The 896,408-nt window shown below is 42.8% G+C and overlaps 11 protein-coding genes and 1 long non-coding RNA gene across 56 annotated transcripts; 4 read left to right on the top strand and 8 right to left on the bottom strand.

Annotated features, from left to right (window-relative positions):
• Positions 1-3,713: 3,713 nt before the first annotated feature.
• LOC141741159 (gamma-aminobutyric acid receptor subunit rho-1) lies at positions 3,714-36,818 on the bottom strand. 3 transcript variants are annotated; one of them, XM_074581164.1, is made up of 11 exons: positions 36,697-36,818; positions 20,454-20,507; positions 20,203-20,205; positions 18,608-18,714; positions 16,782-16,849; positions 12,864-13,087; positions 9,070-9,152; positions 7,707-7,847; positions 7,092-7,244; positions 5,202-5,398; positions 3,714-4,377 (listed from the first exon to the last, which is right to left on the bottom strand). In XM_074581164.1, the coding sequence occupies exons 1-11, from the start codon at positions 36,816-36,818 to the stop codon at positions 4,090-4,092; spliced, it is 1,440 nt and encodes a 479-aa protein (XP_074437265.1). In that variant the 3' UTR covers positions 3,714-4,089. The 3 variants fall into 3 exon arrangements, with proteins under 3 accessions (XP_074437265.1, XP_074437264.1, XP_074437266.1); XM_074581163.1 differs by lacking the exon at positions 20,203-20,205; XM_074581165.1 differs by lacking the exons at positions 20,203-20,205; positions 20,454-20,507.
• A 27,999-nt stretch (positions 36,819-64,817) lies between these two features.
• LOC141741156 (gamma-aminobutyric acid receptor subunit rho-2) lies at positions 64,818-100,222 on the bottom strand. The gene is made up of 9 exons (XM_074581160.1): positions 99,578-100,222; positions 91,835-91,941; positions 81,255-81,322; positions 76,776-76,999; positions 73,363-73,445; positions 71,640-71,780; positions 71,246-71,398; positions 68,873-69,069; positions 64,818-65,126 (listed from the first exon to the last, which is right to left on the bottom strand). The coding sequence occupies exons 1-9, from the start codon at positions 99,763-99,765 to the stop codon at positions 64,818-64,820; spliced, it is 1,470 nt and encodes a 489-aa protein (XP_074437261.1). The 5' UTR covers positions 99,766-100,222.
• Positions 100,223-101,687: 1,465 nt separating this feature from the next.
• On the bottom strand, positions 101,688-133,197 carry UBE2J1 (ubiquitin conjugating enzyme E2 J1). The gene is made up of 8 exons (XM_074581161.1): positions 132,967-133,197; positions 121,069-121,142; positions 118,083-118,214; positions 117,345-117,429; positions 115,806-115,911; positions 113,254-113,383; positions 108,904-109,035; positions 101,688-102,898 (listed from the first exon to the last, which is right to left on the bottom strand). The coding sequence occupies exons 1-8, from the start codon at positions 132,995-132,997 to the stop codon at positions 102,629-102,631; spliced, it is 960 nt and encodes a 319-aa protein (XP_074437262.1). The 5' UTR covers positions 132,998-133,197; the 3' UTR covers positions 101,688-102,628.
• A 10,264-nt stretch (positions 133,198-143,461) lies between these two features.
• RRAGD (Ras related GTP binding D) lies at positions 143,462-163,764 on the bottom strand. Its single transcript, XM_074581162.1, has 7 exons — positions 163,369-163,764; positions 156,370-156,665; positions 155,763-155,962; positions 154,664-154,778; positions 148,648-148,790; positions 146,695-146,843; positions 143,462-144,773 (listed from the first exon to the last, which is right to left on the bottom strand). Exons 1-7 carry the CDS (start codon positions 163,514-163,516, stop codon positions 144,622-144,624), a joined length of 1,203 nt encoding a protein of 400 aa, XP_074437263.1. The 5' UTR covers positions 163,517-163,764; the 3' UTR covers positions 143,462-144,621.
• Positions 163,765-169,038: 5,274 nt separating this feature from the next.
• On the top strand, positions 169,039-286,340 carry ANKRD6 (ankyrin repeat domain 6). Of its 16 annotated transcripts, none has more exons than XM_074581145.1 (19): positions 169,044-169,160; positions 169,525-169,658; positions 231,214-231,369; positions 249,592-249,848; positions 259,611-259,709; positions 262,125-262,464; positions 268,122-268,220; positions 268,879-268,977; positions 272,444-272,542; positions 273,599-273,697; positions 275,390-275,488; positions 276,112-276,189; positions 277,014-277,118; positions 277,367-277,504; positions 277,862-278,038; positions 279,944-280,096; positions 280,670-280,783; positions 282,445-282,763; positions 284,023-286,340. In XM_074581145.1, exons 6-19 carry the CDS (start codon positions 262,171-262,173, stop codon positions 284,592-284,594), a joined length of 2,445 nt encoding a protein of 814 aa, XP_074437246.1. In that variant the 5' UTR covers positions 169,044-169,160; positions 169,525-169,658; positions 231,214-231,369; positions 249,592-249,848; positions 259,611-259,709; positions 262,125-262,170; the 3' UTR covers positions 284,595-286,340. The 16 variants fall into 16 exon arrangements, with proteins under 16 accessions (XP_074437247.1, XP_074437248.1, XP_074437259.1 ...); XM_074581144.1 differs by having other exon boundaries at positions 282,445-282,772; XM_074581142.1 differs by having other exon boundaries at positions 282,445-282,787.
• Positions 286,341-288,717: 2,377 nt separating this feature from the next.
• LYRM2 (LYR motif containing 2) lies at positions 288,718-291,844 on the bottom strand. Its single transcript, XM_074581159.1, has 3 exons — positions 291,691-291,844; positions 290,082-290,222; positions 288,718-289,120 (listed from the first exon to the last, which is right to left on the bottom strand). Exons 1-3 carry the CDS (start codon positions 291,811-291,813, stop codon positions 289,040-289,042), a joined length of 345 nt encoding a protein of 114 aa, XP_074437260.1. The 5' UTR covers positions 291,814-291,844; the 3' UTR covers positions 288,718-289,039.
• Positions 291,845-294,101: 2,257 nt separating this feature from the next.
• On the bottom strand, positions 294,102-399,259 carry MDN1 (midasin AAA ATPase 1). Its single transcript, XM_074581141.1, has 102 exons — positions 398,987-399,259; positions 393,047-393,273; positions 392,180-392,404; positions 390,501-390,608; positions 390,229-390,421; positions 388,055-388,267; positions 386,645-386,776; positions 385,036-385,139; positions 383,197-383,311; positions 381,373-381,566; positions 380,249-380,330; positions 379,443-379,538; positions 378,259-378,371; positions 377,539-377,687; positions 377,371-377,431; positions 376,618-376,829; positions 375,064-375,167; positions 373,898-374,042; positions 372,415-372,511; positions 370,714-370,827; positions 369,908-370,055; positions 369,628-369,738; positions 368,134-368,285; positions 367,482-367,660; positions 366,906-367,114; positions 365,687-365,833; positions 364,779-364,920; positions 364,516-364,650; positions 364,301-364,439; positions 363,194-363,332; positions 362,976-363,106; positions 361,323-361,467; positions 360,065-360,194; positions 359,275-359,508; positions 358,317-358,514; positions 356,664-356,872; positions 356,015-356,137; positions 354,806-355,003; positions 354,607-354,714; positions 353,296-353,484; positions 352,056-352,145; positions 351,684-351,944; positions 351,264-351,534; positions 350,397-350,556; positions 349,979-350,095; positions 348,725-348,933; positions 348,002-348,147; positions 346,915-347,117; positions 345,600-345,820; positions 344,447-344,560; positions 343,518-343,650; positions 342,748-342,857; positions 341,930-342,063; positions 341,105-341,265; positions 340,635-340,755; positions 339,306-339,516; positions 338,934-339,165; positions 337,678-337,804; positions 333,978-334,148; positions 333,619-333,833; positions 333,139-333,520; positions 331,514-331,623; positions 329,700-330,396; positions 328,499-328,660; positions 327,416-327,689; positions 326,973-327,208; positions 326,217-326,312; positions 325,893-325,987; positions 325,055-325,179; positions 323,779-323,925; positions 323,393-323,502; positions 322,865-322,938; positions 322,481-322,676; positions 320,790-320,949; positions 320,474-320,620; positions 318,456-318,582; positions 317,433-317,538; positions 316,252-316,367; positions 314,543-315,022; positions 313,753-313,979; positions 313,249-313,395; positions 312,853-313,025; positions 312,325-312,486; positions 312,055-312,192; positions 311,690-311,831; positions 310,551-310,723; positions 310,177-310,320; positions 309,324-309,459; positions 308,387-308,706; positions 307,954-308,115; positions 307,472-307,573; positions 307,099-307,300; positions 306,257-306,430; positions 304,539-304,696; positions 302,589-302,678; positions 301,543-301,658; positions 300,740-300,914; positions 299,903-299,976; positions 299,690-299,804; positions 298,676-298,739; positions 296,461-296,603; positions 294,102-295,126 (listed from the first exon to the last, which is right to left on the bottom strand). Exons 1-102 carry the CDS (start codon positions 399,086-399,088, stop codon positions 294,938-294,940), a joined length of 16,725 nt encoding a protein of 5,574 aa, XP_074437242.1. The 5' UTR covers positions 399,089-399,259; the 3' UTR covers positions 294,102-294,937.
• Positions 399,260-399,386: 127 nt separating this feature from the next.
• On the top strand, positions 399,387-426,455 carry CASP8AP2 (caspase 8 associated protein 2). 5 transcript variants are annotated; one of them, XR_012586290.1, is made up of 11 exons: positions 400,273-400,356; positions 401,429-401,504; positions 402,642-402,722; positions 404,572-404,672; positions 405,836-405,910; positions 407,115-407,230; positions 409,799-412,335; positions 414,860-417,821; positions 419,637-419,736; positions 421,060-421,213; positions 424,261-426,455. XR_012586290.1 is itself a non-coding variant. In XM_074581128.1 (10 exons), the coding sequence occupies exons 2-10, from the start codon at positions 401,456-401,458 to the stop codon at positions 421,114-421,116; spliced, it is 6,078 nt and encodes a 2,025-aa protein (XP_074437229.1). In that variant the 5' UTR covers positions 399,387-399,933; positions 401,429-401,455; the 3' UTR covers positions 421,117-424,072. The 5 variants fall into 5 exon arrangements, 4 of the variants coding, with proteins under 4 accessions (XP_074437229.1, XP_074437228.1, XP_074437230.1 ...); XM_074581128.1 differs by lacking the exons at positions 400,273-400,356; positions 424,261-426,455 and adding an exon at positions 399,387-399,933 and having other exon boundaries at positions 421,060-424,072; XM_074581127.1 differs by lacking the exon at positions 424,261-426,455 and having other exon boundaries at positions 421,060-424,072.
• A 288-nt stretch (positions 426,456-426,743) lies between these two features.
• Positions 426,744-439,263, top strand: GJA10 (gap junction protein alpha 10). Of its 4 annotated transcripts, XM_074581140.1 has the most exons (4): positions 426,744-427,903; positions 431,431-431,966; positions 432,066-432,838; positions 438,255-439,263. In XM_074581140.1, the coding sequence occupies exons 2-4, from the start codon at positions 431,447-431,449 to the stop codon at positions 438,291-438,293; spliced, it is 1,332 nt and encodes a 443-aa protein (XP_074437241.1). In that variant the 5' UTR covers positions 426,744-427,903; positions 431,431-431,446; the 3' UTR covers positions 438,294-439,263. The 4 variants fall into 4 exon arrangements, with proteins under 4 accessions (XP_074437241.1, XP_074437240.1, XP_074437238.1 ...); XM_074581139.1 differs by having other exon boundaries at positions 431,431-432,838; XM_074581137.1 differs by lacking the exon at positions 438,255-439,263 and having other exon boundaries at positions 431,431-433,577.
• A 1,507-nt stretch (positions 439,264-440,770) lies between these two features.
• On the bottom strand, positions 440,771-644,081 carry BACH2 (BTB domain and CNC homolog 2). 5 transcript variants are annotated; one of them, XM_074581131.1, is made up of 8 exons: positions 643,407-644,081; positions 600,199-600,285; positions 555,845-555,953; positions 535,650-535,801; positions 497,190-497,444; positions 466,205-467,749; positions 454,971-455,177; positions 440,771-447,914 (listed from the first exon to the last, which is right to left on the bottom strand). In XM_074581131.1, the coding sequence occupies exons 5-8, from the start codon at positions 497,430-497,432 to the stop codon at positions 447,435-447,437; spliced, it is 2,475 nt and encodes an 824-aa protein (XP_074437232.1). In that variant the 5' UTR covers positions 497,433-497,444; positions 535,650-535,801; positions 555,845-555,953; positions 600,199-600,285; positions 643,407-644,081; the 3' UTR covers positions 440,771-447,434. The 5 variants fall into 5 exon arrangements, with proteins under 5 accessions (XP_074437232.1, XP_074437233.1, XP_074437234.1 ...); XM_074581132.1 differs by having other exon boundaries at positions 555,849-555,953; XM_074581133.1 differs by lacking the exon at positions 600,199-600,285.
• Positions 644,082-736,863: 92,782 nt separating this feature from the next.
• MAP3K7 (mitogen-activated protein kinase kinase kinase 7) lies at positions 736,864-788,040 on the bottom strand. Of its 17 annotated transcripts, none has more exons than XR_012586285.1 (18): positions 787,809-788,040; positions 774,967-775,077; positions 773,546-773,611; positions 772,593-772,638; positions 771,782-771,920; positions 770,531-770,655; positions 766,644-766,772; positions 764,317-764,447; positions 763,809-763,890; positions 762,473-762,624; positions 761,671-761,830; positions 759,001-759,081; positions 752,588-752,655; positions 746,815-746,923; positions 743,981-744,042; positions 743,312-743,427; positions 740,861-741,232; positions 736,991-737,227 (listed from the first exon to the last, which is right to left on the bottom strand). XR_012586285.1 is itself a non-coding variant. In XM_074581113.1 (18 exons), exons 1-18 carry the CDS (start codon positions 787,896-787,898, stop codon positions 741,052-741,054), a joined length of 1,935 nt encoding a protein of 644 aa, XP_074437214.1. In that variant the 5' UTR covers positions 787,899-788,040; the 3' UTR covers positions 740,402-741,051. The 17 variants fall into 17 exon arrangements, 13 of the variants coding, with proteins under 13 accessions (XP_074437214.1, XP_074437215.1, XP_074437218.1 ...); XR_012586286.1 differs by lacking the exon at positions 736,991-737,227 and adding an exon at positions 738,078-738,246; XM_074581113.1 differs by lacking the exon at positions 736,991-737,227 and adding an exon at positions 744,861-744,947 and having other exon boundaries at positions 740,402-741,232.
• Positions 788,041-788,098: 58 nt separating this feature from the next.
• LOC141741147 (uncharacterized) lies at positions 788,099-855,461 on the top strand. Its single transcript, XR_012586289.1, has 5 exons — positions 788,099-788,300; positions 822,916-823,077; positions 847,045-847,095; positions 848,864-848,965; positions 854,534-855,461. It is a non-coding gene; the product is annotated as an uncharacterized LOC141741147 (long non-coding RNA).
• The last annotated feature ends 40,947 nt before the right edge of the window (positions 855,462-896,408 follow it).

Raw genomic sequence — 896,408 nt, 5'->3', positions numbered from 1 at the left:
TTGTGGATAGCCTCAAGAGCCATAAGCTATACACTGTTGTGCAGTGCTAGCACTTATGGTTGCTATGCAAAGTTATACTTCAGCTGTTTAGTCTCAACGATAACCAGCAAATGTAATACTGGCTCCTCTCTTCTTAGCTTCTCAAGACCCCGTTGAGCACATGTTCGTCACAGTGCTGGAATCTTGCTTCATAGCTGGTAAGTACTTAAAATTCATCAGGAGTTGTAATTTCCCTTAGGTTTCCTGTTTATATTTATTCTTTCAGTTTCCGGAGACCAAAATATGCATCACACCCTACAATTTGTTCAGCTTTTGTGTATTTGTTTCAGTGTCTGAACGGCCGCGCTCACGCCTTGTAGTGCCGAGTCCCATTGTGGAACACGCAGTGCGGGTGGTCTCAGCTGCTTTTTATTTCTCATCGCTGCTGCTTCTGTGCTCCATCAAATATGATGCTGCTGTATGAGCAAGTGCAGGAGAGCAGAGTCCCAGGGGCTTCTACTTGCTCATTAGGGCTTGCAGGGAATTTGGATCTGTTTTGTCCTGAGAGAATCACTTGCTCAGGTGTGCAGCATGTAGAAAGAGAGACATACAATAATACCATTACTGTGAGAATATCCGTTTACTGGGGAAGAAAAGAGATCGTTGATCTTTTTTCATGCCTTCTCACTGTTCTGTCTGTTCCTGACTGAAGTTTACCTCCTTGCTGCTTCACCTGGCAGTGATCATCAGCATCCTTAAAGACCATTAAAGGCTTCAGTCTCCAAAGCTCTCAATCGAGACATGCTCACAGGCAGAACTGGGGCCTATCCATAATTCACACAGACCAGCCAATACGCTTCAGCTCCTCACAACAGCATCATCCCAGGCTGGGCTTTGGGTTAACTTCCAAGAAATTGGGCTGAATTATACTGCAAAGTGTCTCCCTAAGGAAGAAGAATGAGGGCCATAACATACACAGTCGGGGTGCAAAGCTTAGTGCCATCTTCTTGGCGATTTTGAGTTTGTGTGCAGGCTTCTTGTCAGAGCCCTGCCTGTGAAATCCCAGGGCTCTCCAGCACTACGCGCCTCACAGGATTTAAGGACACTTGGTATTTTACTGGATCGGGTCCTGAGCAAAAAAAGGTCTTATGTACGTGTATAAACTCATGGAGATCATTCTTTTGAAGGCAGAAAACAGACAGTGCTGTATAAATGTGAAGTTTTATTGTGATTTTTGAGTGTTTCTAGAAATAAACAAAACCAAACAAATCACTCTGGTTTGTTGTGGAAATGGAAAGGAGCAGAGTGTTAATGATTGGATACAAAACCATACACTGGAATGTTAAAAGCCAAAACACTGCGTATGTAAATATGTTTAATGAGTACAATTGTTGATAGCAAACACTGGCTGTGTATGGCATATCCTTGTACTTACAGAATACATCTATATACACATTTATATAAGACTGAAAAGGCACTAGAGTTTCCCAAATAAAACACAAGTAAATTAACAATGTAAATCCAAACATGGAGGTTGGGGAATCTGTTTAGGGAGACTTGCTGCAAGGGAGACTTTGAAAATCACATGGGAAATTAGAAACCAGTCTCTCACTGATAGCCAGGGAATTCAAAAGTCCATCTCCCCTTTGTGTCTTCAAAATCTCCCTTAATATCCTGGTCAGATGCCAAGTAACGTATATAGTATGAGATTAAGGAATGTACAGTACTGCAGCAAACTACATAGCATTAAGCTTCTTATGAAACTGGAGAGCTTACTATAAAATCTGGCACTCCTGTTCCTGCTGTTCTTATAATTGTAGAAATAAATGGGTTCTTACAATACTGAGAATTTAAATACATTCCGGTGCGAGTAGCGCCCAAGAAATCTTGGCGCTATTTGCGGGAGAAGGTGCCATTGCAATAAGGGAGGGTGGCCACCCTTGGTGGCCAGCCTTTCGTCTGCTTTTCCCAGAGTGACCCTTCTATTTTCATTTGACTGAAGCGTTTATGGTTTAAGAAAATATGGGGTTTTTTTTTAAATCTCTTGAAAAAAACGTCACTGGGGAATAACATGATATGAAGGAAACTTGATAAAACCAAGCTAAGATAGTATGCGTGTGTGGGAAAAAAAAAAGCTATGTAGAAATGAGTAGTAAAACTACCTGATGCGTAGGGTGTCTTTTAATGATTTTAGCTTTTGTGATTTCGTTGCCTTAGCTATGGAGGGTAGGCTGTGAGTGCAAGGTGAGCGTAGGTAGTTTTGCAGGTCATGATTTTAGCAGTTGTAAGAAACGCTGAGTATGTTTACATGACATTTATTTACGTTAGGAAATTAAAGCAATAACCAGCAGTCTTCAAACAACTGCGACATCTGCGTCACGAGCACTACGCATAGAGTGGCAGATCAGTCAGTCCTGGGCAGATTTTGTGTCAGAAGATTCACTTTCCTTTTGGAGACACGAGTACTTTGGTCTAATTCTCAGGGCAGCTACACCTGTAAAAGACAACCACGTCTGCTGTGCAGGGAATAATGACTGTCATAATTGTGTGCAAAATCATGCGCGTGTTTGAAGTCCTTTTACCGCCACACCCTTGCTGAGCTGTGTGGATGTAGGTGGAGAACACGTGGCAGCAGACCAACTGAATGACTGCGCTTTCTGAGACACCTCTGGTGCTCCTGTTTTTGTAAAGGCCCCTGATTCCATTCAACCAATTCTTGCTTTCCTGAAATATTTCGTTACTTCCACGTTTACAGATTTTGCCTTTTTCATAAGGAGCATTTAAGCTGGCTGCCTGCTCTGCAGAAACTGCGATGGAGAGTTGGGACTTAACACTGAGTGCCCCCAGCTTCGGCTCTGTCTCCTCGCTCCTGCCCTGGAAGGTGCTGAGCCTGCCCGAAGGGCATGGCAGGGTGCAGGGGAGACGGGTGCAGCGCGGAAGCAGAGGTGGCTAGGTGTACCGGGGTCTGCAATGGAGCTGCTCTCTCGTAGTGGAAGCACCTTTTTGCTTCATTCCAAAGTTTTTGGTATCCATAGCAATTCAGATATAAAGTCCTGACAATTGCTGTGTCACCTGTTGAGCACCTTTCTATTGTGCTTTTACTAAAAGTGGATGGACTGGTGCAATTACTAGTGGCTTTAGCAAGGACAAGAAGTTACAGGCTGCAACAGGTTCTCAGGCTGTACAGACCAGTAACGCCCAGACTACCGCGGAGAGAAGGGGCTTCTCCTGTAGTACCTTCAGCCTTTTTGTAGACACCTGACTGTCTTTGGATCATTTTCTCGAGAAACCTGTGCTCTCTCCCAGGAAATTCAACAGCAAAACTCCCACTGACCCAAATAAGCAGATCCCAGGAGAGCTCCCGTGTTTCCCAGAGCACTTGATTATCATCGCAGAAAGTCCAGCTTTCGTTCATTCCTTAGTAGGTGTACATTGCAAGTCCTATTTTAAAAAGATAGTCAAAACAGCTGGGAAAGATTTCTGGGTTTTAAATGTGACCAAGACAAAGCACAAATCTGAAAGCTCTCCTGCACGGAGCTGTCAGTGCAGCGCTGCTAGGGCAGCACGCGTTTAGCAGCGTTAGCAAGCTTTAGCCAGCAATAACCTCGCCAGAGTGCTTCCCGGTACTGGATATTTTGTGTTTGTGATGACCATTTCCGACCTCGTCCTGCAAACACGCAAGTATTTGCATATTCTTTGTATTTACTGGTATTGAACGTGGTAAGTGTGCTGAGTTGAGAGATGTATGCGTGCGCGCAGGTGCTGAGAGAATTAGGATCTCAGGGGCGCAAAATGGAGGATGCACCATATATAAGCAACTGGCAATTATAGTCACTTGTTAAAATAGTTTACAGTGGCCTGTGAGGCACAAGAAGGAACATAGCACAGCTTTAAAGAAGTATAAAATTTTAGATTGTATATCCTATATTTTGCTGAAATGTGAAACTTGCACAATTATTTATGCCACAGGTGAGTTGCATCTAATAAAAAAAAAAATCCTGAAAAAAATCCTTCCAATTAAAACAATTCTGCATTTTCCTTCTGTTAGCCTATGAGCCGCTACTTTCGCTTAATGTCACAAAGCTCTGTGACTACAGAAGTTGCATATATTTATGAAAAAATGGACCAGTATATCAAATTAAATAGAATGTATGCACCAGGGAATATTATTCTGGAGTACTTGTCGATGGCATGAGTGTCGATCCGCATGCTGACGTATCTCTGGTTTTTCCTCCTGCCTGAGCCCCTCTCAGACCCCAGCGCCAGCTGCACCATCATGCGGTCTTGTTTATCTCCATTCTCGGACACGTAGTGCCCCAGTTCGTTCACATCCCCGTCGTTGAAACTGCCGTCCATCATCATGGGCCGAGGCTGAGGAAGGCTGCACGCGCAGGGAAGCTGCGGACACAGGTAAGCGCAGGGTGGTTTTGAGTTGTGTCTAGATGTACGCAGACAACCCTTTTCTCCCCACTTTTGTCGGAGGGGGGCAAAGGAGGGGGACAAGCCTGGGGAATTCAGGCTACTGGGACGCGAAAGGGAGAATGAGAGGATGGAGCTGGGCAGCAGCTTTTTCCTTCTCCATTTTCATGCCTGCAAGACGCAGTGCAGTCAGGGAGAGAGCGCGGCTGTCTGTGGAAAAGCTCATTTGGCTTAAGGTTGTTGGACCTGTACCTTGAAGCTGAGAAAATCAGAGAAGAGGGCAGAGGGAAACCACAGGGAGGAGTGTACGAGGCTCGCCCCAATTGAAGAGAAGAGCTTAGGCTGAAATTTTGGGTGGTTATAATTTAGTGTAAGGAAGGCAGAAGGGAGAAGTTTGGACCATTGTGTAAGTTTAGACTCTGCCTGGGGAAAGGTAGGGGATGTCTGCCATGTTATCTCAAACCCAAGACACAGTATCCATCTGGTGCTATTCACAGGTTTGGATCTTCAGTATAAAAAAATATTTAAAGGTAAAATCCTAACGTAGGGGCAGTGGAGGACTATACGTAGAGGGAACTAGTGTCCTCAGACTCTGAAGAAAGAGCAGTGAGCTTGGGTGAGGGTTGGCTGTAACAAATCTTTATAACCCAAAATGCCACGCTGCTGGTGTCTCTTTACAGGCACCATATTCTCCCCAGGCAGCTGAGCGCAGCACACTGCAGTTGCAAACTTCTGAACATTTCTAGACATTTGCCATACCTTTTCCCAGGGCATAAAGCTGCATTGGAGATAGAAAACCTCACCTTGTCACGCAGTTTCCTCTCCTTCCGCTCTTGCACCGTAGTCAGGTAATTCACTGCTGCGTATTCCAGCACCGAGAGGAAGACAAACACAAAACTGACCCACAGGTAAATGTCCACTGCTTTGATGTAGGAAACACGAGGCATGGAGGCGTTCACCCCAGTGATGATCGTGGACATGGTCAGCACGGTGGTTATCCCTGGGAATACACCAGCGGAGAAACCATAAGACACTTTCAAACCAGACTCTTCGTCACAAATACAGCTGTTGTTACAACTTCCTGACATCTGGATTTACCTTGCAGTATTGTCTTTCACATTTGAGTGATGGGTTTCACTGCCTGAGGAGGGTCCAGGCAGGCCCTGGTTTCTAACTGGGGTTTTCTTGTCTTTTTGGTGAAAACAGCTCTAGTTTTGGCTGGAGGGTGTCACTAACCTGGTTCTTCCCCACACCACCAGTCTCCCACCCCATGGCCAGGCAGCAGCGCTTTGACCCTGTGCTGGCTGCACCCCATCTCCAGGCTCAGGACAGTCCCTGGAGGGGTACAAGTGCATTGAGTTGGACTCAGTGATCCTTATGGGTCCCTTCCAACTCAACATATTCTATGAATCTATGATTCTGAGTATCTCAGCTTCTAGTTCAACCTCTCCACAAGATGGGCACAAGCGAAGCCCATCTGCGGCTGCTTCCACCAGTTTCTCCAGGCCTGTGTTTTTCGTCTGCTTCTGGGAAGTCCTGCTTCATGGGAAGTCATGGAAGTCACCAGCTGGCTCTCATGCCTTCCCCGGTGCAGCAGCAGAGACTAATGGGGCCCCACAGGGCAAAGCTGCCCCACGTTACACCATGGGTGAGCACAATGAACATGTCAGCAAGGGCAGGAGCTCCTGTAGTTCAGTGTTACCCTGGCTCTGAGGGATGCACTCTGTGGCCCTCTTATTTCAGGGGCTAATTATGTCATATTAATGATCCCTTTGAAAGTTGAAATGGTGTATGTATGTAAGCACAAAGGACTGTATTCACAGGAATATTTAGGTGCTAAAAAGTACTTCTAAAGGCAGTGCCTGCACCTTCTGAAAAGCCATGGCCCAAACCCTTTTAATGGTGTCTCAAGGCAATGGATGCTGTTTCTAAACACAGACATGGATAACTGCCTCATTGCCTCTATATATCCACTCCACCGAGGAATACGATTTTAACAATAAATACAATCCTGAGGTGTGTTGCCTGGAATAAGCAGAAGCCAGCTTAGGCTCAAAGTCTGCAAAAACACAAACAGCACTTTGCTAAGGGCAAAGCATCCGCTTTAGAAGAATATTTATGTCCATAGCATAGTTCTGCTCCCATGCTGACTCCTCTGACATATGGCTTCATCTATCTGAAAGATACCACAAAAGGGGAAGCTGAATCCCTCGCATTGCACTGTAAACTCATTTAACAAGTTGAACCGCAGAGCTCAGCTGACAGTGTTACCTCCACCCTCCCTCCTTTAGTAAAACTCAATAAATCGAGATTTTGTCGGGGCTGCTAATACTGATTTTCACCTTCTCGCTCTCTGGAGTCACTGAAGGTATCCTTTGGCACTTTGGCTTTATATGTGCCCTGTCTCTGTTAACATCAATAAAAGCTGAACAGGACGTTTGTCCTCTGATTTGTACCACGTGCAACTAGTGCTTTTGCAAGCAGGGAAAGCAATCCACTTGGCACTGCAGGGCAGATGGCGAGTTTGTACCATGGCCAGTCCCCCACAGGGGGACACACGTGTGGCATAGCTGATTTCCATGCCACGAGGCAACGTGGGGGCAGAGTATAGCACAGGGGATTTTGTCTTGATGTTCAAGGCCACAGTTGTAGCAATTGTCTCATAGGTCTGCTGACTACAAGATTGTTTTTACCTAAAGGGACTCTGGCAGGAACTGCTCGGCGATCAATCCAGAAAGACACCCAAGACAACATCACCATGAGGGTGGCAGGGAAATAGGTTTGGAGCAGGAAGAAGAAGATGTGTCGGCGTAAAGTGAAGTTTATATAGAGGCGATTGTACCACCCTGTATAACAGAGAGAAGGAAAAAGAGAAGTCACATCAACATCAAACTACTTTCAGATAAGGTGATGTTGCATCAGGGGAACAGCCCCTCATTTGCATTTAGAAAAACACAGGTAACGACGACAGATCATTGATCTTTACAGAAAAGACTCCTTACTGAACCAAATATCAAAGTGTCTCTTAGGACCACATCTTCCAGAGAAGATAATATAACCTGTGCACCTGGAGAGTTTAATTCATGTTAGGGCTTGGTGTGATCTTGAAGAGGGATTGCCTTTCAAGACTACGCAACCATCAAGATGGAAGGCTGTCAGGGCCAGCAGCCTCAGCATGGAAGAGAGGCAGGTCTGATGGGCCACAGGGAGACCTCCCATGGGACAATCCCCTATGGCCAAGGTTGAGAGGAATGATTTGCCCTCCTCATTCTCCCAGCCCACTCTCTGGCAAGCACTCCAGTACCCACCTGTGCTGCTGTAAAAGGCGAGCTTCGTTGTGGTGTGAAACTCCTGGATCAGGAACTGGGAGAGTGATATCCTCTCATCTGTTTTTAGGGAATCGTTCCCATTCTTCCAGTAGAGCATGAGATCATCTTCAGTGTAGGCATCTATGGGAGCAGAGTAAACCTCAGTGCGGTGCATTGAGCCAGCTGCTATCGCACCCACGACCCAAGGAGTGCCCACACACCTTCCAGGCTACCTGTGAGTTCCTGGCTGAAAAGGCCAAATGCCACTGCCCGGCTGAGAGCCGTGCCAATAGTGGGCATGGTTGTGGCAAGGAGTGGACTAGTTCATTGTTACAGCCCTCAGGCCTGATGCCTGGTGCTTTTTGTAAATCCTTCTGTTTCTCTAATCATAATTTTGGACGCATAATCCATGCATCAGGTAACCCACCGCATCGGAACTTGAAAAACTGTCCCTTATGATCATCCTAAAATCAGAAGCAAAGGAAAGGAGACTTAGAGGAAAGAACCTGCTTGGGGTAATGGGGGGAACGGGCTATTAATAGTCTGAGGTGTGTGGGAGCACAAATTCTTAGGTAAATTTTCTGCCTGTGATGCACACATGAACATTACAGGTCTTTGTTTTTTAATACATGTGGAAATATAGTAAAGTTAATCCTTTCAGATGGGGTTTAGTAACAACTATTCCCAGAGAGTGAGAAAAAAATCACACATGAATATATTAAAACAGAATTAAGATTATAATTCCTTAATGTAGGATTAAGAAGGAGAAGAAAAAAAGCCTCCTAAAAAGCTAAAAGTTTGTAGTATCTCTGTACGAAATCCAGCCAATTTGTGCCTGTGTCATACTTGGGACAAAGGAGCTACAAGTGGGTATAAGCTGGATTTATCTCTCATAGGCATAAGAAACGTAAGAGGAAGGTGATTAATGTCGCTGCCCCGTCATGGCATCTACACCACAGATGAGCAGATGGTGCACATGAGGGGCACAGCGATATTTATTTATGTGTTTGAGGGCACCTGGGCCAGCAGGTGCTGCTGGGGACAGCCAACCTGCAGGCAAGCGGCTTGAGGTCCTCTGAGGACAGGGTGGCAGTGGGGCAGCCTGGCTGGCTTTTGGGGCCACTGGCATGACAGCGCTCACAGCTGGTGTTTAAAAACACTGCACTGTTGGAAACATCATCTACTTGATGTGAAAAAACATGGGCAGGAAATTTTTCTTAGTGTTGAATTCTGCTGACTTTGGTTAGAGCTCCCATGAATGTAGGAGCAGGTTCATTGTTGGTGGAATTATTGATTTACTTAAACAAGTTTGGGTGCCCATGAGGTGCAGCCCTCGGCTCCCCTATGCCTCCCCTGTACTTACAGCTTTCAATCTCCAGGGAGCACGTCTGTGTGTCCAGGGGAAAGCGACTAAAATCCATGTTGCACATTGCTGTTACTGTAACTCTAGGAATAATAAAGACCACCCCATTAAAAACTTGTCTTTTCACGTGACTGAAAAATAGTAAAGCTGAAAGGTTCTTTTTTTTTATGACGTAACTATCTAGACAGTAGCAGTCCACTGAAAACAAGTACCTTCCATTCAGCTAAAGCCATTCCACTTAAGGTAAAGCCATTTCTTCAGCAAACTAGCGTTAGAAAAGATGACTGGAAAGTTAGGCCACCACAAATTGCTACTAGAGGACAAAAATAATGGAGAAGAAAATGGGACAGAGCAGCGAGGGCACTTTTTCCTCTTTGACTGTCAGCAAATTTCTCTCTGCGGAGATCTGTGCTTTCAACAGATGCTTTGTACGATAAAATAATTTACATTTACCAAAGCCATCCTAGTGCCGTGAGAGATGCAGGTAATTTATCAACATACTGCGCATTTTCAGCTGCTCAATGAGAACCCGGTGATCACACCTGGGTATCAGCCACCAGGGGGCACAGGCAGTGCCTCGCGTTAGGGCTGGAGTTGGTATGCAGCAGAGACCACTGAAATGCTCTGCCCCATCAATCAAAAGCTCTGGTCTTGCTATAGTCCGATTATCTCATCTTTAATAGCATAATTTTGTGTTTGAACTGGAAACATCCATAAATCTTGACTCAGCTGGCTTGAACTCTAGGGAAGTAAATGAAAATAGAAGTATAAATCATAATGGGGAAAGAATTAATGAATTATAGCAGGGCTAATGGTAGACAGACACCTGTCACATAATGATAAAAGTAAAGTGGGGTCTCTTGTGTTAGTCCTTCCGCATGTGCGGGTTCCCGTTGATGTTACTTTCCTATCTGAACTTAGTCTTTGAGTAGAAGTGCTTGGCTCAGATTTGTTGTTTAGGTGCCAGTGAGGTCTACAGTGGTTTCCAAAACAAAAGAAGACAAAGTCTGGCAAAGAACTTTAAAAAGGCAGACACCAATGAAAAATACAATCTACAGGCAAAGGCACTCAGCAGAGGCAGGCAGGCAGAAATGACCCATTTGCTCTTAAGGGGAGATCTGCATTCATACTTCTCCTGCATTCATAAAGCACTCCAACCTGCAATCACCACTGAATAAACTAATGAAACTCTGTCAATTTGCTGTTTAAGACATTCAGCACCTTTTTGTACAGGACCATTTTTTAAGCAGAAGACTGTGCGTGGCAGGGTCTGAGTAGTTTCGTATTCTTCTGTTCCCTCTTCTTTAGACAACCATAAATGCTTGCAACGCAGATGATTGGTATCACGCAGATAAATGAAAGAGTATATAGCATGCATGCTATAGCTGAACATTATATCATTTTATTGTCCTTTTTTTATTGTACTAAGGACCTGAGCAAACTTTGCAAAGGCCTAAGGAACACCTGAACCTTGTCTAATATGCTGAGTGAAGAAAAAGCTTTAATAATGAGAAGGTAGGCACTGTTCAGGCTGTGAATTCCAATCAACAGTAAAATAAAGATATCAGAGAACATGAAAATTCTTGTCAAACTGATACCCCACAGGGAATCAAGCATTGCTTTGCTTGCCTTCCTTTCATAAAATCATAAAACACCTTGGCAAGCTAGAAGTTGATCTCCTCACCATGTGGCAGGCTAAGCTCTACTTCTGCCGCTCCTAAGGTTGCTAACGTGCCCTTGAAGACCTCCACAGCCTTCCCAAGCAATGTGTTCTGCAACCTTATCACTAGTTAAATCTATGCATCTTGCTGATACTGACCTCCTATCGGTCAGACTTTCCTTCTTTTTTGTCCTTCAGAATATATTATCACCTGTTGCTTTGTTTATTTATCATATAATTTGCTATTTCATTGCTGTGGAGGTGATGTCGACATTCTTGCATCAGAATATTGTACAGCAATTTCCTCTCTAATAGGTTTTTATCTGTCATTTGGCAATACTTGTTTTCTAACTGAATGGAGCTGCAGCCAAGAAAAACAGAAGCACCAATTTAAGTTGCTTTTGGAGATTGACTGGTGCTCCTCACTTAGCATCTCCAAGTATGGAAGTGTTACTTCTTAGAAAGAAAAAAAATCCTGGTTTCATAATGTTCAGACTTAGCTGAGCAATGTTCCTCTCAAAGCTGATTGACCAGTTGGAAAATAAGGAAGAAATCCAGGGTTGGGATCACCCCTCATGCTAGAGGACAAAACAAAGTTTACCCAAAATGTCCCCTTCAGGGAGCTTTCATGCATGTCACATGAAATGTGAGCAAAAAGCAGGAAGAGTTGAAGTCACATGTTTGGGTTGCTCTAGCCTTACATGTGCGTCACCAGGAGCTATACACCCTTGCTCTGAAACGTGCCACTTCATCTGCTGAAGGGTGTTCCATCTGTTCTGTTGCTTATCATAAAGCTAAAGTTGCACTCAGTATAATTTATTTTTCTTCATAGTTACCTGTAAGAATAGAATTTGCATAATTTGCTAGGCCCAGAGACTTTGTTGTATAGTGAAGTGGATAACTATAGCCGGTCTGGACTTCTGTTTATTACCAGACGTTGCCCTCTTCCTTAGCTTGTGCCTTGCCTCTTCCACAGTGCCCAGCAGGGATAGCAGCTCGCTGGTCCCCGGTGAGCTGCCCCGAGGGACTGCCGCATCTGGCCACAGCTTCCCAACAGCAGGAGCAGAGGCTAACCATGCACACAAGGTGAAGGGACCCTGGTGGAATCAGCAACGTGTGGAATTTGGATAATGAGGTGAAGTCTCTGTGCTCAAAGAGCAATTAAGACTGGCTTTGCTATCTCTTGTGCAACCCAGGGGAGTGAAGGCTTGTCTGGCTATCACAGGATACATAAATAACGGGGTAGTCTTGGGGAGCCAGGACAGCCCTGCTTTTCGTCAGCAGAGACAGTAAAATCAAGATAACAGGGACTTTGTGTAGCTCTTTGTTTCCTTGAGAGTCTCCCATGCCTGGTAATTGACCTTTGCCTCATTACCTGTGAAATGCATATTAAAGTTGACACCCCTGTATATGCTAATGAAGATTTTAGAGATCATGCTAAACATATATGACTATAGCACTCGTTTCTCCACCCAAATCATACTACACGTCACCTAGGGGAGGGAAACCTTGTAATTTTGGGGATAAAAGGATGGAGAAAATCACTGTTAAATTGGGAGTGAAGAAACTTGATACCTGACGGACCAGTCGACGGGCTGCGTTCTCTTCCTCCACCCCAGGCAGGGACGCCTTTCTGGGTAAGCGCTGCGCCTTTCGCCCTCTGATGAATGTTACCCCGGGTTGTTGTACTATCGTTATTTTTGCTAGCAATATTAACCTTAAGTAATATAGCGCTATTGTAGTCAGTGAATTTATCAACAGCAATCTCAAATCTGCAACTGTTGCTCTCAATAAAGTAACTCATTTCGATTATTTGTGAATCTGATTCAGTGAAAGTCCTTTGGTGGGACTCTGATAGTAAATCAGTGAAAGTCCTGGGACTCTGACAGACAAATATCGACACTACAGTCCTTTTAACGCAACACAATGTTGGCAAATTGAAACAGAAATCGGCTTCCCGCAACAGGCACCTACCGAACTTGCACAGGGACTCAGATGTTGGCACATTCATTCTCTTTTATGTGTTTGGTTTTTTTTTTAGTATGAAGTCATGCAAAAATACAATACAGGAATCAATTACTCAGCTTTCTCTCTCACCCCACTAATAGCTCACATTGACCAAATGCAGCTTTACCTGAGGCTATAAAGTACCTTCCCATCTGGCTGGACCCGCAGCATGACGTTGTCTGTGGTGGTGTCATGGATGAAGGAACGCTTGGAGTGGACAAAGAACATGTCGGGGACCCAAATCTTCTTCACCAGCCTGCCGTCAAAGGTCATGCTTTGGTTGTTGGTGCTGGGGAAAGACAGCCTCTCGTCTTTCCAGTAGTGCCTCAGATACAGCGTCATGGTGAAGTCCTGCAACAAAAAGGCTTGTGTCACAACTTACACTTTATCGGCATAGCAGTGATTTCTCCTCTCTGGGACAAACCACAAGCTGTGAAGCACCATTCCTGAAAGCACATCCACTCCCTGAGCTGCAGGGGACACAACCGGCTGCAGCTTGGTTATTCCCCAGGTCAGACTGACTTCCTGGGTTCGGAAATCAGAGACCATCCAGGTGGCGAATCCACCTCTGAAGTGCAAATGTTGCATTTTGGTGTCTGCGGGCCACTCCAGGGACTAAAAGGCAGACATGTCGAGGCAGTGGTAGGTGGAGAGTGCTGCCGACTGCTTAATTCCCTCAACCACATGATGCTGCATTTCTGGAGCCATCAGTGAAGAAGTATTTGCTGCCTGCGTTGCCCTCCACGCTGCTCTGGCAACTGCCTTCCCCCAGGCAGCTGGAAGGCCGTGCTGCAGTGGGAGCTCTTCCTCCAGCACAGCCACTGAAATCTTTTTGACTCAGAATTTGACCCAAATGGGGTTTTTGTGCACTTTCTCCCCACATATTTTATTCTTCGATCCGAGTCACACTCCTCTTTGAGCTCTGTTGTACTGGAGTCAGACCCCAGAGGCACGTACACTTGGGTTTGCCTTTTTCCTTATTTCAAAGGAAGCCCTCACGTATCTCGAGATAAGTTCATGCACAAGTGTTTATAAGCACGCTATCTTTGAGTGTAGTGTAACATACTGCCTATAAACTAAGGGAAGTGTCTAAGACTGACCAGTCTGCCTTGGTGTCTAGGGTAGAGGAAGTCAGATGGGCTTGGGGTCGTTTTTTTGAAACCATTTGACATTTTCATTTCTTTTTTCCACAATACTTTCCCAGCATTTTGAAATATGGGGGTTTCTGCAGTCTTTTTTCAGTAGAAGTTACTTGTTAATTGCAGCTTGTGCTATTATTATACTAGAGGCCAATATATTCTTGAAAATGCTTTATATCGCATCTGAAGCTCTGAAGCTCCCAAAGCCACTGACCATGTAGTTTCTTCTTTTTAATTTGATCCATTCTACAGTGTTCTTTCTTTAACATCCTTTCCCTGTATTCAAATTTAAAGAAGATCTCTCTGGGGAACCTCTTACATCGACTCCTGTGTGTTAATGTGTCCTTTAAACAGTAATAAACGGACAGCTATTTGTTCTTCAGCAAGAACTCAATGCCTCACTTTTTTGCATAAAAGTATATTTATGGTTGCTGTGGAACAAACCAAGTATTGTCAGCTTTCGTTAGGAAAGATTTATTAATACTAGTTTTAGGCTATTAAACTAACCACAGTATTTTACAGCGCATCATCTGAAAATGCCCTAAGCAACAACCATATAATATCTTGTGCTTCTTTTGGTCTGTTTCTCAGAGACACTATTAGCTCCCATTATGTTTGCAAATGAATTCCCAGTCCTAGGTAACAATCTGTTTTTTCCCTTTTTCTCATCTTTCCTCCAGATAAAACAGCTGCCCCACACATCCTGTAAGTGTTCCATTAATTTCAGGGTCAGTGGCCCATAATAGATATTTATAAATTTTTAAATTAATTGGACAAAAAGAATCTGATTTGTGACATCCTAATTAAGTTTTATAATGTCCTCTATTATTTTACCACTTTCTCGCAAATAGTTAGAAAGTAGGAGAAGAAAAGGAAAGAGTGATATATCTAACTCCTCAAGCTTAAATTTAGTACAGAGTGAATATCTCTGTCACTGACGTCTCTTCATTTAAAAAGCAAGCAATGATCTTGCAAAGCATCATGGCCTTTTCCTATAAAGCTGCACAAGTTAAAAAGAATTGATTCTGACAATATAAATTCTTCTCTATCGTTATTTTGCAAGCAGCCAAAATTGACCCTGAATATTTGTTTTACCCGAGGCCGTTCAGTGCTTTTCCCATGTTGCTGGGTGCTGCAGCATGATGTTACACGAGGAGCAGGGGCAGTATTCAAAAGCCAGGGGAAGTTTTTCAAAATCATAATACTTGCTTAAAAAATTAGTGGGTTTGTTGTTTGGTTTTTTTTTACTTTAAAATACTCTATGTTAAGTTCTTCCCCTTTGCTTTCAAGTCCCGAGGCTTTTCAGGGGCTCTCTGGGCACCTTCACAAGCTATCATCTCCTCAACAAGAAGGGCTGACACCATCCCAAGAAAGGCAAAACTTTGGAGTCCCCACAGCTGGTGCTCAGGGTGCCAAGAGCACCAGAGGCAGGGGGGACAACTGGGGCCTCCCTGGGGTTGGGGAGAATGTGGACCCTGATGTGCCTCAGCATTGCATCCCTGCCGTACCCTCCAAGTGGTCAGCTGACTGCAGATATCCCAGCCCGCTCAAAAGCCGGAATAGCTGCAGTGAGATGAGCCCAGCGTGCAACCGGGGTGGCTGCCGAACACCAGCTGCGCTGCCACACAGCCATGTTCCTGGGTTGGACACGGGAGGAGGATGGGCACAGGCTTCTTAACCCTGTGGCTGTTAATTAGGAGCACAGAGAAGTTGGCGTTTCCTTTGAAAGCTTTAGAGCTGTTTGATACATTTGTTGAGAGAGCAAAGCGTTTTGAAATGTATTCTGTATTGGGAAGTGATTTATTTTTTTTTTGCTCTTCCAAAGCAAAAGCTGAGCTGCTGAGAGACTCTGGGGATGCTCTGACAGGGTAGGTCTTTCAAGCTCTGGGTTTTGAAAGGGTGAATAACATTGGAGCGGGTCTTGCAATGTACACGCAGGGGCAATCTCCCGTTCCCCTTCTGTGCTCCTGCTCTCCTGCACAGGCTGTTGTTTACAAGTCATGTATGCATGTAAAATCTTTCCATGGAAAATCTCCTGTAGAAATCATACCTTACTTTCAGCAGTGTTTTGTGATGGAAAAAAGCCCTTCCAGAAAAATCATCAAGATCTGCACCACTTCAAGAGCATTTGAAAACTGACCGTTTTCACATTACTAATTGTACAGTAGGAAACAAAAGACAGGGATTTAGTAAGGAATTTAGACCGCGCAAAGCACCAGTATTAGTCCTACATGCCCCTGAAATCCTACTTTCTACAGGGTACAGGAAGGACCGGCAGAGCCTTATGCTGGTCCCCAGCACACAGCAGGGGTGATACGACTGCCAGTGCACCAAAGGCAAGTTCTGAAGGAGTTTCTCCCCTCCGAGCTCATTCTGGCTGCCCTGTCAAGAGCAGGACTTACCAGTTTGAACCAGTGTTGCTCTCAGGATGGCTACGTGGCTTGTGGTTGGGAGCTAGCCGGCCCCTGACCACCTCAGAACATGGCCAAAGTGAGACTGTGTCTGCAGTATATCAAAGAGCCTTAAAAGTAACACATTAATTGGTCTCCTCAGAGCTTTTAAACATGTTACCACTCCTTAAAAAAATGTAAAAACCCAAATCCTTTGAGACAGTCTTGGCAGCGTTGCATCATTTTGTCCTAGGGAAAAGAAACTGTCAGATTTCTTCCTTCTGCTTCAAGGGAGATGAAATGGTAGCATGAGGTCAATAGAAGCAATTGTCAGCAGTTTCAGATCAAACCCAAATCTGCCTTCTGGAGGCTGGGAAGTGTCTGTCCTCAGGGGTATTTAAACCCCACAGACACAAACTCAAGGAGCCTGCTCTAGCCAGCCCTGCTCTCAGCAGGGGTTTGGGCTAGATGGTCTCCAGATGTCCCATTGGACGTTAGCCCTTCTGTGACTCTTACCATGTCCACCTCAGAAATGCTGTCCAGACTTTCAACTTGGACATCCACCCCAACAGGAATTGCAGGGCCTGAGGGAAAAAAAATTAAAAATTGAGAAAGTATAAATCTGATGAGACAAAGTAATCCTCTGACTTTCATCTCTTAGAGACAAAAATAGATGTTCAGTCTGAAATAGAAACAAGAATAAACCAATTGAAAATAGAAATGATTGTAATTCATAAAAAAACCCCTCCTAATAACAATCAAACTGATATTTTAAAAGCCCTGTCTCTAGCACTTGGCTCCAGGGCTCACCAGCCGGCTGCCCAGCAGAGCACCCATCCACGCGGAGGGCAGCAGTGGCACAGCTAAGGGGATGTGGGAGGGTTACTCCAAATTTTTCCCTCACTTCTGCTCCCCTCTCAATCTAACAACATCCCTGAGAGCTGCTGCACGTACTTTGTTTTCACACCGCTCAACACTCAGCTTGGAAAGGACAGGTTGACGGGAGAGGACGCATTACAGGACACAGGCATGTGCCACTCAGCCTAGGGCTCCCAAGGGAAGGGTTGGGCTGTGACCCCAAGTAACAGGGATTTCGATCTTTTTTTCCTCCTCCAGGCTTTGACTAGTCCCTCACGTACCTCTGGCAATTACAGTACAGGAGATCTGTCAAGATAAATAGTGCTCACATTAGCAGACTGCTATGAAACTGAAACCTTTTTAAATTAATTGAGCATGCTGGTATTTGGTATATTGAGCATTTAGCAATAAAATCTTCTTCCATCAGAATATATAATGGTATCCTGGATTTGAATGACCATCTGTCAGCCAGAAAGGGTAGATAAATTACAACATTCTCTAATCTGATGGGCTGAAAGAAAACGTGTTCTCCTTCATCCATGTCCCTGAAAGCTTACGTTGCTCTAGCACACAGCCACAAAACTGTGAGCAAGCATTAACACACGGTAGTCAAAATATTCTCTTTTGGGTTATAAATGGAATGGCCAGGTCAGTAAACATGGTAAGCATGGTACATGATTTGATTATGCACACACGTTACTATAGTAAGATGAAATCTTAAAATTTCACAGAATCACAGAATGGTTTGGGCTGGAAGGGACCTTAAAGATCATCCAGTTCCAACCCCCTGCCATGGGCAGGGACACCTCCCACTAGACCAGGCTGCTCAAAGCCCCATCCAGCCTGGCCTTGAACACCTCCAGGGACGGGGCATCCACAGCTTCCCTGGAAGCACACAACCTGTTCCAGTGCCTCACCACCCTCACAGTAAAGAATTTCTTCCTGATATCCAATCTAAATCTACCCTCTTTCAGTTTGAGGCCATTACCCTCTGTCCTATCACTACACTCCTTGATAAAGAGTCCCTCCCCATCTCTCCTGTAGGCCCACTTCAGGTACTGGAAGGCCGCTATAAGGTCTCCCCGGAGCCTTTTCTTCTCCAGGCTGAACAACCCCAACTCTCTCAGCCTGTCCTCATAGGAGAGGTGCTCCAGCCCTCTGAGCATCATTTACCCATCATCTGGGAACAAACATAAGATGTATTTGCAGATTTTTATCAGAAGAAAGTGTCACTAAATACCAGGAATATTACATTGCCTGTAATCACATTTTCATGCCTTTGACTAAGCTATTTGCTCATCCAAGGAAGAAGGCTATTTCACTGCACGCATATCCCCCCAAACATGTAATGAAATCACAACACAAAATATCAAAAATTAGGGACAGAAAAGGCTCTGTTTATCAATCTGCTTGTTCGCCTGACTACATGTTATAGTATAAAGAAGCGACAGTGTAAAACAGTGACAAATATGTACATTTCATACCTCCAAAACCTGGTCTCATGCTGAAGTCGTGGTCATCTATTCGCAGCAGCTGCTCTGACTTCATCAGGGGAGATTTGGTGATGTCAGGGCTTCGTTTTAGGATTGGGCTACCAGGAAGAGAGAAGCACTGCTATGAGTCCTAGGCAGTGCCTGTGAGAAGTATGTGCCCGCTTTGCTCCATTACCCCTTAGACCATTTACCCCTTAGTCCATAACCCTGCCATTGCTTGCAGTGGTTGGCAGCGTGTCATTAAAAAATTATTCCTGCACTCAAGATATGGCTTAGGCACCTGTGATAATTCTGGCACTAAGAAAACATTTTGTTTGGTGACTTTTTGTCTCTGTAAAAATTATCTCTGCTTATAGCACAGTTTGGAGACAACCATTCAAAATTGTGGGCTGGAGAAATAGTGCATGTGTGGATAAGTGGGGAAATGGAAATGGAGGGGGGAAGGCATTTCAGACGTTGAGTTATGATGGGCCTTGAGGCCAAGTATTAGGGAAAAAATATATCAAATAAGCTCCTGGCTGTTGCCCAGAAACAAAATGGAGACAGGCTGGGAACCAGGCCAGGAGGCAGGCCATCCCCTGACTTGGGATAAAATTATGAGCTCCTGCCCCAGATTTCTAACGAGGATAAAAAGGAACATTAAAGACCTGGGAGGTCTCTGAGCATTAAAGAGCCTGGGAGGGTCATTCCAGAAGCTGCTAGAGTTGCACCAAATGCTGGGCAGAGGATGATCTGCTCCTCCTCCACATGCAAGGTGCAAAATGCTGTTAAGCACTCCAGCCCTTTGTCTGGGGTGGTGGTGGCAGCAGCTCCTCGGTTGCCCCACCGTGTAGGTGAAGCTTTGCTGCCCTCAGAGCCAGCCACATGCCAGCCGCTCGGGTGTCAGGGGGGGCTCAAAAACAGGAGGAAAGGTTTTGCTGGTTCTCAGTTTGAGAAAAGATGGCGTGCTCAGAGAGGCACCTGTCTGAATATACACAAAACAAGTCAGAAATAGATTAAAGGAAAACAGGACAACAAAGAAACTTGATGGGGAATATGTTCCTGAGATAAAGCTCCTGCTAAATGGGACTGCTTAGCCATGCTGTACTTCTCACACACTCATGGGCACTTGTACCAAGAGAAGCCAATACAACAATCTCCTAACAGAGGCCAGCAATGTTATCAGCAACTCCTCTCTCAAACCCAGTAGTTGATCTGACTACAGAGTATCTTAGAAAGATGCTCAGTCTCAGTTTAATAATCTCTAGAAGTGGCAAGTCGTCTACCTCCGTCAGTGAGTTCTTCTAGTCATGAATTACCCCTCAGGCATTTTAAAAGGTGGCCCCTGCTTCTGCTTTAGATTTAATTTGGCCCCTGAAAGACCTGTGGCATTGGGAGCATCCGTCGTTAAAGGTTTATACCCGTCTGAGAAGGGGGAGTGATATTAGCAGGTCACTGGCAAAACCTTCGACTTTTGAGAGCAGGCTTGACCGCACTCAGAAAGGCGCTTTTCCCCTGGCAGTGGCAGAGGGAAGGACGAGCGGTGTGATGGAGAGCCTGTGGAGCGGGGCTCAGCTCTGCAGAAAGGATGCTTGAAGGGAAGGCACCTGCTGGCACATTATGGGCGACATAAACCATGCAGCCCAAGGGTCTGTGGAAAATGGCTGTGTTATCACACCTCATCCCCATGAGGGTGTCAGGCAACGTGGCTTCCTCTGGGAACCACTGTACCGATTGGGCACGACTCCTACCTAAATATGATTGCCGTGCTCGAGTGGTGTCCCCTTCCCCTGCCACGGCTTCAGCCCAGCCATGGGGGATGCGGCCGGCAGGGCTGGGGCCAGAGGGTTTCGCCTACCTGCCTTGCTTGTGCGCCTCGCCATGGGCCTCCCGCCTCTGCCGCTGCGGCCGGCTGCATGGAAACGACAGGAAAAGGGAGAGCTGAGACAGGCAGCGACAGGCGGGTGGGGGACGACATCGGGAGGGAAGCATGGTGGGAAGCCCCAGGTCCCCGCGGCGTTACCTTCTGTCACACATGCGAAATGGCTCTTACCTTTTTACCGAAGGCTGGTGTCAGGCTGGGCATGGCGGAGGGCATGGAGGGCAATGCTGCTCTGGGGCTTGCAGCCAGGACAGGGCCAAAGGAGGGAAGCAATGGGTTTTGTGAGGTGGGACGCCACTGGTTTTGAGTGCCTTGGAAAAGGAGCCAGGCAGGTGGCTCGCCTCCCTCCTCCCGCAGCCGTGGCCGGCGCCATCAGGGGCTCTGGAGAGAGGCCACGCTGCATGGGCCAAGGCAGGCTGCCCGGGGGCCTCTGCCAGCCATTACATCCGCTCACCAGAGGCAGCTGGGTAGTTGCATGAGAAGAAAACTTTTTTAAAGTATTCGTGGGGAAAAAAGAAAAGAAAAGTAAAAAAAAAAAAACAAAACCTGGAAATATTCACTTCTGGTTTCATACTGTGTCCCAGCTGGCTGTCAAGAAAGCTCCTCTGAGGTGTTTGGCCAGTATTTTATTTTGTCATTAAAGGAACGAATATTGCTTTTAGCAATGTAAGTGCCAGCTTGTGCAAAAGTAACATTTTAAGCATTTAACAGTTCTAACTCATCTTTAATTAAAAGTTAAAAACATTAGCTTCTCTCTGTAATAAACACTAACTCTAATCACCTGTACTAACGAGACTTTTTTCCCATTAACATAACATTTCAGATTGCTCTGTAGAGATTTACGGCAGCAAAACTCCTTTTGCATTAACGAGTGTCAGCACCCGAGCACTATCGTCCCTTTGGTGAGCAGTGGCTGAACACCAAGCCTCGCAGGACGGTTTTTCCCTGGGCTGGGAATTCTCTGAAAGCCGAAAGCATTGGAGGGAAATTTCATCTTTTTGCTGCCACAGAGAAGCAGGAAACCTCCACGTTGCCCGGACTAGGGGCGGGCACACCGGACTCTATCACTGACTCGCCCTGAAGCAAAGCGTTGGCCAAGTGGGATTGGGTTTCTTTCCAGAATCTGCTCTGTGCTTCCCAGATGAGGGCCGGGAATAAGCCCACAGGCAGACCACTGTTCGGGGGAGCCTCGGGCCATGCAGCACCATTGCTATTGCAAGGAGCAGCTTCTTTGGCACTGCTCAGACCTGGACGTCATGCATTAAAATGCATTTGCAAATGCAAAATGCACTTTCTGGAGTCTTCTGCCTTGTCGATACAGCCTTGGGCACCGCTGTCATGTCTCGCTGCTGCCTGCTTCTCATCTGCTGGCTGTCAGGAAGTAATTTCACATGTTTTGAGGATAAGCAGATTCTGGCGACAAGCTGACCTACTTACGTGACTTTAAAGTGCCCTAGTAAACTCTTGGCTGTTCAGGAATAATGCTGGTATTTGAGCAGGGATGAAACAGGCCGTGTTCTCTCAATTTCTAATTTTTGTTTTTCTTTGTAGAGCTTACCTAATGCTTCATGTTGGCCCTGGCCCTATCCTGCCTGTCGAGACACCCTTCAAGGCATGGCCATCAAGGATTCGTGGCCGAATCCTGCCTGTCCTCTCCACCCAGCAACCCCAAGTGGTTCCTCTTATTTCTTCCAGGCAATTCTCCATTCCCTCTAAACTAAACTTTATTTCCTTATCACAAACTAGCATAAAAAGTCCCCCACGCTCCAGCCACCACATGGAGAAAGGGGACCGTGTTCATTTGTGCTTTAGTTTAGCGCCTTCCCTTTTTTTTGCCAGCTCCATTCCCCTTGTCACAGCTGCAATATTACCGAGCCTCCCCCACTTCCCTGCCTCCTCCTGTGGCAACGAAACATTTTTACCTGTTGCCAATCATTCCCCAGTTACTGCGATTTGAAGACCCATTTCTTTCTACTCAATAAATAGCTTTTCTGGTCCAGTTCCTGGGGAGTGTTCTGCTGGCTAAGTGATCAATGGCAGCTCCATCATGGGACCCCATTAGCCCGCCCGTTCAGGCTGTGAATCAATGGCAAACAGCTACGGCTTCCCCTTGTGTGTCTGCTGTCCCTGAGCGTTTGCAGCAGGCAGCCACACTCAGGGGATTTGGTCCAGACATTGCTCACAGATTGCTCAACGCAACTGTTTGCCACCGCGGCCACACAGCGTGACAGTATTGCTCCTGCCTTCACTGGGTGACAGCCTGTCTTTAAAACTAACTGATAGCTCCTGAGGTAAAATATACTGAATAATGAACAACCTTTTTTTTTTGTTTTCCCAATGTCAATATTTATCTCCTAACAGTTACAGCACTGAAAGGCATTTCATGGCTCATGAAGCTCACTGAGATGCTTTTTGAAAAAGCAACAATTGGAGCAGAGTGGCATTTATTCACAGTGCTCCCTGTGCATTGCTAGAGTAGCTCTCAGGCCCATCCTGATGACAACTTGGGTGATGCAACCTCTCCAAAGTCATCGTTGTTCCCCCAGATCCCCCTACTACTTCAAGAGTCATGAGATGCCTCTGCCCCAAAGGCTGAGGCTTGCTGGGGCTGGGGGGAAGATGAGGCGACTGAAGTTTAGGATAGCTAGGGAAAAAAATCAGCAAAATCAGCTTCTCATCACTATTGCTACAGACAAAAAGCAAAAAGCAGTTACTCTTTTTTTTTAAAAACCTGAGATTTACTATAGTACTTGTAGTCCCTCCAACACAGCAAAAAGGGTTTCAGAGTTAGGGATAACCATGTCTGATTTTCAGAAGACACAGTCCAACTGTGACATATGAATGTCCCAGCAAGCATTTCCCAATGCCCAGCTTCAAAGGACGTGTGCCAGAGGAGTGTCAGGTCCACACTTGCAGTGTGTGCCAGAAAACCCACAGTATTCTTTGTCTTTGAAATGAGAGCTTTTGGAAGCAACCAGAACAAATCTGAGAGAAGCCACTACCCATCTTAGTATTTTAGTTTGTAATTACTTATGCAGCATACATTTCCCACCTATAAATCATACTCTCTTTTCTCTGAGGGAGGCAATATACCTGTAGTAGACAGTGACCTATTTTACACTGTTATTAGGATAATCTCATTAGGATCTGAGAACATTTCTTCCTTGAGGAGTTAAATCAAAATACAGTTTCAGTTCTTCAGGAAGAAGCCAGATCCCACGTATCTTCCTCAAGAGAAAAGGGAAAGTATCTTGCTGAAGTAATGAAGTAATTCACACGGTTTTTCCTGGGTCCAAGGGACGACATCCTCGAGGAATGGTGCTGTGGGTTTGGCAGATTGCACTAACACTAACATTATTGTTATCAGATTTCATTAAATTCTGGGACAGTCTGTTCTCCCCATCTCCTATGATATTCTTAGGTCTGCAAAGAGGGTGGCAGATCAGAAAAGAGATGTCAGAACGGGAAATATTGCTAAGATGTGGCTGTGGCATAATCTCTGTCCCTTCAGTTACTTGTGTCATCAGCAACACCTTGGCCAGGAGCTGGGGCTGCAACTGACCCCAAACCTCCCACCCTGAGCAGAGGTGCCCATCGCCCCAGGAAGCCTGGCAGCCAGCGGCTGGGGCAGAGGCACCCAGGATGCCCATTTCATCTCTGCTTATCTCATGCCCGGGTGATGCCTCCACCTTTTCTCCGGTGCAGAGACTCTGGACTCTCCTGCCTTACCCTCTGAAAGCACGACACGCTTAAATTTGTCAGCTACAAGCTCTGCAACTCATGCTGTGCTGCGGTGCGGCCGATCCACAGCCTCTCCTACCACTGACGCAAGGCAAGAGAGGGTGCGGAGCTTGCTGAGCCAGTTTTCAGCAGGACTTTTAATTGGAAAGGATGAAAGTGATGAAAGCTCCCTCATGGTGCTTGGCTCTGAGCTCCCCATCCCTGGGTGGACATTGATAGGCAGCTTGTGTGGTGCCTTCCGTTCTGCATCCACTATGCTGCACAGTCTTTGTGCCATGCTGGGCAGGGGAATGGCAGGAACCGTGTTCTCCTCTGTCTGCCAGCAAAATTATGCCTGGGCAAGGCCCTGATGAAACGCCGCCCAAGGTAGAAGGACCAGGACAGAGCAGTGGAGGCAGCCCAACTCCCTACAGAGGACAAAGCCTCCCCTTGACAGGGAGGACATGGGAACGACAAAGGTGTATTGGTACTACTAAAGAGCTGTGAGAAGTGTAGAGATCTTATTAAAGACCTATGCCTAAATATTTGACTAGGTTTTGTCTCTCCTTCTGTTTTATGACCAGTTAGTGACTTGGGTTCGTATCACATCAGCATCATGTTAAAGGCAGAAACCAGGCAGGGGGTGCCAGGTCAGGGAATGGGGGAGAGGCAGGGAGGGGCTGGGGATTGTATGCACACACATACAGAGGGTTTCTGCAGAGAAAAAGTGGGGCAGAAGCAAAGAGAGCTTGGATCTGCAATAGAGCCTATGCCTTGGGTGAGACTGAGGAGAAAAGAGGCTGGACAGGCAGAGATGGGAAGGGGGGTGAAACACTGGGTAAGGCCGGAGGGGAAACATTGGCTAAGGCTGGAGGGGAAGATGTCAGAAGGAGCAGAGAGGAGACATCAGGCTCAAATGGTGCCTCATCGTTGTGTGGGATAACTCCTGAGGCACAGAACACCCTGGACAGTCCTGAATGACTAGGGGTGTCCCATCACCACAGAGCGGTGCAGGATGGAGATGCTGCCTGGCCCCTGGAAATACATAAAGAACCTCCCAGGCTGTGTCCCAAAGGAAGGAAAGAGGTTTTGGGGCAAGGGGTTCACAGGAAGTTCCCCCTAATATGCCTTTGACTTGCAAATGAATGGGGAAGACCTTCTCAGCAAGCAGGAGATGCTGGTGGACAGGTAGTGCAGCAGGTCTGGGTGAAGACTGAGAGGTAGTCCAGAGCCCAGAGAAGAGCTTTGTGGAAGGAGGCAAAGTGAGCCAGCTAAACGGGGAGAAAAACCACCCAGCACCTGAGGAAGGAGAGAGCAAACTTGCAACGGGAAGAAGCTGCTCTTATCCAGCCACATGCACTGCAGGAGACACGATCCACTGCATCACATGCTAATTCTCAGGGATAATGTAGGAGAGAAACCCACTAATTTGCACTCAAATTGGGAGAACTACAAAGTTGTGAGCTGTAAACAAACCACTAAAAACTGAAGAAAATTAATCACAAAATGTATTGACATTTGACAAGCCCTTGTTTGCTCTTAATTATATTGGGTCACGTGTCCTTATGATTAGTAGGTTTAAAGATTGTGAAGAAAGGTGACCCATTGCTATTATAGGTGGTTCGTTCTCTGCAAAGAAATGGGGAAAGAGCACTATTCTTGATGTTCACATTCCAAAGTCTGAGAAATGGTGGGATTTGCAGCTGTTCTACCATCTTATTTTTGAGTGATACAGAAAATTCAACAAGAACCCCATTTTAATCCAGCATTACTTGAATATAGGTCAATCTCAGAATGCAAAATATGCAAGGGCAGAAGGCACACACCCCTTAAATTTTGCACTTCCTTTGCAAACATTGCCTGGACATAAACAGTGGCAAAAGGAAAAAAAAATGAAACAAACCTACGCATATTGATTATTCACAGAAATGTGATGCCACCTGATGTCTTGGCACTGTAACTGACGCGTCAAAAATGAAAGTGCCCCTAGGTGGCAGAAATTGCATCCAGTGTGTGTGCGTTTCTTGGGTTTGGTGTTATACAGGTTGAAAGGAAGGGACGAAGGGAGCAGAAGGAGCGTGACTGAGGACTGTCCTGCCAGCTGAGGAGGGGACAGGCACAGTGATGGGGCTCAGCCAAGTGAAAAAGATAAATGGATGAAGGGAAGGGGAGAAACTAATGAGGCAACACGGTGCGTGCTGAAAGGTTTCGTGTCTGCCCCAGTCTTTGAAGTCTTTGAAGAAAAGTCAGCACAGTGCAGATGAGGGAAGGGCATGTTAAGGTATATTAAGATAAACTGGAGGTATTTAAGTCAACAGCCACTGATGGCAGCACTGGGAGTACCAGCTCTTACAGCCTGTGAGCTGTAAACAGGCACCTCCGAGGACTCCTCACAGATGGGTGATACCCCTGAGAGAGGGTGAGGGTGAACACAAAAGCTGGTTTTAAGCAGGGGACAAAAGAAGGATGTTGGAGTTTTGACGTTTGGGAAGAAACTGGGACAAACTCGTGATCCGTTTGTCTGCCCCTCCAGGGATAATGAGATTATAAAGATCACTCAATGTGAATCTTTGCAATAATTGACGTCAAACCAGTCTAATGTCCTTTCTGACAGTGTAACTGGCTGCCTTGGTGTAAGCAGGAGGAAAAGTAGATTTGAATTAAGTTTTTTATTTTTCGTTACTAAACTAGGGAAATACGGTTGAGGTAAAACTGTGACTTTGAGCATGGTTGAAGACCAAAGAGTAAATGCCTTTACTTTGCTGTCAAGAGATATTAAGTGACATCTCACAGATTTCATCCTGGAAACTACTAGTCAATACTTTCAATAGTAATGCAAAGGACAGAACTATAAAACTCGTGCATGACAGCATGCTTGAAAGAGAAACAGAAAATTTGAGGTCTGGGATCAGGATTCAAAGCATCCTCAACACGTTGGAGAAATGTTCTGATGTTAATAAGAGGAATTTCAGTAAAATAGAACACAAAGAACTGCAAGCAGTACAGAAAAATAATTGTACAAATGCAGAACGGGGAATAACTAGCTAATTATCAACACTACACTTTAGTTCCTTGCTTACAGGAATGAAAGCACTCGGTCTTCATAAGGCCAATCAAAAACATCAACAACTAAGGAATTTGTTTGCACCACCAAAAATACAGAATTGTAACGATTCTGCTGTTGGGCCGGTATTAAGGAATATTCATATTGGCACAGGACCAGAGACAGATTTAAAGTAAAGGGACTGAACAGTAACAAGTCACCAAGCTTTCACCCAGAAGAAAGATGAATAAGAAACTGTTGAACAAGCATTTATTTTGTTCTTTGTGTCACAGGAGCGGAAGGTGACAATTTTCCAGTTCTTTGGAAAAAGAGCTCCAAGTGGGATCTCAGAAGCTACAGACTGCTCCACTGGACAAATTAGCTACAACCATAGTAAAAACCAGATCAATATAGTATATATTGAAGAACAGCGAGAGACAGTATGACTTTTCTCAAGGGATGTTAGGCATTATAATAGACTTCTCTAAAAAGTTAATTACATTGTAGATGAGGGTGGTCAAGATGACAAAGTGTACCTCTGTTTCCAAAAAGATGCTGACAGGTCCTTTCCAGAGGCCTGTAAAGAAACCAGCTGGCCAGAAAGTGGGAAGTTACCTTCTTGTGAATGGTTGCAAAATAAGTAACAAAAGGAGTAATGGAGAGTTTTCACTGTGAAGAAAGGTTTTCAATATAGTCCGATGGGAATCTATGATAGGACCTCTGTTGTTCAATAAATTTGTCAATTATTTGGGAGGAAAGAATAATTACTGGCAACAATGTTTACTGAGGATGTGTAACCATTCGAGGTAATCAAAATCAGAACTGGGAGTGGAGAATTACAGCGGGACCTCATGATGCCAAGTGACTTCAGATAAACTGACAGCAGGAATTCAGTGTTAGTAAATTCAGAATACTGTACATTGTTTTGTACTTTGTCTTTTTGCATTTTTTCAATGTACTTTCAGAAGTACTTTTCAGAATGCACTTTTCTGGAATGCAGGTAGTTTTTTCATCAGTCCTCCCGGTCAAAGGGAAGGGGTTGGGAAGGACCATTTGAATCTGGCTAATCAACAAATGGTGCTACAGCCAGGTGTTTGGCTACATAGACCATGGGACTTGCTTTGAGAAACCTGGTCTACTGGGGGCTCATGGGGCCCATCTGTCAGAGAAGGGGAAGAGCACCTTCGGTCAGAGGCTTGCCAAGCTGCTGAAGAGGGCTTTAAACTAAAGTTGCCAGTGGAGGGGAACCTCGATCCACTCACTCTTACCAATTTGATGCCAGTGCCAGCAGTAGATGCCCAGAGCCTGGAGAAGGATCACAGGTCAGCAGAAGAGCGCCTGAAGTGCAGCTCAAAGGAATTCCAGACACTCTGGCCAATAAGTCGTCTCCATCAGGGGACCAAATTAAATGCCTCTATGCGAAAACGCTTAGCATGGGGAATAAACAAGAGGAGTCAGAGACGTGCGCACGCCTGCAGGGTTATGATCTTATTGGCATCACGGAGATATGGTGGGATGGCTCCTATGCCTGGAGTGTTGGAATGGAAGGATACAGGCTCTTTAGGAAGGACAGGCAGGGGAGACAAGGAGGGGGTGTCGCTCTCTATGTCGATGACCAGCTGGAGTGCATGGAACTCAGCCTGGGGATGGCTGAGGAGCTGACAACAGCTCATGGGTCAGGATTAATGGGAGGGCAGAGACAGGTGACATTATAGTGCGGATCTGCTACAGGCCACCTGACCAAGCAGATGGGGCCCTCTATAGACAGATAGGAGCAGCCTCACGTTCACAAGCCCTCGTCCTCATGGGGTACTTCAACCACCCTGATATCTGTTGGAGGGAGAAGACAGCAGGGCATAAGCAATCCAGGAGGTTCCTGGAATGCATTGATGATAACTTCCTTCTCCAAGTGATAGAAGAGCCAATAAGGAGAGGTGCCATGCTGCACCTTGTTCCCGCCAACAAGGAGGGGCTGGTGGGGAATGTGAGGCTCAAGAGCAGCCTTGGCTGCAATGTCCATGAAATGGTGGAGTTCAAGATTCTTAGGGCACTGAGGAGGGCACGCAGCATTCTTAAGGCAGCAAGGAGGGCGCACAGCAAACTCAGTACCCTGGACTTCAGGAGAGCAGACTTTGGCCTCTTCAGGGATCTGCTTGACAGAGTACCATGGGATAAAGCCCTGGAGGGAAGAGGGGCCCAAGAAAACTGCCTAATATTCAAGGATCACCTCCTCCAAGCTCAGGAGCGATGCATCCCAACAAAGAGGAAGTCAGGCAAAAACACCAGGAGGCCTGCATGGATGAACAAGGAGCTCCTGCACAAACTCAAACACAAAAAGGAAGCCTACAGAGAGTGGAAGCAAGGACACGTGACCTCAGAGGAATATGGAGAAATTGTCCGAGCAGTCAGGGATCAGGTTAGGAAAGCTAAAGCCCTAATAGAATTAAATCTGGTCAGGGATGTCAAGGGCAACAAGAAAAGCTTCTATAGGTAAGCCAGTGATAAAAGGAAGACTAGAGAAAATGTGGGCCCTCTCCAGAAGGAAACAGGAGACCTTGTTACTTGGGACATGGAGAAAGCTGAGGTACTCAGCAACTTTTTTGCCTCACTCTTCACTGGCAAGTGTTCTAGTTACACCGCCCAAGTTGCAGGGACTGGGGGAATGAAGAACTGCCCACCACAGGAGAAGATCTGGTTCGAGACCACCTAAGGAACCTGAAGCTGGACATGTCCACAGGACCAGATGAGATGCATCTGCGGGTCCTGAGGGAACTGGCGGTTGAAGTTGCTAAGCCACTATCCATCACATTTGAGAAGTCATGGCAATCCGGTGACGTTCCCACTGACTGGAAAAGGGGAAACATAACTCCTATTTTTAAAAAGGGAAAAAAAGAAGACCCAGGGAACTACAGGACGGTCAGTCTCACCTCTGTGCCTGGCAAGATCATGGAGCAGATCCTTCTGGAAATCATGCTAAAGCACATGGAAAATAAGGAGGTGATTGGTGATAGCCAACATGGTTTCACCACGGGCGAATCATGCCTGACAAATTTGGTGGCCTTCTACAATGGCATTGTAACATTGGTGGATAAGGGAAAAGCAACTGACATCATCCACTTGGACTTGTGCAAAGCACTTGACACTGTTTGGCATGATATCCTTGTCTCTAAATTGGCGAGACATGGATTTAATGGATGGACTACTCAGTGAATAACGAATTGGCTGGATGGCCACACTCAGAGGGTTGCAGCTAATGACTCGATGTCCAAATGGAGATCAGTGATGAATGGTGTTCCTCAGGGGTCAGTATTGGGACTGGTGTCGTTTAACATCTTTGTTGGTGACATGGACAGTAGGACTGAGTGTACACTCAGCAAGTTTGCTGATGACACCAAGCTGTGTGGTGTGGTCGACAGGCTGGAGGGAGGGAATGCCATCCAGAGGGACCTGGACAGGCTTGAGAGGTGGGCCCGCGCAAACTTCCTGAAGTTCCACAAGGCCAAGTGCAGGATCCTACACATGGGAACAGGCAATCCCAAGCACAAATACAGGCTGGGTGGAGAATGGATTGAGAGCAGCCCTGAGGAGAAGGACTTGGGGGTGTTAGTTGATGAGAAGCTCAACATGAGCCAGCAATGTGCACTCACAGACCAGAAAGCCAACCGTATCCTGGGCTGCATCAAAAGAAGCATGGCCAGCAGGTTGAGGGAGGTGATTCTCCCCCTCTGCTCTGCTCTGGTGAGACATCACCTGGAGTACTGTGTTCAGCACTGAGGCTCCTGATGTAAAAAGAACATGGACCTGTTGGAACTGGTCCAGGGATGTCCAAAAAGATGATGAGAGGGCTGGAGCACCTCTCCTCTGAAGTCAGGCTGAGAGAGTTGGGGTTGTTCAGCCTGGAAAAGAGAAGGCTCTTTGGAAACCTTATTGTGGCCTTCCAGTACCTAAAGGGGGCCTACAGGAAAGATGGGGAGGAAGTTACAGAATAATAAAGAGTTAAAAGCAACTGTAGAAAATTTGGCAGAATGGTGTGACAGGGGAAATGGCTGTGCCTAGGGTCAAATAAATTAGACAGCTGAAGCAGAGGGCAGAGAAAATCTGTGACAAAAAAGAGAAAGAGCAGTTTGGAGAAGAGGAGGAACCTTGAATGGGGGAAAAAAAAGGAATGAAGGAGGTGGAAGTGAAAGGAGGAAACAGAAACGCAATTTACCAACAGGGGAGATGGAGAGACTCCAGTTGCACTGGCCTGAAGCCCACTCTGGGCTTCTTACTGCACTCCTGATACCCAGCCCTGCTGGTGCAGATGGTGTCAAGGCACGATGCCAACTGCTGATCTTAAAAAGGAGTGCCTTGGGAGCTGTTGGTGCTCCGTGCTCCACTGGATCTGGCTCGCCGTTGATAATGTGTTCCTATAGGCAATGCTTTCAACGGGCATGTTATGGGCTTATCGTGCACTCTGAAGATCTGATCTAAAGACAGCTTGCATTAGTAAGCTTTGTTCATGCAAACAAATGCTTTCAGCATCAATCCTGAAGATAAGATACAAGAGCAAAACTCTAGGACAAGAAAACAGCTTAAGGATTTCTGGGAGGTAAAGGAAGAAATCCTGTTAGGGATGAATTTATGAGGCCAGAGAAAGCAGTTGGAGGGCAAGAAGGTAGGAGCTGTGTAGGAGGCAACCTCAGTGAGGGTACCAGGATAGCCATTTTGTGTGATTTAAAGAGCATAAGGAGCTCGCACACAATGTGGCTGGGGTACAGAGGAGCTGACAACACAGAAGTCCTATCCAAATTCAACAAAAGCAAGGGAAGGTGACTTTAATGTTGCGAATGTTCAGAATGATGCTGAGCTTTTGAGAAAGGACCGGGAAGGTACCATGGACATTATGATGCAGGGTGGCTCCCATCACTTAGGAAGAGTGTCACTGATCGTAATAACATCTGAAAACATCATAGAGACAAAGATCTTTGGCCATGAAAGAGACCTTGTGATAACAAGCCCTGGGCTTAAAGTAGAGGATGTCACACAACTGCTGTAAAAGACAGCTTGTACTGACAGAAACATGGACAGGGAGCTCTAGAGGAGCGGAAAATGGGTTCCTATTTGGAGACCGGAGTGAGGCAAAATGATTATAACATGTCCAAGGTTGAATGAACACAAAGAGGGTCTGTTAGTTAAGATTAAACAAACATGATCCATAAATCTTGCACAGTGAAATCTCTTCTGCTGAGAGTTGTTTGTCTGAAAGGTGGTTATAATGCTGTCCGGGGAGATTTTAGTGTTAAAAGAGATTTTTTTTCCCAGCAGTTAGGTCTGGCAGAACAGCCTGGGCTCATCTCCAGGCCATTTTTTTTTCCTATTGCTCATCTTTTCTAGCAGATTCTGCAAGTCTAATTAGCAATACAGGTTTTGGCCCTTTTGTTGGCATAACGATGTTGTGACTTTTAGTGATTCTTTGTACCCTTCTAGTGACCCCTGTGCAGCCTGGTGGCTTTCCAAGAGCCGGAGCAGTTGGGAAAGCAGCAGATAGCCCTGTTGCCGGTGCTCTGGATCTCAGCTCCTTCCTGTAGGATTTTTGGCACTGTGGATTTAGCAGGAGTAAAAAGCTTTGCAAACCCTGCGGGATTTGCACCCAGCTGACTGCAAACAGCAAACAGGTCTGCAAGGTGAGAAAGCTTTTATTTTTATCTTGGTGCTCTTTGAAGTGAAATTCCTTTGAGGTGATTTGTCCTGGAGATTAGCAAAAATATGTAGTTAAGTCTTTGACTGGCACACAGACATTTTTACAGTGAATTACAATATTGGAGGGCTCTGTAGTAAGTCCCATGCAATAAAGCCTTGCTGCTTTCACCGTGACTGTGTGCATACTATGCATTCACTTATTTGCCATTTTCTTGTCACACTCTGTCCCAAAGCCTCATCAGCTTTATTTCAGGAATTACTTGGGACCTTTTGCAAAATTCCTGTCATGCAAGCCCAGCCTCAAAAAGACTCTGGCGTGTGCATGAACTCTCATAGGGAAAACCATGCCCGTCTGCCCACCCTTCTCCAAGGTTGTTCTGTCTCATTCTAGAATGGCCACCTTGGGGTACCTGCAGTGCCAAAAATTATGTCGGAGAGTGTGTCTGACCTTGTGGCCTCACATTCACCATGTCAGCAGGAGTGCAAAGGCTGTGGGATTAGCTGGATCTGGGTAGGTGAAAAGACAAACCCTGACGCTGAAAACCGCAGAGCAAACGGTGAGTTTTTATTTGAAAACAGAGTTCAGAGCAAGTGTCTCCTTGGAAGAAACTAACACTTGCAGGATGGCACCATCCAAAGAAACAAGCTAAAAGCTTGTTTATTTCCTCCGTCAACGGCAGCATGAGAATCAGGAGCAAAACTGGACATATCTCTCAGGGACAGCAGGATGCTGGCAGCACACCCAAGGTGGCAGGTCTCTACAGCAGGTGCCTGCGCTGCCTGCCAACACCGGTGGCTGGCACTGAGCCCTGGCAGTAGGGCAAGCGGATGATCTTGTACCCCTAAAGGGCTTCTGGAGGCTAGGAAGGCCATGGGTGCAAATCAACCCACCCTGAGCATCCAGTGGTGGTGTGGAGCCAGCCTTTTCCACTTCAAATAGTTTTCCCCCACCAGCCTCCCATCAGCCTCCAGTGAGGCACGTGGCTCTCTTCAGATGATAAAGGCTATAGGGAAGGGATGGATTTCCATCCTGGTCCTTACCACAAGCCTTATGGAGCAAGAAATGACAGTGCTCAGAGAGGAATCACAAAGTCAATTGCTATAACTTCTTCTGCATGATGGATATTGAGGACTGAGTCTTGAAGGGAGGGGAAACAGAGTCAATAACAAAACATTCAGGAATAATCTTCACTGCAAGCTTTTTCTGATGTTATATAGCATCCTTCTTTGCTCTGTTTTTCTTCCAGGACCTAATTCTGTGATGGAAAAAGGCCTTGACTTTGACCGAAATGCAAAGGAACCGTGTCTACTTCAAAACTGTCTGATATGATCAGCATCTTAACGTATAGGGAACTACACATGAGTGCAAAGAGAACTGGCTGTATCTTTAAGACAAAGTGTCCTGTCATACACAGATGCTGGGCAAACATGATCTCCCACTGCGTGGCTGCAATGGAGACCATGACCCCAGTCCCAGGTGGTCAACTGGAGTAACTCTGTATACAGCACCTATGTGAGGACTGTGCAAACACTGCACCCAGTTCTGATGTCAACCCTGAAAAAGCAGTGAAGGACAGAGGAAACAAGCAAATGACAGAGTCAAGGTTTGGGAAACAGCCCACGCTGAGAAATATTAGAAGCTTAGTCTTTTGAATATACCTAAGAGGAGATGAAGAGGGGGCTTGATCCACCAGGATGGCGAAGAGACAAGCTAACATAGAATAGGAGAAAATGGATGGAAGCCAAAGTTAAAAAATACTTGCAATTATATTCTGTGTTTATCTGGCATTGTAGTTAATGATCAGAAATTAGGGGTTCGGTGTACAATCCATACAGAAGGCTTTGTTGCTTGTGCTTTGCAGGAAATCAGATGGATGACCACAATTGTCCTTTTTGACTTTACAAATTACAAGACTATTAAAACCATTGGTCTCTTCTGGCCTATTCCATCACAGGGGAAAGTGAGACTTGTACTGGGCGCCACGCTGCTGATGGACAACCCTATGACCACGCACCAGCATTATTCCTCTCTCCCTGTCAGCCTTCCTTAGCATCAGTACTGCTCTACTGAGGCAGAAATAGGGCAGAAATGACCTCCCAGGCCAGCGTGGGCGCATTGGGAGGGCAGTGGACCCAGCTTCTCAGAGCTGCGATACCTCAGGGCTTTCTGATGGGCTTGTCCTGGCACAATTACACCATCCATACAAAGCATGGGTGAAGAGGCAGTTCCTAAGTGAACTCAATAGGTATTTCTTTTCCATTTTCACATATTTATTAACGCTCTTTTCTGCTGTGATTTGTTGTATCGTCACTTAATTGCACTGATGCTGTTAAGCATTTGGTGCAGTGGGAGTTTTTGTTAAAGATGCTAAATAGCAACATGGTTGCGTGTACGCGTTCCTCTCTGCTGGAGACTTTTCAACTCAGACTGCGGTACCTTGCTTCTCACCCCTTTATTTCACTACAGTCAGCACATCACCTCTGCTGCTGCTGTCATGAAGCCTCAACGAAAACAGAGGTTTCGTGGCTGTCTTGCGTCCACACTGCCTCTGGGAACACGTGCCCTGGGGGCTGATCGTGAGCAGAGCCACTGCATCCATTTTGCCAGTTATACCTCCATGAAGGTGGCGTCACTGCTAAAGCCATTTCCTATGTATATGATGGCTCATGGGCCCCCAAATGCCAACCAGGACACTGCAATCACTTTGTAAAGTAGCCCTGACTTGCTACAAGGGAAAACAAAAAAGCACTCTGTTTTGTATGATTCTATGATTCTTCTCTTCCAGCTTTCTTCATTTTTTCTGATGGCTAACAGCAATGCTTTGAATTCCTCATGACTGTGACATTCCTGCATTTGCATCCCTGTACACTTTGCAGTGTTGATGGTGATGCGGAGTCATTACAGAATAGAAACAGGGAAAAACAGGAAAGCAGAAATGACATAGGTTCAGTCTGTCACAAGCAGAAATACACAACATTTGAACAGTGATCTAAACACGTCAGCTATATCCTCCAAAAAATCCCAAAGGCTTTCTCCTCCAGGGGTATGTCGTTATGTGCCTAAGTATAAAAATCCTCATAGAAAGTTCCAAATATTCCCCAAATAGAATACAAGTAATCAGAACTCAGTTGTAGCAAAGAACCTTCCTCAACTCAAAACCTCCTAAAATGGCTGTCTACAAGATAGTGGGAGAAAAATATCACACAGCCTTTTTGTTAGAGAGAGAAAGAGAAGAACAGCCAATATTTTAAATAATTTTAAATATCTTAATTCAATACACTGAATGCTCTGTTTCCTCTGATAACTGACCATAGCCTTGAAGTTTGCAGAGATACTTTCATTTTTTCCTCTCAAAAGCTCTATAAAACAAATAGTATGGGAATAATAAAATAAATTCTGAATGTTGGGATCTGAGATCTCAAGTCAGTCTAATCTTCGGTGAATGCAACAGTACCCATGCACCTAAATTTCCTCTCCACTTTCATGTAAATACTCTACCACATTTTAACTATAATAAATATAAGCAAATGCTTCTTTTTTTGCACCCTTTCAAACTTTGAGATACCTCACAAACTGATTTTTTTGGTGGGAGCAATGAGAAAATGCATTAAAACTTGCTCATTGGCAAAAACAGCAACAGAAAATATTTTTGACTGAGAGATCACAATCTGCAAATGCAAACTCTAATTATCTGTTAGTCATTATATCTTCACCTGAAACATGACATTTGTCCAAACTGTAGCTATTTGAATGAAAAAAAGAAAGAGACTCACCTGCCTTTTTTGTATACCTCATGTATTTCTTTTCCTTGTCGGTGGGTTCTGCATTCAGTGGATAAAACCCATCCCCACAACAGCAGGAAGATGCTAAAATGCATTTTATGGACAGTCAACATGTTACCTGAAGGTTCTGTATCCAGAAATAGTCCATACAAGAAGAAGAAGAAAACCAAAATGAAGATCCTGTTCCTCTTTTTAAGACATTATCGGTCTGATCGTTATTGGAAGGATGTTTACTCATACAAAAAATCATCCTGCAGTATTTAATCTGGACAGTGGGGAAAGCAATTTCCACTAAACCTATAAATCCTTCTACGTCAGATGGCAGGGATTTTCTAGCAGTGGTGAATTCACATATTCTCAGAGAACAATTATTTTTTGTCAAAACAGGCTATTTTGTTAATTAGTTTAAACTGAACCCTTTTCAAGTACCTGAGGGAAATGGCATATCTCTCTCTCTGCCTGGTTAACCAAAATAGTGCAGCTAGTCAGGCAGGTGGCATTAGTTGTTCTTTAATCACCGAACTTATCTGTGTAGCAGTGATGTTTGTTACGGGCATCCCAATAGATTGAAAAGTGATCATAAGTATATAGTTTTCCAGCAAAAACTCTTTTCCGTTTAGCTCTGCAAGACAGTATTTTGACCCTGTGTTGTTTTCTACATTACTTTAACAGAGAGTGGCACTGTGGCTGGAGCGGTCGGTGCTTTCAGGACTTGTGTCACGTACCTCACTGCCCTGCTGAGCAGGGTCCCCGGAAAGAATCCTGGTGTACCGAGGGAGGGGGGAGGACAGCATGGGGGGAAATAGCTCTCCTCTCTGCACAGGGATGTTTGGAGGAATCCTGCCGAAGCAGAGGAGCAAATGCCAGAGCTGCAGGAGGGCTCAGGGGCTGGTGTGTTGGGTCTCATGTGGCTGACAAAATTTAGCATTGGTACTAAAGAAAATAAAACAGCACGGGCAAAAATACACAGTCGAGCCACCCACGTTGCTGTCTCGTTGGAGCTCACCCCCCTTCCTGCATAACCCACAGTTGTGTTTACTCTTCTTCTCTGTGCCTCCACACAAGGCCTTACGGCTCTGGTCCCACCTATGCCTTATGACGGAGATGTTGCCCAGTGCTCTGCAGACACCACCAGGCCCATCCCATCCCTTTGCTGATATGGCTCTTCTACCTCTGCCAGTTACCCATGGATTTTTATTTTAGACCAGTTTGTCAAGTCACCCCTCTCTTTTCATGAAATCCCTTTCTAAAAACCCTGGGGAGCAGATCTCTACCTGGTCTAAGCTGACACAGCTTTATTGATTTCAGTGAGCATTTACCCTGCCTCAGGATCCACAGAAACAACACATCAAAAGCTACTGAAATTTCAATCCATCAACCAAGATTCAATTTAATGATTTGCTGGGCTAAAACATTTCCTACACAATGTCATGCAGCCTTCAAGAGATGGGCAATCACTCACCAGCAGTTTGTTGCAATGGTTAATCGCTGTTGCTGTTCAAAGAAGTTGTACCCATTTTATCTTTGAAAATTATCTGCATTCGGTCTCCACTGATTCACGTATCCTTCTCAAGGAGGATAAAAAGTACCTTAAGAACTCTTCTTTTCACCTGTGGCGATTCTAGATATACTCTCTTCAGTCTTTGCAATAATCTATATGAATTTTTATGACATCTTTCATCAAAGGAACTCTTTCTTCTTTTTGAAATACATTTTTGTTCCTTCATACACATTTTAAAAAAATGCTAGTCCCTTGCTTATGCACTGGAGGAGCAATGGGGATTGACAAGCAAGGGATAACTATGAATTCACTCAGCTGCCCTGGAAAAGCTGGAGGTCCCTTGGTACACGTGGAAGGAGGGAAACATTCATCCTCTCACTAACAGAGGGAATTTAATAAAAGAAGACATAGAGAAGGCAAAAAAAAAATGTGTTCAGTTCCCCTTTTTTGGGTTGTTGTTCACAGAAAAGTTCAAATATGAGCAATTCATAGAAAAACCCTGGAACAAATCGTCAAACAACTTCTAAACTCCTGGAAAAAAAATGACTGGATGAGGAATAGACGTGGGTCCATGAAGAACAAACATGTTGAATCAACTTAATTTCTTTCCCCAACAGGCCAAAAGGCTTCATAGCCTGGGCAGAAGCAGTAGATTTAGATAAACTTTGAATGCCATCTCACATAACATTCTCATAAGCAAGACAGGGAAGCATGGTCCTCATGAAATATTTGTAGGGCTGATGCAAAACATTGCTAGCTTTAGCTTCTTTTATCTTGATGCACCTCAAGAGCAGTTATCTGTGACTCTACCAACATGCAAGAAAGTAGCAAATTTTGCAAATGATCTGCAAGGAAGTGGTGAACCACCTGGGTGCATAACCCAAAGTGAAGGCTTGAAAGGGTAGAAATAGCACAGTATATGTCTTGAGGTATGTAAACTCACTTCAAAGAGAAAAATACTCTGTTCCCAATGGCTATGATATACAGAACAAAAAATAATGGGCTGAGGGATTAGTAAGGGAAAAATGAGATTAGATACTCGATTACATACTAGGAATATTTTCTAACAATAAGGACAATGAAGCATTGCAGTAGATTACATGGGCAGGGTTTGCAATTGCCGTCATTACAATTAAGACAGGTAATGCTAATCCTGTTATAGGACAAATGGCTAAACTATATTACTTCTCAGGGTCACTTCCAGCACTATTTCTTTCTGATTTTCCCAGAGGAAAAATGGTGGAAAGTTGGCATACGACAATTAGAACAAACGTGGAAAATTCAAATATCCAGGCAAAAGACAAATTGTGGCTATGTGCCTTAACTAAAAAAAATTGAAGAAAACAGAAAAACTGAACAAAATATATTTTTCAATATTGTCCTCAAATTTTGCTTAATCTTGAGCTTGATTAGATGGAGAATTAATTTTGCCTGTTTTCTCCATAAGGACAACTAGAGACTAAAGATATAGCACTGTTTTCATTCAGTAGATAGAAACAAGAAAAGAGTGATTATTTTGCAGCGAGCAGTATTTTCAACAAGTTCATCTGCTTTTACAGTTTGTAGACTAGCTGTAAGTTGACGGCAGTCGCCTCAAATAACTTTATTTTTTAAGCTTATCTGCTGATATATTTGGGATCCTAGGGATTTGTGACAAAATATTTTAAATTTGAATTGTTATTTAGTTTTACTTGCTTTGATAATCCCTAGGCATTTTTTTCCTGTTCACCCGTCAAATGAGTGCTCACAAACATGAAATTAAACATAACCTCTGCTTTCCAGATTTCCAACTAGTAATAACTTCAGCACTAACCTTCCACCCACATCTGACAACATTCACCAGATCCCAGAGCAAATTTTAACATGTCAATTGAAAGCTACAATACCATTGATTTTCTTGACTTCCCTTTGACTTTCCTAAGTTTAACACCAGTTGTAGAGATAGGAGACAGCCACCCAAATGTGAAATGATTGCACCAAATCTCTCATAGAGAGTCAGTAGCTGATCCAGGAACAGATGAAGAAGTAGGGGTGGACTGCAGACCTGAAGTCAATTCAATGTTGAGTTTTGCAGTAGGAAAGGCTTTTTCCCTTTTTACGGCCGAAGCCATCTTTCCTGGAATGGTTTTGTGCTTGAAGCTGGATACCAGGCTTATATGGGTTAGAGTAGGAGCTGAATGCAAATAACAATCCACAAGAAAAAAAGCATCTTAGGCACCTGAAACAAACGATATTAAACAGGAGAGGTAACAAAATGTAGATCTCTTGCTCAAGCAGAAATGAATAAAGTTCGAATCCTTCGTCTTGGAGGGCAGTCCCCAGTAGCTGACCCCGTGCACAGAGGCTTGTCTTCTCCCTGGAGATGCCACCCCCAGCTCCTGCTGAGCTGAGGGGCCCACTTGACACCCACCAGCTGGCACCGCTGTCCCTGCTCCAGGGCTTTAGCACTTCAGTCACTTCGCTCCTCAGAGGAGTTCAATGGGACCGTGGGCTTTTACTTACTTCGAGGCCATCTAAATGCAGGTTTCCCAGGCTGCTTGGGACTCTAATCCTGTATTTCCTGGCGTTTCATTAACAAAGGATGATAAGAAATGTCACAACAGTAAACATTTCATTCCGTTTGACCCAACCATGTTATTATAATTTGTTAAATAAACAAGTTTAAAGCCAACCAAAGATACATTTTTTCCATTTGACCACCGAAAAGTCAACTATTTGCCCAATTCTATTTAAAACCTGTTTATCTCCTAAATGAGAGCATAGTCAGAAGAAAAAATTGATCGCTCCGCAGAAGGTTAAATATGTCAGCTGGATCCTTTGTGTTTGTTGGATACAGGACCATCTCCGAGGAGAATATTAGTACAGATGATTAATAGAATTTGAACAACTTAGGGATAAGTGGCACACCCACTGAGTTTCACTATGGTGGTGCCAGCAGAGCTGGTGTCCATTCATAGCACTTGTAGCTCCGCTCTTGCACAACTAGAAATCAAACTCTCCAGGAAGTTGAGAAAATGAGAGAAGTGTGAATACGTGTATTTACACTGAGGTGATTAAAACCAAAGGATTCCATGCAGAAAGGGAAAGATAATATTTCCTCTGCAGGCACAAGAGACAAGGACACTCTTCTCCAATCTGTAACTTAATGGGCTGCATTTGTGGGGAGCGGAGACCAGGAGCTGCCAGCAAGAGTGGGGTGGGGAGGAATGTCCCAACAGGAAGATTTTACTTTTCAGTTGTGAAGACCAATGTAAGAGCTGGCATTAAGTGTGCACAAAGATGGGAATCATGCCACTTTACACTGGCCAAAGATTTCACCACCAATAACTTTTGTGCTTTATTATCATATTTGTCTTTAAGGCCCTGCTCCTCTCTGGTCTTTCTTGCACCCCTTCACTTACAACCTCACATCAGAGCTGATTCACGTGCTCTTTGTGGAAAACTCTGGGACTTCTCCAGGTAGTGATGAGGACATTAGTAGACCTCAAGAAATCCCAAACACTAAAGAATAATTAGATTTCTACACAAGAAGAATGGCAGGGAGGAGACAAGTGCCAATGAACCCATGACCCCGAGCCTTCTTATCACAGAACAAAAATCAGATAGAGGCAAGGCACTGTACATGTGCCTCTAAGCCGCTATAAATCCCTAAATGGATTGTGCACTGTATGAAAGGCAAGGGAAATAGGCCAAGCCTGCACTGGGCAGAAACCTGAAAGGCTGCAGCGAACAATGTGCTTGAGTGAATTGCCGTGCCTCAGGACTAATGCATTCAGCTGCTGCTTCTCACTGCTGAAATGAATAACAATGCTACAGCACCCCAACGAAGCACATCTTTAATACCACTCTGATTTCATTAGAGCTCTTTGCTCAAGGATGTCTTTGTCCACCGAATGCTTCTTTTCCCCCCACATGATGTGTCATTGTGCCAGTGGAGACATACTGGAGCTTGCAAGTGTCTTTACGTGGTCTTACACTCTGTCTGAGAGATTATGTGCATTGCGTGCTGAGCTGCGTCCTTTTGTTTCAGCCTGTTCTGCAATTTCCCGGAGCTGCATTAGCTGGATTAGGCGGCTTTGTGTGCGCTCGGCCGTGGGGCACCTGAGTTTTTTGCACAAAGGTTCTGCTACTAAAACTGGAAAAAGATACTTAAAAAAGTAAAAGAGAAATAAAAGATAAAAAGACACTTTTAGAAGGATACTTGAACATACAGTTTAAGAGGGGTGAATTAAAATATTGAAACATGGACATTAGTGCCTAGTGAAGCCTGTTGGCAAGTATTTTTGTCTGCTACTAGCAGATATACTAGAGGAGGCAGACACAGGATGCTATGGGTATTAAGGATTCACCTGATGCTCCCCCATATATCCTAATCCCCAGAGCACACGGTACACTCATTTACCAGGAGGCACTGCTCTCTTAAAGGGTGTGAGTTTAGCTTTGTTGGAAGATCCAGAGCTAAAAGTTACAAGAGCATTCAGACTGGATTGAAATTGTGCTCTGCACATCCTGGATAGGGACTAATTTCACTCTGACTACTAGATTCTGGTCCTCAGCCCTCCTATCCCGCCCACACGATTCCCCTTATTTTGCAATAAGTACATTTCTTACACATACAACCCTAGCTAAAAAGGGTTTCCCACTTTTCTCTATTGTTCTTACAGCCCATCTGCATCACCCCATGGGGAACTTCACCAGCAATACGCTAAGGGCCCCTGCCTGTCGACCAGGAAATAATTCAAAATGCTTTTCAAAAGACAGCAAAAACATGGAAGAAAAAAGAAGGATGGTGAATCAGAAATTCTTATACACAAACACCAAGACTCCAACAGGGCCATCTTGAGGCAAAAGCTAAGGCAGGTATGAATAACAGCTACAGAACTGTCAATAGCAATTCAGAGAAGGCAGAGGTGCTTAACAAGAGAGTTGTTCTGCCAATATTCAGAGAGGATTAAATGAACAACTGGAGTAATTACAGCCCTCAGCCTGACACTGATCCCAGGCAAAACATTGGAATGGCTGATATGACACTCAATAAATAAAGAGTTAGAGGGTAATTTGATTAATGTCAATTAGCATGGCTTTAAAGAAAAATAGATCTTTCCAAGCTAATCCTTTTTTGATTAATTTAAAATGTGTTTGATGGAGGAAATGAAGCTATGCAATGTGCGTCTGTAAGGCACTTGATGTTGTACCACGTGGCATTTTGATTAAGGAACTGCACAAATACAATATCAAGATAAAATAATGACAATATTTTCATTATATATTCAGGCTGAGAGAGCTGGGGTTGTTCAGCCTGGAGAAGAGAAGGAGACCTTATAGCGGCCTTCCAGTACCTAAAGGGGGCCTACAGGAGAGATGGGGAGGGGCCATTTCCAAGGGCATGTAGCAATAGGACGAGGGGCAATGGTTTTAAACCGGAGCAGGGTAGGTTTAGATTAGACATTAGGAAGAAGTTCTTTACAATGAGGGTGGTGAGGCACTGGCACAGGTTGCCCAGAGAGGTGGTGGAGGTCCCATCCCTGAAGACATTCAAGGCCAGGCTTGATGAGGCTCTGAGCAACCTGATCTAGTTGAAGATGTCCCTGCTTACTGCAGGGGGGTTGGACTAGATGACCTTTAAAGGTCCCTTCCAACCCAAGACATTCTATGATTCTGTATTTAAAAACTGGATAAAAAACCCCTTGTTGATATATTACTGTAAATGGCAAATCTTCATCAGGTGAAGCAAGAGACTGGGTCTTTGTCCTGTTCTGTCCTGTTGAATGAGCAAGAATAAAATGCAGACTGCTTCCTGATTAAGCTTGCAGTAACATGAAGTAGGTCAGAAAAACTGAAGGATGACTGACAAAGAGTAAACGGAATAACTTAGGGAAAGATCCAGAAACTACTTGTGTCATTTCACTACAGCTTGCTGGAAAACTACCCATCTAACAGTCAAGAATGTGGGTCACAATTTTAGGATAGGGAGGAGAAGTTCTGGACATCAATGGAGAATGTTCCTGGAAAACTGACTGGACAGTAGCTTCCCATACAAAAAAGTGGCCAAAAAAAATCCCCACTTTTACTTGCTTGTGTGTTTAAAAAAGAGGGTATTGTAAGGGTATGAAGGTTATATTACCTCTTTACATAGATGGTGCAAGCTGTCTGAATCTTGAAAGCAAGTGTTCTCCTCTATCCAGAAAGCTAGAGATTTATTAAAATAGCTTTATTAAATCTGTTACAAGTTGCAGTGTTTGGAAGACCACAGAAGACAAATTTCAAATAGAAATACATTCCCCCTTTTTTTTTTTTGAACAGTAACCAAGAAAGTTTTTTTTCTCTTCTAGTGTGTTTTTTAACTGAAGATACTATGATTTTCTGAAGGACGTGGGCTATTTCTCAGGGATAAATCTGGGGAAGTCCAATAGCTAGTGCCATAAAGAAGAGCTGATTAGATGATTAAATAGTCAACGAGACAGTCTTAGAGCCATCAATTATTGGCACAAGCTAATGTGGCAAATTCTAATAGCGCTTTTGAAAGACAGGTTTGTTTGGATCTGACAACCTTTGTTATAACTGACTTCAGAGGGCAGTGTAACAGTTAAGTTTTACATAATTATTGGTCAAAAAGAAGTTCTTAAGCAAATAACAAATTAATATCAGTTGGTATTTTTAAAAATAAAGAGAAGCAAATATCACAATATTCTCCCTTGGTAGATGTACTTTAAGGTACACAGTGGTTTTCAGCAAGCTTCTTCTTGGAATCATGCACTTCCCTGGGTGGCCATCTGACGGACCCACCAACCAGCCACAAATGGCCTGTCTGGCCATCGCTCACAGGACTCACACTTTTCAAATACGGCTTCATCATCACTTTTAACTTTTTCAGTCAAACACTAGGCATCTGTATAGCTTATCATTCAGGGATCAACACAAGAACAGGACAATTGAGAAAAGCATTTTAAAGCTACATAGTCTACTGGCAGCCTCTGGACTGTCCCTGAAGCACCCTGCACCTCCCAGCAGCGTGTAAGCAGCCAGGGGGCCTTGCCTGTCCAAATTCCTTACCTGGAGCATGAACAGCTACATCTGAGCCAGCCATCAGGGGCTGCTGGGGAAGTGTTTCTAGGAAATGGTACATTTTATCGGGAGGCAGCTGTCTTAAGTCAGTCAGGTGCATTGCGCCTTCCAGCAGAGACTGTCTCTCATCTTTGAGGAGGACGGCAGCCCAGTGCAGGTGGCTGGCCTAGAGAGCTGCACCGTGGGATCCTCCTTGTGGGCTTGTGAGAGTATTTTTCTAAGTGTGCAAAGTCAATGATGTGACTAATGTCAGCAAGTTCCACCTTTCTATTCTTGTTTTGTTCTCACAGAACCTCATATGTTCTCATACGTGTATTCTATTCTGAGCAACCTGATCTAGTGGGAGGTGTCCCTGCCCATGGCAGGGGGGTTGGAACTAGATGATCTTTAAGGTCCCCTCCAACCCTAACAATTCTATGATTCTATGTTGAATGCCCATGGTCAACCTGTCCCCATGGCTTCCTACATGTTTCCCTTCACTGGAGTCACTGCAACCTTTTCCTTTTGGCACAAAGAAATACAGAAGCTTTTGTTTTCCTCTGTGAATATGCCGCAGCATCTCCAGCTCTGTCAACTCTTGAGATATTTCATGGGTTTGCACTGACATTGGAACATGACTGCAGATCCAGGCAGCTCTAATAACAATATTCCTTGAATTTCTGTCCTAAATGACGTTAGTCTGACATTTGGAAGTACCAAAGCTCTGTGAATTATACATGGTCATTTGGAAAATTACCAGTTGGCTCCTTTTCCTCTGCTACTGATCTTCATCACTAGAACACTGATGCCTCAAAGCAGCAATAAAAAACAAACTGACAAGGTACTATGAACTGCACAGAAACTCACCAGGAAGAGAACAGCAAACAGGAGCCACAAATCTCTAACATGCAATTCTGATTTCAGTGGCCAGCTTCTAAAAGCTACTAGATGGGTTATCGCAGATGACCCAAATTGCACAGATAAACTTGTCTGACACAGTTTTACCACCACAGCTGGTACTGTTTACTGTCTCTGCATCTCGAACTGCCTCCACGCCTTCCAGGTCTTCAGATCTGTGACAAAACAGAAATCCCACGGCAGACATTCCCCATGCTGCCTCCCTGTAGTCTGTTGCCAATAAGTGTAATCCCACTGCTGGGCAATTGCTCTGTCCTCCAGATTTACATAGGGCAACTGGAGTTATTTTAGACCATTTTCTCAACAAATTAGTTCCCTGTCAAAACTTCTTGTACTGGATACGGCTTGGATTTGCACTCTATTTTTAAATTTTATTTTAACTGAAGCAGTTGCCTGCTTTATTGTCTCCCACGATCTCAATTTAGCAAGACATTAATTTGCCCAGTTTGTTTTACTGCGGTTGTTAATGCCTTTATACAGATAGTGGGCTAGATCCACAATGAAGCACATTGTGTATCTCCACCAGCTTAGCTTCTGCCCCTTGCCTGCAGATACCATATGGTGTAATATGGGAAGACACAAGACTGTGATTAGTAGAACATTAGTCTGATTGGAATAATTAACTGAAATAAAATACTAATAAGAGGTCTTGTTTTGCAGCAAGAGACTGCAAGTGTACAGGAATCAACAGATTATATAGCATAGAAATCACTGCCATTGGCAAATGAGCAAGCTTAGTATGTCTGTCGAGCTTCTTGGGTATTAGATTATCCTGCTTGTCCCTCTGCAGAATGAGAGGGTTCCTTAGGTGTCAGCACAGACCATTCTTGGAAGTGGCTCATGTCACAGAGGGAAACAAAAATCAAAAAATCACCCAAGGAAACCAACATCAAAATGCATCAAGCATACACCTAAAAGCTTTTCCAGGACAAGTCTGAACAGGATAACTCAGTGCTCAGTGTCCTCCATCTGTTGCCAAGCTCCGTTGCACTGTCAAAAGAAAAACCAAAGCCCCCCTGGCCTGTCTGTCACCCAAGTGACATGTATGAAGAAGAGCAAGTGGGGCAGCGTCCCAGCCTGTGAAGGTGACCAGGTCAGTACCAAAGTATGTGTCTTAAACCCGTGTGATCCAAACAATTGACAACCATCAACTTCCCTCACCACCAGCTTTCTTGCAACACCCTTGTGAAGAAACCAGGAAAATGGATGCCCAAAGCCTATATACTCATCTGCATAAACTCATTACACTCCATCTTGCAACAATTTAGCTTCTCTGACCTTACTGCTTGGTGAGTAATACAGTTCCTCAACATTGGTGATAGTTAGAAATCTTCTAGTCTCCAGTTTTACATTACTCATGACCAGTTCTATTTATGACCAGTTTACCTTTTGACATCAATAATTCTCCTTGTCTGATATTTCTTGAAGTGTCCACAGGACATTCTTGGTCCTTATGGGGCGTCTCTCTAGGTAAGGGTGACACACAGAGTGCTATCCTTCCTTTACGGGTGCTCCATCAAGGTAGGCTTTCTGGTGTTGGGCAGCTTGCTCCCAGTTAGGAGGTGCCCCATTGCCCATCTTAGCCTCTTCTGCTCCTAATGTTACCTCCATGGAGGCTGCTGAGATTTCTCAGGGATTCAGCAGACCTACGAAGTCATGGCTTTAGTCCTGTCATTTCCCAGACTGCATGGCCAGAAGCAGCTATTAACTGTCACATCTTAGTGGCGTCACAGGTTTGTGTTTGGAACAGAGCTTTTATTAATTTTAGTCTTGATATAATTTACAATTTTTTATTAGTGTCATTTTGACGTTCCTTTTGAAGGATAAATTATCATTGATCTCTTGAGACTTTATTGAAGTATTCAACAGACTCATTTCAAATCAAAGTCATAAAGCAATGGGGCTTGGATGTAAGACCATCAGCCTCGGTATCTGGTTTCTTGCTATTCCAAGAAATTGTTTGGGAGCCAGACTTTTTATTAACACACCCACTGATGTATTTATCCCATGCCATGGTTTTAATTTCTCCCTCTGGTTTGCAAGGATATTTGAATCTTTATACAAGTATGAACTCAGCCTTAAGAGGAAGTCTTGATGAGTGCATTTCTTTTTTGATGAGCATACAGGGAGGAACAGGCTTGTTTTTTTCCTGTACAATCTACTAAAAAAGTCTTGATGGTACTTTCTGCTCTTAAACCTGGGAGATCCAACTTAGACCCAGCTTCTCAGGGCCCCATACAATTGAATTTTGAATACTTCCAAGGGTGAAGTTCCCACAGCCTCTCTGAGCAGCTTTCTTCTTGTACCTGCTGCAGCTTGTGACTGTTGACACTTTGCCTTTCGCCGAGCATCACGGAGAACAGGTCTATGCCACCCAGAAAACACAAAAGCCTCCTGAATGTGCTGTGACCATTACTGGGTAAAGCAGTGCTTCCTGCGCTGACCTGGGAGCGGTGATTAAGCAGGGGACATCCAGCTCAGCAAGGTCAGAGAGGCCTTGACCTGCTGCAAGCAGAAGCTGTGTAGGAAAAACAGAGTGCCAGATGTTGAAAGGGAAGGAGTACAACATTAGGATTGTAATGCGGTAGGTGAGCTGCGTTATAGAAAAAGCCAGTGTTTTTATTTTTTTTTTAACTTCCCCATGTGGTTTCACCATTGTTTCTTCTTTTCCCTTCCAAACCAGGTCAATGCCAGTTCTATGAATCCGTGCCCGTCCCATTAAAACGGTCACATGCTGAAGCCATTAAAAAGAGATACTGAAGTGCATGAGCGAGCACGAGGCACAGCGCCGGGGGACCAGGACACAAAAGGTCTGTCAAAAAGGTCTCAGCAGCTCACTGAGAGGGAACAGATAGAAGGGGCAGCATTTATGTTTCCAGATAAAATAGAGAAAACTGGATGTATACCTTTCTACAAGCACACTTGCAGAGCGGTGGTTTAAAACATATTAGATGCACCCATGAAAGAGGGAAGCCTCGACAAAAGCACAAACATAATTAATATAGTTTTTGCTATGACTGTTTTGGGTTCTCATATCATAGCTTTCTGCACATTTGTCTTCTTCCTGCACATTTGTCCTATTTTCCCTATGTCACAACCAGCACCTCACCTTCCTAATTCAACCTCTTGCTCTCATTTCATTGCACATTCAAGCCAAGGTATCCAGCAGCAAACGAGCCGCGGTGGCAGCAGGACAACACAGCCCTGAGCAGCTGCTTGCCCCCCAGGACATGAGTCTGCATCGTGGCTGCCCTGCTTCTGACACCAGTGCTGTTCGCTTGTGTCCCACCTGGGACTGGCCTTGGGGACCTTTGGGGATGAGATGGGGTGGGAGGTGCATGGGCCTCACACCCAGCACTGAAGTCTCTGGCTGCACCTGTAATTGCAGCCAGGGCAACAGGATCATCTGCATTTTTTATTTCTGTTGCTGTGCAGGGACATAGAAGGCAAGGAAAAGAAAAGGGGAATTTTTGTTATTGTTCACTCTATTTTTCTTGTGCTTTTCCATCTGGAATTACCAGCCCGGTACTTTTTCTTTGCCAGGGTTGCAAGCTCTGCAACAGACGGCTGCGCCGGGAAGCGACATCGACGCAGGCTGGCTCTCTGCCTCTCGGAGCGCAATGTGGGCAGCGGTGCAGGCAGTGGCATGGGAAGCAGTGGGGACAGTAGTGCAGGCAGGGGGACAGCAGCTGTGGCAGTGGTGCTGCGAGTAGTGCAGGCAGGCAGGCAGGCAGGCAGCAGTGCAGGCAGGCAGGCAGCAGCAGTGCAGGCAGGCTCCCACCTGCTGGAGACAAGCAGCTCCACAGCTACTTATCCCGGCTGCCTGGCAAAGAGGGTTCCCAAAGGATGGCAGGGATGTCCACACTGTGCAACCCCAGCATCATCGCCCAGGGGCCGGGGTGGATTGGGGAGGAGGTAAAGGGGGTTTGGGGAGCAGCACAGGGCTGGTTGTATGTTGGTCACCTTGAGCAAGCCGTGGCAGGAGTGGAAAGGGAAGGAGGTGTAAAAGCAATACAAAAAAACTCTTCCTAAGGGGAGGAGTCATTGTTTCATGCAAAAACCCCATGACTAGGAGACTCTTCTTTAGTATATGCGTGGCTTTTGAACATCTCACTCATGCAATTTGGTGTATCAGGGGAGTTTCCCCCAGCATGAAAAAGAGACTGTAAGCAGATGTGTATTTGTACTGGATGGAAATGACACTTTCCTGGTACCCTCTGGAGAAGGGAGAGGATTGGGGAGGTCCCTCGTGGCCCATAAAACTGCCCAGAGTGTGAAAAAATCCAGGTTGCTACAGCCCACAGCCGTCCTAACGCGGAGATAACCAGAGACTTAGGGAGAGCTGGCCGAGCAGCTCCCATGGGTGGTAAAACTCACTCAAAGATGGAAAAGAAACCAAAATAAAATATATCTCTCCTTTCTTCACCCTCACTCTTCAAAAGACATCACTCTTTAATTATGGAAAGCTGCCTAGCATTACTGGTTTTGTTTATGGCTCTGATTTGAACGGCAATTTCACTGAACTCTCAGGCACTTGAAAACGAGCTCTGATTTCTTAGGCCAAATCCTTTCCCCTCCCTCTCTCGCACGAGTGAATTTGTTATCAGAGGCTTGATACTAATAGCATTTGAATGGTTTCTTTTTAAAGGAAAATAATGTAATTATTTCAGAGAGAAATCCAGAGCAGAGCTAATAGAAGGGGAGACAGTGGTTTGAGATGCTCTGGGCAAGGACCCAAAAAGCAGACTGTTGGCATGTGTAGTTGCAAGTTTATGGCTTTGCAGCACAGCGTGCTGATGTCAGCCTAGAAATAGTCCAGGAAAAGCAAAAATCTCCTCTGGAAACCAGACCATGGTATGTAGGAGCATGATGGCTGAGTTTTGTGCTGAATATATAAAACTTAACATGTCTGGGAAAACAACATGCCCTCGCCAAAAGAAAAAAATATTCTAAGATCAGACTTAAGTTTTGATTTTAAAAGGAAAACAGTTGGTTTTCCATGACCAAAAATGTAAATATGACATGATTACATTCATCTATGGATTATAAACCTGTAATCACTTGTGGAATAAATACTAAATTGGCTAAAAAATACAAAAGTACAGCATTGTTCACACATTAAGGAAAAGTATAAAATCAAGAGGCTTCTGAGGTAGAAAATAGCCGCAGCTGGCATGAAGGACACAACATCTGTGGTTCCCTGATAAGCTACATGAGGTACGGGACGGGATGCAATTATTCCGTGGCTTTACCTTATGATGTATAGCGGATACAGGAATGGGATGATACCATGAAACAGATAAGCTGCCAATTAGCTGCCCGCTAGATGCTCAGAGCCAACATTTTGTCAAATTTTGATGAAATGCTGTCCTTTGTGCGAACTTTGCTCATTATAATGTCATTATAATACCAAAACACACCTCCATCCCGAAGGCTACCCGCCTCCAAGGTGCGACCACTCCTTCTTGAGTCTGCGCCCTGAATTTCTCGTAAACTATACCTTTAATTGTGAAGCGAGAGAAATTTACACCAATCATGATAAAAGTATGTATGACTAAAGTCACTCAAACTCCACCTTGAAGATAACAAATAGTATAAAAATAGCCCAAGAGAGGGGGGATACCCAGGGAAGACACCGTCATAAAGAATTACATCACTGACTTCTGGGATCAGTCGACGGGCTGAGCCTCTCTTCCCCCCCATAGGGACGCCTTTGGGTAAGACTTAGATTATACTGAGTGCTTCCTCGGGAAACTTAGAAATTTCTCTAGAGACTCTCTTTTCCTACATTTAAAGCCAGGCTGTATCGTTTATAACTTTGTCGCGCGTTTTGTATAGGTAACAATACTTTCATTTGCACGTGCTTTGCAGACAGTGTATTTATCACCGGCAATCCTAAGAACCTATATATCTGTTGTTTAAATAAACTGCACTTTTTTAAGTAGCTAGCCGTTTTGGTTTCTCACTGAACGCGACCAAAGACTCGAGAGTGGCCGTGCTAGTTCAGGAGCACGACTAGACTGAAGGTGCAGTCCACTATTAGTGTATCCAAATCGTAATAGTTTAATACATATTAAACGCGATTGGACTGATAGTGCTGAATTTGCATCACTCAGAATTTAAACCTAGCCGCACCTAGCCTCCCACCTCGGTGAGGAGCGTTAGAACGCAAGGGGGTTTATCTTCTGCTAAAACCGCTTTGCCCCTTTTCACACAACATCACTGTAGAAAAATGAAACTGCACGGTTTTTCCAAACATGGCCACTTTCAAAGTGTGACTTGGGGTGTCTCATTGGGTTACTGAGCATATCCCCTGCTGTGAGTGAGTACTCCTTTATGGCGATACTCCTCTCCTCTGCGTGTATGGTGTCAGAGGAAGAAGACATCTTTCTTTTTGGCCATTGCACTGAAGAATTCCCTACGTAAGAGGAGACTCCCTATGGGACAAACCTTCTTTCCCCTGTCTACAGTGGGCACCAGGTAGGGTCACTATATTTCTGGCAGAGAAAAAAAAGTAATGGTAGAGATATATCTGGGAGGGAGATGTGGAAGAGCTGCCCTGTGTGCCCGTGAAGCCCCAGCACACACATTGTCATCAGCCATTAGTGTGTGGTGTCCTACGCTACCATCCGGAGCTGAGCCTGAGAATGCTGTTTCTCCAACATTTAAAAAAAAAACAAAAACAAACAGAGTGAAAAAGACCCCAGAATCATCTTCCACCCTCCATTAAAATATTTCTGGAAGCCTTTCAATCTTTTCCCTTTTGTTCACTTCCTTCATTTCCCTAGCTTCATTTGATAGCAAGACTGAGCAAGGAAGTGAAATAAAACCAGAAAAACTACAAAGCAAACAGTTCTAAAGCAGAACATTTTGAGACAGAAAATGCTGGTGAACTTTTTTTTAAGACTTGATTCTTTTAAAACCCCAAAGCCCAAGAACATACTAGCATTTCTCCAGAACCTTGACTGTTCTTTTTTTCTTTCTCTAGTGCTGGAGCAAATAAAAAAATGGTTGTTATTAATTTGTACATGCTTTTTGCACATGGCTTCTGCAGCTCCTTAGAAGACCTCATCTCTCCAGTCAGCATTAAAGTATCGCTCAGTGTGCCAGAGCCAAAAAAGCCATCAACAATCTCCAGGCTGGCATCCCTTTAACAGTAACTTCTTTCGTAGCCCAGATAAAGTACTAGAAAATATTCAGCATTTTTGAGAGATGGTCTATTGTTGCTGTTCCACTTCTGATATCAATAACCAAATGTTATCATCACATTGCTCACTTTGTATTAGTGTCACAAAAATTACTGATTGTTATAAATGTGGCCTGTGATTTCCATTACAGCACATGCAGAGTAGCCCATGAGTAAAAAGAAGTTGGATTTTGTTTTGTGCTGAGAAGCATAAAGCTGCTGATGGACTTTGCTGGTAAAAACTTGTGTGAAAAAGGCTCAGAGAGGGGGTGATGACCATTTTCTCTGCTCACACCAGTACCCAACCCCCATTGCTTGCATGGCAGCCTGTCAGGAAGCCTTGTTCGCACACCCAGGTAGCATCGGCTGACGGCCCTTTGGTGGTTGGGGCCTTCTGGAGATGTCTTCCCTGGGCAGCGTTAGTCTGGGCAGCAGCCCCAGTGGTGTTTCCTTTTGCCTCTCTTGTCTGCCACAGCGTCTAGTTTAAGCCATGGAGTTGTTTCAGGGTGCTGCTGGCCAGGCTGTTGCATTGGCAGCCCGATCCCTCAGCGGCGGTGCCCCTGCCCTCCCATCCCCAGGGCTCAGGGAAAGGGGAAGCCCTTATGGGCAACGCTGTGCTCCCAGACATGGGCACGGGGCTCTTCTGCATCCCCTTAACACGGGTGTAGGAAAATGGCAAAAACTCAAAGGAATGATGTAAATAATAGAAATTTGCAGCACGAAGCCTCGCTCACGCAGCCTACGTACCTAGCTCCGGCTGCACTGATTAGTTGCAAAGTTAATCACCTGCTGCGTCTCTTTTGAAGTCTCCGCCTATGACAGTATCTCCCCCGCCAGCCTTCCTCCCCGTTTGAAGTCCTTCGCCTGCACAGAACTTACTTTGTTCTCACACTTCTTACAGATTTAATCTGCTTTCAGCAGCTTGGCATCACTGTGGAAAAGCAAGGCGAAACAGAAAGGAGACGAAAGAAAACCCAACATGTGAGAGATGCCATTTTACCTGCTGAGGACCCACGCTGCTCTGGAGATGCAAGTCTCATTTGTCTTCGCATGTCACAGCTTGTGGGGCTTCTCCTACTTTATGCACATTTATTTTGTGTAAGTCAAGATACAGTAAAATATAAGTAAACCAGAATAATTCTTCTTTAAGCCATAATTGTAAAATTCCTTCCAAATTTTTTCCTGTGAGATCATCAGTAAATCAATAGGGAGAATCCTATCAGATCGTGAGTAAAATTAAGTACAGTAAAAAAACAGTCCTCACAAGTACAAATCACTTTTCTGTGTGCGAATCAGTTTTATTATAATCAGTTTTATTATATCGGTATCCTTAGGTCACAAGATGACCACAACCATTTTTCTTCTTCGCTGGTAGAGTAATCATTGGCACTATTTACTGATGTTCCAGTGGATTTGGCTTTCGGGTGAGTTTTGCTTTTGATCTCATGGCTTTGGGAGAATATCTCAGAGCCTCTGCCAGGGTGGGTGCAGGTGCCTCTGCAATTCCCCCTGCAAGGATGACACTGGCACAGCCTGGAGACAAGGTGTCCCCTGCAAAGGAGCCCAGGAACCAGCTCCTAAACCCTCGTCTCAAGGAATGTCTTAAGGGAGGCAGAAGAAAGGTAAGTGAGTCAGTGTGAAACGCTTTGCTTTCTTCCAAGCAGAAATAAAGGTCCCAGGAGCCTCCTTATGGCTGGAAGGGTGAAAGCCTGTGTGTGTGCATGTTGCCACGACACTGGCCACAGGGGTCTGGGCAGCCGCACCCTGCCAAAATCCCTGCTGCTTAAGCTGGGTTTGACCTCCTGCTTTTCACAGGCGGCTTCCTCGTGGCTGCTGGAAGGTGAGGGCTGGTTACCCTGGCCCCAGTGCAAGCACAATACAGCTGCACCCCTGCTCCTCGCACCTTCCCAGGGTGGTTCTGTGAGCCAGCCTGCCCTGATGCCCACCAGCCAGCCCCAAGCACCCATGGCTGTGGCCAGAGAGCCGGCATCATCCCACCAGGTGCGAGAGCCCTGGCATGCCAGGGGCTGCACGAGACCATCTCCTGCATCTTCGGGGCGCGGGGTCAGTGTGGTGCCCCCCTCCCGCCTCACGCTGTCTCCTCCGCCACATCTGCATCACCAGGCTGCGGTGCAACATATTGTACTCTTTAGGAAACAAGCTCAGCACTCCTGGAATTAGGATCCGAGTGACGCTGGCTGAATCATAACCTTTAAAAAATAGCAGATTTTTTTTTTTTGGTCTATTTTTCCTGCAGTGGAACAAAGCCGGATTTAAAAGGTCTGCCGTGGGTGGATGATTGCAACCCTTGATCCCCAGCCAGAAGCATTACATTACATAAAGAGTTTTTTTCTTCATTAGGAATTAATCTGTGCTAACCAACTGTCAACTGCTGGTAACGACCATTTATTAACATGCTGCCCTCCCCGGATGAGGGGCATTTAACTGACTTATTACATTAGATGTAATATGAAAATGCACTTATCCATATCCCAGGCACACACGGGGCCCAGCTTTCTGCCTGCCTGCCTGCCCACGCGTCTGCTGGGGCAGGGGAGCGAGGGCAGCGAGCAGGGCAAGGGCTCAGCCGCCCTCCTGCCTCCCCACTGCCCGGCTGCAGGACGTGGCCTCAGCTCATCAGAGCTTCCCTGCTGGAGGAGCAGAGCTGATCAGAGAGAGCCATCCTGTCAAAGTCCTGCTTCGGATTATACTGGGGGCATTATTGGCCACCATGGCAGGAACCAAAGCTTGCAGCGATGTGGAAGGCATGGAAAAGCACTTTGATGCGTTTACAGGATGTGTGAGTTTATTGTTGATTAAGGCAGGAGAGGGGTTTATTCTGCCCTGTAGAGCTTTTGTAAGTGTTCAAAACTAGTCACTTCTGGGCTGCCAGGTAATCTTAGCAGGTATTACGGTAAAGATGGGGTTGTTATTCATGGATGAGTTATCACCTCTATGTGGTATAGTGAGACATTTAATGAAAAACATACACGCTAAAAAAAAAAAAAATCAAATGCCAACATCAAACCATGCCGCTTCTTCCACAGAAGGAAATGGTGGGGGCAAGCAAGGCTGCTGTTAGGCTTTTCTGTGAACAAACTGGGGGCCTTCAAGGAGGGTCACAGACACAGTCCAAAGAAGTGAAGAGCAGAAGAAACCTGATAGATATCTGCACAATCTGAGGTACATAAACTTTCCTTCATACCCACTGCAGGTAGCACAACGCGTAACAGGACCAAATTACAGCAAGGGAGATTCAGCCTGGTAACCAGTAAGCACTTTCTAATTTTAAGGCTGGTTAACCACTGGTATAAACTGCCTGGGGAGACTGGGGGATTGCAGGTTTTTAAGAGCAGGCTGCACGAGCATCTGTCAGAAATGATTTAAGTGCAGTGGATGCTGCCTTCGGGTGCAGGAGCTGGCTGGCTGGCCTCCCCACGGCCCCACCAAGCTGGTTTCGCCTGGCTGCTGCGGCAGTGCTTGGCATGGTGGCCTCGTCCCAGTGGTGGGGACATGCTCTGAGTCTACCATTCCTTGGCCAACAAGGTGTTGGTGTGGGAGCCAGGCTGGACTTCACCACACCATGGCAGAACCCCAGTCCCCACCAAGCCTTTGCACCATGTGTGCGCGCAGGCACCCAGGGACCAAGCTCAGCAGCTTCACCTTCTCCAGCCTTCCTGTGCCTTGAGAAACGGAAAGAAGTACTGCAGCTGCCATTAGCTTGTTTCTGGGCAGTTCCTGAACTCCTCTCGCGGCCTCATGAGGAGCAGAAAGCAAGGTGCTCAAGGTGTTGAGGCACATCCAGGTTCAGGGAGGCAGGTGGGAAATGGCACTAGGGGCAGTTTAACACCACAGGGCTGAGCAGGGTGGACCAGCCTGAAGGCTCATCAGAGCATTCAGCTCCACCCAGGCTGCACCAAGGACCAGGGGCACGCCTCGGACCGACCATGAGGCTTCAAGGTAGTCTCCATACCAGGAACGGACATGCCTGGAAGCAAGTGGGAGCATTTTAGGACTTAGGCAGCAGCCCACCAGCACGGGACGGAGAAGCAGAGGAATGAAACTCTGGATCTAAAGTGCTTCCTGGATGGTTTCTTCAGTCCTGGGTGCACTGGTGGTTCCTCCTACAGGCTGCCTGCTGGACCTGCACCCGCCAGCCGTCCGGGCCAGGCCTCTCATGGCCGTGTGCTATGCATCTCCACCATGTTGCTTGATACATGAAGTGATGGTGATCCTGGGACTTCTTTCTGAGGCTGCTTCCTCCTCTATGAAATCAAACAGAATATTTTTAATTTTGTTCTTTTCATTTGTAACAGGCTGTTTTACCTCCTCCTAATTAAACTGCTTCAAATAATTCTTTTATTTGCTTCATGCGGTAAGGAAATGGCCTTGCAGACAGCATTTGTACTTGTAAAACAGCCTCGATGGTTTCTTCCCTTGGCAGCGCACCAGTACAAAGGTGTTTTGCACTGGAGCTGTTAGTCACATATTTTCATGGCTTTTGTCACCAGCTGAGACGTGGGAAGAATATTGACATGCTGCAATGTTTACGTCAGCTGCCAGAGGACTAAGGAAGAGAAAGCACATACATTACTGCCCATGATTAAAGAAAAGCTGCAGAAGCGAGGAGGAGCTAATGGCTTGGCAAAATACTGCCTTTGGCACAGTCACAACAATACTTGCTTTCATTTGTGGGGGGCACTTTTTCCCTCTTCTTGCCTCTTTCCCTACTTTTTTCTCTTTTTTTAAGGAAGCCATGTCCTGTTAAGCTCCTTATGGCTGGGCCTGCACGAGGGTGGGCAGGAGATGGGGGGAGCCCTTCTGTGGGAGGCTGAGCTTGGGGAAGGGCAAGCTGATGGGCAGCGTTGCTCCTGGGCAGCATCACTGCTGGATACCATCACCACCAGGCAGCATCACTGCCAGGCACCGGGCATTCCTGTGCATGTTAGCGAGGTAAAGATTGACATGCACAAAGCCCCAGCCTTACTCTGCGTGAGTGGCGATGACGGCTCTGGGCAGGTCAGCAAGTGCCACTTCCATTTAGCAGCTCAGTTCAAAATCGAGTTGCACATTTTTCATGTCCTCTGTCATTTAGGGCACAGAGTGCCCAAGAGCCCGGGACAGACCATTTGACCCCAAGTAATCATAAGGCCCTCCCATTTCGATCCTTTCCTTTGCTTTCTGTGCTGTTCACCAGTCCCTCTCCAGACCAACTAGGCCTTTGAAGAAAGGGCTCCTCCTCCTCTCCTGGGCCACCGCTGGGATGAAAGGGAGGTCGGATGTGGCAGGAATCTGACAGGAAAATCCTGCAAACAGCCACCACATCCGCAGACCAGGGCACCAACCTCCCCATGGACAAAACATGCATGGAGAGCCCCCACCCCAGCCCCAGAAGAAGAGAAACGTTTCCTGCAGTGTGCCATCCTGGGGCCAAATCAGAGCCATTTGGGGCAGGCGGACACTGACCCAGCAAAGAAAGGGTCTCACAGAGGCACAGCACGTGGGACCAAGCCCTGAGGAAGCATCCATCATCACCTTCCCCAGGGTGGCAGTTTGAATGCATGTCACCATCATGGATGGCGGTCATGGTTAGGGTGATGACCATCTGAGGTGGTTAGTGTCTCCAGATATGGCCCAAGCAGGATTTTTCTTTCCTCCCCGGGCAGTCTTACAAAGTCCTACTCATTACCACACCCGAGCACCCAGCAATACGCATCAGATGTCAAGGATTCTATCTATGTGGTGCAAATGATATGGTCTTTCTCTTGTCCAGCTCCTTGGAGAGTGTCTTGCCTCCCTGATGAATGGCTGACTAACTCTGCCTTTCTCCTTTTGTGGAATGGCGGCTGTTTGTCCTGAAACTCCAGGTGAAAAAAAGGAGCAGTATTTTCACTTGGAGGCTGCCGCAACTAAACAATCTGCACGCAGCACTGAAGGCCTCCTCCCAACTGTACCTATAAAAATGTGGTCATTATGCACCTTAATAAGAAAGGTTTAAAATTTCATGGTTGAAATAAATTTGGATCCTAATAAAAATCCAGATAAAATGGAAAGAGCCAGGAGGCAAGAGAGTTTTACAGCTCTAATGTTCTGTCCCATTTCCTAAAATATATTTGTTCAAGTAATTCAAACTGTCGTTACAATTAACTTGTCCTTTCATTTCCCTCTCCGAATTCCCTCTAAGCTAAACACACAATTTTCTTCTATAAATCTGCGTGACAAGTAGAGCAGTAAAATCTTTTTTTTTTTTTTCCCCCACATCATTTATATGCGTTTTCCACGGATTGAGTTGCCAGGCGCTTTTCCCAACCTAAATTCTATGGTTGCAAGTTGCACATATCTACACTCGGAGACCCCTAAAGGACTCGTGGGAGAAGTCCAGTTTGGACAACTGGCCATGATAAGTTTCATGCATTTTCTCAAAGGCAGGAAATCTTAAAATTCAGTGTTCAAATTATCTGCTAAGGACTTTGCTGCTTGCTCCGAGGAGCGGGCAATGCAAGGCTGTCCTGGTTTGGAGGTCTTCTTTTGTGGGCGCAATGCAGGCTAGTGTCAAAATTCGGCGGCACGAGGCATGATTCATTTAGAGAAAATTTTGTGGACAGCTGTGGGTGCAGATATTGCTTGTCTGTCAAGGTCTCCCTGTCTCAGGCCCCAGCCCATAGCCAGCCTAAGCCTAGCTCCCAGCAGAAGGTAGCTTTTTCTTGCCCAAATCAAGGAGGGCCGTACATGGTGATGTGTGACGCCCAGGCGCAAAGTGCTTGGGAAAGCCGGGTCCTCCGATCCTTGCCTCCACAGTGGGATCTGATCAGCCTGGAGTCGCCCCTGTCACCGCCACAAGAGCCAGACGCCAAGAGCAGCACCTTGCCCCTGCTCGTGCACCACTTCCCTCCCCACCCGTCTCGCTTCATCCAACACGGCAATTCCTCTGACCAGGAAAGTAATGACCCTGATACATTATTTTAAATGTCGTTTTTGCAGAGGAATTAATCAGCTTAGTGTGAGGCTGGATTACATTTTAATTTTAATAGTGCTAAAGTCTTGCTGTTTTTTAAATGTTTTTCTCTTCTTTATATTTCACTCAGACTGCACCTTGCTGTAATCTCTCCATTGTGGAAATTTGACAGACAATAGCCATTATTCAGTGGTTTCGGTATCAGCCTGGCTCGTGCACATTTCGTTTAGTCCCATTGTCTGCATTAAGGATAATAGATGAGATCGGGCAGCCGGGACCTCAGAGGGGTTTTATCTTCCCTCGGTAAGTGTGGAGACAATCTTTTCAAAGGCTCAAAGGAGGAATTAAACGACAAGTTCTCTTTTATAGTCTAATGGAGATCGAGAAATATACCTGCCATTTGGGCTTTGAAAATGTGCCTTTAAGTGTAAAGTAATTATTAAAATATCTTCAGTTGTGGGCTCCAGTTTTCACAAAATGTCTCTGTAGCTTATAGCTGTAATTGACGGCTCAGTTTTCTCAAGGAGCTTTGCATACTTCAAAGTACTTGCCTGTTTCCACTACATTTCTTCCACCTTTTTAGGTGTTTTTTATTTAAAATCAATTACAAATGAGGTGTTTATTCAAGTCCTTTACCACAGGGCATTAGCTCATAGGTAACAGATATCCGAACAGAATTAAAATCACGTTTTAAAGTTCACACCATGAAGTGGACTCTTTTCCACTCTTTCCATCTGTTATTTTATTACCGGGTTTGATTACAACAAGCAGCACAGTGGCATGTACACACTGTACAACCAGTTTAGCATCAGCCTTTCTTGCAAACTTCTCAACGCTTCCTTTTTCAGAAGGAAAATGTAGGAGAATCCATAATTTTTATTTATGGAATAACTTGCCATACCTCATTTCTTGGCCCCTGGCTGACAATAAGAGCCTTTTTTCAATTCAACATAGTAAGTTTTCTGGGCGTAATAAATGGTAATTTACATACAATATATTACAATTTCATGTATGTACACTATTTAATACAGGTACACGTCCCAGCGTCTTCCTTTGTTATATGCTATCTGCATATACATTATACATACAGAGAGAGAATTACTTTCTTTCAAAGACAGGATTTGGTTAGGAGTAAGTAAAAGTACAATGGAGCCAGATGCAGAACGAGCAGGGCTGACATTTTCTCTCTTTGCCGTTGGATCAGGTTACTTGGAGAAGGCATATTCATCAATGGGCTTCATTTGCCCAAATCCCTTATGAAAATCCTGGCCTTCGGTAGGTTAATCGTCCAGACGCTCAGTGCTTCACAGAATTGGATTGTATCCATCAAACAGTACTCAGAGCCCAGCTTCAGGCATTATTTCTCAAAACATTGGTTGGATGTTGCAGCTAGAAGTCAGGCAGTGCTCGTGAAGTCTCTTGTAACCCAGGGGAGATGAAAGGTGAAATACATTCTCAGGACCACACTTCACACATTTGTTCTAGCTTCATGCGCAGCCACTCTCCTCTTAATAGGCAGAAAAATACAATTCATACGCTGCCTGAAGGACATGTCTAGGTTTTATTTGCATATATACTTTTCATCTATTGTCTTAATGAATAATAATTGTAAGTGGTGCCCAAGATAGGGACTTTTTTTTTCCCTTTAATGGAAAACTACCCTCCTTGATGGTTTTACAGGCTGTGTAATTGTGTCTGGTAGAAACACACATCAATTTCTATCAGTTATGTACACATGCATATAAAATAAGAGTAAGGTAGCCTTTCCAGAAGATGTTTATTAGCTGGCATTTAAACTACAGGCAGCGTTAGTGCAAAGACGACAGGATCGAAAGGACTGTCTCTGCCACCACATAACCTTTAGGGAAACAGGAGCTGTAATAAAAAATGGCAAAGTAAAGCACTAGGACTTCTTTTTTTTTTTTTTTTTTCTATGCCAGGAGGCATTATTCATTGACAATGTTCACTTTTTGGCTGTTGGGCTACATTTATCTCTGGTTTAATATCGTTATAATGCAGGGGAGATACCTGCTTTCTTCCAGCTGGACTGATTCAGAGGACACATTTGATGAACTCACTGGTAACTAAGACAAAACCCTTTGGATTCCCACCAGGTGACCCGCTCAGAAATCATAACCGTGCCTCACACACATGTTAGTTAAGCAGGTGAAGCCCCTCGGCACCTCATGAGGTAGGTAAATGTTATTGCTCCCCACTTTCCCGATAGAGATGAGGCACTGAGAGGTTAAATGGCATCCCGTGCCGCAGGTGATGTAGGAAGACCGGCAAAAGGGGGGGCACGGGAACTGAGTTTCCCGCTCCCTGCACTGGCACCTTCCTGGTGCAGTTCTGCTGCCTTCCCCCAGCAAAGGTCCCTCCGCTGCGCTGCCCTGCTGCCAGTCGCGGCGTTGGTTCCCGTTTTACACTCCAAAACCGCTAAGGCTGAAGAACACATACCATTACGTCCAGGCTTTAACCTCTCAAAAGATGAGTGAGCTATGTCTTTAATATTTTTTGCCTCTGTATTGTAGTGCCTGTTGATGGGAGAAGTACACAGGTTTCAGCTCCAAGAAGAGCTGTGCGTGGTAAATTCTCAGGAGAGAAGTCAGATACTGCCCTTCCATGGCTCCCCTTCTCACCAGTGGTTTCAGGACTGTATTTTCTTAGTTGTATGACCACACAGAACTCTCGTTAATGTCAGTTAATGACATGGCTGATGAAAGGGGAACAGAGTTGTTATTTTTAGTTTCTCTTGTCAATTTTCTTTCCAGTAAATCAGTGTGACTTAGCAATACTAGAGGCACAAGAAAAATTCTGAGTATTGTTGACAGCCTGGAGTTGACACTCCAGTGATGGAGTTCCCTGACATCTTCTACATCCCTTGAGACTTCAGACATAAGAATTACTGCTACAGTAAGCAGAAAATTTCACACACCAACAAATAGTTACAGTTGTATTAGTATTTTTGTTTGCTTTTTCTTTATTCGTGTGATTTATCTGAATCTTCATGGCCCAACCCCAGTCAGGTGTGTAACTTAATCTCATCATTGAGGCAGCTTCTAACCTCAGTCCTGGGTGTTCACGCTTCAGGCTCTGCCCACCCTGCTGAGTTTGAGCTTGGTAACCAAATGTTTTGGTGAACGTAAACTCCGCCAAAGCCAAAAAAGTCATGATGTTTTCTAAAAATAAGGAGCACGCAAACCTGGGCATTGTTGTCTTGCTGCTATCGTTTTTCTACATTTGGATTTTGCTGTCAGCTTTGTTAGCAAAGGAAAGGGAGATATCACAGGATGAAAGATGAAATGCCAAGCACAGAAGCTCGTTACAATGCTCTCCAGCAGCTTAAAATGACTTACATGGCCCTTGGAGCCAGAGGCCAAACAGGGTCTCATTGAATCCCACAGTATTATTCTTGGCCGTTCAATGTCTGCGTTTCTGCAGAGAGAGGTTCTGGCAGACATCCCTCCCTCTTGATCCAAAATGCCTGAAGAGAAGGACAATGCGTTGACTGGGAGAGGCATACTGGGATATACAGTTTCTCTGTGGGCTGCACTTTCCTCACAGGGGTTAGGAAAATCCTCGGAAGCGACCAGTGCTGCACTCAACACTGTTTTCTGCTTCTGGAGAGAGAAAGTGATGGTCCCAGAGATGCTGCCTGTTCACCATGTGCTGACTGTACTTACTACACACCGTTTTCCCCTCTCATTTTGGAGGGCAGGTGCTATGTATCACGTGCTGGGCTCAAGTTATATGGAGAACACATGCCTAAACAACCCTGTTTTCATTACTCATGTACCCGGTGAGTCTGTGGGCTTCTTTGCTCTGCTTCATCATCACTCCTTACCTCTAATCTAGAAAAAAAAATTACCACCAAGTCAAACTTACCACCTGCGCTCTGTAACCAACTCTGCTGATCCCGGCCAGTCAGCTGTCCTAGCGGTATCAAAGAAGGTCCTAGCCAGAGAAAGCAGAATTTGGATCCTAAAAGGGGATTTTGTTTATAAACTAATGGAAAGAAACATGATGTTCCTACACCAAAGAAAAATAAAAGGATTTGCTCAAAAGCAGAGATTTTGAAAATGAAAGGCCTCATTCAGTTCCCTTACAGGAGATGCACTGTCCAGACCCCTCGTTGCGATTGTGCAGTCCCTCAGGACAGCCTCTGTGAGCATTGTGTCTGGTTGTCCATTGCACAGCAGGCACCACCAGTGTGGCCGGCCTTAAATGAACATACAGCACCTTTTGGGTGAACGGCGAGCACGTATTTTCAAGTAAGAGAAACGACGTGTCATAAAGCAAATAGGAGCTGGGGTGTGAGTTGGGAAGCAACCGCCACAGCAGGTTCCTCCATGATACCTATGCATGGAGTTGCCCACTGGAGGATGCCCTCCAAAGAAGCAATAAAATAATCAGTTTTCTGGCTTTGCATCCAGATTAGACTGAAAAAGAACCAACAAAAGAGAGTTTTATAAATGTCTTCTGCTTCAGTCACTGCTGTGCCAGCATGCTTAGCTAAAGACAGACCAATATATCAAATTAAAAAATATATATGTGCCTGGAAATATTAATCTTGAGTATTTATCAATTGCATGAGTGTTCTGGATGATGCGCAAGCCCACATGGCCCTTCAGGCCTCTCTTCCTTGATGAGTTAGATTCATTGCTCATAGCTAAGTGCACAACCATCTTTTCTTGTTTTTCCTCCTCTGGGACCACCTGGTTTCTTGTATATCCTGCCAGGCTGTTGGCATCAGATTCACTGTAGTTTCCATCCAGCATCATAGTTTTCGAATGAGATATTCCACACGTGCATGGAAACTAGGAACATAAACAAGAAATACAGCTGAACACTGGAAGAACGCATTAGCAACAGAAACGATGTCTTTCTATTAACAAACAGCTTGTAAACAGTTGAGCTTGAAATTTTAGTTGAGATACTATAAAGATACTATAAGTTTCTCTTTGGAAAAAAAAAAAAAGACACTTTTTTTTTCTTGCATTCCAAAAAGGAAAAGACATGGTTTAGCTACACTGCTTGGACGAGCAGCTTCAGAAAAGATTAGAAAAATGCTGTAGGAGACACGAAAACTAACCAAAAGGTTTTCTTAGCTAGCTCTGTTCGGCCTTGCTGTCTTGAGATTACTTTTTTTGCAGTCTTTGTGTTTATAATTATTCAAGGACAAGAAGCAGTTTTATCTGTGGAAATGACTTATCCAGTATATGTTATGGAAAAAAAAAGGGGCTAAGTTCTGGTTTCACAGATTCACATTTTCTTTGTAAATCTGATTTTAAATCAAGGAGAGGACCAGTTCAAAGCCTAATGTAAAACCCCAGCTCTATTGAAATTGATGTCAAAACTTGCATTGACTTCAGCAGCACCAGCATGAATCCCAAAAATCTAAGAAAACCAACGAATAAAGGTAGAATTTTGCATAGCAAATGCTGTCTTTTACTGTTTAAAATCTGCAGTTTTTCTGTCTCAGAAACATGGATTATATATTTGTATGTAATGAAAATGGACTCCAAAACCTCCCTTCTGCCAGGAGGTCCTGCCTCTGATTCCTTACAGGCTGCTTTCCTTACCCAAGAACAGTTTGCCCCCATTTCCCTCCTCCACCAACTTTGATGTGTGGCTTTTCCAAGGACTTGTTCAGGACTTGTCCTGAAAGGACAAGGAAAGTCCAAGGACTTTCAAGGATAAGTTCAGCTAAAGTAATTAAGTATATATACACAGAAATTTATATACCCTGGGGGGGGGGGGGGGGGAAGGTACATATACCTGAATGTGTAATATTCAGGATGCCACTGGAAAACTCTGCACTAGAGGCTTTTTCTTTGAATTATTTAACCAACAGATCATATTGCCTGCTGAAAAGCTGAAAATCAGTTTAGGAATTGTTTTCTGTGTTCTGGTCATAATCAAATGATTTGGTATCAGCAGATTGCGTGCAGAAAAACATGACAAGTTTGTAGCCCATTTGCTCTACTTGTTAGGCCCATCAGTCCAGGAATTTTTTGGAGCACTCCATGGATACAGTTGAACATCAGTTGGGATTTAAGACACATTTTATACTAAACCGGTGTACCTAAAAAAAAAAAACAACCCACCACCAAAAAAAAAACACAGGGAAGAATTACATCAAGCTCTTTATCATCAACTGATGACAGGTCTGGGAGATGGTGGGTGGGTGGGTGGAAGGGAAAGCAGTTAGTGGCAATAAGCTAATTGCTGCAGGACCCAGAAGAGAAAGAAATTCTGCAGATTTATTCTTAGCCCGCAGGTCAAATTACAGTTCCCTTGGCTTCACGAACATGTGACAACAGTCACCCCTATGGACAAGGGAGCCTAATGTACCAGAAACCCACCTCCACAGAGTCTTGAATTACACCCATCTTCACATAGGCACACACATGCAGAAATATGCTACACAATTTCACCCTGCGGCAATTTTAGTCTGTAGAACACTAGTGTAGAACACTAATAAATTAAACATGGCCAAAGAGCCTCCCTGGGCACGGGAACTCAGCTGACAATACAATAGAGTGTCAGAAATGTCTCTGGCCTGAATTTTGTCCAGGCCAACAAGCACCAAAAGTCCCTGTGTACAGTTCAAGAATTAGCATGGGCCACGGACCATTTGCCGCAGGCAATTCACAGCAACTACTCTGATTTTGAGGAAAAGAAGGTTTCGTTTTAGTTACTCCAGGTCCATCCGCCTTGGTCCCAGGCACATTTAATTTCTTAATGTAGACATAACATAGAGCTCTTCTCTGGGAAGCCTGACATATTCGTATTCAGATTCTTTGGGTCTTTCTGTATTTCTCAATTACAGTGAAAAATGTCTCTTCTGCTTCTTCAAGAGCATTCACCGACATTTTGACACAATCCCCCCAAGTAATGCTGCTTATTATCTCTGCTCCTATTATCATTGTTGAGGATTAATATTGTCACGTGCTGGAGACTGGATAGAATATTTTACCTTGTGTAGTAAAAACACGTTTGCTGAATATAGAATTCAAGGCACAAGACTCGATAAAGGGCAGATTTGTGATATAAATAACACGCTACGCCACCACTGGGTGTGGGAAAACCTTCCTGAAAACTTAGCAGAACAGTAACAAACCCTCTCAAGTTCATTTCATCCCTCTGATACAGAAGGGGAGTTTTCTTGCCAGTAAAAAAAAGCAGGTTTATTCCAGGCATGCCGAACCTAGAAAGAGTGATTTTTTTGTTATTTCCTGAGTACTGTCAAGATGCGCTTTACACAAACACTGTCTTCTTTGGACATGGGAAGTCTGAGCAGGGCTGGCTTCAAGGCCACAGGCACACTTGACTTGCTGCGCACACACAGAGCATCTCTACCTTGTGTTGCAGAGAACTGCTGGGCCCTGGGTGGGGACTAGGATGGGGACACAGATAAATCAAGATACCCAGGATCTGTTCAAGTAGCTTTCCAGAATCACACTGTTGTTGAGAAGGCCTTGAAAAGAGGTCAGATTTTGTTGCAGGAGTCTGTTTAATTTATTCCAATTGCTTTTTAAAATGTATCTGACTATGTTTTTGATGAGATGTCAAATAGGAAAGGTACTGGGCTGACAGATGGTGTATTCTCTACTTCAAGGAAGTCCTTCAAGGGGAAGAGAAGGACATGCAAAGCCAACAGAGTAGTTCAGAGAGGGAAATGTCACGGTCAAATCATATGAAAAATGATTCTGCATTGGCATTTCTGAAAGGCTGAAATAAATTTCTCCAGGAGTTGGAGTCAAAGGCAGTGGGTGACCAATTGTTACCTGTGAACTGATGTTGGGAGCTCCTAATGGGAAGAAAGAAGCTGTAAAACACAGTGATGTTCTGGCTGTACAGGGACTGAAAAAAATTAGGTCCCAAGCCTTAGTGTTCAAAAGGTGATGATGTTCCATTTAATGACAAAGAAGAAGGAATCACAGATCTGTAGGATAATTCAGGCTGGAAGGGACCTCAGGAGGCCTCTAGTCCTCTCTCCTGCTCCCAGCAGGGCCAGGCTGCTTGGAGCTGTATCTAGTCAGGTCTTGAAAACCTCCAAGGATGCAGGATAAGACCCTTCATAGCACATCAGAGCATAATTTGGCTGATTGTTGTTTGAGTTTGGTAATAAGGAACAATTCCACTATTACATCCATTGAATCCAGTTTCTGGAGTAAAGCTGACTGTAGAGAGGGGAAATGAATTTGCTCCAAATAACACCTTTAGTTTAAAAATATAGCAATTGTAGCAGACGCAGTGAAGTATCAGATTTGATACTTTCCCCTCTTGTGATCTTCACACAGTCCCGGGTTGCAGAATTCCCCAGTTCAGGTCACACTCTCCTCTGCTCTGATGTTTCTACAAAGACCCATGAGACCAACTCCTGTTTTTCTGGTGTTAGCAATTCAGCCTGAGGTGCAGCGGTCTAAACAGATCCAATTATACACACATGGATGTCAGTGTTTTCCCATTCAGAGACACAAACGAGTCAATATAAAGACCAGGTCAGGTGTAAGAAAAAAAGGAATAAATGGATGAACAAAACAAAAGTTTTTCTCACCCTCTCCCGCAGTTTCCTCTCCTTCCGCTCTTGCACCGTAGTCAGGTAATTCACTGCTGCGTATTCCAGCACCGAGAGGAAGACAAACACAAAACTGACCCACAGGTAAATGTCCACTGCTTTGATGTAGGAAACACGAGGCATGGAGGCGTTCACCCCAGTGATGATCGTGGACATGGTCAGCACAGTGGTGATCCCTAGAAAGAACAAAGAGAAATAAATTTTATTGACTGATACAGTCCATAAGGCTTTTGCCTCAAGAGAAACAGAAATTACGCTCTACATGATAGTCTAAAAGATGTTAGATATGAAATAAATTTGTGATAAGTATCTCTCCTGTCCATGCAGAACTGTTCCACTGTCTGCACTTTTGTGCGCAGGATGGGTTTAGTTTTGAGTAGCAACAGAAGAGCCATCGTTTTGCTAGGAACAGCATTTAACTCCCTCCCCAACCTCTTTTTTTTAACACATGCTTAGAGTCGGGTCTGCTAAGGCCAGGGGTGACAAGGACGCCTGTTTCCTACCTGTACCAATCTGTGCTACAGGCACCACCAGAAAGCAATCTAGTATTGATTTTTGGTCACAGCTAAAGAGGATTTGATCTAAACCACTGGTCTTAAAAGGGATGTTCAATAATGATAAAATGTTTTGCATGAAACCATGCAAAAGGAAAGCATTATATTTTTACCTCTAGGAATATTTGTTTACAGTTCAAGCTGTGTGAATCAAAACAGTTTTGAACAACAACCATTGTATTTTTTATATATATATGTGTGTATGTGTTTATAAACCTATATGTATGTATTTATGTTTATATACATTTATATGTGTGTTAATATGTATATATATACACGCGTATGTGTGTATATATATATTTAGACAGATAGAGATAAAATCCTGCAAAATAGTATGTACTTTGGGTCATCATAGAGAGAAAAATATTTACAAGTTCCCAAAGCCACTTAAACAGAGAACACAGAGCCAAAAAGCATTCATAGCTACTTCAGGGATTTCAAAATGGTGACCACCGTAAGCACAGCTACTGTTGTTCACTTTTCATCAGGATCTAATTTTTTTTTTTTAAAATAATATCCGCTGAACACATTTCTTTCAGTGGAGCAGACTCTCGCCTGCCTCTTCTCATACGTTTGCTGCAGTGCGTGGCTCTCCAAGTGAGACAAACTTGTGGGGCTAAAATACTGTTTTTATGCTGTTGGCATCGGAAGCCTTACACATTAACATTCAGAGGTTTTTCCTATCACATTTTTGCCTTCCTCTAACCTATGCATGGAATGATGAACAAATTGTCTCTCTTTAGAATCATAGAATCATTTAGGTTGGAAAAGACCTTAATGATCATCGAGTCCAACCGTCAACCTAGTACTACCAAATCCACCACTAAACCATGTTCCATTTTTATGCTCAGCTGAAAGAATTCCCTCCACTCCTGACACAGACAAAGCTCCTCCTGATGGGTTTTAGATGTCCAGAGAGGCAGGTTGGTGTGTGCAGGACTTTCAAGCAGCTCCTTCTTTGTGTTCCCACTCCCTCAAATGAGAGACCTCCCTGCCCCAGAAACACTGGACCGTCAGCGAGAGGCACCCTTGGGAGAGGAGAAACCCAACCTCCAATTCACCTCGGGGCTGGTGGCCTCTCATCCACAGCACTGCAGATGTGAGAGGAAAGGCATGTTTCCTTCACTGCCCCACTGTTGTCCGAGGCCTGATGTTACAGACTTGCCCTGAGTGTCCCCAGGGGTACAACAGATGGAGGGACACATAATAGGACAAGATCCTTTGCTGCCTTTCTTTCCCAGCTTTGTGAAGATGTGCCACATTGGTGCCCCCCAGGCAGCCTGGAGAAAGCCACCGGCCACAGCACCGTGCCAGTTGGTTGGGAAGACACATACCTGGGCTGGGTCACCCTCTGTGGCAGCTGGGACATGGCAGGATCCTGCTCACGAAAGGCACTCATGAAAATTGTCACAGAAGCTTTTAACTCCCTGTAGGTGCCTAAACTCCTATGAAACTCTACCCTCCCCAATGGCAATGCGTGTCTCAGAACTGCAGGGCTGGACAACAGGGAATAATCTTGATTCACTGACTCATAAAGACTGAAACCTCTCTTCTCTGCCCAACTTTATTTTTAAAACCACAGCCCTTTCTGTCCTGAGCTAAGTACAGGTCAGGAGGATTGCTTAGTGATAAAGGACTTAAAACAAACTCCAAGTTTGACATTATATTAATCATCAGATAAAACAAACATTTGCTTGCCCAATATCTTTAACCATCAAAATGAACAGTTCCCTTTCCTGTCAAAACAGTCGCATTCAAAGATTTTCACGCAGTCATGGCTTGTTGCAGCTGCTCTCACCCAAAGAGACTCTGGCAGGAACTGCTCGGCGATCAATCCAGAAGGACACCCAGGACAACATGACCATGAGGGTGGCAGGGAAGTAGGTTTGGAGCAAGAAGAAGAAGATGTGTCGGCGTAAAGTGAAGTTTATGTAGAGGCGATTGTACCAACCTTTGGGAAGGGAGGAAAGCCGGAATCAGTGAGAACAGCCGAGATGGTAGGCACAGAGAGACAATATCTTTCTTTTGATTTTTTTTTATTTCTAAAGCATAGTGAAAAGACAAACTGGTCTTTCAAATCATGTATTGTCCAGACTGTAGAGACTGCACTTCAGTGACATATAATCCCAAGAGCTCTCTCACAAGTAGTTAATACGGCATTAGCTTTAGCAATAAATCGGAAAAGGCCATACCCGTGCTACTGTAGAAAGCCAGTCTTGATGTAGTGTGGAATTTTTGGATCAAAAACTGAGACAAAGAAATCTTTTCATCAGTTTTCAGAGATTCATTCCCATTTTTCCAATACAGCATCAGATCTTCATCAGTGTAAGCATCTTAGGAAAGAAGAAAACACAATGTGATATGACTTTATCTTGGAGGGGAAGCAGAAGTTAATAGATCCAGACAAAATTAATAAGCACAAAAGCATCTTTGGCATGAAGTAATGCCACAAATAAGTTTTCTAACAACAGTGAGTTGAAAAGATCTTGCCGTATGATGTACCATGACAACAATAACAACAACAAAAATCCAGATCACCCTGATTCAGCGAAACACACCCTCTTTTTACTCCACACTGATGAAATCACAGCTAGAATGGTACTTTTCTGAGCATCGCATATCAAAAATCATAGACAAGTAATTGCTAAATGATAAGAGTAACTCAGGAAATAGTCATGGGTAAAATGGCTGAATTGAGAGGAAGGAGGAAACACAGAGGCACCTCAAACTATAAAAACAAAAGCAACACGTGTGATTCAAAGCAAAAGTCTAGAAATACTTGAAGAGGGTAAAAGAAAAACTTAAAGAATTAGTTCGCATGCTAGGTAGCAGGAATGGGGAATGAAAACAGGGTTATCAAGATGGTCAGGGGGCTGGAGCACGTGGCATAAGCTGAGAGGCTGGCGAAGCCGGGTTTGTTCAGCTGGAAAAAGAGGAGCCTGTGGTGGGGTCCAACTGCTGCCCTGCTGAGGGTCATACAGAAGATGAAGATGGGCTTTTCTCAGGCTTTTCTCTGAGGTGCAGAATGAAAGGACAAGAGGAAAGGGATGCTAGCTGCAGCAAGGGATTTTTTTCCAAGCAGGTAAAAGGAAAATTTTTCAGGATAAGGGCTGTCAAACATTTCAATAGGTTGCACAGAAAAGTTGTGGAATGACCACTACCTTGGAGATGTTCAAAACCCAGTTGGACACAGCCTTGAACAACCCACTCTAGAGCTCCTTGCTCTGAGCAGGGTGTTGGAGCACCTGACCTCAAGATCAACCTAAAGCTCTCCTCCCAGTCTAAATTACCCAATGACTCTGTGATCCTGTTGTTTATAGAGGAAAATTTCAGTTAAATAGCTGGGAAGACCTCAAAACAACTAGATTGTTAGCCTTGGCACACCCTGCAGAAAGTTTACAGAACAGTCATGAAAATCTTACTCTTTAAATCAATTTGTCTGCAGAATAACTCCTTCCCAAAGAAGCCGACCCCAAGTCGCAGTGTTTGCATGATCAGAATTATATCATACATAAACCCCTTTGGTGACAAAGTTTAGAGAACATTAACAATCGTTATACTCAACTTTTTACTACGCCACTTGAAAGCATCACCTTCCTGTCACAAGCCATGAACAGTGCAAAACTTCTCCCCCAGATTTCTCATCAGCAAGCTGCTGAGAACCAGTATACATTGAACATTTCTGTTGGTGTTTTTTTCTGAAAGTGCCATCTACTAAATGCTTTCCTTGCAAATTCCCGCCTTGCAGCATAAGGGCTAGACACACAACACAGGAAGTTAATAAAAAGACTCCAAATAACTCTGGTGAGCTTTTCTTTCAGGCTCTAAAATAGACTGTAAGGTGAAATGCCTCCGGTCTATGTGTGTGCAGCCAGCCATGGAGCATGTCTAGCTAGAAACATAGACACAACGTACAGCTTTCCAGCTCCAGAGAACACGTCTGAGAGTCCAGGGGGAAGCGGCTGAAGTCCATGTTACACATCGCTGTCACTGTGATTCTAGAAGTCAAAAATGAGAAAGGCTGGTTTCTACGAGGAGCAATGAAAGGAGAATGTTAACACAGATAAATCATTCTGCAACTTTAAAGCCAGCAATTATGCATAATGTTAGCATAAAAATCCCCAGGAAAATGCCTTACCTATTCTCCAAGTCCAAATCCAAGTGAGGTGGATACACAGACACTCCAAAGGCAGCTGTAATTTCAATACCTACCAGGAAACTAAAGTTCTGTCTTGGACATTACTGTAATACTAATGTCAGTACAGATACTTCCACCATGTTTTATATCCAACTATTTCCCTACAAGACAACAACATAAAATAACTTCAGCATTTACACTTGAAGGTTGCCTCATGTCCAGTTTAATTGAGGTTTCCTCATTTTCTCCATTGCTCAGTTCCCTCCACAGTCACCCCAACAACAACCCAAGCCTGAGGAACACGACCAGCCTTAATACAAGCCACAACGTTCCTCCGGTGTATACATTATTAAGGCAAAAGCAGTTTCTTGCAATCCTTGATCAAATTCTTTTACTCTGGGGGCTGTTTTTCTGGGGCAGGGAGTGTAAAACAGGTGCAGCTGTTTTTCAACAAGTGAGATTTGCCTCTCTTAAGTTTGTGTCTTAGGTAAGGAGCTGCAGCAATCACAGCTCCCGGTTTTAAATGAGTCCAGTTGTGCACATTACGTAACGAGTCTTCCAGTGGGTCACTGAACTTTTCTCTTGCGGACAGATTTGCCGTGGAGCTCCCGATTTAGTAGGGGCAAATCATCTGTGAGTCATCATTTCAGAGGCCGACTTATGTTGTCCATGACCATTTTCTAGATTCGTTGCAGATGTTGATAAAGAACTTTTCTTCTGTTCAAGGGATTGTGATCCAAATCCTACTCTGACCTACACACTCATCGCCCCTGAAAAGCACACGCTGTTCATTTTGACTATAAAACTAAAGCAGAATTTTGCCGCGTGAGCTAAACTTAAAGAAGGGTTTTGGGGATATGCTCCAGAAAGTATATTGTAGCAATGACCCCCCGTAGTTGGGTGTAGCCTTTAAACATTGCATGACTCGGTCTCATTATAGTGTTCTATTTTCTTTCCTGGGGGTTACTTAAACTGTGGCACAACCTGTGGTCATAAACAATTTGTTAGTCAGGGGCAGCACAGAAACTCAGCTCGTCAATAAAATATTCCTCAACTCAAGCCCTGTGCCAACCCCATGCAGATATCTCAAGACATCTTGGCATATCATGGAGGACATTTCCAATGCCACTGGACACCCATGCTTGGACAGCCGGATCACATTCTGAGTGTCCTAAACACCAACAGGGCCCAATATCATGTAGATTCTTGCTCTCCTTGGATTTTATGAATCAAAGTACCCTTTTAACTCTTGTGCAGTCAGCTGTGGTTACTCACATCCTTCTCTCTCGTGTGGTAACATAAGAAAGTCACATCACCTCCTTGACAGCTCACAGAAAATTTTGGAAGTAAAAACTCTGCATGTGCGCAAATGAGCAGAGCTAATGTTTTCTATTAAAAGTACTTGTTCCTTCATTTTGGCTGTTGAGCACTGCTAACTAGTAGTGTGACGCTGGCTTCAGCACACAAGAAGTGCAGGACGTGAGCAATGGAAACCAATATTTAGCTGTTCCTAAATGTTTAGTCAAGATGAGATTTTCATCATTAAGGCCATGCAAAACAAAGTGGCTATGTGGTGCATACTCTCTTTCTTACACACCCACACTTTTCTTTGTGATTTTAATAATTTGTCCAGGTTTTTTTAAATAAATTAATTAGAATTATACTTGGACTATGAAACCAGTGAACTTTAGAGCCCTCTGGTTCGGTAGGATATTGTCCTACTTGGGACAATATCGTCCACTATGCTCATTCTTCAAAGAGAAATAGCGTCCTGAATCAAACTTTATAAAAAACCTTTCCTTGTTTTTGAAAATTATTTTACCATAGCTTAAGTGAATAAGTTCCAGAAAAATCCTAGAACAGAAATCCTTGTGTTTGTCACAAAACATTCAAAGGTCACTGTACACTGAGAGCAAGTTGAGCAAGTGAAAAATAGAAATGAACAGCACCTATTGGCTGCTTGAAGTGGTGGTGTCCTGCATCCTTTTATACCTCTTTGGTTAAGGAGGACTTAATTTTTAGCCAAAATGGAGCCTCTCTCTCTGAGAACTTCCTGTGCTGCATGTACTTTTCCACTCCTAAACAGGTTGAATTCGCTGCGTGAACTTTCTGCCAGCTCTTGGACTCTCACTGGGGACGCCCGGCTGACTCCAAACCTCGTGACACGGAGCATCGCTGAAGTGAGACTCTGTCTGTTGTCGCGTTGATCCCCCTCTGGGCCTACTTTTGGGGCTGTTTTGGTTTGTCCTCCCACCAGTAGGATAATTTGGTTCACTTGATGACGGTTTCACTTGGTACCAGTATTATACATCCGTATAAGCATATCCATCGTAAGTATATCTGCTGTTATATTGTCAATGAGTTGCCCCACTAATGATAAATTTGTAGTAACCTGTAATAGTATATACCTACTTGGTTATTGCTGTTATTGGCTGTTGCTATATGATTTACTGATGCTATATTATTGATCGCTGACAGTAATTTGTAATGTCATGATACATACATACTCACTTTATTAATCATAGGTATACTTGCTAGTGGTGATTTTTGTGGTATTTTTGGAATCTGTAATAAGGTAGAGAAGTTTTGAGGACAAAGCCTCCATGTCCTTGTGTATTACAGAATCCTGCAAACCCACAGTCACGATCTCTGTACACCCGCAGGCCGGGTAGCCCTTTAGGTCATGACAGACACACATCAGGATTCTTCCAGCCAACAAACCTGCTAGAAAATCAGGGACTGCAGGGGGCCTTTAATGCTGCCATTTCATAAATAAACTAAACTTAAACCTTTACATCAACATGAAAATGAAAAAAAAAAAAAGTTTTTCTAGACAAACAGGAAGCAAAATAGGATAATTATAGAGGTCACCATCTGGTATATCAGCAGCTTCCAGTTTAATCGCACACTGACCCCGGGATGAACATTCCCGCTCGACTAAGCCCTCCTCTGACTGCAAAGAATTAGGGGAACGTTTCCTCCCAGGAGAAGATTATCCTGTTACTGCCGACAGCATGGGTTCTCGCAGCTTCCTGTGAAGCATCTTGTACTGGCCACACTGGAAACAGGTTTCTGCATCAGCAGTGGGAGTAGGAGGGTTGGCAGTAGCAGTCCTGGTCGTCACCAAAGCCACACTGGGAGCAAAATTGACAGTGAAGCCCCGGGGGGTGTCCAGGAGCAGTGCCGTTACCTCATGCTGTAGAGGACATGACCATCGGGGAACACTCGCAGCATGATGTTGTCCGTGGTGGTGTCGTGAGTGAAGGACCTTTTGGAGTGCACGAAGAAGACGTCGGGGACCCAGATCTTCTTCACCAGCCTGCCATCAAAGGTCATGCTCTTGTTGGTGGTGCTGGGAAACGAGAGACGCTCATCCCTCCAGTAGTGCCTTAAGTACAGAGTCATAGTGAAATCCTTCACGAAAAAGGAAGAGAAACAGAGAGAGGTGTGTCAGAGTTGGTTTCTACACCTAGGAAACGCCAGAAATAAAACTCACTTCTACCAAGAAGATGAAATCCCTCCCCTCTCAACTCCTGTTTCTTCCCTAGACCAGTGCTCTTTGTGAATAGATTTTCCTGACAAAATTATTTCAGACAAAAAAAAAAATAAACGCCTAATCAATGTGTTACAGTATTTAGTAATGTTCAGTCCTAAAAGGGGTATAAATATTCCCTGAGAGCAGCACTGCCCTGCAGAAATGATTCTTCCATCCCAGCAAAATTATCTTGTAGGACTACGGTATCAATAACATGTTCAAGAAGGAAAAACTTTCAGAATTACCTTAATGATCAGGCTAAAGACTAAGCAATTTATCCCCAAAAGAACTAAATTGTTGCAAACAGCAACCAAGTGAGGGAACCGTTTTTCCTACTGTACAAGTGTATAAATAAAGCTCTCTTTTAAGCTCATTGAGGGGGCAGGAGCTTCAGTTACACAAAGGAAAACATCTGTTTGTTGATCCCAACCTGGCAGCTGCTGCTTTCAGAGCTGAGTTTACTCTCTCATGCTGTGAGATCAAATACAGTCATTTTCTTTATATTCCCAATTAAGCCAGTGGTTACAGGAGCCGCAGCTGCCAAGCCCAGGCAGGCAGCAACGCAGGCTGGGATCTCTTTCTAACCACTTGGCAACTGCTTTCTAAAACCACCATCACCACCTCATTTTGCTTTCCCGATGACAAACCATCGGTTAACCCAACTCTCCATTTCAAAGGGCTGCCCTGGCAACAGTCTCACATTGCCAATAGGTTTTTCCATTAATTTGTCAAAGAATTCCCCAGCGCCAGCCCTTGCCTTGCTGTCCTGCATGGGGCAGAGCTGGCCAGACACCTCCCTCTCTGACCATGGCAGGGACCTGCCAGAGGGACACTTCTGCTCACCCACCTGCAGGTCCCCGCCTTGGCAGACTGGTCCCAGCCTCCATCCCTGCTCCCCCCAGGGATGCTGCCAGATCCTGTTCCCTACTGGACACTGGCCACCTTCCTCTTCCAGCTACAGTCCCAAAGAAACTCTTCTAGCGACTGCTGCTACCAGCAGGGCTGAGGTTGCAACCTGGCTGGAGAAGTCAACATCAGGGGCTGGATGAGGAAAGCACATCAGCTTGACTGGAGCTGGGGAAAAGGAAAGCAGGGAAGAGGCATAACTGATGGTTTCTTAGGAGTTAGTGCCACCTACACCAGAAGGAAAAAAAGGGGTAAAAATATGGTTGGCTATTCAGGGTGAACAGCTCTGACCAGCCCTCTGGCCGTGGTGCAAGAGGAGGGCCAGGCAGCCTGAGGCTGCAGAATGCCTCTGGGCAGCTCCATCATGGGAGCACAGGGGCACAGGGACCAACGTGGCATCCGCCAGGCACCCCCGGCGTGACTTACAGCCACCACAGTGGGGCACAGAGACTGCCTGCAGGGACAGCGTGGGAAGGGCTGTCCTTCCCAGGTGTGGCCCTTTCCCCATCCCGCCGGGCAGGAGCCCTCCTCCCTCGCCTTCTGCACCCTTCTCTCTCCAAACAGGCCCCCAATGGCCAACACACAAGTCGGCCAATGGCGACCAAGTGCTGCCAACATCAAGCCCGAGTGGCAGCTGGCACAGCTTCTAAGCACAAAATCCAACTTATGGATGTTTTCTCATGGGCTGAGTCAAAGGAGGCAATTTGCAGTCACTTGTTCCTTTCTGACCAGCACACGTACTGGTTACAAACCAAGAAAAGGCATTTATTTCACCATTCATGAGCAGGAAAATCCCTTAGGAAACAAGTTTTACAATGAGTGAGAGAACGATGGTACCTGCTGGAGGCACGGCGAATGAGCGTGCACAAATGCTTCACTTCTGGCAGCACATTTCATGTTTGTGCCGCGCTCCGGGCAGCCTTGAGAGCATCCCCCACCCGTGCACAAAGCAGCAGCCAGCTTCAGTCTGCTGCCTCTTTGGGACACCAGGTGCCTGTTGAAGCAGCGGTAGCCAAATGCTTCCTGACCAAGGGTACCCAGTTTCCAAGGCCACTAACCCTTCAGAGCAGTTTGAAAGTCCTGCCTGCAGCTCTGCTCTGCAGCGGGGAGCCGAAGAGGCTAGTCTGGTGCAGGCACAGTGTTATGGTTTGAGAAACCCATAACAATTTATTGTCGTTTAGACAATTATTCTCTCACCTGATGAACCCTCCCCAACCAGGAAGGAGAATCGGGGAAAACAAGGAAACACGAGGGTTGAAATATAAATAGATTTAATAGGATAAGACTAAACAATTAATAATATTAAAGAACCATATATATATATGGTGTATATATATATAGGTATATATAAAATATACAAGGATTATACTCAGCCAATGCTATCAGCAGGAAGCTGTGCACTCCCCGCAGGGGACAGCAAATGTGGGACACTGCAAGCGCTACGGCTCCGGGAGGAAGAGAACGGCTCAGGGGTCTGGCACTGGGGCAAGGAGTTCTCCGGATCACCACCATCAAGGGAGAGAGCACCACACAGCAAACATTCTAATTTAGATGGAACGTGACGTTCATGGTATGAAATAATCCTGTTGGCAACTTGGGTCAAGTGCCCGGGTCTTGCTCCTCCTCATCCCTGCACCTGGCAAGGCTTGAAAACACCGAGACCTTGAATCCCATGTGGCCTAGCTGGCTATAAAGTAAATATTTTCATGAATTCAGACACTGGAGTCTTCTAAAAGTGTAGTTTTCCCAAGCATTAGAAGATAAATTAGTCCTGTGTCGCTCAAACCAGGACACACAGCCAACCTGGCTCCCCTGGCTGTGCTTCCTGCCCGCTCTCCTCTCCGTGAACACCCACGCTGGGCCAAACTGCTGGAAAACCAAACCAGCATATCCCAGGCTGATCTGGGAGACCGTTCTTCTGCCCCAAATACAAATCAGCAACTGCTGTGGAAAGTACTTGTCCTGTGCTGGGAAAATAGGACTGCAGAGCTGTCTACAGCAAAGGGAGGGAGAGCTGCCCTCAGAGCTTCCTGATGGGCAAGACTTTTGTTGAAATCAGATGCTCCTGACAGAAAGCATTGCAAGTTATTTATTTGCACTAATTGGGTCTTTTTGCAGCTACGACATTCTCTTGATACATTAGAGCAGCGAGTCTCCTTGCCGACAGCCATTGCCCGCACCGAAAGCTCCCTCCCACCCGCTTCATTGCAGGCATCCCCCCAGGCCCCCTCTTCCGATATTCAGGCAGGCGAGCTCCCTTCTTTTAATGATAGATGGAATTGCACCACAATAAAAATTCATCAGCCTAAAGCTCTTCCTTTAAGTCTTCATGTCTTGCCTAGAACAGAGAAGGTGCCCAAAAGCAGGGAGGAAAAGGCAGAAGGAGGAAGGAATCAAGAAGCTTCCGCTTCTCCTCTATGTTCCCCTTTCCACTTCTCTTTCCAGTGTTTTAATTCCATTTCCTATAGTTTGGAAAAAAAAAAAGACAAACCCAAACCAAAAAAAAAACAAACCCACCCCAAAACCAAACAAGAAAATGCTTGTGAACACTCTTTTCACTGGAAACACCTTGAAACCTGTTGAGGGTTAACAACGGCATGTATTTCCTCCTGTTTTTTAATTAATTAAAAAATAAGGTAAATCACAATTGAACTTGGTGCAAATTTCCTGAACAGCATCATCAGTGACTGAAAGACTATTCCCCCACACCAAATTCCAGTTGTGCAGAGGCAGCCCAGGCTCCCCCCTGGCAGCTCCCACTCATGCCCCTCGGTGAGGTTACTCCCAGTGATGAAGGAGCAGGAGCGGCTCCTTCTCATCTACATTGCCAACTTAATTTTCTAACGCACCTCCCAGAATTACGCATTTAAAACAAATGGACTCAACGGTTCCCTAAGGAAGAAAACTCCTGCAGTTAAGCGCGGCTTATGTGAACTTCACCATATATCTTCAAATCTTCTTAAGCAGCCATTTCTATTTTCGGTTGTGATAGATCATTCATAGCACTGATTTTTCCCTGACTTAAGGCCCCTTTTTCCTTCATACTTTTAATCTTTATCTGAAGATCACCCGGTTTTATCAAGTCTCAGGTTCTGAGTATCAACCTCTTTGCATTTGCCAAATGCTGCCATTACTTTCCTCTGACCAATAATTTGAAATCCATAGATTTCCAGTGGGAGGGACTTTTTATGACTAGGAATAATTGAGGCTTAAAAGAGGATTACGTACCATGTCAACCTCAGAAATACTGTCCAAGCTTTCAACTTGCACATCCACCCCAACAGGAATTGCAGGGCCTGTAGGAGAATGAGATTTAGATATGTAAATAACTGTTCTTTTACATCATTTGCATTTAATTAGCACTATAAGGTAGCATGCAAAACATTTCTGAGCTTATGCTATACTTTTCTATCCATGATTCTTCATGAGGGGGCTGATGGAAGAGTCAGTGAATAACCATGTAAGGCCCCTTCTGAAACACTGAATTATCTTGCCCTTGGCAAGCACTGCAATGTTGACACTGCCCAGCTAATCCAGAGCTTGGATGAAACATTTGCATATGTTTCTAAAAGCTGAGCCATCCCATCATAAATTTTAGGCCTTTATGAACAAGTGTGGCTGCAAGAACAGGGGACTGAGAAGAAGAAACTGCGAGTAAAGAACTCTGCCTTGCGGGTTTCTCATTTCTTATCAACAAGACAAGCTACATTAAACTCTCAAGAGCCCATCACCATTTTCATTCATATACCCATTGATGATGTTAAGAGTTTTCCACAGCAGTTTTAAAATTAGCAATCAGAAAATTCACAAAGAAAATTCATACTCCTCTATAACTAGAAACCCTATATCAAAATTTCACCGTAGACTGCTGCTCATTAGTGAACAGGACCTCCTCAGGTTACTCACGTTCCACATAGTGTGTCCTTACACAGCTTTTTTTCACCTTTTCCAGTGCACTGAGGAGGTAAGTGCCTACAGAGATGCGCCCACCAAGGCAGGTCAGCTGGAACTGCTGAGGAACAGTCCAGGTGGATCCACTGTTACGTTGAGCTCTCAGTGTGTGGCAGTGGGTCTCACAGGGCTTGTGCCGATGCGCGTACCTAGAGCGTACCTCCAGCCTGGCCACTGTCAGCGAGACAGACTGCTCTGCTGACACGTCTGGGACTTGCCCTGCAGAAATGAATTTTCCGAGGACCATAGTGGCCTCCATGAAGGTTTGCAAAGATTTTTAGCACCTAGGTCTTGAACCTGATTAGCAGTTGGATGGTATTTAAGAGGCACCACAATCCCTTTGTAGACCCAGACCCATATCTGCGCAGTGCCATGCAGTACTTAGCTACAGTAGCATCTTCTTCAAGACCACATCCAAGCTCTGAATGCACCGTAAGCCTAAGAAGGCAGCAGAACTGCTGTTTTGAGACTGCAGAGCGCTTTTGCAAGCTGCCATCTGTCCTGCTTCTGTACCTGCAGCGGCACACACAGAGTCACACCCATCTTCAGGGCTTTTGAACACAACCTTGCATTTTCCTCTGCTGGAGGAGAAAGAAGCACCAACTCAGCTTTGGTAGGGAAAGGGTAATCACAAAGCCCACGAGACAAGCTGATTACTGGGACTGGCCCCGATACAGGTTTTGCTAGGGCTTTGGTAAGCCAGCCTCACCGAATTAGAGCAGAGTGTGCTGACGGTGACACTGTCCCCCTTCCACCCGCCCTGTCCATCAGCGGCTGTGCTGGGTACAGGCACCCTGAAGCGAACCCTGTGGAGCAGGGCCAGGGTCCTCGGCACCACCAATTCCAATTTAAGTGACTGTTGCCCCCAGCAATGAAGCTGAAACGTGGCTAACCCAGCACTTTTAGATGACTCCTAGATGCTTACAGACACCTACCTGTCACGTTCAGATGCAGAGCTGCGCAATTCATGCTTAAAAAAAATGCCAGCAAACATTTGCTCACTCCTATTTGTGTCTTGCTGGTGTCTGTCCAAGCTGAAGGGTGTTTGCAGGAAGATTTACTTGGGGAGAAATTTCAATTAATCAGCACTGGCATGTTTCCCAGGAGCCTAGAGACTTTGGTAAGATTTTTCACTCTAATGACATGAGCCCATCTTGCTCCCTGTTATAAGGAGGCCAAGGAAATTCTCACCGTGTTGGTGTTCAGTTCCCCTTCTCCCAGGTATTCCCCAAAACTGGGAAAAGCCACAAAGCCCGAGACTGCACCCACTGATGAAATGCAGACATGCTGCCACAACCGTGCCCAGCAGCGGGGCTGAGAAGTGCTGAAGACTTTTTTCCTCTTGCACACAGGGCTTCACAACACAGGGGTGCTCGTTCAGCAGGCCAGAACGGCCCTCAGCCCCCTGCCCGAACTACACAGGGAATGACTTTCAGCAAAGGGTGAAGTTGCATAGAGGAGTAGACCGAGCTTGTGATGGGACCTTCTACAAGGCTCTTCAGCTCACAGAACATTAACCCAGCCAAAACCAACAGCAGCAGCAGCAATTGGACTATTTTCTTCCAAATCAGTGACTTGAGTCAGGCCAGGGAAAGACCTGTCAGGTGGCTGAGTTGGCCACCAGGGCCGGGGGAGACAGGCAGGGAGGAGGACGGCAGGTCAGAGAGCCCTCAGCTTTTGGTCACACCAGCTCAGCTCCTCAGGAGCCAGTTCCTGCCTGCTGGGCCAGGAAACGTGCTCCGTTCCTACTGATCTGGCTACAGGATGCAACCATTCATCAGACAGTAGATTCCTTCTCAGACCATTGTAACTTATCAAAGAGAGGCAAATCCGAGGCAAAATCACAGATATCTTTTCCTTGTCCGCCTTGCCGTGCATCCTTTCTTTTAACTGGCCCCTTGCTCCAGGAGGAGACATCGCTTATGTCCAAGGCAGATGTGTCCTTCCTAATCTACAATCCAGCATTCAGCAGACAATGACTAGCACACGGCCCTTCTGTCACCCCACAAATCCATCACCTTCTGGTTTGACCAGAGGAATTAGCGGCTTCATTAAGTGGAAATATTGTGGCAATAGCTTTGCAGTATTCTGCTCCCCTTCGTCCTTGTCAGTTGAGTGGTTCTGGAATATGACAAGATCTAACAAGCAAATCAGCTTATAGAGTGCTGTTTTTAAGGAGGTGGTTTGTTACTTACGGTTCTTTCAGTTGATCCAATAAGTGATGCTACATCTCACTACGTACCCTGCCCATCTTACATACAGTATTTGAAAGCAGTTCCTTTTCAATCAGAAATCAATCTATCAGTTTACACCTTGGTTGCAGCCACACTTCCTTCTACTCTCTGTGATTATTTAGGACATTGAGGAAACAGAAGTTAAACAACACCTAAAGAAAAAATTTCTATATGACATTCCTCCAGCTCAGTAAAGCTTGCTTTGTTGTTGTTTTTTTTTTAAACAAGGCAGTGAAAAGTACTGTATCTGTGGTAATAACAAGTTGACATGCAGTATTATCAACAGGGAAACAACACAGTGCCCTGTTGGTAGCCAATTAGCCTTTCTTTGCTCAGATATCTCATGAAGTCACACATGGTGGTCAAGAAGAGCCTAAGCAATGATTGAAATATTTATCTATTCCCTTAATGTCTTTAAATAACCTCATAGCTCTTCAGCGTAGACATGTTTGTGATACTTGGGCCTCTGCTACAGCAAGGCTCAATGCTCGGAGTAAGTCACTTCAGAAAGGCTCCACGGTCCAACACAGCCCACGTCAGGGCAGGCACAAGGCTGGCCTCAGCACTGCCTCTGGCCCTTGCCAGAGAAGGCATTTGTAACTAATACTATTTGTTGTCACACACAGCTGTTGACATCGCAGTCGTGCCCACAGTGCTTCCAAACAGCCGCGTCACGGGAGGCACAGTGCGAACAGAGAAGGCACGGCCCCTGCCAGGGCGGCTTCTCAGCGCAATCAGGGTGTGCTGGAGGAGGAAGGCAGCAGCCTGCCGTGGTACTTCCCACTGCATCTCCCCGGTGCCCAGGGGCTGCGTGCCCACCACGTGATGGGCAGCCCCCCCTTCAGCTTCCAGACTGCAAGAGACACTCTCCGTGTATCACTGCTTAATTTAGCCTTGATTCAGGAAATCAAAACCAATCCAAAGTCTATTTACTGCTGCAATTTCCACGCTTGTCTGAACACTAATCAGAGACTAAAAAAAAAAAAAAACAAACCAAAAAACAAACCAAATACAAAAGCAAAACCACAAAAAACAAAACCACAAACAGAAGATCACTCTCAAGTTGGCATTTGTCCCTCTCTCCTGTCCTTCCCTATCTGCTCTTGAAGATAAAATACCATGTCCATATTCTTATTTTCATGTTCCTGCACCAAATGCTCAGTTTGACTCCCAGATAACCAGCAGTTACCTCATTGCAAGGACAAGGTCTAAAGTTCATTCTAGAGCTGCCATGAAGCTTTATTAAATCCCAAATAAAGGGTGTTCAGTGTGAAGCTGGATGGTCTGGAAAGCCCCTGAGAGAAGAGGCCTGAGGTTGGGTTATGTGTCTTGCACATCAATGACACTGCTTTTACTTTTTTCTTTTCTGCAATTAATCACAAATTTGAGGGATGATAAAACAGTGAGTATAAGAGAGAGAGGGAGAATTCATTTGAGCCCTGGACTCAAACATGAAGTTCTTAATACAGACAGTATGAAGATGAGACTGTAAAACTTACTTATCAGTGGAAATATTTACCCTGCCTTTCTTGGGCAAATTCCTACTATAATCAGCAGGAGAAATCACTGCTTTTCCCTTCTGCCTGCTCCTCACTCAGCACCTGGGTCTGAGGCAATGAGAAAGCGCAGGAATGGGGATGAGGGCACGTTGAGACACTGACACCCTTTGGAGGAGGCTTGGCCAAGAGGTTGGGCTGAGCAGGGAAGAGTGGGTGAAGGGCCAGTGGGGACAGCCCAAATGTTACTGATCTCCAACTCCTGCTTTAGACAATGAGCATAACTGATAACGATAATGATAATTGCATATTCACTTGGCCCATCACACTTCGATACTTCTACTAAGATGCAGTTCGGCAGAGGCACTTGATGCGAGGAACATTGTACATGCATGCAGTGTCTGAAGCAAAAAACAGAAGTCCCATAAAGAAATGCCCTCTTTAAACCACAGAAACAAACCCTGGGTTTCCTTAAAGCTCATCTTGGCTACAGCACGTACGATTGAATCAAACGGCTGTTGATCAGTCACAGAAAGTTGTCAAGAGATGTTTGATCTCTCTAATCCTTGGAGTCAGTCGGGAACTGCTAGATTTTTAATCCCGTTCCTCTGGAAACTAAACTGTTCAACCACTGGGACTGCAGATGCTTTGGCAAATTCCCCATCAAATGCCACTAGGGATGAGCAAACAGAAAAAAATCTCTTTATTGAGAGGGAGCAGAGGATGAGGAAGGTGTGAATGGGAAGGGAAAAGAACAGCTGAGATGGTGTCTGACACACTGAGCATGTAGACAGAGGACAAGAAACTCAGATAACAGCACTGAATGTAAAAAAGCCCTCATCGACTAGCTTTTTCTTGTCATAAACGATATTTTATCAATATTCATTTTTTCTTCAGAGAGAGGAAATACAGAAGGATCAGCTTGGAGAATTACAAGCGGGAAAAGACCTGAATACTGAACACTGGAGAAATCTCAAACCTCAGGTTCCTCTCTAGGATGGGATCCTCACTGCTGGATGGGAAGCTACACGGATCGCTGTGAAAGCTGTGGATTTGGCTGAGAAGAGGAAGCGGTGCTGCTTTGCTCAAAGACTGCAGGCCAGCAAAGCTTTTCAGCTCATACTTTCAGGTCTCTGAAAAGTGTCATCCAAATTCATGGAATTATTCAAATTAAGCATGAGCTCACGTATTTATAGATCAAGGTCCAGAGAGAAATTGTACAACCTTCAACTGAAGCATTTCTTCCAGAAACAGCAAACATGTCAACATCCATTATCTCCATCACTGTCCACAGCAATATCTTGCAGAACACAAATCCTAATTCAGCAGGACTGACACAACCAGAAAGCAAAACCTGGAATCTTAAAAAGCTTCATAAAAGTCACGGGCTTCCACTTAAAACACAGAAACTAACATATCAATAAACTATTCCCCTTGCACCTCAGACACAGCACAGTGGCAGCTTCCAAGTAAGCTCAAGACACTCACACAGTCATTAGCAAATCTGATGACATAAAAATTAGAAATGGAAAATATTTTTTCATTTTGAGGGAGATATATTATATTTGCATGCTGAGAGAGGATTTAAGTGACCTGAAGCACAACCCGAGGCTGATGGAAGCACTTCTACTTTCTCTCTTGTATTAGGCAGTAGCCTAATTTAGCTAGCCCCACAATTTCTGTATGGGACTTAGAAGTGATACGACAGAGCACCCTCGCACCTTCTCACTGTAAAGGTACCACCTTCTGAAACTGCATCAGCAACATCTTCTTTCTCTAAATTCCTGCATGTCAGAGTCTTTGCCTCAAACAACTGAACTTGGGTATTAAAAAGATAGTCAGGGACCAGCCTATCAAGGTGTTTGTGGCTTTATAGGTCTTTATTCCTTTGCCAAGTTCACAACCCAGTGTCCTGAGAATCAGCAGTAAGAGTCCTCCCTCGTTTCTCTTCCCTCTGCAGTGAGCTGCTCTGTTTTGTGACCTGCTCTTCAGTAGAAAGACATTACACATTCGACTTAGGTGCTGCATATAGAAAAGATGCATTGCAAATTACCTTTAGAGAAGACTCACTTTGCATCTGCATTCAGTGGTTGTACATACAGAACAGATGGATCCAACAAGTCTCCATTTTGTGTGGGTTCTGACACTGAGAAGGCTTTGTGGCTTGTTTCACCTTGCAAAAACTCCAGTTTGAATACTAAACTCTGTCCCAGGTTGAATGGAACATCTGGTCTGGAGCTAAACCCTCCGGGGAACCCAGGAGGTTTCCACAAGTCCCCTTCAGGAATGACTTCAGAAGGTGCCCAACATTAAAGCCTGTCGCATCCCAGCGTGTCTTGGCACCTAAAAGCACCCACTGAGGAGCAGCCAGTAAAGCTGCAAAGGGTGAGTCCGTTCCCAGTCAGAAACAGGTGCTGAATATAAACATGGTTTTTATTTTTTAACACTGCAGCAGGTTTTGGAAGATAGGGAAGAGCGTGCTACCGTGAAAATGCCTGGAGTCAGTTCTCCACTCCAACTCTGAGACTAAAGCTTCGCGACATCTCTTTAATATTTTCTCTTTGGCTGTGATTTCAAAGGCTCACTGGTTTTCTCTGAGACAGTCTCCCTGTCCCCTCATCTATCTTTGAAGGAGTGAGGCAGATGTAGGCCCCGAGATAAAAATATCTGCATAGGAAACAAGCAGGTTTGAGACTTCTTTGCTGCCAGATATTTTGTGCATGACCAGAGAGCCTTGCAAAAGTCCGTAAGAAAGCCCACGTCTGCAAAGGGCGAAAGAGCCTTCAGTGTTTCTGCATGCGTGTGTGTGTGCAAATATATACATATTATTTATTTTTTTAATGAAAGTATATGTGTTTGGGACCTCTTAGGTGTGGGCAGCTTGCAGGCAGCCACCACCAGGATGCTTTCCTCAGCTGCCACATGGCTGCGGAGAGCTTCATTCCTCTGCATCCCACTGACGGCTGGTCGTCGAGGGAGAAGCAAGTTTTATTCCAGCCCTTGATACTAACCCTAAGGGAACTACTTATGCTTCATTCACCCCACCATTCATCCATCCACCCTGACAAAAATACCGCCCAGAAAGGGCAGCGAGGACCAGCTGACATTAGGCTACTGGGCTATGAAGAAATATAATAAAAGTACAGCATTAGGTTGTTCCTCAGCGAAGAAGATACAGCTATTTTAAGTATCAACTAAAGCTGCTTATTCACAAGCTCCCTGTAAAATACGAGATGTCATAGATGAAATGCTTAAAATGGATGTTTAAGGAAGGCAGCAAAATAAACATTTACATAATCTTTAAATATTAATATTTGTAAATAATACCTGAACATCTTCTGGCTAGAACAAAGTCGCTGACATGGAGATAACTCCCTAAGGGCTAAAACAAACACAGTCTATTTTCGCTTATGTAGGCTACTTTGAACATCAGCAAAGTAAAAATCTCTGTCATTACCACCGTAGCCAATAGCCTGTCTCTAGTGGGCTGAGAGCAGGCAAGACAACCGTGCTCACTGGGCTGTTAATAACACAACTTACACAACACTTGCTTGCTCACTTGCTCTTTACAAAGATACTTTTTCTTGAAAAAAACCTTCACCTTTCTCTAATGATTTCCTTCCATTTCACCTTGCAGAACCCCAGACTGCTCTGGCCAGTGGTCACAGCTGTGGTGGGCTGGCAGCTTGATGACTGGGCTCTGCAGACCAACAAGAGTCACCGTGGCCACAGTAAAGCAGCTGCAGACCCCATCCCCTTTTTAGCTTAAAGTTGTAGACTAGTCTACCAAAAATATTGAGTCATGGAATTGCCTAGGTTGGAAGGGACCTTTCAGATCATCGAGTCCAACCGTTGAAGGTTAACAGCTGCCCATTATTCCCCCAAGCTTGAGAACCATCGCTTTTACAGTACTGGGTTTCTTTATAGTCTAATGTCACTCACAATCTCCTTATGATACTATTTATGTTTTCCAGAGATGAGTTGCCTTTCCCGCCTGCGCCATAACATCAAAGTGCCAATGCAATGCCATGGGGCTGGACTCTCCCTTAGACCATGAGCTGCTCTTAGAGAGCAGAGACGGTCTTAGGGCAGTGACCAGTTACACACGCATCCCATGAGCTCCTCTACTCCGCTTCAGGAGTACAAAAGCCTTTTTCTCCTGTGCGGGTCAGACCACATCAGTGTGACTGGCATTGCCACAGGAAAAAAACTGGAAGGACTCACAGGGCATAGCAAATCACTGTGACTGCCCGATGAATGACATACAGAAGAAAATGTAAGGATCGCCTCTTACCAGGCTTTTGTTTCCTTTCCTTTATATATTTTTTTTGGTCAGGCTTATCATCTGTCAGTAGAAATACACTGCGTAATTCTGCAGCTGCACAAGAACCTGTAGCACCCGAGCCACCTCCATGCATGTGAATCAGGCTTTCCAAGGCTGGAGCCTCGACAAAGCTGTCGCTGTGTTTTGTTCTTTACCACATGCAACTTTAATGCAACTATCCTAACACCCCATCTTTGTCCCAGGTAGCTCTACAAGATAAGGAGGTTTTGAGCAAAAATTACAGAAACACCATGTTTTTCCTTTACAGAAAGTCACCTTCTCACTGAAGGCTGTTAGGATATTCCTCAATTTTATAAAGGTTACTCCAAGTTTTTAGGTTTTAGCAGTATCCTAATGCCTGTGATGGGAGCTATCATGGGAAACAAGACAAGGAAATTAAAATGCAGTTCCATTAGCACCGGAGGAGTAACCATGTAACTATGTGTGTCTCCTCAGTGGGAACTGTGCACAAAGGTGTTCCTCATGGGCTCTGTGACACTGATAAAAATAGTAAAAATTTGGTCTGTTTACATAAATACAGTGCAGTGGTGACACTGGACATGAAAACCTAAACCGTCAGTGCAACAGAACAAAACCCCTCAGCTTCCCCAAAAAGCACAGGCATCATGTCCCTGGCATACAACCAACTAGGGGAAAAAAGAAAAAAAATCACAGTGGCTCCCCAGCTATCTCCAACCGAGTCGAGGGAAGGAGTCCAGATCTCCTCCCAGAGAATCCCTGACATCCCACCCCATCAACCCCAGGGGCCAGCAGGTATTTTGGCCAGAGTGGTGACACCGAGGAGAGAGTGGTGCTTCCAGTCTGTCCACATCAGGCATTCAGAAGTCATCAGCCAAACTGCAAAAAATGAGGTTGGCTTAAAAAAAAAAATAATCTGAAAAACCAACACGGCACCACAATCTTTAATGATTTGGGTTTCTAAAGATTCGACGCACATGCTTTGAGGCTTTTCTCTGCTACCTAGATTACCAAGATTCCCTCTCTGACGCTGACATTGATTTTTGCCCACCAAAGGGAAAGCTCCATCCCATCCCTTTGGGAAGAGCAGAGTTTGTCACTGACTTCACTGGCCGCGAAAACCATTTACTGTTAAACCCAACTCTACTCAACCCAGAGCCACCAAGACAAATAGGGATCCCATAGCTGCACTCTCTCTGAGCTGGCTATTTTTCTTTGCTTGTTCTATTCCCTTGCATTTTAATATGATGAAATACAGCTTGGATGGCCGCCCTCACCGAGACCAGTTCAGCGGTGACTGCTGTCTCGTGAGCTGGCAAAAGGCAAGCATTTGGGATTCCCCTCCTTCTCACCGCTGTAATGTACAAGCTGGGCATGGTCCTGTCCATTCAGAGCCTGCAACTGCATACGATGCACACTCTACCTGGCCCAGGGGCTGCCAGCCTGGGGTCCTGTGTGCTTTCCAATCTAAGCCTGACTCCACACGTTGCTTCTCCCCTCTCATTTGCTCCAGGAGAGCCGCTGGAATGAGCAAGCTCACCTCCTGACCGGACTAGAGGTAAGCAGGGATGGTCTTCAGCACAAGAAGCACCATCTTCTCTTCTCGGAGAGAAAAGGAACAATTCCAGCACAAGCACCAGCCTGGCAGTAAGGAGTGAAAATGGTCAGAGGAAAACGTATTTGCAGCCAGATTATTATATGATAGTGGTTCCTTCCCACTGGTACAGCTGGCCAGAGGCTTTTTTTTTTTTTAATAATTACATGATTGTTTAGATGAGTTTTTATTAGATGAGCGTGAAATCAAGTGAACTGTTTTATTCTCACCTCCAAAAGCCGGCCGCATGGTGAAGTCATGGTCATCAACCCTGAGAAGCTGCTCCGTCTTTCCTCTCCAAGTTTTGGTCACATCATGATTCTTCTTATAGATGTGACTGCAAAAGACAGCGAAAGCGTTGGTCTGACGTTCCTGTGGCCCAAGCAGCACTCTGCGACCGACTTCTGCCTGCCCCATTTCAGAGCCGCAAGACCAGCAGCTTTGTGGGCACAGACCCATGGAGGGAAGCGGGGCTGCTGCCAGCACCACGGCGTAGGTACCTGCTTGGCTGGGTACCAGGGTGATATTATCAGGAGAAAGATCTTTCTGACGGTGGTCACTCAATGTCATATGCTATTCTGAGACTATCTATCTGCCCCACGAAGTACCAGCAGTTTGTGTGCACTTGCTTTGCCTTTTAACAATGACAAAAATCACCCATTTCCCCGCACAGGAATGGCTGGAGGCAAAAGTTTAGCCTCTAACTGCTTGCTGCAGGGGGAGGTTGTGTTTCTCTGCAGAGGTCGGGGCTGCTGACAAAGCTCTCCACTTCGCAGTCCCCGGTATTGCCTCTGCTCCTGAAAAGCTGCAAGTGGAGAAGAATGATCCTGCTGTGTCTGCTTGGCTTTAACCATCAGGGAAAGGCCTAAGTACCAATAAATGTTCAATCAAATCTCTCTACTCAAAGTATGGCGGGGGGGAATCAAATTAAAAATCCAATAAAACTTTGGATTGCATGCTGTATGAGGAAATAGTATGGAAAACCCTGACGGTACTACAACGCCATCCTGTAAATCGATGGGACGGCCTCGCTGAAATGCCAAGCTCTGATCAATTAGTTTAAAAATCATCAAACAGTAAATAGCACACAAGAGAGTTGCTAAGAACAAATCTGTGGCTGCAGAGGCTTCACAGGGCTGGTGGGGGACACCGACGCTGCCTTAGGAAGAAAACAGAGGTTTTCAGGAATTTCCTGAGCCTGGGATTACGTTTAATAGCCAGAGTTTAACCATCAGTTCATGCCCAATCCTTCAGGTACACGACGGATGATTCCGAATTTACAGACAGAGGTCTGTCATTTAATTTTTAATCAATTTAACCCATTTACAAAGATTTTTGTATAGAGCTATTTTTAATGACAGGCAGTCTACACAGCCTTTGAAATGCATAACTCTTTTTGTCAATTTAATCCAAAAGCAAGACCAAGGTTGTTTGAAAAAAAAAAAAACCAAACAAACCCATACTTTACAACAGTGCGTGACAACAGCTATGCTGGTACCTTCTGACCCTCTCCGGCGGGTTTCCCATGCCACCCCCACCACTCTTTGGCATAGGAAGTATCTCACTATCTGCAGCAAAGCTGAATAGAGCCGCCGGTGCCTTTGCAGAGCTGAAGGATGCTCTGGACACTCCTGCCCATCGGGCGCCTTTTCTGACAATCTGATCACCAGTGTCTGGTAAATCCTCCCTGATGTACTTTTGGTCTTTAGCACTTCTGATCATAGCTTGGGGGGGGGTTCTTTCAGCTTTATGTACTTTCTGCAACTCGCCACTATTCATTTATAAGCGCACATCTCTTTTTTGCCATGTTTTTCATGTATAATTTTATTGCTGTTTACATGTGGGATGAGTTTGATAAAACTGTCTTTTGTGACGACTTGTTCCTGTTTATACAGGAGAGCAGGTGACAGGTATCAACTAAAGTTTCTGTAAAGGCTTCTCCATTATTGCCCTAAATTTTTTTATATATTTTTCTTTCCAGCCACTTTTAGTCAGAACTGTTCTTGATTGCATGAGATAGATCTTTTTTTCATATTGCCAAATACATCAAAGAAAATTAAATTTTGATGGCATGAGAAATCACAGGTAATAGCAGAGCAGGACTCAAAACAGCAGTGGGTATCTATGCAGGTGTTCAGACCTTCCCAGAGCAAGATAAAGAACTTATAAAATTGGAAACAATTGTCATGCTGTAAGGCATGAGGCAATGGCCAAGTGGTGAGCCTGAAAGGAAACATGATTCCCGACCGGAGCATGGTGCAGCTGCCGGCAGCCAGGGTCCGTGAGGTATCTGCACCTCCCTCTGGAAAATTCAGTGTTGACTTTGGTCACAAGAAAATGGTATCTCATAGTCACGGGACATTGGCTCCTATTATCCCATTTTCTGTCAGGATTTGGTCAATATTTCTACAGCTTCAATGAAAATCTTACTGCATTTCAGTATATTCTCTGGGGAAAAAACCCAAAACACATTAGTTGAAGGTGCCATTAACTTTGTTTTTCTAACCAGTAAAATATATGACTGGTGCAAAGGTGCCCGAGAAGATAAATGAAAAAGAGAAGGTGCAATAACAGTTTATGACTGCCATAACAATTAACTCGCTCCTAGATGAGCATTCCAAATTTATTCTCTCCATTACTCTATCAGCGTACCCCACATAGATGTGTATCTTTAATATTAATGTACACAGATCACATGGGATCAGATTCGATCGAGAACTTTCTGATAAGTTGGGAACATCAAGATCTCGATTTTGGGGAGGTCTCCTTCCATTGCCTGTTCGGGCCACCAATTCAAGGGCTTGACAAGTCCCAGTTGCCCAAGAGGCCCTGGTAGCTCCATAAAAAGACAGGTCTATCTGGTTTACATGAATGGCTGCACCGGTCCCTATTGTTCCCAAAGCCACAGGGGAGAGAGACTCTGTTGCCCCACATCTGGATGTAACATGCTCCACACTTACACATCTGTGGTTTTACACCTGAAGCGAGAAAGAACGGAAAGTGACTTTCCTTGCCAGATTTCTAGAAAAAAAACCCTAAATCATATCCTGGAAAATGATGGACACAAACTCAGAGGATGCACACAATCACTGTTATTATACAGATTAGGAAAATTTCACGGTCACATGCCTAACGCACCTTATCATCTGTTGCTTAGGACCCCCCATTTTTGCTTGGTTTTGGTAAAGTATGGGTTTTAACCAGAAAAAAACGCCAAATCTGTTCTATGGTTTTGCATGTTTTCAGTTTATTAAAGATGAATGCAGAATACATTCGTTCTTTGCAGCAATAAATGGTACCTCTTTTTTAGCAAGTGTGTCCCAAGCCCTGCACTCTTTGCTTCTTCCTACATCTATCCAGCCCAAAACCAAGAGCAGTAACACAAGCAGAAGGTAAAATGTCTCGCAAAGGGAGCTGAAGAGGCAGGAGGAGGCATGACTGCCGAAGAGACAGGGCTGAACGCAGGCAGGCTGGGGAGGCAGCAGTGTGGAGGCTCGAACATCTCACACTCTACACCGGCAACTGCACAGCTACTACAAAGTCAGAGGGGGCAACATTTGTAACAGCAGAGAAGTCGAAACGGCAAACATGAAGACGTGGAGCAAACAGCCAAGATAAGGCATGAGGTTTGTTTCTGAGACCTGTCATTTTTGTGTGTGCATGGCTGTCCCTGCTTTTGTTTCATGCTGGTATTTGGCGCTGCTACAGTGTCGGTGAAAAAAAAATCTCAGGAGACATCAAACCTTGCAGAACTAGAGGCTGTGCAATGCCCTGGACTTGAACCCCAGGTGAGCAACAGAATCACATGTAGCGGTCCCTCAGCATTATCAACTCTGAAGGTAGTCTTAAAATAACTCTGTATTTCTATCACAGCATTTACCAATGACCAGCTACTGAAAAAAATTAGTATTTTCTCAGCAGAGTAAACAAAGCCAAAATGCTGAACAAATCACAGAATGGTAGGGTTGGAAGGGACCTCTGGAGATCACCTAGTCCAACCCCCCTGCCAGAGCAGGGTCACCTAGAGCAGGTTGCACAGGAACGCATCCAGGCGGGTTTTGAATGTCTCCAGAGTTGGAGACTCCACCACTTCTGTGGGCAGCCTGTTCCAGTGCTCTGCCACCCTCAAAGTAAAGTTCCTCCTCATGTTTAGGTGGAACTTCCTATGCTCAAGTTTGTGCCCATTACCTCTTGTCCTGTCACTGGGCACCACTGAAAAGAGCCTGGCCCCATCCTCCTGACAGCCACCCTTTAAGTATTTATACGTGTTGATAAGATCCCCCCTCAGTCATCTTTTTTCCAGACTGAAGAGACCCAAATCCTTCAGCCCTTCTTCATAAGAGAGGCATTCCAATCCCCTCATCATCTTCGTAGCCCTGTAAAAAATGGTTATCAACATTTTAACCACTAAGCCACTTACAAATATCAAATTTTCTGAAAATCCACCACAGAGCAGAAGGGATCAGTAGGGGCTGGGAGGTACCACAGGCCAGAAGACATGTCTGCAGCACCTGGTTGAAAGTTGGGGGGGAAAAAATGCAGCCCTGCAAGGCGACAGCGGGAGCATGCCTGCCAGCCGCAGACGTTTCAGCAGGGATCAGCAGATACTTGCCCCAGCGGCCCGCTCTTTGGGAAAACAGTCCATGTGCTGAGCCTTGTGCTGCCAATGCCCTGATGGTTGTCTTCTGCTTCTGGGTCCCAACCTAAGGCTGGCATGTAGCATGCCCCGAAAATTACATCTCTAATGAGATGATACTCCAAACCACTGACCATTTCCAAAAAACCTTGGCAGGAAGCGTTTAGCTGACAGAAGCTCAAAGCCACTTCAGTTTCAAAAGCCCAATGTTTCTGCTGGTTGAAGCACAAGGCTTCACACAACTTGCAGGAGAGAGGAACAGGCTCGGAGACTCGGAGCCAGATGGGCAGGGGCCACTGGAAACATGGCATTCAATGGCACAATCCAGATGGCAAATGTCTCCAGAGCCGTCTCTTCTAGGACAATTTATGCAGAGCAATAAACATTACCAGAAGCATTTTCAGCAACTTTTATAGAGCAAAAAGCACTGTTTTTCAGAGTTTCTCTTTTTCTGTGAGGAAATCCTGTCCAGCTGGATAGTCTGGGAGGACTGCCGGCACTTCACGATTCCCGAGACGCAGCCGCTGCAGAGCTACTGAAGAGTACCCCACACGGTTTCAAAACCCCCACGTTGGACGTGCCAACAGCACTTGCTTGGCGCTTCCAGTTCGGCTGATGCTCTGAGGAAGCTACAGGCCCGCGCACACGCGCGCTGTACAGTCAGTACGACGGTGATATATAAATGTCAGAGACTGTGTCGCTGGGAAATGTAAAACCCCTACTATTAAAGTACCAATTCTCAAGGAGCACACCCCCATTTCCTACGCAAATCCCAGGCTCTCCAGAGCACAACATGAAGCTGCACCAGGCAATGGTCACGGCAATGCGGCACAGAGGCAGTTTTTTAAGTTATACCTCACTTTGTAGAAGAGCTGCATTATCAGTGAGGCGGGGGATGCAGAAATAAGGGAAAATTAAACATGACACAGTTTCTAATTAAGCAAGCGTTACCCATTCAGCATGCTGAGTGAGGTACCGCTCCCAGAAAAAATAATGCGTGACAGCTCAATATTGACGTAAAACAAGGAGAGTAATTAAGGATGCACAGGCAACCCTTAACCTGGCATTTCTGTTTGGGTTCCTAGCCCCACAGCCCTAACCTGGCTTCAGCATTTTCCTTTCCCATGAAGGCACGGGCTCAGCTTCTCTGCGTAGACTCGGCCGAGAGCTGCCTCAGCACCTGCAGGACCAGTGACCCCCCGCCCCCAGAGCCCCGCGGGCAAGAGCCTCCCTCCAACCTTCAAGTAACGAGCTACAGAAACGGAGATGCTCTGCACTTGTGCAACTCAAGCTAGCTTCCTAAAATCAGTGTAAAGATCTTTAGATCAGGTTGATGTATCGCCTTAAAGGACATGAAGCATCAAACTTGTCAAATGTAGATTCCCAAACTTAGAAATAAATTTTCTTGGCTAATACATTTACTGTAAAATTTACTGCATTTCTTACGGTAAGTCAACAAGAGAAATACGAAGCAGAAAATGTGATGAAATTATTAAAAAGGACACTGTTTTCTGTTCTTTTGCATGATTAGAAAACCAGCACAGGAATTGGTTTTAATTTCCTTTTACTAGAAGTGTCCGCTATTCATTGCTGGTTTAGAGACAACTACATTTTTTCTACATAAATGAAAATTTAAAATATCAATGTCATGGCTCCATCCACTTTTTTGTTTTTTTTTTTTTTTGGCAGTATTGCAGAATTTTCTGTATTTAAAATATCATTCACACTTGATAGTCCCTAAAACTTGATTTTATATACTTTTAAATAACTACATTGCATAGGAAATGTGTGTGAGTGTACATATATATCTCAAAAAGACATATAGTTCCTCAGGTTCTACCAGGCTGGAAAACTGTTCATTAAAATCATTATTCCACAGGAAACCAAACGGTATCACTTATTCTTTATAGTAAACTCATTTATATAAATAATTTTAGTGCTGCTTTGACTTCCACTCTATCAGAGCTTCAGAAAAATAACGGCACTATATAAATGGTAATTTATTTTCACAATGTTTAAATGAAGTACAAAATATTCAAACATCTTTTAACCCAGAGAATGGCACTACTTTGGGGAAAAGTAATTTTTAAAAGAAGGATTTATACTATTTGGTTACTTCAAAGTAGATGATCTCTACTACATGTGAATGGTTTGCAAGAAAATGATGCTGATGAATTCTCCGTATTTCCCAGAAATAGACTTGGAAAAAATTTCAAAGTTAAATGAAATAATGGAGATTTTGTGGAAATCAGTGGAAAATCTTCAGTTGGCTTTAGGATTTCAGAATCAGGCCCTAGCTGTTCCAGCTTTATAACATTTATGTCACTAAAAGCATATGCTACTGTATTTTCCAATATATAGTAAAAATCTGAGAGCATATTAGGTATTCTTTGCTTTCAATTGTATCACAACATTTCTTTGTAAAATGTTCAAGTAACCACTTGAATCAATCAAGTAATCACTCTCCACAAGTGTTGAGTGTTAAACTAAAAAACCCAACAAAATAAATGAAAAGACGCAGGTTTACAGCCATAGCGAAGCCGTTTAATAAGACGGATTAACCCAATTTTATTTTTGTGCCCTTCAAACAATGAACAATCTTGTAAGATATAATTGCCACTGGATGACATAACTACAAAAAAGGATAACATACTTTGCACTGTCTGACAGGTTTGGAAGATTATCTTTCCTAATGTAAACCTCTGGTCAAATCTCAGCAACAGTAAATCTAATAAACTTTGCTAAGACCTTTAACTCTTTCTTGTGCCTTTATTTGATTTTAAAATATGTATTTTTGTAAAGCTTCCGTGTATTTCTTCAAAATGTATTTTTAATTTTACAATCCCTGGGTAACTTCCAGGGATTTAGAAGTTGTTAGTTAATACCACGCATGCTAACCAACACCCCCACCTCAAATTGTAAGAAAATAAATATATTTCGCGTGAATGTAAGCAGCACAGACATTCCAGCAAGCAGGGTAAATAACCTGCTCTTGAAACAGTGCTGAAACAACATGCAGATTTGAACATCTCTATTAATTGCAACTTCTCCAAATTCTCTCTGAAATTCACATACAAGGCTAAAAATATTTTTACCAAGCTGAAGTAGACAACCTATCTGCAAAACATGCCTCGTTAAGAGTTAATTCTCATTAAACACATCCATTTGCAGTTAAAACTGAATATAGTAGCAGACACGATTCAGAAAACATTATCTATAAAGCTGTTTGCCCGTACAATAGACACAAAGACACTGACAAGGCAGATTTTTATGTCTATGTAGTAATGCATTTATAGCATTACAGGAAGAGAAACCTACGTGCTTTAATAACCCTTACCTTGCCCTCTGCACCTCCAGCTGGCTTGTCCACCTCCTCCTCCTGTGCCTTCTGCTTTCCACAAGAAGAACTAAGCAGAAGATTAATAAAAGGAGTTTTGCAAAATAAGGCATCTTGCTGGCAACAGGAGCCGGGCACTCTGCGCTCCAGTAACCTCCTGCAGTACAAGTCCCCCCGGGTTTAAACATCGAATCCACTCTAATTCCGGCGTCGCATGTTCGTCGGCGATGGGTGGTAGGAACGCTGCTTTCCCCACGCGGTGTTTTCGAGAGGCTTTCAGGGGTTTCTCACTCAAAGCTCTTCCCTCATCACCGCTTAACGATTGGCCATTACTCATGAAGTTTGCCTCACCAAACATTTCCACTGGGTCCTAAAGGATATTTACTAAAGCCATTACATAAAAACCCGCAATTCTGCACGCCAGCTTTTTGCTCAATCCCCTAATCTCGGGGCAGCGCTATCCTTCTGCCAGACTCTGTAAAACCGGGCTGTCCCCTTTCATTAGGCTTTCCAGATTTTCTGTTCCTTCGCCGGGCTTCTTCTTCCGCTGGGAAGTGCCTGTGCCATGTCTCAGACACATATCATTGTAAAATGTACATATTTCAATGGTTTTGTAGCAGTCGAGATTTTGTTTTCCAGTTTAGCCTGGCTCTTTGTGCTGTTGAAGATAAAAGATGAGCTATTTCCTCTGAAAATTATTTTCTTTACTGTTAACTTTTAAAGGAGAATTAAAACACGGTAACCCCCGCAGTATCTATACATGCAATAGACTCTTTACATAAATCAAGTCACCATTAATATTTAATTTTTCAAATAGGTATTTGCACAATCAGGCATTTTAACTTTTTTTTATTAATAAAAGTCTGAAAATAAAAATGAAAAGCTACAAAGCAGCTATTTCTTTAATCACAAAGAGGAGGCCATTTTCAGAAACCGTTCAAATCTTATTTTCTGCTAGCCCAAAGGGCGATGGAGGCTGCCTCTCTGCAGAAGACTTGGCTGCTTTAATAGCCAGCACGTGGTACAGGTAGGAGAGCAAAAGTTTGCTTGGCACAGACCAGTGAGTCTCCAGGAAAAGAAAAGCACATTCACAGCAGAGCAGTCAAAATCCAGCAAAGTTTTCTTTTGGGTCAGAGCCCTTCCAGAACTCTCTTCTGTGAGCCCAGGTTTGCAATATTTGAACAGAGCAGGTATTCAAGCAACATACCAACTAGGAAACACTCGTACTTTTATTTTAGGGGCTACAGGATCTGGAGAGGGTTTTGGGGGGATTTTGGTGACGGTTTTTCTGGTTGCTGTTGGCTTTTTTAAATTTCTAATGAAATAAACATACAAATTAGGTAAAAACACATCAATTAAAATACTGACATCAAATTGTTCTGCAGCAGAATGTGGAAGCAACTGCTGAACTGGCTGAACAAACTACATGCTTTTGTCTGAACTTAAGAAAACTATTTTTTGATTTTTGTTCCATTGTACCTGCAAACAAGATTATCAACAACCCAGAAGAAGCGCTAAAAAAGAACTCAGGTTTTGTGGGTTTTGGTTTTGATTTGTTTTTTAAATTTCCACATTCGCCTTAGACACAAAATGGGCTTTCCTAATTTTAGATGTTATTTTACCTACTCCAATGTTTCAAAACATTAATACATACTCTATACTTAACAAAATTCTAGAAAGTTGCAGGCAGCCTGATAAATACTTGCTGAGAAACAGGATGACAATCCCACTTAAGTCAGTGCTACCAGGTTTGACAGCAACGTAATGAAAGTTAGCTAAATTTCATTGTCTTTGAAATAAACGTGCTAGAATACATTTAAATCTGAACAATAATACAAGAGGAAAATTATCCCACTGATTGCTTTCTTCTACTTAACTGCAATACTTAAATGTTCACAGACAAAACCTCCCAAAACCCTTACAATTGTAGGTCTACTGCTTGTATATGTGATTTCACAGCATTCATGAATATTACCAATTGTTTATTTTTTTAGTAAACTAATAATGCAGAAAGCCTCTGGGTCCAATATTGATTTTAGGTTTTAAAAAGAAACTGAAACTAAAAAAAAAAGCCACCAACCAAACAAAAGGCCATGTGATACTTGAAACATAACTGAAGACTGGCTTGAAACTCTTTATTACTACCAAGGTTTTAATAAATATTTCTCTTAAGCATGTTCATATAGATGAGAGTTTAAGTATAATAAGGTTTAAATTTTCTTTAGTAATTAAAACCACACATGAAACATTCAGTTCAACACATTATGTATATTCTGGTATAATTAAAAGACAATAGCTCTGGGTAAATAATTATATTACATATTTATAACTATTGCAAGAATAGACATGTTTTATATAACCTTCAACTTTAAAAAAACAAGATATACAATTGAGAGTATTGGAAGAGGATATTCAAATCTTGCAAAAGATTATCCAATCTTTCTTCCAAAAAATAAAAATCAGAGTAATGCAAGTAGTTTACTGGCCCCTTCTTTCCTCCCCTACTCCTTTCTCCCTTTCACACACACAAAGCAGCATCACAACCAATTTGTATGTGCTCTCCCTCTAGAAATGTGTCATGGTAAATAAAAGTGGTTACAAAACTGCACCCCCTCTAAATTAAGAGGTCACTGGACACAAACACATATTCGTGTTTCACTTTAGAATTCCTTGTCAAATGTTACACTAATTTCGATGGAGTGATTAATTGCATTTATGTTCCATAAAAAAAGTGAATCAACCACTTAATTTTTAAATTGTCTTTTTCTAGTTGATAAATTACTTAAAATGACTCCCCTCCCCACATGCCTTAACGTTACTGTTCCACCATACTCGTTCTCCAAGTATCTAGTGGGCACTCAATTAACACTTGTTGTAGTTAAATGTCCAACTTCGCTTTTCTTACAAGTAATGTATCTGTAGGTACATTAACATTCATAAGGATTTAAGCGTAAATACAAAAAGTAACCTTTGTAAACAGTTCTCATGTCATACCCAATACAGAATGTTCAATGAAGCATTCAAGTCACCGCTGTTACGACAGAAACAACCTTATAACTCAAATATATACTCGTTAGCCAAACATATTCTACGAAATATAAGAGCTGCCAATGCAAAAGTCAGCAGGACAATCAGAACAGTTGACCCAGTGTGGTTCATGTTGACTCTTGGTTGCTGTACCCGATTGAAGTCAGTTGAAGATGGAGGCCGCCTCTGACTCTGCTGCTGGGCACGGCGCTGCCGAGGGCTCATAGACATGTTGGTGGACGCAGGCGGAGTATGCTCTTGACCAGACGCTGCACCGCTATTCTGAGTTTCAGACTAAAAAGGAAACACGAAGAGTCGTGAGGCAAGGCAGTGCATATGATTAGCAAGGAATAAAATCATTAGGACTAAAATGCGCTCTTCAGATAATTGTTAATACTTGAAAGCCTGGTAATACATGTCACTAGTAGTTACCAGATTGTTAGTGTATGGACAAAAGTGATGGCTATCTTGAGAAGTCATCTATTTCAAGCTGCAAATTAGCAGTTCTAAGGACAAGAGAAGTGTGAAGAAAGTCTGTGAAACAATATTTGAATTCTGCCTGCGTTACAAATTAAGATATTTCAAGTATCTTTGTCCAGGATTTGCGTAACTCTTTTCAGTTCAAGTAATCTTCAATAATCCTGCAGATAGTTAAGGCTCTGAGAATTTGTAATGTCATCTCTACTGAAGGAAAAACAAGTTGGGGAGGGCAAGAAAGAAAGGACAGAAGTCCAGAGATCTCCAATTATGCAACACTGCCCTGCTTCCTGTGGACAGCTGGGTCCAAAATTCAGCTCTCATCACCACCAACAACAGTGGAAAAAACAAAACCCCTGAACATGAAACATCCAAGTGACTCCAGCACAAATTATGGAGCATTGTACCTACGCATGCACATACCCATTGCCCTCTACTGGTCAAACGTTGGTGTACCATTATATGCAGTAAAAAAATAAATGTTGACAACTGATGTTCAGAGTATTCTAAAGAAAATAATTTTTCAGTTTGTAAGATTGAAACGATGAGTTCTGATATTTCACTGGCCTAACACTGCTTGCAATACTAAAAGCCCAAACTTTCAACATTTCAATATTAAAAATAGCAACACAGCATAGTTGCTGGAAATAAACATTTTGACAAGGTTCCATTTTAAGGTGTTTTAAAAAGAAAGTAGCTATGACAAAAAGTTTGGGGTTTTTTTTTTTTAAGTCTTCTTTTTACTTCTTAGAACAGTTTTAAGGTATTCCCACTGCAACTTGCAGCTATTTTCCAGAGTTTTTCCAAAGCTAGTTTTCCCCCCTCCTCCCTTCTTCTAAAAGACTGATCATCATTACAGCAGGTAAAAGTGGAATTCTGGACATTTTATATTTGCGTGCAAGCAAAAGCCTCCTACACAATATACATAACCCTAAGCACTGTTCTGGCCAGCTACTATATCCACAAAAGATATCCTTTCCATATGGCCAGTTAGGGAACGTCCTCAACTGTGTATCAGGTTTGATGATCCACAAGACAGTAAGTAGTACTTGCCCCTGTGACTCTTTGGCCACATATTCTGTATGTGGGAGAATAATCTCCAAATTTTCACCTAGTCGGTGATTTGACTAGCCCAGGGAAAAGACCTTCCTTTCTTGCCTCCTCATCTTTACTATTTCCCACTGTTCATTATCAGCAAGGAAGTACTGATGTGATTACTCACCACATTTGACAACTTGCCTATTTACATAGGTTTCTTGCCTAAGCAAGCAAGCAGCTATGGTAGCTTCAAATAAAAATGTTTGTAAGAGATTTATTTTATCAGCAGAGACAGCCAAGAACACCACAAGCAGCTTGCCGTGATTTCCACTACACTGCAGAAGAGTGTCATTCTCCTTCATGCTGAACCCACTTGAAAGCTCCTCATGCCAAGGAAAATAAAGACTTAAGAAAGCTGAGCCTTTGAAAAGAAAGTTCCTAGATTCATCCACACTCCCATCTTTCAGAAGGGGAGAGGCAGAGAAGTGAATTCAGGAAGCAAGAACTGCAAATTCAGCAGGCAAAGTGTTATTCTTCTTAAAGTAGCTTTTTTTAAAAAGGAATTTAAAAAAAAAAAAAGTCTAGAAATATTCCTGATCCCTCATGCTTCCTAACTAAAGTAACTAGCATTAGTTGTCACATATGTGGGTTTCTACCCAACACTGCAAATTTTTAATTTAAAAATAAAACAAAAAGACCCCATTCTGAATGAGACAAAGTGCCATACACTGACATGAACGGAGCTGTAATTCAAGAGAAACCTCACTGACAATTCCAAGGCTTCAAATTATTTTTTGGGAGGAAATCATATAGACGCATCAGGGCAGGAGAAGACTGAGTACTTCACCCAAAGCTGAGCTAACCCACTGCCTTGGGATTCCCAACATAATCAACGACCAAGTATTAGCAGACATGCAGAAGGAAGTTAGATAAGAAAGGAGCGATCATTACCCGATATAAACTTGGCACCAGATGCTAGCGTATCTTAAATAATATATACATCTAGAAAAAGATTTTTTTGTTTGAAGACTTAAGAATCCCCAAAATGGCAGATGGGCTGTATGATAAATAAAATTAAAAAAAAATAAATAAATCACAATCTTCGTGTTTTCACTTATGGCAAGTTTTTAGATTCTCCTTAAGCAAAAATGTCAAGATTCTTAGACTAACCCAACACCTCACATGACACAATTTCCATCCAATTTTAAGTATTTTCTGCCAGAGCATACTGACAATGTTGGGGATAAGAACTTAATAGACTAAAAATAAAAATATTTAATAAAAGCTACATTGTAGCCACCTTTAACATGTGATATTTACAGTCACTGAATACGCACTTTGTGTGTCCTATTATTTCTGAAGCTTCTGAAACTGTTAGGACTGGTAGAAAACTTTGCTTCAAGGACATCTGAGTTTGATAAATAAGGCTAGTTTAGTAAAATGGACATTTATTAGAATTACCAAAGAGTTCTATTTTGTAAGAAAATGCAAGTCAGGAAATCTACCCTGTGTTCAGTCTACTGCAGAATGGTAGCATTCACTGCATCACTTATGTCTCCAGGCCGTTATTTTAAAAACATTTATCAGAATGCTAGAAGTATTAAATAATCATCTTGGAAGGGATGTTTTAAAAATATAGCAAACTCTAGGAACTCAGAACCAACTCATACCTCTGGGTTACTGAAGCCTCCTTCAGTTATACTCATGATCTCAGAGAGATACAGAAACAAGAAGATATAAGGATAGGTGAAATACTTGTTTGTCCATATAACTTCCAACTGAAGAACAGCTGAAGTTTGATACAGCAGGACTGAAAGGCTAATAATGAATCAAAGTCAGGCCAAGTACTCCAGATTGCCAAGACATTTAAAATTGTTGCTGTAGTACTACAAAACTTAAGACACCACTTAACAGGGATAAACAGAAACACTTTTTAACAATATATAATTCAGAACATATGATTAAAAATAAGGGCTTCTATAAATCTCATGTATCAGAACATAGCCTCCTTTTCTCATAGAAACCTCCCTCATCAGGTCAAGATTAGCTGACTTCAGTTACACTCTTTATGTCATCACTCCTCATTACAACGCTTCATCTGGCCAGTACATTAGTTGAGGACGCTACTACAGTATATCGTTTAATAGTAGGCGTACTGAGGTCTAATCTATTCCCAGGTCATCAGTAAAAAGCCTAACCACAGCTTTTAGCTTGTCGTTTTGGTACTTGATAAGAATTATAATTTTATACATCGACTGTAAACACCAAGGTGGGACATCATACCAAAAGCTTCTGCTTCTCAGTGAGCCAAAGTGCTCTCCAGCCCCAATAACTAGTCCCACGGGCTGTGATGGGTTTTGGTACCAACATTTAGGGGACCAATGGCATAGCAGGTGACTTTATCCGGACCTGAATCCAACCTGAGTATCTACAATATATTCATTCAAAAACATTCTTTTGCTCAGATGTGGAAGAATCTAATTTTCTTTTAATCAAGCCAACTTTCAGCAGTACTTTGCTTGCAATTTGAATATTCAAACAGGAGTAATGTACCATTACTATGCCCTAAGTAGATATCAACAGCTACTACAAACTTAATAAATTAATTTTTAGAAGTGTGTCTGCATACTTATAGAGTCAGAAGTAGTCTAGTCAGAGGTGTTTTGTAAGACTACTCCGCACTGGCTCTTCACACAAGAATTCTGCTAAACCTATCCCAGGAAGGCATCTCTGTACTCACAATTGTCCTGCCATTAATTCATTGCAAAATCTCTATCCTTTCAAGCAGCTTCAAGGTAAAAATCAGGGAACAGACAATTGTTGCTGGAAAAAACAAACTTGCCCATGAAGCATTCTGTAAATTGGTTTTCCCATATAAAAGAGTTTACAGATTCCCTCTTCACCTACAGGTTCACCCTCTCCTTAGCGCCTATTTCCCATCATGTTTTCAAGGAAGATCGGTTACAACTGTTACAAGAGCAGAAGAAAGGTAACACTTCATTCTTCCTGCATGATTACTGCTACTTTTTTCCTCTGTATTGTGTAGCAGGACATAAGGTCCCATGACTTCAGAATTAGGCGCATTAGATCTACTACACCAGAAGGAAGGACGTAAGCTAATACAAGGATTGAGCATTAAGTCTACCTCTGCCCTTTTTATTCTCAAAGGGCATAACATTTCAAGTTCCCAACAGCAAATTTTCTACAATAGCTTTTAATTAAACACGCATTTGTAGAGTAAGTGGTAAATATTTTATCCAAGAAGAGAACAAAAATATAGTTTTGATGTTGCCCACATCTAACACTTACAACTCAGCAAGTTAGAATTACACAAGAACTAACCCAACAAACTGACTTTACACATGCAAGAAGCCCAGCCGAGTAGAAAGGGTCTGAGGTTTGCATGCCTTTTAGCAGTTCAAGACCTCCGGCCCCCTACTTTGGGACGACATGTATTAACTTTTGCATGTATAAGAACACAAAAATAGCAAGCTCAGATTCTTTACAGTAGTCTTTCCTGTTACCCATTTCTTTCTTCCACTGTGTGGCTGTATGCTTTCACTCCCCAATGGCTCCAGAATATTACTAACACTTAAAATGTGGCAGCTCAGAAACACAGGTATTGCTTCAAACTCTACCAGTCATGAGTGTGACAGTCTGATCTCTTAAAACATGTATCCACTTTTCGTTATTTAAACTTTATCACACATAAATATTTTTACATACATTTAAATGTTTAAAAGTTTCATCTTGCATGGGACTGTTCCGCTGAAAATTAAGTCAATCATTACTTACTAAATCAGCATAATTGACTAGAACAAATTTCTAAGAAGTGGTGTTAATAAAAGGAAAAATCAGTCTCTTTTTCCTCAAGGAAATACTAGCAATGCCTTGGTATTTTGGCTAGTTCTGCTATATTAGCCAGGATTTGTAATAAGAAGAATAAAATAAAATGGTTTATTAAATCCTGGAAAATCTGGAAAAATCCTTATTGTGGGAAAAAAGTATGCTATTAGCACGTTTATATTTCTACATAGCTTGAAAATACATTGCAAACATGCAACAGATGGTCTGACGTTATTTGACGTGTTTTAGTTTTTTTAACCGATCTGCAGACCCATCCTCCCTAAAAAAGACAGCTTAGCTGGGATTTGCCTGCAATTTATCAGTGAATTCAGATTGCATTTGCCACAGTCATACCAGCAGCTGCCTTGGCTCACCACCAGGCCCCGGTCACTTCTGAAACCATTATGTAAGCCCTACACCTAGCAGTACTAAAACAGAAGTGTCATACTTCAAATGGTTAGAATATTTTATTCAGATTTACTTAAGAGGTTATAAAAAACAGGAAGATACCCTTAATTAATATTTAAAAGTTGCAAATTATCACTGAAACATTTTTTGCCTCTAGCTAAGAATTCTATTGCAAAAAACTATGATATGTTATGCAGATGGCAAATTGTAGTACTTCAGACACCGTAATATTTTAATGAACTGTTAACCCATACATTAAAGGAACTACTGGGAACAAGAATTGCTAAAAGAACATTATTTATTCTTTTTAAGAGAAGGAAGTGAAAGCAAAAAGGCTTATTTCTAAAAACGATTCAGCATACTGTTTGCTAAAGTTTACATGTAAATTTTATATAAAATTATGCAGAAGGTACAGAAGAAAAGCATGAACTACATATTCTTAATGAAGCCTCCAATCAACTTAATAGTATTGATTTCATGTGCAGACTATGCCTGTACTTGCACTGATAAAGCTCAAAGACAGACCATACCGCCGCACTTGTTGGATCCTGGAATGCTCTAGCTGCACCATCCTGCTGGGGCTCACGTGAAGCAGCAGAGTAGTTCAGTCCTGACACATTTGAGGGTCCAGCATCAGACTTCCTGGATGAATTGACTTCTGCCTACAAGGAGGACACACGTACGCTTCAGAGACAAGATGAAAATTGCTCCTAAGAGACTTGGCTTATTTTGGAATGTGTATTTTAATCTATGGAGAATATGAGACTTATTGAAATGTAATAATCAAGTACGCCAACTACATTTCACACCAACAGGTTTAAGAAAATCTCATTCTTTAGAAATAAGAGTATAGATGTGCAAATATCAGTTTAAAAAACAATTTTGTTTGCACATAACAACAGCTAAAACATTCAAGAAATGCACAGATGTATAGAGCAAAAAAGAAGAATCTTTAGAAGATCCAGGTCAACATTATGCCAGAAATAACACCATTTCTCAAAACTTCTGTTTCTCGTGTCCTTAAGTGAATGCTGACTACTGTTGTTACAAGTGAACTAATCTAGCTTACTTCTCACAGCAGGGCTAATGAGCCTCCAGTAAGCGCTAATTAAATGTGGCTATACTGGTTCGAGTACCAAAGCTGCTTCACAGTCAGAGTGAGCATATAGACCCTGCACTACACTGTGTCAGGCACACGTCCCTCAGTTTCCAGTATTTAAATTTCAGCACAAGCAAAAGTAAAAACACAAGTCTTATAATACCACTTCTGTACATGTGTATAAAATGTCTAATAAGCATCAATTCCCAGAATTTAGGTTTCATGCTTTTAGAAATTTTAGACAAGACATCAGTAGTGACATGTAGAAGACCATGAACAAACCTCTTGTTTAAACAGTATATATGCCTGTAATAATCCCTTGGGAATGGAAAAGGACATAGCATCATAGTTCTGAACTGAAACACTTTAAAATTGACATGTTAAAAAAAAAATAAATTCATGACCAGATCAATTTTTATCAGCAAGCAAGTTACCTCCCAAGTTATGTATCTAGATCTCAATTTATTATAAAGATGACAATTCCAAATGTAGTATTTGTCTTCAGATGCAGATATAAGTAGTGGTAGTAGTAGTAAGAAATACAGTGTATTAGAAAACAACCAGTTATGGTGATAAAAAGCTGATAAGATCATAAGATAACAATATTCTTTTTCATGATACTATTTTGTGTGAGGAAATTAAATTCCCTGTTTCTTGATGTATATTATCTTAGGAGAATATGAAAAATATATCACTGAAACAACCTGAATTTAAGACTTAAAAACACTTATAATCTGACAACACTGCTTTCCTTTTGCACTTGACTATTATGAACTCTAATATTAGTTAGGACAAGTTATGACTCAAATACAGACCAGCAACAAAGCAACACAGGATTATGAATCATTTAGGCTGGAATTGACCTCTAGATGTCACCTGGTCAAACTCCCTCCTCAAAGTAGAGTAATGTTCAGTCAAGTTTTGAGCATCTCCAGAGCTGCAGACTCCACAGCCTCTCTGGTCAGCCTGCTCCAGCATTTGACAACCAGCAGGGTGAATTTTCCTTTCCCATATCCAGTTGCAAGTTCCTTCCCTGGAATCCGCGACCACTGCTTTTCATACTTCTGCTTTTTCCAAGAAAAGCTCACTTCATCTTTACTGTTAATCTCTACAAAGCACATACTCTACAAAATGTGTACTTGATTTATTTTAGTTCATGAAAGTACTAAGTCTAGTATGCTAGACTGAAGTCAGACTAACATTCAAATAAATAAAGTACTTGAAAGTTTCCAAAACTGAAATATTTTTTTGTCACCAAGTCTCTCTTTTCTCCAGCCCTTACCTCTGTGTCCAGAAAAGCTGGAGAGAATACAGAAGATCACCATGTTTAAAAATAATAATGAGGGTGAGTGGAGAATTTATTTTACTGCAAAATATGTCTTGTGATGGCAACATGTAGATAAACTATATCATTTTACAGTAATGCATATGCTATTAGTCATCTATCCTTTCTTTTTTTAAGGTGAATGGAATTTATGGTATATAGCACCTAAAATGCACAAAACAATCTGCAAGTCAATTTAAAGCTGATTAAAAAAAATAATGTAATTTTCTATTAAAACAGACGGGAACAAAAGGTGGAGGCCCACAGAAGAAGGAAAACTGCAGTGAGAAAACATGGTTTGTTTTTCTTTTTTCTCCTGAATTTCATATTCCTTTCTCGATACTACACATGGGTTGTTTTTTTTTAAAGTTACCATTTTGCTTAAAACTGGTATTAAATAATTTCTCATCATCCCAGGATCACCTAGAAAAAGTTAGGAAATCTCTTCTTTAAGGACCAAGATAAGGTAGAGATTGCCAGTATAATTGCTAGTAGAGAGGCTCTCTCGAATTATGCACTCAATCAGCAATCTGATGTTAAATCTTACCCCATAAATTGACATGGGATATATCCAAACGATTAAAAACTTTTGTATTCCCTGCCAGTAATTCATACTATTTATTTACTACAAACACATCAATCAAATGCCTCAGCTTAACATAAATCAAACAAACAATAACAAAGCAAAGCAGAGAAGCATGAAGCTTAAAAAACAGATCAATCCCTAAAATTTGATCTGAGAAAGGGACGGAAGGTGCAACCAGTGGATAGAACTGATTTACCTTGTAAAAAACCCACAATGGATTGTAAATGGCTGGAGAAACCTGAGGCGTTTGTTCATTTTTCCCTTGCTAAGTGCTTGTTCTTAGGAGGTGGAGTTACATGGAACGCACTAATATTCTTTAGAGATTGATGTCCCCAAGTCCTTCATTTTAAAACTGATAAAGGTATGAAATTTAAGTTAAGAGTTCTTTCAAAAAAAAAAATTATACTCTGATATTTCTAGAATTTCTGTGACGAAAATTAGTAGTTCTTAAGCAAAAATTAATCCTGCACTTTTTAACCCTTATATGTTGTAAAAAAGCCAGGAGACAGCAGTCCATTGCTTCTCTAAGTAGCTCAGCTTTAAACTCTGTCCCTGTACCTTCTCATCTTTGTAAAATATTTTGAGATGTCTTTATCATAAGCGTTATTACACACAGATGCAACTGTGTCAACATGTCTAGATGTAAGATTGCACAGCAGTATGCAGGTCCTGCAAAATTGGCAGTAATCAGAGTCATGGAATCATAGAATTGCCTAGGTTGGAAGGGACCTTTCAGATCATCGAGTCCAACCGTTGAAGGTTAACAGCTGCCCATTATTCCCCCAAGCTTGAGAACCATCGCTTTTACAGTACTGGGTTTCTTTATAGTCTAATGTCACTCACAATCTCCTTATGATACTATTTATGTTTTCCAGAGATGAGTTGCCTTTCCCACCTGCGCCATAACATCAAAGTGCCAATGCAATGCCATGGGGCTGGACTCTCCCTTAGACCATGAGCTGCTCTAATGCTCTGCAGGAGGCAATCTTTACTCTCATGGCATTTACGCACACAAAAAAAAAGTACTCTTTAGGACAAGAAGGAGACCAATGGTGATAAAAGAGGACATACTATCATCCCTGACCTTAGTGAGGACGCATTCTGCACCAATGTCACATTGTCATAATATATTTCAGTGCAGTTCCCTGCCTCATGCACAGCAGTCTTCCTTAGTGGCTGATTTAAGAGTTTAGTGGAAAATCCAGTGAAAAACACCACTGTGCATGCAACACATGCAATTTCCTAAGGCACATATTTGGCTGAACAAACCTTACTTTCACTGAAACACAAGCTAGAGAACACATTTTTGGGTAACAGCAACTTCCATACCAGAGTTCAACTTTCAGTATCTTCAGCTGTAGAGTAGATCAAAAGAATTTGCAACCATTTTTCAGTAGGAATATGTTTTATTCCTTCCACAAGCCAAAAAGGGGGGGGGGGGGGGGCGGGGAATCACAAAGGAAAAAAAAAAATTTAGTTAGCTTTGCCGAAACTTAGTCCTAACACTTTTTATGTTAAGACTAATTCTGGAGAATTTAATCAAGTTATTAGTGACTGAAAACATGGAAGTAAAAGAAGTAAAACCAACATAGATAGGCAGTTCTTACCACAGTGCTCACCACTGAAATTAAAGCTAATCAATCAGTGTTTGAGATGCACAATTTATTAATTGGCACAATGCAAGAGATCCACTCCTATTTTTCTTTTTCGGACTGTCCCAAAAAAAAAAAAAAAACAAAAAAAACCAGGTTTCCACGTAGTGATTGATGAAGGTTTATGAAATGATGAATGTTTCTGCAATTTACAAGTTTTTCCTCAATAATTTTTTTACATCTATACAACAGAGATGAAAGTTTAAACAGTGACTTCACCTTGAAGCTAATTTGTCTTGCAAGTTCCTTAGCCTCCTTGTCCGCCTGGCTTGACATGCTTCCGGATGTTAGTGGTAAGAGGGCTGTCTTCATAGATGTGCCACACATTTCACAACAGAAGTCTTGTGACCTGGCCACAAACGACATAGCTCAGAATAGCATGTTCTCGTAATGTTCCTGTGTGCTTGTTTAAACAAACTATTTGCAAAACAATCCACAGAAAGACAATTGGTGTCAAGACCAGTAGCTTGAAAGTACTTCCCCCCGACCCAAATCACACTATCTTGAAAAAAAATACGTTAAGAATTATCTATACTACAAATAGATATTCTCTCATGTCATTTAGAAAAATATTAACTGACTTATATATTGTTATTATTTATACTTTATTAATATTTTTTTTACCATTCTAAAACTTACTTTATATCTGCAGCAAATTAAAATCGTAAATTATTACTATTAATTAACTATTATTACAAACATTAAATTGGACCCAGGAGCTTGCACCTCACATGCAGGAATTTCAGCTTCTATGAGAGCATCACCCTTCCTCTCTAGCACACATAATTTGTCTACAGGGCACACTGCAGGCAGCTCTCCAAGACCATGAGAAACCACACCACCTCGATAGTATAGTATCAAGACCAATCCACCAAACCCTGCTTCTCAGTAGGGTTTATTAGCTTTGACTCAGTGCCACGCTGACAGAAAAGTTGGAGCTTCTGACTGTCTCAGAATACAGGCAGAATAAGCTCACAGCTGCCTTCAAAATAAGGTACTAGTTACAATTTAGAATACAGTAACTTTGCTTATAAGATAGGGATATGGTCAAGTACCTTCTCCTCCCAATACAGGGAAAGGAGAAAGATCAAAAAAAGCCCCCACAGGTGTAAGAGTTCATTTAAGGATAATCACAGAATAGCTGAGGTTGGGAGGAACCTCTGGAGATCATTTAGTCCAGTCTCCTTACTCAAAGCAGAGTCAAACAGAGCAAGTTGCCCAGGTCTGTTTCCACTCACATTTTTATACCTCCAAGGACAGAGACTCCACCACCTCTCTGGGCAGCCCGTGCTAGTGCTTTGACCATCTTCACAGTAAAAAGTGTTTTCTTGCATTCAGATTGAATTTTGTGGGTTTCAGTTTGTGCCCATTGCCTCATACCAACACTGGATGCCAGTGAAAAGGCTCTGCCTTCTTTACACCTTCCTCCCAGGTATTTGTACATATGGATAAGATCCCCTGAGCCTTCTCTTCTCCAGGCTGAACACTCCCAGCTCTCTTAGCCTCTCCTGGTATGAAACACATTCCAGCCCCTCAATCACATTCGTGGCACCGCACTGGATTCACTCCAGTAAGTCCATATCTTTCTTGTATGTTGATATGGACACAGCCCCGAATTGGACCCAGCACTCCAGATATCTCACCAGCGCTGAGTACAGATGAGGGATCATCTCCCTCAACCTTCTGGCAATGCTCTTCCGACTGCAGCCCAAAATATAACTAGCTTTCTTCACTGCAAGGGCACATTGGTGCCTCATGATCAGCTTGGTATCCACCAGACCCCCAGGCTGTCCCCTTCCAAGCTCCTTTCCAGCTGGTGTTATTCCTCCCCAGGGGCAGGACTTTTGCTTTTCTTTTTATTGAACTTGGTGACATTCCTCCAGCCCGCTGAAGTTCCTCTGGATGGCAGCACAATCTCATGGTGTATCAGCCATTCCTCCCAGATTTGCATTGTCTGCCAACTTGCTGGGCGTGCACTCTGCCCCCTCATCCAGGTTGTTAATGACACTGAATAGCGCTGGTGCCAGTACCAACCCCTGGAGTACACCAGTAGCAATCGGCCTGCAGCTGGACTTTGTGCTGCTTACCACAATCCTCTGAGCCAGGCAGCTCAGCCAGTTCTTAATCCACCTTACTGTCCCCACTTACCTAGGCTGTACTTCATGAGTTTCTCTGAGGATAGTAAGGAAGACAGCACCAAAAGCCTTGCTAAAGTCAAGACAAACAACATCCACTGCTTTCTCCTTATCCACTAAGCTAATCATTTCATCATAGGCACAAATCTAATTTTAAGTTAATTTCCTAAAAATCATTCAGAAACTGGTGCTTCATATTTTTATTGTTGTTGTTTCATTATTATTTACTCAAGGGAAATGATGCATCATTGTTTTGGTTGTTTTCTCTCCCACTTACACTTACTATCAATTCCATCAGACTCATTTTCCCTCCACGCTGCAATTACCACTGCATCACAATGTTAATTGTACCTCTCAGAGTCAATTTCAGGCAAACCTCTAATTTGACCACACAAAGCTGGGAGGAACACAGCCCTCTCAAAGTATTTTATTTGACCATAAGTTCTGAGTTTGCACAGTGTTCAGGAAAAAAAAAATACACAAGGTATAGAACTTCTTTTATATTTGGAATAAATGCAAGAGAACGGACTGAAGTGACTTACTTTCTACTCAATGGTTTACCCTAAAAGAGAGTGTGTGTGTGTATATATATATATACACATATATACACCTACAGTAACAAACTTAAGTGCTTACTTCTTTGCAAGAGCTCTTCTTTCTTCTGGTGTATAATCTAGAGATCCTATTGCTCCTTCACCTTTGGTTGGCATAAATCCAATAATGGCTAGTAAAGCTGTTCTTACTAAAATGGGAAAACAGAGATAGAAACAAGGTTGCAGAAACAACTATTATTTTATCTCACTCTACACGAAGTACAGAAAAGTTGCAGTTCTGCCTGCAGAACTTAATTTTGTCCAAAGGAGTAGTCTGAATTTCACACAAGCAGCACCGGCTTTTTTGGTACACAGAAAGGCTTTCTTCACTTTTTTAAACTTCACATTATAAGTGAAAGGCAAGCCCTTATTCTTCCATCAGTCAACACAGAGAAGAAAAGTTGTCACAAAAACATTGCATCAATATAAAGATTAGAGTTCCAGACTTTAAAACGGGTTCTGAAGAAATAAAGGTAAGGCAGTATTAAAATATAAATGGTGAGGAAAAGAAGAGGATTCATAACGCCACCTTCTTTTTGTGTGTGTTTTCTATTAGACATGAATTCCGCGATTCAGTGCGCACAAGCTCAGTGGTTTTCTTTAAGCAACGTACCACTGAATTTGTTCCTTGTATGTAATTATGCTGCGGAAAGAGCTTACTTAACTACCACTAACAGCTCATAACAGAACTGTCATCTATAACACCTCTTTTGACAATATCTATCCTTCATTTTTACAGAGTCATGAAATTTAAGAATTCAAGACACTTTGCTCGTAGATTTGGTAAATAAATATCACATGAATATAAGCACCACAAAACAGAGATAGGATATTTACACCTCCTACTTAGAAGACAGTATTTTCTACTCTTTAAAAATAACATAAGAGACTTCACAAAAGTTGAAGAGTGGTCTGCTAGAAAACTCCTAAGATCTTATCACCATCTTTTAAAAGCGCAACTGATATCCAAAGAAATAACTGATGTACTGTACTCAGCAAGACAAAAATTATATAAATGCAGAAATATTGCCTTGAATGAATTGTGTGAAGTCTCAATTTCTGTGATAATGAAATTTAAAAAAAAACGGTAAAAAACATTCAGTTATTCCGAACTCAGACCACGTTGTCTTTCCTCTTGAGTGTTCAGAAGTACAGCACCAGATTTAAAAGTCGACCACACTCCCCTCTATCAACATTCAAGCTGATTTTAGTGATTATACAAACAGGATAAAGTAATACGATTTAAAGTATTTTCATAAGAACAATTTAATAAAAAAAAAAAACAACAAAGAATATTCTAAGTAGTCTGAGAATTCTTAATGCTTGTGCATCCAAATAAATAAGAGCTTACCATCACCACTCAGTTTCTCAATCCTTTCACCCCACATTTATTTAATACCATTCCCAAATCCTCCTATGTCGCTCTTTCATGACTTTACATTTCTCAAATTCTCCCGTGCCTTTAATCCCTCAAAATCTGTCTCCTTTTCCTCTATAAACACTCTTTATGAGATTATTTTTTTTCAGTTTAAAGATCTTGTTGCTTGAGGGGGGTAACATTTTCCAAATAATTGCTACTTACTACTCCATGAAGGCTGCCATGTTTCAGGATGATGCCCTGAGATGCTTAAACAAATTTTCTTCCCCACTTCAAACCTGCCATTGGCCTTCAAAAAAAGAAGGAGGATATAATAAAACATGCTGAAGTAAACTCTTGGGGTTTGGTACAAGTTGTAAAAAAACCCAAACAAATCTATATGCAAACAATACTTGATAATTATATTACTGCCAACCTCACAAAATTGGCATTCAGCTTTCTGAACAAAGAAGTCTGCCTGCTGCTTCTATTCATTCATGAAGAAACTCTTAACTGATACCTCAGATGTCCCAATGTGATATGGTGGCTTGCCTGTTGCTCCTGTAACCCACACACCACTTGCAAGATTGAAAAGCTATAGCTCTATTAAACTATGCAAAAATGTGGGCCTTTGCCCCAAACAATAGGTCTGCCTTCCTATATGTGACCAATGTCTCCAACAGAGACCAAGATGGCCCCATGGAGAGAAAGGAAGATGAGACAATCACATCAGAAACGCGACTGTCTCCTGGAGAAAACTTCCATCTGTTAGGTGGCAAAGCTTCATGTAATTACAGAACACCAAAGTCACCTTGGGAGACTTCTGGCCTTCAGTTGGCAGCATTAACTGTACTATGCCACCTTTCTTACAAAAACGACATTACCCTAGATGTCAAGAATGTCCCTCTGACACCTGCAGTTAAATTGATTACGTAAAAAGGAAAAACTAGTAAACATGCTTACCGTCAGCAAAATAATGCTGGGTGGTTTCATGGGATATTCCGGTGGTAGTACTATTCGCCCGTGATAAATCCCTCCATCAAAATCTGAATCTGGAGGGCCTCTAACAGTAAAGTGCCATTCAAAAAGATTATCCTAAAATGTCCCCACCAAACAGAGAAGAAAAAAAAAAAAAGAAAGAAGAATGCGTCAAAGAAGTAGACAATTAAACACCATTTTCTTGACCAAGGACAGGCTAAACAAACAGTGCACAGCAGAATTTTTAAGAAGTCAAAATCACATGGAGAGTAAGACAACCAACACAGTACTAAGATTCTGGTTAAAACGATAAAGTATTCTAGCTGTCTGGTAATTTTCTTACACTATGGTTTTGTTGCAACCCTCAAATTTATTATTCAGGCTCTCCATTCTAGTTGTAACAATCATGACAAGAGTTTTATTACCTGACAGATGGAAAACTGAGTCAAGTAAGGGAATACTGGGTCTTTGCCCCAGTGATTAATAATTTCTTGAGAACAGAGGGGAGACCTACCCCAAGAAAGAACATTAATGACAGCCTCCCCAAAGCCCCTTCCATGACCAAGCCAACACAGTGACTTGACTCACACCCCAGAGAATTCTCATCCTCTTTTGCTTCTCCATAGATGTACTGGGTTTGCATTGCAAGGTTTTGGTAGCAGGGGGGCTACAGGGGTGTCTTCTGTGAGAAGCTGCTAGAAGCTCCTCCACGTCCAACACAGCCAACTGGCTACAAGACGGACCCACCCGCTAGTCAAGGCTGAGTCCATCAGCAATGGTGGTAGCGCCTCTGGGTTAACACATTTAATAAGAGGGAAATAAAACCTGTGCACAACAGCCAGAAGAGAGGAGTGAGAATATGTGAGAGAAACAACTCTGCAGACACCACGGTCAGTGAAGAAGGAGGGGGAGGAGGTGCTCCAGGCACTGGAGCAGAGATTCCCCTGCAGCCTGTGGTGAAGACCACGGTGAGGCAGGCTGTCCCCCTGCAGCCCATGGAAGTCCATGGTGGAGCAGATATCCACCTGCAGCCCGTGGAGGTCCATGGTGGAGCAGATATCCACCGGCAGCCCACGGAGGACCCCACACCGAAGCAGGTGGATGCCTGAAGGAGGCTGTAGCCCCATGGGAAGCCTGCGCTGGAGCCAGCTCCTGGCAGGACCGGTGGCCCCACGGAGAGGGGTGCCCACACTGGAGCAGGTTTGCTGTCAGGACTTGTGACCCCATGGGGGACCCACACTGGAACAGTTTGTTCCTGAAGGACTATACCCCATGGAAGAGACCTATGCTGGAGCAGTTGGTGAAGAACTGCCGCCTGTGGAAAGGACTCACATTGGAGAGGTTTGTGGAGGCAGGGACCCCAAGCTGGACCAGGGGAAGAGTGTGAGGAGTTGTCCCCCTGAGGAGGAAGGAGCGGCAGAGACAACGTGTAATGAACTGAGCACAACCCCCATTCCCCGTCACCCTGCACCACTTGCGAGGAGGAGATAGAGAATCCCAGAGTAAAGTTAAGCCTGGGAAGGAGAGAGGAGTCGGGGGAAGGTGTTTTAAGATTTAGGTTTTACTTCTCATTATACTACTCTGACTTTGGTAATAAAATTAAACAAATTTTCCCAAGTTGAGTCTGTTTTGCCCATAATGGTAATTGTTGAATGATCTCCCTGTCCTTATCTTTACCCACAAGTCTTTCATTATATTTTCTCTCCCCTGTACCTGGCATCCAGCCAGGGTCAACCCACCACAATACTGAAATACGTACTGTGCCTTACTGCACAACAGGTACAATTTGAAATTTGGAATATTATTTTCATTGGACATATAAATAACTTCTCTTTAAGCATTATATCTTTGGGGTTCCATGTTTGGCTTTGTGTATCAGATCACGTGACACCCACAACTTCCAGGATATTTACAAACCAAACAACTCCTACTGTTAGAACAGGAGTCCAAATAAGCCTTGCTGTCAGTGAGCAACATCTCTCAACTAATGCTGAACATTGGTATCACAGGGCTGTGGCTGCCCACCTAGTTATAATTTTTTCAAGGTTGGGAAGTAACTGTGAACACTTGAAGCATTTCCTTTCTTCTGCTGCTCTTCTCTTCCCAGCGCATCACTGTTCTAACCCAGAAATAAGACCTTCATGTAAGTTACAAGTAACAGCATAAACTAAACTTTACATTTCACCACAAGAAGGGGAAACATAAGGTACAGACAAAAACTAGTCAATAATAAGGTATATTTTATAGCACCTAGGAACATGCTATTTTCTCTAAGCATGTTAAGTGCGCTATGCATTTCTGTGAACAGCTAAATCAACCCCCCTAACTGAATACCACAGAACATTGCCTTTTTTATTATTCCTATGAAATCAGATGGAGTTGCTGTTTAAGCTTCTAACCACCAGAACTTCACTGCCCTCTCAGCCCAAAAACTTAACTGGGTGTTTATAAGGCTTCAAGAAGCTACTATTTAAGTGGAATCTCAGCATTTTCTCTTACAAGGCATCTGGAATTGCATCCATTTATGTTTTTCACAGTTTTTTGTATGCAAAATAGTCAGCTATGGTGAATCCTCATAGATCACCTAGGCTTAAGTGTTTTGTTGAGCAACTCAGCAACTGAGCCAAATGTCAGGTTTGGGTGTAAAAAGGTTAACTTAAAACATAATGCATTTATGTAGTCTCAGGAAGGAGGAGGAGGAATAAATGTATTGTACCTGTGTGATAAAATTACTCAGGTGCAATGTAAAATCACTATTATGTACTTTCCCTAACAACCCGGAACTACAATACTACTAAAGTGGAATTCTGCTGTTGATTCCCATCATAGGAAAAAAAGAACGGAATCAGTTCTAAAAGTATCTAGTATCTAAATATGTACATTTTAAATACATATTCAAATTTCCCTGTATGAATATATCTTAATAACACAGCCCAATTACAAGCTCTTGCAAACATACAGAGAAACAAACCTCCAAAGGCTGTGCATGATAATGATCTGTAGGATCCTTCAGTTCTGCGGCCTCTTTCATCAAACGTTTGACAGCTGAAAAAGAGAAAGCATAAGACGTGGAAATAAAGAATAAAGTTAATACGCATTGCATAGAAAAATATATGAACATTTCATGAAGAGCTCCCTTCAACTAACTAATCTTTTTCAGCACGTCCCAGCTGCTTCAATTGAGTTAATAATCCAAGACAAAATATAAAATCCTCATGCTGAATAAATCTTAAATGAGTTATACAAAGTTATTAAAAATATGTCACTAAGTTTCTCAACACTAAACACTGGTACTAATGTAGTTTTACATTATTAATTGCACCAAAGACACGAGGAAAAACATAGGTGTCATTAACAGAGTTTCAGACTTTAAATACAAGGTGTACAAGACTAATAACCTCAATATTTTATCATAAAGGACATCATGTGCATCTTTAAACAACTGCTGAAAAGCCTTATCCTGACACCTCCCATGACTACTCCCTTAATTATTCCAAAGGAGGTCACAATACGATTTGAGAGAAACCAACCCACCAGTAGTATAAGGAGATGACATTTTATACTAGATTTGAAAACACAGATGCCTAGCTAGAAAAATTTACCCAGGGCCTTTGCAATTTGAACCTTCTACTAAGTGTGGACACATAGGTATTTTTCTATCCTAAATTCAGGATGGTAATTAGTTACCCTCTCCAACCTTCCACTTCAGAACCACCAGCATCACCTGCATTTTCTGCGTCTCCTTTTTCCTTCCCCTTTAGTGAGTTCTGTCACATCACTTATCCTGCCACACACCCTCATGCGTATCATGCATTAACACCTAGTAAAGAACTGAGCCAAACTGAAGAGCAGACTAAACATAAGAACTACAGACAAGAAATTCAAAGATGCCGCCTCATGAATAAGGTTAGGTAGAAAGTTCTTACTCCCTCCTACTCACTGGAAAAAGTGCAAATACCAGTAACCTCTTTAAGCAACTACATAGGACCAGGATCCCTTAACCCATCCTCCATGTTCAGTTCGAACCATGGACGTCCCTCCCACCGTGTAGTTTTCTAACAACAAAGAAGAAACACTGCCCAAATTCCCTTACAGTGTAAGCATAAAGATACGGTGAAACTGAACTGTAGTTCCTCAATTTACAAAGCCTGGCATCACCAGCTGACTGTCGGCTGCGTAACATGCTCAGACTCCAGGGCTTTACTTGCTTTCATGACGCTGTGAGGGAAGCTACCATAACCTTCCCACAGAGGAATTTTTATTTCAATCTACTGTGAGAAGTTCTTTTCCTCCTTCACACTTCTTGACAGCTATAAACAACAGCTCAAAGTTTGAGAATTTGACTTCTTACAACCCAAAAAGCAAACTGACTATGTGGAAATTTGCTGCTGCCAGTTGTCCCAATTCTGCTGCTGCCAGGGGGAGGCGTCAGTTAAACACCCTGCAGAGCCCATGAGGTCACACGTCACAGGCAGCAGCGTCCAGGCTCCACTGGAAAACAGTTTGCCTCTTTCATCTGCATTAAGGCTTACCAGTTCGTTAGTGAGGAATAATAAGAAAACCAGCCTAGACCAGAAAACGCTTCAGACTCAGAACTGCTTCACAGCCAACAAGCCTGGACACTTGGCTTCAGAAGAGTGGCACGCACCAAGATGAGCTAATTCAGAAGGGAACTCCCCATGAAGCAAAAGGGTAACCATGAGAAAACTGAGAATGGACATAACGAAGCCTAACGAAGACAGAATAGTTGTGGACAAGGCAGACAGCTCTGTTACTGAGATCTCCCAGATAAGGGACCAAGAAAGAAAAGAAATACAGTGCCCTTACATCAGCATCAAGTGGAGTTACCCACGTTAACTGAGGGAAAGCTATTAGAGCAAAATAAAAGTATTTTAAGACTGTTCTACAAAAGTCTACTGAGACTGAGCCTACCAGCCTAAAACTGGGCACAGGATTTTTGGCAGTGCAGATTAGCACTTTGGATTTGTCCCAAAAGGAACAACTTTTTGACCACCTTAGCTCCAAGGCTGTTCCCTGGGTGCTGAGTGCCAGCAGCTGGCAGGCAGACACACAGAAACCAAGGGTTTGCACTGAGAAGTAATCAAAACAGCAGCCAGGTGTGGACAACAAGCAGGTGGGCTCCTCTTTCATAGAATTTAAAATGGAAGCAGTTTAAAGCATGTTTTTTTAACATATTTTTGTATTTAATTAACAGTGACACTGTATGTATTTTTTCATAGCATTACTTTATTATCAAGAAGTCAGACTACAAATATTTTAAGAAGCCAGCATAAAATACACTGAAAGAACATGAAATACTACTGCACTCCTGGAGCACGAAATACACCAAAATATGTAATTTAGCTTTTGTGCATCATAGAGATAATTTGTTTATAAGAAGTTTGCAGTATTAAGCAACCTAGGATATCTTAAGAAAAAGAAGGACATGTATATGAAGAAAGGCTGAGAGAGTTGGGGCTGTTCAGCCTGGAGAAGAGAAGGCTCTGGGGAGACCTTATAGCGGCCTTCCAGTACCTAAAGGGGGCCTATAAGAAAGATGGAGAAAGACTTTACCAAGGCCTCCAGTGACAGGACATGGGGCAATGGTTTTAAACTGAAAGAGGATAGGTTTAGATCAGACATAAAAAAGAAATTTTTCACTATGAGGGTGGTGAGGCACTGGAACAGGTTGCCCAGAGAAGCTGTGGATGCCCCGTCCCTGGAAGTGTTCAAGGCCAGGCTGGATGGGGCTCTCAGCAACCTGGTCTAGTGGGAGGTGTCCCTGCCCATGGCAGGGGGGGTGGAACTAGATCATCTTTGAAGGTCCCTTCCAACCAAAACCATTCTGTGGTTCTATTTCCACATTGCTGAAAAATGCCAACTGACAGGCTGCACAGAACAGCCTAGAACAATAAAGGTTCATTCTGAGAATGTATGATCCAGTGAAGAAAGCATTAAATTATTTCTTCTTTAAACACAGCTGCAGCATTCGTGAACACAGTCCCTCCTTTGACTACTGAAAACTGCAATGGAAGAAACAAACGTAATTCACGAAGTCTGCCTGCAACAAGTACAGGACATTCTTATCCAAACTTCATTAAGAAGAATTTTGATTCAAAATATGGTATTTCAACCCACTTAAAAATCACACTGAGTCATCTGAGTAAATGTCTGGCAATGGCAATTCTGAAAAATGAGAACCGTTTGTGCCCATTCAAAATAAAGAATTGCAAACTGTCAAGAAAGTCAAAACGTATCACTAATTTGGCCCAAAAAAAAAAAATCAAATCAAGACACTCAACTTGCTGAAAACAGGCTTCAGAGAAAAAATAATCAAGGTATTTTTTAACATGGCATGACTGTCAGCATGAAAAATCACCATGCTTTCACAGGTACACTTGGCAACAATTTATCATAATGTTCATTGACGTTAAATACTGAGGAAATCAAGTTTCTGGGCTAACTCTAGAGAGCACAGGAGAGTTACCACTCTGGCAGGAGGGGTGGAAGCTCTCCACTGCTCTGGGGAGGAAAGGAAAGAGCGGGTGCTGTGGGCCAGCGGCTCTGCCTGACAATCTGCCTCCTGTATTACGCCCAACTTAACCAAATTTTCCTGAAAAGCAAAATGTGGACATTAAAAATCTGAGAATCAAATTTAAAGCCACCAGCTTGCTGTAGGATTGAGTGGTGGCGGAATAACACAATTAATGAGCAAAATTTGTGTAACGCATGCATGTATAATCTGTAGATTTATTTCTGTCAAAAACTGTGTCCTGATCAAATCCTACTTCTTATTAACATTTACTTTAATCTCTCCTGAAATTTCTGTTCAACGTAACTGCTTCTCTTGGATATATCTTGAGGTCACATTCAAGTACTCCTGCTACCATGCCCAATTAGGCAAGTCTGCGCCTTGTGTCCGTGGAAACCCTTCTGTACACAGGAACGCAAGCAAACAGTCTCCATAAATGTTAAAATTACTGCTTGAATAGAGGATGGGATTTGAATATCGGTAGTGTTCTCTTAGTAAAATATTATGCCTTATTTTTAAAAAATCTGTTATTGTGAAAATAAAAATAGTCTAAAAATAAAGCAATTCTATTTAGCCTTACAGAGCTTTGTTTTGTTAGTAGTCTTCTGTATTTAGTAAGAAAAGGTTTCAGTTCATTTTTACAATATCAGTGAACAGCACATGCGCCAATCACATGAGCCGACAAAGGTTAAATTAACGTAAACATAACACGCAATATTGCAACAGGATTTATTTCAGCATGACAAAGTTGCATACCTTTTGCTCACTGGAAGTTCAGAAAACCTGATACAAGTTCCAACTCCCACCAACAACCCAGACACCATTACAAGCTTCCTGAAGATCTGCCACAACTTGTCTACAAAAGGCAACGGCACTCAGGTACAAGAGCTCAACAGGAGAAACAGCCCCGGGTGAGGGAAGTGGTAGAGGTAAGGTGGGTGACACTAATCAAACCCAAGTTCAGAAGCACGGGGAGGGTGGTCTCAGTTCAGCAAGGCTCAGCCCCTACTACTTCATCACCTGAAGAGACAGCATGTTGTACACACAAAGATGACTGCAAGATCATCAGTGAAACAAACACATATTTAAGTAATACGGGTTGTGCGTGACAGTATCTTCTTCAAATAGATAGCAACCATTTCATTCTGCCCATTTTCGGTTCTCTTGTTTGAAAAAGAAAGTACATAATGAACAAATAAATAAAGGAACCTGAAACAGCTGGCATAAAGCTACAGACCTCTTCATCTTTCAAGTTGACTTATCTGATCTGGAAAAAAAGGAATAAAACAATCTGACAGCTTTTACTGCTTGAGCAAATGCTTTCTACCTTTTTTTTTTTTAATGGCTTCTATTTTTTTTTTTTTCTTCATTTTAAATAAGATTTAGAGGTCTACTCAGGAGAAATATAGAAAAAGTAGTAATTTTTTCCCATGGTTCTCCTGACCAAGACAGTATAAGGATGCAATTTCCTTATCGAATGCAGGTTTTCCAATGAATTAGTAAAACTCTTATAAAGTTTCTCTGGGATTAAAGGTTTTATAACTACTCAGCCCACTTAAGCTATTAGTAAAATACAAGTAATTCTTTGTAACGTGTTTGTCTATTAATGATGCTCCTATCTACATTTAGGAAAAAAATTACACAATAATACTAGAAAAATAAAAAAATTGAAACCACACAATCAATTTGAGACAAGCATCAAGGCCCTTCAATTAGATGATGGGTATGTTCTGGATGACATTTTGGGGAAAGTCTTTTTAAGTCCAGCTAGCTTTGGTTTTTCCCCCTCTGCTCAATACCCAACTGCTGAGCCAACAGTGCCTGGCCCATGGCTGGTGTAGCCACCAAGTGACTTCAGGGCTCCCAGTGCCCAGTGTCACCTGCTAAACGACCACTACCACCAGTCCCCGCAGCAGTCCAAGGCACCTGGAAAACCATTCATCCAAACTGCCTGTCTTAGCACTCAAAAGAAAATCCTGCCTGCTAAAGGTAATTTTAAATTCCATGTAAGGGGAAAAATAACACGGAATCACAGCCAGTAGTACAACTGCACAAAGACTGGATCACACAATTTAAAAAAAAGTCAGGATTAAATTTATGTGCAAAGTACACAGAATTTCTCATAAGACAATAACACTCGATGAGCTTTGATGTTTTAAGTCAAAGAAATCACTTTAAATGATGCGGTCATTAAAGCATGCAAGAAAACATATTCAAAGCAAAGGGCACAGCAGACTGGAAAGTTATGAAATACTTTTACTTCAGCTCTTTGATATGCCGAACGATATTTTTTTAAGTAGTGTTGTAATAGCTAGAGAATGGTTTATTAAATCTATGCGTACAGAGACTCTAACAGGTTCACAGCGACCTGCACAGTGTCACTAGCTAATTGTGTGCCACATACTCACTGTGAATGTGATTTTCGTTGACAGCTTAGAACCTGTGAATGGTACGTGATCATTAGCAAATAAAAAACAATAGAAGGGGGGCTTGAGACAAAAGTACCCTGAAATATAATCATAGAATTGTTAGGATTGGAAGGGACCTTAAAGATCATCTAGTTCCAACCCCCCTGCCACGGGCAGGGACATATAATATAAATTCTAATGTAAATATATATAAATTATATATAAATAAATTACTATCCTTTTGCAGAATAGTGTCAAATGGTATCTACTCTAGAAATAAACCCACACTACCACACTTTCAAGTGAGTTCCGTATTACTAATGCTATTCTTCTCTACCTCTGCATTTCTTGTGTTTATTCACTTTGCCCCCACCTTTCTTAACCCTTCTGAGTTCATGCCTGTCTTTAAATACATTTTTGAGTTCCTGTATATATTTTTGTATGTCATTTCACAAAAACATGACTATATTTTCATAAAAATCTGCACAGCAGTTTATAGTCACTTAATTTCAAATCAAGACCGCATTTCCAGTTTCATTAGGACTGAGATACCCTATCTTTCTTCATTTAGGAAAAAAAAACAAAAAAACAAGCAACATACATCCCAGTCACATCCATCCAAATTGAAATCCCTGGAAGCCACATGAAACTTCCAGTTGGGCATATCTTTAAACTACCGATGAGGAGAACATACTATATATTCTGTTTCTTTAAAGCTCTTTTACAAAGCTTTCCCTACTGCCTCTGTCTATGATGGGACAGTGGACTACACAAATCTTTGTTCTAAAACTCAGCAACAGAAGTATGTAGAAACAGGCATACTTGCAACAGACCATGCAAAGATTTCCATATTTTTTAGTCTTCTGGAACTAGAAAGCCAGCAGCGGAAGCAATCCGTAATGGTAATGATCCTTCCCGTACCACCGGCAACCACCTTATCAAACCTACATCCTGCAGTGCTAGAGGAATGGGCAAAATGAAGAAGAGTTAAAACTTCAGTCTCAGGTGAACAGCATCACCATTTTAAAGTAAACTCTACCCAAATGTACTCCAGTTTCAACATTATTCTAAACATCATTATCTGCAGAACACTATTTCTCCATACTTGAGAAATCACACTTCTCTGCCTAAATAAAAAAAAATTGAGACAATGAAGTTGCTCATCATTCACTGCTTCTGTAATATTCTCCACTAGTCAAGTTCCCATTTTATGCTGATTTCATGTAACAAGACAAAACAACTCTTATTACAAAAAGGAAATCTGCAATTGCAGAACTGCCCCAGACAGTTGTTACAGTCATAGGGTCCAAAGTGACTTTATTTTAAAATTCAGTTTGATGGTTCCTTTGACTTCTGCTACAATAACAAATGGAAATACCGTTTGCCAAGAGACAGGCCAGCTGCTTTACAGCCTTGGGGGTCTCAGATACATCCTTTCCCAAAAACCACAAGCTGCCCAAACAGCTGCTCTATGTCTTCACAGCCTCATGTATATTCTTTAGCAAGACCCACAAGCCTTCTGTACTCATACAAAGTATTGAAACCCCTCTCCCCCCCCCCCCAAAAAAGAGAGAATACTCTTAATTAGTCTGCTCTCTCTTTCCTCTCACCCTTAGAAGCGACAGACCTTTAGTCCTCATTTGTCTCAGAGCAGCAGGAAGTACAGGCCTCTTTCTGTAGTTACAATTCAAAACAACTGTTCAGTCAACACAAAAGGAGATAAAACTTATCAAGTGTAAGGTGCTTGTTGAAAACACTAAGATCAATGTCTTCAGCTTTAATCAATTTTTAACATCCATTCAACTTTTTATTTGTAAAAAATTGTATCTGTATTTCATACACGGAAGGTACCAAGAAGCACAGTACCTACTGGCTATTTTATATTAACTGTTTTTTATTAGCAAAGAACTGATGCATGCTTGTTGGCAAGGAATACTTGTTAACTTGTAAAAAGTATACAGCGGAAAGAGGAGTACAGTTTGTAGGAAAAGCAGTATACATATTGAAGATGACAGCTAAGAGGATCACAGTCCCAGCATGTTACGTTCCCTGGGCGTCTAAGATCCAAAAGCACCGTCCCTGGGCAGCAAATGCAGGACACGCTCCACGCCTCCCTCCATGTGCTCTCCCCAGTCCTCCAGTGCCCTCGCTAGTCAAATTCCAGATGAGGTCGGCTGAAAACAAACCAGAAAACCCTCCCAAAAGAAAATAAAAAAGCACTGTTGTTTGTGGACTCCATGTGAGTCACTGTAAGTAGCTCTTCATAATTCTTCAAGTGTGCTAATACCCGCTCAGAGGACTGGTAACAACATCCTACATGAAAGAGGGAGACTGTCACTACAAAAACAGTGACTAAAAGATTTGGTGTCTGATCTTGCAGCAGGCTGTGGGTCACAGCTCTTGGGAAAAAAAGCAGAGATTAGTGCAAGTAGCTGTCTTACAAATTTCATAAAATAGGGATGTTCCTGAAGCATCAAGAGGATGAAGTCTGTGCTTTAGTCAGCTGAGCTTTAATATTGATGGGAGAGGTTTATCAGCCATATGGTAGCAGGCTGATATACATTGACTAATCCATTTTGAAATCCTAAAACAGAAAATAGCTTGCCCTTTTACAAATACCAAAACCAGGCATAAAAATATGAAGCAACAGCTTAAAAGGCTTTGCCTTATTGAGGCAATACAAAGAAGCCTGAGTGTGGAGTGTGAAATTTCTTCCCTTCAAAATTAATGGTCTTTTGGGGAAGAAATAAAAAACAAACAAACAAACATGTGTTCATAGATGGTGTGAGGAGGCAGCTTCAGGTGAGTTCCCCGACACCTCCCTGCCCTTATAGAGGGTAAGTGACAGGGGCCAGCAGCAACTTAGCACACCACCCTCACCAACCTCCTATCTGTCGCGGCCTCGACGTGTACCTATGGTAAACCAAGAGCTGCCAGAGCACCAGCTGCAGTGCCTCTCATCGACAGAGACACAGCGCGCAGTGGAACAATTTGCTTCATGTTTTGGAGAGTTACTGTCTTTTAGATACATTGAGATGAACTAACATTAGCTGAAGAAACTGGAATAAGGAAGAACGATGAATATATTGACTAGCAGCAATTAGCAGCAGGACAAAGCTGTGTAGCAACATTGCTCTTTATGTGGTCTATATGAAAGCACACAAAAAAGAAAGGCACTAGAGAGCCCAGCTGATCCTCCTTGATCAATCTGGTCTAGCACACCTACTCATAGAAGAGGGATCCATGTAGCCATGTATCACCATAGATGAACTGCAGCTCCTGTCATAGATCTACAGCAGATTTTAGCTTAAAAGCAAGATCAATAAAAGCACAGGTTTCTTTTCATGAAATTTTCCTACCTTAAATGTGTTTTCCTTTATGATATTCCTGATATAGCCTACTATAATCATTAAAATAACTTATACTAAAACTATAAGTGGTATTTGCTCTCTTTAAAACTACTGAGCAGACAGAAGTCACCATCTGCAACCGGAGTTTGCTCAAGTCCCAAAACAAATTTCAACAGAAGCCTCTTGTGCAGGTACAAAACTATTATTTTCTTCACTCAGTCTCAAGATAGCACATTCCAAATCCCTAAAGCTGACCAGGACCTAAAGGTTAGCAGATGGATTTTTCCTCTATTCAAGTCAGAACAAGGAGAGCAACAGGCACGAGGACAGGTACTAGTTCTAAAGCCTTAGAGAGCTCAGTTACCAAAACAATCCCATCAGTCCACAGACGACACAATTATTTAAAACAGGAAATATGGTGGATTTGCTTTTATGTATTTCGGTGCATTGACATTAATTAAACCCACCTTAATATTAAAACACTCTACACTTCCGTCTTAAGCCTTCAGTTGAATGGCAAGTGTAAGATACCATCATTAAACTGCACGTGTAGCCGTAACAAGATGGGAATTTGTAAAACACACACAAAAATATTGAATCATTACATATGCTTATCTACCTGATTAGCAAGAAAAGTGCCAGACTAATAGCAATGGCTATATGTAACTGCAGTTAACTCATTTTCATGGACAACCACTGCTGAAGAAACAATATTTTAAATCAATTTTGGTATTTATTCAATACCTTTTTGCCCATCTTTTTTAATTAAAGATTTCACTTTAATTTTCAATTAAGTTACTATTGAAATAAGCGTTCTAAATAATATTAGAGATTTTAAAAAGTTATTTAAATCATTTATAGAATTTCAGCCTCCACATGGAAAGAAATAATTTAATACATTAATATGCTATAGAGCATGTTTAATTTGGGGAAGCAATATTGACCCATTGTATGAGTCATTCATCTTTGCCAAGAAGGTTCATTTTGCCATGGAACAGCACAGGTACCGAAAATCAATTCCAGTAAAGATAATTTTCTCATGAAAACAAGGGGAACTAGTAACAACACAGGGGAAGAACATTTTTAAATTAAACCACAAATATTTGCCCTCTCCACCCAGATCCCAGGAGCACATCATACAGCACACCACCACTATTTCCAATGACGTGGCAAACCATAACTAGTGACCATGTTCATGTGGCCTTGTAAATTCACATATGCAACATATCCAGCATGTCTCCCCCCCCCAAAAAAAAACCAAAAAAAACAAAAAACAAACCAAAACAACAAAAAAGACCCAAACTAAACAATCCTCCTTCCTGGTATTTTAAACTATAACAAGTAATTGTGATCCTTCTTATCTTTCAGTTATGCAATTTGGGTGTGAGGGCAAGGGACATAATTTAGCAATAGACACATCATCCATGAGGGATGTTTTGTAAATAAGCCTGTCATTCACCTTTGTAAGGCACAAGTCATCATAATGTTAAGTTTCTCCCCAGCTCCCATGCTGGTTATAGGACAGTATGATTAAAGAATAAAGCCACTATTCATCATAATAACATGAGGCTGATAATACCTAGTACCCAAAAATGGATTTAGGGGAAAGCAGGGGCAGGACAGTGACCAGCACACAAACCCAAGTAGCCCTTACAAGCTGTGGAAGAAGTTTTGCTACAGCATTGATGGGCCTCCGTCTGCGCGTGCAGCTCCAAGGAGATGAAGCCTCCAGGCCGATGAGGGGCCGCAGCACAAACGCAGCCGGACAGGAGAGACCCAACCTGACCTCAGTTTCCCTCCCTAGGGAGCAAAACCTTCCCTTCTAGCGCCGTTCCTCAAGACATCTCACACATCTCTTGAGGCATCCCTCTAACTTCAAGGGTTCAAAAGAAAATCTAGCGGGCATGCGTGTTAACGCAGAATCCCATGAAAACCGCACACACATGCCTGTAAATACAGCATGTACAGTGACACTTCTGTAGAACAAACTTATACCACACAGACTACACTATCATTGGCAATTTGTCCCCTCACATGCACCTTCTTGGAAAGGAAGCAATACCCAGGGGAACAGGGCACAGCCACCAGATGGTCAGTAACGCTTCCACGAACCAGCAAAAACGCGTGGGCGCACACACCCCCTCCCCAGGTAGCCAGGCTGATCTGAACCGAATTACAGCTCGGAGGGCGTTTTCAACGTTGGAGAGCTTAAGGGACCCAGCCGGCCTCCGCCTGAACGCCGACACCTCCCCGTCCCGCAGCTGACGCGCACCCGCGGGCACCGCCGCGGCCCAGGGCCCCCATCCATCCTTCCCTCCCTCCCCTCCTTCCTCCCCACCGCGGCCTGGCCGTGGCCGCTGCACCTGCCCCACCGCGCCCCGGCAGGCGACTGCCGGCCCCGGCAGCGGCCCCCGAACACCCCGCGAACGGCGGCAGCCCCAGGGCGGGCACACCGCGCCTCAGGCAGCGGCCTGGGCAGCCCGCAAGGCACCCCCCGCCCGGCCCCGCCGCCCCCCGCCCGCTCGCGGCCTGCGGGCGAGACCGACGGCCGCCTCCCCGGGGCCTGCCGGGCCGCCTACCCGGGCTCTTGAGGTTGTAGCGGGCCTCCATGGCAGCGGGCACCGCTGGCTGGCTCGCTCGCTCCCTCCCTCCGCGACGAAGTCCGGCAGCGGGGGCCGGGGCAGGGGGCGGAGGAGGAGAAGGCGGAGGAGGAAGGCCGGGCCCGGCCTAGCCCAGCCCGCCTCGCCTCGGGAAACTCCCCTGACGTGGCAGCGGCGGCCCCGCCGTGACCGCGGAGGGAGGCACCTGCCGCGCCGTCTCCCCGCCCCGCGGCCTGGCCCCTCGGCGGGGCCCGCCCAGGCCGGGGCCCGGAGCAGGCCGCGAAGCCGGGGGCGGCCGGGCTGGGAGACGGCGGGCCACGTCGAGGGGCGAAAATTCAGGACTCTTCTCGGCTGTCTGCAGAAGAAGTCAGTTTCCATCGGCCATGGGTGACGCTGGGGCCCCGCGGCAGAGCCGCCGCTGCGGGCGCAGCAGGCGGGCCGGGACGCCATGCTGCAAGCACCAGGCCGTAGTTCTGCCCGGTAGCTGCGATAGTGAAAATGCCTCCCCCCTCCATCCCCTCGCGTCCCCGCCTGGCCTCTGCCTTGGACCGAAGAGGTGACGGGGTGAGGTGCCTCAAGACCTCACAGCACAAGGAGGTTGATTTGAAAACTGGGGGATTAGAAAAGGGGCCTGTCCAGGACCCTGCGGACCCACTGACACCCCAACCAAAAGACTTAACTGTGCTGGCAGCCTTAGTAGCATCTTGTTTGTTGCTTTTCAGGATCATGAAAGGCTGAAATGGTGTTGTACGCCAAGGACTATTAGTTCAGGCAAGAATCGTCAGCGAGAGCTTGACTTGATGGGCAGATCCCCCTCGTCCATCCCGCAGTGCCAGAGGAATTGTTTGCCTGTCCGACTTTGGTTTCTCTGCTGCCTAGTTATAGCCACAGTAGGAGATAGCACTTTTTATAGCTACAGAAATACGTAACAAATTAAAATGGTCATTTTCACAGCAGTCTCAGTTTCCCTTTAATTCAGTACAAGCTGTAAATAAGAAACGTGTCTGAGCTTCTATGTGCTTGTCTTCCACAGCATAAGCTTGAAACTCTTGGCTCTAGCTCATGAATTGTCCTTAATTTCATCTACCTTGCGTTTATATTCTTCCTACTCATCTTGAAAAAAATATTTTTTTTCATGTTTTGATGTCTTCGTTCTCTTTTCCTCTTTCCTGCTTTGATTGAACAGCAATAGAAAGCAGTTGTAAACAAAAACATCTGAGTAGGTGTATTTTTTCCTCAGAATTGCAAAACCAGGTGTTACTCTTCCCTTTCCCATTCTGTTGCACAGTGATGTTGTGGTAACAGCAATAAATAAATAAAGCAACTCCAATTTACTCCACCTTATCAAGTAGCTGAATTTTCGAAGGGACAAAGCGATCTTCTTTTTTACAGGACAAAGCACTACGAATAATGTAAAGCATAAATAAGGTATATAGCAGAAGGGAAGGGATGGCGTCAGACCCTGGGGTTGCCTCTTACACCAAAAGCACCCCACAGGGTACATTTAATGGCCAAAATCTCTTGATGACATCTCAGCATTCCTGGCTAACAACAGCTGATCTCAAGATGGTGAGCTGCAGGCACTGGGTGTCACGTTTACAAACTGTTTTGGTTGGTCTTAGGAAGTATGTCACATCTTTCCTCGTGGGCCGGAGCCAACTTGCTGTGCAGTGGGAGAAGGGCTCTGGGACCATCTGTGACTAAATCTCGCCCTTCCCCGAAGTGGAAGAGCGGTATTTTGCTTTTGGAAATCTGGATTTCCATGTAAAAAGTTCTGGGATCTATTTTGATAGAAGATAATTTTAAAAGTTGTATTATAATGTGGCATGAATTGAGAAATGATAATTATGAACTTGTTAAGAGTAATGTGGAGTTCAGCTTTCCCTCCTGGGCGCTGGCCTTTGACCCTGCATGCACTTGCAATGTCTTTTTATATAGTTCAAGGAGGAAGCACCTGCAGTTAACATGAAACTTGGGCTTTTAGCTAAAAAAAGAAATACACAGTCACTGTAACTACATGACAGCTAAGCACTATTGAGAATAAGCTGAATAAACTTAAATTTTAAGTAACAGAAATTTCCCAATGGGACGTATACATTCTCCCCCTTTAAGCAAGCTACATTGTGGCCTGGCTGTGTGCTGGGGTCATCGCCACATGAAATTGTGCAGAGATGGAAGTACGACACCACTTTCATTTTCATCCGTATTATTAGTTAAAAATCAGAGCTGCATGAGGTCAATGCTGCCAGATGAAACCACCAATTCCTGTGAAAGTAGTCAGCGTAGGGCTAGAAATCTGGGGATTAATTCCCAGCCCCACATGTCAGCTGCTGCTTGGGGCAGATGAGGAGCAGGCACTGCAGAGCTCCTGCACAGTCAGTGTTGCCAGTCCCGAGCAGCAGCATCCCTCCTCTTCCTGCCTCCAGTCAAAAATGCCCTTTGGATTTGTGTTTTCATCTGCCTTTGGTTTAGACTTTTGCACGGAGAAGCCATTCTGTGCTCAAACTGGTGGGGTTTTTTAAACCAAACACTGAATATAGCAACAAAATTGCAGTCAAATCCTACATGCTGGCAGCACTTCTTGTAGCTTGTGTATCCTGTCATATGATCTAACTTGGTGAAAAAATAAACATGGTCAGCTGAAGCATATAGAAACTGAAAGTTTGCCTGGACGCTGCTGCAACAAAGATTTCGTCATTTAATAACACAGTGAATCCTTGCAGAAAGATTTTGCACAACTTCACCAAGTTGGTTGCGGACATCAAGAATCATCAGTTTTGAAAATATTAAAAACTGTGTGGCTTTAGTAAATGTTTTACATTGAAATAAACATTCAGCTTGACCCCCCAAAAAATCACTAATAATTTCTAATTATTTTTTTTTATTTCTAGTTTCCGAGAAGATGGTTTTGCCCATGTTTCTATGTACTTTTCTGCAGTTGTGATATACTGATTTTTTTTTTTCTTTTGGAAGAGAACAGAGACTGATACAGCCACCTAGCTTCTGAGCAACGGAGCATTTAGGCCCCCCTCTATGCTAAAAATACTACAATATTAATGACAATCATAAGGTCTGATAAAAATGCATATTAAAAAATTAATGTCAATCAAAAGATTTGATGAAAAGCATAATTATTCAATTGCAGTCATATCTACAGTGAAAGAAAGGCCAAATCAGAGGGGCAGAATTCCCTGGGCAACTGCAGGTTACGGATGTACATTTCTGAGCTGATTACCAGAGGCTCGCTTTATAGCTAACGAAGAGAAACAGGAGCTTTTACAGCAGAGTTCATCTTGCCTGGAATAAATGTTAGCTGTAGATCCAACAAACCATGTTTTAAAAGTTCCTGGATTTCTCCATTAGCTGCAAAGGGTGATTAGGCTGTCATCTGTGTTCTGGATCATCCTAGTTAGGAATTTTCATATGTATGTATAGCTGTATCTGATATATATAGAATCATAGAATCATACAGCTCTCTGTATCTGATACAAACGTATCATGCGTTTCCCCTCAGTTTAAAAGAATGACAAACATTTCAGTCGATAGAGCCTCTTATTTTTAGCAGTTAAGACTCTTGATGAACCGACTTTAAAAGGTCTAAGAGGGGAGCTCAGCAGGTAGGAATGGGAATCAGAGTTCAGCATGCGGAGTCGGGAGAATGGACACCAAGAAGCCTCCAGCAGAAGCCCCTGAAGAGGGAGTTCCTCCTGAAACCTCCCCTTTCTCTTGGAGGCAGGACACATGCGTGACACAGGGGTTCAGTTTTTGCACTGATGCATCAGTGTATATTCTTGCAGACCTCAGGGTATTAAGCTAGGAAGTGTGACATTAAACTATTATTTATTTCTCTGTGCAGGTCATGCAATTGTGTGAGGTAAGGTACGTTTCAACAGTGTGTACTATACGTTAAGTGATTACCTAAAGTCAGCTCAGAGTGGGGTGTGTATGCTTTGTAGGCTGTCTCATAAACTCAGCTACAAAACATCTCTTCTGGAGAAGGTCTGAGATCACGAAAGCTTACGACAATACAATAGTTCTTTGTACAAAGCATTCACACCCTGCTTTCACCAATTCACAAAATGTAGAGCGGTTTGCTTCATTTATAATGCTACCCTTTCAATAGACAGTTGGCTGCAGAATTAAACTCTAATGGAATTAAGGAATCTAATATTAATATGCTTATATTATCAGTGGGAACAGATATGACTCACTTGGAAGAGAAATCATTATTGTGCTCTTTGGTGACTAATACAGTCTCAGCTTTTATAATCCTTTATGTGAATTCAGACCTGGTAAATCTGGATTCAACAAGTGCACCTCCTCCTCACCAATGAAAACAAGCGCGGCATTGTGTAACCAATGCCCTGTAGCAATTGCACAGATGCTCGGTGCTTTCTCAGGAAAGTGATTACTGTCTTTTCTTCAAGCTTAGTTCTAAAGCAACCCATCTCACAAAATGGGCGTCTTTGCCAGCTGACTTTTAATTGGCATTATTTCAGAACTGGAAGAAAGAGAGTGAAGGAAGAAGTTATCAGTTTGCTGTAACTGCCCAAGCAAGCAAGTGCCTGATGTGGACCACTGGTGCAGAGTTTGTGGAACATCTTGCAGTAGTCCACACTATATGAAGTCAAAATAAAGGTACATATTTTTCACCTCTTTCTTCCCCCTCCGAAGAATGGGAAGAGTCACGCCAGTCACTTGACTCACACCCCTCTGGCATCATCGTTTTAATAGTTCAGATGGTTTCCTGTTCAGAAGAAACGTGCAAAGGCACAAGTCAAAGCTGAAGCTGCTGTCTGAGTGACAGCTGTTTGTGTCTCTGGACTTTGCTTATCTAGTAACTGTATAGCAACTACGGGTAATGGCATCAGTTTTCTCTGGTGCATATTCTTTACCATCCAAATTGCAGAGAGCGCTAGATAGTTGGAGAGTAGTTGTGAACCACTCCGATTAAAAATTATTTTGCTCCTGTGCTACTCTTTCGCAAGAAAATGCCAGGCATAGCCTTGACTCATGCAGCCAGTTTTTCATGTTCCTCCCGCTTCAGGCCCCAGAATTTCTTTTTGTCACTTTTTCCATATGCGAGTTGCTCCCCATGTCCCTTCACTTTAACTTACTTCCATAAGCTTCCTTCTGGGAAGGGAGACACTGTCTTCACAATTACACAGCAGCCAGAGGGAGAGCAGTCAGGATTACATCTGCCAGATTGCCATCAAGCAGTGTTTCCACCCCATCCATTCCAAAAATGTTACTCAGGACTCTAATGTGAACTTGCGTGTACCTGCTTATGTACAGCTGCTCGCGCACAGCTCCTGCTGACTCAGCAATGGCAATAAAGGATTTATGAGCAGGCTCTTAATTTAAAGCTCCTCAAAAAAGTGTTTTACAATCAGTATAAGGATGATTAAAGCTTACTGTGTCATTAACCAAGATATATTGAGTTATCGGTCATCTCTGCAAGCTCCCTGCAGATATCTGGGACAGCCAGGAGTTTCTCAGATGGTTAGTGGAAATCTAGGGCTTGATTCAATTGCACACCCGTAAGCATCTGATGCCATATGAGGTATCCTAAGGTATGGCAGACAGCCATACGGAGCAGAAAGGTATGATACGGGATACCGGTGCCTAGAGCACCTCCAATGATGTGAGGGACCCATGCGGGCAACTGGACTAAACCCCTAATGACAACAGTCAAGAGAGCTCAGAGCATGGCTCTGCTGACCAAACAGGTGTACCCTCTGGCAAATTGCATTGCTTTCCAGGCTCCAGCTGACCATATTAACCCGCTCTCCACTGCTAGCAAGACATCTTCCTCTACAGGTTCAGCTGCTTGGGCTCCAGAGCCCAGCCCCGGTAGGGCCCAGCCCCATCGCCTTGGTTGAGCACCCTCAGAGGATTGCTGCACCCTGAGAAAGAGCTGCACAGGAAAGCCAGACAAGATAAGGCAGAACCAGAGATGGAGGTAGGGTTGTGGAGATGAGGTCCAGAAGAAAAACACCGATATGAAAAGGTATAAAATGCTGGAAGGCAAAGGTGGAGAGTCAGGAACTGGTGACACTGGCCGGTGAAGACTCATCACGTGTCTTGCCAGGGGGAGGTGAGCAAGTTAATGCTTAGTCTAGTAGATTGCTAGTCACAGCCACCTGTATTAAATCAATAAATTATTACTTTGCACTTTTAAATTGTGTGTATCTGCTTGCAGGGTTTTTTTGCAGATGGTGGAAGGTGTCTTGCAAAGTGACTCACGAGGGATGCAGATTGGCAAGGGATGCGGGCTGCAGAGGAATTTTGTTATTCTGAAAGAGGAATAACAAAAGCTGAAAACAATTGTGCAGTCTGGTGTTGTCGTAACTATTCAAATTAGAGATTTAGAGCTTGGATTTCATGGGGACTATTAATGGTAGCAATGTAACGAGGGGAAAGAAGAAGGGAATGAATTTCTCCCATCATGAGGAACTTTTAAGGATACACTCAGTTCATGGGAGAGGGCACACTGAGAAAAGCAGGAAAGGCATTTATAATCTGTCAAGAGAACACTAAATTTAAAGCCAATGCTCAAGTTTCTGCATAACAGGCTTTATGAATTGCAGAACTTGGAATGACAACTGCTGCTTTATAGATAGAAAATGTGTAATTGAAATATGAAATGAAATTGCTGAAGGAACATGAGTGGAAACGGTGCTGAGCAAGGAGAACAGGAGTGGTGGGAGTGAGGCGATTCATGTGCCTCTGCTGCAGAGCTTGCCTTCAGCACTTAGGATGTGAGACCAGACAGCGTGATGAATGGCATATTGGCAGCCAAAAGAAGTTCGAGCAGCTGTGGAGTATTGAAAGAAAAGCAATTTGTGGATCAGACCATTTGGCTCGCCAGAGGATGATTCAGTCTTTGAAAAGAGCACTGCGGAACAGCAGAGTATGCTTCCACCTCTCAGTGCAGGGTTTAGAGATAAAGATGTTGGCCCCCAGGACCTTTTGATTTGGCTCTGCACACCCTGGTTCTCTTCTGCTTTGCAAAAGGAGTTGAAACAGATTACATTTCCCACAGCTCAGATGGCTCTGGTTGTTACCAAAGTAGTCTCCAGAACTGATATGGATGTGCAGGAACAACAGGGGAAAGTTCAAACAGCAGCTGATTTAACCTCAGAACAAGTAGGAATTGTATCACAGGTGTCAGGTCCCTTGAATGATACCACTGCCAAGTGGATGGTGGGGCTTCTAGAAACCCCAGGGGTGCTGGTTAAAGATTTTAACTTTATTGCTAGGACATCCACCACTCCATCCCGTCAGGCAGTTTTTTAATTATGAGGACCAAGAACATAAAGCTGCAGTGATGAATGGATTGGTACTGGCTGCGCAGACACCCACCTGACATAGAAACACCTACATGCATCAAGAGTTCATCTGGGTCAGAAACTCACAGTGCCGATGGGAAAGTTCGTTAGGACTATACCTGGTTTATGCTATTTGTACCAACACTATCCTTTAAGTTCAGCAGAGTCCAGAATGGCTTTTAGTTCACACTGAGTGGGGATTAAAACCTATATAAAAGGTAAATCCTGCTATAATAGCAAAAGCGGCTGTGATACTGTCCTGTAAGTCACTGCTGGGGCACCACTGCGTGGGCCCTTGAGGACCACATGGTGCAACTGAGCTCGCCCAGACCACCTCAGCATGGTTCGACATACACGTGTGCATATTGTTAGGATAAGCCCATTGTCTTTCTTGGCTTGCATGTTGTAAAAGAAGGCAGCTTGGAATACACTATGAAATGTTCTGGCCTACACACCAGGCCACTCTGTATTTTTTTTTTTTTTTTTTCTCTCTCACATTTACACTCATTGATGGGGTGTTTAATCCCAAGTCTTCTCAATTTAGGCCGTGTTTGGTTGTTGGATGGTTGTGTTTTTTTTAAAGAGGACATCAGTGTTTTTTTTTCTCTACCTTTTGGTACTCAGCAATTCTGAAATAAATAATCCTTCCTTCTTATAGCAGCTCCTCATATTATTAAGGAAAATATCTAGTAGAGTATCTCCTCTGACTACCCTCCTGAATATCTTTTGCCTTATCAAAAATATGTTTAGTCCAAGAGGTGTTGTGACAGACTGCTGCATTAGATCATTTTTTTCTTCCCCTGGATGTACTTATCTATATGAATCTTTTATTTTAAAATATGTTCTGGAGATGATTAAGAAATGTTCAAAATCTGACTGCCAGCATAATCTGTGACTTGAATATGAATAGGTATTTTATGGTGTGCATACATACCAAGATTACATAAACGTCGTATCGTTTTAAGGATGTTATAGTAGCATGTAATGGATTTTACACAATTTAGATATTTTTGTACTTAATATTCAGTAGCTTTTTACTCAAGACCTTGCCTGTAGCTCATAATGCTTATAAGCCAAAGAGAATAGGCTGGCAGGAACCAAGAAGACTCGGTACCCGACCTGCTTACAACAAAACACCTGTACAGAGATAGCAAAATGAGAAAGGTAACACAGGAGGTATCAGGGAGAAAACAAATGAAAAGAAACAGTCTGTTAGAGTCTTTTTTAAACGTAGCCGTTTGAAGATATATGTATGAGCTAATGTGGAAATATTAATACAGTAGGAAATCAAGTGGGATGTCAACCATATGCCACCGTATCAGAGGAGCCCAAAAGAATTTCCCAACCGAACTTATTTCTCAGTTTCCACACAGCTGAAATGGGGGAAGTTGATGTGTTTGTCTGTAATTGAGTAAATTCAATTTCGGCTATCGATAAATATTTAGAATCTGAACAAGAAATTTTAAAATAAAAACTAGAATTTCAATAAAATTTAAAAGAAAAAGAGATTTGAAATTATATTTTCTTTAAAAAAAACCAACAACCTTGCATGCCTCACTCAGTGCTCAATCACTTCAGCTAGAACATGAAAACCTGAGGTACAAATTAGCAAATTACTCAAAATTGAAACACGCAAGTCATCACCTAAACTGAAAATACTGAAGTTAAATAGTAAAACTAATGCGTTTTTAACATTCTTTCAATTTCATAATTAAACACATTTGAAACATAAATAATCTGATAAAAATTATGCTTACTCTGATAATATCCAATTAGAAGTTTTATACATTAGCTAAAGTCACCTTCACTGAATTATGTAATATAATCTATGCCAAATTCTGGAGTGGACTATAAAAGCTAACTTAATTGTCTTTAAAAAGTTGTTAGTCTCTAAATTCCAGGGTATGCATGACTACATAGAACTCAGGCAAAATATATGGAAACCACATTCTTTAGTTATTATTCATACCATAGCCAGTATGAGGAGATACTTTATTAAAAACAAAACCCAACACTGTCTGGTCCAGTGTGGTAGGTGCTCTTTGTCCCACATAGTCACCTATACCTGAAGGAGTGAAGGGGGAAGGACCAAGACTGTGACCCAAGGGTGGGTCTCAACAAAATGAAAGACAAATGTGTGGCCAGAAATTATGGCAGCCCTTCAATGAAAGTCCTGTGGACTGGAAGGCTGTCAAAAGGTGGCTCTTCACCACAGCAATGGTGTAATTGGGTAATGGGTAATTCTGAAGACAGCTTTGTGTTACTTTAACTGAGGGGCTGGTCAGAAGAGATGCCCTCATCTAAGATGACAGGTGGTGACAGTACCAAAAGGAATTTGAACTCTGCATTTTTGAAGCGTTCTGCTTTGATTACAGCTACTGTCATTATACTTCACACTAGCACCAGGACTGGTACTTTTGGTTATGTTCAATGTTTCTCACCTTCCTGAGCACCCAGAATTGCATTACTTATCAATTGAGCCTTGATGGAGCTGAGCTCCATCTACTGACTAGAACCTTTTTCTAAGAACTCCACATATATTCAGCAGACCCATGCCAAAAGAGCCAATTTGTTCCAAAAAGATAAGTCACGTGCATCAGGCAGCAGTAAAGGTCTTGGTAACTACTGGTCTCCCCCATTTTGGCAGTGTTTGTGTAGAGCGCCTTTGCATTCATGCCAGCTGTCTCTCCCAGCTCATGTATTCAGTACAGTACTACAGCAACTCTGCATTTACATTCAAACCACAACTGAACTGAGACTTGCTTACCACAGGCTAAACGCCTCCTTGTTCAACAGAAGCCAGCAAACACTGGGGGCTCTTAACTCACTGATAAACACGCAGCATTATGCCTTATCGTGGATAACAGAAAACTTTGCAATTCCATCTTCCCTTCTGCCTCCAGAGCTATCTCAGCGAGGGGCAGATTAGTTATGAACGAGTGCGGTATAGCTCCCCTTACCTGCTTCTGGTGTACGGCTAGCTGCCTCCCATTCGGGTCAAGCTCTTCCTGCTCCCGAGAGTTGCTGACAACACCACTGGACTGCGCACACAATTGGTTTGCGGAGGGACTGGGAAAAGAAAAGAGTTGCTCTTCCGACCATAAACTCTAATTTTGTATCGTCAATTAAACAAAAACAGTGAATACAGAACTCAGAAAGTAAGTTTTACTTCTTTTTAGGTTTGAGAGTGCTCTGCTGTCCTGGCTGATCCTGTGGCAAGTCTGCCCACATTCAATATTAAAATAAGAAGTAGTGATGTACGCTGATTACTACAGCAGGTAGATTGTCCAGTCCTCATTTTAATGGTCTCTTCTTGATGTCAATAACAGATGTACTCCTGTTAGAGGGAATCAGAACTCAGTGCTCACATCTTTAGGACTTCTATCAGTACATCAGAACATCAGGGTGGAAATACGTACAGATTCTTCACTGCGCCAACTGTAGATCTGCAGGCTCTCAAAACAAACTTAGCAATGTAAATTCAACGTCTCAGATACAACACCCTCCTCTGAAACCTTATAAAAATACCAGTGCAACATAGAGCCATTTTACAAAACAATTATCTTTATAGAAAGGTATTTTAGTGGTAAATGCTGAGGTAAATAATAAAAACAGACCCAACAGAGGGCAAGACCAGTGTTATGGAGAACTCCGGATGAAATGTGGCCAAAAGCCTGTTTTATAAAAGCTAATATTTACCTACCAGTTATGATCCCTGGTAAGGTGCTTATTGCTGTAATACTTCAAAATTAGTCTTCAGTTTACAAATTGAAAAATATACGAAATTAGATCTGTATGAATGTTAGGTATTAGCTGTCACAAATTTTAAAAGGCATTGTACCAAGTTTTCTTAATTGTTTACTAACCAATTGGATTGTAGCAGGTAAATAAACTACAGCATACATTTTACCTGACACCATGCATCAAAATCACCATAAAAACTAAGTTTATCAAAGTCCAACTCCACAAGGAAAACATGAAAAAGTGCAAATTATGTACCCAGTATTTCTGTCACAGCTGTTTTTTCTTAATATGGCATGAAAAAGGTTTACAGCATATATTAAGAAAATTCTTACAAGTGTTCACCTCAATGCTTATATATACAACATTTTGCTCAAAGTGCTCACTATATGAAAAAAACTGATTGGATAAAAATATTTAAACAGTGCTTTCTGAACGTTCAGGGAAAATTCATATAATACATCAGTCCCATTTGTTTTCCTCTTCACTCAGTGCAACGAGATGCAGAAGTCACATCAGCTTCATGAAAACTTTGCTTGCCACCGTGACAGAAAAACCTCAGTTACAGTGGCATTCTTGGTGTCCCATTGGGAGTGGGTCTTTTATTTTTTTGCATGTGGCTTTGATGTTTTCGCGATCTTACTACTTTCATTCTTACTTCAAATACTTCTTGTATGGCTTTTCGAAAACAATGGAAATTGTAGTCTATTAATCCTACGGAGACAGAAATGTTTTCCATATTAATAAAGACATTTATACAAATTAGGTAATGAAAACATTGCTTATATTCTACATTTAGTGAAATACTACACTGTCTCTCATCTCTCTGGAGGCTATAATCAGGGATTTTTCCAGGCATTTTTTAATATGCTAAGCAAAAGCACGTTTGATAAATACAAATAATTCCGTGAGCATTATAGTTTCATATTATGTCTGATATTAAATATATTTATTAGTCTTAAGAGAAAACAAATAGAAGTTCATTGGCAGATAACAAAGCCTTAACTTAATAAAGAGCTTTGGAGAAGTGCTCAGTACAAGAAAAAATAAAATCTTTCATGAAATATGGTGTCATTTTGTAAATTTCCTTTACAGAATAACTGTGATAAAAATAAGTAGCATCTAGTAATCAAAGAATATTCATTTTTTGAAAATGCATAAGCTTTGAAATGGATACTTGATAGAAATACTGCCAAGTGACAGCCAGCTATATTTCATCTTACATTGTAATTGAAAAACAACACGAGAGACATGCTGTTAGTTTACATTCATACATAATAGGCAGATAATATTGTCATGTGAGTCGGCTGAATGTGATCCCACAGAAAAGCTGTAAAGCCATATTGGTAGTCAATCGGAAGGTGCTACAATTGTGCAATACAATTTTAGAATTTTGGTACTGAGCTTATGACCTCATTCAAGGTTAAAGCCATAAGCTTTCTTAACTCAAATACTGCAGTATTTTCCACTTCAACTTCCCTAACAGGAGATGATACATATTTTAAGTGGTTTAAATCCACCATGTTACACTTTTGATTTTTTTTCAGGAATTATTTTCCCTCTCCCTAGAGTTCAGACAAAATATTATGTGGAAGTCATCAGGCACCAACAGCTGATCTGCATTAACTACCAAAACTGTACAGTTAAAGAGTACAGGCTACAGCACTAAGTGTCCCAAACTATGTAGACACAACAACCTGAGAGTTGTGGACAAACCCTAATGGCTGTTTATTCAACATGGTGTCTTTTCTGAAACAGTGTTTTTGGTAGGTATGTCAAAGTAACACTTCTTATGCTTACAGGAAAAAAAAAAGGTGACCACATCTAACATTCATTAGATAATAAAGGCGGTATGAGTATTAAAGAAAATTCAACAAGTTCTATAAAATAAAAGCTAAACAGCCTGTCAAACAGCCCAGCAGACGTAATGGTATGAGTACTGCATTCACAAATACACCAACTGGTGAATTACATATCACAAGATGGGGACACAAGCCCAGATGATGGCTCATTCTTACACTGCTCAGTTCTGGTCTCAGGGCATTTCACCAAGACCAATAACTCGGTGAACATCATGCCGGCGAGCAGAGCGATCGTGATCTAAGGTTTCAGTATCAACCTTGACCGGACTCAGAGAGATAACTTTATGCACTTTAACTGCAAAATATGAAAGCCACCTAGTTCCCAAACATGCAGCTTTTCAAAAACCTCCTTTCAGAGATGAGAAAAGCAAGAACATATTTCTTTCTATCAGCCAGTTTCAATAATTTTCCTTTAGTTATGGCACGCAAGCTGTTCCAAATGAGTATGCTGGCGCCAACAGGTACAACTCAATGTTAGCCAAGATAAACTGACACATTCTACTGTTGCAGATGGAAGCTTTACTGTACTGGATGTAAACTTTCATATGCTTTCATATCAGAAAGTTGTCAAATACATTTATGATTTCATCTTATTTTAATGCCAGTACAAATACCTCATGCCTTTAAACACGTTATGTAAGCTCTATCAAGCTGTACTTACCTTTAATATTTGTGGTACAGCTAAAGACTTATCAGCTAATGACAACCACTGTTATTCATTAACTCGCTAATACAAGGGAAAAGTAATGCAATACTAGAAAAGGGAAAAATACCTTTTCTCTCAAAGCTTTCTTCTCTGACAAAACAAACAAGAGCAAGGAATTTTGTCACTTCTTTTAAATAAAGGACAGTTGTATTGTTCAGTTTTATGATTGCCATTGATTCTTTGTCATAAGGAGTTCCAGTGCCATCATCTTTAAGCCTATAGGGCAATATTCAAACAAACAAACAAACAAACAAGAAAAGATAGGCCATCAGATGAGCTAACAAAAGCACTCCCACATTGGTTCTTTCAACAGATAATCTCAAACTTTATGAAATTTTTATTATAACCTTTCAGAGACTCTTCTCCAAACTACACAATACATAAACTAAGAAGACATGAGATTAAATCATTCATCCAATCAAACACCAAACCTTAGATCTAGAGCTAGAAATCAGATTGATTGATTGCAAGTACCTGAACTGGAGCCTTATTTGTACCTCTATTAGTTGCCAACCATTTAATACAAGGTTGTCTGTTTTCTTTTAATCAATGCACTATGTTATGACTTTATCTAAACATGTGAACCAGTAGGTCTGTACTGATAACTCCAAATCTAGTAACCTTGCTTGAGCAGTGGCAGCTGACTTACAGTTTGAGCCATCATGAGACTTTCCTCATGAGATGTTGGCTTTTGCAACGTCAAATCATGAAAAGAAACAGATGATGTGCCGTGATGATTACTGTATTAGTTTTATACCCTGTAATTTTACCCTCATTCCTGAATGCACACACAGATCTTATCAAATGGGTAGTTATCACCACCACCCCAGAACAATTAGTATCAATAATATATTAAGGTAGCAAGTTCCACAGATACTCCGGGAACAGAGCAGAAGAAATTAATTGTAATATCATGTCTTTATAGCTAAAAAATCCACAGCAAGCAGATTTCTGGTGATAAATGCTAAATGGTTACACAAAGACAGCGGCAGAGTGACATTTTGCGAAGAGAGAGCCCACAAGTGTTGTTGTACAGATAATAATTTTTGAACTACACAGCAGCATCTTTCTCTGTACAAAAAAATTGCCACAGAATCAGCATCCTTTATGGTATATTTCTATAAAACACATGTTCTTGTACAGTTACTGGTGACCAACTCAAAAATCTGAAACATACAGCAGAATGTGCAACCGTAAGAAATTTTAGAAAGATATTCCACAATTTGTTGTTCTTTTGAAGTTCTAGTGCTTAGTGCACATCTACACTAGGATACTCCCTTGTTATCTTCTCCAAGAGTGCAAGAAGTCTACCAATGGGTAAGAATGCAAGGCTACCAAAGACTGCCAACACTCTAAGCATGCTGCGGTTTAGCCGCCAAGTCCATGCATCTTAATGCACTAATTTTTCATGTGCCCCTGCCTTTCCCAGGAATAGCTGGCATTACATTTCGCCAAGGGCCAAGCCATTTAAAACAAAACTTGGAAGAAGTACATGCTACCCCAGTTGCTAATGTAGAAGGAGAGGAAACTGAAAAAAAAAAAAACCCCAACCCACAAAGGTCATGTAGACAAAAGAGGACTAACAGAGAACTGAAGCAAGAGTGAAGCAGCTCTTTAAGGCCAGCAGAGGCCACTAGCTATTAAACATTTTAAATATGGGCCCACTTTCTTTTTTTTTTTTTTTCCTAAATGGGAGGCATCCTTCAGTTGTATTCGTCCCTGGGGAACAAAAAAAGTTAATGTTAATGTTTCCTTTTATTTTAGGTTGGTTACTTTCCACTCCTTCCTCCACATAAAATTATTAGCACAGAAAGAGGAAGGTGTTCACAAAAGAGGCTGGGCAGGGAACAGTGCTTGTCGCTGGCAGGGGATCTGTATCTGAGGCCTGCCATTCCCGCCTCCTCTCCCGTCCTGACAAATTACACATTCTCATTATTGTTTATACCCACATCATTTTAATTTTGAGGCCACTCAGATTCTAGGTACACAGTTTTATGAAAAACATCAACAATTTACTTACCCATATATACAAGAAATGTCAATCACAACATCTATCATATCACAGCAGAGCTCGTAAGTTTGCATATCCACTGGAGTACTGTCCGTTGCAATATAGATCTTACTGACTACATCAAATAAAAATGCTTTTTCAATCCCGGAATTCTATTTAAGAAAAAAAGAAAGAAAAATAAAATGGAAGCCATATCTTCAAATAAATACTGAGCTTTTTTTTTCCCCTATTTGCCTGTTATACAAAAAGCTAGGCTGAAGAAGTGGAACTTAAAACTGCAATCAACCTCATTTTGAAAGAACTGTACATACAGCACTGCCATATTTGTAGCAAACCATGATGCTCACAGACCTTCCAACAGTTTCTGTCTCTGAGCAGCCATAATGCCAAGTTACGCTCCCAAACCTCCCCTCTCTGCAAAACAACTGGAGAAATTACATTTATTTTCAGTGGCGGGGCGGGGGGGGGGGGGTGTCCTCCAAGATCAAGGTTTTGGGTTTTCGGTTGTAACAACAGATGTAAACAGAGAGCTGTAATTTAAAGTTGTTCTAGCTGGACACGTGAGAAGGTAGAAAGAAGGAAAGTAAAAAGTTGATGGACAAAGGCGGCAGTAGTGTTCAGGAACTAATTTCTCAAGGCAATTGAGAAATTGTCTCACAGGGATCTGTAGCTGTTTTACTGTCTGGTTCCTTAGAACATCTTTTAGGATCACAGGAGAAAGACCAGTATTTTGATGGTGCTCTTTCAGTTTTCATGTAGCATTGGTGGTTAAAGCCACGTTTATAATGCTAAGGCTTGCTAATGTGATGACAGCTATGTTCCTCTCATCCTGCCAAGCTGATTAAGACTCTCTCCATGCTGGAGATGTATCATATTCACAGCTCTGCGAGGCTAGCCAGGAATGCTAGCTCATACTCTTTGGGTAGATAAGTAAACTGCCATAAGCTTCTACTTCCTGGGAAAAAAAAAAAAGAAAAAAAAAAAAGAGGAAAAAAATGTGTACTGTTTAACTGAAAACAGTAAGTCTGCTTGCTGATATCAAGGAGTTGCACCTGGACAGCTGTCCCAGCATGAACACAAAGGGCAATTTCCCAGCATTGCTAAAGCTCAAACTATGAAATATGCTTCAGAATCCACCTATATAAAGAAGAGAAGCAACTTTCTCCCATCAAACCAAATTTTCTACATATACGGGCTTCCCTTTTTAAGATCGTTTGGGAATGCTGCCACAGCAGTTTTGTAACTACCGAAAAAAACACACTGAAAACCCCTCACTAGTTTTAATAGCTTCAGCTTCCTTTGTAGTTACAGAACTTTTCCTCCTTCTTCTTCTTCTTCTTCCTTAAGTCAACTATTTAACACACAGTTAAGAGACTAAAGTGACCCTCCCAGTTTCCAAATTTCCCAAAATAGGTAGAAAAATGTCAACCCTAGGTATGTTATTTAACAATGGCCAGCAATATTTTGGGCATTTTCTTTTTAAAGAGGCTTGGAACTTGATGATCCCTTCCACCTCTAACCATTCTATGATTCTATGAATTCTGCCACCATTGCACATGCAACTAAGGCTGGAAATACCCATCAATAATAAAAGAGTATAGAGGTGAATTTCTTGCATTTCATTACAGAAAAGACTCTGTGAGTGCCACATTTCAGTAATTCATTAATAAAAAATATTCAAAACAAAGTATACACTGTGGATACCTTAGGTACATCAGCTAAAGCACACAATGTACATGGAGAGTCCCAGAGAACTGGGTTTTTTCAGCCTGAAGAAGAGAAGGCTCATTGCTATCTACAAATATTTAACGTAAGGGTGCACAGAAGACAGAGCCAAACTCTTCTCAGAGCTACAGTGTTGAAGGACAAGAGGCAAAAGGCACAAGCTAGAATTCTGACTTGATACAAGCAAAAAAAAAAAAAAATAGCATGAGAATGATGAAGCACTGGGAGCATGCTGACCTGAGAGGTTATAGAGTTTCCATTCTTGGATATATACAAAGCCGGACTGGACCAAGCCATGAGCAACCTGCTCTAACCAGCCTGACTCTGAGCAGGAGCCGACCTCTAAAAGATACCTTTCAGCCTACATGGATCTATGAGCCTACGTTCTTTGAGCACTAAGAACAAACACGTATGCATATTTATGTTGGTTATTCTGGCCACATGGGATAGTTCTGCAATTTTAATTTTTAAATAATAATTCTGACAGCTCTTCACATACTTCAACAGCTGCTGTCAAATAACATTAATCAGAAGATTCACCTGTAAATATCACAGAATCGTAGGGCTGGAAGGGACCTCTGGAGATCATCTAGTCCAACCCTCTGACAGAGTAGGGTCACCTAGAGCAGGTTGCATCACATACGTATATTGCCATAATTCACTGCCAAAGTACTATTTGAAAATAAAAATAATTTTAGATAAAAGAAGCTGGAACTCGAGCCCTGTAGTGTACTCATGAGAAGTCGATTATAAAATTTTGTATTATATAAAGATAGACATAGTGATAATTTCAGCTGTACAGGTAAGATGTACCTTAAATTATTAAAATGCCAGTGACAATATAATAACATTTAACAACGGTAAGTGATTTTTCCATCTCCGAACTCTGGCTGCTGCAGCCTGCCTGTACGTGCAGTTTAAAAGGTTTTCTTGAGATGTTGCCATGCCAGCAGTTATGCCTGCTGGTAAGGGCAGAACTTGGTGTCTTTAACTTAAACCTTGCTCTTTTTCAGTTGGAACTAATACATCCTGGTAGGACCTGCTGAGAAGCTGGCATGTATTTGCTTCTGCTGAACCTTGTACGGTGACAGAAACCTTGGTGAAAGGGTAGGATGGACTGCCAGGAGTAGTAAGGACTAAATTGTACTCACATGACTTCGCATATTTCATTTGCCAGGGTTTTTAGTACAACTTTAACTGAAAGAGCAAAGGATGTGCCAGAACGTGTATGAGAAAATTGCTCAAGGAAAAAAAAATACCAGTACAAACAATAATTACAAGTCATAAAAAAATCAGGAAACAGTGAATAAAAAAATACTATTCAAAGAGACATTATATCATTAACGCTCAGTCAGGGAAAATGATAATAAGAAATCAACTGTTTCTGTTACTAGAGCAGGAGGGTTCCTTATTAGAGAAACAAAGGCCAACAGCTGCCTTATGCAACTGAATGAAATGCTGCTATTGATGTCAATGACAGCAGGGCCAGAATAAGCAATAGTCATCTCTGACACAACCCTACGGTCTGGAAAGAAGATGTTAGCATTTTGGATAGGTAAAAACCATGAGGTTGTTGAAATTCAAATCATGTTTCTGAACTATACTGGGCTTGAGAGAGTAAAAGGCAGTTTCTGTTCTTTAAATGGATTGGGCTCAATAAAACTGGTAGAATTACTCCAATTCCTAGGTTAGGTAAATGGGCCTATCTTCTTCCTTCTTGAAAGTATGAGAAGTAAGCCAAAATTTGTCCCTAAAAAAGTAATTTTTAAAAGAACTTACCAGTCACTTACAGTTAGGGATGAATTTTGGACAGTTATTTAAACAGGACTTGTGGCAAACCGCAGATTTAGTGACTGAATTTTAAATACAACGTTTGAATTTACAGATTATGAAATTTAAAGCATTAAATAAACAAAACTGCACTTAATTTTATTTTTACCATGATAACTCATTGTTTGTTTTTAACATCTACTTTTTAATATCCCTCAAAAAAAAAACCAGCAACCCTAAAATTAAAATTCCTGTGTCACACAACTTGATTGCTTGGTAAGGCCACAGTAATTGAAAAAAAGACATCCTTCTATATGAAACTGATAGAGTGTTAGGTAACATTTACATGGGTTTTGAATGCCAAACCAACTGTTATCTTATGCTTTACAAGCAGTTACATTAAAGAATGTAGAAGCAGTATTATCACACTGGTGGTTCCTCAAACGTACAAGCTAATGCACTGTGGCACTATAAAGTCAGGCAAAAACCTGCTGTGAACTTAAGAATGATCACAGATCTATTTTTGTAATCATCAGCTTTTCATCTCGGAAGTCTTCATGGCATAATGAAAGCAAATCCTCATGAATATTGCTGCAAAACCCAAACTAGAACACCAGTACACCCACACTTTGATATCCAGCACACTGGCTTCCTGAGGTAAAGCATGACCAAAATCTATGTCAAGATTTGTTATCACTAAGTTGTTAAAGTAAAAAGGCAGCCGCTAACTAATTGTATGCTGGAGAATGATGTTTAGTCTTCCTGTGGTTGCAAATAGATTCATTCCGAGTCTTCTGTCTACAGATAGAAGATACTCATAAAAACAGACAGCAAGCATGCTAAGGACATAGTGATATAGCTACGCCATGCTCTAGGTCATAAACAAACTGGATTTTGCTCTATTCGGAGATAAAAAACAGTCTGAGACTGCTTCCCCTACCAAATAGGGGAAATAGGCTCTCTCTCACTTTTTTTGGACTTCCCATTCGTTTGAAAGACTTGTTCTTCCTTACAAATTACATTTGATATTCTAGATATTATTGGAGCTGCCTTCTGGGTGTTCCAGACACACAAGTAACTATCATCAGTCATTCAGGAAGCAGCTCGTGCTCGATTCATCTGGTTTGGCAGAAATTCTTCACCAACTCCAAACACTGAGGAGACCTCGTACAGAGCTCTGACTCGCAATATGAGCGACTGGGGTGACTCTGGCATGAGGGCTATCATTGAGACAGCTTTCTCTTTAAGACTGTGTAGCATATTCCACATCCAATTGCTCCAGAACTGTTGTCATCACTCCTCCATTACGTTCCTGTCCTAAGTGGATGATAACTGGCATGTGGTCCAGCTATTTTGGTAGAAACATATCTTTTTAACAAACCGTTCGTTACGAAATAGCATCATTTGTTGCCTAATAGTAAGAAAATGAGTTGCAGAAAAACCTTCCTGTAATCCTAGCACTCTCTTTCAGCAACACATCTAACTTTTTTCTCTCTCCATTTTCACACCCTACACTGAGAAACTGTGAAGCCTAATTTTATCTTACAGGCTGTTGAATGATACTAAATAATTTCATTACTTCAAAATCACAAAAAGGCACAAGAAAATTCCTTGCTTAGAAATTGAAGCTTGACAAATTAATGCTAGATGCAAGGTGCAAAATTAGAATACTATGAGAAAGGGTGCAGTTTCAGGAGCCACTATGACCTAACTTCACCACCACCAAAACAGGGAGTTCCTCCTTTTCACAACCTACTCACTGTGTCCCCCTCTACTCATGGCCCCATGTTCCCATCTTGTGTCAAAACAGGAGCATGTTGGACTCCCCCATGACCTGCTTTTAACTAAATTAAACAGTGCATTAGTATGTGTCATAGTGATTCCTCCATAGTGAGGGAACAGGTCAGTGTCAGAACCATTACAAAGGAGAGGAAGGGACCACACATATAGGAACAGTGGAGAAGGCAAGTACCTCCACAGTGATAACAAGCCACTAGATATATGAAGCTTTCTAACTGCCCTTGGGAGTAATTATGGAAGCTGTGAAAGTTATGATGGACTCTACCTCTAAAAATTTCAAGACGAGAAGATTTTCTTAAGCGGGTTAAACTTCGATACAAAATAGAATTAATTCTAGGAAGCACTATAGACAGCTCTACATAAGAGGTCAGACTAGACGTTCCTTTAATTCCCATTAATTTACACAAATTTTAAGTACTACTTAAACAAATGCATGCAGCGCAGACCTTTGCAACACTCAGATTAATGTATGAGCAGAAAAGGGATGGCTGCTAACCCACTTTATGCAATTCAGGAAATATGGTGAGTATCTCAGCAGCTCAGCAATACTGTTTAATAGACAGGGAGGTGAGGCCAAGCAATGCATGTGGGTGTACTTCAACTAAGTTTTGGTAATTTCTCTTGAGAGTTCACGTTGTTCATAATCTCTCAGAAGACAGAGAACAGAGTATCTGAACATGCATGCTGGACACAGCCAGATCTACAGACAAAGTATTTAACAAATACTTACTGAAATAAAGATGTTAAGCAGGTTTTCCAGTGTTGGGAGCTGTGGAATCAGTTTCTGTACCACTTTGCTAAATGCTTCAAATATAGAATGATCATATATGCTTGTCAGATAAAAGCTGGAAAAAAACGTCACCACATTTTCCTTTTAGCCACATACTGTGAACATGATGCACCTTTCATAATATGAGTGAAATGAAATATTGTCAAACAGCAAGTGCCTACACTTATGCAATTACCCCTTGTGATCAAAAATCACACGTTACAATCGAAGCCTAGGGCTTCATCTCCACAAAAAAAACCCCTAGACACTGCAAACTAGACCTCAATGTAGAACTTCGGATGCAACTCCCACCTTGGTATTCTTATGAAAATATTTTTCAAATTGCAGGAGAGGAACATTACTGAGTACGTCTGTTGTGATCTACTTTTGGAAAGCTGCAGACCTATTTATCAATGCAACAATGCAGTCAATTTGCTAAGAGCTCAAAAGAGCTGGCATTTTCACAGAGCAGGTGTCTCTTTTTAGTGTATTTGTACTTGGCTTAAAGTGCTAAGAAAGACATGAAACTTGATGTCCTCTAGTTCCCAGTCTGCAGAAGTTCACTGTTTTTCATTATCTGCTAGAATAATCTGCTTTATCAGCAGACATAAGGCAAAGATACAACACTCGTCTTCCCAAGTGGTTCCAAGCAGGCTGCAGCAGTGAGGACTAGTGATTGGGAAGGGACTGTGAGGCAGAGAGGTTTCAAAGAATGCAAAAGTGATGTAGGTGGCATATACATTCTACTGGCTGGAGTTCTACTGGTTGCTGCCACTGTCCAAGCAACTTATTTGAAGACAGCAGCTGCAGCAAAAACTGGCAGGACTCTGGAGTATTTGTTATCTGTTTTTAAGTACATCTCCTCTCCATCTTTCCCTCCAAGACAGCAATCAGAAATAAGATATTTTGTTTGGCTCAGGTTGAATGCAATGTCTCCGATTATCTTTTTCCTTCATATATCAAAAGCTTGTTGTCTGCTACTTCAAGAGAACAGAAAATGGTAACTTGTCAAATAAGCTGCTCTCCTCTTTAGGATTTACTGCACAGCAGCTTTTCTCACCTGAGGTGAATCTTCTCCAATCCAGCATCTGCAAGGTCATCATTTGCCCTCTGGTGAATATCTCTTTGTGTTTCAATCTTGTGATCATCAGATAAACCATCCACTTTATGGATAAAGATTTCAAAGTTGATATCCGGGTTCACTTTATAGGCTCTGGTCACAGTAAGATGCAGCCGAGCTAATGCTTCCATATAGTCATCCTAATGAAGGAAAAAGAAAAGCTATAACTGTAGGAAAGTTCTTAAAAAAATATATAAAATCTTATGCTACTTACTTTTAGATAATGCTAAAGTTCAAGAAGAGCTTAATTTTTTTTATTTCTTACAAGTAGAAGCCTGAGACTACAACCAGCGTGTGCACCAATCTCACACTGTCAGCACTTAGGAATCTGAGATGTTAAAGCAAATTAGTTAACTTCTGAACATACCGCAGAGAGAGATTAAAAAATAACCAAGCAGTTCTTCAAGTTTTAATGACCTTCTTTTAATGTGTGTCTGTGATGTAAGTGATGTCATTTATTTGCTTTCAAAAAATCTATGCTTTACAATCCATTTGTCTGTTGATGAAGAAAGAAAACAAAAAGATAGCTTAAACCTCCTTTTTTTACCTGAGAATCAATAACAAATATCAGTGCTCCAGTGCCTCTGAAAATCATCTCATAGTCAAACGTAGGGTCAAAAAAGTCAATTTGGCCAGGAAAATCCCATATCTGAAAGTTCACAAAGGAGCTGTTGGAAACATCCTCTCTGCATATCTTGTTGGTGCTCTCCAGAAAGAGAGTCTCATTCGGCGACATTTTGTGAAAGACAACTTTCTGAATGGAAGACTTTCCACTTCTTCTCAATCCCATGAGCAGGATTCTTGGCTTAACTTCAGTACTGAAGGGATCATTGAAATCCAAAACTGAATAAAATCACACAAGAAGAACATTAATAAACTATGGCAATATAATCAGTAACTGCCAGATAACAAGCATTTGACATAAATTTTCATGACATTTTTACTTGGATATATGTAAATGTTACCAATTTTTAAGCTTAGGGAGCAGTACTACAGGCATTTTAACTTGAATTTTTGCCCCTTAGGCTATACTATCAGAAAACCTACTTCTCATTTGTAAGACAGTTTGTGTGTGAAAAACATATTGTCACATACAGACATCCTAAAATACCTAATTTTACTCTAATTAACACTATGCCACACATACATTCTAACCCAACTTTAAAAGAATATCACCTGGAAACAAATACCCTTGTCACCCGCTAGCTACATCACACTGCTGAAAGAAAGGAGTAGGTTTGTATTAGTTACATCTGTGTGATCTTCCTAAGGCAACACGAGGGCTTCCTTCCTCTTAAATAAGGACATAAATAAAAAAAAAAAAAAAATCACACATCCTAGGAGCTATAGGAAGAGGACAACTCAGCAGTCACACAGTTCCTCTATGGCAGGACTTACAACACAGTACTGAGCTCACGAGGAGTCCTTTTCTAAGGTGGTTAGGATTTCATCTGCTATCGAATAGTTTGTGTTACAATCTGTAAAAGTTTGTTATCCAAGAAATAAGATTACAACATATCCCCCGCCTATTTGCAAAACAAAGGCCTGGGAACACAGTGATTTCATTGTGTTACCCACCCCAGTTTGAAACTGGTACCACTAAACCAGAACATTTTCTAGTGATGATGCACTTATATTAGCATAAAGGTAGTTACAGGAGTAAACTATACTGTTATACCTGTGAACACATGAGCGTATAGCTATCCACACCTGTAAGCACACCAACTTAAGTTTCAGGATCTCCAATCAAACAGCTACAACAGTCTCAATTGCTTCATTTAGTTGGCCTGTAACATTGAAATGTCCAAGCTGAAGATGGTACTGCACATAGATACAAAAAGCTTTCAAACGCCTCTGTGATATCCTGTCTGCAGCATCAAACACAAGCAATGCAAAAAACCAAGTTGTCAATGCTAAATCCACAGAGCTCACAGCACAGTCATCACGTTTAAAATACTGATCAGCCAACAGGCTAAACGCACTAGCTGTCAGGCAGACCTCCTCCCATCCACTGCAGTATAGGCTATTCAACATTATTCAGAGCACAACATAATTGCCTTTCTTTGTCTTTTTCTGCTGGGATAAATTTTGAATTGCAGAAAATCAGCACATATTTGTTCATACGCATCCTTCCTGCATCTCCCTGCATGCTTTAAGTGATCAGCTTTACCCCTGAAGTATGAAAATCCAAAGCAAGAAACCTCAGCAACAACAACTCAAACCTGTCAATTTATTATATGGCTTTGTGTGCTAAAAAATTGAAAGCTTGAAGGAATCGTTTGCCTTGGAGCATGTTTTGCACCCAGGGGTGGTGATTGCATCCATCCTCCTGTGTTCCTCAAGCCTCACTCACAACTTTCAAGAACACAACAGCAGGATGTGCCTGCCAGGAGGGCACAGAACCTTGTTCAAGTCTGTCTGTGCCTCCTGAGCTTCGGTTACCCAGAATTAGGGCTTCTCAACTGAAGGTCTTGCGGCGTTAGCACAGAACATCCCTTGGCACCATCTACTGGCTTGTGAGTGGCTACGCCACTCAGTGTGGGACCGTGTCAACACAGTGACTGACAGGCATTGAAAACTCATTTTTGGTGGGATCCTAGCCATTTTAAATACATTTGAAAGGCCTTGACAGGTATTACCACTTACTGCGCTCTCGTGAATTATCACACATGAAACACTGCCAAGCTGCAGCAGGGCACAGCTGAAACTCCTTCAAGCAGAATAGCAACAGGTAACTCCATAAGAATCTCATCTTCCTAATGCAGCAATGGCCAACTTCTGCTGACCCACGGACAACAAATTTAGGAATTAATGAAGTGCAGTCAACATGCTGCTTTACTCTTCCTGTCAACCTGAACAGTGATAGTACCCTCCTGTGGCTGCAATAAACGTGTACCTACAATACTTGACAGCTATAGAGGAATAATAAACATCTGCTCTAGGAGGATGTACCAGTATTTTTTTGGGTACAGTCTTGTCAATAAAGCAAACCAAAGGTACAGGATTTAACAGGGTTTCCTCCACCCCATTCTCGTCTTTAACACGTGAATTTTCCACAGCTGCCAAACGTATAGTCACAATTTCATTAGTGTGCACATATCCATACATCATACAATTTGCATTTCGGCCATCAAAAGGGAAAATAATTTATTCAAAGCTTTACAAGAACTAGTTTGAATAAAATACTTTTTATAAAGACATATAAAGAACAGTCTTCTCGTTGAGGCTTTACGGCATGTTTCAGAAGATTTAAAAAAAAAAATCCCATTTGCTCTGTACGCAACAGAACTTACGAAGTCTAATTTGCTACGGATGTGTACTTTGTGTCCCCTTCCTCTCCCCACCACAATAACACCAACTTCCCCCTGTATGTCTTATGACATATCCTCCAAATAACAGATATGACATGCTGTGGCTGATCTGTAGCTCAACACATGCCGGTTGGCTAGACCTTACCCATGTGTACGCCAGTTTGCCAGCTGCTGCCTCGGAGAATGCACACATCTGCTTGCCTGTCCCTCTGAAGACACTTTCATTTGGTCTCTCCACTCTTCTGAATGCCAGTTTTCATCAAACTTGTATAAACTTAATAATCTTTGAGACATCCTTCATTTGAATTTGGTTAAATGTAGACAGCAGTTTCCAAAGTTCTGACCGGTGATGAGACAACCAGAAGACAGGCTACCTACCCACCTTTTCTTTAAGAAATAGGCTAAAAACTCACATGTATCTAAAAAAAAAAAATTTTAAATAACTTGTGGGTTTACATAGTTTACATTATTCCAGGCTGTTAGATTTTTATGGACTATAATACTTACTAGAAAGAAATTGCTTTATATTAAAGCCATACTAAAAAAAAAAATACAGTTGCAAGTGCAGAGTTACCGATGAGAAGAATGAACACCAGCTCTTCTGCTAGTAAGACTGTTACTTAGCTTTTGAAATCCTGCCAGTTCAAAGACAGATAAATGTAAATGAGTATCATCTAAACCTGACTAGATAGCAAGGCTGCTATGGCACTTTCCTCTGAGAGAGAGTTAAGAGATTACCTTATATGTAAAGGAATTGGACGATGCGCTGCCTGCCCACATTCCTTTGCAGAGTACATGACAACTCCTCCTTTAATTTGCCACAGAAATGCCAGTAGATGTATCACTGCAACTTCCCAGACTAGGTTACTGAGTGAGATCATAATATGCCTAAGAGAAACACTAAACTTTTCTCTATTCTGTAATGGGAAAGATAATTTTCCCTATTGTGAGTAGGGAAAATTCAATCATTTTTGCAAAGAGTGAATGTTATAAAACGGCAGTTTCTAATGTCTATCAACAGTCCTTCATAGTTCAACTTTTCTAAGCAGCCATAAAGAACAGAAGTCACGCTGGTTAGAGGCCACATCCTTTGAACTATTCACAAGTCAAACTTAACAAACTCAAAAGCTCAAACTCAAACTCTCCCGAGAGAAGCACTCAATTCCTTACAAAATTTCTTTAATTGCAGTTGTGTCTTTGCTTATGGAGTGCTATTTGCGTGCGTTGCAACATGCAAAAGAACATTAACTCCTCCTTTCTGAGGAGTTAATTGGTAACTGCACACAGTAGTCCTGACCTGTCTCACTAGGATGCACAGTACACAAACAGATATTGTAATACCTCCTTCACGCTACTAGCGATATTCATTGACAACCAAAATAGTTTTTGAAGCCCATCCTGAATTCCACATCAGTTGCAATTAATTGTCAAAGCAAGTGACTGTCAGTGCTTCACAGGCATATGCAACAGGGATGCCATGTTGGAAGGTGTATTTGTAGATCTCACCAATATTCAAAGATCCAAATAAAGCACTGCATTTCATCTGCTCAAGTGATGTCAAGCCAAAAGAAATTATTTGGCTCATGTTACCATCTGTAAGGTAACAAGCCTCTGAGTCTAGTTTTAAACTAATACAGCTAATCTTTTTTGACCACTAATGCAATTACATTATTTTAAAGTTTTAACTTTTTTTGTGTAAAGAAGAAATAGCAGTCCCAAACTTTCCACTCATGTACCTTCAAGCCCACTGACTTCGTAGCATTTCCAGTACTACTGTGACTGTGGTATTTGCAGCACTTTGGAGTACTGTCAAGACAAGAGCCTTACAAAACACATACAATGAACTTCTTCACTGGTAACAGATGGCCCGAGCCTAAAGAGTTAACAGAAAAAGCGTACATGCAATCAGGAAAGCTGTTCAGCTACTGTGAGTTCATAAACATTGCAGAAATGCCTGGTGGAAGGAAATTCTTGTGGCTAAAGAAAAGACTCAGAACCAGAAGACCTGGTTCCACTCCGCCACGAGTGCGGCACTCTGCAATCATATGTCTTAAAGCTACTTCCTTGGACACTCTGCCGACTGCTTCCCCACTTCTAAATACTTTTTAATTGCATATATCAAAAATATGACTAGGCTTTATGTAAACTAAGTGCCTTAAAGGTCTCTGAATATGATCCTATGCGCAGAGTAAAAAGATTAAGAAGAGGACAAGAGCCGTGGTTTCAGCATTCAGGCTGAAGACAAGAAACCAGTGTGGGCTGAGAAATGACCAATATGAAGTTTTGAAATCTCCTGTATGCCTACAAGCAGAAGTTAAGCTTTTACTTTTAAGCCTGGCTTCTTCCTTCACTTTCAACACACATGTATTGAAGCTGTTCTCCTTATATTGCCCTTTCCATTCTTTCTTTGTAGAAAAGTGGAGGCTGTGACACTGAATTTTGGACTATTTACTGTACAGGTCCAGGAAGAGTGAGGAGAAAAACTGGGAAAAGAAAAACCCCTTGCCCTGCAGCCCAGTGTTAAATACACAAAACACAGACCCAAATCCCAAGCCCCTTCATGACAGATGCTCTATGCCTCCTTTTGCGGAGACTTCAGAATGGAACAGAAAGACAGGGCCGTTAAAATGGACCCTTGTTTTAACCCTGCGTAAAAAAGGTCCCTGCATGGACTGCCTTCTCCTGCTATTCAGGATGCAAAGGTTTGTTTCTGTTAAGTACAATATTTTGTTGTCAGTACGAAGAAGCAATTTAAATTAGCAGTCTAACAAAGTTCCTATTGAAAAATATCCAAATAAATTCCTCTGAGGACAGAACACGGATTACTTTTCTACAGAAAATGCTGTTAGTTTAGCACTAAAGAAATACGCTAAAATATATTCTCTTTGCATAGAAATAAAGGCAATTCTTTAGCAGTTTCAAGTAAGACTTTAATTAGTCCCAGCTACAGCTCTTACAACCTAGCATTCCCACAGACTTTAACCATGAAGGCTTATACTCAAAGCACTGACCTTCTCCCCCTCCCCAAAATTGCATTACTCGATGCGATACCTCCCATGGCAGCCTGCAGGACTGGGCCTTTAAGGAGAAGGGTTCTGCATGCTAATAATCGAAGTAGCCTTAAAACATGTGGCCTTTTATTATGCTCTATAAAAAAGCAATGCTTTTTCTCTCCCTGAGATACTGAGAGTTTTCCAAGCTCCTTTGTGAAATATGTCTCAGAAGAATGAATTCAGGCTCTGAATGAAAGCAACAGGCTCTGAGCTGGCATTGCCTCTTTTTACTGAATGAGGCTGCTTTTTCCCGGTAAGTCTGTCCTTCCTAGCATCACCATCCATACCGACACGGGTCCGCAGCGAGTAACGTGGGTCCTCATATGCAGAGACAGACGGACAAGAGACATTTAGCGGAACCTGCTGCTGCGGGGACTGACATCCACAGCTGCAGAGCAGTCCTGGACACACAGCTGCGTGTTGCCACTGCCTTTTATAGCCTGACACCCAACCCCCCCCGCCCCTTGGCACACTCAAGTCACATCGCCAGGTTGTGGCCACTAATAACTCGCACCCCAGACGCGGAAAATACTGAAAGGACGTTACCCACCACCACCACCACTCTGTCTGTACGCCTTTTGCCTCCTCCCTCTCTGCCAACCCTCCCTGCTACCTGTCAGCCCTTGCCCTCACAGCTCCCTGCTCTCTCTGGCTCCACGGTAGTGCCCAAGGAGCACCCTGTCCCCATCCCATCCCATCCCCTCCCCTCCCACGGTCACCCCCGCAGCATCCCCGCTCAGCCCAGCCTCTTACTACCCGCCCCCGGCCCCGGCGAGGCCTGCCCCCTCCCTCCAACTCCTCCGGACGCCTCGTCTCCCCCACACCGCTACCCCCGGCTCCCTTCGTGCCCAGCTCCCCCTCGCCCTGCCCCGTTCCCCGGGGAGCCATGCCTCCTCCCTGACCCACATCCCCAGGCAGCCAGGCCCGACAACCCCCCCGCCCCCGCCTCCCCCGGGCAGCCAAACCTCACCTCCCCGGCGGCGGCCCCGTCCCGCCCGCCGCCGTCCCCGCCTCACCCACGTCTCCCCACACATGGCGCCGGCCCTGCCCCGCACCTCACGCCACTGCACCCGTCGCCCCACAGCCCCCTCTGAGGCCGGTACCTGTCCCCCCCCCCGGCCCTCCGGGAGCAACCCCACGGCGGCCGTCACGCCGCTCCCCGCCGCCCGCGATGGCACTCACACGCCTCATCGCCGCCGCTCTCCGCGTCCCCGTCCGAGAAGGACTCGGCCCCGTCGGCGTAGCCCGCCAAGCCCACCATCTCCTCCTCCTCTTCCTCCTCCTCCTCCCCCTCCTCCTCCTCCGGCAGCTTCCTCGGCACCTGGCTCATGCCGGCCACGTTCCCGGCGGGGCTCCGAGGAGCCCCCTCTGTCTCCGGGCGGCCTCGGAACGCGCCTGGCCGCGGGTGCGGGCGGGGGGGGGTCCCAGGTGCCGCCCTGCCGCCGCTCCCCGCCGCCGCCGCTCCCCTCCCCCGCACGGCGCTCGGCAGAGCGCGCGGCGCAGGCTGCCGGCGGGGCGCGCACCGAGCGGGCGGGGGAGGCGGCGGCGGCGGCGTGACCCGCGTCACCTGACGCGGCCGGTCAGGGGCCGGCGGGGCCTCCGCCGCTCGCCCAGGCCCGGCCCACGCCGCTGGCGCTGCCCCGCTCACCGGCGGCCTCTAGGGCCTGCTGGCCGCCGCCTCCCACCCCGGGCCCTGCGGTCCCGCGGGCCTAGAGACACCCGTGGGACCGGCGCACAGGCAGCCTCAGGGGGGCCAGGGCGGGCGAGCGGAGTGGCGGCGGCGGCCAGGTGGAGCATGTGGAGTACTGTGTCCAGTTCTGGGCTCCCCAGTTCAAGAAGGACAGGGAACTACTGGAGGGAGTGCAGCGGAGGGCTACAAAGATGATCAAGGGACTGGAGCACCTCTCTTATGGGGAAGGGCTGAGACCTGGGTCTGTTTAGCCCGGAGAAGAGAAGACTGAGAGGGGATCTAATCAGTGCTTATAAACATCTAAAGGGCAGGTGTCAAGAGGATGGGGTCAAACTCTTCAGTGGTGCTCGGTGACAGGACAAGGGGAAATGGACACAAACTGGAACACAAGAAATTCCATGTCAATATGAGGAAAAACTTTACATTAAGGGTGTCAGAGCACTGGAACAGGCTGCCCAGAGAGGTGGTGGAGTCCCTTCCCTGGAGATACTGAAAACCCGCCTGGATGCATTCCTGTCCAGCTTGCTCTAGGTGAACCTGCTTCGGCAGGAGGTTGGACTAGATGATCTCTGAAGGTCCCTTCCAACCCCTACCATTCTGTGATTCTGTGTGCCGCTCTGTGGTGCCAAAATTAACTGCTGGTGTCTTTATTACAGGAGCTCTCCCGGCCGGCCTCAAAGTCAGTCAAGTCCTTGGCATTGCCACGACCGGAGCCCAAAATGGGACTCTCAGGGCCCTCCTGCATCACCCCCACGCACTCCTCAGCCTTCAGCAAGTGGGAGACGGTGGGACTTGGGCAGGGCCTGTGTCTGCCCCACACCACTCAGCTCATGGATCCGCCGTGGGGCCCAGATGGTGCCAGCAGTGCTCCCATAGTGGTGAAAGCCATATTAGTGAAAGGTCTGTGGAAGAGGATGGGATTTGGAAGCCCCTGACAAACCGAGGTGTGCTCAGCTGCCTGCCATTGCTTCCTCCAGACCTGCGCTGTGAATCAGACAGACCTTGTGCCCCTCAGCAAGGCCCCTTCTCAGGAGTTCCCAGCGCTGGTCTTGTTGTCCCATACCAGTTTAAGCACTGGAGCATGTGTGTTAGCCCCTGGCTGTCATCCCACGCTGCCTGCTGTGCTGACTGGCATCTGAGTTCCCAATTATCCAGCAGCACATTTTCCTCTGTTTCTCTCTTACTGCTTCTTCCTGTCCCATTCTCCCTCCTTGCACTCAGTGTAATGGTTGGACTTAAATGTTCGGAGTCTCTGTGTGTTTCCCGCAGCTGATTATTTTCCCACCTCTCTGCTGCATGGCAGTCTTCTCATCACCAGGCCTTCCAGGCTGCGCTAACCCACTCGAGATAATGGAGGCACACTTTTGTCTGGGACGGGGGGAAGAAATCCCTCTCGCATGTTCCACATCATGGCAAATCTACCAATACGCGAATTTATTGAAATGCCTTTCTTTATTCTCGATTTATCAACCTGCTCGGAAGTTTTGCTTGAACAGATTAGCAATGTACCAAAAGCTTATGGGAAACATTTCAAAATTAAGTCCTTTAAAAGGAATTAGAACTTAAGTTTGGAGCAGGAATTTTTACCGGTCATGTTTTCACCATTGTGTCTTGGGACAGCCCTGGGAGGCATTAATCTGCTGAAAACTCCTGATGGAAAGAGGAGGACTGTTTTGAGGTCTGTAATGAAGGACCATCTACCTCACTCACCAGCTGACCACAACTGCGCAGAAAGGGCTATGAGGTTCCAAGGCCAGCTATGGGAAGTGGGTCTTGCCCAGTAATCTGACTGTCTGTACGAGGTTTCTTTTACACAAAGAGCTATGAAACATCACCAGTGAGAGAGAAAAAATATTTTGGAGATATAGAAATACTAAATCATGGTGTAGAAGCTCAGGAATGACAGGACTGGTTACAATGCAGCTCTTCCCACAACACTGGTGTCAATGGCCTCCTGCTTGACCACAGCTTCAAAGCCACATAGACTCCAGGCTCATCGCCAGGTAAGTTTTTAGAGTAGGGCTGACGCACTTCTGCCAACCCCTTGGCAATATAATCTGTCATGGACTCTACATAAGCTTCAGGACTCATTCCTCCTCTGTCCCTTTGCCACCGAGTTGTTTCTTGTCCCCTCTGCACCTGGTCTTTTTCTTTCCCTCTTTTTCTTTTGTCAGGTCATTTAACTTTGAAGCCTGTTGCACATAATGGCACAGCACCCAGCCTGCAGTCCCAGGACTTGTAGTGAGGGCAGGTAGACAAGGGATTGAACATATGATGCATCCAATATCAGAGGTGACTGAACTTTGTCCGCGGGGAGCTGCAGTTCATAGACATGACATACTTTCTGTTTCAGGGAGCTGAGGGGATCCCTCAAGAATTTCTCTTCCCAACAGAAAAAAAAATATATTCAGAAGAATACAAAATTGGCTGTCTGTATTAAAAAGGGTGAATGATAATTAAGCACAGGAACCGTTCCACTGATATCCACACAATCAAGGGAGCCCGTCTGCATTTATGTTTGCAGGATCATGACAGCGTCTCATCCTGCTTCTGTTAAAGGGGGAAAACTCCTCTTAAATAGAGTGGTAGCAGTTCAGTGCCAAGAACGACTTTTTCTGCAAATGTGTTAACATCTTGTTTCTCCATCATAATGATCAAACATAGCCAAAGTAGTCCTGCAAACATTTACATATATGGAACTTAATTAACATGTAGTATAACTGATATTTACACACATACTTCCGTTCCTACATCAGAATTTTACAGAATATCAAGTAAAATAAAATTCCCATGAAGCAGGCCTATCCTGAACATGGAAACGAGCAAACGAAATTGTAGTGTGAGGAATCACAACATGTTTTTATGTATTTTAGCAATTACATTCTAATTTCAGTGATGACGCCAGACTTCAAACTAGTGCCATACTTTTGACAGAGCTACAAAGCTTTGCTGAGATCAGAGAGGCGTCACAACACAAAATTCAGTCAGTAAATCTTTCCTGCGGAGCACCAAGGGTTTTGATGTGAACCTGTGGTGTGACTATTGCTGCAGGATGATGAATACCATAGTAATTGCTCAGAGAAAAATGCTTAAGTAGAATCATCTGCAAAAGCATTCAAAAGAATATATTCATCATATATCTAGGTGGTGCCTGCGATACTTCAATGTTTAGTTCATTTATGGCATCATCCTGAGGATGCCTGCAAGCCAGAGGAATGGCCTTTGAAAGCGACGTGCCTGCGGGATCAGGCATTGTATGGGGACCAGCTGCTTGCTTTCTGTTTTCTCCTTCTTCAGATCCTGCTGTTACAGTTTGAGAAATACACAACAATTTGTTGTTGTTTAGACAATTATTGTCTCACCCAATCACCCCTCCCCACCCAGGAAGGGGAATCGGGAAAAAACAAGGAAACCCGGGGGCTGAAATATAAACAGATTTAATAGAATAAGACTAGATAATTAACATTAATAACACTAATGAACCAATATTGATCCTGATAGCAATATAAAATATACAGGGATTATACTCAGCCAGTTATATCAGCAGGAAGCTGTGCACTCCCTGCAGTGGACAGCAAATCTCGGACACTGCGAGCGCTACGGCTCTGGGAAAAAGGGAAGGGCTCAGAGGTCTGGGACCAGGACAAGAAGTTCTCTGGACCATTGCCACCAAGGAAGAGAGAACTTTGCAGCAAACTTTCTAATTTATATTGAATGTGACGGTCATGGTAGGAAATAATCCTGTTGGCCAGCTTGGGTCAAGTGACCAGGTCTTGCTTCTCCTCATGCCTGCACCTGGCAAGGCTTGAAAACACCGAGACCTTGAAACCCCCATGGCCTAACTGGCTATAAAGTAAATATTTTCACAAATTCAGACACTGGAGTCTTCTAAAAGTGCAGTTTTCCCAGGCATTAGAAGAGAAATTAGTCCTGTGTCACTCAAACCAGGACACCCGCTTTTATAATTTTGCTCAGCCTCCTCATGCAAACCCCTTTCTCCTGTACTGGTGCCTACAGATGGTCCCGTCTAACTTGCCTCCCTACCAGTTTGTGAATTACCGATGTGCAGACGTAATTGCCCACACATACACATGACTTGGGTGAACCGAAGGTCCCTGGGATGTTGTACCAGCCGGAGGGGTGCGTGAGGTGGTGAGCAGGCACAGTAAGCAGAGCCTTACAGCCAGCCCTCTCTGACCTCCAGCCCAGACTTCAAAGCGCGCTGCATCGCAGTTCATTAGTGCTACTGTTTTGAGAAAGGTGTCCCGACGTCAGAACGTGGGCCAGAGCATTGCAGGGGAGGAGGGAGGTTTAGGCTGGATATTAGGAAAAATTTCTTCATGGAAAGGGTTATTAGAGCATTGGAACAGGCTGCCCAGGGAAGTGGTTGAGTCACCATCCCTGGAGGTATTTAAAAGACAGGTAGACATAGTGCTTAGAGACATGGTTTAGTGATGGTTTCTGTCAGAGTTAGGTTGATGGTTGGACTCGATGATCTGAAAGGTCCCTTCCAACCTAGGAAATTCTATGATTCTATGACACAGTGAAGTCCTTCTTCAGGTTACAGTTGAGGGAAGGTTTTCATTTGCTTCCTTGCCTCCAAGGGCCAGGTGCCACAGGTACGGATGAGAGAGGTATTTCTAGATTGACATGGTTTATGCTTTTAATGTTTACCTCCAGGAAAACTATAGGGGAAAAGATAAGCATCTGGGAAATATGCAGAGATTAAACTTTGTTCTGTTGAAGTCAAAAGACCGTCTCGGTGAACACCAGGAGCTTCAGCCGGCTCCCTGCTGGAGGGAAGGGCACCTGGCCTCCCCGAAATTGGTGTTGTAGCACCTCCATTCCTACGCAAATTATTATGAGCTTCCACAATTAAGCTGCGAAGGAGCTGTGAAGGTTCAGGAAAGCATCCAGCTCTCCAGGACCCAAGGCTGGGGATCAGGACCTGGCTTCACGCTAGCATTAGCCCACCCGACCCCTGCGGGCCGCTAGCTGCGGTGCCAGGCAGGAGGTAGGCCGGGCCAGGCCGGGCCGAGCGCGACCTTCCCCGTTTCCTCGGGTGGGGAGCGGCGCCGCACCGGGCCGGGCCGGGCCGGGCGGGGAGGAGGCGGGCCGGGCGCTGCCCGCCCGCCGCGGCCGCTGGGTGTCGCCCTCGCAGCGGGCACGGAGGCAGCGGCGGCGCCACCTCCGGGGCAGCCCGGCCCGCTGGCGGCGGAGGCGCCGTTGGAGGCGGTTGGGGCGGTGGAGCGTCTGCCGCGGGAAGCGGGCGGGGGAAGCGGAGGTGAGCGGGGCGCCGCCGGCACGCGTGGGGGGCCCCGGGCGCGGACCCGCGCCCCGCCGGCGGGGTTGCGTGGGGCTGTAGTGAGGGGGGCGGGGGCCGGCGGCCGGGGACCGCGGGGGGTGGTCGCGGAGGTGGCGGGGCTGTAGCTGGGTACGGGCCCTGCAGAATCAGCGCTCGGTGCCCTAGTAATTAAAGTGTTTCCTTATTAGGGTCCGGGAATAGTGACCCGCCCCCTCTCCTTCTCTCACCCGCGAACTCTCCGGGCTGCCGCATAGATACGGGAGCCTGTATGTATATAAGGGTTTAATTGCAGGTTTGGGGTTATAAACGAGGCGCCTTTAACGTTCCTGTTCCAACTTTTAAGGCTGCGTCCTGATGAGAAATGGAAATCTGGCTCCAAGTCATCCTTCCTGTTGTTGACATCACCTGAAAACTCCCCTGAGAATATTTCCACTAGTTTACTGCAAACAGCAGCTTCCCCTGAGGACTCGGCTCCTTGTGAGTATACGCTCTACTGATGTTAGAAATCCATGGCTACGGCGTGTAATTGTTCTGCAGTCTTCATTTTATTGCAAGCATTAATAAAGGGCTTATCACGCCCTGGGGTGTTGTGTGAGTTACAGCATAGGCTGTAGGCAGCGCTCTGTTTTTTTAAAAGGCATAACTGAGGTCTTTGTATTTTTATAGCTATGCGTGAAGTGATTGTTTGGTTTTCTGTTTGGTGTTTCATGATCAGAAGGACGTCTGCTGTTGTCTACCTTATGTTCACAGGGGGAAAAAAACTGAGAGGGGCAGAGAGTGTCTTACTGGCAGGGGGATCTTCCCTCCATTAGTTGTTTAAATGAACTTAAAATGTCCTACTAGTGTTAAAGGAACAATCCACTGGGCAGATCAGTAAATCTGTTCAAAGATGGAAAAATGTAACAAAGACTAAATTCTTATGTGGCATTAGTTAGGCAGGATCCACTGGTAGGACTGTTTGAGTGCATGGCTTGTTCTGAGGAGAATGTTACTTACTTAACTTGCTGTCAACGTGATGTGTTCTGGTGTGCAGCTAGTTTTATAACAACTTATTTTGGCAGGCTCAAGTTCCAAGTATCGTGTAATCTTCATTCTTTAGATACTTGGAAAACAAAGCGTTTCTGGAGATTATGATTACGTGTAAGATAGTTGCGTTGCAGACCACAAGACATAGCCTAATGATGCTAATTAAGAACTTAACAATAATTTCTGAGCAGAAAATACAAGTTACATCCACTGCGTGTTCCTGAACTACAGTTGCTGGGTACATAAAGTATTAGGCACCTGCCTTTAGATTTCAATGAGTGCATAATGCCTATAGAAATCCTTATTTAGATGCCTGGTATGTAGATGATGGATGCCTGTTTGTGTCAGTGAGGGCCTATTAGTCTGCGAGAGTGGATGGGGATTCTGTAACAGTAGTAATCTCATTGCTTCTCTCCTTGTTTGTTTGAAAAGAAACCGTAATAAAATTCAGAAGTGGCTTTGTGATAGTACTTAATTGGGAAAGTTTTCACTTCCCTCTGCTGCTTGATACTTACCCAGACAGCGCTATCAATCTCATGTAGGAGACTGGCTTTGAACAGTAGAAATTAAATGATCAGTAAATGATGGGTAAAATGAAGTGATCAACCTCCTGATTATCCAGGTGCTTTTCTTCAATCTTTTTTGTAGAGTTGTTTTCTTTTCTGGGGAACAGAAGCTGTGGGAAGCAGGCTCCACAAATGGGGCTCCAATGTTTACCAATATAAGGTAGTTGCAGCACCAGGCTTAGCATCATGCTCTGTCACAGGTGGCACGTTCTGCAGTTTGCACTGTCAAACTTACAGTGTTCTTGGACTTGATTAGATCTTAATAAAACAGGTACTTGCAGGGAATGGTAATGAGTGACCAAGCCTTGAACTGTATTTCTCCACTTACCTTCTGCTTCACCTCTGCTTGACTTTGCCAGTGAGTCATTTTGTGCAGTAAAAAAAAAACCTGTACTGCCCCATACTCTCTAAATCTGTATAATAGGACTAACAATATTTATCTGTTTGGATGGGTCATGTAACAATTAATGTTTGTAAAGCACTTTTGGGTTCTTAAATTGATTATACCATCTGCCAACTTGTTTTATTTATTTATTCTCATCAGTTACAGGTTTGCAATTCTTCTTTTTCCCTCAACAGTTAGGACTTTGGATGAACTTCCAGAGAACTCATAGTTCTATCTTTTCTTAGAGATACTACAGTGCAGCATGTCACTAGTGGAAGTATTTTATTTAAAACCACAAATGAAGTACCATATTCCAATGGCAAGATTGGCCTAGGGAGATATTTGTCAGACACAAATGAATTGTAAGTGCACATTGCCTGCTCATGTTGAGCTTCTCTTCAATCAACCTTTTATTTATTAAGGAAAGAAATATGTGACGACTTCAAAAATGATCTGGCCAAGAATAGAAGGTGTAGAGCTGCATTTTGGCAAGACCTCAGTCCATAACAATATAGCAAGGGGCTAATGTTCTTCCCTGCCTCCTGTCCAGCTATGTAGATCCAACTTCAATGCATACCAGGATTTCACTTTTCTCTCTCACAACTGCTATCAATATGCCATAACAAGCTGTCTTCAGCAGCACCTGCTAACAGGGAGTGGAGTAGTCAAGAGAGAATTAGCTAAGCTCTTCCTAAAGGGTCCACAAGCTAGTGATGGTGTGCAAGAATATTTGCTCTTTTTTTACTCAGAAATTATTCTTGAGATTTTTTTTCAAGTGCCATGTGAGATGGATATACTGGTAGAGAGTATGGTGTGTACGCTGTAAAGAATTATTGACAGGTTTTCGAATATCTGTTCTGTACATTGTTTCACCTGCTGAACATGTACACTCCTTTAGTACTGAGGAGAAATGTGATGAACTGAAGCGCAGCCCTACTTGCTATGCAAATACACGTTATTTAAATTTTGTACCAGGATTTTATGGGATCAGATGTCTGTCTAAATTAATTTTTTTGCTACTCCGGGTGGGGGAGAAGAAATCAACCTTCTAATCAAAACTCAGATTACAGTCTGGATAAATAATTACATGAGGCAAAGCTGAAACACCAATTTCAGTATCTCTGGCAGCTGCAGTTGCTCCTAGTGTCTGTTCAATTCTTTAGAGTTTTCTCAGCTTCCTTGAGAAGGAGATTTTAAAGACACAGGAGCAGACTGTCCCCATGTGTCGAAAGACGAGCCAGTGGGGAAGAAGACTGGCCTGGCTGAACAGATAGCTTTGGTTGCAACTCAGGACAAAAAGGAGAGTTTATGACCTCTGGAAGAAGGGGCAAGTCACCTAGAAGGACTACAAGGATGTTGTGAGGTTATGCATGGAGAAAATTGGAAGGGCCAAAGCCCAACTAGAACTTAATCTGGCTACTGCTGTAAAAGACAACAAAAAATGTTTCTATAAATACATTAGCAACAAAAGGAGGGCTAAGGAGAATTTCCATCCTTTATTGGATGTGGGGGGAAGCATAGTGACAAAGATGAGGATAAGGCTGAGATACTTAATGCTGCCCTTGCTTCAGTTTTTAGTAGTAAGGCCAGTTGTTCTTCAAGTACGCAGCCCCCTGAGCTAGAAGACAGGGATGGGGAGTAGAATGAAGCCGCTATAATCCAAGGGGAAATAGTGAGTGACCTGCTACACCACTTAGACACACACAAGTCTATGGGACTGGATGGAATCCACCTGAGGATACTGTGGGAGCTGGCGGAAGTGCTCACGAAGCCACTTTCCATCATTTATCAGCAGTCCTGGCTAACTGGGAATGTCCCAGTTGACTGTAGGTTAGCAAACGTGACGCCCATCTACAAGAAGGGCTGGAAAGAGGATCTGGGGAACTACAGGTCTGTCAGTCTCTCCTTGGTGCTGGGGAAGGTTATGGAACGGATCATAATGAGTGCCATCATGTGGGATATACTGAACAACCAAGTGATCAGGCCCAGTTAGCATGGGCTGTTGAAAGGCGGGTCCTCCCTGACTAACCTGATCTCCTTCTATGACAAGGTGACCCGCTTAGTGGATGAATGAAAGGCTGTGGATGTTGTCTACCTAGACTTTAGTAAAGTCTTTGACAAGGTTCTCCTGGAGAAACTGGCTGCTTATGGCTTGGATAGGCGTACTTTTTGCTACATAAAAAACTTTCTGGATGGCGGGGCCCAAAGAGTTGTGGTGAATGGGGTTAAATCCAGTTGGTGGCTGGTCACAAGTGATGTTCCCCAGGGCTCAGTACTGGGACCAGTTCTCTTTAATATCTTTCTCAATGATCTGGATGAGGGGATTAAGTGCACCCTCAGTAAGTTTGCGGACAATACCAAGTTGGGTGGGAATGTTGGTCTGCTTGAGGGTAGAAGGGCATTCCAGAGGGATCTGGACAGGCTGGATCGATGAGCCAAGGCCAGTGGTATGAGGTTCAACAAGGCCAAGTGCCGGGTCCTGCACTTGGGTCACAACAACCCCATGCAGCGCTACAGGCCTGGGGAAGAGCGGCTGGAGAGATGCCTGGTGGAAAAGGACCTGGGGGTGTTGGTCAACTGCTGGCTGAATGTGAGCCAGCAGTGTGCCCAGGTGGCCAACAGCATCCTGGCCTGTATCAGGAACGGTGTGTCCAGCAGGACCAGGGAAGTGATCGTCCCCCTGTACTCGGCACTGGTGAGGCCCCACCTCGAGTGCTGTGTCCAGTTTTGGGCCCCTCACTACTGAGGTGCTGGAGCGTGTCCAGAGAAGGGCAACAAAACTGGTGGGGGGTCTGGAGAACAAGTCTTATGAGGAGCGGCTGAGGGAGCTGGGGTTGTTCAGCCTGGAGAAAAGGAGGCTGAGGGGAGACCTTATCGCTCTCTACAACTACCTGAAAGGGGGTTGTAGCGAGGTGGGGGTTGGTCTCTTCTCCCAAGTAACAAGCAATAGGACAAGAGGAAATGGCCTCAAGTTGTGCCAGGGGAGTTTTAGATTGGATATTAGGAAAAATTTCCTCATGAAAAGGGTTATTAAGTGTTGGAACAGGCTGCCCAGGGAAGTGGTGGAGTCACCATCCGTGGAGGTATTTAAAAGATGTGTAGATGTGGTGCTGAGGGACATGGTTTAGTGGTGGACTTGGCAGTGCTAGGTTAATGGTTGGACTTAATGATCTTAAAGGTCTTTTCCAACCTAAATGATTCTATGATTCTATCTTAGGTATTAGTGAAACTGGACAAAAGAGGTATTTGCTGAAGTTGTTATTTTTACTGCTTTGGTTCTCAAAGGCTTAATATTTCTAAGGATTGGCAGAGGCAAAAATTATTAATAGCGAAAAACCTTTGTCAGCACATTATAGAGCATTAGATTCTGGTTACCTTCATGGTTTACCTTCCAAAAGTATAACACTTTAGGGGAAAAAATATTTTTTTCAGCCATCAGTTGAATGAGAAATACATATTTTTTAAAGCAACTATGATTTTAGCATCTTGCTGAGAACTTTAATTTGTCTGAAATTGAACCAAAGGCTCTTTTCATCCTGACACTTCAAGCAGAAAAATACCTTAATTTCTGCCTATTCGAGTTCAAACAAATAATTATGTGTGGGCCAGTTGCCATAGGCCTTAGAGTAATGAAAGAACTTCTTAAATATTCCTGTTCAAGTTCAAATGTATTTATTACAGGAGTTAAAATTTTATGTATTATACAGTGGTAAGTGGTGGGAATTAAAAAAAGCATGAACTTCAAATCTAGCTTTCTTTTCTACCTATTGTTAGCAAACCAGTGTTTGATAGGTAATAAGGTGTTTCTTGATACACATGTGATTACGTAGGAGGAATGTAAAGAGATTAATTTTGTTTCAAATTGCAGTTCGTAAGATTTAATTGATTCTAAAGCTTTTTTTAGTACAGGAGGTTCTAGCTCTGGTAGTCCCATGGGACAGCCTCTGTTTCTGACTCTGGGTTCTTGCACTCACATTGTTTGTGTGTTTTGTATGTTTTGAGATGGATTGATGAAAAGAGAGATATTTAAATGATGGTGTTATTGTTGTCATCTGTGCTTACCCTACCATGAATTCTATTATGAGTATAGTTTATTAATATTTCCATTTAGAGATTGATTCTTTAACTGGTATTAAATTTGAAAATCAAATTTTCCAGATAATTTTCGTATTAGCAACAGTGTGTGTGTGTGTGGGAAGCCTGTCCTGTGTCTTGCTGTGACCTTTCACTGAATTATGTGTAAAGGCTTCTTTCTAAACTTTCTAAACTTTTTCTTCTCCTCTTGTCTGTATTTGGTTTGTCTCATGCTGCCATTCAAAAGACTATTTGGCTTGTAAAGGGAGGTGTTCAAAAGTTAGGAAGAGCTGGAATAAAGACGTGTGAATTCCTGTACTATTTGTTGTGTAGCTTTTGAATGCACGTGTGTCATCGGGATGTTCTCTGTATTGTTGCTTCCCTGGAGGATGGGGTACATGACACAGTGATGCTCTGTATCCAAGGTGGTGCTAGTTTGGCCATACAAGTATTGTTCTTGCTTTCTGGAAGTCTAACATAAGCCCTTGAGATCCAATGCAGGTGTGCAGTCCTTGACAGCAGAGCAGGGAAGGATACTGTTGGTATGCAGTAGTTTGATACCAGGATGAAAAATGCTATTAAAGAAAAAAAAAAAAAGCGACAGAATGAATAAATGTCAATTTAGGACATGTATTTGAGAAGTGTGTGGTAAATAGAGCATTAAGGCTGCACAGGACTTTGCAGTCAAAAGAAATCTAGCGCATTACTACTAGTAGTTAATCTTGAGTGTTGAAAGAGGAAGGTGTCCTATAGAAACAGTCCTGTTGTGACCAACGAATACACTTTGGGTGGCCTAACTAATACGGCACAATAACCTGAATTCTTGCGTTACCCGGTTGTGGCGTGGTTGTCTTGGTATCCTCTGTGATGTACTTCTGATGCAATATTGAGCACAGAGCTAGCTCACGATATGGTGCAGGGCTGTAGATTGCTGCCTTGCCCTTGCACCATTTTACTTTGTTCCCATAGGTCTTCGTCACTGACCTTGCTATGTGTGGCATGAAAGTCAAGGTCCTTGCAATCAACATGTAGACTCTGTCTTACTGCCAGCACTCGTGTCTTCCTGTCTGCTCCTCTCTGCCTCTTTACTTCCTGCTCCCCAAGCCTCCTGCTGGTCCTCCAAACCCTGGGTGCATCTAGCTGGCTGTGACTGGGGATGGGATTTGGGCACGTCTGTGAGAAGTGGTGAATGGAAGCATCTGGTGTGGGTGCCAGGAGGAGGGTATGGGGGCTATGGGGTAGCTGGGGTTTGAAATGCTGAGTGTGGGCACACTAGTGGGTCTGCTCAAATCCTGAAGAAAAATTTATTTGGCGCTACGCCAAAAAAGCCTAAGCTTTTTTTATCTTATGTTGTGATCAGCACCATATTTGGAGTACTCTTCAAATCATGAAATCTTATCTCCTTCAAATCCTGGCTTAAAGCACGCTTCTTCTAACAGTCTGTCCCTCACTTTCCCTTTGTCTCTCATGACTTGCCTTTTTCCCCACCTAACCACCATTTGTTTTTGTGGAGTGAGCCACTGAAGATAAAGGTTTTGGGTACATGACCTGGCATTGCGTTGGATGAAAGCATTTTCATCTGCACTATGGAAAATGCATTTGGATTTGATGGGAATTAATTTTGTAAGGGTTTGCATCATTGTATCCGCATTGCAGTGGCATTGTTTTCTTTACCAGTTTGGGATGACGATTGCTTTAAGCCAGTCAAGAATATTTTCTGTTGGTTTTATCAGCATCTGCAATGTGACATCTTAGCAAGACCTGTTGCTAGTCTATTTATATGGTGCTAATACACTTCTGAGTCAAAATTCCCTAAATTATCTCTCATGGGTCAGTCACTGAGGAAAGTTCCAGATTTATAAAATAAAAAAAGCACCAGGAATGTATGGTCATCATATGTCAGCTCAGTATTTGAGTAACTTTTTAATAGTGATCACAGTGAATCATTTTAGGTATGTTTTACTTTTCTGAAGAGTGCGTGCGCTACGGTTGCAGAAATTGCAGCCGATTCAGTCCTGCGCAGGACGTGATCTTTTCACCATATCACTACTGTCTCAAATAATGGCACTAATATTGGCAAGGCATGCCCATTGCTTAAGACAGTTCATTAGTATATTGTAAAGCTTACATATGAGTAATTTTCCTTCATTTTCTTTCTGACTGCTTTTGTGATTAGACTGCGTCTGGCTGAAGTCTTTTGAGAGGATTTAGGGATGGGAGGCTGGGGCTGGTTTTTCTTCTGGCTGTGGAATTATCTGCCTGCCATCTGCAGTCTTTCATTGACATTATTGTTCTGGTTTAAATCCAGATTTTGAAAGTACAGCGCTTTCTTATCATTTTGCCTTTTCCAGAATTTACAGCAGCTTCTGAATTCTTGCAAGTATATTTTTCATAGCTTTTCACGGCTTCTGTATAAAATCAGACCATGCTCTTTTATGTGCCGTTTTTTCCTTTAAGTGTTGTTGGTCTCAAATCTTTACATTCTTCCTCTTTTGTTATATAAGTTCAACCTTTGACTAGCCCCCAAGATCTAAAATTTGCGCGTGTGGAAGCACAGGAAGTTCAGATAGATTTCTGTTGGCAGTCTGATGTTATAAATGTTACGCTTTAACTTGTATCATGTTATCATTTTTGTGTGCTGTCATATGGCGCCCTCCAGGTAAATATGAGTCTTTGCCCAAAAAGCTTAGTAGCATGGAAAAAGCTCAGAGGCAAGGTGTAGTTGGAAACCATTTTTCCTCCTGCTCCTGTGTTAAGCTGCCTGCAATATTCACATCTTTCATGGGTTTAGGTGCTCTTAGGTCTGCTGAAACCCAGTCTCTGGACTTGTCAGGGTTATGTCAGATGTCCCCTCAGAAAAGAGATTGTGGAGGATCAGATGTTCCAACCCTGGAACAGATATGAGTTTGCTTCAGCACAGGAGATGGTACTCCAGTTTTAATGTGTAATGATTTCTTCCAGAGGTATGCTGGTTTTGTTCAGGAATGGCTGTTTGGTATCCTAGAATGCCCTGCATTCATGCAGCCATGGTTTAAGTCTATCAGTATGAATGGGAGACTCTTGTGTGGAGTAAGCTGAAGCGTGAATTTAAAGTACAGTATTTTGTTAATGAATGATCAGCTACCAAGGGTGGATCCTTTTGTTCCACCGTAAGATTATGCTTAATCAGTTTGGAGAAGCCCAGGTTTAAGAAATCCTGACCTGGCATGCACTGGGTGACGCCATCATCCGTTTCACTTTCTCTGATGTCTTGACAGGCAAATGGAGATGCTTCTGCAGATGGATAGCTTTTTCACCAGTATGCCTGATAAAGCAGGACTGGATTTGGGGTGAATGAGGACAGCTCAGTCAAGAGAGAGGGCTGATGAGGGGGAGAGCTGTCTTAGTTGCTACTAGCCTCAAAATAAGCAAGAACAAATAAAATTTATTTACATTCTAATAACACAAAGAGCTTTAAAAAACTTACCAAGTGATCTAGATGCTTTTGACATAGCTTGGAAAAACAGAGTGCCTGACGCTAGCTGTGTGGCCATCTTCAAGATTCATGTTATTTCAGTCAACCGGAAGGAGGGAGACGTGGACATCTCTTGCTGACTAGGACAGGACTATCCATCTGGGGAGATTTCTTTCAGTTCTTTCTGCATGGTGGCCAGTGGCTGAGCAAGTCACCTGCCTGCAGGTATGATGAGCCTGGTTTGGAGGTGTAGGTGAAGGCTTTTGTGGCCTGTCTGGCTAATTCTCACTTCTGTTACACTGGCTGCCTTTCATTTGCAGGGAAAGATGCCGTATATTCTTCTTAATGCCTTTTCCTCTTTTAGGGCATCCATGTCAATGACTCTCTCAAGCTGAGGAGTGAATGTTGAATGCATGGGAAACAGGCTGAGAAAATCAGAGGAGAAAGGTTAGGAAAACCACAGCTTGAAAATTGCCTTATGAGAAGAAGAGATATTTCTTCACCCTTGTTTTGAGCCTGAGATCTGCTCATTCAATCTGATGCCTTCTAGTATTTCTCCAACCTGATTTTCCTCTACTTAATTATATCCTGCCTTCGTTTGTCTTATGTTCTCCTTCCTTGAAACTTTTCGAGTTTTGCTAAACCTTTTCTGAGAAGAGAGGGCCAGAGTTACAACTCCAGGATGCAGTTGAACAGTTGAATAAAGGTGCTTTTGGTTGTATTCTCTGTAATATTTTTTAGCACTCTCCCTGCTTTTTAACTGTGCTGATGCTTTCATAAGAACAATCCACTATAAATCCAAGATCTCATTCCTGAATCATCCAGAGCCCATCATCATGCATATGACGTTGATGTGTTTTTTCCTACCATGAATACCAGTCTGTTTAAATGGTATTGAATTCTGCTAGCCATTTTACTGACTGGTTGTTTGGTGTCATTAAGTCCTTCCGTATCTCTTTGCAGTCAGCACTTGCCTTTATCCTAAACAATTTAGTATTAACAGTGAGTTCTGTCGTTTAACTGTTGTGATCTTTCCCTGCCTGCTGTGATTCATTAGTGGGTATATTGAACTTAATATATTCTTAACACAGATGGCCATGGGGCTGCAGGGTTAGTGTCCCTCCACTATGAATACTGACTGCTTTTTCCTTGTACCATTTATTTCCTGCCTAGCTGGTTCTCTAGACAACTGTGGAATTTTCCTGTTATCCCATAGCTGCCTAGTTTCTATAATATTGATTTTTTATTTTTCTTAAGCAGCCTTCCTTCCTTTGAGGGGAATCTTTGGGGATTGGATGCGAGTTACTGTGGCCTGAGGAATAACTTTACTTCAGAGGAGCTGTGGTAACAGGCTATGTGCAAACTCACCACAAATGTGAAGTAGCTTAATTTAAACATCTTTCTTGTGTCCAAAAAAATCAGCATTTAGCTTTAGCTAGTCTACATTATAATCACATCCCAGCTTGCATCATAAAATTTTGTTTCAGTATTCTCTTTGGGATTTAGTTTTGGTCAAAGAGTACACCAGATGAATTTATTTGACGGGTCTCAAACAAAAACTGTTTAGAGTAATTCACTTCTGTTTCTTGTTCTTCGTACTTTTCAGACCAGGTTGACTATTGCTACATTTAGGCCTCCCTTGCTTATTCAGAAAGTATCCAGTCCTTTCTCAATGAGCATTTTACGCTTTGTTTATCTGGAAGCAAGATGGGACGCAACGTGAAAAGTGAACAGCAGAATTAAAAGATTGGTATGCATACTTGCACCAAGTAGCATGCTACACCAATACGTCGAAGCAGAATTCATAGGTATAAGCTCTGGTCCTTAGCAGAATTTCTTAATTGAAAAAAATCTATTTTAAAAAATGATTCCCAGATTCATTGTGTGCCTACAGAAGTAACTTAAGTGGAAAAAAAACAAACCCCAACTTTTTTCTGCCTCCTCTCAGTTCCCCCTTATTCCTGCTCACCAACACACATGCTTGAGAAGTTTAAATTGAAACTTCTGGCTTCCACACTCCATTACTCTTTCAGAGAATCTAGCCTTTCATGTCTATGTGCAGACATACAAATGAGGATGTTGCTGCTTCAATTATTAGAATCATGTCGGGTTTTTCTTCTTCTTTTTGTTTTTAATCCTCAAAGTGGAATACTTGGCATGGAAACTAGAAGCATATTTTATTCAAAATCTAGCATCCAAAATTTGGATGCATGTATTTCCAGCTTTTAAGAATAATTATTTTTTAAATACTGTATTAATATGAATTTGCTTATATATCACATATGGCTTTGTCTGAATATAATTACACGGGATGAGCTGGTTTTGGTAGCCCACATGCAAACCAAGAAAACAGGTGGTGGTGCATTCAGTAGAACTGAGCACAGCACTTAAAAAAAACCCAAACAAAACAACAAAACCCCAAACCAACATTTGAAAAGTTTGTTTGTTCTCCTTCTCATAATTTGAAATGAAGAATCTCTCCCTGTCTAAGCCGGAGCAAGTGTTGAGCAAATCATAAGTCTGCGGTGTAAAGCCTGTATTATCTGGAACCTGGTCACTGTGTTTCCCAGAGATGCAACGAAGAGTGTCCGTGAAGTGGAGATCTTGCTCTGTCTTTCAGTCCTCTCTAGCTCTCGTGAAACGTGGTTACTCTGCCTTGGTGCAAAAACCACTAAGTGCACTTTTAAAGAAAGCTAAGCCAGGGAGGGTTAGCAGAGGAGAGTGAAACTATGATGCAGTTTCTCAACACATGGTTAAAATGTGGGCCACAGTATTTTACATTAAGATGATGGATTTTCCTATCATTTTAGGGAGGTGTATACCATCATCCTCCCCAAAATACTAAGATTTTGAAATGCATTATCATACAGGCAGTGTCTCAGTCTGATTGTTATTAGTAAATTTACATTTTAAATTTTAATATAGCAGGCAAGTGTCTTGCACGTCTGTGCTATTTACTTGTAAAAAACAAACAAACCCTCAGTTGATTAGTTTTCATGCTTCAGATTTTGAGTATGGTTATTCACTCTTCTGCTAACAGAGGAGTTTCTCATGGCTTGTGTATCTTAAACTTACTAGTTCTCCAAATATACACAGTCTTTCAAGAAAAACAGGATAGGGTAAAAGTATCTGTAATGCACAAGTTAGCAGGTTTTACCAAGTACCATTAAAAAATCACTTCTCTTATGCTCTGTAATTGGGATTTTCAGGCCTTGCTTAATTGAAGACCAAGAATAAAATTATACTAAAATAATAACTCTTCTTTTAACAAAATTATCTTGGTTTGTATTTGAACAGTATTGCCCACAGACAGGTAATTGTCAACAACTTGTGTGTAGTAAAAATATAATTAGTTTACTGTATTAAATTTCAGAAGGGCAGACCTGAAAAACAAAACCTTCAACTAGTTTTTGCATTATTAGATAGTTTAAAGATGGATGCTTATTATCCTGGGCTTTTTACAAATGAAATTTTATGCCATATTTTGTAATAGTAATGCTGGATCAGAACCTGATTTCCCTGCTTGTGTGACTGATCTCATTTAATTCAGTGAATCTGTTTACATGAATCAGACTCAAAGATTTTGGCTTTGTATGAAGAACAGAAGGAGTTGTAGTAGTGTAGTCGGCTTACACTTAATATCTTAAAAAAAAAAAAAAAACCAAAAAACAACACTTGTGTTTCCTTGTCCCATTGTATAATGATTTTCAGTGAAGTTTCATATTCCATGAAATGAAATCTGTAGCCAAGATGATATGATATTGGACAATTTTTGTAATTCAGCATGCAGGTCTGTGCTGTTGAAACAATAGGCTGAGTGTTTTACGGTGCAGATAGCGTGACTAAAATAACGTGTCTTGCAAAAGAAGGTGCAGTGCCTTCTCAATGGAGAATGTTCAGCAGAGATACCTGTCAGCTCTGCATGGTATGTTACAATCATGGGAGTAGTAAACTAGATAAAGAAAATCTCAGCTTTCTTTCTGTTTACAAAACTGGCCTTGTGGAGGAATTGGAAAACAAGAATGCAAATAGATAATATGCTTGCCTTGTCTTTTTGTCCCCTCTGTTCTTCCTCCCTGTATTGAGCCAGAGATAAATGGGCAGACTTACTGTATGAAAAAGAAAATGGCACTAGAGTAAGTCTTCCTTTTCCTTACTTTTCTCTCTCTGTTCTATACACTATTAAGAGCTCATGGTTGTCTGGCAACACGGCTCCCATGATAAGGTTTGATTCAGCCTTGTAGTGCCGACAGAGCAAAACTATGCTGTAACTCTTCCTTAATCATGTTGCAGTAGCTGCAAGTCCAAAGATCAGCATAGTTCAGGAGTGAAGTTTGATCTTGTCTGCATTTGGCCATATTAGGACGCTGTTTTGGTTTTAAGGAAATGAAGATGTCCTCCACCTTTTCTCTGGCGCTGTCTCTTTCATTTTTCCAAGCAAAATTCCTCTTTGTTTTGTGCTACTTGCAAAAGTTTCTCTGTATTGTTCCTCACCTTTGTCTTCTCCCCTCTTTTGTCTTAGATGTAATCTCTCATCCTTGATCTGTGAATTGTCTGGTTGTCTTTGATCTGTTCCTCCTCCCTTACAAATCTGTTGTTTTGCTTGTTCTGTTCCTGGCATTAATTAATGAGAGTTGAGTCACCACTTTGAACCCAGTCAAACCATTAATAGAGCAAAAGGTAATTTAACAAACCTTTAAAAAAGAATTTGTGAGAGAGCAAAAAAGGATCCCTGTCCCTCTCTCATGCTTTTCCAGGTGCTCTTTATCGGATTGGTTGTTGTAACATGTCTTCTGAGGCTTTTCAAAAGCTCTATCATCGGGATTTTCTTCCTCACCCACTCTTCTAGGCTTTACTTGTCTCTGTTTGCAATCTCTTTTTTTTTCTGCTTTCACTTCAACCTTAGTAATGTTTGGGTCTTGGGGCATATTTTTGCATCTCTGACTTCTTTTAAGGCTGTCTGCTCCAACGTCAGCACCTCATGGACTTTTCTGCTTTCTTAGGCTTCCAGTCCTTGGCAGTGCAGTGTTTTTTTGATAACACTGGTCTACTTTGTTCCTTGGTAGGAGTGATTGGTGAAGGAGTATCTTTTTGTATTTTATTGGACAGGAACTGCTGCCTACTTGAAATTTTGTTGGTTTTTTGTGGTTTTTTTTTTCAGTATGTTGTAAAAGTGTAAGTGGGATCTGTCTGGAAAGAGCATCCTGGAATATAGGGGGCACAAGGGTCCTGAGCTTCATGAGGGTAGGGAAAGAGAAGGCCAGGAAGAAAATCACAGAATCATAGAATTGTCTAGGTTGGAAAGGACCTTTCAGATCATCGATCCAGCCATCAACCTAACACTGACAAAACCGTCATTAAACCATGTCTCTAAGCACTATGTCTACCTGTCTTTTAAATACCTCCGGGGATGGTGCCTCAACCACTTCCCTGGGCAGCCTGTTCCAGTGCTTGATAATCCTATCAGTGTGGAAATTTTTCCTGATATCCAATCTAAACCTCCCATGGTGCAACTCGAGGCCATTTCCTCTTGTTCTAAAATCCTGCCTGGTTCTGGGAAAACGATCCAGGAACATGATGTCCCTGTAACATGGGCCTGCCCTTTTCTATTATTCCATCATTGGTTTTGGTTTTTTGCTTCATATTTCCATTCAGGACCTGGGCAGCCTTTGTGGGCAGATAATGTGGATATTCTCCATGTGGTTAACACTACCTTGCACAAGCTCATTCCTTGTGAAATATGAAGGAGACTGAGATAAGCTGAAATTTCAAAATATTTATTAACTATAAAGCAGGTACACTGAACTGCATGATCCTTTCCAGTATGTGAAATAAGGCCAAAACATTTATTTTTGTTGTAGACAAATTAGAAACTTAAGGAGACTGAAATGTGTGTGACAAATAGCATTGTCCTCCACAGTTCCTACCAGTGCCTGACCAAGAAGGTGCTTGCACTGAGGAATCCTGATGTTACAAAGGTGCTGTAGCCTGGCCTGTGTAGTAAGGCTTTTCCAGATTTTTCTTCTTTCCAAGCTGTGTGAAACCTCCACAAGCATTAAGAGGCTGAGTTTCTTTAAACCCAGCTTCAGTTCCCAGAGAGATGGCTTCCAGTGCAGGGTTGCTCCTTTGGGTTCCTGCAGGGCTGGTGAGTGCGCGGGAAGAGGTGAGGGAACAGGGGACAGTGAGGTGGAGTGGGGGCATTTGTGTTCTCTTTGCACTTTCAGCTCCCTGTACTTGACACAAGTACAAATATTTCTGGATGATGGACCTGTGACTTCTTGCACATAGCCATTAGGGCAGAGTCTTCACTGGGAGCTGAGATTCTGTTCTGCTAGAGGAGCAGCCTTCAAGAAAAGCAGTCGCTGTAGCAAAGACTCTCTTTAATCACCTAAAATTATGTTAGTGGTGTTCATTTTTATCTGTGTGAAGAGCCTGCTGGTATGGGAGACTTTTATTTTACCTGATTGGGTATCACATTTTGATGTGGCAGATAGGATGTGTCTGACCAGCATGCTTTGGTAAGAGAGTAAACATAGCAAGAATATACCCTAACCCACCAATATTTTCTTAGGTCTTTTGTAACATCAAAGCACCCTTGTGCAATGCTCATTATAGTCACCTGATGCAAGATCCGAGGTTTTGTGATACCCACTTCCTTCTGTTGTTCCTATGCTTGTACAGCTGCCAAGATTCTCAAGAGATACGTGGAAGAGCAATGTGATACTCAAGGTGAGTTGTGTTTAATCAAGCTGCAGCCTGTACTGAGAGAGGTTGCGTAAAATTAACTTAGTTACTTGGCGTAAAAGTACTTTGTGTTGATGCATAGCTTTTTAAAATTAATTAATTGAGATCCTAGTTCACACTATAAGTAGAACAGGACAGGAACATATGATTTTGTTTGTTTTGAGCTTGGTGTGGAGGCATTTCTCAGGAGTCAAATGCTGAGCTGTAGGTAGCAGACTGTTGCTCTGCATGGCCTTATCCTGCCAGAACAAATGCAGAAGGATGTTTTGGGAACTGGGCTGTTTGATGGGTTGGAACAAAAGAGCCCTGAGGTAGGGTAACATAAGTCAGACTTTTGTTACCTGACTGAGATTCCCACCACTGGACTCCTGCATGGTCTGGGAAAGAGTATTCTGCAGAAATTCCAGAGAATTTAGCAAGCATTAAAGAAAAAATAGAGGGTGCCCATGACCCACTGAGAGCTCCTTTAGCTCCAGAGCTGCCACGGGATCAGGCAGGGGGATCATGATTTCCAAAGTATTGTTTATCATTACCTGTGTGGAGATTACTCACAATTCTCACCTATGTGGATACTGCTGTGAAGGGCAGCTTGACCATCCATCATCTAGAAAAGATTAGAAAAAAAGAGCTCTACTGCTAAGTGTCAGCTGTTGTATAGCATTACCGCTTCATGGGTTGTAGTACAAGACTACTTTTTGCAGGTACTGTTTCTTATTATAATCTTCCCTCTGGAAGAACCTGGAGCATATCTGTATCTGCGTGGCATCTGACTCTTCCTGTCCCTGACCATTGGTTGACAATGGTGAGTGCATTATGTGCTAAAATCTTGTTTCTCTGGGGAATCAAGTCCCCAGTTCAGGCCCCCAAGTCCAGAACTTGTCAAACCTGTTGACCTTTTCCCATTTTTTAATAATTTTAGACATCTGCCTTCCACCAATACTCTGTAATTACCTAGGGTTAAAGTTAAGCTGTTCCTTTCTGTTGCTCGAAGCATCCAGTGGGAAAGACTTCAGGTGACCTTCAGACTGGTGTAGGACATAAAGCATGCATATGTTCCTTCCCTGTAATTTGGAAGTCTCATCCATGTGCTTTGTCAGACTTCTTGAAAGGATATGTTTTTCCTGGTTCATTATAACCACCCTGGTGGGTGATGTGCTGCACCAAAGCAGGTTATTAACTGACTTAAAAAATAAGAGTGAACTGATTTTTCAGGTAGTTATTGCCAAGTTTGTCTCTGTGTATAGGATAATTCCCGTGGTGCTATTCTGTCTTTGCAGCTTTAGTGTTAAACCCTGCTTCAGTTTTAATACTTCTTCGTCTTCTTCGCATTAACTGTATTATCTTTTTGTTTCAGTAAGAAAACCTTTAGGAATTACAAATCCAAATGTAACCCTATTGTACTTATGGTCATGGTACTCACCGTTAGGTCCTTTAGCCTGACGCATTAAAAACCTCACTGACAAAATGAATGTATAAGAGGAGCAGAATCATGGAGACTAGTGCCCCTGTTCTTGACTACCTGTGTTTATTTTATATCTTGTGAAGTACCAACAAGAACATTGTGCAAGACAGATGTGAGCATCACAGCATTGCATCCTTGGATATGAACAGTTGGTGAAGAAAATGAACTTTCAATTATTGATTTATTTATGTTTGCTGCACAGAAATTGCCTTACTTTGGGTTGAGTCAGATATCCTCAGATGTGTGTGGAGGAGAACGTTGCTGCTGTACTGTTTCTCCTTCAATAGTTAAACAGCTCAGGTTGAATTGAGGGTATGGAGTCGTTCAGGCTACCTGTGTGGAACACTCCAGTCTGGTCCTCGTTTATCTGGTGGTTGTGTCTTTGTTTTGTCATGGGAAGAAATACTTGAATACAACTTTAAAAATTTCCCATTTCTAACATAGCTAGCTACCCAGTTTATTCATCTTGATATGCCTAACTAAAGATCATCAATCTGTATTGTGTAAGTCACTGAATATATTTTAGATGGATCACAGAATCACGGAGAGGTTGAGGTTGTAAGGGATCTATGGAGGTCATCTGGTCCAACCCCCTGCTTGGGCAGGGCCACCTAGAGCCGCTTGCTGGGGTTACTTAGTTTCTCTGCTGTGTTTTGTTTTGGTGTTATTTATCTAAATGTTTTGAGTGTTCTGTATCTTAAAAGGAATTCATGCACCCATACCTTAAGGCTCTGTAGTGCTTAAGAAGGATATTTTAACCTCTTTTTGGTTGAAAAATTATGCAAGTTTTGCAGTAAACAGTGCTCCATTGGGCAAGATCATATGTCAATTTTGGTACTGTACAGTCCATAAAAACTGCAGATAATGGGTACACAGATGGCTTGATTTAACAGACTGTGTCATAAGTGTGGCTGAGAAGGATGGAGCTGGAGGGGGCTGGGGGTGAGATTTGTCTCAAGAAGTAATTCTACAGGCAATATATGTTTTTTTGTGGTTTAGGATGTTACTTAATACTTGGTATCTGAAGCATTTGAATGTGAAGGAGTTGGAAAGGACTAAGACCTTGGTGAACAATTTCAGCTTTCCTGATGCCGTGTACAAGATGTAACAAGAGCAGGCATGGCATGAGATGGTCAGTGCAGCCAAAAGCCTTTCGCAGAAGTTTGCCTTCAAACCTCCGTCGGTGAGGTTATTCATGTCCCATGCTGGGGCTGTCTTCACAAATAAGCGTGGTTTGCATAAACTACACTTATTCCTGGACTCTCAGGTTGTAACATCTGAGTCAGCAACTGTGTCCTACTAATACATTCAGCCCAGCACGTTCTGATGAAGCAAAGATCTCATCCCAAAACCTTGCCGCTGTCATTGCTGTGCAGTGTGTCCTAGCACATGCCTTTTCTCAAGCATAACCCCCCTTCTCCCCCCAAAATCTGCAATTGTAAAGATTCTACTGGCATGTCAGCACACATCTTCAAAGAACCCGAGGGGCATTTTTAATGAGAATAGCTTTAGAATTCCTGGCTTGATTTATGAAGAAAAGAAAAAAAAAAATCACAGAGACAGTATCCTCTTACCTATTAAAATATTTGCCTTCTACTTAATGGTGTTATCAGCTTAACTTTTGCAGACGCAAATTGAATAACCAAATTTTTACCTCTTTTCCACTTAGAAGTATAGACACTTTCTCTGCTTAAATGCCATACAATTCCAGAGAGAGGGAAGTGGAAAGGTAAAGGACTAAAGGTCTTTGTTCTAAATTATGGAAGAAATAAACATTCAGGACTTCAGCATTGGATGTTTCCTGCAAAATTTTTAGCAGGTTGCTGTACTGTTTTAAGGAGGTTTTTGTAACTTTTACAAAATGAGATGAACAGGGCAACAGGTCTTTGCATTTAGTTCCCGTTCATCAACCTAGCTATATTAATGCATGCGTTTCACTTTTTTGGCATCTGTTTTTGAGCAAGGCTTTATGTTACAGCCACAGAAATGAGGCAAGTACAATCATTCTGCATTATTTATATTCATATATTCATAATCATAATTCGTAACCCTGTTTACGGGTATACAAAACTACTCCAGCTCATGCTGAGGACATCAGTTACAACAGGTGCCCTGAGTCCTATCTGCATCTCCCTTGCCTTTCAGAAAGTGCCAAACCTGTTCTCATTTATGCTGAACCCAGCCAGTAGACATAATTTCTCACTGTTCAGTAACACCTCCCTCTCCTTCCCCCCCTCCAAAAAAAAAAAAAGCCTGACTCCCAACATTCCTGTCATGTCTTACAAATATTTGTGTAAGTCCTTGGCAAGAAGCTGACTCTGTTCCTCACCACTAGCCAGTCCGCTTCTACGGCCTTATATGCCTGTTTCTTCCAGCACTTATTCCTGTAGTTCAAGCACCGGAGGAGGTGCGTACAGTGCTATTAAATACCCTGAATACAAGTCCTGTGGATCATTAGCATAGGCAAGTAGTATGAGAGAATGGAGAGGCATGGGGTGCTGCTGGATATTTGGTTTTCTGTGGCTTTTATTTAAAAGGGAAATTAAACATGAAAAGCCGTAAGAAAAGAATTCTGTGGTGCAAACCTTAAAGATGTCATCGTGTATGTGTTACTCTGTGGGAGACGTGCCTTGTGTGGTGCACAGGACAAGCAGGGACTGGGCAGGGCTCGGGAGAGGTAAGAGTGTGCTTTTGTGTGGAAGCTGTGACCTGGAACCCAAGAGCAGGCTTACACCATCGGGAACAACGGTTGACTAATTCTGGCAGTTCCTGCCCTCTCTATGATTTGCTTTTCAGCGTTAGTGTTATATTAACTCCTTCGGAGCAAACGTGTTCCTTAGATTTCTTGTTGCACTCCCAAACCGGCACATACTTCAAAACCAGGATAATTTTCTGTACGTCCTTTTCTTTTGCTGTATTTTGTTGCATGAATTTACGCTGCACGTAAATCTGGAAAAAATGTGTTTGAGGATTTTTGTTTCCTCATTTTAATACCTATCACTGCAGTACTATACCAAGGGGTTAGATCTCTGGGGAAATTTCTTTGTACTACACTAATGATGGTGAATTCATGTCAGTTTAAATCCAGGGAATGAAATAATAACAAGATTTTTGTCCGTCGTATGATCCTGAAGAGAACTACTTCTGGAAGTGCAGAGAAGGTATTCTTTGAGAGGAGACTGACACTCTGTTGCAAAGGTTGCACAAATGCCAGGTCCAATATTCGGTTAAGAAATTTCTGGCTTCCGTCGGTTCTGCAGACTTTGATTCAATCTCATAATTGTTTTTTGTAAGCTTTGAATCAGAGTAGGCAAGAGCAATATCCTTCTCATAGTAACAATGGTAAAACCTCCTGAAACTTCTGAAGTGAATTCCGGGGTATCCTCATCCTGGCAGGTCTCTCAGTAAATCAACATGTAGTCTAGCAAGGAGGAAACTTTTCAAGTAGAACTTTTCCTAAAGCAGATGAAAATACGCATCTGTAGGTCTCAGTTGCCAAATCTTGTTAGTATAAAATCTCAAATGCCTTGTAAGAGAACAGCTACAAGTCTGTTGATGTAAAATTGCAAGTATGTTCTCTTGTGTAAATAATTTGTCAATATTATTGGAGGTACCAAAGTAGAATTCTGGCAGAAATTGTGTTTTGTAGGACAGGAGCAGGATCGATTTCAGATTCTTCTTTTCTTTAGCCTTTGCGGCTTCCTGCTGAACTACCTTTTTTTTTTTTGGTTGTTTTGTGGTTGGTTTTTTTAGTAGCCTGAAACACATTCCAGAAATGTCTGTGTGAGGGAGAAGAGTAAGAGTGCCAAGGCTGCTGATGAATAAGAGACTTTGTGATGAGTCTTGTAAAATCGGACCTTTTCATTCAGACAGTGGTTCTCCATTACTGAGTCCTTTGTTGCCTTCTTTTGAATTGGAGGGGAGAGGAGGAGATGTTAAGTGTTATCCTGCAACACTTCTCTCTAGCCTACCTGAATTACCAGAGGGATGAATTGCTTTGACTGGGGGGGGGATGGGGAAAAATGCAGAGGGAGTTGATTGACTCTGTTAAATCTGAAGATGCAGCAATGGTATTACTTCACTTCTAAAACTACCCAGTTTGGGGAAATGTAAATTTACATTGAAAGTTTGTTTTTTGAACTATATTGATCTGGGCTGAGAGATGATAATGAAAATTTCAGTTTTAAAATCAGTATTTTTTAAATAGACATTCACGTCTTGCTGACTCCCAGTCCCTTGGAATAAATCTTTCTTGAAGTTGAGTGGGGTTTTTTTCAGTTCTAAACTATTTGCAACAGTGTTTTTGGAATACAAACTTGGAGCTTCCTACAAGGTGAATTTGGATTGCATGTATATTTTATCTAGGTGATGTCAGAATCCTAAACATACAGTTTTTCCCTGCTGAGCACACCATATTTATTACAGTTTACCTGGTAATAACAGCTGGAGAACAACTGTGGTAGCATCTGACTTAACTAGATGACATGTAATGTGTGGTCAGGGCTGCAGCAGCTGTGTCCCAGGCATACACCTTGGTAAAATTATCCCTCACACCCCAGATGACAGTATCTGATTACTAGTAGGTAATAATTAATATGTAAACATTGGCATGTGAGAACTGTATGAAGGAGCTGCCTATAGTTTGTCAGTTTTCGGAGTCCTTGCTTCTGACAGTTAGCAGTTCTGCAGTTAGCAGAATTGAGTTTCATAAACTTGTCTTTAAACCTTAAGTCTTCATTAGGTATGACAGGGTGTCACGCAAATGTCTTTGGAATGAATCTGTTCACCTCGAGAGAGAAATGCCTTTTAATAGTTCAGTACCTTTGCCCCTTCAATTATTGCAGGAGTTCCTGTTGTGTCCATTTGTGATGTTTCCTCCTCTCCAAGTTGAAGCGTGCAGCTCTGTTGCAGCAAATGCTGCAGCATCCTTTCAGCAGTGCCGCCAGAGCCGTCCGTCTCCAGCTTCAAGGGAGCTGCCCTGTCTCCACAGATTGCTTCCAGCTTTTTGTCTTGGCCGCTGGTGTGTTGGCTTGGCAGTCACTCTCATCTGTGAGAGCTTTTTAGAAGACACTGATCCTCATTTTGTATAAAAATCTTCTGGACAAAATGTTTAACTGGGGAATTAGGCTGCTGCTTTCCACGCTGCATCCAAGTTCTGTGTTTGATTCCTTTATAACGTAGGAGGAGTTTGGCTGGGAAGACTGCACTGCCCCTCCATGCTGCTTGTCCTTCTGAACAGTTGCAGCAGCCGGCATCCCTTCAGATCTCTGGGGGAGACCTCGTAGCATAGTGGCAAACATCTAAATCTTTTCAGTGCTAGGGGGAACCTGCTCTGGCAGGGGGCTTGTTGGAGAGCGTAGCAAGGTCTGTGGCTACATGGGACCTCCTTCCTTTTTCTTCCCCACCCCCCCTCCCCACCCTCAGCAAGAGAGAAACCAGAAGTGGGTGCAAAAGGATGCAAAGGCAAGGCAGCCTCTTCTCCCCCTACCTTTGAGGGAAGCATCCTGGTAGCCCATGCCACCAGCTGCACCTGACGTAGAGGTCCACTGATGCCCTTTCCCTTCTCCCTGCAGACTGAAAGTGTCAGATGCACTCTCTGCCCTCCCTGATGGTTTTGTTGGGATAGGGCATCCCAGGAACATAGTCCCTCTGAAGAGCCCTCCTCCTGTCCTGTGCACATTTACTGGGGTGGTGCACGTCTGCCAGGCTCACGCACCGTGGACGAGTAAGTAGCAGATATGGTGATATGCTCCTGATTTCTAGCCTGATGATTTTCTGCGTGAAACCTTGCAGACTGATCTGGGGAGGAGAAGACAAGCATGCTCCTCTTTTTGGAATGCTTTTCATGATTAGTTTTGTCCTCTGCCCTGCAAAAGCTGATGTTACAGGGATAAAACGTTTTGAAGGGAATGAATAACCTGTCATAAGCCAGCATTGCTTCTTTTGCTCACTTGAGAGAATTCATTACTACATCTGTTGTTCTAGCTGGGGAGCGCAGCACTGGCTTTTTGGGAGGGAGATAGCAGATCACTGCTGAAAAGAGACACGTAGACACGTGGTGCTCTGCAGATGTGGTAAGATACCCTCTTCTCTTGTACCAGGAGATGACAATCTCCCCCTCCCAGCAAAGGGACTCCTTCAGCCTTAATCAAATAGATAACACTGCTGTAAAAGTGAATCTCTGTTCTTAAGGCAAGATAGAGGAGCTGGTATCCTCAGTTTTCTTCAGACCTTGCCCTGTTTTGTTATGAGACCATAGAAAGTATTGCTTCAAGTTAGAAAATACCGAATATTGTGAAAATTGCAGTGTGCACCTGCCCAAGAAAAGTTACAGCTGTATATATTTCACTTCCTGCAGAATAGTGTGGAAGGGAGGAATTTTCTGCCCGATCTAAAGGTTTGGGGGTTTTGGTTTTGTTTTTTTGGTTTTTTTTGTTGTTGTTTTTTGTTTGTTTGTTTGTTTGTTTTTTCTTAAAGATTGGACTGTTGCCTGGTGTTACTGCTGCAGATCTGCAGGACTAATGTCCAGACCTGAACACGTTTTTCAGGCTTCTCTACTCTCTCATCGCTGCTCTCCTCTCCCTGACCCCAGCTTGCCACTTCCTCATCCATTTAATGAAGACAGAGGGCTCTTTATTTTATGATACTCAAAATGTAATATGATAGTGTTGCAGAAGAGCTAGTGGAGTAGGCATTACCAGGTGTTTGGCATTTTCTATTTCGGGGAGATCTGTAGTTTTAAGAGTGGCTTCTGTCTTACTCAGTCCCCTCCATAAAGGAAAGGGAAGGCAGGTTGGGGATGCCTTGTAGTGTGGCACCATCTGTGCAGCCACAGGCCTTCCCAGCGGCTGCAAGTGGATGTGGATGGTGTTGTGAGTTAGGTCCCTCTTAACCTCCTGAGGAGGAACGATGCCTACTGCTTAAACAGAGGTGAATGTGGAGGTGAATGTGGAAACCTCAGAGCCGGAAAACCAAATGGATGTGAAATCCCGTGCAGAATCTCCAAAAGATGCAATTTTAGACTACATTTTTTCATAAGGGAAGTACAGGCAGATCTGTTGTCATATAAATGCATTGGGATTGTTTTGTCTCTGTCCCTTCAGGAAAGAAGAAGCTACAGTTTTACTATAGGATGTGCTTTTAGCTTGCTGGTCACGTTATCTGATGCAGGTATTCCTGCTGTTTCTCTTTCACCTGTTTCACTCCAAGTGAGCCTGCACTGATTACAGTGTTGTCTTCTCTGGCGGGCAGACAAATAAGGCAGGACTGATCCAATTGTTGTTTCATAACTGCTTCTTGGAAGACACATTCATCATTTCATGGACAAGTTCAATAACTAGAACATGTTTTCTTCATTTTTGAAAATGTGGCTCATGAAACACATGTTGTTCTTTGGAAGTAAAGTGCGTTCTAATGCCCAGTGAAAGCCTCTGACAAAGAGAACATGGATAGCCTACAGGGAAAAGTAGCTTAATTCTCCTGTCTTTAAAGATTATTTTCATTTTGGAGCTTCTCTCCCAACAATATGACTAAAATAAGACCCTGCCAGTTGTTGTCTTAGGCAGTTGAGCCATTAAGGCAGTTAGGATTTGGAAAGCTCTTTCAAAATGAGTTAACATCAGTAGCAGCCTACCATTCTCTCAGAGAAAGACATTGGTGGGGTTTTTTTCTTCTATCAAATTTTGTATAGATGTTTTTAAAAGGCTTATTGTAAATATTCCCTTGCTGAAGGAGAATTCAGCCATCATTGAATGTAATTGTATTCCCATATGAAACCATCCTTTGGGCCATTACTATCTTGTATGTCTTCTGGTAAGTAGATTACAGGCATTGTAAGCCTTGGAACTGAATTCTTGCTACAGTCATTGTACAAATTAATTTATTTAAAAGTGACAATGTTTTTTCATATTCTACCAGTATATATGCTTCTTAATATTCTCTAACCTCATTCATATCACAGATTAGTTAGAGTTTGGAAGGGACCTTCGGAGATCTGCGGAAGCTGCACACTTTGGACGTTAAAACAGCACTTTAAATAACCCGACAAGAACTAAATTCTCATACACTGTGCTATTCTGATTGAAGATGAAACCACTTTCAGCTCAGAAGCTTTCAAATGTATTGCTGATCTCCCAACAGCAGCACACCACTATTGATTTCATCTCTAGTAGTCATTTCAGAGTTACCTTTACGTCATTGCCATGTTTTTGTCTTTCACCCTTGACTGAACTTTTGAGCAGTGAGCATCTGGTGAAGGTGATGACAGCGATAAAGGCGTAACTATTCAGAAAGAGGCAGCAAGGATGTTGGTGGCAAAGGGTTTATGTTGAGCCTTTGGCTTCATAGGTGGAAGGTGACACAGTGTGATCTTGTCAGAAGGTCAGTTGTTCCGAGAATGACTGGACACCAGGGCATTGCAAGATTTGATCTCATGTTATGAAGAGAGGTCATGCTGGTCAAAATTTCAAGCTAATAAGTAGTCATCTCTTGATTTTTACTTCTAAAAGGGGCCAGCATCTCCTTCTGCCACAAAGCTAGCCTCCAAATAGCCAGCCTCTCCTCTACCTCAGAAGCCTCTCCTCTACCTTTTCTCTCCTTACTAGATGTTGAGTTGGCAGTGGACTACCCTGATGATCCTGTTCTTGCCTCTCTTTTCTCCACGGCAAACCTACAGCCTGTGTGTACCTGAAAATGTGTGTAGGTCTCAGGTCTCTGCCTCTCTTACCTTAGTTGCTTTGCTATCTGTAAAATCACTAATGGTCATATGTTTAAGGAATGAGTCCTTGATTAACTGATTTCTAAGTAATGGCACAGTAATAAACACAACCATCCAGGTTGAAATGACAGCAAATCCAGTAATTCACCAATACTGGGCTAAGCTTAATATCCAGGTGCGCTAAGACTTACATGACCATAGTGACCAAGCAGGCCAGCAAGAAGCCAGGCATGGCTCTTTGGGTGAGGAGCAACTTCAACCAGCTGAGGGGCTCAGGGAATGTCAAATTCCCTGATCAGACAGTCCTCCTTTACTGCTGAGCTGCAGAAGCAGTGCCTGGACTTGTTAACCAATGGCCACATCCCATCTCTGCTCCCCTTCTGTGCTTGTTCTGTCCTTGGTGTGCTCAGGCATGGAAATACTGCATAAGGCAATACTAGCCCCATGCTTACACCTCTGTTGACGTGGCTTGTCAGTCAGGAACTGATTATTCTGATTTTGGAAGGTATGGGTGGGTGGTGGTGTTGGAGGCAGATGTTTCCCTAGTGTCAGAGATAGGTTCTGCTCCCAGGCAGCTGGCGGTTGTAATGGATGACCTTTGTCTTTACCATTTATGGAGATTTATTTTATGTCAGCGTACTCAGTTTTCTCACTTCCCTTTCTTACGCTGGCAGAAAGGCAAGATTTCATTTCCTTATATTTTTAAGGAAAAATAAGTGGGATAGTGAAGTGGATCACTTAGTCACTCATGGAAATTTGTGGAGAGGAGCAGGGTGGCCAGGGGGTGCCAGACACCTCTAGACGCCCATATTTTTCACACAAGTGCTTTTGACTGTGCTCATATGTTTTATTTCATGGTGTTAGCATCCTGAAGGCTTGGACATATGTATAAAATGCATCTTTCAAATCCCTCAAGCTGGAAGGGGGTTAAATTTAGCATTTCCATTCTCCTTAACTTACCCCTTATGGGAAATAGTTTATGTATTTTTGGCTTTCCAAAATGGATGGAGTGGTACCTACTCATGAGGGTTGTTGTTACTTCATTACTGATTTTACAGCCTGTCCTGTGTATCTTTTTACCTACTATATGCTGTGTTCATTTGGATCCATCTGTTGCTGAAATATAAGGCTATTTTGCCAACTGTATTCACCTGCCTAAAAAACTACCACAAGCCGAGGAAAACTAGAGAAATATACTTTGAATCCATTGCACGTATTAGGAGAGCAATGTGGTCCCATGGTAGTCATCGCTGTGGGCATACGAGAACTGAAATAATAATTGTAATAGTCTGGTTTCTTTTACAGCCCCTCAGGGCAAGTGCTTGTGATTATTTGCTGTTAGATACAAATCAGAAGCAATACATGCACTAGGTTTTGGGAACCATTGCATTAGCCTTGTGTAAGAGGGAAAAAGAGCCCTGGTAGATTCCTGTGAGCTAAGGGAATTTTTGTACAGTACCCTTTATCTGCAGCATAAATGTCACAAGCTATTTAAAAAAAGATACCTCTTGAAAACAAATTGCTTAATATCCATGTTTAGTCGATGGATCGGAAAGGCGTTAGTCTCTCCTACAGCTTTTGCTTCGGTATCCTGCATAGTGCTTTATCCTGCCTAGTCATTCTGCTGGGCAGCGGAAGGTGTGAGAGGAAGGAGGGTCACTGCCTCCTATGAAACCTCTCGTCCAGCTCCACATTAACAGGCTCCTTTTTTTTCTGGCCTGTGTATTACCTGCTGGCTACCCCTCGTGGCACATTGGCACTAGGATCATTTGTGCAGTGCTTTTGGCCTCAGTTTGTGCTGCAGCTGAATTAGATCGACCCAAACCTGTATGTAAGTTTTTTCCCTGGTTTCTTTCCCTGGTTCACTCCTGGTTTCCTTGGGAGTAAACCCCTTCCCTAGGGCTATGTCTGTTTTTATGTATGTGCTGGGTCAAAGTATTAACTGTTAGTCAAAGTTGCTAGCTTGTTCACAGTTTATTAAAAGTAAAGCAAAGAAGCTAACACTGAACAGACTGTCTAAAGCTGTGCTAGCGTTCTGCTTCCCGCCACACACAGAACCTGACCTCTTTCCTCTTACCAGTGGTTTTGTATACAAGAAGCTTAACTTGTCTTTATAATCTCACTTGTCAGTAAAAACAGCTGTGATATGAAATACGAAAGCCCATATTGCCTGTTAAAGAAAAATGCTCTTTTGCCCTATTAGGCAGAAGATAACTGGACACTAAAGAAGTGCAACCCTTTGTTGGCAACATTGACAGTAGGACCGAGGCACCCTCAGCAAGTTTGCCGGCAACACCAAGCTGTGTGGTGCAGTTGATATGGAGGGAAGGGATGCCATCCAGAGGGAGCTTGACAGGCTTGAAAGGTGGGCCCGTGTGAACCTCATGAAATTCAACAAGACCAAGGGCAGAGAGGGCAGAAACTCTAATAAATGTTGTTTACTGACCCTGAGTGGCTTTTCTCATCTCCTGAGCTCGTCCTCTAGATGGTTTGGGAACTGCCCAGTGCTTTAAAGGACAGCATCAGACCTGAGATGCTGTGTGGTCCCAGGCAGTGCAGCCACTGTTGTGGATGTAGTGGGAACTGTCCTCCAGTTTTAGGACTCCTTTTATCCACATCGTAGGGGAACAGCAACTTCTGGTGATGGATCCTGAGCAGCTACAGACAGCTATGAGTTACTTCCAGCCTTGCCTCTTGCCTCCTGTTTGGAAGTGGTGATACTGTCCTCTCTAAGGAGAAATGGTGTGTTTGGACGATTCCTGATGAAGGTTGCATCTGCTCCATAACTCCTTCTCTACCTAGAGTGGCACAACTTTTTGTGACTGCTGTACTCAGCTTTTATCACAGCAGTCCTTGCTATGCCAGAAAATACCCAAATGAGACCTTCCACCCTTTCCTGGCTTCCTCAAGACTGATGAATTGTTCCCTTGCAAGTAGTAATAAATACAAGTTTGAAGCACTGGCTTTATGTTGCTTTTTAACTTTTATATTCCTTCCTCAGTGTTTCAATTAAAAACTAACTGCATAACAGGTTATATGATAAGGTCGTGCAAGTTAGCAATGTAAATTCATTGTGTATGATGGGAGCATAAAAACAAAATGAGAGGTTTTAGGGGGTCTTACGATACCGTTTCATTAGCAGTGAGCGAAATAAGACTGAGATTTGCTAGGCTCAGCGGGGTCCTGGGATGATCAAACTGTTTGTAGATCCCAGATAAACATCCAGACCTGTGGATAGTTAGATCACCTGTATTACATTGCCATTTCTTTGCCAGTGCAAAAAAAACGACCTCCCCAATGGGGACAAAATGTTGTGTACACTTCCCCGTGTATGACCATATCTGCAATAAGTATTCTGTGCTTGTTTTAGCTGAGGTGGTCAGTTTGCTGGTTGGAGATTTGTGGCTGGTTTCAGCTTCTGGAGGCACCGCTGAGTATCTCTTTGAACAGATAAACTAAATGTTAGGGTTTTTTTTAAATTTGAGGCAGTCAATCATCTTCTTAATAGTAATGATAATGTATTTTTGTAAAGTATCTTATGTCATTTTCTAAAATCAAAGCACTGAGGCCTAAATAGCCGAGCTTCATTAAGGAGATGAAGTGAACAAAGAGAGGCATCTGGCAGAAGAACGGAGGACAGTGTAAAAATAGAGGCGTATGTTAGTTTGAGTAGTATTAGTCATTTCTGATATTGCGTTGCCTATGAACCTCTGCTCCATTCAAAGCAGAAGACTGAGCCAATGAAGCCAATTTTCAGGACATTCACACAGTGTTCCTTTCTTCCTGAAAATAAGCAGCTGAAGCTTGGGGAAATTGGAGGTGCCTTTTGGCCAGCAGAAATCTTTGCCACAAGGACAATTTGATAATGTATCCTAAATAAATCTTCAAAAAGCAAATTGGCAATTTTTGTACTGCCCTTAATTTATCTAATCATTTTTTCAATATACTGTTTTCCTAGAACATGTGTCCTGATTCATTGTGATCGGTCAATGTGAGGATACTGGAAAGTGTAACTTAAATAAACACACCACTTATTTTTACATATTTATTTGTATAGCCTGTATGAAGAGGGTACCTTGCTTTGTGCTGGGCTGCAGAGCTTTTGTCTTAGGCTGTAACATGGCTAAATAGAAACCTGTGTTTCAGAAGCATTAATGATTTTTCACACTTCTAATCTTGAATTAAAGAGTCAGTTTCAAACTTCTGTCCTAAACTCCTTGTTTCAGTTTTTTGTGTGTTGTGTTTCTTTTTGCTTTGTCCTTTTCCTCCCTTGCATTTATTTTCTCTTACTCTGTATTTTCATCTTTTATGTTCCTTCAAAGAACCGTAGCCCAGTGCAAACAGTAATGCATTACTTTTTGCAGTATCGCTGTATGTCACAGTAAATCTGGAATCAGCATCTCTATAGCTTATAAACCAGAAGCGTAAAGAAATTAAATGACTCAAGAGCACAGAGAAAGCCCCTAGAATACAGGTGTTCTGATCACATCACTGGACCCAGCTACCTCTGTGTCTAATTGCTGCTTTATTTGTCTGTCCGACCTTTTCAGCTTTTTGTTCTCATTGTTTTTCTAATTTGAGCTCTTCTCTTCTAGTCCAGGTTGCTTCAGGCCTGGCCACTCTAGAACTGCTTTGGTATACACGGTCACCTGGCTCTCCATAATGTTTTCCATCAGGGTAGTAACACAGGCAGGATACTCTTTCTTCTGATAGCATAAATATGCTCAATAATAATATGGTGGGATATGGATATAATACTTATTAAGTCTATATAATATATATTAAAAAGTATATATAATACTTAATACTTATTAAGAAAGACTAAAGAACATATATCTGTTGTTGCCCATGGGGAATAGGGACTTCAGGATTATTTCTGATTTATGTAATTGCGTGCACCGTTATATTTAGAGAATGAATGTTGCCTGAAGTAGAGAAAGGGGTTTTGGTAGTTTATTGAAAATTCCCTCGTGTCACTGACTCTGTTGTACAAATGTGGTGTAGTGATCAGGGGGGTATGTTAAATGGGAAAGACAGGTTTTGCTTTAAAAGTCGAAGTGCAAGAACAATGCACTGTAATAAGGGATGGCGACTGACAGTTTCCTAAAAGGAGATTTTCATATTTTAAGACTTTAATAGTAATAAATACAATGATCCTGTATGCTGAATGCTTCTAATTGTGAAATAAAAGGCACACAAAAAACAGTTTTCTCGTGCAAAAATGGTCAAAATTTCTCTCCGAAATGAAGAAGCTGTTTAGCTCTGTAGAGAGTGGTGACACCTGTGCTGGTTTGGAGTAGACACAGGAGAGGTTCAGTGCTTGCCTAGGACCCTTTGTCTTCATTCCATATCCAATGAGCAGCTGCAAATGCTCAACTTCTCATGCGCATTTTTAAAGTAATTTGTTTAGCAAAATGTTACTTCTCACAGAGAGGAAATTGACTGGTGAGGTTTACCATAATTTAAATACTGTCTAGTGGTCACATGCAAAATGATTTGCATTAAAAATATGCGTATTGGTGTTCATACTTCACTTTGTGCCTTGTTGAGGTGGAAAGATCTGGAGGAACATGAGTAACTCGGATAAGTACCCTAAGATTCCTTTATCAAGCTATGCTAAATGAATTAAACATGGGTTACTTTACAACAGCATCACTTTATTTTTTGCATCAGTTTAATTAAATTAGTTTTATATCACAGTCTAAGTCACACTGGCATATTTTATTCACACAAATGAGCCTCTGCATTTTTTTTCCTTTGCCTACTAAAATCCACAGTTCTCTAGCCATTGCTAACATGTCCCAGCTAACATGTCCCAGCCTGAGAGGTGTCTTTTATCCTTCAGCGTGATATTCTTTATTTGCATTTAGTTTTTGATTTACTGTGTCTAACAGGTGCTTTCCTCCAGTACTGCTGCTTAGTCAGTTTGTTCCTATTTTTGCATTTGTAGGGTTGATTATTCCTATCTAAATGTGGAACTTTGCACTTCGTTGATTGCATCCTCTTTATTCCAGACCATTTCTGCAATTTGAAATGACTCTGAGATACGGATCCTTTCTCTTTCTAAAGGATTTGAAACTTTACCCATTCCGATGTCAAGCACATATTTCACAAGTTCCCTTCGTCATAATTGAGACTATTGAACAAAACTGGACCCAGAATAGACACCTATGGGACCCTGTTAGAAATGGCTGGACAGTTTGATAAGGAAACGTTATTGATTTTCTAAACTACTTGTGCGCCTAGCTTGCACCCATAGGTTGTGGTTCCTCAGTTTGTGTGTTGGTGTCAAAAGCTTTACTGAAGTCAAGATGCAGACTTTACTTTTCTTTTTGCAGGTTACCCTGTCAAAGGGGAACAACAGATCAGACATAATTTTTGATTACTTTTGCACTGTTTGTTTTTTGTTAGCTCATTGCTGTTCCTGTATTCCCCTTGTGGCTGCTTAGTAATTTGTTTCTGGGAGGTAAAGGCAGGATAGCAGTTTGTCATTCTTTTAGTTTTTCTTTTTTCACTTTTTCAAGGACAGTCTCAACCTTTCTTTGCAGACTTTGTGTCTTCTCTCTCCTCAGCAAGTTCTTAAACGTGAGCCTAAACAGGTTTATGACAGTTGGTTGAGTATTTTAATTGAGATTATTTTCCAAACTGTCCTGACCTCCCCCAAATTTTCTCATATGTGCTTTCTTCGGTACAACAAGACAAGGCAGGAAGACGAGTGGCTCAACTGCCTCAGCTGGACCAAAAGCTTCTCTCACACCTTGCCTCAGACAGTGGCCGGAAGCGGATGGCTAGGGAAGAGAAAGGGAAAGAGCAGCGTAAGTGTTGTTTCATAGAATCATTTATGTTGGAAAAGACCTTCAAGATCATCGAGTCCAACTGTAAGCCGAACACTGCCAAGTCCAGCACTAGACCTTCTGTCTTTAAGTGCCACGGCTACAGTGTCTTTTAAATACCTCTGGAGATGGTGACTTGACCACTTCCCTGGGCAGCCTGTTCCAATGCTTGATTATTGTATTGTATCCTGCTGTCTGGCTGAACACACTTGGCACCTCAAGGACCACCACTGGCTGATAAGGCCATGAGGCGTTTCATCATTAGATGTAATTCTTCTGTCCTTCAAACAAAGCCCGGGGAGACACCTTCCCATCCTCTCTGCACCTTCCTCCCTTCCCAGTCCCGGTTCCTCTTTAGGCAGCCTCATATCACACCAATCCTGCCAGGACACAGGACCTTCCTACCTCACTGCCGCTCCTCCACATTTTTGCCTTTTTTGTCTTTTCTCTTTTTACTCCCGAGACCATACTGAAGAAGAAAATACTATCCTTCAATTTCTAAATCTCTCTCTGTATATTGCCATTTCTGTCTATTTATGTTTAAGGCAGATACTAGCATAGACCAGCAGCCCTCAAAAGAAGGAACAAAGACAGGGGATCTCCAGCACCATATGTCTTGCAGACACGTCTTCTTGTGGAGGCTTTAGTGCACATCGGTGAGTAGTGTTGGTGATGCTGGGTGTTCTCTGTGCAAGGTAACCTAGTACCGCTGGTTTTCCTCTACCCAGCAGCTGCGGCTGCAGCACATGTATTCAGTACACGTGCAGTATGTTTTCCTTTTTTTTTTGTGCTTTGGAAGGAGCACTGAAAAATTCATAACTGAAGTATTTTTTACTCTTCAAGCTGTCATCTTTAATATGTTAGTTATAGACTTTCTCTGGATAACACAGGATTGGGTAACAGTGGCCTAATCTTGATTTCCTAAATTTCATAAATGAATGTTTATGTTAACTTCTGAAGGTGAAATGGTTCTTTTGCTGCAGTGTAGTTGTCACTGAATATTTAATCAGACTGTATTCTCATAATAATTTTTTATGTCTTCAGCAGAACTGTCTGATAATTTTTCCTCTTATTAGCCTACCACTGCTGCAGCTAGTGTTTTTTTAATCATAAAATGTGGCATGACTTTGGAAGGGTCCCTGGCCTAAAGAGTTGAGGCAAATATTTATATATTGTATGAGAACTGAAGAATGACTGCAACATTATTTTGGGGGTACGAACGTGACTGATAAAAGTTTTATCTAAAATGTCTAAGAAGCATTGTCTATATTTTAGATGAAAACAGTAGGCTGCTTTTAGGGAAGGGTGATGAAAGAAGGATGACAGATTCAAGTGGAACAGTGGAAGGAGAGAAGAAATACAAGATGCGAGATACATGTACAGGACAGCTGGGTGAACATACTGAAGTCACGGTGCTTTGAGCTGAGGAGAGAGCTGTAAATTTGTATGTCTTAGAGATTAGCCCATGAGAAGTAAATGTCGGTATTGCTTTTGTGTTTTCACAAACCGGGTGAAGCTGATGATTGGGGAGGTTAGGCTCTGCAAAGTGTTCACCAGCTCTAGGAATCCCACCACTTTATTTGCTTAGAGTTCATTTGTAAAGGAAGGAAGAAAACGATATATTTATTTATTTCAGTGATGCATGCAGTGAGCCTGAAAACCTCTACTGTTTCTCCTGACTGTTTGCTTCTCACCGTAGCAGTGTTTCAAACACCAAAGTCTTCTCTGACTGCCTTGGAGGTCTCCGTGGAGGACCAGTATGGTTAAGGTGGGAGTTTACCCAGCTCGAGGTTACAAACTGGGATGATGCAGGAAATACTTTGGCAATTGAACCAAAGTGATATGTCTTTCTGAACATTATCCAAAACTAAACAAAATAACAGGAAGGATTTTTCCTTTCCTTTGGCACTTTTGCACTGATGCTTATTACTCTGACATAGCCTTTCCAGTCATTCATGAGACCTCTCAAGAGAGTACCAGAGGCAAGACCCGAATTTCTAATACAACTAATAAACAGGAGCTTTCCCTTTCCTCACCTAAATATGTATTTTGATATTAGAGATACAGGGTAGGTTTTTTGTGGCAGGTCATTTTTAAGAGCCTTCCAAACAATTTTTATGTCAAAATGCTTCACTGACTTAAATAATACTGTTACAGAGATAATGAATAACGCAGAGGGAAGTTCAGAAGCTCAGGCAAGGGAAGGAAAGGCACATTTTCTTTTGGGCTTTGAAATTAGTTGGAAAGTTGATGAGGCAGGGAGGTGTGTGAAGACTCTTCCAGATGACACGAGCAGCACAGAGAGGAGTTATGCACTAGCTGTGCCGACGTGAGTTTGGATGGGCAAAGAGACCTGCGGTGCTTGAACCAAGAGGCAGGAACATCCACTAGGGAAGAGATGGGAGCAGGATCCCAGCACAAGGTGTGTGGAGGCTGATCTGCACCATGGAGCCAGGCAGGCTTGTGTTTTACGTGCCCCATTTCCATTCTGCGTCGCTACTGGTGGTCATGCAGGAAGCAGTGCCAAAAACGTGGCCTCATCTGAGTTGCTTACAGATGAGGAAGAAGTATGTTGGCTCGTTGTTTAGTCTCTTTAAGTTTGCTAATGCATAATAATGTGAGAATTTAGCAAGAAATCCCATTTCTTCTCACCACCCTCTGTGTTGAGGCTGCTGTCTGCATTGTTTCCTTTCTTCTTTTCCCTCCTCTTCTAACACTCACCAGACATCTGGGATAATGGAGTTTTTCACTTCTACAGCAAGCGCAGCACCTGCCATGTGAAATCTTTCTTTCTCTCCTGAGTGAAAGCTTTAACTGTCACTGCTCCCAGACAGAGAATAAGGCCTCGCTATTGCTGTCTGGGCTGCATGTTTGATTAATACAGGGTCCCTTTATTGTCATCCTGCCTTTCTGCTCTTCCTCATTAGAAATCAGTGACTCTTCCCCAATTCATTCATGACATGGAAAAAAGAATGCCTAATGATACACATAGATAAAGAAAACATACAGCACGCATTCAGTTGGTAAAATGAGCTATTTTCCCAGGAGATGAGATTAAGCGGGGGGTGCATTTGCCTCCTGCAGGTGCTAGTAGAAGCCTCTGACATACAGCAGTGCAAGATATATGAGCACACGTGTATGTATGTACACACACACGTAGAGGAACTGAGCACCGTTCCTGTTTGTATATAATTTTGTTTTGTGTTTACACTTTGGTGAAGTGACGTGGTGGCTTGGAAATGGTTTTGTTCTTGTGAGCTACCAAGCATTTCCGTTAGCACTTGACAGCACAGTGTCAGCAGGGAGAATATTTATTTGCTGAGGTTTGTCCAGGGAGGAACTGCAAGGAGGGCTGTGTGGGTGTGTTTTGGCCAGAGCGCAGTGCCCTGGGGATGTAATCCTTCCCGTAATGAATCGCACAATTTACTGAGTTAGGAATAGGTATGTTGATAGTTTGCTGTAACCCTTTTAGTTCTTATATCTAGGGTTTTCTCCACTATTTAGTGATGTAGTCCTTACAGAGGCAGGTGGCGTGAATAAGTGCAGCAGTTCACCTGGGGCTAGGGTTTGGTGAGTGCAGTTCTGCTGTCCTTTCCCAGCTGAGCTGCTGGTGGCCATGCTGGGGCTGGCATTTGGGGCTTGCCGCAGTTCCCTTCAGTCGGGGTGGGAGCACAAGCCTGAGAAGCGTGATGCAAAGCCCAAGCCAACAAGCTCTCTTGGCCATTTGCTGATTCTGTGCAGGGGCAGCGTGGATGGACTCCTGATGCAGAGGGGTGGAAGTAAGTAGCTCAGAGGAGAGACATCTCAGGTCTGTCTGTTACTGAAAGGGATTTGATGAGGAACAGAAGCTTTCTTCTGTGATGGCGAGATGGTTATGTGCTGTGTTAGTGGTGAGACCAGTGTGGCCAGGGCTTGCCTTACCCCAGGGCAGAAGGGGCAGAGCTGCTGGAGCTTGGGGATGCAGGTTTGGAGGTGACTAAAACCTGGCTATAGGGGTACATGCCAAAGGTGCCAGGAGCAGGGTTAGCACGTCCTGCATGGTAGGTGGTGGTACAGAACAGAGAAGGGAAAAGTCACCTTAGAATCATAGAATTGTCTAGGTTGGAATGGACCTTTAAGAACATCGAGTCCAACCAACATAACACTGACAAAACCATCACTAAACCATGTCACTAAGCACCACATCTACCCATCTTTGAATACCTCCAGGGATGGCAATTCCACCACTTCCCTGGGCAGCCTGTTCCAATGCTTGATAACCCTTTAGGTGTAGAAATTTTCTTTAATATCCAATCTCAACTTCCCTAAATGCTTCTAAACCACAATGTAGAGTGCAAAAAGGAATGTGAATAAAAACATATAAATATATAAAAACGTATATATGCTCTTTCTGAGTAAATTCAAGTTTAGGAAAGATTTGAATGTAACACTGCGATGGTGGTGAATTGGGAAAAAACTTCCTAGCTCTAGGTAGTACAGGAGGCAGTAGAAAGGAGTAAGGCTGTCAGGAGAGGGACGGAGTTTTCCTTCCATAAGTACCAAATAAACTTAAATGTCCGTGGGCAGAAAAGAAAACTAGTTGAGAGGAGGCATGTGGGGGCTAGTACTTTAATGTATTTGAAATAAAGTAGCTGAAGCTTGGGTCTTAGTAATCTTGTGTAGTTGGGGGAACTTGACTTGATGTTCTTAGGATGTTCTATGGGGAAAATAAACCCTGGCTTGATGTAGTGCCAAGTGATCATCTCAAGGGGCTTTGTGACCATGTAGCTGCACTCTGGGAATACACAAGTGTTTCTTCTTTGAGTCTGTTCCTGAGAAATGTAAACCAAAGTATTCTTAGGAAACGTATAGAAATATTTTAAGCTTACGTGTACCTCGTGCATCTGTAAAGATGTCAGGGACTTAACTGTTGAGAGTCTTGTGTAATGTGGTTGGGAAACGGCTGCTATTTAATGCCTTTTCTGAGCATAAGCAAAGCACTCTGCTCACTGCTGTTCTGCATTTCCTTCGTGCTCAGCCTTGATTGTCTTGTGATTTTGTGAATCAAGTATCTAACAGAAGTAAGGATCCAAAAAAAAAAACCCAAACCAACTCTGGTTCAAGATCAGTTCAGGTGAAATGAAGAACACAAATCGGGGCAAATGTACTTGAAGAACAGGTGCTATGTGAGTGCTTTCTCAATGAAAGATGCTTGTCTGTCCGCTGCCTTGGCAGCGCACTGCCTCCAAAATGTACTGCATTCACCCCAGATCATAAGGTGGCAGTGGCCTTAAGTGTCTTCCTTTATCTTTCAGTTGGTTTTACTTCTGTTTTTAATGTTTTAGCGTAGTAAAGCTTTTATCATCCCAGCACCTCCCTGAGAAATTTATTCTACTGCTGTATGAACTGACATGGTTAATAAGTCCATTTCAATATTTATTTTCTTTTTTAATGCATTAAGTTCTGTTGGTACCTGAAACTGGCAGCTTTCTTTGGCAGTAGTGCTATGGATCAAGAAACCAAAAGTCAGACCTCATAAAGAGGGTATTTCCAGAAGCACCTGTTTACTTTGTTTATGGAGGTGCGTCTCCAGCACAGGATGAGCTTCATTCTTGCACCTCTGGCAAATGAGCTGTGACACGCTCTTACTGATGCTGCTGCAAGTAATCAGCTAGAGGTTACTTTCCTGGGTGAAATACATTTCAATGGCAGTGAAGGAGAGGACTGTAATTTATTTTGATTGGTTTTCCCCATGATATTTGCATACTGCAGTACATAATATAAGCAGCTATATATAATGATTTTTTTCTCTCCATATGGCACCATAAATAAAGAGAGAGGTTAAAAAAAAATTGCTTTTAGTGACGTTGCCTTTTCCTTTGAAGAAAGCAGGAGGAGCTTAGATCTGGATGCTTCGAGTGAGCATGTTGTTCTATTTGTTTTGAATATAACAATACATTTTTTGTGTTGGGTAGTGTATCTGTGAGACAAGTATTATCACCTGAATATAATAAACATTTAGAACCTGCCGCCTTTGTTTTTGTTCTCATTCCCAGCTCAGCGTTAAAGAAGTAGTTATCAGACTATTCATCGGAGGTTTTTATAAACATTTTTCTATAGTTGCCAGAGTGATTAAGATGTAATAACTTGTTTGCGATAGGCTTGAGAAAAAAGCAGTTAATAACATAGGGCTATTACAGAACAGCTGTGTTTTTTTTCTTCTTGCCAAAGAGATAATAAATTAGAGTGTTTTGCTGTACGAACTCAGTCCTTTTTCTTATGTTCGGCTTCATTTATATTAGAATCATAGAATCATTTAGGTTGGAAAAGACCCTTGGGATCATCGAGTCCAACCATCAGCTCCACTCTACAAAGTTCTCCCTTACACCATATCCCCCAACACCACATCTAAATGGCTCTTAAACACATCCAGGGATGGTGACTCCACCACCTCCCTGGGCAGCCTGTTCCAGTGTCTGAACCACTCTTTCTGTGAAGAATTTTTTCCTAATGTCCAGCCTAAACCTACCCTGCTGCAGCTTGAACCCATTCCCTCTTGTTCTATCGCTAATTACCTGTGAGAAGAGACCAGCACCAACCTCTCTACAATGTCCTTTCAAGTAGTTGTAGAGAGTGATGAGGTCTCCCCTCAGCCTCCTTTTCCTCAAACTAAACAGGCCCAGCTCCTTCAATCGCTCCTCATAAGATTTATTCTCCAGGCCCTTCACCAGCTTCGTTGCCCTCCTCTGCACTTGCTCCAGCACCTCGATATCTCTCTTATATTGAGGTGCCCAGAACTGGACACAATACTCAAGGTGTGGCCTCACCAGTGCTGAGTACAGGGGGACAATCACCTCCCTCCTTCTGCTGGTCACACTATTTATAATACAAGCCAGGATGGCATTGGCTTTCTTGGCCACCTGGGCACACTGCTGGCTCATGTTCAGCCGCTTGTCAATTAGAAGCCCCAGGTCCTTTTCTGCCAGGCAGCTCTCCAGCCACACTTCCCCAGGCCTGTAGCGATGCATGGGGTTGTTGTGGCCCAAGTGCAGGACCCGGCACTTGGCCTTGTTGAAGTACATTCCATTAGCATTGGCCCATCATTGACAAGAACATGAAAATAAATATGACAAAAATAGGTATAATCACTCAAAGCTCTGCATTAAGAGTGCATGAGTGTGACCTGGGGGCACAGAGGTCCATTTGGAGAAACAGAACATAAACTTAGTCTGTAATCTGTGTGTCACTGGCTCAAATGACACCAGTTTAAAAAGTATGAGAGCCTTGGGAGGAACTTAAGTGGCAACTGAAGAACTTGACTTGCTCGCTTGCTAACTCGTGCACGCATGCATGCACGCCTGCTTGTTTTTCAGACGATTGTGCCAGGGCGATAACAGTTCTTGTTTGGCACAACAGTTCAGTGTGCTGAGACTGTGATGCTTGTTTCATCCCAGCATCTGGTGAGATTAAGTATTAGTGCTGCTGTTTAATGAACAGTCTGCGGATGTGAATGAATATTTGGGGTTGTTTTTGTTTCCTCTGGTTTGTAGCCAACAAAGCCGCCAGGATGAACAAAGCCTTCTGGGCTGCCTACTATATAGATTAATTTACAGCTGCCAGTTTATATTAGTTGCTCTATTTATTCTGCTTGGGTGCTTTTTTGAGGAAAGGAATATTTCTTAGTCAATTGTCCTGCAAAGAGAAAGGAATTCAAGAAATATGAAGCAAACAAATTCCCGCTAATTAGGCAAGCTTTTGGCAGCTGAGTTGTTTGCTTCCTTTTCTTATGATTTTATGTTACACGAAAGGACTGAAGTTTGAAAACAGAATTTAAGTTGGGGTCTGAACTTTTGTCTTCGCCCTCCTGCGCTCTGTGTTGGTGATGCTGGGGCTTGGTGAATAGCAACTATAACCAAATTTCTTGTCTGCCTTCTTAAAAGTCTGGCCCTTACTGAAGGCTTTGACAAGCTGAGCAGTCTATGTCTCTTGCCTCTGCAGCTCCTAAGATGATGTAGGTTTATCAGGAACCTCTAACGCTCCTTATTTTTGTGGTATTTCCCTATAATTCTCCTTCCTTCTGTCACTGTTTGCACGGAGTCCTGGCTCTGTGTGCTGACTGCCTGATGCAGTCTGCTGGCTCTTGCTATTGGGAATGTCCAAACCTGCACACAACCCTGCTGATTTTGGGCATCTGCACTCCCTGAGAGGTGACTGTGCATTAGGTGGTTATCAGCGAGGGCACAAAAGCAATATCTGAGGATTTATCCAAGAGCCTTATGGATATGTCTAGATATGAATAATACAGGCTGGCTGATGTCTTTGCCTGTCTTCTAAAATAATTGCTTTGGAGGACTCAAGTAGTTCAGAAGGGGATTAGTTGGTTTACTTATGGCAGGATCAGACACACTGGGAGATGCGCCCGTCTTCCCCACCCCCAGTGGAACTGGGAGCTCTTTGTTCTCCAAATTACTGAGAATGGGATCACAGTGGGCTAAATATAATCTTCTACGATCCTGCATAGAGGGTTCCTTCTCCCCCTCCCCTTTCCTGGTTTGCAGAGAGGGGAATAATCCATTGTGGGACTGTTTGGAAACCAAGTGGAAGGTAGTAAGATATGAAACATCCCAGGTGTTAAGAAGAGACCTTGCAGGAACAGGAGCAACAGCTCTCAGGACCTCGCAGGGTCAGGGGAGCCCATCCTCCTCTGAGATGTCCCCAATGAACTGTCAGCTCTGAGGCAACGCAATGAAGTAAAGTATCTTTGGCTTTTCAAAATAATTTCCCTCTTACTCATTGTAATGAATGGTCCTTTCTATAATTCACTCATAAACATTGGCAGGTAGCAGTTACGGTATCTTGTGTGTTTTGATGCAAGTGTCTAATGAGAGATATGCCATGTGTAGATAGATACATATATATACACATCTTCCCCTCCCCCCCCTTTTTTTTTTCCTGGTGAGAAGGTGGTTTTGCTCCATAGGAGCTGATTAGTAGAGGGCCTGATACCTGCGCTGTGATCCCTGCTTTCTTCTGTCTTGGTTGGACTTTGGCTTTGGAGCTTGCAGGTGTCCAACTGTGGCACTGGTGCAGGTGTTTGCTGTGCAATGTGCAGCTTCATTTGAGAAATACTTTCTGCTCCTGCTTTGGTCTTTATTCTTTTGAAGGTCTTTCAATTTATTTGGAAATATCCATTTAATGAATGTTGTTCTTTTAACTGTTTCATATCAGATGTTAGAAGTATGTGTGTGCTCCATTTAATAAGAATTTTATTTATTGAGCATGTCAAAAGTTGCTTGATACGTACTATGTGAAAAGTTTCAAAACCTTGTTAGTTAGTCTTGTGTTTCTACGGTCATGTGACAAAATGGAGCTGGCACTGGGCTTCTTCAGAGTGTACTGTGACATACAGTGGGGTACTTACAGTTAAAAACAAATAAACAACTCTCCCAAACGCACCAAAACCTTAAAAGAACCGTCAGTGAACTATGAAAAAGAAAGAAGCCGTGTGTTTTTTTTTCTATTGTAACCATTCTTTAAGATGGTCTTGTAATAATGAATAAAACTATTTAAAAGCGCTGGTTTTCATCATTGTAGTTGAAATGTCATTTCCCTCTAAAAACAGCTCTGCACAACATTGACAAGTAGTAATCGTGTTCTATCAAAAATATACCGAACAATTCATTGTCTTCTAGTACTTCTATTTATACTGAATAGGCATTTATGAAAATACAGTATTTTCTTGGTTAAAAAAATATAATTGTCAAATTCTACTATAAAGTTTATATTTTGTTGCAAATTATTGTGCCTTTATCATCATCAGAGATGCTGAGCTTTCACATTTCTTAAATCACATGTAAAATTAGTTCCTTAAATTTAATCAGTTTCTCCCAGTGCCTCCCTTCTATGCCATTTGAGTCTGCTGCTCCAAAAACTCTAAGGGATCTTCTTTTTGGGCGTAAAAGCCAAGGGCGTGTTGAGTTGTCTTCAGAAGGTGTAAAGCTGAGCGAAATGTAGTTTTTTCTGTTGCAGCTGTGGGAGGTTTTATTCTTGGGGCTAACTGCCAAAACTCCAATCCAGCCACGTGGTAGCTGGCTGGTAGTGATTAGGTGTTGAGAATGATTTGCTCTACGGTTGGGGTGGGTTCACAAATGTGTTGCTTTGCCTTGGTCACATCCAGTTCCTCTGCCAGGGACTAGAGCTGTGTCTTCACAGCCCGGGTACCCGAGGGCCTGCTGGCTGCTGCACCTCTTCCCTCTTATTGGGATGGTAGGGCAGGTATAGGATAATCTTGTATAACTCTTCAAGTCAATATTTTCCTTCTCATTTATGTTACAGCTGAATAAAGAATCAAATTTCTTCATTAACTATTACATGACCATGCAGCAGTCAGAAAACCTTAAGACCTGAGTAGATGGGAGAGAACTAGAGTACTTCTCAGTACTTGGCTTCTTTAATCCATGTAGGTTTTTTTCTGTGCTCTATTTTTTGTATGCATCTAAATTCATTGTGCTTGTTTTGATTGTTATCAGTAAATTGAAAAGTCTTAAAGAACTGCAGAGCTACTTAATTTCCTTCTTTCTCTTTCATTCTGCAAAAACATGTATCTATCACTATCTATTACACCATCTAAGTCGATAGAGGCTTGATTGTTGTCTGCATGCAAAAGGGAAATTGCCCTACTGTGCAGTACAAGAATCAGTCAGTATCTCCGTTAGGCTTCCTTAAACATTTTTTTAAGAGTAAAACCTTTGACAAATTTTGTGGTTGGAGACCTTCATGTCAAATGGTGGTATGGGTTTCCTGATTTTCTTTCATGTGCAAAAATGACTTAACAAAAATAATGGCTGTTGAGAGCATACATAATTAATAAAACCTTGTAAAGTAATCGGTGTGTATAAAAACCCACAAAAAGACTTGAAATTATGTCTGTTTTTTTTTTCTTTCTAATGTTTTCTTTTCAGCTCCTGACTTTTTTTTTTTCTTTCATTATTCTGGTGTTTTTATTGGAGCTGATGACAATATTGTTTTAAAAAGCCAACCTTTTTACTCCCTATTTTCATCATCGCATGTATTCTTTTTAGAGAGATCTGATGGGCTAACCTCAAAATAGTGTGCTTATTGTTTACTCTCAAGAGAACAAATTAAGCAGAAAATCTTTGGGATATTCTTGGTTTTGTTTTGCAGATATGCTGGTTGTAGCTATCCAGTTGTGTTACCTGATTTTGAACCTTCTTCCCTTTTTGTTCCCACCACAGATGGGAAGCAGGCAGTGCACTGAGCAGGTAGGCACTTGCAAGCACAGCGAGCGTATTTTCAGACAGGCCTGTCTGCCTGTCCAGATGCATCTCTGCATCTTCTCTGAGCTGGATCTCTTATGGGAAGATGGGAAATGAGTCAGTAGTGGCAGCACAGAGGGAACCAACCACCGCTGAGGCAGTCCCGTATTTGGGTCTGTGCCCAAAACAGAAATGGGACTAATCTAGTGCCCTCACATACATGTACCAAAAGCGGGCATTTTAGTTTATATTTGGTGAAGAAAAATAGCTCCTGTATTTGCTAATATATTTTAAACATCACGATTTAGAATGAATGTGAGAAAGCTAAGTGGGTCATTTTGTGAAGTCCTTTGGGTGTTACTGAAACATCAGGCTATTCAAATTTGGACCCTTTGACACTTAAGCCAACCCGTCTCCCTTGGAAAGAGAGGTATTTCCTCCAGAGGGACGTTCAGAATCTTCAAATTAAGTGCCTGGTCTGGATTGCCTTCTGTCTGTCTCCATAAGTGTGCTCTGCAGTCAGTGAAGAGGATTGGGCTGGGATACCTGTGGATATGCTTCCCCTGTCCCTTGTCTGTCCCACGGGGTGGTGGTTTGGGTTCTGGGATGGTGGTGAGGGAGAGAGGTGAGGCAGGGTGGACGTCAGGTTCTTCAGTTGCGGGACACAGTTTAAGGGGGAAATTTGACAACTTGTTTATTTGTTTGAATTAATTCCTATACATGGTGCTGCTATAACTCCCCGTGTTTTAGAGAAAGCCGAATAAGTGACATTTCATATGCTAGCCATTCTGTTGTTATCTAAAGAGCTCTTCTGTTTGCATGTGGAGGGCACCTCATTCCCACGGTCATACTGCTCCACAGCCCTTTGTTCGTCTTTGCCTCTCTTTTTGCCCCTTTTGGGTGGAGGGGCATAAATCTCTTTGAAATATCTAGCTAAAATGTCAGGGTACTTACTGAAACAGTGAGGCAGTTAGTTACATACATCATGAAGAATTCAAACAGAGAAGAATAAACTAAGCCGGCAAGTTCATAAATAAAAAGGTACATTTTCCTGCAAGAACTGTAACAGTTCTCTGGTGTCTGTGCATCATAGACCGTTACAGTATTTGGTTTTAATGTGTGCCTTACAGTGACTGTGCAGTTAGCTGAATTAACGTTCCCTCTGCAGCCGTAACTTTGAATTGACTAACTTTTCTGTGCTTAAACTTCCCCTCTAGTATTTCTCCCTTTTCTCATTTGATTTCCTTCTGAAAAGCAGCAAAGAAACTAGCAAAAGAGAGGGAAGGAAGGCACGAGGGAGAAATGCCACAATTCAGTTGAACATGTATTTGAATTGAGAAGAACTGTTCTTTTTAAAATTAATGTTTTGGAGTTGTATCACAGGCTGGCAATCCTGTTCGCTTCAAAGAACATGTGTGGATTTTAAACAGCAGACATTACACCCAGCAGAAATAATTCCTCAGTGTGCTGTGTTATAGATGGAGAAGATCCACAGATCAAATGTTCTGAGATCCAACAAAGTTCCTATAGTCAGAGATCAAAAAAATATCCTAAAGATTTAAATCCATTTGCAAATATGAACAAGTCTATAGCTCTCTGGGTATCAGGAGCTGGAGTGAAATCCAAACTCCATCAAAGTTAACAGCAAATTCCCTGTGACTTAATAGGGTCAAGAATCATACTTATTTTCTGCTTAAGGTTTTGGATGTGTAAGATTAGATGTACTCCAAGTGGCACAAGGAATGCCTTTGCTGCTTAACGATGCTAAATGACAGATAAATGAACAGTGGTTAAAAGGTGCTGGGAATCCTGTAGCCCACAGATGAGAGCTCAGGGCTATAATTACAGTTGAGAAGACAGTCTATAAACAGTTTCTAGCTCTTTCTGTAAGAAGATGTAAGCCTTGACATAGCAAAGTACTTTCTTTAATGGATGGGCAGTTTGTTGTTATGTATGGGGCTCACACCATCTAAGTAGAGGTGTGTAGAGGTGAGCTCCCGTTGTGGTCAGGGGATGGGGCCAGAAAGAACCTGGGACACTTATCCTATTACTGCATTACAGCCGTTTCTCTTTCTCCATTGACTGTAGAAGGAAATTCAAGTAGTTCGAACCAAATCTTTTCTAAGGTTTAAGTTTGGCGAGGTGTATCCACCTTGATGACTATTGCAAGGCGTTGAGAGGGACTTGTATTCCCAGTCATTAACCTCCAGTTAAGTCAAAGAATTGGAGGGAATGACTAATGTATTGCCTGCAAATAGTGTAAAATAGGAATATAATGAGTGGGAGGAACAGGGGACTGCAAAGAATTGGCCAGAGTCTCCAGGGTTGTGTCTTTTCCCTTCCCCCTTGCTCCTGGGTGGATCAATAGAAAGGGAGCGCAGTTGTCTAATGGCTTTTTTTGCTCATCACTCTGTGATGTTAGTTTGACACATGCAATTTACTTGGAAAAGCTTAAGTAGCCTTAATAACAGAAAGTCCCAGCAGATCTGACACTAATGGTCTCCCCCGTTGTCAGTCTCAACAGAGAGATTAAGAACTGAATGAACAAAGAGACCAAATTGCCGTCTCCCCCCTCGGGGTGTTGCTGCATGAAAGCAGGTATGAGCCGTGACAGTGGGTCTTTGGGCGGGCTCTGGCTCTCCGCAGTGCCCCAGTGTGAGAGGGGACTTTGCCTGTGCTCTCATTTTAGTGCCATTACTGGGGGCTGCTGCAACGTCACGCAGTCCAGCATTTTTACACAAATAGTCAAATCCAGTCATCTTGAAAGAAATTCAGTATATCGCGCCCCGACAGCGCGTATTATTGAATACTCTTCAGACACTAACCATCCGACACACTGTGTTAAACATAGCCCAGCTAGGTCTACCATTTTTCCTACCTAGTTTTGCACAGGCAACTCATCTTTTCTTGGCCAAAACTCTCAGAGAGGTGTAACAGTGCAGCTCTGCGGGGTGTACACCCAGAGATGGACACGTCCCCAAGTGCATTGGATTAAACTTGCAAAAATGTCTCAAAGAAAATAGAGCATCTGTTTCTGCTTTCATGCGGAGCTTGGAGAGACTTAGTTAATGATGTAAGCACTGTTTACGAATGGCTAAACACTTCCCTTTCTCAGTGCTATTCTTTGAATATATTATAAATCATAGTGCCAGCTCTCTTTTGCCTCCCTTCCACAGGACACATTTGTACCATCAATCTAACATTCAGGTAAAAAAAAATCACTATGTGCTATATATTTTGTCTGTTTTTTCTGGCCACCGTGTGGGAGGTTTTAATTGCAACTCACTTCTCAGTAAGATTGTTTGGCCTTTCTTTGGGAGTGTTGCTCATTTTCTATTTCAATAACTTTTTATAAATTTCTATAATTTTCTGTTTCATTAGCAAGTAAAGCAAACGTGTTTCTAAAGGGATTTAGGGGGGCTTTACCCACACGGGATTTGATCTATGGTGATGATTGTGAAAAGCAGACCCTCCACTTTATTCAGTCTCCATACTGAGGAAAAGCAAATCACCTTTCTGTGGACAGATGATTTTCTAAGATACTGTTGTGTTGATAAATCTTTTGTTAAACGTAAACCAAACATGTGTCCCCTGGATTTAGAAGATTAAAAACTAAATAAGAGTTACAGCATCAGTGTCAACATTGTCTAGCCTTATCAGTCTCTGCTTTATAACTCGTATTTTCCAACATTACTTACAATACTTTGCCAAGTCCACCAGGTGAATGGTGGAGCTCAACATATATTTCAAAGGTAGTGAAATAGATGCTTTGCATTTTATTAACTGAATGTAAGTATATGAACATATTTAATTGATGGTTCTACAGAGGAACAATCTTGTTTTTATACAATATAATAACTAATATTTATGCTGCTAAAATATATTTAAGATGCATAAAAAGTAATGGTTTTGGTTAAAAATGGGTTTGTACAGCTTAGTCTGTATGTTTTCCTATGTGCATACAGCATACAAATGAACTCTCTGTAGATCTGACGGATGCGATACTTAATCTCAAGTGAAATGTTTGACACTCAGCAGCGGTTCAAAGATGAGCATAGCTTTATTAGTGTTTTAGTCACACTTTTTAAAATTCAAATTCTTGGCTTACTGTGGTAAATTAAAGTTTTGTTGTTGATTTCCAGCAGTTAGAATTTGCTTCCTTATATATCACAGTTACAGTGTTGGTTTTTAATTGATTAGCGCACGCATCAAAAACACACACAAAAAAGAAAAAAGTGCTATTAAACTTCTTTAAAGAAGACTTGCATGCCTGATATCAAAGACTGGAGGATGTAAATCTTCTTTTCCCTCCTACGGAAAATTAGAAATACCTCCTCCTAAGTGGACTGCCATGTATTTTTCAAATTTGGGAAATACCTATGTGTTTCTTGAATCATGTACACTAAGCAAATCTGGCAGTTTACAAGGAGGTAGTAATGTATTGTAAATATTTACTGAAGTATGGCCTGGATTATTTTCAGAAGACAATTTTCAGATCATGAGATGGAAACAATTTTATGTTATGCTTCCAGGAGACAGGCCACTGTGTCTTTTGTCTTGTGTGGCTGACTATTCCCTTGTCTAACTTTCCAAGGAAGAAAAAGCAATGTAAATCTACACAGAACTTTGATGAAGCAGAAAAGCAATTTGCTCACTCTATAAAGGAGGGAATTTTTATTTCCTTCCAAGGAAGGAACACGGTAGACTTGCTAGATAGTTTACTCTGAACTTAAGCTTACTCTATTAAATTTTAATATCTGGAAATTTCTCAGTAATCACTGATTTAAAAACTTCTCTGGTGTATCTCTTACTAATTCTTCGAGATAGTCTAGTCTTTAAAGCAGTGACCATGGGAAAAATAGGAAGCGTCTGAACCGTACATCTAATAGGACAGCCTGCCAAATGATTCCTGCATCTTTTAGCTCCCATTATATTGGATAAATCTTTGTTGAATGAAACATTCAGGTTTCCCAGAAGGGCCTTAGCAGGGCAGGACCTTAAAAACTGAAATTTCTTAACAACTTGTGAGCAAGGCTGTGTACACATGAATTCATACAGTTGACTCTTTGGGGGTATGTTTGCATACCAAGCATCATTCTGGAGTGCATTTAAGGATATTTAAGGGTATGTATTTTCTTCTGATGTGTCGTCTTATTTAATTGTTGGAATAATATGAGAATCTGCTCTGAGATCTCTGCGAGGTGCCCCTGGGCTGGCTTTGTGCTGGTGCAGAGCTCAGCGCCAGGCTGGTTTCCCATGGTTCTGGTATGCTGGCAGCCATGCAGTCCCTGCAGCTTAATGACAGTCCCCCTCCACAGCCCCGCTGAGGTTTTTGGCAGCTTGGGTCTGTCCCTACGGGGTTCCCTTTTTTCTCCCTGAAGTTTCGTCCCGGTGGAGGAACTTGCTTTGAACACAAGACTGGCAAAAGAAGGTTTTTCCTTGCTTGTGCTCTCTTCTCCCTTCTTAGAAGCCTTCCATTCTCCAGCAAAGGCAGAAGTTCTTTGCCTGCCTTCTTTTGCTAACCCCTCCATTTGCCCTGCTGGTCATGTGCCATCTCAGTCATTTCACTACTTTTTCATTTCCTCTCTTAGTATCTACCCTCACCTTTTGTTCCTCTGGTTGTGCTAGCAACATAAGCTCATTTCAATGTCTTCCAGCTTGGAAAAAAAAAAGCACCAGGCCATCACCAGTTAGATTTGAGCCTCCAGGTACCCTCTGCAAATCTCTTCTCCCTCTCATTGCTCAACTTGCTGTCAGTAGCTGTTGGTGGAGTGCCTCTCTCCAATGCACCTGTGCCTTTTGCAGTCCAGCTTTGCACATTCCATTCTGGGCAGCATCTTTACTGACCTCTTCCTCATTAAAGTTTACAACATGCACTGCCTCCTCAGCCTCACTTGAGCTGCCAGCTGTCTGCAGTCCCCGACTTTGTTCTTGAAATCCTGCCCATGCTTTTGTTCCCTGATCGTGTCCTCTTCGGGTTCTTCTGCCACGTCAGCGATTTGCTTGGAGGATCCTCCCCCATCCAGCTTTTTGGTAATTGTTCTGTGTGGTTGTGCCCTTGATCGTTTGTCTTTTTCTCCGCCTTGTGGATGCGGTTACTTTGAGATAAACTTCAACTCATCTTCTGCCTCTATGCTGAAGACTTCTCTGTTGCTGTGCACCTGACTTATCTTCTGTATGGGCCAAAAATACCTGTCTTTCTTTACAGCATAGTCTTGTGGACATGGAAATGTCAGCTGACATTTTTCTATCCCATAACCACCGATTCCCCCCCGCTTTTTCCTAACCGTCACCAGCAATTCCATATTTTTTTTGACCACTTGGATAACACTGTCATCCTTCTTACCACTCAGATTCCTAATAAGCAAATTCTTAATTCAGGGTTCTTCTAGGTGATTGTGACCACACCATACGTAGAACCTCACAAATTCTTCTGCATCCATCTCTTTCGTATACTTCTGTACTGTTAAAACGGTGTCCAGAATTTATGTCTCATAATTTGTGCATCTGTTACTATAACGTGCTTCAGTGATGTTGGTAATGTGAGGATTTTACCCTTCTGCTGCTCTGGAATACCCCTGCAGAGGTTCTTTTCTTTGTCTTAAGGGTTTGACCAGAGCACCTTCCTCCCAACGACCATCCCCCTTTTCTCTACCATGGGGAACATAACGTGGTTGCCATTTTGGCGGGGGGAGCCTGTGGTGACTTTTCATCTTTTATTCAGTGTTACGAGCTCGACTTGCATCCCTGGCTGATTCAGGATGTTACCTTCCGTTCCCTCCTTGGCCCCTTTTGACACAAGCACTTGTGTCCAGGGAGAACTACCTCAAAACATCCATGGTGCTGCCTGGGAAGCCTCACTCATCGTCTCCCCCTTGCTTTACTGCAGTGCCTGCAAAAAAAAATTGGTGACCAAGATGCTGCTCACATGCCTGGGCTCTTAAACTGTTCACAGCATTGTTGCTGAATCCCTCCTACACCGTGTGCCTGTATGTCCAGTTTCTGCCTCTTGTTTTTTCTCCCAAATTTAGGGCACCTTGTCTTCTGTGTTTCTATAGTTGTTTCTGGGCAGTAATGTAATGCCATGAGGCTGCGGCTCGGTGAAGGATATGGTAAAAATTGGGCTGTCATGGTAAAATAACACCAACCAACAGTTGAGTGCTGGGATGGGAGATTGACATAATTAAATCTTGATTATTTTTTTTACCTTCCAGATGCCCTCCTTGCAGTTTGCTGTTACTGGTTTTAGCCCTTTTCTGTATACAATCTGAGGATGTGCGTTTGTCTTTGGTGGTGACTAAACCTGCTCTACAGACTGCAGTCACACATCCCGTGAGACTTCTGCCCTTCCCTGTTTCCCTGAGATACGGGAGCTTTTTGGTTCGTCACTTAATTTCACCTAGGAGCTATCTGTATTTGATCTCAGATACGCCCTAAGTTCTGCTTGGCTGCTGTTGATTTGGAGATGATGTCGAGGTAAAAGTAACGGAGCAGTGGGAAAAGGGCAGAAAGGCGAAAAATTTCAGGGAAAGATACTGGGTATGAATGGGTCTTGTCTGAAGACAAGACTGAATCTATTAATACTTGTGATCTTTTTATTTCAGGTCAGTTACAGTTTTCTGAGATTGAATGGCAGCCTGATTCAGACTGTTTTTCGGAGGGAAAATAAATGTTTTGATAATGATTATGAAAAACAACAGAGATTACTCTGACAGTACCAGAAACAGTTTTTTCAAAACACAGCTGGACCTAAGTTAAAATATTTCACATTGTTACTTTAATATATATCCTGCTTACAAATTTTTGTGCATTTTTTGTTTGTTTTTCAAACTGCTTTCCATGGGCAGTAGGTAGAGAATTGGTGTTTTGCCTCTGGAAGCGCACAGTTTCCAAACATGTTTCCACTAATGCATCCAAAGTCAATGCATTTACACCAGAAGTTTCCAGCAACCACTTACAGGTGCATTGTAAACTAGTTGTGCATTTCAGAAGTACTCTGCAATGTGCAAATGAAGTGATAAAAGAGGAAAATGTCTTGTTTGATCCACTAAATTGAACTGAGGCTCCGTAAAAAGTGCTGATCTGAATCTCTGCAATGGAGGGGAGACTGTGAGGACCTCAGGAGCTCTGACACGAAGGAAGGAAAAGTATTGTATTAGCAAACAGATTGAGTGCGGATGACTGACAGGAGACGGGCTTTGATATGCAGGCATGAAAAGATGGAAGCAGAACAGAGAGAAGAGAAAGAACATCCTAGAGAGACATAAGAACAGCAAGTGAGATCCTTTCCTGTTAAGGTTTTGGGGGTTTTTTTTATGTTTTAAATTATTTTTTTTAATCTTTGCTTTTATTCTTAATACCTCAGTTTGTAATCTGAGAGAAAACTAGAGTATACTATCTCTGCCTCTTCAGATGTTCTATAAAATTCATGCTGAAGACTGCCTCACATATAAATATCAAACTATTTATTCAAATGTAAAGTAAGTACCTTACAGTAAGAAAATTAGTCTTACCATCATTGTCCAAAATTCTGTCACAGTGGAAGATGAGGTATGAATAAAAAGCAATTCAACTCATGAGCTCCCAATTGAAATTCGCAAGTGTGGAAGAGAGAGGCTGAATCTCATTTCTTCTCTGGGGAATTCTGTTTTCTGGCAGCCTGCAAGGATGGAAACCAGCGAGCAGTTATGGAATAAATTTCTGAAGATAAGTAGTTCAAATAAGTGGATTTTGAAAGGAAAAGTCTGTTAAAGAAAAACAAGTTTTCTCCCAGTGCCATTCTCTTCTTGCAGTGTAAGTACTACAGTATTATTTTACTGTCCTTCAGCCATCTCATTTACGCTGTTAACCGTAGCAGGGCTGGTTTGCTTAGACTTCCAGTTTTGGATTCTTAACAGCGGATCCGGTAAGGATTACAGTTTTGCTAGGCACTGAGGAAGCTTGGGAACATTGACCTGGCCAAACAGAAGGCTGCCTGAATGTTGAAGTCCTTGCTTTTCACGTGATGACTGGTGTGGGAAGCAATGCTGCTAGAACCCCAGTGCGTGCATAGTGTCTGTCCTTCATCCATCTCCTCTGTGTGCAAGCACCTGGAAGGTGGAGAATTAGTCGCACTGCCACCCATCTCATTGCAGATGTTAAGCAACAAGCGCAATATGGCAGCTTTTCACTTTTGCAGTTAGAAAAATTAAAAAAATAATTTAAAAATTACACAGCACACAAAGCTACCTGGCCATTTGTGCCTTTTCAGTCCAATTGCAGTGTCTCAAAATCATGTAGGTGTCGAAGCAAACCTGGGGCTGCCAGGTGATGCCCAGCTCCTCCAGCCTCACCTCCACAGTAACCTTCCTCCAAAGCAGGAGGTCAGTGGCAGAGAGTGAGTTCCCAAGTCTATCAACATGGAGAAATGATTTACTGAGCAAGGGGCTCACCCATGACTTAGGAGTTGCTGACCTTTTGCTCATCCTTGGGAAAGGTGTTAACAGCCTCTACCAATGCTACTTACACTATTTCTCTGTTAGATTTACCTAACAAAAAAGGGCATATATCCAAATTATTGTCAGTGACTTCAGGTCCAGAACTTCTCTGATCAAACTGCTGAAGTGCTTAAAGAAAGAAAATGGATAGCTGTCCTTGTAGGAGTCAGGCTCAAAGATGATCTGCAAAATAGCTGTCTTTATTAAACTATCCTGTAGAAGACATCAAAATATTTATTGCCAACTACATGTTTTGATTTCCTGTGTACTGGTATAAGCTCCTAGTATGTATTTTATATAAGTTGGAAAGTTTTTGTAGCACTTTGGTTGGATTCCAGAGGAGGAACTGTTAAAAGTTTCCAGTAAACTGCTTTTTGTACCTGGGAAAAGTGATGGTATTAGACCTGCTTTTAATAGCAAGGTTTTACCTGGTACTGGGGGGTCTGAGCTGGTGGATTTAAGGGCTACGAAGATGATGAGGGGATTGGAACATCTCTCGTATGAGGAAAGGCTGAAGGATTTGGGTCTCTTCAGTCTGGAAAAAAGATGACTGAGGGGGGGATCTAATCAATGCTTATGAATACTGAAAGAGTGGGTGTCAGGAGGATGGGGCCAGGCTCTTTTCAGTGGAGCCCAGCAACAGGACAAGAGGTAACAGGCACAAACTTGAGCATAGGAAGTTCCACCTAAACATGAGAAGGAACTTCTTTCCTTTGAGGGTGGCAGAGCACTGGAACAGGCTGCCCAGAGAGGTGGTGGAGTCTCCAACTCTGTAGACTTTAAAAACCCGCCTGGATGCGTTCCTGTGCACCCTACTCTAGGTGACCCTGCTCTGGCAGGGGGGTTGGACTAGATGATCTCCAGAGGTCCTTTCCAACCCTACCATTCTGTGATTTGTTCAGCATTTTGGCTTTGTTTACTCTGCTGAGAAAATACTGCTTTTTTTCAGTAGCTGGTCATTGGTAAATGCTGTGATAGAAATACAGAGTTATTTTAAGACTACCTTCAGAGCTGATAATGCTGAGGGACTGTTATCCATAGGTAAGGGCTCGCATTTTATTAATATCACGGATTATTCACTTTTAATCCTTGTGTCTGTTTCCAACACTTTGTTCAGTAGTTATCACTGAAGAACTGAAAAGATAGATGTTTTCTTCTAGAAATAGAGCTGAGCTTATTTTAATGAGCAGCTATGCCCTGCAAACGGTGCAAAAGTATCATTCTTTTTATCCTGCAGAGCTGATGTCTTGCTGGCATGACAGAAATCCATTAACTCTCAACTCTTTCTGTCTACGGCAAAATACTGTAGAAACTGTGCTGTTGTACGCATCTGTAGCGTATTTGTTAGTGAAGCTGCAATTGTGAGGAAGAGCTTTGTTCTCAGTAAAGGCGCTGAAAAAACAGATACCTTAGTGGTAAAATAGAGGGAGGAAATTTGACCTCTGCATTGCAGGTGTATTTGCTGTTCAAAAAGCTATTGGAAAAACTGTTATTTTGGTTTTAAATTGAGCAGGTTTAGAATAGATTCATTGAGACCTATTTCACCTTCTAGACACTTTTCTTTGAACCAAGTTTCAGATTGTAAGGAATCTATAACAAATAATGTGTAAATTAGCAGCACGTTGTGGCAATGTAATAAATTGCAGTCTGCATTCTAGATATTAATTGCCAGATGAACTCTTTGTGTAGATGTAAAGTTACTTCTTTTAGTATACAGTTTCCAAGGAGTGCAGGTAAAAGATACCCAAGTGAAAGCATACTAGCTGTGTTCCTTCTGAACCTGGTGAGGTGAACAGAATGATACAGGTAATCAAAATCAAATTGAATTAGGCTTAATTAGGTTTACAGCACTAATGCTTCTTGTTTGTTTGTGTTTGTTTTTGGTTTGTTTGGTTTTTTATTTAAAAAAAAGGAACCTGCTATTATTCCAGTTCCCAAGTGCAATTGTAACAGCACATAACCTGTGCTTCTTGTGTGCCCTCTGAGACGTTTTCGGAACTCGTTTTCAGGGTACACCGTTTGTTCCTTAGTAGAAGCAGTGTATAAGTTCATCCAAGAAGTACCCACAAAAAATGGAAATGAATTGAACAGTAGTACCTTCTGATGGTTTTCTAAGTTGGGAGTTACCGAATGGAGAAATTGACCTCATTTGAAATGTCCGGATAGTGGCAAAGGGAGCTGTAATATAAATGTATTCTCACTACTTTTACCAAGACAGCTGTTCTCAGCACATCTTTGCACTTGCAAAAAGTAGGGTGAGGAGGGGGAATTACATGAATTCAGTAATAGCATGAGCCTATGTGGTCGCAGTTAGATTCTCTGTGGTGTGACATTTATTAATACAGGCACATTGACCTTGCAAAATACAAAGTCTTGGCAGAATGGTGAGAAACTCTAGGAAATAAAAGTCAAAATAAATACTGCACATAGATAGGGAATCTTGATTATGTTTGGTGCCTTTTAAAAATGGAAATGTACTTGAATTTAAGAGGCAGAGTGCTTGTGATTGTATTTTGCAGTAATGTTTCTTTCTGCATGTATAAGTCATCACTAGGTCAAAGTGGCTTAATATATAGTAGATTCATTGGATGTTGGTTGGAAGGGACCTTGTGGGATCATCTAATCCAGCCTCTTGCTTATAGCAGACCTGTCACTGCACCAGATTAGGTCTGCCCTGGCATTGTTTATCTGGGTCTTGGATATTTGCAGGGCTGGAGATTCCACTGTGTCTCTGTTGCCTGATCCAGCACTGCACTACCTTCCTAGTAAGGAATTTCTTCCTATTGTCTATTGTGAATCTCCCAAACTTCAGCTTGCACCTATTGTCCCTTGTTACATCATTTTCCACTACTGCAAAACATTTGGCTTCTTGACCTTCTCCATTGTCCAAGGAACTGCTCAAATAGTTGTAGGCTGTTGTTAGATCAACCATAGCCTCTTCTTTTCCAAATTAAATGAGCTGTACTCTCTCAGCCTCTCCTTGCAAGTCATACTCTAGGTTCATGGCCATGTTGGTAGCCCTCTCCTTCTTGAACTCAGGGGGTGCAAAATGGGGCACAGGTGTGTCCCAGGTGTGGCCTCAGAAGTGATGGATGAATAGCTTCCCTTGATCTGCTGGTTATGTTCCCTACTAATGTAGTGCGTTATGGAGTTCACTTTATTCACAGTGAGAGCAGGCTGTTGGTTTATATTAAGCGCAGGGACCACTGTAACACCTGGGTTCATTAGCAGGACTGTTGCTCATCTGGTCAGTTCCCAGCCTGTACTGGTCCGTGGGCTATTCTGCCCTGGTGCAGAACTTCATGCTTCTCCTTGGAGATTTCCATTGGCTCAGTCCTGAAGTTTGTCACGCTCAATGGATCAGTGCTACTTTCTGGCAAGTCAGCTGTTCCTCCAATTTAGTGTCATTCACAGACATGCCAAAGGTGCATTCAGTGCCATCATCAGGGTCATTGTTATTAAACAGTAGCTTATTGATTAGTCAAGCATGGATGGGCTAGCTGTTTGTGATTTACTTTCTCATCCATGCGTTACACAAAGATGTGCTTCATGATCTTTCCAGGGGCTGAAGTAACCTAACTGTCTCATATTTCCCTGGGTTCTCCTTCCAATCTATCCCAAAGATGGGTGTAATGTTAGCCTTTTCCAGCTATAAGGGACTTTTTTCACTTCAACATGATTTTCTGCGATGATAGAGAAATGATCAGCCAGCTCTTTCAGCTTCGGTAATTCCCATCCAACCCCACGGATTTGAATAATTCAACTTCTGTAAGTAAGTCCTTGCCCTGTTCCTCCTGTTGGTTGCTGCGGTCCTTCCCAGACTGTGCTGGTACGCACAGGGGTCTGGCAGCAGGCTTTGCTTATGAAGACCGAAGGGAAAAGGGGTGGAATAGTTCAGGCTGTCAGTATTTGGCCATAGGCTGAATTATCTGTCAGTAGGCTGTCTTCTCCATTCATTAGTGAACTGCAGTTTTGAGAGGAGCAGCAGTTCAGCAAGGTGTATAAGCAGACTCTCCCAGAGCAGAAATCACGGTTTTCTAAGCTGGTTACTAAAATTCAGATACATGAATTTGTAATTCAGGGACTTGAGAAGTTAGATTTATGTTTCCAACTTGCTAAATACCAGCGTCAGCTCCTGTTATGCTAGAATATGGAGCCCCAGAGACACATGCTGTACTATAAAGCAGCTGGAATAAATGAATAACAAGAAATAATTATTTTCACATGATTTGTGAAAACCGCCTACATTTTGCTTTTCATCGCTTAGTCCAGTAACAGTAAATTAATCCACAGATACTTACAGTGTGGTAAGGGAACTTAAACACGATGTAAATCTTGAAGCACCATATAAACAGGAACTTAACAACCAACATTTGTATTAGTTGCAAGAACTTCTTAAAAGCTTGGCTAAATGGTAATGATTGAAGTTATGCAGCAAAGGATAAAAGGAGTCGAACTTAGATCTTGTGAAGTTAGTATCCTTTCGCAGTCCGTGAATTGAGTTACAGCTTAGGTTCAGTGTTGCTGCATTTTATATTGTCAAAAGCTTGTGCTTCAGCGGACCACTCTGTAAAAGAGAAGAGAGGAAATGGGATCAGTATAGTGGTTGGGTTGAAAGCCAAAATCAAACTCCCCCATTTTGTTTTGTTTTGTTTTGTTCAGCTGAACTTAGTTGTCCTCAGGCATGCTGCCCATCTGGCCTGACCCCACACACAGCACAGCTCCACACACCCAGCAGCCCATCTGGGTAACAGGAGGATGAGCAAGAGCAAATGTTTGGGTTTTGCCCTTGTACGCTGGACATGAAGGTCACAGCTCGTGGTTCCCTTCCTGAGCTCCTTCCCAGAGAGGTCATGGTGTTGCACTGTCTACAGGTAGAAATACCGCCAAGAAAGATCCTGCTTGGGAGCCTTACTGCCCAGGGGCAGCCTGGTCCCTCTTCAAGTGTGGTGGTATTGGTATCTTCCCATTGTGCTGCCTCTCACACCAGGTGCCTTCTCATGTCGAGACTTTGTGCATCAAAGCTGGAGAGGTTGAGGTTTGCTGCAAGCGCCCGTTTGGGCCCAGCAAACCCATCTGTGTCTGCTTTACTTGGGTTAGGACTGCCCAGGCTATTGATACAACCACGCTTCATGTTGCATTTGGCCTTTAGGACATGAAGATGGTTTCACGTCTGATTCTTCTGCTATTTTCTGACTTCTGCTGGCTATCAGTATCTGGTATTTTTTTGTACTTACTTATGTGATTGCTAGTGGGTCAGATTCCACATTCTGACTTACAGAAATAAAAGTTGAAACTTGAACAAGGAGTTTTAAGCATAGCGTCTAAACTACCTATTGATATTTGGGTCTTCACCTTCAAAAAAAAAAAGCGGGGGGGGGGGGGGCGAGAAAAATCCAGCTTCTACCTGAATGATAGTAAAGGTTCCTGACAGTCACAGAGGACTTTCTCTATTTTCTTATAAGAAAGTAAATGCCCAATAGGTATCTTGAAGTGTACTGAGGAAAAATTTTCATCCAAGAGAGGGATGTAAGGAGGGGGCGGAGAGGCGTATAGCTATTTTATTCTACTTTAAGTAATACTAGTAAGGGTGTTTTTTCTAATTTTTCCTTTTGAAAAGAAGAGAATTTGTGATTTTCAGAGAAGGAAGGAGTGGGAGCAGTGGACAAGGGGCTTAATTTCAACAGACTTAAGGGAAATGGTGTTAATATCCTATGGGAATGATAAGGATTTTGAAAAAGGAAGAATGGTTTCCAAAAAAGGCAATTTAAAGTTTTGCCTTTGATCCCTTGAGACTGAAAAATACCAGAGAAACTGTGTTAAGTACAGCTATGGTAAAAGCTGTTAAGAGGGGACTAGATGAGCTCTGGAGGTCTCTCTCAGATTTCCATTTCTGTGATTCTAACTTTAGCCTACATCTTTTTCGCGCACCATCTTGAACATGGCTATTAATAGACTACCTGTAGTTTAGATACAGTTTGTTTATTTGGTTCTTTATATTTCAATTGATATTTCCAATTAAAATGAAACAGAAAGGTGTATTTGCAAAACAGTGACATTGTCACTGACAACATAGTCAGCAAAACACTACTGAAAGGTCTAGACACAGACATAGGTGGAGGTTAGTTTTCCAATGCCTTTCTGTATTATCAGGTTTTTTGTACATAACCACATCTGCTGATCTGAATGCATTAGGAAAAAGGATAGGAAAAGCAGCTGAATTATGCAGAGGTTAATTAATAGGAAAGAGGGACAATGAGGTCTTCCAACAGCATTTTCTAATTGAAGTCACTGAACTGGCATTTCGGCAATGATTTCTGCTTCAGAGATCAAGAGGGATTATTTATTCTTCGCAGTTTTCTGTCTGCAGCTCTCAAAAGTTCAACCAGGCCAAGTGATTTCCATCATTTGTGAACACCGTTGGACAAGCACTGACATTGCAGGGAGACCAGAGGGTTCATTTCTAGCCTGCGGAGCCAGGCACTCCCAGGCAGACTCTTTGGTCTCCTCTCTAACAGTAAGGGAAGGAGATGACTGAAGAGATGACCACTGCTGCCGTTCTGTTTAACAGAAGATGTTCATTTGAAAAGGCATCACTCTTTAAAAAAACCAAAACAACAACAAACAAACAAAAAAAAAAAGTGGGGGGGGGGGGAGACAAGACCACCCTACACAGGTATCAACTTTTTATAAGATGCTTGTGAGTTTACTGAAGCACATGCTCAACGTTGGGGTTGTACGCTCTTTTGCAGCCTTTCTCTCACCTGTATGTGAGAACGGTGAAACGTAGCTAGTCCACAAGTCCGTCGCCCGGCACTGGCCTGAAGTAGATACCTAGTGAAGCATGCAAGAAGTGGGCAAGCGTGGCGTAATGCTTTGCTAGAATACTCCCCCCATTTGCTGGCAGTTTTCATGTGAAATATTTCTTATCTCTGCTGGGTGTAAGAGGGGGGGCAGGGAAGCTTGTCGTCCTTAAACTGTGTTTCTGTGGCGTGTGGGTGGGCTTCAGAAAGAGAAGGCAGTCACCTTTCTCCCCAGTGTGGTCATTGCCGTTTAGAGGCGATAATTGAGCACATCGTTTACTTTTATGGCTTGCTCTGTTTTACCGGCAGCCCAGTCTCTGGCAGATCCTTTGCCTCTGCCGCAGGGATTTTAGGAGGAGAGTAAAAGTCCATTTCCTCCCTGTTAAAGTGGCAGGTGCTGGCTCTGCCCCTGTGCCCTGGGGAAGCTTCTGCGACTTGCTACTCTACAGATGTACAGAGCTGCCATTTTACCTTCGGAAAGGAAACCACCATGAGCCTCCAGCTCCTCCACCCCTGCGTGCCTCAAGGGTTGAATTTATGACCCGGGAGTAGTAGCAACCTGCTTGTTTTGGCAGTGCGGGCCTGTAAGTCTTCTCATCTTCCCACAAACACTGCTAACATGGTAGTCTGTCTGGAGTTTACAGGGGATACACTGGCTTCAGAAAGGATGTTATGACAGTTACAGCAACAAATAAACTTGGAAAAGCAGCAAGAAAGGAGAGTAGTAGGAGTATTTGTGTAAAGAAAACAAGAGAGGGATCACAGGCTGAGAATGAAAACCTTAGTGAATATGCCTATTAAGTTCGCATAGCCAGGGAAAAATCTCCTCGCTCCCATCCACCTATGTGCCATGGCTGAAACGGGATACCTGTGCTGGGGTGACAGGAAGATGTGACGGGGAAGGTCCTAGAGAGAGAAGCAGAAGAAGTCCTATTCCTGATTTTATTAATTTGTCGTGTGATTTCTGGGAAGATACGAAGGTCTCCGTCTTGTTTTCCTTGTTCATATAATTGTGCAGCTCTCACTGCTTTGCATTTTCAGAGACAAGTTAGTGGGAACCATGGTTTGAACTTGTTTTGTTTATAGCAGGAAGCGGCTGTGAAAACCTCAGGAGGAAATGGTTGCATTTGCCCAGGTGTGTTCAGGCAGCCAAATGCTGCAGAAAGCACCGGTGTTAAATTCCTGTGCTCCTCGGTCTGCTTTGACGCTCCATTTACGATGTGTTTCTCCTCACACAGGAGCAGCGTACCGTACAGTGGTACAGAGACTCCCTGTTGCTGTCAGCACTGGAAGAGACTGAAGCTGGCACCCCTGTTGTCCTCAGCCAGAGGTTGCCCTGCAAGACACAGCTGTAAAACGTTCATCAGAAAAAACTGAATGGTAGATCCTTAAGAGTGAGTAAAAAGTAAATCAGACTTTTTAATTTTATTTTTTTTTGTCTAAAATGCATAAAAATAATGCCATGCAGAAACGCATTTGGAAATACATTAAGGTTTCTGAGTAAATAGGGATTGGGAAGAGCTCGGAGTTTTACGTGTGGTGCTGGGTTATGGTATTTAAGTCACACTGCTGTGTGCTTTGGAGTATGTACTTCCTTGCCTCCCCTGCTGTCTGTGTACACCCCTAACTGTATTTCTGAGGAGCGGTGGCTCCAGGCTAGTGAAGAAAAGTGTCAAGTGTCCTATTGAAATGGGATTTCCCTAAGCAAGAGGCTGGCTCCTAGGAAGAACTGCTTTGTCAGGGAAAAGATCACCTGGGAGGGACCAGCTCCTGGGGCTAATATGAAGCCTGCATGGGAAAATACCTGGACAGTTGTATCAGGAAAGGAGATGTACTGTTTTGTGGGCCATGTTCACCCACTCAAGTAATGGAGCCATGCAGGAATGAAGAGGACAGTACCCTGACCTGCCTTCTCCAGGGCACAGGTGGACAACAGTTTCCAATGGCAGAGCGAGAGAGAGAACACCTTCAGGATACCTGCTGTTCTCTCGGTGATTTTCAATTGTCTTTTGCTTTTGAATAACGAATGACTGTGTTCAGAAACCCACTGCAAAGCACGTTCTTAGGTGTTTTGTAGGTTGTAGCTCTAGACTTTAAGAGAAAGGATCACATACTCAGTGGGATGCTACAGGGTACGAGGGAGAAGCTGGAGAGGTCAAGGGAGGGGACTCCAGTGTCTTGCCTTGCCCAGGCATTTGAATGCAGGTACCACTCCTGCCTTTCCACAGCTGAAAGAGGTCTGCCTGTGGAGCCCATCCTTTGAGACACATCACTTGTGCTCTGCCCAGGCCCAGCTGGGAGAAAAGGCTTGAGATTCAGTGACTGTTTTCCCTCAGAGCAGTCTAGGGAGTTTCCTTTCACGGAGTGCTTGACCAGCTGGGATATTTGTGTAAGGTATATACGGTATCGGTCATTAACTTTTTATACATGGTACAGCAATGCTGTTCCATGAACCTTGAGTGAAAGTAAGCCGTGTGTCTTCTGAGGCTACCGTAGCAGCAAATACATTAAACTGAAATGGTCCTGCTTGACATATCAAGGCACCTACAATTCTGCTGTACGTGAAAGAAGAAAAAAACCTAAACCAGTATTTGTTGAAATTCCCATAATTAACGCAATGGCAGACTGAGAAGCATGTTGTTAGAAACATAAATTGCAATTACTTGTTTTATCTATTCCATTTTTCTCCTTAAAAAGGAATCACAGCTATATGAATGCTTCAGCAGGAGAAATGCTCAGGTACTGGATTTTCAGATAGGTGGAGCCTGTAATGCTTTCTGTGGAAGGCTGTTTTTTTGACAATTTACATGGATGTGTATACAGTGCATAACACTTCCCTGGTATGCAAACCAGGACTGTAGTGCTGGATGGAGAGGAAGATGAAAGACCAAAATTTGGAGACATAGTTCCTTAAAGTCCTTTAGGCTCTAAAGTTCTAAATGTTAAAAGCCCAAACATTTTGTAAGAATGCACGTAGTTCCTTGGAAATGAGATCTGTATTTTTATTTTTACATGCTTGTATGTGTGTGCGTCCATATGTAGGTATATATAAAATAGCATTTTCATCCTCTTAGCTCCATGTAGAAAATGTATGAGTGGATAGGGAAGTGGAGAAGTGTTTTATTGGAGTCAGAATGACTGAAGGATGTAATTTTGTAATATTCTTTAACTGTTAAATTGGATGATAGAAATGAGCTGCAGGTCTGTCACACATATATACATATATATAAATGTGCATATATGTAAATGCACATATATATGCATATATGTAAATGTGGTGTATGCAGACAGAAGAAATAACTTAGCTTTCTCTAGTTAGCCTACTTCACGTGAGAGGGAGTTGTATCTAGGGGTCTCTGTGATGATTTTGAACAAGGTACGTGTTTGATGTCATATAATGTATTTGTTCCCGACCTGTTTGTGTACACCATGTTGCAGTAGTGCACTGTGCACCTACTGGAATAAGGTTTGTGATGATGACTGGGTTTTTCAAGAGAAACTCAGAGACTATCCCCCTAGAAAGCCCCATCCTCTGCACAAGGAGGGGCTTTTCATGTGCTAAGCTGTTTTGTTGTTCCTAGGAAGTAAGGCAGTCTTGATGCTGGAGGATGAGCCGGGCTTGTGGGATCATCGCCAGAAGCAGCTTAGGGCTTAGAAAATAAAACCTGAGAGCATGGTGTGATTTCTAAAGTCCATGCAGAAGACAAGTCATTACTGAGATTTGCTGATACTTTCCGCACCAGTTGTTTTTTGCATTTCTTTTCCAATCTGAGTGTTTTAATGCTAAATAACTCACAGTGATTTACTATTGACAGCAGATGTCATGGTGAAGTCAGGCAGATAAAAGTCCTCCAGCAAATTGCAGAAAGCTGAGTGTTTCTCACAGATACTATGGATAGGACTCATTTAATCTATCTTTGGATGTTTATAGTGCATTATCTGAGGTGATGCTTAATGAGGTAAGTAATTTTAGAGTGTGATTCATCTGACAGTTGAATCACGGAATCACGGAATCTTCGGAGTTGGAAGGGACCTCTAGAGATCATCTAGTCCAACTCCCATGTACTTTAGGACGATGTACATTTAGAAATGTACTTTAGGACGATGTGGATCGTGTCCTTTGTTGACCATAAAGGGAGCCTAGCTGAGTAAGTCAGTGGTGGATGTCTGCACTGCTCAGTGAACCTTTTTCTTTATATGTGGTGTCACAGTGCTGTCCAGAGAGTCCTGAAAATTTGCCTCCAGTCAGCTGTGGTCAGAGCAGACAGAGCAGAGGTGGTGCCAAACACTTCCTCACAATCGGCTTGTTTTTTCTTTTGCTCTCATGAATCTGAGATTTGGCTTCAGTCATCAGAGACTGTCTTGAGAGGAGCATCATGTAGTATAATGGAAGTGATAATTTTTGAACTGTTATCGTGAATTGTAGCTCTATGGTAAAACTTGCACATGAGCTCCTGTCTTAAAGATGTAGTCCGTGCCGTATAACCTCTAAAATAAAAATTTATGAAAATACAGCTTTGTTTTTTGGATGGATGACAGAGGAATCCCAATGTTCCTGGCTTATAATCCTTTTGTGAAGATGTTTCAAATTTCACTGAAGCTGGAGTGAACCTGATTGTTTCTAACATTTATTTGGAAAAACCTTCCTGTGTAGAAGAGGTGGGGGAAGGAACGTATGAGAGTGGTCCAAATGTGCAGCACACAGGGCTGAGCATGGACTGGCCACGCGGGTGGTGGGCCTGGTCTGGAGATTGGTTTTGGAGCTCTGTGCACGTGAAAAGAAACAGAGGACAACAAAGAAGCTAGCAAGGAGACAATAGGCAAGAATGCCAGTAGAGCTGAGAAAAAACGTGAGTGCGCTCCAGGGCGGTGTACTGCAGGAGCGTGCTCGCACTAGGGATGCTGTCCTGCTGTTTGAGTGCCACTGGTGAAAATTTCTGGTTTTCCTAATCTCATTCCAAGATAAACCATTTAGATTGCAAGTGTAATGAATTGATCTGTTTGCTGTGTGAACTATTCTGTGAGTAGTGCATACTCTGCTGTTTTACAGACTTTCCTGTTCTCTGGATGAAGAAGTAATTTCCTTTTCTTGTGGTGTAAGCCTTCACCTGATAAGCATGTGGGCAATTTTAAAAATGTGGTTCATTTCAGTGGCTTCAGGTGACTATAGAAGAGCCATGAAAGGACTGGAGCATCACTCTTACAACCAAAGGCTGAGAGAGCTGGGATTGTTCAGCCTGGATAAGAGAAGGCTCGGGGGGATCTCATCAATGTACCTGAAGGGAGGGTGCAAAGAGGACAGAGCCAGGCTCTTTTCAGTGGTGCCCGGTGATGGGACCAGAGGCAGTGGGCACAAACTGAAACACAGGAGGTTCCCCCTGATCATCAGGAAGCACCTTTTCACTATGAGGGTGACCAAACAGTGGCACAGGTTACCCGGTGAGGCTGTGGAGTCTCCATCCTTGGAGGTATTCAAAAGTCATCTGAGCATGGTCCTGGGCAACCAGCTCTAGGTGTCCCTGCTTGAGCAGGGGCCTTGGACCAGATGACCTGCAGAGATCCCTGCCAGTCTCAGCCAGTCTGTGATTCTGTGAGCTAGGTAGAACTGGCTGTTTGTCCCCCACAAACTGTTGCCAGTCTTTTCAGGAGTTCTCACAAGGTTGTACAGGACTCCTGGCAAGGATACTAAACATCTGCTCAACAGCAGGCCCCCAGAAAACACTGAAAATGTGGCTGGATACTTAGGAAATATTACCCCAGTGACACTTGTGTGTTACAATGTTGGGTCAGATGGCGAAGTCAGTTAAAACAGTCTTTGATAAATCATGTATGCAGTCAGGGCACCTGATTCATAAATTTGTAATGGCTGTAGTTACGCTAATTATCAGTGAAGCAGCACGGATATGTTAGATCTATTACATTTACTGCAACAGGAATAGCACAGTACTCACTGGCATCAGTGTTTTACGTGAAGAATTAATTGTGCAGTTAAGCTGTTGTTTGTGCCGTGGCATTTTTCAAAGATGCTGATAATTATGCATTTTTCTGGCCCCATTCAAGAGAGTGCCCAACCATTCGAAGCAGTAATGTCAGCTTTCTTCAGTGCAGCCCCTCAGGTGTAGCAACTGGATGAGAGATCAAGACATCTGCAGAAAGCTTCTGAACTGATTTATGATCCTCTTTAAGGAAAATATATTAGCCCATAGTGATTGATTTTTTGCAACTTGCAAATAGATTTATGAAGCAAGTAGTACTTGTGTATCCTTCACCATTTGTTCTGTATATATTGTCCTTGATGGGTGTTGTACATGACGGGCCAAACCCTGAAGATACTCAGTGTTCATTTTACTGCCTGCTAACGTGAACGTTAAAATCAGGGGCACGGTATATGGTGATAGGCAGGATGATACCTACATGAAGAGAATATTCTCTGTTTTCCCATAACACGTTTATTGGTGTCTGAAAATACATGAAGTACCTCGGTCTCCTTCCCCAGCACAGGAAGATTTTCCCATGGTAAGTTAGAGAGCTTGCTTCAGATGGTAACTTGGGAAAGGGTGGTGCCTGACACTGAGAAGTACCTGCCCAGGGACCCAGGTTGGAAGCCTGGCATCTCCGGGGGGCACTACAGTATAGAGAGCAGACCTCCTAGTCACACCCTGGTGCCTTGCGAGCTACAGAGGTGGATGGGAAGCCGTGACTTGTGAAAGTGCAGATAAAAAGAAGTTGTAGAAGCCAGTCAATACAAGTTTTGCCTATGGAAGATGCACCTTTGTAACTCATAAGAAGGCATCCCTTGAGGTTGTTTTAACAGGGAAAAAAAAAGTAAAAGCTATTTGTATTACAAGTTCCTTTTGGGAGGAGGAGGGAGCAGTGTGAAAGCTCAGTGGGCATTGCTCCTTTCCAACACTTCGATCCCACCGTCCTCAGCTTTGAGACCTCTGATCTGAGGACTGTGCTTGAGTTATTGGGGAAGAAATATTAACTGTCAGTGTCTAAGGAGGGTCTCTTTCCCCCTAAAGCCTCCCTCATTAACATGCTCACACCAGTGCAACTTCTGGTCTTGCCAGAGATTTTTCCATCGAGATAATCCCTGCACAGCTGTCTCCTATCGCCCTTGCACGCCAAAATGGAAGCAAGATCAGCCATGCCATCAACATTAAAAGATCTTAGGGTTAATAGCACCATGCAGTAAAGCAGCAAAAAAAATAATCTTTTGTGATGCATAGAACCCTTACCAAAATGCAGACTATTTTTCACCTTTTCAGATGATAAGTTGCTGTTACAGTCCCTTGTTTTTGTGCTTATTGATGGTATTTCAGGATGCTTCTGGTTTCTAGGCCCTGGCTGCACTTCTCAAGGATGCTGCTGGTTCCCAGGCTTGCGGTTCCCAGGCTCACAGGCCAGCAGGTGTTTTCTCTGTCAGTATTTCAGCAAACGTCTTCTCCTCTTCAGTATTTTTCCCATTGTAACCAGGTTGCCTTGAGGGCTGCTCACATCAAGAGTCCTCTGCAAATACTCTGTGTGTTTTGGAGTTCCAAGCCTCAAAAAGAAACACAGCAGAGAATGAAATAAGTAGAGAGCTGGGGAAAAAGTGATCTAGCTACGGGGAAGGGGCAAAAAAACTTCCACGGTTTTTCAGCAGGCTTTGTAGTCACTAAAGGCTGGGCTCTCTCCTTACTAGGATGTCCTCAGAGATGCTTTTAAGTTGCTTCCCAGAATCCGAAGACCATTTTCAGGGCTCTTCCAAAGTCTGCTGAGGCCAGAGGGAGGCCTCTGGCAGGTTTGGGACCTTCCCTGAAGCAGTTCCCTGTATGAATCAGGTGCAGCTAGTTTAAGCCCATTGATAATGGTTTTTCTTGGGTGTTACAGACAGCTTCTCAACAGCAGCACTGGGGGATCAGCGCATGGGTTTAGGAAGTGAGAATTACCATCCCAGCTGTGCCCCATGCCCCATGCAGTGGAATGTGACCTCCGTGTTTGCTTCCCTGCTGCGCTTGGTTTCTCTCGCCCATTTTCCAGGGCAGTTCCCTGGATATTTGTGCTTCCTCTTGCTGTTGCAGTACTCTGTGATGGGACGCAGCTGGAAAAATTACCTTCTCTTGATGGTAACAGTGCGCACCATAGCCAGGGTGCACACCGCTCCATGGGTTACAGTGGACATCCTCAGCATTTCCACCCATGTTTGTCTGAAGACGTCTCCCTCCCTGGCCACTCCATCCCTAGGATTTCATCCACTGACTTTCAGCTTGAGCCTCATTAAGCTTTTAATTGACACATCGCCTGCCAGACTCTTGCACTTGTGCCAGATGCCTAGCCATACTGAGGAATATTGTGCTAATACCATAACGTCTTGGGTACTCACAGTGTGGCTCTGATTCAGTGCTGAACTGGGGGGCACTGGTCCAGCTACCTCATCGCATCTCCCAGTGCTCTCCCAAGACATCAGCTGTGACGGTACAGGAGGGACTGTGTCATCGCTGCTGGCAGCTCCTAAGTTCTGTTTTTCTTGAAGAGGAAGATCATCTCCAATGCTCTTTTCTCAGCTGGAAAATATTTCGAAGCTGGTAAATGTGTGTTTTCTTCTTCCCTGCTTTGTCAGTCAGAGCATTTTCTGATCACTGCCTGGCTGCACATCTTTACTTGTATCTATAAAAGGTAGGATCTAGCTCAAATTGAAGTTTGTGGCTTGGTGCCGGCTGGCATTAGATTATTGTAGTGCTGTTTGCTGGCCTTGAAAAAAATAATCTATAAATGTAGGAATTAATTTTTTCTTGCTATTTTCCAGCACGTCTTTTGCAGCGTTTACCTGAGTTAGAATCATAGAATCATAGAATTGTTGAGGTTGGAAGGGACCTTTAAGATCATCGAGTCCAACCTTTAGCCTACCCTGACAAGAGCCACTTCTAAACCATGTCCCTCAGTGCCCCATCTACTCTTTTTTTAAACACCTCCAGAGATGGTGAATCCACCACCTCCCTGGGCAACCTATTCCAATGTTTAATAACCCTTTCAGTGAAAAAATGTCTCCTAATATCTAATCTAAACCTCCCCTGACATAACTTGAACCCGTTTCCCCTCGTCCTATCACTTGTCACCAGGGAGAAGAGGTCAGCCCCCATCTCTCTACAACCTCCTTTCAGGTAGTTGTAGAGGGTGATAAGGTCTCCCCTCAGCCTCCTCTTCTCCAGGCTAAACAACCCCAGCTCCCTCAGTCGTTCCTCATAAGGTTTGTCCTCCAGGCCCCTCACCAGCTTTGTAGCCCTTCTCTGGACACGCTCCAACACCTCAATGTCCCTCTTGTAGCGAGGGGCCCAAAACTGAACGCAGTACTCGAGGTGGGGCCTCACCAGTGCCGAGTACAGGGGGATGATCACTTCCCTAGTCTGGCTCACCACACTATTCCTGATACAGGCTAGGATGCTGTTGGCCTTCTTGGCCACCTGGGCACACTGCTGGCTCATATTCAGCCGGCTGTCAACCAACACCCCCAGGTCCTTTTCTGCCGGGCTGCTTTCAAGCCACTCTGCCCCAGTCCTGTAGCGCTGCATGGGGTTGTTGTGTCCCAAGTGCAGGACCCGGCATTTGGCCTTGTTGAACCTCATACCATTGGTCTCAGCCCATCGGTCCAGCCTGTCCAGATCCCTCTGCAGAGCCAACCTACCCTCAAGCAGATCAACACGCCCGCCCAGCTTAGTGTCATCTGCGAACTTACTGAGGGTGCATTCAATCCCTTCATCCAGATCATTGATAAAGATATTAAAGAGAACCGGCCCCAGCACCGAACCCTGGGGGACACCACTTGTGACTGGACACCAACTGGATTTAACTCCATTTACCACCACTCTCTGGGCACGGCCATCCAGCCAGTTTTTTACCCAGCGAAGAGTACACCTGTCCAGGCCATGAGCAGCCAGTTTCTCCAGGAGAATGCTGTGGGAAACAGTGTCAAAAGCTTTGCAAAAATCCAAGTAGATAACATCCACAGCTTTTCCCTCATCCACTAAGTGGGTCACCTTATCATAGAAGGATATTAGGTTTGATAGGCATGACCTGCCCTTCACAAACCCATGCTGACTGGGCCTGATCACCCTGTTCTCCTGCATGTGCCGTGTAATGGCACTGAGGAGGATCTGTTCCATGACCTTCCCAGGCACCGAGGTCAGACTGACTGGCCTGTAGTTCCCCGGATCCTCCTTCCGGCCCTTCTTGTGGATGGGTGTCACATTTGCTAACCTCCAGTCAGCTGGGACCTCCCCGGTTGTCCAGGACTGCTCATAAATGATACCAAGTGGCCTGGCGAGCACCTCCGCCAGCTCTTTCAATACCCTTGGGTGGATCCCATCCGGCCCCATAGATTTGTGCACCTCCAGGTGCTGAAGCAGGTCCCTCACCATTTCCCTTTGGATTAGAGGGGCTTCGTTCTGCTCCCCATCCCTGTCTTCTAGTTCAGGGGTCTGGGTGCTCAGGGAACAACTGGTCCTACTGCTGAAGACTGAGGCAAAGACTTCATTAAGTACCTCAGCCTTTTCCTCATCCTTGGTCACTATGTTGCCAGCCCCATCTACTAGAGGACAGAGATAATCCTTAGTCCTCTTCCTATTGCTAATATATTTATAGAAGCTTTTTTTGTTGTCCTTGACAACAGAAGCCAGGTTTAGCTCCAGCTGGGCTTTAGCCCTCCTGATTTTTTCCCTACATAGCTTAACTACCTCTTTGTAGTCGTCTTGAGTGGCCTGCCCTTCCTTCCAGAGGCCATAGATCCTCTTTTTTTCCCTAAGTTGTAACACTAGCTCCCTGTTTAGCCAGGCCGGCCTTTTTCCCCGACGGCTTGTCTTCTGGCACATGGGGACAGCCTGCTCCTGCGCCTTTAAGACTTCCTTCTTGAAAATCATCCAGGCTTCCTGGGCTCCTTTGCCCTGGAGGACTGCCTCCCAGGGGACTTTGTCAACCAGGCTCCTGAAAAGCCCAAAGTCCGCCCTCCGGAAGTCCAAGGTAGCAGTTCTACTGACCCCTCTCCTTGCTTCTCGCAGAATTGAAAACTCTATCATTTCATGGTCACTGTTCCCAAGACAGCCTCCAACCTTCACATCCCCCACAAGACCTTCCCTATTTACAAACAACAGATCCAGCAGGGCACCTTCCCTAGTTGGCTCTCTCACTAGCTGTGTCAGGAAGTTATCCCCAGCACATTCCAGGAACCTTCTAGACTGTTCCCTCCCTGCTGTATTGTATTCCCAGCAGATGTCCGGCAAATTGAAGTCCCCCACAAGGACAAGAGCTCGCGATCTTGAGACTTCTCCCAGCCGTTTATAGAATATTTCATCTGCCTCCTCATCCTGATTGGGCGGTCTATAACAGACTCCTACTACGATATCCGCCTTGTTAGCCCTGCCCCTGATTCTTACCCATAAACACTCAACCCCATTATCACCATCATTAAGTTCAAAGCATTCGTAACACTCCTTAACATACAGGGCCACACCCCCGCCTCTCCTTGCTTGCCTGTCCTTCCTGAAGAGCCTATAGGCATCCATGGCAGCACTATAGCTATGTGAGTCATCCCACCACGTTTCTGTGATGGCGACTACATCATAGTTTCCCTGCTGCACGATGGCCTCCAGAGTTGCCATTATGTGCTGGCTGTGAGAGCATGGGGTTGCTTGTGCTGGCAGGGAGGAGGGTTCAGAGCAAATGTGAGGAGGAAGAGACCTCTGCGCTGCCATACCAACACAGGGGCAGGGGGTCCCCAAACTGAACGGCAGGTACTGCCCATGCTGTGTGTGATTTGAAAAGCAGTGTCTCTAAAGCCATCTTTCTGGTACAGAGGTGGAACAGGGAGGTCGGAAGGCCTTTCCTGGCAGCAGAGGACACCAAGTTAGGTTGGAGTGTTGATCTGCTTGAGAGTAGAAAGGTGTAGCAGAGGGATCTGGACAGGCTGGATCGATGGGCCGAGGCCAGTGGTATGAGGTTCAACAAGGCCAAGTGCCAGGTCCTGCACTTGGGTCACAACAACGCCAGGCTGGAGAGCTGCCTGGTGGAAAAGGACCTGGGGGTGTTGGTCAACTGCTGGCTGAATGTGAGCCAGCAGTGTGCCCAGGTGGCCAACAGCATTCTGGCCTGTATCAGGAACAGTGTGTCCAGCAGGAGCAGGGAAGTGATCATCCCCCTGTACTCGGCACTGGTGAGGCCCCACCTCGAGTGCTGTGTCCAGTTTTGGGCCCCTCACTACAGGAAAGACACTGAGGTGCTGGAGCGGGTCCAGAGAAGGGCAACAGAGCTGGTGGGGGGTCTGGAGAACAAGTCTTATGAGGAGCGGCTGAGGGAGCTGGGGTTGTTTAGCCTGGAGAAAAGGAGGCTGGGGGGAGACCTTATCGCTCTCTTACAGCTACCTGAAAGGAGGTTGTAGCGAGGTGGGGGTCGGTCTCTTCTCCCAAGTAACAGGTGATAGGACAAGAGGAAACAGCCTCAAGGTGCACTAGGGGTATTAGGGTATTATGTAACCAGGGTTTAAGATTGGGTATCAAGAAAAATTTCTTGACGGAAAGGGTTATCAAGCATTGGAACAGGCTGCCCAGGAAAGTGGTTCAGGCACCATCCCTGGAGGTATTTAACAGACGGTAGACATAGTGCTTAGAGATAAGGTTTAGTGATGGTTTTTGTCAGTGTTAGGTTAATGGTTTGACTAGATGATCTGAAAGGTCCTTTCCAACCTAGATAATTCTATGATTCTAAGAAATGAGGGAAGAGCAGCGGAGGAGGAAAGGGAGTTTGTTACGGAAAGGATTTTGGCACCTTCTGCTCCCAGTGAGGTTTTGCAGTCAGCTTGGGTGGGATCTGTGTGGCGTTTTAATTGATTGGCAGGTGGCTCCTGCACAGAGGATGATGGTGAGGGACAGTTCTCCCATCCAAGAAGCCCCACTGTGTAGAACCCCGCTCTCCCACCAGCGCAGCCGCGTGCCCGCTTCGTTCCCAAGGTTGGGCTCCAGCACTTCTGTTAAACAGCAGTGAATTGGAAAGACCTCCTAACTGGTTTTATGCAAATAGGGGCGAGACATCTCATGCATGTGTGTTTGCACACAGGCACTGTCCCCTGTCAAACAATAGATACTGTTTTGTTATGTAAATAGCGCTCAACTGATGAGGGCTTGCTGAGAGTTGAGCTCCTTTGTACTGAGTGGTTTTGACATGTGTGTGCACGCAGGTGTTGGAAGAGAGGGCAGGGAGAGTAATAAAGTTGTGAAACTTCAATGAGATAAGCCAAATCAAATTGTGTTATATGGAAAGTGGTAAGTATATAACCTGCATAGTGGATAAGGGGGGTCAGGGCTACATGGCAAAGAGATGAGTAGGAGGGGGGAAAAAAAGCCAACAGTTGTCTTCATAGAAGGAGATAAATGATGTCTAACCGATGACTTGGAACTGCCTCTTTCATCTTCATCGTTGTTCTCCGTGTGTCCATGTGCCTCTCTTCGAAAGTGTTGTGCTATGCAGGTGCAACTTTGGAGGTTGGTTTTGGCGGTAACACAGCATCGCCCAAGGCTGCCGGGCAGCTGAGGTTTTACATTCAGTGAAGCTGATGGTGGAGGTCGGGCAACAGAGCTGTGGTTGACGAAGCGGTGGGGAAGCTGCCATCGCTCTCTCCCCACGTTTGCCGCCTGTGGGGCTGGCTGCAGGCGGCCACCAGCTGCGGAGAAGCAGTGACATCAGTCAGTCCCATCTGGTTGTGGTGGGATGCGTGATGAGCAGCTGTCATGCAGATGCTCCCTGGGAGGCTGATAAATAGTCATTGTTGGAGTAATTAATAGCAATAAGAGGGGGGGAGCCCAGAAAACATTTTCAGATGTCCCAGACTGTGCTGCTACTTAGAGTGATGAATCACACAACTGTCCGTAAGAAAACTGAATAACTGTACTTGGTATGATAAAACATGCAATAAAAACAGTAGTGAAAAAAAGCAGAGACCAACATATAAGCTACCAGACTTTCATGCAGGTGTCCAGTTCAAAATGTTGATTGGTATAAAATTTAACTCCACAAATAGTATTGATGTTGTTGAAAAGAAGAGTGTAAATCAAAAGCATACTGTTCTTGACTCAGTGGGGCTTTGCTGGTTCCCAGGTATAGTTCTGCTGGTCTGTTTTTTTTTTTTTTTAAATGACACCTTTGACTGTTGTTTAACTGTCTTTTGGGGCAGGAAGGGGTGAGAGGCAGAGTCCCCCCTTTCGCAAAATACGTATATTTTTCCTGAGCAGTTTATACTGGATCCATGATGGAACTGGAGAAAAATCACTTAAAGGAAAGCAGTGCCACAGGTCTTGGAAAAACCTGCTTGAAGTCAGTTGAGAGAAATGGCAGATACATCTGCGTTCTGCAGTAAATGATAAAAAGAGTTCCAGGAAACTTACTCTTTCTGATGCAGTAATTCACTCTGCTGAAAAATGCTGTTATTCTAAAGTGAGTACAATATTTGTGTTTATGTCATATTTTAAATATGACAAACTGCTTTGCGAAGAGGCTGGACAGGAAGAAGAGCATTTTATAGCTTTAATATACTGTTATGTACTAATAAGCAAAGAAACCCATTTTGCCCTGAGAGTTGGACAAAGAAGCGATGGGCAGTATTTAGACGTAGGAAGTTTTTTTAGAAAGACTTTTTTTATTATTATAAAATAGTTATGTACCCTCCCGTAACAAAATGGTCTGATTCCATATCTTAACACTGGGCTATCCTAAAATAATTTAGAATAAATTTATTACATTATTTATGTTGCATAAAATGAAGCTACCACGTGCTGAGAGTTTTTCTTGGACTGTTCAGCATCATTTATGGTGATAAAATAGAAAAGAGAATCTGGGGTCCCTTGCAGAAAAGTGGGGTCCCTTATTCTTTTTCTTTTTTCCTTTCATCTTGTACCTTGGCACACACAGAAACTTTAACAAGAAGCTAACAAAGCTATGTAAGCATTCTTTTACTCAGATAGTACTTTAACTTGGTGATTGTACTGAGAGTGACCTGTGCTCTGGCATTGCATCTTTTCCATGTAGCACAGGGGGCTTTTTAAAGTTGATTACCTCATAGCTCTTAAATCTTTCATAGTTTTCAGCTTTTTTCCTCTTGCTTCAGAGAGGAAGCTGGTTTTTTGTTTAATGCTTTTTGTGAATTTAGGAGAGGCTGTTGCCTAGCTTTTCATTATCTATGGTGTTTGATGCGTTCTGGACTTCCCTTTGGCTTTCAAAAATCGTCATTCCTGTACTCAATTGTTGCTGACATGTAGGCAATACGGCCGCTGAAGCCGCCTGGCAGCAGTTTGGAGGGGAGGGAGCTGGGGAGGAGGAAGGTGCAGAGAGTGTTTTTCGCGCGCTCTGCCACTTGCACGGGAGGGAGGCCAGAGCTATGAGCTTTACGTGCTCTGCCATTCCCAGCCAAAACATCTCCTAGAGCATCCGAGGGCGGCGTGACTCGTCTAGCTGCGGGCATCATCCGTGGGGATGCGGCTGGACCTCAGCGCCCAGGGACAGTGCTTGGCTGCTGCCGGTTGGGAATGCTAATCCACGGTCGACCTGTCCTTTTCCACGCTCCGCCGATGGGGTGAGCAGGTTATCCTCAGGGGTGAGCAGGTTATCCTCGGAAGGGATTGCCGCACAGTGAGGCTACTGAACCTGTGGGCATCACATCTGGCTGGCTTCCCCGGAGAGGCTCGGGAAGTAGGTGTTTCTTTCCCAGCCTGCCCCAGGTAAGTAATCTGATCTTAAACAAAGAAACACAGAGATGGCTGTTTCTTATTTAAAAATACATTAGAGCAAAATTCTTTTAGTTGTTGTTTTTTTTTGTTTTGAAGGCAGAAGGTTTGAATATTCCCGTGCTCTGTACTTTCCCTGAGCTCCTGTATTTGGGGGGTGATAATGAGGGATTTGATTCTGGGCAGCAGGTGCTGGCAGCAGGGATGTGATGCAGTGCCTGTAATTGTGTTTTCGTGTTCGTTTTGCACCATCTGGGTGTCAAAAGGAGTGGTCGAGCTTGTAATCGTAATCCTTGGGTGTCAGGTACCTTCCTCCTCCTCCTGCTGCGGGTGCAGATGTGTTCAAGGAGAGATGCTCTGTGCATCTGAGGCACGTAGAGAGTTAAAGCTGGCGGGGAGCGATGCCACTGCTTGTCGCTGGGGAAGGGTCCGGAAGGTTGTGCCACCTCCTGCTCCCACTGGTCACCAGTCGCCTTTTCCTACCAGCTCAGGAGAAAAGGAAAGTTGATCTTGTATTTGTCTGGGCTTCCTATCCTAATCGGACACGCTTTTCTGAGTTGCAAATAATCCCAGCTGAGGAAATGTAAAGCAGCAGCATGGGGAATGTGACCTGTTGTGCGAGCACTTGTCTGCAAAACAAGGAGCAGGAGCTGGGCTTGCGATGTGACTACCCTCCGGGAAAGGCGACCGACTGCTGCCGGAGACCTGGACAGCGTGGGAGACGTCCATAAAAGACCGATAGCTGAGTCAGCTCCTTGTTGTGCTTTTATACACAATCCAATCGGTGGAGGAGGCAAGAAGGCAAATTACATGGTAACAGCAGGGCCGCGGCAGTCCATCACTCCAGCGTGGCAGGGCGTGAGAAGCTGAGGAGGCTCATGATCTCCGGGGGGAAAGTAATGCAATAATGGAAAGGTGGCGAGAGAGAGGGAGAAAAATCAAACAGCATTTACCTTGCATAGGTACGTACCTGTTAACCAGACCTTTCCCTGGCAGCACCAAACTTTGCACTGTGTTGCGAGTCAGTTGAGGTATTCGTGTATGTTTCTAGCAGTGTGGCTAAAATCTAATGAGCATCTACAGTTTCTGCAAATTTGCTCAGAAATGTCAGCGTGTCAGGAAAATGTTTCCATTGATATTTTTGCAGTGAATATGGAAATTTCTCAGTATCGGTGATGTTGCTACTCTTTTTTTTTAATTTCAGAGGTAAGAAAACCAAGCAGGGTCTGACCACACATGTTTTAAGACACACAGAGCTGGCTGTCAGTGTATTGTGCATGACGCCATCCAGTGTTTGGGCAGCCAGGTTAGGTGTAAGGATGGGGACAAACAAGTGATGGCACAGTTCACCTGGAAACCACCGCTGCACAGGCAAGGGTTGGCACAGAAAGAGACCCCCCCACTGCCTGAAAAGCTGGCGGAGAAAGATCCTCGTTGTAAGGCTTGCCCTGCACTGTGCACTGGGCGCCAAGGGAAGGAGTGGGAAGCGCTCCTGGGTTACGGAGATGCTACTTTGGGATGTGATGGGAGGGTCAGGGAGTTATTTGGAGCAGGGCGGCAGGGCCCAAGGGGTTGGCTTGCTTCGTTAACACGTGTCACTGGAAAGGAAATAAGGAGGTGAGATCTAAACTTGGGTTGCTTTTCACAGATCAAATTATTAAGTGTAGGCCATCTGTATTTCTTGGGTTTTTTTATATGGTTTGTACTATACTGGGCACGTCACTGTGCCAGAGGGGCAGGGTACAATGTGTACCATGCTGGTGAAGGAAATAAGGGGTTTTTTCTTCTTTCTTCCGTCTTTTCTGTGTTGCCAGAGTGTCCAAACAGTGTCCATCACGTTGACGGTGTGAGTGAGACCGGTCCAGTGGCACAGGGTGCAGCACCGCTTTTCTGATGTCTATTCTTGAGCTGCTTTTGAGACCCAGAAAGTTTTTGTCTTGTTTCTCTGAATAAAGATGCAGCTATTTCCATGTTGCTCCAAACATGCTCACACCTAGAAAGCAAGAGGATGGTAAAGAAAAGCTAACCTGAATCTTTTACCTGGAGATAGTATTGCCTAATGCTTATACTTAGAAATCAAGAGTCAATTATCTGGAGTTATTTCATGGCTTTGACGTAACTTTTCTATTAACCTTGGAGAAACCAGGAACTTTCCTGTGCTTTGAATGGCCCTTTTCTAAAATGGGTGCAATATTGTTGAGCATAATGCTCACCTCAAAGGGTGTTATAAGAATTAATGCTCATAAAGCGTTTTAAGATTCATTAATACAAAATACCTTAGGAGTGTAAATTAACTTTTGCAAGTATCTTCTATTATTACAAGTTAACCAACGTGGTTTTAATATATGTGAGCTTGTGATCAAAAAAGTTTAGTGTAGATCAGTGATCCTGTGGGGTTGGAGGACTTTGGATGCCACTTCGGTGACACAGAGGATCACGATACCGTATTAACCATTCAATTAAACAGGGCTCTAGCACCTTTTTGTTGCAGAGGTGTACTGGTGCATATGACCGTATAACACTGGAGTGATGTTTATTAAAAGGTCTCCCCCCCACATTTAAAAGATGGGGGGATTCGTGTGCCACAAACACCCATGCCATTTCTCCTTGTTGCTGGGAGTGTCCTTCTGGTATGAGGATGGAAATTAAATATTTCTGCTGTTCTGGCGATCATCTCCCTGCTGAAGCTGCTAGCAAAAATGTCAGTACTCTGAGTGGTGGGATTACGACGGGGAGGGTTTTGAACTATCAGCTAAACTGAGACAAACAAATCAATTTAGAGGGGCAGCAAAGCCATTAAACGGTAATAGCTTTTAGTTATTGCTGGTTTGAGATGGATTCAAAGGGATAACATGAGGGTGAATGACATTGTATTCTATCAATCTCTATCATCTAGTTGCTGTAGCAATTACCCTTAGACTGTGCAAAGCCTGTAATACTGGTAGCTGTTAAGAAACAGTGCAGTGATATTTTAAGAGAGAGAAAGCTGTCTATCTTGAAGATGTTTTTCCTGTACTGAAACAATTAAATACCAAGGTGTGAAAAGCACCAGTAGAGCTGAAATGGTCCCAAACTGGGCAGGTTGTGGATCCTACAGCTCAAAGTGATCTGCGGATACATTTTCTGGAATTATGTCAGAAGTCACCTTTCAGCTCCAATGGTTCACGATGGTCAGTGGAGCCCAGGAAGAAGATGATGCTCACAAGTCTGCATGACGAGAGCTAAATCTGAATTGTTTCTGGGGTCGGTGTGGTGTGATGTCAGCACCGCCAAGAGAACATCATTTCTCACTGACAGCAAAGATGAGTGTTTCCCAATTGCAGGTTGCAGTCCCTCCCAAAGGTGTCCTTGGGATGGTTCGGGGGAGGCCATGAAGCATTTTATACTCTTGAGGGAACAGTCAGCTGCCTTTAACTGCTGACTGCATTCAGTCCTTCCAGGGCAGAGGTTTGTGTATTTATATCCGCAGCCAGTAACTACAACCTCTTCTTGTTCCCTTGGCCAGCACAGGCTAAGCTACTATTAGCAGTGGAGGTAGTTAACCCATCCTTGGCCAGTTAAAATCTGGGAGACCTGGGGGGAAGGAGAGAATGACAGGGGGCCACACAAATACACATTAGGCCAGAAGAGAGTTATGCTTTCAGAAAGTTTAAGGGGTTTTGTCCCAAACTAGGGGAATGAGGGCACATTGAAAACATGCTACTGTCTGCATCCCTGTGCATTGCAACAGAAGTGCAATGTCTTCAGGAGGCTCGGAGGGTTTTTTGTGACCCCCTTCCAAAGCAATGTGAAGACAAACACTCTGGGAGGAGCTGCTGCAGTGCTTCCGTCTCTGAAACCTTGCTGACGGCAGTGTTGTTTTCTGATCCACAGGTCCAGAGGATGGCATAGCAATAACGTCACCGTCCAGGGAGCTGGGGTCCTTCCTCGCCTGCCTGCATGCTGCTTGAACCGATCCCAAGCCTTTGTTTTTGGACTGAAGAAACCTGAAAACCTTTCTCTCCTAATTCATGAGCCAGCAGGATGTGGTTGCCGTGCTTTCAGAACGCCTGCTCATAGCCGCCTACAAAGGCCAAGTGGAGAATGTGGTGCAGCTTATCAACAAGGGTGCCAAGGTAGCGGTTACCAAGGTAACAAGAGAAAAATGCTTTGCAAAATCCCTGGGAACTAACATAACTCCTAAACCATTGTCTGTGAAAATGCCCTCGTAGCTTTACCATTCTGAATGTGACTGAGGTTAGTGTTTAGATTTCCTTCCAAGTTTATACTTAATAGCTCATGTGAATTTACAATAGAGTGCATATCTTGTATTTATACACTTCCCAGTGGACGCAGCTGTGGTGAACGCCGAATCCTTAGAAACATAGTGTGTCGGCAGAGGGGCAGTGACATTTTTCAAAGTGTGCATTGACTTTTGAACACTCTGCGAACTGATGAATGGAGCAATTCATCGCTGTCGAGGGAAGGCGGTTCAGAGCGCCTGTCTTTCTGGGTGAGGGGATGGGGGAAAGCCACCTGTTGCGTCAGGGTAAAGGTACACAGAAAGCATTTCTTGCCGCTGAAGTTTCTTGGTACAGCAGCCTTGCTTATACCCGACATCTTCATTGATTTGTGCTGTGTAGTCCCCAGTCAGTTCCAAACTTGGGGGTTGCAAACTGTGTTCTCTGTACCTTCGAGATAAGGTCAGCATCAAAAGATTTCTGCTTAGATATTAAGAGAGTTCAAACTGATACTCACCGATTTCTAACTCTCAACACGTTATAAATAATACTAACATATAAAAGATGAGATAAAACGGCTGTTGCAGAGAAGGTTTGGTCAGCAAAAAACCTTAAAAAGAATTAGGTAAGTTAGATCTTTAGACCTGTAATGTAAAATTTGGGATGTCCTGTTTTTATGAACTATTGTTTTCCATCGTGTCTAGTTTTATTTGTATTTCCATATTGGTTTTGAACATTATAGATGTATGGGGGCTAATATTTACAGATAGAAAGCAAACGTGAGTACATTTGATAAGTAATCTCTCTTTTTCCTCTTTTCATCTGTCAGCGATGGTTGTTTTCAGTCCCTTTGCAGTGTTTGAGTTGTGGATAGTATTTATTTTGAAAGCTGGAGTGATCCAAGGACAATCCGTGCTTGTAAGTTTTGTTTGCCAAAACTAAGTGGCCTCTTGTTACAAAGCACAGATGTAATAAACGTGTAATAAACGTGAATGGTCCCATAAAGATGCCTGATTGCCTCTCTTGTCCAAGCGGCTGTGTAGCTGATGAACAGCAATTAAAGGTAGTCAGTATTAGATTGGGAAATACTGACTTACTGATGTCTGAATGGTAGCTCCGGGTTTTGCGGTGTTTTTTTTCTTTTTAAGATCATGAGCTTTGAGACTGCTGAGGCACCTACCTGAAAATACACAAGCAATTGAAAGGATGACGTGCTTTGTATAAATTTGTGCATTAAGGTAATTTCAAATCCAGCTTCCCCACTGTTTGAACATAAAATGGGGTGTCCTTTGTAATGGCTGCAAGAATAATCATGCCACTGATGTAACTGTTTCATGGAATTAGTTGCCACAATCCACAATTCAAATGCAAAATTGACACTTTCTCATTGTTAACGTTGTTTATTAGGCAATTACAATAAGAAGGAAATTGTGTAGATCATACTTTCAAACACAAAATCAGGTTTATTTGATAAAATGCAGATTTGCTAGAGTTGACAAGTTTTTCTTTCCTGTATGATGTAGGTGGCTTCCTGCTTCTTGCTCTTGCTTTGTTGTTCAACCCTTGTGTGGAAAATCAAATCAAAGCTCACTGGGTGGCAGAACTGCACCCAGGTGCAGAGCGTTGGTGTTTCTGTTGGAAAGCCGTGCTCACTGGTGAGATGTGAGGCCATCCCTGTAGATGACCTGGGTACTACAGGATTCTTCCCTAGAGGTTGTGGGTCATCCCCATGGAGCCCAGGGAGGGGGGACGACAAAAGCTGTCCTTCTTGTCATTCTGGATGCATGCTGGCACATCAGCAGACAGCACAGATGAGGTACTTTGGTAGCCGGGTGACAAGCCCTGCTCGGAAGAGCAAGACTGCGGAGCAGTGCACAGAGGAGTGGGGAGGCCCTCAGAGGAGCGAGGCTATGTACGTGGAGTATTTTGGAGGTGCTCACGCACTTATTCCTCCCGTGCTGTGAACCAGATAGAGGTGAGCTCAATGTGAACCAAGAGGCACGAGACCAAGCTGCTGCCCTCATCAGAGCCCATCAGTTCAGGCTCAGTAATGTCTACACAGCGTCCAGTTTGCACCTGGCTCTCTCCCAGCCAGCTTGCTGCATAGGGAGAGTAGGTGCATATTTGCCTATGAAAGGCTGTATAAACATATCCTGGGAGAGCTTGGCTTGCTAATCCGGTGACACAAAGGCTGGAAGGAGAAAGAGCCATTTAAAGTCAAGGGCAAGGCTGTCACAGGAGCAAGCACATATAAATTAGCCTCAAGTATATTTAAACTGGAAATTTGAAGAGATTTTTAAGCCATCAGAGAGCTGGGGTCTTGTGCAGAAGAGGCACAAAGTGAGAACTACTTTCGGGATAGGGGTGGTTAATTTTAGGATGGAAATTAGATGGCATGCTTGTTGTAGCAGAGAATTATTGATCAGGCTTTCAGATAAATTGAAACCCAGAGCCCTCTCCCCCCCCCCAAGATAAAACTCATTGCAAATGAAACATAAAAGTAAGTGTATTCATGTGCATGCCTTAGTTCTCTTGTACCTGTATGTCTAATGCTTTTATTCAAAGTGTTTGGTTTGTTCTGTCGACTTAATTTTAAATTCTAGGGATTTGCTGCAGAGGAAAGAAAAAAGGGGGGAGGGGGGTACTAGTACTTCTCAGCCAAAATTCCTGCTGAATTCTATCAGAGTTCTATTGGAAGAAGACACGCAGAGACAAAACTCTCTGGAAGGAGGGAACAAGTTTGCACACCACTTTAGGCTTAAAATTTATTTCTGATACACACCTGTAAGCATAGACCGATTCTTGTGGAAAAGCACCATGCAGAGCCACAGCTTGAAGCGACCAGGATCTAGAGCTAAATGCTAAAGACTTCCGTAATCAAAATGGATTAATTGAGCATGGCTTAAGAAAAATGAGGCATATTTTCTGTAACAAACCCAAGTACTCTTAAATGCTGGTCAGCTGGCAAGCTTGCCCTGTTCTATTTTTATCATATATAGGGAAGGTCATATGATGTGGTTAATTGCTGCATCAGTAAACAACAGTTCAGCTGCAAAACAGTATTTCATTTTTGTTGCCTCTAACTGTATGATTTCAGAAGAAGAATCGTATGAAAGAATCAAAATTCAGTGGGGAATCGGTGCGTTCCTTCAGCATTTCCCCAGGGATGCACTTGTTCTGTTTTGACAGCGTTGCTAGTAAGTCGCCTATGCGGGTGAAGTCAGCGTGCTCGTCTACACTCCAGCATCTTCTCTGACTCCAGTGAGGGACACTGGGGCTCTTTCCAGGTTTGGAGGCTTTTAAAATACGTAAAGAAGAGCTGATGGCCAGCAGATCCCAGCACTGTTAATGATCTGATGCCAGGGAGCCCAGAGGGGGGGCTGGTGGCCCTGCACTGCACGTACATCAGGCACTCGTCCTGGTGGTGGGATCTCTGCAGGGTGGTTGGTCTAGTGCATGAGGTTTCATGGCTCTGCTTTGGGCATTTTGTCAACCAGTGTGCTCTGTTCCTGCTCTGCCTGGTAGAATGAAGAGGTGATTTCCATTTTTGTGCTTTTTTGTCTGACGTTCTTCACAGGTGTGAAATTTATAGCTGTTTTTCTTATGAAAAGGGCAAAAAAATGAGAACAACTGATCATACAAATTGACTGACCCAACAAGCAGGTGCCTTTATATTTTGGTGAATATGCTGCAAAAGCTGAAAATTAAGAACTGAGCCTGGTATAATTAAGTCTTTTCTTTCACGCAAGAAAGCTGGTCCCTTCTTTCAGTCCTTTTGTGGTAGAACTTCCTTTCAGTAAAGTTACTGACAGCTGCATCTTTGACATGTAAGCGCTGGGACTTTTGCTGAGCTACTTTTCCCATGTTATTTTTCTTTTGACTTTCTGAGTTGAGACAGGTTAGGGAAAGGGCTGAGAACCACTAGGAGTGGCCCAGGAGGAATGGTGGTAGTGAGGTCGGCGCTTCTCTCGATCTTGTCAACAGAACAGTGCCTGGAGGATGGAGAGAAGTGGGATTTCACCTCCTAGGCATCAACTTCTGGTGTATCCCAAGGATGCCTGGCTGAAAGAAGGCACTTCTGGGGGAACGGCAGCCCTTAACGTGGGCTTGCTCCATGCCTGGAGGTGAAATTTCCAAGTTTGAACCTCTGCATTGCAGCTCCCCAAAAGAAAGTGTTACTGGATGTTGGGTTTCACTGGGGCACGGGCTGCAGCATTCAATAGTGAGAATTAATAGGGCCAGAAAAAGCTGTGCATTAGCAAGCACGCACGAAGGAGTCTGCCACTTGCCTGTTAAACATGGAAGAGATTTCCAGAGGAAGTCACAAAGGTAGTACGGGCTGTTTTAATATAACTTGTACAGCGCCATGGGTTTTATGATTATTTTTTTTCAAAGGGAAGCAGAATATAGCTTTTTTGCAGGGCGTAGCATTAAGATCATAGCTATAAAATTGAATTCTGCGGAGATGGAATGATAATTTTGAAAAAAAACATAGAAATGCAAAAGGTAGTGCTTCCGTTTTGATTCAGTAATTCTGTTTGTTTGTTTGATTTGATTTTTTGAACTAGTCCTGTTACAAACCTGCCATATGGCAACACTTCTGTAATGCTGGAGTACTTGTCATCAGGATTTCAACTTCAGAGCGTGTTGAGTTCTTTAAAACAATCTTCTTTCTTTTGCTTCCTTTGTAAGTTCAGACAGAAGCAAAAAAATAAATATATTTTGGTGCTTTCACATTTTTATGCTCTTTCAGTTTGAAAAACCTACTTGTGTCTGTTTTAAACAATAAATAAAAATAAATGAAAGAGGACTAGCAAACATTTAGGGACTTGCTGAATGCCTGTTGAGGTCAACGAGAAACTTTCTGCTGACTTGTGCGTGCAGCTTATTCATGGAGAACAGTCTTAACAAATCATCGGTGTGAACAAAGTGACAAGATTTGGGTTTTGTTTTTAAGCTTTCTAATAAAAGGTGGATGGGCAAGGTTTTGTGTAAGTGCAGAGTGGATGAATAAATAACAGTCCTTGTGCAGCAGAAGAGCAGGGTGAGATGGAGAACTGAATGTACTTGCATAAAAGCATCTACGAATACATAAACACAAGTCAAGATCATGCGGCTGGTGGCGCTGAGGCCCCCCTGTATGGATTTGGTTGCAGAGTCCCTACATTGGCAGCCGCTCGGAGAAAATTCTGCTTTTAAACCGTATGTATCGACAGCTGCCGGTTGACGTCTGGAAGCTGGAATACAGATCGAACACAAACGAAAGCCTGCCCTTGCATTTTACTGCTGAAATTCATGTGGCTGTTTACTATGCTTGGCTGCAACCTGATACGCCCCATAGCTCCAGCAGCGTGTCACGCTTGTTGGAAGTTGCAGCCTTAGTGCAATAGGTCCCATTTATTTTGTCAACAAGCCCGTGACATGGGAGGATTTGTATGATTTGCTGCCTGCTGAAACAATTATTTACATTTGAATAGAAGTCCAAATTGCATATCTTTTATAGGAATGACCGCTTTATTGGTTCATTAATCCCAAATTGTAGCAGTCTTTCATTTATATTTCTGTAATAACCCCCAAACCATTACAGTTCATATTTGGAAATGCTCACATGCTTATAAGTCGGTAATGTGCATGTTAAGGAGTCTCTGGTTTTAGTGTTGTCTCCTTGTAGTGGGCATCTATAGGAGACACTCTTGTTCATATACGTTTCCGCTCCCACTAGGACCCATGTTGTATTCAGATAAGCCCCCTCTTTGGTGCTGCAGTGGTGAGTCTGAATTGTCTATGGAGGAGACATGCAGAGGAAAATTTTTTTGTCTTCCTCCCTCTTCCTCCTAGATATTTTAGGCAGGATGATGCGTTGTTGTGAGAGAAAAATTTTATTTGAAAAAAAGAAAAAGTCCTATTAGCCCATCAGCAGTTGGTGTAAAGGGCTGTTGGTTTGACTTGCAGCCGTGAAGGAGAAAATCGGAAGCAGGAGGAACAGCTCTAGCTATTGCTGCTGGGGCTTCCCACCGTGGCACAGACCTGTTGAAAGTTTCTCTCCAAAGGTTGCCATGCTCTGAATTTGTCATCACAGCATGGGGGGCACCCAGATCGCCTTGTCTCTCCCCCATGGTTTGTTCTGGATTGGTATGTGTGTACATAGGTGCAAACATTCCTGTATACGTATGTCTATGTTTGTATGAGGAGGTGGGTGGGTGTGTTTTTCCAGTGTTTGTGTTGCCCGTGCTGGAATACTGTCCAGCTGTACTGCCCATCTCTGCTCTCATTTTGATGTTACTGGGAAGAAAAAGAAAATCTGGCATTGCCAGTTCTTGCAGGGTTATGATTAATCTTGAGATGATCATTGCTCTTCCAAAAGCCTGAGCCTCTAATCAGTGTAATGTGCTGGAATTGATCCTCCTTCCCACTCTCTCATCCTAAGTAGGGTCACAGTTTTCCTATTCTCCCTTTATAGCCATTGGGAAGAGCTCAAGGACGGCATGTATGCAGTAGCTCAGGTCTCTGAAGGTCTCTCTCTAGGGGTCTCCAATAGGTGGGATACCTCTGAACCTATGTTTCTGGATAGAGAATCTCAAAACACACAAACCCTCTGGAATAAAAAGCAGCAATATAATTTTTAATCCTCTAGTCTTCCATTTCAACAACTTTGTGGGTTTTTTTTTTAAACCAAAACCTGGGTTTTGGGAACCTGGCTGAAGTTTTGAACGCTTGGGGATGGTGATAGGGGAAATGCAGAGTTAACTCTGTTTGTTGAGTGACAAGAGTGGTCAGGGAATGTTGCCTTGCATAGGCTCCTGTCCCTGCTGGCACTGAGGACGTGGTGGTGCTTGGTGTCACTTCCTGGAGGGGCTGGAGCAGGGCAGCCCTCTCTGCCAGCCTCTACTCTTTCCCTCCTTCCCAAGCCTGGTGGCTTCACTCTCTGCCTGCCGATCTGACACCTTGCCCTCTCTCCTGTTGCCGGGGAAAATGCAGCTCTCCCCAGCCCTGCAGTGGCCTCTTCCAGTGAGTACCCTCTCCTCCAGCACCCATCTTCTGTGGCTGGCCATGAGCTGCCCAGCTATTGAGAACAGGAGACAGATTGGTCCCAGTGACAGGAGAACTTGGTGCTCCCTGGGGCGAGGGCAGCCTCCTCCAGATAACCCCATTCCCCGGAGTGACTTTATTTTAATGTGCCTTAAGGCACTGAACAGGCGGGTGAAGGTCATGCGATCTGGATTTTCTGTGGTTTTGCAACTTTTCCTTGTGCTTGTGCCCTGCCACCAGGCGTGCTCCATGTGGCGATTGCCTAGGAGATGTGTTGGGTGAGGAAAACATGTCTCTCGTATCAAAATAAACTCATACTCTGCTTTTATTTTTAGCACAGTACCTTGGCTGAACCTCATCATGTTTTCAGTGGTTAGAGATGATTATCTTATCAGAAAGTTTCCCTGCTGGGATATATTCCTGTAGTTGATGCTGTTTTCCTTTTAAAGTACGTGAGCTGGCTTCAAGTTGGGTTTGTTTGGGATTTTTTCTACTCCACGCACAGATTGCAATAAATTATTTTCATGATGTATTAGTAACCTGCTGGGAAGTGAGATGCCCGGATTAGGTGATTTACTTATTGCCATTAAGTAATGTAGAAAGTCAGAACCCATAAACCTGAACGTGCTGGAGCACGTATTCATAATGCAAACATATTGCTCATGGCCGGGAATGATTTGTCAGTCTGGCATATATTCCCCCCCACCCCACCCCCCCCGCCATGTTGCCTGGAGACTTTTATGCTTCCTGCTGTTGAGTTATCTGGCACAGCGACGTGGCTCTCCTCCCGGCTGATGGAGAAGGAAGGGTGCTCAGTGCAGCTCAGTGCCCTTCGACGCAGGGGCAGGCGTTAAGGGAGCTGTGGCCAGGTCGAGTGCGAAGCGCCCAGGCAGCAGGCTGGATGGCCCCCAGGGACAGTGGTGAGAGCTAAAAGCGAGCCCTTCCCACGCCTTCAGCAGGGTGGGAATGGAAGTTTCCCATGTGGGAACGAGCTGTTGCCGCTGACAGGAGACAACATTTGGGTTTTGAGGCACCCGCATGTCAGAGTGGATGAGGTCTTTTCCCTTAGGCCTGGCTCTTCAGATCGATAATGTAGGACAATTAATCAACTTTTAACATTTTTGAATGACATGGACATTTTGACCCCAGCCGTTCTCTGGATTTTAACACTGGTTTTCCGTTTTGCTCTGAAGAGGCTGAATTCCCAAGGCTGTACCAGCTACGTAGGTATAGCATTTACTGTGTGTAAAAACAATCCTGTCTTGAGCTTGGTTTTTTATTTGCTTGAAGTAGCTTTCCTGCTGGACAAGTTGCTTAAAACCCCAGAGAGCTGATGGTTACCTTCTGCTTACTTCAGGGCACTAGAAGCCAGACAGCTCTTGAGGTGTTTGCTCCTTCTGTAGGTGACATATTGTGGCCATTTATCTTCCTTTGCAGGGTAAATCACTGGATGGAAAAATAGACAATAGCAGTAGTAATGATGAAAAATATATATATATGTACACACACACACTTTCTAGAGCAAGAGTTAATTCTTGATTTTCCCTTGTGAGTTTTCTTTTTCAGGTTGTATGGGTTAAATGTTTAGGGAATTGCTTGTTGTAGCTCTCCTCTGTTGTCCAGACTGGCTCTTACAATCTCTCCTCTCTTTGAGACTCTTCACATCAACTCTTATGCCTCTTTTCGGAGAAGCAGCCTGTTCCCCTTTTCCTGAAACGTTGCATTCTAAATTCTGTCAAAGGATGATGCTGAAGTGGGGCTCAGTTACAAGTAACTATTGTTTTCCTCTTGTTATTTCACTTAGATTTTTGGAACCCATTTGTTGGGGAGATGCTTTTTTTTTTTTTTTTTTTAGAAAAATGATTTTACTGACAAATTTTAATCTTTAGAGTTTTTTTTTCCTCCTAAAAACCATATATCATGTGTACATCTCACTAATTGAAGCTTTTCTGTCTTTCTGTTTATTGGGGAACCATCCTTGATTACACTATAGATTGAATTTCTCATGACTATTTTATACTCTTACTTTCATGTGGGTTAGAGCTTGGTAATGTTTAAAAATAAGTATTGTCAAAAAAACCCTGACAGATCTTTGGCAAAAGATCTGGTTGTTGTACGCATGAAGTCACTTGGAGTGACTACAGGCCTTTCGTTCCTTTTAAGGGGAGCATCTGTCATACACAGCAGTCCAGTAATTCTTATTTCTATTGCAAAGATGGTACCCATTACAATATATGGAGCAGCCCACTATTGCAGTTTTGTCATACAAAATGAAGTTGAAAGTGGTTGACAATTCTGTGCTCCAGAGGGAGAGAAACAAAAGGGTCATGCATTCTCTTTAGGTGTGGATACAAAGCCAAATCTGAATTTGTAGGGAAGTATCCATACCTAAATACAATACCCCTTTTGTAGAGTATCATCGGGATAACCTGAAATGCTGCAGGAGGAGGAGGAGGAGGAGTTTTCAGCATAAACAAAACTACGGTGAAGCCTTTGGTACATTAATATATGTCAGTTGCTGCTATTGCAGGTTTCAGAGAGCGAGGTATGAACAGAAGAACAAGGAAAAGCAGATAAAATTCTGGTCAACTACCACGCATTAAAATCCACCTTAAGGTATTATTATTTTCTTCTCATCCATAGCATGGCCGGACCCCCCTGCATCTTGCTGCCCACAAGGGTCATCTCCACGTTGTCCAGGTTTTGTTGAAGGCAGGTTGTGACCTGGATATTCAGGATGATGTAAGTAGATTTAACCTTCTTGCTTGGGGTGGAGGGGAGAAGGTAAATTGCAAATAACAGTAGACCTTCACTTCTTTAAAGTAGGATTAAATGAAAACAAAAGCTATCTCTCTATTTTCTGGTTGGGAGACGTAGCCTCTAATTTGGAGACGCAAAACTGCATGGGAGACAATGTAAAACGTGTTGGTTTTCAACAAATAGCTTGGTCCTCTTGCTGAAGCTGCAGAGCTTTATAAGAACTCTGGTTGTGCCAGGCGGGTGTGAGTAGCAGTGAGAGTTGTTGTCTGCCGTGTGATATAGAAATTAAATAAGAGCTCGTTGTACTCTGTGGGAAAATCCCTGGAGGACGTCAGGTAGGGGACACAATCCGTTGTGATGTTTGCCTGAAGTGGGAGATGCTTTTTGTGTAGACTTACGCCGCAGCGTATGGAATATTGAGCAGCTGCCCGGAGCACTGTGTGGCGGCGCAGGGAAATCGTCCTCTTGGCAGCTGCGCTCCATGTGGGAGTGGTGGCATCTGTGAGCAGGTTGTGTGGTGAAGCACCAGTGCAACGAAACCAGCTTTTGAATTTAGCAAATGGTAGTTTGTTTTCATTCAGTAAAATATGTAAGTTACTCAAATTTCTCGGTTTTCCGTAAGAATAGTTCTAATCTTGGATCAGGCTTTAAGGCACACTGGAGTGACCGGTAACATGGCTTTAGTTCCCTCACTCTGGTGAACAAAGGTATGGGCTGAAGTGTCCAACAGCGGTTGAATAACCGTGACTTCTACAGATTTTTTGCTAACTTCGATGGCATGCTGGAACAAGTTTGAGGAAGAGTTTCTTTTGTTCCCCCTGTAATAAATAAGGTGAAGATTCTTCAAAGGACCTCGAGGTCCAAAGGGGGTTAGTAAAGGCACCTGTATGGCTATTAAAAGGACACTGGAAACATCTAGGTGCCTTTTGAAAATCCCCTTAGGCATTTGTTTGCCTCTAGAGAATCTTAAATATCTATAGAAATTGGAAAACTGGTTTCTTTCTCTGTGTGAGTAGCTGCTTCCCTGTGGGAGGTGAGCAGTCTGTCTGACAAGCTTAGGATGGGGGTACTGGTGCAGCCAACTTTCTACTGGAAAACTTGTTTTTCTAGGAAGAAGCTTTGCTTCCTGCGCTCTTTATTCTTTCCCTATGCCCATCTGTGAAATGGAGCAGATTTGCAAGTGTAATGGTAGTCTCAGTTTATTCAGATGTATCCTGAGTATGGTTTTTTGACTTCTCTCAGCAAAAATGATTCATTGGGTATTTAAAACAAAATTGCAGGTATGTTACAAGTACAGTCAGTTTTCCTGAGAACAGCAAGTTGTTGCTGTAAGAATGCAAGAGCTTCCACCGATTTGGTCAAATTGGGTTTCTGTGAAAATTGGTTTTTGAGTAAGTCTGGGTTTTTTTTTAATTCTCTAGGAACAGAATCAAGGCTGTTTATATGTAAACGTGATAGCCATAATAGAAAACCAATAAATCAGTGTTTAGTATCATTTCAGTTTAGCAAAGAGTCTTGCACTGTGGCAATATTCAGCTTGTAGAAGACCTATTTCACTTGCCTTGCAAGCTTCTCAGGGGCTTTGTTCACAATAACTGGATACAGCTTCGAAATGTGGTGACTAATCTGTACAGAACAGATGCATGCTTGATTCACAGACACTGTTTCTTTAGAATGTATTTTGATTTTAGCGCTGTATTTAGTACTAGTAATTTGGTTGGGGTTGAGGAGAACCTCAGGAGTTGCTGAGTCTTAGCAGGTGTGTTTGGATTTGTCTCAGAGGGAGGAGGAAGTCTAAAATTCCAAGTAAAGATTTTTGCTTCTGAAAGGTATTAACTAAAATATTTCTGCTTTCCTTTTACATAGGTCTTCAAAGAAGGTTCTCTATTTATGGTTTCTCCGTGTATAATTCATTTTTACACTTTATTTGTGTCCCACAGAATATGTTCATACTCTCTTCTGGTTGCAAGCTATTGATTATGCCTTCTGTCACTTTTACTGTGTGCTTATTTGGCAGTGAAGGCATCTTAGTTTCAAGTGTTGATTAACATTTCTACATTTCAGCACTGTTTTTCAGGAATACAGATTTAGGTTCAGGGATGAAATCGCTTATGAGAGTGGGGAGTATCATGTTTAATTGAAAAGTAAATTACTTAGTTGATTTTTGTCTGTGCTGTGTTGTGATAACACAGAGGAATCTCCAGGTTCTAAAAAGATGACCTATATTTTATTTTTCTAAATAACAAGAGAAACCTAAACACATTTTATTTTGGAGTTGACTCTCTTTAGCTAATGAACGAATGCAATACTAACTTTTCATCTGTCACATGATAAGCAGAAACTTAAAAGTTACTAAATGTTGTGGAAACATTAAAACACTCGCTTCATGTTCTACAGATGCATTCTTTAAAACACAGTAAGAGCCGTAAGAATTAGTTGAAGAATGACCTCCAGTGGCCTGGAGTGGGATTATTATGAATTTCAACCGGTGGAGTCCAGCTCTGTAGAGTACGCCACCCCGGGAGCTAACTCCTTCCTTCTCCCTGCCAATACTGAAAACTCTTACTGGGATCCCAATGCCATCTCTGAGTGGTCAATGAGTATCCATACAGCACACACCTCAGAAATAGTCAAGGAGAAAGTTGCCCCGGTGAAGGAAATCAAGGACGAAAAAGATAAGAGAAACCAGAAGAGAAAGGCTAGGAAGGAACCTAGAAGATCAGAAAGAGAGAAGGAGGTTAGAAACCTTGTGCGTCGACCCTGCCTTGAGCTTGACGTCTCCCACGGCTGCATGCTGCGAAACCTTGGCCGGGCGGTCTGGCATGACCGAGCTCTTCTGCCCTGCATGGCTGCATGGCGGGCTTTGCGCTGGCTGCTCTGCATCAAGTTCCCTGCCCTGTGCGCGCGCTCTGAAAGTCTAACTGGGAAAACGAGTTGATTTAAAACAGAGGCCCGAGGCCCCAAAACTTCTCTTCTGGAAGCTTCAGTTTAAGAAGCAGAAAATTAATTTCAAATGGAACAATAACCCAGGGTTCATAATCATTTCTAGCCAAACATAAATATGCAAAGTGGCTTATTCCTGTACTCCCATTTCAGTCTCATTTAAGCTGTAATTTGTTTCCTTCATGTTTATTTTTTCAGGCCTTGCTCACTTCTGCTGGTCATGCATCATCAGTTATGAAATTATTCTTACTGTGTATCATGATGATTGCCTTTCTTTAGCGAAGGAGGAGGAGAGCAGCACACTGAAATTGAGAAACACTAAGGCGCATTCAGTTGCCTTTGTGTAGAGCTGCTTCAGGATACCACATATGCTTGTATGCTCCTGCGACTATTTAACACTTCCTTGTATTTTCACTTCAAAATGTTTTAAACTTTCTACTGTGAATCTAGTGGCTTGATTTCAAAGTATAAGACTTTGCAAGTGCCATCCAGCACCGTGTAAGAGGGATTAAAGGCATGAGTTTTTGCTGGTTATTTTGGTGCAATTCTCCTGTAGCAAGACGGTTTATTTGGTGATTTCTGGAAACACGGAAAGACGGTGAGGAGGCAAAGTGTGACACTGGAGAGGGGCTTTAAAGGAGGTCGTACAACTGATGGATGCTCTGGAGAATAGGAGTGTGCAGGAAAACAAAGTAGGGTGGTTATCGTATTGTTTTAAATCAGAGAAAGGAAAAAGTAACATGTATTTAAAAACTAGGGTAAACCAAATCTTGTTAAATTTGGGCAGTAGGGTCTATAGTAGAGACTCCAGTAGCCCAGGAGAGCTGGCAGAAGTTCTAATACCTGCGTGAAGCCCATTTGTAAGTTGCTTGTGTTGTTCCCTTTCCCTTGGGGTGGACTTCAGATGTAAAATAGTTGACTGTCTTGTTCTAGGTGCCTGGTTCCAGTGGTTGCATCCACTGCTTTAAGTTAGTCAGCAAATGAAGAAACTTGAGGAGGTAATTGCAAACACCAGGACACTGAGCAAGTACCACTGGCCTAGCCAACACAGAAGTGCCAAAGGAAAGATGTAATGCCAAAAATCCATGGAGAAGGCCAAGATTTGTGTATCTGCCTTTCTTCAGGACGCTCAGCCTGTAACCCTCTCCTGAAAGCAGATGTTTAAGCTCTCTGTAAAAGAGCATGGCTTTGCCCTTTGGAAACGTACCTGCTGATAGTCCTGTTATACACAGAGCCCTCAGGATGTGCAGACCCGCGTTGGCTGCACGAGCGGATGCAGGCTCCTATCCCAGTCTCTCACCAGCATCTCCGTCTCTCTAGCCCGGTGAATAACAAGGTTTTTCTTAAAAGTGGAGCACTTTCAACACACCAGTGCTCTCGTGACAAGACAAGCCAGGCGAGTACCGTAGCCTCTGCTGTTGCAGAAGAGCCAGCGGCCACCTCTTTCACTGGCCTCGTTTCAAAAGGTGGTGGGCATACCCGCAACTTGTGTGGAGCTTCTTCCAGCCAGTGTGTGAGAGAGGAGGGTAAATGGCTGTGTCAGGGGCTGTGCTAGCACTGGGTGTGTGCTACACAATGACCTCCTCGGTGCCACCATGACTGCAGTGCTGCATGGCAGCGTGCGAGCCGAGATCTTCACTGAAAGGGTTGTCAAGCGCTGGAACAGGCTGCCCAGGGAAAGGGTTGAGTCGCCAACATTGGAGGTATTTAAAAGACGTGTAGGTGTAGTGCTGGGGGACATGGTTTAGTGGTGGACTTGGCAGTGTTAGGTTAACGGTTGGACTTGATGATCTTAAAGGTCTCTTCCAACCAAAATGATTCTGTGATCCTCTGTCTGGGGCACTGAAGTGGAAACAACTGAGTTTAAGTTGCTTTTGGGGCTAGGCAGCAGGTGAGGAGTGGGATTTAAGACACACCGTTGTAGGCTTTAAGTGCCTTACTTTTACCAAGCATCACTTAAGCACCCAAGTGTCTTTTTGGCTTTGGGCCCACGTCTGTATTTAGGCAGACTGTTGTTTCTTTCAAGGTCACATTTGCGTGACACAGCACTAGAGTTATCTCTCTTCATTGCTACTGATCTGCGGTCTGTTCCTCAGACATAAATCACTTACAAATAGGATCATAAATTGTGCCCAACATAATAGTCTGGGCAGTTAGTACACGTTTACCAGTGTAATTGCCCTCTGAGCTTCTGAACAGCCCCCTAATGCCTTGGTAAAGGCAGAACTCTGATGAGTGCTTTCAGAGACAGCTATTTTAGCAATTAATAAAAAGATACATAAGCCGGTGATTACACGGTCTGAAAATTTATGCTGTGAAAAAAATATAACTCATCTGTTTTCCCTGACTTGGTAAGAGGCAAGGTCGGGGTTTGCTCCTCTGCTGATGGGGAGGCGAGATCAGTTGGAAACACAGCGATGCGTACTGTGTTATTTATAGGTGGGCTACGCCGTCTGTGGCTCAGTGACTCACGCGCAGAGGCCGTCGCAATCTGGTGGTTCAGCTTCCACAGCACCTCAAGCAGTTTAAGGTTACCGTGTGCGCTGAGATCCAAGGGTACAGTCGACCAGGTCCTGCCCAGCTGACTTGAGGGACCTGGGGGTGGTAGGGACCTTCACCAGGACATTGATACCTGCCACCTCTTCACTGGGAGGTGCCTCAGTCCAGGTGGGGCAGGGTTTGAGATATCCTTTGACACTCTCTGTTACATGGATGAAGTATTTATTTTCCTGGTCAGGGTGCTGGTTGGACTTTACTCGTAGATGCTTGGCCCTCCCCGTGCTTGTGTAGTGAAGATGTCAGCACCAAAGCCCACATCTTGGGCAGGAGGCAGCTGAGCCTGCCATGTGCAGGCCTTGTGTCCCTTCACCTACCTGGGCTTCCATTTGGGGGACCAGAATATAGTGTGGGACGAAGCCCGGGCATGGCCGAAGCTGTGCCAGTGCCATTCTGCAGCCCCAGTGAATGGCCTCCCAGCACATGGGCTGGGCTCCCCAAGGGAGACCTGCTCCTGCAGTAGGGAGGTGTGCTTCCCACGTTCCAAATACGTCGGGTTTTTTAATTTAACTGAGATGCCATTAGAAATAGCTGTCATATCGACAAACCCCAAAAAGCTGAATGGCCCTTGACCTCACTGCAATTACTGTGATGGGGTTGGGCTAATGACAAGAACAGCCTTGATTTAAACTGGGCCAGCAAGAAGATCCTTAATTACAAACTAAATCCAATACAACCCATTCCTGCCTCTAGTTTGGTCTTCTCCACGATCAATTTTCTAGACTGTAAAGAAGTAGGAACCAACCATTCCTTGTTCAAGTTCCATCCATCGGAATGGCAGATGTCATCTTGTTTTAGTCTTTATTATAATATCTTTTGTAGTTTTGCTGGTGCAGCAATACCAGTTGGCAGGGACAGGTTGACAGATTACTTTGCACTTCATGGTAGTTAGACACAATGACCGTTGCACTCTCCACATTACCCATTGGTGCAGTAGCAGTAGCGGTGCCACTCATCGCTACCATGTGTTGTCAAAAAAAGGTGTTGAGTTCTTCCCCAGCTTGTCATCAGTACTAGTTACTGGAAACTATCTGACACTTGCATTTATGAGATGGTATAATTTGGACATTTTCCATAACATTTTAGTTATCTTTAAATTTGGAAGAAATGCACAAGTTCAGAGAACTTGCAGTGCTGTCAGTTTTCCAATACTTTGTGTTTTTCTGAAAGTCACAGTTCCTGGAACCATTACTGTCTTTGTTCAAAATCTCTCAAAATCTCTTACATTTCCAGTCTTAGCAGGGACAGGAACAAAAGTAGGAGTATGTAACCTCTAGAGACAAAACATAGCTAGCAAATTTTAAAAAAGCCTTCAGCACAATTTTTTAAAATCAGCTTCATGATTATGAGACAATTTAATGATTTACTGGTGGTGGGAATTGGCACTACAGGGATTACTGCAAGGTTCTGGTTGGCAATGCTCATTTTTCTCATCTGGATTAATAACTATTTTGGTGTCATTAGCACAAAAGAACCCCACCAAGAGCAATTTTTAAGTCAGTGGCTAATTGCCTTTGAGAACAAATTATTCAAATTATCCACTTATCTAAAGACTTGTAGGCTGTAGGACAGAAAATACAGAAATTCCTCTAGTTTTAGTATTTAATATAATGTGGTATTATCTGATAAAGATTTTTAGCAGAGGAATTTTGTATCTATTTAGGACAAGCTTCCTGCAAGCTTTTTTTCCTCAAGACACACTGCATATCTCTGCCTTCCATGTGTTTTTGGTGACTGTTCTCTAGATAAGCAGAAGTGGATTGGATTCCCACTCTGTTTATTCATCCCCCAAAAAGGCTGTGCCCAGCTTTGAAGCTACTCTTTGTGCCTGGACTCAGGCTGTGCTTCAGCATTACAGGTTCAAAGCAACTTCAAAGGAAAGCCAAGACCGGTTGTTGTGGCAGCAGTGGAGTTGCCGCAGCTCATTTTCCCATCGATCGGTGTCTTACATCCCTACACGCCGCTGTGTAAATCCTCCTGTTCCCCCTCTTTTATCACAGTCACACCAACAGGCATGTAAAAATATACAGATGGGCACAGCCAGCAGTTTGCATTTCCCTAGTCTTCAGTTTCTGGAAGTTTCTGGAAGTTTTGTAGAAGATTAATCTTGGGCTCCCTAGCTCAGCAAATGAGTTCGACAGTTGTTAGAGGGGAGATGAATGGGCAGTCGGACAAGATGACCGCATCAGCATCATTTCTTTTGGAAACTTGGCCATAAAGGAGATAAACTGATGCAAGAAATTTGCTTGTTGCTGCTACGTGGCAGGTCAATGAGAAATGAAAGTCTTTTGGACTTCAAGATTGCTCAGTTGCTTGAAGGAAATAAATCGATGGTCATGCAGTTGTGGTCCTCATCGTAAGATTGCCTCCACTCTTAGCACTAATTGGTAAATTCATCAGAGGTGCTGAAGAGGCTGATCTCATCTCATGCTCCTTATCCTAAGCAGGGCTGATAGAGCAATCGCAGCCAAAACAGGAGAGCCTCACCCAGTTAGTGTAAGTACTGGAAGATCCTTATGATGAATTACGACAGCCTGTAATTCCCTTTAGTTCCCTACGGCTACTGTTGGTTATTAGACACATAGTGACAAATGTGTTAGATTCACTGCCTTCTAGTACTACCATATTTTTAGAACGCTTCAGCGCTGTATATGGGGTTGTGATGACTTGCAAACTTCTGTGAACAGTTGCTTTGTTGCTCTCTGGTACTTTCAAGAACTTACTTAATCTTGGAAACTTTAATGATAGTTGTTTATGGGGACTGTTTGCAAAAGCAGCTTGGATTTAACAGTACATGTGTTGAAGATGCGGCCCCTGTGTGCGCGTGGTAGGCACTTGCACTGAGTCAAAATGAGGTGGAAATGGTACCAATTACAGATTTGCTTCTTTTTGCAGGGCGATCAGACAGCGTTGCACCGGGCTGCTGTCGTAGGGAACACCGATGTTATAGCAACTCTGATTCAAGAGGGCTGTGCTTTGGACAGACAAGACAAGGTAACAGGCAAAAGCAAACTCCTGTGGGATGGTAGCCTTGCCAGCTAGTAATATTAGGATCTCAGAAAGTTGTGATTTATACTCCTGGGTAAGTATCTGATGCTTTGAAAGTAATTGGAACAGTTACATTGGAAAAAAAGTGGTACGATCTCTTTAATATAAATTACTGATTTAGTTATTTTTTTATGTCAGGCTGATAGTTTTTGATAAGAGTCTGGTCTCGGCTCATTAAGGGAGGAGTTAAAGAAACATACAACCATACTATGCCCTACGCAAACCACTACACGGTTTCCCTTGATTATCCCTGAAACTGAGAATCCCAGGCTGAACATTTAGTTTGGAAGTAAACGTAACTATTTCCAAGATCCAAACAAAAGCTTGAGTGCTTTGCTTGCTAGGAGATGTGGGAAGAAGTAAAAGATAGAAAGAGTAGATAGGAAAAAGTACGTAAGGTGTCAGTGGAAGTTATTTCGTGTTTTAATCTAATGTATATCTGCCTCTGGTAAAAATAAAGCAGAAAATTAGCTAGTAGGAAAGGAAAATGTTTTATTTTTTAAGTGAGCAGCTGGAGCGTGCAGCTGCTGCGTTCTGAAGGCAGTGTTACTCTGTGTGTGGACACGGCGCACTAACCTTCTCCTCTTGTGTGTGTGCTCTTCAGGATGGGAACACCGCTCTTCATGAAGCTTGTTGGCACGGATTCAGTCAGTCCGCCAAAGTGCTCGTCAAAGCAGGAGCCAACGTTCTTGCCAAGAACAAGGTGAGACCCGTGCAGGAGGAGCTTTCGGTTCTGGTGTGAGGTGGCTGATTCGTAGCACTGGAGATTTCTGGCCGTGGCATTTCTCAGCAGGTCAGGGACCTGATTTTTTTTTTTCCCCTTTTTTTGCCTTTTTTATGCCTGGATGGTTCCTCCGCAGGCACTAGGAAATTCATATTTTGACAGCTGACGCAGGAGGAACTCAATAGCATGTTGAATGATACACTAATTATGGTTGACGAAAACTGCAATTCCTGTGGAAATCTCTGCGGTGCTCTGATTTATACTGAGTAGATTCATTCTGATTGGTGTGATTTAAAATGAAAATGAATTATGCTAATAGGAAAATGGCATTCAAAATAATTTTTTTTTTTTTTTTCAGAAATTAAATAGCCAAGTGGATGTAAGCCACAGAGGGGAAAAAAGAGTGTGTCTTTTGTTAGAAAGTTCTTCCTAACACGAGTGTAGGCCCTTACCAAAATCTTGTAATGAACCTGGATTATCTTCCTTCTTGTATTTGTAATACCTCGAGAGCAGTTTAGAGGAAAGAATAACAAAGCAAAGGGGTTTAGTTCCACTCTAATTGTAATGTCTGTGGGAGACTTATCTTCATTTCGCTAATTCAAAAGTTAATGAAATAGTCTAGGAAGTGGCAGTAGCATTCTGTGGTGTGAGCTGAGTTAGGGTTTGGACCGCTGTGCCGATGGGTCGGTTAGATCGTGCGGTTGGCACCGTGTCCTTCTGAGCGTTTTCTGGGAAATGTATCTCTGAAGTGACAACTGAAAGGGGCTAGCGAAGGAAGGGAGACAGGTGGCCAAAGTCCAAGATTTTGAGTGAAAAGGCACGTTGCCTGGGTGTAGTGTTTCTGTATGTGTGCATGTATATATGCATATATACCACATATATATGTTTGTACAATTGCGGTCACTTTGTGGTCTGTAATTAGATCATCTTTGATATTATTTTATGTGTACTCCTTTTATATTGTTCCAACTTCCAGCTTTTATTTTCTGTACTTATTTTTGCTGAAATGTTCACCTAGATTTGTATCAGAGGCACTTCAGACAGCTCCCCATGCTTGACTTTAGAGTCTTGTGAACCATTGTACTCCTGTTCCTGGATACGCTTGTCTATGCGTATGGGTATACTTCTGTACAAAGGTGTGGACTTAAGATGCAAGTCAGGTTATCCTGCACGCATGGATGCCTCAGGATATTAGAAGATATAGCTTACAAGACATCCTATGTCAACTGGAGACAGTCTCTCCTGGAAAGCATGTGCACAGAATAGCTCAGCAGGGTTGATGTCTGAAATATGACTGGCAGACTTTAATAGCGCGTGAGCAGCTCCTGCGCTGGACTTTGATGTCTTACCCACACAATCCTCTCCCTTTGCATTTCACTGTTTGGGTGTTTTTTAACCGACAGGATCTTTTCTCAGGAGCCACAGAAAAATGCAGGAATTGTGCATGTTTGCATGCATGCACGTGCTTTTACCCCTTTTGATTTCAAGAAAAAATGAAGAGTTTAATTCTACTTAATCTCAAAATGGTTTCTCTGGTCTCTCAACTTTTCATGTTACTGATGACAAGGCATAATCTTTCTGACAGCTTTTCTGGCAGCCAGAGCTGAGTGCCATGTGCAGGAGCACCCTACGGGCTGTTGACTTTACACCTGGGCATCGTGTGATTTTGTCTGGGTGAGACAGATTAGGGGCTGCTGGATTTGCCAAACCCTGCTAAGCAGCGGAAGACGGGAGGGATTTGACTCTATTTTCTAGAACTCCTGGTCAGCATCTCCTGGGACTGCGTGGGGGATGCTTGTATGGATGCACTTCTCGCAGCACAGCACAGTATATAAAAGAGCATTGCAACTGAAGACAGCTTCTATATTAAGTAAAATGCAGAGGACAGGACACCTGGGATTTCAAAGGCAAGTCAGGCAGGCATTTGAGGAATGGGACAACACATGCGAATACGGCTACCTGGGTAGCTGTATTCCTCCTGTGCAGCAAACACCCTGGAGATGCATATTTTCAGTCAAGTTGGTGTAATAAAAAACTCTGCTGCTGTGATAGGTCATCCCGTGAGATCAGTTGTAGCCTTCTTTTTGGATCCCCCATCAGTCTGTACATTTCGGTGAAGATTCAGTAGACCAGTGAAGACCCCCAGATGGGTACAACTCGGACCCGCTCTCCCTCTCACAGAAGCTGGTGAGACATTTGTCACCCTGTGGGACGCGAGCCAGATGCTCTGTGAGCCTTGACCCCAGGCACCAGCACTGTGACTTCTCCCAGCACTGAGGTCCTCGCCCATCACAGGACCTCTCTGCCTTCCCGCCAGGCCCGACCTCCCAAACAGCAAATGATGAAGATATTGCAGAGGCTTTTCAGAGATAAACCCAGCAGGGAAAAAATTGACACTTAAATGCAATTTAGCCGAGAAAGAAAATGCTCATGTCTGCCACAGCTTAGAGGCTACATTCAGGCCTGAAATAGTCTGTAAGGTGGAACTGAAGTCCTAAGACCACATCGAAGAGTTGGTCTTTTGTAATTCAAACCCTGCAGCTTTGATCTATGTCTTGAAAGCATGGGGGACAAATGAAAGGACACAGTCAAGGTGAACAGGCAGCCTAGTAAGCATGGGAAACCTTTTTAGCTGAGCTGATTTCATTTCTAGCTTCCAGGAGCCAAAGACCCCAAACATTTTCAGGCCAACGAAAGCCGAATGCTGTCAGAAAAACTTGTCAGACCAATGTTAGAAAGACAAGCAATCTCTTTTTTGATTTCTGTCCGTAAAAACTGCATGTTTGCTTCTTTCAGAAACCTTAGCATGGGATTCTCTGGGGTTTGGGTGACTTTTTTTTCCCCTTCTCATCTTGGCCAGTGTGCTTTCTGAACATTGGAGCTTCCTGATAGCCTAAAATCTGCATCCAGCCCTGTGAGAGCACCTACAGACCCAGCCAGACTGGGAGCTGGTTTATGTTATGATCATAAAGAAACAGATCGTTGTGACCCTTGTCTGCCCAACACCCCGCAGCAGTCGCAGCCGGCTTTGCTTGGGGTCAGAGATGCCGTGCCATGGCAGCGTGTTTCTTTGTGTGTGTGTGCATGGGGGAAACCCAAAACAGAAGAATTATATTTCTTTAAATGAAATACTTCCTAATGCTGTTTGATATTAATGAACCGGAGAGTTTGTAGAGTCTTTGCTTCCTGCAAACAGACTTGACCAATGCAGATATCGTTAGACTGTCCGATTTCTGCCTTTGCTATATCCCAGATAAATCATTTCCGGGATGAAGAGGGTATTTCAGTCTTCAGGTTCATTCAGCTCATATCTTTGGGAAACTAACAGTGACAGTTTCCCACCCCTGGGTGGATCTTCTTGTGGGAAGACCTTTGAGGTTTTATTTTTTAATGCTCATGTCCCATTTCTAAATACGACTTTTATATTTTCCTGTATTTCTCTAAGGCAGGTAACACACCTCTTCACCTGGCTTGCCAGAATAGCCATTCCCAGAGTACTCGTGTTTTGCTACTTGGAGGATCTCGAGCAGACCTCAAAAATAACGTGAGTTTTGAAAATGAAGTGGTCATTTTTGTTTGCCTTTGTTTTAGTTATATTGCTTTCACTCCTAGAAACACTCAGAAATGCTTTAAGCTGTGATTTTATTATAAATGCTACTGATAAAAACACGAACGAACCATTGTATACATCACGTATAGGAATGCTTTTGATAGGACTGAGCGATGCACTACTTGTTCCTGTCTCTTGAGTGGGGATGGAGGGAGCCAAAGGGGGTTTTGTTGTTGCACTGACCGAGGCAGCTCGTCCTTTGCTGCTTTTTGTGGCCCTAATGGCCTCACCCAGATACTGTCGTGCAATTCTGCAAAAGCGCTCCTCTCTCAAAAAGATGGAAATCTTACAGGGATTTTGTGCCAGAGCAAGGAAAGCTTTCAGACCTGCCCTCACTGAGACAGGTAATACGTACTGTATGTCAGTCTTTCAAATGAGGTAGATTCAAGGTGACTTCAATTTCAGGCAGCTTTCCTCCTATTTTATAATGATTCTGGCATGACAAAGGAAAAAAAAAATGTACAAAAGGAAGCCAGATGGTTTTTTTCCTGCTCGATAACAAGGTGGGCAGAGGCACACAGAAATGGAAACCTGTGGGGCTGTGCTCCCAGCTCCCAGTCCCAGCTGCGTGTGTGCCACCCCTCATGGGGACGCTGCTCTGGCCACCACTCCTCATGTTTTCTTCATTCTGTGCGACACCGAGTTGAGTTGCCCAGTCACATTGGTTTGTGGTTCAGAAGAACAGAGTTAATGACAAAATGTAAATCAGGTTTTGTAGTGCAGTAAACCAGCATTTTTATAATTCCAGTATTTCCCATCAGTGGTTAAATAATTCATACCCCCACCTTGCCTAACCCCAGCTCTTGCTAAAGCTTCCCACTCGTGCTAGTAGATTTTATACCGCAGAGAAGACAGCATTGCTGTTCAGTGAAGGTGTGTGAAATTTACTGCTCTTTTTGCTTTAATAGGATTATTTCATCCCTGAGCACCATGACAAGTGCAAGCTTTCTTACTGCGATTACATGCTCAGAGCTTTGTTTCTGTTTGCAGGCAGGAGATACCTGTCTGCATGTGGCTGCTCGTTATAATCACTTGCCCATCGTTAGGGTGCTGCTCAGTGCTTTCTGTTCTGTCCATGAAAAGAACCAGGTCAGTGCATGAACCTCATTGCGACTCTGCGCCCTTTGCATACGGATAGTTGTTGGGAAGAGGGATTCCTACCCAAGGAATCCTGCCTCACTCTGTGTTTCACTGTACCACCAAGTGCCTGAGCTTTTAAGAATAGCCTTAAAGTAATGGCATTATCAGTGGTTTATTATTTTGCCATCGCATTTGCATCATTTCTTTAAACCATTGCCTATTTATGAGGTTCTGCAGTTGTGCGTTGGTGTAGAAAGGGGCTTTGGGACAGGGGTAGTCGTGTAGGAGTAGAAGTTGGCGTTGGCGCTTCTGAGTCCTTCCCAGTTCTGTGCAGAATGGGACTGGGCAAGAGACTCGGTCATTTCATGGGGGCCCGTTTTCTCCTCTGTAACTAGGATTTAATGATCCTGTGGCCGTTACAGAGACATTGTAAAGCAGAACTCACTAATGTTCAGATGCTACAAAAGCGCGGATTCCTCTGGAATACTTTTCTTTGCTGCGTTTTGCAGTAGGGGGAATTAAGAGGACATAAAAGTGAAGAAAAAGTATGCTTTAAATTCCAAGTAATGATCAGTCTAACCTTGGATTAATCATCCATAGTTGTTTTATAGAGAAGTAATTGATTGCTGTATTTATAGCATAGCCTAATTGGGTTGGTAGAAGGGAATGGATTTAGTACATTGAAATGTGTTAAATCTGCTAAAGAAACAGATTATGTGGTGCTTAACCACATTGTCTCGTGTTCCGGGGAAATTTTCCGTGTGGAGTTGAAGATCACAAAGATGTTTTCTGATCTGTATGTTTAATGTTGTTTCTTAGATATGAGATACTACAGCAAACAAAATGGGTTTCAGCATGTTAAATTTACTATGTAATTTTATTTGGAAATGAGTTTTTTAACTTGCAAAATGAGCTACTGCATATTAAGATTAACTGGTGTGAACCTGGCATACAGAGACACCCCTTGCCTTCATTCCCCAGCACTCCCCGAAGTTGTTGCGTAGCTGCACACACAGTGACTTTATTTATGAGCATGGCTCATCCGAGTTAGCAACAAGCAATAGATTTCCACTAGTCTTGGGGAGACCTAATTTTCTGAAGGCAAAACACAAGGCAAAGGGGACAGGAGGGCATTATATGCACGTGTCCCGTCTCCTTTGAACAGCTGCTGGCTCTGTTACCGGTGCCCCAATCTGATCACAGCCGTTTTCACCTCGCTGCACCGGCACACGGGCAGGGCGATACGTTAGTGCTGGCCCCGGGTCGCCTCCTGGCTTTGGTCCAAAACCTGTTTTTCCTGAGGAATCTCACGAAGAGAACACCAGCCATCCCGCTGCTGGTACTTACCCGATTATTTTTGAGTAATGTGATACACGACCACCTGCGCACCAAATAATCAAACCGGAAAAAAAAGGAGCAGCTTATGGTGGGAAAACCGGTTCTGCCCTCAGATGTCATATCCGTTTGCTGGGCTGTCTCCAAGCTGCGTTGCGGGTCACTCGCTTTAGTTAGCTCCTTGCCCCCTCCTGTCCCCTTCCTCCCAACTCTGCTTTTTTTATTGAGCAGGCTTTATTTAAGCTCGGTTGTTGTGTCAGTAAGCGTAGGTCTGACCTCTGAGCATCTTTTAGGAAGGTGTGATTTCTGCAGGGTGAGACTCAAGGGCGTGTGTTACACGGCTGCTTTCTGCTTTGTAACTTGCAGGCAGGAGATACTGCGCTCCATGTAGCTGCTGCTCTAAATCACAGGAAGGTGGTTAAGCTGTTGCTGGAGGCAGGGGCTGATGCATCCGTTGTCAACAATGTAAGTAGGATGTGGAGTTCCTTTGGTATTTTGTATTAGAATCACAGAATGGGTTGGGTTGGAAGGGACCTTGAAGACCATCTAGTTCCAACCCCCCTGCCATGGGCAGGGACACCTCCCACTAGACCAGGTTGCTCAAAGCCCCATCCAGCCTGGCCTTGAACACTTCCAGGGATGGGGCATCCACAGCTTCTCTGGGCAACCTGTGCCAGTGTCTCACCACCCTCACAGTAAAGAATTTCTTCCTAATATCTAATCTGAATCTCCCCTCTTTCAGTTTAAAACCATTACCCCTTGTCCTATCGCTGCACTCCCTGATAAGCAGTCCTTCCCCATCTCTCCTGCAGGCCCCCTTTAGGTACTGGAAGGCCGCTATAAGGTCTCCCTGGAGCCTTCTCTTCTCCAGGCCGAACAACCCCACTGCTGTCTTAATGCAGACTCTCTTCAACACTCTCTCTAGTTTTGGTAGAAAATATTGGGTGTTAGGGTTGAATTAAATCTGGGTAAATGAAAGTAGTCACTATGCTCTTGTGCACAGAGCACGTTCTAACCTCAGGTGAAGAAATTTCACATTTCCAGCAGCTGGTGTTTTGAAGGAAATGCCATTTTCTTTTTCCTCTCAGGCAGGTCAGACCCCTCTAGAGGTTGCCAGACAGCACAATAACCCTGAGGTTGCGCTCCTCCTCACTAAAGCATCACAGGTACGGTACACATCTCTCCCCAGCACACACGTACACGTGGAGCTGAGGCCAGTTAACCCAGAGGGGCCACATCCCCTCGTCCTTAACCTTCTGCTGTGAAAGGTGCCTACGTTTCTGCTGGCCTTGTGTTCTGGCCTTGTGTGCTGGCCTCAGGTCTATTGACATTGAGGCCTTCAGCCCCCAAGGCCAGCAAGTCGTGCAGATTAAGCCTTATCCTGAAGCGCTGGCAGAGGTCCTGGCTGTCCTTACTGGCAGAGGATGGAGCAGCCAGAGGCACTTGTTGCCTGTGGTGGACCAGTACCCAAAAGCTCCCAGGCTGTGTCCCTCTGCTGCCTGCCTCAGACTTCTCCCATCCTCAAGATGGTTGCTTGCACTGGAAGATGCGTTGAAACGGGGACAAAATGTCCTGTTTCTACTCTGCTGCTGTGTGTGAAATGCTACAATGCCCTTCGGGCCGGAAAGCACATGGAAGGGCTCTGTGTTCTGGTATGAGACCGGGTGTGATCCCTGCCCTGCTCCTCCTTGTCACCTCAGCAAGAGAAGGGCTTGGCTTGGCCACCTGCCCAGGGACACAAGGGGACACGGGAGGAGGCTCTCACCCCTCCAAGGGACAGCAAAGGGCCCTGATGGACTTAGCCGTGAAAACGCACCACCACTGAGCTATGAACGCCCACATGGCTTTGGCCCATCAGCATCCATCTGGCAGAGCACTTCCTTTTATATATTGCCTTCTAAGTAGAGGTGGAAAAGGTCTGCTCTATTGCTTGGCTTCAGTGGTAGGAAAGAGCATGACATCACTGAGTAACAGTGTGGTCTGCCTTCAGGTCTCACGCTTTAACCGTGGAAGAAGCCTGAGGAAGAAGAGAGAGAGGCTGAAGGAGGAAAGGCGAGCTCAGTCGGTACCACGGGATGAAGTGGTACAGAGCAAGGTACAGTCCGGCATTACCAGCTGCATCTGCTGCACGGAGGAAGCATAAATAAAACCCATCAGGACTAAATCTGTTTGGAGCCGTCACTTGTGCATGACCACGGCAGCTGTCTGAGGCGGTCTGTCGTGCTTTGCTGCTAAAGAGTTGCCCACTCGTGTGCGCAGAGCAGCTTAGAACTGGGAAATTGAACAAAGGCACCTTTTCTCCATCCGGAACTCCTCTGAACTCCCTGGTTTTGCTTCAAGCAGGGCAGCGTCTCGGCTGCTGACGACACCCCGAGCAGCGACCAGCCACCACAGAGGAAGAGCGATCTGAAGGATGAACCCCGGTCAACCTCGCCAGATCCCAAAGGGAAGAAGAGCAAAAAGAAAAAGCCAAAGGAAAAGGTATCAATAGATTTAAAACAGCAGAGAGAGAAGGGATCGTTGTTGAGCCATAGTACAGGTGTCCCTTTGGCGTGTCGGTGACTCAGGACAGCAGCCCCACCGTGCTCATGGGGCAGAGGTAGTCTTCAGACAAAACCGATTTCTGGTGGGCAAATTCTGCTGTTGAAAGTCACACGAACCAGATTTGTGTGGAAATCTGGTTAATGTGCTGACAGACATCAAGGTTGTGGCCAGCCACTGCAGCTGGACTGGTCTTTTAATCAGGTTTTTGCTGTAATTATCACTATATTCTTACCAGGAATAGTTTATACCAGGGGGCTCATAAATAGGGAAAACATGGTGTGTTATGTTACGCAGGTTTCGGCACTCTCGGACCCCATCTCCCCAGCTGATCAGCAGACTCTCCCTCGGCCCCAGCAAAACGTGCCTAAGCGCAGAAGCAAACATCACTGCTCCTCCCCACCCCCTCCCCACGAGGTGCGAGCCTACCAGCTCTACACGCTCTACCGAGGAAAGGATGGGAAGGTGATGCAGGTGAGGCGGCCGCTGCCTGCCTTTGGGCTTCAGCTGCGTTTTGGCCTGAAGTCTGGTAAACAATAAGCTGGTTTTGTGTGTGCTAAAGTTGACGTACTTAACCAGTTTTGGTCTATGAACTATTTCCTTTTTTGAAATAAGGTGTGAGCAGTGATTGGAACCGACACTGGAACTTTCATGATACACTTTGAAATATTAGGATTTCCAGCAGGAAATGCAAAGAGCTTTGCCAATGGAAGTAAATGAAAGCCGTGTGTGTGCACAGAAGCTTACTACCTAAACCAAGAGCTTGAGTATGCTCAATACATTTTGTTTCAATTCTGTTTATTGCAACGTGTCTTTGGGGATTCTAGGATTACTGGAGGCAGGAGTGGCACAGAAATTGGTTCACAAATAATCCAGGAGATACCAACTCATGTGCATTTATTCCAATTTAGAGACTGGTATTTTACTCCACTCAATTTGTTTTACTCTGCAAATATTTACTAGTACGTGTTTATAAAAGAGCATGAAAACAGTCAGAAAATCGCCCTGTAGACACTATAAACTTCTGCACTGTTGCTTTCTTAATATTGCCCTCCTGTACCTCCGGGAGGTAAATCCTTTCATTTCCTCAGCTTCTCACATCCATCCATCAGCTTTCCTTGGTCCCTTGCTCTAGGTAAGAAATTCAGCAGATTCTGAAGATCACTCAAGTCAGACTTCAGAGGTTTTACCGGGCATATTTTCCAACATCTCACTGCGTAACGCTTGGGAAATTTCCAGATAGGGGCGCTATGGGATTATCGAAATAGCAGACATCAGGAGGGATGGAGGGAGGACCTTTCATATGTTAAAAGGAGTGTCTCCTTGCAGATCCCTGCCCCTAGGATCTGATGGTAGGAGGATGGGCCAGTAGGAAGAATTTGGGGAGCAGGAAGAAAGGTGCAAAGAGCGCACAGGATTGATACACAAATCTAATCTATGCAGCTAGACTCCCTTATAGCTTAATGCAGCTAGACTCCCTTATAGCTTTTGCTGAAATACATAACACTCCTCTCTTCCCTTCTCTTTTTGCTCATCTGTCTTCTTTCATGCCCTCAGGCCCTGAATAGCAAACAGAATTTCTTAAGTCCATGTATTTCTGAAGCTTTCCCTAGCACCCCGCAAACCATCCACCTTCCCCTGCCAAGGGAATAACCCCCAGTTTGTGAAACAGGACTGCAGGGCCGAAGGAGAGAGGCTCCTCTGCAGACAGATTCAGAGCTGCCACTCTGGGCTCCAGACTCACCCCCAAAGGAGCCAATTTCTGCCTGCGGGCTGCACAGGAAGGCTATGAGGATTAGCTGTCCTCGCTTAAGGGCGCCTTTTGTGACCATCTCCCCGAGAGATTTAAATGTGGTCAGTGCAGCTGCCCTTGCAGAGGAGCCTTGGGACGGTTTCACGCAGGTCGAAGGAAGGCAGCGGGTGTGCGCAGCAGGTAAGGGTCAACCGAATGCCAGCAGGGTGAAGGCAGATGGGAGCAGTGAGGCCTCACCACACAGTACACGGAAAAAATGAGCACATATTGTCATTAGGCTAAAAAACAAATGCACACAAAACCACACACGTCCACAAAATCAGATTTTTCGTACAATTCAGAATTACAGCATCGAGATAGAGGTAGAGGCCTATAACGTGGTAAACCCTCCTACAGCACAGAGTACCACAGTACACACGATCTAAGCTCATTGCTGCTTGCAGCCCCAGCAAAATCAACTTTTCCAACTAATAGCCTGTTTGCTGAGCCTGTTAGGTGTTTTCAGGAGGGTTAGCTACAGTCCGTGGTACAGAAGAGCCAGAGACTGACTCAAGGAGCTGTGATAATGTTCCAGTTGCACTAAAAGGACAGCGGAATGTGGCAAGTAAATGTATTGCTCCTTTCAGGCACCGATAAATGGATGTCGTTGTGAGCCCCTGATAAATAAACTGGAGAATCAGCTGGAGGCAACAGTGGAAGAGATAAAAGCTGAGTTTGGGACAGTACAAGATAAGATGAATGTTAAGCTGGGCCAGATGGAAAGCAAAACTCAACATCAAGTAAGAATCTGACCCAGAGGTCTGCTTGCCCACATGACTATTAGAAACATATCCTAAGCTTAATGAATATTTTCATTGTCCTGATTCGTTTATTGCTTCTTGTGTTGTAAAAATGAACCTGATATCTAATACTCAAGACCAGGGAACTGTGACATTCCACAGGGATCTAATGTTGCAAACTGAGGTCTTGAGAAAAACACATTTCATGTGTTAAGTGGCTTCAGGTGCTTTTTTAGACAATAAATCTAAACTGCTTGAGGCTCTAAGAGGGAAACTTAAAGGCAGTCCTACAGCTGGTTGGTTCATAATTGTAAAAATCCCTCTTGCTGAATTCTGTTTGCACTGAGATTCAAGATCCTCTGAACTATTTTTTGTTTTTAATGTAATTGTTATGCATTGGTACTTTTGTGCTTGAACCTTTTTGCAACCTACATCTAATTGTATTTGGCAGCATTCCTAGAAATGAAGGCTGAAAGACAGACTGTACTTTGACTTACAAGGTTCACAGATGGGGGTTTTGTTTGGTTTTTAACATGATCATCTCGGCTAAATTGTGGTGGTTTTTTCCCACAGCTCCGTGTTTTGGACAAGCTTATGGCTGAGCGTCTGTCCGCAGAGAGAACAGAGTGCCTTCACCGCCTGCAACAGCATGCTGAGCTGGAAAAAAATGAGGGGGAGAAACGGCAGGTAGGGCTTGGAACAGCTAGTCCCTGTGAGCTCTGATGGATCAGCTCAAGAGTTTCGTTCCAGCAGGCAAAGAGAATATTGGAGATTTATCTCATTCGTCTCTTGAAACAGGCAAAAAAACCTTCAAAGACCAAATTATTCCTATTCACCACCTTAATCTCTACACCAAATTTATAAAGCTTTTGCATTAGAAATGGGGAATGTGAAATCCAGTCCCACTGTCATAATTTAATTTGGTGGGTCTGAAGTGCGGGATCCATAACAAAATATCTTTTTTTCTAACAGAGTGCTTTGTAAAAATTCCTGACGGTGAATTTTTAATGGTGGTGCTTTCAGCTTTTGCTTCATTAGAGGACATCTGCAGGAACATCTGCAAATAGTAACAAAGGCTAAGATCTGCATCATTCCTTTTACTTCTCATCCATTTGGTTATGTGCCCTGGGAATCCCTCTCCTCTTCTCTGTCTGATCCTTTTTTTCCACCATGTATTAAAAGGCTGCAGTTCTTCCCTCTGACTTTGGCACTGGTGCACCATCTCCAAGCTGTGCATTACTGCCAATAGGCAAGTTCTTTTTGTACGCTTGTTTAACCAGCATTACAAGAATAACTGTTCCCATAGAGATCCAGCTCTTGCCCTTCTACCTTCTGTGAAACCTCACCATTAAAACACGCCAAGAAGTTTGTGTTTCTCCCCTCGCACAGGTATATTTAAAATACAATTAATTTTCTCATTATTGGTATTCTTCTAAGAATATGGAAATACACGTTGTGCTAGTAAAAGGTCATGACTTTTCGTAAGAAGGTTACAAATCCTTGTCAAAAGACTGGCAGCTGTGATAATCTCAGCATTAACTACTGATCCAGGGACTTTAGCCTAACATCCGCAAAACCCTTTTCTCCAAAGAAATGAGATACCGGAGTGATACATCAGGTGAACTGAAATTACCATTAAGCAGCATCAGCTGTTCCTGTTCTCTTGGGTCTAATTGAAAATACTGGAAAAACTGAGTTGGGCTTTACTGAATGCATTGACTGAACGTCCAGGTGCATGGGAGGGCCTGACCTAAATTCGTGATGTCATGTGAACAAGAGGGTGAAAGAGTTACTCATATTTTAAATGATTACTGGCAAATGCCTCTGCAGCTGACACTTACTAAGCACCTTTGTAATTTGAAAGCTGTTAGTAATTTACCATTTAGTGTTGGACTTATCTTTATCAGGGAATGAACAGAGGGGCAGAGGTGGGTAATGCCATAAAGCTGTGTCCCAGAAGGGTCTAATTTGAATTTCACTCTTGAAAACTGGTAGCTTTCACCACACGTGATGCTCCTTGCACTTAGAAAGTACCATTGACTGTATGATTAAACAAGTCAGCCTTGATCAGAGGACCTAGAGCTGCGTTTGAAGTAGCACATTCAAATCTAAGAGGTGGTAGCTTGGACTAAAGAGGGTGCCTTTCATCAGCTAATGCATAGTTCTTCATCTTCTCTGATTTGCAGCCCTTTAAATATTCCCAGTGGCAGCATGTACAGGGGATCTAAGCCCACAGATACCACAAGCAGAAGGCTTGCTTCTCTTTGTCCCTGCCACACGTCCTCAGCAGCCCAGGAACCACAGGATCTAATCACAGGATCATCTAACTCACAGTCTCTTTTCCATAGATTTCCTTGGTCGATGAGCTGAAGACGTGGTGCATGTTGAAGATTCAGAATCTGGAGCTCAAGCTTTCTGGTGATTCCAGGTCATCAAGACCCAAATCGACTTTGTCCACTTGTGAGTCTCTCACTGAGACCCTGGAAACTGAGAACAACCCTCACAGTGCCAAGGACTGTAAAGCCACCCAGCCCATGCTGCAGTCAGAGGGCTCCCACCAGCATTCCTACATCACGCTCCCAAACAGCCTCTCGGAAGATGGGGGAAGGAGCAGAGTCCAGATGCCAGAACAGAGCTTTGGGCAACATTTTTGCATTCCACAAGATGGTGCGTCAGGTACAACCTTGTCAGGTACTTAGATGTCATATTAATTCAAAGGCAAGCTAATTAACTGAGGGATACTTACATTAATACCACAGATATTAATTCTGGCTGTGTGCTTTTCCCCATCCATATGCATAATATTTTGGGATTAGAATACACTTCAAGGCAGCTGGTAGGAATATTTTAAGACACAGTGGGGTGGAATTCCAGTGGCTCTTCCTGATGCTTCCATGTCAGTGTGTCTTTGAAGCCAAGTCCTTTGATGCTCTGAATAACTCTGTTTTCTGAAATTTCTCCAGCTTCCCAGTCAGAATTGCTCCCACCCCACTGTCTGTCAGGAAGGCGTGCAGGTTATCCGAAGTCTACTGATGAAAGTGTATTTTACTTAGTGCTTTTCAGATGTATGGAACCTATAATAGCAGGACCTAAAATACTCGTTTCCCCTGGTAATATTCAAACTGCAAGGATCTAGAATAAACCTCTCACTTTATCCTCTTTCCTTGAACCAAAGTCTGTTTGATTATTAGTTCATTTGACAAGAACAAAACCAGATGAGAACACTGAAGCCCATTCAGGGATCATGGCCCCCCAAAAGTAGGGAAGACCTTGGTTCAAGCCACTTCTTTGTGCTTAGCCAGGGAAGTTTTTGAAGAAAAAGGCAACAGTCAGAATGCCTGGGTCTCCACAGCTAAGGAGAGCGCTGTCAAAGCCCTGGGCTTCTGTAAAATCCATTGTATATGTCCCCCCAAAGCACTGTGCAAAGTGAACAGACATAGACATCGATACCCCACCAAACTAGAAAGGCAGAAGACCACACGGGAGATCTTGTGGCAGCATGAGTGTGAGCTCTACTGCACTGAACACTTCCGAAGCATCAAAATGTATTACCTTTGCAAAATTAGTGGGGCTTCAATTCTTGTAGAAGCAGGGGGGTCATAAATATCAGCAGATGTGAACTGCTTTGGAGATCTAGCCTGATCTTTGTTACGCGTCCTTCGGGTGAAGTCCTTTGATTGTTGTCAGTGTACAGTCCCACCGCCGCAATGCAGCGCCTCTCTGCCTGAAACAGCTTTCCTCTTTTAATGAGTCTTTATTATATCACCTGACTGCGAAGATGCGATAACCTAACACGAGCCTCTACAATGCACACGCAGCGTGGTACGTGGGAAACCGCATCATTCCTAGAACAGTGAGGATTTCTGAACGCTAAAATAAATGCCCAGAGCTTTTCTCAATATATCTCTATATATTTTATTCTGTAGGTACAGAGCAACAGTTAATTGTTGGCGGACCAGTTTCTTCTTCTGCCCTTGCCCAAGATGTCAGGCCAAAGGACAAAGCTGTTGGTGCCAGCACGTTCCACAGGTTCCAGCAGGAGCTGCCCTCCTCCGAGCTTTTGGGCTCCAAATTAAGACACGTTAAGGTTCAGGCTGCTTTGCAGCCCTTGACTGAACCTGCGAAGACTGAACAGAGTGGCTATTTCATCGACAAAGGAACTCAGACAAAGAAGTCCAGCAAAAGCGGGCAGTCGAGGCACAAAGCTCTGCACCACGCAGGGGCACAGCAGAGCCAGGAGCAGCAGCCCTGCGCCCTGCCAGGGGGACAGCCGCCTGCCCCTCCGCTCAGAGACACCTCCCAGGCCCTGGAGATAACACAGTACTTCTTCGAGGCCGTTTCCACACAGATGGAGAAGTGGTATGAACGGAAGATAGAAGAAGCCCGGTGCCAAGCTAATCAGAAAGCGCAGCAAGACAAAGCCGCGCTCAAGGAGCACATTAAAAGCTTGGAAGAGGAGCTCAGCAAATTAAGGACTAAGGTGCAGAAAGAGAGCTAGCACCTGCCAGGCAGGTAAAGACAAGCAAGGGGACTCATTTGGGAACCTGCTGTACAGGAATCTGGGATATTGTTAGATATATTACATTTGTAGTGCCTGTTATATCCAAACAAAATGCTCTTTTTCAGGAGTAGAAATAACTTTGGAAACTCGGGAACCGAGGAGAATTCATATGCAGACTGTACTGATGACAACGAGATGCTGCAGATCAGATCCTTTCTTTGTTATTTCCAAGAGTCCGTTAAATATTGCACTCTCAATTTCCAGGTGCTGCTTGAGAACAAACTGCGTTAGAAACCAAAACTGCTTTCTGAAAAGGGAATTTCCTTATTTCCACATAGGCCATGTGTGGCTAGAGGGTTCCACTGTGTGCTGCAAGTAAATTGGCGATACCAATACTGAAATAAATTCAGTATGTTTGAGAGCTTTTGACAGAAATTCCTTAGCTATGAAGGGCTATTGATACTATTTTAGATACTCCCTATGGCCTCTCTTTTAGTCAGTGGAGAGAAGCTACAGAACCAGCTCAGATTCCAAGCCCACGCAGGTGACAGACGCAGGCGTCCAGCTGGGAGAGGCCAGGCTCCCGCCGAGTGAGGTGCTGGGGTGAGGCATTAGGTATGGAGGCCGCGGTTGCCACTTTGGTTTTCCCTCAGTTTTACATTATTAAAACAAATGCTAAATTGGATTTGTCTTTTTTTTTTAACCGTGTCCTGGTTGCAGAGCTCCTTGTGGTTACACGGTCGCTGGGGCCATACTCGAGTAATCTGCCTGAGAAGTTTTGTTTAGGGCAGGGATGGCAAATATTTTACCATAATCATGCTCTAATTGTAGATATAATTTTTATATAAATCTCTTTTCCTTCAAGCAGCATTTCTCTACTACTGAAGCAGCTTGAAAAAGTCCTTTATCTAAAGAAGTGAAAGCTTGGTTCCCTGTATTCAAATGTCAGGGTTTTCTCCCAGGCACTTTGTCCAGACTGTCTTCCTTTGCTCCTCTGAATGATTCTTTGCTCTGTTTTCTCCCTCTTTTCTCCTAAAAGGAGAGGCGGGGCCCTGGTGAGTCTGCAGGTCTCAGGACTGTTTTCACCACCAGTCCCACAAAATAGAACTTGGCAACGTTTTACAGATTTTATGGATGCGGTTTGTTATAAAATCAAAACTTAACAATGACCAATGTTGTCCAGGCGGACAGACTCAAAATAAACTAGAGGTACCGTAACTCGTTGCGTCTGCAGCCCTTCAGGGTTTCCTCCTTACGCCTCTGAGAAGGCTCCATCAGATTCTCCTAGAAAAGGAACTTTACCTAACAGATCGTGACAGAAAATTGTCCAAAACCAATTCAAATACAGCATAGTATACTGTTACATTGAGGAGAAAGAGATTCTTTTTCTGTACTGAGGAGCCCTAAAATCAATTCAAAATACTTTACAGTATTGAAAACACCATTCACTAATTGGTAATTAAGCTTTCATCTTCTTAGCAGATGTACAAAGCAAAGAAAATTGTATTATATAACTATTTTTAAAGTTCCTATTAATGCACTATCAAGACAAGAAAATTGTATCTGCAGTTATGGAAACATTAGTTTTATTGCTCTGACTTCTGTAATCTAATTTAGACACTTTCATATGTTTACAGTTTTGTTTAAGCTACTGTAGGAATGCAGAAGCATGCTATTTAAGTTTTGTATCATCTTGATCGAATTGAATGTTTTGCCAAGCAATTAAAGTAAGTGTTGCTCAGACATCTGTGGTGTAGTGTTTTCTAGCCAGAGGAAGTGGACACAATCCCTTCCCCCGACTCAGTAGGGGGAGCAGAAAATTGGGACTTCAACGGGTGAGATTTTGTGTTTGTGGCTGTAAAAACATGGAAGCCGAGTCTACCCTCTGTCCCAAGGGAGGCTGTGGGGACCGGCTGCCATTTGTTAGCTGATGCCCGCACCCAACTAAAGAACCAATATCGATCCCAATACCAATATAAAATATACAGGGATTATACTCAGCCAGTGCTATCAGCAGGAAGCTGTGCGCTCCCCGCAGGGGACAGCAAATCTCAGACACTGCGAATGCTACGGCTCCGGGAGGAAGGGAGGGGGTCAGGGGTCTGGCACTGGGGCAAGAAATTCTCTGGCCTGCTGCCATCAAGGGAGAGAGCACCAGGCAGCAAACTTCCTAATTTATATCGAATGTGACATTCATGGCAGGAAATAACCCTGGTGGCAGCCTGGGTCAAGTGACCAGGTCTTGCTCCTTGTTCAGCCCTGCACCTGGCAAGGCTTGAAAACACTGAGACCTTGAATCCCACGTGGCCCAGCTGGCTATAAAGTAAATAATATTTTCATGAATATAGACACTAGTCTTCTAAAAGTGCAGTTTTCCCAAGCATTAGAAGAGAAATTAGTCCTGTCTCTCTCAAACTTGGCTGCAGAGTACGGGTTTTACAGGTTTGCTGAAGCCAACAAGCGTGCTGTAAAATAAAGGGAGGCATTTTCTGCCCATTCCTTTCTGCTACCCTCTGTGGTCCTCCCTCCTTCAAAACTACTGGAGTTGAAGGACTTCATATTAGCTACCTTTCTCTGCAGCACACACTTGGGAGTAAACTTACCCTAGCAGACTGTACTTGGGCTCCTAAAGGCTTCTGGCAGGTAATTTTACCTTGTCAAGCCCCCAAAGCAGTGGAGATCACGGGCAGCAGCACACAGGAGCTCAACACCTGTCCAGGGCACTGCATGTCAAGACCTATTCCTGGATTACGTGGCCACAACCTGGAAACACAAACTGGAGTCAAAGGAGTGGTGCAGACCCAGGGCTCCGAATGGAAAGTACTGCAGCAGGGTAAAGTCTCTTAATTAAGGAGCAGAACTCAAACCACCAGCTAAAGGGAAAGGGAAGGCTGCATGTGAGAACAAACTGACATAGATTACGCCTTTCTTTAGTCAAAATTCCTTTTTAAACTGCATTTTCTGGTAACATGAAAAATCAATCCCCAACACACTACTGTTCTGTCAGACATTCTACCAGAAAATGTTAACAAAATTGAGATTTATTTTTTTTTAACAAAATATTTAGCTATACATATTTTTCACTGCCTGATTAGAAGCTCAAAGGCTTATGTCTGTAGAAACCTGAACTCCTTAGCAGTGTCACTGGTTGCCTGGGCCACATCCTTTACTGCAAAGCTAAATAAACATCATAGGAAAGGATTCTAGAATGACTTCCAGAAAAAGAATTAGGAAAGAAAATTAAAGGCATTCTTTCTCATCAAGCAGCAGCTTTTTGCAGAGCAGCTTTGCTTTAGCACGTAGCTTTGAAGACCCTTTGTTTGGCTCTGGCAAGAAGTGTGTGTCGGGCTCCTGAGTCCTGGAGTGGGAATTCTGCCCTGTCCTGTCCCTTGTGCCAGCGGTGGGACTGACTGGACTTGCTGTGAGCGTCCAGCTCACTGACTGGGCAGAAACCCAACTTGGGAAGGGGGGGGGGGGTGCTCCGTACGTCAACCGTCACGGCAGGGTGGGAGAGGGAAGGGTTCCTCCATCTCCTGAGACCACAGCCTCACCTGCACACAGCCGCTGCACAGCCAGGTCTCTGTCCACTGTCGTCTGGCTTGTTCTGTTGAGAAATTCCCAGACCCACTTCGGCATTTTAAGTTGTAAGTTATGTGGGGGTAAAAAAAAAAAATAAAAAATACATGGCAGTTCAGTGGACGGTGAGAACATTTGCACACTGAGAATTAAAAGTGGAGTAATATGACATGCGGAAAAACAGACCACAGCATTCACAGTTAGCATTTCCTAGTTGTAATTCTACCGTATCTTTCCTTTTAAATACTAACTTGAAGGTACTTCCCGTTAACAAGCATTTCTGGGGCTAAAATCTCTCATTCTCATCTACAAAGACCTCCCCCTTTTGAGTTTTATTCACATCACCAACTGAAAATCATCATCTAAATACAAAACATTTTCTTAATGTTTTATTGTGTTTATTTGTTTTGGGCCCATTTGTTTATCCCATATGCTTTTTTAACCCCAAATGCTGGTAAAAATCCTCAGCAGAGTAGGGAAAGAGCTGTTACCACTATGAATGTTACCACTTAAAGAGTAGCCACAATAGAAAACAGACAAAATAACCTGGCTTATATTTATTTTCCATTTCCCGGGCAAAACATTGCTGTTGCCGTTTTCGGTGCTTTCTGCTTTTCCCAGAGCACACGCTACATCACCTTTTCAATTCTTTAAAAGTCCTTCGTGTCTGAGTGATTTCCACACATGAGGGAGAGGAAGGGGAAAACAAACAAACAAAACCCCCCCACTGTGGTAGATTCCGCCTTCAAACATCACCGGGTCATCAGCAAAGGCCGCTATTACAACCGCATTCTGGGAAAAAATACCTTCCTTTTTTTTTTTTTTTTAAACAGTAGATGACAGTCCAGCTGTCAACAAAATTAAGATCAGGATTTTGCCAGTCTAAGTGTTCTCTGAAGTTCCTGAAGTTGCATGTTGCCTTGCGTAATCATCATCCTGATTGCATCCTGTAAAACAAAAGGGACTCTCCTGAGCTGAAGGGCTGTAGGCGGCACAGGTTTTACACGAGCATGCAGATTTTAACACATTCAAATATACACAATTCTCAGCAGCATTGCTGTGATCTATTTCTTTGTGTGAAGTAACACTATAGTCACTGAGATAGCTAAAAACCAGGTGAATAAATTTTCTCCAATTCCTTAATGATGTGTTTGGGGGTTAGTTATATCTTTACTTTAAAACTCAGTTTTGAATTGTGTTCAAATGTGTAATAATGTTTTCTTTACGCTTCTGTGTCTACCGCCTTTGCAAGTAAATAGTGACAACTGCACAGGGGCATGACGAAGGCAGAGGATTTAAAGAACAAAAGTGGTTGCTTCTCTCACCATTAATTTAATCTAAAAGTCCTGTAGTGCTTTATCTGCATGATTCAGCCACCAATTCCTTGAGCACTGGCGAGAAAAGGGAACAAACTAGAAGGCAAAGGACAGGAGCCATTCAAGAAGCATCAAGGTTTCTGCATTTCACACACGCTTCGTATCCACAACCATCCAATTTGATTTTGGATGAGCATCGTTGAATAGAATTGAAATTAAAAGATGAAAAACAGAAGCTATAATAAAGCCTGAGAGTTAATAAGTTTATGTTATGTTAGTTAGCTAATACTATTCTATGTAATTTTTCTGATTCGTGGTTTAAGCAAGTAGGATTTGTTTGGGTTTTAGCTTTTTAAGTCCAGATTATTATCTGGAAGTCAGAGACACGTTTACTACTGCTAACAGGGGGGATAATATTTAGAGATGCTTAATCAGTTCTTCGCACAAATGCTCCTTCAGAGAAATTAGTGACAGTGGCCTTCCCACCAGCCCAGAGGCGACACTTACAATGCAACACCTGGCGGCCCAGCAGAGCGGGGCACAGCGCTCGCTGTCGAAGCAGGCGCTGGGGGAGGCAGGGTCCCGTCCTCACCTCTTCTGTAGCGTCTTTATTTCTCCTGAACTCCTCCCTGGCCCAGTCCTTTAAATAGTGGCGGTCTGCTTCGGCGGGGACCTCGCGAATGGCGCGCAGGATCTTCCTGTAGAGCTGAAGGACTTGCTGCCGCCTCAGGAACTGGGAAGGAGAGAGGGGAGTCCAGACGCTGCCCCAGGACAGCCACAGCCTTAGTGGCTCTGTCTGCTTTGAGGCACATTTCATAGAATCATAGAATCTTCAAGGTTGGAAAGGACCTTTGAGATCATCAAGTCCAACCATACACACACACACAAAAACAACAAAACCAAAAAACCCCAACAACAACAACAAAAAAACCAACCAAAAAACCCCCCAACAACCTACAATCTCTGCCCTTCAGAGCATGCCCTGAAGTGCCACATCTAGACGTTTCTTAAACACCTCTAGGGATAGTGACTCAACCACCTCCCTGGGCAGGCTGTTCCAGTGCCTGACCACTCTTTCAGTAAAGTCATTCTTCCTAATATCTAATCTAAACCTCCCCTGCTGCAGCTTCAGACCATTTCCTCTGGTCCTGTCATTATTCCCCTGGGAGAAGAGGCCAACACCCACCTCTCTCCAACCTCCTTTCAGGTAGCTGTAGAGGGCAATGAGGTCTCCCCTCAGCCTCCTCTTCTCCAAGCTAAACATGCCCAGCTCCCTCAGCCTCTCCTCATATGACCTGGTCTCCAGACCCCTCACCAGCCTGGTAGCTCTCCTCTGGACACACTCCAGCACCTCAATGTCCCTCTTGTACAGAGGGGCCCAGAACTGAACACAGCACTCGAGGTGAGGCCTCACCAGTGCCGAGTACAGAGGCACGATCACTTTCCTGCTCCTGCTGGCCATGCTATTCCTGATACAAGCCAGAATGCCGTTGGCCTTCTTGGCCACCTGGGCACACTGCTGGCTCATGTTAAGCTGGCCGTCCACCAGCACCCCCAGGTCCTTTTCTGCTGGGCAGCTTTCCAGCCACTCTTCCCCAAGCCTGTAGCGCTGCACGGGGTTGTTGTGACCGAAATGCAGGACCCAGCACTTGGCCTTTTTAAACCTCATACAGTTGGCCTTGGCCCATTGATCCAGCCTGTCCAGGTCCCTCTGTAGAGCCTTCCTACCCTCAAGCAGATCAACACTCCCACCTAGTTTGGTGTCATCTGCAAACTTACTGAGAGTGCACTCAGTCCCCTCATCCAGATCATTGATAAAGATGTTAAACAAAACTAAGCGAACACCACGTTTAAGCAAACACCAGGTTCCCCCATCGCCTTTCATGGGAGATGCAGTACTGCCTTGGGCCCCAGGACAAGGCATTTTTCATAGAATGGTTTGGGTTGGAAGGGACCTTTAACATCGTCCACCTCCACCGACCCCCTGCCGCGGGGGTTCACACAGAGGAACACACAAAACGCGCCACGGAGCGTTACAAGGGCGAGTGACCGCTCGCCTTCCCGGCCACCCCGAAGCCCACAGCTTCCCCCCGCCTCGCTGCTGCCATTTGCCCGGCCGAGCCCCTGTACGCGTGGCGACCCCGCCGCGGCATACGGCCCGCTGGGCCCGCACCAGGCGGGCGAGAGCCGCCCGCTCGTACCTGCTTCAGGCTGAGGGCGCCGGGCGGGAGGCGGCTGGCGGCCATGACGCACAGCTCCGCCTCTCCCGCCGCCGCCGTCACCGTCCGGCCCTCCCCGGGCGGGCGGGGCCCAGCGGCCGCCATTTTCTGGTCCGCCTGCAGTTAGGGAGAGGCCGCTGCCCCGGCAGCCGCGTCGGTCGGGGGGAAGGCACCCCCCTCACGCAGGGAGGCTGGTCGCGGCCGCGCTGGCTCAGCCCTGCGGGCCCCGCTGCGAGGAAGCGTGCTCGTGGTCCAGAGCTGCCGGGGAGCCCAGCTCAGGCCGGCAGGAGCTGCGGGTGCCTGGTGACTGGCTGCGGGCAGCCCGAGGTACTTCAGTCAGGGGCAGTGAGGCGTTACTTCAGGTCTCCTTTACTTTCTTCCACCACTGCAAACAACCTCCACCACCAAAACAAGCACCCAAGTCACTTTGTGATACCTTGGCATCGCAGGTAAGGGCTGGTGGAAGGCCTGTGGTTTGAAGGCCGACATAGCTATAAGAGTGACATACTTAACGGTAGGATCAAATTAAAGCAGTGCAATAAGATCCATAAGTTATCTAGGCAATTACAGGACACTGAACTACCTTTGGCGTCTTCTTCAGTACTTGTGGCTCTGCCCAGACATCTAATTGTCGCCAAAGGTGCGAGGCGCCGACAGTTTCTTTAGCACCGATGTGTCAGTGGATACAGACACAGAGCTGGGCTTGCAGATAAAAAACAAGTTCCCTGATGCCGTTACCAAAATCCGTAACAAAACTATCACTCTCCAAACTGAGTCTGTAGTTTAGAAAGCCGACATTAGTTTACTTACAGCACCAAGTGCATGGGGCATCTCTCCTCCTGTCATGCACACCCATCAGCACTCTCTACCTGATTTTTAACACACCTTTTACAACATCAATATCAGTACCTCCTACCCATATTTCATTGGTTAGTAATTTACATACAATTACACCATCAACTTGTAGCTACCACCTGTGCTCAAGGGAAGGGTCTTCACCTGGGCAAGGGTCGTCTTGATCTATGGGCATGATTTTTAGTATTATAATGAAGATAGTTCAGCTTAGGACACTAAGAATTTTCACTTTGCTGCCAAGTTGGCTGAACTTCTCAAAAGGTGTAGGTTAGTACCATCCTCAGGGTCCTTATGCTTGATGTGCCTCCTCGAGTATGATACAATACTTGCCTCCCTCGATGAGTTGTTTTCATTAGCTCATGCTTGATAAATTCAAGGATAGGATCCTTGTTATTCATGAGAATACACATAAGGCTTTCAACACTAGTTATAATAACATCTGAAGCAATATCTTGTACAACAATTTGCACATACTCAAGGGTCTCTGGTGGTCGACTGGGGAGAGATACCCTTACTCTTTCTACCTTTATTTGGTCAGAGTTCAGCTAAATTTCAGTTTGTGGTCTCGCATTCTTACCATGCCAACTCAGCAATGTGCTTCACGGTACCAATGCCTTTCCTTTCTGTGTTACGTAGTGATTGCTTCTACCAAATACAGTGTTAATTTTTTTGTTACTTATAGACAGAGAAAAAAATAACTTTTGTTTAAATATTTGTGCAGTAAGCATTGCTGATAAAATTGTGTCTCTATTGTAATGACATCCCTGCAACAAACTATAATTTGCATTTGAAGTACATCCTTGCAATCTTAAGTTTTAGTTTCTAAAATACTTTCTCCAAGTTTCCTACTACACGTATTCAGTATAAATCTGAAATGGAAGTACATTTTGGAGAATTACCTAATGAACTAAACACAACTACTTCCACAGTTCGATTTCCCAAAGCACGTAAGCATTTGTATAGATGTGTAAGAGAAATCTAAAGATAAAAGTATCCTGGAAGGATATTATATAGTACCTGACATTTAAATTCTGATGGGATAGAGTTCCCCTGTTGAGTTCTCAGTTCTGAAATTTGCTCATCGTGAGCGAGCTGTGACAGAGCTGCCAAATATGAGAAACAACCCTGATGGGCCATTTCACATCCCTGGGTCTTGCTACTGCTGCCTCTCAGAACAGCTACAACAATTCTTCAAGTAAGGTTTTTCTATCTAGAAGCCAAAGAGAACAATCACATCTTTGGGATTACACCCACATTTCCAGCCGTTTTCTGATCAGCTGCACCACACTTCGAACAAGACACCTTCAACTTTTGTACGCGAAGAAGTTCTTCAAAGAGTTTAGACCAAGAACATTTAAACAAAGTTTCCCTTCAGATTTTCACTGAGAGAAGTCAAAAGACTAGACCCCAAATCAAAACCCTGTGCTGGCGTTATCCTCATAAAAGGAAAAGAGCTGCTGAAGTTGCATAAATCACAGTATGTTTTCATATCAAAATTTGCATTTGTGCACTGCTAGAGAATGCACAGCATTTCCATCTGCCAAATTTGGTTAATTTATTCAAGCTTTGATCAACTGAAAGAGCAGGCATCATTAGTACAAACAGTGGTACCTCTTTTTATTAGTACAGACAATATAAGATGCATAGCTTTTGCAATCAAAAATCATGTCCGTGCTCTAAGACATCAGATTAATGAAAGGTCCTCAATGTCTGCCTTGGACAGAGGGGCAAACTTCACAGTGTAAACTGATAGCACAGGGAACGATCATATGGCGTTATTCATAGAAATCCCTGCTGATATTGTCAGACAAAAATCAGCAATGATTAAACAGAACGTGTTTAACTGTGGAATAGTTTCAAGTATTCACTTATTTTTTTCGGTTGTTTAAAACCATTTGCTTCCCCTGCTCCCCCAATTCCTTCCCAATGAGGCACCAGCCACACGGGTGAAGCTAAAGAATGCCTTTTTGCAGGACACCTGAAGTTCTTCTAATGCAGAAATGCCTTCCCAGAAGCAAGACTGATTTTTCTGATTGCAACAGACAGTGGTACAAATAATTTTACCTCTGTGAACATTACAAATAGCTTTTTTTTTTTTAAGTAATAAGTTACTACAAGAGAAGTTGAAGAAAGTTTTTGCTATTTGTGGGAACAGGCAATGAAAGAGGACAGTCTCACCATTGCATAATTCTCCTCTGACAAACGTGGGAGAATGCACCTAAACCATTTTGTTCTCAGGCCGTCTGACCGCCAAAGGGCGGCTCCCGCACGTTAATCCTAGTTTAAAAGAGGCCTTAGGAACTCTCCGATGAAATGCCGTTTCATGTATTTCAGCGGTTTAGCAGCAATCGGGTACTGACTTTGTCTACAAAGTCTACAAAGTGTCCGAGGCAGTCACCAGTTCAAACCACTGTCTGAGGGCATCGCTGAGGGTTTCTGGAAGCGCGTTCACATCTCTAAGGATCATGTAGAATGGGAATGGGAATTCTTCCATGTAAGATCGGATTTCAGGCAATTCTCCAGGTCCTTTGAATATAGGTACTTTAATGTCCAAAATGGAATCCTGTAAAAGAGAATTCATCGGATTACTAAACCACATGCATCTTTTACAGGCCTTTGATATTACTCTTGTATTTTTCAAACACTTATAATTCCTCCTCTGTTAAATTAAAAGTTAATAGAGAGTTTTAAGGTTAAAAGCCCTAAGTGTTCAAGGGTAAATCAAATCAAAAGCTGAAAACAAAGCAGTTAAATGCTTTTGCCCTTTTAGATACAAGTGCTCTAATCAATGAATTACAGGCTAGAAGAGACTAAGCTTAAGTTTCTTCAATACCAAGTTCTATAAATAAATCCCACTTTTCCTTAGTATTTTGTAATTTGAGTTTACTGTTATCGCTTTAGTTTTTATTTATGCATTTGATGCCTTTCCGGCACACCGTCATCCGTAAGCTCTTTAGGGCTAAAAGTTCAACCTGCATTTGTACAGTGATCGAATACAACAAGATTCTTTAGCAAGTTATTTTATAATATTTCAAATACTATAAAGACAAAAATCAGATTAAACTCCAGCTGTGCTTCTTGTAAAATAACTTCTTAGTTGCTCAGTCTAGCAGCTCAGAAAATTAATAAAGCTTATAAAACCCACATTTCAGTGCCCAGAATTTTTGTTTGACATTATGTTTCATCAGAACCTAATAACACTTTGTCAGCAAGAGAATTAATTTTTCAACAATGAATATAGCAGATCAGTTTTGTATGGAAAAATAAAGATATAGGAAGAAAACATGAACTACAAAATCAGAGTCTTCACTTAGTTCAAAGCAAGGCTTAAGTTTGCTCACTTACTGCACTACAGAGTCTCCCTGAAAAGCTCCCAGATATTTCAGATTCCCAGCCAAAGAAATTAAAAGTTTTCTTTCACAGCTACCAAATACAGTACCCAGCTTTCCCTATTCAGGCACTAAATAACTCTCATGCACTCCTTTCTGTCTAATGTTTAATCTCATACTGTCTCCAGCTGCCATATCAAATGGAGACTGCTGTCAGAAACGATCAACTTGAATCAAAATTGAGAAGAACAAAGCATGTCTCAAACTTCGAATTTGTCAGCCTGCCAGCTACTTCTCTGGTGGCCAAAATCTACAACCATTACATTTGAGGACTGGAGCTCTTACTTAGGCTTTCTTACTTAGAAGCTGAGGTGTTGGGATTTTTTTAATACAGAAGAAGCCAAGTAGGGAGAAATCACAGATCTGACAGATGTTGTGAAAAACTGAAATTGGGCTAAATATCTTTGACATCTGCAAAAGATAAGATAGCTGTAAAGCACTACAAAAGACAAGAAAAAGATTTGTTTCTCATTCACTGCACTTGAATACTTCTCCTGTGTTCACTTACCCGGGAATTAGGATTGTCCAACACTACAAAAATAACAAAGATATTGGCATTCTGAGCTGCTTGAACTGCTGCTGTCACTCGTTCCTTGCCTTCCAAGAAAAGGCCTCTTCCATCAGATACAATCAAAAGCAGCTGCGCTGTTTCTGGGAACAAAGAACATTTTAAATTCCAGTTAGAGTAATCCATTTAAAAGGCAAACAGACTATTTTATTGTTAGTCCTGTGGGTATAATGGAAAAACCCTCAGAGTATTCCTACAGAAATTAAGTCTTTATCAAATAGAATTCTGTGACTTAACATTAAGCTGCCGTTACAAGTGGGTCAAGAAAGGCAGTTTTTCCCACTGTGTGATACCATTGAGAATAACTGGGGAAAAAAAAAAGAACCAGTACATCAGTACCCTAAATCAAGGATGAAAAACACGGTAAATGCTTAAACGAATTGAGTCATGGTCTTTCTTGCCTGGTAAGTGCCTTGGAGTTAAATATTGGCTGAATTACAAGAGTCCAGACGCTAGACACACTCAGTTGCTGCAATGAAATAGAGTCCAAATCCGTTCCTCCAGAAGCAGGTACTTATGGGTGCATCTGTATCAGCATTTGTCACTTTGGACTAAGACTGTGCTTTTGAAACATGTTTCCCTGATGTCCCCACTCCAGTGGACTTGGCCTCCATCAGAGAACAATTGTGGATTACTTTTGGAGGACACTGAACCAGAAGCCAGGCTCCAGAGGCACAGTCAAGGCAGTCTAACCACTACAGGGCGTTCAGCCCTTCGGACCAGTCCAGCGAGCCTGAAGTAGACCTCCTGAAACATACACAGCACAGATGCTGTTCCTCAGCACCAAACATCTTCTGGAGACACGTTACTTGAACAACATTGCCCCCAGAGCCAGAGGTATATCCCTCCAAAGGGAAGTTTTAACAAAGTTATGTATCTATCGCCCTTTAATTACAAGGGAAATACCAGCAATATTCTGACAGCCTGGCCACCTTGTGGATTATAAATCCCAGATTGTCCATTTCATAGAATCATAGAATCTTCATGGTTGGAAAGGACCTTTGAGATCATTGAGTCCAACCATACACACCAAAAAAAACCCAAAACACCACAAAAAAACCCCCCACAAACAACAACCTACAATCTCTGCCACTAGAGCATGCCCTGAAGTGCCACATCTAGACGTTTCTTAAATATCTCTAGGGATGGTGACTCAACCACCTCCCTGGGCAGGCTGTTCCAGTGCCTGACCACTCTTTCAGTAAAGTCATTCTTCCTAATATCTAATCTAAACCTCCCCTGCCACAACTTCAGACCATTTCCTCTGGTCTTGTCATTATTCACCTGGGAGAAGAGGCCAACACCCACCTCTCTCCAACCTCCTTTCAGGTAGCTGTAGAGGGCAATGAGGTCTCCCCTCAGCCTCCTCTTCTCCAAGCTAAACATGCCCAGCTCCCTCAGCCTCTCCTCATATGACCTGGTCTCCAGACCCCTCACCAGCCTGGTAGCTCTCCTCTGGACATGCTCCAGCACTTCAATGTCCCTCTTGTACAGAGGGGCCCAGAACTGGAGTACTTCTTCGAGTATTTCTTGGAGTACTTCAACAAGAAGAACTTTTTTTTTTAACATATGGGTGCCACCATGACGAGCTTTTAACTAGTACATAGCGGCCTTTTAGGCTAACTAGGGGTCAGCCATGAGGTAACAAGCTTTCCAGCTTTTCTGGGACATTCAAGCAGCTCATGACTAAAACTTGCACCACAGTGAGAGGCAGGTAGGAGGCAGACGCTTATTGTCCTCAAACAGTGCGCTTCTGGATACCCACAGAAGTCAAGCTCTCAAGCAAGAGCAGAAGTGCCTAGGGAGTCACGGTCACTAGGAAGCTGGACAATGCTCTAAAGCAAGCAGTGTCGAGGACTTAAATGCAATCTGGAAACATGATGTAAAGGGAGGCAGGTAATGTGTGCCCTTTTAAAAAGCCTTAAACAAAATTTCAATGCATTATTGACAAATATGAAGTAGGTGTGTTTTGGGTTTGGAGCTAAATTTCAACCAAACATTCCTTTTGACAAAGCAAAACCCAAAGCCCTAATTGCAAGTGATGTCTCAGTGCTAGGAGTCTTTCTGGCTGCTAGGATATTGCTTTGGGACTGTAGTGAGCATTCTGCTGCCATGGCAACAAGCATAGTAACAAAAAAAAAAAAAAAGAGCTCACCCGGATTAATATTTTGAGACAACTGCTGTGCTGCAGCAAACATATTGGCTGATGATTCTAGAAACTGCAGAGGAAACAAATAAGAACATTACATTATCTCATCATAAAATAATAAACTTAATGGTAACATTTTTAAAGAACACGTTTCTGTATTTTAAATGCCAAGACAGTTTAGGTCTGACCACCTACAAAGATACAGTCCTTGGCATTTTCCTAAATTAACTCCTGCTTCAAATTTATTAAGTATTTTTGAACTGGAGAATCTTCAGAAAAACCTTCAATCTGGATTTAAATTTTTTTCCAATGCTAACAAAGTCATCAAAACATCAGTAAATTGTTCAAGTGATTAGTGGCGTCATTAAAAATAAACATCCTATTCTTAAGTTAAACTTCTTTGGCTTCAACTTGCAACAGAAGTATCTAGGTGCATATTCCCCATTAAAATTAAGGCCATCAACTGTCAAGTCCTCCCAATTTTGGTGTTTATAAGATTAGTGTTGAGCTATTTGGATCTCCTCCTTTTCCATTTAATATTAACAGAAGATCTTATTCAAGTCTGGAAAGGTAAGACTACAAAAACCTTCCTAAAAGAAGAAGGCTTTGCAGCTGTCAAGGAAGTATTACTACAGAAAGTTATTTTCTTCAGGAATCAGTCAAGTCTGACAAACATACAAAGCTCTTCCTCCTACTACTACAATGGAATCCATGGCATGAAAACCTCCTAAACTCCAACAAACTTTGATGTTATTTGGCATTGGGGTACCCAGTAGCTTGTACCCAAAATACTGTTTTAGACCCAATACAGAGAAAGGCGAATGCTTAGAAGTGGCACACATCAGAACAAAGTGAGAAAACACTCTTACTATTAAAAGTTGTGACCATTCTATCTCTTTGCTACCTAACCAGCTATCACACTCTCAAATACAACCAACCAGTAAACATTACAAAGTGATCATGAAACTGCTGATGTCTTGTCTGGAAAATATTTGCAAATCTAGAGGCATTCTCCTGTACCTGGGCTATTTTTGTTTTCTTCTGCTGAAATTTGCAAAGACGCAATATCCGTGTCCCTGACTGGTCACTGAACTGTTCGTGGAAGGGGTGCAGCAGCTGAACAGTCTCTCCAAAGCTTTAAAAAAAAGAGGAAAAAAATTACAGTATGAAACCTGTATACTTACATTCTGCTCTGAAGCACTAAAGAAAAGTCAAGATTTCAAATAAACTCACCTACACACAGCAATTTGTCCTACTTCTAGTAGAGTCAGGGCGTTTCCAATAACTGCTAAGGATTCATATGCAAGCTATTGAAGAAAAAAGTTACATCAAAAATACGATATTCCAAGTTTTACTCACAGCTCGGTATTAAATGCAAGTAATGTTACTGAAATTAGTTTTCATCATCTAGCAAAATAAATGAAGAGACTTCTTATCTTTTTTTCCTGTTATAGTTATGCAATATAGTCATTGCAATGAAGATACACTAGTTCTACTTGAGAGCTTCAGCTGATTGATTTAGAGATACCACTTTAGGCAGGCTAAGGAAGTAAACACCGAAGTAACTTTTTCGAAAGACACACCCATTTTTAATAAAACCCTTACATACGAGCTATGATGAACCAATATTTAATCCTCCAATGAATTGCACAGCAAAGCAAGTTTTGGCCTTTTACAGAAAGTAGTTTTCCAGTGGATATGCACACCTCTAACAAATTTAACATTTCCTCCTTCCAGCTAACTTGCACAGAATCATAGAATGGTTCGGGTTGGAAGGGACCCTACGGATCATCTGTCTCCAACCCCCCGGCCATGGGCAGAGACACCTCCCACTAGACCAGGCTGCTCAAAGCCCCATCCAGCCTGGCCCTTCACTCATCTTTTAGTAACAAATCTCTTAAGCATGAAGTGACAAGAGTTCAAGCACATGGACCAGAAAAATAACTGCTCTAGAATCACCAGAGTCAGACTTTCTAAGAGCCACCAGTTCTGTGTGAAACAAGTCAGCAACTGACATATTCATCATCAAGGTATAGTTTCTTCATCCTCCTTCCAAGGTTTTTATTTTACCTGTTTAGAGTGATTGTCTATCATACTAGAGGAATCATCAATAGCCAAGCAAATCTGGTACTGTCGTTTACTGGGCTTGGTCCTTCGCAACCAGATCTTATCTTTTCGGAACTGACTGGCAATATATGGAATCACTTTGCGCATGTTCAATCTCTTTCCTGTTCTGTAGTCTCCTCTGAAAGTTAAGAAGATGACATAACGACAGGGATCATCAGCAAATATCTCATTCTGGAAATCCTGGCCTATGCAGCATATGCAACAAAATTTTGTAAGACGTAATAAAAACAAAATTAGTAGCTCTGATATTCATATTTAGGTAAAGAGTTAAAAACTCTCACATTTTTAATGCAACATAGATATTCAGTGTTTTCAAAAGAAGTTCTTAAATCTAGGTGCCTAAAATGGAAAGACGACCTTGAATTTAGACTCCTCCAGTTTAAATAAGTCTAGATCTCTTAAAAAAAAATAAAAATAATCACTTAATGTTAAAATCAACATAGAGCATTCTGACATTTAACAATCTTTGACTCAGCAGCACTTCATGAGTTTAAGTTGGTCTGATCACCTGTTGCAGAGAATAAAAATAGGAGGCAATATCCTCAGGATGGGTATGTACTACTACATCACGTTTCCATTTCATAAAATAACCCAGTGTTCCCATAGAAAAGTAAAATGAATGCATTTGCAAAGAAGAATAACTGCTATAAAGCAAGAACAACACAGAGCTGCAGTTGTACAGAGATTAAAGCCCTCCAAAACCAGGAGTTTAAAGAAACTAGAAGCCTCAGAAAGACTCAGCTTACTTCAATTTGGCTGCCTGAGTGGGTTCCAGAATGAGTCGTAGCTGTTCACAAAGCTGCTGTGATAGAGGAGCTGTCAGTACTACATATCTCTGCCACAACTGTGCTGCTTCCTTCTCCTGAAACACCATACATCACAGAAAGAAATAAAAGTGAATTATTAAAAAAAAACAAAACAAAACAAAACACAAACGGGAAGCGCTGCATGAAAAAATTAAACAAACCTCTGTGTACCAAGGGGGAGGTAACTATCAGCTGGAAGCGTGAGGGTGTTTTGTGAGCACTCAATAAACATGACAATTGGCATTCAACTTAGCATACTCCTTGCTGCTACAGTGTGCAATGACCATTCCTCTAGGAGTACACTAAGGAACTTTGGTGTTGCTGTTGATACAGGAAAATCTTGTAACGGCCACCACCGGATAGTTGGTATTACAGCAAGGCAAGCCGTAAGAGTCGGCTAGGTTCTCCATCGGCCATCACAAATCGTATTACTTACGTTAATTAAAATTCAGCAAAAGCATTAAGCCTCTACACTGGCAATTTCATTCAGGAATTACTTCCAAATATGGTTTACAATTCATGATTAGGCTAGTGAGAGCAAGTAGCATATTCTGGTTCTGCTGTTGGGTAGCTCAAACTCCAGCACTGCAACTGAAGGAGACGGCTTCTGCCCATCATAATTTTGTGAAAGTGGTGTCCAGCACATAAATGCAGATGACAACTCAAAACGGAAGGAGCGTGGCAGGACTGAGAAAAACGTTTCTAACGATGCAAGTATTAGAAGTCATTATCAGCAGAGTAACTTTTTTGCAAATAGCACACATCATGTTCAAAACAATCTGAAACATCGTCCTGCTTTAAGAATAATGTAATTTTTTTTCAGAATAAAGTTAAACGTAACAACAAAAAGAGCATCTAAATCATGCTATTTTGAATATTTAGATTCCAGCCTGCTTGGCTTCCTCAATGCTTCAGCAGTAAAACAAGATGAAATAATGCAATGACAGATTCTTATGACAGTTTTATAGTAAAACGAGGTCACAAACCTCATCCGGAGTTCCAGACTGCTGTGTCTGCCAGGCTTCCAGTTGCCTTTCAAGTTCCTTTCTTAGCTCTTCAGGATCTCTAACGATGTGCTAGAAGTGCAGTTATGAGATTTATGAGACAGAAAAATAAGTTCATACATCTGGTGATCCCCAGACTATAGCAAACTAAGTAAAAATGCATTGTTCTTATTCTTTTAGACACAAAAATACCTGAAAAAAAAAACTTAAATTAAGATTCTAAATATCCATTTTTTTTAATAGCTCCCATGTACAGGAAGTGTTAATATGTCCCCACAAATACCTGCATCTGTGACACAATCAACATAGAAACAAAGCTAGGAACATCTATGATACAGACACTGAAAATAATCAAGTACAGAACTTCAAGATAATTCAATGACATGATCTTGACAAACACCAGATTTAATGACAGTATAATGGAGATCAAACTATTGAATACTACCTATCTAGTGTCTTCCGAAACGTAATCTGCTTCACTTAATTTTATTTTGTTTAAAAGCTTAATTCAAACCACTTAAAGAATTGAATGGCATCTTCCTCTTTACCTGCCAGCAAATAGTATTTGATAAACCATCCTGTTAAAGGACACCCAAGCGTTATTACATTTCTTTTACTTATATTGTGCTTTCAGTGGCAACTTCTGTTCCTGACTTGTGAAACCATAGTTTAGCCAAACAGTAGTATATGATCTGCATAACCTGCAGGTTTATGGATTAAGGAAAATAAACCTATGAATGGAAACTCAGTGGTATCAATAACTTCTCATTCCTCAAGAAGCAGCAGCAGTTCCTCTCGTCACCTACCGCAGGTTTAAGGAATGAAAGAAGAATGTACGCGGAGGGGGGCTTCTTCCCTACCTTCCTTTTACTAGAAGTTGAGAATTTGCACTTTTCCCCCCCCATATCGTTTCTCCCTTTCTCTTTAACTGATGCTGCAAGAGCTCCCCCTCCTGTTTCAGGGTTTGCGTATCAATTGAAAAAAACCCAAACCCTTAACAACAAAAAAAGGCACCTAACTATTCTAACAGGAGAACACTCTTGTGTTGAGCAGCCTTTTTTCGAAGAGCTGCAACATTGGGCGTTAAGATGGAAATACAAGGTAGAGCTGGCACATGATCCTTTCTGTGTTTTGCATAGAAACAGTAAAATACCGCCCTCCAAGTATGTACTCAGAACACAACATTATAAGCATGAACGGTCAATACTTCTAAAAAATAAACACTGAAAATATTCTTACTTTATCAACTGGCTATCCACCATTAACTGCTTTTATGCCATAGCTCTTTAAGATAAATAAAACTAACAGTTTGCACTGGGAAACTACGAGTGTTACACGAAGCTCTAGGATTTTCTAGGCCATGATAATATTTTTTTAATTGAGACGTTCATAAAAGGCTTGCATAGGTTCTGTAATACTCCCAATCAGCTTTTTTGAGGAAGTAATATATTGTGATGAATTAAGTGAGCTGAATTCTTTGTTCACAATAGTGTTTTAAAGTCACTAATGCCTAGCTCTATCATTACTCTGAATCCTTTTTCTATCTTCAGGCCGCAGAGCCTTGCCCATCACTTTCCACTCTACCCAAGCATTTGATCAACAGATTCATCAGAGCAAGACAGTTCTTGACAGTTAGAAAAACAAAGGTTTTGTGGGTTTCTTTTTTTTTTTGGGGTTTCTTTCTCTTTTTTTAAAAAAAGAGTCAGGATAGAGCCTTCACACATAAGGATGGGGAGGACTTATCATTTTAAAGTCACCATTCAGCTGCATATCCAATAGTTGGTTGTGTGTTACTTTCTTTCAGAGCGGAATGAGTTGTCTGAATGAAAGTAATTATAAACTTTTGCATTCATGGAGGTTCATTAACACATGTCAAATAAAAGAGACTGTTTCTAGTACTGTAGCTGTAAGATGACACATTCGATATCATACCTGGGGAGTGTCCATCAAAAACTGATGGGCTGTATGTATGGTCGAGTCCTTGCTTCTCTCTGGCTTCTCTTCGGTCACCGTTGGCAGCTTTTCTGTTGTAGAGTCATTGACATCCTCCAAGTCAAGAGTCTGGATCTCTGGCTCCACTTCACCTGGTCCTATAATCACAAAACTAATTACTAACTTTGTGGATCAGACATAATACAAGAAGTAATATTGTATCTCAATTCTTTTACAAAGTGTCTCATGTTTGTAGTGCAAACCCAGATTTTTTTTTTTTTTTTTTTTTTTTTTTTTTTTTTTTTAAGAAAAGCACACAAGTTTTAAGACAATCAAGTCTAGGAATAGGATGAATACAAGGCCTTGCAACTCACTGGAAAAGATAAATACGCATTTCTGCATTTCCTTATGGCAAACTGTTTTTGTCTCTAATGTTCTTGCCAAATGAACAAAATACTAGTGAACAGATCTTTAACATCTGAAAATTCCATTGGTGAAGTAAGTACATTTTTTTTTTTTAACCTTCATACCATCTCTGACAGAGTGACAGAAGGTATAGAGCAATTTGAGAACACTCAGAAAATCATAATTAAAAAAATAATGGCAATCTTTTCTTATCTCATCTTTAACTCTCAAGTTTTGTAACACAACAGTTTTGATAAATCAGAAATCAATTTACAAATAAAGGAATGGACTAAAGATTTTCTTTTATTATTGTTTCTACTATACTACACTGTTTAACAACTCCTTTTTAAAGAATTATTCTAAGGAAAAAAAAAGTATGACATTGTAGGAGATGTTTCAAAGATCGTAGTTTTTCAGAACATACTGTTAGAGAATCATGTAGAAAACAAACAGACTGATTACATGCATGCCTGTACCATAAAGCTAATGAGTCTGGCAAGAGATTTAAGTGAAGAGATTAAACCTGAAGGGAGTGGGAGGCAAGACGCTGAATTCAGGCTGGTAAAACTCATCTCCCCTCTCCAGCCAGTTTTTGTGTTGTTTGATAAGAAAACTATTCAAAATTCCAAGCTGCAGTGTCATTCACTTAGATTCATCAAAATTAAATACTTTTGTTGCAATTGGCGAGAGACATTTATTTCTATCTAGCTTATTTTGTTTGTGTGAGCTGTGTGGCTGACCTATCTTCTCCTCTACTGACCATTTGCATCTGATAGGCATTTTCTGTTAGGCAGCTCAGTTTTGTTTCGTTTCTTTTCCACTTGAGAAGAAAGGAAGGAAGTGTCTTCCTCCACTTGAGGAAGACAGTGACATTTCAGTGCTACTTCACCAGATGTTGTTCAGACCAGCTCCTCAACTTCTTGATGTTTTGTCAGAAGTTACACACAAAAAGAAGTTGAGTTATGTGGTGCTGATGCCGGTGACACTGGAATGCATTGTTACGTGCCAGTTAATTAAATGAATTGGCAGCAGGAAAGTATTTGCTTTTTACTTCTTCAAAGAAGTAAATAAAGATTAGAGATTGTTAACTTGAAAGAAGGCAGCAAACCCCTCTACCACTCAACCAATTCAGCAAAGGGTAATGCTGGTTTCTAGGCAGGAATAAGAATACTGCTGCAAAAAAGTCAACTAAGAGCAGATGTTTTAGTCTTATAAAACATATACACATCCCTCACATGCAAATATAAATACCTACATATACATTTACAGATGCACATCAGCATAAGTTTATAATGTGTTTTAAGTTAATGTACCAGGAGTTTTAGCAGCAGTAGATGTCTTTTTTTCTGGCTTCAGCTCCTCTGTGTCGACTGCTCTGAGATCCTCATTGTCCTGTATTTCTGTTTCCATAGCTGTGTCTTCAGAGTCTCCCTCTTCCTTTTCTTCAAGAGGCATAATAGGTTTCTCTTGTTCCTTGCTAGCTACATCTGTATAACGGCAGCAATACTTATATTAAGGGGAAAGAGGAAGGAAAAGTAGTGAAGTTGAAAAAAAAAAAAACGAAAAAAAAAGTTGCATTCTGAGGCCACTGCATATCAGTTTTAGTGACCTTCAGAAGACATCTGAGCTATTGTCTCAAACCGCAGTTTTATCTTTCACTGTGCTGTGCCATGTTGTGTCAATGAGCTATCGCCCTGAAAACCTGACGGTTAAAACAGACTAGTTACTTTAATAGAAAGCAATTTATTTAATTAAATTCAGATTAGAGAAATATTTTTAAAGAAAAATCAATTTGTTTGATAAAAGAATAAAGAACCTGTTTTGTTATCCCAAGTATTTTGCATGCATGGTAGCAGTCCGGGCTTCAAAATAATTGAAGTAAGATTTGGAGAGAACTGATTTTAAAAATGCTTCTTGAACTAAAATCCATTTTCATGAATCAATTCAGTATTTTCAAAAACATTACCATTAATTTGAACCTGATTGCCAAAGAGCAGCATTTATTGTAGTGAAATGGTGCTACATCTTAAACCAAAGCAAGGATTGTTAAATGTAGCTTTAAAAAATTGTACTGGGAAAAAACTACAGTAAGTAGGAGTGCTTCAGGATTTGCTTCTGCAACAACAACTCTTTACACCCAGAAATACCACCGTACCATATGTCTGTGCATCGTAATATTCAGAGCCTTGCTTAATATGTTCAAATGCATCAGCCTCCTCCACATCTTGTTTTGGCTGAGTTGTATTCTGCTTTGCTTCACTGCTGGATTCTATGGTTCTCAGTCGCTTGTGGATATGTTCATTGTGATCTCCCATTGAGCGCTCATTGTCTGCCTGGCCAGGTTTCCTCTTGAAACTCTGGAAAAGAACAAATTAACACTGTAAACTTCAAGTGAGGTGCAGCCAAACACCGATTAGAACGAGAGTTCTAACAAGGAGAAACTGAGTCCGGCCTATTTGCTGGTTAATTTTTAAGACATTCAAATTGAAAAAAAAAAAAAAAAAAAAGAAGAAGAAGAAGAAATGAACCTGGGTATTTTTTCTGCTTTGCTTCTGAGAAGCCATCCGGGCCATGCGCGTGGATTCATGGCCTTCTGCTTGATTAGCACTTGAAGCTCCACTTCCGTATTCCTGAGAGACCAAAAAAATTGGAATGGTAACTGAAAAGGGATTTAACAACTGTTGTAGACAAATTTGAGCAGTTAAACTGCAACGCTGTGCCACCTTCTATTGCGAATGACAAACAGCTCACAACTGCAAGTATTAGTATTGTGGAGAGCAGACAGGATAGTTCTGCAGCTCAACAATTAGCCTACACTAACCAAGCAGTTTTCACTGCTATGAAGGTACCTAACATGCTCTTCTATTTTTTTCAGTGAATTTATAGTTGGTGTTCTAAAAATTGAATCTTAGACGCAATTTTTAAATATATGGCAGCAATTCCTTGATTGTACTTGAAAACATATTCAGAAGTTCAGCGTTTTTAACTAGGACACTTCCCTGCAATTTACCTCTTTAGACTGGTCTCTTTCTGAAGCCTCTCCAGCCAGCTCAACAGCGCTGTCACTCTGCAGGTTTTCTTGCCCGGTTTGCCCCTGTGTTTCATGCTCCATTCTTTCCTCAGACTCAGGGATCTGCTCATCCACCTCTGAATTATCTTTACCCTCTTCTTCCTGAAACAAGATCCGTTTATTTTAACATTCTAAAAAAAACATCGGGAAACAGAAGGCTAAGGAGATAACAGGAATACAGATGACAGAGATACACCAATTTAATAGTAAGCACATCTCTTATCTTGATGAAGATTCTCACTAATGTTACACCTAATAAAGTGTTATGTCTAATTTGTTTCAGAGCATCATAGAACACATCCATTTCTTAAGTCTTGTATAAGGTAATTAAAAACAAAGAAAGAAAATCAGGATTTTATTTATTACTGTCTACCTGAGGTTGAAGGCCTTGATCGGCAGCAGGGACTCCCTTATCTTCAGCAGGTTCATTTTTTTCCTCGTCGGGTGTTTGTGACTCTTCCCCCTCGTCTTCTGCTGCATCCTCAGTGTTGCCTGCATTTTCTTCTTGATCATCAGCGTCTTTGTCCCCTTCATCTTCCTTCTCCTCTTTATCTTCAGAAATGCCTTCTTCAGCTGGTTCTGCATCTTGATCATCTCTTTGTGTCTCACCAGTATCTCCCTCATTCTGTTCTTCTGTCTTCTCTGCTTCATTTAAATCAACAGGTTTCTCATCTACTTCAAAAGCATTTTCTTCTGGATTAAAAAAAATCAGAAAGGTATACAAAACATTCCGTAAAGTACAGAGACAGTAAATATTATAGATATTTGGAATAAAACTGCCCAGCCTACCAAAAAATCTTAAAGAAAATACTGAGAATTCTATACATAGAAGCTACGATTTTCTATGGCAGATAATTCCTTTAAGTCACAATTGGTTTCTAACTAACAATATAGCAGGATGAGTTCCTATTAACTTCTTTTAACCTAATATGCTTGAGGGTCAGTTGACTTTGAGTACAAATACTTCTAAGTATCATAGAAAAAACAGAAACCACAAAAGCAACTGGACAATGAAATAAGGAGCTTCTAGCATAAATTAGGGTGTACCACTTGGATAACATGAGAAGGCCTCCTCCACAGTGTGCGTGAAAGGGAGAAAGGAAAACGCTGTAATGTTGAGTGCTTATCTGGCCTGTATTTGGTATCTTGGTATTTTGATATGCAGAAGTGAATTTGCAGCTCCTTATTATACAGAATCCTACCACCACCTCTCTTCTTTCTATAGAGAAAAAGGGCTCATTATCTGACTGTTTCTCCCTATTTCCATTTGGCTTTCATCTGGGAATCTGTACAGAGATTTTCAGCTGTACCTTCATCTTCTTCCTCCTCATCACTCTTCTCATCATTCTCCAGGTTCAAATTATCAGGAAGGTCCAAAGGTTCAACTTCAGGCTGCTTTTCTTGCTGGCCATGATAAGGATCTACTTCGTTCTCATCATACTCACGCTGTCAGCAAAAGAACGCGGGGGGGTGGGGTGGCGGGGAGGGAATAACAGGTACGTAGTAAGTGGGAAGAAAGGCAAAGATGAGAAATAAGATACTCTCAAATTCTCTAGGACACAGAAATACTGCACACACCATTACATTCTGATCAGTTAAAAACAAAATTTCCTGTGGTACGAATCCTTATGTATAAATAGGAGAAAAAGATTAATTTTGGCAAACGCATTTATGAAAATTGTTACTTCTTCAAAACAGCATCTTTTGCGTTCAGAATCCAGTTTTCCTAGCTGAAAGATTCTGAACAGAATCTGCAGTCTTGCAGATGGTAAATGAAGCCTTGCATACTATGCAGAATCTTCAAGCATACTGTATATAGATAAGTCCCACCGGCTTAAGATGTTTCTGTTACTAAATACAGCAGAACAAGAACTTTTAAGCTTTGTCCATCAAAACATCAAGTCAGCGTAAAGCCTGTTTTGGTGGCTGTTACAAGTTCAGGTTAGTGCAAACAAAAAATCTTTCTGGATAACATGGATCAGAAAATATACATACAATACAATGGATACAATATGGTTTATTTTTGGCTCTGAAATGCACTAACTTTTTTCAGTGCATTTCAGTACGAAATAAAGAGCATTTCAAATTCTCAGAAACACATGATGTGAGCAACAGACTATTGTTTAACAGCAAGATACTCTATGTAGTCCAAATAATTTTTACCTCATCAATTTGTTCATGGATTTTCTCTTTGTTTCCACTGTCGTCTTCTTGTTGCTCTTTTTGCTCATCCTTGGGAGGATCTTTTTTATTATCCTTGTTTCCTGTGCCCAAATTGTCATCTTTTGCAACGAGCTCTGAATCCTCCTATTAGCAAACAAATTCAAAAGAAAATCAATTATGGTACACGCTTCTCAAAGTCTGAGTGACAAGACATCTCCTACAGAAAAAATGACAACACTAAATAACTTGTGATATACTCAAATTGTCCTTTTCCAAGACCAAGTGCTATGCAAGGGAGTTCGTGGTCTAGGTCACATCAAGTTAACAGAGTTTAATTCCTTTTATATTCTTTTTCCCACCCCTTTTCTCTTCACCTCATCCATGCCTGGTCCAGTTTCTTCTGCTTTACTGCTGGCATCTTCATCATCATCATCTTCATCTTCATCCCCCCAGAGCCTCTCATCCAGTTTATCATCAGCTTCAGCATTATCAAGATTTCCCATCTGCTTATCCAGCTCCTCCTCTTCATCTGAGTTTTCATCATTTTCTGTGTACAGTTCAGGATGTGTTTCAGTACAGAAGACATAAAATTAACCTTTTTGTTCAGAAACAAGCAAGCAGTGGTACTCGCACCTTAGTTTCATCACCCTAATTGAGAAGGCTAATTAAGCGATGCTGAAAAGACATGAGTGCACTAACACCCAGAAGAGCCGGGTCCTAATTATGTGGTTCAGAGTGTTCTCTTGGACATACGGACACAGAGCATTCTCTCCCTCGAACTAACAAGTTCCACATGCAAAACTTGAATGATTGAAACTCTCTATTCCTTACCCTCTCCCGCCTCCATTTTCAAAATGTTTTGGCATTACTGGGAGGGGAAAGGTTCATTCCACTTTATCTGTTTATTAGCTTGGGAATTTCCCTTCTTGTGCAGATGAACTTATTCTTGGCACTTTGTCAGAGATTTGAAAGTACAGTAACACTACTGTAATTTGTAAGCCCCATTAGTTTCAGATGTTAGAGCTCTTACCATTTACAGTGAAGAACTGCTACCTTTTGAGTGAGCAGTAACTTGAATGAATCCAAATGTTGCTATTTTTTCCATTTTAAAAAGGTAAAGTTAATTTTTTTTCATTGCTTAAAAGTTAGCAATACCTTCATTAGCCATATTTTGAAGTTAACTACAACCATATTTTCAAGTGTTCTGGTGATCTTCAAAAGCTCCACAAAGTTAGTGACTAATTTTAAAATGCATCTATATGTCAGCTCACAAGAGGAAGAAGGGATTGTCTCCCTTCATTCCAAAACCACCACAGTGACGGAAGAGAGACAGTATTTTCTTTACACGCTTCTTTGCATTCACAGTGATACTTCTTAGTATTCATATACAAATGGCACTACTCTATTGTTATCGCTGACTTTTCAGTATATGCTTCATTATATAAAAGTATCAACCATTATTGGACTGATCTATGATAGTTTTTATAAGTTTGCCATAGTGGAAGGACCAAACCTTTTTTCTCCTGTTCTCCATCATGCATTTTTCCTTCAAAGTCTTCTGACATTTCAATTGCATTGTCTTCTCCTTCAATGTCTGGTTTAGAATCCGGATCTTCCTTCTCCTTCTCTTCCCCCTTTTGAAAACTGTCTTCTATCTGCATTATTGGTAAAGCCAAAAATTACAATGGGTGTTGTCTATATATTAAAGCTTACTTAAAGTATCACAGCACTACTTATAAGCTTATATGCAAAGATAAAAGTCAACCTAAATAGGAGACTGAAAGTAACTTCATGTTTCTTTTACCGGAAACATCCACAATGTGGATTTCAAGGGCTTTTTCAGTTTTATCTGAATTAAACAAGAACCCAAACACTTGCCTGATCTTCACTTTCTATTTTGTCGCTTACATCCTTCTTGCCTTCCCCCTCTCCAATACCACCGTCTTCGTAATCGTGAAACTGTGTTGCTCCCTCTCCAGCTTCATCCTCAAGTAATTCTTTTGGCAGGCAAAACCCCTACAAAGGCAAATAGCAAGTCAAAACTTTCTGTAGTAGTAAGGACATCTTTCAGCTTAGTTTCTACTTAAGACTTTTGTATACATTAAATATATGCTTACCATATATACACTGTTATCTCTAATAACTTACCTTTTGGGCAAGCTCTGTAAAAATGCTAGTTAGAACAGAAAGCAATTTTCCAGTACTCCTGTGAGATGCCAGTGAAACGGTGAGGTAGAACAGGATCAGGTCTGAATACTTGCAGAGCATGGGCTTTAGACGCACCAGCAGATAGCAGGACTGGTTGAGGAACTGCAGTTAAAACCAAAGAACAGCTGTCAAACACCATTATGTACATACTGAGATGCACCTGAGAGGGTGATGATAGAGACTGAAAACAGATGCTCAAACCAGAAATATCACTAGGTGAGTTTAAGTAAACTCTAAGCTTTCTGGAGCTTTTTCTAGATTTTCACAAAAACTAGAACTTCCTTCTTATTAAAGGAACATCTGGCTTTTGCTCTATAGAAGAGTATCTATATTTGACCGTAATTTGTCACATTAGACCATAGTTCTAAGGTATTAAACAGTAAGAAGCAATGCACATTTAACCAAAGTCCACAATTCCAAATCTTTTGAGATCCCTAAGCCAAAAACTCTTGAGAAGAACAATTTTACCTTATGTTTATCTGAAGTGTAATCTTCCCCATAAGATTTCAGGTTCTCCAGGAGTTCTGAAACTGCTAAAACTGCTTTCTCTACATGCAAAGAATCCAAATCAGCAGACAGATCTTCATCCAAAAGCTTAGTTATATGTCCTGCTTTAATCCCGTCAAATGAGGCTGCATCCTCTTTGTTTGAAATACATGAAAAAATAGAAAAATCAAGTCAGATGTTCTAAAAATGTTATAGCAAGCCATCTAGAAATATCCATCCTATCTGTTTAAACAGATATCCTCTATTAAAATGGCAATTTCCTTGTGTATTGGTACCTCTGCTAGACACACAGTTTAAGGAATTTTTAGGTTTGCATAGTTTAAACTCCGCTCTTCCCCCTTAAGTTAACAAACTTACCATTTTCCTCTGAAGACTTTTCTTCCTCTTTTCCATCTTTCTGTTTTCTCTCTACCAAACACTGGATGGCATACAGAACAACACGGATAACAGTTTCCACTTTTCCTGAGAAGTGCTCCACAAACTCTTCATCTGACTGTTGATCTCCTTTTGAACCATAACACAGGCAGTTTTACAAAAAAAACCCAACACATTGAATTACACATTACTATGTTCCCCTATGCAAGGAGCATAAGGAATATGCAATTTTTACTACATAGCTCTACTTAAATCTCCTTGCTAATCCTGACGTACAACTATGGTGTAAGATCTGTCATCAGACTAAGGCGCGGAAAAAAATATTACTGCACAAATTAAGTCTGGACTAAATTTTGCAATTTTGCATTTCATCAAGTGTTTCTGGCTATCTGAATGAACACGGAGCCATCTTCTGCAATAACCAAAGCAATGAATTCTTACATATTTATCTAAATTATGTAACGGGCAGAGAAGAATTGTGCTTACCACTGCAATTTGACATGGAAGCAAGAAGCTGTGTTCTCCAGGCTGTGAAATCTGCAGATGTATTATTAACTACTTCTTGTATGTACTTTAGGCTCTTGATTAGGGCCACCTGATTTACAGCTTGCCTGTTTTCCCCATTTGGAAGGAACAGGGACTCTATGGCTTGTAACTGAGCTGAGGCTTCCAGCAAACAACTCATTGCTGATGTGCAAACTTCAAAATCTCTCCTGCAACAAGAAATACCATGATTCTGAAAGAACAACAAACAGTTCAACTTCAGATTAAACCTTTGCTTGGGACACAGATGAGGGGGAGGCAACGGATCTCCATTTGGAATTTATTTAATAAAAAGTTTGACACTGAGCAGATGTCCCACTTACACTCACACTGTTTGAAGCAGAGAGAAAATGAGAGGATTATTATTATTAAATAGGCTATAGATTTCTTCTAAAATAGAAATTTCTTCATTAAATTTACATTTGAAATTCACTCCATTAACTAAAGAGCTATGGGGATGAAATCCCAGGAAACCAAAGACAAACTGAGAAGCTGACATGGACCAATTTTTTTCTGACGTGTCATGGGAGTGGGAGAAGACACATACATTTGTTTAAAAAGCCAGGCATTGCATTTTGCAAGAAAAATGAATGGAAACAAGCTTCAAGAACACTTTTGAACACACTTTTCAAGATATGCATAGGCAAATATTTTCAAGATGACTTCACACATCTGATATGAACATAAAACATGAGGTGAGAGAGATTCAATTTCACACACATGTAGAACTCACCAGGAATAAAACAAGGTCTCACGTGACCGTTGTCTTATTTTGTCCACTTCTGCTTTGATTGCCTTCACATTTGCCAGCATCGTCGTCAATTGCGTAGCTAGCTGCAGCCATAACTGATCCTTATTTCGCATCCTGCATCCAGGAGGCAGGTTCTCAATTGTTACTGGAGTCAGGTATTTTAGCTCTGAGGGAATTAGGTCAGGTATTCCCGTAAAAACATTTCCCATTTCAGGTCCTGAACTCCGACAAATATTTGCTTTGACATCTGTCCTTTCATTGTCACTGCACTTTGTTAACTCTTCTTTTGGGCAGCATTGTATAAACCGAGACAGCTCCTCGAGAGCCATCACACACTGCATAGAAAGTTCCTGCAGTTTGTCAGTCCAGCGCTGAATACCGTCTTGAGGAGGAAATGCTACATTATATTCTCTGTCAGCAGTCAACCTAGAATCTATCTCTTGTATACAACCCAGAAGGTTCCTGGTTAAGAAGAAAGAAGGAAAAGTTACAATCACCGAGTTTTATGCTATACTCCCCTTTGAAAAGCAAATGGAGACTTTACACTGAAAAAGCTCTAGATAATGTGAACTCAGTGGGAGTAAAAACTTTTTCTGGAAGAGCTAAAATGATAGTCTTTTTTAAAAAAAAAGTTTTCCTCATTATTGAATTTTTCTCTCCATTGCATGTTTGGACTGTCCTGAAAACAGGGCTTTGTGAGATTTCTCAGGATCTACATCATGCTTTTGAACAATCCTTAAACTCCTGGCCCGACGCTCAAATATTATTCATTTTCCTGCATTATAAAAGCAAACTAGATTCTAACACAATATGATGCTCTGAAGTGCTGTGTAACAGTCAACTCGTAACAAATGCTTAATATGATTCACAATGAAAGTCACAACAATGCAGGTAAGTCACTATTCCTGCAACTGTAAAGTCAAGGGCTTGTATTCTGGGCTTTTGTTTGTTTGTTTTTTCTAGGTTTCCTAGGGTTAACATAAATTTTGCATCACTAATCTCCAGTCTAGCTTTCCCTCCCAGTACAAAGGAAATCGCTCCTGACTCAACTTCAAAAAGTTTTACAGATTACAATAGTGAAGAGCACAAATATGCACAGTGGAGTTTCCAGTGAAACTGGTGAGTCAAGCAATGTAGTGAAAAATCACATCCAGTGAGCAAGCCTTCCTCTACACTTTTCCTTTTACAGTTTTGACACAAAATCTAGCATCTCCTACCTTTCTAGAATTTTTTTTTGTAAGCTGTTGTGGTTTCTTCATATTGGCTCAAGGTCTCATCCAGATTATTTATTTGTTTCAAATCAAACCAACAACTTGAACAGAGCCAAAATCCACTTAGGCCAATACCACATGAGAGAGATTTAACAATTTATAGGTTTAACTTTGTAGTTAACTGAAGTAATTATTTATTTCATGGTCTTCACGTATGCCTAACTTGTTTTTCCCAAACTATTTTGATTCCAAATTATTGGCTGCAATGACAGGATAAACAATACCTAACCCCTGGGTTTTTTTTCGCTCCTCCCCATCTCCTAAAATGTTTTATATCTAGGCTTAATTGAGGGGAGGAGAGAAATGGGGAAGTAGAGGGAAGAATTTTATTTTCTTTACCTTATTTTCCATTTTTCTTGAATTGAATTGCTTACTGTCAAACTCCTTGACAACATTTAAACGTTGGAAAATGCAAAATACCTCAGTAAGATCCACTGTTCTGTCAATGCAGTAAGAGATCGTCTCTGTCTGACAAGCATCTGCATGAGGTGTGCAGTGAATCCTTTGCATCGCTCAATGCTACCTAGTCCAATATCCTAAAGAAAACAGATACAGAAAAAAGTGAGAGGGAACAGTTAGATGAATAAGCAGACAACAACATTCTCTGTGCCTCTATTTCATTTCACTGTGCAGGCTGAAAGGCTATTGTTTAATTGAACAAGCCTTAAAATACCAACAAAAATTATAGTTATATACAAGCATCTTCATTTTTCTGCATCTTCCATATAATCTGCATACAAATTTGATTTTCAAGTAGCTTCTGCAACAACAGTCATATTAAATTGCACGCCACTGCAGCAACTCTTACCAGGAATTTAGTTCCAATAGTAAAGCTACCTTACATAAATGATGATTAAAGAGATACCAGCCTGAATTTTTACATTCACGACCACTGCTAAAACCACTTCCACAACTCATTTCACCAGATGTACTGACAATTACTTTCAATCCGTGTTCCCAACACAGAGCAAAACAAATCTCAGCTATGTTCCATTATTTATGCCACTGCCAGCTGTGACGCTTGACAAGATCACGTTGTAAAACAAGGGGTGAAGCATAGTGAGAAGAGCAGCATCTGGAAGAGATCCCTTTTTCCTGGAATACTGGAAAAGTGGTACTGATTTGGCAGGACTCACTTGTTCCTTGTACTGATTTTAGACCAATTTTTAAGCAAAGAAATATATTGGCACTTTTTGTGTTTGGCACAGGCTCCAGTTATATCCAATTATAAGGCTCAACAGTTGTTTTTTTTTCCCATGAGCAAAACCAAATCCTGGTTTTGTTTTCCTAACAAGATCTGATTCAGCATTTTTTGAGTTTCCTTCATGCACAAAAAGTAACAATTTGGGATCTGTTGGGATGAAAGATATTGTACATTTAACAAGTGTTAAATTAATTCACTAAACTAGTATTGTTCAGTCATAAAACAACAGGTTTTAAAACGCTGCATTTAATGATTGGCCCCAAAATACCATATTTTGTACCATATTAAGAACATAGCATGCTCTCACACCACCTGTTTACTACTAGAAAATTTCACTCCAAGCTGGTAAAATAAAGTCAACAGAAGTAGGATTTCCATTTTTACTTTGGTGTTATACCTTGGCAGGTGCTAATAATGCTGTCTGAAGCCTAGAGTGGCGTGCAAGTGACCGATAGAAGTACTTCTGGCATCCATCCCAGGCAGAAGAAATCTCCGTCAGCAACCTGACGGAACACAAAAAAAAGTCTAATATTAGAAAGGTATATAATTTCATTACCTCAGCACACTGGAACCACCAAGTCAGCTCTTCAACATAACAAATTTGCTTACAATTTGTTATTTTGCAAATGCATTGATCTTGTAATTCTTTGTTTTATCCACAAGTATTTTAGTCTAGAGAAAACATTTTGCAACAGCAGCAAAATCTCTATCACTGAATATTATTTAACACTTAAATAGTAATTTATTATTTTTTAATTCCTCCCACGCAGCTAACTCCAGCTTGATAGGGGAGCCTTTATTTTGGCCTTGATGAAAGATATTGTAAGCTAAGTCCTTACACCTGAGGAGGACAATAACCAGCATGACTCAATGGCAAAAATCACTTATTGCCAGAAAAATAACAGAGAAACATCTGAAAGAACGTCTTTCCTCTAGGTAAGTTTTTCCAGAAATGCCCCCTTTGAAGTCTATGTATTTTCTCCTGAAATATTCCATTATTCAATGAAGACAAAACAATTAAGTAATCCCTGTAAATTACGACTCATCTTTAACAAAATCATTACAGTCTAATTCTAATATGATGCTAGCAAAGCATCCCTGGCAAAGCTGGACGGTGGAGGGCTAATTGAAATCTAATTCACAGGAACAATGAAACTGAGGGTAGAGTTTTCAAAAGTGCAAATTAAAAAAAAAAAAAACAGACAACAAACAACAACAAAACCCTCACACAGTTGAACATGCCAGGACACAACGTACGGGATTTTCAAACTGAGAAGTAACTGGAGGGAAGGGAAGGCAATATGTAAAATCCTAAATGAATTACAGTCCAGAAATTCTAACTTAAATCCATGTGCAAGAAGTTCTATATATTATAGCTACAATTCATACAATCTAAGGGTTGAAAATACTGTGTACATACGTGGCATCCAGTTCATGTGTACAGTTTACTACACCTAAGGCACTACGCAAGTCCAGCGGCCGAAGGTAGAGTATTTCATGATAGTCTTTTGAACGGGACCAAGAAAGACCTTTCCGGTATGACAAACCTGGAATGACATTTCAACACACATCCTTTTATGTCCTCAATGTTTTATATGAAAAATGTCACTCATACAGTTGGTATTAAGATATAAAATCTTCTGATGTAGTTGTTTTCCTGATGCTGTCTGATTTTGACAAGTTTTGTAAGTAAGGTAAGAACAAATCCTGGCTTAGCTACCTTCAGCTGAACGTAGCTGAAGAAAACAGCTGAAGTAAGACAGATGTAAACCTGCGCGTATAAAGGAGGTTGGTGAGAGAAAAAACAAAAAAAGCCTTGAACCTGTAAGGCAGACTACAGCCTGAGAAAGTTACAGCTGTGTACTTTTAAAACTCAGTTTTAAGACTGTTATTTTAGCTATTTTTAAAACTGGATTAAACATGCTCATTTTTCTCAAGCCAATTAAAACCTTCTTTTCAAAGTATCCTGAAGTAGGCACAGCTTGTAAGAAATACTCATTAGCTGTTTAGGTTATGTTGCCATTTTTCCAAACAAAATGGAGAACAAAGTCTTAAGAACAACATTTTCATTGCTCCTGGCCCTCTAAGAAAGCTGAGTTCGAGATCATCACCTCATTTTTAAGACATGAAAAAGCTGACAGATGAAGATGATAAAGGTATCTCCTGAAATCAAAGACAGAGCCCAATAAAGAAATCAAGTCCCACGTGTTAATTAAATCACAGCATGCCATTCCTCCGGCACAAACTTCACAGGGCAGCAACGGCAGATATTCCTTTGGCACCAGTGAGTGCAAAAAATGCAAAACAAAGGAGAAGCGTATGTGCGCGTGAAACCGCCCACTTAGATTCACCTGTGTTTGCAGTCATCTAAATCCAAAAGGACCTTAATATTCTGGGAACTACTTACTCAGAACACACACCAACTCATTAAAGTAGCAGAAGCGACACACACTCAAAACTACAACTGAAGCCTCCTCCCACCTCCCAGAAAGCATTTAGGATGTTTTTGTTTTCATTTACTGTCCAAGTGTTGTGACACTGAGTTAGTTTGTTATCAAAATCATTGCTTTCTTGGACCCCTTCATGTTTCCAAGCTTCCTTCTGCAACCATGAGGAACAAATTTATTTGTTTGTATTTATTTTGCGAGGTTCTTAGGATTACTGCAGGCCAGAAGCTATGGCTTCCAAGAGAAGCACCAAAACACTAAACTCTCTTCAAAAATGAAGAAAAAAATTGGCAAAGCTACATTAATTTCTGCTTCTGCCTATGACTTAGCAGAATGCTGTTACACAGCTGTTTATTTAACAAGACTGCTTACTTCTGCTGGTTTCTAAACTGCTGCGTGGCTAAGAACAGTTGATGAATAATTTAACCTAACACCAAAGGAAAAGGCAACAATTAATAGTTTGGGGGGGTCCTTTATTTTAAAACTAGCAAGGGGAGCAATGGAGACTGGGCTGCTGAACGGGGTGCCTCCAATGATTCCCATCAACAGACGATTCAGTCTCCGTGGCCCAACCGTGCCTCTGTCAATCTGATCTCTACCAGACTGTTAACGGAGAGATGGGCTCTCATTCTAACAAGCTAACTTAATTTCAGTTCTGGATCAGAGAACGGATACAAGATAATGAGCTTCCCTCTTGTTTCTAAAAGCTGGGCAGCGACTTCTGACTGGAGATAAAGTAGATTTCTGCTTCAAAAAAGCTACTGTTGTACATCTAATGGAATGTAAGAAGAACAGAAGGTATTTGAAAGGGCTAACACACCAGGTCTCATCATCAACAAAGAGACAGACAGACCTAAACACTTCTACACATTAGTGGCTCAACAACTTCAAGAACATAGTATCATGGTGGGTTTAGATGTATTGGCAAAAATAGTAAAATGCTTAAGAACTCTGTACTTTTAAACCAAACACATTTTTAGTCAAAGCTCACCTGTTTTAGCAAGGCTTTTAAAGAGGTCTGACAATGCCCGTTGCTTTTGCATCTGAATGTGCTTTGCCTCTGATTTCTGCTTCTCCTTATCTGCTGTCTGATCAAATGTTAAGTTTTGCAGTTCAACTACAGAAACAATGATACCACCTGTATAGAAGACAGCAGGGAAAGGTAAGAGATGCGAAAATTTAACATACACAAAGCAGCCACGGGAAGCCTGTCTGGGAAGGGAACTATATATCCACACTTTTTCCTGATTTGTTCCATTTATGTTATGGAGGTCAATTATGGTATGGAAATCACAAGAATGCTTAACCTGTGAACTGGTCAAGATTTTCCACCAGGCTTAAGAATGAATTATTTTCTGTAACTGTTGTACACATTTTCTTCATTTTTTTAGTAAGCTTAGGCAGACGATGCTGAAGAGATTCTGTATGAAATGTAATGCCATCCTGACATTCTTCCGGGAGTGCCCTCTGATGAAAAAGAAAAAAAAAAAAAAAAAAGAGAAGGAACAGTGTAATTACATACACATACTCAAAGCTGTCTTATTTGACCATTAAGAGTAAACTGCTGCAAAAACAAGGGCTAAATTCTGCATTCATCTGAAACCCCAAAACGTGCCCATGTGATCCTTCGAACACTTTAGCACCAACACTTGAGGAAAATCACGACATATCTATATATATATGTATGTATGGATGTACGTATGTATGTCAGGCATACATTAGTTTTGAAAACAGCCAAACAAATGGAAGATGTTATGATCCTACTCTCTTAGGTGTTTGTCATTACCTCTTTCATAGAGATTACCACTGCTGCAGGTCAGCTTCCTCAGCCTTCCAAGCTCAAAGGCACATTAACCTAAATCACTAATGCCCTCAGGGCACTAGACAAGAACACCATCACTTTCTTTTCACTAGACACAAATTAAATTGCGCTTCTAAAGAACAACAAAAACAGTATGCAAATAGAAATTATTTAATAACAGAAGTAAACCCCCAGCATGTCTAAAGCTAATCCCTAGGGTTTGTTCAATTTAATTTTGCATGCATCTTGTTTAAGGAATGAAGACAACATGAAACTGCAACAAGCAAAACCAACAGCCCTGTTGATTATCAGTAACAGGCTTGCAAACAAACAAACCAACCACCAATCAACAAACCAAACACATTAGATTTGCATCAGATTTCTGCCTCCTCACTCTACCTCCTGTCACAGGACAAGAGCAAGATCACCTACCCTCCTGGTTTGAAGAAACTCAAAGCCCTGGAAGCTAAGAGTAACTGAGCATTTCCCACTCACCCCCAAATTCTCATGAGTTATCATTGCATCTTATTAACAAAAACTAATGGATGCGAATAGGAATTTATTTCAGGAAGAAAATTAGTTGACTTCCTCTCTGAGCTGGACAACTTAGAGACATACTGAACAGTGGCAGTGTGGAGTAGGATTTACCACATATCAGCTAGTCCAAGGCAAACGTTCACAGTACACAAGCTGTCAGCCAACAGCAAACATGACAATGTAGTGCATTGCCCTATCAGAATTCAAGCTCAAAATAATTTTTATATTTAATCACCGCATATATACACACAAACCCTACAGCTACGCAATCATTTGCCTGGGTCCTTGTTTAGAAAAAAAAGCATAATAATAATTTCAACTTCCAGTCCATATTACTGCACTAGTAGGGAAGTAATAAGTTGCTGCAGACAATATGCAGGCAACTTGGGAGATGAAATATGTAACTGCTATCATCTCTATATTAGAGCATAGATATTGTGCCAAATCAATACAGAACATGCTTGTCTTTCCATGCTGCATTCCCACCCATCCGCAGTGTTTCATAACACTGAACACACAAATAAGACCAAGGAGTTGATGACATAATTCAACAGATTTGACACTTACATAAGATTTTTCTGCATATATCGGTGAAAAGCAATATATAAATGAGAACAGATAAAATATCCTTCCCACACTTAGAATAAAGAATACAGTCACCTTGGCAACATCTGTTCTAGCAGACAGAATTTTTCTTAATGTGTTGTTTAGTCTCTGAACTTTGGTCTCTTTGTTCTCAGATTCTTCCTGCTTTTCCAAGCAGTCCAGCTGCTCTTCCTTACCAATCTCCACCAAGGCAGGCCGACATGGTTCACCCAGAACAACTTCAAACTTCTTCATGAATTTAAAGAGAGTCCTAATTACCAAAGGAGCACAAAAATGTTAACTGTGTTTTATAAACCTGCCAATCTCTTAGCAGCTGGAAATAAATGTTTCCACTGTGTTAGGAGCAGAAGAAATATTCTTGCATTTAAATTTAACATCATAGAGAAATCATAGAAGGAAGGTTGCAAATATGAAGCTTAATTCCAAGCTCTGAGTTACCTGCGTATTTTTTCAACTGATTGTTTTATAGCCCAGAAGCTGACATCATTCCACTTTGAAATTTTCACAAATTCCTATTAGGAAAATAAATAATCAATGGGATTACTTATATTATTGCAATGAAGTATTTGCATATAAAAGATGATCTTTAAAACTATGATCATCTGTCAGTCTTAAAATGGAAGACATTTTAGTAAGTGAGCAAACTATTGCACAGGCATCTTATTCTATTAATATATATTATAGATTATTAATATATTTATGCTAAAACTGCTGCATAGCCAAATGTTGTGAAATCCAAAGGGGCTTCACTACTGGATAGAAACCTCCATGGCTAAATGAGACTGATCAAACGTTAAAGACTTCAACCTACCCCCCAACTCAAAAATAAATTATTCCTGAGGAAAATGTGAAGTGCAGCAGGGATTTCAGTGGCCAACAAAGCTATTATATACAAATTCAAATAATATCTGCTCCACTGTTCCTTTGATTTGGGCAGTATAGTGTCTGAGCAAAGTTTCCTTTTACCTTAAGTTCCTTTTCTATAGGTTGGCGAAGTTCGGTGATTCTGGCCTCAACACACTCTGAAAACTGCTTATAATAATTGTATAGATTCCACAGGATGCTGCACAGAACATCTAGAAGGGACAGACAATAACAAGCTTCTTTTAAAACAGGACATTCTTCAGTATCAAGAGGAGAAATACATCCTTTTTTTTTTTTCTGTAATCATGAAGCTTAGCAACACCAAAAGATGGGGTAAATTGACCAACAGTATTTCACGAAAATGGGAAAAACAGCAGTATAGGCTTGTGTTGTATTTATGAGCTTACTGATCTGTTTGGAAAGTCTCAAATACCTGATGGTCAGGTTGTTGTAAAGAAGACTCAACACATGTAACACTAACAACTCACCCTTTTCTGCTACTTGAGGCATCAGCAAGATGTGGCAGTGGAAAACCAGTAGTGCTTGAAGTCGTGCATGAAACTCTCCCAGCGTGGATCCTTCAATAAAAGCTTGTAGTGTGCTGACCAGTGTTTTCAGATCCATTTGCTCAGTTACTGAACATTGCGCCAGAAGTTTAGAAGGAAATGAGGAGAAAACAAAAAAAACACCGTGTACATTAAAATTGTTGTCTGCTCTTTGTAAACTTCCAGCAAAATATCAGGTCTCTATTAGGAAAGGTTAAAAACAAAATAGGAAAGGGGCGTGGGAGAAAATTCTGATTTTATAACAAGTAAAACCAAGAAACAACACACTGGAAGAAAGGAGAGGGGACAAGAGAGGCAGCAGCAAGATAGCAACTGAGGTCAGCTACATGTCCTATTTCAGAGTGCTTCTTTGGTCATGATAAGCCAGATTATAAACTGGTCACTGCCAATTCCTTAACTCCTCAAAATCATCAAGACATAAATAGATCCTAGAAGAATCTGGCAGAGAATGGTACAGTGTCTTTAGAGCATTACGTATGGAAGACAACATGCTGTCTACTTGTAGATGTAAAAAACCACAAGGATCTGAAGCTCGTCAAGTACGTGCATTAATTAGTCACAAGATTGGTAAGAACCCTGCCTCATGCCAGAGGATGCTACTTTCATCTTTACAGTTTCATTAAATTTCGGGGAGGCAAGGGACAGAGCTATATTGTTTCCTCTATTTTATGTAACATGAACAACTGCAGACAGATTTGCTAAGAGCTAAGAACAGCATGTACCAAAACATACTTACTGTAAGAATTCTTTAGGCTTTATATATACAGAATGTTAAAAGCAGTTAAGCTGGAATATGAATTATGCTTTGTGCAGTTAAAAAAAATGAGGTGCCTTTTCCGGCTGCAGATGGAGGCCTCCTACCTTCCAAATCTGTTTGAAATGTTCATATGTGCATGACATACAGTTACCACAGGTCTTCTTTCTTTTAGATGAATTTTACAGACTTTTTTTTTTTTCTTTTTTACACAACTTAAAATGTTAGCCCTATGAGACACACAGGTAGTTCCAGAAATAAAATACCACATGAAGTTCGCTCTATATGAAAGACCCTGTACAGTAATAGAATTTATTATAGGGCAGAGGGTTCAAGAACGACACCTGAAAGTGCATTGTCAAACTCTGGCATCTGGGACCTTAATTATGTATCCTTAGTAATTGCTGGAACAGCACCACACATTCATATAAGGACAGCACTTACCTTCTGTGTTTGCCTCTGTCTGTTCTTGAACATACTTCTCAATCATCTGATAGATTGAGAACCAGTGCTTTGTGGATTTCTCTACATGCTGCTTCATAATATTGTCCAAACTTACTGACCAGCAACTGGAAACAATAAGGAAAGGGAGAGAAGAAAAAATAAAGCAAAAATATTGTGTGTAGTTTGGGTTCCAAGACAACATAAACTTGATTTTCTACTAAAGGAAAATTTTACAGGATGGAGTCATCTGCACATACGCTTAATATACACAGTCAACTCTTGAGGATCACTGCTTTGCCACTATTACTAAACACAAGAGAAGAAATGCAGGAACAAGTGACTGTCAAACAAAACCAGTCCAAGCAAGGTTCAAAAGTTTCTTTTCACAAAACCTGAGGTAGACTCGTGGAATTCCTAATCATGGCATACTGTGGATATAAAAGCTTTACATGGTCTTAACAGGAGACTAGACAATAATTTTTAAGGAAAATTTGATGGGGGTTGTTAAATAGACAAAACAGTCTAAGCTCAGTAAGCACTAGGATGAAAACAGGAGAACACTTGGAAAATATTAGGATGAAGTACTGTAGTTATCTGTCCTGCTCCTGCTCCTCCTCAGGCATATACATAGGGTCACCACGTGCTGGACGTGCTCATTCTGAGACAGTACAGCTGCTGGTTTGCAGGGGTTTTTTTCCCCACATTGTTACTAGGACAGACACACACACAGAGACGCATGTTCTATGATTAAGGCAATTCTGCATAGGAATATGTCTCCATACGAAGATGAAAGCTTACAGTATCTAAGAAAAAAGCAGTAGGGAAGGACAGTTCTTACTTCAACTCCAGTCTACGCCACTGAATAATCAATTGTGTGACCAAATCAAGATGCTTCCGCAAGGACAAAGCTCGACTGGCATTTTGCTCCCAGTCCTGGAAAAAAAAAAGTTCCCCGTTATACAAAGCCAGAAATTAAGTCTTTTACATGGCAAGACTCATGCAGTAGTCTGGATTACATTCCTACATCTCAAATTTATGGCATGGAGCAAGTTCACTTCCCCAGATCCTGGCACGCAGACAGCTTTTAGTTGTTTTTATCATGATGCCATATAAATAAGGAAGCACAAAAGAAAATAAAAGTTTCCCTTAGCTCTTTTCTTACCTGTGCCTTTGCAAGGAGAATTTCCAAGCCATTCAGGAACTTTGAGAGAGGACTAGAGAGTGCAAAACTCCGGATTCTGTCCATCACAACTAACAGCTGCAGAATAAAAAAATAAGCATTCAACCTATAGTAACTGATCTTCAACAGAAGCAGTCATAAAATTAAGCTCATTTGTATTAGTATAACCCTCCTCTGCAGGAGATAAGATTTTAATTTTTTTTTTATTTTACACCGCTTCTTCGTCTTAGTATAAGCTCACTAGCAGTTCAGTGAAGGCCAGTGTACTCGGGGAAAGGAGCAGGAATAATCTAATGCAAAGGTCTAACTGATTCTGAGTTTCTGCATTACTCTAAGAAATATAACGTGAGGGCCACGCAGGCTCCGTAAGTGAACCAAAAATATCCATTTTACAGCACTATGAAAGAAAGCATTTTGGAAAAAAAACAGGAGCCTGACCAGCAGAAGACCTAAAGAATCTTTGCAGTATGTCAGGTTGAAGATTGTTTAAAGATGTAAGATCAGAGTAGGCAGCGCATACCACTTAACATTTCATAAGTAAAACAGAACAGCTAATAATACCTAATGCCTCTTAAGAAGAAACAGGTATGATTTCAAAACATCTGCGTAAGTAATACAGACAACATCTAGGCAAGTGTATGTGTGCACTTGTCTATGCATATCTGTACACATATTTACACACAAACGCACTTCTGAAATGTTCTGCTTTTCCCCTGACGCTTGTTGAGGTGTCTTTACCTGCACAAGTACTGGATGCTCCGGCCATTCCTGCAGTAGCCCATTTACTTCTTTAGCAAAATTATCAAGTACAGGTTGGCACTGTCGGACTTGCTGAATGTTAGGATGCTGGTAGAAGTCATACGGGCCATCTTGCTGCAGCACAAGATCCGAAGTTAATTCCTCAAAAAAGGTATTGCGAAGAAGAGTGCTAACTATAAGTTGGCTTCCCAAAAGACTATCGTTCATTTCAGCACCTAGTAAGCAAAAAAAAAAAGGCAGGCATCACATATACTATTAATTCTTTTTTTTTCAGTTGAACAGAAAAAGTTCTTTTATTTTTTCCTCCTGCATACATAACATAAGGCTTGGGATAACAACGATATAAGAATATGACACACATAAGCAATGAGATGAGAGTATGGAAGAGAAGAAACATACTGAAATATTGCTAGCAATCTTACCAATTAAAGGATAGAATTGTGACACCAGACATGCACCAGTCTGATAGCAGGAAATAAATGTACTGAAATAATGTTTGGCTTCATGAGAAGGCACACTCTGTTGATACCACAGGGATCGAGCAAAGTTTAAGCACAACTGTTGATGAACCATCATTACTGTTTGCATAGAGCTCTTGGACAAAAGGGCTCTATCAACTTCCAGTTGATCTTCCGATGCATCTTCAGTTTCCATTTTTTCTTCTAGGCTTGGCTCAGCTGTGATATCTTCAAAGTCCTGCAAATTACATGATAACCAAAGGTCAATTATAATTTTTTCCTTTAATGCCTAACCTTCCCCACATCCCTTTTTTGTCATTGCAACAATATACTGGTGTTTTGGAGCTGGCGCTATACAGATACACTGCCGACCTCACAGCTCAGACGCCAGTCTGAAACAGAACACAGGTGAATAAAACAATTAAGGGCATACGCACAGCAGGCAAGAGGGCAGTACAGTGAGCCCTGAGCTGCTGCCAACTAAATCTCTTTCAGGAAAGCAGCACCAGTCATATCTGCCTGTAAACCACCTCAACGCTGACTGGTCACTTGAAGATCTGAACTATTACATCCCAACAACACACCAACACGCATAATTGTCTCATGCCTTTCTGTACTGCACAATGTTGCTTGGTGAAGACACACTTCAAAAATCATACAGTAATGCAGGCCACCTAAATTTGAAAAAATCTCACAGCTTTATTTAATCAAGGAGATTAGACTTCTTCAGGGGTAATTAAACCTCAACAGACCTTACTTGCTAAATGAATCAAACTCCAGAATTTTACAAAAAATAACTAATGATAGTGTCATTCAGTAACCTGGAGTTATTCAGCTGAACCACAGTAAAGTTCGAGTCCAGAAGTTAATTCCAAAAACTTTCTAAAAGCAGAAGAGAAAATAAACTAAACACACAGTACTTAATACCTTTCTGTCAAAATATACTTTTGGCTGAAGGAATAACTGCTTCATTCCTCATCTCATTTTATTTATAGCATGTCTTTCCAGGAGCTATTTCAGACAGCTTTTGTCAGTTACAGTTGCTACCTTTTCGTGAAGGGGAAATCTCCTCCTAAATTCTTCTTCTTCCTCCTCTTCCTCACTCCGTCCTTTCCCATGACTTTTACTCCTGTATCTGTACAGGCTGCGTTCCATTGCCTCCTGCTCTTGAGCACGGCGTTCCTGTTCATCCCATTCATTTATAATTGCCTAAGGAAACACAAAGCAGCATGCTTTTACAGAAGTTAATGTTTAAAATCACCTCGTATTTCATCAAAGGGGCAGCATCTATCTTGTTTGGCTCTTTCCTCCTCTACAGTCTACAACAGTATAAATCAAAGCCATCTAATCTGAAGGTAAATTTTTAAATTGCCCTCTCAACAAACCAATGAGGAAAAAGCACAGAAAACAGTATGTAACAGAGTGCTTGGACAGGTTCTAGTCTCCTTTCTTAACCATTTTATAACGAAACTCTTTACAAAGTTTGTCTTGGGGTTTTTTTGGTGTGTTTTTGGGTTTTGGTTTTTTTTTTTTTAAATAAATATCATCTTTGGTAACTATCACAGGGTATGATTTTATGCCTTGATAAATCCAAACAAGTTAATGCAATATTTTAGATTACGTTAAAATTATCTTTTATCAATTCAATGGAAAAAAAAAATTTAAGAACATTATACCGACAATTATTGAGGCAGAATCATAGAATAGCTTAAGTTGGAAGGGACCTCCAAAGATCATCTAGTACCAACCCTCGTGCCATAGGCAGTGACATCTTCCACTAGATCAGTTTGCTCAAAGCCCCATCCAACCTGAGCATCAACACTCCCAGGGATGGGGCAACCACAACTTCTCTGGACAACCTGTTCCAGTGTCTCACCACGCTCATTATAAAAAATTTCTTCTTAATGTCCAACCTAAATCTAGTGTCTTTCAGTTAAAACCATTGTACCTCGTCCTATCACTACAAGCCTTGGCAAAAAGTCTCTTTCCGTCCTTCTTATGAACCCCTTTTAAATATTGAAAAGCCACAATAAGGTCTCAAAAGACACAAGGTGTCACTGGAGCGTTCTCTTCCCCAGGCTAAGCAACCCCAACTCTGTCAGCCTTTCTTCAGCGAAGGGGTGTTCTAGCCCTCTGATAATTTGTGTGGCCCTCCTCTAGACATGCTTTAACAGATCCATGTCTTTCTTGTACTGGGGACAAGGTAGTTTAGTTGCACGAATCCTGGCCACTGGTATTCAGCTCCTACCTGACACAGATGTCTAAAAAGCTGCAGAGATTTCTTGTCCATCTCTCCTCTGGATAGCACATGGCATCGAAGACGCAACAAAGCATTCATTAAGAGCTGCTCCAGAGTTGGGCAAGGCTGCTCTACTCCCTCAGATTCTACTTCAGAGTGCTTCAGAGAAAACTTTTTAAGTCCATGAAGGACCTCAACTGAATTCACCGAGCATAAAACTTCTGCACGAGCAAAGTAAGTGGGGAAGGCATGGCCAACAGAAGGGAATGTCAACAAAGAAGTGAGGAGGTTGGTCAGATCTGCTGGATGCACAAAACTTTTGAGCACTGCGTAAACTTCAGAAGCCACTAATCGCATGCCATGTTGCAACTGTAAGATGGCAGCTTGCAGTGGAATGATGGCATCAGGGAATGCAGCATACTCCTCTGCCAGGTGTTTTCTAAACTGATGGTGTGATTGTTGCCAAGATGCTTCTTCATTTAACAGGTTTTGTATTGCCTGGAGTGACTTAGGTCTTCCCCCACGCAGGAACTGCAGAAGGCGGGCTAAAAGATCTTGGACTGTAGAAACCCGTGCTATGCTGTTGATGTATTGGTGAGTCTCCTGGTATAAGCAATCATAGGGTGGAGCTGGAGGCCTGAAGGCCTTTTTTCTGGAAAGATTGCTTATTTGCTCCTTCAACCTTTGCATTCTTTCATGCAACAGTCTGTCGAGAAATAACATTGACCAATTCAGACATATAAACATTTCATATGAACATGCTTATATTTACCTAACGTAAGTTAGATACATAAAAAGATTCATCAGAAATATTCTGCTAGTTTGTGTGAAATAGCAAATAAGGAAAAAACCAAGAAGCAACACCCATATAAGACGCATATGTACTTCTCTGCTCTTCCCCCTCACCTCCTCAACACTTCAGCAAACTTAAATTAATTTTTTGTTTGTTGACTGACAGGTCTGTAAGCATTAAGAAAAAAGTAGTATTACTGGAAGCAATTGATAAAACTCAAGACATTCAGAACTTGCTTTCAATGACTACTGTCCTCTTCAAGCAATAGCATAGATCTATCAGATCCTCTATGTGTCTAATAATTTAAATGGAAACTTCAATTAATAGTGGAAAATCATGAATAATACAAAGTTTTTATCTGTGCACAGGGAACACCTGGAAAGCAGCACAAAGGAGAAATCTTTGTTCACTTAAATTTCCTCCTCAAGTCCCTCAGATAATAAAAAACAAACCCAACAATGGCTACAAATTCTGAATGTCAACAGTGTACTCTACGCGGTGAGATATGTGGTGAGATATTTAATTCATTCACAGCACCATTGGCAAAGGCTGTGCTAGAATACACATCTGGAGATTTCTACCCAGTACAAACCAGTCCAAGAACTCTGCAAAATCGCACTGGCATCTGCCAAGGCCTTGAGAAGGTGCAGTGATAGATACACATTCCATCTCATTTCAGTTTGTTAATAACATCGTCACATTTTAATGAAATTATCATAATTTAGATGTATGGCTTTATTTTCACTTCTGGGCATAGCTTCAATTTTATCAAGACATGAAGGCCACTGCTTTAATTGTAGTTACAGCAGTACAAAGCGTGTACAGATAATTCCTTAGTCACTGCAACTAAGCAGAGCAGCTTCTGTACTTCTCTTTACCACCTCAATATGCAAAATGATACTTTTAAACCAGCAGCCCTTATTTCTATAGAAAAATACAAAAATTGTTAAGCTGTGGAAAAAAAGCTTTGGAGTCCAAGCACCCAAAGATGAAGTTTCCAATCTGGAAGAGTTAAATTCTGAGACATTACCTGAGATGGGGATGAATATAGTTGCTGACTGCTTTGTCTTCAATACTTTTTCCTGTGTGCAGCTGGGATGACAAATCATTTGTTTTCCATTCACACTCCAGCTGGTATAACTAAAAAGGAAAGAATAAACCGTTCTCTGAGGTTCCGGTTTTGGTAACCAAGTAGGTTGTACTGGGTTTACGTGGCAAGGTTTTGGTAGTGGTGAGGCTACAGGAGTGGCTTCTGTGAGAAGCTGCTAGAAGCTTCCTCCATGTCCGACAGAGCCAATGCCAGTCAGCTCCAAGACTGGCCAAGGCTGAGCCCATCAGCAAGAGTAGTAGTGCCTCTGTGATAACATTTATGAAGAGGGCAAAAAGCTGCTGTGGAACAGTAGCGGAAGACAGGAGTGAGAATACGTGAGAGAAACAACTCTGCAGACACCAAAGTCAGTGAAGGAGGAGGGGGAGAAGGTGCTCCAGGTGCTGGAGCAGAGATCCCCCTGCAGCCTGTGGTGAAGACCATGGTGAGGCAGGCTGTCCCCCTGCAGCCCATTGAGGTTAACAGTGGAGCAGGTATCCACCTGCTCCTGTAGCCTGTGGAGGACGCCATGCCAGAGCAGGTGGGTGCCTGAGGGAGGCTGTGACCCTGTGGAGAGTCTGTGCTGGAGCAGGGTCCTGGCAGGACTTGTGGGAGGAACCCCCCACTGGAGCAGGTCTGCTGGCAGGACTTGTGACCCCATGGAGGACCCACACTGGGGCAGTCTGTTCCTGAAGGTCTGCACCCCATGAAAGGGCTCATGTTGGAGAAGTTCATGGAGAACTGTTTCCCATGGGAAGGACCCCATGCTGGAGGAGGGGAAGAGTGCGAGGAGTCCTCTCCCTGAGGAGGAAGGAGTGGCAGGACAACATGTGATGAACTGATCCCAATCCCCATTTCCCTGTGCCACTCGGGGGGAGGAGAAAGTGTTTTAAGATTTAGTTTTTATGTCTCATTACCCTACTCTGATTAGAAATAAATTAAATTAATTTCCCTAAGTTGAGCCTGTTGTGCCCGCAACAATAACTGCTAAGTAATCTCCCTGTCCTTATCTTGACCAACGAGCCTTTTGTTATATTTTCTCTCTCCTGTCCAGCTGAGAAGGGGAGTGAGAGTGGCTCTGGTGGGCACCTGGTGTCCAGCCAGGGTCAACCCACCACAGTCCTTTTTGGAGCTCAACATGGGGCATGAGGAATTTGAGATAAGGATAGTAATCGGGAGAGGTAATGGGCAAAACATGGACTGAACACACCTAGAGAGCAAAGTGCGGAATGATTGTGGGAATTTCTATTAATGTAATTGTGGTGAAGGGATGAGGAGGGGATTGTGTGTAAATTGTCCACTTTTGTTTGGTGTTGTGATGATGTTATTTCGATTTTGGTGTGGGGAATTCTTTTCTTTTTATGTTAAGGAAAGTTTGTGAAGATTGTGTGATGAATGTGTATTGCAATGAAAATTCTTAAATATGTGATTCACAGAGGACAGTAAAAGGAATTATAATTATACAGTTTAAAAGTCATGACTAAAGATTGGCCCAAGAACACCCAAGCCAAACTCCTTTACATTGGGGTTTTACACATTACAGAGGTAAGAGCCAGCTCCACACTCACCTCTTCTTTTGTATACTTGAGCTTGTATTCTCTTTTAACAGCTGGATCAAACCTGGTCTGCGGAAGCCACACCTGGATCTGCACCAAACCAATATTCACCCAGAGGCTTCCTCGCCAAGCTGTCTCCGGTAACTCCTTAAGCCCTTCCCCAAAGAACTGCTGCAAGCAAGTGAGCAGGAGAAACAGGAATTCTTTAGGAAGTAACTCTTGCTCAGTAATGCTTCTAAGTATCTTGAGAAGGTACTCATATGCAACAGGATCCTTGAGGTACAGCTTCTCACAGCATTCCAAAAATTCCTCTTGAAGATCCACTGGAACCAGATCTACCAGGGCAGAGAGTTGTCTGCCTAGCATTATTCCTTGTAGCCTGGCATCTGTGTATCTGGAGGCAAAGGAATGAAAAAAGTTTACACACGGTAAGCAAACTTGTGTAACGTGCCCGATTTCAACAACTTGTATGTGGAACAGAGGTCTTAATACCTAAAATCTGCTATTGAAGAGACAGCCAGGTTGGTCCACAGTGCTGTGCTGACTTCATGAAGCTGCTGTGCTCTCTCCATCCACTCTCCTAGTGTCACATGGGATGACGACAGAACAGGAAGCCCACTCACATCCCACTGGCTTGTCTTGCTGCTGCTAGTTAGAATTTCAAAGAAGCACTTTGAGAAAACGGCTCGAGTCAAAATACCTGGGCCCTAAATTAAGAGATTAAGAGTTAGATTGTTCAGATGCAACTTGCACTAACTATGTTAGAACTTACAGTATTGCTTTAGAAAGCTGTTAAATCATTTAATAAGAGTATTCAGGCTAGTTGTTTGATTAGGTCAGAAGAAACAAACCTTCATAGAACAGTTCATATGTGATTTAGAAAAGGTTTTTTCCTCTGTTGCAGGTAGAGGCCTCCAAGTCAACCAGTAGTCTGGGTCGGTGGTGAAAGTACTGCTCCAAAAAGATGCTAATGCAGCATTAACTAGTTGAGATGACAGAATAGACATTTCTTCAGTGGATATCTAAGAAGGGAGAAAGACCTTGAGCTGAAAATCATTTACCGGGAGCAAAAGACAATCAAGAACACAAACACAAAAAAGACGAGTATGATACTGTTTTTCAGTAAGGAGTGCACAAGATACTCTTCAAGATCTTTTTCAAATTCAGGTGGTGTTTGCTTGCATCTCTTCTCAACAAAAAGTATACCTCCTGAGGTCTGCACTGCCTCCTTCTATCTGTGGAATATGCAGTGTGTTTACAGAGCAAGTTTTCAGAATACAGCCTTTAGTCTATGATTGTGCGACCTTTTGTTATGATATACGAGCATAAAAAAGATAAAGCTAGCCAATATTCTGCTCCGAAGCATTTAAAGTGAACTTGCTGTTTTACTGAGCTTTGTGGGAACACAACCACCATTGTATCATAGCTAAATATTAACAAATTATAATTTCTCTGACATATTAAAAGCTCTACAGAAAATGCATCAAATAACTGTCTCAGTCTATTTGAGTTACAACCCAGACCTAAAAAAAATTTAGAGGCACAGAAACTGAGGCAAGTATTTTTCAGCATAAAACTACTTTGAATACGTAGATGCAACCAGCCTAGCACCTGCCATTCAATCAATTTCCTGTTATCTATTAGACCACAGATCATAGAATGGTTTGGGTTGTGAGGGACCTTAAAGATCATGTAGTTCCAACCCCCCTGCTATGGGCAGGGACACCTCCCACTAGACCAGGTTACTCAAAAGTCCCATCCAACAGGGCCAGTTCCAGGGATGGGGCATCCACAACTTCTCTGGGCAAGCTGTGCCAGTGTCTCAGCACCCTCACAGTAAAGAATTTCTTCCTAACATCTAATCTAAATGTCCCCTCTTTCAGTTTAAAACAGTCACTCCTCATCCTACTGCTCCACTCCCTGATAAAGAGTCCCTCCCCAGCTTTCCTGTAGGCCCCCTTCGGGTACTGGAAGGCTGCTATAAGGTCTCCCCAGATCCATCTCTTCTCCAGGCTGAAGAAGCCCAAGTCTCTCCACCTGTCCTCATAGGAGAGGTGCTCCATCCCTCTGATCATCTTCGGGGCCCTTTTCTGGACCTGTTCCAAAAGGTCCATGTCCTTCTTATGCTGGGGGCTCCAGAGCTGGACACAATACTCCAGGTGGGGTCTCACAAGAGCAGAGTAGAGGGGCAGAATCACCTCCCTTGACCTGCTGGCCACGCTTCTTTTGATGCGGACCAGGATGCAGTTGGCTTTCTGGGCTGCAAATCTGGCTCACTTCATGAGGTTCACACAGGACCACTTCTCAAGCCTGTCCAGGTATCTCTGGATGGCATCCCTTCCCTTCAGCATGTTGACTGCATCACACAGCTTGGTGTTGTTGACAAACTTGCTGAGGGTGCACTCAATCATAGAATCATAGAACTGTTGAGGTTGGAAGGGACCTTTAAGATCATCAAGTCCAACCTTTAGCCTACCCTGACAAAAGCCACTTCTAAACCATGTCCCTAAGTGCCCCATCTACCCTTTTTTTAAACACCTCCAGGGATGGTGAATCCACCACCTCCCTGGGCAGCCTATTCCAATGTTTAATAACCCTTTCAGTGAAAAAATGTTTCCTAATATCCAATCTAAACCTCCCCTGACGTAACTTGAACCCGTTTCCCCTCGTCCTATCACTTGTCACCAGGGAGAAGAGGTCAGCCCCCATCTCTCTACAACCTCCTTTCAGGCAGTTGAAGAGGGTGATAAGGTCTCCCCCCAGCCTCCTCTTCTCCAGGCTAAACAACCCCAGCTCCCTCAGTCGTTCTTCATAAGGTTTGTCCTCCAGACCCCTCAGCAGCTTTGTAGCCCTTCTCTGGACACGCTCCAACACCTCAATGTCCCTCTTGTAGCGAGGGGCCCAAAACTGAACGCAGTACTCGAGGTGGGGCCTCACCAGTGCCGAGTACAGGGGGATGATCACTTCCCTAGTCCGGCTCACCACACTATTCCTGATACAGGCTAGGATGCTGTTGGCCTTCTTGGCCACCTGGGCACACTGCTGGCTCATATTCAGCCGGCTATCAACCAACACTCCCAAGTCCTTTTCTGTCGGGCTGCTTTCGAGCCACTCTGCCCCAATCCTGTAGCACTGCATGGGGTTGTTGTGACCCAAGTGCAGGACCCGGCACTTGGCCTTGTTGAACCTCATACCATTGGTCTCAGCCCATCGGTCCAGCCTGTCCAGATCCCTCTGCAGAGCCAACCTACCCTCAAGCAGATCAACACGCCTGCCCAGTTTAGTGTCACCTGCGAACTTACTGAGGGTGCATTCGATCCCTTCATCCAGATCATTGATAAAGATATTAAAGAGAACCGGCCCCAGCACCGAGCCCTGGGGGACACCACTTGTGACCGGACACCAACTGGATTTAACTCCATTTGCCACCACTCTCTGGGCACGGCCATCCAGCCAGTTTTTTACCCAGCGAAGAGTACACCTGTCCAGGCCATGAGCAGCCAGTTTCTCCAGGAGAATGCTGTGGGAAACAGTGTCAAAAGCTTTGCAAAAATCCAAGTAGATAACATCCACAGCTTTTCCCTCATCCACTAAGTGGGTCACAATCCCACTGTCCATGTCGCCGACAATGATGTTAGACAGCACCGGTCCCAATACCAACCCCTGAGGAACGCCATTCATCACTAGTGTCCACTAGGATATCGTGCCGTTGACCACAACTCTAAGTGTGGTCATCCAGCCAATTCCTTATCCACTGAGTGGTCCATCCATCAAATCCATGTCTCTCCAATTCAGAGACAAGGATGTCGCGCAGAACAGTGTCAAATGCTTTGTACAAGTCCAGACAGGTGACGTCATAACAGGCCACCAAATTTACCAGCCATGATTTGCCTTTAATTAAGCCATATTGGCTGTCATCAAGCAGCTACGTATTTTCCATGCACCTTAGTATAATTTCCAGAATGCTCTGCTCCATGATCTTGCCGAGCACAGGCATAAGACTGACTGGCCTGTAGTTCCCTGGGTCTTCCTTTTTTCCCTTTTTAAAAGTTATGGTTACGTTTCCCCTTTTCCAGTCAGCAGGAACTTTGACAGACTGCTCTGACATCTCAAATATAGATGGATAGTGGCTTAGCAACTTCATCTGCCAGTTCCCTCAGGACCCGCAGAAGGATCTCATCAGGTCCTATGGATTTGTGCACCTTCAGGTCCCTCAGATGGTCTTGAACTTAATCTTCTCCTACAGTGGGCGGCACCTCATTCTCCCAGTCCCTGCCCATCCACAGATGGATGAATGGAACGGTAGTACTAAACTAGATCATATAGAATTCTTATTTAAGACTTTGCTGTATTTTATTATGTTTTAATGTTGTGTTTTAATTATGTTTTTTGCAGGCTCACAGTCAACAACCTTTCTTATTAAAAGAAGGAACAATTATTGTCAGGCACAGGTAGAAAGACTGCACATCAAAAATCTTAAAGAGATATGCTTATTTTGAAGAGTCTGTTGAAAACTTCTGCAAGGCTAATTGAACTAAAATTTATTCTTACTTCATTAAGGTGTAATAAATGCCACAGTCCAGACAGCTGGTGAGAAGTAGCTGGTGTCAACTTCAGGGAAAAAGCTATAAACTGAACTAGATCCGAACATATGCTTAGTTCTTGACTGCAGTTCTCCCTGTAACAGACAAAAGAAATACCAATATAAGTAAGCTTAAGCAGGGCACATGAAATAACTCATTCAGATAGTAAAACAAATTGAGAATGGCAGGCAAAGTCTCAATAACAAAGACTCTCTGAAAGGTTAAAATGACAGCATTTAAACGCTGCAGAAGAACAAGCATTGAAATAATACTCAAAATGCTTGCATCCTTCAAAGCTGGAAAAATCTAAATACATCAAAATAGGGAAGAAGGGGAATCTGTTGCTTTAATATGCATGTTCAGCAAAACATTTTGAGACAAACTGTCAGCTTTATGGTTCTTGTGAAAATCAGAACTTTGCTGAATTCAAGAGTGAATCAGTGATCCTAGGTGTCTCATGGCACAAAAAAATTCCTTTCACTGACATCTGTAAATGAAGAGCTCTCTTTTAAGGAATGGTAAAGCAGTCAAAAAAATTCACTTGGCCCCTTAAAACACTAACACTCCTTAAATTAATAATATGAATTTAAGCTATACTTGTGTAGTTCACACAAAAGGAAGCAAGCATGCTAGTGTACTTTCTCCATCAGCAGGTCTAATTCAGTCTTTCTGCAGTAGCCCCCAGCAACGTGGCGATAAACATCTTCATATTAATTCCCAATATGAAGGACTCTTCTATTTCATTAAAAGGCAAATACTACGTATTTCCAAACGGAAAATACTATGTACCATTTGCTACATAAAAGGTTTTCATTTTCTTCCACCAATAATCCATTCTACCATTAATAAAGCTATTTCTGAAGTCTAATGTGCTTACCCAAGGGGCTTAGGCATCGCATTCTTACATTTGCATTAATAAAGTTAGAGAAGAAAAAAACTACTTCATTATAATACTAAATTCTATTTGCTGATACTTTTTATAGCTGCCCAAGTGCAATTCTGCATTGCAGACAAGGAGTGCATATGCATTTATATACATAAATATATATAAGCATGTGTGCACCGCATACATATATATGCATATAAAAACAGCCATATATATTAATATATATGTACACACACACAGATTTACATACAAATGTAAAGTACTGAAGTTACAGCTTTTAGCTAGGGATTCTGAATCTCATGAAAGGAATACGGGATTTCTTTCTCCAACCTTCTTACCTTCTTGCACAAGCCTTGGCCAAATAATCTGCTGTCAGTTTGTACTGCCAGAGCACGCTTATGTATTCCATCGCAGGCCACAGCTGAATCCGACTGCAGAGCTGGTTTAACAAGGCAGGCTCTAACTGGTTGGAGATGGCATCTTCAGTAAACCTTTCTTCTGAATGACTATATATAACTCCTTCTGCTCTCAGTTGTGAACGTACAGCTTTCAAAAACGTCTCTAGTTGACCTGTTTGGCAGAGTGCAAGAGGCACATAAGTATGTGCTATATTTCTTGCCAGTGAACATTTCATATCCTTTCCATTTGTATACAGAATGAACAGAGGTGGCAGAAATCATCCTGTTAGGCTCTTCAAAAGTGTTACCTACCCAGGCTAACATCTTCTACATGATTAGCTCTAATTATCAGGCCATCAGCTTGCAGCAATGCTTTCTTCATCTTCCATCCAGTGGCAGCAATTTTCAGACAGCACATTTTTTCCTGCCACCTACTTTCTCCAAAGACCAATCTTAGCTCCAAGATGTTAAATGCTTTGCTGAGAACTTTCAACTGAGAAAAACATTCCATGCCCAGCTTATCCTGCAAACACAAAAAGGACATTTGAGCAAGTGGCAATTTGTTTCAGCAGCACTAGTAACACAACAAACAAGATCTGACTGCAGTCAGAGCTAAGATTTCAAGTTCACATGCACATGACTGAAGTACAAGCATATACAAACCAACCTGCAACAAAACTTAACAATAATTCCTTTGTAGCCCTATTCAATGCAACAGGAAGACAGAAATGGAAATAGTTGGCCATAATTCTTCCTTGTCGAGTTTCCCCCCCGCCATCCTGAAGAAACTACATAAATTATGCAGACAAACAATACCTCAACATGGTAACTTACCCAAACTAAGGGCAATAAATACATAAATTAATAAAAAACTCTAGAAGCTACTGTCACTGAAAAGAAATTGGCATTTTCCCCTGCAATTTAAATATATTTGGATGCCTAGAAAAACCTCCCAAAATTCTCGGTAAGCACTGAACATTCTTTAAAGTCCCGCAAAGTGACTATGAGCATTTTTTAACAGCTGAGTATCTTTGAGAGATAAGGCCATAAAAACCTAGGTCTAATCACTAATCACCAGCTTGAGAAACCTACATGTCTACTTTTTCCCTGCTTTTAAAAAGGGACTTATATTCTTTAAAAAAATTTTCTGGAAGATTTTTTTATTGAAGACACTAGTTGGTGAAACAACTTAGGAGAACAAAAAATTGTCAGCATTAAGCGGCGTTCTCTTGTGGTAAATCATAAGGCAGCCCCATCCTATGCTGTTTAAAAGGAAGTACATGTTCTATTCTGTACACATGTATGTTCACTAAATAAGCAAGTGGCATATTGATATTCACAAGTCTCCATAACAGAGCAAGCGCTAATATTTTCATGCTTGTCCACCACTCTATATTAAATAACTGCTATCTATATACAAAGCATAATTAATAGTAGAAACGCTATCTGGATAACTGATATTTGACAAAAAAGATGTACATTAACATATGTTGAAATTTCTTTTTAAATCAATTTAACAAGTCCAAAAGGAATGTATTTTTGCTGGCCTCAAAAGCAAGTGCTACAAATCTTTATGATTATTTTAGAGCAAATTTGGACATCACTGGAAATACAAATCTTTTGCAAACAGAGTACCAATACCTTAAAAGGAAGAGGTTTTCCTAGAGACTTCTGTAATATCTTCATATTGGCAGAAATACCAGCAGGATTGGCCAAGCAGCTCTGAATCTGCTGTGAAACAGATTGAATTTCCTTCGAAACCCTTGGAGTTAAGAAAAAAAAAAAAAGCCCACAGTTAACTCAGAATTTGAGAAAAAAGGCAGAAGGCCACATGAGAAAGGAAAACCCCTTCTCTTAACCTTCCACTAAAGCGGCAAACTAACTTTAAAGTACAGAAAATGGGTAAAAATTCTCAGTGATGGTTTGGGCAATAAGGAGACCAATGCTAAGAAACCTAAATTTTTTAAATGACCATTTATGTAATACATTGCACTTGCATCACTAATGGAACACAACTTGGACGCTAACAGCAAAATGTTAATTAGCTATAATACTAACAAAAGGGTAATTTATACAACCATTTAACAGAAACACAAATCAGAGCCACTCACTTGTGCTGGTCTGATCCGATAAGCATCTGAGGAATTCTGTCAATTAGATGCTTCATAACCCAGTGCCAGTGCAGAGACAGAAGTGACAACCCTGGCGAATCCACTGTCACAGTGTCAGAGACTGCCCAGAACCGGTCACGCCACAGCAAGCTGTATAAAATCTAACAGGAAGCCAGAAAGGTTACAGTTTTCCCATTGCTGAGCCCTGTATGTTACAGAACACTTAGTACTTCAAGCAAGAGAAAAATGCAAAAATGTTGTCACTTCCATTAATTTCAGCACCATGCAATACTTTATACTTAGTGGCACACAACTAGCACTCAACTATTTGTTTTCTAAGAACACTGCGGGGTTCTGCTGTGGAACTACACAAGTCAAAAAACAAGTAATCCCTGCACCAAGTCTACAATGTCATTGTCAGATTTCAACAACATCATCTTCATGGTCTCAAAAGGGAGAAGGCGAAGTGAACCAACCCTGTGACATGCATGTCACGAGTTCAGGCTCATTAGTGGAGGGAAAACAGGCACTTCTATGGCACAATGAATATTAAGGTCCCAGGTGCATACATTTAGGTAAGATAATTCCCACCTTGAGTATCTGCAGGCTGAAAACCTACATTCCACACTAAGAAATGAGAAGAAATGAGAAGACAGAGCACAAATACAGACACTGAAATAAACACATTTGCCTGATGTAAGACCTTTTCTGAATACCAATTAGAACATCGCAGTTCATTTCACAGTCCCTGAAACTAAAAATAGTGTTCTGCACACTGTCTAGTTTCACATATCTTCCATACTGTACTACGAAAAGTCCACTTACATCATGCATGTCATCATCACTTAAGGCCACTTGAGTAGACTTCACCCAGTGAAATGCAAATGCATCCCAAAGTTCAAAGAAAGCAGCAAGGTTGACCACAACTGCATGAGGGAGGCAGCTGTAACTTCCTGGATCTGAGTTTGGGGAAGAGGGAAAAAAAAAGGGAGAGACTGAATATTCCAGCCACATAACATGACAAGTAAGAATTGGTTTCTGATCACTAGATACTCTCTGCGGTTGGGGGGGGGGAAAAGCCCAAAGAGAATCCCCTAAGAATCAAGGTACCAAAACATATTCCTTCACTATTTGCACAATTCTCTATTATTTCAACACATGTAATATAAAAAAATCCAGAATGAAGGAAACATTGATCAATTACTTCTATGGAACATCCTAACTTCATCACTACATTTTTCCCCTTTGTTTTAGGAATAAACATCCTTATTACATAAAACAATAGAAAGATGATTAGAACAAAAGCACAACTGAAGAACTTGGCTATTCTTACTAGCTAAAGACAAAACGCAATTCCAATTTCTCTCCACCATCTTCCTAAAGTTTAGATAATTAAGAGAGAGAAATGACATGCACTCACTACTTAGTAGAGGCTGGACATAAAAGCTGTAGCATAACGTACATCTAATTCAAGAATAATGTGTCACATATCATATTAGTCCTCATCTGACTCCTTCATTCACACAATCTTCCTTTGCACATTCAGGACATACTATGTTTAAAGTACACATTTCCTAACAGTGCAAATTAGCCGTATTTCGAATTGACCATAGAACTGAAAGGAACAGTGAAAATCAACGCACCTTTGCGGAAATCTAGAGACATTCTTAAGACACTATTTCTTGGCTTCTTGCTGGTAATCAAATTCTTCTCTGTGTAGCTTCTTTTTTCTCGGTCAAGAAATAATACTGCCCTGAAGTGATAATGAAGTTTTAGAAATTCAGTACCATTTTAAAGCCTTTGCCTTATGAGAACAGTGAACTACAAAGTGACATTTGATATTTCACTGTATTATGAAACAAGAAGCAAGTGCAGCATAACTAGTTGCTTGAATACGGTTTCTGCAGAAGCAAGCTTCACAAAGAGCAGATTCCTGACTTTAGCAATCACCAGGAAGGAAAAAGCAGCAAGTTACTAAGCAGATGCAACACCACCACCTGAGGGATCTGTGAGCAGCTGCTTCTTTACACTGTAACAGAAAAATCTGTGTACTATTTGCTGTTATTGGGAAAAGCAGTCCAAATCCCAAAGCAGGGCAACTATTTATGTCAGAGATTTCACACTGCTGCTTCTGCCTCTTTTATGCTTTGTCCCACAGTTCTGGTTTGTCCTTGAAGTACGCCAGCTGATATGGAATGCTGGGAGCCCTGCTCCCTGTAATTAAGTAATTTGGTTTAGCCTGCATCTACAGAAAACAGAAGCAAAGAACTTAAATACCGGTACAAAATCTCTGCCTAGTATTTTAAATCACATCTATTAAAACCTAAAGACATACTTGGCAGGTACCACAAGTGTTTATGCAGCATTGATTACAGTCATTGGGCAATCTTCACAAGCTTTTTTTGTAACCCACCGATTTGCAACAGACTTCAAAAGAATTAGAAGCTGATCTGTGTGTTCCATTTCTGTATCAAAGTTCATCGAATTTCTAATAATATCCAAAAACTGCATATTCCATCTTGGGTCCAGAGGCATCACATGTTCATCTGGGAAGGCAGACAAGACAAGTGGAAACATTATTCAGTGAAAGACCTTCCTTGATCCCCCTGCCTATGCGAGAACACTAGGGAAAGAAAGAAGGAAACCTAAGAGGAAGGCAGAGTCTTAAACTCTCCCACTTGAGATATCCAAACAGAAAAGCATTAAGTTGACTGCAGGTTCTGTAAAACAGAACAGTGGAAGCAAGTTAACCAGTGGTCAGTGTACCCAAAAAGACAGCCTGGAAACTCAAGTCCAACTCCCCTTTCCCCTCACAGTCCAGGCGAGATACCTAGGACTACCCATAAAGGGTGTAGTGTCACTGTATGTAGCTTTCATGCACCTAACAAATTTGGAAAGGAAACCACAGGCCTGAGCTCCCTGTAAAACACTGAGGAAAAATTGTAGGCCTCAACGTGGGCTTCAGATGGGCCAACGCAATAAATGATAAATGCTAGGAAAAAAATGGCATGTCTACACCAGTCAGAAAGGCAGTGGATATATGCATCACTCTTAAGAACACCCCTTAACTCTGAGCTGTAGGAATACACCAGGGTCACAGATACACAGTCAGGATTCATAGTCACAGCACTCATACCTAATTTGCATAGGATAAATAATTTAATGGCCATATTTGCAGTTCTAGACAGCAAGAATGGCTTTATTTCTTTTGCAGCAAAAGCAACATATAGTTAGAATTTAGCCTTTGTTTTGTTACATACACTTCCTAAGAAGGGCTGCAGTGTGTTCAGAGAACAGATAAAGGAAGTACCAATGTCTTATAGCAATTTTTTTCAGAAATACCTGTCATAGTTGGCTGTAGCAACTTGATCATGTTACTGACTCCAGATGAGAGAGGACTGGCATAGAAACTGCCAAGGGCTACAGCACCTGCTTCCAGCTGAATCCGCACTGGATCTGCAGGTGAAGGGGAGAAAACATGGGTGTTCAAGACAGAGCATTTAGTACAAATAAATAAAAATAACTTCAACTGAGCCAGCACAAGCAGCCTGACTCTCATCTGTGATAGCACCCTGGACAGGCTAGTTGCTCTTATTTTGTATTAGCTCCAAGAGGTCTTAAAAGCAGTCAGAATATCACGTCCAAAGAGATAAATCCAGTAATGGGCTCTAGTTAAACTGGTTATACTGCATGTATGCTATAAAAAATATGGTTTGTGATAATCCATGAGTTTATACCTTCAAACGTTCTTCTCAGCACATCTATTTTTGATTTTTTTCCCCAATTAAAAAAAAAAAAAATCACACAAGAGCATACCTGTCATTGAAGAAACTTTCTAGATATTTTCTAGTTTATAGACACACCTGCCTGGAAAGACAGCAAGATCGAGGGGGAGCAATCCCATTCATGCAGGGACAATAGAGTCTGAGATTTCATTCCATAGAAGGAAGATACGCGTGTGAATTACTTGGACTAATGCTTGTCTAAATTCTCCACAAGTTTAATGTCATTAATGTAATTAAGCAATGAATACCTCATCTCAGCTGCCACCCCGAATGTTCAGGCAACACATCTTCAGGAAATCTCAGTTCTGCAGTTTCCTTCTAACCATTTTGTATTTTAACACCAAATAAACAGAAAGTATTTTACTGCTTTTACTATCACTATCGAAAAAAACCTAGTGAAGAGAAAGGCATATTTGCTTACACAGACCAAGAGGTATCCAAAAATAACTGTAATTCAGAGGCAGTACAATTACATGCATGCATGAATAATAAAAGGCAATGTTTAGCCCAAAGTCACCTGTTGTCCTTAATATGCACAACCTGTTTCTGTCTCTCCCTGGAGCCTCAAGGCCCTTGATTTAGTGGGGATAGTTGAGGACTGTCATATCAGATCACTTGAGTGGTCTAGATGTTTTCACAGAAGACTTATGATTTGTGAAAATATAATAAACCAGCCCTTAGGCAAAAGGGAAAATTAAATAATTACATACCAAGCACCTGTGGCAGATTTTTGGCTAAGGAGTTAAGCCATTTAACTCTCAATGTCCAATCTTGATTGGTTGCCTTTTCTATGAACAATTTTACTGAAGCCTGGAGAACTTCCATTTTATCCATCCAGTTTGCATCTATCTCAACAGCATTGAATTTGAGACTCTCAGGATTAGTGGATTGCATAATTTTTTGAAGATCTTGCAGAGTCAGTGGCAGTGTCCTGAAACACAAAGAAGTGAAGTCCAGAAATCAAGGGCTCAAACTGCCAGTTCCAGGAAAGCATATATTTAGACAGTCAAACTACTCAGCATGCAACCACCTTTAGGCAAGAAGGTGGCAATGCAATCATCTCTCCTCTTTTCTTTGTTTAGCTTTAAAGCCAGTTTCCAACTTCAAATCAGTTGGGGGGTGTCTACTATTAGGAACTCACTATTGCCAAAAATTCATACAGTGCCAGAAGTGAACATGCACGGCATTTCACAGAGAAATTATAATTGATTGGTGCACCAGAATGATATGCAAAGGTAAGTTAAAAAAGACAAAGACTTTTTTTTTTATATAAAAAAGCAAGCCTATCATTTTGCTAAGGTTTTACAATTTCAACATTATATCTTAGTACTGACTTCTACAGCTTGTTCTTTCACTGGAAGCAAACCATAATACCTGTCCATAGTAGGTCACTAAGCAAAGGATGCAGGAAGGTTTTGCACCAGTGATGTGAAAATAACAGTTATATTGCTCAAAAAAATCATTATAAGAGTTCTTGCATACAGCCCCTGCACGTGAGACTTCTTTCAAACAGTTCTGTTTGAAGGAGGAAATTTGTTTTTTTCATCTGAAGCCACTGGACCTAAAATAACTGATGAATAATTGTTTACAGGAAAGCAGAAAGATCATTAGTACATTTAAAATTAATTAAGTACTCATTATTTTCTTTTAAAGCTCAGAAGGAAATGAGCGAAGATATTTTTGGGGCTCTCTATTACCTAGGTAAACCCAGTGTTTGCGTTCACATTTTCTGTTAAACACCTAATCCTAACTCAACTCAAACCGGGTCAAATGTACTTTACTGAAGATTGAATAGAGTCAAGTATTTTGGACTGAAGAATAAACCAGTAAATAATTAAACTTGTATTTGTAGTGGCTGCATAGAAGGGTAACAGGAGCCTCAGTTCCAGAGTGTGACTTCCACAGTCTCTACCTACATAATTTGCTCAAGACAAAAGTTTTGCAGGGAACAATGACACGCTACCAGTATTTCACATGTATCTCGTTTCTTACTCATTTATTAGACAAAACGTGTTTCTTGCCTACCTGCAGTTTTTAAGGTTTAGTCTATTCAGACAATACATTAGCACCTGCGCATCACTCCGGACTGTCGAAAGAAGCGAGTCTTCAGCTGCAAACAGACCTGTAGGTAGGGAGTCTGGCCACAGTCCCATTGCTAGCAAGGAGTCACCCCAAGTTTCAGGGGAAGCCAGAGATGAAGCATGCTTCGTAACCAATTCTAACACAACCTACAACAAACAACCAAAAAGTTGTTTAGAATCATATTCAAACATGTACTCAAGTACAATGGCTCAGGAAATTCTTTAATTACATATATTTATTTTGAAATCATTATAAATCAAATGTTCTACAAACACTATATAACATATACGATAAAAGTAACAAAACATTTCTAAGTGAAATGCTGCACAGTTTAAAATAGGAAGTGAATACTGCTGTCTTCAGATGATTGTGTGCACAGTGTTTCAGGCTACAGATCAATCAGTATTACTATCACAAAGTTTCAGCTGAAACTCTTAAAAAACCAAGCAAGCCTCAGAGTCCAACTGGCATATTTTCTGGCTCCCTTAGGCTGCAAAAGAGCAAGCCACTATCCACCAAATGTCCGACAAACTATATTTATCCCCAGGGGATTATCTCAATAAGCACATTCCGGATTGACCGTCTTTATGCAGCTCTCACTCATCTGACCTCTGTCTCCAGTCGTGTGCCACCAGGCTCAGAAAATACACCATGAAAGGACAGGTGACAACTGAAATTCACCATACTTCACTATTCAATAACAAAAAATCCCATTTCTGGAGCTTCAACCAATCTGTTAGATTAAGTTACATGTAGAACTGTACTGCTTACACTGGAGCCAAAAAAGGCTCAGAATCACAAGGATACAGAAAATGTCCCAATGCCACTTAACCCCTCCTCTTCATCACCCTGACAGATGCCTGAGAGGAGGTTTAAAATTGTTTGGTTCATCTCTCCAAGAGCACCATCTTCATCAATGTCTTGCTGAGGCACTTAGGCAACAAGAGGATCTCAAACACTAGCTTCATGAGACAGTATTTTTCGTGTATCTAGATGATGTAATGAAAGCTTTCAAATACAGGACTTTTACCTTTTGATTAATCTGCAGTTGTTGCGAGCGCCCATAAACTTCCCAACAGGCTCTGTAGAAAGCCTTTGCTAATCCAAGACCTCTTTGTATCTGCTGCACAATTAACACAGCAGCCTGAAGCAAAGGTGACAAAGACGACACAGAACCTGAAAGATACACAGCATTTAGGGCGATATGAACGTTTAGTAATTGTCAGCCCTTTAACCCTCTGAGGACAAATACCACTTTTAACCCTGAGGAAGATCCAAAACAAATTAATTCTACTGGGTCCTGAAAATTGAACAGGTTTTTCCCCAAGGTTAGTAAGAAAATCTGACAAGACTATAAACAACAGGTGACCAGGTCAAATTAAGACATCGAACAGCTGTGACGAATGAAACTCACTGTCATCTTGGTCCAAAGAATAATTTGAATAGGCCTTGTGCAAACCCACTATTTTGCTGATTTTCATGTAGAATATATTGCCTTCCCTACAGCAATAGACAACTAAGACTTGCTAGTGTCTGATGTTTCCTTACAAACCACTCCAGTTACCATCTTTTTATGATTTTACCCCGCTTCCTGAGAATGCAAAAAACCAACCCTAAATAACCCAATTATACTTTTATGCCTTTACTTATACCAGAACATAACACAATAAAATAACCAAGCTTTAATATTAAACAATTAACCTAAATACACGTAGTGAGCCCAAGGTGTTAACAAATACTGAACAGACTTTACCTGCTATTGCTGCCTTGGTTTCTGAATGCACAGCCATAAGCGCATCACAGATGCTATCTCCCACTAAACCCAAACCATGCAGGAGTAACTTCAAATCTAGGTTGTCCAATGCATTTCCATCGTTCTCCCCAGGAATGTAAATTTCAATCCCACGATTCCGCATGGCTCTGGATATTTCCCCATGAACAGGATCCATGGAAAGGAAAAGCCTGTTGGATATTAGAATAGAATAGTTCAGTTGGAAGGCACCTACAATAATCATCTAGTCCAACTCACATTCTTCAGATGTAACTTAGGGCTTTAAACTAGCACTCTGGAACCATTAAATCTGCTCTTCCATAAAGTAAATTCATCCTCATAAAAATGGGGACATGGATACCTAGAAAGCTAGAGAAATTTACCGAATTTCAATGAGAAATCTGTATAAATAATTATACCTTGAAATTAGCCACAGATATATTGCATGATTTTTAACTCAGTTATATCTGAGCTATGTCTATTTTATCATTTGCTTACTTACAAAAAAGTTAAACTACGACTCTGAGCTATAATTCAGCAAAAACAGGTTTCTGAAAAGGCAAAGATCTTGTTTCCAATTCAGAGGAACCAGAGCATATCCATCCAATATTCTTTTCATGAATTTATAAGAGTTAGGAATTATACAGAATACTCTTTATGTTTTCCTCCCATCTACTCCCAGAGACTACTTCAGGTCTGAGAGAATACAGACTGTCTGGGGTTTGTGGTTGGGTTTTTTTTGGGTTTGTTTGTGGGTTGTTTGGGTTGTTTGTTTTTTTTTAAAGTTCTGTCACAGGAAGAAATTCAAATTTATGGATGGGATGGAAAAAGCTGGGAAAAAAGTTACGTCCATACACCAGCTTTTGTTACCAATATATCTGAATACTTCATCATCTTCAACATACGTATCCTCAACTCCATTACAGTGAGACAGGGAAGTGCTGAAATCCTAAACTAGAAATGGAGAATGAAGGCAGAGGTATACTGCTATGAATTTTCCAGTGTAATAGCCTGTGCTGCAACAGGGATATAAAGCAAAGCCTCCTAAGCTCTTTATCGTATGCTCATCACAGCATAGTTTTCTTCCTTGCCAGATGGACAGTGGCACCACAGTACATGGCAAACTGAACAGCATTCAAAATACTAGAAGACAGTCTCACAGCTGACTATTTTTCTAAACCTGTTATTTGGTACGAAAAAGAAAAAAAGAAAAAAAAAGGCAGAAAAGCAAAGCACCTGAAGTTTGGATGAGGAGCTATTGTAGGAATTGTGCCATCTATCACGCCTCTCTCACTCATGGTAAGAACGCCTCCTGGTTCAAGTAAAGCATTCAAACGGTCCAACACAGAAGGGCTATAATCAAAAGAAACGTATATGGTTATCAAAAGGTAACAACTTGATCCCTTTCTGATCTGAAATCAACTAGTCTTAAGCAAAAAGCCAAACAGCTAATTATGTTAAAAGGTAACAGGAAAACCATCAACTGCTAAGCTGTTTAAGAAGGAAGACACTCTTCCAGAAAATTTAAGTTACTGCTCCCATGTATTGTTACCAAATGCAAAATGTTCAGTTGTGAGCCACACAGTAAGAGGCAAAGTAAATTAGGAAGGACAAGTTTCACACTCAGTGAAACGAGGCCACTAAAATCTCTTACTTGCAGAAGTTAACATTGTCCATCAACAGCCAGTCTCCAGACTGCAGGGCCTGAACCAACATCCCATCCACCCACTCGAAAGTGCCATGGCTGTTACGGTCTGCAGCCTGGGCCTGCTGCAGCTTGAAACACCGGAACTCTTCTACCAGGTGAGCAAACTCTGAAAGGAAGCATATCTTACATCAAGACTTGCATTACTGGGGTATCATCCTGTTCCATTCAAGAAAAATAGTAGTTATTTTGTTAATAAACATATATACTTCCTACTTTTAAGAGGAACATAACAGCAGAGGCTCCGCACCTTCAAGTAGCCTCCCATGGACAAAATCCATGAGGAGACACAGGGTTTGCAAACACAGAGAAACAGAAACTAGACTGACACTTTTCTCTGTCCCTTGCTCCCCCATTAGATGAAGTCTGACGGATATTAATGCCATATTTTAGACAGTGATTTAAAAAAAAAAAAGGCAAAAACAACCCATACATAATCTGCTGACATTTGTAAAGCTCAGCTGATTAATGCTTCAGAGAACAAATACAAGAACAGAATATCCAAATTCCCTTTCTTAGGAATACAAGATTAGAGCTGTATTGCATCATATCTTGATTAGTTCAGTACAGGACAAACGAGTACTGATCGCTACCAGGTGTAACTACACAAAAAAATAAGCCTGCAGAACCATCACCAAAGTCACTTTTTCAGAAGCTAGGCTGTTACATAAGTAGCATGAAGCAACAGGATTGACTACAAAAACAACGTATAAAACACCCCCATGTTTTCTGAAGTTTTCACTGCAGATTTACAGATTTCTTTTATTTTCTTCAGAGGAATATATAGTCTTACTTCAAAACACCCACCATACATACCTGCCTTTGAGTAAGAATTTATTTTGTTGTTTAGTCGCTGGGTAAGTACAAGTATTCCCTCCAGTTTGCTCACTAATTCAACTGTAACACTTCCACCTCCTTCACCCAGAGATTTGGGTTTGTAATTCAGGACGAAATTGCTCCAAGCACGCAACACAAGTTCAGCATCATCCGCACAAATTTCTGTCAGGAGAAGACTGTCCCGTACTAGTGTGCTCACAGCATTCTCCACTTTTTCCAACAGGCGCTGCCATGGCCTATTGATATCAACCTGCAAACATGCGATTAAGGAGTTAGTTCATCCAGAAGACTGTGGTGCATAAGGCTCCATTTGGCGTGCTTAAACACTAAGATCACAGTGGACTGGCCATCATTAGGCAGGAAGGAGAAATACTGCCTTATTACCAAAACAGTGTTTACCTGTTCAAATCCACCCAGGAGTTCGGTTGTATCCATTGCGCTGTTCATTGCCATGATTTTCAGTCGATGGCCGGTCAGATGGGCCAGCAGCTCAACAAGACTGGTTTTGCCGACAGCTGCCGGGCCCACCAGGATTACCATCCAACTCATGTGCACACACTTCATTATAGACTCCAGGGACTGCAGTGAATGATGCAGAAGCGAGAGACTTCTGCCAGGACGAGGAATGTAGTTGCCACGAGAAAGAACCGAGTAACCGATCTGTGAGGGATGAGAGAGACATGGGTGAGTAATCAAAGAGGCAAATGGGAGTTCAGCTGTGCAAGTTGCTTCCTTCTCTCTCCGCTCACAAAACCTTTGTCAACAGCTTACCTGAACGTTATATGGAGTGATATGAAACTCCCTGGTTCCTGTATACACATCAGCCTCCGGTCCAAAAACATCTCTAAATACAGATATAACCTAAAACAGTTGAAAGAGCAAGAAAGACACTTATCAGTCTTAAGTTTTCCATTGTTCTAAAGATCTACTTTTAAAGTAGCATTCCCTCTCAGCTTCAGAGCCATGTGATAGCAACTAACAGTTTAAGCACAAGCGTCATTTCATTCAAAGTGCAGCAAGTAATTAAAATGAGTGTGAGCTGCCCAGAGCAACCCCTTCATTAACCACACTTTCCTGTGACTTGAAATACTGTAAGTAATGTTTCTCTTTAATAAAATACTAAGGAAGAAGTCACTCCATAAAAAAGGCTCTTTGATAACACAGAAAAACATAATAATGCTACAGAAAGAGGAAAGTAAACCCATGAGAAAAATATCCAGTCGCATTCAGTAAGTAACTTCAGCCTTAGAATCTAATTGACTTTTAGTTTAATATCATTTAAACGTTGTGAAATAAAACAAAAGCAAAGGATGTCTAGGCAAAAGAGGGATAAGTAGGTGGCAAAGATGGAATAACAACTGCAGTGAATGCATTTTATTAGAGGAATCTTAAGCAGCAAGTGTAACAGAATGAGGGGAGCAATCTGACAGGCAGATAAAAGGAGTGGCAGATAAATAAAACTCAATAAAAGAAATCCAAGCCAGAACAATTTAAAAATGCTTCTCTGCTCCTTGTCTTCTCTTTCCTCACAAATATGCATGCAACCCATGCCATTTGTATGATTAGGTTATTATTTAATACAGAATGACACAAGAATATGTGTTTTGCTCTGTTTAAGTCCTTTGTTATTCTACTTAGAATCATAGAATCTTTGTGGTTGGACAGGACCTTTGAGATCATCGAGTCCAACCATACACACACACACAAAAAAAACCAACCCCAAAACAAAAAAACACCACAAACAACCAACCTACAATCTCTGCCACTAGAGCATACTTGCCTTTGTTTACACCAGCTTCCTGCTTTTATACTAGTAGGTAACTGAATTGATATTTTAAAGGACAAGGGGAACAGGTACATAAATTAAACCACCAAATCCCAAACAATGCTATTTTTCTTTTTTAGGAGGTAATACCTATGAATGAATTGCAAGGCATCTTCAAATTTATACTTGGATTTATAGAAATACTTCCTGACAATCTGAAGAGCAAGGAAGGAGAACACAGCTCACCTTTTCTTTGTCTTCCCTGGTTCTCATTCTTTCTCCATATACCAAAAATACATGCTGGCCTGGATCATAACATCCCGGTGACTGGTCAACAAGCATAAGCTGGCACCAGCGGAAAAGATCACGTAAGTTGAACTCCCAGGGACCTCCTTTCTGTCCCCACTTTTTTTCAGCCATTACTTCTTTGTCAATCTGGAAAAAGTAGAAATTAAAAATAAAATAAAAATAATAAAAAGTCTTTTATTCCACTCATGTGCTGGTCTTCCAATATTTTTTAAAAACTCAACTGAACTTCTGCCTTTGGCACTGCTTACAAGACAGAGGACAACAGAAAGAACAAGCAGTATCCATTTTTCCGAAGATGTCAGGAACTAACGCTTGATTTCATTTGTCTCTCCTCTAGTAATCCTCTAACACTCAGCTCAACTTTCCTTTTTTCCTCTCGCACTCTATAAATGAGTATTCAATAAGTTGCTGCCACAAAAGATTTTATGTAAAGCCATGGAATACTATTTTCTCTTAATATTACTGCACTTCTTATTGTTTCATGAGATGAAGATTAAACACAATTTCAGAAGCATGACCATAAATAGAATTCTGAGAATTTTATATCCTGCACTTTGTGGCAGCATCTAAACCACAAAATAGCTAGTAAGTTGATGCCTTGTAATCAATGCTTGTTGAAAACCTTTTATATTAGCACAATTTTAGATCTGACCATCTCTGAATCCTTTGCCATAGACAAATCCTATCAGGAAAGATTTTCCTTTTATTGGTCTCTCAGTGATCCAGAAGAATGATGCATACCCTTAAAAGCTTCTGCTTCTGTAAAGGTCAGATGCTGCTTTTACTAACAACATTGCACAATAAAGAGCAGATTAAAAATTCAGACCAGAAACAGAAATACACATTTCAGTTCTTGTTAAGATATAACTAATTTTGTTTGTGCTTCAAGAATAATCCATATGTGTAGAAACACATTATTTTCTCAATTCAGTTCACCAAGCTAACAAATCATAACGGTTTCCACCTTTTGTAAAATAAAGCCCTTTATAAATAAATAAATAAATAAAATCTTCTGTGAAAAATAATGCCTCCTCAGTTATCAACCAAATATCTGATTGTAGTGGTAAAAGAATTCAGGTGATATTTAGTGGTGTTCTTTATTTTCTTTTGCATATATATCCATTCCTCTTTTTCACCCATGCACTTCTCTATAAAAGTGTTTGGAAATATAATATTAGACTTTTTTTTTTTTTAATCTTACTGCATTCTGCCTACTTCCACACAAAATAAATTAAAATACATATTTACCTTGTTATTGAAAGCAACCATTTTAGCAATAATACTTTTATCAATAGCAGGAAACAGTGTATTCCCAATAAACTCCATATCTTCTGCTGACAGTGGATCAACATACACCTGTAGAATAAAGAGCATGCTGAGTGTTGATACAGTCAGAAAACTATGAGACAGGATAATGACATAGTTTAAACCGAACAAATAAGCTTGCCTGTGTAAATCTATTAAGAAAGGACTTGGGCAGACCCTTTCTTCCACCTCCTTGTCTGTATGGATTCTGGCATCCAAAAATCTTAGTCTTCTTGTGCTGTACATGAAAATTCATTCCCAATTCTGGAACATAAATCTCCGCTCTGTGGTCAAAGCATGCGTTTAGCCCCTCTAATACAGACTGAGAAGCCAGATTCAACTGAGGACAAAAATAAGGATACAACATTAATGCTCCACAAAACACTTCAGCATAATCTCTAGTTTAACAGGCTGGGATACACAGAAGGTAAAATTCAATTTCCTTGCAGTTCCAGCACTGTTATATGGGATTACCTCCAGCTAGACTGTTATTACAGTGGTGCAACAAAACTAACACTAACAGTTTTCCTTATGTGCACTTGCTATTTGTACTGTGTTTTCACCATGATAACAAAACAATTCTCCATTGTAAAATCTGCATGTTCAAGGTGTTTCTTCTGAACTTATGTTCATATATTTGTGGCATCCGGAGTGTTTTGTTTGCTTGTTTGTTTTTTTAAATGAAGGCAGTCTGGGTTATTTAAGTATCATGGTTGTATAGAGTGGTATTCTTCACAATAGGAAAAAGGCATACAAATAGCTACACTCAACAATAATTAGAACACACGTTGTCAGGAAGTGAGCTCTGTGCACACATATGCTCCAAAGCATTTACTACTTGGTACATGAAAAAACCTGTGGTGGCAGGATAGTTTACACTGGCAAAATGGAACTCTTCATCTCAATTAAATCAGTAGTCAACACAATATATTAGTTTGAGCAAAACACCTTCTATTTCAGTGAAATTATATCCATACAAGAGCATGTGTGCCAAAACTTCTGTTGACACTCTTTCAAAAAAAACCAAAAAAAACTTTCAAATGTAAATCAAACCTATCCTCAGTTTTCTGCACTAATTTAGGCAGATTCAATCCTTGTTCCCATGTCTAAAAGAGGTCTGGCCAAAGCTGGTCTTTTACACTCCCTCTATGGAGGGCGAAAGGGCAGAGAGACTTAGTAGAGGGATATTAATTTTCTCATGAGCAGAATGATCACTGTCAATGGTGCACTGGATATACATAACTAAAATTAAGCAAAATTTATTTTATCAACCCTCAAAAGGTATTTATCCTACATGCCAAATCATCACCTCCGCTCTTCCATTTTATTTGTGCTCCAAACTTGATTTTACCTCATCTAATACAATCCAGTGTCCAGCCTTTAATGCTGCTAGTAGTGGTCCATCACGCCAGGCAAATTCTCCTCCCTTCCCACCTTCAACAGGCAAGTCTGTGCCAAACAAGTCTGTCACATCCTTTGGGAGCAGAGAATGGGAAGGAAAAAAATAAATCACAAAACTCCACAAAAGTTTGTAAACAACCTTTGTTGAACTTTACCTCACATTTCCTCCCTCCCCTTTAAATAGAGCTAAAATGTAGGTATTAAATTTCACTAAGTCACTAAAAGCTTTTCCATGATAAGACTCCAGTGACCAGCTACTATATTTAACAACAACAAAATTTAAATTGGAACAGAAAAGCTAAAAAGCCTTAAAGCTGTTTTCAAGTAGCTTTGCAGAAGGCAAGAAAAACACTGTAGACAAAGATACACATGTCTTCACTTGAAAAGAACAGAAAAATCTGGGAATTGGCACTTGCTCACAGAAGCTAACTGCTCTTTCTGGTTCCCCCTTTCCCATTTAGTTCTATCTTAAGACCAAGAAGGAAAAAATGACATTTCAGATTCAGTGCCAAAGTTAAAAAGAACTACACTTTTTAAGTTAAACAAAAACCTCCTCCCTGCAGTGAACGCTAAGTTACAAAGATAATACTTTATTCTACCGTTTGCTCAGATAGGTTGATTCGAACAAGACAGTTTCCCGAGGCTTTTGCCAGGGCAGCAACTAGACTGGTCTTGCCCACACCTGGTGACCCCTCCAACAAAATAGGTTTGTTAAGCTGCAGGGCTCTTAAGAGTCTTTGTGCATTCACTGCTGTAGTCCCGGCATTTAGAGCATAATCTGTAATGCTGTTTCTCTGGAGAACGGGGCCTAAAACAAAGAAAAGATAAACCAGAAAACAATTAAACCAGAATGTTTATGCTGGACCTGCTGACAGTATGCTTCTGAACGAGATCATTCTGTCTGTTAATTGCTGATCTTGATAGAGCAAGCAGTGTAGATCAAGCTCACATCCCATCCTCAGAGATCAGGCACATATACTTTCCATTTGACTCACAGCTGTGTCTCAGCCCACCTCCACGTATTTATGTGGAATTTTACAAAAAGCATAAGAATATGCAATGCATTTTGCCATGAAACTTCGACACTTCCTGACTCATGGCCTAAACTAAAGATCTATCACTGGAAAATCATAAATCTGCCCTTGCGCTTCAGACACATGCATCTAAAATTTTTGCAGCTTTTGGAAGTTTGGCACTGAAAGATACAATTCAGTCATGTTACAGAACAACATATTAATCCGTTCCATACGCTGCTAGTTGCGTGAAGGACGAGTGCTTTAATTAAAGCGCGCTGCTAGGCACGCATTTTCTTTACTGCTGTTATGACATACAGCGAGGAGAGAGTACAGAGCTTGTCTGACAAATTCCAGGCAGTATTAGCTCACTGGGACATCACTCCCCAAATTCTGTAATACAGCATTGCTTGGGTATACAAGATATTAATCACCAGTTAATCTGACACATCTTGATACCTGTTTAGTATGAAAGAGATCCTTTCTTTTGTGATCTAATTAGCCGAGGGAAACTAAACAATTTACAAAGAAGCATTACCTTGTAGTTTTATGCACGGCTAACACAACCCATGAATATCAACATATTCAAAAATGAATGACTTATATAGCACTAGGAACACATAGTTCCATGTACTAAAAACTAACCAGCTGAACTAGAAAGCTCATAGTCATCACTTTTTAGTCCCCTCACTGTATTTTAAGGGTAGAAAGCAATATTTGTATAATTCCATTTGCATAATTTGCCACACGAGGAACTGAAAATGCAGGGACTAAGTAATTTTGCAAGAACTGCAGTGAATCTTTGAGCGGCTACAGCAAACCAAGGTATTAGTCCCCATTCTGTTTAGCACTGTACCCAGGAACTCTGCTTCCCATGCTTTGCACAAGGCCCAGGATGAACTGTAGCTTTAGTTAGTGGAACTTAGCAGACCTTCAGACCACGCAAAGTGATGGAAAGTTACAACTTGAAATAAAAGAAGCTTTGTTACGCCAAAACAATCTACTAAAATTAGGCCATTAACCAGTAATTTTAAAAAGTCAAAGAAAGCAATTAACAGAGGTGTCATCTTAATAAATGTGATCGAGTTGCAATCAACACACTTGGGGGCAAAAAAGGCTTGAGAACTATAAATTGTTCTGTAATGGCTCAGATATCCTACTTAAATTTAGTCAATAACAGAACTACTGGGAATAAAACCCACAAAATAAATGTCCACCCACTCCCACAAAGTCTCTTGCCTCTTGGAATAAAAAAGGGGTGGATTCCCATAAAGTTGTCCATCCACACAAACTGTTTCTCCTTTGTTCTGTCATAAATCTTTAGTTCATTCTTCTGATAATCAGTCAGCTCCAGGAATTGACTCATTTTCTCACATAAGAATGTCAGGCATTTTTCACGAGCTAATGAAGCTGTATCAGCTGAGCAGGATGTTGTACCTGTAATTGGAAAAGTTAAGCGTGCTTTAGAAATATAACTAGGCACGTTCGTCTTATGACTAAGGAACTCAATTCATGCACAGATGCCATTTTTGTGCAGTATTGCTGTTTCAGGTTTATATTTCATGTTAGTGCTTTTGCTTGCCAGTGCTTCCAGAACTATTTACCATGGACAAATTGTTCTGCGAGCAACAGAATTAAGGACACCTTAGTTCCAAAACCCTTTCTTCTACCATCACTATCATTCTGATCCCTTGCCATAGCCCCCTCAGGCCTTTTTTTCCCCTCTGCATTTCTGTGGCTTTTCACTATTTCCGCACTCCCATATCTCCTATTTATCATTTGGGCCAGTGGCCAAACATGCAAAGATGCGTTCTTATCTATGCACATCATACAAGCTAGCAAGCAAAGGTGATGACATGTGGGGTGAGAGAGAGAGAATAATGTGGTCATGTAATTAAGTAGCATACCAGCTCAGAAAACTCAGTAAAAAACACAGGCTTTCTTAATTTGTGTGCTAGCCTTTGTAATATTATTATCACTACTGTAATTTACTTAAGCTTGTGGTATTATTCAAACTCTTGCTACTGAAAGCACAAAAAAGGCATATGAAGAACAGGATATTGTTAAACGGAAGTGAAAATTTCTCCCATAAAAGTTCTATGCTGCCCAAAGCATTTTGTTTGCATTCTACTCAAACATATTAGTACAAATATATACCTTCATATTTTTTCCTACCAAATGAGCACTGAAGACTTACCTGATCCTATTCCATCAATGTATACCAAACATGCAGCATGGATAAAAGACATCATTGGAGAAATGTACAGAAGGCTATATTCCTTGTCAGAATTTGAGTCTTCATCCTCGACCGTGACATTCATAAAATTAACCCATGACAAAACGTCTCGCACACTGAGAATACACTGGCGACCAAACTCTTGATTAGTCAGCCACTCAACAAAGTCCATCATGAGCTCTGCTATGTCTGACCCTGAAAAGAAGAGTCAAAAAAATCAATGTTAGTTATCAAATAATTTTATTGGTCCCATCTACTACATTGTTGTATAATAAGCATCACTAAAGTAGGGACAGTTGTAGTTGTAGAAGCAACACGGATGGGTACTCTATATCCTAACAGGCAGGATAACTGAAGAGTAAGTCCATGCCCGCGCTGTTATAAATCCTTTTAAATTTGAGTAACAAGTCAGAAACACGTGATTCACAGTAACAGTGAAGCTGCTGGCAGAAACTGAAGTGCCAGTTCTTTCAACACCTTACACCAAAACTAAGATTAGGCTCTAAAGGGCTGGGGATCATTCAGCTACCTGGATGGTGGAGTAAATACAGCCTTGATCTTACTTACAGCTAGCCATATAACATACACAATGAAGGAAGAACAAAGTCCAAAGTATTTCAAAAATGTCCTCAGAGACGTACTTACAAGAAAAAGGGACATGGCGGTATAAATTCTGAGGAAAGTTTAGCAGCCTTGAAACTAATTTTTTTCTTAATAACGTATGAATTTCAACACAGAGGTAAATACCCACCTTCACTGTTCATTCCACCCAGAGACAATCCTGGATGAAGATTGTGTTTTACAATCTGCATCAAATCATCACGGCCATTGCTTTGTGGACACCATATTTCTGTAAATCTGTTGCGCAATGCAGGAGAAAGCTGCAAACAAGCAAAATGACAGAGCAATTCAATTTACATGACACGTTACTTAAGGTTGCAGTTAGCTGATAGCCTTGTAAGCCACAGTACTTGCGAACAATAAAGCGAACAAGATAGACCTTTCCTTCTATTTTTGACAAAGCCACTTTGCAGCAAAATCTTTGAGAGAATGTGGACTTTAATATTTCTAGCAGTGGCATCAATGCAGGAAACAGCTGATAAACGAGTAAGTTCAAAAGAATATGGGAAGTAACTGAGCTGGCTTGCAAGCACCAAGGCTCCATTTCATTCTAGGATGTCATGTCTCAAACAATGGCTACATAATCTCCCTTTGCTTACAGAACCGAACTACTACGTGAAAATTTGCGTTCAATTACAACTTGTTTCTGCAATTTCCTCTCTTCCTCTGGCTGAATTACTCAAGCAAAAATCATTATCACAAATGCAATGCAGAAATAAATCCCCTTTAAACACGAGGCTTTACAATGAGTTGTTCTGTACTGTAGAAACCACTTTAAATGGAGTACCCATCTTCTTTTGGGTAAAAGAGGTTGTAGATTTTTTTTTTTAAAATCTCAGTTCCCAACACTGCTTAGAGGTTTTGTTTTTGTTTTGGTTTTTTTAACAAAAAAACTTTTTCAAGTTACTTAAAGCCAAAGTTCAGAAACAGATTTTTTTTTTCATTTAATGAGAAAGGTCTTTTGAGATGTGATGTTCCTATTCACTAAGAACAACAAGATAACTTCTGTCACTTTCTGAACAGTATTACAGAGAATAATCTATTATGCAACTTCACACTACCCCAGACTCATGTTAGAGCTGGATTTACTTGCTTCGCAAGCCACATTTCCCATACTTGAGGTATTCTACATATCAAGTCTACCTAGAGTATTTAGAGGCCTAAAGTTTTCTTTGACATTCTGCTGAGTATTGACTTACATTGCCAAAACGACAGCACACACAAGTGATGGAAAATAGATACAACCTAATCCTCCTTCAGAGCGATGAGGCAGACGCCTACTATGAAACACAACCAGCAAGAAGCATTTTTGCCTTGCATCTCCAATCGATAACCAGTCAGTATGACCAGAAGATGCACGCTGTACTTCCAGTTACTTTGACATTTACCTCTTTTTTCCCAAAGTCACCTCCTGGGTTCATGGTCGCAAGGATACGAAATTTCTTTCCTGCAACTAGTAGTTCTACCTCATTCTCCTCATCATCTTGACCACCTTTTTCAGCAAGTACCAATGTCTTTTCAGCTTCAAGAATGCTAGAGAGGTTAAAAAAAAAAATAAATGTTTATTTCAAATTTAATTTCACACTTCAAAAGGTCACTTAAAAATGAAAATCACATGAATTGGCCTGACTTAACCTTCACTACCCCAGAACTCACATTAAAAATTTAAAATCTGTTCAGCCTCCCCAATTGAGAACACTTCTTAATTTTGTTCAGAAGGGAACTCTAGCCAACCTTGTTGATAAGGTTCAGTTCAAACAATCTCTCAAATAAACTTAATACTATATCTCACAGCTCTCTCTAAAAAAAAAAAGGCAATGGCAAAATTTATATTCGTAGGAGCTAGACAAAGAAACCTGCACAACGAACCGGTCTTCAAGCTGACAGACTACACATCTGAGAAGCATTCTACTAGCTTTTTGTAGTTTGGGGGGGATTTTGTTTGTGTTATTGGCTGTACTTCACCGTACACTAAGAGCTGTAGAAGTTGGAGCTGTTACCTGTTCAGAAAAACACTGCTTAGTATCACTGTCAAAACAAAGAGGTTAACTGAACTTTATGAAAGAAAGATAGCTGCAGCGATACAATGCAAAAAAGCCAGCTTGCAACAGAGAGGGTTTGGATACGGTAGAAAAAATAGCTGCTAATCATGGTAACAGAAAAGACTAAAACGTGGGATACTGCTGCAAGCAGATAATGAAGTGATTTTATTTTATTATTTAATTTTTTTTGCACACACACACAGAGGAGGGAAATAACTACATTTCTTTTGTGGTATTTGACAAGATGCATCATTTTCAAGAGCTCACTGACAGACTGAAAATATTAATATTGCAGATGATCAACTGGAATTTTAGTTTTATTTTCCAACTTGACTCATGCTGTAAACTGTCTTTAGATACTGTTTAAACTGTTTTAACTGAACTAGGGTTTATATTCTTAACTTCTTTTCCAAGGACGTGATTCATTGAATAAAGGGAATCCTTTCATCATCTTATTTTTGTCCATGAAACAAATACAGCAATTTGAGCGAAGATCAGTCTGTAGCAGCACTATAAAGCCAAATGGAAAGTAATGGAACCAACCAAAGCATTCAAAACAGACGTAATCAGCGTACCAACAAATATCAAGCAAACATCTACATATCTGCTTTTTAATCGAAGCACCTTTTATTTTTCCAGTTAAGACAAGACATCAAGACAAAGCAGTTTCGTCTTGTCTTACCTTACTATCTTTCCCCCTAGCTCTAATTAAAATTTCAAACATCAAAAATTGTTTAAGTATTACTGTGATTAAAACTAGCACCTCTTTCAGAGAGATGACAATTAGAAAATCAAAGCAAACTGGCACAGAAGTTGAAATACGAACAAGGCCAGTGTTATCTGGGTCATTCTTCCTTTCAGCAAGAAATACACGATTAAGAGAGCAGCTCACACAGGCCAGGAAACAAATGTGCCTAAAAACCTAGATTTACCCTGATCATGTCTGCATAATGAATAGACACATTAAGGATACTTAACACTAACACATTTAAGACATACCTGTTAAGTCGCTCTAGTACAGAATCATCAGCTAAAGAAATCTCATCAAGGAGGAAAAAGCCTTCCTCTTTAATGGCTAAAACAAGAGGTCCGTCACACCACTCAAACAGTCTAGAACCATCAGATTCTTCCTAAGAAACAGAAAAGGAAGTGAGAAGTCATTAATAACTGCTACTTTTTGGTCACGCTATCCAAACTACCATTGATGTAAGACAAACCTGGTCTTTCGACCTCTGTCTGACTGGACGCAGTCCTCCCAGGAAGTCTGAGGTTTCCATATGCAAGTGGCAATTCACCGAGTACAGCTTCTGATTTGTTAATGCTGCAAAGATCTGACATATGGTAGTTTTACCACACCTGCAACAAAATTTAATTGAGAGGTAAGAATAAAAAATAAATAAATAAATAAAAAAATCAGCTCACTTTGGACAGGATTCACTTTCACTGAATAGGTACGAGGCAAAGGCCCAGCATGCAAACTTCCTTCTGCTCCCTTCCTTGAAAGAAATGTACGCAAAGTGAAGCCATTTTTGGCACAACAACTGGTGCTGATTTGCACAAGATGCCTTTAAATAAATTTAAATCAATATCTGCATTGATGGATTTCTACAGGTTCAAAGTCAAATTTATTTCAGCCTGCCCCTACAGGTACTCAACTAACCTCTCATTTCACTAAACTGGAGATGCTACATGTCTACACTAAGCCTAAATCCAAGGGAGTAAACCGCTGAGTACCTAGAGTTCTCATTTATTACCTTAGTAATTTTACTTCTCCCTTTTCTTGCAGTTTTCTTCCCTTGTCCCCCACAAAAATTTACTCTTCTAATTTATAACCAGCATAGAAGCAGACAGCATCTACTTGCACGACCACCTTTACAGCATATAAGGCAGGGACTGGGGGAAGCAAAAGTAGTAGCAAGACTATATTCGAATTCTTAAAACATCTAAAGTGAATGTGCTCTCAAACAGAAAAATGTCACAATTCCCCAAAAGCAGTCTCTCCAGTGAGGCACAGTGAGATTCCACAGGGCACCTTGTGAAAGGTGGGGACAGAAGTCAGCTCATTTCAATTTTACTACTTTCTATATAGTTTCTACATAGTTATACATAATGCAGATAATCCCATTAAAGACTTGCGCTGAAAGAGATACAAGTGCTTCCCCCCTCAAAAGGGAACTGTGAAAAACAGCAGTTGGAAGTCTTCCATGACAGAGGCTTAAACGTCCCAGATCAAAGCAGCACTGAAGCCCACACAATCATTTTGTGTCTGACTCAGTGGCTGGTGCCAGCACTACAAAGAACGGCATCATAAAAAGCAAGGTTACCCAGTGTCTCCCACCAGCAGCACTGGTTCACCAAACTCCAGGGCTCTTCCCACCAAAATGGCAAGTCTCCTCATCCCTTGAGTCCAGACAATATGGTTAAAATCTCTCTCCATCACTGACATCCGCGTGGAGGATTTAGCTGCACAACACAAGGCAATCCATCAGCTTCAGTCACATCTACAGAACTACCAGTGTGGTCCTTCTAGGAAACTCACCCAGTAGCTTTTTGACACTTTCTCCTGAGAAGAGAGACTCAGGATATAGTTTTTTCTTGAAGTGTTTTTCAAGGACACTCTGAATAACATCCACCTCCTCCTGTTTCCTGACTCTGCCTGCCAGAAGCATAAAACCTATAAAACAGAGGAAAAGAGAAAGCAGTTACTACCTGGTTAATCAGCAACAAAAATTTATACTTAAGAACTAGGGTTAGAAGGTAGTTTTACAGACACTTTAAAAAACCTGAGGCAGCAGGGCTCACCATCATTTGCCAAGTGCTGAAGCCAGTCATATTCCTTCTCCAGCTGCTCTGCCAATCTGTACCTTTCAGCCCAACGGAACAGATCCCGCAGGGTAATGAACCCATGCTTCCCAGCAAACACTGTCGAACCTCTGCGGTAAGACTATCATAGGAACAAAATACAAAACGTGAGCCATTTTTTCATGAACCTGTCCAAATACTTAAAGCAAAGCTAATCAGAGCGCTCTGATGTGACACTTCTTCAAACAAACCGTTTTTTTTTTTTAAAGAAAGTGTAGTACAGTCATGACTCTCAAACTCGAATTATCTTTATGCAGGTACTTGATTATGTACCAGGAACAAAATATACAGATAATAAATATAAATACTAAGGTGAAAACACGTACCTAGAATAAAACAAAATACAAGCAAAAGACTAGATTCTACATCAAAATATGTTTGCGCTTTGAAACATGCTCCGGTTTGTGCTGCTGCAATTGCTTTTAAATTTGCAATAGTTTTAGCTACATACTAATTGCTAAATGTCTGTTAAACATAGGAGCATCAGAACACATCCAAAATTATTGCTTAAAAAAAAAAGTTACCAAATTTAGCATGACCCAAAGACAGCTACAAATCCTATACTGTACTCTGGATCCAGAGGAAGGGATTATTCTACACACCAAATCTTAAGGCCTTTGGTTATTAATTTTTTTGGCTGATAGCTTTCTCTCAAATCTGACATCACCTTCCCCATTTTCATCTTAACCATCAAACTAAGTACTTTGGTGTGTTCTGTTCCAGCAATTATGGTTCAGATTTTTAAATATCTGCCAGTTAGCAACACCTCCCCCTGCAAAGGAATTTCTATTACTTTGTGCTGAAATACGTTTGCATATCTTCTACAAAAAGAAGAAGGACTCTCATACTTGCAGGTCTAACATGACTTTGACAAGCTTGCTGCAATAAGAGGGTGGCAAACTGCATCGCTTGTGCAGGATGGTTTCCAGTTCAGCACTTGGCAGTTCATCAAAATGCAGTTCCACGAAACGATTTCTGAAGGCTCTGGACAAAACCTGAAATATGAGAACATACTATTGCTTGAACTTTTTCCTTTGATAGTCGTCATGTTATATATCTTCCCCTACACATCCAAAGGAAATATGGATAGTGTCATAGCATGCAAATTAGCACATACACATAAACATTGAAAGAAAGCATAAGAGACAGCCTGGATGAGGCCAAGAGCTTTAAAATGTGTTGTGTTTCAACTGCGGTAGGCAGCTAAGCAACGAACAGCCACTTGCTCACCCCCCCTACAACAGAACGGGGGAGAGAATCATAAGGGTAAAAGTGAGAAACTTGTGGGTTGAGATATAGACAGTTTAATAGGTAAAGCAAAGACTGCATGCACAAATGAAGCAGAATTAGGAATTCATCCACTACTTCCCATCAGCAGGTGGGTGTTCAGCCACTTCCAGGAAATCAGGGTTTCATCATGCACAATGGTTATTTGGGGAAACAAACATCTAACATCCCCTCTTCCTTCTTCTCCCCCCGGTTTTTATTGCTGAGCATGACACCACATGGTATGGGATATCCCTTTGGCCAGCTGGGGTCAGCTGTCCCAGTTGTGTCCCCTCCCAGCTTCCTGTGCAGCCCCAGGTGGGGTAGTGAGAGGTAGAAATGGTTCTGACACTGTTCAATCACTGCTCAGCAATAACTAGGACATCTCTGTGTTATCAACACTGTTTTGGTCACAGATCCAAAACACAGCACCATACCAGTCACTGAAGAAAATTAACTATTCCAGCCAAAACGGACACCAACAGCCTAAGTAAAATCTCTTCTCCAGTGCTCTTGAGCAAGAAATGCTGAGTCAAATGTACATGAACTCCAGTTCAGTAAAGCACTTAAAACTCAACTACTCAATATGAATAAGGAATTTAGTAACTGCAAAATAAGCAACTAACCTAAAGAGAACTTGGCTGTACTGAAAGTTAGTCCACAACCATCTCATCTTTACCTCTTGAGAATTTCATGCTAATTCTGTGCTACACATCAGAAAGTTTTCACATCACACTTTAATGTGCAAGAGAGATTCGCTCCCTACAGTCATAGCTACTCAAAAGAAGAGATTATACAGACCTTTCTGCCACCATAGAGTCCTGGAGGATTCTGTGTAGCAAAGAGCATGAAGCGAGGGTGAGCTCTGACAACTTCCTGGGTCTCAGTAATGAACAGCTCCCTGTTATCATCCAACAAACGGTTGAGAGCCTCCAGAACATCAGTGGGAGCCAAATTCAGTTCATCTAGAACAATCCAGTAACCCTTTCTCATTGCATCTATGAGAATGCCTTGGAGGGAACACAAAAAGTTGTAGTTAAAAATCTAACAAACTAAATCTAACAGAAGCATGCTGTTAAATACTTTTAGCAACCAGTTTTCACTCAGTATAAATGCTAATCCAGAGACAGAAGCAACAGTATTGTTTAAATTGCTGAATTCTTTTCTTTATGTCCAATAGGACAAGTACGATGAGGCAAACATGAACTCTTAAGAATTCACTGAAATTACATAAGTGATTATCATTAATACGCAACTACTAATTTTATGACAGGTCATCTCCCCATTGTAATAAAACAGAGAAGCTAAGCACAAAAGAAGAAAAAAAAGCAGTGAAGTGAGACAGGAATTTGGAGTAAATACAATATGCCCACTCACCTTCCTTAAATACCAACTTCCCAGAGGCATCTGATGTGTAACAGCCAATATATTCCTGGATGTCAGTATGCTCATGATTGTTAATCCTTACACAATGATTCCCAGTAGCAGCAGCCAACCAGCGAATTAAACTGGTTTTACCGACAGAGGTCTCTCCTTGAATCAGTACTGGATGAGTTCTAAAAGGGATAACCATAACAGTGGTTTAGGAGCATGAGTCATATCTTCCGCATACACAAGACATCAACTTTATTTGAGATTTTCACAGATCTACATTACCAAAATATCACTACTTAACTCACTTGGCGTATCCACGATCATACACCAAAAGGGGAACATAAGTCACTTTACCCCCAGGTGCTAACTGCTACCCCTGAAGCTTTACATGGCAGTGTGAAATAAACAGATTACTCTAACTGCAAATTTCTAGATTATCATTTACATAAAACTAGGTATGGCTTAAGTTAAGATGGCTTAAGGAGACAAGAAATATATGTATAAATTCAAGTCACTGTATAATGAAGTTAACTGTAAAGTAGAAGGAAAATGGACATTACTCATGCCAAACAATAAAGGCTAGACAGACACTATTTGAGGCCCAAATAAATATCTTTAACTTAGTTTTTTAACTGAAAATTTGCAACAGACTTACCCTGCAGACACAACTCTGGCAATATCTTTCAGATTAAGCTTAACTGAAGGGGTTAGCACATAAGTCTCATCTACAGTAGGTTCTTTATCCCCAGCTGAAATCCAGTATCCTTCTATAAGTATAAAACTCCCTCCTTGGGGTTTTGGTATTTGCTAAGGAGACATGACAGAAATAACAGGTTATACAAATGAGTTTCACTTTGCTAATGAAGACAACTACTGCTACAGCACTGCACTATATTCTGTAAGAAGTCATTTTAATTTAATCCCTGAGCACTCCTGCAGTAAGCACTGTCCCCTTGTCACAGAATGCAAGTTATGGGAAAAGCCTGACCAGATTATTTCAAGGTCATGAAGCAGGAATCTTTGCCAGTACCATGAAGATAAAAATGTCTCAAGAGTTCTAGCTCTAGCACTGAATTTTGAAGTACGCTTCCAAGCAGGAAATTGGCTTTTATCTTTTTATATTCATGTGTATTTTCTAATATGAAGAGTTTTATTATGAAACAAATACCTATCTCTTACAATGGGCTTCCCCATCCCACCTGCCCAGTCCCCCATGCAAACCCATGCTGGGCTCTCAGCACTAGTGAGATTCTTCCTTTCCCATCAGAGACAAAGCACAGGTGTTTGCTTCATATCCATATGTTCTGCATTCAGGTCTAAAAATAAAAAGCTTGTGAAAGCTCCTCAAAAGTCTGTGAAAGCTTTACAGTTGGAGTCACCGTATTAAGCTGCCCACACTCCACAATGGTGTAATTACTTGAACTTCCACATTTTTTTCAAATTAACAAATAAACCAGCTAACATATGGGTATTTATGGGAATATATAGGTATTTACGGGTATATGTTGGGAACTGCTGGAGAGGGTGCAGCAGAGAGCTACCAAGATGATTAGGGGAGTGGAACACCTCTCTTATGAAGAAAGGCTGAGGGATTTGGGTCTCTTCAGTCTGGAAAAAAGATGACTGAGGGGGGATCTTATCAACACGTATAAATACTTAAAGGGTGGCTGTCAGGAGGATGGGGCCAGGCTCTTTACAGTGGTGCCCGGGGACAGGACAAGAGGTAATGGGCACAAACTTGAGCATAGGAAGTTCCACCTAAACATGAGGAGGAATTTCTTTACTGAGAGGGTGGCAGAGCACTGGCACAGGCTGCCCACAGAAGTGGTGGAGTCTCCAACTCTGGAGACATTCAAAACCCGCCTGGACGCGTTCCTGTGCAACCTGCTCTGGGTGACCCTGCTCTGGCAGGGGGATTGGACTAGATGATCTCCAGAGGTCCCTTCCAACCCTATGATTCTATGATTTCAAGCAGAAGTAAAAAAATATGAAGGAGCAGTATTAATTTATTATTTTTTTTAGTTCTTATCTTTATAAGATGAAAAGCAGGACTGTGAGAAGGAAATACAGAGGAAAAATGCAGAGAAGGCACCTCAAAATAAATTCTACTCTGAATAGTAAACAGGTCTATATAAGCTTAGTTACCTACCTGCTTGAGAAGGCTTTTGATGTTACCAGAGACTATATGCTGGCAAATTAGCTTTTGAACTACTGGGTGAGAACCTCTGTCAAGCTGCGTCAGGAAACTCAAACAGAAGCCCTAAGAAGAATTATTTTCAGTGACAAAAGGAAAAATCGTTAGGAAAAAAAATACAGAGATTAAACAATCATTTCTGTTCAATACTGCACTTAGAAGAGAGGATTATCCTTTACCCAAACAGTCTTTGTAGTGAATACACACTGAAACAAACCCCAACATAGGTAATCACCTCATATAGTGAGCGTGGTATGCTGCTACATGGATTAGACGCTGCAAATCTCAATGCCCTGCAAAGTGTACGGAGACTATAGTGAGGTCTGTGGCCAGTTCCATCCACCAGCTTTGCTTCTGCTTCCTTTCTCACAGATAAATAAAAGCTGCAAAAATAAAGAGTGAAACCAGTTCAAGTTACGTAGTGCTGTTACTGAGCAGACCCCTGCTCCAAGGAATTAAACCCAAAGTATGAACACTTAAGCATATCTCCAACTGACACTTTTTCTAAAAGCTCCAAGTCAGGAAAGCCATGCCAAACTCTGCCATCTGTATAATCAGTGAAGGAAAGCAGCGCATATTTTAGAGCCGTATTTTTGAGAGCGCTTGATATACAGAGAATGACTATAAACTCAAAGTATTCTAAACATGTAACAGTTCTTCAGGTTAATACAGTGAGATAGTACACCTTAAACTGGGGGAAAGAAAGGTACCTTGATAAACACACGAGACTTCCATTGGTATGATCTACAGAAACAAACCATTTTAGTATCTCAAATGGGAAAGAGGACTGCAACAACAATGCTTTTTAACTGGTGCCACCAAAAAAAGCAATTCCAAATAAGGAAAAGTAAATCTCTTTCCCACAAGTACAAAAACCTTCAGAATGAAGACGATGGCTGTCTATCCTCTGCATAGCCTTAGGAAACGGCTAACTGCTGTGTGGGGAGCATTATAGTGTTTCCCAAACTAGCCTAACCACAAACTACATTTACATACTTTCTTTTTGTACCCAAGGATTTAAAGAGATTACAACCAACTTACTTCACAATTCCTTGTACTGTATTTTTGTTCACATTCAAGCCTCTCAGATAATCCATGATAAGAACTTGCAAATCTCCGTCATTTCTCAGTTCTTCTACATAAAGTTCAGTAAACCTGTAAGAATCAAATCAATCCATAACACTTATACATAAACTCATGTTATATATGATTCTCATGGTATATAACATTTAAAAATTTTTAAGCAGCAGAATACTGGGTTGTCAAACTACCTACAGACTGACTCAAGAATCAGAGTAATTACAAAGAAATTACTAGTAATACCTTATTTTTAAATAATTTATCTGAATTATTTCAACCTAGTAGACTGAAAATTAACTATGGGATGCTATTTTTAAAACTGAAATTTTAAACAATTTGCAGGAGATATCCAAACGTTACAGCCCAAACACTGACACAACAGGAGCACTTTTCAAAGTGTACTCTCTAATGATGTCTATTTTAAGAAGTGGACACTTATGAGATCACCCATTCTAATTTTGTTTTGACTAGCATATCCAGTACTAGCATATCCAGATTGTTTCTACTTTTACAAACATGCAGCTCAGCAATAATAAAATGAGAAAATTTGATAGTAAGCAAAGGAAGACTAGCAGCAAAACATGTACTCGGTGAAGTTCTGAGCATCTTTAAATACAGAGTGTTTCGCATTTAGTAGACTACACTGACAGCTCTAGTTAATGAGCATATTTTCTAACTGTTAGTTAGACCAGTGTATTTACATCAGGAGTTGAATACAAGTCTGCAGCCCTTCTATACTGTGCATTACAACTGCAAATAATGGCTCAGGACACACCACAGCAAATCCAATACAACAAGACCAATATTATTAACTTCAGAGGGGTGGATATTTTTGACAAATGCAAATATAAGTTCATTCAAACTTAACAAGCTGAAGTTTCCTCACTTTATTTTCTTTCACTACTAAGCAAGGAAAGCTAATAGCAATAAAACCTTACTTTGCCACTAATAACTGCGAATGACTAGTTATATATAGTAAGTGAATCTTTACAGCTTTGCACAGTGTTTCTGAACCTGATAAGGGATGACATGCACGGCTTTTGGCATTCATGAGGGAAACGTCATTAAGTACAAGCAGATCTTTGCATTCAGGAACCGGTGGTACAGAAGAATAGATCTGCCACAACTCCAATTTCCTGGCCACAGCTTAAACACTTGAAGATCACACATCAAATACTTCGATCATCATACATCTGTTCCACCCATGCAAACCACCTTCCTTCTGAGTAAAGAAGGCTGGATATACAGCTTTTTGCAAGGATCATCAACACTTCTGAGTCATCAAGAGAAAGGCTGCTAGACAGACACAAAGCACTTGTCTTTATTACACCCACCAGGAACACAAACTGCTGCACTGGCATTTCCAGGCACTGACAGTTCAATTGTAAAGAATGATCATTCCCCTGCCCCCAGTGACAACATTCTACACTACTGCTAGACCACTACTGCTCAGCAACTTCACAGAAGTATTTTCCTGATGCTATTTCATGAAAAGCCTTCCCCATGATGTGGAAAGCACCTCTCTCAGGAAGTTAATTTGAGTTCAGATTTATATCCTCAGGCTTCAAATAAGGCATTCTTCACTGGGTCAACTCATGAAGCTAGTTAAACTCTGAAAAAGAAAGCAACGAAGTATTTTGTCACAGAATCATTATTTCCTACCTGTTTCTTATTCCTGTAGGAAGATTTCTCTTTCCAACATCTGTAGCTGGATTCATGCATGCAAACAAGCGAAAATCAGGGTGACGGACAAGAGGCTCTAAATGAAAAAGAAATTAGAGATATAGGCTAATGTTAAACTCAGGATACTTATTATATTAAATGAGGTATTCTTCCTCTAAGACTGTTTCTCTTTTCTTCTACTACATTTTCTTGAAATGCTAGGGTGAAAAGTTTTCAGAGAATAAGCCCATGTAATTTTATCAGAAGTATGTCTGCATCTTTACAACAGCCACAGCCAAGTGAAACCCTGACTTTTATTTGTGCTTAACAGGATGTTTTAACAACACAAAACATTTCAAGAATTATATAAGCCTCTAAACTTGGAACTCCTTTTGTCTCTTTCAGAAGAATGGCCAGTGCTCCCTCAGCCAGGAAGAAAACCCAGCCTAGGAAGCTCATACAACGTTTGTCTCTACCTGTAGCTCCAGAAACAATATTCACCAATTGCATTTTTTACCTTTAGATGTGTACTGGGTCTGGCTGGGATAGAATTAACTTTCTTCACAGCAGCCTCTGTGGTGATGTTGAGAACACACAAAATGTTTTGGCTATTGCTGGCACAGCATCAAGTCTTTCTCTTTTTCCTCACTCTGCCCTCCTTCCCCAAGGGACTTAACTGGGAGTGAGCAAAAAGTTGGGAGAGGACACTGTTGGGACAGCTGACCTAAATTGGCCAAAGTGATATTCCCTACTATATAACTTCATGCTCAGCAATAAAAACTGGGGTAAAGGAAGAGGCAGATAGTAATTTTTGTCTTCCAAGGTGGCTGTTCCTTAGAGACTGGCTGGACTTTGGTCTGCTTGTGGGAGCTGGTTAGTGACTGCCTTTGCATCACTTGTTTCACATGAGTTTTCTGGCTTTTACTCTTCCTAATCTCTCCCCCATACTGCTGGGGGGGTGCTGGAGTGGAAAGAGTAAGTAGCAGTATAGGTGCTTAGCTGGGTCAACCCACAAGGACTCAGAAAAATCAAAGGCCTTGTCTATGTATTTCTAGCTGGAGAACAAATATATTCTCAGGATCAGTGAAAGACAATTACTACAGCAGCAACTAAACCTGACGTCCCATGCCCTTAGCTGTCAAGCTACCACAACTTTATAAAAAAAAAAATAAAATAATGACACTCCCTGAATAGTCCTGAAAGACAGGAATGCTTACTAAAGCCTCTAGAGAGAGATTCTCCTTGTAGAATCCAAAGCGACAGAAGTTACAACAATTTCTGCATGCTGAAATCTCCTGAGCCACATTGACTTAAAACTCCCACTTCTTCCATACAAGTATGAAGTCTAGAGAGAACACATTGTTCTCTTCTGCAGATGTTCATTTTAATAGTAAATGTTCTCAACTTATATTGAGTCACTTAAGATAGGTAATTCAACTAACTGGATTGCAAGATACAGCATAAGCAAGCACAGAAATAGTACCTGTGTCTCCTCTGTCTAGTAATACCAGTGACCCAGATGATCCTTCCAATAAACCACTCAGGCACTCTAAAGTCTCTGCTGCAGCCAAGTTAATCTCATCCAATAAAATCCACTCTCCTTTTTTGACTGCTTGTGCCAGAGTACCCTAAAAATAAGATCAATTTGTTAATCATGTCAACAGCAGCGATATAACAACTACAGCATCTGTATACTGAAAATACTTGTTTTGCAGTCTATGGGCTGATTAGACAAATGGCAATTCCAGACCTTTTACAGCAATAGCAATTTTACTGCTCTCCCTCAATAACAGCAATTATTTCGCAAGTCACAGAAGTCAGACAGTTACCACCATTATCAGCTACCATTTTAATTGGTTCAGATATAACACAATTAAGCCCCCTATTTGTGCAATGCTGCCTGTGAGTGATGCTCATCACTGTGGTGCATAAACTTCACTGATACCACTATGAGAATAAAGGCAGTTAATCTAAAGAAATCCAAACAAAGACAGAAGCAATATTATGTTCCTCAGGGAACTGTTAATTAAAACTATACTTAAGTCAAAGGTTCTCCAACTACTTATATGGTCATTTGTTAGAAACAGGACTGGCCAACATTTTTACACATTTTACATAAAATTTTAAAGTATATAGTGAGACTAACAGGGTGACAAGGAATAAACATGCATAAACCATACATCATAGTTTCCCCTAGTCACGCTTACTGTCATTAGAATATCATACCATGGGTTTGAAACATTTGAAAAAAAAAATCACTTCTAGATAAACAGCATAGATTCCTAATATTATATCCTTCGCGGGAAACCTCAAGCAGGAGCACGTCCTACTGGAGATTGGTCAAGATGTGTTTTCTAATGTCATACGCTTGAAAAGATGATATGACATACTGCTGATAATCTTTTACCATACCAGTCCTAATTCCTACCATACAGCACTGAATTAATGTGTTACCACAAAACATTCTCCCACCCCCCATCTAACCACCACCTCCTTGCAGCAGCACACTTCGTTCCAGAGTTATGATGGAACAAGTTCTACTTCACAGCAAGATTCTTGCCAGGAAGTTATTTATATAATACTGATTGAAAAGCCTTTTAAATGCTCCTCCTTATTCTTCCTAGCATCAAAATGCAAATCTCTAAATACCTCAACAAATGCAAAGAGAAGAGCATTTTCTGTCATTTTCATCTGTTGATGAGCATGATTCAGTTTCAGACCAAATGCCTCCCACTTTTCCTTCAGTGGTGAGCCTACAAGCAAAACAAATAGCACAGAACAATAGCACAAAAATGTTTAACAACAGTATTTTAATCAAGCTGTTTCAAGCATAGAGATACAAGAGTAAGCTTGGCTGAGCAATGAAAACGTTGAAGTTCTACAGATGACATCTCATCAATTTAAAAAAAAATAAATTATATTTTGCTGTTTGATTTTTGGTTTTGTTTGTTTGTTTTAATTTAGCTGAACACTATTGACATATGGCTACAAGTAACTTGCTATTCATTCCAGCATGTCCTAGCTTAGGCACAAATACCTATGCTGCACTTGGTTCCAGTATGACTGTTAGCACTCTCCAATTTCCAGAGACTGAAAGAGGCATCTCAGAAAAATAAATCCAAATTTACAAACCTTACGACAGAACAGGTTAACAATGCTCAATCCAGTATCAGTTAAAACACTGTTGCTTAACAGTTATGACATTATTGACTATTGCACTTATTTCAGTTATTTGTTTAAAGTCACAGTGTGAGGAGGTATATGCAGCATCATGACTTAAGCTACTAGCGTTGCAAGCTACAGATTTCAGCTTGTCTTTATTTTAGGATTGTCAATACTTGCTACAAGTGGTCTTTAAAACCTCATCTTTTTTTACATTTGTGGGCATTTATTTTAATATCTGCATATTCAGAAGAAGAGGGAAGACAAGGTTCATAGTTAAGTTTACTTGGCCCATACTGAATGAAAGCTACCACTTCACTTGTTCAGCAGGTCAAGAACCAGAAACCACTTCACGCAAGACGAAGTATTAATACTGCCTCCGTCCCAAATGGGTTGTGAAGTTTAAAACAAGAAAAACATTTATTTGGAGGCAAAACCACAATGAATCAAAGTAAAGAACTATGCAAGTCAGCATCACTGACAGCAAAACCAAAGTTATCGGAAAGCTCTGAGCAAGCTTTTAAAGTCATTACTACCTTAAGAGAGCTGTTACTTTGGATTTGGGGGTTTTGTTGTTGTTGTGTTTTGCTTTGTTTCTAAAATAGGATATATTTGTGAGACCTAATGAGGTTCCAGGACTGAAAGTATGAATACATTCATATGGAAGACTGCCACACAGAAAACTAGGACTGTTCATCAACACAGCAAACAAGTGCTGAGTGGAGATGAGATGTCAAGGGCACCGTAGGTCAGACAAATAAACCTTCAGTCTATCAGAGATAGCTACCAACAGTGACGGATTAGAAAGAAACAAACCCCATGCTAACAGTATTTTGAATATTATCTTGTAGACATAGATTGCATTTTTCAAAACCAGAAGAAGGAAGTAATAGAGGGATGAAAAAAACAACCCAAACAAAAACAACCCACCACAACCCCCCCCCCAAAAAAAATATCAACAAACAAAAAATTAACTACTGTTTATCTGCTCTGCAATGGTTCACCGCTAATGATGTGTGTTTGATCAGTATGAATTCTCACCAGATGCATTTTCTTTTGCTTCCTTATTGATAGCAGATTTATGAATATGCTGCATTAGTTTTAGCAGATCATGCCAACGTTTCTGCCTGTAGCAGGTCTGGATATGTCCCAAAAACGTCTGATTTTTCTTTCTAGAAAATGTCTGAGAGAAGAGTTCTTCAAAAGACTCTCGAAGAGGTAGCCAGATCAGCTTGTTATCCACAGGCTTGTAACTGAAGAGAAGCAAAAGAGTAATTACTTATTTGTGACACAGGAACTAGCATCTGTGAATTAACAAAAACTGTTACTGAAAAAACAATATTGTGCATGAAGGAACCTGGGTTTCCATAGTTTTTTACTCAACTAATGAGCAAAGTAAAATTGCACATATTTAAATGCAACTTACAAGGCAATTTTATAAAGACAGGACCACCCTGATAAGAAAAATATTTTTACTACTACCAACCAGTACGTCCAGTGAATATTATGTCGTATTTATATTGAACAGCTTAGCCATTTCTAAAGAGTCACTGGGTTGTGCTTTTAAATGACTCCATCACACAGAAATGTGCACAGAATTTACTGAAACAGCCTCTGTTCTTCAGCAAGGACAAGAAGGTTTCTGCATGCAAACATGTTTGAGACATTTATGCTACTATGAAACAGATACGGGCCTAAAAACAGTTGATACCGCAACTGTACTTGCGTTAGAAGCTTGTTCTAATACTACCAATTTGTTATGTAGAACAGACAAAACAGTAATCAGTGACTCACCCCCCTAATAGATCTGCTGTGTCACTTTGTTGGTTCATGTTGATAACCCTCAAATGGTGTCCTTGAAACAGAAACAGAAAGCACCATCGATTTATGGGGGGTTTTTTTGTTTGTTTGTTGTTTATTAGATCATCTTCATGTAAGTCACAGCCTTCACACTTTATTTACCTGTAATATGAGCAAGGTACTGAACAGTTGAGGTTTTGCCAGTTCCTGTTTCACCAACCAAAAGCACAGGCTCTCCTTTGTCAACACAAACTGCAAGCTGTTCAATCAATACTGCAGATGGCCGTGTGGCAGCAAAGGTTTGTTTTGATCTGGAAAAACAGAGGAAGCAACTCAAACCCAAGATTTATCAAGGAGTTCATTTCCATTTTACCTTTTCTTTTTTTTTTTTTTTTTTTTTTTTTAGAGAAGTAGTTGAATTCAGGATTTATTTTTTTTTTTTAATTAAAAATATACGTTTGGAAAACTTTGTTCCAAGATACCCTTATAAGATACTTTTGAATTTCAAGATACAATCTAGACATTCAGGGTTTCCAAAGAACTTCCTGCCCAGTGGAGTTAAAGCCACATACTACAAAAATATCTCTTTACAAAGATAGATCCATCAAAATCTTATTGTAACAGCTATGGATGCACACTGTTTTGAAGAAACTCTAGTTCAAAAGAAGCTGAAAAGTTCCGTGCTTTGGCTGCCAGAAGTATGATGCAGACAGTCTTAAAGATACACAAGGAAAAGCTCAGGTCACAAGAGAAAGAACTCATCACGTTCCTTTCATTAGACTGAGAATATCCAATTTTTATTTTTTTAATCCTGTGACTTGCAATCTGTTCTATTCCACCACAAAATATTTCGATTCTCATGGAAATTACAAGATATTCTACCTTTGTACAGTGAGAGCCTGGGTTTGTTTCTTCATGAGATGCACTCTTCCGACAGAGACTTCTTGTTCCCGTATTAGAATTTCCGGTTTATAGAGTTCACAAAAGAACTCCACCTGTGAAGAAAGCATCAACATTTCCAATACTAATGTTGCCTACAACATCACGCTAAGAACACCCGTCATACGCTACCAGTATTACTTTGCAGCAAGCTAATTTTTCATTGTAAGATTTAATATTTTGCAGGTTTTACATACTTACCACCTAAAATACTGATGGACCTCAAAAGTGTTATTGTCTGTACAAACAACGACTTTCCATTTAACAACCTGGTAACGGGTCTATGCCATTATATTTCTACTTCACCTACTTCCATGGTAGTTCAACTACATAAACTTGAACCTGGGAACAGTTATCTTTAATAATAAAAAACCTACCTCCCTTCAAAAAAGATTGGTGAATACCTCGGTGTAAACAAGGATATTTTGCCATTAGCAGCACATAATACACTCCTGTATTGAAATAATACAAAAGAAGGACAAACAGAAAAATCCATAGAAGTTTCAGGGATCCATCTGTCCACCCAGCTGGCAAGTTTTTTCATCTTGAAGTAACAAAGGAGGGAATTTTCTTTGCAATCAAACTACCATAGTCAGAAATAGCTGACAAAGTAATGATTTAGTTTAACTCAGCCATTTATATCACACGCTATTAACTTATAGAGAGTTACCAGCCTCTAGAGAGGTACTTGATTTGGGTATTGATGATTACAGAACAAGTAGTAAAGAAGATTATGTTTCTCTCCAATGTCTTTAAGTTGATTAAAATTCACTGTAACCACCAAAGAAAAAACACATTCTTCACTATTGTGTGCATCTAGCAGTATCATGTGCTTAGACAACTGTGCTGTTCCAGCTGTGTGATCCTTCTTTTGCATGATGAGGCATTTGCAACCTGCTCTGGAACAGGTTCACTGTAGCATTCAGAGAAAAAAAGTGCAGCTGAAAATAAAACAGGATAAAAACATAGACGCTGGGATAGTACAGAGAACAAAAAAAGTGTTTGGGACAAAGAGGTAAGCATAATTTTTAAGAAAAACAGCAGAACACATTTAAATTAATCACTAGAAAGATTGCAAGTTATAGAATATTATCAATAGACAACATATTAATTATAGCTCAACATACCTTTTTCTTGGAAATGTTTAATTTACTTCCAATAACTTTTGCCATTTTCTGTCTGCTCCCTTGGTTGGACAGCATAGCTGTGAAACAGTCCAATGCCTGTCAAGGGGAAAATAAAACAGCTTCTTCAATACAAATTCTGTGTGATATGAGCTGACAAGGACCACCTTAATTTACACGAGCCTGACCCCAATCCAGCCATGGTACATAAAATTATTTCACTGTCCACAGATAGAGTCAAACAATGGAGTTCAAAAGGGTGTAATAAGAACTTCTAAACTCTGTGATGTAGTGGGTTTCTACTGCAAGTAAAAGCTTTTCAATGTCCAGTCACAGAAGCTATTTTTAGATGAATGGACCAAAATGGAGATGAAGTAATGTTGTAAGATCTCACGTCATAAAACTACCTCTGACTGATGCACACTTGAAAAATTCCAGCTCTGGAATATGAATTGATGCATAGGAAAGTAAGAAAGAAGCCTCATATTACAAGAAAAAGGAAAGATCTTAAAACATTTACTCTCAGACACACGCAATCCCACCTCATACCAGTTAAAATTATGCTGCAGCATTCTACTTGTACGACAGTAGTAAGCCTGAACTGGCTTTTGGCACATTACTGCAAACAGTTTTCTTAGTAGTAAGGAAAGTCCCCAGTTGACAGATCACAAACATTCCAACTATGATCCAATTGCTTCAGATAAAACTATACATAAATTTCCATCTCACATTCCCAAATTGAGTATTTTCACATTTGTGAGACAATACTAGAATTTGGGTAATAATTTCTGGATCAAGTCTTACCGCACCTCCTGAAAAATATTCACTGCTGTGGTTGAAGAATTACTGTTGAAGTTGTAAGCAATCCTGCTGCACCAATTCAGTAAGTCTCTAAAAAGAAAAAACAAAAATATTTTATACAACAAAGACAAAACACACAGCACCTTCTTTCATGTTCAGGTTAGGTCATTATGTCGTCTTCCAACAATTGCACATTTAGTTGTTGTGCTAGTTGTACACAGGAAGACACATATAAATCTGATCCTAATTCTAAAGAGTAGCTGAGCACAGAAAGACTAACAGTGTTGCTTTCAGATACGTTGCTTAGAAATAGATAATACACACTCCATTAAACCATAAAGTAAATATGAAATTGAAAAAAAATGAAAAGCAGCAAGTTTTTCATCCAGAAAGGTAAAAACCCCCTATTTTTTGAAGATACCGATTCCTTATCCACAACAAAATCTTCCGAAAGGCAAGAAAAGGAAACATTAATTCTAGAAAAACAACTTCACAAAAATACGAGGTACTACCCACACCTAGTATTTACTGACCAATTCACAAAGCACTACTGGTTACAGAAATTCCACATGACTAGAACTGACATTTGGTATGACAGGAAGAACTAATTGAACATTGAGATGCATTTTATCATAAAAATTCTAAAATTAATAGTACACTACAGATCTGGTTATTTTCAGTCATCTGTTAGTTAGGATGCTGTGAGGGTCTAATACAAAATTATCTAGGTAAGCAAATATATTGCTTAAAACATTATCTACTGGCTAGCATGAGAACATTATACGCTACAATTCAGTCAACAGTTCTTAACTGGATCTGATATTTTGTGTTAAAATTAATTGAGAAGTAATCCATATAGCTCACCAACACATATAACGAAACCCACACTTTTTCCTCAAAAAAATGAAGTTATAGCAAATAGGAAGTCTTAAAAAAATTCAGATCAAGATTTTTTAAAAAATATCTTAATCATTATTTTATAATGAAAAGTGGATTTTTCCAATTTCTTATGAAATTCCAGTTTAATTAAAACTGTTTTTAAAAAATTAAGAAAAATAACAAAGGTAAACGCATCTATCTCTCCAGGTAGCTAACTAAATTTCCTCCTAATAAACATATAAAAAAAGACAACCTTAGAGATAGTTCTCGTCCTTCCAGATTTGGTTTCTTATTTTCTGATCTTGATTCTGATGAATCTTCTGGTATGTGCCTGGAGCCAGAAGTGCTGTTTTCTGATGCCTGATACTTGTCTCCTGTAAGGTGAATGTAAATGTCTAACAAATGATCAGTTACAAGAGCAAGGTTGGGGTATTTTCTTTGAAGAACCTGAAAAAAAAAAAGAAAAAAGTTAAAAACCTCAAAACAAAAAAAAACCTTTTGCATCAGAAAGAAACCACGAGCCCCCCCAAATTTTAATAGGATACACTTCAATAGATACTGAAGCTAGCATGCTGCACAAACCTGCTCTCTTGGAATCTTTCATCTGAAGAAAAGAAGTCATTGTGACTTGTATGATATCAGTGTAGATGCCAAAAAATAATTTTGCCAATTCAACTGTACTCCAATTCATTTAATAGATTTGCACAAATAACAACAAGAAGAACAAAAGCTACATTCAACCCTAATCTAAACTCAAACCACGATCATACAACTTTACAACTGATAACAAAAGTTCTTACCTCCTGTCCTTCTTTGAATGACTGAATTTTTTTGAGTATTCAAGTTATCTATTCACTGTGCTGACAAAGACACATTAAGGGGATAATTTTTCTTCTCTAATTTCCTTTCAGCTCAGTTCTCTCCACTAAAGCTTGCCAACCAAAATTATTGCTTCCCAAAATAAGCTTTTCACAGATACGGGCCAGAAAGACTGGTCCCACCCTGCCAAACTGACTTTTAAGATTAACGAGAACATCATCAGTCTATTTTCAAGACATGCAATTGGGTGTCTTCTACCACTGTCTCTTCTTCTACTACTACACAGTGTTTGATTGATTTATTTTTGTGACTTGAGCTACAAAGTTACAAAAAAGAAGCAGAAGAACCTAGTGGTAAGTGACACATTGAGCACTGAAGCTTCCTTTTTTCTTAAGGTTTTAACAGCCAAGCTTTACTTGAATACTGGTCCTTTCTGGAGGTCATCTTCGACATCAGTTCAGCCACACAGCCTTTTTTACTACTACAATAGTGAGTACAACAAAATCTACAAGTATGAAGTAAGTGCTGTTCTTGTTCCTTTCCTAACAATTAACTGACAAATATCAAAACAGAAAACCACAGATATTTAAGGTCACCCGTAACTGCGCTGGCCGCTGAATGGGCTCCAAGGAGTGAATAAATCTATCAAAAAACTACCTTCTTCATTCTAGAAAATTCAGAAAATTCTTCTGCTCAAGACTATTCAGCCCCTTTTCCCTTAGGCAAGGCTCTTTTGAAATCAGATCCTATTCTGAGCTCTGTATCACAAGGAGAATCCCTAGAGAATTCTATTTTCATTTTAGCCCTGGGCTCCTTTAATTTTTTGAAGGACTACACAAAGCAAACATTCCCTAGAGATGCTAACAAAAGATGTCAATAGAGACAGTTATTTGTAGTTGGTAACTGACCAACTACTTTTAACCTCAAAGCTTAGAACTCAGAATTAGAGTAAACCCAACTTTTTTTTCTTTTTCCCTCTGTTTTTACGTATCTGTCAGCTACAAAATGGCAAAGTAATTTGATTCTTAGACCCATTCAAAGCAGAACTGTGTTTGCCACAGCAAGTTCCATGAATCTTTGTCCAATGCACTTCAAATTTTCCTCACAAAGTGCCCATTTACTTCAAAATTGGCAGGATAAATCTAAAACAATAAGGGTATATTGGAGATAAAAATAAGGATCAAATTTATTACTGAAAAACATTTATTACCCTTAATTGAAACAATTATTCACAAGCCACAATAAAGCAACATAATACCTCCTTGAGTTCTCCTTTGCTCATGTTATCCAGATGTATTTTGGTCCAATATTTGTCCAAAAGAGCAGCGTGGCTGCTCTGCTGTCTGTACCAACCTCCACCACAACTGAATATCCTAAATCAAAACAACATGAAGAAACACGGTATATTGTGTCTTGCTGAAGAATTCAACATTTTCAGTGCGTTCCTGTGCATCAAAGAACATTTTACATATTGCTGCTACAGTATAATGTGCGTGCACAGATCACCCACTGTTTGTCACTGTACTGTCACGTAACCTACCTTGCCTATCTCTGCTTTTCAAATTACCTGATCTTTTCTCAATGTTTTTCCCCATGTATTGCAAGATCTCCTTAGAGATACTTGCAGAAAGACAACTGACAAAAAGTTAAGTCTACCAGAAGCAACATACAGAATCCTTTATGAAGGGAGGAACCTGACAGAAGTGGCCTGGGAAGTATCTTCCATGGATCCTAAATGATCTGTGCTCTATTGCAGATATGCAGGAAAAGCATCTCCAGCCCCTGTCCCCTCCAGTCCTTCCTGATTTTTTTCCCCCTCATTCTTCAGGCTCACGGTCTTTTCCATCATATATATTGTTCTGTTTTGGATTTTTTTTTTTCCTGCACAAGTAACTATGTAGCCATGCGATATACCCACTGTGGGAGTAGTCTTGCACCTGCAAAGCATTTGATAAATCAGCTTGTGGCTTGGGTTTTTTTTTTCCTGGTGTTTTTTTGTTTGTTTGGTTGTTGTTGGGTTTTTCTTGGTATTATTCCACAGCTGGAAACTGCAACAGACTTACTGAATCTGCTCTGGAAACTATAATTTGCTGCTATACAAACTGTTGACCAAAAATACAGAAGAAAATCTGATTAAATGAGGCCACCAAAAGAGAGTTGAATCCAAAAGACTCAATACCAGAAAAATAGATCAGAGAAATATAATTAAAAAACAAAACCAAGTTTGTGGAAGGAAGACAAAACCAGGAAAATTTGTTAAAGGCTTTGAAGTAAACTACTAATAATTTGAAAACCATGTAACTATTTCCCTTCTAGATATCCTAACCTTTAATCTTGATAGAATATTATGTCTTAATATACAAGAAGACATTCCGACATCTGATGCATGAGCCATTACAACAGTGAAAGTGTCAGGAAGAGTACCTTAAATCTTTTTCTAGTTAGAAAACATTACAAATATCTGTATTGTCACAAGACTTTCACAAATCAGATTTCCTTAAAAATTTTTCTATTTCTTTTTTCATGATTCCAAAATAAAGTAACTTTATCTTATTATAGATGCAGGGTTCACTTAAATTATTCATGAAACTCTTAAAAAAAAAAATCTTCTAGGGAACATGTATACAACTGCTCAAGGAGATGGAATAAAAAAAAAAACCAACCCCAAAACTAATCATTCAATAGTTAGACTACCAACTACCCCAAGATCAGCAAAACTAAAAAATAATTTACACGGATGCTGTTAAAACTAGCAAGTTTAAGATACCTTGTGAATATCAATCATAAACCTTCTTCACACAGTAATTGCTGAGTGGTATTTTGTTTTGGCAAGAGCTTGGTTTTGTAGGGTTTCCCCTGGCAAGTTTCATTCCTTCAGCCTTGTTGAAGTGACCTTTCTGTACAAAGACTGGATTCACCTAGTAGTAATATAAGGCTGCTCTAAAGCAAAAAAAATCCTTACACAACTTCTATAGCTTCTATCACTTGTTAATTGGAAATTGCTAAAATACTCCCGCCCAAGTACCTTGCATTTTCTCTCTTTATCTTAAAAATAAGATATCCATGCTTTTAACCTAATTTAACTTCACAAGCCTACCTCCTGGTTGCAAAAAACTGGAATCCCGATGCTACTTTTAAACAGTCACCACGACCAGGAATCAGCAACTCTTTTTTTTCCAAAAGAGGAATCAGCACAGAGATCTGGAGAAGAAGAGAAAATTTATAAAACTTTCTTTTTTGTGAAGCTGTAACAGACAGCACACCCATCCACACTCATTTCACACTTCAGATGCTAGAGCACTTCCACTGAGCACCATATTGCCAGCAACTGCTGTTCCCACAGATTGCGCTTCCAAGTGATGCTAGCAGGAATTGCAAATGTAATTTTAATCAGCAGTGGAAGTCATAGGTGTAATGTTTACCTGTCTTCTTTCTTTTGTATCCAGATTTAATGATAAGAGAATGGAAACAACGGCCTTTACACTGCAAGTCCAAATCAAAACTATTTACTTTGAATTGTCAAATGAATTATTAGACACTTTCGCATCAGAAGCCTTATTTTCTTTATCTGCCTGAACTAAGATGAGCTGCATCTCAAAGATGTCATTCTCCAACATCAACATTTTTCAGTGTATACTCTGCTACCCCCAGGAGAATTTGGTATCTATTCAAAGATCTAACCTTCCACACAGAAGGATAGTAATAATGGTGGAAGGAAAAAAGGAAGGTAGGACCCACAACGATCCCTCACCACAGAGGGAGGCAAGGATGGAGACTTCGATGTGGAGAAAGGAGGCAGGATGCCTGCAGGGAGGACTTGAAGAAAGGGAGAGATGAATGCAGGATACTACTCAGGGCATGTTTATGATGACTGCAACAAGCTGAGAGCTGAGTCCACAGAAGCAACTAAGGGCATGACCCTCCGTCAGTGAAAAACCATCTAGTATACACAAGCAGTATTTCTTGGCTTTCTTATAAATTCCCTATATTTTAGAGGCCTAGAACTCAATAAACAAGCTGTCAGGTTATTTAGCCACGCAAAGGATGTTTTGCAGAATGGATATGAAGGAGAACAGCTATCTGCAGAATGTCCAGCAGGCCTATATAGCAAAACATCTCTACGACGTTGTTCTTGCAGAAGACATGCTTTCAGCAGCCATTACTTCAAAAGGGAAGGATGACAGTCTAACTAGTCGTTCTGGAGCTGAAAATAGGAGAGCTGTTAAAACCTATACTGCTTAATGTAACAAGGCATTTTTAATATCCAAGCCAGAGGTAAGAAACGTGTAAGAAAAAAGAACAAAACCAAAAAGACATACACCAAAACACTAAAAAAAAAAAAAATAAAATCTTATTAACAGCACCACTCTAATACAGTGGTGATATTCTGTGGTGTTTGGGGCTACATTTGTTTTCAAATATTAACACATGATTTAAAAGACACACAGCTCATAATCAGTGTCAATTCAAATCTTCAGAGTGAAATCTGACATCAGTGGCAGTGTCATGACTACTCTAAAACAAGGACAAAAACTAATGTGGCATGCTAATATGTGAACGAAGTCAGGCAGGTTAATTCTTTCTAACCCCTTTTAAAGGGAGAGTATTTTCAGCATGCTGCTACAGAACTCACGTTGATTAGACTCCAAAAATTGCTAGTACAGGCCTTAAGACCAGTACCTTACAGCAAACACAAACCTACATACCACATCTAGAGGCGCGTAATCAATATCCTCCAGAAGTATCCAATGACCTTTGGTAACAGCTTGTGTCAAGGTTCCAGGTTGCCATACAAACTCCCCTGGTACATCTGTACAACGATACATACCAAGCAGCGTCTATGACGGAAACAATCAGTAAATTAGAGACCTGTTCATTACATCCCTTAAAATCTCAGAGTAAAAACTTAGAAAAATGGCCAAAGTTGGTATACAAGTAACACTTACTTAGCTTCCACATTACTAAACAATCCATCTGGTAATCTGTGCCCAGCATTAATTTTTTTTAATTAAGGAAAAAAAGAAAAAGTTTAACCCCTCCACATCTATGGTTATCTAACGGAAACATAGTAATTAAAATGAACCAGGTAATTGGAAGGGAATTTACAGAGCTGCGCCATCATAATTAACAATCAACAACAGAACATACAAAACTGTCTAGGATTGCACTGAACCTTATTTTACATTTTTGAAAAGTCTGCGACTAAGCTAGTAAAAGGAATTTGTAAAGCAAGTTATTCAGAGATACAAAACCAGTCAAGCGTTGCTTCTCCATAAAGTTGTAACTTCCACATTTAAGCATTCCTTAAATAATTAAGTTAATGGTTTCACTACTACTTATTTTGACCTTGAACTTCATTACTTTTTCTTAATATGGTGATCTTACTCATGTATATGAAAATATACTATTGTGGAGAACAGTTGTGAGATAGTGAAATCAGCTGGTCTATGCAAGTAAAGACAACATTTATGCACGCTAACAAAAACCTTCAGATAGCACTTCTGGTAGATACTAAACACCTTAGAAAACTAAATATAAATTGAGCCAAACATAAATCAATTCAAACCCAAAAGTTATATATGCAAAACCAGAAGAATGTGAAGTTATCTTCACTTCCGGTTTTACCTCTACAGGTAGAGCTAGATCACTATTATGCAAGTACAACATCCTCAACATCGCAGGATCTTACTTCATCTCACCTTTACCACAAAAAACTGGGATCAGATTAAACTGACATTAGCTCACTTAAAACGAAATAAAAGTGTCCATACAGCCTTTGGCACCAGCTTGAGTCATTTTAGAATAATTTTTCCATTACTAATCAAAATTTTTTAATTAAAAAAAAAATAACCAACCAGGTTCTTTCACATAGAAAAACCCTGATAAAACATAAGTTGAATGAAACAGATACAGCAGAATTATGCACAGAATTTAAAACCTACTGAAGCTTAACACTGATCTTTCATCATATTTCTTTATTCTCATCAATAGTAAGACCAATACTACACAGTTGGGGGCTTTGGAAAGTTAAACGTTATCTTATTAGAACATTAAGTCAATGCTTTAAGTAAAAATTATGTCTGATCATCCAACAATAAACCAATTTCATCAGTTACCTTACTGTCAGTTTGATCTCCAAGCTGGACTTTCAAAATATGCGGAGGTTTTACTCTTCCTGTAACAGCTGCTAAATACTCAATTAAAGAAGTTTTGCCACATCCTATTGGTCCTTCTAATAAAACAGGACGCTGATACGCTACAGCAATGGCAAGGTTTTGAAGATTTGTGAAGGCAGATTCAACCAAAACAAAATGGCTGGTGTTACTTTCCTGTTCAAACATAAAATTTAAGTTACTACGTTGGTTTTTTACAGGTTGTACAACACAGAACAATTAGGAAAGCAAGTCTGACAACTAGAAAAATTTTGGCCTGTAGATCTGTCAACACATATCAAATAAAATAAAGGATTCTAAAGTTGTATTTAATGACAGACATTAAAATAGATGTCATCAAAAACCTATTATAGGTGAAACACTTGATAAAGTATATGTACAATTTGTTCCCAAAGGGAGTTCACACTAAGTTGTCAGTACAGACATAGTAACTATTCAATCATAACACATGTCAATCAAACACAATTTGCAACATAAGTGAAATTAAGTCATCAGAATGGATCCAAATCACAGGACAAATCAAACAGCAGTTAGATTCAGATGATGCAAGTATGAATATTAACTGTTGTATTTACTTCTTTCTGCACAGGCCAAAGCGTAAGATCATTAAAATCAGTGCATGAAAAACAAAGGGGAAATTCAGTAACATTTTTATTTTATTCAAAATGCAATTAATATAGTTTATTGAACGGTAATTAAACAGTGTCATATATTTTGACTCTCCTAGAGTCACTTATGTATCAGTATATAGCACAAAAATTAGTGGTTTCCTGCCAAAAGATGCAGAGAAAAGAAATCAGAGTCCATATTGCACCGAAACAAGGGTCTTTTATTTAAATTTGATCTTCTTTTCAGATATATTTTCACTTACTCCTCTGGTAACAATGCTAGTTTTTAAAAGAGTACCTGCTTTCCCTCACAGTTCGCTCCTACCTCTTCATCAGACCTCCTCAGCTGTAACCGGAACTACACTGCGTACCAGATCAGTGAAATACCTGTGGCTATTCAAAAAATAAAAGCATGCCTTTTGGGAAGTTGTCTCCTCCCTATCCTTTCAGCAATCCAGTTTATAGCATGGTCTAGTGCCAGCACAGCAGCAGCAGCGACACTGTCATGGGAGTAAGAATTTCCTTAAACAGCTCTACAGTTTCCCCTGCTGCAATGAATTTCAAGCCATACTTTCAAGCCTCAATCCTATTAAGAAACAAAAAAAGCTAGAATATAGCAAATTCAACTACGTAAGTTGGGGGAGGGGGGAGAATTTGGGAGGAAATTCCTCTTTCCTTGCTTCTGCTACTCAAGAAATTCTGGACAGTGGTAGTCTTCGTTTATTTTTTTCTCCTTCATTTGCAGATCAGCACTGCAAAATTAAATAGAAATACACAGCCAAGAGCTAAAACTAAAACTGTACCTAAATGATAAAAACAGTCAAGAATACTGGCTGCAGCTACAAAGAAAAACCTGAACAGTTCAAGATGAACAGCATCTCAAGAGAAAAAAGGTTAAATACTGTTTGCTCAAAAATGTTTATGCCTTTGATGGACTTCCTAAAACTATAAGGCACTACATTCTGCATTACACTTCATTCCGGTGGAGAAGGTAACTTCTTGCTCACTTCCTCTCCCCTTTTTCTGCCTTCTAGAAGAGTAAGCAGCAGCCTTGTTTTCTTTTGTTTTAAGAGAAGAACTAATAGTATGCTTGCAGAAAGGCTGTTTATAAGATGTCTGTATAGCACATAAAACTACTTCATGTAGGCAAAAGCAACTGTGCCAGATCCTGGCTTTACTCAGCTATGTAATACCACCCTAACTTGGACTGGAGATACTATGTAAGGCTGAACATTCTTTTGTAGTATATTCTTAAGAACCGCCACATGAAGATAAAATGAACAACACTACTACACCTTCGTTGCTTCATTCCACTGCAGAGCTTCTTTGCAGTGTCTGTATTATGCAACACTAGCTTATAGTACACATCAAGAAAGGTAAAAGATACACACGTTACCCGTAATATCTCAACACTATTTAAGCAGGAAATAAAGTCAGTTAACTGCATCTAGGGATTCTTAACAAAAAATAAATTTTTAAAAGGTACAGAATTAACCCTGGGTTACATACCTGCTCTTCAGAAACAAGCTGTAGTCGAGGCAGCACAACACCACATACAGCTACCACATTTGCAGAGAGGTCACCTGACACAATATGTCCTTGTGTATATTGCAGTTCTTTCTCCTTTTGCCAAAATGAGGAGTCCGGATTGGCCAAAACAAGGGCTTGTTCCACACTCTGCAGCTGAGATTCTTCTAGTAGCCTGTGAAATCCATGTTTATTAACTCAACTGAAAGCCATAAACAAAACCAAGAAGTGTTCAAGATTTTAAAAGTTCCTACTTTAGTCTGAAATGTATCAGCTCCTCAGGATTGAATATCTTCTTCAGGAAAGATAATTTATGCTCATCATTCATGCATGTAACCAGAGCAAGACAGTTTGAAGTATACCTAAAAGTTATATTTAGAACAAAACATGTCAAAACATAGTCTGAAGAAGTTCAGTTTGACAACTGTCAATTGCAAACCAAAATATCAAGTTTGTAAAAACATGCAGAAAACTTTCTTCATAGAAATTATTTTAGTGCTACGCTTAACATTCTTTAAGGTTAGAGAAACCGCTCTGAACTGAGAAAAGCACTTCTATCATGGCATACTTCATCATTAATACAACAACTAGCTAACCTTTCTCTGAAGGACTGAATATAGTGCTATAATTTACTATATACATAGTAAAGAGCACTTTCCCAAATAAATTAAGGTAAACATATAAGACAATGAAAATCAGGTTTTCTTTGCCTGATTTTTTCTTCTCCTCCTACCATTTTCCTTTCAAAATTGCTTTCTATCTCATGCTATTTCTAAAATAAACCTAACACAATGACCTCAAGACTCAGTGCCAAAACAAGCCGACAACTCCCAAGTCTTGACTTAATTACTACATAAAGCTGTCTCACAACAAAAGGGTATTTAATACAAACCATAAAAGACACTTCAGTTATTATACCACTGTTTTTACCTTACAAAAACAAAGCTTTCAACGAGCTTGGGGGAGGAGATCGGGGGGTGGGGAACAGTTGCCAGAAAAAGATTGGTTCAGGACAAAATTTAAAAAAGTCAGGTCATTCATTTACTTAAGATTATTAGCTGAACACCAGGTAAACCAATTCCAGTCAATGAATTAGAAATTCTATTTCTTTTTTCTAAGACTATCTAAGTGCATGTCATCCTGAAGAGCTTCATAAATGGCTGATAGATTTGACAACACTCTTGTTCCTGTCCTTCCTAAATTATACATCTTATTTTAAAGTTGCATGTTACCAACATAACTCTGAATTTGTGTTTTTAAAAAATAAAGACCTTTTCTTAAATAAATAAAAGGCTCTATCAATACTACTACTCCTCACATAAATAAGGTAGATCACATGACTAGGTTGAAGCCCTGCAGGCAAACACCTAACATAAAGCATCTGACCCAAAACTACATGCAAAGTCTGCAATGGCGCCAGTTAGGAGGCATAGCTTCAATAAGTCAAGATTTACAGTGACTGAGATGTCTATATAAAAGCAATAGAAAAGAAAAAACCCAACTCATTAATAGTGTCTCAATGTAGAGTAGTATAATATATCATTGTAATATAAGTTGGAGTGAGACTAGATTAATCTCTACTTTTTTCTAGCATAACATGCTAGAATGCAGGCAACACACCAACAGGTTTACAGTAGAGGTGAAGTGATAAATTTACGACCTCCCATGAATCCAACTTGGATAACTGAAGTTATTTGAAAAGATTCTCAGGACTGTAGCTTTAATCATGACTAGGAGCTAGTCTGAGTTTCACTCTAAGATAGATCACTACAACTTTCAAAAGATCAGGTAAGAAGGACAGGTACAGATACCACTGGTACAGATTCTTCTGGTATTATTTGAAGATTCTTTTCTACTTGCATGTGAACATTGTTAAATACAATTCAAGACACAGATACCTCTTTTAAATGGAGATGTGGGGGGTTTAACTTACCAACGGACTAAAGTGTCATGACTCCTTAGAAGTGGAATACACACACTCCAGTCCCATAATTCCCGGAAAACTGATTGCTCCTTTTGTAAAAATCTGTAGGCTGCCTCCATGAGGTCCCGTAACTTCATTCGTCTGCGCCCATACCGGACTGTGTTTGCATCTGAGCTCTCCAGGAAAAGCCTCTGGAAAACTGGTGATGTATTCTTAAAATATCTTAAAGCAAATCTTTAGAATAAAAAAAAAAAAAGAAAAAAAAAGAGAGAGAGATGGAACACAGACATCTAAGCCGGAGGAAGGGAAAACAGCCATTAATAAAAACATCAGGACAGAGGTCCTGACATAGTAACTGACAGTATACTGACAACAAAGGCATATATTTAACTTTGTCCACACCTGGGAAAGACAACCACTTCAGCAATCAGCTGACAATGCATATTTTTACCTCATTAGAAATCATTACTTAATTATCAAGGGGAAACAGTACTGCCTTTGGTGAAATCTCTTTGATTGCTCCTGTTTACTGAAAAAGTAATACTGATTCCTACTTATGTAACTTTGTATTCTACTGGCCTACAACTCTAATCTTAAATGCAGAGATTTTGGTTGTGAGCCATTTTCATGACAGCTGTTTTGCTTTTCTTTGAAAAGATTATCATTAAGACGAAAGTCACATAAATCTTACAACACAATTTATTTTAATTGAGCTGTGTTTAAGATTTGTGTTTTCTAAACCATTCTTTCAATTCAGAACACATTTGTTATTGTGGGAGACAATCCGAACTGTAACACCACCTCTCATCACCACTGAAGACTAACAAGCACATACTCACTAAGCTCAAACACTGCACAAAAAGTTGTATTACTCACGGTAAAACATCAGGGTGGTCAGCAACCAGCTTGCTCATTGCTACACACAGCCTTTCATGCCGATCATGGTTGATTTGGCCACCAGCTTTAATGGCTTCTGCATTTCTTTCCAACAAATCCAACAAAACTGGCCGAACTTGACGGCCAATCAATAGAGTACATTCTTTATCCAGTAATAACTGTGCTAAAGTATCGAGGATGCATTGCCGATCCTGCTGAGTCCAGATCTAGAGGAATGGAAAGTAAGAACTGGTTAAATGGGAAATGAACTATTTGGAACTATTCATGCAGGATTCACAGTGAATTTTACAGGAACAAATCTTTCAAAAAACAGGAGGGAGTCCATAATTCCCAATGGAAGCACTTACTTGACACAGCTCTCCATGTTTAAAAAAAATTGGGAAACAGAATGAGTGACATGCAGAATGATATACTAAACAGGAGTTACAAAAAAGTCCCAAAATCCTAAATTATATTTTACAGCTGAAAGATAAAGCAAATAATTCTTAGTATTTTTTTAAGGAAAAAATTGGGAAAATGTTATAACTGCTAATACATCTTTGTTAACAGAATTCCCACCAATTTCAACAGCTCGGTCTCACGAGAGCCACAAAAAGAGTTTAAGTTGCATCACATTCACTATCTCTTTTCAAAAAAGAAGCACTCCATCAATCATGATCACAGCCTTATTTCTGATAGCAATTATAGTGAACAATGCTCTTGACAAGCCAGCAGCATGTATCTGCAGTTCTGACGCTGAAATTTTTTTTTTCTTTTATATAAAAATGTTTCTTTTTAGTGCAAAACAAAATATTAGACATTTGAGTAGACGGAAAACATGTTCACATCTGCTAGGGAAAAAAAAAAAAAAAAAATCAACACTTAGAAGACATCTCCCCCACCTCCTCCTCCCCAACACACACACTCATATCTCCCCCAACCTTCCTAACTTTGTTAGTGAAGAACAACAACCCATTTCTCTGGTCTCTGAGTTCATGTTATTATTGAAGCATCTCTCCACTTCCATTATGTTTAGCATATGCTGCAATACAAGTAATTTTGACTTGTGAAAAATCAGGATCATGAATTTGCACAATTAACGATTTTGCTCTTAACTTTGATGCTCCCCTCTCCCCTTATGCTACCAAGGCGATTTTATCTTTCTTCGCAAACAGTTGTACATACAGCTAGGCAAGGCAGCTTCCCAAACAAAACAAGCACTTACTAAACTCCCATAAAAATATTCTGTGATTTCTGTAACCTTTCGTTTTAGCAACACCTGCAGCCATTTCTGCTTCTCCTGCACTTATTGTTACTCAGGTAAAATCTGCTCCTGGGCCTGCAGATGGGATGGTTTCATTGTTACGAGATAAATAAACTACAGAGGTCCTACACATTGCTTTTGAAAGGCTGACCTCATAGGGTTATACCAGTATCAACATTCTTCTAGATACATGCATACTTGTTTAAGTCCCTTGGGTTTCCTTCTGAATTTGAAGAGACATTCATTAACAGCACTTAAGAAATCAGGGAAACTGCAGCATATACACTACAAACATCAAAACCATCACGTTAATTCCAAGCAGTTTCTTACATGCTTCATGTTTATTTTTATGAGACATAAGTTTATCTTCCTCTCATCTATCAGAGCAGCATTAAAAATTAAAAAATGAAAAATTTAAAAATGGAGATGAAGGTCTGCATTCATCATAGAGCAAGGAAGACACTGTTCAATACAAGGGATCAGATTTTGAGTGGTAAAGTGATTGACAAGCTGTTCAAAGGCTCAAAATAACTGGAAACAAAACAAATTCCATTGAAAAAAACAAAAACAAACAAAAAAACCAAACTGCAACCTTCAATTTCAAAATCAATTACATCTTTGGCTACCCAAACAAGGCACAACAGGGTGCTTGATTTCTTAACCAGAGCTTTCAATATCAAATAAAAGGAACAATTAAAAATAAAATAGTAAATAAACAATGTGACTGACAGTAAAATTCTGTAGTTACATGACTACTGTACAACAAATCCATTCCATTACCAATTTTGTGAGAGCAAGCAGATTTTTAATCACTGTGTGTAGTACCCTTAGGACATAGAGAACTCTTCAAAAAAATCACAGTGGCAACATTCTCATTCTACAAAAAGACCATTGTTTGTTTACAGAGCTTTTCAGAGTCTAAATTAAAAATTTTATGGAAAAGAAGATACTGTCAGAGGGGTTTTTTAACTAAAGGTGGCTTTGTGAAATACCAAACTTTCTCAATCAGTAGTGAAGGACAGCTGATCTGAAAGTGTTTAATTCTAAAGTTTGCATCTGGGACAGTAAATCTGCGCCTGCAGTTCCAAACAGCTGCTTTAAGAAAGCATCACAAAAGACCATTCCTCCAAATATAAAAGTATATACACACATTGTGTATTTTTAATGAAAGAGGCATTAAATAGAAGCACAGCTAGGAGTGAGACCTGGAGTCAAACAGGATCCCAGTTGCTTCTCTAGCGGCATGTTGCACACCTCCTTCCCAGCCTGCACAGTACATTTACTTAGTGCTCACAAGGTACAGAAATCTCTATTAAGAACTGCCTTAATCGAAACCCAAAGATTACTAAGAGAAAGGATCACATCAAGGAACAATCTGGGCCCATGTGAAAGCCACATTTCTGATCATGGCTCACAGGCGTTTCCACAAAATGTTACACCATACATAGATTTAATAATGGGATACTTCTAAAGGGTAAGAGGGCATTAAAAGCCATGTGTGGGAAATCCTTGTTCCCCTCCAACACAGGAACACATGTTCTTGGCTCCATTCCCTCACACATTATCTCAGTCGCTGCATGACTGTGCAGCAATCAATTTGGCAAGATGATCTAATTTAATCCTTCTTCCAAAGTCTTCCACTGGGTGGGAAAGTTGAACGGATTTTCCACATCAGCACACTCATTAGGTTCAGGACACGAGAAGCAACAGAAAGGTGTGGCTTGGCCTTGGGAACAGGCAAAAAGAAAACAGAGCTGGACCACTCTTTTTGGCAGCTGTCCAGTTCGATAAGATAAAGCAAAACATGAGCCTGCACTCTTCTTACAACCCACACACTTAAAGAAAAAGCAAAACAAACCAAACGAAACGTAAAGAGGCAGGGGGATACGCAGTATCACAAGGAAAACAAGATAACGTCAACTACCTCCATAACAAGCCAGAATTTCCTACATCTCCTCCAGCACACTGTATTTGATAGAGTTGGACAGACCGCTCCTTCAAGGACAGCAAGAATGTTCTCTTTGACTTTGTATCAGTGTACTTATTAACATATTGTCTCCCAAAAAACCACAGCTCTTCAAAAACCGAGAAGCAGAAGGAGATAAGAATACGCTCCAGGATGGAAGCAAAAGTGCAATGTACCTTCCCTTATTTATAATGCTACATGACATGAAGCCTAATTAATCTTTCAAATAAAAAGCTAAAGTCATATTTTCAGAAAAAAAAACCAGCCTGCCTTAGTTGCCCGGACATCAGGACATTTTTCTGACAGCCAATAAGTAGCTGGGTGAATTTGGGACAGCTAGGTCACCTCTTTTTCCTACATTTCCAAAAAAAAAAAAAAAAAAAAAAAAAGGAATAAAGGCACTTTTCAACATCAAATACTAAGACCGAAACCCTATAAATAAGAGCTTGGAGCTATTATTAAAACAATTTTCACTCCTACATAGAAAAATTAAAGGCGAAATGAAGGATGCCAAGCTGAAACGCCAACAAAGTAGAACAGATACAGAATGGTGTCCTCAAGATCTCCAGTTCACTTAAGATGGTTCCATAAACTAAAGAGAGGAAATATACAAAAGGGACAGGTCTTTTTATCTTCCCATGTATGCACAGTGGGAAGTGTGAAGGGCAGAAATTCATAAGGATATTTTTGCACTAAAGTTCTATTCCAACTAGCATTTTAACCTTCACATTAATGAACTGCTATACTGGTATTACACCATCACAGGGAGCCAAAATACATGCATTTGCACAAAATCTGCATTTGGAATTCTACACAGGAAGACACTGTTTTCTTAAATTATCTAAAAAAATAGAAAGGCAAGAAACAAAGACTGGTTTAGAGAGCTTTTCATCCCATTTTCCTCATTAAGAACAGACATTTTCTGTACCTTTGCAGAGTAAGCGGTATACAAATACTATACAGAAAAAGCTCTATTTCTATTACATACTGATGCACAGGGAACGAGATCTTCCATCACCACATAAACGGTACCTTACTATGAATCTCAAAAGACTGTTCCTAACTTAGCAGTTATGGGCAAGTTCCATTCCCTTCTGGAATACTGAAGAAATAAGTCACCACAGAGACACAGTGGAGCTGTGTAGCAAAGAGAGTTCTAGATTTCCAGAACGCGTGCTTCCCAAGTTACATACAAAGCAACTCATAGGAAATCAGGTATGACGACTGGAGCCAGCAGTTGTTTAGCAGCAAGATAAGCCTGACACACTCCTAGATCTCTAGCTTCTGAGCTTAGAAATAGCAATTCAGTTTTCAAAAGAACGTGTCATTATTCATTAATGTGCTGTTCCAGACTCTCTGTATATAATCACTGTTTAATAACTTCCACGTAGCAAACCTTTCAAACCCAAAGTACGTCTCCAAACAGTTGCCAGAAGGGAAAGGGCACAGTCTCTTTCCCAGTCTCAGAGCTCTGTGACTCACTTCTGGTTCACTGCTCCATCTGTCTGCTACATCTTGTATCCGCATCATCCCCATCTCTATTCTCAGCTGTTTCTTTCTCTTGAATAGCAGCTCTTCACCACTGCTTCCCACCAATTAGCAACAACTCTCCAAAGCAGGAATATATATATTCATTTCAATTTTACTTTGATCCTATGATTTGTAGTGACAGAAGAAAAAGCCACCTGTCTACCAACAGAGAACCTTGATTACCAGTATGAATGCCTTCCCCAAGCACAACTAAGAGACAGTAATTCAGACTGAATGCCAATATTCTGAAAAAATACAATCTTCAAGAAAGTGGGACATTTCCTAGACACTCAAACAGAAATACGGATTTTAAGGCCCAGAGTGTGTACACAGCTTAGGGGCTTCAAAAGCTCTATCATGAAAAGCATTAATAATGTAACATCTGATGTGTTGATATCCTATTATTACACATCTTCAAGTATTGCGGAGAAATGAGCTAGACCTCAACTTTCCCAGAAGGCAGGTGTGCTTTTCACAGTTAAGGCAGACAAAGCATGAAACCAGCGAAAATAGGAACATGTTTCCAGCACCACTGATTTAAAAAAAAAAAAAAAAGCGGCAAACTCTAGAAAATCCAGTCCTCTGTCTTTTTACCCCACATGCTGTTTAAAGGCAATTGAAGAAGACATGCAAATAGCATCAGGGCAAGATGCTGCAGCTAAGGGACTAGATACCGTCTCGGTGCTTGTTAATAACATGCCATCTCTCGCTGTCACACTTTCAGAATCACCTTAAGGGACATGGAAGATACTGGAGATTTTAATTGCGGGGCAAAAATGCCTCCTCAGGAAGGGCAACAGGAGGGGGGTACCAGGGGACCGGAGAGAACCCGCCTCATGGGGCTCCCCTCGCACGACCCCGAAAGGGGCGGGGAGGGGAAGAAACCCCAAGAAGCCCACACAGAAAGAGACGGAGACAGAGGGAGCGGAGAGCAGCTCCCGCAGGGCGGGAGGAGGACGAGGGGGCGGGGAGGGTGGCCGGGCGGCGCGGCCAGCAGACAAAGCTACCGGCAGGAGATGGCGGCGCGGGGAGGGAGAGGGCAAAGGCAGCGCCGTGCGTCCCCTTCCACCCATGGCGGGCCCTGCAAGACCCATCTGGAGGGAGACAGGGAGGGAGGAAGGAAAGGCGGGCGCCCGGGGACCGCCGCCGAGCCCCGCACCACCTCCCAAGCCCCGCTCACCTGCTTCGCCAGGAACCTGCTCAGCTCCGCGCTGCTCTTCTCGTTCCTGCGCGCCACCAGCTGCAGCGGCTCCACCAGGCGGAACCGTAGATCGGCCGCCATCCTCCCTCCTCCTCTACCCTCCTCCAAAGCGCGGGCAGCGCCCGAGGAGAGCGGCGGAGCCGCACGCCCAAGGGCCGGCAGCAGGGACGGCGCGGCACGTGGGACGCGGGACGGAGGCGCCGCTCGGCACCAGCTTCCGCTTCGTGCGCGCCGTCACCCGCCCGCGACGTCGCGAAGCAAAGGGAAGCGCGGCCTGGCCCCACCCACCCCGCCGCTGACGTGACGGCGACCCGTGTTAAACTACATCTCCCAGCATACCGCGCGCGGCGCATGGCCACCGGGGCAATGGGGCGGCCCCGGTGCATGCCGGGAGATGTAGTCTCGTAAGGGCCGCCCCTTAAGGCGGGGGATGGCTGCGCTCGGGAGTGGTGCCCACCTCTCCCCACTCTCTGCCGGGGCTGGAAGCTCGCGTGTGCGGGGGCTGCTTTTGCCGCGTCCTCGCCCCATTTCTCACTCCCCACGGAGGTAACTGCCGTCGCCGCGGCGGGCTCGCACAGGGGTCAAGGGTCACCAGCCCCTCGGCTGTCCCCGGGGCCTCTCACATCTGGGCCACGGCCCCAGGTCAGCGTCCTGACCGAGGGCGAGCGCGGGTGGTGACGAACCCGAACAGGTGGTTCAGGCTCAGCAGGAAGGAGGCCGGCGCCTCCCCAACTCCCCCGGCCGCCCGCAGCTAGCTCCTGACCGAGCCCGAGCGCCCATCTAACGCACTGACAAAGTTTCCGGCCGGCTTCGACAGCAGGCGCCGGGATTAACCCTTGGACTTCCCGGGGGAGCCGCAGGAGCCGCCCCACGACCACCCCCACCGCAGCAGCGGGGCGCGGCCTTCCGCGCCCGACTCGCACCAGGTGAGCTAGCGGGCCGCTCCAGTAGCGGCGCCGTTCAAGGCGGCCCCGGCGGCCTCACCCTCTCCCCTTCCCACCTGCCGTAACCTTCACAGGCGGGCAGGGCAGGGCCGGGCCGGGCCGGCCGCGGCACCGGGCCGGCAGCTGAGGCGGGGGGGGGGGCGGGGCCGGGGGCGCGCGGGCGGCGGAGGGTGAGGCGCAGCCGCCTCGCGCTCCCGGCTTTGGCGCCAACCGCTTCAGGCCGTGGGGCGGGCTTTGCCGACGTCGCGGCCGAGGACGCGCCGTGCGTCTGCCGCTATTGGCTGGCCGCCGCCGGGAGCCCCGAGCCCCGCCCACCCCCTCGGCGCCCCGGCCTGCGGGACCAAGTGGCGGCGGCGGCGACCTGCGGGGTGTCGCGGGCCGGGGGTGGCGCGCCGCAGCTGGCCGGTGGGTGAGGGCCGTAGGTCGCGCTGGACCTGCCGAGCGGGGCCTTCCTCCTCCTGCCCCTTCCCTCCATCCTCCGCTGGCCCGGCGTGGGGCTCGGCGCCGCCTGGCCCCGCGCGGTGCCTCTCCCCTCCCCCATCACCCCTGCGCGGGTCCCCCGGCCCGGCCTGGCCTGCCCCGGGCTCACCCGCCGCTCGGCTCGCCGGTGCGGGGTGCCGCCCGTGGGGCGCAGCTGGGGTGCTGCTCCTGGGCCGCCATCGACGTCTCTCCCGCCCCGACCCCCGAGAGGTGCTGGGCTCTTCCGCCGTGACAGGAATTGGGGTGGGCGGGAGGGTGAGGCCTGGAGAACCGGTGAGGGCCGCCGCCTCTGAACCGGCAGGCTGCTGCTGCTCAGCGCCGGTCGGTGCCTCTGCTTGCCCCGGCACCGGGTCGCCTCCCGTGCTCCGCTTCTCCTCGGAGGCGGTGCCTGGGCATTGGAGGCTGCTGCCCTCGCTTCAGAGGTGCTTGTGTGCCAGTGCCACAAACGTGTGTGCTTGTAAAGTCATTCTGCAATGTGTTGCAGTGGATACCGTGCGTCCTGTGGCCAAGCGTGGTCCTGTGGGCGAGCACCACTATATGCCTTGGCGGGCAAAATGTTTCTTGGCTGTTACCACTCGTTATTGGTGTGGCTGGTGGTGTCAGACAGGGGAAACTTGCTCCTAAATAGTCAGCAGGGAAGAAATCAGAATTATCAAATCAGATTATTTTAACTGGTTAATATATACATTCACAGAATGCAGTGTTTCAAACCAAAATTTCTTTATAGGAACTTTATTTGAAACATACAAATAAAAGATGCAGCTGAATATCTTCAGGATGCTTATTTACAGGACATAATTTCTTACTTTTCATGATAGAGCTCTATGTTTGTTACCTTGACGTAAGAGTTTTCTCATTCTAGTGTTGGATTTTGTCAAAGAGCAAGAGCCACAGGTAGCTCAGGTGTAACTGACTTATTTCAAGGTGCTTCTGTTTTATGATGTTGTTGTGAAGCTGTCAGTTAATCTCTTGTCTTTCCTCTGATATTTACTCATAGATGGGGAAGCCATAGGGAGTTTGTATCATGGCAACAGATGAGGATGGACTGGGACTGTTTGATATCCGCTACAGTGGTAAGATCTGTTGGATTACTTTCTGCTTTGCAGTGAAATAATACAAGCAGTCTTAAGAAAATAAATAGGTCCAAAACCAACTTAGAAAACAAAATGGAAACAATTTAAGTTGGGACAAATACTGATAAGCTTCAACTGTAATTAAATCTGTGGCACGTTATTGGTGTAAGCTATTAGTAAGTAGTATGGATAGTATTACTATCCATTAGTAAGTTTGGATTTTAAACCATAACTGTGTACTTTGGATTTCTAGTATGTTTTCAGAGGATGGCTGGAACTGGCCTCTCCCCTGTGTTTTACAGTGTGTAATATAACCTTCACTGTATCCTAATGAAGCGTATATTTGGACAGGTGAGGAGGTTTGTTCCTCTGTTTGATATTTGTAAGAGCAAATGTGCTATCATCTGGTATAGTACCAGCAATCAAAGCACTCTAATGTTATTTCTAGTTCCACAGTTGATTGATCTGACACGTTTGTGATATTCCGAGCCTCAGAAGGACTGTGGATGTTGATATTTTTCTTTATTGTAAAAATATTTCTTGCAGAACTGGGGAGAGTCACACAGAAGAGATGAGAGTGATAAGAGACATTGGAAAAAGACGTGAAGAGAGACTGAGGAGTTTTAGATTAGAATACTTTTACAGAACCAGTTAGTATGTGAATAGGTGGCAATACTAAAGCAAATTCTTTTAATTATGGTACAGACTGTTACAGTACTTAATGTTTAGTGAGAAATGTTTCTTTCAACCATAGTGGTTTTATCATACTAATTCTTTTATTCTTGTTAATGAGTTGTCTAACTTTTGTATTTAATGTATGCTAGAAAACAGTTTCAAATCCAGATCAAGTTGACTTAGTTCATAATTTTAAGTTTTGTTTGTACTTAAAGCCGTATAATTTGCTTCATGCACAGTTCTTGTAATATTTAGGAATTGATCTTACAAGACTGTCCTTGCTCCCTAGTGACTAAAGAGCTTTCCTCCACAGTAGCAGTAGCTCGCTGGGTAAAATTCCCCTGTCTTTTACTAGTCTACTAGTCTGTCCTACTACTTCTACTATTCTCTACTGGTTTAAGATCATAGAGGTTGGAGTTTACTAAATGTTTACTTTGGCCTTTTTTTTTCTTTTTGCTTTAGCTGAAGCTTCACCCTTCAAGGAAGGTGATGAGAGCTCAGTGGATATTTACGATGGCTTGGACAATGGTTTGACGGTTCCTGGTAGGTAGCTTGTGTCTTGCTACTTGGCTTGGAGCATTACAGAGTCTTTGGCTTCTTAGGCTGGTTTCAAGTAAAACAACACTTAACTTTAAGTTTACGTTTAGCTGGTGTAACATATGCTTCAGTGAGCAACTTGTTTAAATTCAAGACATGTATGTTACGCTCTGTATAAATACACCAGAGAATTCTTAAATCTGTTAGCTGAATGATTATATGGTAGTTTTCATGTGATACTGGCTATTTTAAGAGACTTAAGCATATAAAGGGGTGCAGAGAAACTTCAGATATTCTATCTATGCCTTGATGTGGAACATTTTACCTTGGAAAAAGCACCTTTATTTTGTTGTTTTTAAATAGCTTCAGGACCAGAACCAACAGTCATTGATCACTAAATCCCCAGTGAGAGCTCCAAAACATACTTTCTGTGTGATACAGTACGTTCAGTACATCCTCTTAACTTTTGTTACTTCTCAATAATTTCACATGCTAATGTGAATTAATGTAAATTAATTTCCTTTTTTAACTTCTTTGAAGGTAAGAAAGAAATGGACCCAGCACGTGTTCTTTTTTAGGAGTCTTAACTGTAGTATTTCATGAAATACTGTTTCTAGTAGTAGAAACAAGTTTTAGTAGAGACAAGGGTTTCTCTACTGACCTTACTACTGTAAGGCCAATGAACTTTTATGGAAGGGCTATACTATATCCTACAGACATAAAACATCTATACATCTTTTTCTCTCTTTCCATTTTGTATTTGTTACAGCATATAACAGTATTCTCTAAGTCTGTATCTGACATCCTGAGACACATTGTTTAATAAAGGTAATAGATGCAAGGAAGAATAATTTAGAACAAACATTTTATATAGTCTAGCTCTGAGGGATTTTTTTTTTTTTAATTTAGAAAGAGGATTGGTGAGGTTTTTGCTATATGCAGATAAGGTGTTATTTGCACGTTGTCTTGCATTGTCTTAATACTCTTTGCATTATGGTTTTGTCCAAAGGATTGAGCGCAGCTTTGATAGCTAACCTCATTTATTTATCTGCAAATGAGTCTGTATTTCAGAGGTGTTGTAAGTCAGGTCCTGTCAGTAATGAGTATTTGATGAACAATTGCACAGGTTGATTAGAGGAAAAAGCACAGTTATCTAAATAATTGGGGTGCTTGGGTATTGGGTTGGTTTTCGGTTTTGTTTCATTTCTTTGGAATTTAGCTAGGGAGTTTATGTTTGTGAGGGAATATAAAGCAGCAAAGAACATTTATTCAACACAAGAAGCGTGGTATTCAACCCCATACCAACTCTACGGTAATTCCATTTGATTCTGATCAGCTGATCTGTGTTTGTGAATGTGTAGGTCATTGGCATCTGAGTATTCCTTTTCTCAATATTTTTTTTTCATCTGACCAAAAGCTGAGAGAATTATAGGATGCGCATATTTATTCTGACTTTCTGCTATCTATTGGCCCTGGAACTGTGGAACCTCAGATCATTGCTAAGATGTATCCCTTCTTGCTTTTTAAATTAGGTGGATTTATTGCAAGTTAGCTGTCTTTTGACTTAAATCAACTCATTAGGCAGTCATAAAATGCACCCATCTTTGTTGTTAGGTGTCCTGTCCCATTTATTTATTTGTTTTTCTTACACAGTGTTTTCAGTTCAACTTTAATTTTCATCATTACCTTTTATGTCAATGTAAACTGGATCAAGTATTTCCAATAAAACTAGCATAAATGTTGAAATTCCGGATAGTAACTTCTCCAGTTGAGTTCATGTGTTTTCCTCAGTGACACAATGCAACCTGGCTAGAAAAATACCATTTTCTCTATGTAATTGATTTTCTTTCTATAGACAATTCTGCTCCAAATTCTACACCAGGTGGAAACAGCTTAAATTTATTTGATGAGATATTAATTGAAGAAGGGACTGCAAAAGAAGCATCCTACAATGAGGTGCGTATTAATGTGAGAAAAATAATTCTGGTGTTTGAGTTTCTTTTTTCTTCCAATTTTTCATGTGTAAAGTGCAAATAATGTTGTCAGTATGTTCACATTATTGAAGAAACAGGGAAACTGTTTTAAAACGAAGTTAAAATGAGAGCGTGGTAATAAACTGTTATGTCAACAAGTTTCTCAGAATAAGTGGATCTCTCACTCTGTGACATGGTCTGTTCTCATTTAATGTCCTTTGCATGTGGTTCATGTATCAGCTGCATTATGGGAAAATGTACCGTAATTTCCTTCTACTTAAATATCTGTTCAGATGTCTGATACAAAGCTAGTCTTGATATTTCTCCCAATGCGTTTTACCAGACTAAAGCAGATAGGTCATGGATTAATCTTGCGTGTCATTAAATTTTGCCCTTGAGACTGAAGACCACCATGCAGTAGATAACTGCTTCTAACAAATCAGTGGAACACTTACCCATGTAGCATCACCTGTCCTGGTCCATAAGACACATCTTAACTACAAACTTGAGATTTGGAGTAAAAGGGACAGAGATCCACAGATATAATGCACTATAGAAGAAGCAGGAGCAAAACCTCCAGGAGTCTACTAAGTGATGAAAATGTCACTTTGAAAGCAGTTGACTGTCAAGTATGACAACAGGGAAGCTGTCCATTCTTCTGTGAAAGTTTAATTGCCATCTGCTTCTAAAAAAGGGCTCATGCCAAATGTATTTTAATTATTTTTGTGATCTCAACAGGGGCATGTCCTTTATAGTCCAGGTTTGTTTGTAGTAACTTTTTGTTGTGTTTTTTCTTACCTGTTTTGTATTATATAAAATCTGACAAACAAGTCCCCATCTGTAAGGCTCTGAGAACTCCTGTCCCTTGAAAATCATGTTTTTAATTTCACAATACTATGGCTTCCTTTTACTCTCTAGTCTAGTACTGTTGAGCAAGCACACATAAGACTTCCTCTTATCTGAGTGTTTGTGACGTTTTAGAGACTTGAATGCCTGTTGGAGCATATTGAAGCTTTTTGTTTTAATACGGCATTAATATGTTACTTTTGGAAAAAAGCAGAACTTCATAATATAAATTACCGTGTTAACTAACTAACTGTGTAATTAAGTCCACTTCAGTGCTGTGAATTCTTCTCTCTCTGACAGTTACAGGCAGAATATGGAAAATGTCAGCAGCAAATTAAAGAGTTGATGAAGAAATTTAAGGAAATACAGGCACAGGTACTGTAGTTCGAAGGGCAACACTGTCAAGATTTATATAAAGCAAACTGAATGTTCCTTTGAGAGAGAGTTAAATTCATATGCTTTCTAGAATTAATCCATCACGTGGATGATTTATAAAGCACCTCTGTAGGTGCTAGGAGCTTGTTCTGCCTAGGATAGTTGCCAAGGTATTCTACTGACAAAATCAGTAGGTAAATTGCCTTGTTTCACTACGTTGCGTGCAGTAAGACTTTAGTTGCTTAAAAGCTAACTTCTGTCTCCTTAATTAGAAAATAAACATGTTGAGTAGTTTTCAGAAAGGTATCCAGTTCTCTTGTGTTTTGTTGGTTTTTTTTAAATACGTCTTTAATACATTATGGAGAGGGTTGCAAAGGTACCTGAGCTGTCATTAGAACTGGAAGAGGATGTCTGCAACGCTTTGAGCATAGTGCCATTTTGATAAGGCTGAACTACTCTTTAACTTGAGCTAGTACCCCATGCTGTGCCATTCTGTATAGTTAGGTTTTCTTGGGCAATACTGCAACATGCTCTACTGTGTGTTACAAATAGGTGCCAAAAGTTCCATGCTTTGGAATGGTAAGCACCTTCTGCCCTGTGACACTTCCATATTTTTTTTTGCAAAACTTGTCTGCCTTTCTGAGCAGGTTTTGCTGAGGGCAATTACTAAGAGAGGCGGCTATCTCTGGGATTGACAGGGTTCTAGAACGTCGTATCTAGAAATGTTAGAATGATAGAGCACCTAAAGTTGGTTTTGATACCTTGAAAAAATACAATTATCCTCTTTGAAAGCGCTTAAATGCTACATCTCTCATTTGACACAGTGACCAGGAAAGCAATAAACTGAGTAAAAGAATGAAGCAAAGGGGTGGATTACTGTTTTTTAGCTCTATGGTTACTTGGTTTATGGCGTATTTCAGTTTTAATGAATTGTATGCTTAAAACATCTTAAATAATTAAACAGGACCATAAACACAAGGGATGTTTTTTAAAAAAACAAAAAACCAACAACTTTGGATCTCACTAATTAAAACTTAATTCTGACTTCTCCAAAACAGTTTCTGTATGTTCTGTTGTCAGTTTACATGTGATAGGACTTTTTCAAAGTTGTCTTGCACTGTTTTTCATTACATGTTTGGATACCCAAGCTAATTCTCGTTTTTTCTCTCTCTTGCTCTCTTTTTTTTGTATATACTTAAAATAGAATGTCATTCTGCAGAATGAAAACCAAGCTCTCAAAAAGAATATTTCAGCACTTATCAAAACAGCAAGAGTGGAAATTAACCGTAAAGATGAAGAAATCAGTAATCTCCATCAAAGGTACAACTAGACAGTGGAACCAAAACCATGCTTTTTGTCTGTTCATGTTTATATACTTGTAAGAAACTTCTGTGTGTATTTTAAGTAAAAACAATGAAGAAAATCATTACTTAGTAAATAATTGTTTGTGTGGTTTAGTACTGGTACAATAACACGAAATAGATATGTATCTCCTTTGCTTGTTGAGGTCTTCGCTTTTTAATTAAGAAAACGGGGAATCCAAAGGGTGACCATTTGCCTGAATTCTATTTTTGTTTTTGTTTAATCACCCATTCCTGGTGGGTTATCTAACAATCTTGCATATTTCAAAGCAAATATTATCTTACACAGTTCAGCTTCAGAATTACTCTATTTTATGGTCTCAGACATGAATTCCATCGAACTTTTCAGACAACAAATGAAACTAAATAAAGAGACTGTATAATGTTTTCATGGCAAGATATGGAAGCCCTGTCTCCGAGGGTGGGGGATAGCAGCTAGAGAATTTTGGTAATTTCTGTATACTGCTAATCTTACTGCAAGGAGCTGAAAATATTAAAGTATAGATGGGAGAATAGCTGAGTTTAGGGTTTCTGAACTGCTTGAAACCAGAGCAGGGGTCCAAGATTCAGGACCCCTAGCTTATCACAATGTCACCTGCTTATCACTTGTGTGACATCAGCCACATCATTGGTTTGTTTGTGTTTCAGTTTGACTACTTGATATTTTCTTGCACCAAAAGGTGTCATAAAGACAAAGGTTCATTTGACGTTACTGTGCTAGAGTCTATATGCATATTAACTATGCAATTATTTTTTTCTAAATACTGAAAATTACCAGATATGATCTGATGGAAGTCAAGAGCTTTTAACGTATGTAATTCTTTCAGTTGATTTTGACATGATAGCTGTCATTTTCACACCTTTGAGTGTAGTATTCTGGGTTTTAAATTAAATTGTTTGAAAAGTATTTTCTAGTTTTGAATACTCGCCCTCATTAAAGATTTTACAAACTTTGTTGCCATATCTTCTGATGGTGATGAAAACTTATGAACAAGGTATTTGATCTAGGTATTTAGAGTCATCCATTACGGAAAATTGTCATGAAAGTGGCACTTTGAAGTCTTAGAAGCATGCCTTGTCTGCTGCACGGTGTCTAATAAGTTGGCTCATCTTATTCGATCTACCTGTCTGTAAAGACTACTTCAAAGATAATATCTTTGAGGGAAATAGTGCTTACTTCAAAAAACAAACTAAAAGAAACCAAACAAAAACAAACTAAAAAAAACCCAAACCCCACTTGGATACAATTACATTCATCACACAAGTATGCAGATTTAATAGGCAGCCTAAAGCACAGCAAAAACTTGTCAGTATAGTTCAAAATTAAACAGAAACATAGGAAAGGGTTTTGGATTACAAGAGCTACAGCATTGTTTTAGTTCAATGTTCAGTTCACATCACAACGTCACATTTTTGGGGTGGAGCCAGTTGTATAAGCTGGTCATTACATATTTAAATTTACTGTATCGGCGCATAGGAAGTGTTCAGTTTTATAAAGCAAAACCAACTGCATTTTGTATTGGAGATAAATGTGTAATTATTTTATACTTGCACTGATTCCTTACAGATGGATACTGAATCGACATAGAATTTCAGGCCAAAAACAAATGTCGGCGTGTAGTAGCCCCTTCATCCTTGACTCTCTAAAAGCAGCCATACATTTGGTGGTTGCTGTCATCATTTGTTGGCATGACTTTTAGTTCTGTTTACTTCTGCATTTGTTAGACACAATCATTCGTTTGAGATGGTGGAGCATATTTAAGAAGGTTGCCATTGCCTTTAACCATGTAATTTTAATGAAATGTTTTGTTGAATATGGCAGCAAAGTGTCTGTTTGGGTTTTTTTTTTTTGTTGGTTTGTTGTATTTTTTTCTGATGAGATAACTTTGAGTTCTATCAGTAATGAGTAAGAGTTCAGGTCATAGAGGTTACATGTGCCCTTTTTAATTTTTTTTTTTCTTTTATTATGATGACCTTGCAGCAGTAGCATGTGGCCTTGGTGAGGCTTGATTATTGTAATTTACTAGTTGTTTTCTGCAGCTTGCAGCAAGTTCCAGGCGTGGTAGCTTATTTGCTTATTGGGTAAAGTAAGCACAGTCACATTATGGTTGCCAGTTTACCAAATAATGAATTATTAAATTGCTCTTTTTTTATTATTTTTTTTTTAATCCCTAGTGCTGTAAAGAATAACTTTATGTTTTTCCTAGAGGAAGGCTCTCTTTATTGTTGGACAATGAAATAGTAATTTGAATTACTAAAATTATTAATTAGACCCAGTATGGTGTTTTTCCACAGATCTTGCTTTTTCTTTAGATGGATTTCATATGGAAAATACGTATACAGATTATATTCTTTTAATGTGTGCTAATGGAAATTACTTAACTTCTAGTTTTATCCCACATCAACTTGAAGCTGAAAGAAAGTATTGAAAAATACTGAGAGAGATACGGATCAATTGCAATTTGGCTTGAGTTACGTTTAAATAAATTTCAAAACTAACATGACTTTTTTTTCATTTTGTATACAGGCTGTCGGAATTTCCCAGTCATCGAAGTAGCTTCACCAGAACATACCTTCCAGGATCAACTAACGGAAGGTGCTCTGAGATGTGTAAAACGAAAGATTCCAAATTCAGATCTTCTGACTTAGGTGACAGTATAAAGGTGGAGCATAGAATGAAAAATGACTGTTCAAAAGATACATACCACAGTTACTCGTCTCATAATATGGACAATGGGAAGTCTAGCTCGGAAAAAAGAAACACTCCATATTTACTGAGATACCCTCCTGAAGAGCTCTGCAACAATGGTACTCATACGTGTCTACCAAACTATGACCATAGTTCCAACAAGGATAACAGAAAGGAAAGAAAAGAAAGTAAAAGTAATGAACAGTATAGTAGGGGGAATGTCAACAAATACAAGAGAGAAGTACATCAGAGCACCGGAAACAATGCTAACTGTAACAATGGTGACAGTGAAGAGGGGAATTCAGATCCTCAGCAAAAGCTGAGAACCCTTTCAGAGAAGCCTAGTAAAAATGAGTCACAACAAAAAAGTCAGAATGTAAAACTCAAATGCAGTCCAAGTGTAGAAAGAAGAGTAGAAAGGGGTGTTTCTTCCTGGGAGAAACAACCTACCAGTAAAGACAGATTTCAAACAAGAGGTGAATTGTATGCTGATGAGAGATCACAAAATTTATCTAAAAAAGATATTAAAACACACGATAAAGATGAAAAAAACGCTGGCCAAAAAAATAAACCAAATGAAAAGCTACAAGAGCAACCAAGGAGGTCTGGTAGAGGGAGTAGTCCACACTCAAAGAGTGAACATTCAAAAAGTCTTCATGAATCACGTAAATGTCGCGTGGAAGAGTCTAGAAAAGGAAGAGACATTGACTGCAAGAGAGAAAGGGGAACAAATGATCATACTTCTCGAGAGGGAAGGACTTCACCTTCTAATTCCAACAGCAGAGAGCATAAATACGCACGCTTGAAGGAAAGTAGTAGTAGATACGAATGGGAAACGGCACATTCCAAATCAGAAAGGCACAGAACTGAAGAAAAAAGGAAAAGAGAAAGAGATAATCAGGATGAAAATAGGCATTTTAGAAATGAAAGAAAAATCACAAAAGAGATTTCTCACCAATCTGGAAAAGAATCCAAGAAAGGTACAGATCTTACAAAAAGTGAGAGAAACAAGTCCTATAAGCTAGAAGAAACATACAGAGTAGCAGATAGCTTAAAAGACCACAAAATACCCAAAACTAAAGATGATCACACTGGGACAAAAAGCAAAGACTTAAAACTTAGCTTTATGGAAAAGCTAAATTTGACTCTTTCTCCTGCTAAGAAGCAATGTCTCTCTCCAACAGATGAACTTAAAACACCCTCCGAAAAGGCCACTGAGGAGGGAAGTACAGAGTTCATGCTGCAGGCAGAACTGTTAGATTCTGCCCAGCCTGTTAAGTGTGGTCCTGCAGAGCAAGCTAATTCAACAGTACGAGTTCTGGACAGTGCAACTCAAAGCGACACGGAACCAGCACTGCTTATTTCTGTCAATTCTGAAAGTGAAGCCTTGAAAGTAGCAGCAGCAGATCCAGCGCAGTCTGAAGAATTGCCAGCAGTGGCAACTGATGAAATGAGCTCAGAAACCTTACCAGAAGTAGAAGTGGGTCAGGTGCAGGCCCAAGCCTTGCCAGTGGCAGCAGAGGTACTGGTTCCTGGTGAGATACAGGCTGAAACATTGTCAGAAGCAGCAGAGGCTTGTGATCTGGTTGAATCGGAAGCCTCAGCAACAGCAGCTGCAGCGGCGGATCTGAATTGCCCTGAGTCTTTGCCCCTGGAGGTGTCAGAGAGTGTGGTGGAGTGTGAAAACTTGCCTGTGACAGTGGGTGAGATGCAGGATGATAATGTACCAGCAGCAGAAGTGGCACAATCTGAACCTGCCAGTGAAAGTATGGGAGCCCTTCCAGAGTCAGCAGCAGAGAAGAAAGAGGAAGATAAACTATGGCTAGCTGCTGACATAGGAAGCTCAGCAGAGCAATGTGGCTCTCAAAACCTTGTCTTAGATGTCTCGGAAGCCAAAAGTTCTGGTGACCTGCAGTCCTGTGACGTCACGAGTGATATTAATGAAACAAAACCAGACTCTTTAATGGAAGTAGTGAAGGATGGTGATCACTTGGCTGCAGAAAACATTGAGTGTCCTGTTGAGAAAAAGGGTATCTGTGAAGTGAATATGAGTACATCTCAGTCACTTGACAGAACTATGTTAACTGATAAGGATGAACCATTAGTTGACCAGAATGCATGTGATCTGGAGCCAGACCTAACTGAAGTCAGTACGGCAGCATCTTCTTTTAGTGGTGAGATTTGTCCTAGAACTAAAGAGAGAGAAACGAACCCAGTTCCTGTTGATGATGACAGCTCAATACTGAGCATTGATCTCAATCACTTGAGGTATATTCCAAAGGCCATCAGCCCGCTGAACAGTCCAGTGCGCCCTTTGGCTAAAGCACTTAAGATGGAAAGTCCCTGCAAAGGTCTTGTGAAGAGTTATAACAAAGGTATTTGCATACATATATTCTAATTTCTTTTCTACATAAAAGCTTAGAAGATCCATTCATGGAAAGCAGAAATGACTTAACGGCTTTCTCAAAAATATAAGTTGTTTCTTCTTAAGCTGTATAAGTCTCAGTGGTCCTTTTTGTTTGTAGTGGAAGCATTTAACAGTGCAGCCAAGATTGTAGCCAATTAAGCATTAGTGCTGTAAAAATTGGAGTTTGTCCCTACTGACAGATGAGTGGTTGAAATAAGAGTTACGTACTAACTTCTAAAAAAAATAATACTTATAGGTTTCTTAATTGCAGTTAGTTCTGACTAGATCTCATTAGGTTTTTCTATGAAATTGTAGAGGCGAAAGTTACTTAGGATCATATTCTTTCATGTATTTATTTGTGAGGAAGCTGGAGAGATTACCCGAGACTTAATTTCTAGGAATGTCAGCTAAGAGAAGACTGTGTGCTCCATCTGAATTAATTTCAGTGTGAAATTTTATATATAACTTACAACTGGGTCAGTGGGGAAAAAAGTAGAACAAATAGACCATTAGTATTTATCATTAATGAAGTTAGTGATAACTCCTAAATAAGATGTCAGGGAGATAACATACAATGACAACACTCACAGGAAGAGAAAGTAGGTGAGCCAAAGTTTACATCTTTTACTTGTGTGAATTTAACTCTTCCTTTAATGTTCAGATGCAATTAATAAGAAGTTTTCTTGGAAATTTAGATTTCCGACTAGAAGAGGAATCGTAGAGTGGCATTTAAATCCTTTTTTTCTTTGTGTTTTGGAGCATAATCCTTATGTCTTTTTGCAAAGATCAGTGTGATATACTCTGGAGTTCTGTCTCTTGTGCTTGAGACAGTTATTCTCTTAAGTGTGAATTCCTTTAGCAGTTTATATTTCATTCCTACAGTAGTTTATATTCTCTGAAATATCTGGGGGGACATCAGAGCTTTGGGATCAGAATAGATGAACATCAAATAAAAGTAGTTTTCTAATTTTGTAGTGTTTCCCTGAGTTACTTATTAGAGGAATCCGTCCTGTCCAGAACTTGCTACTGAATTCCAAAGCAGTGATTTTCATCTCTGAAGTTAGATGCCTAGTTGTCTTTGTGTTCTGACTAAAGACAGGCATGCCAAATGTTCTGCATCTGTTAAATTGACAGGAGGCTTTATTTTCTCTTGGCCTTGAAGTTTAGTACTCGCCTTTCTACTGTTCCGCAGGACAGGTGTACATATATTAATACTTTATTTTGAGCACTTTCATTTTATGCTTTGGTTTGTCAAAATATTGAAGTGGTTAGTTTGAGAAGGCATCGATCCTTGTAAAACTGAAATTTGGGATTGAATATGGTTTTGCTCCTGTAGAATCTGTATAAAGTAAACATTTTCAACTGGTGCTTTAAAGTGTTAATCATCAGTTCATTTTCTATGGAGATCAATTTAGATATGATCTTTTATGAAATTAAATGTTTGTTAGAGGTCATTAAGCAGTCTAATCTATGTGCGATTGAACATTAGAGTGTTTTATTAACGAGTGCCCAGCAAGCCTAAAATTAACTCTAAATCTCGTTAATCAATATATATGCGCTTCAGTGTAATTTTTGTACAATGGAAATGAGCTTGCCTTTTCGTCTTTTGTAACATGCTGCTTTGTAGCTAACTGCTTATTTTTTCTTAACAAAATAGCATTTGGTTTGAATTCTAAATAATGATTAAATACATATTTAATGATATCTCAAAAATATAAAACATTTAATACGCTTATTTGTGAGGCAGAGTAAGGCGTATTACATTTGGCAGAACTTTAGCTTTTCCTCTTGCATATCTCATTTCTGTCATTCAGGAACTTGAACTGGAGACTTTCTCCAAAATTTCTAAGAAAAGTTTTTTATGCTGTTGTGCATAGTTACAGTGCTGGTAATCTTAAATGCATCAAAAACTGAAATAGGATTTTTTTTCATGTGTGCGGTGCCTAGTACTCTTTTTTTATTTAGTAAGTCAGCTTATTGAAAGACTCAAAGAACCTTTTTATCAGCCCTTCAAGAAATAATTGAATGCAAACATTAATAGGTCATTTGTTCCTCTCATTTTGTTTTCATTGTGAAACTGTTAAAAGCAAAGCCACCTATTGTACGTAAATGTTAGTCCATATTGAGGTTAAAGCATAAATCTGGCTTGTACAGTGTTTAGAAAACTTGTTAAAGTAGATGGAAAGAAGTTCAAAACTGATGGAAACTGAGATTTTTCTGTTTTCAATGGATGTATTTGTGAGATCAGTCACATTTTTGGTGAAATGTTGAGGTCTGATTTGCCCTTTGAAGCTCAGAAAAATCCCTTAAACTAGCAGCTACTAAAGCAAACCATCCACACTTGTTAAGCCCAGACTTCTTGAGTTATCATTGGCAGTTTCAAACAATTCCGAACAGTCACTTTACGGAAGAGAATCTTCCATTTTTTTCTGAAAAAGTCTGTGTATAATTGCATTCTTTATGGTGATTAGCAAACTGTTTTCTCTTTATAGACTTAATTCCTGAAAGTACGGTTGTCGTCTGTCCCTCAAAGAATTTGTCAAAGGAGGTAAACAAAGAAAATCAAAAGCCACTTAGCATGTCTGATGAACACTTAGAGGTTGAGTCCCAGCTGAGCGTCTCTTCAGATGAAATAGAGGAAGGAGAAATCATAAGTAGTGATGAAGATGAAGAAAAATCTAAACCAGAAAGAGGCTCCGAAAATACAAAAAAGTCAGGGCCAAAAGCTTCTCCTGAGCCACGAAATTTGACCAGCAGTCCGCAGAATCAAAATAGCAAAACTGTGCATTGCAACGAAGATAATGGGAAATTTGTTTCTGTGAAAGTAAGTACAAAGAAGAACAGAGAGAGGCATAAAAATCAGACTTTCAGATCTTCGAAGGACACGAAGAAAAATAAAACTGTGAGCATTGCTTGTCTTGAAAAAATAGTTCATGTTACTGTTGAACCTTCAAATGTACAAGAAATCATGCAGATGTTAAGAGCTATACGAAAACAGATGAGGAAAAATTATATGAAGTTCAAGGTGCACTTCCCAGTTCAGCATTTTCACAGAATTATAGAATCTGGTATCATAAATTTTACATCATTGATAAAATACTTGAACTTTTCCAAGATGTCTACATTAGGTGATACATTAAAATTGAATATCTGTGATATTATAGAGTCTAAACTTAAGCAAGTTAAAAAGAATGCAATAGTGGACCGTCTCTTTGAACAACAAGTATCAGATATGAAAAAGCAGTTATGGAAATTTGTAGATGAACAGCTTGATTACTTATTTGAAAAGATAAGGAGAATTATAATAAAACTATGTGATATGGGAAATGTGGGAAATCAGAGTGAAGAAGGGAAGTTTGAGAGAGCAGGAAAGCAAAAACACAAGATCAGTCATAAAAATGACGTGCAAAGATCTAGAAAAAAGTCCCTGAAAGCCACATCTCAAAAGCCTGAAGAATATATCCTTTCGAAGCAAATTGTGGATTATCAACGACCTAAGTGTCACCATGAGAAAAATAAAACGGATCCACCAAAAACTGCCTTTACAAAATGTCTTAACTCCATTGATAACACGAGGAATTCCCAAACCAAAGTGCCCCTCTCTAAAGAGAATAATTTGCAAGGCCCTCTCACGCCACTGAAGGGTGTAAAATATGAAAAGGAAGGATTCCAGCTATCCAGAGATGCTAACAAGTCTGATCTTAGTTATGAGCTTCTCACGGAACAACAAGCATCCAGTCTTACATTTAACCTTGTAAGCGATGCTCAAATGGGTGAAATTTTCAAAAGCTTATTGCAAGGTTCTGATCTCTTGGAAAAAAATGGTGGCAATATTGACAGAAATGAGTGGGAATTCAGAACTCCAGAAAAACAATATTTAGACAGTCATAAATGCAGAGGTAATGCTGCTGGATTGGTGCAAGAGATTGCTCCAAAGGAGGCTTGTGTGGAATCTCAACCAGTAGAGGATATTAACTGGCCTGTTGTTTCACCTGTAAGCGCTCCCTCTTTAGCATCGAGGCTTCAGATGTCTGTTGATCCAGATGTACTAGACGAAAGCTGTATGTTTGAGGTTCCTACGAATGCAGCTTTGTGCAAAGAAGATGAATGCAGTTTACAAAAGAATAAATCACTTGCTTCTTCTATCCTCCTTGAAGATTTAGCTGTTTCCTTAACTATTCCATCACCTTTGAAATCAGATGCTCACCTCAGCTTCCTAAAACATGAGAATAATTCTAGCTCAACTCCCGAAGGTGTTCTCAGCGCACATTACAGCGAAGATGCGCTTCTTGAGGAGGAGGATGCCACTGAACAAGACATACATCTGGCTTTGGAATCTGATAACTCAAGCAGTAAATCGAGTTGTTCTTCATCATGGACAAGCCGGCCTGTTGCTCCCGGTTTTCAGTGTCGCCCCAGCCTACCAATGCAAGCAGTAATCATGGAGAAATCCAATGATCATTTTATTGTAAAGATTAGGCGTGCAGTGCCTTGTACTTCACCAGCATCTGATCAGGTGGCTTCAGTGAAGGAGGGGTGGGCATCCTCAACCAAGATGGAAAAAGAAGAAATGAGAAGTGAGGAAAAAGAAAGGGGCAGTCAGAGTGCCACAGCAGCCACTGTGCAAGAAACTGTCAAACCAGATGTGGTTAAGTCGGATCAGTTGCCTCATGTCGGCACTGGACAAGAACAAAATCCTACCTTACCTCAGCCGCTAAAGGAGTCGCATAATAGTATTGGAAAGGAAGAAACTCCTGGAATGCTTGGACCCTGTAGAAAATCTTCAGACATAGAGAGCCATGACACTGAAAGTCCACATGAAGGCTCTGAACAATCTCAGGCACACAAATTGAAAGAATCTGAGAACATAAATGAAATGGGTGTTAGATCTCAAGCTTCTTTTCCTGCTGGATGCCGTATAGAGTCATACATAGACTTAACAGATGATATTGTTAGTGAAACTTCATGTCATGCAGTGGAATCCACTGCAAATAACAGTACTCAGGAAACTTCTACGGGAAACTCAGAAATCAGTGATAAAAAGGACGAACTGGAAGAGTGCTCTGATACACTTATAGACTTAACAGAAGAGGTTTCCAATGAGACTGTAGCAGGAGAATCTAATCTTGAAATAAAATCCACTTCAAATACTGATGTAAGATGCCAGATAAATATAGATGATAAAACTAGTAAAAAAAGGAAAAAGGAGGCTGTCAGAGAGAATTCCAACTCAAAGAGGCAACGAAAAGAAACTGAATCAGCAGATGAAGGGAGCAATGCAAGTGATGTGAAGTCTGAAGAGGTAAATTCAGCACCCAAACAATGTCCTAATAAGAAGGATGAGTTGCAGCAGAACAAAGACTCTTCTCCTTTGGCTTCATCTGCATCATCACCTAGTCTGTATGCCAAAAACATCATTAAAAAGAAGGGAGAAGTAGTAGTTTCCTGGACAAGGTAATTTGTGATTTGATCTGTTTGATTGTTTTAGGCTTTTTTTAAACTACGTGATATACTGAAAAGTGCGAAGAAAAGCTAATGGCTGAAGTTATTTGGTCGCTCTACATCCTTCTGTAAACGGTGTGGTGGGAACCTCCTTCTATCTGTGCAGGATGGCTTTATGAGATTGGTGCCTTCTCTTAGAGTACCACTGAAAGGTGCCAAAGTCTATTTTATCCTTTTTCTATAACAGTTGTCCAGGGGAAAACAAACTTAAGAGATGAACTGATTTCATGTAGTCCTGTTAGCAGCATTTGGAAGAGAACAATTTTTGTTCAGTTCTTAGGTAGGTTAAATCAGATTTGCCTTAAAGAAGATGACTTCCATATGTCATAGCTAATTCCATCACTCACCCAGATCTCCCAAAACAAGACTACTTTTTGATTTTGTTTTTAAAGCTTATATGCTAAGGTAACAAGACCTACTATATTGCACTGTCTGTAATTTTTGTTTCCCCTGCCCATTTCCTTTCCTATCCAAAAATTCCAGTCAGGCTTGGTAGGGAATGGAGGTCTTCGGTGTTCCTACAAGGCCTGACTAGGTAAAGGAGAGCAGCTAAAGATTTACCCCGCTGAGAGAAGGCGTGATAGCAAACAGTTTTCTGTTTTGGGGTCTATGCTGCTCAATCTGCAGAAATGTACTAGTCAACCATTCAGACCATATATTCCAGTTAGTAAGATGTGGGTGACAAATGAGGTGACTGTATGTGTCAAAGATACGTGCAAAATTATTGTGGTGTATTCCTACTCTTATGAAACTATAGTTAGCAGGTTTTGCTCTTCTTGCTACAACTTCATGCTATCAACACTTTGTAACACTTTATAAAGCTTCTAAAATTTTCAGGACAGATTTTCTGAACTACAGTTCAGATATAAAGTAAGTTTCTAGGTAACATTTTAAAAGAAAATCAACTCTTTCGTGGAAAAAAGACTGCAAAGCTAATACAACTTTTAATATGCAAACCAATGAGATAGGAAGAGATTATTACAGTTGTTCTTAGGAATATGACTGGGTTTTCTGTGTCACAGTCTTTGTCCATCTTTGAACTATGCCTAAAAAAAATTCTATTTAAATAACTAGTCATTACATTTTTCTTTGAAATAGAGGAAACTAAATATAATTTATTGGAATATGTCAGGTTTCAACCAAAGATACATAGGAGCTACTGTATAATGACTGTCTACGTACATTTTACATATAGCTGAATTCATTAATGAGACAAACAGCAAATTAGTGACACACTTAAGAACAGACTTCTGGTCCTTTATTCTCATGTGAACAGTAGATGTGCTCTGAGTATGTTTGATATATTAAGCCCTTTACGGAAGTCAAATTCTTCTCTGTTTAATCTTTGAATGTCAGTGGGCCTTAGGTGAAAGCTGCTGCCCAGCCATGCAAACTGAGGCAAGTCCTCCTAGAACTGCTGGCCCCTGTTGAATTTATGAGTTCTTTTCAATTCAAGTTTAAATGTCTGCTTTAGAAGCTTAAAACTCTTTTTGATGACTTTGTTTTGGGGCTAACTGGTTTAATAATCTTGCCCTTCCTGATAGGGTAGGATCATCTCCACTACCACTTGTTTGTACTGACGCTGTTACTCTGTGCTGGTAGAGGGGAGGATCCTCCATAAGTTAGTTGCTGCCATTTGAGCTCATGTTATGTCATTTGGAAATTTTCAGAATTGTATATATGCCTGTATGTACTTTTTTTGTTTGTTTGTGTGCATGTGCACATATATATATGTATTAATGTTTTAAAAATGCATTTTTGCTATAGAAATGACGACCGAGAAATTTTACTGGAATGTCAGAGAAAAGGACCGTCGAGCAAAACCTTTGTTTCCTTAGCCACTAGGCTGAACAAAAGCCCGAATCAAGTAGGTGCCATCATTCTTGTATTTGATAACAACTATGTTGTTACATCTATGATTGCAGTTGAACAAAAACCTTTGGAGAGCTTCTGCTAATTTGGAGTTGTTTTTTCCTCATGTCTTTTGTTGGGGGGTTCTCGAAAAAAGAATTCTCTCAGTTGTTACCTTTTAAAAGTATACATTATGGCAATATTGCGGTCCAGGTATTCTTCAGTACCTGTTTGATTGGTACCTTGAAACTGCTGTGTCCACTCGTAAGCCAGGGAGAACAGGATTGTTTCTATTGTCGAATCAGTACTCAGATAAAGAAAGGCAATGTGGAAAGACCCAAAGCCTATGCACACATTTAATAAATTAGAAAAGCATTAAAATTAGAGCTGGAAAAAAATACCAAGATTTTGCAGAACTGATGTTTTTCATGAAAATGTTTCCTTTTTTCTTTCACTTCTTAATTAAGAAACTTCAAAAGACACAGATGTCAAATTGATGCAGAATATTTCCAGAGGTTTGCGTATAACTTTGTACTTGTCTTGAGTTGCTATCTTAATGTCTATCCTGCAAACCTAAAAAAGGGAGAAACACCCATTTGACTAAGTTAGGAAATCCTGTGTGCTCAAGATTTGGCTTTTAGGATCTTGTGTTATATGGTTACAGAGTCTTTGTGGTGTTTAGAAGCTGTTGCGGTGGATAACACAGTTTTATCTGTGTTTTTATGCCACTCTTCCCAGTTAGCTATTTGGTGGATGGTAGATAAGCTACAGCAATATTCATATGGCAATAAGAAAAACTAACACAAGTGAATGAGGTTGCTATATATGCTGTAGCTATGCTCAATGAAAAGCTGCTTGGCTCTCGTCTACAGACCAATTTTGTAAAATCCCTAGTAGGCAGATTACTCCATGATGAGACATAAATACCTGAAGCAACGGTTGTACAAGAGAGTAGAAAATAACCAATAAACTGTGCTTTTTGTGGAGTAAAAAATAAACTTTTGTCCTCACAGTTATACATGGCAAAATTCAAGTCTTAACAGATTTTTTTTTTTCCTCCTTGTTGTAAGGAAACCTGTGTTAAACCAGTAGTTGGCTCTAGCTCTCTCTGATTAACCTGGAGGCTATTTCAGATGTCAAAGGTATAAGAAGACTTCCTACATCCAGTTAACTTCATTAATGGTGCTCCTAAAATTCTCCCACTTAAACTTATTGGAAGCAAATAAAAAACATAATAGTGGTCTATTGAAAAAAAACTTAATGCTGTCAGATCAGTCTGTCTTGGTAGTTATGGAAATCTGGGGCCGCAATGATATGTCTTTTTTTTGTCCTCCATTAGGTTGCAGAAAGATTCAAGCAATTAATGAAGCTGTTCAAGAAATCCAAGTGCAAGTAAACTTACTATGAAGTTGCTTCATGGTTACACAGGGTTTAGCTGTTACCAGCAGCGAGGGACTACAACCACTGCCTCCATGTGATGGGATTAGTGGGAGGTATCCAAGTCAGAATACTAAGCTTGGTAAATCTGATGCACTGTTAGTTATTTACTTGCCTGTTCATGTTTCCTCTAAAGTGCTTTATCAAAATAGCACAGAGGGAATTTAACAAACTGGCTAGGAAAGAACAGGCACGTACAAATGGAGCAGTATCATTTCAAGGGGGTGACATCTTGGTTGGTTAAATGTGTTCTATAAGCAAAGTGAAAAATGGTGCCTCTTGCTTAACTTGTCAGAAGTACTGCGTATGGTGATGTCACACTGTGATTTTAAAAAGTAAGAGTGCTTTGGAATCCATTTGGTAGATAATCCTGGAAAATGGCAGGTACGTCATCTTGGTTACCTTGAACCATATTTTAAGAAGTTAGGCCTTTTTCTTTTAAAATATGGCAGGGCAATGATAGCAATGATTCCAAAAGCTGCTTATCTAGTAATTGCATTCTGGTGGTGACGAATGGGTGGTTCTTGCTGCTTTGTCAGTTACTCATAGTGGGTTTCAAGGATAGAATCTGGCACTGAGTGTAGGGTTTGTCTTCAACTTTAAGCACATTATCTAAGCCATTTCTTAATGACTCCAGTGTTCAGCAGAGAGATGAATGAATTTCTCTATGAGGGTGCCCATCTATCATCATCAACAATGGAGAAAATCTAAGCCAATTGTCTACTCTAGACCCCTAGCTTTCTGATTTTTGAAGTCAAATAAAATGAGTCCCAGCCTTTGTGAGAGAGTGAAGCCAGTCAATAATGCAGTGACCAATTTTTTGGTTTCTTTTAAATTGTGAAGTGCTGTAACGAGTAAATGAGTATTCATTTACAAAGAACTGTCTTGTAGTTAAAACAGTTTTCCAGTTCTGATGATATTTAAAAAGATTTAGTATTGAATTTTGAATAGTTGGGGGGGGGGTGTCCATGAAAAATGTATTGGAATTTTTTTCAATTTTGCTTTTTTCTTCGGAAAAGGCTAATATGTTTTTTCTGCTCCAGATTACCTCTGGGAAAGGTACTTAATTTAGGTCTTCAACATAATGAACATTCTGCTTTGTTTAAAAAAAAAAATTCACAAATTATTTTCTTTTTAAAATTAATTTAGAAACAGACCTTTACGGTTTCATACAGTGTGACTTTATACTTACTAACCAGGAGAAAAACTTTTCTGTAAAAACAAGCAGTTTCAAAAGCTTGTCAACTTGGCATGTTTTGACAGCAATTGTATCTATCTTTACAAATTGTTTAGTACATTAGAAATTCATTATGTTCTATTTTAAAGAACTCTTATAACTGCTTCCAGTTTTACTAGTATGTACTAAAAGTGTGTATATATATGTATACACACGCACACATCTCATATATATTGCTGCTTTATCCCAAATTTCTGAAAAGCTTTTCTTTTTTTTTTTTTTTTTTTTTTTTCCTTTCCCCCTAAGAAACATTCCTGGAAATTGCCCAGGTTTCTGTATTATGACTTCATTGATGTTTGAGATTTTATTCTTAATTGAGGACCACAATTGCTGTAGTTTTTATTCAGTCAGAACATCTGCTGAGTTTAGTTAGACTTCATTTAAGAGGCCACCTAAGTGCATTGCCTTTCAACTTGGATTAAATTGGCGCTTTTTTTTTTTTTTTAGAGTCCAATGACCACTTCTTCACTTTCAGCATAATGGTTTTTCGCTCCCTCTCCCAACTAGTGGGACAGACTTCTCATTCTAATAAACCATCAGATAATTTGTCAGTGATGTTGCCACTGGCACCTTTGGAGTATAGTAAACGTGACCTATGGAATGGGTTGTCACGCTGCCAACCACTGCATCGTCCTCCTTTTAGGCAGTGCTCTGGAAACTGTTGCAAGGAATGACTTGAGTAGATGTTGATGTCAGTTCTGGCAGTCTTCCATCTTATGTGCTGGCTTCTAAAACGCTGGCTTTTGATGATCAAGTGTCACCTTCCATGCTACGCTGACAGCACCTAGTGATTTCAGGGGGTGATTGGTATATCCCACCCATGCTTTTTATTAACAAATATTTGTGACAATTGTTTACTTATTGGAGATTTAAATCTCACTGAATCTGTTCTCAGAGTAGTCAGTTTGCAGAGTAGCATTTATGTTTGTGGAAAAATTAAACTCTACTAAGAGTATTCTTTTAACCATATCCTTAAGAGATCAGAACATGCACAGTACTGAAAGCACTGAGGGAAGTGGCTTCTCTCCACTTTAAGTGTTTCCTCTCTGTCTCAAAAAAGCAGACAGTATTTTATTACAAAGTTGTTTATTCCTTGTCTGTGTTTATTTACTTCCTTATCTGTACAGGTGATGGGGGGTCGGGCTTGACTGTTTTGGTTCTAACTTGGATTCCTTTTTTTGTAAATTATGAAACTTTTTTTAATGTTCTGTCTATTGTAAGTATGTGTACAGGTTCCTACGTGGTCATGTAAAATATCTGATGTGTGTATATATATAAATATATGTATAAAAATAGAGAGAGCTTTGTTTAGCCAAAGATGATTTTTTTAACTATATAAAACTCCAGGTTTATTTTGTATAAACTAAATAGTTTGCTTACTGTAAGAGTAATGCAAAAAATAAAACTGTAAAATTCACACACATATGTTCTTGTTAAACAAAGGTTGGCTTGGAGTGGTTTTATACCATTGTTTGTAATTTATTTCTCCAACAAGAATTTTGATACATATATGCAAAATGTACTGTATGTAAATCTACACTCTTATTTGTGAAACCTCAGGTAAATGAAAACATTTTTTTAGAACTGTTGGATGGTGGCTTGACAACTACAAATGCTGTGAAGCAGCATTAAAATTGACTTCTGTTAGTTTGTATAAACGAGTAGCTATGTTGATGTTCTGGCCAATAAACACGGAAGTAATTGGCTGCTGCTCTGATGCAATTACTGCTCTGAATGCAAACTGCTTATTTCTTAGTGGACGTCACTGGATCAGAAATTGGACAATTTCACAAACTACAGAAAAAAACTTTAAACCACCCATGAATTAGAACCGACAACTTTCCTCTTTTTTTTTTTTTCTTCTAGGAACACTGGGTTAGTGTTGAGTGGAATATTACAAAGGAGAAAGACCTTTTTGTATCCAAGGCTTTTCATTGGAAGAATGTAGCTGGCCACCCTTTCAGAGTCTTACTCCAATTTGATATTGAAGAACAGGTTGGCTTCCATGCAACTCTTATGTTTTTACAGGATTCAGTTTAAAAGTTCTTAATGGACGTGAGTATTGGAAAATTTTCCAAAGTGGAAATTCGGAGAGCAGTATTTATGGAGATGTGCATAATAGTGAAATCGTAGAGCATGGAGTATTGAATTTTGAGGGATTCTCTCTAAGGTCTATTGCCAGCTAACTGTCTCCATACAATAGTTGACTGCACTAAAGGCATTTCCCTTAGGTGTCAATCCAGCAACCCATAGCCATTTCCATTAAGTCTTTCCTCTAATTGTCTTCACTCTAAAACCAGCTGCAGAATAATCTTCAGCAATTTATCTTCATGAAGGGAGGCAGGGGTAATAAAGTGTGCCAAGAAACAGGTATAAGGATTTCTTAGAAGAATCTATGAAATCAATCAAGAGGCGTTTTGGGAGCAAAATTGGCATTGATAGGAAAGATGGATATTGTTTCAGCGGTGGCTGGCACATCCTGTCCTATCAGAGTTTGAAAGTATTGTACTGTGCCACCAAAGGCAAACCCATCTGAGTCACAAGATGGATTATATGAGGAATAAAACAAGCAGAGAAATACTTTAACAGAAAGGAACTTGCATGGCTCTTGTTAAACCAAAGAGGCCCATGGTTTGAATCTGCCAACTGGAACACAGTTGTCCATATTATTAAATTAATTAGTGTGGTCTTTGATAATTAGCACAGTCCAAAACTGTGCAGCTATCCTTCAGGCAGTTTAGACAGCTGCATGGAGCAGGGGCGGGGCTCAGTAGGCAGTTTGGATGTGGACATCCTGGTGGGGGCATCCAAGGGTGTAGCTGTGCCAGTGAGGGCTGCAAAGATGGCCCTGGCCTGTTTTATTTCATCTGTCATTCGTTTTAGTGGTCAGCCCAACCCAAACAATAACAAAAGGTAAGGCTGCCGCCTTCTTCCTGTGAAAGTAACTTGCCTCACAAGGAGCACGTCTGGTACCAGTAATGTTAGTCTGTAGTAAAATGGAAAAAATCAGCAAGTTTAAGTGAGGTGGCCTTTTTACTAAACCAGGGGGTTTCTCACCAGTCGGACTACACTGTACATGCAGTGGTTTTGGCTAAAGGTGGGTTAAATTCTGCAGTCTCATCCTGGCATTTCAGTGTGCTTCTTCCTGAATTGCTTCAGCCGCAGCCAGTTGTCCAGCTCACTGTTCTACATGTATTGGCTCCAGAGTTCTATGACGGGTTCAATGAGATGGCAGAAAGCATGTGCTCTTTGAAGTTTTGACCCTGTAAATGTTAGCTGTTTTGAATATCAGAATAGTAATACATTAATACAAGGAAATGCTACTGTCTGTGTTGTACAAAGATTACAATTAGTTCCCACATACATCTTTTTCTCGTTTTCAAATCTGAATCCCTGACATGAGAATATCAAAAGCTGCAATGCTATAAAAGGTGTATTTGGATCTATTTTGAGAACTTATTTTGTAATAGCTGCCACTTATGATTTAGGTGCTGTCACTGGCAAGACAGAGTAAACACCCCGTACTGGATTTGGATACTGGGGTTGGAAGAACCATCAACGTTAGAACTTCTATCCTGCCTGGTTGACTCTGACTCCTGCCCTAGCACTATGTTCCCTGAGCCCCCAGTGCCCAGCAGGGAGGTCACAGGATCAGAATGGTCTAGGTTGGAAAGGACCTTTAAGACCGTCGAGTCCAACCATCAACCTAACACTGCCAAAACCACCAGGCCACTGCTGGTCCAGGAATCACAGAATCCCAGAATCTTCATGGTTGGAAAGGACACTTAAGATCATCGAGTCCAACCAAACAACCTACAATCTCTGCCACTAGAGCATGCCCTGAAGTGCCACATCTAGACATTTCTTAAATACCTCTAGGGATGGTGACTCAACCACCTCCCTGGGCAGCCTGTTCCGCTGCCTGACCACTCTTTCAGTAAAGTCATTCTTCCTAATATCTAATCTAAACCTCCCCTGCCACAACTTCAGACCATTTCCTCTGGTCCTGTCATTATTCACCTGGGAGAAGAGGCCAACACCCACTTCTCTCCAACCTCCTTTCAGGTAGCTGTAGAGGGCAATGAGGTCTCCCCTCAGCCTCCTCTTCTCCAAGCTAAACATGCCCAGCTCCCTCAGCCTCTCCTCATAGGACCTGGTCTCCAGACCCCTCACCAGCCTGGTAGCTCTCCTCTGGACACACTCCAGCACCTCAATGTCCCTTTTGTACAGAGGGGCCCAGAACTGAACACAGTACTCGAGGTGAGGCCTCACCAGTGCCGAGTACAGAGGCACGATCACTTCCCTGCTCCTGCTTGCCACGCTATTCCTGATACAAGCCAGAATGCTGTTGGCCCTCTTGGCCACCTGGGCACACTGCTGGCTCATGTTAAGCTGGCTGTCCACCAGCACCCCCAGGTCCTTTTCTGCTGGGCAGCTTTCCAGCCACTCTTCCCCAAGCCTGTAGCGTTGCTTGGGATTGTTGTGACTGAAATGCAGGACCGGGCACTTGGCCTTATTAAACCCCATACAGTTGGCCTTGGCCCATTGATCCAGCCTGTCCAGGTCCCTCTGTAGAGCCTTCCTACCCTCAAGCTGGTTCCCACTGTGTTGCTGTTTGCAGTTACCCATCTCAGGTGCCACTGGCCAAGGTCCCTGGGCATCCCATGGCATTTGTCACCAACCATTTCTGAGCTCCAGGATCTTTCTTCCAGCCACCATCTTCACCACCTTCTTTCCAGGCTTCCTTCTTTCCAAAACTACTTCCAAAAACCATATTTTGGCACACCACTTCTTTCCAGCACCCTTAAGTTTTTCCAATTTAAATAGTCTATATGAAGAAGCATGAGGTGTGATCAGTCTCCCACTGAGAGACTCCCTGTCCTCAGTCCTCCCACTGGACCAGGCTGCTCAAAGCCCCATCCAGCCTGGCCTTGAACACTTCCAGGGATGGGGCCTCCACAGCTTCCCTGGGCAACCTGTGCCAGTGCCTCACCACCCTCACAGTGAAAAATTTCTTCCTGATTTCCAACCTAAATCTACCCTCTAAATCTAAATCAGTTACACACCTTGTAGGATGGAAGAAAAGGGCCAGAAATTCTGGAACAAGAAATAAAAAAAAAAAAAGATGTTTGGCATTTCCATAAAATTTAGACCTGGGCAGGACTAGGCAGTAGAAGCTCTTCGTATCAGAGCCTCAGCTCTGGTGACCCTGATTTGTCACAAAATCCCGTTTTGGCAACTCACCTTCTTTTTTTAGATCTTGTCTTTTACAGATACCAAATCTGAATGGGCTGGGGGTGGCTCTTTAACCCAGCTGAAGAAGGGTTACCATGCTGAAAGCCTGTTTCCAACTGAAGACTTGAGTCTCGGTTCCTGTGGCCTCCATTTTCAAAGACTCAGTCTAACGCATCCTAAATTAACTCACCAGGCAACAGAGTATGAAATCGGACATGACCGATCGATCCTTCAGCATTGATTCAAAGCGAAACTAATGGAATGTAAAGAAAATGTAAGAATCTATCGTGTTGTAAAGGCTGCCTATTTAGCCATTTTACAAACTAAAATTTCATTTGGGAGCTGGGTGGAGGTGTAACGTTTGAAAAACTGACTAAAACAAGGTATGAGGACATTGCAAACTACTGCCATACAGATTGAGCCTTGAGGGAACGGCTTTGTTAGATGCCACTGACTAAAATAATTGCATGATAATTTTGGCTAGAGGCACCATCCTATCATCTGCTGATTTTTAAACCGTGCATGAATAGTTTAGACTGAGTGATCTTGGCATCCAGCTACAAAGAACCGAGAAGTCCACTCAGCGTACCACATTTATGCTTTGGCTCTTGAAGAAAAAAAGATGTCCTAGTACTGTCGAAGGAAGGTTTCTGAGCTATAGCAACCGGCAACGCTGCGTACTCCTTCTGCAATGCTCTAAGATAGACTAACGAAAGGCTTTTTCTAAGGTAAGCAGCAGAAAACTAATTCTTCCTAGGGCTGTACGGAGCAGGCAGGCCCCTGTCAGACTGGAAGAAACGCGAACTAAACCCAGGAGAATTTGCATCTTAGCATTTAACTTTTTTTTTTTATAAGAAGTGATTTGAATAGTAGCAAATGATCAAACGAACTTTAAAGTAAGGAAGTAACAAAAACCAGAAATAAAGAAACTCCCTCCAAGAGACATGGTGGATTTCCATCTGGTTCTAACTAATTACAGGTATGATTTTTTATTGTTTGAAGTAACCATATAAAAATATTTGGACAGACACAAAGGTAGCCAGATGGTATAATGAGAAATGTCTCAGGTATGTACAAACTATACTAAAACCGGTATATTTCTAATATACTAGGCTAGTATACTAGAATACTAGAATTTCTAGTACACTAGTAGACTGGAAATAATGTTATCATTGATATTTGAGATCACACTCTTACAGTAAACTGAAATACTCTGTTACGCAGAGCTCAAGTAAGACCAGAGAAGGGAAAGATGAAAAAATTGGAAGCACATTGCTATGACAAGTTTGTAAAGTAGTTTTGGCTGATTTCTTAGAAACTCTGACTTTCATGGCTCTAGACTAACTTCTTGGTTTTATACACAGTGTTCACCTCATCAATATTCATACTGCGGTTCTGCCAGTGCAGATTTGAGGGAAAGTATCTTGGTATAATAAATTCACTTAGAGAATGGAATTAGACCAGTCCTGTAATTACTCTCCCCTGTTGGCCGTTACAAAGGTGAGGATAGAGTTGTTTAAATACTGGTAGAAACAACTTAACAAACAAGCACATCTACAGAGCCAGAGTAATATGTTTATACTCCTCCTCTTGTCCTGTCTTACCCTGAATGGATACATTAACTTTCTGCTCCAAAATGGGCAATGATGATTCCTAGTGCTAGAGAAATGCTATCTATCTTTCCATCTTTGGAATTAAAACATGTCTCCTTTCCATTTTATTCCTGTGTTTACATTTTAGCATCTCACTTGGGTGTTGCTTTTGGGGTATTTTTTGTGGAGTCTATCCGTTTCAGCAAGGGACCAGCCATTCACAAGGCAGCAAATATACCCAAAGCTCCTTTGCTTAACTGTTGCGTTGCCATCATCCCACCTTTCAGGGGATGTGGTACAGAGCAATCAGCACGTGTCACCCACTCGTACCTGCCTCTTGAGTACTCAGGGTTTGGGAGCTTGGTCTATCTAAATCTCTATTTCTCAGTTTACTGGAGATGAACTATTCTGTATCAGCACTTCCAAGCTCAGAAAAACAGATTCAAGATTTTTAGCTTGAGATATAATATTTTCTAGTAAATGTTTCAACATATGAACATCTTTACACCCACCCAACCTATCAAGACGCAACAATTTGATATCTGCTCTGAAAAAAATCCATACGAAGTCAGAAGAAAGATCTGACATTGTTCTTTAACGATAAGGAAAAGACACTACAATAATTCTTGCTGGCTTTTTTTTCCACGTATCTTATTTCGATATACACAGGAGGGAAGGAATAGGGAAAGAAGATATTCCAGGTGCCTAGGAAATTGCTGAACTGGCTAGGTTTCCTCAGCAAGTTCACTGTGCGAAAAGGGAAGCTCATTGTGTAGATTCAAATTTGCAGAGAAAAAACAAATCCTAGAAATTAAAAAAAAAAAAAAAAGCCTTTAGGATGCCTATGCAAAGCATGACTGCACTGTTGGTTACAATTGAGAATCTTGCAGTGTGGATAAATACAGCCTCTAAGCAGAATCATGCTACGTGGGATCATATCATAAACCGTAACCAAACTATCTTGATAACAGTGATATTGCCCAGCTGTGCTATCAGTTAAAATTGTGTAAGATTTTGGATACTCCAGCCAGCCACTCTTGAAAAAACTTAGAAATTGCACTTTACTAAAGGTGGTGGTTTAGTGGAATTTGGGAAGTTATGAACGTACAGCAGCATAAAAAAATTCAAGTGCAAACCCTAAGGTAGATATGATCCCAGTTGCTTTCAATATTTTTTTACCACATTAGCAGAAAAAATTCCAGGGACCCAACACTGAATGTGCAGTGCATTCACAAATAAACAGACAAATACCTTATATTTCAATTCCCCACATTACCTGAAGCTCCGTAATAGTTTGCAGAGAAGCGACTTGGAAAACAAGCATCTGTCAGCAGAATGTAGATCAATTTGCTGGTGAACCAAAGAGCTTCTGGGGAAGAGATAGTTAAAAAGATCTTCTCACACCCACAGCTAAAAACCTCCACATCACTCCATTATGTAATCCCTATTTATTGATCTCATATGTTGAAATTTATAATTAAGACAAAGTCTTGGTGATTCAGTAAGTCTTGAAATGCATAAGATTAAAGATATATAATCCTAGAAGCACTCTCAATTTATTAACATTATCCTAGAACTGAGACTATACATGTAGAGCTATGTGTAAATTAGCTCTGTATTCTCCAAGGGAGAAACTTGTGGATTGTTACCACGGTAGATCGGAAAATATTGGATGGATGGCACTAATAATGCTACTACCTTTGGGTAAAAATGAAACATTTTTCTGTCACAGTTTTAGGGTACTTCTCAAAACTTTACCAAACAAATGAAAGCCATGACTGTTATATATTATTCTAGTTGCTTTTCACCCAAAACTATGGCAAAGCCACAGACAGTGGAATGAGGTGGGTGTAGGATTAAACTATAGTTGGCAAAGGATTTGCAAAGTAGAATAAAAGTGTCTTCTTTCTTAGTGGGAAGAAAATAGTGTAAAACTGTAGGCAGTTAAGAAGTACAGTGGCTTACAGCTGAAATCAATCTCTCTTAAGCTTAAAATAATCTCACATTTGCATCTTTCACCAATAATCATAAAGTCTGCCTTCATTTAAAGACCCATTAAGTAGAAAATAATGTGAAGAGATCTCTTGCTATCAGAAGAAAGTATATGAAAGATCATTACTTTAAAAAAGCCCCAAACCTGAAAAGGCCATTTCCAAAAGAAATCTAGTATTGTAGTAAAATAACGTGGGGTTTTTTTTATTTGTTTCAGATATGAATTTCTGACCATGGGGGACTGGAACCTATTGGGCAGCATCCTTGAAGAAGTGCACATCCACTCCACCATAGTTGGCAAAATCTGGCTTACAATCCTGTTCATATTCCGGATGCTGGTGCTGGGAGTGGCTGCTGAAGATGTCTGGGACGATGAGCAGTCTGAATTCATCTGTAACACGGAGCAACCTGGCTGCAGCAACATCTGTTATGACAAAGCTTTCCCCATCTCTTTGATCAGATACTGGGTACTGCAGATCATCTTTGTGTCTTCTCCATCGCTAGTTTACATGGGCCACGCGCTCTACAGATTAAGGGCTCTCGAGAAAGAGCGACAGAAGAGGAAAGCCCACCTGCGGGCTCAGCTAGAAGACCTTGAGCCCATGCCTGAGGAGCACAGGAGAGTAGAGAGGGAACTGCGTAAGCTGGAGGAACAGAAGAAAGTAAATAAGGCACCCCTGAGAGGGTCCCTGCTGCGCACCTATGTCCTACATATCCTGACCCGGTCGGTGGTCGAAGTGGGCTTTATGATAGGTCAGTATCTTTTATATGGGTTTCACATGTCTCCCCTTTACAAATGCACTCGTCCCCCTTGCCCTAACACGGTGGATTGTTTTGTGTCCCGACCTACAGAGAAGACCATCTTTATGGTTTTCATGAACAGCATCGCCGCAGTCTCCCTTTTCCTCAACATCCTAGAAATCGCCCACCTGGGCCTCAAGAAGATCCAGAAGAGCCTCTATGGGCAGCCGCGGCGGCCGGCGGCCCCCGCCGAGGAGGAGGCCAGCCTCTACAACTCCAAGAAGAGCTCCGTGGTGCCGCCGGCCTGCCCGCCCTGCGACGCCTCTCCGCCGCGCCCCGCCGCCGCCCCGCCACCGCCTTCCCACACTCCCGCACCCGCTCCCGCTCCCGCACCCGCGGGGCCGCCGGTCCGTCAGCACCGCGGAGAGCTCCGCGGCGCCCCGCCGCCCCGCCGCCGGCACAGCGCGGCTCAGCACCACGGACAGCAGCCGCCGCCCTCCTCCAGCAGCGAGGAGGCGCCGCGGGCGGCGGCGGGCGGCGGCCCCGGGGCGGTGGCGGCAGCCGGAGCGGGGACGGCGGGGACGGCGGCCGCATCCCGCAGGGTCCTCCGCAAGCACAGCCGAGTCAGCATCTGCCGCGACTTGGAGGAAGAGCGCGGCGACTCCCCGGACAGCGGGCACTACCCGGGAACCCGCAAGTCCAGCTTCCTCTCCCGCGTCCTCACCGGCAGCCGGGCGGGCAGCGACAGCGAGAGCGCCGAGTCCCGCGGCGGCTCCGGCCCCGGCTCCGGCTCCGTCTCCGGTTCGGAGGGGAAACGCCGGGAGGAGGGCAGCCCGCCCAGCAGCCCGCCGCCGGCCGCCGCCATGGGACGCCGCGTCTCGATGGCAAGTAGCGCCCCGGAGCAGACGGAGGGAGAGGGGCGGCGGTGGGTCCCAGGAGAGGCGGGTGCCCTCACTGCCTGTCCCGGCCTCGGGGAGCAGAGGGCGAGTCAGGGGGCAGGGAGGCTTGGGCAGGACTTCTGACACAGCTCTTTATGCCTCGCATCCTCTGGGTCAAGATGAGCTCCTGCATGCTTGATCCCTTTCTATGGTGAAAGCAAAAACATCACTAGGGAATTATTGAGTCCTAAGGATGCCTAAGTCACGAATCTCAACTTCTTTGTACTCATTACATCATCCCAAATGACTCGACGAGAACTGTCCCGTGGAAAACTTGTTCAGCTCCAGCCTGCTTGATGCTGCAAGAAGAAGTGTTGAGTGTGTTGAGTTCAATGGCTCGACTTATCTCGGCTTCAGGGGGTTTCTCCCAGAGGCCACCACTGAGTTGAATAGTTGCTCAATGAACAAATAAAAAGATCTACATAAAAACCACCAAATAATTGCAATCCCAGAGCCAACGGTTATAGAATTGCACTTTCAGCAGCTGTTCCTATTCTTTGGCTACACACTCTAAGTGTCATCACAGTCAGTGTTGATAAGATACAGTGCTTGCTTTCAAGAACCATTGAGGGTTTTTCTAAAGTAATTTGAATTCTGATTGCCCCAAATCGCAGGATTTGTCCTATGAGAGCAAAAAAAGCTCCTTTACAAATGCTTGCAAGGGCAAGCCCTTAAATACCTTTTTATAGGGCATGTAATAAACAGAAGATTACTTCACACAATGCTCAAAGTTATAGATTGTGTTCAGTTTTTCCTCGCTCTTCCTAAAAATGAATACTTTTCCTAAATACAAAACAAACAAAACCAAACAACCAAAAACCTTCAAATCTTTCATGGTAAGAAGCAGAAGGCGCTCTTACACATTGCTCATCAAGAAACTGTTTGTGGATTCCAGTTTTCATGGGGTTCAGTTTCTACAATATATAGTCAGCCTAAGCCATGTTCAGTTGTCACTTAGATGCAATTTAACCACTTTCCACTTCGACATTTCTAATACTGGGAAAGGGCCTAGAGTCCAATCTGTCAGTCTGCTGGTTTTTAATACTCAGATGAGAAGGCTTTTTAAAAAAATGAAGTGCAAAAAGTTATTCGAGCGAGACATAATTTCTGTAGCACCCTGTTGAGAACTCACAGAAGTTGCCTGGCAGCTTTACAGTTTAATGACAATGACACTATCTTCCAGGGGAGATCTTGCAGAGAGATACAGACAGTTTACGAAGCAACGTCATTACTCTTGAAAGTAACACTCTTCTGGCATGCTGCCTTTGGGGATCATTATGTATGTGACTGGTACTACCATTTTAAAATGTGATTCAAGTAGGAATTTGTTGCTTCCTGCTTACAGCACATGATATTTTAAAGTAAAGGTGCTTCTATATACAACTGAGTCAATATTTTGGCACATGCTACTGCTTTGTGTAAAGTGTGCTTTGGCATGCTTTACTGCTAGCATTGCTAAGGCATTTTATGAATACCAATTTCAATACAAAAATATGCTGGTGCATCACAAAAATGTTGAATCTGGGCATTAAAGCTTGTATATCCTTCTGGTCTGTATCTCCCAATTCCTATATTTGCTATTTAATCTTGTTTGTCAAAGGCACTCAGCATTGATTTGATTGGACTTCCAGGAGAAAATCATCATGTATTAATGTTTATATAAAAGAAAAATATGTGTGATTAGATTTACCTGTGTGACAGGAGCATTCAAAAATCAGATATGCTATTAAAAAAAAAAAAACATACTTAAATACTTAAAAGGAATCGTGCTTCCAACTGAAGCACAAAAAAGGATCTGCCATGCCTGATTAATAGTGAGTTCTTGCAACAGTAATGCAGAGAAAGGACAGACACTTTTTAACTTAACAACGAATTCACATGCACAAACATTTACTAAAGAGCCAAAATACAGTCTGTTCTAACCTGGATCTTAATAATCTAAGCTGGATAGCCAAATGGAGCGAAACCATAGTGGAACTGACAACGTTCTTCAATTTTCTTTGATAATTTTCCCAAACGATTGTCTTTAGTTCCATACTGGTTCGACTGTTTTCTTTTTCCCTTCATCCATACCATTCTGCCAGAATTTATCTGCAGCATTCTTTCATTAGCTCAGTGAGAGGGAAGTATCAACTCAACATTGAAAATATCACTTTCTATACTCAACAACCATTCGAGCAACCTCCAAACAAACACATACCCACGCTCTGTGCTAAGATAGCAGGACAACCGCAACTGCCCACAACCACCATAGCTTTCTTAGATGAAGGGAAATCTCAAAGTTACACAAAATCCATCCGTCTGTTACTGCAAGAGTCTGCATACAAGTCAACCACATCCTGGGAGTCACGGCATTGAAAGCACCAAACAGATCTCATAGTACAGTTATGGATGCTTGACTTTCAGGCAGTGATGAGATTTTTTTGAGCAATATTTTCAATGCCATTTCCACACCAAATTCCAGTCTCTAACAGATAAATAATTATTATTAGGGACAACTAAATGTTGTAAAAATTACCTCTCATAATGTATTGCATCCTCTTGATCAAACTGTGAAGACTAGGTGGTGGATAGTAGCTGGCCAGGTCATGATCAAGTGGTTTTTCCCAACGAAGTACAAAACTGTGTGAAAGTCTCAACTGTATCAAATGCCTGAAAGACAACAGGAAATTCTTCTTAGACTTCCTTTTTAGAGGAAAGGTTACTTTGGACCCCTAAGAGAGAATGCATTCGATCCTTAACTGGAAACCTTCATGAAACAGCTCAATAGGCTATCGAATACAAAATGCATCTTTGGCATGAGGATTCCTCAGCTTTTCAGGCTTCAGTTCAAACTAGACCACCTATAGATATAAAAGAAGAAATGCCCATTGGTAGGATTTGTACAGACTAACCATGTTTGGCCATAATGCAAACCAACAAGGTTATTTAAAACTTCCTCATCCTGAATTGGTGGAGGTGAAGAGCCATTTCTTCATTTCATGTCCATGTGGTATAAAACCTTGAAAAAATATTTATGCTCCAGCTGTTTAGTTTTACACACAAACCACTCACTCATTATACTCACTGCCTCACGTGTGAAAGACTGTGTGAAGCCATTGGGACCATCACCTAACTCTCTTTTCCTCTCCGGGTTGAAGGCAAAAATAAGACATCTGAGCATTCCAGCTGAACGGTTAGAGAGGGAGGGATCTTTACTTCGAAAGTCACCCTTTGCCAGAATTGAGCGGTCTTCCTCCTCAGCCATTTTCTACAAGCCAAAGGAATGATTGCAGAACATCAGAAAGTTCAGCTGAGCGTGGCCACAGCCTGGCGTTGCATCTTCTGAGTGTCACAGAGTCATCACAATTCAACAGCTGAACGCAAACATTTCTACAAAAGCTGGAGGCTGCGTGTTATTACATTGCTAGCTGCATTTGAAGTCTTTTGCTAGCTGTGTCTCTTCCTGCCTTTCTAAAGCAGAGAACTCCAGTTGCACGCTACACGAGCAAGTCCAGCATTGGTTCTTTTGGGCCTGTATATAATAGTTTTCTAAAGAATCCTAAGGTGTGCTCTAAAAGCTATAAGTTTTAATTTGTTTTTTTGGGGTTGGGATTATTTACACTAGGTTGGCAACTCTCCTCACAAAGGCACCATCTTTCAGATGACTTGGAACCAGGTTATCACATTTGCACCCCAAGCCCAAACCTGCATTGAGAGACCCTACTGTGCTGGTCCTCTTGCTGGAGTACCAAGAAGACGGGGAGACAACATTATCTGGTTGTGTTTCTGCATTGAGCCAACATAAGTCCCTGAAGTCACGAAACAAAACTGGAAGTCATTAGAAGATTTATAATATTCTCAGCAATATTTTAGCTGAACCACTCTCCTGGGAAAACAAAATTACTAGATCAAGATTTTCAGAAAGAACTAGGCGTTTTAGGCACTCAAATTCAGATCTTTGTTTTTCCTGAAGTGCTGAGTTTTCCTCACCCTCACGTCCATTCCTTATTCTTTAGCCCACCCTCTCCTCTGGAGAGCCCTGTGCTTTCAGAATGTCATCTCTTTAAGTCTATATTTTTGGCTACAAAGTAATCAATGTATCTTTAAAAGCAAGGTCCCCTCCTCACAGTGAATGATGTAGATAAGGCTGATAACGAAGCAGCTGGTAAAGCTGATACTCTCAGCTCACAGAATTGGGCCGAGCTAGGGCTGCTGATTTTATTCATTTGCAGAAAAGAAAGTCTCTGGGGCTGCAATCTTGGTTCTGCCAACGTTGGGGAAATTTTACGATTCACTGGGTCTGGTTTTCCTCACCGCATTGCTTTTTCATTCCTCTGTGCTCTTCAGTTCTTTTTCTACTTCTCAATTCTCCATTCAGCTTTGAGCCTTTTACCCAGTGGGAAAATACTTCGCAGTGAGCAGGGTATGAAAGAGAGAGCTGCTATTCAGCCTGAATGCTTGCAGTCTTCTCCAGAACAAGGCATGTTTACTCACCCTTTCAACAACACTTGAGGAATAAATATCCACTCGTTTAACTAGCTGCTCACCCGCTCTCGCTCCTGGGGCTGGGAACCGTTTGATCAGAGCGAATGTACATTGAAATAACAAAGCCAATAACTGTAGAGGAGTTATTTAGACAGCTGAGCTCCACTGGGACAATCTAGTGGTGGGGTAAGGGACTGGTAAAACCCAGTGTTCCTCCAGGATGTTTAGGAATCCTTAAAGGTATTCACATTTACACCTGCTGGTAACTACTGCTGGTTTTGTACAATTTTTCTATGTAAACACCTCTTTAAACCAAAATTTTAAATTCCACAGTAGTTGTATTTTATTCTGCCCCGGAGCACTTGGGAGAAGCTTGTGGTGACAACAACCAGTGTACCAATTACCCTGCAAAAGCTACTTGGTCACCCAAAGGTAACTATTCACCAACTGCACAAATACAGAGAAACTTTGGGGCTCAGCAGCAGTTGACAACTAATGAACCCCTCTGAGGATTTGTGCAGCAACAAACGGATGAGCTGGATTTGAGAAAGTGGAACCCGCCTAATTGAGTCCATCTTTGTATGGTTTTAAAGCAATCAAAAATATACAAACACCCTTAACGTGTAAAGCAAGACCTCTGGGATGGGCCCACTGATTTCAAGCTAGTTACTTCAGGGATTAATGTGTTTATTTTGGTTTAAAAGCAAGGTGTTCCCCCTCTCCCCACCCTCCCCCTAGCACTGAACAAAGCCCTCCAAGGTAAGAATGTTGTCAGCTAAACACCAGATTCCCACCTATGAACGTGTTGGGACCTGGGTTAATGACTATGATAACATTTCTTTTTCTCCTTTAAGCCAATTCAGCTTCATCCTTTCTTTCTCTTGTTGTCTTTCAGAGCATGCTCCTAGAACTATCATCTATCATGAAAAAGTAACGACATTCCGAGGAGAAGAAAGAAACTAAGGGACTGAGCACAAACCACCTTCAGCAGAGAGATAAAAAGCAGATTATTTGTTGCTATGCTCCCCTCTCCCACCGCTGTAATGCTAAACTTGTAACACAGTTTAAGAAAGCAAACTCTTGTTTTATTCCTCCATTTTTTACACCAATCCTGACAGCACCCTCCTCTGATTGCTGGTGTTAATGGGTAGCTCGCTCCACGACTCAAGATTTTTCTCATGTAGACTGAGCCGGATCCCGTCAGCGTGTGCTGCCACTGCAGAAATAGCCTGGTGTCTTTGGGAGAACGTTTTGGGATGTACAAGTTGTTGTGCATGCTAGTAGTGTTCATATCAGAAACCAGCCTGATCCACAGACCTTCAAGGTAGTGGAAGGCTCAAGACACCTACAAGAAAGGGTTAGTTTGATTTGAAAGTAGCCTGGAAGGCTACGTGGCCTCTATCTCCCCAGGCTTCAGCAGCCAATGAATAAAAGATGGAAGAAACACACAAGGAATCCGAAGGGACAGGGAATTTAGCAGAGATAAAAACCCAGCTGAAGAATATGCTGCTGCTCGTCTGCCTGTGCTAATGCTGTCCTCCAGCTCTGATAGAGACTTTCCATGCTAATGTAGCCCCCTTGTAACTAATATTTTCAGCTTCAACTTTGAAACTAAGTAAAATCGGGCAATTTATTTTAAGTCCAAAACATCTGTACTTTATTTCAGTTTTCTGTTCAAGAAGATCTGCAAGGTATCACCTCAGGGGCATGAAAATCTGATTCCCTTCACTGTCTCATTAGTTCATATAGAGGAACTGAAGGACCAGCAGAGCCAAAAAGAGTTCATTTTCAGTTTGCTAAGACAGACTCCTTTGCTAGGGAGGGTTGGATTTCTGGGTCGTACGCGGCCCAAGAAAGCCGTCCTTCCACTTGTGTATCTGGAAAATAAAGCACCTTGCTCTGACCGTCCCTGACCCTGTTTCTGGCCACGTGCTTTTAGCTGCTTTTATTTGTCAAGCTTATCATAGCTCGCATTTGCTGTCACCTCAACGGCAAGCGATGCTTGGAACGAGCTTGTTTGCTATGCCAGTTTCTCCAAGCATAAAAATCCTCTACGACTTGACAACTGTAAGGCAAGGCTAGCAGAAAGCAAGACAGCAGGGAAAAAAAAGAGTTGAGCATAAGGATTACTTGAGATTGCAGTAGTTTTGCTCCAGTGCGCATGATTTACATTCATATTCTGCCTCACTACAAGCTCGTTGACAGTTTGCCTGTGCGTTTGTTTAGTATTTTAGAGCAAAAAAAAAGGGAAATATTTAAGATGGTGTCCATTAAGTGCCAGCAACAACTGATCGGGGATGGAGAAACAGCTTTGCTAAAGTACGTTCTCTACTGCCAGGCTCTGTGTAGATGCGGTGGATGCTACATCTGACAGATTTGAGGGGGTGGGAAGCTTTCTTCATGTATGCTTAACAGCAAGGTTCAGAAAACTGGGAAACTCTGGAAAGCAACATTTCTGGTTTTCTTCCACGAGAATTTTAAGATTGAAAAAATCGCAGGCAACTGTCACTGCTGCAGATGGAGGAGGATGCAGTTTGTATCCCAAAGGATGGTGGCCCGGGCACACCATCTAGGGTTTCCTGTCTGGTGATAAAAAGCCTGGGGACCTCACTCTAGCAGCTTGCCCTCCTCCCCCATCCCCACAGCAGCATCCCAGCAAGTGTGTGGACCAGAGTCATTCCACTTCCCCCTTCCCAGCTTTCCTCCTGCCAAGCTGCTGAGCAGGCTCTCGGGTTGTGTCCAACCCAAGGAGAGAGGTGGCTGCCACCTGTTTGCGAATCCCAGAGAGCAAATGCCCCCAGTAGACCCCACACCCTGCTCGTGGGAATAGCACCCAAGGCTGTTATCATTCCTTCTTTCCTTTCTGGATCTTCTGCAGTTTAAGTGATGCTAATGGTCCACAGCACAAGTTCCTGCTTCAGAAAGGAACACTACTGTATCCAGGTTACACACTAGGATTTTCAGCTATTTTTCTTTTCTTTCTACAGAAACCTCTTTCAATTTCTCTCAGGTTTTCTGTAAAGGGTAAACAACCCCCAACCTCTCCCCTTGCCTCCCAACACGTACACTGACACTTTAGAAGACCAAAACAAAGACTTAGCAGAATTGCCTTAAGTCAAGCACGAGGGGAACGGGTATAGATACAGCTTATTTGATCTTCCAAAACAACTTATTTCATCTTTGCAATGAAACACCCTCGGCTGTTCCTGCAGCAGATCAAAGAAAACTGGATCCCTGGATCAAAGACGACTTGTGAATTAGCAATGGGACCATGTGAGTGGAGGTCTCCTCACCAGTCCAGAGCTTCACCAGGCAGTATCAACCACATCCAACCTACCCTCCCGAGCCTCAATTACAACCCGCACGTTAACCGAGCACTGCAACAACAATTTCACAGTCAAGATGAGTCGATTTACAATACATAATGATATGTCTTTATTTCATCAACAGAAATGGTGTCTAGACAAAATTCAGTTAACACTAGCAATTCAAATGAATGAAAAGGGTCGGGTGGTTTTTTTTTTCATTTTTGTTTTTTGCACAATACTGTATTTACAATGAGTAAATGACATTTTAAATTCATTAGTTCATAGCAATGCTTTCTTCCAAAAAGGTAAAAATTCTTAGTAACAGAGAGTAAGCATCAACAGCCACCTCATTTATTTATACAATAAAAATCACAAGAAACCACAGTCACCTAGAAAAAAAATAAAGACAAGCTTAAGAACTAGTACAATAAAATGATGCATTGAATTAAGTTACATTAATCGCATAGAATTTGTGTAAAAAGTATGTAGAAAAAACACCTGATGTAACCTGTTACAGTCATTGACCAGTTATGAGAGGTACAGAGGGTTATACAGGTAGATATGTGTGAAAACTGTCCATACTGTTTGACCTGGGGAGGAAGAGAAGAGGGGTTGCACCCCCTTGCATACACTGATAAAACCCTGTTTTGAATATGGCCTCTGAAGTTTGTAAGGCATATATAAGAGGTGCACTTGTAACCAACTGGTTCTGGAACAAACTCTTGGGGCATCCCCACCCTTGAAATCAAAGGTGATGCTTGGAACTATGAGTAAACAACCACGCATCGAATATCACCAAAGTGTTTAGTATCATTCCTGCCGGTCTGAGGGATCCAGATAGCTTCAGGCAGAGCAAACGTAGTAGTGAGAAGGGGACTGAAACCACGCACGTTTCTCTCGGGTACATCACAAACGCAGGGTAACGCCGGCCCGGGCAAAGGATCCCAACCACAACCCCCGGCGCGGGCTGGCTGCTACCTCCTCTGCCCCCGGCCCCGAGGGTGGTGGGATCCTCCGGTGGCAGGGACAAACCCGGCCGGCGACTGCAGTCCCCGCTCGGCTCCCTCCGAAACGGAAGGGGTTGTTTGCGTTCGTAGCCTGGGACCGTCTCTGCTTCTAAGCAATCAATGAAATCAAACACTGCCAGTTGCCATTTCTATTTTAGGACGCTAGTTTCTTTCTGCATGCCCTTAATTAGCCAAAAGGGACAACAGTGGCACTGCATGAACCAACGCAGTGACTTTCACCTACGGAAAGGGCTCTGCCCACAGTCACTAAAATTTGTACAAGAACAGGAGTCATCTAACTGGCTTTTTAGCAGTCGTTTGGTTGGGGTAATTACCTTATAAAAAGGTATTTTTAGCATTCCTTCCTGCCAAAAAGCGATTTTATTTGCAAAAATGGCGACGTTATCTATCTGAGTAATACCTTAAAATGCATATCAATATTTGACTTCGATATAAATAACACCTATCTTGGTGGAGTGTAGGAAAATACTGTACACTTAGTCTTTGCAAGTAATGCCATTAAAATTTTGAGAGTAAAGGGAATAATTATTCTACAGACCACCAACAATAGATCTTTTAAATATACACACAGTATTTGAACATAGGCATATACACATATATTGTATTCTACAGCATCAGATCTGATGCTTGAGTCGTGAAATACTCCGAGGAGTATTATAAATATACATATATGTATTATAAACAGGAAAATACACAAACACACACTCTGACTAGAATTATAGATGTATGTATACATACATACACGTATTATATATATGGATATAAAATTAACTTGGACTGTGTTGGCAGAGACAAAACTGAAACGAAGTCAAAATCTGTTGAGAAAATTTCGAGCAGGAAAGAGAGCATAAGTTCTTTATGTTAATGGTTTTAGTTGCACCTCACTTCCGATAAAAATAAACCGCTCCATACTTAGCAGATCCCCTCCTTATGCAAGGCCATCAGCTCCACTGCTCATACTGAGCCAAACCTTCTCTAGGCAGCCCTAAAATAGAGAGATTTTTAAAATCCTGCAGCCACGGGCTACGACACTCACACGGGGGCATCTCCAAACGCGTCTCAGATCAGAGAAAAAAAAAAAAAGACAAAAGCAGCGCTCCTCCTCGCAATGGTAGCGGACATGAAGTGGAGCAAACTGCGAGCTTGTGTAAACCTGGCAAGTGTTCACTTCGTCTCACTGCAAAATTCACTACAGGTCTTTTGTTCTGCAAGCCCACCCCCCTCTTTCTCTTCACCACCGCAGCGGTGAATTACAAGCGAGGACGCGGTGCCGGTTCTAGAATTGCAATGCTTCACCGTGCTCTCTCCTAGTGGATCAGCTTTCATTTTATTACAGGATTATAGTGATTCCAGCATGCAGATTTGTTTTATTTATTAGGCAATCATAAAGTTACATATTAAAAAAATCTGACTATATAACTAGGCATTTTAACGTCTATTTAAGCGCTCTTTAGAATACGGACTCGACGAAGTGTTGGACTCCAGATTAACGACCACACTATCAGCATTAATCATTTCTCTGGCAGCAGTTAATCCATTTAGCAACGTTACGTATCTAGTTCCCACTCTCCTTTTTAAAGAGAAGTAGCAGTTAAGCATACTAATCACTGTGGCTTGCCTTTGCAGCACATTTTACTTCCTTGGGAAAAAAAAAATAATAATACAAGGATTAGATCCAAAAATATAGTGCATCTTAAAAGCAGCATATACCCTTAGAAAGACTTTAATAAATTACTTGTACAATATATAAAATAATAGTTTTATACTGCAGCATCAAACTCTGACGCCTGAGTCATCACATGTTAGGAAGTCTGTGATAAATACCGGGATCTCCTGATAACACAGCCAACATTTTCGCTTGTTTCCTGTTTTGTTTTCTCTCTTGGTTTTTATTTTTTTAAATTTTTTTTTCCTTTTTTAGTTTTTTTTTAAACTACCTTTTTGTTCCAGAATCAGCTTGCAATGAGCTTTAATTGTGTTCAAGGCACCCCCAGAGAACGCAGAGAAACAAACACATTATATAGTGTAGTACTCACCTGACAAAGCATAACAAGCCTAAATGAAATGAGGTTTCCTGGCGACACAAGTACAGCCGTGGTGAAGGAAAAGGAGGACTAGAAACAGACTGGACAAAGCTTCCAGGACTCGCACGCCCACGAGAGCGGTGCAGCGCCCAGCGGGGAGATGGGGTCTCACCACGCCATCCCCACGTAACGCCCGACAGGATCGATGCTGCACGCATCCTCTTTGACAGAAGCAAAGAGATGCTTACTTAAGATCATGGTGACCACTGACCAAACTCTTAAAATCCATAAATACTGCAGTCAGTTTTTTGGTTTTCACGGAATCACGGAATCTTCAGAGTTGGAAGGGACCTCTAGAGACCATCTAGTCCAACTCCCCTGCTAGAGCAGGATTACCTAAAGCACATTTTGTGTTTTTTTTTTTCTAAATTTTCAATGGTATTCTCGTGATCGGTTGTTTTGACCTTACGAGACAAGAACGGTTGGGTAAGTCAACTGGTGTCCAGATCTGAAACTAGTTCTCCCAATGGCTTCCTTTAACGTTAGCCCAGTAACCGCTTTGAGAGCCGCGTGGTTCGGAAGAGCAAAAAAAACCTCACAACAAAATAGAAACAAAAAACAACCACCACCACCAAAAAAACCCCACTGAAAAACCATGATACATGTAAATATAGGAAGCAATGACACAAAATCAGCCACTTCTAATGGGAAAGAATGAAATCAAACATCCAGAAAAGCTCACGGGGGAGAGAAAGAGAGAGAGAGAGGAGAGAAAGGTTGAGGAAGAGACACTTATTTGAGCAGTGGTTTTAAATACCAGTTCCCAAGGTAGAGGAAATCAAGAGACCCAGCACCAGTATGAAGCCAGGTCAAACCTAAGAGCTGCAGCGCAATGGGTTTGCGTGGGTGGGTTTTTTAAAACCGTTGGAATGAGGTCAAGAGTACCAGTTGCACATGAGTTGTTAGTAGAGTAAATCTTCATGTCAGGAAGCAAGTTAAAACTTGGTTTTATACTCATAAAACATTCTATCTATTCATATATATAGGAGGTCACTTAAAAATAAAAAAAGGCAACAGAAAAAACATCTTTAAAATACTGTGTCAGTCGACCCTTCCCGCCCGCCCACCCCCAGCGCCCCCCCCCAAGTAGCTATGACTCTATAATGTGATTCACATTTAGTTTTAAATTCTAGCTTTCACCATGGTCTCATAGAAACAAAACTTCTCTGCGAAGCACGGAACTGCTTTGCAACGTCAACGAATTCAAAAAGGAAAATCAAATCCCCCCCCACCCCCCCTGCCAAAGAGCTTCTCAGTCAGTTACCTGCAAAACATGGCTGGGAGGGGGGGCAGATATTTTTAGGTTAAGCTCTTTTTTAAAAGAAAGGACAACTCCTCCCCCTTTTTCAACCGTGTGAACTAGGAGTTTATGGCATTTGTATATTTTTGAACATTTAAAGGTAAGGATTTTGTACAGTAATGATTAATACTTAAACATAAATATTCTCCTACATTATATACTAGTTTCTCTTTGTACATGCGGGGAAAAAACGTATTTTCAACAAACATGGCACATGCTATATGCATTTCCTCCTCGGTAGCTTGGCTACAATAGTTTGGGTGAAGAGGATAAAAGCAAGACTTTGTGGCGAGTGGGCGACGGTCCATGAGCACAGTCTGAAGATGGAAGAAGCGGAGAGAGGGAGCTGATTCCTCCTCCAGGGTCAAGATGCTGATCTACTGAGTGCCTCAAAAAAAACACCAGCGCACACCTCTAGTGTAAACGTTAGCGCAGATGACCACATTATCGCTTAGTGCTTCTGAGAAGCTGCTTCCCCACACTTTTTTTTTTTTTTTTAAAATAGGTGTGAACAGCTGGTCATTTTTTGCAGCGAGAACAAACAATATCAGCCAGTAAAGCACATGACAGTTGTCGTCGATAAAGCCACGCAACCTGGCACAGGTAGGGCAAAGAACCACAAAATAAAAACTCAGTACACTTAGAATAATAATAATAATTATTAAAAAAAGCATTAGGAGGATGTTTTTCTGTCTACACTGTACATACAGATGTTATGCTTGGAAAGCTGCTGTCTCGCACGGTCATAACATGAGTCAACATCGCTTAAGGTACAAATCCAATACAGTTACAACTAAGCCAATTCACTGAGTAGTCTCCTTCGAGACAGCGCTCTTTTAGCTGCGGTTTGTGCTGAGGGCAATGCTGCAGGACGAGAGGATCCTGGAAACACAAGAATTTGATGGGTGTGCGACCGAATCGGGTGTTGGCAGATGTATGTTATGCTCTTAGAGGATACAGTGCTAACTCGGCTTCTGTAAGGAAACCAAAGCCAACAACTAGGGGTCTGATCCCGCAACTCGGCCTAGGCCGGCAGGATCGCCGGCTTCACCAGACCCACCTCTGCAACTCGGGTCTGGTGAGGGAAACGGGTAACGTCTGAGGACAGCTGAGGTGAGGCTCTGGGGACTAGCCGGAGCAGCAGTTGCTTCCATGAGTAAAGGACGCGGAGCGGGGCCGGAGACAAAAGCGCTCCCCCCGCTCCCCGCCAAGTGTATTGATGTGATCTCCGTTTGCTTTACTTCGGGGAACGTATGATGATCCAGTTGTCAAATACTTTTTTCTCTAAAGAGTGAAATATACTTTCCCCTATAAGAATCCAAAAGCATCATTAACAGCACTTAAACTTGGTTTGTGAAACAGAAAGAAGTCTGAATATAAAAATAATTCAAGCAGATTCTCTTTACAAATTGTATAGTGAATTCAGTATTTGGCAAGACCGTTTTTACTACATAATGAGCTCCTGAGTGTTTGTCTTTTAGCTAAAACTTTTCTATTTTCTTTGAGCCATAAAGCAAAGAAAACCATATACTCAAGTTATACTGAAGTCACGACTTCATTTATGAAAAGAGGTTTGACCAGAAACTCAGTGCAAGTGGCAAAGTTGACCATTACTGTACAGTATCTGCAAGAAAATAAAATAACTCCACATTGCTCAAGTGGCACGAAATGGCTGTGCCAAGAAAATCGTCTATAATAAAATCTCAAATAAGTTTCCAACATTAAAATTTCATAAATAAGTACAAATCGAATGATATTGCTGAACTGCGAACCGAGAAAAAAAAAACTATCGTGTAACAAGTTACCAAACTAGTTCTAGCATCGAAGACAAAAAGGAATGTTGGAACTTGTTTGTACAATAGAAATGAAAGCTTCCAGTTTGTAGGATGAGAAAAATTGAGGCATGCAGGGACTTTTGCATATGGATATATATATTTTATATATATTATATATAATATGTACAGTTTAGCTATAAAACTTTGATGTGTAAAGAAGCTGTCTTCAATGAAAAATTGAACATTCAGAGGAAATTCCTGAGTTAGGGTTTTGTGACATGGGCCACTGAGAAAAAAGCTGCGGTTGGGTCCTCAGAGGTGTTATGTCCATCCCTGTTAAGATTGAAATCAACATACAAAAACAGACAGTGTTGCCACTGCTTCGTTCCCTGCCTGAGCAAGGGATAGCACCATTGTGAAGAGAACTCCTGCTTGTAGAGAGGAGGGAATACTTAAAAACAGTATTGCTGCTAAGACCACTGTAGTGTGCACCAAATACGTTCTTCTAGACAACAAATGAACATTGCCACTGGCTGACTGAAGAACACCTGACCAGGTGTAACGTTAAGGTTACAAGTCACTAGGTGTAATCTTTCCTAGGTTGCTCATCTGTTGTACATTTATCAGTCATTTCCTGACAGAAGTCTACCGTGACCGTTTGGCTGCTCTGCTCCGGTGGAAGCTCTCTCTCGGGGTAAGTACCTGTGTCGGCTCCATCCAACCCCCCGGCAGCCGAACAATTTTCCGAGATGTTGTTGGGCAGCCAGGGCGCTCCCAGTTGCACCGAGCCTTGCTCCGAGCAGCACTGCATGCTTTCCCCGACGCACTGGGAGGTCACCAGGCTCTGCTCCACGCCAGCTGGGGAGGGGCTGATGGTGGTGGCTGGCTGTAGATCCATGGGTCTGAGAACGGGGCAGTATCGGTGGAGAGCTTGGATCTGTTCCGGGCTCTGCATGTCTCTACACACTTCTTGGGAAAGACACGAGAAGTTGTCTAACAATTCTCCCATGCTTGCTTTCAGCTGGTTCCTTTCTGAGAGCAATTTCTCTTTCTCACACACCTGAAAAAGAAAGAAGGCATCTTAGGTTGAGGAAGGGCCATCCGTCGGCTGCACACTCCGGGCACATATGCAGCAGTACCAAAGAAGAACACCAACACATCACAGTTGGTTTTATGTGGGCAGAGGAAAAGTCACAAAGATAGCAGGTATTTGACCACCGTGAGGTCTGTGTGGACTGCACTTTGGGAAGCATCTGGAGAAAAACATTTGAGCTGGAAGAGGACAGAGTCACAAGTTATTCCCAAGAGACTGTTAGTTCCCTTTATAGACCAAGGCTGCTTGACGGCTGATACAAAAAACTGTGAAAGAAACAATTTGATGCAGAAAAGCAATTATCCATACACACAGCAAGAAAACAGGGTTTAGTTCCCGAAGAGAGGATATATTGCAGAACTTCAGTTTACTCTCTGGTGGGTTCACCTGCTTTGGCCCGTGTGTCAGCTGAACGCTTGCTACCACTGAGAGGTACATTATTCAGAGGAGAGCATTTGAGTGTTTGCTCTGCAGCCTGCACCCTGTCTCATTTTCTTATGTCCTGATGCTTAATGGTTTGGGTTTGACCTGATCAAGATATTTTTATGAAGACATATGTGAAAACCCTGAAAGTTGGTGTGCTTCTTAAAGCTCAGTTCAACAAGCTCAATGTCATTTCCCCTTTGTTCTGCTCAGGCTCTGCCTCCTGGGCTCCCAATGGGCTCCTCCCCTATCAACACCTAGCTCAAGTGTTTTCAGGGTGTCACTGTGTCAGTGGGCTGCTCTAGGAGAGGGCCAGGTGAGAGGTAGGACAGTATCGGTGAGGAGGAAGAGCGAGAGAATCTGGTGGGACTTATTTTTTCCTGTAAGATTCAAAAACTGGGAAAAGGAGTTCAGGTTGTTCTGCATCCAACAAAGGACCAGTAAGGCCCCCAGCGCTACCTAGCACAGGGTGGTGTGCGACGTGCTGTGGTGGGAGTCATCTCCAGCTTAGACCTCATGTGGCTGGCAAGCCCCCCGCGGGGTGAACTTTCTGTCCCAGGAAGGTGGGCACACAGCTCGAGGGAGTAGATGAGATTTTGTAGAGTACCAGAGCTATTTTCAGAGCAGAGCTGGCCCCAAAAGCAGCACAGCCATGTACCTCACCTAGTAACACTGCTAAACCCAAGCTGCCTCGGCATCTGAGGTGTGAAAACTCCACAACTCAGAGAATCCAACTATGGGTGGTTGTTGACAGCTGATAGTATTGCCCTGGGTCCGAAGCCCGCACTGGAAGAATACAGCTGTGCGAATGAGAGAGAGAGCAGCACACATGAAAAGGAACAACTGCTAAAATATTGATAAATCTATCAAGAAAGCATAAAAATAATAAAAAAATAAACAGATGCTCAAGTACATCTTGAGATAATGAATTATGGAAGAGAATATGCTGTGAGTTTGCAGGGAAAAAAGGGAATGTGAGTGGGCAGACGGATGAGTGAGGGAAAGCAGGCAAAAAAAAAATTACCTGTCAAACTCAGAGGATACAACCATTTCACTGTCTGCTGTGAAACCATCAGTGTCAAGAAGATGGGTGACTTATAGGAAGTAAGTACAGGGGGTGAAAGGGGTTCCTCATAAAAAAGACCCAGACGAGTAAAAACCCCTTAAACCCTCGTACCAGTACATAATGGAAATTACTGGTTACAAAGTGGACAGAAGACAACAAAGGAATTTCCAGTGATCAAGTATTGTGTGAAGTCACATGGAGCTTCACTGCTGGTTCTCCTAAGAGAAAATGTAAGATCTTGAAGCAGACTACCTGCTTGGACAGCATGTGTATGGGGGAGATGGTAGGAGTGCTTGAGAGGCAAAGTTAAAATCGCATGAGTTATATTTTGCAGCTTTATATTCTTGCACACCTTGTGATTATCTTTTTTACAAATGCCCTTTTTCAGAATGATGCACCAGATCCCACAGAATCATAGAATTGTTTAGGGTGGAAAAGACCTTTAAGTTCATTGAGTCCAACCATAAACCTAACACTGCCAAGTCCACCCTAAACCATGTCCCTAAGTGCCACATCTACGTGTCTTTTAAATACCTCCAGGGACGGTGACTCAACCACTTCCCTGGGCAGCCTGTTCCAATGTTTGATAACCCTTTCCATGAAGAAATTGTTCCTAATATCCATCCTAAACCTCCCCTGGTGCAACTTGAGGCCGTTCCCTCTCATCCTATTGCTTTTTACTTGGGAGAAGAGACCAACGCCAGCCTTGCTACAACCTCCTTTCAGGGAGCTGTAGAGAGCGATAAGGTCTCCCCTCAGTCTCCTTTTCTCCAGGCTGAACAACACCAGCTCGCTCAGCTACTCCTCATATGACTTGTGCTCTAGACCCCCCACCAGCTTTGTTGCCCTTCTCTGGACCCGCTCCAGCACCTCAGTGTCTTTCTTGTACAGAGGGGCCCAAAACTGGACACAGCACTCGAGGTGGGGCCTCACCAGTGCTGAGTAGAGAGGTACAATCACTTCCCTAGTTCTGCTGGCCACACTATTCCTGATACAGGCCAGGATGCTGTTGGCCACTTGGGCACACTGCTGGCTCATATTCAGCCATCTGTCAACCAACACCCCCAGGTCCTTTTCCACCAGGCCTGTAGCGCTGCATGGGGTTGTTGTGACCCAAGTGCAGGACCTGGCACTTGGCCTTGTTGAAACTCATACCATCGGCCTCGGTCCATCGATTCAGACTGTCCAGATTGTGTGGTAGAGCCGTCCTACCCTCAAGCAGATCAACACTCCTGCACAACTTGGTGTCGTCTGCAAACTTACTGCGGGTGCACCTGATCCCCTTGTCCAGATCATCAATAAAGATATTACAGAACTGGACCTTATACTGAGCCCTGGGGAACACCACTTGTGACCGGCCATCAACTGGATTTAACTCCATTCACCAAAACTCTTTGGGTCTGGCCATCCAGACAGTTTTTTACACAGTGAAGAGTACACTCGTCCAAGCCATGAACAGTCAGTTTCTCCAGGAGAATCCTGTGGGAAATGGTGTCAAAGACTTTACCAAAGTCCAGGTAAACAACATGCACAGCCTTTCCTTCATCCACTAAGTGGGCCACCTTGTCATAGAAAGAGATCAGGTTAGTCAGGGAGGACCTGCTTTTCATAAACTGGGCCTGATTACGTGGTTGTCCTGTACGTGCCACGTGATGGCACTCTAGATGATCTGCTCACTAACCTTCCCTGGCATCTAGGTCAGACTGACAGGCCTGTAGTTCCCCAGATTCTCCTTCTGGCCCTTGTAGATGGGTGTCATGTTTGCTAACGTACAGTCAACTGGGGCTTCCCCAGTTGCCAGGATTGTTGGTAAATGATGGGAAGTGGCTTGGTGAGCACTTCCGCCAGCTCCCTCAGTACCCTTAGGTGGATCCCATCCAGCCCCATAGAACTTTGTGTCTAAGTGGTGTAGCAGGTCGCTAAACATTTCCCTTTCAATTATAGGGACTTCATTCTGCTCCTCGTCCCTGTCTTCCAGTTCAGGGGGCTGGGTACCCCAAGAACAACTGGTCTTACTACTAACGACTGAGGCAAAGAAGGCATTGATTACCTCAGCCTTTTCCTCATCCTTTGTCACTATGTTTCCCCCCACATCCAATAAAGGATGAAGATTTTCCTTAGCCCTCCTTTTGTTGCTAATGTATTTACAGAAACATGTTTTATTGTCTTTTATGGCAGTAGCCAGATTAAGTTCTAGTTGAGCTTTGGCCCTTCTAATTTTCTCCCTGTGTAACACCACGACATCCCTGTAATCCTCCTGAGTTGCCTGCCCCTTCTTACAAAGTTCATAAACTCTTCTTTCTTTCCTGAGTTGCAACCAAAGCTCTCTGTTCAGACAGGCTGATCTTCCCTGTTGGCTTGTCTTTTAGCACATGGGGACAGACTGCTCCTGCACCTTTAGGATCTCCTTCTTGAAGAATGTCCAGCCTTCCTGGATTCATTTGCCCTCAGGCCTGCCTCCTAGGGGATTCTGTCAACCAGTCTCCTAAATAGACCAAAGTCTGCCCTCTGGAAGTCCCAAGGTAGCAGTTCTGCTGACCCCCTCCTTACTTCTCCAAGAACTGAAAACTATCATTTTGTGATCACTATGTCCAAGACGGCCTCCATCACATCACCCACAAGTCCTTCTCTGTTCGCAAACAACAGGTGCAGTGGGATGCCTTCCCTAGTTGGCTCACTCACTACATATTGCTACATACTCAAGTCCAGCTTCTAACTAGAAACTTCAACATTACTTTTGAAGAATCCTGTACTTCAAGGGGTTTTTGATTCCTGAAATTCAGCAGGGATCACGCCCACATGGTGGTCGCTAATATGCCTTTTGTTCATTTCCCTGAGATGTGTGTGTGATGGGGAGAGAAGGAGACTGAAAAACTTTATTTTGCCTATACACAGTTGATCGTGTTAGACAATAATGGTAATGTCACAGGATTGTGTAAAGCTAACGAATCCAAATTAATTTTCAAGTGAAGGCTACAGGTATCAAGCTGAAGCCCCCTTGCTGCTAGTCCAGCCCTTATGAGTGCTGTCCCTGGTCATCTGCTCTGGAGAAGGAGAGACATGTACTCCTCCCCATCATGGGCTCAGTGTAGAGGGATGGGCATGTGCAGCCAAGACTGGACCTGCTTCTCCTGACAACCTGGATGAGGAGCCGCTTTTTCACCCCGCAGAACCTCTGACTCAGCCCACACGTACTGTGGATTACGCTTGGTGTAGGAAGCAGTTGCTCACTATTTTATTTATCTTTGATGTTTTGTTTGTTTTGCATCAGTGGAGCACTACTCTGAACAATGTTTTGATTTTAGTTTCTTTTTTTTTTTTCCCCCCAGGGCTTCAGCAGCATGGCATGTGAAGGCTTCGCAAGCCTTGATGATTTAAGCCTCCCAACCAGCTTGTGGGGTCAGCGTCACCTCCCTGTTACAGACGGGAAGCAGACAGGCACAGGCAGTGAGTGAGTAACCCAAAGTCATGCGGCTTTCTGCCGTTTGTGAGATGACGGTAACTCAGCTTCTTCCAACAGATCCCTGCCTCTTTCACACTACGTTTGCTACAGCTTGTGCAGAGAATGAAGCACAACGAAGCCTACACTAGAGGCCACTTTCAACATGCAACCTGTTATGACAAGAACAAGAAGTACCATGCTCCCCAGACCCACCAAGTTCAACCTGCAACTGAGCATGTTTTAAATGTGCACGCAGACATTCAAATCAAAGCCTCCAAATAACCTTTAATTTTAATGTAAGCCGCGTACACAGAGATCTTAGTAAGGAAACCAACTTCAGCTCCTTTTGTTTTATCTATGTGAATGAATTAATTTACCACTCGATCCCTTGGATATTCAAAGGCTGGGTTTAATGCCAGACTCCTAATTCTATGCCGCATAATGAAATTAAACTGTCCAGTCCTGCATGCTGCGCACCCACACTTCTTGTTACTGATGAACTGGGACTACTACATTATTTTTGACATCTCAGGAAGCTTTTAGGACTTTTGAACAGACGAGGAAGTGTTAACCCATTCTGAAGTTCCAGTGTTGCATTTCTCTCGCTGAGTGACACCCTGTAGACATGTCTTCCTCTGTGACCCTTGTCTCAAGCCTTTTTTGCGTTGTGTACCAGCTTGCTTACTCAATGGGCAAAGGATGGCAGAGGAAGAGGAGCAGGGCCCTCAGACCACAGGGACACTGTCACAAAGGAGGGGAGTTTTTTCAGATAAGGTGCCTATAGCTCAGATGTCTACATCTGACACGGCTCTCCAGGTGATCTTGTTTAGCAGTGGAGAGGAACAGGCACTTCTGGGCTGTACGTCACCTCCTCTGCTGCAGGATGAGACAAATAAGACTCGACAGGGATCTATTTCTCTTTACTGACTATAAAGGAAACCAGAATAACTAGCTCCAGCGCAGATGACTATATTGTAGACATTTGTGTTTAGCCACCCAAACCACACCTGGGGTGTCCATACCGTGACTGAAAGAGAGGAATTTCCTGAGCAGCCATTTAGCCTTGCTTCAGTCACCTTACTCCCTTAGATTAAAATATGGCAGCACTGTCCGCTGACACTTTGGCATACAGGAGACCTGTCCCGAGATGTGCTCTGGCCAGTAAGCGGGGCATGCTTTGCTCTCCTCTCCGCAGCAGGTTCTGCCAGAGACACGCATCAAGGACGGTTGGGGCAAACCAACAGTTGCCACCCGAACGTGGTGCGTGGGACGCGAAGGCCAGTGCCCATGTGGAGTAGGAACAGGGTTTTGTGTTAGACAGTCCTTGAATCATCCCATGATGATTTCAGTCCACAGCACACCAGGAGCGTTAGATGGAAGAAGACAGCAGGAGCAAGGAGGACCATACCCATGCCATCTCAATGACCTATGCTAAGGGATGACCACTTGTGTGGATATTTACATTCCTGGCTTTTCACTTCCCTTACCACTTCTGCCATTTGCTCAGTGGATGAAAGAGCTGAAGAAATAGCATAGTGAGCTGAAACGTCTTGAAAATGCTGCGCTGCCTTCTAGCACACCAAAGAGAAAGAAAATCTCTATGTAGAGACGAAGCTGGCCCTGTCACACCACTGTTTGCACCAGACAACCTCTGAAGGTCTCTTCATACCTTCTCTTTTGAGGACTCCACGAATCCCTGACTAACAGATTGTTATGGTGGTTAGGCATGGAAATGGGGCTCGCATGAGGAAAAGCCTTTGTGGATGCACTATAAAGTACTGGGGGTAAGTTAAAACGCAAGAAGGGAGCTGTGGTACAGGCTTCTCTTCCAACTCACTTGACAATCTGCTCTTGAGATATCAAAATAAAGAGATATCGAGGCCTCATTCTACTGGAATTTTGTGTTTTCCATATACATTATATACACACACATACTAATATATTTTTGTGTATTAAATTTTCATACTAGTGGCTCCGCTTACTTACGTATAAACTGACAGAACCCACTAAACTCTGGACAGGAATTGCTGTTGGTGCCCTGCAAGCTGTGGCGTGAGGGTGAGAGGGGCCGCAGTGAGAGCACAGAACTCACCAACTTGCGGATTTCACATTCTAGGTTCTGAATACAGTCCAGTTTCCTCTTGCGGCAGCGCTGAGCTGCAATTCGGTTCTTGCTGCGCCGGCGAACGTCGTGGATGAACTCGAGCTGCTCTGAGGTTAGCTTGTGCATCTTTATCATCATCTGGAAATCATTCCTTGGAAGATCTGTGATTTGATCAACAGGAAAAGGAAGTTTCACCTAAAACAAACAAATACAAGACAAAAGCAGAGAGTCATATTTTGCTTGCTGAATGCAAGCCGAACAACAGTGAGCGGAAGGACCATTAGCTATGCTGCCGCCCTCTAAATAAACAACACATCAAGTTTTACATTCAGCAAGTTTTTAAAACTCCCTTGTGATACATTGTGGAGGTCCAGCTGGTAAGAATCAGATGATAATTGTACTGAAATCAGCAATACAGGTGAATCCCAGGTAAAAAGGTAATATCTCTAAAAAGCTCTAATAACAGAACTTGCATTAAAAGAAGGCTCCATCCACTAAGAGACACAGCCTTTTGGAAACAGTGAAGTACCTCGCTGCTATTAATTTCAAACTAATTTCAAGGAATGGGCTATTACCGCAGCAGGAAACCTGTCTCTGCACAGCCTGCAGGACGGAAAGTTTGATTAGGTGTGAGGTTAAAAACGCAACCTGACACCTTGAGTGGATGAAAAATACCACACTGCAATTAGGAAAGGCTGCCTAATCAGCATTTCAATCGAGCAGTACACCATATAAGAAGAAAGGGTCAGGAGGAGCGTGATGCAACATATCCTACCTTGCTAAAATATACGCATTATGAAACAAACCAATACTTGCTGACATTCTGTATTTTTGTAGATTGAAACGCATTTCTTGAAAAAGTTGTATGTCTTGAAAAAAACCCCAACAGTCTAAAACCTGAGTTACTTACAGTAGAACACTTTGCCTTCAGGTCACAAATTGCCATCCCATTTTGACTGCAGACCACGTGACACTAGCTCCAGGTTCTGACTTCAGGAATTCCAACCATGTCTCCAACTCCTACCGATTATCCATTAAAACAAAGCAAAACACAAAGCTCCTGACAGCTTGGAGTGACAAACACACACTGTCTCAAAACCTGGAGAATGGCGGAAGTGCTCAAAGACTTCTGTTAGCTTTTTTCCCCCAGACCTATCAGCTTGCTCGAAGTGAGCACCTCTCCCTACAAACCTTGCTTTGCTTGTAGCTTGAGACCGGTAACACGAATATGAAAAAAATACTGTTCCTCGGTGGATTGCTGCATTTGGTGGTCAAATAAGAATCACTTGACAAAGCTGAAGGAGATGACAATGGAGTAACTTCGTTGACCCCCTTTCTTTTTTTGAGTCATACCCACTCTGCCCAAAAGATGGCAGTAAATATTTACATTTCTGTCCCCATTTGGTACAATCCAACCTCTCGAACAAGGAGAGTATTCTGCTTGCAGGCTACCAAAGAAGATATGACTTAAGTTGCTCCAGCCAAGCAAAAGATACGGGTGGAAGAGGTTTCTTTGATATTTAAAACATGGTTATCATCTTCAAATGGTGCACTTTAATTATCTCGAGAAAATAACAGCACAGCTTAGAAACGTTATTTTCATCAGAGAGCTGAGTTTGTTCATGCAGAACAGTTTGCTGAGGACACGTGTACACAAACACACAATGGTGGCCTGTGGCATTGACAGTCATGAACCCTCCCCAGGCACCCAGACCTGCTGATAACCGGCTCCTCGCCTTGTTTATGAGTTTGTGTTTTCTTGTGCTCTTTTGTCATTGCTCTGCACATCTCTGGGCCACATGAAATTCAGTGCAAGCACCCATTGCATCCTTTCAGATGGTTTCATGCCCTGAGCATTGACCCATGTGTCCAGGCACCGCTTCATAACCCACTACTTGACAGGTCAATTTAAACCAGGAAGAAACACCAAACACTGCCCCAATCCCCCCAGATTCCTCCTTGTACACACAAAGGCTGACCTTAGGCACAGTGATGTGGACTACCTTGTTTACAGACTGCTAACTAATGACATAAAACCTGTTTGATTTCCCCTGCCTAGCCTTTGGACGGTCAACATAAACTCGGTGTCACCTGCTTTTCTCTCAAGCTTCAACCAGAGTCTGAAAATGAAAACAGCCTGTGCTTTCCTCTGAAAGGCACGACAGTTTCACTGCAAAAACAGTCCTTTCACCTTCCCAGTTTTTCCTTATTTTCTTAAGTCCGAAGCGGAAAGCAATGTTAACTTTATTTCTCCCTCCCTCTCCCTTTCAAAACATATTTACTTGCAAGGAGGAGATGTGCTTGCAGCTGGAATGGGAATGAAAGGGAAGCAACTTAAATCTGTCAGGTAGAAGTCGCTGAAGGGAAATGGGAAAATAAATAGAAACAGATTCATAAAAAAAAATAACGGGCTGAAAATAAAACCATCTACACAGCAGGCCAGAGACTGCTATCAGTAAACCCAGCATAATCCCACTCCTGTCACAGGCAGCACTGCGCGGGATTAAAAATGTGAAAGGGAGAGTGGAAGTGAGTCAGACTAATTTCCTTCACCATTCACAGCATTGTTATTGCCTGTCTCCCTCTCCGCAATTAGCTGTCAACTGCAAAAAAAACCCCAACAACCCACCCCACCAAGCCTTTGGCATGGACACACTGAATAACTGCGCCGGGGTATTGCTGCAGGGAGAGGCTAATGGTGTTTTATATGGGCACAGGGCAAGGCTCTCAGCTGGTATTTATCACAACAGAGCGGTAAATCCATTTGTAAGAGCTGATGACTGTGCCCCAGGTGGGATTCGTCTGACCCACTCAGAGCCGTCTGAAATGATGGGTTGGGACTAGCTAGTGCCCAGGTCATAGAATCATAGAATCTTCATGGTTGGTAGTCACCTTTGAGATCATCGAGTCCAATCATACACACACAAAAAAAACCCCACAAAACCCCACAAAACCAAAAAACAACGCCTACAATCTCTGCCACTAGAGCATGCCCTGAAGTGCCACATCTAGACGTTTCTTAAATACCTCTAGGGATGGTGACTCAACCACCTCCCTGGGCAGCCTGTTCCAGTGCCTGACCACTCTTTCAGTAAAGTCATTCTTCCTAATATCTAATCTAAACCTCCCCTGCCACAACTTCAGACCATTTCCTCTGGTCCTGTCATTATTCCTGGGAGAAGAGGCCAACACCCACCTCTCTCCAACCTCCTTTCAGGTAGCTGTAGAGGGCAATGAGGTCTCCCCTCAGCCTCCTCTTCTCCAAGCTAAACATGCCCAGCTCCCTCAGCCTCTCCTCATAGGACCTGGTCTCCAGACCCCTCACCAGCCTGGTAGCTCTCCTCTGGACACGCTCCGGCACCTCAATGTCCCTCTTGTACAGAGGGGCCCAGAACTGAACACAGCACTCGAGGTGAGGCCTCACCAGTGCCGAGTACAGAGGCACCATCACTTCCCTGCTCCTGCTGGCCATGCTATTCCTGATACAAGCCAGAATGCCGTTGGCCTTCTTGGCCACCTGGGCACACTGCTGGCTCATGTTAAGCTGGCCGTCCACCAGCACCCCCAGGTCCTTTTCTGCTGGGCAGCTTTCCAGCCACTCTTCCCCAAGCCTGTAGCGTTGCTTGGGATTGTTGTGACCAAAACGCAGGACCCAGCACTTGGCCTTTTTAAACCTCATACAGCTGGCCTTGGCCCATTGATCCAGCCTGTCCAGGTCCCTCTGTAGAGCCTTCCTACCCTCAAGCAGATCAACACTCCCACCTAGTTTGGTGTCATCTGCAAACTTACTGAGAGTGCACTCAATCCCCTCGTCCAGATCATTGATAAAGATATTAAACAAAACCGGCCCCAAAACTGAGCCCTGAGGGACACCACTGGTAACCGGCCGCCAAGAGGATTTCACCCCATTAATCACAACTCTCTGGGCACTGCCATCCAGCCAGTTTTTAACCCAGTGTCCCTGCTGCTGGCATCGGGGACAGAGAGGTCTTCAGATGGCAGCACATCCCGTGTGGCTTCTCCTTCCTCCCGGCTGCTGAAGGCACGGAGATGAGACTTAGGAAAGATGGTGCATCTTACAGTATCTAAGATAGGTGAAAGAAACCTTACCTGAGGTGTCTGAAAAAAGGACAGTCAATCTTTTCTAAGATGTGTAAGAAAAACCCAGCAAGTGTGTTTTCTCGTAACCTTTTCTTTTTAATAACTATGAATTTTATGTGGGAAACGACTGTGTACTCCTTGGTTTGGACTATTTCAAATTAGAAATGTAAACTGGATCCCTCCTCTTCACAGGAGTTACTCCAGCCAGAGTGAACCTCACAGAGCTCTAAAATCTTCTCTATCAGCACAATCACTCTTTCCCTGCGTTTTTATAACAGCAGAGGCTCTGTTTCCACCACGCGACAAATAAACCAGCACTTTCCACTACTGCTGCAGCCTCCGTTGCTCCTGGCTCCGGCTGATGCACCCCTGAGAGGACAGCCAACCCACCCTGGTGAAAAAGAAAATGTGTTTATGATTTTGCAGCATTTTCCCCCCGTATCAGCATTAGGATGCCAGTGTAAATGTCAATGCTTTGAGTGGCTAAGTAACAGCAGTGATCTAGAGAGACAGGGACAGCCATTGACTCAGCACATGAAAGGCCCATATATAACCAATTAATTCCTTCAAGCTTCACTAGTTAGCGCCAGCTTGGATCACATGCCCGTTACTGCCGTGCCACTCACATACTGTACTAGTTACTGCTGCTGCTCTCCCCCTTCTCTTTTTATCTGGAATAAAGAAAGGACCAAGGCCCCGTATTCACTCACATTAAAATATAAATGCTAAATGTTGGGAATTTCCTCATCTCATGAGTAACATTAGCTTTTCCACTCTTTGTTTATATCTAAATTTCAACATCATGTTCCTTGAGCTGCCAAGTGCTAGCAAAGGCACTGGACTTCCCAAGTCCACCCTAACATCACAATAACTAAAAAGATCGATATATTATCCCTAAGAAAAAGTCATCATTATGTATTGGGCATGGAAGGCTTAAGGGAGACCTTATCACCATGTTCCTGTATGTAAAGGATGGCTACAAAGAAGATGGAGACTCTCTTTTTACAAGGAGTCACGTGAAAAAGACAAGGGGTAATGTGTACAAGTTACTCCTGGGGATATTCCAATTGGACAAAAGAGGAAAAATTTTCCCAATGAGAAAAATCAGCCATTGGAATAGTCTCCCCAGGAATGTGGTGGATTCCCCATTGTTGAACACTTTTGATATTCATCTGGACAGGGTGCTAGGCCATCTTGTCTAGACCGTGCTTTTGTCAAGAAAGGTTGGACCAGATGATCCTTGAGGTCCCTCCCAACCTGATATTCTATGATTCTATGATTCAAGGTACCAGCTTGACCTTAATAAATGCTTCAAAATCTTGGTCATTTGTTCCAGAGTTGTAAGAAATGAAACTGTTGGCTTAATGCCCTTAAATTGAAAGCCAGAGATTTTAAAAGCCTCTGACACTTAAAATTGCCCAGCCCTTGTAAAGCTCTTAGGACCCACTCAGGCAATCTAGCACAGGGGCTGAATCATATCCATGTTTTTTTGATGTAGAAAGGGGTAATTTGCTTTGTATAGAGGAGCCCAACACATTAACGCTGTTTTTCCTAGTATCCTCCTTAGCATGAAAGTTTTTCTTCCACAACGCTGTGCAAGAAATTCATTCCAGGACAGGAACTGAGGTGTGTCCACCTGTGCTGGGGGCTTGATTGCCTACACACTATTTCAGGCACCGCTTGTGATCCCACGGAATAGGGACCTACCTGATTTAACTTGGACACACACTATCTAAGGAGCATAAAGCCAATGGGCCACACTTTGTGTAACAGAGAAGACAGGCAGAATGCACTCTCACTAGTTTCCTCATTCTGCTGTCTACTGGGATAGGTAAAGCCTTCAAAGCATCTCTTCTTTTCAGATGTCAACCACACCAAGATGGCAGAGGACTGCAAGAGGAGAACAGCAAGCCCAGGCAGCAAAGACCTACCATTGTGTCAACAAACCAGGTCTGAAATGGGCTTGATCAGCAGGTCCCACTGCAAACTGCCTATATGCCACAACACAATTGATGGCCACGTAGTTGTCTGGTGTCAACTCCAGCTTCACCTCCTGAGGGACATGAGAGGTGTCTGGGTCAGCAAATGCTGCCTGAGAGGGCACCGGTGTGCTCTTAGCGGAGACGGCCAAAGTAACCTTTTGATTTGCCACCTGCCTCAGAGAACTGGGGGAAGGGGCTGGTCCCATGGCTGAGGGCTTTAACCCAACAATCAGGAGATGTGGAGAGAGTTCTCATCCTTTCGCCCATGGCTTGGACTTGTATTCAGATCACACACCACTGGTGCTCAAAATGTTGGGCTGACCTCTTCCCATTCACTGCTGGCAGTGTCCCCAGCTTCGAGCCCTACAAAGGGCATGACAATACAACAATACTCCTGCCCATTAACAGGCTTTTCTGCGAACAGGCATTGCACAGAAACCCCGACAGAAGCCATAGGTGCAATTGAGAAGGGCAGATCAGGCAGTGAAATGAGGGGGCATAAAGTACAGTATTTCTCTGAAAAATCTGCTTTTGCAGAAAAAATACAAGAACCGGAAAGAGTCCTCCAAGAGCTCCAACAGGGGCTTCAGCTTAGGGCATAACAGAATTGATTGTATGCTGCAATGAAATAATACAGTGTTTAAAAGGACCTTCCTGAAATTTCAAGCTTGCAAGGGAAAACTCTTTACTGCTGTAATCCCGTAATTCTCTGCTACGAGTATGGATACCACTCCTACTGAAGAGAGGAAAGAAGACAAAACCGCCATGAAGTTTATCTTGCAAGACCAATGTTTGACAAGACTCCACTTAACCAGATGTTGCCAAACACAATTCCTCTGCTGGTGCTGCCAAGGATCCTGGTCGGGAGAACATCCACCAGAGAAGAATGTACAGATAACTTTCTCATTTTCAAATTTATAAACCTAGTAATATCAGGAAAGTTGAGGTGACCAATCACCAAATTCTGGGGAGGAGCTACATACAAAAGCAAGGTAACACCTTAACATGCATTTTCCTTGTTTGTCCTTCTTTCTATGTAACACTCTTCACTGAGCAGAAACATTAAGCAGTGAAGAAGACTCAGCTTAGGTAACTCAGCACAGCTCCAGCAGATTTCTGGTAGGGCAACTTTGGTTTACCCCCTTTTACTGGGGCTCTGACTTTGCTAAGCATCAGTGGACGAACAGAGAATGCGTGGCTGCCTGTCCTTTAACATGGAGGGTTTTGGACTCTCACTGAAGGGTATTTGCCTACAATATCCTCAACTGTCCAATTGCTTTAGCTCTGCCTTTACGAAAATTTCCTTTGAAAAGTGAGTCACTAACCCAGGCGGGAAATTCTTTTGAAATATAAATGAAAGACACATTGAATGCAATTCTCTAGATAGTAATAGTTCTTGGAAAACTCCACCTCTTACCTCCTTCCACCCTTGTTTGTTCTTTTTGCTAAGAAAACTCACTCATCAAATTAGACTGAGCTGAGATTTCTTTTTAACTGATTTAGCAGTACAATATTTTTTACAAGTTTTCTAGCAGAAAAAAACCCCCATAGATACTTGCTGAAGAAAATGAGTATCAAGAAAAGTAGGCAGTGCTGAAGTTTCTGTTCCTAAGTAGGTTAACAGATTGACAGACTACTTCCTTCTCAACAATTCATTATTTCAGGGCTTATTGTTTTGTTGTTGCTATTTTAAGCAGGATTGTCAGAACCTGCCTGCAAGCACCGAGTGTAAGTCTTCTCTCTAGTATTATAGCCCAATAATTGATTTTTAACAACCTGTGGAGGCCTGAGGGAGCTGGGTGAAAACAGCAACACAAACTGTTAAATGTTTCTGTGAAGTCCCAGCAGATGAAGTAATGGTCCTGTTCCTGCAACTCCGTAACACAGGGATACCCCACATTGCACTTGTTGCTTCTATCATGAAGCCTTAAGAAAGGGAAATCTCAGAAGACTCTGGGTGGCTCCCTTAACAGGGAGGAAAACGAAAGGCAAAAACATCCCAGAGAGAATTTACCAGCGGTGTTATGGGGATTGCCACCTCCTCTGACACTTATGACTGCAGTTGGCACCCCTGTATGGGACAGGGAGGCTGACCGCAAAGTGGGGTCACCTTCACCCACGCAGCGCTCATGCCGAGCCCTAGCACCGAACAACTTGGGCACGTGCTCCCGAACGGCAACCTTCTGCAAGAACGCAGAGTGCCCTAAAAAAGGAGAGAGAAGAAACCTTTCACCTACTTCTCACACAATCGATATGCTGGCAAATGATGTTTTGTGACATTAATTCTGGCACTGACAGCATTCGGGGACCCAAATCAAGCAAGACCAACAAGGGCCAAATTCCAGGGGAACTGAGCAGCCCTGTGAGATAACCAAGGGTCAGAGTCCATCAGGCTTATTCCCATCAGGCCGTCCCACCCAAATGAAGGCCCACCCACAGCAGAAGAGCCTGCGCGGCTGTCTCCAGGGGGTGAGCGCCTGCGTGTTGCCCCCAGCTATCTTATCAGGTGCTTTTTGAAGAGAAGCCCAGCAAACACTGTATGATCTGATATGACACGGGGCAAGGGACCTGCCTGGGAAGTCATCAGGAAAGCAAAAGGGCAAACTGACAATTTCGGGAATGGACAAAGATTCCCATACAGCTTAAGGGGAGGCGAAGGCCAGAAAGCAGTCCATTTCAGACTGCTCTGAGTCTCTCCTGTGGTTTTAATAGCAGCCAAACTGCTAAAAGTAGGTAGAGCGACTTATACAAGAACTTCCTGCTGCCATTAGATATTTTCTACTGGCCTGGTTTAACAAATCCTTCACTGAGGCTTCCACAGCAGCGAAACTTGCAGGACTGGAGGATACACACCTCAAGTTGCTATATAAATAAAACATTCTTTAAGGAGGCTGCAATGTCCCTTCTTGTATTGGTAGCAATTAATTTTCCAGACAAAATCTGTACTGAAGCACCGGTGTGATCTGTTTACCCTTTGCTTGCTCAGGATAGTGCAGTGCAACCTCATGAAGCATTAATTTCCTCACCACATTTTTAATGCCTAGCAGTCCTAATCAAAATGACCTGGGGGAAAAAAAAAAACAAAAAAAAGTGCCTTCTCAGCAGTCCCAGGGAGAAAACTTGCTCAGCACATTGCTGAAAAACTTCCCAGGAGGAAACCAGCAGCAGAACCTGGAGGGGAGCAAACCCTTCCCAGCTCTGCCCAAGAGCCAGACACATCTGGCTGCCAGCGGCACACCGAGATGGTCTTCTGTAGCCCACCCGCTCGCTCCTCTCGTGAATGTCCCTCCTCTCATCCATGCTTTCCTGCACACATTCGCACACTTTTTTCGGGAAACCACCGCCAACCCCCTATACTCTTCTCATTTGACTCTTCCGGGCTCATTTCTGCTGCAGCATCTCCACTCAATTAGCCAATTATGACAGCTAATTAGTCATCAAACCTCAAAAGCCTAACCTCCCGCCCTCTTTGCTGCCTCATGCCGTGCATTAGCCCTTGCTGAGCAAGCAGCACATGCGGGTGGAGATCCAATGCTCCCACTCCCTGCTGCTCCCTTCCGTCCCTCATAAAGGCAGGACTTCATCAAGTAACCTTGCCAAGCAGAGTGGTTCTGCTGTAGGGCCTCCGAGTGAGGTCCTAAGCACAGTATCCCAGGCAGCTTTCCAAGGACACTCTTCTCCCTTCTGCATTGTCCCCAGCTCTGGACACGGGGACAAACAAGAACCATCCTCTCGAAAACACAGGTAGAGCTTGACAGGGATTAGGACACCAGAGGCTCCCCAGGTTCTTCAGCTCTTCCTTAGAGCTAAGCAGAAAACCACACAACTAAAGGAATCATCCACTTTTGTCTGGAAGGTATCTTCCAGAGTCTGGGATGTACCCGTGATAAGGACTGAGGGATAAAATAAAGTTCACTCTTCATCCCTAGCCTACAACTAAGCCCAATCTTTTCTGCCCTGGGTGCTCATGGCACGTGAACCCCCCAAACTTGCACTCGCTGCTCCCCACGCTGGAGCACAAGCTCTCAGTGGAGCAGTTCAGTGCTACTAGAGGAGCCAGATACGCAATTTCACCAAGATGATCTCTAAGTCATGCAGTTTCCTAATGAAAACCTAGGAAAACATCTATTTTTTTTTTCACTTTCTGGGCTCCACAATGCTTCTCCATGATTTAGGTCTTCCCTCAAACTAGCGACTTCACACAGTCTATTTGATCACGGTTAGCCAGTTATCACTGCAGCATCTCCAGCTAGCCCATCTCTAGTTTTAAAGTGGGCCCTCTTTCTCCTCCCTCTCACAGGAGAGCTGCACAGCTTGCTCTCCAGTCCCTGACCCCTAACAGTCCTGGAAATTGAAGGGTAACCTCTCTTTGAGACCATTTATGCAACAGCTGCTAGAGCTCGCCACCAAACATAGTGGGGTCACAGGAAGAAAACATCATCTCAGTTGTCACTTAGAGGAGGCAAAACCCATTATCTGCACATGCGAGAGAGAGAGAGAGACACACGCACACGCGCGCGCGCACACACACACACACACACACACACACAGAGAGAGGGAAGATGACTTGAACACCATTGCTGCAGCTAAGGGTGGCCAGCTATGCAACTGTTCAAGTCATTTCACACCTTCTTCTCCTCCCACTCTGTCTGCCTCCCCTGCTCCGGCTGTTAGCGATATGCAGCAAGGGCTCTCGGTTCAGGCTGCCTGACCCTTGGTGCCAGCAAAGGCATGGCTTGAGGGTGCTCAAATACATCATCGGCAACAAGAAGTGGAGCTGGAAACACCTCGGCAAACTAAGGATGAGGAACGGTGCTTTGTGCCGTGGGCGAGGAAGGGAGGAGGCCAGGACACTGCTAGCTGACTCCTGTAAGCACATCGACGCGCTTTCATCATTCAGCAGTTTGCTATTGCCCCATACCCAAATTCTGATAAGCACCAAACACCTTGGAGGTCAAGCAGACCTAGTTACGTGAATTCAACCATGCACAGTCAGCAGATGCGGGAATAAACAGAAGTTACTCTTTGCCTCCATAAACAAAGAAAATACTGGGGAAACGCCAAGTCATTCGAGAGAATCAAGGAGCGATTAATTGGGTCACAATGACTGCAACATATGTACTTATCTTAAATCCCTACCTCATGCCCTCTCTCTTGCACAGGACATGATTCACTGTCTGCTTCTGAGAATGACCCAGACTCATCGCTGGAGTTTGTTCCATAGGATGGCTCACATTTAATCTGCGCTCGGACTGGGTTGTACAATCCATCCCCCACCACACCGGGCTCCTGGTGCTCGGGTGCCAGGAATCGGGGGCCTTGGGAGCAAGGGGAAGAGGAGAGCTCGCAAAGACGCAGACTGCAGGGAGAGCCGCCGCTGCCGTCCTCTGCGTACGAGTAGGAAGAGCATGAGCTGGAGGTCCTGGTTCTGGTTTCCAAAGGAGGAGAGCGAGGGCAAACTTTAATTGGCACCGGACAGCTGGTGTTCGGCCGCATCCTTCCCGGCAAGTGATCAGCTGTCAGTCCGCTGTGCGAATAGGTCTGAGAGCTGGGGAGAGACTGGCTACCGCCAGCCCACAGACCCTTTGGCACAGTCTCAGTGAGGTCTTTGTCCAAGCTGCTCACACCAGAATATGAATGCACCGAAGTGCTTACTTGGTCACAAGCGTTTGAAGAGAATATAACACTCCTCCTGTCCAGTTCCCCTTCTTGCTTACAGAGAGTTTCAAAGCCGGGCCCCCTGAGCGGTGATCCCACTGTGAAGTTGGAAGCATCCTTCTGCATGGCATGGGACTGTCCATAGTTCCCTGTGAAAGGGATGTAATCAGTTTTGTGGTCACCCTGAGTTGTCCCTTTTTCAAAAGGGCATGCTGGACTCCTGCCAAAGTGCTGTTGGGAAGTGCTGGGGAAGCCAACCAAATCTATGCTTTTTGTCCTGTTGAAGAAAGACCGCAAGCAAGAGGGAGAGGACCCACTTTTTGGCCTGTCGACGCAAGTGGGGCTTGGCTGCTTCCTGTCCATTTCAACATCCCCTTCTTTATCCCTGATGTCAGGTTCATCTCCAGACAGGCAAAGTGTGATGCTTTCTTCATCGTTCTCTTCATTCTGAGGCTCGCTTTTTATCTGCCCCATAGCAAGTCCTGATTTGAGGCCATTTCCAGAGCTCTCTTCGCTGAATGTGCTTGCAAAACCTGAGGTACTGATGTGTGATGTGTTGTAGACATTCTTGGTACAAGCAAGCTGGTATTTCTTGTATCTAGGGTACCGTGTTACTGCATCTTTGTCCAAATTGTCCTTGCTATCTCTCAGCATGTCAGAGTCAGGCAGCATCCCCTCGCCTTTGTCTGCTCCAGCAACAGTGGTTTCAAAATTGAAGGGCTCTTGGTGCATCCTCTCTCTTGGGCAAGATATTTTTGACGTCTCCGATTCCATCGTCTCCTCCTCGTCTCCATCCGAGTTCTCCTCATCGTGCATGCGCTGACAGGTGGTATCTTTTTTGCACAGGAACAGGCCATCTTCATTGTTCAGCAGTTGCGTCTGAAGGAAGCTGAAGCAGGAGTCCTCCAGGTTGTGCATGCGCAGGAATTCCGCGCAGTGGATGACCTCCTGGATGTTTTCCCTGCTGAGTAACAGCTTAGCAGTGTAGGCAAACTGTAACAATGGACCAAATCCCCTGACAGTGACCTGCAAAAAAAAAGAAAGAAATTGCCAGCGTTACCATCAGCTCTTGCTATCAACCCAAGTCCTTCATCGTGCAGTTAGATAACCTAACAGATCTAGCATCCAGAAATAAATACTGCTCAGTACCAGTTATTCGTCTATCAGGTCAGCAATGATGCTACATCCAGCAACTAGCGTTGCTCCCTTTATGTTCCTCCTGTACATCATTGTGCAGGTTGAGCTGAGCATTATTTTTCCCAAATTTCCTGAAACCTATGAAGGTATCTTGAAACCTCTGCTGAAAGAAAAGACTGAAAAACCAGACTGGTATGGATGCTGCGAATTCTTGGATGGATCTTATTTTAACTGCGACGCAGCCCACCACCCCGAAAGTACCAATTCAAATTTGATTCCTCTGCCCCAATGGAAGCTCTGGTGAACAGTGGTTTCAAGCTTAAGATACCTTAAATATGAAAAGTGTTTTGGGAAGGAAACATTTAATATCATAGAAAAATTCAACAGAAAGTATCTTTCTGCCTCTTTCAAGAGCAAACTGGTTCCTTTTTTATTCTCATATTTTTGCAAGCCGTTGCTGAATAAATAATAGGTAATTAACGACTGCACAGGTCTTTTCTCCATCCCATGAAGATTATTCTCCTAATATTGTTCCTGATTTTTGTGAATCTAAGGTACAGCTAACAGAAAAGAAATCCCTATTCATAGTTCAAGTGATACAAATCACTCCAAGTCCCACCTCAGTACGTAATTTTCCACCATTTTCTTCATAGAAAGAGTAACAACTGTTTCCAGGAGAGTGACCTCCAAAGAACTGTTCCAGGACTGAGTTATGCACCACTACTTGTCCATCATACCACCTATGCTATATTTTACAGTTGCATATCATATATTAAAAAATACACACTTCCTCTCCCACAATTTTTTACAGTGGTATCTTCACATACAACTATCAAATAACTTGTTAAGCCACATGGTAAACGATATGTATTGTCTATTTTTTGACCAAAAATGCACTAGCACTAATGTCTGTTGCATTTCCTCCCTGCAATGGGCAGGCAACAAAGGTATTGGAAAAACTCTATTCCTTATGAAGCAGTGAGGGGCTGATTCCAAACCAGGGCTCACCATCAAGGATAAAGGTTTCTCCACAAGAAGCAGATTCAGTGGTTTGGCCACTAAGTTGAGACTCGGGAGACCACAACTCAATTGCCTGCTGCACCAAACACCTTCTACATGACCCTGGCAAGTCACTTCAGTCTCAATTCACCGAGACACCTTTTCGCCTTGCTTGCAAGTGGCATACACAAATCTGAGTTCCCTGTGCTTTGCATACCAAGGAAAATCATCTAGATGGGATTCAGAGCACCCAAACACCTGCACACCTCTGTGAGGTTGGGATGCACAGTCTGCAATGTCCTTCTGGCTGTAGGCGTCTCTGGTAGGTATTCCCAGCTCAGTTTCTTCTTTAAAAACAAACAAGAAGAGGAAGGACTGCTGTCCCCTTTTGGTAAAATGTCCTAAAGATCAGAAGAGGGACCTAGAAAGTAGAAGACCAGATCCCTTCCCCAGGCTGTGGGGATTCAAACTCACATTTCCCAGCTTCTCAGAAGTATATCCTATCCAGTAGATATGGGATACCTTGACGGTGAGCTGCTTTTCCCTGTCCTTCCAATTGAATTAATGCCACAGAGCAAGAAGCTGCTCAAGAGGTCGGTGAGACATCAGGCCATGAATTTGTGATGGTCTTATTCATGATTAGCATAAATCTGAGTGAATAATTTGGCTCATTCCAATGAAAAGCCTCTAAATTCCCCACACTGCCTCAGGACCAGTGGCAGAGCTCACAGGTTTTTATGGAAAATCATGACTTCCAGAAACAAGCCTTTGTTATTCATAGATCTGCACTTGTAATGCTGGATTATGAAGATACCACAACCAGTGCAGACTTCGATGGAGAGAAAAATATTTTAAAACACCTCTAAAATTGCTCCTAATAGCTTTTCCATACATAATATTACTGCTGTATCTGCTATTTTAAGAAACAGTGCATTTTTCATGCACGTACTTACACACTTGCACATTCCTGCTTTACAATACGCCTCTGGTACAGAATTGCCTAGATTTACAGCTGGCTATTAAACCGATCTCTGCTTTATCAGTGTTGCACTTTCTGCCTATTTGTTAGATTATCAGCTCACTAAAGGCCTATCTGCATTTTATCTATGCCAGCATGATTAACAAAATTGCTCCAGAACTTAATGAGCTACTCGCAGGCCGATGTTTCTCTTTGATAAGATCTTCAATGTGGGGGCGTACATATTCCTACACATCTTGCAAGCTCCACAGCAGCGCAGGTCTGTAGGAGCAGCCATAAATACCGTTTGGGCTTTTTGAGTCCCTTGTGATGAAGAGGGACTCCCGAGCACAAATCCTGGCAGTTGTGTCACTTGGCCACTAGGTGGAATGACTGGAAAGCAAATTAAAATAATTTCCTGTGCTGGGCCAGGGTTTCACCTGCCCGTCCGCCGCCCCAGCGCAGGCACGCTGCAGAGCCTTGGGCTGACTCATTCCAGCCCACAGCAAGGCTGTCTCCCACGCTGACTCAGGTTTTCGCTCCCAATAAACCCCTGTGATAACAGACAGCAAGCAAGACAGCTGTTACAGCTGTTCTGTGCTGGATGTATCGGAAGCAGAGCCCGAGACTGTGCTGTGGGCTCCTCACGATGCCCAGCAGATGCCTTAAGTGAAGGATGATGAAAACGCTGGTTGAACCTGTGCCTTGGCTTCGTCACAAGATCTTACCTGGTGACACAACTTTCCTCGCTCTCACAATCTTCACATTCAGAGGGGGAAAGTTTCTTTTCAAGCACCCGGCACTTGTCATTGCCCTCCAGGAGGAATCTCTCAAATGCAAATGCTTGAAACTGCACAAACAATAACTTTGGTAACAAATGGATGCAAAGCTTGCCGCCACGTGTGAAAGCCAGCGCAATCTCTGTCGCCTGAAGTTCTCTAAATACTGATTCGGCTCCCATGGTGGGTCTCCTGCCTCAGCCCCACCAGCTTTGGGACAGCCCGCGTCTGATGCCTTCTGGCAGGAAGGCTGGAATCGAGGCGCTGGAGCATGGCTACGAGCACCCCACGTTGGGAAAGAAAAGGCTTCGAAGCTGCGTGTATTACCATCACACACACATTTCTGTAGGAAGAGGTAAGAACAGTCTTTTGAAATGATTTGACCTGACCGATGCGTCCCCGTGAAAACAGTTAGTGAAACCAAGTTGATCTGTCTTGTAGAAGGAAACAGATCATTTCTCTGATATAACAGTCTCCGTTTACATATGAGAGACACCTTTGCTGGATGGGTAAAACACATGCCAGCAACAATCTCAGTTTATTTCCCCCCGCTACTGTAAATAAGATGCCATATGTCCAAGATTTGTTTGCTTTCAGACCTTATTTTCCATATAAATTAATGTTTAAGTAGGCAGGTCAATTTGTGGGAACCTCCACGGGGCACCTTGTCCAAGCTTATATGCCAAGTCAGCGCTTCCTTGCCCTCCAATCATTTGCCTTATTCCAATTTCTACCCATTTCTATTGTTTAAATCGAATTGACTGGCTACAACAAAACCAGGCAGAGAAAAGGTAAAACGTACATGCAAAACAACCATGCCCGCACAGACAAGAAGAGCAAAGCAAAGATCTCAGCTTCTCGGAGGCTTGCTTTGCCTTATCTTTTAAGGCAGGCCAGAAGAGGACTTCTCTTGTGTACTTGAAATATGCTGAACACCCCGCCACGTCTAAGGAGGAATCATTTTGTTTCCTCTCGTTCCTGTCCCCAGCTGGTCTTGCATGCATTAAAACCCTTCTGCACAGCTAGTGCACAGAGGACACGGGTACTGCAGCCCTACCTAAGCCATCTGGCACATCTTCTTGCTCTACAGCAATTCGAGAGATCAAGCGTCAGGGGTCCATGTGCAGCTCCTGCCCCTGCTGCGCTGCCACAGGTACACCATGCTGAGCATGTGGTATGGAGGTCTACCTCAATTCAGATTGTGGTGATAACAAGCCTGACCACCGCTAAGATGAAAGAAAGTTCTCCAGCCCTTTATCTGCTGCTTGTCTTTCAGATTGAGCTAGTCGAGCCTGGGGGTGTGTTTCCTATGCCCATTCCCTCATGAGTTTATGATACCGAGGAACGGTCTGGAAATAATGCAGTGATATAATCACCGTCAAGAGAGTTGTTAATCAGCATTAGCCATATTGAATTTACTGGCAAAATACAGACAGCAGCCCTGCAGAAAATAAGCATGTGAAATCTATTTTAGTTTAGTCCGACACTGCTTTTCTCCTTACTGAGTCCTGTGGAGTGCGATGCTCTGGTTAGTTTTAATTGATTTAAGTGACCAGACTTCCACTACTTCCTTTGGAAGATCATTGCCAGACTCTACTTAAAACCTCCCTGTAAGGAAATCTTCCTTCCCTTATTTTCCTCCATCACCTCTCATTATATTTCCTCGATACATTCCGGGTAATGCTTCTTCCTTCTGGAGAAAGAGTTGTATCATTGTTAGACTCTCTACCTTCCCTTCTTCTTTGGTTGGTATTATATCATTAGTGAAAAACTGGCTAATTCAAGGAAAACAATATTGATCACGAGAGAATAAGAAGGTGAGACGAGAGTCAGCAATGAGAAATGCTAGTACAGAAGGCAGCATTACAGATGCAAATATAGAGTGTTTTTAGCACAGCATTTTTCTACTACTGGGCATGCACTATTCTAAAATCAGGAGGAGGGTTAGCTCGCTTCCACATTGGAACATCGCATTTTCGTAAAGGGCTTCTAAGGCAGGAATTCTGTTTTCAATGTAGTTTTACGCACACCCACAGGCGCCACGGGAGATAGAGCACTGCGGGTGAACTCTCTCTGCCTCCCTGTTGTATCAGGTCTCCTCCGTGACGGCCGATCAAGCATGCCGTGGAGGCCTCCGCGTTGTTTTGAACACACGGGACGTGGCCTCGGAGCAACTGCAGAGGTCTGACATTTCTGTGGATGGGCTGGACTCGCTGTGTGCTGCAGAGTTCATCAGTACATGCTCATTAACTGGCTGCCCAGACTTCCAGATGTCTCAAAATCCCAGACAAATAGACAAAATCCTCCAATTCTGCACAGACAGTATTTCTTATGGGGGGAAAAAAAGGTTATTTCCAAGGGAAACATAGAGGTCTGGTAACCCTGCTCCAAATGGCATCTGTATGAAAAGCTGCATCTGGAGCGGGGAAGGTCAACCCCTGCAAAATGCCAGCAAATCTGAGTTCAATTTAAAGAGGGGAAAAGTGATTAAGGGCACGGAAAGATCGCTGTAAACATGTAGGAATGTAAAACTTGGCAAGGCAGTATCTAAAATGGAGCAAGAGAATGTTTACAGTAATCTGATGCATACTAACATCAAGAACAGAGAAGAATTGTCTAGTTTGCTATGGGGTGCTATTGCCGACGGCAGCGAGAAGGAGCTGAAGAAATGAAAACCGTAGGGATTTTTTTCCTGCCTCTCAACCTAACAGTGAATTCAGTGCCATCTTGGAAGGCTTTCCAGGGAAGGTGATGGATACTTTATGGCTGAGTATTGCAAAGCAAAACTAACAAAGCACAACCTTGTTCTGGCAAGGTGGGCTTTGATAATTTGGTAGGCTTTTCCAGCCCTAATTTCCATGTTAAAGAGGGCACAGTGCACATGATCTTCTAGAAAACAGCATCAAAGTTCAACAGCAAATGTACATGCAATCACTCCTTTTCAAATAAAGAGTACCCAGGGCATATTCAAAGACCAGGCTCTTTGGTGGTGGCGTGGGAGGGCTGAGCCCCCTCCTCCCCTCCTGGGATACAATGAGATTTGCAGAACGTTAGTTGCTAAATCCCACCAAATTGGGGGTAAATTAGATGGTCAGACCTTCAGACGCACTGAGAAGGCAGAAGTCCTGACCAAACAGCACGGGCGCACATTATTATCTTTATGCATTTGAGTAGTCTTGTTGAAATCAATAGGAGTACTGAAGGGTTTTCTGTGAAGCATGCAAGCTGCTTGTTGGATTATGGATTATATTTTTATTATTTTGATTTTCAGGTTAAATTCATCACCGGGCACGTAAAACCAGTTAGAAACCCCTCATCTCCAATCTCCAAACATCGATTTAATTATTAAGCCATTTTGTGGGGAAGGAAGAAAGGAAAATTGAATCAAACCTCACAAGCTGAATATCAAATCCTAAAATAAATATTACTTTAAAACAATTGTATAGAAACATAGAACTGTTGTTCCATGCTGCGACTGTTTCTTGCAGAACCCAAAATCAACCCATTATTCGCATACTGTTTTGTAGCAGGCCTACTGTGGTACCCATTTTGTTAACATTTTGGTGTTGCTATCACAGTCTAAAGGCATGTGTGGAGACCTTTTAAATCCGCCTCATCCCTGAAGTCTGCCTAATAAACCCAAGACTGTAGCAAACAAACTCCTAACTTCTCACTCGGCCAGCGCGTTCCTAACACTACAACTTATATAAGCAAACACATGCTAGAAATAGGAGATAAGATTAGTGACAGTTAACTGCTGCTATTTTTTTTCCGCAGCCTGAAGAAGGTCTTTGGGATTAAATATTAACTCTAATCTTATTTGCTAAAATTAGCGCACACTGTATTCTTTTTCTTTTACAGCCAATTGCAAGTATAGCGCCGAAGTTATTTTCAGAGTGTAATCTGATAACCAAAATCAGTCACCAAAGCTGTTATTCCATTAAGAGTTAAGAGACTTCCTGGTTATTTACTTGGTTATTTTTACTTGGGATAGTGGAGCCTGGCAGATCCTGTTTTTCCTAGCTTGAGCTTATTTGGTTTCGGAAAACTCTCTGAAAGATTTTACTATATTACCAGGTTCAAATGGGTCAGTCGCATGTGCAAAATCAACGGCACTAGACATCCCTGTTTCTCTCTCCGTATGCAAAAAGTAAGCCTGCACACAGTCAGTTTTGAAACCGTGATCCTTTTACATAGGCTGGGAACACACAAGAGGCAGGAAAAAGCCCAAAGAAGAGACGATAAACAGCAGAGTACTTTCATAAGCCAATGCCACGGCAGTATTTTACTGCATTTTCCCCCTCTTTAATTTAACAGCGTTTAAATGTTCTCTCACCAGCAGCTTACAGATGTATTTCCCCTATCTGCTCGTAAAGCCATGGAGCTGCTAAAATGAGTAATCGCTCTTTAAAATCCAACTTGGGCAAGAAGCATCAGATGCAGGTATTTGTATTATCCGGGCTTTTAAAGAAGCAAGTTGCTGATGGAGAAGACTGATGAGGAGTGGCTTTTGTTTTCACTCTAAAATTACTTTTTTTCATTAAGCGGATGCCCTGCTGGCCCCAGTTTTACGTTCTGCCACTTCAGGTAGGGTGTACAGATTTGGGCAGAAGAGTGACCTGGAGTCCAAGCGACAGTCTGGCATCTCCCACATCGCATCACATCACATCACATCACGTCACGTCGCAGGGGTGGGAGGCCACCACACAACCACTGCAAAAGACACCCCTGGGCACAAACGCATATAGGGGGAGGGAGAACCCGGACACGCAACTCCTTTCTTTGAGAGGCTGATTTACCTAATTTTTTTAAATTTTTTTAATTTTTTTTTTTTTTATCAAAAAGTCCCACTGAAAAAGTTTCCACCTGCAAAGCCACACCAATGCCAGGCTAAGAAGCATCCCGATATCTTTCCAGTGCATCCTCCACAACAGCCTCTTGAGGGATCAGGCTGAGAGCTTCAAGGACTTGCTTAACTCCCTTTAATGGTACTTCTACAAAAGATGCCACATCGGAGGTGCTCGTCCAACTTCCAATTTTGTGTTTTCGGAACAAAAAAAGCACAGGTGCATCCCCCTCCGCCCTCCCCTTTGAAGCTCCAGCTTTCAGCCAGACGATGAATTTACACTAGAAGCCCTGACTGCCTATCTGAGAGTAGTTACAAATCGAACGAGGGAATCAGATGACTTCAAAGGGCCTCCTCCCTCCTTGTTTGAAAGGGAAGGAGAGACCAACATCCCTCAGTGCCCGCAGAGCATCACGATGCTCCCGGGCGGCAGGTGCGACCGCAGAAGGCGAGACCGGGGGGAAGGAGAGGTCATTCGCGCTAGAACCACCTCGAGGACAGGGAGCAATCATTGCAAACCGCGTCCATCACCCCGTGAGAAGTGCGTCAGCGCTGACGGCAGGGCAAGTGGCTCGGAATTGATCATTAAGCGCAAAGATGGCGTAAACAGCCAGCGGATCGATGCCCGCTTTATTGGTTATGTCAGCGTTCCACCGCACATGACTTAGGGGGGAGCGCAAGAGTTAAGGCACCTGCATACTTGGGGTTTTTCCAAATCAAAATCACCATGGTAACAGCCCCAACTTTGACATTTTCTCAAAAATCCTGGCCCCTAAGCCTGGGGACAATACTGTCAGATGAACCAAATGGAGAGACAGAATCAGAAGATGTACAAGAAATAAAAAAAAATGTAAATTCAGAGTAATAAAAGTAAAAATAATCTCTGATCCAACTACAATGCTTATTTTAATCCACAGCTTCAAGTTTTATGTCATCTCAGAGTTATTGAAGGCCAACTGAAACTCTTTTGACCTTTCAAAAGTGAGATTGGTTTCAAATCAGAACGAAGAATTTACTTTCGGAAATCCTGACAGTATCCCTGGGCGCTTTCAGCGCCCTTCCCAGCCCTGCAAATTTTAAGGGGAAATTAATTTGCTGAATTTGCCACAACTTTCAGAAAATACACCGTTCATTGAGAAGGAAGGTAGAAATCACCAACTCAATACTTTGCTGCTGACGCATTTCAGCGCAGGAAACAGGAGGCATCTTTTCCAAACACAGAGGAATAGACTTGCAAAACTGCAAGGCTCTAGGACTGGAAGATCCAGTGCTTTTCCATAGCTGGGACGCACCGCTCGATCACATCCTCTCCAACCATCGGTCTCGGGCAGACGTCCCCTGGCACAGCTCCTTAGGCAGCTCTTTGCTTCACCATCTGCAGTGGTTTTGCTGAGAGGAAGGGGACATTAGCCCACATGGCTGCTCCTCCGGGCCACAGCTCGGCACGAGAAGCTCAGTAGCCACGGGAGGCAGGGCTGCAGGTGGGACAGCTGTGCTGGCACCGGGACGTGCCGCCCTCTGCCACCCAAAACAGCTCTTGGGCTGGAGGGGGAAGCCTTGTACACTCCTGCAAGCAAACCTGCCGTGTGATACCTGTCAGAGCCCTTATTTTAAAATCTCCCTCGGCAACTTGTATTGAAGGCAAACGCCAGTTTATTAAACCATAAAGAGAATACCGTCTGTAATACTATGCATCAAACTGGAGGAATGACAGCTGAATCATAGAATCATTTAGGTTGGAAAAGACCCTTGGGATCATCGAGTCCAACCATCAACCCCACTCTACAAAGTTCTCCCTTACACCATATCCCCCAACACCACATCTAAATGGCTCTTAAACACATCCAGGGATGGGGACTCCACCACCACCTCCCTGGGCAGCCTGTTCCAGTGTCTGACCACTCTTTCTGTGAAGAATTTTTTCCTAATGTCCAGCCTAAACCTACCCTGCTGCAGCTTGAAGCCATTCTCTCTTGTTCTATTGCTAATCACCTGTGAGAAGAGACCAGCACCAACCTCTCCACAATGTCCTTTCAAGTAGTTGTAGAGAGTGATGAGGTCTCCCCTCAGCTTCCTCTTCCTCAAACTAAACAGTCCCAGCTCCTTCAATCGCTCCTCATAAGATTTATTCTCCAGGCCCTCCACCAGCTTCGTTGCCCTCCTCTGCACTCGCTTCAGCACCTCCATATCTCTCTCGTAGTGAGGTGCCCAGAACTGGACACAAACTGAAGCGCCACTGTTTGGAGAAAACACCTTAATGAACTTAATGAGACAAATTTTTCCTAACTAATTATGTGGTTTGGGGTATGCTGGCGATGTTAGAGGCTGCGTAGGGCATAACTGGAGAAAACAGAAAATTAAAAAATACGGCCAAAAGAGTACCTTCAGGCAAGCATAGGTGAAAAAGCGTGGAGGAAAACTTTCAGGCTGCTAAGGTCAGACTCCAGGTGGAGGTGTTAGAAAGAAAATTAGAGGCAATGATGTTTCAAATAACCTTTTCTCCAAAGGAGCAACTCGGCTACAACATGACTGAAGCAACAAAGAACATATAAAAACCAGTGGCACTAATTAGCAGCTTAAACACTCAGGCATGAACAGCAAGATAAAGCAAACGGAAATATGGCTGTGATATCTGGCAGTTTGCACTACACTTGTTTTTCCAGTGCAACTTGCACCTTAAGAAACCTGGAATGCGGTAACGAAGGCTGACATAGGAGGGTGGCTCAGGAGAAACGCTGCCTTCACTCCTTGGGTGCCCGTGCAAGCCATGCTGAAAGCGGTGGGGAAGAAACGGGGAGAAACGAACAGATTTTAACCCAAGAGCATCATCAGAATTAAAGTGCAACTGTAATTTAAAATTAAAATCAATCCTGTATTTTTGCCAAAGGAAAACTAAGCTGACCCACAGATTAAAAAAGAAAAAAAAAAGAGAGAAAGTGTTAAGTGGTGGGGAGGGGGAAAGAAGGAGTGGGAAAGCTTTCACAGAATATAAATTGTGAGAGAAGAGTCTGTGAAAGATCTGTTTAGGTGTGTATCATGAGCCAAAATGGGGAGAAAAAGGGAAAACAAAAAGCAGTTTAAGAACTTCTAGAACGAAAAGAAAAACTCTAGAAGCCTCCAAGTTACATTAGGAAATATCAAGATAGAAAGAAAATGAGGATGTGTGTAGAAATTTGCTAATTCACAGGGTGCTTAGACGAGCAGTTCAGTTTCCAAAGCTGCAATTAATACACAAGCAAACACAACAACACAGAAAAATTACAAAGACCCACAAATTACACCAATACTCCTCTTTCCTAAGCACGGCAGAATTTATTTATAGTAACAAACTATGTAATAGAGTGTATTAAATATACAGTGCGTTAAATACACTGTAATTACTTTATAAAAACAAGGAATACTTCACAGCAAGGCATCTCACTACGAGCCCTACTATTACAGTTTGTGTAACGTAGGACAGGAAGAAACGGGCTCTGCTTAGATATGATTTAGGAAGACACAAGCCTGCACTCTGAGGAAGAGAACCGAATGAGAAGACAAAGGAGGTGGAGAAGAAGCAGGCTCAGGAGACGGGGCCGGACAACATCTGATGCAGCTCACGGATGCTCTGCCACGGTTTCCACGGGGCTGACGATGCCAGCGCTTCCAGCGCTGCCCGCGACCGTGCGCCGGCATGGCACAGCATATAAAATCACTGGCATCCTTCTGCCGGGGTAGCAGAGAGCACAGCCCAGCAAATACCGTAACGTTTCAAATCCAGGGATGTTTTTGCTGGGCTGTGGAAGGAACCGCACGTCAAAGGCTTTACTATTGCGCTTCATGAGGTAACCAGGCAATTACAACTATTAACTGGCAGGCTGAAAACCTGTATAAATAACCCGGCTTCCTGCAGGCATCGTATTTGTGAAACAAAACCTGCCAAATGTTGCATTGGTTCCAGTTTTCCTTCCCCTCCTCCCCCGCCTTGCCTTTTAATTTCCGGTATTTGGACACGCAATTTTTCTGCATTCACCTCGTTTTTGTTCTTGCATGGCTACTAACAGATCTGAGGATTACAGTGGCTTTTGTTCCATTGCTTGGCGTTCACATTTCATCAATGACGACTGCTCATCTCAGCAAAGCAGGTTTGCAAGGAGAACCAGCCACTGCTGAGCTGGCAAAGTTTGTCCCCTCCTGTCCTCCACGAGGAGCAGTTAACTCCTCCCGCGGTGGCCCAAAAGGTTAGCGAGGCTCCATAAATCCCACTGGAAAAAATCAGCGGCATTTGCTTCCTTGCTGAGATTTCATGTCTGCTGCAAGCAAAGGTAAACGGCTCTTTTAGTCCCTAAAGGAGCACAGGCTCGGCAGGAGCATCCCGCAGCAAAGTGGTCGAAGACAGGGAAGGCCGGGAAGGATGGGCAACAGCATCCCAGTGCAGCCACAACCCTGCGACCAGCTCCGAGCTGTCCCCGAGGAATTGACTTCCCCCTTTCCGCTTCATACGCAGGATTTTTAAGGTCTACCCAGAAAGCGAGGGGTAGAAAATGCCATCTGTCCTAGGAGCCCAAGAAATACTCTCCAGGTAGAAAAATGATGGCATTTCCAGCTTGATGTGTGGCTTCCCTGTCCTGGGAGGGTGGAAGTTGGGACTTTACAGCTATTTGTGCGTGTGTGTGTGTCTACATATGCTCACAAGCACCCCCGCATGCTAGTGTGAGAAAGAGACAAGAGAACTTGAACGTGTGTGAAAGGGAGTGAATTAGCCCCATCTGCTCCGAAAAGATCATTTTCTCCTTGAATTTCTATTACCGTCGTATCATTGCCACACTAGAGTGCTCCTAAAAGGCTACAGCTCTGGCAGCCAGCATCATTACAGCTGCTCAGATTATTAACAGTATAAATAAACTCTCAGAGACACTACTAAGAAAATATTAACTACAATTATCAGTGTCTGATAAAATAATGAACAGTGAAGTGTTATTCTGCTGCCTCAGTCACCAGTGCGCATTTATGTGTGCCGTGAGTAATGAAAAACAGTTTATTTGCATACTGAATCATCCTGGAATTGGTTCTTGCTATTTTATTTTATTTCTTTTTCTACAGATCAAGTGGCACAGGCTGAAGCTCTGTGTTTGCAGAATTCAGCGTACCCCGCCTCCTTTCCCGCCGTATATAATCCCATTAATTCCAAGTGAACAGAAAGCCGTGCCCACCGCCATGCACACGTCTGTCGGAGGAGGGAGACGGGGCAGCAGGCGAGGTAACCAGCAGCAATTCTAAAACCTCCTGTGGACTTTTATCCCTGGGCCTAGTTGCTTTTTCTCCCTAGGCGAGGAGCCAGGGCCCACACGATGTCAATGCCGTGTTTGCTGTGTGGATCCTCCTCGCCGCCGCCTCCTCCGCTGGCCTGCCCTGCTTTGGCTTTGCGAGCGCGTTTTCCTCACGTTCTCCAGCCATACTCACGAGACTTGTCCTTTCCTAACAGCAGTGGGGAACTCGGGCTTGGTTTAATAATTAATAGACGCTACTACTCCCCTGCAAGCACTAGGAAAAAAAGTTCTAAATTGCTTGAAGAGCAGGGGATGGGAGCAGGAGCCTCTCGCCCCACGTCCCCAGGCCGCGCTCCAGCCCTCACACATGAGCAACACCCTCCTTGGCAGTCACCTTGTTCTTCTTCACTGTCTGTTTGTTAGTGGGGCTCATTAAAACGAGGAGAAATAAGCTACCCGGGCCTGAAACCACTCACTGCAGGGCAGACATCCAGTCCAGGCAGCCCGTTCTCATGGCCCCGATGCGGGATGCTGCCCTCTTTTGACCCAGCCCCTCGGTACCCCCAGGTACCAAGGAAAATGAGAAAGATGACAGGCAGGGGCAGCAGCAGCTAAATGCAACTGGGAAGGAAGGCAAAAATGCAACGCTGAGAGAGAGAAAAGGGAAGAGGGGATTTTCTAAAATAGCTTCCCTTAATCTGGGCCATGGAAATCCTGCTTTTTTATCCCACTAACCTTTTTCGGCGCCCTTTTCCATCATTTCTCCAGCATCCCATGCTCCCTGCCTGGTCTCTTTTCCCCGTCTACATGCCTTTTGTTCCACCAACCCCTCCTTCTGCGCTCAGCCCTACTGCCAGCTCCGAGCAGCCAGCCACGGCGGGACCATCCTTGGATTTGCACACCTTGGGGGCTCTCACTGCCTGCATGGGTACGACGGTGACAGAGGAAGAAAAGTGGGGTGCAGAGGCAGGAGGAAACGCCGTCCTCCAGCATCCCTCTCTGCCAGCTGCGGGGGAAGGTCAGCTCAGAGGAGGCGCTTTTCCCTCCATACAAATCACTGCCAGGACGATTCTCCGCTCCTGGGAGGGGAAGACTCGAGCCACAGTCTTCCTCGCTATTTTCCCTCCAGCATCCTCCCTCTCCTCATTCCCAGCAGTTGGCCACCAAAGCAGGTTAGATGTGGCTTGCCCTGAATAAGTCACCTACATTCATTTTTTCCTCTTTAATTAAAGAGTTCTTCTGTGAAACAATTTATAAGAACTTCTTTGCTAAGGAAAGAAAACAACGTATTGTTCCACACATGTTTACAAAGACAAACATGCCCTCTACAAATTAATTTTGTTCCCCAAAAAGCCCCTATGGAAGGCAAAACACAGAGAATGGTAAAGGATTTGCTGAAGAAGAACCGAAATTCATTTTAAATCAGTGTACCATGTAAAAATGCTGTCTTACAAATAGGATTATTTAATTTAAACCTTAGATCTGTCAAGTTCCATTACTTCAAATGGAGCCTGTCGTTTCTCGACTTCATTATAAATCAGGATTATATTACGATTTATGTTAGGTAAAGTCACTGCTTCGATAGCAGGCAGTGAAAAAAAAAATTACACAGCAGTCAGTAAATAGAGCAAAGTCATTGCACTGTTCTTGAAAGGCAAAAAGTCATCTTGCTAAATGAGGGTCCGAGCTGTCCTGTACCAAGACTGTTCCTAATAAATAAAAGACCTCTGGGAAAAGTGCTGAGCATACGCTGGATCTATTTTCAGCTTGCATCAGCAGCTGCTGCCCCTGGGATCGCATCTTTGCTCATACCCTACACCATATGTAATCACTCCAGTGCTGCAACCAGTAAGATAATGAAAGAGCATGGCATAAATCTATACTTGAGTGGAATGCTAAATGAGAAAAATAATACAAAAAAGGGGGAAATAAACCACATTTTCAAGTCATTAGGAAGAAAGACTTTGACATATGAAGTGTTGCAACCATTAATAGCACTTATCATATAGAGTGGAGACAAAGAGACAAATTAATCAAACTGACAGAACTGGGACATTTTATGCTAATGCAGGCTCCTGGGTTTTCGTTTGTATTCCTCTGTGTCTGGAAAACTGATACCATTACAGGGCAGGAAATTGCATGAATAACATGCAACAGATCATAAAAATTCACACACCAAGTGCAGAAACACTGCCAAAAGCACTGTAAAAACAAGGCTAGAGACCTCAACAGAGGAACTACCAACAGCTAATGAATGCAAATAAGTACAGGAATATTTCCCATCCATGCATAACAATGAGACATAGGCTGTGACTCTGCAGTCTCCAATAGCGTAGGTAAAATAAAGCCTGGAGAGCGAACATGCAGATAGCTGGGGGGAACTGCTGGCCACGCCAGGGCCTGAATTTGTTTGCAGTGTTGCAGCCAGCAGTTTAAAGCCACCGGGGAACTGGCACAGTCAAGTGTCGCCTCTGTCTAAACATATCCCTACGTTAGACTTAATTTAACATTTCAGGTAGAAGGCAGAGGGGGAGGAGGATGAAAGAGGAAATAAAGCACAGCCGCAACCCAGCACATAATCACACAAAACAAAAATCCCCTTGCCCCCGTGCAAATCTACAGCAGGCAGTAAAAACCTTTGCGGATAAAGACATTTAAAACAACATTCATTTGGGAAATACAGAAGGCGCTTGCTGTCCAAAGCCGCAGCCGTGTTGTAAGGGGCAGGAAATGGCAAGAACTACAGGAATGCTGGGCAGGGCACGGTGTAATGCAGGATCTTGCCAAGGTTACTTCATTTGCCGTAAAGGCTTCTCAAGGACCTTTAAATAACCCTGGCAAAAGAGAGCACTGGTGAAGCGCAGAGAGCTCATCAGCCATATAAACACCAAACGACAAAAACGTTCACCTGATGGGCAGCCACGGCATTTCTCATCGCTCTCCATTTTTTAAAACAGTGATGCCTTCCCTCTTGTATGGCAGCTACCGTACAAACCTAAGGCGAGGACTAACTCTGGCAGGGGTAAAAGAAGTAAAGCTGATACCTTGTGGAGCTGCATCATTTCCAGCACTGCTCTCACCTTCCCCAGAATAGAATGATACGCAGCTGACAGGATTGAGCAAGAGCATTTATGTGCCAGTACGACATGCATAAAGAGGGTGAGGAAATGCCAGCCTGTCCAGGGGTGGCTGCTTTCCTGAAGATCGAGTAGACTTCAAGTCCTGCCCGCATTTGGTGCTGGAGGACCCCGTGTTCAGAGGCGGCAGGGCAGGAGCTGTTTCACCCCAGCAGAGATGGGCATGGGGAGCACGCAATACAGAGCCCGGCTTTCCATCTGCTCTCCCGAAGCCCGCAGTGAAGGTTTTACAGAGTTTCAGCCATGTGAACAGGGTTTATCTCCAAACCTCAAAATCTCTTTCTGTTCCTTCGATCGCTACTAGAGTCTCAACAGGGTGCTTGGCATGGTACCAAAAAAATGGTGCGCACACACAAAAGCAAGCTGGTCCAAAAGCTTTCCAAAGCCTTCCAATGATGGTATGACCTTTGTTCCAAGGGGAGAAATTAGAAACAGGCATTCGTTAACTACTGTAAATATACATCCATCTGACAGATGGACAAGGGTTGCAAGCTGCAAGTGGAACGACTTTCTCTCTTCCCTTAAATAAAAAGAAAAAAAAAGCACGGACAATTAGTTACAAAAAGTCCTAATGAAAACCTTGGCTTTAAGAAATTTTAATATCAGGAGGGAAATAATTTGGTCAAATAGCTATAACGATGTTGATTTCTTCGGCTCTTTACAATAGCAAAAACACCTCTGAAGTCTCCCAAGAACACATGCGACGCCTGACCCTTTCTTTTCCTCTACCTGCAATCAGAGCAATTTGGGAAAGGTAAAGTCTAGTTAGAGTAAAACATCAGTTCCTGAAAGAGACTATTTAGAGGTCTTCACTATCACCTTACTATTCAACCAAGAGCTAGAAAGCACAGTGACAAGAAATGACTATGAATTCTCACACTCCTTTAGCTATGCAATTCCTCTTTAGAAAACCAGTTTCAGAACTGGACTGTAATTGCACCAAATAATTCAGAGTAAAACTGTATCCAAGAACTAAGCTGAGAGTCCAGGAGCAGATGATGCAAACAGTCTGGGCCCCTGAGGCTGGGATTGACTTGAAACCCTCCGAGCTTGCTGTGTAGAGCAGCTCAGGGTGTGCACCGCCGGTCTGCTCTACGGCTCTCCAAGAGCCTCCCGGAGAAGGTCCAGCACAGTAGCCCTGCCAGCGGCTCCCACTAGGGTCACCTCGGCTGTGGACCACCAGCTGAAGACAGAGGCCAGAACGTCATCAAATACTTGTCTTTAACAATTTACCTGCCTGTGCCCTCTCAACTGAGGTTTCCAAAAGGAAAGTTCACACATAATAGTGAAATAAATGCCCTAAGAGAAGGATTAGGCTCATCTTTGAAAAGGAAGCAGAATTAAACCAAGCCTGAGGTAGCTCTTACTGGGTGTTCTTCTCAGTCCTCCACCTGCGAGATACATTGAAGACAGGGAAAGAAGAAAAGAAGTATTGATTTAAAGGTTTCTGCCATTACTGAAAACTACTCTTTCTGCCTTCCGAATGCCATGACCACTTTGCAAATGTGAACAAGTTTCTTGGTAGAATGTCCATCCCAATGCCTATATATGTCATCGACACCTCTTCAGTCTTTACTACCTTGGAAAATGATATAGGTATTATTTGTCTTCAATGGCTACTGCTTACACAAACTAGGCAAAAATGACAAGGATAGATGGCTCTAACAAAAGACAGGCTACTCCCTATTTTTTGTGCCTTACGTTTGACAAATTAATTGAGACGTTTAAAACATAGCCTTGGTTTGATGTGTCCAGTCTCCTGAAAGCTAACAAGTTCAAGGAATAGACAGAAACTGCTTGATTTGGCTTTATGTCCAGACAAAAATGCCATATGCAGAAAGCCATCCACGGAGGAACATGGAAATCTGCAGTCAGATAAAAATAAGGTGAAAAAAGAGTTCAATTCAACAGGCAGATGGAATGGCTGGAGAGACCCATTCACCTCAAGTCCAGCTTCCCTTTCCGGAAGCAGAAATGAACACTAGTCCTCTGTGGAAAGCAGAAGGGAAGTTGTCAGGATTTGTCTTTCCCCAGCTTTTTCCTGTCTTGAAAGCTTACTGGCTCCAACCCTGTCCTTTGAAAGAAACAGGAAATAACTTGAGCTTATTCTGTTTTTACTTGACCAAGAATCCCCTGACAGGGAAATTTTCTCTGAAGGGTGCCTGTGTGTCTGGGGAGAGAGGTGGCTACGCTTGTTGTGCTACCGCTCTGTGGCCAGAGATAGAAAGACATTTTGCTTTCAGAGTTGTTGAAGACTTGTTTCTTACTAGCTGCAGGCCTTTGAAACAGAGGACCACAGGTCTGAATTTCATAGGAAAGAAAAAAACCCAACACATTTCCCACAAGCAAAAGCTTTACACAGCCAAAAATGTAGCCTTAGCCTCCTAGTTGACAATCTGACGAAAATCCCGGACCAATTCATCAAAAGGATTTTTTTCCTGCAACTGAGAACTGTACTGGCAAAGTTTGCATGGACTTTTTTTTTTCTTTAAATCTCATCTTTTTACCTTGAAACACTACCACAGACTGCATCCCCACCCATGCTGGAAACATAAAGTAAAAGGTTATCTGCACAGCCTAGAGAATTTAGTCCTATCACAACTCAAAGCAAGTAAACTTCCAAGTAAAGTATTACGAGGTGTTTGATGGACTGGATGCCCACCCCCCTTAAACTGTTAGCATTGTTCGGGTCCACTTCTGGCTCAGTCCATTTATTTGCATGGTCTCCTTTCTATTTTACTACCCCAACAAACCTGCCTCAGCACTGGCTTCAGGAAGGACGCCTGACACCGCGGGAGCAGAAGGAAACACTGAGAATACAATGCCACCGCTGAATCCATCCTGGGTTACACCTGCCAAACCTCCCTGCGCTCCTTACAGTAAGTCTGTACACTTCCATTTCTCTAACGTGTTGTTCTGAAATGATGAGCAGCTGCTGCAGCGAATGATGTGGACCAGGTACCTTAGCAAACCCAAATACATACTCCACTAAATACGGTTGCTTCAACACTAAAAAAAAAGGTGCTTGATTTTTGGGGTCCTGAATACCCACAGTTCCCGTCTGCCAAGACTGATTAGCTCTCAGTGGAAGAGATCAAGTCTTGTTAGGCACCTGCCTATTGTTTGGGATAAATGGGATGTCTAAAAGCTACAAAAATACAGGAAGAAGTTTTTAAATATTGCTCTAAGTATCGAGATTTTTTTTTTTTTAATTGAGAATTTATTTTTGAACTGGAGTCCGCAACAGCTCTGTCACTTAGGCAAAAATTCGTACATAAGCATCCTCAGAGTGTCCCAGTCTCTTGGTGAGGGATGGGAAGTCTTTGCAGCTATCCACATACTTTTTCTGATCTGCTCCATGCCTCCAAGTCTACTTTCCTCTTAGATGCAGTAGTCTCAGCAGCTCCTATAGATGGTGGCGCACAGGACCTCAGGGGTGATGCAGGAAGAACGGTCAGAGGACAGAGAGTAGAGCCCATCCATCACCCAGGACCAACCGCCCAGATAAGGCAGCAAGCGGCTCCATCCTACCCTTATAATCTTGAGAAATGCTGCAACTCATCTAAAAATTCCCTCAATGCTTCCTGCATGCTTAAAAAATACAGAGGGGGGAAAAAAAATGAGCCTGAGATTCTGGCTGAGGAGAGATAAGCTGGAAGCTCTGGGTTCAGATACACGGGCTGCTCTGGGACCAGCAGCTGCGGGTCAGTCTCTTCACCTCTGTGTGAGGTAACGTGAACCGGAGCGTTTAGAGAGAGGTAAACATTGCTGAGTGGTTCACACAAGGCGATTTAATCGTCACTGACCTGACGCACAGACCTGCGCCGTAATTCCTATCTGATACACCAGCTTCCACCCCAGCATTCGCCGAGAGGTGATGACAGTATTTTATTTGTTCACAAGAGACATCAAAAAATCTACTGCTGAAGGTTTTATGTTACCATTATTTAACTTCAGAGCTGATACCTCTCAGTTCTAGCTGTTTGGTGACACCTTGTTTATATATTATTTTTACTGAAAGTGCTAGTACTGCGATTCTCTGCCGTCCTCAGCCCAGCTTCGGGTATTTTAACTGCAGAGCCCTGGGTAGCACCCCTGGGTCACGGCAAGAAATTCCCGGTGCCATTTCGATTACTAATTAAACTTCTCTTCTCCACAAAGTCTTCTAAAGCCTCCATCGCTGGCTCCTAAGTGATCCAAAAGATGCATCGTGCAAACTTTAAGCAAAAAATAAAAATCCCCCAAAATACAAAACAAAAATTAAAAAAAAAGAAAAGATTTCGACTATTTCTGTGTGTGGGAAATAGACAGTTACGCTTAACCACACACTCTCATGCCATCTGCTCTTATAAAGTCAGATTAAGCAAAGTGAAGGACAGAAAGGTTTATTAGCAAATCTGATCTATTATGTTAGGATTTTAGATTTCACTCAATTACATCTTTATTGAGCACCAAACTTCTTGAAGGAGTGTTTAAAGCTCATCCCTCCTCAAAGCCACTTGCCTTACAGTTATAGAACAATGTGGAGTAACACACATCACCGAGCAGTTTGTTGCTAAAAACACATGCCAAATTTTTCACTTGATTTTAATCTGGCTTCAGAACAACTGCCAGTGGCTCTCATGATATCTTTTCCCAGTAAATTAAAACACGCTGCTTAGAGATATGCCTGATACTTTCTTTTCATTTAAGTCTTTAAACAACTACCCAAGCCTCCCCTCAAGCTCCTTCAGAGAAATTAAATCTCATTTTTAAAAGAAACCAATCCTGGTCTACACAGATCTGTAGTCTGACCAAGTACAGCTGCTCCTACTTATTTATTTATTAAAGTAAATAAGGTGCCCAAGAACACAGCTTTTAGTAGTGTTACGCTGCGCTAACTAGGTGTTTGCTGGAGGTCTCCCATCAGTGGGACAGATGAAAATGCAGCGCTGCACAAAAGCCCTGGAATAAACCAGCCATTTCCCTCTTCAAAGCTTGCGTCGTGCATGTAGCATAAAGTGTGTCTACTCGTTCCTCTAAAAAAACCAACAGCCTGCCCGTAAAATTCACAAAGAGCATCTCATTCCCAAATCCTAGTACGATTCAATTGCCTTCTCCTCACCTAAAACCCGTATTTCACTTCCAAATTGAACCGTACTTTCTAGTCTTAACGTCTGTTTTGAATCATTGAATCATTTGAATACATGCCATATTCCACCCCATAACATGCTCAATTTCGCTGGTAGCTGAGAAGAACAGCCAGTCTGACATTATTCACCGGGGAATCCTTGTCAGAAAGTGCTGTACGGAAATAAAACCTTATCTTCTTTGTGTCTTGGGAGTGCTAATGAAGCAAAGCTTGGTACTGGGATCAGGAAGTACCTTGCAGGTTGTGGTCTCTGATGTGGTGAAGCTGAGGGGTGTCTTATCTGGGCCCCATCTGTCTGTTCATTCAAATGGCAAATACTCAGCCTGTATTTCTGGACTCTCGGAAGAGCAGATACTTAGCTTTCTGGCAATAAAAAATATTAAAGCTTTTTTTGAGGGAGAAAAAGCAAAAGTAAGAGAATCAAAGAAGGGGGGGGGGGCAGTGAGGAGAGGAGGAGATCTTTCAGACTGCCAGGCCAGAGTGCTCACAGTGTTGAGGAACAATGCATAGTCATGGCTCAGCCACCTCATTTTCATTCATGCCCAGATATGTATTTAAATACAGCACCCCCCCCCCAATTAAAGAAAACAACCAACCAAACGAACAAAATACACCTGCTGTTACACATGCTTATTGCTCCTGCTCATGCCCTTAGCGTAATCTACCTCTAGGACTTACTCTTCAGGACATCTTTTACATTTTAGATTATGTTTGGCATGTTTGAGCGAGAAAGTTTCCCCACTGCAAACTGCCTTTTCAATAGTGAGTGCAATCAGAGTCAATCAGCCCCATTTCGCACTAGCGGCAGGCAGGAGTCTAACAAAGGCAACGAAATTGAGTCCACTTATCGTGGCGGTGAATTTCATTCTGTGCATTCATCTCCATATCCCCTTCGACAGTACATTTTTACATGCTTACTCAAATAAATAAATAAATAGTACAGCTGCTGCCAAAGGGAGGGTAAAGGAGTTATTGGAAGATTTTCTCCTCTTAACATGCATGTATGCACGGCCTTTGTTTTGCCTTTTTAAGCCTAGCTCTCCCCCCAAAACACAACAGAGATGTATTTCACTTTTCTCCACCTGAAAATACCAGAGAAGAATTATCAACAGCGAGACAGCCCTCATCACAAAATAATGGAAGCTACACCACGCGGAATGAAAAGTATGTGGCTAGTTTCTTCATCGTACTTGAGGCATGAAAAATCAGGCAGTGCCAGAAGATTTTGCAGTGAGACACGGATGGAATTTCGTATCACATCTTGATGATCTTACTGCTGTTTTACCGCTCACCTGCTAGAAACAAAATATGTCGCTTGTACCTTGTACTGGGATACGTAAGCAATGCACATAAAACAATGTGCATTTCTGTCTCATGGTTTCTTATGAATTAGTATTGTGTCATGTAAGACCTCAGAAAGTACCTGAATGCTCAGTTTTACTCTGACTACAGATCTCAGCACTGGGAATCAGCATGAAAAATAGCACGTTCCCCAGGAGGAATTTAGGAAACCAAAGCCCCAACTTCCACCCATACGGACTCACTGAAGCGGCACTGCTGAGGTGAGGTTGAAGTGCAAATGAGTTTGAAGTCTGACTTTACTTGAAGCCTGATAGATGCAACCTCTTGCCACTACAAAAAGCTCTGTGGATGAAGGGGGAGGTGGCTTTCGGGAAGGCTTTCAGGTCACGGCCGCCTCCTGAGCCAATGGAGAATTAATTCTGACCAGTGCTGTGAGGAACATCAGTGGCTGATACAGTCATGTAAAAAGCAAACCACGCTAATGCTTCCCGTTCTCTAAGAACTAACCTTAGCTACTCCTAATACATCTCTGGGGTGCCAAAGAAAAAGGGTCTTTGGTTGTTCCCTACTGTGTAATAGCATCCCCCCAGCTGGGAAACAAACTTCCACGCAGACATTTTCTTCTTGCCCTCCTGCTCCTCTTCCCCACATTTATCACCTCTTCCACTCCAAGCGCCTGTGCAGAGCACTCCCTGCTTACTCACTGCATTCCTTAAAGACGCTATATTCATACATATACACACTACACAGAAGGGAAGGAGACAAAGTAAGAGAATATCGTTTATTTCTAGAGAGATAAAAAGGAATAGTAATTGCCTTCAGCCAGCAGGGTATGTAATAGTTGACCTCCTGCATCCTGCCTTTGATTTTCTCCTCATCGCAATCATCTTTCGTTGGCTAATTCCCAGCATTTTTCCCTCAGGCTGGCGGGTTGGCATAGATAGTTAGCAGCTGTCAGTATTTCTCCTCCCTGTCAACTATGAGCTATACTAATGTTAGATGCCTGGCTCAGTCCCACCCAGGGTGCCGCATGCCTTCGCTTTCCAACATACTCAGTTTTTGCCAGCCTTGAACCCGAACCGAGCTCCCGGCCTGCCTTTCTCCTTGCAAAGATTAACCGGGTGAGGGAGTTAACTCACATCAACTGAAGAAGCAGATGACAGATTTCATAGGGCTTAGACCTCATGGGGAAACGGCAGGTTTTGCAGCAGCCGTTGGGGAGCAGTAAAGCAGTAAGAACGCAGAGAAATGCAGCGTGTGCTAACATCTACTTTGAACATAGTTCTCTTAAAAGCAAAGAAAAGAGCTGTGCGGATAAACAATGAAAAAAGCCCCCCGAGGACATGCCACCCTGTCGTGGTTTAACCCCAGCCGGCAGCCAGAACCACGCAGCCACTCGCTCGCTCCCCCCCAGTTCGCATGAGGGAGAGAATCGGAAGAGTAGAAGTGAGAAATAAATAACTCACAGGTTGAGATAAAGACAGTTTAATAGGCAGAGCAAAAGCCACGCATGCAAGCAAAGAAAAACAAGGAATTCATTCGCTGCTTCCCATGGGCAGGCAGGTGTTCAGCCACCTCCAGGAAAGCAGGGCTCCATCACCAGTAACGGTTACTTGGGAAGACAAAATGCCATCACTCCAAACATTCCCCCCTTCTTCCCCCAGCTTTATACACTGAGTACGATGTCATATGGCATGGAATATCCCTTTGGTCAGTTGGGCTCAGCTGTCCTGGCTGTGTCTCCTCCCAACTTCTTGTGCCCTCCCAGCCTACTCGCTGGTGGGGCGGTGTGAAGAGCAGAAAAGGCCTTGAGATTTTAGCAACGACCAAAACCACCAGTGTGCTATCAACACTATTTCCCATCCCAAATCCAAAACATCGCACTACACCAGCTGCTAGCAAAAAAAGTTAACTCCATCCCAGATGAAACCAGGACACCCTTCCCTCTTCCTAAAAGAGATGCTGCTTCCCTTTGCCCCTTGGGAGATTTGTATGGCACAGATAACTCCATTTAATCCTTTTGGAAGCCAACATTTCCAGCAGACAGTTCATTGCACTAAAAAAAGTCACCAGTAACCACTCTTTGAAAGAGACTGAAGAAATTTGAGGATTACAGGTAAAACTAACCAACCTAATTGGGAAGAAAGTTGGTTTTATAACAGAAATGATTTTATCAGACCAGTGCTAGAGAGAGCTTGGTCTACTACTTCCGAAGATGAAGACCTGTGTTTAACTTCACCAGAGAGAAAGGCATTTGGTGCTCTCACGGCTGGAAGGACCAGGTGAAGGTTTTTTCAAACGTAGACCCCAAAGTCAAAAAAAAACCCGCAAGCAAGGTCGGGAATCTAATTTCTAAGCTGCAGGAATTTAATGCAACTGAGGGGGTTTATTTGTTTATTTATTTGTTTCTGTCTTTCTACCATTTAACTGCGACCTCCGCTTTCGGAAAGCCAAGCGAATAAGGTGTTTGCACAGACGATGCTCCTCTGCCCAGCGCCCAGCTTTCAGCTCGCCCATGCGCACTCGCCGTGCACTTCTATTAGCAAAGCCAGGCAGGTAATAATAGCGAATAAAAAGCCTATTCGACGAAGCACTGGCTCCTTCTCAAGTAAAGTAGAGTACCACTACAGCATGAATGACTCAATCATCTACTCGAGAGCTATTACTTGCAGCGATGAAGCAATGTTAATTGGATAATGGCCTGCTGCCAGCTAATATTGGCATGACCTACAATACCCCTGGCTGACAGCCGTGTCTCTCTCTCTATCACACCTTTTTTTTGTAATCTGGATGGGAAGTGGAAACCATTAAAAAAGCCTCGTAAGTGCCATTTAACTTCTTATCATGAATTAAAAGCTTAATTAAGTGCCTTGTTAAAGGAAGGAAGACCAGTTTTCGTGATTAAATAAAACAAAACAACAGTTAGGGGTATGGAGTGAATGACTAACTTTACAGCTTTAAACTCATTTCTTGGAAAATATTAATTTTGGGTTGCATTTAACAGCAGCTGCTAGAGGGAAACTGCACAACTGCTGCAAAATACCCTGGGTGAAAAGCAGGCGAGGTTCTAGTTGTTTACCAAAAACTGCAAATGAAGAGAAAAGCGCAGAAGTTAAGAGCTGACGGGGTCCTTTATTATGAGCTGTAGGCAGCTGACACACTCCATTCCTCTGACTCCGCTCTAAGGCCTGATGGTTCACACACCATGGCCACATCTGAGCCCTCGTTATTTAGGTGGCTGTTTTTCCAAGCGCTTATCTACACACTAAAATATGTTGCTTTAACAAAAGGTGTAGTACGAATCAAATTACCGAGGCTAGCACAAAAGGGTTTATGGAAGCTCTTCAATCAGTGCAGAATTAGCTCCATACTGACTTAGATTAGGTTGATTAGGGAAAGGTTTGAACTGAGGCATATTAAGTCATGCTTGAATTGACCTGAAATGTCTAACACAAAGTTTTGCAGCAGTTTAAAACCCTATAAGCTCAACTCGTCCCAATCCTGTGCGTGCACAATGTCTCCCTACTGAAATGACTGGCCCATCATAAAGACTGCTCTCACTTGTAATTGGATATAAACAAGAAATAATGTAAAAAACATCTGTTCACTGTTTAGCTAGACAACACTTAACAATGTCTGGATGCCACATTAACAAAAAGACCCCACCATGCTAGGAAATAAAAAAAAAACCCCAAAAACCTGCTATTTAGACTTCAGAGGAAGATTCACTGCTTTGAATAATCAAAAACAAGTTTTTTGTTTTGATGTTAAGCCCCCTCACACCAACATTACATGAGCGTAAAAGCTTTATATATAAAGCTTTATCCAGCTCCAACATCAAACCTTTGAGAAATAATAAATGCCCTTTCTCCACAATTGTGTACTTTAGCAGTTATCAAACCACACCAGAATTTAAAATGCAATGCTTGTATGGTTGACTTCAAAATAGCTTTGCTAATTTACGAGTGATCTTCACCTTTGGAAAAGTTTTGAACTGTGAAGACTATATTTTAAAATTATTTTCAATCTCTGTTTTTTTTTATAACAACTATATTCCAACATAAATTGTCTCTAAGCCTGAAAAAAACATTGGCTCAAGACACTAACTCTCAACTTTTGTTTGAAGTTTTTCCTCTGGAGGTATAACCCCCTACATGACGGGTTAAGTCAGTTTTCACAGATACCTTTAGAAACACCTCATGGGCTGCCAGAACTCTGCAGACCATGGACTAAAAACAATAGCCGTGGGAGGAGCCATTAGCTCGTGAACTGAAAAAGACTCTGCTAACTTCTTTTAATGCAATATAACCGAGATGTTTTTTTCCCCTGCTCTATCAGTTCTTAAAATCCGAGAGTGTTTCAGTTCCTTTCTCGGGGAGCGCCGACACTGTTCTTTGTCGGAGGCACTTCCCATACCTAAGGACGGGCACCTACCACAGCGCCCAGTACTCTGAAGGTGTGCAACACCAAAAGCAGAGACTTGCATCTTAACCAAGGAATAACTGAGAAATAACAAACTGCATCAGGCAGACCTGTACCCCAAGTGACTAACACTTGTGAGGAAATTACTATAACCGATCACCCCACATATTTAAATACAGTAGTCACCAAGCAAATTAGATTCAATGGAGTTATCAGCAATTAATTTGCACGTGGAAATTATCTGTACAAGTAGGCACTGGTAACTGTAGGTGTCTTTTTTAACAGGCGAAGATAGCACTTTTCCAGGACGAGAAAGTTAAAAGCCCCGGTGCTCTGCCACTAATTGAAGCTCGTGGCAAAATAACAGTGGCGGTCTTAGGTGAAGCGTGATAATTTCAGGGTACTGGGAAAAACCTTAAGAACTTGATTCACTGCTTCTGCAAAACCATGGACTTCACTGGAGCTTAACAGCAGCCAGTGTAACCTTAAGCCACTAAAACTTTTTATCTTTCATTAAGATATATTCTAAAATGTAAAACCCCAATACTCCATTTATCCAAAGGGGATTCACTTAAATAGAAATCATTTACGGTTGGACTGGAGGAGTTTTTTTAACGTAGTATCTCATATAAAACACACAGAAAGACAAACCTTTGTGCTTTAAATCTTTAGTGTTAATATGAACATAGGCGTGGGTCATGGAGTGCAGACACATCATGATCCCTCCACCACCCCGCGGCTCATCACCTCACCGCTGCTGTGATTAGATATCTCCTGATTTCCAATCTACTTTTACTAAAAGCCAGTGGAAACCAATCAATGCTTGTGTCAACATCCTCTTTTAGAATTAAAGAGGAACTCCTCCTCTCAGCTTTTCATCTCCTCTGCCTACACGGAGCTGTAGCATGTTGCAGTTGTCATGTCAGAAGGATGAACCTGCCATGGTCTTGTCTTGTCCTCCTTTATGCCAGGCTCTTTCTTCCGAACATCTCAGTCACTCTTGTATATGCTTATTTGAATTTCAGTTATTTTTCTTTATCTAACTGGACCCGAATCATTCATGGAGGTCTCACCAAGGCTTTGTAGAAGAGTGCTGATACTCTCCTGTCTCTTCCTACCTGTGCACCCCTGTCCACGTTTTGTCATCTCTGTGCTCCCACCCTTGCTTTGCGGTGTGAAAGCCATGCGACACTGACTGAGACTCGATTCTTCCACTGGAAATTATTAGTGGACACTGTAGAATCATAGTGTGCATCCTAGTGCATCCTCTGCGATATCTCTAAACTCCTATGCAAAATGTCTGGGTTGAAATTTCTTCATGAGTAATATTCAGTGTCAAGACTCATGAAGTCGCACCCGGTGACCTACTTCTTCTAATGCTCTCCAACTTGTGCCGTGACAACATCACGACGCCGGTAAAGTCTCTGGAGAGCTAAACCAGGGGCGGAAAACCAGTGTGTGACACTTTGGGACCTGTCATCATTTAAAAACACACCGTGCATCTTCATGGGCGTTAAGCAAATGATGGTGAAAAACCCTCTGTAGGCTAGAGTACCTTCCCACTGAGTGACTGCAGTCCCGTGCCCTGGGGACATGGCCACCCCTCTTGTGACGCCTGTCACAGCCAGAGACACCGGGCTGGCAGTGCCGAGGCAGTGGGTGACGGCAGCCGTGGCCAGCAGGCACACGTCTCCCCTCCGTGGGCAGCAAAGCCACTGGTGTGCCCTACAGTAGCTGTGCTGTCACAGCCGTACGGCTGTGAGGAAATTACAGTGGGGGTGGAAGCCAGCCAGTGAGATTTTGTGGTAAAATAAAGTAAACTTTCCAGTGAGGTAGGTATTTTCTACGTCCCTTGGCTTCCTGCTGTGGGAGCCACGCTGCATGAGAAAAACCCTGCTTTTTTGACAGACCGCGTTCATGGTTTCTTGGTGGAAAACACATGGCCCAAAGCAGTTAAATCCCAAATTCATCATGAGGGGAGGCAAGAGGAAGCAAGGCTGAATGGGGTGCAGGAGAGGGGAAAGAGGACAATGAGGATATGAGATGCCAGAGAGGGGTGGACAGCAATGAGACTTCAATCAACATGACAGCTCAAATGATTTTTCAACAATAACCTGCCATCTAGCAGCCACATCACCGCTTTCAAATTTCCTGCCTGGAAGAGCAGAAGAATATCAGCGTCCTGATAACGCCCTGAACGAAGATACAGTAATTAAGTGTTTAGCTATGACTCCCTCAAAGGTGGTGAGAAAGGCGAGCTGAAGCACCTTAAAGCTCTGCTGACATATCCGTTAGGAGTTACCACCAGCGAGGAAGGTTGGCATGAACACGTCCATCCTTCAGTGATTCGAAACCCACCCAAACACAAAAACCACCATCCAGAGCTGTGGCACCAACACCCGCGTCACGCTCCTCTTGGCCACCTTAGCAGACTACGGGGGTCTTCCTCACCATGTGGGATGGAGGGGGCTCATGTTTAAGGTGGGGGCGCGGCGACATACTGTACCTCTTCCGGCAGGCTGACCACCAGGTCATTTTCCGTCTGCCCTACCAAGGCCTGCAAGAAGTACTCGCTGCAGGCAGCCAGCACAGCCCGGTGGGCGCGGAACTCCTTCCCCTCCACGATCAGCGTCACGTCACAGAGAATGTCCTGCTTCCGCTGGTCATTTAAGCAGAGGAGAATATTGGTACAGTGCACTGTTGACTCATACACATACATGGGGGAGTCAGTCTTCTCATCCACAGACATGCCGTTCACACCCTGCAGGGGAGAAGGGAAGAAGAAAACACAAACAAAGCGGTGAGGAGCAATGCAGCCGTTGGGCCAATGTGGCACGGTGGGATGCTGCCCCATTTCTGGGTACCCTGTGACCAAGGCCAAGCAGACCAGGAACTCCTAGATCCGAGGAAGTTGCTTGGAAAAGGTATGGGGAAGGGTGTTCGTTGCCGCTGGCTTTTACTCTGCCGCGCTCCGATTACTTAACGCCCCCTAACTTCCCCATCAAAACCAAAATAGAGTTTAGATGGACTGCAAAGTGCTTTCCTTCAACCACCTACTATGCATCTATGATTTTCAATTTAGTAGAGGCAATAACACGGAGACGTGGGAAATTTTAGAAGATTTTAGCAAAATAGCAAGAGTGACTGCTGGGTTTTCTAATAATGAAAAAAGGGCTTTGTGCTTGCTTCTGTTATTTTCAGATTAAGGGAAAAAACCCTCAAAACCCCAGCCTATTCTGCGGCAGATGGGCAGCCCTGCATGTTTACACTGAAGACCTTGGCTCAAGAGAAAGGTAAGGTGGAACTGTACCCGACAAAGACAAGCCATTAAGTACAGCAACCTCATTCCTCAATCAGAATTAGAGCGTTTTTAAGCCTTAAGGGGGAGAGAAAGATGTTTAGTGGCTTCAGAAGAAATCTGTTTCCAGGTATGGCTAAAGCAACACGCCGTCACCGGTGGTTTAATGTCATCTACAGAAAAGAGCAGTTTCCGAATTCCAGAGCCACAGACCCAAGAAAATCCCCCAACCCGCGTGAAGGTCCAGCCCCAGGTGGTAGAGCAGCATGTGGGTGCTGGGGTCACTCCTGCCTGCAGATAAGTCTCCCCTTCCTGAGAGCAGAGCAGAGGTTGGAAGGATGTAACCACCAGTTACAACTGTCTGAGCTAGGAAGTTCCTGCTCTTCTGCAATTTCTGCAACTGGTATCGGCCTTTTTATAGGGGGATTGGACTTGCGGTGGTAGTGGTGGTGGGAGGTCAGCTTCACGTCAGCTTCCTCCGACACCCAACACTACACGACCCCGCTTTTGCACTTGGACACATTGAAGTAATTCTTCTCTTACCCAAAACTTTCTGCCCAGCACCAGACTGAATCCTCTTTTGCGTCATTTTCGCATTTCAGTTTCTCTGAGTAGAGAACTATAAAAGCCTATGCTGTGTCTGAACACACTATGTACCCTGAACCGAACCAAACGCACTTGTTTTAAGGCTTACATGGGAAAAAGGTTTATTTGTTTCTATTCTATCTGCTGCCAAAAGGAAAGTCATGCAACACACAAACTCCAAGTATTTTAAGGAATTATTTTTCCAAACAACAACCGCCTTCTGATAGATTTTCACAAGCATACAGGGCTAAGGGTGACAGACTGGGGTATTCTGGTATAGTACTGCTGCACTGCAAGTATCTGACCACTGTAGCGTGGTGGGTTGACCCTGGCTGGACACCAGGTGCCCACCAAAGCCACTCTATCACTGCCCTCCTCTGCTGGGCAGGGGAGAGAGAATATAATGAAACGCTCGTGGGTCGAGATAAGGACAGGGAGATCACTCAGCAATTATAGTCATGGGCAAAACAGTCTTGACTCGGGGAAAATCAATTTAATTTATTACCAATTAAATGAGAGTAAGATAGTAAGAAATAATAACTAAGTCTTATAAACACGTTCCCCTCATCCCTCCCTTATTCCCAGGCTTAACTTTACTCCCGGTTTTCTCTGCCTCCTCTCCCTGAGCAGGCCAGGGGGATGGGGAATGGGGGTTGCGGTCAGTTCATCACACGTTGTCTCTGCCGCTCCTTCCTCCTCAGCGGAAGGACTCCTCACACTCTTCCCCTGCTCCAGCCTGTGGTCCCTCCCATGGGAGACAGTCCTCCATGGACTTCTCCGATCTGAGCCCTTCCCACCAGCTGCAGTTCTTCACCAACTGCTCCAGGGTGGGTCCTTCCCACAGGGTGCAGTCCTTCAGGATCAGATGGCTCCAGCGTGGGTCCCCCATGGGGTCACAGGTCCTGCCAGCAAACCTGCTCCAGCGTGGGCTCCTCTATCCGTGGAGCCACAGGTCCTGCCAGGAGCCTGCTCCAATGTGGGCGTCCCATGGGGCCACAGCCTCCTTCGTATGCATCCACCTGCTCTGGTGTGGGGTTCTCCACAGGCTGCAGGTGGATATCTGCTCCACCGTTAACCTCCATGGGCTGCAGGGGGACAGCCTGCCTCACCATGGTCTTCATCACAGGCTGCAGGGGAATCTCTGCTCCGGCGCCTGGAGCACCTCCTCCCTCTCCTTCTTCACTGACCTTGGTGTCTGCAGAGTTGCTTCTCTCACATATTCTCACTCCTTTATCCATGCACAGTTGGTTTTTTTGTCCCCCTTCCTAAATACGTTCTCACAGAGGCGCTACCACCATCGCCTATTGTCTCAGCCTTGGCCAGCGGCGGGTCCATCTTGGAGCCAGCTGGCATTGGCTCTATTGGACATGGGGGAAGCTTCTAGCAGCTTCTCACAGAAGCCACTCCTGTAGCCTCCCTGCTACCAAAACCTTGCCATGCAAACCCAATAAATGTAGAAAGCAGAAGCAAAATTCCTCCTCTGCTACTTTTTAACGTGGATCTTTGCAGCATTTTCCCTTGCTAATACAATATACAGGTACACATGTAGACCCAACATGACTTCTAACTATTTCTCTTGCCATGTGTTCAAACCAGGGTACTGTTTTCCTACAGCATCATTTGCAAGATATTAATAATCGAGACAAAAATGGACTTAAGAAACCTGCTTGCTACTTGTACAAGTAAGTACTTGTAAGTATTTACTAGACTTCTCAAAAATAACTCCATCTTCCCACCTTTAAAGGAGTATTTTTAAGCTATGATGACTCTTTCTACGAAATAGGTGGTTTTGCCAACATTACAAAACTTCAATATTACTGGAATTCTTAATGGGATGCTTACGGCTTCTCTTTTACTGGTATTTTCAGTATTTACTGCTGACTCATGCTATGCTTCTGAGTGCTCAGCTGAAATGCCTACACGAACAGAAAAAAACAGCCAACCAACCAACCAACCCGGTATCCATCAGCCCTTCACTGACTTCATATCTGGAGAGAAGATCCAAACCTGCTTATTGATCTGCACACAGGTAAGGGAGGGAGACACTGTGGGTTTTCTTATGCTACCAGTTGGATGTCTTAATCATGAGAAAATTCATTCTTTTTTTTTTTTTTTCTCATAAATTGAGACTAACGAGAAGAATTGACAGCAATCATTTTATTAGCAGTACGGTAAGGTAAAAGAGAAAATGATACTCAACTCATCCCACTCATATCTTTCTGTGTAACTGAACTCTGATGCTAACGATAGCGTTATAGTGATGTTCTAAGTGGTCACTCTTGCGTGCTATGAAATGCAAGAGTTTACAAGAACAATCTAGTGGGAAAACCTGAGAGTTGCAAATGACAATGCAAAGGGGAAAGCATTCATTTTTTTTTAATTTTTTTTTTCCAGACATGTCTTATGCCTGTAACGTCTCGGATGATGAATAAATGTACAAGAAACCTGAAACCTGGCAGGTAATGAACAGAACATCAATTATATTTTCAGTGCTTTTTTTTAAAAAAAACAAAAAACACTGTTTGCCTGAAATCACAATCCTTTTTTACAGTAATAGTGCAATTTGTGTGAATCAAACTCTGAATTACTTGGTTACTAATTAGTAATTTCCCACTTTTTAACTACAGCTCTCATCAAGTGTATTTTTTTTAAAAATTCATTGCATGCCCTGTGAAGTGCTGAAAATACCACGGTGTATTTCCCCTCTGGGGAGTGAGCCTGCCTTCTATGCTAGGAAACCTGACCGATGTGGTACTGAGATGCTGGGGCTGTAAATCGCACCTTCCGCTCCAGCGGATCCCTAGCTACGCTCCCGAAAAAGGACCTCCACCCGGGTGCCTGTATTGCCATGCTTTCCCAAGGCTACCGTTGTGACTCCAGGGACTTCCCGAAAGCAGATCCGCATCGTGTCCCTTCCCGCAGCTGCTGGGAGCCTGCGTGGATGCCCTGGCCAGCGGCTACAATCTCAGCCCAGCACAGACTTCCCCTGGCTGTGCCCTCGGCTGCTCCAGGAAGCACCTCGAGCCCTGCATTGCGCACAGGGAAGCCGGGGCTGGGCTATGGCTCAGGACCACCTATTTATCAGCTTTTAATGTTTCAACACAAGTGATTTACGGTCTTCCCTTTTCCACAATCTGCCATCGACTGAATGACCTCCAGGCACGAGGTGTTTCCTCTCCAAGAGGGCTTTATCCTGCAGGATAGGAGCAAGATGGTGAAACCCCGCACTGGGAAGTATATTGTTCATTTTCACGGGAAAAGGGTTTAGAGTGCAAAGATTAAAGGTCACCTTAGGGCTTTGGCATGTAGTGGCAAGAAAGTATAGCAGAATTCAACTTTTTTTTTGCCCTCTCCTCGGAACAGAAAAGCAGGAATCGAGTCTTAACTCTGAACTCTGAGGCAAGCCATGCTGGAAGTCTTTTATACAGTGTTAATTCAAACCGTAGAATTTTTTCTCTGAATTCAGTATTATGCTGAGTTTGCAGAACCTTCTTCATGGAAATCATTGTTACACACTTGGTATTTCTTCAAACTGAAGAGAGAATGTCTTAGCAAGCCTTTCTCTTGCTGAAAAGAACATGCTGTGCATTTGTTTGCATATAGGTCACCACACTGCCAGAAAAAGCCTCTTTGAAACAAAAGTTTCCAGAAACTGGCACGAACTATTTATTGTGGGCAAGGAAAGCACCATTGAAACCCAGCCAAAAAAAGTTGCTGGTAAAGGCCAGCAACTGCAGTGAAGGGAACTGGAACATTGCTTACACGGTCCTTCCACAGCAACGGGTGGGAGATCCCACCAAGCCCTTCTGCATGGGCAGCGTGGAGGAGGCATACGAAACCTCAGGAGACCAAAAAAGTTGCTCATGGAACACCCAAATCACTTTGGTTTGCAGCACATTGTCTCTACTGGCTGGCACTTGCCCAAAACTCTCCAGGAACTCATGAACAAACTGCCTAAGCTGCTACCAAAAATACATTACCTATCAAGAAAAAAACAGCTCCTGCCTCACAAGACTAGAGGGAAGGCAATGTGGTGTCTGTTTACAAAGGGAAACAGTAAGGGAGAGAAAATGTTATCATGGCAGACCAGAAAGTCCTGCATCAGAACTGGGTTAATTACATGAAAAGCTAGAACTCGATCGTGGCAGAGCTACAGAGCACTTAACCAGGCAAATTATCATCGTGACAAAGCAGCATGGCTTCTGCAAGGGGAAGTCATGTCTCTGATGGGCTCTATTAGAATTCCTGAAGTGTGTCAAATTAGCAGTGAGGAACACTGGTACATGTAATTAGTGTTGACTTTCAGAAATCCTTTGACAAAACCTTTACAAAAAGCTGCTAGAGAAGCTCAGTTGTCACAAGGTGAGAAGTTGCATCAGGCTGGAAATCACTTAGGCTAAATTGTATTCAACAGAGAAGGGATGCAGGGGCAATTTTCATCAGGTTAACAGTGAAATTCCTCCAGAAATGGAACAGCAGCAGTACTGGCTCACACCTGCCTATGGTCACGCCACGCAACGCATCTCAGTTCGCCTGATCTCTGAAGGTAAAGCAGGGTTGGGAAACTGAGTACTTGGATGGGAGACTGCCCAGGCATACCAGGGTCCTAACAGCAGCCTGCCACTCCTGCAGCAAAGTTATTGAGAAGATGAAACCAGACAATGGGAGCAATTTGAAAGAACAGAGGTTTAGACTGGACTTCTCCTTATGGAGAAACTGAGGAACAGGTTGCCTGGAGAGGTTGTGTCATCTCCACCCTTGGAGGTTTTCAAGACCAGACTGGATATAGTGCTGAGCAACCTGCTCTGATCTCAGAGCTGACCTGCTTTGAGCAAGGGGTTGTGGTAGGAACCTCCTGAGGTCCTTTCCAACGTGAATTATCTGGTGATCCTACATTGATTAGTGACCCAGAAGTCCACAGATGATAACAGGAAGACTGAAATTGATAAAATTAGTTCAAATGTCAAAGGTAATAGGGATTGTTGGGAATTTCAGAAGGACTTAACATAAAAAAGAATTAGACATTAAGAAGGTGACACACTAAATCCTGGTCCCGCTGTTACACACAGGTGGCAATTAAGAGGAAAAAAATGTAATTTTATAGATTGGTTGAGGTTGGAGGGGAACTCTAGATATTGACTAGTCCAACCTCCCTGCTCAAAGCAGGATGAGCTAGAGATGGCTGCTTGGGGCTGTGTCCAGTTGGGTTTTAGTATATATTTAGTATACCAGTTTTAGTATCTTCAAGGACGGAGACCCTAGAACATCTCTGGGCAAGTTTGACCATCTCTGCTACAGTTTGACCACTGTCAAAGTAAAACAGGAACTCATTGACCTGGAATCTCAATTCCAATTTGGAGTCTTTCATGAAAAAGACAGACTGGAGACCGACAGACTGTCATCACCTAGAGACAGATTTTAGAGAGAGAGAAATATCTTCATAAGGAGATATATCTTCTAGTTACTTCTGGTGTAGTACACTTATGCAGTGTCTGCATCTGATTACTGATGTTGAAACAGGGACAAAAGAAATCCTCAGAACAACAACAAAGGTTATTGGCAAGGAAAGAGAAAAAGCCCTCCTCAACATGTATGATCAATTCAATAAATACTACACAAATAATACAAAATATAAAGGTCAAGGCAGCACTGCTATTTATTGTTTCTAGTGTTGCAAACAGGAGAGGACATCCAAGTAGAAGAAGCGAGAGAAATGGAGGATTTGTAAGAAGAAGAGCTGTGATTCCTGACCATAGAAACAAACTGGAATTGTACCCCATACTCATAGGAAGATTCTTGCTTTGTTTTTCCTGAGAGATTTCACAGTCACTGCAATAAACCATATGTACAACTGACCACTGCTGCATCTTACTGGGCAAAGAACTCACCTGATTTGTAAGAGGATTAGTCACTCCTAATAAAAATATTCAGGGCCACATAACGCAGGGTACAAGTTTACACGGGATGAATATCCACATGCTCCAGCCACACTGGCCAACAACAAACTGCCTGTGCAGAGGAACATGCCTGTATTATCCATCTTTCCTGACTACTAACCACTGTCTCGGAAAGGAATTATTTCATGGATGTCAACATAGTTGAAACACCAAATCTATCACCTCCATATGTGCCTCCTAGACCCCTCTCATCCCCGCTGCCCCCAGCCCCGAGAGACAGCGATGGGCACGCTGCCCTGTGCTCCCCTCTCTTAAACGGGCACCGAAGTTGCATGGGACCAAGCTGTTGAGGGCAAGCAGTAGAAAACACCTGTCCAAAGATGACATGAGATGGGTATCATTGACACCAGGGGCTCCCGCTCCCACTGGCTGCAGCAGAGTCATGGGTTTGGGACATGAGAAACCATCAGATGTTAAGCCCAACTCATAAAAGGTGCACAGACTCTAGTGGAAGTGTCTTTGTAGCCTCTCCATGGCAAAACACCAGCGAGGAAGCGGATGGGGAAAAAAAGAGGCCTAAAGGCACCATCTCATCCCATGAAGCAAAAGCATGCTTGTATCCCGGGAGGAGTAAGCAGGACACCAGACGTACAGCAGCACACAGAGGACTCCTAACAACTTCATGGTAAAATGAACTGCAGGTTTTGCTTGGAAGTGTAAGCTGGAGCTCGCATTACATCCTGCTATACAGGTGACTCCTGGCTTTCTCCTGATTGTGTTAAGAGAGGATCAATACTGAACTGGGGTTATTTTTAGTTCCAGTTCACATTCTTCCAATCACCTCCACTAACAGTAAAAAGAAAAAACACACTTAGGAATAACTTGAAGTGGTCAGCTTGAACGCATCTAAGGTCAGAGGTGGCTGGAGAGCCTGCACCGCAGCCGGGCATGTTAAGCGTCTGACAGTATTTCTGTTCAGTAGGATGCAGAGAGTGTGAAAAAATACTCTTTTGTTCTGAGGTTTTCTATTAATTTTTTTTCCCCTAACAATTTAGCAAAAGGTACTAGGAAAAAAATGGTGGGAGAATGATGATAAAATAATGAAAAAGTTGAGAGGAACTCGTACTTCTGACAAATGGCAGCGAAAGCACATCAGACTTGACAGTTTTTAGGGATAAACATGCACTGTTTTTAAGTGGCAAGTGGGAGGGAAATAATTTTCCAGGTTTCCTTCCCCATCTTCTGATATTTTTTCTATGAAAAGACTCGTTCTGTGTAATCAACACTTTGGTTTTAAAGAAATTTATCAATAACTGACACTTCAGAGCTCCTCAAATGACCATCCTTATAATTGGTTATTACGATCTCTCAATTATAGCTATAACAACAAAGGATATGATTATATTGTCACTGCTTTCCTTTAAAAAGAAACTATTGAAAGGCCTAATGATTAATTCACCATTTTTGAGAGCTCACTGTAATGACAGAAGACTATATACAAAGGTCTCTTCGGTGAGCCCATTATTCAATTAATAAATGCTGAATACCGAGCAGTCATAGTCATATGAAACTCCCAAGAATTGTGTGAATTTTTAACCAATTAATTATCAATTACAACATCATAAAACACCAGCACAAAAATAGAAATAATGAAATTTAATTATACATTATTCTTTTTAGTTGCTGCAAATACTATACAAGACTGATTTTGATTAATAATTCATACAGCAATAAAGTATCAGGAAAGATAATTATACTGTGCCACAATTCTCACACTGATTTCTGTAATTACAGATTACAACAGTGTTAGCAATTTAAAAAGGTTAGGGAGCAGTAGTAATTTGCTATGTCATCCTCAGCAATATTAATGTCTTCTTCTCTGAGCACCCCAGATAATTGAAAATAGACTAGCGGGCCACCAGGCTACACGGGCTTGCCTCCTGCCAAACATACTGTGGGTGCCAGGGCCATTAGCAAGAACGTCTTCAGAAATGAGCTTTTCACATTGTTCAAGTAACTTCCGCTGTAAAGCAGATGACACATGGCCAAGTGGAAAAGACACTGTAGAGCATTCTTGGCCAGCAGCTGTAGACGTGTGCTGCTGATGATAGTGATGGCTGGTGCTTCTGACCCTACCGCCTCAAAGGAAAACCTTTGTTTGACCATGAGTGGGAAGGAGGATAGCTAAGAGAAATTCAAGAGAGGATTTAATCACGGGCCCGCCACAGAAGCATGTCTGGTCAGGCACGCAGCAGGGCCTTACAGGCATCTGCTAACTCTCCTAAAGGCAAGAATTGACATTGCTGAGGGGGCTGCATGGCTCCAACTCATGAAGCGTTCACAGCCCGGGGAGCACCCTCGGAATTGCTGAACAGCTGGACATGGTTCAAGGGCCACAAACTGGTCCCTGATGAGCTACACCACGGGCAGTGAGCAGGAGCATCAGTGCCTGGGCTGGCTGCAGAGCTGGGCCACGAGCCCTGTTTCTGTATGGCAAGCTTCACATCCTTCTGAAGTAGAGATGAGAATATTGGAAACTCATTCCAATGAAATTAAACCAACAGGAACAGGGATGTGCCCTCCAGAACGTGGAACAGCTGCTTTTGCAAAGCCTATACCTCGTCACAGCACAGAGGCTTTGGTGTAGGAAGTAACTCCCATTGCAAAAGTCACTTACTGGCTTTGTTACACTGGACCTAGACCCTACTGCACAACTGGACAGAGACCAAGAAAAAAAATAATAGAGGGACTTTGATCCTGCAGACCTTTAAACATAACTGCTGAGTATAACTTTTCTTTGCAGTGTTTTGGTTACTTAGAACGATTTCGCTATTGGCAAATTGCACACATGAATAGAAATGTACTACAGCTTCAGTTTTAGAAATGGATCTTGTTTTTTGTTTGCTGTTTGTTTTTTTTTTTTTTTAAATTAGTGTTGGGATGCCCATAGCCTCCATGATGAGTGTTTATTTAAACCCCATGCGTCTAAAGAAATTGTGCTTCTGGTTATTTAGAGACTGGTACCATACGGAGGCAGGGATTCCCAGTGGAGACTGCTTTGAAGAGTCCGAACAGATTTATGTTCCACATACAGATAAAACCTATTTCTTGACTTTAGAGGGTTGTGTGGTTATTGTTTTTCGAGAGAGTAACCCAGCTGAACAAGGTGATGATAGCTTGCAGTCTTTAGGGATTTCGGTCAACATGCAAACACTGTTTATACATGGTACTTGGATTGACATATACATTCCATATAGGCCGACTAGGCAATGTATACACAGGCATCTTTTTATGACTCAGGAAAAATTATATAATTATACTAGTAATTATCCTACAGTCAGTAAGTCAGGCTTAGTTTAGCATGCATTTTCAACTTCCTTTATAAATGGTGGCGCCTTCAGGAGAGAGGCATAGTAGATGGGGTGAGGGAAGACACAGACCAGGTAGGAAAAGAGAAGGAACAACAGCAGAACTGTCCTCTATCCTCATTTCTCAAAAGCCACTCAACTGGCACACATGTGCATGGAAAGTGAGAACACAGAGGAACTCTTCCCCGATAAAGTCTCTTCTCATAGCTTTCGCATTGCTCTTTACAGCAGCTGGCTATGGTAAAGGGGACCGGAACCAAGTCTGCTACTCAAAATAGCTTATTCAAAGCAGAATGGGGAATGCCCAACACTGTAACAGTGCCAGGAAACCACCAAGAAAAACAAACAACATATTATGCTTTTCTGAAGTGGTCAATAGCTTTAGGACCTTGGGGAAAAGACACAACCTTTTGGGTTACTCTTGGGTAAACTGGATTGCCAGATTAAAGAATCAGAGAGGGAAAAATAAACTATTGGTTTGCTTTTATCTTGCCCTCCATCTTGGTGAGCTCTCTGAAAAGGTCACTCCACACAAACAGAGGCTGGACATTCTGGCAAGGACACACCAGATTTAGGTCTTGCCTTCCTTGCTTTAAATGACTATTTTGGCGCTTTGGTTGAGGAGTGATACAGTGATACGGTTTTCCTCCTTTTCCTAAACTTTTAAATAATTTATGTGTACCTCTATGGATGTTTGTGCATGTGTATGTATGTATAATTTGCATTACGATGCCATCTGAGATGACGAAATTGCTGGAGCATAAATACTTGGTCAAGAATCCAGGCCACTTACCTGTATGACAATACCTTGGGATATTAAAGAACGTGTTTCTCTACTTGAAATCTCTTTTGCTAATATGACTATGAAAACAAAGGCCAGGCCAATATTGACCCAATACCACTAGTGTTTGGTAGCTACCCGTTATGAGCAATGATGCTGTTCTGCTCCTTTTAGCAGTCTTTTCACGTGAAACATTATGCCAAAAAGTTATCTGAGTAAAAGCTATCAATTTCCCTCATGCTTTATTCTCAAGGAAGCCCAGCCTTTAAAAACTCCAGTAGAGTTCAATGCCGAAGCTCTGTACTTGAAATTTTTGATCGCTATCAATATTTACAGTTGAACGAGCCTCTAAAATGAGTATTTTTTGTAAAATTTCTCCAGAGGAAAACATAAAACTTCTCTCTCAGAATTATGCTTCCCAGTGAATTTTCTTCTCAGCTTCCCAAGATGTACTAATTACTGCTTTTCCAGCCTATCTGTGGAACTGTTGGAAGAGGTTCTGTCTGTATAGCAGGGTAAGGCCAGAACCACTACTAACATCTTTGACTACTCAAATTGTAGAGGTTGCAAGAACTACAAAAGCTCATTTTCTCCTGTCATACTACATAGCTGTTACGGGAAAAATCTGCTTTCACTTTTTCTTCCCCTAAAATGCAAGCTCTTCATCTTTGCTGCAAGTTAGCAGGTGTTCAGAATACCCTTTGTGTTTCCTTGGGACACAAACTGGCATGTCCTTTGGAACATGTCGGATGTGATTAATGTGCAAAGAGCAGGAACGCATGCAGTAGGTCACTGGGTTAAATTTGGGACAGAATTTCATAGGGCATAACTTTGCACCTTCTGCTCTTGGGAAAGAATATAGGTGTTGCCTTCTCCACGGAGACTGGGCTGCTATCTGCTTGTGCAGTGTTTTCCATAACTGAATGGATACTAACAGTAATATTCTCCTTTGACAGTGTATATAATGAAGCAAAAAGGTTTCCTTATGGTTAAATTGTAGATTTTTACTAAAAATAAATGAATGCATAAATAAATTCTAGACACTACTGCATTAGGATCCACAGATTTACAGGTCTGAACCTTGGGAGGCCTATCAACATATGCAAAAAGGAATTTTGACATGTTTTTATAACCATCAAATGATCAGAAGGCCACTGAAATGACCATTTAGATACTCTCAGTGCAGGTGCCAAGGGGATACGTGGATTACACCACGGAATTCTGACAGTGGTTTTGATCCTGCAAGGATCTAAGATTTGCCATTTTGTTATCAAAACATTTAAGCAAAAGCTGTAAGTCTTCCCACCATCCTCAGTCTGGCACATGCCTAGATTCCTATTTAGAGTCCCTTTATCCGTGGACTGGCCCTTTTTCTGGAACTAAACTGCCTTTCCTGTTGTAGACAATAAATCGTCCCGCAGAGAAAGGCGCAGGGAAAGCAATTACTTCTGCTGCCAACACCTACCAGGCTCCAGCCAAGGTAAGGAGAGGATGTGAGACGGAAACGGGCATTTTGGCTAAGTGCAACTGCAGCCTGAGGGAGCCCAGAGAGAAAGAAAAGATTTGATGCATCTGGGTCCTGGTTCTGAGGGTAAGTACAGCCAATGTAGCACCTGCACCTATAGTTTCTTAGAAGACCTGAAAAGACAGCAGAAGGCAAAGACAAGTTTTCCTTCTCCTGTGAGATCTAGAGGAGCTTATGAAAGCTTCTTTGCCATGGTAAAGAACGAGGGATTAAACCTGCAAAGGCTGCTGTAAGAACAACTTGGATTTTATTTTTGTTTGAGGATACTTATATAATTTGTTGAGCTTTTCACTCAGCTTTTTGAAGTTTGCTTGGTTTCTTTGCCCTCACCCCCCTGAACTACAATATACTCAGCACACTTAAAGCTGAAAAAGCCATCAAATCAAATAAAATCAAATCAAATAGGAGATTAACATGCAAAAACCAAAATTAAGCCACGCTTCATCCCAGGGAAATAGAGTGGCTTGATTATTTCTGTTTGAATTAGCGCACTCTGTCACGGCGGCTTTAATCTCAGGGCATTCCTCCTACGGTTCACAAACCTGAAAGGCAGAAAGGACCACCTAATCTGGCCTCCTAAAGGCAACATCAACAGTCGCCTTTGCCACACAGACTTGCAATCCTGACAGAGCAAAGAAAACCAGCGGTTTGTTTGACAACCTCTCTCTTCAACTGTTACTGAAATTATCTATACCTTGAGCCTCCAAGTTCTCTCTCGACAGATCCTGAAATAGCTGTTCTGCTATTTTACCCTGGACTGACGTCAAGCTAAACCAGCCTTCAGTTCCCCGGGACATCCCTTTTATCTTTTTGAAATATCGGAAATACAGTTGGCAGCCCTCCAATTTTCTGGAATTTCCCCTGTTTCTCAAGATTTATTACAAATTAACAGCCACTTAACAGAGCTTTTCAGCTACCTCCTTTAAGATTCCTGGGCGTAAAAGTTACTAGGATGTGAAAATGTTTAATTTCAACCACTCCTGCCTCTCTCAGATCCTCCTTTGCTATAGGCGGCAAACTTTCTCTTCTTTCCACACCACCACACAGGATGGACACAACCTCTTCCACTGTTTCAAATACAAAAACTATCTAGGGAACACTTCTGCCTTTTCTATTTTCCCTTTTTTGATATTCAATTAATTAATGTTTTATCATGACTTCCATGTCTTCATTTAACCAGAACGGCTTCTCATTAGAGTAACGTTTTTTGTTATTGATGGCAGTGTAAAATCATAATTTTGAGCAGCTGGCAGAATATTCTTCAGCAATTCCCAGTGCGTTCAACGCTTTTTACTTTAAATGTAATGTTATGCCAACACAACAGGTTCTAACTTTGGAAAACACCTTTTTCAGTTCTGAATACGGTGCGTGCATAAATTTATAATCTCCTGGTAGGTGGTGTATGCTGCTTGCACAAGGTCAGCATACGGGATTTGAGGCCCCGTGATTCATATTATTTAAGACTGTCCACAAATAATAGCATTTGACAAACTGCTTCCCTTCTTGCTTCATCTTCTCATGCAACAAGTTGTAAGCCTTTATTTTCCAGTCCATTTTTTAAGAAAACCACTCCCATTAAAAAAAACCAAGAACCGCTCCCTGCTCACGTGTCCCTCTCTCCAACCCATAGTGCTAAGAATATGGATAATAAAAAGTCAAGCAGTGTGGTTCTTGCACAACCCTAACGGTTTAGACTCACATACACTGAAAGCACCGTAAGGCTGGTTTATGCGATTGGGTATTCACAGATGTCACTCTCCCTCTATGGTCAGTTTATAGCCCCCGTTTGCTCATTTTTCTGTAAAGGGAATGTACTATTAGTAGAGAAGAGGCCACCAAACTCAGCCATTCCTCACAGTCTCTGCAGACCACAGATTAGAGACCCACAAAATCCCAAGCCGTTATCCCTCCTCAGCAGCGTGAGGACTGCCACACGTCGCTACCGTCTGCCTTCCCTCTCTTTTCACAAGGGGACGGATGCTCCAGGACACCTGACTATACCACATCTGAGGGCAACACAAACCAAATCGGTAAGGACCTTGTCCCCACGGTGGCAATCATCATTGCCAGACTACTTTCAGGACCATGGCAGGTTTGCCCAGGGCTGCGTCCCAAGGCAGCTGTGACTTCTGGAAGCTTTGCCTGGCTGATGAAGTGTACCCCATACCTACAGTCTGGACGATCTTGAAGAGATAACGATATTTGATGCACAAGCAAATGCTTCTTTTCCGAGAAGAAAAAAAGTCTGTGTGCTTTTTCTGATGTGAATTGAGAAGCTATATTCTCCATAGATCTTGGAGACATGCAATTAAAGACTGTCAAATTTGCATGCACACAGGATCCAATTGAAAGCTGAGCAGGCGATGTTATAACATTTCTCACTTCACTTGACAACCTTATACTCTTTTAACAGCTTCTATGCATAATTTCCTTACCTTAAACAAACTAAAGGTGCCATTGTGTAACCTGACCCTCAGACCCACTCAGGTCAGGAGGAAAGCAGGAACCATGAGATTTCTGCGTCCCAAGCGGCGCTGGCTGACCATCACTGGTCTGAAAAATCACAACGGAGCAGTCTGCAACGCCGCAGCAAACACGCATGGAGCGAGCAGAGTGCAGCTCTGCAGGTCCCCCTGGTTTGTCAGAAACCAGATTTCTGAGGCAGCATTAAGCAGAAGCCATCTGCTGCCCTGAGCTTTCTTTTCCCAAGTTTCTGGCTGGTCAGATGAATTTCCATGGGAATAGCAAGAGAAATGACTGCACCTGTGGCTCCAAACCTACTCTCCAGCTAAGATCTCATGTCTTTGCTCCACAGCATGGGGGCACCAGAGCTTCAGAAGAGCTCAAAAAAAAAAAAATAATGTTAAACATCGGAAAAGCAGCACATAATTTCAAGCTTTATTTTCCTACTTAGCTCCCCCTCAGCTGAAACACTTTGGTGGTGGTTTTCCACCTACAGGCTGAGAGAACATCACAGCAAGAAAACTGTGACCCTGTGCACCTGAAGCCTGGCAAACCTGCTGTGGTTCAGAACAAGGCTTTGTAGGGGGGAATGACAAGATACAAGGCAGGCAGCCCTATTTCGGTGCACATGGAGAGTGAAAGAAGCACTGGGAGGTCTACATGCAACAGGACATAGCTAGCACATTCCAGCACTTCTTTGGCAAGGTGTAGAGTGCCTTTAATCCATGCCCTTTAATGAAATTTGAGATCCCCTGCACCAAGTGGGATCAAGCCATAAAAGCATGAAGACAAGGAGATGAAACTAAAGATTAATCATTATGCAGTATAAACAATCTGGGATAAAATAAAACTCTCTCACTCCATTGGAGACTGACATGGTTATGTATAAAGTGGGGAATCTATAAAGCTCATTGATTAGTACTTCAAATGAAACTAATCTAAAAGCATTACTAATTATTAACTAAAATATGTAATAGAAATAGCTTGCTAGGAACCAATCAAGGCTTCCCAGTGCTTGCAACCCCCTACAGCAATTTTTGTGCTAAAAAGGGGACCAGCCTAGATAGCAAACTCTGGTGCTTGCCAGGGAGTTTGTCTCTCCATATATGTGTAAAAGAGAACAGTCCGCAATGTAAAAACAAGCATACTTTTTCCTTAATTCTTCCCCCTCAACTTCTGCCTATCCTAACTGTACCTAACCTATATCGCAGGCTGCAATAAAAATAAATAATGAAAAAAAAAAACCACTCCACAAATTTTCTAACTAAATCAATGTACTGTGTTTCCTGCACTGTCAGAATAATGCAAATATTGTTATGCAGGACCAAATCCAGCCTTTTTAGACAAGGTTGACCACATAGTGACATAGCTGCGTGGAATGAAGAGACAATTTTCCACTATCAGACTAAATGAAGATTTTGCCATTAGCACAATTCAAGTCTTGTAGAAATAGGCTCAGTCAATTTATATTTATCGGAAGTCAAGATCAAGTAAGTATCTACAGATTCATGCCATTACTTCAAGAATTTAAGCCCTAGAAACACACAGTTTGGTTATATGCCCAATGGAATGCTAAAATGCTGTAAGAAATACTTGTTGCTTGATGAAATACAGGACAGTCACTACTTTGTTATTAATGACATGATGCTCTTCTATCACAGCATACTACGCTCCAATATAGTGTCTTAAAAACAGACGTGTATGTGCATATGCATATAGTGTCTTATACGTATATAGTGTCCAATATAGTGTCTTAAAGCCAGACATATATGTGCATATGCATATGCATATATATGTGTATAAATGTACATGTGTATATAAACACATGTGCACACATATGCATGTTTAATTGATATCTCTTAGAAAATCTGCATTATTGTCATTATATGTTTCTGGAATAGCCCATGTGGCCTGGCATGAGCTTTTCAAACATTAAAAAATGACATGATCTCTATTAAAATGGTCCTTGGGCCAGTCCTATCAATAGAGCTACCCAGACTTATACCAAGGAGGAAACAATCCTTTAACTCTGCACAAATCAGGTGGCTCAGTGTTATTTGTAGTTATTATCCCATGCATTTCTCACCTGAAGTTCGTACGCACACATCTGTTCTCCTCCACTACGTGTGGCAAGAATTACTCAGAAAGGAGCACAGGTAAGAGGAGAAACTGAAATCTTGAAAAGGATGTTTGTGCAAATGTTTTTAGTAGCAATAAGGGAGGAGAGAGATGTGTGAAAAAAGCTCTGAAATGGGACTAGTCCAGAGGCAATGGTGAAAAGTTGAAGGGATGGGAAAGAGCGGCTATTTTCCAGTGTTTTCAGCGAGCAAAAAGAAACTGAAGAAGCTGGAGATAAAGCCATTGCACACTACAGTGAGTACGTAAGGATGTTGGGAGGGAGCAGAAAAGAGTGGGCAGGCGGCAGAGAGAGGTTGTGCTGCCCAGAGCAGAGAGCGGAACGATTGCCAAGGAGCTTGAAAGAGGAGTGGCAATGGAGGCGACACTGAGAAAAAATGTTGCTGGAAATTGTCCGTTCCCCCACTGGGCGGTGGGACGATGCTTTTTCAACGGGAGGCGATGGGAGGGAAAGTCGCTGGCACTCAGAGAAGCAAACAGGGAGAAGTGTCAGAGCAGAGAAGAGATGAGAGGGGAGAGGTAATCGCTGGTGAGAGGCTGGAGAGCGGGTGAGGACATGGTGCCAAGAGACGATAATCCAGCTGATTAGAGAATTAGGCACAAGAGATGTCAAGCGAAAGGCAGAAAGTATAAGAGGCTACGGAGGTGGCAAGAAGAGCCTGAGCTTAAAATAAAACTGTCAAGAAGTCCAAAGGCACCAGCCGTATGCTTCCCTCCTGCCTGCCCCCTCTCTCCATCGCACCATCCGAGACCGACTACCTTACGGCAGGGAGCAAACAAAAATCCAGCCACGCTCAGGCTCACCCTGGAGGAGCAACAGAATAGGAAAGAAGAGAAATAAAAGCTGTCTGACAAAAGCTGCCCATGGATAAAAAGGAGGTTTTTAGCACAGCTGTGCGGCTATATTTGATTTACGTGGGCTTCTTCATGCAAAACAGAGGCACAGCAGCACAAATGGCTTTCTAAAGAAAGCATCGTGGACTGAAACTCCTGCATGTTAGAAAGAGAGAAAAGAAAGGCTGATGTCCTGGACTATGCCAGGATGCATACGGAGCTGGGGAAACTGACTCAGGCAGCAGCACAAAGGCATTTGCATCGCGCCATCCCCATACCCAGCGGCGTGAGGACTGATGTACACAAAGCCCTAAGCGCTTTCTTAGGTGGAGTTTGAGCTTGACATCCCCTTGTAACGAAAAGCCTTGCCTCCTCAGGAAAATGACTACCAAATCCTGTAAAAATCCTGTTCTTTGTGACAAAGAAGTACATTTCCAAATTAAGAAACAAAGCACAGTAGCCCTGATTGCACACTACACATTTTTGTAAATGTTCTTTTCTCCTAGCAAGTAATTAATCTTGTGTTAGAGCCTGAAAAATCCCTACTAGTTTTTGAACTTGCAGACAGCTGGAAAATGCCTACTTAGGCTAGTGTGCACATCTTCGAGTAATTCCTACTTGCTAATTACTCTTCCAGAAGCTGCCAACAGCTATTCTAACATTTTGCTAACTAGAGAGGGATATCACATCGCATTATCGTATATCATGTGAATTAACAACAGGATGCTGGTGAAGCAATGGGTTAAAAGTCAGGTAGTTGCGAAAGAAATTAAAGCTAATCAATTTGCACCAAAAAAAAAATCTGTGGTACGTAAACCGCGTTTCATAAACAAAGGGCATGGCTGGGGAACAAAAAACAAAAGTGAAACCAGGATTTGCAGAAGTTGTCGGAGTAGATTCCTTCTCTCGGTGACAGATGAGATGAGACTGAAGCCCAGGACCTTTTGCAAATGCGGCTTGCTAGTACTCCACTAACCCACTGCAACCCGGGCAATATTCACCTCCGCAACACAACAGACGTGATTCAAACTGGCAAGCCCTCGCACGTAAAAGCATGACGCTTTCCCCTGCTCGGTGAGGTTTCTGCAATATTCATCGCAGCGGCCCGGAGGGAATTCCAGCTTGCGGTGCACAGAAAGCTCGTCAGTGACACCGCACAGCAGAACAGACCCTCACCATGGCTGAAGGGGCGCTGAAGGGCACCAAGCAGGTGCTGTTGAAGGAACCCCTTCGAGATGAAGCTGCCGGTGGTGCGGGCATCCCGTGCAGCCCTTGGGCCTGTGTGGGAGGTGGGGGGAGGCAGCCTGGAGGGAAAGCAAAGATATGCCTTTATATATGTGCATGTACATTTACTGCAGCCAGCTAACACAGGATTTGCAGTAGGAATGTCTGCTCTGAAAATCATAGAACCATAGAATGTGTTGGGTTGGAAGGAACCTTTTAAAGGTCATCTAGTCCAACCTCCCTGCAGTAAGCAGGGACATCTTCAACTAGATCAGGTTGCTCAGAGCCTCATGAAGCCTGGCCTTGAATGTCTTCAGGGATGGGGCCTCCACCACCTCTCTGGGCAACCTGTGCCAGTGTCTCACCACCCTCATTGTAAAGAAAATGGCAAAGGCAAGTTATTATCAGGGCGAATGTCCTTATGCAGCATCTCAGGGGAGGCCCTGTCCACCTTCAATCAAATGTCTTTTTTCTTGGAACGCTGTCAAGCTGCGGTCATCAATCCTATTTAAGAGAAGGGGAAAAAAGGCTTCGTATCACTGCCTTCCCTCCTCACTCGACATAAAATACTGGCACATCCGCACAGGAGAAAGAAACAGAGCCTGGCTGATAATGGCCACGCTCACCTATTTATTAAGCAGCCTGGGGAAGGAGGCACCAGGTGCAGAAGACAACTATGCAGCTTGTTCACTGAATGCCTGCAGCAGCAGGTTCCTGCTACCGAGAGGTTTCTTTGAAATCCCTCCACAAACCCTCTGCAACCAAAGTGTAAAAGCTTTGCTCAGATTGCCCACTTGAACTTTTTAAGAAGGTTGCATGAGTTTACCGTCAATCTACAGCACTGCATTGCCAATTGACTTGTGGTGGAAAAACTGCAAAACCTGGCTGCGGTACCCATGCGATCCACACATCGCTTTGCCTCTGCTCCTCAAAAGGGCTTGTAGGGAGATAGGGCGTCATCCCCTTGGATACTCATTCTTGGCTACTTGTCCAGACTGGTAAAATTAGTTAAAGGACGAGGTGATTTTCCCGATCGTTACAGCTCAGATAGGAGCTGCAATGTGGCCCGCGTCAGTTGTTCAAATGCTTCACTACTGAGCAATGCTACAGGGTTTAGCCATCGCTGCCTTCATTATCTCCCCATGGCTTTATCTTGTCTGTGCTGTGTATACATAAGCACACACAGACCATGAGACTCACAATGAACTCTTGTAACATCGGCAAGCTGACTCGGAGTCAGGAAAAACATGCTTCAGCAAGAGGTCATGTCTATAAATATGGCAAAACTAATTATCCCAAGAAGGGTTCCCCTTCCTCTTAAAATTAGCAGCGTATACAGTCAGATATCTCAATGTAAACACATTGCTCTGAGTTTCAGCGGCTTCACTATCAAGCACTGTTGCACTGCTACGGAAGGAAAAGTATGAATCCTGAATGAAGTCTCTACTATAACAGATACTAAATCTGACATGTGAAAAGTTTTATTGTAGTGTTTTTAAAAGAGTGAAATGAGAGAGAACAAGCGTGAAGCCTAAAACCAGCAACACACCGAAGGTTACAAGAGAAATGTTAAACAAGTGTCCCTGTGAGAAACGGAGAAGATAGCTGAGGCCCCTCCTGTGACCAAGGCAGTGAGCAAGCTCCAATGAAGAGTCCAGGAGAGAAAAAAGGCAGTGAGTTGTACGAGAGAACAAGGGAGCTGATGCCATCCCGGGTCTGAGAACAGGAAAGCTTTCCAGAAAAACTGCTCTGGGTAGTTTAAGTATTCATCTGTAAAATACAGGGCAAAAAAGAGCCCCCTGGGGCCAGCCAGACCTGAGGACTATATAAACCACATCTTGCAAGCCAGAAGAGCTCAAAAAAATCCTTGCTAGGGCATGCTGTTGTTTCTCTTTTTTTTTTCTTTTTTTTTTGGGGCGGGGGCCATTTGGTTTCATTGTTTCAAGTCTGATTTTAAGTAAATATTTCTTTAATCCTTAAGGGTACCCTTAAATCTCGTCTAGTTGCCCAGCGTTTCAGAGACAAAAGCAGAGTACTGCATTCACTCGAGTATGGTTGTCCCTCAAACTGGTGAACGGGACATCTCCTGCAGTGCCCAGTGGTGCTGCACAACTCGGTGGCAGCACAAGGATAACGAGATGTATACACCCTCTTATTTAATGAAGGAGCCTGTACGAAAGAGGTGTCTTCCATTGACCACTGCTAGACTGGAGAGCCCTTTAGCATGCAATAAGAGGGTGGAAAGAAAGGCTGAATGAATCGCGAGTAAGCAAAAGATGATTGTGGCACACCCCTACGCTTTTCCATTTCAGCTCTGTAAAGTTCAGCTTCGTCCAGGTGATGCTACTGGAACCACTATCCAGAGAAAGAGAAGCAAGCAAGTCTGAATCAATCAGATTCTGTCTAAGAACTGAGCAAAACCCTGACGCACAACAAAGGACGAAGAAGTTGTCATCGTTTACACGGGAATAACAAAGAAAGATGAGTCCGGCAACCTTATCCTGAGCAAAGGAATAATCAGGCAAGCTTCATCCAATGCAGCTGCTGGGAGAAAAGGTCGGGAAAAACACAGCCAGATTTCTGAGCAGAAAATCCACTCTCCTCCCAAACCCCTTCCATGTCCTCGGGTACAAAGGCACTGCCAGCTTCTGCAGAGGGATCCCGCCCTGGAGCCCCACGGGAGATAAGAGGGACACACGACAAGTGCCATAGGCCAATCTTTGCAGCAAAGGAACTACTACTGCTTAACCAATGCAAAACGATAGCCTCAAATGCTCGCACAAGGACGAAGCATCAGCAAAAGCCAAACGGGAGATGAGCAGAAACATGCTCTCGCATCCAGAGCCATCTGTCCCTCTTCGCTCGTTCTTGTTGTTTTACAAATTGACCTACTGTTCCAAATCCCAGATTTTCAGAAATAGCACTGGCTGAAGGTATTACCAGGAAAAACGATCAGCGTCAGCTAACCAGTGTAACTGAGGAATTCTTTCCAGGAGGCTGAGGCAGTGATGACAGAAGCTGGAAAACCAAAATCCCAGAGTGGGGGAAGCGCGGCCCACTTGGATACACAGGCAAGAAGCAGCAGGACCAACATTTGACAGCTCAAGTGACGTTCTCTTCTGCTGAAAGCAGATGAGAAGTTTAACAATGACCATTCCTGTTTTCCAGTACAAATGGTGCATTTCAGAGGACAAACAACCATCCTTTCCCTGCTTTCCTGACCGGCCTCGGAGTAAAGGAGACCAGAAAACCCGGGAGATTCCTAAAATCTATTCCTATACCAAATAAACAGCTAGTATTCTCCTGTGAACTGAAAATCTCTTCAACTGTTCCCAAACAATTACTGCCTCCCCATCCTGTACAAAGATAAATTTCCTCTCCAAGGTAATTTTTAATATCGTAAGTAGGCCTGGTAATGGCAACGCTGTTAATTTAATATCCTCAGAGACTTTTACCATCTCTCCCTGCTGAGGTTTTCCACAAAGCACCCATCCTCATTGTTTTTCCATCTTTTGAGCCCTTAATTTCCTATTAGATTGGCATGTCTTCATCGGCCTGACTAGTTTTATTGTGTGCTTTAATCAGTGGTAGGAGAATAACCCCCTCGCAAGGCTTTCAGGGGGGATTTCCTCCCAGCACTGCCAAAGGAGCCATGACTTGCCATGTGTCCTCCCCCACCTCGATGCTCCCTCTCCCTTTGAAATGGGGAAAAAGGAAAACTAGGAAAAGCAACAGATGGTCTGAAATCCTCTTCCTGCGAAAACCATCGCTACGGCAGCTAGTTTAGGCAATACTTCAAATATTTCCGCGTGTGCCAACAGCGGTATCCAGGACTAGGGAAGATGAGGAGACTGCTTGTGAAACTCCCCCATAGGCACACTGTTTGCAACAGCCTAGTCCTCTTGTTGAAGGCTCTCTTCTTTTCCCTGCTCTAAATCCAATGAGAAAACTAATCTGCAGATTTAAAGCTGACAGGTGGTACATGCATAATTAAAGATGACCTAACAGAGAATGCTCTCATTTCTGGCATATTATCAGACACTTAAGCAAAGCAATTATCAGTAGGCAATCTTTTCTGTCAACAGAGCTTGGATGAAACATTTTGCCAGTCAGGAAGATATTGTAACGATGATACATATGTATTTGCAAATACTCCAGCAATATAACATAGACTTAAATCTCTCTTATCTCAGAGAAATATCTTCATCACCTATGGAGAACTACAGTAACCTCTTCACACATTTCCATGTTCCCCTGCACTATTTCCACAGTACATATTACACAGACTCCACCTTGCTCCTACTCATGTCAACCTCTTCCTTCAACCCATCTGCATTCCCTACAAGTCCTGCTGTTCCTCCCCACCTAGTCTTCCTGTCCTCTCTTGCTCCTGCGCCCCTTACACCTGCACTTGCTGGAAGATCAGCGCTTCCTAGATCTTCCTAGATCTGCGCTCTAGGAAACCTTGTCCTCCTGCTTTTTTTTCTCCCAAAAAAGCATGCAAAACCTCAGAAAACTTGTCCTCCCTCTTTCTTACTCAAAAGCAAGCAAAAATACAACTCCTCCAACAAAACCCAACCAAGCCTCTCCCAAACACCCTCTTCTCTACCTGCAGGTAGCAGCCACCTGCAGCATGGCAGGTGTTGGGCGCTATGTTGCTCTTTTTCTCCTCGTTATAGTTTTTGTGACATCAGCACCCGTGGGGAGGAATTATGGACCTCATATGTCACGACACACCGTGCCTGTTGTGAACAGCCATGTCTTACTCACTCATCATGGACCATGAGGTGAACATCTTTTCCCTGGGAGCAGCGAAGGTGGAGGAGGTGAGTGGCCTTGCCCTTTCCAGCTTATAGAGGGGGCAAGTGCAAGCAAAGATCGGTCGGGAGTTTTATGTGCAATCAGCCCAAAAGTCTATGCTAAACTGGGAACATCTTTCCCGCTTTTTGGTTGAACAAGCAGATGGCACTGCCTCCCAAAATAGCAATGTCACCCATGCCATTTGAAAAAGGCAGAAACTTTTTAACCTAAACTCTTAAAATGCTTCCTTCAAACAGTGTTTTGCAATGAATCCAGAAAGCATTCTGTGCCTTTTTATTTTTTTGTCTCCTAAGAAGCGATTTTTAAAAAAGGATCTTTTGGGGAAGAAAAAACAGGGGGAACAAAAAATAATTAGGAAAAGGAAAGCCTAAAAAAGTGAGTGGTTTTCTTAATTTGGGGGAAATTAGGATTGTGAGAAGTATTATAAACCGCAATTACATACACACACGGGACTGCACTTTACCTTACGAAAGAGCCGCTCTTAGGGTATAAAATTGCTTTAATATTGCACTAAGACAAGTGTTTTAAAAAAAAATGGCTTATGATAATGGATTTTCAAAGCAAAAGCAAAGCTGCTTTTCCCTGAGAACAGGGCTTTAGAGAAGGGAAACTTCACAATGCCAGTGGTGTGCGTTTTGCTGCATTTCACAAGATCTCTCATTATTTAAATTCCGATGTATTTATGTCATACATGGATAAACGATCTTATTGTTCAGAACATGTCTTTATATGAACATCTCTGCTTTTAGAACTAGCGTTATTTTGCCTTTTTTTTTTTCTTCTCCTTACCAAGGCAGAACAAAAGTCTCTTTTACTGCAGTTTTGGGAACCTCATGCAAATGGCAGTTTTTACACATCAATCGTCAGTTTAATAACACTAATGATAAGAGGGGAATTAATGGTAATGGGATGACTTTTTGGCAAGCAAATCAGAGTTTATAGAGAAGTTTCTGCTATGTCAAACTTTATAGCCCTGTGTTATCGAAAGCCCTAGCAGTGAGAATTAAGATTAAACCATTGACTCGTTAGCAAGCTGGGCTCACTGAACCACAACTTTCCTGCACAAAGATTGATTATTTAGAAATCCATTTTACAAGATAGGAAGAGATAGCAACAGTCTTCTGGGACAGCGGGGAGCCATTTACACAACAAAATACATTTGCCGGGGGATACAGATCTGACTGAGCAGGCTCAATATCTTTCTCAGTTAAAGCAAAACTGGTTAGTCCCTCAGTCCTCCCTAAGGCGTAGAGTTTGGTCATTCCTTCTCCCGCTCTACCCCACTCTTGCAGTCATGGTATTTTGCAACATTTGAAGTCCAGTCTTGCACCCATCGCTCCCACAAGTGACCCTGGTGGCTTCACAGGTGCTGGTTATAGGCGTTCGTGCCGCAGGACCAGAGTGGGAAGAGGAAAACGGCATCATAGGGCTAGCTAGGGCAGTGAGAACAAATGGGTCTTCTGTGGATTGACGGATGACTACAAAGAGCCACATTTTGAAAACGTGGCTCGATCGTGACCGCAGGAATGACACTGAATATAAGAAAAAGCATTTGCTTTCCCAACATGCCAAAAAAAAAAAAAAAGTGTCAAAATGCCAGCTTTTGATACAAAATACCACAGTAGAACTGAGCTATGGCAGATTTTTAATAACACTACAAATGGGTACTTAAGCGGGCGTAGTAGTTCCCCATGGCAATGATGGTCTAAGGACAAACTTTACATGTCTTACATCTTAGCTCCCCTTTTTATCCAAACAGCCAGCCACAGTCCTTCACCCTGGGCCACTCCAGCCCAGTTCTATGTGGGAAGCAGAGATTCAAATTACACTTTACTTCCTCCCACTCACCTTTGGCTATGATCAGGACCGGCTAATAAATTGCTCTACTATTGAATCTCATCCCACGTAGGGCATCTTCTTTTCCATGGATGCCTCACTGCTTTTTCCCACTGCCTGTAGGTTTGATGGTATGGTTTCCAGCTATGGGCTGCAACGACTGAATCCCACAACCTGAGGAGGATGGGCTATTTCCATGGAAGCATCTGAATCGCAACCTTCCCAGAGTCAGTACCCTTCAGTTTGGCCATATTTCCTGGTTAAAGCCCTTACAGCTTGAAACGGTATTTCCAGGTAAAGAAACCTACGCTAAGGACTGCAAATTTATCTGTGCTGCATGTCCATCCTCCTGCCACGTATGGGCTTTGCTGAGAATCAAGTTTTGGAGAGGAGAAACGAAGCCTGCTCCCTTATCATTATTTACAGCATGCACTTTCAGTGATGCTTTTCATGAGCAGGCAAGTGGAAAAAAATGTTTTCAAGCAGTACAAAGTCCGCTGAAGTTTTACAAGAAGCCCCAAGGCAGGCAGGGCTTATTATGCGCTGCAGGAATGAAACGTAGCATCTTCAGAGAGAAGCTGTTTTGTCGTCGAGTGGCAGTTTGGAGAACTGTGGGCTGCCTCACCCACGAGCAAACTAGGAAACGACAGGAGCTTGTAGGTGTTGTCTGCGTGTAAGGCCAGAGACGGAGAAGCAGTTAAGCCCTGTCTCTGAGGTACTGCCCCTGTGATAGGTCATTACAGAGAAAAAAAAGCCGAGAAATAACTACTCCACTCAACACCATCACTGTGGCCGGGGGGAAGCAAAGCAGTGTTAGCAGTGGGTTTGGATGGGCAACGAGCAAAACAGTGTAAGGAACACATACGTGTGATGCCCCAGCGTACGCACGCGGGAAGGGATGTAGTTTCTGGATTTTTGCTGCGCTGTCACCATGACATCATGCTCCTAGCCGCCCGCATCACGGGCCTCGCCGTGCCGTCTGAGTGCCTCTAAACCAGACCACAAAGTTTGTGCCCCGTGATCTGCTGCTGCCCACCACAGTCCAGCCCCAGACACTGCTAGTGCGAATGGTAACGACCTTCCTCTCCCCACAAACCTGTGCTAGAATTACCCCATAACCAAAACCCAGCCCAAAAAGCGAGTCCTCAGCCAAATGAAGCAACGCATAAAGACCACTGCTTGAGCTGGGAACACACGACTAGATTTTTCCCAAGTCTGAAGGAGTCCCAATTCCTACTGAAAAAATGGGAGCTGTGTGCGCTCAACGCTTTGCTGCAGGCCGGTATCCACTCTGAACGGCGTCTCAAAAAAAACTATTGCTTCATCAATACATTTGTAATTCAACCAAAAAAATTTTTTTAAAAAGCATCTGAAGAGCTTTGCATGGTAAACATCAGAAAAACACCACTTTCCAACCCTGCAGCCAGTTGTTCTTTAATATCTTCTGCTTTGTGCTGACAACCTTTTTTCCCTCCAATCATTCAGACACAATGCCTTCAGGTCTGTCTAAGTAATGTAATTTACTGGAGTGGAATTCCCTTGATACCTTCTGCAGCACTCAGTGACAGTATCATTTATACTCTACACTGTCATGCCATGACACTGATACATTGGCTTTCATCCCTCATTCAGCGCAGAGGGTGCAATTTCACCTTCCATTGTGCCCTCTTGCAGACTGCGCGTGCAAATTCCCTCCATTCATTCCTAATTACAAACCTCTGCTGAAATACTCTCATTAGATTTATATTTCTCATTCCAAAGTGTCAATCTTATTTGAAAATCCCAATTTTCCGGAAGATTCATCCATTAGCAGCAACCTCCAAAGCATTCCTTAACCGAGTGCATTAGAAGTGAAGCTGGCAGAGCAGAGACGCACTTAAAATACACCATTACAGCAAATCTCCATTGCTAATGTTTTTGCATTATTCCAGCAAGGCAATAAGGTCCCTGCGATCGGCCAGCTCAGTTCCTCCAGCAAGCGACGGGCGTAAGCCAGCAGTCAACTGCTGCGTCCGGCTCCGCTCCCATCGGGAGGCTGCACCACATCCCTGAGCACCCGCTGTTCCCCCCGGGCTGCGTGGGAGGGGATCGCTGGCTGACCGGGATCTTCTGCCGCCACCATACGTCACGGGGAGCAGTGACAGCCGAGGTGGCTGTCTGAAGGACTCCAGAAACGGAGAGCCATAGAAAGAGTTTATGACAACTATAAAAATGCCCGCGTGCAGCCTGCTTGCTGTGGGGAAGTTAAAAAAATCCAAGCTGGGGTTTTCCCAAAGGCAGCGGATCTTCTGCTGCGCAACCCAACATATTGTTAGAGCTCTTCAGCTGAAAATCTCAACCGCATTGCTTCGGTCACTTATATTAATCCTAATTTAGGGGCCACATGCAGGACCGTACCCTTCGGACTGTCTGCAGAAAGCACGACTCCGCAGACTCCACCGAGCAGCTCTGTGAGCGGTGAGAAGAATCAAAAAGGGATCCATCTACCTCTTCAAGAGAAAGGTAAACACCTTAAAAACCTCATCACCATACAAGGGAAAAAATGAAGAGCCCGGCGGCGGGTACTGATAAGTCGCACAACGCGTCCCATGTATGTGCCATCTCTAAAAATAGCCCGTGCGGTGATACCCCTGGAAAAGACCAGGGTGTCTCATCCAGCTGGAAAGTGTGGCAGTGGTGAGCGGCGCTGAGTGCCGTCGCCGCATGACGCACTCTCTCCTGCCGTTATCTTCAAAGCCATCGGGTTTGAACTCATCTGCATCGGGCGCAGCAGTAGAAAGAAGAGGGGAAAGGAGGGGAGGTGAAGTGGCGGGGGGCGGGGAGGGGAGCAAAACCCCACTTCTACATCTGTACCGAAAAGGGAAAATTCCACAGAAAAAAATGACAACAAACGTTTACGCCGCTTGCCAGCATCTGGTCACCTGCAGGACTGAGACGTGCAGGCGATTGTAACAGATGTCATGTAATTCCCTGCAGCAACCACCACCGCGGAAACTAATTATTGCTGAAGCTTCGCCCGTTCCCACCTGATATATATAAAACTTTGATTACTGCATTAGGTCTCTTGCCTTTCGCAGTTTGTACCAAGGCAGGAGCTGATCCAACGGGCGTGCACGGATGTAAAAGCAGAAACGCGCGTTTCAGTGAAAAAGCAAAAGTACGGCAGCAACGACAGGCACCGCGCTCTACTGAGAAGAGGGGGAAGATTACACCAAGCTAATTGAAAGGCATTTCATATTGCATAGTAAAAGACTCACCGCCGACAGCATGGTTATTTCATGGAACAAGCACGTGTGCCTTTAAGTGCCCCCAGCACCCCACATCCTCCGCACCACGCGGCGTTACTCAGAGCGAAAACCTATTGTCTTACGCAGCCCGATTCTCAGGACCAAACTCCTCCATTACCCTGCCAAGCCTGGAAAACCTGGAAAGGTCACAAAGCGACAAAAAGCTGCGAAGCTCAAACTGCCACGCAGCAGAAAGCAAGTTTTTCAGCCTCTACCTTTGGTTCTGCAGCTCTTGGATAGATGCTCTCTCTACTCATCCATCGCAAGAATGACATCAAACCGAGACGCTTGACATGCACAGGCACACTCATTCTCTGGAAATGCCACGGCTACTTAATGAGTGAAGCTGGGACAGCACCAAACCTTACACCACCAAGTTACGAATTTCCCTGCATACGCTGACAGCATCTCTCTTTAATGTTTCTCTTGGCCGCGAACTGACAGATCAATTAATGTGGTCAGAACAAATTTAGTAGCTCGAGATATTGCAACTAATTTAGCGGATTCCTAACCGGTGCAACTACCTGGAAAAGCTACCGAGACAGCATATTTCAATACCATCACCCTAAAAACCAAACCAAAAGGATTTTACGTGCCAAAAGTTAACCCTGAGAATTTGTTTCTTGATGCTCAGCAGATTTGTACAGATTTCCTTTTTTTTTTTTCCCCCCTCTCTTTTTCTTTTTCTTTGCCAGCAGGTGAAGTTCTGGATCAACAGTTTGGAGGGCTGATTTTAAAGATCTTTCTGCCCTCTCCAAAGTTGCTTTTTCCAGAGAGCAGAACAATTCTGCTTCCAAAATTCTTTCATCACCACCTCTTACTTATGCACTAAGCCTGACTCCTTTTTTTTTTTTTCTTAAATAAGTTGATGAATTAACATAGCTAGACCACACCGCAAGTAAACTCTGCCTCTCCTTCCAACACAGACCCATTTATAAGCATTTAAACCTGGGACTCACCAGACAGAGCTGAAGCTGCAAGAGAGCCACTCATCAGAGCTAAGAGAAGGATTATGCTTGCTCTACAAATTCTAAAGCATTTGAATCTTATTTTTAGTTGTACACAAAGGGCAATAAATGGAAAATCTTATTGTAACCACCGCTTTTTCATGGCCACCCACACTTCCAACACCTACGGCAAAAGTATATAAATGCAAAAACCCCAGAACTCATGGCTCATCTGAACAAGGGATGCAAACTAGCTAATTGCTGTTACTTTTTTTTCCAGTTTGTGTTTAGAGTGTCATTATATTCTGTTAAACACCAAGGATAGCTATTCGCATGCAGTGCGTATCTACTGTCCAGGATCCTGCCGGATTTCCATACATTTAATTAATTGTTTTCTCTCAGTTACCTGGGAGAGTCCTTCTCTAAGTTATCTGATCACCGACCGATTTTGAAATGATGAAATGGAGGAGGTGCCTGTCCCCGACTCTCAGTTCCCCCCCCCCCCACTGCCCAAACTACCGAGGTGCAAGGAATTAATGCTTCACTTGCCTGTGAGAAATTATGCCGAATACTCTACCCAGAAACTAGCAATTAAAAAAAAAAAATCCCTTTACACTCATAATAGTAGAAGAACTTCAAACAAATTGCTGTCAAGGATGATTTCATTGTGTTTAAATCCACTTTACTTCAAGTCGCTTTGCAAATTACTCTTTAATTTTATAGCTAAAACTCCCATGTCTACTGTGATGCCAGTTTACCCTCCTGTCTGTCCTATGCCTGATTCTTTCCGTTTACGGAAAGCGACACAAGCATGAACCTAATTATCACCTGAAAACCTGCAGAAAGCTAACCCGATTAGCTGAGTAAAAAAGAAATAATGAAAAAAGGTCTGTCTTAAGACCAGACTCAACAAGAGTACAGGTGATGCCACGTCTGGGGATGGGGAAAGGAGAGCAAACAATCTCCTGTCGTGAATTACCCTGCTGTCTCTGAAAATGCAAGTTACTATAGCCAGAAAAGCATCCAGTACAACACTTTTACTTCTCAACTCTTTGCAATTCATAACAGGAAACACGTCTCGTAAGCTAGCAATCAGTATTTAACAAAATAATTTAAGACAAAGTGCCAGCTCTAGAAAAATGTACCTTTACCTGCACTTGCTCATTAATTGCCCGCTAGACCCAGGGACCCATCGCCTTCCCGCAGCCCCCCGGCAATCCGCGGGCAGAGCCGGCCACTCTCAAGGCACAGCGCTGGAATCAGGTGTGCGCTTTTCGGGCGAGGATTTAGGTCGTCGGACCCGCGTGCTGCACGCTGCAGAAGCGCGGGTATCTAAGTATTATGAAAATAAATGGGTCATACACCACTGAGCCAACAACCACACCACCCCCAAGGCGGGCGCCGAATGACTGTGCAGGGCTCTGCCAGAGGGAGAGGAGAGGCTGAACCAGCAGTGAAAACAAAACTGATGCGGTGAGATGGATTTTACTTTTCACTGGTTTGGGTTACAGAGAAAGTTGATCTCGCCGTCACCACCTCTCAGTCTTTTCTGTTAAAAATAAATATGAAGCAATGCGCGGGCAGGTAAGCTGTCCCCTGGAGGTGGGCCGGCATCTTGCCCCCCCGCCCCCAGCAAGGGGAAGTGCCGCCGTCCCCGGCAGCGGAGGGAGGGCTGTGACTCAGTCCCTTGGGCTGACACACGCACGCACCCGGGCTGTCACCTGCCGCTGCGAAAAATAAGTGTCCTCGCCACAACACGGCGGCCACGTGGGAAACGCCGAGTAAACAGATCAATGACATGGGGCGCCCACGCGGTGCGGCCTGTCGCGCCGCTGGGGTGGCGAGCAAACAAACTTGTGGTCAATGGCAGCAACGGGGAGAGCCGTCAGAATAATTCAGTTTCGTATGGCACGCTATACGGCCACAAACACCACCGTCCTCCTCCGTCATGCCGGCTAAACACAAGCAGGATGCTCCTCCTGGCCATATGGCCCGCGGTCACTGCGCGTCCCCGGGGTGGTGATGCCTCTGTCACGGGGCTCTTGGTCAGAGACACCCAGAGAGGGATGTCGTCTCACCGCCCACGCGCGGGTGCACACGCAGCCGCTCTGCATGAAGCTACGCCAGCGCTTTTCAGACCATACTGAATATATTTGTCCAGATACATATTTTATTTTTTAAAAAATTATATACTTATATATAACTACCTTTTTACACATAAATAAAGGCCGGGTGGATAATGGATTTGAGAGCAGCCCTGAGGAGAAGGACTTGGGGGTGTTGGTTGATGAAAAGCTCAACATGAGCTGCATCAAAAGAAGTGTGGCCAGCAGGTCAAGGGAAGTAATTCTGCCCCTCTACTCTGGTGAGACCCCACCTGGAGTACTGGGTCCAGCTCTGGAGTCTCCAGCATAAGAAGACATGGACCTGTTGGAATGGGTCCAGAGGAGGCTACAAAGATGCTCAGAGGGCTGGAGCACCTCTGCTATGAGGATAGGCTGAGAGAGCTGGGGTTGTTCGGCCTGGAGAAGAGAAGGCTCCAGGGAGACCTTATAGCGGCTTTCCAGTACCTGAAGGGGGCCTACAGGAGAGATGGGGAGGGACTTCTTACAAGGGCATGTAGTGATAGGGCTAGGGGTAATGGTTTTAACCTGAAAGAGCGTGGATTTGGATTAGCTATTATGAAGAAATTCTTTACTGTGAGGGTGGTGAGGCACTGGCACAGGTTGCCGAGGGAAGCTGTGGATGCCCCATCCCTGGAAGTGTTCAAGGCCAGGCTGGATGGGGCTTTGAGCAGCCTGGTCTAGTGGGAGGTGTCCCCGCCCATGGCAGGGGGGTTGGAACTACATGATCTTTGAGGTCCCTTTCAAATCCAACCATTCTATGATTCTATGATTTTTATATATATACACACATATGTGTATATAAACAGAAAAAAATATATTTAATCAACAGATATATTTGCAGCAAACACTTATCAAAAGCCATCCCCAGCCACTCACGCTGGGGGTGCATCCTGCGCGAGGCAGAGGCACTGATGGTGCCGAGGAGCACCTGATCACGCTGAAGGACCGACACAGTGCCAGCAGCGGTCAATGGTTTTATGTAGTCTCAAGAGGGGGGGGCAGCAGGAGTAACCAGATTAATTAGTGTCAAAAAAGATTTCCCCTAGATCGTAGGAAAATGCTTTTTGGCAGTTGCGAGTGTGACGTTGAGGACAGGATGCCACAGGAGGTCATGAAGCTCCCGAGGATGGGAGATGCTCCACATGATGGTGTTTGAGGTGCAGAGCTCTGATATGCCAATATCATAAAATTGGTAAGAAAATGCCTTCAGCACTCCAACAGGAAAACATACTAGAAAAATAGTGAAATCCAGACACGGCCGCATCTTGCATCAATATCCAGCAGGACAAAACCACCCATGTCCTCATGTACAGCAATGGCACTTGGGAAATGGGTTTGGTACTGAGAGTTCGAAGTGTTTGGTAAGTCAATGTTCAAAGGGATGTGACTTCACCTTCAGAAATCTGATTTCCCTCTTAATTCAGGAAAGTTACCTGACCTTTCAGTACAGATTTAAAAGAAGATACATTCTTCCCAAGCTGTGGTGGTAGGCGGGTGACAGACATTTAATCACCAAAATCTGCATCTTAAAATTTTACATTATTTACATCTGCCTACAGATGGTCATAGGACAGATCTTAAGAAATCTTCTTAAAAAATTTTTGAAATATTCTGAAGAACTCATACCTAGCAAATATGAAATCTGTGTGCAGAGGTTTCTGAGTTTCGGGTTGCCTTCTTTTTTTCCTGAACAAAGCACTTAAAGGCCCTCGCTGAATTCTCAACACTGCATAAGCAGTACAAATTGGAACAATTTATTAGACACAGAATGCCATTGATTGGGATGTTATTTTTGCCGCTTTTAGAGGAAAACACACAGGGGTAAAACAAAACGAGAAACGTGAGCAGAGTGCGGAAATTGCTAGGAATCACTGCCCATCTCCGCTGGGATGCCAGCAGCCCTGCCCCAGCATCTGCTCCAAGGCACAGACACATCCCCAGTGCCCGAGCAAAGCCCCGTCCATACTCTGCCATTAGCAACCGCTTGGGATAACAAACCGTGAGCTGCTCAGCGAAGAGCACAGCTTCTCCCTAATTCCTGTACTCCCTCATTATAATATAGCTGGTTTAACATGCCTAGGATTAATTCCCAGAGAATCTGGAGAAATGCTTTTTTTCTGTTTTTTTTTTTTTTTCTCGGCACATGTACCATAACAGGGTTTTGCAATCTGCTCCGTCAGAACAAGGAAGATACCTTCTGCTTTGGATTCAAACATCAATACATATTATTTTCATGGAGATCACATCAATCAGCGTCCTAGTTGTATTATGAAAACTAAATAATAAATGGAGGGCGGGGGAAGGTATACTTGTTTACGAAATACACCGCACCCTGGGAAAAGCAAGAAGAATACGGTTGTTACAGCTGGGTCAACCATGTGCAACTGCTCTTTCCAACAAGGCTAATTAACAAGGGAAAGTTTGCTGCTTTCTATGGGAATTGCTATAACAAGGTAACTGTTACAAGCAGAGTTTGTTATCAAAAAAAGCCAGAGAGCGGCGGATACGCTGAGAAATTAAGTAAGCAGCCGGCAGCTGGCCCTCGCATCTACCTCTGCCAGCATGAATCTGCATGCACAACAGGTGCAACCCCTGCCAACAACCTGCAAGGTGACACATGTGTTTTCTAGGAGTTAGAGCACACATCATATTTTAGAAGTTTAGTATATCTCAAGCACACTATCATAGTTAAAAAAAAAAAAAAAGAAAGAAGAAAAAAGGAAAAAGAAAGGGCAGCATGCATTTGATAGAATCATAGAATTTTTTTGGTTGGAAGAGACCTTTAAGATCATCAAGTCCAACTGTTAACCTAGCACTGCCAAGTCCACCACTAAACCACGTCGCTCAGCATTACATCTACACGTCTTTTAAATACCTCCCAGGATGGTCACTTCACCACTTCCCTAAGCATCCTGTTCCAACACTTAATAACCCTTTCAGTGAAGAAATTTTTCATAGTATCCAATCTAAACTTCCCCTGGCACAATTTGAGGCTGTTTCCTCTTGTTGTATCGCTTGTCACTTCGGAGAAGACACCAACCCCCACCTCCTTTCAGGTAGTTGTAGAGCGGTAAGGTCTCCCCTCAGCCTCCTTTTCTCCAGGCTAAACAACCCCTGTTCGCTCAGCTGCTCCTCATGAGACTTGTTCTCCAGACCCCTCATCATCTTCCTTGTCCTCTGGACTTGCTCCAGCGCCTCAATGTCTTTCTTGTAGTGAGGGGCCCAAAACTGAACACGGTATTTGAGGTGGGGCCTCACCAGTGCTGAGTACAGGGGAAGGATCACGTCCCTGCTCCTGCTGGCCACGCTATTTCTGATACAAGCCAGACACTACTGGCCGCCTTGGCCACCTGGGCACACTGCTGGCTCATATTCACTCAGCTGTCGACCAACACCCCCAGATCCTTTTCCACCAGGCAGCTCTCCAGCCGCTCTTCCCCAGGCCTGTAGCGCTGCACGGGGTTGTTATGACCCAAGTGCAGGACCCGGCACTTGGCCTTGTTGAACCTCATACCATTGGCCTTGGCCCATCGATCCAGCCTGTCCAGGTCCCTCTGTAGAGCCTTCCCACCCTCAAGCAGATCAACACTCCCGCCCAACTTGGTGTCACCTGCAAACTTACTGAGGGTGCACTCGATCCCCTGATGGCAACTTCTATATCCTTACACTAGTTTTCAAATTTATTTGGCCCCCAGACCTGATTTTACTGTTGGAAATGGAGGCTTCTGATTATATGCAGCACAAGAATCTGCAAGACAAACTTCCTATGTACTTCTTGGAATGAGACAGGTTTTTTTCCATTTATGTCTGTTCAGTTTCTGGTGGCTTTTTCAAGTCCCCTAAGAAGGATGACATTTTTAAAGTTAGGTCCTCTGAAAGGGTTTTCAATAGTGAATTTGCAAGATGCCTAATGATAAGATTTTCAAAATCATGGAAAAAGCCTGCAAAGAACTGTGAATAAGGCTTCCAAACCTCATGGGAATGGTGTTAAGTCGGACTAATGAACAATGAGCTGTTTCTGCCTGCCTAGCTGTTACGACTCCTATTTTCAAGTTTTCTTCCCTTAAGACAAGCACTAGAAACAAGTTTCAAGCCAGATCCAAAATTCTGTAGTCAGAAGATTCCTGCTATCGGGGGTTTGATTAATAACTGCGCCATATATTGCCAAGCCTATAACGAAATGGCAACGCTCTCCCTTTTTCGGAAAACAAAATCAGACCAACACCTTGTAAGGCCTCTCTGACAGTAAATTCTGTTACTACCCAGCCTTTCTCCATTGCCTATTAATTCACTATTATTTTTGATGATATTCATCACACCAGAAAAAGTTTTCTCATCTCTTTAAAAGCTGAATTTCCACGTGCATTAAAACACTCTGTCCTCCTTTTGCAATAGACTATTCTTGTTTTAAATCATACTTTTAGTGTCACATAAGCAAAGAAAGTAACTCAAATAAAGGTATGTTTCTAAGATAAACTCTTTAGTTCCAAAATACGCCTATTTTTTTTAGAAACAGTATTACAAATCAGTTCATAGGATTAAAAATGATGTTAGTAAGCATTCAAGAAAAACTGACCAGCAATGAGTGCTGTGGTTGGCTTCACTGCCCTGTCCTGATTAATCGTTAAAATGTGTTGTATGAATTTGTTACTGCAGTGAACAAACAAGGGCAGGAACGTGCACAGTACCACACTGTGAACCCCAATTTTGTATTATCTCTGGCTCAGGCAGCCCTTTTCCAAGCTGCTCCATACCACCATCTGAAAGATAAAAACCTCCTAACCACTATGAGATTTGGCTTTATTTAAAAAAATAATGCAATAAAGTTGTGCCCAAGCCTTTTTCCCAACTTGGCAGCTCTGGGGTGTCCCGGCCTCTGGACAGCACAGACCAGCACATCCATGCCACCCTTACAATGGTCTAGAGGCTTCTCCCACCTGCAGATACATCCCAGAATTAGGGTTAGAACCGCTGACAAGTTAAAAAGGGTCAAATCAATTTCTCCCCTCTAGAATAGCCCAGTGATTCCGTGCCAGGCTGTAGGTTTCAGAGGAGGATTCAGCCATGATGGGGAATGAAATGTCTGCACAGCACCACAGCCAATCCCTGTCTTGGGAGGAAAAACTGAAGCACGCAACACACACTAGGAACTCCTACTCAGACTGAGGAGATAGGAAGGGGCCTGCAGACCTCACAATCCCCTTTGTCCCTAGTAGACCTGTGCATGGCTTTCTCCACCCTCCTACAGCCAGGTGGAGCAGCTAATTCCATCTACAAGGAACTGGAGGTGGCAACGAAGGTATTACTGATGCTTACACAGCCCTTTGGGGCAGCAGGCTGAAAGGAGAAGCAACGGCAGGGCTCCTCCGAGGGCAGTATTCTGGAAACACCAATGAGGAGGATAGGGATATTATGACGGGAAAAATACAGGGATGCCTGCAGTCCTGCTGAGCAAAGGATGGCCTCCAAACTCGTGCGAAGCACACGCAGCTTCGGCACAGCCCGCTGAGGTAAGTGCACACACACTTACTCAGTTGTGGAGAAAAACAAAGCGTAGTTAGGGGGATGGTGTGAAGAGAGCTATTTTAAGTACTTCTTGCTATGGTTTACTATGGTAGCGGAACACTTAGAAAAGCCTTCAAAATGACAATCACCATTTAGGTTAAAAAAGCAAGTAACTACTTCAATAACAATTTATTCACCACCTAATGTTTGCTGTTGAATTACAGCTTTTACAGTATTTTTCTGAAGCACGATGTTTACTGCCTCCACCTTGCTTCCCCAAGACCCTTTTTTTTTTTTTTCTTTAAATAGAAAGGAATTTGAATCATGACTTACATGTAACTTTTCTAGGTTCTGTGCTGGCTAAAATGTTCTCACGACGCAGGGAACAGGATCAATGGAGGAATTATGAGGCTGCAGCAATCCATTAAGAAGTGGCCCTCCAAAGTTTTGTACGGCAATGTTCTGGCAACTCAGTCGATAGCAACCTAAAATAAAATAAAGGCAGTCATTATCAAATTCAAGCGCTGAATCTTCACAAAACCCCTCTTTTTTTTTCTTTTTTTTTTTTTTCCCCTCTTCTAATTCTAAAAACAGTTTGGGGCCCTTTTTTTTTTAAGACAGAAGGTCTTTATGTCAAACATGACAATTACATTATGGTCATTACATTCCTCTTACCTTTAAACTGTAGACACCTTACAACAAAGACTATTTTGTTCTTGTATTCATATAGCACCTAGACATATGAGGCCCTTGAGAAGAATTACAGAACAGATAAACTAACACTTCTGTGATTATTCTACCAGATCATACCACAGGTATGTGCACACTTACGCACACGTACTAAGAAATTTTTTACGATGAGGATGGTGAGACACTGGCACAGGTTGCCCAGAGAAGTTGTGGATGCCCCATCCCTGGAAGTGTTCAAGGTCAGGTTAGACAGGGCTTTGAGCAGCCTGGTCTAGTGGGAGGTGTCCCTGCCCATGGCAGGGGGGTTGGAACTACATGAGCTTTAAAAGTCCCTTCCAACCCAAATCATTCTGTGGTTCTATCTATGAAACTGCACATCACACCAAAAAGGCATTCCAACAAAACTAGCAAAATGATCTAACACACTTTAAATATAAATTAATCCTGGCTTTTGTCAAAGCTTCGCTTTGATTTTATCAAGTCAGGAAGATCAAATTTGTCCCTTTGTTTCCGCTTTATTCTGGGGAGCTTCAGAGAAGAAACACCATCAGCATAGTTCAGTATCCCTCAGTTAATGCAATGTGTGTCATACTCCTCTATCCACCCTAAAGCAAAGCTACCCATCATACCAGTCCATGTCAAAAGAAAATTGGAGAGGGAATAAATAAAATGTTCATGTGCCCACAGCAAATTCATTGTGCTGCCACCGCCGTGCAAGGGGCTTGGGGCTCAGCCCTCAGAGAGGACGCATTCTGGGATGGGGAGCAGAGCTGGGGCCGGGGAGCTGGAAGAGGGGGTGAGCCCCCTGGCACCCAAGTAGTCCCAGCATCCCCACACAGCCCAGATCCTATCCAATGCCCAGTCCCAGCTGACTCCGAAAGGGCTTCCCCCATCTATCAAGGAAGCGGCCACACTCTAAAGTGGTTGGGGAGGAGGGTGGGAAGGAAACACTTGTGGAAGGAGAAGTAATTAGTTTTAAGTTACAGGGATTTTCAAGTTGAAGTTTCCAAGTTGCCAGTGCCCAACAGTTCACTGATTTCCTGGGAAAAAACCTCGAATGCTTAACTACTATTTATTTGAATAAAGCTGGTGATGGGGAGTGGAAAGGAAGATGATTTTCTTCTGAACAGAAGGGGACAGCAGCAGTACGAGCAGTGGCGTGTATCTATCACTGCAAGGGCTGTGTCTGCAGAATTACCGCAAACTAAAGCTACATAAAGGGGGAGGCGAAGGGAAGGAAAACAAAAAACAAAAGTTTAGATTTTTTAAAAAAAATACTATTATTTTTCTGAAACTTGCAAAATGAACTCTTCAGTAAAAACTTCTTGTTTCTCAAGAAATGTCTACTGACTCCATAAAACGTTAAAAAATAACACAAATCACTGCAAAAGAAAGAGGTGTAGTGGTTGTTTTTTACAGGTATGCGGTTCCTGGTTAAAAAAAATAAATCAATACTTTCTGAGCACTGATGCTACAGCATTTTACACCAAGCCTTTTAGAGAACTGGATCACTTACAAAAAGTAGGTTATTTCTCCCGCATGCAACCTTCCTAGATGATTTACCAACAGATGCTCAAAATACTGCTGCGTGCAAGGATTACCTAGATGGGGACTTGGAAAGAATCAGGAGGCTATGCTAGGAACAAAATGCTTGTGCCTCTTCGTTTATAGCATTTTCTCCAACTGGGCGTAACGCTCATTGACAGACTGTAAGACGACCAAATATTTACGGTCACAAATATACATTATCTAAATTGCCCATAAAACTAAAAATATAAACTCCAAATCTGTTCAGTCATAAATCACCGGTAGAACAAATATAACTGTTGCTTACTCAATAGCCAAAGGAATAAATAAAACCAGGCAAGGCTCTGTGTTTTCGAGGACAAGTTAGTTTTCTGAGCTAAAACTGCACTTGACACAGCATATCAGGAGGAAAGGAGAATGAACAGAAGAGGGGAACAGGGAAACAAGAAAAAAAGCAGGGGGAGGAAGACTTTCAGTGCCGCGCTTTTCTGAGAAGGTGTGATTGATGTTCACTGCTGTAGAAAGCATGAGGCTGCATCCCAAACATTTCAATCCCTTCTGCAAATGTCTCACTCCGTATCTCGCCCCATGTTCGTTCCCTAGATATTCTTGCCCTACGCGGGACGATCCGACCAGCATCAGGTTTTACACATGATCTAAAACATGAAAGCAGGAATCTCTCTTCCCAGGGGTCAGCTTAGGGTAGACTGAAACCTAACCCCCCGCCTACACTCAACACGACAGCTTCTTCATGCTTTCCATTCGGTAAAAGAATTTTCTTTCTGAAACAGGCAAATTATTAACAGCAAAACTGCTGCTACAGCTGTAAATTACAAGGAATACGTGAAAAATGAGCTTATGTGAAATGAAAAGCCAACAGTGCATCTACTGAAGAGGAGTTTCGACATTTTAACATGCTGACTGGCCAGGTTGACAGCATGGCAAGAGCTGAATCCCAGGCAGGGGAAGATGCACTCTCCATTCCAAGGCTTGCTCACATCAAGGTCTCAGCGCTCAGCACAGACTTGCCCATGTGGGCTATCAGTTATAGCATCGCGAGGTGCCACAAAATCATTGTTCAGTGTCAACTTGAAGACCCAGCTCCTGGAGTCATGGGGCGTGCAAGGAAACTTTTATTTTAAAAAGAAGCATCTGCCTTCACAGCTGCATAGAAAGCTAGAAAGATAACAATACTTCAAACCAGGCATTATAAGCTTTTTTTTTTTTTTTTAACTTGCATTGTTTAACAACCTCTTGTATATTTTTGAACCAGGTTACCTTTTTTCCCCTTTCTGAGGGCTTCTAGTACTACTTGGCAGCTCAAGTTAGCACTGAAGAATGCAAATGCATAGGGAGATGCACCAGACACCACAACTGGCAGAAGAAGGAAGCATGAAGCTAAGAAGTATTGACTTCAAAAAAAAACCCTTCCAGCTTGGATTTCTGCTATACTGAGGGTGCGTTTCAAAGACAGGTTTTGTTGTTAATGTAAAATAATGAGAGCTTTGATGCTTAAGAGCAGAAAAAACGGATAAGTTCTTCAGTTTCCAATGAACAAACCAAGAAAGACGATTTGAGAAGAGTGCAATGAATGTACCCAGGTATCACTCTGGTTAGCATGAAAGATGCTTCAAGCACAGCAAATCGTGTAATCATGGCCCAGAAAAAGAGAGAAGCTGGGCAGACAATGATGGAGGCGAGCAACAAATACACAGTTGGCTTAGCAAACACAGCAATGTTCACAACGGGCGTGTAAATGAGGGCTGAGTAAAACGAACCCAATGTGACAAGATGAGTTGGTGAGCTTCTCACAGACGCGGACAGGAGAAAAAAATATTTAAGGAAGGCTGCGCACCAGCGAGCAGGAAGATGCAAGCACAGATGTACAAACAGAGCTGGTGTTTTCTGAAGCGACGCCTCATTTGGTGGCGTGCAACGCTTCTTACACAAACATGCGCAGAAATTAGTCCCAGTGAAGTCAAGGATCCCAGGCTGTTACATGCAATACCATCACAGATTAGCAAACATGTTTTCTTTACGTTTTACGAGTTTTCGAGTGAAGCTGAAGAGCATTTCTTTCTGGTTGAAACAGCTTCATTGGAACATTTGTAGCTTGCAACTGCTTGAAGGATTGCCTGAGGCTGAGAAGGCATTTGCAATGCTCCTGACGTCAGTAAATTAAACCCAAGATGATATCGATAGCTATGTCAGAAAAGATGCACGGCCTGGCTTCACTATCAGTGCATTTAATTTCCTCCTAATAACCTGCTTGGTTCTTCCAAAGAGAAGGAACATGCTCATCTATCACTCCTGCTTGTGCTCACGTGCACCATTTGGTCAGGGGCAGCCAAAACCAGAAGTCCGAAGGGCACATCAGCTTCTTCCCCAGTGCCCAGAGTTGGGATGCAGAAGACCACCACAACCAAGGAGGTGTGGACCAGAAGTACGGAGGTACCCACCTGAGACCGTGAGGACCGTCTCCGCGGTGCATCCCTATCTGGGCGAGCTGCGTCAACAGTCAGCGGAGACGAGATTGAGCTGTTCGTTCAGATAATGGCAAAACCACGTGAGGAATCAGCCTGGCTGGAAACCACGACTGAAGTCACCAGGAGAAGCAGCAAGATAACTGCCACTGACTGACTGAAGGGGAAGGCAGCTGCTGCTGCCCTGTGCTGGCCAGGGAAGCGCTCCAGGGTCTGCAAACTGGATATTCCCCAGCTACGCTTAACAGCACCAACTGGGCTTAAACGGAAAACCCTCAGAGAAGCCGGGGGATGTGCGTGGGGGGAATTTTCCACCCTCTCTTGTCCTCTGGTTGCAGTTAAGTCGGTGACACATTAACCAGGCTGGGCTAGGAGAGGCGGGAGATTAGTTCAAGAGCATCACCACAGGAACTTGTAAATCTTTTTATGTAAAATATGAATGACCTTATCATTGGAATATACATGACTTTAAATAAAGCCACCGTTGAAAATATTTTATCTTGGTGGTATGACTCATGAAAGAACGGCTAGGTGTAAAAGGGAAGTAAATATATGCTGTGAGAAAGACCCTCCCCACAACATTATCAAATGACACATGATGAATATTTATGCCCCACGCAGTAAAACCAATACATGGCAAAAGTCACAGCCTAATACTTTGTGTCAGATCTGATGAAATTCAGATATCTGGCTTATTTCGCCTTAAGGACTGGAGATTTTGGTTAATACACATGCCAACAGGAGAAAATAAGGTGGTTCGGTGACAAGGATGAAATTGCTGTCCCCGTGCCTGGTATCTTGGAAGATGATACCGGACTGGCCAGCCCTGGGTCTCTCAGGTAAGGATGTTTCCCAGGCCGGGACAAAATGACACAGCTCACTGGGTTTCTGCTCTGGGATTCCTGCCCCAATGCACATGAACCACGAGAACACACGCCTGCCCTCCCAAAAGGATGTTCCCGCCTTGAACGATTATCACAGTCAGACTTTTACTGACGATTTCTTTTAAAAAATGCAAATCGAGAAAACAGTTAAAATACAGAACGAAAGAACGGGCCACAGTCAACCACAAAAATTCCCCATAAGGTTCAGCATGTGGGAAACAGATAAGTAAATGCTGCGAAAGATGAACAATATTTAAGTATTAACACAAATGTTTTTTTTGGGAAGGTTTATCTGGCATCTCTACCGGTTTTCCTCCAAGCTCTAATACAAAAATAACTATGTCTAACTGCAACTGGGAGAGATGGCAGCTGCTCAACATTGCTCCCTTTTTTCTTTGTACTCAGAAAAAAAACCCCTACTGTCTTACAACATCAGACAAACTAATTTTCAGGTGATTTCAGATCAGGGTGAAGTCAGTGATGCATTTGCCAGTTCAGAAAGTTCAGTCAGTGGTCTCATTTTCATCAGCTTGTGAAATGAGGACAAACGTGCGCAACATGAGGGCAGGAGAAACACAGCCTTTCTCCAAGCTGTACAGCTGGTCCCCCATGCTCTAGCATGAAGTGAAGGAATTGTCCTTCAGCTCTAGAATGAAGTGAAGGAATCATCCTTTAGCTCATACAAATGCTGAATGCAACAGTTGTGCATCATACTATGAATCATAGAATCAATCATAGAATCACAGGATGATCTAGGTTGGAAGGAACCTTAAAGATCACCTAGTTCCAACCCCCCTGCCATGGGCAGGGAACCCCCTGAAGAGTGAGCCCATGCCAATGAAGGTACGCGTCTACCACGAGCCCGCGCAAGCTGTGGTGGGGCTGAGAGTGGACCAATACTGCATCTCATGTGAAGGAACTGCTTCTTAGCTTCTCCGTCTTCACCCTCACACCAAGCAGGGAAAAGCCAAAAGACCTAAAAATGTTTTGTGGGTTTTCTTCACTGGTCGTAACAAACAGAAAAAGAGAAAGGCAGAATCGTGATGGGAAAGAGCTTCAAAAATACATTCCCTGTTTGGTGAACTCAAGTCTGCTTTAACAAGAAAAGCCAGAGAGGCCACGCACAGTAATGCTGAGAAAAAGGAAATGGTACTTCACTTTAGCCAGAGTCATAAATCTTAACAGCGAGCCTCTAACGGCAAAACGGCGAACAGGGGAATTTTTATACACAGATAATTAGTTGCGAGCTGATATCGGGTTTACTGTGCTGTGCGCTCCACGTGTGCAGCGCCTTCTCAACCTGTAAAACACCGCGTGAGACTCTGGCTGCCTCGCTGCCACTGCCTTCACCAGGAGGTGTGGGGCTGAAACTCCCAGAAACTCTTATAGTCAAAAATGCAAAGTGGAGATGGATATTTCTGCTCCACAGAAATCCGAGGCAAACTCAGAAAGATTTTTCCGACGGGCAAAATGCACCGTGCTTGTAAAACCACCCCCTCTGCTACAGGGGAGATGGATCAACAGGACACCTTGTCCCACCATTAGCACCCTCATCTTCTGGGGTACAGACCCCACTCGCAGATCCTGCAGAGCAGGCAGTTCGGTCAGGGAAAAGGCTGACCCACTGAAGCAGAGAAAGAAAACGTGGTCGAGGAAATTCATCAGCCAGAAGCAGCTGCAGAGCTGTCTCGCAAGGACTAAAGTCAACAGGGTGTTCCCACCACCTCTGCTGGGAATAAGGCTGCCCAGCTGCCAGTGCTTGTTCCTCGACATCTTGCAGTGTTTCAGAGCACGGCCAGGGATTTCCACTAGCAACAGACGTGAGCAAAGGCTCAACCGCATCAAATAGTCAGACCACAATTCCAGTCAAAGAAAAGCCGCTTTTTGGTTTCTAGATGAGAGGGTATCCAACGGACACGTGCCAGCAGTACGCCGGGCACCTGAGGTGCCGGTGAACACCCCTGGCACTTCTGACGCTACCTTAGAAGGGACAAATTTCGTCTAGAGAAGGAGGTGTGGAAGCCTTCATCCCCCAAAAGATGCCCAAGTTAGAGAACAGCCTGGAGAGGAGTGCAGTTTGCTGCTGTAAGACTGGCCGAGAGACAGCCTGGTGAGCAAGGAGAGCCCACCCCGTTCGCACCAGGAGCTCTGAGGCTATGGCCCCTGCAGGCTGCCTTGGTGTTCCTAACTACTTTCTGCCCATCTTCTGTTCTCTTTTTCATCCCTAACCCAGGGCAAAAGGGCAGATACACTGCATTGATCGATCGCACTTCTCTGCTGGTCCGAAAGAGCTGGAGGCAGGTTGAGGCTACAGGGCAGACCAGCGCCACCATCCCCACAAGCTTCATCTGATGGGGTTAGGCAGCAGCTCTCCTGTCCAAGGCTCAGCTCTCTTGCTACCTTATGTTAAACCAATAGACCAATCTGTATTTACTGTGCTAAACTACAATTATGGGGTGGTTTTTTTCATCATCCAGCCTAATGGTATGCAGCTGTCACAGAAATCTTTGAACACATCACTGGCTCTCTTTGAGCTGATTAACCAGATAAGGAATTGTAGCCAGAAGACATGAAAGGATGGGTCCAAATTTCAAACTCTCAGCTGAGCAAAGACTGTATGAAATGGGGGTGTGGGGGGGGAGAAGGTTCACAACACAAACGAAGGTTTTGTTTACTATGGATCTAAACAGGTGAAACCCTCTCTGTCGCTCGGCTTAAGAATCAACGCACACCATCCTCAGAGTGGTGCTGGCAGGGATTTACAGCTGCCACACCGATCTATGTGGATGCCAGTATTTGTGTCGGGTTTTTTCTGGACTGGAATTGAGGGAGAACCTACCAACAAATCTAACCTTACACTGAAGAGAGCTCGTTGTGATATTGAAGAACTCCAAGACCACAGCCCCTTCACCCAAGCTGCTTCTGTTCAGCGCATTTCTTTGGATAGCACAGTATTATTTTTTGTTTTAATTCAAGACAGCTCTGTGTATTTGCTTCTATTTCTAGCATAATGTTTACTATTCCAATCAGAACGTTCTGTAATCTCATCTAAACATTTTATTATTAATTGCTGCACCCCGCACCCCACCCTTAATAATTATCCTCAGGAGAGGTAAACAGTTCAACACGAGTTACTTTAGTTAAAGCCATGAATATGCATTATTTATTTATTTAGGTAAACAGTAATTAAGAAAAATCACCCAGACTGTCTTCTGTTTGAAACGAGCACTACTTCCCCAGCCTTGCCATGGGAATTGCAAGTCCCCTGAACACATACATTACTCTGTCCTCCTTCACCGTGATTTACATTTCCGGGCCTCAGACTACGCAACAGCTGCCAGGAAAGCAGTCCCGACATTGTCCAAGGTTGTGCAATGACTCCAAAGCATCCACACTCACTCTCGAGGACAAGCAGCAGCTACCCAGATGCCAGTAGAGTGGAAACTCGCAACATCTTGGGTGCAGGATGAGGACCAGAACGCTTCTATCTATCACCCAATATGCTGATTTTTACTTTTTTGCAGCAAGACCACCTCTACTAACATCAAAACACTCATGACCCGCCTCTGCTCTCTCTACGTGGACAAAGGGCTACGTCCTTACAAACCGAGGGGCTGTCGCCACCGTGGTCTCTCCATGCTAAGCTGGGGAGCAGCCAGCCCCAAACCAATGAGTGTTTGGTGCCAGAGCAGTCAGATAGCCCCACGTGCCATATATGTATATATAAAAAAATAAATATGTATATAACCCATGCATTGGTTAATAAGCGGCTCAGTGTCTCCACTCAATTCCCCTGGTTTCTTCCTCAGTACTACACGACCTCAAATACGGGAACATCCCGTCCTGCCTAACACTTCCACCAACTTCTGCCACGCTCCGTGACAGAATCAGGCAGCACCACAGGCAATGAAGCCACTTACAGGGAACTCATTTTTTTAACCCAAAAAATTAAGACACGTCAGACAGTCCTGACATGGTTGACCATCCAGCCTAAGGATCGCACCGGTGCTACAAGAGAGGAATCAAAATGTCTCCCAAAGACAAAGGGATTTTCGCAGATCTAGAATTGTTAAGTAAATAGATAAAACTGCGGTCTGGGCTTTGTTTCAGTTTTCAGAGCTAATTTCCGGCCACCGTTCAGAGAAATGCTTTGCATTTCCATTTCTGACTCACCCATTTTAACAAGCGCGCTCGCTGGAATTACTAAGCACGGGATCCGATCAAAACATTTCGCTTTCTGAATCAAAGCGCTTTTCAGTTTTATTGATGCGAACTTACCTGTAAAATTTAACATGGTGACTGACAACACTGGGGGTGTGCGGGCAGGGTCGGGGCGTGCAATGCGATGGGTCTCTCTCCCACCGGGCGCCCGGCATCCCACCGAGGCACGGGGATGCCTCCCAAATTCTGCACAACCGCTCAGCGCGGGCTGACGCCCGACTCCGGCATCCCGATCACAAAATGATACACCCTCCCAGAGACACGTTTAAACGTTGGGTATGAATGAAAAGCATTCCTGAAAAGAATCTGTTATGAAACCGAAAATCGGAGACCGCCGCAGCGCTGTGCCTAAGTTGAGTCATCAGTTCCCTTTACAGCCTAATAATTGACACTGCCTTGATCAGAATGACTGATCCGAATGTTGTTTTGTGTTTGTGTGTTTTTTGTTGTTGTTTTTTTTTTTATTTAAAAAAAAAATAGATTTTCTATGTAAACAAGCTGCCTGTCATCTCGCAGGAGTGTTTGTATTTGCCAGATCACGGGAAACATCTGTCAAAAACAGATTTCGCTCTCCTCAGTCAACTCGGTACAGTCTGAATCTGACTGTACTACAAAGAAACCAAAAACAGGTCTTGTTACGGAAAAAATACGCTGCCAACTCTCAGTGAAAGCACTGATTTTATTGCATTTTCTTGGAATTAAATGCTGCAAAGATTATTAGAAGAGTTCCCTCCTTCCCCTGCATGAGCTCTCCTGAAAAGGAAACCCTGGGAATTTAAGAGCTGCTTTTCTCCCCTCTTCCGGCGCTTTTCCAGAATGAAGTACCTTCTAGGAAGAGATAGATAAGAGAAGAAACAAGGTTCAGTAAAACTTCAGAGCATGCTGATTTCCCACCTTTCGACACCGGTACTCGGATAACGGAGTGATTCCCCTCCTGATGCTTCCAACAAACAAACACTCCCACGCGTCTGCATCCCTCAGGTCACACCTCCCCAAAACGCTTCAGTAATTATTTTCGCATCTTCTAAAGAGGGAAAGATCGAGTGAGGCTGCAACTGCCTCTAGTGGTGTTTTCTGAAGAAAAGGTGACACAAACCAGGTTGGTTGCTACCACCAGAATAAGGCTGATGCTAGACAGCGTGCTGTGGGTCTTCTGCCAGGGAATCTGCCCTGGAATAGCAAAATCATTAGGGGAAAAAAAAAAAAAGAAACTAAAGGGAGAAACAGATGCAGACTTTAACAGAAAGAAGATTAGACTACCCCATTAGCATGAAAATGGAGAGGAGATGACTAGGGCAGGAGCACCAGGCTCAAGGAGTACCAGCCAGGTGTCAGGGCTGGGACTGAACATAGACACCTGTTAAATGGACCAATAATTTAAAGATTAAGGGGACAGTATTTGAAATATTTAACAGCGAATACATGGTCTTATCAGAAGTGTGTCTCTGGATGGGTGAGAAATTAATGTCCACGTCTGTATTACCTTCCGTAGACCGACACCGCCAGTACTGTGGAGCTGACGTGATGCCCTATTTTTGTGTTTTGCCTGGCAGTAACTCCAGCCCAGCACCTCAGACTGAGCACCCACCAGCACTTGGACACACAACTCTCAGCTTGTATCAGTAACTCATGGATTACACAGCATGCTACTAATTCTTAAAAATTAAGGCACGGAGACAGGAGGAGAACCTCATTACACTTTGGTAGAAGATGGAGGAGGACCATTTAAACACTGAGAGTAATACAACAGCAGATTTTAAAACAAGGAGACAGACAAAATCCAAAGCTGAGGAGGAGAAGAAATGATGAAACAAAATGCATAATAAAGGGAAAAGAAAATTATTTACTGGCTGAAGATGACATCTGATTTTATTTCCGTAACTGTGGTAGACAGTTGGATATGAAACTAATACTTACTGTATTAGTATCTGCAAAATATTGTACTCTATCTCCTCTGAATGGGGCAGAAGTGGATTTAAATGAAAGTCCTGCTTTTCAAAGACAAAGAAATCTTCACGCCAGCAATTTACACAGCTCTTTTGAAGTCAGAAATGACTGCAGAGCTACACGTAAGAAACAAACCTATGACAATACTAAACAAGATGTAATCTCAGCTGTGATTTAGAAATAACGTCCAGAAGCATATAGCCTTAGCGCTGTTCAGCACAGAATCCAATGAGTATCATCCACCTTGTAATATTTTTGTGGAATCTCGTATTTTTCTGACCAATGCTTTTACCTACTTCAGCTATTTTAGAGAGAAATGGACAGCCACACTCCCAAAACCTGAGGAGACACGCTATTTTGGCCCGATTTGAGAAGAGAATGCACTTAGCACCGGTTTTATCTGCCTGACCAAGGATAACACATGCTTTCCACCCTGACTTTTAGAAACTCTTTGAAGTTTTATTATTCCAAGGTATGAGGGTGGCAATACAAAGACAGAGGAAGCAGAGAAAAATTGAATGGGAATTAAAAGCGCTTTGCACTCTCAAGCCTGCAAGCAAAAGAATCATATTTGGCTTCAGTAGAGCACTGCCAAGACTAACAAACCATTTGCCGTCTGGTGCTGCATACCAGCAGCTCGTGCACAAACCTACATTAATGTTTTGATGCAAGCTAAGCGGGCAAAATTTGAAGTGCCACTTGTATTTGCTTTTTAGTTAATTTTGCACCAACACTTGAATGTCACAATGAAAAAAAAATAAAGGCATGGGAAAGAAAGCAAAACAGGGCTCATCACCTCATAAAGAAAGTTAAATAAAACAGCAAAGATTGCATTTTAAATGCCTGTCTAGTTCGCTCTAACAGCTCAACTCAAACACAAAACTTAGGCACTAAATGAATTCCTTCTTCAGCTTCATGCCACCTGAAAACAGAAGTTCAATACCAGTATTGCCACCATCCCAGCTAACTATCACCCAAAGCAGCAGTAAGAACCAGCATGCATTGGGCTAGAATCAAAGCCAACTAGATAACTAGAAAAAAGAATGATTTTCTTAGCAAGCTACCTTCTCTGCTCTTGAACTGTGGCTATGCCAGCTTCAGGGAAGTCTGGCACAATCCACACTCACCGCTCGTTCCTGTAAGAAAAATGTTGCCTGCACCCAATAACTACCACTTAACTTTGCCATGTGAAAAAGCCTCTCTTTCCAATTCTCATGGCTTTTGGAGACTTTTTTGTTTGCTTCGTTTTTAACTCATAGCACAAAACCTGCCCATTCTGCCTTGATTATCTTGTTTTATTATTCTCCGTAGTCCTGGCACTTGTTTAAAATGATGTAAAAAATAGGCAGTTCCATAGAGCATGATTAATACAGCACATGCCGTACCAAGCAATGTTATATATTTTATTGCTTATGAAGTCAGCGTACCAGAACCAGACAAATCTATTAGTTTGGTTTGAAAGTATATTTTTCTTTTCCTGCTTACAGCAGGACAATTAATACTTGGAAGAAATATCAGAGAAAATAAGCATGGGTGGTAGGTAAGCACTCCTAATGACATAAGCTCACGTTTGGATCACGGGTTGTGTTTTGGTATGTATCTCTATGAAGAAAGAATAACAAATTTTGTGCCCCAGCACGTGACAAGGACACTTGCCACACTGTCTGTTCAGCCATCATCCCAAATTACCCATTACCTGTGCCAGTGTCCTTCTCCCACTGAAAACGTCTGTACTTTCCCTGAAGCTCTGCAAGCGAAAAATTAAATCTGATGCTTTCCCACTTGTTCAGAGTGGCTGATGAAAAACTCATTCATGAATACCTGGGCAAAAAGGCTTTCCACAGTTATAGGACACAGTTACAAAAGCCAACGCATGATGGCCAGCGAATGTTTCTAAGCAGAAATTGGCTTAACACTGCTTCCTACTTGGTAAATAGTGAGAGGAAATTCTAAATAAATATTTGTTTTCCCGTATTTATTTCTACACTGGGTGAGGTAAGACTAAAGGATGTTTAGGCAGTGAACTGATTTCAGGGTTTGTTCCCCGTACACGATTTGGCCTGCAATGTTATAGGGCCTTTAATCTCATATACCTCATGGATCCTATTATCATCACCATCATAATGAAACCAGACACAGCTTACTTCCCGTTCCCCTAGCCCGACACCAGCCGGGCATGCTGAAATGAGAGAGTCGCTCATGTAAAACTGACTGAAGAAGGCTACCCATCATTTCAGCTGCTTGGCTTCACCTCCCCGTGCCAAACAGTGCCACCTCAAGCTGATCCTGCCAACAAGCTGGTCAAGCAGCAGCATCACCCAAGCCATAAGGATCTCTATGACATCCAACGCAGCTTGGCCATAGGAATGGCAGAAAACAGTCCCTGGGTGTTTCTACAATTCCTGTTGCTCTCGGTGCAATTAGATTTTATTGAACCGTAATCCCAGAAAAGCATATTGAATCTTACAGCTAAAGTCAATGAGACTGCATTAAATAGCCATCCTGATTTGCAGGAGGAAAATCACTTCTTCGGTATAAAACTAAATCAGCTCAATAACTTGTGACTTGTAGCTTGGGCACAGGGTTGAAACAGCAACAGACAACTAAGTGGTTACCATATTTTCAGGCACCAGTCATTTAGAGCTTTAAGCAGACTGAATTCCCAGTTTTTCCAGTTGGAAAAAGGGATGAGCATTGCAGGCAGAGAGAGGACATCCAGCATCAGCAGCACACTACCTCAAGTCATCTGTGTTTTCCCATGGCAGCGGACTCTGAGCTAACCAGCCTCGGAAGGCACGAGACATCATTTTCCCTGTAATTAAAGTCCTCGTACTTAGAGGTCTGGATTAGACACAGCAGCCAATCTGGAGCTGCACTATGTCTCTCCAAGTGAGAAGAGCGCTCTTTATTCATTTAAAACCGCAGTAACTCAACAAAATCAATGGGGCTGCTCCTAGGTCCACCAAGGCTTATGGAGGGCTCTAACTCACAGCCCTTCCGGCGCATCTGCCTGGCACCACTCACACCTCCCTTCTGCCTTCTCACGTGCTCTCCATGGATGTTCGCTCCCGGCCACGGTCAGAGGCAGGGCTGGCGGACCTCTGGTCTGACCCTCATTCAGCACCCGGGCTCAGACTTCAGACTGCTGCGTGCTGCCGTCAACCAGGGTCCAAATGTGAAACCAGAACCAGACCAAACCATCTCATGAATGAGGAGAGTGGGAAAACTGGGTGCAGTGAAACAGTGCAGAAAAATAAACAGGAAAGTAACTTGACAAGAGAGTTACTGAAGAAAAGCCAACCTGCCCACGACAAAGGCTGGCTGCCTGGCTGCCAGGAACAAGCAGAGGAGGGAGGACCTGGGAAAGAAGAGTATACCTTGTGCCCCTTCTGTACCCTTCCAGACATGAGTCATGACGGAGAAGAAACTTCTCATGGAAGGGCCAGGATAAAGAGTATCAGTGGCAGAAAGAGGTCCAGGTGAGTACAGGTCTCAAGGTAAGGCTGGGGAAGTGCTTCTGTGGCCATGGGAGTAGGAGGAGGAGGACTGAAACAGGTCAGGGATGGGAGGAGTAAGCAGGTCCCAAAGAGGAGGATCTCTAACTAACCTTGGCAGCTTTGAGAAAGTTGAGGGTCAGGTCAAGGGAAGGTTTGCGAAAGTAAGACCAAAAAAAAGGGAAGGCAGTAAGAAGGTGGGAGGACAGGAAACAGCAAGAGCTGTTGTAGCAGAATCAAACAGAAAACAAAACGTGGCTCTGGTCTGAATATGAACCTGTCTGTACTTTCGAGATCTCATCAGTGGCCGGAGAAGAGCATTACTAATGTTTGGAGAAGAAAAAGAGTATATGGGGCTCTACACTCCACACCTTCTTCCCAGAAAAAAATAATTACTGTAAGGGGTGAGAAAAGTTTAACTGCCAACCCACAGAAGACAAAAGGACACATCAAAAGGCATGTGACTTGTCATTTCTGATTCCTTAGTCAGAATTAGCATCGGCACTGGGTGAGATTCATATACAAATCTCTTAAATGAGTATTTGCCTATCAGAGGCTGAATGGAGGAGTAGAAGGGCTGAAGGCCAACGATGGTAATGGGCTAACTGGACACCCTCAGCAGGTGCCAAAATGCTGTACCAGCACACACCTTGCCAGGAGACTGGAAAGGTGATGGCCTGCTCCCTCTTATCACCTTCCTCAACTGCTAGGGTCACCTTTGGTAACCCTCTGACCAGGCTCAAGCATTCTTCGGTTTCTTTCTTACACACAATTGTATTTAAATGTTAAGAGAACTCCATGTAACTCGGGAGATGACAGAAGCTGCGTTTCTGATCCTGTTGGGTTTGTGTGGGTCGCGCGTGTCGAGCAGACAGGAATGACTCAAAGCCGTAAGTTGACAGACTGAGAGGAGAAAGGCGAGAGACAGGGAATACTCCAAATGCCTGCTGCTGCACTGGTGCAGCCAAACTCCAGGAGAAATAGGCCTGAAAGACTCGGAGAGAAAAAAACCCAACCCTTTCTAGATCTGGAAATCATTCCTTCTGCTCTTGAACACTGAAATGCAATCAGCATGGGTGATCATTCCCTGGGAGGAAGCGCATTCCTCTTGCTCTAGTCCCCAGGGTGGCTCTCCCCATCTCAACATCCATGTCTTTCAGCAACATCAACAGGCTTCACCCTCACGAAGGACCGGAGGAGGACGATCTCCACTGCACAAATGAGGAAGTCAGTCATGGGGCAGATGAAGGAGGTTGCCCGAGAACGCACAGGAAACCTGTGACTGAGGCAGGGAACTGAACCCAGACCATGAGTTCCAGTTGGGTGCCCAGTCCATGCTGAGTGGCTGACAGATCACCTCTTCTACCGGGGCTTTGAAATTTAAGTTTGGTGGGTTTTTTAATGAATGTGTTGGGTTTTTTTTTCATTTGTCTAGCCACTACGTTTCATTTCACTCACAATTCCGCTTTGTGGAAGCTTTTTATTCTGCTTCTTTTTTGTTTTGGCTTAAAAACCCAACACAACTGAACATTAAACAGTATTTAACCTTCACTATTTGGTCTTCTCCCCTACCATCAGCCTTTCTCTAGCTCTCGGTGTCCTTTATTTCTGCACCCTGCGCTCACAACTGTGGCTTCATCAAAACATGTCAGGGATATTTAGGAAGAGATGTCATTCACAGCTTCAAAGAATTACAGCAACTGCTTATGCAAACAGCAGTGTTGTGAGGCAGCAGAGCAGATCTGGTGGGAAAACCAGAGAAAGGAGATGCACAAAAAAGGTAAGTTCCAAAGTAAATGCTCCAATGCTGCTGTGCATCACGTCAAAATGAGCAATTGGCTGAAGAACAGCTACCAGTAAGCCACCACATCAGGCTGCCTAGAATGTTTTACTGGTTTGGCTAATGAATCACTGGGCAAATGTGAGCAACGTGCTCACAGCCAGGGTAGTCTTTGTGGTGGGTGAGAACAGTGTCTCTTCCATTATCATCATGATCTGTGGTTTAATTGATATTTGAAAATGTCTTAAGCTCTTCCAGTGAAAGGCGCATAATATGTATTTCTAAGACAAAATTCTGTGGTATTATACTATTTGCAAGGAGGTGCAACAAGTCAAACCATTATTTCTTTAAATAATTCACACTGTCTGAATCCCTTACAGAAAGTCTCAAGATCTTGAGAGGGGAAAAAATAGCTAATTTCCACCTGTGTAATAACTAACTCAGTGAGAAAGAAAAAGACTTCAGACTTCTGTGGGAAAATGCTGCAAAACCACAAACTTTCAAAAGTGCCCAATATGCTATTTTCAGCTTATCTGGATGAGGCCCAAAATATCCACAGCTAATCAAGGTGCGTCAGAAGATTGTTGCCATTCCTCTTACACCAGAGGCTCTCAGTAACTTGTGCCCACTGTGCATCCAAGGCTGTCAAGTCCTACAAAATAACATCAGACTTTTATGTTTAAAGCAGGCGAGCAGCTGCAAAAATAACCCTCTAAAAATATTGAATACTTAGTCCCACTCGGCATCTGGAAAAACAATTACTGATTGAAAAATTCAGTGTTTGATATTACTTAATAGTTGGGGAAAAACTATTTGTGAATCATAATTAACATTTATTTAACTATTTAAAAGCATGCATCTACTGTTTGAGGTTTCAGGGAAAGCCAATATGTGGCCTTCTGGCACCATTAAACAGACTAATACAATTAAATCGGAGGGACATGAGGCAGAAAGCCGTGCTGAAACAGTGAATCCTTCAAGGAACTGGTATAACTGAGATTATCTCAGTAGGGTGTGCCCGGCGACACCAGGTCTGAACCTGCTCTATCAAATGAGTAGTAACAACCTCAGGGTAAATTAAATAAATGCACAGCTCCAGCCTCTGGTGCCACAGTGATTCAAACACCATGACACAAACTGGATGAAAATACAGCACTAAAGCAAAAAGTTCCCCTGAAACAGCTGCAAGGCTTATGGGCAACTGTACGGCTGTGCCAGCCTGGGGCCGGGTGGCAGCAGGGCTTCCTGCTGGCAAGTGCTGCAGGGCCCTGAGAGAATGGACCAGAAGGGATCATCACCCCTGGAGGAGCCAGGTTCCTGCCTCCCACGCTGAGAGCATGGCCAGCAGGACCAGGGATGTGATCATCCCCCTGTACTCGGCACTGGTGAGGCCCCACCTCGAGTGCTGTGTCCAGTTTTGGGCCCCTCACTACAAGAAAGACACTGAGGTGCTGGAGCGTGTCCAGAGAAGGGCAACAGAGCTGGTGGGGGGTCTGGAGAACAAGCCTTATGAGGAGCAGCTGAGGGAATTGGGGTTGTTTAGCCTGGAGAAAAGGAGGCTGGGGGGAGACCTTATCGCTCTCTACAACTGCCTGAAAGGAGGTTGTCAAGAGGTGGGGGTCAGTCTCTTCTTCCAAGTAACAAGTGATAGGACAAGAGGAGATGGCCTCAAGTTGCACCAGGGGAGATTTATATTAGGAAAAATTTCTTGACAGAAAGGGTTGTCAAGCATTGGAACAGGCTGGCCAGTGAAGTAGTTATCATCTCTGGAGGTATTTAAAAGATGTGTAGATGTGGCACTTCGAGACACGGTTTAGTGGTGGACTTGGCAGTGTTAGGTTTACAGTTGGACTCGATGATCTTAGAGGTCTTTTCCAGCCTAAATGATTCTATGACTCTATAAAAACAACGTTGGCTTGGGTCAGGACAAGTTCCAGAAGCAGACAGACCATCTATAGGCAGGATGCTGAAAACAAACGTTTTGCCTTGTTCTGAATTTCTAATTAGAAAACTTTCAAACTTTGTTAGAACTTAGACTTTTCTAAGTCCTAATTTCCTCCAAGCAATTCCCTCACTCATTCTCTGCCCATTTGCCGTAGCTGAGGTGTCCCATCACTGACAGCAGACGGGTCCTTTTTTCATCTCATTCACATCCGCACATGCAGAATTGGTAGGCGGAGCACCCCACAGGTCCAGTAGGCGCAGAGCCAAGGATGAAATGGTAATCAGTGCATCTGGCAGATAACTGCTGGCAGAGCAAGGATTTTTGTCCAGCACAACCTGACCTGGAGAGTGACCCAGGTGTGTCAGTTGACCTCACAGAACAAAAGATCCACAAACAAGAAATCTATTCTGGAAGGCTGACTCAACTGCTTTACCACTGGGTTTGAAGGACTTGGTGATGGGATTAGTATATATATGTGTGTGTTTATATATATATATATATATATATTTTAAAACTAGTTTATATACAGCAAATGTAACCTGTAGGGAACATTTCACAAAGTGCTGAGGAGCGTGAGCAGCCTGTATAACATGCTTAACTATGTGATTTGAGCCCTAAGTCACTAACTCTCCCACCCTTGCTCTCTGAAGCCACTGTATTATCAGAGGCCATTTCAAGGGAAATGCACTTTAGTCATAAATACCTCTCGTATCGTACTTCTCATAACCTGTATCAGCAGCAGCAGACAAATGAAGGCAATATAAAAAGAAATAAAAGTTATACAATTTCAGGTCACAAACATCCCCAAATGGATTCTGTTTTCAAAAGGCACTGCATAAATGGCATGATGAGGTTTTCTTGGTGTATATCTTGAAGTTTGCTAGGATGATGTTATTCATTTTAAGCGTAAACATGTTCTCAATGCCATACTCAATGCAATTGGCTTGTAACCTGAAATGGGGTCTTTTCCTTGACACGTGCTCATCAAGGAGACAGATGCAGCTGACCAAATTCACCACCGTTCACAGACTACTGATGCTCCCTAGCCATACTCACAGCATGTCCGAAGACACAAACCAGTGCTCTTTTCGGATGAGTTAGGGCAGCTATTCACAGAATATTTCAAATTGAATTAGGAGATCCCAGTTTATGAAAATCTCCACAAAGCATTTACCCTAGCAGGGCTATACCAGCATAGCTAAAATGCTGAAGTGCAAAAATGCAGACGGGGATGATCACTCAAAAAGCGTGTATGCCACAGGGTGAATGACAAAATAGATCAACATGTATTTTTCCAAATTTCTTTCTAGGCTTATATGTAGCTGCCTGTTCTCAGAAGTGTTCAGGTATTGCGCCGGGGAGTTTTAGAGCAAGTCAGCAAAGAGCTTTTAACGGGCTTCAGCTCTACGCTTCAGACATGGGAGTGCTTGTGTTCCTACGTGCTGTCTACTAGATGTTAAGATTAAAACTATGAAATTATAAGGAACAATAAAAACACCTAAAAAATGCCCCCAAACCAAAGAAACCATTTAATGTGGCTTTTGCACAAATACTTACTTACAAGACAGTCCTGGACGCGATTTCCAAGCAAGCCAACTGCTGCTCTAGACAGCTTACTGGATGGTGTGGCTCAGCACTTTCATATAAGCAGCACCTACAGTTATATCTAGGAAAGGAAATAAAACCAAAATTCTTTGTCAGCAAACACGCAAATAAAGTCATCTTTCTTTTTAAAACCATAACCAGGTTAAAATGCTAGCTTTAGTAGGACCCGATGAAGATCTCACGCCAAGCTTCACGTGAGCTGCCCGCTTGCAGGAACAAGCTCCAAGGCGTAGTCAAAGCCTACCCGGCATGCTGAAGCCGAGAGCGACTGCGCTTGAGAAAAAAGCCCTGTGCCGAGCATATCAAAGCAGTGAACAAACACACGCAGCTGTTTTTCTCACCTAGTTCAACTTAAAACACTTGCAGGAAACGCAAGACGAAATACCAGCATCAGGGCCAAAAAATGTAGGTGATTTTAGCAAGGCCAGGAATTCCAGGCACCAACTTCTTTTCTCTCTCCCTTGAGTGGGTGTTCACTTCTAAGTTGTAGACACGTTAGCAATTCAACGACTGAGCGAATTAATGTTCAACTTAACAGTCATTGTTAGGTTGGGAGGTTATTACTGCTTGTTCTGCTAAAGTGACAGGTTAAAATAGGTTTGTATCTGAAAAGTTGTTTTCTACAATACATATTCCCCGGCTTTTCGTACCAAATAATTTTCTTCCATCACGTCAACTCCTATTGTATGATCCATCACTGCCAGCTCCACCACAGCAGCTGGGATAGGCAAGGAGAAACAGCAAGGGGACGGGCGATGAAAAGAGAGCACTCAGGCCCCATTTTTGGGCTGCCGACTTATTTTTTTTTCCAGGCATTTTATGTTGTTTATGCGAGACTTCTCAACAAAGGAGCCTGCTCGCATTTGCGGGACATGTTCTGCTTTTAAGGCAAACAAGCAAAGGCAAAACCCAAGAGTAAAGACAGGGCTCTACTTCATCTAGACACGAGCCTGAGAAACCTCTTTGCTATCAGGCACTACTTCGTGCACAGCAGCTGTGGATTTCCCAACTTTGCAGGTCATTATTATTAATGGAAAACCCAAATTCTCAAGGTTGAGTTGACTGGTATGGAGGAGAAAAGAAATACCACCACATGTCCAATTTTTGCAGACTCAGATCCATTTTGTACTAGTAAACGAGCTTTTATCCTTCCCTCCTTTGCTTTTTTTTTTTTCTTTTAGGGTATCTCACAAGCTGCTGACAACTCACACTGTACTAAGAGCTGTTCACACCGCACAAAGTGTTTACCACTCACAACTGATGCTAAAAATTAATTTACAGCACCGCTACAGCAAGCTTTGACAAATTGTCATGTGTTGACACAGTCATAAGTTGTTGGTTAAAAAAAGTAACACTTCCCTCTTCTGCCACCTCATGTTTGAGACCAGGGATGGGCACATTATGCAAAGTTTGAGGGTTTGTAAGCTTCACAAATGTTTGGTCTTCACAAAACAAGCTCAGTTGTGAAAGTTTTTTCTCTTACAGTTAGGCGTGTGTTTATTGCCAAAAAGAGTCTAGTAAGAAAAAAAAAAAATCCTTTCCCATCTACCAAGATTTGTGTGTTGTGCAAAACTAGGAGAAAAATGCTGTAAAATAAATAACCTTGCACGATACTTGTTCTAGATAAGATCAGACCAGGGACAAATACCCTGTATCAACTACTCAGAGCTGCAGACACCACCCTCCTACTGTAGAAAGGAAGGAAAAAAAATATAGCTGCAAGTAAGAGTTTTAATTGTTCTCAGCTGTCACACAATGTTATCTTAAGCAAACGCATTTATTTCTCAATTCTTCTGTATAGGTCTATATGGAAAAAAAAAGCGGCGTCATTCATCAGACAAGGTCCAAATTGATTTCCGTGTACTCAAGATAGTAAGTCTTAGTCAGCACTCGTGCCCATGAGTGGCAGCTCTTAAATTTTAACTCCTCCTCTTCTTCCCCAGGGCAGGATAAATAATCTGTCTAGTTTACATCCTGGAATCAGTAATGGACACAAAGGTGGTCTCAGCTGAAATGACCAGGGTTTCAGTGGCGATGCTAACTTAAAACGTTAGCCCCACACTAGCCTAAATCAAGGTAAAGAAGCAAGGTCAAGGATCACAGAATCGTAGAATGGTTAGAGTTGGAAGGGACCTTAACGATCATCTAGTTCCAAGCCCCCTGCCATGATGGAGATGATGCCATGATGCCAAGGTTGGAGAGAACCAAATCAGCAGGAGATACCAAGGCATCCATTTGGTCAAGGCGTCAACGACTTCAAGTTATCTTGGTTTTTCTTGTCTCCTGAGGTTTAAATTCCTCCGCACTTCTGCAGAGACACCCATTCAAGTTAGGGACTGGCATCCAGCAACCAAACCAAGGGTCAGTTGGTTTTACCTCCATCATTGTTGACAGTCAGGACAGGAAGACTGTCAGTGCAGGAGAGAAAGGGAGTCGGGGTGGCATGACCCCAGGCAGAAATCAAAACGCTAGCCATAGTCCAGGGCAGCAAAGCACAGTACTGCAAAACGAGCATTCCCAGCGCCTGCCAAATGGGCTTCATGAGGAGCAGTTAAAAGCCACCGCTTTATGTTGTGCACCAGTGACCTGGACTTTCAGTGCTCCAATACCTCTCCCTAAGCTCCACCACCTCTCAGAGCACACACCGCACAAGAATGCAGAGGAAATTCATTCAGGAAATTAACTTGGCAATACAAGGCACGAATTATTTTTTTTTCCCCCTAACACCTGTATGAAGAAGAGATGCTTCCAGTGGTTCCTAAGTCCTGAAAAGAGGCAACGTTGTACATTTGCAGAACTGATTCACCTGTCCCCATAATTTCTCTACCAAACTCAAAACACTTAACATCAACCTAAAAGAGCTCCTGCAAAACGTTAAAGGGGGGTGGTGTGAAATCTCATAGGGACTCTCCACTTGCTCACACCTCATACACCCTGTACAGAATTTCTTCATCGTCTGAGATGTTACTCTGACAAATGCCATATATTACTCTCTGATAGATCTAAAGGAAGCAAAGGACATTTACGTCATTACCGTCAGGATGGACATCATATTAATATCTTATGCTGCTGACTGGAATGATATCATCCATGCTTAATTAGCTTAGATTGCTGTATGTTTAGAAAAGCACTCGAGTGGCAACTCCTACCGCCCTCCCCCAAAGTAACAAAAATTTACAAATATTTTCAGTGCATCACATGAAATGCATTATTTCACTGGATTCACTCCAAGAGTCAATGAGGTTGAAATAAAGATGACTGAATTATTAAGTCAAAAACTTTAGCTGTGTAACTACCCGGAAGGTAACACTAATTTTCCTCCACCTTGGGGGAAAACTAATAAAATCTTAAGTTTTACTGTAAGTGACACTAACTGCCCAAATATAATTTCTTCTGTGCATTTTCACTTCTTTGCTGTATAGAAGGGAACACAAGGAACTTCAGCTCCCTGAGTTCTTACTTTGGGATGGAAAAAGCCCAAGACATCCCCACTAATCCAATGAAGAATACTATTAGGAGAAAAGAGTGACTTGGGGTTTTCTGGTTGGGTTTGGGTTTTTTTTGAGAAACAGTATATGTTTACTTGTGACAAGTTTTTTCCTGATGGATCCAACTTGTGAGTGTGAAGAAACCACCCACAAGCAGAAGGGCCTTTCTTGCCAAGTCCCTTGCGTGAGCTTGTGCCTACTCTAACCAATGCAGGGCCAGTGCAAGAAGGGTCCGCACGGGGGAAATGCAGACTGAGGATCTTCTGTGGCCTCCCTGCATCACACCCTTCCGCTCTACCCTTCACATTTTGGCATGGGGAGGATGGCAGAGTCTTGGCCGATGCTGCAGCCGTGCTCCCTCCCGCTACTATTAGCAGAAGAAAGCCATAAAGATGACATTTGCCCCAGCAAGCCCTCACCAAGATTTCAAAAGCAAAAGGGAATATATGTAGCTGTCCCGCTCTCTTTATGATGTACACATGCAACTGAAAAGGTACATATATCTTTTGGATGGGGCTTTGAGCAACCTGGCCTACTGGGAGGTGTCCCTGCCCAAGGCAGAGGGGTTGGAACTAGATGATCTTCAAGATCCCTTCCAACCCAAACGATTCTATGATTCTATGAATATATACACTGAGCAAGTCACTGCCTGCATGGGATGCAGACTGTGTGAAACAAATTCCCTTGGCTAGAAATTAAAAAAAAAAAGGGGGTTGCAGCTTTCTTATTCCCTGGGCACCGCACTTCCAACCAGTGAGGACAGATCGCTAACCCAAGTGCTTCAGAACTGCTGGGGTTTAAGAGAACCTCTCCTCTCCCAAGGCAAATGGCACCAATGACTAACAACACTGTGGGCAATTTTCCTGTCTCTGCTCTACGCCCATCTTCACGTCGCTGCAAAGGTCACCGTGTCACATCTGTTACACTGACGTCTGCCACCCACCAGCAAACAGGGAAGGAGCTTATCTGGACAGCCTGGCAGGGCCTCCTGTGAGCATTTGGAGGTGGGGGAAACCTTGCAGCTTTCCACTTGCGGGGAGGGAGGAAGGGGCTCTTCAAAAATGGTTCCAGTTCTTAAACCTTAAGAAGGGACCGAGATGCTCCAATCCCCTTGAACTGAAAGGATCTCAATCTGCACCAGCTTTGCACAGCAAGCTTTGCTCAGCAAAGCCCAGCCCCTAAAGAATCTGTTCCCTTCCTGACTCCCTCCCCGGTGCAGGAGAGGGAGCAACAGAAAGAGATATCTCTGTGAGCATGAAACCATGGGAAAAAGCACCAAGATCTTTGTCCGTGTGTCTCTGAAGCACACCTTGCGCTTCCAGCCCTTTCAAGCAGAATAAACTTGGTGGCCCTATGAAGAGTTTAATCACTTGAAAGCCAGCATCCGTGTTCCTCCTTGGCTGCTCCATCAAAAAGGAAGTGCAAGGAGCCCCCAGGATGCAGACTGGGAACGGCCTGCCCCCTGCACACAAGCGTACTCACACATATGCGCATGGGCATCCCTCTCCTTTGCTTTACCTTTTTTCTAACTGTATACACTAATACATTTTTCATTACTTTCTTCGCATTACATCTATTGTATGGTGTGTAATGATCGATGCCAGCATTACCTATAGCATTAGCACAGAAGCATGTAATTCATTGAAAGAGGACTTTCTCCTTCCCCAATTTCTCATAGCCAATTTTGTCAACTAAATCCATCTGATTTCTTGGTTGACTTGCGTCTACTCAGATCAAACCTTTACCAAAGCCAGAAGCATTTTGTTTCTAACAAATATATTCCCATCCTCCCAAGTCAAATCTCTATTTCTGGCTGAGACAATGTGATCCAACTTTTACTGTAGTGCAACGCTTCCAAACAAATGAACTTAAAAATTCAGTTAAATGTCAATGTGCAGCTGAAGAGCTCTAGAGGTTTATCTATCAAATGGTAAAAATCACTCTTTGTACAGCATTTGTGTTAATGACCATAGGATTCTCTGAAAGTTTTTGAGCCACCTTGGGCCAGAAAGGTAACTAGGTAACGAAGAAAATCATGTCAAGTTTTATGAGATCTTTAGCAAAAACATTTACATCAGACCACGCTGGTTAGTACATTCTGAAATCCTCTTACCTACTCCATGTGGCGTTACCTTGTGTATGCAACCTGGTTACGAGTCAGAAGAAAGAACCGGCTCAAGAGTTTTTCAGTGACTGGTCTCACCTACAGGACTGCAGCTGGGAACCTTGCTTGACCTTTTGATCCACAGTGATTTCCACAGGAGAAATCACTGCAGGAAAGGTACCAAAGTAGTTAACTACTAACGTACGATCCATCTTTTATACCTGCTGATTAAATCAACTCAGTGAAAAGATGAACATACTCCCCATGTCCTCTGAGGCAGTTTTTCTTTATGGAGTGTTCAAGGAGCCACCATCCCCTTGATCAACTCTTTGGTACTTCTCCCAAAATTACAAAAGCATCCCAGTTTCAGGAGTTGCTGCGCCACAGTGAGGATGTGTTCAAAGCGCTGTCTGTTCAGCAACGCAGATGCCAACATTGGCAATACAAACGTTGAAGAAGCACGTGGGTATATGCAAAAAATTCATTCAGCACAAAGCAACGCAAGATCAGGACACAAGGATCCTAAATTAATCCAGTTCCTGTCTTCCCAATGACTTCCCTCACCATTGGAAAGACTTTGGTTTGGATTTTAGTCAAGTCTGGTTTACAGTGCTCAACTTCGGCTGTCAAAAACAAAAAAAAAACAACCCTGCTGGAACGCCTTATTCATTACGCAGCCTTGCAAAAATTACTAGCTACATTACAAGGCATTTCCCTTTGGGGACCAGAAAGGGTGAAGAAAGGGGATGGAGAGTGACAGTCTGTGGTTTCTAATGCAGAAGCAAAAAAATAAATAAGTAAGAGGAATACAGGATATAATGTGTTTACATTTGTCAAAACAAGTTTCCTGGAGACACAGAGGGCTTATGCTGCTGAGCTGTCACTTCTGCTAGAAACTGCTGCCTCATGCTATGGGGAGGTCAGTCACTGACCTACTTTCTGATAGAACTGAATTAATTTGCTACTTCTGTACACAAACCTTTTTTTTTTTTTTTTTTTTTAAAGGAACACTCAACAAACCCATAAAAAGCTGCCTTTTATCCAACTTGGAGCTTCAACTGATGCTGTGCAAGGCTATTACATACCCTGGCACGGGGCCCACTGTGCTTGGTCTGCTTATTCTTTTGGAAAAATCCCTACAGAATACTTTAAATGAGTTGACGCTGCAAATAACGCCTTTCCTTTTTGAACTCTTACATTACACTAATACCAGCGATATAACCCACTACAGACAATAACGGAGGCTAGCACTCGAATATGCTGTGCTTTGTCTAGGCTGCTCCTGAAATAGATACCTACCACAACAGAATTAGCTCGCCAAATTGACAGATGCATGGCAAAATATATTTATAGGACTAAAACACAAAGTTATTAATAGAAAACAAGAGGAGTAGATGAAACTTATAAACTAAACACCTATTGATCCGATCATCCCCTGCACAGAGCCAGATAACAAACATCTGTGCTCACCGGGAGATGGTGGTATGGTAGGAGCACTTAAACTAAGGCGTTATACTCAGAAAGTGAAGTGGCAGAAGTAGTAGCAAAAGAGGTGCCACCTACTTGCTCTCTTTGCTTAATAGTTACATGAACACAGCTCTAATGTCACTACAAAAATCCTTTCATTAAAATAAAACCATGGTTGAAGGTTTCATAGATCTTCCAAATCCTTGGGCCACCAAAATACCAGAAATCAGGTCTTGAAATCATCCTTAGGAATGCCATAAGTGAAAACTTCGCTGCCTGGGTGGACCCATCTTTCTAGGTCCCTCGTGGCTGGCAACTGCTGTTTGGAAAGAGAACAGATCTGTGAGAGCAGGGCCATTCTCTCTTGAGGCTCTGGACTAACATTCTCGTACATCCGGCTCACTAGCAAAGCGAGGATAAGGATCTTCTCCAAGTGCTTGGCTTGCTCAGTACCAAAACACTGTGGGTGAGACTTGCCCTTTCCTTTGCATTTCCCCAGGGTCCAATCTAACAATAGTGGAGGTGGCACTTGCTAACTACCGTCACACAAGACCACTACTAGTATCACAACAGATTTATGATCACCTGGACTTGATGAGGCTCATGTTGCCAAAGATAACTATGCCAAATCTAGCACTTGCAACTGCAAGTTCGTTTTTGTCAACCTTTTAAGCTTTCATCTGTGCATATTCACAAGCCCTGAATCTGAAGTTCAAATAAATCCAATAATTCACTCAAACCCACTAGGATTTGAAAACATTAGGGAAGTGTCAAGATGTCATCGAGCTTGTTCTGCAGAAAAGAGTGCTTTATAGTTTCAGAAAGAAATAGACAAGGGAGCTATTTAACAAGACGGTGGCATATTGAAACATGGATAGATAAGTAATTAATAGCTACCTTCTCTAAGTGAAAACTTTTCTGAGTGAAAAATCAGTTTATACGAAAAACTACAAGTCAGTTGCTGCCATTTTGGGTGGATGAGAACTGTCATACATGTTAGCATCTCCATTACCATGAAGGATTTTACTCCTTTAAGCAACTCAAAGACCTTCACATAAAACAGCACGTGGGAAGCAAGGAACTAACAGAAGGAGACACCAAAGAAATGCTGACATTTGTCACTAGAATTCTAATGAAAAATGTTATCGGGAATCCATGAAAACAGGAGAGAACTACTGCCACGAGAAGTCAAAGCTAAGGCAACAGGTTCATTTTAGTCCCTTAGGAGCCAGAGTAATTGCACGGCTGTACAGGTGCTTTCACTAGGATGCAGAATATTGGCTAAATAATCTCTTTATGTTGGTTGGCCAAAACATTTTCCTATTAAAAAGGTCCAATATCCGACTAGTAGATACCTAATTCAGAACTCTCTTAACCGTGATGTGCGGATTTCTTCACCAGATTTCTATACAGCTTCAAGTGGCACATATGGTACCTTAAAGTAAACAAAACAGGAGAGAGGAAAAACAGTCACGCTCCACGAAACAGGAAGTATAAGCCCATTAATTAAGCATTTAATTCTTTTTATTCCTCATGTCTGTCTTCACAGTTTTAAAGTCTCTCTCGGCAATCAACCAATTTTGGGATTCACTGCTGTCATGCCAATCGTGGCAGTACTTCAGCTAAAAAGACACTGTCAAACATAATGAAGTTTTCCTTCAGCTCGTACCCACACTGGTGCTGCGCACGGCGCACGGGCTGCCTGGGGAGGGGAGGTGGGGGATAAGGCCTTTACCTGCCCTAGTTCCCAAGGATGGCAAAAAGGTCCTCTGTGGCAAAGGCACAACTGAATCACGCTGATGGCTGAGACTACATCCCATAGAAACCACCTCGCACCCTCGTATACAATGTCCAAATAGCACCCGACTGGCTTTGAAACATATTGGAGAATTTTCAATTGTTTTCTTGCTTTTTCTTTCCAACTTCCCTATTTTCCTTTCCAACCCACACATGCCTCAGACTATGGCATATTATAAACACGGAAAAAAATTCCAGCGTTTCACTGTTACAGCTCAGCCTCCCCACTGAATCCAGGCACACCATTCCCCATCCTTCGCCCAGGGATGCTGCGCACAAAGCACAGGGAAGGAGAGGGCAGTAGGATTCCCGATTGGGAAGGAGAAAGCACGTCTCTCCAATTGGTATTTCTGTTTCTAACAGTTTGTTTTCACACCGGTCCTGCTGCAATTGGTGTTGTCCGAGACCAAACAGAAGGAGAGGGCTTATAAGGCTCTGCAATATATAATGATAGTCACTGACACAACGAGCTGTGCATTCGTGTCTGCTGACTCTGGTGAAGAAGGCAGTACTCATACCCTGACTGTAATGTGTATATTTACAGTGCACACTTGGCTGTCTCACCTGAATTATCTCTGCTTTATCCACCCCTACAAGCTCTGGCCAGGGGCTGTCACCCTGGATTCACCCAGCACGTAGCGCAGGGGGGGACGACCTACTCGGCCTCTGGGCATCACTGCAACAGAAATAAGGATAACCCAAATGCCAAAGAAGGGCAAACATGCAGTCCTGGAACAACAGCATGCTTTGAGGCCCAGAGCTTGAAATAGAAATTTAAGTGACAAAAACTTCACGATGTGAAAGTCTGTGTCAAAAAACCAGCAAGCTGCACTGTTTGGCATCTTGGTTTCCAACCCTTGTGAAGTCCAAATACCTTAAATACAAATCTGTAATATTGCTCTCTGGGTAAAAGCTATTTTAAACTAATTTTGGCAGCTGCTAAGAGCTGTAACCAGGATGCCAGCTGTATGGTTTCTTGCCTCCTTCTCCTGGCTCCAACTGGCCGTCAGTGATGAGGGGACACCCGCCTGCTCTGCTAGGGAAGCTCTGACGCCTCCAGCTTCCTTCAGACCCAGCACGCTGGGTTCCTGCAGCGAGGAGAGCCCGCCTTTACCGCTTCAAGGACAGATGAAGAATATCACCATTAAAAATCAGAACCTTCAAAGTTTCAAAAGTTCCCTTTCCATAAAACAAGCCTTAGACAGAGAATACCTGATAATGAGCTGCAAAGCTCTTTTTTATAGGCGCTCACTTGAGATGACCCACATAACTCATCCACTTTGCCACTTAACATTTCCAAACTTAGGGCATATAAAAGCTTTTACAATCGTGCATGATCATGTTACTTTATTTTGCTTTATGTGTAAAAGTTGCTTGTTTATTTTTTTATTTTTCAGCGAAGCTGAATATTTCCATGCAAATAACATGGACTGTGATATCCATTTACAAATGCCTGAACATCTAACATTTGCTGATCCCGGCCACTTCTGCGCTCCTCTTCACCTTTGCCATCAGCCTACCCTGAAACATCTGAGCATGTTTCAGCTTTCCAAACACCAGACAGCCCAGACATGTGGCTGGAGCACAACTTGCCATTTAGCAGAGCTTCCCCTCCCTGGGTCCCCAGGCAGTACAAAGCTCCCTTCCCAGCTTCCTACCTGGGAACGCACAATGGGAAGGCAAGATTAAGGCTTGTGACCACACAGCGCAGGCTGCAACGCATTACAGAATCACAGAATGGTGGGGTTGGAAGGGACCTCTGGAGATCACCTAGTCCAACCCCCCTCCCAGAGCAGGGTCACCTAGAGCAGGTTGCACAGGAACGTGTCCAGATGGGTTTTGAATGTGTCCAGAGACAAAGACTCCACCACCTCTCTGGGCAGCCTGTTCCAGTGCTCTGCCACCCTCAAAGGAAAGAAGTTCCTCCTCATGTTTAGGTGGAACTTCCTATGTTCAAGTTTGTGCCCGTTACCTCTTGTCCTGTCACTGGGCACCACTGAAAAGAGCCTGGCCCCATCCTCCTGACACCCACCCTTTAAGTATTTATAAGCTTTGATAAGATCACCCCTCAGTCATCGTTTTTCCAGACTGAAAAGACCCAACTCCCTCAGCCTTTCTTCATAAAACAGATATTCTCATCCCCTAACCATCTTTGTAGCCCTTTGCTGCACCCTCTCCAGCAGTTCCCTGTCCTTGACCTGGGGAGCCCAGAACTGGACACAGTACTCCATATGTGGCCTCACCAGGGCAGAGTAGAGGGGGAGGATGACCTCCCTCAGTTTGCTTGCCACACTCTTCTTGATGCACCCCAGGATGCCATTGGCTTTCTTGGACACGAGGGCTTATTGCTGGCTCATGGTCATAAATAGAAAAAAATAGGAAAAAAAAAAGAAATAAAAATAAGGAAAGATCCACAATAACTAAACTCCCTTTTTTCAATGCACACTGCAGGAACATACATATGTGCAGAAGGGCTTAGTGCGCTGCATTCGTGTTGGATGGAGGGAGGGGGAGAGGTCAAATCAGGAAATCTGGGGAGCAAAACCAGGAACGGACTGCAGGAAGAGGGGAGGGAGTTTTTTTGCACAACCACAGCAAGGCCTGCAGGGACAGGAACGTGGAGGGGAAGCGGTGGGGGTGGGAAGGGATGCTGTTCAAATGGCATCGCTGACAGAGCCTGAGGTCAGCCAAAGGAGGTCATGTCATTCCTGCAGAAAACCCTGCTGGAATTATCCTACTGGGCAAGAATGACCACCCTCACAGAAAGAGTGCAACGCACGGGCTCGCTCAACCTAAGCGCCCCAGGACTCGGGCTATGGAAAAACAAATCCCAGGAAGCCCGGCCGTTCCCGACAAACTGGACACAGACAGAGTAGGGCTGCTGAAACACATAACTGGAGTGACATAATGTTAGAACATATTTTTATGCTTACTAAGACAACAACAAACCGAAGCCTGAAGCTGTATTTTGGGCACGCTAGCTCAAACTATCTTTAGACAGGAAAAGTGTGTGTGCGTACAGATGTTCCAGCAGGCACGGAGAGCTGGAAAAAGCGCTCCACTCACTTGCAAGCCTTATAAAAAATGCCTGTTGTAAATAAGGGTGGGAATAAATACAACCAGGCAATGCCAAAGCAAAATTTAAAAAATAAAAAAAAACGGGCAAGAAGCCAGTAGTTGGTCAGGAGCTGGTGAAGTTTGATGGCTGCATACCTCCCCCAGCTTCGCTTCTCCCAATGGATGTTTTCAGGTGCTACCCCCTCCTGTGCCCCCCCCTCCACATTTTACTCCTCCTGCCAGCTCTTTCATCCAGCTTTCTAACTATCTCACTTTCACAGATGCTCTTCTTGGAAGCATGATTGAAGCTATAAATTCACGTCTACACATCTGTAACAAAAATAGTTTTTCTAAAAGCTATTCTTCTTCCCTATCGATGGTGACACAAATGAGATACAGTCGCTGGCAATTCAGGGGTCTTGCTGCAGCTTTAAACACCAACCAAGACAGAGAGCAATGCCCTGCCTCACAAGGAAAACTGCAATAATGGAACTTTTTTATATATATACATATGAAGCTGTTATTCTTGGAATCATTTCTATTTGTGAAGAACTGAAAAATACAAGAAATGGCCTCAAAGCTCTGGTTCCGTGGAACAGCTATTATTTTTTAAAGTAAAACATAATTATCGCCTCCCTCCAGAAAAAAACCTTGGGGTCCATCACTGTGAGGACAGATCTGATTTACCACGATCACTGCTCAGCTTGCAGTAGTAGGAAGATGACGGAAGCAACCACATGAAGTACAATTTAGACCTCCCTTGAAACAAAACCTATATAAATAGGACGTAGAAGATCAGGATGCTTCCGTGGTAGCTTATGACTGAGCCCTGCTTTTAGCTCTTTTTTGCAAAGAGCTGAGTCAAACCTCAGGCACAGCAGGCCCTCCTCCCTGGGCTTTTCTGCCACAGGGATGGACACCCCTGCCACAGCCCAGGGACCTGAGCTCCAGGCATGGCAAGGACAGGGTCCCCGCATTCGTCATACACACGTCCAGAAGTGGTTTTCCTTGCCCGTCCTGGATGTAAGAAAATCCTTGGTGAGATGACCCAAGGAAGTAAATCTTGCAAGGACTCTAGAGGCGACCCGAGAGTACTAGCGGTACAAAAGACTTTGCTCATCTCACAATCTCCAAATCTTTCTTAATTCTAAGCCAACAGCAAAGGAGAAATGCCAAAGCTTGTGCTTTGGGCACGATGCAGAAGTGACTGTTTCTGCAAGCACTGCCTGTATGAACCAACCGTGATTTGCGATGATTTGGCTCTTTATGGCAAATAAATTAGTCGCAGGCAACCATTGGGTTAATATTCGCACAGCGAATTCCAGGCATGAAGATATGGGAGCTAGAACACAGCTTTGGGTGATGGAGACAGGCCACCAGCCTGCCGGCGGCAGGGTGACGAGGGAACCACATAAAGGGGAACAAAAATGCATCGACAGGAGCAAAGATAGATAGCAAGGAGACTGATTTAAAAAAAAAAAAAAGAAGAAGAGACAAAGGAGGGAAGCTTGGCAGTCGGGGGCAGTGTTTGCGGAGGAAGCTCTACTTGGTATTTTTAAAACAAGGGCAGGGAAGTAGGAGCAGAGTTTAGCACTGGACCTGGAAAGGACTGGTTCACCCTAGCAAATGCCCAGGAGCTTTTCTAGCTCTACGTGCACCCAGCAGAACAAAGCTCTGCTTGCAATGGGCACGCGGTGCCACTGCTACCACAGCGCGACAGCGGCACCCAGCATGTAAGAGGATGCCCATAATTCTAGTGATGCAAGAGTATTTGCTGTGATTTTTTGTTAAAGTTTTGGTATTTAGCAAAGCCATTACTGTTCCTATTGAAATTCACACACACACACGGTGCTTAGAGAGTGAGAGAAGGGGAAAACATAGAATCTGAATTGAAAGTTCAGCTTCTTTCAACTAAATTTGTTAGTAGGTTCATCATCATTTTCTGACAGAATAATCTTTCCATGGTGAATTATTTCCACCGGAAAAAATAGGAGACCAACAAATTGCTGGATATAATTTGTGCCTTAAATAATAAAGCAATTAATGACATTTTAGCAGGAACACATTCTTCTTTCCAGAAATAAAATCCCTATTTCATCTCATCTAAATTGCTTGGTCAGCTGCAAATGAGTGCCATATAAATCTCCTTCTCATACTGCTTCTGTTATCTATGATAAAGGGAAGAGACAGAAGGTAATCCTGTGTTCTGTATTCACTGACACATCATTTTCATGCTACACTACACTGTAATTTATTTCTAATGGGATAAGCCCCTTGTAGTCTTCCTGCATTTTTCAGGCACACGCACATCCCCAACCGGTACCAAGATTGCGGGACTGGCAGGTGCAACATCCAGGGACCATGCTCGGTGGAATTGGGATGTCTGCTGCACATTTCAGCGGTGCTACAGCTGTGAAAATAAACAGCTAGACTGTATAATTAAGGTGTGCTTTTATTCCTTCCCACCCACTGCCTCCTGGAAGCAAGGCAGTCAAACACTACGACACTTTTTGGTACTTCTTGTAATTGCCAACTAAACTTTTTAATTTTGCATCTAATCCATTTGAGACAATCCAAAAAGACATGCGCAGCCAGAAGAGATTAAAGGACGTGGAAGCCTGGTAAAACTGAGAAGTCCTTACAGTCTTAGCCATAACAAAGACATTGCTTCATATGAAGGAAAATATCTTTAAAGCTATTTCTGCTGTCTTGATCAAGAGGAATACAAGAAATAAGTAAACCAATGTATGAAAATCAAGCTGGGGCTCTGAAGCGCTACATGTATTATTTTTGTTTAGAAACAACATTTTCACGGGATTTAAAAGAAGAAGATAAACCCCACTGGTTTAGGTTTATAAAAGCCTTCTTCAAATTAAAAAAGTCCCGACTTCAGGCAAATATTCTTGATGTAATCTTGAAAGATAGCCAGGTGCAAACAGAAAGCTATTTATGACGTTCCTACAGAAATGAATATATTTTTAGAAAACATCCACATTTATTTGTAAAACACTTTTCGCTGTCATAATGGGCAGGAGTACCACAAAATACTTAATCTGCTGCCAGTTAATAAACAATATCAAGCACCACAACCTAAAGACATAAGAATCTCAGTACTACTATGCCTTTCACCTCCACCCTCCCTACTTCTCCTGGTCGCTACACTCACATACGGAGCGCACCTTACAAAGTAATCTAAAATATTAGGTAATTACCTGTCTACTACTTATCTAGCTACCCACTGCACGATGGCCCCCTCGCTCCAGCAGTTTACAACAGGATTAATCTCATCTGATTCGGACGCAAGGTAGAGGTTTGCAGCTGAGACAGTCGTCTCTCCAGATTTCCTTTGCCGTCGATGCAAAGTGACAGTCCCTTCCAGGGCACATGTCACACCATTTCTGGTACCCATCTTCAAGGAGGTGAACAGACCCCTTCGCTGCCTACAGAAGGGACTAAGAGCTCCGCTGCGACCATCCACACCTGGACAAAGCCCTGCTCCAGGGGGCTGGCAGCCGGAGAGGGTCTGGTCTCCTGGGCCAAGGTCGCCCGCAACAGCGTTTCGGCAGCTTTACCATCTCCAGCTGGACTGGGGTCCTCTGCGCGCCCCAAGCCCCTGGGTAGGACGGAGACAGCAAGAGTGATTCTGCAGAGAAAGGGCAGAAGAAATCTAACGCCGGGCCCCAGCAGCGGGGTTGCAGCTGCTTTATGCTGCTGCTCTCTGCAGATTATGAATCTGCCCTGCTAGCTCTGGTTTACCAACAGTTCACGCTTCAAAAATTTGACAAAATACCCCAAAGGCTAACTCCTGCTGAGCTCCATCCCTGCTGCCACGACCAGTTTGTGTTACGACTTTGTTCTAGGGATGTATCTGCAACCACTTATGTGACGGGCCCAAATGACTTCATTCAGCCTAGTTAGGTAGGCAGCGCTGCTCACGTCTGCGTTGGGTCTCGAGAAGGCTGGCTACCAGTTTAACAGGGTTTCCAGCTGGGATCCTGCAAGCGAAGCTCCCTGCAGAAACTGCCAAGCAGCCTCACCAGATGCTCCGGTGGCTCCACGGAATGCCAGCCGGGGAAGCCCTCGGGCATCTGGAGCTGCCCCCGGGCAAGCCCTTGGGCTCTCACAACTGGCCTCTGCTGCATCCCGACCTACCTTCGGGGTTCGTTGCCAAACCATATTCTGATGTCTGCTGATTTCAAAATTTCAAATACAGCAGGTCCTATGTTCATTTGGGCTCTTCTCATCCAAAACTCCCTCTTAAATGCAATCCAGATGAGTTCCTTGGCATGGATAGCACACGCAGTGGCTGCCCTCGCTGTCTGCAGCCCCATTTAGCAGACCGTTTTCAAAAGGGAGCAGCATCATTTTAGATAGAGTGCCTTTCGCTGTGGTCGGAAAGGGGCTCCTTGATCACCTTCCCAAGCTCAGACCCTGGTTTCTGAGCATCTCTGGAGAGGGAGGGCAGCATCACTCACAGCACCACCAACGCGGGAAAACGCTGTGCCTTTACTGAGCTGCTTGTGATGCTTACCGGTTCTTGCGAGGAAAACGCATGACTTAGCTCTTGGCTGGCAAACAGATGAGTGTACTTTGTCATCTGGTGGCTCTAGACACAAAGGATGGTGTCACGTCAAGCGTGTGGGTCTGTCCGCACCGACTGCTATGGCTCACCCTGCTGCAGGCGGGCTCCTCGGCACGGAAGAAGACAGGGAGAAGGCAAACCCTCCAAAGTGATGCTCAGTCACAGGCTTCTTATTACCAGGAGATGCAGTTATCCTTCAAGGCTACTGAGAAAGACTGCTGAAGGCAGAACCAAAAGGGCAAAGCCTGGCTAGCTGGGAATGTCATGGTAGACGGTAATAAATGCCCTTGAGGCACGTGCAAGTAAAACAGCAAGATTAAATCCAGGAGGAAGATGTTGGGATTCGGTGGCAGGAAGGCTGGGTTTGGGCGCTGGAACTGTCTTCCCAGGCACGGGGCTGGGATCTTCTCGTCTCAACCTTTTAAAGCTGGTCTGGATGAGAAATAATAGGAGGTTGGTAGGGAGTGCGTGAGCAGATGATCAAATAAGCCTTTTCTGCCTTAAATTTCTAACTCTCTGAAAAATCAGCTTCTCATTCAACAGGCTGGTGACACTGCCACCAGGAATAAAAATGACGGCTGTTTGTACCCAAATGCAGATGTCAAAAGAGGAGCAGCAGGGATGAGGTAGCACAACTGGCCTACCAAGAGGAGTGCGAACTGCTTCAACCTTGATACACGAGAAGGCGCTGAGCGGCAGTGATAACAGCAGGGAGAATGAACAGGGTCTGATAACTCTTCTATGAAAGCAGAGTTTGCATAAAGGAACCAGAGCTATAAAGAACATACAACTGAAGTGTTATTTGTACAAATGAAGAAAGGATTAAAAAAGAGCGTGGGATGTTATTTTGTCCCCACGTTCTACAAAGCGGTCTAAAACTCAATAACCTAAACACATTTTCACCGTAGTAACTGCTGTCATCTAAAACACCAAATGAAAAAAATGCAAAACTGTATTAAGTCAAACACGCAAGCACTCATAAATGAGGAAGGTAATGTAAGGGCTAGCATTCACTTCTGAAGACCATCTGTAGCTAAAAGTTACATCATCTTAGGTCAGTTTTAAATAAAGCTACAAGCAACTTCTTTACCCCCACCACGGTGTGTGAAACACGTGCTTTTTTCCTATTTCCACAGCAGCTTGCTTCACCTACTAGCCCCTGCGGGTGGCTGTGAAACCAGAAAAAGAAGTGTAGCGTCCACTGTTCCTAATTAAAATCCCATAGTCTTGTGGTCAGAGAGCTCTAGAGACCTGTCGGGGTCGCATGATTTGCTTGAGGTCAGACAGAAAAAGCACGTTAGACCAGAGATGACGGATCTTTTGGCTCGTGCAGGCAATGCAGCACTCCGCAGTCAGGGCCAGAAAAGCAGTCACCGGGAAGCTCCGGTTCTTCTCAGTAACCTAAACCTTAAATAGTCTAAATTTGCAAAGGAGAAAACACCACATAAGTCATCGCCCTCAAGGGAAGCTGGAGTAACTTTTTCCCCCCAAAACCTTCTTGCACCCACAGATGTTGCTCTGGAAGCCAACGTGGCTCCACCGTCTGTGCCGATCTTTAGACGCTCTCTGCAGTTTTTTTGTATCATTGTGTGCCAGTACGCGTTCACACTCCAAGTAATATCTGGTCTGACCATTTGCGTGTTCCTGCAGCTGCTCAAGAGCCCATCTGCCCAGACAGGCTTGCTGGCTTCGCTCTCAGCACACAACCCAAGTGCTTCCATCACTTACCCTGGAGAACTTGGGGGACACACTGGTGACAAAGTGACAATCTTTGCATTCGTGACAAATTCACTCCGTCTGTTACCTAGTATTTTCCCCAGGTATTTACTTCTGGAGGCATGAGGCGTCTGTGCCTTTGGTGAGTTTCCAACACTCACATCCACATGTTAAAGTGGAAATAACATCCGAGTGGAAGACTCCTAGTTTGGTCTTTACATTTGTATTTTCAATGACTAATTTTGTTTAAGTTGGTAAACGCAGCTGTTGCCTTGCCAGTTGGTGACATTTCCTTTTGGACTTCCCCGCTGGTTGGTGTGTTTCTGCCAAGACATGTAAATTGACTCATTCCTTGTATTCCCTTGCCTTTTTATATAATGCTTCAGTTGGGATTTGCTGAAGGTCTCCTGAGATTTGTTTTCCTAAGTAATTACTAGCCCTGGGATGCTAGACAGTCTTTACTCACATGTTTTCTGAATTGTCACTTAAGCACCCCATGCTCGGGATGCTGGATCTAACTGATATAACACTTCACTATATTGTATCTAGCTGTACTTTTTTTTCATGGTGACTTGGTCATGTCAACATCAAGTCAACAGCAATTGTAAAGAGGTGACAGAATGCAAGTCTGTTTTACACCAGCATTATCCACCATGAACCATTACTCAGCTCTCCACTTAATAGTTCAAGCTTGTAGAGACTTCGCAATTATTACAAATATATTCTTGAAAAGAGTAGACTAATCTCCCGAAAAGACTAATTAAAACACCCACCACCCTCCCCAAGAACATCAAACAAACCACTGCATTAGATTGGCAGGTAATCTGCCTCGAGCCAGGGAGGAGGAGAGACTACACAAAAATCTGGCCATTCCTTTATCTCCTGAATTGAAATGGCTGAGCTGAAGCTCCAAAAAATTAGAATCCCTGTTTTGTTATTTCATGCCTGTACCACTGAAAGGAAAAGAACTTCTCTTCAACTGCTGCAATCGCTTACACCACCTTTCTAGGATGCTTTAACTGGAATGCAATTTCTCCATCACTCAGATTATTATTTGTTCATATTCCCATATTGCTTGAAGAACTCAACAACTATTCATTCAATCATTTTGCAGCAATGGTCTCTACCCGCAGCTTCTCCAAATTTTGTTTTTAGTGATTTTTTCACATCCCCCTTTGTGCTGTGAGACAGCATCTCTAATTTGGCATTTTCAGCTCATTTGGCAAAGTCATAATGGTCCTCCCATCAGCATTCAAATGTCCGGTGTTGGCTTTGGTATTTCCATCCTTGGAAAGCCCACTACTTGGGCTTGCTTAGCTGAAAACCAGTTACATTTTTAGCAACCTATGCCTTGTTCCCTTGGTAGTAAAACCGAAAGATCTCTCTTACTAATTCTCCTGCAGAGGTTTTTTCTTTTTGGTCCTGTCACAAAAAATAACAATCACTTCTAGTCCACGTGGAGATCTGCTGGAGATATGCACTGTGTTTGCCTCCAATGCACTCAGACCACAGCAATTCCACCAACTGCTCTGAGGACATCTTTACACTATGCCCATGCATCACCAAAAGCCTCAAGAGCAGGCAGAGCTCTGCCGGGCCCCGCATTTCTGCTTTGGAGACAGATGATGATGCTTGGCCACCGGTTCCTCCATTCTGTCACTGTCCCTAACCCCGAGAAGGAAGTCTCCCCATTAGTAAGCAGATGCCAGGCTGAGGAATTTGGTCCAAATCTGCCGACAGCTCTTATCTCATCACAGTAGTTGTCTGTTGGTAACACTGTGTAATTGTCATTTCATGTACTGTGTTTGAAATCTAGTTCAGAGCAATCGACCGCTAATTGGTTCCCAGTCTATAAGCTATTTTTCTGCCTTGGAAGTCATAATTAATGCTACTCCCTCTGAGTTATAATCATCTTGCTTCATGAATATATTATAGCTTTGTTTTCATTCTTAGATTGCTCTTCATCAATTCTTGGTCACAGACATTTTGCTTACTCAAAGGATTTTACTTAATGTATTCGTCCATCTCTTTCACCTGCACCTCTTTTGTTGTTGCAGCCTTTCTTCCAGTGCTCCAGAAACCTACTTTCAGTGGTTGGGTTTTTTTTTCCCCAAAACTTTCCCTGAAGAACTTCTCAGAGGCTTGCCTGGCTCACGGTTTTCACCAAAGCAGGTCGTATCATTTCACCCAAGACAGAATCTCTTACTTCCCTGGCACGTGCTTTGCTGGAACAGCTACCTCACCATCTTCTTCTAATTTGCCTCTTTTCCAAGGACAGATTTTTGCCTGTAGCTGAACCCCAAACAGAGTGTGTCGTATTACTGCTTTTCATCTCAACCATGTAATTTGGCAAGTTCGGTTTGGGTCAGGAGACACTACAACCTCACCCTCAGCGAGTTTGGTTGCTACCTTGTTTTGGTCGTTGGGTTAAGTGGTTCCCATGCATTGTCAACTGCTACAGGAACACAGCAGTTTTCCTGTCACCTACATTCTACTTGATAAGGATGCTGCAAGATGAAAAACATTGCAGAGTACTCACATTTTACAGTAACAGCAGCCATTTCAATACCTGTCTTAAAAAAGAAACCACATCTTATATCTCAGAAGCATCTGTGTTCTGGCTCCAGAGCTGCAGTGAATTGTTCGTGCCTTCTTCAGCATGCATTTTTGCGTTGCCTCCCTCCCTCATCCCCAGCACACTAATACGTTAGTAGTTATCACCATCCAAATCTTATGCAGGTTCATGTTAGGACTCCCTAAATACAGTGAAATGCAGAAACTTAACACCTACAAGAGCTGGGAGAAAAAATTCAGGAAATTTTTTTTTGGCTACTGAAGTATCTCATATTCTTCTATACTTATGGTGCTATTTGGTTCAGCAGATGGAGAATGAAAAGGAAGGTCCCTTTTGCCAGAAATTTATACTACACCTCACGTGAGAGATGTTATCTACACTTGGGCCCCACGTGACAAAATCATTCTGGACCTGACAGTGGGTAAACTGCGGGGGAAGAGCAGACTTTGCACTTGGATGGACAAGCCACAGACCTGAAATATTAACATTCAAAAGTCAGGGTTCAAGAGAGCCAAAATGGGCCAGCAGTGCTGAAAAGAGCTGTAGCTCAACATCGCAAAAATCCCAGTCCTTCAGGGAGACAGGCTCCAGAGAAGGAGGTGTCGTGGGCGGGACAGGGGGAAATTTAACTCAGATGACCAGTACCTGGGACGTGCTAACTTACTTTTTCAGAGCAAAATTGTGGAGGGTACCTATCAACCAAACAAAAGACATAGAAGCTAGAGCAAATCAGGACACTATAAGCTGCTCTATAAATCTGCAGGATGGTCAATGGATTAGGTCAGTGCACTATCTGCACTGGTGGTGTCACCCTTGGCACCAGCCAGGTTAGTGAACGGGGCAGGAGAGGGAGTGGGGAGAAGTTAAAAACAGAGTTCAGGGTTAAAAGAGAGTCTTCTGGTTAAAAAATGAGACAAAAAATGCTATTATCTGAGATATTTGGAAATCAGGGTCAGCCTTTTGATCTTGCCAAATCAAGACACAAGACACAAACATGGAAGACAAGAGACGTCCAGAAGAACGTAAAAACCAGAGACGACAACAATATTCACAGATAAGCAGCTCTCAAATAGTATGAATACAGCCTGAGCAAGTGTAACCAATGTAGAGCTTGCCTTAAAAAAGCCAAACCATCTGCATTTCACCTCTTCTCGTTAACACACCGTAACAAATGAACAGCCACATAAAGGCTAAAGCAAACATCAAGGGACCCAGGTTGCATTAAAAACCTTCTTGTATAACCCAGAGCAACTTCTTTGTGCCTCAGCTTACACAGATGTAAAGGCTGTGTAGACTGCTGTAGGTGTCTGTAAGATGGCTTTAATTAAAATTTGGTGGTTAAAGTACTGTTCAGTGTAAAACTCTGAGAAAAGTTAAATAATCCTGCCTTTTCTGGTTATCTGATACATCATTTCCCCATAGAAAACAGCTTTGTTCCAAAGTACAAAGAGTGTAAAAAGTGCCCTGTGTCTCTGAAACTGAAAGAGACTCTTGGATCCACTTGTTCAAATCCAGACTTTAAAATGCCATATGCACATCCCCCCCTAGACTTTCTGAAACACAGACCATCATGCTTCAGAGTTACTCTCTGCTGAGGAAGAGCGATCAGCAAGCGGATACAGGACACAGCCGGTATGTGTCTGCACTAACTCCCCACCAAGTCTCCGGGAGAGAACTTCCCATCTACTTTTTTCTAGCGAAGAGCAGGTGTCTGAGTAAATATAGGTGTCACAAAAATCTGTACCTATTAAGTCTCGGATGAAGAAAAGAAGAAGTTGAAGGAAGACTGAAATGACTATTTCAGACGCACAAGAGAAGAGCTAGCTTCTGTTGCCCCACGTAATTACAATACTGCTTCATTTGCTTTGATTATGAATTTCAATTTTGTGATACCTATTTTTCTTTGCTTAGCCTCATAATGGCTAGACAACAAATCTGTGCGTGACTGTGCTGCAGTTTTGGTTTTACCTCTTGACAATTAGCCCTCTTTGATGGAGCACGTTTTAATATTATCTGCCACTGCAATGCTACATCAGTATCAGGTTTGTTGTCAGCTTTTGATTTTATTGCTTGTGAAAAAGCAGTAAGTGCAGACACAGGAAGTCAAGACCTGAAGCATCAGCCCAAACATGAATGGGCCCCAATCCCTGTTCCCAAAAGCACTTGAGATACTTGGGAAGTCTGGAGAGCACACAGGGTCACCTCCTCCTTAGTTTAACTCCTCCACTTTTGTAACTCTCTTGCTTACCATTTTAGAGCCTGCTGAGCAGACAGAAGAAGTAACTGGGAGGATGAATGCCAAGGGAAGACTTCCTTGCAGAACATTTTTGTTTCATTCTTCATTAGCAGGTGGGCGACAGCCATACATACCAACGTGGGTGAGCGCATGGGGGTTTCATGGAAGACAGAGTGCCAGCGTTCCCAGAAGGAACTCAGTCTCACTTACGTGACGCCCACCTTCACACTGCAATCACAACTGCACCAGCTACAACCTTGTTGGAGCCTCTGCTTGCAGGACACTGGTCTATAACCTAAACATATCCTAAAGATATCCTAAATCCCAACGCAATCTCCCGTTAACCCAAGTCCTCTGACAGCAGACTCAAACATGGGATCCTTCACGGTAACGGAGATCTTGATCAACAGCCTTACCATCTGCCAAGGAAGTACTTTTCATTACATGCTTTAAAATACATATTTGTCTGATATAGTAGCCTGATTACTTATTCCTTACCAACTTCATAAAACAACAGCACTACAGAATACCAGCGATACAGGAGCTTTTGATGTTTGTAACGTGCTTAGAGGGCCCAAATCTAAGAGACAGCATCATTGCATCAAGAAATGTCACATCAAGGTTTCCAGTAGCTTCAACATTTCCCATTTCATTAAATAAAAAAGGGGGTAGAGAAAGGAGGACACCGTGTTTCTGCTCCACTTATTTGACGAATGCAAGAAACTGCGTACAGAAGAGATCATCTGACACAACCTCTCTGAATCTTGCTGAAACGCACAAAGCGAGATCAACCCGGGTAACTACAATTCCATTCCGTGGTTTAAGTAAATGGTTTAAAAACACGAAAGCTTCTGGACACCTTGCCTGAATGCTTCCAAAAAATTAGTACCTGCCCAGAAGTGTATCTGCCAGTAAATAGCAGGTTTCAGAATTCAGCTTCTATCTATCCACACCACTTCAGTCTTTCAACAGATTAACTCCGTATGACAACTTAGCTACAAGTCTCAGCCTGGAAGCACTTCCCTCCCCCTCCACTGAAATCATAGTCAGAAACGCTCTGAAGGAGATTAAGGAGATGATTTTGCAAAGCACAAAGCACTGACCTAAATGTGTTCCTGTGTAAGTAGGTGGAGATTCTAAATTTGACTGAAACGGCAATGTTCGGTCCAGCCCTTTCTTCGTGTTTTTCAAGATCCGTGTAAGCTTTTAAAGCCTCTCATTTCGTTTAAAGCAGGTTTTGCCATCTCTAGAAACGTTTTATGTTCTTAGCCTATTTTGCTATAACCACACTCACAAATTGCATGTACGCATATTCTGCTGTATCTAGAGAAATGAAAGGTTTTGTGCTTCACCTGCTAGCTCTCAAACAGCAACAACAGTTGCATGCGATGCTCTGGCTTGGGCAGCATTTTGGTATCGGTGCTCCAGCACGCAGGAGGGATGCCGGCTTCATTAAACAAGGTGCTCTGTACGCTTTTACACCAGGCAAGGAGATCGCAAAATATAGGCCAGCCTCATTTCTTATTTTCAACCACATAACACTGTTAAATCAATGGGATTTGCATGGATTAATGAAGGACAAAATTAGCCTATTTTAGTAATGGTAAAATGACATTAAGATTATAACCCACCTCACACTCCCAAGACTAATTACTTCCCAACTCAAATGTATCAGAAGGCTCTTTCTGCCTAACGGAGTCATGTCGGATGAAAATAAAACAGTTCTTTTTCTCCCTTTTTTTAATTTTCTCTCTTTTAGACATGATGTATTTTAAAACTGAAAGAACAAGTCACTTCATTGTCTGTAAAGAGTGAAAAAGGAGCGCAGGCTGCTCTGCCTTGGTTCTTGGTTAGGAAAAACAGACTCAGAGGCTGTTGCCAGCTCACTGAACCCTGAGCTATGACATCACAGCTGGCCATGACATAATTCCTTTCGGAAGACGGATCCCTCTCACACACCAGTGAGGTTGCTGTTCCACCCCAACTGCTCCTGAGATTCTCACATGTGAATAGAACGGTGCTTGTATGGGAACGTTCAGATAAAACGTTACGGTGGTTTTGAAATGATAACCAGAAAATGCACTGTGGTATTAGTTCTGCTAAACATTGTAACAGCCTGAATTTTAGTTTTTCTTAACCTCTGCAAGGCTGAATTTCCCAGAATGAAGTAACTGGTGTCTCAAAATCATCTAAAAATGTTTCTGTTGTCCTCACACTGAGGCTCTACATCCCCCCAGCTGAGACACTTATAAAATAGCTACTCTGAGAGCAACTCAGTGGTTTTGAAGGGACCCAAATATAAAACAGGCTAAAAGATAGCTAGGACGATGTAGAGAAACATGCTTCACCTGTGTCAGGGATACAACTGCTTTGGTATCACGTAAGAAATCAGCAGCCACAAAGGACTGCGGCAGCTGCCCATCTGTACACTGACTGCTTCTGGTGCACGGCCACCACAAGCCAACTCAGCCCGGCTTAGCCTACAGCTACAGTGGCTTACTCCATTTTTAGCCGCTGACAAATGAAAGGGTCATTTAGAATCACTGAATGGTTGGGGTTGGAATGGACCTTAAAGATCATCTAGTTCTATCCCCCTGTCCTGGGCAGGGACACCTCCCACTAGACCAGGCTGCTCAAAGCCCCATCCAGCCTGGCCTTGAACACTTCCAGGGATGGGGCATCCACAGCTTCCCTGGGCAACCTGTGCCAGTATCTCACCACCCTCACAGTAAAGAATTTCTTCCTAATAGCTAATCTAAATCTACCCTTTTCCAGTTGGAAGACATTACCCCTCGTCCTATTGCTACACGCCCTTGTAAAAAGTCCCTCTCTGGCTTTCTTGCAGGCTCCTTCATCTGCTTTTAATGCAGTGAAGATTACTAAGGGTAACAAGTTATTAACAGGGAGCCCACGTGGACACTTGTTGAATGGACACCCCACCAAATATTTGGCCTTGGGGCTGCACCCGCAGCTACGGCAAAGCCTGGGGGTTCCTGGTGCAGGTCCCAGGGTGGACAACTTGAAGAACATCCTGAGCCAAACCCCTGGCTATGGTACATCACGACTGGTGATTTTCATAGCATTTTCCTCCAGAAGGCAGATTATTCTGACTGCTTTGTTTCAAGCTGCTCACATCCGTCACTCCTTGCATCCTCCATAAATGCAGGGCTGGTTTACAGCCTCCGTCCTAGGGACTGCATCTCAGCAGGGTTGCATGCCTGCACTACAGCTGAAGTACTTTGGGACCGCTCAGAGTGAAATGCATAAAATGCTAATGTATTACTAGACTCCTACAATATTTTTAAATAGCATCTCCAGTTTATGGAACTATTTTACAAGCAAGTCAGTGTTCTATGACACCAAAGATTTTTATTTTATCTTTTAAAGTTTAAATATCACAGAAAAGTGGGTGTTGATAGGATCTGCCAGCAGCACAAACAAAATGTACGAATCCAGACTAGAAATGAAATGATCTCTCCACAATGGGGAAATCAAGGCTAAACGACAGAACACCCCCACCACCACCACCAATATACAGCAGCTTAAAAGTATCAAACAAGCAAGTAGAACAAAGATTTCAAAGCACATTTGGGCATGCCCTTCTTCAGGCAACATGTCAAAACCACTGCTTCTCCTCCCCTTCTCCTTGACAGACGGTCTGACTGGGCCTGGAGCCACACCACCAAGCTGTGATCCTGGCAAAACCCACAAGGTAAATAAGGTTGGGCACAAAGTGCGGCTGGATGGGAGGCATGCGAATGATGAAGGGCGAGATGCTGGCGATTTAGCAAGCAGCACAAACTGCTCAGAAACAACGCTCCAGCGCAATGCCAAGAGCGCGCTGGAGGTAAATGCTGCATAGCCAGGGCTGTATCCATCTCCGGTTGAGGTCCTCATGCGTTCAAAAGGTTAAACGCTTCAAATTTCCTGAGCAAATCTCAATTCTGTTAATTTTCCTCAAGCTACTAAATAACCCAAAAAACCAGCAAACCATCAATTATCCAGCTAACACTGGGTGAATTTTGTTTTCTTCTGTGCTGCTACTGTGGCATGAAGATGCAGGAAAGTGCTACCATGCTCTTTTGCAAGGCAGGACATATTTCATCGGTAGTAAACTACCTATATGCATGCTTTGTAAGAGCAGCTGATTCCTTCGGAGCTAAAAAACATCAAGGAGATGCCAAGTCACATTATTTGGGCATTTCATGTTTCGGCATTGCGTAACAGAACCATCTGCACACGACCCAATCAATAATCAAAGCCAGCCACAGCCAGATGACAAATCTCTCTGCTCCCGCAGGTTTAAATGTCAAATGGCCAGTGCCATTTGAATTCTGGTTCGCTTTTAACTTCAGATCAAAGCTAACATAGCTGGGAAGACAATGCTTTCCACCCTCTGCCTTCCCCCCCTCCTCGCTGCTCTGAAATCATCTGTCTCCAAGCCAGAAGACTAAATGGAGTGTAGGGCAAGCTCAAAACAGAGAAGGTTGATGGGAGTCTACTGCCAATTCCGCTCGGCAGTCACAGCTTGCTCCCACAGCTCCATTAGCTGCCTGCAATCAAGGGCGGCCGAGTCAGTCCTGCTTGCTGTCCAGGTTTAATAGGTTCAGCTAGTTAATGAGCAATGGCTAGATTGCATTCCAAGACTTCACATCATTCACAAAGCAATTAAGTGTTCACTTCTTGGTCTCCTCCAGGAGCCTGAGAGGAGTGCCTCATTCTACTGAGAGGATAAATGCAAGCCGCAATTTTCGAAACTGAATAGCGCAACACAGTGGGAAACCATCAGGATATTCACCTTCTCTAAGTATCAAGCGGAATGCATCACTCCTTTTCCACAAGCCTCTGAAAGGCTCCCTTACCTGTACACTGCTGGATTATAGATTGCTCTTGCCAGATGAAAGCACGAGCTATAAGCCGCCGGGAAGCATCTCAGTGAACTCCTGACAAAGCAGGCTAGGGAGCTGTCGTGTTAATGAAACAAAAGATGTTTAATTTGAAAGCCACTGCAAAGGCAGGGGTAATTTTTACATGTATACTTTTTACATGTTCATGGTGGAGGACTGCAAACAATGAGAATCCTATCCCCAGACTTATAAAACTCAGAAGCTAAGCAACTTGAGCGCTCGGGCATCCCTCACAAAACTGGGACCGTGTCCCTTGAGGACGAGGCCAGCTCCAAGGGCAGAGCTGGGGGCAAAGCAAGCATTTCCTTTGTCACTCGCACATGCTCATTCACCCCTGTGCTTTACTGCCGTTAACGTATGTACCATTGCTGCTCCAATGGCCCTTCCAAATGTTTGTGTCTTTTCAAGCTTTCCCTTCCAGGGCAAAGATCCCACTGTTACAGGGAAGAGACTTCTCTGGCAGTACAAAGGATCCTCAGCCTTAAGTGGCTGATTCACTCTCGGACCAAAGCTGGATCCTCAACGTGCTCTGAAAGGACAACTCCTCACGTGTGCGGGCTGCCTTTTCCAGGCTGTGCAGCTGAACCAGAGGGAGAAAGGAGTCCTGCTGGCAAGGACCTCTCTTTTCTCTCCGTGAAGGGACTGAAAAGACCTGCTGCTTCTATCTTACACCAAACATTAAGAGCCATGATCACCGAGCTAGTGAATAGATGGCAGCCGTATCTAGAGAACAAGGAGAGATGCTGATCACACATTCTTCTCTCCTCATCCCATGTAGAGCACTCACATATGAGACTTACAAAAGCCTGGATACTTACTGGTTTATAACATCATTACTAAAAAGAAAAGAACAAAAAAAATAAATCCCCAGACACTCAAGATCCCTTCGCAACCTATTTCTGTAAAACCAGGAATCAAGTCTATCTTAGACGAAAGGATCCTTTGAATTGTTAAGAATTAGATTACCCAGTCGCTAAACCCACATCGATTCAGTTTCTCTGAGTGAAGACACAGAGAAGTATCCATTACCCAAACTGGAGATGAGTTTAAGAAAAAAAAAAATAAAAATACCCCTTCACTCATTTACCAAAAAACTCATCACTAAAGTTTAAAAAAAGACTTACACAATAACACAGACTGGTCGTTTTCACTTTAAATGCAAAACCTTGGTATGTAAAGGAAGCACAGCTGAAGGGTTATAGAAGTTTTTTCTTCTATTATTCTCCATTTCCTTCGCGCATGCCAGTCAAAACTATAAAATACTTGTGGGAGAAATGCAGAAGGCACGGTTTCACATTCCAGAAGATCTATTTCCATGTGCTGCATACAAGCCAGTCGACCACCCAGGAAAGTCGGGCAAACACAGTTTGGCCCACCAGTGCTGCAATGGCATGCTAGCCGCCCTTCCCCATCAACGCTTTGCCCCGTGTTTGCTATAAGAGGTACCCACTGAGCCTCACGAGTGGCCGAGCCTGCGGCAGGATCACCTCTACGCCTGCTCTGAAACAACACTAACGGGCAGCCCTGTGTTTTCTCCTCTTGAGAAGCTGCGCCAAGTTCAGATGCAGAGCTAAAATAGTTTGAACACACCACCCACCGGAAAAAAAGGAAAAGAAAAAGCAGATAATCTTAACATGGGAGCCTGTAATATTAACAGCTCTTTAATTCTCAAACCGTTCCATCCCCTGTCCCTTTGCCCTCCATCACGATACTTTTGCCCCAGTTTTACTGAGGAAAGCAGAACAAAGGTGGGTCATCTGGAGACTTGGGGAAGGCTATGACCAGCTATTTCCTCTCCTTAGAGTCCATGATTATGTTATTTTCTTTTCATATGTTGATCACAGAAAGATTTGGTAACTGTTTCAGAGTCACTAAAAAGGAATCAGTCCCTCAGAGGCCAAGCTGGTTGAGAAACTTTGCTGGCTGGAGCAACAGAAGTAGGCATGACTTGCCTTTAACAAAGCAGAAGGCATTTGTTTTTAGTTAACTGGGTAAAGGGCAGTAAAACTCAGCCAAGTATTTATTTATTGGACTGGAGTGCCTGCAGCGAGAGGAGGGCGAGATGTGCGTAAGGTTTCTGTAATCCCAACCTTGGAAGGGGTGTAAGTGAACTTTGGTTTCACTGCTGGAATAAGATAGCACAGAACGCCTGTGGTACGTGGTGTAGAAACATTGATTTATAAAAGGGATGTTCTGGGAGAGGGACGTGGGGGGGGGAACCAAAAAATGGTCTTTAGAGCTCTCCCAAGATGATGCCTTTCCTACATCTGTTGGCCATTGCTTTCTGACAGTTGAAGACGGTCAAGAGCACGAGGAGGTAACAAACCGCTGGTGAGATTTTTGCTTTGCGGGAACGATGCTTTCATTTCAGCAGTGAGGAATGCTGACTGTACCCTGTGAGCGGGAACACCGATTAAATTTAACAAAAGTAACAAGTATTAAAAGAGACTTACCTAGAGTCAACCCAAACTGACACTCAGCAGTGTTACTACTGGACGATACTTCACTACATGCTAATATGTGGTCCCACCAACTGTGACCAAAAGGCTTATTTGGCTCTCAGTCGCGTCCCCCAGTTCGGTCTGAGGGTAAAACGAGAGGGGTGGGCAACGAGAGACCCCAACTCTGGATTCGTATCAACTCTGGCAAACATGACTGACTTTCACATCACAGCAGGGCAAAAATGCGGGGAGGTGTTCCACCAGGGATGGTACCACCTGGGGATGCTGCAGAGGCTCGTCGGATGTGTGCCAGGGAACAAGAAACAAAAATAAAGAGGAAAAACCGGATGACCTTGCAGTGCTTAGCTGGAGCTGTCAGGCAACAGTTAATGCTGTGGAATCTTGCAATTCTGTTTATATTCTTTCACCACAAGCAGGTGTTGGGAAGCCCAGGATGGGAGGGGCATGCAGATAAATAAAGAAAGAGGAACAACTTTTTTTTTTTTTTGACGTGTGTGATCTTTTCAGATGAATCTTTTTTACCGACAGCCTCTTTTCCTGGAATCAGTACGGACGTACAAGTGTCACTCCTGGGCCCTCTGATAAACAGACAGTGTACCTCAAACGCTTAGGGTTATGTTACCTGTTCGTGGTGGAGGACGATACCGTTTTGATGGGAGTTCCAGGGGAATGAAGTAATTTTTAAAAGAGACATTATTAAAACCTCCAAGCTATTTCACATGTAGATTTGTTTTGATGTTATTTTTGTTATTTTTATGCTATTATAGTCATGTGCTGTCGTGTTTACCATCTGAAAAGTGAGGAATAAAGGACGGATCTCCATTGACATCCATCTCGTTTCTTCCCTTGGTCACCTTGCGTACAACCGTGCATGTGATTTTTACACTGATGGATTTTGTACAGACAAATGCTTTGACCTTCACATTTCCCCCCACCCGCTGCTGCTCCTTGTCCAGTGCCGCAGCCACCTCGCTCTCTCTTTTCTTCTGCAGCTCTTTGTTGCTGAATGTCAGGGTCACCGATGCCACCGGCTGACATGATTAGTGTGGCTGACATGACACCATTGCTCTGAAGAAGGAAGCAAAGGGGACAAGGGGGGAAAAAAAAAACCCCACCAAAACGAAAACCTGCAGCCATTTTAGGCAGAAGGAATCAGGCTCAAATAGACATTAGCAACCTCACTCTTTCCAATTAAAGAGAAGGTCTCTTGCACCGCAAGGGACGTCTGTGGCATTTCAATGCGTTCCCGTGCTCATAAAATCAGTATACTTCTGCCTGCCCCAACACATATCCTGGAGGTGTGCTCCAGTTCTTGGAGATCAAAGGCAAAGATTAGGGAGGGGGAAAAACCAAATGGGTAAAAAACCAAAAACAAACAGCATCAGACAGGAGATAAAGCCCGACCTGTGATTCAGCAGATTCGAAGGCTCAGAAGTAAAACAGCCTGCGTGCTACTGAAAGACAGCAGCAGTCCATTACATGTATTGATTTGCAGCACTTTGTCAGCACTAATGATGTTACCTCATTAAAAGAGATAAATGCCCTACTGTTCCACCAAAAGCATCTGCTCCTTCCTCCTTCTCGCCTGTTCTCCAGCAGGGCCCTCAGCAGCCGCACAGAGAAATCAAATCAAAATCCAACCCTAAACTCGTTTAGAGCTGCTTGCTAAGGTTGCTTTTTTGTTATTCTTCTCTTTCTTTATTTTAATTTATTTTTTTAAACGTGGCTAGTTTGTGTTTCCTATCACGTATCTCTTCTCTTGATACTGAATGGGCACATCAAAGGAAAACAAAGAACCATCACGGCCCTCCTGTCGGCAAAGGACTTCTCAGAAAATAAACTAATGTCTACTTCGGCTAATTCATTGACTGTTAGGTAAAACAATATGGGCTGCAACCTTGATCGCAACGGGTGAAGCGACAGGTAAGGTGGTGACAACAACTTCTGTCTGTTAATGCCCAACGTGTTGCCACACACAACGCGCCGGTTTTGTTCCAACAGATTCCTCATTATGTGCAAAGGTAGCAGTTTACCGTAATGAATGTTTTATGCATAATTCCTTTGTGTATAGGGTCTCCAAAGTACACATTATTAAAGTCTATTAAACTCTCTATTTAGCAGAATTACCAATGTGCCTTTGGGGAAATTATTACAATGAAGCCGTACCGGTATTTAAATTCCAGTTGTTTAACAATCTTTTCCTAATCACCGATCCAGGTATCTACATTAAAGTGCAGTCAAACTACTTCCAGCATGGCATAAACCGGTCTATGAGCTGCTTATGGAAATTCATTAAAAAAAATAACTATTTCAACATGGCATGTTTCTTATAATTAGTGTCAGACAGCTACAGCTTGAAAATAATAGGAACTCCTTCCTGATCCTCTTCACCAAGCAGAGCACTCCACAGTTCAACCTGGTTACAGAAACAATTAACTATCTGCAGCCATACAATTTATATCAAAACAGCAGTATCTGCAAGATACCAGCCTATTTAAGGAAAATGTGGCCAACAAGGTCCCATTCTTTACAAACGGCTTCTCTATGAGAAAGGACCTGACCTTGCATGGGACCGCATGGTTTCATGGATAGAGTGGCCCAAAAGCTGCTCAAATTCAATGTATACCCAGGTCCCTCCTCTGTCCCAGCTACTAAACTCTCTGAACTGTGTGTAAAGCAACAACAGAGCAGCTACTAACTGTTGGTTGTGCCCTTCAGACCATTTCCCCTAGAAATACTGCACACTACACCTACAGCTGGTTACTCTCTAAATGTGGCAGTTTTTGTGGCAGTGAGTCTTAAACTTAATTCCCAAGTTGTAAACACGTGCCCATGCCTCCTGTGATAAGAGCAGGTATCTCAGCAGTGGGAAGAGCCTCATGTTTCCCAAGGGAGAGGAAGCAAACTTAGCAATCATACTAGAAATCACAGGATTCAGCTTCCTGGGGCGGGGTGGGTCAGACCCAGATGCCAACCTTTCTGATTTCCTCCGTGACCTTCAATAAATCACCGTGTTCCTGCCCCCATTTCTCATCAGTACGAGGGTGGTATTTCATCCTCTTTTAGATGCCCAGATGTGCTCAGGTTCTATCTGTGGGGCAGCCAGGCTCTCCAGCAAAGACAACCAAGCAAGTACCTAAACAGATGTCTTGTCCTTGCCACTACATCGCACCGACAGTTTTACAACTTCAACACCAGTTCAAATCTCCATATGCTTCAACGACAAAACCGACATTAATGTATTGAAAAGATGCTGACAAAAATGATATGAAACCAGAGGGCACAGAAACAGAATGTAACAAAGAGGAGTTGCTCAACTGGCTTCACATCAAACAAATATGCAGAATTTAGGCCATCATACAACTACATGTTTTGATATGCCAGAATTCAAAGTTTATGTCCAAGTACAGATAAAAGGAGGACTAAAGTCATCGTTGGAAACTGGTACGTATAGTAAAGGTTCCTCTGACAAGTATACAAGTACAAACACTGTCTGCACTTCTTGGCTCTAAGGCAAATTCAATGGCTTCTGGCAGGGCTACACAATGAAGTTGTTTCCATCATGACCAAAAATCCTTCAGAGAACAATCCTTGGAAAAAAAGCACAGCAAATGGTTGGACCTATTTTAGCCATACACTAATTCGCTATAAATCAACGGACAAAAGCGCTTCCTTTCTCCAGTTACAAACCCCGAGCCAAATCACCGTCTCCATTTTACAAACACAACCTCATTGACTTTGCTCGAGTTACACATGCACCAGAGCAGACCTTGTCCTTGCGTGCAATGGGAGGCCAAATCTCCCATAAATAAGAAAAGAAACAATCTCTTCATCTTAACTGAAGTGGGATGAGGAACATCCCTTTCACCTTTAAAAAGGAAATATACTTCTAAGAGACAGAAGGGAAAACCACTAATTTCACTTCTTCAGTTTGCCTCTCCATTAGGAAAGACTCTTGCATGCTTAGAAAGGACATGTTTTTCAGGCTTTTGAGGTTACCTTAACACACTGCAGACCAGAAGTTCAAGAATATCAGATGTTGACTTAGAAAAGTTTCCAGCATTTACTTTGCTATCCATTACAGAAGTACCTCTTCTCTCCAGTTTGATGGGGTGGTATATCAAGGTTGCAGCTCTACTGCAGCCTGAAGCTGTCAGTCACTTTTTTCTTGTCACTTGCTCCTTTGCCTCAGCCCTAGTTTCATGAGCATGCGGTGAGACGGTTCTGCTAAGCTACCCAAAATCCAACCTTGTCTTCAGTTTAGTTAGCTGTTGGCTGGATTTACCCCATCAAGCCGCTCATGGTACAACCTCATAAGCACCAAAGCAGGTGCAAGAGGGAAGGCTGGAGAGAAGTCCTGGCGAAGGATGCAGTGGGGAGACAAAGAGGATGAACAGCCATAAGCGGGACTGGCTTAGGCTGCCATGAAATCTTTAGTGCCTGATGCCTACCAGAAGACATCGCAGGAACACAAGACACAGTGCACAGTGTGGCATTTAACGCCAGCGTTGCAATACACGTGTCTAATGTTCCCATGTCCCCGTGTTTATCACACCAGATGACAGACCTCACAAAAGCACCTGGCAACACGATGTCACTTTTTTTCCAGGGTATTGGGTGTAATGTGGTGCGGCCTTCACTTGTATTGCGGCATGTGGGCAAGCAGCTACCTCAGACAAGCTGTCGCTTTGTCTCTCCTGCCACCTACTGTACTGAAAAATCAAAATATGTGTCACCAACATGCATGTTGTCACCACTTCTGTTTGGACATGCCAGCCTTTAGCTCTTCTAGAAGTACCACTGCATGCATGTGGGAACTCCCTGATGTCACAGCTCCTCCAGCAATGCCATCCACTGTTTCCTGATGAAGGCTAAATGCAACACTTTGAGCTCTACTTAACTCACTGATGCTTCAGGGTCAAAATTAGCATTAATTTTACCCCAAGCAATAGGACAAGAGAACATGGCCTCAAGTTGCGCAGGGGAAGTTTAGACTGGATATTAGGAAGAATTTCTTCACCAAAAGGGTTGTCAAGCATTGAAACAGACTGCCCAGGGAAGCGGTGGAGTCACCATCCCTGGAGGTAAAAGACATGTAGACGTGGTGCTCAGGGACATGGTTTAGTGGTGGACTTGGCAGTGCTAGGTTAATGGTTGGACTCAATGATCTCAAAGGTTTCTTCCAACCCAAACGATTCTATGATTAAATACTAAAAATTTTCCAGAGTTTAGGGCACAACGCTTCTCTCCCTTTGCCCCAACGAGAATTAATCACAGAAGATTTATTTTGAGCGGTGAACAGGCCACGATGTCCCATAAACCTCAGACCCTTTATTTGCTGTTATTTCCGATGACAACACTCAGAAGGGGCAAAACCCAGCAGAAAAATAACTTCCCATTGGGTGCGTGACTGTCAGCCTGTGGGCAGGGGTGAAACTCTCGCTGCACTTGAGCTGCGTAACCAAATGAGCGTCACCCAAGAACAGACCCGCCAGATGCAAGAGGCTGCTTCAGACCGTGGTTTACCCTTGTCCTTTTAACCTCTCGCTCTCAAAAAGCACAGCTGAGTGAGTCTGGCTGTGCCACGCGTACCCTCCGCAGCGCCGTGCTACCCATGCAAGATGTCCTCCCCGAGACCAGCACGTGGTCCTGCTGCCGCCAATATCACCAACTGCAGAAGGAGCTTCACCAATGCTCGTCCCCAAGTGGCATGTCCAAGGAGAAGATAATTCCCATAACCATGTGGGTTCTGCCGTCCATCCAGACACCGTTAATCGCAGTGAATGACATCAAGAAGGGCAGCAACAAGTTTGAGTTGGTCCAGCACAGTCCAAGCCCACCACAGGGGCTTCAAACCCATTCATGGTACTACATGGAAGCCAATAAGCAATCAACTTGAAAATGAGTAGACAGATATCTCATGTTAATTATTTATGCCATCCTCCCAGAAGGCATGACAACTTTATTTTTTAGTATTTCATTATTAATTTTGAGAAAGCATTCAAATAGAAAACAACACGCTGAAGTTGCTAAAAGAAATATTATTTTCTAGTAAGAAGCTACCTTGTGGGTGTTGGTTTATTTTCCCACATATAGCGTTCCCTTTTACCTGATCAACAGCCTGTGGCTCTATGACAGCAGATACCTTTGATAAAAGGAGTATTCTGATGAAGGAGAAAGACATTCAACATTTGCATGATCGAGTAAGCTATGAAACGTATTTATTTATGCTGTGACCATAGTAATCAAGAGGTATTAAATGTGGAATTGAGCATCAGTTAAATGCATTTCAAACCTGATTTTTCACCGGTTGCAGTAAGGAAATCATTGAGTAGCAGGACTCTTTAGGGTCTTTACAGGCTGCAATTACAGAAGCAGACACAGAAGACGAATTGCTCTACTCCTGCAAAAGCAAGTCTTACTTTTGTAAGTAATAATGGGCCTTTCATCTTAGCACTTATAATTTGATCAACCGACAAAAAAAAAATTAATATAATTCCACTCACTCACAGATAAACACCTCTGAAAAATTCGGACGTCTCTTTTCCTTAAACAAATCTGACAAGGTTATAACTAAAAATATTTGTGTAACGCACACAGTTCAGTATTGACACAGGAAAACAACTGGCATGAGTAACTGAGTGTCTAACCCCAGCTATTTAGCCACCAAAATGCCTCAAGAGCTGTGATACATCCACTTAAAGCCAAATACGGCCCACAGATATCTATTAAACGTCAATGAATTTAACGGAGAGCAACAGTATGTTCCCATTAATTGCACAAAGGCTACAAACAGGTAAAAAAAGATCTTTTTACAGCGCATGATCAGAAGTGGCTTTCGGCAACACCAATTTAATTTATAACAGAATCAAGGCAAAAAACTAAAAGATCACATTAGCAGTTAGTAACACTACAGGAACTATCAGCTAAAAGCTAATGGAGTGTATGGAGCCTTAAAAGAACTATTTTTAACGCAAAATTGAAAAACCTGCTACTGCAAGGGCAGTGTCAGAGGGTGCTCGCACATCCTCACTAGACACTCTCAGACAACTTTCAAGGATCCCTAAGGATGCTCCAAGGGAATTAAATAAGCCAATTTTATACACGCTGTGCTGTCTGCGTTGACGTCTCACTAAAGCAACAGGCAAAGTTTAATCTCCAAAAGGTTTTCCACCTCTGCTGCGCTCGACCGAAAGGAAAGGAAAGAGATTTAAGCTTGTTTGGTCTACGGACGATGGAAACTTTCTAGCAGAAACGGAAGTCAGCCGATGAGCAGGTGATAAGCTGCTCCCAAAGTTTCCCTCGCTTTGAGAGGAGTGGAGTGTCTGCGAGGTTTTCAGAGCAGATTCTCCAAACAAGCTGTTAAGAGATGCCACTATCCAGAAGGCCTGACAGGAGGAAAAAGGAAGCAGGGAAATCACAGTTAATGGGATTTGGCTGCGACCAGAAAACGGCTAGGTTTCCGAATACATTACAAAAAGTCCTGCGCCTCACCGCTGCACTACTTCATCGCTGGATGAGAAAAATTTACACAGATTTAATGCCTTAAAAAGCTCCATGGAAATTTACATTAATCTGTTTAGAACAAATCTCGCCTCTCCTGGGATGCCCTGTAGATGCATACATGAAGAAGAGGAAATTGCCACCACTACACCAGAACTTCCATGATTTTCTGTAAGGGGGAAGCTGTCAGGCTAGCGATTTATTTATTTTGAGGTTACTTCATAAGTCCCATACGCGAACGTTTGTGATATGGGGAGGTCACCACCCCACTCATCTTAGATATCACTGCAGAGAATTATGTAGTTTCCCCAAGTTTTCTGTAGAAGGCAATTGTGATCTGATCCTGTCAAGCACGATAAATTGAGCTCAAAAGTAGAGAATTACCTCGCTCCCGGAGCATCTCTCCTTGGCACAACTTCAGATCGAGGAGGGTTATACAGTTAGGGCACAGAATAAGGTCTTTGGAAGGAAGCACAGTGCTCTCACGCCTGGAGGAAAGCAGGCAAACCCCTGGCTACGGGTTGCATCGCTTTGGAAAGAGCAACCTCAGCAGGAGGTCCTCAGTGCCTCTCTCACCAAGGTGGCAGAGTGAGGGAGGCACCAAGGACCTCCTGCTCATCCGAGGTGGTGAGAGAGTTGTTTGCTGAAGGCGTCAATGAAAGAAAAATTACCGTAGCCGATGCCCTCTACCTGTGCAAACTGAAGCCAAGCATGGGACGTGACACAACACGTATGAACCCTAAACTCATCCTTCCTCAGATCCCAAAGGAGGCAGCGCCACGGTACGTGCGAGAAGGGAAGATGCCAGCAGCAGAGAAATTTCTGCTCTAATCGTGAGATAGAGGAAGAGGCAGCAGGAACAGAAGAATGGAAGCGATAGGAGAAGCGAGATAAAAGAATTACGGGGCTGATAGCATCTGATAGACAACACACTTTTAGAAGAAGGGGAGGAAGTTGAGCGGCCGTGAAAGAGAGGGAAGGAAGAGTAAGGCTGATTTTCCCGATAGTCAGGTCATGATCAGTTCCTGAAACCTGTCTAGTAAGGCTGTTTGTCCGATGTAAAGATGCAAAAAGCAACACTTGTGGCATCTTGGGAGCAGAAAAGGAGATATTGGGGAGTGGGGCACTCTGCAGGGGAATTAAAAAAACTACAAGTCTTCTAAGTGCCATAAATAGAGATGAAGCTACTGAGGTCTCAACTGATAACCACGGTGAATAGTTAACAGAGGAGTTATGCAGAATTGTCCACTGAGACAAAAATCTTAAAAACTTTGGCTCCTCACAACCATCTTTTCTTTTGGAAATCCCACAGCCACTGCTGGGAGATTAGCTTTATAAAGTGAGAATTTAACTGGAATTGCAGCTCTGGGTAACTACGGTAAATGTTGCTCACAGCAACAGAAAATGTAGGATAATTAGGTATTTTGGGGAAGAAGGGAAAGAAAGTTACAGTAACTATGCAAACAGAATAAAAAACAATGCTCTCCTTCTCTGGGACCTTTCTGAGGATCTCGGAGCAATCTACAGCCTGTCCTCGTTAAAAGCTGCCGTGCTATGGCCACAGCTCATTACACGATCTAGGTCCCAAACCTGGCGGTACTTCCCATCCTTATACTTCTACCCTTCTGCTGATCCTCACCCCAGACATGAGCCGTGAGCTGCGGGGTAGGGACCCCGTTGCGGGTTTGTGCAGCACGGGACCCCAGCCGGGACTCGGGGTGCTGCCAAGCGCTCCTTCCACATAATTAATGCGGCGGCCCAATCAAGAGACAGAGAAGACAAAAGGTTTCCACCAAGTAAGGAAAACTCTTTAAGCGCAAGAAGTGAAGGCTCCCTTCACGCCGAACGTGCTGGGCGGCACAGCCTGGCGGGGCAAGTGGGCTGGGAAAGCCAGCCGTCTTTCAGACAAAAGCGCAAAAAAGAAGCGGGAGGAGAAAAAAAGGAAGACAAGGTCAAGCAGAGGGAGGCAGGCTCCAGACAAACCCTCCCCTCCCCAGAGGAAAAGCACCTCAGCAGACACCGCCGTGGAGTCTGCAGAAGATGCTGCTCAGCGGGACAAAGGGTCAAGTTAAAATACAAACCCACGTCTACATGCTCCCGCGAGTTCCTTAAGTGCAGCCGAGAATTTAATGCAATCCAATGCTTTGCACTGGACTTGTTTGATTGCACGTTTTCCACCAATTTCCCGTTCCAGTTTCTGCTACTACTGTGATTTTTAATCATCAGGGGGGAAAAAACACTAATATTCAGATATTGCCTTGCTAAGAAATCTGGAGTATCTGGAAGTTAAATTAACAATATTTAAATACAGTCCATGTCTATTTAAAGGTTTGAACACATCTTGTTAGAACACTGCATAAATTAACCCAACCCAATTCTCCGGGATGCATCAAGATCTAAAAAACCCCAAGTTTGATGTTCTCTCTTTACCACCCACTTAAAAAAACCAAAACCAACATGCTGGGGTTAGCTTAGGTTGCAAATGGTAACAAAATCAACATTCAACTGATTAAATGCAATTTACTCCCTGATGTAATGACGATCATGCCATAACCAGTTCAAAACCAAAACAAGAAGAGGTTCTCCACAGCCCACCCCCCCCAAATTTTCGCCGTTAACGATGCCCCAGCGCAGCCCGCCCGCTCGGGATCCCGCACCGCATCCCTCCATCCCTCCCCACCGCCTGAACCCATCCCCGGACGGAGCGGAGCGATGCAGCCGCCGGGCTCCCCCGTCCCCGCCGCCCCGCTCCTGCTGGCGGCCAGACAAAGCAAACTCCGGTTGCATCACGGAGCAAACTCATTTTCCAGCAACCTCCCAGCCCGGAGTTTACCGCTACTGTAATCCGGTGCTGTCAACAACGCCGCCTTTGTTGCGCGCCCGTGCGCGCGGCTTGCTTGTTGGTTGGCTTCTTGTTTGGTTTGTTGTTTTTTTTAAATACTATTATTATTATTTATTTTAAGGAGAATTTTTGTTTTAAATGAGTAATCTGTTTTCGAGTGATTTCTCCTCCGTGCTGGCTCCACCCTGTACTGTAAACGAGACATTACCTTATACAAGAATGAATCTGCTGCATTCCTCTGTCTAGCTGCCTCGCAGCACATTTCCTACGCTCGCAGCAGCCCCGGCAGCGCAAGCTCTCCCACCCCTTCCCCCCCCCAACATTTTTTTTCTTTCCCTTTTTTTTTTTTTTTCTTTTTTTTCCTTTTCACTGCCTCGCTGTGTTTTTGTGTAAATGATCTCACATGACTCAACAAATCCATCTGCCTGGAGCAGGCCAAGTTTGGAGCCTTCCCAGGAGGGAGGAGAAGAATTGCTTTGTGGAAAGGACCTGGAGCTTTGCCCTTTCTCTGGCTCAAATTACCCGCCTGTCAGGCCTGACGGATTTGGCTAAAAATAAAAGGAAGCGGGCCGTGAAAAGGAGATGAATGAGCTCAGCAGTTCCTTAGATAACATGGGCCTGGTGTCGCCCAAAGATCCCAGAGCAGGAACTTCAGATGCCGGGCATGTAAGCGCGGTGCTGCAGCCGAGGTGAACTTGGCTGCTCAGGGACCAAAAAAAAAAAAAAAAAAAAAAGGCACCAAAAAAAAAGGCACAAAAAAAAGGGCAAACCCAACCATACACTGTTGGAAATAAACGGATTAAAGACACGCAGAACGGGAAAACTGCCTGCTGTAGGTTTTAAGCTTGTAAAAGGGGAGATTTACGGCGTTTCCAGTGGGGAAAGGGGGCGTTGGGGGGTGTGGCGGGGGGACGCACGTGATGTCAGCCTCCCGCCCTGCCCGGGGAGCCTCAGCATCCTCCCTGCGAATGCCTGCCCAGCGCCCGCAGCGGGTATTAAGCACTTAGTTTGGCAATGTAATGACACACTGCAACAATCTGTAATGCGAGGCAGTCAGCAAAGCCCTGGCTCGCAAAGCTCTTTCTCCTAACCATTAACCATATGTTTGGCTCCGCCGCCGCCCGAGCGAGCGGGTGTTCCAGCGCACCATCTGGTTTCTATCCACACAAGCAACTGCAAAGCACAGAGTATTTCCCTCCGGAGCCGCGTCTTCCTCCCCGGCTCCCCCTCCCCGCTCGGCCCCCCACTCCTCCGCTCCCCGTCTTCCTCCTTCGCCTCCTTTCAAGCAGCGGCTTCGCCTCCCCGCCGTGACGCTCGAAGCTCTGGGGACCACAGCCGCCCCACCGAGGATGTGGCAGGAGAGCGGGGATGCTGCGTCGTGCCACCCCCATGAGCTCACACCCCTGCACGCATAGACACACAGAGAGGGATCGCATCCCTCATCACCGATGCTTGGGGTACCACGTTAAAAAATAGATATGTTCTTGGCTGGTCTAGGTGCGGCTGCTGTGCCCATCGCGTCTCACTCACGCACACACGCGCACAGGGAACGTTCGATTCGGGTTACACCAGCTCCATCCCCGCACTGCAGGAGGACCTCAAGAATGAACCTAATAACAGCAGGACAACTAGCAGTGTTACCTCCTGCCCCCAAACAGGGCTTTCTAGGCACATCGGGTGTTGGTGCCCCCCTTCCCACCAAATTAAGAAGATTCTGGGGGAAAAAAGGAGGAAAAAAAAAAAAAAGGAGAAAAAGAGAAAAAGAAAGAGGAATGGAATGAGAGAGAGCTGAAGAAAAAGGAATGAAAATATTTACTTTTCCTATGATAACTAAACAAGCTCTTTCTGAAACTACCAAAAAAGCTTTCAAGTGTTATAGTTTAGAAGACCTTGTACCATATGCTTGCTTTATGATTTTATGAATTCTAACTACTATTTATGTTTTTAAAGCACTTCCATCCTTCTGTTTATTTATGAAGTCACCTATGGGAGATCAGCAGTAATTTTCCTCTCAGGTTGGCGAATGTAAGATTAATCATGACCTAATGCAAGTATTCAGGGACGCAAGCAATAGGATATTCAGCAAATCCCACACTTGCTCCTTTAAAATAAGTTTATACTCTGCAATGAGTCACATATACAGTGTTTATCCAAGTTACCAGTGCGACAAGAAAAAAAAGCCCATTACATTTGCAAATACATACAAATCGCAGCTGTAAGCACCCAACTGCTTACACCAGGACTCGCTTCTATGACTGGATATTGATTTTTTAATAATGTGTCATTATACCAATGTTGATACAGCAACTATCTTCCCGGAGTATGCAATTTAATACTAAAAAGAAGCTGGCTCTAGGAAATATCAAATCCACACCCATTCACATGCTATTTAAACATCCTTCTCGCTCATGCCTGTAGCCATGCAAAGCCACAACTGCGTTTTTCCCACCTAGCACCTAACAAAGAGAATGCAAAGGACTCGCCAGTTACAAGCAGCTCAGTCCAAGGCAACTAGCTCTGCTGATCTGCTTCTTGATAAAAATACTGCAGAACCCCTCCAGTCGGTGCTGGAAACCAAGAGGCTACGTCGAAAAAGATGCACGTTTTTTGAATCTCCTCATACGTGTGAGAAATCAGCGCAGAAAAAAGCACGCTGTAGGCCCTTATCCTGGAATCAAATACACATGGGGAAAACCCATATGCTTGTGAAAAGCCTGATGACTTCACTGGGATTGCCTAAGAAGTTTGAGGGTAGGATCTGGCCTCAATTACCAATGTGGAGTGCAATTAGCACTGTAAACTCCCCCACTTCATCTTCCACTCCTCCTCAGTGAGGGAAATAATTAAAATGATTAAAAACATAAGAGGTGCATTTCAGCTAGCAACTTACATTTCCTATAAAACAGGATCTAAATATGTTAAAGTCCATTATTTTAAGATAAGATTGTGGCAGACATATTAGTAGCATGCTTAAGCATCACACATTAGGTTTCCTACAACCATGCAACACGAAATTGTCTCCATTCACACGCTGAAAACAGCCAGCAGCAGCCCTCTAAAGCAGTAAAGGTCTAGGGTCTGGGTCTTCTAGCAGATAATGATCTGCTCTGATCCAGAAATCTTTTAAAAGGGGAAATTCAAGGGAAATATTCATAGATTCAGAGTTGTGCAGTCTGAAGGGACAGCTAATCATTTGACCTTTTTCCAGAAAACAGGCATGGAGCTTCCCCGCCTACATCGATGCAGCTGTAAGAGGGTGAATTAGAGAATCTCTTAGGGTCAAAAAAACATCATAAAACAAAACCAAGAAAAACAGAACAGCCTCAGCTTCAACAGCCTGATATAGAGAAGGAAGCTACTGAGGCCCCAGCAATGTTGTCCTATTCAGCAATCACCCGAGCTGCGGGAACACTCACACCCTCTCGCCTGGTCTGAATTAATTTAGCAGCCACTGGGTGTTGTTATACCTTGTCACCTTCCTCTGCTCCTCAATCCCTGATGAAGGGCCACTGTCAGCCTGAAACCTGGCCAGTTTTTAAAGCATAATAAAAAGCAGTGTCACGGTATTACCTGAATCCACCGAGTCCTCCTGCCAACAATATTGTTCACGCAATCACATTTTTCTGTTTTTAAAAACTTCTCTCTTGCCTCATCGCTCTGTGTGAAAAACAACACAAAAGAGAAAATTGATTAACTGCACACAATTATCTATTATTTGCATTACAGCAGCTGGCCTTCCCAGCACATACTTAGGTCTTTTGTTTTCTGCCATGTGTCCTAAAGATATTAAACAAGAAAAAGTCCATTCCCCAGAATTTCTCATTGACCAAATCGAAGCGACAGAGAACAATTTGGAGGGGCGGCCGAGGTTCCACAGCCCATTGCTCTCCTGCACCCAAATCCTCTGCCCTCTCCCCGGGGCATCCTGCCTGGCAGCGCCGGGACCAACGCCAAGTAGACACTCAGAAATACGGGGGAAGAGAGAGCTGCTTGAGTTTCTTTCAGTTTCAACAGTACATACATGCCACTAATAACGGCAGCAGCAATGTAAAAATAATACTCGCAAAATTACATCGACAGTAAATTACTTAATGGTACAGTTTCCCTGAACTTTGCACCTACAACATTATTTAAGCGGTAACTCCACCTAAAATTCTCGAAAGGGCCTTTTGGTGTCTGTGTTTACTCCTCACTTCACATATTAGCAGCTTTAAGCTTCAGTGTAAAATTCTCCTGCCAATACACCAATGAACCAAAATGTACACTTCATATAAGAAATTTCCACACTCAAATAAGGAAGAAAAAAGTCCATATGGTAGAAACCCCACTCGAGATAAAAACCTCAAAAAAACCCCACCAGTCTCTCTGGATGGCCAGAAGACGCTTCATAAGTAAAGAAAAAATGCAACTGGATTTTCAGTACTGGAAATGCCATTAACCTCAGTGCTTCATTGCTTTCTCTGAAAGCATACAAAACAAACCCCTGCATTTAAGGAGACGTGACTCAACCACCTGTGCATCATCCCTTGCCCACCTCAACAAAGCATATGGATTAAACACAGCCAACGCAGCATGGGATGGGGGATACGGCTGTGATACCCTTCCTGCCATTTACGCTGCCCGTCGTTGACACGGATGTCTGCCAGAAAGTTTTGTTGCAAGTTTTCGGTCGCAGTGGTCTGACTGAGCCATTCCCAAAAAAGTGGCTGGAAAGACTCAACAAATTCCAACCACCTCTGAGTTTAAACCTGGGACTAGCCAGGTGCCACAGGAAGCAAAGAGCACGGTCTAGTCCAGGGCTGAAGAGGAGAGAGGTGGCCTTTGCCTCTGGCATCTGCTCCCGAGGGGGCAGGGCCACCTCCCGAGCAAGGACAGGGACCAACCCTCTCCCCTTCTCCAGGTGACCTCCCTGCCGCAGCCCCGGCTGCCTGGGGCCACCTATGCTCAATACAGAGCAGCCAAGAGCTGGGCCAGGGGGGCGGCGGGGAAAAATACGTCAACGCAAAAAATTTCATATAACGGGGGGACAGAAAACTGGAAGTAGGATGGGGAGAGAGTGACAACTAGGCACGGAGGGCTGCACGGTGGCTGTGCAGCTGCGGCACAGCCAATGAATCGTGTTCAAGCCCCTAGGATGCTGGTGGACACTGCTGGCCATTTGTTTCCTTCCTGCCTTTTGGCTTTGGCGCATCACGGCGACGTTGCAAGAGAGAACACTGATGACTCGAAGCACTGAAAAGGGAGGGAAACGTGGCGGGCGAGCGCTGCCCTTCACCCGCTCCTGCCACCACAGGAGGTACCTGAGCCGTGCATCAGGGCTATGGGACAACTCTGACAGCTGTTGTCAGCGAAGACGGCGGCCACCCCGCCGGTCCCTGCCACCCCTCTCCTGGCGCAGGCAGACGAGCCGCGCTGTGGCAGCGCCGCTCCAGTCATGTAAACCCAGCATCTCCCAAGTGGCCATTAACGGCGAGTTCCCAACCAACCTGAAACCCTGCCTTCTCTCAAGCAGAACTAACGAACACTCGCAGCCAAAGGGAACGGCGTTTCCAGTACATGAAATACTGTGTAGTACGGGGACATCTCAGCGGCAAGGCTGTAAGATCCTCAAGATCCTTTGTCCTCTTGTTTTAAACTCTCTTCCTGTAAAGAAGTGGCAATGCTTCCCAAATCATTTGTCAAACCCTCAAGCCTGACACCGATAAACAGAGTGAGTTTGTGAGGAAATAACAAACTTCTTCAGTAGGATTTGAGTAGTGTGCCGTAAATAAAAGCCTGGGGCTAAACACGGAATGGGAAGGAAAAACCAAGACGCTGAAGAAGGCGTTTGCCCAGGGCTTGTAGCTACAGCTGTACGCTCGGCGCTAGGCAGGGGACTTGCAGAAAGAGAAAGGTGCGATGCCATCATCGAAAACTGTCCATGCATTCACAAGACTTAAAATCGGGGCTGCACAAATCCTTTTTATATCTCCCTGAGTCGCACTCTGACCTTAGTTATAATATTGTCATGTATTCGTGTATGAAAATAAAATTAACAGCTAATAGTTGAAACCGCCCTAGATGTTATGCTGCCTTAGACATTCACAGCGTATAATAGAGCATAGGTCTACAGTCAACCAAATGCACAACGCTGGAAGAGAGACCTTAAAGGTAAATAATTCAGGGATTGAATTCTTTAAGGTAAATAATTTAGGGCTCTAATGAACTCGCTGACTGTAAATAGGGAGTTCCACTGCTAGGAACCCTTCAAACTGCCCTACATCCAATCCTCGGGAGTGCAAAGCACGAAACTGTCAGCAGAAACACGCCTCAAATATTCCTGGCTATAGCAGCAAGGACTCCATCTAACATAAAACAAGTCCTGGATAGGAAAAGGCAGCTTCACAGACTGGTTCCAGTGCTCCGTACTGTGCCCATGAGTTGCTTAAAAGAAGGTGTAATTTCAGAAACGTCCCTTGGGCAAGCAGTGAGGTGGTCTGTGAAGCAAAGTAGTTGACCCATGTTGTGTCCTGTGGAAGCACTGGAAAAACCCTTCAAGGATAGCCAACAGTTTGCCTGTGCGGTTTGATCCAGAGGTGCTGAAAACACATGGGTGAGGCTGCAAGCTCTTTGCTAAATAAGACAGCCCGTAGATGAAAAGGAACCAGACAAACCCCCGACTCCTCCTCACTTCACAATTTCTCTTCCCTGTCTTACAAAATTGGCTATGCTCAAGTGCTTTTAGCAACACCTGGGAATTCCTGGGAATCCGTCAAAAAGCATCTCAGCCGGACAAAATCCATCGACAAACCACGGTATCAATCCTTATCAAATTTTAAATTACCAGCAAGTCTCAGCCTTCCCAGCCTGCATCCTCCAGTTCCACGGAGTTATTCGCAAGCAGCAACTATTCCTACCCAAGCAAGGAAACTGTATTAAAATGTAGATACAGAGAATTGTCAGTTATACAACGTTGTCGCTGCTAAAAAAACTCCCAGAATTTTTACGCTGCCTCACACGTACATAAAGTAGTATGTAAAAACACCCTGGAGTTGCCTCACACCCTCTTACGAGACCTACACGAAACCAGACCATGGAAGAAAACCCCGCCTTTCGCCGCCAGACACGGGCACGTCAGCAGCAATAGCCACGGCGCTGCAAGGCTGCTGACGAGCCTGGAAACACCGTATGGGAACATGCCTGCGGATCAGCAGTCGAAAAGGCAACTGCTGTTCTCGCCCCGTGCCCAGCGGAGATGAGATCTCATCGCCAGCAGAGATCTGGGTCACCACCAGGAAGCTGGAGTTATCCCAGCACCATCTTCTAGGTAACGCTCCCGAAAGGGGAAACAAATCTGCGGCGAGGTTGCATCCGACAAGATCCTGGGTGTAAAACAAAAACAACCACCGGCGGTTTCTTTGCTCCCTGGCGATACCATCCAGTTGAAAAAAAGAAACAACAAACCCCGTATCGCATGATGTCTTGTATGCAAACTACTTTGCAGAAAGAGTTTGTTGTAAATGCAAAGTTCAGATTGCAGTGTCTCAAGAGCTGGCAAACGCATCTCGATTGCCAAAGCCTGCCTCCTAAACGCCAGGCTAAAAAGTACTTGTTTGCCTAACCTGTACTTCAAATACCAAAACCCAAACGTGGGGAAGGAGAAAGCAAGAAAGACAACGAACTATCGATTTTAAACCTATGATGTTTGTGAAAAATAAATGCGCCGAGACTCCATGCAATCAAGTAGCTGACATCAATCCAGGCGCAGGACTGAAAACCGAACCAGCTTTCCAATCTCTGCTAACCAAAACTTTTGCAATCTTCCTGTACGCCATTTCCTTGTTTACGTCTCATGGTACTGGAGTTCAACTTTTGGAGAAACACGAATGGCGAACCTAGAAAGTGAAATGTGATATTATTTACAGAGTAAGAGAGCACGCCGTTTGCAAGAATTCGTAGCCGCACACATCCCAGTCCTGTTCCTCAGTCCAACACCCACTCCTGAAATCCTGTACCAACCAGATTAGCTGATGTGCACATGCTTGTGCTCTTGCGGAAACAATAGTCTCTTTCAGTCCGTACAATCTTCTGAAGAACCAGGCGAAAACGTCATGGGAAAAGTTAGGAAATATCTGCAGAAAACAGTCTGCAAGATGAAAGGCAGAATGAGCCTTTTAACTTGGCCGAAGTACATAACATGGAGGAGAAACGCATAGCTTTGTTACCTAACCCCTTTTCCAAAGGGCTTTTTTTTTTTTTTCCAGGTTGGAAAAGGGGGTTGAAACAACTTTAGAAAATAGAACACGCCAGTGGTGGGACGGCTCCCTTACAGACAGAGTGCTGCAGGCAAAATCCAGCCTGGGGAGCTGCGCAGCAGATCTGGGAGCCGATACCCGCTCCCCTTCCACGCTGGGATCTCCCGCCGACGGCCGGGATCTTGTCAGGCAGGATGAGTCCTCCTGCCCGCCCTGCACCACGCTCCTCCCTCCCCTCCCCTCCCAAACACCGCTCTGCTGCTGCGGAGGGCACAGCGCTATTTTTTAATTAATCCAGCACACGGTTTGAGATGCCTCAGGGTTAAGCGAAATATTTCCTGTCTTTAATCAGTGTGGCAAAAGCACCTATAAAGACAAACGCTCTGCCATAAGGCTAAGGAATTGAGAACAGAAAAGAAGCTGCAACAGAGCCACCCTTGACCTCTTGAAATTTTGCCTCCAGAGGGCTCAAATATAAGAAACTGAATTTTTCATCGGTAGGGAAATGAGGTAGGGAGACTGGCTTTTGGTACCATTATGGTTGGGAATATCAAATAAAAGTCCTTATGGAGTTGCACCATCCATCTTCTGTTCCAAACTGTTGGTCTCCAAAAAAGCTATCACAAAAAAAGAATTCCCCCCCACTATCAGGACAGCACTAAGGACTCAGAGAGATTTTAAACAAATACAGTTCTACAAATCCTTGTTTCTCCTCTTGCAAGGGGCTACAGAACTCCTGCAGGAAACAAACGCTCCCATATCAAAGCAGGTTTTCTCTGCATGCACTCATGCTGCCTATTACTTTTTAACCGTCTGGTACACATCTTCCTACAGGATTGCTTATGTTAAGGGAAATACTGACATTTGCTCTGCAAAAAAATACTGACTCCTGTTCTGCGCAAATGCCATGAAGGTTAATAGCAGCATCATGGCTTCAACTCTGCCTTTGCCTTTCACCGAGCAGACCATATAACCACTGGCATCTCACCTCTCCCGTGCGCTTCCCTTCCCCTCAACTCACACACCCTCTCTGCAGGATTTTACTAAGCAGTTCATCTAAACCCGACAGTAGGTATTTTTCAAACTGCAGGAGCGAGTCGAAGTATTAATTTGATGTGTCTGATTGCACAGACACCATATGAGAATGTGAGAGCTGACCACAGAAGAATACAAGTTGCTTTCTTCATTTCACAGCTCCGGGAGTCAAAAAGGGTGTGCAGGACCCTGATATATACCAGACGTTTTTAAAGTAAGGTGGAAAAACTGGTGCGGACACACTTGTCCATCGTGAAAGCTTCCCAATGGCTACCAACTGGCCGTGCTGTAGCGAGCAGGCTTCCTCTGCCTGCCGAAGATTACAACCCCGATGGAACGGGGGTATTTACAGCTTTCACGCATACAAGTAAATCCTGCTCTCAATCCCTCCTCATTTTTCTAGAAAATAAACTTGACAAGTCCATCAGCATAGCGCGAGAAAGCCTTGAAACAGAACTCACTTTGTTACATATATTCTTGTACCTATTTAAGAGAAATGAATTATTTTAAAGCAAAAAAGTTAGGGCTGGAACACCTCTACAGTTTCACCAAGTTCCACGTTCAACCCAAGAAACAAATGCAAAATTTTTTTCAGTTGTTTGTAGCAAGTCTTGCATCAGTTTCACTCAGATTTTTTTTCTCAGAATTTATGTTTGTAATTAACAACAACAACAACAACAAAAAACATTTTAAAAAACCCTTCACCCTCAGCTCCCAGGGGCCTCAGCCACTACCCTCCCTGTACTAGGAACTCCACAAATGCATAGAGACTTCACGTCTCTGTCCTGAAAAGCCAAGTTTCATCTTGTAGTTACAAAACTGGAGGTTGTTTGCTTTTCTTCAAAAAAAAAAAAAAAAAAAAAAGTGAGAAGTCATCAATAAAAAATACTAAAAGAAAATAAAAGTAAAAAAAGAAAGGACCCCAGATGAAAAATGTCATTTACGTTGACTTTTTGGGTGAAGTTCGTTGCAGAGAGGAGTCATCGTTCCATGCACTTGGGATGAAGTCTGGAAACTTCAAAATATTGCTGTCTTTCACTGCGTAGCATGGGGGTGTGTGAAGGGAAGACTCTTCCGTCAGCCATAGGTTTCCCAGGATGAGAAACCCGGGTGCTGCCGGAGGCATCCTCGTCCCACAAGAACACACACATAACAAGAGCTTTCAGACAGCATGGTGATACGAATCACATAAGATGGAGAGAGACTTTGATACGCTTCTCGTTGCTGCTCCTATTTCCACAGCCCATGCTGGTTCAAAGAACATCGCAGGAAGTGCGTGAAAGAAAAAGCAGTATTTCAGGCCAGGGACAAGTAGACACACACACAGGTGAAGCAAGCTGAGGGCTGGGATCTCGCAAGTCTCCCATATCCAACCCAGAGCAACTTCTTCACTGCACGCTGCCTCAATTCTTTTCCTACATAATGTTTGCAGTTGTAAAAGGATGTTTTAGAGGGCCATAAAGACCATCAGAGGGCTGGAGCACCTCTCCTGTGAAGACAGGCTGAGAGATTTGGGGTTGTTCAGCCTGGAGAAGAGAAGGCTCCAGGGAGACCTTGTAGCTGCCTTCCAGTATGTAAAAGGGGCCTACAGGAGAGACGGAGAGGGACTTTTTACAAGGGCATGTAGCGATAGGACAAGGGGTAATGTCTCCAAACTAGAAGAGGGTAGATTTAGATATCAGGAAGAAATTTTTCACTATGCGGGTGGTGAGGCACTGGCACAGGTTGCCCAGGGAAGCTGTGGATGCCCCATCCCCGGAAGTGTTCAAGGCCAGGCTGGATGGGGCTTTGAGCAGCCTGGTCTAGTGGGAGGTGTCCCTGCCCATGGCAGGGGGGTTTGGAACTAGGTGATCTTTAGGGTCCCTTCCAACCCTTACCATTCTATGATTCTATGATTCTTGTGAGGTGACAGGATATTTTGTTCACAGTCCCACTGAATATATTTATGCCTGTTGTTTTGTTATTTACTTGTGCACGTACTCTGCCCCCTTCTTTCAGCCTAGCTCTGTCTGAGGAGCAGAACTGCCCCATCTTCTCTCTGTCAGAGCAAAGCGCTGGCTACGCCACCTCAAGCTCAGCATTGAAATCACTCATTCCTCCACAGGACCGTAGAGATAATCCTTTGCCCAGTAAATACCCCACTTTCTTCCTCATTGTTCTAGGAGGATACGAATGAATGAACTGTTCTTTTTCTGAACACCACCTTCTGCCTTTATTGAGCACTTCAGTTACTGGTTCCAGCTGCACCTCCCTGCCCTTCGAGGCATCAGTTAAGGTTGCTGGGTCTGATTTCCAAGTTTCCAGCTATAAGCCTCTTTGAGGGAAAAAAAAGGTCGGATGCTATTAGCCCTATGAGAAAACACACATTTAGTCCACAACCGTGGGCTCCTGAAACGCAGCTGTTAAGCGCAAATCTCAGTTTCTGAAATTTTCTTTCTGTTGCCTCATTATGTTTACTACATCCCAGCAGAAGCCAGAGTCCCCGCAGGCGGAGGGAGGAAGTCTTTATGCTTCCAGCTGCATCTAGTGCTGGCTAGTCAACCAGATGCAAAATGCTGCATCAACCTGATGTTTCACTTCAAAGTCTCAAAATTGTTCTCTTACTGCTGGGACTAGGTGCTTGTGGTTTGACTTACTGCTGGGGAAATGGAAACTCACAGCCAACACTTCAGATTACTTCCCAACACTGCTGGGCTGCCCTCAAAAGAAAAACAACCAGAAGATGCCAAACACAAAACGGCTTAAATCAGATATGTAGAAAATACTCTGTGATGAACAAAAAGTGAAGTGCAATTGAAATGAAGGCTGAAGTTCCCAGTAAGTCATCATTTTAATCTTAAGAGTAGGACAGGATCCCTAAAAAGTAGCTCTGGCCAAGAGGTCCTGACCACTAAATTTAATGCTGCAGGTGCTGACTTCATGCTGCTGTTGTCTTCCAGCCAGACCGTTCCAGTTAAGCAGCCTTTAATATTTTCAGCCGAATCCATAGACTGAAACTCCATTTTTAAAGTGTAGCCATGCACACACAAAAATATACTTCAACTTGCCAATGAAGAACAAAAATACCAGATCAATGAGCATACAGGCTTAGAAATATAACCCTAATCCCTCACTTGTTAAGAAATCTCTTTCAAAGAAATGTTTATGTTAAAATTTAAAGTTATGTTCAACATTAATCTTAGGGAATTTTACAACAGAATGTACCAATTTTAAAAGGATTCTACAGTTTTAATGAATTCCTAGAACCCATAGACAGAAATTAAATGGGGGGGACCTACAGTGTTGGCTAGACATATTTCAATATTTGTTACCATAGAAACAAGCCAGCAGATTTAGGTTTTGGAGTTATCCTTGCTATAAAATATTAAACTTCTTACAGTTTTTGCATATGTATATTACGGCAAGAACACTGTCAATCCTGATAAAGCCCAAAGCATCTTAATTATTTAACAGGATTTTAGCTTTTTTTTTTTTTAGCAGAGTATCTTTTAGGTTTTTTTTTTCTTAATAGACTGTATTTTAAAATCTTCCAATACTTCCAGAATACCAAAAAGACACTTCTGGCTGACAGAATAATATACAGGAGATGCATAGGAGATAAAGACTTATTTTTCCACGATGCTGTGGAGAGGAGGTAGATAAACGGAACACAAACATATTCTGATAAAGAAGATTCAACAGTAATGATAAAAATTATAACAATTAGCAACCGTGATCATTTTACCAGCTAAAAGTACATTCAATGTTATATTTCATTTGAAAGAGAGTTCACATTTCAAATTCGGTGGCTTTGTTTCCACCCCTAGCATGGAGAAATGCTGAGGTACAGAATTTAAGTGGCTGAGATAACATCTCAACACTTCAACGCTATCAAATACTTCTGGCAGATGCCTGAGAAACAAAACAAACAAATGCTCTGTCCTTTCATGCTTCAGAAGAGCATCGACAGTTGTGTTCAATCCACAGCGCACCCACCACACGAATGGATCAACAATTCAAATGAAGAGGACGAATGGATGTTTACTCCGGCAACACTCCTTCAAAAAGGAAGAAGGAAAAGCTCGTTTGGACAACTCGAAGGGTGGAGGGGACCTACGGCTCAGCTTGCCGTCCAGAGGAGTCCTGAGCACCATTCATTGCTGGGACGCGAGCTGAGCCGGGAGCAGTGGGGAAGATCAAGACTTGGGCAAGCCCAAGCTCACCGCTCCTGGGACTGGATATGTGCAAGCGGCTTTGACCCCGATTTCACAGCCAAAACCAGTTGCATGTCGCAGCCCTTGCTTTTTGTTTGGATTCACAAAAATATGTTTACTGGAGGCTCAACATGAGGCTTCCACATGACAAAAAAAAAATGAAACTTGGGAGTAAAAGCGATAAACCACACAGTTTCAATACCATATTCCAGCACTGAAGGGGACCAGGAAAAACAGCAACAGAAGCAACGCAAATCAAAATAAAGAAAAAACCCAAGCTAGGCTGAAACACCCTCTTCTTCCAAGAATTAAACAATGCTTTTTATGAAGTGTAAAGATAAGCAGTGGGACTACCTTTTCCTAATGCTTCTGAGGTCAGTCCTCTAACACAGGTTCTCAAATAGCCAATTAAATGTATGCAGTCCTCATCAAACTGTTACACTCACATGTATACCATCATCTTAAAAAAGCCCAATAGCTCAAGCCTCTTAAAAAAAAAAAAAATGGAAAAACTTATTATTGAAGGCTTGCAAGACAACCCTTTAACTAATGGAAAATCTTCAAGACTTTAAAAGAGGAAAATGGTAAGACGGCTTAATTTTAAATGAGTAAGAATTTAAATGTCACTTCCTGCATGTGACATCGATTTGAAGAACCTTGCATTTTTGTTTTCTTTGGTGTGGTTAACGGTGGAATCTTTGTAGAGTACATTTCTATGGCATTTACTGTTGCATGTTTATGTTCGGCAACTGCTTTGCATAATTCTGAACACAAAAAAAGCAGATAGTGATTTTTCCTCCATAAAGAAGGAGAAATCTAAAGAGTTGCATGCTACTAGGGCTTTCAAAGAAAGAAAGACTGGAGAAAAACTCTCCAAACACTCAAGGGAAAAACACACAATTTCCTTTCACTGACAGCTGCAGCGAGGTACAATGAATTTATTTTATCTGAGCGGTTATGTATACATGTTAAAGGCAGAGCAACGCTACGTACTACAGAGAATTTACCCACAGGAGTCCACAAAGGGCACCACTATCACCCTGCAGTCGAGAGGTGGGAAGTTATTCAGACGTCTGAATAAATCCTGGAATGATAAGAGGTGCAGGCAGCACATGTCGTCAAAGACACGGCATCGCACGCAGGCATTCAAATGCAGGGCTATAAACCTCGATGCACCCTCTCGTAGGTTCTCTGGGCCAGGCCTGCCCCTTAGGGAGCTGGACACGGGGCTCCGGGTCTCTCATTCCCAACTGCCGGTGCAGGTTTCAACACCTCCGCACGTTTGTAAGTCAGCGGCTGGTTTGAAGAATGACTTAAGAAACAACAGCGTAGCTCTTATAAAGTTTTCTGCAGAATTCATATATACAAGTAAAATAAAGCAGACAGGAGGCCACGTACGTGCTGCGGGTATATCTCGGAACAAAAAAGCTATCATTCCATCCGACCACTCAGCTGACAGACACCTCTCCCATGCTTTGTCAACTACCCACCCCGCCGAGAAACACATGCACACCGTGATGGCTTTTAAATCATTTGAGAAACACCTCTCCAATCTAAGCAACAGTGTGCGGCACCGTTGGGGATGGCTTGGGTTGCCCTCCAGGACAGCAGGGGGCCAATGCCCAGCCACCCCATGCCTGGGCTCTGACCACAGGCACGACCCCAGCACCGAGTGACAAAAAGAAAGAGGAGACAGCAAAACCCTTGCAGCGGCAGCGCTGATGAGGAGGAGGAAGGTGCGCTCCGTTTCCGGACAACACGCTCCATTTGGTCTGCTTAAAATTTTAGAAAATAAACCAGGAAGATAAAACAGGAGATTGTGTTTCTCTGTCTTGTAACACAAAAAGAAAATAAATTTCAACCAAATAAAAAGTCAACACATGTAAAAGAAAATATTCTCCACACAAAAGGCAATTTACCCAATAGTTATTTATTCCCCTTTATACTACGGAGGCCAAAAGTCCAGTTGGATTCAAAAAGGGACTGGACCCGAGTTTCCCATCTCAGCAAGACTTTGGAAAAGAATGTAAATGTCTCATGCTTCAGTCTTGACCCAATAATAAAAGGGTAAGGCCACTACAGGATGTCACGACGTTGTATTTGCCATTCAAGGTGGGGCAGGAATACTGCTCTTTCCTCTGGAGCATCTTGTTGCCGGTCACCAAATTAAAGAGAGGAAATTGGGGTACACGGACATGGATCTGAACTGGCACAGAAATGCATACAACTCCTCTATTATTGGGAGATTAACATGCAAGAGGGCTGATGAATGGGAAGGATTAAATATAGAACCAAAAAAATAAGCAAAATGATTAATTGCTAGGAAAGCGAAGTGATGATTTATGGAAGAGAAAAAGCAGTAAGGTTTAGGAAACTGACAGGAAGAAGCCGGGCGTGAGCGAGCTGCGGGCTGGAAGCCCTCGGAGCGTACGAGGCACAGCAGCACAGCACTCGCGCCCCCACTTTTGGCTGCCCCCCCCCTCCTCCTCCATCCAGCCTCGGCCTGTGCAGAGCAGGCAGAGCCCACACAGGCAGCGATGAGAGGTTACTGGCTGAAAATAACCAACTTTAAAAACAACAAGCTGCAATCGGTTTTAAATAATGTCCTATAATGTGAAACAAAAGGAACTGGGCTCTTCACTCAATTAAACGCTTCCATGCGGTCTCACAGTGGGCTGGTAGCCCTGTCGTGCTCATGTCCTCGTATTCCAGTGCTTTCTAGAAATTTCTAAAAATAAGTGGATCCTTGTTTAACGCTGTTTTCATTTCTTTTGAGAAGGGATAAGTAAGGAATGGAAATGAGAGGCACTTTTAGCATATTTATTTTTATTTTTTGGGTTGTAACATCTCAACAGTAACCCATGCTTTTGGTCCTACACTTCTTTGCTTTGCAACCCCTAAGATAATCAAACTCTTTTGTAATCAACAAGCAACCAACAGGCACCCCAAAGCAGGATGAACCTGAGCAATAATCCAGCACCTTAAAGTCTATTATGATCAGCTGTTTGCTTGGTGCCTACAATGCATTTGCTTTTGTGGGAAATAATACAGAGGGAAAAAACCCAGATATGCTGTGAAACCGTAAAATCACTTCACATGTTAGCATAACACCTGCTTGATATTTTTTTTTTTTTAACTTGATGCCATTTTTACATCACTTACAAAAATACTTTTTTCAGTTAAAAAAAAAAACAAAACCAACACAACCGACTACATCCTCTTTGGGTTATGCTCATGAATGAGCTACTGTCTGCATTAGAAACAAGCACCTGGATCAATTCATGGGCATCCAGCGAAGCCCCTTGGTTTCCTTTCCAAACACTAATTTACAAAAGATACCGTCAAATCCCAGCCTGTGAGCTGTCTTGCTATTAAATGTGAAATCTCAGGGGTGGAAGCAATGACGTGCAGGAGGCAGAGGGGCTGCCCGCCACTGTGGCTGCCGATGGCCGGAGGATCCCAAGGCTCCGGCTCGCAGCATCCTCCCGCGGGAAGGAGACCGCACCCTCCCCTGGAGAGGGTATTAAGACACCGAGGCAAATACTTCTCATACTTTTCCAAAGGTCCATTATGAAATACTGTACTGAAGACTCATTAAGAAACAATTTTGCGCTATCTTTGGGAGATCTTGCATTTCCTCACATGAGTCTTTATGTGGGCTCATCCCCTTTACAGCCAAGTACTTTCTGCACATGGTAAACAGCAAGACCTGGATTTGCACAGCCAGACAGCCAGGAAAGAAGTCGCCTGAGACTGTGTGGAGGCATCAACACCCTTCTGTTTCAGCATAGTCAGCCTACTAAAAAAAGCCACTCAACAATTCACTGGGGACCCTTCCCACTGCCCTTTGTTTCACCTGGTCCGGATCCACACGTCCTAGGCAGAAGTTTCCCATCCTTTGCTACCCGGAGGAAAGGACAAGCTCAGAAGAGCTGTCACCATCACTAACATACCTGGGGGGGGGGGCTTCAGGCTCTTTTAAGAGGGCCGAGATAAAACTCACCACCATCTACGCAGCTTTCCGTGCCTGTCATTCCCATCTCCCAGCACCTCGCAGCTTCTAAATTTTGCACCGTTCCCTCTCCCGCTCCGTGCCCCAGAAGGAGTTTTCTTTTGGACATGAGGACGCTCAGCACCCGTGTTTCAGAGGGACTCCAGCAGCAACTCCTGTGCCACTGAAGGAAGATCCTCATAAAATTCAGAGTCAGGGCTTAGGGGATGCATTACCTTGATATACTTTTCTCATCGACGTCCAATTTTACACATTAGCCTTTTGAAGGAGCACCTTTTCATTCAACATAAGCATGCAGAGGATTCCTCCCCCACCCCATACAGAGATCTATGGGAATAGCACAGGTCATCTGCCATGATGAAATTCTGCATGAAGAGCAGTAATTAATTTTTTTGAGACCCTGAGATACATGGAAAAATCAACGCATGAAGCTCAAGTTTCAAGAAAAGAACCATTCTCAGTTTAATCTTGTAGGCTACGCCACACTGTATTTTCCACTCAGTGCTATACAGTCTCCCTATTAACTAAACAAACTCCCATATTTGATTTAATGGGAATGTGTTGTTCTAAACAAAATATATAAGGCAAGAACATTTACTTAAGCTGCCAAATATTTAAATGAGATTGAGAAGAAAAATCAGAACGGGCATAACACATTTCACAAAAGAGCAACTGTAACAATAATTAAGTTGAAGTGGCCAAGAGATGAAGCAATAGAAAATCGGAAGCAATTAACATATAATATTCAAGACATATTAAATCCATCCTGAAGACTCAACACTGCATTCACACAGTAAGACATGGTGATGAAAAGCAGATACTTTGCATAATCAGCAACAAGGTTTTTCAACAAGGTATTTCAAACGTAGAAATCAAAACAGAGGAGCCTGGTAATGCCACACGGAGCAGAGCAGCGCTGGAAGCACAGTCTCGGTAAAACCAGGAGAACCACAACCCCGCTCCACCAGCAGAATCACAGCACGCGATCAGTGCCCACTCCCACCGCACTAGGGAGCTAACGTCACCCTCTAGGTTTGTCTTGACCCAAGTAGGCACCAACACTGGACTCTCTTCTGGCACGTTCTGAGGTGACCCTCCCCGCTGGCTTCCTTCAAAATAGGACATCACGGTCCAGCTCCCCTCCATCCCGACCACCACCACCCTCTCAGGCTCCCAGTCGGCTTATGCACATGCGTAGCCAGAATTCAACCTAACTCCAGGTTCACAAGTTAACTTGCAGGGCGCAGAGGAATAGCTGAGGCATATAGATGGATTTTATGTGGGCTCTAGAAACCAACTTTTACTTCAGCAAGTACCAGACACATGTGTAGCCAGCCAAAACAGCAGCTCCCTACATGCACTACCTTTTCTTTCAGCTGATGCAGAGCGGGATACAGTAAGTACTCTTTGGACATCACTTGCTGGTCCAGAATCACAGGGCTTATCCTCTGCGTCAGGGACCACCGCTGTCTGCCCCTTCATGCCCTACTTCTCACTCCAGGGAGCCCCTGGGCTCAAGCGAGCCTGTTAACTACAGCACCATACCTCGCAGCTCCTCTCCGGACTTCCGCAATTACTTACATATTCTCCCAGAGCCTCTGCAAGCCGGGGACTCCCCATTCACGCAACAAGGGAAAAGGAAGGAGCTTGCCAGCCGCATTTAAGAGACACAGCAAGAAGCCTGATGGTAATGAAGTGCCAGGGTTTTATGTCTCAACTTGAGGCAGAACTTCAAGATGACAAAGAAATCATCCGCCCCACTGCAGGTGCAGATGCCAAGAGAGCCTTTTCCTTTGTTTTTCTCCTATGTTAATATTTCAAGAGGATGAAATTTATTTATTTTTTTTTTTAAACTGAATTGTCATAGGCTTTGAAGTACCACCACACTTAACAGTGTAGGGCCTGGCAAACTCTGATGAAAATGGCTGATGAATTTCAGATATTTTTCGTTCTGTTATTCTTACGTTTGATGTTCACACTTTGAAACATTAAAATGTTGGAATGCAATGGTTATTCTTCCATGATAAAGGCTGTTTCTATCACAGTCTTGAAATACTGTAGGGGTTACACACCACGTGCACAGCTCTATTACTTTATGGTATCAAGCCCACAAAGTTGTTACCTGCAGAAAATCAATTCCTACATGGTAGTTATTACAGAACATTACTTTAATTTGCACAAGGAAAAAGTATGTTCTCCCTGGACTAATAACATTATCTTTTAATATTACAGTCTTTTGTCTTCTTGGGAGGGATGAGGAACATCAAAAAAAGAAAAAATATATAAGAAGAAATATGAGATAATGTGAGAAACCAGCTGACTTTTTATAGAATCATAGACTGGTTTGGGTTGGAAGGGACCCAAGTTCCAAGTTCATCCAGTTCCAACCCCCCTGCCATGGGCAGGGACACTTCCCACTAGACCAGGCTGCTCAAAGCCCCATCCAGCCTGGCCTTGAACACTTCCAAGGATGGGGCATCCACAGTTTCTCTAGGCAACCTGGTCCAGTGTCTTGCAACCCCCAGAGTAAAGAATTTCTTCCTAATATCTAATCTAAATCTCCCCTCTTTCAGCTTAAAATCACTACCCCTCACCCTATTGCTACATTCTCTGATAAAGAGTCCCTCCCCATCTCTCCTGTGGGCCCCTTTAGGTACTGGAAGGCCACTATAAGGTCTCCCTGGAGCCTTCTCTTCTCCAGGCTGAACAATCCCAACTGTCTCAGCCTGTTCTAACAAACACATGCAGAGTCCTCTGGAAGGCTGGGATCCGCTTGGGCATCCCTTCAGTCCGCACAGTGCGGGAGCTCTCTGCACCCCAGTTTCAGACCCTGCTTTATCTGTGGAGTTGGGAAGGTAAGGAGGGGAATGGGCAAGAAGGGAGATAAGCGCCTGCCAGAGACACCACTAGGGACCCTTAAAGCAGACGATGGGGAAGCTATTAATTGGGAGGGCAGCATGGGGCTGCATCCCTTCGCTGCAGAGGCAACAGGGACTAATGGGAATGACACAGAGCTCACGAGGAAAGAAATGTGCTCAGATAAGTGGGAAGAGGCAGGCAAGCATTTGTGCCACCGATTCTGCTACGTGAGGGTCATTCATCCTGAACCAGTTGTTGAATTTGTCTGGAAGCAGGCACTGAGCACAGTTTTTCTAGTGAACACCAAACTTAACGCCGGATCATGCTAAGTGGCGAGGCTTTCCTTTCCTGGCAGGCTTTTTGAGGGAGGCCGGGGCCAGGTGGGCAGGAGGCTGTGGGATGGAGCCAGAAGGCAGCATCCCCCAGCCCAGGATGGATGCAGGGATGTGCACACACGCACGCCCGAACCCGAGTTCACCCGGCATGTGCAGCATCCCAGGCACAGTTCGTTTCTCATAAGCTGATTAAAGCCAACAGGTTTGTTCTCGCATTTACCGAAACACTCTGGGTATTTTGCCTCTGCCTGTCTCGCTCTGCTCACTTTAAAGAGCGGGCTGCAGGCGTCCCAAAAGGGCCAGCCAGCCCCACACAGCTCTGGTCTCCCTGTGGCCGCTGGTGGCCTTCCCTCCGCCCCCAGGCACCCACGCAGGGGCTCTCCCGACCCCGTCCTCACGGCCAACGCTCCTCCCTCTCCAGGAGCACCCCGGCGCCACCTCCCTTCCCCTCTCCATCGGAGCAGACATACGTCACACCACCCTGCTTAGTGCTTCTCCCCTCCAAAGCCAGCCGTAAGGAGAAACTAATCCTCTCTAAGCCCCGGGAAGGCAGGTAGCCTCCATTTTCCATGTACAGAAATGGAAGAAGGGGTGAAGAAGTTCAGCCTGTTCCTTTCGGTAGGTCCCCGAAGATCAAGCACCACACTGGTAAGCATTTTAACTTAAGCTCTTAGGCAATGCAGGGTAACCTACCAAAAAAACCTAACAGGCAGGTGCTGAATGTTTATGATATATTTGTTTTCGTGACACAAAACATTTATTCTGGGTGATTTCTCTGTGTATGTTCATTGCTCTGTAAGCTTGTGTGTGCGTGTGCTTGTGGCTGGATCCTCTCCTCTAATCTTCAAGCTAATTTCAGCCAAAGAATTGACTGGAGGCAACAGGAGCAATACATGCAGCCTCGTGAGCTTCCTTCAGAAATCTCTGCATGGACTACACGAGCCACGCTTCCCATTCTCCCAGCCTAATTGCCATACAAGAAAGGCAGGAGGACAAACAAAAGCTGGAGAATGCCATTTGCAGAAAACCACGAGGCAGCCAGCTGCAAAACTCTCCGGCACGGGAACTCACCAGCCCGCTGCCAGCATCACCATCGGACATCCTGCGGATTACCTGCCCTCTGGACTTCTCACATGCGTGGTTATTATGTAAGGTCATACGGTCCGACACGTGTATTCCTCGAAGTGATGGGCTCCCTGGACTCCATCCAGAGGATCAAGGAGAGCTTTGAGAGAACGCCGCTGTTGGGTCAGTTGTATCCTGTTTAGACACTTAACAGGGATGACCCTACTCTAGGAGGTCTAAGACCTCAGTGGAATTAACTAATTAACGCAGCGGAACCCCACACCCGCATTACATGTTACAGGAGAACGATCTCCAGTACAAACGCTGGTAGATATTATCCAGATGGAATATAAAAGTTGCTTTAAAAAGACATAAACCTTTTAAAACCACTTCATAACTTTAAGATTTTGAAGTGACTGAAATAAATGCTATCTGCTAACAACAACATTTAAAGTGGGTGGCAATCCTGATTCTAGCATACTTAAGCTTTGCATCAGAACAAAACTATCATAAATTGGTTAAAAACCACAGCGATATGCAGCTGACACCCACGTATGTTATACTGGTGCCCAAGAACAAATGATATGTGTATAATATAGCTCAGTATGCTCCATGTATTATCGCTGTTAAGAATAATGCGAAGTACTTAAAATCTAAAAAAAAAATCTAATGCGGTTGAAAAAAAAAAAAAAGATGTAAGCCTCTCTTACACACACACATATTCCTCTACATTCCCTATAAAATCAGCATTGTTTACCAAAACATTCTTTGTATAGATAGTAAAATATCAACAAGAGATCACCAAATAAGAGAATATAAATGGAAGCATATTTATAACTATGATGTCCTCCAGTTTTTTTTTCCTATGTTCTTATTGTAATACATATGCTGAAAAAAAAGCAAAATAAATGTTATTTAGAAATACAACACATCGACATGGAAATACCACCTGAAACACAAAATATTAAGCTGCCAGACATGGCCTCTGAATAACAGTGATTCCTTTGGATATTCTGAGTAACTGCAGTAACAGGAAACCAAATAACAAAATCCCCTTGGTCAGGAGCAACTGTGCTCAAAAGCAATAAATACTGCTGCTGTGAAAGAGCGGAATATCATGAAAATCTCCCCTCTGTTTTTTGCAAAGAATGAAGTGCTATCTGACTCCTCACCTGTGGCTCTACAATACCGTTTATTCTGACTGACAAACTCATCTGCTTTCCCATCTAAAGTCTGCTTTATCTCAGTCTGCAGAGCTGCACAGATGCTTCTCCCATGAAAAATGAAATCCAGCCTGCTGCTGACACTAACGCTAGTAATCCCCAAAAGCAAGAACTGTGGACCCTTCGCAGTTTAAAAAAAAAAAAAAAAAAAAAAAAGAGAAAAAGCTTTCCTGCAAAAACCCAAGTATCAGTTCTGACACTGTCCTACATGAAATCATCCACCTGGCTTGAGGAAGAAGAGCTTTACCCAGCGGGTATCCCGCGATGTGGCCGAGCAGCCCCTCGCCTGCTGGTGCAGGGAATCTGGCAGGAGAAGGGTTCTCTGCTCTCAGCTGCACACCAAGGGTTTGCAGAGCATCAGTTGTTTCCTTCAGGATGGGTGGATGGACCCTCGGCAGAAGGCGCAAGTACAGTAACAGCCTTTACCCTGCTTCATTATTTGTTTTCCTTCTGTAAAACCCACTCCAGCAGGTGATGCTGCCACTAAATTTCTCAGCTTTTCAACTACCTGCAAACACATTAGCAAAATAAACGAAGGTGAAATGGCACTTCAAATGTTGGTTTCGCTGGGGTTCTTTCTGCCACAGAGGAAAATTTCACCAGGAAAAAAACCTCTATATCAGTGTTTGGAACTAAACGCTTGGACTAAACCTTGGAAATAAACTTAGACAGGAAAAGCCAAATCTTTCAGTTCATGAAACGAATTGATTATTAACTTGCATAATCCCAAATTCTCCTCTGGTTAAACAAGACATTCAAGACAGTATAGACAAAAACCAGATACCTGCTAGTACAAAAAAAAGGCAAAGGCAAGAAAAATAATCTTTTAAGAAGACTGTATTAAATGCACACCAAACCCCTCTTCTCAAAGCCTAGCACTTATTTTTCCTGCATTTACTTTCCCGCGTTTAGCAGGTAATTTCCCTAACACCCTCAAAATGGCAAAAACTAATTCTAGGTGTTATTAACGATCGCAGACTACATCTCCTAACTGCAATCGTTCTAGGCTGAGCTTCACATAGTAAACACTGCATTCCACAGACTGACGAGACGGCTTTCAGATAAACATGCTTGCTTAAATATCAAGTATTAACACCCTATGGCAATCCGAGTCCATGCACAGTGACTCAGTGCAATTATTTCAAGTATAACAATAAGTGGGCAGTCATGCGGATTTGTAACTTATTGGTTTAAGCATGAAATTAAACAAGCAAGAAAAATTAATGAAAACTATTCAATTTTAGACCAGACTGGATACAAAATATGAGTAAGTATTATAAACATGACATAATCTCATTTAAAGAGACTGTATAACACATAGGTTTTACAAATATTTACAGACATTAATCTTGTTAAGTTGATTTCCAGAGTTTTATTCAGTAACAGGATTGATTGGCTGGAGAAACACAGGCTCAGACAAAAAAAAAAAAAAACAAAACAAAAAAACAGCTGAAAGCTCTATTTTTGTCAGAATGATGGATTCTTTTCTTAAGTAACTTGTTTTGTTGTCTTTTGTTCCAAGACTATAAACATTATTAGCAGTTCTCCAACTGGCAAGAGAGGCTGAGAAGTTTCGTCTTCACCATTCTGGATTGCTTTTTGTTTTCTTACATGCTCTGAGAGTCAGGGAAGAGGCAACAACTTTGATTTCCCTTCCCTGTAAGACCACCTTTCTTTTGCCCACAGCTGGATTTTGCCTCTGAAGCAGTGCGTGTACATCTGCTCCACGGGCTCACGCTTGCTCTGATAAGAGATGGGTTGTGGATCCTGATAAGCATAACTACTGCAACCTACACACGTTTACATATCTGACACAACCAACATTAACATGCAGTTCCCTGTTGTTTATTTGCTTCCCATCATCGCTGACTTCCCACAGCCAAGCCTCCACACGGCTTTCATGTGGCCGCAGTTATTTCTGTTTGCACCGAGAGGTCATTTCGTACGCTGCTAGCAGAAGGGATACTGCTTTCTTCTGTGTGACTTCAGGCTGCTTTTAGGAAACACAGATTTCCTGCCCCCTTTCCAACTAAAGGCAAAGGTCAGCGAGTCTAACAATGAAGCACAGTGTTGTAGCTAGATGTTTTAGTGCTAGAAAATTTACCCACAACAGCAAAGAGGACAATTGCTATATAAAATTCCACACGCGGTGCCCAAAAGATGTCCTGTCCAAAACATGTGCTTGTAAACCAAGCAAGGATTTGCACCCACCAAAACAATGCTATTACGTATAGGTTTTCCCAGAAAGACGATATGTGACTAAGCAAAGGTCCAGTACATTAAAATGTGTACATCTGGTTTTTTTGTAAGAAATTAGAAGTACAATATATGCAATATGAACAGAGTAGGGTACCTTCTCTGCTGGACTCAACCGCTAATGGTCACGTTTGTGCTTTTGTGTCATGACCTGCCCCAAACTCTCTGCTGTCCCCTTGACCTATCAAAAGCATTATACCCAAGGGGTGATTTTTTTTACATCAACAATGCTAGACCAATTATCCTCTTCTTTTCACTAATAGGGCTACCTCTGACTATCCTACCCCCGTGGTATTCCTCATGTTCAGGATCCAAGAGGAAACATACAGGAACAGCTTTGCCTTAAGTTTTCAGAGCAGTCTAACACCATCCACAGCACCAAGACCTCATTACATATTTATGAGCAGCCTAATTTTCAAACAAGGCCCTTCCCAGGCAATGAAAATAATCACCAAGAAACCACATTGCAAACTGTTTCATTTTTTGGGTCAGAGCTTGAAAGCATGGTCTTAGCTGTCTCATACATGAATGTCAGCTTTTGTGCCCATGTTCACTCTAGCTCCTCCACTCTTTTTGGAGGAGACGGGGCCCTACACCTGCGCAGGTCAAAGTGGTGTATCTATGACCCTGTCAATCAATGGCAAGGCCCGTACCTATTTCACTGGACACAGCCTAGCGGTCTGCTGGTGGCAATACACTGCACTGAGTTTTGCTAATTTTCATTTCTGTAGAAGCTCAGTGTTCCCCACAACAGCGGTACTTTTTATTTATGCAATTTTTTATAAAGAGTCCCAAACGCATCATTCAGAGGAAATACTGGCAATATTTAACAGTAACTGTATGATAGTAGTTTATACTGTACACAAGAAAATGCCTTCTCAGATCACACTCACAGTTCACCCCACCATCAGCTTCAGGCAGCAGAGCTACAGAAGCTTCAGGGCAAGGCTCAAGAAAACCAACGCTGGTCAATCACAGGAAAACCTACCCCATCCCATCTCTTCTGTTCCCTTCACCTTGCTGGAAACCAAGCTCTTAGGAGGATGGCTTATGCCCCAAAGCACCAGGCTGACAGCGAGAGCCTCATTCCTTTGGGTTACCCACTGTGGTGCAGAAAAGGCCTGTGGAAACCTCTAAGGCTTCTTCCATAAAAGCGAAGCTGAACCACTTTCTCTGCCCCAGATGTTTAGGCACGTCTCATTCTGCAGCCTCTGTGATGAGCATCCAGCCACTCCTGCACGTGACAAAACTCACCGTGTCGGGATCTCACCACAGCACTTCCCAAACTAGTCAAGCGTGGGGTGGAATAAGGACGCATGCAGAATAGAAATCCAGCTGCTTTTCCTGAATGGCTTCAGTGAAATTAAAACCTCCATCTACTCGCTGACTTCCTCCATTTAAGCACAATTACTTAAATGGCACGCATCGCTACAGAAAACAGGTGTGTTGTACCCAGGGGTTAGAGGAAGACAAAAAATATTTACTACATAGATAAGACTGTCTGTACGTGAGGAAAACAGACCGGTATAGACTGAACTTGCTCGGGCATCAACAGCCAAGAAAGAAGAGTTAGGAATGAATGGGGAAACTTTTACAGTTGCCTCTTCAGCTGGGCAGGAGAAAGAAGAAAGGCCTCCTGGGGGTTGATCAGATGACTCCTCTTTTGACTATTCTCCAAGTAAGGAGAGAGGCAGGAAAGGAAGCGTAAGCCCTACTGCCAGCAGAGCAGAAGCGTGCTCTTCTCATGCTTGGGTCCTTGGAGAGCTGCCGCCTGACCTGCAGCACACCATTATTTTTCAGTAGCCCTTCATCTCCCTGCTCTTGCCCTACAGAGATACCAGTTCATGCTCCAGCCCCTCCACACCTTGGTTGAACTGGCAGACGACAGGACACAAATGGTCATGTAGCAGTTGCAAAGCACCTGGGACTCCTTCAATGGGACCTGGCAACAGGGACTCCCTTCTCCAGCCCAGGTGAGCCACCGTGGAGTGGTGGCACAGGTTCCCACTACCCCCGAACCGCTGGAGGGCCTGCCCAACCCAGCCTCCGCTCTAGCACAGCGTTCCTCTGCCCAAGGGAAATCATTTCCCCTACACTGATTCACTGATTTCCAGCTGGTTAAATACTCCCCCCACCACCACCTCCTTGGTGAGCACGCACACATTCACATACACAAGCACATGGTCTGCAGCTGCGGGGAGAAACCCCAGGGGAGGCAGAGCTATTGATGTGCCGTAGATGGCCTGTCACCAGTTGAGAAAGCTCCCATCTGAAAGGATCTTCAGTATCAGACGTTCTTCACACTGTCCTAGATGAAGGATCAATCCTTAGTGCCCTAAGCCAAATCCCTATCTATAAAAATCACACAGATCCATAAAGGAAAAAAAAAAAACCACAAAACTGCTTGCAACAGACCGTGCTGCTTGGTCCATATGGCCCTTTTCCCCCAACCTCGCCGCCTTCCACACCTAAGTGCCAGGAACCACGTGCTGTTGTGCTGTGTTTCTCCTCTTTTGAGGATGGAGAAAGGCAGCTGAAGAGTGCTTCTTCCTATGGCCTTTGTTTTGGCCTGGGCCAGGTCTATGCTGCTGTCATGGCAGCCGCAGCAGCCAGGACCACCAACGGGCTGTGCATGGGGGCCAGCCTGGGCTGCAACCCCAAATCCCACTGGTAGCGAGACTGCTACGGTACCCAAATTAACCTGTTCTCAGTTGGGCCAGCAATATCGGTGCAACACCACTCCCCATCTTAACTGGATCCTCTTTTTCAAGCTGATGGCTTTATGTGTTGCAGGAACTATTTTGTGACAAAGCAGAGAACTAAAGAAGCGATGGTAGGAATGGGACAGAAATGCTAACCTACTTGACTGGTGGAGTCTGAGGACGGCAAACTGGCCCACATCCTCACAGCCAAGAAGAGACCCACAGGTTGAGGGTGGATTCTTGCACCTCAGGAGACTACTAATGAGAATGCCAACAAGAGAAAAATGAAATAAAAAGCTAGGTCACTGAGACTACTAAATGCCAAGAGGCACGAGAAACATACGCAGGAAGGCTCATTAATCATAAAATACCCTCATTGCTCCCTCCAGCTCCTTGCATTGGGGATCCAAGATAAACATTGGAGTTTTAATCTCTTCTCAAGAAATTGCACCAAACGACAAGAATCCTTCATTTGTCCGTGTCTGGGTTTCTAGGCAATAAGACTTTAGTACAACTCAATTCCACACCAGGTACTAGTTTTAAAATGGAGGTCAGACCGCCTTGACATCTGATGGTGGGAGGTCTGAGACACTGCACATGACCAAATAAGTCTACTTCTCTGAAGACACTGTAAGATTCCCCCCCCAGATTACACGAGAAGCAGCTGATTCTTTTTGTTGGTGATGGCTGTGTGTTTTTAATGTAAATGCATTTCCCCTTCTCCGGAAAACGTTCCCAGGGTATCATGGCACCCTGGCAGTAAGCAGGTATCTTGCTTGAAGGTAAAAGCAAAGGTTCTTCCTCAAGAGAACTGAGGAGAATTCACAGCCACGGTCCTCCCAGAGAAGACCAGCAACAAGCTCCCAGGGGAAAGCAAGAGGCCAGGAGCTCAAGACTGACCTCAGGATTTTCAGTCTTCCTACCTAATAACAACCGTTATGCTTGTACAATACAAGCTGAAAGTCTAAGATGCATAAATAAAGTCCCTACAATTAAATGCTAAAATAAGCTACGGTTGAACAATCCAAAAAAGAGGACCTAACTATGTCAGATTTTTGGACAACAGCTCAAAGTAGGTAGTTCTTTCCATAAGGCCTCATTTTAAGGTGCAACTGTCATAGGAGGATGTAAGAACAGTTTCCTCTCTTGCTTTTGCCCTTAGTGGAGACTCCACGTAGAAGACCCTTTTCCCCAGGGAGCAAATGGCACTGCTGCAGACTAAGGAGAGGAAACAGCACTGCAGGGGGGAGGCCCCACGGCATGTGTGTGAGGCAATGCCAGCTCAACACATTTCCATCTTCCCCTGTCTGCTTGATCCCATTTCTCCTCTACCACAATTCACTGACCCCTTAACTTTTTCCACTTTAAATATCTGTAGGCTTGCTTATGAGCAACACAGTGAAATGGCTGAATTTGAAACATCTTTTTAAAAAGTTGTCTTCGCGCGCCTCCCCCCAGAGTGAATGTTTCATTGATACCGGTTTTGTTAATAGCTATTCTGGTGCAAGTGGATGTATAGTAAATGGCTGTAGAAGGGAGAGAGTGAAACAGGAGCCTTGAGATGGAAAACTGCAGTCCACTGAAGAAGCCCCATGTGAAGCCACACTTTCAGCTGAAGTTACCAGCTATAGATGACTGCAGAGCTATGAGATTTTGGCTTAGCCCAACACGAACACAGCTGCCCCACCTATGGCTTTGCAGCAGCAGGTACAATGGTGACACGCTCTAATGCAAGGCATGTTAACGTGCCACCAGAAGAGCAAGGTGTGTGATGCTCTTACCTCTGGCTGCTGCCCATAGCAAGGCATGGACCAGCATCGTCTGACCGAAGAGGCACAGAGCAAAGAGGTGGAAGGGCCGGCCTTTCCCTGCTGGAAACCTACCAGAACAATAACCACCTCACGAAGGGTATCACAGAAACTTCGCATGCTCACTGCACGCTGATGTCTGCACTGTCACGCTTCTGGCTCCTGGTGCCCTGTCCATGTGTATTTCAGACAGGGTGAAGGGGATACTCCTATTCCAGTGACTAGTTCAGATATCGATACAGGCACGTTCTCTGGGCATCTTAAGCCTCCTCTGTATCTGCTGAGCACAACTGGGAGGGGAGGGAGTAAAGGGAGGAAGATATTCTGCATTTATGTTTCCATTAATTCAGCACGAGAAACAGATCAAACGTTCATTTATTCTGTGTTCCAGGACACTTCTCCTATACACTATATATAGTTTCTCAGATACCAGCGTCTCCCTCACCTACATATTCACACTAATCCATATAAAACTATGAGTCACTACACAAAGTTCCATCCAGAAGAGTAAGCCATTCATCCTTTGGGGGAGGAGGAGGAGAGGGGAAATTAAGAGCTGTTTCCAATTTAATTGGCAGACTTTACATTTTTGTTCTGCTTCCACTGGAAAGTGTGGTGCTGATTTTTCTGCCACAGCTTGCAACCACAGTGAGATCTTGATCTGCTTCACTTATGTCTACCAGCAGGACCTCTAAAAAAATTTAAAATAAATTAGAATTGTATTTCAATTAGAATGCATGTTCTGTGTGCCGAATGAAATACTTGTGCTGTTTGGGGGATTTAAATGTTTTAAAAATTCCTGCAACTGTTAGGCCCCTTTTTCACCAAACGGATGGTAAAATGATGGAGTTTCAATGGCACCCGGTAACTCTCATGTCAACTGCTCAAACCTCCGTGTTTTATCTTGAAAACACAATACTTTCTGAACTCATTTTGAAAAAGGGAGAGAAGTAACATGGATTCACTTACGGTGCTCCGCAGCATACCCTCTCCTTTTGCTGTCATACAATAAAGCACATGTATGCCCCACCCTGACTTTTTACTGTATCTTCTAGTCAAAAACATCGTTTCCTGTATGCAAGCAGCTTTTTAGGGGTAGAGTTAATTTTGAAGTGAGGTTGCATAGAAAGCAGCAACTTGGAACAGATACGTGTTTTAATTCCTACATCACCTACTCAGACACAGGCGTTTTAATTATACGTTCCCCTTTCCAATGTGACAGAGGCCAGGGCTTTGATTGTCTTCCCATTTTTTAATCTTTGTGTAATTTCTGATTTTTTTTTTCAGCTGCTTCTTGGCTTTGCACCACCTTCTCTCTCGTTTTCTAATCCAATGATTCCAGCCTGGCAGCTGCACACAACATTTACAGCTATTTCAACTCAACCTCCCGCATCTCATTCCTTTTTGCAAACAGCCCCCTAAACCAGGGCGGCCAGTCTTTGTTTCCTCAGCAATTCAGGGGCCATTCCCATGGACTGTGTCACCCGAAAGACATGAAGGCTCTGCCGGTGCAGGGAGTGGCCGTCATCCTGCTGGCGTTGAGATGGGGGAAGCCCACAGGAGCTGCCGAGCCCCCAAGACCACCATCAAGGCAGCCCTGAGCAGCAAATCCTCTGGAGAAGGACTAGCACCTTCAACTCGAGCTGCTCCCGGAGCTCCTGCAACGCTCAAGGAGGGATGCCCAGGAGACCTGATCTATACAAGGATTTTGGCAAGCAGACTGCAGGGTTACAAAGACCAGCCACCTCAACTCCAAAGCACATAACACTCAAGAAAAAAACAGCTAGGTAGTCTTTTTGCAGGAGATGAACTTGAGCCAACGTGCTACAAGACTTTCAACACCGTTTCCTAAATTAAACCAATTTAATTCTGTATGACTTTGCTAACAATTCACATACCTTGCTACATCTTTGTGAGGCATTAGATTTCCCTGCAGTTACTACTTTTCAAACCGCGTATCAAGCCTTAACACTTCCGCAAAGGTTGACTATCAGTGTTTTCAAAAGTGTCAAACGCAACAGTCTAGAACTACTGTTGGGTCCTTTAGCTGCAGCCTCAATTAACAACGAGATACAAGGTGGCATAAACATCAGAAAGACTGCTCTACTCCTCTGCTTGATATCTAATAGCTACATTTGACAGCTCAACTCGCTCAGGCTCCCCTGGAGCAGAGCGTTTGGAGCCCGTGTCAACCACGAGCTGATGCCAGATCTTCCAGGTACCTCCGTGGGGAAAACATCCTTTTCGTCAGTAAGAAAAGGAGTAGGTAAATTCTATCCCACTCCATAGCGGAACAGGCCGTGAACTGAAAAAATAAAAATAAAAAAATGGTAATCAGCAGGAACTAACGCTGCACGATCTGCTAATAAAGAAGGGCGTCATATTAATCAGATGTACGAATAAATCAGCTCCCTTCCATTCCTACCTCCTCCCCAAGCCAGCACGTGCAATTTTTTCTTCACCATTAGCATGACGGCAGCGGAGCTTGCTAGGCCATAGTGTTTCATCTGAAGCTTAAGGGAATACGAGCATACGTGCAACATGCTCAACAAATACCCAAGGCATTAAGCAGCACCTGAACAGTTAAGGAAAATCATGGTCCCTCAAGTAAAGATTTCATAATTACGAGGAAACAAATCTCTACCTGCAAATGTTACCACCAAGATTCTTGGGGTATGGCTGCGGAAGAATGGCATCTCATCTAAAGAGACAAAGTCTCCTCACAAATTCCAGGTATTTAAGCTTTTTGTTTAGTTTTAAGGCTCACCAACAGTTTGTATCAGATATTTAAACCTGAAAGGCTATGAAATCATTTAATCTCAAAAAAAACGATCTTTGAAAAGCATACTCGTAGCTGACAAGTAACAATTAGGGAAAACTTTTTCTTTTAAAATAAAGTTACTCTTCTTGCCTTCTAAAAGTTGTGGAAGCTTCTAAAGGTAGAAAAGGCCATGACAAAAAAAAAAAAAAAGGAAAAAAGAAGAAATGCAACACTAGATAATTTTAAACACTTTGCATACCTAAAAAGGGCATATTAAACCACAACCTTAGTCATAAGCCTACAAGTGCAAATCAGTAAGAGCAAAGACGGAGCACCGCAGGCGCGACCCGGCTGTCGGCGCGGCAGCGGGTTGGAGCGCACGACAAGGCAACCCAGAGGAAGTGGGTGTCGTACCTCGCCCCGAGCATCTCCTCCTCCGCCCCCCACCCTCCCCTGACCCCCTGCAGCAGCCTCGGAGGAAGCAGACACGGCTCCCACATACTTTCCAGCCACCCTGCGCCAGCCGCAAAGTACGCACGCAGCCATCGGCACGCGTGTGAAAATACATACATGGAGCGCCAGCGTCGAGTCTTTCTGCAACGATTAACCTACTTGCAGGCAGCCAGCCTTTCTTTTCTCTTTAATTCAAAGAAAAAAACCAAAACAGAAAAGCAGTCCAAGGGGCAAGACAGAGACCTCTCCATCCCATTCGTGCCCTTTCCCTTTCTCCCCCGCTGCGCACACCTAACCCACACCTACGCAGTGCTGGAAAAAGGCTGTAAGCAGGGCACTACCCACCACTGCACCCTGGGTATTGGGAGCTGTGGTTTTGAGATTAAATACCCAGCAAAAAAAAAAAATTTCACCCTTTTGACCAGAATTTTCCATAAGTGATCGAACACGAGTTAGGAAAATTAAAAAAAAAAAAAAAAAAAAAAGTAGTCTAAATTTCCTCTCATGCTCAGATGCGGCGGTATGGTTGAGATCACTTCTCTGCGATAAGCTAAAATTAGGGCAAAAAGGGCACATGCCAAGTGCCTGCGAGAAGGTGGCCGGCCATGGGGACTGCACTGCGCTGCTGGGGACACCAGGAGCCGGTGCCTGGGCAGCAGGATCTGGCCTGGGGGCAACCCTCGCAGGTGCCAGGAGGGCACCCTACCTCCACAGGCGTCAAATACATTCTGATGGTTTCTTTTCATCAGTTGTCATCCTTTTAAAACAAAAACAAACAACAAAACATGCAGTCCTCCCCCCGCCCCCCCCCAAAAAAAAAAACCCCACCCCAGCAGCCACAGAAAAAGAAGTTTTTCCCCCATAAACCCCAAATAAGAAAGGAGCAGAAGGGAACAAGTGGGGCTCAGGGAAAGAAGAGGTGTGGGATCTCTGCCCTTAGGAAAGCAACCCGCTTTCCGAGGGTCCTCTGGAAACTCTTGGGGCACTTTGCATATTCTGCAACAACGATTTTCCTCTCCTTGAGCCGTTTCAGCCTCGCCAATACGCCGGGGGAGGGGCCCATGGGTGGGGAAGGAGGTAAAAATAAAAAACAAACACTGAAAAGCTATTTGTAAACTGTTTCACCCCGGCGGATCTCTTCAACTCGGGGTTTCTCTAACCGTCTGAGTGGCACACCTGCAGAGCAAGTCCGGGGGGGGAGACACACTCCCCCCCGCCTCTATAAATACCGGGGAGGACTCTCGCCCCGCCGCACCTCCTCAGGCACCTGTCTGCACAAGGGGATGACACCAGTGTGCCCATCTTCACGGGAATGTCATGAACTTTACAGTCAGGAAACAAATGGAAGGTGGGAAGGGGGAAGGGGAAAGAAGGAAAAAAAAAAAAAAAAAAAAAAAAAAAAGAAAAGACCCCGACTGTATTTCCTCAGATAAAAACGCCCTGAATACGATTTCAGCTTTGCAACAGTCAACACTGCCCTTATCTGGGTTTCAACAAGTACAAGGTCTCGGGTGCCTGGTGATCCCTCCTTCACCCAGCAGTCAAAGAAAGCGGCTGTGCCAGCTGTTACACCAAGTACAGCTGTAAATCCTGCAGCCTCCTCTGCCCCGTCCGGGTGACCTGAAACCCAAAATGCCAAACCCTGCGATTAAGTGAACCCCGAACACCACTGCAACCCCCTGTGAAAAGGCAGGTGCCCATCTCCTCCGGTATCAGCTCGGCGCTCAAGGTCTGTCGTGCAGCACTGAGCACGTTATCAAGCGAAAGGCTGGAAGCAAAGGCATTCCTCACAATTCTTGGTTTACTCCTAACCCAACAAAACGGCACCAATTCTCACCTCTGGGCAGATTACTTCCTTAAAAACAAACCAAAACAAACCCAAACCAACCTCAGGCGGTGAATCAGCCATTGCTCGAGTCACACGCACACAGAGGGCACCGAACCCCACTGACAGCTGCACCACCGATCTCAGCCCTTGCTCTTCTCCCCTCCTCCCAAAACTAGCAAGCTTCTTCGTAATGCTCTGAAGGTTTAAATCAGAAACATAAAAGCAGTGCTGGTGTAGGCACCAACAGGGTGGGGGAGAGCAGAGGGGGTTTGGCAGCCGATGGCTCCACCAACCGGGCACCCACTGGCAGGTCCCTCTCCTTGGAGCACAGGAGAGCCATGGTCACCTCCACCACCAACCGCACAGGGCTGTGGTGGGCAGGAGAGCCACCCCCATTGGTCCCACACCTCCTAGGAAAGTGAAAGTTTTGATTTTGGAAAACAAGGGAGCAAGTTCATAACATGCCAATCTTACAGAGAGAGCTTCTCGGGCTGTTCTGGTGGAGCTTTTGGGTCCCTCCATATGCAAGTCTACGCGGTTTAATTTTTTTGTTCAAAATCAGGCAGGGTAGGAGCAGTACTCGTACAGGTCGGCTCCTGAATGTCTTTCAACCAACAGCAGGTGAAAGCTCCACTCACGCTTGAGCCAACTGAGAAGCAAACATATACAAGAAGTTTTCAAATTCCAATCCAGCACCGTTCCTGAAAAGTAAAGCTCGACAGCTGAAACTAAGACTGAACCAGAAAGAAGTAAACTTTGAAATATGATCGTTGCAATCAGTTTAAAGGGGCAAGTGCATTAACTAACACTGTGGATGTTGGAAAATCTGCACGTAATCAGGATGGGCAAATCTCAAAGGCTGGTGTTCAAATAACCATCCCCAGTATGGCTGTTTGTCCAGAGCTTAACCAAACTATTCAAACTCGCTGGTGTGCAAAGTCAGACTGCAAGGAAAAAAACCTTTCAGAAGTCCTAACTCTGCACACTGGAACACGGCTACCAGGATATTTTGGGTATTTACATGGACTGGAATTGGATTCTAGGAATAGGGAAATGGCTCTTCCCCTACCTTTTCCTCAACACCAAATCATTTTTTTTCTTGTTCTGACAATAGCAGAGCATGACAGATTTCTGCTCTTACCCCATTACGCTGCAGCAGGAGGCGGACATGGGCTGCCTACAGACCCTACAACCAAAGGCTATTCCTTCCCATCCAGTGGCTTTTGCATTGCCTGGTTACAGAACTGTGGCACCAGGGGACACCCTAAAACCATCTGCACCACAGGACAGTTACACACCAGAGAGGATGGCTTCGCTGCAAGTAATGAACTGAAGTTGCAGGGGGAGGACGACAGGTACCTGTGGAAGGAACAAGGAAGGTGTCGGGCCAAGCAAACCACTTTTGGTACCCGTATTTACCACTCCCTCCTCACCCGACCCCCCCGCCATGCACACCCTCCCTGTAGCACTCAAGTCTCTCCTGCACTTTGAGTTCCTTTGCTGCTGAGCACGGTAGTCAGTCCTTTCATGTTATTTTAGAGCAAACTGTAAAGACTTTAGTCCTATAAAGTTCTCCCGTGACATTACTGACCTTGTTACTCTTCACGCTACTCCAGTTTCCGTAAGAAAGAAAAAAGTAGTTAAAAAATTCTCAAGTGAGAAACGGCTGGCATCACCTTGAGATCAAAATATCTAGCTATAGGAAGGCTTTATAGCTTCAAGTTCTATACGGATAACACTTCAACAGCACAATCTTTTTTTTTTTTCCACCAAACAGAATCATGAAAAGCACCAGAAATATTTGCAGCAGGCAGCTAATACCAGTTCCAGCGTTCCTTGCAAGCTATTTTCACTAAATTAGTCTTGATAGCATCACAATTTGTTGAAGCAGGAAACAATATAAATTAACAAAGTCGTGGCAGTCTGGGGAAGGAGGGAGGGAACTAAGGAGGTAATATTTATCCGTTGAAAGTAGGAGTTGTGAAGAAAAACAAGAAGCATTACACTGATTAAGTAATACGCGGGCTGGTGTACAACAGAACTTGTCCATTACATTTGCAACCTTGTGTTTTGCTTTAGTAACTGGGGCTAGACAAAACAATTGGACTGTAGCTGTAGCACAATGCGTGCCAGACCTGACTTGCTTTGATCTTAGGGAATGGTAAAAATTTTGAAGAGAAAGTTTGGAGATGATGTGAATGATGTTCACAGCTTTTTAAGCTTGGAATTTGGTGGTTAGTGCATTAAGCATTACTCACTTTCTGAACAAAGTGGAAAGTTAACACAAATTGGCAGATGACTAACTGTCCAAGAAACAGATTACTGAATGAATCACTGACTCTACTTTTAGTCTAATAATAAGACAAACGAAGAGGAAAAAGAAGGGGAAAAAGACAAACAAAAAATTTCCTTGCGGAGTGCTTGTATTTGCACTGGCCATGAACTTCCAGCTACGACAAACTACGCAACAATTTTATAATTTACCATGAGTTTTACATTTGGGTTAGCTCCCTGACCTGCCTCATGGTTACTTCACACCATCAATTAATTTGGATTTCTTTAAAAAGAATTCTGCACCACACTTCCCCTCAGTACCCATTCAATAACGGTTACAGGAATAAATGAAGGGATTGGAAACGAAGTCACCAAGTAGAGTCAGAAGCATTTGGCAGGTTACAGGTTCAACACACAGAAGTACCTCAGGCACAGCAGATTCCTGAAGTTGACCTGAAGCAGAATTTAGGTTTCCCAGCTCAAGAGCAAGACCTAACCAAAGTCTGCAGACACTTTGACTTTTGCTAGTGAAGTTCTGGACAAAAGTTTGCCCAATATACATGGCCAGCATTCAGATTTGCATAAAATCACCACTCTGGTGCTGCTCAGGAAGACAGGAGGGTGGCAGCAGTGCTGACCCCTTCCCGAACATCAGAGACCAGCTCGAGCAGCCACACAGGGCTCAAGGTGATCTGGATTTCTCACACGGCAAAGGCCCTGCGCCCCACAGCTCCCCTCTGTCTCCCCTGCTTTAGCTCTGCTGCTCTTTGGACCTGTGGTCTTACTCATCAAATTGGCACGTGCTAGGCTGGAAAGCAGCATCAGCTCAGTGAAGTCCAGCAAGTACACGGCCAGGCAGGATCTCCTGCTTTCACCCAGCAGTCCAAGGGGTTACCAGCTCCTAACTTCACCCTCTTGTTATGAAGGGTGAGGTTCAGCTCCCTCCTTCACCTGAGCAAATTCAAGCCACTCCAATCATCTGCTGAACCCATTACTCAACACCTCTAAGTGCACACGCTTGCTATCACCCCCAGAGTGATAAAAGGTTGCAAGGAAGACCTAAGGGTCTAGGACTGCAGCCACCTGGTTCAAAAAACTCTCCACGGTCACGAGGTCTGCTCATCTCCTCAGCTATAACTTAGTTTTAAAATCTAAATTCACGAGAGCTCATCACAGCTGAGAGATGGGTGACACAACCAGGTCACATCAGGCCAGGAGCAACCAGAATCAGGTGGGAATAACAACAGTTATTTGAATATTTGCAAAACATAGTACTTTTGCATTTTGTTAACATAGAGGACTTGCTTGATTGAGTTCTGTTTTCCTCTAACGTTTCTTTTCAATTGTCTGTTGCAAACGTAAGCCAAAATTAAATGGCCCAAACCTCTCTTGCCCTAGCAGCAAGCTCTTACTGCCATGCTATGGGTGAGGCTGGGCACAAGCTGCTAATGGTTTTCTGGAGTGCCACCCCATTGCAAAAGCAAGACAAGAGTGACCTTCAGGAGATGGGGCACGACGCTGTGACAGTCACTGCACTTTGGGGGCCAGGTGTTTCAACAAGTTTTGTGTTAATTTGATCCCTTGTTCTTGCCAGACCCTGCGGTAAACTCCACCAGCAGAAAACTAACCCTACACGTACAAAGAATAAATAATCTTCTGCCAATTTAGCTCTCAGGGCTGGCCCACTGTGGGATGAAACAGGTGGCAGAGCACGGGCAAAGAAAGGAGAGGAGATGATGCAGAACAGAGTTAGTGCCTCAAAATTCAGTAGCGACAGTGTCTGTTGTCCTTCACAGGTCCAGCCCTCAGCAATTTTGGACTCAAGTCCCATTTCCGAGTCAGCAGAGCTCAGAACACAGATGAGATTCATTTGTCATGACTCAACCCTCATGATACTTCTGACAGCAAGATTTTCTGAAGACATGCTGAAATCAGAGCGCTGAACCTATGTCCTCTCAAACTCTGAATAACCATTGACACCGTATTTTGTAGTCCTTACCGATCATTCTTCTGTGAACTTCTGCAAGAACCGTCCATAAATAAACCCCTTAAGCTGGAAGATGGCCTTTTCTGCTATACCGATCTGCAAATAGTAAAATCTCTCTTATTGTTGCCATGTAACAAACAACTGGGTTTTCACATGTTTCAAAGTTATATCTCCACAGGCTTCTGCGCCTCTATTTTTAGTGTGCCTCTCCCAGTAAGAAGCTACAAGACAAAGATTCTCCATCACAGCCTGGTTATACAAGAAACTAACAGACGCATCCAAGGTATTTCAGCACAATCCAAATTAACTACAGAAATATATTTAACTATTTGGTGGTAAAAGATGCCTGCTGACACTGAGGGAGCTGGGATATGCCTAGATTTACTGTGGATCTGCCCCAGAATGGATTTTGTAAAAAGCACACTCTGCTTTTAAAATAGAATAATAAGAAACAAAGAACCACCACATCCTTATAAGGCATAACTTACTAGCATAAATATTGCAACAACAGAGAAAGTAAACACAAGGTTTCATAAACATCGGAATTTTCACTCTAACAGGGCAGAAAAGACCAGCTCTGCCTCATTTATAGTCTTTAAATCTTGTAACAACACAGGCAACTTGAAAGCAGGCAGCAACACTCTATATTAATGCAGCAGATCAGGAAACACTGATTGGACTACCATTAAAAGGAGAATACTTTGCATAAAAGAATTAAAACTTCATAAGCTGTAACAGCAGTGAGGGCATGCTCTGCTTATATGAAAACAAAATAACCTTGTGTTCCACAAGGTGCGGTTTCAAACAAAGCGCAGTATGCGCTAGGGGTTGCTTTGTTGCACTCAACACTGGGCAGAGCCTTTACAGAAAGATTTCAGCCTCACAGGTAAATAGCTAAAAGGATGCCAGCACATTTGAAAACTATTACTTAAAAAAAAAAAAAAAAAAAAAGAGAGAGAAAGAAGAATTTAATAGATCACTTTCTGATTTGCCCTTTTTTCAGTATCACTTTCAGTACTGGAAGATGTGCGTTTCCTCCTAGGTAATGACAGACACATCCTGCAGTTGTCGTTTATTCTTTAACTCCTATTTTCCGTTTACTTTCCTCTCCGGATGCTCTGACCACAGCTCAAACAGCAATACAGGTCACTCGGCAATCTTACTGTCCTCTCTTTACCGGAGTGGAAGAGAGGTGGAGAACAGCAGCTCGGCAAGACGAGGTGGTGCGCCAAGTCTTCCCCCACTCGACATAAATAGATTATATTTTCCAGATGCGCATCTCTGACATTGAGGCCAAGCGTCGGCAACACTCACTGCGGTGAAACGCGAAACACTGAGGAGATGGGAGAGGGGAAGATTTTAGCACCGCAGGCAGTGGTACGATAAGGGGTTGGTTTTGGTTTTTTTTTTTTTTTGGAGAGTACAAGATCTTTCATTGTCGCATAGCAAATCACTAAAGCTTCTATAAATTTTAAAAAAAAAAGAAAAGCTCAAAGTAATATTTTCCAACCTTTCACTAAGAGTAGGGGCCAAAACCACACGTTTTAAAGGTCTTCCACAGTTATATTATTAGAAGTAGAAGCCCTACTGATACTGATGAGTCATTTGTATTGGCGGAAACCAAGAACACCCATTTTCTTCATGTGTTACAAAGCTCTCAATGTGGTTTTCTATTCATTGCTGGTCGAAGTAGTTGACTAAAAACAAAACAAGTGACAAGTACTCACCTTTTTGTTATTAAAGCCTGTTTTGTACCACCTGATTTTGTTTATCACACTTTTAGAGATCGCTTATTTTTCCCTCGATTCCACAAAAACAAGAAAAATACACAAAAGAGGACTATGAATCTAAACTCCGTGACAGTAAATCCAGAACTGCAGATGGGTAATTCACTCCGCTTCTGCAACGGCTTTAGTGATCGACTAAGAAAGGAAAAAGAAAGGAGGGAAGAAAAAAAACCACAACAAGAAGATCAGCTAAAAATCATCAGTCAGCAGCAGCTATCGTTTGAGGATCCTTATGAGTAATCAGAATAGAATCTGTAAATAAAGAAGCAGTTGTACAAGAGCATAAGTTTTCATCTTCATGCAAATGAAGGAATCCTTTCACGCTAACGGCCAGTGTTATCGCCACACAGGAGTTAAAAAAAAGCAGCCTAAGAAGTAGCAAAATTTTGAAAATTAAAGATAGCTACACCTAGGTTTTTAAAGTTTAATCAGAATTCCTTGCTGGCATTAAAGATTTCTGCCATGAAAACGGGTGGAGGGTAGGAGACTGTACAGCTGGCAATTGGCAAGGGAAAATACAATTCATACACTGGACTTGCCATATCCAAATTGGGAACAATGCTTGGGGGAATATATATATATTTTTTTAACGTCCCATTCACCAAAAAAAAAAAAAAAAAAGAAACAAAATAAACTCCAGCGGTTTAGTCCTGCTGAACATCCGTAGCATCTAGATGCACTTCCAGCACAAGCTCCGCAGCGGTGCAATGAATTTCTACTTTACACTACGCACCTAGCAAGAAGAGCAGCAGCCTGGCAAAACAACAGCGTATTTTGACATTACTGGGGAAGAAAACCACAGCAAAGCAGTGACCGGGGAACTGAAAATAACCTTTGAACAACAGCTCGGCACTGACGGTCTCTTCTGCCTGCGCCTCCTATTGTGGATAGTTTATAGCGAGGGTAGCTCCAAGCTGCACCAGACACGTGAGTCAGCAAGAGCAGCTTGTAGGAAACTGCTGACATGTTCAATTGCTCTCACATCCACCGAACACACCTACCCACGAAATAAAAAACAGCCTGCATGCAAATTGGGGTAAAGGAACACCTCCACACCTACAGTTCCTGTTTTCCTAGTACAGGTTTAAATTTTAAAGCAATCACTAATAAAGAAAAAAAAAAAAAAAACAACACAAAACCCCAAAAAAACCCACCTCGGTGGATGTCAGCTATAATAAGTAGCTATGATTAAGTCTCAAGGGTCATTTTGTTTATTTAAACAGACGTAACTGCTTTTCCTCTTTTCAAAAAACAAAATTACCGCTCCACAGCCCAGAAGCCCTGCACAGTGACAAGCAGTAAACAGTTCCTGTTTTTCTTAGCAGGGAGACTCCTTTTGAACCTATGCACCAAAACCCATCTACCCATCACAGCCCAGGGGAGTGTTTTCAAAGCTCAGGAGCAGAAAAAAAATAAGCTTCCAGCTTCCATTTCCACCCCTACTAGGGGTAAAGTGGAAATTCACGGGGTTTTCGTTCCTAACAGCTTTTTAAGCATCTGTTCCAATGACAGAATAAACAGAGAAAGTTATTGGTCAAGCTATATGCAAATTACAGGTCTTGGGAATAAATCTGGGAGGATCTGACCCTTTTAAGTCACCTTTCACTCTAAAAAAAAAGAAGACGACAGTGTACCTCAGGTCCCGGTGCCTCTTGCTCCTGTAGCCACCACCACCTCCTCCTCCTTCTCTCCTTCCTCCGAGACGCTGAATCTCAAGTGTCCCAGCGTGCTCTGAGGGCAGCTTGGCACCAAGCAGGTGTAAAGAGCAAAGGCAGAGCAAAGGCAGAAGGAGACTGGGGAGGGACGAGGAGTTATGCACGGAGGGGCTGCACGCCTGGCAGCCCCCCTAGCCCACGCAGGAGCTGCGGTTCAGCCCCCACCGCACCAGGAGCTTTTTGTGGGCAACCTGTCTCAAGCCAAACAGGGACGGACACACGTCTCTGGGTGTGCTGAGAGGCCAGCCCAGCGCAGCTGGTGTTCTTCAGGTTGTTGCTGCGGCTCCTTCTGCATGAGGATCGATGCGATCAAGCAGACAAGCCTTCTGAGCCCAATTTTTGACGGACCGACGTTCCACCGTACATGTAAACTTTTAGCATAGAGGTTTTTCCGAACTTATTCCCTTGCTCCTTTTTATTTACCTGTTCTGAACACGTGTTTGCTCTTTGATCAACGCCATTAGTTCCAGCAACTCGGGTGCTTCGAGTCCATCACTGGCCACAAAAGCATTTGTATGCATTCCACTGCTTGGCTGTTTTTTAAATTATAATTCATAGTTCAAGAGCGGCACAGCAAGTAGTGCTCTTTCCCATCCACTACAAAGATGCTTCTGCCTAACTAAAAAGCAAAACTAACACATTGCAACTCAGCTGGCTATATTCATACATTTTACATCTTCTTGATGCAAGCTTCAAATGAATGCGTAATATTCAGGCAGCTGCCAAGGTTAATGCCTTTTGGCTGAATTTAAAGGAACGATGACCAATTTTTGTAAAAAGCCGAATAAGCGTTTTGAGCACTATTCTGGAAAACCTTAGGGAACTACTGGGGGTAAAAATCTACTGCCCATTCAGCTACTACAACAAAATCATTCAGGCACCTCCTCAAGTATCTGTAAAGAACTGCAGTATCAGAAAGAATCTCTTCCACATTCTCTTGAAGCATTCGTAGTCAGGAGGCACACTGAAAGCAGCAGGACTAACTCGGACTTGGAGAAAGCTAATTAATACCGACTTAAGTTTAAACCCAAATTTTCTTCAACCCGTAAATGGAGTGACTGGTATGTTTCCCCTCAACGTAGTTCAACACAGAAACGACTAATATATGACCATCACATCCAAAATGAGCTGAGGTGGAAATTCAGACCCAGAGGTGAAAGACGGATGCGTGCATGCCTTCAAACACTAAGCCAGATCTGCCAAACACTGCAGGTATGTTCATGCAACTTGTAAACTGAGAAGCCATTCAGAGAGCGTTCCTTCAAGTAAAAAGGCACGTACATTTTGATTTGAATACATAAACCGTGTTCGTACTACTTAAATTAAAATCACAAGAGACTGTTCACGTCACACAATAAACGGTATTCAATTTACGCCAACAGTTTATTACATAAAAATGTCATTACTACCGAAATGATTACTTTGTATATATTAATGTTACACATCTAATTTTTCAGCTTAGTGCCATAAATGTCTCTTAACTATACTTTAAGAGGTCTCCTCTTTGTCTTTGAGTATGTGAAGTTCTAACCAAAAAGAGTATCACAGGCACACAATGAGAAAACACCTCTTTTTATTCTTCATCAATTAAAAAAAAAAAAAAAAAGTGATCGCCGATTGTTTTTTTTTTCATGGCTGGTGATAATTTTAGAGAAAACCTTAAGGAAAATAACTAATTGGCTATCACATTGCAGCCTCATTAAGAAAAATAGCTATTGCCCTTCGAACAGAAAATCAAGCAATGAAAGTTTTAAAATAGGCAAAGGCAAGCAACTTCTGTCACATGCCACACTACACATCATCTACAAAGGGTTTTATTTTCAGCTCTCTTTATCATTAATTACATGCACACCGAAAGAGATACGCAAGATTGCTATACAGTACGGGGATTTTATTAAACTCATTAATTTCAATGAGTGTCTGAGGCCTTCTACAATGCTGAAGATTCACCTCATATTTGGAGCGCCATGTCAATGGCTATTTATTGGGATTTGGACCATTATTCTCAGCCGGCAACTCGGGTTCTATCTCTAACTTTCCTTCATGCCCAGCACAACAGAGCAAACAGCCAATGTTTTCTTGCTGCAAAATGAACGACAGAAAGCAAAGAGGGAAGGCGAGGAGGGTTTCCCACCTACACCACCGGCATATCCCGCCAGCGTGCATGACATTAATACCAATGCATGTTCGAGATGTGCCTCCAGGTCAGAAAAGGACTAGGAATACCTGTCCTAGCTCTGCTTCCCAGTGGGAGATACCTGGGCATAAACAATTGCTGATGATTAACCATTCGGGATCTGTCAACATGTGCATCAGTCCTGCACCTTCTGTGCACACCTTTCCCATCCAACCCTCACAATTGTAAAAGTTTTCAAAAAATTCAGTTGTTGAAGCACAAATTACACAGCCAGCACACTTGCCCAGAAATGCGCACTCTGCTCCTGTGGTGCCTTTCTGCAAAAGACCTCTGAATATCTTGACAACCACCCTATCTGTAAAATCACTAGGGACCTTTCTTGCCCACTTGACAGCTCGGCGTACATCTGTTTGAATGGCTCCTCCACTGTTACAGAGCAAACTAACAGGAAAACCAGACCTATGATCCTGATTTTTCAATCCTCTACTTTTCCAATTAGTCACGGCTTCCTTCCATTTCTTCCAGAGCACCTTCAGAACAGCCTTTGAAGCCGGAGGGTCAAATGTGAAAAACGATGCTGAAAGCACAGGTTCAATACACCGCAGGGAAGTACAACACCGATCCATTTTCCTGCACAAGTGCCCAGATCCCAGTGGCGGGGGGCAGGCGGGTGGATACAAAAGGCAACGCAGGCTTTTAAAAAGAACAAGCTCACATCTGAAGTGGAATTTTATTTCTATCTGCCAGATGTAAAGACTCCTACAACACCGGTTCCGGGCTGTTGCTACAACAGCCCCACAGACAACAGCTTAACACGCAACCTTATCATTTTATTCCCTCCATCTCATCAAACACAATTATCTCAAATTTCGGTATCTACATACCTGAAGAAGTCAATTTACCCAAGCACTACCACCCTCTTCAAACTGCAGAGCATTCCACCATCTACAGCAGAATCCCAGACAATTCCCAGCCTGGAAAAAAAACGCCTTGTTTCTAGCTCGAGCCCCGGAATACCAAATTAAAATATGCACAAGTTTAGCGACAGTTCTGAAGTCTTCGAAAAAGGGCTTTCATCACCAAAGCACTGACACAACGGCTTCAACTAGAGCAAACAGCCACACTGTAATTTCCCAATCTTCCCGACATCCTAAAGAGTGACTCTAATAAGGTGTCATCCCTTGCTTCACGTTTATTGTTAAAGAGTGAAAAAAGCGGTTTATTATTCGGGGGAGGGGGGGGAAGGGGAGGGAAGGGGGGGTTCCGGCAAGAAGGGGCACAACGATCTCACGATAACCGAAGCGTCTGCAAGCAAGACACCCGCCGCATGACCAAAATAGCCCGCTCCACAAAAGGAGAGGCATGATTTCACACTTCGCCGTCTTTCATGACAAGCCAAGCGTCTTCGCGCCGCGCTGCGCCGCCGTGCCCACTCGGCTCCGTTTCAACCATCCAAGAAACTGTTCCCGGAGTTCGCATCTCCCCCCAAATCTGCAAAAAACGGGGGGGGGGGGGGGGGACGACGAAGAGGGAACGGACGGACACACACAACACGGAGGGGAGGGCGCGGTGCCCGCCGGTCCCGAGCGGCTGCAGGTGGCCGCGGCGGGGGCCGGGGGAGGGAAGGCGGCGGGACGGCCCTCGGCGGAGGGAGGGAGGGAGGGATGGGGCTGCCCCCGGGGCTCCGTCCCGCCCTGCCCGGCGGGGCGCGGAGCGGGGCGCGGAGCGGAGCAAGGAGCGGGGGGGAGGGAGTGAGCGCGCAGGAGGAGAGGCGGCACGGGGGCTCCCGCCGCGCGCTCCCCGTTACGCAACGCAACGCAACGGCGCGTGTTTCCCACTTTCAGGAATCGGCAGCGAGCGAACGCTCCCGCAAAGCTCCCGCGGCCGCTCCCGGGGCGCAGCCCCCCGCCTCACCCCGCGCAACAGCTGCGCGGGGAGGAGGAAGGGGGGGGGGGGGGGAACAAAACACGCTGCCCACCCACCCCACCCCCCCCCCACACCCCCCTCCCGTCCAGCCTCCCCCCAAACTTCACCACCCCTCCCACCCACCCCCCCGCCTTCCCTTTTCCCCTTCCCCGGCGGGGTTGCCGAGCCGCGGGAACCGGCGCACTCACCTCGCCTCCGCGCAACTTTCGGGGGTCGCCCCTCTCGCTGCAGCCTGGAGGTGGGGAGGGAGGCCGTGGGGCGGGGTGGAGCGGGCCCGGGGCGGGGGGGGGGTAAGGCTGTTACGGCTGAGGTTTGGGGAGGGGGGGGGGATTTGGCTCTTGTTGTTGCTGCTGCTGTTGTTGTTTCGGAAATTCTTATTAATATTTCTCTGCGGTCAGAAACCTGCACCCTCCCCCCCCCAGAAGGAAAAAGAAAACCCCGACCCAGACGCTCATCACATGGCGATTGCTTTGAACCAGCTGCTTCCAGAGCCAAAGTCTTGCGGAGAAAAATAAAGGGGGAAGGGAGGGAGGGAAGGAGAGAGGGAGGGAGGGAGGGGGCTGGCAGGGGGGCCGGAGGAGGAGAGAAAGCCGCAGCGGAGGGAGGGTGGGAGGGGAGGGGGGGCGGGGAGCGAACGGCACCGCGGCGGCTGTGCGGCTGCCGGAGCGGCACCCGGGGCCGGCGGCGCTGGCGGCCCGGCGGAGGCGGGAAGGAGGGAAGGCGGCGTCGCGCTGCTGCCGGCGGCCGCTGCTTGCCCGGCTCTGCCGCCCGCTCGCTCGCCCGCCCGCCGCCGCCTCGCGCGCCCCGGCCCCGCGCCGCCCCCGCCCCTTCAATCGCTACATTGTTGACATTCGCAGGCTGACATCATCCTCCCCGCCCTCCGCTTCCATTCACAACAACGCTTTACGCCAACGGCGCGGCACAGCGCCCCCTTCCTTCGCCCGCCCCCGACCGCCTTACGCACAGCGAGCGGCGTACGGCCGCTCCGCGAATAGCGGGGCACCGCCGCCGTCCCCACCCGCCCCGCCCCGCCCCGCCCCTCTGCCTGGCGCATGCGCAGAGCTGGATCGCGCCCTCCCTCTGTGTGTGTGTGTGTGTGTGTGCGCGTGCCGCCGCGGGCGCCGGACCCCGCGCGGGGGGCTCGCGCCGGCGGCCGCGGGGGCTTGTGGGAGCCGTAGTCCGCCGTGAGGGGACAGTGGGGCCGCCATGGCGGACAGGGGCGGTGGCGGCGGGGGTAGGCCCATCGGAGCGGCCTGTCCCTGGCGACGGGCGAGGGGTGATGTCCACCTCCCCCGTGGGCAGGCGTGCGGGAGGCGGCGGGGCCCGGCAGGCCCGGTCGTGCGGAGGGCGAGGAAGGGCTCGTCACGCAAGGGGCGGCCCAGGGGCCGAGTGCGATGGCAGAGGGTAAAAAATACCCACCCGGTCACCCCTTGTTGCGTCGGTGTTGGTCCTGGAGGTGTTTTAGGCGCTCCGCCCTCGGAGAAGCCTCATCCTACAAAGCACCCAACCGCCATGAGTCAGCCCTGCCCCACATCGCAGAAATAGATAAGTGCTCCCCAGACTAAAAGCAAAAACAAAACCCCATCAGGTCCTTCCAGCGCGAGTTGATCGTTCTTTGCCTCATCTCAGTGGCAGGCACAAAGTGGCTGCTTTCGAGCCCTTTCCCACCCCGAGGCTTGGCGCCATGCTTGCTTTCACCCAGTGGAAAGCCGTGATTCCTGAGAATTATCCCGGCGCCTGGCAGCCAGCGCTTCTGAGCTAGACCCCAAATGCCATGAGACACGAAATGCAATTGGAAGAACCGGTAAATGAATAAACTACATTCTCCAAGGCTGAGTTACTCAGACGGGCTAGGGCAGAAAAACATAAAGATGAAAGACGGCTGATAAAAAGGAAAGTTAGAAAATAAATGATTCACAATAGGGGCCGTGAGTGAGATTATCTCTGGAGACATCTCTAATTAAAGGGCGTTGGATAACTAGAGGGTTACATTTTCCTGGGTCAGTGGTCTTGAAAAAGAAATTGCAGTTGCAGTAATGTCAATAAAGAATGATGGTGACCTACTGCTAACAAAAGCACGTTCAGTAATTAACATGTGCATGTTTGTTATTTTTTCTGTGTTTATGTCAGTTTTTGTTGTACATTTTCATCCTCTGTTTCCCCCTTTCATTACAGACAGACGATGTATAGTGTTTTCCATATCTTTTAGAGAGGAGCAATTTCTGTGAAGTTATTTCACTGATGTTTTCTCCTGAAATTGGAGCAGCTGCATCAGGGTACCTGCATTTTCCAAGTCTACTACGCCACAGAAAACTATGCAAATACTGTGTGCCAACACAAAATCAACTCTTTGTATGTAACAACAATATTGTATATTGTCACTTTTCAAAAGCGTAGTTCTCCTCTGCCTTGCATTTTGCACGGTTGTCCGCTTGTGTAAAGTGAAAAGCATTTTAGTTTAGTAGCATTTTACCCCTAGTTTTCATAGCTACATGTGGCTGCAGAATAGCACCCCACTGGAGAATTTGACTCATAAACCTCACTTTCCCTTTCCAAATAATGTTCATACAAAGCCTTGCTCACAACCGCCATTTAGGTTCTGGTTCTTCAGACATACATAGTGTTAAGCACGTGAAAAGTCCCACAGTGTGTAAAGGGACTTGTCATGTGTTTAAACGCTAGCAGGGCTGAGTCTCCTTGTTGCCCTGTTTTTCCTAGAGACACAAAAATAATGTTGTATTGGCGTGAGAGATAAAAATACTATATTGAGAAGGACTGAGAGATAAAAATAAGCCATGCAGCATTTTTAATGCTTTAGTTAGCATGCTACGTGCCCATTATGCCACTGCATTCGAAGTGCACATATTCTGTTGTTTACAACACGCTACAGGAGATACGGCTCTAGGTAGTCAAAGCTGGCCAAATAGAAAACTCAACAAAGCACTCTGTATAAACATCTGCCCACAGCGCACATTTCTGAAAGGCACAATAATTGCCATTTATCTTCCTGGCCGACATTTAAAAATGAATGTTCCCATTTGGCTTAAAAGAAGGAAGCGTAATATGAAAACGTCCATTTTAGATTTTATAATTCTGTTTGCTCTGTGATAAAATTTGCAGTGACTTCAGTGTGACCCAGATCGCACTTGTGCAGGACGGAGATTGGCAGAGAGTGAAAGAAGCTAAACCCAAGCAGGGGTTGGGCACGTTGGCTTTTTGAAACCTCACCAAGCACCTCTATGCAGATTTTGGTACCCAAATACTGTTGGTAATTTTGTAACCAGGGTGGTCAACTCATAATGGAAGACAGAGTTGAGATTCCTGTATATCATTCAGGTCCTGATTTTATTACGGTCCGTTATATCTCTGTATAACACTAGAAAACTGGGGAAAAACTAAGCAGAGTTGATTTGCAAGGACAGAAGGAATATTACACAAACCGAATGAAATGTACTGTTTAAAAATGCTGATTTTATATCATGTATATTACATTTTAATGCATTGGCTTCCCAATTTATTCCCAAACTGCTTATATTCCAGCAACAAATCCAGTCTGATCCTGTTTCCTTTGCAGTCAACTATCTTCATGCCTCAATTTTTGTATATGTAACTATTTCTGGACCATTCTTCTTGAAGTACAGCCAAACGTATACTCCAGACAAATATGAATTATTTGAAGAGATGTCATGTATGGCCTCTCAAAATGATCCACGGTTTGTCAAGCAGCAACAACAAAACAAGGTAAAATAAATGTGAAGAGGTGCAATTTAGAAGTTATCCCATGAATACGTGGGGGATAACTCACCGTGAATGCTGCAGTGCTGTTCTCGAGAAAAAGCTACATCCTCACATTCAACAGCTGGTTTTAGCTCAGCTCTGCGGACAAATTTCCCACTTACACGTTACCTTTACTAATGTCTTAATTAGGTGGTTTCCCTGGACTGCTGTGACTTTATCCCTTTAGAGAGGACCGCCTGGTTGAGTTTATGGCACTTGACCTACTTTTCAGTGTTTTCTTTATGGATAACACAAAACTTTCCAGAATACTTGAATTATGAGTATCTATTTCAATCATATTTCATATGTAAATTTAAAAGATTTTAAATGGAATCCAGTATTGTAAAACATGTCCCAACATCCCTTTCTGAGATCTCATTTGCATATCAATCTCGTAACTGGAATAGTCTTAATAGTGCCACTTGTTGGAGGGCTCTGTGTATTGCAAGGTATTTTAGTCACATATTTATGAAAACAAATTGCTTTTTCCTGGTGATAGGTAATTCCTAATTTAAAGAGCTTCAGGAAGAGGTGAAAGTACTGCAGGGAACAACTTCTGTTGCAGCCTCGGATTCAACCACGCTGAATCGAAGTCTCTATGAATGAGCAACACGTTAGTGGATCTTATGCAACTTGATCTTTACAATGGTAATGAAGGAGTGAAAAAGGAAAAAACAGGACAAATTTTGTGGTTTTTAATTCAGGAAATTGTCATTTCCTTCCAAAGTACCTTTTACCCTGCAGCACCTGGGTGAAAAAGATCAGCTTTTCCTGGATAAGCCCTGGTCCTGTGCACAGGTCTAAGCCATTATTAATAATTACACACATATTCTCCTGGGCTGTGCAGGTAGAATTCATGAAATTGCATCATTTTCTTTGCCGTGATTAAGAAATTCACAGCTGATTACTGATTGTACTACAGGCACCATATGGCTTTTCGCAATCGGATTCTCACACACCCCGGGTACGTTGCGTTTCCAGGAGCACTGACAGGACGAACGGCCCGCCCTGAGTCAGTGGCTGTGACGGCTACGGAGGAGACATTGTCATGGTGCGTGCCATCAAAGATCCACAACGCGATGTCTCCGCAGCGTGCCTTGACATCACATCAAAAGCGCCACAAAGGAAAGTTTGCCGTGCACAGAGCATCAGATCTCTGGCATGATATTTTGAGGTGCTTGGCAAGGTATAATATTTGAAATATATTGAAGTGTTAACAAAGCGTTGTTACTGGGGCTAAAATTACAGTGTCAGGAAGCAAGGCAGGAAAAAATGGCAGGCATTGACCTTTAAAAACATAGATGCAGATAGCATAATAGAACGGGAATTTAAGGAGCTGTTGACTTCATATGTCAAGAAATTGAGGGTTGGAAATCATTAAGGTTTACACATTATGTCCAAAACATGTCTGTTGTAGTCACTAAGTCAAACGGTAGGATCTTCTCTGGTGGTTATCTTTAAAAAAAAAAAAGAGAAATAAAGCGTTCAGATCACCTGCTTGCTGGGCTTGCCAGACTTTGGCTTGACATATAGTAATTTGGGAAAAGTAATTGCGACACCTGTGCTAGACAAATAGGATGAATGGCCTCAAGATTATTCTTTCCATTGGTCCGACAGGAGGTCAGAATTCATCAGCCAGCCCCAGAGCAAACACAATCCTAACAGCCTTCTGGTGTCTTGAAGTTCAATGCCGTGAGAGGCAGTCCAAATACAGCCCACAGCAAGTCCTGGAGATAGCGAGGTTAGGGCTTTGTCCTTGCCCATTTTGTCTTAAAATCAGTGCCGCCTTCTGAGATTTTCATTAACTCTAGTACTGCTTTCAAATTATTTTTTTTATTATTTAGTATGTTCGTTATTATTCACAATTAGTGAGTAGCGTTTTAGAATTTGCATTTAAACTTACATTTTAAAATACAATATGTAGCTACTTTGGGGTTGGGTTTTTTTGTTGGTTTTCTTTTTAATGTTTCAAAGGTCAAATCTGGCAAATTCCCTGATTCTGCAGGTCTGGATGATCCCAGCGTCTGCTTCTAAAAGCAAGGACATCCATAATGACATATTTAAACCTCCGTTCATATTCCCCTATCACTAAGAATCAGCACAGGCAAATCAGCTCCAAAAAGTCGTTTGAGGGCAATTGTGGACAAAGCTCAACCTTGTTTTAGCTCAGCTTGCTGAAAAGCCTTGTAATCCATTTTTTTTCAACAACCTCTGTCTTTACAGTTACCCAGAAAAGTGAAAATATCTGCAGCAAACTGTGAGAGCACAGACAAAGCATCTGCCTCGACAAGGTTGTCCTGCAAATTAGGGGATGCAGAAGAGGATTGGGAAAAAGCTCCTCTCTCTTAAGCACTGCTGAGGGAGGGAAAACATCTGGGACTGGAGAACAAGGAGGGCACACGGAGGTTAATCCAGATGTGACGGAGCGGTGTTTGTGCTGTAGACAGTAACTATCAGTCATGAGACTTTTTCCATTCAAGAGCAGAGAGATATTTCTGACCAGTCTAGGTCGTAGCTCTGGCATGTGGCAGGACACCAGTAATCTGGCAAGATTTAATTCAAAGTCATGATTTTGGGAGGGAACAGAAGATGAGTAAGAAAAAAAACACTCTTCCTTGTGGAGAAACTACTATTTCTAAGGAATCTTCTACTCCACGTAATCTTTAACATCAGTGAGAGTTTATGCACATGCACCAGTGGCTGACTAAATCCAAATCCACTAATTAGAGTAAAAGCCTTGAGGTAATTATTACGTACAAAGAAAGGTCCCGGGTTGGTAACGTCTCTGACTTTCTAGTGCCCGTGATTCTGCTTTCAATAGACAACTGCAACAGAGGCTCAGTGCAAATAAATTTCTTTCCTTCCAGGCTGGAGTGTGCAGCCACAGCCCAGGACATCTTGCTGTCGTCACAAGCAAGTCAGGAGGAGTTTCTTCAGAACTGGTAGTGGTGGTGGGATATTGACTGGATACCCAGCTGCCACTTGTGCCTCTGGTGACCTCACCCTTGGTCCTCAGCGCTGGGGTGCTGTTGTGGTGGCCATGCACTCTCTTTGTCTCTGCAGGAGGAGACGTACTTTGCTGAGCACGCTGCTGCTCCAGCTTGAGGAGGGATATCTGGTGGTGAGTCATGTAGGATGTAGCAGATGGCGGGAAACACGAAGCCATGAAGACAATGCAATGCTGGTAGGACTGGGAGAAGAGAGTGGGGCACTGGAGATGGGCAGTGGAGATGGAGAGGAGGAGGAAGCAGAGTTCAAAGCCACCAACTTCGGCAGAGCCTGGCAGTGGCAGACGCTGCTGTGTTATGGGGCATGGCCAAGGTGCCCTTCAGTGTGCCTTCAGAGGGAGGACTGGGAAGTGACACACAGCAACATGCAGGAATGTGAAATTTAAGAGACAGGTCTGAGCGTCGTGTAGTTTGATAATAATGTGTGCTTCATGTAGCTGAAACATGTCAGGAGCATAAGAAGGCCGTGGAGGTCGGGGAAGCCTTCTGGCTGAGGAGAGGCCTCAGAAGGACCAGCAGGAGCGCGGGTGAGGAACATGGAGGATGCAGATGTACTGGTACTCAGCAGGCACACATAGGCCATAGCAGTGCAGTGGCTCCCACTGCCTCTCATGGCCTTGGAGTAAATGTTGGAGTATTTTGGAGTTGCTATTCCGGGCTAAATCCCTGATACCGTGCAGTTCTGAGGTGGGGATGGAGTGCTTCAGTACTATACTGAAGGCTTTGGCTTTTGCAGGGGCAATTTATTTTGCTTTTAGCTCTAATACTAACCAAAGAACTATGGACCCCAACAAATCTGTGGGTTTCCAGTCAAATAACCATCAACTATTCAATTAATTTACTTCTCACGTAAATTGCTTTTGCTTTTTTAAAAAGGCTGCAGGATGTTCTTGCACTGTAAGCAAGGACCGGGACAGAAAATATATTTCTGTAAGGGTGAAGATGGCTCTTTCCATGCAGAGGGATTTATAAGCTGCATTCATATATTTTTTGATTAATAGATAGTGTTGCTGAAGCGTTAGCACTTAAGGCAGAGGTCAAGTCTCTGTTATTTTTCTGTCTTAGAGGTGAAAGCAGAGTGCATTGGCTTGCAGCCTGTGTGTGATTATTATTTTTTTTTTTTTTGTATCCACAGCAAATAATTGTGACCCCTGATTACTGGAGTGATTTAAAACTGCTCTTTGCTATGTTAACTTGAAGTTGTGAACTACAAAGGTCTGCTGTGAATAGCATATGAATAGAAAAGGGACTCTGCTGGAACTCGCTATTATGTTTGAAGTTGGTAGAAACTAGAGATTGAAAAGACCCACTAGTTCACTGAATGAATTCATTGCACATGCAAGATAGAAACTCCTTGCACAGTGATATCCTTCCTACGTTTCTTAGGAAAAAGAAAACATGTTGAGCTGTTTCTGGAGAAAATGCTTTGACACAATGCAATCCATTAGGATGTCTACATTTTGACCTGGTCTGCCATCTAGGTAATTTTTGCATCAAATTTGCAGTGTCAGTTGCAGAATGACTAAAAAATTAAAGCTTCATGTGGAACAAAGATGATTTATTATGTATTTCTCTTTCTTAGGCTGAAAGGAAATGTTATTCCACTGCTGTTGCAGTTCTGGTGTTCTTTGAAGAATTGTCAGTTTACTCTAAATGTAAATGTTGTGAAAATATATATATGAAATGCAAGGTTGATAACGTGGTTTTTTTTTTACTTTCAAATACAAGTCCAATAAAACATTTTTTAACAACTGGCAACCTGTGGTGTCTGAAATTCAGATAATGATATGAGTAAAAGCTTGAAAGCAGTCAGTAAGGAAACAAAAAATTGGTGATATTTGGTGATTATCCCAAGTGGAAAGAAAAAAATAAACAAAGGCTGCAAAGAGTGACAAGCAGATTCCATGAGAAGAAATTTCAATTGTCTAATAATTGAACTTAATTTAATTTAACGAGACGCGTAGGCCAAGAAACCTTTTTCTTTTTTTTTTTTTCTTTTAATGGACTTTCATGGGAAGTTGATAGAGTTCCTCAAAGGAATAGACTTGCTAGCTGCAATTTATGTATGGTACAGCCTACTTTTGTCTTTAGCTTATGAAATTTGGTCTAGTTTGTCATGACTACTTTCTTTGTTAAAAGGTAAAATGCACATTGGGCAAATGTTCTATGGCAATTTGCATAAAAAGTGATGACAAAGAGCAATTAATTCCTCATTATTATGCAGTGAAATGCTACTTTGCTCCTAAGTGACTGTAGAGGAGGGCTTTTTCTCTGTGTGTAAATCTGTTGCAGCATTGTTCTAAAAATAGTACTTAAGAGCCCTCTGCACTCTTTATAAATCAGGGTCTTTGACACGCCATTCGATTCTCCACGGAGAGATTTTTCTCACACATGCTGAACACTACAAGTATCGCCCCAAATGTTCATCACAATAATAAGCATCAGAATTTTCTTAGATAAAGCAAGATAGAGGAATTTAATATTTTGTCAAATTAGATCTCTATCCTTTTTATCTGGAGATCAGTATTCAAAGTACACTCAGATCACACACAAATAGAAACATATTCCTGCCACACACAGCTAGTCTGTGCAGAACAAAGAGTCAAGATATCGTTTTCTATGAAGGCTTGATTCCGAGTACAGATTTCATTACTGGCTCACCATAGGATAATGAAATTCCTTCAGGGCAAAGATGAGGTACATCAAAGAGGCAGCGTGGAGAGGCAGGCTTTGTTAGTGCATGCTCTGTCACCTGCATTACTGGTCCTTGCCTGCCTTTAATTTGTAAGGAAATGCTAGTAATTCAAAGTCTTTTATTGGACCAACTTATATTTATATATATATACATGCATACATGTATGTGCATACGCACATGCACACAGAAATGTATATTTTTCAGAACACAGGACCTTCTGGAAGTTGTGTGACTTCTTTGCAGCTATAATGGAATGGAGAAAATAATTAATTTTCTTGCTAGCAAAAATGACCCATGCGGGTCCTAAAAGCATCTTTGCATTTAGTAAATAAATGCTGTCTGCGCCGTGTAGATAAATAACCCTTCGTGCAACGTTGCCTTTTTATTTCTGTAGCAATTCAGAGTGACTTTGGTGCTTATGGAAATAAGAGGCCAATGCTCGGTAAGACCAGGAGCTGCTGAAGACATGAATCACCCAAGCTTTCCCACAAAGCTTTGCCAATGCGGGAACAAAAGAGTTGCCCTACAGAAAGGCATCACGGGTCTATCTAGTCCAGCATCCCGCCTCTGGCAGCGGCCAGTAACTGATGCTTCAGAGCAAATCAAAACCACAGCAAGCCCTCGCTAATTACGAGATGCTATGCATAGAGGAAAAAAAGGTTGATCCTGACTCACAAGGGAGCAGTTTATGCCCTGAAGCGTGAGGTTTGATTTCCCTTGTATCCGTTTGCTTAACTCACACAGTTGCAAATACTATTTATGCTTAAAAGAGTTTCTAATCCTCTCTTGGATCCTAATCAACAATCTGCCTCAATAACCTGAGTTACCAGGAAGTTCTTGGGGCTGATCACACACTGCGTGGAAGCTTTGTGCTTTGCTAGTTTAGGGAAAGTTTTCCAGCCTTGGCCTAACACCCACTGCCCCGAGGATCGGACCTCATTGTCTAGATGAAAAATACCCAAGCTACCACTCCCATCCCCTTGAGTCCTCCCTGACTGGAGCAGTTGATTCTTTCCCACCCCTGGCTTGCAAAACTATTGCTTTGGGTAGATTTGTTTCGCTGGCACAGGGCAGTGGCTCCCGCTTTCTGTCCTTCTAGGAGGTTTGGACAGGTTCCTCCATGCGCCTCACCTCAGTACGAGAGCGAGAGGTCTGCCTGCAGGCAGGGGATGCTGCCTGGCCACGCAGTCTCCCACTGTTGTGAAGGAGAGGGCAGTGACGGGCAGAGGAACAGGGCAGAGGAGAAGCTCACGGAAGGCAGCAGTGATGCCAGCTCCTTTCTGCTCTTCCAGCATTTCCTCCTGAAGTAGCTGGAGCTCCACTCAGGGTGCTCTGTGGAAACATGCAATGCCTGTGAGACTCCCTCTCCTTCCCAGCCTACTCCAGATTTTCTGCTCTCCTGCGCAAGAATGCAAGCAACGTTTTCAAATCATCCTTTTATGACCTTGAATGACCTTGAGCATGATTGCCGAGGGGTCTTGGCTGCATTATAGCAGAGCAATAATCCTCTCTGTGCTCTCCCCATCGACTGTGGGTTTCTTCTATGTACATCTCAAAATGGTTACTTAAATCCAGCACACAGACTGTAACAGTAATACCAGAAGGTAAAGGAGATCCAAAAAAAGCTTAACTACCTCCCATGGGGCGTAAGTGCTGAAGCCTAAAGGTGTGACCCTGAGCTCCTAAACAGAGAGGTGCCTTCTAAGCAAAGTGGTGCCCAAACTCTGTAGGTTTTCATCTCAAAGCTGGCCTTTGTGACCTGAGGCTCTCGTTGCTGCTCAGGTGCAGACAAGCATCAGTTTTGATGGTGGCAAGCAGACTGGTGCCTAAGGGTGTGCTTCCAAGACAGCTCCAAACAGCCCTCGTGGGCACTGCTGCCATCCCATCCCCACCTCTGGCTGTGTTTTCCCGCCACTCCCCCGCCGTTTGCCCCTTGGGCAGACACTGGTGTTTGTTTGACCTTGTAGTAAGCTGGTTTGGGAGCTAAAGTGGCTGCACATTTCTTCGCAGGATTAGTTTTCTGCCAGCTTAACTTCCTGAACCAGCTGACCAGGAGATCAGATGAGACCAGGGCTGGTGCAAAGGGAGGAGTGGGAATGGGAGGCTTGGGACAGGGCAGGGCTCCCTGGACTTGCGTGGACCTGCAGCCTCAAGAGTCTAGCAATGACGCACCTCTGCCCCAGCCCGGCACCCTACAAGAAGGTGCTCTGCCCGCTCAGTGCTCCCCAGCGTGGAGGCTCCCCAGCATCTGCTGTGGGACAGAGCCAGCAGCACCTCTGCATTTTTGCGAGGGGCAGCGCTGTAAGTCCAGGGAAGAGCGGTGGGGTGGGGAAGGAGGAGCAGGGTGACAAGGGGGTCAGGCAGCGGGCTCAGACTGCAAAGAAAAAGTGACGAGTCACTTGAGATGAGTGGCTCATTACAGGCTCTCGAGCCCCACGGGCCCCTTTGGTGCGAGGCAGGGGCACCGGGCAAGTTGGGAGCGCTGCAAGGGCTGGGCACGAGCAGCCTGTATGAGCAGTGAGGATGGACACCTGCATGTTTTGCTGGATGCTTCCATCAGACCCAATGTCACTCATGCCTCTGTTTCCATCAGCTTTCCCAGGATCTCTTCGGCCGTCGCTCCAGCTATGTCAAACAACAAAGCAAAACCCAAATCACAGCCCTTGTTTAGCAATGATCTCCATGCAGGGGATACAGCCTGCCAAATACAGAGGTCTGAAGCTGCCTGTGGTGTGTCAGTCTGTTTATCTAGCATGGCTCGTGCTGTTTTATTTGCCTAAGTGTCATCACCTGTGTTCTGGGAGAGGTGGGAGGGATGTCTTCTGCAAGCTATACTGAATTTTCCTAAAACCACTGAGTGAAGAGAATGCCATTTCATGTCAAGAAACTTATTTCACCTACGTGTGTGTTACGTTGTATTCTTCAGACTACATTTTACATGCCTGGGGTGCATTCGCGTGACCTACTGAAATCGCTCGCCTTCTTCCATAATTTATGCTGCCCTTCAGTCTCAGCAGCGTGCATAAACTTCAGCGACGCGTTGTCACTCCTCCTAAATCATTGTGAAAAATCATCCCAGGAACAACCCTGGAGCCGGGGCATCCTGCATTTTGCCTCCTCTGCTTCCCAGACCAGGCTCTGAGGTGGCAGGATGACACAGCAGAAGAAAAATCACGGCCAGCAAGGTGTGAAATAACGTCCCCGATAGTAAGAAATTAGAATGGATAATGTGTTAGTACGAGCCTTGGCATGGCTGCTTGACCTAGTAGTGTCATCCTGGAAACCCCAGCTTTCCTGAAGGCAAATGTTCCCCTTTCTCTTCAGGCAGCCTCTTCATAAAACCTCACGGTGAGCAAATAGATGTAATGGAAATGGGAAGACATGAGGGTTAACCTTTAAGTCACCAGGGGGTTATCATTTACCGTTGTCACGCAGGACTGTACCGAGGTTATTTGTTTCCTATCACTTAATCCATTTATAATGCAGCGTACTAATCCACAATTTGTCATTTGACCCATCGCTGTGGCATGAGGAGCTTTGCCAGAAGCATTTTGAAAACCCGCTGCCCCTTCCCACTTCCTTAATTCGCTGGGGCTTTTTGCAGGTTTGAGGGGGGAGAGCTGCAGCCCAGCTGGCCTGACCCTGCACCCCCAAATTAACCTCGTCCGTGGTTGCATGCAGTGGGCATTCTCAGCCCTGGGGTCGGCATTACCTACATTCATTTCTGACTCACCTTTTGGAACAGGGAAATTCTTTAGTCTCGGGAAACACCCTTGTTTTTCAAAGTCGCGTTGCAGGCTCTTGCCAGTCACTCTGTTCTGAAGTTTAGCTGCTTCTGAACACTCCTAAATTCTTTTAACTTCATCAACTTGGTCTTCTCAACTTGCTCCAGTACTTCTTCTTTAGAAATGTTTATCTTCGTACTATCACACTCATCATTTCCATAAATTTCCAAATCCCCCACCACAGTGAAGACAAATGCAAATAATAAATTCAGCTTCTTGAAAATGTCTTAATCCTTGTTAATTGCATCCTTAATTCCTTCGTGACCCGGAGGGCCTACAGAGACACACATGCAGCTTTATTTATGTTTAGTCTATTTGAATAATTATGTATTGTTTATCTTAATATCTTTGGCTATTTGCTCTCTCTCCTCCCTCTGAATTACTACCTATTTACAGTTTACTTGTGACTTGTGCTGAGCTGGTTTGGGCAGAATTTCTAACATGTCTGTGTGAAGGCTCCCCTGGTGTTGTCCTGGAGGCAACATCTCTGAAGTTCATAGCACCCTGCCCTTCTTCCAGCACAGCAACTCCTGCCTTGAAACAGCCTTTAAGGCTCGGGAATTTCTTATAAAGGTTTTGCTTGCGTTGGTTCAGTGTGATAGTGCAGTGCGATGTGATAATTTAGTGAGGCATTTGATTTTTTTAAAATATTATTATCGTTAACAACGATATTAGCCAGGAAAACAACTTTAACTTAAGGTTGTCAGATACTTTCTTCCTGTCAGCTGCTCATAAACTGCCCCATTTTAACCATTGCAGATGGTTTCTTCTCTGCTCCGTGTCAAGCTCATCTATTAAAAATGTGTTTTTTTAAGAAGAGGAGTGGGGATTTTTTGGAAGGGGGATGGGCTGAGGGGTGAGGGAGGAGGCGAGAGTGGGGCTGAACGGGGAGTTGGTGGGATATACTGAGAGCGCCTGACCCGAGGACCACAGCTGAAATAAAGCACCTGCAGCCAGCAGCCCCTCTCGCCTGCCCGCGCGGGCGACTTACAGCCTGCCCTCTTGGAGCTTGTCATTCGTACAAACGCAGCGCGGGACGAGACCGCGAACTTAATTTCTATGTCTGATATGAACTAGCATTGAGCCAAACCCGTAACGATGCACGGCTAGTTCACTGCCTTACCCAGCCTCCCATTCCAGGCAATTTTCATTTTAACTCGTCTCTGAGAAGGTCATGAGAGAGAAAAAGCTTTTGACTAGGTTATCTTTGCCTTCTTTTTATGGCTGTGGTATAAAACGGATTAATTAAAAAGGAGAGAAAACTAATCTCTTCTTTTCTCTCATCATGAGAACTACATGTGCTGTGTAAAGTAGAGAATAGAGGTGAGTGCTGTAAGTAGTGGATTATTTTATGTACTTCATGGGAAAAAATTGGCCAGCTCATTTCAAAGCAAGCTATGCCTACAGTACTTTAAAGGGAAGTAGGAGGAAATAATAATAATTATATCTGAATTGGCTTAGGGCTAAATTCTGTAAATGAATATGGGTGTGACTGGGCAAAATGTTGTCTTGATGTTAATCCAAAGGAAAAATGAACCTATCAAACCCAGATTCAGTTGCAAAAGGTGTTATGTGTGTTATTGTATATCCACGCAAGGATATTTGGGGTTTATATTTTCTTAACTGACTATGCAAATTAGCCTACTCCTCATTAACCTCTGTAGGAGCATAGTCATATGAAAAATTATGACAACTTAATTTTGGTATTTCAGTCTTAAAGATCCAAAATGGCCAATGTAAATGTTAGCAGAGAAAAGGAAAAATAACAAATTAGTGAGCTGGGTATTTGTGGGTTTTGCTCTAAAGTAGATGAGAAAGTGGGTAAGGACCAAGGAAGGGAAAGAGCAGTAAGCTTATCTTTATCTACGGAGTTAGTGATATCTTTAGGGCAGATGGGATTATGTTATTGATTAAAGCCAATAGCCAGGGTCGTAGAGAGTAATAAATAAGAAAGTTATTAAAGGGAGCTTATCAGAGGAAAACTTTGATGAGTGGGGCATTATAGACAAATCAAGGATGGACTAAAGGACAAACAGAGTCCAGTCCTATGCAGTGGAAAAGAGAGCTCCGCTGCAGCTCTTGACTGCAGCAGTTAGCGTGTTGCTGAGAAGCAATTTTTTTCCAGCATCCAGAAATGTATGAGTTAAAAATTCTTTCTCAACTGACAAGGGCTCAGCTAAACAGATCAAAAAGAGAAGGAAAACCAAAACACAAGCTCAGAAGTTGCCTTTGCCTTGTACCGGGAGTCAGAAAGTGTCAAAAGATGTGTCATATCTTAAAAGGCTAAATGAAAAGTTATAGTTCCTCAGTACATGAAGAAAGAAAAGCTTTATTGAAATAGTTTCTTTGTCGCATCCTATAAAAATATTATGAGGACAGCGTGTATAAAAGAGTCAGAAAAACAGAGGTTACTGGAAATTCATGTAAAGGTGAGTTTCTCTGTTTTGTAACATAACAAGAGAAAGCCATCACTCCCAATACTAGTGTTTCTAATTATCTGAGATTTTTTTGTTGTTATGATTTCTAGATTTTTCTGGTAAAAACCTAAGGCACTTCCTGAAAACAGTGTGTTTTCAGGATGTTACAGGACTAGTTAGATAACCCATCCATCTTTCCTCACTCTGATTAATCAACAAGAATAGTCATATTCTCCAGAAATGCACTCTTTGAAGTCAAGGGCTGTTTTCTCCAGTGGATTTTGATGTAGCATCCAGGAGCGGCGATGTACCAGCAGCCACTCCTTCAGCGGCACCGTGCAAAGGGTCCTCCCCTGCCACGGGATGCGGTTGTGGCTGCAGAGCTGCCTGGATGCTCGTCCACACCAGGGATGCCACTGCCGATTCTGGACTGGTTTTCTGTCAAGCCAGACCTTGAAAATGGTTGGAGAAAATGAGTTTGCTCTGGTACGTCGTGGTCCCCAAGAATCCTCCTGTTAGCTGCAAAAAGCTGAAGGTTCAGTAGTTCCAGCAGTTCATCTTTGTGTCCCACTCCTTGAGCAGATCCCTACTTGGTGCCAGGTCTGGATGAAAGTGGTTGATGGAGTTGGCCTGTACATCACTTCTGTAAATCCTGGAGATTTTCTTACTCCACTCCTTGCCCCACTGTAAATAAATGAGTAGTGCTGAGACAGCTGAATAAAACTGTCTTGAGTGCTTTTTGGGGGTGGAGCACTGAATTATTTTCCATTGAGGGACAAGTTACAGGTGCAGGCTAGAACATCAGCACACAGTTATCCTCAGTTGATTTGAGACTTAGTGAAACTTCGTCGGTACTGTAAACCTAAGCAAAGTAAGTGGGAACCGTTTTATCCTAAATATCTCAGATGAGTCTATACCTTATTTTAGGAGGGTTCTGGATGATACTGCTGAGGCAAAATTTGCTGAAGAACTGTGTTATTCACCCTGGAAGTCATGGTGAGATGAAACCTACCCAAGGTGAAGGTCTGTTTCTGAGCTCAGGTGCATTTCTGAGCCTGTTGATGGCTGCACTGACCCTGATGAGGAGAAGGGCCTTCATCTTTCTGCATGGTGTGGCATCTTCTTCCCTGCCAGGAGCCTCTGCAGCCATGTTGCACAATCAGAGCTGGGTGGAAGAGAAGACTTACAGTGTTTCTTAGAAAGGGCCCAGGATTGCTACTAGAAGGGCCACGAAGATGCTCAGAGGGCTGAAGCACCTCTGCTATGAGGACAGGCTGAGAGAGTTGGGGTTGTTCAGCCTGGAGAAGAGAAGCCTCTGGGGAGACCTTATAGCGGCCTTCCAGTACCTGAAGGGGGCCTACAGGAGAGAGTAGGAGGGACTCTTTATCAGGGAGTGGAGCGATAGGATGAGAGGTAATGGTTTTAAACTGAAAAAGGGGAGATTTAGATTAGATATTGGGAAGAAATTCTTTACTGTGAGGGTGGTGAGGCACTGGAACAGGTTGCCCAGGGAAGCTGTCAATGCCCCATCCCTGGAAATGTTCAAGACCAGGCTGGATGGGGCTTTGAGCAGCCTGGTCTAGTGGGAGGTGTCCCTGCCCAGGGCAGGGGGGTTGGAACTAAATGATCTTTAAGGTCCCTTACAACTCGAACCATTCTGTGATTCTATGATTCTATGACATGCAGAATTTCTAAGCCGCAACAGCCTAAATTTGGATGGAATGCAAGCACAGTAAGGATTTTAGGGAGCTAGGACATGGCCATCCTGAGGAATCCCAGCTCAGATACAGAATAAACCCTTTTCACGACCTATGACCAGGTTGCAAACATCTCAGTTCAGTTAACCAGGGAGAAATCCTGCCTTCAATTAAATCAATTCTGCCTTCAAATTCTTCATGGCTTTTTGCATTGCTTACTCACTGATACCAGTGCAAATTGGTCGTAAGTCACTTACGAAATGGAAATGATTTGTACCAGCCACGCACCAGAGAAATTACTTTGCAGCCCTCTGGAGACCCTGTCCCATCGACTTCACTAGGTGTTACGTGACTGTAATTGAGACTGTTGCTGACCCCAGATACTCTGGTGGACACCATGCATCGGCTGCTATGCTTTATTAGTTTTTGCAGCGAGACTGGAGGGTGGGATAAGCATCTATAAAGCCGTATCCAAAATATTGTGTTTCTCCTCTTCGTCTAACTTAAGCGCCACAAGCTCTCCTTCTCTTCGTCTTCCCAGCCAAGGAAACGCTGCCACGGTGCATAACCGAAACCAGGTATTGCTGCTATTTTTATGCTACAGATATGTACTCTGGGAATAATTGCTACATGTCCTTCTCTCAGATGAAAACCAAGTAAAAGCAAACCTTAACCATAATACTGGTAAATAACTATCTATGATTTCGGTTAACAAAGCCTTTTTTCACACAACGTGGAGAAGCAGCAGACTGGGAGTGCTGTTAGCAATATATTGTCTTCTCAGTATTGTTAGAGTGGCATATCATCACCTCATTTTATTCCATCTGTTTCATGCTGGGTTTGCTATAATGCTACTTTGAGAATACTGTGATCGTTTGTTTGTATTGATATCAGAAATAAATATAAAATGTTTTTGAAGGCACCATAAGGATGGAGAGTTTGATGGGATTACGGTAAAAGCAAGCAAGCTGTGAACAGAGACAGAGACTGCTGCAAGATACAGAATCAGTGGAAGAAATGAGTTAGAAGTTATTAAGGGAGAAGGAGAAGAAAGATGTTCTTGTGACTAAGGCACTGGACTGATACTAAAGAGGTCTGGCTTTTGTTCCTGGATGCATTATTGGATTCCTTTGCGACCTGTGACAAGTCACTTAATCTCTCATTGCCTCAGTTCTTCGCCAGTAAAATGGAAGTAAATAAAATTTCTTTACCTTACTGATCTACTTTAGAGATAAATCCATTCACAAGTTATGAAATGCTCAGCTGTTAAAGTGACGAGCAGAGGGGAAAATGAGTAAATCAATGAATTCTAACTCGCTGCTTGTGATGAGTTTAGCGAGTCATTTCTCTGGGCAGTGAACCTGGTATGAAGACAAACACTGGCTTTCTCACAGTCAGAGAAATGTCAATGACCAGTGTTTTGTGTGAAGTCGTAACAAGGGCTGAGATACTTTTAATGATATAATGTCAGTAAAGGGAAAAAAAAAAAGATGAAACCGTCTTTTTACTTATTACATCAAGGAAGAAAAGACCCAAGAGAGGGAATGATAGATGTTCTAACTGCGTAAAATGAAAGCTTGAATAGAGGAAATGTACAACTTTTCTATCACTGGGAAACTTTTAAAGATTAAAACATACATGAGCTTGACTTTTCACTGCCAGGTACTTTGCACAGTCAATTACACCCGCGAATACTGAGAATAAAGTGCTTCACGTATAGCTGGTTGCATTTTATATTCCCCTTGCACTTGTATAAATGACCACACAAGGCACTAGGCATGGAGAATCCATTTCCCATAGATTTCCAGCATATCACAACCTGAGGATGTTGCTTTATTCTTCAGTACCATGTTTGTCACTAAAGCTACAAAGATATGATGTAAATGCTATCAGCGAATCACACCCAGAAAGCTTCCTAATCCTAGATAACTGCTACGTGATGCTGTATGTGTTTGGAACTGATAAGGAAATCTTTCAAATTTCCTATTATCTTTGATTAGATATGGGTTTCGGTTTTGATTTAGTGTTAGGCACCTACTGTGAGGAACAAAGGAGGTGTCACAGATGACGGAGAGATAATTGTTTTAAAAAAAGAAATTCCTAAGAGAATAAAAAGCAGGTTGTTGAATTTCTTCTCGTTTTATTGATTATCCTTTCACTACGATTATCCATCTGCGGAAACACATGCTTTCAAAGGAGTTAATCTTATCTGTGAGATGACTAACATGCATCTAAATTTTCCGTTGTTACATACCAGCGACATGTCTCTAAACCAGACCCTTCTCCTGAATGTGTCAAACACCAGTGACACCGACTGGTTTTCCTTTAGGATGCGGACAAGCAGTTTTCTTTGAAACACCGTGTTCTTCCTTCATGGCTCACATGTGGTTGAAAATTATTTGCAGGCAGATGCTGACAATTTACCGAAGAAACTTCATGGTTCATTACCTCCCTTTATGATAGCAGCAAAATAAATTGCCGTAAAGTCAGTTAATGTGATAGAAAATGTTCAAATTTCCAATAATAATAATAATAATAATAATAATAATAATAATAAAAAAATCTCAATCCTGCTCTCTAAACTCTTCCAAAATACTTTCCAAATCACCTCCATTCGCACGCAGATACTGAGTCTTACTTTGTGCTAAGTAGAACAAAGGTTGCCTCTGCATTGAAAACGCTTCGGGTTTGTGATGCCGCTTAAAGGGATTCTTCAGGAGAAACAACGTGCATAATTCAGTGTGACCGCTGGATGGGCAGAGGAGAAACAAGGACTGGGGCTTGTTGCTTCTGCTGGGTGCTGCTTGCTAGGTCTCTAACATGAGTTAAAATTACAGCATACAACGGAATATCGGTTAAATGCATGCTCACATCTTTCTCTAGAGAGGGATGGACACATATCGTATGATAAGCTGTGGTGTACATTCTGGTGATCATAAAATGAGTGCAAGCGGTACAGTACGCGAGAAAGAGCAGACAATCAGGCATTACCAAATTCCGGTGTCTTTGCCATGCTTGATATTAGGACTATCTGGAAATAGCTGTGCTGGTTTACGTTTTGCTGAATGGCCTCCTGGCCAGGTTTCCAAAGAGGCTTTAACTGAGCTGACTCGCATGTTCCGAGGGAAATAATAACAACAGGGGTGCTTTGGGGCTTGCTCCTGCCAGTCAGGAGGGGGATTTTCTCCAGGGCTAAGCTTGGATTCTGGACCGTATTGGCACAGCCCTTGAGTATTATCACGGCTCATGGCTCTCAAAAGAGCAAAATGCAAGGTGAACAAAAATAGGAAGCTGCAAATGGGAGGGGGGTGGGGGGGCGTTAGCTAAAGTGGATTCTCTTGATCAGCACGGGAGATGCTGCACGAAAAAAGAAGGGTGAAGGTGGTGTAGCCAAACGTGACCTGAGCCAAGACAGGAAAATGCTTTTGAAAAATCAGTGCTAAAGAGCTTGCATGGGAGTCAAACAGATGGTATCCCTCTGTTTTGAATGATAAAGCAACAGATTCTGCAAGTAACCGTGGCTGCACCCAGGGCAGGTGGGTGGTTATGACCTCCGTCATGTACGTGTCGATAAAGCACGCAGGTAGCAAATCATAATCTCATAGCAAGCAAATAATTCTATAGAGGAGATTTGCATCCTAAAAGCATGCCCTAAGCCAGAAGATAAGTCTTCCAAAGCCTGTATTTACCACATGTAGCACATGTTTAACTCTGGGTGATGTGATTTCACTTACAGTTGAAGCTAATACCGCAGCTCAAACTCCAGGGGTACGCAGAGATGAGCAGTGTTTCAAAGTGTGTACCACTGGACGCATTTCAGATGGAAGAAAGAAATAGGGTTTCTGGGGATTGGGCAAAACTAGGGCTTGTGTCCTGTTTCTTATTTTTCCATTAAGCCTGATCAGTAAGTAAAGGAATAGAATTGACATGCAGACCTCTAAGTTCATCGCTGAGATGAAAGAAGGCACTCAGCATGAAGGCACAAAGGCACAAGAAAGAAAGACACAAAAGTAAAAGAGGAAGCAAAAGGCAAAACTTCAGTAGAAAAATCCAAAGCATCAGAATGGCTGATTTCAGCTTCAGAGAGTCGCCCTGAGCATACATTAAACCAGGTTCAGCTGCTCTATGTACCATCAAATATTTCATATTAATAATTAACAAGTCACTGGCTGTCAGAGCAAGATTCAAATGGATGGAAGGGGAGTTTGGGTCACCTTCCCTAGGACTGAGAGTCTTAATGAAGGGATAGCTTTACTGCACTGCTGAGGAATGATGATATACTAGGCAGAAGGATTAAGGGATATACATCTTGAAGGCTCCCTCCATACTCGCTCCCCCGTAGGAGAGTATTTCATTTCCTCTTTTTATTCTTCTCCTTGATACACTGCCAATGTGTACACATAAAGGGCTTGATCTTGCCTGCCAATGTGTGATGTACCCCAATGTACATCTCTGGAAAATTAGCTTGCATATATGCAAACTCAACGGCAAAGGTGCTGTGTATCAGGGACATGACTGCATTCAATGACTGTTATAAATCAGAGTGCTTGGTGTGTCTTTGCTGGACACATTCTCATTTATCAAGGTGATTTTTAAACCTGTGCCTAATTCCCATGCGTGAGAAATGGGAATTCACTGAAATCTCTTGCAATGCCTTGTTCTGGCTTTAGATTTTCTCCCCAACACTCCTGTTCACCTTCAAACCTACTTGAATATGAACATAAATGATAGACTACAAGGCACTGGGTTTATTGCCTTCCCATTGATCACTGATGGCTCATGCCATTACATGAACAGCTCAAAATGGGAGTCAAAACCCAAGTTTTCCTTGTTACTCTGATGAAGTGGAGAACTGAAATGGTAGGGGTTCAAAGAGACATCAGAGGACCTTCACAGCCTTGGCTGCAGAACCACTAGTGACTGCAGCTAAAGAGAATAGCCCTGCGGGAAGCAGCGAGCAGGATTTTAAGAGAGAAACTGAGGAAACAACAGCGTCTTCAAGATCAACTGGAAATGTTTATGAAGTCAGGCTGCCATTTGCACCTCTGGCTTGGGATGAAAACCGAGCATAAAAGCTGTGTAGAATTACCTTTGTTCCAGTCTTACAGAAGGACAGACAGACACACTGACAAACTCTGAAAGCCCAGAAGAAAAAGTGGCACATTTCAAAGAGCTAATTACAATTTCTTTCCCTTGGAGATTAATCCACTGACTGTAATTAAGCTCCCTCTATTTTTGAGATCTTGGCAAGATCTAAGAAAAGCGCGAGCGAGCTAGCGAGTGCCCTTGCTAGCCAAGCAGATTTTTTACTAAGCTCTATCAGCCCTAATTAATAGACCTTTGTGTAAGACCAATGAGAAATCAGATTTCCAATAGAGCTGAATCAAATGGCCTTGGCTACCTCTGCACACAGAGTTTGTGAGGAGCCAGGCCACAGCCAGGATTTACACATTCAGAGGATGAAAAGGAGGCGTAGGGGGGAGACAGGATGAACGGCTCCCCCCACCCCAATCCTTCTTCTCCTCTGCTGCTGCTGCTTTGTTCTGTTTGTAATCTTACCAGATGGCTAAGGCAGCCTAGAGAAGAGATTGCCTGAAACAGGCAGGTGATGAGGCCAGCGGCAGGGACTCCGGCAGCGATTGAAGGAACCGATACAGCTCTCTAACCCTTGCTGCTAGCCAAGTGCTTTGTGATTCTTCTTTTGCTCATGGCTACGTTGCGTTTTGTGCCTTTCTGATGGCCAAGAAGGATGCTAGAAGTCAGATCCTCGGCTGGCATAGGTGAGGATAGTGTCACTCACGTCCCTAGAGCGTGGCTGCTGCAGCTTTAGCCCTTAATTTCTGCACGCCCCAGCTCTGCTCTTCTCCTTACAGCTTCTCCTAAGAGTATGCAGGGATGCTTCTCTCAGAGCAGGGAGGACCTAGCCCTTTCCCACAGCTGTACCTGGCAGACAACATGTTTTTCTTTCCACCTACACGAGGGTAATGCTACGGGCAAACAGTGGTGCAACAGAGACCGAACTGGGTCACGGAGAGCATTCAGAGGTTCCCCAGAAATCTCTAGAGACAATATTGACTATGCCAACACCACCCTCAAGAGCAGACTTGACTGTTTTCCATACTTGCAGGTCTGTAAGTGCAGCCCCTGCCTGGGTTGAAGGTGCGCTTTCTGCAGCAGCTGCAGGGACCACGCTTGCCTCAGCTTGCTCCGTGGGCTAGGATGCTCCCAGGTGCATTCAAACAGGCCAAGGGCAAGCTGTTTGCGAGGCAGCTGTGTGGACTGAAAGTGGGTGGGATGTGGGGCAAAATATGCTCACAGCCACGCTGGGGTTGGTTTTCAAAGCCACCAGGTCTGTTCATGTTCAGCGATCCTTTGTAGCCCAGATCAAAAACATGGCACTGCCAGGAAAGGTTGCAGCAGCTCATTCTCCATTGCCATGGCAGCTCCCAGCAATCCGGTGTGAAGAATTAGCCCTTTAAGAAAAACCAAAACCTGCTGGGTATTTAATTCCATGCAACATATAATCTGACCCCACGCTCATAAAAGTCAATAGTGAAAATCCTGTCGACTTGAATGGCAGCAGAACCGGGCCCTGTTACTGCACTGATGCACAATGGTTTCCAGTTAGTGTACCGTCAAAGACTCAACTTTGTCAGTTCTCTAGTATTATTTTGGTTTGTGGATCATAACGGCATAAATTAAAGTACGTTTAAAGTTCTCGTGTTCACCCACAATGAACTAAACAACACTAGAAAGCTTGTCTTTGTAGCTGAAAAAAGAAACTGAAAGCCACAGAACAAAAGCTGAAATACCATAAAAAATAAGGTAGGCATATTTTTCATAGCTAAGCTTATAGGCAGTAAAAATATCTTTTGTCTGATTTTTTTTTTTTCTGGAGAATTAATCATTGAATAAAAAAAAAGAGAGAAAAATATTCTACTATTTCTTTTCTTAATCCGTATTATAATGATCTTTTAATCCTTTTTGAAACTTTTTTTTTGGCATAGTATCAATTTCTTGCTCTATATCATTGTCAAACACTGCTAAGACTTTTTGTGTATCTTTTAAAAGTGGAAGCACTTCTACTAGAAAAGTAGAAGTGTTTATTTGAACCAATAACGCTTGAAAAAAGATAAAGTCTGAGCAGGCGCCTCATACAGGGGGTTTTTCTCTGGGAGTTTAAGTGCTTTCTTCTACAAATGCAGCGATCAGGATGAGAAGAGCATTACCTGTTCTTTTGTCCTCAGCCACATGTCATATTTGCTTCTTACCTGTAGTCTCCGTGAAGTGGGAGCTACCAGGCCTTCTACAGAAGGAAGTTAAAGGTCTTAAGAAAAAACTGACCATCTTCCAAAAGGCCAGAAATAAGAAAGCTTTTCTGACAAGTTTCCTCGATCCGGCCAGTATTATGGCAAATCTTTCAAGCTTTGGCAGTGGAGTTAAGTTGCCCAGGGAACATGAGAAACAAAGCAAGAGGCTGGCAATTTGTCATCACCAGAAGCAGAAGAACAGGAATGTTATCGTCACATCTGGAGGTATCGAATCACCACCAGGTGCTGAATCAGACATCTGAATGAAGAAGAACCAACTGGAAGAGAGGACACACAGGTGGTGGAGTAGGAAACCAAGAAATGCTGCTGGTCTCTAATGGGGCAAACCTCATAACCCATAAGGGCCTCCCAGCTGGTCCCAGTTGAGACAAACGATGCAGACAGTCGCCTCTGCAAGGCCAGCCCAGTGGCAGTGCATGTGGCTCTTGCAGGCACAGGTGGATCCCACATCAGTTTTCTGCTTTCCAGGAGTGAAGGCCATTATCACAGTAATAAAGGACACTGACATGGGACATCCCAGACTGGTGTATTTGGTGGGGATCTGCAGTGGTGACGTTAGTTTCACCTAAGGCTCTGTCCATTAAGGACATTGCTAATTTTTAGACCATTACAGATCATGACCAGGCCTTCTGAAAGGTTATAGCCTCCACTTCCAAGTGGTGAATTAAGAGGTGTTGGTGAACATTTATTAGAGTGCATCTAATCTTACGTGGTCTTAATCTTTCCATATAATGTGCAGTAAAAACTGCATTATGATGTGCACCTTTCCCTTGGGACGCACCGGCTAGACTCCTCTAGCCAGTAGCAACATTTCCTGAGTTTCCAGAAATGACGAATGATTTCTTAATGCAGAAGTGCCTTGGCTTCACTGCAGTCACAAAAGCAGATTAAATTAGTATTGACCTCCATCCTGCAGTAGCCGCATGGGTATCAGTAGAACGCATGACAACTCCGCATACCCTTTCTCATTCTGCTTGACGAAGATGAGATCATCACTGACCTAAAAATTGGCAGCTGCCCCTGCACCAGTGAAAGCAGCCTGGTTTCATTGACCTTGTAAAGAACGTAGCAACATCCATCACTTATATTTGGAACTTCAAAAGGGAGAGTTTTCCAAAAACTCAACCCTTTTCCTGACGTAACCGATTTGTAGTGTGGGAAGCATTACCTCAAACTGAACATTGCTTCATGCTGTCCCGCTGGCATCCCTCAGCCTTGGTTCTGCAGTCACATGGGGAAGTTGTGCTGCCGGAAAGGTTTCCAGGCTGAAAGAAAGGAAGGACAGTGATGTGGAGAACTAGAGGAATCACTTACATAGCTTGCGATTAAATGACTAAAGGCAATAAGAAGGTATTCTTGTCATATTAGGAATAAAATATTCATAGGTCGGGTAAGAGTCTGCTGCTGCTTGCAAACGGTGGATGTGTAAATAGGATCTCAAAAAGGCAGACATTTTCAAAGAGATTTTTGTGCTCTAGGTGGGATGGAGCAGGAGGATACGCCCAGCTCAGGTGAAGTTATAGCCAGAAGTGAAAACCTCTCATGTAAAGAAAAGAAGTGCACGAAGCAGCATCTGCTAAAGATCAAACTTTTCAAATCAGCCCGTTCAGATTACGCGTAGCCAAGAGGCTGAAAGGAGTGAGTCAGGGTGCTCAGAGCTTGAAAAAAGCTGAGATACTTGGGCAAGGAGTGAGCAGGGTGATTCAGGGAAGTATAAGACCTTGACGAAGATCTTACAGTAGAACAGTGAATTCATGACTCTACAAACAATAAACTAAGCTCTAGTTATGTGTAAAATTATAGCAAATGTCAGTCGGTATGGTTTCAGGGATGCCACGTCTCATCACACAAACCTGTTGCCCTTTTTTGAGAAGATTACTGGCCTGAAGATCTGCATCAATATATACACTTGTACTTCTGAAAGACATTTGGCTTAATACCGCATTATCTTTTGATTGCAAAACTTGCACAGAATGAGGAGCACTTTCTTGGAAAGCGGTTCTGAACAGAAGGACACAGGGGTCATTGCAAATAATTACCCAACCACAAGCACTTAACGCAATGCCGTGGGAAAAATTGGCCAGTGCAACCCATAGATGTATAATAAGGGAATATGAAGTAAAAGAAGGAAAGTGATTTTGAATTAATGACTGCTATTATGATACTTTGTCCACTTCTCATTTTCATGCTTCAAGAAAGATGTGAAATACTGCAGAGAATTCAAAGGAGAGCTACAAAAATGACCCAAGGGCTGGAAGGCAAACTCCAAAGATAAGGCTTATGTAGGCTAAGAGGTGACTTGATCTGTGTTTATAGATATTTACACAGAGAAATGAGATCCAGGGCAATGTTTTAATGTCATATATAAAAGCGTAACAAGATCCAGTGTCTGTAAGCTGAAGTTCAATTAATTCAACCTTGAAATAAAACCAGTTTCCTAGCACTGGTGGTAAATGAATATTGAAATAGCTTACCATAATGGTGATGGGCTTGACATTGCTTCGTGTCTTTAGGATGAGATCAGTTGCCTTTCTGAATGATGTGTCTTTATCCCATTACTGTCAGAAAGTCTATGGTGATACAACTATTTCTGGTTTTGGGAAGGAGGAGGCTGAGCCCCACACCTGAGACTGACCGGAGCTGTGATGGAGGCAGGGCGAGGAGGGACCAGGCTCTCGGGTGGCACAAAGGGTTGAGAGCCAGCTCTGTGACTTGGGACACTGCAGCAGAGGCAGAGGTTTGGTGCTGGGCACATCCGGGCATTACCCCCTGATTGCTTCGCTTCCTCAGTGGTGGCCACAGGCACTGGTAAAAATAGGTATTTGTCCTGTGTTGGGCCTGTGGCTGAGAGTCCTGAGGCTTAATTTAAGTTTTTAGGTCTTATCTTGCTCAGATTATTTAGGCTACATGAGGTTTATATATGGGACAAAATTATTCTTATTATAAGGAATTTTAAGGAACTAAACCGAGACAGCTGCTAAGTGACGATAAACTTTCTGGGAAGAAGTTTAAAAAAAACCCAAGGTTTGACAACCGTCAGCAAAGAATGGACCTGCCTGATTCAGACGAGGGTGCACAGTGGTTTTTGCAGACTGGTCTGAGGGCCATCCACGCCAGCCAGCCAAGCCTCAGTTTTATGCTACAATTAAGCTAATGCAGCCGATGCCTTTAAAATGTCCTGTTACCCCTGGCCCTGGCTTTGTGGTCCCATGGCTCCCTGCACCACTACCAAGGGTGGTTTGCTGACCGGTCCCTGTGGTGACCTGGCTGGGGCAGAAAGCCAGTAGGAAACTAGCCTCAGAAGACAAAAAGTGACTTGCTGCCTGCTGGTTCAGCTGCTGTACTGGAGGAGCCTGGCCTGATATGAACACCAGCGCCCTGGAGGAAAGAGGACATGAGTAACTCATGGACATGACAATGAAGTGGAGGACCACTCATTTTGGTGGTGGCTTGGCTTGCGCGTGATGTCAGGTTATGCTCAAAAGCAACCCGAGTTCACCCATGCCACCTACTAAACTTAGAAGAGGACCTTCCTGTCACAGGGAAGATTTTCAAGGCCCACAGTTCAAGAAAGGCTGAGAGCAACGGGAGTGGGTGACATCTTCCTATTCTTTACAGTCTGTCTTGTGCTGTTGTGGTTATAATGGAAAAAAAACAGCCAAGAGAAGGACCATGAGAGTAGAGGCAAGGACAAGTTATGACAGTGTCACATCAAATATGGATATTTTTAGCCTCAACTGTTGGAAACGGTACCAAATACCATTTGCCCCAGTCTCCATTGACCAGTGTGTTGTGGACAGTGCTGGCTCAGCTAACTGGGTTCCTCAGGGCTGTCTCTGAACCGCTCTGCTTTCTTCTATTATTTCTGCGTTTCAATGGTGTTTGTATTCCATATATAATGAAAAAAATACCTTTTCTAAATTAAATACAGTTAAACAGTTTGTTACACAAAGGATGTGTGTTTTTACAGATGACTTTCTCTAGTGCTGAGATGGCCAGATTATTCACACCAAGTTTTAAAAAAGAAGAGCGAAATATTAAAAACTCGGATTAATGCATACAAGCAACGTGGTGTACTTATTTAAAAAAAGCATTAAGGAAGATGTTATAATTAAGAATAACAATCTTTTTGCTCAGCCACCAAATTCAGGATCGATCATCTCTTTGGACAATTCATGTAAAACACTTTTTCTTCCCCTGTTCAAGGAGTGTGTGTGTGTTTTGAGTGTAGGTGTGCATATAGATTAGGTCAGGAGAGGACCTAATGGTCCTAGCAGACATAGAGGCTATCAAATATAGCCACAATTGGATCTGCTCTGTTTGTCAGCAGTACTCACATATACATAAATGCACAAAGACACCTTAGCCTGACACATTTTTCTACCAGGATCGTAAATTTATATTAGAGCACTTTTATTATAGTCTGCTTTTCTTGGCTTGAAAATATCAGTGTATAATTTAATCCTCCCCTCTCGCTGCCTCTCTTTTCTGTCCCTCCCCTGAAGAGAAGGAGCTTGCAGTAAGTAGTGGCCAGAAGATGCCCCGAGGAAAGCACAGTCCCTCATAAATAGGAAATGAAACAGAAAGCTGCAATCATGAAAGAAGGGGCTCTGAACAATTTTAATAACATTCTCTAAAAGGTGTCTTGTGAACACTCGCCACAATTTAATCCTCGAGTGTTTAAGTGCTCCTGAAACATTACTTCTTCTAAAGGGGAAAAAAAATATCTTTCTTCTCTAGCGTTTCTAAACCCCGTGATTTTTTAGCAGTACGTTGTCTCGCCAAGCCAGTACACGGGAAAGGGAAAGCGGTCCCCACCCCTTGCAAAAGCAGGTACGGCTGGGGCTTGGAGTGGTTTGCACCGACACCGTCCCGTGCCGCTTGTGGCTGTTATTAGTGCTCCCTTCCTAAAGTCAGTCCGAGCAGCTCGTGGGCGCTGACTGCTCCTGTCCAAAGGGCTGACCGGGAGACCGGTACGAGGCAAGTGTTGCAGGTTTGGCTGTTTTACAATTTGCTGGTAAAGCTGCATAGCCACATTTTGCCTCCAGATATGACCAGACTTGCTGAGTAAAGCCTCACTGTCTAAAAAATTACCTTCTAACCCTGGACTTGCTGCTCTCCCAAGGACAGCACATGCTGGGCTTGAGGTGAGGGAGGCCAGTGGACTACAGTGCTTTTCCCAGCCCTGAAGTGGCCAGGGATCTGCAGCGGGAATTGCCCTGGGAGCTGGACTCTGGACTCCTCTGGACTCCTCTGGACTCCCAGCTCCGCAACACTGCAGGGAAGAAAAACCCTGCAGGAAAGGCACACGTTGAAATATCCGAGTGAAGAAAGACGCTCTGCAGCGCAGGAAGCAAGCATGTACTGGTCAAGGAATTAGATTACTCAAGGTGGTGACTCACCCAGTAACTATTCAGTGTTTGTGGTTAAAAGAGAAATCTTTGCCAGAGAATGACTAAAATCCATTGGCACAGGCTCTAAAGGAATCATGACTGGGCCTAAATGACTGTGTATGCAAGTGAATTATTTTTCCGCCCCTTTCCACTGAAGCAAGGCGGAGGATAAAAAAAAATACACCATCCCTGTTTACGTAGGTTATTACAGCGCTGGAGTCGCCTCAGGGGGCCTTTCCCGCAGCCGCTGTCGCTGGGGCCAGGTTCAGGCTTACATTTCCCTGTTCGGGCTGGGCTGTGATTTTTGTGTTCGTTTTAAAGGCTTGAGTTGGCAGTGTACAGCTAGCTCCAGGGCATTCATTCCTGCCTCGCTGAATGGTATATAGGAGGAGAAAGAACAAATTCCAGGATCTTGCAGTTTTGCCACAGAAATGAAAAACAGAATGACTGGCTTTCGCAGGCTGCACCGGGGTAATCTGGGACTAATCTCGGCTTGATGGCTGCAAGCTGCTGAGCCTGGCAGTGGCTTGTCGCTCAGCATCTGGCAGGATCAAACCTAAAGCCCTCTCAAGTAACTCAGAGAAAGTGCCACTAATGTATGCAAAAAGCAGAAGGATATGGCGTGACGGAGAGAGAGAGATGAGATGCCTGTTTTTCTTCCCACTCGTCTCCAAATTTGTTTTCATGTTACCATTTTCTTTGTTTAATTCAGAGATTCCCAATGCCCTGATTTTTTTCCCCTCTACAGCCTCGCAAACCGTATTTACTGTCTTTGTCAAAGGTCAGTGAAATATTTCAGTGGCACGGGCTGTCAGCAAACATGCTTAGAAGAACTTGAGAGTATTTGGTTGCTTTTGTCAGTTTTTTGTGGCTGTAAGGGAACTATGCAATAAGGCAATAGCCTGGCATGCACAGATGTGTGTTTCCCTCCAGTAAAGGTTAAAGCACAGCCCTGGCATCATTCAGAAAAGCCTTCCCACACCTGCTTTTCATTTCCTTTTGCTATTTCTGGTAATGAAAATTGGAAGTGTTGCTATAGATTTGGGGTGCAGAAGGCCTTCTATACATTTTCTTTTTTCTTAAAGGCGAGCCTGGGATTAAGTGAATGTTTAAGACGCAAAAAGATGAAACTGGAGCATTTGTGGAAGGAGGGAAGAAAAGGGAAGAAAGCTTGCTCTCGGTTATTATTTTTTATTACCAATCCAGCTGGGAAGCTCAAGTTGCCTTTCGTCCTTTTCAAACCTCCACTGTTTTTGCACCAGAAAATCCGCTGCTTGCTGGAGCTGCCCCTTCCTAGGGTTTAACATGGAAACAACAGAACTGCAGTCTGTTTTACAACAAGCCATTGAGCTTCCTGTAGAAACAAATTCCTTTCCAGCACTTTCTTCCCCTGCTCACCAGTCAGCCTTTTGTTCTCTGTCTTTTCAAAGCTTGGCTGTGCTGCCTGAAGGAAAGGGGCTAGCCTAGCCAAATGCACTTTTTTGCAGCTCCTCCCGCCCTGACTGCTATGGAGACACCCCCAGTAGGTGCTGGCAGCAATTAGGGTGCTCGCAGTCCTCAGGGAGATCCTTGTTCGTGTCTCCCCCTCCGCTGTCATCACTTGGCTTCAGCAGGACCTTTGGGTGTGTTGTGTTTTTCTGGGTGGGATTTCTCCCCCCGGCCCCGGAGGGAGAGCAGTACCAAATTCCCACCGGCCCTGGCAAAAGAAACTGCTGCCTTTTGTAAACAGCGCAGACAAAACCCTGAGAGCAACACTGTGCGTAAGTTCATCTCTCACCTGAGCGTTTGGAGTATTTCCCCAGAACACGCAAAGCCCAGGCTTCATTCTTGTACTGCCTCATTTGGAGAAACCCCTCTGAGTGCTTGCATCCCATGGGATCCCACCTCCCACCACAGGGTATGGGCTGTAACAACTGGAACGTCCTTGATGGAGGAGGTTAAGACTCATCCAAAGTGGTTGTAGTTTGGCAGTGAGGGCAGCCTGTGAACATGGTGGGTGTCCTGGACTCATCATCTGCTCCCATCAGCTGTGTGGGGCTGCGAGCACAGCTGCTCTCCCCAGCCGGTGCTCTGTTTGTGGGCTAACGGGTGTACGAAGCTGGGACAGGGCAGGAAAGCTCTTTGCCTCCTGTAAGAAATGCCCGGGCAAGTTTTGGCAGCCAGCTCCAGGCGAGAATCCCAAATGGAGCAAAGGACATAGCTGTCTTCGAGGGGCTTTGCCTAGTCACTATTAGGCTCTTCATCCTCTGCGTGCAGCCTGTGGGGGATGTGCATTTCTGCGCCGGGGGCTGCCTTTCCCACTGATGGGAACCGCTAAGTCACGCAGCACTGAGTCACGAAGAGATTTCGCCCCGGGTGCGCCAACGCCCTCAGGCATGTTTGCAGAGCTCATCCTATGACGCCAGCCTCCTCTTTTCCTGACACTGCTTTTGCTTCTCCGGAGGTTTTGGCCAAATGGTAGCGATGTGATGTCTGTGCTCATAAGTGCCATTTTGAGTACACGCGAACGTGCAGATTGGAGTGTTTCATTTTGAGATACGGGGCAAGATGATCTCCAGAAGGCTCTCCCTACCTCAGCACCTCTGTGTGATTCGAGGTGTGGGATTTTATTTACGGAGTGACATTCCTGCCCTTCCCGCTCTCTCCACTTTTAAATCCCTTTTGGTGCCTCTCCATGCTTTAGCACTCCATTAAGGTTATTAGCTTATTAGCAGACACTTAGGAAGAGTGTAGTTTGGCCTACCCGCTCTGAAAGCATCTCATCTAAATGGGAACTTTATAGGCAGGTCTCAAGCCCCGCAAGTCAGTTTAGTGTTTTCCAGACACTGCACGTTCTCTTTTAGCATTCATAAAGCAGACCGACTCCATCACTTTATCTCATGGCTCGGGAAGGGAATCTCTCTGCTTGCTAATATCCTTATTTTAACATGTAGGACAGAATCCCAATTGCTGTACACAAGGAGTGAAACTGAAGGTGACGGGCCTTGAAAAAATGAGCAGGATCTCGCCCTGAGTTAAGTGCAGCGCTGCGCTTAGCTCCGGGGAAAGCAGGAAGGATGCAGAAAAGTGATCTCCGCTGAGGCATTCCTTTACTACGGGTTTTGTATCTCATCTTTATTCTCTGTCAGGGTTTCCTCCACCTTCTTTAAACCACAGTGGATCGTGTGTGCTCCTTTGAAAGAAACATGCAATTGTTAATGGGTATATATGATGCAATTGTTAATGGGTACATATGATGCATAAAGAAATGTAGTAGCTGAAGCTTTTGACTTTGGCAGTATCAAATTGTCCTGATTGACCCGTGGTCTCATTATTTTTTTTTGATAATACATGCAGAATGTGCTCTAACATCCCCCACCACTGTAAGGATTCAGACTTAAAACAACAACCCCATCCTTTTTGCTTTTGGCATTATTTGCTGATTAACCATCTGCTGTCATCAAAGTCCTGGTGAAGACACGTGTGCTCCACAGTGCTGACTGAGCGGGCGGTCTTTGGCAACACCAAAGCATGGAAATACCCAAGGCACCGTCTGTGCAAAGACCAGAGCCCCAGGCAGCTTTTTCCCAGAAAGCCAAGGCAAGTGCCGAGAACTCCAGGTGCTGCAAAGGTGATGGGCACCACCACTGTTCGCCTTGGCTGCGCTTCCCAGATGAAACGCTTTCCTCATGGGGTGCCCCGTGTGATTAGACTTGCTTTGGTTCAAGTGTCCTCGAGTATTCCTGGGGGATCACATCAGCTTCTGTGTTCGGCCTTTCAAATAAACTACATTCGCGGGAAATAATTGCTGTGAATATAAATGATGTGCTATCTATCTGCTCTAAATTTTTAGGAGGAAAGCTTACCGAACAATCAGGAATGGCGCTTGGTCAAGAACACTCATCTGTGCCAATGAAGAAGAAAAAGTGGCGTGTTTGAGAGAGAGCTGACCTGCAGCAAAGTCTTGCTGCTCCTTTGCTTCAGGTGCTTGTTGGTTTTCATTTGCCGTGGCGCTCTTAACTCATTATTTTCTACAAGAAAATGACTGTCATTTGACCTAGTGATGCTAGTCTAGGCAGAATAATAATAACGACGTCACCATGATATTATATTACATAAAGAATATCTCTCTATCAAAAGAGACTCTAAAAAAGAACATCTACTCACTCATTTTTCCTGATTGTGTACCACACGCTCATCTTTGAAGGGTGAACGTGTGGATGAGACATATGGATGTTTCACTTGGGCACCTGGCCCATAGATAAGGAGGGGGGAGGTTGGTCTGTGCCCCTCTTGCAGGGTGCAGAGGGCACCAACCCCTCCTGACTCTGTGTGGGCAATGACTTTTTTTTGGTCCCAAATGCATGGCAAGAACGTGGCCCACACCTGGGTAGGGCTCCATTTCTAATGATGTGCAGCAACAAATTGGGACAGGAAGGGGACACTTTCCCCACACCCAGAATTACTGGGAGAACTCTAGGAAAAAGAGTATCACTTTGCCCTTGGAAATCTGGCTCGGGCGCAGTGTTTAACCCCTCTACTGAAAGTGTATCTCATGTCTCTTTTTCACTTTCTGGTTAGCTCTTAACAAAATATCTGTTGCACTTGGATCTCTACCTAGTTAGTAGAGACCTTCTCCCAAAACCAAGAAAACAGAAAGCAAAAGAAACCAACAACGCGACGCCTGTAGGTAGAGAACAGCAAAAAAATCTCTGTGAAGCTATTAGCTAGAGACAGGGCCCCAGAACACACGATGGGAAGAAAAAACGCATGGTGAAAACTTAACACACTCCCTGAAGCTATAGAAATGGGCTCACAAATTTTAAACAATCCTCCAGTGTCCCCAGTGCTCCTATTTGGGACCAGTGCTTTATTTTGCAATCTGGTTAAAAAAAAACCCCCGTGTTTCGAGGCACGGCTGGGTGACGGTAGGGAAGCCGCTCAGCAGACACAGCTCCTACATTACTATACACAATAGTTATTGCCATTAGGGGATAAAGGGACGCAGCAATTGCCCTTAATTTAGAAACAAATAGCGGAGGGATGACTAGCAGCTGGGGGAGTCTGCATGCACGTGCACTAACAGAGAATCTATAGCATGGGAGCAAGAGGATGCGTTTTCAAGATGACATGGAAAGAACCCACTTTGAAGTTCCCAGGCTGAGTAAAATCAATATCTAAATGCTTCAGTGAAACGTGTTTGATGTTGTCTACATGTAGAAACCAAATAGAGGCCACTTATTATTGAATAGTACTAGACTGAGCAAAGTAGGTCATATTACAGCTTTGTTTGGGAAGCAGCATTGTACCTGCCAGAACAGCATCCTTAATGCATCCTATCTGGCACTGGAGAGTGTGTAGGATACATACCCAAAACACCTGCAAGAACGAGCGCACAGACAAACAGATCTCATCCGCGATTGTTTTCTCAAATAATCGTTGGTCAAATTGCCAGATTCTGTCAAGTGGCTACTTGAACGCATCTCACATGCCAGGCATTCGCAAGGGTTATTTATAGAGCGACTGACGGCGGTGGTGCTGAAGGTCTGTCAGCATTTCCATTACAGGCTCCTATAACTTGGCAGTACCATACCCACTCCAGGCTACAGCCTGACGTGAAGGGTGGGATCTTGTTTTAAAACAAACAGTACTTCTCCTTACCTTTGGGTTCCTTTCCCTAAATGCATTAAAATTTCATGGTATCTATTAGACTTCTGCATTCCTCTTGCTTTAAAAAAAACCTGTATAAATCTTCTTGATTTTTTAAACAGTGTTTTGTTTTGTTTTTTTTTAATTCATGGCCAAAGATCAAGCTATATTTTCCTGTAGGGAAAACAGAGATGTCTAGAGAATTGGAAATGGCAAGTGGCTGCCCCTGTGCATTATTAACACGGTCGCTGGCTGACGGCTGTGTGTGACACGGGGATGTTGTGTTCCTGGGGAACGTGTGTGACACGCTCCTCTCGCCACGTGGAGGGCTGTCAGGTGTTCCTCACAAGGCTCAGCGAGCTGCTCCGCCGTTGCACTTGACACCCTCTGACACCGTCACATGTCTGGGGACACACTTCTTCAAGCCCACGTGGGTCTCCCCCCACCCACGGCTGGGTACAGCTCCTGGCTGGTGTGGACACCTCTCTTTCTGGGGTCAAGGAAGGAGCTTGCCATTGCTTCTCTGGTTGCTCGAGGCCCCTTGGATCTCATGCCAGGGAAAACCCTGGAAGAAGGCAAACCCAGCTCGCCCGGTCTCTTTGGTAACGCCGCCCACGTGCTGCCCGAGCTGTGGGTGACCCCCGCTGCGGTGTGAGTGCTGCGCTCGCAGCTGGATGGAAACATCCGACGCCCACGCGTTCGGCAGCCGCCCTGCGTGTGCATCTGTACATTGACCACGGCTGGAGCCACCTTCTTTACAAACAGGAGGTGGGCTGGCAGGGCAGAGGGTGCACAGCACCCGGGGTGCTGCCTCCCTCCGGCGCTCCCTGCCGCCCGCAGGCACTGAAGGAGATGTTTTGCCGATGTGGCCTTCCTCGCTCCCCTCCTCGCTCTCGTCATCCAGCCCAAGAGGGAGCGCAGTGCCTGGCAGCCCCAGCTCCTCGCCTGCTCTCCTACGAAGTCTGGACACGCATCGATTTTTCCGCTTTTCTCAGACTGCACTCATCCGTCATTTTATATTACTGGAGATACCATTAGCAATAAAATAAAGGATGTAAGGTACAGAACCCATTAGAGTGCTTACTTCATGTGTATGAGAGAGTGAGTGAAACAATTAAAAGCACATCAGCTTATAAACATGCTGATACAGTTATTAGCACAGTGAATAACATTCAGAGCATGATACCAGGGGATAGAGATGAAATCTCCCCTTTCTTTTTCTCCTTCCCTTCCCGGGGAGCAGAGGGAGGGATCTGATATTTCATGACCGCTGTGAATGTATGTAGCCGTAGATATTGTACATGAGCGAGATGAAAAGAAGATTAAACAATAAAGTCAAGGAACATTACACAACAACCATCCCGCAGTTGGCTTCTCCGTGAGTGAATTTCAGACCCACAATGGCAAAACTAAAGTGACAGCGAGGTTAAATGTAAAATGAAGAGGTAGCAGTTCAGTCCTGGAACTAGTTTATAGTAAGCTGGGAAAAGCTTCAGCAAGGAAAAGAACCAGTTTGATTATTCCCATTCACAGAACGAATTAACCAAAATCCTTCTGAGAGCTTGATACCCTGCAAGGATGACAAGGATAAAATGTGTATAAATATTAGATGATAAGCAGGCACTCACCCACCTTCCTGAACACTCCAGTGTCGTTTGAGAGGAAAAACATCTGCTGTGTTTTGCAGATTTTATTTTTATTATCTACTATTTTCTCTCAGCAACCTGTGTGACATGCCTGGCATCTGGAGCCCCGAGTAGCTTCACTCCAATCAGCAGGAGTGAGCACACCTCGTTGGCGGCGTCAGGTCTCTCCCTTCAGGTTTTACACCCACTTACTCCAAAGGGTTGTGTGCTTGGTGCCTCTGTGGGTCAGTGGTCCCTGTTGCAGATAGCCTTCTGGCACTTCCAGAGGATGTCCCACATCGTGCCCCAAGAGGTCGGGCCAAGTTAGGACCAAGGCATTTTGGACACTTGAGAACTTGGAGCTTGAGAACTCGCACAGAATAGGAAGTTCTCGGAGAGTTGCATTGTTATTTGGGATGAGAGTTTTTATGAATGGTCTTTTTGATGAGGTCAACGTTGAAAAAGCATGGACTTTCTGTATTTTTATGTTTCTCTTCCTTTTTTACCCCGTGACGCTGTGTAGAAAAGAGTTCCTACTGTGATAATGTACAGGACGATGATGTACTGAAGTGGGGGTGAGTGAGTCAAGCATGACAGGGGTGCGGAGGTGACACGTTTAGCCCAGCTGACAGCACCACGTGGTGGGCGAACCAGTCTGCAGCTGCTGATGCACCCTTGCCCTTGCACACTTTCCCTGCCCTGGGGGTTGACCTCCTTGGTCAGAGTCTACGTGGTCCTTGGTCCTGTGGGTCGCTGTTGCTCCATGCTTGTGGCTAAGAGCTCAGAAGAGCTGGTGAGCTAGCCGAACTCAGTGAAGCATAACCCAACGGTGTCCACAAAGTGCTCCCTGGGGCAACCAGCCTCTTTCTTTCTAGAAAATGGTACGTATGAATAAGGATCTTAACTTTGCAGAAAGATGATTGCTAGAAGTTGGGGAGTTTGTCCACACCCACTCCTCCACAAGTTTAATTTTGTCAGTGCAAATCTTTCTGGATTGATTTAGGATGTGGTTATACTCATTTATCATGCTATATGTGTAGAAGCTTGAGTTAAGTTTCGTGCCCATGTATGAAAATCTACCTCAGGCTCAGTGAGCAGATAATATTTACACTCACCAAAACCTGCTTAATATCTCAGCTATAAGCTAAATGAAAACAACAGTGTGTTTATGGCAGGCTTAATAACTCCCTATGGAGCAAAGCCGTGGTGCTCTGATGCATGAGTTCAGTCATGTTTGTGCTCAACGAGGACACGGATGGCAGAAGTTGAAGGTGAAATAAAAGAAAGAGAACAAAAAAGGCCCTCAAACAAAGTTATTAGTTTGGTAAAGGGGGATCACTGCGGGGGGAGGGAAGGGGAGGGGAAGAGGAAAAGAAAATGATTTTTGCGTTTAGACCCACGTACTGCTTTAATCTTGCTTTGAACAAGCAGCACTGCAATTCCTCAGCCTCTGATTCCACACAAAGTTTAGAGCGGAGGTAGAAAAAGACAAGATGGATCCTGCAAGCCTGCGCACGTTTTGAGAAGGTGTATAGTGTCAGGACACTTCCATGGCCGCGGGGCAGACGGCAGGGTTGCAGCACGTTTACGTGTGGCGTGAAGGCTCTTGTCTCCCCTGGTGAGCAGGAGGCAAGTGTGCACCGGGAGGGCGAAGCACAGCGCGGGTACACACGTACCTCGGTTCCTGTCGTGGGATCAGGAAGGAAATGCTGACTAACAGAAGAGCTCTCAACTGGGGTGTTGGGTTTTTTTTGTCACCCATGCCCTAGCATTAAACAACAGTGACTTTGCATGGACTGACTCATTTCAGATATCCCAAGTACGGAAAAATAACTGCAAGATCCCAAAGCTGTCACAAAGCTCGTTTTGATTCAGGTATTTGCCTACCCAAATGTTTAACCAGATCACATTGGAACAGCTGCGTCCCCCTCCTGGATGCCTCGGTTTGTGTTCTCAGGGAAACTGCCAAATGTGATCATAATTCCCCTTTCTTGTGTGAAGCAGCAGTGCCCAAACTTTTCAGGTCGCTAGGCCATGTGGCTTATCACAGTGGCGAGCAAAGCTGTGCCGTGTGGTGCCTCCGGTTCAGTACAGCCCTGGTGAGCTCCTGGAGGTGCTGAGCACACTCTGCACATCCCGCTCAGACTGCACGTCCCGCGGGAAGGGGCTTCAGGAGCCAGCGGCGCTTGCCCAGAGCAAATCAAACAGCTGGACCTCGACGGGCTGCTTCTCCGGGCGAGCAACCGGGCAATGGGGTGAGTCAGATAACTTGGGGTGGCAAGAACTTGCTTCGTCTTCCTGGGATGCTGGGACCCCTTCCCACTCCCCTGCCGTGCAGTGATACTCCACAGCCGTGCCAGGGCTGTGCACCCGTGGCAAAGGGGATGTTGGTGGCATCAGAAGTTGCCTACTGGATTTGGTCCGCTCCTTTGTGTGACGAGGCCATGGGGTGCACGATGAAGCTGCGACCAGACATCTGGTCACTGCTGATAAGTGGGCTGTACAGTGAGCAGCCCACAGGTCCTGTTAAAATGAACTGTCAGGTGCAGATTCTCAGGGGGGATTTTTGTGGTGCCTAACTCCCAAGGGCTGGAAGATCTTTTTTAACTGAAAAGATCCTTTATTTACACTATTTGCTGCTTCTTCAGAACAAATAAGATGATAGTTGGAAATAGAAAACTGCCAAAGAGAAAGCCTTGTGAGTGGGGAAAGACAGAGTAAGAAACAATGAGAAGAAAAGTATGAGAATAAGCCAAAGCCACTCAGCTCTTTGCTTGGCCACAACTATTTCCTGACCTGTTTATTGCAGTAAGTGTCTATTAATGGGCTGACATGAGCTCTCAGATGTGTGAGCTCCTACCCCAATAGTTATGTCGTGGTAAAAACAAAGCGCAAACAACAACAACAACTCCAAACCCTCCACAACCAGTTCTTGGCATTGAAAGTGTTAGCAAGCGCTAATGTAGTAATTAAATGTACCCAGTGCTTTCTGACTTCACAGATGACAGTCTGTGGTTTGCCTGCCCACCCAAAATGCGTGGGAGGGCAAACCCAAGTCTTAGAGCTCTAGCTGCGCCGAGTGTCTCATCACTTTCCTTATCAAGATTTTCACAGTCACTGGGAAAGGGTTGCACCCATCAGCAGGAGACATTCCAGCGCAGGAGATGAGATGACTTTCCTACAATTCAAGTTGCACAGGATTCCTGCATAATCGTACTCCCGTATCTCAAATCTTTCTGCTGTGCACCTTTTCCCTCCTGTGATATTTTGCATTGCTTCTTCATCTGAATATAAAGGAAACTCACAGGAAAAAAGCAGGAATATAAAGAAAAAAGAAAACATTACGGCTCCACAAAGGCCTTAGAGGCATGGACAAGGTTGTTCTAGAGTGACCTTGAGTACCTGCTCTTTCAGGAAGCCTTTGAAATAGTTCCTGTCAAAAAGTTAATAGAGCAAATAGCCACAGGAAGAAGGGAGTTGTTTTTGATGGCTGAGAAGCACAGGGCAGGAGTAGGCTGGAAATTCTCAATGTGGCTAAGTGCTAACAAGGAGAAGCTCTAAACACCTTATCTAGAGCAAGTGTTTGAAATATGTCGGTCTGGAAAGGAGGGGAAACCACTGCGGCCACAAAGCTATACACAACCCGTCATTGGTTCATGACTCAAGAGTGGGCTGTGAAGAGCAACAAAGAGACCTAACAAGACGGAGCGAGATGGAAGGAGGGAAACAGTGCTGTTGACAACAGTGGTGTAACACTTTTGGAGGCTTGGGTCTGCTGGGGTGCTTGCTTGGCAGCTGTATGGAGAGGTGAACTTCCCTTCTCTGAGCCCTTAGTTTTCAGGGCTCAGGTGTTTAGTATTTCTGGCTTTGGAGCTGTAGGCACACACTTTTGCCAATGTCCAGATATCTGCATTTTGAAACAAATGTCCCACCACAAACCTTTTCCTATCTTCTCCCTGAAAGTCTTCTATGGGCTTGGTGCTGCTGACAGATGCCATCTCTTCCTCTTCTCCCCTCTTCTTCCTCCTCCTCTTGTTGCTACAGGACTCACACCCTTTCTCTGACACCCATTGCGTTGCTTGTCAGTCCGACTGCAGAGATGATCCAGCTACCTGATCCATCAGAAAATGTCTTTTGCTTCTCAAGTCAGTTTTCCTCTGCTCGTGTGAGCTGCTTCAGCTCAGTGTGAGATCCAAGAAGCACCAGCACTGCAGGATGGAATCAGTGCAACTGTGTGACTGGGATGCAGAGGTTTTGGGAGGATGAAGCAGGGCATCACCTCCTGGCAGCAGTGACCCTGTCTGACTGCAGCTCAGTCATGGTGCTCCACCAGAGCTCGTCCACCTCCATGGCCTGTCACCGCGGGAAGGCCGGGTTGGGTGCTCAGGTCACCGAGTGCTGTACAGCTCTAGTCCAAACTGGGATTTTCCAAAAGAAGCAGAAGGATTTGTGAGTATCTTTGTAAATAGCAACATCAAGGCACTACGCAATGTATCATAGCTATTAGGAAAAACAACAAGATGCTTTGGAAAATTAAAAAATGAGTGAGAGGATGCCAAGGCATTATAAGGTAATCTGTCGTGCAAGGTATGCTCGTTTTAGTGGCGGGCCAGTCTTTCTAGAGAGGGTACAGAAACCTGGTCATAAAACAACTAAAGTGATGGGAGACTTCCTGATGGAAAGTTGACAAAAAGGCTGGGCTTGCTCAGTTAGACAGGAGGTGAATAAAAGGGGAAGAGAGGACCATCCTATAGTCCTACACAAGCACACCTACACAAGCAATGCATATAGCATGGTCGGAGCTAAAAATGAAGTGAAACTGAAAGGTAACGATTTCCAGTAAATGGCAAATACTATTTCAACAATCTGTCAAGTTCATTGCCACAAGATATGAAGAAAGTAAAGGCACTATTAGGCATTTAGATCAATAAAAGTATATTTATTGTTATTCTCTGTAGGACAACTGGAAAATCTGAGGAGGTAAATACTCATATCGCAGGTGTTATGCCACTTTCTTTTCCTGGTGCAGGTAAATTGGAAACTGTTTTGGAAATCACACTACTCCACAACTACTTAATAAGATCCTGGCACCTTTCTCAGAAACATCTGGAATTGGCCAGTCTCAGGCAGGACACAAAATGCTTTAACCTTCTATGGAAATCCTCCTATTCCTAGCACAATAAAGAAATCCCATGTGAACACAAGTGCAGTGGATGTCGGGAGCTCATTTTTCTGTCACTAAGAACCAGGAATGTTTGAAGGAATGGGTAATGGTGTGACCCCATATGCCCATCTCCGTCTCCAAAAATGGCTATTACGGGGTGCAGGGACAGCCTCTGGGCAGCCATATAAAGGCATGCAGGGCAGAGTGCAAGAGCCATTCTGTCTTCTCAGCTTTTACCGGAGAAATATTCAGCAAATCATGCAACCCAGAATTACAACAGATTCTCTCAACAAATGGCCAGTGTGATGTGAGGATCTTCTGGCGCGCATCACCGTAGAGGCTAAGAGAAGAACAGCACCCACCCATGATCAGCATGAGACAGGAAACTGATATTAAGAAGTGTGTTTCATGTTAGATTAATAGCTCTTAATGGCTTTTTGATCTGCTATTCTGTATGAATTTGTAGTAAAGAACGGACTTGTTTTGGGTCCATAAATAATCATAAACAAATGTTAGACCAGATAATCTTGCTCCTCCACACAGAGGAGGATTTTGCAAACCTTTCAGAAACGTCATGTCTTGTTGCATTTGGGCAGAGAAATTAAAGTTGCCTTAAGGCAGCTTTAACTTGTGTGACCGACCCTTACAAAGCGAATCACAGTAGGTTTTACTGACCTTGGCAAAATCAGAGGTCATATTTTCACAGATATAAGCCCTTTTAGACATATTCCCCCAATGTATTCACTGCAAAAAGGTTTCTTTCTGTACCTCTACAGAATGTAATGCATGTCCTCACCTTCATTCTTCTCTCTTCAAAGTATTACTGAGGCTATTGAGAAGAAAATTAAGTTCCTCTTAGAACATTTCAGTACAATTATTCAGGGCAGGATTCTCTGCCATGCTCTTGGGTGTTTTTATATTTATGAGTTCTCTTTAAGGCTTTAATGGGGCAGCAGCTGGAGTAAGATGAACCAAATAGGACTCTTAAAGAGGGACTTGGTACATTAGGGGCAGATTCTTGTTCTCATTAGCCTTATAATTTTTAATCCTCTAAAGCAGCGGCGGTGATTGCAATGTGACTAGTATTTGAGTGAGGTACAACGTAGGGTGAATCCAATTTTCAGAGTCTGACCCTTCCTTATTCCACTACAAAAGCTCAAACCAAATGGCAGTCATTTCCTGCTAAAGAACAGCTGATGGACGGGGGAGGTTATCGGATCAGCATATCTTCATTTTCTCTATAAAGCAAGCACCACTGCTAACATTTCAGGTGAAATAAGGAAGAAGACAAAACATGGAATAAAGAATAAGGTACAGAGGGTTTGCAAAAGCCTAAGACCAAGTGTTTCGCTTCCGTTCATGTGTTCTGTGAGTTGCCCTTTTTAGTTCAAAGTAAAAGAGCACGCAATGCCAAGATGGGATGGAGTGGTACCGTAACTGTGTGTGGGCTCTTATAAATTTATGGTAAATCTGAAGCAGCTGATGGAGATTAGCTTCCAGTGAAAAACAATGAATTACCTCACATTTAGCACAATCTGACATCAGTTCCTATGGCTCAAATGATGCAGTATGAGAGGGCTTTGACCACCCAAACTGAAGCCCCAACTAGCTCAATACCCAGTCTCTAACAGCGACTGGCAGTGGATGGGAAAATAGTTTTGGGGTGACAGTATCTAACCTGGAAACTTCCTGATCTGGAAGTGGCGTCTTTGTGCATAATAACTCAGGATGGTCTTTTCCTATGACTTTGTCCCATTGCTTTTTGGAACCCATGCAAACTTTTGGGATGTACAGCATCCGGAGGCAATTAATTACTCAGTATAACCTTTGCTTTGTGAAAAAGTGCCACCTTTGTTTTGAAACTACCACCTGGTAGCTTCAAAATTTGATGCTATGTACTTTCCATTCTATAGGAAGAGTGAATAATCATTCCCTATCCAACTCCACCATGCCATTCCAGGTTTCCTAGATGGCTGTCATCTCCCTCCTTAGTATCTCTCTCTAGGTGAAAGAGTTGTTTGCTTGCTTCTTGAATCTTTTTTTCCATACTTTTAGTCACTTGTGCTGTGTGTCTGTCCTTTTCGTAATTGTATCGCATTTTTTTAAAGATGGATGGAAGGACTGGAACTCCACAGAGGGTTCAAGATATGAAAGTAACAAGGACTTTTGGTCTCTGTTCCTTTCCTAATGGTTCCTGAGATGCCATTTGCTCTTTTGGTGCTGCTAAACCTTGAGCTAACGTGTTCATAGAAAAGGCCGTTGTAATGCCAGGAATACTTTTCTGAGGGGTAACAGGTAGCTCAAAACCCACTGCTGTGTCTCTGAAGTTAGGGTTGCTTTTCCCTGTATGCACAGATGTTGTGTTCATAGACACCAAATTGCTGTCTTATTGCCCTGTCGCTTTGTACCGTAGCACTGAATTGTGATTCTGCAGTTACCACTCATTGTCACAGGTTCTGTGGCTTAGTATTGTCAAAAAACATCATTGGCTTATTCTCTGTTGCCTTTTCTAGGTGGTTAGCGAATATGCTTAACAACACAGAAGCAGAACAGATCTCCACAGGACCTCAAAGTTTATTCCTCCTCTTTGTTTCCTTTGACTTTAATCCATGAGAGAAGTTTCACCCTAGTTTAGCATCTTTAAGAGCCCTTGGTAAGGGATATTGTAAAACTTTGTTGAAAACCCACTCCTACTTCATCAACCAAATGAGCTACACCTACATGCTCGTTACCTCCTTTAGAAAACTCCAGTAGATTAGTGAGATATGGCTTCCCTGCACAACAACCATTATGACTCTTCTCCATTATATCGTATGTTTCCATGTGTTTACTTTTTCTATGCTTCTTTAAAAGTTTCTATTGATTTGCCTGGTACAGCTGTCGGTCTTACTGATAGGGCAGCTCCTTGCTTGCCCTGTCTTTACCTCACGAAGCCACATGCTAACCAGCAATGTCCGAAACAGCAGGAAGAGAAGCCTGAAAGCTAGAGTCTTTCTGAAATGTCCAAGAGATGCAAAGATTGCTACACAGACATTTTCAGGCCTCCTTCCTGGAACGGCCATCTGCTAGCAGATATGTGAGCATCAGTTGCTATGGTAGCACACAAAATACTATGTCCAAACCCTGGAAACACGGAGTATAGGTCTAGAGCTGGGCTGTGGACCAAGAATCTCTGCAAGGTCTGGAGGATGAGAGTTTTATCCCCTTCCTGGCCTATGCAAAGAAATCTTCCTACAGTTACTGTTGTGTAGTCTCAGGGCTGACGTGGGTTCAATGGCAGATATATTGTCATCCTGGTTGGGGATGACAATATGCAGAGCTTCTCGTGAAACAAGACTTACCTTTGTTTTGCAAATCTCCCAGTGGAGAGGCCTATATGGAGCAGCAATGGGCTGCAGCGAGACGTTTGGGTGACTGTTTCCCAGTAAACTTCTGCAACATCCATTGTGCTTGTGCAGCCTGTTGCAAAAAATGGATGCCATCCCCAGAATGTCGGCTGAATATTGATTTAGCGAATGGGGAGAAAAAAGGAATGAAATAAAAGGCCATTGTAGCCGGTACTGCATATAAATAGCTGGGAGGTTAATTTATGTTATTTATGGAAATCTGGAATACTGGGAATGCTCTAATGCTTATCCCAGCTAGACTATTAGTGCTGTTCAAGTTCTTATATGCATGCATCACCATGTTATCTAAATGTCTCTAAGCCCTCTTTAAAAGCAGCCAGGCAAGGCTCTAAACAGACAAGAAAGGGGACTGTGAAAGAAAGTATCATTTTCTGTAACTATTTATAAACCTAAAAGGATGCATATAATACAACGGTATGTAAGTAATGCTTTTATTTACCAAACAGTAGAGAAAAGCTGCAATAAAAGAAGAAACAAAAAGAATCTCCCTCCCCCAAAAGCACAACAGTTCAGGGTGATTTTTTTTTCAAGGACATATACATGGTTCTGTTCTTTTTTTGCTGCTGGAAGGGTACAGGTATGACTAACAGGATCTCTCTGAATGAAAGAAAACACTTCAGACCAATTTATGTTCAAATGAATTTACTTTGTACAAAACACACACTCCTCGCTCATTTGACTATGCAAATAACATAAATTAAGAGAAGAAAAAAAAGCAAATGCAATATGTGTCTCATCTCTTACAAAGATGATGGCCACACCACTTCTATGAGGGGCACCGTGAAGTGCTCTCAAGCCTTCTCTTTTAATGGCTTGTGGAAAAGGTGTGACAAAGAGATCCAGTGGTGAAATGACTGTGCTACACCGCCTAAAATTACTCCCTGGTCAAAGCGAAGAGCGGATGAGAATGTGCCAGAAGTGGGGAGGGAGGCGAGCCTGCAACGCGTATAAACAAATGTCCCAGCGACCACTGGAATGTATACAAAGCCATTGTTGGAGATTTCCTACACCTTCAGGGGCTCATTCTTCTGCTGAGATGCACAAACATAGTTGCTTTTCTGACAGGGTATCTCAAAGAGTGTAAAAGCAAAAGCCACCGCTAAATATAGACGGCTGTCACATGCTGCCTTTAGTCACATTTCAATTCATTGTAAACTGCAGCATGCCTCGCACCACGGTTCTTTTAACCTTGGCGTTGTGTTTGAGGCATTTTTTTTTTGTTTGTTTGTGCACATCCCTTTCCCCTCCCTCTAATTTGGAAGTGCAAATGTAGATGCGCAGTCAATAAACAGGCAGTTTTGATGATCCTGTTGAGCTTTAAAATGTACAGACATGTCTGAAACAACATGGAAAGTGCTGGTGAAAGGGGGAGCGAGTGGATGAGTCATTTTTAAAGCAAAGCAGGCAAACTGGGGGAAAAAAAAAAGAAGAAAAGAAAAAAAGATCTGTATCTTGACTCAGTGCCCAAACTCTTAAGCTGATGCTTCACTGCAGACTCTGAAGTTCAGCTTATTTTTCCTCTCATTTGTTCTCTTATTTTTATGTCTTACATAATGGAGCTTTGATTCATAGAAATCTATTTATATAGTCTAGGATTTGGGCCAAAGTCTGAAGTCCTAACTCTGTCTTTCCTCAGGCAAAATGGCCATTGTAGTTAGCGATATGAATGAGGTTTGCTAGGACTGCATGTTTAGGGCTGGATTCCTGGGGGAGCTACGCTTGATCACCCTGTGATTTCTTATGTTCTTGCTAGAGTAGGGATTTAATGTAAGGAACTCTAGGCTGTATTGCAGCTGGAGGACAAATTGCTCAGGACCGACAAAATATCCCAGCTTTTACTGGTGAGGCCAATACAAGCCTATGCTCCCTCTACATGCTCAAAGGCCACCAGTCAGCACTTTGGGTCCCAGCTTTCTGCCTTTTTTACCTCCTTGCATGTCAATCCTGCAGCAGGACAGATGTGGAAGCCACCAGCAAGCTACTTGCTGGGAAAACCCTGACATGAGGATGGGGGAGGCACCCTCCTTCCCATAGCCCCAGCTTGGGATGTTTGCTGTGGAGGAGGAATGGCTGGACCACGAGGCACCGGGGCCACCTCAGCTGCAATAGGACTTTTTGAGGGCTGCAGCTGGCTGGAATAATTGAGGGCAGGTCCACAACTGGATGGGATCTTGGAAGCAGGGAGCGGGAGCTGGCTTCTCTTGGGGCTGCTTTGCTTGGGGTGGTTGGGTGTGAGGAGAGGACCACATACGCTAGGTTTGTCTAAGGAGCCGGCAGAGCCAGCTGACCTTTTATCTGACAAGCTGGCAGCGAGGAGACGGCTGCCAGAGAGAGAGCTCCCCGCTGACATCAGAGTTATTCTTGGGGCTAGATGGAAAACAGCGAGAGATAATGCTCTTTGCTGTAATGATGAGGCTGATTTCAAATACTTCGCATCAAAATAGCAACCCACACCCAACTAAGTAGGTCAGAGGAGCAGAACTGAGGGAGGTTGCTTCTCTGTGGCAGCGTGACCAGGGGCTGGAGTTTCTGCTCTCCAATAAAGTGTGAACCTCAAAAGAAGCTCCTCCGGGGACAGTCTTAGCAGTCTGCCAATACCTCAGCTCACCGTCCGGCATTTCTTCCAGTGCAAATGCTCTTATAATCCTGTTTTGGTTTATGGCTGCTTGTGAGAATCATAGAATGTCTTGGGTTGGAAGGGACCTTTAAAGGTCATCTAGTCCAACCCCCCTGCAGTAAGCAGGGACATCTTCAACTAGATCAGGTTGCTCAGAGTCTCATCAAGCCCGGCCTTGAATGTCTCCAGGGATGGGGCCTCCACCACCTCTCTGGGCAACATGTGCCAGTGTCTCACCACCCTCATTGTAAAGAACTTCTTCCTAATGTCTAATCTAAACCTACTCTGCTCCGGTTTAAAACCATTGCCCCTCGTCCTATCGCTACATGACCTGGCAAACAGCCCCTCCCCAGCTTTCTTAGAGGCTCCCTTCAGGTATTAGAAGGCCTCTATAAGGGCTCCCCGGAGTCTTCTCTTCTCCAGGCTGAACAACCCCAGCTCTCTCAGCCTGTCTTCACAGGAGAGGTGCTCCATCCCTCTGATCATCTTTGTGGCCCTCCTCTGGACCTGCTCCAACAGGTCCATGTCTTCTTGTGCTGAGGGCTCCAGAGCTGGACACAGTACTCCAGGTGGGGCCACACCAGAGCAGAGGTGGAGAATCACCTCTCGACCTGCTGGCCACACTTCTGTCGATGCAGCCCAGGATGCAATTGGCTTTCTGGGCTGCAAGTGCACATTGTTGGCTCATGTCCAGCTTTTCATCCACCAGTACCCCCAAGTCCTTTCCCACAGGGCTGCTCTCTATCACATCATCCCCCAGCCTGTATTGATAACGAGAATGTAGCATCTTTGCTTCTGCTACCTTTTGGTCATATTTGATGACACCACGTTCATATTTTTAGCCAGACTAAAAGAGATCACTGTAATGATTCAGGGGGAACCAGGGAAGATGCTTTCAGTTTTTTCTAGAATATACACACACACACATTTATATATAGTGTCCTCTCTCTCTCTAAATTTTTGTCTTTTGACTAATTTGTCACAGTTCAGAATGCAAAAGCCATTGATAAAGTACTCCAGTTTTTGGCAACACCAGAGTAATGAAATAGCCAAACAAGCACTCCTTAGCCCTTCACTCCCTCAGCTATTATTTTTTGAATGTTGGAGATAAATGTCATTTGTAAATCCCACTCATTGCTAACATTAGTACTATGCGTATGTACTTCCTTTGACAAGTAACCCTACCACTGAAATCTGTAAGGCAGCAAACAGTTTTCTTTTAAGCATGGATAATTAGTAATTGGGGGCATCTGTCTCTGCTGCACACCCACACTCACTCTTCTTTAAGGTGTTCCAGGTTGGTGACTTACAGTCAAAGAGCCTTGAAACATTTGACATCCTTTCTCCTAATTATGAACTCCATTATCAACTTTCTCTCTGATGGAGTGACTTTTCCTTTCTCTCCTTTTTCTCTTTCGTTTTTCAGCCCAAAATCTGCCCATGTATTAATTTCAGCTATGAGGGGCTGCTTCACAGCCCAGGCCACTGGGGAGCTGTATGCTTGGGTTATGCTGCTCTTCACTTACAACCCAACAAACCGAGCAGACCCACAGGGTCCAGGACAACCCTTAAAGATTTGAGCCTGTTGGCTCAGCCACTGCTTGGCTTCCTACCAGCTCTCCGGGAGCATCATGCAGTGGTGAGCAGAGAGGCTTTTGTACAATGTTGTCCCATGCCAGGAAGTCTGAGGACCTCACTTGTGTGGGAGAAATCAACCCTTTTTCACAAGAAAGATGCTGTTCCTCAGGAGCCTGTTTCCTCTAGGTTCAAGTTAGTGTCTGGTTATATTGCCACAGGAGGCACCGTGAGGGGTACAGCCCATGGAAATAAATCATCCAGCCCAGTGGGCTGGTGTCTTGAAACCTTGAAGCCATCAATGGTGACAAAAGGATGGAACAGAAATCATAAAAAGTAAAAAACATCTTTGCTTAGATTAAGCCACTTTATGAAACGATTTTTCAAAGTACAAGGTGGCAATGCTAAAACACAGACTTTAGGAAATAAATGAACATGCTTCTGGGCTGAGGTTTTTATAAGTCAGCCTTAACACCTTTGCAAATGCTGCCATGGTTGCCAAACTATAAACTTCTAAAACCAGAAGTTAATAACAGACATTGTCACTAATAGGCATTTAACGGTAACAATGCTAGCAGGTGATACAGCAGTAATGAAAATAATGGTCTCTTGCAAATAAAGGATGGGTTATGTGTTTCCATGATAGCCCTGCATCACGCTGAGCACGCAGCACAATCACGGCCTCTGCACTTTCCAGTTGTTTTATGAAGAACAGATTGCAATTCACTGACTACATTACATTTTGATTTCTGTATGGATGTTGCAAGGGATTCAGGTACATCTAAGCTGAGGGAACCCATGAGAAAATTAGGTTTCCTTAAGTTTACTTGACTCCTCTCACTGTAATAATTTTTCTTCTTAAGAAGCATCAACAGATGCGAGAAATGAGGAATGCACGTAGCAGCTCAGCATCATGGACTGGTTCAACAGCCAGGCAGTTCTTCTGCCCTGCCCTGGCCAGAGAGCTCCCCGCAGCCTTGGCAGCCCCTGCCACAGGGCACATGGAACTGCCCTGGTGGCCTTAAAGGGACCCCCATGCCACAAGGACCTGTGTGCCTTGAGTCGGCCCTTTTACTGCTCTTCCTAAAACTCCTGTAGCAAGTGGTGCGCCACTGGAACAGCCCAGCTCCCACACCCCCAGCTGATTCCTCCCAATCGTTTGATGAAATTACTTCATCTTGTCGTGGAGATGGATGGAAGAAGTCTCCAACAACATGAATTTCCCAGTGTTAAGTCAGGAGGAGAAAGCTGCAATGGGCTCACCTATGCTGCCAAGTCCTGTGAGAGCATGCCTGGCAGGATACCCTATAGAGGATGTCTGCCTGCCCCAAATGGTGACCCAAACACGTACTCAACACACATTCACAAGGTGGAATTGATTTAAAAAAAAAAAAAATAATTTTCTTCCTTTCAGCCCTGGCACTCCAATACTTGAATAAAATTGCCTCCTGCCCTGTAATCTGCCAATCTTTTAAACACAAAACACGCTTGTGAGGTGGGCAAGGCAGTGCTTGCAAAGCAGTTGTGCTGCGCAAAGGAGGTGGTGGGTTTTAGTGGGGATGGAGGGCTGCAAAAAGACCCGCTTCTTTCAGACTCGACGGTACCTGAGAGCAACACCAAACGTCTGCAGTGGCTGCCTCCTTCACCCCAAAGCAGTTCCAGTAGTTCCAGGCAATTTTACCTTTGATATTAGCAAGTATAGTTGGTCCTATGGGTTGCTGCAACTGGATGCTTAAGTGAGAGCTCTTATTGTGTGCACAAGCTTGCAAACAAAAAATAGCATGCCTGAACTGGAGATACTTTTATGAATCTGTGACTTAAGTTTTCTTTCTCTATACGCTTTTCTCTTTATCTTCCACTGCTGTTGTATTTTTGTTTTACCCCATAGTAATCCCTGCAAGTTCATCTGTGATCCTAGTGATTTATTTTTTTTTTTTCCCTAACAAGGAGGAGTCTGTTGGTGCTTCTAGGAGGAGAGTAAGTGTTAAGTAGCTTTTAGGGTAGTAGAGAAATCCCTGATGGGTATTTAACCTACATTTGTTTTCAGTTTACAAGAGTGTTCAGGTCTAAGTCTGCTGTTAAAGATGAAACGAAAGTAACTCAAGTAATTCAGTGGGATTTAGATGAATTACTGAAAGGGCCATAATAACAGAATTTGTAGCGTTTTTTTGCGGAGATCACAACGTCTTGAAATAGGGAGAAGATTACTGGACAAGTTAAATTTCCTTGGAGCTGACAGCCTTACCTTTCCCTGGTTAGCAGCTCATTTTAATTGCAAAGGAAAATGTTCTCTGTCCTAACCTCAGCATTCGATGGACAAATTCAACACCATGCAGGCAATATTAGTCCCTGGCAGCCCTCGGCAGGTTGATGAGAGAAGCAAATTCTGCAAAACAGGGAAACAAAGGCAAGTGGCAAGCCACACAATGCTGTTTTTGTCCGCACGTATGTGAAGTTCATTGTCAGAAGCCGTCCTTTCCTCCAACTGTAGGAGAAGGCTGCGATTGTGGAAATTCCCAACAATGGTTTTGAAGTAACAGGGGCTCTAGAGCTTCTAGGCAGAAGCACTGGATGTTCAAAGGCACAAAAGGGAAGGCCCCTTAAAGCCCCAGAAACTGGAGCAAGGAAGGATAAACACATGGTTTCTCTTTATAAAGCCGGCTACCGAGCAGCCATGCTTCCCTTGTAACTCCCAGCACTTTAAACTCTGCTGCCAGATCTGCTGTAGCGTAAATTCAGTATTCGGTGCTGCATCTCACAACAGGGAACTGGTTAAAGGCAGGGAAATAATTTAAAATTCTGCTAAAGGGTTTTGCCTAGAAGTTGTCTGCTTAGGAATATTTTTGCACGCTACGGTCTTGTCCGTGCTTTCGATGTGAATCTGTAGTTTCACATCTAGACTGTAAGTACAGAACATCTGTAGGTCCGTGTATAAATAGTTACATAAATAGCTGACAGTGGACAAAGCAATTGCTTTGGTGAATCAGGTAATTGCTGGGTAAGTTACCCAAAAGAAAAGCTGACTCCTCTTTCCTGAGAAAGGCATAACAGTCCTTCTGGCATAAGGATTTTCAGATTTAGTGGAAGCACTTTTTTATTTCTCTCTTTTTTTTTTTCTTTCTGATGACCTAAGTAATTAGTATTTTCTCTTTGAATACACATGCCAAGTTTATGCCTTGCAGATTTCTTGTTCGTACTCCATCTACAAATAACCTCTTCTGTCTGTCTGCGCAGCTTCTTAGCATCCAGCGTCTTAACGTTTTTATCGCAGCAGGAGCTTTGCTGCAATGGTCATTTCCTTAGCCCATTGCTTGGACTACTCCATCATCACTTTTTTTCTTTGTTGGCTCCTTTCTCTCTGTGGTGATCACATCCCTGTGCTGGCTCTCGTCTCTTTGTGATATCAGGCAGCAATAATTTCTCTTCACTTGCAAGCTCTATTAGAGCCTATCCCCACCCTGCCCATAAAACTTCATTCAGTGTCAGGAGGCTGACTTCCACCTTCATCAACCACAAGCAAGCACCTCTGCTATTTTCTCCTCGGGCTTGGGAGGGACTCCTCATTAAAAATGTGCAATGCTCTCTCCCTTTCTTCCCGCCCCTGTTTTGAGGAAGACTCTCCTTTGAGCACTGCAGGCCAAAATCTTGTCAGCAGTTTGTTGGACACGCAGGATGGTTAAAATTGTCCTGTGCTCTCTCGTGTTTCTGTCTCTGGGTCTGGTTTTTCGTGTTTTGTGTTGTAGGCAAGGACTGTGTTCTTGTGCGCTGAGCAGTACGGTGGGGATCCCAAGACTGTGACAAGCGCCAGTGAGTCATGGTATGGGAGCGTGCTTGGGCAGAGGGAGAGGAAGGGAGGGGAAGGTACACCGAGATTTTAAGAAGCTCCTTTCCCTCCCTTTAAACACTCTCTTTGATACACCTCAGCACCGTCCCTCGGGGGGGAGCGCTGTGTAAACCTTGCAGACCTTTACTTCAACCTCCAGCTCCGGCCTGGCTTTCTCCAGGAATGCAGGGAACTACACAGGATGCTTTCAGATATTGCATTACAGTCTGAAACCAAGGCAGTGCTTTCGAGTGGAAAACCCAAGTCGGCCTCAAAGAATTGGGAATTTGGTTAGTAGCCAGCTCCTTCAGTGCAGCTCTGCTTTTCACATCGCCCTCCCCTCCCTTTTCCTCCAGGCTTAGTCCTGAGGAGAGCTACGTTCTTGCTTTCTCCAAGAGTTTTACTATTCTGAACAGTGCAGCGTTTCACCATCAGGTGCATCCTCCCTCCATGACTATCCCTGAGAGGAAAAGCAGCACGCGCAGGAAGAGAAAAAGAGTGTTGTGAAGGACAGTTTATAAATGACTTTAGTGAGGCAGAGTGATGTGTCATTCTGGCAGAGAGCCCATTAAAGAGGAAGCGCTGCTCTTGAATGTGTTCAGCTGGGGTTTCTGAGAACTCCTTTATACCCACTCATTATCCATTTCGCATTCTGGAAGTGGATGGTTATGTTTGCCTATGTGACGCAGATCTTAATAGTTTTCTGCAGTACTACATCATTTAGCTCTCAGCTAATATAAAACCAAGCTAGTAATTAACATTAAATGCTGAGAAATGGATCTGATGTGATGAACACTCAGCACATAATAAGAACGCTGTGATTTCTTGCTTGGAAGCCATCATGGTCTTACCACATAACCAGTTGTTACAGATGCCCAAACAGAGCTGGGATTAACAATAGGATCTGGTTACACTTGCAAACCTAATTGTTGCTAGACTGGTAGAAGTTGCGCTCTCAGGCTCCACTTCAATGGATAACAGCTCTGGCATCTATTGTCATTTCATAATGGTGCAATGCTATTGATGCCACAGAAATCCCAGCTGAGCCATGAATTACACGCAGATCAGGCACACCACGGAAAATGCAGCCGTGTCGGGGGACAAGGCTTGCAAGTGACTGCTCTGCAAGGCCAACTCGTACTCTGTGGAGTGGGACAATGTAAGTCAACTGTAATAATTACTAATAAAACAATTCATTAGAGCAGCTCTTAAAGGGTGCGCAGAACCGGAACCTGGGTGTGCCAGACACTGCACAACCCTCATCTGGTTCCTGCTGGACAAACAGACAGCCAGCCAAAGCCGGGCCATAGCAAGGGGAAGGCTGGAGACCTTGCCCTTGATGCCCCTAAGAAGAGGGATGCCAGGAGGAGGTGAATGTGCCGCAGCCCTTCTGGGTCCTGATGTTGCCTGGGTGGTAGGGACTGTGAGGTCTCCTGTGGGACCGTAGCCTCCCTGGGGTCGAGGATGAGGGGATCAAATGGCCTGGGATAAGCTCTGAATGCGAGGGCATGTTCCCAGCATCCCGTTTTTTCAGAAAGAGGGGAAACCCCACCGTTTCTCTTCTAGTGCAACACTGCTGCAGAGCCCCAGCCTCTCCACGCTGGGGAGGTCCAAGCCCCTTAAAAGGTACCTAGGGAAGACCTGTGATAGAGAAGTGCAGGGAGAGGCTGTCCCCTGCGGTGGGATGGTGACCTTCCCCTCTCTACAGAGCCTTCGCCTTCCCCAGTTGCAGTTGCTGCTGCCGCATTTCGCTGTTGCCGGGGGGGGAAACTCACTGGGGCAGTGGTGATGCCCAAAAGCCATGGGGAGAAGAGGACCTGCCCCCGAGCCCATGGGGTGTCCATTGCCCTGTGTCTCTCCAGCCTGGATGCTCGGTGCTTGTGGCAAGGGAGTGGAGGGGACACAGAACATCATTTATAAAAAAAAAGGAGAGTAGGGTGGCCCCAGTTGCCAAAATGTCTTCATCTAGTTCTGGGCCCAGGCAGAAATAGGATGTAATGTTCAAGCACAGCAAACAATGTAATGGCAGCAAATAAGAGACTAATTGCTTGCTTCTCATGTGATTTGTGTTTTGGTTTGGGGTTTTAGGGGGGGTGTTCTTTTGTAGGGTTGTATCTCCAGTTGGGAAAGCACAATCCAAGTGGAAATAAAAGACGAGTAGGAGGAGGGGGTAAGGAATGAGAATAGGGGAGAAACAGGTGAGGAGAAAAGCAGAGAGTGAACCCAAGGTGAAGAAATCACAAGCAATTTACATAGATTTGAAACTAAGAGCTGATCAGTCCAGGCCAGAGAAAAGCCAGCCTTTACTGTGGAAAATTTTGAGTGCACCGTATCAGACTTTAGCCTCACCCTGACCAAAACATTCCATATCCATATCAGGCAGATAATAATGAAGGTTCCTATAAAAGTTCACACACAGTAGCGGCTTGGAAAATACAGTGATGTGACTCCTAAGAGTGTAAAAATAGAGCACCGATGGGTATTCATTTGGTTTACTTTGGAAAAATTAAGTGTTGCACTGATTCTGCTAAAATTTCAACTTGTCTCAAACACAAGGATCACAAAATCTGCCTCCCTGGCTAGTCCACAGCTCTTCCTTGCGTCATTAACTTGTGGCTTACCATGAAATATTTTATTTTCCCCTTTTCTGATAAAAGTACATTTTATTAACTGAATAGAAACTTTCCTACCAGATACTGGATGTCGGACATCGGACATATTACTTCATGGCCATCCCTCTTAGGCTTATGCCTTCGCTTTGTGTATTTTTAAGATTTTGTGTATTTTTAAGGTTTCGTGTTGCTTAGAATAGCCTGCAGTCGAAACAGCAGGCATTTATACTTTATCCACAGTCCCCTCCTGGACTAAATTAGTCCCAAAAGACACAGAAACAGGTTCTCAGGGTGGAATTCTTCACGTACCTCTTCAGTCAGTCCTTCTTTTCTCTGTGCTGTTATTTTTCAGTTTTTAGCGGAAAAATTTCACAGTCATGATCGGTCTTGTTTGTATGCTGGCAATTTTGTTTCCCAGCTTTGTTCAGTTCCCCTTGAGCTATTGGATCCAATACGCACAAAGGAAAAAATAAAAATATTTGAGTCTAGTGGGGTAGGGTCAGCTTTGGGCCTGCAGGATGAATGTGGAAAGGGTAATCTCTGGCAATGTGTCTTCATGCACATTCTGCAATGGCATATATTAATTTTTAATCTATTAATTTTCTAAATTATTCATGTCAGAGAAATAGAATAAAGAGAGGAAAAGCAATGGCAGTTACTACCTAAAAACAGCATTCCTGTGCACCTGATGGTCCCTTTCCTCTCTTGGTATGCTCTAATTCTCCTTCTCCCCACCCTGGTACTCTTGCTGTGAATGGGCATACGTTACCTGGCAGCAGCAGTGGTGCCCATACCTGATGCTCTTGAGGCTGAGCTTTGCAGGCATCCCAGTGCTGGTGTCAATGCCAACTTTAGGAGCCTCCAACCCATCTTCAGCCCCTCTTTTCCCCCTGCAGGGCTCCTTCCCCCTCAGCTGTGCTGACAGAGCTGTTTGTGGGTCCACGCTGTAAGTTAGATCAGGCTTCTCTTCCGTTTGAGAGAAGGAAGCAAATGTATATTTTTGGGGGGTCCCAGGTCTAGAAGCAGACACAGGCCACAGCTGTGTTGACAGAGGTGAGGAGGGGGTTTGCTGTGGTGTGAGGGTGGGAGATGGGGTAGGGTTGCCTTCTGCCAGTATTGCTACTGTAGAAGCCTCTCGATTGCTGCCCCACAGCCCAGGTCCTTTCGTGCATGAGAGGAGCAAAGCACCCAGACCCAAGTGGGAAACAGGCTTCAGGGTGTGCAGCTTTCCTGAATATTTCTCGGTAGCTGGTTCATGGCTCAGGTGCCTCCACAGCGTATAAATGGTTGTGGTGACCAAGTGCTGACTTGTTACAGGTACGTATGTGCAAAAAGCGGACTGAGGATTTTGAGTATCAGCTCAGGAAAACAGCCAAAATTCAGCTAGAAGTACTCCCAGAATGGATGCAGCGCATGGACGGAGCTATGATTTGATGAATCAGATCAAGTTTTTCTTTGACAACACCTTGTTTCAATAGTGTCAGTAGCGCACGTGTGTGCAGATAACACTGTGCAGACCTGGCCTCTGGCTTCTTCAGCTTCTGCTCTATCTGTCAAGTCAGAGATGCTGTTACTTCAAGATGCTATACAGATCAAAAGCAGCTAGTTAAATATGCCTAGAGATTTTCAGACCTGCAACTGTATCTCTCTGTGTATTTGGGCGACACACAGCACAACTGATGCTGATCTTGATTGCGCCTTTTTTTGCATTACCGTCAAACAAGCAATGAAAGAGCCGTGAGCGGCATCCTCTAAGGTATTGCTGTCTGCGTGCCGTCTCCCCGCTTGATTTCTCGAGGTCGGTAAGACTGTAAGAACAATCCTCAGCAGGAGCTTTTGTTTTAAATTAAAGATGCTACGAGACTATTATGTCATGAGGCATCATGAAAAATACCCTTCCAGGAGATCAGATTGACACTTCCACCCTGTAAGTGCACAGTGCAACGGCTGCACGTATTGCTAATGTTTGTGTAGGCACCGCGTAAGGTCCTCGAGGGCAGGCAGGGAGGCACCGCTTTGTTCTCTCACCTGCACTGAATAAAGAGCGTTATCGGTGCGCCGATAAATCCTGCCGCAGAGTTTTGTTACGCTTGGAAGGAAAATAATATGATGTGTTACAAAGCCCGGTAGGTGATAAGAAGAGAAAAAGGTTGCTTTGCTTTGTTTTAAATAGGGGTTGTTTTGTGCGTAGCAGTGATGAAGACAGCCGGATGAGGAGACTGATAGCTGCGTTTAGAGACCTCAGTTCCAACACCCTGCTCTGCCACTTGTTTCCTGAGCTATCTTCAACGTGGTCTTTAGGTAAAATGCTATCTAACAGACGGTGCCCCTGCTGGAACATTCAAGGCCAGTTTTCTTCGTCACCCTGGTGCCCAGCTGTCAAAGCAGCGTGCACTTCAGCTAGCATCTCTAGGGCTGAAGCCTGTAAGAAAACTGGCCTTATGTTGCACTCCACAGCATCCACTCTTGGAAAAATGGATAGTGCTCCACAGTACCCTCTCTGGACTTTGCCCTGAGTCCTCCTGCACGCAGCCACGCAGCCATAAGAAAACAGTGTGATAAGGTCGATCATATCCTCATGCACCTTCTTGCACTTTGCCTCCACAAAATCACCGAGACACGGACAGATGTATCTTGGTGTATGGCCTGGCTGGAGTCCTGTGTCCTCCTTTCCATACTGAAAGAGTCTAGTTCCAACCCCGCCATGGCAGGGTTGTTGGAACTAGGTGATCTTTAAGGTCCCTTCCAACCCAAACCATTCTATGGTTCTAAGTATAAGGTTGCTGTTTTGGAAAAGCCACCTGCAGCACCCACCACTGCACAGAGATTGCTGCTGACAGCAACTGGGGTTATGAATCACAGAATCACAGAAACTTCAGAGTTGGAAGGGACCTCTAGAGATCATCTAGTCCAACTCCCCTGCTAAAGCAGGATTGCCTAGAGCACATTACTCAGGACTGCATCCAGACAAGTCTTGAAAATCTCCAGAGAAGGGGACTTCACAACCTCCCTGGGCAGCCTGTTCCAGTGCTCTGTCACCCTCACCGTAAAGAAGTTTTTCCGTGTATTTGATCAGAACTTCCTATGTTCTAACTTGTGCCCATTGCCCCTCGTCCTGTCACTGGGAACCAATGACAAGAGTCCGGCACCATCCTCCTTCAACCCACCCTTTAGCTACTTGTATGCCATAATAAGGTCTCCCCTCAGCCTTCTCTTCTCCAGGCTAAAGAGTCCCAGCTCTCTCAGCCTTTCCTCATAAGGGAGATGCTCCAGCCCCTCAGTCATCTTAGTTGCCCTTCACTGGACTCGCTCTTGCGGTTCCCTGTCCCTCTTGAACTGGGGAACCCAAAACTGGATGCAATATTCCAGTTGTGGCCTCACCAGTGCAGAGTAGAGGGGGAGAATGACGTCCTTCGACCTACTGGCCACACTCTTCCCTATGCAGCCCAGGATTTCACTGGCCTTTTTGGCAACAAGGGCACATTGTTGGCTCATGGATAATTTACTGTCTACCAGGACCCCCAGATCCTTCTCCTCAGAACTACTTCCCAGCAGGTCCACCCCTAACCTATACTGGTGCTTAGCATTCTTCCTCCCCAGGTGGAGGACCTTGCACTTGCTTTTGTTGAACCTCATTAGGTTCTTCTCTGCCCAGCTCTCCAGCCTGTCCAGGTCATGCTGGATGGCAGCACGGCCCTCCGGAATGTCAGCCACCCCTCCCAGTTTGGTATCATCAGCGAACTTGCTGAGGATACACTCGGTCCCATCATCCAAGTCATTAATGAATATACTGAACAAAATTGGACTGAGTATGACCCTTGGGGGACACCACTGGTTACAGGCCTCCAACTAGACTCTATGCCGCTGATCACAACCCTCTGAGTTCTGTCACACAGCCAGCTCTCGATCCACTTCACCGTCACCACATCTAGCCCATACTTCCTCAGCTTCCTAATGAGGATGTTATGGGAGACAGTGTCATAGAAAAAGGGAAGAACTGAGGAAAGCCTACTGCCAGGCTGGGGATGGGAAGAGCCCCAGGAATGAAGTAAGGATGTGGGACATGGATGTGAGGTGATCCACACAGCACCTAAGCCTGACCCTGTGGATAGCCCTGGGAGGAGTGAGTGGCCCAGCTGGCACATCTGCAGGCTCGTAGCCCTTCTTCTGACACAGCCACCCCAATGGCCCATCAGAGACCTCCAACAGCTGGAGCCAAGCCCCTGCCTTCGCTTGGTGGCCTACTTGTCAGGATCAAGATGGCTTCTGACTGTCTTGCAAAGCTCAGGTAGACTGGACAGAGTAAATGACATCCTGGTCAGAATTTTTCATCCTAAAAAATAAAAACAGGATGCAAGGGAAGACCATCAGGCTATTTTCTGGATTTTTCCACCCCTTTGATTTTCTTTCAGTAGGGTAAACTGTCCTGTCTCTGTTCTTTCGTAGATGATGGAAACAAATCCACTTTACCAAGATGATGGATGGAGAGCTCATAATCCGCATTTGAGCCCTGACATGGTAAGTCTGAAAGGGCTAATTTTTTATTTATTGCATGTCTGTGGACCCCAAGAAAGTGCTAAAAGGGCAGACTATATTTCTTACATGTTTTTAAGGTTTTGGCCACGTTACATTTTTATACTTTCTATTTTTCTGCAGTAACCTATTCCAGCCATAAACCAGCAACAGTCTGGGCATGTTTAATCTGAGAGGATTCCAGATGGTTGTTTTAATAGAGAGTGACCAGTCTTTCAGTGTGTGGTCTGTGCTTAATCTGAGCTGGCCCAAATAAAAAGGCGATATGGAAATACCTCTATATCTGAGGATTCCCCAGTGAGGAACTTTGGAACTTTTGTGAAAGTTTTTTTTTTATTTTTAGTCATTAATGGTACAAAGCTATTAGATGTGGGCTAGTTTTCAGGTTTACCCCTTGCCAGTAGCCTCTTTGCAGGAAGCCATTACAATTTTCTTACATTTAGGAACAGAAGGTTTTGCATTTGATAATTGCAAAATATTTTTGCCCTTTACAACTTCTGCTTGTTATTTTGATGGGGCAAACTCTGAATTCACTCACTGTCTTACATCTCATCTGTGCAAAACGCACGTGAGGTTCGTGATAGGTGGCCTAAATTTAACAGATCTGAGCTTGGTGGAAGCAGCCTCTGGACATTTTCAGAGCTCCTGCCTGTGGCCCTCTGTGTTTGATAACGACATGGGTGGTGTTATCGCCCCCTTTTCTGAAAGGTCCCTTTCTGCTCCACTGTATCAGCCTACCACAGCACGACGATAGGTGGGAAGCTGGTGTGAGAATGACCCTTTGAGGCAGGTTGTTTGGTCAATCATACCCCTGGTCTGATGGCAGCTGGGGTGCCCTAAGGGCTTGCAGTATGGTCGTGGCCTTCAGCAGTGACCGCACCAAACCATGTGGGCACTGCCTCAGCCTCCTGGGGCCTCTGCTGGGAGCATGATGGAAGGTAACGGTGCTTCCCTACCTTACAGAGACACTGCATTTGTGTTTGCAAGGTTTTCTACAACGGCAGATAAGTAATTATCTAAGTAAGGGAAACTAAGTACCTAACATAAGTAGATGAATCTTCTCATTTGCTTTGCCTCATCTCTAGCTGGACTAACTCCAATCACCAATCGCAATTCTCTCTCTCCTTAAAAAATCAATACTGCACTAAATCATTGTCTTTTTCAACTCCAAACATGAACATTTTATCGCACAATGACGTCTGCCTCAAATCCAGGCAATCTTTCACCCTGAATGCCCATGAATTTTAGGCACTAATATTTGATGTTGTTGAGAAGAGCGTAAATGAGTTATGTTAGGTATTTTGGTCTACAGGTTCTGAAAAACACTGATAAACTTGAAAGAAATAGTCTGTCAAATGCAGCACAGAGTGTACACTGATATGGCATAAATGCACCATCTACTCTCCCTGGAAATATGACGTGAAAATTTTCTAGTCTAGCATAAGGCCTCTTCACATAACCGGTCAGCCCGTACCACATGGGAGTCACCTGCTCGTATCTTAATTACATCTTATAGTCTGCCACCGGAGCCGCCCTCACCGTGCGTCAGCAAGCAGCCCATTTTCTAGTGCTGTCAGACCTTATCTGTAGAAAGGAGAGGAAGCGGTGGAAAGTAAATTGTTATGTTCTGGCAGAGAGGCCAGAAAACAGTGATGGGGGCTTGTGGGATTGCTGCTGGCAGGTTTCCAGCGGTCAGGGCGGACCTACCTAGGTACGCTCCCGCCATGAGATGGGGCAGGGTGGGAGACCAGGGCATCCATGTGAGTGCCAGAAATGTATTGGGACTTGCGAGCTTAAGCTGGGTTGTCATCTGCCCCTGCATGGCCACCACAGGTGGTTAAGGCAGAGCAAACTGAGGATCACTGTATCACTGTAGGACTGCCATGACTACAGATTTGCACTTGGCAGCGCTGATCACTGCCAGCGTTGGTCCTTCCTCTGAGCTACGTGACACACCAGGACAATGTCTTGTTTGCGTTTTTATCCACTTCTTTATGCGAAGATGACAAGTTTATTGAGTCAAAGTGTGGAGCTTTTGTTCAGAGTGTTGGTGTCTCTACTTGACTTGAGGGGAGCTTTGCCAGAATAAATCCTGAATGAAAAAGGAGGCAGGGCTTCAGGTTTTGATGGAGTGTTTTAACTGACATTTTAAGTTGAAGCATGTTTGCAAGAGGACTCTGAAAGAAAGTTTTTTTTGTGGTAAATATAGCAATTTGGGATTCAAAAGAAGTTGCAGAATTGTTGCCTTGTGTGATGAATCTTATCCCATGCAGGAATCCTTCAGATAGACCTTGACTAGTAGAGTGGGTGAGATTAATAATGATTTGAATAATTTATATCACTGAAATATTTTTGTGGGGGTTTTGCGCTTCCTACAGATGTCTCAGTTGGACTTTTAGATATGATGTCTAACAATTTTGAATGCACGATTACAAATGCTTAAACTTATAACAAGTATGTAATGCTTTTTCATGCTATTTACCCATTGCTAGACATCCAGAATAATAAAAGCCGATCGGGGCATAAGGCCTCCTTTCATAAAATCTCCTGTGCAAATATCTTATGAAAACAAAGGCATAATGAAGGTGCTATTATTTTCTCTTCACATCGCTTGCACACGCCACAGAGATGGAAAGGAGGAAAATTTTACCAAATAAGGAGGAAAGGAAAGCTTTTAAGTGGGTCCCGAGTGGCTTTCTTTTCCAAATGGAGCTTATTTGTCACTGCATTAACACAGAAAAAGAGAGCAAAGGTGGGATCTCGGGGCAGCCCTGCCTCTGGGTGCATCTCAAATTAAAACTGCCACATTACTGCTTCACGGCTATGTGTACAGCGGCAGGGGTGGAAGACGTGGCGCCTGCAGAGGCTTGGCCTGCAGAGGTGAGGAGGAAGCCTGAGCCAACTGCTGACGCTCTGCGGTGCCCACCCATAACCCGCTTGGTCGCATCACCTCAGTGCGCCGGGTCTCGCATTCTTGCTGGGGACCTCCCGCTCGTAGAGACTGCCACTGTGTCCTCCCATGCGTGTTGTAGTCACATCTTATTGCCCATCAGGTCTTTGAAAGAGGGATGTGGGGTTTTTTTGCTGTTACAGAGGTGTAGCGTCTCGTCATGTTATGCTGTGGTTCTCATTAGCGCTTACAAATCCAGCTGCAATACGAGTAAATCTTCCTGCTGCTGTCGATGAGAGCACTAGAGCTGAATCTGGGGTCAAAAAGGTAAAGGTGAGATGTGGTCTGCGTGAATGATGTTTCAGACATCAGAAAAGACCTAGATGTATGAAGCCTCCAGCATCCCTGCCAGAGAGCCCTTGTCCCTTGCCGTCCTCCCCATGTCTCGGAGGGGAGGAGGACCTGGAAAGACCACATTAAAGAGCTGAGTGAAAATGAACAAAAGTCATTACAATTATCCAGTGGACCTCAGTAAAAATGTACTGAGCAGTCCTGGGTGAGAGAGAGACATTTTTCACACCGTAATGGCCACATGGCTCCCTAAGTGGAAGAAGGAAGGTCATTTACTTCACAGGAAAAAAAGAAGTCTATGAGATCATTTATAACATTACTCACAACCATTATCTATCCCAAATCATTCTTATGCCTTGTCTGTGATATTGGCTGCCTTGCAGTGCTCTGAGTCTCTCTTCACATAAAACCCTTTCTTATTCCTTAATGGCATACCAGCTGAAATATTTAAAGCATTTGCAGACAAATGTATCTAATTGCATCCTAGATGCAGGAAGGCCCCGGGGAACGCTAACTGCTGCCACAGTCACATTTACCTGCCCTGGGGGAGGCTGCTGTTTCAGTAAAAACCCTGTCAAATACAGGTTGGTTAATAACAAAATGCTTTTCCATAAAATAGAGGAGATTTAGGCTCACATCCTGCACTGACGGACTCCTCCGAGTGACGAAAGCATCCTGACCTCTCCCATAGACCACCAGCTCACTGCACCCTGGTGAGAGGCTTCACCAGCTGAAGGATGAGCAGCACTGGGCTCACCTCCAACCAGCCGCTGAGGTCCCCTTTTGCCTGAAGAAAGCGAGGGGGCTGTAGACTGGGTTGTACTGCAAGAGGCTTCCAGCTCAAAACTGGCACCGAGTGCATGATGGTGAAGAAAGACAGACCTAAAAACTCGCTCAGGAAGGTCAGGCAATGAAAGAAGACTAGATCCTTGTCACCCTTGAGCCATGCAGTTTCTTCCTTGGTTTGTACTCAAGTCCCGTATCCCATTCCCACAGGAGACCAGCCTCAACTCTGACGTGTGTGGCAATGGCTTCTCATGCGTGTCGCTAGCAGAAGTCTCCAGGCTCCAGCCCACCTTGATGGCTGATCTGGTGAACGTCTTGAATAGTTTCTTGTCTGTGCAGGGTTTTTAGTGGTTGGGCTTGCAATTACAGAATGACAGCCAGTCCACGAGGTGAGGGGCTGGTAAGGATCATTCCCGATCTCCTGAATATTTTTTTTTTCTCACTCACTGCCTTTATTTGTCCGTGAGTCCTACCTTGCGCTTTTCAAAACCACTTGTTTTGACTCTGAGTCCGTGCTGCAGAGCAGGACTGATGCATTGCAGGGCCCTGGGGCTGTGTCTGGGGCCTCCGGCAGAATCACCATCGTGTTTTCTTTAGGGATCTGGGGCAGTTACTTCCTCTGGCTGGGGCTAGCAAGTGGGTCCTATATACCATTACCAGGAATGCGAGAAATGGTGATGTGCCTGTGTTAGGTAGGGCATTTAAAAAGAAAGGCACTCTTTGGTGTGTTCCAATGCTAAAGAAATTACAGCTATTGCTCAGGATCTCTGCAAACAGCCCATTGAACCCTGCTCGCTCCCTAGCACATTCAAAATGACCACCACATTGGTAAGACATTATTTGAATAGCAGACAACTGTGGAAACATTTGGCAAGAAAACATGTGGGAGATAGATAACAAAGCAATTGAAACCTTTGGCTGCCACGAAGCAGAGTGTTTGAAAACCTTGCCCAGAAAATCCTGAAGGGAAAATGTTATTACGTGTGATGCCCCAGATTATTTCATATGAGACATTAACATTTTTGCTGGTAATGACTATCGCTTTTCCCGTGCTACTGACAGTGCCCTAAACCAATACAAGGGCAAAAATAAATTGTCTCGCCCAGCTCTTATAACTGTGAAAAAGCATGCCCTATTCCCCAGAGTAAAAGTGGTTGAATGATCTGCTCTAAGAAACATGACTCCAACTATTTAGTGGCAGCCATCTCGGATCACCGTGGTGCAGCCTCAATAAAAAAAAAATAAATACGTTGAGAGGTGGGTGGAGAGCAGCTGAGAACACCGTGAATGAGCATGGGTTAGTCCTAAACCTGGGTTAAGACTCACAGCCAAAGAATAAAGGAGCTGGTGAGTCGCGGAACATGTTGTTCTCATTATCTGCCAGTGGTTGCACATCTGCACTAAAAAGTCAACAAAAGGGCATTTTTTGTACAATTGTACATTGTGTAATGAGATAAGAATAAAACTAATTCACATTTATCTAGAATTTCTCAGAATGGTTGTAGTCCCTGCAGACATAGCTGACTGTATAAAATGTGAAAGTCTGAGTCACACCAGCAGATTGTACATGGCAGGGAAACGAATCTGATGTAATAGAACTGTTTACAAGCCCAGTAACCCTTCTCCCTCCACCCTCCTCCACTTAAAAAAGCCACGTAAGGCCATGGATCAAAGCAGTGCGGCGGCAGCATGCTGAACACTGAAACAATAACAGCCTTGACTTCCTCAGACGTCAATAGTACAAGTTACCAGAGCATTTTTGCATTCACTGAAGAAGGAGGTAATATAATCATATGCATCAAAGGCTGGAAGTGGAGCTATAATGCCACCAACTCTTATCGCTAAAATATTGCTAAGCATGATTAAACACGGTTCAGTGGAAATATCAGAAGCTGACTACCCAGTGGGATCAAAAAAGCAGCAAACAGTTCAGAAATGTGTACTCAGTTAATGCTTACCAGATGCAATCAATTTAGAGTAATAGTCAGTTCCAGTCCTTAATTCATATCTTTATGAAGTGAGTACAGATACACTCCTCTTATGTCTAACAGATTTCCTGCCTCTATTTTTTTCTTCCTTTTCCAAGCAACGCACCACCTTCGGTTTCTTGAACTCGTCATCACTCCTTCCGAAAGCTGGAGGTTCCTTCCAGATAGTAAATTTGCTCTTGCTTCCTGAGCAGATCTCAGGTTTGATTAAGGGTACATGTGATGACACAACACATGGAGGGTTTTGTAAGATGTGTGACTTCACTGCGCGTGACACTGCGAAAATTAGTAAGTGCAAAGTTAAGAGCCCATACTGAACAGATTAAATGTTGCCTGTAAATGAGAATTTGTCACCCTGGGGGGTGTTCCTCTCAGGGTCCCATGGGTTTCCTTTCTGGCCCTGGTGGAAGATCTGGAGATAACAAAAGCCTAGTGAAGAAGCATTAGGGACAGGTCAGCTAGAAAAATTGATCTGGATTACTTGTTAAAGGAAGGTCAGTTAAACAGCGTACATTTTGACAGCCAAATGAAAGACCGTGAAGCTAGGGATAAATAAAGGCAGCTTACCTACAGGAATGGGGGCTTTATTCTAGAAAGTGGTGGTTTAGCAGAGGATTTAGGTGAATAGGCTGGTAACCAAGCCTGTGGGAGCTCTCAGGATAATTCATAGCATAAAGGTCGATTTGAATCTCAAAGAAGAGCAGCGATATATTTAGCTGCCCTACTAACGTGCTGGAGAAAGCTCAGACAAAAGCAACAAGAGTGATCAGAGGTCTGGTAAATGTGAACTCAGGGGAAAAATTGAAAGATGAGACTGTGTCTAGTCTGCAAAAGAGAAGGCAAGGCAACTGCCTTCAAATATGTAAAAGGTAGCTGCAACAGAGACTGTAACAAAGAGTTGTCCGTATCTGCTGGCAAAAGCACAACAAGTAAAAAGCTTAACTTGCAGCAAGGAAGATTTATGTTAGCTATCAGAAACATTTTCTAATGATAAGGACCACTGAGCACAGGAACATATTGCAGATCACCATAGGATTAAGAACTGGTTAGGCCGGTGGTTTCCAATCTTTATTTTGCACCAAACCTCAACCTGAGAAAACTGGCAGGGTTCTGCCTCCCATTGTTAAATGGCAAAATTGTTTTGTCTTAAAACAAAGAGCCTTAAAGGCTTTTGAATACTGGAAATAATGATGGTGATGATGATGACACACACAAAAGACATCGCACAGGGAATGCACCAGCTCTATTAAAAACAAATGAAAAGTCAGCTTGGGAGTTAGCCACCTCTCATAATGGTTTTTAAGAGCAGGAGCATGCTGGAAAACTGGCTGGGACGTGGCTGGGGTGCGCAGCAGCTGATACGGTGGTAGAGGTTGGGAGGCTGTGCAAGAGGAGTCACTGCAGGCAGCGGCAACAAATCAGTCTTAGAGCAGGCAAGAAATAATGGGGTTTGGGGACGAGTGGAGATGAATCATAGAGTCATAGAATCATAGGGGTTGGAAGGGACCTCTGGAGATCATCTAGTCCAACTCCCCTGCCAGAGCAGGGTCACCTAGAGCAGGTTGCACAGGAACGCGTCCAGGCGGGTTTTGAATGTCTCCAGAGTTGGAGACTCCACTGTCTCTCTGGGAAGCCTGTTCCAGTGCTCTGCCACCCTCAAAGTAAAGAAGTTCCTCCTCATCAAGGGGAACTAAGGACTTTTGTAGGTGGTCTTGGGGTTACTGGCATGACACAGGGCTGGGAACAGTAAGGACCGACATGAGGGATGTGAGATGACAGTAAGGTGGAGGGCACCGCCGGGGGTATTTGCTGCTGCCTTGAAGCGGCTTTTCCTTCTTCCTTCCTCCACAGCTGCGGTGACCCCATCATGCTACATCTCGCTGGGGAGACCCCCTGACAGAAGCGGCCGTGCACCTCCGAGGGAGACTCAGATCCAGTCTCGAGGCTACGGTACTTGGGCAGACTGCAAATGCCTACTGAGCAGCCTTTGTCAGATATATTGCCCTTGCAGGGCAAAAAGTGATGCAGAGCTGCTGACAAAGGAAAGGGGGGGGGCACCTTTCTGTTTTCTGTGCTTCTTGTGCTGTTTAAACTGTACCTGTCTGAAGCCTAAAAAATGTGCTCTGCTGTAAATATGCACGTGAAAATGGGGAGGTCCTGCTCTGCTGGCCATTGTGGGGCTGTGCAGATGGTGCCCTCAGTTACCCCTTTCCCAAGGGGACACGTCCTCGGGTTGTGTCACTCCTACCGCCCCAACCAAAATCCCATATTGCTCATGTTTGGGAACTAGAGTCACGATCTCAAATGTCGTCACATTATCTGGGTAGAGAAATGCCAGGCCTCCCACTATGTACGTGTGGGTAGCACCTTTTCTTTGATTAGCTCAGAGCTACTTTCTAATAGGAGTTAACCTTCATGACATCCTTGAGGGACTAGCCCACTGTGATTAATCTTAATATCTCTGTCTTACAAATAGGAAAATCAGTACCAAACTTGCTCAATATCATCCTCTAAATCATTGCTTGAGCCTGGAAAAGAGTATGCTATTTCTTGGGGGTTTTTCCCTGCAATGAGTTGCTCTAGCAATTAAAACACACTGCTAGCTATAGAAAAGAAGCTAATCTGGAAATGCAGCTCCTTCCAAAGAAGGCTTTACTGCTATCATAAGCCCTGCCTGGACAGATCCCTACATCCTCTCAGCTCCTGGCCCAATGAGGACTTGAAATGTATCTGGCTGAAGTCGCAGGGCTCCAGTGCTGCCCCAGCACTGTATATACCGTAATTTCTCTTAGAGGGAGTCCCAGCCCACGCTCAGCACCCTGAGATTAAGAAATGCTCAGAACTGTAAAAACACAAATCACAAAACAAGCTCGGTGAAGTTTGAAGAGCAGTTTTTGAACACCCCGATGTGGACGGTAAACCACAACAACAGTAACAGGAAAAGCAGCACCACAAACGAAAACCCAGTACTCCATTTGAAACTAAATTCATTTAATAAACTAGAAGAAATTGCTCAGCAATGAAAAAATCCAGCACCACCACCCTGACCACATAAGATACATGAGAATAAACAGACTTGTGGGCACACCTCAAGCAAGCTTAAAACAGCAGCCTCCTCCAAAACAGTCTCCACGCTAGCAAGGTGATCTCACTGTCTGGTAGAAATAACGCTCATCAGCCAACTGTAATCAATCAATTTCATGGGAGTGCTTGCTACATATAAAAATTGAGGTTGGTAAAATGTACAGGACGTTTGTGCTGGGCCACTTTCTTCTGACCTCGATGAGCAAACAAACTGAAAATACTTCTTACGGAAACCAGTTTTAGGTTACAGATCAGGTAATAACTTGGGAACTTCGGCAAAGGACAGATGATAGCTCAGCAAAGCCTCCAGAACAAGTTTACAGTGATGCTCTTGATTTGGTAGCGAAACCCCGACTTGAGGTCTGCTTTTGCACAGGGGTCCAGGGAACGAGTTTCATTTTTGCTGGTGTCCTGGCAAAACAGCTTTGGAAGGTGGGTGGTCCGTGTTGGAAAGGCAGGTCATAAAGGGGATGAAGGTCTGCTTGCTGCAGTGGGTGGCAGGAGCCCCTTTCTGATGCACGGGCACAGGACCAGTTTGTTGAGCAGGGGAAACATCTGTCTTCTCTGAGCACGAGCAAGACTGTACGTATAGACACACAAGTGTCGTATCAGCAAATGGTAGATTACAACATTTCTTACTCACTGTGTGAGAACTAATTTTTCCATGATTTGTGTCAAGCAGTTGATGGGTGGGAGTGGAAAGTCAATTAAAAGTACACAAATCAGATCTTTTACCATCATTTGCTATTAATAAAAAAACCCCAACTGCTTCAAACGTGCTTGGTGTTTTGTGGGGAAGGTTGAATAGACGAGGCATCAAAACAAGTTTTGTACTTAGATCTAACGGACGTATAAATAAGGGAAGTAGTAACTGCAGTTAATGAACGGACAGGCTGTTTCTGGTCACAGTGAACTAGATATTCAAAGACATATAAGTTCTTAAGGATACAGATGAGCGCTCTGTGGCATTTCACTGGAAATCAGTGACAGTTGTGTGAAGTGGGAACGCTACCTGCTTGAGCTGCAGTTTGGAAAATCTCACCCACATCCTTCATGAACGTGTCTTGACCTTGCCCACCTGTTTCTAGACACGGGCTGGAAGAGGAAATGAGCTTTGCTGCTTCTTCCACTCCCAACTGATTTCTTAACTGTGAATGAACAGGTCCGAATGAAGAAAGTGCTCTTTTCGCACCCATTAGCTAAACTGAAACCAAAAGTCACTACACGAAACACTTCTGTGCATAACAGAAACCAAAAGTCTTTGCATTTAAAAAGGGTAAATACCCAACAACAATAAAAAATATTGATAATGCAATACATGATGTTTCGAACCAATCTTAAGAATTACAGTGATTTCCTCTTTTTCCCTGTGACTTTATAGCTTGACTTGAAAGTCACCGTTATCAAACTGGCAAATCAAGGGCAGCAATTGCTGGAGCTGAAGAGAAAGGTTTGCCTGAAGTCTCTTACTTCTCTGTGCGACCTCTTCTGCTGGGCAGAGTGGCTGATCTCCACCCAAAAGCAGAGCCTGATGGTACTAGGCCTTCTCCCTGTGTACAAGATGTAGTGGAGAGTGCAGATGGAAAGGATAAAAAGGACCAGGAATGGAGAAAAGGAAGGGTTCACAAGGTGCTGGGAGGCCCGGTGCATTGTCTGCGGCCACAAAAAAAATTTGTGGCAGGCAGGTGAACCAGTTGCCGGCGCCTGTGGAGGGTGTGTGCTGATTTCAGTGCCTCTTCCCCAAGCAGCTGCCAAGGGAACGATACGTGTATTATCAGCTGTCACCCAGGTGTCCCTTCACAGTGACGTTATCATTCATCAACTCCTGGTAGAGCGTGTCCACAAGTGACTTGGCAGGGAAAAAATGATCTTTTGTGCTAAATGACATTCTACTGTATTTTGCACAATGCGGGAGGTATCAGAACATCTAGCAAACAGCGCAGCAACTGGAAGTCACCTAGTATTACCGTGAGGCTACATTTGAGACCTAGTCAAACCCATTCCTCTCAGATTATTGAGTAATTCAGCCCAAACCAGTCACACACAAGCAGCCAGACTGCATTGGCATGTGCAAGATTGATGCTTACCATGGTAGACAACTTAGTCTTCGTGGTGGCAGTCACGTGGCAGAAGATACTGTAAATTACTGTGTCTCACGGTAGTTGATTAGGAAGGATTCTCTATTTTGACAGCAGCTCTGCTACCAAGAGGGGACACTACGAATCTTGGCGTAAGCACGGTCTACAAGAAATAGCCCTAAAGGAGTTTTACCATGTGCAGAATGCTTGTTAGCATAACTGCTCCTGGGCAGTTCCTATCAATGGGTGGGGAAAATGAGGCAGAGGGTTACCTGCCTTTGCGAGGGCCATGGAGGCAGGTAGCACTCCAACCAAATTCCTGCGCCTTCTTTGCAGAGATCCCCTGGGTCTCTGTGTATCATCCTCACGCAAACTCCACAGCATCAAGGCTGAGGACTGGACTTTGCAAAACAGTGAGCATCGGGGATTATTTAAGTTCTACCAGGTCTGGGAAGGGGAAACAGGGAATGAAAGAAAAACACTATGTAGTTTCCCCAGAGGGGTAGGGCAGTGCCTACAAATGGAAAATGGTGGGTTTTCTTTTGCAACATGCATAAACCCGGACTCCCTTCCCTTACTCCCCACACCCTCCTGGGAGCTTCTGCTGAATTGTAGCTCCCTTGACATGGCCCTCAGAGCGGTGTGTGGCTTTCAGCCACAGTGTTTCCAGCTCTCTTTGGGATACAAACTTTGGGCTTCATTCAAGAAAGCACTTAGGCACGTGTAATTCCTTAAATTTCAATGTGACTATTCATGAGCATAGTGTTAGCACATATTTAATTGCCTTCCTGAATATGGGCCAAAATAGAGAGTATCCCAGGAGTGCATGGGAAAGAGACTTAGTTTTCATTGCTTTAATAGAGATAGTTGCTCCACTTAGGAACGTTTGCAAATGGTTTGGGAAGGTTTAGGACTTCTTGCTAGCACATCTCTAGAGGGTAAAGCAGGCAACCAACCCTACTACAAATGAGATGAGTGTCGCCTGCGTCTGCACCACCCCAAGGGGGAGGACTCATATGAGAATTGATCCTTTTTCTCATTTTTTTGTATGTCTGCCCAACAACTGCTCAGCTCCAATGTTCTACCTATCCACTTGTGAATTTATCAATTTTTATTAATGTCCTTTGGGAAAGAGCTCTGGATTTAGAGTATTCATTTTTGCAGGTAAAAATAGAAGAGAAAACTTTTTGAGTGTCTCATTTTTAAGACTCTGCTTTCCATTTCCATCACTGGAAAGTGATGAGGAGAAAAACATACTTTTAATGTTAACTCTGACATGGTAACAAAGTGGAGGTACAGCACCAGTAACGAGGGTACATTTCATTAGTCTAACTCAAACTGCCACCCACTGCGTTCAACTGACATTGTTATTGAATGCAAAAACCACCAAACTCTTCAGTACTTACAACCAGTTCTTCACCAAATAGCGTAGATACCCCCTGCACTTTTCAAAAGAAGCTCTAAAACATGATGTGGGTTGCCAGGAAGTAGCAGCAGTTTCCATTGGGCTTTTCAGTCAACATCCGAAACTGGGCTGGAATTTAAACAAAATGAAGCATTTTGCCCAAGACCCGCATTCATTTATCCATGTGTGGGTAATTATGGTGGAGACCTCCACATCTGTGACGAGATTCATCTCGTCTTAAAATAGATGTGTCTCAGACATCTATTAGGCGGCTAACGGAGGCTGAGAAACCATTGCTTAATTTTCAGACCCCCCAGCTTGCGTCCCCGACAGCTAACAAGAAAAAAACCTACTTTCCTCATGGTGACTTTCAGTGGTAGCTTGGCCTACGACGGTCATGACCCATATACGCAGGCTCCAAGCCGGCTGAGCCACGCTGAAGATTAGCACACTGACCGCTGCTGCAGGCTTAGAGGGTTTTGGGTTGAGTCATGTGTGGGTGGGGGTAAGGCTTTCTCCTTCACAACCAGCGTTATTTTCACTGACTGCCTGGGCGAGATGGGGGAGGAAGGAGGTTAATTAAACAGCCCTGCGTGTGTCCTGCTTGCGGCAACATCGGATGCGACTGCTCAGCACGCTGGGGTTGAGGGCGGGCGTCCGGCCTCTGCTGTGGGCGAGAGGCTGCTGAAGCCTGGAGAGGGCACCTGGGTGGTGCCTTGGTAGCATGAGGCCCCTGGGGTGCAGAATAGTCCCCTTCTTGTGGAAAGAGGCACAGCTGAGCCCTGGGATGGGTCTCTCCTGAAGCCCTGCAGAGTGCTGGGGGCACGGGGGAATGGCTGGGAGGTGATGGGGCTTGGGTCAGTGCCTGTGTGCTGCCCCATCCCACCTCTCCTCCTGTCCGCTCTGCAGCTGAGCTGCTCTTCATGGTGTAAAGGCTCCTTCACCTAAAGGATCCTGGCCCATTCCCAGTTTCGCAATGGGCAGAGCTGCTTTGGGCCATGGGGTGCAAGCAGGTTAAGCCATGGTCCTTCCTTGCCACGTAGGAAACGGGGTCAGCGTGCGCAGGAGCACGTGGCTGACGATGCTACACAGCAAAGTACATTCCTGATATTGCAATATGCTTCTCTGCCCAAGGTGACACGTGAATGCCTCCCTGACGGAGGCGAGAGAAGCGCTTCTGAAAGACATATGAGAGAACTTTAAAGAGAATTTCTACTTTAGCTGTTCCTGAGGAAGATGGCCCAGGAAAGGTAAAACACAAAGGGATAGTCACATTTACACGCAAGTAATGTTGTGTGTAAATTTATATATGTTTTTTTATATGTTGTACGTGAGGATGGTGATCATACATGGAGATAGGTAACAGAAAGTTTGCCCAGGAAAAATGCAATTCTAAAGCAAGACTGGCCTGTACAAAGAAAACAGACCAGAACTGAAAGAACCGTTTTAAAATCAGCACACCTTGACCATTCACTTTGTTGGTTTGGGTTTTTTTTTAAGAAAATCTTATTTCTAAATATAAGGCCGTGCTTATAGTGGCACCTAGTGGCTATTGTGTTTATGGAGCTCTCCTCCCCAACACGGCTGCGAGCGTAGGACCAGGAGAGATACGCAACACAAGTTATTTGCCTTTTTGTCCAAGACTGACTTCCCAGTAGCATTTTTCTTGTGCATACTTTTCTTTCTTAGAGTACTGTCTAATGGATCAATGCAAAGATCAACATTGAAGGCAGGGGAGTCCCAGACTTTAGGGTGAGTGTTGGGTTAGAGCGTCTTATAAAGACGTGAAGTTCTGGACTCGGGTCTTCATTTTATTTCAGAATTATAGAAAAGGAGTTCGAAAAGGTGAAAATTTAGGGTGGTTCAGATTGACAAAAGCCAGAGGCAGCTCAGACCCAAGTTCCCATTTCACGTGAACTTTTAATGTTTCAGTAAGAGGGAAATGCACACGTACAGGTTAACCAAAGGGCAAGCGAGCCAGGCTCTGGCTGTGCCTCCCTTCATGCTGGCTGGTCCTCACCTGCTGGGACAGCATCAGGGCATTTGCTGAGAGATGGGCCATGTCTTTTCCTGCCAGCAAGTACCCTGAAGGGGGACATTGACAGCCAGGCTGCTGATAAAATGACCCGGTAAGTGCTCTTCCTCTCAAGAAACTGCACTGGCAGGAGAGTGCAGTGCTTTCCCACAAGGCAGCAAGAAAAAAAGAGGGAGGACAGTGCTGGTGGCAGCTGAGAGGCCATGCCAGAGAAAGCGTGGCCTCGCTGCTTGCCTCCTGCTCCTTTCCTTCACCCACAGCCACCTACCATGGAAGGGAAACCCTCCCATCACTCCTCTTAGCTGTCTGATGGCCTTGCCACCCACGCAGGCTTCCCTGTCCTCTTCTTACGGCTTCACCAGCGGCCCCAACTCCCCTTGCTCCCATCACCCCAGCTCTTCTCAGACCTCTGGCCCGTCAATGCCTGCATGCCACCGTTGCCTCCTGAGACCCTCCAGCCCAGTTCCTCGCTGCTCAGAGCTTCTTGCACCTCTTTTCTCCCTGCTCCTCATCCACGTCTCTCTTCTTGCCGTCCTATGTACAGTACTGATGGAAATCTTAGTGTGATGCTGATTTTTTCTGGTGCAGGCTCCTCCTCTCTTTTCATCTGCCATTGCACCAGCTGGTCCCTCCGCCTTCATTGAGTCCTACACCAGGAATTTCAGCTCCTTTTCACCCATTTTTGCCTATCTCTTCCTCCGCCACATTCCTTTCTGCAGAGCCCAGCAGGTTTTGCTAAGAAAAACAGTGAGCTCTGCTGTGACCTATCTCTTCCGTTTGACCCACTCTTTCCTTTAGTCACAAGCACAGCTTTGACTAACAACGTTATTCTCGGGACTACGGCCTCTCCTTCTGTGAAGTTCAGACACAACAGCCGTGCCTCTGCTACAAAACAGGCCAAGGGAAAGGGCCCGAGCAGTGACATATCTTTGTCCATACAGTTAATTAGGAAGGTCCCGGCACACTCGCCCTCTCTCAGCAATGCTGAAACATAGCCTGGGACTACTCCCAACCGGCTGCAGCAGCTGCATGGGGTTACCTGTGCGGTGTGAGCAGGTGGGTGTCAGAGCTACAAAGCCATCTCAGGTCCATTTTATTTACTAAGCCAGTTGTAATCAGCATGATCAAAACTGTTATGACAAATGAACTCATCGGCGAGAAGTCCTCCCTGAGTGGCAGTCTGGTCTTTCCCTTTCAGCAAGCGAGGGATGAGCCCCAGCAGCTCTACTGGCACCACTGTGCACCTCCCGCGGGACCTGCCCTTCCTCGCCGTGCCTGTCGGAAAAGTGTAACAGATTTGGGGAAGCCCTGAGATAAATTCATGGCAGAAAGACCCACCAAGGAGCTGCAGACCCTTCACGCTTTCTTCAGAGATGCCTCAAGCCCTAGATAACTGCGAGGCGAGAGGAGCGACTGGGAGAGGAGGATCACCTCATACCTGCTCTGCTTCCGACGTGGCTCCCTGAGCATCCCCCACCGCCTGCTCTCGGGGACGGGCTGGATGGGCCCTCGGTGGCTGTTCCTCTCTGCTTGCCCTGTACGCAGTAACAAAAGCAAGTTCAAGGGCCAGAGCTCTAAGGGTGGCATTTTCTTCAGTGTGAGGACAGCTAGATTTACATACTGAATTGCTGTGTTAAAACAATTCAGGCAACAACAAGGGGGAAGACCTAGAGAGCTCATGCGCTACAAAAACCCAAGGGACCTTTTTCTTATGTGCATACCTTATATTGTAATGTACGAAATATTGTAGCTAATGAGTCCCATTTACCTGAGATGTTAATACATCCACATCCTGTACCGCTTTATCTTTTGACATTTTAGAACTTTTTTTTTTTTTTTATGGAAGCGATAATTTCCTTGAGTATATTATCTTGAATTCATTTAAACACCTAAAAGCTTAGCTATAGTCTAATTGTGACATAGATATTGGTAATATGAAATCTGCTTTTGCAATGCAAATGCCTGACTATTAGCAGAATCTTGTAAATTTGATTTTGAGTTTGGAGCAGCAGCTGTTTATTCAGTTCGCAGGTTTCTTGTGGTTTGTGGTTTCTTGTGGTTTAAACATTTGCAGGGTGTAGACACTAACGAGAGCACTGAATTGTTTATGGGGATCTTTGAAGCAGCATTGCAAATTTGTTATGATTTTTTTGCCAGGCCAGCAGAAACACATTAGCCTCTCCTTATGCAAAGTCCCACGTGCAGAGTAACCTTGCTAATCCAGTGCTTTGGGACCATGCCACCACGCAGGTCAGTGAGAGTTTATGCTGCTACTGTTTGGCAGTTGATCACGTCCTTTCTTCAGATCTATTATTTGGAGGATTGTCTTTTCCCCAAAACAGGGCATTCAGGCATAAAGAAAAATAAAAAAAGAGAATCATAGAATGGTTAGAGTTCGAAGGGACGTTGAAGATCATTTAGTTCCAGCCCCCTGCCATGGGCAGGGACACCTCCCACTTGACCAGGCTGCTCAAAGCACCATCCAGCCTGGCCTTGAACACTTCCAGGGATGGGGCATCCACAGCTTCTCTGGGCAACCTGTTCCAGTGCCTCACCACCCTCACAGTAAAGAATTTCTTTCTAATATCTGGCCTGAATCTCCCCTCTTTCAGTTTAAAACTGTTACCCCTCGTCCTATTACTACACTCCCTGATCAGAAGTCCCTCCCCATCTCTCCTGTAGGCCCCCTTTAGATACTGGAAGGCTGCTATAAGGTCTCCTTCTCTTCTCCAGACAGAACAACCCAAGCTCTCTCAGCCTGTCCTCATAGCACAGGTGCTCCATCCCTCATCATCTTCATGCGCGCTCGCAGCAAACGCCCGTGTAAGAGCACTGGACAAGGCAGCAGGTCAGTGGTCATCTCAGCAACTCGTGAATTATCTCTGTAATGCCAGCTCTGCACTGGCGGTGCATGAACAGGCCCTCCTAGTTGGAAACCCATCTCCCACAACAATCTCCTACCAAAGTCTGTGAGGCAGAGCTCTGCTCGCCTCTTCTGCGTACTTTTGCTGGTAATTCCAGACCAGTTCCACCACTGCCTGTTTTCCACTTCAGTACTCAGCAAAATGACTTTCCAGGAGTCTGATCACTTCACGCCAAGCTCCCTTGCATGAGCTACAGGGAGAATGGGCTGGTTGTCCCAAAGTCAGAGAGTAAGTGTCTGGACTTGTCCTAACAACTCCTATCTTGATAAATATTGATTGCAGAGTGGTCCATAGGTTGTTGTCACCTCTACAGGGAAAGAGAAGAAGCCTACCTGAAAAAGGTTGGGCAAACCTCTGAAGAGATATAACAGTTGAAACAATATTGCACTATGGAGAAATAGGAAAATTAATCTCACAAGCCCTTTCTACCTAATTCTTGACAACATGCCATCTTCCTTGGGTACATGGCAAAAGGGAGCCCTCTAGGGTAAGTGTTGTATAGGAAGATCTCAGTCTTCAAGTTGCTTCACAGTTGGTTTCATTTTGTGCTTCAGCAGGTAGGAAGGTTCATGAAACACGATGATTTATGTTGCAACTTCCAGCTCAAGGGAAACCCAAGCTGCTCATCCGAGCCCAGGGCACTTGGTCAGCAGAAAGATCTCGGCATCTAAGCCCTGTTTCTCTAAGCATCCATCGAAGACAAGCTGGAAGGGCTGGGAGACCTTTGTAATGGCTCAGGCTGGCTGTTCTCATGCTCCCTAAAATGGGCTATGAATGGGTGAACGAATGCTGGGGGGGGGACACCCCTCTTACCAAAGTCCCACGCTGGCCTTCATTTTTTGCTCACCTATGAATGTTTCACAGCTGCCAAAGCCCCACGTAAACGTGCTGCTTCTCCTCTTCCTACCGCTATCCTTCATCACACGCTGCTCCCACTCCCACTTACCTACCTGCTGCCAGTACTGCCAGCCAGCATGTCCCATTTGTCTACCTTTTCTGTAGTTATCATGTCTTTTCCTCCCACTGCTCTTGAACTCCTTCAATAAACAAGCAAACCCATGCTGCTGGGCTTGTGTATGCTGCAGCGGGGGTGAGGAGAAGAGGAGAGCAGTCGTGGTGTCAGTGCTGTGCCAAGGAGAGAGGGGAGGGAGGAAAAGGGACAGCTGGAAGGAGGGGGATTGACTGTGATATTTAAAAATATGAGAAGATCTTTGTACCTAGCAAGGTCAGTGTACCTAGCAAGGCAAGGCTTCTGTTTTATGTAGGGTCTCTTCCTTGCTGTTGACTGAATGCAAGAACCAGATCTGCTCTGGTCCTGTGATGGCAGCCCCAAGGACAGGAGGGTGGCACTGGGGACATCCCAACACCTGGATGCCCTTCAAACTGGGCACGGCAGACGCCGACCAGCCGCAGCCTCCTGCCACTGCCTCGCCAGCCCTCCCGTCGCACCCGGCTTGGAGGCACCGCGTCCGCTGGGCTCTGGAGCTTCATACTGTTTTCTCAATCAGGATTTACCGTTGTGTCAAATATAACGATACTCCCTCCGCTCTCCCTGCCATTTTGCCAAAGCACACGGCTGTAGCTCAGGTAAATTACAAGCCTGCAACAGAAATTACTGGGTGTAACTCCCTGGCCTGACTTAAAAGGATGATAGACCCAGGGATTGCAGAGCTTCCGACTGAGCCTGAGAAACCATGAATCGCCTTGTGAAGCCCGGAGCTTTACACAGTATTGCAAAGTCTCCTTTTTTTTTCCAGTCCCTTTTGTTTACCAGCCCACTGGTGGTGCTTTTACTGGATCAGGCAGCTGCACAGCTAAAGGATCATATGACTGTATATTCTCTTGTCTTTTCTTCTAATCCAGAAATACCATAGACAGTAATAAATTCTTGTTCAGAATTTACTGTCAGGGAGGCAGTGCAAAGCATTTTCATTTTAATGGGATTTCCCATTTCTTCTTTTTCAACTGCTGCGCCGAAGAAATAGAAACAAGCAGCTTTGCCCTGGGTGCCAGCCCGTGGTGGTTCCTCTCCCATGTGCGGCAGCTCGGCCTCATGCTTCCATTGGGACCGAGATTTCTGCGCAGCATCTGACTTCAGGCAATGACATATGAGGTGAGGGAATGCAGCGGTTTGGGTGAGAAAGGCACCGCAGCCCACGTATTGCTGTGCTTGTTAATATTGGATTAGAGCAACAACAGCAAAATTAATTAATGTTTCTTTCCTAATCAGATGCCATGGCACTGTCAGAGATAGTCATGTGGAAACTCCCTCTCAGGCTTCACTGCTGACCTGGAGTGGGCTTTAGACTTCAATTTCATAATTCCTCTAAAAGTTTTGTCCAATTTTGAACTGGCTTAACTTGGGGGCCATCCCTACGTCAATGTGCCCCTCGGCAATCTGCTGGGGTGTCTTCTGAGTGCTGTGGGGCTAAGCCCACCATGCTTCGTTCTCTGCAAGGATGCTTCATTCTCCCCGCCCAGACCACATCTCCTATCATTCCTCACTCTCCCATCATCTGACTGAATTTCTGAGGTAACCACACAAGCACAGAGGGGCTGCAGGCATGGGAGCACGGCTCACAGGAGCGGGAAGGGCTCCGCTGGGCGCAGCTCATGGTGAGATCCGTCTGGAAGAGAAGGCAAAGGGAGCACTCGCCAGCAGGGCAAAACATTTTCAAGAGCCACTACCTGGCACAGTGCCCTTCCCTTCCCCTGACAGGAACAGCCTGTCCTCATCAGAGAGGCATGAAGGCTTTGTCTTGGGTCACCAAATGGCATCAGTCTCCAAAAATACCTTCCTGCTTCCAGCACAATCCTGGTTATTGAGTCAAGCATATTCAATACCCAGTAACTAATACAAGAGTTCGGCTGTGACCGATGCTGATTGCAAAAGGCTTCACCTGATAAAGAATTGCTCAATTAGTCAATTAGTTGCTCTGAAGGAACAGAGAATGGCAAAAGACCAGATTTTGGGGTATTAGCTGCAATCTCTGGAGTGACAGAAATCAGAGAGTGTGAAAAGGAGCACACAGGCGAGTTACAAACTGTTTCCAGCCAGTGTCCTGGTCTCTGGCCCAGAGAGGGGAGGTCAGAGTGTGACTGCCTTTTCTTTCAAAAAGGCCTTTTCACCCCAGCAAGCTCTAGGTTCCCAACACTTATACTCCTTTTCATCCAAATACTCCCTCTTTGGAAAAAAATCCTTTAAAAAGGATTTCTCCAAAACCCTACCAGCAACTACCAAATAAACTAGCAAGCAAAACCTCCAAGAGTGCCGTCAGGACAACGTTTCCACTGCCTCTTGAACTTGGGAGACCCATTTCCCATGGCAGTGGGGCAGCACTCACTCTAATGCCTAGATGGGTAGCGATGATGCTGCTTGCAAATTAGCGCCATCCACTGTATTACAAAGATTGTTTCGTCAGATGCTCATACAGATGTTGTAGCTCCAGAGCATTTACACGAGGCAAAGAGTAACTTAACAGCTCCCAATTAGCTTGTAGAAAAGAATACATGGCGCTTAAGGTACGCCAAAAAAGCAGCATGCAACTCTTCTGAAAAAGCAATGCTTGCTACTCCTTGTGATGCTTTAGCCTCCCGCGGTGCCAGATGTAGCTAGTGTTTTACTATTTCTTTCTTCAAATAGCAGTGCTCAGGGGGGATAAACTTTACTTAACCTAATTAATTTTAATCACAGCTTTCAAATCTCATACTGTGCAAAGAATTACAAATTGGAATACATTAATAGAAGCCATGGTTTATGCTGCAAGCTAATCGGGAAGTGTGCATTTACATTTTCTGCATGAGTTTGCAATTACCATTAAAATAAAATTCAGTTATGTCCTTTTAAATTACTAAAATGTGAAGAACAGATTGAGCTGGTCCCATTTGTTGTAGAAAATTACTTGAAAATGGCCTACATTTCAAAGAATTAAATGATTCTTACTGAATAAGAGGTTTCAGAAAATGATTTTCCAGTTGTCTAGAGTTAAGGTCCTTCCAGGCATTCTGGTTTAAACTATCTTTCTTTTAAAATAATGGATTGCTTAATGCTCCCTACCTGCTTCAGTACAGGTTCATGGAAGGAACAAAGAGAGTTCTCCCCCAGAGCCTCAGCTACCTCTTCCTTTAGGAGCAAACCAGAGAAACAACATCTCAGGTGACCACATCCAAAACCTAACTCCAAGGTCTTACAGCACTGAGCATCAGTCCAGAAATTTTCCTTCCCAATGGGGAGGTTCCTCCTCATGTCATGAGTAAGGCAGGAAGGGGGGGGAGGGTGGCAAAAATACCCCCAAATACTAAAATGCAGCAGCTCTGGGGTTACACTACAAACACAGAACTCGTCCCCGTGTCTTTGAAATTGTAATTCTGGTAGGACCAGGCTAAAAATTTTAGATATACCAAATGATTTAAGGTCCTTTGTCCCATTAAAGAAGAATAAAGGTACGCACTTGGAAGACTGATCCTTCAGCTACTGACGGTGACTGGGGCCCATTCCCCAGCGCCTGGCCATGGGATTGTGGGACCACTCTTCAGGAATGCCCACTTTTGTATCTGGAAGGTTAGGTGCCAAATTTCTGTGGTCTGTGTCACCTTAAGTCCAGGGACTTCAATTTCAGGGGCACCAGTGACTACAGAAGGAGTAAAAATAAGGTGGCTTTGGCTTTGCTGATCCACGCCAAAGGAGCTGATGGGTTTTTTACAGGACTGTGATGCCAGATCAAAATGATTTGGCCAACTAGCGCTCATCTTCAAAAGCAACTCGATCTTTTAGGAAACTAAGTCCCATTGACTTCAGTGGAAACCTCGGTTTCAAGGTGCCAGACACCCTTCTGAGCATGCAGCTCAGATACCTAAGTCATCTGGCTCTTTTGAGAAAGTGTTATCTCACTAGAAACGGCTTCCTTTGCAAGAAAAGTCGAATCGTTCCCCAAAGGAGCACTGTCCTCAGGAGTTTATTCTGACCATATAGACTATATGGTATATAGTATAGTATATATATAGTGGATATGTATAGCATATAGTATATAGTCTATAGACTATATAGTATATAGTCTATATTCAGACTATATAGCCTGACAGTACCCAAAATTGGTTTTAATATAAAGTTTCACATCACAACAACAGTGTTCAAGAGAGTATAGCAGTGTTTGTATTTATTTTCCGGCGTAAACTTGTTGCAACTTAACTTTTTTTTTTTTTTTTATTATTCAAGATCATGTAAAGCGAGCACTGCAAAATCAAGAGGAAAACCACAGTCTCATCGTAGTTTGTACAGACACAGACACAGTGTAGTCTTTTGTATCGCAAAAAGGTCAACTTGCATGGCTTTCGGGAAAACACAAGCAGATGTATCTATTATAGATGATAACCTTTAGCGAAGTTGTAAACTTCATGCATATTAAATAATTGATAGTGCATCAGAGCTTCAGGAAAGCCACGTTGAACATGCTGAGTTTCAATAAAATGGCTTGTGATAATGATTTTTGTTTTGTAAAACATAATATAAAGTACAAATATTGACACGGAGACCAACAGGATGTATGTAACATTTCCATTTTATTAAATAGATCATGGTATCGAAAATAGCGCCGAACCTCACTAAAATCTCTGGGAGAGGAAAATTAACTGTGTTTTCACTGTGAAATATCACTGCAAACTTGTATTTGCAACAGAGAGCTTGTTGAGGATTTCTTCTCTTTAAAAATGCAGCTTAAAAGCTCTGTAGAGTGCTCATAACCACAGAATGATATAAGTAGCTTTAAAGGAAATGATGAGCTGATTCTTAACTGATGTAAATCATCAGAGCTCTGCTAGAGTAAGTGGAAACCTACTCAATGGACAATTTTAATTTTAAATAAGATTCAGACTGCAGATCCACCAAAATAGTTTCCATGTACTTTAAATTGCAATGAGAAGAGGAAAATTCACTTTTCCACCCCTCCAGTTTCCATAGGTGACTGTGAGACTACATGCTCGTATGGCAGAAGGAAATGCCAAAGGACACCTCATTTTCCTTTCCGTCACGCTCAGGTAAATCACCGGTAAGTTTAGAAAGGTTGCACTGTTGCAAAAAATATACAGTCAGAGGGAGCGTGTAGTTAAAGGCAGCGATGCCTCATCTCTAAGTGATTTGTCTGCATCTTTTATGCCAGGTAGGAGGGTGAGAGCGGTGCAAATGCCAAACTTCTACCTTCAAAAGAGCCCTGCCGGCTGCTGAAGCAGAAGCTCGACTCCAGCAAGCACTTTTTGAATCCTTTCAGGGTTAAAGATAAGAAGCCACTAAGGGTACGAGGCTTACTCCAGGGCTTATCCGGAGCAGGAGAGCCCTGCACTTGCCCTTCTGCTCTTTGGCAGCAGCTGCAAACACTGCAAGCATCCTTTGGCCGCTTGGGTCATTTCAAAGGCTGCTCTAGTAATTAATCGGGGTGACTTAGGTATTGTGGGGGTTTTTTTTGTTTGTTTTTTGTTGTTTTTTTTCTAACATGGAAAATCCTAAAGCGAAAGTAACATCCAAGGTGTCCACTAAAAATAAATAAAGGCTAAGATACTTCTAGGCTAGATAATTCTAAGATTATTTCTTTTTAACCGCTATAACCCAACATCTTTTTTGTGTCCAAGCCCATCCAGCTGTCACCAAGGTCAGCCTGGGTTTTAAGTAGGCTCTTTGTAGTAGCTGCAAACCCCAGCCTCTACCCAAGCGCACATTTTCTTTGCCCTTAAATTATTAACAACGTCTAATTTCAGGCACAAAACCATTTTGCACGCGTTAGAGAGGCTTTGTGCTCTTGAACAGGCTCCACGTGACGTTCCTTGCCAACAATTCCGGACCAGAAGGAGGAAACCACTGCAATTCCCATTTCCAAGCTGTAAAGCAGCTTTTAGCACCAGCAGCTGACTACTTAGTGCATTTTAATTAGCTCAGGAACGTTCCCAGGCCACTGCGTTGAAACAAAATGTGCGCACAACTGAAGACTCGCTCGTTGGCAATCAAATTTTTAAGTTACCAGGCCTGCCGAGTTCTCTCCGCGGAGCAGAGCCACTTCTTCAAAAGCAGCCATATTCCTCAAGGGGCAAGGAGGGAAGAAAAAAAAAAAAAAAGCCCCATATTTTTGCATAATCACAGCTTTCAGCAGTACAAAATTCACCGCTCTGCGGGAAATTGCAAAACAAAAAGTCCTAGTAAGTACGAAGTCCTCAGTGCTCTGACATGTTAATGCAAGGGGAAAATTGCCTTGCGCAAAAGAGATTTAGCACCACTTCTCTGTTGCCAGGTCCTTATTCGGCGTCTCATCACAGTTACGGCGGTTTGAAGGGCTCTGTGAGCAATATAGCTCAAAAAAAAAAAAAAAAAAAAAAAAAGCAGCTTTCTCCTGCTGCTCAGCCCTCCTTCAGCAGAAGTCTCTCTCACCTCCAGGAAACCCAGGTTGTAGCGTGACGTGATTTAGCCCCTGCTGGCAGCCTCAGTATTGCTTAATTAACTTTTTCAAATTTATTGTGATTTCTTGCAGATCCAGCGTAAATGAAGTGTCCTGGCTACTGCAAAGCTGACACTGAGAAATTGTGCAGAGAAACTACATGTATTTATTACCACTTATATGGTGAAAATATATTGCTTTTGTCTACTAGTATGCGCAATAGAGAGAGGAATAACACATTTTTCTTGTTCACTTTGCTTGAATTTAGAGGCTAATATGTGTCTATCATGCATTTATTTCTATATATTGGCACATAAGGTCAATAATTAGGTAGTTTAAAACTCATCTGTGCCTATGTCTGGTCTTGCAACAGAGATTACAAGTAGAGGATGACTGCGCAAGACCTCTGTACTTGCCTAAACTTCAGTGATGAAGAATATGGGGGGGGGGAAAAAAACCCCACCCTGGACTGGTCATGAAGAAGCCATTGACCAAAAAAATCGACTGATCATTTCAATCATAATTTAGGGTACTGGCGGCGCAGATCTCGGCAATGCTCTGCTGGACAGGCCTTGGCTGGCTCCTTGGCTGGGTGAGAGTCCCCGGGGAGGGGGCGGGGGGGATAACAGCACCCCAAGCTAAGCACGTACAGAAATTTCTACAAAACTCAAAAAGGCGAGTCTCCCAGCAAGAGACGACAAGCCCGATCTTGGCTGACACAGCGATGGTACACTGAGAGCAAACACAGGACACAGCGCCCTGCCGCAGCCTGCTGGCTTTTGGCTGTACCCTCCTGCATTCAGCTGTATTTTCTGGATCATTGCAAGAAAACTCTGGCATTAATTTTTTTTTTTTTTTTTTTTTTTTTAAAAGTAAAGCGAGTTTGGCCCGGTTTCGCACGCCAAGTAGGCCACAGTTCTCGCAAAATGATGGGCCTCCAGGGAGCCACGAATAACTGAGCTAAGTCAAGAGACTAACAACATTTCTTATTTTGTAGAGCCTTAAAGGCTTTCTCCAGATATAAGTGAAACATGCATTTGTTTAATTTTTGTTTGCTCTTGCAGTGGTGTCACAACAAGCAATGCATTTTTATTTACGGCTTTCCAGTCACTGCTGGATTTGTAGAAGGACGATGATCTTGCATTTCCTGTGCTCTAAATAGTAAAAAAGAAACAGTTTGAGCCTCATGAGAAATTCTTTCTTCTTATGAGCACTGCATGTGGAGATACAGCTTTAGGCACATTCTTTCCTAACTGCACAGCATTTTAATGTAATTAAGCACAGTCACTTGTAAGGAAGATCTTGAAGTGTGTAACATAAATCGATCTCTGTCAACCTCTTATTTCAACCAAAAAAAAAACAAAACCAACCCATAACTTTTAAAGGCTTTTACAGAATTTTTAATAAGTTACAATGTGTTTGGTTTCGAATATTTTACTCTCTCCTTGAATTATAAAGTTGTTTTGAGCATTACCAGAAAGTTGTCTCCTGGATTGTTTTATTTTGCTCATAGATATAGATTAAGCACAGTCAGCTAGTTTGTAGCAAGCCTAAAACTCGTGGTCTTTTATTAAAGCCTTTTATACACGGGAGACACATTATCTCATATTAAGATGTAATTTCATCACCCTGTTACTCATACCCAAAAGACGTACCCATTCATTCATTGCTATCCCACTTTCACAACAACAGCTGACCTGGTTTGTAGTTGGTTCACGTCCACTTGTATCAGTCTCATCAACTTAGCTGCAAACAGCAGTAAAAAAATAATAACAATAAAAAAAAGTACCCCATCTTTGCTAACTAAAAGGATGTACTCTCGCTCTAGTCAAGCTAGATACAGGAAACCTATCCTGAACTGTGCTGCTTAACTGATTCAGGGACAGAACCATTGGAGCCCACTAGATGTATTACCGGATGGACAGGCAGGGAACTTTAATTTTATTCCCAACTCAGGTATGGACCCTCTGGAAGGTCAGCTGCACTCCCTCGGGTCTCTATTTCCCCATGATCTTGCTTTTTGGAAAGTGATTTGAAGCCTTCAGGTGAGAAATACTCTCCAAGTGTTATATATCAGTAATAAAAGTAGGCCAAATGACTACATCTTCTTCCCGGTAAAGACTTCTCTTGGGGCCAGCATCACCCACCGAGACTGTTCTGCAGGATTTCCCTGGTGTTTTTACCCTGTGAGTTGTTGCAAGATGGGCTCCGGTTCCTGGTTTCTCATTATAAGCCTGTGCTGAGACTTGTGCATCTAAACACCGGTGAAAATCCAATCACTGCTGCAAATTTTCTTATTACCCATGCTCTGTACATTGCCAAATAAGCTTTTGCCTCCTGGTTGCTGCAACGACGTTTTTTACAAGACGCTGCTGCCTGTGAGACCAGATGACAGCGCTAATGACCCATGTCCTTGTTCTTTGCTTCTCTTGCTTACGCCTCTTGTTTTTCCACACTCAATTAAGGAAAGGAATTGAGGTTAATATTCCTGTCCTTGAAATTAAATCTATCCTTGCCCCACAGTGCAATTAATGAAAACAATTTTACAGAGCCTTTCATCTCTAGGTCACTGGTTTATTTAGTAGGAGTTGACAATGACTCATGCCATTAATTTGCCTGCTGGGTGGCAAACACAGGGCGCATCGGCGACGTTAGCCTCCATTATAGGCATTCACCTTGCAAAACTACTGCCACAACTTAACAGCCCTGCTGCTCTTTGAGGTGAGGAGTTGTGGTGGCTACAAGACCTCTCTTTGTATCACAGGTCCTCCTGCAGCCCGCAGACACACCAAGGGTACGCACGGCCTGTGCTGCTCTCGGTACTGCTATTTCTAGGGATAATTAGGTAAACCTGACTATTCTAACATCAAACGTTAGCCTTGGTCCAAATAACAGGGCGAGTTATGCTACTGTGAAATCTGCAGGTCAATTATACATTTGGCTGTTAAATGATTTTAAGGTCCCAGAACGTGTTCAGCAGCACAAACACAACAGATGGGTCAAAATGGGTGTAGGTATGATGGGTGTAGGTATCACCTCTGTTTCTCCTTTTTGGCAGGTACTGACAAATGGGGAGTTACTGGGGTATTCACAAATGCCGAACTTCAGGCACCTGCGAGCAACCTCTCCCAGATCCACCTACATAGTCTATGGGGATGTGGACTCGCAAGGCCGAGATGCATGTTCTGTATCAGTTAGGGGCTTAAGTTCATGCTCCCAGCTTGAATTACTGTGGAGGAATACATCTCCCTTGCCCGTAAATCAAGTGGGAGAAAGCATCTTTGTGAATACTTCTACCACCCCTCCAGTTACCTGCTCCGAGGCTGAGCTTGGAGAAAATGGTCAGTACGGGAAGAATAGCCATACACTGAGTTGAGACAGCATCATGCCTCCATCAGCCTGATCCTTGTTACAGAGAAGGCTCCATATCTTTAAGCTCACAGCAACAGGAACTTGTTCCATTCACCGCTGTCCTAGATACACTGGAGTAGGCTTTCCAAACCCCAACAAGCACGCTCAGCTCTTGAAAATAAAGAAAACCCTGTCGTTTTCTTTTCCTCATCTCTTCAGAACGAAACAAAAAAGATCCCCAGAGTCGGGGCTTACTTAAAATCATGTCAAAAATTGTCGAACTCTGCTGTGCCTGATAGAAAGGGGAGCCGGCATTAGCGCATTATCATCACTCACACAGCAACGCTTAGGTCTGAGCAGATGCCAGGGGGAACATTAGTCCAAATAAATACCAGACGCTGGATCACAAAGGTTCAGGAGAGCGCAAAGTGCTTAGTGTTCATCGTCCGATTCTTAAGGGATTTGTATTTATGCCAAGGTAATAAGCGAACGGCATAACCTGCGATTCATTGCCATACTGTACAGCAGTATTTTTATGCAACTGACTGCAGTAACACTGATGCTCTGCTCAATTTTTGACTGGCTTGTGGAGGTGCCCCCTTTCCTCCCCTCGACACGCTCAGGCTGGACCGCAGCGCAGACCACGGAGTTGAGACAGCACTGAGATTTGAGAAATCTGTTGTGATGATCTTGCAAAAATCTTCACCTCGTACAGCGCTGCTGTGGTGGCTTGAATACAGATGAATCGATGCCTCGCCTGAACGCTTCTGTATTTAAAGCGTATTTTAGAGCTACTGCACACTTGTCCATTACGCAGCAGGAGGGACACTGAACCAGAACGCAATCAGTCAGCATTTTTAAACTTCCTTTAAGCACTTCTTAAAACATTCAGCTCATTCATCCCGCAAGCAAAAAGGGCTCTTGGGACCTGGCAGCACCAGCCGACAGATGGCTACTACAGATGATTTTATATTACATTGCCATGGACAGCTCTTTTGTTTTAACGAGCGATCTAAACCTCAGATTTCCTAAATATTAGTTTACAGATTACCTTTTAATTGATTCCAATATGTTTTCTCTGGGGAGGGGGGAAATAAGGAATCATGAGAAATGCTGTCTTTTGGCGCAAGAAGCCAATTTAAATGAAGAAACCTTAAGCAGCAAGTTGCTTATCACTATAAAACATTTGTAAGAAGCTGCCATTTCAGCTGCTGCTGTGATATTAGTGAGACTTTCCCGGGAAGCGTGGAAGAACAGACCCCCTTCCTACCCCTGCACTCGCTGTTACCCATCAAGGACTGTGCTGTTTTGGGAGTCCAGTATTTGCTAGAGCCTGGCAAAGAGCAGGCAGTCGCACGGTGCCGGCTGCAGTTGTGACAGCCAAAGGGTCTCCGCCAGGCACGGTTTTTGCTGGAAGTGTAACTTCCAGAGTGTAACTTTCCAAAGCGTAACTTTCTCAGACCAACAGAACTGGAAAACTCAAATTTTTAGGAACACCATCCCCCTCCTTTCCCTGACCAGACAGCTTTACGCATCAGGATTAACACGCCAAATTGAGTGCAAATTCATTTTCCTCACTGGCATTCTCCCTCATTTTTCTTGCAAATTTTTGAGATTTCAGCATTTTGTTTGATTTCAGAAAGGGGCTTGGCAGGTTCACTTTCTGTGAACCCAAAGCTCTGCCTTCCCCCAGCAACTTCAATATCCAGACTAGAAGTAATCACTCAGGAAAACGAAGACACAGTGCTGCTTAAAAACTTGTAACATCAACACCTAAATGCCATTAGACTGATGTTCTCCCTACTAAAGACGTTCTGAAAATGACTCACTTCACTGCTACAAAATGTGCTCACAAATAAATCAAGTAAAGGCTAAACTTCTCTAGAGCCATCTTCTTTGTAATTAGATTTCATGACTTCAGCAACTGTCTAATCTCTGTACGTTAACCTTATTGGCAGAGACTAAATTTATAGGAGCCGCACAGAATACAGAAAAGCTGCGTGCAATAGGTGACATCAGCTAGCTCCTCTTCCAGCTCTGAGACTGGGCACCAGGGAAGGGAAAAAAAAAAGGAATCCCCAAAATCTGAGCTCTCAGACAATTAAAACCAAGTTCGATTCTTAATGTTGATCCCTTTTTGCACCTTTCATGATTTATCACAAGAGGATTATATTAAAAAGAGATCAAGTGCTTAGCCTGAGGTCCTGCTCCTGAAGCAGTCGGATAAAAAGTTATGCTTTATGGAGGGGCAAACTGATCTGCCCCTCCACCTCGCTCAAGTCACTGACTTGCAGAAAAGAAGTTGCTGCTGCTGGTAGCTCTCATTCGAGTACACTGGCTCCTTCCACTCCTGGAAAGGAAAAGTCTTTTTGGCTGCACCTGCTTAAAGCCAGTGAAAGCTGAAGGTTCGTCCAAGAGGTGCAGGTTACGTGGTCCTAAAACCATAGAATTAAAGCAGCCGAGATTGAAAACTCAGTTTGACCTACAGCACTTTTAGGCAGGGGGCACACCATAATATGCAAAGTAAACAATAAGCCAGCCAAACTCAGATCCCCAGCTGCATTGACAAGGCTTTTCCCCTCTTCTTTCCTTTCAGGTCTGCACTTTCAAGTCAGAGCACTCACAAGGCAACCATGAAAGCCTCCACCACATCACTGGCTTCACCACGTGGTTCCTTTGGTAGTGCACTCAGAGGAGGGCTTGTGCCAAAGCTCCGGGTGTGTTTCCACGATCCGGAGACGTGGGATACAGTGTGCTCAGTGACCCTCACACCCTTGGTGTTTCCCCTCCCTCCAAAAAACCCAAATCCCTCCTCAGCCACCTCTTGGCACCTGGTGTTTTTGATGAGTGTAAAAAGATCACCCTAAACCTCACACTGTGCTACAGCTGTGGTGTCTACCAGCACTCAAGGACACCTGGAGTGGCGGCTGAAGACCTGTAATGCAAACCAGCAGGCCTGCCAGCGCGCAGCCACGGCACCCTGCTCTGATGTAAAGCACAGCTGCACCGACCAAAACGGCTCCTTGCGCCGCCTCTGCCTCTCGGGTCCCATCCCAGCCCTTTACTGACAGAAGCGGTTTGTGGCCGGCAGCCCTGCAGACAGACCCCGAGGACATGCTAAATTAGCTGCACCTCCTACCTCACGAACAATTCCCGGCTCTGCTCTAGCCGTGCTGCTAATGATGAAGTAAGAAACTTTTAATAAGAGTCTGATTCGCACGTAACAGGTTTAACTTTTTGGAGACAGCTGTTTGAGGTCTCCTCCGGTGACGGGCACAGGCAGGCTCTTCTGGGACCCTGGGGAACAAAGACGCTCACAGGAACGCTTCTGCAGCAATGGCTTGGCAAATACGGACATCCTTAGATGACAGGACAGTTTCTTTTTCTTAGCCTAATCTTTGTAACTTTGCCTGTTTTTGTGAGGGATTCGGAATAGTCTTAAACATATATTATATTCACACCAGCAACGCTGCATAAAAGGCTCAGTGCAAACCGCTCTCCTCCTTTTCTTAAGCAGCTCTTTGGCCACCCCTCTTTTCACACCACAGGAGCTACCAAGACAGTGACGGTGGCTTTGCACATAGCTAAAAAGCAGCCCAACAGGTGAAGTCTGCCTTACTGCTCTTCATGAAAAAGGAGAGGAACAGACCCAGACAAAGCTCCTCAGCATATCTACTTCATCACATGATCCTCAAGTCTTCTGTAACTAGGGAATTTTTTCTAATTTTCTGCTGCAAGTTAAAAATCATGTCCCATCCCACGTGCTGAGCCCATAGGTTATATGAATGCAAATCACTCCTTGGTCCTCTGCCTAAATACCACAGAAGAGCAGCCCACGTGCAGCTGCTCCGCAGCCTCTCCTCTTCAACACCAGTGGGAGGGCAAAAGCATGGCTGGGAAAATGGAAGACCATTCCATTTCCACCAGTCTGCACGTTAGCATTAGCGGATTCATAGTTATGCAGGGAGGACCCACTGCTTAAGGACTGGGCGAGGTCCAAGGGGAGCGGAAACTCGCAGCTGGGGTCTGCACATTGCTAGGGAGCCGCAGTCGGGTGCACGGCCTCAGCCCCCATCTCCCCCAGCACCGGTGAAGAGCCCACAACGAGGAGGCAGGGGCTCCAATCCTCCCGCTTCCAGGTCTGCCTCTCGCTTCCCAAGGCTGGATACGCTTTTAACTTCTCGTAACGCAACGATCCGCTCCTCTCTTTCCATCCATAAAAAGCAACGGTTCCCAAGAGCAAGAGTAGCTGGGCTGCTTTTATCCAAGTTAGAAGGGGGGTATGGGTAAAGCACGTGCAATTATGTGAACACAAGCCTATTTTATCCTCTGGAGCATCTCAAATTTTTAGCTACTTAGCGTAGAGCACACAGCTATGAATAACCCTTTTTTTTATTAATGCTTGTTTAGGTTAAAGCCCTAGGATTAGCAGTGCTCTTTAAGTATTTTATGACAGTATTTTATTAATAATTAAAAATTTCAAGTATTTGGTCTAAACTCAGTTTTGCTCATTCATGAAGTACCCCTCCACAACCAGAGCCAGGATGTAGGTTCAGCGTCAAAACATTTGTAGCAAATCTGTCCAAGTGCGGTGGGGAGATCGCAACCGTCCCTGCAAGAAGTAGAGAAGGGTTACCCGGGCACAGAAAACAGCTGATGCACTCTCACGTACACACACCTGTATTCACCCGTCTCTATAGAACTTGATCCTCGCAGGCGTAGAGCACCACTCACCTAGTGACATTTTTAAAGTAAGTAAAAGCTAACTACAGAAAGCTCAGATTCTGGAAATAAAAAGACATCTGCCAATTCTGATTTGATATATGCAGCTCTCTACACCTATACATACATAACAGTGTCTATAGGTGCGTGTATACACGTACCCAGGCTTACTTTCATAAGATCCTCCTCTTCAACCAGCTCACCACAGGAAAATCTGCATTTTGAGGGGTCGAGTGCGCCGCACCATTTTTTGCCCTTATCATTTCAAACTTGTCCTCCAGGTTTGAGCAGGGCACCTGAAACAGCCGAGCTGTTCAAAGCAGCTCAGAACCGACCTGAAGCACGATTTTGTGTTCTTCACAGGCAAGGAGACAGTTAAGGGGTTGTCTCCGTCTGTGCTACGGCGCTGGAAACTCTCAAGCAGTAAAATCTTTTTACGAACAAAACAGAGAAGTTCGAGGGAATGGAATTTGTCCAAAGGGAACAACAAAAGACGAGCGCTTATCTTTTTGTGGAACATCCGTCTGAAAGATGTGGCATTCTTAAAATATCTCGCTACTCAGTTATGAGCAGCACTATTCATCCTACACCCTGCTTCTGCACACAGGAAGGGAAGAGCTAATGGCAGAAGAATTTTCTTTCGGCGGTGGGAACAACTGCACGATGATTATCCCCCACCCTGTGTGGGATTCCATCGGAGATCATGGATGCCCTGGCAAGCGCTGGGGCATTACTACGTGTTTGTGGAAGTCTCTCAGCTTTTATTAAGTAGATTCCTGACAACGCAATAAAACCCTGTAGCAGAAAGCCACACTGGTCATTCCTGAATCATATGAAATCATTCACCATTTTATGTACAAGTTTTGCATTACAATCTTCAACTTCTCATCAGAAAAAATGCCAAAAAGCCTAAAAAAAAAAAAAAAGCATTTTTGGCAGAACTGCACAGTGTACAGAAGTATACTTTCAATTACACAGTATCTTACAGAACACAAACTGTAACAAAAAGCAGAGCCTGTCACCCTTTCTGAGAAGGCAGCGCCCAGACAAAACTAGGTGTTTCACCTCCATTATTAGAGGAACAGCTTTAACTGGACAAAAGAGTACATGAAAAAATGCCTGAACACTCCAGATAGTTTAACAGAAAAATAAAAGTACATTTGTAAACAACTTTAAAACAAGAGCCTTATGAAAATAGTAACGGTCACTGAAATTTAAGCTGTTAAACTCTTCTTAGCCCAAACCAATATATCCTACCCTTACAGGTTATTTTATGACACACAGATTTTGCCACACAGAACACTTCACAGAAATCTGGGCAAATTACTTTTTAAATTTTTGGTGGAATCAAGGAACGGGCAATTTGAAGGCAAAAGGTCAAACTCCAAATTCCCTCTGTAAGCGACTAGAGCAATATAACCGAACTATTGAATGGAGCCGAGTTCAACAGTGCGTGAAAGCACAGTACTTCTTTTACAATCCAAGACTCCTTTTTAATGTAAACCCTGAAAAGTCAGAGGCAACTATCAGAACACACTTTTGTATTATGTACCATTAAGTTAGCATTGTGTTCGCTTTCATAATTCAAACTTTGCTGTAAAGTGACTTTTCATATGCAATACTGATTTACCAGTGTAACAAGCACATCTCTTTTTTTGACAAGGTGAACTGTAAAAAGTGTCCTGGGAAATGCTTTTGTGTATGTAATTATCAACCACGCGCCTGAAGTTGTGCATTAGTCTCTATCTGCTCTACTTCATGCTTCAGCATACGTTAAGCAAGCTGCTGATCACTGAGTGTGTCCATTTTGGTAGACGGACAGATGTATGTGAACAGCAATGCTCTGGATAACTTGTGCTATTCCTAATACTACAGTTATTTTCTCTGCCAATTACATTTTGCTATAAATATGTGTGCCCTTAAGTTGATCCCAATATCAGTTTCAGCTAACTAATCAAATTATCTGCTAAGGTTTTGGAAATGATAACCCTTCCTTTATTTAAATAAAAAGAGGGAAGGGTTTCTAACTCCCAAAGGTTTGCCAATTTCGAGGACAGGATGACACTGTTCAGTAAACTGTTCGTCATCTTTGTTGTTCACAGATAAGCACAACAGTATTAGCGTTTGTTATCAGGCAGGCAGGAAGGGAAAGAAGTTACTCTGAGGTTGTTACCCTTCATGTTTTTCCAAGTTCTACTCAGGGGCTCTTATGAATTCACTTGAAATAAGCGTAAGTCAAATTTCAGATTACTTTTCTTATATTTTGAGGGCTCAACAGCTAACCTTCAATTTTCTGTTTTCTTTTTGCAAAAGAGTGTTCTTAAAACCCTGCCCAAAACTGAGTACGCCAAGAGCTTATGTAAGGAATAATTTCTTGTTATATCTAGAAGGGCCTCACTTTTGTACCAGTTAAAAGATAATTCATAATCCAAATAATCAACCTGCAATGTAAACAAGTAGTTATTTTCTCCCATGTAATAATGGTAAATAATGAAACTGATCATTACATATTCTGCTTGAGTTCATTAAATGCAATTCTTCAGTCGCAAAGGCAGCAGGCATTCTGTGATGGACTTCCTTTGAACTATGTTCAAATGAGTGGAATAACTGAGATTCCTGATGGAGATCTAAGCCATTTCCCTCATTTTCTTAATAGCTTCTGCTATTTGCATACTCGACTCCCTCTCATAATTTGCTATTTAAAATAAATTCATTTCCCCAAACCCTTATCTCCCTATCCGAAACAAACTTATTTACATTTATGGTAAATGCTTCTCAGCAAATAAGTTGTAAGAAAAAAAAAAAAAAAAAAAAATCCAAGAAGTGGTACGAGGGGAGTAAGTATTTAAAATTCTGCATTCATTTGCTTTCTGAAATTCCTTCCGCAGATGCTACAGGGACAAAAGCTTTAAAGGTTTAAAACACACTGTTGCACATTTTTGATTTTTTTCCCTCTTTTATACAAGGGACATACTTTGCCCCATGAATCACCTTCATAACTTTTGCTCAGTAACTTGATGAAACTGCGTGCCATTCCCCCCAAGAAAGTAAAGAAAATACAGCCTTTTACTTCAAATATTTTATGAATGCAAGATTACAAGAAATGTATTAGTCAAAATGCAGGACTATCAAAGCACTGAACCAAGGATGCTGGCATCCGTTTGCCTACCATTTTGCATGTGGAAAAAATACATTACGTCTACAGGTAAGAGGCATCACTAACGCATCATGAATTACTCTGGTCAGCCAGCATCACCTCTGCAGCTTGGTGCATGTTTAAGTCCTGAAAATAATTGTCATATTAATAGTTTGAGATGAGACACTGGAACAAAACCATTCTTAAACAGGAAAGTTTTTCTTTTGCTCTGATCGAGGTAACACCAAAAACTAAACCCAAGATCTTACAATTTAGCAGCCACTTTAACACTTGTTAGGCTAGCCTTCACACAAGGAGCATGCATACAGCCACTGTTCTTGCGTTAAACTGAGGGCTGTTGGTTAATTCAAGTCATTGTTTTCTCACCTTATTCGATTAACCTGTTGAACTGGATGTCCACCATAGGAAAAAGAAAATTAAATGATCTTAAGTGTAGCAGACAAATACAGATCACACCAAGAAGCTAACACTCATGAGTTGTCATAGTAAGGGATAATAATAAAAAAAAATAATCAGTCTTTTCTGTGCATATTTTTCAGTTGAAAGGTCCCAGGAAATCATGACGTGCCTGGCCGCTTCTGTTGCTGATTTCTGATGACCTCTAATTGTTTTTTGCATTGCTGATAGTAAGTTGAGAGACTTTTGTTTTCATCTAACAGCTTTTTATGTTCTTGTACCAGACGGGATGTATTTTGCTGGTCTTTTTCATCCTGGTCCAGTTCTGCTATTAGTTCTTGTCTGAAAAAAAAAAAAAAAAAAAAAAAAAAAATAGAGTAATTGTGATTTATAATTTACTTCTATTTGTGTGTAGATGACTTCATACGTTTCAAATCAGTACTTGATAATCTGTCTGAAGTCATGACTGGTGATATTGTGGGGAAAAAAAGAATGTTGACAAAAAAAAAATCATATTCTTTACTATAGCCTGGGAAAAAATTATCTTCCAAATCAAATCAACATTTAAAAACTTTAAAAGAGCCATAGCCTCAATCTCTAAAATTGTCCTTTATATAATGGCTTTCAGACATAATTCTACAGGTCACAGTAAAACATCTAAGGATGCACACAGAATTTCATAAACACATTCAACTCTGCTTTTGCTTAACAATACATACATTTACAAACGCAAAAAGCAACTTAAAAGGCAAAACTGCAGTAATCCTGGTAACTTTTTAGTGAAGTGCTGTTTTCTGTTTGGGCTTGAACTTCTTAAAGCAGTGGAAAAGCAGAATCAAGCAAATTATTTTTGTAACTGTCATTTCACTTAATTTACGCCATAAGTGTTCAATATGTTTTTTAGCAACAATTCTGAAGGAACAAACACACTTATAAACTTGCTATAAATTATTCTGCAAAACTGATGTAGCAGTTTGTTTTACTACTTGTTTATGAGGTGACAAGAAGGCAAGCTGCCAGCAATATTTTAGCAACAAAATAGTAGAGGAGACAGTTCATGTTAATTAATTGTTGCCATATGGTTTGTAATTACAGCTAAAGAAAACTTAATTATTCTATAAAGGCTGAACTAATAACTACCTTAACCAGCATTAAATTCGTCAATCACAATACTATGTTTTGTTTTAACACCCATGGGCAATTACATTCCATCTAAGTAAGAACAGTTTGGGAAAAATGTGTATGCAGACTTTCTAGAAAAAAAGATAAAAGTATGAATCCAAAGGTACAGAATTAACAGCTCTGAAAGAAAACCACATTTTTATACAATTTATTGACCCTTAGGGAGAACTGAAACAAAACCAAAATTAAGATCTTCACGCTAGCTTCAGTATCTCCTCATGAAGTCTAAAAATTTCAGTTTCACTTGAAAAAATATTTTTTTTCAGGATGCTAAGCCAAAAGTGTATAGATGGTAAGAGGTCGATCTTACGTTAGCTCTTCCCCCTGTTCTGTATGCTATTTCTAACGTACAAGAGGTTTATATACACATTTTTCTTGTTAGCTATTCAACAATCACCAAGGCAAACTCTTCATTAACAACCGCTTGCCTGCAGTGGCTCAGACAGTGGCGGGTAACAAGCTGGTTACTTGGTCTGGCATGGGAGCGTACAATGACCTCTCAGAACTGCTCCCCAGTGTCAGGAAACAGAAATGATGAGAAGCAGAACACAACAGAACGTACTGCAAACTGAAGTTCTGAATCAGCAAGAACTTTGGCCCTAATCCAGCAATACATGCAGTTGCTTCCTTTCTATGTGTACGTGATGTAAGAGGAAAGAGATTATTTCTAGTGCACGGAGGACAAGAAGGTACACAATGGCTTTTAGGTATTAGGTCCTAAACCCCTGGTAGAAAAATACAACATGTGTGTTGATAAAACAATGCGATGACTGACAAAGTCAGATATATAAGATAAAAAACTAACTGCAAAACGAGCAACTGATATATTACTCAAAATTCTATAATGCGTTATTCAAATGATGAACTACATATTACAATTTAAAATCCTTTACTGGACAGCACGTGAAATAAAATTCCAAGGTTCCTCAGAAGTCCAGGTCTTTCATGTGAGACAACACAAACAAACATTATTAGTATGTTACATACGTAGATGTGCTACGCACTTTAAAGTAGGACTTGTCCAGAAGAAGAGTCTTGATATTGATTAAAACTTTCAATTACCTGCTCTGAATCCGTCATCTATGTTGAGCAGCTCAGTATTTCTGAGATTAAGTCTGGAAAATAATTATGCCCTATAAAATGTTACCTCATAAAAGCAGAAATAATACTCACATATAATAGACCTAGGGTAAAGGAAACATACAGAAGAACAGAAAAGGTTCAACTCGTTTCACTTACTTCCTCTGCAACAGCAATGCAATTTCTGTCTGAACTTTCATATATTCTTGTGCCATTTTGCAGTGCTGTTCAAACACAGCCATAGATTCTTTGGAGTTTGGGCATGGTGCTAGAGGCTGAAAATAAATCAGACATGTTAAAAACTAATGAACTGATATCTTTGTATATAGTGTGTTAGAATGTCTCTGCAGTGTATTTATAACGTCTTTTAAAAACCAGTAATGTTTTAAAAATAAGCGTTAAACCATGCCCTGGAAAATGTTACTGCACTGATGTCAAAGTTGACTCAAACCTCCAATCTGCAGTTATTAATCTCTTACTGTCTTTGTCACAAGAAAAAAAAAAAAAAAAATCAACACCCCCCCCAACAAATAAAGTGAATACAACAATTTAATTCAGTAACACTCAAGCAAATAATGTTTTATTTTGACAGTCAAACTCAGCTTACATTTGGTTTTAAGGATCATGTTTCCCAGGGCTTGTTTTTAATAGCTTGATCAAATCTCAGTCAACCAATCTCAGATTACATAATATATTTTTTTAGCCTTAGTCAAAAGTTAGACAGAACATAAACACAGGTAAATATGCAGCACTATATTTTGCAGCCCCAAATTACCACATTAGAATGAAATGCGAGATAAAGTATCTAATAAAGCGTATATTTATTACCTGTAACTGATGATCTAATGTAAGATATGCCATTGGGATGGAGTTATCTGACCCATTGGTCTCTGTAACAACACCAAGAAAATGTTAATGTATTTTCAGAGTTAATTTAATTCTTACAGGACAAAAACAAGAATACTAAGTAATTTCACAAGACACAATCTGAATGTGGAAAGGCAAATGGAAATAGCAGCGTTCCAATCCCAAGGCAGATGAATCATTTTGTTTTTCTGATAAAGTTAAGGACTTCGAAAGTATGGTCTATCACACCAAGAAGAAATAAAGATTAAGGTTATCATCCTACACTTCTAGAAGCCATGTAACAGCATACAGATTTTAAAAATACTATTTTTATACAGTTTGCAATCACGTTCTCTATTTATAAAAAAATTGCCATTTCATTCTTGTTTATGAAGGATCAGCCAGCCCATGCATCTAATGATTTTAAAATTAGAAGCTGTGCAAACCAGCTCTGCCAAAATAAAATAAGCACAACCTCCTGCTCGGTTTTGAAACCTACTCCCAGTGAGGTCTGTATCTTCCTCACAACATGCTCTACAGGCATCTTCTTTGCTCTGTAGAGATACTTTGTGGGTAGCAAGGAACCCAATAACCAATCTATCTCCTGGGCCTGGCTGCTGTCTTCTTACACTGCAGTTACTCTGGATTTCTCTAGTGCTTTCATTCCAGATTAACACGTTTCTGAATTCTTATGGATCCTATCTTTTGGTAGCCCACAATCTGGGGATCGCAAGGTTACTGTTAAGCTTTAAGAGACATAGGAGTAAAGACACATGGAGCAACTACTGATTTTATAGCTGCATTATTGCTACTAGAGGATTATATGGAGGAGGGTAGGTGGGAAAAAAAAGGGGCTGCTTACCCATACCCCAAAAGCACCTGCCACAGAGTAGTCGTGGTAGAGAAACTAAGGTGTTGCCCTCAAAGACTATGCTATCTCCAAGAGCAGCTTCAAAAGGAAACAGAAATAAGAGAGTGGGAATGGAGAAAAAGTGGTTAAGTGTATGCTTGTAAGGAAACTGGAAGGTGGTAAAAAAAAAAAAAAAGAAAACGAAAACAACCCTAAAACCAGAGACTTAATCACCACAATATCTTAAATGAGAACAACAGAAAAAGTCCTCCCCTATATTAGACTATTGCCATATATGGAATACTGCTACAGCAAAGGAATTATTGCAATGTCTCAAATACAACAATACATGCAAAATACTTCAGATTACATTCCTGAGCATTTCATCACTCTGTCACAGCACTATAACTTTTCCTGTGATTGACCAGATTCGGCTGTATCCTCATTTTATCGTTTTGCCTCATTAACTTAAAAATGTACCATCTTTTACCAAAAACTAAAATTATTTCTCTTTAGAAATTAAAACGATTCTTTGTTCGTGGACTGCATAAACCTAAGAAAAAAAACCATACATGTGGTATATTCTGTATTTACTTGAGTATAAGGTGAGGGATTTCCATGGGACAGAAAACGGACCTGACTTTTACCTCTAGTGCTATGCTGCATTAAAGGCCAAAGACTTGGGACAAATCGCCCTTGCGCTGGCATACGATCAGCACCTTTCAGTTGCCAATGAATTATTGACTGGGTAAGAACTTGCTTCTGTGCGAGGCAGCAATTCCCGTAAGTGCTCACTGCCTGAAGCAACTCCGGACTCATGCCAGGCAAAAGAGGGCACAGGGTGGGCTGTGGCAGTGGGCAAGGGCTTTGGGAAATTACAAGTGACAAGGTGTAGAGTGTCATCAGGCAAAGTGACAATGGACAGAAAGAAGAAAGCGAAGAAGCAAAATACAAGAGTTATGTTGCCCTCCCACTAAATGGGTGGGGGGAAGGGTGAAAAAAGTGCACACCTTACATACAGAATCACCTTATATCTGGTAAAATACCAGTGTGCATATATATATATATGCATGCTTGTGCAAGAGTCAGTCCACATGTGAGCTTCCATTTTGCGGTTGGTTACAAGAAAAAAAATGAGAGTCTCATCAGCCAAAGATGAAATGGATCACAAGAAAAAGATTTCAGAATCTGAGGCACTATGAGGCACCAGCTTGAGATCAAGTGCAAGGTTCAATGTGTATATTTTGCTAACAAAAATGTAATTCTTATTTATATTCCAAAAAGGAAATTGTGGGGATTCATTGTTTTCATGCAGTCCAGTATTGGTTCTTTTCATAATGGAGTGCATTATGACTTTTAAAATTGAATACAACTATTAAATCATGTTCATTCTTAATCCTATTCTATAACAAAGAAACAGTGATGCTACAGTAGAAATATTTACACTTCTGCAGACACACTTATGTTAGTTCATTTAAACACAGTAAGATTGTGTGCGCATGTACATTCTGCATAAGCAAAATTACAAGGCAGATTAAAAAAAAAACAGAATTAATGTATTCCAGCTGATACTCACCTACACCGCACTTCATTCCAGAAGTCAGAGCAATGAAAGCTTTAACTGCGCATTCATAATACCCTGAATTCCCCCAAACCACACTACAGTCAAAAACTGGTGCTACATTAACTGGATTACATACTAGTATCACTGCATAGGTACAATACTTTCTTACAAGCAAAATGTTTACAAGTTTATGTAACTTAATATAATCTTTCTAAAAAAGTTCTTAGAGCCAGTGTGCAAAACAAGCAGTAATGTAATGATTTAATTTAAGCAGAACTAAAACAAACTGTGACTTTCATTGTTTAATTTTGTTAATGTATAGGCACACTCACCAAACCATAATCAAATAAATATTTTATGTTTTTTTACAGGCAAAAAGTAAACTAATGAACAAAGGATTACCTGCATCATCAGGTGTCCATGGATTACGAGTTGGCTTTTCAGAGGTTGGTCCCGAGGTAGTGATCATTCTCACACTAGGACTAGATGATCTACTGCTGTTTCTACTCTCCTGAAATGATAAAAGAAAACAAATTAAACGATAAGAAAAGTTACCTGAAGATTTTTTGAAGGGTTCATTTAAAAAAACATTATTAAAAAGAAAAATAAATGTGAAGAAACCTGAACCTATAATCCTCCCAAATACCCTCCTCCTCAAGCTTTTACCCTGAAAGCTCTCCAGATAGTTTGATAAACTTTACAAGCGTTGAAGGGGTAACTCCATCCCCATTTCTACTCCATCTTCACCTTATCAAAAGAAATGTATGTAATTTGGCTATTCAGCATAATAATAATAAATGTGTTCAAGATCTTTATATAAAAGCGTGACACTATGCCTAGTAATTTTCATATCACCACTCAGTGAAATCTACCAGCTCCATAAAATACGGAAGAAAAAGTTTGTTTCCAATGTTTAATCAGTGAATGGAACTACATTCAACTAAAGGAATGCATCTTAGTAACTGCACTAGACTGCAGTGTATTAATCTACAGTTTCTTATAGTTCTTATATGTTAACTCAGAGGTTGTGATTCGTCTTCAGAAAACATGAAAAAATATTTAATCAAAAAGGATCAATCAACCAAAGCAAAGCAATTAGAAAATGAGTACATTCTCTCTCACAAAGCAAATTAGGAACTAAAACAAAATTCTGTAGGAAGTGCCTTTCTATACAGCTTCACTCCTCCAATCCTTTTGTTTACCAAAGTGCAAAAACATAATACAGACTTCATTATTCTATTGGGCTTTTTTTTCAGAATTATTATTTACAATATATATTATTGTAATTCCTATAACCCCTCATTGACAGAAAATTAACACAGTAAAGGACTTAAGACTATAAACCTCAGCAAGTTTTGCAGGAAAAAAATTAAGTAAAAAGAAAAGATGCAATTAAAATACAACTATTTTCAATATAGTGTATTTATCATTAAACGATTAATTAAATGTCCCTATTTTTCAATAGCAGCACTCAAATATACATTACCTGGAAACTGTATTTCTTTATGACTCTAATTTCCAAATATCCTATCTTAATTAAATCTTTAAAAGGCAGGACTTCAGTCAAGTAACAATCCAAAGAGTAACAAGATTTTACACACTGAAATATCCATCATTTCAACTGCATTACATTTCTCCTGTAATTTTCATTAGCTCTTTAGTGTTAGTAGCCAGAAACAGGGCAATGAAACATTGTAGAAATAATCCAATGGATGATACTATCAGGATGACGGCATCAGACATTTTGAAAAAGCTTTTGTATTGGAGTCTTTTTTGACATTAAGCAAGGTTTAAGTTGTCGAGCTTACTGCGTACTGTCCGCGTCCTCAGATATGAGATAAACACACTCTGTTGATGTAAAAGGTCAGAAGACAGAGCAAGCACTTTGGCTTAAAGTAAGTCCTTTATGCAAAGAGAAGTTTGTTGAGTATCTACAGGTGATAGCAAAGGGCACCTGAGAAGTACTCTAGTTAGGAGTTAGGAAGGAGTTAGGAAGAAGTTAGGAACTTCTCAATGCTGTAGTAGACTGCTTGCTGTATCACACTGTTTTGATCCATCAATAGAAAAAAAAAAACCAAAACAACATATTTCCTTGATATTGCTATTTAGACAAAATTACTAGAGTTAAAAATGATGGATTTGTATCTGAAGCATATCTAGAAAGTACTGCAAAGCCCAAGGGGAGTTCCCAAAGCTGAACATCTGTTAGATTACAGGGTTTGAGTGCCTTGAATGACATGCTTTAGGCCTCCTGCACGCCAGCCCCTCTGACAGGTAAGCCAGTGACCGTTCTTTAACAATCAGTTTCTGCTGCCCTTTCACAGGTATCTTTCCGTCCTTGCTTCCTGCAGGTATCTCAGTACACTCAGACTCGTCATCACATTACTCTCAAATCACCTTTGCCAGCTGGCCAGACCCCCATGGCATCGTTAGCTTCTTAGCTTCCATTTCTCAAAGACTTGCAGTCTTGAAAAGCTGGTGTGCTCCGAGAAATAATCTCCCCCTCAAGTTTAATTTAAATGGGCAACACAGTTTAAAGAAATCATCATTACTAGACCTGTCTCCTCATCTCCTCATCTGTGGATTTTATCTCACAGTGAAATGGGAGAAAGAAATAATGTGTATCTGTGACCAATTTCACAATCTCACAGACAGAATGATTCATCTATATAATATCAGATCCCCCAAATTATCACGCTTAGTTTGCATGCATGTGGGCACGTACATTCCGACCTTCCTTCTCAACCGTTCAATACAGTACGTGGTTTTCTTTAATGTATTAATTTTTTTTCCCCACTTCAAAGTAACTGGAAGAATTATGAAGGCCCAGCAACAGTTATTTAAAAAAAAAAAAAAAAGGGGTTTAAAAGGGGAAGTTTTGATATTACAATAGCACTGTGAAAGATGATGTACCAAAACAGCCAGCCCAATAAAAGATACACAGGCAAGGACATGGATACCTTACTAGGCATCTGATCACAACCTGCAGTTCTTGAGTGATTATGCCAATACGTATCTCAGTATAACATATCAAATTCTGTAAAGACTCTATCCAGTGTAAATGGCAGGTTTGCTGTGTTCCTTCAAGCCCCTGGAAGCTTTTATGGCTGCAGTTCAGAGTCTGCACATCTGTTTCTGTGTTACAAAGGTGTTCAGGCAAGAGCAGCAGTGCTGGACAGACGGCACAATACAATGTTTTAAAATGCATGTACAGGGAAATGGAAAAGCAGAAGAAACAATTCATTGCAAAAAAAATTTATGTGGAAAAATGAATAGGGCATCACTGTATATGGATGGAAACCAATGGAAATGTAGCATTTGACCGTACAGAGATGGTTACACCAGTGCTGCTCGTGTCACTTGGAGGATGGTCCAGTCTAAGGTCACTAAGCACTAGGGAAATCTCTGGGAAATCAGGCTTAAACACACGTTCTAAATAACGAACCAGTCCAATAGCTGACCCAGTGATGGAAAACCTTTGGCTTAGCATATTTTCCTATCTGAACTGTTGATGTAAAAGGGTCAGTTGAGTACTAAAATCATCTGCAAAGCACTATTACTGTCTGCTGTCGATAACATCAGTAAGAGCAATATTGGAAAATGCCTTAAGGGTCTCAACAACATAAAAATAGTAATCAGCCATACAAACCACACAAAAAGTTGTTCTAACAGTACACAGAAATAAAATATACATACAATCATAAAAACATACAAGGTGGTCTGATTAAAACAGAGCAGCAGTTAAGCAGGGTGACAAGAGTCTTGGTCTACCCTTGCAGGTAAGCACCCCAAACTTTGGGATATTTCTAATTATCAAGACCAGTGTTTTCCTCCACCTTAACAAAAACTCCATTCTGACTTGGCAAAGCCTTCCTGACTGAAGAAAGTTGTAGAAGAATCATTTTCTTTTGACATGGCGGCAACTTTCAGGAAAAACACATTTAATAAAAACATTTCTGACCAGCTTTAGTGTGTCAGTCAAACAGTTAAAAAAAGAAAAAAGAAAAGCAGCACCATGGCAATCCTTCAATGTTGAGCGGGACAGGGGCTCACAAGGGCTGGGTGCAGGAGCGGAGGCACGCAGTGCCATGGGGGCTCGGTGAGGAAGGCTGCGCCGCCGGGTGGGTGTTGGAGAGAATGGAATGTGGGGAAGAAGGATGTTTGCAATGAAGAGGGAGGGGGAAGGAGATTTTCATGTTAGAAAGGATAACCTATATATGCTATGGTGCGGTGCATGTGGGGAGATATCATAAACTGACCAGAGCTATGCTAGTAGATGTTTTTTCTGCTTTGGCTAGTAGATTGCTTATATGGATAGCAGTTGAAGATTTTTAATAAAAATTCATTGAGGTCCAGAGCTATAGAAACCCATAAAGAGTAATCTTAAGTCAAATCCTTTGCCATAATTACATTGTGTGTGCTTTCTTCATTGCTTTCAGATTTTTTTTTAAATATATAAACATATGTATGTCAAAAGTTATCATTAGTTGCAGCAGACTTTTCTATCTCTACTCCCATCAAAAAGGGGAAGAAAATTCATTATTTGTTTATACGGACAGTGCAAAAATTTCTTCCAAGGTGCATTTTTCATGTCTGTTAAAATATTATGTTTTCCAAGTTATATCATAGAGTTTCCAAAAACTGCAAGATAGCAGCAGAGAATGGTAATTCTTCCATTTAGATTTCCAATATATACACTATGAGAAGCAAGAAAGTAAAATGTGATTCTGGTACTTCTGTAGACCATAATCAGAAATTGGTGAGGTAAACAAAAAACTTTTCTGTATCCTCCCGGCCACAAGGACAATTTAGCTAGAACATCCATACAAACAGTTGAACAGCTTTCAAAGAAAGACTATTATAATAGTTATTAAGGTATGAAGTAAATGCTGAAATCATACATATTTAAATATTAACTATTCATTAAAATGAAGAGAACAAAAACTTTAAAATGAAAAAGCTATAATTAAATATATTCATACATCAGTCAGTGCAATTTTGTGTAACTGACGTACTGGCACTTCATTTTTTTCCCAAGTCTTGCATAATTTTAGTTCTACAATTAACTGAATAGGCCAATCTATTTCTTTACTCAATTTTGCAGATTCATTTCTTTCTAACAAGCCTGTCTCCTCTGAAGATAGTAAAATATATTTAGGACTCATTTTTTATTTTCTAGGTAGATGTACATAGTAAATTTTACTAATAATACCCGGGGGATTGATGAGATTTCTGTGACTATCACACTCCACGGAATTAAAGAAGGATCAAATGCTGACCTCCCTGATAACTACACACTCCAAAAATTACCACCTATTTTAGATTATTGCAGTAGGTTGTTTAATATGGAAACCTGGTTAACGTGATGAATATGCTAAGCTCCAGTTTCCCACATCCAAATAATAGTAGGGATCTCAAAATTGCCACACTATCAACCAAACAGCCTCTGTGAATTATTGAAACAGACAACGAAGCAATTAAAACCACAAAATAAACACATCAGAATGAAGCATTAGCTGTACTTTTCACATTTACCATGTTCTTAGTTTAATTTCAATTTTATATAGCATACCACTGTCGGTTACCATGGCACTTACAATACCAGATAAGAAGCTATGTTGTTACAAAATATCTTATTGAGATAGTATTTTTTTTAGCAATTCTTTGTGACAGCACCCTCCTGTAAACCTTTCACTAGAAATGGAGAGCTACTACTGTAAGTTACTACTCATGGTGCAGAGATTCATAATAAATACATTTATAATAATGATGCACATGCTTTTTGTTTTTCTGCAAAAAGTGAGTCTAATACATTTGTAACTGCTTCAGACAATCACAAGTAGTAATTAAATTGTTTTCTACGTATAGAGAGGTGAAAAGGCTTTCCTGCATAACATCTGCCCTCAGCCAAATTAAGTGGTACACAAAAACTGTGTGTACATAAAAATGATAAATCCTGCGTGAGCTATACAGAAAACACCTCTCATCTAGAGCTCATTCATAGATTACCCTCATGGAATCTCATTTAAATGCAATACAAACGACACTACAGTCTGCCAAGCTTCCACATCACTTGTACGAAAGCATCAAAGGTGAAGATTTCCAGACCAGTTTCCCTGTACCGATTTGGTGTTGACTTCACCGAAAGATAAAGATGAGATGAGAAAGACGTTACCTGACTGGACTCTGTCCCAGCAACACTAAGATCTTGAATGGATCTGCGCCTCTGCTGTCCGTTTCCTGCTGGGAAAAAAACAAAACAAAAACAAACGAGTGAAATCTATTCAGAACCAAATAAGAAGGGTGCGACTGTTGCAGAGGAGCTTGGAATTTGTATAAATCCACAGAGAGAAAGTGAGAGAGGGGGAGAGAGAGACAGCTGCAGAATTTTAACTCAAAACATGCTGGCCTGTCAACAAAAAGTATACCCTAATACAATAACCACTCCTACCACATGAATAGCTGCTGCACTCTACTCCACCATCTTCTGTCACATGTATTTGATCAGGCTTAGTACTCGGGGCAGGAGCTGATGACGACATCTATTTCAAGTGCGTTACGTTATGGGGATTTCTAGAAGCTAGACCGCAAAGATAACAGGCTGCCAGCTTTAACCTGTTGCTCTTTGGCGTGCTCAAGGAACACAGCAAGGACTTCTGCCCGCGTGCCGCTCCCCTCCCGAAAATTAAGAAGCGAAAGTGCTTCCTTCTGGTCTTTGTCTCCTTCAGATGAAGGAAACTATGTCCTATTCTTATGCTCTGAGAAGTGTGAAAAAGGGACTGTTCAGCTAAATCACATCTCGCCATCAACCTACTGAGCACAATGCTGTAATCTTTTCCTCTTCTCCTTCCACCTGTTAGCAATTATCCACCAGTGACAGCTACATAAAACAGTTTAAATTTTAACACTGACACGCAATCAAAGGCATTTCCAGGAAACAAAGTCTCCTTAAAAATAAAAGGAGATTATGCAACAGAATCCCCCTGGCTACTTTGATTTTTATTACGGTGATTGTTTATATTGTCTCTTGAGAGCAGGTCAGCTGTCCAAAAGGAAACACCAAAACGTCCCGAGTAACAGCTGACAATGCTCAAAATTCTTGCTCTTCGCTCTGCGTGATGTAACTTTTCTACGGGAGGGGAGCATCCCAAACACGTCCCCTTGCCCTGTGACCCTGAGCCAGCCCAGCACGCTCACAGCCTCGCAGCAGGCACCGCCGTTTTAAGCTTTTAGATACTTCTTATTCAGCATCATTTCCATGCAACTCCACAGCCGGGCTTTGACAGGTGGTTTGATTTGCAACAGTTACTACAAAAATGTAAGGCTATTTAACAGTAATCAATACATTTCACGGTGTCATACTTTAAATTTTTAAATATAGGTACTACTACATGTAGGAGCACACCACCACACAACAGCAATACAAAATTCTCAGTGTCACTTTACCAATTTGTCATGACTATTCACAGTCTAAAATTTATAGCAAGTACTATGAGAAACAAGCATATAAGAAAGTCAAGAAGGATTCTAAATTGGGAATATATTCTTTGCTCTGACTACAAATAAATTTGAATTGCAACTTTTCTGTGGTCTTGATCTTTTACTTCTGAAATTCAGGGAAAGTAAAGACACACCTAAGCAACAACGGCTATATTACGTTTAATACCCCCACATTAGAGATCACGTGAATGACAAATCTACATCAGAATTTCTCAACTTGTTCATTTGCAGTGAACTTTTTCACTACCTAATCATTTAACAAACAAGATTATACATTTAATAGAACTCAGCGCTGTGGGTACTTCATCCGGCTGCCACAGCTCATCTCAATATTCAAGATATGGGGCGATCCACCCACGACCGATACAAAATTATGTGCACGTTTCATTCAACAACACTGTTACAAAATTAGCTCAACTGAAATAGGCTTGCAAAAATATCTGAAATTCTCATTTCAGATTAGCAACATTTGTGAATTTAAAGAACCCGGCACATGTGTTGCTGAAATATTAGAACATGGCTGCCAAAACGTTAAAATAATCAGGGTGGGGTGCAAGAAAGAAAAGAAAATGCCTCGGGGGGAGAATGAGGGGCCAAAACTACTGTGTTGTAATAAGTGAACACCTTTAAACAAAATACCTTTGAGTTAGTAGCATGAGGGAAGAGCAAGCTCTACTAGGCAATGCCATTTTAATTAGTATAACTACTGCAGACATCTGGCAAATAGCTTAGACAAAGCAGAAACAGACTACGAATCAACAAATACTTATTGCTCCAGATTCAAAACAAATTTCAATCAAAAAACATACTATACAACATATAATCTATATTTGAAATGACCACTGCTATTTCTCTATACTTTCCTCTTGTAGGTTTGATCTTGTTTTTACCTCTATGGCCATTTAAAACTAATTTTTTCTCATTATAAAAACTAAGAGATTTGTAAATGCACAGAAGTTACTATACAGTGGCTTGATGCACTATGTCAGGATTTCAGTGGTTTATGGGATTTTAAGATTAAAAAAAATCAAACATCACAAACATACTTCCTGGCCTCAAAAAAATGTTTCGCATATTGTTGTTTATTTTCTAAAATGAAACGGTAAAGGAACAGGAAACTTCCATCATGTGCTGCCCCACATACTTCAACAAAAACAAATTCTACAACTTAAGGCTTTTTGATCTCCTCCCCCCTTGCCAAATATCCAGACCAGCTATGAACTTGTCTCCCTGCCCTTTAACAGATACTGGCGTCTCCTTTTACACTCTCTTATTTGTGCACAGAACACTCTCTTCCTTACACACCTGCAAGACTCAAACCCCTCTCACAGTGCAGGACAATCAGTGAGTGTAAGATGCTAGAAGACATTTTAAAGAAGTTTAAAATATTGATCTGAATTCCAGAAGAATGAAGTGATCTGGGGAGACACGGGTGGGATTTCTGGCTTATATTGGTTTTAAAAGTAGGTAGAAAAATTACACACCTAAAGCATCTATAATTCCTATCCACTTTCTAAAGACACTCAACAAAATGTGTGTATCCTGAGTAATCATTCATGCAGTGTCAATGCTGTAAAAATCTTAACGCTGTGGCACGGTTTCAGATTACAAAATTACAAAGCCAAATAAACGTACGCTATATGCATGAGATGGCTAACGTTGCCAGTGAAGAAAAGGCTGTACTTGAAGGTTCAATTTGCTAAATGCTGCTTGACTGGTTTGTATCGAAAAGCTGTTCTGAATATTTTTCTTGATCATATTACAAATTATACTTAGATTTTTTTTTCTTTAAACATATAGCTACTTGAGCCTTTTGTACTTACTAGGGTTTTTATTTTTCTTATATATATATATATAAATAAAATGTTAGTGCTTATTATCTATACTGTATATTATATATATACACTATAAATCGAAAAAAAATAATATTGATACTTCACTTGGGTATCTGGTTGCAGGATACCACCACCGCAAACTCATTTGCCAAGTTGTAACACAAAAAAGGAATTAGTTGGTCCATTTTTCAGTTTCTAAGTTTTGTAAGCCAGTAACACAAAATAGCATCTAAAATGAAAGTAAGTTTTATTCACCCTTATTTAAATCTATTTAGAAAGAAGAGAAAGATATACTAAGAACTTTCACTCCTGCCAGCATTTTGCCTTCAACTGATAAAAAAAAATTTGTATTTCATGACCTCGGGAGCACAATCAGTTCGTGGATGCAAAGCAGCTGAGGCAAGACATTACGAAAAACCCCAATGATAGCAGATGTAGTACTCATAATTCTAAAATAGCCCTGCCCCAAAGCAGCTGACTCACGGTAACGTGCCTGCCTGGTGCCTCCCCTCTCCGGGCGGCAGCTGCTTTACCATGTGCTCAGCAGAACTTCAGGCAGCAGCACAGAGCGGGTCGGTCGGCATTCGCGCAGCCCCGAGGACGGAGACGGGGCTGCTCAGCTGCTCGCCCCACCGACCGACGTGCCCAGGGAGGTTCGGAGGAGCTGGGTACGTGGCAGAAGCGCTAAGGAATGCAACGGCATGGGATGGAGAGGAAATGCACGTTTGGGGGTCTTGGAAGCGTAACTAGAAGAGGAAAAGCGTGTCAAGAGGCCAGGACTGAAAGCCTTGTGCTGAGAGAGTAAGGAAAGGAAAGAGGTGAGAAATAGGCCACACTATATTGTCTTTAAAAGAATAACTGAGCAAGGTACTTTTGAATAACTGCTTTAGTATACAGATAAATATAATTTCACTGGGCAGATGATCACATCCCTGTCATGTAACAATTAATCTTTTTTTTTCTGGCCTCGTGATTCTTACAGGAAAGCTGTTCTGACAACTAGAAAACTTTTAATATACAGCCCAGACTTATTTGTAGACAATTTATATCTTTTTTTTTCTGGAGCGCCAATACTATCTTTTAGCTTAAATAGTTCTCTCTTCCTAGTCTTTAGCTGCAGATCCATGTAGAGAAAATAATTATTCACTTCTCAGCTTTCATTCTATAGGCTAAGCCTATAGGCTTTTTTTTCAAGATTCTTCTTTATACTCTCCATACCACCCTAGTAGCTCTTCTTGCTATTATTTCAGAGCACATGTATGTTTCTTTTACATGGCTGTTGAATTCCAGATTAGACCTCAAGAAGTGCCTCTAAAGTTGTGTTAGTGCTTCCTTGTCTTTCCTGGAAATGAACCCTAAGTTTTCACATAGTTTTTCACAACTCCATTACATTAGTGGCTTATGCTACCTGGGATTAACCTGCATGCATCTGCTATGGTCCTTTATCATCTTATTAAAAGAAATTGTTGCTAGTGTATGACCCTCAGTGCATGACTCTGGATTTTACCCTATTTCTAATCTCCCACCGCGCAAGTCACAACAAAATTCACCCTATGTGAATAGTCTATGTGATACACTAATCCTCCTCTTATGAAGTTGCTTCTGATAAAGCATTAAGAGTGAATTTCATTATCGCTCATTTAAGACAAATACCTTTGTATTTGTCCTTTGTATATAAATACCTTTGTATATACAGGTTGCTATTTCTCTCGTATCTATTCCAAATTCACCTTGGAGTTCCCATCCTGTCAAGTTCAATTAAAATAATCCAGGCAAAGAACAGCTAATTGATTTCCTCTGTCTAAATAAGTAAAACCAATAGAGTGGTACAATCTATTTTGTGAAAACAACAGGGCATTCTATTTCACTAACTTTTCATGTATTCTCTAAAAGCTTCAAGGTTTCTTGGAAGCCTCAGTGCTGTTACATGCTGACAGTGTGCACAGACGAGAGGCACTCAGTTGGCTTCTAGACCTTATTTCCCAGTCTCTCATCACCTGGTGATGCTGGAAAACTTGACAGATCACTTCACCTTCTCTTTCCTTGCTCTCTCAGCCTTTCATTTAATGGCATGGCAGGCCAGGACCATTTGAAAATCACAGTGGAAAGCTACACTAGTAAACTTTCTTGCCAATATGTAAGCCTCAATGCCAAGCAGGTTTTCTTTTCATGGGCACTGCTATTGTTCTTTGGAATCTACTTTTTGACATTCTGTATTTATATATGTAAACTTCAATAAAGTTATGTGAAAGAAACTTCTGTACAAAATTATCTTTTGCATTCAACTTTAAAATACCAAACGATGTCAAGATCTTCAGATGACGCTAATTTACAGTAGAGGGTCCACAGTTTTTAATGAATCTCTAGATTAGCAGTAGATACTATTACTTGCATCTCCTGCCTCCAACAAAGCATTTTGAAGTGACTTGCATACTGCTAATGGTATACCTATCACAGTTTGGGATTGATTATACTTATTTTTAGGCTTTGAGAAGTATGAAATGAAAGAGAGAAATCCATTTTGATGGCGAAAAAAGGAATGGGAAAGGAAAACGGTACGCTGCTAACTAAATATAGACTTGGGGTAGATGATAATTATTCATTGAAGTCCCAACTGAAATTACCAGCTATGGTGCCTGATTATACTGATTTTCTTCCTGTCAGAAGCCTCTCCTAATAATTTTAGTTTGCATTAACTTAAACACAACAGAAATACCTCATGCAGACACATTTTAGCTCAGAAAAGTGTAGTCAAATATGAGAATTACATAGATTAAGTGTTAATTGGTTTTAATCACACGTATCACATGGATTTGAAGTTCTGTACATAATGGATTTAAGTTTTTTGTTCTACTAATATTTGATTTGATTAAAAATGGATGCTCAAACACAATAAAGGTCAGGGCAAGACAGTTACCTAGACAGGAATTTTTCAACTTAAGTCCATTTTCACCAAATGAGGTTTTGTAATAAAAGACTGCCTACATAGTTTTGCGCTATAAGAAGACAGCACCAAGATCATAAAGGAAAAAATCCTTTACCAATAAAAGTAAATTCAAACTAGAAGATCGAATCCTTTACTAGTAAGTTTGTACTAAGACATCATGCTCCTCTTTACAGAGACATTATGAAAAAATTATTGGGATAATTTCTAGTTCTGTCCTAGAGCAACTGGAGCAAAAAGTATTTTTTAGCAGTCTGATCATTATTCCGGCATCTTAACCAATTGACCCGTTCACCTGGTCTGCGATACCTGGTATGATGATCTCAGGGACATCCAGAATGTTGCCAAATGAAGCAGTTTTACGATGGCCTCGTTTAGGCTTGGAATAGGCTGAAAAAATACACATATACAATACACATGCAAAACACTAAAATGGCAATAGCAAAATTATTAAATTCCTAATATTGCATTTTTCATAAACTTGGTTAAACTATAGTTCATGCAAAAATGTGTCATGCAGAATAAACTGCATTGCCTTCCACTCATGCTTACACATAGTAAAGCAACTGTTAAAAAGCAAAAAATGCAGAACTAGCCATCATTACAACACCGTGTAATTAGTTATCGTTAGCAACACAAAAGTCAAACACAGAAAGCAGCATGGCAACAAGGAAGGGAAAAACCAAATGTAGTTATCCAAAGAGAGAACAAATGAAATTTAGATCACCTGTATATTCAGAATAAATTCTTGACTGCCTGAACTTAGACAACATTTTCTCTTTAGTGCTGGGTACAAACTAATTTATAAACAAGATTAATAGTTGGGTACTTCTGTTTCTTTAAATCACATCCTTTTAAAGGAAATCTCATCAGTCTCTGAAAAAAGGTGCTTACTCTTACTACATTTGATAATCATTCCTCCCTTCCATACGTTTGTCTTATTAGTGAAGATTTTTTTGTTTTGCAAACTGGATATCACTATCAACCTTTTCATTTTTGACTGGTGTTCAAGAAATACTACTTAGGAATAAAAATCTACTCATACATGTTTTATTTTTCTATTATTACTTGTGTAGTTTAAGATAAATTGTTACCATTTAGAGAAAAGTCTGAGTATATCACCCTAAGGTAGAACATGGCAGCATATCCATCTCAAACTTAGTAACAGTGATGTGCATTATCTGATTTACTCTTACACTTAATCTAACGATAGGTGGAACAACATTAAATAATTCTAGACCTGATTTACTCTTAACAGCAGCCCAATTCTCACCCAGCCACACAATTTTTATCAGGTTCACAGCATATTATTTCTGTCACACAGTTTACAAGGCTAAAAAACAAAGCAAAACCAATACAGTGCTGTTTCAGCTCTTTTTGAAAACGTTATGGTCAGATGGGTTTGACCTCATTTCTAGTCCACTCTGCCTGCAGTGATTTCTTAAAAAAAACCCAAGGGAACTAGTATGTTCAAGATATACTTTACTTTTTTTTCCCCCAAGAAAGAGAAACCCTAAAGTCATAACAACAATAAAAATCTCCGAATATTCTGAAATAATAATTATTATTCAGAGCAATGTACTTTAGGAAGACAAACCAGGAAAATTAAAAACTCACACAAAGGAGGGCCAGGTAATCTCCACTCATGTCCAAAAACTTACATTGACTTTAAAGTGTCAGTGACCAAAGTGAGTCCTGACATATTTTAAAATAAAATCAGCATGTTATTATTATCAGGTAAGTACACAGCTGCCTGCCTTCTGTGTTAGGAAACCTTTAGAGATATTCAGGGTGAGATGTGCTACACAATCATCCAGTCAAAGACTGACAATACAAAAGACAAATCTGGGAATAAGGCTTTAAAATAAGAACATAAAAGTAAAAAGTGTTTATGGCAAGATAAATATTATTTCATGAGTAACTTCAGTACTTAGTAAAACAAGATCCTGGAGTAATCATAATACAATGAAGAACAACAATGAAATATGGTGCACAAGAAAGCCAGAATATGATGCATATTTCCTTATTAATTACAGCTACTTGATTACTCTAATTTTGAGATTGGCAGAAAAATGCTAGAACAGCTAAATAATTTTGTCTGATTATTTAAATCTGTGGTTATATACCATAACAAAAAATAGTTTCACATATGAAACTTAAAACCTGAAGTTTGCCTAGGTTAACAAACAATATCTTTGATGAAGAAAAGAGACAAGAAAGTGTTTGCCAAGTATACACATTTTTATTCATTCTCTCTTCTGGGAAGAATAAAGATTGCTTTCATGATAAAATTACGTATTTATACTTACACATAAATTCCAGTTCACTCAAGGATTCAATGTTTAGACAGAACAGTTTACAGCTACCTGAAGCAAACCTGGCAAAACACCTGTAACTTTTTTAATTTTTTTTTTTTTATTTAAACAAAAGATACCAATGCTTTCTTAATATGATGGCTAAAATCTAACTATGTTTCTCTTCCTGAAATCTGTCAAAGTGGACTTTAAAACTAATTTGGGAACATGCTGAACTTTAAACCCACCTCTTAATTTAAAAATATTATAGGAATAACCTTGAAGGAAATATTATTTCAGAAATAATTATGCTAGCAGAGATGGAATAACATTATTTCAGATGCAAAGGAGAAAGTTGTGCATTTGGAATAGGACTGACATTTAGTAGTCTCATTATGGTTTTTTAAAAGGTATAAGTCTAATTCAACAAAAGTAATCTCTTCCACAACCCTATAAGTACCCAATTAAAATACTCAACCTTGTTGAGCATACAACCGTGAATGAAGCCATTTCCCCCCATAATTAATAAAGGGCAATACAGACTATGTGAAAAGTTAAAGTATTTTCATATGGCTGATGATATTAACCTTTTGTAAGACTATGCATGTTTTACATCTTCCTCCCTTCTTTCCTTCCTTCCAAATCCTTAGTCTTAGTCTAGCCCCCAAACATCCTTTAATTTTACCTGTGATGGAAGCTATTCTTGCTTCTATTTCAGACATGTCAGCACTCATCCTTTTGGCTTCTCCTGAAACAAGGGCTGACTGTGGTCGCGCACGAACATCTGACAAGCTCTCCACACTGCTCCCACGAGACGGGGGTAAGCTCAAACGGCCAGGATCACCCTGTTTCAACAGTCACATTTTTAAAAAGAAAAAAAGTTCTGCAGAAGCCCCTCCATGATATGCATCATATGTAGGTTAAAATATATTTCTATAATGTGCATTTTAAAAGTGACAAGATTTAAAATTTATAATTCAATAAATGGTAATAATTTAGCTATTATTGGCATACAAGAACCCAGTATCTGCAACTTTCAAAAGAATCTAACTTTACACAGCTAAAAATTGAGTAGAATTAGGCCAATATTATCACAAGAGGATCTTTTGTATTTTTTCATCCTACTTGAAATAAAACAGTATTTTAAAAATTCACATGAATATTTAGTCCTTTCATGTCATACTAATATTTTGCTTCTAAATTAAGGCAGCAATTTTCAACTATAAGTTTCTTTTAACCTAACGAATCCCTTTAAATAAAATGAACTATTTTTTTATTTCACTGGAGATCTTATTAGAGCCTTCCATTTTACCTTTTTGGAATCACTCAATATTTTTCCATCCCCTTTCATGTTTTTTTTCCTATAACTGTCTTCAACTTTGTACTATTTTTGAAAGAAGACGCTAATGTTTCATAGCGGTTACAACACTTCTGTCCATCTTTGTCCATTTCATTATTAGTATTCAAAATTGTACGTGTTGGCTTACCGGCTGCTTGGCTGTATTTTTCATTTGCTGTGCCAATTTTGACTCTAAACGTTTAATAGTGTCATTGGTAGAAGCTCCTTGGAAATCACTTGGTTCCATGTTAGCATCACTCTTGTTACTTGTGTTTGTAGAAGTGATGTCCATGAATGAACCTGTAAATCAGTAACAAGGAAAAATATTTGAGAATTTCCATTAAGAACACTAAAGTGCATCTCTTCACTTGAGCACTCTGAGAAGCCTAACTTTGCTTTAAAGCAACACTTCTAAAAACTTTTAATGAAAGGCAGGCTGCAAGACTGCAACAGATCCATTAATGTAACAAGGAAAAGGAGTGAAAAAGACAGAATACATGACTAAGTACTATGATGACAGTCAATCTTTAGCTTGCCCTGAAATTATTGGGGTAGATGTTATATTAACAACACAACCAGCAACCTCATTCACAATTAATGACAAAGTCCATCATTAAACATAGAGGAGCACAAATACCTGAAAAATAACAAACAATATATATTCACAGTTTAAAGTGATAAATCATATCTTAAAATCATGTTCTGAGGGGTGGTGAACAGCTAGTAAAGTCAGTACAGTGCTACAGCTGAAAAGGTTTTGTATATACAGGTCACTAAGTTGCAAAGTAGCCAAGGAAACTTTATCCAAAATAACAGCAATTTGTTTGGAGATAGAAAACAAACTTAACCAAGCAGTGGAAGGTGAAGACATCTAAGATTAAAAACAACTGAAGTGGGAAAACTGTACTCTAAAAAATGAGAAGACCGAATGATCTTTATTTTCTATTATTAAAAGGATTTCTCTGAAGGCAAGACTACCTGAAAGCCTAGCCCACATTTTGTTCCATTCACGTTTCTAGTGATTTCCTTGCACGTCGCTTAAATCACTGTATTTACTGCATCTTAACATAAAACTACTGCAAGTTTAATTGCGGATATCATAACTGAAAGAAGGTGCAGCTTTCAAGAATAGTCAAAAATTTAAAAGTGCCAACTCCTAAACGTTACATACGAGTGAAAGAGCATCAATTGCCAGCAATCTTCATGGGGAAAAAAAGGAGACCTTAAACCTGGACATTCAGAGACAGCTCTCATTATATGCTTGTTCACCACTAAAGGTACACTTCAGCAAAACCATTTGGCTAAGAACACTGAATATGATGTGGTGTGAGGACTCAACAAGAAAACAGATTCCTGCCAATGCTTAAGATCTTTGGAAAGGTTACATTTCCCAATTTGAGTTCAAAATCAATATGAGAATGTGCTTTATAATCTATCTGCATCGTTTCACGTTGCTGCTGTTCTCTCTTATTATACAAGTGTACCTGTACTAGTGGCAGAGTTACTTTGGCCTTCATCTGAATACTGGCAAGGATACTGCAGAGGTTCATCAGCTCCTGGAAAGTACTGTGAAAAAACAGCAATAATGTGATAAAAAAGTAATTAACAATTGCTTTAAAATGATTTAAATAGTAACTCATAAAATAATTTATATTTATACATATGTAAAAACATAATTACATATAATGTTTATAATTATTTAGAAGATAAATAAGTGCAATTACTTTTAGTAGTATATTAAAATACACCTATGACTATTTTCATTAATTTCCCCAAATCTGTTACAATTTAGTATACCTCTCACATACGAAGAGGAATTATTTCCCTTCTCTACTATAGTAATTTGATAATTTTTATTAAAAAGAGAGGGAAGGAGAGAGAAAATATGCAAGTCCACCTTTAGAGTGTGATAAAAGGCATACCTTTTATAAATCGATTTCCTAACTGAATAGATTTAAAAAATGGTTAAGATACTAAAATAAAGTTTTATACCCGCATCAAGTGTGTCATTATTTTAACAATTTCCTCCATGGATGGTCGTTGTGAGGGATCCTTGGACCAACAACGGGTCATTAAACTCTCAATTGGTTTAGGTAAGTTTTTGATCAGTGGTGGCCGAGTACCTATAATTGAAAGTAGACAAAAACCTTAATTAGTTAAGCAGGCTGTAAGACTACTGACAGCGACTGAACTCTCTCTGGTATTTCGCTAAATAAATACGGGAAAACATAGTTAATTGTAGTTTGAAAGAACTGGCCTGTACTTATTTTTCTCTCTTGCAAACAAAAAAAGTCAGAAAAAGTTCCTTTGCACTATATACAAGTTACAATTACATATAAACAAGTAGAAAGAAAATTAAACTTTTCCTGTGGTAGTGCTCTGAATAAATTTCAAACCAAACTGACCAAACCCAACATATTACAATGGCTAATGAATATGTTACCACTTTCTGAAGAATAAAGCTCTAGACCAAACTAGGAAGAAAGCAGTAACAGCCTTTGGTTCCTAATGTGGTACTCACAAGAAAAAAAAAAAAAAAAAAAAAGAAAAAAAAGAAAAAAAGAGGAAAAAAAAAAGGAAGAAAAAAAGGAAAAAAAAGTAATTTTGAGGGCTGATTTTGCTCTTAATAGCTTCCTGAAAAATTATTAAAAGCACTGGAAGCACCAATTTTGGGTGACTTTTTTTTACAGCCCATGCATGCTTTTTATTACATATTTTACTTCAACTGTTGTGTAACTATTCAACTGTTTTTTGCTTCAAGTTTCTACTCTTTTTACTGTTTCAACAATGAGTACAATTAATGGACGTCCATTTGTGTTTAATACATGAGATGTAGTGACATTTTGCATAGAAAGCAGCAAGTATTTAAAAACGTATTAACCATAACAAGTAATACAGGAGGTAGGAGTGCCACAGTGGTTTCAAGTGAGATGAAGTGCACTAACATTTCTTTCCTAAGAAGCAAAAAAAGGGGGGGGAGGGGGAAGAAGAGAGAAAGAAAAAAGGGGAAGTTTTTACGGCAAAAGTAGGGACAGATAGAGAATTTGTCTTCCCCTAAAGGATACCCCCACACCTTACTGAGGCTTTCTGATTTATGACTATTACATTTACGCTTTCTTTAACAGTTAATGCTTTTATGCAAGGCACTCATCGCTTCTAATCTCAATGACTTGTGTCCTTGAAAAAATGAAATGGAGAATCTCTTTCTTCATTCAAAAATGCCATTTGCGAGCATCCATCTTTGTGCATTATTATGACTAAAATGCTCATCCATCCTATCACTGTCTGCCCTTTTCTCTTCTTCATTGAACAGGATGCCTGTGCTCACCTTAAGCTTCTATCATTAGTACTGAAGCAATGACACTCAGGCTGAGTACTGGCCTTCATTGCTTGTTTGTTAATTACGTCTTCCAAACAAGTTCGTGCTTTCTTTGATGTTGTCTTTCACAAATGGCAGAAACTCTTTGCGGACATTCACTGAACTACTTCACTATCATTACTTTATTCTTCTTAAGACTCTGCTTTGCCACGGTACCTAAAAACACACTGTTAAAAAAGTTACATGAAGAACTTGCTACATGAAAAGTAGCATGAAGATACTACAGTCTATTATTCTGACCAATGTGGTACCACTGCCTTCTTTTGTCCACTTGAATCCAGCCATTTTCTCCTGTTTATATTCTAAGCTCCTAAGAATCTGTTCTGCATAGTACCTAGCACAGTAGGATCCTGCTCCATGACTGCAGGTACCTAGACATAAAGGTAAAACAATTCAAACAGCAGCACAAAAAAAACCCAAAACCAAACAGATGCAAACCAAAGTAACATTTTTAAGGCATAACGTTCCTGCAGGAGTTTGACAGTTTCTCGCATTTCTAAAGACAGGCCAAGTTACTTGAACTCACATATTTACTGTAGATACTCAATTAAAAAAATTTAAAAAATTTAAAAATACAATTTGTCTAATAAAACTGTCATTCCTCCAGACAGAGGGGTTGTGGATTCTTTTTGTAGCACACGATTCAGATCACTTTTAAAATGGAGTGTCATAACAAAAGAACATGGCTCTTTTCCCTTGTTTGTTCATACACTAGTTACACGTAGCAGGAAACGCAAGCACTGTAGCAGCCAAATAACACAAAACCCACACTGACACAAAAGTGGCAGTGTCTAACTGTTAAGCCTTTATGAAAAAAATGCATATTTAAAGAAGTGTAAAATGGAAAAAGTAGTAATTTAAAGCTGCACATTTAAGAATGTTTAGCAAATTTAAAGGTCAAATACACAACTTCATATGCAGTAAAATATTTTCAACTCACCATTGTGAACTGCCCACATTATGCGGAAAGCCGGACCACCAATCTCATCAAAAGGTTTCCTACGGGTGATTACCTCCCAGAGAATAATACCCCAACTGAAAACGTCACATTTTTCACTGTAATTGCTACCTGGAAGAAAGCCAATGATGTAATTTGTCTCTTTTCTATGTAACACATTAAAAAGAAGTCCAGTTTGAGCTGATAAATAGCTCTATATGCTTCCTTTCACTTCACATTTGTTTTGCTGAGAAAAAAACAGTTTTCTAAAGCCGGCTGATTCACGCTAACTTAAGTCTGAAATCATTTGACAGTAGGATCGTTAAGGATGCCTCTCTCTGGAAATCAATCCTTTCACTTGCAGTCATCCTGAAATGATAAAATGCGTCAGTTTCCTTATATAATATAAAACTCATTTTATTAAGTTTCAAAGATCTCTCGCATTCAGGATTTAACTGACTATGCTTGCTTCCTCTAAATATTCTTCAACTCACTTCTTCCATGTTAGTCACAATATGCCAGCTGATAACATCTCTGTCATATCCATTGCTCTTTATTAATTACAGGTCTTTAGCAGATCTAGAAAGTTACCATATGAACAAATCAGCAGATTCCTCAATTCCTCACCATCTGATTTCCTTCCTGTTTATTATTCTTACTCTTTTTATCATGTCATTACTTAAAGTTCTTTGACCATACGTTCAATATTTCTATTTCACCTTTCAAAGGTGCAGAAGACACGCAGGTGGTACAGAATAATGAATAAAAATGTTCAGAGACTGCAAAGAAAGAATGTATGCTCTGTAACCACAACTCATGCAAATACTCAAAAGAAGTGTGAATGGCTAATGACGTGATAATAAACGTGTGAATACAAATCATAGAGATTGGTTCATCTGTCTTCTAACAAGGATCAAAACTGTCATTGAGTGGTCAAGAGATTTTTTTGTTAATACGTAATCAGAAAGCATAATTGAGACAAATCATTTCATAAATAGTGGAATTAAAGAAGCCTAGTTACACGTGCATACCCATCATATAGATTCCAGCTGCAACAGGCTCCACTCTACCTATGAGCCGTCTCCCTCTGCCCCCATACCTCTGACAGACTCTGTGAGGACAGCAGCGTGTTCTCAGGCCAGTTCTTGCAGACCAGCTGGTTTGCAAGGCAGAAAGAGAGAGCGGCACAAACCACAAGTCCTAAGTGAAGGCACTAATTTGGACTTTTCCCAGCTACCGATTTTACAAAACTCTCAGAACTTGGCATCTCCAAAACTCGAAGTGGTTGAGTCATCATCCCTGGAGGTATTTAGAAGATGTGGATGTGGCACCTAGGGACATGGTTTAGTGGTGGACTTGGCAGTGCCAGGTTAACGGTTGGACTTGATGATCTTGAAGGTCTTTTCCAACTTAAATGATTTTATGATTCTTTACACCTGTATCAAAGTAGCTGAACACGGCTAATGAGTTCAAAAGTTCCTGAAGGGGAATAGCAAAGTCAGCTTTACCAGTCAGCTTTTTTTTCAAAAGGGCTGGGGAAAAAACGTATCTCTTAAAAAAGGCAGATTGCAAAGGGAAGCAAAACAGTCCCTCTCACCTATGGAGCCATAGCACTTCCGTGAAACACAGCCTATGACAGGGAAATAGTGTTATTCTCCTGTTTGAGCAAGGAAATTCTGTTTTGTGGCTGAGAAATCTTGGACTAATTCTGAAAACTTAAGAGTCCAAAAGAAGTGAGAGAGTATTCTCTATCATTTCATTGTGTAACAGACCAAGGTAGTTTAACAGACAGACACAATCATTCCCCAATTTATCCAATTAGCCCAAAGCAATTTTAAAATAGTTTCTTCTAAAGGGAGTTCCGAGATTAGAGCAGAAGCTCTCTTTCACTTTATCCTGATCTAAATAATATTGTTTTCAGTTAGACTGTTTGATCTGTACAAGCCTTTAGGTACCCTAATATTTAAAATGAGGGGGAAATCTCAATTTAGGACAATTACTTCAATAAGCACTCTACCATCTACAACAGATACTTCTTGTGCCTTTATTCTTCTCATCTAAAAATGTTAGTACTAGAACAGGACTAAAAAAATATTTGCATTTATTCCATTGTTGAATTCTGATGCAGTAGCATAAGCAAACAAATTTTTAACAATTTTGACATTTGACATGATAATTTTAGTAGTTTAATGACTGTTTCAAAAGTAATTTGATATGCTGCATCATAGAAGCTACCAGATTCCTTTCTTTCCTTGATACCTGTACAAAAACTAGTGTCATTATAAGTAAATGCTTTCAGATAAAAGTACATCAAACCAGTGTAAAGTGAAGGCTTTTGCTGCTGCCCAACAATACATCTGCAATACAAGATTTCTTTGTTCTGCCTTGCTGAATTCATACACCAGGGGAATTAGGATATGCACTGTAAATTCCTACTATAATATACTTATTTCAAAATCTGTTTTCAGTTAAGATTTTTCACTCAAAAAAAATAATCTAGCTTTAACACAGATTGTCCAACTGATTATTTCTAGAAGAAAAAAAATCTCTTATTTATACAATTTAATTTAATAGTAAGCAAATGTTAAGGAAAGCAGCATTCCTAGCTAGAGGTGAAGAAATAGAGCAGGTGCCTCAATATAAAGTGACAGAATGGAAAATTTTTAGGCACCAGAATGAAACAGATCAACCTTGGCTGGGTCCTCTGAGCAACGTGTGGGAAAAAAAGGTCCTTTCAAAAAAAAAAAAAAAAAAAAAAAAGCTCCAAAGGTGGTATCTGGGAGGAAACACCTCCTAAAAATGTATATGGACATATATCATTTGCTACTTCTCTCTGGAATAAGGACAGTAAAAGAGGCCACTTGGATCCACAGTCTGGGAAACCACCGCTGCACACAGGCACTTGCCAAATATGTCAAAACCAGGACGCTTGCTTCCTAAAGCAGGAAGATGACTTCCCCAGACCACTCTGCTAATCGCAATAATAATTTAGGGTATTGACTAGCTAAAAGGTGCTTAATTTGCAATCTAATATTGACCGGATTATTTCTGATAATCATGCAGCAATTGATAACTTGGTATCAATTCAAGCTATCAAATTAAATCAAAGTTATCAAATTGGCATCAAAGATATCAAATCAAATATGCACCAACTTGATAATTAGATAATTATCTAGTGTCTATCTAATTATTAAGTGTAATCTGTCTTTCCCAGCTACACTCCAAGAAATAGCTTGTTTTCCTACTTAACTAAATTAACTGTTAATAACAAATTTCTCGGTAGGTAGGAAAGAGGAAGTACATCAAATCTCTAGATTACACAAAAAGAAGATGGAGTTACAAGAAAGTGGGGGATTGAAAATGAAGGCAATTATGTTCAATTTAGAGACACTAACAGAGGAATTCTAAAGATAAAAGCTGATCAGAATAGGGAGTGAAAGTAATGACAGTGTATTTAAGTGTCAGAAGAATTTGAAATGACTTAAGAATCTTGGGAACAGCACAATCCTGGGGAAATAGCCCTCTGGCTATGTTTTACCTGCTTATAAAATAAGAAACAGCAGCTGTCTAAAGGTACTTCTTATGTAAATCTCAGCAATGACACAAATAAAGGTGCTGCATCTTCATGTAATTAACTAATACTAACGTGATAGAGTCAGTTCAGTGCTGCTCTTCGAAACTTTGCATAATTATTTGACAATATGCAATCATACAGATTTTTAAATAAATGTGTGACTTCTGACAAGACTCTTTTCAGCTGTTACCTCAAACTTCAGTACCTCGACTGAAATAAATAAAGATTACATTATGCTCTTTTTCCTAGACCAAATTAATTCACAGTTGCATCCCTCGAAAGAACACATAATATTGACACTGTAAATTATTGTTACCTTCAAAAACTTCAGGTGCCATCCAAGCAGCACTTCCCTTATTGTTGGTCATGTGTGTTTGAATATCACAAGCTGTACCAAAATCACAGATTTTCAGAACTGTCCCCCCAGCTACCAAGAGCAAACTGTCAAAGAAAAAAACCAAATTAAAATATTACTAGACTATTTCATCGTACTAAACCACTGATTTTTTTTTATCCCAACGACTATCACTCTAATACAGTTGAATATCTAAGGCTTTGCTTCTCAGTGCTTTAGGTTTATAGTTTGAGAAATAAGTAAGGTCACTTGTGCCTATTCCGAACATACGAAATATTTTAAAATAATCAAAATATATATTGTAATTTATTAATATTTCTACATTAGATTTTACATAAATATATTTAGCCACAGTAGAGCACTAAACATACGTTGACAAAATTAGCCTTTCAGATGCCAGAGGCCGAAAAACAACAAGTGCTATTAACAACTTTCCCAAAAGACGAATGATCAAGACTCCCATTAACGTCAGTCAATGTAGCTATTTATTTAAATGAGAGCACTCGAAGTTACATGTTAACAGCTCTCTAAATCAAAACTGGGGATACAAGAAAGAATTCAAGATTTAAAAGCTTGGCTTCAAAACTGCAGGCAACCCCCAAAACGGGGTGATCCTGCTGATCCCCAAATCTCTGTTTCCACCTAATCTGTGGAGCCAGATCTGAAGCTGTAAAATTGAGTCAGATCAATAAACTGGCCGGGCAGAAAACTATTCAGTTTTGTTTCAGAAGAAAGTCATGGGAGATTCTGAGAGGGGTAGTGGAACAGGCAGAAGGAGGGGATAGAGGAGGATGGCCATGTGGGAAACGAGCTCTAATGTATCAGATTAAATATGACGTTAAAACCAAGCAACCAAACAACCCCCCCACCTAACATTCTCTTATTGAACACCAGAACCCATTGTAAAATTGAGCCATTTTAAATGCCTCTGATTAGAAGCCCTATCGCTATCAAAATCCTCTTCCATGATGCAGGACAGGAGCAGGATGTTTTTCCAGTTTAACAGAAAAGTAACTGAGTACAGGTAATTTCCTGTACCATGCACCATCATTCTGTAACTGAAGTTTCAAACGCACAGCCTTCATTTAGAATATAGTACATCCAATAAAGTTAGTATCAATTAAAGGTTCTTCTTTCTAATGCAATGAAATTATTATAAATGATCTTAAATTCCAATTGTAAAAAAATAGGAAATATGAGCCATAAACCTACTTTGGTGGTTTCAGGTCTCTGTGGATTAGAGCCTTTGGTTTCATACTGTGGAGATATGCCACTCCTTGGGAACACTGTAAACACCAACTCATGGCATGTGCAGCAGTATAATGAGGCAGAGGTTCAGCACCGTGCAGCACTGCAAAACAAAGGCACAAACTAAAAAGAACTTTATTGCATATTACAACAGATACAATGGAGTTAACACCATACCAGTCAGAAAGCTCTATGAAATACAAGTAATTATCAATGCCTCATCACTGCAATTGAAAATATCCTTCTGCAGACTGTTAAAATAATGGAAATGTCAAAATATTTTCCATTTTTTAATATGTTTTTCGTAATTTTTGATGTTAGAATTCAGTATGAAAGGTGTTGTTTGTTCTTAGCTATCCCTGGTGAAGTCTATGTTATACAAATGCTAAGGGAATTTACAAGTTAAGGAAGAATCTTTTCAGATATTCCACCGGAAAACCTTAAATAACTTGTACAAAATATAACAAACTGGTATCAAGAAACAAAACAGTGGGCTGAAAAGTGGTTTTTAAAAGCCCGCTCCTTTATCCTTAAAATTATTTTAAGAATTTCAAAGAACCACAGAATGGTTGGGGTTGGAAGGGACCTCTGCAGGTCCACCAAGCAGGGTCAAGCAGGCCACCTACAGCCAGTTGCCCAGGACTGTGTCCAGGTGGCTTTTGAGTATCTCCAAGGATGGAGACTTATGTTTGAAACAAATTTATACTTTAGATCATGATTACCCTAACACTAGCACTTCAGCTCCAGGAAGACAGTACGTTGAAATGATACTCACCATTGTACAAAGAACCTCCTTCAGCATACTCCATAACAAGACACACCTTTGGGGGAGGAGGGGACAAAAAATAGGGATGTTTTAAATGTAGGGGCGGAAAACAGCTTTTGTAAACTGAAAGGAACGTTCTTTGAGAGGAACTGCAAAGTCTCCATACATAAGTTAATGGAAAATTTATCTATGAGGAAAGAGTCAGTCTGAATGGTACATATTTACGTATATGAAACAGAAATCAGTTTTACACTTAGTTCCCACTGTAAGTTAGGAAAGGAGAGAATGACGTCCCCGTCCTTATCTTGAAAAGCAAATGCTGTCATCAAACTGCAAGTCATTTGCCTTTACATTTTTTTAGTGTCTTACAAAAAAATTTAAATACCATGCCAAAAGAATGTCACTAGTACAAGGAAAAAGGGATGCAGCATTACTTTAACGAATAGACCAAACTAGAATTAGCTAAGGATACATCTGTCCTGTCACAGTCCTTGGTTTTCTGCTTTAAGAATTTGTGGGACTATTTGCAGCTGTGGCAGAAAGAAAATCCTGAAAATTGCATATTTGACAATATGAAGTGATTTACAAGCTACGAATCATGTGTTGCTAATGTATTTTCTTTTTCATATTGCTGATTTGCAATTAATAGGACTGCAGATGTGAATGACATTACATATGTAATACCCCAGATGCCGTTCTGACAAACTGAATTACAATTGGTGTTTAGAAACAGCATTTAGGGTGTTCTTGCAAGAATCTATTTCGCATAACAGGGGAAAGAAAAAACAAAATCCTGAAAATATCAACCAACATACATATCTGTGTATTTCTTTATTATGTCTAAACCATACAAAATATCTATAAAATATATATTTCTGAATATAAAATACACATTTTGTGCATTGATGCTTCCATACGTTAGGCTAGTCACCTTTTGTCATACCGACAAAGCTGTAACTTACTGGGTTTAGACAGGCTCCATATAACTTGACAATATTGGGATGGTTTACTCGAGATAGTTGTCGAAGCTGCAATACAAATCAAACTTCATTTCAAACCATGGGAAAAAAAGGCTAGTGCTTTATTTTCACACCTATAATTCATACACCACAACAGCAATTACAGTTTTATATATCTGCATAACCCTAGATGGTGATTTTAGGAATTACAAAACTGATATCCCTGTTTGCATTTTAATTTATGTAATCAGGTTTGTGTCTAACTGGAACTGTATTTAAAAAAAATTTTAAAGAAATTAAAGAAAGTATTTTTTTCCATAGCGTAGTAAAATCACACAAGTCAAACACTATGCAACTATGACCTCTATAGTTTCAGTGCTCTTCTGGGGCAGCTTATGCTGTTCATCATCTAGGGAGCAAATGCTATTTTTTTCTGTACACTTCAGAATTCTAAAAAAAACCAGAATGGAGTATCACAACTGATGCTTGCACTGTGTAGGGTTTCCTGAATCCCAGCAATTACTGAAGTATTTCTGGGTTCATCTTCTCAGATCTCTTCTGAACACAAAAATGGTGAGAGACTGATCAGATCTGCTCAGTATTAAGTTAGACTTACATTAATAACACTGAAAACTTTCCATGGTAATGAACAACATATAAATATTTACACAGAAAGGCCTACTACAAATGCACTTCCTTTAACCCTTCAGTGTGTTACATTTTTAGTTCCAAAATTAAGAGATTTATTTTTCACATATTTTGTCTATCTTGAACATCCTAGATTCTTACTGATTGAATACTAAACAGCACATCACAGATGTATCTCATTGAAATTACATGGCTAACTTTTGAATTTAGAAAATGTTATGTATCTCAGGAAGTTTATCAGTATATCTGAACTACTAAACATTCTGAAGAAGTAGACACTGAATAGAAAAGAGCGATTGCCCTTAAATGAGTTATATGTACTAATAAATAAACTTATATGTAAGAAAAAATAATGAAATTATTAGAACTGCTGAAAAAAAAAAAAAAGGAAATGATTTCAAGTATGGACCTGCTTGTATTAAGAACCTATGCTGTAGCCCTTGAAGTGTTAAATCAGCTCCAGGATTTTGGTGGGTATTTCAGCTGCACCCTGACTCCATAATGGGAAAGAATCCAGGAACTGGTGTTTTCCCAACCTGTGTGACCTCCTCTCTCCCCGTCTGCCTTCCGGTTTTTATGGCATGTGAACTAAAGGAGCAGCAGTATGCTCTGCCAGGTGTCCTGTTCTGCATGACAAGGGGTTCAGGCCTGTACTGGGTACCACAGGCTGCATTGACCTTGTAATACAGACATAGCTTTTAGCACACTAAATACACCCATGAATTGAAGAAAACAAGCTCTACCAAATCCCACCTTTTCCAGCAAACTTACTGTACCTCTACAATGAAGGCTTTTCTTTCAGATTCACTTTCTATTTGTTTAATGGCTACATCTTTAGCTCGCCATTTTGCCTTGCAGACCACACCAAAGGCTCCTCTTCCAACAACCTAGAAGAAGATAACATGAAACACTTGAGTTAAAACTTGAAATGGTTTCATTTGCTGTGCAGGACTTCACAAACAGAAAAGAAATTTAACTTTGAAAACTGAACATACAGAACAAAGTTTTGCAGCAGCAATTTATTATTATGCCATCAAAGCATAACTGGTGCTTAGCTAAGCTTCCTCCAGAGATCATTTACAGAAGAATTGGAAAACACACATAAAAAACATCTTATTATTAACATGCAGTAACAATATTTCAGCAAAATATGATCTTAATTATTTCAAACAAGATTTGCTCAGAAGAAAATTAGGGGAATGATGGCAAATTTATTTTTATAGATTTGAATCTATCTGCCATATTCATTTATGCTTGCTAAATAACAGGAATTTGTAGAATCATAGAATGGTTCAGGTTAGAAGGGACCATAAAGATCATGTAGTTCCAACTCTCCTGCCATGGGCAGGGACACCTCCCACTAGACCAGGCTGCTCAAAGCCCCATCCAGCCTGGCCTTGAACACTTCCAGGGATGGGGCATCCACAGCTTCCCTGGGCAACCTGTGCCAGTGTCTCACCACCCTCATTGTAAAGAACTCCTTCCTAATACCTAATCTAAATCTACCCTCTTTCAGTTTAAAACCGTTATCCTGTCTCTACATTCCCTGATAAAGAGTCCCTCCCCATCTCTCCTGTAGGCCCCCTTCAGGTACTGGAAGGCCGCTACAAGGTCTCCCCGGAGCCTTCTCTTCTCCAGGCTGAATAACCCCAACTCTCTCAGCCTGTCCTCATAGGAGAGGTGCTCCAGCCCTCTGAGCATCTTTGTGGCCCTCCTCTGGACTCAATTCAAACTTCTGAAATTTAAATGCATATGCAAACAACTGCACAGAACTATGCTGACGTCTGGATGAGGTGCTCAATGTGCTCAAAGTTATCCTTTCATTTTCTCACAGGTGCCTCAATAGTGTGAGAACAGTAAATTCTCCTGAGTCCTCTAAATAAAGCACAGTATCTGTATAACCTATGCTTTCTTTATGTTTGTTGAAGTCTGCTTTCTAGTTTATTTGGAATGAACATTGCCTAAAAATATACAAAACCAGACAAGAGCCATAATTCTTCACCGTAACTTCACAGAAGCAGTAGTAGCAGCTTCTGCATACTACATTATTCAAGAATCCTTTAACATTTGCTGTGAAGAAGCTCTAACACCACCATTATTTTGGAGTAGTTCTGTGAAATCAAGCACAAAAATGAAAGCAGGATAGAGAGAAGCATCCTTCTTCTGTGAGATCACTTTCAGTTACTGGTGAGATATAAAGTATGGTGAATGGAAAATTAACTTCTTTGCATTATGTTCTTCAGGAAAAAATGGCAACATATACAAATAACAACAAAACACACATACGCAATATAGAGTTGAAATTAGAGGGTCACCAAAAGAGTGACCCTAGCTGGTACAGGAAAGCACAGACAAGCAAGTTGTTACACATCCACCCAAAAGACAGGTGGAGAGAAGAGGAGGAGGAAAGGGAAGGCGCACAAAGGCACAGAAGCTAAGGGACAGGAGCTCCTCCAACTCCAAAAAATGCAAGGCAGTGCGGATGGGAAGGGGGGAAGAAATGGACCAGGGGCTGGGTGGGATGTCTCGGATTCCGTATTTGGCCCTAGCAGCTTTTCTTCACTGTTGGTATTAACAGCATTCTGTGCTTGTGTTCTTAGTCCTTGATTTCAAGTAATATTGTATGTATCCTGAGGAAAAAATCAGATGCTTCTAATGAAATAAACAGTTTTTTGGGAGGTGAACAAAAAGAGACGGGAAAGCAAGGGGAGTAGGGAGAAAGTGGAATAGAAGCATTTACAAATGTGATTATCATTGCAGTTTATATGGCAGAATTTAATTTTATTTTCTCAAATGAACATTATTTTGAATGGAAAACCACACTTCCCAAAATTACAAAGCTCTTCACTAGAAAGACAATATTTATTTATGACTTTATGCAATAAAAAAGGGAAGGTACTTTGGAGGGGGGCAGGAAGGCATATTCAAAATTAAAATAGAGAAATGCAATGTAATTAAAAGACCCACAAAATGTTGAAACATAATATTGCACTCACGTTATAAAAACAATACAGGCTTATAGGTTCACTAGTGAACTCACTCCTAAACAGGATGATTTCTTGAAAGAAAAATGCGATCTGTAGGAGATCAGTGAATAACCACACATTCCCAATGCTGAAACAAAACAAACTGCCTGCTGCCTGAATGCTCATCCTTTGAAGAAATAACATCTACTAATTTCACCTCTTTTTTTGAGATGCCTCCCAATATAGTAATAATTCAGAACATAAATTAAGAGTGCTGATCCAGAGAAGGCAACTTGGTAACCAGGACCATATGAGCACCTATCAAGGCTCCATGTCAAAGCGAACTGACTATCATGTATGAAAACCATGCTTGGATTAGGGTCTCGCTAAGTGCTTTCCTTATGAAGAAATAAATAGTGAAGCTGATTTTCCCTGAGAATGGGGCAGATAAGGCTGCAGGTGCATAGCTCAAGACCTGCTAAACTTTCATGCAGAATATGAGAAAGTCTGTAATCCAGGGCCCTATTTGAAAAGGGGCAAAATACAAATTAAAATAATAAGATTTTGTATTAATAAAGATGAGAAAAGGGGAAGTATACTCAATATTTTTGTAAGGTTACATATCGATACGAGAGATGGCCGCCCAGGAATGGTGATCAACGGCATTTTCTTCTTCTGGTTTCTTTAATACACACAAAGAAGTATTTTTCTCTTTTACATTACAGCATGCACTTAGCCTTCCAGGATCTCCTAGCTTCTCCCCCTCTACAACAGCGGTTCATAGACTGAGTCCACCACAAGATATCCAGAGTAGATCCACAGAACATGCCCCATTCTGCCCTGTGTAAAGAGGGACCTGTTAATTGTAACCTCCTCCCCCAGCTACATCGGACCTTGACTTATAAAATGCACCAACTATTTTCTTGTGGTGCACAACCAAGATTGGAAACACCAAGCCATATAAATGATAGTCAAGCAGCCTACGAAAATAGTACGTATAAACAAACTGGAAACAGTGAGTCACCAGAAGACTTGAAAGTCCCAAATAGTCTCCCTTGGCATTTCCTCTTCTCTCTCAGACCACATTTTGAATAAAATTCCCCAATTTCTTGGGGTTGGCAGGCCCCCTACCCTCTTCTGCTGGCACAAAAGAGTTGCCTGCTACAGACCCTCTACCCACCTTGCACAGTGCATGACCAGACCTACAATTTAAGAAAAATTGTGTATATGTGTCAAAGTCTGCATTTCACAGAAGCCCTGATTCACTGAGCACATGGAACTCCGACAGCAGCCTGCTCACACCTGAGAAGTGCTAAGCACAGACAGTTAGCAAGAGAAGGATGACACAGAGCAACCAGGCAGGACAAACTGCACTGGCAGCAGCAATTCAAGGTGTGCTGCTCCCATATGACATGGAGGAACCCAAACTGGTCAGGTAACTGGGAAGAACTCTTCCATCCACATAGGGAAAAGGAAGCATGCATATAATGATTTGTCCCTTCTGGATACAATTGGCCTTATTGTGCAAGACTGAGTGAGACCCCTTTTAGAGGGCTCCTTTTCTCAACGTACCTTTTCTTACACTCTTTCACAGTGATTGACTATGACTTTGTTACATTTAATCCAATGACACGGAAAAAAAATTCTATTTGAGAACAGTGCATATACTTCAGTTAGAAGATTGGTCTCAGATACATCTGATAAAATGTAATGAAGCAATCTGACTTTTTTTTTTTTTCTCCACTTAGCCTGAATCATTTACAACAGTTTGTGATGGAGCAGGCTTATTTTTTCTGGCCAGTCTATATTTCCTTGCTGAAAAGACTTGTATATGTCTGTATCTACAAATATATTATATGTTTTACGGATATAATTTTAATATTATGACTATGTAATAGACACTACAAATATTTTTATATAGTAAGTATATTTACTTTTCATATGTATATAAAAATAAAATTGAATGTATAACAAAAAAGTAAGCCCAAGTATCTCTTGTATTTGATTCTACATGGTCAAATTCAGCCCATAAGACAATACAATTGCATACTGTTCCCCTGAAGATAAATCCATGATTATTTGCAAGTTTAATACCAAGAATTGGTACATGCATTTCCAGCTCACATACTAGGCAAACCATTATTTTTCAATTTTGCCGTACTTTTAAATAACATTTCTTTTCAATGAAGAAACTAAGAGAAATGAGTATACCACTCAATGTGATGTTTTACATTGTGCCATGAATGTCACAATACCTGGGCTCCAGTTGAAAAGTGAAATAAATTCCAAGAATCAGATGCACTTTATAAAGTCCTTCTGATGACTGGGGGGGGGAGGGAAATAAATAAAAAAAATCAGTGTCAGGCACCAACAGGAAGAATTTACCAGGCAATCTAAATCTTAATTATATAATAGAAAGCTGTGAGAGACCATCAGATATATAAATTTTATGGCTGGTGCAAAGAGTTTAATAAATGACTATGCAGTCAAGGTTTCATAACAATTTATCAGTGACTTGGTGCCTGCTTAGGCAGAGGGTTGAACTTGAGAAGAGGACACGAATGCACTGAGTATTTACCTAGGATACAGGGAAAACAGAGAAGAGCTGATCCTCTGTTACAGCCGCTCAGCCTCTTGGACAGCATATGAAAGGAGCAACCGTCAGAAGCAATGACAGATCTGACAAAAACTTGAAGTTTACCATATGTGAAAGCCCGGTATGTCTTTCCTACTTAATCTGGAAAAAGTATCTTACTCATCGTAAAAACATCTTTTATAATCGACAGAATGGAGCCTGTGGTGGATTCCACTTACATTTCATTTTCTTCCTTTAAGTTTTCACTGAACTTATTCTTTAAAGGAGTAAGTCTTAGAATTTGCCAGAATGGTTTAAACAGTACGCAATTTCCTTCAACACCGTGCACTGGAACTAAGTAACTTAATAGCACAGGAGGGAGGCGCTGCCTGAACTTTAGTTTCTTCACGCTCATTCCTTCTTGTCCCCTGCTGTTGGTGCCACACCATATGTTTGGGCAGTAGTGCATATTCTGAATTATATGAAGCACAGGTAATGGAACTATTGACACGACAAATCAATAAACAGCAGTTGTGGTACTGTGTATGTTTGGAAAATGATCTAAAAATAAACACATTCTTTTGGTAAAAGATTCTGGCCGTCTAAATATCTTCTAGGAGAAAAAAGGAAAATATAGGGCAGATGACACATTTAGAAATAGAACACCAGGGCTTCTACTTTTCCACAGAAGCAAATAGAGTTTGTCAAGTATCACTCAGTTACTACAGTGACACAGACACATTTTAAACTGGTAGAAATGCTTAAAGAGCTTTAAAGTTTGAAAAGTATATACAAATTTATTCCTCTCCCTAAAAAATTCAAACCAGTAAAAAGTTATGTTTTACTGTGCAACAAAGTGACATGGCTAAAGACAGTGCCATTTGCATGTTTTCCAGATAATGTATTTAGAGTCTTATTTAAAGAATATGAACCATACAAGAGCCCTGGGAACAAACATTACCTCTGCCTCTGTGTACAAATAGTATCGAATGCTGTACATAAACAGAGATACATGATACTGACTTGTAAGTATGTAGACTATACTGACTGGTATGTATGTAGACTAGAAATCATGCAGGAAATAGAGACTGCAGATATGTTAAGCCCTTAAGGATGTATTTTGTCCTAAGGGATGTGACCAATAATTTCCCCCCACACACACACAGAGTAAAACAAGAAAAATGCATCTCTATTTATTCAGAGGCACCCTATTCCCTTATCGAATGTCAAAACTTTGGAAGAATTAATTTCAACTGCACATTAACTGCACAGGTTTTCTATTCACTCAAAAATATAAAGATACAAAGTTATCATCTCTATCCATGAAGTTTCCAAGTTAGTTAGCTCTGCATGCTGGATACCTAGTGCTTTTCCGTCTAAAAAAATCTTGCTGGGTATACAAGAAAGCAATAAAATCCAATAGCTCCCGGGTTAGCAGATGTAGTATTCCTTGGAGATTTGCCTTCATAATTTGCAGTATCTACATGACACGTTTGTTTACAATTTTGGGAAGCAAGACAAGCAGTTAAAAAAAACCAACACAAACCCAACAAAACCCGTGCTTCCAAACAGACAGCAGTCTCCAAATTATCTTTAATATCGATGTCCCTTTGGTTACCGGTATATTTGCAAATGAAAGGTTCATGCAAACTGAACTTTCGGATCTCTCAAGCTTCAGACACGATGCAAGACGGAGTGTGGGAGGGAAAGTTCTACAATGCTTTGTAGAAACAGAAACACATTTTAAAATTTATTTGCTTCTGTTCTTTCTATCTACCAGAGTTACAGCACTACCAATAAAGCACACTAATGTTTTCAGTTTTTCACACATCTGCCCATACAACATATGGAAAGCACATAGATTAAAAAAAAAAAAAAAGAAGTGATAAAAGAAACCAGGAACAACAGTTTACAGCCCCTAAAAAAATAGATGCCTACACTTGCTACCATTCATTTAACCAGTCTCAAATTCAAACGTTGGTTCCTCTGTGTGTGCTGTGCTTTATTAAGCAGGTTGAAGAAAATCGGTCCCATGCCACAAATGACTGTGGCCAATACCCTGGCAGCAGTTTTAAGGAGTTCAGATCTGCCAATTCTTACAGCTACGTTCTTTGACTGGTTAAGTTTATTTGTATTAGTGCTCAACCCAATTCTCGATGTTGCTTTCCCTTTCTGGTATTCATACAGCAACGAAAAAAACCCAACCCCCAGCCTCCCCCCAAAAAACCCCCATAAGCAATCCCACTAATTTTAAGTAAACTAAGTAACTGAGTTTAGATTTAGTTTCCAAGTTTCAACTTTAAAGTTATACAAAACACCATAAGAAAAAAAAAATTCTCAATGAAAAAAATTGGTTATTAAAAAATCAATTTATATTCTTAATAAATATACATAACTTCAGCTTGACACAAACTAATACAGTTGGTCCATATTTGGGGCATCATTTGATGGAGCTGCACAACACTGTACAGCTATTATTTAGTGACTCGACTATCTGAATTTAGCTCTGTTTTAAGAAATCATTCACTTTGCAACTTCTTCAGCACATGCTTATGGAGAATCGCAGTACCATCATGTATGTTCCTAAAATTATGGGTGTTTCCAGAAATTCTTCCTTTGCTCTAAACACACAACCAACCCTCTCTGCATTTTGATAGCTCAGTCCTTCTAAGAAATGCGTGCATCTCAAGCAAAGATAACAGTTTATCAGGTTATACTTTCATTCCAGCTCTTTACATACTGATAGCCTTTTACAGATCTGTCTCAAGAATTGAACTCATTTTAACTACCAGTAATTTAAAAACATAAACAAAACACTTTTCTGATGTTTTACTGTGAATCAATTTGTTCTGCTACAGCAGCCCAGACAGGGGATTGTAGTTTTAGTCACAAAATGCTAGGTAATGAGGCGCTCGGGGTGAAGGACTACAACATGAGTTGGACTTGCTGGGCTGGCACAGTTTAACATTACTGTCTTTGAAAAACAATCATTCTGCGGTCAGTAAAGTACTGCTAGAATCCACTGGGTGGGATAAATAAGGGACACATGAAGTCTGCTTTTCTTAGGGAAAGGCCTTCCTCCCCATCCCCACACCCCAATTTCTGACAGCAATTACGCTGTCACTAAGCTGTGACCTTAGCTGCTGCATCAGGCATGGAACTTTATTATTATCTCATAAATACGCATCTTGCTTTCATCACTGGAATAGATGTGAGGTTTCTTTCCCACACATTCTTTATGAGAGTAAAATACAAGTTTATTTTACAGGACAAATTGATGCACTGAGTAAATCTGCATGCGTAGAAGTAAGTGTAAAGTCTTACACTAACAGTTTAACTAGCTTATTAGCCATTTTCTAACACTTACTGCATGCTAAGTTTGATCCACATGAAATTGGTGTTATGTAACTTCCGCTATAAATTCACACTCCAGCTGACACTTCAGCTATTTTCTTATGGAGATGAATGAAGAGAATCTTCTACCGGTATAACTAAACAAAATTAAAATAGCAATTTCAATTAAATCAGAAATACACTTAAAGTAAAATGACAGGAATTATGGCTTATGTTTTCACCATGTACTAATTTTTTGCCTTTGCTTCTGGATGCCCTGCTTTGCACCTTGAAGGCTTACTTTTTGAAAAAGGCTGAGAAATTGTAGATGCAACTGACTTCAAACGGATTTCTAACTATCACCCTCAGCTTTTGAGAACCAAGCCTTTTGTACTTACATCAGATATCCAAGAATATTTTTCAGATCTGAAGTCACACCTGTGGTTCTTTTCCAAACACCTTCCAATTTTGCAGATTTTTAGAATGGGTACTCTACAACCGGACACAATCCCCCAGGACATAAAACCAAAAGTTTTATACACGGAGGTTGTAACAATTCTATGTTCAGCTGTAGGTCACACAAATCTACTTTACGTTTTAGTGTAATGAAGATAATCGGTTACCGCATCTCATTAACTTTTTAAAAAGTTAACTACTATAAAGGGGAACAAAACCCAATTGTCACACTGTATTCCTCATTCTCTTGTCTCTAAACTGCTCTGCTCCGTAATCACATGGAACGCGTGCAGTTCTCAGCACACTTCTCAGGCAGTTAGTGAAATTACTCAAATGTTTCAAAAATGTCTAAGGTAGGTGAACATGCCATAAATTGTAGCTCCTTAGTTGCTGGCACCTTAAGTAGGTTTTCTAAAAATAAATATTTAGAAAGCTTACCTGTTCATCCTAAAGAAAACATTACCTTAAATCCCCTCAAAATTTACTACTGTTGCCCAAATAGACTGTTGAAAATAAACTTCAGCATATACTACAGCACATCAGCGGAGCGTTTAGCAACAATTTTCAAATAATTTATGCCTTCAGACTGTTCAAAAGTAACTCGCAACTACACAAATATGGCAATGGTTTTCAACTTGGCTACGTCAGACAGCGACTGGGCCACAGAATACATGACCAGACATGCATCTTCTGGCTGTGTGATCCAAGGCATACACACATCGTGTGATGAAGAGGTCTGCATTTTGGTCATGTATGGGACTGTTATCAAGTTACATGATGGAAGAAGGGCTGTGGGATTTTCAGGAAAGACTGTCAGGGAGCAGGTTGCCAGAACAGTTCAAACCCAAAGTCTGTTCATTGCTTAGATGGGAAAGCTCCTCTGGGAAGAAGAGACAACAGTACGTAGGCTAGATCTAAATATGAGATTTTAAAATAGGGCTGTCAGGCTTTTATTGTTAACATGATTTCAGTTAATAATATTAAGTTTTCAGATAAATTCTGTAGTTTTAATTATTCAGATTCTAATGATTTGTCTATCTAATACCTTAAAGGTATTAGATAGTAAAACTTAAGAAAACACATTCTCACACTCAAAAATTTGCATGGTAAAGTAGGGAACGTTTCTGTTGAACCCAAGTTTTATGTTGGTTTTTCCCTTCTAGTTTTGAAGATGCTCCCACTGTATCACATCAATTTTGATTTGACTCCAACTCATTTATAATAGTCATCTCTATATTTTACTTCAATCTAAGCACTTCAAATAATGAAAAGGTAGCTTGAAGTTGGAGACATGTTTGACTGGTGGGCAGTAACACTACAGTACTGTTAGATTATAGTCATGCACACAGTAGCTAAAATAAAATATGGTATATTCTTGATATTATCCAGCAGAGTTCAGCCAAATCTAAATGAAAGTGCACTTATAGACCTCACATTTATTAGCAAGGACTCGTGGCCTGCAAGTATTCCAGAACTTCAATATCTATTAATAAACCAGTGGCAGAGTGGGACTGCTATCTGCTGACAAGACAAGCCTTGATAATACAACAGCAAAGCTATGATTATACAAGCATTCATTTGAGTTTCCAGTGTAGACCTGTTGACACTCCATTTTGAAACATCTGAAGTTTGCCAAGCATATTAAAATCTGACCATTTTGGGCCCTTACAGCCATTTAAGAATCCTTGAAAACTTGCCAGCCTGAAGTGAGAGCACAGAAAATCCTCAGTAATGATGTGCATTTTGTTATGACTGCAAAGTTGACTATTTGCACTGAAACTGCATCATGAGGTCACCACACACAGCTGAGAAAAGCAAGGTCTAAGTATGGTCTCTAATTCACCTGTCTTATTGTAAAGTAGCTCTTATTTCTTCCTTTGTGCAATGATGTTTAGACTGTCCTCAGCATTATGGTATCCCCATTGCCTAAAAGAACTTCTGGTAGGACAGGTACACTGACCGTAACTCTAAATGCTACACCAGCTGTCATCAGATTTTCTCATGAAGAGAACACTTTATCAGAGCTCCCTTGTTTATATCACATGAGTTTTGTCATCTCCAACACAGATACTACATTGAGGCTAATGCAACAACCACACTAAATAAAGCACAAATTACTGCTTAGGCATTGTCTTTACACATATTTTTGTGCACATAGTCCTGTCTCAGCATGTGCTAGGGAGGTATGTAGGATGCAGACAAGCTCCGAACACTAAACCTTAGAATGACAAATTCTAGTTAGACCAATTACACACTATGCAGCTCCACACTTCCTACAAGTAAAATAGCAATATAATCCTTGCTAACAGCCTTCCCAAGGGTGTCATAAGGATTAAAGATTTTGTATAGCATTTTATTCATTCTAAGTGCCGTGTGTAACATATTAGATGTGCTACTCACTTCTGTGAGCCATCACAGGATACCTTTTTATGATAGATAAATTCCTATCAATTTTATTTTCTTCTCTGGGTGAGAAAAGCCATTTCTCCCAAAGCACGTGGTTTGATCCCTGTCCATTAATAAGTGTTGCAAAGATGTCAGCATACCAACCATTTGGTTGGACTCGATGATCTCAAAAGGTCCTTTCCAACCATGAAGATTCTATGATTCTACGATTATCCAATGCAAAAATACTTTCAGTTCCCAAACATCATAAAGTTTTCTTACTTCAGAACAGTTAAATGCATAAAGGGAAGAGGAATGATTAGACTTACAGCGTCAAAAATCTTCATGATTGCCATATTCATAGAAAGGGAAAAAGGCAATCTTTTGGAAGATGCTATCTTCTGAGAATATCCAGTGTCTGCTACGGTGAAAGTTAACGTTACCACACCACCAGCCAAATAGAGCAGAAAGTGCCTAAGTGCTCTATGATAATATTGCAGATTTTACGTTCTGTGAACTCTCCCAGATCACACAAGCCCAGCACAATAATTATGAACAAACCAGTACCTAGCAAACCAATTTAAAAATGTGAGATGCTGGTTGTCATATCTATGAAAGCTACTACACAAAACTAAATTCACTTTCACATAAACTTTTTAAGAAAAAGAAGGTAATCATTACTGAAAGAGAAAGATAGTAATCTGCAAATAAAAGCACAAAGACTTTTTCAGGAGTCTTGGGTGTCTGTTAGGTCCAGACTCTACAAGCTGGCCTCACTGAATTCAGTATGGATCTGCATGAAACAAGTTCATTCCTGTAGAGACGCTAGCAGTGGAGGAAGAAAGAAGAAATCCGACAGCAGCAATGTTGTTGTGTGATTCTGACAGCTAAAACACTGTGGTATATACATACTACTGAGCCCTTTAGTAAAGCATGTAAGCTATCCTAGATCACACCCATTCTACTTTCACAGGAAATCCAGACAGACGACAAGTACGTACAAAATTCTGTACTTTGTCCATCCCATTCCAGACTCAAAGAATATAAGGCAATAATTTTACTACGAAATTTTCTACAGAAGAAGAAATACTTGCTTCCAACTACGTTATATGATAACTGAGTGTAATTTCCTGGGTAACACGCACAGGTCACAAATGAAATGTGACCATGAGTGACAATGATCCATGAGTGCAACATCACTAGCCTATGTTAAGAAAAAATAACACAAAAAGATCTGTACGTCCTTAGAGCTAACAGAGCTGTAAATTTAGCAAATAATAATTAACACTGGTATGATGATTACATACACAATGGTTCAGTTAGGTGGCAGAAGGAGAAAGCAGGGGCATACAGAAATAGAGATCCCAAAGAAACATCAGAATTAACAGTTCCCTCTTGCGACAGCGTTTGACAACTGTTTGCCACCCATACAAAAGTGGGTGGCAAAATGGACGGTGAAACTTCAAAAGTCCTGAACAAATATACCCTGCTTCAATAAAGCCCCACAGCACAGCACCCAGCACCCGGGTCGGTGGAACCAAGCTGGTACCTCGGCTTCCAGCCATACCGCCTTTGTTCTCTGCTGCCAACCGCTGCAGCATCCAGAGGAGAAGGGAACCCCCAGGGCTGGGACACTGGGGGTGTGTGTGTATGTGTGTGGGGGGGTGGTCCCGACAACCGACAGCCCCCCGCACCCAGCAAACCTCTACAGCCCCGCACCCAGGAAACCTCCGCAGCCCCTCTCGCCAGCCGGGGGACGGCGCCGGGGGGGGCAACCCCGGGGCGGGCAACCCCGGGGCCGGCGCCGCGCCGGGGGCCCAGCTGGCCCCTCCGGCCCGCCCGCAGGCCGCGCACGGGGGTAAAGCGTGTGGGCAGGCGGCCCGGCGGCGGGGCCCTCGCTCACCTCTTCCACCTCGATCTCTTTGTAGTCGATTTCTTCGAAGTTGAGGACCGGGGGGGTTTCAATCATTTCAGCGGAGGCGGCAGCGGACATCCCTCCTCTTTCACCTAGGGGAGGAGAGGCCGGGGGCGGAGGGCTGGGCGCCGGGCAGCCCGAGGGCCTGGGCCGCGGCTGGGGCTACGCGGGGGGCGGCGGCGGCTCCTGCCCTCCGCGCGGGCGCAGGTCGGGGCGGGCCTGGCCGAGGCGCCGCCTGGGCCGTCGCGCGGGGCGAGGCCGCATCCGCGGCGGCCGCGGGCCTCAGTGGCGGCGGGCGGAGGCCCCGCCGGCGGCGGCGCCGCTCCGCATCCCGCACCTTCCCGCACGCCCAGCGCCGGCTGCCCTAGGCCGCGGCCTCTGCGGAGCCCGGCAGCCGCCTGGGCCGCGCGTCCCCGGTGGAGACAAGGGGGCGGCCCCGGGGACGAAGGTCCGCCGGCCCCGGGCGGCAGCAACAGCGGGGCGAGGGGGCCGCGGCGGGGGTGGGGGAGCCGCTCAGAGCCGCGCCGCGGCCGCCGCCGCTGACATCAGAGCCGCTTCCTGCTGCCCCGGCCAGGGAGGCGGGGGAGGGCGCGCCGAGGGAGGGGGCGGGAAGGGGAAACGCGCCCGGCAGCGGCTGCTGCTCAGGCGGCAGCGGCGGGGCCACGGCCTGGCGGCGGCCACCCCGCCCCCGCCCCGCCGCCCGCCTCCGCCAGGGGGAGCAGCCGCCGCCGCGGCCCCGCTTCCTCTTCCTGCTGGCAGCCGGGAGGCGCTGGGGGAGGGCTGGCAGTAACTGAGGCAGGGGGTCAGTCGCCGTCGTTTTTAGCCGGGGCTGGAGGGGTAGAGATAGGCCCCCTCCCCGGGCTCTGGGGCCATCCGGGGCGCGACCCGCTCGCCGTGGCCTGAGGGTGCTCCGCTCCGCCGGAGGCCGGCGGGGCCAGAGGGACCCGGCGGGGCCGAGGCGGCCGCCCCCGCCGCGCTTTGACTCCGTGTGAACGCGGGGCAGCGCGCCTCGAGTGCTGAATATGTCTTTTCCTTATATATGTATATATATTTCCCCAGGGGAAGAGGTGTACGTGTTGGGGACGTGCGTCCTGGGACGTGTTTTCTCTTTCTCGGGGAAGTGTGTGTAGGAAGGTAGCTGGGGAGTGGAGGGTAATTAAGTAAATGATGTAAACACCTAGCAATAAGGACTCAGGAATGAACGTACACCTTAACTGCTCCCTCTCCAGTCCCCAGCTAATGTGAATCTCGGCCTGCTCTTCCAACAGCTTGTGCCGGCTTCGACTTTTTGCTGAAAGCAATGCATCAGTGTGCTGGTGGTAAAATCGCCCAGGCTGAGGCTTCAGGGCGACCCACGGTGCGAAATCAGTGCTGGGACGAGTGGATATAGCTGCCGTATTTTACCGAAACAGCTGCGCTTCATTTCGATACGTTTAGCCTCGGGGCTATATATAAAAAGTTATGTTATTGTACAATGCTGTTAATAGTATGTGATTTTAGTAGATCTATTAAGCTTTCCTAGATCTTCTTTCTGTAAAATGCTCGTGAATGTCCGTACCTCACAGTGAAGTCTTGTAAATGGGAGATAGAGCTGGTTTACAGAGCTAGCCTGAGCAAAGCCACGTAAGCAATTAGCTAGGAAAGAGAAGATCAAGGGCAACCTGTCATTTTGGGTTGCTTCCCTCTTGCATTTTTCTGTCAGTTTTAGTAATTTGCCGAGGATTTCCAGATGCCTAGCAATCCAGAAATCCCAGACAAGCAATCATAGTGCCTGTACCAGTTGACTGTGTTGGATGCAAGATGAAACTAGTCTCCAGAACAGGTTAGGGCGGTGTGATTACATGGTGCAAATGATCTGTGTGCACGTGGGGAGCAGACTTGTGTCCTGGATGCGTCAAGTTCTTTTTGCTTTTTGATTTTATTATATGATGTGGTCTAGAAAGATCTAAAGAGGCTTCTGTTAGACATGGGAAGGTTCCATGTGCCACAAAATCAGGCTAATACCTGCTTCATCCAGCAATGGGATTATTCAGAGCCCCTAATTTCTCAGAGGTTATATGTAGGTTTGGATGTTCATATTGACCCTGGTGCTCTCCAGTTATATAGTCTATGGATGATTCGAATCTAGTACCCGCTTATACCCACAGATATATTTGAGTTTTGTTTTCATGAAAGCTACTGTTAGTACACATCTTGATCATACTGTGACACGGAGTCACAAAGAACCACATCTTTACCTGGACCTGATGATTTCTTGAAGAAATGCATTATCACTTTTGAATAAGCAGCTGCTACTATCTCAGCTACTGAGTGTGCAATATATTGGGTTTTGAAAGGTGAAGAATATGGATTCCTGAGGTATTGGGAAACTGCAGATCAGATCAAAACCAGCCTCCTCTCAGAAAAATTCATAGTGCTGGATGAATTGCTTCAGTTCTCTAAACACTTTTAAGACTGAGATTCAAGGTAGCCAACACAAAGTCAACTGAAGCCTGGGAACAGGAGTGAATGAAAAAAGGGGATGTGTGAAAATCTTATCACTGCTGGTCTTGGTACCTAGTTGCAATCTTGAGCATGGTGTTGGGCAGAATTCTGAACCTAAAACTTCTCTTTTTCTTTTTTTTTGGACACGTATGTTATGCATTGGGGAAGGTGAACTACATCAGTGCTTTTTAGAAAGGTAGCGAAGTGGGTGGTGGTACTTTAGGTGGCAGTTGGTGATATCTAGTAAAAGTAACTATATTTCGCTTTTTGCTATGTTTCACAGACCTCTCTTGAGGATATATATCAGGTAATTGACAGTTGCAGTCTTTTATATTTTAGTGGTGAGATTTTTCTGTTACCTTTATTTTTTTTTGTTGATGAGAATTAAGAGCGCAGAGGAAAGCGTTCCAATTATAGTTGCTTGTAAGGTTCATTTCCTTTCAGAAATTGATGTAGAAATATGTATCTCAAAAATAATGAGTTCTCTCTTTGTGAAGGCAGTCATCATCATTATCAAAATGTCACTGTCGTGAGGATCAGGTGTGGTTTTAAGGATGTGGTAATTTTAATGTTACTTCTTTTTGTTTTCTGACTGACACAGTCTTAATTAGCTGCATTGGGGTCTGGGTATAACTTGTACACCCTCAAAATAGAATACTTGAAATATTTATTCAACAAACACATTTGAAGGGTGAAGGAAAAGAAAAGCTGCACCCGCCACAGGCTGTGTTTATCTTGGAGGAAAGCTGCTCTTCTGTTTAGAAGAAAAACCTAGAACCTTGGGAGTTCTGGATCTCAGTCGCCTGTTGCTAACATCGGAAAGAAGTTCTGCTGCCAGGAAGGTGACCACTTAAGGATTGTGGACACACAGTCTTAAGTGTGCACAAATGCTCAAACCTGAGATAACTGTCGCAGAGCTGTTTGTAGCTCCTGTCATAGAGCAGGTTTAAGAGCTATATTCTTTCAAGCGATTAGGCAGTAGGTCTTGTGCAAAATAAAAAGTAAGTCTACAGGGCCAGCTTAACAGACCTGAGACTTAGACCAAACACTTGGATATCTTAGCTAAAATTTATCCATCATATACAGATTAGAATTTGGGCACATTTTCATGAGTACAGACGAATGCGCAGTTATATATCATCCTGGCTATCCTCTGTCCAGCTCCCTTTAAAGTTACTCCGTGTAACAGTTGTGGGAGTTTTTAAGAAGAGCAAACCAGCATTATTTTTTATTAACTTAATTTAGAAAAAAGTGAAGTGATTTCTTTTTTCAAAAGACTTCAACTTGTGTCGTATTTTCAGTGTATGCAATTTTTTTTTTTCAGTTGGTTAAAATGTCTTATTTTAAGCAATGGAAGAATGCTACTAGAATGCAGTGGTGGAAGGTGTTGGATGGTCTCAACAACTGGCATACCCCCAGCAAGAAAGGTTCCTTTCTAGCTTTAAGCACAGGAATGGTTCGGGTTTCTGACAAGACTGACTGTATTTTTTTTCTTGTTAAATATTGTCTTGTAAATATGAAGTTATGTCATTTCAGTTTGTGATGACAGTGATTAAAGTCCTTGACACCAGCTGTAGAACTGATTTGCGAGTCATCAGCCTTGCCGTGCCCGTGTATTGGAAACTGGATGTACGCTATTCATAGGAATAAAAAGGAAGAGGAATTAGGCTGTATGACTGAGAGGAACTGGCAAATGGATTGTCTTGTGTATTCCCTTGCCAGCGTGAGGCCAGAGCAGGTCCCTGGTGACCAGTAGTATGGAGCACACCAAGAAACACATGTGCCATGGGGATTCAGGTCCCACCTGGGAGAGACCCTGAAGAAGCCCACTTCTTGTTGCAATGCGGGTACTGTGAAAGTATCTCGTGAGGACAAATCGCCGTGACATTGAAAGATTTCTGTTGCTCGACATGGCAGAGTTGTTGCCTAATCTGCTCTTCTCATGTAGCTTCTCCAGCTCTTGTGTTAAGGTTTCCCAAGAGCAGGTTGCAACATTTTGTGTGTCAGATTTCACTATGAATCTCCATGATTTCACCAGTTCTGTCTTCCGTTAGTAGTTTGTATGCAAAGCAACACAGGAGTGTCTTCTGCCAAATACACTGAGATAGCAGCCCCAACATGCTTCATGTTTTCTTATTACTTCTTTCCCTTTCTGGGAAGAGTTCCCACACTATGTAAACTCTTCTAAAAAGCTATGAATTCTTTCAATTATAGTGCACCTTATTATTTGTAATAAAATGCATATATTAAAAAAAATAATAAAAGCCTTGCAAAATATGTGCTAAATACCAAACACAACTGTATGCAAGGAACTTTGCACACTTTAGTGAAAAGAAAAAAGTTCTCTCAATGAGGGTAGATTTAGAATACTTTAAATATTTATTCAACAAACACATTTGAAGGGTTTGAAAGAATCGGGAAGAAACTCTACTGTGAGGGTGCTGAGGCACTGGAACAGGTTGCCCAGAGAAGCTGTGGATGCCCCATCCCTGTAAGTGTTCAAGGCTAGGCTGGATGGGGCTTTGAGCAACCTGGTCTAGTGGGAGGTGTCCCTGCCCATGGCAGGGGGGTTGGAACTAGGTGATCTTCAAGGTCCCTTCCAAGTCTAACCATTCTGTGATTGTATGAATATTACAGGAACTGAGATGGTCACAATTGTTTCTGAACTTTATTTTGTGCGTATTAGATCTCTCAAAGTTTAGAAAGGTGCAAAAACCGATCTAAGTGCATCCGATCTATGCATCTAAGTATGTGATCTATGCATCTAGGTATGTGTTGGTCTGTTCTCAGTAGGCTTTAAAATAAAATGTGAAGGAGAGAATAATAAAGAGCATGGAGGTAAATGGAATTAAATGTCACATATTTTTAATCGAAGATTATCTCAGATTAACAAAAGATCATTTTTTATAAATTCTGTGATATTTTTAGGCAAAGGGAATGGATAGAAATATTCTGTCTTGATTGTATTTGATATATTGCCTTGTGTGAAATTATTGATTAAGTTGGGCACGAGAAGAATCATTAAAAGACCTGAAAGTGGGTAAGGAGAGTAGGGGATTAGTCAAAAGACAAGGGGGCTATCAAAAGGGAAGTATTCGAATGAAGTTATTAATAGACTTTTTTTTTTTAAAGATTCAGTTTTGAGAGCAACCTTGTTAATAATTTCATTAATGATGTTGATAAGAGAATTAGGAGAGTAACAGTGATTCTGGTGGCAGAAGTTTAGACAGCATAGTTGATGGAGAGGAGGATAACAGTATCAAATGGGAAAAACTAGACAACTCCAAGGACAAGAGAAATAAAGTGGCTAATATTTAAAATATTACAGTGCAAATTCATGAATTAATTTGAGAACTCATAAGATCTTGTTATCCTGTAACAGACTTATTGGGAAGAGATGACAAGAATACAACTTGCATGTTTTCACTGGTTTTAGGAAGACTGTGAGTCTTGTAGATAATACACCTAGAAAAATGTGCAAGTTTATATATCCTGTATGATATATCCCGTATGATATATCCTGTAAAGCTATACAAGGTTATGCAGGCCTCATCTGAAGGACTCTGCGGTGTTGGTTATCTGCTTTCCAAGAAAAATGAATTGAGACCTAACAAGTTGCAGAGAAAAGCTACAAAGATGTTCAAGATAAGAGAGGGCTTACCACAGAAGGGAAAATAAAGCAACTTGACATGTTTAATCCCACAAAACAAAGACAGAGAGGATATATGTTGCTTCTTTTTAAGGAGATTGAAAAGATAAAGGTATTGGGGAGGTAAACAGTACTGATGGAAAAGCGACGTTCAAGCAAAAGGAAACTTCTTTTGGCACAAGAATCCTGTTAATGCACATGGATTGGAAACCTGAAAAAGGTTTCTTGCCATCAGGGCAAAAGTTGCTTCTCTGGATGTTGCCTGATCAGTGAAATAATTTATTTGTCATAACTATCTGTGAGAGCAGAGTACTGTATTCATTACCTAAGAAGGTCTTTTCCAATCATATGTTGGCCAAGCAAGTGCTGTTAAAAGTGTAAATAATATAACGGATTCTTATCATGGTCTTTCTTTATCTGAGTATACATTGAAATGAACTGGTATGTTCTTAATATGAAGTAAAAATTTTATTGACAAAAGTACGTGAGTAAGGCCCTGTTCTGAAGTGTGAGGTGAAGTTTGGAGGGAGGGGGGATATTTATTTTTTATTTCTAGGAGGAGGAGTATCAGTGTCTTTTTCATCTCTTAAAGCTTTACACTCATGAACAGAGCAAGTGGAGGGAATTCTTGCAGGTGTGATTTTTAAGCAATATTTGAAAAGGGAGATGACAGCCTTGTATGTTTTATGGAAGACACACAAGTGGGTGGAGTACCACAAAGCGCTGGAGAAGTGGACTGGAAGTAGGAGGGGAGACTTCATGACTTTCATGATGTAATGAGGATAAAGACTAATGTAGTGTGAGTGCATGCACACTGAGGCTTCTCGGGATGAGAAACTTGTCTTTAAAATCTGTCTGTTCCAGAAGATCTATTCTTCTATTTATTGAGAAACAGGAATAGATGCTTTGTGTGATTAGTTTCTGGCTTCATACCAGCTGGAACTGACAGAAACACAGAATATGTAGAGCTGTGAGTCAAATGGAGAACCTGCCCTATGAGGAAAGTCTGAAGGAGTTAGGTCTTTTTTCCCCTGGAGAAGAGAAGGCTCAGGAGAGGACCTCATCCCAGTATTCCAGTACTTAAAGGGTGCCTACAAAGAGGGTGGAGGCTCTCTCTTCATTAAGAGCCATATGGAGAAGACAAGGGGCAATGGTACAAGTTGCACTGGGAGAAGTTTCATCTTGATACAAGAAAGAAATTTTTTACAGTGAGAACAGTCATTGATTGGAACAACCTCCCCACGGGTGTGGTAGAGTCCCCATCACTGGAGATTTTCAAGACGTGACTGTACACGGTGCTAGATAATCTCATCCAGCCTCCCTTTCCCACACAAGGTTGGACCAGATGATCATTCAAGGTGCCTTCCAAGCTGGGCTGTTCTAGGTTTCTAGGAAATATGCTGGCAGGCTAGAAACATCTCAGCAGAAGGCATCCTGATTCTGATGCAGTTCACAATAGCCCACGGCGTGAGTGCCATGCACAGACCTGTGGCTCTGCCTTCTGGTCGCTTGTGGATGTGTGTTTGGCTAACAGCCTGTGTATGCACATGGACGACGCAAAGATGCCAGCAAACAGTCATTTTCCTAATTGATCTCTGATTCACATCTTATATAACCAATATGCTGAAAGTTGGTGTTTTGTAATGTTATATAAAAGCCATGAAGATCTGGCTCTTTTTAAAGAGATACTTGTTAGCATGCTTTGCCACGCATCATTAGGATGGTATATCTTTCTAGAAAGTATCTTAAAAAATGGTCAGTCAAAATCATCTGTAATCAAGATAATATGGTCTTAGCAGTGGAAGAATAAAGCTAATACAATCACAGAAGAAGGAAGTAAGCACTTTGTATCGTATCACTTGTTTGGTAATGAAATATGGACGTAGTCTTCAGATTTACTGGGAGCACAAGACATATGATGCTCCCAATTAAATGAGATCAGATAGGAGGAAAAGTCACAGTAAAACTGAAAGTGACACATCACCAGAAATTTTCCTGTTCCCCCTAGAAACTTCCAGTCAGGTGGTACTTGACCACTGTCAGTAACTGGGTGTTTCATAACACAGTGGTTCTTCAGGCCATTACTGTAGCTATTACTTCCAGCCAGATCGATGTAACAGAAGTGCTGAGCCAATTAACTTGCTACAGCCTGATTTTTGTCATAACGTCAACAAGTTCTAGTATCTAAGCATATAATTTTTCACTGAGCACAAATATATCTATCTATTGGTATCAGACCAATAGTAGGTTAGATGTTAATGACACTTGAGATAATTTCTTCTCAGTGAAGGTCTAGCTGCTGAATGTGAAATCATTATCCTCTTTTATACCTAGTGGTTCATAAATTTACTCCCTGCAACAAGGTTCAATTTCTTTAAAATTTGAGAAAATTTTAACTTACAGATGCTGCCTTCTAGTGGAGAATCCATCCCCAAAGACACTGAATGTTTTACGTGGGAGGTGCTCATGGTCATTCCCCTTGATGCTCTTCCACCCCATGTTATCTGCCGTTTACCGGACCAAGGGAAGGATTCTAAAGAATGTTTTATTACTCCCTGATGCGAATGTTTTTTAGGTATTTTTCATGAAGTCGAACAAGACAAGATGAAGAACGCTCAATTCATAATGCCCTAAAAATGATATTTAATGACATCTTTGGAACATGAATGTTTGATGAATGTTTGAATCAGTTGGCTCCTACTTGTGAAGAGGAAGGAATATGACCTTTTGTAAAAAAAATTAAATACATAGATCTCATAACTGTGGGGGGAAAACTCCAAACCTAGCTGATGTCTAGATTCCCAGACAGCCTGAAATGGTAACTTTGAGACCTGCATATTTTTCCTCTGAGAGAGTCTCTTGACCTGCCAGACTGTGGGGTGTATATGGCTAGTGGCACAGCAGGCACTCCAAGGTAAATGTGCCAGGTGATGGCAGCAGCCATAGCTCTGGATTTTGTAATGATATCCACTCCTGAGATGTGTGACAGATCCACCCTGATGGAGACTGGGGATATGGGGATTGAACCAGGGGGATGACTGTGGCTTTGGGGTGTTGGTTTGTGGAGCTGGAGAGAATGGGGAGAGGGAGGCACACAGCAAGCGTTGATTTTGAAGTCTTTCTGCCAATTGAGATGGTGTTTGGAGAAGAGAGGTGCTGCCTGCATTGGGAAGAGAGCAGGGAAAATGGGTCTGTAGAGCATGGGATCCTAAAAGAGCAGGTGGGTGCAGAGGCATTGCTCCTGCATATGAAGACTACCTGGCAATTAGACCACAGTTGCTGCTACTGATGCTGATTAAGGCCACACTCACTGCCACCACTAATGATGGGACCTGAGCTGACTGCGTAGTATCCTTCCTCTGAGGCTTGTGGCACAATGTGTACATTATAGTTCAGATCACGTTATCCAAATCGTGTGTACAACGTGTGACCTGGAGTGTATTATCAGGATGCAAAAATAGGGAGAAAGTCTATAATCTGTTGTACATTAGGTTTCAGATTCACCTCAGCAGAATGTGAAGACCTGAGAGTTATACATCTGGTTTCCAAGTGCCTTCTTTGGTCAGTAAGAAAAGATAGGCATCTTCAGAGGCTATTTTTTCCCATCTGTCATAGACATATATGTTAGGACGTGATGAATTCCTGTTTGCAGATGTCTCTTTCTCTACCGACTGTAGATGGAGCCTATATGACAATTGGGTACCTAGGGCTTGATTTGTCTTCCCACCCATAGCCATCTAGTGACTTTAGAGGCCCCCAAAGATTTCTGAGACCTTTGCAGGGGGCTAGCAAATGTGACATAAGTCACGAGATGAAGGTCCAGGAAGCATATCCTGGGGAATCTGAGATGACACTAGATAGGTATGTATGGGCAACTGGACTGATTCCCTAATTTCTGGTTACTTAAAGTGAGGAGAGAGAAATCCCACCATTGGGATCTGACACCAGTCTTTCAGTAGAATGTAGCTGTAGGTGGGTCAGCCCCCAAACTCTAGATATTTAAATTCACGGCCTAGCTTTGTGTGAAACATAAACCTGAATACAATTTTGTTTAGTTTCATGTGGGTTTGATCCTGCAGTGTTTCCATTAATGAGAGGTTTTCTAAAGCATGAATGCAACCAGGTTTAAACTTTATTTTTATATTGGAAAAAAATAAAACCCAACCAAACAAAAATCCCCCAAAAGAATACTCCCCCTCTCCTCTGGCAGCATTATATTAAAGACTGTTGCTATATATGCTTTGGTACAGTTTATCCCAATTTGGCCCAGCTGTTGGTCTCCAGCAAAGAATACCCCAAAATGAAATGTCAGGAAGAGCTGATGTTAAGAATGCTGCCCATTGGTAAAATGCAGAGGGAAGCCTGCCTGCTGGTTTTCCCAACACTCAAACCACTTAGGAAAGAAAGAACTAGTTGCTCTGCTTTATTAGGAGCATTAAATTCAGAGATGCCTCTAAGAAGTTATATTTGAAAGTGTGAAAATTACATTTAATAGAGTTCTTAAAATATGATGACTGGGCGACCGTTTCTTCTGACAGCCAGCAATTACTTAATCATACAAATTTCTTTCATGATGTGAAAGAAATGGAGAAAAGCAGGTGATAGTTCCCTTTGGGCATCTGAGGATTTGATAACCTTATTTCTTCAAATGTACTCAGGAATATTACTGTCTCTAATCTCTACATCAGTTACAGAAAGGCAATAAAAAAAGTCGTTTCAAAGATCCTGGCATCAGTTTGTTTATGTCATAGCCTTTAACTTTATGAAGCATTTTGCGGGGGTGAAATTTGACATGCCTCCTGCAATTGTTCTCTTGATTCAGTGTTACTAGAGAAATAAATTTGCAGCAAATGGAAGTCAAGAAAGGAATGCAAGCAAATGTAAAAGGAGACATTTTTCTTCCAGGAAGTTTTTACACTAGACTTCTGAAAGATTTCCACTGGAACATGGATTCCTCAAAAAAAGTAATTTGACACTGGGAGAAATCATGCAGTGCATACGTTGCTGGTACCTGAGGCTGTTTCATTTGTCTTAGTTAGAATTTTATGTTTATATTATGGGTATTTCCTGAAACTGTGCAGAAGTAGTCAATGCTGAGGCCATTTTTATTTCCCCACAAGGTGGTACTGTGGTACTGACTATGGAACTCTTGTTTTGGCTATAGCTCATTTATTTCTGTAATCCTTCTGCAGATGTTTTAAAGACGGATTTTTGTCTGTGAAAAAGTTTCAGTGCTAGAATCAAATTTCTTAGCGAAATGGTCTTAAAACTCTTTTTTGGTGTGCTTTCTTTTCCTAACTTTTTGTCTCATTAAAAATAGATTTTATTGCAAGTTGAGACTGTCAGAAAAACTCCATTATTGCTGTTTGGACTTTCTCACCTCTTATTGCATTTTTTTAAATCTAATCAGCCTATTTCCGACTCCCTTGTTTTTCAAACTAAAACAATAGCTCTTATAAGTTTATTCAGAAATTCATATCTTTTTTTCCCTTTAGTTACATGTAAGTAAAGAGGGACTTAAGATTAATTAGAGAAATGAAAATAAATTAAAAACATTAAATATTCAGGAGAATGCAGCTTTTCCCCTGAAAACAGACCTAACCACTATCAAGCACAGAAAAAAAACATAATTAATTGCTTAAATCAACCTCTGTGGCAATATGTGGGGTTCTTCTAGTCGCTTGCAGAGATCTGTAAGATCTATTGTGAACTGCTCCATGTGTTTGCAAACCCACCATCGCGTTTGAGGACTTGCATAATTTCCGTGGTCACGCCTGTGCTACTACACTACCATAGTTTATAGCTTATTTTAGAAAATGCAATAAGGTGAGGGTAGAGGCCTAAGCACTAGTCTGGGGGTCTGCATGTTGTTAAGTGGTCAGCATAGCCCTTGGCAGGGCATGGGCCCAGGACACCATGTATTCCCCTAGACAGAGGTTATCAGGGTTTGACTGTAGCCTGTGCTTTATGGGGAAGAGAGTTAAGCTATACTGATATGTGCTGTGCAGTAATTATTGGTCTCAAGACCAGAGGACAGGCCCTGGTCCACTTTATTCATCAGCATCGATGTAGTCACTAGGACCCACTGATCCATGCTTGTGCTCCAAGCTAAGCATGCACTCAGGCAGATTTGGGGCAGCTCAATTTTAGAAATGTGTACTCCTGTTTTTGTGATCTAGCTTTTACATCATTATTTTTCTGTGTGTGGTCTGTTTTTATTCACCTAATGTACATGGATACACCATAGATACCTTGAAAAAGCAGTTACTCTACAGATGCTGGTTGTACAGGGTACGAAGCGTCATGCACAATCTATATTAAAAGTGGGGTGGGGGTATGACATCAAAATGGGGTCAGTTACATAAAATGAAGCTTTTTAATGCATTTGGAGGATCACATTTGACTGTTATTTAAAAAATATGTACTAGAAAATGATGATCTATGCCTTATTTAGTGATACCTAACAGTTTTTTCAAAAATAAGTTATTTAGTTTTCTATAGGGTTTCTGTATTTTCTTCATGAGCAGAACAAATACATTTGAGAGCTGAGTGTGGCTATTATCTTTCAAGCCTTCCTTTCAAATAGCATCCCCCTCCAGGTTCTTGTGCTTCATGGCAGGTCAGGGACTACACCATGCTTCAGGTAAGTGATAGAGACCTCAGACAGGTCTTGAATAAAGGGGGTGCATCCATGTGGCACCATATAATCCTTTATTGAGGCAGAGTGAATGCCCTGAGTCCACAAGCAGTCTAGCAGCCTTGTTTGCCAAGGTCCACAGCCTGCCCTTCGTGGCCTCTGGGTCAGAGAATAGAGCTGGTCCTGCTGAGGTGAAAATGGGACAGAAGATACTCCTCTTTTTAGGAATATGTGACTTCCCAACACTGAGGTGAGGAAGTGGGAGGCATGGCAACAGCAGATAGGGGCTAAAAGAAGAGCTGAAGGGCCACTAGTCCCCTGGCAAGTAGTGCTTGCAGAGCAGATCACTGGGGTCTGTTGTCAATATTGTGGTCATATTGTTATGCTGGAGGTAACGTGAGAGCAGGATAGGAAGAGCTACAGAAGACACTTCTACTCAGTCATTCTGTACACTCTACAAATGGAAACCCTTTCTTTGGGCATCAGATCCCATGCAGAGAATTTCTCTATGACTATATCTTTTTAAAGCATAAAGCTATGGTCTGTTAAATGCCTGTGCACCCTACCTGGAAAATGACTTAAGAGCATCTTCAGCTCTTGGCTCTGCTTTTGGACAATCTCCATCTATTATTGTTGATAAACACTTCTTTCTTCCTACTATATTCCCCCATTACAGGGAAGTCCCCTGAATCTTGGGACTTTCCTGCAAATGTGCATGCTTAAAATAACACTTTCTGTGGGTTCTTTCAGATTTCCATTTTTTCTTGATGGAGATAATTAAGAATATTAATTCTATGTGAGAGAAAAGTATATCTGATGCCCTGGGACCTGGGAGCAATGTCTCAAGTGGGTTTGAATGAGATCTAACAAAGAAGAATAAGCATGTGTCTTAGGCAGGCTCTCGAGACTGCAGGATGGAAGAAATACGCTGGAAGGAATCATACTGAAGTGGTTTGCCGGTAGTACGTATATAGGATTGCTGGTAGGGATATTTAGTAACATGGGTATGGTTCTTGTTTCCAGGATTTAGAGTTCATAAAAAACAGGTGAAAAGAGATTAAATGCTTCTCTGACATCATTTTTCCATGTCAGAATTTGCTGTCGGTGCCACAAGTCATCTTTGCAGGGGGAAAAGTGAGCTACGTAGCTACGAGCAGATTCCCTATAAAGTGGGAATCTTGTTTCCCATGACACTGGATCCTCGTAACAGTATTTCTTTGTTATAAAATTGCACTTCAGAGATTGAATTGAAGCCATACAAGACAATTTTAAGAATAGTACTTCTGAAAGCAGAGGAATATCACCAAAAGAGTTGCAGACACTGAAAATATTTGCCCTGTGGCTTCCAGCTTTGGTTTCTGTTCCTAGAAGCACCTTCTCTGAAGCCTAAGAAAACTGTTAAGCTGGACTCACCCCTTCACAGGCCAGACTTAGCTCATGTGCACTCTGAAACATCTGCAGACTCTGACATAAAGCATCCAGAAACCCCAGTGTTTTATGAGTCATTTTGGGCTTTAGGGAACCTCTACTAAAGCACAGCTTTGGTATTATGGAAAGAAAATTAAGGGTTGACAATTTGAGATGGCCACCAAAGGGGACTGCAGGATCAGGGTTAAAAGAAATCTTTTAATAATGCACTTAAGAGGTAATAGATCCAAGAGAATGACCTTTGCAAAGCCTCTTATTCTCCTGTAATTTCTTTGTGGTTTTTGCCAGGTATGTCTACATGATGCTCTAGGGTGAAGTAGATGATCCTCAAAGCCTGGGAGTCCATGTACTTTCCTCTTCTTCTGCTTTGTAATTTTTTTGGAAGAATTCAAACATATATTCTAGTCACCAACTGAAGAGTGGATTCTGGTTTATCTAATAAATGATATAAATTGCTGGTCTGTTCTATCTGGACAAAAGAAATGAAAAAGACCTCAGATAAAAGCCTTTCTTTATTAAAGAGCCAAAGACATTTTAGATCTCATTTGGCCTTCATGCCCCACTCATTCCTCCTCTCTTTATCTAGTGGTGCTTTGCTGATACAGTTATTATCCTTTTCAGCTACTCTAAACATATATTATTAATTCTGCAACTGGCTCTCTACCTCCAGCCCTCTAATAGTAAGCTCACTAAAATCCTGTAAGGCTATATACCCTAGGAACAACTTGCATGTTTCTCACCCGAGTGTGCATACTCTGATTTCCTCTGAATGGCCCATTTGGGCCATCCCCTTCTTCCTCTGTTTATTCCTTTGCCTTCTCCCTTCTCCTTGCTGTGCTTCACTATCTGCATCCCTTCTCTTCTTGTATCAGAAAATCCTCTTTGTCCTCGTTTTATGAATGTTTTTTCCATTCATCAGGAAGCAAAAAAATTCAGAGGAATAGGTGGTAAGACTTGTAATAGAATCTCACCTGTGAGGTGGGTTCAAGACCTGGGTTGAAATATTTCAGTGAATGTCCATTTTGACATTACGGCATGCTTTCTGCATTGTATAAAATGGTTGGCCTAAACTATCATAATGATCATATTGGCTAGTTTTAAAATGCATGGGTTCTTCTTTAAAGGCTTACTTAAATAACCCACCACTTCAAACAATTACTTCTTTCTCTTTTCATTAGTAATCCCCTCACACGCTCTTTGCTACAGTGTTGTTTCATCTTGTGTTTGTTTGTCCTAACTAATTTAGATATTAAGTCCTTGGTGACTGACAATGTGTCTATCTATGCAAAGCACACTTAAATAAATAAATTTAATAATAATTAATAATAAATATCCCAGTTGAAAGCTATGCATCTGAGCTAGCAAGGACGACACTGACATTGATGTATTCAGTTTGCTGTTCCCCTGCCATGGCTCCTTGGGAAGTGCTGTTAATGGATGCTGTGCTATGAGGGGTGTTGTGTCCCCCTGTCACAGTCCTCCCCATCAGAGAGTCGCTCAGAGAGCTCTGCCTTCACCCTCGTCACTCACCAATTTGAAATCCAGCCGTTGGAGCTAACACTCTCCTAAAGGTGGTCAAAATACAAGAGGAGAGCGTAGAATCTCTTTTGGGGGAGAGGATCCTGCTAAACCCTGACATTTGGACCTGTTGGAGCAGGTCCAGAGGAGGGCTACAAAAATGCTTGGAGTACTGGAGGACCTCTCCTATGAGGACAGGCTGAGAGAGGTGGGGTTGTTCAGCCTGGAGAAGAGAAAGCTCCAGGGAGACCTTATTGCAGCCTTTCAGTACTTAAAGGTGGCACACAGGAAAGATTGGGACAAAATTTTTAGTGGGGCCTGTTGTGATAGGACAAGGGGTAATGGCTTTAAACTAAAAGAGAGTAGATTTAGACTAGATAGAAGGAAGAAACTATTTACTCTGAGGATGGCGAAACACTGGAACAGGTTGCCCTGGTGGTAGATCCCCATCCCTGGAAACATTCAAGGCGAGGCTGGACATGGCTCTGAGCAACCTGATCTAGTTGAGGATGTCCCTGCTCATTGCAGGGAGGTTGGATTAGATGACCTTTAAAGGTCTCCTCCAACCCAAACTATTTCATGATTCTGTGATTCTATGACCTCCCAAAAATCACTATTCACAACTAGTACCAGTCCCTTACAGAAAGTAAAATTTTTATGTCTTTATTAATCCTTCTGTGTGGAGCAAATTATTTTTTCTGTCCCTTTTTTCCTGCCCCCTCCCTCCCCCCCGGGCCTCCAGTTTCTTATATGTGAAAGTCTTGCAAAGCAAGTAAACGCTTTTGTGAAACAGGCTTTGTAAACATTCAGGTAGAAACATCGAAGCTGGCAGGAAAGAATTCATGTGGTGTGCATTAACAATTGTTGAAGCTAGAACACTATTTAATCTGTTATTCCTGGTGGGCACTACCTTGTAGAAAAACAATATTATTACAGATTTAATCTTTTAGTTAGTAATAAACCTCAGGAGTGGTCTGGTGGAGAAAGGGGAGAAGTGAGTCCTTCCTGAGCAGAGGTAAACTGGGCAAAATCTGCCCTTCACGTGTCTGCCTGAAGAATTATGACTTCTGATGGAAGCAGGTTAGTCGCAGTGTATATTGCCTTTTTGTTTCATTATGGGAAGAAGGGATCACTTTGCATATACTTTCTCTGGTCCATCCCATAGGTAGAACTGCAATAAAAGTCAGCAGAAGAAAAAGTCAGGAAAAGAATAGCTGAATAACATGTCGCAAAGGCAGAAGAATTATTGTAATTTCTATGATTATTAATCCATCTGAACATGATGATTTTTATCAGAGATGGCAATGTCTAGAGTGTGTCCACTGTAGTAGTGGTTTTATCCCTTATACTGCCATCAAAACTATAATGTTTTGGTGCTCTGTATTTACTGCCACAGGTAATGTTTGTTACTTGGGGTTTGTTTTCCCAGTTCAGCCCTGGGGAAGAGGTGTGAGTGCTCATGAGGTTTGGTTTTTGTAGAATTTTAATTTTTTACATAGGTGTAAAATGAACCTTGGAGGAGGTAGTGGGGTGCTCTGTGGGATTCATGAGCCCCAGGCTAGACCACAAGACAGTTCTTTCTCAGGCAAATAACTTTTCTTTTTACACTGTAACGCTTCATTGTGGCAGAACTTTCTGAGGTCTGGGGAGTACTTTAAATATAAACACTGCAATCTTGAGCTTAATTCAATATTTTGTGGAGTCAGTGGAGAAAGTAATGTGATTTGTTCACTGTAATCAGCTAGTAGGTGTCTCTGAAGGTCTGATTGCTTCATGTTCAAATAAAATGCACTGTTACAATCCAGATGGGAGTTAATGATTGCATATATAACTAGGATGGACTTGCTTAGGATGGAGTCTTTTAACCAATCAGAGATAAAAGAAAGCGTTATCAATGGATACAGCTCCTTGGGAGCTTGGCGTGAATGAGAAATCCAAACCTAAATTAAATACTGTGGGCATGCAGCATCAAAGAAAGGATATTGCACAGTGGCTGCAAACTTTTTGAAGTGTGCTGCAGAGCCACCAACATAACCTCTGTGTCTCTCAAGTTCCCAGTTGTCCAGTAATTTATCAAATGTGAGCTACTTTTGGCTCATGTGGTGAAGCCAGTATATTCACCCTCCCCTTCTCCCCAGCTTTTTCCTTAACGATAGCAAAGGTGTGGCCACTTATGGCATCTTTTATACTTTATGGTGATGTGTGACTCATTACCAGTTTGGGGATACAGTCAGTGGGCTCAGCCATCGCTCATGTGCAGTGTGATTTGAGCGAAGGTGGGGGATAATGAAGGCTGAGCAGTGTGTCATCCCTGGACTGTTGGTGTTTTAGTCCATATCGTCTGATCCCCACCTTTTCATGGATGCACACAGATGCTGAGAAGACCTTGAGAGAGAATTGTTCCTTGCAGAGCTCTGTTGATGGATAAGCACTTTTTCTCGTTAGTGCTTGTTAGGTACTTCTTACCCTGAAATAAGCAACTTTTTTAGCATATTCCTTGTGACGGCTTTTTCTTCTAGGCAGGACAGCAATAACCTGTCAGAGCCTTTAACAGGTTACATTTGCATCTTACCCCAGGATCTCATACTCACTATATTGAAGATCCTGTGAACTTTACGTGAAGCAGAGAAATGCTACATAACGGCCTTTTAATTTTTGGTTTTTTTGACAGCTAAATACCAAGTCATTGTGAATGAGACTCACTTGCCCAAGCACAGCTGTCTGTAGCTGAGCTAATCACCTTCCTTAATTAATGAAGAAAACTAGGCACTTCTGGGATGCAATTTGTTTTATAGCAAAGTAGGTATCTCAAACATACAAGAGGTGTTGAGACCTGGAAGTTTCAAAATTAGTAACTTAATTATGTCACTAAAATTAGTTCAGGCCAGGGGACAGGATGTTTAGACTTAGGGGACAACAGATAACTATTTATAGCTTTATTTATTATTGTTAAGAAGAATCTCGGTAATCATATTTCCCCCGGTTTGCAGTACTTTACAGGGATTTTATTTCTCATCTTTTTTTTTTTTTTTTTTTCTTTTTGGGAGGGAAGAGCCAGGATTCCTTTCTTTCCAATTCAAATGTGACTTCCATCCGTATTTTTTGAAAGGCAGTTCTACCCAGGGATCCCTTAGAATGAATGCGCTGAAACTGAAAGATGGCTGTTACTCAAACAAATGCAATGGGCTCAAGACAGGACTAACTGGATGCTATTTTATGTGCAATACAGGAAGCCAGAGTAAATGATTCAGTAGTCCCTTCTAGCCTTAAAATCTATTAAAAAACCTGAACAAGTTCAATAAAAATGTAATAGCGTTTTACAGAAATTACTCTAAAACCTCTAAGAATTAAAAAATAGTCATTAATAGTCTTTTTATGGTGTTTTCACTCTATATTTCTAGAGCAACAAATCCTACAGAGAGGGATATAGTTCTCTTTAAATTGATGATGTGCTGAGGAAAAAAAGTCCACTCGAACAATCAGATCTGGTATAGCAAAAAAGCTTATTTCCTAGTGTGGATGCCTCATATGCATTTGCAAGTAGGAAGAACAGTAATTTAGAAATGAGAGGAGGATCTCATTTGCACGTGAATTTTGAAAGCATCACTGTGTATCATTTAGACAACCCTTGGCTCTGACCGCTGTGTACAAATGCATGAGCCAGTGTGTGTGGGCAGTGTGAGTCATTCGATTTTCCTACTATATAATAATAAAAAAAACAAATGGTGGTGAAGGCAGCATTTAGGTCTAGAGGAGGAAGCTGTGATAATGTCATGAATCCTTGCACTCAGGGATGAACAGCGATGGCATACGAAGCAGAGACAATGACAGGCAGCTTATTGCTTAACTGTTGTTGATCTGAGCCACAGACATAGATTTATCCAACCTTATTTTTATGTCGCAGCTCCTGTACCCCGACTAATACCTTGAAGAAATTGAGTGGTCTTTAAAACATGGTAACTCAAGCCTATAGGAATTAAACTAATTTGAAAACAAGTTAATTCATCCTGGTTAATAGCAGAGATTTCTGGTCTTTCTTCCTTCCTCTTATTCCCCTCAGTTATATCTGTTTTACATTTTAATGTAATATATTGTACTGTAGAGGCAGTCATTTCAATTCATGCTAGTGAAAAAAATAGAAACCCAGAACTGCTGCAATACCATGTGCCTTCTGGGGATCCCCGTAGCCAAATGTGTCTGGAGAACTTCCCTTCATAGGATATAGCTTCTGCATCATCCCTAGTAAGAAACATGATTAAATGTCCCGTAATGTAGTTAAATACTTACTCTGCACACACAAACAAGTTTGTTATGACAGAAAAAAGACTTTTTATTGCTTTTATTAGCATTATTGCACAAAGACTGGACTAAGAATTGTTTTTAAAAATTTTATTTATGGTGAGACATGGGTATTTAAAGAAGATCAAGTGTGGAAAGAGAAGATGATTTCAATAATTTTTAATAATCAGACCATCACATTCAGGTTTACAGTCTGGCTGGAGATAGCGTGGTGGTCCAAATTAAGAGAATTGAGAATGATGACTGTCAGAAAGGGTGTATTAAATAGACGGGGAAAGAGTCAAGCCTCTAATTCCATTACAATATTCACAGATAAATAGTAGCAAATTCAGTGGCACATAAAACACTGACATGTTGACTCTAGAGAAACTTGGCAAGGCCACTAACACGAACAGAATATTAATTTTGATGGCAGAAATTCTGTATGCAAAATTGTCTCAAGAAAGAGTTTCTGAACTGCTCAAGGCTCAGAAAAAGTTTTGTGTCTGTAGTGCTGTCGTGGTTTAGCCTCAGATGGCAACAAAGAACCACGTGCCGCTCGCACGTGCCTTCCTAACACAGGAAGGATCGTAAGAAAAGGCAAGACTCTTGGGTTGGGACAAAAGCAGTTTAACAGAACAGCAAAGGGAACAGGCAAACAACAACAACACGGACAGGGGAATATACAAACGCGATTACGGGACCACCGCTCCGCCGCTCCCCGCCGCTCGCCGACCGGCCGGACCCGGGACGCCCCAGCCCGCTTTTAAGCAGCAAGTTCCTGCCCCCTCCCCCGGCAGCTCAGGGTGGGCGTGGCTCACATGGCATGGAATACCAGGAAAAGTTAACCCTATCCCCACCGGAACCAGGACATTATCCACCCCTTATTCCATACCATCTATGTCATGCCCAGCAGGTTCCAATGAATTGCCACCACTTTCCCCTGTTTTATATATATATATATATACACACATATAATGCCCTTAGTTTATGGGTCATCCCTCCAAAGTGTCCGTTGAGTTCTTTTAATCCACGGCTTTGGGCTCCATTTGTTAAAACAGTCTCTCAGGGCAGGTGAGATGCTGGGTGGTGCTGGTCTGTTGCATGCTGTATTTTTCGGAGCTTGTGACTGGTGCACCCGGTGTGGCTCATGCATGCAGTCCGTGGGCTAAAGATGTAGATCTTGAGGAAACTGCTGGGCGCCAGCTGCTGAGATCAGTTCTTATCCCATCATTCCTGTGCCTTACTTGTAGTACAACTGATATCAATTATAGCAATGAGGACATACAGTGACAGTGTTACTTATCAAGCACACGATCTGATTCATTGGCTATTCTCGCCCAAAATCAGATCCCCATGAGGTACACATCGGACTTCCCCATCCTGCCGCATCACCCACCAAGTGCACCCAGGTCCTTGGGCAAAAGCAATCCCACGGATGGGTTTGCCTTTGCCTGAGGCAGGACTAACCCAGACTGTCTTCCCTAGCATATTCTTCATATGCACTACGGGGACTTTATCCCCTTCTACAGTACGTGGAAGTTTTGATTGGGCAGGGCCAGCCCGATTGTTAGATCCCCTGGTGTTAACTAGCCAGGTAGCTTTTGCTAAATGTGTATCCCAGTGTTTGAAAGTCCCACCACCCATTGCTCTCAGTGTAGTTTTTAACAGTCCATTGTATCGTTCTATCTTCCCAGAGGCTGGTGCGTGATAGGGGATGTGATACACCCACTCGATACCATGCTCTTTGGCCCAGGTGTCTATGAGGCTGTTTCGGAAATGAGTCCCGTTATCCGACTCAATTCTCTCTGGGGTACCATGTCGCCACAGGACTTGCTTCTCAAGGCCCAGGATAGTGTTCCGGGCAGTGGCATGGGGCACAGGGTATGTTTCCAGCCATCCAGTGGTTGCTTCCACCATTGTGAGCACATAGCGCTTGCCTTGACGGGTTTGTGGCAGTGTGATATAATCAATCTGCCAGGCCTCCCCATATTTGTATTTCAGCCATCGCCCTCCATACCAAAGAGGCTTCAAACGCTTGGCTTGTTTGATTGCAGCGCATGTCTCACATTCATGGATGACCTGTGCAATAGTGTCCATGGTCAAGTCCACCCCTCGGTCACGAGCCCATCTATATGTCGCATCTCTCCCTTGATGGCCTGAGGAGTCATGGGCCCACCGAGCTATGAATAGTTCACCCTTACGTTGCCAGTCCAGATCCACTTGAGCCACTTCAATCCTAGCGGCCCGATCCACCTGCTGGTTGTTCTGATGTTCCTCCGTGGCCCGATTCTTCGGTACATGGGCATCTACATGGCGTACTTTCACAACCAGATTCTCTATCCGGGCAGCAATATCTTTCCACAGTTCAGCAGCCCAGATGGGTTTGCCTCTGCGCTGCCAGTTGCCCTGCTTCCACTGCTGTAACCACCCCCACAGAGCATTTGCCACCATCCATGAGTCAGTGTAGAGATAAAGTACTGGCCATTTTTCTCGCTCAGCAATGTCCAAAGCCAGCTGAATAGCCTTCACCTCTGCAAACTGGCTCGATTCACCCTGTCCCTCACTGGCTTCTGCAACCCGTCGTGTAGGACTCCACACAGCAGCCTTCCACTTTCGATGCTTTCCCACAATACGGCAGGACCCATCAGTGAACAGGGCATATTTCTTCTCATTTTCTGGCAGTTTATTATATGGTGGGGCCTCTTCTGCACGCGTCACCTCCTCCTCTGGTGACATTCCGAAATCCTTGCCTTCTGGCCAGTCCATGATCACTTCCAGAATTCCTGGGCGACTGGGGTTTCCCATTCGAGTTCGCTGCGTGATCAGTGCAATCCACTTACTCCATGTAGCATCGGTTGCATGATGTGTGGTGGGGACCCTTTCTCTGAACATCCAACCCAGCACCGGCAGTCGAGGTGCTAAGAGGAGCTGTGCTTCTGTACCAACTACTTCCGAAGCAGCTCGAACCCCCTCATATGCTGCCAATATCTCTTTTTCTGTTGGAGTGTAGCGGGCTTCGGATCCTCTGTATCCACGACTCCAAAACCCTAGGGGTCGACCTCGAGTCTCCCCTGGTGCTTTCTGCCAGAGGCTCCAGGTAGGGCCGTTCTCCCCGGCTGCGGTATAGAGCACATTTTTTACATCTTGTCCTGCCCGGACTGGCCCCAGGGCCACTGCATGGACTATTTCCTGTTTGATTTGTTCAAAAGCTTGTCGTTGCTCAGGACCCCATTTAAAATCATTCTTCTTCCGGGTTACTTGATACAGAGGGCTTACAATTTGACTGTAATCTGGGATATGCATTCTCCAAAAACCCACAATACCTAAGAAAGCCTGTGTTTCCTTTTTACTAGTTGGTGGAGACATAGCTGCTATTTTGTTGATCACATCCATTGGAATCTGACGGCGTCCATCTTGCCATTTTATTCCTAAAAACTGGATCTCCTGCGCAGGTCCCTTGACCTTACTTCGCTTTATAGCAAAACCAGCATTCAGAAGGATTTGGACTATTTTACTCCCTTTCTCAAAAACTTCTTCTGCTGTGTTTCCCCATACAATGATGTCATCAATGTACTGCAGATGTTCTGGAGCTTCACCCTGTTCCAGTGCAGTCTGGATCAGTCCATGGCAAATGGTGGGGCTGTGTTTCCACCCCTGGGGCAGTCGATTCCAGGTGTATTGGACGCCCCTCCAAGTGAAAGCAAACTGTGGCCTGCACTCTGCTGCCAAAGGGATTGAGAAGAATGCATTCGCTATATCAATCGTGGCATACCACTTGGCTGCCTTGGACTCCAGTTCGTACTGCAGTTCTAGCATGTCCGGCACGGCAGCACTCAGCGGTGGCGTGACTTCATTCAGACCACGATAGTCTACAGTTAGCCTCCACTCTCCATTAGATTTTCGCACCGGCCATATGGGACTGTTAAAGGGTGAGCGAGTCTTGCTGATCACTCCTTGAACCTCTAGTTGACGAATCAGCTCATGGATGGGAATCAGAGAGTCTCGGTTAGTGCGATACTGCCGCCGATGCACCGTTGTGGTAGCAATCGGCACCTGTTGTTCTTTGACCCTCAACAACCCCACAACAGAAGAATCCTCCGAGAGACCAGGCAAGGCAGACAACTGTTTAACTTCCTCTGTCTCCAAAGCAGCTATGCCAAAGGCCCAGCGGTACCCTTTTGGGTCCTTAAAATACCCTCTCCTGAGGTAATCTATACCAAGGATGCATGGAGCCTCTGGGCCAGTCACAATGGGATGCTTTTGCCACTCATTCCCAGTTAGGCTCACTTCTGCCTCCAGTACAGTCAACTCTTGGGATCCCCCTGTCACCCCAGAAATACAAATGGGTTCTGCCCCTCTATAGCTTGATGGTATTAAAGTACACTGCGCACCCGTGTCCACTAGAGCCTTATACTCCTGTGGGTCTGATGTGCCAGGCCATCGAATCCACACCGTCCAATAAACCCGGTTGTCCCTTTCCTCCACCTGGCCGGAGGCAGGGCCCCCCTAATACTCGTCATAGTATCCATTACTCACTTCTTGCATAAATGACTTGGAAGTTCCTTCAAGAGGATCAGAAGCAAGATCAGGCCTTCTGCTTTGTCTGGGGAACGGCCCACTGGAAACTGGGGCGGCACTTTTCCTGGAGGGATCCCCTTTTGTGGTTGTCCTTCCTTGCAACTCCTGTACCCGTGTCCGCAGGATCGAAGTAGGTCGTCCATCCCACTTCCTCATGTCCTCTCCGTGGTCCCGCAGGTAGAACCACAGGGTGCCTCGTGGTGTGTACCCTCTGTACTCTCTCTCTTGAGTGGGGAAATGCCTGCTTCTAATAGCTGAGATGCTGGCCCGTGCAGGTGGGGAGTAGAACATATTCTCTTCAAGTTGCTGGACCTTCCGCGACAGTTTCTCCACAGCTGAGACAAGGGGGGAAGAGAGACTTTCTTCATATCGCCGGAGCCGGCCAGCTACCTCATCCACCGTTGGTCCCTCTTCACCTTTCCATTCCATTACTGCCAGGGAGTTGGCATATGACGATGGTGCGCTCCGTACAAACTTCCGCCACATGGGCCTTGTGCATCGCACCTCATCAGGGTCTGTGGGTAAGTCGGCATTGTCCAAGTCATAGTAAATCATCTCCCGCACGGCTAATTCTCTCAGGTACTGGATACCTCTTTCCATGGTAGTCCACTTGCTTGGCTGACATACAACATCCTCACTGAAGGGGTACCTCTCCCTCACGCCTAACAGGAGTCGTTTCCAGAGGCTGAGGGCTTGGGTCTTTTTCCCAATCGCCTTGTCAATGCCGCCTTCCCTAGACAGGGATCCCAGCTGCCTGGCCTCCCTACCCTCTAATTCCAGGCTACTGGCCCCATTATCCCAGCACCGGAGCAGCCAGGTGACAATGTGCTCGCCTGAAAGTCGGCTGAAGTCTTTTCGCATATCCCGCAGCTCACTCAAGGATAGGGATCGAGTAATTATCTCTGGTTCTGCCTCTTCCTCCTGCTCTCGTGATGGCCCTGGTTCATCATCATCTCTTACTAAGCGAACTGATTTCTTTGTGTACTTCTTCTTCTGTATGGGGGCAACTGATACCGGCACGGGTTGGTTCTCTGGTTCAGTGGCAGTGGCTACCGCAGGGGTTGCAGTAGCCGCAGGGGCCGCCGCAGGGGTTGCAGTAGCCGCAGGGGCCGCCGCAGGGGTTGCAGCAGCCGCAGGGGCCGCCGCAGGGGTTGCAGCAGCCGCAGGGGCCGCCGCAGGGGTTGCAGCAGCCGCAGGGGCCGCCGCAGGGGTTGCAGCAGCCGCCGCAGGGGCCGCCGCAGGGGCCGCCGCAGGGGTTGCAGCAGCCGCCGCAGGGGCCGCCGCAGGGGCCGCCGCAGGGGCCGCCGCAGGGGCCGCCGCAGGGGCCGCCGGTCTGGTTTCCATCTCTTCCCCTTGAGGGTGCTGCATAATTCTGAGCAGTGCCTGGTAGATACTGGCCAGGGCCCAGCACAGCGCGGTGAGTTGTGCCTCTCTAGAATAGCCACAACATTTTCCCTTCAAATATTCTACCACTTTATCAGGGTCCTGTAATTGTTCAGGGGTGAAGTCCCAGACCATTGGAGGCGAGTAGTTCTCTAGGTACCTGCCCATGCTCTCCCACATGCCATGCCACCCCTGACTATCCAGCCTCGGAGCAGATCTCCGGGTGGTAGTCTTAAATAGTCGCTTAACCCTAAACAAGACCTGGAACGTATTCAGGAGACATAGCACTAGGAACACACTAGTTTGAGTATCCCAAGGATATTCAAGATTCTCAAAAGCTGTCATACCTGACCCGAAGGAGAAAAGGGAGGCAAAAGGGCTGGGGAAATTATTAACAAATTCTGAGAGACTGTGTCCAATGTACGGACAGGACAACAAAACCACATAAACACCCCAAAATAACCGTCTGAACAGTGATGTTATCATATCATAAACAGATATCGCACAGGACAGCAGAATGATAATCCTCATCCCTCTTCCAGACATGGTAAACAGCATCGCAGGGAGTACATAAGCCATATAGGAATTTATGTAACACAGCCATGAGAACAAACCAAGCAACATGATGACCAGTGACTACTTACCTAATAAGATAAATGCATACAAGAAAAAAAACCAAAACCGTTTTTTCCACGTTCTAGTTGGATTCTGTCGTTATCTCAACCCTTCAAGCCCCACGTTGGGCGCCAAAAAGGACTGTCGTGGTTTAGCCTCAGATGGCAACAAAGAACCACGTGCCGCTCGCACGTGCCTTCCTAACACAGGAAGGATCGTAAGAAAAGGCAAGACTCTTGGGTTGGGACAAAAGCAGTTTAACAGAACAGCAAAGGGAACAGGCAAACAACAACAACACGGACAGGGGAATATACAAACGCGATTACGGGACCACCGCTCCGCCGCTCCCCGCCGCTCGCCGACCGGCCGGACCCGGGACGCCCCAGCCCGCTTTTAAGCAGCAAGTTCCTGCCCCCTCCCCCGGCAGCTCAGGGTGGGCGTGGCTCACATGGCATGGAATACCAGGAAAAGTTAACCCTATCCCCACCGGAACCAGGACAAGTGCTTTAAGGGTGAAGCATTGTTTGTAGGTGTATATAACTGAAGAGAGACTCTAAATGCTAGCAAAATATAAATATCTTTTAATAATGAGCCAACGGTTGTGCTTAGTGATGCAAAGAGAAATGTGAAAGTGCTGATAATGATATTCTTGCATAATTTTTTCTTCTATGTAAAAGGGACCAGGATGTGAATCGGAAGTGTGAGTATGCCATAGTGATGTCCACAGTTCCTTCCTAACCCCACTGGGGGGTTATTCCTGTGAGATTTTGGTCCAAAATGGAGAAAAAATTATGGGAGGGCTGAAGAACTCTTTATTGTTGCTGAAGCAGTAAGATCCAAATTAATAAAGAAAGCAGCAGAAACAAAATGCTCCTGGTCACAATTTGTGATATAAAATTAAAGTAGACAGCCCGAAGGAGCTAGTGACAATAAGTAAATAACATTTACAAATACGCTGGAGGAAAAAGAAAAAAAAAGCAAAAGCAAGAAAAGCAGTCAGTCTCTTGATAGATGACAAGGGTAATAAAAAACAGAGGGATGAAGCTTTGCCCAATTCTCTTATCTTTCTGTCCTTGTTCTCACTCATGCATCCTGAGATGGAAATGGGATCCTCTCATGTCTAATGGGAAAGGACGTATAATATAAAGGAAATAAGAAGAGCAGACATGTTCCAGTGCCTTGACTGCTGCTTGTGTGAGCTTATCACCATATGGGGAGCACACAATCTTCGACACTGTAACAAAGCTCAGCCCAAATGTCTGGCAAGGCTCACAACACTGCGGGCAAATCCTGCCTTTCCTGCTTGGTCTTCACATCTGGCCCCTCCGTCTTCCCACAGCATCTCCATCCCTGTATACATGAACCCACCACAACCCTGTGTGGGCTCTCCAGGACCAGACAAGCCAGCGGGCAGCAGCTCAGGAGCTTCTTTCTGCTTCTGCTCTAGTTCCTCAGCAAAGGTTTTATCTGCCTTTCTCCTGCCACGTGTCCCTGCACTGCTGGTTGACTAAAACTCTTCCTCATCTGGTAGAGGTGTGCATCTAAAAGGACATGACACACTTGACTGACTTTTTTCAACTTCCCAGATTTCCTCCTAGTGTAGGTGAGAATTTTTCAGGGAAACAAACTACCAAACCAATGCTCCAGTCCTTGGATTTCCCTACTGTGGTCTCTCTGGGTGCCTTGACATTAACCATCTACTCTGGCAGGCTCTGCCAGGATTCCCATCACAGCACTGCCACAAAGCCTCCTTCACCAGTCTGTCTTCACCCCCACTGCTTTCCCAGCAGCTCTCCATTACTGCTTTTCCAGGACTCACATATTTCTCGTCACTGCTCCTCTCTCCTCCCTCCCCCCGCTCCTCGCTGCCTGTTTTTCCCCCCATTTTCCCAGCAGCAGCCGCCCCTGTCTCCGTGTCAGCCCGGCGCCTCTGCCTCAGTTCAGTTGTTAACAGAAGTCACTGGCGTAACATACAATTACATGGTTACGGATTATAGGGCTCAATTTAATAATCAAATCTTTGCTTTCCTCCAAGTGGCAGAATATAAGTAAACTTGAAGTTTTACCTTCCGTGGAAGTTTAACGGCTGAGGCAGGGAGCCACATCTGTGTGGGAAGGAAACCGGAAAGATTTATGGAAGGAAGGTAACGAGAGCTTGACAAATAGGGGAATTATCCCATGGAGGATCCCCGCGCTCCTCAGACTGCCTTCCTCAGAGATGGAGCGGGGCTGACCTCCAGGGCTGTTCAAAAGGGGTCTGCAAACCTGCAGCGCTGCGGGAGCCTGACAAAGGCAGCCAGAAATGTGCCGGCAGCTGAGATTTCCCCGGGTCTGTGAGCCGCTTCTAGCCTGAGAAGAGCAGGATGGAAGGGCACAGGAAATAATCTGGGGGGAACTTCAGGTTGAAGAAGGTGCCTGGGCTGGCTGCGCGCTGAACGCCGGCGCCGCGTGCGGAGATGAGGGATGCCGTCCCACCCTGAGAATGGGGGACAGCCAGTGGCTGGGCTGGGTCCCCGTTGGCGGTCAGGAGGGAGCAGGTCGGACGTCCTGGTCAACCCAAGCCACTGCCTGTGAGCCTTTGGAAGGGACGGTGCACAGAGCTGCCCGCAGCCCAGCCAGCCTCAGCGGGCATGTGGGAAGAAGAGTCTTCCATGCTGGCACACTGCGTATGCCATTTACCCCCCTCTAGCTGGCGTTAGCCTGACATGGCTACGCTGCTCTTGTTAACGTAGCAAATTTATATAGAGCAGATTGCCAGCGTTGTGGCCTGGGTTAGCCTTAGGAGCCCGCTGAGACAGAGAAATTTAGGAGCGCAGTGAGTGACTCCGGCAGCTGGCTGTTCAGGCCTGCGTGGGCCGACGCTCTGCAGCCTCCATCGCCTTCACTCAGGGCAAAGCTTGGAATAGTCAGCAAGTAAAACTTTTAACACGCTGAAGTAGATTAACTGATGCAACGTTCTCTTCCACCCCTGACACAATTATGAGCTATTGCTAGTTCTTCATTTAAATAAATACATTATATTTTTTTTCTCCCATCTAACATGCAATACCTACAATTGCTTGTATGAAAGCTCGGGTTTGATCATGCGTTCGTGTTCCTCGATCGTCCGTTCAGAACATATATCACATATGCATTGCTTCTGTCTATAGAAAAAAAAATTAGAGAAAGAAAGGTGGTGAAATGCAGTGAAGGATTTCATAAAGTGAAATTCCCACAGCAATGTGGCTGAGGAGGCCTGAGAGCACACACTTAACATAGAAACCATTCCAGAAGAAAAACATGTCATATATATTATGCAATATGATAAAGCTAATAGCTCTCTTGGAATCTTAAGTTTTGGGTCTCGTGATTTCTGAGTGTTTAGCATTTTCAGACTTTGTGTAGAGATAGCAATCTTTTCCATTAATTTGCCATCTAGTTGCAAAAAGAAAGTACTGCTTTTGTTTTATTTGTTTACATTTTATTTACAGCATTCCTGCTTTGCCAGAGGTGTGTTAAATTATTAACAGGTTATGTCCATGTTCACAGAAAAGCTAAATTGAATCCAGTACAATGTGGGCTTATTAAAAGACTGGCTAACAGATTCGCTTTGCCTACAAAACTCTGCACTGTGGTCTGAAGCATTCCTTTTCCAATTAGAGCTATTTATTTATTTTGATTTCTAGCAGTCATGGTGAATTCTTGTCAGTGGTATTTTTTTCCACAGAAATGCTCTGTATTTTTGCAGGAGTAAAACTGCATGTTTAATTGGTTATTTTAACACCTTTAGTGCAATATCTCCATGCTTTAATAGGGCTGTAATTTTTAAATGTAGGTCCATTATTTTCTATGGCACGAACATTGGCAGACTTCTCAAGTGTCTTGCTTCTCACTGGTGTCTCTGATTTCACATTAAAATCCCTCTTTGTCCCTCCTTAGTCCCTGCTGATGACCCTTATTAACCAGAAGGATTTCTAGAGCTGAAAAGCTTATCAGGTTAGAAAGGGGCATGTTACAAGAATGTGTTTTTGTCAGAACTTAAAGTAACCATCAGGATAAAGAAAGAAAAGCCTGTGGTGTTGCACTGGGCTGTATAAAGGTAAAGATAAGTATGCCGTAAGTTAGATGATGTTTTTTCTTAGTATTTTTGCTGCTGTGATGGGATGAAGTGTTAAACAGAAGCATTTAAGTTTTACTCCACTAAAGGGCATCAACTCTGTGCAGTATCCTGCTTACCTAGCGCTTGGCTGAGCCTTCAAGCCAGCAGTTTAGGTCTCATAGAAGCTGACAGGCAGGTCATCTACCTACTTTTCCATTGTATTTGGAGGAAACTCAGTTCAACTATTGACCCTTTTTCTGTCCTACCTGGTTGAAAAGGATGTGAAAGATTCAGGGAGAAACGGCTATACGAATGGCTGTAAAATACCTTACTGAGGCCAAATTTTGCATTGGTGTCAGATGGTGTCATGCCATGCGTTGGCAAGGAGAACTCTGTTCATTCATGCTGGTTGGGACCTGGCTCTTTGAGTGGTGCCTTTTTAGATAGCAGAGTTTCATTGACTTAATCAGAACAACTCATGCCACTTTGCACAGCTTTCTGTGAGTAAAGTTAGCAAAAGTGGGCCAATTATGGTAAGAAAAATCAAGTGTTATATCCTATAATGCAGTGTAACTGAAAAAGGCTAGGGTTCATGTTATGCTTAGCCACTGAATGGGGAACTCACTGGGACGTGCTAAGAATAGAGGACAAACACGACGTTTAGGTTTGTAAAGAAGGAATATCAAGTATGAATGGGAAACCGGTGTTTCACATTGTTCAATGCTGGGGAGATATTTACCGGTATAATAATAAATCAGGCCAGGATATCTTCAAGAAGGATACCGAAAACCAGGGGAATGTTACTGCCCTCACGACAGATCTTTCACCAAGATCTAACAAAGATAGTTTCAAGTCTATAAATATACCATAAATTTAGAGATGTAAGAAGCTTGCTGTATTTTGATTCTCCAAGAAGAGATTAAGAGGTGAACTGATTATGATTTACACTTATGTAAGGAAGATATTTGTGGAGATGAGTCTTTAACGCAGTGGAAAAGCCATAATGGGATCCAATAGTCAGAAAATAAGATGGTCAAATAAAATGTGTGTTTTTAGTATTGAGGGTGATTAATCCATAAAACAATTTAACTTGGAATATGATGGCTTTTCAATTGCTTGATGTCTTCGAATCAATAGTGGATATTTTTCTCCACGATGGGCTATGGCTCACTGAGACATTATAGACTTGATGCAGGAATCAGTTGTTAAAGTTCTGTGGGGAAATGAAAGGTCAGGCTAACTGATCCTATCCTATCCTATCCTATCCTATCCTATCCTATCCTATCCTATCCTATCCTATCCTATCATCTAGCCTTGTGATTTATGAATCAATTATGTCATCTTGGCCAGCTCTACATTTTGATTCCTGTTTTTATCTGACGTAAGTTTGGGTGCAGAAACTTTGTGCACAATAGTTTGTAAAATCAGGGAGAGGGTCAGCCACCTTTCTTGGGAAAATTTATGAACTGCTAATTTTTATGCTTTTCCAAAGCAGTGAACATCAACTGTAAAGCAAATGGACCTAGAAACCCTTAGCCATCCTTTCATGCTGACCTGACCAAGTGGTCAGCTGGCATATGATACCTTGCAGCTGAGTTCAGAGCCCACTGTCTCAGCCTACATAGAGATGCAAAGACGACATTTTTGGTCAGCCTGGACCCCTATGAGGGTAGATCAGGCTGAGCAGAATATACAAGAAGATTTGCTTTTCTTCTCTATTTAACACTTTATTCCTTTTAAAGTATGCCCTCTTTCAAACAGTACTTCAAGGGAGGAGTGGAAATACAAAAGACCAATCTTAGGAGGGTTTTTTTCTTTGTATCCACTTAAACCAAGACCATAAGTAAGGATTAAGCTATCTGAAAAAATAGGAGGCTGATTCTCCATAAATTGAGACATGAATCAAAGCAAAATGAAAATACCTTCCTCGCAAAAGTACGTCATTACGTTGCTGCTGCTACTGAAAACACTTGTTTTATTCAAAAGCCTTGTTATAAAACCTTCATGGGAGTGAAGAGATGGCTGAGAAGCAGTCCCCATAAGCCGTAATTGGAGAATTACAAATGTAACAATTATTTTTCTGCTCCTGGATTCTGCACAATTTCTTTCTCTCATCAAGGAGTAAAATAATGAAAAAATTACAATTGTGTTGTCAGAGCATGGTTCATATTTTAATTCAAAGTTTGTGAGCTAATCCTGGTAGCGATATAACTACAGTGAAGTTTATTGAAGTTACTCCACAGAGGGATTAGATGCTGTTTGTCTCCTCATGCCTCTGATATCTGATAAGACACCTTTACATAAGTCAGGTTTTTCAACCATGGGTGAAATATTGACTATAATATTGTTTTTATCACTTCAAGCTGCAACTTAATTTTTATTTTGTTTCAGTAATATATTTGTCAATTGGCAACAAACTGTGGTGAGTATGATAAGTTTCTATTTAGGCTGCAAATGTGTGATGAATGTATACTCCCAGAGTAATCAGAAGCTGAACTCTTGTCATTATGATTAATACTGTTTGGAAAGAAATTGTGTTAATTTTAAGCTTAATGAAATTCCAATAGTCAATTTCATGCTGAAAATTATGCTTGCAAGATCTTGAACGAGCCCCCATCTGTGATGAATGCATTCATATCACAGTGCTCTTATTTGTGAGGAAATCTCAGCTTCATTTTGCTGAGGAATGCAATTTATGGCGTGAAAACACTACAGTCCAGAACTGTGCACTCCTCCTTTCCAAATGGCTAATAGATGATTTTTGACTTGCAAGTAATCTGTTGCCTAAAATAAAAAGGAAAAATGGAAAAAAGTGGGGGTATTTCTAATTCAAAGGCTTTGAAATATCACCAGTGAAGAGAAGCAATATATTGTTACATCCCAAGCACAGTAATATCTCCTGTGTCATCACGTTACAGAGGGATTACATGTATTTAGATATCCTTTATGGAATTTAAGAAGAAATGCGAGGCATATGTCATGCTGCTCTTAACCCTAAGATGAAGAAGAACCTAGAGAAGCCAAACTGGTAGCTGTGTACGTTTATGTAAGTATTCTGATACTTGGTCAGCTATGCTAAAACACAGCACAAAGTAAGTTTCCTGGAAAAACATATGTCGCCTGAACTGTTCCAGTAGCAGCATGGAATGTTTGTGCACACTCCGAAGATTGTTTGCAAGAAGCGAAATAGCCTTTCTGGGGCAGGTGTGCAAGTGTTTGCTTAGCTCTAGGGCAAGTGCATGGTAACCCGCTAGGGTGGGAACAGGGGAAGGAATAAATGGTGTATGGCCACCACACTGGCCGTTGATGTGTTACCTTCTCCAGGCCAAGCTGCAGGGTGCAACAGCTGTTTTTCTTGGAGCAGCTCTAGAGCACACCAGCCAAGCAGGAAGGGGACTGTTACCTGACCATGGAGGGATAGCAGGGAATGGTCCCTCCATCTTTTGCAGAGAAATAGGATTTTCCCCAAGGTCTAGTCGTTAGGGGATGGAGAGTAAGATTTCCAGTTATTTGAGACTATATATTTCCTTGACTAAATATCCTTTAGTTTTGACCTAAGCAGGAACCAGTTCCATATTGGTAATGCTTTTCTTGTGGCAATGAAAGTATTCAGTGTTCGATTGTTTAAAGCTCACCTCAATGATTGGCAAAATTCCCATGGGTGTCCATAGGATCAGGTTATTGCCTCCCATTCCTTGGATGATCTCAGTCAAATATGGCTCTTATTTTCCTATGAGGCAGCTTCCAGGCTCTAATGGTTACTCTAATGGCTATTGAGCATCCCCCAGCCCTGGGCGTTACTTACCCTTCCTGCCCGTATGTCCTCTTTGACAATGCTGTCAGCTGTTGTGGCTGTTGTGTTTACTCTCTTCTATATTTCCTTTTGGAAAGAAGAGAAGAACTTGGAAATTAAGTCATCAAAAACATTATTTTGACAATATGAAAACCTTCATCTAATAAACTGTATGTGGAACAAAAATAAATTCAATGCAAGAAGTGAAGGATTGAAGCTTTGTGTCACAGGGGAAGTGTTCTGTAAAACTGTGACAAGGATGAGCAGTATTGATTTCATTTGTTCTCATGTTCCGTAGTTTCTCAGACTGCAATGCCAAAAAGACCTATTAGGATCATCTAATCTGGACCCCTCCTGCATAAATAGAATTTTATCCACTAATTTCTACTTCAAGCCTGATAATTTCTTTCTCCAAAGATATATTCTTTTAGCAGCTTTGTGCCTCTTAATGGTTATTGATTTAAGCATCCTCCATCCTGCTCTTAAAAATGCTTTGTTTAGGGGAGGAAAAAGTACACTTTGTTTTGTTTCTTATCTCAACAAAATAAGCTTCTTTATTCCTTTGTCTATAACAACAAACTTCTGCACAGCAGCTCATAGCATTTCAGGGAACATTCTCAATTATTGGTGGAAAACCTCTATTGCTTTCAGGTAACAATTGGAGAAAAAAAAAGAAGAGAAGAGAAGAGAAGAGAAGAGAAGAGAAGAGAAGAGAAGAGAAGAGAAGAGAAGAGAAGAGAAGAGAAGAGAAGAGAAGAGAAGAGAAGAGAAGAGAAAATGTGAGTACATGGCACATGATTAGCAGATTCAGCAGCTTTACTCACTTCTCTAGTTGTTTATAGACCAAAGGACAGGTTGATAGCAATCACTCACTTCTTCCAAAATAATTATACTGTCCATGTCAGCTGTGCTTATCCTCCCGAAACAGTTTGAAGAGCTGACTCCCTGAAATATTTATTCCACAGTCAAAAAGACAGGAAAAAACAGTGATGGTGGCATAGCAGGAATTTTCAGAAATGCATTTGAATAAAGATGGCTGTGAGGAGAGTATACAGCATACAGGCATTCCTGATAGAGGTAGGGAAAGGAGATGTCAAGGAGTCTCCCATGTGTACCGTGGGCTTGGCCTAAGGAGCCACAAAGTGTGCGATGCTCCAGTTAAAATGACTTTTTAGGAGGTTCTGTAAATGCTACAGTCACACTGTTCCTGTGAGGCACTGTATGTGCCTGCAAGGTATTAAACACTTTGCATACACTGATAGTGTCAGGAATGGAAGTTAGGAGACATCTGTCCTAATAAATGCCCTGGTAGGACCCAGCTAATATCCTTCAGCAGTCTAAATATTTCAGGTCTGAGTTTTTCATTGATGATTCTTTGTGCTGCTGGTTCCTGTTCCCTTGTAGACTGGAATCCTTCCGGTGAGAAGGTGGAACAGATGAGGAGATCCACAGCTTTAGCTAAATAGTCTGAAAGAGAACATTAGAAATAGAAAAGAAATGGAAAACATACATTGTGAATACCAGAGGCTTTTATAGTAATATACAGTTTCATACAGTTCTTTATATCTCAACTCTCAAGTGACATAATGTTCCAAACTATCTCTCTCTAGAGTTAGGGAAAAAAAAACAAACAAAAAACCAAAGGAACAGCAAAGTAAACAGTGCGTGTGGACAGCTGTATTACTTATGATGACCTCTGGTTTTACTTATTTGGTTACAAAGGGGAAGAGAAAAGATCATAAGGGATAGCAGTTGGCACAAGGCATACTGTTCTCCATTCTTCGTTGCTTATTTTATGTCTCCTGGGAAGGTTGCAGCAGTCTTGGCTGGACCTGATAAACAGGAGCACTCTACAGCAAAGGAGCCTGTAAGGAGTGTCAGCACTGCATTTGTGATTGAATATCGGTACATGCTCTATCCTGTTATGAGGTGAACGCTGTTCTGCAGGTTTGTACCTAACAAACCACATGAAAGCCAATGGTTGCTGGTAAATACATCTTAAAATTAAAAAAAAAAATTGCAAGTAGTTGTTACATTTATAATTTGATAAAAGTTACATAAAGAATTTGATACAGATGATGGCTCCATAGTGAATGCGAGATTTTATTTCTCTGTAAGGGCCCAGTTAAGTCATAAACTAGAAACTCCCAGTGTAAATGGCTTACGAATGGCAGCAGAGCTCTAGAAATGAGTTCATTTGTTTTTATTCTGGGGCCATCTGTTGTTATTTCTAATATATACTTCTTAGCTTTCACCTTTGATCTTTGCAGTTTCCAGGTTTTTAAACTTTTATAGTTCATGATTATACGTTTTAGTGATGTCAGTGAAAGGATATTATCACTTTCAGTGACTTAGTGGGAGCTTATTATTAGTTTACTACCCTGTGAATTGCAAATAAATAAGCCAGTAAGTAAATATTATGGAGAAATGGTTGTGTCTCCATAGTTAGGGGTTGTGACTAACTCTGTGTTTCAAAGTTGATTATAACATGCTCCCTCACAGGAAAGTTCACTAAAACCAAAGCAAGATGCCTAATAAATCACACATGAAAGGTCTTACTGGAGGTTAATTCACTGTGCAAGCTTTGAGGATACTCAAGACAAGGCTGGACTGGAGTGCAGTGGTAGTATTTTATCTCTTCATATACTAACCCTTTTTTCCCTTTTTTTGAACTGAACCCTCAAAATGGTTTTCTTGAGTAGTGCCAAATTTATGCATATAAACTAGAGCAGGATGAGTCACTCTTCCAGTAGTGACTGGGGCACAAAATAATTGGTGGGATAGCGGTTAGCACTCAGTCTTTTCTTCTCTCTATCTGTCACTTCCCACAATTCATTATAAACTAGTCATATTCCTGAAATGAAAAACATGCTCTCCAGGAAAGGGCAAAGCAAAAGAAAGTGGTATTTATCTGCCTATCACCCTTTCATTGTTCTTTCTTAGTCTCAATCTTCACTAGAGCATATTTCAATATTCCTTTATCACCAGTTTACATTCTCATTCACATCACTGTGCAAACTTAACACTTCAAATGCTCCTTTTTTTTTGCCAAAGAAACTCCCTTTTAAACAAGCCACACCTGCCAAGAAAACCTGAAGCCTGGATGAACCTATGCTGAGAATATCTCCCTTTCTTCTCTAACCTCTTCCTCGGTCAAAGCAAGTTTTAATTCACTAGATGATGCTTCAGGACCTCCCCCCTTAGACTGCTTCTCCCCCAGTCCCCACACAAGGAGGCAGGGAGCAGGTTTGGAAATCAGAGACACGCTGGGAGAGATTCGTAGAATTGCAGAATCATAGAATGGTTAGAGTTGGAAGGGACCTTGAAGATCATCTAGTTCCAACCCCCCTTCTAGTTCCAACACCTTCCACTAGATCAGGTTGCTCAAAGCTCCATCCAGCCTGGCCTTGAACACTTCCAGGGAAGGAGCATCCACAACTTCTCAGGGCAACCCGTTCCAGTGTCTCACCACCCTCACAGTAAATTTCTTCCTAATATCTAATCTAAATCTACCCTCTTTCAGTTTAAAACTATTACCTACACTCCCTGATAAAGAGTCCCTTTGCATCTTTCCTGTAGGCCCCCTTTGGGTACTGGAAGGTTGCAATAAGGTTTCCCCAGAACCTTCTCTTCTCCAGGCTGAACAACCCCTGCTCTCTCAGCCTGTCTTCGTAGGAGAGATGCTCCAGGCCTCTGAGATTCTTCTGGTCAGCTGTACGCAGCCGCAGCCCAGGTGCCTATACCTGCCTTAGCCGTGTAGTCTACCTTTACAGGCATCGGCAAGGAGCAGGCACCTAGAAGGTGCTGTTTATTTTATCTTAAAATACAAAACAAAAAAAATCAGATGACTCATGTCTGAAGAGAGCCTCTCCCTAAAAGGAGGTTGGTGTGACTGGCTTGGGTGTGCATGGCTGCTGTAGGTGCGACAGCTCCCAGGGTCACTGGCATAAACACAAAGCTCTGCAGCTCAGGGCCTCCATCCCTCAGAACAAGGCAGAAGGCACCATTTTGCTGTTATACCTTTGGTGTGCCCCATTTGTGAGCATTAGGGGCCATAGGAGAGCTAGAGGAGATGCAGAGAAGGGTGAGTAGAGTAATTAATAGGGTGGGGCAGCTGCCTGACGAGGAGGGGTTAGCAGATGTGGGATGCTTCAGCTGGAGAGGACAATATCAGAGGCAGGAATGTACCTTCCATCACGCCTACAGCAACAGCTGTGGGTGCTGGGGGTACACGAAGAAGAGACTGTAGAAAGCCGCCTGGCTTGTAGGCTGTCCTTAGTAGTATCTCTCTTCTTGCGTGAGTCAGAGGCATGGTACTGGGCCAGACGGATCCCTGGTGAGACCCAGTGGGGCATGTCTTAACGTTTCCTACCACTGACTGTGTAAGAAATGAAGAGTAGCTGTACTCCTAATTTGTATTTCTTGACAATTAATATTGTCTGGCACTGGTCCCAGGCTGGGTGCTTTGGAAACAGCTACCTCTGGTGTTGGTCTGACTTTTTGGAACCGCACGAGTCCACCGAGAGCTCTGTCTTTACAGGTGAGGTTTTGTTCGTCAGCCCAAATGACCTGGGAGGGAGCAAGTTCTCTCTCCTCCTAATGAAATCAATGAGAATTACGGGCGCTGAGTGTATTCCAGCAGGTGTTCAGCATCCCACAAGGTCAGGCACTCGGTTAATAGACTGAAGGTCTGTAAAATGGTGTATGCTATTAGCAGCCAGGGGAAAAATCAAAAGGTAGAAAAGGACATTGGGCAGAGTGGTCAATTACATATTGGAACAAGAAGAGAGAGAAACTGTCTGTAGCACTTAGGGCAGAAGGGCTTAGACAAAATAGAAAAAAAGCGCTAATGTTTATTGCTATCAAATTTATTCTGCCTTTCGGAATACTAAGTATTTTTAGTAATGAAAAAAGTTCTGCAGCTTTAAATGTTAGTGCTGCACAGTCACATTGCTCAGTGGTACTGAATCCTAACTTGCCTCTAAGTTTGAACATATTCAGGCTCAGGTTAGCCTTACATATTTAGATAAAGCTGACTTGATTTTGAATGTTTACCTGCACAAAATAAGCAAGTCCCAAAAGTCTGGTTGACTCAGGTCAAAACAACAGTCCATAAAGCTTTTGAAATGACTAAAGCAACTTCATGGAGCTGGCAACCTCCATTTGACCATTCACCACACCAATCATATTTGCTAAACTTAATTTATAGCATCTATACAAGCCTGTGTCTCACAGTAGTGTAATTAAATTCATAGAAGCTTGTCATACTTCTAACTTTGCAGCTGAGTGTAGCATTCAATAAATAATACCAATCTCATACCACAAATTGACTCTAATTCAAACAGATACAAAAAATCAAGCCTGTTCAGAAGAGGATATTAGCCACATAATGGAAACAATAACTGAGTTAGAATTGCTCAGCTAATCAGCACATGTTTTATTATACCATTGCTTTTTCCTCCAAGTTCTAAGAGACCACATCAGAGGTAAAGTTACTAAGTTCAGTTTAATTTTTCTTTCACCTCTGAAGGACTGCAAAGACCCATTCCATGCCTTGCGGTCTGGGGGAGGCTGCGCATCCTCTGTAGTCAATGGGAGCTCAGTGCAGTCGGTAGCGCGCTGAGGTGCTCAGCATCTAGCTGCCAGCGATATTGTTCTCTGACAATCAATTACAGGAGAAATTCTGGCAATTAGTAACACAAACCCTGTGATATTGCTATAATTGGTTTGGCAAGATATTAACATTGGTAAATTCGTAGTTCCTTCATTGAAAGTGGCTGTGAAATGCTTCTACCTCTTCATCAGAACTGTCGTGGTGGGTTCTGGGTCTGTTCTCCTGCACGGGAGCAAATGTTTTCCACCCATCTCAAACCCTCTGAGGCAAGAAGGATCTCCCTCAGATCTCCTTCATTTTAACTCTTCACAGTACTCCTTGCATTGTGCTGGGGTAATGTAGCTTTATAGTTTCTCAAGATCAGGCAGATATTCCTTTCTCCTATTTGATTACTGAGCCTGTGAACACTTCAGGGCATGCAATATCCATTGCCCTAGCACAATGGTTTTCTCACTTGTGCTGAGGCTGCTGGGTGCTTCTGCAATAGGAAAAAGATGATATTTTTCCAGTTTTCTAATCATCTGATATTGCATTCTGGTATCAAAACTCCCCTGAAGTAATTGTTCATCCTTCTGATCCCTAATTGCATTTATCAACTCGGTATGAAGCCTATTGCTACCTGGAGCTTTGTCTTCCTTTACCCAAATATTTCCTCACAACTGTTTTCATAATCTGCAAAAGCACCTACAAAATATATCCTCACAGGAGGCACTGTTAGTGTTGTTCTTAACAAATACAGAGGAAAAAAAGTCATTGAGTTTTTATGTTACATTCAAAATGACTGTTAATATGAAGGAGTATTTTTTTCAACATACTAAATCCCATGCAGCACTGTAAGTTGTGAGATAAAAATTGTAAATTATTAAGTTCATGCTGTTTTGAACTACAGAATCACTTTGGTGATATTTTTCTTGGAAAATCAATTATATATGAAATTGTGTAGCAATTTAGTAACATAAACCCAGGTAATAATACAATTAAAAAGAAAATATTTACTTGCTGCATGGGGTATTTTGTATGCATCTTAATTATGTACCTTTGCTTGCCAGCTTGTATTATGTTTATAACCTTTGGGTAGGTTTAACATCAGGTGGATAGGAAAGTAATAAAAGCTGATACCAGAGTTAGATTTCAGCTGTAATTTGAAAAATGATTGGTATCTACAGCTTTACTGCCAGTGGCACTGGGAATTAGGAAAATGGATAGAAAAAATATTTCTCACCATGTAAATCTTACGTGATAGCGTGAGGAATCAGACACTAAGCATCCAACTGACCATATTTTAAGTATTTTAGGCCAGATTAGTTTAAGTGGTATAAATAGTTTGACTAGTAGAGTCAAATTCTTCCTAATATTTCTCTGCTGAAAGTCAGCTCTGAATTTGATCCTTTGTTTTATTGTTCATTTTAATGAAAAGGACTTTGGGAAATATTCTTCCCAACTGTAGACATGTACAGTGAGAGATTCCATTTTCCTTCTTTTCTCAGAAGTAATTTCTTTGGTTTATATATCAGAAAGATCCTCTTTATAAATCTTTTCGCTTGGGCTAGCTCTTTTATTAGGAGTTGAAGATGATGAAATCACCAGAGTCATTCTCAGCATCACCGAAGTAAATGAGACAAGACTTAGCCAACTAGCCAAGTGAGGATCTCAGGCTGATATATCAATATTCGTCAAAGTATTTACAGACTTTTGGAGTCTTTAATTAACTGTTGCATGTTGAGGATTCAGTTCAGTGAAGACAAGCAGGCTGTATTTCCTTCAAAAGCTGGATGAGGTTTACTGCAGTCCTGACTTGAGGATTTTTTCTGTGTTGCAAAACAAATCAAGCACACTGTGATTATAGCTCCCCATTAATCACTTTCTGCATTGTTTCCTTACCAGTCCTAACAATTTTTTTTTTGTCTAGGACTTTTAAGTTAAGCCTAAAATCCGTCAAGAGGGCATCTCCACTAAGAGAGCTCGGGCACTTTCTTTTAAGAGGACTGCTTCACTAATTTTGCCTGAGTTTAGGTGGGGATGTCTACTACTGAGTAGATGCCTAGTTTCCTGCTGTGGTCACTGCTGATCTAACCAAGACGGTCAATGGTGTTTATTCACCTGATTAAACGCCAGCCAAACAAGTTGCTTTCTGGACTCCACTGTTAAACTCAGATGTACACATCTACACTGTCTAGACCTGAATATGGGATGAACACCACTTTGGTGCCTGAAATGTAGGTGGAAGTCAGATACCCAATCAGGTAGACTTGATCTATAAACTTCACCATTACAAGAGATAGACTACTGTTCAGGGATATATGACGAATGCCCCATGTGGCAAAGATGTGTCACAGGTATTGGTGGAGTTTGCTGATGCTGCCCTCTTACTCATTTTGAACCTGCTGCCTTTTTAAATTGTGTAAAGTTGATGTGTTATGGTTTCCTTCCATCCCTAGGACTGACAAGCCCTGCTGCTATCTTGACGTTCGTGTTTCATTTGTTATGTTTCTCCAGTCTTACATCCTTACATATATCTCTAAGACAAGAAATACCAACATTTGCTTTATGGTCCCATCCTTTGCAAAAAGAGAGGGAAGGGAGAACAGGTTTTTGTGACCTTCCAGCAGCAACACAATCTCCCCTAGAACCTGTTTTTCTATAACTGGATTCAACTCGAGGTTGCTGTGCTGTTAGAGGCCAATGTCCATTATGCACTATTCTATATTTATACTCAGCTGAAGTCAGTGTCAAATGCTGTAGTTGGGCAACTGCCAGGGTTGGCAAGTCCTTGTTTTCTGTGGAGAGTCCCATGTATGGTCGTCGTTTATCAGAATGACAGAAGTCTTCTTCTGCAAGTAATATTGTATTTTGTAGATTCTCAAAAGGACAGCCCCTCACGTATTAATGAGTAACCCAATTTAATTTTATCCAGAAGATCCCACTGGCTGTTCTCTGGCACTCATCCTGTTGTGTAACAAAACTGCTGTTACATCTAACAACAGAAAAAATCAAGTGAGAAGACGAATGCTTTGATTTAAAATAAATAGGGGTTTGAAGACTCTCTCCCTCCTGCCACTCCCCTCATCTCCTATCTCCACCCCAAGTCCCGGTGAGAAATATTTTCTTGTCTTTTGACACAATCTTAGCCTGTGTCACACCCACAGAGAAAAAAACAGTGATGGGGGTAGACAGACCAGAACAGACCTTAAAGATCACCTAGTTCCAACCCCCCTGCCATGGGGAGGGACAACTCCCACTAGACCAGATTGCTGAAAGCCCCATCCAGCCTGGCCTTGAACACTTCCAGAGATGGGGCATCCACAACTTCTCAGGGCAACCCGTTCCCATGCCTTATCAACCTCATAGTGAAAAATTTCTTCCTGATATCTAATCTAAATCTACCCTCTTTCAGTTTAAAGCCATTACCCTCGTTCTATCACTACATACCCTTGTAAAAAGTCCCTCCCCATCTTTTCTGTAGGCCCCCTTCAGATACTGAAAGGCTGCTATAAGGTCTCTTGGAGCTTTCTCTTCTCCAGGCTGAACAACTCCAACTGTCTCAGCTTGTCTTCATAGGAGAGGTGCTCCAGCCCTCTGATCACCTCCATGGCCCTCCTCTGGACCCTCTCCAACAGGTCCATGTCCTATTATGTTATGTAGATCCCATTGTCATCTCTGCAGGGGGTTGTTTACTGGCCAGTTTGAGGTCTTTCGAGGTGTCTTGCCATCAGGGAGCTCTGTTTATGGAATGGAGGCTGCTGGAGTGGTCCTGTATGAAAGCTGCACTGAAATCACTCCTCCTTTTTTCCTACTGCCTTTTTTCAGGCTGTGTTTTTTTCACTGGTAATGTTTCTTTTATTTAAGTGTACCTGTAGCACTCTGGTCTGAGGTGTTTCCCTGGAATTCTACCTGAGAAAATTCCTCCAGTTTGTGTTCGCTCTTGCCACCACTCTCTTACTAATAGCTGCTGGCTTGAGCTGTGATCTGACATATTTTTCTTTAGGCTTTAATATTTGAAAGGACTAAGTAGAGCTTCAGATCTTCTGGATGCTTTTTCTGTTGTAGGTATTGCAAGATAACTCTTCTTTCCCTGCTAGTCTCAGTCTTGCTTTGATTTGGTGTTTTTTTCTCTTCACTAAGCACAGTGTATCAACCTTAATATCTACCTCCAGAAGTACTATTTAACTCTATTTTTAAGTGGACATTATTGAATTTTCTTCCTTTTCTTACAGTGCAAACTTGTGTACTTTCTTCTATGCATCTTCCTCCTTTTTAAAAGTCATATAACTGCTGGATAGTTTTCCTTTTCGGTATTGGACCTTTTGAGTCAGTGTTAAGGAACTCTTTAAGATCCATAATGGATCTTGAATTGAGTTGGAAGGAACCAGGACTGGAAGGAAAATAACTCACTGCAGCAACATTTTGGGGTAGTCAGCTTCCTTCTTGATGACCACCTACAATACAGCATCTCTGTACTTACTCTTGAAACCCTTTCTAGTACATATAAGAATAGATCAGGATTGGTTAACCAATTATTAATGAAAAAATGAATGACCCCACAACTATATAAAAAGGAGAGGTACTCTAGTTTATAAACAGTAGTTGTTCCTCTTTAAATCTCTACTTTGATTCCTCAGCCTATTAGGAAAAGCAGACAGAAACTGACTTTTGGTTAAGATAACCACGTACATAAAAATATTCTTTATCTCCTTTTATCGTCAGTCAAAAATTCATGTTTATAGATAACAGAAAAGCTCCACACAACAAACTGCAACAACATAAACTTGCTTTTTGGCCAGTAGAAAAGTAATTTATTTTTCTGACCCAGAGGAAAGAAGAAAGAATTAATGCAACCAAGACAGATACCAGGACATCATTTAAAATTCCAGGACATCATTTTAGACCCTGGTGAATCATTGAAGTTCTTCAGATGCCACTGATTAAGAAGAGTATGATGATAACCTCTTTCTCTGACCTAAATAGAATGCCAACAACTGTAAATTCACCCATCTGCCCCCATTTTCTGTCTGCGTGAGCAAATAGGCATTGAATGTGTTTCAAGCAGTTCTCCAGTTTCAGGCAGTTGGGCAGCCCACTGCGAAATCACAAAATTAGGTAAACACGATAGATTGATGCCGAGAACATTTAGGGTGAATGAGATTTCTAGTTTATACATGAGGCAGCCATGTAAGTTAATAAGGGAAATTGACAATCATTTATACACACCAGCATCAGCAGGTGTCTCAGCAAAACCGCTGGTGAAAGGTCACAGCTCATCTGAGCTGTGATCTGAGCCGCCATTGAGACAACCATCAGCCAAGCCAAAAATTATTCATTTTCAGACATTGTTTAGGTACTTTGTTTGCCATGGAGCCAGAAGAACTTCTTTTTCTTCTTCTTTTTCTTTTTTTTTTTTTTTTTTTTTTAGCAGGCCGAAGCAATAAATCAGCTAGTTTAAGAAGACCCAGCTAGCCCAACACAGATCGATTTCACGGGGAAGTCGATAGGCTGCTAATAGAATTACAACTACCTGTCAAAATAGGGAAAACGTATCTGTGACAGTGACAAAGGGCAAATCAATTGAAGAAGTGTTGTGGGCTCTTTTTTCCTTTTTTTTTTGGAGACATTGATGCAAAGTACATGTGTGTCTTTCAAAACCTGCAACTGTGAAAACCAGCAATACGTTTATCCCTTTACAGGAGCCACCAGTCCTGTAGTACTGAATTCTGTGGTCACTTTATTTCAGCAAGCTACTCCCCAGAGACAAAGCTAAAGAGCCGCATACAGAGCTATTTGAACAGTTTCTCATGTATTATGAAAGCTATTTAAATAGGTTTTGTTAACAGCTGTAATAATTTGCTCCAGGTGAAAAACCTTGGCGCACTTTGTTTACCACAAACTGTTTTTTTTTTTCAATTACACACACGAGCTTGCCAGTTTCAGGTGGTTTTTAGTGTTTGTACAGCTCAAGCAGAAAATCAGTTACAACAATGTTGTTGGCTCAGAAATTATGTTATAATTTGCGATAATTAGATAAAAATTGAGTTATTGAACAGTGGAAAGCTGCCATTGTGCTGCAACACTACTTAGCTGCCTGTATATCATGTATATGCCCGTGCCTTTAGTACATTGAATATTTACATTAGAGTTCAGAAAGGTTCTATGTATTTAAAAATGTAACTAAATATGCATATACCTATTGATGCAACAGTTTGTGGTGGCCCTGCAGATGTCATGATTGAGTACTGAAGTAGTAAGATATTTACCAAGTCTTGCCAGCACAGGCTTCTGTTCTGCTGGTACAGCTCCAAAATAATGAAGAAATACTAAAGGAAAATAAGTAGGGTGATACTCCTTATTCTCCTCTCGCTGCAGCTGTTCCTGGGTCTAAAGTTGCCTCCGACTTGCTATAGAGAAGACCACATATCTTTATGAATTTTGTGTACATGTGTGAATGAGAACTTGGACTGTAATCAAAATTAAATATCTGGGAATCTTCCTCTTAACCCATTACTTGAGTATATAAACCAAAGAGGTGTAAGTCCTTTTGTTTCATTTCTTTGTGTATACCAGTTTGGACAATGATTGGGTGCCAGAAAACTGTACTGCCAAAATTTAAAAACCAAACAGTTTTATCCTCCAAAATTTACTCATGTACTTTCTTTCAAATATGCGTACACACACAGAGACACATATACAGATGCGTATGCCACACATTTACAAAAGCAATGAAAGCAACATTTACAGCTATACTGCCTTGATAAATAACCTGAAGAACAGCTGAGATGATATATTTTGCAGTGCTACATGTGTACAGGCCCAAATTATGATGATTGGAAGTATCATGTACAACTAAATTGGGGAAAATTCGTTGAAGTCAATTGAATTTGCATTTAAATAGATGATAAAACTTCCATTGACTCCCAATGAGAATGAGATTTCATGCAGTGCAATTAAACCAGACTGTAAGAGGAGTCAGGGTCAAAATTCTCAGACCTGAATATCTTGCTTTTCTTGCATTTCTTTGCTTGCTTTGCCTATATAAAATCAGTGCCCAGCTGTGCTCTTTATCATATGCTGCAACTTCTGTTGACTTTGTTGGGTCCTTCAGGCTTACATGAGCATGACAACAACATCTCTGGAGGCAGAACTGTGTTTTAAATTCTTTGGAGCAAGGAATAAACCATAACATTAATCTTTTTGTAGAGCATTCTATGCATTTTTAACACTGTGATTTTTAATAGATAGTAATAATAGCAATTTTGAAGTACCCTGCAGATTCTAGTAAAGGACTTTGCTTCAGAAACACTATCCCCTGCTGCTAGTTTGCAAATCTTCTAATTCATTGCCACATGGAGTGTCCTATGTGTGCAACATTTTTTACTTCAAAACAGATAAAGCTGTATATTTTACCAACAAAGGTTCCCCGACAGCATGGTACCGTTTCTCCTGTGTGAGAGGTAGCTACTTTAAACATTTCCAAATAATGGTAGTGGACAGTTTAAAGGTCATGAATAAGTTATTTATTTAAATTAAGCATTTAGATTAGCCATCTGTATTTCAAAGTTTATAGATCCGTACTAAACCGGTATACTTTTCCTGAATAGTGTTTTTATGATGTAGCTTATTCAGTGAACCACAGTATTCCTCAGAAAGCCACATCATCCTTAAGTCTTATCTATATATCTGCGAGAAGTGTATTCCCGTCCCCGGCACAACATGGATGTGGGTCTTTGTGCTGTATAGACCTCGGGAGCCCAGTGGGGAGTGGCTGGGCTGGTGGTTCACAGCTCCCACGGCAGGGAAAACAACGGGGAAGCTATTGCTGAAGCTCTCAGAACAAAAAGTATGAAGTTAGATCCAAGCACTGAGTGATAACAGAGTAAGTGTCTCTCCGCCACAGACCACGGCTCTTTCTGGAGCCTTACTCACTTCAAAAGCAGTGAGAAAACTCCAGGAAAGAGGGCAGATTGTTAGTTTCAAACAGATATATAAAAAGCTGGGTAGCCAAAAAGGTTTTAACAACAGCTTTGTAATGAAACTCAGAAAAGAGCAAGTGGCTAGGGCTTGGTCATCACACCTTCAGAGCTTATCTGGTTTATGCAGCACAATTTGAATTGCATGTGCCACTTTAACTTTGATCTATGTTTTATAAAGTAAGGCTTAAAAATTAAAGCCTTAGGTGGGAGAGTTGCCGTGAACTCTTAATGTCTCACAAGTGAAAAAGCTTGAGGGAGGCTTTGTCTCTCCAGAAGTGCCAAAAAACCCAGTTATATGTGTCTGAGGAAAATGCATGGGGGAATGGGTTATGGAAACAGGGAATCTTAAAATGCTAGCACAACAAATACTCTGCCACCACAGGACTGTGCCTTAAAAACTTGGCATCTTTGTGCCTGGTTGTACCTGGGAGAGAAAGCTACCAGGAACAGAATGTGTAAGCATTGCTTTCTGCTCAGCATTGAATCACTCTCGTGGTTATGTTTGGCCCCCTTTTGTAAACTATGTGTTTTAATATGCATTATGGATGCTCCACTAACAAAGGTATTCACTTTGCTTAAATAGAATTTCAGTGAAATATGTCTTGAGAGGATATATGACCCTTTTAAGGTAGGAACAACTATTAGTTACTATAGAAGCCTAGAAAATATTTGTTCAGTGCTCTCTTAAGCATGCAGCCTGAATGCCTTGCAAACACAGTGTCACCATTATAAATTAAGCAGAGATAAAGTGCCTGACTGTCTTCTATCGTTCCAGTTTGATATACAAAGTCCTGCAAACTGCAGGGCTTTTCAGTAGCATCATGTCAGTGTAACACAGTGGAAAATCAGACTTGGGGGGTATTCCTGGTTGGTTTATTAGCACTTTTGAAAAGAGGTCATGCTTCTCCCCTTTTGAGGATCGTGCCTACTAGATACTGTTTTAACAGGGATAATATTTTAATGTTGTGCTTCAGCATGTATAGCATATACTGAAAATATTCTAAAATACCAAGGGTAAAACTCCCTGAATCAGCTTTTAAAAGATCTTTGGAGCCCATTCTTGCACCATTCAAGCTACTGAGTAGTTAAAGGAGTGTTTGACTCTCTGAGGTACTCAGCACTTGCAGTGCAGTGCTATCAAAACTGCAGATTTCCGCTGCATTTTAAAGGAGATGAAGAGCTCTGTGTCTCCTCAGGATGGGCATTTGACAGGTGGTCCAAAATGACCCTAACCGTTACATAATGTGAAGTGTATCTGAAGGGTTTTAGGCATCTTATCTGTGCATTCCGCTTTTGGCCATTTCGTTGCAGCTTTCAGATGAAAAGAAAATTAAAGAAGGTGAGAGCAAATGAGGAGAACATTGATTTGTTACTATATTGTTCAGTTTTAGTGTTACTTGCTATGAAAAAAACCAACCCTAATTCCATTGAAATAAAATTTAAAACAAGAAAAAAAGTATCAAAATTTGACCAAAACAAAGTGCCCCCTCCAAAAAAAGCCCAAGCACAAATGGAGGCAAAGTTATTCAAATGAATATAGTTTAAGGCCTACCCACAATATAGAGGATTTATTGTCTACAAAGTGTTCACTCTAATTCATTAGTTCCTTCATAGACTTTTAAACTACATTAACTCTCCTGTGCAGAAATCAGCACTGTTACGAAGCTCTTGAGCAGATGTGATACAAGAGAGCCTTTTGATTTTTTTTTTTTCTAAAACTCAAAGAGTAATGACACTGCAATATCATGTGGTGAAGGAGCAATAATTTGATAAACATTGTCTTTCCATTAGATTAGAGCAATTAATCTGATTCTAATTTAGCTGAAACATTACCATACTGGAATCCCTAGAGCCCTATGAATAATCTCTAAACACATTGACACACTCAGCAGACAAACATTATCTCCACTCATACTGTTATTCCATATGGTCTCCTCCCATTCTGATGGAGGGCACCCTGCTGTTTCAATCAAATAAATGTCAATTATCTGAGATAGATTTTTTAGTTCACGAGCGCAGGCTTACAACTCGGCAACAGCGGCTGTGGAACAATTGTCTGCTGTTTTCCCCTGATTGCTGCTGCCTCCTTTTTCAGCTGCAGACCTTGCCGGATTATTGTCAAACTTCGTTGCGTCACACACAGTTTCAGAGGCTCTCTCTTGAAAATTGTAGGCACAGAAAATCATTTGTACCTGGGGAGAAAGCAGCAACGCACAGAGGAAATGGCAGAAGGGTTTGCCATGTAGACTTCTTTACCCTATTAGTTGGGATGGTCTTTATTGCCTTTTCTATTTGTTGATCTAGCAGGGTGCCAAAACGCTATGTCACTAGAGGCTGCTTGGATGATTTGATAGGATCTTACTCTTCTAAGGCAATGGCTCCCAAGCCTTATGCTTCAATGGGTTTATGGGCACACTTGCCACTTCTCCCAGGCTGCCTTGCAGTTTTAATTGAAAACACCATAAAAGAAGACAGTCTGAAAACTGCAAGCCCTTGCAAGCCACCATTTAGACCACTTCTACAAGGTTCATGCTTGTCCAAAATATTCCTTTGGCATGGTAATCAGACTGCATAGTATATTTGCCTAATATAAGCCTTGTGGCTACTGTGGCATCTAACACTGAGGGAGTGATATGCCGTTCAGGTTGCTTACTGCCTAATGCCATCAGTAGAGAGAAACAGCAAGAGCACCTAGGCTAGGTCCCTCTCACTGGTGGTCTGAGCGCAGCACTTTGCAGGCTGAACTCATTATTATATTATATCATATATGACCCCTGTTGTTTAGGATAACAGTTTTCTTCTCTGGATGTGCCATGTTAGGCAAATACACCTGATGGGAGGACGGATGGAGGTGGAAGATTTTGTTGAACAGCGCTTTCTTCAGCTTTCAGTTCTTTGGATGCTCAAAGTAATGTAATGTAGCAGAAGATAATCTCTCTTCATCAAAACACCTTGAACTGTGTCAGATAATCCTATCGCATCTGCTCCAAGGTATGTGGCACTAGTTGATTGGTCATAGTTGTTTATATAGATACGCCGCTTTAGAGAGGGTGTCTGTATATCTGTGTTGGAAAGATCACTTGGCAATCTGACATGGAGAAAAAAATTGAAAGTTCTGCAATATTTTAATGATACTTGGTATTCAGCTTGACCTAAATGACATGGCCATCCTGAGAAGAAAATTTTGTGGAGTTGCGCTTGCGATCTGTTTGAGAAACTAATCATTTGATTACCTGCGTGAGGGCCAGTGTGGCAGTCCTCTGGCTGAGAAAAACTATGGCTTGAATAAGTCCTTTTAGGTCCAGTAGACTGGGATAATAAATACAGTGTGAATGGTTTCTCGACAGCTTTAAATCATATCTGTGAAACTGGCCTATTTTGATTCACTCAGGTACAGTATACCTGCTCTTCACAGCTCTCGTCCCTCTTGCCTTCCTCACTAGTTTCTCTTTAACACCTACCACATAAACCTGAAATGATACCTTACTGTTTAGAAAAAGTTTCATTTTCCAAGGTGCTGGGTACCTTCCCCTCTTCCTAACATCAAATGGCTTCCCAGGTAGTTCCATACCTCAGGAGGAAATTCATTCATCCTCTTTCCACCAAATATTCCAGCTCCAGGGCACAGGCAGCTGGAAACACAGAGAATCTGCCAATTAAGTGAGGTGATATGTGTGCAGCAGTTATCCATACATTTCAACAGAAGATAGGGCTTTCAAGCAGAGCCCTAATGTAATCGGTTTCTAATCTAGAATTTTAGGCTATCTGTAATTGTATTTTATAGAAATAAAAAGTGTCTCTTACTTCGGATTTGGACATTCTGTCACCATTAAAGTGCCAATAAAGGCTTTGCCTGAGGACATTGTGGAACAACACACTTCTGTTAATGTTGCTCGATAAAACTATTAATACGATCAATTTGATTTGAAATGTCTCTTGTCTTGTAAAGTATCAGATCATTAACTTTAACAATGTCAGAGAATTCTGACTATCATATTCAACTAAATTAATATCCAAGGAATAGCTAAGAGCTCATTTTGCATAGTAGAAAGTATTAATGTGCCATAGTGGAAATTATTAATGTGCTACTGGATGTAAATAAACCGAGTAACCTTCAAATGCTTCAGGAGGAAGGGTGTAGGCTTGCACTAGTACATGCCATAAAAAAGAGGCAATGAGAGACATGAGGCATAGAAGGAAACAATAATGATTCTTGAACTGAAGGTATGAGATAAAGAAAAATGGTACCAAACACATGAAATTTGCTTGTAATCACAGGGATATGTCGGTTCTCAGGGTCTCAGAGTAAGGCATATTATATGCTATTGAGAGAAAAGAAGTAGGGTCAGGAAGTGCACAAAGAATAAACTCTACAGGTACCCCTGCAGTAGCATTTTAGCTCAAATCAGGAGAGTACTTCTGAAGCATGAATCTTAATCTTTCTAATTTACAATACTTTGATTCACATTGTAGAGCAGTGGTGGGATGCATAAAGTAAATGGAAAAGCATGGTCCCAGCTTGCTCTAATTCACTCTGTTCGTAGCTGGTCAACTCCATTGGAAGAGAATGGAGCTAGTCAGAAATAAAATGCCCTGAAATTCTTCAAAAGTGTACATTGAGTCCTCAGCACTGGCTATTTCACTCAACAAATCCGCCTCTATTGGGCCACACTGCTTGCTCTTGTGGACAGAGCAGGTGAAATATACTGGGGATTCCTTCCCCCACCCCACATGTATGCTGTCACTCATGTACCCAACATGCATAAATATTGACCGAACCAATAGCAGTTGTCCTAATTATGTTTGAGAAAGTAATCATTTTAAGCCTGCTTTTAAAAGCATCTGTGGATGCGCTTGTAATGGCTGTTCCAACAGCTGAATTTAATAATAACATGGGGCAGATCCTGGCACTCACACTGATAACAGAAGGGGGAACTTAGGGGATAGTGGGAACTGAAATTGTTATTTTCAAGCTCCTATGGATGTGCAGTGCTTTGTGGTTTTTATCCTTTCTCTGTTTCTCTGCCTAAAATAAACTCACACACCAGTAATCCTGGGAACTGACTACCCGAGTGGCAACTCTGCTGAAGAGGACCAGGTGGATGCCAAACTGAATATGAGCTGACAGCGCACCTTCATTGAAAGGGAGGCAGAGGCGTGCGGGGTACGTTAGGAGGAGTGTGGCCAGGGGGCTGAGGAAAGTTACTCTTCCCCAGTCCACGCAGGTGAGGTTGTACATAGAACAACTTGAAGGCCAGTCACAACTGCAGCGCTTCACAGTGGTGGCAGGTCATATAGGAAGGGGCAACAGCCAGAGACTGCGTTCAGGTTGGTCATTAGGAAGAAAGTTTTGCTGTAAGTGCAGCACTGGAGCAGGTTACTTAGAAAGTTTGTGTATTCTCTAATGTTGGTTATCTTAAAGAGGTGGCTGGGCAAAGCCAATCTAATGCTTGTGGTGGCCCTGCTTCAAGTGGGATGTTGGACACAGGGACCCCTAGAGGTCTCTTCCAGCCAAGACTGTTGAAGTCTGCAAACCGGATTTAAGTGCATTTTAGGGGAATGACATGACGAGTAGATGTGTTAACAAGAACATCTGGCCTGGCCTAGCTTTGCAGAAGGTCAGAGGTAGCTTAAGCTATATCACTCCCTGGGACAACCAAAAGCCTGTAGCAATTACCTGGAGAGGATCTGTCTCTTTTCGTCTACAATTTCCTAGCGAATAGAGGGGCAGAGAAAATAGAAGAATGAGCCTTGGAGAGCCATGGACAGCCTGACTTACCATTGCTGAGAGGAAAAGGAGGAACGGTAGTTGCTTCTTGAATGAGACCCCTCATTCTCCCACCCAGAAGTAGATGCTGCCCTGCACATTTCCAGCTCTAGTGACAGCAATGGCTGGTTTCCACCCTGACAACCTGCCGCCTGAGGCAGCTGCCTAAATCACCTCACCTTGATGACTATTATCTCTGATCAGGACTTGCAAACTTGCTGCAGGGAGCAGAGCAGCTGTACTCAAAATATCGAGCAGACGTCTTTGCCTCCACCTCAGTACTGAAGGCTTTCCTGTTCCTCCCCATGGTGTGACTCAGTGGTGCAGGTTAGGAGCAGAGACAGGTGTCAGCATGGCCTTAGTCAGAACTCTACATTTTCACAGCTTTACTGAGATACTGGGACGTAAAACCACAAGCTGGCCTCAGAAATGTCACACATATGGAACAGCAACTAGATGTTACCCACAGAGGCATAGCTGAGCAGGTGTCTGCTTAAAAAGCAGCTGCCTGGGTGATGGCTTTTCTTCACTGCCTATGTCAGTTTTCTTATCCAAAGTCAATGGGATCGGTGGCGTTGAAATTACTGAGTGCATTGTTTCATCTCTGGTTTTAAAATTGAAACTTTTATAATTAAAACCTTTTGCTTTCAAAATACATTTTTTCCCCAAAGTTTGACTTTTATTGGTGATATTTTTGATTAACAGCACAATTTAGAGTATTTTTTCTTAGAAATTGCTGACTTCATTTTGTTACTGAGTTCCTTTCTGGTAGTTTTAGTGATGCAAAAGAAACTTTCTGTGTTGCGAGACTGAAGAAGCAGGCTCCATTCACAACACAACAGTCTGTTAGCAAATGTTAAATATGACCTATAGCTGTAAGAGTCTAAATGGATATTTTCCCCTGCTCTATTTTCAAGATGTGACAAAATTACTAGGTAGCCTATGTATCCAAAGTCAGAAATAAACTGGGAACTGAATACTGTCAACAATACCAGAGAAGCCTGATTTTAGCTCCATCACAACACAGCAGAGTTCTGCTTTCATGGTGCATTAATTCAACACCTGCAGGCGCTCTCTTTCCTTGCTGAAATTACAGGCTGTCTAGCGAGTAGTTAAGGCTTTGGACTGGAGTGTGGAGTAAAGTCGTGCGGTCTTTATTGATCCGCACAGGGCCAGACCCTAATAGTGTGATGTAAGTTACAGATGCTGCCTCATGTAGCCTAAAATGGAGACAAAGGATTAAACATAGCTGATATTTTTTACTGATGTGTCCAGTTTTTAGAGTTCTTCACCTTTAGCCACTCACCTTTAAAACAGTCATTTCTTTAAATTCAAAAGGAAAAAAAGAAAAACATGATGCTGGAAAATGGTCTGTATTCAAATCGGTTTATTTATTTATGGGTTGAAAGTATAATTTAAAAGCCACCTCAGCCTCTCAAAAAAGATTTTGAAGCACAGGGCCACATGAATCAGAGAAAAAACAAACCAAAAGCTTTGCTTGTGTCGTGTGCATTAATACACTAAATTAGAAGCATTAAAGAAGCTTAGTTTAATTTGAAAGTAGGCACTTGACAGCATTGTTTGGCTGTTGGACTATTGAACCATTGTGGTTCCTGTGCTGGTAGGAGGAGCTGGAAGTAACAGAGGGGCTGGAGGGGAGGCCATGAATAAAAAATGACATTTATTTCTGTATCACGGGTAAATGTTTAACAGTCGTAATGAGACTGCTGTGGGGCATGTTAATACGCTCCAATAGGCAACATGTTATTGTTGTTTCTTTGGTTTCCCTAACATGGCAGTTGCTTTATAATGTCTCTGCCCTGCAGAGTAGAAAACAAAGATGTTTCTGAAGTCAGTGGAGAGTGAGAGCTTCTGCCGTATGCCAAGGAGGGATCCCACCTCCCTCCTCTCCTGTGTCTGGTGCTGCAGGGTTCCCGAAGTGCCTTGTACTGCACTGAGTTATGTCTTTTGGATGGTTTCTCACCTTCAGGCAGACAGTACCTCTCAAGGCACTGTGCCTCACCAGAGCTTTGAAATGAGAGCTACTGCGTCACCGGCAGCGGGTGCTTGGTGGTGTCTGGTCTTTGTTGTGGAAGATCCTGCCGAATTCCTGGTGGTGTTCGCGGTGAGCCAGTTACCTAAAAGTCTTGATGCTGCTCAGTTCATCAATGAAAGTATGCGTATAGCTGTCCTCTGAGCTTTGAACAACTTGCATAGACTTAGTGGGGACTAGTCGTACATTGTAAATTTAGGACATAAAAAAACAGACTATAAGAGCACTGAATGGGGTTGTACCATGTGACTCTCTAGTTCTCTGTCCTGTCCCTGATGGCCATCAAAAGGCAATGTCTAGGAAAGGGTATAAAAACAGGGTGCATGATACATGATACTTCCCTGGGTAGTCTCCCTGCTTCCAATCATTTGCAGCTCAGAGACTTCCTGACCTGGAGATGTTTCTTTGAATTTATAGCCTGGAAGTATTTCTGATCCGTGAGCTTGCCCTGCCTCTCCTTGAATCCATGTAAGCTTTTAGCATCTGCAACATCCTGTGGCATGGAGTTCATCAAATGCACGTGCTTTTCTAAGGTCACAGACTCAGAGGTCAGGCTGACTCCTCGTGTCAACAGGATTCAGTCCCCCATTGCCATCACAGCAGGACAGGGCTCCAAAAACAGCTCGTCTTCAGTACCCTCAGTCTGTACCTGTTAATACACATTAATATTGATTAATGCACTCGCTGCATATGGTGTAGGCACTTGTCTTACTCCCCATCCACCCAGGATACACATTAATCAACAGTACAGCGTGGTATAGTATGTCATGTCTCATTGCTTAAACATTTTCCTACTCCCTTATGTTGTTACTAAATTGAAGAAAACTGAGTGCTCAGACAGAAGTAATAGATCAGTATAACTGGATTTGTCTTAATACACCCCAGATGAATTTGCCCAGAAGAGTTTCATGGAAAATCTTTTTGGGACTACAAAATCTTTTTGAGGATTTAAATCACTGAGGATTGCTTTCTGTAACCGCAGTAAAAACCAAAAAGGCCCTTTGTTCTGTTCCTGTGTCTCCCACAAGATAAAGATATTATTTCTCTGTCTCTCCTCCTCCATTAAAAAAAATCAATTAGGTTACTGGCTTCAGAAAGACAGAATTTCAGCTTCCCAAACTTTTAGTTTCCTAAACTGTGTTCTGTTAATAGGTTGTGGGCTAAGTACAACTCTGTTCAGTTGAGTGCAGCGGTGGTGGCACTCAGTGTCCCTAATGTTAGTCATCAGAAGTCAGGTGCCTGGTCTGAGCGGCCGGCTCTGTAGTTGACACAGGAGGATGGGTGCCTCCTGAGAAAGATTTATTTTGCCCTGTGGTAGCTATTTAAAATCAACCTCCAGAGATGTCTTTCCTGCTCTATTGATTAGAGGTTATTGATTCATTGCAAACTAGCTTTCCCAGCTTCCTCTGGGAAAAGTTGGACCCTGGGACCTGGAACTTAGAGAAGAAAGCAGCATGATGGAGAATTATTTCATTTGAATTTGGTATAACAGGCTTCAAATATAAAAAAATCCATATTCAGTAGACATAAAAGGATGGAAAAAACCAAGTTTTCATAGAAGTGTAATGCACAGAACACCATCTGAAAGGGCTTGTGGGGCAAACAGCAGGTCCTTCCAGTGTGAATGGTTACTGGTGTGAATTGCTCCGTTATAGGCCATATGACTAATTCCTATGTCTAACTCATCACTTAATCAATATTATTGCTGATCCTAGTGAAAAGTGGGGAGCTACTCAGTGAAAGCACGAAGTGGTGGAAGTTATCCCATAATCAATATATTTACTTGGTATGCCAGTGACAATAATTAAAGAGCAAAAGAGCTGAAGACAACCGCCAGAGGTTTTGCAGCCTGTTCTGTGCTGTCTGACCTGCCTCTAGGGTACATAAAGTTTCTTTTATATTTGCTTCTGAGATTATGGACACAACTGTGTCTTTTACTACTTCAGAAATTTCTGACCTCATACACAGCCTACTAGTTACATGATATATTTTAATGCGCTTACACAAAATAACCAGGTTATTGTTGCTCATGCAGTCCTTACCATACCATTTTATCACTTCTGAACACAAGTTCCACATTCCACTAACGTAGTTTTTGAAATTTTTTTTTTTAAATTCTGTCAAATAAGCCCTCAACTTCCTTGGTGTTTTTATCTTCTAGAAGTGTGAAGACCATTATTACGATTCCTTGCAGATTATTGGTACTGTGTGAACACCAGGCAGAAACTATGATGTTCTTGCATTGACTGCATATTAGCTACTGTGAAATAGTGGATACAGTCGGACCTTCTGAGCATTGCAAAAGTAGTTTGTGATGTGAAGAGTAGGACCAGAATAACTTTGATGCAGGAAGGATTTTGATGCATAATTGAGAGCTTTTTCATGGAATGATACTTTCCAGAGTATTTATGCAGTGCCTTACATCTTTAAGCAACTGTATAAACAATAAACAATCCTCCTCATCAGTGTCACTACATCCTGTTGAGTAAGTCCCCAGGGCACTATAAATAAAGGTTATCTTGCAGCCGCCAATAACAAGCAGAAGCAGAGGATTTCCTCACTGACTTTTTTTCAGTTTTCAGTAGTGTTTTGATTTGATTCAGCATTTCTGATAGTGGTGTAGTGTTTGCCTGCCTGCCTGCGATGTTCAAAGGCAAGCAAGTTTGTTAGGTTCACAAATCCCACAAGCCGCTAAAGGACTTCAGGAACTTGCTGAGCTGTTTGGTAACTTCACTGCAGTCCACTGCTCTCCAGGGTACATTTGGAACCGTACTTGCATTGAAACATGTGTCAGGAGTGTCCCTAGACGTGCCTATGGGGTGAAAACAGGCCAACCTGCTCTTGCTCTAACCAAAGATTACTCGCTCAGGTTCAGGGCAGCTTGTATGGCTTTTAGCCAGCTCAGAATATTAGGCAGCATAAATTTGTGGTTGGCTACCCTCACCCAATGTCTCTAGATAAGTTTACAAGCCCTCATTGATGTGTAATAGGTACAACTCCAAATGTTAAACTATTACTCATTACAAGGTCCCCAGAAGGTAAGAAACTACTATAATCATAATTTTACAGGTAAGAAACTGAGGCTCAGGGGCAAGATTGTTAAGGATACTTTCATTCTTTTTTATATCCGCAGAATGGGGGTCTCTGGATTCTAGTGAAACTCTTAGCATAAGAAATGTACTTAATTTCACTTGAAGGAGCCTGTTGGACAGTGTCAGGGAATGACCCCCTGACTAGATATCTGAGATCAACTTTGTCATCCCTCTCCTGCCTTCAGTTTAAATCAATTGGAAGGAAGGGAGGGAAACTTGTTCAGTAAAAAAATAAACATTATTTATAAATCCATTATATTCCTCTTAATCTACTGTTTTTCTTTCATCTGCAGATGCCTTCTTGCACTTAACCCGTGAAAGAGCTGAGAACCGACTGTCTTCTTGTGAGCACCTTTTGGCTTTGGGGCAAGGCTTGAGACAGGAATTGAGTGCAGTTTTCAGGAATGAATAAATTGCTCTGGGCTCAAGTTACATGGACTCCCCAGGTGCCTAAATCGTTTTGGAAATGGGACCTGGGGTATGAGAGTCAAGTGAAATGGGTGAGGCTTTGCTGCCTCAGGCCTCTTTCAGAGTTTGCTACTTCTGTGACAGTGGTTAGTGAATTTCATGTTAAACAACTCTGAACTGCCTTAGTTTTCAGACCTGGATATTTAAATGAGTTAAAGTTAGTTATTTGCTTTGACAAGCCACAGGAGCTTTTCAACGTCAATCCTGGCAATGGCCACATCAACCATAACAAGAGGGTTTATAATCTACTCTGCAAATAGCACCACTGGCTCCTAAACTTGCTTCCAGTTACATTGCAGATCAATCCTTCCGAAAAAGCCTGAGCCTTGTGTATTTTTTTAAAATGTTGAAATCTGACATTAAAGAGTGTAAGGGCAAATAGGCAGTGCCTCCTCTGTTCACCAAAAATGGAAGTTCAGGGTGCATGATGCAGAGACCTGTACCAGTAGGATAAGACTCAAATCAGAGCTGACCCAATTGGAAAAATTAGTTTGGTGTGAGCTAATGAGTGGTGCTGACATTTTGAGATCATCAGTTTACATGCAACAGGGAGCTGCACATAATGTGATCAAGGCAGATTAATTTTTGCCAATGTGCACTCCGTTTTGAGCACATCTGGTACAGGAAAGAAACACCCAGTGAACCAACCTGCACAACAGATCCTCTGTACATCCATGAGAACTCCTGTTTCCTTCAGTGGAAGTCCTCTTATGCAGGTTGTGTGACAGGATAGGGTTTTGGTGTCACATGTGGATGCTGGGATGGTTCTTCCTGGTGACCACACTCTCTTATCCCTCTCCGTGCTCTAGATGAGCAGCAGCCAGTCAGCAAGAACTCTCCACCCTTTTTCCTTTTCCCATCTCTCTGCCCAGGAAGAGAATCTCCCTTATCCCTGGTGCTATATATAGGAAATGAGGCCTGCCCTTCATGCCTCTTTGGTAAGTAAATACAGAAGAGTGGAATTCAAGATTTCTAGAAGACGAAGTAATTTCTGAGTCATATTTGCAAATATTTTTTACCTGTTCTGATTTCCTTACTTATTCCTAGGGTTCACTCACTCACTGGTGGTTAATCACAGAATGGTTAGAGTTGGAAGGGACCTTGAAGATCATCTAGTTCCAACCCCCCTGCCATGGGCAGGGACACCTCCCACTAGACCAGGCTGCTCAAAGCCCCATCCAGCCTGGCCTTGAACACTTCCAGGGATGGGGCATCCACAGCTTCTCTGGGCAACCTGTTCCAGCGCCTCACCACCCTCACAGTAAAGAAGTTCTTCCTAATATCTAATCTAAATGTACCCTCTTTCAGTTTAAAACCATTACCCCTTGTCCTATCACTGCACTCCTGATAAAGGGCCCCTCCCCATCTTTCCTGTAGGCCCCCTTTAGGTACTAGAAGCTCCTTATTATATTGGATGTAAAATGTGGTTTGGCTTTTTAGAATCGTGCCTGCTGGTGGTCTATGTGAAAGGCTTTCCCTGGTCCTACTTCAGCAGAGACTTTGAGGTGCCATGGTTGAATATCTGACCCCTACCCAGCAGCATGTTTTGAACAATGCTTTACCGCTCTTGTCCCTGGAACACGACACTTGTTCTGTTTCCTCTTTATTTGTATGTTCCTCATGATGGACTATTTTGTTTCCCAGCTGTGGTAAATGCAAGAGAAACTCAAAGCTGAACCAAAGGAGAAGACTGAAAAAACGCTCAATGACATCAATCAGAGAAGACATGAGTAACATGAAGAACAGGTGAGTTTTGGATTTCTACATTCAGAGGACACTGCTTGCCTTGTACTTTCAGACTTGTTAGTGCAGCTGCTGATCCAAGCAGTATTTCTGGGAATTAGGGGTCTCCTGCCCAAAGTCAATGGACTACATATATCATACAGGACTAAACGCACTTTCACACTGCATATGCTAAAAATGTGACCAAAAGGCTACCCATTCACAAGAGAGCAAAGAAATGAATAAAATAACCTGTGCAGGACCTAGTCTGATATGAACTCCTTCCATAACTTTTATATCATGAAAATCTGATACCTCTGAGAGAAATAACCCAAAATGTTTCATAAACAGTTTTAGGCATTAATGTAAGAGACATAACTTTCCAAGGGCTCCAAGCATAAGCCAGTCTCATTGCCTTTTACTACCTCTGGAAAGAGAATTTTATAGTAGGCATTTACTTCTAAATTGATAATATTTTTTTTAAGAGAAAACAAAGCAAAACATGAACAGAAACACTAGGTCTAGAAATGTTCTGATTTGTTGCAACAGCAAAGACCTCCTATGCTTTAGCAGAGGCCCATGTTGGGCTGTTATGCTCCATGCTTTTGTCATGCTTTGTCTCTCTCTGTTTAAATTAAATCCCAAAGCTTTCTGGTAGAGTAGAAGTGGCATAAAGCCAGTTTTTCTTGGTTGAGAAAATAAGCTCCCTCTGTGATAGTGTCTTTTAAAAAAAGACACTATCAGTAAAGTAATCAGTAAAGTAAGACACATCAAGGTAGATTCAATAGTCACACCAGAGAGTCTATTCATGTATAAGAAACCTGCCTGCTTCTCATAACACCACCGTAATGGAGTGTGGTTATTTTTTGTTTTTAATTTTATGGCAGCATGAGTTCTGCTCTCTATACACAATATAGCACTCTTTGTACAGACAAAGTGGAAATGACATCTATCCAAATACACTGGCTCAATGAGCCTTGGTTTTGATGACCTTATGCCTTTTTAGTCCTCTGGTTTAACTGTGGTACTTTTATTGTTGGCTTTGAAGCAGTAAAATGTAGTCTGAAAGCCTTTTCTTATTTCCTGCTTCCTTTTTTTTTTCTTCCTCTTTTTTTCCTTCTCATTGTAGAAAAAATACTGAATATGTCAAGGACAAACACTTAGGTTATGGATTTTTTTCTTTTCTCTTACTATTTTTATTGCAAAGCATCCCTGAAGACCTTTTAATTCTCTTGATTGCTTAAAGAGGCTTCATGAAAACATGACATCTCAGATGTGGAGATAGGTATAATTGAGTGCAAAATTCTGTTTGCCAGGACTCTACTACAGTAAGATCCTAAGGAATTCGACAAAATGGAAAGGGTCAGTAAGGGTTTAGTGGAATTTGATCGGAGGCCCCATACAAATATCCAGATGAAACTATAGCCAATTATTCTGTGCTGAATATTATGCCCTGATGAAAATAAAATACCTGAGTTTAATCTTTCATTCAGAGTAAAGATTTGTAGAATAATGACCTGATTTAGCCGAAAAAAGGAAAAAATAAGTAAGTCTGACAGCTGAGAACAGAAGGGGGATTAATCTCAAAAGTTGCTAGTCTTTGTTTCCCATCCTTTCATTATTGTGCAATCAGAGCAAAGAAAAAAGTAGCTGCCCTGACACAGCTCCAATTGCTTTGCTCAGAGAAGACGGGAGGCATGGTGGGGAGAGATTTTCTATCATTTATGGGCAGAGGAACTGACAAGAAAACAGAGAGAAATGGAGCCAGTCAGTCCAGCTCTTGGTCTGGCTGGGGCTTAGGGCAGAAGCAGGCTAACAGTGCCTGCATTCATCACCAGGCGCAGCAAGGACAGCTGCAGGTGGGTGGGATGTCTCACAAGGTGCAGTAAGCCCACTGAATGAATAGGTATCCCACTTTTCTGTCTTACATTTGACTTCCAGTGCACCCAACAAGAAGAGAAGGAGGGAGATGATGTTGTGGCGTACATTAGAGTGCTGTCTGCCCTTCTGATCTCCTTGACGGTGCCTCTTCTTGGCATGTGACATGATGCCAGCTCTCATTCCGCTTGTGAACATATACAGCCACCAGCTCCACTACACATCACTAAATGCTGGTGGTTGATGCAAGGCAGACTGCTGTGCACCTACTTGCTCCACCTGACCGGAATTGCACTTGAAAGTACCAGAACATACCTTGTATTTCTTACACCAGCTGTTTAAATTAATGTTTGAGTTATCTCATTCTCAGTAATCACCATGTTAAAGTAGCAAGGGACAGAAAGGCTTAGGAAGAAAACTTTCCCTGTGTGTTAGAAGCAAGAGAGAGACCGAGGAGAAAATTGGATTCACTATTTAAAAAACAATAAAATAAGCTACCAAAAGATGAGGTTGAGATGGTTGACATGTTTAGTGTTTTTTTTTGTGTCATTCTTCACTGAAGTGGTCAGCTGTGCTCATAAATTTAACAAAGCTAACCTCAGAAGAAAATAACGAGAATGAGAATATTTAGGTCTTGGATGTTTTCAGGAAGAAAACAGGTTTAATGTCTCAGGAAAGTCACTGTAATGTGAAGCAACCTTAGAGCCATTGGTGGTTATCTTTGATAATTCTTGGAAGATACATAGGCTTCCAGAAGACTGGGAAAGAGAAACCATGGTATCTGCCTTTGGAAAAGACTGACATGAGGAACTAAAAATCATAGAGTGGTCTGCTTTCTGCTTAGTTTTGATTTATGGAATAATATTGGGAAAAATATTCAAAGTATTTTTAAACACCTGAAGACAATAAGAAAATGAGTTAACAGCCATCATGGATTTGCCAAGAACAAATTATGTCAGTCATCTAATTTCTTTCTGTAACTAAATAATACCTGCCCTTAGGGATAGGGAAGAAACAGGCAATGACATGCTGCTTTCTCCTGATAAATTCTGATATTGTCTCTCATGGTATTTTATAAACTATTTAAGAAAGTACTCTATAGATTTAATTACCATAAGACTAGTGTGGCACTGTTTGTAAAACTGTATTTAGAAAGTAGTTATCAAAAGCTCACTATCACTTTTCAGTATTTTCATGAACTTTCAGATGATACCAACACTTAAGAAGCATACTGGAGAACAGGATTAAACTTCAGAAAGAGTTTGACAAGTTAAACATGCAGTCTAAGGCAGCACAATGCAGTTCAACAAGACGAATTTCAAGATATTGGGCTTGGACAGGAATAATCTTCTTACATCAACACAGAGAGAGAATAAGAGGTTGGAGAATTGAGTATTCTCCTTACTGCAGAATTAAGAGGTTAGGCTAGATCTCCCGTCACAGTGAATCACATACTCAACAAGATTAAAAAATGTAATTTTGTTGTGAGTTAATAGGATAGTTACACAGGAGTATTACCTGTAGGGTATGTGAAATCTTCACCCACTATATTATAAAGTTGAGGTGAAGGCTTGTTTGGAATATTATGCCCAGTTTCGGGTACTAACTTTTGAGACATACCTGGCTCAACTGGAGAGGTTGCTGAAAACAGTAATTGTAGGAGTAGAAAACGTAATTTATGAAGAAAGGCTTAAGAAATTGGGACAGTTAAGTAAAGAAAGGAGAATATTAGAGGGAAACATAACAATCTTTGCGCAACTTAAAGGAGGAGGGAAAGCCTTCCCTTCATTTTCTATTGATAGAACAAGAGATAACAGGCTTTAATTGGAGTGATGAGGATTGATGTTGAAAGTTGGGAATGATGTAATGAGAGCAAAGACAGGAAACCTGTAGCAGAAGCTGTGAAAGGTTGTGGAGTCTCCACCTGAGGAGCTCCTCTGGCAGGCATGGCTTAGGTATTGTTCGGTGGGGAGAAGGATCAGAAGTACTCTTGAGGTCACTTTTGGTCCGATTTTCTGTAACATTTTGCTGAGTCTATTTTTATTTTCCTTTCAAGATGAGGTTCATCCTCAAGAGTGACTGTGAAGTGGAACACATGTTATTTAGCAGAAAAAGACTAAATGGACTTGATATCCACTTAGGTGCTCAAATATGTGCTTGAGGCCACTTCTCACAAGCTCAAAATGGGCTTTTTTCATTCTCTGTTAGGCTGGGGTGCTCAATGAACATAGCAGTTAAATTTCAAAATACTCCTAACCTACTTGTAAACGCTTAGCAAGACTGATGAGTTTTGTTGTATACAGAACACAGTTCTCCATAAGTTAGAAGTCAGACATATTATTTTCAAAAATGTTCACTATTCTAGAAAGCCACAGGCTTTGGTTCATCTTGAGACCCTCAGTTGCCTTAAACTAGGCTCTACAGCAAAATGGTGCATGAAATTGGTTGCCACTTTGTTAAGGTCTGGTTTTGCTCACTGTAGTTCACCTTCCAAAAGAAAATTTCAACTGTCCTCACTGTAACCTTACTCTTACAGTTGTAGGCTGTGAATACATTGGCACCCAACCTATGATCCAAAAGGTTTTCTTGTTAATAAGTTTTCCTGTGAAATTGCAGGGTTGTAAGGTCAGGTTCCAGACACTGGGGAGTTTTTCTGTTTCATCAGAAGACTCTGAGCTCTGTTATTAGGACTGTTGATTTTGGCTGGTAATTGCAATCAAAGCTGAATAATTAAAAAAAGCAGCAGTGATTCAAAATGATTGCCAGTTGTAATTACAAACCAAAATCAACAATCCTACAGCCTACTGGCACCATCTGCTTTTTTTCTGCTCACTACAACTATACTTCCCCCATTTCCGCTTCTCACTCAGCACTGGACACCTTCACTTGCTGCCTGGCCCCCTTGCAGGGCATCAGGGCTGGGATCTTACAGGAGGCTGCTGTTAGCCGGGTGTCTCCTGTTACAGGCATTCTGTCCACGTACAGGGCCTTTGTCATCTCTTCTCCTGAGAACCTGGCATATGAAAAATGCCTCTTGTTGAAGGAAACATCAGGTAGCCAACTGAATTGATTAAAAAACTTCTATTATTGTTTGTTACACTGACAGCTGGAAAATTGATTCTCAGTTAACAGTTCTAATTTCTATTATTGTGTATCTAACCCCTCTTTGAAAAGAATTCAGATTTCTCATTTAATAACTTGAATATATTCTTTTTGCCTATGTGTCATATCCTGGATTTGCATAATGAGATTTGAAAGCATGTCCAGAGGTAAAGAACCCCTAAAATAAGCTAGATTATGTTGAAGGAGACAAGGAGACATTAACATATAGAAGCCAGAAGAGGGTGAAGAATAGCTTTTTCATGGCTGTTAAATATTCTGCAAGTTTACAGTATCATCTAATATGACATTTCATCATGGGCTACAGAGGCAAAACAATTATAGCATAAGACATTACAAACAAATGAGTCCAAAGCATAAATACAGAGGAAGTGAAAAGGAAGATAGTTTTGAATACTATTATTCACACTGGTCAGGGGCCATAGTGTAACCTTCTTCAGCTGCCCAAGTATCCCATTCCTAGGCCTGCGCCTAGTTTTAGGTTCAATTTTCTGCTTTCTGGAAAAAAAAAAGTACTGTTTTCCAGTGATTTTTCAGTAACTCTGGTGACGTAAGAGCAGGGATACACTTTTTATGATGTTTAAATTCTTGCAGAAACGTTCAGGAGAATGAAGTGACTGGAAAACCGGTTAGATTTTGTGACACTCAGCCCCGTGACTTTCAGTACTGCATATGAAGAAGCTTCTCACAAGTCGAGACTTCCCTCTCAAGGAAAAAAGTAAATAAAAGACTTGTTGTTCAATATAATCTATGGAGACACAAGACCTTACCTGTAACCTCTTCAGTTCAAAATGAAGCAGCAGATTACCAGGCCCAAGCTGCAAGGCTGCAGGTGGTAATGAAAATCACTTTCTCAAGATGAAAATGAACTACAGACCTGAGATGCTGATGGGGTGAAAAGAACATCGCTGATGGAGTGAAAGCAGCATCATCTCTCGTAGTGTATAGAATTTGGTGGCAACTTCTGTAATCTTTCATGAAATATCTAATGTTACTACCTGATGTCAAGAAGTGACCGAATGCCAGGCAGAGCACGAATAAATCTATAAACAGATCAGACAAATTGGTGTATATTTAGTGAACACAATTAAGTGCATTTCAGCTGCACCACCTTCTTGTGAAAAAAAAAAACCCGAAACAATATTTTCTTAGGATTAAACAGTCTTATTTTCTTTTCCTTTTATTATATGTTAGGAATTTGAACTTTATTCTTAAAATTCCATATTAAAGAATTGACTTAATATTTTTAATAGCATGGTAGAAACTAATTTATTTGATATGTTCTGTGGTACTTTGTATTCAAACATTTGCATAGTGGAGTATTTTCTGTTGTGTTTGCTTTTATGGGAAGAAGTCAAAAAGGGTGCATTATATTTGTGGGAACACAGTCTTCTTTTCTGTGTGCATGCTTTATATGTGATGCGGTAGGGAAGAAACAACAAAAATGATGTTAGATTTGATAATTTCACATAAATGATGAAAAGGAGCCCGCGTACTTTCAAAATAAAACTGATTGAAATTCATTCTAGTCGGCTCCCATTAATCTTAATTGTAATTCCATATTTCACTTTAATAGGTTGCTAAATTTTAGGAAGCTGTGTTATTGTTCTTACATACTTGGTTAATTTTTAATTCACAAAGTTTTTCTGACTTCTGCATGTGGAAAGAATTGCCAACATTTTTATTTTCTATATGGGTGTTTATATGCCAGGCAGCATCTTTCTGATTCAAAGCAGCCGGAGAAAATGCAGAAAGTTCTGTTTAAGGGCAGGCTTCTGTACCTGGGATGAATTTGGTGGAAGGCTTCATTTTGTATTCAGCTTTTAAAACAAAAATAAATCTTTCAGTCCACAAGGAACAGGGTACAGGTAGAACAACCATATAACCATAAAATGACCATATACCACATGCCTTTCTTCAGAAAACTGTGCTCAGTTTTGTAATGTCCAGAAGGAAGACCTGGCAGTTGTAATGCAGTACCTGTGAGGACAAAATTCTCAACCTTTCTTCTTCCACTGACTTCAAGGAGAGTCAAGTGTTCTCCAGACCTTGCAGGACTGAATCCTTTGTAAACTTGCTCATGATTAATATATGTTATGAATATCTATTAAATGTTACAGTAGGTTGATAACACCCAGCCATATCACTCATTTATTAAAAGAAACTGTTCAGTCACAGTCTGAACAGGGGGGTGAGAGAGCAACTCAACTGCAGTTAGATTGATGACACTTCTAAAAATTGTCCAAGCATGTGTGCAAGAAGCTGTCAAAATAAGAGTTTAATAAATGAGAAAGTGAAGGACAGGTAACTTTCCCAATATACAAAAGTTGTGCACATGCATGTGCACGCTTCATTTATTCTCCGCTCCCTAGCAGGTAAACAATACAGAAAGAGAGTCTGTTTGCCATTTTTGAGCTAGATTGTCTGGAAAAGAAATTTGCCAAGTCAGTTATTACTGAGGTTACGGCGGCATGCAGCGTGGTATCACTGAAGACTGCTTTCGCATCAGCAAATTTCCACCAAGCTCAGTTTAGCGATTCTTGCCTGTCGCTCCAAGAACCCGCTCTGGTTTTCAGGGTTTGCCCCCTGGGAGGACAGGCTGCTTCTGCAGAGGCGATGGGGAAGGCAGGGTGAGGAAGCAGGGGGAGACGCATCCCTGAGATCGGGGACAAATTAAAGCTGTGGAGTTGCCTACCGCAGGCAGCCCCATCCTCCTTCCGCAGCAACAGCATCAGCCCCTGGCTTTGGCGTAGGCAAAGGGGGCATGGAACTCATAGGAAATTTGCACTTTTCAGAGGTCTGTTGCCCAAGATAATTTCTGGTTTTGCCTTTGTCTGAAGCTGTCCCTGTTTGCAGCAGAATTGGTGAGATACCATGGTGTTACAAGGATCTCAAAGGCAACAGATGTGAGATATCAAATAATTTCCCTCCCTACTGATAAACTGGAGGTGTTTGTAGTGAATGTTTGGTAAACTAGATGAGGAATAAATTTTGAAAAAGACTGTGCCTAAACATAGGGATTGAAAGCTACATTTAGGCACTTACCTGATGTGGAACAGACACTATCATCTTAGTTTTAGGCTTTGATTGTGTAAGTCTCTGACAGCAAAATATAAAGCACCTGGAGATGGCACCCAAGCAGAAAAGGGCTGTTGGCTGAGTGATTCTTAGTGCCTGAGCACTCCATAAAGAGGGTCTTTTCTGTTCAGTGATCTGCTCCAATAGCTCTTTCACAGCTACAGAAGTTATTCCATTCATGATTACAGTAAGGGGCTTGACACAGTCCACATTTCTAATAAACTGCTACAATACTTCTTTATCAGCTAGTTTTATTCATTACTAACCTCTTGTTTCACAACATGATTCATATGTAAAGCTCATAAAAGGTTACTGAGTCAATATCTGTGAGTACAACCTCCTCTGTATTCCACTTTTTGACATTATTAGTGCTTATGTGATTGTGGCTCTGGCATATTTTCTTAGTAAAAGTGAGCTACTGGTCATTTGTGGTAAAATGCTGTATTGCTAAGTTTTGAGGTTCCAGGATTTTGCTGGAACAAAATTGTAAACACTGAGTGACCTTATTCTTTGCTTTAATCTCTTTCTGTTCTTGAAGCTGTGGTTGGTATCTGTTGTGTGATTTGGTATGATGTGCTATGTGGTTGACTGAAGGTCCTGCCCTCCAGGTGTTTGTGACTACCTGTGTTCTGTTGTATGAACACTAAGAACACATCCTGGAAGCTGGCTGACCAGCCTTCGTATTTACTGCCCTTTGAAAGGGGAAGGACACTGTCAGGACCATAAGGGCACCCAAAGGCCTCTGTTGCCGTCACCTCCCATGCACTTTCTGCCCATGGGTAGCCCCATTTCAACACAGACATCCTGGCTGAGACATGTTGGAGGTTGCTCTGTCTTGTCCTGTCTTGGCTTCCTGGTGGGACCCTCTGGAGGGACCGCAGACCTATGCTCCAGTCAGGTCCCCATTCCTGCCTCACACTGTTCCCAAAAGGTCTTCCTGGATGGACCCCAGGTCTGACTTATTCACCTTGTCTGATGATCAACTCCTGGTTGATGCCTGTCACAGTCATCAGGCTCCCTCTTTTCAGATGTGGTGGGTCAGCATCCTGGTAGGAGAGAGCACTGCCTGTTCTGTGGTCCCCTTAGCTCCCGGGGCCCTCTCCGCTCAGGAACAGCCCAGCTCTCCCGGAGGCAGCATTTTCTGCCTCAGTTGGCTCAGGCAGCTGGTCGTTATACAATGACCTCTTTGCATCGCCTGCCCCAAGTCTCACTGGCAGGAACAGGAGCCTTTGATGATTTGATAAATCCAAAATAGATGAGGGTCACTTCGCGGTCATGGTCAGGTTGGCTAGGAACATCTGCTTCATCTAATGGCATTTGGTGCCTTCTATGGGAAGGTGGATTTGTCCGGGCATGTGACATATTTAAAGAGTGTGAGTCATCAACATCTGAAAGGACTTTAGTGCCCTCATGTCGTGTGCTTGGCATTGGCATTAAATGTAAGTGAAAACAGTATGCTGAGCCATATTGGAAACACTCATGCCATTGTGCCTGCAGAAGCATTGGAATATCTCAGCAATCACTTTTCATGGCTCAGTTTGCCCCTCTGAGAGTGAGGAATAATAACTTATTATCAAGTTCTGTGCAATATGAATAATGTGCAGTTCTTGCCTGTTCCCTGCATAATTTCTCCTGAAATTGTACCGTGATTTCTGCTGCACACTTTAATGCATGGTAAATTAAATGTATTTCAGGGAAAGGAAAAACAATCCCCAAACAAACCAACAGCCCTCAAACAAACGAAATGAATTGTTTAATAATTTACCTTGATGGAAGAGGCACATGGATGTGAAAAAGTTAACCCATCAGGGAAAGTAGTATCGGCAGTACAGAACAGTAATCAACATGAAATAATCACCGCGGTACCTGAGAGCTCATTCAAAAAATGCTTGCTCAAAATCCAAAAGTCTGCATCAAGTCCCAGCCTCCTCCTAGCAGGATAGAGGTCACAGCGTGTCACTTTCTGTCATCTTGGCATAAACTGCATAATATGAGTTAAGAAATGTAATGAGAAAAAAATGGCTGGAGTCCAAGTTTGGGGTATGTGCCATTCGTAACAAAAGTATCCTATTCAGAAAAATGACTCCTGTTCATGAAAGATTTAAGCTGATGCTAGATAGATTTTTTAGTGTAGGTTACATAGAAGGCTGTACAATATAGTTTCCTCCCCTAAACTGAACAAACTTTGCATGGATCAATATGGGTTTCTTGGCACTCAAGCAGTGTTCAGGAGCACACAGGGGAGGGGAAAGGCAGGCCAGAATACAGGTGAAGAATGAGGGGAACTTGGCACTGACACAAATGATACCAAAAATGCTGATTAAGGGAGGAAAAATGTAAATCATTTTTAATGTCTTTTGAAGAAAGGTGCCCAAGTTAAAGTTGCCTTGAAGGCATATGACCCAGGCTGACATTGCTTTGGCAGCAGAATGTGAAGGGTGTGTATGCAGAGATGAAATGTCCTTTGATGAAGCATGCTCACAAACAGCCTTTCTGACAATGACAGCAACGTGAGTACCTTTGAAGCTCCAGTTATTTTTTCTGTCCCTGAACAAAGAGAATCAGGTATGATTTATTAACTATGAAGCAAAATGCATCTCGGTTTCCATCCATGGGTGTATTTTATGGCCTCATTTCTTCAAAATTGGTAGCTAAACCTAGTACTAGCTGTGAGCTCGTTCAAAGCCTTGTTTTTTCCTGGGAGAGGAACTGACACTGAACCATCATTTTGAAATCATTGTTATACCCGAATTGGGACTGAACCAGCAGATAGTTACTGCTTCAGAATACTCAGCTGACCATAAAGTGACACCTCTGCTGGGGAGCTAGTGAGCGTGGGGGCTGTCTATACCTTGAAGGGTATACAAGGCCACATCACATAGAGCCTCTATTGCTTCTACCCCTCCTCTGACTCTCCCTGATCCCGGGTTTCCCCAGTGTGGGCAGAAGCCCTGGTCTCTGCACCATGATACAAGGCTGTGCTGCTTGGCAGATGCTAGTGGGTCCTTGTCAATGCGGGTACTTTTTGTAGCCCTATTTTTTTGGTCTCCCTTCTCTTACCATAGAGAGGAAAGTGTTTTTTTACAGCAGAGCCCTTTATATGTCTTTTGGACCGCCTTTGCAGTCCTGTGGGCTACATCACTATATAAATGCGTCTGAGTTTCTGTACCTCTGGGATGTAAGCATGTAGCAGAGGAGTTATTTTTTCCTCTGTCTTCTGCTCAACTTCTACAGCCAGCAGCACCCTCACAGTGCCGCAGTCTCTCTCCGTCTTCTCAAGCCAGACGTGAGGAGTACGAGGACCCTGTGGGGCTGTGCGGCGAGGGCGGGGGGTGCCAGTGCCTCTCGGGGAGCAGGGACCGTCCCTCTGGCTGAACCGCGCCCTGAGGTTTTGCCTTCATCATGTGCCCATTCCTATTTTTAAATGCAGTATTTTTCAGTGTTAAATGCTTTGAGGGATTGCTGGACCTGATCATGATCTCTTGTGGGCTTGAACTGGGACCCGAGCTAGAAGGACTTTGGTCCCAGTTTAAACTGGATTGAAGACGTGCTGGTTCAGCTCCCACCCGCAGGCTGTGTTCATTTCTGAAAACCGTGTCCTGCTACACGCACTCAAATCTCCAAAGGCTGGAAAGCAGCTGCCAGCGTTGGATGGGTCGATTATATTCCGCAGCAGCAGTTCCAGCCTGAAGAGCTTTAATTTCTCCCGGTGCTCTTTTGTGCAGATTGAAAGCTTCATGGACTATCATCACCATCCGCAGGCGTGGGAGCGGTAGAATTAGAAATGGGCTCTTTACAGAGGCTACCTGGGTCCTGCCGGGAGAGCAGGATAATTTCAAGGTGGAGGAGAGAGACTCGCTAGCTGTCTCTGGGAACTGCTGCTGACCTTACCCATGCCTGTCCTCTGTGGCTTGCTGGGGAGGGGAAGCCTGGGACTCACAGCAGTCATCCTGAAGGGCAGGACTTTGGTTTGGTTTCATCTTACAAGAATTAGAGGGGTTTTCTTCACTAATTCAGAAAATTCAGCACTGCCAAGTTTACCTGGGAGCAAAGAGCTCCCTAGAAAGGCTTAAGCCTGCTACTTGCCCATGCACTGTTTTGGCTTTTTTGGGTCTATCCTTTGCAGTTTCTTTGTGTGCTGCGTTCTGGGTAAAAGGAGGTAGGCTGAAGTCCGTGCATAACTTAGGTCTTTATTTAACCTTGGGCTGACCAGTTACACAGGAATAAATTGAATCCCTCCTGACTTCTGCTTTCCAATATGTGTTTTTTAAAAAACCAAACTGAGACCTTTTCTCTTTTGCAGAAACCTTAATAACATTTCATAGCCTCTAAATTCTTGGCTCAGAAATGTGTTTTCTTTCTGAAGACTTTTCTGACTTTTAATAATGAAGGAACTGCCTGCCCCAAGCATACAAATATGGCAGCACTTTCTTTTTTTGGTGGGTGTTCATTAAAAACCAATCTCTAAATAAAAGGTAAATAGCTTGTGACCTGGATACACCAACAAGTTAGCTTACTAGTACAGTTTGCTTAGTCCTAGATGGAAACAATTTATTTATTGGTAACCTACAAAAGGGAAATTTGTAGAACCTGCTTGGAGATTTAGGGAGATCTTCATTGCTTCATTGCCAATTTAACATTACCATTTAATGTACACAGTATGTGGGCTTGTCTTCCATATTTTGCAATAGATGCAGTGTAAGAATAATAATATATCACTTTCACAAGCAATTTAGCACAGCATAAGGGAGGAAATGTAGCTGTACTGCCTTAGTACTTATTTTCTAATAAAATTCTAATAGATTTTGGGTTAATGACACAGAAGATGACATTTATGTCCTAAGTCTTCTTTTTAAATCTGTAGCAGCACAATGAAGGAGGAAGTTACAAGACCAGATGATAAGATAATGCACTCCTTGCTTTTGTACAATAAAGTACCCTTAGAAAAGGCTGGCTTGCCTTTGATGGCTAACTAATGTCTCACTGTGAGATAGTACCTGGCAGGCCAGAGTCAGTAAAGCTAGTTAAGCTTTCCTTCACTAAAGATTGATTTGTTCCTTACTTGAAAGAAGATCTACTTTAACCCCCCAACAAGGATGATAAGACTTTTTAAAGGGAAAGGCAGGAAAAATAACAATCATTTTTTTTCTGTGCTTAATAAAGGAATAAGATTAAAAAGACTCCCCTGTTGATAAGATCTAACCATTTATGTTCCTGTGTGATGAAAGGTGAATACCTATTTAAGATTTATTTAGAATTTTGTCATCTATAATGAATCTAAAGGGCACAACAATTTGTCTTAACATTCTGTAATGCAATGAAGCTCATTTTAACAAATAACTGTATAAATAACACATTTACTAAGCCCCTCGGTTGACTGATCTTGTGCTTGAGCTGTAAAACATTTATAATTGATAACAGAGTGAAGCCGAAATAGCAGAATGGATTCTTTTCTTTATAGAAGAACCAAAAAAAGAGTGCAAGGCACGTGTAGCTACGTGTGCATGTTTCTGTAAAACTTGCTGTGCATCTATGCAGCGTCTTATTTCATGCTTCTCAAACTATGAGTTTTATCACTGATTACTTTGGACATGACACTGGACAATATCTAGTTTGAAGCAGAGGCTCTTCAAGTTCTTTACAGCTTAAATGAAGCAAGCATCACAATATTTCTCTGAAATGTCATAACACTGATTTCCAGAGCAGAAAGAAGAATTCTTGTTTTCTGATCCCTTGGTTCATTTTTTTTACTACTAGCCAATACTCCATTTGGTACAAAAATTGATCATCTCTGTACAACAGAAGTCAAAGAATATTGTGGGTGGATTTGCTGTTTATAGGATTGTGCAACCAGTCAAAAAAGTTCTGAGACCTTAGTGCTATCACCCATGACTTTCTACTCAGTTCTCAATGGCTGTGTTTGAATCCTTCTCCTGTGCTGTGCCAATTCAATGCACACGATCTTTGAGCAGATTTTTGTCTGTTTTTCTGAGATACTCATCTCATTTTTGGAAAAATGAGAAACGGGAAATCAATAAGAACATGAGAATACAGCATAAAAATATGCCCAGTGCAATGATTAGTCAAGCTTCCCACACAATTGTACCAAAGCATCCCTTTACTGAGCTTTGCCTACCTAGAAAATAAGTGTGTGAGTAGAAGATCTAAATTTTAGTTTCTGGTGGAGACGATGTGCTTTCTTAAGCGGTTCAGTTTGTCTGCACTGGAGCCTAGAAGGAAGGAGCACAGGTACTAGGCTATGATATATAACTTTTCCCTTCCATGGGAAGCCCTGGAGGACTGAAAAAAGGCACCGTTCGCATGTCATTGAGTTTACTTGACTAAAACAGCTCAGTGCATTCCTATTTAGCTTGAGATACCTAGTACTTGACTAAACTTCAGTTGGCTTTGGGCCAGGCCTAAATAATTTTTAGATGTGCAACACTGAGATTCAGCAAGATTCGTGCTGATCCCTGAGGATGCTACTTCTACAGTGTTATCTGATCTCTTTTATACCTCTCCCTGAAGATGAAAGGATTATGTACGTGCCTATTTTTCTCAACAGATTCTAAGGAGTCCAGACAAGTAGTTCAGATGTACACCTCTGGTTACTGAGACCTAACATTAGGTGTCGACATTACAGGCTCTACCTAGCAAGTCCATTTTGCTGTGACTCTTGAATTTGAACTCATATAGAGTTTCATTTCCAACGAAACATTCTTTGAAGTAAAATACATGAAGAGGGGCTACAGTGCTGGAGCAGAGGGAGTGAGAGTCTTCTATGATGGGACTCCAGGGGGTCCTCAAGGGGTCTTCTGCTCTGCTCCTCTACATGCGCTCTTAGATGATGTATATGCATTTGTTAGAAACAACAGATTGAATGCATTAACCAGGACCTTTTCACTCACCTTGTCTAAAAGTCTTTGTTTTCTAATGCCTGTCACAGTTCTTTGCCTGCATCTGTGCAGTGTTTTTTATCTTTATAAAAAAAATAGACTACGGTCAGTGTTCAACTATATAAGTACTAAGATTTTATTGTAAGATATGTCGAAAGCTCTTCAGATGTTTAAAGGAAATAATCTGAATTCAGAATGTATATTAAATTATCAACTATCTAATAAGTGTGCTGCTTCCCAGCTGGGATCCTTCTGGTACCTTCATTCATCTTCAACCAGTATAATTAAAGACGAAAGGTGTAACACTGATGATCCTTCTCTAGAGATCTCATCAGTTTAATTCTAGAAATATCAATGGAAAGGGAATATCATATAAATTATTCAGACTTAATTGGACACCTGCTGGAGGTCAAGCAAAACAACCAAGGTCTACTGAAATAGGGATTCCCTTCTGTAATTCAGTAATTTGGTAGGAGGGAATTTGGCAAGGCAACGCAATCGTTGTCTCATATTGGTTAAAAACAAACCAGATTTGGCTAGCAAAGAAAACACTAGGAAAGAAGTGGAAAACAAGAAGAGCGAACAGGAATGTGCTTAAAATCTCACCATGAGAACTTATAACTTCATGCATGCAGCAAGTGAAGCAAAAACTACAGTGTCGGGGTTGCATTAAATAGCTTCCTACTGGTGCAACAAGGGTGTGCAGAACTATTTCTGGTGTAACACAGCTTCTTTATAAGCTTCTACTGAGAAAGTATGCCATAGCTGACGAGTGAGAGTACTTGTTTTTCTTATTTGCGATTTTAAATCACATCAGTGCATTTCGATGTAGTAAAAAAAAAAAAAAAAAGAGGATGACTCCCTTTTAAAATGATTTTTCATCTGGTGCTGTCAAAAATCATTTTTCATTGTGGTGATGTCACCAGACCCACTTGATCTGTTTATAGCTGTTATTTAAATTGCTGTTTCCATAAATGTATATGACTGCCCTGAGGGTGTCTATATTTGTTACAGAAGGTGTCTCAGGAATCTTGGAGCAATCTCCCAATCTAATTAAGACTCCTATAATTACAGCATAAAAAGCTATGTTGCTAATACTAGAGGTTGAAAAATCATAAGTCAGGCCCCATAATTTGAGACTGGCCCCTCAAATGTGAATATTTGCTTTTATAAGAGTATGTTACTTTTTGGACTCATTTTGAATTTTTGAACTCCCTCTGTCCCTTGCCATGGTTTGTGTGCGTGTGTGTTTGCTGCTGTAATTCTGCCTATAATGCTACCTCTTCACCATATATGTAGGATGAGGCACTGCTGGTCTCTACTCTCATTCCTGTCTACCCCCTTACCTTTAAGCTCCTGCAAGAATTGTTACTCTGTGGATCCTTCTGTACTACCTCATGTTATTCACTCCTCGAGAAGGGGACACATTGCAGAGTCTTGTGTTCTTCTTCCCAGGCCTGGAAGGGAAAGAGATGGGACAAAGGAGGCTTCCCACATGGGGGGAAGGGATAGGTATCTTGAACTTCCAGTCTCTTTTTGACTTTTCTTCTATTTGCTACTGAGGTGAGAAGTTTATCTCCCTGGCTTTCCTTTTCCCCAGAGGTGGGGAAGTACACGGTGAATGCAACAAATTATGAAATGGGACCTGGTTTTATCTAGAGATTAAGGATAAAGCTAAGATTTGGTGATCATGGTTTGAGCCCACGTGCCTCAGGAAGCAGGATTTATTATGCAGTGTTGTGCTTCTGTCAACGCGGTATTCAAGTTTTGTGTGTACAAAAGGTGCTCAGCTATGACACTGATGGATGCAATATATGTCATTCATCCAGACAAAACAGAGCGGAGGAACCTCTGCTTGGGCAGGCTAATACAAGAGTTAATCTCTGCTTTTCTTACCAGTTTGCTGTATCTCAACTAATCCCTGGAATAACTTGTTTCAGTCATACCTGGAATTTCAAGTAGTGAACACATCACCATGTCTTGCATGGCAATTGAAAGTTTAGCCTCAGAAATGGCTGCATTACAACTTGATATAGGAGCTGCTGCCTGTGGATGGAAGTATTTTTGATTTCATTCCACATGGCCATGACATCAGTAAAGAAATCATCCAACGCTCCCCCACCCCCTGCAGCAGGGAGCTGCCTCGCCACAAAATGTCCTTTGCTGTGACACTTCAAAGAGATATTGCACTAATTGAGATGGATTTTTTTAAAGGCATATGGAGCTTTCAAATATTCTTTTAGGTCCCTATAAATGTTTCCTCATACTTCAGCCTCTGCCTCATCCTCTGAATTGCATGGCATCGTTGCATATGTTCTACTCACAATCCTCCTTCAATAATTTATCCTTTTTTTATCAGCCGACTCGAGGTCCTTGGATGCTTTTCTCCCTTTGTGATGTCAGTAACTTTCAAAGAGACAACATTATCTAGTAGTGACTAATGGGAGATTCCAAGTTTGACAAGACATTGTCTCATACTAATAAGCATGTCTGTTACTTGTTTTTCTTTCCTCAGTTTTGACTCCACGGAATGGTGCTGTTTGTATATCATTCATCCTTGTTGACTGGGATCAACATCACAACCACAAAGACCACATATCCCCATTCTTACCTCTGTTTGCAAGTTGTCTACATTGCACTTGAGCAGTGAGGTTCTCAAGTAGCCTTCTCTAATTATTAAGGACTATATTTTTAAGCTGGAGACTGTGGGTTCATTCCACGTGACTCTTGCTGCTCTTTGGCATAATCTTTTGGAATAATACAGAACTAATACTAGGATGGGGACTCCATTAATGTTATCTAAATACAGGCAAGTCATCTTTTCTTGTCATCTAAGCTTCATCTGTAGTCAATAGAGAGAGAAACAGGTACTGCAGAGAGTGGCTCATTTTGTCCTAAAAGAGGAGTCTAAGTAGGATAAATTGTCCTTTTCAGGTATCCATAATCCTTCCCTTGCATCTAGGGCAACTGTGATGTCTGATTTGCACAGCCTAACTTAAAAGACACGTCAGGCCTATGCCTTCACTATCTCCTTTTCCTACATGGAGCAAATCCTTACTGAATGTAACAGAGCACCAAGACTGCGATCTCTGCTCCAGGTCCAGCTCCTCCTGTCTTGCCAGTGGCATCCACCAGGTATCAGGTTTCTGAGAGATGCCTGAGCTAGACAGTGCTCTGGGGCCTGGAGCTGCACCTCATTATGAGAAAATTATCTTTTATCTGGCAATATTGCTACTTGTGTTTTGTTCTTTGTTCAGGATGCAGGTGTCGAGCATTAGCAGTATGTCTTCATCGTATGGGCCAGACACCATTCCTGTTTCATCAGCCTCCTGTAGAATGGCACAGGGATACTACACAATTCCCCCAGGTTCAGCCAACCATAATGCCTCAAAACATAGACCATATTCTGATACAAGTTCTTTTCTTCTTAATGAACACAGCCAGACCCTGAGAACTACATATTAATATTAGTGGGACAATTATATTGCTAAGCCTTAACAGTGCATGAGCTGTGATTCAAACTTTTCTGTTAAAATTCCTTGGTTCCAGAAGTTTCCCTTGTACTGACAGTTTAAGAAGGTGAATTTGTCCTTGAGAGGACATGGTTCTTCCCTCTAGACTCCATACATTTTTCTAGAACTCCCCTGCATTTTACTTAAGTATTTCAGTGTTGCAACGTATAGCATCAGCTCAGTTCAGCAAAGCTATTGAGTTATTGTACTGGTTAATATAGTGAAATTTATATGAGTTTAATCACATTTATTATCCCTGACAACAATGCAGATGGTCTGAATGCTAAGTGAATTTTTTATAAAGAATATAATTAATTTTTCCGACCCTCTCCAAAAATGCTTAGTGGTCAGTTCTGCCACTGAAATATATTTAATAATATGTAAATCTGGCATTTTGGGAAGTAATTAAAAATAAAGTTGCTGTAATTTTAAATTCAGCTAATATCTGTATTGCTCCTATCTAAAGTGGTACTAGGCTAAGTGCTTGAACTAATCGATTTTTAAAAGGGTTTGGTTAGTGATCTCAGGGGAAATAAGGTAGGTTGTATGAAAACATATTAATTATAGAGCCTTCTTTTTTAATGATGCATGCCCTTTTTAGAGTACAATATATTGATGTAGCAACTTCTTCAACTTAAATCATCCAACAAACCTTTCTAGTTTTGTCTCATCTATCTTGATTGTTTGCTGTATTTATTATAGAATGAAAATAAGATTTTAGATTTTTAATTATTATCTATAAAGGATTCCAGAGTAGCTCAATGAATTAATTTATTTGTTAAAAGTATACACAACTTCAGCAAATTTTTGCTGACTAGGAAATTCATCTTTCTCAAAGATTAATATTACTTTCCCCTCCAGGATGTCATATATTTCTCTCAAGTGTACGGAAAGCTTATTCATGAAAAAGTTTTTACTCTTCTAATAGTGTTTTTAATTAGTTTTACAATGTGCCTGTTGCACTCTTGTTTGAAGTGAATCAATATTTTAGGATTTCTTATTTTAAAAAAATAAAGACATTGCATTTAATGCAGAGATAAATGCTATGCCTAGTTCGCAGACTGGAGTGAAATATCAGAATATCTGGTGCGGAGGGGCTGGGGTTTTGCCTGCAGAATGCAGGGCAAGGCTGGAACTGCTTCCAGGGAATGGGGACACAGTTGTTCCTGATGGGAAAGTCTTTTGCCAGAGGAAGATGACTGCCTGCAGTCATGGTGAGACTCGGCAGAAGCTGCTCTGCAGGTGGAAGGATGGGAAGTCAGGATTTAGTGTGGGGACAGCACGGGTGGTTAGCAATGGGCACAGCCTGCTGATCTACGTGTGACAGGATGCGCAGTGAGCCAGAGCGCTGAGGTGGAGCTGCCTGCACCTTTCTCCTCCAGCGACTGCAACAGGGCATTTAGTATCTAAAAGCTTCAGTTTACTAGAATACAGCTTCGAATACAATAGTTTTGAAACTGAAATAATTCAAGTCTGCTACATAAGAATAAAATTGAAAAGCCTTGAAAACAACTCTTTCTCTTAACCATTGCTCCTTGAAGGACAGGTCCTTCCCTCCAGCTCTGCTTTCACTTTTAGTGTCTTCCCAGGTGCCCTGGTTTAAGGTAGAACACAATAAATTTTTTTTTCAGTAATTTTACTTTTCAGTTAAGTCTTTTCTAACTAATGGCACTCTTTGTTTTTCAGACAGTGTCCGCTTCCAGAGTGATAATGCCTGATGTTTATAGTGAATAACAAGGAATGGTATGCAGAGAGGTTCTTGCTTATACTTATTGCTATAACAACTGTGGTCAGCTAACTTTGTTATGTGCCTGTTGGAGGGTCGGAAGTGGAAGAGAGTAAAGGGGTCGCACCTGTGGGGAGGAGCAGATAGGACAGGTAGCACAAAACTGACTGACAGGGTATTCCATCCCATCTGCCCCATGCTCAGTATTAAAGCTGAGGGATCAAAGGGTCAGCCTCTTCAGTGGCTGGCATCTGAGGATGACTCTGTCTGTTCATCTGCCTTTGATACCTATCCATGCATTCCTGAATCCAGTTCCTGAATTCAGTTCCCATCCTGGGTCCAGTCTGGGATTTGCCCAGTGCCTGCTGATGACATGATCATCATCCTGGGAGCTTGTTACTGGGTTTTTATATATTGTATATATTTCATTCTTTTCTTTTTTTTTTTTTTTGATATTATTATCCTTTCTTTTTATTATTAATATTTCATTAAAGTCATTTCAGTTTTCTTTTCAACCCATAAGTCTCCCTCTCTCCCTTATCTCTCTTCTCTTCTCGGAAGGGAGAGTGACATTAAAAGAGAGCATCTATTGCTCGTTCAGTGGCCAGCCCAGCCTAAACCACAACACCAGGTTACAGCAAACAGTATATAAGAGGTATGGTCTTTGGTCTGACCCCTGGTCGTGTGCCTGCTCTGGCTCCTCAGGTTCTCTGTTTTACCCACCCTGGGGTCTAAAAGGTTTTCCCAGCTCAAAGTGCTTGGGGGCAGACCCCTACTTCCTCCAGAGAGTTTTGTTTGACCCAATGAGCACCTCCTCACGCAAATCCAATGGACAGTCTTCCCCTCTAGCTTCTTAATAAACAAAGCGTGAAATACAACAGTCAGTAAGCTGTGGACCAACAGATAAAATACGATTGTAGCATTGTTTAGGTTGGAAAGTACCTTTAAGATCATCGAGTCCAACTGTAAACCTAGCACTGCCAAGTCCACCACTAAACCACATCCCTAAGCACCACATCTACATGTCTTTTAAATACCTCCAGGGATGGTGATTCAACCACATCCCTGTGCAGTGTGTTCTAATGCTTGATGACTCTTTCAGAGAAGAAATTTTTCCTAATATCCAATCTAAACCTCCCCTGACACAACTTGATGCCATTTCCTCTTGTCCTATCACTTGTTACTTGGAGGAAGAGACCAACCCCCACCTTGGTACAACCTCCATTCTGGTAGTTGTAGAGAGCAATAAGGTCTCCCCCCAGCCTCCTTTTCTCCAGGCTAAACAACCCCAGCTCCCTCAGCCGCTCCTCATAAGACTTGTTCTCCAGACCCCTCACCAGCTTTGTTGCCCTTCTCTGGACCGGTCCAGCACCTCAGTGTCTTTCTTGTAGTGAGGGGCCCAAAACTGAACACAGTATTTGAGGTGTGGCCTCACGTATAGGGACCAGCTTTTCTTTTTGTGCAATAGATGCTGCAGTAAGGATTGAAGGGTGTGTTTTGGTAATACTGTTTCTTCAAACTAACTCACTAAAGTTAGTTTCCCTGACTTTTTTTGTGTGGGGGACACATTTCAAAGAGGATGTTAGTGTATGAATATCTCCACTGCAAGGTGTGATCCTGTGCTGTCTTTGTGACAAGTGAAACCACTACTTACACAGGTAAGACAATTAGGCAGACATTTCAATTATTTTTAATGATCTTTGCAGCTAAGAAAGAGGGTCTTGTGTGATGGAATTGGTCAAATTCTTCACAGACTATCAGAGAATGTAGCTTTCAGCTAAAAAAAAATTACTAAATGAATAGTTATATCTGACTATTCTGTCTAAGAGAGAGATGTGAGAATTATGAGTATCTATCTCAGTTACTGACTAGACAATAGAGTTTTGTTTGTGTTCAGATAATCAAACTCTTGAAGTGTTTGCCCAAGCTTAGCAAAATGATGTCTGCAGAGTGGAGTACCCGGAACTGGTACTGGTGGAAGATGCCCCTTTTATCAGTCCCATTTTTAATGTCTGGACGTGGATGACAAGAAATGTGTGTTTCAGAAGATGGTTGTGCTAATTTGTCAGCACAGGAGATACTGTACCTCCTTTTCCCATTGCACTCTGGCTGTGATCCTGTCTGTTTTCTTTTGCTGCCTCTGAAGCCAGTCTGACCCCTTGATGAGACATTTCGGCTTATTCAACAGGCAGAAAATTATCTCCCTTTTTTGCTTGCTGAGTGAGCTGAATTGACTCATCAAACTGTTGGAGCTAGCACAAAGGAAGTGGTAAGTACACACAGCTGGGAGGGAGAAAAAGGGGAAAGCTGAACCATATTTTTAGTGGTAGGAAGCTGTTAGACCAGCTCAGCACTCTTGTGAAATCTCATTCTCAGTGAAGAACTCCCGTGTCATATTCACTCTGCTTCTGGTCTGGTGAAACCTGAATATGTTGGCTGCCAAGGCTGGTGGTTCTGCAGAAGTGTTTGCCAGGAGAAAGGTCATTTGGTTTAAGTGGGTCCCTTGGTGGAGATGTCATTGGCAATGAATATTGATGGATTGGAGCTAATTACTAAGTCTTAGTACATAACCTTTTAGTTCTTCTATGTATTTTTATAAATGTAAAACTGGCTATAATTTGTTGACTCTTTCAAAAGATTTTGCCATTTGCACTTCAAATACATTCATGGAACTCCAGAAGTTTTTGTTAAAACTACAGATGTATCCACTTACTATATCTGTTAGTCACATGAACAGAATGGGAATGCCTCTGAATCTGCAATGCTAAATAATGTCAGACTTACTGAAGAGTGTGCTTGCTGGAAAAATAGAAAGCCACAGAGAAGTGAGCATATTGGAGAGGTTTATTTTTGTCACTATAGACGAATGCTAGTGATTATGTCAAGATTTTCAAGTTTTACAGTGCTCAGCAGCCACCATAAAAAAAAAAGAAAAGCAGATTTTCAAAATAAACCAGCTCCTGTCTACGCATTAAAGAAAGAGACAAAATTTTGAAACTGTATTCAATACACTTGCATATGGTTCTTCTGGGCAGTTTTCAAACATGGTCAATGCTAAGATTTCAAGCTCTTCAGAAAATCAGGCTTAAGCTCTCCATACCATGCTGAAGAGCCTCCACAGAAGTAGGGCAGAATCAACTACCTGTTTACCACAATAGAACAAATGATTTATCCAGATTCAGTCTGGAATGGATCAAAACTACAGAAAAGAGGAGGTGTGGGTGACCTTCAGTGAAATGTTTCATTTCCCTGAAAGGAGCTCAAAGAATGACAAAGTAATGAAGATCAAATTATGGGTCAAATATAGGTATTTTAAGGAGGTTTTTTAAGTTCAGTCCCAGGAAGACATTCACAGAAAAACACTTTGTAGATGGATTTCTCCTGAGCACTTGGAGTACTTAGCTTCTGATTTTCAAAAATGATAGAAAGGTTTTTGAAACTGTAGAATGACAGGGGAAGATGACTCTGAAAAACTTGTATAATGTTTATACAAGATTATTGTAACTACAATAATTTATTCCAAGTTTGTTGTATGGATAAATGACTGTCAGGAATTGGGAAAATAAAGGAAAGGAAAAGGAATTATTAGTAGGTAGGCACTGGGTTGAGGCTGGCCACGAGGGAATAAGTGAAATAGCTATACAAGGAGTGCGGGCCAAAAAATGGAGGCATTAGAGCTGCTAAGGTACAGAATGAAATTGCATATCACAGAGAGGAGAGTGGTGGGTATGTCTGGAACAGTGAAAGGTGTGAAAGGTCTAAATGATCAGAAAAGTGAGAATCAAAGAGACTACCTTCACTCAGTATTCAGCCATGTGATAAACTCTAAATGAAGAAAAACCCCAAAAAACAAACAGCAAAGACAATGGATAAAGCAATCTTGGAGTCAAAATTATTTTGGAGAAAGACAATGACAGACATAATATTGGCAATAGACCATCAGGGCTGGATATGGTGATAAACATACTTTTATTCAGTGGATTCAGTATTGATTTTAGAAAGATTAATAGCACTGGAATTGTATTTAATTAACTAAATATTAACTTCTCCAGGATAAATTAGGGAACAAAAGCTGTGAAAAATTCCATCACTACCTTATTTCTAAGAGTGGTTTTCCTAATTTTTTCCCAAATAGTCACTGAACCAGCAAAAACTGATGCTATTTTAAGCTTGATTTTGTATGAAGGGAAGATGATTGAGAAAGGAGTTTAATAGAAAATTACTTTGAATTGAAGAGCCCTGCTGCCATTCAGTCTGAATGAAAAGACAGACAAAGGAAAGTCTGCAGAGTTAGTTTGAATGGGAGAAACGCTCTTTCAATGAAGAGGATTTGGTCAGGGGGAGCACCAGAGTGAGATATTTATAGACTTGTCTGTGGACAAAACTCAGAAATAAGTTAAGCATGGAAAATAAGTTTAGAATTTCAGTCCCAAGAAAAGGGAGCAAATACGTGTTAATGTTCATTGTAAGGAATACCCTAGTAATGTCAAGTGGCCTGTAAGGAACCATGGACTCATAATACCATGTCCTCTAGTGGTCAGCTAGTCCAATCCACTCTCAAAGCATGATCAGCTAGGGCAGGTTGCTCAGGACCTTGTTCAGTCAAGTTTTGAATATCTCCAGGGAAGGAGATCCCATAAGCTCTCTGGGCAATCCTGCCAGCAATAAGATTCTCTACCTTAGCCTTCTCTTCCTAAGGTGAGACAAACCCAGTTCTCTGTCTCTTCTCCTACATCAAGTGATTTGGATGACTAAAAAGAAGTAACCTGCAAAGAAAGAGATCTTGGAGCTCAGAAAACATAAGGATAAAGCACTAATTTCCGAATGTCAAGCTGAAGCAAACCTTGCAAAGTATATTAGAAAAAAATAGTTGGAGGTTATTAATTTAACCATGTATGGAGATGAACAAGAAAAATAGAATCAAGGCTCACCAGGCATGATGAGGACATTAAGATAACAAAAATCTAATACTATGCCTCCAAAGCCAGTTTAGTATTCTGCTTTTTTTCTTTTTTTGTAAAGGTAGACTAGCATGACTACGGAGCTGGATAGCTAAGTGGAGCTGGATATGGAATGGACTTTTCCATTTCCAAAGTGAAAGAAATGGATAATTTCAAGGCAACAGATAATTGTTATTACAGAACTATTAAAAGACCAACCCACAGAATCACAGATCCAGTATAAAATTTTTTAATGATTTTCTTTGTTTTGAAGTGGTTCTATAGTGTGTATAGCATCTGTTTATGGGGAAAATGACCTGGGAGTCCTGGTGGACAACAAGTTGACCATGAGCCAGCAACGTGCCCCTGTGGCCAAGAAGGCCAATGATCTCCCTGGGCGCATTAACAAGAAAGTGGCCAGGAGACTGAGGGAGGTCATCCTCCCCCTCTACTCTGCTCTGGTGAGGCCACATCTGGAGTACTGTGTCCAGTTCTGGGCTCCCCCGTTCAAGAAAGACAGGGAACTACTGGAGAGAGTCCAGCGGAGGGCTACAAAGATGATCAAGGGACTGGAGCACCTCTCTTATGGGGAAAGGCTGAGAGACCTGGGTCTGTTTAGCCTGGAGAAGAGAAGACTGAGAGGGGATCTCATCAATGCTTGTAAACATCTAAAGGGTGGGTGTCAGGAGATTGGGGCCAGACTCTTTTCAGTGGTGCCCAGCAACAGAACAAGGGTCAATGGACACAACCTGGAACACAGGAAATTCCATCTCAACATGAGGAAAAACTTCTTTACCTTAAGGGTAACAGAGCACTGGAGCAGGCTGTCCAGAGGTGGTGTGGAGTCTCCATCTCTGGAGACATTAAAAACCTGCTTGGATGTGTTCCTGTCCAACCTGCTCTAGGTGAACCTGCTTTAGCAGGGGGGGTTGGACTGGATGATCTCTGGAGGTCCCTTCCAACCTCTAATATTCTGTGATTCTATGAAAAGTAACCAGAGAAACTTGCATCTGTTGCCTAAATACTATATAAAATTCTGTACATGTTTTGAGAGAAAGAATTGTTAAGGATGTCAAAACAAGTGAGAAACTGGATAAAATGTCACAAAATTTTACCAAAATGGAAATCTGCAAGCCTGTCATCTCACTTGCTTCATTATGAATGAAAATGAATTATTTTCTAGGCAAAGGAAATACAGTATACCTAACTAATCAGAATAGCAGTAAAATAGCATATGAAGTTCCTATTAGTTAAACTTGATAATGAGGATGGTAAAATATATCCCAACCTGTCAGGAGGGGAACAAGCTAAAAAAGGAGACAGCAATGTTTGTGATATAGGGTAGAAGGAGGTTACTGTTAGAATTCCTCTGGCAAAACTATTGGAATGTATTGTCTCCAATCCTTTTGTTAATGTCTGTGTAAAGGCTCAGTGTTTAGAACACAAACGCATTTTACTGACGGTATAAATTGTGGAGGCATCATTAATGCAGAAGAGGATCATAAGACAGTGGTAAGACTGGATGACCTTGAGAACTGTGACCACAGAAATGGGATGGAATTTAAAATTCAAAGTACGAGGGTCTCATCTAAAGATTTTCTTCTATGATTTGGGATCTCAGCATTAGAACAGACAGAAGAAAAGAGGTTTTTATTTGATCAAAGAATAATGCAAGTAGCAGAAATGATGCAACATTACAGAAAGAAAATTCAGTCCTTGGATGTGTCTGCTGAGGAACCGCTAACAGAAGGATGTGACTGGATGAGGAATGTCTTCACTATTGTTGTACAACCCTGGTGACCTGTGTTTGAGAAAGATAACTGGAGCCAGAAAAGCTGCAGAGAAAGGCTGGGAAGGTGGCTGGGGGAGCAGAGAGCAAACAAAAAGACCTTGTCTTCTTCAGACAAGTAAAATGAAGGCTGAGAAAGTATTTAGTATAGGCCTGTATCGCTCGAACATGTAGTTGTCTGAGACTGCTGGGAATGAGACTCTTCCAGTCAGATATTCCTACATCTGCTGATTTCAGTTTCTTTACTACTCACCATGGAATTTCTCTTAAAATGCAGCAGCTATTCAGAGACTAGGCACGGGGAATTAAAAGAATTTAAGTAAAATAGCATATGCCTAGGCGCTTTCATCCTGTCTTGAACTGCCATTAGATGCATTTAAGGGGAAAAAGCTGTGGAAAACGTGCAGAGTGAAATCCTGGCTCCAGTGAAGACAATGGTGAAACTGAATGGTTATAGTTTCCCCCAGCAGTATACCTTGTTTGAAAAAAGTAGCTCGGAGAGAAGTAGTTCATTTTTACTGTCATCTGATCTCTCCATTGTTCACATTCTTTGTTCAAATTTAGAAGTGTTAACATAACTGGTTTTTAAAGCATAAAAAGCTGAGATTATGAAAGACTAATATTCTTGGAATAAGGAAATCAGGACAAGTCCTGTTGTTTTTTTTTTTTTTTTTGTCTGAATAAATAGTTAACAGGAATTAAAAAAACCCCACAAATTCTTAAACACACTTTCTTTGGAATGAAATGTTCTTAGATTATGGGAGAGAAGAGGGCTGTAATTTTGCTGTGTCTTTCACTGTCACTCAATAAATTTCAAAGATTATTGGAAGCAGGTTCACACAAGACTCTGCTATTTGTCTTTCGAAATACACACAAACTCTTAGGACAGTTCATCTAAATCACTTTGAAACACCCAACAGTCTGGTACTGTAATGCAAACAGAACTATTTTATAAATCAGTCAGGAGAGCTCATTCTTTAAAAGGTACGCTACATTACTGGAGGCAAAATGCCCTCTGTTTTGTTGTATAACAATGACAATAACTCAATTTAAGTGTATAATGACCCAAGTCAGCAGTCCACAGCAACAAAAATTTAATAGGAACCTTATCTAGTTTGCTGACATGTTCTTCTCTAGAACACATTATAGGCTCTTCTGTATACAAAACAATTGGCTGTAATCTTTAATATTGCTAAGCAGCAGGGGGCAAATAGGCATTTTAGCACAGCTTTGCTTTTTATAAACAGCATTTAATATATTCACATGCTCTTAGGCACGGAGCTGTATGTCAAATGTTTCTGAAGTTTGATCATTAGAACGGGCTCTTTCGAAGTAGAGAAGTGTGTCTGCAATCCCATGATGCCCTTTTAAATGGATCAGATGTCACCGCATTGCGAAGGCGGGAGACTCTAGCGTAGGTCTCCTTCGGGAAGAGCATGGACTATCTTCTGACGTAAATTAAAGCCATGATAAAATGAATGGGCTCCAGAGAACCATCATAAAGAAAATAACTATTAAATACAAAACCAAACATAATTTCCTCCCTATTTCTTTCACTGGTTTTCTATATACTGCATTTAAAGAGGACAGGCTAATGCCTATATTGAGCAGGTTGTCATGGCCACTTAGTTTATGGTATGGAGTATATTTATTGGTGTAGTAGTGCAGAGACAAGGACAGCAACAGATGAATAAGACGTTAGAAGAAAGCTATATTTACATTTCAGTCGTAGGTGTTCAAAATTCATTCATTGTGTTTATTCAAATGTCATTTTTTTACTTTTACAGTTTACGAGACAATCAAAAGACATTAGATATAAATAAATTTTTTATAATTCTGGTAATGCTGCAATGCTCTACAGTATATGATGGCCCTCCATTAAAGAAAGGTGGAAACTGGCATGCAAAAAATCTACTTTTTGCATGAAATGCAAGGTTTTATAGAAAAGACACTGCCTGAGCCACTGAGTTCAGTCCCCTGCCACCACATATTACTGAGTTTTAGTTCAGAAGGCTCTGTAGCAGATGTGTCTCACACACCTCCTTGCATTCACACACAGAGAAATCTTCCCAATACCCTTTAATACAGTGAAAGCCAATAGTAAAGGACAAGGCATCCCTGGAAGAGAAATGGGAAAGAAGTGCGTATGTGGTAAAAGGAGCTGTGATGAAGGAGGCATTTGAGGGGTGTGAATGAGAAAGACTGGGAAATCTAGAGCTAAGAAATGGAGAGGGAAGATGTTTCGGTATGCTATAGAGGTCCAACCTCAGCTGAGTCACACCGTGTTTGCCATGGGGTAATGTCAAAGACACAGACCTGGACAATCATCGCACCTTACCTGACACATTGGGAGAGGTTTATTTTACTTCAAATGTTTGTGATGTAAACCACTACCCCTGAGCTAGCCAGCCTAATCTCACTTTCACTTGTACTTTAGGATGGGATGTACTGGGCCATAGAAGTACCTGATTCTCTCCATTGAGTCCTTTGGGGTTTTTTGGTTTAGTTTTTATTTTCATTCTGTGAATGAGAAATAGATTCTGCTAGTCTGGACATTTTCTGTCAGAAATGTTCTTACAAGACGCCTCCTCTGTGTCCAACTAGTGCAGGCATGGAGCTGTTCTCCCATGCATAATGATACGGTCGTGTGTGATAAGTGCTGTCAGTGCTCTGTTGTGATAGCTCTGTTTGCCTCCTCCCTTTCTCTGGATTGCCCAGCTAGCAGAATGAGTTCAAAAGGTTTGTGTTTCTGCAGACAGTGGTGAAGGGAACAGAAAACTGGGAACTTTGTGAAAAATCATCCTGCGGAAGGAGGATTTTTGGAGTTGCATTCCATTATATTATGTTTTTCTTTTCAGTGGCTGCTGACAACTTCCTATTTAGCATTGCCAACCTTTTCTAGCGTTTCTTTTCTACAGAGCGTGTGAGACCCTCTTTTTATTTTATTTTTTAACTACCAAATAGTCATCTGACACCTTGTGAAATGGGGCCTGAGGACTAATGAAGCTGAAAGAGTGTGTCGTGCAAGGATGCTATTTGACAAGATAACTGTGCTGCTCCAGCACCTTGCAACTGCCGAAGGGGGCTGTTCTGCTCTCGCATTCCCCGCTCCATCCCCACTCGCCGTTTTCACTTGGTTCAGCACATTGAATGGCCAAAGCTAGCTTAGCAAAAGAATAACAACAAAAAAAAGCAAAAGGGAAGAGGTCATACAGCACCAGGGCTGCTGGAATTGAGGCGGCAGGACTGCATGTGCTGAGGGGATGTGCCTGCAGAAAGGAGGAGGGGGAACCTCTCCTTTGGGCAACAGCACGTTGCTGCTCCCTGTATTGCCTGCGGATGAATTTGATGACTACAGCCAAACATCTCAAGAAATAAATAAGAGGCTGCAATGGCCTAGGAATGATGACTTTTACTCAGAAGCTGGCCCAGGCAGGTGGGTTCCACTGTGTACTGTCCTGAGGTAGGGCTTGCCCCACTCTGCTGATGCTGGGGACGCTGGGGGCTTACAGGACTTGAGGAAAGGCTGCTTGGGTGGGTTTGAAGTTATAGCTGTGTGAGCAGGAGAAAGCTTAGAGGCTGAAGCTAATGTTTCACATCAGGTTTATCACAAAAAGTAAGTGTGTGACAGAAAGAAGAGACGGAGGTGTTTCGGAGGTTATGTTCATATTTTTAGGAAACCCGTCCCACTGAGTTTCCTGTGGCTATTTTTCTGATTCCTCAGTGGGGACCCTCAGAGGTTAGGAAAGAAGTGCAGGTAAAGCATTTCCACTTCTAAAATACAGTTTTGTGCTGGCACTAGACCCTTGACTTGGCCTTAGGTCTTACTGTCTGTGATTAGGAAGGAAGCTTGTTTTACATGCACTAAAATGCCTAAGGAGAAGTTGTTACTTTTCCTCCACTTCCCCACCATGAAGGTGGTTTTATTCCAATTAAAATGTCTTTGGCTTTTCAGAAATATTTAACACTTTTTACTTGCTTTTCTTTTCCCTTATGAAAAGTAGCAGGATCCAGCACCCCTGAGGAGAAGGTGAACCTGTGTTTGATAGAGAGCTATTAGCTATTGGGTGGTGAAGTGTGAACTCGTCTTGTCTCACTAAGGAAACTGACAGAGTCAACATCTCATTTTCCTCCCTGTAGCGATCATTGTAAGACAAAACGATTTTTGAAGTCTTGGGAAAGAAAAACTCCTATTAGAGTAGGTCTTACTGATTTTACCTTTTGTGACCTTGTAAGTCACCGCTGATTGACATTTTACCAGCCAATAGGAACATTCTCATTTAAGAGAAAGTGGGCTTAAGAAAATATCTGTCATGGAGCAAAACCATAGGCTCAGGGGATTTAATATTGTCTGTTTCTCTTAGAACTCATCCATTATGTTTCCCATTCTTTTTGGATTTCAGAGGCTTATTTCAAGAAAGGAACAGTTGAACACTGATCCGTGCTAAAGCAAACAGATAGTACATCTGGTGGATTGTACATCTGTCCTCAGACAATAGTGGGCGATTGGACATTCTCCAAGAGGGTATTATGCCATAGGCAGTGCTTTGTCTTGTGTCTTACTAGAGATTTCAGACTCTCTCGTTTTTGTAGCGGTGTCTTCATTTAGAGATGTTTCATTTTTTAACTTTCCCCTTAGCATCCTTCAGGAAGTTTTATCTCTGTTATCATATGAACACAGACTATACAATGAAAATATGGTATAAAGCCAGAATCCTGTAGTTGATTCATATAGCTGACCGTGGGGTTTCTCCTGTGCAGGACCATTTGAAAGTTCAGGGCTCAAGTCTGCAATATCTATAAAGACAGAGATTGGAGAAGACTAAATGATTATATAATGATGATTAAACACCAAAGCCTTTCCTAAATAAAGAAATGAAGTATGACCTAATTACTACTGTTTGCTAGTAAAGATCGATCCATTTATCATTTCACTCTCTGTAATGGTTAACGCCTTTTTTTTCCCAATTTTAATAAAATGGAACTTTTGAAATCTTTTCAAACTTTTAAGCTTAAGGAAAAGGCCACTTCCCTGATGACCTGAGAAGTCATTCTGCCACAACTACCTTTGTGTTTTTAGCCCACCTCAGTACAATGTAAAATGCTCAAAGTTTAGCTTGTCAAAGTTCAGTCTTTTTCATTGAGAATTAAGTTAGCAGTTGCGTCTGGAATGCACCAAAAGCATTCACGTTATTGGCTAGATTGGCTCAGTCAACAGGATAAGCCATGAAGCCATTGAAATGGCTTCATCAAGTGCCAGACTTTCAGTGCTCTTCACTGCTGTCCTGGGAAGAGCAGGGCAAAGTTTTTCTAACTCCTTGGGATGTGCCATGACCAATGATTTAAATGTGGAGATACATCTGCATTCCCTATCTGGCTTTGAGGGTCCTTTTAGGCATCAGCAAAAGGAGAACAATAGCATTGTGATGATGTGGGTAGTGGTTGACTTAGATGACGCACTGTTGTTTTTGTTTAAGACAAGATATTTATTTTAAAATGATACAGAATAGATACTAAAGCCTTTGACAGCCATGCCAGAATTCAGGCTACTTTCTTGGGCCAACTGTTTCGTGCCACTAGTGACTGTGATTCAAGTAGAGTTTGCCTGTGTTTGGATGAGGATAAACTTGGCTCATGACTTCTGCCTTGCAATGCTGTGACAGGCCTTGTGTAGTCAATGGGGCACTGATAGTACAGAGCATTCAAAGTGTCTTAAAGAGAAGAAAACACTGTGGTCCTCCTTGGCTGTTAAAATTTCTATGGAGAGAAGTCCAACAAGAGATCCTAATCAAAATACACAAGGGAACAAATGTAATAAAATGAATCCTGAAAAACTGCCCCTTGAGGAGCAAAGCTGAGCTCCAGGGCTGGAGGTTGGATGTAGACAGAAAATCCTAGTACTTTCTTACCATAAGGGGACTCCGTCCTGTGCCTCACTTCTCTGAGTGGTGCTGTTCATCCCCAGCGTACAGACACACAATGCGTCAGACACATCCCTGCATTTAGGACTCTTGTCCTAAAACATCCATAAGCCTAGGCCATATCTGGCTGTATTTTTGATCTCCACTTCCATTCTTCTTCTTCAGTCTCCTTCTGAAGAATGTAGTGGAAGAGATGCTTCATATAGTCAGTGTGTCACGGAAGAGATGGGAGCCTGACCTCCAAACTGGAGGCCCAGGCGTGATTCCCGTGAATCTGCAGGAAGGGGTATAAACAAGAATATGAATAAGGGGGATACTCGTATCAGTTCAAGTCCTGTGTGGAAGTGGTAGTGTCTATTTCAGACCAGTGGTGATGCTATGGAGGTACTTCTGTCTGTCTTACTCCCATGTCAGACCCAAGAATGGCCTGGCCTTTTCTGTTGTGGTGGCTCTATTATTCATGAAGAGGTGGCCAGACTAGTGCAGGACTATGATCTTCGTTTCTACTGGTGCACTCTAGATTTGTGTGCGTCTCCTCTGCACTGTGGCATGGCTGAAACAAAGTAAAAACCCTTTTACTTGGAGAGAGCCTCTGAGGCAATCCAGAAGGACATTTTCCTGCATACTACCTGTAGGTGTGATTTCTGGGGTCAGTTTGATATCTGTCTGGATGTAGAGACTACCGCCATGGTACTTTGGGGTCTGCACAGTAGCAATCTACCTGTGTTGGGTTCCTCTGCTGCAGAGTAAGTGTTGCCCCGAAGAGAGAGGTGAATATCAGCTGGCAGGCTGACAATGAGCTTTTTGCCATAAACCTGACTCAGCCTCAGACTGCTAATGAACAGCAAGTGAGGCATCTTTACCATAAAACCCATGTGATGCCCTATATGTGGAAAAGTAAAGGCTTCAGGTGTTTTAAACTTGTAAAGTGCAGCAATTTCCAGAAGAAGGACAAGTCCTTAACTACAATCCCTGCTTGGAGTTCAAATTCTTTCATTAGACCTGTTTTTATTTATCCAGGCAGTTACAGGGAAAGAGGATAGTAAAGAAGTAGATCAGATGAATTACCTGAAGAGTTTGCTCTCAAGCAGCACACATGAGATGTGCTTATTGCAATTCCACCAGCAGACTCAGAACTTCATCGATGAGACAAATGCTTATTTTCCTTGCCAGGCCTGATGTTGTCAGAGGGGGAAAAGGAAGGCTATGGGCTTGTGGTCTGCATCTCTGCTGGTGTCTGGTAGGTAGGTAGGTATGTGTCCTTTCTTCATAGGTAAGCTTGGTGGTTTTTCTCTCTCACCTTTTCTTTCCTCCTCTTTCATTTCTACTCCTTTGACCCTTTCCTCTGTTGATCGTGGAGTAGATTGGATAGTGCTCTTGACACTTAGAATTTTAGAAGCTGTTCAGTTTAAGTTTAGTCTTAAATCTTTTAACTTAAACTTTAAATAAAAATGTTCACTGTTAGGTGTTTGGTCCTCTGGAGAGCTGAAATTCATTGCTCCATAAACCTGTACAACTGCAGCCACAATAAGGTGCTTCTTACTCCTCTCCCCATCCTAGAGATTTTATGATTTTGCAATACACTCTATATACTGCAGTTATAGAAAACCCCTTTTATGAAACTTGATTTTGCCAAGAGGTCTTTACCACTGATCCTTTGTATCCCCAGAAAAGACTTCTAGTTCCGGTGGCTTGTCTGAAATGTTCTCCCTGGCCCTGTTGTTATATTGCCTGGGGTGCCGGAGAGCTTCATAATTCCCAGGTCCAGTTGTGCCCCATATACTTATCCTGCTTCAGGGGGCACTCCTGTCCTTTCTGTGTCTCTCCATGCAAAGGAAACCCAAGAAGGTAGACATGGCCTGTGTTCTATCAAGTGTCCTGCTCTGAATGATCAGAAGACTGGAACTGCAGGGTGCATTGTGAAGTGCCTTTTGCCTCCAATCTAGAACCAAAATTTGTGTTTTATTGAAGCAGGTGAACAGTTCTTGTGTTCCCCAAAGGCAACCAGAGAAGGAATGAAGAAAATAGCAGTGAGTCCCCCAACAGATCAGTCAGGTTACTGTGGGAGAGGTCTGTTTCATTCATCACTTACAAGATAATGATGTGAAAAGACTCTATTTCTACTAATTGTAGTGTCTCTTTGTTAAAGCAATTATTTATAGTGTTTCTCCAACTGTAGCTACAATATCTCACCACTGATGTGAGGACTGACTTTCAAAGGTCATAGAATCATAGAATTAGTGAATGGTTAGACTTGGAAAGGACCTGCAAGATCAGCTAGTTCCAAACCCCCCTGCCATGGGCAGGGACAACACCCACTAGACCAGGTTGCTTAAAGCCTTGCCCAACCTGGTCTTGAACACTTCCAGGGATGGGGCATCCACAGCTTCCCTGGGCAACCTGTTCCAGTGCCTCACCACCCTCATAGTGAAAAATCTGATCTATATCTACCCTCTTTCAGTTTAAAACCATTACCCATTGTCCAGTTGCTACACTCCCTGATAAAGAGTCCCTCCCCATCTTCCCTGCAGGCACCCTTTAAGTACTGGAAGCTGCTATAAGGTCTCCCCAGAGCCTTCTCTTCTCCAGGCTGAACAACTCTTTCAGCCTGTCTTCATAGGAGAGGTGCTCCAACCCTCTGATCATCTTTGTGGTCCTCCTCTGGACTCTCTCTAACAGGTCCATGTCCTTTTTATGTTGGGACCTCCAATGCCCAATGCAGTACTCCAGGTTGGGTCTCACCAGAGCGGAGTAGAGGGGCAGAATCACCTCCCTCGACCTGCTGGCCACGGCTTCTTTTGATGCAGCCCAGGGTGCTGTTGGCCTTCTGGGCTGCCAGCGCACACTGTCAGGTCGTGTTGAGCTTCTTCCACAGATTCTTTCTCCTTGCAAACATATTCTTCTTACCCCTTTTTTATGGGCTAAAATCAGGGGAAAAGGCCAAACTTTTTTACATCTCTCTGTCTGTCAGACACATGCACAAGGGGACAGTGAGGCTATATCCTTTGGAACATGCAATGAAAAAGAAAAAAAGGCATCTATTTTCACGATAATTGATTTTCATACATTTTAAATGTATAGTCTGTAAAGGGCTGACTTAGCATGTTCTAGGATATTAACCATTTTCCCCCAACCCCATCCTCCAGTTCTGATTATATTTTACATGTAGAATTGAGTATTCAGTTAGGCGCAAAGCTATGGAAACAAATTTTCTTGTTTCTAATTGCACTGCTTGCTTCAGTTCCCCTTGTAATAGTATTTAGATTCATTTGAACATGCAGTTTATCCTGCATGTTTTACATAAAATCCCTGAAAATTTAACTCCATATATATATATATACACACGAGTATTTGCTGAGTTTTGCAATGATTGTATCCCTCACTCTAAAATGCCAGCAATGACGAAAGAAGTAATTATGTAATTTATGTCTGCTAGCATCCTTGTATTTATTTTATTTTGTAAGAAATCCAAGGCAACAAGCAATTCAGGGGAAAGGAGCATTGCAGTAGCAGAGGAAAGGAAGTCACTGATTTAGTTTAGTTTAGAAGCAAATTTCAAATATAGTAGACAATAAAATATTTTAGATCACTTTTTCCTTCAAAAGCTATAAAGTCAGAGAAGCCTGACACAGAAAAATTCAAAAAGCATTAATGCATTTAAGTATCTCCTGCATAGGTTCTAGGAGTAGCCATTTCTTATCATACACAGTTTTCACTCTGTATAAAACCCGATAATTCTAGCAGAAAAACAGTGCTATTGGATAGTGCTGTTATTTCACTGTTATGACCCTCGGCTGCTGGATAAACCTTGATGGCTACTGTAAAACTGTCCGAAATGAAGCGTATTAATCCCTGGTACTAAATTTTCTTATAATTACTAAGGGATGCTGCTTTCTGCGCTTGCTTCCTGAGAAGGGCTTGGAGGAGGGCAGCTGCAGCTGCCGGCAGTGGCTCGGAGCCATGGGATGCTGCTGCAGCCCCTGCTCCTGGTTCTTCGTTCTCCTCCCTGGGGGAGATGCAGTTGCCGCAGTGCGTAGCCCAGGCGCGAGTTTACAGCTGCTTGTTGTGACCAGGGCGACGTGGGGCAGGCAGAACATTCCTGTGAATCTGGCCAATGCCCTTTTTATAGGGTGAAATCCTACCCTTGTGAAATCAATGGGATATTTGCCATCACAGGGCCAGGGTTTCTCCCAGAAGTTCCTCATTGTAATCTGAGAAAGGCAGGCAGGCAGGCATCACTGGGAGTGTAGAAAAAAAATTCCTTGACTTGCCTTAGTTTGTTTCTTCTAGGCCCAGTTTTCCACCACCTTGGAAGTGAAGTTTAATTTTTCACTGTGCCTGAGGCCTGGCAACCTGGGAATTAGTTAGGACTCCCTGCTTTCTTTTTTTCCCCGAGGCATCAGCTAAAATTATGGTAGGTAGCCTTTGACTCAGGCTGCTCCCGAAGGCTGTGTTACAGGGGGGCTGACTGTAACTGACACTTCACCTCCTGTTTTTCCTTGCCCAAATCCTTTCCTCCCTGCTCTAGCTATTTGTTTGCAGTGTGAGCGCAGTACCCGAGGGCTCTTCCCTCCCTCCTTTCCCCGGCGATGGTGCTTCACTCCCCCTTGGTGCAAGTGAGATGGCTGCAGGAGAGGCGGGCGATAAAGGAAAAAAGGACAGGGTTTTCAAGCACAGCGAAGCACATCTGTTGTTTCTCAGATTAGAATTGAGCCCATAATAGTTGTCTGACAATTTGCAAGTCGGATTTATAAATCTGCCCTTGTAAGAGGCTGAGTTATAAACGCAGTGTGCAATTTATAGAACCTGCCAGCAAATCTTAACTGCAAGCTCTTGATTTATGCACTATCCTTTTAAACAGTGATTTCTAGTTTGGTTTTTACTGAAGTATTTCAGTACGTGGTAAGTCAGAGAAAAAATTTCCATATCCTAAACAGGATTAACAAATCTTAAATCAGATCTGTAAGTCCTACAACAGATTTACAAATCATACCAATAAATCCCAAATAAAACCTCGTCTTCTTTTTTTCCCTTGGCTTTGAAATCCTGATTTTGCAGCTGTTTGGTAAGGAAGTGATTTATAAAGCAAGAATTTAAAGCTCAACTGTCAGCGTGATCAGCTCTGAGAGGTCTGGCGCTCACATCTTATCTGAGCGCTTTGATTTACAAGCTGTAGTCAGGCTCTCTCTATCACAGATTTTCTCCTGAAACTTGGAGTTGTTTATTATGAGATCGACAAAAGGTTAAACTCTCTGTATGCCACAGCTTGACTGGCCTGGCAGTGTTATGGAAAAGGTGATACCTAATCAGATTGCGGCTGGCAAAAGTGCCCTGCGTAACATTTGGTTGTCAGAGAAAACAAACAGCAGCTGAGCAATAAATTCTTGAAATGTTAATAAGCTGAGATCCCTGACCCGTTCTTCTTGCTTGTGTCTGTAAGGCACAACGCACACCTTCAACAGCTACAAGAACAGAGGTGTAGGTCCTCATGCTGCTTTGCACTTGCTCAAGTCCCATTAGAGGTAAGCTTAAACATAGGTTACACGCTTTACTGAGTATGGATGGACTTAAGCACGTGCTTCAACTTGTATTTTAGTACCCTGCTGAACTGGATCGTAGCTGATTCTTTTTCAGATCTGAGATCAGGTTTTCTTTCTAACTCATGTCAATACCTGGCTTTGAAATTCGTATAAATAAAAATGCCGGACAATTAAAACTGCTTGATTACAGAATGCATTCTGGAGGCTGAAATCAATGTAATAACCTGTCTCCTCCTGAGGAAAAAAAACCCAACCAACAACAATGAAAAGCGCCTTCAGTGACACAAGAATATTTAATTTACAGAATATTTATGTGAATTTGTTTCTACTTGACAGATTAGCTCCCACTAATCAGATAAGTAATTTAAAAATCCCTTTCTACACTCTAGAGTGATCACTTTAAGTGCCCATTTTTTCTTTATCGATAATCAAGCTTTTCTTTATCTCATCTAACATGTTTTCCCTCTACCTACTCTTCATGTCCCCTCTTAGTGATTTAATACCAAGAATCTTTTCATATTAAAGAACTTGGCAAATAGCGCGTAAGAAGCCTGCGTCCCCGATACTGTTTGGGTTCACTCGCCGACATGTGCGTGCAACACCTTGTAGCTCAGAGGTTGCTTTCATTACCGTCTGCCCTCCTTGAGAGGTTCTGGGCATCTGCAGCCAGAAGACACCGTGGCAACCAGGTTATAACACAACCTCCAGGCCCACGTTAATATCCCCGTCTTTTTAATAAAGTTAATCAGTATTTGCCTAAACTAAAATGCAAATGCTTGGTTATGCTTTAGGGGTTCAAAAATGTGAGTGTTTAAGATAATATATTAGGTGTTGGAAAATAAGTGAGCCTATAAAACTAAATTGGAAGCTGATTTAATAGTATAAAAGGAGATTATTTTAGATTTCTGAATTATCTGCCTAATATGATTATTTTGCCTAGTTTTGAAGCCATTATTGCCTCCTGTTAAAATTTAATTAGGACCAGCTATTTTACACACAGATGTATTTGTAACAAGTAAGCATGTACCTGCCAAACCCAAATGATACTAGCTGCAGCTGTCAGAAAGGTGTTTAATAGGGGCCGAATGTCGTTGGGTTATTACTTGATTAGTCTAATATTCCCTCCAAGGCACAAAACGGGGGTGGGGGATAGCCAGTCAATGCTGCTCTGTGCTCTGCCCTCATTACTCCTGCTGCTGCTTAGGATTTTCACGCTAAGCTCAAGAAAAACCTGACGTGTTGCAGCAGAATCCATGCAAAACCAGAAAGTCCACTACCTTTTTCCAGTAAATTCACTGAAACTCCTTAAAAAGTGGGCGGGATGGTTCTGGTGCAGCTAAGCGTCTAACTTCTAGTGTGATAAACATTGTGATTTGACAGACAGCTACCTGGATTTGAAGAGATGAGATCCAACGTGCTGGTGCCTACTGATTACACAGTGATTATTTAAATCCTTGTTTGTTGTTGGGAGCTGTTTACCGAACACAGCAGCCCATCAAGAAGAGACTTCCCAATCTGAACAAATAAAGCCCGTAATCCTAATAGCAAACAAAGTGTTACAGAAATAATGAAAAACTCCAAGGAGGGTGCAGGGGCTGGAGCCTGGATGAGTAACTTTGTCAGCGCGTGCATCCCTCACTAGTGCCTGTCGGTAAATTTTCAGGGACCAAGCAACTTCATAGCAGGGCAGCAGGTTGTACTGATAATACAATATTACATAAAGATAAACATAATTACAACCATGGGTCTGTGTCTTTTTTTTTTTAAAAAAAAAAAATCCCAACCCTGATTATGATAGCAGTATGGTTTTAATAATGTGCGGGGCTGTTCCAGAATAAATAAGTATCTATTACTTCTTAGGAAAACTGTTTTACTTTACTTGTGCTTGATTTTACCCAAGCATACCAAAACTACCTCGGGAAGAGCTCTGGGATTTGATATGATGAAAAGGAAATCAAGAATTCAACAATTTGCTTTGTGGATTCTGTGGCTTTAACAAATTGGAAGACATCTCATATATGAAATGGCATAAATATATTTACTCTTCTACCTTGGAGTAATGAACACTGAAATCTACTCAGATAAAGCTTATGTAGATCTGGGAAATTATGAAGTAGAATAGAAGTCTTTGTTTTTATTATTGCAGTTGGCATACATGCATACCTAAAGGGGTCTTAGGTTTTTCTCAACTACAGATCAGAATTTTCTAGACTTCCTTGAAAATCTTCCCTGGGTAAAGTGAAAACCCTGGAGATTTTATATGAGCAAGGGCATAGTAAAGAATTAGAAGTGAAAGGTCTTTTCTGTGTTGTCCTCCACTGAGCTGGAGGAGGACCAGAGCGTCCTGGGGACCTTGTGTGAAGTGCTGGCGTGTGGCACCCAGGAGTGGCGGTTTAGGCCACATTACTGAACTCAAGGACGGACATTTTATGGTCTGAGCATAAAGTGTCACTTGAATGGCCCAGAATTTTATTTCACAACTCTATGCTGGGATTAATCCCAAATAGTATCGGAGTAAAAGGGTATGGGTTCTGGCCCATGAAATAAAGAGTAGGGCATATCAAAATGTGTGTCTACTTTTCTTTGAAAATTCTTTTTTTTTCTTTTAAAAACATGAAAATCCTTGACTGAAAAAACAAAGCAAAACATTTATTTCAAGTTGTTCCAATGTGATTTATGATGTCTCAGATTACCTAACCAAGCCAAGAGGTTTCACCTTGGGACAACTTGATGTTAAAAAGTGTAGTTTTACATTTTATTTTTTTTTAAACTGTAGTTTACTAGGGCGCCACTGTGATTTTCTCATAATTTGAAGAACAAATAATTCATACCTTGCTGTCCTTAATGGGTCAGCCTTCCCTGCCCGTACTGCAGCACGGTTTACTTCAGGGAGTTGTCGCTGTGCAAAATGGGAACTGTTGTTGGAAAGCAGTTCAGAGGAAGCGTGTTGCTTTGGGAAAATGGGGATGTGTGGATCCTAAAATACAGTTCTTACAAAGCGTTATGACATCTTACAAGGGTCAGATTGAATATTGAACTGAACAGAGGTGAAGCTTTTGCTTATAGGACTGCTGAGAAGTTTTGCTTCAGTTGAATGACATATGCTCACGTTTCCCTGCAAAACTCTTCAGCCTTTAGCTAAACTAGTTTTCCTTTCTCTTTGCTTTCATGTTTGTGGTCTTTTTTTCTCCCAAAGTAATCAAAATTACATGTGGAAGTAAGACATTACTATAGGAAAATGATATTTTGAGAACCCTCCTTCCCACGCATGCAATTATTTTCGATGCAAAAAAATAACGTTTTGGCCTATTCTTTCCACCATCCTAATGCACAGCTTTGTAGCTGTATTCATGCACAAGGATGTGCAAATATAAACAGCCCTACTTGGCTGATGTACTCAAAGAGGTTCCAAGCACTAAAGATAAGCCATTGCATTTTACTCTGTGCTATAAAACACTAACAACCATTTCTCAGCACAATAAAAAGAGAGATGGGTAAATGTGTTTTGTATTTAACTTTTGAGGTTTACAGCTTGTTCTGGACAGGAAATACTTGAACAATAAGCTGTTGCTGTCTGTTCTCAGTTCTTCCCAACCCTACCTCCACACTCTCACTAAGAAAGAAGTGAGGGGAAAAAAGCAAGCTCTCTTTCTGGGTAGCTGGAAGATGCAAAGGCTCCATAGTGAGACAAGCGAATAGCAATCCTCCATACTATCTTTTCTGTGTGAGAGGAACAAAGACTGTTTTCCTGGCCCTTTGCCTTGCCTCCCCCTCTTCTCCCTTGGCAGTGGAAATCATCCAGCTCTCATGTCCCAGCAGTCCCTGGCAGCGGGGAGGAACTGCTCTGACTCCTGTCTATGTTAAGTCCCTCATGAATTAGTCTCAGATTTGATAGGGATTCTCTGTTTCTCAGAAAAAATGCATGCTATTGGAGAGAGCTTGCAAATGTGCTGGCTTACAGAGTTTAAAATTACTGTTAACCTTTCACAGGAAGTCCCGAAGAAGAAAGAAAGGCAACCTTTTTCGAACCGATACAGCTCTTAACAGCTCCTTCGATGAGTCCTCATATCAGAGGAGATTTAAAGTAAAGAAGAGAGAGAGTCCTGATGGGATAAACTTTTTCTTATGTCTTTGCATTACAGGCCAGGCTTTGCCTTTTAACAATGAAAAAGAAGTCGGAGCAGGTATTGACTTCACAATGATGCAGATTAGGTTTGTGTACTCATGCAGACATAAATGAGAATTCAAAGCGAGACACCAGACACCATCTCACAGAGGGAAGAAATGGAAAATTAAACCTCTCATTATTGCATTGGAAATTATAGGATTATATCTATCACCCATAGCATACGACAAATGTAACCGGCTTTGCTGAGTGCATTTGCAAGACTCTCTGAAAACTAGAAATTTAGAAATACTAGTTGAAGAAAGAAATAGCAATTGCAAGTTGCTTTTTATCTTTGTGATATATATATATAACATAGCTTTCTTAAAAGGAGAACTGTCTCTTCAGCCTCATCTGCTTTTTAAGTTAGATTTCACAGTGGACTAAAGGAGCAGCTTAATGAAGAACATATCCTTAAACATCTGCATCCATTCGATCAGTAGATCAAATCACTGCTTCCCTTAGGTGTATTTGACCTGACCCTATTCTTACTGCCTTCACTTGCAGCAGGGATTTAATTCAGTGTGTTTAATTTTCATTTCTTAATACTCATCTATGCTGTCAGCTTATTTAATAAACATTTAATATTAATCTATTTCAACAGGATGATGTTTAAAACTGGGAAAGTTCTGCTTTTTTTCTACCATTGTAAGTTGTCCTGAAAAAAACCAGAAGATGATATAGGAAAGAAATAAACCCAACAGTGGCATTTAGAGTTTAGCAGCGAGCAGCACACAAGCTGTCAAATGACTTTCTTTGGCTTCTTGACACAATAAAAAAAGACCACTGAAAGATTTTTTTCCGCTGGCACTTACAAATATCCTGGAGTTAATGTCTGTATCTGAGGAAGAGAAGAACTTGACCTAAGAGGTTACTTTTACCAGTCTGGATTCTTATCCATTACAAACATGAGTGCTTCCAAACATGATGGGCCATGGAATATAGCCACATCCAGGCGGGGCGGGTGCGTTCAGGTTTCTCAGGCATCTGTGATCAGTGAATGGAAGGAATTGTTAAACTGTACTATATAAGAACAAAAGCCCCAGTGAAGTATTCCCTTACTTAGAAGCAGCTTTCTGTTTCAATCTCCTTATTCAATTACATCATGGGATAATACGCAGGAGACATTGAGCCAGAATCGCTTTAATCAAATAAAGAAGCTGAAAAGGACTTCTACCCTCAGTATTATTTTATTGAGATTAATATTGTTATTGTCTACAGTGTCCATATCAAAGAATCTGGATTGATTTAATCATTTCAGGCAAGGTTACAGAGAGTATCCTCAGTACGTGTCCATCAGCAAATCTTTATGGAGACCAGTGCCCTCATACTGATTTACATCAGTCCAGGGTTTACCTGGTAAGTTCAGACCCTAGCCCTCTCATTGAGTTCCTGGATGAACTCTGACTGATTCACTATTCAGGGACCACAAAAAGGAGCACTGTTATTTGAAAAGATGTGGTATACACTCTTTCCCGCGTAAGAATTGGCAGCTTTTTGCCAGGTGAGAGGTGGCAAGAGACTCTGTCGTTGCCCTTGCCCTCCGCGGTGGTGCTGGTGCCTCTGCTGCCAGCACAAGACCGGACCTGTTTCTGTGCTCAGGGAACACGGAGGGCTGCCAAGAGCTGATAACTGCCAAGGGTAAGTGATTACTAGGAATGCAATGAGGTAAGGAAAAGCTTCTTGGTTTTCCCCCTCCTCTAGTACACCCATATGTGGTCAACCACGAGCTGGACTGAGTACAATGTTTGAATCAAGCCAGATGCAATAACCCTTAAATCTGCCTGTGACAAGGTGAGAGGGGAAAAAGGACGTGGTTGCTCTGGTTTGGCAGTGCCGGCTTGAGGGTTCCATGAAAAGTGCTGCATTTTTTAAAAACATGAATGGACTGATTTAAGTCATTGCTGTAATTAGACCTTTGGTGATCCTAATTAGGGGTTTGTCAGCTAATGCAGAATGGCATTTGAGAACATGTGCTTAGGGTCTGAATGCCAGAACACAGGGGCTTCATTTGTGTATCTGTGTTAACAAGCAGTGTAGGGGGATTTTCATCTGCAACATGTCTTCTTGGTAAGCCAAGTGCTCAGTGACAAAGATAAGGAAGGTGGCACAAACAGGGATATCTCACTCTTATTGCGCAGTCTTCCTTTGTTCGAAATATTTCTGTTGTCACACCAGGGGAGATATGATAGCACACACTTATTGAGTCACTGCGACATATCAACAGCAAAGGTGAGATTGCATCTGAACATTATCTGACCAGAACATCATCAGAAGAGGCGACCAAGGGCCTCCACGTGCCAATTGTCTGTCTAAGTGTCTGGCTGATGGTAGTAAATGGCAAATACATCCTCTGAAATACACATCAGCCCTGGAACAAATTGTGAAGGGGAACAGGTCATGAATGACTTAACTATCACTAATAGCAGTCTGTAATTATTACCTTGTTAGGCTGTGCTCCTTTAAAGCCACCCCCTGGGAGAAGCAACTAAGTCAAGGGCACATCTTGGACAGACCTCCCCCTACAGATCTCTCTGTGGGATTACCCTTGCGTTTAGCCTTGCTGTTGAAATAATCAATTACGTTCATCTTCTAATTAATGAACTAGTATCCGTTTCATAGAACATGCTCATGCCGTAATTATCGCAATTGTGTTACCAGTGGAGCACTTGGGGAATGAACGTGTATGGAGTGCTGTTGAGCTTGAATTGTGGGGAGGCAAGGGTAATGTTTTATCTGCTATTGAGTGGACTCTTTTTTTGATGAGAAAGTACAGAAGAATCTGATCAAAATGCCACTAATGAGACAGCATTTTTTTTCTCTGGTTTACTGTGCATTAACGATACCTTTCTCTTTTATGATCAGAATTTATTCATGTTTTAGTTTAAGCATTTATTTTGTCTCAACTGCAACAGAAAGTCTATTCTGTACAGTAGAAAAAGTCTCCATTGCACTGTATGTGAAGAAAGAAAAAAACCTTCATTTTGCTTCCTTCTTTTTTTTTATAATACGCTGTCAAACGTATCTGTGTATAAGGTTTCAAAATTCCATGGTATCTTGAAAATCTTTAATAAAAAGTATAACATCAATATTAAACATGTCTGAATAGAGGCTTTATGGGGAGTGAGCTAGATGTGCAGTTTGATCACTTGGAAAGTGATACTTCTATTTGAAATGAGTTTACCTGATAATATTTCAGACCTTGTATCAATTAAATTCTATATTGAAAATCAGAGGAAAAAAATATGTACGTTAAACTTTATTAAAGCCAAGTAGCAATGTCACAGTGAGTTACTGGGGCAGTTCTTTAACTGGCATAAATTGGCCTGGCTCCACTGAATTAAGAAAGGACCTAGTTCTTTATGTTCAGCCTTCCAGTGAATCTAAACATGACTCATACATACATGTACATGTACATATGCAATTTCTTGTATTGTTCCTAGGGCTACTTATTAAAAAAGGCTTTTCTACGTTCGTCCTGGAATCTGAGAATAACGTACAGATTTATTTCAGTGAATCAGGACATACAGCAATGAAAGGTAGTTTAGAGGATAATGTAAAGGGCTCTTTGTACATAAAAAGAAATTAGTACACTTTTCTCAAAATGTGTGAAATAAAAAAAAAAAAGGAAAGGATTTGTTTTGTGAGTTTTTTTGGTTTGCTTTGTCACTTTTCCCCTATTTGGTTTCCTTGTTATCTTTTGAACACCTTAGACCTACTTTAAAATTTGCATTTCAGTTGGTTATACAACTGGTATTTATTTGTGTAACATCTCTTTGCTACTAAGCATGTGGTGGAGGAGTGTTGCTGTATGCTTAACAAGTTAATGCTGTTATGTATATGATGACAGAAAATGTCTGCTTTATATAATTACAGTTTTAGACCAAACAAGAAGAAAATTCCATTAATAATTTATGCATATGAAAATCAAAGCAAGTTATCATATTCCATATTCCAGAACAGAGGCAGTATGTAATGATTTTCTAGAAATTAAAGCAACTCTTTCTCGCTTTGCCTTCCCCATGCATTTGTGTGCCAAGTTTCAGCCTGAAGCAGATTTTAATTGTTGCATTATGAAACTCTCAAAGTGGCTGTGATGAAGACCCTGACAAAGTGAGGCATACCGGTGTTGCCCAGTTACACTGCAAAAGTTGCCCACAAGAATTTATATAAATCCTGACGCCATGGATGTATGTCAGCTGCCAAATGATGGGATTTAAAAGAAAATTCTGTATGTGCAGCTTATTCCAGAATTTTCTTCTCCAATGTTTCTTTTACTCATCAATAAAATCTCTCACTTGCCTTGTTGTGAGAGTGTGAATATTGAATTAATGGATGGAAGTTTTCTAACAGAAATTTCTATTCTTTGGTGCGGCCAGCTGTACCACTGCTTTGAACTAGTGTGGATGTGTCTTTGCTTCAGCAGCAGCACACACGGAGATGGCGCTTTAGAAACCTGTGCCGGCTTGTGCTCTCCCTCTCCCCCCCGGATCTATTAGGAAAATACTTTCTTATGAAGAGGCATGTGAAAACTCTGTATGGAGTTGTGATAAATTACAGATGCATGGTAAATTAAATTTATGATAGCTACCTTTGACCTCCTCCTATATGCTTTACTTATTAATCACATCTCTTCTGGGACTGCTTCTGCTGAACAGCTTCCAAGACTTCCACATTTTTAAAGTAGTCTGCTAGAGGTGTGCCTGAATATATGACGCTACTGAAGGAGGGACGAGATATGAGTCAGAGACCTCATCAAGGAGAAATGTTTCACTGGCTTGGAAAACCACAGGAGAATGGAGGAAGAGGAGGAAAGTTACGGCTTTGAGCAGCACATTAACGTCAGCACATTTCATTGGTGCTTCCTCATATTGACGGCATTATGGTGGTGTGCAGACACAG

This window comes from Larus michahellis, chromosome 3 (genome assembly GCF_964199755.1).
Source record: "Larus michahellis chromosome 3, bLarMic1.1, whole genome shotgun sequence".
NCBI lineage: Eukaryota > Metazoa > Chordata > Aves > Charadriiformes > Laridae > Larus > Larus michahellis.
The sequence above is the reverse complement of the archived record's forward strand: the minus strand, read 5'-3'. Positions and strand labels throughout refer to the sequence as shown.

Excerpts from the sequence above, each read along its gene's own strand:
- MAP3K7 (XM_074581113.1), bottom strand. The coding sequence starts at position 787,898 with ATGTCCGCTGCCGCCTCCGCTGAAATGATTGAAACCCCCCCGGTCCTC. Across the intron at positions 771,921-772,592 it reads AGGAGGTTCTTTGTACAATG|TGCTGCACGGTGCTGAACCT; the intron begins GTGAGTATCATT and ends TTTGTTTTGCAG. Across the intron at positions 766,773-770,530 it reads GGCACCTGAAGTTTTTGAAG|GTAGCAATTACAGTGAAAAA; the intron begins GTAACAATAATT and ends GCTTTCTTCCAG.
- LOC141741156 (XM_074581160.1), bottom strand. The coding sequence starts at position 99,765 with ATGTTTAAACCCGGGGGGACTTGTACTGCAGGAGGTTACTGGAGCGCA. Across the intron at positions 81,323-91,834 it reads CATGCGGCCGGCTTTTGGAG|GCCCTGCAATTCCTGTTGGG; the intron begins GTGAGAATAAAA and ends ATTCTCCTACAG. Across the intron at positions 71,781-73,362 it reads TTCTCTGGAGCTGGAAAGCT|ATGCTTACACTGATGAAGAT; the intron begins GTACGTTGTGTC and ends TTCTTTCCTAAG.
- ANKRD6 (XM_074581142.1), top strand. The coding sequence starts at position 262,171 with ATGACCTCCAGTGGCCTGGAGTGGGATTATTATGAATTTCAACCGGTG. Across the intron at positions 268,978-272,443 it reads ACGTTCTTGCCAAGAACAAG|GCAGGTAACACACCTCTTCA; the intron begins GTGAGACCCGTG and ends TATTTCTCTAAG. Across the intron at positions 275,489-276,111 it reads ATGCATCCGTTGTCAACAAT|GCAGGTCAGACCCCTCTAGA; the intron begins GTAAGTAGGATG and ends TTTTCCTCTCAG.
- RRAGD (XM_074581162.1), bottom strand. The coding sequence starts at position 163,516 with ATGAGCCAGGTGCCGAGGAAGCTGCCGGAGGAGGAGGAGGGGGAGGAG. Across the intron at positions 156,666-163,368 it reads GAGCGGCGGCGATGAGGCGT|TTTTGGATTTCAATGATCCC; the intron begins GTGAGTGCCATC and ends GATTTTATTCAG. Across the intron at positions 154,779-155,762 it reads TTGGAGAAGATTCACCTCAG|CTTTTATCTGACAAGCATAT; the intron begins GTGAGAAAAGCT and ends GTTTTTTTCCAG.
- LYRM2 (XM_074581159.1), bottom strand. The coding sequence starts at position 291,813 with ATGGCGGCCGCTGGGCCCCGCCCGCCCGGGGAGGGCCGGACGGTGACG. Across the intron at positions 290,223-291,690 it reads GCGCCCTCAGCCTGAAGCAG|TTCCTGAGGCGGCAGCAAGT; the intron begins GTACGAGCGGGC and ends TCTCCTTCCCAG. Across the intron at positions 289,121-290,081 it reads ATAAAGACGCTACAGAAGAG|GATGCAATCAGGATGATGAT; the intron begins GTGAGGACGGGA and ends TTTGTTTTACAG.
- GJA10 (XM_074581137.1), top strand. The coding sequence starts at position 431,447 with ATGGGGGACTGGAACCTATTGGGCAGCATCCTTGAAGAAGTGCACATC.
- UBE2J1 (XM_074581161.1), bottom strand. The coding sequence starts at position 132,997 with ATGGAGGCCCGCTACAACCTCAAGAGCCCGG. Across the intron at positions 117,430-118,082 it reads CCAGCATTATTTTGCTGACG|GCCAATGGCAGGTTTGAAGT; the intron begins GTAAGCATGTTT and ends CTTTTTTTGAAG. Across the intron at positions 102,899-108,903 it reads AGGATCCAACAAGTGCGGCG|TCTGAAACTCAGAATAGCGG; the intron begins GTATGGTCTGTC and ends TTTCCTTTTTAG.
- BACH2 (XM_074581131.1), bottom strand. The coding sequence starts at position 497,432 with ATGTCTGTGGATGAGAAGACTGACTCCCCCATGTATGTGTATGAGTCA. Across the intron at positions 455,178-466,204 it reads TGCAAGAGAGAGGGCATGAG|GTGAAACTTCCTTTTCCTGT; the intron begins GTAGGGATTTAA and ends TGTTTGTTTTAG. Across the intron at positions 447,915-454,970 it reads AATGTGAAATCCGCAAGTTG|GTGTGTGAGAAAGAGAAATT; the intron begins GTGAGTTCTGTG and ends TTTCTTTTTCAG.
- MDN1 (XM_074581141.1), bottom strand. The coding sequence starts at position 399,088 with ATGGCGGCCGATCTACGGTTCCGCCTGGTGGAGCCGCTGCAGCTGGTG. Across the intron at positions 376,830-377,370 it reads ACAGCAGATCTATTAGGGGG|TTACAAGCCTGTGGATAACA; the intron begins GTGAGTCACTGA and ends GCTTCTCTTCAG. Across the intron at positions 370,056-370,713 it reads ACAGTACAAGGAATTGTGAA|CTTTTATTTATCTGTGAGAA; the intron begins GTAAGTTGGTTG and ends TTATTTTTGCAG.
- LOC141741159 (XM_074581164.1), bottom strand. The coding sequence starts at position 36,818 with ATGTTGACTGTCCATAAAATGCATTTTAGCATCTTCCTGCTGTTGTGG. Across the intron at positions 9,153-12,863 it reads AAGGTACTTTATAGCCTCAG|AGTTACAGTAACAGCAATGT; the intron begins GTAAAGCTGCAT and ends TATTATTCCTAG. Across the intron at positions 7,245-7,706 it reads CGCCTTTTACAGCAGCACAG|GGTGGTACAATCGCCTCTAT; the intron begins GTGGGTACTGGA and ends TCTGTTATACAG.
- CASP8AP2 (XM_074581128.1), top strand. The coding sequence starts at position 401,456 with ATGGCAACAGATGAGGATGGACTGGGACTGTTTGATATCCGCTACAGT. Across the intron at positions 405,911-407,114 it reads TTAAGGAAATACAGGCACAG|AATGTCATTCTGCAGAATGA; the intron begins GTACTGTAGTTC and ends TACTTAAAATAG. Across the intron at positions 412,336-414,859 it reads TGTGAAGAGTTATAACAAAG|ACTTAATTCCTGAAAGTACG; the intron begins GTATTTGCATAC and ends TTCTCTTTATAG.